The 950,130-nt window shown below is 38.4% G+C and overlaps 4 protein-coding genes and 1 pseudogene across 17 annotated transcripts; 2 read left to right on the top strand and 3 right to left on the bottom strand.

Moving 5' to 3' along the window:
• Positions 1-27,861: 27,861 nt before the first annotated feature.
• LOC113893545 lies at positions 27,862-104,271 on the bottom strand (annotated as a pseudogene).
• Positions 104,272-151,145: 46,874 nt separating this feature from the next.
• On the bottom strand, positions 151,146-762,476 carry TMEM117 (transmembrane protein 117). 4 transcript variants are annotated; one of them, XM_027542636.1, is made up of 9 exons: positions 761,970-762,476; positions 758,046-758,206; positions 738,181-738,485; positions 645,702-645,834; positions 451,906-452,005; positions 368,656-368,753; positions 269,111-269,270; positions 165,993-166,122; positions 152,259-152,905 (listed from the first exon to the last, which is right to left on the bottom strand). In XM_027542636.1, the coding sequence occupies exons 3-9, from the start codon at positions 738,455-738,457 to the stop codon at positions 152,259-152,261; spliced, it is 1,545 nt and encodes a 514-aa protein (XP_027398437.1). In that variant the 5' UTR covers positions 738,458-738,485; positions 758,046-758,206; positions 761,970-762,476. The 4 variants fall into 4 exon arrangements, with proteins under 4 accessions (XP_027398436.1, XP_027398437.1, XP_027398439.1 ...); XM_027542638.1 differs by having other exon boundaries at positions 762,086-762,476; XM_027542635.1 differs by lacking the exons at positions 758,046-758,206; positions 761,970-762,476 and adding an exon at positions 747,978-748,248 and having other exon boundaries at positions 151,146-152,905.
• Positions 762,477-788,511: 26,035 nt separating this feature from the next.
• TWF1 (twinfilin actin binding protein 1) lies at positions 788,512-801,866 on the top strand. 2 transcript variants are annotated; one of them, XM_027542634.1, is made up of 10 exons: positions 788,631-788,737; positions 790,563-790,640; positions 792,619-792,797; positions 794,298-794,393; positions 795,870-795,974; positions 796,816-796,836; positions 797,631-797,756; positions 798,006-798,156; positions 798,327-798,448; positions 799,753-801,866. In XM_027542634.1, the coding sequence occupies exons 1-10, from the start codon at positions 788,713-788,715 to the stop codon at positions 799,921-799,923; spliced, it is 1,074 nt and encodes a 357-aa protein (XP_027398435.1). In that variant the 5' UTR covers positions 788,631-788,712; the 3' UTR covers positions 799,924-801,866. The 2 variants fall into 2 exon arrangements, with proteins under 2 accessions (XP_027398434.1, XP_027398435.1); XM_027542633.1 differs by lacking the exon at positions 796,816-796,836 and having other exon boundaries at positions 788,512-788,737.
• Positions 801,867-818,649: 16,783 nt separating this feature from the next.
• IRAK4 (interleukin 1 receptor associated kinase 4) lies at positions 818,650-846,889 on the bottom strand. 8 transcript variants are annotated; one of them, XR_003511195.1, is made up of 12 exons: positions 846,662-846,769; positions 840,861-841,030; positions 838,081-838,226; positions 837,117-837,302; positions 836,568-836,728; positions 835,420-835,484; positions 831,695-831,809; positions 831,139-831,248; positions 825,648-825,831; positions 824,463-824,525; positions 819,914-820,068; positions 818,650-819,798 (listed from the first exon to the last, which is right to left on the bottom strand). XR_003511195.1 is itself a non-coding variant. In XM_027542626.1 (12 exons), exons 2-12 carry the CDS (start codon positions 841,019-841,021, stop codon positions 819,763-819,765), a joined length of 1,386 nt encoding a protein of 461 aa, XP_027398427.1. In that variant the 5' UTR covers positions 841,022-841,030; positions 846,662-846,889; the 3' UTR covers positions 818,650-819,762. The 8 variants fall into 8 exon arrangements, 7 of the variants coding, with proteins under 7 accessions (XP_027398427.1, XP_027398431.1, XP_027398428.1 ...); XM_027542626.1 differs by having other exon boundaries at positions 819,914-820,072; positions 846,662-846,889; XM_027542630.1 differs by lacking the exon at positions 840,861-841,030 and adding an exon at positions 837,885-837,991 and having other exon boundaries at positions 819,914-820,072; positions 846,662-846,762.
• On the top strand, positions 846,353-869,830 carry PUS7L (pseudouridine synthase 7 like). 3 transcript variants are annotated; one of them, XM_027542625.1, is made up of 9 exons: positions 846,353-846,447; positions 850,211-851,136; positions 853,792-853,951; positions 855,561-855,753; positions 858,432-858,530; positions 859,401-859,482; positions 861,272-861,552; positions 865,921-865,974; positions 867,151-868,090. In XM_027542625.1, the coding sequence occupies exons 2-9, from the start codon at positions 850,224-850,226 to the stop codon at positions 867,475-867,477; spliced, it is 2,109 nt and encodes a 702-aa protein (XP_027398426.1). In that variant the 5' UTR covers positions 846,353-846,447; positions 850,211-850,223; the 3' UTR covers positions 867,478-868,090. The 3 variants fall into 3 exon arrangements, with proteins under 3 accessions (XP_027398426.1, XP_027398425.1, XP_027398424.1); XM_027542624.1 differs by lacking the exon at positions 846,353-846,447 and adding an exon at positions 846,881-846,964 and having other exon boundaries at positions 867,151-869,830; XM_027542623.1 differs by lacking the exon at positions 846,353-846,447 and adding an exon at positions 846,942-849,015.
• Positions 869,831-950,130: the final 80,300 nt, after the last annotated feature.

Genomic DNA, 950,130 nt, shown 5'->3' with positions numbered 1-950,130 from the left:
AATTCATGAATGGTAATCCATATTATTTGTCATCCTTTTTGAAAGACTACAATATTGCTATTTCCTTTGCCTTATGTGGTGGTAAGGAGAATCACATATAATTGTTCAATATGATCCAAGCAGTATCATCTAACTCCTTTCATCTCTTAGTAACGTGGTTAAGACAAAGTTGAGACACCTTGTAATCGCCTTAAAAAATGAATGGTATATCAAAGCTCTGAAACAGCAATCGATTCTCTGTATATTGGAGTAGCAGAAGTTATTCAGTTGAACAAAACTGAAATTACATGTGCGGAATAAAAAATAAGCTTTAAGTCACTAAGGATTACCCCCAAAGCTCCATGTTTCTGACTAGTTAAGATTCCTCTAGAGATCAACAGGTCCCAGAGACACTTGCATGGTCCCAGTCCTGTTAACCTAGCACTGAGCACTGGTAAGATCAACCTTTATTAGAGCAAGACTTTTTTGTTTTTTTATTTTTCAAGTGTAAAGTGTTAGTGGCACAGTGGTAGATTGATCTCAGAGAGATTCATGCCAAAAAGATCCCTGAAGGCAATAAGTGAATGTTGTGCTCTGTATACACTTCATTCACTGAACACTGCCCCTGTGCAGTCACTCTGTTGCAGTCAAGTTGTCTCATTCTGTTCTTTCTGACCTTTCAATATTGATGGACTGTTTTCTGCCCTAGAATTCAATATCTTCCATAAAGGAATTGTCACCTCTTTGCAGAATAATTGCCCTTACTTAACAAACGTACAGGTAGAAAAACAGGAGAGCTTTGAGCTACGATGGCTCTGGATCTGTGGTGAAATAAATTGGCAAAGAATAGAACCATTGGAGGAGGTTGGAATAAGATAGTTTGAGTTTCAGTTTCCCGTATATCTTGTGTTTTCCAAGAGGCTGTGGCAACTTCTCCAAGCCTTCTATCTTTGTGCTGGGATTAAATCATGCTTCAAGAGATCATTTGCATGGCAGATTCTGAAGTTCTTTATTTTGAATGACAAATGGCACAATATATTACTGTCACCCCCAAAATATTAAGTTTAAAACATGTTCTCCCTTTATCTCCAGTGCTAGGTGCTTTAATAAAACACTCTGGAATCAAAGTGTGACTAGATGTCAAAATAGAAATGGCAACAAGTTTATTTTTGAGTAATTTTCTTTCTCTTTCACACACACACACACACACACACACACACACACACACACACAAAACAGCTATAAATAGGGAAAGCAGAAAACCAGAAAATATAATTTTCTTCAAAATATATAAGGAATTCAGGAATAAGTTTATCAAAAGAAATTCATGGTCTTGTGGAAAAATATAAAACCACAGTGAACAAATCTTTTTGAAATCCTAGAATATACCTAGGCACTGCCTGTAGAGTTTGCATAATGAACCAATTTCACTGCAACAGTACAGATGCCACAATGTTTACAGTGTGTACAGAGCGGAAGCATCTGCATATTGCCTCCTCGCGCAGTTCACATCCTTATGGGGGGTGGAGAATTAAGTAAGTGGATGCTATGCTGGGGAAGATAGGTGCTATGAAGAATTAAGCTGAGTGGAGTAGTGACACGGACAGGCAATAGTGTCGATAGGGTGGGGTGAAGTCTTCTCTAAGATAAAGTGACATCGGAGCAAACACTGGAATGAAGTGAGGCATGAGGCATCTGCACATCCCAGCGGGAGAATGACAGGCCAAGGGAGTGTGTGAACAGGTCTGAGATGGGAGCACACTTAATGCGGTGTGAGTGGAGTGGGCAAGCTGAGACTTACAGAGGATGTGGTCAGGGAAGTGGCTGGTGACCAAGTCACATAGGTCTTCCTAGGCCATCGTTAGCGATTAGCATTTTTATTCTTTGTGATTTGGAAGCTGTTAGAGAGTTTTGAGCACAGGTGTGACATAGTCTAATGACAAAGAATTAACCTAGACCATTTGTGGAGAGTAAGACGTGGTAAGTGGACAGGGTGAGGGGGTGTGCTGAGCATGGGCGTAGGAGGTATGTTTATGCTGCAGAATTTCCAACAAGGTGATGATAATAGGCTAGGAGGGTAGCCTTGAGGGTGAGAAGGAAGAAACATTTAACATTAGAGATCTACTTAATTGAAAAAATGGGTAGGAAGACTAAGTATCAAAAAAGTGTCAATTCTCCCCTGTAGTTCTAATAAGAAAAAAAAAAAAATCCTAAACTATTATGGAAAAGCAAATGGCCAGGAATATTTTGAAGAATTATATCTAGGGGCAGGGAAGACCATATATCATTTATCTATATCTCATATATCATCTGTCTTGGTATTCTACCATATATCAAGAGTATAAAGCTATAGAAACTGAGTCATTGTTATGGGAATAAATGGAAGACAGGTCAATATATAACAGCACCAAGACTTCAGAAAGCATCCCATACACAAATGGGTTTCATAGGTGACAGAGGTTATGCTGAAGAATTGGGCATGTGGAAATTGCCTATGGAAAAGCAAAAACATAAAATTATGTCCTTATTTCACATAAATCAATCCCACATAGATTAAGGACCTCAATATAAAAAGCAAAACAAATTTATGAAGAGATTTTAGAAGAATGCTTTTTGACCTTGGGATGGCTTCAAATAAACTCAAAAGGCATATATCATAAAATCATAGTTAAATTCTACTATATGAAGTAGATGAAAAGACAGGCAATAGGCTGGAAAAGATATTGGCTTTATATATGATCACAAAGGACTGGTAACTGGAATGTATGTATTTAAAAAAACTCCTAAAGAAATCCAATAGAGAAATGGACAGAAGACATACACAGGCATTTCACAAGTCAGAAAACCCCAAAATGGCTAATAAATGTTGTGAACATCTGCTTGGGTTCCCTAGTCATCAGAAAAGTTTATTTTAAAACCACAATGACAGAATATTTTTAAAAATCATCAAAATTAAAAAGAATAACACCAGCTGTTGGTGAGACTGTGAAACAACCTGAAGTCTTACACACCAGTAGTATGTATTATACATTATGTATATCTCCACACCACTTTGGGGGGCAGTTTTGTGATACCTAAAGTCGAGGGTGTGCACTTGTCATGACCCAGCATGTACTCCTAAGTTTATGATCTAGAGCTTCACTGTCCTATACAGTAGACATTGGTCATTTGTGGCTATTAAAATTAAATTCCTCAGTTGCATGAGCAATTTTCAAGGACTCAATAGCTACTCTGTGACTAGTGGTTAGTGGCTACTTTATAGACAGCACAATGATATTTCTATCATAAAAAGTTCTAATGGACAGCACTGTCCTATAGGAATTCTCGTAAAAGTGTATAAGACATGGAAAAAATATTCACAATAGCATATTTGCAAGAAAGCTCTAGAAATCATTCAGATGTCAATCAGTGAAATCGGTCATAAATAAAATGTCATACGTTTATATTTTGGAATACTCTAGAGGATGAAAATGAATAAGAATTACATTTAGAAACATGGATGAACCTCAGACACATGTTCAGAAAAAACAAGATGCAAATGAAAAAGGAAAGCATAACAATATTCACACAATAATTTTGAATGTGTAAAATATATTTATGCAAATATGAATATTTTAAAATGCATGGAAATGACAAACATCAAATTAGGATAGTGGTTGTCTCTTAGAGGTTGAAGAGAGGTGTCAGGTACACAGGGAGCATACCTGCGTTGGTAATATCTGTTTATTGCTCTATTCCATGTATTTCCAATATTTCAGAATATCTATTGCTGTGTGTGTGTCACACACACAGTCACTCCATCGTGTCTGACTCTTTGCAATCTCATGGACTGGAGCCCGCAAGGCTCCTCTGTGCATGGTGTTTCTCAGGCAAGAATACTGGAATGGGTTGCCATTTCTCCTCCAGGGAATCTTTCCAACCCAGGGATAAAAACTGAATCTCCTGCATTGCAGGCAGATTCTTTCCCACTAAGCCTAAAGACAAATAATGAAAGAAAAAATAATTACATGATCTTACCACCTTTGGTACTTCCTTTATTTTTCTTTGTTCTTTGTCAAATATTTGCCTATGCAGTCATAGTATTTTTAATTTCACTTCTTGCATAGCATTTTATTGTAAACAGTTTATATTATAGCATGTTTACAGGATTTCAATGACTGTTAAATATTTCATTGATTTGTTAGAAATACAGTTTATTTCCTTTGAACTTTTTCACTATTACAGATACTGCTGCAATTCATATAGTGTAAAACTATGTTAATCTGTAGAGTGTATTATCAACAATAGGTTTAATGATGCAAGTCATAAACTATTCTAATGGCATGGTTTAGCCTTTTTTTAATGAGGTGCATTTGATGTACAATACTATATAAGTTTCAGGTGTACAACATAGTGATCCATGATTTTCAAAGATTTTACTTCATTTATAGCAATTATAAAATTGGCTATATTCCCTGTGTTGCACAATATATCATTATAGTTTATTTATTTTATACCCAGTAGTTTCCAACTCTTAATCCTCTATCCCTATCTTGGTTCAGTTTGTTTTATTGCTTGTCCAAAGGCTGTACCAAGGAAACAGGGCCACTGGCGTTATAAGCCATATTTTCAAAACAACTTATATGCCACCATTGAATGTTATATGCCACTACTGAATATTATCAATTTAATTTTAGTCTCCTATTGTGATTTTTATAGGTATAAAATGGTACATTGCTGCTTTAATTTTAATTTTTTTAATAAGTGAGGTTAAACTTATGCAGGCATTGTAATTTTCTACCTATGTCCTTTGTTCATATATCTCTGATGCTTTGATCAATTGATGGTGAAAGTGAAAGTGACTCAGTCATGTCTGACTCTTTGTGACCCCATGGACTGTACAGTCCATGGAATTCTCCAGGCCAGAATACTGCAGTGGGTAGCCTTTCCCTTCTCCAGGGGATCTTCCCAACTCAGGGATCCAACCCTGGTTTCCAGCATTGCAGGTGGATTCTTTACCAACTGAGCAACCAGGAAAGCCCAAGAATACTGAAACTGGTAGCCCATCCCTTCTCCAGTGGATCTTCCTGACCCAGGAATCAAACTGGAATCTCCTGCACTGCAGGCAAATTCTTTACCAGCTGAGCTACCAGGGAAGCGCCAAGTCTAGTCAACTGGTGCTGGTGGTTGTATAATCACTACTGCTAAGTCGCTTCAGTCATGTCCGACTCTGTGTGACCCCAGAGACGGCAGCCCACCAGGCTCCCCCTCCTGGGATTCTCCAGGCAAGAACACTGGATTGGGTTGCCACTTCCTTCTCCAGTGCATGAAAGTGAAGAGTGAAAGTGAAGTCGCTCAGTCGTGTCTGACTCTTAGCGACCCCATGGACTGCAGCCTACCAGGCTCCTGCGTCCACGGGATTTTCCAGGCAAGAGTACTGGAGTGGGGTGCCATCGCCTTCTCCGGTATAATCACTAAGTCGTGTACAACTCCTTGCGGCCTCGTGGACTATAACCCAACAGGCTCCTCTGTCCATGGGATTTCCCAGGTGAGAATACTGAAGTGGGTTGCCATTTCCTCCTCCAAGGGGTCTTCCTGACCCAGGGATCAAACTCATGTCTCCTGTTTGGTAGGCAGATTCTTTACCACTGAGCCACCTGGGGAGCCTGCTTTTATTATTTACACATAAAATAAACTATAAAAAGACATCATGTGTAATTGTTGGAAATCCTTCAACAAATTTTTACCAATGTTTTTCTCAAAATGTTGTTACTTTTTATAGTTTACTTATTTTCATTTTTAGTATAAAGAATTTCAATATCTATCACTGATGGTTACTTTTATAATCTCTTATATTTCTTCAAAATTCATATTATTATATCTCCAAATAGCTCCCTATGCATATTCCATAAATGTGGAACTCTCCACCTCCAGAAACTATCCAAGAACTATTAAATTTCAGCTTAATTTATGTCATGTTGGTCTTAATTCTACTCAGTGGGCCATATTAACTCCTCTTTAAACAGTCTCCTTCAGAGGGGCACCCCACTCCAGTACTCTTGCCTGGCAAATCCCATGGACGGAGGAGCCTAGTGGGCTGCAGTCCATGGGGTCGCGAAGAGTCAGACATGAATGAGTGACTTCATTTTCACTTTTCACTTCCATGCATTGGAGAAGGAAATGCCAACCCACTCCAGTGTTCTTGCCTGGAGAATCCCAGGGCCGGGGGAGCCTGGTGAGCTGCCGTCTATGGGGTCGCACAGAGTCGGACACAACTGAAGCGATTTAGCAGTAGCAGCAGCAAACAGTCTCCTTAAACCCTTTTCTTCCACTATTAAATTCCTTTAATCTGTCTTGAGAAAAGAAATCTCAGTTGTTCTCATCTAGATGTTCTCCTTCTGTTCATGTACCTGGGTATATGTCATGCCCAGAACCAAACAACATATTCCAGGAGGAATCGCTCCAGCAGAAGACACACTTAGTTTTGGAGCTGAGACTATAAATTAGGACTCTTTTACTGAACATGTCTATTTTACAGAGAAGAAAAAATTTTCTCTCCCAACTCACCAACCGAACTCTTCTGATACATTTTAAATTCATAAAAAGTTATAATGTTAAAAAGAGAACATTCATATTCAAAGTATATTCTCCCACGTGTGTTTACAAAACCATCTTTCTTACAGCATATTCAACGTTGTGTAAAATCACATTCTATTCGGTAGTATTTCACTATTCCATAAAGAATATGGTTGCATGTATTTTCTACTTCAAATTGAATTTTTCTAGTAATTTGGGCTTTTCGTCTCTACTAAATACATTTCTCACTACAGATCTTTGTGTGTCATTTTATCATCTCTCAAATATATTCCAAAGGAAGATAACTTTATCTGTTATGAATAAAACAGAATTGATTTTATTTTAGTGATTTGAAATATTTTAACTATGAAGCAAACCCACTACAAACAGAATCTTATCACTTTGGTGTAATTCTCACTCTCAGTGAGCAGGGCCCCAGCAAAACACTTCATTAGGTGACAACTAACAATAAACACAGAGCTTGAATTAACACATTTAGCTCATGTTTTTTGAACGTTAGTTTTCATTATTCTATATGTGTCACATGTCAATCTTTACAGAATTTTATCTGCCTTTATTTTCCTTGATGGAAAACTGCTTATAGTTTGACTTTTATCAAAAGTGAGCTGTTTTGCTTATCTGTTACTTTATGGTTTTTTAATTACTTTTATTAAAAGTTATTCTTCCTCCTATTACAGTTGATAACAACCACTTTGTCATTGTTCTGAGAGAAGACAATGTTCCGATTCACATCTTAAAGAGTTTCTTTCTTTCTTCTTTTATTTTTTTATATTAGAGTATAATTTCTTTACAATGTTGTATTAGTTTCTGCTGTACAGCAAAGGGAATCAGCTATATGTGTGTGTGTATATATATGTATCTCCCTTCCTTTTTGAGCCTCCCTCCCAACCTCACCTCTAGGTCATCACAGAGCACTGAGTTGAGCGCCCTGTTCTATACAGCAGCTTCTCACTAGCTATCTATTTTACACATGTAGTGTATAGAAGTCAGTGATATTCTCTCCGTTTGTCCCACCCTCTCCTTCCCCCATATCCACAAGTCCACCCTCTCTGTCTGCATCTGTATTCATGTCCTGCAAATAGGTTCCTTGGTACCATTTTTCTAGATTCCATATATATGCATTAATATATGGTATTTTATATCATTTTCCTCTTTCCAACTTACTTCACTCTGTGTGACAGACTTTAAATTCATCTACATCACTACAAACAATCCAGTCCCATTCCTTTTTATGACTGAGCAATATTCCATTGTATGTGTATATGCCACATCTTCTTTAGTCATTCATCTGTCTATGGGCTTTTAGGTTGCTTTCATGTCCTGGCTATTATAAACAGTGCTGCAATGAACACTGGGGTACATGTGTCTTTTTGAATTATGATATTCTCAGGTGATATGCCCAGTAGTGTGATTGCTGGGTCATATGATAGTTATAGTCTTAGTTTTTTAAGGAATCTCCATACTGTTCTCTGTAGCGGCTGTATCAATTTACATTCCCACCAGTAGTAGTAGAGTTCCCTTTTCTCCACATCCTCTCCAGCACTTACTGTTTGTAGCTGTTTTTGACGATGGCTTTTCTGACCACTGTGAGGTGATACTTCACTGTAGTTTTGATTTGCATTTCTCTAATAATGAGTGGTGTTGAGCATCCTTTTATGTATCTGTCGCCCACCTGTATGTCCTCTTTGGAGAAATGTCTATGTACGTCTTCTGCCCATTTTTTTATTGGGTTGTTTGCCTTTTTGATATTGAGTTGCATAAGCTGCTAGTATATTTTGGAGATTAATCCTTCGTGAGTTGCTTCATTTACAGATATTTTCTCCCCTTCTGAGGGTTGTCTTTTCATCTCATTTATGTTATCCTTTGCTATGCAAAAGCTTTTAAGTTTAATTATTTGTTTATTTTTGTTTTTCTTTCATCACTGTAGGAGAGGGGGTCAAAAGAGATCTTGCTGCAAATTATGTCAAAGAGTGTCCTGCCTATGTTTTCCTCTGAGAGTTTTATTGTGTCTGGCCTTACATTTAGGTCTTTAATCCATTCTGACTTTATTTTCGTGTATGGTGTTAGGAATTCCTGTTTTCTAATTTCATTCTTTTACATGTAGCTGTCCAGTTTTCCCAGAACCATTTATTGAAGAGGCTGTCTTTCCCGCTTTGTATATTCTTGCCTCATTTGTCAGGGACAAAGTGTCTGTAGGTGTATGGGTTTATCTCTGGATTTTTTATCTTGTTCTGTTGATCTATATTTCAATTTTTATGCCAGTACCATACTGTCTGGGTTAATATAGCTTTATAGTACAGTCTGAAATCAGAGAGGTTGATTCCTCCAGCTCCATTTTTCTTTCTCAAGACTGCTTTGGCTATTCAAGGTCTTTTGTGTTTCATGTAAACTGTAAAATTTTAAGTTCTAATTCTGTGGAAAATGTCACTGGTAATTTGATAGGTATTGCTTTGAATCTATAGAGTGCTTTGACTAGGATAATCATTTTCAAAATATTAATACTTATTTCTCCATTTGTGTCATGTTTGTGTCATCTTTGACTTATTTCATCAGTGTCACATAGGTTTTTTAGTAAAGGTTTTTTGTCCCTTTGGGTAGGTATATTCCTAGATATTTTATTCTCTTTTTGTGATGGTAAATGAAATTGCTTCCTTAATTTCTCTTTCTGATTTTTTGTTATTAGTGTATAGGAATGCAAAAGATTGTTATGTATTAATTTTGTATCCTGTGACTTTACTAAATTCATTGATTAGCTCTAGTAGTTTTCTGGTGACATCTTTAGGATTTTCTATGTATAGTATCATGTTATTTGCAAACTATTTTATTTCTTTTCGAATCTGGATTTCTTTTATTTTTCTTATCTGATTGCCATAAACCTTACAGAATTTATTTTAATTCTGCTTATTTTAATGCAAAGGTGAGCATCATAAGGATAGGTGTGAGTATGGAAGCTATGACGAGTGTGGAAAGTTTATTAGATGACTTTATCATCATTATCATTAATTTCATGTGCTTTATATCCAAAACATAGAATGGCTTTTACTTATTCTTCTTAAGAAATTGTATTTGTCTGGAAAATATTAGATGTTAAATCTTATTGTGTCTTCAGTTTTCAGTAAGAGTAATTTCCCTCCTCCTCCAGATTACTTTTATTTAAATGAATTTGTTACTCCTACTGAATATACTTGAAAGCAGGATATATGTCCCACTCATCTTAAGCTTTCAAACAGTGCAGAGGTTAGCATAGAATAGAATCTCTATTAATAATTTTATGCTCTAGATTTTTCCCAGATTTATTGAGGTATAATTCACCACAAAAATTTAATATGTTTAAAATGTGTATCACAATGAATTTCCATCTGTTTACATTGTGAAAGGATTTCTGCCTCTTGTTCATTAACACATTACAGTCAGTCAGTTCAGTCACTCAGTCATGTCAGACTCTTTGTAACCCCATGGATTGCAGCAAGCCAGGCTTCCCTGTCCAGCACTAACTCCTGGAGCATGCTCAAACTCATGTCCATTGAGTCAGTGATGCCATTCAACCGTTTCATCCTCTGTCATCCCCTTCTCCTCCTGGCTTCAATCTTTCCCAGCATCAGGGTCTTCTCCCATCAGGTGGCCAAAATATTGGAGTTTCAGCTTCAGCATCCATCCTTCCAATGAATATTCAGGACTGATTGCCTTTAAGATTGACTGGTTTGATCTCCTTGCAGTCCAAAAGACTCTCAAGAGTCTTCTCCAACACCACAGTTCAAAAGCATCAATTCTTCAGTGCTCAGCTTTCTTTACAGTACAACTCTCACATCCATATATTACTATGGAAAAACCATAGCTTTGATTAGACAGATCTTTTTTGATAAAGTAATATCTTTACTTTGTAATATGCTGTCTAGGTTGATCATAGTTTTTCTTCCAAGGAGCGACTGTCTTTAAATATCATGGCTGCAGCCACCATCTGCAGTGATTTTGGAGCCCCCCAAAATAAAATCTCTCACTGTTTCCACTGTTTCCCCATATATTTACCATGAAGTGATGAGGTTGGATGCCACGATTTTAGTTTTTTGAATGTTGAGTTTTAAGCCAACTTTTTCAATCTCCTCTTTCACTTTCATCAAGAGGCTCTTTAGTTCTTTCTGCCATAAGGGTGGTATCATCTGAGTATCTGAGGTTATTGGTATTTCTCCTGGCAATCTTGATTCCAGCTTGTGCTTCATCCTGCCCAGCATTTTGCATGACGTATTCTGCATATAAGTTAAATAAGCAGGATGACAAAATGCAGCCTTGATGTACTCCTTTCCTGATTTGGAACCAGTCTGTTGTTCCATGTCCAGTTCTAACTGTTGCTTCTGGACCTGCAGATTTCTCAGGAGGCAGGTCAGGTGGTCTGGTATTCCCATCTCTTTCAGAATTTTTCACAGTTTGTTGTGATCCACACAGTCAAAGGCTTTGCTGTAGTCAATAAAGCAGAAGTAGATGTGTTTCTGGAACTCTCTTGCTTTTTTGATGATACAATGGATGTTGGCAATTTGAACTCTGGTTTCTTTGCCTTTTCTAAATCCAGCTTGAACATCTGGAAGTTCATGATTCAGGTACTGTTGAAGCCCTGCTTGAAGAATTTTGAGCACTACTTTGCTAGCGTGTGAGATGAGTGCAATTGTGAGGTAATTTGAACATTCTTTGGTGTTGCCCTTCTTTGGGATTAGAATGAAAACTGACCTTTTCCAGTCCTGTGGCCACTGCTGAGTTTTCCAAATTTGCTGGCATGTTGATTACAACACTTCAACAGCATCATATTCAGGATTTGAAAAATAGCTTAACTGGAATTCCATCACCACCACTAGTTTTGTTCATAGTGATGCTTCCAAAGGTCCACTTGACTTCACATTCCAGGATGTCTGGCTCTAGGTGAGTGATCACTCCATTGTGGTTATCTGGGTCAGGAAGATCTTTTTTGTGTAGTTCTTTTGTGTATTCTTGCCATCTCTTTTTAATATCTTCAGCTTCTGTTAAGTCTATATCATTTCTCTCCTTTATTGTGCCTGTCTTTGCGGGAAATGTTCCTTTGGTATCTCTAATGTTCTTGAAGAGATCTCTATTCTTTCCCATTCCATTGTTTTCCTCTATTTTTTTACATTGATCACTGAGAAAGGATTTCTTATCTCTCCTTCTATTCTTTGGAACACTGCATTCAAATGGGTATATCTTCCCTTTTCTCCTTTGCCTTTCAGTTCAGTTCAGTTCAGTTCAGTCGTTCAGTCGTGTCCGACTCTTTGTGAGCCCATGAATTGCAGCACGCCAGGCCTCCCTGTCCATCACCAACTCCCGGAGTTTACTCAGACTCACGTCCATCGAGTCAGTGATGCCATCCAGCCATCTCATCCTCTGTCATCCCCTTCTCCTTCTGCCCCCAATCCCTCCCAGCATCAGAGTCTTTTCCAATGAGTCAACTCTTCACATGAGGTGGCCAAAGTACTGGCATTTCAGCTTTAGCATCATTCCTTCCAAAGAAATCCCAGGACTGATCTCCTTTAGGATGGACTGGTTGGATCTCCTTGCAGTCCAAGGGACCCTTGGCCTTTAGTTTCTCTTATTTTCTCAGCTATTTGTAAGGCCTCCTCAGGAAACCATTTTACCTTTTTGCATTTCTTTTTCTTGGGAATGGTCTTGATCACTGCCCCCTGTACAATGTCACTAACCTCTGTCCCTAGTTCTCCAGGCACTTTGTCTATCAGATCTAATCCCTGGAATCTGTCACTTCAACTGTATAATTGTAAGAGATTTGATTTAGGTCATCCCTGAATGGTCTAGTGTTTTTCCCTACTTTCTTCAATTTAAGTTGAATTTTGCAATAAGGAGTTCATGATCTGAGTCACAGTCAGCTCCTGGTCTTGTTCTTGACTATATAGAACTTCTCCATCATTGGTTGCAAAGAATATAATAAATCTTATTTTGGTATTGACCATCTGGTGATGTCCATGTGTAGAGTCTTCTCTTATGTTGTTGGAAAGAGGGTGTTTGCTATAACCAGTGCCTTCTCTTGGCAAAACTCTGTTAGCCTTTGACCTGCTTTGTTTTATACTTCAAGGCCAAATTTTCCTGTCACTCCAGCTATCTCTTGATTTTCTACTTTTGCATTCCAGTCACCTATAATGAAAAGGACATCTTTTGGGGTGCTAGTTCTAGGAGGTCTTGTAGGTATTCATAGAACTGTTCAACTTCAGATTCTTCAGCATTACTGGTTGGGGCATAGACTGGGATTATTATGATTATGAATGGTTTGCCTGTCATTTTTGAGATTGCACCCAAGTGCTACATTTCGGACTCTTATGTTGACTATGAGGGCTACTCCATTTCTTCCAAGGGGTTCTTGCCCACAGTAGTAGATATAATGGTCATCTGAATTAAACTTACCTGTTCCAGTCCATTTTAGTTCACTGATTCCTAAAATGTTGATGTTCACTTTTGCCATCTCCTGTTTGACTATTTCTAATTTGCCTTGATTCATGGACCTAACATTCCAGGTTCCTATGCAATAGTGCTCTTTACAGCTTTGGACTTTACTTCCATGACCAGTCACATCCACAACTGGGTGTTGTTTTTGCTTTGGCTCCGTCTCTTCATTCTTTCTGGAGTTATTCCTCCACTCTTCTCCAGTAACATATTGGGCACCTACCGACCTGGGGAGTTCATGTTTCAGTGTCCTATCTTTTTGCTTTTCATACTGTTCATGAGGTTCTCAAGGCAGCAATACTGAAGTGATTTGCCATTCCCTTTTCCAGTGAACCATGTTTTGTCAGAAATCTCCATCATGACCCTTCTATCTTGAGTGGCCTTGTACAACATGGCTCATAGTTTCACTGATTTAGACAAGGCTGTGGTCCATGTGATTAGTTTGATTAGTTTTCTGTGATTGTGGTTTTCAGTCTGTCCTTCAGGATGAGGATAAGGGGCTTATGGATGCTTCCTGATGGGAGAGACTGACTGTGGGGGAAACTGGGTCTTATTCTGATGGTTGGGGCCATAGTCAGTAAATTTTTAATCCAATTTTCTGTTAATGAGTGGAGCTGTGTTTGCTCCCTGCTGTTTGACCTGAGGCCAAACTATGGTGGAGGTAATGAAGATAATGGAGACCTCCTTCAACAGGTCCTGTGCACACACCACCACACTCAGTGCCCTCATCCCTCCAGCAGACCAATGCAGACCCACACCTCCACCAGAGACTCCTAGACACTCACAGGTAAGTCTGGGTCAGCTCTTGTGGGGTCACTACTCCTTTCTCCTGGGTCCTGGTGCACACAAGGTTTTGTTTGTGCCCTCCAAGAGTCTGTTTCCTGAGTCTTGTGTAAGTTCTGTAATCAAATCCCACTGCCCTCCAAAGTCAAAGTCTCTGGGGGTTCTCAGTCCCTTTGCAAGATTCCCAGGTTGGGAAATCTGTTGTGAGTCCTAGAACTTTCTTGACAGTGCAAGAATTTCTTTGGTAAAAATTGTTCTGCGGTTTGTGGATTGCCTGCTCAATGGTTCTGTGGTGGGGTAATGGCGACCTCCTCCAAGAGGGCTTATTCCACAGGTTGTGTAACCCAGGTAGCTGCACCCCGAGCCCCTTCCCTTTGTGACAGGCCACTGCTGGCTCGTACTTCCACAGGAGACTCAAATACAGGTCTGGCTCAGTCTCTGTGGGGTCTCTGGGTCCTGGTGTGCACAAGATTTTGTTTGAGCCCTCCAAGCATCTCTGGTGGGTATAGGGTTTGATTCTAAATGTGATTTTGCCCCTCCTACTGTCTTTCTGGGACTTCTCCTTTGCCCTTGAATGTGAAGTATCTTTTTTTAGTGGGATCCAACATTCTCCTGTCGATGGTTATTCAACAGCAAATTGTAATTTTGGAGTTCTCACAGAAGATGAGAGAACTAGAACTTCTATTCTGCCATCTTGCCTTTGCCTTGTAATGTAGCACATTACATTCATATATAGATATACACACACACATACATATAGAGACACATACAGAGAGAGAAGAGAAGGAAAAGAAAGAGAAGGAGGAGGTGGAAGTAGGAGGAGAAGGGAGAGGAGAAAAAGAAGAGGAAGAGAAAGAGAAAAAGAAGATTTAAGTTCTGGTTTATTAGCAAATTCAATTACATAACACATTGTTTTCGACTATAGTCACCATCCTCTATTCAGATACTCAGACTTTTTTCATCTTATAGCTGAATGTTTGTATTCCTTTACCAATTTCTCCCTATATCTCCTATTCCTAAACCCCGGGTAATTATTTTTATACTCTCTGCTTTTATGAGCTTGATGTTTTATTTTAAACTTCATATATAGGTGATTGTGCAGTATATGTCTTTGTTCGGCGTGTTTCACTTAGCATACTGCTCATAAGGTCTATCCTTATTGTTTTAAACTGCAGGACTGCCTTCTTTTTCATGCCTGAATAATAGTCATACATATATATGTATATACTTATGCATATATATTTTCTATCCAGTCATCCATTGAGAGAAATAAAGTTTGTTTCTATATCTTGGCTATTGTGAATAATGCTGCAGTGAACAGGGGAATGCAGTTACCTGAGATCCTGTTTTCATTTCTTTTGAAATCTCACTCAGAAGTGAGACTGCTGGATCACACGGTTGTTTTAAATCTTTGAGGAAATGCTATACTCTTTTCCATGGAGATGGCACAAATTTACATTCCCAACAATACTCAAGAATTCCCTTTTCTCCACATTCTTGCCAAAATTTGTCTTTCTGATGATATATATTCTAATGGGTGTGAGGTCATTTATTGTTCAGTCACTCAGTTGTATCTGACTCTTTGCTACCCCATGGACTACAGCATGCCAGGCTTCCCTGTTTTTCATCTCTCCTGGAGTTTGCTCAAACTCATGTCCATTGAGTCAATAATGCCATCCAACCATCTCATCCTTTGTCACCCGCTTCTCCTCTTGCCCTCAACCTTTCCCAGCAACAGGGGCTTTTCCAATGAGTGGGCTCTTCACATCAGGTGGCCAAAGTATTGGAGCATCAGCTTCTGCATCACTCCTTGCCATGAATATTCAGGGTTGATTTCCTTTAGGATTGACTGGTTTGATACCCTTGCTGTCAAATCTCATTATAATATTGATTTGCAATTCCCTGATCATCAGTGATATTGGGCACATTTTCATGTATCTGTTAGACATCAATATATCTTCTTTGGAAAAATGTTCATAAAATCATCTGCCCATTTTTTAATCAAATGTTTCTGGGTTTTGCAACTCAGTTGTGTGAGTTCTTTATATTTATTTTCAATATGAACCCCTTATTATATATATGATGTGCATATATTTCTTCTCGTTTCACAGGTTGCCTTTTCATTATGTTGGTAGTTTTCTTTGCAGTAAAGAAGTTTTTTAGTTTGAGGTGGCCTAACTTGTTTATTTTTCCTTTTACTGCCTTTGCTGTTGGTTTCAAGCCCCCAAAAATCATTGCCAAGACCAAGGTCAAGTAACTTAGGCCTTTGTGTTTTTCTGGGAGTTTTGCAATTTCAGATCTTAAATATGAACCTTTAGTCCATTTTGAGTTGGGTTTTATGTATAAGATAAGGGTGGAGAAGGAAATAGCTACCCACTCCAGTATTCTTGCCCGGGAAATACCATAGACAAAGGAGCCTGGCAGGCTAGTGTCCATGGGTTGCAAAAGAGTCAGACCCAACATAGGAACTAAACAGCATCAATAAGATAGATGTCCAGTTTTATTCTTTTGCATGTGGCTGTCGGGTTTCCCCAAATCATTTATTAGAGACTATCATTTCTCCATGGTACATTCTTAGGTCCCTTGTCATATCAATTGAACATATATCTATGGGTTTCTTTGTAAGCTCTCTGTTTTGTTCCACTGATCTATGAGTCTGCTATTATGCAATAAATTTAGTGTTCCCATGGGAGGAGGTGAATTCAGGAGGCTCTTATCTCTTTCTTGGACCAGATTCTGTCTATAGCTGGCTTTTAACTCAGATTGTAGACTAAGGGGAAAGAAAAGAAGTTCTAACTCACATGGAGTCCAGAGAGTTGAATAAAAGTGGTTTGAAGCCAAAACCCCAAAGGTAAATATTTAAATATGTGCCCACCAATGTGCATAGGAACTGGGAATGGGAATGTGGGAGTTGGAGAGTAAGCCTGGGGAGATGACTGCTGCTGGATGCAAACAGCCTGAGGGGAGAGGAATGAGGAAACCTGCAACTCAGAATGCTTATGGAGGAAACCTGGACTGCCACAGAAGCGAGGCACCATTAAAAACCTATGAGTATCTCAATGTATGCAAAAAAAGCTTTTGATAAAATTCAACACCCATTTATGAATAAAACTCTCCAGAAAGTGGGCATGGAGAGAAACTACCTCAACATAATAAATATCATATACAAAAAACCCACAGGAAACATTATTCTCAATGAGGAAAAAGGGAAAGCATTTTATCTGAGATCAGGAAGAAGACAAGATGTGAACTCTCCCCACTATTACTGGATATAGTTTTAGAAGTCCTAACCACAGCAACCAGAGAAGAAAAATAAATAAAAGGAATCCAAATCAGAAAAGAAGTAAAATTATCATTCTTTGTAGATAACTTGATACTATGCATAAAAAAAATCCTAAAGAAGCCATCAGAGAACTACTAGAATTTATCAATGAATTTGGGAAAATTACAGGTTAAAAAATCAATACACAGAAATCTCTTGTACTCCTATACACTAATAACGAAAAATTAGAAATTTCTGGGAAATTAAGGAAGCCATTCCATTAACCATCACAACAAAAGAAATAAAATACCTAGAAGTAAACCTACCTAAAGGGACAAAAGACCTGTACTCAGAAAACACTGATGAAAGAAATCAAAGATGACACAAACGGAGAAATACACCATCTTCTTGACTTGGAAAAATAAATATTGTAAAAGTGCTGGAGAGGGTGTGGAGAACACAGAACCCTCTTACACTGTTGGTGGGGACATAAACTGGTATCGCCACTATGGAGAACAGGATGGAGGTTCCTTGCTGCTGCTGCGTCGCCTCAGTCGTGTCTGACTCTGTGCGACCCCATAGATGGCAGCCTACCAGGCTCCCCCGTCCCTGGGATTCTCCAGGCAAGAACACTGGAGTGGGTTGCCATTTCCTTCTCCAATGCATGAAAGTGAAAAGGGAAAGTGAAGTCGCTCAGTTGTGTCTGACTCTTAGTGACCCCATGGACTTCAGCCTACCAGGCTCCTCCGCCCATGGGATTTTCCAGGCAAGAGTACTGGAGTGGGGCGCCATTAAACAACTATAAACAGAACTACCATATGACCCAGAGATCCTACTCTTGGGCATATATCCAGAGAAAACCATAATTCAAAAATATACATGTACCCCAATGTTCATTGCAGTACTACTTGCAATAGTTAAGACATGGAAACAACCTAAATGTCCAACAGAAGAATGGATTAAGAAGATATGGTACATATATAAAATGGAAGCTTAGTCAGCCATAAAAAGGAACAAAATTGTGCAATTTACAGAGACTTGGATAAACCTAGAGACTGTCATATAGGGAAGTAGTCAGAAAGAGAAAAACAAATACATGGTAACATATATATGTGGAATCTAGAAAAATGGTATAGATTATCTTATTTGCAAATCAGAAATAGAGACTCAGACATGGAGAACAAATGTATGAATACCAAGGGGAAAGGGGGAGTGGGATGAAATGGGAGATTGGGATCTACGCATACCCACTACTATTTATAAAATAGGAACTAATGAGAACCCACTGTGTAGCACAGGAAGCTCTACTCAGGGATCTGCAGTGACAGAAATGGGAAGGAAATTAAAAAAAAAAAAAAAGAGTATTTATGTATTTGTATGGGCTTCCCTGAAAGCTCAGTTGGAAAAGAATCTGCCTGCAGTGCAGGAGACCCGATTAGATTCCTGGGGTGGGAAGATCTGCTGGAGAAGGGATAGGCTACCCATTCCAGTATTCTTGGGCTTCCCTGGTGTCTCACTGGTAAAGAATCCACCTGCAATGCAGGAGATCTGGGTTGTATCCCTGGGCTGGGAAGATCCCCTGGAGAAGGGAAAGGCTACCCACTCCAGTATTCTGTCCTGGAGAATTCCATGGACTGTGTAGTCCATTGGGTCACAAGGAGTTGATCATGACTGAGCGACTTTCACTTTCACTTTCATGCATTTGCATAACTGATTCATTTTGTTATACAGCATAAATTAACACAACATTGTAAAGCAACTACATTCCAATAATTTTTTTTTTAATTTTCCAAAAGTATTCTTGTAAAAATCAAAGGGAAAGAGACCACATTTGCTGAACACACACATAGCTCACTGCAGTAGAACTTGCCTCCCTGCTCCCCTAGCCTCAAACTCTCTAATCTGTTCATTCAAGTCAATTAAAGCTGAGCATCTACATCCATAGAAAGCTTCTACCTTTCCCAAGATTTATAAATACCTTACTGTCACACATGTTAGGACCTCAGGGCTCTAGAGACTGATTCCCAGGATTCACCAGTCATGGGGGACACAGCCAACCATACCCAGCACCTACAATTTTCATTCCCAGTTTGACATGTAGAGGCAAGTGAGTTTATTTTTCCTAATCTCTGGGCTAAGTGCAGTTACCACTTTGGAACCCAGGGAAGCAGACTCAGATGTCTACTGTAGGCCTTACAGCCTAAGGATGTTCACCTACAAAATGGAATTAACAGTATTGCCTACGTCATAGGGCTTTTGTGAGGATGTAATGATTATTTATAAATGTCTAGCACAGTACTAAACATAATGTATGTATGCAGTAACTGTATTTTTTCTAACATTATTATTCTCAAGTGCCAAAGAGACTGGTAGAAGAATCTCACTTCTAAATCCTTTACAAAAAGCCTCTAACTGCAGCCTAAAGCCACTAGTTTGCTGCCAATTATTCTGTTGAATTTTCTTCCCAAGAGATATTCATTTATTCAGATCCCTCAAATGAGAGTCAATCTTTCCCCGTTAGCAAATACATGTCATACTTCCTACAGTTCTCTTCCTAAGCCTATGACATACATTATTATTCAAATACAAAATTCTTCCTCCAGAGCCTGCAGGCAGCTGCAAAATCTAGCTCAGTAGGGCTCTGAGAAGCCCTGTCTCATCCTGGATCCTCTGGAGATGAGGCAGCTGTACCACAGGGCTGTCCCGTGAGGGCTTTTAATTCAGCCAAAGCCCTGCAGAGAAAGGCTTCAGGTTATCATTTCAGAAAAGTTTGGGAAACATTGCAGAACAACCTGATTTTTAACTACCAAAATTGTAAGAGGGATAGGTTCAGATTTCTTGAGATCCCTAGAAATAGCATCACAATTTCCCTTCATTTGGAGCAAATGAAGGATATAAATTCTTCACACAAACCCTAAGAAAATGTTGCCAACTGCAGGCCAGTCCTACCCACTCCTCTCTGAACTGCCCCACTCACCAACTAGCTGGATCAATACAGGGTCCTAAGCCATTACCCCAACTCAAGGAAGTGCCAGCCTTTACAGGTACCTCTTATTTAGTCTATGTCCTCAAAGATACCTGCATCTTAGTGTTATTAAGGAGCACCCAAGACTAGTTATTCCAAATTCCCTTAAATATTCTGAAAGTTGTTAAAAATCAAGAATGAGTTAGACCTGAGTTCACATCCCTGCCCTCTCATTTACTAACTGAATCTTGGTGAAGCTCACTTTCTAAGAAAATGGGAATGTATTCTAACAATATTGTCATATCAACAATATCTAATGTATAAGGTTGTCAAGATTACATTCCTTTATATAATATAAAAGAATATTTTCTAAATAAATAATATAAATTATACAATAATATAATTATAAAATAGTATAAATAATAAAATAAATAACATAAATAAATATTTATAAATAATGTAAATAAATATAAAGGTTATATTTATATAATGTAGTCCCTGAGATTAGTGACTTTTTAACTCAGAAAAGAAATAAAACCAAAGAAGGTTCACCATAGGACTACATATACAATTAATCTGATTAAAATAACTGATATGTGTGTGTGTGCTCAGGCATGTCTGACTTTTTGTGACCCCATGGGCTGTGCATCAGGCTCCTCTGTCTGTAGAATTTTCCAAGCAAGAAATACTGGAGTGGGTTGTCATTTCCTACCAATAAGTCCCAAAAGAATAAAACAAATTGAAAATTACTCCTAAGTTTAAACAAGCTTCCATGGTTACAATGCAAATGATGAACAGTACAAGAAAAGGGGGAGAACTCCCACTTTGAAAGCACGAGTTCTGCCCAGGTCCTGGTCAACATACTTGTCATGCTAGTGAAAGGTTGCTGCTGCGAGCTGTGTGTTACACCAGAATTTGTGACCTCTGGAGGGGAGGATTTCGATCCAGGGTCAGAGATGAGGCTTGACTCCTCGGAGCTTTTTTGTGTAGCAAAGTTTTATTAAAGTATAATAGAGATAGGGAAAGCTTCTGACATAGACATCAGAAGGGGACAGAAAGAGTGCCCCCTTGCTAGTTTTTAGCAAGGTGTTTTATGTCTGTTAGAAAGCTATTAATCAGATAAGAGAGACACCCCAAGGCTGAGGGAGCTTCACCAGGCCCCTCTCCCACAATATACACTTTTGACGTAGGAAGGCACAAGTTATGTCGTCCCCCAGCCATAAAACAATTGACAGGGATACTGGTTTGTTGAGCCATTATCAGCCCAAGGTTTGAGAAAAGAAAAGAAGTCAGTCTTAGGCAGAACCATTTTGAAGAAAGGCAAATTCCAAAGCAAATACATACTTTCATTAACATAATGAAACTGGTTAGCTGGTTAGTTCAAGGCAGAACCAGGTGTCCTCAACACAGAATTAAAAGAAACCTCTTTTAATTTTGTGTAGTGAAGGGAAAAAAACCCATCTTCCACTTGCAGTTTATTTCCTCCTGCCACTGGGGGACCTCTGGCCTTCCTGCCTGTTACCCTCTCACTAGCATATTCTTTGGAGTGAGATGTAACATCTCTTTGGTTTCCTTTCTCTGTTGCCTTCTAGATCCTACAGCTGAAGCCTATGTATGCCTCCCTGCTGATTATAGTTTCTTGATCAATCCTAGGAGAATTGAGATATTTGAAGACCTTTAGCTCAATTCTCTGCATCTAGTGAGTCTTGCTCTTTATCTATGTCTAAGTTTTGGTTTACTTTTTCCTGAGATGTACAAGTGCCTCCCTCTCTTGGCCTTAAATTCCTATTTCATTCCTTGTAGGAGCTTCTCAGAATCTTTAGGTTTAAAACTTTTCATAGTTGTCAAATCCCCTTCCAAGGACTAGAGTCTGAATGACTGCATAGAAAACGGCTCAAATCGAACACCAAATTGTCTTTTGATATGAATGAGAAAAATATTGAACTGTTAAACTATTGAGATTTTAATGCTGTTTGCTACTGCACTTAGCCTAATACTTAAATTTTCCACTGAAATAGAAGGAAAGTGGACAGCAGTTTGAAAACCAGGAAAGTACTGTGGTATGGGAAAGACATTTGCAAAAATCTGTTACCAAAAATAATTTGGTAGGCAGACCTTGTGCTTACTGAATTGTAACTCTAGGGAAAGAATTTAGAAAACAATGTTAGTAGATACAAACTAGTGTTCACATTTGGCAGGTTATTACAAGAAAGAAATGAGCTCAGGAAAAAAAAAAAAAACTGGCCACGTTATAAGTGGAAATGAGAGGCAATAGAAAAAGTCTAAAAATGTGGGCCATCAAAGGGTTGGGAATATCTTTGTTTCTAGAGCCCAAAGACTAAGTGACGTGCTTGAGAAAGGCTTTGAGTAACCAAACTTCTGCTGATCAAAGTGACTTAAGTCATTTTGCACCAGAGACCACACATATTAATAATGATTTTTAGCCCACCATTAAATTAAGAAAAAATAATTTGAGGGATCAAGCAATAAAATCAAGCTGATTAGAGACTAATATCTGGAAAGCATCTTTGGGTATGGCAGCAGGCACATGGTACTGATTGCCAGAAAATAGACCTGAAACTCTGGTCATGAGGAAATCGCATGGCACATGAAACCACATGCATGGGCGAAGGGAGCTTGTTATTAAACAACGTAAAACAATAATTTGATAGACAGTGGGCTGACAAAACTCTGTGGCCCCAAGGAAGGAACAGCCCATTTCAGATGTGCCAATGAAGAGAAGAGATAAGGAAGAATCTCCCACAGGATAGACTCTAACTGAATTCTGCCAAGAGAATGCACTGGTCATAGGAAATATACTTTTTCCACAACACAAGAAATAGCTTTACACATGGACATCACCAAATGATCAATACTGAAATCAAATTGATTACATTCTTTGTAGCCGGAGATGGAGAAGCTATGTACAGTCAGCAAAAACAAGACCTGGAGGTGACTGGCTCAGATCATCAGTTTCTCACATAAAAATTCAGGCTTAAACTAAAGAAATCAGGGAAAACCACTAGGCCAGCAAAGTGAAAGTCACTCAGTTGTGTCCAGCTATTTGCGACCCCATGGACTATACAGTTCATGGAATTCTCCACACCAGAATACGAGAGTGGGTAGCCTTTCCCTTCCGCAAGGGATTTTCTCAATCCAGAGATGGAACCGAGGTCTCCCACATTGCAAGCAGATTCTTTACCAGCAATGTACAAATTAAATCAAATCCCCTATGAATATGCAGTGGAGTTAGTGAATAGATTCAAGGGATTAGATCTAGTTAACAGTGTGCCTGAAGAACTACAGAGGGAGGTCCATAATACTGTGCAGGAGACAGCAAACAAAACCATCCCAAAGGGAAAAAAAAACAAACAAACAAGTAGGCAAAGAGGTTACTGGGGAGGTTTTACAAATAGCTAAATAGCTGAAGAGAGAAGAGAAGGGGAAAGCAAGGAAGAAAGGGAAAGATATATCCAACAGAGTTTCAAAGAACAACACGGAGAGACAAGAAGGCCTTCTTCAAAGAACAGTATATAAAACTAGAAGAAAAAAACAGAAGAGGAAAGACCAGAGGTCTCTTCAGGAAAATTGGAACTATCAAGGGAACACTACAACCAAAGATGGGCACAATAAAAGACAGAAGCAGTAGAGATCTAGTAGACACTGAAGAGGTCAAGAAGAGATGGAAAGAATGCATGGAAGAACTGTACAAAAAGATCTTAATGAATCAGGTTACTATGATGGTGTGGTCAGTCACTCAGAGCCAGACATTCTGGAGAGTGAAGTCAAGTGGGCCTTAGGAAGCACTGCTGTTAATAAAGCTAGTTGATGTGATGGAATTCCAGCAGAACTATTTAAAACCCTAAAGGATGATGCATATGCCATTCAATATGTCAGCAAATCTGGAAGACCCAGCAGTAGCCACAGGACTGGAAAAGGTCAATCCTCATCCCAGTTCCCTAGAAGGGTAGTGCTAAAGAACGTGCCAACCATCGGACGATTGTACTCATCTCCCATGCTAGTAAGGTCTTGCTTAAGATCTTGCATGATAGGCTTCAACATTAGGTGAACCAAGAATTCCCAGATGTCCAAGCTGGGTTTAGAAAAGGAAGAACTAAAGATCAAATTGCCAGTGTTCGCTGGATCATAGAGATATCTAGGGAATTCCAGAAAAACAACCACCTCTGTTTCATGAACTACCCTAAAGCCTTTGACTGTGTGAATCATAACAAACTTTGAAAAGCTTTTAAAGAGATGGAAATACCAGAACATCTTACCTGTCTCCTGAGAAACCTATATGCGGGTCAAGAAGCAACAGTTAGAACCCTGTGTGGAACAACTGATTGCTTCAAGATTGAGAAAGGAATATGACAGGGCTGTCTGCTGTCACCCTGTCTAACCTATATGATGAGTACATCATGAGAAATGCTGGGCTGTTTGAGCTACAAGCTGGAATCAAGATAGCTGGGAGAAACATCAATAACCTCAGATAGGCAGATGATACCACTCTAATGGCAGAAAGCAAAGAGGAATTAAAGAACCTCTTGATGAGGGTGTAGGAGAAGAGTAAAAAAGCCGATTCAAAGCTAAATATTAAAAAAAAAAAAAAAAAAAAACAACTAAGATCTTGACATCCAGCCCCTTTACTGCTGCTGCTGCTGGTGCTAAGTCACTTCAGTTGTGTCCAACTCTGTGTGACCCCATAGATGTCAGCCCACCAGGCTCCCCCGTCCCTGGGATTCTCCAGGCAAGAATACTGGAGTGGGTTGCCATTTCCTTCTCCACCAGCCCCTTTACTTTATGGCAAATAGAAAGGGAAAAGGTGGAACTAGTGACAGACTTCCTCTTCTTGGGCTCTAAAATCCCTGTGGATGGTGACTGAAGCCATGAAATTAGAAGATGAATGTTTCTTGGCAGGAAACTGATGAAAAACCTACACAGTGTGTTGAAAAGCAGAGGCTTTGCCGACAAAGGTCCGTATAGTCAAGGCTATGGTCTTCACAGCAGTCACGTACATTTGTGAGAGCTGAACCATAAAGAAGGTGGAGCACCTAAGAATTATGTCTTCAAACTGTGGTGCTGGAGAAACTCCTGAGAGACCCTTGGACAGCAAGGAGATCAAACCAGTCAATCTTAAGGGAAATCAATTCTGAATATTCATTGGAAGACTGATGCTTGAGCTGAAGTTCCAATATTTTGGTCATCTAATGCAAACAGTCGACTCATTGGAAAAGTCCCTGATGCTGGGAAAGATTGAGGGCAGGAGGAGAAGAGGGCATCAGAGGATGAGAAATCTGGATGGCATCACCAATGCAATGGACATGAACTTGGGCAAACTTTGGGCGATGGTGGGGAACAGGGAGGCCTGCCGTGCTGTAGTCCATGGGACCACAAAGAGTCAGATATGACTAGGCGACTGAACAACAACAGACAGTGGGCTGACAAAACTCTGCAGCCCCAAGGAGGGCACAGCCCACTTCAGATGTGCCAATGAGGAGAAGAAATGAGGAAGAAAATTCCACAGGATAGAGGCAAGGGGGCACAGAGCACAATGCACAAAAGAATTCCTTCCAGACAGCTGACTCGGGGAAGAATCAAAGATCTTCCCCTGCTCTGTGGGTTAGGAGCCTTCACAACACTTGTCCAACTGGACCACCCCTGATGAGTAATGGCTGTGTCTCCTTGTTTTACCTTTCCAAATGGAACTGTTCTTTTTGATGAACACTAGGGATGGACACTCGGAGAAGGCAATGGCACCCCACTCCAGTACTCTTGCCTGGAAAATCCCATGGACTGAGGAGCCTGGTAGGCTGCAGTCCATGGGGTCACGAAGAGTCGGACACAACTGAGTGACTTCACTCTCACTTTTCACTTTCATGCATTGGAGAAGGAAATGGCAACCCACTCCAGTGTTCTTGCCTGGAGAATCCCAGGGACAGGGGATCCTGGCGGGCTGCCGTCTATGGGGTTGCACAGAGTCGGACACGACTGAAGTGACTTAGCAGCAGCAGCAGCAGCAGCAGGGATGGACACTAAGTACATAGTCACAAGTCTATGACAATCTGCACCTGACAAGTTGTAGAGGACATACATTATCTAGATCCCACATACATTATCTATACGTGGGAAACTGGGAGAGGATGAAAATTTGGTTACCAGAAAAAGCAGGCAAAGGTGAAAATACTAATGTTCAGCAATATGCACATTCCCTTTTCTTCGACACAAAGAAAAACTACATTTCCCAGTGTCCCTTGCAGTTAGGTATGATCAGATAGTTGAGTTCTAGCTAATGGAATGTGGGCAGAAGTGAGGTAGTCTAATTCTAGGCATAGTCCACATAGCATCCTGCAGAGGCCTCCAAAGGCCTAGAATAAAGGTAGAAAACAACAGCCCACAGGCCAAATATTGCTGTCTATTTTTTCAACATATTTTTATTTAAATTAACTTTTTAAAAACAAAAATCATTAGAAGAGTGGCGTTTTTGCCTTTTATATTTGATTTAATAGAAGACAGATGGGGTCTCTTGTCAGCTTCATTTGAACATATTTTGGTTGAAATATAAGGAAAAGTGGACCCCATACAGCCAGGCAGTTGGAAAAGAAATTTCATGAACCTTCTGAAAGTGTTTCAGGTACCCCAAGAGTCCTCAGACCATACTTTGAGAAAGAAAGAAAGAAAGATAGTGCTAAGTCGTGTCTGACTCTTGTGACGCTGTGGACTGTAGCCTGCCAGGCTGCTCTGTCCATGGGATTCTCCAGGCAAGAATACTGGAGTGGGTTGCCATTTCCTTCTCCAGAGGATCTTCCTGACCCAGGAAACGAGCCCAGGTCTCCAGCACTGCAGGAAGATTCTTTACCAACTGAGCTAAGCAGGAAGCCCCAATACTTTGAGAGCCAGTGCAATAAACTGTACTTTCTCAGTTAATGACTATATTGAATCAGTTTTAGAAAGGGTGATTCCTGCTATGGGCAAGACATTTTAAAGAAATTGCAAAGAGTGGCAGTGGGGAAGGAAACTTGTATTCTCCCATTAACTCAATTTAAATGATATCAATTTTCAACTTAAGTTCATAAATTGCTCTTAGCTAGCCAAGATTACATATTAATTATTTTTCCAAATTTACTTTTTCAAACTAAGAAGAGAAAGCAACAGGTCATACAAATGTTTACATTTTACAGTGGCTTTATAGTTTATAAAGCCTCTTTCTGCATCCACCTGATGTCATTTATCTCTTAGAAGCTGCTTTATATAGGAGGAAACCTTGGAGCAGAGAGGGGACTTGCCAAGACTGCCATCAGTAACCAGGCTTCCTTGTGACAAGCAATGTGCTCATAGGACAATTCTGCTCTGGCTCTAATGAAAAAAACATCTCTCTTTCAAAAGCTGGCTTTCCAACCTAGGAACAGGGGACTCTTTATTTATTTTCACTTTTCCAAATGCAAGATATAGCAAATATAAGAGACATGAACTTGACATTTCTTTTGACACAGCATGTATTATGGCTGCAGGAAGAGCAGACTGAAAATACAAAGCAAAAAAACCCAGAATTCTATCTGTTTTATAATTAAGGAACAGTCCGGGTAGTGGTAGTAGTAAAGAACCCACCTACCAATGCAGGAGACTTAGGAGACTCAGGTTCCATCCCTGGGTTGGGAAGTTCCCCTGGAGGAGGCCATGGCCACCCACTCCAGTATTCTTGCCTGGCGAATCCAACGGACAGAAAAGCCTCACGTGCTATGGTCAATAGGGTCTCAAAGAGTTAGACATGACTGAAGTGACTTAGCATGCACAGAGTGAATCATTAAATGAATAATGAAACAATTGAACTTGTAAGAATTCTTTTCTAGTGCCCATACTTTTGGAATTCCCACTCTCTGTCATCCAGGGGACACACCTACCATGTTTTGAGACAGCAGGAGAAGCAGTGCAAATGAAATCATGGTCCCAGATTCCCGAGGCAACAGTGCACTCTTCAGAAGTTGCAGATACCTGGTTAGCTCAACATTTTATGGAACGATCATGATGTGGTTCCCGCAGATTGCCTGGTCATCAACCACAATATTCCAGGCCCCAAAGCTACTGCATTCCACTTGTTTCACTTCAAAGCTCTTCTTGCCCATGTTGTCCATGGCGCCACGTGGGGTGTCCACATCCATCACTGCTGCCACATTGGAACCACGCCCTCTGTGGTCCTCACTGCCTTTTTTTGTTCAACCATGAAGGAAATTAAAAAAAAAAAAACAAAAAACCCTGCTTCATTGACTACACTAAAGCCTTTGACAGTGTGGATCACAAAAAACTAGAAAATTCTTAAAGAGATGGGACTACCAGACCACCTTACCTGCTTCCTGAGAAATCTGTATGCAGATCAAGAAGCAACATGTAGAATCAGACATGGAACAATGGACTGGCTCAAAATTGGGAAAGGAGTATATCAAAGCTGTATGTTGTCACCCTGCTTATTTAACTTATATGCAGAGTACATCGTGTGAAATGCCAGGATGCATGAAGCACTAGCTGGGATCAGGATTGTTGTGAGAAATATCAACAACCTTAGATATGTACCTGATACAAATTTAATGGCAGAAAGTGAAAAGTAATGAAAGAGCCTCTTGACAAAAGTGAAAGAGGAGAGTGAAAAGCTGGGTTAAAACTCAACATTCAAAAAACAAAGATCATGGCATCCAGTCCCATCACTTCACGACAAATAGATGGGTAAAAAGTGGAATCAGTGACAGATTTAATTTTCTTGGTCTCCGTAATCACTGTGGATGGTGACTAAGCCACAAAAGTAAAAGATGCGTGGACCTTGGAAGAAAAGCTATGACAAACCTACACAGCATATTAAAAAGCAGAGACATCACTTTGCTGATGAAAGTCTGTATCATCAAAGTAGTCATGTATGGATGTTGAGAGTTGGTCAATAAAGGAGGCTGAGTGCTGAAAAAATGATGCTTTTGAACTGTGGTGCGGGAGATCTTGAAAATACTTTGGACAGCAAGGATATAAAACCCAGTCAATCCTAAAGGAAATCAACACTGAACATTTATTGGAAGGACTGATGCTGAGACAGAAACTCCAATACTTGGTCATCTGATGAGAAGAGCCAGCTCACTGAAAAAGACCCTGATGCTAGGAAAGATTGAGGGCAGGAGGAGAAGGAGGCGACAAAGGATGACATAGTTGGATAGCACTACTGACTCAATGAACATGAGTTTGAGCAAAGTCAGTGACATAGTGAAGGACAGGAAAGCCCGGTGTGCTGCAGTCCATGTGGGCGCAGAGTCAGATGCAACTTAGTGAACAACAACAAATGAGCTGAAATGGCTTTACATTTTAAAATTATTTTTGAAAATAAGAGTAATAATATTCCACAATGTTCAGAATTATATGAAATTTAAATTCCAGTGTGCAGGTGGTGCAGTGGTAAAAGAATCCACCTCCCAATGCAGGGGGCACAAGAGACATGAGTTCAGTTCCTGGGTTGGGAACATCCCCTGGAGAAGAGAATGGCAACCTACTCCAATAGTCTTGCCTGGAAAAATCCACTCACAGAGAAGCCTGGTGGGATAGAGTCCATGGGGTCACAAAGAGTCAGACAACATTGAGCGCACACATGGCAATGGTCATAAGCAAAGTTTCAGTGGAACACATTCACATTCATTTCTGTCTTGTTTAATGCCCACTTTTATATTATAGCAGAGTTGAATCTGTAACAGAGACCATGTGTGGTATCGTCAGTTCAAACCCATTGGCTGTCTCAGTGTATTCTACATTGCAGTGATGCAGTTATAAACAGCGATCTATATCACTGTACTGTAACTTTTTTTTTGTTGTTTAACTAACTGCATATTCATCAGGTCAGAACTGATGGACTTCATATGGTGCGTGTTTAAGGCTTAGTGGAGTGTGGATTATTTTGTTATCAAATTAGGTGCCAAAGCATTGTGTATTTTCCCAATGACATTTTAGTTGGGTAGACAAAGTAATCCCCACTCCCATACCCCAGATGTGAAGTGAAAGTCATTCAGTTGTGTCCAACTCTTTGCGACCCCATGAACTATAAAGCCCATGGAATTCTCCAGGCCAGAATACTGGAGTGGGTAGCCTTTCCCTTCTCCAGGGGATCTTCCCAATCCAGGGATCCAACCCAGGTCTCCCACATTGCAAGCAGATTCTTTATCAGCTGAGCCATAAGGGAAGCCCAAGAATACTGGAATGGGTAGCCTATCCCTTCTCCAGTGGATCTTCCTGACCCAGGAATCGAACCAGGGTATCCTACTTTGCAGGCAAATTCTTTACCAACTGAGCTGCCAGGAAAGTCAAACCCTGGATATCCATACTCTAATCCCTGGAACGTATGAATTTGTTATTTACATGTAAAAGGAACTTTGCAGACATAAAGTAAAAATATTAAGGAAAAAAAAAGGACTTTGCAGATGCAACTAATTTAAGTGTCTTGCAATAGGTAATTTAAAATTTAATCTCTATTCAAGACTTTATTTATAAATGTTTAGATTAACAGCATTTTGTACATCAAATCAAGGGATTTGTAAATAAGGGAACTGCATGTCTATAAGCCAGTCTTGAGTTGCTTGACTGATACCTTGTAACTTTTTTTCTTTTGTTTTTGCAAATATATACACACATCAGCAAGTCAGGGTCCCTGGGGGAATCCCTTGGGATGCAACAGTGTAAGCAAAATAGATCGCTGTTAATGTTTTTTTAACAGAATGCACCAAACTGCTCTAGGATTCCCATTATAAAAAGCAGAAATCACTTGCATTTCTATACAACAATGAAATTGTTGCATTTCTATTTTTCTAACAATGAAAAATCAGAAAGAGAAATTAAGGAATCAATCCCATTCACCATTGCAACAAAAAGAATATCTAGGAATAAACTTACCTAAAGAGACAAAAGAACTGTACACAGAAAATTATGACACTAATGTAAGAAATCAAAGTTGACATAAACAGATGGAGAGATATTCTATGTTCCTGGGTGCTGCTGCTGCTGGGTAGGAGAATCAATATTGTGAAAATGACTATACTACCAAATGCAATCTACAGATTCAACACAATCCCTGTCAAATTACCAATGGCATTTTTCACAGAACTAGAACAAAAATTTCACAATTCATATGGACACACAAAAGACCTAGAATAACCAAGCAGTCTTGAGAAAGAAAAATGGAGAAAGAGGAATCAACCTTTCTGATTTCAGATTATACTACAAAGCTACAGTAACCAAGACAGTGATGTACTGGCACACAAAAACAGAAATATAGACCGATGGAACAAGACAGAAAACCCAGAAATAAACCCATGCACCTATGGGTACCTTATTTTTGACAAAGGAGGCAAGAATATACAACGGGGCAAAGACAGCCTTTTCAATAAATGGTGCTGGGAAAACTGGACAGCTGCATGTAAAGGAATGAAATTAGGACACTTCCTAACACCATATACAAAGATAAACACAAAATGGATTAAACACCTAAATGGAAGACCAGAAACTATGAAACAGAGGAAAACATAGGTAGACACTCGATGACATAAATTAAAGCAAGACCCTCTGTTACCCACCTCCTAGAGTAATGGAAGTAAAAACAAAAGTAAACGAGTGGGACCTGATTAAACTTAAAAGCTTTTGCACAGCAAAGGAAACTATAAACAAGGTGAAAAGATGATCCTCGTAGTGGGAGAAAATAATAGCAAATGAAACAACTGACAAAGGATTAATTTCCAAAATATACAAACAGCTCGTACAACTCAATGCCAGAAAAACAAACTCAACCAAAAAGTGGGAAAAAGACCTAAACAGACACTTCTCCAAAGAAGACATACAGATGGCTAACAAACACATGAAAAGATGCTCAACATCGCTCATTATTAGAGAAATGCAAATCAAAACCACAATGAGATTATCACCTCACACTGGTCAGAATGGCCATCATCAAAAAGTCTACAAACAATTTAAATGCTGGGAAGAGTGTGGAGAAAAGGGAGCACTCTTGTACTGTTTGTGGGAATGTAAATTGATACAGCCACTATGGAAGATGGTATGGAGATTCCTTTAAAAACTAGGAATAAAACCACCATATGACCCAGGAATTCCATCCTAGGCATATACCCTGAGGAAACCAAAATTGAAAAAGACACATGTATCCCATTGTTCATGGCAACACTATTTATGATAGCTAGAACATGGAACCAATCTAGATGTCCATTGACAGATGAATGGATAAAGAAGTTGTGGTACATATACACAACGGAATATTCAGTTCAGTTCAGTTCATTGCTCAGTTGTGTCTGACTCTTTGTGACCCCATGAATTCCAGCACGCCAGGCCTCCCTGTCCATCACCAACTCCCGGAGTTCACTCAGACTCACATCCATCGAGTCAGTGATGCCATCCAGCCATCTCATCCTCTGTCGTCCCCTTCTCCTCCTGCCCCCAATCCCTCCCAGCATCAGAGTCTTTTCCAATGAGTCAACTCTTCTCATGAGGTGGCCAAAGTACTTGGAGTTTCAGCTTCAGCATCATTCCCTTCAAAGAAATCCCAGGGCTGATCTTCAGAATGGACTGGTTGGATCTCCTTGCAGTCCAAGGGACTCTCAAGAGTCTTCTCCAACACCACAGTTCAAAAGCATCAATTCTTCGGTGCTCAGCCATAAAAAGGAATGCATTTGAGTCAGTTCTAATGAGGTGGATGAACCTAGAATCTATTATACAGAGAGAAGTCAGAAAGAGAAAGATAAATATGTATTCTAACATATATATATATGGAATCTACAAAAATGGTACTGAAGAATTTATTTTCAGGGCAGCAATGGAGAAACAGACATGGAGAATAGATTTACGGACATGGGGAGAGGGGAGGAGAGGGCGAGATGTATGGAAAGAGTAACATGGAAACTTACATTACCATATGTAAAATAGATAGCCAATGGGAATTTGCTGTATGGCTCAGGAAACTCAAACAGGGGCTCTGTATCAACCTAGAAGGGTGGGATGGGAAGGCAGATGGGAGGGAGGTTCAAAAGGGAGTGGATATATGTATACCTATGGCTGATTCATGTTGAGGTTTGACAGAAAACAATAAAATTCTGTAAAACAATTATCCTTCAATAAAAAAAAATTTTTTAAGAAAGCTAAAGGCAAAGATAGAAATGAGTCTACAAATTAATCAAATCTTATTTTCCGCACACCCCAAGTTTGGGTTTTATTTAACATTAACTCTACAATATCACCCTATTACTCTATGCATGTTTGCAACCCAGAAAGATGTATTTTTTACTTTGGTGTCTGTTAAAATGGATTTTAAATATATAACTTAAACACTGCAGCTGAGCTAAGTGCATTATATGCTGAGGTTTACTTGTCCTATTTCAAACAACTTCTCAATTCCCAGCCTGAAACATGAAGTCAATTAGAAATCCATGAACAGAAGTGGAGAACTTGTTAAAATATAAGTTTATTGTCTTAAGAAATAAGATTGCTTCCTTTCAATACAGTATTCTCTCAGTGGCCAAATCACCTAGTACAAAGTAATAACTTACTTTGTATCAATATAAACACTGAAACACCATTAGAAACACTTTCCTTTTTACAAAACAATTTATGCTGATTTTATGATGTAAAATAGCCTCTAATACTAAGAACACAAAAAGTATCTTAAATTATTTCCCTGAAGTGTTAAAAATGCACAGTTTAAAATCCCTTAATGGAAGACCTTTAGTAGTTCTGGCTGTCTGGTTCAGAATCTCATTATTCCAAACAGACACTGAGACCATTATTATCCTAGTGGTTCTAAGGTAATCACAATGGCCCTTATTAAAGGGGAGGAAAGATAGTCAATCAGAGGAGAAAATGGAATGATGGAAGTAAATGTTGGAGTAATGTAATTACTGGCTGAGGCCACAAGCCAAAACTCCTCTAGAGGCTGTGAAGGTCTGCCTGCAATGCAGGAGACCCTGGATTGCAGGTCAAGGGTCTTTTGCAATCTTGCAATGCAGGTTCAATCCCTGGATCAGGAAGATCCCCTGGAGAAGGGAATGGCAACCCACTCCAGTATTCTTGCCTGGAGAATCCCACGAACAGAGGAGCCTGGTGAGCTACAGTCTATGGGGTTGCAAAGATTTGGACACAACTGAAGCAATTTAGCATGCATGCATACAGAGGCTGCGAGAGGCAGAGAACTGGATTGTCCCATAGAACCTCTGTAAGGAACATAGACTTTGATTTTAGCCAGTTCGACTCACTTTGAATTTTTAATCTCCAGAACTGTAAAAGAATAAATTGTGTTGTGTTAAGTCACTAAGTTTGTGGTGTTACAGCAGCAATAGGAAGCTGATATTGTGTGTCTTGATATTACCAGAGTACACACTGAAATATTCCCAACTGACAGGAAAATATTGTCCAGAACAATTAGAAAGTTTAAAAACAAAATACCTTAACGCAGTAGAGTTCCTTCACAAAAGTAAAGAAAAAATAATTAGGTTGCAACCTAAATAAATTTTCCAATGGCTCATTTGTTAGCCAAGCAAGAAAGCTGTTTACTTATGTTGAGTTAATTAGATTGTGTTTGATTATGGCTGAAAAAAAATGCATCCAGAAAAAAATAATTCAAAGCTATTACCCTTTTGATGAGAACAATTGCTCAAAAAGTTAAGGATGATGGAAACTGAAGGAAAGTTACAGAGCTCTAAATAGCCTGGAGTTAAAACTCCCCTCTGGGTCCTTCCCACCATTGTATACAAAACAAAGAACTCTCTCACCCGAAGGAAAAAAAAGGACATTAAGGTTGATTACATCCAACTCCCAGCAGGTCCCAGCCTCTGGCCTATCTCCAGAATTCCTTGCCCCAGCCGTTTAAGAGATAATTAACCCAAACAACCTTGGAGAAGAACAGACCCCCTTAAGACAGTAGATTTCCATGCCTATATGTACTTACTCTTTTCTTGGGTTAGTGCAGCAGCTCACTAATCTGACTGCTGCCTCTTCCTGCCTCATTAAAGGTGATCTGTTCCTGTAAAGTGCCGGTCTCATTTTTCCAAACCTTGCCTTCTCTACCCTTAACCCTACAGAAACAACATCAAGAGTTGACAAAAACATTAATAATAACGTAGATGATTTTCAGTGGTTTGTTCTTGATCTTTGATAAGTGAATACTACCTGTGCTACCAGCTGCTCATTGGATGTTGAGTTTTAAGCTACTGAATCATCTGAGTAGAAATACAGGTGAGTATCTTTCCAGAGAAGTTGAGAAAATAATAATTCAATACAACATGAAGTGGAATCTTCTAAGATGTATTACAACTGATGATGGTAAAAATCTGTGTGGATCAGAAAAAGGTTCTGTGCACAAATGAACAAAAATAGTGAAAAAATATTTAAAGCCTATGGCTGTTAATTGTCTTATTTATGAGCAAAGTCTTTGCAGAAAGTATTTGAATCTATTATGTGTTGTTGGAACATAAGTATCAACAACATATCCCATTTGCTTTCATGGATTTATCCATGATCACTTCCATACATTTCTGTCAGGAATAGAAACTGGATTTCTTACATTTCCCTACTACATGGTAGTTTAGCAGTGGATGGATGGTTTAGTAGCTTTAATATTTTACTGTCAAATTAAACAGATTCAAAACTGAAATTTTCCTGAATAAGAAAAGCAGTGCTCAGCCACTATTGTCAAAAACTAAATTACTTTGGAAATCCACTTTTTCCACAGAATTGATAATGTTTACTGAATTCAACCTAGAATTTGAAGGCAAAATACCACTTAGGTATGAAACACATACACTATGAAGTCATTTCCATAACACCCTAATGTTTGAGCCACAAGTAATGTCAAGCTGCTTTATATACTTTCTGTACTGTAAATTTAAAACAAAAAACCAAATCTCCACTCCCACACAAATTTGCAGTGATATACTTTTCCAGCTCAGACTCCTGTAGCAGCAATATTTTAGACATAGCAATGCAAGTACAAAAATTTCCTTATTTCAAAATCCATACAGTTGATTTAAGGAGCTTCCTTCTAATCTTCATCAGAAGTGATTAGTTTGCAATGTAATGACAAGTTAAAAGGCAAGAGAAGAATCTAATAGAATCCTAAATCTACGTCTTAAGATATGAATATGGCCAATTAAAATCATACACTCATGGACTGATATCAGTATTGGCAGAACTTATCATGTGAAAAGATGAAATATGAAAAAATATCTTAATACAGAGCAGCATTACTCTACTCTGCAACCATTTTGATTATAAGGAAAGTAATTTTAAGCCTCAATTAAGCAAAATTATATCCCTCAACAAAATAATCCAATTTTTCTCACTGGGAGGCTTGTATTACAAAGAAATATACTTAGTTATTATATTTTTGAATTTTATCAGAACAGTATTTGCTGAAATTTATTTTCTCTCTTGTTCAGTAAATACCTATATAATATATTTGATTTTTCCTCTTGACTGGCAAGGCTTAAAATATTTACTGTCTGGCCCTTCAAAGAAAATGTTTTTTACTTTGATATAGAAGAGGTTGAGCTATCCGATACCAGGAGACTAGAATGCTAATCGCTAGATGGTGAGCTGATCGCTCAACACTCAGTTGGACTGCTGAATAAGAAATTAATTTTCATTGTGGTAAGCCACCAAGGTTTGTGGGTTGTTTGTTGCAACAACCAGTGCTACTTACCGTGACTAAAACAACCTTTTAATTATGATTGAAATTCACATTTAAGGAAACCTCAGAAACCATGAGAATTTCCAGGAAATACTAAGTCACTTTGGGAAAAAGCTATAGATGCATTATCTTAGCAAAGTATTAAATCAGCACAGGGAATTCATCTTTCATTAAGTCAGCCAACATTGTTCAAGGCACTGTGAGGAAGGTTATATGCAAGGTTGATTTGATATTTCTCTGTGAATTATAAATTCCCACTTATTTTTGAACTGAGTAATCTAATGCATTTAAATCAGTTGATCATTAGAAGCCAAATGTAATCATTTGTTCAATGGAAATCTTCACTTAGATGAAGAAAGAACATGCTTTTTTGCTCTTCTAAATGAGGAATTTCTCATCCCTTGGAGTGATGCTAAACTTTTCCTTGCTTGCAAACTAGACAAGAATACATTGTGAGGTCTGAATAGGACATTACTTTGAGATACCCCCAGAGAGAGCACTGGGCAAACTTCTGTAATAAAATGCAGCCACCAAATTGTCAATATTTTGTCCAATTGCATGGAGAACTAGGGAAAGCAAATCACTGAGGAAAGAATTTTTTTTTTCCATTTGGCATTGTGAAGTGAACAATTACCTGAGGTGATAAGTATTTCACTTTCTGATTCAGAATAGAGTCAGGTCCATAAAATTAAATCATATAAGCAAAGCTCAATGTTTCTTTTAAAACCACATATTTTAAAACTATTTTCTAGATGTGTTTAATATGACTATGTATCCTAGGTCTCATCCTGATAATTCTAATGAATTTTCCCCCAAATGTTCCTAAGTATGAGAATCCATTGGGCAAGTGTTTTTTAGTATGTCTGTTTTGGTACCCAGAAACGGATTCATTAGGTCAAGTGAAAGTCTAAGAGTCTGTACTTTCACAAATTCACCTTGGAGGTTAAAGTGGATGTTGCATAATATGAATTGGGTTCACTCAGCCTGCATTTTGCCTTCTTCGACTCTTACAGCTAGAGTTCTGGAGCAAACTATTTGACTATTTAAAATGAACTTGCCGAAAATTTGGAAGGTGAAAGCAAAGTGGAAGACATCTTTCTACCCTTTTTCGGGTACCCTATTTCTGCCCTCAAGCATGGTTATAGTCATGAGTTTTCTTGGGTAATATTTCATTTTCTGTTACCCAGTTTTCTGTGTGTTAAACAGTGGCAGTTTCTGAGGTAATAGTGGGGTCCCTTTTCTCTGGCACAGTTCCAGTGTTGACTTACAGTTCTAGAATGTTACTGGAGGCCCAAACAGGAAAGTATCTGTTTGTATAACATCTAACTATTTTGTAGGCATCTAATTCTCTGCCTCATGTCAGTTCCTGCTTGAAATACCCTGAGCTGTTTCTGTTTCTTAAACTCAACTGTGACTAATAAAGAATATGACATCAATGTTAACACCATGCAGCAGTGAGTTCTAGAGCAGTACAATTGTTTCTATCTCTTAGAAACATTCTTTTCTCACTGTACAGGGATGTGCTTCTGAGAAGATTCATTAATGGCACCAAGATGACCTTGAGATCCTGGGTTGACATTTGGGCAGCAAGTATGCTAGCCTGCTGATTCCCTACACCACCTCCCTTCCCAGCACACACCTCAGAGCATCAAGGATCATAGTAAACCTTTTTACCACTGCTTCCAGGTGTAGAGAAGACCATTAGGCAGAAACCACAGACCCGTACTAGAAGAACTGAAAACTTGATAGATATGGGAAGGCCATCCAAGTATAAACTTCTTAAGGGCAGATAATTTTGACTGTTTTTTTTTAAATGTTATAATCATCACACCTAGAACAGTGCCTGACAGTCAATTATAATTACATAAAGCATTTTATTAACTGATGAACCGTCAGTAAAGATTTCTTGAACAATGAATTAGTATGTTATGCCTCGTGTAGTCACTCATGTCCAACTCTTTGCCACCCCAGGGACCATAGCCCACCAGGCACCGGTCCACTCCGTGGACTCTGTCCATGGGGAGTCTCTAGCTACCAGAGAAGCACAAGAATACTGGAATGGGTAGCCTATCCCCCCTCCAGGGAATCTTCTCGACCCAGGAATCAAACCAGGATCTCCTGATTTGGATTCTTTACCAGGGAAGCCCAATGAACTAAAAGGTGTATAGTATACACCTATATATAGTATAGTACTAAAGTATAGTACTTTACTTTAGTATAGTATAGTACTAAAAGGTGTTACTACATCTTATCAAGGTAAAAATTCCAGAGCCTTGTCTTTCTTCAAGGCTTGGATGGTATATTAGGGCTTAAAAAAAAAAAGGAACGTTCAGGGTATAGAAACAAGCATTGGATATAAGTAGCCTGGAATTTTATTTACCAACCTAAATCTCTGAGTACTATGATTTCCACCTCTTTGCCTTGCCCACTGGGCTGGCCACTCTGAGATCCTATGTTGTGTTTCAAAGCCACTCTGAGTTAGTATTGGTCACAGACTGTCCCTCAAGTTATGTCCTAGAAATGACTCTGGTACCTTCTATTGGAACCAAGCCTAGCTTTGCATGGTTTTAATTTTCTAAGCCCCTTACAACTAAGTAAGTGAAGTGGGTATTGAAGTGAAAGCTGGTCTTAGTAACAGGAACAAAATCTAAATTATCAAAATCAGCATGCACATTTAGTGTCAAGTTACTATTAGGTAACCTAAAATTAAGGCCCAGAACACTAGGCTAGTGCATAAATCCCTTTTGGCGAAGATCAAGATTATCCCAAGAAACTTTCATATGGCTGAGGATTGGTGGTGGACATTGAAATATAAGAGCTAAGATAAGAAGTAGGTTATACAAGTTGATATAAACTCTGCTGCAGAAAATTTTATTTTATTCATTTATATCAGTCCCATTTGCTGACCTTTATCATCAAACATGAATTCCCAGGTTTGAATAGAGGGGAGCTCTGAGACAAGAATACCCAAGCAATATTTTGTCTTGCCAAATGATTTGAATCTTTCTGTTGGGATTCCCTCACTCCCATTATCATTTCTGTATTTACTCTTTAAAACCATGGTCCAATGTGAAAAAAAAAAACAAAAAAAACCCCTTCAGCCCAGCTGAGCTGTATTGGCATTTAAAAAATGACCTATGATTGTAAGATAGATAAAATTAAACATGAAGAAAATATAAACCACATGTAAACTATACATTTCCCTGAGAAAAAACTCCCTTCTAGCCTTCATAAGGCCTGATATATTTTCACCTAACTTGGCTTCCAGCTCTCTTTGATTCATTCTTATTTCCATGAAACAGAATGCACCTGTCCTCAGATATGCTGATAAATTTCCCCATTTTCTTACTTTGGCAACAAATCTTCTATTCTGGTGAATATTAAAGTTGCTCTTATACAACTCAGTCTTTCTAAGGTTTGGCTTCCCTGATGGCTTGGTGGATAAAGAATTCACACGTTATGCAGGAGACACAAGAGATGTGGGTTTGATCCCTGGTTGGGAAGATCCCCTGGAGAAGGGCATAGCAACCCACTACAGTATTCTTGCCTGGAAAATCCCTTGAATTGAGGAGCCCAGCAGGCTACAGTCCAAAGGGTGGTAAAGAGTCAGACACGTTGAGTGAGTATGCGCAATGCATGACAGTCTTTCTAAACTGCTTAGCACACATCAAAACAAAAGGCTAGACTTAATTTTTGTGATTCAGTTTCCAACCACTGCTTGAACTTACCAATCAGTGTTTGAATAGCAAACATTTGTTGGAATCCTTACAGGTATCAAGCTTTATGCAAGGTTCTAAGCATATGATCATGAGTGGCCACTGCCTTTCCCATCAAAAAGCTATCTGTGGTACCATGGATAGAGCCACAAAATCAACTAAAAGGCAAGGCATGATATGACTTGAATTGGGAACTGAATTATCAAAATAATTACCAAATATGGCAGGTTTTGCAAAAATTAAGGTTTAAGATCAGAAGTAAAGAATTAGAGAGTGAACTTACGGTTGCCAGAAGGAAGGATTTGGGGAAGGGATAGCCAGGGAGTTTGGGATGGACAGGTATACACTGCTATATTTAAACAGAATAACCAAAAATGACCTACTGTATAGCACAGGAATTCTGCTCAGTGTTATGTGGAAGCTTGGATGGGAGGGAGTTTGGGGGAGAATTGATACTTGTACACGTATGGCTGAGTTCTTTTGCTGTCCAGCTGAAACTATAACAACATTGTTAATCAGTTATATTCCAATACAAAATAAAAAAGTTTTTAAAAAAATGAAGGTTGAGATTCTTCTCATAGAACAGAGCATTGGATATAGCAAATAGCCACTGTGACATTTAAATTGCAGCAGGACTGGACTGTAATATCTGAGATAGAGCTGTTTTCTAAATCAGATGACACCAGTTTTGAAAGTGGTTCTTTGGTTGTCCAAAAAAAAAGAGTTGATTTAAAGGTTTATTTGACTTTGGCCATCTTTCTATTGTTTTATTTTAAATTACACACAAAAATTTCTTTTCTTTGGACAAGGGATAATTAACATATAGTCATAATTTTGACAGTGTTATATCAATATTTTTAAACTTAATATTAAAAATCCAGGGTCACAGTGACTTTAGATAATTTGCATTTAAGTTTTTTATAATCTCTTTGATTTCAAATGAGTAACCTATCAGTAAAACACTGGACTATAGGTATGCAAAGTATTTGGAAGTTAAATTTTAATAACAAATAGGTTCTACTGACCTATTCTTTCCAAATCTCTAGAGATCAGGAATGAAGAATGCAGTCAACTTGCAAGTTTTTATTAAATATTCTCTGTACTGTTTAGTGTTTTTGTTAGGGGAAGCCCACTGATTGAAACTGCCCACCCTGGCCAGGCACCATAGTAAGCATTTGCATGAGTTGTTTTATGACAGGAGATCCTGGTAAGGAATATGGAACTAATAAGCCACCACCAACCGGAAGAGTTCAGGAAAGGTCGAAAGGGGACACCGCATGTCCATCCACTTCCCAGAATCCCTCTCACTAGCATCCATCTTGGCTGAGTGATGCGTGCACCACCAGGAAAGACTCTGAATTAGAATGATTGGTCAAAGACCACCCGGAAACTAATCCCATCACCATAAAACCCGACATTGCGAGCCATGTGGCAGAGCTGTTCTCCTGGGTTCCCTTACCTTACTGCTCTCCACCTGGGTGCCCTTTCCCAATAAAATCTCTTGCTTTGTGAGCACACGTGTCTCCTCGGACAATTCATTTCCGAGTGTCAGACAAGAGCCCAGTTTCCGGCCCTGGAAGGAGTCCTCCTTCCTGCAACATTTTTATTTTCAACAATAGACATATTTTCATTAAATATGTTTTTTCATATATTATATATATTTTCATTTCATTAAAAAGTTTATTTAAAAATAATTCTTACAAACTTTCCTCACTTGGGTGCTAAATATTTCCTCTCAGTTTCTCTAACCATGAAACCATTTCACTTGTATTTGGCAAGACAAAGGTGAAGAGTTTTGTTACAAGTCATTGTGAGAATGCATACAATTGTTTAAATGTTTTTGAAACTTTTAAATTTGCTGTCAACACTTACATGGCATCAATGAATAATCCTGGGAATTTTTGAATACTGTTTCCTCATTTTCCTTATGAGATTCAGAAAAGAGAACTGACGTACATAGGAGGATATACTTCCTTAGTTTATGACAATGGGAATATAACCCAAAATGTTAAGACACTTTTATAATAACACAGCTGTCTCTTTAATTAGTTATGAAATAAACACAGGTATCTTTTGAAACAAAAGTTGTAAGTAAAAAATTCTTTATATCCCAGAAGTATAAATAGATCTGTGATAAAAATGATACAAAATCTCAATGTTCTACTTTAGGATATACTAAGAAAATTTTGTTTAACATCAGTGTTGGACTTGAGTGATAAACAAGGTAGCATCTAATCTTAAGTCAACATAATACCCTAATAATATATTACAGTTTTTTCAATCCATAAGCATTTAAAATTAATTTTTATGTTAGTTTCTGCTGTACAGCAAAGTGAATCAGCTATACATGCCCATCTTTTTTGGATTTCCTCCCCATTTAGGTCACCAAAGAGCACTGAGTAGGGTTCTCTATGCTACACAGTAGGTTCTCACTTTTTTACCTATTTTATACCAAGCAGTGTGTAAATGTCAATCCCAATCTCCCAGTTCATCCCACCCCCTCCCACCCTGGTATCCACTCATCCATTCTCTGCATCTGTGTCTTTATTTCTGCTTTGCAAATAAGTTCATCTATATTGATTTCCTAGATTCTACATATAAGCAATATATTATGATATTCACTTTCTGACTTACTTCACTCTATACGACAGTCTCTAGATCCATCCACATTTCTTCAAATTCTACTATTTTATTCCTTTTTATGGTTTATGGCAGCAAAAACAAGACTGGGAGCTGACTGTGACTCACATCATGAAGTCCTTATTGCAAAATTCAGGCTTAAATTGAAGAAAGTAGGGAAAAACACTAGACCATTCAGGTATGACCCAAATCAAATCCTTTATGATTATACAGTGGAAGTGAGAAATAGATTCAAGGGATTATATCTGATAGAGAGAGTGCCTGAAGAACTATGGAGAGAGGTTCGTGACATTGTACAGGAGGCAGTGATCAAGACCATCCCCAAGAAAAAGAAATACAAAAAGGCAAAATGGTTGTCTGAGGAGGCCTTACAAATAGCTGAGAAAAGAAGAGAAGCTAAAGGCAAAGGAGAAAAGGAAAAATATACTCATTTGAATGCAGATTTCCAAAGAATAGCAAGGAGAGATAAGAAAGCCTTCCTCAGGGATCAATGTAAAGAAACAGAGGAAAACAATAGAATTGGAAAGACTAGAGATCTCTTCAAGAACATTAGAGATACCAAGGGAACATTTCTGCAAGGATGGACGCAATAAGGACAGAAATGGTATGGACATAACAGAAGCAGAAGATATTAAGAAGAGATGGCAAGAATACACAGAAGAATTACACAAAAAAGATCTTCCTGACCCAGATAACCACGATGGTGTGATCACTCACCTAGAGCCAGACATCCCAGAATCTGAAGTCAAGTGGGCCTTAGAAAGCATCACTACAAACAAAATTAGTGGAGGTGATGGAATTCCAGTTGAGCTATTTCAAATCCTGAAAGATGATGCTGTGAAAGTGCTGCACTCAATATGCCAGCAAATTTTGAAAACTCAGCAGTGGCCACAGGACTGGAAAAGGTCAGTTTTCATTCCAATCCCAAAGAAAGGCAATGCCAAAGAATGCTCAAACTACCGCACAATGGCACTCATCTCACATGCTAGTAAAGTAATGCTCAAAATTCTCCAATCCAGGCTTCAACAGTATATGAGCTGTGAACTTCCAGATGTTCAAGCTGAATTTAGAAAAGGCAGACAAACCAGAGATCAAATTGCCAACATCCATTGGATCATTGAGAAAAACATCTCCTTTTGCTTTATTGACTACACCGAAGCCTTTGACTGTGTGGATCACAACAGTGGAAAATTCTTAAAGGGAGGGGAATGACAAAGCACCTGACCTGCCTCCTGAGAAATCTGTATGCAGGTCAAGAAGCAACATTTAGAACTGGACATGGAACAACAGACTGGTTCCACGTCGGGAAAGGAGTACCTCAAGGCTGTGTATTGTCACCCTGCCCCTGCTTATTTAACTTATATGCAGAGTACATCGTGCAAAATGCTGGACTGGATGAAGCACAAATTGGAATCAAGATTGCTGGGAGAAATATAAATAACCTCAGATACACAGATGACACCACCCTTATGGCAGAAAGTGAAGAAGAACCAAAGAGCCTCTTGATGAAAGTGAAAGAAGAGTGTGAAAAAGTTGGCTTAAAACTCAACATTCAAAAAACTAAGATCGTGGCATCCAGTCCCATCACTTCATGGCAAATAAATGAGGAAACAATGGAAACAGTGACAGACTTTATTTTTGGGGGCTCCAAAATCAATGCAGATGGTGACTGCAGCCATGAAGTTAAAAGATGCTTGCTCCTTGGAAGAAAAGCTATGAGCAACCTAGACAGCATATTAAAAAGCAGAGACATTATTCTACCAGCAAAGGTCCATCTAGTCAAAACTAGTTTTTTCAGTAGTCATGTATGGATGTGAGAGCTGGACTATAAAGAAAGCTGAGCACCAAAGAATTGATGTTTTTGAACTGTGGTGTTGGAGAAGACTCTTGAGAGTCCCTTGCACTGCAAGGAGATCCAACCAGTCAATCCTAAAGGAAATCAGTCCTGAATATTGGAAGTACTCATGCTGAAGTTGAAACTCCAGTACATTGGCTAACTGATGCAAAGTACCAACTCATTGGAAAAGACCTTGATGCTGGGAAAGATTGAAGGCAGGAGGAGAAGGGGACGACAGAGGATGAGATGGTTGGATGGCATCACCGACTTGATGCACATGAGTTTGAGTAGGCTCGGGAGTTGGTGATGGACAGGGAAGCCTGGTGTGTTGCAGTCCATGGGGTTACAAAGAGTGGGACACTCCTGACAGACTGAACTGAACTCAAGTGTACCACATCTTTATCCACTCTTCCCTTGATGGGCATTTAAGTTGTTTCCAGGTTTGGCTCTTGTAAATAGTGCTGTGATGAACACTGCTGCTGCTGCTGCTGCTAAGTTGATTCAGTCATGTCTGACTCTGTGCGACCCCATAAATGGCAGCCCACCAGGCTCCCCAGTCCCTGGGATTCTCCAGGCAAGAACACTGGAGTGGGTTGCCATTTCCTTCTCCAATACATGAAAGTGAAAACTGATAGGGAAGTCGCTCAGTCGTGTCTGACTCTTAGTGACCCCATGGACTGCAGCCTACCAGGCTCCTCCGTCCATTGGATTTTCCAGGCAAGAGTACTGGAGTGGGTTGCCATTGTACATAAGTCTTTTTGAATTATGGTATTCTCAAGGTATATGCCTAATAGTGGGATTGCTGGATCATATGGTAGTTCTATTTTTAGTGTTTTGAGGAACCTCCATACTGTTCTCCATAGTGGCTATATCAATTTACATTCCCACTGATAGGGTAAGAGGGTTCTGTCTTCTTTATACCCTCTCCAGAATTTATTGTTTGTAGATTTTTTGATGATGCCCATTCTGACTGGTGTGAGGTGGTTGCAGTTTTGATTGGCACTTCTCTAATAATTAAGGATATTGAGTATCTTTTCATGTGTTTATTGGCCATCTGTATGTCTTCTTTGGAGAAATGTCTATTTAGGTCTTCCACCCATTTTTTGATTGGGTTGTTCGTTTTGCTATTGAGCTGCATGAGCCATTTGTATATTTTGGAGATTAATCCCTTGTCAGTTGCTTCATTAGCAAATATTTTCTCTCATTGTGAGGGTTGTCTTTTCATCTAGTTTATAATTACCTTTGCTGTGCAATAGCTCCTGTTTCTCTAGGTCCCATTTGCTTATTTTCTTTTCAATTTCATTACTTCAGGAGGTGGGTCAAAATAGATCTTGCTGTGATTTATGTCAAAGAGTGTTCTGCCTATGTTTTCCTCTAAGTTTTATAGTATCTAGCCTTACATTTAGGTCTTCAATCCATTTTGAGTTTATTTTTGTGTATGGTATTAGGGAGTATTCTAATTTCATTCTTTTACATGTAGCTCTCTGGTTTTCCCAGCACCATGTATTGAAGAGGCTGCCTTTTCTCCATTGTATATTCTTGCCTCCTTTGTCATAGATTAAGTGACCACAGTTGTGTGGGTTTATCTCTGGGCTTTCCACCTTGTTTATTTCTGTTTTTTGCACCAGCACCATACTGTGTTAATAATTGTAACTTTGTAGTATAGTGTGAGGCCAGGGAGCATGATTCTTCCAGCTCCATTTTTCTTTCCCAAGATATCTTTAGCTCTTCAGGGCCTTTTGTGTTTCCTAACAAATAACAAAACTTTTTGTTCTAATTCTGTGAAAAATGCCCTTGGTAATTTGACAGGATTTGCATTGAATTATTTAAAGTAATATAGTCATTTCACAAAATCTATTTTTTTAATCCAGTACATAAGTATGTTTTAAATATTCCTGTTTGCAGAGCACTATCTTACTTTACAGAGAAAATGGTTGGGGGAGTTGGAGAGGATTAAATGAAAGTAAAGGACATCGTGTTTTTATTTAAATAAAATCTTCAATATAGAAGTAGGGGAGTGGGGAAGCCCCATGAACAAATTAACTTTCTTGCCAATTAAAAAAAAAAAACAAAACAATTTTGTTATTTGCTAAGATATAGTGAGAGACAAAGAACTCCCTAACTTCTCTCTTTTCCGTGCATCCTAGGTTCCATTCCAAGTATAAATATTATACCCCAGTCTTAAAAGAGTTCCAGAATCTTATCTCCTCTTACTACCTCTCCCATTGGGTATCAGTAGCAAAGATCTGGACTCCATTTTTGGATGTCTGACTACTTACCCTTCCCTCTTGCCCTTCTTCCCCAGGTGTTCTCCCTCTGGCACCAGGGGAGAGGCAAACCATGTGTGGGAGCCCACATTTCAGCCCCCTCTGTCTAGCCTAAAGCAATGTCCTTTTCCTGATCTAAGCCATTTTTGGACCATCTCGGGACGCCTACTCAGTTCTCTCCACAAACCTTGTTATATAAGCAATAAACTTTTCCATGCCCCCTCTTAATGTGTGTTGGTGGGGTGAGGGGGTGGGCTGATAATCATGGCTGACATCTGAAATCAGTTTTGGACAGAGGTACAGCCAATGGAGTGACCGCAACACATTATAACCCTTGTTTAAGCTACCACGGCCTCTTGCCTCAAGTATTGCAATAACCTATATTTTTGGCCTCCCAACCTCAGCTCTTATCCAATTTTTGTCAATTTTTTCTGTCTATTTTTTGTCTATTTTTTTTACCATTAACCAGGGTAATGGGCTTCTTTCGTGGCTCAGATGGTAAAGAATCTGCCTCCAACACAGGAAACTCCAGTTTGATCCCTGGATCAGGAAGATCCCCTGGGGGAGGGCATGGCAACCCACTCCAGTATTTTCAGTTCAGTTCAGTTCAATTCAGTTGCTCAGTTGTATCTGACTCTTTGAGACCCCATTGGCTGCAGAACATGGAGCTTCCCTGTGCATCACCAACTCCCAGAGCTTGCTCAAACTAATGCCCATCAAGTCGGTGATGCCATCCACCATCTCATCCTCTGTCGTCCCCTTCTCCTCCTGCCTTCAATCTTCTCCAGCTTCAGGGTCTTTCCCAATGAGTCAGCTCTTTGCATCAGGCGGCCAAAGTATTGGAGTTTCAGCTTCAGCATGAGTACTTCCAATGAATATTCAGGACTGATTTCCTTTAGGATTGACTGGTTGGATCTCCTTGCAGTCCAAAGGCCTCTCAAGAGTCTTCTCCAGCAACCACAGTTCAAAAGCATCAATTCTTCGGTGCTCAGCTTTCTTTATAGTCCAGCTCTCACATCCATACATGACTACTGGAAAAACTGTAGCTTTGACTAGATGGACCTTTGTTGGTAAAGTAATGTCTCTGCTTTTTAATATGCTGTCTAGGTTGCTCATACCTTTTGTTACAGGAGCAAGCATCTTTTAATTTCATGGCTGCAATCACCATCTGCAGTGATTTTGGACACACACACACACAAAATAATAATAAATAAAGTCTCTCACTGTTTCCACTGTTTCCCCATCTATTTGCCATGAAATGATGAGGCTGGATGCCATGATCTTAGTTTTTTGAATGTTGAGTTTTAAGCCAACTTTTTCACTCTCCTCTTTCACTTTCCTCAAGAGGCTTTTTAGTTCTTCTTCACTTTCTGTCATAAGGGTGGTGTCATCTGAATATCTGAGGTTATTGATATTTCTCCCGGCAATTTTGATTCCAACTTGTGCTTCATTGAGCCTGGCATTTTGCATGATGTAATATGAATATAAGTTAAATTAGCAGGGTGACAATATACAGCCTTGACATACTCCTTTCCCAATTTGGAATCAGTCCATTGTTCCATGTCCAGTTCTAACTGTTGCTTCTTGACCCGCATACAGATTTCTTAGGAGGCAAGTAAGGTGGTCTGTTATTCCCATCTCTTGAAGACTTTTCCACAGCTGCGATCAACACAGTCAAAGGCTTTGGCATAGTCAATAAAGCAAAAGGAGATGTTTTTCTGGAAGTCTCTTGCTTTTTTGTTGATCTAGTGGATGTTGGCAGTTTGATCTCTTGTTCCTCTGCCTTTTTAAAATCCAGCTTGAAGTTCACAGTTCATATATTGTTGAAGCCTGGCTTGGAGAATTTTGAGTGTTACTTTGCTAGTGTTTGAGATGAGTGCAAAGAATGTTCACACCACCTCACAATTGCACTCTGGTTCCTCTGCCTTTTCTAAATCCAACTTCAACATCTGGAAGTTCCTGGTCTTATTCTGAGCATAATTTTTGCTATGCAAGAATTTCAATTGACCTACCACCTCTACAGGGAATGTAAGGCTACAATCTTCAACTGAGAGCCATGAGCTGTGTTTACATTCAGTAGATGGGAAAGGAGAATGCTGGGATGAGTTGGTTCTCTCTTACATCAAGCACTGCGGTAATTAACTAGAATTATTATTCTACCAGTTGTTTTCCGAATGCTCCTATACTTTGTTTAGATTTCTACCCTGCAATTTTCACATGGAGGGGCTTGCAGGATGCTATTTGAGAAGCTGCAGGTCGTCTCAACTGTTTTCTTTTCATCCTATTGAGTTGACTCCACATGTCAGTCCTTTGAAGTTAGTGGGAGCCCTGTGTTTGCATCCCTTCCAAAGATACGCAGTCTTACTGAAAGCTCATGGGAAAGGGTATGCATTGACTCTTCCTCCAAGCAAGATGGTTTCCACAGAAAACTGCATGAAGTAAGGGTCTCACAGGAACTTCAAGTTTTTACAGTTTAATCTTCCACATATTTCTTTTTGTTAAATCATAATTTAAGAAATAGATTTCAAATCATTTTTAAATGCAAGACTCAAGTATGTGTGATGTGCTGACTAATAGGCCCCATGGAGATATGGTATTATTGCACTTTAAACTTGTGCAATCCTGACACTGGATGTGAAATAAAAGCCTGGCTTTCTATCACCCTGCATTTGAATTAGTGACTTTTAATTCAATTTTTCATACTTTAGCTTTGCCTTTATTTGTAACTCTCTTTGTGACACTTAGCATCCTATGTCTTTATACTTTTACATCTACCATTTTTTATCATGCTATGTCTGGTATTGCAAGCTGGTCTTCCCCAGACTGTAAGCTGCTTGAAGGCAAAGAAGATATTTTTGTGTCATCTCCTTAACAGTAGGCTATATCCTTCACCAATCGAAAATTTCTCTACATGGTGTAAGTCAGCACCCAGGGTTTCTTGGCCTCCATCCCAATTTTCTCTCTATTGAGAAATAGTCACTATAAACACAATAATAATCTTTACTCAACCCCAGATGTCAAAGTAACTCATATTAGGGGCAGAGAGGGGAATACCTCTAGCAGTAAGATTCCATACCCCATACTTAACCCTGGTTCCATCAGCTGTTCTTAGTTAGTGGAGTGAAGCCAAATTCTCCATCAGGAGGGTCAGTGGCTGTTCTCACCATGTTATTAGATTCATATATTCTTGTGAATTATTATTTTCTTTTATGGACTGTTTCTCTTCATCTCTAATAATGCTCCTTTTTTTTTTTTTTCTTTTTTCAGTCTTAACATCATCTGATGGTGACCCCATCACGGTTTAAGTGTCTGTATTATAGATTGTTTTCCTACCTTTTGTCTTCAATCTTACATCTAAACTTACTATATCTAGTAAACAGCATACATTTGCTTTTTCGTTTTATAACTAGTGAGAAAACTTGACTTATTACAATATAGTAAAAATGATTACTTTTCCACATTTCCCTAGCTAGCTGTAAGTTTAGAACTTTTAATCTGTTTCACTCCCTTCACATTTGTGTGTGTGTGTGTGTGTGTGTGTGTGTGTGTGTGTGTGTTACTCTTTTTATGTGAAAAAATATCACTTCATAGTCTTCTGGCTTCTATCATTTCTCTGCCATATTAAAGCAGTCAAAATATGGCCCTGGCTATCTAAATGCAATTCTCTTGTCTTTGTTTTTAAACTGTTTTATTGTGATATACTTTTATGTAGTTTCTATTTATTCTGATGGGGGTTCTTGAATGAGTGGCTCAATATATTTCATCAATTTTATTGAAAATCCTTGTCTATCATCTATTTAAATATTGCATCTTGTCCATTCCCTTAGTTCTTTCCTATTGAAATTCTGTAAAATAATTATTTTCTTTAATCTGCATAGCATCTTTAACCCTAAATTGCATTTTGAGTGACATTAATATTGCTGTTCCTGCTTTGTTTTTGTTTGTAACTGACTGGTATTTCTTTATTCATCCATGTCCCTTTTTAATAAAATAATTGCATTATTATTTTATTTTATGTAGGTTACTTATAGGGCTTCCCAAGTGGTACTTGTGGTGAAGAACCTGCCTGCCCTTGCAGGAGACTTAAGAGACATGGGTTCAATCCTTGGGTCAGGAAGATCCCTTGTAGGAGGGCATGGCAACCCACTCCAGTATGCTTGCCTGGAAAAATCCCATGGACAGAGGAGATATGGGACAGACAAAACCCCATGGCAGGTTACAATCCACGGGGTCTTAAAGAGTCAGACCCAACTGAAGCAACTAAGCACACACACACACACACACACACACACACACACACACGTTACTTATAAACAACAAAAAGTCAAAGTGTTAAGTGTCAAGTTATGTCCAACTCTTTGTGACCCCATGGACCATAGCCTGCCAGGCTCCTCTGACCATGGGATTCTCCAGGCAAGAATAATTGGAGTGGGTTGCCATTCTCTTCTCCTGGGGACCTTCTGGACTCAGGAATCGAACCCAAATCTCCTGCGTTGCAGGCAGATTCTTTAACGTCTGAGCCACCAGGGAAGCCCACACACACCACACAAACACATGTTACTTATAAAAAGTAAGTAATATAATATATAAAATATATATAGTCTAACAATTTCTGTCTTCAAACCTTTCACTGGCATATAGTGTAAGAATTGATATACCCGATTTTATTTCTTCCTTTTAATTTATTGCTTCTTTTTTTCCCCCACAATTTGCTTTTTCCTTTTTAAAAACTATTGTTGTTTTATTTAGTTTGCTATTCATTCCATCTCTTTCTCCCTGTTTATTTGGAAGTTCTATTGTTCTTTTTCAGTAAGGTAGGATCCGCACTGACCTTACCCTAGCGATCCATACACAGATCTCAATCTGTATTCATCAGCTGAAGTACTAACTCTTTGTCTCCATGCCATTAAGCAATTGCTTACTTAGACCACAGGAGAGGAAGCCCCTTGGGTTTTTTCTCCCAGGACCGCAACAGAACTCAAGACTCCCTTTATTCCTACTTGCCAGTAACTTATGGCAGCTGCGTGAATTCGGAACTAAACAGCTCAGAGTCGTTCAGAAGAGGAAGGAGGCTGTATTCAGGTAACCCTGTTTCTAGAATCTCAAGTGCCTCTCATATACTACTTCATTTGATCCTCCCACAGAACATCTTCACAGAACATTCATTTCCACGATGACTGCATTAGGAGAGATAAGCCGTGCTTCACCACAGAGTGGCACACATCTGTCTTTGGAGCTGAGCTATTGGTTTCAGACTACTTTTTCAGGATGCACTCCTTGGGGATAATTTGGAGCCTATTCATTCCTCTCCGGAACTGTCTCTATTCCAATTAATACTCAGATTGGATTAGTTGGGAGTCCTTTCTGTGTAATCTCTCTGTGTCACCTAGGTTCACATCCACACATAGAGACTTCCCATTCCAAGGACTGCTGTGGGTGTGCAGGACAGATATGACAGTGATAACTATTATAGTTACAGCAATCATTACAACAATTTTGGTTACTGATTACTGATTGCTCACATTACAACACTGGGCAACTTAAAAAATATATGGTTAATCTTTGCAACTTTACAGGGCAGTGTAATTGTCCTCTTACTACAGATGAGCAAACGAGGGCTTCAGAGAGTTTAAATGATTTGCTCAAATTCTTTTAGATTTTCAGTGGAAGAGCCTGGGTGCTGACCACCTTGGTTTGCCTGTCGTTCCCTCCACTGCATCTCAGGTGCTCAAGCTGGGCTCAGACAAGCTGTTGGTTTCTGCGGAGCCGCCTTAGGGGAGGGAAGGACTGAAGTAGTGTGGTTACAGCACCATCCATGACCCCACCAATGCAGCTCAGAGAGTTCTCAGAGTGAGGATGGGAAATAGGTGAGAACTGGAATGGAAGACTTTCTCAATTTCTTCGGACTTCTTTCTCTCCGTTAGCACTTCCTGTGTCTGTCTGCCGGGCCATGTGCAATGTAAAGCTATTTTCCTCCTTGTCAGTGTCCCTCTTTTTCTTCCTTTCTCTGTTTCCCTGCTCCAGTTCTGAGCCCTATGTTTAATTTCAGCTGCTAAAGTAGCACGTGATCTCTAGCAAAACTAAAGCTTCAGGAGACTTTCCAGATAAGTGAGAAAACCTCTTCATCTAGCAGAAGTTGGGGCAGTAACTGAGGCCTTGAGAGGCAATGGGGCTGACTGGAGTGAGGTTCTGCTCATAGCTCTGCTCCCCCACACAACATACTACCTTGTTAAGACTAGATGGGGTAGCTCATAGGGCTTAATGTATGTTCTCTCTCAGAGGTACTTAAAGAAAATTCCTGAAGATGACAGCCAAATGGCAGGCTGACAATTGGCCATCCTATCACTCTTAAAAGGGTCTAATCTGTGCCTTGAGGAAATGAAACTCATTCTGGTATGTCTCCATTATATAGGGTAGAATAGACACAGCAAAGATGAAGGCTGTAAAAATTAAATGTGGTATCTGCAGGTCTACTAACAGCTGTTACTGGCTATCAGTTGATGTAATTATATTTTCATCTTTAACTACTCATTTGTACTTTAAAATTTAAATGTATTAACAAGTAACTAGAATTTTTCCTGGAGGCTTTTGCTGGTGTTTGAGTATGTATTTTTAAGCAGATTCATGTTTATGCCCCAAAGTCATCAGCACTGACATGAAAATAAAATTACTGCTTTGGATTCAAGCCCTGAAAGAAATCACTATTGGTTTTCTTAAAAAAATATCTTATATCCCTAGTCATTTTTTTTTTTTTTCTCTTTTTTCCTGCATTCATCAGAAGCATCTTCTGCAACCTGTCAAGAGTCTCCCTCCAGGCATATGTAGATACTCCCAGGACAGGAGAAAAGGTGATTTTCCCTAACTTCAGATCAGAGCAGCGCACCATGAACTATTCGTCAAACAAGAGTATTTCCATTAGACTTTTGGTTGCAAGCAACAGAAATCAACTTTAGCTAAATTAAACAAAGAAAAGTTACAGGAAGGATTTGGGGAGCTCACAGAATCCTTGGGAAAAAATGGAGAATCAGGCTTGAACAATACATGAAAATAAAGAAGACTTGGCATCAAGAAACACAAACTGGTGGTCCCATAGGTCAGTCCAGTTAAAGATTTTGTGCAGCCACCACCACTACTGGATCCTTTAGACTTATAACCTTCCTTCTGGAAGTATGGTATCAATTATCCCTGTCTTTTTGTCCAGTTCTCTCAAGATTCAAAGTCCAAGGTGAGAGCATTTGACTGTCCAAGTCACATGTTTGTTGCTGGAGTGTGAGAAGAGGTAGTTTCTGACTCCTTACCCTTCCCCAGTTGGGAGATCCTGCACTTAACGCACAAAGGGGCCATCACCATAGTCAGAAGGATATTCAAATGGTTGGTAACCAAAAAATCCACTTTGGATAGTCAACAATTGCCCAGTTCTGCTTTATTGACTATGCCAAAGCCTTTGACTGTGTGGATCACAATAAACTGTGGAAAATTCTGAAAGAGATGGGAATACCAGACCACCTGACCTGCCTCTTGAGAAATCTGTATGCAGGTCAGGAAGCAACAGTTAGAACTGGACATGGAGCAACAGACTGGTTCCAAATAGGAAAAGGAGTACATCAAGGCTGTATATTGTCACCCTGCTAATTTAACTTATATGCAGAGTACATCATGAGAAACGCTGGACTGGAAGAAATACAAGCTGGAATCAAGATTGCTGGGAGAAATATCAATAACCTCAGATATGCAGATGATACCACCCTTATGGCAGAAAGTGAAGAGGAACTAAAAAGCCTCGTGATGAAAATGAAAGTGGAGAATGAAAAAGTTGGCTTAAAGCTCAACATTCAGAAAATGAAGATCATGGCATCCGGGCCCATCACTTCATGGGAAATAGATGGGGAAACAGTGGAAACAGTGTCAGACTTTTTTTCTGGGCTCAAAAAAATGGTGACTGCAGCCATGAAATGAAAAGACGCTTACTCCTTGGAAGGAAAGTTATGACCAACCTAGATAGCATATTCAAAAGCAGAGACATGACTTTGCCAACAAAGTTTCATCTAGTCAAGGCTATGGTTTTTCCAGTGGTCATGTACGGATATGAGAGTTGGACTGTGAAGAAGGTTGAGCGCTGAAGAATTGATGCTTCTGAACTGCGGTGTTGGAGAAGACTCTTGAGAGTCCCTTGGACTGCAAGGAGATCCAACCAGTCCATTCTGAAGGAGATCAGCCCTGGGATTTCTTTGGAAGAAATGATGCTAAAGCTGAAACTCCAGTACTTTGGCCACCTCATGCGAAGAGTTGACTCATTGGAAAAGACTCTGAAGCTGGGAGGGATTGGAGGCAGGAGGAGAAGGGGACAACAGAGGATGAGATGGCTGGATGGCATCACTGACTCAATGGACGTGAGTCTGAGTGAACTCCGGGAGTTGGTGATGGACAGGGAGGCCTGGCGTGCTGTGATTCATGGGGTCGCAAAGAGTTGGACACGCCTGAGTGACTGAACTGAACTGAACTTAGATAATTATTCCAGCTTAATTTCACACTATCTTGATGAATCCATCAGATTTTTACACTCCTAGATTAACTGGATAAATGATAACAGTCTGATGTGTCTATGTGTCTATGAACCCTGGCCAAGTGGGGATAGAGGCCCTTCCTATGGGACATACACACATGAGACATCAGTGCAATAATTAGAGTACTTCCTTCTCAAAATAATTCTATGCCCAAATGGCCTTAAAGTTTAGTGAAAAATAAGTGTTTACACCCACAACTTTGAATTTTATGCTTCCTATACAACAATGCCCAATAAATGTTTTTTGAATACATACTTATAAGAGCTACTTTTTATTTGGCACTTAGCTTCATACCAGGCACTGTGAAAAGCAATTTGTATGCATTATCTAATTTAATTGCCACTATTATTATCCTTATTTTACAAATGAGACATCAAGTATAATGAGGTTAAGTAACTTCTTTAGTGTTGCAGACCTAAAACGTGGCAGAGTCTCCAGAACCCTAGTCTGTCTAGAGTGAGCTGGGTATTGAGATACTTCCTCAATGTGTGCTCTGCTCTGAGCTCCCAAGAAATGACATTTTATTTTGGCTGTGCCAAGTGGCATGTGGTAACTTACTTCCCTGATCAGCGAAGGAACCTGTCCCCCTGCAGTGGAAGCTCGGAGTCTTAACCACTGGACCACCAGGGAAGTCCCACTGCTGCCATTTTAACTGCAGCTCAACCATCTTTGGGCTCAGTTTTATTATTATCATCAATATAAATGTATCATAGGATAGAACAGAACAGAAACTAGAAATTGTTCTGCCTCTCTCTCTGTATCTATTTTTTTATACAGTCTATCTATACCTTTCTTTTTTTTCCTCCTGGTGGGGTGAGGAGGGTTTTGAGGGGAGCAAATACTATCATCTGCGCTGTGTATGTGCTAAGTCACTTCAGTCGTGTCCTATTCTTTGCAACCTTATAAACTGTAGCCCACCAGGCTCCTTTTTCCATGGGATTACTGGAGTGGATTGTCATGCCCTCTTCCAGGGAATCTTCTTGACCCAGGGATCGAACCAGCATCTCCTGCATCTCCTGCACTGGCCAGGGGATTCTTTACCACTAATGCCATCTGGGAAGCCCCATACTATCATCTACAAGAGAACAAAGGACTTTGGGACACAATTGGGATTGCTATTTCAAGGAACAGGAGGAAATAGAATTTTCCACTTGGATTTAGAGAGCTAAGATGTCCACATACATAAACCAATTCCTGGACATAAACTTGACATAGAAAAGAATTCATGAATCTTGGAGAGCTTTAAAAAAGAGATAGAAAGAGAGAGAAAGAAAGTTGACAGTTGCTAATTGGTTAATTAGTGCTTCATTAAAATAACTCCAAATTTGAGTGCTCCCAGATGAATAGTAGGAAAAGTAAGCAGGAAACACATTTAATGCACTTAATGAAGTGAAATGCATGTGACTGTTAGTCAAACAAGTAGCTGGTCTGTATTTTCTTGTCCACCCTTTACAAGGTAAGGTTTTCCTGCAGTAATATATGAAAATGCATAGATCAAAAGGGATACTCAATAAATATTCATTCACTTTCCTCCTCCAACCCACTTTACCCCTTCATTCCACGTTTGCAAGGAGAGGACCTGAGGCCACTCCATGTGTTATCAGCAGAGAGAATTCATGCATGCATCTGGTCACTCAACAGCAATTCCTGGAGAACTGCTATATGTCAGGGACTATGCTTGACACTGAGGAAAAACAATAAACCAAACAGACATGGCTCTTGTTCTTATGGAACTCATAGCCTTGCACAGACATATACTTTAAATCAGTTCAGTTCTGTTCAGTTACTCAGTTGTGTCCGACTCTTTGGGACCCCATGGACTGCAGCATGCCAGGCCTCCCTGTCCATCATCAACTCCCGGAGTTTACTCAAACTCATGTCCATTGAGTCAGTGATGCCATCCAACCATCTCATCCTCTGTTGTCTTCTTCTCCTCCCACCTTCAATCCTTCACAGCCTCAGGGTCTTTTCAAATGAGTCAACTCTTCGCATCCCAGATGAACGGTAGGAAAAGTAAGCAGGAAACACATTTAATGGACTTAATGAAGTGAAATGCATGTGACTGTTAGTAAACCAGCAGCTAGTCTGCATTTTCATACCCAAGTCCTGGACTTTAAATCAGTGATTGCTTAACAGCTGTCATGATGTGTGCTATGAAGACACAGAATCCAAGGAGTGGAAAGGAAGGGTGTCCAGATCTAGAAATAGTCTCCCTTCTTTCCTCCTCCTTCTTTAGCTATGGATCCCACACCTGATATAATTAGGCAAGAATAGATGAATAGAAGGCTTCCCAGGTGGCACTAGTGTTAAAGAACCCACCTACCAATGCAGGAGACATAAGAGATGCAGGTTTGATCCTTGGGTTAGGAAGATCCCTTGGAGAAGGGCATGGCATTCCACTGCAGTATTCTTGCCTGGAGAATCCCCATGGACAGAGGAGCCTGGAGGGTTACAGTCCATAGCGTTTCAAAGAGTTGTACACGACTGAGCAACTAAGCACTCACAAAGAAGAATATAGTGCTGTCATTGTGCATGTTTGCTGAGTTGTGTCCAACTCTTTGAGACCCTATAGCCCACCAAGCTCTTCTGTTCATGAGGTTTTCCAGGCAAGAATACTGCAATGAATTGTTGTTTCTTCCTTCAAGGGATCTTCCTGACCCAGAGATTAAATCCACATGTCCTGGGTCTCCTGCATTGACAGGTAGATTCTTTACTGCTTGAGCCACTGGGGAAGCCCAGTGTGTAGTACTGTGTGTTCGCATGAATCAGGTTGTGCCTTGCCTTCAGCTCAGGCTCAGACCAAAGCCTTGAAAGGAATTCCACCCAGAGTCCTTAGGGAGTGTACACATTGTTGGCTACTTTGGATTGCCTCAGTCCCCAGGGAAGCTCCTGGCAATACAGTCTGAGCCAGAATCTCAGGTATCCTTAAAATAGGCCAGTGAATGATGTCTGAGATGGCAGATGCTCTGGTTTTAATGTCAGTGAGGATGATGAGGCTGTGTTGTTACACTATATTTTCTGTGTTCTTAGATTTCCACGTGGCTTTATAGCTAAGGAATCGTTCTTGTCCTAGCACTGGGTTTTAAAGAATCTTTGTATCATAAGTATAGAGACATATAAGTGCTAATATGTGTGAGCATCCAAAAACTATTTCTTGACAATAATAGCTAAACTTTTATGAAATACTTACATGCTAAAAGATTTCAGACTTGATCTCCTGAAGGCATTATTATCCTACTTCATTGAGACCATGAGGCTGTGGGAGTTTTGAAATTTAGTTCAGTTGTTAAAGTGAAAGTGTTAGTTGCTTAGTCATGTCTGGCTGTTTGTGATTTCCATGGACTGTAGCCCACCAAGCTCCTCTGTCCATGGAATTCTCCAGACAAGAATATTGGAGTGGGTTGCCATTTTCTTCTCCAGCGGAAATTCTTTCCTGACCCAGGGCAGATTCTTTACCACTTGAGCCACCAGGGAAGCCCCAGTTCAGTCCCTAAGAGCTTAAATATTTCACTTTGAACAGAAAACTTCAAATCAGGATCTCAGAATTGTATTACTATCAGGGCAATTCTTTTTACTATGTCACCTAAGGCAAGTTATTTAGCTCCTTGGGCAATGGTTCTTAAAGTGAAGGGGTTAAACTAGATAAACTCTAAGATCCTCTCCAGTGGTGCCATCTTTCTAATTTAAACAGATGAATTCTGCCTTCTAATACATAGAAGAGATGTCATTTCCTTCTCCAAATGATGGTCATAAAGAGTTTTAAATCATTTGATTTCCTTATTCAACAGAATACATGAAAAGAAAAAGCTGATGTTAATGAAATCTAGACTGAAGCAGTATTTAGTTTCATTTTTTTTTACAAAAATATTTTCTAATTCCCCGTGGATATTCTTTATACCTGGTTAGATAGAAACTTCAAAAGTGAAACTCAAGTCTTTTCCAATGACTCTAAAATGAAATCCTAATGAGAGTATGTTCTATTATATATGAGTGAGAATTGGGAGGGGGGCAGCTTTCCCCAACCACATTTGTTGCAAGCTTTTGAAAAATGGCAATTTAGATAAAGTTTGTCAGTCTTCCCACTGTGGCTAGATTTCAGACCTCTGGGAAGTTGGAAATGATTATTGTCCTTTCAACTAGAGCATAAGACCAAGTTTAATTTTCCCTGCTTTAGCCAAGATTTGGGGGCAATCATGAAAGAAAAAATATTAAAGTGCCTCTTACAAATTTTTCTGCCTCCAAAGAGAGAAAAATAAGATATTTCATGCTGCACCAGAGAACTGTATGAACTCATTCTTATTTGTAAATGTTAATCAAATAATAAGTATGGATACCTGCAAAGTATAGTTTCTCTCTAATTTGAAATTGGCCAGGTTATTGACTGAGGTCTGAGTACTGATTTTCCATGGACGGAGGAGCCTGGCAGGCTACAATCCACGGGGTTACAAAGAGTCGGACTCGGCTGAGCAACTTCACTTTCTTTCACATTTCAGAGTACTGATCACAGTTGGAGTTTGGTGTGTAATTTGATGTCATTCTTCCCTTTGCATTAATTAGAAGCTGAGTGGGAGCTTTAGGGCTTTCAGTGGAGACAGTGCCTATAATGATTTATTTAAATTCTGACCGTGTTTTCTAATTATGTAAATATCCAATCACCTCTATTGCTGACTTGACTCTTAAGATGTTGAGAACATTTCCTATACATAACATTTGGCAAAGTTTCCAGGCTCCTATGCATTAAAAGCTATGGGAAAATATGTGTTGCAGGGAAAAAAGAATCAAGTTGAGTGCTTTTTTAAATAATTCAGCATTCTTTTGGAGTGAAAATCCAGCAGTTACATTTTGACGTGCTAACCATACATCCAGCTATGTTGAAAATGCTTTTGTTCACTTGGAAGAGCAGAATGTGTCATCAGACCTTCAGTGTCTTTGCATGCAGTAGCATGTAGGGTGGCAGCCATTTCAGGGCAGGAAGTGAACATTGGGTGTTGACTGAATTCAGTCATAAATTTGGAATAACCATATTTTTTAATTTCTAAAATTATTGTCTTTTATTATGTGTTAATACTGGAGCTAATTGTCACCAATCTTTGTTGCATACAAAGTAAAAATGTTACTGAGGGGAAAGTCCTATACAATTATTCAAACTATAGAACAAACTCCTGGAGTTTTTGCAAGATAAATTTGATCCAGCTTTAAAAAAAAAAAAGTCCAGCTTTTAAACATGTCAGTTGGGAAATTAGATTTGCTTATTTATCCTACCTTCAATATTTTTAATGACTTTAAAACTTCCACTCTAGTAAAAGAAGGAATGATTCTAGTAAAAAAAAAAAAAAATCATGATTTTAATTAAATTTTTGTATTATATCATTTTTATTAAATTAACCATTCTGTGCATACAATTTTGTTTTTTAAAATCAAGTTATTACCCTTCTAAAAAATCTCAAACATTTTCTTAAAGGATAAAGTTCAAATTTCTCCATCTGACAATTAAGATCCTGTACAAGTTGGCACTGACTTGTGCTTCCTGCCTTAGTTCTCACTGTTTTGTTTTGTTTTTTAATAAAATTTGTATGTATTTAAGGTGTGTTATGACATCTCACTGGGCCTAAAATTTGCATTTTTCTAGTGATTTTGAGCATGTTTTCTTTTTTTTTTAAATAGTGTATCTTTAAAGTTATTGAAGTAACTATCACAAGTGAGGCATAAATAGCAACAAAGATTAAGAATTTCTTTAGGGAATGGCCACACCTTTTCATGTGCAATTCCAAGAGCAAAAACCAACTGTTAGCAAGCTCTAGTTATTTCTTATCATTATACCCTGTTATTGCTCACTTCTTCCCGAAATTTCTGACTTGCATCTCTTAAAACTCTCTTCTCTGCTCACTGTGTGGCAGTGGCTTTCTTGTTTTCCCAGACACCATAAGGCACAGGCCAACCAACTCCCACCCCTGCCCAAGGGCAGGGCTGCGAACCTTCCAAATGCTGCCCAGCTTGGTCCCACTTCCTGCAGATCTCAAGTGCCACTTATCAGAGACATCTTCCCTGTGCACAGGCCTCAGTCATCCCCTTCCTGCAACCCCTTCCTCACTATCAAACTCTATCTCTCCAAGCTGGTTTATTTTCTTCAATTGATAATATTATTTGACATATATTTACCTATCTTCCCTAACTTATTACACACAACTGTTATCTCAAACTGATATTTTTTTTATTGAAGTACAATTGATTTACAATGTCGTGTTAATTACTTCTGTATAGCAAAATGATTCAGTTGTACATATATAGACATTTTTTTTTATATATTCTTTCCCATTATGGGTTTATCATAGGATATTGAATATGCTTCTCTGTGCTATACAAGAGGATCTTGCTGTTTATCCATTCTATATACAAAAGCTTACCTTTGCTAACACCAGCCTCCACCCCTCCCTCAAGCCCCATCCCCTGGCAACCACTAGTCAGTTCTCTACGTCTGTGATGCGTTTCTGTTTCATAGAGAGGTTCATTTGTGTCATATTTTTTATTCCATGTGTAAGTGATTTCATATGGTACTTGTTTTTCTCTCAAAGATAAGTTGGCACAGCCACTGTGGAAAACAGTATGGAGGTTCCTGAGAAACCTCTTTGTTTTGTATGTATTTTATCTGTCTCCTTCTGTTCTATTCTCAGTGTCTAGAACAATGTGACAGTCATTCAACAAGTGCTTATTGATTAAATGAGTGATTGAATTACGATTGATAAAATTCTCTTTAACAATGTGTGAAATGTCCCTATTACTTAAAACAAACAAAATAAAATAAAAAACCCAACAAACCAAAAACAAGAACAGAACAAAAATCCTACCAACACCTCCCACTCAAGCCTTCAAGCTCCACAACTTTTCAGCATAACATTCCAGGCCTCCGGCAGTTGGGCTCCCATCTCCTGATGTAATCTTAACTTTCATGGTGTATTTGCCTCCTGGCTCATGCAATATCAGCTCCACTCCTAAGGATACACCCAGCATCTTGGGTGTATTTCTTCTCACTCTAGGTTTTATTCCAGGAGTAGTATGCATTTCCTTATTTACCTGATTAAATCTTCACTTTCTGCATTAGTTTGCTAAGACTGCTATAACCAAGTATTACAAATTCAGTGGCTCAAACAACAGAAATTTGCTTTCTCACAGTTATGGAGGCTGTATGTCTGAAATCATGTGTCCACAGGATCAGCTTCTTCTGAAGGCTTACAAGGAAGGATCTGTTTGAGGCTCCTCTTTCTTAGTTTCTGGTGGTTTATTGTCAGCCTTTGGTATTCCTTGGCCTCTGCTATACTGCTCTGATCTCTGCCTTTATCTTCTCTGGTGTTCTCCCTGATGTGTGTCAGTGTCCAAATTTCCTCTTTTTATGAGGACATCAGTCATATATATCAGGGCTTCCTTGGTGGCTCAATGGTAAAAGAATCCGCCTGCCAATGCAGGAGACACAGGAGACTGGGGTTTGATACCTGGGTCAGAAAGATCCCCCAGAGGAAGGAATGGCAATGTGCTCCATTTTCTTGCCTGGAGATCCCATAGACAGAGAAGTCTGGTGGGTACAGTTCACTGGGTTGCAAAGAGTCAGACAAGACTGAGTGACTGAGCACACACACAGTCATATGCATTAGGTGGGACCCATCCATTCTTCCCTGGTGGCTCAGATGGTAAAGAATTCTCCTGCAATGTGGGAGACCTGGGTTCAATCCCTGGGTTGGGAAGATCCCCCGTAGAAGGGCATGGCAACCCACTCCAGTATTCTTACTTGGAGAATCCCCATGGGCAGAGGATCCTGGTGGGCTACAGTCCATGAGCTCACAAAGAGTTGGACAGAACTGAGCAACTAAGCACAGCACAGCACACATCCATCCTACCCCAGTATGACCTCATCTTAACTAATTACATCTGCAATGACTTATATCCAAATAGGATACATTCTGCAGTATTGGGAGTTAGGACTTTAGCATATGTATTTTTAGGGGATACAGTTCAACCCATAGTACCTTCCTTCAAAACCTAGAACAAATATCACTTTCTCCAAAATGCTTTCCTGATTCTTTTAGTGAGAGTCCCTCTCCCTTCTGTGTTCCCATTATGTTTTATTTATAGCTGTATTCTTCCATTGACAACACCTGTTTCACTAACTCATTCACTTATCATTCAATCTTTAAGGGTTTTTAGCTTGTCTCTGGGAACATGCTTTAACTAAGATATGCCTTCTGCCCTCTTGGAGCTCTTAGACTAATGGGAATGAGAGTCTAAACTCTAGAAGGACAGAGATTTTAATCCCTTGGTAAAATTTGGTTGATTTCAATATTTACTCTTTAATTTAATATTGCCATGATAGATACATATAGAGAAGCAATGGGATAACAAAAGAGACAGTTTCCACAGAAGAGACCCCTACTTTTCTCTGGAAAGATCAATAGAAATGTGGCTGACCAGATGGGAAACAACAGAGATTTCAAGCAGAGGTGGCAGTAGTTTGGGGCAGGCATGAAAGAACAAGCCATGCTTGGGATGTTGCAAGAAGTCAAGGATGTTGGTAGTGTAGAAGTATGGGGAAAGGTGGGAGGAGTCATCAGAGAATCAGACTGAGTTCTTCTGAGTCATGATTAGGAAATCAGAATGTTGACTATAATTCTTGTTCTCTACAATTTTGTCAAAAGTCTCAAAATTGAGGGCAGCTGTTAAGAGGAGCAACAGACATCTTGTGAGATCTTATTAAGATGAGTCCAAAAGACTCTTTCTCCCCACCCGACTCCTTCCAGACTGTATAAGAGTTCAGTTTATTGAAGAGAGGATTGATAAAGGCAAGAAATCGTGTGCTTAGAGGAATAGTGTGCCACATTTCTTTTTTCTCTTCATCTTCCCATACAGGAAAAAAGCAAGACAGGTGGAGAGAGACAGCATGAATGAGCAAGAGACATTCAGAGAGGCTGAGAATGCCAGCAAAAAGAAGAAGCCAAGGAGATGCAGATATAGAGAACAGACTTTTGGACACAGTCAGGGAGAAAGAAGTATGGATGATTTGAAAGAATAGCACTGAAACATATATATTGCCCTATGGAAAGTAGATAGCCAGTTGGAATTTGTTGTATGACACAGGAAACACAAAACCAGAGCTCTGTGATGACCTAGAGGGGTGAGAATGGGAGAAAGGTGGGAGGGAGGTTCAACAGGGTGGGGACATATGTGTATCTACGGCTGATTCATGTTGGTGTATGCCAGAAACCATCATAATATTGTAAAGTAGTTAATCTTCTAATTAAAAATAAAATAAAAGACAGTAAAACAAAACAAAAAACAAAAACCACAAGAAGCCAGCATTTTACCCCTATGCTGATGCTTGTTCAACTACAGAAATTCTTAGGCTCTTCCCAGTGGAGGGGAAAGAATTCTTGGGAAACATATGTGAACCTACAGGCTGCATATATTGATATTTCCTGAGCAGAGAACCCTGGAGATGAGAAGATGGGCAGAGCTCCACATTCAGGCAGCAAGGCTGGGAGCAAGGAGAACATCAGTGCTGGTTTCCCACCCAGCTTCAGGGTGGTCAAAAGTGCCTTACAGATGTTCACCCAGGGAAGGGTGAGGGTGCCTCAGGGATAAGACACCATGTGTTGAGTTGCTGGGCAAGTGCTGTCAAGTAGGTGGGTGAGGGGCATGGAAGAGTCCAAAATAGGTTTCCAAGAGAATGCTTCACCAACTGTGAGGATTGTACACTGTGGAGATCTCTCTGAAGAGACCACAAAAATGCTCCACAAGAAAGCCAGCATCTGGATGCTGCTACTGGAGGGCACCACCGGTGATGAGAGAAAGACATGCTTCCTTATGTGATTAAATAACTCTGACCTCTTGTTTTTCTCAGTCTCTTTTCCAAGGAAAATAAAAGACAGACTATGCTCCTCCGTCCCTTTCCTGCTACAGGACCCCTTAACTCAAATTTTAACTCAGACTGGGTAGACGTGTCTTTCCATCTGAACTGCAAACTGGATGTATCATCTTATTCAATCCAATGGATAAGCCTACTACACAGAGCTTATCTTACAGTGGATGCAGAGTTGCTAAAGGTTTTCAGTCAAGGAGATGTGTACTCAAGCTGTCATTGGAGAAGATAACACCAGTAAAATTCTACTGTTCTTCCACAGCCCAGTCATTACTTTGTCAGGTAAGCCTCCTCTTCCCTCACCTCAGTCAATTCTGCTTCTAACATTTACCCACATAGCAGTATCTGTCTCTCTTTCAAAGAGGCATGGGCTGGTTTTGCACTTATTATCGACATTCTTTGATAAATGTGCTCTCCCACACGTGTATGGATGGTTAATGAGGATGGAAACTGCCTGCATCTTTTCTTTTGTGCTATTTTATTTTTAGGGCCTAGCATTCGTTCCATAAAAATAATAAATAAAAAGAAAAAATACCTTGTTTTATTGTGCTTTGTCTATTGCCTGCTTCACAGATATTGAACTTTTTACAAATTGTAGGTCTGTGAAAATCTTGCATCTTCAGATGCTAATTAGCCATTTTTAACAATAAAATATTTTAAAATTAAAGTATGGAATTTTAAAGGCATAATTATATTGCACACTTAATAGGCTACATGCATGCATACATGCATGCATGCATGCATACATGCATGCTAGTCGCTTCAGTCATGTCTGACTCTTTCTGACCCTATATACTGTAGCCCAAAAGGCTCCTCTGTCCACAGGATTCTCCAGGCAAGAATACCAGAGTGGGTTGCTATACCCTTCTCCAGGGGATCTTTTGTATGCACGGGCAGACCAAAAGTTCACGTGGCTGGCTTTATCTAGATATTTGCTTTGTTGCAGTGATCTGTAATGTAACCTGCAGTATCTCCAAGTCTGCCTGTACATATTTGCTATGACTAAGCTGTAAATTCTCTGAAAGTGGAAACTATGCACTATTGGTATTTATGTTACTAAAATTATCTAGAAGATTATTGCACAACTCTTTGTTGAAATTAGATTAATTTTATTAATAAATTACCTTTAGTGATTTTGAAATCCAAGGTATCTGATAATTCCTACATGTTCTCTGGAGTCTCAGGATGTTCCCCTGTCTATTCTGCTCTGCTGGCCTCAGTCACGTTGTCTTATCTCCTCACGGTTTTGTTACATCTTTGACTCTGTGTGTGACTTTGATTTGAAAAACTACTTGCAAAAAAAATTCGAGGTATGAAACAATGTATTCCTTCAGGAAATTTTTTATTTGCTCTACAGGTACCTGGAGGCATTAATATTCAGGGATCATTTTACGGCAATTTCAGAATTAGATTCTCTGAGTGATATAGATGTTTTTGTTACCAAACAAAAGAGCATGTTCCTGACTTGCAGTGAATCCAAATAAACTGAAACATTGGACTTTAGAGGAGAGAACGGTTTCTTGAAGCCCCAAGCAAGGAGAACAGGTAGTTCACCCTGTGTTCAAAACCCTGAACTCCCTGGTGGGTTTGGGGGAGGAGTTTTTATAGGCAAAATTTGGGATAAGGGCTGTAGGGTGTGTGGCTTTCTTCTGACTGGTTTTGTTCAGTCACTAAGTTGTATCCAACTCCATGGACTGCAAGACCAGGCTTCCCTATCCTTCATTATCTCCCAGAGTTTTCTCAAACTCATGTCCATTGAGTCGGTGATGCCATCTAACAATCTCATTCTCTGTCACCCACTTCCCCTCCTTCCCAGCATTTGGGTCTTTTCCAATGAGTCAGCTCTTCACATCAGGCGGCCAAAGTATTGTAGCTTCAGCTTTAGCATCAGTCCTTTCAACGAATATTCAGGGTTGATTTCCTTTAGGATTGACTGGTTTGATCTCTTTGCCATCAAAGGGACTCTCAAGAGTCTCCAATACCACAGTTTAAAAGCATGTGTTTCTCGGTACTCAGCCTTCTTTATGGTCCAGCTCTCATATTCACACATGACTACTGGAAAAACCATAGATTTGACTATACGAACCTTTGTTGGCAAAGTGATGTCTCTGCTATTTAATATGCTGTCTAGTTTTGTCATAGCTCTGTGGACATTTAAGGCAGTGAAAATTTTGTTTAGTCTTCAGCCGTCTCACCAGGATCAGCAAATGTTCCCAGGGCAGACCAGCCATTAGGGGTCTCTTTCTTTTGCCAGTGTTGGCCTGATATTCCTCACTCTGTTATCTCTCTGAACATTTAAGCAGCTCTTTTTTTTTTTTTTTTTAAATCTTGTGTCCATTTTTCCTAGTTGTTCTTAGTGACAGTCCTCAGAGCTGATCCAATTGCCTTCTCAAGTCTATCATTACTGGTTGCTAAATTTTGAAAACCACAATGTTGAACTGATAATGCATTTTGCAACTTTAAAAGAGTGACCACTGGCTTTGGCAGATTTTCAATTAGCCATAGTAGGAATCTTGGATTCTTGCCTGACTACTGGGTAACATTTTGAAAGCTACCAGGAAATGTTAATAAAAATATCAGATTTCAGAGTTCAGCCAAGTGCCTCCTGAACTTCAGAATTAAATTGGATAGATTTAGCTTCAGAATAGATTTAAATTTCTATGCAAGTCAGTCTTAATTCCCTATGAATCTATTTTCATCTTGGTTATGATAAAATGTGAGTAAGAATTAACACTGTGGTAATTTACATAGTTTCCACATTGACTCCACTTATTGAAACAGTAGGATATGTGAACAGGAAAAAAGGAATGGAAGAGTGATGGCCAGACTCTGTGGACAAAGCTTCTTTCTGTGGTGACTATAAGATTATTTATCCATTAATTCATCCAACATTTATTAGAACTCCAAACTGTATCAGGTATGATAAAGGATGCTGGAAATGGGAAGGAAAATTGAAAAAGAAAGCCATGGTTCCTGTCCTCTCAGCAACCGCTTAATGTACAATTTCTCTAAGAATATTCCAAAACTTTCTGACACTCATCAAGAATGTTTTATTTGTTCTACTGCTGAAACACATTTGGAGCGGGTCCCAAAATTAGCACTTCATGGCAACAAGAGATGACCATCTCAGCAAATGCTGAGAGCAGTGACCGGGGTGTCCTGGTCCATGCACAGGTTGGAAAAGAATTTCCAGACTTGAGGCAAAGTGAAATGAGAATGAAGTTTATTAGAGTGCGAGACGCTGCAGCGGGCCAAGCTCAAGGGAGAACCAACATTGAACAGGGGTCCTTAGTTCATTTTTATACCCAGGGTACAAGGAGTGGGATAGGGGTCTTTGTGAGTCATTTGCTGATTGGATGGAGCCAACACCCCATCCAAGAGTAAGGCCAATATCTTCTTCCTATGGGGTAGGAGGGGAGACAGGTTATACTGCTCAGGAGGACCTGAAATCTATTAATAGTTATATCAGGAGAGGGAAGGACGATAAGAATCTTTTTTTTTTTTTTTTTTTTTCTGTTCCTGCATTCCAAGGCCCTCCTTGGTTTTTAATTTTTTTTTTTTTCTGTTCTTTCCTCCTTGGGACACCACACAGGGGAAGGAAATGAGAAAGAGTTAGCATAATGGGAGGAGAGTTTGCTGCTGTGCTGTTTGGGTTGGTATGGGCAAAGAACTTGGTCCGCAGGGTCATCCCATGCCCTAGCTTCCACTCCACTGTTTTCCCGTTGTGTTGAAGGACTATTCCCTGGATGAGAATCCCTTTCTCCTACTTCATTTCTCCTCTTGTAACAGGTAAGAACAAAATCTGACTCTATGTTTTATCTGTTTCTTTAACCTTTGCTTTTTGTTGTTTTTGTTACTATAATCACTAAAAAGATATTCTCTATAGCTGTAAGTATACATAAAGGCTGCCTTGGGGAACCCTGCCCCGCTGCCTGAATGTTAAACTAAAGTGCCTTTGTTCAGCTCAACAGGGAAATACCCTGCCCCTGCCCACTTGTGAATGTCTGCAGGAAAGAAGAAATTAACACACCCACTCCACCAGGCTAGTCAAACCAGGAGGTATTTTGCAAGACTTATTGCCTTTTTACTTTATTTCTTCTCCTCCTCCACTTCTCTGTTCTATAAAAACTGGCATCCAGACCCTGATAAGGCAATGGCACCCCACTCCAGTTCTCTTGCCTGGAAAATCCCATGGATGGAGGAGCCTGGTAGGCTGCAGTCCATGGGGTCGCGAAGAGTCAGACACGACTGAGCGACTTCACTCTCACTTTTCACTTTCATGCATTGGAGAAGGAAATGGCAACCCACTCCAATGTTCTTGCCTGGAGAATCCCAGGGATGGCAGAGCCTGGTGGGCTGCCGTCTATGGGGTCGCACAGAGTCGGACACGACTGAAGTGACTTTAGTAGTAGTAGTAGACCCTGATAAGATGGTATTCTAGGACTCTAGTCCACCATCTTCTCGGATGCTTGGCTTTCAGAATAAAGTCACTATTCCTTGCTCAACACCTTGTCCTCCAACTATTGGTCTGTCATTTGGTGAGCAGACTTAGCTTGGACTTGGTAACACTCGATGGGACCAAAGCAAAACATCACAGTGAGACTTATGCTCAGATGGATGCATCTGTAATGAGATCTGGGTGAGACACAGCACTGTTCCTGACATTTTAATAGATCAGAAGCTTTCATGAAAAGCCAGAAAGAATGGAAATTGTTCAAACTCACTAATTTTGCTTACACTTTAGATTTTTTCAAGGGATTCCTAGAAAGAAAGCAACTGTTGAGCCAAGCACATTTACTAAGTTTGAAAGAGAATTAGAAAGTTAAACAGACTAGCCAAGTTCTGCAGAAATTAATCAGGCTCCTCATATTAGTTCTTCTTGTGTCTTAAAACCAGGGATAAGGCCTGGAAGTCACAATGTCTCTTGCCTTTCTCTCTACTGTAAATAATTCAACCAAAATGACATATCTTGGTGAAGTTTAAATGTTTATGAATAAGCTGCTTGAACAAACATGCCTTGAGCTTGGATGTGGAAACTGCTGCTGCTGCTGCTAAGTCGCTTCAGTCGTGTCCGACTTTGTGTGACCCCATAGACAGCAGCCCACCAGGCTCCCCCATCCCTGGGATTCTCCAGGCAAGAACACTGGAGTGGGTTGCCATTTCCTTCTCCAAGGCAGGAAAGTGAAAAGTGAAAGTGAAGTCGCTCAGTCGTGTCCAACTCTTTGTGACCCCATGGACTGCAGCCTACCAGGCTCCTCCATCCATGAGATTTTTCCAGGCAACAGTATTGGAGTGTGGTGCCATTGCTTTAGACAAATATAAATGTTGTGATTCGACAGAGGCAATCTTCCCTGTTGGCTCAGCGGATAAAGTATCTGCCTGCAGTGTAGGAGACGTAAGTTCTATTCCTGGGTCAGGAAGATCCCCTGGAGAAGGAAATGGTGGCGCACTCCAGGATTCTTGCCTGAAAAATCCCATGTACAGAGAGGCCTGGCAGGCTATAGTCCATGGGGTTGCAAAGAGTTGGACAAGACTGAGAGACTAAGCAGCAGCAACAGCAGAAAATAAGAAGTGGGAAGATTATAAATGTGAAAGATTTGAGAATTAAAGGGCTAAAATATGAAAGTAAATTCAACTGCCTTAACACCACTGTAGTCCCGAGGAAGCTAATCTGATATTGTCTGTTTTAATTGCAAAATTGTACTGTTTTGTTGTTGGTTTGCTATTATATTAGGTAGCTGATTAATTAATTAAGTAATTGAAGTGAGCTTGGTTGTCCAATTAAATTTTAATTAATACAATAATTGGAAGCAGTCAAAAAAACACATTGCTTAGCAGCAGCCCTTTGGGACCTGCTTTTGAACAGATCAAAATGATTTATAATTAGATGTCAATTATTTACACTGCTGAAGAGCCTGAGGACATCCTGAAAAGTTTATTCTGAAGAGGCATAAACTCCTTTTCACCTGCAACTTCATTTATATTTATTATTAATTTTCTTAGAAAGATACATCCACAGAGAACAAACTAGATCTTTGCTTGTTTTAAAAAATTTTAAACTCATGGCAAGGGAATTAATAGAATGTTCTTTTTTTGGGTTTCCCTCGTAGCTCAGTTGGTAAATAATTTGCTGGCAATGCAGGAGACCCAGGTTCGATTCCTGGGTCAGGAAAATCCTGTGGAGAAGGAAATGGCAACCTACTCCAATATTCTCGCCTGGAGAAGCCCATGGACAGAGGAGCCTGGTGGGCTACATTCCATAGGGTCACAAGAGTTAGACAGGACAGTGACTGAGCATGCCTGAGCATGCATGAATGTTTCATCAACTAGATTGGCTGATTTGTTCCTTCCCTTCCCTCCCCCCCCCCTTTTTTTTTTTGGTCTTTCCTTCCCTACTTCCTTCTACTATGATCAGGCCACCCAAGATGGCTATTCTCTTGCTCTCTGTACATTCCCTGCTCAACCAGCCCCTGCCTCACTTACACCCTACTCACATGACTGAACTTCCTCCGTGCCTTCTTGCCCTCTGCACATTTAGTGACTGTTCTTATTTTCAGATCAGAATATCTTCACTGTGATAGTTTTTCAAAGAGGTATTAAGGTACATGCTGCTCTACTGGTTTTGCTGGTAAATACTAAGACAACCAGACATCAGTTTCCCTTATAACTGATAACCTCCTTCTTCCGCTGAGAGCAGATGGCTGCCATGTCTTGCCTGCCCTCTGCCATCCACAATGGGCTGTATCTCCAGGATTCTTCTTCTTCCAATGTGTAAAATACCCTACCCAATATACTACTGATGTATCTGTCACTGTTTCTGAGCTCTTTCTTCTTTCCTGTCTTCTCTTTCTTGCTGCTTCCATCCCTCCATCTTTTCCTTCCTCACTGCTACTTTGTTGGAAGGTTCTGAGCCTTTCTGTTTGTCTGTGTGTGGGGATACACGGATTGTTTGTTGAATGTACCTTTCATCAAATATATTTTATACTCTTGAACTTTCATGAGTGTAAAGGAGAACTTGCATGAACATTTTCTCCTTTAATCCTCACAATTTAATGATACTTAGAGAGAACATTTTTTTTCTACTTTACTGATGAGAAACTAAGTCTCAAAAAAGCAAAGTATCCAACTCAAGGTCAACTGTTACTAACTAATTGAATTTCTACTATTACAACATGCTCACCAATATTCACCAACTTTACATGCCATAAAATTACAGAGTAAAATGTCTGTTAGATGTTTCATGATTATGCTACCTGAGCAGATGGCGGAGTTTAGCCTGCAAATATTCTTTCCCTCTCAGCTCATTCTTCTCTTTTCTATCTTCAGTAGCTAAGAGAATATCAGCATCTCTCCATGTTAGATGAACTTAAAGACTCCACCAATTACAATCTCAAACAGAGAATCTTCTGAAACCCAATCAGAAAAACTCAGAAAATTTTAAATGGTCTTCTAACTCTCAATTTTCCCTGCAAAGTTAGAACATTTTTGTTCTAATGTAGATTTTCAACCCAGAGGTCAAAGTTTTTTATATCCCCTATAAGATAAGATGTGGGTCCTTATCTAATGCTTCTTCCATGAAAGTAGACAAAATAATCACACAATCTAAAGGTAATTCTGACTTGTGATTTTCTTAATGCATCCATGTTGAACCACTTCACCTTGCCCATTATAATTTTACATTTGTACTTGTATAAATGCCCAGACCTAAGCATTTTTTCATTTTAAAAAGCAATTTCTAAAATTTAAAGCTATTTTTAAAATCTAAATCTAAGCTATTTTAAAACTCTAGGCTATTTTTTAAACAAGCACATGATCTGTATTCTTATTCCTCTTTCTGACAATGTTAAAATTTCCTAACTTGATAAATTTGTGAATTTAAAAAATAATCAGTGGGACAGCATGTCCTTCATTAACCTAAGACCAGGTTAAATCCTAAAACAAAACCCCCCAAACTTGATAATAACATTCCATGGAAAGAGTTCTGAAGAGTCAAATATGGTCACTGTTGAAAGAGCTGATAAAGAAAATGGAGATATGACTTTTAAAATACATTAAAATACATATGCATGTATATATTAATGAAAAATATATAACTTTGCATATATATAAAAAAATATATATATCAGATCAGATCAGTCGCTCAGTCGTGTCCGACTCTTTGCGACCCCATGAATCGCAGCATGCCAGGCCTCCCTGTCCATCACCAACTCCCGGAGTTCACTCAGACTCACGTCCATCCAGTCAGTGATGCCATCCAGCCATCTCATCCTCTGTCATCCCCTTCTCCTCCTGCCCCCAATCCCTCCCAGCATCAGAGTCTTTTCCAATGAGTCAGCTCATCCCATGAGGTGGCCAAAGTACTGGAGTTTCAGCTTTAGCATCAGTCCTTCCAAAGAAATCCCAGGGCTGACCTCTTTCAGAATGGACTGGTTGGATCTCCTTGCAGTCCAAGGGACTCTCAAGAGTCTTCTCCAACACCACAGTTCAAAAGCATCAATTCTTCGGTGCTCAGCATTCTTCACAGTCCAATTCCACATCCATACATGACCACAGGAAAAACCATAGCCTTGACTAGACGAACCTTTGTTGGCAAAGTAATGTCTCTGCTTTTGAATATGCTATCTAGGTTGGTCATAACTTTCCTTCCAAGGAGTAAGCGTCTTTTAATTTCATGGCCGCAGTCACCATCTGTAGTGATTTTGGAGCCCAGAAAAATAGTCTGACACTGTTTCTACTGTTTCCCCATCTATTTCCCATGAAGTGATGGGCCCGGATGCCATGATCTTCATTTTCTGAATGTTGAGCTTTAAGCCAACTTTTTCATTCTCCACTTTCACTTTCATCAAGAGGCTTTTTAGTTCCTCATCACTTTCTGCCATAAGGGTGGTGTCATCTGCATATCTGAGGTTATCGATATTTCTCCCGGCAATCTTGATTCCAGCTTGTGTTTCTTCCAGTCCAGCGTTTCTCATGATGTACTCTGCATATAAGTTAAATAAACAGTGTGACAATATACAGCCTTGATGAACTCCTTTTCCTATTCGGAACCAGTCTGTTGCTCCATGTCCAGTTCTAACTGTTGCTTCCTGACCGGCATACAAATTTCTCAAGAGGCAGATCAGGTGGTCTAGTATTCCCATCTCCTTCAGAATTTCCCACAGTTTATTGTGATCCACACAGTCAAAGGCTTTGGCATAGTCAATAAAGCAGAAATAGATGTTTTTCTGGAACTCTCTTGCTTTTTCCATGATCCAGCAGATGTTGGCAATTTGATCTCTGGTTCCTCTGCCTTTTCTAAAACCAGCTTGAACATCAGGAAGTTCATGTTTCACATATTGCTGAAGCCTGGCTTGGAGAATTTTGAGTATATATATACACAAATATATATATATATACATATATATATATATATATATATACACATTAACATCAGTTCAGTTCAGTTGCTCAGTCATGTTTGACTCCTTGCGATCCCATGGACTGCAGCATGCCAGGCTTCCCTGTCCTTCACCAACTTCCAGAGCTTGCTCAAACTCATGTCCATCAAGTTGGTGATGCCATCCAACCATCTCATCCTCTGTTGTGCCCTTCTCGTTCTGCCTTCAATCTTTCCCACCATCAGGGTCTTTTCCAATGAGTCAGTCCTTTGCAACAGGTGGCCAAAGTATTGGAGCTTTAGCTTCAGCATCCCTTCCAATGAACACCAAGGACTGATTTCCTTCATGATTGACTGGTTTGATTTCCTTGTAGTCCAAAGGACTCTCAAGAGTCTTCTCCAGTACCACAGTTCAAAAGCATCAATTCTTTGGTGCTCAGCACTATTTATAGTCCAACTCTTACATCCATACATAACTACTGGAAAAGCCATATCTTTGATTAGACAGACCTTTGTCGGCAAAGTAATGTCTCTGCTTTTTAATATTCTGTTTAGGTTAGTCATAGTTTTTCTTCCAAGGGGCAAGCGTCTTTTAATTTCATGGCTGCAGTCAAAATCTGCAGTGATTTTGAAGCCCCCCAAAATAAAGTCTCTCATTGTTTCCTTATCTATTTGCCATAAAGTGATGGGAGTGGATGCCATGATCTTCGTTTTCTGCATGTTGAATTTTGGGCTTCCTGTAGCTTAGCTGGCAAGGAATCTGCCTGCAACACAGGAGACCTGGGTTCAATCCCTGGGTTGGGAAGATCCCCTGGAAAAGGGAAAGGCTTACCCACTCCAGTATTCTGACCTGGAGAATTCCATGGACTCTATAGTCCATGAGGTCACAAAGAGTTGGACACAACTGAACAACTTTCACTTCACTACACATTAACATAACACACATACAAGAATACTCTAAGATTCCATCATTTCCCATTAGGTAGGGGGAATATGTTGGCTGATTTACTTGGTAATAGATTAGAGGAGGGCTTCTCCAGTGGCTGAGACAGTTGGACATGACTGAGCGACTGAACTGAACTGAGATTAGAATCAGATGGAATGTTTTGAATTTGGTTCCTTCCTATTGCTTTATTATTATACTTACATTCAATTCTCATTTCTACAATTGGCTAAAACCCTAGTAGAAGAAATGGGCTCAGAAACTGGCAGGTGTCACAGAATCCTGAAACTGCGTGGACATGCAGTGGATACAGGCAACTGCATATATTATAATTGTTGTTCAGTTGCTCAGTCATGTCTGACTTTTTGTGACCCCATGGACTTCAGCTTGCCAGGCTTTCCTGTCCTTCACCATCTCCTGGAGATTGCTCAAACTCATGTCCATTGAGTCAGTGATGTCATTCAGCCATTTCATCCAATATTGTCCCCTTTTCCTCCTGCCTTCAGTCTTTCCCAGCATCAGGGTTTTTTCTAATGAGTCAGCTCTTTGTATCAGAGGGCCAAAGTATGTTCTTATTAAAAACCGTAGAAAATTGTGGCTGCAGAAGGAGGTCGTCAAGAGGACATGATCACCAGTTGACCGAAAGGCCGGACCTAGCTGGGCAATCAGGGGCTCCTCATCTCATCGCCTGGTGTTCAGTTCGGTTCAGTTCAGTTCAGTCACTCAGTCGTGTCCGACTCTTTGCGACCCCATGAATTGCAGCACGCCAGGCCTCCCTGTCCATCACCATCTCCCCGAGTTCACTCAAACTCATTTCCATTGAGTCGGGGATGGCACCCAGCCATCTCATCCTCTGTTGTCTCCTTCTCCTCCTGCCCCCAATCCCTCCCAGCATCAGAGTCTTTCCCAATGAGTCAACTCTTCGCATGAGGTGGCCAAAGTACTGGAGTTTTAGCTTTAGCATCAGTCCTTCCAAAGAACACCCAGGGCTGAACTCCTTCAGAATGGACTGGTTGGATCTCCTTGCAGTCCAGGGGACTCTGGAGGGTTCAGGATGGGGAACACGAGTATACCTGTGGTGGATTCATTTTGATATTTGGCAAAACTAATACAATATTGTAAAGTTTAAAAATAAAATAAAATTAAAAAAAAAGAGTCTTCTCCAACACCAAAGTTCAAAGCATCAATTCTTTGGTGCTCAGCTTTCTTCACAGTCCAACTGTTACATCCATACATGACCACTGGAAAAACCATAGCCTTGACTAGAGAGACCTTTGTTGGCAAAGTAATGTCTCTGCTTTTGAATATGCTATCTAAGTTGGTCATAACTTTCCTTCCAAGGAGTAAGCGTCTTTGAATTTCATGGCTGCAGTCACCATCTGCAGTGATTTTGGAGCCCCCAAAAATAAAGTCTGACACTGTTTTCACTGTTCCCATCTATTTCCCGTGAAGTGATGGGACCAGATGCCATGATCTTCATTTTCTGAATGTTGAGCTTTAAGCCAACATTTTTACTCTCCTCTTTCACTTTCATCAAGAAGCTTTTCAGTTCCTCCTCACTTTCTGCCATAAGGGTGGTGTCATCTGCATATCTGAGGTTATTGATATTTCTCCTGGCAATCTTGATTCCAGCTTGTGTTTCTTCCAGCTCAGCGTTTCTCATGATGTACTCTACATAGAAGTTAAATAAGCAAGGTGACAATATACAGCCTTGACGTACTCCTTTTCCTATTTGGAACCAGTCTGTTGTTCCATGTCCAGTTCTAACTGTTGCTTCCTGACCGGCATACAGGTTTCTCAAGAGACAGGTCAGGTGATCTGGTATTCCCATCTCTTTCAGAATTTCCCACAGTTTATTGTGATCCACACAGTCAAAGGCTTTGGCATAGTCAATAAAGCAGAAATAGTTTTTCTGGAACTCTCTTGCTTTTTTGATGATTCGTGGATGTTGGCAATTTGATCTCTGGTTCCTCTGCCTTTTCTAAAACCAGCTTGAACATCTGGAAGTTCATGGTTCACGTATTGCTGAAGCCTGGCTTGGAGAATTTTGAGCATTACTTTACTAGCATGTGAGATGAGTGCAATTGTGCAGTAGTTTGAGCATTCTTTGGCATTGCCTTTCTTCAGGATTGGAATGAAAACTGACCTTTTCCAGCCCTGTGGCCACTGCTGAGTTTTCCAAATTTGCTGGCCTATCGAGTGCAGCACTTTCACAGCATCATCTTTCAGTATTTGAACTAGCTCAACTGGAATTCCATCACCTCCACTAGCTTTGTTTATAGTGATGCTTTCTAAGGCCCACTTGACTTCACATTCCAGGATGTCTGGCTCTAGGTGTGTTAGAGGATATGTTCTGCCCACAGTTCCCACAGTGGAAGCTATTTTCAAGGATGCAGACTTTAGAGAGTAACACCTTGTTGAAACTATCTCGATGGTGTATGTGACTGAATCCCATCAAGGCCTCTATATAAACCTTTAAAATTCTGGCAGTTACCTGGGTGGGAATCTATTCATCTCTTGGCTGCCCAGGGCCAGTCTCATATGTAAGCTACCTTGCTTATCAAACCTGCCAACTCCCAATCTGGAATGGTCTGTCTCTTTCTTGGGACTCTCTTTGCATGCCATGTATGAGGACCAGTTTCAGATTTTATCTGGGAAGGTTCTGATGTTTTGAACCCACAATGGCTTGGGGGTGTGTTATCTCCTTAAAGGCCGTTGGACAAAACAACCGACAACATAAAAACCGAGTCAAGTTTATTCAGTGATTACTGGCTACTATAGCCTGGGAGACAACCTTTTACAAAGCTCTGAAAAACTTCAGAAGAGGTAAGGGAGACGGTGAGTATATATGTGATTTTGGCAAAAAGGGTACATGCAACCAAGCTCACATCTCAGGAAAAGGTTGCTGCTAGTTATGAGGAACAGGAATCTTAGTTAATGGTTTTAGTGTTTTTCTCAGTATGGGAAGATGTAAAAAACCAGGTTCATAAAAAAATTTCCTCTGAAAATATCTATCTGAAGGCCTGTTCTGCCAGTTTTTCCAGAGTACAGAGTGCCTCATTTCTGATCTCTACCCTGATCTCTATCCTTTCCCCATTCCACCTTCATCTAAATACTCAGAAGATGGAAGTTAAAGTAGGGAAAGATTTCCTCAGGTGGCACTAATGGTAAAGAACCCTCATGTCAATGCAGGAGACAAGTTTTATCTCTGGGTTGGGAAGATTCCCTGGAGGAGGACATGGCAACTCACTCCATTATTCTTGCCTGGAGAATCTCATGGGCAGAGGAGCCTGGTGGGGTACAGTCCTTGGGGTCAAAAAAAGTCAGACATGACTGGGGCAACTGAGCACACACACACTTTCTTGTTTATAATAATTTAAAAACAGAATTATTATAAATGAATTTCATTGGGTCTTTTAGCCACTTGTAGATTCAACTCCTGCAATATTCACCCTCAAGTAGTTCTAAGAAACCCAAAGGACTGCTGCATGTGTTCTCACAGACAATTAAGCCCCCTTGGGAGTCTGTTATTTCTCCATTAGGTTCCAAAGATCCCTCTGGGCACAATAATCTTCTAGTAAACTCTTCCATTGCTCCCCCAGGCATCATTGCCAGTGCACTTTGGTCCACAGTAGATAAAAGTTCAGGGGCTGGAACGTCTCTTCCCTTGTGTTAGAATTTGTCAGAGGGGTCCCCAAGCAGCGCTGCCTGTACACAACACTTCCAGAATTTGTATGTAAAACTGCTCTTTCAGTTTTTAGTTATCATTTCCTCTCTCTCTAGACATGCATCTGGGCTGGAGATGTATTTGAGTGACAGCCACTATGTACCCAAAATGTTCGTTCTTTTTCAAAGACAAAGACTTTATGGAGGTGTGTCATGCCTGCTTCCTTTTCCCCTTTTTATGAATATGTTTCCAGGAGGCTTCTCAGACCCTGTGAAGAGACTTCCATTAGTGCCATGCCCGAGTATTCTAGACTTATCAGAATGTCAGCACTAGACATAGATTGGACTAAAGATGAAGCCCTTGCTATAGAAATAAGAACACATTGATGGACTAGTAGAACTGAAAAGCTAGTTGGTGCTCTGATGCTTAGGTGAAAAAAAAAATTAATGACCATTTGAGAAGAGAGCAACTCAGTGCCTAATGTCATATTCCTTTGGGGGAAAAGAGTCTGAGGGAAAAACTCTGTAATTGTGAGCTAGCTTGGAGCTCCAAATCGACTCCCTCCTATTGACTTCCTCCTAAATGAGGAAGATAATTCTGGATATAGAGGCCTGGTTTTGTCACTTATTGAGTATGAAATCTCTTTTATCTTTAATTTTCTCATCTGTACAATGGAAGATCCTAATAAAATTGGAGAAAACCATGGACTTAGATACTACATTTTTCTTCTTTGGGTAAAATTACATATATAATAATTTTTCAGTCCCTCCTTTCAATTAGTGAAAACATGTGCATTTAAAATTTTTTTTAGTGTGAGAATGAAAACAATATTTTGTATAATACTCTCTGTAACATGTGAACATCAAGGGTCAGGTTGGTTTAACATTTTATATTTATATCACTTTTACAAAGTCAAGATAAGACAGCCCGAGCCTGAATATAGTTCCTTTTTGACAGAAGGCCTCTGTGCCTAATTGCAGCTTTCTTCTGCTTGTTCTTCAGAATGATCTGTTGAAGTTTGCTCCAGGGCCAGGCCTGAATGAAAAGGGGGTGGGGGGTGGGCAGGGAGAGGAGAGCACCCCATTGATGCTAGTGTATCTCACTGAATTCTCTGTCTTCTCTTGAGGTCTTGAATGGTACTCTAGGACATTGGGGGAGACAAGTGAGAGATCATTTGCATTTTCTGAGCACCATGAAAAATTTCATCTCTAAGCACTAAATTTCTCAGTCTGATTAAGAAGAACTAGGAATTAAAATGAAGTTAATGGCCCTTCCCTTTGAGCTTACTGAATTCTTTCCCTAAACCCCAAAGTTTACCCCTATTACTGAGTTGCTGGGTGGACTGACTTTGTACACTTTAAAGCACTATATGAATATTTTTAGGGTAGTCAACATGTAAGATGGAATATCAGAGCTGATTTATTAAGCAGCCATATATTGCCAAGATTTAGGACCAAAGTCCCAGTGAAGATTGATGTTATGTGCCAGAAATGCAATATCTACTACAATAGCCTGGAGCTAAAAATTAGAATTCCAACAATAGAGTCAATTCTCCATTCTTAACAGGTCCCCTTAATTAAACCTGCAATGATCCAAGAGTCTTTGGGGACTGTTTCTCAGCTGCCATGTCCTGCTCTGCACTGACAAAATGACTGCTGCCATTGAGGCCAAAGATGTGTAAAGTCACCAAGACAAGATGTCCTCCTCTGTGGTATCTCCACTTCGGATGTTTGCTCTTCTGGTCAGTGTAACTGCTGGGTTTGCACTGTGCTCCAGCACGAATTACAAATGGGAAATCCACCCTTCATGGTCCTACAAACCACACTCATCACAGGCTACAGAGAAGGGCTGCCTTTTGCTCCCACTGTCTCTACTGTATTTCACTGAGAAACAGCTGTCAGTCAGATACAGATGTTCCACTGTACATTAATGAAATAGCTCTTTGGAGGGAGGAGCCAAGATGGCGGAGGAGTAGGACGGGGAGAACACTTTCTCCCCCACAAATTCATCAAAAGAGCATTTAAACGTCGAGTAAATTCCACAAAACAACTTCTGAATGCTGGCAGAGGACATCAGGCACCCAGAAAAGCAACCCAACTCTTCTAAAGGAGGTAGGAAAAAATATTAAAGACCAAAAAAAGAGACAAAAGAGGGAGGGACGGAGTTCCGTCCCGGGAAGGGAATCTTAAAAAGAGAGAAGTTTCCAAACACCAGGAAACCTTCTCACTGCCGAATCTGTGCCAAGCTTTGGAAGCACAGAGGGCAACATAACAGGGAGAAAAAATAAATAAACAATTAAAACTCGCAGATTGCGAGCCCTACGGTAACTCCCCCAGTGGAGAAGCAGCGCAGATGCCTGCATCAGCCATTAGCAAGCGGGGGCTGGGCAGGGAGGCACAGCGCGGGCTGCATCGTTGAGAGTAAGAATCTGGCCTGAATACCCTGAGCGCTATCTGAGCGAAATAATTTGGGCTAGCAAACCAGACTGTGGGATATCTACCACGCGAAAAGCCAGCCCTAACCTAAGACCGCCAGGCCCGCGCACGGAACAAAGGACTGAACAGAGATAGCCGGCTGCAGACCTTCCCCCTCCGGTGACAGGCAGCCAGAGCCGGAAGGGAGCAATCGCAGCCCCAGAGAGACATTATCTATAAAACTGTAAGCAGGCTTCTTTGCTAACTAAAACTTCTTGGGGGTCTGGACGGTCAACATCTGCCTGAGAAGGTGTGCCGGTTTTACACCCAGATAACCGAGTGGCGGGGAGGCGATAAGTCGCAGCATTGGCGCTCGCCAAACACCTCATCACGTGAGCTGCTCGGACCTGGGAAGAGCACAAAACGCAGGCCCAACTGAGTCTGTGCCTCTGAGGACTAACCGAGTGCCTGAACCTGAGCAGCTTGGACCTGGGAGGTGCATGCAACCCAGGGCCGGCCTCGGATTGTTCCCGGCGGAACAACCTAGAGCCCGAGCAGTGTGGGCAGGGTGGCTACACGCGCAGTGAGCGGGGGCAGATCCAGGGTGGCTGAGGCAGTGCGAGCCCACGCCAGTGTTATTTGTTTGCAGAATCCCTCCCTCCCTCCCCACAGCGTGACTGAACAAGTAAGCCTAAAAAAAAAAAGTGTCCTCCACCGTCCCCTTTGTGTCAGGGCGGAAACCAGATACTGAAGAGACTAGCAAACAGAAGATATAACAGAGGGAAACGCCTTGGAAGCTACAGGCAATAGATCAAAACCCTGTGGTTACTACGGACTACATAGGAAGGGGCCTATAGATCTTGAGAAATATAAGTCTGACCAAGGAACTAGCCAAAAATGAACTGAACCCACAACACCCACAACAAAACCAAGAAAGTCCTAGATATATTTTTATTATTTTTACGATCATTCTTTCTTTTTTTTTAATTAAAAAAAATTTAAGTCCTCTATTGTTCCTTTAATTTTCACTTTTATAACCTATTACTTTGCAAAAAAAAAAAAAAAAAGACCCTATTTTTTTCTTCTTCAGCAAACTTCATATATATATATTTTATAATTTTTTGACCTTTTTTTTTTTTCTTCTTTTCTTTAACATTGTATTTTTGAAATTCCAAACTCTACTCTAGATTTTTAATTTTTGCTTTTTGGTATATGTTATCAATTTTGTACCCATAGTTTTTTTTTTATATAATTTCTGTGGCTTTTTTTTTTTTTTTCTTCTTCTCTGTTTCTTTCTCTTCTTCTTTTACATAACATTGTATATCTGAAATTCCAAACTCTACTCTAGATTTTTAATTTTTGCTTTTTGGTATTAGTTATCAATTTTGTACCTGTACTTTCTTTATAATTTTCACGACCTTGTTTGTTTTTGTTTGTTCGTTTTTTCTCTCTTTCTTTTCCTTCTTCTTTTCTTTAACATCGTATTTTTGAAATTCCAAACTCTACTCTAGATTTTTAATTTTTGCTTTTATGTATTTGTTACCAATTTTGTACCTTTAAGAACCCAATCTTCAGGACCCATTTTTCACTAGGGAGCAAGATTACTGGCTTGACTGCTCTCTCTCCCTTTGGACTCTCCTTTTTCTCCACCAGGTCGCCTGTGTCTCCTCCCTAACCCCTCTCTACTCTACCCAACTCTGTGAATTTCTGTGTGTTCCAGATGGTGGCGAACACTTAGGGAACTGATTATGGGCTGGATCTGTCTCCCTCCTTTTCATTCCCCCCTTTTATCCTTCTGGCCACCTCTGTCACCTTCCTCCTCCTTCTCTTCTCTGTATAACTCCGTGAACATCTCTGAGTGGTCCAGTTGTGGAGTGCACATAAGGAAGTGACCACTGGCTAGCCCACTCTCTCCACTATTGATTCACCTCATCTCATTTGGGTCACCTCTAACTCCCTCCTCCCTCTTCTCTTCTCCATGTAACCCTGTGAACCTCTCTGAGTGACCCTCACAGTAGAGAAACTTTTCATCTTTAATGTAGATGTTTTATCAATGGTGCTGTATAGAAGGAGAAGTTTTGAAACTACTGTAAAAATAAGACCGATAACCGGAAGCAGGAGACTTAAGTCCAAACCCTGACTCCAGGGAACTCCTGAATCCAAGGAACATTAATTGACAGGAGCTCATCAAATGCCTCCATACCGACACTGAAACCAAGCACCACACAAGGGCCAATAAGTTCCAGGGCAAGACATACCAAGCAAATTCTCCAGCAACAAAGGAACACAGCCCTGAGCTTCAAGATACAGGCTGCCCAAAGTCACCCCAAAACTATAGACATCTCATAACTCATTACTGGACATTTCATTGCACTCCAGAGAGAAGAAATACAGCTCCACCCACCAGAACACCGACACAAGCTTCCCTAACCGGGAAACCTTGACAAGCCACCTGTACAAACCCACACACAGTGAGGAAATGCCACAATAAAGAGAACTCCACAAACTGCCAGAATACAGAAAGGACACCCCAAACTCAGCAATTTAAACAAGATGAAGAGACAGAGGAATACTCAGCAGATAAAGGAACAGGATAAATGCCCACCAAACCAAACAAAAGAGGAAGAGATAGGGAATCTACCTGATAAAGAATTCTGAATAATGATAGTGAAATTGATCCAAAACCTTGAAACTAAAATGGAATCACAGATAAATAGCCTGGAGACAAGGATTGAGAAGATGCAAGAAAGGTTTAACAAGGACCTAGAAGAAATACCTAGGACCTCCAGGACAATATTAAATGCTACAACATTCGAATCATAGGGGTTCCAGAAGAAGAAGACAAAAAGAAAGACCATGAGAAAATACTTAAGGAGATAATAGTGGAAAACTTCCCTAAAAAGGGGAAGAAAATAATCACCCAAGTCCAAGAAACCCAGAGAGTCCCAATCAGGATAAACCCAAGGAGAAACACCCCAAGACACATATTAATCAAATTAACAAAGATCAAACACAAAGAACAAATATTAAAAGCAGCAAGGGAAAAACAACAAATAACACACAAGGGAATTCCCATAAGGATAACAGCTGATCTTTCAATAGAAACTCTTCAAGCCAGGAGGGAATGGCAAGACATACTTAAAATGAAGAAAGAAAATAACCTACAGCCCAGATTATTGTACCCAGCAAGGATCTCATTCAAGTATGAAGGAGAAATCAAAAGCTTTTCAGACAAGCAAAAGCTGAGAGAATTCTGCACCACCAAACCAGTTCTCCAACAAATACTAAAGGATATTCTCTAGACAGGAAACACAAAAACAGTGTATAAACTCGAACCCAAAACAATAAAGTAAATGGCAACGGGATCATACTTATCAGTAATTACCTTAAACGTAAATGGGTTGAATGCCCCAACCAAAAGACAAAGACTGGCTGAATGGATACAAAAACAAGACCCCTACATATGTTGTCTACAAGAGACCCACCTCAAAACAGGGGACACATACAGACTGAAAGTGAAGGGCTGGAAAAAGATTTTCCATGCAAATAGGGACCAAAAGAAAGCAGGAGTAGCAATACTCATATCAGATAAAATAGACTTTAAAACAAAGGCTGTGAAAAGAGACAAAGAAGGTCACTACATAATGATCAAAGGATCAATCCAAGAAGAAGATATAACAATTATAAATATATATGTACCCAACACGGGAGCACCACAGTACGTAAGACAAATGCTAACAAGTATGAAAGGAGAAATTAACAATAACACAATAATAGTGGGAGACTTTAATACCCCACTTACACCTATGGATAGATCAACTAAACAGAAAATTAACAAGGAAACACAAACTTTAAATGATACAATAAACCAGTTAGACCTAATTGATATCTATAGGACATTTCATCCCAAAACAATGAATTTCACCTTTTTCTCAAGCGCACATGGAACCTTCTCCAGGATAGATCACATCCTGGGCCATAAAGCTAGCCTTGGTAAATTCAAAAAAATAGAAATCATCACAAGCATTTTTTCTGACCACAATGCAGTAAGATTAGATCTCAATTACAGGAGAAAAACTATTAAAAATTCCAACATATGGAGGCTGAACAACACGCTGCTGAATAACCAACAAATCACAGAAGAAATCAAAAAAGAAATCAAAATTTGCATAGAAACGAATGAAAATGAAAACACAACAACCCAAAACCTGTGGGACACGGTAAAAGCAGTCCTAAGGGGAAAGTTCATAGCAATACAGGCACACCTCAAGAAACAAGAAAAAAGTCAAATAAATAACCTAACTCTACACCTAAAGCAACTAGAAAAGGAAGAAATGAAGAACCCCAGCGTTAGTAGAAGGAAAGAAATCTTAAAAATTAGGGCAGAAAGAAATGCAAAAGAAACAAAAGAGACCATAGCAAAAATCAACAAAACCAAAAGCTGGTTCTTTGAAAGGATAAATAAAATTGACAAACCATTAGCCAGACTCATCAAGAAACAAAGGGAGAAAAATCAAATCAACAAAATTAGAAAGGAAAATGGAGAGATCACAACAGACAACACAGAAATACAAAGGATCATAAGAGACTACTATCAACAATTATATGCCAATAAAATGGACACCGTGGAAGAAATGGACAAATTCTTAGAAAAGTACAACTTTCCAAAACTCGACCAGGAAGAAATAGAAAATCTTAACAGACCCATCACAAGCACGGAAATTGAAACTGTAATCAAAAATCTTCCAGCAAACAAAAGCCCAGGTCCAGACGGCTTCACAGCTGAATTCTACCAAAAATTTAGAGAAGAGCTAACACCTATCCTGCTCAAACTCTTCCAAAAAATTGCAGAGGAAGGTAAACTTCCAAACTCATTCTATGAGGCCACCATCACCCTAATACCAAAACTTGACAAAGATCCCACAAAAAAAGAAAACTACAGGCCAATATCACTGATGAACATAGATGCAAAAATCCTTCACAAAATTCTAGCAATCAGAATCCAACAACACATTAAAAAGATCATACACCATGATCAAGTGGGCTTTATCCCAGGGATGCAAGGATTCTTCAATATCCTCAAATCAATCAATGTAATACACCACATTAACAAATTGAAAAATAAAAACCATATGATTATCTCAATAGATGCAGAGAAAGCCTTTGACAAAATTCAACATCCATTTATGATAAAAACTCTCCAGAAAGCAGGAATAGAAGGAACATACCTCAACATAATAAAAGCTATACATGACAAACCCACAGCAAACATTATCCTCAATGGTGAAAAATTGAAAGCATTTCCTCTAAAGTCAGGAACAAGACAAGGGTGCCCACTTTCACCATTACTATTCAACATAGTTTTGGAAGTTTTGGCCACAGCAATCCGAGCAGAAAAAGAAATAAAAGGAATCCAAATTGGAAAAGAAGAAGTAAAACTCTCACTATTTGCAGATGACATGATCCTCTACATAGAAAACCCTAAAGATTCCACCAGAAAATTACTAGAAATAATCAATGACTATAGTAAAGTTGCAGGATATAAAATCAACACACAGAAATCCCTTGCATCCCTATACACTAATAATGAGAAAACAGAGAAATTAAGGAAACAATTCCATTCACCATTGCAACGGAAAGAATAAAATACTTAGGAATATATCTACCTAAAGAAACTAAAGACCTATATATAGAAAACTATAAAACACTGGTGAAAGAAATCAAAGAGGACACTAATAGATGGAGAAATATACCATGTTCATGGATTGGAAGAATCAGTATAGTGAAAATGAGTATACTACCCAAAGCAATTTATAGATTCAATGCAATCCCTATCAAGCTACCAACAGTATTCTTCACAGAGCTAGAACAAATAGTTTCACAATTTGTATGGAAATACAAAAAACCTCGAATAGCCAAAGCTATCTTGAGAAAGAAGAATGGAACTGGAGGAATCAACCTACCTGACTTCAGGCTCTACTACAAAGCCACAGTTATCAAGACAGTATGGTACTGGCACAAAGACAGAAATATAGATCAATGGAATAAAATAGAAAGCCCAGAGATAAATCCACGCACATATGGACACCTTATCTTTGACAAAGGAGGCAAGAATATACAATGGATTAAAGACAATCTCTTTAACAAGTGGTGCTGGGAAATCTGGTCAACCACTTGTAAAAGAATGAAACTAGAACACTTTCTAACACCATACACAAAAATAAACTCAAAATGGATTAAAGATCTAAACATAAGACCAGAAACTATAAAACTCCTAGAGGAGAACATAGGCAAAACACTCTCTGACATACATCACAGCAGGATCCTCTATGACCCACCTCCCAGAATATTGGAAATAAAATCAAAAATAAACAAATGGGACCTAATTAACCTTAAAAGCTTCTGCACATCAAAGGAAACTATTAGCAAGGTGAAAAGACAGCCTTCAGAATGGGAGAAAATAATAGCAAATGAAGCAACTGACAAACAACTAATCTCAAAAATATACAAGCAACTCCTACAGCTCAACTCCAGAAAAATAAACGACCCAATCAAAAAATGGGCCAAAGAACTAAATAGACATTTCTCCAAAGAAGACATACAGATGGCTAACAAACACATGAAAAGATGCTCAACATCACTCATTATCAGAGAAATGCAAATCAAAACCACTATGAGGTACCATTTCACACCAGTCAGAATGGCTGCGATCCAAAAGTCTACAAATAATAAATGCTGGAGAGGGTGTGGAGAAAAGGGAACTCTCTTACACTGTTGGTAGGAATGCAAACTAGTACAGCCACTATGGAGAACAGTGTGGAGATTCCTTAAAAAACTGGAAATAGAACTGCCTTATGATCCAGCAATCCCACTGCTGGGCATACACACTGAGGAAACCAGAAGGGAAAGAGACACGTGTACCCCAATGTTCATCGCAGCACTGTTTATAATAGCCAGGACATGGAAGCAACCTAGATGTCCATCAGCAGATGAAAGGATAAGAAAGCCGTGGTACATATACACAATGGAGTATTACTCAGCCATTAAAAAGAATACATTTGAATCAGTTCTAATGAGGTGGATGAAACTGGAGCCTATTATACAGAATGAAGTAAGCCAGAAGGAAAAACATAAATACAGTATACTAATGCATATATATGGAATTTAGAAAGATGGTAACAATAACCCGGTGTACGAGACAGCAAAAGAGACACTGATGTATAGAACAGTCTTATGGACTCTGTGGGAGAGGGAGAGGGTGGGAAGATTTGGGAGAATGACATTGAAACATGTAAAATATCATGTAAGAAACGAGTTGCCAGTCCAGGTTCGATGCACGATACTGGATGCTTGGGGCTAGTGCACTGGGATGACCCAGAGGGATGGTATGGGGAGGGAGGAGGGAGGAGGGTTCAGGATGGGGAATACATGTATACCTGTGGCAGACTCATTTTGATGTTGGCAAAACTAATACAATTATGTAAAGTTTAAAAAAAAAAAAAAAAAACTTACAAATGAAAAAAAAAAAAAAGAAATAGCTCTTCAAGGTGCCTTTGGATTTTTGACATGTTCTCCTTTCCTTTGTCCTTAGGAAGGGGTTAGACACTTTATATCTAACCCCAAGTGGCTCTTCCCTTTTGTCACTAGCTTTTCCTTTGTCTAAACTATGAACCTCAGTCTTCTATTCCTTTGGGTTAACATTTTTCCCCAAGGACTTTACTCTCAGTTCCCAAAGCAAGTAAACTGATGTTATACCTATTTTCATTAGTCTTCCAGAAGTATTTAGTCAAGTCTGGATTCCAGAGGGAATTGAAAAGACTTACACTGCCAAATTGGGCCTCCCTGCTCTAAGAATAATATCCTAGCCACAGAGTATTGAGACTCACGTGTAGATTCTACACTTTAGGACAGTTTTAGTATGCAACTAGTTGTCTGAGGTGTGTTTCCTCTTTGCCTAGAAATGGAATGGAGTACAATCTGTAACTCAGTCGGTTATAAACGAAATTTTCACTGAAACTTTGGTATTTCACCCCACAAGTAATGTTCCTTGAAGGAAAGATGTCACATCTGGAAAAGTGTCTTATCTGCACATCTTTGCTCATTTATTCCAAGACTGTTCTCTAGTATCTACTATGTGCGTGTCCATCAATATTCTAGCTACTGGGTAGAGCAGTGAATAAGACGACAAAGCTCTGGCCTTTACGTTTTTCAGTTGCTAAGTTGTGTCCAACTCTTTGTTACCATAGGCACTATAACACTCTAGGCTTCTCTGTCCTTCACTATCTCCCAGAGTTTGCTCAAATTCATGTCCATTGAGTCAGTGATGCCATCCAACCATCTCATTCTCTGTCGCCCCCTTCTCCTTCTGCCCTCATCCTTTCCCAGCATCAGGGTCTTTTCCAATGAGTCAGCTCTTCGCATCAGGTGGCCAAATTATTGGAGCTTCAGCTTCAGCATCAGTCCCTCCAATGAATATTCAGGGTTGATCTGCTGAACAAATAAACATGATAAATCTGGATTGTGATATATGCTATATAGAAAATTGTTTTAGTCATCTTGAGCTGTCATAACAAAATACCATGGACTGGATGGTATAACAGGAATTTATTTCTTCATGATTCTGGAGGCAGGAGATCTGAGATCAGAGTGCAAGCATGGTCAGTTTCACATGAGAGCTCTGTTCCTGGCTTGCAGATGGCTGCTTTTTGGCTATAGCCTCACATGGTAGGGAGGGGCTCCCCAGGCAGCTCAGTGGTAAAGAATCTGCCTGCCAATGCAGGAAGCACAGGTTCAATTTGTGGGTCAGGAAGATCCCTGGAGTAGGAAATCGCAACACTCTCCAATATTCTTGCCTGGGAAATCCTATAGATAGAGGAGCCTGGCCTGGCAGGCTACAGTCCATGAGGTCACAAAAAAGTCAGACGTGACTTAACAACAGAAACAACAAACAATAGCAACACGTGGTGGGAAAAGAGAGAGAGCAAATTCTCTGGTGGCTTATTTTAATAAGGGCACTAAACCAATCATGAGGGCACCACTCTCACGATCTTATTTGAATCTAATTGCCTTTCAAAGGCCTTGTGTCCAAATCCATCACACTCGGAACTAGGATTTCAATATATGAATTTTAAAGAGGTGCAATTCAGCCCGTAGCATAGCCGAGAAAGTGACAAACCTGTGAGATGTTCAAATAGAAATTATTCCAGATACAGGAACAGCAAATACAAAAACCCTGAATATCTAAAGAATATAGAAGGTGAATATGACTGGAGATAAAGAGATATTATCAGCTTGGAGTAAGATGGTAGCTCTGGAGAGAGAAGGAAGTATTAATAGATGAAGCAGAAATACAAAAGTATCAGGGTTAATGGATTAGAGGTGGAATATGAGGAAGAGGAGGAATTAAGGTGACTACTGAGCACTTGGATGCACCATTAACTCTAAAGGGAATTGGGAACTTATGACCCAGAAGAGCAAAAGCCACTCTTTATAAGCTCAGGAAATTGGCAAAAAGTTAACCCAAATGATCCCACACAAATCCCTATATAGCTATGGGTTGATCATTCTGAAATATAATAAAGATATCTTCAAAAATACATGTTTTTGTTTTTTTTTTTCAAAATAAGTCTCTCAGACTTCGAATCTAGTAAAATTAAAACCAAAAGATGGAACTGATCAAAATCAAGTTATGGATCATGTATTCATATATACATTTTGACTTGCCTTCCCTCAATTTATTTCAACTATAAATATGCTCATGTAAGAAACAAGTTATTTCTGTATTAAAATAAATCATGAATAACTATCTTAGTGGTAAAACACCCACTTGCAATGCAGAAGACCACCTACAACACAGGAGACTCAAGTTTGATCCTTGGGTCTGGAAGTTCCCCTGGAGAAGAGAAGGGCTACCCACTCCAGTATTCTTGCCTGCAGAATTCCATGGGCAAAGGAGCCTAGTGGGCTACAGTGCATGGGATCACAAGATTCAGACACGACTTAGCAACTAAACCACCATCACCATGAATAACCATAATAACATTTATAAATGCTTTGTTCTCCTTTTTAGAGACTTTGAGCATGAATGCGATTGTGCTAAGCAGCTTCAGTCATGTCCGACTCTATGACCCTATGGACCGTAGCCTGCCAGGCTCCTCTGTCCAGGGATTCTCTAGGCAAGAATTTTGTAATGAGTTGCCATTCCCTTCTCCAGGAGGTCTTCCTGACTGAGGGATCAAACCCACATCTCTCATGTCTCCTGCATCGGCAGGTGGGTTCTTTACCACTAATGCCACCTGAGAAGTCCACGTTATTAAGTTAATGAACTAGTGCAAATAATTGATCCTGTCAATGGTGTTCTCATTAGGCCCACTTTACAGATGGTGAAACTGAGGCATAGTTAGCTGAAATGAACATTATAAAGTGTTACAGCTAGTAAGCTTAATCCTGGATTAAGGATTAATCACAGCAATCTGAAACCAGAGCTCACTTCACTCTAATGTCTCATTTATGATTAAGAAGGCTAAAGAAGTTTGGGCAATTAATGGGTTAAATACACTTATTTGCAGGCTAATGGTTCTTGGGGAAAAAACTGTAAATATTTGTAAAAATTATCTGTAAAAACACTTTTATATACTGTGTAGGCTCACATAAAGCATAATTTCCAATTTATAACACAATAAGCACTTTTTCAGGGCAATCCAATGACTTGGTCATGAGAGAAACTGAGTCTACTTTGTGATTTCTCTCCTGGAGTTTGAACACTGGTCGTCATCATCCTTTAGAAGTTGTTTGATCCATTCAACTGACTATGACCTGTTAAATTAATTCCAATTAATAACATTTACCTGTTTGTGCAAGCTGTCAACAGATCTATTACTATAAATATGGTAATTTGACAAATCAAAGGCAAAAAATAATTTATTTCTAGAGTGCAGAACTATTGATTGATTTCCTACCATGTGCCAGTTACCAAGCATTGGGTCCTTTCACAGTGTTAATTACTCCTCAATAAGCACAAGGGCTTCTCTAGTGGCTCAGACAGTAAAGACTCTGCCTGCCAATTCAGAAGACACAGAAGATGCAGGTTCGATCCTTGGTTTGGGAAGATCCCCTGGGAAAGGAAATGGCAATCCAGTCCAGTATTCTTGGCTATGGAGTCCCATGGACAGAGCAGCCTGATGGGCTACAGTCCATGGGGTCATAAAGAGTAGGACACAATTGAGTGACTAACATTCACTTTCAAACACAAGACTTGGTTTCCTGATTTTGGTATAGAGAAAGAAAATGACTGAATTTTTAATATGACAATTTTAGAAACAACAGTGGCTTTATATACAATTTATTTTTTCTCTGCATCATGATATTGTTTTCTTCTAATGAGTTATAGATCAGTGCCCCTAAAAAATGATCCAACTTTATTCAGTGATTTTCTGAAAGAATGTCTCCAAGGTGTCATTATTTGCAGAGAAGGAAGTACTATTAATAAATAGTTGGTGTGCTAGTCCAGCACTGTACTTAATGACAGAGTAACCTGAGACAAGATTTGGGACACAAACTTTTAAATGTTTCATATAATGGAAACTTGCTTTGTGTTCTGAGTGGTGCTCACTAATTAGTGCTACATGTTGTTAAAACTTTTCCAGCATCTCATTTTTATAGACAATAACCTTAGCCTGATTCTTACTGAGGTACCTCTGCTAGTTTTCCTGAACAGGCTGTGTGGAGGGAGAAAATCAACAGCCTGTTTCTAACCTCAGTGAGATGAACAAGTCCAGGAAGAGACTCAGTCAAGTTTTGTATCCTCCTGACAGTGAAATACATGTTTTTCTTATTTCAGTTCAGTCAGTTCAGTCGCTCAGTCGTGTCCGACTCTTTGCGACCCCATGAATCTCAGCACGCCGGGCCTCCCTGTCCATCACCAACTCTCAGAGTTCACTCAGACTCATGTCCATCGAGTCAGTGATGCCATCCAGCCATCTCATCCTCTGTCGTCCCCTTCTTCTCCTGCCCCCAATCCCTCCCAGCATCAGAGTCTTTTCCAATGAGTCAACTCTTCGCATGAGGTGGCCAAAGTACTAGAGTTTCAGCTTTTCTTATTTAGATACACAGTTTACAAGCCATAATCGACAGTTTTGCAGAACTTCTCAAGGTTAGATCTTGTGGTTCTATAAGGCCTTACTGAGGGTGCTATGAATATATCTATAACCACCCTTTCCTGCCAAGTTCAATTCCATAGAGCTTTCGATCCTTGAATGTGTTCAATAAATGCTAAGGCTAGCTAAGTAATTGGAAGAAAGCTTTCATCACCTGCAAAGCTGGGTGGTAGTGATTTAACAGAGAAATCTGAACAGTCTCCACATGGCAACAGATACAAGGTTAGAGTGATTGTGTTTTTGATTTTAAATATCTGCCAAATGTATTATAAATTTTAACTTACTTAATCTTCGTGATTGTTAGAGATAGGGATGGACTTCTCTTGTGGCTCAGCTAGTAAAGTATCCTCCTGCAATGTGGGACACCTGAGTTCTATCCCTGGGTTGGGAAGATCCCCTGGAGAAGGGAAAGGCTACCCACTCTAGTATTCTGGCCTAGAGAATTCCATGGACTACATAGTCCATGGGGTCACAAAGATTCAGACACGACTGAGCAACTTTAACTTCACTTCACTTCAGAGATAGGAATAATGGAGGGTTGATTTAATCAGAGCTGGAAGACATTTTTGGCACTTGATCATAACTGATTTATCCTGGTGAGTATATGGCTATTGTTACTCTTAAACTTAAGGCAGAATATACTAGTGGAAACTTACAATGGAGCAAAAACTATACTTTTTATGCTGCTTATCATGAAAGATGCATCACTGTTAAGTCATGACTCCTATACAGAAATAGGAATAGTCCTGGAATGTTATTAAAATGAACACTGTTGGAAGTAAACAGATTTGAGGAGAACCAGACTTTAGTTCATTGTGTCACTACTTACTCTTACCTTTCCAAGAAGAATGTCACCTATGTTCTTTTTCTGCCTTTTTCTCACCAACCTTTCCAGAGCTGTATCACTTTAACCATTTATCCACCTATTCCTGCTAAACTCCTTTTTGCAGGTGCAATGACATAAATTTCCACTAACAATCATTTACAGAATGGTTTGCATCTCAAAAAGAATATCCATTTCATTTCTTAGTGCTGCTCTTTCAAGTAAGATCCATTTAATTCCAGATGTTCATGTGATGAAACTGAGGCTGGGGACCATTGAGCACCATTTTCCATGGCCATGTGCCAATAATCAACAGAGTGGGGAAGGCAACATGGGTGCCACACTTATGTTGCTCTGAATATTTCTGCACATGTGGGTCTGAACCACTTATATCGGAATTGTCTGAGTAGTTTTTCCAAATGGTGATTTCTGGGCTCCATCCCAGAATTACTGAATCAGAATCTCTTGCAAGACCTCACTTGAAGTAAGTACTACAAGTAATTCCAATGCACACTCAGTTTAAGAATCCCTCTATCACACTATAGTACCATTGAGCAAATCATGTACATAAGATTTTGGTTTTATGTTTGTTTGTTTGCTTTAACACAGTTAATCGTTAGAACAAACCTGGTTGTTGTACAGAACAGATATTAACTTTCTGCTTCTCCCTTTCCCCCAGTGTCTTTTAAGATAGATAAACTGAGACAGGGGGAAAGTGATTTGCCCAAAGTCACATAACTTGTCCCAGATTTAAAAGCATTCATGCAGTTTAAAGTGCCGTTACCAGAAACCATTTGAGTAAGACTGCCTTTTACTGTGAACCTATGCTCGGTTTGCTATGGAAGAAAATATTGTTTCAGTAATGATCATTTCTGTGGTGTAGTCTGTGTCTATGCAGACTTTGAAGATGTAGTGTAGATTTCTAAATTAGGAGTAATGAGCAAATCTTGAGAGAGTATGCAATACTGCTTTTTGAGAGTGACTTTCTATACAAGTCCCATTTTGTTATATTATTTGTTTAGGTCTCCAAAGGTCTAATTCTAGAAAGAGGAGGTGATAAATTCAAAGCCTCTGCTATGGGTCAATGGGGATGTGTACCCTTTGATTGCGACTATTAGAATGAATGATGCCCTTACAATATGGAAGACATCGTCATTGACTAATGATCTTTTCTGACATTGTTGTCCCTTTTGAGCACTTTCCTATTTGTGGCACTGTGGAAGGAAATCAGTTTAGCATTTACCTAGGATGGCATATTTTATTTTTTGCCATTAAAATTTGGGGGGAAATGACATGAAAATTGCCATTGAAAAAGGCAAGTCACAGATAAAAGAGCAAAAAGACTGTGGATGTTCTGTATTGAATTTATTGGTAACTCATTCTTCCATAACTTTCTCCTCCTCCATCTCCCAAAATGAGTGCAATTGTGTGGTCGTTTGAACATTCTTTGGCATTGTGAATTTGGAAAACTCAGAAGGGCCACAGGACTGGAAGAGGTCAGCTTTCATTCCAATCCCAAAGAAAAGCAATGCCAAGGAATGCTCAAGTAATCACACAACTGCACTCATCTCACACACTAGCAAAGTAATGCTCAAAATTCTCCAAGCCAGGCTTCAGCAATACGTGAACCATGAACTTCCAGATGTTCAAGCTGGATTTAGAAAAGGCAGAGAAACCACAGATCAAATTGCCAACATCCATTGGATCATTGAAAAAGCAAGAGAGTTCCAGAAAAGCATCTACTTCTGCTTTATTGACTGTACGAAAGCCTTTGACTGTGTGGATCACAACAAACTGTGGAAAATTCTTCAAGAGATGGGAATACCAGACCACCTGACCTGCCTCCTGAGAAATCTTTATGTAGGTCAAGAAGCAACAGTTAGAACAGGACATGGAACAACAGACTGGTTCCAAATTGGGAAAGGAGTACATCAAGGCTGTGTATTGCCACCCCGCTTATTTAACTTATATACAGAAATGCTGGGCTGGATGAAGCACAAACTGGAATCAAGATTGTCAGGAGAAATATCAGTACCTCAGATATGCAGATGACACCACCCTTATGACAGAAAACGAAGAACTAAAGAGCCTCTTAATGAAAGTGAAAGAGGAGAGTGAAAAAGTTGGCTTGAAACTCAACATTCAAAAAACTAAGATCATGGCATCTGGTGCTATCACTTCATGGCAAATAGATGGGGAAAGAGTGGAAACAGTGTCAGACTTTATTTTTTGGGGCTCCAAAATCACTGCAGATGGTGACTGCAGACATGAAATTAAAAGATGCTTGCTCCTTGGGAGAAAATCTATGACCAACCTGGACAGCATATTACAAAGCAGAGACATTACTTTGCCAACAAAGGTCCATCTAGTCAAAGCTGTGGTTTTTCCAGTAGTCATGTATGGATGTGAGAGTTGGATTATAAAGAAATCTGAGCACCGAAGAATTGATGCTTTTGAACTGTGGTGTTGGAGAAGACTCTTGAGAGTCCCTTGTACTGCAAGGAGATCAAACCAGTCTATCCTAAAGGAAATCAGTCCTGAATATTCATGGAAGGACTGATGCTGAAGCTGAAACTCCAATGCTTTGGCCAACTGAGGCAAAGAACTGATTCATTTGAAAAGACCCTGATGCTGGGAAAGATTGAAGGTGGGAGGAGAAGGAGATGGCAGAGGATGAGATGGTTGGATGGCATCACCAACTTGATGGGCATGAGTTTGAGTAAGCTCTGGGAGTTGGTGATGAACAGGGAAGCCTGGCATGCTGCAGTCCATGGGGTCACAAAGAGTTGGACATGACTGAGTGAATGAACTGAGCTGATCCCCCAATGATATGACTCCTTTGTGCAGGGTTCAAGTCCTTGTTCCAACCTTGGGCAACTCTAAAGGGCTCTCCCAGCTCTAGAGCTCCCTGTACACTGGGTAAATTTTGTTGCCATCAAAATAAGAACCTAAAGGATGGTCCAGTCACATCATTGGTTATTGATAGGCTGAGACCAGCACAAAACAGATAGGAAGTTAGAACAGCCTGTATTTGCAACAAGAAAATAGAAGTAACAGATCACAATGGCAAGGAGACAGGAGTTTCCATATTCCAGAGGGATGCTGTGGCTAGTGACTGTGCTAGAACACTGCTGATATGACTTCAGTAATGAAGAGCCAAGGGATATATTAATAAGTCTAGGGACAGGAGAAGAAGGAGAGTTAAAGGATGCTGGCTGATGAGTGTATACCCATGTCAGTCTCTGAACTCTACATCAAGGGTTATTGGACTAAATGTGTGCATGAGATCTCCTGAGGGATCTTCACTGTTCATCTCTTTTATCTGAGCTCTACATTTCCAGTGTTTATTATATTTTTCGCCCTCTGATTCAACCTCCTCTCACTTGTCTCTCCTCCCCAAATCACTTTTCTCCAACCCTAGCACATTTTCCTTAATTTCTTAAGGAGATCAGCTTAGTTATCTGTTTGTCTTACTCCTCATCTATGACCCAAATTGCCCCCCAAGTTATATTGCTAACCTGTAATCTTGTGTAAGTTTTGGGCCCAGAGCCACTTAAAATATCTGTCAAAATTGCAGAAAGTTACAACTCATTTTTATTTATTGTAGATTTAAAAAATTTATTTATTCAAAATATTTGAATATGCTTTCAAGAAAAAAATGTGAGAAAGAGAAGATTCCTTAAATTTAGGAAGTGAAGGGATCCAGTGTTATTAGTTACTCAAGATGAGTTGATTGCCATAATTAGACCTTAATTTTACTGAATTAAATTTTCTGGCATTAGAGAAAAAAAATAAAGAAGATGGGAGAATTATGTAGCACTGATATTCTGGTAGAAGAAAGTATTTAAACTAGTCAACAGAAATTTTTTTCATAAACTAAAGTCAAGCATAAATTTATTGCATGTCATTAAGTAAGAGATGATATGACTTGCAAAAGATGTATATTAATAAATGCTTTCAGAATGGACAGCTCTTAAATCGATGTTCTTTGAAGCTAGAGGGTATGGGCATTGAAGGGCAATTCTGTGGAATAGTGGAAAACACACTGGACTTGGAATCAAAGATCTGAATCTGAATTTTGTTAAACCTTTATAGAAACTCTGATTAACATTTTTATCTCTAAAGAATACTGCTTGTTCATGAGTCTTTCTGTGGAAATAAAATAAATTCATATATATGAAAGTGCATATATTTGCCTGGCTTAAACTAGAAGATAAATCTTTTTTAAACTTGACCTGGGAGGAAGAGGATATGGGAACATATTCATCTATCAACTGCATATATTTTTCACAGGGCATTTAACTTTATTTTTTGAATTTTACATGTATAATTTTCTTTCAGAAATATTATTTTAGAGAAAGAAAAGAGGTTCTTGATCCTGGGATGATCTTGGTCCATAAGGATTCACAGGTTTTCAAAAAAATTAACAAAACAATGGTAATACCACTTTTCTTGATTGTTCTTCTAAGGATGTGCTATTAGCCTCACCTTCTAAGCCAGGGGAGTTTCACAGTGGGCTGAACCCTCTCTGCTCCTGAAATTGGAAACTAGGAGGCTTCATAGCTTGAGGGAGAGCAGAGCACAGGGTCCTTCTTGGACCCAAATAGGGTACTGACAACCTTCCAGATTAGCCCACAGCAACAGAAACTGCTATCCTCTCACTAGCACACAAGGGAGTAGTGCTGCTCAAGAAGTAGCTAGAGGTTTTTTAAAGACCCTATTGTAAATATATCTATGTGTGGCAACAAAATATATTAACTTCTCTAAGGAAAATTAAGTGTCCTTAAAGACATTCAATTATAGCCTCTCAAAGGACTGATTTTCAACTTAAATGTTTAATAAGTGAATATTTAAAAAGAAATGAAATTATTGAGAACCAAAATTCTTGAGAGAATTTTAGTTTCTCAAAATACAGGGGAAAAACACAAAGGTATGCAAATCATCAGGGAATATGTAAAAGACTTGGAAGACAGATTTAATAAACAGAGCATAGACTTAATGGGAATTCCAGAAAAGATAAATGAGTATATGGAAGAAAGCCTATAATTTAAAGAAGAAGAGAAGAAAGAGGAGTGAGAAGAAATTTCACCCAAGCTAAAGAATTACTTGAATCAATAGATTAGAAGGGCTTACTGAGATCCAAGAAGGAAAGATTAAAAAAAAAATAATAATCACATGTACCTAGGGATATCCTGGTAAAATTTTTGAACTCTAAAATGAAGAGGAAAACATATACCAGTTTCCAATAACAATGAAAACTCTTCAAAAGGAAAAACAATTTTGTATCAGGCTTTTCAGTAGCAGCAATAAAAGCTAGAAACAGTGGAAAAAAACCTTAGGACTAATGAGAAGAGATGACTCCAACCTAGGAATCTCTGAGCATGATATTCTCCACTGTAGCTGCTGCTGCTAAGTCGCTTCAGTTGTGTCCAACTCTGTGCGACCCCATAGATGGCAGCCCACCAGGCTCCTCTGTCCCTGGGATCCTTCAGGCAAGAATACTGGAGTGGGTTGCCATTTCCTTCTCCAATTCTCCACTAGTTAGGATGAAAAATTTGAGGATACACAAATTCTAAGAATATGGCATGCTACCACCCTGTCAGAGAAAAATCACTCAAGAATAGACATAAATGGATCCAAACAGAAACTCCATCTTCAAATGGAGATGTGTAAGAGGAAAGGAGTTAGTTTTGAGCAACTAGTTCTGCAGTTGCATAGTTAAATCTAAATAGTTAACAATAGAGTGATTGGAGACACACAAGGAATACTAGATAATGATAATTAAAAAGAAGGAACACCCTGTGATCGGGACAATCCCTAAAAGGTTGGATGGCCCAGAGCATCTCAACGATGTGTAATGAGGGGAATAATAGCCTCCCAAAGATGTCCATGTTCTGATCCCCATGAATGTGCTATGTTACATGGCTATGGGGACTTTGCAAATGTGATTAAGTGATGAATCTTGAGATAGGAAAATTATTCTAGATTGTCAATCTAAGCATATGAGTCACTTCCATAGAAACTTTCCAAGATATGGACAGTGGAAAGTTTTACTACAGACGAATGGTCAAAAATATGCCACATCACTGACTTTCAAGAAGGAGTAAAGGTCCATAAGCCAAGGAATTTGGGAGTCTTCTAGAAATTGGAAAAAGTATCCTTCCCTAGAAGTGAAGTGAAGTGAAGTCGCCCAGTCGTGACCCCTTGGACTGTAATCTACCAGGCTCCACCATCCATGGGATTTTCCAGGCAAGAATACTGGAGTGGGTTGCCATTTCCTTCTCCAGGAGATCTTCCCCACCCAGGGATTGAACCCGGGTCTCCTGCATTATAGGCAGATGCTTTACCGTCTGAGCCACCAGTCTCAAGAAAGGAACACAGTCCTGCTGATACCTTGATTTTAACCCTTTGAAATCTGTGTTAGACTTCTAACCAACAGAACTGTCAGATAATAATTATGTGCTGTTTTAAGTCACCAAGTTTGTAGCAATTTGTTATAACAGCAATAGGAAACCAAAACATGGTAGTGTCCACTCAAGTCAGCTGTACTTAAAAGAAGACCACACTGATACTGATACCACTATATGGGACTAGCCTGATAAATTCTATTAGAAACAGGAATGGGGACTTCCCTGGTGGACCAGTGGCTAAGAATGTGCAGGGGACATGAGTCCAATCCCTGGTTGGAGAACTAAGATCCCACGTGCTGCTGAGCACAAAGCTTGTGCACCACAACTACTGGGCCTGCGTACTATCATTGGAGAATTTGTGCACCACAACAAAATATCTGCATGATGCAACTAGACCTGACACAGACAAATTAATTCATTAGTTAATAAAATAAAAAAGACAGGAATGGTCACTTAGGTTAAAAAAATACACTTAGGCATTGTTACTTATAGGAAATACCCTTAAAACAAAGTAATATCATATTGAAAATGAAGGGATTCTAGTAAAGTTACAGTGGAAATATCAGTATCAGGTAAGAGAGATTTTAAGGCTAAAAGCTCTAAAGAGCAAAGATATTGCAAAATATTAAAGTATTACTTATGAAGACAACAATGCATCATGTATGTCAACCTAAGCAGCTCTTTGCAGAAGTCCCTTTGTCTTGTCACTTTGGCAATGCTATATTTTAACTAACCTTTATACCAGCTGACCCTGTGCTTAACTAACCTCTGAACAAAGCACACCTTTCAAATCTTTTGATCACATGATGACTCAGTTAACCTGTTGATTTTTTTCTCACATTAAAGAAGCAGAAATAAAAAATAAGTAATTAATGGATGAAAAGGCAATGGCAGCCCACTCCAGTACTTTTGCCTGGAAAATCCCATGGACGGAGGAGCCTGGTAGGCTGCAGTCCATGGGGTCGCTTAAGAGTTAGACACGACTGAGCAACTTCACTTTCACTTTTCACTTAAATGCATTGGAGAAGGAAATGGCCACCCACGCCAGTGTTCTTGCCTGGAGAATCCCGAGGACAGGGGAGCCTGGTGGGCTGCCGTCTATGGGGTCGTACAGAGTCAGATATGACTGAAGCGACTTAGCAGCAGCAGATCACTTCTCCAACTTCCCCTTCAGTAATCTTGTGAGCAGATAGTGTGAACAGATAGCATTTAAAAAAAGATCACATGGAGTTAACAAGCCTGCACGCACTGGGAGATGGTAAAGAATCTGACCTCCTACCTCAAGAATTAACTGAGATCATTTTCCTTTTTTCCCTTTAAAACATGTATAATATCATGTATGAAATGAGTCTCCAGTCCAGGTTCGATGCACGATACTGGATGCTTGGGGCTGGTGCACTGGGACGACCCAGAGGGAGGGTATGGGAAGGGAGGAGGGAGGAGGGTTCAGGATGGGGAACACAGGTATACCTGTGGCGGATTCATTTCGATATTTGGCAAAACTAATACAATATTGTAAAGTTTAAAAATAAAATTTAAATAAATAAATAAATAAATAATAAATAAATAAATAAAATTAAAAAAAAAATTTTTTTTTCATGGCTGAGTGGAGTCTTCAGAGATGGTTCCAGGACACAAGTTCGAAAAAAGAAAAGCAACCTTTTCCTTTCCTACACTTGTCTCTAGAGTATTTGTTTTTGAACAGTGAGCAGTGAAACCTGAGTTTTGTAATAGTTTTACAAACATATATTTTTAAAACCCTTATTGGAAATGCAAAGAAAATATGATTTTAAAATATAGTCATAATATTTTATAATGTAGTCAATATTTGTTTAAACTTTTTGGACTTTAAAAAAAATCAGTTTTAGTAAAGGAAATTAGAGGGCTTTCTATTTTTCCCCCTAAATCTTATAATAGCTTAGGAAAAATATTGCTTTCTTTAAGAAAGAACTCCAGTTTGAATAACCTCTTGTCTCTGGTAAATTTTTAATTGTACCTCTTTAATGATTCCCCAACGGAGAAGGCAATGGCACCCCACTCCAGTACTATGCAGTCCATGGCTGCAGTCCATGAGGTCTCGAAGAGTCCGACACGACTGAGCGACTTCACTTTCACTTTTCACTTTCATGCATTGGAAAAGGAAATGGCAACCCACTCCAGTGTTCTTGCCTGGAGAATCCCAGGGACGAGGGAGCCTGGTGGGCTTCTGTCTATGGGGTCGCATAGAGTTGGACACGACTGAAGCAACTTAGCAGCAATAGCAGCAGCAGCAGCAATGATTCCCCCAAATCTCCCAGAACAATTGATCATTTACTTTACTCTTTTAAGGGATTAACTTTGAAAATTTGTATTTTACCAGGATGGTGTGCTGGGCTTAGTTGCTTAGTCCCATCCAACTCTTTGCAACTCCATAGACTGTAGCCCACCAGGTTCCTCTGTCCATGGGGATTCTCCAGGCAAAAATACTGAAGTGGGTTGCCATGCCCTCCTCTAGGGGATTTTCCCAATTCAGGGTTCGAACCCAGGTCTCCCACATTGCAGGTGGAGTCTTTACAGACTGAGCCACCAGGGAAGCCTAAGGAGTCGAACCAGAGTCTCCTGCATTGCAGGAGGATTATTTCACAAGGATAGTTTTCTATAATTGTATCTGAATTTTTCTTAGTATTCCCTGATAGTTTTTTGAAACTCTCTCTTATTTTCAGTTCTCCATGATTGGTGTTTACTCTACATTTTCAGTTCCATCTTGCCTTAATCTGCTTCATACTTCTGGCCAATCCTCAGCAAATTACCAATCTCTTCCACATCATCCTTTTCTTTGAATGTTCTCTTGGCCTTCATGCTCTGACTGAATTTAGGTTTCCTCTTAAATCATCACTTCCCTTGAAGCCCTTTTAGAAAAGAGAAATGCTGTGTCCTTCTTACTCTTTACAGTTATTTCTAGACCATTTCCCCTTCTTCCGTACCTCTGTAGAAATCCCAGGTGATATCCTGCAATGTTTTTTTTTTTTTTGGAGTCCTCTATACCCCATCATCATTTCATGACTATTTTAGTATTTGGCCCCCTGTTATCGCAAAGGGTACCTTTGCCATAAATATATGACCAACTGTTTACATTCTCAACCAAACTGGGGAGAGTTTCTCCTATCTAGTCCTAAATCTTGGTGATTTAAGTGTCCTATAGATGACCTTTCCAATGCCATGGGCCCTAGGCTCCTTAATGTCTTCTGCAATATTCTCATCTTTATCTGTGCTTGTGCTACATCCCTCTCATGGAAAATCCTAGGACATGCTACTGCTGATAACTACACAACCTTCCATGCACATGTGTGTGCCCACTACGTCACTTCAGTCATGTCCGACTCTTTGTGATCTTATGGACCGTAGCCCACCAGGATCCTCTGTCCATGGAATTCTCCAGGCAAGAATTCTGGAGTGGACTGCTATGGCCTCCAGGGGATCTTCTCCACCCAGGAGTGGAACCTGAGTCTCTTACGTCTCCTGTATTGGCAAGCGGGTTCTTTAGCACTAGAGCCACTGGGAAGCCTGCACGACCTTGGTAATATGGATTTCAGCACTCCTCTCTGATTATAACCTGTGCTGTGCTTAGTTGCTCAGTTATGTCTGACTCTTTGCAACCCCATGGACTGTAGCCTGGAAGGCTCCTCTGTCCATGGGAATTCTCCAAGCAAGAATACTGGAGTGGGCTGCCATGCCCTCCTCCAGGAGATTTTCCCAACCCATGGATCAAACCCAGGTCTCCCACATTGCAGGCAGATTCTTTACCGTCTGAGCCACCAGGGAAGTGATTATAATCTATTAACTGGTTTACTCTCTCTGTTATCTACATTTCAAAATTCTGTGACTCTATTACAGAGGCATATAATCAAATGGTCACCTTCACAGTATTTCTCGTCTTTTTATGTACTCTCTTTCCTTATATGGCTACATCCCATATTCCATCTATTTTTTCTTTTTGTGTACTCTTATCTTCTGTGCCTTTTTCTTCCTGCAACATATTTGTTTGACAGAAGTCTGTTAATGCCAACTCTCTGCCTATTCGAAGTCTATACTCACAGTTTATGTTGTGGTTGGAAAACAGGAAAACTATGTTGACTTTTTCTTCTTCAGTTCAAAACTAACCATTGTGTTGTCTGCCAATCTGATAGTGTTTCCCTAGCATTTCTCTCATCCTCTCAGACAAGTATGTCACAACTTATCGTCTCCCTTCAGAATTCTAGCACCTTTCATCCCCTCTTATCTAATGATGTTTTCTCTTTCATTGAGGAAAAAAAAAACCTGAATCAGTAAGACCTTCCACTCCCTGGAGACCTACAAGCTCACACTGTAGCTCCCTACTCACTAGATCTAAACACTTATACTCTGCCCTCCCACCTGTTTCCATGGCTCTGAGTTACTCTTTCCACCTGTGCTCTAACTGCTTCAGTCTCTCATCTCTGAGAACATCTAGCAATTATCCCTTATTATGCCTTATCTTCCTCTCTCTACTGAGTCATGCCTAGCAACATATAGCATAAAGTAATAATTTCCTTCATAACAGTTCTTCTCAAGGTGCTTTCTCTCTTCCAGCTATGTCTCATTTTGCTGTTCTCCCTTTTACCAAGGGATCACCATAGACCCATAGAAACTCAATGTTTTCACTTCCTCCTTTCTCATTCTTTCTAAAACCCCCCCGTAGTCAGATTTTATAATTCACCATGCCAATAAAATAGCTCTTATCAAGGTCACCTGTGGCCCCTACCTTGCTAAACTCAATGACCATTCTCAGTCTCCATCTTACTCAACTAATGGGCAGATTCAACACATGAATCACTCTTTAAAAAAAAAAAGGTTGATTGACTGATTGATTGATTTTTATATTTTTGACTGTGGTGGGTCTTTGTTGCTGTGCAGGCTTTCTCTAGTTGCCGTGAGCAGGTGCTATTCTTCATTGCGGTGTACGGGCTACTCACTGTGGTGGCTTCTCTTATTGTGCAACACAGACTCAAGGTGTGTGGGCTTCAGTAGTTGCAGCGTGTGGGCTCAGTAGTTGCAGCTCAAGGACTTTAGAGCACAGGCTCAGTTGCTTAGCAGCATGCGGGATCTTCCTGCCCTAGGGATCAAGCTGGTGTCCCCTGTATTGCAAGGCAGGTTCTTAACCACTAGACCACCAGGAAAGTCGAGATCACTTTTTTCTTGAAAAATTGTCATGATTTGGCTTCTGAGACATCATCCTCTTGATTCTCATACCTCACTGGCCATTTACACTTAATCTTCTTTACTGGTTCCACCTAATCTGCTGACTTCTAAATTTCAGAGGATGCCCAGGCTCAATGTTAGAATATCTCTCTACCTTCACTTAGTGATCTCATCTCATCTCATGGCAAGAGGTATCATCTCTATCCTCACTGCTTCTAAATTTATGTCTGTCTTTCCCCTGAACTACAGATTCACATAATACTTCATTTTCTAGGACCAAATCCTTGGAGTCACTTTGACCTCTCTCTTACATCACATAAAAAATTTAATTTGTCAGTAAAAATCTTTTCAGCTTTCTTTGAAAACTACATCAAAAATTCAACCATTTCTTGTCACTCTTCCATAGCTATTTTAGTCCAAATCACTATTATCTCCCAAATGTATTTCAGTAGTCTCCTTTTTTTCCTGACTCTGCTTTTGACCCCCTAGATGCAAATGGCAGATAATGCTACTCCTTAAAATATTCTCCAAAGTCCTAATATTTTCATTTAAAAGTGATCTGTGGACTAACAATCATTGCATCATCTATGAGCTTGTTGAAAGTGCAAAATCTCAGGCCGTATCCCCACACCAATTGAATTCAAATTTAGAGATTTAATGAGATCTTCAGGGAATGGCAGTCCACTCCAGTATTCTTGCCTGGAAAATCCCATGGATGGCGGAGCCTGGTAGGCTACTGCCATGGGGTTGCAAAGAATTGGACATGACTGAGCAACTTCACTTCAGGTTGTTCATATTGCAGACTAATGAGAAGAAAGGCCCTCTGAGTTCTGTCCCTCTCACAGTCCCCATTCTTGCCATGCTCCCCATTGATCCTGCCCTGAAATTGCTACATCCTTCTTTGCTCATTGCTGTTTTCTGAATGCATCTGTCAGGCTTCATCTTCAAGGTCTTTGCATTAACTGTTCCTTCTGTCTGAAATGTACTTCCTCCAGATACCTGCTGTGCTAAGTTGCTTCAGTTGTGTCTGACTCTTTTCAACTCCGTGGACTGTAGCCTGCCAGGCTCCTCTGTTCATGGAACTTTCCAGGCAAGAATACTGGAGTGGGTTGCCATTTCCTTCTCCAGGGGATCTTCTCGATCCAGGAATCAAACCCGCATCTCTTATATTGCCTGCATTGGCAGACAGGTTCTTTACCACTAGTGCCACCTGGGAAGCCCAGATATTTGCAGTGTTCTGTACTCATGATTCCCCTTAAAAGTCACCCTTTCAGAGAGATCCTTGCTGACTACCTCATCTAACAGAGCAACCAAATCCCCACCCCTACATTCTCTTTCTCCTTTTCCCAGCTATATTTTGCACAGTTGGTGTATTATGAATTTATTTGTTTTTTATATATGTCTCCATGTTAAAATGTAAGATCTATGAAAGCAGGAACTTTATATCATCTACCATGGGAGTCTCTGGTTCTAGCAGGCCATCAATAAAATATTTGCTGAGTTAATGAATAAATGCAATGGGCACCTCAGCTGTACCTGATTCTTTGCCATCTCCTTTGCATACCCTCAGAGAAGGCAATGGCACCCTACTCCAGTACTTTTGCCTAGAAAATCCCATGGGTGGAGGAGCCTAGTAGGCTGCAGTCCATGGGGTCACTAAGAGTTGGACACGACTGAGTGACTTCACTTTCACTTTTCACTTTCATGCATTGGAGAAGGAAATGGCAACCCACTCCAGTGTTCTTGCCTGGAGAATCCCAGGGATGGGGAAGCCTGTTGGGCTGCCGTCTATGGGGTCGCACAGAGTCAGACACGACTGAAGTGACTGAGCAGCAGCAGCAGCAGTGCATACTCTATGCATGTGTCTTCCCCCATTGTCTTCTATTGAAATGCCATCCAGACCCAAAACCTTCACTCAAATGCTGTGTCTTCCGTTTGGCCGTGCCTAACTTCTCCAGGTGAAAAAAAATTTTTTTTTTCTTTTCTCCTTTCATATTTAACTTTGTATTGTTATGGTAGTACCTACCACATCCTGCCTCACGCTTTGTGTATTCAAATTATCAATTATATTTTTTATCAATTTTATCAAGATAAAAATTTACATGTAATAAAATACACACATTGTAACTGTGTAGTTTGAGGAGTTGACAAAGGTGTACCCCATCCAACCACTAACTCAATCAAGATGTAGATTATTTCCATTACCACGTGGACATCTGTCATCCCTTTTGCAGTCAGTCCCCCTTGCCCCACTGATTCCTGTATCATGTAACGACTAATCAAATTTGTATCATTAGAGCTTACTTTGCCAATTATAGGGCTAGAATAAATCATATAGTACAAACTCATTAGAATTTTATTGCTTTTACCCAGTATACTATTTGAAATTTACCCATGTTATGTGTATCAGTAGTTTCTTCTTTTTTATTGCTGAGTAGTGTTCAATTATATAGATATACCATAATTTCTTTATCCATTCACCCATTGATAGATCATTTAGTCATTTCCAGTTTGGGCTATTTTGAATACAGGCCCAGTGAGCATTTGTGTGGGTGCCTTTTGTGGACATAAGATTTTATTTATTTTGTGTAAATACCTCAGGGTCAAAGAGGTGGATTTTATAAGCACTGCTTATCTATATAAAAATTAATTACATGTTTTTGAAAGTGGTTATATAATTTATACTCCCACCAGGAATGTGTGAGAGTTTATTTTGCATTTCCCTGATGACTAACGATGTTGAGCATCTTTTCATGTGCTTATTGGCATTCTTATATCTTCTTTTATAAAATATCTATTTAAGCTTTTTACTTACTTTAAAAACTGCCTTTTCTTATTGTTGAGTTGTAAGAGTGTTTTATATATTATTTATACTAACATCAATTTATTTTCATATGTACTTATATATTCTGGATACAAATAATTTATTAGAAATTGCAAATATTTTTCCCGTTGTTGCTCGCCTTTTTATTTTCTTAAAATCATATTTTAAAGAGCAAAAATGTAAATACTTTTTTTGTAAGTACTATTTATGGTCTAAAAAATCTTTGCTTACTTTAATGTCACCATTTCATAGTCAAGAATTATTTCTAATTCTAGGCAATTTTTGCAGGTATTCAGTGATGATTATATGACTGTTGAATTTAAAATTATCAAAGCTGGCAGAGCATGGCTCTAATGTAGCTAATTGTCATCCCAGTTGTTTAGCTAATGATTAAACATATGGGTGGTCAGCTCAAGTCATATGTGCCACTACCAAAATGGGATTGCTTCTGTCATAATGTTCCTACTAACTGTGATCTTAGCAATCACTCTTCTATAGGCACCAAAGAAGCATAAATTCAGTATCAGTCACATAGCTGGAAGCAATAGGAATCAGATCTGCTTTATGAAAAAATGGATTTGTAGAGAGGATATTGATACTTCCCTGGTGGTGGGTGTGGGATCAGTTACTGGTCAGGGAAATAAAATTTCCCCATGCTGCATGCTGTGCAGTGTGGCCAAAAAAGATAATAATAATTGAGAAAATAATAGTAAAATAAATAACAGAAAGGATATTTAGTAGCTTGCAAGATTTAAGGGAATCTACTAAAGCAGGCTTTGTAAACAGGCAGGAACCTGGATGGCTCTGGAAACCGAAGATTCTAGCCTGATGCTTCGTCTGCTTGCACAGTGGTTTTTGTGGACATCATCTCTGGTGAGTACGTCCTCTGAACACCTTGACATCTATGGTCTACCAACTGGAGTGAATTTTAACTGTCCCTTAATTTCTGCATTATTTGTTCATAAATCAATATTATGGGGATTCCCAGCTGACACTAGTGGCGAAGAACCTGCCTTCCAATGCAGGAGACATAAGAGATGTGTGTTTGATCTCTGGGTTGGGAAGATCTCCTGGCATAGGAAATGGCAACCCACTCCAGTATTCTTGCCTGGAGAATCCCATGGACAGAAGCACCTGGTGGGCTACAGTCCATTACATTCAGTAATGTCCAACTCTTTGGGTTACAAAGAGTTGGACATTACTGAAGCAACTTAGCTTACATACATGCAATATTATGGGCAGAAATATCAAATCCATTGATTTTTTTGCATGTGTTAAGCGGCATTCTAGGTGCTGAGGATCTCCTCACAAACAAAATATATAGAAGTGCTCTTTCTTATGAAGCTTAAGGTATTGAAGAAAGTACAGAAAATAATGATAAATTTGATAAATAAGCAAAATATATAATAGGGTGATGTGCCTGTTACTAGTTTTCTGGAAGTAAGTAGAGAGTGTATCTCCTATTTTGGCTCCTATAATAATCAAGTGGGCACTTTATCACATATAAATGTATGTGATAATCACCTAATGAGATGTTGGGGAGGCAAAAAGAAAGAAAGAAAAGTATTATAATATGGATATAGTTTAATTTAAAGCATGGATGAATGCTTATTATTCACATTTTCCCAGTAACATTTATTGAACTCTTTATTCCAGATACTATACAAATCACTTTCATATATATTATTATTTCATTTTATTCTAATAACAATACTATAATCCCTAAATTACTATCCACGTTTTCTTGAGATAAGGCAACTGGGAGTTGAGAATGACTGAACTTATATAAGATTGGACAATAGAATTTATTCCCAAGTCCTTTCATTCTATATCCTGTGTTTCTTTTACTATGCCATTCATTTGGTTAACACTGAGGATTGCCTACTGGAATTTTGAATGAGAGGAAGTTTCTTGTGTGTTCAACTTTCTTCACATGGTTCCTGTTCCCTACCCTGACACATGATAAATTCCACAAATATCCCTAACCCAACAGAATAAGCATTAATGATTTTACCTATAGACTTCATTGATATTTCAAAATAATAACTGGCCCCTACTGCAGTTCAGGGCTGATCATTTCCACTTCTGGGGATAAGAAATCAGAGGAAGAGAAGCAATTGTTGCATCTTGCACTGACTGATGAAGTGCTTCTCATCCATATCAAGTCAGATCATAAAATACATAAAACTGCATAAAAAAATTACCAGCAAGTAGGAAAGTGTTTCCACTGACCTCAAAAACACTCAAAGTGTCACTAATCTGGGGGTCACAAGAAGGACCATTACCATTGCTTGTTTTCTTCCATTAAGTGTTTACACTTGGCATTCTATTTGGCAGTAAGCTCAAGGTTATGCTGTCAGTGCAAGATCATTAGCTTTACAATTTTGCAAAAAGCATTTACCTTAGCAAATGCTCATCCCAACCAGAGTGAACATGTTTATGTCCAGGTGTAAATTCTGTTGCTGGAAGGTCTGCTTGCTAATTACACCGGCTACTGTTCTTTATTTCTCTATGCATGAATTGGGCAGCAGAAATTCATCAGAAACCTTTTCTTCCTGAACGACATTAGCTGAAGATTTTAGCACAAGCTCGAATTGTTGTGCCTTGGTAAGCAATTTCCTCCTGCCAACTGTCCAGGACAAGGTCTAAGGAGCTGTGCCTCTTTCACCCCAGCATCATCAAGGCAGCTAGAAAAAGTGACAAATGTCTAGGTTTTTTTTGGTTAAAGTGGTGTCAGTTTGAGGTCAGAAAATGTTCAGGCTGATAAATATCTTCACTTTTTTCTTCTCTGAATGCTCTTTGAAAAGGAAAGATGTGCTTTAGAGGGGAGGCAGAGGGGGTTGGTAGATGAAAATAACACTTCAAAGAGCAAGTAGAGCATGGTGGAGACTGTGTTTAGGGCTTAATAGACAAGGATGATGCTGTTTCTACCTACAAAAAACTCCCCAAACCAAACCCTAAAACCCTCAGTCTGGGAGACAGAAGACCATGTAACAAAGTTGTTGCAATATATTGCAATATGTATTTGTTACCAGGATTGGCTCAGGCAATAATAGAGGCCAAGAAGTTCTATAGTATGCTGTCTGCAAGCTGGAGAACCAGGAAAGCTGGTGGTGTAAGATAGTGGAATAAGGAATAAGGTTAGACTTGTGAGTACATTGGAGTGGCTGCCATGTGGAATGTGTTAGAAGGTATGGCAAGATGAGGGGGAGGGAAAGTTAAGTATTTCTAGAGTTCTAGGAAAAAGAGGGAGCTTCTGAATTATGGCACACTTGGTAAGGATATAGTTGAAGTGACATATTGGATATAGAGACTAGATATGTGGAATGATTAAATAATTAAAGTCAGAGAAAGCAAATTGTCTAGGATAACTTCTTTCATTACTTGAGCATCTGGGAACTGTAGGGCCAGTCATCAAATAGGAAATGGATGCAAACTGTTTTAAAGCCAGTTTGGCAGGGCAGAAGACAACAGCTTATTTGGTAAATATGGTATCCTCTGACAGAGCATAGGTAGATGTGTGTTTGGGGGGGTGTCTATGCTTTCTCTTACTCACAAATTTGCTACTGGATGGCATGCCACTGTGAAAGCCAGTCAGGCCAAATTCTACTAAAAACTCAAACATGACTAGCAAAAAGGCACAAGGACTGTTGACATGAACAGCTGACTCACTGAAAAAGACCCTGGTGTTGGAAAAGATTGAAGGCAGAAGGAGAAGAGGGTGACAGAGGGTGAGATGGTTGGGTGGTATGATCGATTCAATGGACATGAACTTGGGCAAACTCTGGGAGATGGTGGGGGACAGAGAAGCCTGGTGTGCTGCAGTCCATGAGGTCGTGAAGAGCTGGACATGATTGGCAGCTGAACAGCAACACAAGAACAGTGCCACACTGCATTGGCCACCTGACCAGCACCTTGCAGAAAAGGCTTAGGATAAATGATTCCAGAACGTTCTGAGAAAAGGGGCAGACAACTTTCCAGCCTGGTTAGGTTACAGAGTTCTGTGTGGAGGGGGAGATGCCCCCTGTTGGCATGTTAGCCAGAGGCTCTTCAGTTCAGTTCGGTCGCTCAGTTGTGTCTGACTCTTTGTGACCCCCACAGACTGCTGCACGCTAGACCTCCCTGTCCATTGCTGTTGCTGGGTTCTTATTCCCTGTTATTGCAAGTGACGGCTGTAGAACATTCCTAGCCAGTCATTTTTCTTGAACACATTCATATCTTTAATAGTTATTTTTTAAAAGTTCTAATATCCCTTAGACTAATTACTTAATTAAAGGTCTTAGATTTTAATAGTGGTAATTCAAATGTATAGTAACAATGACTGGAGCTTGATTTCTGATGAGACACTTTTATTTATTTTTTTTTTTAATTTTTTATAACTTTAAAAATCATGTGTTCCCCATCCTGAACCCTCCTCCCTCCTCCCTCTCCACACCATCCCTCTGGGTTGTCCCAGTGCACCAGCCCCAAGCATCCAGCATCGTGCATTGAACCTGGACTGGCATCTCGTTTCATACATGACGTTTCACATGTTTCAATGCCATTCTCCCAAATCTTCCCACCCTCTCCCTCTCCCACAGAGTCCATAAGACTGTTCTATACATCAGTGTCTCTTTTGCTGTCTCGTATACAGGGTTATCGTTACCATCTTTCTAAATTCCATATATATGTGTTAGTATACTGTATTGGTGTTTTTCCTTCTGGCTTACTTCACTCTGTATAATAGGCTCCAGTTTCATCCACCTCATTAGAACTGATTCAAATGTATTCTTTTTAATGGCTGAGTAATACTCCATTGTGTATATGTACCACGGCTTTCTTATCCTTTCATCTGCTGACGGACATCTAGGTTGCTTCCATGTCCTGGCTATTATAAACAGTGCTGCGATGAACATTGGGGTACACGTGTCTCTTTCCCTTCTGGTTTCCTCAGTGTGTATGCCCAGCAGTGGGATTGCTGGATCATAAGGCAGTTCTATTTCCAGTTTTTTAAGGAATCTCCACACTGTTCTCCATAGTGGCTGTACTAGTTTGCATTCCCACCAACAGTGTAAGAGAGTTCCCTTTTCTCCACACCCTCTCCAGCATTTATTATTTGTAGACTTTTGGATCGCAGCCATTCTGACTGGTGTGAAATGGTACCTCATAGTGGTTTTGATTTGCATTTCTCTGATAATGCGTGATGTTGAGCATCTTTTCATGTGTTTGTTAGCCATCTGTATGTCTTCTTTGGAGAAATGTCCATTTAGATCTTTGGCCCATTTTTTGATTGGGTCGTTTATTTTTCTGGAGTTGAGCTGTAGGAGTTGCTTGTATATTTTTGAGATTAGCTGTTTGTCGGTTGCTTCATTTGCTATTATTTTCTCCCATTCTGAAGGCTGTCTTTTTACCTTGCTAATAGTTTCCTTTGTTGTGCAGAAGCTTTTAAGGTTAATTAGGTCCCATTTGTTTATTTTTACTTTTATTTCCAATATTCTGGGAGGTGGATCATAGAGGATCCTGCTGTGATGTATGTCAGAGAGTGTTTTGCCTATGTTCTCCTCTAGGAGTTTTATAGTTTCTGGTCTTACGTTTAGATCTTTAATCCATTTTGAGTTTATTTTTGTATATGGTGTTAGAAAGTGTTCTAGTTTCATTCTTTTACAAGTGGTTGACCAGATTTCCCAGCACCACTTGTTAAAGAGATTGTCTTTAATCCATTGTATATTCTTGCCTCCTTTGTCAAAGATAAGGTGTCCATATGTGCGTGGATTTATCTCTGGGCTTTCTATTTTGTTCCATTGATCTATATTTCTGTCTTTGTGCCAGTACCATACTGTCTTGATAACTGTGGCTTTGTAGTAGAGCCTGAAGTCAGGTAGGTTGATTCCTCCAGTTCCATTTTTCTTTCTCAAGATCGCTTTGGCTATTCGAGGTTTTTTGTATTTCCATACAAATTGTGAAATTATTTGTTCTAGCTCTGTGAAGAATACTGTTGGTAGCTTGATAGGGATTGCATTGAATCTATAAATTGCTTTGGGTAGTATACTCATTTTCACTATATTGATTCTTCTGATCCATGAACATGGTATATTTCTCCATCTATTAGTGTCCTCTTTGATTTCTTTCACCAGTGTTTTATAGTTTTCTATATATAGGTCTTTAGTTTCTTTAGGTAGATATATTCCTAAGTATTTTATTCTTTCCGTTGCAATGGTGAATGGAATTGTTTCCTTAATTTCTCTGTTTTCTCATTATTAGTGTATAGGGATGCAAGGGATTTCTGTGTGTTGATTTTATATCCTGCAACTTTACTATAGTCATTGATTATTTCTAGTAATTTTCTGGTGGAATCTTTAGGGTTTTCTATGTAGAGGATCATGTCATCTGCAAATAGTGAGAGTTTTACTTCTTCTTTTCCAATTTGGATTCCTTTTATTTCTTTTTCTGCTCGGATTGCTGTGGCCAAAACTTCCAAAACTATGTTGAATAGTAATGGTGAAAGTGGGCACCCTTGTCTTGTTCCTGACTTTAAAGGAAATGCTTTCAATTTTTCACCATTGAGGATAATGTTTGCTGTGGGTTTGTCATATATAGCTTTTATTATGTTGAGGTATATTCCTTCTATTCCTGCTTTCTGGAGAGTTTTTATCATAAATGGATGTTGAATTTTGTCAAAGGCTTTCTCTGCATCTATTGAGATAATCATATGGTTTTTGTTTTTCAATTTGTTAATGTGGTGTATTACATTGATTGATTTGCGTATATTGAAGAATCCTTGCATCCCTGGGATAAAGCCCACTTGGTCATGGTGTATAATCTTTTTAATGTGTTGTTGGATTCTGACTGCTAGAATTTTGTTTAGGATTTTTGCATCTATGTTCATCAGTGATATTGGCCTATAGTTTTCTTTTTTTGTGGGATCTTTGTCAGGTTTTGGTTGATGAGATACTTTTAATACTAATAAATCCCCTTAGGGCCTAGAATGAAATTAACTTGTATAACTGTTTAAAACTTAAAACTACTTCACACTGTTTACGTAGTAAAATTTTAATGTAAGTGGTTAAAGTAAATTATCAATAAAATAAAGTCACTCAGTCGTGTCCGACTCTGCGACCCCATGGACTGTAGCCTACCAGGCTCCTCTGTCCATGGGATTTTCCAGGCAATAGTACTGGAGTGGATTGCCATTTCCCTCTCCAGAGGATCTTCCCGACCCAGGCATAGAATCCAGGTCTCCTGCATTGTAGACAGACGCTTTACCACCTGAACCACCAGGGAAGTCCAATTAAATCCCCTTAGTGCATAGAACGGAGAAGGCGATCGCACCCCACTCCAGTACTCTTGCCTGGAGAATCCCAGGGACAGGGGAGCCTGGTGGGCTGCCATCTATGGGGTCGCACAGAGTCGGACATGACTGAAGCAACTTAGCAGCAGCAGTAGCAGCAGCAGCAGGGCATAGAATGAAATTAACTTGTATAACTGTTTAAAACTTAAAACTACTTCACACTATTTATGTAGTAAAATTTTAATGTAAGTGGTTAGAGTAAATTATCAATAAAATAGGAAGGCCTGTGGGAAAGTCTTGTCTTTGCTCAGTTGCTAAGTTGTGTCTGACTCTTTGTGACTCCATGAACTGCAGCACACCAGGCTTCCTTGTCCTTCAGTATCTCCCATGAGTTGGCTCAAACTAATGTCTATTGAGCTGGTGATGATGGTGGGAAAGTCTTAGACACACTAAACATATTAATTCAATGCTTCTGATGTTCAAGTATATACATTTGACAGGTACATTTTATCTATCTAAATCTAAAGTTCAGGAGCAAGGTCTTAGAAATGTAGAATTATCCGTCATCAATACAAAGCGTATGGATGAAAAGGAGGGATGAAATGAACTGGCCTGAGTGAAACTAAAAGATGCTTGCTCCTTGAAAGAAAAGTTATGACCAACCCAGACAGCATATTAAAAAACAGAGACATTATTTGCCAACAAAGGTCTGTCTAGTCAAAGCTATGGTTTTTCCAGTAGTTGTGTGTGGATGTGAGAGTTGGACCATAAAGAAAGCTGAGCACTGAAGAATTGATGCTTTTGAACTGTGGTGTTGGAGAAGACTCTAGAGAGTCCCTTGGACTGCAAGGAGATCCAACCAGTCTATCCTAAAGGAGATCAGTCCTGAATATTCATGGAAGGACTGATGCTGAAACTGAAACTCTAATACTCTGGCCACCTGATGTGAAGAGCTGACTCATTTGAAAAGACCCTGATGCTGGGAAAGATTGAAGGCGGGAGGAGAAGGGGACAACAGAGGATGAGATGGATGGATGGCATCACCAACTCAATGGACATGAGTGTGAGTAAACTCCAGGAGTTGGTGATGAATAGGGAGGCCTGGTGTGCTGCAGTCCATGGGGTTTTAAAGAGTTGGATATGACTGAGGGACTGAACTTTACTGAACTGGAGCAGTATACAGATAAGCTACAACTTTGTTTGCATAATCAACCCTGTGTGGATTTCTTGATTTCCATTCTTCATGGATAATAATCAGATTGGCTGCACTAATTGTTTGTATTAACTTATAAATCTCAAATAACCCTGTGAGGTTGTTGTTGTTCTGTCACTCAGTTTTGTTTGACTCTTTGTGACCCATGGACTGCTGCACGCCAGGCTTCCCTAACCTTTACCATCTCCCAGAGCTTGCTCAAACTCATGTCCATTAAATGGGTGATGCCATCCAACCATCTCATCCTCTGTCGTCCCCTTCTCCTCCTGCCTTCAATATTTCCCAGCAGCAGGTTCTTTTCCAATGAGTCAGTTCTTCACATAAGGTGGCCAAAGTTTTGGAGTTTCAGCTTCAGCATCAGTCCTTCCACGAATATTTAGGACTGATCTCCTTTGGGATTGACTGGTTTGATCTCCTTGCAGTCCAAGGGACTCTCAAGAGTCTTCTCCAACACCACAGTTCAAAAGCATCAATTCATCGGTGCTCAGCCTTCTTTATGGTCCAACTCTTACATCCACACATGAAAAGCCATGCTTTGACTATACAGACCTTTGTCAGCAAAGTAATGTCTCTGCTTTTTAATATGCTGTCTGGGTTTGTTGTAGCTTTTCTTCCAAGGAGGAAGTGTCTTTTAATTTCATGGCTGCAGTCACCATCTGCAGCAATTTTGGAGCCTAAACAAAAAAAGTCTCTCACTTTTACCATTGTTTCTCCATCTCTTTGCTATGAGGTGAAGGGACCAGATACCATGACCTTAGTTTTTTGAATACTGAGTTTTAAGCCAGCTTTTTCACTTTCGTCTTTCACCTTCATCAAGAGTCTCTTTAGTTTCTCTTTGCTTTCTGCCACAAGGGTGGTGTCATCTGCTTAAGTGAGGTTATTGATAGTTCTCCCAGCAATCTTATTCTACCTATTGTAGATAGGAACCAAATCGCAAATAAGTAACTTCCCCAATATCACGTAAGTCCAAAAAAAAAAAAAAAAAAGCAATATGGTGTCTGTGCCCTTTGCACTAAAGTAAAAAATTAAAGTTCTGTTAGCAATGGAGACAAGGGACGTGGTTTTACTAGGTGAGTTAAACCAGTAAACATAGATATTTTCTTTCTTTTCTTTCTAAAACAGAAAATCAAATTACTCTAAATAAAAACTAAATGCTCTCTTCTTGGAAGGCCCAGCCTTGTCTCAGAGCTTAATGAAGCTTCTTAATTAAACAATGTGATCACTGGGAAGAAGCATTTCTAAGTGGCAGGTTGAAGGAGAGGGCAGACAGCAAGAGCAATCCAACTTGGAACTCTCTGGAAATAGTGATGTCCGATTCTCTCCACGAGGGAAGGGAATTAGTTTGGCTCATCAGGAGGTCATTCCTGAGGAACAATAACTCTCCCCAGACAGTCCTCACCAATTGTGTCTCTCTGGATGGCTGTGTGTGCTCTTCTCTCTGCCACACGAGTTCTTGAACTGAATTTGCAGCTCTCCTGGGGCCACCAGGTAGAGAGAAATAGTTCTGGGTCTCAGGTCACAGGGCAGCCCTGGGTCACAGCTATGAATTCTTTGTGTGGTCCCTGAAGGCACATCCCAATGGCTTTTCCTCTGGAGACAGATCTGGCTGCCAGCTCCGTGTAGCCTTTCTTCTCCTTGAGGTGGTCACACAGGCTGGGACCTGTCTAGCAGCTGTGCTAGTGCCTGCGAGGGTGGAGTTTGGTATATCACATTCGCAAGAAAACTTAATTTTAAATTTTTTCTTTTTTTTTTTTTCCAAGATGACTTCATGGACCTGCTCAGAGGCAGAGGCTGTGGAATGTGGGGTGTATAAACAGACCAGCAGGATTCAGGTGCCAGGTTCACCCTTGCCAGCTGTGACACTTGGGGCCATCATGTCATCCTTCCCTGCCTTAATTTCCTCATCTGTAAAAGGAAGACTAGGGCTTCCTTGGTGGTGCAGTGGTAAAGAATCCGCCTGCAATGCAAGAGACTCGGATTCAATCCTTGGGTCAGGACGATCCCCTGGAGAAGGGAATGGCAACCATTCTAGTATTCTTGCCTGGAAATTTCCATGGACAGAGGAGCCTGGCAGGCTACAATCCATGGGGTCTCAAAGAATCAGACATGACTTAGTGACTAAACAACAACAAACTAAAGATTATCATACTGTCTACTCCATAGCTACTGAAATGTTAATAGTCCCATGACAGAACATAGGAAGTGTTCAGTAAGTGTCAGCTGCTATTGTTAAATGGGAACCACTAACTGAAACCGCCACCCTGGCCAGGCACCATAGTAACCACTTGTGTGAGTCATTTTACAACAGGGAGTCCTGGTAAACAACACAGAACTAACAAGCTACCACCAACTGACAGCAAGAGTTTGGGAAAGGTCAAAAGGAGAGAGAAGACTCCAGTTCACATGTCCTACCAACCTCCCAGCATCCTTCTTGCTGGAATCCACCTTGGCTGAGTGATGCATGGGCCACTAGGAAGGACCCTGAGTCAGAATAACTGGCAGAGACAACCCAAAAATTAACCCCATTACCATAAAAACCAGAGACTGTGAGCCACGTGGCCAAGCAGGTCTCCTGGGTTCCTTTACCCTCCTTTCTCCACTGGTGCCCCTTCCCAACAAAGTCTCTTGCTTTGTCAGCGTATGTGTCTCCTTGGATAATTCATTTCCCAGTGTTAGATGAGTCCATTCTCAGACCCTGGAAGGGGTTCCCCTTCCTGAAATACCACTGTAATTATTATATGCAGTCAGAGAGTGAAAGTGGGAAGACTTGGCTAAGGCATCCTTTATATAACTCTACCTGTGACTCATCTGTCTGTAATACACTATGAATTAATATCTTTCAGAAATTACATTACGATCTGATAAATAAGACAACTATACTGCAACATGTATTGTATACTTATATTTTTCTATTTAAAGATTTTTTTTAAGAAATAAGACAAACTTTTTGGACATAAACCTTAGGATGACCATATTTGATGATGCGGACTGACTCTTTGTGACCCCATGGACTGTAGCCTGCCAGGCTCCTCTGTCCATGGAATTCTCCATGTAAGAACACTGGAGTGGGTTGCCATTTCCTTCTCTCTGTGAACAGGAAGTAATTAAGGTTAAAGGAAGTAATCAGGGTGGGAACCTGATCTAACAGGATTACTGTGATGACAAGAAGAGACACCAGAGAGAGCCCGCCATCTCTCCCTCTCCCTCCTTTCCTCATTCTCTCTCTCTCTGTGTCTCTCATCTCAGCATGCACCAAGGGAACACCAAATGGACACATAGTAAGAAAGTGTCTGCAAATATTGAAAAGAATCTTCAAGAGAAGCTGAATCAGGCAGAACCTCCATGTTGAATGTCTAACTTCCAGAACTGGGAGAAAATTAACTTCTATAGTTTAAGCCTCCAAGTCTAGGGTATGTTGTTATGGCAGTCTGAGCCAATTAATACAGTGTTACAGTTGATGTATTATTTGCCATGTTTGTTATGATTCTCTGTTGCACTCATTCTATTATTTCCTTTTTTTTCTTTTAAAAAAGAACTTACCCTCTTTTTCTGCTTTCTCAGGCCGGTTTGAAATGAACATTTAATATGGTTCTATTTTCTCTCCTCTCTTAGCATACAAATTATACTTCTTTTAAGGTTCTTTTTAGTGGTTGCTGTCATGTCTGCAATGTATCTACCGACTAAGTCTACTTTCATATATCGCTGTACTGCTTTATACATTGTGCAGTCACCTTATAGTCAAGCATTATCACCACCCTCCGATCCTTTAAAACCATCCATCACTCATCCACAAGCCATAATCACAATACAATCAATGATTGTATGTTTAGTATGATTGTTTAGTATGATTTAGTATGTTTAGTATGATTGTATTGTTGACAAAGAGTTATGTGTCATTGTTTAAGAAGAAGAGTAAAATATTTTATCTTTTTTATTCTTTCTCCAACTCTATCCGTTTCTTTATACAGATTAAAATTCTCACCTATATAATTTTTCTGCTCTCTGAAGAACTTCTAACATTTATAAAACAGGTCTACCAGAAATTAATTCCTTCAGTTTTTGTTTAAAAAAGACTCTATATTTCCTTTTTTGAATGATAATTTTACTCAGTACATAATAATAAGCTGATTTTTTTTCAACTCTTTAAATATTTCATTCTCTTATTGCCTGCATGGTTTTCTGACAAGGAGTCCAGTATAATTTTTATCCTCATTCCTTTTGGTGTTAGGCATATTTTTTGTCTTCTTTTACAGTTTTCTCTTTTTCTTTGATTTTTCTGCAGTGTGAGGATGATACGTCTATGTATTGATTATTTGTTATTAATCGTACTTGGTGTTCTCTCAGCTTCCTTTACCTGTGGTTTGGCGTCTATCATTGTATTGCTTCTCATCCTGCTGACTATGCCACTTGCACTGCTGATCCTGTTTGTGACACCAATTGTCTTGCTGTTCACACTGTGTGCACTGTTCGCTGAACCCAGGATAGGCAAGGAACTAGTGAAGAGGCTGCAAGGAGACTCAAGGAACAATAGGAACTGCAGACATATTTATTCTCTCCTGGGTGGCACGGCAGCCATAGCACAGTCTCTCTCCTGGAGGACACAAGAGCTGTAGCAGCAGCCACAACATAACCATAATGCAGCCAAAACACAGCCAGAACATAACCTCATATAACATAAAACATGATATGGCTCCGATGTAGCCCCAGTCCAGCAACAGCCAGGGCTTTCACGGTGAAGCTCACACAGGCATACTGCACAAAGCAGCGAGTGGGCGAGTACCTCATGATGCGCATGTGCAGTGCTATATGTGAGCTCGGCTGTTACATACTACTACTACTAAAGTCGCTTCAGTCGTGTCCGACTCTGTGGGATTCTCCAGGCAGGAACACTAAAGTGGGTTGCCATTTCCTTCTCCAATGCATGAAAGTGAAAGTGAAGTCGCTCAGTTGTATCCGACTCTTAGCGACCCCATGGACTGCAGCCTACCAGGCTCCTCCATCCATGGGATTTTCCAGGCAACAGTACTGGAGTGGGGTGCCATTGCCTTCTCCCTGGCTGTTACATAATCATCTACAAAACATGGGGCAAGAGCGAGAGGCCGTGGGGTGAGGGATCCCTACTGGTGCCATCTTGTTAATTTTCCCACAATCATTGATTTTGGAAAATTCTCAAATATTATACGTTTTAACATTTTTTTCTGCTTTATTTTCTCTTTCTTGTATTCCAATTACATAAGTGTAAAAATACATAAATCTTTTGCACTTGTCCCACAGTTCTGGATGTTCAGCTTTTTAAATTTTTATTATTTTTTTTTGCATTTTACTTAGAAAGTTTCTAATGACATATCTTCAAGTTTACTTATTCTTTCCTTGGCTGTGTTTAGTTTACTGATGAGCCCATCAAGGCATTCTTCATTTTATTTACAGTTTTTAATTTTTAGCATTTCCTGTTTATCCTTGTAGAGTCTTATCCCTGCTTATAGTACCCATCTGTTCTGTGTTGTGCATGTTCTCATTAGAGACCTTGATATATTAATCATAGTATTTATATTCCTTAACTGGTAATTCTAAAATCTATGCCATCTCTGAGTATGGTTATTATACTTGTTTTTTTTCTACCTAGACTGTGTTTTATTCTTGCCTCTTAACATGACTTGTAATATTTTGTTGAAAGCTGAGTATGCATAGGATAAAGGGAATTGAGGTATACAGCAGCTAGTGTGAAGTTTTATGCTAATCTAACTGGGACTTGGGTCATGTTCAGTGCTTATTGTAGCTGTGGGTGGCAGAGGCTTCAGTTTTCAGTTTCCTTTAATGTCCTTGTTTATATTTCTCCTCTAGTCTTGGGTTTCCCAAAGAGTTGCTTCTTAAATATGATTTGTATCTTGCAGATCTTTTAGCTGTAATCCATTATAATGATATTGAAGCCCTACTGATACAATCCTGAGGTTTGGGAGACCAGAAATATTCTACAATTTTATGGTTGAATCTCAATCTTTTAGTGGGTCTGTGTCCCTGACCCATGACTTTTACAGATGTTCTAAAGTTACTTTTTTCTCTCTGTAGGTGAGACAGAAGGGCTAGAAGGACCTGTAGTTGGATAATTACTCTTCCCTCAGGTGGATAAGTATCTGGTAAAGTTGTTTTTCTTAGAGATTAGATTTTTGTTATGAAGAATGGATTTTTCTCAAAATGATTTCTTTCTCACTCTCTCTGCAAGAAATAGGGGAATTTTTTCTTAGCTGCTCAGCATGAGAACTTGGGGATTCTACAAGGTGAACCCTGGAAAGAGTGGAGGGCCCTAAAGACTGGACCTTCAAGCGTTCTCACTGTAAAGCTAGTTTACACTCAAACTCTACCAATGCACCAAAGTTATCATTCAAGTGCTCCTACCAGTTTTTGCCTCCAGTAGGTCCTAATCCAGATAAGTGGATGTCACCTGTGGTTCTCTGTGTTTGGCTATGATCCTCTGTATTTACCTGTCTTTCCCACTCTCAGGGTGACAATTTGCCCCTGCGGCCTCTATTTCCCTGACGTATCTCAGAAAAGTTGTTGATTTTCAGTTAGTTCAGCTTTTTCAGGGTGTAAAGGTGGGAGCCTCCAAGTTCTTTACATGTTGTAGCTGGGGCAAGAAATTCATTCATTTAAATGATCAACTGCTTATTTGCTTCACTTGCTTATTATACTACAATTGGGCTTAAGCACTTGAATTAATGATTGCAGAAGAACAACCACTGATTGGTTAAAAACCATTTCAACCTGCAGTGATGGGATTTTATTAGACTTTCCTTCTACCAACTACCCACCAACTTGCCAACTTAAATACCAAAGTCTGTTACTTTCTGGCATGTTCTGTTCAAAATAGGGAAATAATCAACACTGATATATTCCTGCAGGTGGCCTTTAAGAGTAATGCAAAAGAAAGAATATGGTCATAGATCACTTTGCTCTTTAGTGAAACCTTACAACATCCTTTTGGGTTGATTGCTGAACTGTGGAGACACAGAACCCAAAGAGAATTGCATTCTGCCCACTAGCTCTCCAGGTTTCCTTTCTCAGCGCCAGTGAGTTCTTCTCTTGGACTCACTTTAATATTTCCTTGTTCATGCCCTGCCACCCACTCATAAACCAGGATGTGATCCTGAAACCATCTGCTTCAGAATTAATCTGGGCTGTGTGTTTTAAAGTGCTTGCTCTAGATCCTGGGTCAGGACCTTGGGGTTTGAGGCATAGAATCTGGAAAATCAATTCCTTCTTATTCCTGACCTACCACCACCACCATGGTTCCTACATTCACTTAGCACATTTGAGTCAGTTCTAATGAGGTGGCTAAACCTGAAGCCTATTATACAGAGTGAAGTAAGCCAGAAAGACAAATACTGTATATTAACACAAATATATGGAATTTAGAAAAATGGCACTCATGATCCTACATGTAGGGCAGCAAAGGAGACACAAAGAACAGACTTTGAACTCAGTGGGAGAAGGCAAGGATGGGCTTATTTGAGAGAATAGCACTGAAATGTGTACACCAGTGCAAGGTTGATGCATGAGGCAGGGTGCCCAGAGTCTGTGTTCTGAGGCAACCTGGAGAGATGGGATAGGGAGGGGAAGAGGGATGGTGGTTCAGGGTCGGGGGGACACATGTGTACCTGTGGCCAGTTCATGTTGTTGTATGGCAAAAACCATCACGGTATTGTAAAGTAATTATCATCCAATTAAAATAAGTTTATTAATTAAAAAATTCTTAATACCACTGCTCTTACATTAAACACTTAAGAAACCACTAAGTTTAACTGAGTTTGAATGGATCTTCCCAACCCAGGGATTGAATCCAGGTCTCCCGCATTGCAGGCAGATTCTTTACCAGTTGAGCCACAAGGGAAGCCCAAGAATACTGGAATGGGTAGCCTATCCTTTCTCCACTGGATCCCCTTCTCCAGGGGCTCTTCCTGACCCTGGAATTGAACTGGGGTCTCCTGCACTGCAGGTGGATTCTTTATCAATTGAGCTATCAGAGAAGCCCTGAATGCATAGCAGGCAATTCAAAGGTATCAGGTGGATATATACTACCACTTTGCTATAAAGAATATCAAATGAAGATGTGATTCATGCCTTCAAACACTCAAATTCAGTAGGGGAGGCAGAATAAAATGATGAATTACGGTGCTTATTAAACTTAAATACATGTGGTAACAGAAGCAGGAAAGACTATTTCTGAGTAAGGGGATCAGGAAAGATTAGTGGAGGGGTGACATTTACATTTAAGCTTTGAAAGTTAAAGAAGGAAAAGTGTGTGCTCTATGCAGAGGGAACCCCAGGAGCAACAGCAAGGATCTTGGCAATGACCGACAGGGGTGTGCAACTGTGGGAGAACTGGAGAATGAGATGAAACCAGACAGTCAACTGGTGACAGCCCTTGAATTCTAATGTAAGGAATTCTGTTTTATTCTGATAAAAGGAAAAGAAGGATGGGGAGTGGTTATTGAAGGTTTCTAAACAGTGGGTGACGCTGTGAAATATTATGGCAGAAATGTGAAAGCCAAGATCACGATGAAAGACAGGTGGGAGGTTGTGGCAGTAATCCATGTGACAGATAATAAAAAGCTAGTCTGGGTGGGTAGTAGTGGAGGTAGAGAAGAAGGTATCTGAACCATATATTAGAAAGGTTTAGATTTGCTGCCAGTTTCAATGTATTTTTTTAAAAATTGAATAATATCAAAGTTGATACTGAGGTTTCTGGCTTCTGTAAGCAGTTGAGTGGTTAACAATAATCAAATGCAAACAGACTTAAGTTAATTGAATGATGTACCCCTCTAGATGCTTCTATAGATAAATGTAGTCTCTAACAATTTGAGATAATGAAGATTGTGTATTATGCATTAAGGGTAGCATATCATAATGAAAGCAGATCTTAGACAAAATTCTGCCTCCCACATCAACATTTATTAGATATTTTCTAAATAGGCATGGAAGAGTGCATGCAATCTGTCTTGTAATCTTATCAACATTCCATCTCTGTGTTCTCTTAAGTGACTTAAAACAACTTGCATGAAAGATTCACCTGAGGCAGACTGAACAATATTTTAGAGGCAGAATGTGGTCACTTTTCTAGTAACCATCAGGAAACAAAGATTCTCTGGTTTGGTGGCTGGATCTCAATGGTCCTGTAGGGATTAAGTCTTGAGTGCCTTCTCTGAGTGCCTTTAACCAGATCTGTGAGGTTTTTATTCTGCATTCATCCAAAAATGAGAAGTATCATTAAAATATCTTCATCACTTAAATATTATTAAAATATCTTATTACTAATTTTACCAATGAGAGATGATTTCTGGCATTCATCATACTGTGTAGTAAGATCAGTTCTGAGATCAACATAGTTGAAAGCACTTTGAAGTGCAACCTTTCTGATCTAATGTTAGCTTGCTAGCTGACCCCCCTAGAAATGAGATTTCCTATCAGGACCACTTACTGCCTAGAATATATTTTAAACAAATATGCACATTTTGTATCACCGTGTGTTGAAGAATTTTAAACTAATTTTCACATAACAGCAAGATCTATAATACAAGAAGAGGGATGGTTTTGAGGAAGGAAAAATAATTTGCTTATGTAAATCCTGACATTTTACAAAAATATATAGCTATGCATAATAGGAGGATTTTGATCATTGGAAACAATCTCTTTTCAAATTTACTTATTCTTTGCTTTTTCTTGGTATCATGTAAAATCCTCTGCCAATAGAAGCATACAGCAAAAGCTAAAAGCGGTTTTCCACTAGCGGTTTTCCATTTTTTTCACCCCCACGCTGGGATCTGCATTTGAATAAACTGGTTTTCCAAAGAAGTGAAAAATAAAAGTCCTATCAGAGCAAAACTGGCCAAAGAAATGACACATTTCCACATGTAGGAATTTTAAGTGTGTTAATTCTGAGTGTTGCAGAAAATGAAGCATACAATATGTCTGTAATCAAATTTGATTCAATGGTACTGAGACTTCTACCACTTTAAATTCTATATGTTGCAGGGAAAGCACGAAAAATAAATTCTGTTTGTAGGGCCATGGTAAAGGAACACAATAACATAGGCAAAAAGAATGAGTCGAACTCTGCTAGGATCTCTGATTTCTGACTCCCAGGCCTCCTGCTGTCTTCCCATCACACTACTGGTATGAAGTCAGTGTACAGCACAGAGCAGGCTACACATATTGTCGGGGAGGAAGAAGTCACCTATTTTTCTAGGTTCTTTGGCTGATCATAGAATTAAATTGACATGAGCTAGGTTAACAGGAGAAAATCAAGCAAAAGTTTAATGACACGTATACATGGTAGAGACCCAGGAAAACTAAGAAACTTGCCCAAGATGGCCAAAGCCCTCACCTTAAATACCACCTTCGGCAAAAGACAAAAGAGGATGTTAGGGGTAGTGGTTTGAGACCTCCAAGTGGAAGAAGACAGTTCACAGGGAGATGGAAAAGCAAATGTTTGCTGTGGCAGGCAGAGGGAACAGGACACAGAGTGGACTCTGGTCTCTAGGCCCTGCCTGGAGCTTCCTCCACCACAGCCAGCCCATATTCTTTGCAAACATTTCTGGTGGTATTCTGCAGCCATGAAATTAAAAGATGCTTGCTCCTTTGAAGAAAAGCTATGACAAACCTAGACAGCGTATCAAAAACCGACACATCACTTTGCTGAAAAAGGTCTCTATAGTCAAAGCTATGATTTTTCCAGTAGTCATGTATGGATGAGAGAGTTGGACCATAAAGAAGGCTGAGTGCCTAAGAATAGATGCTTTCAAATTGTGGTACTGGAGAAGACTCTTGAGAGTCCCATGGACAGCAAGGAGATCAAACCAGTTGATCCTAAAGGAAATCAATTCTGAATATTCATTGGAAGGACTGATGCTGAAGCTGAAGCTCCAATACTTTGGCCACCTGATGCGAAGAACTGATGCACTGGAAAAGACCCTGACGTTGGGAAAGACTGAAGGCAGGAAAAGAAGGGGATGGCAGAGGATGAGATGGTTGGATGGCATCACCAACTCAATGGACATAAGTTTGAGCATACTCTGGGAAATATTGAAGGAGAGGGAAGCATGGTGTTTTGCGGTTCATGGGGTTGCAAACAGTCAGACATGACTTAGCAACTGAACAACAACTACTTGTGATAGCTTTATTCTGGTGACAGACCCTCTACCTGAATTCTTTTAGGCAGTTAACTGGATAAAGTCAAAAGTTTCTTCTCCAGGTCTTTTGAACTTAGAATGTTTTCATCTCAAAATAATCCACAAGCCAAAGAGATGTTGTGGTAGCAAGCTTTGCTCGCCTATGATAACTGTGTATCTATAGATAATTTATATGCCTATAAACTTGAATCTGGCTATACGCCTTACTAGTTCTGCAACATTGCCCACCACATTTCTGAACTTCCCTCAGCCTCAGTTTCTTAATCTGTAAAAAGGAGACAATGATTATGTCTCTCACAGAGATTACCTGGGGATCAAATGAGCTAATGAGTGTGACGTGCTTTAAAAAGAGCCTGGTTTGCAGTAAAGGATTCAACACATGTCACCGTGTGCACTGCTGTGCAGTGTTGGGTGAGACTGAACTCGAAATTTTTGCAGCAGCTGCGGTCCTTTGCTATGGTGACTCTCTTGTGTTTAGGTAAGAATCTGATGAGTAGTTCTTCTTAGTTATGTAAAGGCTGATTTCCCTTGAGGAAGAAGGAGCAGACCATTTGGTCATGGACAAGGGAATTCCCTCTCAATTCCACCTGATATGTAAAGGAGAGTAAAAATATGGGGCCCAGAAACCTCCTGGGAGGGAGAAAGATCTACATCACCTCTTTGAGATTCAATATTATCCCATGCTGTTAGTTAGTTATCTGGCAAAAAGGAACAACATGGGCCCTAAAGGGGTGTGCGTCGCATGGAAAGGGAGTCTAGGTTCAATACCAAGTTTAAAAATGCTTTGGAGGCAGAACTGCTTTCAGTCCATCATGACACCATGGCCGATGGAGTCTCAGAACCCAGCGTCCTGTCCACTGCATTGTGCTTTGTATAAAAAATGATCCTACGCTGAGGATAAATAAACAAAAGAGCTCTACTTTGGGAACTCAAAGACAGGAGCAAGGGATTCCTCTTGAGCCTATTCTTTTTAAAGGCTATAAATTCCTAAGGGTGTCATCTTAGCAGTGTGAATCAAACCCTATGACTAAAAGGGACCAATTTCCAACAGCAACTCCATATGGCAATGAGGAATCAATAATGAAAATGGACTTGGCATTTCTCTCAAATGCAGACAGGACTGAGTGACCTGGGTTAACAATTGGAGTGAGAACACTTTAGAGAGGTGTTACTGGATTCTGGATAATTTGGGCAAGCAAGTTTTTAGTTAGGAAAATGAAAATCATATGATCTGATCATATATTATGTAAAGCTCTCATACCACTTATGTTGCATTCATTAATCCTTCCATTCACTTATTCATTCATTAATTCCTTTACTTATTTATCCAATCGATAGGTATTTATTGAAGATGTTCTTTAAGATAGACAGCTTTGTAAGATATGTTTTTTTGCTATGATGGGTCAATAATCTAATCAACCAGACAAGTTTCATAGAGCAGCTCATAAAAAAATATGATTACATTCAATTTGTTACTCTCTTGCCAATGAAATATTGTATAATATGAAAATCCAAATCATCACTTTGTGCTAAATTATTTCACTTTGTGTGTGTATGTACATGTGTGTGTGCACACATGATTGGCAAGTTTTGTGTTTATAGATTTAGGAGAGGACAGAATACTTAGGCTGATCTGCTTGGTTTTAGTGACTGCTATTTTGGTGTATAAGTTTATTTTGCCAAACAAAATAAAAAATAAAAGCTCTATAACGCACTACTATGTGGAGAAGAAAGCCTTAGAAAGCATGCCCTGGGTGGGATCTTCCTCATCTATCTATGGAGATAATTGGCTCCTAAGGAAGCATTGCTTGTCTTTTCTTTTGATGCCCACACTGAGGAGGTAATGATGAAGACAGCTTGCCTAATCATCTCGTATTCATGAATATCCATACCCTAACACATCAGCTTTTGTGGTTCTAGAATAAATGAATTCCCACCCGGCTTCCTTGGTGGCTCAGATGGTAAGGAATCTGCCTGCAATGCAGGAGACCTGTGTCACAATACCTGGGCCAGGAAGATTCCCTGGAGAAGGGAATAGCAACCCACTCCAGTATTCTGGCCTGGAGTATTCCATGGACAGAGGAGCCTGACAGGCTACAGTCCATTGGGTCCCAGAGAGTTGGACACGAGTGAGCAACTTTCACTTTTCGTGGATTATCAAATATTTCTGCATCTGTTCAATAAAGGGGATATTATTAATAGTTCAGTAAAAATAAGGCTGCATCTATGTATGTGTCTGTTTCTTTGCTAATCTTCTATATTTTGCTTTTTGACCTCATGATGCTGGAATAAACATGTTCTTTGGATGGAAGAAGACATCTGACCCAATATTCCCTAATTAATAGACTCTCTGAGAAAGCATCCCAATATCTTTAGAAAGTCTTTCGGCACCCAGGCAGAATGAGGAAGGAGCTCACTGCCTTATTTAAAAATTCCTATTCATAGCAGCATCTTGCTGAAGTATTCTAATCAGCTGTCAGGCACACAGGTCTCCCCACAGCTTCTGGACAGCCCCAAGGCTCACAGAAAGATGGTGGAGAAGGGTCAGGCTGACAGATTGTTTTTGCTGTCTTAACGAGCACAAACTAACTAATTTTGCTGAAAAATCTCTCTGGATTATGACGGACAAAACATCTTTCATAACATGATATGTTTTCAGTGGGCAGTTCAGGCTTCTTCCTGTGGAAGCTGCCAATCCAGCTTACTTGTTCTAGTTTATTCCTTGTCAATTTTTTGCCATGATGACTCAGCCTCAGCAATTTCCCAAATACACAAACATAAGGTTAGAAATCAGAATATGTCATATATATGCACACACACACACACACACACACACACTCACACGTATGTGTGTGTATATGTATATGTTTCTTAACCTGGGATGTCCAATGATAGAGCCTGACATCAACCGCTGAGTTATTTTTTCTATTTGGTTGTTTAATTTCTCTTTCAGGGTGAATGCTTTCTGCGAGCATTAGCATTTGGTACAAAGACCTTAACACTTTATCACTCCTATGCCTTATGCATATGCCTCCACCACCCTTGACTGGCTTGCCAGGCCACTTGCTACAACATATAAGTCCATATACATTCCAGACATGGGTTATTTTTTCTTTCTACACAAACTATATGACCAGGTAAACCAACCACAGCACTGCCCATTGGAAAGAATTTCTCTTTCCAATGTTTTTCAAGGCCATCCCTTAATGAGCCATATTAGATTTGGTGTTCAGCTGACCACCCTATTCCAAGCCAAGCCATCCATAAACCAAGCCTGAGTTGTGGGTTTTTTTTTTTTTTTCCTTTTAGTTTGTCTTTTGGGATCTGTCATATATCTGAAACACAGATGAAAAAAGGATACTATCATAATAGAGGTGGATACTGTCTTAGTTCAGGGTGCTATAACAAAATTTCATAGATGGAGTGCCTTAAACAACAGACATTTATTTCTCACATTTCTGGAGGTTGAGAAATTCAAGATCAAGTTACCAACAAGCTTGGTGTCTGGTGAGGGCCAGCCTCTAGGTTCAGAGACAGCTGCCATCTTGCAACATCCTCACGTGACAGATTCCATTCTGGGATCTTCATCTCCTTGTAAGGGCACGTATCCCATCATGGGGTCCCTACTCCCAAAGCCTCATCCAAACCTGGTTGCCTCCCAAGTCCTCACCTCCTACTGCCATCACACTGGGGATTAAGCTTCCATATATGAATTTGGGGAAGATGCAAACCTTCAGTTCACAGCAGATGCTGTGGTGGTGGGATGGGGTCTGGCTTGCCCTCTTTCGCCCTTACACATGCTCTCTGGTCCTGCCTGTGCCTGAAGCCAGATGTATCACTCTTATCTTATAGTGAACACTTCCTGGGTGTACCCAACCTATAGTTGGCTTATAAGCAATTGAGCTATATGGTTAAGTGGTGTTCCATCTCTACCAGGGCCTAGTCCCATGTCAAGAGTTGTTTTGCACATGTTTTACACTCTGTTGCAGATGGCATGGTCTTGCTCCAGAAATCCAGGAAAACTGCTGTGATTTTCTCAGTGGGACACGGCACAAACACCACTGAGCCTCTTTTCACATCACTGATGCCTCTGGCACTGTAGAGCCTGTTGATCTTATGGTCCAAGTGGTGGCCAAGTTTTTTGTTCCTCACCTAAAAACTGCTGCAGTCCTTTCTTAATCAAAGCTTAAATCCACTTAAACCTGGAAGCCTTTCATGTTGCCTGCTATATGGACTGGAGCTATGTTCTATATGTGAAATCACATTAGGCATTGTGATTCTTCTTTTCTTTTTGGTGGTAGATCCACGAATTTTGAAGGGGATGTGTCAGTGTGTTCTCAACCACTGGACCCTGAAAATTTTACAAATGTATCAGGTACTTGCATTTTCTGAGGGTCTGTATCCTATAGGACACATACCTCTTACCAAGACCTTCTGTATGTTAACCATCTTTTGCTCATTTGGCCCTGAAAGTAGAATAGTGTTGGTAAAATGAGTCAGTGTGAAATTCTGTAGGATGTCTAAATGATTTTCTAATGTCTAATGTCTAATGTCTAAATGAAATTCTGTAGGATGTCCAGATTTCTTTGGACCATGTTTTGATTAAGAGTAAGAGAATTCTCCTTTGATAACACTATAAATAAACACTTCTGTTTGATTCGTGTGAATGCAATCTGATACTCCTTTTAAATTTTTTTTAAATTTTGTATTGGAGTATAGCTGATTAACAATGTTGTGATAGCTTCCAGTGGACAGCAGAGGGATTCAGCCATACTTACACATGTATCCATTCTCCCCCAAACTTCCCTCCCATCCAGTCTGTGATACTCCTTTTTGGTTAACTTAGAAAATAATGCACTTGATTTGCTATAGGAAGGCTGAGTCCCTGGGCAAAGTGTCTCAGCAGCAGAGACTGGCCTGAGGAGCTGACAGTTGGAGGTGTCTGCTGATCTGGGCAGCTCATCTCCAAGTTCACCACAAGTCATTAAGAGGATGTTATTGGTATTGGTGTTTGGGGACAACTATTTGCAGAAACAAGGTTTCTTTGTTGTTGTTGTTGTTTTTTTTTTTGATGTCATATACGTTTTTATTTATTTCTTTTTTTTTTTTCTCCTTTTTTTTTTTCTTTCTTTTTTTTTATTATTTTTTATCTTAACCCTCCTCCCTCCTCCCTCCCCATACCATCCCTCTGGGTCGTCCCAGTGCACCAGCCCCAAGCATCCAGCATCGTGCATTGAACCTGGACTGGCATCTCGTTTCATACATGACATTTCACATGTTCCAATGCCATTCTCCCAAATCTTCCCACCCTCTCCCTCTCCCACAGAGTCCATAAGACTGTTCTATACATCAGTGTCTCTTTTGCTGTCTCGTATACAGGGTTATCGTTACCATCTTTCTAAATTCCATATATATGCGTTAGTATACTGTATTGGTGTTTGTCCTTCTGGCTTACTTCACTCTGTATAATAGGCTCCAGTTTCATCCACCTCATTAGAACTGATTCAAATGTATTCTTTTTAATGGCTGAGTAATACTCCATTGTGTATATGTACCACGGCTTTCTTATCCTTTCATCTGCTGACGGACATCTAGGTTGCTTCCATGTCCTGGCTATTATAAACAGTGCTGCGATGAACATTGGGGTACACGTGTCTCTTTCCCTTCTGGTTTCCTCAGTGTGTATGCCCAGCAGTGGGATTGCTGGATCATAAGGCAGTTCTATTTCCAGTTTTTTAAGGAATCTCCACACTGTTCTCCATAGTGGCTGTACTAGTTTGCATTCCCACCAACAGTGTAAGAGGGTTCCCTTTTCTCCACACCCTCTCCAGCATTTATTATTTGTAGACTTTTGGATCGCAGCCATTCTGACTGGTGTGAAATGGTATCTCATAATGGTTTTGATTTGCATTTCTCTGATAATGAGTGATGTTGAGCATCTTTTCATGTGTTTGTTAGCCATCTGTATGTCTTCTTTGGAGAAATGTCTATTTAGATCTTTGGCCCATTTTTTGATTGGGTCATTTATTTTTCTAGAGTTGAGCTGTAGGAGTTGCTTGTATATTTTTGAGATTAGTTGTTTGTCAGTTGCTTCATTTGCTATTATTTTCTCCCATTCTGAAGGCTGTCTTTTCACCTTGCTAATAGTTTCCTTTGATGTGCAGAAGCTTTTAAGTTTAATTAGGTCCCATTTGTTTATTTTTGCTTTTATTTCCAATATTCTGGGAGGTGGGTCATAGAGGATCCTGCTGTGATGTATGTCAGAGAGTGTTTTGCCTATGTTCTCCTCTAGGAGTTTTATAGTTTCTGGTCTTACATTGAGATCTTTAATCCATTTTGAGTTTATTTTTGTATATGGTGTTAGAAAGTGTTCTAGTTTCATTCTTTTACAAGTGGTTGACCAGATTTCCCAGCACCACTTGTTAAAGAGATTGTCTTTAATCCATTGTATATTCTTGCCTCCTTTGTCAAAGATAAGGTGCCCATATGTGCGTGGATTTATCTCTGGGCTTTCTATTTTGTTCCATTGATCTATATTTCTGTCTTTGTGCCAGTACCATACTGTCTTGATAACTGTGGCTTTGTAGTTGTTTTTGTTTTTAAGGAGTGGACCAGAGCTAGAACTAAGATACACAATTACCTTTTGACTTGCATGTTATCTATGTATGTAAACCCAGACAATGCTTTCAACTGTGCTGCTGGAGAAGACTATTTTTGGGGCTCCAAAATCACTGCGGATAGTGACTTTAGCCATGAAATTAAAAGACACTTGCTCATTGGAAGAAAAGTTATGACCAACCTAGATAGCATATTAAAAAGCAGAGACATTACTTTGCCAGCAAAGGTCCATCTAGTCAGGGCTATAGTTTTTCCAGTAGTAATGTATGGATGTGAGAGTTGGACTATAAAGAAAGCTGAGTGCTGAAGAATTGATGCTTTTGAACTGTGGTATTGGAAAAGACTCTTGAGAGTTCCTTGGACTGCAAGGAGATCCAACCAGTCCATCCTAAAGGAAATCAGTCCTGAATACTCATTGGAAGGACTGATGCTGAAGCTGCAACTGCAATGCTTTGGCCACCTGATGTGAAGAACTGACTTATTTGAAAAGACCGTGATGCTGGGAATGATTGAAGGCAGGAGGAGAAGGGGATGACAGAGGGTGAGATGGTTGGATGGTATCACCGACTCAATGGACATGAGTTTGAGCAAACTACAGGAGATAGTGGACAGGGAAGTCTGGCGTGCTGCAGTCCATGGAGTCGCAAAGAGTCTGACAAAATTTAGCAGCTAAACAACCCAACACATCTGTTGATTCAGTCTTGTTCAGTCACTGAGTGACTCCTATCCAAATTTATCAGTGTCCCAGGAGAGCCATCCTCAGCAGTGTGATGTGTTCTCATAAGCCAGCTCCTGTTTGGGGTGGTGTGTGCATTAAGGTATTTTTCCCTTCTTATTTGTTGTGTCCAGTTGGCAGGGACAGGACACATTCTGGTCTCTCACCTGCTTCCAGCTCTACTGGTAACCTTCCTTAAATCCCACACCACTGCATGGAGGCCACATGTCCCAGGAAACACAAACTGGTCAATCTCCAAGCCCTGAATCACCCCTGTAACCCTGCTTGGGCCTCCCCCAGGAAAGCTTCCTGCTTCAAGCCAGATAGATTGCTCTGGAACCATGACAACACTGTGACAACTTTAGCAGATTCCGCTGCCACTCCTTCCATCAGATCCCTTGGATACAAAGCATTTCCTGCCTTCTTGAATGATTATTCCCTGGCCCTTTCAAGTGGATGAACTGCACAGGGAAATTAAACCCTCAGCTCTGACTCTCATTTTCCTCAGTGTCAATTCATTACCTTGCTTTTCAGGTTTGGGCTCTGACACATACTTGAGTCCTTGGGTTTCAGAAAAAGACTCCTCTGCTCTGTCTTTAGAAAAGACAACAGGGAGTGGGGTGATGATGGGGTGGAGCATGATACAGCATACATTCACTGCCTGGAATTATGAGGTTGTTGTTCAGTTGCTAAGTCGTGTCTGACTCTTTGAGACCCATGGACTGCAGCACACCAGGCTTCTCTGTCCATCACCAACTCCCGGAGTTTACCCAAACTCATGTCCATTGAGTCAGTGATGCCATCCAATCATCTCATCCTCTGTTGTCCCTTTCTCCTCCTGCCCTTAATCGTTCCCAGCAACAGGGTGTTTTCCAATGAGTTGGCTTTTCATATCAGGTGGTCAAAGTATTGGAGCTTCAGCTTCAACATCCGTCCTTCCAATGAATATTCAGGGTTGATTTCCTTTAGGATTGACTAGTTTGATCTCCTTGTTTTCCAAGGGACTCTCAAGAGTCTTCTTCAACACCACATTTTGAAAGCATCACTTCTTTAGCGCTCTGCTTTCTTTATGGTCCAACTCTCAAAATCATACACGACTACTGGAAAAACCATAGCTTTGACTATGTGGACTTTTCTCCATGACATATCTGCTTTTTAATACTCTGACTAGGTTTGCCATCCTCGGGCATGGGGTAGCTCGTCTCGGTCACTGGGTAGCAGTGGACGAGAGGAGCTAGCCCATGCCCGAGTTCAGGGGCGGCGGCCGAGAGGAGCAACCCCACATCCAAGGAGCAGCAGCTGTGCAGGCACAGGAGGGCCGAGAGGAGCTACTTCACATTCAAGGTCAGGAGGGGTGGCTGCGAGTCGATACCCCTCCTCCAAGGTAAGGAGCAGCGGCTGCGCTTTGCTGGAGCAGCCGTGAAGAGATATCCCACGTCCAAGGTAAGAGAAACCCAAATGAGACTGTAGGGGGTGTGAGAGGGCACCAGAGGGCAGACACACTGAAACCATAATCACAGAAAACTAGCCAATCTGATCACATGGACCACAGCCTTGTCTAACTCAATGAAACTAAGCCATGCCGTGTGGGGCCACCCAAGATGGGCGGGTTATGGTGGAGAGGGCTGACAGAATGTGGTCCACTGGAGAAGGGAATGGCAAACCACTTCAGTATTCTTGCCTTGAGAACCCCATGAACAGTATGAAAAGGCAAAATGATAGGATACGGAAAGGGGAACTCCCCAGGTCAGTAGGTGCCCAATATGCTACAGGAGATCAGTGGAGAAATAACTCCAGAAAGAAGGAAGGGATGAAGCCAAAGCAAAAACAATACCCAGTTGTGGATGTGACTGGTGACAGAAGCAAAGTCCAATGCTGTAAAGAGCAATATTGCATAGGAACCTGGAATGTCAGGTCCATGAATCAAGGCAAATTGGAAGTGGTCAAACAAGAGATGGCAAGAGTGAATGTAGACATTCTAGGAATCAGCGAACTAAAATGGACTGGAATGGGTGAATTTAACTCAGATGACCATTATATCTACTACTGTGGGCAGGAATCATTAGAAGAAATGGAGTAGCCATCATGGTCAACAAAAGAGTCTGAAATGCAGTATTTGAATGCAATCTCAAAAACGACAGAATGATGTCTATTTGTTTCCAAGGCAAACCAATCAATATCACGGTAATCCAAGCCTAAGCCACAACCAGTAATGCTGAAGAAGCTGAAGTTGAGCAGTTCTATGAAGACCTACAAGACCTTTTAGAACTAACAGCCAAAAAAGATGTCCTTTCCATTATAAGGGACTGGAATGCAAAAGTAGGAAGTGAAGAAACACCTGGAGTAACAGGCAAATTTGGCCTTGGAATACGGAATGAAGCAGGGCAAAGGCTAATAGAGTTTTGTCAAGAGAACACACTGGTCATAGCAAACACCCTCTTCCAACAACACAAGAGAAGACTCTACACATGGACACACCAGATGGTCAGCATCAAAATCAGATTGATTATATTGATTATCTTTGCAGCCAAAGATGGAGAAGCTCTATACAGTCAGCAAAATCAAGACTGGGAGCTGACTGTGGCTCAGATCATGAACTCATTATTGCCAAATTCAGACTGAAATTGAAGAAAGTAGGGAAAACCACTAGACCATTCAGATATGACCTAAATCAAATCCCTTATGATTATACAGTAGAAGTGAGAAATAGATTTAAGGGACTAGATCTGATAGACAGAGTGCCTGATGAACTATGGATGGAGGTTTGTGACATTGTACAGGAGACAGGGGTCAAGATCATCCCCATGGAAAAGAAATGCAAAAAAGCAAAATGGCTGTCTGGGGAGGCCTTAAAAATAGCTGTGAAAAGAAGAGAAGTGAAAAGAAAAGGAGAAAAGGAAAGATATATCCATTTGAATGTAAATTTCCAAAGAATAGCAAGAAGAGATAAGAAAGCCTTCTTCAGCAATCAATGCAAAGAAATAGAGGAAAACAACAGAATGGGAAAGACTAGAGATCTCTTCAAAGAAAACTAGAGATACCAAGGGAACATTTCATGCAAAGATGGGCTCAATAAAGGACAGAAATGGTATGGACCTAACAGAAGCAGAAGATATTAAGAAGAGATGGCAAGAATACACAGAAGAACTGTGCAAAAAAGATCTTCACAACCCAGACAATCACGATGGTGTGATCACTGACCTAGAGCCAGACATCCTGGAATGTGAAGTCAAGTGGGCCTTAGAAAGCATCACTACGAACAAAGCTAGTGGAGGTGATGGAATTCCAGTGGAGCTATTTCAAATCCTGAAAGATGATGCTGTGAAAGTGCTGCACTCAATATGCCAGCAAATTTGGAAAACTCAGCAGTGGCCACAGGACTGGAAAAGGTCAGTTTTCATTCCAGTCCCAAAGAAAGGCAATGCCAAAGAATGCTCAAACTACCGCACAATTGCCCTCACCTCACATGCTAGTAAAGTAATGCTCAAAATTCTCCAAGCCAGGCTTCAGCAATATGTGAACCGTGAACTTCCAGATGTTGAAGCTGGTTTTAGAAAAGGCAGAGGAACCAGAGATCAAGTTGCATATCTGCTGGATCATCAAAAAAGCAAGAGAGTTCCAGAAAAACATCTATTTCTGCTTTTTTGACTATGCCAAAGCCTTTGACTGTGTGGATCACAATAAACTGTGGAAAATTCTGAAAAAGATGGGAATACAAGACCACCTGACCTACCTCTTGAGAAACCTGTATGCAGGTCAGGAAGCAACAGTTAGAACTGGACATAGAACAACAGACTGGTTCCAAAAAGGAAAAGGAGTACGTCAAGGCTGTTTATTGTCACCCTGCTTATTTAACTTGTATGCAGAGTACATCATGAGAAATGCTGGGCTGGAAGAAACACAAGCTGGAATCAAGATTGCTCGGAGAAATATCAATAACCTCAGATATGCAGATGACAGCACCCTTATGGCAGAAAATGAAGAGGAACTCAAAAGCCTCTTGATGAAAGTGAAAGAGGAGAGTGAAAAAGTTGGCTTAAAGCTCAACATTCAGAAACTGAAGATCATGGCATCTGGTCCCATCACTTCATGGGAAATAGATGGGGAAACAGTGGAAACAGTGTCAGACTTAATTTTTTGGGGCTCCAAAATCACTGCAGATGGTGACTGCAGCCATGAAATTAAAAGACACTTACTCCTTGGAAGGAAAGTTATGACCAACCTAGATAGCATATTCAAAAGCAGAGACATTACTTTGTCAACAAAGATTCATCTAGGCAAGGCTATGGCTTTTCCAGTGATCATTTATGGATGTGAGAGTTGGACTGTGAAGAAGGCTGAGTGCCAAAGAATTGATGCTTTTGAACTGTTGTGTTGGAGAAGACTCTTGAGAGTCCCTTGGACTGCAAGGAGATCCAACCAGTCCATCCTAAAGGAGTGGATGTTCACTGAACACCCATCAGTCCTGGATGTTCATTGGAAGGACTGATGCTAAAGCTGAGACTCCAATACTTTGTCCACTTTATGTGAAGAGTTGACTCATTGGAAAAGACCCTGATGTTGGGAGGGATTGGGGGCAGGAGGAGAAGGGGACGACAGAGGATGAGATGGTTGGATGGCATCACTGACTCGATGGATGTGAGTCTGGGTGAACTCTGGGAGTTTGTGATGGACGGGGAGGCCTTGCATGCTGTGATTCATGGGGTTGCAAAGAGTTGGACACGACTGAGCGACTGAACTAAAATGAACTGAGGTTTGCCATAGCTTTTCTTCCCAGGTGTAAGTATCTTTTAATTTCATGGCTGCAGTCACCACCCACAGTGATTTTGAAGCCCAAGAAAATAAAATCTGTCACTGTTTTCACTAACAAGTGACAGGATAAAATGCCAAGGCAGCAGAATGAGAAGACATGAGACATCTCCTCCCTGATGGTTTTCTCCCCACACAGCTGTCATTCCTCTGGATCTCAGGCTTGTGAGACTGTCTTAGATATTTACACTTAGACCCCACACAATTGATTCAGTTAGGGCTGTGTGCCAGTTTTTTCTTCCAACCCCTACAAAACTAATCAAATTAATGGATGCTGCTGCTGGTTCTCATCAAATGCCATTAAAATATAACTCTTTCATGAATAATTCTAAACATTGACTCAAAGCAATTGATTATGAGAACTACATATTTCAAATGGGAAGAATAATTGATGTTTTCAATATGTAAACGTCTCTAAGGAATTCTGAGACACAAGTTAAAGAGTATCGCTATAATCACTGTTCATTTGAGTCCTAGAGCTCCTAGCTTCATGTTTGTTTTCTAATTTTGGCTTCCAGAGAACAACATGTAAAGTCTTGCAAATGTGTTTCATCATCTCTCTTCACTCTGTGGTATCCTTCCCATGGATACCCTGAGTGCTTTGGGTCTTCAGAGAGCTGTGAACTGCTCACAATGCTACATAGAATGAGGTAGTGTACTTCCTTTCTTCTAAAACCAGCATCTCAGAATACATGGTCAGTCATCATGTCACTGCCTATGCAATCAATCACAGTAAACTCACCCATGATAATCTGTAGCAGAAGCAACTGACTATTCAGGTGAGGATATAGAACCTCTGTCTCATGGACTGAAACATGGACTTCCAGTTGCCACTCTAATTGGCTGCTCTTTGTTTTCATTGCCTCTCATGCTTTGTCCTGGTTTGGTTCTCAGCACCTATCTTGAGCCTCCTTTACCTAAGGAATAATTTGTACACATTTTCTGGCTCAATTGTGACACTCCATTTCAATGAGATTTTGGTTAATTTTATGTGTCATTTCGAGGGGCCGTGCATTGTTGCTATTGTACAGTCAGGAAGTTTAATCTTTTTTATGACCCCATGGACAGTAGCTCACCAGGCTCCTCTGTAGCCCACCAGGCTCCTCTGGGATTTCCCAGACAAGACTCTGGAGTGGGTTGCCATTTCCCTCTCTCAGGGATCTTTCCACCCCAGGGGTCGAACCTGTGTCTCCTGAATTGGCAGGTGGATTCTTTAACACTAAGCCAACAGGGAAACCCAGGGCCTGGTTTCCCTAGGGTTGCCTGGTTGCCTAGGGTTTGCTACCATGCAATCTATTTAGGGCTGAAAGATAATGGAAAGTCAGAGGAAGGAGCAGTCCTCTTCCCCTTTCCTGCTTTGCTGATTGAGATTGAATGTCTCATCTCATCTTCTCCTGCCCTCGTACTGAGATTTGTGGCATCAGTTCCACTGGTTCTCAGGCCTTAGAGCTCTGGATTACATCACCACTTTCCTGTGTCTCCAGCTTGCAGAGAGCAGCTATGGGCCTTCATTGCCTCCACTATCTTTTGAGGTAATTCCTCATAATAAATCTTCATATATATATGCACATAGCTGTACATCTTCTATATCTATATGTTCTATTGGTTCTGTTTCTCTAGAGAGCCTTTGCTAGTATACCCCTCACTCCCCAGATCAAATGCAAAAATTTATCCTGTTTCCCACCTAACTTAAAGAAATTGTTTGGCTGAGTCCATTCCCTTACAACATTTATCATCAAGGGGCTCAGAGATTTGAGAACATTATGCTACTCAAATGAGACAGTTCCAAGTACAAGTATACTGCTTCACTATATAGCTATTCAGTCAAATTTTACCTCAAGGCATTGCTATATGCAAGATCAAGGACTTTATAATTGAATAGGTGATTCAGATATGCAAACCTATAAAGAAAGAGAAGGTTAAAGACGCTTTGATAGATGACAGTGGGTCATGTATGGGGAGTCATTTTCAGTTTGGAAGGTGAAAAAAGCCTTAAAGAGATGATACTTGAGTTAATCCTAGGGGTCATGGTAGAAAAGGGTATTTCAAACAGGAGACACTGACAATAGCAGGGTTAAGTGATATGGTGGCTCACCAGGGGAGTAGTAAGTAGTTCAACATGGATGGATGATCAGAACCTTGTGGGCATGGAAGTCAGAGACAGTCTTTAGTGCCAGAGAGAATTCTGCACTTTAGCAATGATCCCTGAATTGATGTTTGTGAGACAGTTACCTATGGAACTTTTAAAACTCAGCTCAGTGGCAGTTCTATCCAAAAGCCACTGAGTTTGAACTCCTAGATGTGAGACATGACTGGGTTTACATTTTGTAAATGCTTCTCCAACTAGAAATTACAAAAATTGTCCCTGTCCTTTATAAGCAGGGAGCTAAAGGTGTTTCCTAGAATCCCTTGTAGTTAGGCAGACCCTGAAACAGAATTTTGGCCAAGGGCATGGGCTTCTGAGGTGGCTCAAGTGGTAAAGAATTCGCCTGCCAATGCAGGAGATGCAGGCAGAAGGTGTCGGTTTGATCCCTAAGTCAGCAAGATCCCCCGGAGGAGGAATTGGCAACCCCCTGCAGTACTGTTGGCTGGGAAATCCCATGGATGGAGGAGCCTGCTGGGTTATAGTCTACAGGGTCACAAAGAGTTGGACACAACAGAGTGACTGAGCACACACACGTGCTGAAAGTGATGTAGGGCACTTCTAGGTCCGTTCCTAAAACTTACTGTGAGATTTTCCTCACCTTCTCTCTTTTCTCACCAGACACTATTTTAAATACACAGAAAACTCTAGAGTCAAGGAACCATTGTTGCAATATGTCTGGATCCCCATATGGCTGGATGGAAGGCCACCCAGTGGACACCTGATTCAGTTGCAACACGAGCAAGAAATGAAACCCTATTATGTGTAGGCATGGGGAATTTGCAGTTGTGCACAATAACATTAAAAACTACTACTGAGCAATAAGTGGTCACTGAAAAGGTGAAGTAATATGACCAGATTTAGGAAAATTGTTTCATTAATGTGTGGAAATGGATTACACTGGATAAAGGCGAGCATTGGGAAGAACGCTGCAGCTATCCTGAGGAGAGATGATGAGATCTCTGTGTGGCAGTCAGTGATAATGACAGACAGTAGGAGACAAGACCTGTGAGACACGAAGTAAATGCAATCTATTCCCACTGGAGACCATTTGGATATGTAAATGGCAGAATCTGCCGGCTTTCTGGCATATTTGAAACTCTAAATATTGCTCATAAAATTCAGGAACATTATAATTTGTTCAAAGATAGTTTTATAGTAATTTAATCACTGTCAAATTGGAATAGTAATTGTTAGAGTTGTCTTTCTCGATTTGGCCATTGCTTTTTCTCCTATCTTACACATTTTGTTTCATTCAAGAGTGATCTTTAAGTACAAATCTTTTCTCATGTTGGTTAGATCGAAGTCAACTGAACTATCCAGATAAAATAATGTATTCAAGGCAAATGTCTCTAAGCTGAATGGAAAACCACAATCCTGTTTTAAAATATCATTCTTTGAAGCACCATGGCTTGGCTGAAGCGGCGCCTTAATGCCATGGGCTATGCAGTTGGGCTTTTTCTGAAAGGCAAGGCTGGAGCAACACCCTGATTCAGAAATGGCTACCTTGACTGCTTGCTAATACAGTTGGAGGATGCTGAAGGGCAGGGGCTCAGGTGTGTGCGTGTTGGCTCTTGTCTAAATGTGAGGACACAAGCCCTTTCACTTTAGGATTTATGAAAGGTGGTGGATTACTGGCACGATGAGAAAATCCTGATAGGAGAAGCTAGTAAAGTGATCATAAAAGGAAGGAAATAATTGAAGAACTCTAGAGCAGAGGAAACCTTGAGGAATAAGTTTGGCTCAGCAGCTCCAAGGGATTATGGTCATTGATTTCAGACAATTTAGCCACTTGCTCCAAACTAAGGAATCTGAACTTCCGTTAAAAGTGAAAAGGGATTACACTGCAGTTTGCAGAGTTCAAAACCACTACAGAGAGACAGAAAACTGGGAACAAACAGGCTAACCACATTCAATGCTGTCTGGAGCTGCTGGTGAAGGCAAGCCCCGTAGCTCCCTTGAAAGATGAGCACTGGAGGGACCTGAACCTCAGGCCTGGGACATTACCTCCCACCTGCACGGATTGTTGCTGTTCACAGGATGTGTTCACATGTAGTCTAAGCTTATTCTTTTCAAAAACTCTGTGAGCTATTCCCATTTTATGGATGAGAAACTAAAGTTCAGAGTGTTCAAGTGTCATATTTTCAAGATCAGTGCTTGCAATACAGCTTGCTCACCTTGGTGAAGACTTTAAATGATAAATTATGGATGATTACTTCAAAATATGGTTGTTTCCAGAGTCCATGTTCAAATTATGCTTTCTAAAACTGGCCAATCACTAAGCATTTTTTATAGTTTAAATATTCATAACTACATATTATTACTCTGGCATCTGCCCGAGGGTTCATTTAAAATATGCAGAGGTCCATTCTTTCCTTTCCCACCAGGAAAGGAAACCATGCAAGAAACCAGTTCCAATGTTGGAGATTGTATTAGGACAAATCTGTGTTGTGGTTCTATAAATGTAGCTTAAATCAGAACACCTGGCAATGAATGCCATTTATAATTCAAACTTACCTGTTTCAATCATATGATTTAACTTGCAAATTGCTTCCAGACAGCTGTTTGAAATTATTTAATCTAGATTCTTGAGAGATAAGAATTGCTAGAAAGCACGCATCTTATGGTGTTACCACTGCTTCTCAGGTCATCCTCACCAAAGATCCTGTTTAAAAGATACTCTAGTTTAGATGGATCTTTATGAAGGATTGTAATGGAAAATAATGGGGCTTTGGATTCAGGCAAATTTGGGTTCTAATCTTAACTCTGTATTTGCTAGCTTTATTATCTTGGCCCAGTTAATAAACCTCTCTGAACCTATTTCATCATCTATGAGATTAAATTAGGGCTTCCCAGGTGGTTCAGTGGTAAAGAATCCACCTGCCAAAGTAGGAGATGCAGCTTCAATCCCTGGGTTGGGAAGATCCCCTAGAGGAGGAAGTGGCAACTCACCACAGTATTCTTGACTGGAGAATCCCATGGACAGAGAAGCCTGGAGGGCTACAGTCTATGGAGTCCATACTTATTCTTAATGGTTAATGGGAGGATTAAATGGGATAATTTGTTTGCACATAGAAAATAATCAAAATGATATAATATTGATATGAAGAATGAACAAAGATCTAGATAGAACAAAATATTTAAGATGAGGAACATCTATAAATTTGTTTTATTACTGTAGTTCTCAACTGTAAATTATAGTGGTCCTCAATCATGCAGGTTAAGCCCTTAAAAAACCTAGTAGTAAAATTACGTGGTGTTATAAAACTTGAAACCTTATGAAAAATTATGTTAGAAGACAGAGCTTAGAAATAAGCCTATGAAATATATTAGATGTGTTTCATAGTCTCTGAAGTAACTGATACTTCACACTCAGAATCAGTGGTATTTTACATGTGTTAAAATAGTAATAATCCTATCTAACTTTTTTTTAGTGTTTCTCACTAAATTTTTAGTGTTTGTCACTAAAAATTTTCAGAACGTCTATCCCAAAGGATCTGCAAGATATTTTTGTTCACAAGATGTCAGCTTTTATATGCTAATAATACACTACAGACGTTGCCCTCATGTCTGATCTCTCATCATGGAAGCTGCAGCCTTTCAACTGTTACATGTTGATTTCGTCCTTCTATTCTCATGTTGCCCCCTCCACCAACACCTATGTCTGTAGTTTGTTTCCAAGGTCTCATACCCCCACTTTTGGGTCTCACCACACTCCCTGGGGCAGATGCGGCATCATTTGAGTGTAAGGATGCTTAGGAAACCATCCAACCTTTTGCATCACCCCCTCAGTTGTATTCAACATCTTTTTGAGTCTCCTGCCTAACAGGCAGGAGTACTGCCCTCATGATAACTTCATGCTGAAGTTCCTTTGACAACAGCCACCCTCCAGTCCCTGAAGTTTCAAGGCGCATTTGCACTAAAACTGCCATTTTTCGTTTCCAAGACTTCCTTGCTGCGTTTCCAGCCACGCTCTACCATCTGCCTAACCTTCTCTTTCTGTTATAAATATCCATGTCATTTTCCAATTATCTTCAACAAGAATGACTTGTAAGCCACAAATGCTACATCTCAACTTCTCTAATTGTTTGATTATACTACAGCCTGGTCCAGCCTGAACGGTAGCAAGCCAAATACACCTGACCTTGGGTTTCTTATCTATGTTTGTTCTCGTTAATCACAACCGCATGTACACAAACATGTTTAAAAATAAAAATAGGGATAAAGAAGAAAAGTGCCAGTTTATCTGTTGCAAAACTAATTCAATTGCTCTCTCCTTCCTAAGGGCAGAGGGGTTAATAGATTATAGAGTTTGGTTCTGCAGAACAAAGCTAGGGGAAATCAGGCCAGATAAAGTGAAAGTGAAGTCGCTCAGTCGTGGCCGACTCTTTGGCTTCTACCGTTCAGGCTGGACCAGGCTGTACTATAATTGAACGGACTCTGTGGGAGAGGCAGAGGGTGGGAAGATTTGGGAGAATGGCATTGAAGCATGTATAATATCATGTATGAAACGAGTTGCCAGTCCAGGTTCGATGCATGATACTGGATGCTTGGGGCTGGTGCACTGGGATGACCCAGAGGGATGGTATGGGGAGGGAGGACGGAGGAGGGTTCAGGATGGGGAACACATGTATACCTGTGGTGGATTCATTTTGATATTTGGCAAAACTAACACAATATTGTAAAGTTTAAAAATAAAATACAATTAAAAAAAATAAACTGTAAAAAAAAAAAAAAGAAAGTCAAAAAAAAAAAAAAAGAAGTTGAGATGTAGCATTTGTGGCTTACAAGTCACTCTTGTTGAAGATAATTGGAAAATGACATGGATATTTATAACAGAAAGAGAAGGTTAGGCAGATGGAAGAGCATGGATGGAGTTTGGTTCTGCAGAACAAAGCTGGGGGAAATCAGGCCAGATAGCATAGAAAGTCGCATCTCCACCTGAGAGAGAAAAGTCAATAAAAGCACAATACCCAGATTGGGGTTGCATACCCGAGAATGGGAGAAGGCAATGGCGCCCCACTCAAGTACTCTTGCCTGGAAAATCCCATGGACAGAGGGGCCTGGTTGGCTGCAGTCCATGGGGTTGCGAAGAGTTGGACATGACTGAGTGACTTCACTTTCACTTTTCACTTTCATGCATTAGGGAAGGAAATGGCACCCACTCCAGTGTTCTTGCCTGGAGAATCCCAGGGTCGGAGGAGCCTGGTAGGCTGCTGTCTATGGGGTTGCACAGAGTTGGACATGACTGAAGTGACTTAGCAGCAGCAGCACCCGAGAATGAGGGCTTCTCTGGGGGCTCAGAGGTAAATAATCTGCCTGCCAGTGCAGGAGATGTAGGTTTGATCTCTGGGTTGGGATGCATCCCCTGGAGAAGGAAATAGCTACCCACACCAGTATTCTCGACTGGGAAATCCCATGGACAGAGGAGACTGGCAGGCTACAGTCCATGGGGTCGCAAAGAGTTGGAAACAACTTAGTGACTGAACAACAATAATAACCCAAGAGTGAAGTGTCAGTTTGCAGTGAGGACAAGTAAGTGGTAAGAAATGGTAGGGTGCTGAGATTTTGGCTGAGTGTCAGGTAATACAGTTGGCATCATAAACTATCTTCCCCAGTCGCTCAACAGTAAAGAACTCTCTTGCAAAGCAGGATACACAGGAGATGTGGGTTCAGTTCTTGGATTGGCAAGATCCCCTAGAGGAGGGCAAGGAAACCCACTCCAGTGTTCTTGCCTGGAGAATCCACATGGACAGAGGAGCCTGATGGGCTATAGTCAATAGGGTTGCAAAGAGTCAGACATGACTGAAGAGACTTAGCGTGAATGCATGGGACTCATAAGACAGCCAAAGAGTATAACAGAATTGCTCGTAGAGCGCAGTCATGAGATATGACAGTGCTATCGACTCTTACTTTCAGATATGAGTGTCTGTGTTAAACAACTTTCTGTTTTCTTGTCAGCAGGTAGTGCTACTGGACACTACATGTGAAATCTGATGCTATAAAGGTGACAGGGGATTTTGTGTCTGAGGACTCAGAATAAATGAAGGAGAAATAATTCTTAACATTTCTAATAGGATTCACTGATGATCTTAGATGTGCAAGAAGATAAGTGAACACAATAAGGAGCCACCACGGGGAGATGAGATAAATGACTGTGGTTATATGATTTAAATGGGTATGTGATGATAAGATTTATGTCTAGGAATAGATTATAAGGCATAAATTCAAGTGTTTATTTAATTTTCCATTTAAACTGCTAATGAAGTACTCTATGATATAGGATACTAAAATTATGTCAAATTAGTACAATTTCTACACTGCACAGAAGGAAATACTATAATTACTGAACAGTAGAAATATAATTGTTTATAGTCCTTAAGCATCACAGCAATTAAGTCATCACATTTGTTATGCTTTCTTTAGAATTTTGGTTAGTAATTTTTAATCCTCGTCTTTTAACTCTGCATTTCCTGAATTTACTACACATTTTTTAAGTGTCCTTGATAGTCCAAAAGTTTTGGTATTCATAAAGCTCTGTGGAGTCATAACCCAGTGACATAGAAGTCCAGATCTGAGACTAAGCATGGCTGGGTGCGATTTTGACTTTGATTTTATTTCATTTCCCGATCTTTAGTTGGGATAGGTGCAAATGGAATGTACAATACAACAAAAGAGGTAGCAAAAGGAGGGAGACCCATGTGCTGGTGAAAAGGTCAAGAGTGGTCGATACAACTGAATACTGGAAGCCTTTGAAGGCTTGAATCTTGTTTGACCATCAAAATGTCATCCTTGGAAATTATTCCATTTGATACTAAAATTCATGGAAACTTTAAAGACATATTTTCATATCAGCTGATATCCAGTTTCCCCAGGAAACCCCCTACATCACCTGAGCATAGTGCTCCAAGGCTGATGGATTGCTTTATCTCTTATCTTATCTCTGCTGACGAGATTCCTTCATGAAGTCCTTCTTCTGTAAGAGCCATGTAAAGATCCTCAATATTTTAATAAGGACTACATACAGATAATAACACCCACTTTCTAAATCAATTCCTTCTTCATTCTACAAGACAATGACTTTCAGAAAAAAATAAAAATATAGTCTTAAGTGGCATTATCTACTTGTCCCAGAGCCAAAAGTTGAATGCCCCATGCTATGGAGATTTGGTAATGGCCAATGTCCCCACATATCAGGGATAATGTGGGAAGTTCCTTTGCACAGAAGGGGCAATGGGTTACCATGGTGAGCTTGATCTCTGCAATTTTAGTGTCAGAGATATTTATGTTCCTAAGTACCCCATGCATGCTATTAAAGGTAAAAGAAACAGCAGGGGCATGGTTCCAATTGCTGAGCAAACAATGGTAGAAAGATGTTTATTAAAGCTGACTCTCAAGTGACAGATAAATGCATAGTTCTATTATGCATGCTAATTTCAACATACAGCAAGCTTAAAAGCAGATAGATCAAAACAAGAGAGGTTTTAAAAAATCATAAAGACAAAATAGAGCTATGTTGGTATGTGACAAGAAAATAATTCTGCCTTAAAAGTGAATCTTCCTCAATCCCCTCAAGAAACATGTAACCACAATTTATGGAACAAAATTAAAACCAAGTTGGGATTGTCCCATTTCTTAGCTTGCCTGGCTTTGAGTTAAAAAAAAAGGAGGGGGGGGTGCTGTTGTTAAATTAAGATACAATTGATCCTTCTATTATAAACAAAAAACTAGATCACATAATTACTGATGTATAATTCTGATTTATTAATGTGCGATGTTTAGTTCTTAAAAAAAAGGAAAACAACACAAACACACACACACAAAACAAGCCAATAAACAGACTTTTTCATGCGCATCTTCTTTTCTACCTCACAAAGTTCCATGGCATGATTTTTAGAGGTGTTCCCTTGCTCAGGGTTGGCATACGTTTTTCAATTTTCACTGTCCAGAGCCATATTTACAGAAAGATGTACAAATATTGTAGATGGTAGCCTGCACAACCCTCACATGATTAAAACTTCAGTTCCTTGGTTTTCTAGGGCTTTGTGTAAATGCCAATACACTTCAGAGTTTACCTAACTGTGCCTCTCAACCTTTGGTCCCAAAGGTGAAGGGCAGGATTTTTAATCAGGTAGCAATTTATCTGTAATTAGGAAAACATAATTACGTATTATCATCTAATTGCAATTACTGGTTGGAGAAAGTCACATTTCACAAGTAGTGATCCATGCTGGATTAGTGTTCTCCTATTACTGAATTCTGCATCTGTATTTGTATTTGGCAGGAAGCCAATAAAAATTCAAAGGTAATCACTATGCTTCTCTGCAGTCCAGCTGTCAAAGTCACCAACTTCATTGCTGAATAAGAAAGCGAGACATACTTTCTGAACCACATCTTGGCTATATCTGTTTCCTGCTCAGACATCAAGTGGAGATCAAAATAACTGTATACAAAAAAAAAAAAAAAAAAAAAACACAAACCCATGTGAAGTAGGTTAGAGAACTGTTCCACGCTTCATTTCTGGTACAGTTAAAAAGTTTAATGTCTCAAGGCACCACTATGGTTGAACATTGGATACGCGGGTAACCAGCTAATCTAGTAGGCTGTAAAGTCAGTAAATAGCTTGTGCAACTGTGAAAAGCAATCTCTAGAGAACTGTTAGATATACTGTAGGCACAGGTATCATAATAATACAAATAGAAAACAATGAGTCCTAGAAAAAGCATGTTGAGCACCGTTGTGGCATCATTTGTATTTCTTTACCTAACGCTATGTAAACCTCACATTTACGAAAGGAAAGACTAACTTCTGAAAGTTACACTCAAGGTTGCTCTTTGTGCTTTCCCCAAAAGTGGATCTAGTTCGTCGGTGTACTTTTAGAAGTCGTTGGATCTCCGTCACCCTCAGTGGTGCTGGTTGATTCATTCAAGTGCGAGCTCAAGTTCTCCGATGTTAGGTGGGAAGACTTGTAGACGATCTCATTGAAGTCAGACCTGATGCACACCAAGGCGGGGTCATTCAGTGGGTCTTCCACCGAGGCCTGCGTGTTTTCTCTTGTGATTCCCATGTCCTTGCTGTGTTCCGAGGGGGATTTTCTTCTCATGCGAGTATAAGTTTTGTCTTGATTCTCCATGCCTTGCTCATTTTTCAAAAACCGTCCAAAGAACCAAATGAAGAATCCAAACCACACAAAAGCTATTAAACTTGGAACAAAAGCCAGACACTTGACATCAAGGCTTGCCCCTATGAACCTGCTGTGGAGGAACATGTCTCCCTCAACATAGGTTTTATTAGTCCGAGGGTTGGTGTGGTTGGACCGCCATTCCCAGGATAGCTTGGTTCTGTTCAAATCCTTTAGACTCTCTGAGTCTTTGACTGTATATATCTTCTGTCCTGGGCCAATATACTGTCCATATTCATGAGGCTTATAAAATATCTGATTCTTCCACATATTAAGATCCAAAATCAAGACGAGAAAGATAATTCCATAGTTAAACCATTTACCTGCATTAAAAAAGAAATACTGTGTATTAGTCAAAGACTGATAAAACTGCAATAGGGGTTTTCTCCTATAAAATGGAAATAATGGTATTATAGCATGAACTGTTAATGTTTTAGACCCGTTAACAATTTTTTGAGGGTACTATACTGCCATTAAGTCAGTTGGCAAAGGAATTTACTAAATGGATGTTAAGCATGTGAAAATGTAACTCTTGATCCCAGAGCCAGTAATTTATGGTATTTATACTAACTAGACAAAGTCTCCTGGCTTTTAAGGCACCACCACTATACTCTAATTGGGTTTCATGTAGGTTATTCTCCAGAACATTTCAATTAAGGTTTAAAAACAAGTTCTAATAAAATTCTTAGAAAAGTCCAACATATGACTGAATATCTCTTATGGTTTTATAATTATGTCTGGGAAAGAAATAAATCGTCTTGCAACATAAGCACAACAGTGCATCAATTGAATTCACATTGCTGTTTGTTGGTGACCTGTCGATTAAACTATTAGTCGATGTGGTTCAGATCAATAATCCTTGAGCATTCATTTCAAGACTTTAAAAACATCAAATTCTCATTGAACAGAATCCATTCATCAGACATATAAATATAACCAAAGCTTTAGAAGATATGATTTGGAGAGACTATAATCACTATGACTTCTTTGTAGGATTTAAAAGTCCTATATAAATAAGATATTATTTAGAGACATATTATCTAGTGAAATCTTTGCATCTTTAAATGGAAATAATGTGGAAAAACTTTGAAGGGATACTATATTCCATTATAATTTTTATTATAATTCGTTACAAATTTTACAGTATGAAGTGTTAGCTTAGTAACACTTCATAGTTTTGCTATAGCAAATAATGTGATATATTTACAGATTCTAAAAGCTTTAGTTATTATATATAATGTCAAAATTATTTTGTATTTAAAAATAATGATATTTAACATTATTAAGTTACTGCCCTCACATGACAACTAGGATCTTGGGAAAATGTCTTAAACTAAAACTGGTAAACACGTATTTTGTAATACATACTTCAATAGAACACATAGCTTAAATATGACCTTGGGTAAGGAAAGGAGGTTAGGAAAATATTTTATCATCATTACACATTTTCAAGCTCCTATAATGTGCAAATACGAGGGCTTTCCCAAATCCTCGTCTGGATTCCAAAACCTATTAGCTACATTAACTTGAGTTAGTTGCTTAAATTCTCCAAACTCCAATTTCTTTACAAGCATAAAATAACAGTACTTATTAAAGTGGTTAACATTTCATGAGATTATTATATACTAAGCACAATGTTTGCTATATAAATAGAACTCAGTAATTGTCACTAATATTATCATCAAAGCCTTGCCTAAGTCATGATAATGTCTTCATTTGCATGGAAAGGTACAACTTCTCTATGAAGAGAATTTATTTAAACCACAGGAAGGGAGATTATAACTGCCTATCCTAAAATCATTCACTATACAGGGTTTATAATATTTGTAATGAAAATTCTTGCCTGAATGATTAGTTTGGCACACCCAAACTATAAATTAAAGTGGGGATGCTGGAAACATCTCCAGATATGAAAAGATGCTTATAACACCTCGTACTGTTAAGTTCAAGCCAGTCCTGCCCTCTTGTATCTTCAAAATGAAAACAGCATCAACCCTAAAATAAATCAAGAAAGCTCAAGCCAGAGAAATTCCACCAAATTCAAAGGCAGGCATCATTGCCAGATATTTATTGTATTCATAATAGACTCTGTGGAGGATACCTTAGTAGATCCTGAGGGCATATATTACTGCCTTCAAGGAAGGAACTTACCATCTTACGGGAAAAACAGAACAGAGACATCAACAGATAAATAATAATAATAAGAGGCCACATCTAAGAGGTGCCGAAGGAGTGATACAAACCATAAAGCTGAAGACATTGAGAAAATGGACTAAAAACTGAGTGCTAATTCTGCAGAAAGGATTTTGAAGGAAGTAGCAATTCATGTGGTCAAGAAAGAAAAGGAGGACAGGGAACAGTTTGGAAAATATTATGTTTCTTTTAGTATATGTTTTTATTATGCTGCAGATAGAATAATGTACAGAAAAAGATCAGCTAATGTGGAAGAGACGGGGCAGAGAGAAGGGAAAGAATGGAGACTGTTGTAGGAAAAGAAGGCACAGCAAAATGAGAGACAGGTGATATGAAAAGTTCAGGGATTCTCATTCAGTATCATAGAGGCACTAAGTTTGTAGCTTTCGTGATTGAAGCAGTTAGGAGAGGGGTTTTGGCTCCTTCTCTGTTGTAGGAGATCCATACTTATTCTCCTTTTGTAAACGACATGGGTTATGAAGCTATGGGGAGGGGAAGAGGTCCTTGAACTTATAGGACTGACCATCAACTTTTTGACTCACAAAGTGAAAAAAGTGAAAGTACTAATTTCTCAGTCATGCCTGAATCTTTCCAACCCTTTGGATTGTAGCTCAACAGGCTCCTCTGTCCACGGAATTCTCCTGGCAAGAATACTGGAGGAGGTATTCCCTTCTTGGGGGATCTTCCTGACCAAGGGAGCAAACCCGGGTCTCCTACACTGCAGGTAAATTCTCTACCATCTGAGCTCACAAAGTCTCCTTGGAAAAACCCTGTTTAGATCACATTTATCAACTCATGAACAGAGCAGTCTCCCATATGGGGTTTCTGTTTCTAGGGTAATGATGTCAGAAATTGAACATAAGCAGCACCACAGAATCAGAAAGGAAAAGGAGGAATGCTCATGGAGCATAGAGAAGGGTGCTTTTCTGGTGGCTAGAAGATGCTCAGTGAATAACAGTAAAAGGAAAAAATAAATAAAATCAGGGGAAAAAAGTGGTAGTGAATTTACAGTGATCAAACTGAAGGAACCCTGCAGATAGAAAGAGCTTTTTTTCATACTTTCAAATTATTTTCTCTACCCAAGTTGAATGGTGCTGGGTCAGCCTGACCACTAAACATTCACATTAAAAAATCATGTTATGTCACTTCTCAAGTGACCTGGTGTCCATATATTAAGACAAGAGAAAAAAAAAAAAAAAAAGAGAGAGAGAGAGAGAGAGAGAGAGAGAGAGAAAAGACAAGAGGAAGGAGACACCAGTTAAAAATGTGTTGCCTGACATGGATACCATTACTCTGCTCTAACACATCTTTACTGATTTGTGAGAGGGGAATCATAGTGACAAAAACTGCAGCCTGGACATCAGCAGATGGAGATCAAATACTCAGTACAATTTGGGTAATGTGTTTAACCTCTCCAGATCTCAACGATTTTAGTTTCAAATTGAGTTAACAGAAATAGATGCCTTCCAGTTCTATGATTCTATCCTCTTCCCCCAAGCCCTTCTATTTGTTAACCATGTAAATTCAATTTTTTGTGCTGTGAAATGGAGAATACCATCAGCGTTGTTGTTCAGTTACTCGGTTATGTCCAGCTCTTTGTGACCCCATGTACTGTGGCATGCCAGGCTTCCCTGTCCTTCACTATTTCCCTAAGTTTGCTCAAATTCATGTCCATTGAGTCAGTGATGCCACCCAACCCCTCCTCTGTCATCCCCTTCTCCTGCCCTCAATCTTTCCAGCATCAGGGTATTTTCCAATGAATCAACTCTTCACATCAGGTGGCAAAAATACTGGAGCTTCAGCTTCAACATCAGTCTTTCCAATGAATATTCAAGGTGGATTTCCTTTAGGATTGACTGGTTGGATCTCTTTACTGTCCAAGGGACTCTCAAGAGTCTTCTCCAGTACCATAGTTCAAAAGCATCAATTCTTCGGTGCTCAGCCTTCTTTATGGACATGACTACTGGAAAAACCATAGCTTCAATTATCTGGACCTTTGTTGGCAAAGTGATGTCTCTGCTTTTTAAAATGCTGTCTAGGTTGGTCATAGCTTTTCTTCCAAGGAGCAAGTGTCTTTTAATTTCATGGCTGCAGTCACCATCTGCAGTGATTTTGGAGCCCAAGAAAATAAAATCTCTCACTGTTGCCATTATTTCCCCATCTATTTGCCATGAAGTGATGGGACTGGATACCATGATCTTAGTTTTTTGAATGCTGAGTTTTAAGCCAGCTTTCTCACTCTCTTCTTTCACCTTCATCAAGAGGCTCTTTAGTTCCTCTTCACTTTCTGCCATTGCTGCTGCTGCTAAGTCACTTCAGTCGTGTCCGACTCTGTGCGACCCCATAGACGGCAGTGCACCAGGCTCCCCCATCCCTGGGATTCTCCAGGCAAGAACACTGGAGTGGGTTGCCATTTCCTTCTCCACTGCATGAAAGTGAAAAGTGAAAGTGAAGTTATTCAGTCATATCCGACTCTTAGGGACCCCATGGACTGCAGCCTACCAGGCTCCTCCATCCATGGGATTTTCCAGGCAAGAGTACTGGAGTGGGGTGCCATTGCCTTCTCCATTTCTGCCATTAGGGTGGTGTTATCTGCATATCTGAGGTTATTGATATTTCTCCTGGAAATCTTGATTACAAGCTTCATCTAGCCCAGCATTTCACATGATGTACTCTGCATAGAAGTTAAATAAGCAGGGTATAGTATACAGCCTTGACATACTCCTTTCCCAATTTTGAACCCGTCTCTTGTTCCATGTCCGGTTTTAACTTTTACTTCTTGACCTGCATACAGGTTACTCAGACACTCATCAAACCACCTCAAAGGATCATCATGATTGTCAACTAAAAAACACAGTCACAACCTGAAAGTAGAGAGCTGTTTTATTTGGAGGGAAGGTTTAAGACTCCAAATCTGGGAAGTAGTTCTGAGAAAACTGCTCAAAGGAGGCAGAAGGGGAAGTCAGGAAGTTTGCAATAAAGGGAGCAGGCAGTTTGAACCTCAAAGATCATGTGTCAAGTTAAGGAATTTAGCATTGTATGTACAGGAAGATATAAGCCTCTGGGCTCACTGTGTTCACTCCTTTCATATGCACTTCAGCTGTCTGGGGCCAATCTTGTTTCCTTGTTCACCTTGCTTCTTGCATTCCCCCAGCCCCTAAGCAATCTCTGTGGGGGTGGCAGCATCTGCTGGATCTCAGTTTTGGGAGTCCTCATTCACATTTGGAGGCCAGATATTGGTGATGATTGTGACATTTCTTGTTTATTAATATGGCAGGAGATATTTTCATTTCACAGGATATAATGAAAAGTTGTGGACCTGCGAGGTGATGCTAATGGTAATGAACCTGCCTACCAATTCAAGAGATGTAAGAGACGCCAGTTCAAACCCTGGATCAGGAAGATCCCCTGGAGGAGGGCATGGAAACCCACTCCAGTATTTTTGCCTGGAGAAGCCCATGGACAGAGGAGCCTGGTAGGCTACAGTCCATTGGGTCACACAGGGTTGGACACGACTGAAGCGACTTAGCATGCATGCAAGCACAATGAGAAGGGGTGTTTGAGAGTTCTCTGAAATATACTGTTTGCCCAAAATGTAGGGTAGTATTATTTCTACAATTTCTTCTTTCTGCTTCTTCAATCCAGTTAATATACAATCTAAATAGAGAGAAGAGCATGTTAATGGTTTCTAACAAAGATATATTCTCAATGTTTCAGTTTGGATAAAACAGAATGAATTACTGAGCAGTGACATTAATAGGTAGATATCACTGGACCAATTGGGCTCCATGCTGTCTCAGGTGGTAAAGAATCTACCTGCAATGTGGAAGGCATGGGTTCAATCCATGGGTAGGAAGATCCTCTGGAGGAGGAAATGGCAACCCACTACAGTATTCTTGCCTGGAGAATTCAATGGACAGAGGGGCCTGGCGGGCTACAGTCAGACAGGATTGAGTGACTAACACTTTTACTTTCACTGAACTAATTACCCAAGAGGCCCCAGTGTGAATCTAAATGTGAAAATGCATTGTGAATCAGCATATTTAACATGTTAAAAATCCCTAGCAATTGATAATTTGCCTACAGCTTGCAGTAGTATTAGTCCAGAGAAACGCACACAAAATGTGAAGCTAAATAACAGGGTACAGATTCTCCCCATACCCCCACTCCATTTCCACAGCCGAGAGACCACGTGGGGGTGGGGAAGTGTGGAGGGGAGAGCATTAGATGAGGCAGGATTCCTATTGATTTATTTCCTTTTCTGCTTCTGTGAAGGCAGCCTCGCCCTTCCCCCACTGCTGTAGTTGCTCAGTTGAAAATGCAACTGCTGAAAATAGAGAAGAAACGGCTCTTCTTACTTTTTGCATCCTGCCCACCTGACATAACTCCTGCTCCATTTATCCATCGGTACAGAGGAAGGATGTCCATCTTTCTCTAGAGTCCTTTTTTCCATTTTCCGACACACTGTTTTGTTACCTTCATAATACTCTCTCCTCTTTAAAAAATTACTTTAATGAGATGCAGCAAACTAGAAAGCAAAATTAAGTGGGACAACTCAACTTAGTGTACTTGTCTATGAAGTGAAGGAGTTGAGTTATATAACCCTTAAGATTTCTTCCTAGTCCTAAAAGTCTCCTTGATGAGTCTATGAAATAAACACCGCCTAAACCTTAATGTTTTATGATGGAGTGGAAATCTCACCATTAGAGCAAAAAAGATGCAATATACATTTTTCAGATGGAGAAAGCTTTCCTTAAAAAAAAATGATTGTATATTCTCAGAAATGCTGTTTACCATAAAAAATAAATTTGAGTCTCTGAAATGACTCACATGAAAAGGTGTAAGACACAGAAAAAGAAGAAGACTAACAGTGCTTCTATTGCCATTTTTTCATGTGTGTTGTTGTGAATGTACAGTCAACCAACCATAACAAGAGGTTTGGTATTTTGGCATTAATTGTATGAGAGTTTTTGCATTTCCCCCTGTTGTTTCAACTACACAGCATAATGTAAATCAGCAAGGAGGAAGGGTAAGAATCCATACATTATTTCTATTTATCTCCTCGAAATACCTCACTGTCTCCTTTAATGAGAAATCCCTGCATGGTGTTGTGGGATTGCCTCTTTCCTGTGTTGTGTGCTTGTAATGAATCTTACTGATTGGCAAAAATGATATTATGATGGTAATTTTATCATCTTACTTTGTGGGAGCTTAGAGAATCCCGGGCTAGTTAATTTTAAAAGAATTCTTCATTAAATATCAGCCGCATTTTAGCATAGGAAATGACAAGAGTTTGGGGAAAAGTGTTATTTCTTTCAACTAAGGAAAAATACTATATGTGCTGATATTTCCACCTATAATGAACCTTTCATAATTCAAATATGCAATTATAATATTAAAAAAAAATCTTTTACTCAGTAGGGTTGCCAGTTAGTGTTGAGGTTGAGCTCTGCTGTTAGCACCTCTATAGCAAGTGGGGTCACCATTTGGGCGGACTCTATGCCCAGTGGTCACGCTCTACAAAGTCATCAGCATCCATTATGTGATCACAGGAAACCCTGACCTTGAAGAAGATGAAGTTTGTATAATTAAATAAATAACAGTGTGCTGTAATAGTTTCCTGGCCACGTTCAATATCCTCTCATTCCAGACCTGATCAGTGTAAACAGGGCACTCTGAGTTAGCGGCTCTTTAAGCACTGGCCCCACCCACCCCCACACCCCCCTTGCAACCAGGTAATTTAAGAATATCCAGAAACCACATTAAATGCTTGGGTCATGAGGAGACGGTTGAGCCAATCGAAGATACTTACTAAAAAGTTTATGAACTAATAAGAACTGAGTTAGTAAATTATCTCAAGACTTAAAAGCAAATGAATATAGCTTCTCAAAATGCCTCTTTTGTCATTGTTACTTTCTTAAGTAGGAGACTACTCCTTTAGGACATAATCCAATATGATGAATAGAGGTAGAAACTTGTGATGATGAAAAGCACAAGAAAAGGATGTGACGTTGTACTGAATTCAATTACCATCACACTCTTTCTTGAGACTGGGAACTGTGCTATGCTCATTTCTGTATTCCCTAGATCCTCGTTTAGTTTTAGACACATGTTAAATCAGAAAGTGTCCATTAATCAATAAGTAAAGTCTGAAATACTATGTCCAGAAAAATTTCAAGGAATGAAGTTCTAGACTTTCAAATCAAATGCCGTTGTCACAATGATCTGGTGAATTCTAAGATACTGCTAAAATCAGATAAAGTCTGGAAAATTGGGAAAAAACAAACTATTTATGTCTCAAAGAATATGACTAGTTATATATTTCAAGTCTTTCTTCTGGCTATAAAGAGAAATATCTGAAAAGCATTTGAATTTTACTATAAAAACCCTCATCTATGCATAAATAAACCCAGGACACCTCATTCTGGACAGAACAGACCAGCTTAGGGGCAGCAAGGGCTGACAGGCTATGGGCAGAGCAACCATGGCCTTGAAGAAAATGAGTTTGGGACAAATAAAAGGAATTGTTGCTTTAGGTAGAAGTAAACAGTTAATGCTAGAGCTTCACAAATGTGTTGGAAATGGAAATTGCTGCAGGAAAGGTTCAGAAAAATTCATAACTAATAGAATAGCAAGAGATCCTTGTATGCTTTGGATAAATTCATGATCATTGGGGACTGTCATGGTGAAGAAGATGCATTGCATTTCCCTATAACAAGTCCCTTGCTAATTTTGCCAGACAGAATATTCTGCTGGATGCACCACTGGCCTGCCCTCGCCAGCACTTTCCATGATCTGATTGACACAGGAGAGCTCCTTAAAAAACAATCCTTGGGACCTCATTTGCCAAAAATCATGCACCTATGGAAATAAGACGAAGGACATTATTTTCATGCATTCTTTTCCACAGTTTCACCATTGTGAAGCACCTGTGCCCTCGCTCTGCTCAGGAAACTGAAATAGAACACCGACCTAGGGAGGCTTGTTCACTGCTACATTTTCCATTTTTGCCGAAAGGTTCCCATGGGCATCGTCATGCCAGTAGTGTGAATTCTCTCCTCACAGATGCACGGGCCTTCCTTCTGGCCTTTCCCCCAACCCTCTCCTAATTTACTCAGATGATGGCCACCAATGGGACACTTCTTTTGTCTGACTGGGATGACAGATGGCAGAGCTTCCAACGGGATCCGCATTAATAGGACTTGGGGAGCTTCAGAGTCTGAATTGAGAGGCCATTCCTCTCTGGCCTCCAGAGACTTAGTACATCATATTTTGAATCCATCTTTGCACTCATCTTATAGGTAAAAGGGAAGATGGCGAAAGAGATAATTATACGGTTGTATTTAGCATTTACTTTTAGGAGAATGAACAGTGGACTTGAGCTAAAAGCACCAGTGTGACCAAATCACTAACCATTTATCCCCTTTATTACTGAAGTCAAAATTCCCAGAAAAAAATATTTTAACACACCCTTGGAAAACAGATGATTTATTTTTATAAGCTGTAGCTCAGCTTATAAAATGAAAGCTCATACATACTGCAGCAAACCATCTGTCGGGGGGGATCCAGATGAGCTAAACAGATGCAACAATTCAAGTTATTTCTGACATGCATAAATAAAACTAGCTAGGAATCAGGATTAAAAAATACTCAAATCCTAAAGGCTTTTAAAATGTCAATGGGAACTCATTAGTGTCAGATAACCCTCTACATATAGAGCATTTCATTGGGAGAGAGATTTTTTTTTTTTTTTTTTCATTCCTAGCTTTGTCTTTCTCGAGGACTCAGAACATAACTGCTATTTATGTAACAGGAAAGAACTCAGAATAGTTGATAAATAATCAGAGAGCTCTCTCTCAGGCTACTTAGTATTTTTTGAATTATAGGGAAAGCAGATTCTGAATGGATAAAAGGAAAAGCTTTAGGTAAAAACAGTGAGAACTTACTGAGTGCTTGCTTCACGGCAGGCAATGCTTTAAGTACCTTGTACATATTAATTAATTTCATCCTCACTGCAATCCTATGGGATAAGTATCATCACTGTCCCCATTTAACAGATGAAAATACTGAACCTCTAAGAGGTTAAAGAGCTTGACAAGGGCCCTGCCACCAGTTAGTAGCAGGGCTGGAATCTACACACCAAATCTTTACATTCCATTGCCTCAGCATGCACAGAACATCTTTTCCAGATCACAGAGAAATGATAATTGAGACCATCAAGCCATCCTTGATCCTGGAAGAATCCCAGCCATCCCTGTCTAGGCTCTTCTGGTGCAGAACAAACACAGAGAAAGCATTAGACAGAGCTGTCTGACAGTCTGTAGGATCCTTTTCTAGCCCTGTCTCCAGCTTCTTCTGGACCTTTCTCCAGTCATGCTCTGCTTTGGGACCTCCTCTGATTTGGCCCCAGCTCTGAACTTTCTACCTCCTCTCAGATATGCCTTTCTTCCTGACTACCCCATTTAAAAATTTTATTTATTTATTTGGCTGCATCAGGTCTTAGTTGGGGCATGCAGGATCTTCGTTGTGTCTGGCAGGATCTTTCGTTGGCCCCGCACAGAGTCTCTAGTTGTGGTACATGGGATGGCTCAGTAGTTGTGGCACATGGGCTGAGTTGCACTCCATGTGGGATCCTAGTTCTCCCACCAGGGATCGAACCCAGATCCTCTGCATTGCAAGGCAGAGTCTTAACCACTGGACCACCAAGGATGTCCCTACCCCATTTCTATTGAATGTGTATTCTGCCCCTTGGGTTTTGTTTGATAAGGCTTATAGAAAGTACATAAATGCTGAGATGAGAGGAACTCTGATTACAGGAAATGTTTCTCAGTAGCTGTATTTTTCAAAGTATGATCCTCTGGCTACCTGCATAGGCATCACTGGTGGTGCTCCAGAGAATGGCGGATTCTGGGCTCCACCTCATACCTGAGGCATCTGACTCTGGGTGTGTGGCTGATGGATCATTTACACAAGCTCTCCAGGTGATTCCCATACAAACTAAAGTTTCAGAACTATTGACAGAGCGTGTTTCATGCTTAATGATCCCAGGGGTGATTCTATATTTACTGACCAGGAAAGCATTAAGGTCTACCTACAAAAAGAAGCAGAACTTGGAGGAAACTATCAAGCTAGCATTTGTGATTCTCTTGGAAGTTTGTGGGCTACTAACTATTGAGCATGTTAAAATACAACACAGTGCACTATGTTTTAGAGATTTTACCTGGGTTTGCCCAGAAACAACTATTTTACAATATCAAGTAAAGTCAAAGGCCTTTCAGGGCAGATGGGTGGTACTGCAGAATGGCTTCAGCAACCTCTTCAGTCAATTCACAGAACAAAGAGAACAACAAAGACAAAACAAAAGGGGGAACGTTCTGATTTTCTTCAGTTTCCCTGGGTTGAGAAGATCCCCTGGAGGAGGACAAGGCAACTCACTCCACTATTCCAGCCTGGAGAATTCCATGGACAGAGGAGCCTGGTGAGCTACAGTCCATAGGGTCACAAAGAGTCAGACCCAACTGAAGTGACTTGGCACACACACATGCGTTCTTAAGTAGAACATGCTGAATTATGTAAGCTTTGGGCACCACAAAACCTGCCCCTACCCCTGTCTATAAATGACAGCATATATGACAAAGCTACATATAAGAGCCCTGAATTAAATATTTTTAACAGTTTTATTTTCCTTTCCGGCCAATGGACTCTATGAGCCTCCCTCCCCACCTCTCCTCTCCTTTTTTTAAACTTGATGTTCTGCACTCAAATAGGATATTTTTGAAAAGCCTTCTGATAGTCAGAGACAATATTAGTGCCATGATGGTCTGAGACAAGAGCTGATAGTAAGAACAGATGGTTCTGGCAAAAGCCCACCCAAAGGGATATGATGATACCACGTGTGTGATAGCTGTTTTAGAAGTCTGAGAGGGCAGTTGTGCTGCAGAGATTAAGTGGGGACTCTGAAACCACACTATGTGACCTGAACTCAAATTGATTGATTTACCCAGCAAATTTAATAGATGGGCCTCATTCATTTTGAATAGGAAAAGAAACCTGCTGTATCTTCCCTATTCATGAGCTCATTCTCCAATTTAGGAAGGTCGCCTCATGCTCAAAGCAAAAAACAGCCTTCAAGTTGGGAAGCAAAGGTTTTTTTGCAGCACTCAGATGTTCACGTTCTCTGCGCTCAGGCTATTTTTATTCAGCAGCACAGACGGTCGTGTAAGCACAGATTTCTTTGGCAGTTTTTATTATAGCAGGTGTAGGATCCTAGGCCATTGTCCTTAAAACACACACGTTCACTACCCGCATTTGAACAGCTTGAGAACTAATGCCATTCTTTATTTGATTATGTAGCTTACTGATTCTTGCTAAAAAAAAAAGAATTATAAAACATAACTCCAAGAAGACTTGTTTAGATGAGAATGACTGAGATGTCATGAAAGAATATTATAATAAATCATATTCAAGCCATTTCAAGAGCAGGACACATTTGAAAATGGAATAATCTAAGCATCCACAAGAGAATGACTTGAGGCAAACATGGAACCTTGCCACAGCAGTTTAAGTTTCACTCAATCAGATGAGAAGTGGCCTGAACTCCCTAAAGGCACGTGGTCTGACTGGAGCTGTAGGATACCATTGTTTTAATCTCAGCAGCAAATGAAGAAGAAAGCACAAAGAGTATTCATGTTAAAAAAATACACTGAGCTGTATGTTGTGAAAAAGAAACCCACCTAATGAGCAAAACCCAGGCAGAGTGGCCTATGGAGTGTGGCAGAGACAGCTAGTGATATTCCTAGGCTAGAATACAAGACCTGATACCACATGGCTACTCAATGGCAGAGCATGTCTCTCTGTTCTCCTTGACTCTGTGTGGGGCTATCTCACTAGGTACTCCTCATGGAATGTGAGTGGAGGTGACATGTTCTATTTCCAGGCCAGGTGGCTAAGAAACAGACAAATTCTCTCAGTCATTTCCCCCATTCTCTTTATTCCCATTTGCCCTCTGGATGCTGAAGCTGAAATTGTTAAAGCACCAGGAACTTAAGTCCAGAATGATGGTCCAGAGCCCCCCACTGATCCGGAACCACCTTGCACTGCTAAGTGAGTAAAACTAAACTATATTGCCAGATGCTTCTAAACTGTTACCATTTTCATTTTTAAAGCAGCCAGCATGACTCTAACCAGGAGACAATCAAATCATGTTCGAAATTTTACCTGTTATGTGAATATGATATTCCTCCTTGAAGATCTTCTGGAAGAAAGGAATCTTGAACTGCATATGAGGAGTATGCAAACCAGGAAGATTTACATCAACGTCTCCCATGAAATGTGGAAATTCCCAGTCCTGTCAGAGAAAACCAACATGACAACATATCTGTGATTTGTTTCATTCCTAAGCAGCAAAACACCAAAAATTGACTTTTTATAAGCACTTATTTTAAAATCATTTAAATGCAGCCAGCTGTTGGGTGTATCTGTTTTGTTCTGTGATGGTTGTTTTATGTACATTAGGTAGCAGTATGCAATCAAAATCAAAATTAAGTCATAACTTATATCCTCAGATTTTCTCTTTAATGTGATAATAAGAAACCAATGCAGAATTGATGTGCATTAATATATTTTTCTTTCTTTCATTATGGAGATCTGATCTTAAATTTTTATAGGAAGGAAGTGATCCATATTTTATAAATATGGGGTAATTTAGTTATTTTTTGTCCCACTATTTTTTAAAAATAAGAAATTTATACCAGCATATTTTCTGTAAGAAGACAAAGAGGATCTAATTCATTTAACCAAGTTCCTCAATTCACATCAAGGGAGTTTTATTAATCATCTGTGCTAGCAACTATATGGAATGGAAAAATGCCAAAATCTTCTGTCCTGTTCTCTTGCAATCTAGCATCAATTTGAACCAAATGATGGAGGGCCTGACATGCTAGCCTGAGAGATGCACAGTGAATTAATCCCAAAACTGTCATTAGCTATTTCCTTGTTGTCAAGGCAAAATCATGTGGGATGACCCTCCTTCTCACAAGGAAGGGAAAAAGATGCAAATGAGGATATTTTTAGGTGACTCATCTGCTCTTGGTTTGTGGATAGAAGCACCAAATTAAAGTTCATAACTAGCATGTGAAGAAGAAATACACTAAATAATGAAGAAACCTTTAAGCTGAATCCATGTTTTTATTTCCAGTAATAAAATTATCCCTAAATTAACAAACAGTTCTATATTTAGTGAATATTTTCTAAAGAACTTGGAGATGAAAAAATAATAAACAAAATATTACTTAAAATTTTTAATCCACTATTTTGACATAAAAAGTTAAATTTTTCTGAGATTTCTCTGTATGAAGCTAACAGAGGTGTGCTGATAATAGTGTGCATGAACATTTCAGGAGTTTCCATAGCCATTCCACTTCCCTCTTTGCAGAAAATTCTGATTAAGGGAGAAGAAACCTTAAAGGAAAGAAGAATATGTGAGTGGTGGTAATCAGGAAAGTTTTCAATGTTTATTAATTTTTGATCTATGGATAACTTTAAGCCAGTTATAAGAAAGAAATATATAAGTATAAAAATAAAATGATGCAATATCATCCCTTACTACTGGTACGTATGCCAGTATCTTGTTGGTCTTGCCTTTCCTGGTTTTTCAGAAATCAGCAGCAAATAGACATGTAATTTTGGAAATTCAGAAAACCCAAAGCACTGATGCTGGATGAATTTGGAATATTTTGATATAAAATATTAGTAGAAAATGGATTGGAATAATACTTGTGAACTATTGCATTTTATTAAAGTGCACTTTTTTTCATTGATATCATCTTGCTCTATGTTACTCAGAAGACACTTGCAAAGAATTAAAATTAAATTTAGTCCTTAGCTAAAATATAACTGACATCTGCCATAAAAAATTATGCTTGGCAATGATAACCAGAGAATCTTTCACTAATCCAGGATAAGAAACATAAAGCATTATCAATAGAGCAATTCCCTTTCTTACTTCTTGGTTTAAGGAAGAATTTAAGATTAACAGATACACACTACACTGTATATAAAATAGTCATACAATAAGGACCTACTGTACGTATAGCACAGGGAACTATATATAATTCCTTGTTAATGGAAAAAATCTGAAAAGAATCACTGAATCACTTTGCTGTATACCTTAAACTGACACAACATCGTAAATCAATTACACTTCAATTAAAAAAGAAAAGGGAGTGAGTACTTCTTGGTAGTAATTGGGCAAGTGTACTTAGTGTACTTTCTTTTGAAAAGATATTCTTGGACTGTTATTGTTTAGCTCTTCATTTCATGAAATCAAAGCTTTCTACTGGGTATGAAATTGATTTTAGTTTGAAAGTAATCTCTAGTGATTTCTTGTATACTGGTATCAAATCCTCACCCCCCCCACTTCCCCCCCCCCAAATAGTTCCTTAATTATATCCCAACTGTACTTGGAGATAGAGGAATTCAGGAAATGAAGACTATAAGACAGGAGAAAGTCTTCCTCTTTACCTAGATGACGGCATTCTTTTTTTTTTTTTAAGAGATGAAGGCAGACAGTTTGGGGGAAAATGTGAGAGTAGTATCTTACACCATCTAAGATATTAAAAACAAAGAACTAATAAAAGAGATGATACATAAAGTCTCTTAGATTCCCCCTGTATAATGTCCAGGGGCTTCCCTGGTAGCTCAGTGGTAAAGAATCTGCTTGCCAATACAGGAGACATGGGTTCGATCCCTGGTCTGGGAAGATCCCACATGCCTCAGAGCAACTAAGCCTGTGCACCACAGCTATTGAGCCTATGCTTTAGAGCCCAGGACCCACAACTCCTGAAGCCTGTACACCCACAGTCCTGCTCCACAGCAAGAGAAGTCACTTCAATGAGAAGCCCACACACCACAACTACAGAGTAGCCCCTGGTTGCCACAACTAGAGAAAAGCCTGTGCAGCAAGGAAGGCCCAGCACAGCCAAACAATAAATAAATAAAATTACCAGATTTGGGCTTTAAAAACTGTTTTCTTTAGTCTTTTAACTCCCTGCCTCCACCCTCTCCCTGCTACTCTTATTTTTGTAGTTTAGTTCCTCAGTCCTGTCCTGACTCCTTTGCAACCCCATGGACTGCAGCCCGCCAGGCTCCTCTCTCCATGGGATTCTCCAGGCAAGAATTCTAGAGTTGGTTGCCATTCCCTTCTCCAGAACATCTTCCAAATTTAGAGATCAAACCTGGGTCTCCTGCATTGCAGGCAGATTCTTAAACATCTGATTCAGCAGGGAAGCCCCTAATTCAATTCCTACTCTGCATATTTCTGCAGATGCATTGTTGAATCAGTGTAAATTCTGACCTTGACTTAGAATGGAATGGTAATAATAAACATTGCTACCACTTCCAATACATTTTGGGCTCATCTTAATGGAGGCATCGGAGGGTAGTGATACCTCAAGTATTTTTTTTTTTTTATATATATATAGGAGATAAAAGAGGAATAAGAATGATATTCTCAATCTCCACCTTCATCTCCAAATCCCACAGGCTTCTTGGGAAGGTGAGATAATGCCTGGACAGCAACTAGCACATTGCTGGAGACAGAGGGAAGGGACAGAGAAATAGTCAACAAGCATGGCTGATTTCCCAGCATCATTCCAAGGTCAGGGTGTTCCTGAGAGTGAAGCAGAGGAAGCAGACAGGTCTGTTTTCAGGAGAATCACTCACAAAGCTGCTTCAGGGTCCAAGTGGGAAAGGACGAAGGTCATCTTCTCCTGCCCTCATCCACTGCACACTGCTGGCCTCCTGAAGTCTCTGATGGGACTTTGGTCAGAGCAGAGTCCTCCCAGAGGGCACCAGGAGCAGGACCATAGGGAAGGTCATTTCTCTCAAAGGGACATGTGAGTGACCTCAGTGGAGGACAGAAGAATGGGAGCAAAGTAATTTCTTGTGCAAAGTGTATCTCACACTGTAGTGACCTCCAGGAATAACTGTGGCAGACTTTCACTGTGATGGGGGAGGCATTGCTACCATGGAGCAGGAGCTGGTAACCTAGCAACATGTGAAACTACAGGCCAAAGAAACCCAAGGACACTTGGATCATACATTTTCAAGCACTGGCAATGCTCTAGCATCATCCTAAGCTACATGCTTATATTTACATACAAATAACCCCCAAATCTTGCTATTATTAACTCACTTTACAGAAAAGAAAAATTTGCCTCAGAGAGGTTAAATTGTGACAAAATGAGGTAGCCGTCATATGGCAGAGCACAGGCAAAAGAATACATATTTTCTGTTGGGCCATGCTGCCTCTGACTATGAAAACTGATGACCCTTAACTGCTTTTGACTCATTACTAGAATTATTTATACCTGCTATACCTGTTCTGGGGGCTTCCTGGGTGGTAGAGTGGTAAAGAATCCACCTGCTAATGCAGGAGACACAGGAGACATGGGTTCTATCCCTGGGTTGAGAAGATCCCCTGGAGGAGAAAATGGCAACCCACTCCAGTATTCTTGCCTGAATCATCCCATGGACAGAGGAGCCTGGTGGGCTACAGGCCATGGGGTCGCAAAGAGTCAGACACAACTGAGCAACTGAGCGGGCATGTACACTATACCTGTTCTTATTGAGAACCACTGATTACAGTCATTGCATGTTCTTCTCTCACCAAAAGTCAGTTCCATGAGTGGCTTTAAATGATTTCCCCACCCCAACCCCAGAAGTTTCTTGTATTTTGTCCAACCCTAATTTGACCAAGAAGATCAACTGTAACTTCTCCATTAATCAACTGTCCCAGAGGTCGTTGATTTCCAATCAGACTGTTGAGTAGGGAGATTTGACCAACAGAAGATTACTAGCAGGTACTGAGATTCTCTTGGCATCAAAACTATGGATGTATAGCAGTTTCACACACAGATTGTATGTACATGTTATGAAAGCCATGGTGCTCTTTCCTTCTGCATACATCTTAAAAATTATATTTTGAACATCAGATGAAAATGTTGAATTAAGAAAATGACAAAACAAGATGTATTCAGCTACCTAGATTGGGGGTAGAGACAGGTTGGTCCTGTGATTTTTTTTTTATAATATGTTCATTTACTCTATTCTTTAAGGAATGCTATCAGTATTCAGTAATTCAAAGCTCCCTTACTACAGTCTCCTCTCAAATCCAACATTGCCTTCAGCTGTCTGTCCCATTTGTGGCTCAGTGATGTGAGAATGATTTAAGTACATTGTGTCACTCACCGTACTCTAGTTATGCTCAGTTTATGGTAATGAACAGACTTCCAACTTTGTATCTTGCTTCATTTATGAGAAACAGCTAATTTTTATTCAGTTGGGTATATTTCCCATATAAAAATAAATGAGAAATGTCATGGTATATATCTACTCAGATTTCTTACATACAAGGGTTTACTTTTGCTTATAGCTATAAAAATCACATTTGAACACTGATGTCCAAATGATGAGTAATTTGGGACTGATGTGTCCAAATGTGATTCCATCCAAGTGTGGCTCTATTATTCATGGATCACATCCGGACAGACTTTCAGGATGGTGTTCAATATATAGTCTCAAGATATCCTGGATTCATCATTGCCTCACATTTTCTCAGTGAGGTATACGCCCTGGGGTCCAGGCAAAGCACTTGGTACTGTGCAGAGGAACTCAAGCTTGAAACCCACACAGTTTTGAATTCCCCAACTAGCATTCTATTTCCCAAATCAAATGAAGGGGCCCCCATTTCTATTTAGAGAAGTATTAGGGGATAAAAATGTAATAACAGTGAATACTTTACCCTGCAAAAATGAAACCATGGTTTCAGAACAAAAATCATATTTTAGGAGCAAAGGCTGGCCACTTGGTTTTTGAGAAATTTAAGACACAATTTATATAATAGTTTGCCAAAAGTATACATAACAATTTAGAATAGAATTGACAATAGATTCCTAAATACTGATTAAAAATACCATTTTTCAGTGTAATAATCTGCATATCTCCTCTTTATAGGCATTTAGATTATAAGGATTTAAATGATTACAAAATTCAACTTTTCAGATTTGCTTCTTTCTCTTTGTTAATCTCCATTCTTCCTATTTCAGAACTGAATATAGGTCCATGAATATCAGAACATTATTCTACCCAAAATGCCCCCAGCTTGTAAAGTGCCCTTGGTTTTTCTATGCTTACCGTGTCCTAGCAACAAGATTTTAGATGACAGTGAACAGTGGTGGTCTGAAGAATTGTACTCATGCTTTGGAAGATATTTTTGCTTCTTATTAAGAATCTCAAGTACCTGATTTCTTTCAGCAACAGTACACTTCTCTTAATTGACAAAACTGCCATGGTCTCACTTAGCTGAATAAACCCTTGGAAATCTTGATGTACAGTAGATGTTGCTTATTTGTTTGTTTATTACCTTCCTCTCCCATTGGAATGTAAGCCCCAAGGAACATAAGGAATTTTCTCCTGTTTTGTTCACTGTTACATTTCTCCATACCTGTAGTATATACTAAGAACTCATATACTTGATGAATTGATGAATGTTGCTCTTTGAAAGTTAAAGATATACAATTACTTCTGAGTTTCATGTAAATGGAATTTAGTTAAACAGAGCAATAAATATGCGGTTTTGTAAATAATATTACACATCAAACTGAGATTCATTATAATGAAAAAAATGTTTTTTTCCCTATAAACAAGGCGTATTGCAATTACACAGACTGTAATTACTTTTAAGAAACTTTACCATCAGGCTCTGGCATGATAGCAGTGGGTTTTTTAAGATAAGTTTTATTACATCTAGACAGCTTGAAAGATCATTCCTTTAACCCAAAGATTAAGTCATTTGCCAAAGATCACAGAGGAAAGGAGACAGTATATAATGGGAGGAATAAAGTGGTCAAATTTAAATACTGTTAGATGAGGCAGTTAATATTTGGGCGATTAGTAAAAATGCTCATTGTGATGATCCAAGACATCCTTTTAATTCCCATATAAGTGTAAAGAAGCTCATGAGACACGTTCAACCAAGTCAGAGAACAAGAAAAGAGAATGTAAACCAACATGTGATGAAAAAAGGGAGGATCATTTCCCACAATGGGTGACACTAGGAAGGTGATCAAGGCAACAACGAATATCAGAGATGCCCAGCAATAAACATGAAGGATATACAAAAGAGAAAGATCAGCAGGTTAATGCTTATAGGTATCTTTTGACAATTATTCTTATAAGTTATACTCTCATTTTCTCCTAATATTCATTATTGTTTTCTCCCCCTCTGGGCAAATGAATTCCATACTCTTTTGGAGCTCTCTCTCGGTAGTCACTTATTGTATTTAAAAGATTTAAAAGCTTTGGAGAAAAATCTTGTCTTTCTGATTGAAGTAGGCTTTTTTCAATGAGTAGAGTAGATAGCAGATCTCATTCATCACTAAGACAATCCAAGTCAAACTGTAAATCCTTACTTAAAATGTTGAAAGAAGTTGACTCAAGATTTTTACACATTCTAAGGTATGGATGAACTCTCAGAACTGTTGTTCAAACAATCTAATTCATCCTAAAGGCATATTTTGTAGTGTGGTTTAATGTATTTTCTTCATCAGTAATCCTTTTCACTTGCAAAGGCCAATAGGAATTTCCCTGGCTAATTTTGAAGCCAGTGTACTTCAGTGAGATTTAAGTAACAGTTTAGTGCCCATAGAGAAAGCACTATGGACACTATGCTTGAAGGCATCATTCCTTTAAGCACCAAGGTGGAAGAATGTCTGATGAAAAGCATGAGGCCTCATTTACAGATGTCCTGCCCTGGCAGACAGATGCAGTAAAGGACAAAGTAAAAGTCATTCTTGTAAGAGTTTACAGCTAACAGAAATGCATTGTGTGGCCTCTAGGGATAATGGGAAATCAATATCCCTCACCAGGGCAGTAGAGTTCACCAATATGCACCGAAAGAGTGCTTGACATTTTACAAACTCCTATGTGTGTGGGGGGTGAGGGGGTAGGGTGCAGGTAAACCATTGATTAGGACAAGTTGCTGGAAACTAAAGCTAATACAAAGACTAAAGAAACATGGTATCATAACTCAATGATAGATCCTTTTGGATAAAATCTTCCATCCATCATCAAACAACAACTTGACTTACTTTGCACTTAAGATGAATGAATATTAGCTATATAATAAGTTGATATTTTTAAAATTGAGAGCACCTAAAAACTCTTTTCCTAAAGAGGAAAATGTGAAGGCTGGTGGAAGAAAGTTTTTGAACATCACATTTTCATGTTATTTTTCAGACACTGGCTGCAGTTCAATAGTAACAGCCCTTGCTTATTTTGTGCTTTATTGTATTTGCACATTTGGTATAAAATGTCACTGCTCCAGTTATCTGTTCTGGCTCTATGCATGCTGCCAGGAATGGTCACATACAATTGTCTGAATGACTAATTTCTTCCATAAGCTATATAGGAAAATTAATTGCATACTGTCAAAACAGTAGATATTGTCCTTGGTAAAATTTTAATTTAATATTGAAGTCATTTTTCTCTGTGAAAAAATAATAATAGTGGAGATCAGTGGATAAATATAATTCAATATAAAAATATTCACAAACCATTGAGAGGCTGTAAGGTTGATCTAAATATCAGATGTGTGGTTGAGGTAAAGGGCTCTAGTGTTTCTTGTAATAGGTTTCTTTTTCATAATTTTTTGTCAACAATGTCTCATGGAGCATATATTATAATAGAAGAGAGACCAGTCAATCAGCAAATAGAAATACAGTATGATGTTAAATAGAGATAAATAATCTAAAGAAAATAAAGCAGGGTGAGGGGATGGAGCACAGTGAGTTAGGCATGGGTACTAGTTTTGTTAGTCAAAAGAAAGCTTCTTTGAGGGTGACCTTTGTATGGAGTGCTGACTCATATGAAAGAACAAGCCCTGCACACCTCTGGAGGAGGACATCAGCTAGAAGGAGGAGCTAATACAATGGCCCTGAGGAGGAAATGAACCAGAAATGTTCAAGAAACAGCAAGAATATAAGGGGCATATAGGAGGGTGAATGATGTGGAAAGTGGTAGATTGGCTGCAGGAGGAATAAAGGCCAGTTGTTGCAATGCGGGAGACCTGGGTTCGATCCCTGGGTTGGGAAGATCCCTGGAGAAGGGAAAGGCTATTGACTTCAGTATTCTTGCTTGGAGAATCCCATGGACAGAGGAGCTTGGAAGACTTCAATCCATGGGGTTGCAAAGTCGGACACAACTGAGCAACTAAACTAAGCACAGCACACAAGATGACTGTCGTAGTTTAGGTGTGAGATGACGGTGGTTCAACAATGCTGATCAGGTGTTCAGATCAAGATGTATTTTGAAGTAGCACCAACTGAGCTTCTGAATTTACCATTTGCTCCAGCAACTGGTAAATGACAGTATCATTTACTGAGAAGGTACAATTTGGGGAACCAATCAACTTGTGGAAGATAGGGAGGTAGAGAAGAAATGTAGAGATCTATTTAGAATATGCTATTAAACATTGAGTAGAGGTATTTTGTAGGCAGTTGGCAAACTTAGGGGAGGAACCAAGACTGGAGATGTAGGTACTTCCCTGGCAGTCCAGGGGTTAAGACTCCAAGCTTCCACTGCGGAGGCCCGAGTCCTATCCCTGGTTAGTGAACTAAGATCCCACATGCCATGTGGCATGGCCAAAAAAAAAAATAAAAAAGATTGGAGATGTAGGTGTGGGAGTCACAATGATATAAAACCACAGAGCTGGAAAAAATCATCTGGAAAGGGAGTATAGAAAGCCAAGAGAAGATAACCAGGGACTGAACAGTGAGACACACTGACATTTAGAATTTGGAAGAGGAGAAGCCAGTAAGGAAAACAGAACAAGAATGACATGTTATAAGAAGAACAAAAGAAAGTTCATTTTAGAAGCCAGGTGAAAAAAGTGTTTCAAGAAGAAAGAAATGGTCAACTTCACTGAATGCAGCTGAAAGTCTGAGTGAGAAGACTGAAAAGTTAACCATAGGATTCAGCAATGTTAGGACTGTTGCTCTTGATAAGATCCCTAAGCTCCAGAGGAAGCTAAAATTGGAGACAAAAGCCTGACTGCCTGGTTCAAGAGAAAATGGCAAGTGAGAAGTAGAGACAATAACTATAGACCCCTTATGAGGAGCTTTGCTCTCAGTAGGAACAGAGTAAAGAGGCAGGAGAGAGGCTGGAGAGAGACTACAAGTCTTTTAATTTCAAATAAATTAGTGTTAGTATAAAATAAAGTCAATGTTGACTGAGTAGGGGACTCTGAGTGAGACCTGAAATTTCCTTTTTATACTTTCAACAGCTTCTGCAATGGCTAATGTGTGCACTAGCGTGGATGCACTGGTTGTTTACAGCTGCTGTCTACTCTGGTTGATCAATACCTTCACTGTATCAGTAGTTAAATATTCTGACCATTGCTCTTTGTGAAGTCAAGAGGGCTGCTTTTCTGAAACAAAACAAAACAACGCTAGGCTAAGTTCACTGTATCTAGAATGCAATGGAGTTTTAGAAACAGTAGGCTGGATCCTTGCTGCTCTACTAACGTGATTTTCTTCTGTTTTCATCTTTCTCAGAGAAGACAATCACAGAGTGTCTGCCTCTGACCCCAGTTATCACTGTCTGGTGATAACATGAACAGAAAATAAAACCTTTAGAGCAATGGATTTGAACTACCAGAAATCCCAGGCCTTTCTTCAATGAGTTTTAGGTCAAGAGTGTTCATCCTCTGAGCTCTAGAGAAAAGTTATCAACCCTCAAGTAAGAGAGTAAAGACTAGAAAAACAAGATATATAGAGGCAGGTTGGAGGGATGGAAAGAACAAAATACATTTTGTTGTTGGAGAATTATACCTCAGTGAATCTAAAACTTTTCTGAACCTCTTAGTTCAGAGGTCATTGGCCAAGAAAAACCGAAAATACACTGTTTTATTGTTGGAAACCTAGGAGAGTAATTCTACCACCCTCAGGGTCCTTTTGAAAAATAAGTTTCCAAGCTGGGGTAAAGAAGCCTTGCATGTATGTTAGCAGCTGCCTGTCTTTATATTGACACGTTCCATTCAGAAAAGCCCGAGGTGACTATAGTTGGCTTGGTTTATAGAATCCACTCGGCAGTTTTAGACTGAATGTTAAGTCTATATAAGAAGTTCCTACCTACTCATGCTACTTCCACATAGAATTGTATCTATTAATTGAATTGCACCATACAATTCAATTAATTCAACACTTATTGAATACCAACTATATGCAATGCATTTATTCTCAAAGAATATCAAATGGCATTAATAAATAAAGAAACTAGGCTCTTCCTTCTGCAGATATAGACAATGAGGGTCAGTAATGTCACAAGATTCCTCCCATATTATAACCCAACAGACAACTAGTAGAGAAAAGATGAGATGAAAGTAAATCAGTATCACTGTGTTTCACTGCATCTCCCTTATTAAGAATTCTATTTAAAAGAAAAAAAATTCTGTCAAGAAGATTGTATTTTCATACTATATTCAGACAAAACAAACCAACATTTATCATAAACTTGCTCTGTATCATGCACTTGATCCACAATAAACCACATGCAAATACATGTGGCAAGGAAAATTTTTCTCATTTAAAAGGGAATAAACTGAGGCTCAGAGAACAGTCAAGTAGCTTGCCCAGTGCTGCACAGTGAGTATCAAAAGGGTTGGTTCCCAGTCTGACTCCAGAGATATTTTTTTTATACCATATCAAGCTTGTTCATTACTTTTTTCATTATGCACTAACATTGCAACTATCTTCCCACCTAAAAGCCAATTGTCATGTCAATGTGTATTTCCCTTGGATGCTAACTTACATCTGTAATTAAAACTTTCCTGCTTGTATATTTTTGAGATTAGTTTTTTGCCAGTTGCTTCATTTGCTATTATTTTCTCCCATTCTGAAGGCTGTCTTTTCACCTTGCTTATAGTTTCCTTTGTTGTGCAGAAGCTTTTAAGTTTAATTAGGGCCCATTTGTTTATTTTTGCTTTTATTTCCAATATTCTGGGAGGTGGGTCATAGAGGATCCTGCTGTGATTTATGTCGGAGAGTGTTTTGCCTATGTTTTCCTGTAGGAGTTTTATAGTTTCTGGTCTTACGTTTAGATCTTTAATCCATTTTGAGTTTATTTTTGTGTATGGTGTTAGAAAGTGTTCTAGTTTCATTCTTTTACAAGTGGTTGACCAGTTTTCCCAGCACCACTTGTGCAAAACCAATACAATATTGTAAAGTAATTAACCTCCAATTAAAGTAAATAAATTTATATTAAAAATAAAAATAAAACTCAACATTCAAAAAACTAAAAAAATAAAACTTTCCTGTTAGTGGTATGTTGTAGCTCATCTTTAAATAATATTTTCTTAGAATTATCTTGGTACCTGCAGCACAGGAGGAGGGAATCCTGTCTCATTTCCATTGCAAAGTCGAAGAATGGCAGTGGGTCTGTGTTTACCCTGCAAGTCATTGACAAAGCCGCAAAATACGCAGGCTGAGGTACATGTTTAACTCTAGATGGTTTGTGCTGTGCTGTTCTCAGTCACTTTGGTCATGTATAACTCTTTGCCACCTATGGACTGTAGCCTGCTAGGCTCCTCTGTCCATGGGATTCTTCAGGCAAGAATACTGGAGTGGGTTGCCATGCCCTCCTCTAGGGGGATCTTCCCAACCCAGGAATCAAACCCATATCTCTGGTGTCTCCTACATTGCAAGCAGGTTCTTTACCCCCTGAGCCACCTGGGAAGCCCCTAGATGGTTTATGGCCATCTTAGAACTTTTACTGCCAATTCATAGATTTGGCTCTAAATTCAGAATACTTGTAGTAATGAATACTCTCTCCCCAACTTCTTTGCACTTCAGTTTTCTTACCTGAGAATATTTTCATCATACTCTGATGGCAGACTCCTGTATCATTGCACTAGAAAACAGGATTAATTTGGGGGTGATTTGGTGCCCACTAGTGTTGACTTTTCCCTAGTGGCTCAGATGGTAAAGAATCTGCCTACAATGTGGGAGACCCAGGTTCATTCCTGGAGTTGGGAAGATCCTCTGGAGAAGGGAATGGCTACCCCCTCCAGTATTCTTGCCTGGAGAATTCCATGGACAGAGGAACTTGGAAGGCTACAGTCCACGGGGTCACAAAAGTCAGATGATGATGAGTGACAAACACTTTGACTTCAGAGTTGGCTATTAAACTTTGCAACTTCCTAAAAAGACACAACTTTTATGTTGTTTTGGAAGTTGAATAACAGTGAGATTTGTGTTTCTAATGCATTGTGGCTTAACATATCATTAAGTGGTAAAATTTTATAGTATGTAGGTGACTCAAAGGTAGCACAAAAACACGAGAAAGAGAACTATATAAGAACAATATAACACATTTAATATATATTATCTTTATAGCTTTCTTCCTTGTGTTTATATATAAATATGGTTATATGTATTATAATTTTATGTAATGTGTGTAAAGAAGGCTGAGTGCCAAAGAACTGATCCTTTCAGATTATGGTGTTGGAGAAGACTCGTGAGAGTCCCTTAGACAGCTAGGGGATCAAACCAGTCAATCCTAAAGGAAATCAACCCTTTATATTCATTGGAAGAACTGATGCTAAAGCTGAAACTCCAATACTTTGATTACCTGATGCAAAGAGCCAACTCACTGGAAAAGACCCTGATGCTGGGAAAGATTGAGGGCAGGAGAAGAGGGGGCAACAGGGGATGAGATGGTTGGAGGGCATCATTGACTCAATGGACCAGAGTTTATGCTAACTCCAGGAGACAGTGAAGGACAGGGAAGCCTGGTGTGCTACAGTGCATGGGGTTGCAAAGAGTCAGACATGATTTAGAAACTGAACAACAATACAAAAATATATATTATGTTCTGCATAGCTCTCTAAAAAATCTATTTTATCTCAAGTCTTCCTTATTCTATATGTCATTGAAGTTACTGTGTTTCTGGGAACCTCTCCAAGGATTAATTTTTCTTGTTCATAATTATGACAGGTAGAAGATTACACAATTTTTATAAATATAATGTTATTAATAATCCATTTAAAGCCTATCTTGATATTTTATTTTAAACAGAATTATCAGTGTAAGCAACATTGAAAAGTACATCACTAATATTATGGGATTGAAGCCCCATATAATATCTCTGTGCAGTATATTAGATTTCTAATGAAATGTGTCATGTTTAGAAATATTACAAACAATATCCTGTGGAAACAAAGTAACAGTGAACTTTGGGAAGGTGGTAAAAATTATCAGAAAATAATTTTATACTACCTCAGGATAATATCTCATAAAATTTTTATTTGTAAAAATTGGTAAGCTTATGGTTCTGAAAATTGACGTTTAATGCACAGAAAAGCTACATGAAAGCAATCATAAAAACTAAACATAAAACATAAAATTTTGCCTTCAAGCATTCAATTGTACTTGGTAAGTCATAGGTAAATTTGAAATTATTACATTTGCAGTTGCCAAAAGCTTTGTTTTATGGATACCTGTAACACATATACATAAATGAGTTAATATGTTATTTTTCCTATATAAATCCAGGTGCACTTGATTTATTACTTCTCACTAGAGGAGAAGTTGGCCAATCCACATCATTATGAAACTGTTCAGGCAATAGACTATCTTTGGAAATTTGTTTTATAAGGTTCCAAATTGTTTTACAAAGTTATAGCTCGCTGACAGATTCCCCACTCCCACTCTCAATTCAGAGATACTGAGTTTTTAATAATTGTATTTCTCTTTTAAATAATAAATCCACTCTTTAACAACTAAATACCCATACTAAACACTTCAAAGAATCAGGTATCATTTGCCTTTCAATATAGATACACGATTGCCTTAGCTAGAAATGCAGACTTCTTCATATTTCTTTTCTGGAAAAAATACAGACAAAGAATGCTTGGGTGTTATAATGTAAGCAACTACAGGAAATACTAATTAACTCAGAATCAGTGAAAGATTTCAACTGTATTTCCTGAGGCTCAATTACATACAGTGAGAAAGAATATATATGATTATAATTAACTATTTTTCTTTTTCAAGTCAACGATTATGATTTAGTATGCCCTCACTGACAATTATATAGCATGATCTATAGGTTACACATTCTATGATCCAAAATAAAGATATGCCCTCTAAAGTTACTTAAATGTAAGGAAATGGATTTCCTTTTACTAATATTATTAACCATTCTGCTTGCCATCCCTCCATCCAGGCACTGAAACATGAACTATTATGACAAACAGCCAATATTCAATGAGCTAATGAAACAGGCTCTGCACCAGCATAGTTATTTACATATGTTTGCTTATTTTATCTTTAAAATAATGATACAAGGTGAGTTTTTCTTTTCCCATTTTGCAGTTATGGAAACTAAGGTTCAGAAAAGGTATTGGACTTACTTACTATAAGTGGAAAAGTAGCAACCAAGCCCTGGTTATCTCAGTCTTATATCTGCTGTTTTTTAAACCCCATTTAGAAGGATGAATAGGAATTTAGCATATCTTGCTTCTAAATGACCTACTACTGTCTTGGTTTAATTACTACTTTTTTTTTTAATGTAACTTGTCTTTTCCTTTCATGACATCATCTTTTATTAGCTACATATTTGTACACATGGCAATTTGTCACGTCAGCCCCTCTTTTCCACATTGGCCATATAGTAGTATCTCCAAGTTGATCTACTTCTAGGCTCTACCTTCATGAGGTTTACAGTTTGAATGTAGCACAAATACACAAACAGAATAATATCAGAAAATGATTAGTGCCAAAGAGAAAATAAGCTAGGATGATTGGCTAGGAGAAGTTACTTTAAGTAGGGCTAGATAAGGTCTCTAGGTAGATTAACCTCTCGAGTGAAAGGTACCAGGTAAGGTGATGTATGCTATGGATGCAACAGGGAACAAAACAGACCAACAGAGACCCCACTCTCAAGTATAATAACTTAAGTTGAGAGGGCTTCCCAGGTGGCACACTGGCAAGACATGGGCTCTACCCCTTGGTCGGGAAGATACCCTGGAGTAGGAAATGGCAAACCACTCCAGTATTCTTGCCTTGAAAATCCCATGGACAGAGGAGCCTAGTGGGCCCATGGGGTTGCAAAGAGTCAGACATGACTGAGCACAATAGCACATGCAGAGAGAGCAAAAGATGAAAGAACTAGAGTCAACTAGATGAAATGAGGTAAAATTAGTAAGTGCTGTGAAGGAAATAAAGTGAAGACTAAGAAAGAGAATAACAAAGAGACCACTCAGGAAGCATCCTGGAAGAGGTGATACCTGATCTGAGAACTGAGGGTGGAATTGATTCAACCACACAAAGAGAAGAGAATATTGTGCAAAGCAAGTGCTCAATTCTCTACTTTATGAGGGTATTCTGCTTGGTCCTTGGGATACAATAGTGAAAAAAAGCCTATGGACACTATAATTTATTGGTGTTTGTGAACAAGTTGGAGATGAATCAAATAATGATGGAAATAGAACCCCTTGTTTAATATATTGTTTGCAGATATCTTTTCTCATTCTGTAGGTGGCCCTTTCATTTTGTTGATAGTTTCTTCTCTGTGAAGATGTTTAGTTTGTTACAGTCTCATTTGTTTATTCTTGTTGCTGTTTCCCCTGCTTGAGGAGAAATATACAAAAAATGTTGCTTAGACTGAAGTCAAAGAGCATACTTTGTATGTCTTCTAGAAGATTTATAGTTTCATGTCTTACATTTAAGTCTTTAATTGGTTTTGAATTTACTTTGACTATGGTATGAGAAAGTAGTCCAGTGTAAGTCTTGCATGTAACTCTCCAGTTTTCCCAAGACTATTTGCTGAAGAGTCTTTTTGCCTTTGTATATTCTTGTTTACTTTGCCATAGACTAATTGCCTATATAAGTCAACATTCAGAAAACTAGGATCATGGCATCTGGTCCCATCACTTCATGGGAAATAGATGGGGAAACAGTGGAAACAGTGTCAGACTTTATTCTTTGGGCTCCAAAATCACTGCAGATGGTGACTGCAGCCATGAAATTAAAAGATGCTTACTCCTTGGAAGGAAAGTTATGACAAACCTAGATAGCATATTCAAAAGCAGAAACATTACTTTGCCAACAAAGGTTTGTCTAGTCAAGGCTATGGTTTTACCAATGGTCATGTATGGATGAAAGAGTTGGACTGTGAAGAAAGCTGAGCACTGAAGAATTGATGCTTTTGAACTTTGGTGTTGGAGAAGACTCTTTTGAGTCCCTTGGACTGCAAGGAGATTCAACCAGTCCATCCTAAAGGAGATCAGTCCTGGGTGTTCATTGGAAGGACTGATGTTGAAGCTGAAACTCCAGTCCTTTGGCCACCTCATGCAAAGAGTTGACTCATTGGAGAAGACCCTGATGCTGGGAGGGATTGGGGGCAGGGGGAGAAGGGGATGACAGAGGATGAGATGGCTGGATGGCATCACTGACTCAATGGACATGAGTCTGTGTAAACTCTGGGAGTTGGTGATGGACAGGGAGGCCTGGTGTGCTGCGATTCATGGGGTCGCAGAGTCGGACACGCCTGAGAGACTGAACTGAACTGACTGAAGTGTGAATTAATTTCTGGGCTGTCTATTCTACTTCACTGATCTGTATGTCTGTTTTCCTGCCAGTACCGTACTGTTTTCATTACCATAGTTTTGTCCTGTAGTTTGAAATCAACTTGCACTATAGTTTGAAATTGCTCTTCTTTCAGCCTGTTCTTCTTTCTTAAGACTGTTTTGTCTATTCAAGGTCTTAAAATTATTTGTTCTGGTTCTGTGAAAAATTCCTTGGTATTTTGATAGGGATTGCATTGGATCAGAAGATTGTCTTGGGTATTATGATAATTTAAAAAATATCAGTTCTCCCAATCTAGAAGTACTGTGTATCTTTCCATCTGTTTGTGTTACCTTCAATACCTTTCATCAGTTATCTTACAGTTTTCCAAGTACAGGTCTTTTACTTCCTTCGTTAGTTTTATTCCCATGTATTTTATTATTTTTTGATGCAATTGTGAATGGGACTTTCTAGATGTTTTTTCTTTCTGATAATTTAGTGTATAGAGACACCACATATTTCTGTATATTAATTTTATATCCTGCAATTTTATTAAATTCATCAGTGAGTTCTAGTAGTTTTTTACTGGTGTCTTTAGGATTTTCTATTTATATAGTATGTTATCTTCAAACAGTGACACTTTTATTTCTTTTCCAATTTTGATTACTTATATTTTTCTTGTCTCATTTTTTTGTGGCTAGGACTTCCAATACTATGTTAGATAAAAACTGGCAATGTGAGAAGTTTTATCATAAATAAATATTGAAAAATTTCAGATGTTTTTCTGAATCTATTGAAATGATCATATGATTTTTACTCTTTAATTTGTTAATGCAGTGTATCACATTGATTGATTTGTTGAGATTGAAAAATCCTTCTATCTCTGTAATCCCACTTGATCACGGTGTATGAACCTCTTAATTGTTAGATTTGGTTTGCTAATGTTTTGTTGAGAATTTTTGCCTCTATGTTCATCAGTGTTACTGGTCCATATCTTTTTTTGTGATATCTTTGTCTGGTTTTAGTATTAGGGTGATGCTGGTTTTGTAGAATGAGTTTGGATGTACTCCTTCCTCTACAATTTTCTGGAATAGTTTGAGAAGGACAGATGTTGATTCTTCTCTAAATGTTTTCTGGAATTAACCTGTAAATGTCTGATCCTGGACTTGTGTTTGTTGGGAGGGTTTTTTTTTTTTTTTTGTAACGAATGATTCAATTTTGTTATTGGCAATTAGTCTGTTCATACTTTCGATTTCTTCCTTTTTCTAGTCTTGGGAGAGGGTACATTTCTAGGTATTTGTCCAATTCTTTTAGGTTGTTCATTTTATTGATGTATAATTGTTTATAATAATCTCTTGCTATCCTTTGTATTTCTGTGGTTTCAGTTGTAACTTCCCTTTCATTCCTGACATTACTGATTTCAGGCACTTTCTCTTTTTTTCTTGATGAGTCTGGCTAAAGACATTTTTGTATATCTTTTCAAATAACCATCTTTTAGTTTCATTAATCATATGTATTGCTTTTTAGTAGCCATTTCATTCATTTCTCCTTTGATCTTCATGATTTCCATTCCATCTACTAACTTTGGGTTGTATTTGTTCTTTTTTTCTAGTTCATTAGGTGTTAGGTTAAGTTGTTTGAGATTTTTCTTGTTTCCTGAGGCAGGTTTGTATCAATATAATCTTCCCTCTTAGAACTGATTTTGATGTAGCCCAGAGCTTTTGGATCATTTTGTTTTCATGTCATTTGTTTCCAGGTATTTAAAAATTTCCTTGTTGATTTCTTCAGTGACCCACTGGTTGTTTAGAGCACATCGTTTAGCCTCCATGTGTGTATTTTTGCAATTCTTTTCTTGTAGTTGACGTCTACTCTCTCTTTTTTTTTTGGTTATTCTGCTTGAGTAATTTCCACTAGTCTTTCTGTTCACTGATCTGTTCCTCTGTACTATTTAATCTACTATTGATTTCTTCTATTTTTTCTTTTTTTTATTCATATTATTTTTCAGCTCTGCTTGATTCTTTTTCACATCTTTCTAATTCTGTTAAAAACTTCTAACTTCTTACTCTGTTCATCCATTCTTCTTTGAATTCTTTGAGCACCTTTATGATCATAATATTAAACTATCTTTCAAGTATTTTGCTTATCTCCATTTTGCTTAATTCTTCTTCTGGGGTTTTATGTTACTCCTTCATTTGGAACATACTTTTCTCTGTCACCTCATTTTACTTAATTCACTGCTTTTCTTTCTTTGTATTTGCTAGGTTAGTTTCATATCCTGATCTGAAGAAATGACCTTATGTAGGAAAAGTCCTCTGGGGCCCAGCAGGGCACTCCTCTCTGTCATCAGAGCTATATGTTTCAGGGGTCCTCCTATGTGGGTTATATGGGTCCTTCTGTTGTGGTGGGTTGTCTATTGTGGGCAGTGTGGTAGGAAAGCTGGCCACTGGTCTGTTAACTATCTGACCTTGCCTTGTGTGGAGGGTGCCAGCTGCTGGTGGGCAGGAATAGGTTCTGGTGCAGCTGGCTGCACTGTCAGGGGCATCCTGGTCCTGGGGCTGGCCCAGAGGCAACTGGTTATGGAGCACTGGGGGGTCCTAAGGCAAGTGCTGACCCACTCATGGGTGGAGGTGGGTCCTAGAATGGCTGCTAGTTGTGAGGTCCTGAGACCATGGTTGGGGAAGGGTTGCATGGTTGGTGTCTGCCTGCTATTGGAAGGGGGGGTGGGTGGGGAAAGGGGAGGGGTCCAACATGACAGAGCTGGTGATGATCTGCTGGTAAAGACAGATCTTGACACGACTTTCTAAGAGATCCAGGATGTTCCAGAATTGGTGTTAACCTGCTAGGGGGTGGGGCTGAAGCCCTGGTAGCACCAGCATCCCTGGCAGCACCAGCCTGCTGGAGGATGGGCTATGTGTTGACATGGCTGGCTGTAGGGCTTCACTAGTCCTGGGGCTGGTGGCTGAGGCTTACTCCTGGGGCTAATACTGGCCCACTGGTGGGCAGATCTGGATCCTAGGGTCTCTGGCTATAGGGCCCAGAGGTTTCAGAGGTGGCTTAAGCCTGCTGGTAAGTAGTTTAAGGGCCCAGGGAGTTGTACGGTTAGTGCCAGCTGACTGGTGGGTAGAGCTGTGTTCCAGGGTCTCTGATTGCAGAATCCTGGGGCTCCTGGAGTGACTGTTGGCTGGCAGGTGTATAAGGCTGGGTCTGGGCTCTCTGGTGGGTAAGACCTGGTCCTATAACAACTGGGGGCTTGGGGCGTCTTAAGACAGCTGGCTTGCTGATGAGTGGGGCTATGTCCCTGCCCAGTTAGCTGTTAGACCTGAAGTGTCCCAGGACTGGTACTGGTAGGCAGAGCCAGCTCCTGGAGTGAGTAAGCTAGAAGGCAGATTCCAAAATGCTGCTTAATGGCACCAGTGTCCTTGTAGTAGGATGAGCTCCCCAAAATGGCTCCTGTGAGTTTCTATGTCCCAGGGTGTTTGAATTGCTTCCTCCCTATCCAAAAGGTTTTCCAAGATCAATGAGTATAGATTACCCAGCTTGCTTTCAAATCACTGCATCTACCTGGGGTCATAGAGCATTGAGATTTTGTGTTAGCCCTTTAAGAATACAGTCTGTATTTTTCATAGCCCCCTGGCTCTCCTGAAAGTAAGCCCCACTAGTCTTTAGAGCCAAATGTTCTAGGGATTCAGCCTTCCCCATGTAGGACCCATGGGATTGAGAACCTGATGTGGATCTTGGACCCCTCAGTTCTTAGGAAGAACCTCTGCAATTGTAATAATGTTCATTTATGTGTTATCTAACTGGGGGTGGGGTGGGATGGGTCTTGACTATATTGTGTCTTCATGCCTCCTATCTCACTGTGGTTCCTTCTTTCTATCTTTAGCTGTAGAAGTTCTTTTCTCCTTCTCTCCAGGTCACTCTCATAGATAGTTGCTCTTTGAACAGTTGTAATTTTGGTGTGTCCAGGGCAGGAAGTGAGCTCAGGGTCTTCCTACTCTGCCATCTTGGTCATTTCACCAGATCCTCTTTTCTTATAACATTTTGACTTAAGTTCTTTTTTTCCTCAAGATAGATCCTCTTACTACAATATGTAGTAAAATAAAAAATGCAACCTATAGAGCTGCCACAATGTTCAATGCATATTATTTGAACATTATTGCTAAAGCTATAAAAATATGAATAATTTGCATATTTTCTGTGAGCTAGTAGAAATGTTTTTGGTGTCCTACATAAACCTAAGTCAATTTGCAACACTGCTTTCAACTATAGAACAGTTAAACATGTGCATATGAGTTAAGATCCATAAGAATATTGAGAAAAGTGATTAAAACCTCAGGATTCCTAAGTCCATGCTTAACACTATATGCCTTACCCATATCTAAGCTACTATTGACTTCATACTCAAGTTATCATTTAGATTGATGGTCATTTAGAGTAACATCAGCCTGGCAGTTTCCTCGGCCAGTATTTACATCACATTTCAACATTTTTTAATGTTTACCTTAACCAAAGCCAATATTTTTTATCCTTGAGTAGAAGTAATGATTTTGGTAAATGACTATGGCATAAATCAGATAACCATATAAAAACTCACCACTGAAAGCAGTTATGTGCATATCATTTCCCCCAATGCCTCTATAATTAATAAGAAAACCACAATCTTATTTACCTCCCTGAAATGGGACGTTAGGTATTGCTATTCACATACACACCTAATTATTTTCAGAGAACATTTGGCCATGTAAATTAAAAGGGCAGAGAAATTATCTGTTCTATCCAAGTAAATCTATTTTCCTCCATCTGGTACAAATTTGTGTTTTCTATGAGTCAACTTTCTCTTTTCTATCTGGTTTCACACTATCAAAGTAATTAAATTAAACACATGATGGAAAATAAAATCAAACCACTTGTTTGAGCGTTGACCTAAAAATTGATTTTTCACTTTTAAAGTGGCTGCTTTGCCAACCTATAAACATAGTAAGTCTTTAGACAGATTTATTTTCTTACTATTTCTTTTTCTGACTTACATGCTAATTTTGGAGTATGTTTATATAGACTTGTTATAATATACTTATACATCCATATTAATCTGATAATTCTGCATGTGGAAATCTTTCTACTAAGGAAATAACTTAAAATAAAAAAACCTTGTGCATAGTTTCAATTTATTATTACTCAATCTAATGAAAAAAATAGAAACAAACTTAGATAGAAGAGTAAAACTAATTATGGCATATCATTCCATGGAAAATTGAATAAGCTTCTCAGAATTATAATTATGCAAACTTCATGACATATTGTTAAGTTAAAAATACATAATTTATAAAATTGAATATACACTATAAGTATAATCTTGCCTATATACAGTGAATAAAAATCCAAATTAAAAACTAGCAATATGGAGATAATATACCAAACTTGTTCTGTTATTGTGGTAAAATTACAGATGGTTTAAAAAGCCCTTGTTTTTCAAATTTCTAAAGTTATCACATTTTATTTTAATTTTATAGCTATAATATTTATAAGCACACTCTAGACATACATTTTCCAGAGCAATTCCTTTTTAAAAAAAAAAATCTCTTTAATTCTAATAGTCAATTTCTTTCTTTAAACTCTAACCTTATATTGTCTTATAAATCTTGCTTTTATTCAGTCATGCTTTTATTTACTTTTGGTTGAAGCAATTCCTTTTCAGCTCTGGGTTCAAAGGGGATATAATATCACCTGCATTCTCCCAATGTCCCCAGTGTGCCGTGAGATTTAATGAGATACCACATCCGTGCAGCACTTTAGACTCCATAGAGAAAGATGCTATATAAAAACAATGCATTATAATTATTTATATTTTATAAAACACACAGAGATATTAGAGCTACAATTTACCACAAGCAGACAGGGCTGGACTCAATCCAAATGCAGGCCAGACAATGTCCCTTAATGCCAATCCCTACAAGGCAGGAGAGGGAGGAAGTTACTCCCTGCTCTGAGAGCACTAAAGGCAAACCCCACTCCTGCAATGTTAAAAACGTGATACTTTGGTTTTTATGTACAATCTTCTAAAAATTACAGTGTGTCATTTGTGTTTGCTTAATATACTGTTCTCCCTGGCTCTGCTGAGTTCCAACTGAGTACATCCTCAATTATTTATGAGAAATAAGCTTCCAGAACCAGGGTTAAAATTCAGCTATTATTCATTACTAGAAATCATCAGATGATCTGAGGCATTGTTACTAAGGAAGAATAACACAAGTTCTGAATTGAATTAGAGGTCATTTAGTATAGCCACCCCTTATCTCATGTACAAATCCCTTAGCCACCTGCTCATAAGTGGTCAATCACTTTCTGAGCATTTGTAGAAAAGGGACACTTTTACTTTCTAAAAAAAGCTCTGACACTTAGCATGTTCTACTCTGCATACTCAACTAGACCCTGCCCACCATTGTTCTGCTTTCTGAAACCGCTCTAAGTATCCTTCCTCTGACTTAAGTTCTTTCACTATGCTTTGCTTCTTTGTTCATTTGTTTAGCCAACACTTACTTTGCAGGTATTGTGTAGGCTCCCTGTGAAGCTCTGGGAACAAACAAGTTTGATACGTCTCTCTCCTAGTCTAATGGGACAGAGACACCAGGATAGAAAAATCATCAAATATGTTAAGTGCTATGTTGCAGGTAGAAAGTAAAATGCCAAAGGATGGAGTACCCTGCCTGAGAGCATTTACAAAGGCTTCCCAGAGAAGGTGATCTTTGTCTTCTGTTGAAAAGATGACCAAGATGGTTAATATTCTATCAACTGAAGCAATTGTCAAAGAGCATAAAAAATAGGTGTGAATGGTCCAGGCTTGTGCAGGGAAGGGTGAGAAGTTCAGTGTGGTTGAAGCTGAGTGGCAGGGATGGGGCTGAGGGACCAGCTGAGGGCTTTATTTCCAACACTTCCAAGATTGGACTTTATGCAACATGCAACGGGGCCAATAGAGATTCTGGAGCTGGTGAATGATGAGATCAAATCGGTCCTTAAGAAGATGACTGTAGCAATAATGTAGGAAGATTAATGATTAGAGTAGGGAGAGTCTTATATTAAAAAGTTACTGTAAAAGTCTATGCAAGGCATGATGAGGCCAATGATAGGAATTTGGGAGTGAGATTTGAAAAATTAATGTTGGTATTGATGTCAATATATTGGATATAAGAACCAAAGGTATGTAAGAAACAAAAATAGAATCTGAATAGATGGTGACATTATTAACAACAAACACACAACATAGGAGGCAGAGCAATTTGGGGAACAATAGTAAGGTCATAAAACAAGTTCTGATGGCAAGTATGAGACTCCTATGGGATACTCAGTGGCAGTGTCCAGAAGTCAAGTGGTCTATTGGTCTACAGCTTGGGGAAGAGGTCAAAGCTGAAAAGAAACTAGAAAAAAATATTCCAAATAAAATAAAATACAATTGTTTAGAGGAACTCAGTTGAATACCTAGTGAGGCGCTGAGATGATACCCCTTATCTTGTTAATTCTGCTGACTCCATGAGCTCATTCAAAAGACAATACTATAAATACTCTAAATGAGAAATGAATGAAAGGAGCTTAATTTAACTACACTTTTCTCCTTTATAACTTACATTTGGGTTTAATTTTGTTGTTGTTGAGTGTGGTTCTTTTCCTGTATCTGTTTTACATGTAATCTTGTCACTATCATTCTTTTCTTACTCATCTCAAGGCATCTCCAGAAGAAAAGGATGTTGAGGCATTTTAAGACTTCTTATTCTTAAAAAATTGCCTCATTATCCCCCACCCTCTACCACACATACACTATTGCTGGGAAGTTGACCAATGAGTCTCACAATTGCGTATGAACTTGGTTCTCTCTCTTACCAAGTGGCATCTACCTTTTCCATTTCTTTCTTTTTTTCCCCTGACTTACAACAGACATTGACCATAGAAGATAATGTTCATGAACCTGCTAGGAAAATACTGGGAAGACACTGAGGATTCTCATTAGCCTAGAATTTCTAGAACTGCTGGTTTTGCCTCCTGCTAATGACTGTTTAAAATGTTTTCAATTCTGCTTCTTCTCAGGCTGATCCAGCCTCCTGCTTCAGGCATTCTTTCTGTTCCTATGCACTCCATTCTTGTGGTGCTATATATAGCTTACTCTATCAAGTTCCTCTATTCCTTCCATAGGATGGATTATTTCCCCCCAGTTCTCCCCAATCCATCATACAAATGAACTCCTCACAAGCCAGTCCCTAAGGGCTGTCCATACATATCTGATCGTATCTGATTCAAGGGAAATACAGATTGAGTGATCATGGGTAATGCCACATGTCTCAAACAAAATAACTAGGTAGAGTTTATGTAATTCCCAAATAGCCAGTGGAAAGGAAGTTTCAAATAAAACAGAACTAAATCTCTTTTTGTTTTAGACATTCATTTTGACAAATTCAAAACACTATCTCATTACTAAATACAAACACAAACTTGATAATTGTAAAGCAATATAAACCAAAAGATACAGATTTCTAAACAAATATATAGACCTGAAAATGCCAAGTTATATAAGAAAAACTCATGTTTCAAACTACTGTGCATCATTTAAGTTTTACAATACCATGCATAAAATTTTAGTTTCCTCAGCCTTTGGAAATAATAATAAAAAACAGCACTGTATATCCATTTACTTTGGGTCTGCTGATTTTATTACTTTCAATACTAATAAAAAGTTATATAAGTATGCTGGTCAGATTAATTCTAATTTCATGCTTTTCCCAATGATTATGGTTCTGCATAGAATTTTCAAAAGAGTAATACTTTTTAATGGCTCAAATGTATTCTTTTAAGAAAGCTGTGGTACATATACACAATGGAGTATTACTCAGCCATTAAAAAGAATACATTTGAATCAGTTCTAATGAGGTGGATGAAACTGGAGCCTATTATACAGAGTGAAGTAAGCCAGAAGGAAAAACATAAATACAGTATTCTAACGCATATATATGGAATTTAGAAAGATGGTAACAATAACCCTGTGTATGAGACAGCAAAAGAGACACTGATGTATAGAACAGTCTTATGGACTCTGTGGGAGAGGGAGAGGGTGGGAAGATTTGGGAGAATGACATTGTAACATGTAAAATATCATGTAAGAAACGAGTTGCCAGTCCAGGTTCGATGCACGATACTGGATGCTTGGGGCTGGTGCACTGGGACGACCCAGAGGGATGGTATGGGGAGGGAGGAGGGAGGAGGGTTCAGGATGGGGAACACATGTATACCTGTGGTGGATTCATTTTGATGTTTGGCAAAACTAATACAATTATGTAAAGTTTAAAAATAAAATAAAATTAAAACCAAAAAAAAAATAAAATAATAAAAAAAAAAAAGAAAAAAAAAAAAGAATTTATGAAGACAAAAAAAAAAAAAAGAATTTTCAAAAGAACTGAGATGACATAAAATTTCTTCCTATGACTAATTCTCTTTATAGCTTAATACTACTAAAAATTATTCCCCAAATTGAAAGCACTTAACTTTCATTTCAGTAAAATGTTCTTTTTTCAGCTTTTAGTTATCAAGCATATATATCTGTCTTAAGAAACAAAAGGGGAAAAGGCAAGTAAAGTAAATAAAAATGAAAAGAAGATAAATCTGTTCACTAGTCTCCTAAATGACCCCAATGCAGAAAAGGCTTTACTGAGGGCGATTGCTTGGGAAATGCAATTTCAGTGTTTTTGTGTGTTTTTTTTTTTTTGATGCCATTGGTGATATATCTACCAATTTCAGTGCTGTGTAGAGAATAGGAACGTCATTCTAAAAGCAGTTCTGATTTTAGAAATCACTTGGGATGAACTGTCAGAAAATACTCCAAACTATGTTCTAATTGCTATAAATTCACTTGAATTTTGACAAAAACAATAGCTTGATTTTAATTTTTATTAAAAATCCACAAGCAAAAGATAATTATTTTTTCCCTGTGTGACTCATATCAGATTTCTGTATCAGAATCCGAATTTATTTGTATGCCTTGAATGATTTAAAAAAGTATGGCAGGCAAGACTTTCCTAAAGAAGATAGGCTATTCCCAGAAATGAACTATTTTTAGAAGAAAGAGAAAATGATAGAGTTTTAAAGAAAGTATCAATGATATGGGCATATACTTTGGATAAAAACTGGGTCAGTTGGAAACATAACCCATTGATTGGCTACTTTACCTTTCCTGTCTTTCATTTCCTTAAATTGACATTTGAAGCCAAGACCATTACACCCTGCCTATTAGGAGCACCCTTCTATGTTAAGTTGGCTGATTTAGTCTTTCTTCTCTGCTACATTGTAATAACTTGAAGGCAAGAACTATGTCTTATTCATCTTATATGTTCTTAATGCCTGATATAGTTTTGAGAACAGAGCAAGAGGATAAAAAATCAATTGAAAGAATGAGTGAGTGAGTGACTGAATCTGTTCCCTAAGGCAGCTGCATTTTACTAAGTCAGGAAAAAAATGACAGATTAAGTCCTCAGGGGGAGAAGGATGCTACTTCCAAAAGAGTGCTCAGCACTTCTCTGGGAACCTAAAAAGTAGATTCTAGAATGTATTCTCACATAACGAGACATAGAACAGCATCCAGCACTTTGATCTGTTCAATTGCCAAGCTGTGGTTAATAATGGAGGGATACTACAAGCACTTCGAAAGAAACAACTTGTACTGCTTAAACCAACATATTCTAAACAAGCTTAATTTTCTCCATTATGAATTCTGCTAAAACACCCAGACAACCTGATTCCAGTTTTCATAGTTGTTAAAATAACTACATTATTCATATTTTACTGAATGGGTGACTTTTTTTAAGCATGTTTTGTAATAAATAAATTTACTTATTGTTTGTTCAAACAAACAATAGAAAATTTGTGTAACAGAGGGCCTGAAGAATGAGTTAAATTGATCTATCATCTACTAACTTTCATGGAAAAAAATTAAACACAGATTTGCAAAAGTTTGAAGATATTCTATCACACTTTATGATCTAAGCCTTTGAAAGTGGTAAGGAGATGTATCATTGGTATCAGTCTATGGTATTTTAAGAGGGACAAAAATGCAGTTTGTTTGAAGTCTTATACCAGTGAATGTCTGTTATCAATGTATACTTGACTAATAATAATAATAAAGTTTCAGTACTCACTGTGATTAACAAAGGCTTTCAACCCCAAATTTTTATTATCTCACTGGCATAAGACTTTAAACCTAGAGATACAGGCTAGGATGTAAAGGAATCAGCTCTTTAGCAAAAACAGCACTCTTTAAAGATGAGGAAAGTGAGCCTTGTAGAGAAATATGAACTCTGATGGGAAAAGAGGTCTAGCCTATTGTAATAATCCTAATGCTTTACTTCAAGCTTCCTTCTGTGTCTTGGGTTTTTTTTTTTAGTTTGGTTCTTGCTGTCATCAGCACAAATTGCCCCAAAGATACAAAAGTCTCCTTTTCTTAATCTAAAAACAAAAGCTACAGTTGAAATAAAATGCTTTCCCCTTTATTCTTTTTCATATAACTAGGTCTAGCATTAACAGTCCAAAGAAAATTTAAGAAAATAATTGAGATATAAATTCAATAAATACAAAGTTAGATATAATGCATATACTTATATATGTGGTAATTAATAATTAATACCATCACCTACTAGGCACTACGAACTTTTTATCCTATGTGTTCTATCTTAAACTATGCTTTGGTAATTTCTGAGATGTCCTTAGTGTTAAATATTGTTGTTCTTTTAAGAAAATCTCCATAAAAACACTTTTCATAGCCTCCCAAACACAACTCCCAAAGGTCCCTCTATTTTTGTTTTTCAAACACAACGCCCATATAAGATTCTAACTAGAAGCTGAGTCAAGTACTTTCTATTACTCTGTTGGTCCCTGTTTGTGATTAACCCTCTTACTAAATCATAAACATATCCCTCTGAGGCCATGATGCTCAGGCTTGACTCACTGGATACTACTCTTACAGAGTCGCTTCAATTGCTCTATGTGCTTGTGTGCTAAGTTGCTTCAGTTGTGTACAATTCTACATGACCCCATGGACTGTAGCCTGCCAGGCTCGTAGGTTCCTGGCAAGAATACTGGAGTGGGTTGCCATTTCCTCCTTTGGGGGATCTTCCCGACTCAGGGATTGAACCTGTGTCTCATATCCCCTGCATTGGCAGATGGGTTCCTTACCACTAGCACCACCAGGGTGCTACCACTAACACCTCAATTACTCTACAGTAAGATTCAAATATAGGTATTTTTTTAAAAGCTCAAGAAATTCTAATATGCAGCTGATTTGAAATCGTTGCTCTTAGAGCTGACTATAGAAACATTTTATGGAAAAATTCTAATGATAGGGACAGCTACTATTTTTGCACTTATTATTATTATTATTATTTTTACTATTTCTTTGAGTTTTAAAAAATGTTGTCCTGTCACTTTGATCCAAAGATTGGTAACTCTTGTAAGAAAAATCATCTCTATTATTAAGCAAAACACAACGTTCCCTAAGAAGGAAGTGACATTTTACTTGAAAAATGCTACGACCCTAAATTGTTTTGGGAACAGAGCCAGATATAAGAAAATTAATTAATTACCTTGATGACTGTCTCTTCAGAATTCTCCTGTGCTCATACGTGGAGTGTTTGGAGTTTATGTTGAGAGTTCCCTTTGCAACTAAATACATACTTAAGCATGCTACCAGAACTGTGAGGTTATGCTGCAAGATGGGAATCATTCAGAGAAACTAATACCTTTTTCCTCTGTGAATACTTAAAACTTAAGTGCCTTTGAGCCCAAGAGTATCCTTGGGTCCACATCAGAGATTTTTATGATTCTATCCCATTTGTGAGTTTTTTGGAGTTCAAATTTATTTCTACATCTGAGGTTTAACATGCATGGCTTTGAAATCCTTCCAGAATCTGTTACTTATGGGGGAAATTTCAAACTTTTAATTTAGAAAACTATTCACCATGTAATAAAATATTAAAGGATAGGTAAAAGTGATTTAATTGCAAGATTACACATACACATATGGTGGGTGTGTGTGTGTCGGTGTGTGTGTGTGTCTGTGTGTATATGTAAAGACAGACTGAATAAAAATCTTGATGGAGAAAATTAACAAATTATATTCAGTTGCCTAAAGAAATGGCAAATCAATGTCCTTATCAGAGAAAAAGCAATTAAAATTAATTCATTGGCTTCTAAAATGATCTCTTCTCACATGGCATCCCTTGGAGGAACATTATTTTCAATGATATGCTTACTTAATACAACTATTTGCAAAGGGACAACCACTTCAGTGAGCTGAAGATTTTACTTACATCTGGCCTATTGCATCTTTCCTCTTGTGTTGGAAAACTTAGTTAAAATTCACATAGACTGTCCGCTAGAGTAGGCATTCAACTCTGAAATCACTCTGCTGACTCAAATTGTGTTCTGGAGGAAATTGGTCAAGCTACATTTGACACAATGAAGAGCAACTCAGCAACATATGCAGAAGTGACATGGCCTGGAAAACGGAACCAAGCATGTCCTGCTGCTCCAACTTCAACTATCATGCAGTGTATGCAAGAGTCTAAGAGACAAACAGACTTATGAGTCCTTTCACTGCTGAGAAAAGGAAAAAGAGGAAGAGAGAGAAGAAGAGGCTCTGTCATGCATCTTGTGTGCTGCACACTGCCTGTGTATTTTGAACAAGAGATTATGGACAACCACACTCTGCATTTTGAAGTAGGATGACCCAAACCCTATTAATCCATTTAAAGAGTGAAGGACATGGTACAGGCATCATTCTGTAGGAACTGAAAGTTGATTTAGATCCACCCTCATGGAACACTGCAAGTGGCATACACCATTACCAAAGCAATATGTCATTTATAAATTAAATACACTGCCAAACATTTGTCCAAAATAATCTTTTCTAGAGCATAATAAAAGGAGAGCAGTGGGAACAAATAATAGAGGCCTGGCTTTCCAGCTAAGACCTACATTGAAATGATGTAAGTTAACTTATTTAAAGGTAATCAAATTAAACAAACAAAATGATTTTATTTTTATGGAATGGATAGAATTTTAGAAGAAAGTAATTCAATGCTATAAAGGACAACACAGTTTCACAGATCTCAATTTCTTTATTTGTTAAAAGATGAAACCTTAGTTAGTAGATGATCTGTGAGGTCCCTTTTACCTTTAAAATATTCTGTGCTTCTACAAGTGAGATAAATTATTTAGTAGAGGATAAGAAGCTATATTGTCCCTAATTGTCGTTTTATTTGCAAACCATAAAAAAAGAGACAATTAACAGTACTAGGCTCACTATTCAGTATACTTTCAATTTTAAAATGTAGAATTAATTACATCCTTATTGAAAAATAACATTAGCAATCAGAAAATAAAGTAATAATGATGACATGTTGACTATGTAAATGAATCACAATTAGCTCTCTGTTCACCTTAATCCTTAAAGACTTTGGTACTAGTCTGTCTGGTCTGTCTTCAGCCTTCACTTTTCCCCTCATTACCCTTGAGCTCAGCACTGACCAAGCCAGGCAACCTCCCAGTCCAGGTTGCCCTGCCAGCGTGACTCCATCAAACTCCCTATCAAGGCCATGGACATGGTTCTGACTCATGGTCTACCAAACACACTCAAGGATGATCAGCTTAGTGCCAAACTCTTCCACCAAAAATATTATTTCAGAGAGATGGTGACACAGCACGTGTGAAACTGTGGACATTTAAAGCCAGTCACTATAAGAGTATCTTACTGATTATCATTTACTGATTTTAACTTTTTTTGTTTCTTTTAAATTGTGGTAAGATAACATAAAATTGACCATCTAATACATTTTTAAGTTCAGTAGTTTTAAGTACATTGACATTGGTGTATGGCCTCATTAGCATCCATCTCCAGAACTTTATCTGCCCAAACTGAAACTCTTGTATTTAATGAAATAATAACTCTCTATTCTACGCCCCGCCCCCTCAGCCCTTGGCAACTACCATTCTACCTTCTGCCTTTACGAATTTGACTACTCTAGGTATCTCACATCGGAGAAGGCAATGGCACCCCGCTCCAGTACTTTTGCCTGGAAAATCCCATGGATGGAGGAGCCTGTTAGGCTGCAGTCCATGGGGTCGCTAAGAGTCGGACACGACTGAGCGACTTCGCTTTCACTTTTCACTTTCATGCATTGGAGAAGGAAATGGCAACCCACTCCAGTGTTCTTGCCTGGAGAATCCCAGGGACGGGCGAGCCTGGTGGCTGCCATCTATGTGGTCACACAGAGTTGGACACGACTGAAATGACTTAGCATAGCATAGGTATCTCACATAAGTGAAACATATTATACAATACTTGTCTTTGGGGGATGAGCTCATTTGATATCAACTTTTGATGTAAATTAGTTACAGCAGGCAGATAGCTACATATCAGCAGAGAAATGGGGGCAGGAGCCAGGTGGCAGGAAATCACACAGTGGGGGCCCATAGGCAGACAAAGGAAAGCAGGAAATGACAGGAAATTGGGTGATAAGAGTTTAGCAAAGAAAGGTGGGGAAAGGTGGGAATCTCTCAAGTCCAAAAGTAACCTTTTGCTCACTTTGCTGTCCTTGCTGCTGCTGCTGTCACTTCAGTCGTGTCTGACTCTGTGCGACCCCATAGACGGCAGTGCACCAGGCTCCCCCATCCCTGGGATTCTCCAGGCAAGAACACTGGAGTGGGTTGCCATTTCCCTCTCCAGTGCATGAAAGTGGAAAGTGAAAGTGAAGTCGCTCAGTAGTGTCCGACTCCTAGCGACCCCATGGACTGCAGGCTACCAGGCTGCTCCGTCCATGGGATTTGCCAGGCAAGAGTACTGGAGTGGGGTGCCATTGCCTTCTCCTTACCTTTCTCATAATGCACCAACACCATGACACTTCTTTGTGTGTTAGTCACTCAGTTGTGTCCAAGTCTTCACAACCCCACTCTGTGATCCCATGGTCTGGGATCCCATGGACTGTTGCCCTACAGGCTCCTCTATCCATGGAATTTTCCAGGCTAGAATACTGGAGTGGGTGGCCATCCCCCTCTCCAGGGGATCTACCCAACCCAGGGACTGAACCTAGGTCTTCCACATTGCAGACTGATTCTTTACCATCTGGGCCACCAGGGAAGCCCAGGACATTTCTGATTTAAGCTAATGGGGGCAGAAATCCCTCCTCCCATCAGGAAAATGGAGCTGGGATGAAAATCAGGGAAGTCGACCCCCGAACTCTGCCTTCACCAGTGAGTATTCCACCCCTTCATTGTATGCCCCTCATAACTAGCTTGCCAAAGAAACTCAATGTGGCAGCTCCTCACCCGCCTGCCTGCTTTCCCTCTAAGAGTGTATCCTTGGTTAAATAAATTTTCACTTTATCTCTCTGCTTCATCTCCCAATTATTTTGTGATGAAGAAAGAACCTCAAATTCACCACCAACAACAATTTTTTTAGGTGAATGTGTAAAACTGGAGGAGAATCACAGTTCTAATTATGGGCTATTAATAGACAACCACTTAGTTTTAGAGAATTTGCTTCTCATTGTAGGAAATAAGGCCTGAAAAGGAGAGTTGGAGCTGATTTCTGGGTTGCAAATATTGTCTCCTTTACCACTTCCTTCAAGCTGGCTGTCTCTTTTTCTTCACTTCTCCCTTATTTGTCAACGATGTTAACATCCTTCAAAGTCTTAGTGTCTCCATCTAAATTGCAAAGGGTTTTGTTTCTTAGATTATTGTAAGAGAAAAAAAGCACGTTTTTGTCTCCTACTAATAAAGCAAAATATCATTCAGGTAACCAGCTAACTCTTCCATTGTTAAGTATTTAACGAATTTTTTTTTTTTTTGACTAGGCAGCACCTTTTTTTTTTTTTCTTTGACTAATCAGCAGAAGGAGAAGGGGACGACAGAAGATGAGATGGTTTGATGGTATCACCGACTTGATGGACATGAGTTTGAGCAGGCTCCAGAGTTGGTGATGGACAGGGAAGCCTGGCATGCTGCAGTCCATGGGGTTGCAAAGAGCTGGACATGACTGAATGACTGAACTGAATCAGCACCTTATTTCTGCTTTATTTATCCTCTGTTCACCCTCTGTACTAGGAACATTTTGCCTAGATATGCAAATCGTTGCAGGCTGACCTTGATAAATGGTCTGTGTTTGTGTAATTTATATTAGTTCAGTAATTGTTTGGAACAGAGGCCAGAAATCTTCCCAAGGGTATTAAACATTCACTTTCAGGACTTGGTGGTCTGAGGAAGGGAAGGTGAGACCAAAGTTGCTTTACCATCTTTGCTCCAAGGTCATATCTCCTCTTGCTGCCTACAAGCAGCTGTCTTGAATCCATCAGCTGGAAGCAAGCTGAAAAGAAGGGAGAGTTCCCTGGATTTTCCAAGATGCTAAGATGTGGTAAAGCTGGCTAACCTTTAGAAAAATAGCAAAGCCAAATGAAAAAGGTGATAAAAGTGGTCCTGTGGCTTTTAGACATGACTAGCAATCTGCTGTGGTTCTGCTTTAAAGAGCTGGTTCCCCAGAAGAGTTCTTGGGAGACTAGTTGGCTGACTGCTAGCTTTGCAACCTATTTTTAAGTTTGTTTTCTTTTTTTTTTTTTTTTAAATCTTCCAATTTTATTTTATTTTTAAACTTTACATAATTGTATTAGTTTTGCCAAATATCAAAATGAATCCGCCACAGGTATACATGTGTTCCCCATCCCGAACCCTCCTCCCTCCCCATACCATCCCTCTGGGCCGTCCCAGTGCACCAGCCCCAAGCATCCAGCATCATGCATTGAACCTGGACTGGCAACTCGTTTCCTACATGATATTTTACATGTTTCATTGCCATTCTCCCAAATCTTCCCACCCTCTCCCTCTCCCACAGAGTCCATAAGACTGTTCTATACATCAGTGTTTCTTATATAGAACTATTTCTTTTTTATCTTTTAAAATATCTAAGGGCTCTCACCAACAGTGAATACCAGAAGGATTAGGATAACCTCTAAGAATCCTGAGTTTTTAAAAATTTATTTTATTGAAGTATAGTTGATTTACAATGTAGTGTTAATTTGTGCTGTACAGCATAGTGATTCAGAGATATATATATATATATATATATATGTATATATATACATATACACACACACATTCTTTTTCATGAAGGTTTATTACAGGATATTGAATTGGTTCCCTGAGCTTTGCAATAGGACCTTGTTGTTCATTCATTCTGTGTATAACAGTGTGTATCTGCTTATTCCAAACTCCCAATCCCCCCATTCTGCACCTCCAACCCCCTTGGCAAACACAAGTCTGTTCTCTATGTCTGTGAGCCTATAGAATCCCAAGCTTGATCTCTTTCCCTTTGCTCCCCTTACCTGACAGGAGGCTTAGTCCTGAACAGCTTTCTGAATGAGAGAATTCACTACTGACCACAGCAGCCTCCTCAGAAAGCCTTGCTGCTTAGCATTTTTTTCTTCCATCAATCCAAAGCTGTTTCCTTTAATATCCTCCCTGACGCCATCCTATCTCTTGAGCCCACAGCCAACACACTCTCATTCCTTTTCACACTCTCTTTCATGAGCACTGCTGTAATTTCTACCCCAGTTCCTCATTCAACTAACTATATAACATATCCGGATGCCTGTTCTGGCAGGACTGCAAATTCCTTTGTGACGTGGTTACTTTTTCTAACATGTTCTGGCTAGCTCACAGACCAATCTTAGAAGGTAGTGCCTATATCTGAACCAAATGCCAACCCAGTTCATCCCCTCAGGAAAGAGTGTGACAAACACCAACCCTGTTCTAGATGCTATGCTGCTTTTAAAATATGAAAATGTGCATATGGTCAAAAATTCAAACATGCCTATAGACATATGTGGTAGTGGCTGTTTAGTTGCTAAGTTGTGTCTGACTTTTGCAACCCCATGGACTGTAGCCCGCCAGGCTCCTCTGTCCATGGGATTATCCCAGCAAGAACACTGGAGTGGGTTGCCATTTCCTTCTCCACGGTATCTTCCCAGATGTGGGATTGAACCTGCATCTCCTGCATTGGTAGGTGGATTCTCTACCTATGAGCCACCAGGGAAGCCTATAGGCATATGCTGCTAAGTCATTTCAGTCGTGTCCGACTCAGTGTGATCTCATAGACTGCAGCCCACCTGGGCTCCCCCGTCCCTGGGATTCTCCAGGCAAGAACACTGGAGTGGGTTGCCATTTCCTTCTCCAGTGCATGAAAGTGAAAAGTGAAAATGAAGTCGCTCAGTCGTGTCCGACTCTTAGCGACCCCATGGACTGCAGCCTACCAGGCTCTTCTGTCCATGGGATTTTCTAGGCAAGAGTACTGGATGCCTCTAATTTAAAAACAATCCCTCCCCTCCTTCAAAGCCTCTAGCCCACATCTCCCCCCAGCACCACTCCACCGCCTCCACTGCCCCTCCACCACCCCAGCAAAGGCAACTACATGGTATCTCTTAAGAAAACAAATTCTTTACATGCACAGCTAAGTAATTAAATGGCTAGAGATGAGCTGTTTCTTCCTCAAGCCTCATATATTTTAACAGGAAAGGCCTTCATAGCTGGAAATTGGCTAAAAAGTGAGTAGGTAAATGTGCTAAAATAGAGTTGTGGTGATACTGGCTAACCTTTCCAGAAAAGTAGCAATTATAGCCAGATTACAGTGTTCATAAATGAGGTCCTATGGCCTTTATATCTGATGGGCAAAAAATGAATGATCTTTACTTTGATTGTTTTTTCCTAAGTTATGAGTGAAGTTGAATCTCCTTTAATGTTTACTGCTGCTAAGTCGCTTCAGTAGTGTCTGACTCTGTGCGACCCCATAGACGGCAGCCCATCAGGCTCCCCTGTCCCTGGGATTCTCCAGGCAAGAACACTGGAGTGGGTTGCCATTTCCTTTTCCAATGCATGAAAGTGGAAAATGAAAGGGAAGTCGCTCAGTCGTGTCTGACTCCTAGCGACCCCACGTACTGCAGCCTAGCAGGCTCCTCCGTCCATGGGAGTTTCCAGGCAGGAGTACTTGAGTGGGTTGCCAGTGCCTTCTCCTTAATGTTTACTACCCATTTACATTATCAACTATGTCTTTTACTCATTTTTCTCCTTAATATATTGATTTCACCTAGAAGTGATTCTGGTGTTAAATATTTAGGTTGAGATCCAATTCTATTTTTTTTTTTTGCAAACACCTAGCCTGTTACCTCAGCAGTTATTGAATAATTTATTTTTTCCCCACTGATGTGAAATATCAACTTCATTTTACATTAGATTATTTCTATATATCTTTTAGATGTGTTCTAAATCTCTACCTTAATCCAGTGAATTTCTATTACTTCTTAATGCAGAAACTATTTTAATTATGGTTTCATGATGTATTTTAATATCTGGCTCAGATATTCACAGCTAATTTTGCACATATATTTTTTTCATTTTAAATGTAGAATTGTCAGGTCCAAAAAAATCTTGTTGATTTGGGAAAAAAAAAAAAATATATATATATATACTGTAATACATGTATTATATATTTATATATCTTACATATGATTAAAAAACATTAAAATACTGGTGATATTGAACCTTGCTATTTAAAACAGAACATGTTTTTTCTTATATATATTTATAAATTATATGTTATATATTTATGTTTATTATATATCATATATAATTAATTATTATATAATATATAAATATATAAAAACCTATAATATCTAAACATATTTGTTTTATTAATATTAACAATATATATTTATTTATATATTATTATTAAAATATATTTACAACATGTAAACATATAATTATATTTTATTGTTATAAATAATATATTTATAATATATAAAATATTATATATTATTATATAATTATTAATATGAAATATTATATAATTAATTATATAAAACTATACATTACATTTATTATTACTTATATATGAATATATGAATAATTATATTCATATTATATATACTTTATAAATATATATAAGAAAAAGCAATGTAAAAACATGTCCTGCTTTGAACGTGTGCTCAGTTGTGCAGTCGTGTCTGACTCTTTGCGACCCCATGGACTGTAGCCCACCAGGCTCCTCTGTCCATGGGATTCTCCAGGCAAGAATACTGGAGTGGGCTGCCATTTCCTTCTCCAGGGGATCTTCCTGACCCAGGGATCAAATAAGTGTCTCTTGCCTCTCCTGCATTGGCAGGAGGATTGTTTACCACTGTGCTACCTAGGAAGCCTGCTTTTAATAGCAAGGTTCAATATCACCAGAATTTTAATATTTCTTATATATATTTATATATATTTCTAGCAGGAATTTTCAAGACCTTCTTCACAGAAACATTTTTATTAACTTTATGGGAGTTGGTATATCTTTTGTTGTGGTGGTTGCACTTATAAATGGGATAACATTATATTGTCTAAGTGGTTACTGATTATAGAAAAGCTATTTGATTTCTATATATTAATTTTAAGACCAAATATATTTCTAACACTGTTTCTAGTTTTGTTTGTGCTGATTCTCTTGGTTTTCTGAGCATATGACCCTACTAACCAAAAACATGATAATTCTGCTTCTTTCTTTATACTTCTGATTTCTTTCTCTTGGTTAATTTATTTGGCTACCATTTCCTAAGCAATGGAATTATAGTACAGCAGATGTTTTAGATCGTTCCAATCATGGCCATTTCATTCCCTTTTTAAAATGACTTATTGCTTGCTAGAGGCTAGGAAACTAAGCCTTTAGCTTAGTTCCTTAGATCCAACCTATAATCTAGCTCACACTGAAAAGAAGAAAATGTCTCCTCATGAGATTTGGAGGGTGGAAGCGAGGCAAATTGTGCTGTGCTTCTGGTCTGTTGATACTGTAAACCAGGAGCACCATCATAGACATTCTGCGGTTTTCTCAATAATACAGAGACCCTGTGTCTAATGCCTTCTTTTGTAGGTATTGAGAGGTAGCGGGCAGAGCATTTGTTTTGCTGCCATAGGTCATACCTGAGATGGTGTGGTCGTGGAGCCAGCTGTTGAGATTGCTGGATTTCCCCTACTTCGTAATCCCAATGGTGGCAGCAGCTCTCCTGGCAGGCCAGTTTTAGACGGGAATTCTGGGTGACGGACTAAGCTAAGCCTAGATCTTGCTCCACAGTCTTCAAACCATTTCATAATCACTTCTGCCATGTGACCACATCTAAATACTAATATTAGTTAGAATGGCTTCTGTTATCTGCCAACCAATTCTAATGATAGAACACCCTTATCTTGTTCCTAAATTGAAAGGCAATGCATTTAGAATTCTAATATTTAGCCATTAAGTATGTTGTTGGCTTTTGAAAATGTGTGTGCCTATGTGCACATATACAAATATATTTGCACAATGCTTTTGAAATACTTTTGAAATTCCTTTAATTTCCTCTATATTCATGGTTATTTACTCTTCTTATTTATAATTTTATGGTCTATTTTTTCCTCCTTAGTTCCTTTAGCTTCCTGCTTTGAAAAAGCCAATTTATAGTAAATAAATATCCACTATCCATCCACTGTTTTAGAAAAATGTTCTATATTGATACATGTTACTTTAAAACCTGTTTTCCACCATCTTTTTCATGTGTGTCTCTGTGTGCACACACACATGTGTGTTTTTAAAGAGTAGAAGCCACCTTTTACTTCTGTTAAGTTTCATCTTGTTAGATTTGGGCTAGAGTTTTATAATCCAATATATTATCTATACCTTTCAAGTTAGTTTCATCTGCAAATTTGACCAGAATGCAATTTACTTAGAAAGAAGTTAAATAGGAGAGGATTAAAAATAAAAGTCTGCTGCAAACCTTTAGAAATCACATTGAAGACTGACATTGATTTGATTTGTTTAATTAACATATTAAGTCCAATCTTCAATCAGTTCTGAACCCACTAAGCTATGCTCACACCTATCCCACATTTCTTTGCCTTAATTTAGATCAAGATGTTGTGTTAAATTTCTCAAATAATTCACAATTTCCTAGGAGGTCAAGACCCATTTTATAAAATAATTGTTTCAATACATTTTAAAAAATGCTTATTATAAAAATATTTTAAAAACAAATTTCTACAAATCTCAGTTCTAACGTAACACCTATAGTATCCCTTAAAATCAAAAATTTATCTGTTTTAAATATTGCCAGCATTTCCCCATCATAGATCAGTGGTTCTTAATCATTCATAGCTGCTTTCTCTGTTCTGTCAGTTGCAAAGGAATGAAATATTGTTAGACTGCACATATATTTATCAACACTTAATTTATACAATTTTGTCCAAACTATTTTGCACTTCTCAACGCCAAAATATTTTGAATGCCTATGTGTCTATATAAAGCATATATCTAATAAATACAATAAATATATTTACACATAAACACATAAACTCAATTATAAGATGTACTAACAACTTAATAGTCATTTTTATGATGAAAAGAATATAGGAATAAAGTATTAAGTGTATCCACTGGCTTTTGAGATACAGTTAGATGTGAAATGTGGGTGTTAGAATGGCATACATGCTGTGACTCTGACTCCTAAGGATCTCTTGCAAGGCTGGTTGTCCCCATCTCCATCAGAAGATATATTATTTTCCTTTGCAGACAAATGTGTGATTTGGTCCTTTCGAAATACAGAGTCAGGTTTCCAGTCTACAGCAGAGGGTGTCTCTCAAGGATGGAGGCTATGATTGACAAGAACTGGGATCACCCCCTCCACCTCCTTGTGCCTCTTCAGCACCTCCCAGCAGCTCTGGTACATTCTTATTCTACTGGATGCCATGAGGTGTTTTCTACAAGTTCCCACAACCACAAAGGAATATTATACACAGCAGAAAGGAGTAGAAGTTACTGAAGGGGTTGAGTTTCAAATAATAACTTAAAAGCTCAAAAGGGGACGACAGAGGATGAGATGGCTGGATGGCATCACGGACTCGATGGACGTGAGTCTGAGTGAACTCCAGGAGTTGGTAATGGACAGGGAGGCCTGGCGTGCTGCGATTCATGGGGTTGCAAAGAGTCGGACACGACTGAGCGACTGAACTGAACTGAACTGAAACATTTATAAAGTATAGTCATAAAGTGCTCTTACTCAGGTACTTACCAATATGTACTTACTCATGAGTGATATCATATTTTACATATAGACCTTATTGGGAAAATAAAGGCTTAGTTTAAAAAGAAAAGCCTTTAAAATGTAACTTTCAAGCTTTTCCAATGCCTAATGGAGTGCTTTAAAACCCAAAACCAGGAATCTAGGAATTATTTGCTTCTGGTTTCCAATAAAACTTCATTAATCAACACAAATCACTAAAAATCAGTAAAATGTCATAAAAGCTTGCATTCTATTTTCCTGAAAAACTAACTGTGTGATATCTATAGTGATGGTTAGAAAATGAAATGGATTAGACATGTCCTAAAATACAAATTAGTAGTTCATGGCAAATAGGAAATACATGTATGTCTGTACCTAGGTATAAAATATATGTACAACAGTTGTTTAGCTTGCATGAGAACTTTTTATTCCTTACCATCAATTCATTTATTTATTCCTCTATTTTAAAAGAATCATAAAGTTTATTATTATTACGATCCACTTTTCACAGACAAAGACAATAGGACTTACAGAGGTTAAGAAACTTGCATAAGATAACAAATTAGTAAATGGGGATCAGGGTTTATCCCAGCAAATCTGAGCCCAGGATCTGTCCTCTTCAGCACAAATACTACATGGACTACCCTAAAGTATTTGGCAAGAAATTGTCACCTGCGTTGTTCTCTGGCCAAAAATTATGAATCAGCTAACAGAACTCAAGAAATTAAGTTAAACATGTTGATTGCCATGTCTTAAATTCACTCTATTTATAGAACATATCCCCAGGTGGTGCAGTGGTAAAGAATCTGCCTGCCAATGCAGGAGATGTAAGAGATGCAGGTTCAGTCCCTGGGTTGGGAAGATCCTCTGGAAGGGGAAATGGCAGCTCACTCCAGTATTCATGTCTGGAAAATTCCATGGGTAGAGGAACCTGGCGGGCTCCTCGTGAGGTCACAAAAGAGTGGGACATGACTTAGTGACTGAGCATGCATGCATAACACTGCTACTATTTAATAAATTTTAGTTTTAACTTTAATGATACAGATTTGAAATTCAGAAATTCTTCCTTTTAATCCTGACTCTGCATTACCTAGATGATCCTGAACATGACAACTAATCTCTCTGAGTATCTGTTTTTCTGTAAATGGTACTCCACCTGCTTGATCTGTTAAGATGATCAATGAGGTAAAAGAAATGGGCGTGAGTTAGATATTAAGAACATGATTTAAATAAAAAGTATTATTCTAAAATGACCTTGTTCATTGTCTTACTTCTTTTAGACTTTATTCTATCCTAAGAGGGCTTCCCAGGAGGCACTAGTGGTGAAGAACTCACCCGCCAAGGCAGGAGACTTCAGAGACACAGGTTCAGTTCTGGGTTTGGAAGATCCCCTGGAGGAGAGCAAGGCAACCCACTCTAGAATTCTTGCCTGGAGAATCCTCATGGACAGAGGAGTATGGCAGGCTACAGTCCATAGCGTTGCAAAGAGTTGGACACTACTGAATTAGCATGTATGTACTATCCTAAGAATCTACCTTAAACTTCTAGAAACTTTATTATGAGCATGTAAGTTTCATGTTCAATGCCACCAGAGGCCCACATTACTAAATCTGTCAAATATATGTGCCTCTAGGTTTTTTCTTTATTAAAATATTTAAACACAACTGATGTAAAAAATTTTAAAAAGTCTGAGTCAAAGCTGGTATAAATTCTGAATCAAATGAGTGGCTTTTTTTCTCCCTCTATCCCTTAACTCTTTGTATTTCTAATCCTTACTTTCTTTTAGGGATTAAACTAGACTAAAAATCTCTTCAAGAAAATCAGAATACCAAGGGAATATTTCATGCAAAAAACATAATAAAGGGAAGAAACAATATAGACCTAACAGACACAGAAGATATTAAGAAGAGGTGGCAAGAATACATGGAAGAACTATACAAAAAAATCTTAATGACCCAGATAACCACAATGGTGTGATCACTCACCTAGAGCCAGACATCCTGGAGTGTGAAGTCAAGTGGGCCTTAAGAAGAATCACTACAAACAAAGCTAGTGGAGGTGATAGAATTCCAGTTGAGCTATTTCAAACCCTAAAAGATGATGCTGTAAAAATTCTGCACTCAATATGCCAGCAAATTTGGAAAACTCAGCAGTGCCCACAGGACTGGAAAAGGTCAGTTTTCATTCCAATCCCGAAGAAGGGCAATGTCAAAGAATGTTCAAACTACCACAAAATTGCCCTCATTTTACATGCTGGCAAGTTAATGCTCAAAATCCTCCAAGCTAGTATGTGAACCAAGATCTCTCAGATGTACAAGCTGCATTTAAAAAGGGCAGAGGAACCAGAGATCAAATTGTCAACATCCTCCAGATCACAGAAAAACATCTACTTCTGCTTCCTTGACTACCCTAAAGCCTTTAACTGTGTGGATCACAACAAATGGTAGGAAATTCTTAAAGAGATGGGAATCCCAGAACACCTTACCTGCCTCCTGAGAAACCTGTAAGGAGGTCAAGAAGTAACAGCTAGAATCAGACATGGAACAACGGACTGGTTCAAAATTGGGAAAGGAGTATGTCAAACCTGTATATTGTCACCTTGCATATTTAATGGAGGAGCCTGGTAGGCTGCAGTCCATGGAGTCGCTAAGAGTGGGACACGACTGAGCGACTTCACTTTCACTTTTCACTTTCATGAATTGGAGAAGGAAATGGCAACCCACTCCAGTGCTCTTGCTTGGAAAATCCCATGGATGGAGGGGCCTGGTAGGCTACAGTCCATGGGGTCACTAAGAGTTGGACACAACTGAGCGACTTCACTTTCACTTTTCACTTTCATGCATTGGAGAAGGAAATGGCAACCCACTCCAGTGTTCTTGCTTGGATAATCCCAGTGATGGGGGAGCCTGGTGGGCTGCCATCTATGGGGTCGCACAGAGTTGGGCACAACTGAAGTGACTTAGCAGCAGCATATTTAACTTATATGCCGAGTACATTCTGTGAAATGCCAGGCTGGATGAAGCACAAGCTGGAATCAAGATTGCTGGGAGAAATATCAATAACCTCAGATATGCAGATGACACTGCCCTTATGACAGAAAGTGAAGAGGTACTAAGGAGTATTTTGATAAAGGTGAAAGGAGAGTGAAAAAGCTGGCTTAAAACTCAACATTCAAAAAACCAATCATGGCATCTGGTCCCAACACTTCATGGCAAATAGGTGGGGAAACAAAGGAAACAGTGACAGACTTTAGTCTTTTAGGCTCCAAAATCACTGCAGATGGTGATTGGAGCCATGAAATTAAAAGACGTTTGCTCCTTAGAAGAAAAGCTATGGCAAACCTAGACAGCATATTAAAAAGTAGACACATCACTTTGCCGACAAAGGTCTGTATAGTCAAAGCTATGGTTTTTCCAGTAGTCATGTATGGATGTGAGAGTTGGACCATAAAGAAGGCTGGGCACTGAAAAGTTGATGCTTTTGAACTGTGGTGTTGGAGAAGACTCCTGAGAGTCCCTTGGGATACAAGATCAAACCAGTCAATCCTAAAGGAAATCAGTCCTGAATATTCATTGGAAGGATTGATGCTGAAGCTGAAGCTCCAATACTTTGGCCACCTGATGCGAAGAGCCGACTCATTGGAAAAGACCCCGATGCTGGGAAAGACTGAAGGCAGGAGAAGGGCATCACAGAGGATGAGATGGGTGGATGGCATCACTGACTCAATGTATAAGAGTTTGAGCAAACTCCAGGAGATGGTGAAGGACAGGCTAGCCTGCAGTCCATGGGGTCTCCAAGAGTTGGATATGACTGAGCAATTGAACAATAACAACTTTCTTTTGTTCCCATGCTGTACTTAAAGGGGCTTCCCTCATGGCTCTGACAGTAAAGAATCTGCCTGCAGTGCAGGAGACCTGGGTTCAATCCCTGGGTAAGGATGATCCACTGAAGAAGGGAATGGCTACCCACCAGGACTTTTTCTTGGAGAATTCCATGGACAAAGGAGCATGGTGGGGCTACAGTCCATGGAGCCACAAACAGTCAGACATGGCTGAGTGAGATAATGCTCATCTATTTAATTTTCTGTCAAAAGATAAGGCCATTCAAATGACTCATTATTTATTGTGATCACCTTCCTTCTAAACCTTCTCCTAACTTGCCTTATTACGGTTTTTGTGAGCTTTCTTTTTCTTGAATGAAAGATTCTTTAAATTCTAGGCACTTGAAAAGATGTTCAACATCACTAATCAGCAGGGAAATGCTAATCAAAACCACAATGAGATGTTATCTCACACCTGTCAGAATGGCTATCATCAAAAAGAATACAAGTAATGAATGTTGGCAAGGATGTGGAGAAAAGGGAACCCTCCTACTATGCTGGTGAAAATGTAAATTGGTTCAGACACTGTGGAAAACTTTATGGACGTTTCTCCAAAATGTAAAAATAGAATTTCCATGTGACCTAGCAATTCCACTCCTGGGTTTATATCCAAAGAACTCCAGAAAAAGTTACATGTACCTAAATATTCATGGCAGTGTTATTTACAATTACAAAGTATTTAAGCACTTTAAGCATCCATCAACAGATAAATGGACAAAGATGTGGTATACATCCATACACACACACACATGTACACACAATGGAATGCTACTTGTCCATAAAAAAGAATGATATTTTTCCATTTGCAGCAACATATACGGACTTGGAGGGCACAGAGGAGCCTGGTGTGTTACAGACCATGGGGTCGCAGAGTCAGACGTGACTGAGCGACTAACACTTTTTCTTTCACTTTCACGATAAGTAAAATAGATCAGACACTTTATAACATCACTTGATATCACTTTATGATACATGGAACCTAAAAAATAGTAAATAAAACAAAAAAGAAGCAGACTTCACAGATGCAGAGAACAAAGTAGTGGTTCCCTGAGGGGAGAGGAAGGGGGGGGGATATTAGTAGAGGATTTTTAAAAAGGATTATTAAAGGATTATATGAAATCATATGTATGAAACTTCTAAAAATTGTAAATGGCTCCTCTTGATTTTCAAGACCCTTCATAACTTGACTTCAGGCTTCAGCTCCCACCACTAACTACCATGCATCCTGCTGGACATACTCATTATCTTCCCATGTGTTCTGTCTATTCCTTTTTCTACTCTGTCAACTCTCTTTCAGTTTTCATACCTCATTTTATGATGCCCTTCTTATAGTATCTGATTTTTGATTGTGTTTTAGTCTTGCTCTCTTCACTTGACTATAACTTCCTTAAGGTGAAAGTTCAGCCTACATGGTTTTTCAGAACATTTTTATGGTGCTAAGCACATAACTGGTGATCTTTTTTCTGTCTTAGATGATACACCAAATACTCTCTTGGCAGTGTGGTGCCTATTAAATGTCAGGCACTGTGTCAAGCTCAGATGTGAGGGGGGTACTATTCGCCTGCTCACAGAGAACATAGTGTGGGGAAGGTTCAGTCCTGTGCACACACATTCAGTAAACAGTGGCCTGTTCTTTTTAGGGCGCCTAGGGGACTGACAACAGACCAAACCTTGGGCACTCAGAGCAGGTTTCTCAGAGGAGGTGACCCTTACGTTAAGAATCCCAGAAAGAATAAGAGTCAACCATGTGAAACAGGCCCTAATTTAATTTTTCAGCTTCCTATGATGATTGAGCTAGAAGGGATTTGGAATTGGCCTGAGGCCCAGAGCTGCACCCTGACTTTTCAAGCATCTCACTTGCAATCACATTCTCCTAGCTCTTAGTTTGGTGGGTTTTCCATTAAGACACATGACTTTACTCAGGCAAGCTAATGACATGTATAATGCTATTTTCCTAAAGTCAATGAATCCATGCCCTTAATTACACTCCTGGTCAAACACTTGACTTGAAATAAAATGTGGTAAATTGAACACCAGTATTTCCACCACAGGTAAAATTCTATATTGTAATTACCTGTCTTTGACTTGGATAGAATTTGTAAGAATATTTAAGAAGAAGAATGCAATTTTTTTTAGGCGTTAAGAAAAAGTTTGTCATCAAAGGAGCAATGGAGAGAAAGGACACTATTATTTACTTAGTGCTTGTTGTATGCCAGGCACTAACAAATCTAGTTTACAGTCTTAAAGAGCTGTGTTGGGGTAAATACAACAAAGTCCTTTTATAAATGAGAAAATTGAGATTTCAGATAATTTAAGCAATCTGTCTCAGGACAAGGAAGGCATATTTGAAAATCAAGCTTATATCCATGCAAAGTCCTATGTCTTTCCCTATAGTACCTTCTTCACCTAGTTAATTGGTCAGAGAGGTAATCTGTAATCAAGCTCTGCAGATCATACCAGGTCCTGCCTTTCAACATTCTCATATCTTCTTGTACTTTTCCATAAGAAAAATCACCATAGTTTGTTCTTTTGTATATATTTCTATACTTCATTGATTAATACCTAGTTCTGCCACTAGACTCCAGGCTCCAAAAGGGCAATGCCATTTTTATCCACCACATTTAATGCCCCAGGCCTGGCATATTGTTGGCATTTAATAGGTACTTATCAAACAAGTGATCTGCGGTCTGAAGCAAGAAACTTGGGAGTGGTTGATCAAAGACACTTCCAGTAAGAACAACACAGTCTCAGAGAGGTGAAAGATGTGCAAGTTGCCTGAGCTGTTTTTGACAACACAATTGTTTGTTGGTTTGAAAATATTAAGCAACACTCTCTAGTAATCTATAACACTTATCAATTATAATAAAAATATATATAACATGATAATAAAACTGTCAATACACAAAGACCTATTTTAAATTTGCTAGTATCAGTTGCAACTGAAAAGGTATAGCTTTACACAAAATTATTTTTAAGATAATTTAAAGTTACAGATATTTAAAATCCTCTGGTATTAGTTAAAACTATGTATACACACACTCAAATGCCTGACTAGAAATAAATAGTATTCAATATAAATGGAATATCAATATTTCCATAGTGATATAATTCTACATTTATGTATGGTGGTGGTGTAGTCACTAAGTCATGTTCGACTCTTGCAACCCCATGAACTGTAGCCTGCCGGGCTTCTCTGTCCATGGGATTCTCCAGATAAGACTACTGGAGTAGGTTGCCATTTCCTCCTCCAGGGGATCTTCCTGACACAGGGATCAAACCCAGGTCTTCTGCATTGCACGTAGATTCTTTACCAACTGAGCTACGAGGGAAGTCCAAGTATATACATTTATGTATATGTAGTTTAATATCATTTTTACAAGCCTTTGGCTATAAATTCATTCTGCCTAAAAGAAATTTCACAGGATTATGTTAGTGCCTGAGATCCTATATATTAATGATGCTGGGGTCATAAATTTTAACTTAAACTACAGTAGGGTTCTACAGAACAATTTCATTAGTGGTCATATTATTAAAAAATATTTAAAGACAGTCTTAAATAAGCACATTTAGTTTTAGTTTCATTTGGCCCAGTTCTTTGATACAGAACAATCTGGTATAACACAGTGAAAGACTGACTCATTAGTCTAAATGAGGAGATATTTTTTTCATCTTCTATTAAGAAGTGAAATGCTCTGCAAAAACTTATTCCATTTCTGCAAAGTGAAGAAAAGAAGAAAAGGGATTAAAATAAAACATTACGTAATTTATTTCTTACAGCAACACTTGATAGCAGGTTGCTGACCCCATCATTTAACTAAGGGGAGCCAGAGCCCAGAGATGTTCCTTATGTTCCTCATTGCCCCAGGGCTGGGAAGGGACCCATGCAGAGTGTGCCTTCACTGGGCCTCAGTTTACATACATGTAACAGAAGAATAATCAGTGCCTGATTTATGTGATAAGTTAGTAACTGTGATGCCTCCAGCACAGAGTTGATTCTTGGTTGCTGCTACTGCTAAGTCACTTCAGTCGTGTCCAACTCTGTGCGACCCCATAGACAGCAGCCCACCAGGCTCCTCTGTCCCTGGGATTCTCCAGTCAAGAACACTGGAGTGGGTTGCCATTTCCTTCTAGGCCTGGAAAATCCCATGGATGGAGGAGCCTGATAGGCTGCAGTCCATGGGGTCACTAAGAGTCGGGCACGACTGAGTGTCTTCACTTTCACTTTTCACTTTCATGCATTGGAGAAGGAAATGGCAACCCACTCCAGTATCTTTGCCTAGAGAATTCCAGCGACAGGGGGGCCTGGTGGGCTGCCGTCTATGGGGTCGCACAGAGTTGGACACAACTGAAGTGACTTAGCAGCAGCAGCAGCAGCAGCAGGCATTCATATAATTATTGAGTTAATATTACTTTAATGAGCTAAATCTATTTTTGGAAGCATAGGTAAAACCCATGTGCCCAAGGTGATAAGAATGAAAAATTTCCTTGTCAGTCCATGGGTAAGTGTCATTGAGCATTGTGGTGGAGCTGGATGCCCTGAGGGACAGAAGCGTGCGTGGCAGCAGGCAGGGATCTAGTCCCCAGACAGCTTCCCTCTGGATGGGAGGGAGAAATCCAGTGTACAAGAAAGGGTATATGACACTGTGAGTAGTAAAAAATGTTGACTTCTATAGGAAGGGTAGAAAGGTAGTCAATACTGTCTGTTCAATTTCAATGAACCTCACTGCATCATTAATTCATGAACAATTACCCTGTGATCCAAACTGTCAACAGTTAAGCTTAAATTGACAAGAGGTTCCTTCTTAATTGTTTAAAAGCTCTTTAACTGTTTGGCATGCAGGCTGAACATAGAAAAAACAAATACGAAACCCTGAGGAACACCGAAATGGGCTAGAGCTTAACAGCTATTAGTGTTAGGCTGGCCCCAAAGGGGACTCTTGGCTCATGAAATATTGTTATTATTAAAGTTGACAAGGATCTCGGACGACCTAATATGTCATGTGACAGTTTCTGATTTGGCACCCATGGTGCTGTGTTTATACTATAGTGCCTTTGCTTCTGCAGAGATTAAGAAGACACTTAGACAATCAAGAAATTTGAAAGGCACCACTTCTGTGACTCGTTGGCTACAGGAAAAAAAGAAAAAGGAAAGGACAAACTTAAAATAAGCATGCCAGGACTTCCTGGTAGTCCAGTGGTTAAGACTTCGCCTTCTAATACAGGGGGTCCCAGTTTAAATCCTGGTTGTGGAGCTAAGATTCCACATGTCTCATGGCCAAAAAAACAAAAAAAAACCCAGAAGCAATAATGTAGCAAATTCAACAAAGACTTTAAAATTTGTCCAAAGAAAAGAGAAATCTTAAAAATCATGCCAATAGGGGAAAAATTAGGCTTTAGCCTTTATTTGATCTACAAATCAAATATTGAAGAAGTCACCTCTATACAGAAACTGACCAATTCACAAATGGTATGATTCCAAACTTTGTTTATATACTGGTTCCTGGGCAATCAAAGAATTTGTGGTTCATACTAGCTGAACCACATTTTACAATTTAGCTGTTGAGATACTATGAGTTTTAAAGAAATGTAAAATAGTATAAAATAGTACTGTGACCTTACAGTAACATAACAAAATGGAGACCCTCTGGCTGATATTGTCCAGAAAGAGGTTTCCTTTGACCCGCGAGTATGGCAGCAGGCAGGGTTATGTGCGGTCAACATGTGGATGGTGGCAAGGTGGTAATATGTCCTCATCTACCCAAGAGCTGCCCATGTATACGGGATTTCTGTATATTCAGTTCAGTAGCTCAGTCATGTCTGACTCTTTGTGACGCCCATGGACTTCAGCATGCCAGGCTTTCCTGTCCATCACCAACTCCTGGAGTTTACTCAACTCATGTCCATCGAGTCCATGATGCCATTCAACCATCTCATCTTATGTCATCCCCTTCTTTCCCTGCCCTCAATCTTTCTCAGCATCAGGGTCTTTTCCAATGAGTCAGTTTCTTCACATCAAGTGGCCAAAGTATTGGATTTTCAGCTTCAGCATCAGTCCTTCCAATCAATGTTCAGGACTGATTTCCTTTAGGATGGGCTGGTTGGATCTCCTTGTAGTCCAAGGGACTCTCAAGAGTCTTCTCCAACACCACAGTTCAAAAGCACCAATTCTTTGGTGCTCAGCTTTCTTTATGGTCCAACTCTCACATCCATATATGACTACTGGAAAAATCATAGCTTTGACTAGATGGACCTTGGTTGGCAAAGTAATGTCTCTGCTTTTTAATATGCTGTCTAAGTTGGTCATAGCTTTTCTTCCAAGGGGCAAGCATCTTTTAAATTCATGACCACAGTCACCATCTGCAGTGAGTTTGGGAGCCCCCAAAAATAATGTCTCTCACTGTTTCCATGTATTGATAACTGGTTGTTCTTGTCTTCAAATTTTTCATAACTTTAGGGAGTATTTAATTATAATCAAGAGCTTAGACCTATACAATATGTAGCCCCTAGCTATTGGGGGCTAATAGCCCCAAGTACTCATGGGGCTATTGAGTATTTGAAATTGGGACAGTAAGAATTGAGATATGCTATTATTAGAATTAAGAAAGAAGGCTGAGCACCAAAGAATTGGTGCTTTTGAACTATGGTGTTGCAGAACACTCTTGAGAGTCCCTTGGACTGCAAGGAGATCAAACCAGTCAATCCTAAAGGAAATCAGTCCTGAATATTCATTGGAATGACTGATGCTAAAGCTGAAACTCCAATACTTTGACTGCTTGATGCAGAGGGCTGACTCAATAGAAAAGACACTGATGCTGGGAAAGATTGAAGGCAGGAGGAGAAGGGGATGAAAGAAGAAAAGATGGTTGGATGGCATCACTGACTCAGTGGACAAGCTCAGTGGATAATGAGTTTGAGCAAGCTCCAAGAGATGGTGAAGGACAAGGAAGCTTGGCGTGCTGCAGCCCATGGGGTAGCAAAGAGTTGAACATGACTGAGCAACTGAACAGCAACAACAAATCAGTAGAAACTACACACTAATGACTTAGCATGAAAAAGGAATATAAAACACCTTAAGTTTTATATGGATTACAAGTTAAAATGATAGTTTTCTAGATATATTGTATTCAAATATATTATTAAAATTAATTTATATATTTCTTTTTAAAAGTATGGCTACTACAAAACTTAAAATTATATGGATCATTCACATTGTATTTCTATTGGACAGAGGTGTCTTACAGTATAGGAACTTAATGTAAGTAAGAACAAACCTCCCTAAGAGGTTACAGGAATCCTAGGATTATTAGGAGGCAGAACTCTAAATAATTCAGAAATAAAGCTTTTCTTTTAACTGATACAAAAATGTTTATAACTTTAAAGAAAAACAAGAATGGCTCATCATGCAGTTCAGTTCATTTCAGTTCAGTCGCTCAGTCGTGTGCGACTCTTCACGACCCCATGAATCGCAGTATGCCAGGCCTTCCTGTCCATCACCAACTCTGGAATTCACTCAAACTCATGTCCATCGAGTCAGTGATGCCATCCAGCCATCTCATCTTCTGTCATCCCCTTCTCCTCCTGCCCCCAATCCCTCCCAGCATCAGAGTCTTTTCCAATGAGTCAACTCTTCACATGAGGTGGCCAAAGGACTGGAGTTTCAGCTTTAGCATCATTCCTTCCAAAGAAATCCCAGGGCTGATCTCCTTCAGAATGGACTGGTTGGATCTCCTTGCAGTCCAAGGGACTCTCAAGAATCTTCTCCAACACCACAGTTCAAAAGCATCAATTCTTTGGTGCTCAGCCTTCTTCACAGTCCAACTCTCACATCCATACATGACCACAGGAAAAACTACAGCCTTGACTAGATGGACCTTTAAGGTTGGCAAAGTAATGTCTCTGCTTTTGAATATGCTATCGAGGTTGGTCATAACTTTCCTTCCAAGGAGTAAGCATCTTTTAATTTCATGGCTGCAGTCACCATCTGCAGTGATTTTGGAGCCCAGAAAAATAAAGTCTGACACTGTTTCCACTGTTTCCCCATCTATTTCCCATGAAGTGATGGGACCAGATGCCATGATCTTTGTTTTCTGAATGTTGAGCTTTAAGCCAACTTTTTCACTCTCCTCTTTCACTTTCATCAAGAGGCTTTTTAGTTCCTCTTCACTTTCTGCCATAAGGGTGGTGTCATCTGTATATCTGAGGTGATTGATATTTCTCCTGGCAATCTTGATTCCAGCTTGTGTTTCTTCCAGTCCAGCATTTCTCATGATACTGGAGATCAGTGGAGAAATAACTCCAGAAAGAATGAAGGGATGGAGCCAGAGCAAAAACAATACCCAGCTGTGGATGTGATTAGTGATAGAAGCAAGGTCCGATGCTGTAAAGAGCAATATTGCATAGGAACCTGGAATGTCAGGTCCATGAATCAAGGCAAATTGGAAGTGGTCAAACAAGAGATGGCAGGAGTGAATGTAGACATTCTAGGAATCAGCGAACTGAAATGGACTGGAATGGGTGGATTTAACTCAGATGACCGTTATATCTACTACTTCAGGCAGGAATCCCTCAGAAGGAATGGAGTAGCCATCATGGTCAACAAAAGAGTCCGTAATGCAGTACTTGGATGCAATCTCAAAAACGACAGAATGATCTCTGTTTGTTTCCAAGGCAAACCATTCAATATCACAGGAATATCCAAGTCTATGCCCCAACCAGTAACGCTGAAGAAGCTGAAGTTGAACGGTTCTATGAAGACCTACAAGACCTTTTTAGGACTAACACCCAAAAAAGATGGCTCATCATTAGGGAATGCAAATGAAAACTACTTTACATCTATTACAAGGAGTATTATCAAAATCCCCCAAAACAGCAAGTTTTGAGAAGATTTAGGAAACTGGAACCCTTGGGCATTATTGATCGGAACTGGAAATGGTACAGTCACCGTGGAAATTGATATGGTAGTTCCTCAAAATATTAAATTAGAACTACTATATGATATTGTGATTCATGGGGTCGCAAAGAGTCGGACACGACTGAGCGACTGATCTGATCTGATCTGATCTAATGGCAATTCCACTTGTGTTACATATACAAGATAACTGAAAGGACTCATGTAGATATTTGTCCACCCATGTTCACAACAGCACTATTCACAATAACCAAAAGGCAGAAGCAATTCAAGTTTCTGTGATGGATGAATGGATGAACAAAAGTGGCATATCCAAACAATGGAATACTGTTGTAGTTCAATCGCTAACTCTATCCAACTCTTTGTGACCCCATGGACTGCAGCACACCAGGCTTCCCTGACCTTCACTATCTCCTAGAGTTTGCTTAACCTCATGTCCACTGAGTCAGTGATGACATCCAATTATCTCAACTTCTGTCACCTGCTTCTCCTCCTGCCCTCAATCTTTCCCAGCATCAGGGTATTTTCCAATGAGTTGATTCTTCTCAAGGGAATATTTTTCAGTCTTAAAAAAGAGGGGAATTCTGACATGTGGTGCAACATGGATGAACCTTGAAGATATTGTATTAAGTGAAAATAACCAGTCACAAAATGCAAAATATCATACGATTTTACTTTTATGAAATATATAGTGTAGTCAAGTTCGTACAGACAGAATGTAGCATAGTGGATGCCAGGAACTGAGGTGAGGTGAGAATGAAGACTTATTGTTTAATGAATATAGAGTTTCAGTTTTTCACATGAAAAAATTATGGAGATGGATAATGGTGATGATTGTGTTAGCAAAAAAAATATTCTGATGCTATTAAAAGGGCAGCTTTATTCAGAACTATTGCAGTAGGTGCCAAGACCAGCATAATAGGGGAGAGATATTGGGCTCAACTCTAAACACAGTAGAGACAAATGGGAATTCATATCTAAGGAGCAGAGTGGTTGGGGAAGAGGGTGGGACGTGGTGTCAGTGGATGGAAAATTATTAATAGGACACATCAAGGATATGGAATTCTTACTAAACCAATTTAACAGGATCCTTGAAGAAGGCAGCCAGGGGTGATTAGATAAAGGTCAAGCAGTCACTCTAAGCTGACGTAGTAGGATTTTTGCTATAAAGGGCTAGGCAGGCTTGAGCATAAGGCCAAGGCAGGAAGTCTAGCAGAGGAGAGCTCTTAGAGAAAGCTTACTAGGCTCTGGTCAAGGAGAGTGGGTGCTATGTGTACGCTAAGTCACTTCAGTTGTGTCCGGCTCTTTGCGACCCTATGGACTGTAGCCCACCAGGCTCCTCTATCTGTGGACTTCTCCAGACAAGAATACTGGAGTGGGTCACCATTCCCTCCTCCAGGGATCTTCCCAACCCAGGGATGGAAACTGCATCTCCTGTGACTCCTGAATTACAGGCAGATTCTTTACCGCTGAGTCATGGGGAGCCCGGTCAGGCAGAGAGTCTTTGTCAACTGTACAATAATGTGAATATAGTTAAAGCCACAAAACTATACACTTGAATGGTTAAATTGGTCAATTTTATGTTATCATTATTTTGCCACAATAAAAAAAATTACCAGAAAAACCAAGCTATGACTCATACCCATCATGGACTTCTCTTCTCTTTTTCTCATCGTCTGAATTTTAAAAACTTCAATTCCACCTCTTAATAAGGCTAAGGACTTTGTCTTTAAGACAAAATCTCTGTCTTATATCAGTGTCTCAGTATTTTAAGAAAATTAATTTGGTTGAAAACTTTCTCTTCCAGGTTTTGTATTAATCTTTACTATCCTCGACAAGTTTTCTGAAAATGTTCCAGTTTTACAGGAATTTTTCTGAACACAATTCTGGATAAGTCAGCTGAGCAGTTCAGACTAGAACTGAATTTATCATGTCAAATTTGAATTGATATTTCTTTTAGCATAGCCCTAGTTCCTATTAAGTTTTTTGGTTTGTTTGTTTCTTGGCAGCCATAGCATGGTGATGGTTCATATTCAGCAATAAGATGTTTTCATGCCTATTGTTACTAAGTCTCTATTCTGTATGTTTGCAGCTTGATTTTTCAAAACCCTTACACTTCTTCATAAATAATTTAAAATTATGTTTGTCTACTGTTCTAGAGGTGTAGTGTTCAAATATTTTGAACAGTGAAACTCTGAGAGATACTGTATAGGAATATGCAAACAAACATAACATTTTCCATAACAAAATGGAAGATGTTCTGATTGAGGTGGATAGTCCCACTTCCATTTACCACCAGTTTTAAGGTCTTGGTCTCCCCCTCAGTTGCCTCTGTGACATATCTGCAAAGCTAGAGTTTTGGAAATGCAATTGTGTCTATATATATTAAGATATATTTTCTTACTTCTGACATCATATCATTCCCCTAAATTCCTTAAGCAACTCACTCTGATTTCAAGAGTCATCGAGGTAAGGCATCATGGATGCAACAGACTTTGTTCATAATCTCTCTTTTAAAAAGCAAAAGAGACACTGATGTATAGAACAGTCTTATGGACTCTGTGGGAGAGGGAGAGGGTGGGAAGATTTGGGAGAAAGGCATTGAAACATGTAAAATATCATGTATGAAACGAGATGCCAGTCCAGGTTCGATGCACGATACTGGATGTTTGGGGCTAGTGCACTGGGACGACCCAGAGGGATGGTATGGGGAGGGAGGAGGGTGGAGGGTTCAGGATGGGGAACACATGTATACCTGTGATGGATTCATTTTGCTATTTGGCAAAACTAATACAATTATGTAAAGTTTAAAAAAAAAAACAAAACTATTTCTGACTTTCCCTTTACCTCATAACACTGGGCTTTTTAATGGTCTCTGAACTCCCTGGTAATGAGAAGATCTTTCTATGAAAGGAAGATTCTAGAATTCACTGAAAACAAATGAGCTGAAATGGTAGCAAAAATTCAAGATGCACATTAGGGGAAAATGATCCATATCTCAAGCAAAGATAGCTTTTAGTTATGGATTATAACACTGATTATGACATTTGTTTTGCCTGGCTAGAATTTGCCCGGCTAGAATTAGAATGTCTAGTCTGATATAACAGTTTTCCAAAAGTAGCTGAATGAATGAACTATAAGAACTAATAGTTTTCTCATAGCTACATTTACTTACTGGCTGAATAAAATGCACTGTTCCTTAAAGCTTCAAACTCTATGTAGAACTGACAGGGTTAGTTTTGCTGAAATTCTTGGTAGTTTCCATAATCCATGGCAAATGAAGTTAATTCAACTCAGTATATATTTATGGGAACTCTTGCTGCATCACATTGGCTAAATGGTGGTGATTCTAAGATAAGTATGATGGCTTCCACCTTCTAGTGCACCCTGCACTGCTTTGGAACTTGCAAAGGAAATCAGCCTTAGCTAGTACAATTAGTATCAACTTTCAGGATATTCTATAGTCAAAGCATAAAAGGGTTCTTAATCACCTTGAGAAAAAGCTCGGGTTTTTGATCAACTAGAGATAATGTCAAACTGCATTAGAATGACAAGTCTACTATTTAGAAATTATTTAGCTGGCTCACTGCTTTACAGAGAAAAACACATTTTTTTTTCCACAGAAGTTTACAGAACTTTTCACAGAAGTTCAGGCTTGGGTCTGGCTAATTAACTCATGTGTATAATGTTGAGGAATACATTTTTCTTAATGGGCATTTCATGACAGCTCTCTAGCCAACTCTGAAAGTGTGGAGATATGGGATTAAAATATTGAGAGCTTCTGACCCCCAATTGTGGGTTTCTTACTGACTTGGAACTTCAGCTGCACAGCACACTGATATCTGAAGGAGTGACTCCAAATACAATAATACGCTTGAGTAATTTGCTTCTAGAAAAACTACAACTCCTACTTCAAACTGCTGTGCAACAATAAGAAAAAATTTTCTTCTAAACAGTGGAAAGGAAAATCATCCATTAATGGCCACAATGAAATATAAATATAACAGATGCTAAAATACGTAACATGCTCATTATCCCGACATTCACTGATTAACTATGCACATTCTCTTTTGTTATGCAAAAACATGCAGCCGCTTTATTGAACATTATAAGGATTCCTAAGCAAGTAAAAATGAGCATGTCTTTCAGTTAACATGCTGTATGACACCAATCAAATTTCCAATGGAAGCATAAACATCTTCCACTTAATCATCTCAGCAAAAATTATGCGTTTGATTCAGAACACAATGCTGCTACTCTTCTATATAAGTCAGGAAAATTTAATTATTTTCCTTTATACTTATCCTCTTAAACATAGTTTTATATCTGAATGCACTATAAATTCACTTGAATTTCAGTAACTGTGAAAATGTGAATTATGCAGTTGTGATCCTTTCTCCAATTTTTAAATATTCACTAAACGTTTCCATTTAATTTTCATTAATTCTTATTTTCAGAAATGTTGAGAATCTTAGAATAAATGATATGTATTTTATTCATCTTTGTAGCCCCAGTACCTAGTCTATACCTAATAAATATTAACTACATATTAATATATGCAAGAGCAGATAAACACATCTTTGAGTGTTTCAATGACTTTTTTCTGAGTAAGGTCACAGTGGTGAGACTTCAGAAAAAAGGTCATGTGAGAAATGGACTCCCAAGGATTCTGGGCCATTTGGCTCAGGGCAGAGGGAAGGGAAGATCTCTGTTAATAGATCGGATAACTTGTGAAACTCAGGTTTGAGAAGGAGGAAAGACTCATGAACCTGTCTAGAGTTTTGAGAAAATTCAAGCCCTCATTTGGGCAGCACATTGATGACTGTGGAAAGGGCTCGCAGGAGTAAGTGTGAGGCTGCCGGATGAGGCTGGGGTTGGGAGGGCTCTCATAGGATGCAGGGTTCTCCTAAAGACAACCAGAGCCATAAGAGATTCCAGAGAAGTGACATGATGAGAGATGCTGTGTAAAAGGAAATTCAAGGTGGGAGATGGATCTGATGCTCTGAACTTCAACACACTCTTCTTAGTACAGCCTTCTGGTACAATAGAGAATGGTTACATGCTTTGTTCCACTTGACAGTGGAAGATAACCAGTATGTTCCTTCCTAAAGTCTATGCTTTAAGCCAAACATCCCATTCCCTCCATCATTCCTTTGTCATTCTGGTTCTCGCAACATCCTGGTTGTTGACCTTTGGGCACGCTCTCTGGTTTGTCAATGTCTCCTGAGACACACTGCCCACAGTTTAGCATCAGGCAGAACCCACAAAGGAAAAGATTGATAGATTTCACCAGACCTAAAGTGAAAATTGGGAGAAGGCAATGGCACCCCACTCCAGTACCGTTGCCCGGAAAATCCCATGGGTGGAGGAGCTTGGTGGGCTGTAGTCCATGGGGTCGCTAAGAGTCGCACATGACTGAGCGACTTCACTTTCATTTTCCACTTTTATGCATTGGAGAAGGAAATGGCAACCCACTCCAGTGTTCTTGCCTGGAGAATCCCATGGACAGAGAAGCCTGGTAGGCTGTAGTCCATGGGGTCGCACAGAGTTGGACACGACTGAAGTGACTTGGCAGCAAAGTGAAAATAGCTGCAAATTGAACAAACTCAGCCACAAACAAAAATGTGAGTCTCTGATTACCTGCATCAGAATCATATTTGGGCCTTCTATGATTCAGACTCCAGAATCTTATCCTTACCTTTTATATTGTATTTTCTATGAGCAGTGCTCAGGAACTTTCATCAAACATGCATGTGCACACACACGTATGCATGCACACACACAGCCACTCCTCACCCCATGCAGACATGCTAGGTGATTCTTGAGCAGACTCAAGTATGACAACACCAGCAGATAATCGTAGTAATAAAACTCAGGACAAATATTTATGATACATGTAACAAGAAAAGAGGTCATATTTTCAATGTGCAGACAGCAATTGCAGCCAATGAAGAAAATAGTAAGCATCTTAATAAAAAGTGAACAACCAACTTATAAAAAGAATAAATACAAACATCCAAATGAGAAGGGAAAAATGACCATCCTTACTACATGTCTACCATCCCTTATATTCAATAACGAAGTAGAAAAGCTCTGAAAATAAAGATTTTTCCAGCATTGATACAGTAGTAAAATTTAATCTGACTTGAGCTCATTTGGTGGTAAAACCTGTCATGAAGAGAGGGTATTGATGGTCTCTGTATGTTGTACTCGTTGTGGATATTCATGTTTCACTGCAGAGAGATGCAGAAGAATGCTTTTGTTTATAGTTGACTATGCTATCTAAGGCCCCTTAAGGTGGTTGGAGAATCAACAGTTCTGTATTATCTTGCTGAAAGTCAAAAACAAATCCCAGTTTTAAGAGTTGAATTAATGATCATGGACATATGTAATTAAAGCAATGTATATAAAAATAAAATACTCTTTTGCCAATCAAATTGGAAACTATTAATACAAATCCAATATTCTTTGCTGTTGAGGTGAGTGGTCACCTTCTGGTGCTTATTATGGGATTATAAAGAAAATAACTTACAGAGGGCAATTTAGCTGAGCATATTAGAAGTTATTATAACATGCAACACTTTTTACCTAGTAATTCAACTTCTGAGAACTTATCTCAAGGAAATAATCACTATGTCATGTTCATTGAAGCATCACAAGTAGTAATAAAATGGAAACAAATGTTTAACAATAGGGAATCTATTAATACCATCACTGATAAAATTATAATACATTAATTAAAATAATTTTTTGAAAGAACATGTAATGATATGGAAAATTTTAATAATATTGTGAAGTAAAAAAGCATTTTACCAAACAATAATAATGCAGAGGATGATTCTGTTTGGGGTATATAAGTTAAAGTCTACAAATAATGATGAATTTATCTATAAGATTATATTATAAATGATTTTATTCTTTGTTCTGTGCTTTCCAGTATTTTTTTTTTTCCAAAAACTTGTAACCTTTTTGTAATTTAGGAGTCTATACTTGAGGAGTGGAGATTAAGAAGGTGGAGTAGAAGGACATGGAGCTTACCTTCTGCCACAAATACATAAAAAATATGTCAACATAGGGAACATTCTCACAGAAAACCAACTGAAGCCTGGCAAAAGATCTCTTACACAGCCAAAAAGAGTCACTGTAACTGGGTAGGATTCCTCCCACCACCAAGAGAAAGGCATCATGGTAAAACCTATGCCTGTGGAAGAGATCTGTGGAAGAGGAAAGGCTCCCTTGCTCAGGGAACGCCCCCTGTCAGGTGAGAGGCCTCCAAGGACAGATAGTGACCTGGTGGGGACTGAATCTGCTCACACAGAGTGTGCAAGTGCTGGCTTGCCCAGAGGGATGGGCACTGATGGCTGCCAGGCACTGTACTTCCAAGTTGGAAACCAAAGATGGGCGGGACTGCTGATATGCACAGGTGTTAGGCGCTGAAACTCAGGCTTCAGTGGATATTCCCTGGGAGAAGACTCAGTCTAGCTGCACAGAGACAGCCAGAAGGGCCTAGAGTGTGGTCCTGGGCCATCATTGTTAACGTGTGCAGAGTGGGATGCAGTGCCACTATAGGAGCTCCAATATCACTGGGCACAGGAGAGGCATGGGTCTGCCATAAGAACCCCTTTGTCAGCGTGCTCACCAGGCCTGGCTCCAGCAGCAGCAAGCTTTGTGAGCTCACATAGGATGGAAGGGGGCTGACATCTGAGCCAATCATCGTCTCTGCTAGGGGGAACGGGTCCAAGGGCAGGTCCAGCAGTGGCAGACATCGTTGGTGTACACACCGAGTGGCGGGCACCATCACAGAATTTCACATCCTAGAGACAGACCCTGTAGAGGTGTACTCAGCCATTTCTTTCCCTACAGGGGTACTCCAGTTCCACTGATCCCATACTGCGGCTTGGAGCCAGATCTGGGGGCTTCTATTCCAACTGTGGGGCCAACCCTAACCCCAACAGATCTGTGACAGCCACAGAATGAAAAGATCTTGCCCAATATCCAGTTTGGGTTCTAGTCACCATAATACCAATCAATCACAGCCCCTATCAAGGGGATAACAGCCAGCATACTCTGAGGAAAAACACAACAGGCATCCCCCTCAAAAACAACCTTCACATCAAAAATATTGGACTCACACAGTCTATGCTGGGGTGTGTGTGTGTGTATGCTAAGTGGCTTCAGTTGTATCCAACTCTTTGAGATCCTAGCTCATCAGGCTCCTCTGTCCATGGGATTCTCCAGGCAAGAACACTGGAGTGGATTGCTGTACCCTCCTCCAGGGATCTTCCTGACTCAGGGGTTGAACCTGCACCTCTTATATCTCCTGCACTGGCAGTGAGGTTCTTTACCACTAGCACCACCTGGGAAGCCCCTACAGAGGGATGCTGCCACATAAAAACAGCCCTTCAGGACCACAGTAGATAACTGTTTCTCCTAAACTCACAGAGACATAGAAACTTGAGTAAAATGAAAAAAGCAGAGAAACTACTCCTAATCAAAAGAACAAGAGAAATTCCCTGAGAGAACAAAGAGTAAAATAGTCTCATCAGTCTACCAGATGCCAAGTTTAAAAAGGAGGTAATAAAAATGCTAAGGGAATTAAGGCAGATTTTTTTTTTTAAAGGAAGATTCTTGACATAAATGCCGATCACTGAAACAAGGAACTAGAGACTATAAAGAGAAACCAATCAAAATTAGACAACTCAATTGCCAAGATAAAAAGTGAGCTTAAAGCAATGAATAGCAGACTAAATAATGCAAAAGAATGAATAAGTCATTGGGGACATGCAATAATGGAAACCACCCAATCAGCAGCAGACAAAAAGACAAATTAAAAAAAAAAAAAGTAAGATATGAGATCTATAGGACAATATAAGGTGTGCCAACCTATGTGTGATAGGGGCTCCAGGAGGTGAAGAAAGAGAAAAGGGGATCAAAAATATATCTGAGGAAATTATGGCTGAAAACTTACCAAACCCAAAGAAGGAATTGATATCCAGGTACTGGAAGCATGTGTGGACATGCTCAGTCATTTCATTTGTGTTTGATTCTTTGAGACCCTATGGACTGTAGGTTGCCAGGCTCCTCTGTCCATGGGATTCTCCAGGCAAGGATACTGGAGTGAGTTCCCAGGCCCTTCTCCAGGGGATTTTCCTGACCCAGAGATAGAACAGCGTCTCCTGCATTGCAGGTGGATTCTTTACCCACTGAGCCACCTGGGAAGCCCTACAGAAAGCACATAGTGTCCCCAATAAGATGAACTCAAATAGACCCACACCAAAACATATCATAATTAAAATGGCAAAAGTAAAAGAAAAGGGGATTCTACAACAAGCACCTACTATACCTACTACATAGCACAGGGAGCTCTACTGAATGCTTTGTAATAACCTATATGGAAAACGAATCTGAAAAAGAACAGATATATGTATATGTGTAACTGAATCACTTTGCTGTACACCTGGAACTAACACAACATTGTAAATTAACAATACTCCAAAATAAAATAGAATATTAAAAAATAAAAACAAACAAAAGAGAGAAAAGATTCTAAAAGTAGGAAGAGAAAACAAAAAGTCAGCTACAAGGGAACTCCCATGAGGCTATGTGCTTATTTCACTACAGAAACTTTGCAGGCCAGACGGAAGTAGCAGGATATACTCAAAGTCCTGAAAGGGAAAATTCTGCCACCTAAGATACTCTACCCAGCAATAATATGATTTAGAATAAAAAGAGAAACTAGAAATTTTTCAGACAAACAAAAACGAATAGAGCAATGCTAAACCTGCTCTAAAAGAAATATTGAAAGGTCTTCTTGAATAGAAAATAAGCAAGAATCTATAGGAAAGATCCCACATTAGACAATATGAAAGGCAAATATATAAAAGGACTGAAGATCACTTAAATATCAGGGCCAAGATTGAAAGACAATCAAGAATTTTAATGTAATTATAACCATAATTAACATCAAAATGATAAACATGAAGATATAAAATAGGACATCAAAAATCACAAAATATGGAAGAAAGGAGTAAAAATATAGATCTTTTAGAATGTGTTTCAACTTATATGACTATCAGCCTTAAAGCACGTAGATATAGTTATGGGTTAAATTTGAAAATCAGGGTAACCACAAATCATAAAGATACAATGGATTCACAAAACCCTAAAAGGAACTTTAGCACAATACAAACCATCAAATCACAAAAAGAAAAAAGCAAGAACAACCACAAAATCACCTGGAAGACAATGTTTAACATCACAAGAAATACATGTTTATTAAAATTTACTTTAAATGCCAATGAACAAAATGATCCAATCAAAAGAACCTGTAATATGCTGCCTACAAGAGACTCACTTTGGAGAGAAAGACACATATAGACTGAAAGTGAGGGTATGGGAAAAGGTATTTCATGCAAATGGAAATCAAATATAAGCGGATAGAAATTATCTCAAGTATCTTTGCTGATCATAGTGATGTGAAATGACATCAACTGCAAAAAGAAAAACAAGAAAAAAATGATTACATGGAGATAACACAACATTCTACTAAAAATCAATGCTTCAGTGATGAAACCAAAGAGGAAATCAGAAAATACCTTGAGACAAATGACCATGAAAACACAACGATATGAAATATGTGGCATCCAGCAAAAGCAGTTTGAAGAAGGAAGTTTGTAGCAACAAAAGGATTTCCTTAAAAAAGAAGAAAAATTTCAAAAAACAACCTAACCTGCCACCAAGAATAACTAGAAAAAGAGGAACAAACAAAGCCCCAAATCAGCAAAGGATAGATTTAATAAAGATCAGAGAAGCGATAAATAGAGAACACAAAACAATAGAAAAGATCAACAAAACCATGAGCTGACTTTTTGAAAAGTAAAATTGACAAATGTCTAACCAAGAATAATACAGAGAGGACCCAAAATAAACACGAAAAGAGGGAAAATAATAAATATTACAGAAGTCCTCTTCCTGTCTCACAGCCTTGTTATGGCACAGGGACTTCTGTAACTCAAAGAAGCTATGAACCATATCATGCAGAGCCACCCAAGATGGACAGGACATAGTGAAGAGTTCTGACAAAACGTGGTCAACTGGAAGAAGGAATTACAAACTGCTCCAGTATTCTTGCCATGAGAACCCCATGAACAGTATGAAAAGGTGAAAAAAAAAGACACCAGAAAATGAGCCCCCCAGGTTGGAAGGTGTCCAGTATGCTACTGAGGAAGAGCAGAGGGCAATTACTAATAATTTCAGAAAGAATGAAGCAGCCGGGCCAAAGAAGAAATGACGCACAGTTGTGGATATGCCTGGTGGTGAAAATAAAGTCTGCAGCTGTAAGAATAATATTGCATAGGAACCTGGAATGTTAGGTTCATGAATCAAGGTAAATTGGACATGGTCAAGCAGGAGATGCCAAGAGTGAACACTGACATTTTAGGAGTCAGTGAACTAAATTGGACAGGAAGGGGCGAATTTCATTCAGATGACAATTATATCTACTACTATGGGCAAGAATGCCTTAGAAGAAATGGAGTAGCTCTCATTGTCAACAAAGGAATCCAAAATGCAGTAATGGGGTACAGCCTCAAAAACAACAGAATTATTTCAGTTCATTTCCAAGGCAAATCATTCCAAATCACAGTAATTCAAGTCTAGGCTCCAATCACTGATGCCAAAGAAGCTGAAGTTGTCTAATTCTGTGAAGACCTACAAGGCCTTCCAGAATTAACACCAAAAAGATATCCTTTACATCATAAGGGATTGGAATGCAAAAGTAGGAAGTCAAGAGATACCTGGAATAACAAGCAAGTTGGGCCTTGGAGTACAAAATAAAGCAGGGAAAACGCTGAGTTTTGTTAAGAGAACACACTGGTCATAGCAAACAACCTCTTCCAATAACATAAGAGATGACTGTACACATGGACATCACCAGATGGTTAATACTGAAATCAAGTTGATTACATTCTTAGGAGCCAAAGATGGAGAAGATCTATACAGTCAGCACAAATAAGACCTGCCACTGACTGTGGCTCAAATCATGAGTTCCTATTGCAAAGTTCAGGCTTCAGTTGAAGAAAGTAGGAAAACCACTAGGTCATTCAGGTATGACCCATAACAAATCCCTTATGAGTATAAAGTGGAGGTGATGACTAGATCAAAGGGATTTGATTTCATAGACAGAGTGCCTGAAAACTATGGATGGGGGTTGATAACACTGTACAGGAGGCAGTCACCAAAAGCATCTCCAAGAAAAGGAAATGAAGAAGGTAAAATGACTGTCTGACAAGGCTTTACAAATAGCTGAGGAAAGAAGAGAAGTGAAAGGCAAGGGAGAAAGGGAAAGATATACTCAACTGAATGCAGAGTTCCAGAGAATAGCAAGGAGAGATTAGAAGGTCTTCTTAAATGAACAATGCAAAGAAATAGAGGAAAATCATAGAACGGGAAAGACTAGAAATCTCTTTAAGATAATTGGAGATATCAAGGGAACATTTCATGCAAGGATGGGTATGATAAAGGACAGAAACATTAAAGATCTAACAGAAGTAGAAGAGATTAAGAAGTGGCAAGAATACACAAATTTATACAAGAAACGTCTTAATGACCAGGATAACCATAATGGTGTGGTCACACACCTAGAACCAGACATCCTGGAGTGTGAAGTCAAGTGGGTCTTGACTTCCTTGTAGGAAGCATTACGACAAAGCTAATGGAGGTGATGGAACTCCAGCTGAGCTATTTAAAATCCTAAAAGATGATATTGTTAAAGGGCTGTATGCAATATGTAAGCAAATTTGGAAAATTCAGCAGTGGCCACAGGATTGGAAAAGGTCAGTTTTCATCCCAATCCCAGAGAAGGGCAATGCCAAAGAATGTTCAAACTACCATGGAATTGCACTCATTTTACATGCCAGCAGGTTATGCTCAAAATCCTTCAAGCTAGGCTTCAGCAGTACATGAACCAAGAACATTCAGATACACAAGCTGGGTTTAGAAAAGGAAGAGGAACCAGAGATCAAATTGCCAACATTCTTTGGATCATAGAAAAGCAAGGGAATTCCAGAAAAAACATCTACTTCTGCTTTATTGACTATGATAAAGCCTTTGACTTTATGGATCACAATAAACTAAGGAAGATCCTTCAAGAGATGGGAATACCAGAATATTTTACCTGTCTCCTGAGAACCTGTATGCAGGTCAAGATGCAACAGTTAAAACCAGACATGGAACAATGGACTGATTTAAAATTGGGAAAGGAATACAATAAGCTGTATATCATCATTCTGTTTACTTAACTTATATGCAGAGTGCATCATGTAAAATGTTGGGCTGGATGAATCACAGGCTGGAATCAAGATTGCCAGGAGAAATGTCAATGACCTCAGATATGCAGATAATACCACTCTAATGACATTAAGTGAAAAGGAACTAAAGAACCTCTTGATGAGAGTGAAAGAAGAGCATGAAAAAGCTGGCTTAAAACTCAACATTAAAAACCCTAAAAAAAATAATAAAAATAAAAACCCTAAGATCATGACATCTATTCTCATTGCTTCATGGCAAATAGAAGGGAGAAAAATGGAAACAGTGATAAGATTTTCTTTTCTTGGGCTCCGGGATCACTGAAGATTGTGACTGTGGCCATGAAATTAAGAGGTGCTTGCTTCTTGGAAGGAAAGCTATTACAAGCCTCAACAGCATATTAAAAAGCAGAGATATCACGTGGCCAACAAAGGATTATATAGTCAAAGCTATGGTTTTTCCAGTAGCCATGTAGCGATGTGAGAGTTGGACATAAAGAAGGCTGAGTACTGAAGAACTGTGAATTTGCTTTTGAACTGCTTTTGAATTGTGGTGCTGGAGAATACTCTTGAGAGGCCCTTGGACAGCAAGAAGATCAAACCAGTCAATCCTAAAGGCAATTAACCCTGAGTATTCATTGGAAGGATTGATGTTGAAGCTGAAGCTTCAAGACTCTGGCCACCTGATGCAAAGACCCTGATGCCAGTAAATATTGAAAGCAAAAGGAGAAGGGGGTGTCAAAGGATGAGATGGTTAGATAGTATCACTGATTTATGGACATGAGTCTGAGCAAACTCCAGGTGACAGTGAGGGACAGATGAGCTTGGTATACTTCAGTCAATGGGGCTGCAAAGAGTCAGACATGACTTAGTGACTGAGCAATAATAACCACAGAAATATAAAAAAATTGTAAGAGAATACTATGAACAGCTATATGCCAACAAATTGGACAATGTAAAAGAAAAGGTCAAGTTTCTAGAAACAAACTCTCTGCCAAGACCGAGTCAAGAAGAAACAGATAATTGAAGATATTAATAGCTAGAAGTGAAGTAGAATCTAAAATAAATAAAAACTCCTCCAGAACCAGATGGCTTCACTGGGAAATTCTACCAAATATACAAAGAACATATATCTATCTTTCTCAACCTACCCAAAAAGACTGAAGAGGAGAGAACACTCCCCAAATAATTCTATGAATCCACCATCTCCCTGATATCAAAATCAAACAAACCCACTGCAAAAAAAAAAAAAAAAAAAATTGCAGGCCAATATATTTGGTGAATATAGATGCCAAAATCTTCAACAAAATATCAGCAAACTGAATTCAACAATACAGTAAAAGGATTATACACCATGATCAAGTGGGATTCATTCCAGAGTTGCAAGAATGATTCAACATATCCAGATCAACCAACTTGATACAGCACATTAACAAAAGAAAAGACAAACACCACATCATCTGAATAGATGCAGAAAAAGCAAGCACTTGAAAAAAAATTCAACAGTGATTCACAATAAAAACTCTCCCCAGTGGGTATAGTGGGAACATATCTCAACACAAAAGCCCTTAATGACAAACCCACAGTCAGCATAATACTGAAAAATGAAAAGCTGAAAGCCCTCTTGCCACTAACCCAGTACTGTAAATCAATTTTATTTCAATGGTATAAAGTCAATACATTTTTTAAAATTTATTTTTTTATTGAAGGATAGTTGCTTTACAGAATTTTGCTGTTTTCTGTCAAACCTTAACACGAATCAGCCATAGGTACACATATATCCCCTCCCTTTGAACTTCCCTCCCATCTCCCTCCCCATCCCAACCCCTCTAGGTTGATAGAGAGCCCCTGTTTGAGTTTCCTGAGCCATACAGCAAATTCCTGTTGGCTATCTATTTTACATCTGGTAATATAAGTTTCCATGTTACTCTTTCCATAGATCTAACCCTCTTCTCTCCTCTCCCCATGTCCATAAGTCTATTCTCCACGTCTGTTTCTCCATTGCTCCCCTGTAAATAAATTCTTCAGTACCATTTTTTTATATTCCGTATATGTGTATTAGAATACAATGTTTATCTTTCTCTTTCTGACTCACTTCACTGTATTATAGGTTCTAGGTCCATCCACCTCATCAGAACTGACTCAAATGTGTTCCTTTTTATGGCTGAGAAAACGAAGATCATGGCATCTTGTCCCATCACTTCATGGGAAATAGATGGGGAAACAATGGAAACAGTGTCAGACTTTATTTTTCTGGGCTCCAAAATCACTGCAGATGGTGACTGCAGCCATGAAATGAAAAGACGCTTACTCCTTCGAAGGAAAGTTATGACCAACCTAGATAGCATATTCAAAAGCAGAGACATTACTTTGCCAACAAAGGTCCGTCTAGTCAAGGCTGTGGTTTTTCCTGTGGTCATGTATGGATGTGAGAGTTGGACTGTGAAGAAAGCTGAGCACCAAAGAATTGATGCTTTTGAACTGTGGTGTTGGAGAAGACTCTTGAGAGTCCCCTGGACTGCAAGGAGATCCAACCAGTCCATTCTGAAGGAGATCAGCCCTGGGATTTCTTTGGAAAGAATGATGCTAAAGCTGAAACTCCAGTCCTTTGGCCACCTCATGAGAAGAGTTGACTCATTGGAAAAGACTCTGATGCTGGGAGGGATTGGGGGCAGGAGGAGAAGGGGATGACAGAAGATGAGATGGCTGGATGGCATCACTGACTCAATGGACGTGAGTCTGAGTGAATTCCAGGAGTTGGTGATGGACAGGGAGGCCTGGCGTGCTGCAATTTATGGGGTCGCAAAGAGTCGGACACGACTGAGTGACTGAACTGAACTGAACTGAACTGAATATTCCCTTGTGTATATGTACCACAACTTCTTTATCCATTCATCTGTTGATGGATATCTAGGTTTCTTCCATGTTCTAACTATTGTAAATAGTGCTGCAATGAACAATGGGCTACATGTGTCTTTTTCAGTTTTTGATTCCTCAGGGTATATGCCTAGCATGGGATTGTTGGGTCATATGTTGGTTTTAGTCCTAGTTTTTTAAGGAATCTCCATGCTGTCTGTGGGGTTGCACAGAGTCAGACACGACTGAAGCGACTTAGCAGCATACTGCCTTCCATAGTGGCTGTATCAATTTACATTCCCACAAACAGTGCAAGAGCTTTCCCTTTTCTCCACACTCTTTCCAGCATTTACTGTTTGTAAACATTTTGATGATGGCCATTCTGACAGGTGTGAGGTAATATCTCATTGTGGTTTTGATTCGCATTTCTCTAATAATGAGTGATGTTGAACATGTTTTCATGTGTTTGTTAGTTATCTGTATATCTTCTTTGGAGAAATGTCTGTTTAGGTCTTTTCCCCACATTTTGATTGGATTGTTTGGCTTTCTGGCATTGAGTTGTATGAGCTGCTTGTATATTTTGGAAATTAATCCTTTGTCAATTTTTTCATTTGCTATTATTTTCTCCCATTCTGAGGGTTGTCTTTTCATCTTGCTTATAATTTCCTTTGCTGTGCAAAAGCTTTTAAGTTTAATCAGGTTCCACTTGTTTACTTTTATTTTTATTTCCATTAGTCTAGGAGGTGGATCATAGAGGATCTTGCTTTGATTTATGTCATCGAGTGTTGTGCCTATGTTATCCTCTAAGAGTTTTATAGTTTCTGGTCTTACATTTAGGTCTTAAATCTATTTCAAGTTTATCTTTGTGTATGGTGTTAGGAAGTGTTCTAATTTCATTCTTTTACACATAGCTGCTCAGTTTTCCCAACACTATTTAATGAAGAGGCTGTCTTTGCCCCATTGTATATTCTTGCCTCCTTTGTCAAAAATAAGGTACCCATAGGAGCATAGGTTTATTTCTGGGTTTTCTATCCTGTTCCATTGGTCTATATTTCTGTTTTTGTGCCAGTACCATGCTGTCTTGATGACTGTAGCTTGGTAGTATAATCTGAAGTCAGGAAGGTTGATTCCTCCAGTCCATTCTTCTTTCTCAAGACTGATTTGGCTATTTGGGGTCTTTTGTGTTTCCATATGAATTGTGAAATTTTTTGTTATAGTTTTGTGAAAAATGTCATTGGTAATTTGATAGGGATTGCACTGAATCTGTAGATTGCATTTGGCAGTATAGTCATTTTCATAATATTGATTTTTCCTACCCAGGAACATGGAATATCTCTCCATCTGTTTATGTCATCTTTGATTTCTTTCATCAGTGTCTTATAATTTTCTGTGTACAGTTCTTTTGTCACCTTAGGTAAATTTATTTCTAGACATTTAATTCTTTTTGTTGCAATGGTGAATGGGATTGATTCCTTAATTTCTCTTTCTGATTTTTCATTGTTAGTATATAGAAATGCAAGTGATTTCTGTGCATTGATTTTGTGTCCTGCAACTTTGCTATTCACTGATTAGCTCTGGTAACTTTCTGATACTATCTTTAGGGTTTTCTATGTACAATATCATGTCATCTGCAAACAGTGAAAGCTTTACTTCTTCTTTTCCAATTGGGATTCCTTTTATTTCTTTGTCTTCTCTGACTGCTGTAACTGGGACTTCCAGAACTATTTTGAATAATAGTGGTGATAGTGGACACCCTTGTCTTGTTCCTGATCTCAGGGGGAATGTTTTCAGTTTTTCACCATTGAGAATGATGTTTGCTATAGGCTTAGCCTATACGATCTTTACTATATTGAGGTAGGTTCCTTCTATGCCCATTATTTGAAGAGTTTTAATCATAAATGGGTGCTTAATTTTGTTAAAGACTTTTTATGCATCTATTGAAATTATCATATAGTTTTTTATCTTTCAGTTTGGTAATATGATGTATTGCATTGTTTGATTTGCATATATTGAAGAATCCCTGCATTCCTGGAACAAACCCAACTTGATCATGGTGTATGAGCTTTTTGACGTGATGCTGAATTCTGTTTGCTAAAATTTTGTTGAGGATTTTTGCATCTATGTTCATCAGTGATATTTGTCTGTAGTTTTCTTTTTTGTGTTGTCTTTGACTGGTTTTGGTATCAGGGTGATGGTGGCCTTGTAGAATGAATTTGGAAGTGTTTCTTCCTCCACAACTTTTTGAGAGTTTTAGAAAGATAGGCATTAGCTCTTCTCTAAATGTTTGATAGAATTCTCCTGTGAAGCCATCTGGTCCTGGGTTTTTGTTTTTTGGGAGATTTTTGATCACAGCTTCAATTTCAGTACTTGTAATTAGGTTGTTCATAATCTCTATTTCTTCCTGGTTCAGTCTTGGAAGATTGAACTTTTCTAAGAATCTGTCCATTCCTTCCAGGTTTTCCATTTTATTGCCATATAGTTGTTCATAATAGTCTCATAATCCTTTCTATTTCTGCATTGTCTGTTGTAACCTCTCCTTTTTCATTTCTAATTTTGCTGATGATTCTTCTCTCTTTTTTTCTTGATGAGTCTGCCTAAAGGTTTGTCAATTTTATCTTCTTAAAGAACCAGCTTTGAGTTTTATTAATCTTTACTATTGTTTCTTTCATTTCTTTTTCATTTATTTCTGCTCAAATCTTTATGATTTCTTTCCTTCTACTATTTTTTTTTTTTACTTCTTCTTTTTCCAATTGTTTTAGGTATAAAGTAAGGTTGTCTACTTAATGATTTTCTTGTTTCTTGAGGTAGGCTTGTATTGCTATAAACTTCCCTCTTAGAACTGCTTTTGCTGTATCCCATAGGTTTTGACTTGTCATGTTTTAATTGTCATTTGTTTCTAGAAAAATTTTTTATTTCCCTTTTGATTTCTTCAGTAACCTGTTGGTTATTTAGAAACGTGTTGTTTAATCTCCACGTTTGTGTTTCTTACAGCTTTTTTCTTGTAATTGATATCTAGTCTCATAGTGTTGTGGTCAGAAAAGATGCTTGATACAATTTCAATTTTCTTAAATTTACTGAGGTTTGATTTGTGACACAAGATGTGGTCTGTCCTGGAGAATGTTCCATGTGCATTTGAGAAGGTATATTCTTCTGCATTTGGATGGAATGTCTTGAAGGTATCAATGAGATCCATCTCATCTAATGTATCATTTAAAACTGTGTTTCCTTATGAATTTTGTGTTTTGATGATCTGTCCATTGGTGTGAGTGGCGTGTTAGTCTCCTCCTATTATTGTGTTACTGCAAATTTCTCCTTTTATGTCTATTAAGGTTTGTCTTATGTATTGAGGTGCTACTACATTGGGTGCATAGATATTTATAATTGTTATGTCTTCCTCTTGGATTGATTCCTTGATCGTTATGTAGTGTCCTTCCTTATCTCTTATAATCTTCTGTATTTTAAGGTCTATTTTGTCTGATATGAGGATTGCTACTCCAGCTTTCTTTTGCTTCCCATTTGCATGGGATATATTTTTCCATCTTCTCATTTCAGATTATATGTGTCTTTAGGTCTGAAGTGGGTTTCTTGTAGACAGCATATATATGGATCTTATTTTTGTATCCATTCAGCCAGTCTATGTCTTTTGGTTGGAGCATTTAATCCATTTACATTTAAAGTAATCATTGATATATATGTTCCTGTTGCCAAAAATGGCAAAAATTGAGAAAACTTAATTGTTTGGGGTTGATTTTGTAGATCTCTTTTCTTCTCTTGTATTTCTTGACTATATAAGTCCCTTTAACATTTGTTGTAAGGCTGGTTTGGTGGTACTGATTTCTCTAAACTTCCGCTTGTCTGAAAAGCTTTTTATTTCTCCATCAATTTTGAATGAGCTCCCTGCCAGGTACAGTAATCTTGGTTGTAGATTTTTCCATTTCAGTACTTTAAATATATCCTGCCATTCCCTTCTGGCCTGCAGAGTTTCTGCTGAAAGATCAGCTGTTAAGTGTATGGGGTTTCCCTTGTATGTTACTTGTTGCTTCTCCCTTACTGCTTTTAATATCCTTTCTTTGTGTTTAGTCTTTGTTAGTTTGATTAATATGTGTCTTGGCGTGTTTCTCCTTGGGTTTATCCTGTATGGGACTCTTTGTGCCTCTTGGACTTGATTGACTATTTCTTCTTCCATGTTGGGGAAATTTTCAACTATAATCTCTTCAAAATTTTTCTCATACCCTTTCTTTTTCTCTTCTTTTTCTGGGACCCCTGTAATTTGAATGTTGATGTGTTTGATATTGTTCCAGAGGTCTCTTGAGACTATCCTCAGTTCTTTTCATTCTTTTTAATGTATTCTGCTCTTCAGAAGTTATTTCCACCATTTTATCTTCCAGTTCACTAATTCAGTCTTTTGCCTTAGATATTCTGCTATTGATTCCTTCTAGAGTATTTTTAATTTCAATAACTGTGTTGTTTATCTTTGCATGTTTATTCTTTAATTCTTCTAGGTTTTTGTTAATTCTTGCATTTTCTCCATTTTGTTTTCAAGGTTTTTGATCATCTTTACTATCATTATTCTGAATTCTTTTTCACTTAGTTTGCTTATTTTCTCTTCATTTATTTGGACTTCTGTGTTTTTATTTGTTCCTTCATTTCTGTAGTATTTCTCTGCTTTTTCATTATTTTTGTAAACTTACTGTGTTTGAGGTCTCCTTTTCCCAGGCTTCAAGTTTGAATTCTTTCTTCCTTTTGGTTTCTGCCCTCCTAAGGTTGGTCCAGTGCAAGCTTCCTATAGGGTGAGATTTATGGTGAGTTTTTGTTGTTTGTTTTTCCTCTGATGGGCAAGTTTGAGTGAAGTGGTAATCCTGTCTGCTGATGACTGGGTTTGTATTTTTGTTTTGTTTGTTATTTAGATGAGTGTCCTGCACAGGGTACTACTGGTGGTTGGGTGATGCTGGGTCTTATATTCAGGTGGCTCCTTTGTGTGAGTTCTCCCTACCTGATACTCCCTACTGTTAGTTCTCTGGTAGTCTAGGGTCTTGGAATCAGTGCTCCCACTCCAAAGGCTTAGGGCTTGATCTCTGGTCAGTAAAGAAGACTCTACAAGTGGTTTGTTATGGCATTAAGTGAGATTAAAACAAACATCCAAAAATGAGAAACCAAAGATGAACCCCAGACAAATGGCAGTCACAAAATCAGTCAAATGATAATTAAAATAATGGGATATACACATACACATATACACCCATGAGCAAAGTCAAAACAGTCCAACAAAAATAAATACAGGAGATTGATCCAGCAAACAAAGGTAATAAAAAATTATATTTACCAGTTAAGAACAAAAGTAACTAAAGCACAAACTGGAAAACAAAACTAAAGCAAGGTGCCAAGTGGGGAATAAAGCAATGAAAACAAAATTAACAAATATGTTGAGAGGACAGGAAAGAAAGAAAAAAAAACAATAGATATGCAAAGTTAAATAGAGGTACATAGAGATTTATATACATTAAAGATTAACCTCAAGTGGAAAAGAACAGTAGGAAAGGCAAACAAAAGAATAAATGTAGGGAAAATATAATAGGTTTAAAAAAATTAAAATTAAAATTACAAAAAAGAAAAAAAAAAAAAAAACACAGAAGAAGAAAGAAAATTAGGGAAAAAAAGGAAAACCCCCCAGAACTGCAAAAGTCTAATGTAGAGAGGCAGAGGTTTATAACAATAAAAAATGTGACTGAGAAAAAAAAAGAAAAAAAAAATTCAAAAGCTTAATTAGATTTCATAGTGCCAATAAAATCGACAACTCCAACAGCAGGGCGGGGGTGGCGGGGGGGGGTGCGGGTGATTTGAGGGAAAAAAAGAATCTACAGAACAAGTCAAAACATAAGAATAATAAATGTATTTCTTGAGTCACTGCTGTCAGAGTCCTTTCCCTTGCTGCAAGTCACAGTCCACCTCACCTTCCTAGGATGCCCTCCAACACTGTGCTGATTTCTGGACCTGCTGTGGGGGCAGCTCAGATTCTAATCTGGTCCTGCTCCTGTGTGTTCTTGCCTCCAATGTCCACAGCTATCAGAACTAGCGTGTTTTCTTTTGTGGGAGCTTGCAATGATTTTTTATATATTCCAGAGACACAGAGTCTGCCTAGTTGATCATGTGAATTTAACTTACAGCTCGTACAGCTGGTGGGAAGGTTTTGGGCTTTCTTCCTTAGTCACACTGCCCCTGGTTTTCAATTGTGGTTTTATTTCCATCTCTGCATGTGGGTCGTCCACTGGGGTTTGCTCCTGAGGCTACCCTGGAGGACTTGGGTTTGTCCCTGTGAGGCCCAGGTGTGGAGGTTGTGCAGCTGCTTGGGTTGCAGGGGTTCTGGCAGCATCAGGTACTCTGGGGAGTTGTTGGCTAGGGCAGCAGGAAACACAGTGCTCTAGAAGGATTCCCTTCTAGTGACCAGTATTGGCCAATACGCTCCAGTATTCTCGCCTGGAGAATCGCCCTCCCTGACAGAGAAGCCTGGCAGGCCACAGTCTACAGTGTTGCAATGAGTTGAACACAACTGAAGCAACCCTGCACGCATAGATGTAAGACTTTTTTGCCTGTGGTAGCTCTGCCCCAGAGAGAGTTGAGTGTGAAGGTGGTGCAGCTGCTGGATTGTGGGGACCCTGGTGGCGCCAAATGTGCAAGGACAGGGACTGCCTCCACCACAGGAGTTATGGCCCTATCACAGTCTTTTTTCGAGCCTCTTGTAGCTGGTGATCAGAAGGCCCTTTTGGCCAGTGTTTCTCCTTAGCTCTGCCCATGCAGGCACTTAGAGGGCTTCCTTGCCTGGGGTCCTTCTCTGTTGTTTGGCACATCAGGCACATAGAGGGGCCCCCCCTGGCTGGGGTCCTATCCTGTAGATCGGCACATCAGGCACTTAAAGGGGCACCCTGGGTGGGATCTACTCTGCAGTTCAGTGCTCAGGTGTTTGATGGGCCAGCCTCTCTATTGTTAATTTACCAGTGCTGGCTTGTCGGGGGAGAGAGTCTATGGTGATAGCTTCACCCCCTACGTGGGACTCAGCAGTATCCCCTCGCTTCCATAGCTGCCTGACTTTCTTCCACAGGTATTTCCCACCACAGTCTCCTCCCCCACATCCCCTCGATCCATCTCTTCACAGTAAATAGCTGTCCTCACCTCACTGGGACTTCTCCACAATCCCCAAACTCCAGCTCCCAGCCACTGCACCTTCCAGGGGACCTGCGTCCCTGTCCGGGGTATGTATGGCTGTGGCAAGGACTGTCTGATTCTTGTTCCATTTAGGCGGCCACAGACCAGCTGTTTCATTATCAGTCTGACTCTGACAATTGCCCCAATGTGGGGATAGGACCCCTGCTTCAGTTCCCCGCCCCCCCGCAGAGGGCAGGTACAGTCCTGCTAACACTCCTGTTTTTCCCCCCAGTTCCTTTGTCCTACCGAGTTTTGCGTGGGTCTATACACACTTTTCCACTGGTCAGGTGTTCTTGTCTGCTCTCAGCTGGTGTTCTGCATGCACCTCTGTGTCGGAAGGTGTATTCCTGATGTTTCCGTGGAGAGAGATGTACTCCATGTCCACCTACTCCCCTGCCACTTTGTTCTCAAGTCAATACATTTTTAATATAGTACCCCAAACTTAACCCAATTCTGCTGAAATATACTGACCATTAAAAAATAACACGTTTTATCTTGTATACTTCTATTAGTATAGTCTAAGTCAACATAATAACAGATGAATTAACAATATATTTATAATTTGGTATACTACACACAGGCTTTCATATAAAGCATAATTATGATAATGATGGGCTTCTCTGGTAGCTCAGCTACCCACTCTACTATTCTTGGGCTTCCTTGGTGGTTCAGACAGTAACGAATCCATTTGCAATGCAGAAGACATGGGTTCGATCCCTGGGTTGGGAAAATCCTCTAGAGGAGGGCATGGCAACCCATTCCAGTATTCTTGCCTGGAGAATCCCCATGAACCGAGGAGCCTGGCAAGCTACGGTCCATAGGGTTGCAAAGAGTGGACAAGACTGAGCAACTATGCACACATGATAATGATAGTCATAGTAATAACGATAAAACATTATAGGAAAATAAAGCTAATGAAATTACAGGCAACCAGAAGCTATGCTGCCAACAACACTTCTCCAGGGAGAAGTGCTTCTCATGTCTCACCTCCTCTTCCTCCCATAATGACAGGAATGGCTTAAAGATGTGGGAAAACAAAAACAAAAACAACACCCTCTAATTTTAAAAGATGGGGGTAGAGAGGTTCTACCTCAAAATAGTAGTTTGATAATATGAGCATTTTCTTTTACTCTCTAAACACAGAGATTATTGACCGTATGCAAAAATTGTGTACAGAAACAGGAGTAACAAGGCATGGAACAATAGAGAGTAATACAAATAGCTTCTTTATGATTCCAGAGCACAACAAAAGTCAGAGACTTTTAATTTATTTATAGGGCTAACATAACCAAGATAAAAATTAGCAGGAATGAAAGGACACACACATCTCACTTACAAATATACTTGCAAAATTGACTGCAGCGGTATATTATAAATAATGCACTATCACAAAGAGCAATAACTCTAGTGGTGTAAGGATGGGTCAAAGTAAGAAATATTCTCATGGTTTACTACATTAAGAGTGCAAACTAAAAAACATACTAAGAAACAGCACCTCTATGACATTGAAAAGTTGCTTTATTTTATAAAACATTCACCATAAATTCCTAGGCTTCCCAGGTGGCACAGTGGTAAAGAACCTGCCTACCAATGCAGGAGACAGAAGAGGCTTGGGTTCGATCCCTGGGTTGGGAAGATCCCCTAGAGGAGAGCATGGGAACCTACTCTAGCATTCTTGCCTGGAGAATCCCATGGACAGAGGAGTCTGGCGGGTGACAGTCCATAGGGTCGCAAAGAGTCAGACATGACTGAAGCAATTTAGCACACACACACACACAAATTCCTGATTAAAAACTTAGCAAATGCTTTTCTTAATGTGTTAGACACCAACAGCAAAAATGAAACAATGATCAAACAAATCTGTAAGAAAAAAACAACAACAACTAGAACCTCAGTAATGACTAGTATCAGCTCATGCTTGATGTTCATAAAACAATTTTAGTATCGATCAAATATCTAGCAGAAGGAAATAAACTCAATCTAACTAACAATTTAAAAAACTGAAACACAATAAGGTATTTTTGACCTATGGACTAGCAAAAAGATTTAAAAGAGCAATAATATCCCATATTAGCAAAGACTGGAAAAAGATGTTAGTTTTCTATCACTACTTATTAAAAAACTACTACAAACTCATGCCTTAAAACAATACAAATTTACTATCTTATAGTTCTGGAAGTCAAAAGTTCAAAATGGTTCCCATGGAGCTAAAATGAAGATGTTGGCAGGCCTGTCTTTGTTCTGGAAGCTCTAGGAAAAATCCACTTCCTTCTTTTCTGATCCTAGAATCTGCCTGCATTCCTTGGCTTATTGGCTCCCTTCCTTTACGTGCAAAGTCAGCAACACTGGGCCAACTCTTTTTCAAGCTGCTATCCTTCTGGTTCTGCCTCCCTCTTCCTCTTTGAAAGATCTTTGTAATGACATTGGGCCCTCCTGGGTGTTCTAGGAAAATCTCCCTATTTTAAGGTCAGCTGATTAGAAACCTTAATTTTAGTGCAAACTTAATTTCTCTTTGCTGTATACCTTTACATGTTTGGAGGTTCCAGGGATTAAGATGTGGATATCTTTGTGTGTGTGTGTGTGTGTGCGTGTGTGCTGGGGTGCATTTTCTGCCTACCACACAGGGTATCTTCAGTCACTGTTCAGTTCAGTTCAGTCGCTCAGTCGTGTCCGACTCTTTGCGACCCCATGAATCGCGGCACGCCAGGCCTCCCTGTCCATCACCAACTCCCAGAGTTCACTCAGACTCACGTCCATTGAGTCAGTGATGCCATCCAGCCATCTCATCCTCTGTCGTTCCCTTTTCCTCCTGCCCCCAATCCCTCCCATCATCAGAGTCTTTTCCAATGAGTCAGCTCTTCACATGAGGTGGCCAAAGTACTGGAGTTTCAACTTTAGCATCATTCCTTCCAAAGAAATCCCAGGGCTGATCTCCTTCAGAATGGACTGGTTGGATCTCCTTGCAGTCCAGGGGACTCTCAAGAGTATTCTCCAACACCACAGTTCAAAACCATCAATTCTTCGGCGTTCAGCCTTCTTCACAGTCCAACTCTCACATCCATACATGACCACAGGAAAAAACCATAGCCTTGACTAGATGAACCTTTGTTGGCAAAGTAATGTCTCTGCTTTTGAATATGCTATCTAGGTTGGTCATAACTTTCCTTCCAAGGAGTAAGCGTCTTTTAATTTCATGGAGTCACTGTTGGGGGTGTATAAATGATTATAATCTTTCTGGCAGATTGACTTTAAAATGTCCCTGTAGGTTACTGTGCATCATGGGACTATAGTTGTATATTAATTAGATTTGTAAGTTCCTTTTAAAGCAGAGCTTTAAAACAGATCTCAAAAGAATTGTTGAAAATATTTACACTGGCCCTCCTCCACCTAGTTCAGGGGCTGATGATCTACTCTTTCTGACTCAAAAACAAGTTACAATCATTCAGATAAGGGAATAATTTTCTAAAACATTCAAAAACACATCAGACTTATTCTTACTGAGGGGTGAGGGCATCAGAAAGCCATTTTAGTGTTGAGATAAAGTGTCCGAATGAATTTGAACAGAAAAGGTGAGAGTGTTCAACACTCTAGATCTCTGGGAGTCAATAATTTTAGAGAAGTTTCATTATACATTTAGGTATTTATCTTTTGGGGGACCATCTCAGAAAATACACATTGTATTACAAGAGAACTCTAGCAGTCAAACAGAAAAGGTTTCTGAGCTGCTAATCATACAAATGCAGACAGAATTAACACCTGGACCATGCTGAAGATGATAAGTTTAGTGTCTTCTCCATGACAAGGCTTGTCTCATAAACTTCAAGTAATTTTATTCTAGTGAAATTATTATCTTTTTGTATTTCATTATACTCTATCTCACACAGCTGTATATATTTCCAGTTAGAACATCTCATTTTATTAGAATTCTTTTTTCAAGTTCTCCCACTTTACATTGTTAAAATCTACAAATTTTTCCCTCTCTTCATTAAAATAAATCATAACTTTTCAATTATAATTTTATTATAAATAACTATAGCATAATTTTATTATAAAATATAGTAAACATATATTTAAAGGTATGTTTGTTACTAAGTTTGAACCTTTGTGTGATTCTATATTAAATACCAAGCAGACTTATGTCATTATTAACATTATGTAGTAAGGAGTTGAAAATAGATTATTGTTAGTTTTATAAATTAATAAATTATCATGGATTCTCTATGACTATATTTAGGATTACGAGCTTTTAAAATTTTAAGTATTAATTCATTTTGTATAGTCTTCTCACCCTCAATAACAGACATTTTTACCTAATGTGAAAGCAAGTTGTTGTTTATCTATCACTCCATTCTCAAGGAAGCCCCTCTGCTAAGTCCAGGCTCAGTCATAATATTCTTACCTCTTTTCCTTCTTCCAGGAATTATAAAAAATAAAAAAGGTTTGTCATGCTCAGAATCTCTCTCTGATGACTTTTAAATCAGAATTTTTCTAACCTATTTCATAATACAGGGAGGAACAATCATAGCACCACATTTTTTCACTCTTTCAGCCTCTTTTCCAGCTGTCTATAAGTGGTATATTAATGGTGGCCGTGGAGGACACCAGTTTCAGCTAGAAGAGTTTACCCATGCCAAAAATGGGCTCAGGGAAAAACACAGTAAAGTTAGAACAAAGACTCTGCTCTGGATTTGTATTGTGCCCTGCAAAATATCAGATGATAAATATTTCTAGAACCCACACCACATTTAATGTATAAGTTGTCTAATGTCAACAGGACCTTAAAGAAACCCTGTAAAAACAAACATTTGCTTTTAGATCAATAGAAATACAATTCTCATGTAGAAAACTTATGCTAAGTTGCTAAGTTGCTTCAGTCATGTCCAACTCTGCACAACCCCATAGACAGCAGCCCACCAGGCTCCCCCGTCCCTGGGATTCTCCAGGCAAGAACACTGGAGTGGGTTGCCATTTCCTTCTCCAATGCATGAAACTGAAAAGTAAAAGTGAAGTCGCTCAGTCGTGTCTGACTCAGCAACCCCACAGACTGCAGCCCACCAGGCTCCTCCGTCCATGGGATTTTCCAGGCAAGAGTACTGGAGTGGGTCGCCATTGCCTTCAGCTCATAAAAGTACACTGGCCCCAAAGCCTAAAAAGATAAAAAATCACTTCCATTTGTAAATATTGTAAAACTTTTCATTTAAAACATGATTAATGAGTCCCAGTGACTTGTCAGGTACTGATCTAGGTGCTGGTCTGAGTTTAACCAACACCTCTTGAATATTCTCTATATTTGACTTAACTATGTCATGTAATTCTCACAAATTTTGAAATAATGAGATAGTTATATACACACAAATGAATAAGGAAGGTAGGTGAGAGAGAAACATCTTTTATATTTCCCAGTTTTGTTTTGTTTTGTTTTGTTTTCACTTGAGTGACTAAGTTGATAGTAGTCTGAGGGATTCATGATTGGTTTGTTTTAAATATGATAACCCAGAGAAGTTCTTGGAACATGTAGGAGTATATAGGTAGTGGGCAGTTAGATATCCAAGTCTGACATTCAGCAGAGGCATCTGGATTTGAGAAAGATTAGAGAAAGACCAGCTTAAATGGAGGACTTGATGCCATGATGGGGAGGAAACTGTCTTGGAAAAATAGCTGGGAAAAAAAGATAAAGAGGCTAGGGAAGAACCTCAGGGTATACTGATATATCAAGGCCATGAAAGGAAACAAACATATAATTTGTCTGTGCGCTAATAGGTAGTCCCATGGAAATCAAACAGGAAAGAATTTCAACATTCAATAATTAAGAAGCAGTCATAAGATAAAGTGAATGTCCCCATCAGATCTTATTTCTGCACTTACTCATTACATGTAAGGACCCACTAATTTTCATATATGTATAATCAGAATATACCTTGGCCTCCATGACCTTGTCTTTCCCCTGAATCTTGTGCAGAAGCCCATCTTGAACTGAAAATAGGATGATGGGACTGGGGGAAAACAGTGCCAAAATGATTAGAGAATATTATATATATTTTGAAATTTCATTGAGAAGCTGGATATAACACTGAATATGACAGAACCAAACTTTCCAGAAAATCCTCTCTCTCTCCTAAGTTCTGTTAGCTGTAGCAGCTGCCATCTCTATGTCTTCTCTCTTTCTTTTCCCACAACAACTCCTTCTAACCCTCTGGCTCCTACCATCCTACTGCACATGCAGAAAGTTCCTCTATGTCCCCGAGTTTCCTAATTTTGCATCCATACTATCATCCTATTCATTAAAACAAAAGATATCTTGGCATCTAGTCACTTTAGAAGGAATGAAAATAATTATGAACAACCAATTTTCATTACTTTCCCCAGGCATACTTTTGTGTAGAAATTTGTTATAAAATTGAGAAATTTATACTTCTTTGGTTTCATGCTATTCTATTCTTCTCAACTTGCCAATTAAATGTACTCAGCTATCAAACAAATTTTAAACAAATAAATGGTAAGCATCTCAGAAATACATTTTTCAGCAAAGGGATATTTAAAAAATATATTTTCATCAAAAATTAGATAAAAATGCAATTCATACATAGTTGATGTTAACTGTTCAACTTTTCACAATATACACCACAAGAATGATGTATTTTCATAGGGGAAATGCAAAATTCAGAATAATTCCCCAAACTTCATCAAATGTGATAAATTCTGAGTACCATCTGGCAATGTGAATTTTCTTAGGGTTCTTTTATGTAATTTTATGTATAGCCATCTGAATTGTAGTAACTACAGACATTCACTTATAACTAGGACATTACCTTAGAGCAATCAGTTTCAGAGAAATCCATTTGAGCAAATAAAAACTCATATTCATAGGCCAAATCCTCTAGCTATAAGAAAACCAGAAAATCTGCATTTTTAAGTGGCTCCCAGGTGACTGGAGTGACAAGAATCATCTGTAATGCCTAGTAATCCCTCGGTTTCATTGTATATTTCTAAATGAGAAACTTCTGGCAATCTCCCTATAGTCAGAGAATTCACACTTTTGTAAGTTTTGGTGATTCTTCCAAACAGGTAAGGGTTTAAGTCATCCCCTTAGTGTACATCTCTATGAGCAGATTATGGATGCAATGCACTGAGACTTCAGCCTCTTTATGTATCATCACATTACTATAGTTTTCTGTGTATGTGTACTCAGTAGTTTGGTCGTGTCCAACTCGTTGCAACCCTATGGACTATAGCTTGTCAGGCTCTTCTGTCTATGGCATTTTCCTGGAAAGAATACTATCATGGCAAAGATAAATTCAAAATGTATTAAAGAACTAAATGTAAGACTAGAAACTACAAAACTCTTAAGAGGAGAACACAGGCAGAATACTCTTATGATATAAATCCCAGCAAGATCCTCTATGATCCACCTCCTAGATTAATGGAAATAAAAACAAAAATAAGCAAGTGGGACCTAATTAAACTTAAAAGCTTTTGCACTGCAAAGGAAATTATAAATGAGATGAAAAGACAACCCTCAAATTGGGAGAAAATAATAGCAAATGAAACAACCGACAAAGGATTAATTTCCAAAACATACAAGCAGCTCATACAAGTCAATACCAGAAAAACAAACAACCCAATCAAAATGTGGGAAAAAGACCTAAAGAGACATTTCTCCAAAGAAGACATACAGATGACTAACAAACACATGAAAAGATTCTCAACATTGCTGATTATTAGAGAAATGCAAATCAAAACTACATTGAAATATCACCTGACATGGGTCAGAATGGCCCTCATCAAAAAGTCCACAAACAATAAATGCTGGAGAGAGTGTGGAGAAAAGGGAATGCTCTTGCACTGTTGGTGGGAATGTAAATTGATACAGCCATTATGGAAGACAGTATGGGGATTCCTTAAAAAACCAACATATGACCCTGCAAACCTACTATTAGGCATATACCCTGAGGAAACCAAACTTGAAAAAGACACATTCTAGTTCATTACAGTAATATTTACAATAGCTGGAACATGGAAACAACCTAGATGTCCGTTGACAGATGAATCTTAAAAAAGCTTTCATCATATATATGATGAAATATTACTCAGTATAAAAAGGAACATATTTGAGTCAGTTCTAATGCTGTGGATAAACCTAGAGCCCATTATACAGAGTGGAATAAGTCATAAAAAGAAAAATATTGTATACTAACACATATATTTGGAATCTAGATGGGACTGAAGAAATTATTTGCAGGGCAGAAATGGAGACATCAGGAGCATATTGGGCAACTACTGACTTGGGCAGTTCATCTTTCAGTGTCCTATCTTTGCCTTTTCATGCTGTTCATGGGGTTCTCAAGGCAAGAATACTGAAGTGGTTTGCCATTCCCTTCTCCAGTGGACCACATTCTGTCAGACCTCTCCACCATGACCCGTCCATCTTGGGTGGCCCCCCACGGCATGACTTAGTTTCATTGAGTTAGACAAGGCTGTGGTCCATGTGATCAGATTGGCTAATTGTCTGTGATTGGGGTTTCCATCTGTCTGCCCTCTGAGCCCTCTCTCAGTGCCTACCATCTTACTTGGTTTCTCTTACCTTGGACGTGGGGTATCTCTGCATGGCTGCTCCAACAAAGCATAGCTGAAGACTTTAAGTGACTAGATCTGAAAGACAGAGTGCCTGATGAACTATGCATGGAGGTTAATGACATTGTACAGGAGATAGGAATCAAGACCGCCCCCAAGAAAAAGAAATGCAAAAAAGCAAAATGGCTGTCTGAGGAGGCCTTACAAACAGCTATGAAAAGAAAAGAAGCGAAAAGCAAAGGAGAAAAGGAAAGATATACCCATTTGAATGCAGAGTTCCAAAGAACAGCCAGGAGAGATAAGAAAGTCTTTCTCAGCGATCAATGCAAAGAAATAGAGGAAAACAATAGAATGGGAAAGACTAGAGATCTCTTCAAGATAATTAGAAATACCAAGGGAACATTTCATGCAAACATGGGCTCAATAAAGGACAGAAATGGTATGGACCTAACAGGAGGAGAAGATATTAAGAAGAGGTGGCAAGAATACACACGCAAATCAAAACCACTATGAGGTACCATTTCACGCCAGTCAGAATGGCTGCGATCCAAAAGTCTACAAGCAATAAACACTGGAGAGGGTGTGGAGAAAAGGGAACCCTCTTACACTGTTGGTGGGAATGCAAACTAGTATAGCCACTATGGAGAACAGTGTGGAGATTCCTTAAAAAACTGGAAATAGAACTGCCTTATGACCCAGCAATCCCACTGCTGGGCATACACACTGAGGAAACCAGAAGGGAAAGAGACACATGTACCCCAATGTTCATCACAGCACTGTTTATAATAGCCAGGACATGGAAGCAACCTAGATGTCCATCATCACATGAATGGATAAGAAGCTGTGGTACATATACACAATGGAGTATTATTCAGCCATTAAAAAGAATGCATTTGAGTCACTTCTAATGAGGTGGATGAAACTGGAGCCTATTATACAGAGTGAAGTAAGCCAGAAAGAAAAACACCAATAGAGTATACTAATGCATATATATGGAATTTAGAAAGATGGTAACAATAACCCTGTATACAAGACAGCAAAAGAGACACTGATGTATAGAACAGTCTTTTGGACTCTATGGGAGAGGGAGAGGGTGGGATGATTTGGGAGAATGGCATTGAAACATGTAAAATATCATATATGAAACGAGTCGCCAGTCCAGGTTCGATGCATGATACTGGATGCTTGGGGCTGGTGCACTGGGACGACCCAGAGGGATGGTATCAGGAGGGAGGTGGGAGGAGGGTTCAGGATGGGGAACACATGTATACCTGTGGTGGATTCATTTTGATATATGGCAAAACCAATACAATATTGTAAAGTTTAAAAAAAAAAAAAGAATACACAGAAGAACTGTACAAAAAAGAACTTCATGACCCAGATAATCATGGTGGTGTGATCATTATCTAGAGCCAGACATCCTGGAATGTGAAGTCAAGTGGGCCTTAGGAAGCATCACTATGAACAAAGCTAGTGGAGGTAATGGAATTCCAGTTGAGCTATTTCAAATCCTGAAAGATGATGCTGTGAAAGTGCTGCACTCAGTATGCCAGCAAATTTGGAAAACTCAGCAGTGGCCACAGGACTGGAAAAGGTCAGTTTTCATTCCAATCCCAAAGAAAGGCAATGCCAAAGAATGCTCAAACTACCACACAATTGCACTCATCTCACACGCGAGTAAAGTAATGCTCAAAATTCTCCAAGCCAGGCTTCAGCAATACATGAACCGTGAACTTCCAGATGTTCAAGCTGGTTTTAGAAAAGGCAGAGGAACCAGAGATCAAATTGCCAAAATCTGTTGGATCCCAGAAAACATCTGTTTCTGCTTTATTGACTATGCCAAAGCCTTTGACTGTGTGGATCACAACAAACTGTGGAAAATTCTGAAAGAGATGGGAATACCAGACCACCTGACCTGCCTCTTGAGAAACCTATATGCAGGTCAGGAAGCAACAGTTAGAACTGGACATGGAACAACAGACTGGTTCCAAATAGGAAAAAGAGTATGTCAAGGCTGTATATTGTCACCCTGCTTATTTAACTTATATGCAGAGTACATCATGAGAAACACTGGGCTGGATGAAGCACAAGTTGGAATCAAGATTGCCAGGAGAAATATCAATAACCTCAGATATGCAGATGACACCACCCTTATGGCAGAAAGTGAAGAGGAACTAAAGAGGTTCTTGATGAAAGTGAAAGAGGAGAATGAAAAAGTTTGTTTAAAGCTCAACATTTGGAAAGCTAAGATCATGGCATCTGGTCCCATCACTTCATGGCAAAGAGAAGGGGAAACAACAGAAACAGCGACGGACTTTATTTTCTTAGATTCCAAAATCACTGCAGACGGTGATTGCAGCTATGAAATTAACAACACTTACTCCTCGGAAGGTAATTTATGACCAACCCAGACAGCGTATTAAAAAGCAGAGACATTACTTTATCAACAAAGATCCGTCTAGTCAAGGCTACGGTTTTTCCAGTGGTCATGTATGAATGTGAGAGTTGGACTATAAAGAAAGCTGAGTACTGAAGAATTAATGCTTTTGAACTGTGGTATTGGAGAAGACTCTTAAGAGTCCCTTGGACTGCAAGGAGATTCAACCAGTCCATCCTAAAGAAGATCAGTCCTGGATGTTCATTGGTAGAATTTATTTTGAAGCTGAAACTCCAATACTTTGGCCACCTGATGCAAAGAGCTGACTCATTTGAAAAGACCCTGATGCTGGGAAAGATTGAGGGCAGGAGGATAAGGGGACGATAGAGGATGAGATGGTTGGTTGGCATCACTGACTCGATGAACATGGGTTTGGGTGGACTCCGGGAATTGATGATGGACAGGGGGGCCTGGCGTGCTGTGGTTCATGGGGTCGCAAAGAGTTGGACATGACTGAGCGAATGAACTGAATTGAACTGAATGGAGACACAGACATAGAGAACAGATTTATTAACACTTTCTGCTTCCCTGCTTCCTTTTCTCTCTTCCTCCTTGTTTTCTTTTTAGCCCAGTTTTCTTTACACCTCAAATTCTAACCTTCTTCATAGCTTGTTTGTCATTTCCACCAAGAAAGGTTCTTACTATGGTAATGGACCCAATCTCTAGGATCACTAGACTAGACTGGACTTTGAGCCACTATCTACTCAATATTCCTTAAGGCTCATCTTGCATGTTAAACTCCAAAGTGAATGGACATTTGACTTAGAAACTACAGCTGCAGGGGGAGGAAGGAGTGGGTGGGATATATGTAGAGAGTAACATGGAAACATATTTTCACTTCAGTCACTCAGTCGTGTCCAACTCTTCGCAACCCCATGAATCACAGCACGCCAGGCCTCCCTGTCCATCACCAACTCCCAGAGTTTACACAGACTCACGTCCATCGAGTCAGTGATGCGATCCAGCCATCTCATCCTCTGTCGTCCCCTTCTCCTCCTGCCCCCAATCCCTCCCAGCATCAGAGTCTTTTCCAATGAATTGATAAAGGACAGAAATGGTATGGACCTAACAGAAGCAGAAGATATTAAGAAGAGATGGCAAGAATACACAGAAGAACTGTACAGAAAAGATCCTCATGACCCAGATAATCATGATGGTGTGATCACTGACCTAGAGCCAGACATCCTGGAATGTGAAGTCAAGTGGGCCTTAGGAAGCATCACTACGAACAAAGCTAATGGAGGTGATGGAATTCCAGTGGAGCTATTTCAAATCCTGAAAGATGATGCTGTGAAAGTGCTGCACTCAGTATGCCAGCAAATTTGGAAAACTCAGCAGTTGCCACAGGACTGGAAAAGGTCAGTTTTCATTCCAATCCCAAAGAAAGGCAATGCCAAAGAATGCTCAAACTACCACACAATTGCATTCATCTCACACGTTAGTAAAGTAATGCTCAAAATTCTCCAAGCCAGGCTTCAGCAATACATGAACCGTGAACTTCCTGATGTTCAAGCTGGTTTTAGAAAAGGCAGAGGAACCAGAGATCAAATTACCAACATCCGCTGGATCATGCAAAAAGCAAGAGAGTTCCAGAAAAACATCTATTTCTGCTTTATTGACTATGCCAAAGCCTTTGACTGTGTGGATCACAATAAACTGGAAAATTCTGAAAGAGATGGGAATACTAGACTACCTGATCTGCCTCTTGAGAAATTTGTATGCAGGTCAGGAAGCAACAGTTAGAACTGGACATGGAACAACAGACTGGTTCCAAATAGGAAAAGGAGTACATCAGGGCTGTGTATTGTCACCCTGTTTATTTAACTTCTATGCAGAGTACATCATGAGAAACGCTGGACTGGAAGAAACACAAGCTGGAATCAAGACTGCCGGGAGAAGTATCAATAACCTCAGATATGCAGATGACATCACCCTTATGGCAGACAGTGAAAAGGAACTAAAAAGCCTCTTGATGAAAGTGAAAGTGGAGAGTGAAAAAGTTGGCTTAAAGCTCAACATTCAGAAAACGAAGATCATGGCATCCGGTCCCATCACTTCATGGGAAATAGATGGGGAAACAGTGGCAACAGTGTCAGACTTTATTTTTCTGGGCTCCAAAATCACTGCAGATGGTGACTGCAGCCATGAAATTAAAAGACGCTTACTCCTTGGAAGGAAAGTTATGACCAACCTAGATAGCATTTTCAAAAGCAGAGACATTACTTTGCCAACAAAAGTTCGTCTAGTCAAGGCTATGGTTTTTCCTGTGGTCATGTATGGATGTGAGAGTTGGACTGTGAAGAAGGCTGAGAGCCAAAGAATTGATGCTTTTGAACTGTGGTGTTGGAGAAGACTCTTGAGAGTCCCTTGGACTGCAAGGAGATCCAACCAGTCCATTCTGAAGGAGATCAGCCCTGGGATTTCTTTGGAAGGAATGATGCTAAAGCTGAAACTCCAGAACTTTGGCCACCTCATGCTAAGAGTAAAATAGATAACCAATGGGAATTTGCTAACAACTGAGAGGGGTGGGATAAGGAGGGAGACGGGAGGGAGGTTCAAGAGGGAGAGAACATATGTATACCTATGGCCGATTCATGTTACTATTTGGCAGAAACCAACACAATGTGTAAAGCAATTAAAAATCAATCAATCAACAAATTTTTTTTTTTTTTTAAAGAATACTAGAGTGGGTTGTCATTTCCTCGTCCAGGGGATCTTCCTGACCCAGAGATCAAACCTACGTCTCCTGACTCTCCTGCATTGCAGGCACATTCTTTCCCTTGAGCCAAGTAGCTAAGATCAAAAGAAGCCGAAATGACTAATTGTAATTCACAGCATAAGTCTGAAATACTTCTTAACCAAATTATTTTCTTCTAACCAGATTATATAATTTCAGTATTTAAAAATATCACATTTCAAGTGCCTTTTTAAGACCATCATAAAAATAACATGGGTCAGGAAAACATTGTCAAGCTGTAGATGAGAAAAAATGAAGTGACTTAACCAAGATCACACTTTAGAGTCCTGCCTCTAGTCTGTTGCAGGAGTGTTCCCTTCATTCAGGAAGCTTTCTGCTCTATGTCAAGTGCTTTGCTTTGGACATTACTGGAGTTTATTTGTGTATATTAATTCATTTGATAGGCACAATACTATAAGATCTGAAAAACCTATAGGCTTTGGAATTATGATAGCTGTGTTTTTTTTTTTTTTAATCCCAATTCTGCTGAAGTCAGACTCTGTGTACCTTGGGCAGTTCCCACTTTGCTCATTTGTTAAATTATAGACAATAACACTATCAACCCTGTAGGAGGGGTTGAGAAGATTAAATAAGATATTGTGTGCCTAAGCATCCAGGTCTTTGCCCAGAATATAGTAAGTGCTCAGTGAATGCTAGCCTTTTACATTAGTTTCTACCCAGTATTCCTCAAGGTTCATCTTGCATGTCCAACTCCAGAGTTAATGGACCTTTGACTCAGAAACTACCTATCACATGGTCTCAACTACACTTTGCTCTCTCAAGACTGCCCCTTTGAAAATGGCTTGCAGTATGGGAATGGAGATATACAAACACAGAGGAGCAGAGAGGAGCCTTTCAATTGCTAGATCCCACTTGTGGGTCAACTGGTGGAGTCAAGTCCTCTTCATGAGGATGTCTTATCAGTTTGTTGTTCTACAACTAACCTATAAAACTCTGACCAGTAGTATAATACTTCCAGTTTGAAACTTGCCCCCGTGAAGCTGAGGGCCTGATGAAATGACTGTGTTAGTCTTCAACATTATACTTTGTTTTATCATGTATAATTCATGCAATGACAAATGGCAACACAATACTTGAGGCCCAGGGAGAACCATGACACATACGCACAAAGATAGGGTAGGGGCCAGGGCTGGAACACTCTTTAGGGGCGATGATCAAGCACTGATCGTTCCACAGCACCTGGAAACAATGAATCCATTGGAAAAATACTAATTTAAGGGAGTTCTGTTTTGCTGCCTCAGTGTGGCTTTGAAAAAATTACTTCTAATGTGCAATAGTGTAGAAGTTATATCTTCCTAGTTTTTAAAAGTCATATTCTGGCTCTTTTTTAAAAAAACAAAATACCTTGGGGTCTGAAGCATTTAAGGGGGCTACCACTTGAATGTCTCTATTTTCCACTTGCTTAAACAAATCTTATAATTCCTTCAAGCTACCTTCTCCCCCACATTATCCATAAAGACTTGTGTGATCTTTCCTGCTCACAGTAACCCCTCATAGACCTTCCCACTTGTTTTATTTTTTTTTCTCTGTTAATCTTTTATTGACTGAATTCATAAGATCCAGATGCTGAATCTAAGAGGATAAAACAAAATATTTTCCTTCTTAACATCTTAGTAAGGTGTTTGGGGACTTCTTGCCCAGTGATCTAATGTCTGAAGTGGTTGGCATCTTGGTCTGATCAATGTGAAGAGGCTGTATCTATGCCCAACTATCCCCTCTAGGTCCACATTTTAAAATGGCACACTTCTGGTCAGCAGGTTGGCAATGGTTTTGGCCACTTTTTCCTGGCAGGTTAGCCCAACCTAAGGCCTAGACTTTCAGGAGAAAGCTGGATCCAGATCTTCATCTCATTTTCAGTACCCTTTACTAGGGCCTTAATTTTTCTTGCTGTTTTATATTTCTATCCATTTTCTGGTCTAAGATGATTTTCATCTTATATTTGACACTGTTTTCTTTTTGAAAATTTACTTGTTGGCATCCTGATTCAAAATTCTCATTAATATGTTTTGCCTCACCTTTTAGATGTAGCTTTCAGACCTCTTAATCATTTTTTTTTGAAACTCTTAATCAAAAGCATATAATTAGCAATAGAACCAAAGAATTTAGTGTGGCTTCAGCATATTTGTTAGTGTTAAAAAGCACGCACATGCTATACATCAAAGAGGAACATTAGTGTTATCATAGCTTAATAAATAGTGCCATCCTGGCAATGTAATCTTGTGTTCTAGAGCTATCTACCATCTCCAGTATTATACTGCTTAAGTAAACAATCTTGCTATCTCCTGTGAGGTTTATTTAATAATAAATGCATATAGAGATAATGAGTCAAATGACTACAGATACATAGATATATTGCCAAACTCACTCAAAAGCTGGACATAAATGAAATTAACAAATATTTTAATACACATATATGTAAAAAAAAAAAACTCTCTTGGAATATAAGTCATATGTGCCCATTGCTTTTCATCACGTTTGACTCTCACCAGAAAAATTTTAAGCCAAATAATGGCCCCAATCTTGCTGGTGACTTTCACAATTTCAACTCATGCAGATTGGGTGGTATGTGCTTTATTGAAATGGTTGCTCGTTATCATTAGTCTTATAATGATACTCCCAGAATTTTTAATATAAATACAGCTATCATTACTTTCACTTGTGTAAACTATATTACTAGGTTTGAGGATGAGTTATTTTGGGGGGGGGTGAAATGTTCAAAATGGTTTCACAGAAGTCAATATTTTTGCAGTTTCTGGTTATTCTTAGTTTGGTCTTTAAAGCCTAAGGATATAGGCAACATGCACATTACTAAGAAAAAATGCTCCTGGCTTCTTTCCAAGGTTCAAAATGTAAGTAATTCTAACCCACTTGTTTTAAAACTGTGATCTATTTCATACACTAGCCAGAGTGTTAGTTTTGTTTTCAAGTGAGTGTGTTTGTCATACACTTGCAATTGAATTCTAAATTTTATTTTGCCTGATTACCCCAATGCTTCCAGTTTACCTATCACCTTCTGCCAAAATCTGTTCTCTGGCACCTCCTGCCTGCTTGGTTGGTCTCCGTCATGCTGCATGGACATGACTTATGCTAAGTCTGTCTGCTATTTGGAGACCAGTTTCTGGGACTACTAATTAATATATTGAGGTTCCCCTCTGTGATTATCCTCTAACTTTTCTTTTTAAACAAAATACCTCGGGGTCTGAAGCATTTAAATGGGGCTACAACTTGAATGTCTCTATTATCCACTTGGACCACCAATGATGTCAGAAGCACAAAATGGTGACAATAAAGCTGCGATTCGATCTCCTAGACACATATCATGAAGAGAACCAGCATTTATGGCTAATCTAGGTATTATTTAAAGGATAAATCCTTATTTCATATCATCATGTCGACCTATGACACAAATTACCTTTACTGTGTTTTCAAACAGGAGTGTAGAAATTGCATAAGGTAAATAAAAAGATATAAAACGAATGCAAAGAGGAGTTTTAAATACTTTGAAGAAAGTTATATAAAGTATTTCCAAAGCTGAAGAAGATGCTAAAACTGGAGGACAGACATTTAAACAACCCTTTCTAAGTAAGCTGTAAACAAAACAGTTGAAATAACTCATCCTAAAAATATATGCCAACTTATCAAAACACTATGGCTATTTAATTAAAATAGCTTAATGCTTGTTGTTCTGCCCCATGTTCTAAAGGAACTGATTCCACTCTCAAAACAAGTGCCCTACTAAAGTCAGGTGAATGGAGTTTTTAAATAAAGTCTATCAAGAGATACAATGTCTATTTTTTTTAATAGTCAATGATGCATGGAACAGAAAAAAAATACAATTTAGATTTGTAAATGTAATTCAGTGAAATGATTGTTGAATGTAATCTTCATAATTACTTTTTCAGTGCATTAATAATTACTTTTCAGGACATATTACTTCTCTCTAAGTGCTTTCCAACTAGACCAAAGAGTCCTTTTTAATATTTAACTGAGCATTTTATTCAGATTTTTATTTGGGTATTTAATTACTGTAGGATCATACTTCAGTGGAAACGACCTAATCTGATAGTATTGATGGTTCATTCTGCTGTTCGTAAACATTTTACTTCTTGAAAAATCTCATATTCTTTGGCTTTCCTGAAATAATGTTATGTTTTATTAAACATAATAAAGGGATTATGTTTATCCCTTTGTTTATTCTTTCATTCAGCAAAATATTTATGGTAAAGCTGCAATATACTGAACATAAATTAGCTGTGAAAATGAAAAAATACATTTCCTCTCCTTGAGCTCACATGTTACAGGAGGAAAGTAGGTATGTAGGTATGAAAGTAATAGGCAGGTGCATAGATAATTACAAAAAAGAGAAGCACTGATGAGATGCATCAACAGTGTTTTCACACATATTCACCAAAATATAATCCTTAAATCTCTCTTTTTCCCTTTAAAAGTCTCTCTTTTAAAAGATTTCTCTCATCACCCTGAAATACATAAAGCTATTACATATACAATGAATATTTCATCCATATTATCTATCTATATGTATATTATATATAATATACATATAAATCTAAGAATCACACAAGGTATTGAAAGAAGATTTCTAGAGGACAAGCTGTTAAAGAGAAGAAAAGTTCAAGGAAACAAATGTGTGTTCAAAACCTCCCTGTATTTACCTGTAAATTCTAGCAATTTAACTCATGACTTTATCCACCTCCTGGGCACTTTGTTCAACAGATGTTATCTTGATGCTAGGCTATACCAATCCAGGTGTGAAGCTCAACAGTTTTTTAATCTTCCCACACCAATCCATCCGAGTTCAGTTATGCGAAGCATTTATGATAAATGAAGAATAAATGAAAATTTAACAATAGATATATCACCTCACACACTAGCAAAGTAATGACTCAAAATTCTCCAAGTCAGGCTTCAACAATTCATGAACTGTCAATTTCCAGATGTTCAAGCTGGTTTTACAAAAGGCAGAGGAACCAGAAATCGAATTGCCAACATCTGTTGGATCATCGAAAAAGCAAGAGAGTTCCAGAAAAACATCTATTTGTGCTTTATCGACTATGCCTAAGATTTTGACTGTGTAGATCACCACAAACTGTGGAAAATTCTGAAAGAGATGGGAATACCAGACCACCTGATCTGCCTCTTGAGAAACCTATATGCAGGTCAGGAAGCAACAGTTAGAACTGGACATGGAACAACAGACTGGTTCCAAATAGGAAAAGGAGTACATCAAGGCTGTATATTGTCACCCTGTTTATTTAACTTCTATGCAGAGTACATCATGAGAAACGCTGGACTGGAAGAAACACAAGCTGGAATCAAGATTGCTGGGAGAAATATCAATAACCTCAGATATGCAGATGACACCACACTTATGGCAGGAAGTGAAGAAGAACTAAAGAGCCTCTTGATGAAAGTAAAAGAGGAGAGTGAAAAAGTTGGCTTAAAGCTCAACATTCAGAAAACGAAGATCATGGCATCCAGTCCCATTACTTCATGGGAAATAGATGGGGAAACAGTGGAAACAGTGGCAAACTTTATATTTTGGGGCTCCAAAATCACCGTAGATGGTGATTTTAGCCATGAAATTAAAAGACACTTGCTCTTTGGAAGAAAAGCTATGACCCGCCAGGACAGCATATTAAAAAGCAGAGACATTACTCTGCCATCAAAGGTCCATCTAGTCAAAGCTATGGTTTATTCCAGTAGTCATGTATGGATGTGAGAGGTGGACTATAAAATAGGCTGAATGCTGAAGAATTGACACTTTTGAACTGTGGTGTTGGAGAAGACTCTTGAGAGGCCTTTGGACTGCAAGGAGATCCACTCAGTCAATCCTAAAGGAAATCAGTCCTGAATATTCATTGGAAGGACTGATGCTGCAGCTGAAACTCCAATACTTTGGCCACCTGATGCAAATAACTGATTCATTTCAAAAGACCCTGATGCTGGGAAAGATTGAAGGCAGGATGAGAAGGGGTCAACAGAGGATGAAATGGTTGGATGGCATCACTGACTTGATGCACATGAGTTTGAGCAAGCTCTGGGAGTTGGTGATGGACAGGGAAGCCTGGCGTGCTGCAGTCCACAGGGTTGCCAAGAGTTGAACAGAACTGAGCAACTGAACTGAACTGACAGCATCATTGGCCTCTGTGGTCATCACCACTGCCTAATCCTGCCCACCTCCACCCACTCACACACACTGGAAATTTTTATTGGCTCCTCCACTCACTCCTGCCTATATCTATCTTTCTAGCCTTTCACCTCTCCTCTGCCTTGTCTTCCTTCTTTCACTCTCTCTTCTTGTCTAGTAAAAACAGACAAGAATGCCAGAATGTTCTCTAGCTTATCAAGAGGAATTTACTTCTCCTAAAGCCTTCATATCAGCAACTAGATCTTGGGAGGGTAGGTTAGTTGAATTTAAAAGTGTCAAGGCAGGAATTTTTACTTTCAATCTGAATAATTCATCTAAATACAGTCTTTTTCAAATATCTCTATTTTTCTACTCATATCTATTCCATTAAATTGTGAATTCCTCTCTGCAGCTACAGACTCCTGTGCACTGTGTTACTGATCTTTGATCTCCTTTCCCCTATCCTCTGTCTCCAGCACCTGGTAAGATGAACACTAGAAATGAATTTTTGAATGTTTTCTTATCTTAATGGAACAAAACTGAGTTCTCACATTGATGACTATGATACTACTCCTAGTTGGAAAATTTTTCTTGTTTCCTGTTCTGCCTTCTAAAATTCAAGATGCCTGTTTTAATTTAATCTCTTCTCTGAAGCTCCTCTGTACTGTTCTGTCTACACTGTTCTCTCTCTTTTGCTTATTCTTCTTTTTTGGTGAACCCCTAAGACACATTTTGTTCTTTGCTTACTGTGTGTGTGTGCTAAGTTATTTCAGTTGTGTCTGACTCTTTGAAACTCTATGGACCATAGCCCAGCATGCTCCTCTGTCCATGGGATCTCCAGGCAAGAACACTGGAGTGGGTTGCCATGTCGTCCTCCAGGGGATCTTCTCCACACAGGGATCAAACCAACATCTCTTATGCTTCTTGCATTGGCAAATGGGTTCGTTACCACTAGTACCACCTGGGAAGCCCTTGCTTACCAGACAACATATATTTTTAATTCTTATATGTCTTAAGTATATCTTTTCTTCAATATAGCAGAAAAGATGAGTAGCTGGGATTTTGTGCTTAGTCACTCAGTTCTGTCCGATTCCTTGTGACCCCATGGACTGTAGCCTGTCAGGCTCCTCTGTCCATGGGGATTTTCCAGGCAAGAAGACTGGAGTGGGTTGCCATGCCCTCCTCCAAGGGATCTTCCCAACCCAGGGATTGAACCCAGGTCTCCTGCACTGCAGGTGGATTTTTTTTACCACCTGAGCTGTCAGGGAATCCCAGGTGGAATATAACTGCAGATTAAATACTTAATGAAGGAATTCAAGGAGTATATAAAAGTTAAATGACATAAACAAATTTGAGACAAGATTTCCTCAGAGGGAGGGTTCTTTATAATTTACTTCTTGTGTTCTACAGTAATGTGTGATTCATGAGTCATGTTATAGTTTATTGGCATCTGTTTATGTCTTAGTTCTAGTGAATTTACCAAAACTCAGAAAAATGTGATACAACAAATAGTATTCACAAAAATGTAGAAAAATTCTATTTAAAAGTCATAAAAATAAATAATTGTACTTTCTCTGAAAATATTCAGAATGGGCCTACTAGTCCTGTTAATATAAAATCTTTATAGCCATACTATAAGATTCTAATGTTTTTTTTTTTAACCAAGCATTAAAATATCTTTCAATCATATAAGTTGAATTTTCCTACCATTAAAAAAGCCTAGAATCGATTACTTTTAAATCACTTAAACAATTCTAATGAGGCAAAACCTTTTAGTAAAACTACTTCTTCATTTCCACCAATTTCTCTACTTTTCTATTTCTCTTTTGTTAGAAATATGTGGATATGAAGTGGATTCGATCAGAGCTTAGTTGGTTATGGAGTTGTTAGGACGTTTGTGTTAGATATTTTTAAAAGCTTGAATATACATGCCTTCTGAGGCTCTGATTCCTTAAATCCACTCTCTCACCACATGTAGTAGTTCCTTGAACTTCAACATGATGCTCCCAGAGGGGGACCAAGTTTGCATGAAACTCGGTGCCAAAATGCCACTACTTTATCCTCATCAAGCAGTTATTACTCTGAGTCTTTTGCTGCACATGTAAGGCTCTGTGCTAGAAAGGCTCCAGGGATAGATAGTTACAAGCAATGGCTTATGCTCTACGGAGCAGGAAAAGGTGTAATGCTGATTTGCAGGTTGGGTAAAATGTGCTTCAGGAGTTGCAAGGAGGAAGTCATCCCACGGCTTTAGTGAGGGGGCATTGGAATGGTATTCAATGGTCAAGTCAAAACAAGCAGAACAGGACAGAGAGACGTGATCTGGGAAAGAAACAGAGGATCACAGACATCCTGGAATAAAGCTGCTGGGGTCAAGTAACAGTCCTCAGGGCTGGGGCAGAGCCAGATCATAGAAGATGTGAGAGAATACACAGATAAGGTCAGACCACATAGGGCACTAACAGAGAGCTCCTGGAGTCTGGACTTCATTCTTTGACAACAGGAGTCACTGACAATATTTTTGGTTGAAAAGTGACATATACAGCATGATGTTTCAGACTGGAAGCTTAGGAGGGTGAGTTGTATAGGGCATATGGGCCAAAGGGACATCTGGAGGCAGAAGGTTCAACTGGAGATTGGTTTACAATAGTACAGAGGAGAGTCAGGACTGGAATGGTGGCAGAGGAATGAGAAGAAAAGATAAGGTTGCTAGAGGCATGCGTGCTCAGCCACTTCAGTCATGTTCAGCTCTTTGCGACCCCAAGGACTGCAGCCTGCCAGGCTCCTCTGTCCATGGGACTCTCCAGGCAAGGATACTGAAGTGGGTTGCCATGCCCTTCTCCAGGGAATCTTACTGACTCCAGGGATTGAACCCTCAGCTCCTGTGTCTCTTGCACTGCAGGCAGATTCTTTACCCACTAAGCCACCTGGGAAGCCCCACAAGAGACATAGCAAATGATGAATCAGTATGCCTGGCTGGCTTACTAAGGGTTGAGGGAGAGAGCAAAGAAGTTAATCAGACCTCCTCTGGGGGGGCCTCATCTTCGACTCCTCCTTGTATTAGACACCTATTAATCTGGTTTTTGAGGCCCAACTTATCCCCCATTTATCTTTAGGACTGCTTCACTCCCAACAGGACACAGACAGATGCAGGACAATCTAGTCCCTGCCACTCCTTCCCTGGAATCCAGAGGTAGACCCAACAGCCAGAGAGCAGTCTCTCTCTCAGATGCTGACTGTGGCCATCTTCTTCCATGTGAACTAGAAAGCTGAAAAAGCTGCTTTACAGCAAAAGAGAATAAGAAAGTAGAAGTGAAGAAAAAAAAAAGAGAGCTGGAGAATAAGAGCTTGGTCTGGGCTTCCTGTTACACTTTAGTCTCTGCTTTCATGTGCCACTGAAATGCTACTGCATACCTCCTCTTTAATTCTGCAGGACAGCCTACTCATGCAGCCATACATTTCCCCCTTTCCCCTTTGACTGCGTTGGCCTGGCAGGGTTATTGTTACTTACAGCCAAAACAGTCCAAACTGATATATTCCTCAGCAGAAACCCTCTATCTTCAGTCAAGGTGTTCTGGGCACTCTCTGAACACTTCAGTATTTACTGACTCCACACTTTCATGCCATTTCCTGCATCTAGAATGCCTTTCCCTTCCAAATCCTGCTGACTCTGCATGCATAAATCCTGATTACCCTTCCTTTCATCTCTCTCTTTTTAAATACTCTTTGAGTGACCCATAACATCTGCAAATTGTAGTATTACATTTTCCCACTTCAATCCCTGATTTTAGCGAAGCTATTGGAAGAATAATTAAAACTATATAAAGAGGGTAAAAGGTAGTAGATGGTAGTAGGAAATCAAGACATTTATGCTCTGACATATACAAATGAAAAGATAATGGTCTACTTGGCTATGGATACTTCTGACACTAAGATGGGTTCAAGAGCTCCAGTAGGCCACTTGGGCAAAGTAGATATTTTACAAATGATAGTATATTCATTAAGAGGAGTGTTAGATGAAAGAAAATAAAAATCGTCTTTAAACAACTAATGCATGACACATTATTGTGTAAGTGCTATAAACTCAATTTTACAAATATCCAGAGGAGGTCCTACAGCAAGTGAGAGACAGGGAACCTTGCAAAGGCTTCCCTAGGGCTTTCTTCACTATGCTAAACTATCACACAGGAAATACAAAAATGTATGTCAATTTTTAGATGAGACAATAATTCAATTTAATTCTTAAAAACTATTATGTATTTTAAATTGTCACCCATTAAAATAATACTATTTGCTGGTGGCCCAGACAATAAATAATCCTCCTGCAATGAAGGAGACCTAGGTTCGATCCTTGGATTGGGACAATCCCTGGAGGAGGGCATGGCAACCCACTCCAGTATTCTTGCCCGGAGTACCACCACGGACGTAGGAGGCTGGTGGGGTACAGACCATGGGGTTGCAAAGAGTTGGACACAATTGAGTGACTCAGCACAGCACAAAATAATAATATATCCTAAGAACCATCTTGAGTCTCATGCCTGGGCTATGTTATATACCAAAACAAAGAAACAAAAACATAACCCCCCTCAAAAACAACACCAATAACCACAAAGCAAAACAGATTGTTATTCTCTTTCAAAACACTAAAGAATATCTTTCATAAAGGCATCTCTTTGCCTCTAGAAATGAGAAAACCAGTCTAGTATCCTGTGAAATCTCACATAAATTCTGAACATAATGAAGTTTATTTTCCCTTCAGCAAAGGAGCCTTTGTTCTGGTGACTTACAATGCCTCTGGAGAGGAAAACACAAAACTGCCTTATGAAAGCAACAAGAAAATGTCTAGCAAATGGACGGACATTTAATGAACAAGACAAAGTGCCAAGTAATAGTTAATGTCTCTTTCTGCTTGACTCAAAGGAACATCCCTAAGACCCCAAAGCATTCACACCAGAAGATTACATGAGTAGCACCGGTTAGCACAAAGCCACTGTACAAACAATCTGTTGCTAAGCAGGGCAGAAATACTGTTTACATAAAAATGGAATGATCTCTTGTGGATACTGAAAGAAAGTGATAATTTCCATAACCAGAAAAAGCATTTTTATATTATTCTATTTCAACTGCTCTAAAACCCTGAGTTGCTTTGGCAATTGCTTATCCTGGCTTCGTTGGTTTTATATCATCCTCATCTCTGCAGCTTTCTATTTACTAAATGACAGTGATTTTTTTTTTTTTTCCCCTGAAGCTTTGGCAAAAAACAAAACCGTTCTGTATGGTTTCCAGGGCCACCTTGCAACGGTCATACAATGACTTTTTGGTGCCCCTCTCATAAAAGCCCATTTGGCTTATACGCCTAGTAAAAGTGCTGAAAATATGATTAGAGAAGGCTCCATTAATAGCTACTGCAAACTATGCATTTCTTTAGCTTTATGGAGCCTTTCACTGAATAATGTTTACAATACAGAGAACAAAGCTTGGGGTGGCTTCAGGAGAGGAAGAAAATACAAACACACTTACCTGCATTACAATAAGGAGGTCAAAGACCAAGATGAAAGAAGCCAGAAAGGCTCTGGAAACTTCATCACTGGGCAAAAATCCCCGATTCAGCTTGTCCCAGCTGATCCAGTCAGTTGTAATGACAAGTACAACCACAGACGTCAGAGTAAAAAGAACCGTCCTGCAAGGAACATGACAGTAAAGAACACTAGAGTAATAATATAAACAGTGGGGAGTGCACATGATCTGCTATATTAAACATCTACCCTTTGCCAAGTACTCATCCTAAGGCATAGTCCCCAAAAGGAAGATGAAAAAAGAAGCAACTTGAGCTTTCTTTCAAAAGTAATTAGAAAAAGGTATGATAGTATCTCTTTGAAGAATTTTCCTAAAGAAAAATAAGGCACTGATTATAGAACAAATAATTAGAACGAAATATTATAAATAACCTTACTTAGTGCACTATATATTCCAAAGAGAGCATTGGCTGTAACTCTCATTATATACATATTGTTTCACTGAAGGTGGCAGATATACACAAAGCAGATGGGTAAGAAAGTCCTTGAATTCCATGATCATTCTAAAAAGAGAGACTATAGATAGATGGGTCTCCTTCATCGTCCCCATAGCCTGACGAGCTCTGTAGAGGAACCACTTCATGCCGAATGCATAGTCTCTTCTCATGGGACTCATATCATAGATCACTTGGGGCCTAGTGACCTATCCAGGTCACACAATGTCTGATTCCCCCATCCCTAGTTATAAGATATCGTGTGTGTTAGTTACTCAGTTATGTCCGACTTTGTGAACGCAGGGACTGTAGCCCACCAGGCTCTTCTATCCATGGAATTCTCCAAGCAAGAATACTGGAGTGGGTTGCCATTCCCTTCTCCAGGGGATCTTCCCAACCCAGGGATCAAACCCAGGCCTCCCACATTGCAGGTGGGTTCTTTACCATATGAGCTACTAGGGAAGCCCATAAGATATTATGGGCCTGAGATTTTTCTTTTATATATTTTTGTAGCCTCCATAAAATCTTACACAATTATATAAAGAAGGAGTTCAAAGAACATTTGTTGAAACTGTAACAATTATCAAATAAAGTCTTAAAGAAAACACTTCAATTGGTCTTTAATATTGATATTCAAAGTGAATCTGAAATGTGGGCAGTGAAAAAGCAATCGGCCAGAGAATTGTCCATAATGTAGTAGAGCCTCTGCTTTCAGAGTGATCTTTGTACAAAGATATTGTTTTGAATTATAAGAAGAAGAATGAAAAAGAAAAATATTCTGAAAATGATTTTAATGTAAAGGAATAAATAGAATAGAGAAAAGAAAAATGGAATAATATTAATCATCCTAGAATTCTCTTAACAACTGAACAAAATACAAATTTCTAAACTAAAACTTGGAATTTCCTTTTTACAACTTTCTATTTGGAACAGGTTATATTTTGATAAAATGAATATAATGAACTCTTTAGATTTTTACCCTATGAATAGAAAAGATACATTTTTTTAATTTTAGAAAATAAAAATTTATTAAAATTTATTAAAATTGCAGACTCTAAAGAACTTGACTCATTATCTCCAAAGTATATAAATTAAAAATTATCTATGCTACTGTTTAGAACATCTTTGAGCATTTCCTGAAATCCAAATGGATTAAATGAACATGAGAGAAATCCTAAATAATTATTAAACTACAACAGAAAGAAATTGCAAATATTATATAGTCAAACATAAGAACAATGGAATTTTAAACAAATTTTAAGTCAATTTGTTTTTGTCTTTTTGAGTTTGAGAAACTTTAAGCAAATTTGAATCAAATTACAATTTCTTTTGTCAACAAAAATTTAACAACTTTCATGAAGAATAGATAGATATTGACTATTTTTTGAAGCTCTTTTTTGGTAATAAAGGTATTTCCTCACCACTCTTGGCTTTTTATATGTGTGTTTCACAAGGATGCTATGAATATATATACTTCTTAGTATACACTGTATAACAGTTGTTCAGTCACTCAGTCTTGTCCAGCTCTTTGCGATCCCATAGACTGCAGCACGCCAGGCTTCCCTGTCTGGTACAAGGTTGGTAAATGGTTGGGATCCCAATTCTCTCAAGCTCGTCCTTTTCTGCCTATTTCACAAGGCTCCCCCACCTTCCTGTTATCCAGTACGAGAGGGTGAAGTCTTGGTGAAACAGGGTTACGGCTCCAAGGCTAGCATCCATCCTGTTGGTCTGAGCCTGGTTGATAGGTTAGTATTTTTAATGTCATTGCTGCACTTTCCCCAAGAGACACCGGAAATCTTATTTTTGTGAAGACAGTTGATTACATAGGAATTCATATTTAATGTTACCCCATTGGTCTAAGTATGTAAACTGATACTGTAAAATTAAATATTAATGCAGAGGCATATTTTTAGGTGACAAAATATGAGATTTTGAAATAAGTGTTTGATGAATAATCACAAGCCTCACCTATTAAAAAATTCACAAGAGTTATTTTGTTTTTAAATGTATTTTATTGAAGAATTGTTGATTTACAATGCTGTGTCAATTTCAGTTGTACAGCCAGGTGATGCAGTCACACATACACACCCCCCCCCCACACACACATACATATATATATTATTTTTCATATTTTCCATTATGGTTTATCACAGGGTACTGAATACAGTTCCCTGTGCTATACAGTAGGACCTTGTTTTTTATCCACTGTATACAAAATTGTTGCATCTGCTAATTCTGAAACTCCCAGTTCATCCTTCCCCTTTCCTTGTTAACCACAGTCTGTTCAAGGGAGTCATTTTTACTCATGCTAATAATCTCACTGTGAATTAAATCACTAAAAGTAATCATTAAAACTCTTTGGTAATTAGAACTTATCATAATATCTGTTGTAGAGCTTCAGAGCTTTATAGAACTTCCTGAGACCAGAATGTCTCAGAGCTTCTTGAGACCAAATGTATACCAATTCATGTCTTAGATGTTTAGTTTATTTTATATATTTTATTTAGCCAATAAATAATAATACTCTTCCTAAGAGCTTTTCCTAGGTGCTTTCCTGGCTTTATTAATTACTTCTGTTTTGACAAAGAGTATTGCTACAAATCTCAAGAGAAAGTTACTGATAATATTTTATTACTCCAAAGAGAAATTAAAGGAAGTATTCTGCCTGATATTTAATATTTAATACTACAAAAAGAATAAAAATGGCAATCATTAAATATGAATGCATACAGCTCAGAGAAGGAGCTCTAAAAATAAAGTCAAGAGGATGGAATATAGAAAAGGAAAAGGGGATCAAAATCCATTAATTGGTTATTCCACCTCCAAAATTACATTCAATGCCTTATCTAGACATAGATAAGATATAGACAGTTTGTGGAAGCAAAACTGTTGCTTGTGGTTTGTTTTTCTGAGCCACCTCTTATAAAACTGATGGATTGTACCATGCTATGATAATTCAGTTAAAGCATCAGTTTCAAAGAGCCATGACTGTATTAGGTTATACAAAAATAGTCACTTTTATGTGAAACTTCTATGAAGGAAACAGTAACAATAACAAATTACTATTATAGTCTTGGGCTTCCTAGGTGGCTCAGTGGTGAAGAATCTGCCTGCAGTGCAGGAGACGTGGGTTCGATCCCTGGGTTGGGAAGATCCTCAGGAGAAGGTAATGGTAACCCATTCCAGTATTCTTGCCTGGGAAATTCGACAGAGGAGCCTGGCACATTACAGTCCATGGGGTTGCAAAAGAGTCAGACACAACTAAAAAACAACAAAAAATTATAGTCATGCCACCTGCAATGTGTCAGGGACTGGTATAGGAGCCTTACACAAATTAACTAGTATAATTCTTGTGTGTGTGTGTCTGTGTATAATTCTTACTACAATCCAATATCGACTAACTCCAAATTGCAAGTGCAGAAACTGAGAGAAAGTTCAGTTAACTGAACCTGTGCTATGGATTTTATCAATTATATAAAATAAAAGATATAAGATGACTCATACCCAGGCTGACTCATGAAAATCTGTGTCATAACTGTTGTACATACTGCCTCTCCTTTGAAGCACTTGATTTTACCCTCTCGTTACTAGATCCGTAGCTAAGATCTCACTCATTTTCCATTTTTATTATTAATGTAAGTATAATGTTGGAAAGTTATCATCCAGGAATGCTTAACATTGAAAAGTAAAAGTGGCACAGCCTCCAACAAGAACTGACAGGAAATGGTTAATAGGGATAGTAAAAATGGAAGTGAAAGTGGAACCTCATGGATGCTAGCCATCAATGCAGCATCCTTTGGTTTTTATTTAACCAATATGGTTGAAAAGATGTTTACTCTGGATCATGATTCTTGGGAGTTCCAACTTCTCTTTTTAAATAGCATCCAATTAAACAATTATCTGGATTATTTCCTTTCAAGCTGCAGCCAGCAGCAGCAGGACATCCTGGCTCATCAATTCCACTGTCTCTGGTTTCTGGCCACCAGTCAAACAGAAAGAACTCACACATAATTATCAGCTCAAGTGGTTAGTCTCACTTCCATGTTTTCAAATTTCCAGTGTGTTTGCTTTCCCTCAATTGCTGCTAACTCCTCTTAAATTAATAGGAATTAGAATGTGATACCAAGAAGGGTTAAAAGAGCTTTTCTAATTCACTGCTTCCCAATCTTTGGGGTGGGTTCCTGGGAACCACAGGGTTGCTATGGAATTGTGAATTTATATGTGCACTAGGAGTTGTCAGTTAAATGAGAAAATTAAATGCTTCCAGAGAGGTTAGGGAACTTGCTCATGTCACAAGGACTGCCAGGGACAGAACTACCATGAGAACTGACTCTGAGCCAGGACTTGCGCTGTAGTAAACTACTTTCTCTCTTTAGCTAAAAATCTGCAGATATGCTAAAAAATTTAATATCATATGGATCTCATCTGTAAACATACTTTATAATCGACTCAAATATCTATTATGTATGTTGATTGGAAACAGAGTAGTGCATGTAAATGAATCAAGATAATTCCCCAATAGTGGTTTAATTCATAGTCTTAACCATTCTTTCACTCTAATTTCTTGATTTTTGAAAAAATGCTGAACTTCTATTTTAAGTAACTAAATTAGTTAACATTGCTTTTCCTCTTCCATTCATAACCACTGTAAGACAGACTTATTGAACAGTTAAATAGCCTGAAATCAGAGATTAAATCAAGAGAGAGAAGAATTGGCATTGAGCTTGGATTATCCACAGAGGGCTAACTCAGTGTTAATCATCACACAATTTCATTTTGACTAAACCAGGCAGCAGGGATGTAGAGAATCTCCTAACTCATATATTATATGTTGAGTAAAACAAAATCATCAAAATTTGATCATGTTTTATCCTACTAAAAACAGCAATTTCATGTGATTCAACATAATAAATGTTTTCATATGTTTTACTAGATTAGCCATTACTCATGTTCTAAAATGTTTATAATCTTTTATTCCAGTCATGAATATCATATTTTTTTCTGATTATGTTGCACAATTACTGTAACAGCTAAAAGAACTAAAAATCACTTTAATTTCTTTCTATAGTACTTGTGTTAAAATGTTGGAGCTCAATCAAAACAAGTTAGATAGTATTTTATAATTTCTCATAAGAAAATAAAAATCTGTGAATCTTATTAAAAATGAAAATTCTAATGTTATCACTATAAAAAAGAATGAATGCATGGATCAAGATGGCAAATTTAATCTTACAATTTAGTTATAGTTTGATATGTTAAAGTACTAAACACGTAAAATGAAATGTGACATGCCAATAGAATTTAAAATGCTTTAATATCATTATTTCTCACCATGTTGTTTAGAGGGGAAAATAAAACAAGCAGGCATAAATAGAAGAATACTCTTCTTTACTTTCCATTGTAAAACTGAGAGCCAGTTCAAACATCCAGTTCCATTTGGAATACCAACTACCAGCACACAGAAGCTGTGACTTGAGAGATGGCCATGAGAGAATCCTGACACTTTCCATTTTGCTTGTTTTAATGATCAGTATTACCACTGCAACTCTGTAAGTAAAACAATCACCACTTGGGTCCTCCAGCCAGCTCATCCTGAAATTCATGGGTATACTCAGCACCATCATCTAGCTAATGAAGTCAAGATGGCTCCTTAGAAGTCCATAAGGAAATGATTTTAGTGTCCTTCCTGTTTCCCACTCTTAGGAGCAAGAAGCACCAAGGGAACACAGAGGTGATGCTTGCTTAGTGACCTAGGGAAAGGACACAGCTTCTCACGTGGCTTTCTTTAATGCTACAGTCACTTCTTGGCCAACCTGAACACATGTGTTAAGATAGGATCCTGTGAAACAAGATGCAGTTATTAAACTTATCTTGTTTGTGGCTCTATTGGGATTTGGAGACGGTAAAGGAAATTATTAGACTTTAATGTTGTCCATTAAACTATACGTTTATGTGTTATTTATCTTTATATCTCTCTATTATTCGATGAAGAAAAGTGCCCTGAATACAGCAGGAGCTCAAAAAGCAGTGAACAAGTTGAAATGCAGAAGCTACTTAGCAACACTTGTTTCTGAAAGGGCATGAAAGAGGTGGCTGAAAAAGGTACCTCTGGGTTGGGTCATCTGGCCATGCAGATTGTAATTTATGTGGACAGGGTCCTGGCATGCTAATCTACATAAACAATGCCCCTTGGAGTTCTGCAGTGTCCAACCATTGCAACTTAATGTGGAGTCCTGGCCATTGGCAATTTTGACATCAGATCAGATCAGATCAGTCACTCAGTCGTGTCCGACTCTTTGCGACCCCATGAATCGCAGCATGCCAGGCCTCCCTGTCCATCACCAACTCCCGGAGTTCACTCAGACTCACATCCATCGAGTCAGTGATGCCATCCAGCCATCTCATCCTCTGTCGTCGCCTTCTCCTCCTGCCCCCAATCCCTCCCAGCATCAGAGTCTTTTCCAATGAGTCAACTCTTTGCATGAGGTGGCCAAAGTACTGGAGTTTCAGCTTTAGCATCATTCTTTCCAAAGAAATCCCAGGGCTGTTCTCCTTCAAAATGGACTGGTTGGATCTCCTTGCAGTCCAAGGGACTCTCAAGAGTCTTCTCCAACACCACAGTTCAAAAGCATCAATTCTTCGGCGCTCAGCCTTCTTCACAGTCCAACTCTCACATTCATACATGACCACTGGAAAAACCATAGCCTTGACTAGATGAACCTTTTTTGGCAAAGTAATGTCTCTGCTTTTGAATATGCTATCTAGGTTGGTCATAACTTTCCTTCGAAGGAGTAAGCGTTTTTTAATTTCATGGCTGCAGTCACCATCTGTAGTGATTTTGGAGCCCAGAAAAATAAAGTCTGACACTGTTTCTACTGTTTCCCCGTCTATTTCCCATGAAGTGGTGGGACCAGATGCCATGATCTTCGTTTTCTGAATGTTGAGCTTTAAGCCAACTTTTTCACTCTCCACTTTCACTTTCATCAAGAGGCTTTTGAGTTCCTCTTCACTTTCTGCCATAAGGGTGGTGTCATCTGCATATCTGAGGTTATTGATATTTCTCCCGGCAATCTTGATTCCAACTTGTGTTTCTGCCAGTCCAGTGTTTCTCATGATGTACTCTGCATATAAGTTAAATAAACACGGTGACAATATACAGCCTTGACGAACTCCTTTTCCTATTTGGAACCAGTCTGTTGTTCCATGTCCAGTTCTAACTGTTGCTTCCTGACCTGCATACAAATTTCTCAAGAGGCAGGTCAGGTGGTCTGGTATTCCCATCTTTTTCAGAATTTTCCACAGTTTATTGTGATCCACACAGTCAAAGGCTTTGGCATAGTCAATAAAGCAGAAATAGATGTTTTTCTGGAACTCTCTTGCTTTTTCCAAGATCCAGTGGATGTTGGCAATTTGATCTCTGGTTTCTCTGCCTTTTCTAAAACCAGCTTGAACATCAGGAAGTTCACGGTTCACATATTGCTGAAGCCTGGCTTGGAGAATTTTGAGCATTACTTTACTAGCGTGTGAGATAAGTGCAATTGTGCGGTAGTTTGAGCATTCTTTGGCATTGCCTTTCTTTGGGATTGGAATGAAAACTGACCTTTTCCAGTCCTGTGGCCACTGCTGAGTTTTCCAAATTTGCTGGCATATTGAGTGCAGCACTTTCACAGCATCATCTTTCAGGATTTGAAATAGCTCCACTGGAATTCCATCACCTCCACTAGCTTTGTTCGTAGTGATGCTTTCTAAGGCCCACTTGACTTCACATTCCAAGATGTCTGGCTCTAGGTCAGTGATCACACCATCGTGATTATCTGGGTCGTGAAGATCTTTTTTGTACAGTTCTTCTGACATAAGAGGTGGCAAATGAAATGGCCACATTCCTTTTAGTGGCCTGAATTTCTCTAGCTGTGTCTGAGTGATGTTAGTTTACTCAGAGGTACTTAAAAGTAGCTTATTGATATAGAGCACAGTTAGTTTTGGTCAGAAGAAATCAAATTAGTTTCTCTGTGTTTCGTAAGAACAAAACACATGTTTTAGGAAAAAATTACTTAGTACACTGCAAAGTTCTTTGGATTTGGCTGTGTCATCCATTATTAATTATCAATTACTGGCACATTAGTGGTATTTTAAAAACAGTAAGAATAAATCAATTTATTTAATATAGTTAAGCTCAACATTGAGAAAACTAGGATCATGGCATCCGGTTCCATCACTTCATGGCAAATAGATGAGGAAACAGTGGAAACAGTGTCTGACTTTATATTTTGGGGCTCCAAAATCACTGCAGATGGTGATTGAAGTGAAGTGAAGTCTCTCAGTCGTGTCCGACTCTTTGCGACCCCATGGACTGTAGCCTATCAGGCTCCTCCATCCATGGGATTTTCCAGGCAAGAATACTGGAGTGGGTTGCCATTTCCTTCTCCAGATGGTGATTGCAGCCATGAAATTAAAAGATGCTTACTCCTTGGAAGGAAAGTTATGACCAACCTAGATGGCATATTAAAAAGCAGAGACATTACTTTGTCAACAAAGGTCTGTCTAGTCAAGGCTGCGATTTTTCCAGTAGTCATGTATGGATGTAAGAGTTGGACTATAAAGAAAGCTGAGAGCCGAAGAATTGATGCTTTTGAATTGTGGTGTTGGAGAAGACTCTTGAGAGTCCCTTGGACTGCAAGGAGATCCGATAAGTCCATCCTAAAGGAAATCAGTCCTGGGTGTTCATTAGAAAGACTGATGTTGAAGCTGAAACTCCAATATTTTGGCCACCTGATGCGAAGAGCTAACTCATTTGAAAAGACCCTGATGTTGGGAAAGATTGAAGGCCGGAGAAGGGGATGACAGATGATGAGATGGTTAGATGGCATCACTTAGTCAATGGACATGAGTTTGGGTAAACTCCAGGAGTTGTTGATGGACAGGGAGGCCTGGCATGCTGTGGTTCATGGGGTTGCAAAGAGTTGGACATGACTGAGCGACTGAACTGAACTGAACTGAGTGGAGGAAAAGTGCTTATTCCTCACCTGTCCCCAAGCTCAGATACTTCTGTGACTGATGGTACTTCCTCCAGTATTTACAGAGCAAAGGAAGAGACCTGTGCAATGCAAAATTAGGTTTCATGGACCTAACGGGCATGCTAATTCTGTCTCTTAGTAAACTCACCAACCCAATTTTTCTTCCTAGTGAATTACCATGTACATACGAAATAATTCACCAATTCAATAGAAGAAAGCATGTGAAACATACTCTATTAATTGTTACCTCAGGTATAAAATGTTACCACAAATCAGTAATGAAAGTGGTAATAAAGATAAAGCTATACATAAATGCCTATTAACTACAAATAATGCCAGCAAGAACTATACCCCTGTTTGTTTATTTAATGAAAATACAATGAGAGCTATGATATTCCAAACATATTTTTGACTTTTAAAAATGCCAAGCAGAAATTTTGAGTTAAACATACCATGTTTCATGTTTTCCTGTTAAATTTACTTTTTAAAAAAGAAGAGAAACTAGGATCTTATGGGGTAAGCAGAACCCAACTACGCTTTATTTGTTTTTAAAAATGGGATGAATTTATATACTGGGTTAAAAATGGAGGTTCAGGTAAAATTACATGACTTCGTTGAAGCCAAGATGTTTACATAAGTCAAGCCAAGGCCAAAAGTATATTTTCAGTATCTTTTCAAATATCTCTTGAAGATGTATTATCAGGAGACTGTCCACTGGGAAGAATGCTTTCAGAACTTAAGTACTCCTGGAAGAAAGAATCTTTTCAAAGACATTGGGGATAATGTAATAGCTAGGAAAGCAGATATTACAAACATAAAATACTTTTATGAAAGAAGATGACAAAATAGACCACAGGAATAGAAAAATTCCCAACAGTCATACAAACATATGTAAAGGAAATTATGTCATATCACAATGGAAGATCAAAAAATTAATATTAGGATTCATAAGAGACATGCTCCATTCTTGAATTCTAACAGAAAAGATTTTTTAAAACATCTAAAGCTTTATTACTGCAGATATATATTTATTTTCTCTTGGGAACCTGTGAAGAATCTTTGATTTGTTTATAAATAATTCAGGACAAACTAGAAAGAAAAAAAAAAAAACTTCACTAAAAAAGAGGGAAAGAGCATGTCAGCATTAGTCAGAGAACCAACTTAAAAATTTGATTTAATTAATAGTAGATTGCTGGCATTTGAAAAGTAGGTCATCCATCTTATCTGGTCAAATCAGTGGAGAATTTTGAAGCTGTGTAAAAGTGTAATTTTATTAAGAATTTAGATAGCTCCTTGAGAAAATAATGCTATTTCAGGTAATGTACAAGACTGACAAATAGTATTGCTTTTGAATAAGAAAGTCATACTGTAACACATGCATGGACACAGAAAATTCAAGAAATATTTGAGTATGTAAGGCACAGACATAAATTGAAGGGACATAGCACTGATCTTTGCCTTTAAGGAACATATCACCAGCTAAAGGAAGGAAACATACACAAACAAATCCAAAGTTAAGCAAAAACCATGCTGCTATGGAAGTTTTCAGGAATATCTGATTTATTTTTATTCAGGTATGAAAAGTAGCTAGGACATTTAATGAAATTGGACTTAAAAATGAGCAGATTGCAATAGTGGAATGGATATTGCAGATAAAAGACAAATTTGAAAGAAAATATGGAAATAGTAGTAGTGAGTAGTAGTGAAACATTTAGGAAGAGTGACAAGTATTTCCAAAGTTTCTAGACTGTGTGACTAAAAAGATTGTGAAGTTATTCACTGAAGTGAGAAATATGAAAGAAAGCAGGAATGAAATATTTTGAATCCTGTTTTGAACACCTTGTTGAGTTTAAGGGGCTGGTAGGACATCCATATAGAAATGATCAATAGTCAGCTGGCGATAGGAATTTGGGCCAAGGAAAGATCAGGCCCTGGATTTTGGTTCATTCAAATACAAGTAATTGTTAAAATGTGTATTTAGTTGCTGAGTCATGTCCAACTCTTTTGTGACTCCATGTACTGCAGCCTGTCAGACTCCTCTGTTCAATGAGAGTTTCCAGGCCAGAAAACTAGAGTGGGTTTCGATTTCCTTTTCCAGGGGATTTTCCCCACCCAGGGATTGGAGCCATGGCTCCTGACACATCTCCTGCATTGCAGGTGGATTCTTTATTTTTGAGCCAACGTAAGAACCCATAATTGTTAAAAACATGAAGCTTAATAAGATTTTTCAGATAAAAAAAGGAAAAAAAAAAAAAAACCAGAAAGTCAATGACAGAATCTTAAGGATCATCTTTTTTTATGGTATATCCAGAGATGGTTGGCGGATGAGAAGGCCACAGACATATGACATGATATATGAAGAAATCCAAAATAAAACAATACTGTAGGGGATTTCCTTGGAGGTCCAATGGTTAAAAATCCACCTTCCAGTGCAGAAAACATAGGTTCAGATTCCACAAGACAGAGGGCAGCTAAGCCCAATAAGAAAAGCCGGAGAGTTGCAATGAAGAACCAGAGGGCCACGATGAAAACGCAGGGCAGCCAAAGAAACAACATTATAGAAGCCAGAAAGATAATTTCAAGAATGAATATGTGGTCAAAACAGCCAACTACTAGGTAGAGGTTTTACAGGATAAAGACTGAAGATGGACCACTGTTGAGGACACTTTTTTCTTTAACATATAGACTCCTTTGAAAATTGCAAAATTGGATGTAAACTCAGACATGGGCCTAATTTGTGTTCTGCTCCCAGGATCTCTATTAGCAAAGAGGAAGAGACAATTGAGGAAATTATCTGGAAAATCAATTTAAGACCATTTGGTTGCAATTAACCAGTAATTGACAATTTTATTGGTATTTACTCAAATATCTCAAGCAAAATCATCATTTTGCTGAATAGCTTCAGTCCTGGAGGGAAGTTGAAGCACAGACTGAGAAAGAATAGAACATAGACAATTGCAGTAAAGCATGAATGGTATGGTTATAATGATACAGAGGATAAAATATATATGCTTATATATATTTGAAAGGAAAATTAATAGAACTCATGCTAAACCTGGATGATAGTTATTGAAATAGGGAAGCTGGAAAGAAAGTTGGTGTGAGAACAGATTATGAGCTGTCTTTCTTTAGAGAGCCAAAGAAACCTATATACCCTCTGGTATTTCGCTGGGTGCTGGGAGCAGGCAAAATCTAAGAGGACCTTCAGTGATCCTTGTCCGTGTACAATCTCCTCCCTTTGAGTCTGTGCAGAATCTACAAATATTGTGAGATATCATTCTTGTGATTATATTACTTTACATATCAGAAGGGATTTTTGCATATTTAATGAAGATTACTGATTACTTTGCCTTTGGTTAACCAAATGGGAGATTATCTGGGTGGGCCTAACCCAACCACATGAGCTCTTTCAGAGCAGAGCGTGGTAGCAGTAAAGGGAAATGGAGAGCTCTGCAGTGTGAGAGGGAGGCTTCTCTGTTGTTGACATGGAGGGGGTCATTCTCCTCTAGGAGCAGGAAGCAGCCCTGGCAGGCAGCACAAAAATGGGGATGCTAGTCCTATAATCACAAGGAAGTGAAAGCTGCCCACAACAAAAATGAGCTTGGAGAGGACCATGTCTCCAGATGAGAAGCCAGCTGACAGCCCGTCTAAAGTCTGAGCAGAGAATCCAGCCACATAATACCAGACCTGACCTACAGGATATAAGAAAAAAATACGTTGTTTTTTTAGACACTAAGTTTGTGGTAATGTGTTATGAAGCAATAGAAAACTAATACAGCTCTAGAAATTTAGGATTCTTGGAATCCTAAAACAATTGCTTACTGGAAATATTTCCAGGCTAGATACAGAATAGAAATACTTAGCTCTTGATATCTGACATAATTGAGATCAGTCAAAATCGTTACCTATCCAATCTGGAAAATAAACTCAGGCTTCCGTGGAACATCTATTCACAGGAAAATGCTCACTTAAATTAAAAAAAAAAAAAAACAAAATTAGCCTTAGAAGAAATCTTGGCCCAGCTACTTGTCTTCACATGCACAAATAATTGTAGAGGGAAGGTCCTTTCAATGTCTTTTCTTAAAATATAACAAGAGAGAAAGATGCTTTCAAAGTGCATTCAAGCATGTTAAAATGCCATCTAATACCTAAAAGCAATTTCTCTTAGTTAAATTTAACTATCTTTGCTCTAAAAGGTTATTAGTCAGGATCTACTCTATGAGAAAAGCTCTTCATATATATTAAAAAGAAAACGTGTCAAAGGAAAGACAAAAAATGGTCATAGCTTAGAGTACTTATTTATGTGTACTCAGAAGAGTAAGGCTTAATTTTTTATCTCTGAAATGGTGACAATGTTTATGATGATGATGAAGAAGTAAATGATAATGATAGCAGTTATAATGTAGTAGATAGTATATTATTGCACTCAATTCTCATATAATCAATCCTATGAGGTAAGTACTATTAATCGCCTCATTTTGCATAAGGAACACTAGACTTTCAGAAATTAAATAACCTGCCCAAGATCACAAAGCTTAGATTTAAATCAAATAGGGAGCTTAGATTTAAATCGGGGTATCTCTGGCTTAGGGGCTTCCCAAGTGGTGCTAGTGCAGGAGATATAAGAGATGCAGGTTTCATTCCTGGGTTGGGAAGATCCCCTGGGGGAGGGCATGGCCACAGACTCTAGCATTCTTGCCTGGAGAATCCCGTGGACAGAGGAGCCTGGCGAGCTACAGGGTCTCCAAAGAGTTGGACACGACTGAAGCAACTGAGTGTGCATATAGGTACATCTCTGACTTCAATGCCAAGCTTTCAGCCACTTTGCTATTCTGGCTTGCCTATTTATGACATTGTGAGGGATATATATACACGATAAATGAACATTTTAAATATTGTTTTTACATTTTAAAGACAATAATCCAATCATTCTTTAGTCTTATTTCTCCAAATTATTCAACAGGTATTCAAGCATAAAGCTAATATATATTATCTCATTCTCAAATAGTTAAGGAAATTTTCTTTTGAATTATAAGACTTAAATTTTTTTTTTTAATTAGAGATGATGTGTTTAATACACAAACCCATATTTCTCATTGGTAATAATTTTCTGTGCTTTGTTTGGTGGCATTATGAGATAAAAGGCCATCCACTCTGATGTGCTCATACAGGCACAGAAATATCTGATTTGGCCCAATGGAAACTTGGAAAGTATTCTCCATTAATCTAATGAAATTAGGTGATTTTCAAAACTTCTCATCATATTATGATAATTTCAAGAAATTTAAAGGATCTGAGGTGCATGAGTCTCTGGTAGGTAGTTTTCAAAGGGAGGTTTTTTCCTGTGTTTTTTTTTTTTTTTTTAATAAATAAAATTTGGGTGAACTGAATTCATCCAGTTCAAACATGTACATTTCACCAAGTCTACTGTCCTCATTCCTTAAAGCTACGGTTTAGGTACTTAGCTCTCTAATACCATCCATTCCTCATCTAAGAGCAAAAGGCTCTAGTGCCACTCTGCCTTCCTTTCCAGTTTAGAGATTTTAGAAGGTCATCCCTTTTCCTTCATTTCCACTGTTAGATGTTATATTCTTTTCTCATGCATAGATCATTCAACACTGATGATGTCACATGAATTTAACTACGTGTTTGATAACAAGATGTTGGGACTGCGTGAGTCCAATAAGCACTATTATAGCACAATGGATGGGAACCTTCAAAAGAAATGTCAAACCTCTATTTTTCTTATGTTTGTGATAATAGTTCAAACTGTTCATTGTGGGATATAGGAGGCTAAAATGTTGGTACTAGCTAGTGGGGACTCTTTCTTCCTACATTCTTCCTGTTTCCAGACCCCAGATGGGCCACCTTGAGAAGAGGTGAGATGTACAGAGAAGGTGGGATTGGGGAATGCTGCCATAGAGCTGAAGCTCAAATACAGAACAGTACAATCAGTTCAGTTCAGTTCAGTTGCTCAGTTGTGTCCGACTCTTTGTGACCCCGTGAACTGCAGCACGCCAGACCTCCCTGTCCATCACCAACTCCCGGAGCTTACCCAAACTCATGTCCATTGAGTTGGTGATGCCATCTAATCATCTCATGCTCTGTCATCCCTTTCTCCTCCTGCCCTCAATCTTTCCCAGCATCAGGGTCTTTTTAAATGAGTCAGCTCTTTGCATCTGGTGGCCAAAGTACTGGAGTTTCAGCTTCAACAACAGTTCTTCCGATGAACACCCAAGACTGATCTTTAGGATGGACTGGTTGGATCTCCTTTAAGTCCAAGGGACTCTCAAGAGTCTTTTCCAACACCACAGTTCAAAGGCATCAATTCTTTGGCACTCGGCTTTATTTATAGTCCAACTCTCACATCCATACATGACTACTGGAAAAACCATAGCCTTGACTAGATGGACCTTTGTTGGCAAAGTAATGTCTCTGCAAAGCACAATACATAGAGACCAAAAACTCAGCCATAGAAAAGAAGGAAATAATGCCACTGCAGTAACATGGATGGACCTAGAGATTATCACACTAAGTGAAGTAAGTTAGAAAAAGAGAACTACCATATGATATCATTTATACATCGAATCTAAAGTTTGATACAAATGAATTTATTTACAAAACAGAAACAGACTCACAGACATTGAAAACCAATTTATGGTTTCCAAAGGGGAAAGGGAGTGGGGAGGGATAAATTAGGAGTTTGAGATTAGCAGATACAAGCTAATTTATAGATATAGATAGATATATAGAAATAGATATAGATGTATGTTAAATTAGATAAACAAGGTCCTGCTATATAGTACAATAACTGACATTCTATATCTTATACATAGGGCTTCCCTGGCGGCTCAGTGGTAAAGAATCTGCCTGCAATGATGGGGACTAGGCTTTGATCCCTGGATCAAGAAGGTCCCCTGGAGGAGGAAATAGCAATGCACTCCAGTTTTCTTGCCTAGAAAATCCCACGGACAGAGGAGCCTGATGGGCTGCAGTCCGTGGAGTTGCCAATATTCGGACATGACTGAAGCAACTAAGTTTGCTGGCTCATCTAATTAATAAACCATAATGGCAAAGAACTTGAAAAAATATGTGTGTATATATATATTAGCTTTATCCTTGAATATCTGTTGGATAATTTAGAGAAATAAGACTAAAGAATGACTGGATTATTGCCTTTAAAATGTAAAAACAAGCATGCTGCTGCTGCTGCTAAGTCGCTTCAGTCGTGTCCGACTCTGTGCGACTCCATGGACTGCAGCCTACCAGGCTTCTCCATACATGGGATTCTCCAGGCAAGAACACTGGAGTGGGTTGCCATTTCCTCCTCCAATGCATGAAAGTGGAAAGTGAAAGTGAAGTCGCTCAGTTGTGTCTGACTCTTAGGGACCCCATGGACTGCAGCCTACCAGGCTCCTCCATCCATGGGATTTTCCAGGCAAGAGTACTGGAGTGGGGTGCCATTGCCTTCTCCCAAAAACAAGCATAGATTATGGCTATTTGAAAAGATAGGTTTGGAAAGCTATTTTAGGATCAAAAGTCATACATTTAATTTTTACCTTTTCTACCAATAGCCTTTTTTGTAGTGGTGCAGTTAGGGACTTTTAGCAAATATTAAACCCCAACTAGCTGAAAATTTAGAAATCTATTGGCTTCCCTGGTAGCTTAGACAGTAAAGCATCAGCCTGCAAGGCGGGAGACCCAGGTTCAATCCCTGGGTCGGGAAGATCCCCTGGAGACGGAAATGACAACCCACTCCAGTACTCTTGCCTGGAAAATTCCATGGACAAAGGAGCCTTGTAGGCTACAGTCCATGGGGTCGCAAAGAGTCAGACACAACTGAACGACTTCTCTCACTCACTTTTGGATATCCAAAGATAAACATCTTTTACATCAAGATGATAAATTGCGTTCTTTTGTTAACTACTTCAAATTCCATTGATATTTTAGTGATGATCTACCCACTCCAGTGTTCTTGCCTGGAGAATCCCAGGGACAGGGGAGCCTGGTGGGCTGCCGTCTATGAGGTCCCACAGAGTTGGACACGACTGAAGTGACTTAGCAGCAGCAGCAGCAGCATAAAAGGAAGAAAATCCATAATAGCAAGGAGAACTTGCAGGAGAAAGATTTTGATAAATTTTCAGAAGAAGAAGATAATTGGATTTGGATATGTGTGATTCAGAATGAAGGCAGCAGGAGCAGAGGCACAGACAGAGGCTTGGTAGACCTTCGTTTCAGTAAGATTCCAGGGAGCTCAAAGCAAGGAGACAGCAGGTATGAAAACCAGGAGAGGTGCAGTTGGAATAAGCCTGATAGAATTCTCTTTATTCTCTTCTCCTTCTATCCATGGTTTTGGGCAGCTATTCGAGTATAAAAGAAGAATCTGTCTGACATTGGTACTGGTTACATGGTCTTCACTGAATGTCAGATTTAATGTCATTGCCTTAATTGCATAATCAGTCATTTTATTTGATTCTTCAATGGATCAATTAAAATATAACATATAATTTAAAAATCATTAGTGGGTTTACAAATGTTGATCTGAATCAATAGATGAAACATGGAAGGCAATTACAGTTCCAATGACAAGCGTGTAATTAACCTCAACAGTATAAAAAAAATAATGTAGCTGATAGAAGTGTGAAGAGTGTGGAAGGGCAAAAAGGTACAGAAAAACATGGAGCCATTATTTAAAGGAAAGAAATAGAAGAGCCACTACTAAGAAAATAAATACGAAGCACTGCAGAGTGGGCTGGAGGGGCATTAGAAGGCATCGAAAAAGTGAAAGTGAAGTCTTTTGGTCATGTCTGACTCTTTGCAACCCCACGGACTGTAGCCTACCAGGCTCCTCCACCCATGGGATTTTCCAGGCAAGAGTACTGGAGTGGGTTGCCATTTCCTTCTCCAGGGGATCTTCCTGACCCAGCGATGGAACCTGGGTCTCCCGCATTGTAGGCAGATGCTTTTACCATCTGAGCCACTAGGGAAGTATAGGAGAGTAAATTTGCTATGTTTTGATAGTTTGTTACTATTATTGTTTAAAGTTCATGCAATTAAAAAGTGGGTCAGATGGTAAAGAATCTGCCTGCAGTGCAGGAGACCAGGGTTTGATCCCTGGGTCCGGAAGATTCCCTGGAGGAGGAAATGGCAACCCACTCCAGTGTTCTTGACTGGAGAATCCCATGGATAGAGAAGCCTGGAGGGCTACAGGTCGAGGCGGTGCAAAGAGTCTGACAGGACTGAGAGATTAACCGTTTCACTTTCAGTACAATTGTTTAGGATTAGAAAAAACAGAACTAAATACAGGAAGAGTTTTAAATGGCCACTGTGAGGAGTGAAACTAGAGGTGGTAATGGTTTGCTTTTTATTTTATGTCTTTTTGTGCCACTTCAATTTTTGTTTTTATCATAATGCATGTATCAGTTATAGGGCAATAAAACATCACATAACAAACTGCAAAACCATTCTAGTCTAAATGCCAGACAATAGAGCAGAAGAAATCATCTCTTAGGCACCAGACTTCTATAAAGTTAATATTATTATATAACATAGGAGAAAGTTTCCCAATTCATTTAATGTCTGAAAAAGATAGAAACAAAAGGGTCAATCTTAATATGAAATTGTACTCTTATTATTAAAGTTCAAGGAAATTAAAATTTTAACCACAAAGAAATACTTCCACACACCTACTAGTTTGACAAAAATGTAAGTCTGACAATACCAAGTTATCAATGAGGATATGGAGCAGTGTGAACTGAATTATGTTGTTTAAACTATTATACCACTTTCGAAAACCATTTACTGCTATTTAATAAAATTGAAAATGCCCACAGTATACAAGCCACAGTTCTTGCGATGACACTAGAATATTTCTAGCATAATTGATCATAATGACTAACAAAAAGATAATTAGAGGCAGCACTAATTCTATGGATATGTAAACTACCTTGTATTAATGCAAATAAATATTTACAGTGATGAAAATAAATAATGCACACCAACAACACAGGCTTCCCAGGTGGCTCAGTGGTAAAGAATCCACCTGTCAATGCAGGAGACGCAAGAGATGCAGGTTTTATCCCTGGATCAGGAAGATTCCTTGGAGTAGGAAGTGGCAACCCACTTCAATACTCTTGCCTGGAAAATTCCATGGACAGAGGATCCTGAAGGGCTACAGTCCATGGTGCCACAAACAGTAGGACATGACTGAGTGACTGAGCATGGAGCACACCAACAACACAGAGAGAACTCAGAGATGTAACGTTGAGTAAAAAAGCAAGATGCAAAAGAATATATACAAGTCACGTAAATGTCAAAATCTAAAATATGTAGAAATTAAACAACACACTCCTAAATAGCTAATGGATCAAGAAAAAATTGCAGGGGAAACCGCAAAATATTTTAAAATGAATGAACCAAAGACACAACAAATAAAATCTTATCAGATGTGCTGTTTACAGAAAAAGAGCTGTAAATGCCTACGTTTAAAAAGATCTCCAACAAGTAAGTTAACTTTGCACGTTAAGAAATTAGGAAATGAAGAACACTGAAACCAAAGCACAGAATGAAGGAAATTGTTGAGAAAGGCAGTCAACTGATGATTAATGTGTATGTGTGTGTGTCTGTGTTTAATGTCTTTATTGCATTTGTTACAATTTTGCTTCTGTCTTACGTTTTGGTTTTCTGGCTGTGAGGCATGTGGGATCTTGGGTTCTTAGCTCTCTGACTAGGGATCAAACCTATGCTCCACGCATTGGGAGGCAAGGTCTTAACCACCAAACTGCCAGAGAAGTCCCCATAAAATGTGTTTTATCCATACATGGAATGTTCTTTGACAATAAAATGTAACAAATTATTAATAAATGATACATCATGCTGCTGCTGCTGCTGCTGCTAAGTCGCTTCAGTCGTGTCCGACTCTGTGCAACCCCATGGACTGCAGCCTACCAGGCTCCTCCATCCATGGGATTCTCCAGGCAAGAGTACTGGAGTGGGGTGCCATTGCCTTCTCCGGATACATCATAAACAAACCTAAATACTATGCCCAGTGAAATAAATCATTCATAACAGGCTACATACATGGTTCCATTTGTATGACATATCCAGAATAGGTAAATAAGTAGACAGAACACAGATTGGTATCTAAGGGAGGAAAAAATGAGGAGCAACTGCCTAATGAGTACAGGATTTTCTTTTGGGGTGATGCAAATGTTTTGGAACTGAATAGAGGTGATAATTGTACATTTTGAATATACCAAATGTTACTGGTTGTGTACTTTAAAATTATTAAATGTTTCTGTCAATTTCACTTCAGCAATAAAATAATAATAAAGGTTGAAAAAAGGCAAAAACATGTCCTGAATTTGTTCACTTGTCTCCATGTCCATTATTCACACTTTAAAGAACTGTCCTCTCTTATTTGGACTACACGGACATGCTTAGTTACTGCTTGTAGTTTTTGACTCTGTGATATGTTGCACAGAGCACCAAAATGGCCTGTTTAACATAATCCAAGTTGTATTACTCACTTCTCCAATGGTGTCTCATTATACTTGGAATGAAATCCAAAACCGTCCCTTCTATTTACATGATCTCACCTTTTCCTATCTCCAATATCATCTGATACCATTTTCACTCAGGCCTATTCCATCCGTGTTCCTAGATACATCAAGTTCCTTCCTGCTTTGTGGCCTTTGAATCTCTATTCTCATTTTTGCTTTTCTGGTTTCTCATCATACAGTATTCAGCTTAAACCTCAGATAAGTGTTCCCTGAACTCCCAATCAAAAACAGTCACCCAAGCGTTCTTTTTCATGTCATTCTATTTTACTTCTCAAGAAGACATCTTTGCAAAGCTGTTATTTTTTCTGTTGCTTGTTTTTCGTCTGTGTGTTCGTCATTCACTATCCCTATCTTACATTTTCTGCAATTATACTGCCTGGCTTCTAACTCCAGCTTTGTCACTTTGGGAACAATTTACATTATCTGTACATAACTCGTAAGGTTGTTGTGAGGATTTAACAAGGTAATGTTTATACAATGCTAAAAATATTGCTAGTTTTAATATATGCTAGTTACTATTATTACTAATATTTATTTAGGTTCTTTCAGTGAATATCCATATGCATGGTGAAATTCAGTATTTCAAATATGTAAATATAATGAACAACATGTAGTCAAAGCACATCTTTATATGTTCTCCTTTTGTGGGTTTTATGTTAGCTGGAAAATCACCTGTTTTGTCCAATCTCTGTTGCTCTCTGAGTAATACCCATACACATACACACTCAATAATCAAGGTTGCCCATGCTGTCATCCACTTCCTCTGCAAAAATGAGGTGAGAGTTCTCTTCTCCTCTATGCCTTCCCTTATATCTTCTCATCAATGTTATTCTCATCTGAGGGATCTCTGAGTAGGCTTCTCACTCCGGCCCCACCAACACACACACACACACACACACACACACACACACATCCCTTCCTCTCAGAAACACTGCCCCATGTACCCTGAGCCTAAGAGTTAAGGTAACAGATATTCAGGGAAATAGCACTGCTAGTGGGTCATTCAACCACTCCAGGGGTCTTGCCTGAAGAATCCCAGGGACGGGGGAGCCTGGTGGGCTGCCGTCGCACAGTCGGACATGACTGAAGCGACTTAGCAGCAGCAGCAGCAGCAGTAGCGGGTCATTCTGAAGCAAATGGTTCAATGTTCACATTTGTGATTTGTGAAGAAAACAAATGCCAAAGGGTGAAGCTTAATTAATAGTTACAAAATCAAGGTGGTGAGAGAACACATTGAAAATGGATTCTGAATTTCCAGCGAGGGGTAGACCTTTTAGGTAGACAAAAGAGATAGAAACAGTGAATGAGAAACAGATGAAAAATAATGTATTCAGAAATAAAAATATGCTACCTCATAATTCTCTGGTTGCTCAGATGGTAAAGAATCTGTTCTTAATGTGGATGACTGAGGTTCGATCCCTGGGTCGGGGAAGATCCTTTGGAGAAGGGAACGGCAACCCACTTCAGTATTCTCGTCTGGAGGATTTCATGGGCAGAGGAGCCTGGAAGGCTATGATCCATGCAGTTGCAAACAGTTGGACATGACTGAGCAATTAATATTTTCACTTTCAATCACCCATTAAACTAATAGTTCTATCATATTAACTGTACCTCATATACATAGTCAGTGTTAGCTTGTTTGTAGGTATACTGAAAATTCTTTAGAAAGCCATGAAATTGAGTAACATTTTAGAACCTAAAACAGGGATTCTAATTATAAAATTGAAATGCTGTAAAACAGTAAACAATTCAATTACTTTGAAAATGTTAATGTGATCCTCCAGAATATAAAATGCACCTTCAATGAAATAAATTATGAACTATAAGAATATGACCTGATTATTTTGTTTTAGCCAGTGAAGGGTGCATTTTCCATTTATGCTTTTCATGTACAGTAACATGTTTTTCCATTTTTCCTTACTAGAGGCATAATGACAATTAAGTCCAAAAAAGCTATCTCACCAGTGATGGCAGCTCAGTGAAATGGCCAATTATCTCCAGGGTTAGCCATCTCATCTAGATGGAAATATCTTGCCTTAAAGGTGCCATGTCATTCAAGAAATGCTTAAAATGATAAATGCAGAACTGATCTCATGCTTTTCTAAATGGCATAAGAAATCATATTAAACAAACATACAGAGAAATATTACATTTCTAAAAAAACTTTAGGTTATACATAAAAGCAATTCTGAATTTATTTTACCATATCATTAACTTCCCAAATTGAAAGTATTTTATCTATGTCAAACACCAGCCTATTTAAATTAAAGTGTTAACTTATAAATGCCACTACCTCTCGGTGAAAGAGCAAAAACCATAGCTTTCTACAAAGCACAATTTCAATAAAAAATACTACCTAAAAAATAGAGCAGGGATTAACACAAATTCTGGTCAAGAGATTTTTCCTGGCTTCCATTCTTGAAGTTAACTGCTTCATTTAGTAAGAGAGCAATATTAAAAATGAATCTCATTTCATGGAAATAGTGGTATATCATATTAATTGCTATAAAATTGTACAAAATGGGACACAAACCACATGAAGCCTTACTCTGGGAGCTATAAAGTATTCATAACCATTACCTTTGTGCCTCAGACAAGCCATCTCCTTCATCTTCCTCAAGCATACGCATTTGTGGAAGCAACAGGAATGAACAGAATTCTCTATTCTTTTAGTCTCATTGAGTGAACAAAGGGCTTCCCTAGTGGCTCAGGTGGTAAAGCATCTACCTCCAATGTGGGTGACCCAGGTTCAATCCCTGGGTTGGGAAGTTCCCCCGGAGAAGGGAGTGGGAACTCACTCCAGTACTCCTGCCTGGAGAATTCCAAGGATAGAGGAGCCTGGTGGGTTATGGTCCATGTGGTCGCAAGGAGTCAGACATAACTGAGTGACTAACACTTTCTCTTTGGGCTTCCCTGATAGCTCAGTTGGTAAAGAATCTACCTGTGATGCAGGAGACCCTGGTTCCATTCCTGGGTCAGGCAGATGCGCTGGAGAAGGGATAGGCTACCCAAACCAGTGTTCTTGGGCTTCCCTTGTGGCTCAGCTGATAAAGTATCTTGCCTGGGTTCAATTCCTGCCATCTACTTCCAAAAGAAAACTGAGCTTTTACTTCTTTACTATTACAGTTACCTGTTACAAAAAATAAATAATGTTTATTTTCAAATTTATAGAAATTGGAACACACATACATACACATTACATAATATGTGCATGTGTGATAAACTGAAAAAATTGTGATACATTCAAATTTTAGAATATTGACTATAGTCAGTATAATACTTTTTTTTACTTTTAAGACAGAACTTGTCTTTAGTATAAAAAATGTTTGGGAAAAGGCCTGAAGAAGTTGGCTCACACTTATATTAATCCTTAAGGATTTCTCTTTTATATAAAGCCCTTATGGATTTTCTTTTAATAGCAAAACATTGGCTGTTTACATTCCAGTTCATTAAACAAAGTAATTTTCCAACTTTGAATAAAAGTCATTGTCTTGTAATTTATACTCAAATCAATAAAGAATTACAATAAGGTGAATTTCACAGAGTGCAAAGTAAAGAAAAAAAAAACAAAACACTATTCCAGAACTTCATTCAGAGGGGCTTGCTTTTAATTGAGCTTTACTATAAGGCTTTGTTCCAAATTCCGTTCAAAATGCTGGCACATGTAAAGGTTTTTCAAACACTCCTACTTTTCAATTTACTACTCAACTGGGAAAATTACAGTGGTTTTCTTTACCAGTTAAATGGCTTAATATCAACAGCAGGAGTTATTGAACACCACAGTATTTTCTGTCTATGTCCTATGATTAAATTGGACTGCTTCGTTAAGCTTTACTTTTTTATATGACTTTTTTGCATAACAATAATACAAACATTTGCAGCATTAAGTTTTTCAAATAGACACCGTAAGTAAATGTGGTTACCAAACAGGCCAAATCTTCAATGATATCTAAAGACTTTCTAACTAAGATAACAAAACTCCAGAATTTTGATTCTCTAGGAACCAAAAACTTCAGATTTTATGCACTTTCCATATTATATTTTGATATTTTGATCAATGGTGTTGGTATGGAAAATTAGTTTCTGAGTTAAGCAGACCTATATTTAATCACAACTCTACTACTTACTAATTATGTGATAATAAGCAAGTTATTTACCCTCTTTGAGCCCCAGTGTCTTCATCTGTGAGAAAAAGATAATATCTACCCTGATTTCCCTGGGGGATGGTTGGCGGAGAACAAGACTGTGGATTAAAAGGACATGGAGTCCATCTGTGGACTCTGTGTGAAGCAGTTCTCACCGAAAACTGACTTGGTGGAAAAACTCTTGTTAAAAAAAAAAAAACAAAAACACACACACCAAAAACACACAAAAAAATTCTTGTTTAAAAAAAAAAAAAACATAGAATCTGGCAGAAAGGCATGAGGAACAATCCAGTTGGGACCTGCACCCCTAAGAGGTGTATGTTATATTAAATTGCTGAAAGGGAAGGCCAGCAACCTAGGATACTCTACTCAGCAAGTTTATCACTTAGAACTGAAGGAGAGATAAAGAACTTTTTTGACAAAGGAAATGTAAAAAGAGTTCACCTCTATTAAACCCACCTTAAAAGAAATGTTAAAGGGTCTTCAGTAAGAAATCAATATCTATAGGGAAGAAAAAAATCTCACTAGTAAAGGGAAATATATAATAAAGGCTGTGGATCAACTTTACTGCTGCTGCTGCTGCTAAGTCGCTTCAGTCATGTCCGACTCTGTGCGACCCCGTAGACAGAAGCCCACCAGGCTCCCCCGTCCCTGGGATTCTCCAGGCAAGAACACTGGAGTGGGTTGCCATTTCCTTCTCCAAGGCAGGAAAGTGAAAAGTGAAAGTGAAGTCGCTCAGTCGTGTCTGACTCCTAGCGACCCCATGGACTGCAGCCCACCAGGCTCCTCCGTCCATGGGATTTTCCAGGCAAGAGTACTGGAGTGGGGTGCCATTGCCTTCTCCGATCAGTTTTACTAAATAATATCAATGTGTTCTACTTATAAGTATTTGTACTTTTATATTTTTAAAATTTATATCTTAAGGACAGTAAACAGTGTAATTTTGTAATCTGTATATAACTACTACTAAAAAATAAAGGAAAATTCCACGACAAGCTGTGAAGAACTAAATTTATCTGATTAACAGAGGTACTAGTACATTGAAGCATATGCTATATAAATTCTAATATGCAACTCATAAAAACAAACCAAAGTATATTTAAAGCAACTTGTTAAAATCTTTTCTTCTTTTTACTGGTGGAGTCTGATCAAGATGCTTAACCTCAAGATTTATGCCCATCTGCTTCTCTTCCAGCAGATGGAGCTATAATTAGCATATGGTTTCTCACTGTAAAACTAGTGGGAAGTCAGGAAGTATGGAAGATAGTTTAAAAAAAAACTAAACTAAACTCTATCCATGAAATGATATCTGTCCTTTTTTTTTTTCCCTTCTAAATTTGTATAGCCTGAAGTAACTAACAGACGCAGAAGATATTAAGAAGAGATGGCAAGAATATACAGAAGAACCATCAAAAAAGATCTTCATGATACAGATAACCATGATGGTGTGATCACTCACCTAGAGCCAGACATCCTGGAATGTGAGGTCAAGTGGGCCTTAGGAAGCATCATTATGAACAAAGCTAGTGGAGATGATGGGATTCCAGTTGAGCTATTCCAAATCCTGAAAGATGATGCTGTGAAAGTGCTGCACTCAATCTGCCAGCAAATTTGGAAAACTCAGCAGTGCCCACAGGACTGGAAAAGGTCAGTTTTCATTCCAATCCCAAAGAAAGCCAAAGCCAAAGAATGCTCAAACTACCACACAATTGCACTCATCTCACACACTAGTAAAGTACTGCTCAAAATTCTCCAAGCCAGGCTTCAACAGTACATGAACCATGAAATTCCAGATGTTCAAGCTGGTTTTAGTAAAAGCAGAGGAACTAGAGATCAAATTGCCACCATCTGTTGGATCATTAAAAAAGCAAGAGAGTTCCAGAAAAACATCTATTTCTGCTTTATTGACTATGCCAAAGCCTTTGACTGTGTGGATCACAACAGACTGTGGAAAATTCTTCAAGAGATGGGAATACCAGACCACCTGATCTGCCTCTTGAGAAATCTGTATGCAGGTCAAGAAGCAACAGTTAGAACTAGACATGGAACACAGACTGGTTCCAAATAGGAAAAGAAGTATGTCAAGGCTGTATATCATCACCCTGCTTATTTAACTTCTATGCAGAGTACATCATGAGAAACGCTGCACTGGATGAAGCACAAGCTGGAATCAAGATTGCTGGGAGAAATATCAGTAACCTCAGATGTGCAGATGATACCACCCTTATGGCAGAAAGTGAAGAACTGAAGAGCCTCTTGATGAAAGTGAAAGAGAGAAAAAGCTGGCTTAAAGCTCGACATTCAGAAAACTAAGATCATGGCATCTGGTCCCATCACTTCATGGCAAATAGATGGGGAAACAATGGAAACAGTGAGAGACTTTATTTTGGGAGGCTCCAAAATCACTGCAGATGGTAACTGCAGCCATGAAATTAAAAGACACTTGCTCCTTGGAAGAAAAGTTATGATCAACCCAGACAGCATGTTAAAAACAGAGACATTATTTTGCTGACAATGGTCTGTCTAGTCAAAGCTATGGTTTTTCCAGTAGTCATGTATGGATGTGAGAGTTGGACTATAAAGAAAGCTGAGCGCAGAAGAATTGATGGTTTGGAACTGTGGTGTTGGAGAAGACTCTTGAGAGTCCCTTAGACTGAAAGGAGATCAAACCAGTCTATCCTAAAGGAAATTAGTCCTGAATATTCATGGAAGAACTGATGCTGAGGCTGAAACTCCAGTACTTTGGCCAACTGATGCGAAGAACTGATTCACATAGAAAAGACCCTAATGCTGGGAAAGATTGAAGGTGGAAGGAGAAGGGAACAGCAGAGGATGAGATAGTTGGATGGCATCACTGACTCAATGGATATGAGTTTGAGTAAGCTCTAGGAATTGGTGATGGACAGGGAAGCTTGGTGTGCTGCAGTGCATGGGGTTGCAGAGAGTCGGACACTACTGAGTGACTTAACTGAATTGAACTGAAGTACATGTTGTTATGGCAAATAATGGTCATTGATATAGCCAGCCATGTATGGCAAAACCAATACAATATTGTAAAGTAAAAAAATAAATAAACAAATAAATCAATGAGTAAAAAACACACACACACACAAAAATGAATTCACTCTGAATAGTATTTTCCCCAAACACCACATAAGAAATAATGTACAGGTTTTTTTTGTATTTATTGTAGGAAATAATAGATGATATGACCAGTGGTTTGAAAATAGTATTAGTGCCTACAAAATGGAAATTTTTTCTTACTAAAGACCTCTTTTTGATAAGTAACAATTATAGCATGTTTTAGGTACAATTTCTTTTGATGGCATATGGCTTCTCATCTAAGGAAAAGTTTAAAGGAGTTTTTTACATCTGTGTACCTGATGACCAAGGAAGGATCTGAGGAAAAGTTTAGACCTCTCCTAGCCAGAAGAGAAGTCGGAAAATCACAAGTGAATTTATAAGGCACAATTTCATAAGAATTCTTATTGTAAACACAGCGGTGACTACAAATTGCTTAAGAATGTGCTTTCTTACTTTTCTCTAGCCATAGATAACTGTGGGATTATTTGGTGGCCAAGTCCAGTCTTCTGGACAGCAGTATGTGCCTTGGAAAAAACCTAGTCCCTGTGTGTGTGCTAAGCCACTTCAGTCATATCCAACTCTTTGCGACCCTATGGACTGTAGCCCACCAGACTCCTCTCTCCATGGGATTCTCCAGGCAAGAAAACTGGAGTGCGTTGCCATGCACTCCTCCAGGGACTCTTCCTGACCCATGGATCATATCTGTGTCTCTTATATCTGCCTGCAATGGCAGGCCGGTTCTTTACCACAAGCGCCACCCGGGAAGCCCACCACCAGTCCCTACCTTGGCCTTGTAAGCTGATATGGGAAGATGTCCCACAGCCAATTCGGACCCGTAAAGCAAATCAAAATAACCTACTTGTCACAAGAGTCAACACAATATTCTAAGTGTTCTCAAATGTCATGTACCTCTGTAATCATTTTCATGTTGTTGTTGAGTTGCTAACTTTGGGTCTGACTCTTTGCGACCCCATGGACTGCAGCACACCAGGCCTCCCTATCCTTCACTATGGCCAGAAGTTTGGTCAGGCTCATGTTCATTGAGTCAGTGATGCCATCCAACCATCTCATTCTCTGTTGCCTCTTTTTCCTAATTTTCATGTTAGTTTAAAAATTTTTTTCATAAAGAAATTTTTCATTATTCATCAAATATTAGTAACACTAGATATGGGTAAGGGTATAAACAATTTTGGAGAAGGCAGTGGCACCCCACTCCAGTACTCTTGCCTGGAAAATCCCATGGATGGAGGAGCCTGGTGGGCTGCAGTCCATGGGGTCGCTAAGAGTCGGACACGACTGAGCGACTTCACTTTCACTTTTCACTTTCATGCATTGGAGAAGGAAATGGCAACCCACTCCAGTGTTCTTGCCTGGAGAATCCCAGGGACCGGGGAGCCTGGTGGGCTGCCATCTATGGGGTCGCACAGAGTCGGACACGATGAAGCGACTTAGCAGCAGCAGCAGCATAAACAATTTAATGAACTTTTACAGTGTATATTTAGATTCCAATGCATTTTTCTCTAACTCTAAGAAATAATTTTAGTTCTAAGATGCTAATGTTATTTTTTAATATGAGCACTGTTATTCTTTAAACATTGTAATGATACATGTGTACAGAGATATCAAAGTGCCTATCTCAATGAATGTCATGATTTATTGTTCTGCAGTTATATATTTAACTACATACTAATTGTAGAGCAGCTAAGGTTGGAGAAATCTGGTATAACTGTTGCCCATAATCATCCTAATCATGATCACCACCCCTAAAGATTAATACACTTCTTTGGCATCACACCTTGATACAAGTCAATATCTTAGTAGATTTCCTGAAAAGCCTTGATATAGAAGAAAGAAAACCAGTTCACAATAAAAATAAATAAATAAATAAATAAACATGGGCTATAAGGACTCTAATTTAGTTTTGAATCCTGACTCAGACACTTAGTCACTCTATAATATCACACAAGTTTTTACGCCATCGCAGATTCAATTTCCTCATTTACACCTAGGATTAGTTAATAACTGTATCATTGTGTGTTGAGAAAAGTAAATGTGTTAATTTATGTAACTCACTCAGGACACTGTAGGGATTCATATTGTAGGCTGCCATATTGCATAACTAGAACAATGAGTATAAGGCTTGACACCTCATAGAAGGACCCAGCTCAGGCTATTAGGAAAGCAGTTCCTCCTCGTATGTAATTTAGTAAGAAAATAATTTGGAGGTGAATAGAGAAGCATATTTTCACTCAAATGTTTTGTACACAAAGACAGAAATATAATACAAGTCACAAATGTGAGCCACATACATAAATTTAATTTTCTAGTCACCACATTCAAAAAAGTGAAAGTACCTTGAAGAAACCATAATTTAAAAAGATACATATACCCCAATGTATATCACAGCACTATTTATAATACAATAGCTAGGACATGGAAGCAACATAGATGCCAATTAACAGATGAATGGATAAAGAAGATGTGGTACATATATACAATGGAATATTACTTAGCCATAAAAAGGAACACATTTGAGTTAATTCTAAAGAGGTGGATGAACCTAGAGCTTATTATACAGAGTGAAGTAAGTCAGAAAGACAAAAACATTGCATATTAATATATATACCTGGATCTAGAAAGATAGTACTGATGAACCTATGACATTAAAAGACGCTTACTCCTTGGAAGGAAAGTTATGTCCAACCTAGATAGCATATTGAAAAGCAGAGACATTACTTTGCCAACAAAGGTTCGTCTAGTCAAGGCTATGGTTTTTCCTGTGGTCATGTATGGATGTGAGAGTTGGACTGTGAAGAAAGCTGAGTGCCGAAGAATTGATGCTTTTGAACTGTGGTGTTGGAGAAGACTCTCGATCATCCCTTGGACTGAAAGGAGAGAGATCCAACCAGTCCATTCTGAAGGAGATCAGCCCTGGGATTTCTTTGGAAGGAATGATGCTAAAGCTGAAACTCCAATACTTTGGCCACCTCATGCGAAGAGTTGACTCATTGGAAAAGACTCTGATGCTGGGAGGGATTGGGGGACAGGAGGAGAAGGGGACGACAGAGGATGAGATGGTTGGATGGCATCACTGACTCGATGGACACGAGTCTGAGTGAACTCCGGGAGTTGGTGATAGACAGGGAGGCCTGGTGTGCTGCGATTCATGGGGTCGCAAACAGTCGGACACGACTGAGCGACTGAACTGAACTGAACTGAATAGAGACATAGACACAGTTAACAGACTTGTGGACACAGTGAGGGAAGGAGAGAGTGGGACAAATTGAGAGTAGCACTGAAACAGACACATTACCATATGCAAAATTCGACAGCCAGTGAAATTTGCTGTATGATGCAGGGAGCTCAAACCCAGTGCTCTGTGACAACCTGGGGTGGCAGGGAATGGGTGGAAGGAGAGAGGGAAGTTCATGAAGGAGGGACATATGTATACCTATGGCTGATTCAAGTTCATATATGGCAGAAACCAACACAATATTGTAAAGCAATTATCTTCCAATTAAAAAATAAATTTAAAAAGTAGAACGGTGACTGTTAAAAGCTTTTTTGGTTTTTAATTTTGTTTGTTTGTTTATCGCTGGCTGCACTGGGGCTTTGTTGCTTGCACAGGCTTTCTCTAGTTGCAGCGCTCCTCTTCCCTCTGGTGTGCACGCCTCCCTGTTGTGGAGCACAGGCTGTAGTGCACACACTTCAGTAGTTACTGCTTGTGGCCTCAGGAGCTGTGGCTCATGGGTCCAGAAGGCAGGATCAACTAAGCACAGGCTTAGTTGCTTCGCAGCACTTGGAATTTTCCAGGACCAGGGATCAAACCTGTATCCCCTGCATTGGCAGGCAGATTCTTATACACTGTGCCACCAGAGAAGTCTGGTGACGTTTATTTTAATAATACATTTAGTCCAATGTATCTAAACATTTTCATTACAACCTATAATCAAGACAAACTTAGGGGGTTGATATTTTACATTTTTTTTCTTACTAAAGCCTTTATACCCATCGTATGCTTTACACTTAATGCACATCTCTGTTCAGACTCATATTTCACAAACTCAGTAGCCACTTCTTCCTGATGGCCCCATGCTGGAAAATGCAGACTAATGAAACACTCGGATGAGAGACTTAACTGATCACTACTCACCTCAGCATTCCAGTAGCCTGTGAGCACAGCCACTACTGTGCGTGTTAATTCTTTTATATGTGATTCTCGAGGAAATCTATCTTCTTCACTGAGATGCCTTAAAAGAAACACTGACTATTGAATTGTGAAAAGCTTTCCAAGGTAAAATGTAATTACAAATGTTTTGAACCCATCTTTAATGTTTCTTCAAAAGGGTTTGAATAAATATTGATTCTTTCATCTAACAAGGTTGATTTTTCTCCTCTAAGAGTTTAAATAAAAGAAATGTCAAAACACTCTAATTTTTTCCCCTGGTGATGCCTTAATGTTAAAAATATTTCCCAGAATATACACCATATGTCATCAGGAAAGAACATTTTTTTTTCATAAGTGAATGAAACTTCATAATCAGCCATATGAGCCACAAGTCTTTCAAACTATTGAAAGAAACAGAACAACCATTATTCAATGAGGCCATGTCTGTCCATATTATTATAGACAGTAATTGCCTAATGTAACAAGAGCTAATGTCAGAGGAAAAATATAAACACGTATTTTTAAAAACACTGGAATGAATACGGAGCTTCTTTTAAGCTTCGGAAGGGTCTGAACTACTGTCTAACATCAAACATGATGCCACAGATTTATTTTGTTCACAAATGTCTACCTTATGCTTTAGTACCTGCTGAGTTGAAATCAAAGCTAAGTTAAACCAAGACATTCTTAGTAAAAAGGTAGTTAAGTTTCCATCATGAAAAAAGTAATATTTGAACCATTTTTAATACATAGTACAATTTATTTTTTTTATTATACTGAGGTATAATTGACAAAAGGGCTCCCCTGGTGACTCAGAGGTAAAGAATCCACTTGCCAAAGCAGGAGACAGATGTTCCATCCCTGGGTGGGGAAAATCCTCTGGAGAAAGAAGTGGCAGCCCACTCCAATGTTCTTGCCTGGGAAACCCCACAGACAGAGGAACCTGGGGAGTTATACTCCATGGGGTCAAAAAGAGTCAGACACGACTTAGCGACTAAACAACGCCTTGACAAAAACTGTATATATTTATGGTATGCAATGTAATGTTTTGATAAACATATGTATTGTGAAATGATTACCACAATCAAGCTATTTAATAAATCCTTGACCTCATATAGTTGTCTTCTTTGTGTATGATGAAAAAATTTAAGACCTAGTTTCAGTAAATTTCAAAATAATACATTAACTATAGTCACCATGCTGTAGAGTTCCAGAACATTTTTATTTTGCATAACTGAAACATGGTACCCTTTGACCAATGCCTCTCCATATGTTTTCTCTTTATGTAAAGGTAATAAGCATGCAATGGACGTGAACTTGGGCAAAGTCAACGAGATGGTGAGGAACAGGAAGGCCTGGTGTGTTGCACTCCATGAGGTCGTGAAGAGTCAGACATGACTGGGTAACTGAACAACAAGAAGCATTAATAACCTCTAGGTTTTATGAATCTGCTTATTTTAAAGATATGGGATACAAATTATACTAAAGGAAAGTATGAAAACTAACAAAGTTATGACTGAACAGTAATGAGTTAAGAAAGTTAAGAAATGTTATAGCAGAAAGAATTTTGTCTCAACTGAAAAACCTATGTGCACAATATATACTTTATTGAAAATAGAAACACCACATTTTCTCATGGATTTCCTCCTTATTGCATATTATAACTCTTTGTTCTGAGAAGAACATGCAAACAAAAAGTCTCTCCTCAATGATGTGTTCTGTTTCACTGAGTAGAACCAACGTACTGAGAGTCCAGTGGTGTCCAGATTGGAGTGGCGTTTGAGAAAGAGAAGTGTCTCATGGGTGTCCAACATTCGCTTCCCCTCTTTTCCAATGACTTAGTACATGTGCTTTTTGAGGGACTGGAGTGTGCCCTCCTCCAGGGGATCTTCCCGACCCAGGAATCTAACCTGAGTCTCTCATGCCTCCTGCAATGGCAGGCGTGTTCTTTACCACTAACACCATCTGGGAAACCTTTTCTTTTATGTGAGGAAGGGTTAACTAGGATGGATAGGGGCCATTTGTCAGGGTAACAGGAGCCAGCCACAGACCTGGAAATAGGAAAAACCTATGCATGAAACTGGGCTGTTTATCCAAATAGTGTCCAAGTTATAAACCCTTTTGAAGAAGACTTAATACCAAACAAATTATCATCACATGCTGGGACTGGTAAAACACAATACCCTGTAGAAAAAAAAAACAAAAAAAAACTGCATTTTTAAAGATAATGAAACTGCTTTTAAGGCATTGATATTTTATTAATCCAAATAATGCTATTTTCAGAAACAGAAATCAAGTAAAATAAAAGCCTATGCTATTTTATACTTTTTAATTGTATCTGTAAATTCTTTTTGGGGTTTGTGACATCATACTAAATTCTAATGCATTATATTACTACTGGCCATAACTTTTGGTATAAAATGCAAGAATGCATGATAATATAAGGCACTAAAATTCTACATTGAATAAATCTACATCAAAATCCACATGAAATACTCATGTATTATTTATAAGAGTAATTTCATCTTGTGATTCTGATCAAACCATAAATAATGAGATGAGGCCAAAAATGAAATTTAGCTTTATTGAAATATGTAATTGCATATTTCTTCCCTTTTTCATATTCAAAAGGTTAAAACATGACATTTGGGGTCCACATTCAATACTAACTTAAGTGTAATAATGAGATTCTATATAACTGACCGACAGAACTTTAAATATAGCTGCATATTGAACCTATTATACAGAGTGAAGTAAGCCAGAAAGAAAAACACCAATACAGTATACTAACGCATATATATGGAATTTAGAAAGATGGTAACAATAACCCTGTGTACGAGACAGCAAAAGAGACACCAATGTATAGATCAGTCTTATGGACTCTGTGGGAGAGGGAGAGGGTGGGGAGATTTGGGAGAATAGCATTGAAACATGTATAATATCATGTATGAAACGAGTCGCCAGTCCAGGTCTGATGCTCGGTACTGGATGCTTGGGGCTGGTGCACCGGGTGACCCAGAGGGAGGGTATGGGGAGGAAGGAGGGAGGAGGGTTCAGGTTGGGGAACGCGGGTATACCTGTGGCGGATTCATTTCGATATTTGGCAAAACTAATACAATATTGTAAGGTTTAAAAATAAAATAAAATTTTAAAAAAAAGTGCAGAAATGCAATAAAAAAACAGAAAAGGTATGCTATTTCTTTAAAACATATATGTTGCCTATTATATAAATGAACATACAAATATATATTAAATTTTCATATAAACTTCGGTATATATATATATATATATAGTATCTTATCTTTCTATGTGCATATAGGTGTATACGTAGTATGTGGGTATATTGTATATAGTATATATACACCTATATATATACAATATATATATATATAGTATATATATTGTATATAGTATATATACACCTATATATATTGTATATAGGTGTATACGTAGTATGTGGGTATATTGTTGTTGTTCAGTTGCTTAGTCATGTCTGATTCTTTGTGCCCCCATGGACTGCAACATGCCAAGCTTTCCTGTCCTGAGTTTGCTCACTTGTGTCCATTGAGTTGGTGATGCCATCCAACTATCTCATCCTCTGTAGCCCCCTTCTCCCCTTGCCCTCAATTCTCCCCAGCATCAGGGTCTTTTCCAGTGAGTCAGCTCTTTACATCAGGTGGCCAAAGTATTGGAGCTTAAGCTTTAGCATCAGTCCTTTCAATGAATATTCAGGGTTAATTTCCTTTATGATTGACTGGTTTGATCTCCTTGCTGTCCAAGGGACTCTCAAGAGTCTTCTCCAGCACCACAGTTCAAAAGTGTCAATTCTTTGGTGCTCAGCCTTCCTTATGATCCAACTCACACATCCACACATGACTACTGGAAAACCATAGCATTGACTATATGGACCTTTGCCAGCAAAGTGATGTATAAATTTGAAAACAAAGTTTATTCAAAACTGCTGACCACAAATGATGCCCCTAAGTAGTGTTTCCAGCAATGTAATTGGAGCTATAAATGACTGATATGAATAATGTAATATCAAATGCCCTTGGGGATCTAAGGCTTATCTGGATTAGCTCCCTAAGTCAGTTGATCAATAGCACACTTCATTTAATAACAATCCTATAGTGGTCATCAGTATCCAGTGATGTATCCTCATTTTGAAATATGAAAGGATTGTTTTTCAAAACTTATTTTCCATTTTAAAATTATGTTTTAATGCTCATAGTTATAGAAAAGCACATAACGGAAGATAAAATTACTCCAATAATAATTTGATGGATGATTTCCTGCTAGTGCTTTGTAATTATTTGATTTTATTTCATTTCAGTATTTTTTCTGTAGCTATATGTGCATACCTGTGTACGTGCAATGCATGTGCCCACGTGTGTGTGCTACAAAACTATTATTATGCCATTTCCAAGTTTGCATCCTGATTTTACACTAAACTTGTTACACTGTGGGTATTTTTATCAGAAAATGTTAATGTTCTTCAAAAATATTATTTTAGCTAAACAGCTAATGTTAAATAATATTCCATGACAAAAGTTATTTAGCTTATTTAGACTTGCTATTTGTTTCTAATATGTCAGTATTATGGACCCTAGTCAATATCTAGTATTTTATTAACTTATACTTTTACAAGCAGAATAATTACTGAGTCAAAAGTTATGATTATTTAAGGGTACTTTCTGTATTTTAAAAGTTGTTTCTTAGAAAGTTGATTCAAATTATACTCCCCACCAGCAGTGTATGAGTGTCTATTTTTATCTTATACAGTAGAAACTTAAAAAATATCTAGGCCAATTTGATGGGTGAAGATGGTATCCTGCAGTTTTCATTAGAATGTCTGTGTTCAATAATCAAGTTGTTAATTTTACATGTTGTTATTTTTATGTATTTTCTATAAACTTTATTTTCATAGTGTTTTTCAAATTGATTGACTCTTTAGTAAGAATATTAATCATCTCCTTTTAAAATATGTTCCCAGTGTATCAATCATTTAAAATGTTTTAAAACTTTTCTATTGAAAATGTATATATAAGCAAATATACACAGATATATATTATTTAGTCAATATGTCAGTCTTTTGACTTGTTATTTTTTTCTTTTTTTGATTAGAAATTTGTTGAGTTTACTTAACTATTCATAAGCCATTCTAATCTATGTCTTTTAATTTTTTGTTTCATAACGGTTACTATTACCTTACTTGAATTGTTGCCTCCCTCTCTTTTTTCTTTTTGGTCAAATAGGGTAAAGGGAAAGAAAGGAGGATCAAACAATTTTTTTCCCAAGATCATTTTCCAAGATTCTCTACTGACAAGACCTTTATTCATGTTTATGTAATGCTTCTCTTTGATTGTGTCTGTGTATTTGTAAAGGTTCATGTAGAAGGTGTCAGTATAGTATAACGGCTTTTATGCATTCTGAAATCACAGTGGATATTGTGGCTCTTACACTTACTAGTGTGTGGCCTTAAACAATTACCTAATCTGTCTGCTCACACGGCCTGCATGTGGGTAACAATGTCAGCCTCACACAGACGCCATGAGAATGACATGGAGTCAACATATAAAGTGCCTAGAGAATACAAACTTCCTGCTGAATTAATGGAGTCACTCAAACAATCGCAGTTTCTAATTTCCTTGAGCCCATTATGTACATTTGTCTTTAGGAAAAGGAGCTCCTTACAACCAACACTTGAAATTCAGCAATTCTGTTCTTGTGGCTTAGAATGTGGGGAGGCTCATGTAAGTCTATTGCCTTCCTACCTTCACCACCCACTGACTAATTATTTATAGGAAAAATAATTGCAGGTTTCTTAGCATAGTGTTTAACAGCAACTGGTTCATTCCCTACTTCCAAACTTTTTCCATCCCTTAACATGTTTATGCTCCAGTTTTCTAGCTTCAGTATGTTGAGTGGATGGCTGCTTCTTGCCTTAAGGTGCCTCCTTAGGGCAGAATGAATTGTGCATAAACCATAGGAGCCCACATTTTAAGTTGATCACCCTAAATATCCTTTCCAAATATGGTGAAAATTTCAGTAATGTGTATGCTAATATTTGCAGCTGTTTTTTGATTCTGGGGCTAATATGAGAATGTTTTAACTGTATAATTGAAAAAAGATAATATATCAGGTCAAATATGACCTCTCTAATGCACAGATACTCACCCTATTCATTAATGTTTCATTACCAATGTGAAAAAGTAACCATATTGCAATAAATGTATCACATCAACACATTGCATACTTCAGACTTACACAATATGACTTGCCATAATTTTATCAACAAAAAATAAGTTTTAAAAATTCTCAGTCATTTATTTCTTTCCTGTATTTTGATAGGTAATTTTTTAAAGATATAAATGTAATATTAGACATACCATTTAAAACCATACTTCAAAAATGCATTAGGTGCAGACAAATACTATTTGATTCCCCTTATACCAGGTAGCTAGAATGGTCAAATTCAAAGAGTCAGAAGGTATACTGGTAGATGCCAGAAGCCAGGGGGTGGGTACGAGGAGGAATGGAGAGTTAGTGTTTAATGGCAGGAGAACTTCAGTTTAGGAAAGTAAAAACTTGGGGAGATAGATGACAGTGAGAGTTGTACAACAATGTGAATGTATTTAGTGCCATTGAACTGTACAGTTAAATATGGTTAAAACAGTGTGTTTTACATTATATTTTATATTATATTTTGCCACAATAAAAAACACTTAAAAAATGCATTGGCTCTTGACATTTATGTTACAAGCACTGATTTTTTTTTAAATTTTTAATTAGAGGCTCAATAGAGGACTGCATTCTTATCTTTCTCCTTCACCTTCTTCTCCCTTTCTTTCTCCTCTTTCTTAATTGTTGTCTTCTTTTTGCTAAACAACAACTATCAACAGCAACAGCAATTGCTCTCATTTTGCTGGAGAACAATAAATATTTTTTCTTGGACAGGGATAGGTGACTCTGACATTTCCTTAAATGCCTTTAATGCCTACCCAGTGTCAAACACCCTTAGATGCTTTCTACAACACTGTGGAAAAAGTGAGGCTCAGAAGGTTAAACAAAGTGTTCTAAGTCTTTCAACTGAGAAAGGTATTTCATCTCAGTGTAAATCAAGCCCCCATCAACACCCAACTCAAAGACTAGGAAGCAGTACTATAATGTAAAGATGAATCAAGAGATGTGAAAATGAAAAGAAGTCCTAAATAACAGAGATGGAGCAGGATTCCATAAAAAATGGCACTTAAGGTGAATTTTTGGATATGTATGAAGGTGAATAACTGGAAAAGGGAGGAAGGCCCTCTAGGGAGAGTGGAACATGGTCCATATCCCCCACTTCCCAGGAGAGCATGGAGAGCTTGTGTTCTTGTCCCACAAGCATGGAGAGCTTGCGTTCTTGTGAACAGGTGGCAGGTAAGCTGGTTTACAGATGTTCAAAGATGCAAACAGTAAATGGAGGTGGACCTGATGCCTGTAGAGCCTTGAACACTATGCTAAGAATCTGCACTTTTTTGTTGCTGTTGGTAATAAAGCTGAAGGGAGCGGGTGGTGAGGCTGGGGTGGGGATGATCTCTGGGTGGCATATTACTATTTTGAGAATAAAGGTTTCTGAGAGTGATCTGGTCCATTCAGCATTTTAAGAAGCTAGTGCTAGATGCTTTGTTATTTACTTGTCTGTGACCTCAGAAATGCATGCTTGACTTACCTACAGGTAAATATCTTTAACACCATTTTCTTTAACCATCTAGAGTACAGAGTCACTAACTAAAAAATTAGTTAGGAGTGTTGGTAGATTCAGTGTCAACTAATAAGATTATTCAATATTTATAATTATTCGATAAGTTAATTACAGTTTTACATATATGTGACAGAGCTATGAACTATTTCCTCAGTGATCTGCGACAATGGTGACTATGCTTGGTCTCATGTTGCCATCACAGACCATTAAGTGCCAGGTCTCAGGGGAGCTGAATTTATTATCTTATAAGCACCTTTAGGATTTCCTCAGTATAAGAAAACCATCCAACTGATGGCTGATAGGCCCCAAACGCTAGGGTCCTAAAAGAAGTTTTGAAAGCAGGGCATTTTCACAGCTTATAAATTGGCCATGACAGAACTGTCAGTAACCACCTTTTAAATGCCTCCCTGGGATTTCAGGTTTTCATTTTGGAAGGTCTGTTTTCATTTTATATCCAGTTAAATTATGGTGATGCTTCAGCTTTTTCCTTTAATAATGCTGTAAATCTATTTCAAAGACGAATGCCTGGGCTTTGTGGCTCCTCCTCAGAGTTGTCACTCACTCTGGAGCGTGGCTTTGGTCCCTGCAAAGCCATTTTCCCAGGATGAGATTATATGTAAAGGGAAAATGGTAGGGGCATCCAGCAGAGCAGTCATGCCACTGAGAACCCCCTCGAAACCTTGACCTTCTTTGGATATTTTGCCCATTATATGGATTGTATTTGTTTGATAATTTCAATTCCTGCAGCCTAGAATAATAAGCAACAATGCCCAATGAGAGATTATGAGTATAGCCCCACATACATTTGAATAGAAATCCCCAGAAAAACAAACAAAGCAACAAAGCAATTTCTCCATTAAATATGTTTATGTTCTTTGCAATTAAAAAAAGACTAGAGCACGAAAGAAAATGTTGCCTTCTCATTCTGTTGCCTTTTTTTTTTTTTTTTTTGCAAAAACCTTTTTTATAGTTGATTTAATCAGTAATATTACAATAGCTGCATTACTCACTAAGGACATTGAGTGCAGCTAGTCACTAGCACACAGACTTCTCTTTGTGAGAGGGAAGAGTAATAATCTGAAGATACAGATTACAGCAATAATATAAGTGAGCTATAATTTGAAGGCCTAAATGCCACTGCTGTGAGCAGAAATGGGAGTTTTGCTAATGCCAATACTTTCAATTAAATGGGCTGAAGATTGTCTGGCATACTCTTAATAGTGCCCAATTTATTCATGAGGCAGTTCTAGGTACCTGAATGCTAATCCCAAACTTCTATTTTCCCTCCTCTCTTGCACTTCTTTAAATGATTAAAATAAACATTGTTTCTGACTGATTGTCAGTCAAAGCTCCGTGCAGGATACAGTGTATACAAGGCCCAGAAACGTCTTTAGACCATCAAGCATCAGCTCACTGGAAGGTGCGGAATAAATTAAACCAAAAATATAAACCCTTGGTTGACGTCTTTGAACTTCTCAGCAAACATTCTTCATACATATTTAATTGCTCCATTGAGACTGTTACTGTTTGGAGAGGTTCCAAGCATTATTTCCATTCCATTAATTAGTAAGCTTTCAGAGTGTCTACTCCTTAACCCAAAATGATTGAGTCTATAAATGCCTTCCCACTTACTGACCTGCACGCTAATTGAGTTTGTATATAGATTAAAAGAAAAAGTGTGTTTTCAGAAATTGTTCAAAATACATGACTGTCATTTAAATTCCTTGTAGCAGGAGAAAATGGCATGTCGAAATGGTGACACTAAACATCTTGTCTGAATTGACTTTTTAAACAGGATGTGCAGCAAACAAAGTTACAGAGGCTGGAAAAAAAGAAGCTGAAATAGATTTTTCAATGCAAAAGCACTCTGTCTTCTTTAAAGAGGGAATAAACACTGTGGCTACATTAATATCTTATTCTGCAAATTTCTAGCTCTCCTTCATGTGGTAAATATATTTATAGAAGGAAAACATAAATTTCTTGTATTCAGAAACAGAAAGCTGAAACACAGAATATATTATCAATATCATTTAGTTCTACTCAAGGAAGAAAGCTAAATGTTTCTTAACACTCTTTGATAAAATACTTAAAAATGGTGAAGTATTTCCAATGGGGGGTACATTACCCCCCGAGCAAAGTAAAATTTATACCTTCATATATATGTTGTTAAGACAAAATAGAACTAATGAATTTTAACTTTATGCAGTTCAACTTGAGAAACTGATCTTATAATTTTGATATTTATTCACCTCTTTGCTATCCTACAGACTGTGGTCAAATTAAAATTCTTAAACCTCTAGACTAATATAGAATGAATGAAAGCATTTTCTATAAAATGATGCATTAATGATTGTTTTGACCCAGCACATATGGAGTTATAGAAATGTTATGCAGTGTACATGTAAGACATTTCTTTTACATGGTCATTTCCATCTAAGAATGTAAGCTAAATTGAGATTATAGAAAGTCCCATTTTCCTGTTCCTCCTACCATTTTTGCCTAATAATCATGTCCAGAGTTCTCAGTAGTACTTTCTTAGTTTCCCCCCAATTTTTCCCTTAAATAATTAAAATTAAAGAATAAATGGTTTGAATTCATTCATATTTAGTATTTAATTTGATTTTTAACCTGAGAATGTAAACTCTTAGATAGTAATGACAAATAGAATCCTCTCCAGGGTTTCTCAGGCATGGCCTTCTAATTAATTGATCCCAGCTTTAAATTATACAAGAAAGTAACCTAGAGGCTATTTTTGCATATTCTATGCAGACATCACTTCTAATATGACCTAACTCTGATAATGCCAGTATTGAAAAGACAATGAACAAAAAGACACAAGATGAATTAAAAATCAAATATCAACACAAGAATATTAAGGACTTTTAATTTCTACAATTATCTACTATTGATTGAGAAAACGTGACTAGATGACTTCAGGGGAATGTTAAAGATATCAAAAAAGGAATTTCTGTACTATATGCAAAACAAAAAAAGCAAGGAAGGGAGAGAGTCACTGGTAAAAAGAGAACAGTTTCTTAATAAAGATGTCAATAGGATTTTTAAGTATCATAAGCTCACTCTAAAATAAAATACCTGTTTTAATTTTATCTAAAATAGTTAGAACAATCAAGAAAATTCAGAAAATGAAAAACAAATGTGGACCACTCCTATATAAAGTACAAAGTTCCACTAATTAATACAGTTTATTTTTTTCAGAGTATAAATAAATGAAATATAGACTAAAACAATGGAAAACATCAATGAAACTAAAATCCAGTTCTTTGAAAAGATAAGCAAAATTGATAAACCTTTAGCCAGACTCATCATCGAAAAACAGGAGAGGGCTCAAATCAATAAAGTGAGAAATGAAAAAAGAGAAGTTATAATGGACACCACAGAAATCCATAGGACCATAAGAGACTACTATAAGCAACTATATGTAAATAAAATGGACAACCTGAGCAATTTAGTACTGATAGGATGAAAAATGTGCAGCACTAAAGAAAATTTAAGAGTTCAGAGATTAGACTATAAGTACTGAAGTATTTCAAATCTGTGAGGGAAAAGAAGGCTTGGTCAACAGATAGTGGTAGGACTACAAGATTTTCGGTAGATCTCTAAGTTAAACTACATAAAAATAAAATATTTCTGCAAGGCAAAATACCTGCCACAAAACCCAAAAAGCCCACCGTTACCAAATAAAAAGGAAATTATCAATACCATCAAATTAAGAGGAATAAAAGTCAAAACTAAAAGAAATCACCACAGATATATGGTAAAACCAATACAATATTATAAAGTTAAAACAAACAAACAAACAAACAAACAAAAACTAAAAGGAATCACCATTGTTAATCTAACAAAGGCATGGATTAAAAATTCTGATAATATGCTGTGTTGGTAAAAATGTCTAATAAAATACAAATTATCAAATAATCTCATGCATTACCAGTGATAGTGCAATTTGGTACAACTTCCAAGAAAATAAATTCATTATACCTATTAAAATTAAAAGTGTATATGCCATTTAGCCCAATAATTACATTTCTAGTGACATATACTGTTTCATACAAATATGAAATAATATATGTTAAGAAAATATTCACTGAAAACATTTGAAAACATATAAATGTATATGAATGGGGGAGTGGTTAAGTAAATTATGGTTCATCTATGATGTGTGGAAATATATAAAAATATATTATTAAACAAAAAGCATGTGATGAACAAATGTCTATAATACACTCTCATAATACTAGTATACAATAAACAAAGCAATTAAATATATACATGTATATATGTATAAAATATAAATGTTCCCACATCATTTCTAAAATGATATAAAAGGTAGTTAGCAATAGATTCCAGGAGAACTGAGTGACTGGGAGATGAGACTGGAGAGGATGAAAAGATCACAAGTTGTTGCAGTCTGTTCTCTCCTTTTCCAAAGGGATAAACATGTGATTATTCCATATGTGCTTGGCAGCCAAACCAAGAGTGGGCATGTAATTAGAGTTAGGCGGTTTGGATGTAAATATTAGTCATATGTGCAATTTTGGGGAGGTGCCATTAAAAGAAGAGAGAGATGCGTGCACTTACTTAGTCCCTTCCCCTACCCACAGACTGAACTGTGAAGATTCAAACTGGATTTTCAGTATCTACCTTGGCTTATGAGTTACAATGCTAAAGAGCAGTGCAGCAAAATGTGAAAAGGTTGGAAATCTGCAAATCATGCATCATTGTACTGATCCTGGATTGCTCACTTCTGGAGTCTTTCAAGCCACTGTTGATCTTAGGTTTCTGTAAATCTGACTTTAGATGATCCTAACTAATATACAAGCCGGAATCAAGATTGCTGGGAAAAATATCAATAACTTCAGATATATGGATGACACCACCCTTATGGCAGAAAGAAAAGAGGAACTGAAGAGCCTCTTGATGAAAGTAAAAGAGGAGAGTGAAAAAGCTGGCTTAAAACTCAACACTCAGAAAACCAAGATCATGGCATCTGGTCCCATCACTTCATGGCAAATAGATAGGAAAACAACGGAAACAGTGAGAGACTATTTTCTTGGGCTCCAAAATCACTACAGATGGTGACAGCAGCCATGAAATTAAAAGATGCTTGCTCTTGGAAGAAAAGTTATGACCAACTTAGCATATTAAAAACCAATGACATTACTTGGCCAACAAAGGTCCATCTAGTCAAAGCTATGGTTTTTCCAGTAATCATGTATGGATGTGAGAGTTGGACCATAAAGAAAGCTGAGTGCCAAAGAATTGATGCTTTTGAACTGTGGTGTTGGAGAAGACTCTTGAGAGTCCCTTGGACTGCAAGAGATCCAACCAGTCAATCTTAAAGGAAATTTGAAGGTCCGATGCTGAAGCTGAAACTTCAATACTTGGGCCACCTGATGCGCAGAACTGACTCATTGGAAAAGACCCTGATGCTGGGAAAGATTGAAGTCAGCTGGAGAAGGTGACAACAGAGGATGAGATGGTTGGATGGCATCACCAGCTCAATGGACATGAGTTTGAGCCAACTCCGGGAGTTGGTGATGGGCAGGGAGGCCTGGCATGCTGCAGTCCATGGGGTCGCAAAGAGTTGGACACAACTGAGTGACTGAACTGAACTGAACTAACAATAAATAGACCAACCAAACAGAAAATCAACAAGGAAATGTGGCATTAAATGACATATTAGGTCAAGGGAACTTAATAGATATATATAGGACATTCCACCTAAACTAGTAATATGCACATTCTTTTCAAGTGCATATGGAGCTTTCTAAAGGATAGATGATATATTAGGGCAGAAAATAAACTGCAATTAACTCAAGAACACTGAAATTACATCAAGCATTTTTTCCAACCACAAGGCTATGAAACTAGAAATCAACTATAAGAAAAAACTGCAAAAAACACAAATGCATGAAGTCTGAAAAACATGAAAATAAATAACCAATGCATCTCTGAAAATCAAAGAGGAAGTCAAAAGACACCTATAGACAAATAAAAATAGAAACATAATGTTCCAAAACTATGGAATGCAGCAAAAACAATTCTAAGTCCACCTCAGGAAACGAAAAAAATCTCAAATAAATAATTCAACCATAGGAACTTGAAAAATAAGCACAAATAAAATTCAAAGACAGTAGAATAAAAAATTATAAATATCAGAGCAGAAATAAATGAAATAGAGGCAAAAAGATAATAGAGGAGATGGATAGGATTAAGAATTGGTTCATCGAAAAGATAAACAAAATTGATAACTTTTAGACAGATTCTTCAAGGAAAAAAGAAAAAAATAGAGGGCCCAGATAAATAAAAACAGAGGGAAAGATGAGAAATTACAACTGACACCACACATACACAAAATATCATAAGCAATTACTATGAAAAACTAGCAGCTAACAAATTAGACAACGTAGAAGAAATTAATGAATTCCTAGAAACACACAATTTTCCAAGACTGAATATGGAAGAAATAGAAATTTTAACAGACCAACAATTTCATTAGTAATGAAATTAAATCAGTTATCAAGAAACTCCCAATAAACAAAAGCCCAGGAACAAAGGGTTTCACAGGTGAATTCAATCAGATATTCAAAATAATATTAATATTTATCCTTCTCAAACTATTCCAAAAAAATAGAGGAAATTTATTCTCTGAGGTCATCACTACCCTGATACCAAAACCAGAAAAAGACACTGCAAAATTAATAAAGTTATAGGCCAATGTCCCTGATGAATATAGATGTAAAAATCCTCCACAAAATATTAGCAAACTGAATTCACAGTACATTAAAAGGTTTATTTACTAAAAGCATTTCAGCTAAGATTAAGATCAAACAAGGATGCACACTCTTGCCATTTTTATTCAACATAGTATTGAAAGTCCTAAGCATAGCAATCAAGCAACTAAAAGAAATAAAAGCCATTCAAATTGGAAAAGAAGTAAAAGTGTCACTGTTGGTAGGTTACATGATGCTTATATATAGAAAGCCCTGTAGATTCTACCAAAAAACTATTAGTATTCATAAATAAATTCAGTAAAGTTTCAGGATAAAAAACTAATATATAAATGTATGCAGTATTTTAAACACAAGTAATGATCAAAATGGATTAAAGATCTCAACGTAAGACCAGAAACTATAAAACTCCTAGAGGAGAACATAGGCAAAACACTCTCTGACATACATCACAGCAGGATCCTCTATGACCCACCTCCCAGAATATTGGAAATAAAAGCAAAAATAAACAAATGGGACCTAATTAAACTTAAAAGCTTCTGCACATCAAAGGAAACTATTAGCAAGGTGAAAAGACAGCCTTCAGAATGGGAGAAAATAATAGCAAATGAAGCAACCGACAAACAACTAATCTCAAAAATATACAAGCAACTCCTACAGCTCAACTCCAGAAAAATAAATGACCCAATCAAAAAATTGGCCAAAGATCTAAATAGACATTTCTCCAAAGAAGACATACAGATGGCTAACAAACACATGAAAAGATGCTCAACATCACTCATTATCAGAGAAATGCAAATCAAAACCACTATGAGGTGCCATTTCACACCAGTCAGAATGGCTGCAATCCAAAAGTCTACAAATAATAAATGCTGGAGAGGGTGTGGAGAAAAGGGAACCCTCTTACACTGTTGGTGGGAATGCAAACTAGTACAGCCACTATGGAGAACAGTGTGGAGATTTCTTAAAAACCTGGAAATAGAACTGCCTTATGATCCAGCAATCCCACTGCTGGGCATACACACTGAGGAAACCAGAAGGGAAAGAGACATGTGTACCCCAATGTTCATCGCAGCACTGTTTATAATAGCCAGGACATGGAAGCAACCTAGATGTCCATCAGCAGATGAAAGGATAAGAAAGCCGTGGTACGTATACACAATGGAGTATTACTCAGCCATTAAAAAGAATACATTTGAATCAGTTCTAATGAGGTGGATGAAACTGGAGCCTATTATACAGAGTGAAGTAAGCCAGAAGGAAAAACACCAATACAGTATACTAACGCATATATATGGAATTTAGAAAGATGGTAACGATAACCCTGTATACGAGACAGCAAAAGAGACACTGACGTATAGAACAGTCTTATGGACTTTGTGGGAGAGGGAGAGGGTGGGAAGATTTGGGAGAATGGCATTGAAACATGTAAAATATCATGTATGAAACGAGATGCCAGTCCAGGTTCAATGCATGATACTGGATGCTTGGGGCTAGTGCACTGGGACGACCCAGAGGGATGGTATGGGGAGGGAGGAGGGAGGAAGGTTCAGGATGGGGAACACATGTATACCTGTGGTGGATTCATTTTGATATTTGGCAAAACTAATACAATTATGTAAAGTTTAAAAATAAAATAAAATTAATTAAAAAAAATATCTATACTGGTAAAAAAAAAAAGAAAAATTAAGAAAACAATCTTATTTTTAATTGCATCAAAAGAATAAAATACGTAAAAATGAATTTAATCAAAGAAGTGAAAGACCTACACCGGGAAAACTGTAAGACATTGTTGAAAGCAATGGAAGAAGGTACAAATGGAAAGAGCTCTTGTATTAGAAGAATTAGCATTGTTAAAATGTCCATACTACCAACAGCAATCTGCAGATTCAATGCAATCCCTATCAAAATCCCAATGAAACTTTTTACAGAAATAAAACAAAAGATCCTAAAATTTGTACAGCACTACAATAGACCTGGAGTAGCAAAGAAACACTGAGAGAAAAGAACGAAGCTGGAAATATAATTCTTCCTGCCTTCAAATTACTTTACCTCAAGCTATGAGTGCTCAGTCACTCGGTCGTGTCCAACTCTTTGCAACCCCAAGGACTGCAGCCCACAGAGCTCCTCTGTCTATGGGATTCTCCGGGCAAGAATACCAGAGTGGATTGCCATTTCCTTCTCCAGGGGATATTCCCCACCCAGCGATCACACCTGTGTCTCCTTTGTCTTCTGCATGGCAGGCAGATTCTTTACCACAGAGCCACCGGGGAAGCCTACTATAGCCACCTCGAGCTATAGTCATCAAAATAGTATGGTGTGAGAAAAACTGCCAGACAGACCAATGGAACAGAATTGAGAGCCCAGGAATAAACTGACCCATATATGGACAACTAATTTACAACCAAATAGAGGAAAGAACATACTCAGAAAGGACAGTCTCTTCTAAAAGTGGCATTGGGAAAACTAAACTACCGCATCCAAAGGAATGAAACTAGCCTACTCTCTCACACCACTCACAAACATAAACTTAGAATGGATTAAAGATTCAATGGAAGACCTGAAGCCATAAAACTCCTGGAAGAGAACATAGATGATATCCTATTTGACGTTGATCTTAGCAATATGTTTTTGGATCTGTCTCCTCAGGCAAGGGAAGCAAAGCAAAAGTACACCAATGAACCTACACCAGACTAAAAAGCCTTTGCATAGTGAAGGAGACTATCAGAACAAAAAAGTAACCTACTGAATGGGAGAGGGTATTTGCAAATGATCTATCTGATAAAGAGTTAGTGTTCAAATTATATAAGGAAGTTATACAACTCAATTAAAAAAAAAAAACAACTGGTTTACAAACGGGCATGGGTCATGAATTGACATTTTTTCAAAGAAGACATACAAATAGGTGATAGACACAGGAAAAAAATGTTCAACATCATCATTCATCAGGAAAATGCAAATTCAAACCACAATGAGATATCATCTCATATCTGTCAGAATGACTATCTTCAAAAAGACAAAAAATAACAAATACTGGTGAGGATATGGGGAAAACAGAAACCTTGTACACTGTTGGTGGGAATGTAAATTGGTGCAGCCATTGTGGAAAACAGTATAGAGATGCCTCAAAAATGAAAAATAAAATTACCATACAATCCAGTAATTCTGGGTATTTAGAAAACACAAAAACACTAATTTGAAAAGACATATGCTCTTCTATGTTCACTGCAGCATTATTTACAGTAGCCAAGACATAGAAGCAACCTAAATGCCCTTCCACAGATGAATGATTAAAGAAGATGTGGTATATATATATATATATATATATATATATATAGGAATATCACCCAATCATAAAAAATATTGCTATTTGTGACAACATGGATGGGGCTACAGGGTACTGTGTTTAGTGAAATTAGTCACACAGAGAAAGACAAACATTGTCTGACCTCACTCCTATGTGGAATCTAAAAACAAACCAAACCAAAACAAAAGCAAAATGGAAACAGATGAACTGACGGTTACAAGAGAGGAATGTGAAAAAGGTGAAGAGGGTTAAGAGATACTAACTTCCAGTTATAATAAGTCAGGAGGATATAATATACAGAATAAGAAATATAGTCAATGTATTATGATAATTTGGTATGGTGACAGATAGTTATGAGACTTATGGTGGTGACACTCTCATAATGTATTTGATTGTCAAATCACTATGTTGTACTCCTGAAACATAACACTGTATGTCAACTATACTGTAGTAAAAACAGGATCAACAAAGACAAGGCTAGTTCTTTGAAAAGATACTACTATTCAGAAACTGTAAAGAATGATAAAGGAAAAAATAGACTCACATAAGTAATATCAGGAATGAAAAAGAACCATGGCTACAAATCTTGCAGAATATTAAGAACAAGTTTATGACAAAATTTGAAAACATAGACCAAACTGGATAAATGCTGATATAGGCATAATTCATCATAACAAACTTAAGACAAAACTTAAAATGTGACTATAAATCAGCCTGTAACAATAAAATAAAATGAATATCTACAAAGAAAATACTGGAGAAGGAAATGGCAACCCACTCCAGTATTTTTGCCTGGAGAATTCCATGGGCAGAGGAACCTGGTAGGCCACAGTCCATGGGGTTGCAAAGAGTCGGACATGACTGAGTGACTAACACAAAGAAAATATTCTCATAGGAAAGTCTCTAGACTCAAATGCCTTCAGTGAGTTCTGCCAAATATTCAAGAAGTGAAATAATTAATTTTACTAAAATTATTATTTAACTAAAATGAAATCATTTAAAAAGAACAAAATTCTAGTTTTATATAAATGCTTTCTGAGAATAGAAAGAGAGCATGTAATCCCCAACTTATTCTACAATGTTAACATAACCAGAATATATACACAAGGGCAGTGTAAGAAAATAAAAATAGAGGTCTATAATATGTGTAAACCTAGATGCAGAAATCCTAAAGAAGTATTAACAATTGAATTCAGTGATGTATCATCTAACGCCTATCAGAGTGGCCATCATCAAAAAAACAGAAATAATCAATGTTGGCAAGGATATGGAGAAAAGGGAACTCTTGTACATTGTCGATGGGGATATAAATTAATGAAACTACTATGGATAACAGTATGAAAGTTCCAAAACCTAAAAATAGAACTACCATATGATCCAGCAATCCCACTCCTGGGTATATGCCCAAAATAACAAAAACAATAATTTGAAAATATCCATGTGCCTCAATCAATGCTCATAGCAACACTGCTTACAGTTGCCAAGATATAGAAGCAAGCTAAGTATCCATCAACAGAAGAATGGATAAAGAACATGTGGTAAAGCTGTACAAGCGAATACTATTCAGCCATTAGAAAGAATGAAATTTTGCAGCAACATGGATGAATTTGGAGGGCATGATCTAAGTGAAATAAGTCAGACAGAGAACAACAAATATGGTATGATATCACTTATATGTGGAATCTAAATAAATACAACAAACTAATGAATATTTTTTTAAAAGAAGCAGACTCAGATACAAAGAACAAATCAGTGGTTATCAACGGGGAGAGAGAAGAGTGAAGGATAACACAGGGGTAAAGGATTAAGAACTAAAAACTATTAGATATAAAAAAGCTACAATGATATATTGTAATATATACATATATATGTATGTATGTATATATTGTTATAAGTTGTATAAATACAAGATTATGCAGATTGGTTTAATATTAGAAAATTAATCAATGTAAAAGAATGTTCATAAAAGCACTGTGAGTAATGTAAAATAACTTGGAAACACCCTCAAATGTTCTTCCAAGTGACAATAAACAAATTATGCTATATTCACACAATATATTTCATTCAGTAGTCCAAAAAGATAATTATATATACATGCAATGTACAGGTAAACTTAAGCAGTAAAATATTATGTGAAAAAGTAAGTGCCACCATGATATCTTTTTAATACAAATAAAAATGATATAAAATGGTTTAAAAAAGAAAATAAAAGATTTCACAGTTATTTTTTGCTTGGGAGGGCAAGGGAGGATATGGAAGCAGGGCTTGTAAGTAAATGTCAATTATCGTGAGTGATATAGTATTGCTTTTCATGGCAGTGCTACACAAATTTAACATATTATTAAAAACAGTCAATTAAAATAATTATGTGAATACCTAAGACGATCATGAAAGAGCCAGAGATGTTAGTGTCCTGACTCAAGAATTATGATTAATCTAATTCTGTATACTTCAGGTTCCAAAAAATCTTTTAAGGAAAACAATATAAGAAAATCAATCAATGTAATGGATCACGTTAACTAAAAATTATATAATCAAATGATTATCTTCAGAAGTACAGAATATCATTTTATGAAATTCAACATCCATATATAATATAGTTCTAAGTAAACTAAGAATGGAAAGAAAATTTATTAATCTAATCAAATCAAAGTACAAATAAGCCTACTGCAATTACCATACTTAATAAAAATATTATTGACGTCAAGAACAACTCAACTCTGCTCACTTCTACTCAAGTGTTGTATTGGTGGCTTTAGTCATCAAAGTAAGGCACAAAAAAAGATATAAAAGGTGTAAGGACTGAAAAAAGTAAAAATAAAAACTATTGTTATTCATGAAAATCCAGATAAATTGCATATAAATCATTAAAATTTACTAAGAGAATTTTATTAAGCTTGATGGATACAAAGTGGACACAAAATCAATATATAAAATCCAGTTTTATTCCATGTACCAGCAAAAAAATATGAAATGAAACTATCAAAAAGACCATAATTTACAGTAGTATCCAAAAATAGGAAGTGCCTCGTAACATATCAAAATTGTGTAATTTACTGAGAAACATTTTAAAAAGACCCAAGTAAAGGAAAATGTATTCATGTTCAAGAAATGGAATTCAAAATGGTTATAATGTAAATTCTTCACAGATTGATCTATCAGTTCAGTTCAGTCGCTCAGTCATGTCTGACTCTTTGCGACCCCATGAATCGCAGCATGCTAAGCCTCCCTGTCCATCACCAACTTCCGGAGTTTACCCAAACTCATGTCCATCGAGTTGGTGATGCCATCCAGCCATCTCATCCTCTGTCGTACCCTTCTCCTCCTGCCCCCAATCCCTCCCAGCATCAGGGTCTTTTCCAGTGAATCAATTCTTCGCATGAGGTGGCCAAAGTATTGAAATTTCAGCTTCAGCATTAGTCCTTCTGATGAACACCCAGGACTGATCTCTTTTAGAATGGACTGGTTGGATCTCCTTGCAGTCCAAGGGACTCTCAAGAGTCTTCTCCAACACCACAGTTCAAAAGCATCAGTTCTTCAGTGTTCAGCTTTCTTCACAGTCCAACTCTCACATCCATACATGACTACCGGAAAAACCATAGCCTTGACTAGATGGACCTTTGTTGGCAAAGTAATGTCTCTGCTTTTCAATATGCTATCTAGGTTGGTCATAACTTTCCTTACAAGGAGTAAGTGTCTTTTAATTTCAAGGCTGCATATAGTTTCAGTGAAAAGTTAAAGTCGCTCAGTCATTTGACTCTTTGCAACCTCATGGACTGTAGCCTGCCAGGCTCCTCTGTCCATGGAATTATCCAGGCAAGAATACTGGAGTGGGTAGCCATTCCCTTCTCCAGGGAACCCAGGGACTGAACCGAGGTCTCCTGCATTGCAGGCAGATTCTTCACCATCTAAGCCACAAATCTCAATTTTGGTGGGGAGCAGGGAACTGACACATGAATGTAACTAGATACACTCACCAAGGCATGTTTAAGTCTTACAAACATAATTAAGAGTGAAAGAAGGAAAATATAGAGCATGATTATATAAAGCTTAAAAAGGGAAAGAACTAAATCATTCTGTTTAGAAATTCATGTGTGATTTGGTAAACTTTTTTTTTTTAAGCAGAGAAATAAAATTCAAATAGTGGTTAACTTGGTTGTGGAGGGAAGAAGATAAGGAGGCTTTAACATGAAACAATCATTGGTGGGCCTCTGGGACGTTGATGTTATTATTTTTTTCTTGACTTAGTAGAGGATACACAGGTGTTCACTTTATAATTACTCATTATACAATATGTTTAAGTCTTTTTCTCTGTGTGTGTTTTATTTCGTAATTTTAAAGAAAAAATTTTCAAGTGCTCCAGGCAAAGGGGATAAAATGTATAAGGATACAAAGGCAAGTGATAGTATCAAGTCACGTGGAAATCAAAGACATTCATATGGCTAGAGGGAAGAGTGTCAAGGGAGTTGCGGGTGGGAAGTGACAAGGGATAAGGCTAGAGTCAAACATAAAATTGACTTTGAAACCCTGCTACAGTCTGAAGTCAAGAAACCTCCAGCTCCATTTTTATTACCACTGCTTTGGCTACTTGGGGCCTTTTGTGTTTCCATACAAATTGTGAAATTTTTTATCCTAGTTCTGTGAAAATTGCCATTGGTGATTTGATAAGGATTGCATGGAATCTATAGATTGCCATGGTAGTATATTCATATTTACAATATTAATTATTCCATACAAAAATACGGTGTATCTTTCCATCTGTTTGTGTCATCTCCAGTTTATTCTTACAGTTTTCAGTGTAAAGGTCTTTTGTCTCCTTAAGTAGGTTTATTCAAAGGTATTTTATTCTTTTGGATGCTATTGGGTACCCATGTAAATGGGATTGTTTCCTTGATTTCTCTGATATTTTGCTATCAGTGTATCAAAATGCAACAAATTTCTATATATTGACTTTGTATTCTGCAACTTTACTAAATTCATTTATTAGTTCAAATAGTTTCTTGGTGGTTCTTTAGGATTTTCTATGAATAGTATCATGTCATCTGCAAACAGTGACAGTTTTGCTTTTCTTTATCGATTTGTATTCCTTTTATTTCTTTTTTTTCTCTGATTGCCATTCCAAAACTATGTTGAATAAATGTGGTGAAAATGGACATCCTTGCCTTGTTCCCTATCTTAGAGGGAATGTGCTTTCAGCTTTTCACCGCTGAGAATGATGTTTGTTAACTGTGGTTTGTCATATATGGCCTTTATTATGTTCAGATCAGATCAGTCGCTCAGTCGTGTGCGACTCTTTGTGACCCCATGAATCACAGCACGCCAGGCCTCCCTGTCCATCACCAACTCCGGGAGTTCACTCAGACTCACGTCCATCGAGTCTGTGATGCCATCCAGCCATCTCATCCTCTGTCGTCCCCTTCTCCTCTTGCCCCCAATCCCTCCCAGCATCACAGTCTTTTCCAATGAGTCAACTCTTCGCATGAGGTGGCCAAAGTACTGGAGTTTCAGCTTTAGCATCATTCCTTCCAAAGAAATCCCAGGGCTCATCTCCTTCAGAATGGACTGATTGGATCTCCTTGCAGTCCAAGGGACTCTCAAGAGTCTTCTCCAACACCACAGTTCAAAAGCATCAATGCTTCGGCGCTCAGCCTTCTTCACAGTCCAACTCTCACATCCATACATGACCACAGGAAAAACCATAGCCTTGACTAGACGGACCTTTGTTGGCAAAGTAATGTCTCTGCTTTTGAATATGCTATCTAGGTTGGTCATAACTTTCCTTCCAAGGAGTAAGCGTCTTTTAATTTCATGGCTGCAGTCACCACCTGCAGTGATTTTGGAGCCCAAAAATAAAGTCAGACACTGTTTCCACTGTTTCCCCATCTATTTCCCATGAAGTGATGGGACCGGATGCCATGATCTTCATTTTCTGAATGTTGAGCTTTAAGACAACTTTTTCACTCTCCTCTTTCACTTTCATCAAGAGGCTTTTGAGTTCCTCTTCACTTTCTGCCATAAGGTGGTGTCATCTGCATATCTGAGGTTACTGATATTTCTCCCGGCAATCTGGATTCCAGCTTGTGTTTCTTCCAGTCCAGCGTTTCTCATGATGTACTCTGCATATAAGTTAAATAAGCAGGGTGACAATATACAGCCTTGACGAACTCATTTTCCTATTTGGAACCAGTCTGTTGTTCCATGTCCAGTTCTAACTGTTGCTTCCTGACCTGCATACAAATTTCTCAAGACACAGATCAGGTGATCTGGTATTTCCATCTCTTTCAGAATTTTCCACAGTTTCTTGTGATCCACACAGTCAAAGGCTTTGGCATAGTCAATAAAGCAGAAATAGATGCTTTTCTGGAACTCCCTTGCTTTTTCCATGATCCAGCAGATGTTGGCAATTTGATCTCTGGTTCCTCTGCCTTTTCTAAAACCAGCTTGAACATCAGGAAGTTTACGGTTCACATATTGCTGAAGCCTGGCTTGGAGAATTTTGAGCATTACTTTACTAGCGTGTAAGTTCCCTTTATTCCCACTTTATGGAGAGCTTTTTACTTTAAATGGGTATTGAATTTTGTCAAAAGCTTTTTCTGCATCTATTGAGATGATCATATGGTTTTTATTCTTCAGTTTGTTACTATGGTGTATCCCATTGATTTGTGGATACTGAAGAACTCTTACATCACTGGGATAAATCCGTCTTGATCATGGTTGATGATCATTTCAGTATATTATTGGATTCAGTTTGAAATCCTATTAAAATTTTTGGAAGTTATCATAAGTGCCATCTTAAGTGGAAGCCATTGAAAGGCTTTAAACAAAATAGACATTTTATTCTGGCTTCTGAGTGAGGAATGGATTAAGAGTGAGCAAGGATATTGTCAGGAAGGCAAATTAGGTAGCTATTATGGTATTTCAGAAGAAAAGGGGTGGCAATCTGAACTTGGGAAATGGCAGAAAGAACAGCAAATACTGGGCAGATTCCATAGCAACAAAAAGGAAGAATTTTTGGACTTGATGAATTATTGGATATAGTGATGATGAATAGAAAATAAAAGTAAATTGATGATAGTGCCATTCTGATACAGAAAGAGAGAGAATGAGAGAGACAGAGAGACAGAAGGTGGGCTGGAAGGGAGGAGAAAAGAGCAGAATAGAACAGAAAGTTCCCTTTGGGAGACTCCCAAAATGAGATATTCATTAATCACCCATTTGGTACATATTTATTGGATGTCTGCTGTTCCAGGCACTGAGAATATAAAAGTGAAACAATAGAGGCTCTGCTCTTATGAAACTTTCATAAATCTGAATCTCAGGTAAAACTCAGGTGGAGAGAGAAACTGGAGCCATCATTTGCTTTATACTTTGCATTTTGGGAATACAGAATTAATAGTGAGTGAAAGTAAATATTTCTAGAAAGCCATACCATGTGATTCAGTAAGCTGGACAAACAGCAAACTGAAAGACTAATTATAATAGGACAAGATGGCATAATTAATTTGAAACTAATTTAACCTGATCGTTATTCAAAAGCAGGGAAATGAGTGTCAGCTCCTCTGCTTACTCACTATATGATATCAAACAATTCATGGACCAGACCACTCTTGTTTACTCATGTACCAGTGTTGAAAGTGTTATTTTTCAGTTGAGTTTGACTCTTTGCGATCTCATAGACTGTAGCCTGCCAGGCTCCTCTGTCCATGGGATTCCTCAGGCAAGAACACTGGAGTGGGTTGCCATTTCCCACTCCAGGGTATCTTCCTGACCCAGGGATTGAACCCAGGTGTCCTGCATTGCAGGCAGATTCTTTACCACATGAGCCACCAGGAATGCCCTTGTTTCTGAAATTGGGATAATATTACTACTCCACAGAGTAGATGTGTTGATTCAATTAGGTAGCATAAAAACATCTTGCTCAGGTCAGAAGAGTGGCTTGACACCAAATCTAAATCTGGAATGACAATTATAGGGTGCTTTTAGATGATGTATGGAAAAGCATATCACTGGCACACGCATGTAACTGCAGAGTTAAGAGCTCACAAAATTGAACAAAGGAGGATTTTTTAAATGTAAAATCAGTCTGCTTTATGTTAATCTTTAGAAGTAAACATTTCCACTAATTTATGAAATTATTGTGTGTTGAATGTGGCTCCATATTAAAAGCATTGAAATAAAGAGCAACATTTCCCCCAATGCTCACACATATAATTACAATAAACTTTTTTCAATATAGTGAACATTTGTTAGGTGTTGAAACACTAATTGTAGTTCCCAAAGGAAATCTTATAAACAGTGCAGTTGCTGGAAATAGAAGCATATCTATGGTCTCTGCCAGCTTTATAAGGCAGGAGGCAGAAGTGTGGGAAAGGCTCCCAGGGACTAGAAGGAGTCAAAAGATGGTGTTGAAAAAGTGAAAACTGGGGGATGGAGTAATCTGGAAGTGAGCCACCCTAGAATCCCCATGCAATGTGCATGAACTGTGTGATATGCCCTTCCTCTAGTACGGTACATTCATCTGAGCTCAGTAAGTACACGTCCCTTTCTCACAATTATGTACTAGGAACGATGACCTTGTCTCAACCTATGCCAAGTCAGGGTGGTATGGCTCCACTCACTTATAAATACAGAGTTTGGGTTATTTCTTTTATTTGGTATTGATTTGTTTAAGGTAGAATGGTCTATATAAGCTAGGATGTCTCATTAATATCTCCAACATGATGTTCAATGGGCATCTCAACTTGACGTTTAATATTGTATTGCTCACTTCCAAAGACTCTGGAAGTAACATTTCTTTTTCTTTCTCTGATCCTCAGCTTATTTGACATAATAACTTAGGTCTTTAACAGACACCTAAACAAAGGGAAATCTTGAGTCTCCTCTCCAAATTGCTTCTCTGTCAATTTCCCACCTATAAACTGCATCATTATCTGCCCAGGTGCTGAAGGACACAAGTAACAAGTCATCTTTGGATGATCTCTCTCTGTGCCTCCTCATGTCTATTTTTCCTCCAAGACATTTTCTGAATCTATGAACACCTCTCTATCTCTACCACCACCTTTTTTGGTGCAAGTCAATATCATGTCTTGCCCAGGTCACTGTTTTTCATATTACCTTCCTATAGTTCATTGTCTACAGAGTAACTAGAATGATTATTTTTAAATATTGACTGAAATTTCACAGTGGCTTTCTGCTCTACTCTTTAGAGTGACCCTCAGACTCCAAACCACATCTTTTCCTCTACTGCCTCTTGGAGTTACCTAATTTTGAAGGACTTTCTGTAACTTTTTCACTCCCTGTAAGCCTCACTGGGTTTTTTCTATTTTTAGAACAGGGCATGCTTGCTCCTATCGCAGGGCTTTTGCATGACCCATTTCCTCTGTGTGGAATACTTTCTCCTGATCTTCATATGGCTGGTTCCTTCTTGTCATTAAGTTCTGTAATTAAGGATCCATGGGAATTTCCCTAATGATACAGTGTAAAGTGGCCCCTTTGGGTCATCACCCTGTTTTGTCTTCTTTATGGCAAAAACCATTATGGGTTTTTTAGTTCTTTGCTTTCTTGTTCAGTTTTACCTGTATAACTTCACCAGAATGTAAACTGCAGGTTTACCAGGTACCTTATCTGATTTTTCTCGTATCTGTTCAGTTTCTAAAACAGTTACACACAACAGGCAATAAATATTTACCAAATTAATAAATAACCCCCCCATGTCTGATATGTCTGCAAATCCTTACAGTTTTCCTTCCAAAATATATCTCGAATCAAGCTATATCTTTTCATCTCAGCTGCTTCCTGAGAAACTACCACTGTCTCTCTCAAGGATGCCTGTAATGCCCTTTTAATTGATCTCTTTCTTTCCTTTAGCAGCTAGGGCAACCTTTACAAATATAAATGAAATCATATTGCACATCTGTTTAAAAGTGTCTAGTGACTTTCCATCTTCCTCAGAACAAAATAGTAACACCTAAACTGATCCAGGCTCTGACTGCCCACTAGGACTCCCATATCACTACCTTGCCCATCCCAATATCTGGTTTTTGTCTCTCCTTAACCTGACTAGTCAACAAAACTTTCTGAATGTCAGGTTCTTCAGCTGTAAAACTGGTGTTTCTGAAAAGGCATAAGAAGTTTCACAAAGCTTCACAAGTATTTACTGGACACCTGCCGTATGTCAGAACCTTGCTGGGTCCTGGGAACAGAAATGTGAACAGGCTCAGTCGCCACTTTGGAGATCAACATGTAAGTAAACAGACCACATGATGGTGCAATTAAAGCTGTAACAGAGGGAACGCTGGGTGACATGAGATCAAACAGCCCTGGAAGGGTTTGCCGAAGAGGAAACAATCCTTGAAAGGTCGTTTACAGGTGGTAAAGTACACTAGAGACACAAAGCATGTAAGTTAGCATTACTGTTCAAATATAGAAGTGAGTATAAGGTTTGTTTTCAGGAAAGTTTGCTCTTCCTTAACACATTTTTTTAAAATATATTTCATGATTTATTTGCTGGTGGGGATTTATTTGGGAGAGGGTGTTTTCCTTCCAAATCCAGTGGATGAGCCGTGCACATTTCTGGGGCCTCTCTGGGTGGGGGTATCCAAGTTCTGTCCACCTTCTCCCCTAAGTGGGCTGTCACTGGGCGTTCAGGGAGGATGGCAGCACCTCACGCAGCAGCCCTTCCAGGGTGGCCTGGTACTTTTCCAGCTGCCTGGAGTTCATCCTCATTCCAATTTCCACAGGAGCAGTCAGCTTGATAACTTCCTGTTTTTCTTCCCAGGGCTCCGCGGGGTCCACAGGGCCCACCTCCTCTGACCTCTGCTGTACACTCAGGGATTTCTTTGGACCGTTGTACTTCTCCTTTTCCTAGGGGCCGGTCACAAAATCGTGTAAAACTCACCCTCTCTCAGCCACTTGTGGCCCTTTGGGGTTTCTATTTGGAGTGCTAAGGGGCCTTACCCGCCCCACCCCCACTGCCGACAGGCCAAAAGAACCCCCTTTCCCAGGTGCCTCTCTCCCAGGGCTTCTCAGACACCCAGTGACTTCACATCATCCTCGGATTTGCCCACCACCCTTAACACATGATTTTTCCAGTGGTCATGTATGGACGTCAGAGTTGGACTATAAAGAAAGCTGAGCACCAAAGAATTGATGCTTTTTGAACTGTGGTGCTGGAGAAAACTTTTAAGAGTCCCTTGGACTGCAAGGAGATCCAACCAGTCCATCCTAAAGTTCACTGGATGTTCACTGGAAGGACTGATGTTGAAGCTGAAACTCCAATACTTTGGCCATCTGATGTGAAGAGCTGACTCATTTGAAAAGACCCTGATGCTGGGAAAGATTGAGGGCAGGAGGAGAAGGGGACAACAGAGGATGAGATGGTTGGATGGTATCACCAACTCAGTGGACAAGCTGTTGCTGCTGCTGCTGCTAAGTCACTTCAGTAGTGTCCGACTCTGTGCAACCCCATAGATGGCAGCCCACCAGGCTCCCCCGTCCCTGGGATTCTCCAGACAAGAATACTGGAGGGGTTGCCATTTCCTTCTCCAATGCATGAAAGTGAATAGTGAAAGTGAAGTCGCTCAGTCATGTCCCACTCTTTGCAACCCCATGGACTGCAGCCTACCAGGCTCCTCCGTCCATGGGATTTTCCAGGCAAGAGTACTGGAGTGGGTTGCTACTGCCTTCTCCCAGTGGACATGAGTTTGGGTAAACTCTGAGAGTTGGTGATAGACAGGGAGGCCTGGCATGGTGCAGTCCATGGGGCCGCAAGGAGTCTGACACGACTGAGCGACTGAACTGAACTAAACACATGATTAGGCAGAAAAAGCTGTCTGGGTAAACTGAATTTCTAGCTAACTTGCAACGCCATTTTGTTCCAACTTGTGAATATTTCAAAAATCTAATAATCCACTTCTTTCTTTTGTAAGTATAATAGACTAAACATGATTGAATCTTTTCTTCCATGGCTGCAAATAATAAAGTGCCCCAGGGTCATGTTTCTGCAAATCAACCATGGCTGTGACTCTGTAATGCAAATACTGAACATGTGGGAGATTAGACATGACATGGGATGAGCCGATGGCATCCAGACCTTAGAAACTGCGTTTGCAAAAATCTATGGCATTAGATTATTTTTGTATTACTTAACTCTTTATTATTATTTTTAATAAAATTCATTGTTTGGGTATTGGGATCAGTTGGGCTAACTTTTTTACTATATTTATATTATGCATCTGCTAGGGCTGCCATACCAAAGGACTACAGACCAGCTGGCGTGAAAACCAGAAATTTATTTTCTCTCAAGTCTGGAGCCCTGAAACCCAAGATCAAGTTGTTGGATGGCTTCTTCTAAGGCCTCTCTCCTTTATTTTCTCCCTGTGTCTTCAATGATCCACCCTATGTGCATCTGTGACTTAATTTCCTCTTCTAATAGGAACATAAGTCATATTGGGATATGGTCCATCCTAATGACTTAATTTAAACTTGATAACTATTTAAACTTAAATACTATTAATTACTTACTGTCAAATTTTGAGGTATTGGGGGTTAGTACTTTTAATATGAATTTGGGGAGATATATTCAGGCCATAAACATGTATATGATATTTGTATATACATGACATTTGTATAGATATACATGTTACACATGTATTTTCCATATTATATATCTATGTTTTGAGTTCAGTATATATACTAATTTCACTGGAGTTTAAGTTAGGCAAACTCTCTGTACTTCAGGGTAGAAGAAAATCTATGATACTAAAGTATTAGTCTCATACTATTAGTATGATACTAAAGTATTAATCAGACATGACTGAGCTCTGAACTGAACTGATGAAACTAAACCCAGGGGGTCTGTTGGTTGCAATTATAACTTGTTTAAAAAGAAATAATTCATTCTATTTATGCTATTTTAAAGGCATTTCCAGTGACCTTTATCTCTGCCCTCCATCCTGTTCTTATCCAGAAACAGAGCCCATATCTTAGCCCAATGCCCACTGACATGGAGGAGATGGCCATGGTATCTTAACAAACTACAGTAAGTGTATAAGGGCAAGTCATTCCACATGACTCTGGGAAAATGTGGAGGCCCCTCCAAAGGACAAAAGGATTTCTTGAAGAGGGCTACATGATATTCTTCTATTTCTTTCATTAAACATGTAGAGCACTGTATAGACATAGAATCTACATGTACCTTGATTGTTGTTGTTCAGTCACTTAGTTGTGTCCAACTCTTTGCGACCCCCATGGACTTCAGGACACCAGGCTTCCCTGTCCTTCACCATCTCCCAGAGTTTGCTCAGACTCACATCCACTGAGTCAATGATGCCATCCAGCCATCCCATCTTCTGTCATCTCCTTCTCCTCCTGCCCTCAGTCTTTCCCAGCATCAGGGTCTTTTCCAATGCATCAGTTATTTTTATTAAGTGCCAAAGTATTCAGCTTCAGCTTCCACATCAGTCCTTCCAATGAATATTCAGGGTTGATTTCCTTTAGCATTGACTAGTTTGACCTCCTTGTCATCCAGGGAACTCTCAAAGCACCATGATAAGGTGAAACAAACATGAGTATGTGTTTTTAAAACTGTTTTATGACATTAGTTAGAAGCCTGAGTTTCTTCCTGTGTATAACAAGGATGTAACATCTAGTTCATTGGGTTTCACAAAACTTAAGTGTGATAATATATTTAAAACAGCAACTGCAGTACAGTCTCAGAGATATTAGTATCCTTTCTCCTTCTCCCAATCCAGTCCAGTAAATTCAATCCACTGTGGACACAATTTTGTTAAAGAGTATTGCTGCAGAGCAGATGAATAATCAGGGATCGCTTAACTGGAGTCTTCTACAGCAAGGACAGATTTACTATAAGCAATGATGCTAAGTGAGCAATTCATTAACCTCAGAGACCTTCAGTTGGCACCACAATATTTTGCATAAAAAATTACACCATTGTAAAATCACTGGTGAAGATATTTATATACTAAAATTGCTTTAATGGTAACAAATAATAAACTGTATTCATGTAACATTTGTGTGAAATTAGAATCCAGTTGAAGATTATAGGATTTATACACACACACAGACATACACACTCACATACCTTATATAAAAGAAAATATAAACTCATTTATTCACGAGGATAAAAACACACACACACACACACTGAATTGCTGTTGATAGTTTCAACCTTGGCAACGTTCTGTTCTTTTAATTCCAGTAACTCTATTGCTGCACTATTTTTGCAATGCAACTGGGGTAATTCAAATGTATGCCAAGTACATTTGAATGTGGTTTCATGGCAGTTTTTTGGCCTGTCATTTCCTTTCTCTGATACTCAAATTTCATTTCATTAAGTACTAAGTTGCTTCACAATACATTACAAGAGAATCTCAGCCAGCATTTTAGAAGTGAGGGGAAACCTAAAAGTGGTGTGCTCTTGCTCATTTGAGTAAAGTATTTTTCTTTGAACATGTAATTTTTGTTCTCTTCCCTACCGCACATTTAGCACTCCACACCAAGACACATGAAAACGCTGCCCTGAGAGAGTGCAGCATGTAGTAATTCTACTTTATCAGAGCTGCAGATGTGAATAAAACATGCATATCCTGGGGCACTGAGCTCAGCATTCCCTTCCCTTAAGGATGGAGGGAAGAGTGGAAGCCTGGTGGTACAGGTGGCTGCTCTGCCCTAAGCTTCTAGAAGACGATGTTGGGGACACATGACCTGGGAGAGCTGAGGAAGACTGAAATGCAGTGAGCTTGTGGAGAACAAAGCTATGGTGATGTTTTTTAAATTCTCCACTTTTCCTACAATGACAGCTGCACTCATTGATTTATCATAGGGAATCACATAGCCTCTGGCATGGTTTGGTTACTAAAAGAACATTCAGAAGAAAGGCCAGCTTCACAAAGGGACTGGGGGATCACACTTACACAGTAGGGTTTCAGAGGCAAAGGGGGATCACACTTACACAGTAGGGTTTCAGAAGCAAAAATGAAGCTCCCAGTGACTTCCAAATCCTACTTCACATGCCTTCTAATACTTGAAATTTTGCCAAAGGAAATTTCCTTTTAGCTTAAGACTTTGTTAAAAAACAAACATTTCTAAAAATAATTACTGATTCTTGGCTGTCCCTTGTTCTGGACATGGCACAGATGAAGCAGGGTAGAGAAAGGTGATCAAAGAGTATGTAGATTTGAGGTAGATGGAAAAAGAGTCCAATTTAAAGTATTGTACTTTATGGGTTCTTAGGTAGATTGACTGTCTGCAATGTGGGAGACCTGGGTTTGATTCCTGGGTTGGGAAGATCCCCTGGGGGGACGGGGTGGCAACCCTCTCCAGTATTTTTGCCTGGAGAATCACCGTGGACAGAGGAGACTGGCAGGCTACAGTCCATGGTGTGACAAAGAGTCGGACACAACTGAGCGACTAAGCACAGCACAGCACAAAGCAGACTGACAATGATTGAAAATCCATAAAGTCTAAAACTGACTTTATCTACTTGAGTAGAATAAAGATGATATTGCATGAATCAATAATAAAACTCTCATAGACCAAGGACTATGATCAAGTCAATATATGTTCATATGTGTCTGCATGTGAGTATACATATGTGTGGGTTTATGTGCATCTGTGTGTGTACCTAGTGTGTGTGCATGTGTGTACACATGCAGGGGTGTTGTACTTGTGTGTGTAATGTATAAGGGAGTTAAGGCAAAGGCAGGTAATAGATTTCAGAATGAAGCTGCAGGTGTTTTCCTTGCACAAGAAGGGAAGCAAAAGGGGTAGGTCACGGGGAGAGGAATATTTATCAAAAAAAGATAAAGGAACACTAAGCTTTGTAAACAGTGCAAAGTTAGTAAGATGCAGGGGAGGTGTGCTGACAGCCAGGGTGATGGATCACATCCCAGGAAGTCCTCATCTTCTGAAAAGGTCCAACCAACTGGCAGGGTGAGAGAGGCAATCATACTTTTCAGAAGCTTCTTGGTATTTCTTTCTGAGCTAGTTAATTAAGGTGAAACTCGTGTGAATGGTAGGAGGCACAGCCCTAAAACTTGTAGGAAACTCATGGTTTATGAAGAAGGGAACACCTTGGATACCTAATGTTGATTCATGGTGATGTATGGCAAAAAGCATCACAATATTGTAAAGTGATTATCTTCTAATTAAAAACATTTTAAGAGTGGCATATTCTTAGCAGCAAAGTAAGTGCCAAGTTGGAGAAAAATAGAATATTTTAATAGCCTTTGTTTGGAACCATGTAAAAAACATAGGTAAATATTCATTTTGGTGGTAAGAAAGACACACTGAAATATGTGTTTTTTTAAAAAATGCGTAAAAACTGAAGCACCAAGTTCCAAATAATGGTCAAGTTAGACCCCCCCCCCCCGCCCCGCCATGAGGAAAGAAGGTCTGGGGTGGAGACTGAGGGTTCTTTAACACAGCTGAAGGGCCCAAGTCATCTACAGGAATGCTGGCATTATAATGCTGGAATAATAAGAACTTAGTATAAGGAAATTCCTAGGGAGTGGCCCAGGGACTGGGGACTAAATGAAAGTTCAAGAAGAATTTTCAAATTCTCAGTTCATGACTTTTCCCCAAAGTTCATAGTTTCAGCACCTTCTTGTATCCACAACCACCACACGTGATTTACAGAATAAAGTATTCTGAAAAGATTTAAATTCCTAGGAAGTGTAGCATAGAGCATTATAGCACTGCTTGCATGCAAGGTCAGGGCAGAGATGCAGTGAGGATTATATTCTGAAACTATGGAGGCTTCCCTGGAGTCTTGGACAGTAAAGAATCTGCCTGCAATGTGGGATATCTGGGTTCTATCCCTGGGTCAGGGAAGATCCCCTGGGAAAGGGAATGGCAACCCGCTCCAGTATTCTTGCTTGGAGGATTCCATGGGCAGAGGAGCCTAGAGGGCTACAGTCCATGGGGTTGCAAAGAGTCAGACGTTGACTGAGCGACTAACACTGACTGACTGACTAAGCCAATATACTTTAATCCTTGGCATCCCTGGCAATTCCTAGTTTCTATTATCTCAGGGCTCCTCTATAAAGAGCCCTGGCTGTCTTGAACAGAAGAGTAGAGATAATACAGGACGGATACAATATGAATGGAAATAGGAGAAATTGGCTTTTCCAGCCATGAGTATTAGAAGTAAAAGAAAGATAGAAGACAGATGAAGAGACCAGGCAGCAAGTATCCTAACCCCCTATACAATCCAGGGTCCATTTTAAGGAGGAAGTAGTGATGTGTAGAAATGACCACATAAAAAAGAAAGTACTCCAGCACATCAGGGTTTCCCTGGCTGTAGTCCAAAGAAAGTGGCAGGTCTTTCTTACAAAAGAATGCTATTACAGCTTTAGGACATTGCAGAGGGGTAGGACTATGTACAAGAGATTAAACCTGCTCCAAATACCTCCTGGAGAGGACAGCACAGGCCTGCAATCAAGACAAAGGGGTTGTTGAGACTTGAGTGGGAAAAAGCACATGGAATCCCTAAGTAGAAAAATACTTTAAAGGTCAGACAGAACTAATCGTATGTCAGTCACCTCTGTCCACAGATAAAGCTAAATCAACAACTCTACTGTGGAGATCTACAAAGATACAGAGCCTTCCCTCTCCTCTATCATCAAGTAAGGCAAGAAAGTCTAGAGGGGAAAGGAGATCTGAAAAAATTGAACATTAACCCCAAACAGACAGACTTTAAGTAAGAATGAGTCCTCTAAAAGTGACCATTTAGATCCAAAGCCTCAGAAGTATCATTAACTAGTAATTTAAATGTTTTGATCATCTCCCAAACCTACAAATCTTAGTAACTGGAAGCAGGCTTATAAGGAAGGCATGATAGAGATCACAATATATTCTAACTTCTTTACCTACCTATAACACATATATGTTTGAGATATCTCTACATTGAGATGGGAATGAGATCAGTAAATAAAACAGAAAGCCCATAATTATAATCTTACTGTAAGGCTAGAACACTGGCTATATGAAGCCTGTGGCTGCTACAGCCAGGAGGTCATCCAGAATAGGCATCTTCTCCCATAAACAACTGAGTTTACTTAACAATTTGGCAGAAGGCCCCTCAAAATGTTAGAAAAGGGGATAAATGGCCTTTTCTTCTTTCTGATCTTATAATGATACAGTATTTAAAAACTGAGCCCAATTAAATATAAAATGTTTTTAACAGGACAGCATTTTAGAGATGTATGGGGTCAATCTATATGCTGCCAACATGGCTCATCACTGATGACGTTAAGCTTGAACACAGAGCTGGGGTTATGTTTGCCAGAGTTTTCCATAGGCAGGTGACCTTTTTCACCCTTTCCTTACTTTACCCTTTGGAACCAAGACAAAGACTTCGGCCTGAATTCAGTGAGTGAGCAGTTGAGCTTCACTATCTTGAAAGAAGGAGTTTCTCCATAAATTATTTAGAATTCTTCTACATGGGAGACTATCTTCTTCATTTATTTATTCAATCACGTGCTTGCTTGCCTAGTTGCTCAGTCGTGTCTGACTCTGTGACCCTACGAATTGTAGCCTGCCAGGCTCCTCTCTCCATGGGATTTTTCAGGCAGGAATACTGGAGTGGGTTGCCATGCTCTCCTCCAGGGGATCTTCCCAACTCAGGGATCGAACTCATGATTCCAGTTTCTCCTGGATTGCAGGCAGATTCTTCACCCACATTGGGGAAGCCCATTCAATCATTTATGTCTATTCAATATTGATATGAACTCATGAATACTTATTTGATACTTTGAGTCACAATCCAGTACTATTTCATTTATCTTGCTGATTAAATTATTCTAACTTCGGTCATTAGAAGCTCTTTCAAATTGACTCATGAGTCCCTTTGACATGCCTCTTATTTTGTTTTTGAACACTTCCTTAACTTTTGGTTCCCAGGGCTTCCCAGGTGGCTCAGACGGTAAAAGGGTCTGCCAGCAATGTGGGAGACTTGGGTTTGATCCCTGGGTTGTGAAGATCTCCTGGAAAAGAAAATGGCAACCCACTCCAGTATTCTTGCCTGGAAAATTCCGTGGATGGAGGAGCCTGGTAGGCTACAATCCACAGGGTCGCAAAGAGTCTGACACTACTGAGCAACTTCACTTTCACTTTAACTTCTAGTATACGTCAAGATACTCTAGGATCACTTTACATATTATCTGACCCAGATCTAGGGTTGACCATTTCTCCCAAGTACCCTGATTTCTTTCATTGAAGAAAAACATTAGAAATCAAGATTTGGTCAGTAGGTGTGCTTTTTGCTACCAGAGTGTCATTCTGCTTAAGCCCTCTCAGTGTACAGAACAGGAAATATATGTATATATTCCAACCCATATATACAAATGTACCTAAAATTATTTCTGGAAGTATACATCTGTCTTTATATTAAACTAAACATGAATTTATACTGATATTTCTGACTCTAATCTAGTACCACATTGCTCATTGTAACCTCACCCACCCACCTTGCTTATTTCTAACTTTCCAATTCCACAGTTAGAAATCCACTGAAAACCATGCACCATTCATTTATTCATTGATCAACCCCAGTATGCATGTGAAGCAGGCTCAGAATTACTAACCCATATCCCCATGAGAAATAATTTTACCAAAAAAATAATTATTTATCTCTAGCTCCTTTTTTCTTGGTTTTTCACTTCCCAACCAAAACAGTTTCCCACATTTACTTAGATCAGCATCTTTTTAATTCATCTCCACCTTTCATGTCATTAAATATCCTGCCAAAGCACAGCTTTTAATGGCTGGATAGTTTTCCATAAAATAAGCATGCTAAAATGAACATTTCCTTACAATATTACTTGGAGTTGCTTTAATCAATATTCTGAACTCTTCATGTCTGTCCAAACACATAGATAAGTTTAGATAAGAAAATATCTACATAGAATGATAGAGTTTCAGAATCTCAAGAACTTTGGATGTCATCTAGTTTATTCCTGCAATCAGTACTGAATTATTCTCTCTTGCATATTTTCTGAAGAAATATTAAATTCACTATTTTCCATGGAGAAGGTCCTTTGACTAGCTATAATATTTAATATCTTCACACTTCTAGCATCCCCTAGTAAAATGCTGCGTTTTTATTGTAGTTGTTAGTGCCAGCTTTTAGGACATCAACTGTAATCTTTATCTTCAACCTTGCAAATATGTTTTAAAGAAATGAAGTCCTTGAAATTCCTGAAGATAAAATAAGAAAAACAGCTACTGCTTTTTCATATAAACACTTCAGTGAAGATTCTGTTAATACATCATGCTTTTTTGGCATATTAAACTATATATTGTACATCTTCTCCTTGCCTAATACCTATAATTGAGAAAAAATGATATACAATTATACTAATTTAAACTACACAGAATGTTCTGATTATTACTATTGGCTTATATGACCTGTTACCTTAACATATCCAATCATGAGCAAGTTTTTTTAGTCTAAATTATATCGATTAAAAATAATATAGAGAAGCATATGTATACCTGTGGCGGATTCATTTTGATATTTGGCAAAACTAATACAATTATGTAAAGTTTAAAAAATAAAATAAAATTAGAGAAAAAAAAAAAAAGAAATTGAATTCTCACAAAAAAAAAAAATAATATAGAGAAGCAATGTGATATAGGAAACAAAAGTATATTAAGCAAGGAACCAATAGTCCTGAGTGCTCACTGGCATAGAGATAATAATTTTGATACCTTGACAGGTCACTGAACTGATTTTTGTTTTGATTTCTTTGTCAATAATATGAGAGTATTAGAACAAAAGTAGATAAACTCAAAGGATTCTTGGACTTGTCTCTTTTTATCAACCCAAATTCATTTGCAAGAAGAAAGAAAAGGTTACAACAACTTATTTGTGAAAATGTGACTAATAATTATTAACTGTGATAAATGTCTTAAAATCTCTGATTAAATGAGGCTTCTCAGTGTGATTTTGTGCAAGTTCTGAAATCAGCCAGGCTGCTCTTGAACCCTAGCTACAACCTCTGTAAGACATAGATTTTCTTTAAAGTGCAGATAATGATAATTATTACCTTTCAGAGTGGTGGTGTGGATTAAATGAAACAATGACAGTGAACACCCAATGCTGGCCACATAGGAAACACTCAATAAATGATACTAATTTTGGAATAGATTTCTAAGGATATTTCAATAGTGAGGCAATAACAGAAAAGTTAATATGGTTGAAACTCATATAAAAAAGACTTGAAAAAGTGAAAGTTGCTCAGTTGTGTCTGACTCTCTGCAATCCTATGGCTGGAGCTAATTTTCCTATGGAGGTTTGGACTCCTGTATGGTTCATATATGGGCTTCCCTGGTGGCTCAGTGGTAAAGAATCTGCCTGCAATACAGGGGACCCAGGTTCAATCCTTGGGTCAGGAAGATCTCCTGGAGGAGGAAATGGCAACCCCACTCCAGTATTCCTGCCTGGGAAATCCCAAGGATAACAGAGCCTGGCAGGCTACAGTCCATGGAGTCACAAGAGCTGGACATGGCTTAATGACAAAATCACCACTGTCATGGCTCATATACAATACTCTGGGTAGGGTAATAGCTACTTAGAGGTCAAGACCAGTCCTGGATTAATCACCACAGTCTGGCAGTAACTCAGACTCATAATTGGAAAAGTAATTATTACCCTGTGCCAGACTCATTCAGAAGACTCCAGTGAGAAATATGGTGGCCTGAACCACAAAGAATCAGGAAGAATAGCAAATGAAAAGATAAAAGATCCTTAAATTGTACAAATGTCTGACAATTGCACACACTAGCAAAGTACTGCTCAAAATTCTCCAAGCTAGGCTTCAACAGTACGTGAACCATGAACTTTCAGATGTTCAAGCTGGATTTAGAAAAGGCAGAGGGACCAGAGATCAAATTGCCAACATCTGTTGGATCGTTGAAAAAGCAAGAGAGTTCCAGATAAACATCTATTTCTGCTTTATTGACTATGCCAAAGACTTTGTGTGGATCACAACAAACTGTGGAAAATTCAAGAGATGGGAATACCAGACCACTTGACCTGGTTCTTGAGAAATCTGTATGCAGATCAAGAAGCAACAGTTAGAACTGGACAGGGAACAACAGAATGGTTCCAAATAGGGAAAGGAGTACATCAAGGCTGTATATTGTCACCCTGCTTATTTAACTTATATGCTGAGTACATCATCAGAAATGCTGGATTGGATGAAGCACAAGCAGGAATCACGATTGCTGGGAGAAATATCAATAACCTCAGATATGCAAATGACACCACCCTTATGGCAGAAAGCAAAGAAGAACTAAAGAGCCTCTTGATGAAAGTGCAAGAGGAGAGTGAAAAAGTTGGCTTAAAGCTCAACATTCAGAAAGCTAAGATCATGGCATCTGGTCCCATCAATTCATGGCAAATAGATAAGAAACAATGGAAACAGTGAGAGACTTTATTTGGGCAGGCGGCTGCGACCGGCGCACTAAGCACGGGCGAGAGGAGCTACCCCATGTCCGAGGTCAGAGGCAGCTGCCAAGAGTGCCAGGCTGTGATGGCGCAGGAACGGCCGAGAGGTGCTACCCCACGTCTGAGGTCAGGGGCAGCGGATGAGAGGAGCTACCCCCCGCCCAAGAAGCAGTGGCTGCGTGGGTGCAGGAGGGCCTAGAGGAGCTATTCCACATTCAAGGTCAGGAGGGGCGGCGGTGAGAAGATACCCCTCGTCCAAGGTAAGGAGCAGTGGCTATGGTTGCTGGAGCAGCCGTGAAGAGATACCCCACGTCCAAGGTAAGAAGGTAGGTGTTGCAAGAGGGCATCAGAGGGCAGACACAATGAAACCATACTCACAGAAAACTAGTCAATCTAGTCACATTAGGACCACAGCCTTGTCTAACTCAATAAAACTAAGCCATGCCCGTGGGGCAACCCAAGATGGGCATGTCGTGGTGGAGAGATCTGACAGAATGTGGTCCACTGGAGAAGGGAATGGCAAACCACTTCAGTATTCTTGCCTTGAGAACCCCATGAACAGTATGAAAAGGCAAAATGATTGGATACTGAAAGAGGAACTCCCCAGGTCAGTAGGTGCCCAATATGCTACTGGAGATCAGTGGAGAAATAACTCCAGAAAAAATGAAGGGATGAAGCCAAAGCAAAAACAATACCCAGCTGTGGATGTGACTGGTGATAGAAGCAAGGTCCGATGCTGTAAAGAATAATATTGCATAGGAACCTGGAATGTCAGGTCCATGAATCAAGGCAAATTGGAAGTGGTCAAACAAGAGATGGCAAGAGTGAATGTCGACATTCTAGGAATAAGTGAACTCAAATGGACTGGAATGGGTGAATTTAACTCAGATGACCATTATATCTACTACTGCGGGCAGTAATCCCTCAGGAGAAATGGAGTAGCCATCATGGTCAACAAAAGAGTCTTAAGTGCAGTACTTGGATGCAGTCTCAAAAACAAGAGAATGATCTCTGTTCGTTTCCAAGGCAAACCATTCAGTATCACAGTAATCCAAGTCTATGCCCCAACCAGTAACGCTGAAGAAGCTGAAGTTGAATGGTTCTATGAAGACCTACAAGACCTTTTAGAACTAACACTCCAAAAAAGATGTCCTTTTCATTATAGGGGACTGGAATGCAAAAGTAGGAAGTCAAGAAACACCTGGAGTAACAGGCAAATTGGCCTTGGAATACAGAATGAAGCAGGGCAAAGGCTAATAGAGTTTTGCCAAGAAAATGCACTGGTCATAGCAAACACCCTCTTCCAACAACACAAGAGAAGACTCTACACATGGACATCACCAGATGGTCAACCTGAAATCAGATTGATTATATTCTTTGCAGCCAAAGATGGAGAAGCTCAGGCTTATGGACTCTGTGGGAGAGGGAGAGGGTGGGAAGATTTGGGAGAATGGCATTGAAACATGTGAAATGTCATGTATGAAACGAGATGCCAGTCCAGGTTCAATGCACGATGCTGGATGCTTGAGGCTGGTGCACTGGGACGACCCAGAGGGATGGTATGGGGAGGGAGGAGGGAAGAGGGTTCAGGATGGGGAACACATGTATACCTGTGGTGGATTAAAAAAAAAAAAAAAGAAAAAAAAAAAAAAGATGGAGAAGCTCTATACAGTCAACAAAAACAAGACCAGGAGATGACTGCAGCTCAGATCATGAATTTCTTATTACCAAATTCAGACTTAAATAGAAAAAAGTAGGGAAAACCACTAGACAATTCAGGTATGACTTAAATCAAATCCCTTATGATTATATAGTGGAAGTGAGAAATAGATTTAAGGGCCTAGATCTGATAGACTGAGTGCTGATGAACTATAGACTGAGGTTCGTGATATTGTACAGGAGCAGGGATCAAGACCATCCCCATGGAAAAGAGATGTGAAAAAGCAAAATGGCTGTCTGGGGAGGCCTTACAAATAGCTGTGAAAAGAAGAGAAGCAAAAAGCAAAGGAGAAAAGGAAAGATATAAGCATCTGAATGCAGAGTTCCAAAGAATAGCAAGAAGAGATATGAAAGCCTTCCTCAGCAATCAATGCAAAGAAATAGAGGAAAACAACAGAATGGGAAAGACTAGAGATCTCTTAAAGAAAATTAGAGATACCAAGGGAACATTTCATTCAAAGATGGGCTCAATAAAGGACAGAAATGGTATGGACCTAACAGAAGCAGAAGATATTAAGGAGTGGCAAGAATACACAGAAGAACTGTACAAAAAAGATTTCATGACCCAGATAATCATAATGGTGTGATCACTCATCTAGAGCCAGACATCCTGGAATGTGAAGTCAAGTGGGCCTTAGAAAGCATCACTACAAACAAAGCTAGTGGAGGTGATGGAATTCCAGTTGAGCTATTTCAAATCCTGAAAGATGATGCTGTGAAAGTGCTACACTCAATATGCCAGCAAATTTGGAAAACTCAGCAGTGGCCACAGGACTGGAAAAGGTCAGTTTTCATTCCAATCCCAAAGAAAGGGAATGCCAAAGAATGCTCAAACTACCACACAAGTGCACTCATCTCACACGCTAGCAAGGTAATGCTCAAAATTCTCCAAGCCAGGCTTCAGCAATATGTAAACTGCGAACTTCCTGATGTTCAAGCTGGTTTTAGAAAAGGCAGAGAAACCAGAGATCAAATTGCCAACATCCACTGGATCTTGGAAAAAGCAAGAGAGTTCCAGAAAAACATCTATTTCTGTTTTATTGACTATGCCAAAGCCTTTGACTGTGTGGATCCCAATAAACTGTGGAAAATTCTGAAAGAGATGGGAATACCAGACCACCTGATCTGCCTCTTGAGAAATCTGTATGCAGGTCAGGAAGCAACAGTTAGAACTGGACATGGAACAACAGCCTGGTTCTAAATAGGAAAAGGAGTACGTCAAGGCTGTATATTGTCACCCTGCTTATTTAACTCATATGCAGAGTACATCATGAGAAACGCTGGGCTGAAAGAAGCACAAGCTGGAATCAAGACTACCGGGAGAAATATCAATAACCTCAGATATGCAGATGACACTACCCTTATGGCAGAAAGTGAAGAGGAACTCAAAAGCCTCTTGATGAAAGTGAAAGTGGAGAGTGAAAAAGTTGGCTTAAAGCTCAACATTCAGAAAACGAAGATCATGGCATCCGGTCCCATTACTTCATGGGAAATAGATGGGGAAACAGTGGAAACAGCGTCAGACTTTATTTTTCTGGGTTCCAAAATCACTGCAGATGGTGACTGCAGCCATGAAATTAAAAGACGCTTACTCCTTGGAAGGAAAGTTATGACCAACCTAGATAGCATATTCAAAAGTAGAGACATTACTTTGCCAACAAAGGTCTGTCTAGTCAAGGCTATGGTTTTTCCTGTGGTCATGTATGGATGTGAGAGTTGGACTGTGAAGAAGGCTGAGTGCCAAAGAATTGATGCTTTTGAACTGTGGTGTTGGAGAAGACTCTTGAGAGTCCCTTGGACTGCAAGGAGATACAACCAGTCCATTTTGAAGGAGATCAGCCCTGGGATTTCTTTGGAAGGAATGATGCTAAAGCTGAAATTCCAAGTACTTTGGCCACCTCATGCTAAGAACTAACTCATTGGAAAAGGTCCTGATGCTGGGAAAGATTGAAGGAGGGAGAAGAAGGGGATGACATAGGATGAGATGGTTGGATGGCATCACCGACTCAGTGGACATGAGTTTGAGTAAACTCCAGGAGTTGGTGATGGACAGGGAGGACTGGCCTGCTGCAGTTCATGGGATCTCAAAGAGTTAGACGTGACTGAGTGACTGAACTGAACTGAACAGAGGAGATGGTAGAGGATCACAGACCTGTATGTAGGATACCAGACTGTGCTTATGACATCTTCACATTCTTAAAATACTTTTTGTTTAATGTTTTGTACTGGTATTCTGGAACATTTTGGACTCATTAACCATGACAAAGAGAAATGAAAAATGTGTTTCTTATCATGCTTGGCCAAAGCTGTGGTGATGGTGGCAGGAATATAAATGAGAGAACCCCAAGGGAAAGGCAATACCCCAAGGGACGAAATTAGGGCTACTCATAAAGATGAGCCTCCCACACACACCAGGATGTCCTCATTCCAGGGCAATTCTCTACTAAAAAAATGTAAGAAGGCCCTAGTTTTGTTTACCCAGAGAAGGTAATGGCACCCCACTCCAGTACTCTTGCTTGGAAAATCCCATGGACAGAGGAGCCTGGTAGGCTGCAGTCCATGGGGTCGCTAAGAGTCTGACATGACTGAGCGACTTCACTTTCACTTTTTGCTTTCATGCATTGGAGAAGGAAATGGCAACCCACTCCAGTATTCTTGCCTGGAGAATCCCAGAGATGGGGAAGCCTGGTGGGCTGCCGTCTATGGGGTCGCGCAGAGTCGGACACGACTGAAGTGACTTAGCAGCAGCAGCAGCAGTTTTGTTTATCAAAGAAGATTGTACTCATTTATTCTGGCATCAGATACTGAACAAATGTTTATTACATAGTCAGTAGGCCCTGGGAATACTGAGCAAAACAAAACATGATCCCTTCCTTGAACTCACAGTTGGAGGAAAATGGTAAGAAAACCACAAAAAATGCCAACTTTCTTAACATAATTGGGAATAAAAGCCTAAATTATAAATCCCTGTCTCTCATTAGAGATTAGAGGCCTCTAATTATCTTCACCTCAACCCCCGGGCACTCAGCATCCGGCCAACACTGTTGCTTTTCTGGCTCTGAGTTTGGAGCCTAGTATGGTCAATAGGCCTCTGGCAGTTCCTGAGAGGCAACCTTGCCCTTTCAGGTAAATCCATGTGTGTGTGCACCTCATGGGCTCAGTCAGTGTGTTTAGCTCAGCCCAGTGCCTCTAAGAACTATGGACAGTTCCTGCTTGGAAACCCCAGCCCTATGACAAGATTCAGATCAGATCAGATCAGATCAGTCACTCAGTTGTGTCCGACTCTTTGTGACCCCATGAATCGCAGCACGCCAGGCCTCCCTGTCCATCACCAACTCCCGGAGTTCACTCAGACTCACGTCCATCGAGTCAGTGATGCCATCCAGCCATCTCATCCTCTGTCGTCCCCTTCTTCTCCTGCCCCCAATCCCTCCCAGCATCAGAGTCTTTTCTAATGAGTCAACTCTTCGCATGAGGTGGCCAAAGTATTGGAGTTTCAGCTTTAGCATCATTCCTTCCAAAGATGACAAGATTATTCATATATAAAAAATGTTTCTTTTTGCCAGATATCCATGTGGACATAAGAATGATAACTATTCCAGTTTTCTCACAAGTACTCTTTTTTGCTTTTTGCTGAATCTTCCATGATCTGAAGGTTCTAGTTCTCTGTGCTTCTTGACTTCTGCTTTCTTCAAGGGCCTAATTAGATTCAATTTCCTCTGGGACTATTTCCATGACAACTTTAATCCTCTTTTGTAATGTTCTATTTCCAAATGGAACTCATGGTCAGCATGAGATAATTTCTGTTGATGAACCATCTCATATGACATGCAATAACTGTATTTGCATTTTGATTTGTCCAAATCAACTGCATGGATCTTGGGAGCTGAAATCCAATACACGTTTTCTCTCTCTTCTACAATTTGAGCCCAACATGGAATCTATTTTAGCAGCTTATTGAATGCTTGCTTAAAGTACTGCTGATTCTGAACTACATAAAACAAATATATGGACAGGTTTAAAGAAGATTGGCAGATAGCAGCATTTACTTCTCACAAGTTCACTGAGCCTAACTGAAAATGTGTTACACTAAGAATACATTCAATTTCTAAATGTACATATTATAAGAAAATATTTATAATGTGATGTGCTATCTAAAGCTCATCAAATCTTGAAAAGGTTCTAATAAATCTTCAAAGATTAATGAAAATGTTTTATTTCAGCACTCATAAAAGAACATGCATCTAAAGAATTCTAAAGAGGTTTGACAAATAAATATATTGCATATTTCTGTAATGAGTACTAAACCAGATTAAAACAAAACAATCTTTTAATTTTTTTTTTATCTCCCACTCTCTCTCTTCATATAAAGGACATTATTGAGACTACTGGTGAATTTGGAATAAGGTCTATAAATAAAACATATCAATGTTAATTTTCTGATTTTGACACCTGAACTGTGTGAGAAAATATCCTTGTTTTAGGAAATAAAATATTACTCTTTCTTAAAAGAAAATACTTCTAGGAAATACAATAGAGTACTTGTCCTTTCCTGAAAGAAGGACATTCTCTAACATGACTACTGTCTAATTGTCCAAATCAGGAAATTAATATCAATACATTCAGTTCAGTTCAGTTCAGTCGCTCAGGCGTGTCTGACTGTTTGTGACCCCATGAATCACAGCACACCAGGCCTCCCTGTCCATCACCAACTCCCGGAGTTTACCCAAACTCATGTCCATCGAGTCGGTGATGCCATCCAGCCATCTCATCCTCTGTCGCCCCCTTCTCCTCCTGCCCCCAATCCCTGCCAGCATCAGAGTCTTTTCCAATGAGTCAACTCTTAGTATGAGGTGGCCAAAGTATTGGAGTTTCAACTTCAGCATCAGTCCTTCCAGTAAACACCCAGGACTGATCTCAGTACATTACCCTTACCTAATTATATAGCAAGTGAGAAAGAATGATAAAGCAAATGATTTTAAAATTTGTCAGCTGAGGAACATGGATGAAAGGTATGCAGGAATTCTTTTTAATATTCTCACAATTTTGTAAGCTATAAATATTTCAAAATAAAAACATGAGATTTGTAATACAAATCAGCAAAATATTTAAAGTATTATTTATGTTGCACATACTGTCTTAGTGGGTTTGCTATCACAAAATACCATAGACTGGCTTATAAACAACAGAAAAGTATTTCTAACAGTTCTGAAGTCTGGAGAATCCAAGATCAAGACGCCCGAAGATTCAGAGTCTGGGAAGAGCCTGCTTCCTGGCTCAATGCCAGTCAGCTTCTTGCAGTGTCCTTACTCAGTGGAAGAGGTGAGGAAGAAATCTGGAGCCTCCTTATTAAGGGCACTAACCCCATTCATGAGGCCTCCACTCTCATGACCTAATCCCCTCTCAAAGATCTCACCTCCAAATGCCATCACACTGGTGATTATGTTTCAACATATGAATTGTGGAGAGACACAGGCATTCCGTTTATAGTACATGCCTACGTAACATCTGTCTCCTACCTCTAAAGTCTCTTAACATTCTTATTTTATCTCTTGAAGTATATTTTGTTCCAAATTTTCAGGCATCCCAAATCTTTCCTCCCTAACCACACATCCTCTGAAAATGAAAGCCCCTCATTCCATTTATAAAACTCAGAAGTGGAGGCGGTCCTAAGATGGCAGAGGAATAGGACAGGGAGACCACTTTCTTCCCCAGAAATTCATTGAAAGAACATTTGAACGCTGAGTAAATTCCACAAAACAACTTCTGAATGCTGGCAGAGGACATCAGGCACCCAGAAAGGTAGCCCATTGTTTTCAAAAGGAGATGGAGAAGTCTTGAGGCTACTGTGAGAATAAGACTGAAAACCAGAATCAGGAGGCTTAAGTCCAAATCCTGAGAACAGGAGAGAACTTCTGACTCCAGGGAACATTAATCAATAGGAGCTCATCAAACGCCTCCATACCTACACTGAAACCAAGCACCACACAAGGGCCAACAAGTTCCAGAGCAAGACATACCACGCAAATTCTCCAGCAACACAGGAACATAGCCCTGAGCTTCAATATACAGGCTGCCCAAGGTCACACCAAATCCACTGACATTTCAAAACTCTACTGGACACTTCATTGCACTCCAGAAGGAAGAAATTCAGCTCCACCCACCAGAACACCAACACAAGTTTCCCTAACCAGGAAACCTTGACAAGCCACCCATCCAACCCCACCCACAGTAAGGAAACTCCACAATAAAGAGAACACCAGAAAGTGCCAGAATACAGAAAGGCCATCCCAACACAGCAATATTAACAAGATAAAAGGCAGAGAAATACCCAGCAGGTAAAGGAACAAGATAAATGACCACCAAACCAAACAAAAGAGGAAGAGATAGGGAATCTACCTGATAAAGAATTCTGAATAATGATAGTGAAAATGATCCAAAATCTTGAGGACAAAATGGAGTTACAGATAAATAGTCTGGAGACAAGGATTGAGAAAATGCAAGAAAGGTTTAACAAGGACTTAGAAGAAATAAAAAAGAGTCAATATATAATGAATAATGCAATAAATGAGATAAAAAACACTCTGGAGGGAACCAACAGTAGAATAATGGAGGCAGAAGATAGGATAAGTGAGGTAGAAGATAGAATGGTAGAAATAAATGAAACAGAGAGGAAAAAGGAAAAATGAATTAAAAGAAATGAGGACAACCTCAGAGACCTCTGGGACAATGTTAAACACCCCAACATTCGAATCATAGGAGTCCCAGAAGAAGAAGACAAAAAGAAAGACTAAGAAAATACTTGAGGAGATAATAGTTGAAAACTTCCCTAAAATGGGGAAGGAAATAATCACCCAAGTCCAAGAAACCCAGAGAGTCCCAAACAAGATAAACCCAAGGTGAAACACCCCAAGACACATACTAATCAAATTAACAAAGATCAAATACAAAGAACAAATATTAAAAGCAGCAAGGGAAAAACAACAAATAACACACAAGGGGATTCCCATAAGGATAACAGCTGATCTTTCCATAGAAACTCTTCAGGCCAGGAGGGAATGGCAGGACATACTTTAAGTGATGAAAGAAAATAACCTACAGGCCAGATTACTGTACCCAGCAAGGATCTCATTCAAATACAAAGGAGAAATCAAAAGCTTTACAGACAAGCAAAAGCTGAGAGAATTCAGCTCCACCAAACCAGCTCTCCAACAAATGCTAAAGGATCTTCTCTACACAGGAAACACAGAAAGGGTGTATAAACTCAAACCCAAAACAATAAAGTAAATGGCAATGGGATCATACTTATCAACAATTACCTTAAACGTAAATGGGTTGAATGTCCCAATCAAAAGACAAAGACTGGCTGAATGGATAAAAAAACAAGACCCCTAAATATGTTGTATACAAGAGATCTATCTCGAAACAAGGGCCACATACAGACTGAAAGTGAAGGGCTGGAAAAAGATATTCCATGCAAATAGAGACCAAAAGAAAGCAGGAGTAGCAATACTCATATCAGATAAAATAGACTTTTAAACAAAGGCTGTGAAAAGAGACAAAGGAGGACACTACACAATGATCAAAGGATCAATCCAAGAAGAAGATATAACAATTATAAATATATATGCACCCAACATAGGAGCACCACAATATGTAAGACAAATGCTAACAAGTATGAAAGGGGAAATTAACAATAACAGAATAATAGTGGGAGACTTTAATACCCCACTCACACCTATGGATAGACCAACTAAACAGAAAATTAACAAGGAAACACAAACTTTAAATCTCATAATAGACCAGTTAGACCTAATTGATATCTATAGGACATTTCATCCCAAAACAATGAATTTCACCTTTTTCTCAAGCACACACAGAACCTTCTCCAGGATAGACCACATCCTGGGCCATAAATCTAGCCTTGGTAAATTCAAAAAACTGAAATCATTCCAAGCATCTTCTCTGACCACAATGCAGTAAGATTAGATCTCAATTACAGGAGAAAAACTATTAAAAATTCCAACATATGGAGGCTGAACAACACACTGCTGAATAACCAACAAATCACAGAAGAAATCAAAATATGCACAGAAACGAATGAAAATGAAAACACAACAACCCCAAACCTGTGGAACACTGTAAAAAAAGTGCTAAGGGGAACGTTCATAGCAATATACGCATACCTCAAGAAACAAGAAAAAGTCAAATAAATAACTTAACTCTACACCTAAAGCAACTAGAAAAGGAGGAAATGAAGAACCCCAGGGTTAGTAGAAGGAAATAAATCTTAAAAATTAGGGCAGAAATAAATGCAAAAGAAACAAAAGAGACCATAGCAAAAATCAACAAAGCCAAAAGCTGGTTCTTGAGAAGATAAATAAAACTGACAAACCATTAGCCAGACTCACCAAGAAACAAAGGGAGAAAAATCAAATCAATAAAATTAGAAATGAAAATGGAGAGATCACAATAGACAACACAGAAATACAAAGGATCATAAGAGACTACTATCAGCAACTATATGCCAATAAAATGGACAACGTGGAAGAAATGGACAAATTCTTAGAAAAGTACAACTTTTCAAAACTGAACCAGGAAGAAATAGAAAATCTTAACAGACCCATCACAAGCAAGGAAACTGAAACTTTAATCAGAAATTTTCCAACAAACAAAAGCCCAGGACGAGATGGCTTCACAGCTGAATTCTATCAAAAATTTAGAGAAGAGCTAACACCTATTCTACTCAAACTCTTGCAGAAAATTTCAGAGAGAGGGAAACTTCCAAACTCATTCTATGAGGCCACCATCACCCTAATACCAAAACTTGACAAAGATGCCACAAAAAAAAGAAAACTACAGGCCAATATCACTGATGAACATAGATGCAAAAATCCTTAACAAAATTCTACCAAACAGAATCCAACAACATTTAAAAAGATCATACATCATGACCAAGTGGGCTTTATCCCAAGGATGTAAAGATTCTTCAATATACACAAATCAATCAATATAATACACCACATTAACAAATTGAAAAATAAAAACCATATGATTATCTCAATAGATGCAGAGAAAGCCTTTGACAAAATTCAACATCCATTTATGATAAAAACCCTCCAGAAAGCAGGAATAGAAGGAACATACCTCATAATAAAGGCTATATATGACAAACCCACAGCAAACATTATCCTCAATGGTGAAAAACTGAAAGCATTTCTCCTAAAATCAGGAACAAGACAAGGGTGCCCACTTTCACCACTACTATTCAACATAGTTTTGGAAGTCTTGGTCACAGCAATCAGAGCAGAAAAAGAAATAAAAGGAATCCAAATTGGAAAAGAAGAAGTAAAACTCTCACTGTTTGCAGATGACATGATCCTCTACATAGAAAACCCTAAAGACTCCACCAGAAAACTATTAGAGCTAATCGATGAATATAGTAAAATTGCAGGATATAAAATCAACACACAGAAATCCCTTGCATTCCTGTACGCTAATGAGAAAATAGAAAGAGAAATTAAGGAAACAATTCCATTCACCATTGCAACGAAAAGAATAAAATACTTAGGAATATATCTACCTAAAGAAACAAAAGACCTATATATAGAAAACCATAAAACACTGGTGAAAGAAATCAAAGAGGACACAAATAGATGGAGAAATATACTGTGTTCATGGATCAGAAGAATCAATATACTGAAAATGTGTATGCTACCCAAAGCAATCTATAGATTCAATGCAATCCCTATCAAGCTACCAACGGTATTCTTCACAGAGCTAGAACAAATAATTTCACAATTTGTATGGAAATACAAAAAACCTCAAATAGCCAAAGCAATCTTGAGAAAGAAGAATGGAACTGGAGGAATCAACTTGCCTGACTTCAGGCTCTACTACAAAGCCACAGTCATCAAGACAGTATGGCACTGGCACAAAGACAGAAATATAGATCAATGGAACAAAACAGAAAACCCAGAGATAAATCCATGCACCTATGGACACCTTATCTTTGACAAAGGAGGCAAGAATATACAATAGAGAAAAGACAACCTCTTTAACAAGTGGTGCTGGGAAAACTGGTCAACCACTTGTAAAAGAATGAAACTAGAACACTTTCTAACACCATACACAAAAATAAACTCAAAATGGATTAAAGATCTAAGTGTAAGACCAGAAACTATAAAATTCCAAGAGGAGAACATAGGCAAAACACTCTCCGACATAAATCACAGCAGGATCCTCTATGACCCACCTCCCAGAATATTGGAAATAAAAGCAAAAATAAACAAATGAGACCTAATTAAAATTAAAGGCTTCTGCACAACAAAGGAAACTATAAGCAAGGTGAAAAGACAGCCTTCAGAATGGGAGAAAATAATAGCAAATGAAGCAACTGACAAAGAATTAATCTCAAAAATATACAAGCAACTCCTGCAGCTCAATTCCAGAAAAATAAATGACACAGTCAAAAAATGGGCCAAAGAAGTAAACAGACATTTCTGCAAAGAAGACATACAGATGGCTAACAAACACATGAAAAGATGCTCAACATCACTCATTATCAGAGAAATGCAAATCAAAACCACAATGAGGTACCATTTCATTCCAGTCAGAATGGCTGTGATCCAAAAGTCTACAAGCAATAAATGCTGGAGAGGGTGTGGAGAAAAGAGAGCCCTCTTACACTGTTGGTGGGAATGCAAACTAGTATAGCCACTATGGAGAACAGTGTAGAGATTCTTTAAAAAAGTGGAAATAGAACTGCCATATGACCCAGCAATCCCACTGCTGGGCATACACACCAAGGAAACCAGAACTGAAAGAGACACGTGTACCCCAATGTTCATCGCAGCACCGTTTATAATAGCCAGGACATGGAAGCAACCTAGATGTCCATCAGCAGACGAATGGATGACAAAACGATGGTACATATACACAATGGAGTATTACTCAGCCATTAAAAAGAATACATTTGAACCAGTTCTAATGAGGTGGATGAAACTGGAGCCTATTATACAGAGTGAAGTAAGCCAGAAAGAAAAACACCAATACAGTTATACTAGCACATATATATGGCATTTAGAAAGATGGTAATGATAACCCTGTATACAAGACAAAAGAGACACAGATGTATAGAACAGTCTTTTGGACTCTGTGGGAGAGGGCAAGGGTGGGATGATTTGGGAGAATGGCATTGAAACATGTATATTATCATATGTGAAACGAATTGCCAGTCCAGGTTGGATGCATGATACGGAGTGCTCGGGGCTGGCGCACTGGGATGACCCAGAGGGAGGGGATGGGGAGGGAGGTGGGAGGGGGGTTCAGGATGGGGAACACAGGTACACCCATGGCGGATTCATGTCAATGTATGGCAAAACCAATACAATATTGTAAAGTAATTAGCCTCCAATTAAAATAAATAAATTTTTATTAAAAAATAAAAATAAATAATAAGTAAATCAAGCCAAGAGGAAAAATGCTGTTTGCTTATTAGAAAAATGAAACAAAAATAAAATAAAATAAAATAAAAAATAAAACTCAGAAGTTTGTAAATACTAAAATACAAGGCCCTGTACAAAGTGAGAGACCATGCAACACATATGTACTAATTTAAAAAATGAAGAAAAAGTGCTTTTCTGGAGTTTCATTCTTATTCTAAATAACAATGAAAAGGATAGTCAAATATATGGTTTTTCCAGTAGTCATGTATGGATATGAGAGCTGGACTATAAAGAAGGCTGAGCCCCAAAGATGCTTTGATGCTTTCAGATTGTGGTGTTATATAAGACTCTGAGAGTCCCCTGGACAGCAAGGAGATCAAACTAGTTAATCCTAAAGGGAATCAACCCCTAATATTTACTGGATGCTGAAGACCACTTTGGCCACCTGATGTGAAGAACTGACTCATTGGAAAAGATCCTGATTCTGGGAAAGACTGAGGGTGGGAGGAGAAGTGGGCAACAGAAGATGGAATGGTTAGATGACATCCCTGACTCAACGGACATGAGTTTGAGCATACTCTGAAAGATAATGAAGGACAGGGAAGCCTGGCATGTTGCAGTACATGGAATCACAAAGAGATGGGCACAACTTAGCAGCTGAACAACAACAACAATACTGGTATAAAGTTTTTTAAAATGACATTTTATATTTAGGAAAATAACATAATGTTTAATACCCATATGCAAAAGTTCCCCTTTCTGTTTTGAGCCAAAGAACATTTAAAAAGTCAAGATAATACTTCTCAACTATGTCCTTCCATAATTGACCATCTTAAAATAAAAGATGGCCCACCAAAGTCAGAAGTGCTTGGTTAACCTCAAAAACAGTGTTGGTTTGTACAATATAATCTGACAAAAGCTGAAATTCAGGAGAACTGATGACAAGAAACCACCATGGAGTAGAAGAAGAGTAGAGATGACAGTGTAATTGGCAAATGGCAAGGTAGAGAGTGTATGCATGCTAAGTTACTTCAGTCATGGCTGACTCTTTTTGACCCTAAGGACTATACCCACCAGACTCCTCTATCCATGGGATTTCCCAGGCAAGAATATTGGAGTGGGCTGCCATTTCCTCCTCCAGGGGTCCTTCCTAATCCAGGGATGGGAACCAAATCTCCTGCATTGCAGGCAGATTCTTTACCACTGAGCCACCAGGGAAGCCCAAGGTGGACAGTAAATGTGGGCAATCCTTTCAAGAAATATGAGCTGAAGAGGGAGAGAATTGGAAAAGGTTACAATACCTGGTATTTGTTTTCTTCTTAGAACTTATCATTATTTATAATTTTATTTGCTTATTTATTTTTACTAAATCAACAATCTAGTTGGTAAGAAAGACAGCAAATCATGTGAGGCAAGAACTATGTATGTTTCCTGTTTACTGTTGCATTCACACTAGAAAGCCTAATACAGGCAATAGTGTGTTATTCACTCAGTTGTGTCTGACTCTTTGTGACTCCACAGACTGTAGACCACCAGGCTCCCCTGTCCATGGAGTTCTCCAGGCAAGAATACTGGAGTAGGTTGCTATTCCCTTCTCCAGGGCATCTTTCCAACCCAGGTTTGGTCTCCTGCATTGCAGGCAGATTCTTTACCATTTGATGAATAAATGAGTGAGACAAGCTTGCATGTTTCGTTGATCACTCCGGAGCAAAGCTTTGCCCAGCTTACACATAAAGACACTGGTTCTTGTTTGGTTTCTGAAATGTGAGTCACTCATATGCCCAGCCATTATAATCAGATTTTATTTAACATTTAGGCTACATAAAGGGCTTCCCTGATAGTTCAGTTGGTAATGAATCTGCCTGCAATGCAGGAGACCCTGGTTCTATTCCTGGGTCGGGAATATCCGCTGGAGAAGGGATAGGCTACCCACTCCACCACTCCAGTATTCTTGGGCTTCCTGTATGGTTCAGCTGTTAAAGAATCTGCCTGCAATGCAGAAGACCTGGATTTGATCCCTGGGTTGGGAAGATTACCTGGAGAAAGGAAAGGCTGTATTCTTTCCTGTATTTTGGCCTCGAGAATTCCATGGCCTGGAGAAATCCATGGGATTGCAAAGAGTCAGACATGACTGAACAACTTTCAATTTCACTTTAGGCTAAAAATACACATGTGAGAACAAACTTAGTCTCATCTGATCTGACACTTGCCTATACATTCTATCTCTAGTTCATCAGAAAGCTTCCCAGGTGCAACATCAAGCATCAAAGCAGTTCAGTCTTTAACATGGTTAATGAATCCATTCTTTCTTCTAAAGCAAGAAGGTACAGGGAGATCTGCCCAGCAGGGGAAAATGTAGGAATAGGATATTCTGAAAACAAGAGGGTGCATTAAGGAACCAGAACTGCTGGGGGGAATTCAGAAAGAAAGAAACTGTACATGGGTGATGACTGTCCCAGGCCTCAGCTTGTCTTGGATGAACCTTGCCCTGTATTCTTCAACTGCCTTAGTTTTGATCAGTGGCTCATGAAATAAACAATGATTCATTCCTAGTTGATAACAGTAAAAGATCTGCCTTGCAGAGAACGTTGAAGTATCATTTACCAGCAATCCTGGTTTGAAAACCAATCAATTGTGAGCTTCCAACAGTGAATGATATACCACAGAGACTGAGTTGGTGGCTCGCCCATCTCAGCACTGAATGTAAACCAAAATAAATCATGGGCACTAAACAACCAGCTGTACTTGGTGACACTGAGACTTTGTTGTTGTCTCATTCAGACTGAAAAAAGCTGATGGACAGTTAGGATGGGAGTAATTTAAATAAAGATTGACAGCTCTTCTGAAATACTAATTATCTCCTGAATAGGAAACTTTAATTCTAACAGGCAGGTTTTGACCAAAGCCCACAAAAACAAACACTTTTTTTTTTTTAAGGAGGACTTTTTATGCTAGAAGAGACAGTTTAAGGCATTTGTACTGTGGTACTTTGCATATAAATATATATACAGGATGAAGATAAATACCTTAAAATATTCTACTAATAGTTACTAGGGAAATAGAAAGAGTGAAGATAATATTTGGGCTTTCTAATAGGTAGAGTCATAGAAATACTTGGAATTTTGTTAATATGAAAGACTTGCATTTTTACTCTATTAGAGAAAGTGGGATAGGGTGCATTAATGAGAAAGAAGGAAAAGACCAGCAAGGGTTCCTACACTGCTGAGATGAATTGAGTCACTAAACTTGGTTAAATGCTGCTTTTTTTCTTCTAGAATTTATTGTTTCTATATTAATTTTGTGCATTTATACTATTATATGTGAACTCAGGGACCTTAGAAAACATGACCTATACTTTAGAAAGTATAGGCCTCCCAGCCCAGGGGAGTACTCCATATGACCAGTAAATTTAAAACAAGAGGAATAATTCTGTTCTATCAATAACTGTTACACAGAAAAACTATGCAGTATTTCCAACCCATTATTAAAGGGCATTTTCTTTCAAAGATTTATAAATCAAAGGATTGTTCCTGGGCTCAGGGTTGCTATTCCAGGCTTAGCAATTAAAGTAAAAGCCTATAATGGGGAGGTTCATGTGTGCTAAGTTCCTTCAGTTGTGTCCGACTCTGTGACCCTATGGACTATAGCCTGGCACACTCCTCCATCCATGGGATTCTCCAGGCAAGAATACTGGAGTGGGTTTCCATGCCCTCCTCCAGGGGATCCTCCCCACTCAGTGACAGAAGCCACATCTCTTACTTGTCCTGCACTGGCAGGCAGGTTCTTTACCACTAGTGCCACCTGGGAAGCCCCATAAGAGGGAAGTACTAGTAAGTAAGATACACCAATTTACTGAATTCCTTTTCCTTAAACTTAACTCACCTTTAAGAGATGAGGGAAAGATCCTAAATTTAAAATTTTCAGGGTCAGTGTGTGGCTAATGTTAAGTCTCCGTAGAAACATATCCCATGATATTTTAATTGACAATTTAGTGTAGGTAAAGCACATAATTTATAACCAAGACGATTTTTTTAAACTTAAACATTTCTAAACATTTTTCAGAAAATAACTCCTAAGCACTATCAGTCTTCTTATAAACATATCAGTTAATCAAAAAGTCAAAATACTTTTAATTATCCTCATCATTTTCAGTGAAGTCTTCTATCTGAAGAAATTTTCAGTAATGTCATAGAGTATCTTAGATTTGACAGTCCTCACCAAAGTAGTCAACATGACAAGGGTATATTTAATGCTTACTGTGTACCAGGAACACAGTCCTAGGGACATGGTAAGATGCTGTCATGCTCTCAAGTAATGTGATCTGAGCAGAAATATGGAGAGAACTAAGTCACCATTTGACTTTAATACATTTCTTTAAACTTTTAAAGATTTTTAATTTAAAACTCTATTAACTATTTATTCTCTATCTTCCTACTAAAACATGAAAATAACAAACAGTAAATTGTCACCACAGAATTTAAGAGCTTTTCATTCAATATCTGGGCAGCAAATAATTTGATATGAGCTCTATCTCTTGGGGGAAAAATGAATATGCTCTGGATGAAACAAATACATTAATAACCAAATCAGTAAACTATATTTAAATTTTCCTGGGAAACATTAATTTTTAAATATAAATGTTCCTCTAATTTTCTCTCTTACCTTCTGAATTACCTCACTGTTCTTCTTTCCTCCTCTTCTAAACATGGGTTTACCCTTGATACAAGAGAGGTACAAATCTGGAATCTATCAGCAACATTCCAGAAAACCATTCTTGTCAAGCTCATCACTGATGGTAATTTTAGAGTGAAGTCCCATTGACACTTTGCATTTTGATCTTATTTGATATATCACCAGCATTTCACTGTTGACATAATTGTCTCTTGACATTCTCTCTTTTCTTGGAATCCATGAAACACCTTTTTTGGAATTTTCATTCTTTTTGTCCCCTCTTTCTCTGTCTTCTCTGAAGATGCCTCTTCTGCCTGCTCCTAAATAAAAGAGCTCTGCAGGTTTATTCTAGCAGATCTTTTCACTCTGTGTGTGTGTGTGTGTGTGTGTGTGTGTGTGTGTGTGCGCGCGCGTGCGCACACGCGCTAAGTCACTTCAGTTGTGCCATACTCTTTGCAACCCTATGGACCATAGCCTGCCAGGCTCCTCTAACCATGGGATTCTTCAGGTAAGAATACTGGAGTGGGTTGCCATGCCCTCCTCCAGGGGATTTTCCTGACTCAGGAATCGAACCCATTCTCTTATGAGTCCTGCATTGGCAGGCAGTTCTTTACCTCTAGCGTCACCTGGGAAGCCCTCTTTTTATTCTACACTCACTCAAACACTGTATATATGTAGATAATGACATCTACAAAAGTATAAAAATGTAAATCAAAATACAAACGTTAGTTGTATTTTTGTCTCGACATCACTCCTTAGCTTCACGTCCCTATAGAGAACTGCATAGTAGGTATCTCAATTAGTACAAGAACATGCTCAAGTCTGGATTTGGTATACCTCTACTTAAGACTTAGTCCTCCACCGGGATCTCCTATCTTAGTGAGTACCATAATCATCCTTTTAGTGGCTCAGGCCTAACCACTCAACAATACCCTGAACTTCCACATACCTAACCAATCATCATGTTTCTGGCTACTCCTTATCCTGGACGACATCTCACCCCTAGGTAAACCATCCCTATAGCTCACCTCAAACAATATCACAGCACTTACAGTTGGTAGGTATTTCCTTCTACTACCATATTTCTCACAGGACAGAACATTATGCTGTCAGAGTCCTTATTTTCTCTTTCAAAGTTGTATTCTCAGCATCATAGAGAGCACCTGGTGCTCATAATACCAGTTGTAACATCTCCTGTTGTTCATTTGCTCATTTGTGTCCAACTCTTTTCAAGCCCATGGACTGCAGCACACTAGGCTTCCCTGTCTTTCACTATCTCTCTGAGTTTGCTCAAACTCATGTCCATGGAGTCAGTGATGCCATCCAGCCATCTCATCCTCTGTTGCCCCCTTCTCCTCCTGCCCTCAATCCTTCCCAGCATTCAAGGTCTTTTCCAGGGAGTCACCCGTTTGCATCAGGTGGCCAAAGTATTGTAGCTTCAGTTTCAGCATCAGTCCTTTCAGTGAATATTCAGGGTTGACTTTTTTCAGGATATACTGGTTTGATCTCATTGCTTTCCAAAGGACTCTCAAGAGTCTTCTCCAGCTCACAATTTGAAAGCATCAGTTCTTTGGCACTCAGCTTTCTTTGTGGTTCAACATCCATACATGACTACCGGAAAAACCATAGCTTTGACTATAGGAACCTTTGTCAGCAACATGATGTCTCTGCTTTTTAATACGCTGTCTAGGTTTTTCTTTGGAGAAATAAATGGCAACACACTCCAGTATTCTTGCCTGGAAAATTCCATGGACAGAGGAGCCTGTGGACTACAGTCCACGGGGTCGCAAAGAGTCAGACATGACTGAGCAACTGTGCATACATAGGTGTGTCATAACTTTTCTTCCAAAGAGCAAGCGTCTTTTAATTTCATGGCTGCAGTCAGCATCCTCAGTGATTTTGGAGCCCAAGAAAACAAAAGCTGCCATTGTTTCCATAACATACCATTCAGTTCAGTTCAGTCACTCAGTCGTGTCCGACTCTTTGCAACCCCATGAATCGCAGCACGCCAGGCCTCCCTGTCCATCACCAACTCCCAGAGTTCACCCAGACTCACGTCATTCGAGTCAGTGATGCCATCCTGCCATCTCATCCTCTGTCGTCCCCTTCTCCTCTTGCCCCCAATCCCTCCCAGCATCACAGTCTTTTCCAGTGAGTCAACTCTTCGCATGAGGTGGCCAAAGTACTGGAGTTTCAGCTTTAGCATCATTCCTTCCAAAGAAATCCAGGGCTGATCTTCAGAATGGACTGGTTGGATCTCCTTGCAGTCCAAGGGACTCTCAAGAGTCTTCTCCAACACCACAGTTCAAAAGCATTAATTCTTCTGGGCTCAGCCTTCTTCACAGTCCAACTCTCACATCCATACATGACCACAGGAAAAACCATAGCCTTGACTAGACGAACCTTTGTTGGCAAAGTAATGTCTCTACTTTTGAATATGCTATCTAGGTTGGTCATAACTTTCCTTCCAAGGAGTAAGCGTCTTTTAATTTCATGGCTGCAGTCACCATTTGCAGTGTTTTTGGAGCCCAGAAAAATAAAGTCTGACACTGTTACCACTGTTTCCCCATCTATTTCCCATGAAGTGAACATACCATAATACCAGGTAAAACAAAGTAGTAACAACTGACACACATGGTAAGTAATAAAGCCAGGACTGAAAGTCAGGCAACCTGCTCCAGTTGTGCTTCTAACTACTTCTAACCATATTGTACCCAGTGCTTAAGCATTTACTTAAATAAGTTAATGACAATAAGACTTTTTCTTAATTCCGCAAAATTATGTATCGAAGGGCATGTGTATTAATGGCCAGGCATAAATATATGATTGAGAGTTAAATCCCTAAGGCATAAATATAAAATCTACTTTTTACATGAAAATCACCAAGTGATATAACACATCAGTCTGACAAAACAGTAATGCAACATCAATCATCTATTTATCCAGCAGTAGGAAACTCAACATTTAACAAGAAAACCAGGTGAAGCATATCCTTGGATCCATGCACTGTGAAGTAGCCAGATTTAAATAGAGCCTGTTAACTTAGTGTAGTGTATAAGGTGAAGGTGACTGATTCAATAGGTACAGTTACATGACCTGGGCTAAAAATGTTCTGCTTTTCCTCACAGAGGCAGCTTTTAATTAAAGATAGACAACTGTATAAAGAGGCATGTTGATGTGGAAGGAAGGCTGAAGGCAAAAAGACAAAATCCATCCAGAGAGAAGATATGGGCTCATTTATTACTTGGGAAGTGAGGCAAAAAAACTGTGCATACTCTAGTTGCCCCTGGAACCTTTCATGAATTATTGTCTACTGCAAAAATTTTGCTATAATGATGATGGAATTATACAGAACATATTAAATTATAATTAGTATCCTCTCTATTAAAAATCAATATGCAGTACTTTTCTAGTTAAAAATGTAGAGTCAGAGAATCTTGAAGTTTGATGAAAATTTTAAGTGATTTATCTTTTTTCTCATTCAATGTGAAAATCCTGTATAGCATCCCTGAAGGATTATGTAGTAGTCTTAGCAGGAATACTTCCACTGATGGGGAATTTAGCAGGACATCAGGCAGGCTCATTCAGCACTCAGAGGCTCATGTTATTAGGGCATTCTTTCATACTTGGACCTAAATCTGTTTCATGGGACTTACACTCATTGACTCATATCTTAGTCCACTTGGGCTGTAATGGCAAAGTATCACACACTGGGTGACACATATACACCAGACATCTATTTCTCACAATTCTGGAGGCCTGAAGTCCAAGACGAAGGTATCAGCATGGTCAAGTTTGGTGAGACCCTCCTTCCTAATTTATAACTGGTGCCTTCTCAGTGTGTCCTCACATGGTAGAACGGGCTGTGGCCTTTTTTAATAAATGCACCAGTCCCATTTCTACAGGCACCACCATCACCACCTAAGCACCTCCCAAAGGTCCTACAGAGGACATCGAGAGTTCAACATAGGAATTTTGGAGGGACACAAACATTCAGACTAAAGCAGTCCATATTCTGCTCTCTGGAGTAAAGCAGACAGAATTACTCTCTAACACCTTAATCTTACAATAAAAAATAGCACTGCAGAGCTGAAAAGGACTGCATGAAGTAACAAACATCCCTTTTACAGAAAAGAAAGTGGAAACTCAAAGTAGAAATATAGGACATAAATCTGGATATTAGTAAAGCTATTACTAAAACCCTTCTGACTGATATTTCCCTAATTCTCCAGTCCTTTTTATTACTTTATTTCATTTATTATTATTGTTATCATGTTACTCTCCCACACATATATATATTAAGATAATAATAATTTCTTGATTAGCTCTTGTCTGGTCAAATAACCTTGTTAGACTTGAGTAATAACCATAATACTCAAAGTAGAAAAACCAGCATCAGCTCATTTGTTTCTCAGTCAAGAATAAAGATAATCATGATCAAAAGTTCCCAGCCCAAACCATAAGGGCACTAGACAAAGTACTTTAAAAAAATATATATAAAGTGAAAAAGTTAGTTTAAAACTCAACCTTCAAAAAGCTAAGATCATGGCATCCAGTCCCATCAATTCATGGCAAATAGATGGGAAACAATGGAAATAGGGAGAGACTTTATTTTTTTGGGCTCCAAAATCACTGAAGATGGTGACTGCAGCCATGAAATTAAAAGACTCTTGCTCCTTGGAAGAAAAGCTTTGACCAACCTAGATAGCATATTAAAAAGCAGAGACCTTACTTTATCAACAAAGGTCCGTTTAGTCAAAGTTATGTTTTTTCCAGTAGTCATGTATGGATGTGAGAGTAGGACTACAAAGAAAGATGAGCACCCAAGATTTGATGCTTTTGAACTGTGGTGTTGGGGAAGACTCTTGAGAGTCCCTTGGACTGCAAGGAGATCCAACCAATTAATCCTTAAGGAAATCAGTCCTGAATATTCATTGGAAAGACTGATGCTGAAACTGAAACTCCAAAACTTTGGCCACATGATGCAAAGAACTGACTCATTGGAAAAGATTCTAATGCTGGGAAAGATTGAAGGCAGCAGAAGGGGATGACAGAGGATGAGATGGTTGCATGGCATCACCAACTGGATGGACATTAGTTTGAGCAAACTCCAGGAGTTGGTGATAGAGAAGCCTGGCATGCTGCAGTCCATGGAGTTGAAAGAGCTGGACATGACTGAGTGACTAAACTGAACTGAATCATCAAATACAGAAAAAATGAAATGCAATCTCTTCTATGCAACAGAGTAGAATGGAAGAGGTCGGTTATATCCAGACACACATAGCCATACACTATGCTTTCCAAGTCTAAGCATCTAATTAATCACAGGCCACAATTTTTACCAAATGCTTTGGCACTATAACATCTGCACTGCCATCTTTCTAGCCTTCATCATTGGTTTCCTTGCCATTTTCTCTCCAGCCCTTAAAAGAGAAAAATTTTCACCTTCTGCTGTGACAGCACTCCACTTTTTAGGGTACATAAGGACAGGCTGGTTTTTGTTGCCCTATCAAACATCCCCAAATCTCAGTGGCTTAACATTTGCAAAGACTTATTCCTCACTTACACTACATGTGTTTTTAAGGATGCTGGCTCTATTCTGGTCATTCATGGAGCCTGAATGACAAGGGCTCCAGCTAGACTCAAACTCCAACAGTGGCTACCAAGAAAGGAGCCATTTTTCAATGCTTCTCATTGGCAATTAAATGCTTCTACTTAGAGGTAACCCATGTCTCTTCCACTCACATTTTAATTGGTCAAAACAAGTCATGTGATCAGAGGGTGCAAAAAAGTGCAATCCTCTTAATGTGTCTCCAGGGCAAGGAACTGAAGTATCTGTGAAGCTCGAATGACCCACCAGCTCTCCCAGTTTCTTCTTCCATTGATTCTCCTACTAATTACAGAAGAGTGTCTTCCCTTATTTTTTAATATAAGACTTTGGGAAATATCTTTGCAACATGTTTTCCCTCAAAAGCATATAAATTATGTCTCCAGAGAGTAAATAGAGGAGGGAGATGGACGCTAACATAAGTATTATCCTACTTGTTATTTTATGTCCATGTTTATGTACATTTACTTCAGATACAGGTGAGTGAAAATAGGCTTTGGGAGTCCCTCTGGAAATTAGAACAGTATGTGGCATTAACTTGGGGCTTCCCTGGTGGCTGAGACATAAAGAATTATCCTGCAACGCAGGAGACTCGGGTTCGATTTCTGGATCAGGAAGATCCCCTGGATCAAGGAATGGCTATCCACCACAGTATTCTTGCCTGGAGAATTCCATGGACAGAGAAGCCTGGAAGGCTACAGTCCATGAGGTTGCAAAGATCAGACACAACTGATCACACACACATTACAGCATTAATTTAGGATTTAGATTTTAAACTTGTATTCTTTGTAGTTAACAAAAGGCCTGGGAATGGGGCTTTGGAAGGGTAGTTCTATAGTCTGTCCTTTTGCATTTAGTATTTTCAAACCTACCATAGTTGAGTCTCCTCCAAGGCTTAAAGGCCCATGAAATAAATATACCTTTACACATTTACTGAAAGAAAGAACCATTGCCTCCAGTGTAGAAACATCTATTACTAAGAATCAAGGAAGAACTTAGCCACATAGTTGTAAATGAAATACTTTCTGACAGAATCAGAAATGTGAGTTAAAGCAGCTACATATAGGTAAAAGGTAAGTTTACAACAACATAATTGCATGTTGTAATGTTTAAACTCTGGCACACAATCACACTGCAACTTATAAAGCCTTTCCTTTGCAAAATTTCTTTACTACAGATTTCTTTTGTTTACATAAATTCATCTCTCCTTAACTAGGGAAAAACCAAAAAAAAAAAAAAAAAAAACCTCTTTTTGAATGGGTGACACAGAGTACGTAAATACTATCTTTTATTTCATTTAAAACCTTGCCAATGATTTCTATATTTTTATCTCCTAGAGCTAAAAAAACAAATGTTCTTTATACTTGCTAAATCCCTTTTATCTGAAAAGTAGAAACAAAAAAGGAGATTTCTTTGTTTCCCACATAATTTCCTTATTCACCTTTTTACATCAGATTTTCCTTTTTTTTAAAACCATGAATACTGTTGTCAAGATAATCTGACTATATGTAATGGATAAAATAGGAAAAAATATGTTCAAATTGGTATTTAAATTTTCCTCCAGTTGTTTTATGCTCTCCAAGCTCTGAAATATAACAATGAAAAATCATCTCTCAAATATATTATCTAATACACAAAGTATGTGTTAGTTGCTTAGTTGTGTCCGACTCTTTGCAACTGTAGCCTGCAATAATCAATGGGCTGCCTCTGCCGATACATTTAATAATACAAAATATCTGTAAACGTAGTAAATGGATTTAAAAAAAATAAATGACTATCTTAGTCATTTATTTTTGGCCACTCCAAGGGGCATGTGGGATCTTACTTCCTTGATCAGGGATTGAACCCATGTGCCCTACAATGGGAGCACTGAGTCTTGACCACTGGACTGCCAGGGAAATCCTCCACAGTAAATGGATATTTTAAAAGAGACATAGCCCATAAACACTTTCAATATTACAGTTTATCTCCTTTTAAATCATGGTTCTTAAAATCCCTGTACAGAATTCTATAGGGTAGAATGATCTTCCAGAATTTCACACTCTTATTTAGCATCATTACCTAAATAATGATTAAGGATAATCATTTGGAATTTGCACACCAATGTATCCTTGGTTTTTCTAGAGATAATCTAGTGTAAAGATTAAGAATTGGAGCCTTAAAGTCAGAGACCTATACTTATAGTAATAACACTTACTTATAGGGTTATCAGGATGAAATGAGTAAATACTCAGCACAGAGACTGGAGTAAAACATACCTTCAGTAAATACATGCTATAATTATTATATTATATATTATCTGGTCAAGCTACATGGGAGCTTACAAATAGGAAAAGATATAAAGTTAAATGCATCATAAAAATAGGCCACACTTGACTTATAGAGACAAGTTGTGAATAAACATCTACAAAATCATATTCATTTTTATAGCAGTAAAAAATTTTTGTTTACTTGCTAATAATTGAATTCAAAATACTGTATATCGAAAGCAATATTTAGTAATATTGCTAAAGCATAAAGATAGCTTAGAGTGTACACTTTCTTCCAAGTACTTGGTGACCATGATTTTTGGAGTCTGTACATGAAAAAATAAAATCTCTGAATTAAATCCAAGAATAAAGAGATTTTATTTTTTCTTTTTGAAATGCAGGTAAGCAGTATGCACTTTATGCAATTTATGAAGTTCAAATTATCATCAGTTACAAGGCTTCTGAGTGTCAGAGTAGATAACTTTTCACGCATCAGGTTGAATCCCCGTGCTTGCGTGGTGTCACACAGCCTGGTGAAGTGCCCTTCTTGCTGTTTCTGTATTCCTACCATTTCTGTCTAAGCTTGTTCAAATATGTATAAATAACATTGACTCCACCAAAAAACAAAGTTCTATAAGACATGGATTGTTTTCTCATTGCAATAATTGGGCTGGACAACTAAAGGAAATTACATAAAGAAGTGCCAATGAGCCAGATGTGATCTGTAGCGAATTTCCCTCCGTGTATGATTTCTTCAAAGCAAAATTACATCCTGTCAAATATGTTGGAAATTCAGTATTTACTGAATTTTATATCAGATTTCACGGAAAAGTCTAGCTTATTTTTACTGAGTCAAAAACCTACTTACCTCTGATAAAATCTTATTTGCTTTACTGTATTAGTAAATGTATCTCTTGTAAATGGGTATATGCAACAATGTGTAGGCAAAAAGTGATTAGTTAGGATAATGGTTTTCATCATTTCAATGATGGAGCATAGTGTCCACTAGAAATGCCTCTCTAGTTAGAATTCTATATATTTAAAGAAAACTAAATCGAACTCAAGTCCTTTGTGAATGAGGCAAGACACAGTCAATAAATGAAACAGTCTCTTACCAGAATAAAATGATTCTAACATTTCCTTTCTTCCAGAAAGCTCTTGCAGATTTTCCCCAATCAGGATAGGGTTTGTCCTGAAGCATCATATCAGTGACCTGCAACAATGAAAGAAACTTATTAGGCACTTTCATAAATAAATCTTCCATTCAGCTTTAAAAAAAAAAAAAAAATATATATATATATATATATATATATATATATACACACACACACATAAATTATATATATATAAAATCCACATTTTTCTAAGAATAAAATATGTATTTTAAAATTAGAACACATGCAGAGATAAAAATTACAAGGATATATTTCCTTCAGTTAAAAGTTTTCACAGTTCATTTGACTTTACATAATGAATGAGCATATTCAAGGTCGTTCAACATATCAAATAGTGCTATTTTTTTTAAAACACATCCATCAAGATGATCTTATATAAGGAAGCATCTTAAGATACTGTTAACTTCTCCATAGAAACAAAAACATAATATTTAAATTAAATGCCATATTCTTTTAAAATGTTTCTAAATCAGAAACTCCAAAATTCAAATATTTCCTGATGTGTTGAGATTTTTACCTATACTACTAATCAAAATAGTGACTTCTTTTTTCTCCCTTTTCCCTTTCAATGGTATGAACCCTTTTAAAAATGTATTTATTTATTTATTTTGCTGCATCAGGTCTTAGTAGCAGCCCATGTGATCTTTCGTTGTGGCATGCTGGCTCTTCTCTAGCTGTGGCACATGGGCTAGTTGTCCCGAGGCATGTAGGATCTTAGTTCCCAGATCAGGGACCAAACCCATGTCTCCTGCTTTGGGAGGTGGATTTTTTAAAAATGGACCACCAAGGAAGTCCCATGACTTGAACCCTTTACATGGCACATTTATTCTAATTATCCAGCATTTTCTCAAAAATGCTATACCTCTTTTTCTCACACGCACAGATTCTGACATCTTGGGTAAAGTCACATCACCACTGTGATGCTTTTCCCTGTTCCTTCCAACTGTGGTTCTTGAGTCATCCTTCTTATGTCACAGATCCCTTTCCACCTTCTATTTTACTCATTTATGTACTATTTCCCTCTCTTCTCTACATTTTAAAATTCTTGAAAGTGAAGATTTGTTTTTGTTGCCTTTTTAATGTCTTAAGAATCTTTTACATAAAAGACTTCAAAATATTTGCTCAAAGAAGATACAAGGAAATGAATTGATATAAATGCATGCTTGTTTTTACAAATGCATTAACAGCTAGATAGGGGTAAGAGGATAAGAGGTACAAATTCTTATATATAAAATAAATAAGCTAAAATGATATATTGTACAACATGGGGAATATAGTCAATATTTTATAATAACTTTAAATAGAGTATAATCTATAAAATACTGAATTATGTTGTACACCTGAAACTAATATAATACTGTAAATCAACTATGCTTCAATTTTAAAAAGCACAAAAATGCATTAACAAAGTAAACTGCTCACTGGCCACATCTCATATTAATAGTTTCGAATATTAAAAATAATCATAAGTAAATAACTGATTACAAAAGTATTTTTAAAAAGCTGATAGATGGGGAATCTACTTTTTCTAATAAAAGAAAATGTATTGTGTATATACACACACATGTTCCTTTTTTCACAAAATATACCTTCCTTTTAAGAGAATAGTATTTCATTAATTATATATTTAATTTATAGAGTTCAAATTAAAACAAAACAAATTCAAAATTAAGAAAATATATAGGATGAGATATACTGAATTGAGTAAGGAAACATTTTCATCATCAATTAAAATATACTTTTTCATGCTCTCTTAAAGTGTTAACATTACATTTAAGTGTGACTTCCAACAATGATCTGACTGGAATGGAATGGGTGAGATTTAATCATTTATGATAAAAGATTTTGACTGGGTAGAGGGGGGATGCCTTCTGGATCAGTGACCCCTTCCATACCACTGGAATTTCTGTGGAAGGCACACCAATTCTCAGGCAAGCCCATCTTGATGTGCTGTACAACATCTAAGAAATGGTCTCTAAAAACACTCACTAGCATGCTAGTGACTAAGATGAAATCAGAACAGAGGGTAAGGAGCCCAGTCTCCAGGAAATATTCACTCATTTCTTCTTTATAGTCTCTTTTCAATATCACTTCTTGGATAGAACTCCCAAGCTTCTCTTGGTTGATGAGAACCAAAGCAAGTTCATGGACCATCACTGAGTAACACTGTGAATTTATTATACCTTTGTCTAACTCAGGGCTTACATCAACTTTGTGTGTGATGTGGTTGTACTACTGAATCTGAAGATTCAAGCATAAGTAGTCTTAATACAAACTTTCAGTTTTTTTCTTTAAATTGTTAATGACTTTGGTAATTGTGAATGCAAGTGATATGAATTCAAAAGGAAAAACACTTGTTTCATTTACTTTTAAAGGAAACTTATTTATTAATGACTTTATCATTTATTTTCTTCATGACACTTTACAATTACAAGATTTTATTTTCTCACTCAGACTACTGCCTATAGATTGTATCTTCAATCAAAAAAGATTCATGATATTTAACAGAATGAACAAAGGGAAGATGATAGAATAAAAGCGAAACATGAATCAAGTGAGTTACATGCTTACGAGAAAATGAGCAAAGACAAAAGCAGAGATATTTAAATTCCATATATTCTTGGGCATAAAAAGTTTTATATCATAACTCCCCTTAAGGAAAGAATTGCTATTCTTCCAAATATAATGACTTCATCCACTATTCCTTCATAAACGTCTTGAATAACAATTCTCTTGTCAAATTTTATTTTTTACAAAACCTCAAGGTTAAGTAAATAAATACTTAAATAAATATTTCATGTTTCACCAGTTTTGTAACAGATTTAATTAATTCTGTTCAACAATATTTATCCTGTTTCAGAAAGTGGCTGCATGGTAATAAATATTTTCAAGGTACAGAATGATTACTGGGTGGATTTTATTCAATTTTCAATGTTTTCTCCAGGGCACTTTCTGGGAAATACTTATTATATTTTCTAGAAGGAGGCAATCTGCTGCTATATACCAATTATTACAGCAGCATGTTTTGTAAAAATGACATTCAAGGATAAAGGCTTTTTTCAGGAAAACGGCAAGATGAGGCAAAGAACATTTTTCTAATGCCAGACAGCTGGTCTTTTTCACCCCCAGCTCCAACTCTTTATTTTAAGTCATATCATCAGATCAATGTCAGGTCACTAGCAGCTAAATTGGCAGGAGCAGAGACAGTCATTAAAGGGATGCATTCAATAAAGAAAAATCCAATTACCTTCTGCATTAGAGAAATCAAATGCATTTCTTGTGTTGGTCAAGGACAGTCTTTGTGGGGAAAGATGCAGGAAAGGGGTTGCTGAGGACAATGCAGAAAAAGGTTACTGTGTAACATAAACCCAATGCAAAACTTGCTGATGCTTCTAAGGAAGATTATTAGAATTTGAAATTGTGGGACTTTCTAAGCCGAGAGATATTTGTTTAACTCTTTGAGTTCCACAGTTGTTCCCTTACCCTTTCCTGTTTACTAGGTCTTTGCACAAAATTTAGAACTTCATGGACTTCCCTGGTGGCTCAGACGGTAAAGCGCCTGTCTACAATTCAGGAGACCAGGGTTCGATCCCTGGGTTGGGAAGATCCCCTGGAGAAGGAAATGGCAATCCACTCCAGTACTATTGCCTGGAAAATCCCATGGACAGAGGAGCCTGGTAGGCTACAGTCCATGGGGTTGCAAAGAGCTGGACATGACTGAGAGACTTCACTTTTCACTTTCAAGAACTTCATTATGTTCCTTATTGCATTATGCCTTGAAGGTAGTTTTACTCAGTAGAATCCAAGCTTATTTTAAGGTTTGATAAATGACAACGCACTCCAGTATGCTTGCCTTTAGAATTCCATGGACAGAGGAGCCTGGCAGGCTATAGTGCATTGGTTGCAAAGAGTCAGACATGACTGAGCGACTAACACTTTCACTTTCACTTTCATTGTGCAACTGGACCAGAAACATGAATATCGAGTTGTTGGCTTTTGTTTTTTTTTTTTTTTTAGTTCTTTAAATGTTTGGTAGATTTCACCAGTGAAACCATTATGTCCAGTGGGCTTTTATTTGTTAGGATATTTTTGATTACTGATTCAGTTTTCTTACTAGTTATAAATCTATTTCTTTATAATGTAGTTTTTTGTAGGTTTTGTGTTTCTAGGAATTTCTCCACTTCATCTAGATTATCCCACTTTTTGGTGTATTGTTGTTCATAATAATCTCTTATAATCCTTTTTATTTCTGTAGAATCAAGAGTAATGTCCCACTTTCATTTAGATTTTAGTAATTTGAATATTCTCTCTTATCTTAGGGAGAAGGCAATGGCACCCCACTCTTAGTCTGTGTGGCTAAAAGTTCATTATATTTATTGATCTTTTCAAAGAAAGAACTTCTGGTTTCATGAATTTCTGTATTGTATTTCTACTTTTATAGAGAGGTAGATGAATATCGAGTTTTAAAAGTCAGTGTTGTTAGTCGCTCAATCGTGTTCAATTCTTTGTGACCCCATGCACTATAGCCCACCAGGTTCCTCTGTCCATGGACTTCTCCAGGCAAAAATACTGGAGTGGGTAGCTATTCCCTTCTCCAGGGGATCTTCCCAACCCAGGGATTGAACCAGGGTCTCCTGCATTGCAGACAGGTTCTTTACCATCTGATCTACTGAATATGAAAGAAAGTAATCTCTACAGGAATCTAAGTGAAAACTTTGCTCCTGTGTGAGTTGAGTATATGTGATTGGAGAGTAACAGGGCAGCGGGAAAATAACAATGATGTCAGTAACACCTTACATTTGCTAGTGAACTTAATGGATTACAAACTCTTAGATGTACTTTACAAACTCTCAGATGTACTTTTCTTAACAATTGTTCAATTTTATGTTGTTATATCCCATCTTTTGTCCATAGAGAAAGAAAAATTAGTGACCAGGGTTACACTAAAGTACTATTAATATTTTGTTCAGCAGTTAGCCTGCTCTACTTCTCATCCATGTTTTATCTCTAACCAGCTTTAGATTGGAGAAGGAAATGGCAACCCACTCCAGTGTTCTTGCCTGGAGAATCCAAGGGACAGGGGAGCCTGGTGGGCTGCCGTCTATGGGGTTGCACAGAGTTGGACACGACTGAAGTGACTTAGCAGTAGCTATAGATTTGGGGCAAAATAATCAACTCCTCTGTGTCTCAGTTTCTTACTCATCATCTCTCTGTGTTAGTTTCTCAGTCCATGGACTGTAACCTGCCAGGCTCCTCTGTCCATAGGATTTTCCAGACAAGAAGACCGAAGTGGGTTGCCATTTCCTTCTCCAGGGGATCTTTCCGACCCAGGGGTCGAACTCAGATCTCTTGCATTGTAGGCAGATTAGATTCTTTACCATCTTAGCCACTGTTCTTCATCTAAGGACATATAATACATATTAACAGGTGTTATAATAGTAATAATTGATGTTTTGTGGTTGATATCTGGAACTTCTACCCAATCATTCTGCTTCCTGTGACTATGTTGAATAACTGGATTTGGAGTCAAAGGGATTGACAGTCAAATCATCACTTCCATAAAGACAAGACTATCATATACGAAGTGTTAGAAAATGATTAAAATGTCCTATAATGTTAAAAATATGTTATAGTTTAAAATTGCTGTTAAAAAGTAAGGCAATGGAGGTCAGCAACCAAAGGCTGCAACAATCTAAGACGGTTTCCTAGAAGATTTATGTAATGTAACTGAGCATTCATTTGCATTTTAACATTCCCCACCTTTTCCAGTCTTATTTTCTTAGCCCAGTTATACATGCAGGTACTCAAATGTAGGTGGTGGTGGTGGTTTAGTCGTTAAGTCATGTCCGACTCTTGCAATACTATGGACTGTAGCCCACCAGACTCCTCTGTCCATGGGATTTTCCAAGCAAGAATACTGGAGTGGGTTGCCATTTCCTTCTCCAAATGCAGGTACTACATACAGTTTTATGTTTAGCATGTGATATTACTCAAAATACTGATTATTAAGGATACAGTATCAAAACATAATAACAATAACTGTAGTTACATAGTGCCTCTCTTGATACAGATATTATGCAGTGAAGTATTATTTAAGGGATATAGCGCTATTCTATTAAGCATATATGTTAGCGGTATTAATGAACCAATTTACACATAAAATTTTGCATTCTCATTTGAAACTTTTCTCCATTTAACCATATACCTTGAATATTATACAACAGAACATGCAAAGCTATTTAAATAATTTCTTCCTTTATTTTTCTCTCCTATATCTTATGAGCGTTCTACTGAAATATGGGCCTCCCCGGTGGCACAGTGGTAAAGAATTACCTGCCAGTGCAGGAGATGCAAGAGATTCAGGTTCCATCCCTAGGTTGAGAAAATCCCCTGGAGTAGGAAATGGTTACTCATGCCAGTATTCCTGTCTGGAAAATTCCAAGGACAGAGGAGTTTGGTGGGCTACAACCATTGGGGTCGCAAAGCATTGGACACGACTGAGTTCCTGAGCAAAAAAACACACACTACTGAAATATAAAAGGTTTCTATTTTTTCTGATTATTATCTTATAGTAACAATAACCCTGTATGCGAGACAGCAAAAGAGACACAGATGTATAGAATAGTCTTTTAGACTCTTTGGGAGAGGGAGAGGGTGGGATGATTTGGGAGAATAGCATTGATACATGTATAATATCACATTTGAAACGAATCGCCAGTCCAGGTTTGACGCAGGATACAGGATGCTTGGGGCTGGTGCACTGGGATTACCCAGAGGGATGGTACAGGGAGGGAGGTGGGAGGGGGGTTCAGGATGGGGAACACGTGTATACCTGTGGCGGATTCACGTTGATGTATGGCAAAACCAATACAATATTGTAAAGTTAAAAAAAAAAACAGCAAAAATAAACTTCATTTAATAGATGAATTTTATTATTTCTTTCAATGTTATTTACTCCCTAGTACAGTTCAATTCAGTCGCTCAGTTGTGTCCGACTCTTTGCAACCCCATGAATCGCAGCACGCCAGGCCTCCCTGTCCATCACCAACTCCCGGAGTTCACTCAGACTCATGTCCATCGAGTCAGCGATGCCATCCAGCCATCTCATCCTCTGTCGTCCCCTTCTCCTCCTGCCCCCAATCCCTCCCAGCATCAGAGTCTTTTCCAATGAGTCAACTCTTCGCATGAGGTGGCCAAAGTACTGGAGTTTCAGCTTTAGCATCATTCCTTCCAAAGAAATCCCAGGGCTGATCTCCTTCAGAATGGACTGGTTGGATCTCCTTGCAGTCCAAGGGACTCTCAAGAGTCTTCTCCAACACCACACTTCAAAAGCATCAATTCTTTGGCGCTCAGCCTTCTTCACAGTCCAACTCTCACATCCATACATGACCACAGGAAAAACCATAGCCTTGACTAGATGGACCTTTGTTGGCAAAGTAGTACAACATTGATAAAATTTTTTTGTTGATTATTCTCCCTCTGCCTTCTCCCCCTTCATCACCTTATTGTACTTATTATCTTATTTTTCCTATTAACTTTTTGATTTGCAAAATATCTTAAATCCCTATTTTCTTTATCACCTTTAAATGATATCTTTCCCCCTCATCTAAAACAGATGAGAACATCGGAATATTATATTTTCTTATATCATATATCATTTCTATGTTGTTATGGTTTGGGAATACATCTCCACTCTGGTCTCTAATCAGAAGCCATGTAGTTTTTGGACCTTAGTCCTGTAAACAAATTGCCTCAGCGATCTTTTCTAGCACTATAGCTAGAGTTTTCCCACTACGTCCAATGCCTGACCTTTTTTCTACAATACATTCTTTGGGGAGGTTCATGATAACAATGCAGCCTACAAGCAAATTCTTTCTTTACACTCCAGTTCAGTTCAGTTGCTCAGTCGTGTCCGACTCTGTGAACCCAAGGACTGCAGCACGCCAGGCCTTCCTGTCCATCACCAACCCCCGGAGCTTGTTCAAACTCATGTATATCAAGTTAGTGGTGCCATCCAACCATCTCATCCTCTGTCATCCCCTTATTTTCCTGCCTTCAATCTTTTCCAGCAACAGCGTCTTTTCCGATGACTGAGTTCTTCGTATCAGGTGGCCAAAGTATTGGAGTTTCAGCTTCAGTATCAGTCCTTCCAATGAATATTAAGGACTGATCTCCTTTAGGATGGACTGGTTGGATCTCCTTGCAGTCCAAGGGACTCTCAAGAGTCTTCTCCAACACCACAGTTCAAAAGCATCAACTCTTTGGAACTCACCTTTCTTTATGGTCCAACTCTTACAGCCATACATGACAACTGGAAAACCCATAGCTTTGACAATGGACATTTGCCGGCAAAGTAATGCCTCTGCTTTTTAATACACTGTCTAGGTTGATCAAATCTTTTCTTCCAAAGAGTGTCTTTTAATTTCATGGCTGCAATCACCATCCACAGTGATTCTGGAGCCTAAGGAAATAAAGTCTATCACTGTTTCCATAGTTTCCCCATCTATTTGCCATGAAGTGTTGGAACCACGTGCCATGATCTTAAACAAAGTCTAGGAGGCTACAGTCCATGGTGTCACAAAGAGTCATACATGACTGAGCTACTAACACACACAGGAATTAGGCAGAATATGAAGTTATTGAATCACAATTGTTTTCCATAGAACTCAGGGCATTTTTTCCTTATTTTTAATATTCATATGTGTTAAATTTTATTTTATTAGGCTGTGCTGGGTCTTCATTGCTCTGTGCAGGCTTTCTCTACTTGTAGTGAGAGGGCCTACTCTTCGTTGAGGTGCTTGGGCTTCTCATTGCAGTGGCTTCTCTTGTTGCGGAGCACAGGTTCTAGGGCCCGCAGGCTTCAGTAGCTGTGCTACATGGGCTAAGTAGTTGCGGCTCATGGGCTCAGTTAGTTGCAGCTCGTGGGCTCTAGAACATGGGCTGAGTAGCTGTGGTGAATGGGTTTAGTTGCTCTGCGGCCTACAGAATCTTCCCGGAACTGCAATAAAACCCATGGCCCCTGCACTGACACATGGATTCTTATCTACTGCCACAATGTAAGTCCTAATTTATATTTATTTTTCACTGGAGGAAAACTGTTTACGATATTGTGTTGATTTCTGCCATATAACAATGTGAATCAGCCAGCCCTCAGTTCAGTCGCTCAGTCATGTCTGACTCTTTGCAATCATAACACTATTGAGTGATGCCAAGGAGAAATATCAGAAAACTGGAGCCTGAATTTTTTTTTCCTTTTTTTTTTCACAAGTGAATTGGATTTTTTTATTGCTTGGAAGCCTACAGTATTTTTTTTTAAGTGTAATAATTTTGCTAAGTTTTTTGTTGTCTGTCTCTTTTCTAGACACAACTTGCCTTTTAAGTCTAAAGATTCAAGTCTTTCTTTAGTCTATTAAGTCTTTGGGGCATACTTTTACTTTTTCTGTCTTCGATGTCTACACCTCTTTTTAATTTTACCCCCTCAGTCATATCCTGTACTTCGATTTTGGGTGTGTTCATGAATGTTTCTGGAGATTCCAATTTGACTTTTATTCTTCTACTTTTTCTCTTCTGCATCTTTCCTTGAGCCTTTTGGTCTCATTTCTTGTATTGTCTTATCCCGTCCTCTCTAAATTCTTGTTTGCCTCTAAAGTCTTGCTTTGAAATCTTATTTTATAAAGAAAATGATTTTTCTAATTTTATTAGTTCACTGAGATATTTTATCAAAATTTTCCTCTGGTTTGTGGTATCATTTTTCTGGTGGAGGATTCAACTATTATTGGACTTTCTTGTTATTTTCTTCCTTTTTCTTCTTTTTTTTTTTGTCTTTTTTTTTAAATTTAATTTTATTTTTTAACTTTACAATATTGTATTGGTTTTGCCATTTATCATAATGAATTCTCCACAGGTATACATGTGTTCCCCATCCTGAACCCTCTTCCCTCCTCCCTCCCCATACCATCCCTCTGGGGCGTCCCAGTGCACCAGCCCCAAGCATCCAGTATCCTGCATCCAACCTGGACTGGCGACTCGTTTCATACATGATATTTTACATGTTTCAATGCCATTCTCCCAAATAATCCCACCCTCTCCCTCTCCCACAGAGTCCAAAAGACTGTTCTATACAACAGTGTCTCTTTTGCTGTCTCGTATACAGGGTTATTGTTACCATTTTCTAAATTCCATATATATGCGTTAGTATACTGTAATAACAAAATTCTCATACTGGCTCCTTTAGAAGGGATTGCCAGCTGAATGATGTGAGTTGCTCCTAGATTAGCATTCTGCAAGAGGCTCATGTTGATGGTGGCAGAGCCCTCTCCCAATCAAAACACCTATCCCCATGGAGAGAGTTAAAGCTTAGGCAGGCAGTCCAAGGCTTTTGAGGAGGAAGTGAACATTCTCACTTATGCTTTCCTTAAGCCTTGTGCACAATGTATCTTGCCCAAGAACTAGCCTTGCTTCAGGTCCAGAACTAATGACTACACGACACAATGTTTTACTCATAGAAATGCTTTTTTTAGGCTCTATGCTAATGATTTTAATTGTGACAAATCTTGCCTGGGAATGTGTTTCTCAAGACTTGTCCCTCCAATTACACAGCAACAGTATATCTCACCCAGAGACTTTCACCTAGAACCCATTCTCCCTGGCTAATCTTGTGCCAAAATTACCTCGGATGTGTGCCCTGGGAAAGGATCTGGTGGAATGTTTACAAACCTTTAGGTATTCTTTTTATCTGTTCTCAGCAGCCAGTTGAGAAGTATATAAGGCCCTGCTTAAACTAATGAGGGTGGGTACTCTTTCTATGCCCTTCTGGTGTCTATGTCAGAAGCTTTCTCTGTCCTGTCACTTGAAAGAAAATTTTGCTGCACAAAGCTCTGAGTGACTGAGACCTGTCGTTGGTCCCACTGTTAAATCTTCTTCGGAGACCACAAATCCAGCAACACCATTCAAAGTAAGCTATCACCATTATTCCAGGCCTTTCAGGGAGTACCACCTACCTTGGAGAATTGTCCTTTGCCATCTAAGCCTGAGATCGGTAGCCATCATATCTCCACTTAGCACTGTCTTGAAACATAGCTGACTGTCACTACATTTGGCAACCCTCCATCACAGATCAAGTATTTGATTTACTCCTCTTTAAGATAAAGTTGGAGAAGGCAATGGCACCCCACTCCAGTACTCTTGCCTGGAGAATCCCATGGATGGAGGAGCCTGGCAGGTTGCAGTCCATGGGGTCCCTAAGAGTCGGACACGACTGAGCGACTTCACTTTCACTTTTCACTTTCATGCATTGGAGAAGGAAATGGCAACCCACTCCAGAGTTCTTGCCTGGAGAATCCCAGGGATGGTGGAGCCTGATGGGCTGCTGTCTATGGGGTCGCACAGAGCGGACACTACTGAAGCGACTTAGCAGTAGCAGCAGCAAGATATAGTTAGAATCTTTGATACTTATACTCTACACTCTGAGTTCATTGCCTATATCTCCTATCTTAAAATAAAAATTCTATATTACTATTTAAAGTTATTATTAAGAGGCTTCTTTACAATGATATGTATTTTTGGCAATTTTGAGACCATCAAAAATAATTACTACATCTGTGATATACTTGTCTCCTTTTTTAATAGTATCTATCAGATGACCTAAATAACATTCAAAGTTCACTTTTATTTAACATTGTTTTAGCTTAATGCCTTCCCCAAATACAACTTTATTCAAAATAAAATAATTAAACATAATATGCGATTTTATAGTTATTTGAACATAAAGCAGGTTAAGAATTTCTGAGAGATTATTTTGAAGAAAAGCTTTGCTTTATATTCAGTATAGTATATATATGTAACAAAATTTTAATTAGGTTATGTGGCTACCTATATTTATCAGATAAGTGAAATTTGAAAAAGTGTTTAGTTGATGGAATGATAAGCATTCTGTAAGAGCATTAATAATTTTCATCTCTTAAAGGTAATAATGCTAATCATTTTCCAGTAGTTTTCCCATGTCATGAAAATTAGAGCAAAATATGCTATCAGCAGGGACTTCCAAAGTGGCTCACTGGGTAAAGAATCCTCCTGCAATGCAGGAGATGCAGGAGATGCAGGTTTGATCCCTGGGTTGGAACAATCCCCTAGAAGAGAGCAGGGCAACCCACTCCGGTATTTTTGCCTAGAGAATCCCATAGACAGAGGAGCCTGGCGGGCTACAGTCCATGGGGTCACAAAGAGTTGGACACGACTGAAGTGACTGAGCAGCACATATGCTATCAGCATATGCCATGGCATATGATGATCTTCATGGATTTCTACAATTATTTCTTAAACACTTGAATAAATGTCCTTGTATAATTGTTATTATGACCAAGATTTGTCTTTTGTTTGTTCATTTTTAACTTCCTTGTCCAAGTAAGAAAGTAAATTCATGTTGATATATGGCAAAACCAATACAATACTGTAAAGTTAAAAAATGAAAAAAAAAGTAAATTGAGATGATCAGTAATGTAATAATTATCCACTAAAGCTGCAATGTTCTTTCCCTGACTTTACTGATGCTACTTTTATTTAGATTGAGGTATATCACACATATTAATTTGTACATATTAATTGTACAAAATTCTTTAGGTGGAATTGAGCCAGTATTTGGAACTTACTAAGCAAGAATTGTCAGTTAATGCCAAATATTCAATACCAAGCAAATCCACATTTTGGCATGTGCTTTGAAATTCCCTACAGTGGTTCATTCAGGGACAAGATGAGAAGTTATAAAGTTCCTTCAATTTGTAATATTGAAGGAACTATTTTTGAGGGCTTTAGTTGCCCAGAGAATTATGGTTCAAGACACACTGATTTACCAATAGCTAAAGCCAACATCAAAATGAGTGAATCTTCACATACCCAGGCCAAGAAGAAAGACTGCTTATCATTATGAATAACATGAGCATGACAGTGAGTAAAAAGTCACTGGTCACAAACCAGGAAGTGTCAGCATTTAAATTGGACAGGAGGAAAAGATGGTGAGCAAGGCTCCAGTATTTCTTGAAAATGTTCATTTTACTTCTATGTTTCTAAGAAGATTGATGGGAAGTCTCTGTTCATACTGCAGCCATATATCCCCAAATTTCTCCCACCATCATCAGAATTGGAGTAAGGAGTCGGACTCTTTTTTTTTTTTTTGCTTAATGTTTGACTACTGACTACTTTTAAGCCTCACCATCCACTCTTCTCTGGATGGTAGAATATTCCTTTTCTTCCCAACCCTGTCCCTTCACTGCTTGGGAAGCTAGGAAGACACAGAAGATATATAGTCAAGATTCCAAAAGAGGTGGAAAAGGTCTTTATCAATGCCTGGAAAAATAAAATCAAAAACAATTTCAAACAAGAAGGATATTCAGTTTAAGATGCATGCTACCAAACATTATCAATGTGCATAATATGTTTGGTTTATTACAAATTTATTTACAGATAAATTAAATAAGGACATGTATTAATCACCTACCTTAAAGAGTGAACAGGAGTACACTTTCAAGTGCCTTATTTGTGGTGTTGCTACACTGTGTAACTCTGGGGGGTGGTGTGTGGTGGCCTCTGGACGTTGACAGTGCCCAGCCTGTGTATTTTTATGTGGTATTCCTGTTTTATTGGTATCTCTGCATCACTTATAGCCAAGTATTATTTTCTTATCCTCCCTCATAGGTCACTCCATATGGAAACAAAGTCCAAATGTTTCTTTGACACTAGGGAAATACTGTACCATATAGGATAATGCATGTAGTTTTCTCCCTTTCATTGCCATCTGACCCCCGCTGCACACACCATACCACATACACAGGTGCACACATACAATCTGCCTTATACAACAGCACTTCCAGTTGAGAAAAAGAAAGAGTCAAACTCCAACCAGGAAGGATTATGCATGCTCACTGAGGTACATGAGCTGAGTATACAATTAAGTAAATGGAAACCAAGGACGAAAGTTTTCTAAATTACCTAGTGATGCCTTGAATGAATTGCTACAAGAAATATCTGAAAATCACTGGCAAACATCTATTGGTGAACATTAAACCTGGAATGTATTCTACAGCTTTTTAGAAGCACAACCAGGACTTCATATAGCATGAATATTAATGCACCTGCTTATTATCTCCAATGATAGTTGCACTGCTTTTGTGATGTATTGCACCTTATTGCTGGATCCCTCCTGATTTACAATGAGTCATGGGCTGTTTTATTATTAAGTAAGGAAATTAGGCATGTCTCAGAATATAGAAGCATTTAGAAAAAGATACCTGAATAACCTGAATACAGAAATAGACACAATCTAAAAGTACCTTCCCAGGCAAGGTCTGCAGAGTTCCCAACAGTGTGTTCACAGATGCAAAATAAATATGATGTGCCCCAGTACAATTTGCTGTCTACCACACTGAATTATAATTTAGAAAAAATGGGAAGCATGAAAATTACTACTGGTTTTTCTAAGCAAGAAGCCAACAGAAAAATATTTACACTATCTTCTAACATGCTATTCCTTATGAGTGGCTAAATTATTAAATGATAGTAGCTCAAAATTACATGGTTAAGAATTTATTTTTGTTTTGTGACTTGAAGGAATAAGTAGCTTTCAGTTTCCAGACTTTCCTTATTTTTTTAACATAGATATTTTTGTTACTAGAGAAATTAATTATACAAAATAGGCCATGTTACGATAGCTTTGTAATTGTACATATGAATGGATGCCCAATAGAAAGACAAAGAAAAGATGCTTTCAGAAATGTGATTATAGGAATCATTATTCATCAACAGTCCTTATATCATAGAAAGAGCAAATATCTCCCCAAAGGGAAATAAAAGTCATTTTAAGGACCTCAGCATTCTAGTTTCTGAATGATACATCTATGACAAGCTGGTTCTAATGAGAGAACCAATGGAACTGGCTCAGTCTCCCAAACCCAGCACCATTATATAGCCTGCCATATTGCTTGCACAAAATTTATCAAAATATTTCAGTCAACTCTGATAGGTGGCAAATCTCCAGACCTCAGTTGACCTAACATTCCTATTGTTAGCAAATAGTAAGTCCAAGATAAGGAACTTATATCAACCATCTGACATAGCCACCTTCATTGGTTGTCCATATTTTCCATAAATTTGAGAGATTATCAAGTAAGGCAGCCACCAAGTAACATACTTTGTAAGTTTAAGCAAGCATTATTTCCATGCTCCACTGTTGCCTGAAGACAGATAGACTAAATGTTTGGGTGACATAACAGCAAGCTCAGAGTTCAAAAGCAGCGACCTAAATATGTATCTTTGCAATAGGATTATTATTTCAGCATTCATTGTCTAAAAGTAAAACTAAGTATTTTCATTTCTAATAAAAGTAAAATATTGGTTTTAGGGCATATTTTAAAATTAAACTCAGGAAGTATCCTTTAACCAAGCTGTTTTCTCTTGTTAATATATCACATGCAGCTACATATTTAAGATGTTTTAATTAAAATTATTAAAAATTATATTTATATCAAAGAGCATATTATGTATATTAAGGCATTAAAAATACAAATAAATAGTACAGCATGTTCCCACTACTAACCTTGGAAAAAACAGAATAAAAACAAAGACTTTTAAGTCCTCTGTGTACTCATCCCTAGTCAAATTACCCTAGGGTAACCACAGTTCTAAACTTTGTATTTTATAATTCCCATTTTCCTGTTTTTCTTTGTGGTTTTACATCATCTGGTTGTAAACATAAATATAATAAAATATTGATAGTTATCTATATTGTACATTTATAAACAGAATAATATCGTGTGCTTTTCTTGTATCTGGCTTTTAAAATTAATTTTGCTGATATTTATCTAGAATAGAGCATATAGTTATACTTTAATATTCACTGTATCTCTATTGCTAATTTATTTTTCATTTTTCACATGGCTTATTTGTGCCTTTTTTCTTATAATTTTGATTCATCTCATAAAATTTTTTTTAATTTTATTAGGTTTACAAAATTTTCTTGGTTACTTTAATTTCTCTTATAGTACCTTAGTCTTTACTATATGAATCTCTGCTCATATATTTCTTCCTTATCTTTTAAAACTGATTCTCCTGTTTTTAATCACCATAAGTTCTTAATACTGAATACTTACTCATTTTCAGTATCTCTTTTTAAATATATGTATTGATATTATGATGGTAGGTGTATCAGTTACTAAATTCTGTCAATTTCTCCATTATAAATTTTGAAGGTATCTTATAGGGTACATATTAGCTTAAAATTGTTACGCGTTCCTGGTGAATTCATTTTATTCATCACAATGTGGTAACTCTTCTCAACTCTAAAAATGCCTTATTTTCCCTTCCAAACATCCATTCAGCTTGATATGATGCAATTATATCAATTTTATTTTGGATAATGTTTCTTAGTACATATTTTCCATTCCTTTATTTTCAAAATTTCTCTTTCTTCATATTTGAGGCATGAGTTTTGAAAACAGCATGTGGAAGACAGAATTCTTAAAAGAAATAGGAATACCAGGCCACCTCACCTGCGTGCTGGGAAACCTGTATGCAGGTCAGGAAGGAACAGTTAGAACCAGACATGGAACAACAGACTGGTTCCAAATTTGGAAAAGGGTATGTGAAGGCTGTATATTGCCACCCTCCTAATTTAATTTATATGCAGAATACATCATGTGAAATGCTAGGCTGGATGAAGCACAAGCTGGAATCAAGATTTCTGGGAGAAATATCAATAACCTCAGATATGCAGATGACACCATCCTTATGGCAGAAAGTGAGGAAGAACTAAAGAGCCTCTTGATGAAAGTGAAAGAGGAGAGTCAAAAAGCTGGCTTAAAACACAACATCCCAAAAACGAAGATCATGGCATCTGGTCCCATCACTTCATGGTAAATAGATGGGGAAACTGTGACAGATTTTATTTTCTTGGGCTCCAAAATCACTGCAGCCATGAAATTAAAAGACACTTGCTCCCTGGAAGAAGATTTGACCAACCTAGACAGCATATTAAAAAGCAAAGATATTACTTTGCCAACAAAGGTCCATCTAGTCAAAACTATGGTTTTTCCAATAGTCATGTATGGATATAAGAGTTGGACCATAAAGAAGGCTGACACCAAAGAACTGATGCTTTTGAACTGAACTGAACTTTTGAACTGAGAGTCCCTTGGACTTCAGGAGACCAAACCAGTCAATCCTAAAGGAAATCAGTCCTGAATATTCATGGGAAGGACTGATGCTGAAGCTGAAGCTTCAATACTTTGGCCACCTGATACGAAGAACTGACTCATTGTAAAGACCATGATGTTGAGAAAGATTGAAGGCAGGAAGACAAGAGAATGACAGAGGATGAGATGGCCGGATGGCATCACCGACTCGATGGACATGAGTTGAGCAAGCTCTGAGAGATGATGAAGGATAGGGAAGCCTGGGGTGCTGCTGTCCATGGGGTCGCAAAAGTTGGACACGACTGAGCGACTGAACAATAGCAAGGTAGAATTCTAAGAATGATCCCCATTGATCCTTGCCTGTTGGATCCAAAGAATTCTGCCAACAAATTGAATGAGCTGGGAAGTGGATTCTTCCCCACCTTCTCCAGGTAAGAGCTTAGGATGGTCAATACTTTGATTTCAGACTTGTGAGATCTGAAACAGAGAATCCAGTATAGCTCATGTAGATATCTACCTTCAGAAATCTGCAATATGATTTTGGGTTAAGCTGTGAAGTTTGTGATAACTTGTGCAGAAACAGAAAACTAATACACAGCACGTAGCTTAAAATTGCTTTAACCTAATCTGTCAATCTTGCCCTTTAAAAAATAACTGTCCTTACTAATATAATTTATTTCTACCGCTTCATTTTTTATCCTTTATTGCTTCAACTTTTCTTTTTTTCTTTCATTTTTGCCTTTTTTCAGATTGTTAATGTTGTTCAGTCATTAAGTCATGTCCAACTCTTTCTGACCCTGTGGACTGTAGCACACCAGGCTCCTCTGTCCTCTACCATCTACTGGAGTTTGCAGAAATTCATGTCCATTCAGTTGGTGATATTATGTAAACATGTCATCCTCTGCCGCCCCCTTCTCCTTCTGCCTTCAATCTTTCCCACCATCAGGGTCTTTTTCAATGAGTCAACTCTTCACATCAAGTGGCCAAAGTATTGTAACTTTAGTTTCAGAATCAGTTCTTCCAATGAATACTCAGGATTGATTTCCTTTAGGCTTGACTTGTTTGATCTCCTTGCAGCCCAAGAGATTCTCAGGAGTCTTTTCTAGCACCATAATTTGAAAGCATCTTTCAGACTGATTTTTATTTGTATTTCATTTCTTTCTTCTCCATTGATTTGGATGCTATAGTATTTATTTCTGTTTACTAAGAATTTGCCCTAGAAAGTTTACCCTGTATACAAAAATACCCAGTCACAAAAAGGAATGAATCGAGTCAGTTGTATTGAAGTGGATGAACCTAGAGCCTGATATACAGAGTGAAGTAAGTGAAAAAGAAAACCAAATACTGTATATTAAAGCATGTATATGGAATCTAGAAGAATGGCACTGATAAACCTACTTGCAGGGCAGGGATAGAGACACCAATGTAGAAAATGTACGTGTGGACATAGTGGAAGAAGGAAAGGGTGGGATGGATTGAGAGTTGCATTGACATATATACACTATCATGTGTAAAATAAGTAGGTAGAGGGAAGCAATTGTGTAGGAAATTCAGCTCCATGCTCTGTGCTCTGTGATTGACTTAAAGGTGGGATGGGGCGGGGGAAGGGAGGCTCAAGAGGGAGGGCATATATGTATACTTATAGCTCATTCCCACGGTTGTACAGCAGAAAGCAACACAACATTGTAAAGCAATTATCCTCCAATTAAAAATAAATCAAAAAATAAAGTTAGAAAACAAGTAAAATCTAGTTAATCAATATCACCATTCTACTCCCAAACAATTCAATGAATGTATAGGGACTGAACTCACCCCTTCCCACTTAGATGCTAATTTGTTCAGAATCTTAGTTTCATTTGGCTTTTATTATCACCTGCCTATTTTTTAACAAATATGTCATTACGGTACTTTTTCACAGTCATTTTTGCTTATATTTAAAAGCATATTAAACATTTTTTGGTCCATATATACCTTCTCTCATCTGTTTGCTTTTTTAAAAATCATTTTTCTTGCATCTTAATTATAATGTTGCCTTGAGAAGTTTCTTTAGTAGGAGTTTGTAAAGATAAAGTTTGCTTTACTTTTTTGGAAAGTTTCTACTTGGTTTTTTCATTACAAAACAATTTTTACAATGTATGCTATTCTAATTTTCTTTTAGCTCATGGAAGATATTCTCCTGGACTCCTTTGTTGCTGGTTAGAAATCATCAATCCATCATTTCAGATAACTTGTTTTGTTCTCTTGTTACATCTAAGGATATTTTTTCCTTTGATAATATATATTTTCACTCTCACTTGTCTAGGGATTGAAATTTTGAATTTGTTGTGATTTTGGAAGCTGAAAATTCATAATTTCAACAATTAGGGAAAATTGAAACCTTTTTTCCTTCAAATATTACTTCATCCATCCTATGTCACCTTCTGGAATTTTGATTAGAGGCACATAAAATCTTGTTACTTCATGTCTTTTACCTTCTTTTAAGTGTTTTCTATTTCTCTGTACATCATTATGGAAAATATATTTTGGATGTATTTTATACTTTAATAATTATAATTATCTATCTTTGTTTAATATGCTCTTTAATTCAACAACTAAAATTTTCATTTCAATCATTATATATTTTTATTCCTAAAAGTTCTGTTTGAGTCATTTTCAAATTACCCAGTCTTTCATTCCTTAGTTATATTTTCAATTTCTTCTTTATTTATTGAATGTATTATTTGAAAATATATTTTTATGTTCTACATGGAAAATTCTAAAAACTAAACTTTGTGTGGGTCTGTTTCTGCTAGTTGTATTTATTGCTAGGTAAAAATCTACCTGTAATGCAGGAGATGCAAATTTAATAAGCTGTCTAGGTTGCTCATAACTTTTCTTCCAAGGAGCAAGCATCTTTTAATTTCATGTCTGCAGTCACCACCTACAGTGATTTTGGAGCCCCCCAAATAAAGTCTCTCACTGTTTCCATTGTTTCACCATCTATTTGCCATGAAGTGATGGGAATGGATGCCATGATCTTAGTTTTTCTGAATGTTGAGCTTTAAGCCAATGTTTTTAATCTCCTTTTTCACTTTCATCAAGAGGCTCTTTAGTTCTTCTTTGCTTTCTGCCATAAGGGTGGTATCATCTGCATATCTGAGGTTATTGATATTTCTCCCAGAAATCTTGATTCCAGCTTGTGCTTCATCCAGCCCATCATTTCTCATGATGTACTCTGCATATAAGTTAAATAAGCAGGGTGACAATATACAGCCTTGACGTACTCCTTTTCCTATTTGGAACCAGTCGGTTGTTCCATGTCCAGTTCTAACTGTTGCTTCCTGACCTGCATATAGGTTTCTCAAGAGGCAGGTCAGGTGTTCTGGTATTCCCATCTGTTTCAGAATTTTCCACAGTTTTTTGTGATCCACACAGTCAAAGGCTTTTGTGTAGTCAATAAAGCAGAAGTAGATGTTTTTCTGGAACTCTCTTGCTTTTTTGATGATCCAACAGATGTTGGCAATTTGATCTCTGGTTCCTCTGCCTTTTCTAAAACCAGCTTGAACATCTGGAAGTTCATGGTTCATATATTGTTGAAGCCTGGCTTGGAGAATTTTGAGCATTACTTTATTAGCGTGTGAGATGAGTACAATTGTGCAGTAGTTTGAGCATTCTTCCGCATTGCCTTTTTTAGGGATTGGAATGAAAACTGACCTCTTCCAGTCCTGTGGCCACTGCTGAGTTTTCCAAATTTGCTGGCATATTGAGTGCAGCACTTTCACCACATCATCTTTTAGGATTTAAAACAGCTCAGCTGGAATTCCATCAAATCCACTAGCTTTGTTCATAGTGGTGCTTCCTAAGGCCCACTTGACTTTGCATTCCAGGATGTCTGGCTCTAGGTGAATGATCATGCCATCGTGATTATCTGGGTCATGAAGATCTTTTCTGTACAGTTCTGTGTATTCTTGCCACCACTTCTTAATATCTTCTGCTTCTGATAGGTCCATACCATTTCTGTTCTTTATTGAGCCCATCTTTGCATGAAATATTCCCTTGGTATCTCTAATTTTCTTGAAGAGAAATCTAGTCTTTCCCATTCTATCGTTTTCCTCTATTTCTTTGCACTGATCACTGAGGAAGGCTTTCTTATCTCTCCTTGCTATTTTTTGGAACTCTGTATTCAGATGGGTATATCTTTCCTTTCTTCCTTTGCCTTTCACTTCTCTTCTTTTCTCAGCTGTTCATAAGGCCTCCTCAGACAGCCATTTTACTTTTTTGCATTTCTTTTTCTTGGGGATGGTCTTGATCCCTGTCTCCTGTACAATGTCACAAACTTCCGTCTGTAGTTCATTAGGCACTCTTTCCATCAGATCTAATCCCTTAAATCTATTTGTCACGTCCACTGTATAATCGTAAGAGATTTGATTTAGGTCATATCTGAATGGTCTAGTGGCTTTCCCTACTTTCTTCAATTTAAGTATGAATTTTGCAGTAAGGAGTTCATGGTCTAACTCACATTCAGCTCCCGGTCTTGTTTTTGCTGACTGTATAGATCTTCTTGACTAGTCTTCTCTTCTGTTGTTGGAAGAGGGTGTTTGCTATGACCAGGGCATTCTGTTGGCAAAACTCTATTAGCCTTTTCCCTGCTTTATTCAACTGCCTCACCATATTCCTAGTAATGATTTAATTTTTCCACACCTTTTCTATCACCCTCACACAGAACATGACATTTTAAAAGATTCCAAGTTTTCATCTTTAATCCTAGAGAGGCATGACTAAGATCTCAAAATAATTAATTCTAGAATGAATAAAGCTATTTAATACTTTTCAAATGTGCATAGACAAGTAAACTCATAGGTTCTGTGTTTTGTTTTCAAGTCTATAAGTACAAAGCTGGATACACTGGAGAAATGCCTCCCCTTCCAACACATACCTTATTTCTATCTTAATTGATATGAAGCAGAGAAAATGCTAATCAAGTTTTCACTTTATATCTTTGGGAGTTTAATATATGGTTTCTGATAGTCAATTAACATGCATTTTCTCCATGATCTTGGCATTACTATATTCCCAGTATGGGGAGCAGAAGGTGCTTGATAATTGATCCAGTGTGACACTGTGGCAGAGCTGAGATGCAGACTAAATGCCAGTATGTCCGATTCTAAAGTCCAAGCTGTTAGCCAGTGTGCCCTGTGTCTACTTCATTAATATTAACGATGTTTTACTTCAACAATTTACCATCTATTTTTAGACTTTTTAGAAGCATATTTTATTTATTCAATGCATTCAACCAATACTTCACCTACATTAAATATACAATAATTTGCAGAGCACTCTTATTAACATCAGTTCCCATGTGTCTGTAGCCATTCAATAGTTTGACACTCTTCATTTAACAAATGGGGAAGCAGACACAGAAGATTCATGACATGCACAGAACAGTTTAGTATTACAGTCAAAGTAAGCCATTTTATTCTTAATCCTCTCTCTTCCCTGACACTTACATTTGGAAAATGACAATACCCTTTAGAAAAGACTGAAAATACTGAACATCTACCATATCCTTGAGAGACAAAGAGTCGTAGCAGGAAACCCAGGCCAGAGCTTCAGTGCGAAGGATCTTGGATGCTATATGTGGCCTCTGATTCTGCTATTGAAGACTCTGTTACTGGAGAGAGAATGATGTCGACACATGATAATCCTGTTTCCTTTTAACCCATTCCCTGGTAGCTCAGATGGTAAAGAATCTGCCTACTATTCAGGAGACCCTGGCTCGATCCCTGGGTCAGGAAGGTCCCTGAAGAAGGGAATGGCAACCCACTCCTTGCCCTGAGAATTCCATGGACAGAGGAGTCTGGTGGGCTACAGTCCATGGTCACATAGAGTTGGACACGAATGAGTGACTAACACTTTCTCTGGACACTGGTCTAGTCCACTAAAATTGAAAATATGTATTGAGGAAATTGTATAAAAGAGGGGTGATTAATGTATTAAATCTGAAAATTAGGAAGAAACATTTTAGAGCCACAATTTAGTGTCAATCTTACCCTTATACATCCCTCTTTATGTGAAAGCTGACTCTGATCATAAATAAAATAAAATAAAATGTGTATCCACTGACTCATTTATTTTTCATCACAAGATTTGGAAAATGTTTATATATTTTACAAGTATTTATTAAATCTTTCCTTTTTAAAGTTTTGACAACCACACACTGATGTACTTCTTTACATACGGAAAAACAATTCAGCTGCTTTTTCAACTCAATTTAAAGCAATGTTCAGTTTACTAAATTGAAGAAGGCAATGGCACCCCACTCCAGTACTCTAGCCTGGAAAATCCCATGGATGGAGGAGCCTGGTAGGCTGCAGTCCATGGGGTCGCTAAGAGTCGGGCACGACTGAACGACTTCACTTTCACTTTTCACTTTCATGCATTGGAGAAGGAAATGGCAACCCACTCCAGTGTTCCTGCCTGGAAAATCCCAGGGATGGCGGAGCCTGGTGGGCTGCCATCTATGGGATCACACAGAGTCAGACACGACTGAAGTGACTTAGCAGCAGCAGCAGCAGTTTACTAAATACTCACTGATCATTAACTCTGTGGCTCCCACTAAGTGCTATGATAATTCGCTGGTTTGTTTCAAGTTGTTCATCCTAATAATGAGAATAATAAGCCCTGTGTCCCTCACAAGATTGTTGTGAGCCTTGCGGTGACTAATTTTATGTGCTAACTTGACTGTGCTAAGGAATACAGATATCTGATGAAACATTATTTATGAGTGTGTCTGTGAGTGTGCTTGCAAGAGATTAGTATTTGAATTGGTAGACTTGAGTAAAGAAGATAACCCTTCTATTGATGGGCATCATCCAATCCACGGAAACCTTGAATAGACCATCAGGTGGAAGAAAGGTGATTTTCTTTTTTTTTTTTTTTTTTTAACTTCTGTTGGGACATTTATCTTCCTCTGTTTTTGGCCATTGGTGCTCCTGGTTCTTGGACCTTCAGGACTTGGACTGGGACTTATACCATGGCCCCCTGTTCTGAGGCCTTTCAACTTGTATCAGTGAACCCCTGGCTTTCAGACTCTCTGACTCCCTGGCATTCAGACTCAGATCAAATTATACCACTGGCTTTCCTGGCTCTTCAGCTCCCAGATGGCAGATCATGAGATTTTTTGGCCTCCAAATCTCAGGAACCAATTCCTAGAATAAATATTCATATATATATCTATATATCTATATATATATATCTTATTAGTTCAGTTCAGTTCAATCATTCAGTCATATCCAACTCTGCAACCCCATGAACTGCAGCACACCAGGCTTCCCTGTCCATCATCAACTCTCGGAGCTTGTTCAAACTCATGTCCATCGAGTTGGTGATGCCATCCAACCATCTCATCCTCTGTCATCTCCTTCTCCTCCTGCCCTCAATCTTTCCCAGCATCAGGGTCTTTTCCAATGGGCCAGTTCTTTGCATCAGGTGACCAAAGTATTGGAACTTCAGCTTCAGCATCAGTCCTTCCCATGAATATTCAGGACTGATTTCCTTTAGGATTGACTAGTTGGATCTCCTTGCAGTCCAAGGAACTCCCAATAGTCTTCTCCAACACAGTTCAAAAGCATCAATTCTTCAGCACTCAGCTTTTGTTATAGTCCAACTGTGACATGCACACATGACAACTAGAAAAACCATAGCTTTTTTGTTGCCATAGATGGACCTTTGTTGCCAAAGTAATGTCTCTGCTTTTTAATATGCTGTCTAGGTTGGTCATAGCTTTATTCCAAGGAGCAAGCGTCTTTTAATTTCATGGCTGCAGTCACCATCTGCAGTGATTTTGGAACCCCCCAAAAAGTCTCTCACTCATTGTTTCCCCATCTATTTCCCATGAAGTTATGGGACCAAATGTCATGATCTTATATATATATATTTGAACTGTGGTGTTGGAGAAGACTCTTGAGAGTCCCTTGGACTACAAGGAGATCCAACCAGTCCATCCTAAAGGAGATCAGTCTTGGGTGTTCATCGGAAGGACTGATGCTGAAGCTGAAACTCCACTACTTTGGCCACCTCACGTGAAGAGTTGACTCACTGGAAAAGACCCTAATGCTGGGAAGGATTGGGGACAGGAGGAGAAGGGGACGACAGAGGATGAGATGGCTGGATGGCATCACTGACTCGATGGACATGAGTTTGGATAAACTCCGGGAGTTGGTAATGGACAAGGGAGGCCTGGCTTGCTGCTATTCCTGGGGTTGCAAAGTCAGACATGACTGAGTGACTGAACTGAACTGAACTGATATATATCTCCTATGTATGTGTGTGTGTGTGTGTGTGTGTGTGTATATATATATATATATATATCCTATGTGCAGAGATATATCACTTATGTGTATGTATATGTATATATATATCACACATATATATCTACTATATATATTTTTTATATATGTATGTATACAGACATGTATCTCTTAGGTGTATATATACATCTCCTATTAGTTTTGTTTCTCTGGCGAGTCTTGACTAATACAGGCTTGGAGGAAAAGATAGTATTAAGTGACCCAATACGTAAGGTCATTATTGAACAAAATAAGCATATCAGGTGCCCTCAAGGAGATTAGAACCAGGAAGTAGAATATACTCAAATTGATTCACTGCAGGACAGAAGAAAATGTCAGCTGAGGCCCTTACAAGTCTTATCATCTCTTATCTAAAATTTATTGGGGCCAGATATATTGTAAAATTTAGAATTCTTCAGATTCTAGAAGGGAAATGTCATAGACATACAGTCTATCAGGTATCACTTCCACAATAAAACGTATTGTGTTTCTGTAACAAAACACATGAGTCCTCACAACTGTTGGTGTAAATAAAGGACACAAAGAGCCTCATGGCAGTTCAGATGTGGTTTTGCCAAAAAATTAAGCCAATGTAGGTTTTGCCATGAAGTGAGTTATAAAATCTTTTTTTCTTTTTTAGCTTTCAAAGCTTTTGAGATTTTTGAATTGCAGATAAAGAGTTATAAATCTCAGGAGTGTGTAATTGAAACAAATATTTCTCATCCTTTTCTTACTCAATTTATTCATTTCTCCAGATTTACATAGATAAATGGGTTCTCTTTCTTTCAAAAGCCAACAACAGGCATCAGAATCACCTAAGCAATGTTCTTGTCACAGGGTTGCTGAGTCTCACCTCAGCTCTTTTGTTGTTCAGTCACTAAATTGTGTCCGACTCTTTGCGACCTCATGGACTGCAGCACTTCCCTGCACCCAGGCTTCCCTGTCCTTCATTGTCTCCTGGAGTTTGCTCAAACTCACATCCATTGAGTTGGTGATGCCATCCAACCATCTCATCCTCTGTCACCCCCTTCTCCTCCTGCCCTCGATGTGTCCTAGTATCAGGGTCTTTTCCAATGAGTTGGCTCTTCACATCAGGTGGCCAAAGTATTGGAGCATCAGCATCTTCCCTTCTAATCAATATTCAGGTCTGATTTCACTAGGATTGACTGGCTTGAGCTCTTGACTCTCAAGAGTTTTCTCCAGGACCACAATTCGAAAGCAACAATTCTTCAGCACTCAGCTTCTTTATGGCCCAGCTCTCACATTCATACATGACTACAACCATTGCTTTGACTATATGGACCTTTGCCACCAAAGTGATGTCTTTCTATCTGACTCAAATAGGGCTTCCCAGGTGGCACTAGTTGTAAAGAATCTGCCTGCCAATGCAGGAGATATAAGAGAAACATGTTCGATCCCTGGTTCAGAAAGATCTCCTGGAGTGCGGAATCGCAACCCACTCCAGTATTCTTGCCTGGAAAATTCCATGGACAGAGGAGCCTGACAGGTTACAGTCCATGAGGCCACAACTGAGCACACTTGTTTAATAGCTTAAGAAAATCAACAAAAAAGAATGTTTAATTAAGTTAACCACTCCTCAAATCCAAAATTGAAAATCAAAACTTAAGCATTTTGGATGTTAGATTTTACAAGTATTAGAATATCATGAAAGGGGGTTGTCCATTTCATTAATTCTGTATTTTGAGTGGCCATCTATTATTACTTTCCCTAGCTGGACACTTCTGTAGTTCACACTGTGTACACAGCTGATGTGGACTAATGCTTGATCTACAGCTGGTCCTGTTCGTCATCTCTGTTCCTTTAATTGAGAAATTTAATCAGCTCTTGGCATAATTCTATGAAGCTCTGTCAAAAAGTCATGCTAGGTTGCTTTTCATTTTAGAACAGGTAATCCCAGAATTTCACACATTTTCATCCATCTTATCTAGTATGTCATTTTTTTCTTTCAGAAGAAATTATTTAAACTGGATTTTTATTCATAAAAACTAATTTTTCTTTTTTCTTTTTTTTTTAAATTTAACTTTATTTATTTTCGTTAGAGGCTAATTACTTTACAATATTGTATTGGTTTTGCCATAGATCAACATGAATCCGCCACGGGTGTACACGTGTTCCCAATCCTGAACCCCCCTCACACCTCCCTCCCCATCACTTCTATATCATCTTATAGTGATACAGAGAAGTTAATTTTCATAGTACTTCTAAGTTCTTTCCTTGTGTTGAAGAATAGCAGCATATTACTGCTTTTCTTTGCCTATTTAAGGCTTCTGAACCTTTTCCCCTTTCCCTTTTACAAAAGAGATGTTTAAGCATTGTAGGTTGCTGAGATTTCTTTTGTTGTTCTGAGGAGTAATAAGATGACATTTTAATTTTTATTTCAGGTATAGCATGTTGTCATATCCCTTTGTATGTTACAAACAACTTAATAAAATTCATGCTCATGATAATATAAGCCTAAGGTAAATACCTTTATGTCCAAGAGTATACTGTTCTATAAAAGAAAATCTAACATTCTTTTAGCATCTCTAGCTTATCAAAACCATTCTCACAAACCATTACATGTTTTTCACAGTGATAGCAAATCTTTTCATACAATACAGAGGAAAACCATTTTCTGTAGCAGCACTTGACTGAAAGGAAAATTCCCAGCAAGTAGCTATTTGAAATCAGTACTGAGAATGTAAAATAAGTCCATTCCTAATTATGGCAATGAATTGGACATGGGAAATGTTCACTCATTTATTCAATAAACATGAATTCACCATATCCCATTGTTCCTAAGTACATAAATAAACATATGTTCCAATAAAAGAAAAGAATGATCAATGTGCTAATGCACTATTCTAGATTCTTGGGCTACATCAATGAAACAAACAAAAATTATGGTATTAACATTCTGTTGGTGTTTAGTTGCTAAGTCCTGTTTGACTCTTTTGTGACCCCATGGACTGTAGCCCTGAGGTTCCTCTGTCCTTGGGATTTTCCTAGTGAGAGAAGCATTTAAACAATAAAGAAGTTACATATTATAAAGTGATAAGTGACACGGAAAAAAGAAAAACATAAGCATGGTAAGACAGATGGGTGGGCCAGGGGCAAGTAGCAGCCCAAGATGGGGGTGACTGCAATTGTACTTGGGGGGGAAGGACAGGCTTCATTGAGATGCTGGCATTTGAGCAAAATGGACAGAAGGTGCAAGATGCCAAACACAGAGCAGCAGGAGCAAGGAGGCTTGTCAGGAAGGTCCGCTGGTCTCCTTAGTTAGAAATGCACAAGCAGGGCTGAGTTGCTCTAGAAACCATGATAACACCCATAACTCTCAGTTTCTCTTTCCTGAGTTAAGGGGCCTTTGAATGAATTAAGCATTAAGATGCAATAAGATGGAAAACCAGTATCAGAAAAACAAGAAGGAAAAATGAATTAGGATTAGCAGCAAACAGTCAGCAGAAAAGCAAAGTCAAAGTCGTTTATTAGATGCTCAAATGGAAGATAACTAAAGTTACTGAAAGAGAAAACAGAACCGCAGGCCTAAAAGAGGAGCCCAAATCAGGAAGAAATAAAATCAGATATGGAGATGTAAGTAGCTCACATTGGCCCAGTAATTTAATATTATCTTCAAGGCCTGAGCGTAAGCCTTTCATTACTATTTTCCTGTACAATACACCTTTCAAATTTGTCCTCAAAGAGGCACTATGTACAAGTTCTTTCCCCAAACACTAGGTTAGATTTTTTTTTTACTTCATTTCTTAAGCAATTCTCAGATCCACCTAAAAAAAGGATTTAATGTTATCAGCTGCCTCTTGAAATAGAAAGTTAGCATATTGATTCTTCCTTAGACCTCATGGACAGACAGATCAATGCTAAGTAAATCATTGGTTAGAGCTCCATAATGAGTCAGTGAGGATCTCACAAAGCATCTCTCTGTTCAATACATTCATATTTACACCCTTACATGAAGCAGCCTTCTCAAAAATCATATACTAATGGTCCAGTGTGGTTTCTTAAGAACAGCAGATAACTGATTTTCAAATACTGGGACATAGTGTTTTGCCTGAGAAGCTGCCTACTTCTTTGTTTGGTTTAATTATATTTATGACCCAAGATTCAGCACAAATACAATATGCCCATTTCCTCCATTAGACTGGGAGTGCCTCTAGGTTACAGATCCCAATGTATTCAACCTGAACCCCCTCACACTTTGCTTGGCACACAGCATTATTTTGAAAAACATTTCTCGGTCTGTTTCTGCTTTGTAAAAAAGTTCATTTGTAGCATTTCTTTTCAGATCCCACATATAAGTGTTATCATATGATATTTCTCTTCCTCTGCCCGACTTACTTCACACAGTATGACAATTTCTAGGTCCACACAGATCAGATCAGATCAGTCGCTCAGTCGTGTCCGACTCTTTGTGACCCCATGAATCGCAGCACGCCAGGCCTCCCTGTCCATTACCAACTCCCGGAGTTCACTCAGACTCACGTCCATCCAGTCAGTGATGCCATCCAGCCATCTCATGCTCTGTCGTCCCCTTCTCCTCCTGCCCCCAATCCCTCCCAGCATCAGAGTCTTTTCCAATGAGTCAACTCTTCGCAAGAGGTGGCCAGAGTACTGGAGTTTCAGCTTTAGCATCATTCCTTCCAAAGAAATACCAGGGCTGATCTCCTTCAGAATGGACTGGTTGGATCTCCTTGCAGTCCAAGGGACTCTCAAGAGTCTTCTCCAACACCACACTTCAAAAGCATCAATTCTTTGGCGCTCAGCCTTCTTCACAGTCCAACTCTCACATCCATACATGACCACAGGAAAAACCATAGCCTTGACTAGACGGACCTTTGTTGGCAAAGTAATGTCTCTGCTTTTGAACATGCTATCTAGGTTGGTCATAACTTTCCTTCCAAGGAGTAAGCATCTTTTAATTTCATGGCTGCAGTCATCATCTGCAGTGATTTTGGAGCCCCCCAAAATAAAGTCTGACACTGTTTCCACTGTTTCCCCATCTATTTCCCATGAAGTGATGGGACCGGATGCCATGATCTTCATTTTCTGAACGTTTTCTGAACATGGCATCATGTTGAGCTTTAAGCCAACTTTTTCACTCTCCACTTTCACTTTAATCAAGAGGCTTTTTAGTTCCTCTTCACTTTCTGCCATAAGGGTGGTATCATCTGCATATCTGAGGTTATTGATATTTCTCCCGGCAATCTTGATTTCAGCTTGTGTTTCTTCTAGTCCAGCATTTCTCATGATGTACTCTGCATAGAAGTTAAATAAACAGGGTGACAATATACAGCCTTGACGAACTCCTTTTCCTATTTGGAACCAGTCTGTTGTTCCATGTCCAGTTCTAACTGTTGCTTCCTGACCTGCATACAAATTTCTCAAGAGGCAGATCAGGTGGTCTGGTATTCCCATCTCTTTCAGAATTTTCCACAGTTTATTGTGATCCACACAGTCAAAGGCTTTGGCATAGTCAATAAAGCAGAAATAGATGTTTTTCTGGGACTCTCTTGCTTTTTCCATGATCCAGCGGATGTTGGCAATTTGATCTCTGGTTAGGTCCACACATGTTACTGCAAATGGTATTATTTCTTTCTTTTCAATGGCTGAGTAATATTCCATTGTATATCTGCACCACATCTTCCGTATTCATTCCTCTATTGATGGACATCTAGATTGTGTCCATATCTTGGCTACCGTAAACAGAGCTGCAATGAACATTAAGGTGCATGTATCCTTTCAGACCATGTTTTTATCCAGATATATGCCCAGGAGTAAGGTTGTGGTGTCATAAAATAGCTCTATTTTTAGCTCCATACTGTTTTCCACAGTGGCTGTACCAATTTACATTTCCACCACAGTGTAGGAGGGTTCTTTTTTCACCACACCCTTTCCAGCATTCATTGTTTGTGGATTTTTTTTTTTTTTTTTTTGATGATAGCCATTCTGACTGGTGTAAGGTGATACTTCATTGTAGTTCTGACTTGCATTTCTCTAATAATTAGTGATGTTCAACATCATTTCACATGTTTTTTGGCCAAGAATGATCTTATGGTTACCAGAGGAGAAGGGTGGGAGGAAGGGATAGTTAGGGAGTTCAGGACAGACAGGTACACACTACTATATTTAAAGTGGATAACGAACAAAGACCTACCATAAAACACAGGGAACTCTGCTCAGTGTTATGTGGCAGCATGAATGTGAGTGGGATTTGGAGGAATATGGATAAATGAATATGTATGCCTGAGCCCCTTTGCTGTCCACCTGAAACTATCACAGTATTGTTAACTGGCTATTCAGTTCAGTTCAGTTCAATTGCTCAGTCGTGTCCAACTCTTTGAGACCCCAATGACAGCAGTTCACCAGGCTTCCCTGTCAATCACAACTCCTGGGGCTTGTTCAAACTCAAGGCCATTGAGTCGGTGATGCCACCCAACTATCTCGACCTCTGTTGTCCCCTTTTCCTCATGTGTTCAATCTTTCCAAGCGTCACAGTCTATTCCAATGAGTCAGCTCTTCACATCAGGTGGTCAAAGTATTGAACTTCAGCTACAGCATCAGTACTTCCAATGAATATTCAGGACTGATTTCCTTTAGGGTGGACTGGTTTGATCTTCTTGCAGTCTGCTGCTGCTGCTGCTAAGTTGCTTCAGTCATGTCCGACTCTGTGCGACCCCATAGACAGCAGCCCACCAGGCTCCCCCATCCCTGGGATTCTCCAGGCAAGAACACTGGAGTGGGTTGCCATTTCCTTCTCCAATGCATGAAAGTGAAAAGTGAAAGTGAAGTCGCTCAGTCATGTCCAACTCCTAGTGACCCCATGGACTGCAGCCTACCAGGCTCCTCCATCCATGGGGTTTTCCAGGCAAGAGTACTGGAGTAGGGTGCCATTGGACTCTACAGAGTCTTCTCCAATACCACAGTTCAAAAGCATCAATTCTTCAGTGCTCGTGTTTCTTTATAGTCCAAATCTCACATCCATACATGACTACTGGAGAAACCATAGCTTTGACTAGATGGACTTTTGTCAGCCAAGTAATGTCTCTGCTTTTTAATATGCTGCCTAGGTTGGTTATAGCTTTTCTTCCAAGGAGCAAGCGTCTTTTAATTTCATGGCTGCAGTCATCATCTGCAGTGATTTTGGAGACCAAAAAAATAGTCTCTCACTGTTTCCATTGTTTCCCATCTATTTGCCATGAAGTGATGAGACCAGATGCCATGATCTTCATTTTTGGAATGTTGAGTTTTAAGCCAGCTTTCTCATTCTCCTCTTTCACTTTCAAGAGACTTTTTAGTTCTTCTTCACTTTCTTCCATAAAGGTGGTGTCATCTGTATATCTAAGGTTATTGATATTTCTCCCGGCACTTTTGATTCCAGCTTGTGCTTCATTCAGCCTGGTATTTCACATGATGCATATAAGTCTGCATATAAGTTAAATAAGCAATGTGACAATATACAGCCTTGTCATACTCATTTCCCAATTTGGAACCAGTCCATTGTTCCATGTCGGGTTCTACCTGTTGCTTCTTGACCTGCATACAGACTTCTCAGGAGTCAGGTAAGGTGGTCTGCCATTTCCATCTCTTTAAGACTTTTCCACAGTTTGTTGTGATCCACACAGTCGAAGGTTTTGGTGTAGTCAATACAGCAGAAGTAGATGTTTTTCTAGAACTCTTTTGCTTTTTCGATGATCCAATGGATGTTGCATACTTCAACTCTGATTCCTCTGCCTTTTCTAAATCCAGCTTGAACATCTGGAAGTCCTTAGGTCATGTATTGTTTAAGTCTAGTTTAGAGAATATTGAGCATTATTTTGCTAGCGTGTGAGATGAGTGCAATTGTGCGATAGTTTGAACATTCTTTGGCATTGCCTTTCTTTGGGACTGGAATGAAAACTGACCTTTTCCAGTCCTGTGGCCACTGCTGAGTTTTCCAAATTTGCTGACATATTGAGTGCAGCACTTTCACAGCATAGTCTTTTAGGGTTTGAAATAGCTCAGGTGGAATTTCAGCACCTCTACTAGCTTTGTTTGGAGTGATGCTTCCTAAAGTTCACTTGACTTCACATTCCAGGATATCTGGCTCTAGGTGAGTGGATCACACTATCGTGGTTATCTGGGTCATGAAAATCTTTTTGTATAGTTCTTCTGTGTATTCTTGTCACTCCTTCTTAATATCTTCTGCTTCTGATAGGTCCATACCATTTCTGTCCTTTATTGAGCCCATCTTTGCATGAAGTGTTCCCTTGGTATCTCTGATTTTCTTGAAGTTATCTCTAGTCTTTCCCATTCTATTGTTTTTCTCTATTTCTTTGCACTGATCACTGAGGAAGGCTTTCCTATTTCTCCTTGCTATTCTTTTGAACTCTGCATTTCAGGGTATATCTTTCCTTTTTCCTTTGCTTTTCACTTCTCTTTTCACAGCTATTTGTAAGGTCTCCTCAGACAACCATTTTGCTTTTTTGCATTTCTTTTTCTTGGATATGGTTTTGATCACCACCTCCTGTGTAATGCCATGAACCTCCATTCATAGTTCTTCAGGCACTCTATCAGATCTAATCCCTTGAATCTATTTGTCACTTCCACTGTATAATCGTAAGGAATTTGATTTAGGTCATACCTGAATGGTCTAGTGGTTTTTCCTTCTTTCTTCAATTTAAGTATGAATTTGGCTATAAGGAGTTCATGATCTGATCCACATTCAGCTTCCGGTCTTGTTTTTGCTGACTGTATAGAGCTTCTCCATCTTCGGCTGCAAAGAATATAATCAATCTCAAATCCATGTTGACTATCTGGTGAAGTCTATGTGTAAGGTCATCACTTGTGTTGTTGGAAGAGCATGTTTTCTATGACCTGTTCATTCTCTTGGCAAATCTCTGCTAGCCTTTGCCCTGTTTCATTTTGTACTCCAAGGCCAGATTTACCTGTTACTCCAGGTTATTTCTTGACTTCCTACTTTTGCATTCAAGTCTCCTATGATGAAAAGAACATCTTTTTTTTTGTTTTTGGTATTAGTTCTAGAAGGTCCTGTAGGTCATCACAGAACCGTTCAGCTTCAGCTCCTTTCGCATTACTGGTTGGGGCATAGACTTCGATTACTGTGATATTGAATGGTTTGCCTTGGAAACGAACAGAGATCATTCTGTGATTTTTGAGACTGCACCCAAATACTGCATTTGGACTCTTTCGTTGACTATGAGGGCTACTCCATTTCTTCTAAGGGATTCTTCACCACAGTAGCAGATATAAAAGTCATCTGAATTAAAATTTCCCATTCCAGTCCATTTTAGTTCATTGCTTCCTAAAATGTCAATGTTCACTCTTGCCATCTTCTATTTGATCTCTTCCAAGTTACCTTGATTCATGGACTGAAAAGTCCAGGTTCCTATGCATTACTGTTCTTTATAGCATCAGACTTTACTTCTATCACCAATCACATCTACAGTTGGGTATTTTTTTTTACTTTGGATCCATCTCTTCATTCTTTCTAGAGTCATTTCTCCACTCTTCTCCAGTAGCATATTGGGTAACTACTGACCTGGGGAGGTCATCTTTCAGTGTCATATCTTTTTGCCTTTTCAAACTTTTCATGGGGTTCTCAAGGCAAGAGTATTGAAGTGGTTTATCATTCCCTTCTCCGGTGGCTATATGCTAATATAAAATATAAAGTTAAAAAAATTACTGAGGACCAAACATTATAAATATATGGCCCTTGCCTTTCATGGATTTTCAAATATTGATAAATGATTAAATGAAAATATAAATATTAGGCTAACAACATTAGCTCTAAAGGGCATAATATGAGAAACTATATATAGTCAAAATTCCTCTTTTAGCATATAACACAAAATACTGTATTTTTGAAAAATATAAAAAAATGAGAATTTTGCTTTAACAAACATATAGATTAAAGTAACCAGAGAAAATATAAAGACCATAATGACCTTTATATTTTTTCCTATTTACTTCTGTCCATCTAGATTAGCTTGATATGGGGAATATAAATATGCAAATATAAAAGTCTGGATACAATTAAAAAGCACATATATATTAAAGAGTTTTAAGAAGCCTCCCCAGTGAGAGTCCATCTGTGCAAGAAACTAATAGGTACTAGAAAACTTGACTGCCTTCAGAATTAAATGAGGATGCTTAAATATAAAATTACTGCTGGTTTAATATAAGATTACTTTCTATATACTCCCAGGTTCTCTCACTTCAAATCACTCCTGAAGCGAACATCAGGCATGCCTAAAGAAATGGTAATTCCTTAATTCCACCAGAGAACCACTACTGATTCTTACTCACATGAACTGAAATTTAACGTGTTTCTGAAGCACTGACAGAGTAGTAATGATTTGGGAGATTGGAGATGAAATTACTTTTGCTTTTCTAGTGTAATTATTATTTATTCATATCTTTTACAAATTTATAACTTTCTTCCTTTTGGTTTTCTACCACAGAGTTTTTACAAAATGAAGGCTGCTAAGGTATTCCTTCTATTAGGGACAGTAAAATTAGTCTTCCTAGATATACAAGGTGGCTACTCAAAATTATGTTAAACTGAACAGAATTTTGAAAATTACTAGATTTTTAAACATATGTTTCTTATAAAAATATGCTATTATGATAGTGAATCATTCTCATTTCACCTATCCTGATACATAGAAAAATTTGTTAAGTGTGGCAGAACATATGGGGAGGTTTGAAGGCAAGCAATGTACACATGCATGTCTCTCTCTCTGTATCTTTTCATGTGCATTTAGCAGCTCAGACAGAATTTGCTAAGTTGGCTATCAATTAAAGAAACAAGTTGTAAAGTGAAGAACACTGCTCTCATTTAACTTTTCTTTGTTCGCCAACCCTACATTTCTGAAGGAGAAAATGTTCTGATTACTGTCATTGAGGCATAAGGTTCAGTGGGAAGGCAAGTCAACAATGGTTGCTTGACTCAGCTGTCAGTATTGGTGTTGTAAGGACTAGGATTTCCCATGATAATTATAAGAGCAGACATCAAAATCCTAACCACACCTCATTATCACAACTCCCAAAGGCCCTTTTCACAAAGTGGAGGTCTTGGCAGAGATTCTAGGCAAATCCTCTGCTGATCATTCTCATTCTTCCTGCATAAATGCCCTTTGAAGTTCTTATTGGATACATATCATTATCTGGCTTATATTCCTGCAGAACCTTCTGGTGACCTGTTTTTAAATTTCTGCTGTCTGTTAGAATGGTTGATAGGTGGCAAGTGAGAAAAGACATTAATAACAACACTGTAAGAACATAGGAGCTTATCTGTATGTATTAGGGTAGGTCTGAGAATGAAGAAGAGATCCTATAAACTGATTAATCTCAAACATCAATCAGATTCTTTTCTCTTGTACACCACGTTACACAGAAGTGGGCAATAAATAAATGGCCCCAAAGCCATGATATCACAGAGCAGAGACCCTCCACCTGTTTCAGGAAATAGACTGCAATTCTATGGCACATGCAACAACAGCCAAGTGGACATGCAGCTAATAACAGGGAATGCTTGGATGAACAGTTGCATATTTATATTTACCGAATCATGTAGCATAGTCATTAATAATAATTCTCTCATATGAATGAGAAAAATATTATAAATACACCAGAATTTAAACTGTTACTGTCTCTACCTGAGGATTATTGGCAATGCTTTGTTTTTTAATTTGTATATTTCTGAGTATACTAACTCACACAATCCTACATATGAAAAAACATACAACACAATAATTGATTACAAATAGTTATAATGAGGTCCACAGGAGTCTTTTAATACCCTAAATATGAAAAAAGTAAGCGTATATAATAAGATAGGGTAGGCAACTAATAGATCTAGAAAGTTATTTTAACTTAAAAATTTGGAGGAAGAGAATTTTTTTTGTTTAATTAGACATCAAAAGAAATTCTTTCTATGTGTAAGATTGAGGTGCTTCTGGCCAACTCATCAAGCCTTTGCCAATCGTGGAACCAGGCTATGAGATACCTTCAAATAGCTGCATGTCTAGGCATGTCAGGGTGTGTGTGCCTGAATTATCTATCAGGCTCTTTTCTGTGTCTGTAATAATGTTATCACTCCTCAAAACCTTTTAGTACATAGAGAGGACATGGTGAAATGTCAGGTAGTTCTTTCTGTCACTGTTGCTGACAGATCTTACTAGATAAGACAGAGGGATATGAGATGCATGTGGTTTGATGAGGGAATATTGATGATAATAAGGTGACAATTGAGGCAGTGATGGGAACCAAAAATGTGTGCTCGTGCATATTACCCAGGGCTAAGTTAGTACCAGGAAGTGGTCACCCACCTAGAGGCCACGTTTCCTGAGCCCTTCCTGCAGCTGGGTGAGGTATCTGATTAGTTCTCAGTGGAACGTGAGTTGAAGTGATTTATTTCACTTCTAGGTGATAGTAGTTATGAGTGGGTATGCTTTCTCCACCTCCTTTTTATATTCTACCTAGATAAAGAAGACAATGAGATTTGTAAGGAATGGCATCTTTTCCCAAATGGAAAGAGTCCAAGTCCCTGAATCACAACATGGAAGAAAGTGACCTGCCAACCAACATGACCCACACTGACTGTTATATGGTACTAAAATCTTGGAGTTACTTGTTATCACTGCACATGTTCCCCTAAATAACACAACGATGAAGCTATCAAGTCTTAACTGACTACTTACTATGTGCCAGGCATTTTGCCAAGCAATTTACATACTCTGTTCCATTTAAAGTGTTTCTCAGATTTTGAGACGTAGCTATGTCATCTTCTTTTAAGGGTAAAAAAAAAGAAACATAAGATAGAAGAACTGCATAATTTATCAAGGATAATTAAAATATTACATCTTTTGTATGGGAGGTTTGAGAATCTTATTTAGGATTTCTCACTTTTCTACACCTGCTCATAACAGTGTGTATTTACAGGCTTGAAATTGGTTGAATGACCTTATCCAAAGAGTTTGATTAATGAAATGACACCCACCTAGAGGGAATGCTGAAGTTTAATATATCAGTCAAGGAACTGGATGACAAACAGTTCTATGATTCAAACCAGCAGGTGACAGGGCACTGGCAGAATAAGTAGACTAGATTAGAAAAAATGATCAAAGCATGTATTTTTAAAAAATGCAGACATGTCTTGGGTTTTACAAGTTAAAATAAGGTTAAATATAATTTCTATCATCATAGGCAATAAAAAAATTAGAATGGGAGAGGCATGGCTTAACAGTAGCCTATGTAACAAAGTATAGTTTTCAGTACATTCAATATGAATGAATAAATTGGTGTGATTATTAAAAACAAATGTAATCTTGGCCTAAATTACTAGTGTACCTAAAACATGAAAGCTGATAGTATAGTTATTTTCTGAGTTGGCTGGGCCATAGCTAGAGTAATGATTTATAGTGCAAAATCCACATTTCAAGACAAATACTGACAAAATACTGACTGGGGTATCAAGCCATCTTGAAGTCAAGTCAACTGAGAAATGACTTGAGCTGTAGCTATTTGCCTTGAGAAGAAAATATTTAGGTGAATTATGCCATGTACCTTTAAATATATAATAGGAAGTTTTGGTATGTCCATAACAGTTGGAGCAATAATCCAAAACTATAAGCTTAAGAGAAGTTATTTCAGGTCACTGAAAGGAAAAGTTTTCAAATAGTCAGACTTATCAAGACATAGAAAGGGTTCCCCAATGAGGTAATGAGTACTCCATCACTGGAGGCATACAAGCCTATTCTAGACAATTCATTGGCACAGTTGTAGGCACCAATCCAGTGATAATCAAAATCAATAACATTATCATGACATTCTCTTTCAAAACTGAGAAACCACAACTAAATGGATAAGTGTAGATTTTAATCAACTCACAGCTCAACCAGTCTTCACTTTACAAAGTGTAAATACTGAATTATTAATAACTTTCCTGAGGCATGGTGAATCAGGGGATGCAAAGATCTAAGAAAAAGAAGTGTGAGGAGTTTCTGGCTGAGTATATCCAGCTTGCAACCATTAATTAAATTTTCAACAGTCCATTTCATGTTACCTGCAGAATCACAGCCACAGGCAAATGTAGAACACAAATAAGTTATAAATACATAAACATTTCTATTACACTCAAGGTTTGTGATTATACATGTGGAAAGGGTAGATTGCTTTAAGATTTAGGTGATGTGACTGGCAAGCGATTATTCATGTGGCATTAAGCTTTAAATGATCTATAAGAGTAAATCTTTGGTGTAAAGAAGAAAAGGAAGACAGATGTTCAATATTTGCCCAGTATATTTTTGTTCATCCAGCAAAGTTTGCAGATTTAGATAACTGACCATTCTGCCCCCAAAGAATTGAGTATCTTTGTCTTCTAAAGCATTGTTTCCTTCCTAAAATGGTCTGCACTGCATTATAAACAATGCTTCTATAATAAACCAGTGAGAAACGGGCTTTTCTTACTGGAAATGCTACTTGCATCTCTTTAATGGTTTGTAACTCAATCTTTTAAGTCTCAGAAATGCAGCTGGGATAACAAGTTTGTCAACATGAGTTATGTGATGGGTCTTAGGTATTTTACAAGCCACACTTAACTTAATCCCTTTGCTTTCTGAGCTGGTCCTCCATTACACTGTACCAGAGTTCACAGTAGCCATTTTTTTCTCTTCTTAACTTGGTCACTCTCTTCCTATGTTGTTTTATAAAATTCTTTGAGGGCAGCATTTTAATTATGTTGAGACCATTATATAACATTTTTTTGCATCACCAGCTAGAATTTCAGTAGTGGAGCAAGGCAGAAAGTGAAATGACTATGGAGTCAAGGGTCAGCTCAGTTCAGCCACTCAGTTATGTCCGACTCTTTGTGACCCCATGGAATGCAGCACACCAGGCTTCCCTGTCTATCACCAACTCCTGGAGCATGCTCAAACTCATATCCATTGAGTTGGTGATACCATTGAACCATCTCATCCTCTGTCATGCCCTTCTCCTGTCTTCAATCTTTCTCAGCATCAAGGTATTTTCCAGTCAGTTCTTTGCATCAGGTAGCCAAAGTATTGGTTTCAGCTTCAGCATTGGTGCTTCCAATGAACAGTCAGGACTGATTTCCTTTAGGATGGACTGGTTTGATCTTGCAGTCCAAGGGACTCTCAAGAGTCTTTTCCAACACCACAGCTCAAAAGCATCAATTCTTCAGCTCTTAGCTTTCTTTATAGTCCAACTCTCACATCCATATATGACCACTGGAAAAACCATAGCTTTGACTAGATGGACGTTTGTTGGCAAAGTCAAGTGAAGACCAATCAATTTTAGTTTTCCAACAGAATTACTTTTTAAAGGAAAAAAAAAACACTTCCTTTTAGTTTAGTAAACCAAGGTTAAAATGCTGAAAACAAGCTCTCTGTTAAGTGTCCCTTGGGGTTGTTCATTGAACTCTCTTCTGCACGCCTCCCACCCAACAAACATAAGGCAGAAATTTAGTCATTCTGAACTTCAACTAACATGCTTGAGGCCTATTGGGTGATAAACTTTTAAATGGTTAGATAGTATCACTGACTCAAAGGACATGAATTAAAGCAAATTCTGGGAGATAGTGGAGGACGGAGAAGTCTGGCATGCTACAGTCCATTGGGTAGCAAAGAGTCAGACATGACTTAGTGACTGAACAACAACAGCAGGTGATAAACTATATACAAGATGATGGGGATCCATAGATTAACAAACCGTAGATCCAGTGAGGAGTGCACAGCTTAATAGGGATCTCTATGCATGTGATTACTAGCTAACATTATACTATGGAAGTTAGCACTTCCATACTTAAGCACTAATGAGATACCAATTACACATCTCAGTTTAACAACAATGTATGATTCACTCATTCAGTCATTTCACAGACGAATTTATTGAACACCTACCATATGCCAAACATTACATTCTAGGTGTTACATGTATAGCAAAGAAAAAAGACTTTTTTAAAAGTCCATGCTCTAGCAGAGCTTAAATTCTACTGACTGTAGTTAGCCCCAAGTGAGGCAAGCATTTTCACATGCCAGTGGTGGAAGCACACATTAGTAAAATGCTCAAGAAGAAATTCTGGAACACATATAAGATTACATTTCTTCTTTCTTAAAAATCAAACAGACAAAAAACTTTCCTTAGTTCCACTTCATTCTTGAGCTCCCATGTTATCTCTCTTTTTTCACAAACTTCTTAATAAATCATTTCCACTTACTGTTCCTCGGACTTCCCAGGTGGCTCAGGCAGTAAGGAATCCACTTGCAATGTGGGAGAGCTGGGTTCAATCTCAGGGAATATCCGCTGGAGGAGGGCATTGCAACCCACTCCAATGTTCTTGCCTGAAGAATCCCCATGGACAGAGAAGCCTGCCAGGCTACAGTCCATGGGGTTGCAAAGAGTCGGACACAACTGAGCAACTAAGCACACACATACTGTTTCTTATCTTCACCTCCCACTTAACCCAATCATCTCCAAGTCATTTCTATCTCATAACTCAACTGAACTAACTTCACACATATCACTAAAGACCATCCTTTTCAATCGAACCAGTAATCCATTTTCCAGTATTTTGCTTGCATGATTCTCAGCAACAGTTCTCACTGTTGGTCACTTCTTCCTTTTAAAGTTCTCTGTCCTTTGATTTATAACATTATTCTCCTGATTTAGTCTCATTTGTGTTGGAGCTTTTATTAATCTATCTTTCATAACTATACCTTCTTTAACTAGCCCCAAACCCTGATGCTCCTTGGGCCTTTATCCTAAGCTATCATGTTCACCTCACTTTACACTCAGTACGCCCACCAACCCCCATGACATCTATAATCATCTGTCGGAAACAGACGTCAGAATACGTATCTCCAACAACGTACTCTTGCCAAGTAATGAGCCTTCAGGGATCTTTCAGCCCTCTCAAACTCAGCATTATAATCCCCATCCTCATTCCCAATAAATTCCTCCTTCTCCAGTGCTCTCGGTCTCACTGAATAACATGAAGATCTTCCCAGTTTTATAAGCCAGAAACAAGGGTCACCCTTGACTCCTCCCCCTTTTCAGTGCCCACCACTAGTTATCACAGCATTTTCTCAACACAGCCTCCAACCTATCTCTCAAATAATGCTCCCATCATTCTGTCTCTACCATCAGATCAGATCAGTTGCTCAGTCGTGTCCGACTCTTTGCGACTACCATAATCACCATCTTCTCTGGCCTGAACTCCTGATAATTCTGCATTGACGCTTCATTTTCTCCAAAATAGAATCCATTTTCTTGCTAAAGTTGTGAGCAAATTTGCTTAAATAGTTTCTTATTCCCTTACAACTCAAGACAACTACCATAGCCTTAAAAAAAAAAAAAAAAAGCCTTTGAGAGCTGGTCCTTCAGTCTCTGCAGCTCTTTCTCCTCTTTACTCCTGCACTTCAGGCAGAATCCTGAGACTTCAAGGTCCCTATACTTCTCTGAATCTCTCTTCGGATTTTTTCATTTTGTTGCTTCTCCCTAAGGTTCCATATTCTTGCTGCCAATTCCACTCTTCCACCCAAAGACTGATTTTCATTCTTCACATGCCACCATTAAAATAAAAAGTGTCCTGAACTCCTCAGTTTAAACCAGGATTTTCTGATGTGTGATAATCTCATTAAATAAGTTCTGTATAACATTATCAAAATGTTTGTCTAAATGCTCAACACATCTTGATATATATGTTTCTGTTAAATTGTAAACCCTATTAAAGAACAGATCATGTGTATCTTGTTTGTAAGTGTATCCCCAGAAACTAATATACCACTAGTTATAAAATATACATTCAATATATCTTTGTTGAAATGATTATATTAAAGTTATTCATACTCTGACCTAAAAAACTAAATATAAATAAAAATGTAATAGGCAAAATTTCACTGCCATGTTATACATTAAGTCAAAAGAAGTAAACAATTTAGGTTACAAAACTCAAAGAATAATAAAGTATATTAGAGCAGAGTTTAGAAACATTTTCTGTGAAAGGGATAGTAATCACTTAAGATTTTTGGTGTTTATAACTTCTGTCATAACTTCTCAACTCTGCAAGTGTACCACAAAAAGTCACACACAATATGGAAAAAAATGAGTGTTGCTGCATTCCATTAAAACTTTATTTACAAAAATGAACAGTAGGTTGGATTTGGCCCACGGGCCAGAGTTCTCTGACTCCTTTAGTAAAGTATCTGTACAATAGTATATTTGGCAATCTTTAAGGAATGGGAGAATTTATTTCAGATGATCATTATATCTACTGCTGCGGGAAAGAATCACTTAGAAGAAATAGAGGAGCCCTCATAGTCAACAAAAGAGTCCAAAATGCAGTACTTGGGTGCAATCTCAAAAACAACACAATGATTACTGTTCATTTCCAAGGCAAACCATTCAATATCACAGTAATCCAAGTCTATGCCCCAATCAGCAGTGCTGAAGAAGCAGATGAATAGTTGTATGAAGACCTACAAGACCTTCCAGAACTAACACCCAAAAAAGGTGGCCTTTTCATCATAGAGGACTGGAATGCAAAAGTAGGAAGTCAAGAGATACCTGGAGTAACAGGAAAATTTGGCCTTGGAGTGCAAAATGAAGTAGGGCAAAGGCTAATAGAGCTTTGCTGAGAGAACGAACTGGTCATAGCAAACACCCTCTTCCAACAACACAAGAAGACTCTACACATGGACATCACCAGATGGTCAATAGCAATTTCAGTTTGATTATATTCTTTGCTGCCAAAGATGGAGAAGCTCTATACAATAAGCAAAAACAAGACCAGGAGCTGAATGTGGCTCAGATCATGAACTCCTTATTGCCAAATTCATACTTAAATTGAAGAAAGTGGGGAAAACCACTAGATCATTCAGGTATGATCTAAATCAAATCCCTTACTATTATACAGTGGAAGTGACAGATAGATTCAAGGGATTAGACCTGATAGAGAGCCTGAAGAACTATGAATGGAGGTTTGTGACATTGTACAGGAGGCAGTGGTCAAGACAATGCCCAAGAAAAAGAAATGCAAAAAGGCAAAATAGTTATCTGAGAAGACCTTACAAATAGCTGAGGAAAGAAGAGAATTAAAAGGCAAAGGAGAAAAGGAAAGATATACCCATCTGAATGCAGAGTTCCAAAGAATAGAAAGGAGAAATAGGAAAGCCTTCCTCAGTGATCAGTGCAAAGAAATAGTAGAAAGCATTAGAATGGGAAAGACTAGAGATAGCTTCAAGAAAATTAGAGATACTGAGGGAATATTTCATGCAAAGATGGGCACAATAAAGGACAGAAATGGTATGGACCTAACAGAAGCAAAATATATTAAGAAGAGGTGGCAAGAATACACAGAAGAACCACGCAAAAAAGATCTTCATGACCCAAATAACCATGATGGTGTAATTACTCACCTAAAGCCAGACATCCTGGAATGTGAAGTCAAGTGGGCCTTAGGAAGCGTCACTGTGAAAAAGCTAGTAGAGGTGATGTAATTCCAGTTGAGCTATTTCAAATCCTGAAAGATGATGCTGTGAAAGTGCTGCACTCAATATGCCAGCAAATTTGGAAAACTCAGCAGTGACCACAGGACTGGAAAGGCCCATTTTCCTTCCAATCCCAAAAAAGTCTAATGCAAAAGAATGCTCAAACTACCACACGACTGCACTCATCTCACATACTAGCAAAGTAATGCTCAAAATTCTCCAAGCCAGGCTTCAACAATACATCAACCATGAATTTCCAGATGTTTAAACAGGATTTAGAAAAGGCAGAGGAACAGGAGATCAAATTGCCAACATCTGCTGGATCATCGAAAGAGCAAGAGAGTTCCAGAAAAACATCTACTTCTGCTTTATTGACTATGCCAAAGCCTTTAACTGTGTGCATCAAAATAAATTACGGAAAATTCTTCAAGAGATATGAATACCAGACCACTTTGCCTGCCTCTTGAAAAATCTGTATGAGGTCAAGAAGCAACAATTAGAACTGGACATGGAACAATGGACTGGTTCCAAATTTGGAAAGGCTGTATATTGTCACTCTGCTTATTTAACTTATCTGCATAGTACATAATGCGAAATGCTGGGCTGGATGAAGCACAAGCTGGAATCAAGATTGCCGGGAGAAATATTAATAACCTCAGAAACGCAGATGACACCACCATTATGGCAGAAAGTGAAGAAGAACTAAAGAGCCTCTTGATGAAAGTGAAAGAGAAGAGTGATAAATTTAGCTTAAAACTCAGCATTCAAAAAATGAAGATCATGGCATCCGACCCTATCCCTTCATGGCAAATAGATGGGGAAAAAATGGAACAGTGAGACACTTTTTTTTTGGGGGGGGGGTGGGGCTCCAAAATCAGTGCAGATGCTGATGACTGCAGTCATGAAATTAAAAGATGCTTGCTCCTTGGAAGAAAAACTATGACAAACCTAGACAGCATATTAAAAAGCAGAGACATTACTTTGCCAACGAAGGTCCATCTAGTCAAATCTATGGATTTTCCAGTAGTCACATATGGATGTGAGAGTTGGACTACAAAGAAAGCTGGGCACTGAAGAATTGATGCTTTTGAACTGTGGTGTTGGAGAAGACTCTTGAGAGTCCCTTGGACTGCAAGGAGATTAAACCAGTCAATTGTAAAAGAAATCAGTCCTAAATATTCATTGATAGGGCTGATGCTGAAGCTGAAACTCCAATACTTTGGTCACCTGATGGGAAGAACTGACTCATTGGGAAAGACCCTGATGCTGGGAAAGATTGAAGGCAGAAGGAGAAGGGGATGACAGAGGATGAGATGGTTGGATGGCATCACCAACTCGATGAACATGAGTTTGAGCTAGCTCCGGGAGTTGGTGATGAACAGGGAAGCCTGGTGTGCTGAAGTCCATGCGGTCACAATGACTGAGCCAAAGAATTGACTGACTGAAAAATATTTACAAAAAACGTTCAATAACATGCTGTGATCATAATTTTAAGAAAACTGAGACTCTGCAAATTGTACACAGAGATTTATTCAATATGGTTAAAAATATAGGCATGGAAAAAAGCTTGAAAATAAACAAATCGAATGGTAAAAGCAGTTACCAGCAAGTCATAAAGGTATGGGAAAATACCCTTCAAACTTTTCTAAATTTTCTTAAACAGTAACCACTTATTTTACATTTATAAATATATATGGAATGCATCATTTTAGTAATTAGGAAAAATAAACATTAAAGATCTTTCAATGTAAAGAAAATTCACCCATAGAAAACTAGAAGAAAATAAGGGGAGTTTATTCAATCTGACCTCTTGATAAAGGAGGATTGTCTATGCTCTTGTCTATGCATTTTGAGAAGAAATTTCAAAGAAAAACACTGAAACATATAACAAAATCAAAACATTTTATAAAAAAATTATTTAAAGTACCAAAACCAAATTGGCATGTTTTGTGCAGAATGTACAAAGATGAAACAGTAATATAATTTCCGTAGTAAGTACTTATAGATAATAACAGGAAAAATTCTTGTGTTCTAAGTGATCAAAGAATAAGTGTCAAAACAGACAATTCATGAAGTTACATATATCTCACAAATGTATGGAAAAATGCATATCGTTACTCAAAAGAAGGCCATCAAACTAAACATCAGGGTAAATGGTTCCCAACTATAAAAATTCATTGCAAAATTACTTTGAATTTGTATTCTGAGCAAAATACACGAAGTTATTACATTAATAATATAAGATCAAAAGATATTTTGAAAATTACAAAAATTTGCCATATAGGTGGGTATGCAAAAGTGAAAAAGAAATACTGGCAGTATTATGTGTTGAATTATGTCACCCTAAAAGAGAGTTGGACTGTGAAGAAAGCTGAGGGCCGAAGAATTGATGCTTTCGAACTGTGGTGTTGGAGAAGGCTCTTGAGAGTCCACTGGACTGCAAGGAGATCCAACCATCCATTCTAAAGGAGATCAGTCCTGGGTGTTCATTGGAAGGACTGATGCTGAAGCTGAAACTCCAATACTTTGGCCACCTCATGCTAAGAACTGACTCATTGGAAAAGACCCTAATGCTGGGAGAGATTGGGGGCAGGAGGAGAAGGGGACGACAGAGGATGAGATGGCTGGATGGCATCACCGACTAGATGGACATGAGTCTGGGTGAACTCTGAGAGTTGGTGATGGACAGGGAGGCCTGGTGTGCTGCGATTCATGGAGTCTCAAAGAGTCGGATACAACTGAGTGACTGAACTGAACTGAACTAAAAGATATGTTGAAATCGCTTCCCATAGTACCTTATTTAGAATGTCAACTTACTTGAAAATAGGGTCTTCACAGATGTAGTTAGTTAAGATTTTCCACTGGAATAGGGTTCAGTTCAGTTCAGTCGCTCAGTCGTGTCTGACTTTTTGAGACCCCATGAATCACAGCACGCCAGACCTCCCTGTCCATCACCAACTCCCGAAGTTCACTCAGACTCACATCCATCAAGTCAGTGATGCCATCTAGCCATCTCATGCTCTGTCATCCCCTTCTCCTCCTGCCCCCAATCCCTCCCATAATCAGACTCTTTTCTAATGAGTCAACTCTTCGCATGAGATGGCCGAAGTACTGGAGTACAGCTTCAGCATCATTCCCTCCATAGAAATCCCAGGGCTGATTTCTTTCAGAATAGACTGGTTGGATCTCCTTGCAGTCCAAGGGACTCTCAAGAGTCTTCTCCAACACCACAGTTCAAAAGCATCAATTCTTCAGCGCTCAGTCTTCTTCACAGTCCAACTCTCACATCCATATATAATCACAGGAAAAACCATAGTCTTGACTAGACGAACCTCTGTTGGCAAAGTAATGTCTCTGCTTTTGAATATGCTATCTAGGTTGGTCATAACTTTCCTTCCAAGGAGTAAGCGTCTTTTAATTTCATGGCTGCAGTCACCATCTGCAGTGATTTTGGAGCCCCCCAAAATAAAGTCTGACACTGTTTCCACTGTTTCCCCATCTATTTCCCATGAAGTGGTGGGACCAGATGCCATGATCTTCATTTTCTGAATCTTGAGCTTTAAGCCAACTTTTTCACTCTCCACTTTCACTTTCATCAAGAGGCTTTTGAGTTCCTCTTCACTTTCTGCCATAAGGGTGGTGTCATCTGTATATCTGAGGTTATTGATATTTCTCCCTGAAATCTTGATTCCAGCTTGTGTTTCTTCCAGTCCAGCGTTTCTCATGATGTACTCTGCATATAAGTTAAATAAGCAGAGTGACAATACACAGCCTTTATGTACTCCTTTTCCTATTTGGAATCAGTCTGTTGTTCCATGTCCAGTTCTAACTGTTGCTTCCTGACCTGCATATAGGTTTCTCAAGAGGCAGGTCAGGTGGTCTGGTATTCCCATCTCTTTCAGAATTTTCCACAGTTTTTTGTGATCCACAGAGTCAAAGGCTTTGGCATAGTCAATAAAGCAGAAATAGATGTTTTTCTGGAACTCTCTTGTTTTTTCCATGATCCAGCGGACATTGGCAATTTGATCTCTGGTTCCTCTGCCTTTTCTAAAACCAGCTTGAACATCAGGAAGTTTACGGTTCATGTATTGCTGAAGCCTGGCTTGGAGAATTTTGAGCATTACTTTACTAGCATGTGAGATGAGTGCAACTGTGTGGTAGTTTGAATATTCTTTGGCATTGCCTTTCTTTGGGATTAGAAGGAAAACTGACCTTTTCCAGTCCTGTGGCCACTGCTGAGTTTTCCAAATTTGCTGGCATATTGAGTGCAGCACTTTCACAGCATCATCTTTCAGGATTTGAAATAGCTCTACTGGAATTCTATCACCTCCACTAGCTTTGTTTGTAGTGATGCTTTCTAACACCCACTTGACTTCACATTCCAGGATGTCTGGCTCTAGATGAATGATCACACCATTGTGATTATCTGGGTCGTAAAGATGTTTTTGGACAGTTCTTCTGTGTATTCTTGCCACCTCTTCTTAATATCTTCTGCTTCTGTTAGGTCCATACCATTTCTGTCCTTTATCGAGCCCATCTTTGCATGAAATGTTCCCTTGGTATCTCTGATTTTCTTGAAGAGATCTCTAGTCTTTCCCATTCTGTTGTTTTCCTCTATTTATTTGTATTGATTGCTGAGAAAGGCTTTCTTATCTCTTCTTGCTATTCTTTGGAACTCTGCATTCAGATGCATATATCTTTCCTTTTCTCCTTTGCTTTTTGCTTCTCTTCTTTTCACAGCTATTTGTAAGGCCTCTGGGAGGAGCTACCCCATGCTGGAGACCAGGGGTGGTGGCCGGGAAGACCAACCCCACGCCCGAGGCCAGGAGCAGCGGCCGGGAGGACCAACCCCATGTCCAAGGAGCAGTGGCTGTGCGGGCGCAGGAGGGCCTAGAGGAGCTATCCCACGTTGAAGGTCAGGAAGGGTGGTGGTGAGGAGATACCCCTCATGCAAGGTAAGGAGCACCGGCTGCGCTTTGCTGGAGCAGCCATTTAGAGATACTCCATGCCCAAGGTAAGAGAAACCCAAGTAAGATGATACGTGTTGCAAGAGGGCATCAGAGGGCAGACACACTGAAACCATACTCACAGAAAACTAGTCAATGTAATCACACTAGGACCGCAGCCTTGCCTAACTCAATGAAACTAAGCCATGCCTGTGGGGCAACCCAAGATGGGCAGGTCATGGTGGAGAGATCTGACAGAATGTGGTCCACTGTAGAAAGGAATGGCAAACCACTTCAGTATTCTTGCTTTGAGAACCCCATGAACAGTATCAAAAGGCAAAATGATAGGATACTGAAAGAGGAACTTCCCAGGTCAGTAGGTGCCCAATATGCTACTGGAGATCAGTGGAGAAATAACTCCAGAAAGAATGAAGGGATGGAGCCAAAGCAAAAATAATACCCAGTTGTGGATGTGACTGGTGATAGAAGCAAGGTATGATGCTGTAAAGAGCAATATTGCATAGGAACCTGGAATGTCAGGTCCATGAATCAAGGCAAATTGGAAGTGGTCAAACAAGAGATGGCAAGAGTGAACGTCGACATTCTAGGAATCAGCAAACTCAAATGGACTGGAATGGGTGAATTTAACTCAGATGACCATTATATCTATTACTGTGGGCAGGAATCCCTCAGAAGAAATGGAGTGGCCATCATGGTCAACAAAAGAGTCTGAAATGCAGTACTTGGATGCAATCTCAAAAATGACAGAATGATCTCTGTTCATTTCCAAGGCAAACCATTCAATATCACAGTAATCCAAGTCTATGCCCCAACCAGTAACGCTGAAGAAGCTGAAGTTGAATGGTTCTATGAAGACCCACAAGACCTTTTAGAACTAACACCCCAAAAAGATGTCCTTTTCATTATAGGGGACTGGAATGCAAAAGTAGGAAGTCAAGAAACATCTGGAGTGACAGGCAAATTTGGCCCTGGAATACGGAATGAAGCAAGGCAAAGACTAATAGAGTTTTGCCAAGAAAATGCACTGGTCATAGCAAACACCCTCTTCCAACAACACAAGGGAAGACTCTACACATGGACATCACCAAATGGTCAATACCAAAATCAGATTGATTATATTCTTTGCAGCCAAAGATGGAGAAGCTCTATACAGTCAGCAAAAACAAGACCAGGAGGTGACTGTGGCTCAGACCATGAACTCCTTATTACCAAATTCAGACTGAAATTGAAGAAAGTAGGGAAAACCACTAGACCATTCAGGTATGACCTAAATCAAATCCCTTATGATTATACATTGGAAGTGAGAAATAGATTTAAGGGCCTAGATATGATAGATAGAGTGCCTGATGAACTATGGAATAGGGTTAGTTAGTCCTTAACCCATTATGACTGGCATCCTTTTAGGAAGCAGAAAGAGACACAGGGTGATGGAGAAGGGCTACTTTATAAAGATATAAAGATACAAGGGGAAAAGTCAGTCATGTGAAGGTGGAGGCAGAAATGAGAAAGTATTATGCCACAAGCCAAAGAATGCCTAGAGCCCCCAGAAGCTAGGAAAAGGCAAGATCCTACTCTAGGTTCTTCAAAGGGAACATGATGCTGCCAACACCTTGATTTCAGTTTTCTAGCCTCCAAAACTGTGGGAGAATAGTTATTTTTAAACCTTCTATTTTGTAATTCTTTATTATTGCAGCTCTAGGAAATAAATACAATTAGTAACAGAATTGACAATGCTGAAACAACCTCTGAAAACTGTCCCTCAATGGTTTTCCACTGTGCCTTGTGCAAAAGCCATCCTTTCAAACAGTCTTCAAGACTGCCTGATGTGGCCACTGCTTACCACCCAACTTCATCTCCTAAGCACTTCTGCCTGGCCCACTATGCTCCAACCACACTGGTCTTCCTTGAGTCCACTGAATCCACCAATGACTTGGCTGCCTCAGGCCTTTGTGCACATTGTTTCCTCTGCTTGGAATACTCTTCCCTCCACTTTCTCACTGCCTGATTCTTCCTCAAACTTCCGGTCTGAGCAAATATTTTACTATCTCTGACCAATACCTCTAAGTTACCATCCCCTGATATTCTCTATCATAGTGCTCAGCTTTTAAAACAGAGACTATTAGAGTTGGGGGAGTCCTGCACAGATGTGGTATTCAGAGAGAGCCTCTCAAGAAGGAGACGTGTTAGCCCACTGAAGGAGCAAAACATTTTTATTACTTATTAAATACCATTGCTAATAAGCATAACGAGCAAAATCTCTTAGGAATCAAGTTGGCTAACTGTATTGAAAGTGAAAGTGAAGTTGCTTAGTCGTGTCCGACTCTTTGTGACCCCATGGACTGTAGCCTACCAGGCTCCTTGGTCCATGTGATTTTCCAGGCAAGAAAACTGTATTAAGAGGCTTAAAAAATGCAATCTAAATAAATAAATGGGGGAAGGAGGGATAGTTCTCCCTTTCAAAAGAAGTCCAATCAATGAATATAAAAGGAAATGAGGGAAATATAAAATTGCCACTAGGCAAATACCACAGTAATAATTGCTTCAGGCAAAATCCACTAATGGATGCTAAAAAGACTGGGCAAAAGTTTGAAGAGAAATAGAAGTATTTGTGTTGTCTTAAGAGTTGACTCATTGGAAAAGACTCTGATGCTGGGAGGGATTGGGGGCAGGAAGAGAAGGGGACAACAGAGGATGAGATGGCTGGATGGCCTCACTGACTCGATGGAATTAAGTCTGAGTGAACTCCTGGAGTTGGTGATGGACAGGGAGGCCTGGCATGCTGCGATTCATGGGGTCACAAAGAGTCGGACACGACTGAGCGACTGAACTGAACTGAAAGTTATATTTCGAGCCACGAAATTAAAAGAAGCTTGCTCCTTGGAAGGAAAGCTATGACAAACCTCAATAGTGGATTAAAAAGCAAAAATATCACTTTGCTGACAAAGGTCCATATAGTCAAAGCTATGGTTTCTCCAGTAGTCATGTACGGATGTGAAATTTCAACCATAAAGAAGGCTGAGCACTTAAGAATTGTTGCTTTAGAACTGTGGTGCTGAAGAAGATTCTCAAGAGTCCCTTGGACGGCAAGGAAATCAAACCAGTCAGTCCTAAAGGAAATCAACACTGAACATTCATTGGAAGGACGTATGCTGAAGCTGAAGCTCCAATACTTTGGCCACCATATGCAAAGAGCAGACTCATTGGAAAAAGACCCCACTGCTGGAAAAGATTGAGGGCAGGAGTTGAAGAGGGTGATAGAGGATGAGATGGTTGGATGGCATCACTAACTCAACAAACATGAGTTTGAGCAAATTCCAAGAGATGGTGAAGGACAGGGAAGCCAGGTGTGTTGCAAAGAGTCAGACATGACTTAGTGACTGAACAACAACCACAAAGTTATATCCTCAAAGTTTTTTTTCTTTTTTGTCAATTACAAAGAGAAAATGTGAAATTCTGGATCAAATCTTGGAACAGAAAGAGGCACTGGCAGAAAAACTGATTAAATTCAAATAAGATCTGTGTTTAGTTAATAATGTTATACTAATGTTAATTTTCTCTTTCATATAAGTGAATTATGGTTATATAAGACATTAATATTAGGGGAAGTGGATTGGAGGATAGAAAGATACTCTCTGTATTATTTTTGAAACTCTTTTGTCAGCCTAAAATTATTTCCAAAAAAAAAAAAAATAGTTTAAAATAAACAAACAAAAAAATTAACTCACAGGGAAAAGAGTGCATTGATCCATCAGGATATAAATTTTACTGGTTTTCCCTCCAGAAGGTAGAAAAAATCTTACTTGGTTCTTTTTTAGACCTTATTGGCCTAAAATGAATGTGCATATTTCTACACAAAAATTCATTTTAAAAAGAAAAATGGAGTTGAAGTCTTATATTTTCTGATTTCAAAAACTACTACAAAACTATAGCAATTAAAATAATTTATCATGGCATACAGACAGACATAGACCAATGGAATAGACTAGAGAGTTCAGAAATAAACTCTCACATATATGGTCAAGTGATTTTTGAAAAAGATGCCAAGACCATCAACAGTGAAAGGACAGTGTTGACAAAACTGGACATCACATGTAGAAGAGTGAAGTCAGACCCTTTCCTTGTATCTCATACAAAAATTAACTCTAAATAAAAAAAAACCTAAACATGTAAGAGCTTAAACATTAAAATTTTAGAGGAAAAAAATAGGAGAAAAGCTTCATGACACTGGATTTGACAATGATTTCTTGGTTATGACACTTGAAGCACAACAACAAAACAAAAAAATGATAAATTGTACTTCATCATAATTAAAAACTTTTGTGTATAAAAGGACAATATCAACAGTGAAAAGGAAACTCATGGAATGGGAGAAAATATTTTCACAACATATTTCTACAATGGTTTCATATCCAAAATATATCAAGAACTTCTACAACTTAGTAACAGGAAAGTGAATGTGAAAGTCACTCAGTCCTGTCTGACTCTTTGCGACTCCATGGACTATAGCCCATCAGGCTCCTTTGTCCATGGGGTTCAGGCAAGAATACTGGAGTATTCTTCTCCAGAGGATCTTCCTGACCCAGGGATCGATCCCATGATTCCTGCATTGCAAGGCAGATTCTTTACTGTCTGAGCCACCAGGGAAGCCCCAGGGAAGACGATCTGATTAAACATGGTTAAAGGACATAAGTAGACATTTCTCCAAAGGAGATATCAGATAGTCAATAAGCACAGGAAAAGATTCTCAACATCACTAATCATTAGGGAGATGTAAATTAAATCCACAATGAAATACTTCACATTCAATAGGATCAGATCAGATCAGTCAGTCAGTTGTGTCCAACTCTTTGTGACCCCATGAATCGCAGCAAGCCAGGCCTCCCTGTCCATCACTAACTCCCGGAGTTCACTCGGACTCACATCCATTGAGTCAGTGATGCCATCCAGCGATCTCATCCTCTGTCGTCCCCTTCTCCTCCTGCCCCCAATCCCTCCCAGCATCACAGTCTTTTCCAATGAGTCAACTCTTCGCATGAGGTGGCCAAAGTACTGGAGTTTCAGCTTCAGCATCATTCCTTCCAAAGAAATCCCAGGGCTGATCTCCTTCAGAATGGACTGGTTGGATCTCCTTGCAGTCCAAGGGACTCTCAAGAGTCTTCTCCAACACCATAGTTCAAAAGCATCAATTCTTCGGTGCTCAGTCTTCTTCACAGTCCAACTCTCACATCCATATATGATCACAGGAAAAACCATAGCCTTGACTAGATGAACCTCTGTTGGCAAAGTAATGTCTCTGCTTTTGAATATGCTATCTAGGTTGGTCATAACTTTCCTTCCAAGGAGTAAGCGTCTTTTAATTTCATGGCTGCAGTCACCATCTGCAGTGATTTTGGAGCCCCCCAAAATAAAGTCTGACACTGTTTCCACTGTTTCCCCATCTATTTCCCACGAAGTAATGGGAACGGATGCCATGATCTTCGTTTTCTGAATGTTGAGCTTTAAGCCAACTTTTTCACTCTCCTCTTTCACTTTCATCAAGAGGCTTTTGAGTTCCTCTTCACTTTCTGCCATAAGGGTAGTGTCATCTGCGTATCTGAGGTTATTGATATTTCTCCCAGCAATCTTGATTCCAGCTTGTGTTTCTGCCAGTCCAGCATTTCTCATGATGTACTCTGCATATAAGTTAAATAAACAGAGTGACAATATACAGCCTTGACGTACTCCTTTTCCTTTTTGGAACCAGTCTGTTGTTCCATGTCCAGTTCTAACTGTTGCTTCCTGACCTGCATACAAATTTCTCAAGAAGCAGGTCAGGTGTTCTGGTATTCCCATCTGTTTCAGAATTTTCCACAGTTTATTGTGATCCACACAGTCAAAGGCTTTGGCATAGTCAATAAAGCAGAAATAGATGTTTTTCTGGAACTCTCTTGCTTTTTCCATGATCGAGCAGATGTTGGTAATTTGATCTCTGGTTCCTCTGCCTTTTCTAAAACCAGCTTGAACATCAGGAAGTTCACGGTTCACATATTGCTGAAGACTGGCTTGGAGAATTTTGAGCGTTACTTTACTCGCGTGTGAGATGAGTGCAATTGTGTGGTAGTTTGAGCATTCTTTGGCATTGCCTTTCTTTGGGATTGGAAGGAAAACCGACCTTTTCCAGTCCTGTGGCCACTGCTGAGTTTTCCAAATTTGCTGGCATATTGAGTGCAGCACTTTCACAGCATCATCTTTCAGGATTTGAAAGAGCTCAACTGGAATTCTATCACCTCCACTAGCTTTGTTCGTAGTGATGCTTTCTAAGGCCCACTTGACTTCACATTCCAGGATGTCTGGCTCTAGGTCAGTGATCACACCATCGTGATTATCTGGGTCGTACAGTTCTTCTGTGTATTCTTGTCATCTCTTCTTAACATCTTCTGCTTCTGTTAGGTCCATACCATTTCTGTCCTTTATCAAGCCCATCTTTGCATGAAATGTTCCTTTGGTATCTCTGATTTTCTTGAAGAGATCTCTAGTCTTTCCCATTCTGTTGTTTTCCTCTATTTCTTTGCATTAATCGCTGAAGAAGGCTTTCTTATCTCTTCTTGCTATTCTTTGTAAATTTGGGTAAGAAGGCTAATTTCAAAGACAGACAACTTGGAGAATTTTGTGTAGAAACTGCTCTTAACCATTCAATGAGGAAGATTTTGCCAAATGCTTAAATCTGTGTGAACATAGTCTGACTAGAGGGCTAATAGTTTTTTAACTGCAAGGCTTATAGCAGCATGACCACTTAAGTAGTATTACATGTTTACTTCAGATAATTTGATTTGTCCATCTAGAAACCAACAGGGCTTGTGTAATTCACCCCATACAGACAACTTGCCCAAATGCAAGCATTTTCAATGTTTAGGCTGGTTTCCCCAGGAGACTATTCTTAGTAAGGAGATTCAAGTTGACTCTGGTCCAAAGACAATGTGAAGCTTCACTTCTTCCACAAAGTATACTGATATACCTCCCCTAAATATTCATTTTTACAGATTCACTTAAAACAAAAAAAAGCTCAACTGAAGTTCTTAGTGCTACTAACCATGAAGATGGTTTAACGTAACATCCAGAATTGCTTAGCTTAAGCAATTCTCAGAATACAGACAGTGTCACTGTATTCATTTCTGCTGCTCTAACTGCCCACTCAACCACAGCTAAAATTGCCAGTCTCTTAATTCAGAAATCTCTTTATTAAGGCATTTTCTTAGGTTATTCTTTCCATGTCAAAACTATTATTCTACATTTCCATCCTACTGTCTTTGACCAGGGCTTTTGCCCATTTGCTCAGAATGGCATGATTCTGTGCCTTTGGATTACATTTTGACCCCCTGGTGCTGAGATCTCTCTAGTCTCCCTCATTTCATTGTGGTATCCATGGATGATGGAGGAGACCTTATGCCCAAACCCACCCTAGCTCCTGCCTATGCCCCCAGGAGTCTTGGGAGCCAATTCAATTAACTTGGGATTCTCTCATTTGGGAAGGGAGAAAAACAAGAGGCTATTCCAATCTAGGGCTCAGCACTAAGTGAAATAAGAAAATGCTTCAGAAACAAATCCAGGTGACTTGGTGAATTATGAGGAGTGGCTTCAATGATGCTAAATACCATTAGAAGATTAGATATGCTTGTCTTAAAACAAAAGTAATCACGATGCTACCTAGAATGTTACATTTTACAGCTCCCATTTCTGAATACTAGTTAATCAATGGCAATCCAACAAGGTTTAAAATTAATATAGCTTAATGATGCTCATCATTTCCTTCTGGGCGGAGTCATAAAATAGTTTTTCTAAACATCATTCTAGTTTAAAATAAAGACAGCTTTTCTCTTTTCATACTCAATGCTATAAATGCTATAAATGCACAAAACTGATGACTATCAAAAATCTTTATCACTGTACTTTCAAAGGTGTAACACATTTACCTAATGCTTCTAAAGCAAAGCATGCAAAGATAAGAGCTTATTTACAGACTGATTCTATTACCTTCTTGAAATTTCCATGAAAGATCATTTCAGAAATGCAGACTCCAATAAAGACAGAAATTCTATTCTATTACTAGATAAATGTAGAGCTCTTTCTAAAAAAAAAAAAAAAAATGAAGGTTTTAGAGCATTTTTTAAGCTCTCCATATCCCTAGATGTTATGTCATGGAATCATCTTGTAGACATAGGTATTAAGGATGTTTGAAAAGCCTTGGTGAGCAATTCAAAAATGATGCCCATACTGCTGAAGAATTTTAATCTTATTTCTTAAATGTGCTGGTATCTAGGTTTCTGTTTAAATGCAAACCTTAGGAATTTGCTAAATTGCTCTCTTTTCTTCCCAAGAGGAACATGTAAACTTTGTAGCAAGCCATCTCTAAAGTTTTCTAGCTTATTTCTTCAACTGGCAAATGCCTTCTGTAAGAAGGTAAGTGAGCCAGAAAAGAGGGCTGAGACTGGTCAGGAAGTGTCTTTAATCCTTGAAATGGCAAAACAGAAATTAACTACATGTATTTACCCAGTGCTGCTGACCAGTCAAAATATACAGATAGCATCAGTGAAGATTCCCTTGGGTACAAAAATAACTTGGAAAAGGCTGCTTGTTTTTAATCTATGATTCAATACTGAATTTTGAGAAAGGCAAGTCTATAATACCAATGGAGATGACTGCACAACTAGGTGCATATTAGTCTACACTTACGAAACAGAGGCAAGACAACATCAGAGATGCTTTAAATGGAACATGTCCTCAAGTCTCTGAGTGATCAGTATTTATTCAATCTGAGAACTCTCATAATATCATCTGTGCATTCATTCACTCCATCTTAATGCTACAAATAACAACTGGAAGACAAAAGTCTATTTTCTGGAGCTCAAATACAGCATACTCCTTTTCTTATTCTTTAAATTCTCTTTCATGGTTTCAAATAATAGGCAAATTCTGATGACTCGCAAAGAGCTGTTTAGAGCCCAATTTAACTTCTGTATTCAACTGCTGACTCACTCTTATACCTGGATGTCCCATAGACACCTCAACCAAAAACTGATCTCAATACCTTCCTCACCACTTAATTCTCACCTTCTTGAATTATGGATCTTGGTGATAAGGATCTAACACATTACCTGGAACAAGTATGAATCAGAACAAACTGAAAAATTCCTAAAGAGATGGGACTATCAGACCACCCTAACTACCTCCTAAGAAACCTATGTGCCAGTCAAGAAACAACAGATTAGAACTGGATACTGAACAACTGACTGGTTCAAAATAGGGAAAGGGTATGACAAAGCTGTATATTGTCACCTGCTTTTTTAACTTCTATGTAGAGTACATCATGCAAAATGCCAGGCTGGATGAATCACAAGCTGAAATCAAGATTTCCAGGAGAAATATCAACAGCTCAGATATTCAGATGACACCATTCTAAGGATAGAAACTGAAGAGGAACTAAAGAGTCTCTTGATGAGAGTGAAAGAAGAGAGTTAAAAAAGCTGGCTTAAAACTCAACATTCAAAAAACTAAGATCACTGCATATTGTCCCATTACTTCATGGCTAATAGAAGGGGAAAAAGTGAAAGAAGTGACCGATTTTATTTTCTTGAGCTCCAAAATCACTGTGGATAGTGACTGCAGCCATGAAATTAAAAGATGCTTGCTCCTTGGAAGGAAAGCTATGACAAACTTAGAGAGCATGTTAAAAAGCAGAGACATCACTTTGCCAACAAAGATCCCTATAGTCAAAGCTATGGTTTTTCCAGTAGTCATGTACAGATCTAAGAGTTAGACCACAGAGAAATCTGAGGCCTGAAGAATTGATGCCTTTGAATTGTGGTGCTGGAGAAGACTCAAGAGTTTCTTGGACTGCAAAGAGATCAAGCCAGTCAATCCTAAAAGAAATCAACCCTGAATATTCATTGGAAGGATTGGTGCTGAAGCTCCAATACTTTGGCCACCTGATGTGAAGAGCTGACCCATTGGAAAAGACCCTAATGCTGGGAAAGATTGAATGCAAAGGAGAAGGGGACAGCAGAGGATGAGAGGGTTAGATACCATCACCAATTCAATGGAAATCAATTTGAGCAAACTCCAGGAGATAGATAGAGAAGGATAGGAAAGCCTGATCACAACAGACAACACACAAATACAAAGGATCATAAGAGACTACTATCAGCAATTATATGCCAATAGAATCGACAACATGGAAGAAATGGACAAATTCTTAGAAAAGTACCATTTTCCAAAACTGAACGAGGAAGAAATAGAAAATCTTAACAAGGAAAATGAAACTAATCAGAAATCTTCCAGCAAACAAAAGCCCAGGTCCAGACGGCTTCACAGCTGAATTCTACCAAAAATTTAGAGAAGAGGTAACACCTATCCTACTGAAACTCTTCCAGAAAATTGCAGAGGAAGGTAAACTTCCAAACTCATTCTATGAGGCCACCATCACCCTAATACCAAAACCTGACAAAGATCCCACAAAAAAATAAAACTACAGGCAAATATCACTGATGAACATAAATGCAAAAATCCTTAACAAAATTCTACCAAACAGAATCCAACAACACGTTAAAAAGATCATACACCATGACCAACTGGGCTTTATCCCAGGGTGCAAGGATTCTTCAATATCCACAAATCAATCAATGTAATACAGCACTTTAACAAATTGAAAAATAAAAGCCATATGATTATCTCAATAGATGCAGAGAAAGCCTTTGACAAAATTCACATCCATTTATGATAAAAACTCTTCAGAAAGCAGGAATAGAAGGAACGTACCTCAACATAATAAAAGCTATATATGACAAACCCACTGCAAACATTATCCTCAATGGTGAAAAATTGAAAGCATTTCCCCTAAAGTCAGGAACAAGACAAGGGTGCCCACTTTCACCACTACTATTCAACATAGTTTTGGAAGTTTTGGCCACAGCAGTCAGAGCAGAAAAAGAAATAAAAGGAATCCAAACTGGAAAAGAAGAAGTAAAACTCTCACTGTTTGCAGGTGACATGATCCTCTACATAGAAAACCCTAAAGACTCCACCAGAAAATTACTAGAGCTAATCAATGAATATAGTAAAGTTGCAGGATATAAAAACAACACACAGAAATCCCTTGCATTTCTATATACTAATAATGAGAAAACAGAAAGAGAAATTAAGGAAACAATTCCATTCACCATTGCAACGAAAAGAATAAAATACTTAGGAATATATCTACCTAAAGAAACAAAAGACGTATATATAGAAAACTATAAAACACTGGTGAAAGAAATCAAAGAAGACACTAATAGATGGAGAAATATACCATGTTCGTGGATCGGAAGAATCAATATAGTGAAAATGAGTATACTACCCAAAGCAAGCTATAGATTTAATGCAATCCCTATCAAGCTACCAACGGTATTTTTCACAGAGCTAGAACAAATAATTTCACAATTTGTATGGAAATACAAAAAACCTCGAATAGCCAAACCAATCTTGAGAAAGAAGAATGGAACTGGAGGAATCAACTTGCCTGACTTCAGACTCTACTACAAAGCTACAGTCATCAGGACAGTATGGTACTGGCACAAAGACAGAAATATAGATCAGTGGAACAAAACAGAAAGCCCAGAGATAAACCCACTCACCTATGGACACCTTATCTTTGACAAAGGAGGCAAGAATATACAATGGAGAAAAGACAATCTCTTTAACAAGTGGTGCTGGGAAAACTGGTCAGCCACTTGTAAAAGAATGAAACTAGAACACTTTCTAATACCATACACAAAAATAAACTCAAAATGGATTAAGGATCTCAACGTAAGACCAGAAACTATAAAACTCTTAGAGGAGAACATAGGCAAAACACTCTCCGACATAAATCACAACAGGATCCTCTATGACCCACCTCCCAGAATATTGGAAATAAAAGCAAAAATAAACAAATGGGATCTAATTAAAATTAAAAGCTTCTGCACAACAAAAGAAACTATAAGCAAGGTGAAAAGACAGCCTTCAGAAAGGGAGAAAATAATACCAAATTGACAAACTAATCTCAAAAATATACAAGCAACTCCTGCAGCTCAATTCCAGAAAAATAAATGACCCAATCAAAAAATAGGCCAAAGAAGTAAACAGACATTTCTCCAAAGAAGACATACAGATGGCTAACAAAACATGAAAAGATGCTCAACATCACTCATTATCAGAGAAATGCAAATCAAAACCACAATGAGGTACCATTTCACTCCAGTCAGAATGGCTGCTATCCAAAAGTCTACAAGCAATAAATGCTGGAGAGGGTGTGGAGAAAAGGGAATCCTCTTACACTGTTGGTGTGAATGCAAACTAGTACAGCCACTATGGAGAACAGTGTGGAGATTCCTTAAAAAACTGGGAAGAGCACTGCCATACGACCCAGCAATCCCACTGCTGGGCATACACACTGAGGAAACTAGAAGGGAAAGAGACACGTGCACCCCAATGTTCATCACAGCACTGTTTATAATAGCCAGGACATGGAAGCAACCTAGATATCCATCAGCAGATGAATGGATAAGAAAGCTGTGGTACATATACACAATGGAGTACTACTCAGCCATTAAAAAGAATACATTTGAATCAGTTCTAATGAGGTGGATGAAACTGGAGCCTATTATACAGAGTGAAGTAAGCCAGAAAGAAAAACACCAATACAGTATACTAACGCATATATATGGAATTTAAAAAGATGGTAACGATAACCCTGTAAGCGAGACAGCAAAAGAGACACAGATGTATAGAACAGTCTTTTGGACTCGGTTTGGCGGGGGGTGGGGGCGGGGGCGGGGAGGGATGATTTGGGAGAATGGCATTGAAACATGTATAATATCATATAAGAAACAAATCACCAGTCCAGGTTCGATGCAGGATACAGTATGTTTGAGGCTGGTGCACTGGGATGACCCAGAGGGATGGTATGCGGAGGGAGGTGGGAGAGGGGTTCAGGATTGGGAACACGTGTACACCTGTGGCGGATTCATGTTGATGTATGGCAAAACCAATACAATATTGTAAAGTAATTAGCCTCTAATTAAAATAAATAAGTTTAAAAAAAAGCTATGAATTGATGAAAATACTTAAAAAAAAAAAAAAGATAGGAAAGCCTGGCATGATGTAGTCCATGGGGTCACAAAGAGTAGGACATGACTTAGCAAATGAAAACAAATAACAAAATTTAATGAATGAATTAATCTATCCTAACCATGGATCAACAGGGAATAGGGAACAATATAACAGGAGCACAAACTGAAGGATGGAAACTGAATGATACCATAGCAATAACAATAACTAATAGGCAGTAAGTACTTCCTATGTGCCATATGTGGTAGGCATTTTTCTAAGTGCTTTGTCTACATTAACCCATTTAATCTATATGCTTATTGAATTTTAACTGTGAAGCACTGTACTAGAGTACAGCACACACATATGCATTTAGAAATGATAGCATATACAATTATATTGATTTAATTCACAAATCCCCTACAAACTAGACATTACACTCACTTTCCTTTTAAGGAAATGAAATGTTTAAGGCAATAAAAATAATAACAGCTAGCATTTATGACGGCCCAAGTTCCACACTAATTGTTTTACAAGGATGTAGGTATCAGTTCATTTTACTAATACAGAAACTGAGGCTCAGATCATGTAACAGCTAAGTAATAGGACTGAGATCTGAACCCAGACCTTGGCAAACCCAACAATATTTTCACTATGAATAAAAAGGATGAACTTATCTCTATCATTTTTTGTTTATTAAGACAGAGACATTCAGAAACATTTTCATCAAAGCACCATTACAATCACAAACCTCCAGGAATTAACTTTTATTTGCATTAAATATAAAATGGGAGGAAATTCTATTTTTGGTGTCAAGTAAATGAGATGTTATTCAATATCCATAATTATCCCATTGCCCAAGGCTCATGAAACTTCTTGGTTGTAATCACTTAATAACTGTGTAACCTTTGGCAGACAATGCCTCCATTTCTTCAACTGTAAAATGGGAGTAATAATACATATATATATATTAGCACTGGGTTTAAATACATCAATAGATTTAAAATATTTTGGGCTTCCCTGGTAGCTCAGCTGGTAAAGAATCCACCTGTAATGCAGGAGATCCCAGTTTGATTCCTGGGTCAGGAAGATCTGCTGGAGAAGGGATACTACCCACTCCAGTATTCATGGGCCTCCCTGTTGGCTCAGCTGGTAAAGAATCCCCCTGCAGTGTGGGAGACCTAGTTGATCCCTGGGTTGGGAAGATGCCCTGGAGAAGGAAACAGCTGCCTACTCCAATATTCTGACCTGGAAAATTTCATGGACTGTATAGTCAATGGAGTTGCAAAGAGTCTGACACGATTGAGTGACTTTCACTTTAAGTCACCTTAATTTACCAACAATGGGGAGATGGTTAGTTTGATGAAAGGGGATATGTAATGCTCACTCTCAAACAAGATTCTTTGGGCTTCCCTGGTAGCTCAGCTGGTAAAGAATCCACCTGCAATGCAGGAGACCCCAGTTCCATTGCTCAGTCAGGAAGGTCCACTGGAGGAGGGATAAGCTACCCACTCCAGTATTCTTGGGCTTCCTTGGTGGCTCAGCTGGTAAAGAATCTGCCTGCAATGCTGGAGACTTGGGTTCAATCCTTGGGTTGGGAAGATTCCCTGGAGAAGGGAAAGGTTACCCACTCCAGTATTCTGGCCTGGAGACATCCACGAACAATATAGTCCAAGGGGTTGCAAAGAGTTGGACATGACTGAGAGACTTTCACTGAAAACATTTAGAAGGGGCTCTGGCACATGAGCGCAATAAGTTTTACATGTGATTGTTGTTACTATGGCAACTACAATAATTTCTTTGGAATCACCAATTAGAATCAGAGTGCTGACAGAAGAGCTTCATAAACAGTACAATAAAATCCAATATTATTCAGTGGTTGTATTCGTAGAAAACTATGTACAACTCAAAATTTTAAAATATAAGTAACAGTTTTAATTAAAATAATACTCATTGATGGATTATTTTGCACTTTAACCAATCATTTCCTTTTATAATTTATTTTCCAAAATGAAAAAATTTTAAAGTAAGGGAGAAAACTTGATTTTTATATACTATCTTTCCTCCAAAATGAATTATGTATACACACACACACATTGTTGTTATTTATTCACTAAGTTGTATCCAATTCTTTTTGTGGCCCCACAGATTACAGCCCATCAGGCTCCTCTGTCCATGGGATTCTCCAGGAAAGAATACTGGAGTGGGTTGCCATGACTTCCTCCATGGGATCTTCCTGACCCAGGAACTGAATCTGTGTCTCCTGCATCTTCTGCATTGCCAGGTGGATTCTTTACCATTGAGCTACCTGGGAAGCCTATATATATATATATATATATATATATATATATATATATAGTAAATATAGTAGCAACAAAAAATCTGGTTTTTTTCCCAAATACAGATACAAAAGTTTGCATGTTTTGCAAATATTGCTTCAAAGCAACATTCCTATATACAGTGACTTCTGTTCTAACAGCACGTAAACATAGATATGTATCCACAGAGAAATGTTGACTCATCAAGGGTCCAACGTTGCATACATTCATTACTTAAAGAAACAAAATGATTAGTCAAACAAGGACTGTTTTTGACAAGGCAGATTTTTCTTAAATATAGGTGGGTAGTTTTTCGCAAAAGAAAACTTAGGTCATATACATATTTCTAAATGGCAACTGTAATATTTGCAAATAACTGTTTCCAGTGCTCCAGCTTGGGATTAATTCAAATTTACCCAGGAATTGGGGATGAAGTCCAATATATGTATCACTCATTTGGAGGCTTCCCTGGAGGCTTAGGCAGTAAAGAAACTGCCTGCAATGCAGGAGAACCCTGAAAAGGGGAATGGCTCCCCACTCCAGTGTTCTTGCCAGGAAAATCCCATGGACAGAGGAGCCTGGTGGGCTACAGTCCATGGGATTGCAAAGAGTTGGAAATGACTGAACAACTAATATTGTACTTTTCACTACATATATATATATATATATATATATATATATGGAGAAGTACGTGACCAAAATAACTTAGATGTTCACTAAGATAATAACTGATTCGGTGATTTAAAAGAGTTAATGCTGTTTGCAAATGCATGAGCCTTATTCCAGGGAGCAGCTTGGATATTTACACATGCTCAGTCTTTTATTTTTATCCTTGGAACACCTTCAGGAAATGTCATGTTGTTTTGCAGGTTAGTGGCACGGTCCTGCTAATTTACAATCTGCCGCTTCTCTCGCAGTCTTCCATTGGCCAGGGTTTTTGTGCTTTCATCCGCTCTCTGATTTGAAACTAGGAACCTGGGTGGAGATGCACATTATTCTAAACTGCCTACATTTGTTTCTGTACCTTCTCTGTCATTTCCACATCAGCACTTTGTTTCTCACCATGCAATCTGGTAGCCTGGATTCTTTTTTCAAGTCACTTTTAGTATCTCAAGAACCATCCCAATTAAGTTCATTCTTTTGATGACTGCAACAGATTTACAAGTAATTAATAATAATTTTGTCAGCATTTTTATTTTTAATGATATGTTTAGGGAAAACAGGTAATACACTGAAATTTGAGGGTATCAAGTGCTAATTCGTAGGCATGCAGAAATTACATGACTCACAGTTTGTTACCAAATCTTGTGATTATCTGGCTGCACATTATACTTATGAATTTCAAGGATGAATGGGTAAAGCCTTCATTAAAAATTATGGACCCACGGTTTAGGAAAAAAAAATGCTAACATTGAAAGTGGGGCTAACATTTGGTAAGCTTTCAAAAGCACAGCTCTGCAATTGTTTCAGCCTGATTAACCATTCACACCTTTGCATTCATTTTAGAAAACTAAACCATCTGACTTTGCTTTTGTTTCTTAAAATAATAAAAAGAGAGAGAGAGAAAGGTTTTTAAAAAGTAAATAATGTGATTGGACACTGCAGTATGTTGTTCCTGCAGGAAAAGGGAACAAGACCTCAAGTCTAACAAGCTGGCAAATAATATTTTCTGAAGGGATGGACAATTGAAGAAGGCAGAGATTTTAAGGCAGTAACATAAGATGGTAATTATATATGAAGAGGAGCTCTTAGCATTTTGAGGCTCTACAGGTACCTGCTTTCCATGAAATATTTTTCATTCACCCTGACTTTCAATTACCCCAATCACGATAGAAGTTCGCCACAGATCGTCTCCCCTCACCAGCACAGGCTATCACATAGGCATCGGCCCAGTCACTCAGGCTGCTGGCATCCATCCTGTATCCTGCAGCCCTAGCTCCTCCTCACCTTCTCTGCTTGCACATTAGCCACAATCTGTCAGCCAGCTGTACAGCAGCAAGGAAACCAGAGAGCAGGGCAGCCACACACAGCTATTGACAATACGGTCAATAATCACTTTTCCTATTGTGTAGAATCTCTGTAATTGACTTTTACAGGCTTTGCTCATTCTTTTAAAAGTGTCCAAATGAAATTTAATTTTACGATAACATTTTTAAAGTTTATTTTCCATCCATACTCAAACACCCTATATGCAACATTTAATACTGAACAATATAGGATTAAATTTCTTAAGATGTCATGGCAACCAAAGATGAAATTTGAATTTGAATAAAAGAAGTTGGCCTCCCTTAAAAATCTTCTCTTAGCTGGAAAGAATGCTGATATAATTTTATGTGGAGTCTTGTCAAGTGCATTCAAGAAATGTCAAACTATATTTTTAGCAATGGAGTTTGCTTAATCCCATAAGACTCTCTCTCGCCTTTATGTTGACAAATGAACAGGACTGAAATATCAGGGATCTGAGCTTCTGTCAAGATCCACTTCACATCAAAAGCTGTTGTTCTTGTGCAGCTGTTTTCTCAAATCTTCTGAATTAAAATCTACACTTACCTTATCTTTTGATTCCCCTGGGTTTTCTATTGAATTCCTTTGTTGTCACACCTTAATTGACTCCAAGCTTTACTGTTATAGACAAGTCAATGAACTGTTGTGGAAACATAATGTGGCAGGAAAATCAGATGAGAGGCTCCTGATAATTGTCATTGACTAGGAAAATGTCATCCTTATGCATCTGCTTCTCAAGTTTGCTTCTTGAATGGCATATTTAGCCCAAACTTCCTCCCTTCATATTTTTTCACATATAATCCATTTTAGAGACTATAAAATTAGTATTTTCATAAAATCTGCAACCTGGACCCTACTAAAATAAAAAGGACTAAAAATATATGGCAAGAAATCTTTTAAAATGAGTGTATTTTTGCCTCTAATCTTGATAGAGGAATTCTAATACTATCAGAACTAAGAGCCCATCAGGAGAGAAAAATTATAAGATAAAGTTTGATGGCAGTTAAAGTTTTAAATTATCTACTTTGCATCAAGATTATACTTTAAGATTCAGCATTCTTCAACACTACTTTTTAACCACTTATTTCAGTAAATATGAATTCTTATTTACTCAAGATAGTCCCATCATCATTCGGAGAGTTTAACTGACAAAGTATCTGTTAAAGAACATAAGCCTTTCAGTGGGAGTTTTCATCATTAAACATATTTCATGCAGTTTATATCTTAATTCCTATAAGCAAAGGAGACTCTAGCAAATGATATAACATTAGCATCATGCCTATTTATAATTTAGAGTGAGCTACTTAAGGTTGATCTCATTTTTTAAAAAACTTATAAAATGGTGAATATACAATCTTGGTGTTAGTTCAGTTTAGCTTAGTTGTGGGAATGACAGTACAGTATAGTAAAAATAAAAAGATGTTAAAATTAGTAAAAAAAAAAAAGTCTTCATTCAGAAAATGCAAATTGTGGACTATATTTTAAGATGTTCTCATTTATGAAACACTATAATTTTTAAATTAAGTAACACTAACAATATGAACAGTCATAATTCCACATGCTTCATTTTTATCTCACAGCAGTTCACAGTCATATTCTCTAAGCAATAATTATTAAAAGTAACCCACCCTCTGAGCAAATGGCAACAATACTTAGTGCAACAATACTCACTAACATTTAATGGAAGTAAAGAATCAAATTAAAGCATGTAGAGAATTGGGGGAGTGGGTCATTTGCTGGTGGGAGGGTGGGCTGAAAGGAGCTTTATGTAGAAGATACTCTAAGAATAGGCAAAATGATGACATGACTATCCTTCTCCATCTTATGAACAGGGTAGGGGATGCCTGTCCTCTCTGGAGAGGCAGACTCCTTGATTAATTTGTGCCAAAGCCAAGGCAGATGCTACTGGTTAGCTTTTTAGCAAAGCTGGTGTATATTCAGGACAGTCTGCTGTGCATATCAGAAGGAAGTCAAAGTTGCTCTGTAAGAAGCCCAAATCAAGTTCTAGACATACACCACTGGAGGCGAGGGGAAATGTGTAGAGCACTTACATCGCCTTGTGGCAATGTGTGTGCCTCTGGGGTGCTGCAACTCAATGAGAAGACCAGACCTCTTCTCACCCATTCTGCCTCTTCATTCCCCGCTTCATCCCTGTCTTGGACAGTCTCCCAGCAGCAACACGAGATTCCTTCCTTTGATTCCCTTCAGCCTTAGTATCAGATGGTTATGACCCCAAAGAATATGTCAAAATACTCCCACATCAAACTTACTGGAATCACCTAAGAGAAATGGTCCCAAACTTGCCCGCACATCAGAGCTCGAGGAATCCCACACCCAGCTTACAATCCAGACAATTTAAGTCCCCTCCCTGTTGGCTCAGGCATCAGTGGTCTTTGAAGCACTCCAGGAGATTCCAAAGAAAAATTTGGGAACCACTGCCTTGTGAAATGCAGATTAAAAAAAAAAAACAAAACCTGACTGGGGCTACCAGTTAAACAATAAGCTTGGTTCACTGTACATATTTAGAAACTGCCTCAGAGTGCTATGGATATTGACACCTTAGTGAGATTTGCACAGTGCATTTTCATTAGGCACCCACGTGCACATGGTTTCCTTAGGATGAATCAAAGCTAGTCAGTCAGCCAACAAATCCAGCGTGTGTGCTAGGTCTCTTGGTACCCATGCTGGTAATGGTGAGCCTGACCTCAATAAGCGTTTCATTAACACTTGAGAAAGTGTCACTGGGAAAATGTGTTTGCCTCCTTGAGCCTTCACTGTTTGGGTGAGATGAGCGCTAAGTGGTAAAAGGACTGGGGTTGTTCTCATCAGCTGTGGTTAGAGCATAGGTACTTCCTGAGTCCCCTACATGTCAGTGGTCCATCACCAAACAGGGAGACCAACCCTTAGAGAATGGATCAGTTTAGGAGGTATGATTGAGACGTTCCAAAATGGCACCTGCCCAAAGTTCACTTCTCTTACCCGTCTCTCTGTGCTCATGTCATGTGTCAGTCTGCAGCTTCAAGAAAGCAAGAAGCAGGTAGCAAGTGGGTAGCATTTGTGCTGAAGTTACAGCCTTCTTCTCATTCCTGGTATTTTTGCACTAAACTGAAATTTTTTGTCTCTTTGTGGAAATATGCTCTTTGGTTCAACACCACTTCTCTTCCACTCTGCTACTGCATACCCTTTTATCTCATAGCAGATATTTCACACTGTACTAGAGTGGCCTGGCCCTCAGAGCATTTGAAGTTGAAACTCCAGTATTTATTATTTATGCAAGTTTAACACAGAAAGCCACTGTCACTCATTGAAACTTCACCACAAACTGATGACTTAGGATACTGAAAGAAGGTAGGGAAGATCTGAATAGACTAAAAGATGGTGCAGGACAACAGTTCCTACACAGCATGAATACCCACCAACTCAGCAAGTCTTGCGAAGGGCTGGCTGGGGCAAGGCACTGAGGAGATTCCTTTAATAAGAAGAGGTTAACACTAAATGCAATGATTTTAGAACTCCATTTTACAATATTTAATATATTCTAATGTTTACTTCATCACTCATTTGTTATTACTCTGTAGGTGATTTTGTTGTTTAATTGCTAAGTAATTTCTGACCCTTTGCAACCCCATGGACTGTAACCTACAGGTTCCTCTGTCCATGGTGATTTTTCAGGCAAGAATACGGAAGTGGGTTGTCATTTTCTTTTCCAAGGGATCTTTCTAGATCAGGGATCGAATCCACATCTCCTGCATTGGCAGGTGGATTCCTTACCACTGAGCCACCAGGGAAGCCCCTGTAGTTGCTTACTATTAATATGTACTTAATAGGTGAGATTAATGAACAAGGGATGAAGTGTCTTAGGTTACTTTGCAGCATCAAAATTTGGTAAAATATTTTTAAATTACACTTAGAGACAACTTAGTTCATGAGTTTTATCATGTAAAAATACTTGTAAAAATAAAAAGATAGTGGGAATGTAGCAAAAATATGGTATCTGTGGAAATGTTTGGGCTAAAATTGTGCTAAAAATAAAATTGTACAATCCTCTGTTTAGTAGAATACATTCTTAACTTCACAGGGCTTTTGACACTAGAGAACGTATTTTCTCAAAAATATTATGATCTATGCACATGTGTGCTAAGTTACTTTAGTTGTGTCCATGTCTTTGCGATGCTATGGACTGTGGCCCGCCAGACTCTGTCCATAGGACAGAGAGTTTGGAGACTTTCAAGATTAAGAAAGTAAAATATGTGAATAGGTACCAAGAATAATAATTCTGCTTGTATTTTAAGTGTTCATATAATCAAAATAAGATTTGTAAAATATATATTTGCTTTATTATACATGAATATATGTTATTTTTGTATTTTAGAAAAAAATTATTTTTAAATGGTCTTTGAAGAGACATTTTATATCTCTACCAAAAGAGTAAATCCAATTTGTTGGTAAAAGAAATATTTCTCTTTTTTTTAAATTTTTATTAAAAATTTTTTTCAACAATTTTATAATTTTAATTATCCTTAGTCCCCTTTTAATACTCAAAAGCATTATATAATAAGGTTGTAAAGTATGGGCTCCCCAGGTGGCTCAGGGGGTAAATAATCCACCTGCAATGCAGAAGATACAGAGGATGTGGGTTCAATCCCTGGGTCAGGAAGATCCCCTGGAGGAGGGCATGGCAGCTCTCTCCAGTATTCTTGCCTGGAGAATTCCATAAACAGAGGAGCCTGGTGGCCTACAGTCCATGGGGTCGCAAAGAGTCAAACACGACTGAAGCAACTGAACATGCAGTCATAGTAAAGTACTAAGTCACTATATAAATATGCATTTAATGAATAAATGAGTTTAGATATCTAGCATATGCTTAGACAGAAAGTTGATACATTCTGCTAATCTTTATTGAAGCAAAATAAGATGCATTATGGTTTTTTGAATATGCACTTGGATATGTCAATAATCTTCCATTGATTTTGTCACCTCCAGTTAAAATTGAAAATGTCAAATAGAAATTAGGATAATTATATGATAAGTCAAGCGAAAAAGTACTCAGATCTTGAAAATTATTAGCTTTCATTTTTCTTCAATAGCTACAGGTTCACAGTATCTTTTTCATGATGTATTTTAAAACCTTTATTAGAGGTGCTATTCTTTTCAATAAAAATGGAAGGCTACTCTCCAGGTTTCCTATTTCATCTCAATCACTTGACTCATTTAGGTAATACTTCTCAAATATATTCTCAGCAAAGTAGTCAAGAATAATTTGGAATTTTTAAGTTGGTATGGGTGGTATCCTGACTTTCTTTCTGTGATCCCTGGTATCTAGCATTAAAGGAACAACTAATGTGAATTCAATCTTCTGTTCTATTTAATATCTTCATAAATGTCAAAGGTCATTTATTTTATGTTATACTTAACTGAGAAGTCCCATTAGTATTGTATGTTCAGTTGAGTCCTTTCCTTGTGCAGTAGCATGTTCAGGAAGCTACATAAGGTATTTCATTGAGCACCTGGCAGTCTAGTGAAGGATACTGGAGTCAAGCTTAGGTCTGGGATAAAGAGCAAAAGGAAGTTCTTTATTTCCCAGATTTCAGATATATAAGAACAGGGAAGAATATATGGCAAACATGGTTTTACTTAATCATTCGTTATCAAAATATTCCCTCTGCTCACTCAACTTCAGTCTCTTGAAATATGATGTATGAGCTTTTACAAAGAACAGCAATGAAACATAAGTACTAGTACTTCATTGCTATAAATTTCATTTTGATGTTTATAGAACATTTAACTACAAATGCAACATACACTGTGAATATAAAAAATCTTTACTGCTCAAAAAAATCCTTGAGGCAAACAACTACTTAAAGGATAACAATTTCATGTAAACAAAACACTTGGGACTTAAAAAATCAGGAACTGAATTCTCTATCTTAAAAATATCACATAAAACTATTATTCTACTTTCTTCCGGTCTCAGAAATAAGAAGCTTTCAAACACCTATATTTGTTAAAAGGGAACAGGAAAAATGTCTGAGTTTTCTAAAGTTTAAAAGTATTAGCCTGGCTGAGATGTGAGGTACTATCACTTAGTACCTAAAAAGATACGCGCTCCCCTCTCCCAACTAACGAAAAAATTAAACAAATTTTATGGACACACTGGCAGAAAAAAGTATCAAACCCACAAAAGCTAAATTCCATGTCTTGTTAATGTTTATGATTAAATACCCTCAAGAAAAGTATTTCACTTGACAGGATAGTATAGTAGTTGAAAGCATTGAAACTAACTGAAATTTTACACACACATATGCAAAATAGTGCTTGACCCACAGAAAAGGCACTAAACTAAAAAGAAAAAAAAAGTAAAAGAGAAATAATCCAACTACTTTCAAAACTACTACATAAAGAAGCACATAGCTTCTTTTTTGAGGGTTCTGAGCTAATATTAATAACCAGCATTCATTTCACTATATAATGGACTTTCAGAGGAAAAAAATATCAATGTCTTCTAGCTTTTATTTAAACCTCAGGCAAATGATTGATAAATGGTGCTCTAAAAAGTGTGGAATATTGAGTTAGAAAAATCACAACAAATGTGCAGACAAAAAGGACACCTGCCTTTAGGAAGTACAAACCAAGTAATAGAAATATAGTATGATGAAAAGATGCTGAAATTAATTAGGGATGGAAAAGATGAATGTGAGCATCTCCTGCCTCTAGTGGGAGTGTCTCTCTATAAGAGATGCCCATAGTATCTTTCACATCTTAATGTAGCTCAATCCAATGCATTTCCTGGTAACTTTCATATGCTTAGAATAATATATTCCATAAATTTTTAATAAATAAATATAAAGTACATACAGAGTATAACATACTATGGAATTTCTGATAGATACTGAGCTTAGGAGAGTTACAGCAGAGACGGACTTAGTGCCTCTATTCTTAAATATCTATATTCTATACTACAATCTATTTTACTCAGAAATCCTTTTTTTTTTTACATCATATTCTGTTAGTACTTTAAAAATCCAAGAACCCTAAAAAACAAAAGACTCTTGATCACCATTTGTGATGCTATCAGAAAATAGGAGGTTAGACTCTCCAGTCTTATTAATTTTTTAGTAAGAACTTATTATTTTGAAGGAACATGAAACACAATGCTAAAATATTTATAGATACATTAAAATATTTATACATGCAAAGTCAAAATGACCATATTTGCTTTACTCTAAATTTTCCAAATAAAATGGAAATGTAAAAAATATTTCCTCCCTTAGTTTTCTCATTTCAATCAAATAATCAAATGAACTGACAATGTTTTTTTGACAGTGATGGGTGCCATTCAGTATAATGTTCTTGGGTTTTTTGTGTTATAGTCAATGGTGTGTCCCACCCACGTCCCCTTCACCTACTGGTATACTCTAATCCCCAGGAACACAAAACCTGCCCAGTGGTTCAAGTCAAGAATAGACTACCTGAGACTATGACCACATCTTTGCTCACCTCCTTCCCCATCTGTCCCTTGCTTCTCTCATCTCCTTACAGATTTCCCTGAAGAGCATTTCCTCAATGTGCTTCCAAATCCACTGGCATACCCTTTACTGTGATATCTCACTTAAGAGAGAATCTTCATAGAAAGATAGCATATTACTTATTTAAAGGATTGATCCAGTTTCCAATTTCACTGTATAAAATAATGAAAAGCAATGTAAGTTTACCAAGCATGGAGTAGACTACAGTCATGAAATAGCCTCAATGAACAGGCAGAGAGAGCAAAAGAGAAAAATCTCAGAATAATGCCGGGCTCTTAGGTCTAGCTCCAACAGTTGTTCAGTCGCTAAGCCATGTCTGACTTTCTGCAACCCCATGGACTGCAGCACACCAGGCTTCACTGCCCTTCACTATCTCCAGGAGTTCGCTCAAATTCATATCCATTGTCTCCGCTATAAGTCTCCATTGAGTCAGTTATGCCATTCAACCATTTCGTCCTCTGTCACACCCTTCTTCTCCTGCCCTCAATCTTCCACAGCATCGGGGTCTTTTCCAGTGAGTCAGTTCTTCCCATGAGGTGGCCAAAGTACTGGAGTTTCAGCTTCAGCATCAGTCCTTCCAGTAAATATTCAGGGCTGATTTCCTTTAGGTTTGACTGGTTTGATCTCCTTGCTGTCCAAGGGACTCTCAAGAGTCTTCTCCAGCACTACAATTCAAAGCATCAATTCTTTGGTACTCAGCCTTCTTTATAGGTTCAACTCTCAAATTTGTACATGTCTACTGGAAAAACCATAGCTTTCTTTATACAGATCTTTGTCAAAAATGTGATGTCTCTACTTTTTAAATCACTGTCTAGGTTTGTCATAGCTTTTCTCCCAAGGAGCAAGTGTCTTTTAATTTCATGGCTGCAGTTACCATCCACAGTGATTTTGGTGTCCAAGAAAATAAAATCTGCCACTGTTTACATTTTCCCCCATCTATTTGCCATGAAGTGATGGGACTGGCTGCCATGATCTTAGTTCTTGGATGCTGAGTTTTAAGCCAGCTTTTTCACTCTTTAACCCTCATCAAGAGGCTCTTTGGTTCCTCTTCACTTTCTATCATTAGAGTGGTATCATTTGCATATCTGAGGTTGTTGATACTTCTCTCCACAATCTTGATTCCAGCTTGTGATTCATCCAACCCAGCATTTTGCATATAAGTTAAATAACCAAGGTGACAATACACAGTCTTGACATACTCCTTTCCCAATCTTGAACCAGTCCGTTTTTCCATGTCCAGTTCTGCTGCTTCTAAATCTGCATGCAGGTTTCTGATTTTTCCCTTCAGTTTTCATATATACTTGTTCAATGAGTTTGTTGACTATGGTCCTTCTATTCAATGTTTCACAGTTTACATTATTTTATTATGATGTTCAGCAAAGCTATTAATGCTACTTCATTTTAGATATTAAATCAATTCAATTATATTCTTTATTCTGTCATTTTGAAATATCAGTGTAAAGAAATAATTAGAAAACTGGCATTGATCATAATATGAATTAATAAACTCAATTTCAAAAAGAATAACAAGCTAGATGTGACGTTGGTTATATTCTAGGTTAGTGTTCACTGACAAACTTAGCATTTGCAGAACAGTCCTCAAAATAATGATGTGCATATAACAGAAAAATTTGAACTAAATAAACTATGACTAATTTGGTGAAATGAAAATAGTATAAATAATCACACCCTTTCCTTAGTAAGCATGCAATAAACATGGGACAATAGAAAAACTCACCAAGTTTCAGGTATGTATTCATAATTACAAAATTTATTTCATATTTTCTATGTTTAAGCTAGAAAGAAGGGATGGTATGGGGAGGAAGGTGGGAGGGGAGTTCAGGATGGGGAACACTTGTACACCTGTGGTGGATTCATGTCAATGTATGGCAAAACCAATACAATATTGTAAAGTAATTAGCCTCCAATTAAAATAAATAAATTTATATTAAAAAAAAAAAAGCTAGAAAGAATAGCTTACTCTTGAATGCTGCAAAGGTATTTCTCATCTCTATTCTGTTCTAGATTTGTAAATAAATACTAACCCAAAAGTATAAATTATTTTCAAGTATATACCACTCTTTAATTATTTCTGCCTCTGTCCACTGAAGTTTAACCAATTTTCTGTCTTATATAGTACAGTAAAAACTCTCTGCTTAAGTGGTTGAAGGGATTTATCTCAACCTAGTTTTCTTCCATTGCCCCCAGGAGCAGAACTATGCCCCTGAAAGCAATAATGACCACTCAAGAAACCTTCTGGTGGGATCTGAGAAGCTCAATCTTTATATTGCCAAAGATTGTGTATTGTATAAAAGGTTACATCACCATTCAGGAAAATGATACACTTGAACTTATTTACAAAACAGAGAGACTCAAAGACATGGAAAACAAACTTATAGTTACCAAAGGGGCAAAGGGTGAGGGATAAATGAAGAGTTTGGGATTAACGTACCCCTACTGGGGGCTTCCCAGCTGGCGCTAGTGGAAAAGAACCCATTTGCTAATGCAGGAAACCTAAGTGATGCTAGTTCAATCCCTGGGTTGGTAAGATTCACTAGAGGAGGAAATGGCAACCCACTCCAGGATTCTTGCCTGGAAAATTTCACAGATAGAGGATCCTCATAGGGCTGCAAAAGAGTCAGACACAACTGACTGACTAAGCACATACTCTATAGATAGCTAACAAGGACCTACTATATAGCACAATGAACTACAATCAATATCTTGTAATAACTTATAATGCAAAATAATCTTAAAAAGAATATATATATATATATATATGCATACTGAGTAAAGTGAGTCACAGAAAGACAAATTTGATGACATCGCTTATATGTGGAATCTAAAAAAAGATACAAATGAACTTATCTATAAAACAGAAATAGAGCTACAGATATAGAAAACAAACCAAGGGGGTAAGGGGTTGGGGGGGTGGAAATTGGGAGATTGGGTTTGACATATACAGACTACTATATATAAAATAGATAATGGCCTATATGGAAAATATAGAATTTTAAAAATGAGTGATGTATGTGTAACATGTACTTTGCTGTACACCTATAGCTACCACAATCTTGTAAATCAACCATTCTCTAATAAAAATTTTAAAAACAATTGATTGCTTCCATTCAAGGGTCTTTCCTAGCTCATGTCCTCCTGATTATGGAAACAGGCTCAGCAGGAGGAAGTGCACAGCCTTATTGTCGGAAGGCGGGAAGGGAGCTGGTATATGAAAGTGCCCCAAATAGTACAGCTCCCATCCCTCCAACGTTGACAATACTTTAGAATGCCCATTTTATAACACAAAGTGACAAAACTGAACAAGAAAAGAAGATAAAGGAGTTACTGCTATGTGTTCTTACAATACATCTATTTATTCCCACAATAAATATTTCTTGAGCACTTTTTTAATCCCTGTATACGCAGTATGTGGTTTTATGATGTAGGGTGCTTTACCATGACATTAGTGTTTACCATCAGAACTGTCTTCACTTTATTTTTATCCTTCTTCACCTCTCTACTAGTGGTAAAATCCTATCTGCCAATGTAGGATACGAAAGAGACTTGGGTTCGATCCCTGGGTCAGGAAGATTCCCCTGGAGAAAGAAATAGCAATCCACTCCAATATTCTTGCCTGGGAAATCCCATAGATAGAGGAGTCTGGAGGGCTATATTCCACATGGTCACAAAGAGTCGGGCATGACTGAAGCGACTTAGCACACACGCAAGCACCTCCCCACAGCCATGAACTTCAAACCTAGAATGTGATGTCCCTGTCACTATCATGAGCCATGTACCACCTACTGCTGTCAAAGAAAGTCACCAGAGCAGGAGGAATCAGCAGCTGAGGAAAAGGATGATGATTTAGGCATGGATAGATAGGAAGTAATTTTTCTTCTGATGAGGGACAGAAGCAGGTGTCATCACCATGTCTTCAAAAATCCCCTGTCACTTTATACCTCAGCAGAGCTGTGACCTCTGTCTTTCAAAGGGGGAGGTGGTCAAGCTGTGGTCAAGTCCCACAGCACAAGTTCCATGTACTGTGGGACTGTCCAACCCTCCTCAACTCCCTGCTTAATGGCCCAGAGTGTGGGCAAATATGGGGATACATGGCCATGGTGTCACAGAAGACACCTGTATTTTTGCTTTCCTTTCTCTGCAACACAGTTGCAGAGAGTTCCTTCTCTGTAACTATTAACATAAGGGGCCGGCTCAATGCTGAATTAAATAACTGGTCATTTTATATATTTCTTTTATCCTAATTTTTTAAAAATCTATTTAAAAAAATAGCAACTTTAACCCTGACACATCGCCCTCTGCCCAAGGCATACAACAGAGTCTGGAATAGCCAGGACTGCCAGGGAATTGAACCAAGCAGAGCCTGACACTTGGTAGTGTGAGGCCCAAAGATTTTTGCCAGATTGGTTCATATTGGCCTCACCTGTGGATTACATAAGTTCTGATGTGCCTTTTAAAACCAAGGGAAACTTCTGAATTATTTCCACCAGAGAAAAATTCTCTATTTTTAAAATATAATATTGAAAGGCATACTTTTATTGGAAATGTAAATAATCACTTGCTTTTCCACAAGTCACCTTCATCATTGATATTCACTTCATGATGAGAATTCTTTGGACAAATGAAGGTCAAAGCTTCCCTAGGCTCCTCTCAAGAGGAAAACTATTATTTTTTTAAATGTTATCAATGCACACATATGTAGACATATAAATATTTATATGGAAACGTACTGCCTAGTCAGTGAATAGAAATGGGAATAGAAATGATGTGCTCTGGGAATCCTCTCTGTGTGACTGAACTTTCAAATCAGGAGAAAACTTTTTTTTTCCATCTCTGTCCCTGTGACTAATGGGAAAAGGTCAGTTTTTCAGATAACATAAGCAGAAAGGGATTTTTATTCTTCCTCGGTTTACAGAAATGAAGAGATGAGAGACCTCAGAAGGTTTGCTGGCTTAAACCTGTAACACAGTTTTCTTGACTCTCAATCTATTCTTAATCTACAGTATAGGAAAAGGTAAAAAGTTATAAGGTTAGCTAGTAAAAAATAGAAGAAATTAAAGTACTAAATTTAAGAGAAACTCTGAAGATCATCTGGATGATGGAGAGAAAGACTACAGATTGAACTATGGAATTATTGGTATTCCCTTAAACCACAAGAGTAGGGCAGAAGACTGTGTGGTAGAAATCCAATCAGGAAGGGTTAAAGGTCTTTGGTCAAAGTCATACCCTGCATTTGCCTCTCAGTGCGGCCCAGACATTGCACCCGACATTATGGTTCAAAAGAAAAATAGCTTAATTATAAAAATAATATAACCAGTAAATATGGGGCAGAGCTATATATACAGCCTGTGTATGTGTGTGTGTGCTCAGTCGCTCAGTTGTGTCCGATTCTTTGTGGCCCCATGGACTGCAGACTGACAGATTCCTGTCTGTGAAATTTTCCAGGCAAAAATACTGGAGCAGGTAGCCATTTCCTTCTCCAGGGGATCTTCCTGACCCAGAGATCAAACCTACCTCTCCTGCATTGCTGGTAGATTCTTTACCACTGTACCACCTGGGAAACCCCTATATGGCCTAGGAAACACTATTTTGTAGGAAAGTCTGAGGAGAAGTTGGGTGGAATTGGGTCACAAATAAATAACGGTGTCATCATGGAAAAGAAAATGGTTTCTGTATCAAATGGCTGACTTGAGCCTGCAAACTTCAAAGCAGACCTTATGTTTCGTTAGTCTGTTGCTTCTCCCCTGCCTTTGGTAAGGGTCAGCGTTAGGCAGAGGTGAAAAGGAAATGAACCATGAGCAATAGGTAGAAAACTTCAAGTGCCTGGACTCCAGGTCTGAGATAAGGTGGGATTCTTATGCTCCTGGAGCTTCAGAGGAGGGATAGAAAGTCTCCAAAGCCTAAAGTTTGGATCGATGACCTTCCTTTGCATTACTTCAAGGGACTGGGACCAGTCAAGAGGATGGGGGTTCAAAAACATGAACAATAACAATAAAGCACTTATATCTCCCTTAAACATCAGCATTTTAAGTCTGGTCCCAGGACCACACATTTAATCTTCACAAAAAAACCAGGAGCACCAATAGGAACTATTAATCCTTTTTAAGACATGTGCAAACTAAGGCTCAAAGGATTGTATATTATTTGTGGAAGGTCAAACCATAGGTGGCAAGATTAGAGAATCCAAATTTCTGAATTGATTCAGTTCTCTTTTGCATTTTATTAAGTAGCCATCATAAAATGAGTCAAAATCATAATTCGCAATAAATGCAAAACTTTCCAAAAGGCATCACTTCAGATTTTAAGGAAGTTACAAGTTTAAAGTTGATCTTTCCTTTTAAACAGTTTGTCCCAGTGGAAACAGATGAGGCTGCCTGGTCTTAATGTCTAGCTTATTCTCATTCTTATTTCTAGTGATTACAAACAAACAACATTTTCAAATTTCAATTTTAAAGTTAATAAAATGGAAAGCATCTGGTAATGGGTTCTGATAACATTATAAAATTAAATAGAGGAGGGAGGAGTTTCAAAAACAGGCTAGGCAAACTCTTTTATGGTCACTTGATACTTTATGGTCACTTGCAAAATGATGACAGTAGTTGCTATTAAGAAATTGCTTCCTGTGCCCTGAAAACACCTGTTTCAGGTAAGAAACAAAGCTAGGAACAGAAATGGCAGTAACACTTGTGACAATCGCCCTGCAGTATCAGAAACACATCTATAGGGCATGTCCCTGCCAAGTTGTGTTTAATTTGGGCATGATCTTTCTTTTGGTAGGTCCTCTCATATTTAAGTGAATGAATTTGAATAAAGCTAATTAGGATTGCCTACACTTATGAAAGGTGTCAGTGAATGCTAAAGTGTTCCATTTTTATAAGCCCAGGTGGCTCAGTGGTAAAGAGTCCGCCTGTCAAGCAAGAGACACAGGTTCGACCCTTGGATCAGGAAGATCTCTGGAGAAGGAAATGGCAACCCATTCCAGTATTCTTGCCTGGAGAATTCCATGGACAAAGGAGCCTGGTGGGCTATAGTCCATGGAGTCGCAAAGAGTCAGACAAGACTTAGCGACTAAACAATAACAACAACGCTCTTTGCATCCTGAGACTCTCTTATAAGCTTATAGGACCCAGAGCCTTTAAGCTACATAGTGTCTTTAATTAACTCAGTGGTTAAATACAGAAATTACTCTCCTGGCAGATGAGCCCAGCATGAAACATGGTTTGTCTAATTGCTGCACACACAAAGACTGATAAGGCACAAAAGATACTAAAACAGATAACTCTCAGAACTCCTCAGTTACCATTAAGTTAGTAGGTTCAATAAGGAAAAGAAATGCAGAAAACCATTTTTAAAGTCCTTAAGGATACTTCATAGGTCTTATCAGACAGCCCAAACAGTATTTCTTACCTTAAAAGTAAACATGTCAAAAACAAGCAAACAATCCTTATAAAATTATTTAAATTTTCCCAGAAGAGTTTTCCATTAATTCGATGAATGTGTATGTCCCACATACATGCATATATATATATACACACACACACACACACACATACATGTCTATACATATGCATATATACACACATAAATGTGCTTTATATATAAATATATCTCAGTACACAGTCATCATTGGTATTATAATTGTATTGATGTTTTTTCCTGAGGTAAACAGATATTGCATATAATCTCTAGATTTATATTTCTCATGAATTTGTTCCCCTTGCAAGAGAGGTAACTTCTGTCCTAAACCATGAAAAATAGTGTGTACTGAATAAAATCCAATTCACATTAGTTGAGAAAATAAAACTGTATCTTTAACCCTTGGGAGGACAGAGGAATGATGTAACAAAATAAACAGCACTGCTACATCAAAAAGGGGCTGGGCTGACAGGAAGACCAACAGTTAGAGCTCAGCATTTCCAGTGACTTACTGCTTGGAAAATTAGGGATAACTGGACTTGGATTATCTAACAAGCCTGTTACTGAAATGACTGTTTAAATTTGATGAAATAAATGAGACTTTCTCATGTTTGAGGGCTTTGCACAACTGCAATAATGCTAACCATGAAAACAAGATCCTTCTTTTTTCACTTTGGAATGTTATTTGAAATATAACATGAAATAAAATAATTCATGAGGCTATTGGTTTAAAAAGAAAAATAGTGTGTATAACATTATGAACATGTCTTCCATCTGACATTTGAAATGGGTGAAGTTAAAATTTCTTACCATCCAAGCTGTGACAAAGTCCCCCATCCAGGTCCCTACTGCAGCTAATTTCATGAAACTTTCATTTCGGATGCCCATATAGTCTGTAATGATATATGCTCTGTGGAAACAAACACACAAGACATTGTCCAGACTCAGAGAACCATACAGTCAAAGCTTTCTGGTTCAGCAACACTCAAAAGGGAATTTCCCCCCTTTTAACAAACTTTCTTGCTTTTGTCTCACCAGATGCGCTTATAAATCTGAAAGGCTAGGAGGAGCTCTGAGGGTGTCTGGGTCAGTTCCAATTAGATTTGAAAACTGACTGTGGCTACACCAATTACCATGTGCCTTTCATTTTTGCGCTGTAAGGACTGACAACAGCTTTTGGAAAATCAAACAGAAATACTCAGCAAAGGCATCATTCCATGCTCACTCAAGTATGAGGAGAACAGAAACAATTCCTGAATTAGTGTAACTAGAAAGGAAGAGAAGAGCTCACTTTCCTCCAGTTCTGTCTTCTCAAAGTCAGAACTATTGAAAAGATGCTGGGAGTAAGTTTTAAGTATAATGTCATATCTGAAAAATGTTCAGAAGAAAGTCAAGATTTGGGAAAAATTTCCACGTAGGGAAGCGATGTAAAATTTTACTCAAATACATGTGACTTAAATTATTATTTAATAGCAATGGCCAGATTCCACTTCATCACTTGGCATAGCTAGTTATTGTTTGCTTGCTATTAAACACAAGTTTATATTCCTCAGAGCTCAAAGAAAGGTTCAAAGGTACACCCGACTATTAAAAACAGGTAATAAGATCAGGCTTATTGCTTATTAAGCATTTTCATTTTCTCGTTTGGTAGTGAAGAAAATCCTAACTATCATTTTTCCCATTTGTAATTTCACTAAGAAAACTGGGATTCAAAAAGATCACTTACCCTGCCCAATCAATACCATGTAACTAATGAATGGTACCTAGGAACCAAATTTCTCTGTACATATTTTTTTTTAATTCTAAGTATTTTTTTTTACTCAGTTTTATTTTACTTTAAATTTTTTTTCCTTTTCTTAAACATGATAATACCTATACAACTTAGAGTACCCATTAGATTAACTTTAAAACAATATGCAGTAAATAAATGTTTGTTAGTTATCTATTGAAACTATGAAGAAGCACATTTTTGAAGTCATTGAGAGTTAAACTGCTTCCAATTCAGTTGTTTTTTCTAGAGTTATTTCAGATAGTTTTTTTATCTGATATTTAAATGTACAGATATTTACACAGATATTTAAATGGTTTTTAACAACAAAAACAAACTTAAGAATTCTTAACAACTTTTTCCATGTGCTTCATCTACTTACTTTGGAGGGGCTATGTACATATCTTAAGGTCTCATCTCAAAATTCTGGGTCTTATTCCATGCGTTTCCATAATAGCCACACACACACAAAAAACTTAAGCTACCAAAAACTGCATACTAGCAATGTGCTAGAGATTGTTACTAGCATTTTAAAAACACAGTCCCCATCAACTTTCATATCAGAACAACGAAATGTATTGTTATTCCCATTTCACAGATATGGAATTAAGGCTTTAGAGAGTTTTTGCAACTTTCTCAAGTTTAAGCATCCAATGAATGGACAAGATTTGAATATAAATTTGATTGACTCCCAAATCCATGCACTTAACTACTGGGCTATACCTTCTTCCTACAACTGTTAGTAGAGATATAAAAAGCACAAAGAATATCTCTGTCCCCAGTATTTTAATAAGACAGTGACAATCAAGAATTACTTCCTGTGGGGATAATTCATAATAAGATGCCAAGAGAAGCATCCAGAAGCTACAACTCCCTAGAGCTACCATCAGGTCTTGGATTCCCACTTATACTGAGTTCACCCATCTAAGCAGCTCTGGGTCATTGGACTCAGGGTACTATAGAATAGTAGCTCTGTTAATTGTCCAGCTTTTTCAATGACACTTACATTGAAGATTTTGTTCAATGTTATATCTCTACCTGTTCAGTCTGCCAGTTAATTCCAGAATACATTGGGCTAGGATAGAAATTCCTGGCTACATTCTTTGTGGTTGTATAGATGTATGTAAAAGAAGGCATGATTCTTCTATTTCAGTATCTGAAAACAAGGATGAGATAGTAAGCATGCAACAGACTAATGATCCAGCCAAAAACCCTAAAAAAAAGAAACAAAATATAAAAATAACTCCCCAAATCTACTTAAAGTCATCTAAGAGCTGATGAAGCAGTGAAGAGAAGAAAAATCAAGATACCAGATTGGCGAGCATTACAGGAAAGTTAACTGTATTTTCTCTGGGGACATTAGCTGATTCCACGTGCAAGGCAAGAAGATGAGAACCTGGATTTTGCCTGGGCAGAGAACAGTCTCAGTAGGTTAAAGAGGCAATGTTTGAAATTTAAGGAGCCAAGATTCTTGTGAGAAAGGAGATGCTCAGAAAAGAGTAAGATACACAGCCAGTTTTCCTTTCAAGACTTTTGCCAAATTATGAACTTTTGCACAAGGAAAGCTGAGAGACTAAGCAGAAAGTCTATAGTCTATGGCCATACCATCCTGAACGCACTCCATCTTGTCTGATCTCAGAAGCTAAGCAGGGTTGGGCCTGGTTACGACTTGGATGGGAGAACGTCTCTGTAAAGTATAGCAGAGGTCTGGCTACTTCATGCTGAGGAAACTATTATAATTCAGAAAATTCTGAGAGAATGGCCCAGGATATACAAGGGTATGGAAGACTAAAGAAAACCTGTGATGAAACTGTCCTTGTTGAAACTGTAAATCAACCCTTATCCAGTCCATTTCATGACTGAATTAAGGTGATCAGCTTCTATTCTTTGCACTTAACAGAGGAAAAAGTGAACCTTTTCAGGAAGAATAAAATATCATCTATTTTTATTTATAAAATCCATCATTCAATCAAAAGTTACTAGGATGTCAAGAAACAAGACCCTATCAAGATCCTGAAAACCAAGAGAGTAAACAATAGCTAAAACTATTCCATAAGTTCCAGGAGGACTGCAAGTCATTTTTATCTTTCCATTCTTTCCACTGTTGATACCCCAGAGCCTAGAGCACTGCCTACAAGGGGTAAGTAATCAGTAAACATCTGCTTAATTTATGAATTAACAAAGGGACCCAAGTTATTCATATTTATTGATATATCACACAGGTAAACCAATATATACTAAATCCTAGAAATAGCAATAAAATAAGATTGACATGAAGAATTTTTACATGTTTTCAAATTGTTTTCTGTGTTTACTTCACTTCTCCAACTACATTTGTATCTCCTTGATGGCAGAATAACTATCCTATATTCATGTAGAAAGATACATCAGCACAAAACAAGAGAATGTCCCTCCTCTGCGGCTGTGGGCACATGGTGAGTACTGGATGCCATGATAAAGCAGAGAACATAGCATAGAGAATTTAATTAAGAATAAATTAATTAATATATTTAAAAGTGAAGAGTAATATTTAAAATTTATTAGTTATTCTAGACATTTCTCCAAAGAAGACATACGGATGACAAACAGGCACAAGAAAAGATGCTCATCATTGCTAATCATAATATTAGAGAAAAAAAACTCAAAACTACCTAGAGATATCATCTCACACCAGCCATCATCAAAAAGTCTACAAACAATAAATGATAAACAGACTATAGGAAAAAAATCCTCCTACACTTCGGTGGGAGTGTAAATTGGTACAGCCACTATGGAGAACGATACGGAGTTTCCTTAAAAGGCTAAAAATATAGTTACCATATAATGCAGCAATCCCACTCATAGGCATATATCTGGAGAAAAACATGGTTTGAAAGGATATATGCACCCTAATATTCATTGTAGTGCTGTTGAGAACAGCCAAGATATGGAAGCAACCTAAATGTCCATTGACAAATGAATGGATAAAAGCGATGTGGTACATATTATACAGTAGAATACTACTCAGTCATTAAAAGGAATTAAATAATGTCACTTGCAGCAACATGGATGGACCTGGAGGTTGTTGCATTAAGTAAAGTCAGACAAAGAAAAATATCATAGGATATGGCTTATATACAGAATCTAAAAGAAAAACTGATACAAATGAACTTATTTACAAAACAGAAGTAGAGTCACACATGTAAAAACAAATTTATGGTTACCAAGGATAAAAGGCAGAGAGGGAGGGATAAATCAGGAATTTAGAATTACATACACACACTCAGTTCAGTTCAGTTCAGTTCAGTCACTCAGTCGTGTCCGACTCTTTGCGACCCTATGAATCGCAGCATGCCAGGCCTCCCTGTCCATCACCAACTCCCGGACTTCACTCAGACTCACGTCCATCGAGTCAGTGATGCCATCCAGCCATTTCATCCTCTGTCATCCCCTTCTCCTCCTGCCCCCAATCCTCCCGGCATCAGAGTCTTTTCCAATGAGTCAACACTTCGCATGAGGTGGCCAAAGTACTGGAGTTTCAGCTTTAGCATCATTCCTTCCAAAGAAATCCCAGGGCTGATCTCCTTCAGAATGGACTGGTTGGATCTCCTTGTAGTCCAAGGGACTCTCAAGAGTCTTCTCCAACACCACAGTTCAAAAGCATCAATTCTTTGGCACTCAGCCTTCTTCACAGTCCAACTCTCACATCCATACATGACCACAGGAAAAACCATAGCCTTGACTAGATGGACCTTTGTTGGCAAAGTAATGTCTCTGCTTTTCTAAACCAGATAAACAACAAGGACCTACTGTACAGCACAGGAAATTCTGCTCAAAAATCTGTAATAACCTAAATGGAAAAATCATTTGAAAAGGAAATGATGTATGTATAACTGAATCACTTTGTTGTACTCCTGAAACTAAGTACTATAAATCAGCTAATGCCTGATACAAAATCTTAAAAATCTCCAGGTTCCTCTGTCCATGGGACTTCCTAGGCAAGAATACTGGAGTGAATTGCCACTTCGTTCTCCAGGGGATCCTCCTGGCCAGGGACGGAACCTGCATCTCCTGTGTCTCCTGCATCACAGGCAGCTTCTTTACCACTGAGCCATGAGAGAAGCTTTTTTTAACAAAAACAAAAAAAAAAAAAAGAACATATTGTATCAAAAAATTTAGCAGTTCTAAATTTTGCTGCTCTGGACAAATGTAAAGAAGAATTACAAATAGGCCAACCTGCCATAAAAACTTTCAACCACAAGTTCACTGATTTGCATATTCATTAACATTTAACAGTATTTCCTACTCAGGTTGTAAAGGACCCAGTGTGTATATATCTATATTAGCAATTCTGGCCAGTTTGAATATCACACTGGACTCTGAAAAAGTGAAGTTATGGAGCTTATACACTCAAGAGTTTTTGGATTCTGATTCAAAATTAAATTTTATTTGCTAGGAGCCACTGTTACAGTTTCAGTTTTGTTCAGTTTTAGCTAATTATTTCAACTATGCATACATCTTTGTTTTGCTTTGTGCTTTAACTGGTTATCTGTGCATAGATCTAAAAAAGCCTGCACTCCTATCAGCCTTGCAGATAAACATTTATCATTGATATTTTCTCTAAAAATTCTAAAATAATTTCTTTTCAGGCTACAACTTCATCCCCTTCTCCTTGAGATTTCAAGTTTAACTGTCAAATCCATAACATAAATGTGGAAATGTCAACAAAATCTTGGAAAGGCTCATAATCATTGTAACCTCAAAACATGAGCTACTAAGCTTATTGCACCTAATGAAACATATGTGCTAAATGGCCATAAACTAAACAGACTCTAACATGGACTATAAAACATGGACAATAAAATAATAATATAAAGAATTGTCCCTACATGTGAGAGTCTTGAGCACAAGCAACAAAGGCTGCAGCTTACTTCAGTCTATTACTTATATGTAAGTGGATTCAGTCAATGCCAGGTGATTTAGGAGCTGAATCTCTGAAAGTTTAACAAGAGGCAGTAAACATAGATCACCAACCCAAAATGGATTCATGCTTCACTGAAGATCCATCTGTGGCCAGCTGGATTCATAATGTCACAGCTGTCTCTCTCAGCCACGTTTGGGCAACATAAACAAGATTGGGGGCATCACAAACAAGTAAATCATGGATAAGGAGTTGACTTAACATGAGTACAGACCTGTATTAAACAAAATGAACCTGAGGCAAAAACTCTAAGTGCTCTTAAGGCTTGAGGTGAAAATCTGTCTACATAAAATGCCAGAAATTAAACATATTATGATATTAGCCTTTCTTAATTTTTTTGTAATGAAATGATTAAAAGTCTTCAATTCAGTCACTTGTTCAACTATTATCCAAATAACCACATTTTAGTATTTCTTTTAAAAATTTCTACTTCTTGACTATTAAAAAACTTAGAAGGAAATCAATACATGTGTAAGGACTTTCCAAGAAAGACCTAGGGTATGAAGCTACAGAGCAGAATCCACTGGAAGGTGACAACTATTGCAGACAATTGTTAGGGACTGTGTGTGTGCTTAGTCGCTCAGTCGTGTGTCCGATTCTTTGCGATCCCGTGGACTGCAGCCCACCAGGCTCCTCCTTCCATGGGATTCTGCAGGCAAGAATACTGAAGTGGGTTGCCAAGCCCTCCTTCAGATCTTCCCAACCCAGGGATCGAACCCAGGTCTCCTGTATTGCAGGTGGATTCTTTACCAACTGAGCCACCAGAGAAGAGCCTAGAGTGACTAAAACTGCATCTGAACCTAAAAAATGTTTACAAGTAAAGTTCCAACTCAAATTCCCCAACTTTAGCTATTAATTTTCTCTAATTTCTCTACAGAAGACATATAAGACTGCAGATGGCATATTTATTGGACAAACCCACCCTGAGTGCTAACACATGCACATTACCTCAACTCTTCCGTTCATTCCTTGTCTTGCTTAAGCCTACTCAGTGAAATTCATTTGTAGTAGATACAGAAACCTTAGTATAACATCAATTCCTCCCTCTCTTTTATCCTCAACATTTGGTTAATCAAATGTAACCTTTCATAAGGTTATTTCTGATAGGTCCTCAAACTACATTGTTTTTCTGTCATTATTTCTACCAATATCTTATCTCTGTTCATAACCATCTCTAATCTTAATTACACAATAGCCTCCTGTTTCCCTGTGATTATCCTCAACTTATTATAGATTCTTTACTGCCACTATGGTAAATTCTGGGAAATTAAAATGGTGTACCAGAAGAGCAGGAGTCCTAGAACCAGAAAGTATTGGGTTGACAAACCACCTTCCCACTCTATGACCTGGGATAAATGACTAGCTTGATAATAATCCATTCCCTTATCTGTAGCATGGGATTAAGAATATCTTTCCCTCACAAGGATTTCTTGAGGATTACATGAAACAAGGAATATAAAGTTTCCCCCTAGGGCACAGGCCCCACTCTGATTCCTTTTTCTTTTTTTTTTTTCTCCTACCCAGTTATGTGAGGATTTTCTTGTCTTCTTGGGCATCTGTTGGTGCTTACTAGCTGTTCTGTGTGATTCATGCCACTTGTAGATATATTTTCGTTGTTTCTATGAACGCAGGCAAATTCTACTTCCTACTTCTCTGCCATCTTGTATGACCTCCCCATTTTTTTGCTTTTCTGGAACACTAAATTATTTTGGAAATGGGAGCTAGTAGGTCAGAGATCTATCCCTTATTTGCATATCTATTATGAAACAGTTATGATGTGCTGTGTGTGCGCTCAGTCATTCAGTCATGTCCAACTCTTTGTGACCCCATGGTCTGTAGCCTGCCTGGCTTCTCAGTCCATGGAATTCTCCAGGCAAGAATACTGGAATGGGTAGCCATTTCTTTCTCAGGGGATCTTGCTGACCCAGGGATTGAACCCAGGTCTCCTTCATTGCATTCAGATCCTTTGACATCTGAGACTCCAGAAAAGCCCTTCTTGTAGCACATGAATTTATATTACATAAGCATAGTTCATATTCACTAAGTAAACTGACATAGTTCATTACTCACTAAGTAAATCCCTATAGTCTCCCTATTTGCTAGATCATGGACCCAATATTTGTAAACTCAGAAGTTTCCAAGAGGAAAGAAATAGCATCCCAAAGTTAGGTATCACTTCCTGGATTATCATCCAGCACCTCTTGTCTAATAATTTCTTCAACCCATTATCACATTTCCCTGGTCCACAGGGCAGGCTTGGAACATAGGTATCCTGTAATAAGAGTAAAGCATGGCAATTTACTCCAGTATCCTTGCCTGGCGAATTCCATGGAAGAGAAGCCTGACAGGCTGTAGTGCACAGGGCCACACAAGAGTCAGACATGACTGAAACGACCTAGCAGGCACCCACATACTGGCATAACCAAATTTGCTGATATCCTATTTTTTCCCTTTCCTGGTAATTTAGAATCAGGACTCAAAGAGAGAAAGAGGAAATCTCTTTCCAGGAGGTTGAATGAAGAAAAGCCCAGTAATTACTGATGACAACAGTCTATCCTCTGAGAGTTGTTCTTGTTGTTCAGTTGCTCCTTGTGACCCATGGACTGCAGAATGCCAGGCTCCTCTGTCCTCCCAGAGTTTGCTCAAATTCATGTCGATTAAGTTGGTGATGCTATCCAATCAATTCATTCTCTGCTGCTCCCTTCTACTTTTGCCTTCAATCTTTCCCAACATCAGGGTCTCTTCTAGTGAGATTCACCTTTAGCATCAGTTTTGCCAATGAATATTCAGGATTGATTTTCTTTAGGATTGACTGATTTGATCTCCTTGAAGTCTAAGAGACTCTCAAGAGTCTTTTCTAGCACCACAATTCAAAAGCATCAATTCTTTGGCACCTAGCCTTCAACTCTCACAGCCATATGTGACTATTAGAAAAACCATAGCACTGACGATTTTCTCTACTTCTTTGCATTGTTCATTTAAGAAGGCCATCTTATCTCTCTCTGCTATTCTATGGAACTCTACATTCAGTTAGGATATCTTTCTTTTTCTCCCTTACCTTTTGATTCTCTTCTTTCCTCAGCTATTTGTAAAGCCTCCTCAGGCAACTAATTTGCCTCCTTGGATTTCTTATTCTTGGGGATGGTTTTGGTCAGCACCTCCTGTACAATGTTATGAACCTCCAACCATAGTTCTTTAGGAATTCTGTCTACAAGATCTAATCACTTGAATCTATTAATCACCTCCACTGTATAATCTGCCTGCAATGCAGGAGACCTGGACTCAAATCTCTGAGTCGGGAAGATCCCCTGAAGAAGGAAATGGCAACCCACTCCAGTATTCTTCCCTGGAGAATTCCACAGACAGAGGAGCCTGGTGGGCTACAGTCCATGGGGTCGCAAAGAGTAGGACACAATTGAGCAACTAACAACCTCAACTGTATAATCATAAGGGATTTGATTTAGGTCATACCTGAATGGCCTAGTGGTTTTCCCTACTTTCAACTGAAGCCTGAGTTTTGCAATAAAGAGCTCATGATATGAGCCATAGTCAGCTTCCAGTCTTGTTTTTGCTGACTGTATAGAGCTTCTCCATCTTCAGCTGCAAATAATATAATCAATCTGATTTTGGTATTGACTATGCGGTAATGTCTATGTGTAGAGTCATCTCTTGTGTTATTGGAAGAGAATGGTTTCTATGACCAGCCTATTCTTTTGACAAAACTGTTAGCCTTTACCCTGCTTCATTTTGTAATTCAAGGCCAAACTTGAATCTATTCGTCACCTCCACTGTTATTCTGCATATCTTGATTTCCTACTTTTGCATTCCAATCCACTATGATGAAAATGACATCTTTTTTTCTGGTGTTAGTTCTAGAAGGTCTTGTAGGTCTTCATAGAACCAGTCAACTTCAGATACTTTGGCTTCAGTAGTTGGAGCATAGACTTGTATTACTAGGATATTGAATGGTTTGCCTTGGAAATGAACCAAGATCATTCTGTTGTTTTTGAAACTGTACCCAAATACTGCATTTTGGACTCTTCTGTTAACTATGAGTGCTCAGTTCAGTTCAGTTCAGTCACTCAGTCATGTCCAACTCTTTGAGACCCCATGGACTGCAGTCCGTCAGGCTTCCCTGTCTATCACCAATTCCTGGAGCTTGCTCAAACTCATGTCTATCAAGTCAGTGATGCCATCCAACCGTCTCATTCTCTGTCATTCTCTTCTCCTCCTGCCTTCAATCTTTCCCAGCATCAGGGTCTTTTCCAATAAGTCAGTTCTTTGCATCAGGTGGCCAAAGTATTGAAGTTTCAGCTTCAGCATAAGTCCTTCTAATGAATACTCAGGACTGATTTCCTTTATGATTGACTGGTTTGATCTCCTTAAAGTCCAAGGGACTCTCAAGAGTCTTCTCCAAATCCACAGTTCAAAAGCATTAATTCTTCAGTGCTCAGCTTTCTACTCTTTCTGCTTTGTAGAAGAGGGCCACTCCATCTCTTTTAAGGGATTCTTGTCCACGGTAGTAGATATAATGGTCATCTGAATTAAATTCACCCATTCCTATCCATTTTATTTCACTGATTCCTAAAATGCTGATGTTCAGTCTTTCCATCTCCTGCTTGACCATGTCCAATTTACCTTGATTCATGTACCTAAGATTCCAGGCTCCTATGCAATATTGTTCTTTATATCATCGGACTTTACTTTCACCACCAGACACTTGCACATCATTTCTGCTTGACCCAGCAGCTTCATTCTTTCAGCAACTGTTAGTAATTGCCCTCCACTATTCCCCAGTAGCATATTAGACACCTTCTGACCTGGTCGGCTCATAAACTGCTATCATATTTTTTCCATACTGTTCATGGGGTTTCCCAAGCTAGAATACTGGAGTGGCTTGCCATTTCCTACTCCAGGGGATCTTCTTGACCCAGAGATCAAACTCACGATTTCTGCCTCTCCTGCACTGACAGGTGAATTTTTCACTGCTGCACCACCTGGAAGCCCTTAACTATTCTCCAAGTAAAAAATTTAGAGCTTAAAAATGCAGTTTTGAATACTTTGTTCAGTTTTAACAATCCTTTTTTTTTTTCCTTTTAGAAAGGAATGCCACTAAATGTGCTGCAGGAAAAAGGATTGTCAGTTTGGCTGATAGACTTAGGTTAGTTTTCAGACTCCTCCTAAAAAGAACAAGGATAAATATATTGTGCCCACTCTTTATGATGCTGCTTCAGACAATGAGGGGAGCTTTGTTTAAATGTCAATGTACTATTTACATATATGCATTTTCTAAATGTGCTAAAGTTTAAAATAAGATTCTTCTCCACAGTTAAAAATAATGTATATACATATTTTAGTTAAAACCAATATGTTGAATGTGTCTCCACTGAGATGCAGGATACACAATGAGAGAGTGTCAACTGAGTGACAGGGGGTATCTGTGCATTTAACAGATAAAAAGTAGATAAGAGGTTACATCTCTTAGACTGCTAATGTAAAGGGAGCTTGATTTTTAAATAAAACATGTTGACAAAAGACTAAACAAAGACAGATAAAGTGTAGCTTAGAGTAGAGGCTGCATCTCTGACAGATCAAAGATTTTCACAAGTCTCCTACAAAGTGTCAGGAGAAGGTAACAAAAAGATAGGCTTAAGTAGACATCAGAGTAAAGAATACAGAGCTGAGAAAGCTTCACAGAAGCTTGTGAGAGGAGTCTAGAATTGAGTTTGCCAATAGTATGGGTGATTTAGGGTAGCAAATATAGGACTCTTCAATATTTTCCAGATGTCAAACCCTACTGATGTGTCAGCTAGCACACACTTCTGCCCTCAAACGTCTCTGGGCCTGGGCCCTCCGTCTAAGAGTCAGGCTCACTCATGGGGCCTCTCTTTGGCTAATTATGAATGCCCAATTATTACCAAATGTGCTTCAAATTAGAAGTGAGATCAATCTTATTGCTCTATAAATTTGCTCTGCAACTTCAGTAATTATATAACTTCTTTGATTTAATAATAAAGAATTTCATTCTCTGATTTTTACAGTGTTTGCTTCACAGGCTATACCACCCCAGCCTATGGTAACAAGAAAAGGAAATAAGGCCACACTTTCACCCACTTGTGAACATTTCAAGTCCATCCAATTTTCTCCCAAATAATTCAAAGAGATTTCATAGAGTTTCACTTGTGCTTTTAGAACTAGTACTTTTAGCAACTTTTTTCCAGTTGATACAGATGTCAAAAATGGTACCAAAGATATCCTCTCTTGTATTGATGTCCACTAAAGTTGTTATTGCAACTATTTATGTTGTTAGTGTATGTGTCAAGACCCAAAGGTACACTGTACTTCTGTCATTGTGCCCTATGCCACCTTCCCCAATTCTGAGATCAGTCATCAATGTACCCACATTATTATCTTAGTTCTATCCCAGCACGTCCTAATATCAACAGTGCTGCTGATACCCTAAAGCTTCAAACACCCACAGAGAATATGGGAAAATGCTTAGTATTTATTATTTTAATTAACATTGGCTTATAACATTATATAAGTTTCATGAGTACAACATTATATTTCAATTTCTGTATACACTACAGCATGCTCCCCACCAAAATTTTAGTTTCTGGAGAATTCTGCCAAACATATAAAGAGCTAGTACCAATTCTTCCCAAACTATTCCCCAAAATAGAAAAGCATGGAACATTCCCAAATTCATTCTAGGAGGCCTAATACCAAAATCAGATGGAGGCACTACCAAAAATAAAAATTATAAAAGAAAGATAAGAAAATTACCAGCCGATAACTCTGATGAATATAGATAAAAATCCTTAACAAAATACTGGCAATCAAATTCAATAATATGTAAGAAGGTTCATATACCATGATCAAGTGCAACTTATTCCAGAGATGCAGGAGTGGTCCAATAAACATAAATCAAATACTGTGATACACCACATTAACCGGACTTTCCTGGTGGCTTGGTGGTAAAGAATCTGCCTACAATACAGGAGACACAGGAGACATGGGTTCAATCTCTGGATTGGGAAGATCTCCTGGAGGAGGGCATAGCAACCCACTCCAGTATTCTTGCCTAAAGAGTCCCGTGGACAGAGGAGCCTAGTGCACTACAGTCCACAGGGTCACATAGAGTCAGACATGACTGAAGCAACTGAGCACGCATGCATCACATTAACAAAAGGAAGGATAAAAATTATATGACTATATACCTAGATGTAGAAAGACCATTTGGCAAAATTCAACATTCGTGATAAAAATCCTCATCAAAGTTGAGGTAGAGGGAACATATCTCAACATAACAAAATCCATTTAAGACAAATCCACAGCTAACATCATACTCAATGGTGAAAACCTGAAAACCTACCCTCTAAAATCAGGAAAAAGACAAAGATGTCTACTCTCACCACTTCTATTTAACATAGTATTGAATTTTTGGCCACAGCAATAAGACAAGAAAAAGAAATAAAAGGTATCCAGATTGGAAGGGAAGAAGTAAAACTATCACTATTTGAAGATGACATGATGCTATATACATAGAAGACCTGAAAGTGAAAAGTGAAAGTGAAGTCACTCAGTCGTGTCCGACTCTTTGCAACCCCATGGACTGTAGCCACCAGGCTCCTCCATCCATGGGATTTTCCAGGCAAGAATATTGGAGTGGGTTGCCATTTCCTTCTCCAAGAAGACCTGAAAAACTCCACCAAAAAGACTATTAGATCTAATAAAGGAATTCAGAAAAGCTGTGGGATACAAGATTAATAAACAGAAATCTGTTTCTTTTCTATATACTAATAAGGAACGATCAGAAATAGAAAGTAAGAAAACAATCCCATTTAATATTACATCAAAGTGAATAATACACCCAGGAATAAACGAGGTGAAAGACCTATACTCTGAAAATCATAAAAGTTTTGATGAAGGGAATAAAAATATGATAAAAAGAAACAGAAAGCTATCTCATGCTCTTGGGTTGGAAGAATTAATATTGTTAAAATGCCCATACTATCCAGAGCAATCTACAGATTTAATGCAATCTCTATAAAAATACCCATGACATTTTTCACAAAACAAAAACAAGTGATCCTAAAATTTATGTGGAACCACAAAGACCCCAAATTGCCAAAACTATATTGAGAAAGAAAGAACAAAGTTGGAGATATCATGTTTCCTAACTTCAGACAATACTGCAAAGCTATCCCTGGTGGTTCAGTGGTAAGGAATCCTCCTGCCAATACAGGAGACACAGGTTCTATCCCTGAATCAGGAAGATCCCTGGAAAGGGAAATGGCAGCCCACTCCAGTAGCCTTGCCTGGGAAATCCCCTTGACAGAGAAGCCTGGTACAGGCTACAGGCCAGGGAGTCATAAACGAGTTGGATACAACTTAGCGACTAAACAACAACAAGAATGACAGTAATCAAAACAACAGAGTACTGACACAAAAACCGACACACAGATTGACAGATCAACAATAACATAAAAGGAGCCTAAAAATAAACCCAACACATGCTTAATGGGCTTCCTAGATAACACTAGTGGTAAAGAACCTGCCTGCCAATGCAGGCGATACAGGAGATGCTGGTTTGATCCCTGGGTCAGGAAGATCCCCTGGAGAAAGAAATGGCAACCCATTCCAGTATTTATGCCTGGAGAATCCCATAGAGGAGCCTGGCAGGCTACAGTCCATGGGGTTGCAAAGAGTTGGACACAACTGAGCAACTTAGCACTCATAGTACCCATGCATGCTTATGATCAGTTAATCTAGGACAAAGGAAGCAGGAATATACAATGAAGAAAAGCCAGTCTCTTTAATAAGTAGAATAATGAAATTAGAAGATTTTTCTCACACCATACACAAAAAATGGACTCAAAATGGATTAAAGACCTAAATATCAGAGCAGAAGCCATTAAATTCCTAGTAGAGAATGCAGGGAGCACACTTTTTCACATATATTGCAGCAATATTTTTTTAAGTTCATTTCCTAAAGCAAAAGAAACAAAAGCAAAATAAACAAATGAGACCTAAAGTTTTTGCACAGCAAAGTAAACCACTGATAAAGTGAAAGGATAGCCTATTAAATTGGATAAAATATTTGCAAATGATACATCTACTAAGAGGCTAATATCCAAAATATATAAATAGCTCACCCAACTCAATATCAAAAAAGCAAACAACCAATTAAAAATAGACAGAAAACTAAAATAGACATTCTTCCAAACAAGACACACAACTGCTTAATAGGTACATGAAAAAATGCTCACCATCACTAATCGTCAGAGAAATTACTGTATCGATGATTTGCAGTTATCTTCTCTCACCTTAGGATTCACGTGTAAATCCAAGGGGACAGGAATAAAATATGTTATGATTTATTCATATAATTCCTTTCATTTTAACACTTGCCCATTGTCCTTAAGCAAGATATCTTTGTTTTAACTGCCTATTCAGTGTTATTTTCCAGGAGCCATGCGTAACAGTACTTCAGAGGCAGGGTTGCATGTGAACTTGGTGGAGTGAGAAGATGTGCTTCTCCTCACCAAACTCAAACGATATGACAGTATAGGAAGAGAAGAATGAACTTGCAAAGTGGGAGAAGAGATAACTGAAAATGAGAAATATTAATAAAGTTTTTACAAAGCAGATTGAGAGATGATGGTTTCAACTTGCCCTGTAGTATGAAATTCTTTGGGGATATTAAGGAAGGACCTAATTCTGTTTCTGAACCTCGACAATACTCAGGGACTGGAGGAGGTTCAGTATGGGATTGGAAATCCTGCATGACAAGTAGTTTATATACTTTCTTCCAGTCAATACACACAGAAAATGACTTGTGTCTCACCTAGCTAAGAAGGACATTTGCTAGCAATATCTGGAGAAATTCCAGCAGAGTTAGACACCTTAATGAAAACAGAAGCCAAAAATTTATATTTTTTTATATTAAACAGTGAGTCCCATTACCTAAAATACTATTTATATGGGTTAAAGACAAAGTTCCATTTCAAAAAAATTGACCGGTTCTGACCTTCCCCCAAAAGTCATTAACAGTTGAGGATCACCCAGTGAGATAAGCCAATTCCCATAGACCACAATCCCCTTCTACTTGAGTCTTGCTGGTCACAAGCCTGTCTATGCACAGAGACTTTCCAATCATCTTTTATTGCCCACTACTGAGAATGAACACACTTCACTCATTACCATGTATTTGAGGTAAATTTTTAACAACAAAAAGCTCAAAACTAAATAAAAATGAGGTACTTAGAGGAAATAGACAATACAAAAAGCAGAGAAAAAGTGTACAGATAGAATAAAAATACTTTCCTGATATGCAAAGTAAAAATTCAGTTATATGCTATCTACGCATGGCAACCTAATCCAGTATTCTTCTCTGGAGAGTCCCATGGACAGAGGAGCCTGGTGAACTACAGACCATGGAGTTGCAAAGAGTTGGACATGACTCAGCAACTTCCCTAGTGGTCCAGTGGTTAAGACTCCATACTTTGAATGCAGGGGGCACAGATGTGATCCCTAGTCAGGGAACTAGGGGCTTCCTCTGTGACTCAGCAGTAAAGAATCTGTCTGCAAGGCAGGAGCCACAGGAAACATGAGTTCAACCCCTGGGTCTGGAAGAGGGCATGACAATCCACTCCAGTGTCCTTGCCTGGAGAATCTCATGGACAGAAGAGCCTGGTGGGTTGCAGTCAGTGGGGCTGCAGAAAGTCAGACACAAAGGAAGCGATTTGTACGCACACACACACGTAGGGAACTAAGGTCTCAGATGCCAAAAAGAACTCAACCAACCAACCAAACAAAAAATGTAACTAAAACTAAGATTACATAAGTGTTCAAAGAAAAATAGTAAAAAATGTTTAAAAAGTAACATGCAAACAATAACAAAAAGAAATCTGGTATAGCTATAGTAACATCAACTAATGCAAAAATATTATTATAAATTAAGAGGGAGCCTTACTAATGACAAAAATTAAACCCATCAGGAAGATACAACGTGCCATCAAAATTTAGGAATTAAAGTAAATTAATAAGACAGCAAGAAAAAAACAAACACATTCACACACACACACACACACACACATATATGTATATACACACACACATAAGTCCAAAATACACATTCTTTTAATGCAACAAAGAATATTAGGCATATTGGATATAAACAAGGCAAACATTTACAAAAAGAAAATGAAAGAAAATAAACAAGACTATAAAGCAAGTCTCAAAATTCTTAATGACTGAATCACATAGAAGATATTCTTTGACCATAATGTAACTAGACCATAAATCAACAATAAAAAGCTAACTTGACAATCCCCAGATCTTTGGAAACTAAGAAATATACATCCAAGTAATATATAAGTCAAAATCAAAATCTCAGTGGGACAGAGAAAATATCTTGGACTGGAAAGTAATATAAAATATCATGAGGTATGCCTAAAGCCATGCTTGAACTTTCAATTTTAAATAAATATATTAAAAAAGAAAAATGCTAAAAATTAATGAATTAAAAATATTTCTCAAGAAATTAAACAAGTAGTAAAATAAACCCCCAAAAGATGAAAATAATTTAAAAATTCTAAAAATAGAATTTAAGTGGAAGAAAAAATGGAAATATACAATAGATAATAAGGTGAGTGAAGTTGGTCCTGTGAAAAGACATAAAATTGATAACTCTCTAGCAAGACAGGTCAAATATAAAGACAGAAGGTACAGATAAAGATTTCTGAAAAGTAAATATGTCACAAATGAAAAAGGGGCATTGCTAAAGATCCTGCAGATATTAAACAAATAATAAGAAGGCATTTTTATGAAATTTACATGAAATCAACACAGTAGAAAAACACTTAAACAAATACCCAAAATGTACATAGGAACAAAAAAAGAATTTTAAAAAACAGATCTATTCACAAACTTGAATTTATATATAGAAAGTTTTCCACAGGAAAATTCCAGGCCCAGATGTGTACATGGGCACCTAGAGAAATAAGCAGTAATGTTTATAGTATCATTATTTATAATAGCCTGAAACTGGAAACAGCATGAATGTCTATCAGCAGAAGAATGGATAAATATATTACAGCACAGTCATACAATGGAGACTATTCAACAACGAAAATGAACAAATTACCACTATACAAAGCCTGGATGGAGCTCAGAAACTTACATAAAAGTAGCCAAACAAAAATAAAAGAGAACATGCTGTATGATTATAAGTATATAAAGCTCAAAACACAGGAAAAATGAAACTACAGTGATTAGGGAAGTATTCTAAGCAGTAAAACTACAAAGAAAAGCAAGAGCAAAGAGCATACAAGTGAGATATGGGTTACTTTGGAGAAACAGAGGTTTATTATTAGGAAAGACAGTCAGAGGGTTTCCAGGGTGCTGGCAATTTCTTTGTTGTTATTTAATACAAATGGTAATAACATGGGTAACATGGAGTGTCACTTAAAAATATTTCAGTCAGTTCAGTTCAGTCGCTCAGTCGTGTCCAACTCTTTGCGACCCCATGAACCGAAGCACGCCAGGCCTCCCTGTCCATCACCAATTCCCGGAGTCCACCCAAACCCATGTCCATCGAGTCGGTGATGCCATCCAGCCATCTCATCCTCTGTCATCCCCTTCTCCTCCTGCCCTCAATCTTTCCCAGCATCAGGGTCTTTTCAAATGAGTCAGCTCTTCACATCAGGTGGCCAAAGTACTGGAGTTTCAGCTTCAACACCAGTCCTTCCAGTGAACACCCAGGACTGATCTCCTTTAGTAGAATGGACTGTTTGGATCTTCTTGCAGTCCATGGGACTCTCAAGAGTCATAAAAGTTGGGGTTCTAGGTGACTCAGTGGTAAAGAATCTGCCTGCAATGCAGGAGATACAGGAGACTTAGATTCGATACATGGGTGGGGAAGATCCCCTGGAGGAGGGCATGGCAACCCACTCCAGGATTCTTGCCTGGAGAATCCCACGGACAGAGGAGCCTGGCGACCTGTAGTCCATAGGGTCGCACAGTCAGACATGACTGAAGCAACTCAGCATGCATGCAGGCAATAATTAAGTTACATTTGTGTGTGTTTCATATGCTTTTATGTACATATGTTATTTCCATATTTAAAAAAAAATTACCAAGAAGAAACTACTTGTTATTATAGAAAAGATTAAGAAACGGTAGCTATTACTGTCATAGATGAAACACTGGGCTAGCAAAAGATAAACTCAGCTTTTGGGAGAAAAATTATTTTTAGGTTGAATTGGAAGGTCCCACAAAGGGAAGAGGAAGAACAAGAGAAAATTCCTGAAATATGAGCAAGTCTGCATGTATTGGAGCAGTGCAAGTAGTGAGCTATCTTGGCTAGAGCAAGCACAACATAAAAGAATCATAAAAGATGAAGCTGAAAATTAATGATGTGGGAAAGGGCACTGAGTACCCACAAGGTAATTCAGTCCCTGTTTCAGAGCCTGTGGACAATTCACATTTGGAATTCAGACTGTTTTGAGTTTCTTTCACAAGGCATTGCATTTTAAACAGCTTTCTGCTTTTTAACTAACCATGTTTCTTGGTATCTCTTAATGGAAAAGTGGTGATATAGCCTTATCAAATGCAAGGACTACCATTTTGCCATCCATAATGCCTGATAATGTAGAGATTAAATCAAGTGCCATTTGAAAGATTCATAAACGTGGAGATCTGCTTCACTAATTTCAAGGGATGAAGGAGAAAGTCACCCCAAAGCACATGTTCCCTCAATTCCAGGAAGAATCATGCTGGTAATTTTCCAGACATTCCACACATCAGGATAAGAAACTCACTGGGGAAGGGGAATAGGAAAGAGTGTATTAAACCTCTGAGACACTTGCAAAATTTCTCCAAGATCCCTGACATGCAGAGCTGGTCACGGGGGAGGAAATGGGTCCATCTACTCTTCAAGAGGGGAGGTACACAGGCTTGTGAAGGATGTGACTGTAGCCCATGGGTAGGACAGAATCCCAAGGCCTCCCCAAACCAAACCTGCCAGCAAAGTGTGACTGATGGGAGCTCTTCTAAACTTCTAAACATTCTGAAGGGAGATATGCTCATGGCCCAGGTCGTGTCTGGGCCAGGGAGGGCTCTAAGGCATAGTGGACAGGAGTGTGTGTAATGATGTGGGTGCAAGCTTCAAATGACATATTACATGGCAGCTAGACCCAAGAACAGTAGAAGAATAATCAATAGTTTTCTTGATGGCTCACATTTGAAAAAGACCCCAGGGAGTCCACAGTGAATCAGGTAAGGCATAAAATTTAAGGTCAACTTGGTACGGAAAGAAAGTTGAGCACCAAAGCATTGCTCCTTTTGAACTGTGGTACTGGAGAAGACTCTTGAGAGTCCATTGGACTGCAAGGAGATTAGACCAGTCAATCCTAAGGGAAATCAATCCTGAATATTCATTGGAAGGACTGATGCAGAAGCTCCAATAATTTGGCTAACTGATGCAAAGAACTGACTCACTGGAAAAGACCCTGTGCTGGAAAATACTGAAGGCAGGAGGAGAAGGGGACAACAGAGGATGAGGTGGGTGCATGGCATCACCAACTCAATGGACATGACTTTGAGCAAGCTCCAGGAGTTGGTGATGGACAGAGAGGCCTGGTGTACTGGTGTCCATGGGGCAAAAAAGAGTCAGACATGACTGAGTGACTGAACTGAATTTGGTAGGTTAAATTTAAAAAGGGAGACTAGACTCCTTGCTAATGAATGCAGAAAGAGTCTCAAGTCATTAATTTGAAAAGTTAAAATAAATCAGGACCAAAGTTGTACTCTGAGTTTATGAAGCATTCATGCCACCAATATACAATGCCATAGATTTCTGCCCAATCAGCTTAAATCTGCTGGGTGTATATATCATCCTTCACAAATACTAAAAGCATAGGTTTTGGGTAGGAATTAAAGGTCTATCTGCCTAGAGACTTCTCTTCAGTCACTTCAGATAAAAAAAGCATATCCAACCCTAAAAAAATGGCCACTAAAAATGCCTCCCAGGCTGCAATTTAACTTGAAAGAGAGGGTCAGTTACTTATTCATTCTTCTGGCAATACTGACTGAACACCTCCCGTATGCCTGGAAGTGTGTGAGGTGCTGGGAATACAAAGATAAACAAGATGTGGTCATTACCATTTAGCAAATGAAAAAAGACATGCAAATAAGTCAACAGAGTCCTATGTGGACAATGCTGTACACCAGGGGAGAAGCAGAGATGAAAGACTCCCAATTCTTCTGGTGTGAAAGAGAGGGGCCAGGCTTCACAGAAGAGGGACAGAGGAGGGAAGATGTATTTGAAGTATAAGGAAGCAGATGTACAAAGTCAGAGAGAAATGAAAGCAGCAAGCATGTTAAAGGGAGCAGCAAGGGCCACTCAGAGCTGCTGCCAGATGCACAGTGAGACAGGAAGAGGGGCCAGGAAGCCAGGGCTGTATCACGGAAGGCTTTGCACAGCCTTCACAATCTGCTTCTTAAAATACTTTACTAAAATGGGAGCATCAGAAAAAAAAATTCCATCTCCCGTATCCTAGCATTGACCTGGATGTTATCTACTTCATGTCTTTAAAATGCTTTCCATTTAGGAAACTGTTATCAGTAAGAGTTATCCAGAGAAAGAGATCAGTAGGAGATGATACATAGATAAAACAGATAGACAGACAGCAGACAGATAGACTTAGAAAGACAGACATGCATACATACACATGCACATACAAATATACATAAACAAAAAGATTTCTTTCAAGGAACTGGCTTATACAATTGTGGGGACTGGCAAGCCTGAGGTCTGCAGGGCAGGCCAGTAGTTTGGAACTTCTTGGGAAGGAACTGATGCTGCAATCATCAGGAAGAATTTCTTGTTTCTTTGGGAAACCCGTTTTTGCTCTTCAGTCAGTTCAGTCACTCATTCGTCTCTGACTCTTTGAAATCCTGTGAAACGCAGCAAACCAGGCCTCCCAGTCCATCACCGACTCCTGGAGTTTACCCAAACTCACGTCCATTGAGTCGGTGATGCCATCCAACCATCTCATCCTCTGTCGTCCCCTTCTCCTCCTGCCCTCAATCTTTCCCAACATCAGGGTCTTTTCAAATGAGTCAGCTCTGCACATCAGGTGGCCAAAGTACTGGAGTTTCAGCTTCAGCATCATTCCTTCCAAAGAAATCCCAGGGCTGATCTCCTTTAGAATGGACTGGTTGGATCTCCTTGCAGTCCAAGGGACTCTCAAGAGTCTTCTCCAACACCACAGTTCAAAAGCCTCAACTCTTTGGCACTCAGCCTTCTTTATAGTCCAACTCACATCCATAAATGACTACTGGAAAAACCATAGCCTTGACTAGATGGACCTTTGTTGGCAAAGTAATGTCTCTGCTTTTGAATATGCTATCTAGGTTGGTCATAAATTTCTTTCCAAGGAGTAAGCGTCTTTTTAATTTCATGGCTGCAGTCACCATCTGCAGTGATTTTGGAGCCCCCCAAAATAAAGTCTGACACTGTTCCACTGTTTCCCAATCTATTTGCCATGAAGTGACGGGACCGGATACCATGATCTTAGTTTTCTGAATGTTGTGTTTTAAGCCAACTTTTTCACTCTCCTCTTTCACTTTCATAAAAGGCTCTTTAGTTCTTTACTTTCTACCATAAGGGTAGTGTCCCGGCAATCTTGATTCCAGCTTGTGCTTCATCCAGCCCAGTGTTTCTCATGATGTACTCTGCATACAAGTTAAATAAGCAGGGTGACAATATACAGCCTTGACGTACTCCTTTTCCTATTTGGAACCAGTCTGTTGTTCCATGTCCAGTTCTAACTGCTGCTTCCTGACCTGCATACAGGTTTCTCAAAGAGGAAGGTCAGGTGATCTTGTATTCCCAACTGTTTCAGAATTTTCCACAGCTTATTATGATCCACACGGTCAAAGGCTTTGGCATAGTCAATAAAGCAGAAATAGATGGTTTTCTGGAACTCTTTTGCTTTTTCAATGATCCAACAGATGCAAATTAAAAGCTGCTGCTTTTTTCCATTTTAATTAAAAACTGTGAACTTGACACCCAAGGTCAGAAGCAATAGCCGAGAGGATATACCACACATCCAAGGTCAGGAGTGGTAGCTGTGAGGAGATACCCCACATCCAAGGTAAAAAGCTGTGGCTGTGCTTTGCTGGAGAAGCCGTGAAGAGATACCCCATGTCCAAGGTAAGAGAAACCCCAGCAAGACGGTAGGCTCTAAGAGAGGGCATCAGAGGGCAGACAGACTGAAACCACAATCACAGAAAATGAGCCAATCGGATCACATGGACCACAGCCTTGTCTAATTCAATAAAACTAAGTCATGCCATGTGGGGCCACCCAGGATGGATGGGTCATGGTGGAGAGGTCTGACAGAATGTGGTCTACTGGAGAAGGGAATGGCAAACCACTTCAGTATTCTTGCCTTGAGAACCCCATGAACAGTATGAAAAGGCAAAAAGATAGGACACTGAAAGATGAACTCCCCAGGTTGGTAGGTGCCCTATATGCTACTGGAGATCAGTGGAGAAATAACTCCAGAAAGAATGAAGGGATGGAGCAAAAGCAAAAACAATACCCAGTTGCGGATATCACTGGTGATGGCAGCAAGGTCCGATGCGGTAAAGAGCAATATTGCATAGGAACCTGGAATATTAGGTCCTTGAGTCAAGGCAAATTGGAAGTGGTCAAACAAGAGACGGCAAGAGTGAACATCAACCTTCTAGGAATCAGCGAACTCAAATGGACTAGAATGGGTGAATTTAACTCAGATAACCATTATATTTACTACTGTGGGCAGGAATCCCTCAGAAGAAATGGAGTAGCCATCACAGTCAACAAAAGAGTCTGAAATGCAGTACTTGGATGCAATCTCTGAAACGACAGAATGATCTCTGTTCATTTCCAAGGCAAACCATTCAATATCACGATAATCCTAGCCTATGCCCTGACCAGTAACACTGAAGAAGCTGAAGTTGAATGGTTCTATTAAGACCTACAAGACCTTTTAGAACTAACACCCAAAAAGATGTCCTTTTCATTATAGGGGACTGGAATGCAAAAGTAGGAAGTCAAGAAATACCTGGAGTAACAGGCAAATTTGGCCTTGGAGTACAGAATGAAGCAGGGAAAAGGCTAATAGAGTTTTGCCAAGAGAATGCACTGGTCATAGCAAACATCCTCTTCCACCAACATAAGAGAAGACTGTAGACACGGACATCACCAGATGGTCAACACCGAAATCAGACTGATTATTTTCTTTGCAACCAAAGATGAAGAAGCTCTATACAGTCAACAAAAACAAGACTGGGAGCTGACTGCAGCTCTGATCATGAACTCCTTATTGCCAAATACAGACTTAAATTAAAGAAAGTGGGGAAAAGCACTAGATCATTCATGTATGACCTAAATCAATTCCCTTTTGATTATACAGTGGACATGAGAAATAAATTTAAGGGACTAGATCTGATAGACGGAGTGCCTAATGAACTATGGACAGAGGTTTGTGATATTGTATAGGAGGCAGTGATCGAGACCATCCCCAAGAAAAAGAAATGCAAAAAAGCAAAATGGCCATCTGAGGAGGCCCTACAAATAGCTGTGAAAAGAAGAGAAATGAAAAGCAAAGGAGAAAAGGAAAGATAATGCAGAGTTCCAAAGAGTAGCAAGGAGAGATAAGAAAGCCTTCCTCAGCAATCAATGCAAAGAAAGAGGAAAACAACAGAATGGGAAAGACTAGAGATGTCTTCAAGAAAATTAGAGATACCAAGGGAACATTTCATGCAAAGATGGGCTCAATAAAGCACAGAAATTGTATGGACCTAACAGAAGCAGAAGATATTAAGAGGTGGCAAAAATACACAGAAGAACTGTACTAAAAAGATCCTCATGACCCAGATAATCATGATGGTGTGGTCACTCACCTAGAGCCAGACATCCTGGAATGTGAAGTCAAGTAGCCTTAGGAAGTATCACTATAAACAAAGCTAGTGGAGGTGATGGAATTCCAGTTGAGCTATTTCAAATCCTGAAAGATGATGCTGTGAAATTGCTACACTCAATATGTCAGCAAATCTGAAAAACTCAGCAGTGGCCACAGAACTGGAAAAGGTCCGTTTTCATTCCAATCCCAAAGAAAGGCAATGCCAAAGAATGCTCAAACTACCGCACAATTGCACTCATCTCACACGATAGTAAAGTAATGCTCAAAATTCTCCAAGCCAGGCTTCAGCAATATGTGAACCATGAACTTCCACATGTTTTGTGTGGATTCAAAAGCTGGGTATTAGGGTTTACCTGAGTTTACACATAAAATAAACCAGCACGAAGTTACTCCCAATTTACAATTTTAGATGTACTTGTTTTTATGTCCAAAAATCTAACTCCCATCAACATCTGATACAACATTTTTAAATCTCTATGATTGTAAATTTAGAATGTAACTCAGAATCCTTGTAGCATTGCCTCTATTCTCCCTAGCACACATACACACAAAAATATAAATAGAATCTCATGAAATATAGATGATACTTTTCATCAATACTCTGAGAAGTCCATACTGATTTAGCTAAACTTTAATATTTTATCATTCAAAAATATTGAATAAATACTGAAACAGTACAGTAGTTCTGACATTTTAATTCCATTTCCAAGAACTCAGACCTGTACCTTAATCTATAATGAGTTCCATTTGAGTATCATTCATGCTCAAAAATATGCTTCTAGACATCTTTATAGAGTCCTTGCGAACTTTGTTACAGGGCAGAAGAGGGCATGGGACATGCCTCTCAACCTCTTAATAGTGGTTGCCATGTATGTGTCCCAACAACCAGAAACCAGGAAGCGAGCTGAGCAGTCAGAGCCTGAACTGGGATTCTAAATCAAGTATTAACAGATAACTAAGGTCTATTTAAAGTTTCTCAGCCAATTGAAAAAAATCAAATCAGCAGCTCCAGGGAGGAGATTTAATAGAAACATGGTCACCAAAGTACAAAACCAGACCATGTCCATAGGCAGGCACAAGGGAAGCTGGGAGCAATGCCTGAGGCGAAAAGTAGACCCTCTGGTTACACATATGGTTAGCTTTTCATCTAGCTCCTGGAGCTAGAGTGAGGGCATGATTGGAGTGCTTCAAATGAGCAGAAGAATAGGCCCCAGGGAGGTCTCCAAATAGATATCAGTGTTGGAGCTTGGTGAACCTTACCTGATTTTAATAGACAACGCATTAAGTGCACACACGTAAGGAAAACCAAGCACATGGCACCTTTTACTTAACATTGCATTGACAAAGATGTCAGTGGCTTTAGTTAGTCTAACAATACACATGCAAATCAGCTGTCCTCAAAATTGAGAACAGAAGACAGCAAAGAGGAAAACTATTATTTCTACTAATGTCAAGTATTGGTTGTCTTTTTAATTAATTGTCCCTTTTCCTCTGAACTTGTCTCTTTGCAATACAGTTTTACCTGATCTGCAAACACACCATCAAGGGCACCAGGTAATGCATGGCCCCCATCTCCTACCATCTGCTTTGACTTTTCCCTCTTCAAGCGCTCTAGTCATCAATATATTGACTTTATGCCTGACTCTTCCTCTCTGCCCAAACTGACATTGGTTCCCAGGTCCTTCACCAAGGCTAACAGGTGAGCCCATTCCATCCTTTAGTTCTGACCATGCTCCGCTCATCCTCAGGCTCTGTGACATCTAGACTCACCCCAGGAGCTTTTAAGAAACACCATTGACTGTACCCCTTTCCAACAGAGTCTGACTTAAGCTGGTGTGGGCTGCAGACATCAGCATTTTTTTAAATTTCCTGGAAATGCTAACACTCAGCCAGACTTGGAAACCACCACTGTAGCTAAGGCCTCTTTACACTACTCCTGGTGGTCTGGAAGGCAATTTCGGGCAAGCATCAAGATCACATTGATCTACAAAGGTTCTTGGGGGTCACTACAAAGGACCCCTGTAAAGCAGAATATATTCTAAAAATCGTAAGCTCCCTAAGAGTTATAAGCACCAAATGACACATTTAAGTACACTTGGACAGATGAAAAATGATCAGAGCTGGAGCTTATGAAAACATTTACAACCTCCTGACTTCAAACAAGGCCCTCATTTATTCATTAGATTGAGTGCTCACCAATCTCAATCAGAATAATAGTCAATCTCATTCAGAATAACCATGACCATCCCACCATCAGGAGACATCTAAACTCTGCTCATAGTGCTTGAATTCTTTTAGCTGCCAAAGTTCCTGATGCCAGCTCATGAAAAAATGATGGAAATATCAAAGAACAATCTGCTTCAGAATCACTGATTTAAAAGCGCACAGCATATGATGACATGATTTTACCTTTGATGATTAACAAAAGCAGAATTTATTTAAATTAGAAACCTTCTGGTTGAAATGAGCTATGATCATGGGGATGTGCCTGGCACCACTACATTCAAAGTAGAATAAAAAAAAATTTATATTGCCACACCCTAACTGCTCTTATTCACTTTGGAGTTAGTTTTCCAATAAGATTAACTATGGGACAAACATGAATTATGAGTCAAGATGAGCAGTTTAATATTATTTTAGGTTCTTTAGAAATGTGACAGTCATTCTGCTAATGGCTGCTTTATATCCCCCAATGATGCCTGAAAATGGGAAAAATAAAACGCAAGAATTGTGCTTTAAAACCACAGACAGAAATGAAACTACTTGTGATGAAACAAAAATATAACGAGATTCGTCCAAAGGGGGTTATACAAATAAACTGATAAGTTTAAAGAAGTAGGAAGGTTCTGATTAGTTATCCATTTTATACATAAAGCAACTACGGATGAATGCTCAGTTGCTAAGTCATGTCTGAATCTTTGCAACCCCATGGACTGCAGACAGCCAGGCTGCTCTGCCCATGAGATTTTTCCAGACAAAAATACTTACTTCAATAAAAATTAATTTTAAAAAATAGTACTAATATCTGGAAAATAAAGGCTGAAGAAAAAAAAAATTCAATGCATATTATTTTAACAAAATTATATATTGTATAAAATGATATACTGCATATGATATACTTACCTAGAGCTAACTAAGAAAGAAAAAGTAGAAGACAAAAGAAGATGGCTGAAGAGTAAGACAGGGAGATCACCAGCCTCCCCACAAATACATTAAACACTCATCAAGATATGGAACAACTACTACAGAGCAACTCCTAGGTGACAGCAGAAGACCCCAGGCCTCCCAGGGGGGCAGGTTAAGCTCCCCAAAATGAGGTAGGAAAGAGGATGGAGACATACAAAGGGAAAAGATGGAGAAATCCTGGATGGGACCTTGTGCCACAAGGGAAGGAGGGAGTCCTGAAACAGGAGGAGTTCCTGTGCACTGGGAAGCTCCCTTGCAGGTGGGCCCAAGGGGGAACTGTGGAGTCTTGGAAAACCAAGCAAAGGAGGGACTTAGAGGGCAGAAAACAGAGAAAAGCTGCACTTTTCAGCCGATGAACAGCTCACAGACTGTGGAACCAACCAGACGGTAGGCTCGGGGAATAAGAAGCCCATAGAAGCCCTGCAGCCTGTGGTGCCAAGAATGGGGAGGCATATAAACTTCTCCAGCACACGCAACCCTCGCAGCACAGAGGGAAGGCCAGCATGCCAAGAGAGGGGTGGCATACAAACCTCTGCAGTGCACAGAAATTGTGAGGTGCAGAGGGCAGTCCAGTGAGCCCGAGACAAGTGCATATTAGCCTCGCAACACAGAGGGAGGGTTCAGGGGGCCAAGGCAAGTGCACACAAGACCTGTGACACAGACGGCGAGCTCAGGGGGCTGAGGGAAGCCCATACAAGTCTCCACGATGCAGAGGGCATGGTCGGGGAGACAAGAAAATATCCACACAAGTCCTTATCTAGCAAGCTTCAGCCAGCAGAAAGGGCAGGATCAGGGAAGAGAAGCACTGGCAATGATTCCAGGGATAAGTAGGAGGCTGGCAGCAGTGAAGATATGCTGAGAGGGCCACTTTGAAGCAGCTGCAGAAATAGATGTGTCTAATACTGCCAAAACCAGAAGGACTGCCCAGAGGCACACTGAACTCACAGACACCCCAAAACCTGCCACTGGACACTGCACTGCCATTCAGAGAGATGAGATCCAGATCCATCACCCAGAACACAGGCACAAGCTCCCCCATCCAGGAAAACATCACAGGACACTAACCCAACCCCATCCACAGGGGCAGATTCCACAAGCAAGAAGAACTAAGACCTTGAGAATCTTTTTTTTTTTTCCTCATAAATCACACTGCTTATTCCGCCTATATATTTCTACCTTCACATTAGCCTTTTGTGATGCTATAGTTTTCCTCTTTGTTTTTTCTTATTTAAAAAAAAATCATTTTAAGATTTCTTTTTTCTTTTCACCCTTTTTTTTTGCTGATTTTTCTGATTGTGTTTTGATATATTCAACTGCTTTTCTTATAGTTCTTTACTAGCTGTGGCTGTTCCTGAATATATATAAATCTTTTTCACATATGTCTATTTATCATTGCTTTTCTATTTTTCCTTTACCCTCTTTCTCTCTTTTTTTTGTCACCTTCTTTTCCACCCCCTCCTTTTTGCTTTTCCCTCCTTTCTCCTTTAGCTAGACTCATCAAGAAAAAAAGGGAGAAAAATCAAATCAACAAAACTAGAAATAAAAAAAGGAGAGGTTATAACAGACAACACAGAAATACAAAAGATCATAAGATAATATTATGAGCAACTAAATGCTAATAAAATGAAAAACCAAGAGAAAATGGACAGATTCTTATAAAGTTCAACCTCCCAAGACTAAACCTGGAAGAAATAGAAATTATGAACAACCCAATTACAAACACTGAAATTGAAACTGTGATCAAAAGCCTCCCGAATAACAAAACCCCAGAGAGCTTCAGAGGAGAATTCTATCAAACATTTAGAGAAGAGCTAATGCCTATTTTTCTGAAACTCTTCCAGAAAATTACAGAAGAAACACTTCCAAACTTCTTCTACAAAACCACAATCACCCTGACACCAAAACCAGACAAAGACAACACACAAAAAAGAAAATTACTGGCCAATATCACTGATGAACATAAATACAAAAATCCTCAACAAAATTCTAGCAAACAGAATTCAACAGCACATTAAAAAGCTCATATACCATGATCAAGTAGGGTTTATTCCAGGGATGCAAGGATTCTTCAATATCCACAAATTAATCAATGTGATACACCATATTAACAACTTGAAAGATAAAAACCATATGATCAACTCAATAGAAGCATAAAAAAAAGCTTTTGACAAAATTCAGCACTATTTATGATAAAAATGCTTCAAAAAATGGGCATAGAAGGAACCTACCTCAACAAAGTAAAGGCCATGTGTGATAAGGCCACAGCAAACATTATTCTCAATGGTTAAAAACTAAAAGCATTCAATCTAACATCAGGATCAAGACAAGCATGTCCACTCTTCACCATTATTATTCAACATATTTTTAAAGGTCCTAACTATAGCAATTAGAGAGAGAGAAAAAAAAATAAAAGGAATCCAGATTGGAAAAGAAGAAATAAAACTCTCACTGTTTGCAGATGACATGATCAGTTCAGTTCAGTCACTCAGTTGTGTCTGACTCTTTGTGATCCCCTAGACTGCAGCACACCAGGCTTCCCTGTCCATCACCAACACTCAGATCTTGCTCAAACTCATGTCCATTGAGTCGGTGATACCATCCAACCATCTCATGTATACATAGAAAACCCTAAAGATATGATCAGTAAATTACTAAAAGCTAATCAGTGAATTCAGCAAAGTCACAGGATATAAGGTCAATACACAGAAATCACATGCATACTTATATACTAATAATGAAAAGGAAGAAAGAGAAAGTAAGGAATCAATCCCATTCATCTTTGTAATGAAAAGAATAATATATCTAGGAATAAGTCTACCTAAGGAGACTAAAGAACTGTATACATAAAATTATAAGACACTGATGAAAGAAATCAAAGATGACATAAGCAGATGGAGAGATATTCCATGTTCCTGAGTTGGAAGAATCAATAGTGTGAAAATAACTATACTACCAAATGTAGTCTACAGATTCAGTGCAATCCCTATCAAATTACCAATGGCATTTTTCATAGAACTAGTACAAAAAAATTCACAATTCATATGGAAATACAAAAGACCCCAAATAGCCAAAGCAGTCTTGAGAGAGAAGAATGGAGCTGGAGGAATCAACCTTCCTGACTTCAGACTATATTACAAAGCTACAGTCATAAAGACAACATGGTACTGGCACAAAGACAGATATATAGATCAATGGAACAAGATAGAAAGTCCAGAGATAAACCCATGTACCTGTGGGTTTTTTGACAAAGCAGGCAAGAATAAACAATGGTGCAAAGACAGCCTCTTCAATAAGTGGTGCTAGAAAAACTGGACGGTTATATGCATTAGAATGAAATCAGAACACTTCTTAATGCCATACACAAAGATAAACTCAAAAATGGATTAAAGACCTAAATGTAAGAACAGAAACAGAGGAAAACATAGGCAGAACACTCGATGACATAAATCAAAGCAAGATCTCCTATGACCCACCTCCTAGAGTAATGGAAATAAAAATAAACAAGTGGGACCTGATTAAACTTAAAAGCTTTTTCACAGCAAAGGAAACTACAAACAAGGTGAAAATACGATCCTCATAACTAGATAATAGCAAAGGAAACAACTGACAAAGAATTAATTTCCAAAATATACAAGCAGTGGATAGAACTCAATACCAGAAAAACAAACAACCCAATCAAAAAGTGGGAAAAAGACCTAAACAAACATTTCTCCAAAGAAGACATACAAATGGCTAACAAACACATGGAAAGATATCCAACATTGCTCATTATTAGAGAAATGCAAATCAAAACTGCAATGACTACCACCTCACACCAGTCAGAATGGCTGGTCATCATCAAAAAGTCTACAAATAGTAAATGCTGGAGAGAGTGTGGAGAAAAGTGACTGCTAGTGGGAATGTAAACTGATACACCCATTATGGAAGACAGTACGGAGATTCCTTAAAAAACCAGGAATAAAACTACCATATACCCTGAGGGAACCAAAATTGAAAAAGATGCATGTACCCCAAAATTCATTACAGCACTATTTACAATAGCTAAAACATAGAACTTCCAGATGTTCAAACTGGTTTTAGAAAAGGCAGAGGAACCAGAGATCAAATTGCCAACATCCGCTGGATCATGGAAAAAGCAACAGAGTTCCAGAAAAACATCTATTTCTGCTTTATTGACTATGCCAAAGCCTTTGACTGTGTGGATCATAATAAGCTGTGGAAAATTCTGAAAGAGATGGGAATACCAGACCACCTGACCTGCCTCTTGAGAAACCTGTATGCAGGTCAGGAAGCAAGAGTTATAACTGGACATGGAACAACAGACTAGTTCCAAATAGGAAAACGAGTACGTCAAGGCTGTATATTGTCACCCTGCTTATTTAACTTCCATGCAGAGTACATCATGAGAAACGCTGGGCTGGAAGAAGCACAAGCTAGAATCAAGATTGCCGGGAGAATTATCAATAACCTCAGATATGCAGATGACACCACCCTACGGCAGAAAGTGAAGAGGAACTAAAGAGCCTCTTGATGAAAGTGAAAGAGGAGAGTGAAAAAGTTGGCTTAAATCTCAACATTCAGAAAACTAAGATCATGGCATCTGATCCCATCACTTCATGGCAAATATATGGGGAAACAGTGGAAACAGTGTCAGACTTTATTTTTTTGGGCTCCAAAATCACTGCAGATGGTGATTGCAGCCATGAAATTAAAAGACGCTTACTCCTTGGAAGGAAAGTTATGACCAACCTAGAAAGCATATTAAAAAGCAGAGACATTACTTTGCCAACAAATGTCTGTCTAGTCAAGGCTATGGATTTTCCAGTAGTCATGTATGGATGTGAGAGTTGGCCTGTGAAGAAAGCTGAGCGCTGAAGAATTGATGCTTTTGAACTGTGGTGTTGGAGAAGACTCTTGAGAGTCCCTTGGACTGCAAGGAGATACAAATAGTCTATTCTAAAGGAGATTAGTCCTGGGTGTTCTTTGGAAGGAATGATGCTACAGCTGAAACTCCAGTACGTTGGCCACCTGATGTGAAGAGTTGACTCATTGGAAAAGACTCTGATGCTGGGAGGGACTGGGGGCAGGAGGAGAAGGGGACAACAGAGGATGAAATGGCTGGATGGCATCAGTGAATTGATGGACGTGAGTCTGAGTGAACTCCGGGAGTTGGACAGGGAGGCCTGGCATGCTGCAATTCATGGGGTTGCAAAGAGTTGGACACGACTGAGCGACTGAACTGAACTGAAAACATGAAAGCAACCTATATATCCATGAACAGATGAATGGATAAAGAAGCTGTGATACATATATACAATGAAATACTGCTGCTGCTGCTAAGTCACTTCAGTTGTGTCCAACTGTGTGCGACCCCATAGATGGCAGCCCACCAGGCCTCGCTGTCCCTGGGATTCTCCAGGCAAGAACACTGGAGTGGGCTGCCATTTCCTTCTCCAATGCATGAAAGTGAAAAGTGAAAGTGAAGTCGCTCAGTCGTGTCTGACTCTTTGTGGCCCCATGGACTGCAGCATACTAGGCTCCTCTGTCCATGGGATTTTCCAGGCAAGAGTACTAGAGTGGGGTGCCATTGCCTTCTCCAAATGAAATACTACTCATCCATAAAAAGGAACACATTTAAGTTGGTTCTAATGAGGTGGACGAACCTAGAGCCGGTTATACAGAGTGAAGTAAGTCAGAAAGAGAAATATAAATATCATACACTGATGCATACATATGGAATCTAGAAAGATGGTGCTGATGACTTTATTTTCAGGGCAGCAATGGAGAAATAGACATAGAGAAGAGACTTATGGACATGGGGGAAGGGGAGGAGGGAGACGGTGAGATGTATGGAGAGAGTAACATGGAAATTTACAATACCATATGTAAAATAGATAGCCAACAGGAATTTGCTGTATGACTCATGGAACTCAAACAGGGGCTCTGTGACAATCTAGAAGGGTGGGATGAGAAGGGAGATGGGAGGGAGGTTCAGGAGGTAGGGGACATGGGTATACTTATAGCTGATTTTATGTATAACAGAAAACCACAAAATTCTGTAAGGAAATTATCCTTCAAATAAAAAAATTAAGTTCCAAAAAAAGAAAAAATATTTTCCTTTCAATACCTACCAAAACTTATGGATGAACAAAATTATGTGGCAAACAATCTTTCTAGTCTTCTCCGGCTCATATGCATAGTAACCTCCAGCCAAACTGACTCCCCCTTGCTTTTCTAGTTCTGTGAGATTTTGCACAAGGCTATTCCCTATGCCTGAAATAGCTTCTTTTATCTTTTCAGCAGTCAACTGTTGCCTATCTCTTGAAATGAAGCTCCAGTATCAGTTTGTCTTCCTTGTCCTCTTCTACCTTCTAAAGCAGAGTTGGGTGTTCTGTCTTCTAAATCACAGCACTTGTCCCCTTGGTTAAGGCACTTAATAAACTTTTGTTGGTTAAGTAAGTCTTAAAAAGGAATGTGGGTCATTATTCTCTGAGAAAGGGACTGGCCTGAATATAAAATGTTATTACTTTTCATATATATATGTTCCCTTTATTTTGTTGATTTTCTTCGTTAAGGTAAAAAAAGGTTCACTATTAAAACATAAAAAGCATTAAAGATTGGAGGGAAGATATGATCTGACATTTCATTATTCACAACAACTATTACAATTTCCTTCCAATATATTTTCTACATATTTTCTAAAGAAAAATATTAAGATGTGGGTAAAGACAAAATGTGGCAGAAGACTAGAGAGATGATAGATAACTAGATAGATAATAATTTATAAAAATAAATTACACAATGATTACAAAGAAGACAACTGATAATCAATACACCCCAATAAATGTATAATGCAAAGATATAGTAAGAAATTTTACTGATAAGATCTCTTGACTTGAAGAAGCAGGAAGTACTTGAACAAGTCAAATAGTATCATTCTGACATTTTTCATGGTAAAGTCCATAGTAATGACTGACCACAAAGATAAAAGATTTGTATGCCCAATATAAATGACATTAAAATGATGCTCTAAATTAAGTGGGAAGTTATTTCATAGTTCTTTTATCTTTCTCTCCCTCACTAATCAGAAGCAAAACACCCTGGTTTTGTCTCAAACTCCTAGTGACTTCAGGATCAGACATTGCATATTGTTTACCACTAGCCAATGCACCAGCAAACCCAGGCAGAGGAACTCTGTCAAGGGTATGTCCAGAAGCCCTGGGACAGAGTGGATAGATATTGGGGACAGAATCAATTATGGTGCAATTGATTCAACTCATGTGTTATGAATAGTAAAAGGCACTGAGATAGACAGCTAAAGATTAGAGAGGACAATTGCAATGCTAAGCAGAAAGTGCTATAATTTAAAAAAAATAAGCTATAACTCAAGGAAGGCTTTAATGTAGAAATGGCATCAGAATTGAAATTTAATGTATGAGTCAATTTAAGGAAGCCAAGAGGAACAGGGGGAATTTCAGGTGTGAGAATAACTAGGCAAGAAAGATCATGATGCATTCAAGGAACTCAAAGTGCTAGGAAACTGAAGCCCAAACCAAGGGCTACTTCATAGAGAGCATCAGAGTGATGACAGATGAAGATGGAAATGCAGGTAGCAATTAGATCCTGAGGAAAGAATTGTTTACATTTAATCCTGAATGCAAAGGGGGCTTTCACTGATCCGAGGCTTGTATATCAGATGTCAGTTTGTATTCTATTGATACTAAGCTGGCAGCAGCATGGAGGGTTGATTGATAAGGCCACAATGAGGTGAAATTTGACTAGTCAGGAGACTGCCAAAACAAGTTAGTTGAAAGACAGGCCTGACTAAGGAAACAGCAGCAGAGAGGAGGAGGTAGAGACACAGTCAAAGCTAACAAGGAACAAGAACCGACAATTTCCTCATTTGCAGGATGAGGATGCTAAGAGAAAGGATGGACTTAAGAGAAACTTTTGTATTTCTGCTTCAGCAACTGAGTAGGCAGTGGTGCCATTCATCAAATTAGAAAAATACAGGAAGAGAAGCACATGTGAAAAAGGAGATACACTCAGTATTGGAAAAGCTGAGATTTATCTTCCTGTGGAACACTGGAGACATGCAAAATAGGTAGCTGAATATACGAGTCTGTACTGGAATGCAGAGAAGTATGTAAGAGCACTTAGGTTAGAGGTACAGTTTGTTCTTTACAGTTATAAAAGTGGGTAAAATTCCATAAAGAAAAAAAGAGGAACTGAGGTGAGAATCCCAAGAATATCAACCTCAAAACAATTGGAAAGGGAAAAATAATCCAGGCTGCCTAAAGAGATGACTGACCCAAAGATAGAATCTTTCCAGAGACAGAAAAATTTTGGAGTATACTGATGAAATATAGGGTTTCCTGGGTGGCTCAGCTGGTAAAGAATCTGCCTGCAATGCAGAAGACCCCAGTTAAATTCCTGGGTCAAGAAGTTCCCCTGGAGGAGGGAGAGGCTACCCATTCCACTATTCCTGGGTTTCCCTAGTGGCTCAGATGGTAGAGAATCCGCCTGCAACGTGGAAGACCTGGGTTTGATCCCTGGGTTGAGAAGATCCCTTGGAGGAGGGCATGGCAACCCACTCCAGTATTCTTGCCTGGAGAATCCCCATGGATGGAGGAGCCTGGCAGGCTATAGTCAATGGGGTCACAAAGAGTCAGACATGACTGAGTGACCGACTAAGTACAATGAAATATAACAAGAAATTCAAGAAAATGGAACAAAATAAGAAATTTAATAAAGAGAAAATAATGACAGTATGAAATACTTAAGTGAGGTGAAAAATTAAGAGTTGAAATATAACTGTTACATTTAACATTCAGATCATTGTTGACCTCAACAGAAATATGCCATTGGTTGAGTAGAGGCAAATATTAGAACATAGTGAATCTGATCACATTTAGGAAGAAATTAAAAGGAGACCATGAGTATAGGCATTCACTTTAATTCCAAAAGCCTGGCTATAAAGGGACAAAACGACACACTGATAATTAGGCCTTATAGGCTTAAGAAGAGACACACAATTGTGTTTCTAATGGAGGGAAGTGAATCAGAATTCACGTTATCCTGTATCATGGCTATTTCTGTACATGATGTTTTTTCTCTAAGTTGCTTTACTGCAGAGGGACTAACTCAGATGTGGTAGTGGGTCAACAAATGTTACTTATCAATGAGTAAATGAATGAGGCAATCAATCAGAAAGAGTGTGAAGAATATAAAGAATATTGTATTAGAAGTACACCCAGACTTAAAAATTATAGAAGCAACCCAATGCCACAGAATAAAACTGGAAGGGGGACAAGTACATCTGAGAATTAGTTCTGCTGCTGCTGCTGCTGCTAAATTGCTTCAGTCGTGTCTGACTCTGTGCGACCCCATAGACAGCAGCCCACAAGGCTCCTCCGTCCATGGGATTTTCCAGGCAAGAGTACTGGAGTGGGGTGCCATTGCCCTCTCCGGAGAATTAGTTCATCTGACACCAAAAAATGTTGCATGACTTTAGTTTAAAAAATTCCAATAATATGATGAGGAATGACAAAGGTTCTGATTCATCCCCAAGTCTAACAGACTGATCATAACACTGAGTTAAGCAGAAGTCTAAGGTTCTGCTTTACTCGGGTAGTGGTGGATTTTAAGGGATCAGCAATGTCTGCTATGTGTGCAAAAAGAGGAGTGGGTGACGCACATGCTACATTACTCATGACCCCCAAAACAGTTCATGCACCCAGCTCTGAAAGGTAAGAAAATATGTGATTCGTTTCATTTTTTCTGAAAATTTATTCAGAATAAAGTTTTAAAAAGAAAATCCTACAGTGAGTTGAAGGCTAGAGAGATGTTTTATGCATGGATTGTTTCAGATTCTTTTTTTATAAAAACCAAAACTAGCGTAGCTACAAGTCTCCATGTAGGAATCTGGGAGAAGCAGCATTTAATAGCAAATAATAGTGTTTGCTTTATTACATACTTAGAAGAACTGAATGTGTTCCCACCTCTACCCTGTACACCATCTACTAGTACTACTTAGGCAGTGACTTTTCAGCATCCATGATGCTCAGTGGACACTCTTTTATCAATCTCAGAAGACTGCTGTGATGGAGGTGTGTCATAAGTATGATTAGCCTTACTGACTAGAGGGGAAACAAAGCTCAGAATAAATTACTTTCAGAGGCTACTGAGTGAACCAGAAGTGGATGTGAGAATGGTTTCTTTGGTCAAGCAGAGTCAAGACCTGATTTAGGCATATGCTCAACTATTCAAGAGTTGTACTGGACTCAGTACCTCTGAGTTATTTCGTTCATCCAATACATTGCTAAAAAAAGAAACAGTCCTACATGCAGAGATGAGCCCTCTATGAGTTTTATCTTGCCACAAAGTAGTGCAATTTGCATAGAGGCTCATCTGCAAGCACTAGCAACTGCTTCATTCCTGACTGCCATTATGCAGAGAAAGAAATACGGAAGAAGTTGCCATTTTTCTTTAAAATAGAAACAACTAAATAATATGTCCCCTTTGGTAAAAGTGATTAGTGAAACAAATAAAGAGAAAGAAAGGATCAACTATTCCTTTTAAATTCTATCTGGTGAATGCATTGATCACAGTTCAACAAACACATCTGTGAATAAAGATTTTTGTCCATTTTAAACTGTTGAGAAGATCTTACTTATTTTACTATGAAGTGTCAGAATGAAAAATAAATAAAGTTATAGACTCACATAAACAAATACTGAAAGGCCTATTTGGCCCCTAGAAGTCAGGTCAGACACTAATGATTTTTTTGTCATGTTATTAAATTGGTTCAGTGTAGGAAATGAGAACTCTTATAAGCTCTATGCTACAACCACAGCATATCGTGTCTCTAGAATATGAAAAAAAAATGTTTCATAGATATAATTCTGGCCATCTGTTCACAAAGAAAATAAGACTGTTCTATAAAAGTTCATTTTAATTTTAATATTAATGATTTTTCAAAGAAAATATGTGGATTGAGCAGATGTCCAAAGAGTTCTTGAATTTCTAGTATTTTTTGAACTAAATTAAAAAAAAATCGTATTTCCTAAAATTACTTTTTCCCTTATTTTTTTGGTAGCTGTTAATACTCTGAGCTCTGGAGGCATGCAAATCTAGATTCAAATTCTCACCCTACATCTTACTATCCCTGAGGAACATGGAAAAGTTTGTTTCTTATCTGACTCCTAAAATATATTCATTAAATGTGGCTTGTCTGCTGTTGTTAGTGTTTTATTATACCATCAAAAATTTATTATACTTTATTGAGAGGTAGACAAGTAATCATTCATTCTGACTGCCATCTAAGGAAGATAACTTATCAGTGCAATGCTAGTAGTAAAATAGCTTAAAAAAGAGAAAAGGGATATAGCATAATAAGTAAAATACTGCATAAGCTCTGTTTTACAAAAGAAAGTCTACTTTTCTATGAATGGGACTAAAGAGTCTAGAAATCTGATAAAGGAAATATTCTAACTATAACTGGAACTCATCTTTTATTCCTCAAACAAAATACTCAATATCACTCTGTCAATTATTAATTTGATGTCAAGTATTAATTTGGATTATATAAATAGAAGAAATTTTCCTTATTTCCCTTGTATTTTCCAGAGATATATTCTATAATTGTTACTCAATATTATAACAATATATAATTGTCCTTCAATGCAACAGACAAATTGGAACAGCTAACCCACTTATGGCATAAAGCAAAGAAGAACTAAAGAGCCTCTTGATGAAAGTGAAAGAGGAGAGTGAAAAAGTTGGCTTAAAACTCAATATCCAGAAAACTAAGACCATGGCATCCGGTCCTATCACTTCATGGCAAATAGATGGGGAAACAGTGACAGACTTTATTTGGGGGGGCTCCAAAATACTGCAGATGGTGACTGCAGCCATGAAATTAAAAGACAGTTGCTGCTTGGAAGAAAAGTTATGACAAACCTAGATAACATATTAAAAAGCAGAGACATGACTTTGCCAACAAAGGTCCATCTAGTCAAAGCTATGGTTTTTCCATAGTCATGCATGGATGTGAGAGCTGGACTATAAAGAAAGTTGAGTGCCAAAGAATTGATGCTTTTGAACTGTGGTGTTGGAGAAGACTCTTGAGAGTCCCTTGGACTGCAAAGAGATCCAACCAGTCCATCCTAAAGGAAATCAGTCCTGAATATTCATTGGAAGGATTGATGCTGAAGCTGAAACTCCAAAACTTTGGCCACCTGATGCGAAGAACTGACTCATTGGAAAAGATCCTAATGCTGGGAGGGATTGGGGGCAGGAGGAAAAGGGGCCGACAGAGGATGAGATGGCTGGATGGCATCACTGACTTCAATGGACATGAGTTTGAATAAACTCTAGGAGTTGGTGATGTACAGGGAGGCCTGGTGTGCTGCAGTCCATGGGGTCACGAAGAGTCGAACATGACTGAGTGACTGAACTGAACTGAAGGTATAACAGAAAGAAAACTGGAGTCCAGTTTCCAAAAATCTTAGTCTCTGTCAATAACAGTCATGTCTGACCTAAAGCAAGTTATTCACACTCTTAGAAAATTGTGTCTGCTTTCAAACATTTAAAATGAAGATAATACAAATCATAGGGCCTTTGTGGGGTTTAAATGAATAAATAAATAAGATGCTTTAGTAACATCTAGCAAATGATACTGGCTCAATAAATGTTTGTGACACACACATGAAAATTTCAACCTAAACACTACTTAATTGAAAACCTTTAAATAATATAATTTTGATTAAACTGATTGTGTGTGCTCAAAATAATTTTAAAAGTAAAGGAAGAGAGAAATGGAGGGTGGGAACCCAAAGCTATAATTTAAGTGACTTGATTTGCAGTTACAGGTAATATCACTAATAATTCTACCTTACAGCAACATTAGTCACACTCAGTTCCCAATAACCGTTCCAGGGCAGCTAACATTTGGTAGCACCTGTTGAAACAGTAGTCCAGAGTGGTTATTCATACACTGGCAACTCCACCTCTGGCATACAGTGACCACCCATCCTTTCTCTTGTCTTAATTTCTTCTCTCCTACACTTCAAGAACGGTGTCAATTTCACTCTTCTTCCTATAGTTTATATTACAAAGCTCAAGTTCTGGGGTTAGCTGGGTCACAATGTACCTGTCATGTTGGACACTAGATTGTTCTCTTCAACTATGACATGAATTAGTTTGGGAAAAAAAAAAAAAAAGGGAACAAAATTAAATTACCTTTTAACTTCTAAAATCTGGTAAACACCAGATTTTTTTAAAAAGTTAAGGATGAAATACTGTCTCGGCTCAGGACAAAAGAAAAATGCAGCCATGTGACTCTCACAAATAACACGAGCGTTAGTATCTGTCACCTCATTGCCATGTGGATTTTAGTAGTAGGTGCTGAGATCCATTGGTCTGCCAAGTGATAGGATTCTAGTGGAGGTTGCATCCATGAAGAGTCAATCTTATTAAAAGATAAGGGGAAATCTGTCCCAAAGGCTGAAAACTAAAAAAGGAAAGAGAAGAATAGAAAAAAAATCATAGGGAATAAATATGAGGTGACATTATTGAAAGACAAAGCATCAGTAAAAGAACGCCACAAGCATCAGTAAAAGAAAGAAGGGACATCCACACAGAAGTAGAAAGATTCTGTAACAGCTACAATCTATGAAATCCCAGAGGTTAGAAACGGGTCAAAAGTGAGCAGGGATCTGTGTTTCTCAGATCAGTTCTATGATTAATACCCCTTCCCTTGGACTTCCAATATCAGGCAATACAGGAACTTCTCTCTCAAATGCTCTGTTCAAAACTTGTAGAAAAAAATCTTCTCAAAAGGAAAACATATAAAGTTTACTAAAAGAAGTAACTATATGGAAGGAAAAAGAAGATCTCAGAGAAAGTAATCATAAAACTTTTATCAAAAAAAGTGGCAACAGAAAGTTTCAAAGAAAGTGGTCATAAAACTTCTCTGTCCTCAACTCATTGCTGCTATTGTTTAGTTGCTGAGTCCTGTATGACTCTTTTGCCACCCTGTGGACTGTAGCCTGCCAGGCTCCTCTGTCCATGGGATTCTCCAGGCAAGAATACTGGAGTCACTTGCTATTTCCTTCTTCAGGGGATCTTCCTGACCTAGGAATCAGACACTCATCACCTGCTTGGTAGACAGATTCTTTACCCCTCAACTCATTACAGAAATAGAAATTTTCCTCTAACCCCAAATATTGTAATGCCAACCAAAAAACACAATGACTTTGAGATAAGAAGAGTAGAATGGTAGTGTTTGGACCACTTCTGAAAAACATTTGCTTATACTGCATATTGGGGCTGGAGGATGGGACAGAGATATTGGCAGGTAGAGAGAAAACGAGGAGAGAACAAAGAGATAGAAAAACAGACAAGAAATAGAAATAGAGAAGTAGAGAGACAGAAAGCCAGAGAGAGACATTCAGAGAGATGAATAGGGGCAAAAAGATACAGACTTACTGAGAGAAAAGGGCCTGCACAAGATCCCTAAGTTACTTCTTTGCATGCAGGCCACTTTATACCTAAACTGGTTGGATGGAAGTAAATATATCTTTTTAGATCTATAGATAAACAAATTTGGGGACTTTCATGAACAAACAATTCTACATAGCCAATCCCTTATCTGGGAAATATAAATTTCCTTTGGCAAATATAAATCCTACATGTTTTTCTGTGTTTTCTTCTCAATATTAATGGAGGATGGTCTGAGTTTATCCTCTAGGAAATAATTTTTCACTCTTATATCTCCCCTTAGGCTTTTCTTCTCTTGGCTGAATAATTATTCTTCTACCTGTTTTCCATGGTTCTAATTTTCTAAACTTTTAATTATCTTTATTGGTTTCCTGAGCATCCTCTGCCAATCCCTTCAAGCCCACCTCAGAATGATCTAAAAACAGGAGCCACAGTGAGCATGTACAGATCACTGTACTGTGCTTGGAGGAAATTCACCAGTTACACAGGCCACTTTTCCCTGGGCCATCACAATCTCCTCTTAATACAGACATTGCAGTTACTCTTACTGTGATCGATAGGGAACAGGGCATAAAAAGATTAAAGCTACTGGAGACTCAGACTGGTAAGTGGACAGATACATGGGCAGGATCAGGAGTTCAGAGGTGTCAGCCTCTGTCATAGAGGAGAGAGAAGGGACATGAGGCAGGGATGGGAAGCCTGACTCAGGAGGCTTGTGTGCCTTCAGTTCAATAAAGTCACTCAGTCCTGTCTGACTCTTTGCAATCCCATGGACTGTAGCATGCCAGGCTTCCCTGTCCATCACCAACTCTCAGAACCTGCTCAAACTCATGTCCATTGAGTGGGTGATGCCACCCAACCATCTCATCCTCTGTTGTCCCCTTTTCCTCCTGCCTTCAATCTTTCCCAGAATCAGGATTGACAGGTTTGATCTTGCAATCCAAGGGACTCTCAAGTATTTTCTCCAACACCACAGTTCAAAAGCATCAATTCTTTAGCACTCAGCTTTCTTTATAGTCCAATTCTTACATCCATACATGACTACTGGAAAAACCATAGCTTTAACTAGACAGACCTATTGCAGCCGAGGACGAAGAAGCTCTATACAGTCAGCAAAAACAAGACTGGGAGCTGACTGTGGCTCAGATCGTGAACTCCTTATTATAAAATTCAGACTTAAATTGAAGAAAGTAGGGAAAACCACTAGACCATTCAGGTATGACCTAAATCAAATCCCTTACGACTATACAGTGGAAGTGACAAATAGATTCAGGGGATTCGATCTGATAGACAGAGTGCCTATCCTCCTCCCAAGAGGGCTTATGTGTGCCTTGGTGAGGACTTTTGTTTTATTCATTGGGCAATGTATGTTTTGATAGAATGGAGAATTAGGCTTGTCTTAAGGGGTGACTGTTCTGGCCACTGTTATAGTCTGATCTGGAGTTGGTGGGAGAGGTTTGTGCCCAATGATTAGGACTTTCAGTGTTTCTTGAAACACACTAGGTGAGAGGTGATGAGTCCCAAATCAAGGCAAATGCTATAGAAATGGAAGATGTGAATCCACATTCAAGGGCCATTAACGGATAGAGGGAGGAGAACCCATGAGACAGACTGAGAGCAAGCAGTCAAAGAAGCTGGAAGAGAATGGGAAGAGTGGCACAGAGGCTGCCAAGAAGCTCCAGGACCTGCGCTTGGTGGGTTGCTGTGGTGACCCAAGGGACTGCTTGTTCTGAGCAGTGGGAGCAGCAAACAAACTGCAGTGGGCTGAGTCAGAAGGACATAGAGATAAAAACTGTCCAATCTGGGAGTCTTACGTTGATAGTGAGGAAATCTGAGGGAAACTGAAGGCTCAGAGGAGTTTTGCTCTGGGAAAAGTTACAGGTCGAAGAGAAGAAGCAAAATATGAGCAAAGTATCATCAAGCATTACATTTTTATGGATGAAAACACATTAGAACTTGGCAATGAGTGAGCCTTAGCTAAAAATAGAATGAATTGGCACTAAACACTGCTACGATATGCTGTATCTAAGCATTAATATGTGCAATAAATCTGAGATGATTAGGATATTTAAATGGAATTTATTTGTCTTGGCATGTATAGATATTTTTATATATTCCAAACTCTAACTAGCACTGCCCATGCAGAAAAAAATGACCAGTGCTACAAATACAAAGAATAAACCTCAGTTCTAACACTCAGTTCAGTTCAGTTCAGTCCCTCAGTCATGTCCGACTCTTTGCGACCCATGAATCGCAGCACGCCAGGCCTCCCTGTTCATCACCAACTCCTGGAGTTCACCCAAACTCATGTGCATCGAGTCGGTGATGCCATCCAGCCATCTCATTCTCTGTTGTCCCCTTCTCCTCCTGCCCCCAATCCGTCCCAGCATCAGGGTCTTTTCCAATGAGTCAACTCTTCGCATGAGGTGGCCAAAGTATTGGAGTTTCAGCCTCAGCATCAGTCCTTCCAATGAACACCCAGGACTGGTCTCCTTTAGGATGGACTGGTTGGATCTCCTTGCAGTTCAACACTACTGGTCACTATATATCATTACTCCATGTATTAGCAGGTAATAGAATGCTAGTGATTCCCATCTGGCATGTTTATGAGGTATGAAATAACCCATGTTTTAAGTTTTTAGCTTCAACATTATTTTCAGTACACCATATAATATTAAAGTACCTAGCACTGTGTCTGGCCCATTATAGAGGATAAATGTATTGAGCTAAACTCTGTCGCTATTTTTGGAGTCCTTAGTTGACTCATTGGAAAAGACTCTGATGCTGGGAGGGATTGGGGGCAAGAGGAGAAGGGGACGACAGAGGATGAGACGGCTGGATGGCATCACTGACTCGATGGACGTGAGTCTGAGTGAACTCCGGGAGTTGGTGATGGACAGGGAGGCCTGGCGTGCTGCGATTCATGGGGTCGCAAAGAGTCGGACACGACTGAGCGACTGATCTGATCTGATGCCTGACTGCTGTGCTCAAAAAGAATCTTTCAAATTTTAATATAGTATTAAACACTTCCTGAAAGCTTCTATAGTCTACATTCCAATGTTCTCCTACAATCTGTAACTTGCATTCCCCTTAATGCAGTGTCATCTCATCCCACGGCCCTCATCTCATGGCCACATACTTCCTTTGCTCCCAATTTGCAACAGTTTCTAGGTTCATTTTAGCTTTTCTACCGATACCAGTTTTTCTTGGTGGACTTTTTCAAAGTTCTGTTCCATATACATATGGCAAACTGATATTCAGTTTCTTTGTCTCCACCAATAGCATCTGACCCTGAAATTCTGACCTCTAGATTTCAAAACTGTGTTGTATGGAGTTCTAAGCCAGGATTCCACCAAACTCATCTGTCCTTCCAGGCTTCAGCTAGAGTCTCTCTATGTTTATCAGGTTCACCATATTTTATGGAAAGAGAGTTTACTACTAGTTTGGAAAAAAAAATCAAAATCAAATGCTATTAAAATTTTTAAACATCCTATTATGTCACTGTTTTTCACAAACCTAAGTAATGACAAATAATTAAACAAATACCCCAGTACGTATACCATAAAAGTATTCATGTTCCCATTTCAAATTTGGATGAAAAAGTACAGTGCTAATAGTAATCTCTTCAACCAAGTCCACTGTGAACTATAATAACATTTAGGTTAATAAAAGCAAAATATCACTGAGATCTGCACAGGACAATGGTAAAAATAGATATAGTCATCAGGCACAAATCTATTTAAGTATTTTGTGCTGGAAAGTCCCAAAAAATAAGAAGGAAAGAAAAATGCTGATACCAAGACAAGACATTTTGTTAAAGGATAATTAGTTGCTGCTCTACTTACAATTTCCTTAAAAAAGGGCAGGTAATTTCAGGTTTCCTTTTCTGTCTTTTTAAAATATATAGCCTGAAGTTGGCTTTGCCTATAACCAAATAACAGCAGATTTCTAGGCAGATGGACCGGAAACAAAATAAAGCAAATTAACACATCATGAGACCACTCTGATCCCTGAACAGGAGAAACATACATAAGATGATGGGCTGGCCCTTTGCCAGCCATACCTGAGGCAGGAAATGCCTGGGATAAGATGAGATCAAGGAATGACACAGGGAATCACTAAGAGGAAGCAAGAAAAGAAGAGCTTATCTATTCCATGGCTAATTTAAAAGTAATATTTCTCAAACCCATGTTCTATATTATTTGAAGAAACTGAGCAAGACCGATTCCTTCCAGGAATGTTAAGAGCGAACTAGAATAGCTAGCCAGAAATATTGGATGTCGCCAAGTAGCCAATCTGGCTATTTCTCAAGAGACCGAGAGACTGATGATAGTATATGGTCTGGACCCCAGCCTCCAGACTCAACAACCTGATTTTGGCAGCAGTCTAAGAAAGGCACCATCCCAAAGGGGTTATTATATATTATAATATATTAATAATACAGAGAATGCTAATGTCCATATCTCAAAAGGGAAATATAAATATCACAAGGACTAAAGTCCTCATATTTGTTCAACTAGTGTATTCTTTCCCAATCAGCAGACACATCTGGGAAACAAAATTATGACCAGAAACCTGTATGGTTAGCATGAACTCAAGCAACATCAGTTAGATAATTCAGTTCTTTAGTAATAAAAAACAAAAGTACCTGCTGCTTCTGTCTTCAAAGGAGACATGCTCTGGGCAATGAAAAAGGGTTATCACTGAGACCCTCTCTCCTGGACAAGGTCAGGCACATCATTCCAACAGTGACTTCAATGACTATAAGTCTTATGTGGGGGTAGGTCATTGTCTTCTTGTCTATCACTATGTCCTGTGTCTGGTGTCTGGTAGGCATTCAATCTAGATTTGTGGGCTGAATGAACTCAACTCACCTTTTTCTATGCTTGCAAGGCTAGCCAATTAACATTATATTTTCAAATACATTAATATCCAATCAGGTTATTGTAGAACTTGCTGACCCAGGGAAATTTTATTCTAAAGATGATTTTATCCATATCTGCTCTGATCTATTAAATATGAACTCTCAGGAGGGATAGCTTATATTCTTTATTTCAAAATTCATTATGGATGCATCTCTGAACTGTCCCCAAGCATCATAAACACTCACTTTGACCTATTTCAGATTATTTCTGGTTTACATAATTCCAGTATGGCTACTAGTGAAGATCTAGAAGCCATCTGTGAGTCATGGGAATTAACACTTACACTGGAATTAAGTGGGAACTGTGGGATTGAGTCTTTTCTTCTCTCTTTCCTCATCATCCCCAGTGCTGCTTTTCCTCAACTTACCTTTGAATCTAAGAGCCCATTTTAAATTCTCATTTCTACTCCTGTACTGACATATACTCACTATTCAACCTCCATTCCACTCTATTTCTAATAAATAATTTCTATCTCTCATCTCATGTTTCTACTTATTTCCATGTTGTCCCATCAAATTTCTATCTGTAAACCACTCATCCCCTCATTCAAAAGCATCTTCAATGCAAATTTTATGCAAGGTGACTTCCCAATCCTCATCACTGGATGAGTTTGTTTATTTTTTCTCAATGGTGTTGCCAAGGAATTGTCTGACTTGAAGATTCCATATACAAAATGCCAGAAAAATATTAAACTGAATAAAGCAAATAAATATATTGATACTTCAGGATCAGATTCTCATTAAAAGACTGGTATGTGATCGTGTAATGTTTGTTTTAGTGGGATAGGTATGTATATAATAGGCAAATGCTGTTCCTTTACACTGCTTACCACATTGCAGACGCAGAAATAACAAGCTATAGTGATGTAGTGAATCCAATGCCTGACATCAGTGCCTGAATAATGTATTTTTTTCTTATCATCCTCCACCAAAGAAAAAGCTGATCATCATGGCAATAACATAACTAGTTAATTAACTAATCTTGATGATATCATACAACTAATATAAAAATGTGATGGTATATAAATATTAAACAATGTCATATATTCTCAAGCAAATAATACTTGTTGTTTACAAATTAGTTACTGTCTAAAAGAATCTCTGACACAGTAGGAATTTTGAAATTTTAATTCCTTCTCAAAGCTTTTCTCTTCAATTGAGTATATACTATATACATAAACTTACACATGTGTGTACTTTATTTCTCTAATTTCTTCTGTTCATTAATTGCTAATTAGTGAATTTTGAGAAAATTCAAAGCTTAAAATGGATGCCCACAGGATGAATTTTCTTAGTAATAATGGAATTCTTGATGTATCTTCATAACACGAATGGGAAGAATTAAATATCGAACAAGAAAGAAAAAAATCTAAAATGGATGTTCCTATTGATTCAATTATGCTCTTTCATCAACCATCTGATCTTGCTCCTTCTGCTAGAGATGTCAAAGATAATTTTTAATACTTTTTACTAATGTATTTCCTTCATCACTCTTCTAGGGCTTTCTATATAATCAGCAAGCTGGCCAAAATAAAAATTTAGAAACCATTACTATTAATAAATGCAGGCTCCTGGGTAAAGTGTCAAAACATTTCCAAAGGGCCAGATTTTAACCTCCTATTCATTCCACTTACTTCTGTCCAATTACTAAATGCATGCCGTTCTAACTGAGGTGCACATTTTTAAAGTTTGACATTGACATGGACCACACAGCGATCACAACTGGGCAGAGGCCCATGACTTACTATGATTTATAGTCTGTCATTGAAGCTAATGCACAGTGAATGGTTCAAAACCCTCTTTCCTTTCTCCAGCCCTTTAAATGGAATCAAACACAGGCACAATATTAATTTTAAACTTAACTTACTCTAATTGAATGGCAATGCTTTATTACAGTCATGTATCAAACAAGGACCATAATACATCATAAATGCCATAGAGCTAAAGCAGATCCTTTTGAGCTTTGCTTTTCATTCTCCTTATTTTTTTTAATCCACAGCACTTGAAATACCACCATTAGTATATTAATTAGTAAATTAGCATTACTAAATTATCCCTATACTAGAGACAGCATTCTTAATGATATGCAAACCACTTCACACGTCTTCAAACAGATATCACAGAAACCCATAGCTAAAGGAATCTTAAGTGGTCATCCAGTCTGTAAGCCCTCTTTCAACAAGAATTCATTTTCTCACATGTATTCCACATCTCTGTCCCTTAGATGGTTTGTCTCTTACTGGCATCCAATACTGGCTTCCCTGGTGGCACAGATGGTAAACAATCCACCTGTAATGCAGGAAACCTGGGTTCAACCCTGGGTCAGGAAGATTCCCTGGAGAAGGGAATGCTACCCAATCCAGTATTCTTGCCTAGAGAATTCCATGGACAGAGGAGCCTGGTGGGCTATAGTCCATGGGGTTGCAAAGAGTTGGACACTACTGAGTGACTAACACACACACACACACAGCATCCAATATAAAGTAATGAGTTGAATATATTTCTTTTTTCAAACATTTGAGTAAAAAAAATATATATATATAGTATGAGATCTACCCTCTTAACAAATTGTTCACTGTATAATACAGTATTCTTAACAATAAGCACAATGTTGTACAGATCTCTAAAATATTTTCATCTTGCATAACTGAAACTTTACACTCATTGAACACCAATTATGTAATCACCATTTTACTTGCTGCTTTGACTGCTTTATGTATCTCACATATTAGGAGTCATATAGTATTTTTTCCTTCTGTGACTAGCTTATTTCACATGGCATAATTCAAAATTCATCCATACTGCTGCATATGATAGGATTTCATTTTTTAAGGCTAAATAGTATTCCAGTGTGTGTGTGTGTGTGTGTGTGTGTGTGTGTGTGTGTGTGTGTGTACATGTCAATGTCAAACTCTCTGAGACCCCATGGACTGAAGTCTGCCAGCTTCCTCCCTCCATGTGATTTCCCAGGCAAGAATACTGGAGTGGGTTGCCATTTCCTTCTCCAGGGGATTTTCCCAACCCAGGGACTGAATCTGCACCTCCTGCTTGGCAGGCAGATCCTTTTACCACTGAGCCACCAGAAAAGCACAGTGTGTGCACGTGAGGTGGTCGGGGCGGGGGGTGGGGGGTGGTGGTGCATGTATGGCTGTGTATTTCACATTTTCTTTACCCATGCATTTATCAATGGACATTAATATTATGTTCAAATTTTAGCTACTGTGAAAAATGCTACAATGAATATGAGAAAACAAATCTCTTCCAGATCCTGATTTCGATTCTTTTGGCTATATATCCAGAAGCAGAACTGTTGAAACATATGATAAGTTGTATTTTTAATTTTTTTGAGAAGCCTCCATACTGTTTTCATACTGGCTCCAGCATTTCACATTCCACAAGCTTGCACAGTTTTCCATTTTCTTCACATCCTCACCAACACTCGTTTTTTCTTACTTTTTGATAATGGTTGTCCTCACTGTGACGAGGTGACATCTCACTATGAGATGACATCTCACTATGGTCTTACAGAATAGAATTGTCATAAAAACAGATATAGAGATCAAATGAAACATCTAGAGAAATGAAAATAAATGAAACACATAGAGAATAGAGAGCCCAGAAATAAATCTACACATATATGGTCAACTGATCTTCAACAAGGTCACAAAGGGGAAAGGATAGTCTCTTCAACAGGTGGTGCAGGTAAAACTGGATTTCTACATGCAAAAAAAAAAGAAAAGAAAGAAAGAAAAATACACATCATATACAAAAATCACCTCAAAAGAGATTAAAACTAAAACTTAGTACCTGAAACTGTAAAAATCCTAGAAGAAAACAGAGGCAAAAATCTTCATGACATAGATCTTGGCAATAGTATCTTGGATGTGACACCAAAAGCACAGGCAACATAAGCAAAAATAGACACGTGAGACTACATCAAACTAAAAAGCTTCTGCACAATAAAGGAAACAGTCAGCAGAGTGAAAAGGCACCTAAGGAATGGGGGGGAAATTCACAAACCAAGGCAGTGGGAATTTGCTGTATGACTCAGAAAGCTTAAACCAGGGCTCTGTGACAAGCAAGAGGGGTGGTGTTGGGTAGGAGGTGGGAAGGAAGTTCAAGAGGAAGGGGACATACATATACCTATGGCTGACTCATGCTGATGTGTGGCAGAAACCAACACAATACTGTAAAGCAATTATCCTTCAATTAAAAATGAATACATTTTTTAAAAATTCAGAAACCATATATCTGCTGAGAAGTTAATATCCAAAACACATAAGCAACTCTTACAGAAAAACAGTAAAACTTAATTTAAAAAGGGCAAATGCTGTGATGCTAATCATTTATTAACATATAAAGTGCATCACATCAGTATGTTGTACACCTTAAACTTATCTAATAGTAAATATCAACTATATCTCAATAAAGCTGGAGGAAAAAAATGGGCAAAAGACATGAATAGATGTTTCTCTGAAAAAGACATAAAAATAGTAAATAGTAAATGAAAAAAAATGTTCAATGTCACTAATCATCAAAAAAGTGACATGTTTAAAAGATCATATTCAATGAAAAAAATGATGGGGTTGATTTATAACTCCCCAGAAAAAAACGAACTTCCTATAGTTGAGCTGAAAAATCAGAAATGATTTTTGTAAATATCTGTCTGACTTTCACTGTAAATATCAGAATTGGCCTAAAATGAAACCGTGAGGTCTATGCTGACACCCTCTATTTCCCTTGAAAAGTATCCTGGTCTCAGAATTGAAAGAGACACGTGTACCCCAATGTTCATCGCAGCAGTGTTTTCAATAGCCAGGACATGGAAGCAACCTAGATGTCCATCGGCAGACAAATGGATAAGAAAGCTGTGGTACATATACACAATGGAATATTACTCAGCCATTAAAAATAATGCATTTGAATCAGTCCTAATGAGGTGGATGAAACTGGAGCCTATTATACAGAGTGAAGTAAGTCAGAAAGAAAAACACAGTATACTAATGCATATATATGGAATTTAGAAAGATGGTAACCATGACCCTATATGTGAGACACCAAAAGATACACACATGTAAAGAACAGTCTTTTGGACTCTGTGGGAGAAGGCGAGGGGGGGATGATTTCAGAGAATAGCATTGAAACTTATGTATTATCATATGTGAAGCAGATCACCAGTCCAGGTTCGATGCATGAGACGGTGCTCAGGGCTGGTGCACTGGGATGACCCTGGTGGATGGGATGGGGAGGGAGGTTCTGGATGGGGAACATATGTGCGCCCGTGGCTGATTCATGTCAATATTTGGCAAAAAGCACTACAATATTGTAAAGTAATTAGCATCCAATTAAAATAAATTAATTAATTTAAAAAAGAGATAAGTATCCTGGTCCCTATGACTCATATTAATAAAAGCTATACAATTACAGGATTTATGATAAAAATGGGATTGATGAAAGTGGTAACAATTAGAATACTAAAATGATAAAAGAATTTCCTGGCTTGATACTTTAGAGCACTGGGAATGATTAATTTAATTTGAATAATACGAGAAAATCTGTTGTTATTCTTCCTTCAGAAAAAGCAATTTAGCCTAATCCAGCTCAAAGCCATACCAGTATTTTTGTAGATCCAGAACTTTATCATGCTCACCTTGAACTTTCATAGGCTGTCCCTCTTTCTGGAACACTTGTTCTCTCTTCTTACCCCCATTACAGTCTAACTTCTAATCATCTTTCAGATTACAACTTGTAAATGTCATTGCTTCAGTGGAACTTGCCTGCCCCCAACCCTTCTTCATACTAGGTCAGGTCAATTTATCATCCCAGACCTTCAAAGCACCCTTACTCTTTTTTACAGCACCTGAAAATATCATAATTACAAAGTTACTTTGTTGTAATAAATGCTCCATGTGCACAGGATTTTGTTGTTTTAGTTGCTCAGTCATGTCCAACTCTTTTGTGACCCCTTGGGCAATAGCCCTCCAGCCTCCTCAGTACATGGAAATTTCCAGGCAAGAATACTGGGGTGGGTTGCCATTTTTTTGTCCAGGGGATCTCCTCAACTCAGAGATAAAACCTGAGCCTCCTACATTGGGCAGGTGAATTCTTTACCACTGAGCCACCTGGGAAGCACACAGAGGTAATATCTGTCTTATTCTGTCCATGTCTGTCCCCTGGCACAGCATTCATGCTCAGCAACTATTAATAGAAAAAAAAAAAAAAGTAACCAATACTCAGTCTCTCAATCTCTATGTGGATAGTGCTGACGTTCTTCCACACAGCTTGAGTTCTCTGGTTCTCTATTTTGTCTGCCTACTTTTTAATGATTTCAGTATTTTTTGTTCCTTTGAGCTGGCTTCCACAATGGCTATTCCTTTGGCAATACCACACTCTTAAGTGTGGGGTGAAAGGTGATGTGATTTCAATGCCTTTGGGTGTTCCCTAGGTGCTGATAAAGTAATATCATCTACATAAGCCAGCATTAAAGTACATCCTCCTCCACCTCCTAGGTGAGTTGATTTCATCACAAGTCACTCAGGAAAACCTCCAGTTCTAGGTTTCATGCCCTGCCTGGTACTTGGGCCACAGTACTGAGCTAGTTGCTCACTGGTTCACTCTGAGACAGTAACATCTTTTTAAAAATTAATTTTCTCCCTCTCCCACAGAGTCCAAAAGACTGTTCTATACATCTGTGTCTCTTTTGCTGTCTTGCATACACAGCGAGAGGGTGGGTTGATTTGGGAGAATGGCATTGAAACATGTATAATATCATATATGAAACGAATCACCAGTCCAGGTTTGATGCAGGATACAGGATGCTTGGGGCTGGTGCACTGGGATGACCCAGAGGGATGGTACGGGGAGGGAGGTGGGAGGGGGGTTCAGGATGGGGAACACGTGTATACCTGTGGCGGATTCATGTTGATGTATGGCAAAACCAATACAATATTGTAAAGTAATTAACCTCCAATTAAAGTAAATAAATTTAAAAAATAAAAAAGAGAAAAAGTGCAATCCAATATACAGTAGGTACAGATTTTTTCAAATATTGTTTGATTCTGCTTATATGAGGTACCTAGAACAGACAAATTTGTAGAGTCAGAAAGTACACTGGTAGATGTCAGAGATGAGGGAATAGGATGGGGAGGAGGAATGGGGAGCTGGTGTTTAATGGGGACAGTTTCAGTTTAGGAAGGTAAAAAATTCGGGGGATGGATGATGGTGAGAGTTGCACAACAATGTTAACGTACTTAGTGCCACTGAACTGCAGAGTTAAATATGGTTAAAATAGTATGTTTTATATTATGTGACTTTTAACACAATAAAAAAAACTTTAAAGAAAAAAAACAAAAACAAAAAAATAATAAAATAAAAGTTAAATAAACTCCATTTACACATATGAGAGACTGATTATGATACAATAATGTAGTGAAACAGGACTAAAAGGATTCTGATCATATCTTCCATCAGTAAAAATATTTTAAGCATACTCAATATATTTTGGTTATCTGTTTGAAATTATATAATACTTTGATTAGTAAATATAATGTGAAATAGACATACAAATGAAATAAAGATGAATAGAAGTTGTAAAAAAAAATAAAATAAATAAAATTAATTTTCATTGGAGTATAGTTCCTCTACAATGTCGTGTTGGTTTCTACTATACAGCAAAGTGAATCAGCTTTATGTATACATATATCCCCTCTTTTTTGGATTTCCTTCCCATTTAGGTCACCACAGCACTGATTAGAGTTCCCTGAGCTCTACAGTAGGTTGAAACAGCAACATTTTGATAGAAGATGTGATTGAGAAATATACTTTCAGAAATTCTATGATTTTATCAGTATGTGAAGGATCCAGAATGCAATAACAACCTACACAAAGTTGAGCGCTTAATCCCACACACTGTGATATGAGAATGACTTATTACTATACTCAGCTTTGGGCCGTTTTATTATAAAGAGAGGTAGCTGACATGTATCAGATACTTCATTGTGATCAGCCCAACCATTATCTGCTACTAGTGAATCATGCTAATTCATATTCCAAGATGTGTCATCTAAGCTCAGTATTTCCTGTCACTTGGGGCGGTTATATTTGCCCCCTCATCAGTTCTACAAATCTCATGGCTTATAATTAATCTTCAGACCCCATCTTTGTTGCCAGAAAATGTGGGTGTAGCATTTGCAAGCCTCAGCTAACATATCCAAATAGATGGTTACAGCATAGCATGAATAAAAACTGATGACTGGACTACATTTATCAGAACTTTTTACAGGCTAGCAGAGAGGGGAAAACCGGGTACTATGCAATGTTCAATTGTTTCCAGTTTTTCTACTCAAGCTTCTCTTGGGTAAATATAATATGACTGCTGTCCTTCCCAAAGCCTTGAATTTTGAAAAGAATACAAAGTTGATTGTATGCTGCCCTCTTTTGTGCCAACTGACTCTGCAATGCTGAGAACAGAAATCTTTTCCTTTCTGACCTTAACATCAATCAGTGGACATTGTCAAACGTGACATTTTATTGTCCCTTCCTTAGTGGCATGCTGTAAATAGAAACATTATTGTTATAAATTGTTCTTTGAAGTTTGACATTGTACAAATTGCACTGTGTACTCTATTTTATTAAATGGTGAAACTCAGCAGGCTTTCTCTGAGGAGGCCAACCTGTGATACTCTGTTCTCCTAAGAAATGAGGACTGTTGGCAGGCTAGGCAAAAGGTCTCATCGTAACCATTCTGTCAGCAAATAAGTCATAAAATCTTTTCTTAGAATACATGTCAAAGCATTTATCCTGATCTTTAATACATGGGGTACCATAGACAGGCAATACACTATATCTCAGCATGGGTTGGTGCCTGCACACAGCAAAGAATCAACACATAATTGCAGTATCAAAAATCAGTGGTGGTGATGGTGGTAGTTTAGTCTCTTAAGTCGTGTCTGACTCTTGTGACCCCATAGATTGTAGCCCACCAGGCTCCTAAGTCCATGGGATTTTCCAGGCAAGAATACTGGAGTGGGTTGCTATTTCCTCTACCAGGGGATCTTCCTGACCCAGGGACTGAACCTGGGTCTCCTGCTTTGAAGGTGAATTATTTACTTCTGAGCTAAGAGTACACACACAAAAAAAGGCAACAGGATGGAAGTACAGATGGAATCAGGCATTTTACTCTATTTAAAAGGATGTTTAAATAAATCACAAATATCTGAATATATGCCATATTTAAGGCACCAGGAAAGATGTATGGAATACAAAGAATGACAAGACTGTCTTCATAGAGCTTATGGTCTAGCTGGATAAGTATCGGATAAACACATGAAACAGTAAGAAAGAAAGAAAGTATATGACAAATGACTGCTAGTCACAATATATGTTTAGAACAAGAGTTTGCAAACTATGGCTCCTTTATATAAATTATTTTTATAAATTATTTGTATGTGATTTTATTGGAACATAGCCATGCTCACTTTTTTTTTGTTGTTTTTTTTTTTCAATTTTATTTTATTTTTAAACTTTACATAATTGTATTGGTTTTGCCAAATATCAAAATGAATCCATCACAGGTATACATGTGCTCCCCATCCTGAACCCTCCTCCCTCCTCCCTCCCCATACCATCCCTCTGGGTCGTCCCAGTGCACTAGCCCCAAGCATCCAGTATTGTGCATTGAACCTGGACTGGCATCTCATTTCATACATGATATTTTACATGTTTCAATGCCATTCTCCCAAATCTTCCCACCCTCTCCCTCTCCCACATAGTCCATAAGACTGTTCCATACATCAGTGTCTCTTTTGCTGTCTCGTACACAGGGTTATTGTTATCATCTTTCTAAATTCCATATATATGCGTTAGTATACTGTATTGGTGTTTTTCCTTCTGGCTTACTTCACTCTGTATAATAGGCTCCAGTTTCATCCACCTCATTAGAACTGATTCAAATGAATTCTTTTTAATGGCTGAGTAATACTCCATTGTGTATATGTACCACTGCTTTCTTATCCATTCATCTGCTGATGGACATCTAGGTTGCTTCCATGTCCTGGCTATTATAAACAGTGCTGCAATGAACACTGGGGTACACGTGTCTCTTTCCCTTCTGGTTTCCTCAGTGTGTATGCCCAGCAGTGGGATTGCTGGATCATAAGGCAGTTCTATTTCCAGTTTTTTAAGGAATCTCCACACTGTTCTCCATAGTGGCTGTACTAGTTTTCATTCCCACCAACAGTGTAAGAGGGTTCCCTTTTCTCCACACCCTCTCCAACATTTATTATTTGTAGACTTATTCCAACATATGGAGGCATGCTCACTTTTAAAAATACTATCTATAACTGCTTTTGTGCTACAATAGCAGAATTGAGTAGTTGCAACAGAGGCGTTATGGCCCACCAAACCTACCACATTTACTGCCTTTACTGAACAAGTCTGTCAACCCCTACTCTTCTAGATTGCTTTGCGCTGGCCAGGTAAAGAAGGGTTCAAAGTATGGGCAGAAGCCAGTGCAGGAAGGAATGAGGGAGGAATACTCTGAGCTGAGGGAACCAAACAAACAGAAGTACAGAGGTGGGCATCTATGGGTTGAAGTGATAGAGAGACCCACCTGGCAGCAGGGCGATTGTCTGAAGAAGTGGTGACCATGTGGAAATGGTGGTTTTGAGTTGGGTGCAAGAATAACTAAGCGCCTAAATGCCAAGTGAAGAAATGAGGACTTTCTCTTCATAGTCAGTAGAAAGGAGCTTTATTATGATAATTATTGTCAGGTGTTTTGCTTTGTTTTAGTAGATAAGTAAATCAAATGAAAGACATAGTCAAGAATAAATTACCATTTTTTTTTTATCTCAGTAAAGCAGTCATTTTATTTCATATAACTAGATAAGTTTACTGTGGAGAAAGAAAACCATTAGCTTTTTACACCATTTCTATAAATGTATCCTTCCTTTTCATTCATTTCAAAGAAAATTTAACATTGTTATTTATAGTTTCTTACCCAGAACATACTTGGGTTCCTTACACCTGTGATCCATATTTTCTTCATGTTTATTACTTGAAGAATCAAAGCCCTGAGCAGCAACAGAGATAAAGAATGATCTTTGGCCCCATCCTTTTTTATTTACAGGGTGTATGGTGTTGTCATTTTGATATGCCCAAAGGTTAAAGCTTAAAGACAGTACAGAAAGTGCAGTCCTCCAAAGAGGTAAATACACCAGGGCCAGCTCCCAGGGAAATGGTATTTGATACTTGTGCTCCTGGCCATCAGCCATTTGAGTCTAGTGCCAGGGCTACAGGTCAGCCTAGGGAAAGTTTAAACAAGTCTGTTGAAGTATCCACTGACTCTTGAGTGGTGGCCAATTACTATTTATGGCTATCAGGCCTCTCTGAAATGTACATGTACATGTACATTCAAAGGTAAAAACTCATGATGGATGCAATCCCAGGATCCAAATAAGAAAGACCTCCAAATCTGTGGGTTACCCATGAACAAAATCCACCTCTCAAGTGTCACCCAGCAATAGCTAAATCAGACATCACAGGATATCTCTAAAGTTACATGGAGAATTCAGGTCTGCTTCCAATCGAATGATGCTCTAGAGAGTGTTCTGGAACCTGATTGAACTCAACTAACCTAATTTCATGGAGAATTTTCAAGTTACACAAGTATGAAAGGAAATATGTTATAATGAAAAACGCACAGGCTCTGAAATTGAAAGAACTGAATTTAATTTTACTCATTGAGCTCTCTTGAGCCAATCACTTAATTTTCCTGAATGTAATCCTTTTTTCCTACCTGCACAATGACATCTCACAATATTATTGGGGGGGGGGGGTCAAATGGAAAATATTTGTTAAACTGCATTGCAAATTTCATAATAATTTATGAAGTTTAATAATTTATAAATATTTATTACCACTTCACATTTTGTACAGCAGTTTCTAAAGTAGTGTCCAGGGGACCCCTTATCATTATTTGTATTCCATACATCTTTCCTGATACTTTAAACATTGCATGTATTCATCTCACAGACAGCAACTACTGAATGCAATTTTCATAAGTTCTGCTAATATTAGATGGTAACAGAGAAGCAAAAGTCTCAGAGAAGTTATCCCATATAAGGTTTCCTTTGTTGCTCAGTTTCTAAGTCATGTCCGACTCTTTCCAACCCCATGGACTGCAGCATGCCAGGCTTCCCTATCCTCCACTATCTCCTGGAGTTTGCTCAAACTCATGTCCATTGAGTTGGTGATGCTATCTAACCACCTCATCCTCTGCTGCCCTCTTCTCCTTTTGCCTTCAGTCCTTCTCAGCATCAGGGTCTTTTTCAATGAGTTGGTTCTTCGCATCATGTGGCCATAGTATTGGAGCTTCAGCTTCAGCATCAGTTCTTCTAGTGAGTATTCAGGGTTGATTTCCTTTAGGATTGACTGGTTTGATCTCCTTGCTGTCCAAGGGACTCTCAAGAGTCTTTCTCCAGCACCACAATTCAAAGGCACCAAATCTTTGGCGCTCAGCCTTCTTTATGGTTCAACGCTCACTTCTATACATGACTACTGGAAAAACCATAGTTTTGACTATAGGGACTTTTGTCAGCAAAGTGATGTCTCTGTTTCTTAATATGCTATTTAGGTTTGTCATAGCTTTCCCTCCAAGGAGTATGCATCTTTCAATTTCATGGCTGCAATAATAGTCCACAGTGATTTTGGAGTCCAAAAAGATGAAATCTGTCACTTCTTCCATTTTTCCCCCTTCTATTTGCCATGAAGTGATGGTACCAGATGCCATGATCTTAGTTTTTCAAATGTTGAGTTTTATGCCAGCTTTTTCACTTTCCTCTTTCTCTCCCATCAAGACACTCTTGAATTCCTCTTCACCTTCTGCCATTAGAGTAATATCATCTGCATATCTGAGGTTGTTGTTATTTCTCCTGGCAATCTTGATTCCAGCTTTTCCTTACTTCTCAGAAACTGGATTTAAGATGGACTCTCATTCCCCCTGGGAACATTGGTTTAAATGTCTGATGATACCAGCAAAGTACAGTTCTCTTTTATATAGAAAGCAACAGCATGGAGAATATATTTAGCATGTAATTCAACACAGTCACTGTTATGCTACTTTAAACACACGAAGTCAATGAGCAAATTAGATTTAGCATGGGGGCCTGCGGTACAGTGAGGAGCTCGGAAAAGAAAAGGCATTTGGGAATTCAAGTCATCACATTAAGTAAGAAAGATGAAGTGAATAATTATCTTCAGATAGTGACATTTTCTCATAAGGATGAAGAAAAGAATGAAAAACCCCTATCAGGGAAAGCTCATACTTCAAGGAATAGATTTTCCTCTTATATTTGAAATATCACTTTAAAGCACAATTTGGCTTTAAAGTTGCATTTTAAATAGATATAATAATTAACATAATGATGTTTAAGTAGCTTTTATATTGATACAATGTTATCATTGACAATGGCATAATGACATACTACTAGGAAGGGCTTTAAAAATAAAAATGACCTACAGATATGATAGCAATGACCTAAATAATTATCATGATGAACTTTTAAATTCAATGAATATTGGAAGACTTTTCAAAGTACCAAGTATAATATAAATGCTAATTAATTAGCATAAAATAAAAGTGTCAAGCCAAGTTTAGTACTCAACTTGTCCCAATAATAGACATATTAGAATTAAAAGGCTTTAGGATGAAAGATCACTCTTAGCTCTGGGTTTAAAAACATAAACATATTTCCAGCTAATATATAATGGAATATATATATGGTTTAGTCTGGTATCTACCTTTCAACAGAATATTTAATCAGAAATGAGCATTCTTTTGGTGGAGATCATAATTTTAAATTGGATTTTAATAAAAATCAATAAGAAAAAGACAAATGACCTAATAGAGAGGGGAAAAATGGACAAAAGACATGACAAGACACAAGATATTTCACAAAAGAAGAAATATGTAAAAGTAATAAAAATATAAAGGTATTCATTCTTATTAGTAATTAGGGAAATGAAAATCAAGACTATAGTGATATCATTTTACACACAATATATTGGCACAAATTAAGAATTCTGACAATACCAAGTGCAAGGGAGGATGTAGATTAAATCAAATGTTGCTGGTAATAAATGTGCATATGCATTTTTAAAACAATGTGCCATATAGTAAAAACAATTTGGCACTATATAGTAAAGTCATTATTTGGATAAACCATGATCTTCCATGCTTAAACTACTCTTCATTATATGCCACAAAGAAATTTTGCAAATGTCAGAAGACACTTACACTAATATTAATAGCAGCACAGTGAAAAATAAGGCAGTAAACAAACTTGCCCAAATGTCCAAAGATAGGATAATGAATAAATAGCTTGTGGTATATTCACACAGTGGAATATTTTACTGCAGAGAAAATGAATGAAAGTGCCAGATACAGTATCAGGGATAGAAAAAAAATTAATAAAAAAGTTCAAAGATAAGCAATATTGACAATAGTTGGGCGGAGAGGGGGGAGAGTTATGATACATGAAACTGTTTTTTTTGTTGGTTGAGCCATGGCTTGTGGGATCTTAGTTCCCCAGCCAGAGATAGAACCCAAGCCCTCAGAAGTAAAAGTGCTGAGTCCTAACCACTGGATAGCCAGGGAATTCCCCATAAAACTATTTTAAAATAAAAGCATGGGAATAACAAACACAAAATTCAAAATAATGTCTAAAGGGATCCAGGATACTAGTGTTCTGATTCTTGATGTGGGCAGTGGTGTTCATTATATCATTGTGCCATATAACATACCTGCATGTTACATGCATTATTTTGTATTTGTAAATTGGTATATTTAAAACTCTTTAAAGATTTACATGTAACACCATGTTACATACTTATCATTTCATTGTTGTTCAGTCACTCAGTATTGTCCGACTCTTTGTGATGCCACGTACTGCATGCCAGGAAGCACGCCAGGCTCCCTGTCCTTCACCATCTCCTGCAGCTTGCTCAAACTCATGTCCATTGAGTCAGTGACAGACAGATTAACTTTAAATCCTATGGAAATCCTATGGAAAACAGCAGCTATAGAACCTATAAAAAGTATTTCCTTCATACACACTTAGAGATCATGTAAAGTGATCAGAAGTATCAATTATATTTCAGATTTTCCTAGTGAAAAAACTGAATTTAGACCAAGAGACTCTTAAAAATGTTAACTGCTGAGTTCTTTTCTAACTCTTACTCAAATTGCTATCAGAGACACAATAAATAGCATGAATACAGCTTTTATTTTGTATCAGTGGAAATAAAGATTAATATGGTTCAATGTCATTCTAAAAGAATTATTCTAGTTATTTTACATATAAGCAAATAGTCATTTTTTGTCCAAACAATCTTTTATTTCAAATATATAGCTTACTATTTCATAAAGAGAAGTTAGTCTTTACCTAGGAAACTTTTTCTCATATCCCTGTTTGTTCTAAAAGGTTTTAATAGTTTCTCAGATTAAGATTTATACAACTCACTCCCTCTCATGGTAATGTTGGCTCTGGTTCCAAAACCTCACTGTTGTACATGTGACTTATTACGTTATGCTGATGTGATTTTATTAATGGAATTGTGAGACACTGTTTCTAATAAGCACAACTTCCAGTAAAGCACCTGCTTGATAGGATTAGAGATTTATTTGTTTACTAACTCCGTCAGAAGTTTTGCATTTTGGACTTACTCCAGCCTTGAAAGAAGTCACAAAAGAGTCATTAACTTTAAAAATAATTATAATCAATAATCGTGGAAGCCTCAGCTTCAGAACCTAGAAAAGTGTCAACCAGAAGAAAGTCGTTCTATAGCAGAAAGCTAAGATTTATATTCCAAAGCCATCTAATTATTGATTCTTTCCAAATCAATTTCTTTATGTATAAATAGATGATTACAGATCACAGAAAATTCTGTGTCTCAGTGAGAACAGTCACAGAGATTTTCATATATTTTTAATACTGCATGGCACAGAGGAACCATAAAAAATGAATTGGAAACAAAAAATGTTAGAACACCATGCATCTAATTAGGATTACATTTAGCTGAGTTAAATCAGACACAAATATGGTTTGTGATTTCACAACTGTATTGTTTTCAAATTTATGGCAATTAATTGCTTCAGGGAGATGACAAACATGACTAAATTAAACATGTCTTCAAAACTATGTATTTACTGGGAACTTACTACATGCCATGCAAATGCTAGAGCAATCAAACATGTTATGATTACCCATTCACAATGTTAGCTCATAAATAATTATGACAAAATAATTATGCCATAAAGTCAAATTTATTAAAAAACTATGTACTTTTTCAGTATACCATTGTAGATCAAAATCAGAAACTAATTTAGGACAGGAGTTGGCAAATTTTTCTGTAAAGAGTCAAATAGTAAAGATTTTAGGCTTTGTACAGATTGTCCCTATGGCATCAACTGTGCATCAGTGGGTGCTAAGTCACTTTAGTCGTGTCTGACTCTTTGCAACCCTATGGACTGAAGCCCACCAGGCTCCTCTGTCTATGGAATTCTCCAGGCAAGAACACTGGAGTGCGTTGCCATGCCCTCCTCCAGGGGATCTTCCCAACCCAGGGATCGAACTCACGTCTCTTCCATCTCCTTTCTCCATTGTCAGGGGGGTTCTTTACCACTAGGCCACCTGGGAAGCCCCACTCCACTATTTCAGCATAAAAGCAACCATACACAATAAAAAATATATAATGGACAATACATAAATGAATGAGCATAGCTATAGTGCAGCAACACTATTTATGGGCACTGAAATTTCATTCTCATAATCTCTACATGTCATGAAATATTATTTTTCTCTTTTTTCAACCATTTAAATATGTGAATACCATTCAAATTATTCCAATTTTCTCCTATAATTCTGTAAATATCTCCTCTGTTTAGTTGGTTGCTAAAAGTTTTGGGGTTAATTAAAAAGAGCATCTTCCAGTTGCTTATTACTAGTGACAATTCTTAAAGGGCAGGCAGGACTTGGAAAGACAGAGTTGGGTTAAGAGTATTTCAGTGAAGAAGGCAAATTTCAGTGACAATCCACAGCCTGCGTGGATTAGAAGATACATTAGGAATGGAAAAGAGTTTGTCTGAAGCCAAAGATGTCTGGAGCGAACTACGGAAGAATAAGGACAAGGCAAGTGGTGAAGGGCACAGACAGCAGATCAGGGAGTTTGGGTTTCAGAGGTGCTGTAGCATGAAGGTTGAAAGCACAGATTCTGGAGTCAAACTGCTGTCTCCTGGCTCTGACCCTTATTAGCCGGGTGACTCTGGCTCGCTCTGTTTCAGTTTCTGCATTGACAAGTGTGGACTATGATAATGCTAAACTCATTAAAGGACAGGGAAGATTAAAACAGCTAAGACATGTAGCACCTGGTATGGAATACCTATTCATAAATGTTAACTTTAAAATAAGTGTAAAAACCATTCTTAGCTCATGGGTCATACCAAACTAGGCGGGATTTGATCCATGAGCCATAGTTTACCGAACCTGGCTTAGATATAAAGTTATTCTTTTAGAAAAGTCTTTTTCCAAAAGTTACCAGCTTTGTGCATGACACTGAAAAAAATTTGTCCTTCTCATATGGCTTTAAGTTCTAAAATGGTACTTTGGATAGAATTACTAAACCTCAATATTCTTCCAGGAGAAATTCCTTTATTGCATTTAATTTGAATTCATTTTTAAAAGTACCTCTCTGAGGATGATGAATATTGTAATGTCTCCCTTTGGTCTTATAAAATCTGATGTTGAGTTCACCAGATCTGCCTTATCCAAAATATCTTGATGTATCTTTATACAGTAGAAATGAAACATGTTGAAGCAAATATATTGTAAATTGAGTCAAAGTGCCTTCCCTGTGGTTCATCCAATCATGCATACATTCTTGAGTTGCCCACTGAGTACATCCTCTGCCACGTATGACCCACCATGGATGAACCAGCTGTGTGTGATAAACAGTGTCAAAATGGAATATCCAGCTGAGGAGAGTCACTTTCCTAGAATGTTAAATAGTCCTTTCATACGTGCTGCATGACATCTATTCTCAGCCAGCTCATCTACTTTAAATTATTTGATACAGTTTTATTAACTGCTGCTGCTGCTTCTGCTAAGTCGCTTCAGTCGTGTCCGACTCTGTGCGACCCCATAGACCGCAGCCCACCAGGCTCCCCCATCCCTGGGATTCTCCAGGCAAGAACACTGGAGTGGGTTGCCATTTCCTTCTCCAAAGCATAAAAGTGAAAAGTAAAAGTGAAGTCGCTCAGTCGCGTCCGACTCTTCGCGACCTCATGGAGTGCAGCCCACCAGGCTCCTCTGTCCATGGGATTTTCCAGGCAAGAGTACAGGAGTGGGGTGCCATTGCCTTCTCCCTTATTAACTGCTACAAGAAATCAAATAACACATGTATACCTGTGGCGGATTCATTTTGATATATGGCAAAACCAATTTAAAAAAAAAGAAATCAAATAATTCTGTGGGATCTTAAATATTTATGGATAGTTGGCACATCTCTCTGCTCCAACAAAACATTCCTTGAAGGAAAAAAAGGGGGCTAACAGTACGAAAATGTCTTTTAAACAAATGGTGTTCCATTTATTAAAATTAAACATTTCAAGTAATTACAACATTTCTTTTTTTCTGAGTTTTTATCAACACAGAAGGTACAGTGATTTAATTCCTACACTTTTCCTTTCTGAATTTTGTCTCTTGATTTTACATTTCTTTTGAATTACTAGCTTTGTCCCTCAAATTTCTTTTGAGTTTGTGTGTTATAACAACATATTTCAGTATCAGAAAATTTCTAAAGCTATGTCTATGAGAAGAAAATACTTTCTATGAATAAGAAAATTTAAGATATGTAGCAGGACCTGGAATTGTTAGCAAATTGAATAATAAAACAGCGCTGCAGGAATCATTAGTGTGGTGTGAAGTACTCTGCCAAAATCATGAAGCAGTAACATTTTCCAACTTTTTCAAGGTCACAACTACAAGTGAAATTATCTTAATGTTTCTAAATTGTTCTTAGAAGGTAATCTTCGTTTTAAAAAAATGTTTATAGCAGAGTTTGGCAATTTAGCAGATGATATTTCAAAATGAGAACAAAATCTTCCAGGGGTCATTCTCTTCAAATCAACATAAAGACGCAGTGAATTAACAAAGCTCAGGACTAAAGCATGACACTTATCTGGTCACTTTGGGGGCTAGAAAGTGTATAGTTCAAGCTATTGTTTAACGTTTCTAAGTGATAAATTTAGCTCAGACCATTCCAAAGTAAGCCTCCCAAAAAGTCTTCAGGCAAATACTCTCATATAGGCTATCAACCAAAATGGTTCAAACATTAAATGAAAACAAAACTCTCCAAATTTGGCAAAAGTCAAAGCAGAGTTCTTGACCTGTTTGCAGCAAGTTATACCTGTGGAAATGCCAGCTTAGTAGTTTACTGAACTACTCGGAGTAGTTCAGTAAAGAAATAGGTTAGAGGGCGATATAAATGTGACTTATTTAAGCAACTGTTCTAATGAACACTTTCCACTGCCTTCAGCAGGTTAAGAATATTAAAGCTTCATTCCTGCTGAGCATGCCTGGATATTTTCTATTTGTTAACTCCCCAGGAACTTGTTGTAATGTCCCCTGGTGAGTATAAGATGGTGTTATATTCTGTAGTTGCCAGCTGGTAGGAGCAAAAACACCTGGGCAAGGTACTTGCTAAATGGCATATTTCTTCTCCATGGCAGGCACTGCAGGCTGAGAAATCTGCTTCTCAGTGTTACAATTTTTTTAAATACACTGTACCAAGTGTCAAACCAATAGTTTACATCCTGTCTTTACTTTCCTTCCTAGAAATGGGTGGTGGCTTTTGTTTCTGTTGTTTTTGTCTCTTCCGTTGGGCTAGTGAATCCACAATCAGTTCTTTCCTTGTAATTATTATATAATTTTTGTTAGTTTGATTAATATGTGTCTTGGTGTATTTATTCCTCCTTGGGTATATCCTGTATATGACTCTCTGCACTTCCTGAGTATTTTCTTTCCCAAGTCGGGGAAGTTTTCAACTATGATCTCTTCAAATATTTTCTCGGGCCCTTTCCCTCTTTCTTCTTCTTCTGGGACCCCTATAATTCGAATGTTGACACATTAATGAACTATAGAAATAATCTCTGAAAGTACTGTCTTCCATGATCAGCTCTTTATCCTCACTGCTCTCAACTACAAAGTTCATCTATTAAGAAGACAACTATCTTAATCTATGCATTACCAGAAATTAAGATATTTTTGTGGACACTGATTACTCAACTATATAGCAGTACTGGCTAACTGGGAATATGTGCCAATTTGTTATCCATATTTAATTCCACAGTATAAATATAGGACCATGAACAGAATCCTTCACTTGCATACTGTATATTAGTCACCCAGTCGCGTCTGACTGTGACTCCATGGACTGAAGCCCACCAGGCTCCTCTGTCCATAAAATTCTGCAGGCAAGAATACTAGGGTGGGTTGCCATTCCCTTCTCCAGGGGATTTTCCTGATCTAGAACATTCAAACCAGGGTCCCCTGCATTGCAGGCAGATTCTTTACCATCTGAGCCATCACTTTCATACTAAATGGCCTTCTACTTCATGAGCTGTGAGGTGTTAGCAAGAAATAAAAACCTTTCTAAACACCACAGTAACAATCCATTATCATTTTTTATAAGTAAGGGATGCATTAGTAACATTTCTACTGAGGTTTATTTTCCCTTGCTTTTGGTGTTCAGATTATGATTTTCTAGAATGTTACATGGCCTTATTGGACTTCCCTAGTGGCTCAGACAGTAAAAAATCTGTCTGCAATGCAGGTGACCTGGGTTTGATCCCTGTGTTGGAAAGATTCCCTGGAGAAGAGAATGGCTACCCACTCCAGGATTCTTGCCTGGAGAATTCCATGGACAGAGGAGCCTGGCAGGCTACAGTCCATGGAGTTGCAAAGAGTCAGACATAACTGAATGACTAACACTTTCATTTACATTGCCTTAAATATATAATCGAAATATAATTATTCCCAACATTAATTAACAAAATAAAGGAGGCTCATTTGTCAAAGTAACCTATATGTCACAGACCACAATAACTCAGAATAGGGTCTTAATTTTCTCAAACCCACCTTTCTCTGATGCCATTTCCTCATTAGCTTTTAAAGTACTTCTAGCCCCTTACAAAATCCATTCCAATTATTTCTTAGAGTGTGCAGAATGTTTCTCACCTGTGTTTTTCATCCAGGGCCTAAGGAAGCACCTGACATCTGCCATTCTCCTCCACTTCCTCCCAGGATAATGTCAGTTCATTTTCATGGTGGTAGTGGCTGTGAGTGTATCTGCTGCTTGCTCTTCGAGGCCCTTTAAAACCTCAAAGGGAACTTTATCACCACTGTCAACACTGCCCCTGGCACTTGGCCAATGCCAGTCCCCTAAGCTGTGACCCTGATGCCATGATGCCAGCACCAACATGGTGGGACCACAGCCCAATTTTGCTGACATAAAGAGAAACAGTCTCCCTAATTATCATGCCATACTACCTGACCATGGTTCCATGCATCTTTGCCTTATGCTTCTAATATCTCCTAGATACTCTCATTTAAAAGAGCACTTTTATTTGCCCCCACCCATGGCACATGCCCACAGCTGGCTAAACCAAAAGACACTAAGAGGAGTGAACATCATGTGATGGCCAAGGTCAACTTTCCTCCTTCATAAATTAAACAGTTCAGATTAAGCTCACTGCCTGACTCTACCTTCCCACTGGCATGCCCTTTCCTAGGAGGAGTCCATGCACCCTAAGATGAAGAAAACTATCCCTGTTTTATAAATTATTAAATTTTTTTATAAATTTAAAAATAATAAAATAAGGATTAGAAACAAGATCTGCTATATAATTTGTGAGACCTTGTGCCAAATGAAAATGCAAAAGCTCTGTGTTTGAAAAATACTACAAATTTCAAGATAGGGACAGCAGAGAATTAAACCAAGGGCAGAGTTCTCTTTAAAGAAGGCTGAGCACCAAAGAACTGATGCTTTTAAACTGTGGTACTGGAGAAGACTCTTGAGAGTCCCTTGGACTGCAAGGAGATAAAACTGGTCAATTCTAAAGGAAGTCAACCCTGAATACTCATTGGAAGAACTGATGCTGAAGCTGAAGCTCCAATACTTTGGCCATTTGATGAGAAGAGCTGATTCATTGTAAAACAAAACAAAACAAAAAAAACCTGATGTTGGGAAAGACCAAGGGTAAAAGGAGAGAGGGTGGCAGAGAATGGGATGGTTAGATAGCAACACCAACTCAAAGGACATGTATTTGAGTAACCAGGAGATAGTGGAGAACAGAGGAGCTTGGCGTGCTGCAGTCCATGGAGTCACAAAGAGTAGGACATGATGTAACAGCTGAACAAGAACAAAGGAGTCCTCCTGAGTACCAGGCCCTGGGTAACTGGAGACTACACATCCTTGAAGCCAGCTCTGCACAGAGAAGTGAAGTAATTTACACAAACCCACACAGCTACTGTATGCCTAAACACAGAGATTTGAAAACAGAGGTCTGACTATAGCCAGCATTATGTGCCCAGATTCAAGGTCGCCAGGATCTCTATTCCTTTTGCAATATCACCATTATCCTTCAGACGTGAGAGCACAACTCAGGTTCAAGATGGGAATCACAAAGTAACCTTGTTCTAGTTTATTACATAGAGACAAGTTTACCAGTGAGCCAGTATAAGAAATCAGCACTTAGCATCAAGGAAAAAGCACAAGGAAAGGGTAAATTAAAAATACTCCGTTTCTGGGAAAATTGCATGGACATTTGGAGTATAGAAGAAATGGACTAGGAAAAAATAATGCATTCGTGTACATGGAAAATAGCTTGCATCCCTTTCTATATTTTGTTTTAAATAACTCAAAATTAGGGATGCTCCCATGTTCTGAAGGATTCCAGGAAGTGAGACTAACCTTCATAGAAAGATTCAATTTACCTCTTTCTCTGAAATTATATTGCTGTTTCTGAGACACTGTGAATTATTTAAAGAATCACAATTTTTACTTAAATGCAGCTATTAAACACTTTTCTGCTTTAAGACAAAAACTGTTGATGTAGTTTTTGACAAAATCCCAAGTCAGACAGATCTGAAATTAAAGCCTCATTTATATCTATTCAGTTCAGTTCAGTTGCTCAGTTGTGTTGGACTCCTTGCCACCCCATGAACTGCAGCACACCAGGCCTCCCTGTCCATCACCAATTCTTGGAGTTCACTCAAACTCATGTCCATTGGGTCGGTGATGCCATCCAGCCATCTCATCCTCTGTCGCCCCCTTTTCCTCCTGCCCCCAATCCCTCCCAGCATCAGAGTCTTTTCCAATGAGTCAACTCTTCACATGAGGTGGCCAAAGTATTGGAGTTTCAGCTTTAGCATCAGTCCTTCCAAAGAACACCCAGGACTGATCTCCTTTAGAATGGACTGGTTGGACCTCCTTGCAGTTCAAGGGACTCGCAAGAGTCTTCTCCAACACCACAGTTCAAAAGCATCAATTCTTCGGCACTCAGCTTTCTTCACAGTCCAACTCTCACATCCATACGTGACTACTGGAAAAACCGTAGCCTTGACTAGAGGGACCTTTCTTGGCAAAGTAATGTCTCTGCTTTTGAATATGCTATCTAGGTTGGTCATAACTTTCCTTCCAAGGAGTAAGCGTCTTTTAATTTCATGGCTGCAATCACCATCTGCAGTTATTCTGGAGCCCCTAAAAATAAAGTCTGACACTGTTTCCACTGTATCTATTACTTACTAGCAATGAAACCTTGAAGAATTTACATATTTCTCTGAGTGTTATATCTATGATTGAGTGAGATGATGCTTAATAAATGATCATTCAATAACTATTCATCTTTATTTCTTTGCTTTATGTTAAACATTTAACTTTTCTCATAGCGTTTGCATGACTGAGTTTTTGTTAGCTTAGTTTTATAGGCTCTATGAATTTATTTCTGATATTAATTAGGAAACAACTAATGATGGGTATTTAATAAATAAAAACTATCACTATGCTGCCTACATATGTCAAGCCCAGTTGACACGCATCTCAGCTTAGTTATTAATAAAGAATCCCTTTTTATTCTCAAAAGTATCCCCTTCTGAATCACAGATGTTTTGATCATCCTGGCTATAAAGCAACTGGTATAACTTCAAAAGTTACCAGTCCTCTCATTCCAGATAAGCTGTTTTTAACAAAAATTGTTCTTGTTTAATGGCTTTGGCAAAAATCAGTCAGAAAAGAGGGAAATAACAGTCATTCATCAACACATGCTTAATTGGCACCTTCTTCCTGTAATCCCTTCATGAGGCATGAGAAGGCAATACAAATGAAAAACAAAAGCTCTATCATTAGATTTCTTTTTGTCTTGTATTTTTCTTGCCTTTCCAAAATAGTTCATGTACCAGAAACTTTATTAAGAACCATGTTCCTAGATTTAAATAATCACATATCCTTTAATTTTCCCTTACAAAAATAATTGTTCTTTTTCTTCTATTACTTACTTTTTAAATATTTCTCGATTTGTGTAGCTCAAAATAAAGAACTGTACACTAAAGATCGATTTGAATATAGAGTCAGAGGGTGGCATCATGCTGTGTCTATACCACACGGTGAGGACTGGCTCTAGGAGGCTGCTTCCAACACCTCTCCTCGCTACCATCTCCATAGCACATGGTGCTGCCCTGACCCACCTGGTGCCCATTGCAGTACCTTGCTTTTCACCTTTAAAGACATATCCGTGTCCCTTTCTATACTGTAGGCTCCTCGAGGATTTTAGGAAAATCACAAAAATAATAGTGTTAGTCACTCAGTCGTGTCCGACTCTTTGTGACCCCATGGACTGTAGCCCACCAGGCTCCTCTGTCCATGGGATTCTCCAGGCAAGAATACTGGAGTGGGTAGCCATTCCCTTCTCCAAGGGATCTTCTTAACCAGGGATAGAACCCGGGTCTCCTGCATTGTAGGCAGATTCTTTACCATCTGAGCCACAAGGGAAGCCACCATAATAATAGTAACTGAAATTTATTAACTACTAAATATGTGTCAAATCCTTTATATTCTTTATTTACTCTTCGGAAAGCCTCTAAAGTTTTACAGATTATTTTTCAAAAGCGAGGCTCAGAGGAAAGAAATAACTCAGCTGGGTTCACCCTGCTAACAGGAATCAAAAGCAAGTATGACCCAGAGTTGGTTTGACTCTTTAAGTCTATGGTCTTAGTACTGTTCTTCTTTACATGACCCCAAAATACACAGAGTTCTCCAGGCACAGAAAATAGAATTCTCCAGGTAACAGGCATCATAAATGCTCAAAAGTAATTTATTTAATCATATGTTTAAATAAGCTTACAACACAGAATAGATAAACAAATTTTAAAGGTTTTCAACAGGAAACCAAAGACAATGAGGTTTTCTAAATCAGTTCTTTTAACCGTAAATCATTTCTCAGCTTAACACCCAGCACATATCCGACAAACAATACACACTCAATAAACATTTGTTGAATGACAGAACAAACTTATGTTCAAGACTACAGCCTTGGGACTTATGTTCTGTTTTATTCTTTGTGTTGCGGGCTGAGCTCCCTATTTAAAACAAAGCCCTTGCTCAACCTGGGCCCAGTGTCAGGCCTGAGTGACATCCCGGGGACCTGAACTATTGGCCTCAATGCAGATCTAGTGAATTTAGTCAGAGAGACAAGAATCTATCACAAAAGTAACTCAGAACCCAGGAACCTAATTTTTGTCAGAAAAAGGCAAGAGACAAAAGATGCCCTTCTCTACTAAGGATTCAGAAAAAAAAGAAGCAATGGGGATGTGAAGTCTGTTAGTGACAAGGGCAGTATTTTTAGCTTCCTCTGAGAATCTTTTCTAGTGTGTCTGGCTGTGTGAGTGAAATAAAAAAGTACAGAATGAAAATATGGAGGGAAATAATAAATACGTTTTACATTTTCCTCTTCTGCATTTGTTTCAAATTTCTGTAATCTTACCTAAAAGGGGAGTTACTTTACTTCTTCTATACCGTCTCTTATTCTCAAAGTCAGATTGGAATACATGGGAAAAGCCTCTATTGGAGAAAACCTGTTTATCTTCATCTGTGAGCAGTACATCGGTCTGTTTTCTCTCAATTCCTGGATGTGAAACTGGAAGCCTCCTGATTTCTTGGTACTGTTCTGACTAGTGAATTTCCACTTTGAGCAATATTTCTCAGAATGTTTTTGCAGAGAATCTGCATCAACATTATCTGGATATTTACCAAGTGGGGATTTCCAGACTCTGCCTCACCCCAACTTAACCAGAGCCTCTGGGTTAGAGTCCAGAAATCTGCATCTTAAAAGAAACTCCCTAAATGATTTTTAAGCACATAGATATTTGAGACCCAACCACACTGACCTTAAACCAGACCATGACAAATCTCATTTATAGGATAATTATAGGATTACCTATTTCTGAATTCAGTCCCTGAGACTTCCTTGAATTTTACCACCTTTTCTAATTTTTCTCTAGAGTCATTTTGTTTGTTTGTTTTTGCCAGAGTGTTTACGACACAGAAAACTATTAGTATTTAAATGAGTAAAATATGCTTGCATCCAAAATTCAGTTTTTGGTTGTTTATTGGTTGTAACTTTAAGCAATTTAATCATCTGTATGGTTTAGTTTCTTTATTTGTAAAACACAAATAGTAGTAAAACATAGTAACATCTCACACATTGTTGAAAGAATTAAATGCAGTTTGTTTTCTCAATATCATAAATAAGTTAAAAATTCCATTCCTTACAGTTTTTTATATTTTTATTCCTTATATCTAATATGAGGGCCTTGCTGTTCTTTCTTAGCCAAGTTGGAGCCTTGGGTCATTAATTATTTCAGTCCCAAGGTCTCTCAGATAAAGCATCAGTCTTGTGAAAGGGAAGGGTGAATGCATACCTGGACAGAAAATGGATCTAAGGCTGAAGAGCTACATGAGCCCCTGCCAACTACGTCCACTCTGAGACAGGAGGAAAAATGTTTTTCTGACACAGAGAGCGGCTGCTCTGCTTCTCAGAGCCACTCGGAAACCCAGCATCGAGCACATAGCAACAGAAAACCACAGATTTAGTCAGAAGACAAAGGGCAATTGTTATTTTTATAAAATAATCATGTAACTCACAAAATTAATAAAAAGATACTGCCTTTGCAAAACGTTCTTCTGGTGCATGTTAAACGTTTCTTACAAAAAAAACATTCTATCCATGAATTTTCAGCAACTCTTCTACTGTGTCACAGACCAGGAGACTGACTCTGCCTCTTCTCTCTATAGAATAATGTTTTTCCATACTCCTTAACTTTCTGCATTGCCCCAAGGAGCTCAGATCTTGTGTAACCAAGGGAAAAAAAGCTACAGAGTGATTACAGTCCACAACCCTTCAGAGACAGCAGGTGCCCTTCAGTAGTCTCTCACTGGAAAAGGCTGGATGCACAGAGAAATGCATCAGCCAGGGAAGAGAAGCCAGGCTTCTCATAACAATTCTAAAGTTAGGTGGTGCCAGGAATAATGAATGAGAGTCAGTGATGTGTTTTGTTGTCCATGTGTGTGTGATCAGTCGCTCAGTCATGTCTGACTCTTTGGACCCCATGGACTGTAGCCTGCCAGGCTCCTCTGTCCACGGAATTTTCTAGACAAGAATACTGGAATGGGTTACCACCTCCTACTCGATTCTTGTCCATAGTGAAAGCAAAAGTCGCTCAGTCGTGTTGGAGTCTTTGTGATCCCCAAGGACCATACTGTCCGTGGAATTCTCCAGGCCAGAATACGGGAGTGAGTAGCCTTTCCCTTCTCCAGGGGATCTTCCCAACCCAGGGATCAAACCCAGGTCTCCTGTATTGCAGGTGGGTTCTTTACCAACTGAGCCATGAGGGAAGCCCAGGAATACTGGAGTGGGTAGCCTATCTCTTCTCCAGTGGATCTTCCCAATCCAGAAATCGAACCGTGGTCTCCTGCATTGCAGGTGGATTCTTTACCAACTGAGCTGTCAGGGAAGCCATAATTTGTCACCAAAGGCCCAAAGGGATGTCACCCAAGGCCCAAAAAAGCCCTACACACCCTGCCCTTTGAACTCATGGACCTCATTGCTGGCCATCTTCCCCTGAGTTGTTCTACTCCTTGGTATTGACTAAACACAGCAGGTACATTTTTATTACCTCAAGACTTTTTTTTTTTTTTTTAATCTTTTCTCAGCCTGAATGTTCCTCCCATCAATACCTGCAAGGCTCATTCCCTTTCTTCTGCCAGGTCTCTGATAAAATGTTTTTACCTTTCAGTGAGGCCTTTCCGCTACCCAAATTGCAAAAAATTCCACTGCCTACCCTTGTTTTACTTAACCATGTAATGTTTAAAATTAATACAGATTCATATATTTCAAAAAATCTATAGGTTTCCCTCAAAAAGTTGATTTAATACTTGAGGGTTTATTCTTTTTTGAACTGTAAAAAGATTAACAACATTTTAAAAAATTATTATTTATGCCACAACATCCAAAAAAAAAAAATTGAGGTACTTTAGAAAACAAGCCACATACATAGTACACCATTACATAAATAAGCATTATTAAAAGTTATAAGGAGTAGAGATTTAAATGGTGGTTCCTCATTTTACTTATTTTAAATCCTTTGGGTGGGCTCAAACTCCTTGTTAAGAATCAAGAAAAACAACTGTGACAACTGACTGTCATGCCAATTTACATTTTAGATACTCACATCAATTTACAAAACCGTTTGCACGAAATATTTACAGTCCATATTCTTAAAGGTTTGGGGTTGCCTTCAATTAGGCAATGGCTTCAAATCAGAATGGGTGACACAAGTAACTCAAAATAGTTAGCTTGTTTATGCTGATTCACCAAGTGAGTAGGTAGATCAACAATTCCAGAGAATGCTTAGAGCAGCATCTCTTGCTTCTAAAGTTAAGGCCCATTCCCATAATCTCATTTACTTACCCCCCAAACCCTTGCCAGACTCTGCCCCCATCATTCTCAAAGATATTAATTGGATCTCAAAATTTATTTACTGTTTACTTCATTTGCATGTGATGTTTTCTTTATAGCCTCATTAACATGGAGAGAGGGCCCATAAAACAAGGGTAACAATGTAAATTGCTTCCCCACCTTGTAATAGGGATGAATATATCTGACTCTGTATCGGGCCCATTTCTTTTATTTTAACCTTTGCATACTATTGCTATTGCTACAAGTTAAGAATATTGCTTATAGTCTGAAAGTATAAAGGATAGTCCATTCTCAAGGCTCTGACCTTTAAAGGAGTAACACTTCCCCATTTATATAAAGAGTTGCAGTAGTCATGTATGGATGTGAGAGATGGACCATAAAGAAGGCTGAACACCCAAGAATTTATACTTTTGAACTGTGGTGTTGGATAAGACTCTTGAGAGTCCCTTGAACTGTAAGGAAATCAAACCAGTCAATCCTAAAGGAAATCAATCCTGAATAATCATTGGAAGGCTGATGCTGAAGCAGAAGCTTCAATACGTTGGCCACCTGATGCAAAGAGCTGACTTGTTAGAAAAAACCCTGATGCTGGGAAAGATTGAAGGCAAGAGGAAAAGGGGAGGAGAGGACGTGATGGTTGGATGGCATCACTGATTCAATGGACATGAGTTTGAGCAAGCTCCGGGAGATGGTGAAGGACAGGGAAGCCTGGTGTGCTGCAGCCCATGGAGTCACAAAGAGCCGGACAAGACTGAGCAACTGAACAACAAAGAGTTGCAGAACAGAGAATAGTATTTGTCATCTCAGAGGTTTACAGGAACATCATGACCTTATGAGCCTGGACAGATGCAAGAGCAAAGGATTCTGACACCAAGAAGGCTGCAAGAACCAACTACCTGCCTCCCCTTTTAGTATAAAAGAAGCCTGAATTCTAACTAGGTAAGATGGTTCTTTGGGACACTAGTCTGCCACCTTCCCAGTGTGCTGGATTTCCACATAAAGTCACTATTCTTTGCCCTAACAACGTGTTTCTCACTTTACTGGCCTATCAGAAGGTGAGCACTATGAACTTGGACTCAGTAACAACTTTACTGAATTTCAGCTATAACTGTTTATCTATGCAAGAGTGGGATTTCTTCTTTATTTCATTTCTGCTGCTTGCCACATAAACTCTTTATTGGTTTTAAGGAAAATTTCAGTTCAAAAGTTATTATGAAGTCCCCTACCCTGAATGATTTACATAGTTTTTTACAAAATAAGATTTTTAATTTTCTGGAGTTTTATCTTTAATCTAAATAAAAAATAATCTTATATATACATTTCTCTATGAATTATCTATTCATTTTTTTCAAGAAATAATTACCGGGTGGCCAAGATAGTACAGTAATAAGACCCCTAAGTTAACCTCTTCTCATAAGCACACCAAAATTAACAATATTTATAGAACAACTATTGATGAGAATGACTTGAATATTAGAAAAGGTTTTCTACAACTAAAGATTCAAAAAAGAAGCACAATAAGATGGTAGGAGGGACAAAGATCTGGTATAATCAAGACCTGCACCCCAATATAATCAAGACCCAGTATAACAGGCAACACATGAACAGGAGGATAAGCACAATTGCTGAGGTTCTCCTCAAGGTGCCAGGAGCCTATACTGGGCTCACCAGCCTGGTGATGTTAAATGGGAAAGACACCTGGTTTTGAAAGCCAGTAGGAGCTTTTGTACAGGAGAGCCAGGGGCCTATAGGAAACAGAGGCTCTGTCATTAAAGACTGAATAGGAAATCTCACACACTCTGAGACCCAGTGCATATGCAGTAATTCATAAGGAACTTAGGTTAGACCCATCTGCTGATCTGAGAGGGCCTCCTGGAGATGTAGGAGGAAACTGGGACTCCCCATGGGGACACAGACCTGGCAACAGCCATTTGGGGGAACTCCTCTACCATAAGAACACTGCTGCTGGAAGTGACATTTAGGAGTCTTCCCTCTAGTTCTATCAGTGCAGGGGCTTACCCACCCACCAGCCAGCTGGCATCAGTCTTGGGACTCCCCAGGGCTGAGCAGCCAGTCTTGCTGGGACTCAGCTCTGCTCATCAGCAAGCTGGCAGCATCTCTGAGCCTCCTGGGAACTGCTGGTAGTTGCTGTAGGACCTGGTCCACCCACCACTGGGACAGCACCAGTCCCAGGACATCCTGGCCCATGTCACCATCAAACTAGGACTCAGATTTGCTCAGCATCTGGCTGACTTCAGCCCTGAGACTTCCAAGTTTTTGCAGCCAGATGTACTGGGACTGAGCCTTGCCCACCAGAGGGACAGGAACTACCACATCAGATAGGGCCTGACAGCCAACCAGGCAGGAGCCCAGTCTCACTAACCAGTGTGCCCAGAGTAGTCAGCCCCACCAGGACAGAAAGCCCACACAATCCACATAGGGGGCACCCCTAGAGCTCTGGGGACCAGAGTGAATGTGCTCCTGAGCCCCAGAGGCCGTCTGCTACATGAGGCAACTTCTATAAGAGCAGAAAATGTAACCAATCTACATAATATATAGAATTAAAAACAGAATTTTGACAAAATGAGGTGAAAGAAGAATATATTCCAAACAAAGAAACAAGCTAAAATCCCAACAGAACAAAGTTAAATGAAAATAAGCTGTTAAAGACTTCAAAGTAATGATAACAAAATACTCAACAAACTTGGGAGAAAATGGATGAATATGGTGAGAAGTTCAACAGACAAAAAATGTAAAGAAGAACCAAACAGAGCTGAAGAATACAATAGCAAAAAAAAGAAAAAGAAAAACTAGAAGGAATCAATAGAAGATAGATAATATGGAGAAACAAATAAGCAATTTGGAAAATAGAGTAGTGGAAGCCACCCAAGTTGAACAACAAAACAAAGTTCTTTAAAATGAGGAAATCTTAAGGGATTTTCAGCACAACATCAAGCCTAAAAATATTTGCATTATAGGGATCCCAGAAGAAGAAAAAGAGAGAAAAGAGAATTTTTGACGTTCTCTAAAAACTTCTCTAACTTGAGAAAGGAGACAGATATCCAGATGCAGGAAACAGAGACTCACACCAAGACTCATTGTGATTAAAATGGAAAATATTAAAGATAAAGAGAGAAACTTGAAAGACCTAAGAGAAAAGTAGTTAGTTATCCACAAAGGAATTCCCATAAGACCACCAGTTGACTTTTCAACAGAAATTCTGCAGGCTAGAAGGAAGTGGCATGATACAGTTTAAATGATGAAAGGGAAAAAAATCTACAATCAAGAACACTATACCAGGTAAGGCTGTCATTCAGAACTGGAGGAGAGATACAGAGTTTTACAGAGAAGGAGAAGTTAAACAAGTTTAGCACTACTAAATTAGCTTTACAAGTAGATTCTCTAATCAGAAAAGAAAACCACTAGAAATATGAAAACTGTGAAAGGAAACATCTCACTGGCAAAGACAAACATACAGGAAGGTAGTAGATCAACCACATACAAAGCTAGAAAGAATGTTAAAAGACAAATGTAGCAAAATCATCTATATCCACAATAAGTAGTTAAGGGACACAGGAGACAAAAAGACGTAACCTAAGATGCCAAACATTACAAAACTGATTGAAAGTTAGGAGAAGGAAATAAGTAATAAAGATCAGAATGGGAATGATGAAAGAGACACTTTAAAAAGGAACTATCAACAAAACAAAGATCTGCTTCTTTGAAAAGATAAATTTGATAAACCTTTAGCCGGAAGTAAACAAAATTAGAGAAAGAGAAGTTACAACTGACACCACAGAAATACAAAGGATCACCAGAGACTACTATGAAAAATTATATGTCAATAAAATGGACAACCCGAGAGAAACTGATGAAGTCCTAGAAATTTACAATTTCTAAGGCTGAATCATGAAGAAATAGGAGAGAAACCACAAACAAATTACCAGTAATGAAAGTGAATCGATAATCAAAATCTTGCCAAAAAAAGGTCCAGAATGAGACAACTTCACAGGTGAATTTTACTAAACATTTAAGGAAGAGTTAACACCCATACTTTTCAAACTATTCCAAAACTACTGAAGAGGAAGGGATGCTTCCATATTCACTTTATGTGGCCAGCTTCATCCTGACACCAACATCAGGCAAATATACCAATAAAAAGAAAAATCAAAGATCAACAACACTGATGAACATAGATGCAAAAATCCTCAACAAAATATTAAGAAACCAAACTCAACAAATGATTCTAAAATGGGTACAGCACCACAAAAGACCCCAAATAATGAAAACATTTAGGAAGAACAACAAAGTGGGAGGTATCCTGATCCCCAACTTCAAAGTATACGATAAAGTTAAAAATAATCAAAAAAAGTATAGTACAGGCACAAAAACAGCCAGGTGGACCAATGAAACAGAATAGAAATTTCAGAAGTAAACCTACAGTTATACGGTCAACTGACCAAGAGCCAAGAATATACAATGATAATAAGACAATCTCTTCAATAAATGGTGTTGGAAAACTGGGCAGCTTAACATGCGAAAGAACAGAACTGGGCCACTTTCTCACAGCATATATAAAAATAAACACAAAATGGATTAAAGACCGACATGTAAATCCTGAGATCATATAACTCCTATAAGAAAACATAGGCAGTACACTTTGATACTAGTCTTAGCAATATTTTTGTGGATCTGTCTGCTCAGGCAAGAGAAACAAAACTGAAAATAAACAAACGGGACTACCTTAGAAAGCTTGTAGACAATGAAAGAAACCACCAACAAAATGAAAAGGCAGCCTGCTAAACAAAAGAAGATATTTGCAAACAATTTGTGTGATAAGGGGTTAATATTTAAAATATACAGAGAACTCATAAAATGCAACTTGAAAAAAAAAAATACCAGATTAAAAGAGGACCTGAATGGACATCTTTTCAAAGACACACAGATTGCCTGCAGATACATGAAAACATACTCAAATCACTAATCATCAGGTGAACATAATCAAAATCACAATGAGATACCACTTCACACCCATAAGAATAGCTACTATCAAAAGACAACAAATAATAAGTGTTGGTAAGGGTATGGAGAAAGTGAACACTTGCACTGCATCTGGGATTGTAAACTGTACAGCCACAATGAAAAACGGTACAGAGTTCCACTAAAATTAGTTCCACTTCTGGACATTTTTTGAAGACACAAACACTGATTTGAAAAGATTTATACACCTCTACGGAGAAGGCAATGGCACCCCACTCCAGTACTCTTGCCTGGAAAATCCCATGGACAGAGGAGCATGGCAGGCTGCCGTCCATGGGGTCGCTAAGAGTCAGACACGACTGAGCGACTTCACTTTCACTTTTCACTTTCATGCGTTGGAGAAGGAAATGGCAACCCACTCCAGTGTTCTTGCCTGGAAAATCCCAGGGACGGCGGAGCCTGGTGGGCTGCCGTCTATGGGGTCGCACAGAGTCAGACACGACTGCAGCAACTTAGTAGCAGCAGCATACACCTCTATATTCAGTGCAACATTATTTACAATAGTTAAGATATGGCCTACCAGGCTCCTCCGTCCATGAGATTTTCCAGGCAAGAGTACCGGAGTGGGGTGCCATTGCCTTCTCCGAGTCAAGATATGGAAGCAATCTAAATATCCAGCTGTAGATGAATGGTCAAAGAATACATAGTGGATATACTTTTCCACCACTAAAAGAATGCAGTATTGCCATTTGGGACAACGTGAATGGACCTAGAGGGTATTATGTTAAGTGAAATAATAAGAAAACATAAGAAAAAGACAAGTACCTTAAGATTTCACTTATATGTGGATTCTAAAATACAAAACAAGTGAACCAACAGAAAGGAAACAGACTTCTAGATACAGAGAACAAACAGGTGGTTGCCAGAATAGAGGAGGATTGGGACTTGAGTGAAATAAGTGAGAGAGATTAAGAGGTCCAAAATTCTAGCTATGAAACAAATGAATTACAGGGGTGAAATGTACAACATGAGGAACATAGTAATATTGTAATAACTTTGTATGGTGACAGATGGTAACTACACTTATCATGTTGATCACTTTATAATGTATAGAAATATGGAGTCATGATGTTATACACCAGGAACTAACATAACTGTTGTAGGTCAATTATATTTTAAAAAGTAAATAAATATGCACTGGACTCAAAGAATATCCAGAAACTATTCTAGGCACTGAGGATAATGGTGAAAATAACCAAAGCCTATGCTTCAAGGAGTTTATGTGCTACGCTTAGTCACTCAGAGATGTCCGACTCTTTGCAATCCCATGGACTGCAGCCCGCCAGGCTCCTCTATCCACAGAGACTCTCCAGGCAAGAATACCGGAGTGGGTTGCCATGTCCTCCCCCAGGGGATCTCCCCAACCCAAGGACTGAACCCAGGTCTCCCACATTTCAGGCGAATTATTTACTGTCTGAGCCACTAGGGATGCCCAAGAATACTGGAGTGGCTGGCCTATCACTTATCCAGGGGATCTTCCAGACCCAGGAATCGAACTTGGGTCTCCTGCATTGCAGGCGGATTCTTTACCAGCTGAGTTACCAGGGAAGACCCATGGAGTTTATAGTTTACTATTATTTTTAATTTTAATCTTTATCCGATTATATTACTAAAACTAAGATAACAGGGATTTTGTAGTTGTGCACTCAATTAAGCATAAGCCTACTACTGCTTAAAACTGAAGAGAGAACAAGTAGTTTGTTATATCACATTGGAAATCATACCATTCAGGAGAGAAACGGAGAAGGCAATGGCACCTGACTCCAGTACTCTTGCCTGGAAAATCCCATTGATGGAGGAGCCTGGTGGGCTGTAGTCCATGGGGTCGCGAAGAGTCGGATACAAGTGAGCGACTTCACTTTCACTTTTCACTTTCATGCATTGGAGAAGGAAATGGCAACCCACTCCAGTGTTCTTGCCTGGAGAATCCCAGGGACGGAGGAGCCTAGTAGGCTGCTGTCTATGGGGTCGCACAGAGTGGGACATGACTAAAGCGACTCAGCAGCAGCAGCAGCAGCAGCAGCAGCAGGAGGAGAGAAAACACTTTTAAAAATGGATTCATCACCTGAGTCATTATACATATGAATTGCAACACTTTCATAGAAATCTTCACCAGTAGACTTGCAGAACTTGCACACACCTTCTTCAAAGAGCCATTTGACAAAATACTCTTGCAATTAAGTAACTTTAGCACGAGTTAGTAGCAGAATCATGAATTTGTTTTTGACTTAAATCACAAGTCCTAAACTTTACTGAAATAAGAAATTAGCATGAGCTTCCAAATACTTCTCCACTGAAAAACATACATGTTATGCAAATAACTAATGTTTAAATTAACTTAAACTCAGCATCAAATTTAAGCAGAAACTCTTTAAACCTTTTCCAAAACAAAACAGAAATAATGCCAACTGATTGACATTGTCTCCGTGGCTTTAAGGAAAAACCTTCACCCAACCTATTTAATTCTGGCTTCATTCCAGAAGTTTATCATCATCTCTCTTTTTAGAGGATCACCTCATGCTCTGTGGTTTTCTTTTTTGATCCAGTAAGTAAGTCATAGGTCTCCCTTCAGAACTGTCGCTCAACAATCGCTTCGAAGAGACCCCCAAGAGGCCCATAAATTCATCTTGGCATACAAATATATTACTAATCTCCCTACCACACAGTTTTTCCTTTAAGAAATTATTTTAAATTTCCCTCCTTCCTTCTGATTAATGCCATATTTGAAAGGAACAAGCCTATTAATTTACAGCCTCTTCTTTGGTTGCTCCTAGCAACCACCTTTAGCCACTTTCTTCCCTTAGAGTCATGCATCCTTTATAACATCAGAAAATTGCACAGAATTTTAATTTGCCTTATTATATTTCCCAAAAATGAAATGAATAAGAACAATATACAGAGTGAAGAAATAAAACCAAGAGTGACAATTTTTTGTCCTCTTTAACCGCATAGAAACTAGTTTTTTAAACAGGCTAGTCTATGGGAGATTACTTTGAGCAGTAAGACTGCATTTTGAAAGCAAACTGGCCTTGCTCATAAAATATTCAAGGTTATGCAGAGACTACAAACTGCCAGTGAGGGATTTAATGGATCTTCAGCATTCTTTCATACTCTTAAAACTCTCTTCTTGCTTCAAAATAGAAATACATCTACACTGAAGAAATACTAATATACAGGCCTCATATTTTAGTGAATAAAATGATCAAAGATTCTTGGAGACAGTATTTGCAGTCTGAGTCTCTTTGCTAGTTCTAAGAACAGTCACTTCTGTTGGAGGTGGGACCCTACTGTTTCAGTTTCAGCTAAATGTTACAACTGTTCAAGGGAGAAGACATCAGAACTCCAAGAGCAAGATGCACTGCACTCTTTGATCCATTAGTTGGAGAGTTAATGTTTTTTAAAAACAAAGGATTAAAATTATATTTTAGGATCACATCTTAAAGCCCTTTTAGAAACTGGACCTAAAATCACGATTATCCCATCCTTATGGCCACAAGTAAACTTCAGGACATTCTTTCCATTTCAGTAAACTGTTGAAGCTTTTTGTCACAGCATTTATCAAATACTCTCTAGAGAGAGAAACATATCGGCCCACCTCATCTTTTCTTGTTAGGCCATGGCTCATAAGTCACTAAGTAAGTACAGCTTAGCTGTCTCATTGTCAGGGGACTCCCATATTCCAATCAGCTGAAGTCCAGAGAAGACTCAATCTGGTTAAAACCACGGCTCCCAGGTCCATCCCTCGGTGGAACTTTAAACATGAAAGTTCACCTTCTCAGCGGCAGTGGGTAGAGAAAATGACAAGAAACATATGTGATACAGACCATAAGAGCAAAATTGTGAAGTAGTCAATATGGAGGGTGGATGACATTTGGATTATTCCACCAAAGGTAGAGTCTCAGAAGCAAAAAATGGAGATATTTCATAAATGATATGAACACCTACATAGATACTTAAATTATTAGGTGTCCTAAGACACTTATATTTAGTTAGTGGAAATTTCTTTTTAAATAAAACTGTCATATACCTTGCTGATACATTTGAAGGAAACATACAGTCCTTATCTAAATATACCCCTGGACTTTATCCATTTCTACTTCAAATGGCAACATTGCTAGAAAAATTTATAAAACTAATACAATAGCATTGGAAACTATCTTTCTCTGTTCCTTGGCAATCATTTTATTCACTTGTTTACTCATATGGGCCAAAACTTTTGCCTTCCTCCAAAGTCCAACATTCAACTGTGCTTCCTCACATCTATTGTTTGAGTCCATCTAATCTCACGTTGCATCTTCAATCTCTTCTCTCTACCACTTCCTTCTTCTACCCCAGAAGTTTATTAGTTTGACTATTCTAATCTTAAAGCAATATGAAACAACCATAACAAATTAAATGCTCATGACATATGGGCCCTCCTCCTTATGAAATGACTACTTCAATACTTCACAAACAGTGATGTAAATCTTAGAAGAAAACAAAACCAACTAATAGTACCAAGTATATCTTGAATTTTGCGGTTTTACTGGCATGTGTAAGGATAACAGGAGGTGTCATGTCATACAAAGCATAGATTTTTCACACACACACACACACACACAAAATCTCATTAAACACGCTTTTTTCTGTCTCTTTTCTTGACCCCGGCCACTATACCTTGCCAGGAAATCCACCAACCAGAAAGAGCTGAGACTAAGCCTTTCCTCTTTCTCCCTAATTTATCTTGCAGAGTAATTTTTATTCAATATAAAACATAGCCCAGCCAAGCTCCAGCAGCTTTCTCTCAAACATCTTCTCGGAGAAGTTCTTCCTATCTTACAAAGATGGTCTTATATGAGCTACTAAGATGATAACATGATCTCATGTCACTACCCAAAACTCCCTCTGACTCCAGACACCAAAGACCTACTATCATATTTCTCTCCTGCACTGCCCAGTTTCCCCAGAGAATAGAGGGCCTCAGCCTCTGATTTTTAACCATGAATTCCTCGTCGTTTCCCATGCAATGAATCTTTTCAGCTCTCAACTGAAACTATTTTCTTGACCTTCATCAAAGATCTCTTAACAACCAAAGCCAATGGGTTTGTCTAATTTTCTTTTTTTGTGTATCTTCTCAGAACCACTAAAAACCTTCCTCTTTGAACTCTTGCCTTGGGGATGTGATCATAAAAGCAGAGCTCGTAGTCAAATAATCCCTGGTGCAAATCCAACTTTGCCACTTAAAAAGTGCATGGATGGCCTTATTTAATAACCTCCTTATTAGAAAAGCCTCTCTTTCTGTTCTGGAATTTGGTGATAGTGTTTCATTGGGTTGTTATAAAAAATAAAGTGAGTTAAAGTCACCCATACAGTGACTGAACCTAGTATAAAGAAAGTCATGCCTCCCAGCACAGTAGACAATCTTCTGTTTTTCTTTCTCCTTTTCCCTCAATGACCATTCTTTTACTCTTTTTCATTGGTGTTGCCTCCTCCCGTCTGCTAAATGTGAGCATATGCCAAAGTTAGCTAAGACCTTGTACTTTCCCCTTTGTCCTGTCCTCCTCCTCCTCTTCTTCTGTCTGTTAGCTGCTGTCTCTCTCTCTCCCTCTGACCATCCCTCCCTCCCTTTCTGTACATCTCTCTGTGTTTCTTAATGTATGTGTCTCTCTCTCTATTGCTGTGTATGTCTCTAAAAACTCAGCAACTAAATGGCTTTGATATATACAGCCCTACACTTTCTACTGTGCCTGCTTCTTCTCTTAAAATCTCCTATGTCTAAAACTGAATTATCTTCTTACCTTTGAAAACAGTTCCTCTTCAGACAAATTTTTCTCTATAAATGTCACCACTATTCTAGCAAGTAATATTACTTAACTATTTCCCCAATGGCTAGAAGATGAAGTCCACAGTTTTCTGGGTATATCAGGCTGAAGCCCTCTACCTTTAGCCTCCAATCTCAGCTGTTCCTCCACTGACTGTCAGAAACATCAAGTGAGGCCCTGCTGCGCAGCTTTTGCTCTTGTGGGGCCTCTTGTCAGAATAATCTCTGCATTTCCCCCAACTTTAACTTACATACCAAGCCCCTTCAAATACTAGACTACCTCTCCCTTGATTCTTCTTCAGTTCCTCCAACTTTCCCCCTGAATGACTGCACTGGATTTTGTTGATACCACCCTTTTGCACCTCATCTGAGTTTCTTTACATAGTTTGGTAAAGGAAAAGAGAGACAATGCTAGAAAACAAGAAAAAATGAAATATTTATGAAGTCTCTCTTATGCCTTAGTCACTGGGCTAGGAGTTTTCACTAATCCTCTCAATAATCCTAAAAAGTAGATACCATTGTTCTATGTGTAATTGTTCCAGGGCTAGGAGCCTTCATATTTGTCATAATTGGAAATCATTTGATGATACTTACTTTCTCATGTTTCAAATCCCCAAGTTACTTGGGATAGTCCTTGCTAAAATGTGTCATAACAGAATTATATAGCAACGTATAAGCTATTCTCACTATGTTCTTCTTATTTAGGCTGTCACCATTTAGCCGAGTGCGAGGATGGGTCTGTAACTTCAGTCCATAAAGCTGTCACTACGATCCTCATGGACAATTTACAGTGACATGCCCATAGGCATGTCAAGAAGAAATACACATAAATGTCATAGTCAAATGCTTGGTGGCAATTTATTCTGCTTTTTCTGTTGCTGTAATTTTAATGAGCACACTGCAAGTTCTTATGTGGGGCATGCAATCCATTAGAGAAGGTTGCTGTACACACCATGTAGGTACTTGCCTGTCACAGAGTGATTTGCTGACAACACGAAAAATATGCCTTATTTCTTCAATGTGACAAGAGACAAAATGGTGCAAACTTTTGTAAATGACTTACAAAATGCTGCCATGACTCATTTAAGCTCTTTTTTTTAAGTAAGGACCTCCCCAAATGGAAAGAGCAAGGTTATCACATGTTTCTGAACTACTGAAATACATTTGCTAGCACAAAGATTGGCAGAATTGTCGCAAACGATGAGCTTCTCTCCTCAGAATAATGGGGACTCTGGAAAAAAATATGATATATAACTCTTCCACAGCTATTTCTATGTTTTATCTTTATCTTAAAGAGATTTTGATAAAGTGATAGGAAGGTGGGTATCAATAAGCCATTTCCTTATAAATGTACCTGTTATTCTAATTTCTTTCTAAACTGTAGATGCTCTGAATAAACTGAAATACATTATTTCCTTCTTTAGTTCATACAATGATTTCTCTGATCTGCAAAACTGACAAAGGAGAACGTATAAAATACATTGACAATACAGTGAACCAAGAAAAGCTGAAGGAAAGATCTAAAAGCTGAATGCATATGAATCGACACAGCTTCACATCCTCAACTGCAGTTTACTGCAATAACTGTATGCACATCACAGGAACCAATCCCCTGCCAAACAAGGAACACTTTTTAGAATGAATGTAGCTATGTGGATTTTTTTTTTTTTAAATCACCATGACAACTTTTACTCCTTCAGTATATGAATTTGCCAACTGCTTGAAACAATGTAAAGGAAGAAGTATCCTGAAAATAAGAACCTGTTCTTGGTTCATCTTTAAATGGATAGTGGAGAAAAATACAAAAACCCAAGAAAGTGATTACATTAGTATTCACAGCATAGAAAAACTGATTCAGGTAAGATTACCTACCAGTGCCTTCCTGGGTAACACCTGGTGAAATAGCTTTCTGTTGTGATTATAGAAGATCATGTTCAGTGAGAAAAATACAGGTTTCAGATTTTGTCATACTGATTTGACTATCTCTTGTTGTATAAGTGAGTTTTCATTTTTGACTAGAGGCTGCTGAGATTCTTAGTGAATATATTATTTTGAGCAAGTTAAAATTGTCCAGTAAATGATGTCAACAACAAGTATGATGGCTGTTCTAGAAAAGAGTACCTCTATTTCCTACATCGTTATATTGTTGGTTTTCTCCAAATTAAAATAAACAATGAAATACAGCTGTTCTCAAATAGCTTATTATCAACACAACTGAAATAAAATAAATGTTTCAGCAATGATTTATTTTTATATAGAACAACCTCGGTTAAACAAAATTGGAAAAACTGGTGAAATCCTGACATTATGAATTGAAGCCTATAAAAGCATTAGATAGATCAGATTCAGTCACTACTGCTTAAAACACTGACACCATTTAATGTAAAACAAATCAGCTTCATGCAAGGTTTGTTATTCAGTTTTATCTTGATATATATTTTATAATTTTATTTCTAGATAAACAAACCAAGAAATATAGAAAAGTCTATGGATTCCCCTGCAGTTATACAGCTCATCAATGGCAGAGTTTGGCCCAGAGTCTAGATCTCTAAACACTCTGAAGAGTGTTCTTCAGGTTGCCCTCAATAATTTAAATTGCAATTGTCATTTTTTTTGACAAATATTCAGTTTTCTAATCTATTAGCTGGCCCTGTATATTTTATCTTTTTACCCAAAACACATAATTATAGTATTGACTTTTTTAATAGACTTTTTTAAAAAGATTTTTTATGTGGATCATTTTTTTAAAATTTATTTTGAATGGAGGATAATCACTTTACACATTGTGTTGGTTTCTGCCATACATCATCCAGATGGCTAATACACACATGAAAAGATGCTCAACATCATTCATTATTCAGTTCAGTTCAGTGGCTCAGTCGTGTCCGACTCTTTGCAACCCCATGAATTGCAGCACGCCAGGTCTCCCTGTCCATCACCAACTCCCGGAGTTCACTCAAACTCAGGTCCATCGAGTCGGTGATGCCATCCAGCCATCTCATCCTCTGTCGTGCCCTTCTCCAAGACATGCAACTCAAAACTACCCTGAGGTATCATCTTACATGGATCAGAATGACCATCATCAAAAAAATCTATAAACAGTAAATGCTAGAAAGGGTGTGGAGAAAAGGAACCCTCTTGCACTGTTGGTGGAAATGTAAATTGATCCAGCCACTATGGACAACTATATGGAGATTCCTTAAAAAGCTAAGAATAGAACTACCATATGACCCACAATCCCACTACTTGGTATATTCCCTGAGAAAACCATAATTGAAAGAGACGCACACACCCCAATGTTCACTGCAGCACTATTTATAATAGCAAGGACATCAAGCAACCTAGATGTCCATTGACAGATGAATGGATAAGGAAGTTGTGGCACATACGTGGATCATTTTTAAAGTCTTTATTGAATTTGTTACAATACTGTTTCTATTTCATATTTTGGTTTCTTGGTCATGAGGCATGTGGGATCTCGTCTCTCGAACCTGGGGCTGAACCCTCACCCTTGCGCTAGAAGGTGAAGTCTTAACCACTGGACCACCAGGGAAGTCCTAGCACTGACTTTTTATGGCAAATTTTCTCTCAAACCTCTGAGACATTATCTGACACCATATGCTGATTTAGAGGAGAACATCTTTTACTCTCTTTCAAGATATGAGTGTTGTACACACAAGCAATTTGTGTCCGGGGAGTTCACATAGCATTTCTTCGATGATAGCCCCTTATTAACTCCTGAAACGACTTATTCCCTGTCGGTCTGTCATTATCTTGTGTATTTGCATATTATTTGCCTCCCACTAGAATTTCCTTAAGAGCAAGGTTTATATTTGTCTTATTTAGGCATGAATCTCCAGAACAGCAGCAGGACTGTAACTGGCACATAGTAGGTGACCAATATACTTTTTGTTGAATAAGTGATTCATTCAGAAAACACCCTTATCAACTTGGTAATTTAGACACGTACCTTACATTTCTAGTGGAGTCAGGGGGTCACATAATACAGCATCCACATTTGATTTAACACTTCAAAGTAATATATAAGTTTTTAAGCTGTATAAATGGAAGAATCATTATTTAAAGCAATTTCCTTCTATATTCCTAGGCACGGGCTCTCTCTGGCTTTCCCTTGGAGAGTCTGAGATAACTCATAGTCATGAGACTTGCTTTGATCAAGCTGTGGCATCCATTCCTCCACCCTACACATGGCACCTGCTTGTGTCTGCTCTGTGTAACAGCTCATGCCAACCTTAACAGGAACCCAAGCTTCACTCCATGAAAGTGAAGTGAAAGTGAAGTTGCTCAGTTGTGTCTGACTCTTTGTGACCCCAAGGACTATACAGTCCATGGAATTCTCCAGGTCAGAATACTGGAGTGGGTAGCCTTTCCCTTCTCCAGGGGATCTTCCCAACCCAGGGACTGAACCCAAGTCTGCCACATTGCAGGAAGATTCTTTACCAGCTTAGCCACAAGGGAAGTCCAAGCCTTATTTCATACTTGATTCATTAAGCCTTAGATGACCCAAACAAGGCTGCTATTTCTCAATCCTTGAAATCACAACATAGGCTCCATTGATAGCTTCACTTTCTGAAGGCAATTTTCCCCAAACTTCAAATTTGTGGCTTCCTTCTTGTCTTTGATTCCTGGTTTAAGGGATTTGGAAAGGTATTATGTGTTGAGCATAGAGTCTGAACCAGACTCCCTGGTTTAAATTGTGAGACCCCATCACTTATAGCTATGGAAACGTGAGCAAGTTACAAAACCTCTCTGTAGCTCAGTTTCTTGGTCTTCAGAACTGGGATAATAATACAGCTTGTCCCAGAAAGTTATCATGAAGACTTGAGATTATGTAAAATACATGTGCTGTGTATATTTATAGTTACACTTATTCACACACACACATATCACTTAGTGCCTGGTGCAAATGTTAGTTGTTGTTATCAGGTTGAATGGACAACCTATTTGCTCATTTTTTTCTCCTGTGTCATACACTTTTCTATAGATGTCTTTTAAGTATAAATTTATGTTAAAATACAAAAGAGACAATCAAGCTCAAGTCTCTGCTATCTGCTAAAGTTGCGACACATACACTTTTTAAAAGCTGTATTCTAACACCCACAACTGCTTAAAATTCCAAAAATTTTCCAATTCTATGTTCAAGTAAGTGTAATCAAAACTTTTAAAATTTAATCTCTAGAAGGAAAAGAAATCAAAATTTAAGCTAAAATGTTAGTTTGACAAATGATAAAGTTTGTGTTGGAAACATCTTTCCCAACATGGTATAAACAGGTAGTTTGAGAACTGAAGTTTAAAAGGAGGAAGCAATAACCTCATTCCCTGATTCTGAGAATAAAATTAGTGGGACATTTAAAAAACAATTTTTTAATGTATTTAAAAATGCTCACATATGTGTTTTCATGTATGCATCTATAATTCCACTTCTTACAACTTATCCTGAAATCAGTGCATGCATGCTCAGTTGTGTCCATTTATTTGCAACCCCATGGACTATAGCCAGCCAGGCTCCTCTGTCCATAAAATTTCCAGGCAAGAATACTGCAGTGGGTTACCATTTCCTCTCCCAAAGGATCTTACCAACCCAGGGATGGAACCCACATCTCTGGGACCTCCTGAATTGACAAACAGATTCTTTACCAACCATGCCACCTGTAAATCATGACTGCTACCAATTTGGATTATGATTTTGTTTTAAAAAATAAAAAGCTGGAAACAAGCTGCCAACAAAGGAATGTTACTTGGCATGTGGTTCTAAACAAAGTAAGTCATTAGCTACTGTAGTTGCTGACCTTCAACACACACTGAAAGCAGTTTCAGGGTAGTGATCAGGAACAAGGCATTCTGTGCTCTGGCAAAACTGGCAGAACAGGTCTTCAGATAGTTTTCAGGAGAAAATTTTTAGGAACCTGATTCTTGCACCTTCCCATACTTAGAGAAGCACTAAAATCATTAACTAAGGTCTCTATTACTCATGCCTAGCAGCAATCTTCTCCTGGCATGTGTGCATGGTTGCACATACCCCCTTCACCAAACTCCCGTGCAGACTGACCCCACCCCTTCTTCTGAACAATTTCTCAGTGCTCTCTGAGAGGCTGTCTGCTGGGCTACAGGCCTCACTAAGACACTGAATAGACTTGACTCACAGCTTTTATACTGTGTGTTTTCTTTCAGTCAACAAAGCTAAAAGTATAATAATAGGTTACATACTTTTTGGATTAAATGTGTGATAAATTGTTTAATAATTGAATTGCATAAGATATTTAAAATGTGAAAATGGTAACATACATGAAGAAAACAGGATCAAGATATACAGTAGGACAAAATTTTTGCTCAAAGAGCATGTGTATTAATATATAACTTATTTAAAATACATTTATATAAGCACTCAATATCCAGGTTGTTCTAGTAGTAAAGAATCCGTCTGTCAACGCAGGAGACATAGAGACATGGTTTTGATCCCTGAGTCAGAAAGATCCCCTGGAGGAGGGGGTTGCAACCCACTCCAGTATTCTTGCCTAGAGAATCCCATGAACGGAAGAACCTGGCAGACTACAGTCCATAGGGTGACAAAGAGTTGGACATGACCGAAGCAACATAGCCCACACACACACAATTTATTTCAGACACTGTTCTAACACTTTACAGATATTAACTAATTTAATATTCATATCTACCCTATAAGAACGTTGTTATTATTGTTACCACTTTACAAATGAGGAACATCAAACACAGAGAGGTTAGCAAATCCCCCTGGCATCACACAGTTAGAAAGTGGACATGCCACGATTTGAACTCAAGGGTTCTGCTCCAGTGTCCACGCTCTTTTCACTAAACTTGTTTTCTAAGACTGATTTTTGACTATCCATATTTTAAATTTTTCTACAGTGAATTTCTGTTATTTGTAGAAAAACTGTTCTCAACATCTAAATGTTTATTCTTTCCCAAAGTGTGCATTTATTTTCATGAAAAAAAGATGTCATAGATGTAAATAATCAGTAGAGATTTAAAAAGGTTTTATTTTTTAATCATGTGTCTAATTTTAATCTTTGTCTTTACTTAACAAAATAAGCTTCCTGTTAACTTTGTAAATTAGTCTGTATCATAGATTTATACTTGCCTTCATCTTAGTTGTTTTCTATGTTAACTATATGAATTTAAACCATACCATTGTCAAGCCAGGAGATAGGAGAACAAGCCTCAGATCTGCCTCCCTGAAAGCAAGGGGCTCAGGATATTTATGGGATAAAGAATAAAGAAATAGGTCTAAAATGTGGGGAATGTGGGAAGTGTGGGGAAAAGTGACTGAAAACGGGTGTAATAATTGTCATTCTGTGTGGGTGTGGCTAAGTGACAGGTCTCTAAATGTTCAAAAAGGGAGGTGCTTACTAGCAAGATCTGAGAGTGGAGTTTTCGGCCCCCTGACTTCAAAAGGTCACTGAGCAGTCACGCACCCACGCCCATCTGGAGGGTAAAAGATCCTATTCAGTCTTTACCAGCTCAGTTCAAACTAGACACAGCTGACTCCAAGTTGATTGAAAACAACTCAGGTAAACACCTTATTATGTAGGTGACGTGCCATTTTGAGGACATGCAAGTCTTTTGTAGCAACAATTAAAACAACATTGATTAGTGAAGGCAGATGAAATGGATTTGATTAACGATCACCATCAGTTTTACATGTGGCTCTCTGCTAAATATCTAGGTAGGGTTCACACAGGTTAGCTTACAGTGTGGCCGGTCTACAGACTATGGTGGTATTTGCGGGCGTACAGAATAGGACAGGTCTACCTCAACAATCTTTCTGTTATCTAAAATATCATTCATCACACAGCCTAATTCATAAGCCTAAAAGCTAACAGAACTTTGTGCTCCAAGTGACAACCCATACTTCTGATCTTTAAACATTTCTTGCAAAGAATTCCAGTTTCTAAATTATATTATGACATCTTTTTTGAAAGATGATATATGGTTTTTAAGATAACCTCTCCATGCAGCTTTCATAATTATTATAACCAACGCTTTGATGCAGTTCAGTTGAATTTCAAAACTGATTGTTCATATATTCAGGGAGATTTGCAAGAAAATCAATTTTCAGATTATGGAAAAGGGCAGCCTTTTGAGAAGTCTCAATATCACCCCAAGGCTTTCTTCAGAGTCAAAGCAGTTTAGTTCCCTCAGATATGTTTGAAAATTTACAAATTACTAGATAAATTATTCCTTTCTAATCTTTGATTAAGATTTACAGGCACATAGATTCTTTCTAAATACAAATCTTTCAAAATAATAAAATATTCTTCTCAATATATGCTTTGGTACCCAGGGAATCACTATTCAAATTGGTTCACCAAAGGCAGAACCTTCGCGGTGTTTACAGCAAACGTTAAAAACATGTCACTAGTTATCAAAGACGTCATTTTTCAGCAAGTGCTTTGATCTGAATCATTTCTTTCACTCATGATTACAAAACGCCAAAAACATTTAAAGTGGTCTCACCCAAATGTAAAGGTCACACTTCTATATGAACTAACATTTACATCAGCATAGTTCTGTTGCACTTTCACTGTTAACAGAACATAAAATGGGATTCTTCCTGTCTCACTTTTGGTTGGGGCTTTAAACAATAGGCACCCATCACTCCCAAATTTCAAGGTGATGGTGTAATTAAAAAAAAAAAAAAAAATGATCTTTGTCCCAGGCTCCAGACTCAAAGCTTCAGAAGTCTTTGGGTTTCCTAAGTCTCTTGTTTCTCATACAAGCCACTCTGGACTATATGAAGTTTACGCTAGCAAAGTGACCCATGGTGGTGGGGGAGAGGGGGTATGGCCAGGTAGCTTCTGGATGGAAAGGCTGGTGGCCAGAGAAACCAACCACAGGATTAGAGGGTTAGAACTTTCAACTATACCCCACAACCTCCAGGGAAGCGAAGGGGACTAGAAATTTAGTTCAATAACATTGCCAATGAATTAATCATATCAATGAAATAAAACCTAGATTACAGCTCTCAACACTGAGGATTGGAGATCTTGGTGAACATACTGATGTGTTCTGTAGGTATGTGCCTGGAGAGGGCCTAGAAGCTCTGTGCTCAGGAGCTTCTAGAACTTGCTACTCTAAGTATCAAGTTATCTGACTGCTCATTTGTATCCTTTATAATAAAATAGTCTCTGTAAGTATAGCACCTTCCTGAGTTCTGGGTCATTCTAATGGATTTTCAAACCTGAAGGGGGAGTGTTGAAATTCCTGAATTTGTAACCAAATTGGACAGAAGTGCAGACAGCATTGGAATGGAGGACTTGCAGTTAGCATTTTAAATGAAAACAGTCATGTGGAACTCAGACCCTTAAGTTGTAGGGCCTGTGCTAACTAGGATAGTTAGTAATTGAATTGAATTAAATTGTAGGATGCCCAGTTAGTATTCGGAGAAGGCAATGGCACCCCACTCCAGTATTCTTGCCTGGAAAATCCCATGGACAGAGGAGCCTGGTAGGCTGCAGTCCATGGGGTCACTAAGAGTCGGACATGACTGAGCAACTTCACTTTCACTTTTCACTTTCATGCATTGGAGAAGGAAATGGCAACCCACTCCAGTGTTCTTGCCTGGAGAATCCCAGGGACAGGGGAGCCTGTTGGGCTGCCGTCTATGAGGTCGCACAGAGTCAGACACGACTGAAGTGACTTAGCAGCAGTTAGTGTTAGAGACCACTAAAGAAACCTTACAAAGGAGGTGATCAAAAACCTCTTCAACAATCCAGAACTGGACACCCACGTCTAAGACAGGAGAGACCAAGATGAGACGCTGTAAATTACAAGAGCTCTTTGTATTCCTTGGGATCAGGGAGTGATGTTCTTGAATGTTAAGTCCTGGGAAAACAGAATCAGAGAGATTCATACCTGTCTTCCAGAACTAAGACGATATACACGGTCTACACCTGAGAAATCTAACAAGGAAGAGACGCTGGCTACCTGACCCAACAGCCTCGCTGAGAGTTTTCCTTGTACTGAGAACAGACCGCAGCTGCAGAATGAGCTAAGCTAAAGGGTTTGTAACTCTTTGCCCTGGGTCAGATAAAGGACATGCTTCAGAGGGCCGACAAGAGTTATCTTAGATTCTAGCCAAGAAGGTCCCTGGAGACAGAATGGAGAGACCAGAAGTGTCTGGGAAATGAGGTTAGAACCAGAATTGATAGAAAGAGAAATCCACATCAAGGGAATTATAAGGGAGAAATTCCCAGCAATGCTGCATCAGGGTCTTCAAGGAACCACAGAGCACCCACGACCGCCCAGAGAGTGCCAACAGAGAGAGTCAAGTATGACTTTCCTACCTCTCTGCCCTTCCTTTGCTGGAGGAGCCAGAGGCGGCTGAGAAAATTGGGAAAAGAAATCAGAGTGCTAGGTGATGAAATAAAGGGGCCAACCACTGCCTATTTCCCACAGTCAGCCTGAAGCAACCCGAGTCAAAAGGAAAGAGGCTTTCACTAAGCACATTGGGAGGTCTGATTATTGCCCGTGACCCAATGAGCCTGCTTCAAGGAGGACTAGAAGTAGCCAAATGAATTTATTTTTTAAAAGATGCCAGAAAAGTCATGGGATATGGGCTCAGTTTCATCACAAAGGATTGGAAAGGGTGAACAAATCCCATAGAACCTTGCCCCCAAAATGCCTCAAACATATTGAAGGAAATGAATCATTCAATGATATAAATGTCTTCCTATAACTTTACCAGCATTGCTAATATGCTCTGTTTTATTATGTGCCACACACATTTTATCTACACGATAACTCTATGAACTATGGGCACTATTATTTTCATCTTTATATTTGATAAGGAAACTGAAACTTGGGAAAATGAAATAACTTACCAGTATTCCATATCTACTTAGGGGCAGAGCTGGTATCTGAATCCAGATCATTTTGACAGCAGTGATGATGCCATTCATTAATGTATCACATTAGCATGCCAATTGAATGTCAATTTTTAAAAACATATTGATGAAGCAGATAATGATGATTAAGTCCATATGATTTCTTTTAAAGTTGCTACTACATATTCAGGTTAGTTGCTTCTCTATTAACTTGAATAATAAGTGGTGAGCATGTGGGACATGGCCATTCAGGGACTAATGCCCCCACCTTATCCCCCAACTCACCAGGGCTCCCATTCACCCAGTCATTAGTTACCATTTTACGGATTTTAGCTTCTTTATCAAGACAATATGATTTCTATTGTCAAGTAACTTGATTACAGAAAATCTAAATATCATAGATGTTCCTAAGTGGCTTCCTGATTTTCCACTTGACAGGAAGGGAAATATGCAGCGAAAGAACACATAATGCTCAAATTTCCTCTTACAACATTAGTTCTCCCAGGGTCCAATTTTACAATAATTTTTAATTATTATACCTCCAGGCTTCCAGTTTACTTTATTATTCATTTATTCCTGAGAAATGAAAAGAGGTTTGACATTCCTTGCATATATATATATGTGTGTGTGTGTGTATATATATAGCATAGCTTTTGCTACTGTTGTTCATTAGAACAAATGTGGATATTATCTGTTATTGTCATCATCATTGTTATTATCCTCCCTCTAGTCTTGCCTGAAAAATCCCATGGACAGAGGAGCCTGGTGGGCTGCAGTCCATGGGGTCGCTAAGAGTCAGACACGACTGAGTGACTTCACTTTCGTTTTTCACTTTCATGCTTTGGAGAAGGAAATGGCAACCCACTCCAGTGTTCTTGCCTGGAGAATCCCAGGGACGGGGGAGTCTGGTGGGCTGCTGTCTCTGGGGTAGCACAGAGTCGGACACGACTGAAGTGACTTAGCAGCAGCAGCAGCAGCAGCAGCAGCAAATTGCTATAGCTACTGTTAGCTGGGGGGATGGTTTGCAATACCTCTGACATTCCACAGGGTTTATCATATTTTAAAACTGCAAGCTCCCCTCAGGACATCAAGGGCATCCGTGTGTGTGTGTGTGTGTGTGTGTGTGTGTGTGTGTACGTGCATTTCTTTCACCATTTCGGATCTCCCCACCCTGAACTTTATATACAGTCTGTGACACACTGGGGAATCCTTCGACTCCACAGAATGTAACACATAAAGGGATTATTATTGTTATCTTCAATTATCTCAAATCCCAAGGATTGTAATAAATAAAAGCTCAGGAATAATGAAATAATAAATTTTCATTTAGAAGAAGTAGCAATCTGAATATCTTTAATACATGCCATCACTCTCACTCCTAAACTTCCCAGAACATGGGTGATATTGCCCTTGAATGTCCTCAGGGCTGTCAGTAAGATTAAATCTTCCCTCTTTACTGATGTAAATTCTTAACTCAAAGGAATATAAGACATCCTTTGTGAAACAAAAGGTGACAGATAAAAATGGTTTAAGAAATTACTCTTTAGAACTATATTATTAAGCAGCAGATCTCTGAAGGGTTCTCTTACCAGACTCAAAGTTCCTTGAGATATTGTACCTAGCAAGCACGATGCCTCAAAATAGGCTTGTGCCATCAATATTAGATTTTTAAAAGATTTTTAAAGGGGAGGCAGAAACAAATCCAGAGAGATGGGGACAAAGAGCTGGTAGAGACAGTCAGGAAAGAGGTTTATCTATGCATCAACTTTTCAGTACCTAAAGTCAGCAAGGTAGACTGACCTGCTTTAAGCTCTCATTGCTTTAGCTGCCCTTTGGAAAGCCCCATCCAGCAAACAAAGGCTGTGGTCTGTTTTCCCCAACTACCCAGCAGCTCTGTCCCCTGCTAGGTTCCTAGCTTTTCAGTGCCCCACCCCCACCTCCACAACTCTTCACTCCAACTCCACACCTTACCTCCCTTCATTCTGCAGTAGAACTGTGAATTAATGATTGCTTTGACCTAACTGTCCCTCTATCCCTCTGGCTGATCAAATATTGACTCCAGTTAACATTTTTGTAAAACTTGCCAAATAAAGCTTTATTATTCACTGAGCATTGATGATCATTTGCTCTGGAATGTTTTTTATTTACAAGGTGACAAAAATCAAAAGTTAATTTTTTTGCCTTTTATTTGATATGAGGGTACAAATGATTACACTCTTACATTTCTTAAATGATATAACTATATTTAAAATAAATTTTGTTTCAGTTTTCTTTATGTTTCCCATAGTTTTAATTGTGTCTTATAATATATAATTTTTTTTTAATTTTATTTTTAAACTTTACATAACTGTATTAGTTTTAATCCTTAAAAATATAAAAATGTCAAGTATTTATACTCTTTCTAATCTGAATCCCACAATACTACTTTGCAAAACTGTAATCATTTATTTATTATTTAATTCTTCAAGTTATACCTGAATGTGTGTTGTGGGTAAACATCATTTTTAAAAGCAATGTGAAATTTTAGATGAATAATTTTGTAAAGAAATTTTTAAGGCCATTATTTTATGCATGAATACATATACTTGTCTATTGGTACTCACACATAACTTCTCACAAGCAAAGAAATAAAGACATGGATAGGGCCTAACACAGGGATTCTCCAACTACCATTAAAATTAGGATGGAATTATCCACTGTTTAATATACATTTTCTAATACTGTCCATTCAAATATCAGTACTGTGCCAAGAGCTATAAAGAATATAAAGGCAAACATCATTACATCATTAAACATCACTCCTATGAAATTCTGATTTGTTATAATACTATTTATTTTGGAAGTGTTATTTTTTCCAGAAAAAAAAACACCCCAAATGGTGTGTATTTATATTTCCTATGCTTTGAATGTTAATATGCTCACAGCCATTAACAGCTAGTGTGGACAAATACACTTTGCATGGTTTTGGCCAACTGGTATTACTTTACCATGTTAAAAATTTTCTTAACCAATGAGCACACTACCTTGCCAGGAGTAGAAGATACTTTGAAACACTTATTGTTCATTTAACTGTGATCTCTATTTTTGCCCTGTATTTTATGCTATGAAAACAGTTTTAATCTGTAACAGCAGGAAAAAAAAAAAAAGATTTCCAAGTGACAATATACACCAAAATTTGTCAGATTCTTCTACAGCTGTTGTATAAGTGTATAGGAATATGTATAGCCTTTAATGTATACAAAAGAGAAAGCAGAATACAAAAGAGAAAGAGGAATACCACTAACATTAAGAGGGAAAAAAAATCTTCATACAAACTCTTCCAGAGAATAGGTAAAAAGGGAACTTTTCTCAACTTATTTTAGGTCAGCATAATGCTGATATTAAATTCTGATAAGAAATTGATACAAAAGGAAAATCAGAAGTCAGTTTCACCTACGGACAAAAATGCAAATACTCTAAACAAAATATCAGCCAACTATACCCAGTAATGGTGCACTTTGATCAATTTAGAATTTTTCCCTGAAAACCTAGCATTTTGGGTTTTACAGTGTATAATCATGTAAGGAACTGTAGACAAAGCCTATGGAGTATGAAAATTAGCCAGTAAAATCACAGACTCCCGAAAAAAGCAAAAATCTTGAAAAAGTAATACTCTCTTGAGAGTCCTTTGGACAGCAAGGAGATCAAATCAGTCAATCATAAATAAGTTGACCCTGAAAATTCACTCGAAGGACTGATGCTGAAGCTGACACTCCAATATTTTGGTCACCTGATGTGAAGAGCCTACTCATCGGAAAAGATCCTGATGCTGGGAAAGATTGAAGACTCTTCAGAGTCCCTTAGATAGCAAGGAGTTGAAACCAGTCAATCCTAAAGGCAATCAATCCTGAATAATCATTGGAAGGACTGATGCTGAAGAAGAAGCTCCAATATTTAACTGATACAAAGATCTGACTTATTGGAAAAGACCCTAATGCTAGGAAAGATTGAAGGCAGGAGGAGAAGGGGATGATAGAGAATGAGATGGTTGGATGCCATCACCGACTCAATGGACATGAATTTGAGCAAACTCTGGGAGATGGTGAAGGACAGGGAAGCCTGGCATGCTGCAGTCCATGGGGTCACAAACAGTCAGACATGACTGAGCAACTGAACAACAACAGCACTCTCTACAAAATAATAAATTAGAAAATAAAATACACCCTACAGAGGGAAATAAAAGAAAAAAAAATTGTCTTGAATACAGACAGAGGTAAGGGATTTGGAGACTGAATTCACAATATTATGTGGTCAAAAAATCGCAAGCCAAGATATTAATACCAAGTAATACAAGGTTACTAGAGGCTATAGTTATGTGTGAAGCAAACTCACCTTCTCTCTGCAGTAAAGCACTTTAAATGCAAAACAAAAAATTCTATCGACTCCTAAGTTCAAGAGTCTATATTATACTAACATGAGGAAATAAGCAAGCAGAATATAGAAATAGAAGAAAACAACAATAAAATCATACAAAAAATGTTGAAATTATATTCAGCATGTAATCTAATATAAAATAACTATGTTTAATGATATTTGAAGAATTCTTTTGCCAAGATTTTAAGAGATCATTAAAAATAAGTATATAAACTTTGGCAGATTTCCTGAAAAATCTAATAGAACTTTAGGACTTAAAAACTACAATGATAAATGCAAAAAAAAATGAATAAACTAAAAGTCAAGTTACATGTAGCTGAAAGGAGAATGAGTGAAATTGAATACAAATAAGAAGACATGTACTTAAAAGTAGTTAAGAAGCTTAGTGTGGTCAAAGAAAATTGCCTGTGTGATACAGATTCTGTAAAGTTTTCTGAGACTTGCTTTATAGCTGACCTATTAAATGGCCAATTTTGTAAATATTCCATGTGACTTGAGAATATTCTGTATTTTTATATTATTCAATGGAGTGCTCTATTTTCTTCCAGTAGATCAAGTATGTAATTATGTTCACATACATTTATTTTTCCTGTGTACTTATTTTTCCATGTCTCCTTTTACTTCTGTCAATCATTGTTCTCTGTATTGTGATACTATGTTACTAGGTATGTGAAAAAATACTACTAGCAAGTTAAACATTTTTTGTTACATAGTATTGATATAATGATCATCTCAATAGATACAGAATAATCATATAAAATTTAATATGACTAATGAAAAAAGGAAACAAATTCTCATCTAACTATGAATAATACAAAGCTTTTTGTCTAAGAAGATATCAAAAAGAAAGAAAATCTTATAGCACTCATTGAAAATCAGAAGGAAGAGACTTTCATTACCACTAAAATGTACTGGAGGTTCACATCAATGCAATAATAGAGCAATAAGGTATAAAATGTATAAGGACTGTTAATGAAGAAATAAAGCTGTCATTATTTACAGATGATAAGACTGTCTACAAAGAAGCCTAGAAGAATGTACATATAAATTATCCCAGTTAAGAACAGATTATAATCAGTTTGCCAAATATAAGGACATTACATAAAACTTAATTGCATTCCCATACACCAACAAAAAGTACTAGAAAACTTAATTTTACAAAGTGAGAAAAGCCATCTAGAACAGTCACACATAACATAAAGAATCTAGACAGTGGTACTCTGCAGTCAGTATGTACAGCTTGCAAAAATTCATTGCTAAATTTTCAAGAATTGTGCAAGTCAACTGTTAAAGCCATTGTTAAAAATTAAAATATATAAACATACAATTAAATACCTAGCTGCATTATTACATTTTGCCATTATTTGTGACCTTGAGGTTATTTGCATTTACTATTTCTGTTTGGTGGAATACTATACAATAGTGTGCTACTTCATATCTCTTTCTAATTCTACATTCACATTAATATTGGGCCAGACAAAAAGTTCATTCAGATTTTTCCATAACTTGGCTCTAGTAAAGCTTAGTTGCCTTTAACTTCATTTGAAATAATTTTGTTAGATTGTATTATGACAGCTGTCATATCAGTATGCATTAAAGAAATTCTCAAAGTTGGTGAATCTTTGTGTGGCCATTTTAACATTGAAGATGGAAGGGAAGAAGCAACATTTTGGCATATTATGCTTTATTATTTCAAGAAAGGTTGAAATGCAACTGAAATGCAAAACCACATTTGTTCAGTGTATGGAGAAGGTGCTATGACTGATTAAACATGTCAGAAGTAGTTTGCAAAGTTTTGTCCTGGAGATTTCTAACTGGATGCTGCTCCACAGTCAGGCAGACCAGTTGAAGTTGATAGCTAACAAACTGAGACATTAATTCAGAACAATCAACATTATACCATGCAGGAGATAGCTGACATATTCAAAATATCCAAATCAAGTTTCAAAACTCATTTGTACCAGCTTGGTTATGTTCATTGCTTTGATGTTTGAGTTCTATGTAAGTTAAGCTAAAAAACCTTCTTGACCATATTTCTGCATGCAATTCTCTACTTAAACATAACAAAAACATTTTGTTTTAAAAACAAACTGTGCTGGATGATGTCAAGTGGATATTACATAATAATGTGTAATGGAAGAGATGGTGGGGAGAAGAGAAGTGAAATAAACCACCACCAACCATGCATGGCTCAAATGGTAAAGAATCTGCCTGCAATTTAGGAAACCCAGAGTTGTGAAGATCCCCTGGAGAAGGGAATGGCTACCCATGAGAGAGGAGCTCGTGGCAGGCTACAGTCCATGGAGTGGCCAAGAGTCAGACATGACTGACCGACTAACACTTCACTTCAACCACAGCAAAGTCTGGTCTTCATCCAAAGAAAGTGATGTAGTGTATATGGTAGGATTGGAAGAGTAGTAGTGTCAGTCACTCAGTCACATCCCCATGGACTGTAGCCTCACCAGGCTTCTCTGTCCGTGGAATTCTCTAGCCAAGAATACTGGAGAGGGTAACCATTCTCTTCTCCAGAGGATCTTCTCTACCAAGAGGGTGAACCCTGGTCTCCCACATTGCAGGCAGATTCTTTATCATTGCACCTCCTGGGAAGCCCAACAGGATTGGAAAGGAGTCCTCTATTACAAGCTCCTTCCAGAAAAACAAACGATTAATTCCAACAAGTACTGCTCCCAATTAGAACAAATGAAAACAGCACTTGATGAAAAGTATTCAGAATTAGTCAACAGAAAACACATCATCTTCTATCAGGATAACACAAGACCACATGTTTCTTATATGACCAGGCAAAAACTGTTATAACTAGGCTGGGAAACTCTGATTCATTCACCATGTTCACCAGACATTTTACCTTTGGATTTCCATTTATTTCAGTCTTTATAAAAGTTTCTTAATGGAAAAATATTCAATTCCCTGGAAGACTGTAAAAAGCTCCCAGGCACATTCTTTGCTCAGAGAGTGAAAAAGTTTTGAGGACACACAATTATGAAATTGTCTGGAAAATGGCAGAAGTTAGGGGAGAAAATGGTGAATACATTGTTCAATAAAGTTCTGGGTGAAAGTGAAAAATGTGTCTTTTATTTTTATTTAAAAACTGAAGGAACTTTGTACCCAACCCAATAGCCTGAAATTGGCCATGGTAGGACAATTTATACCATGAAAATCAGCAAACTCTAAAAACCATTCCTCTTCTCCCCTAAGCTCAGAAAACCTACTGTGAAACATTTACCAGGATATCACTGACCCAAGGAATGAATCTATCAAAAGATATAAATGATATCTATGGTGGATATTATAAAAATTAATTTACTGAGTACCTACTGTGTATCTTTAGGAAATAACCAAACAGATAAAAGTCTGCTCTCACTTCTAACAATTTGTTATATGGGGTTAAACACTACGTGAGTAAAAGAGGATTACAATTTTAAGTAGGCCAAACCTCATTGTGAAGGAAAAAACTAAAGAAAAGAATAGAGAGAGGAAAAAAACTAAACAAATGGAAAAATATAACACATTCAGGTTTTCAACCTCCAAATTTGAAATATATAATTTCACCACCAATCTTTCTATACATGAATTGTGATGCCAAATAAATACATCAAAAGTTTTTGGTAGAACTTAAGAATCTAATTCTAAAATTTACAAGACAGAGCAAAGCTCCAAGAGTAGTCAAGATTTTGAAGGAGAGAAAGGTTGAGAGCTTTTGTTTACTAATGCTAGTTTATTATAAAGTTATAGTAATTAAAATAACAGGACCATGTTAGAATAAAGAATCTGGAAATAAATCTTCACAGATTTGGAGGACTGATATATACTAGAGATAGCATGAAAGACTGGATGGGAAGGGCATGGGGGACTAGTGTTACTAGTGCCTAGACAAACAGGCATTCTTTAAAAACAAAATGAGTGAACAAAGAACACCGGCCTTATATCTCATACCACACATAAACATCTAATTCAAGTTGATTAAGAACTTAAATGTGAAAAAAAAAAGCTTTAAAATATTTAGAAGATAGGAGAATGTCTTCATGATCTCAGCTATAAAGGGTTTCTTAAACAAGAACTAGAAACACATTAATCTGTGGAGAAAGATAGCTAATAAACTCAACTACATTAAATTAAAAACTTTTATTTATCAACAGAACAACCCAAAAAGTGAAAAACAAACTACAACAGAGTCTAAAAAGAAATGATACAAATGAATTTACAACACAGAAACAGACTCACTGACTTTACGAAGGTGCTTCTGGTTGCCTGGGTGAAGAATGGAAGGAAGGGATAGTTAGGGAGTTTGGGATGGGCGTATACACACTGTGCTTAAAATGGAGAGCCAACAGTGGATATGACACAATTGCACTCATCTCACATGCTAGTAAAGTAATGCTCAAAATTCTCCAAACCAGGCTTCAACAGGACATAAACCATGAACTTCCAGATAATCAAGCTGGTTTTAGAAAAGGCAGAGGAACCAGAGATCAAATTGCCAACATCCATTGGATCACTGAAAAACCAAGAGTTCCAGGAAAACATCTACTTCTGCTTTATTGACTATGCCAAAGCCTTTGACTCTGTGGATCATAACAAACTGTGGAAAATTATGAAAGTGATGGGGATACCAGACCACCTGACCTGCCTCCTGAGAAATCTGTATGCAGGTCAGGAAACAACAGTTAGAACTGGACATGGAACAGCAGACTGGTTCCAAACAGGAAAAGGAGTATGTCAAGGCTGTATATTGTCACACCCTGCTTATTTAACTTATATGCAGAGTACATCATGCAAAATGCCAGGCTGGATGAACCACAGGCTGGAATCAAGACTGCCGGGAGAAATATCAATAACCTCAGATATGCAGGTGACACCACCTTTATGGCAGAAAGTGAAGAGGAACTAAAGAGCCTCTTGATGAAAGTGAAAGAGGAGAGTGAAAAAGTTGGCCTAAAGCTCAACATTCAGAAAACTAAGATCATGGCATCCAGTCCCATCACTTCATGGGAAATAGATGGGGAAACAGTGGAAATAGTGTCAGACTTTATATTTTGGGCTCCAAAAACACTGCAGATGGTGATTGCAGCCATGAAATGAAAAGATTCTTACTCCTTGGAAGAAAAGTTATGACCAACCTAGACAGCATATTAAAAAGCAGAGACATTACTTTACCAACAAATGTCCATCTAGTCAAGGCTATGGTTTTTCCAGTAGTCATGTATGGATGTGAGAGTTGGACTATAAAGAAAGCTGAGCACCAAAGAACTGATGCTTTTGAACTATGGTTTGGATAATACTCTTGAGAGTCCCTTGGACTGCAAGGACATCCAACCACTCCATCCTAAAGGAAATCAGTCCTGAATGTTCATTGGAAGGACTGATGTTAAAGCTGAAACTCCAATATTTTGGCCACCTGATGCAAAGAACCGACTCATTTGAAAAGACCCTGATGCTGGGAAAGATTGAAGGTGGGAGGAGAAGGGGATGACAGGAGATGAGATGGTTGGATGGCATCACCGACTCAATGGGCATGAGTTTGAGTAAACTTCAGGAGTTGGTGAAGGACTGGGAGGCCTGGCGTGCTGCAGTCCATGGGGTCGCAAAGAGATGGACAGGACTGAGTGACTGAACTGAACTGAACAAGGGCTTACCGTATAGCACATAGAAATCTGCTCAATGTTATGTGGCAGTCTGGATGGGAGGGGAGTTTGGGGAAGAATGTATACATTTGTCTGAGTCCCTTCACTGTTCACTTGAAACTATCACAACATTTTAATCAGCTATACTAAAATACAAAATAAAAAGTTTTCTTAAAAAGGCCCTATAAAAATTATATGACAACTGGGATTTGCTTGAGGGTGGAAGAGTGGATTGTGGGGAGAGATATAGTTGAAGTAAGAGTAACCATAAACCAGAGAAAACTGATACTATTGTAGCAAAGCAATGGCTCCCATGCTCAGGGCACTCTTCTCTAATTTTGTTATGTTTGAAATGTCTCGTAATAAAAGATCTAAAAGACTATAAATTGAAAGAAATTATTAATGACACATAAACCTAGAAAAAAGGATTAACCTTCAAAGCACTTGAAGAACTCATAAAAAATTTAACAAGATAAAGAATTCAATGGCAAAAATGTGGAGATGGGGCAACAAATACATTTTCCATAGAAGAATATGAAACATCACTAAGCATAAAAAGACACTCCATCTATAGTCAAGGGAATGAAAATTAAAACCCCAAGGAGATACTATATTATATCTACTAGATGGGAAAAAGTTTAAAAGTTTGATGAGAAGGTGAATAAATAAAAGTTGATCCACAGCTGATAGATATGTAAATTGGAACAGGCAATTTAGAGAATAATTTGGTGATATCTGACAAAGTGGAGATGCACAGAACCTACAACCTACAATTTGATTCCTACTTAAGAGCCTTGTGATGAAAGGAGAGTGAAAAAGCTGGTTTGAAATTCAACACTCAAAAAACTAAGATCACGGCATCCATTCCCATTACTTTATGGCAAATAGAAGGGGAAATAGTGCAAACAGTGACAGGTTTTATCTTCTTGGGCTCCAAAATCACTGCAGATGGTAACTGCAGCTATGAAATTAAAAGATATTTGCTCCTTGGAAGAAAAGTTATGATAAACCTAAACAGCATGTTAAAAGGCAGATACATCACTTTGCTGACAAAGGTCCATAGAGTCAAAGCTATGGTTTTTCCAGTAGCCAATTACGGATGCTGAGAGTTGGTCCATAAAGAAGACTGAGCACAGAAGAATTTACATTTTTGAATTATGGTGCTAGAGAAGACTGTTGAGAGCCTCCTGGACTGCAAGGAGGTGAAACCAATCAATCCTAAAGGAAATCAACCCTAAATATTCACTGGAGGGACTGATGCTGCAGCTCCAATAATTTTGCCACCTGATGTGACGAGCTGGCTCTTTGGAAAAGTCCCTGATGCTGGGAAAGTTTGAAAGCAAAACGGGAAGAGGGTGGCAGAGGATAAGATGGTTAGATAGCATCACCAACTCAATGGACATGAATTTGGGCAAACTCCGGGAGATAGAGTAGGACAGAGAAGCCTGGTGTGCTACAGTTGATGGGAGTCGCATAGAGTCGGACATGACTTTGCAATTGAACAACAGCAACAATATTTTCTAGCTGTATATATGTACACAAACAGACATGTATAAGAATGTTCTTATCAACAATGTTCGAAATGGCAAATTTCCAGTAAGAATAGAAAGGAAAAATTATATGTGGTATTTTTCTCAATGTAATACAGCAGTGAAAATGAATAGAACTTAGTCATGAACAACAATATAGATACATCTCAGACAAATAGTTAAGTGAAATAAAGCAAAGCTTAAAACATACATTATCCATATTAAGTTCCAGAAATGCAAAAATAAATAATATATTCATCAAAAAGGATTTATATGTGATAATATATGAAGAAATTCAAATGATTATGAAGCAGAAGTAGATTTTTTTTCTGGAATTCTCTTGATTTTTTAGGTTTCTCAAAATGTAAAATAATCATTCATTTTTAATTTTTAATTTTAATTTTACTTGAGTGTGATTTGTGGAGTCACCAGCTCTGGTAGGTTTTTAATCACTAAAATGTGATGCGAGCCCTCTTTCTTGGCAATGTTCTTTAGTACGAGACTACAATCTACCATAGCTACCAAAAACTTAAAATTCTGCATCTGTATGACTTTAGGAGCAGTCACCATAAACTTAATTGCACTAAAAGTCACACATATATTTTAATTTATTTGGACTAATTTAACAACTATTATTATGTTGATTAAATCATTATTTTATTATTAATATCTATCAATATTCAAATCTAATACCAATACTATAACATGCAAAGCCAAATTTTATTGATTTACTCATAAGACCAGAGAAGGCAATGGCACCCCACTCCAGTACTTTTGCCTAGAAAATCCCATGGACAGAGGAGCCTGGTAGGCTTCAGTCCATGGGGTTGCTAGAGTCGGACACAACTAAGCGACTTCACTTTCACTTTTCACTTTCACTTTTCACTTTCATGCATTGGAGAAGGAAATGGCAACCCACTCCAGTGTTCTTGCCTGGAGAATCCCAGGGACGGGGGAGCCTGGTGGGCTGCCGTCTCTGGGGTAGCACAGAGTCAGACACGACTGAAGCGACTTAGCAGCAGCAGCAGCAACCCATGAGACCCCTAAAAGCAAGGACAGAGTCCCTATTTTCATCACTCTCAATGTTTGGTCCCTGTGAATTTCCTTTACTTTCTTATGGCCTCAGCTAATTATATTAGTAATGTTGTTGGCTGTATCTTATCCAGCATTTCTAGACATTTGTAACAGAAGGGTTTTTCTGATATAAAATCTATCATAAAAAGTGAAAGTACAGGTTTCTCCCACTGTCTAAAAGTAGAGCTCCTATGAAACCTTTCTAATGCTGAAAAAATGCAAAGTAAGGAGCAGTTACCTTAGGACATATTTTGCTAATGGATGGACAAAATAATTAAAAAAAAAAAAAAAAAGCACTAATGCCCAGAAACACATTTCAAAGCTATAGCAGCTTGGTGCTGAGATGCTGCCCGCAGTTCCCAGGAAAGGAGTTTGGCAGTGGCTCTCATGATGATGCAGAGTGTGCTGTCTCCATAATGACTCAGTGCAACAGAACAAACCCTAAACCCTATTTTCACTGTCACCTTCCTTACAAAAGCAAGATTCCTTTCGGTTAGTGAAAACAAGTATTGATGTCGGTCTTTCATTAAAGTGAAGCGGTGTAAAGCAAAGCAGAAAAGCAGGAAATAGCTGTATAACCCCTTTCCTAAGAAAGTATGGATTTTCCATCTCCTTATTTTTCTCATCTTTCTTTGGTTGAGGGATTTTAAAATGCACACAGTGCTCTAAGATTAACAGCACCAGAGAAAGAATGAATAATACAATAATGACACAAATGATTTTTGCTGTTGACAAGGTACATGAGAATAAAAAGCAAAATCAGTACATCTCTTTCTCCACTGAACTGAAGAAAACATCAAATTCTATTAATGGTCTTTGATTCCATCCTGAGAAAATCACAAGCATCCTTCAGCTGAGGGCAAGCTGAGTACATCTGTTTGGCAGAACCCCATCTAGTTCATTACCCATCTCCAATCAAGGCGAGTTACATTAGAAGCATTTTTATTAGATTCTATTCAGTCATCCTTGAAGGAGAAAGAAGAAACCTAGAAATTGATGTCAAAATATGCTTCTACACTTAGAAAATCCTTTCTGTTGAAGAGATTAAGAGAATTACCCCCAAATATGGAAGTTATTTTTAAAGGAATGTTCAAATCCCAATCACAGTGTATGACCTTGGGCAAACCACTCCATAGCTTTAAGAACTCAGCTATTTCACCTGTTACTGAAAAATGTGTGAGGAAAATCAGGAAATGCCCTAATGGTACGACATGGTATGGTTCTACCAAGGACATGTTATGAGGATCAGAGGATCGGTTTTCAGAACTGGCACAATATCATGGCATAAATCTAATCCTGAACACTGATTCACTGGTTCATTGATTAATTTACCTCATGCCTATGTTCTAGACTTAGGCCACACGCATGGAAATATGTATTTTTTAAAATAACAATAACCTATACCTCATCATTGGAGAAGGAAACAGCAACCCACTCCAGTATTCTTGCCTGGAGAATCCCATGGAAGGAGGAGTCTGTCGGGCTACAGTCCTTGGGAGTCACAAAGAGTTGGACACGACTGAGTGACTTCACAGCAGCATACGTCATCATACAGCTTACTGACAGTAAATAACAAGTGTACACTTCAGATACAAAAAGAAAAGCTAATAGTGTGTAACAGCTAAGTCTAGACCTGACAGAGGGCCCAGAGGCCTGGACTCACACATCAGTCATCTCTAGTTTTGAACACTTTCATGAGTACCACTTGTAAGGCATACTGACAGACAGTATGTCTGGAGTTCTCGAATGTAACTCTCTACTATTCACTCACTGTTAAGAAATTTGATGGAAGTATAATAAGCCAAGGTGCTTCCCTGATGGCTCAGAGGTAAAGAATCTGCCCACAATGAAGGAGTAACAGGAGACACAGGTTCAATCCCTGGGTCGGGACGATCCCTTGGAGAAGGGCATGGCAACTCACTCTAGTATTCTTGCCTGGAGAATACCATGGACAGACGAGCCTGGAGGCCTACAGTCCATAGGGCTGTGAAGAGTCAGACATGACTAAAGGGACTTAGCACGCATACATGCCTGTGACAAGCCAGAGTGATAACAATTACTGCATGGTAATATTTATTATATTTAAAAAGAAAGAAAAGTCAAACAAATACAAACAAAAAGTACAAAAGTGGTTGCCAAGGGCCAGAGAGTGAGGGAAACAGGTTGGTAAAAAGGTGCAAACGTTCAACTATAAGATGAATAAGATCTGAGGATCTAATATATCATTTTGTTGATTATAGTTGATAACATTGTTGGTATAACTGAAATTTGCTAAGAGGCTAAAACTTAACTGTTTTCAAAAAAAAGAAATTTGAGTACAACATAGAGCTTGACATCATGTGCCTCACCATATGATGCAGTGAGCCAGAAACACCTCTCAGGTAACATTCCTGACAAAACTGAATCCAATCACGAGGAACCATCAGATAAACCAAATTTACAGATACTCGACAACACTACTAAACTATCCTTTCTTGAAATGCCAAGGTTTTAAAAAGCTAAGGACCTGATATGAAAGGAGAATAACGAGATGTGGTATCTAAATGCAATGCGTGATCAAGACTTGCATCCTGGACTCATAAAACAATAGCCAGGATAGATGTTAATGGAACTGATGTCAAAATTTGGATGTGAACTGTGGACTAACCATTAATATCATATCAGTGCCAAGTGCCCCAATTTTTACAATTGTCTTATGTTTATAAATAACAAAAAACTGTTTAAAGGAGACATTTTTAGAAAGTAAGTCAAAGTATTTGGAGGTCTATATATAGTAACAATAGGTATATACAAAGATAAAATGATAGGGCAAATACAGCAAACATATTAATAGTGAATCTAGATATCTGGGAGTTCTACTATTTTATCATTTCTTTATAAGTTTTTCTGCTAAGTCACCTCAGTCGTGTCTGACTCTGTGAGACCCCATAGACGGCAGCCCACCAGGCCCCACCATCCCTGGGATTCTCCAGGCAAGAACACGAGTGGGTTGCCATTTCCTCCTCCAATGCGTGAAAGTGAAGTCGCTCAGTCGTGTCTGACTCTTAGCAACCCCATGGACTGCAGCCCATCAGGCTCCTCCATCCATGGGATTTTCCAGGCAAGAGTACTGGAGTGGGTTGCCATTGCCTTCTCCATTATAAGCTCCATTATAAGTTTTAAAACATGTCAAATAAATGGAAAAGAAAATAACTGGATATCTTAATCAAGGATCTGAGAATATAAAAATGTTCCAGGTAGACATGGTGCCCAGCTTAATACTGCAGAGGAGAAAGAAAGTTTTTTTAAGTAACATATATAATAAATGATTATAAATTATGTCAAAGCTATGCTTTTTCCAGTAGTCATGTATGGATGTGAGAGTTGGACCATAAAGAAGGCTGAGAGACAAAGAATTGATGCTTTTGAACTGTGGTATTGGAGAAGACTCTTGAGTGTCCCTTGGGCTGCAAGGAGATCCAACCAGTCAATCCTAAAGGCAATCAACCTTAATATTCATTGGAAGGACTGGTGCTAAAGCTGAAGCTCCAATACTTTGGCCACCTGATACGAAGGGCTGACTCACTGTAAAGACCCTGATGCTGGGAAAGATTGAGGGCAAAAGGAGAAGGGGGCAGCAGAGGATGAGTTGGTTGGACAGCATCACTGACTGAATGGGCATGAATTTGAGCAAACTCTGGGAGATAGTAGAGGACAGAGGAGCCTGGCATGCTACAGTCCGTGGGGTCACAAAGAGCGACTAAACAACAACAATTATAAATTGTGATAAGTGCTACAAAAAAAAACACAGTACTTAAATAAAAAATAACAGGAGCAAGTAGGAAGTGGGAACCAGTGGGAACCGTCAGTGGGAACTAATGATATAAAGGACAGGGAATGTCTTTCTGAGAATGGGACATATATGTAGACACACATGGAAACCTCAGAAAAAGCACCAAAGGCATATAGGACAGCATGTGCTAAGGTCATGAAGTGGTCTCAGGTTTTTGATTACAGTCTAAATTTATAAGGAAAGACAGAAAGAAAAATATGGCAGTAGGGAACCAAAGAAGCAGAAGTATAAAATCAGAATAGCCATGGTATTATTTTGGACATATGGGCATGCTTCAAACAAAGGAATACCATCATAGACATCTAGAAAACAGCCAGAGTAAGGAAAAAGCCAGTGCTTCTCATTCAAGTGAAAGAGTCAGGAAAATCACAAGCCAAGAAGTGATAAGTCATAGACTAACAGGATCACCTACAGCTGCACACTAGTCAATATGCTTTATCATGCAAAGAGTGGACAAGGTTTTTGGTCTCACACTGATTTGTGTTGACAACTAAAGAGTAACCACTTGGGGAGTCATCCTTGAAAGAGAAGGACAGGTGACCTGAGCAATCTGAAATTTCCTCCAAATATATATATAAGTGGTCCATGTAGGCATGGATATCCCTCTGACTGTTCCTGGATTTTATATTTCAGTCAGAATTGCAGCTGTGTAATGAATCTAAATTTGGAATCATATCACATACATAATTGACAGAAGATTTGAAACACCATCTGTTACCATATTTAAACTTCAGAAATCTTCTAGAAATGTTCCTTTCTCAAAGAAAGAAGATTCTTTAATACAAATTTTGTAGAATAAAAAATGAGATGTTCCAGCATCATTGAGGCTGCCAGCATCATTTTTTTCCCTAAAAAACAACATCTGAATTCACAAATTGTCCCAGTATTTCATTACTAAATGTTCCTAACTCATGAAAAGTCCTTTCAACACATTAATAGAGAAATGAAAAAAAGAGGAATTTCTCTCTTCATCCTTGTTTCCTACCCTTAAATAAGTGAATTCAATTTTAACATTTACTCATTTCTCCGTATCTTCCATTTGCCCACATAGTTTGTTTTCCTAAATTTACACATGTGTTAAAGTCTCAACTCTGCCTATTTTTTTGTTAGGCTTCCTTCTTCTCAGAAGGAGAAGCCTAACTAGGATGAATATTTATGAAAAGTTAAACAAATCTCAACTTTTCTAGTTCCTTCCTAAATGAAAACCAGCATTGCATGTATCTACACAGTTGTATATTCCTTGCTTATGATGATCAAATGCTCCTAAATTGTATCTGCTCAACCTGCCTTCTCCCTCATTGTGTGCTAATGTTGACGTAAAAATTAAATCTTTAATGTATGTCAAAATTTACAGGCATTTTTTCATCTACTCCTTACAACCATTTAAGAGTTACAATCCCCATTCTATACAAGAGGAAAGTAGAACCTAGAAAAATCAACTTATTTATCTGAGGTCATTCACTCTTTTCATTACTATATAAGAGTCCTATCATATAAGTGGTGTAGCAACCTATTCATCTTTTAGCTATAACAGAAATTTAATCTGTCTCTCTCTCTATATATATATATATAGAGAGAGAGGCGGTTTAGTCGCTAAGTCATGTCTGCAACTCCGTGAACTGTACCCACCAGGCTCCTCTATTCATGGAAATTCCCAGGCAAGAATACTGGAGTGGGGTGTCATTTTCTTCTCCAGGGGATCTTTCTAACCCAGGGATCAAACTCATGTCTCCTGCATTGCAGGCAGGTTCTTTACCAACTGAGGCACCAGGTGTGTGTGTGTATATATATATATATATATGTATGTATGTATATAATACACACATATGTATGTATATAATACACACACATGTATGTATATAACACACACATACACACGTGTGTATATATGTGTATGTATATAATATATGTATATATTATATATGTATGTATGTATATAATACACACACATACACATATATATATATCTCCAAAGATATACATATGTGTGTATGTATATATTTTACACCTACATTGACTAATGGTTAATTTTCCATATGTTAATAAAAGTCTAGGAAGAAATGTTTGGGTAAATTTGCCTCTCAATCACCATAATACCTTGACTTCTTTTCATTTGTTATTTGTTTTCCCCTCTTTGCTTTCTTCCTCCCTCTCTCCTTCTATCCTTCTCTCCCTGCTTTCCTTCCTTGCATTTGTTCAGCTGTATCCTGCTTTCTTCCCCAAAAGACTTATAGTGTAACTATGTGTGTCATATAATAGACATTAAATAATCTCCTTACTTTTTATTAATAATTTGTTTTTATCAGTGCATATGGTCAATCCATGCTCTCTAAATCATTCATCACAGAAATCAACACTGTAAGGTTAAGGAGTGCTCTCTTTCACATCTGCCTATCCAGAAATAATATTTTTATTGTATACATTTTCCAGGTCACCCTATTTTATTTGATTTCATTTTCCATCACTGGCATTTCTGTTGCTCAGCATATAGTCTAAGTAGATGTGCAAATTGACTTCTTTATTTTAGCTGCTCTGTCTTTGTTGTAACCCCCTTAATGCCATGCACTAGACCAACTGCACACATCTCCTGATAACTGCACTTAGCAGTATTATGCATTGGTTCACAAAGAGTAAATGTCAATAGTTCATTGTGTATTCTGATCCCACTTCACCATGCTAATCTTCTGGAAAGGGCTTCCTGTCCTCATGAGGACAGCTTTTGAAACACTAAGTCACCTTACTGTTGGTGTTCAAGCACAGTCTGTTTTTTCTGTTAAGAGGATCGAGTTTGTCAAACCAACGTGAATTAAAGCATGAAAATCAGCATCATGTTTGAGCCAGTGAACTGTGGTCTTATAATTAATGTGTTTCTTCTTTTGTAGTTTTTACTAGATACTAGAACTCATTGATGCAATTCATTGTCTAGAAATTAAATTAAAACAAGAAGCCTCCTTGGTTTTTATAAATTCATCTCTGTACTCAGGTAATATTTTTGTGGTATGAGTATAATATATGTGAAGACTACATGTACATGAACCATAAAAAATGGACATATGAGAATTATTTTGATCATTAGAGGGATTTTTATTTTTGAATATTATATTTTTTAATATTTCACACTATTCACTTTCAGAGTTGTCTTTCACATAAATGCAAAATTATTCCCGAAGTCCTAATGGCTTTTTAAAACTGAGTATCATCTACTCTGAGACATTTACTCTGAAACATTTTGCTTCTATCATATGCTCACATTGCTCATGACACTTGTAGATAACTTATATGATACTTGTATTTCACTTCATTTTACCAGTGAAACATATACATAATACACATTTATGTCTCTGTTCTAGAAATATTTGAAGGAGAATTATTTTGATCCTCAGAGAAACTCTATGAAGGAAGTAGTACTGTTACCTTCATTTGGCAATAAAGAAAATGAGGTTCAGGGAAGTTCCCCTAGGTTGCCTAAGCTGTATGGCCAAGCTCTGAATACAGAGTCTATCTTCTTAATTTCATAGTGTTTTAGAGTTTAGTGGGACTTCCTTCGTGGTCCAGTGGTTAAGACTTTGCTTCCCTGGTGGCTTGGACAGTAAAGCGTCTGCCTGCAATGCAGGAGACCTGAGTTCGATACCTGGGTTGGGAAAATCCCCTGGAGAAGGAAATGGCAACCCACTCCAGTACTTGTCTGGGAAATCCCATGCACACAGGAGCCTGGTAGGCTACAGTCCATGCAGTCGCAAAGAGTTGGACACAACTTAAGTGACTTCAGTTCAGTTTAGAGTTTAACAACTTATTTTATGCCCTTTTTTTTGTCACTTCTGTATCGGCATGAGAGCAATAAAAAGAATCTGGCTTTGAAAGCTAGGGAGCTTTTATCTTAGGAAATCCATGGAACTGGGAGAAACAGAGATTCCACTCCTGGGGGGCACACACCAAAATCCAGGGGGGGAAAAGCAGTGACCTCATAAGAGATTTGGCCAGGCCTATCTTCTAGTATTGAGGGTGTCATGTGGAAGCAGAGGGTGACTGTGGTTCATTGCAGGGACAAAGATGGTGGCAGCAGCAATTCTGGGGCATATTCACTAGCATGAACCCTCCTAGAGGCTGCCATTAGCCCCACCTCACAGCCTGTAGCTCCAGTGCTGGGATGAATCAGGTCAAACAACTAACAGGGAAGGACCAGAGCCCCATCCACCAGCAGAAGGCTGCTTAAAGTCTTCCTGAGGATGGTCCTGTCCATCAGAGAGATAAGACACAGCTACACCCAACAGTTGGAGTCCCTCCCATCAGGAACCCTGCACAAGCCTCTTAGACAGCCTCATCCACCAGAGGGTAGACAGCAGAAGCAAGAAGAACTATAACACTGTAGCCTTTGAAACTGAAACCACAATCACAGAAAGTTAGGCAAAATGAAACCACAGAGGAATATATCTCATAGGAAGGACCAAGATGAAACCCCAGAACAACTAAGTGAATTAGAGATAGCCAAACCACCAGAAAAAGAATTCAAAATAATAATACTAAAGATGATCCAAGATATCAGAAAAAAAGTGGAGACAAGGATTAAGAAGATGCAAAAACTATTCAACAAAGACCTAGAAGAACTAAAGAAAAAACGGAGATTAACAATACAATAATTGAAATGAAAAATACACTAGAAGGAATCAATAGCAGAAAAACTGAGGCAGAAGAATAAATAAGTGAGCCGGAAGGCAGAATGGTGAAAACCACTGCCCCAGAACAGAATAAAGAAAAAAGAATACAAAGAAATGAAGACAGTCTAAGAGACCTCTAGGATATTAAATGCACCAACATTTGCATTATAGGAGTCCCAGAAGGACAAAGAAAGAAAGTACCTAAGAAAATATTTGAAGAGATAATAGCTGAAAACTGCCTTAATGTGGGAAAGTAAACAGTCACCCAAGTCCAGGAAGTGCAGAGTCCTAGCTAGGCAGGATAAACCCAAGGAGGAACACACAGGACACGGAGTGAAGCAACCAAACGCACGCGAATTTGAGTTTGATGCCAGCTAACTATCTCAGCCTGCTATGGTGTGAACATAGAGGTCTTGTTAGGCCAATATGTACACAGATGCCATCTTTGGGTCATTTACATAATAATATACAAATCTCCACTTGAAAGACTAAATGTCAGTTACTTTGTGCAGTGGAAAAGAATAATAATTAAATACATGAGTTCTCCTTCTGTTTATATTTTTAACAAACAAGCTGATAAGTTTTGCTCTGATTTCAGACTCTGAGTAGAAAAAAAGAAACATCTAGGTTTTTCAAGCTTTGCAATTTCTATCACCAACCTCAGTACCACTAGAAATCATGGCATAGATTTTTGGTTTAACAAACTGAGGAGTAAACTGAAGAAGAATTTTGGATTTTGTTATTTCTGTGTATCGTAGCCTCTGTTCTGTTTTGAGCATTCTCCTAAACAGAGCAGAGATTGTAGGCTGAGTTCTAACTGCTAGCTGATTTTAGCAAACTGCCAACTCCTTAAAAATATCCATAAAATACCCTGACTATTGAAAACTCAAGAATGTTTTTAAAATCTTTAGGGTTTAAATGGAAACTCCCTAGTCCCAGATTTCAATCAGCTTTCATAGCCTGGGAGTTTGCCCAGAGTTTGAAGCGTATTTACTTAAATATTCACATAAAACTTAAGGATTAAAAGGCATAAATGATAATGTTAAGCTATTTCCTTCCATTTACAGATGGGAGTTAATGATGTCCCCAAATCATAACACTAGATGGTAACCAATGATAGACTAGAAGTCAGGAATCTCGAATTCAAAACGAGTTACTGAGTTCTACTATGCCATGCTACCACTTTATAAATCTCACAGCTGGTCTTTGACCAGAGGAGGAATATACCAAAAGCAGTATGAAGCATAACACCATGTGTTCTTCTGAGAACACTGATTCTTGCCAGATTGGGCTCCATGTAAATTAAAGACATGAAGAAACTGATTCATTGATCATGAATACCGCTAACACAGAAACTTACCATGTTTGCTGAAAGAGTTAAGCTGCGGACCCACAGAGAATAAATTAGTGGTTACCAATGGGGGCGAAGGGCCATATGGGGTAGGAGAGTGATAGATACAAACTACTGGATGTAACATAGGCTCAAGGATGTACTATACCTACAACGTGGAGACTATAATCAATGTTTTGCAATAACTGTAAATGGAAAGCAACCTTTAAAAGTTGCATTCAATCTTTTTTAGAAAGAGTTAAGCTGTTTCTCTTACCAAATATATCATCATTGGATTTGTCCAAAAGATCTGGAATTCTTTAATCCCAGCTTGTTCTTAATTCTAAATTTATTTTTAATTAGTATAGTTAATAACTGCAAATTTATAAGGAAATTCTATGAGCAACTGAAATATTTCCTGTGCTACAGAGTGGTAGAGGAGGAAGGATTTCTATTTGCTGAGTACTATCACCAATCAGCTTCTATCACAATGTGACAGCAATCATTCTGTTTACAGAAGAGAGGCTTCATTCTGTTTCAAAGAAGCTTTTTTTCTGAAGTTGGGGGTTATACATGGAAAGAGAAAAGTGAAAGCAGCTAGGGGGATTCATTATTCATGATTATAGAACCTTTATTAAAATACTTCCAGAGATATAATTCCATTTTTCAATAATTAGGAATGCATGCAGCATGAAAGGTAACATTTGACCAGTTGATAATCTATACATATTTAAGCTGATTGATGAACCTGTCATTTTAAAGAAATAAAAGTTAACACAAAATTATGTTTATGAACTAAATCATTACATAAAACTTAAAATAATGGCCACACTAAACTTGAATTTCTTTGTTTAAATGCCTTTATCCAGAAGATAAAAGAGGAAGAAAAGGAAGATGAGGAGAAGGTAAAGAAATGTACAGTGAAGAGACTTCCAGACCAGTAGGAAAAAACTGGGTCCTGGTCCTGATTCCAGGGCTTTTTAACTGTGCAAATATGACTGAGTCAATACCTTCTCAAAACTTTGGTTTCTATGCGGCCTCTCTCAGGGCTGCTGTAGGTGAGCATGCTTGGGAAATATACTGGATCTTCCAGCAGAGAACTGCCAGTATGCAGTCACTCAGGGAAGTCAGACTGCTGTCAGATTTGCCTGAAATGATCATTGCCTTAGGTTTTGGCATGTTTCACATTCTGGGGGAACAATGAGTCTCGTCACACCAGACGAGCTTGTCCCACGATCTGGGGGAAAAAATGGCTGCCTTTCATGATAAAGCCCCACAAGAAACAACAGTCTTTCATACAGAAACACAAATAAACAATAAAAAACTCCACAGGTAATTAGGATACTTAAATCATCTGCTTCCTTGACCTTTGCCCAAAGCTGGGAACCACTGACTTAGATGAAGTCTACTCCCGGTTAAGTGCAGCTACAAGAGGGGAGAGTTAATTATCAAGAGTATTTTCTGGATAAAATAATTGATAAGGCCCTAGGAGCTATTTTTCAAGACATATTATATGCTGTTGAAAGAATTCATAATAGCAGAAGTCCCCATTTATATAACAACCAATAGAAAAAAACATACAAAGAGTTAGTCTAATCATAACATTTTTCTTAAAATAAGTGTCTCTAAATTACTCAGGTCATTTCTAATTAAAATTATTTCAAATGCATTTCATCCAATATACCCTATTCACCAAAAGCTTTAGAAAAGTGTTGAAAATTTGAGTTTTTATCGTACAGTTATAGTTCAGCAAATTCAGTAGGTGTAAGATTCAATTTTGACCTTTCCTTAAAGCGTACATGTCATTTTCAAATGATCTGAGAGAAAATCCAAAGCTTAGGAACGAAGAAAATATAATGAATCTCTTCAGTGAAAGGGTTCTTCCTTTATTCAATCAGCAAATACTCCTTTTTGTCTTTTGTAACCACTTCTGGAAGCCTACTTGACTAGCTAGGGTTAGCACAATTCCACACATTTTGATGTTGCTTCTGTAAATTCAAGACAAAGGCAGAAAGAGGTTGTGTCTGGGCACAGCTGCATCTCACAGTATGAAACGAAGCCCAGCAGAACCGTCTCATCACCACAAACAGCCAGCACACAACAAATTGGGAGTGATTAATGCGTGATCCACCAACTAGATAGTCTAATTAAATAACAGTGGTTAATTGCTAATTAGTATGTGACTTATGTAGACAGAAGCGCTTAGACTTGTCAAATGTTAAAAAAAACACTGAAAAAATCAAAGTGCTGTCATTTTAATGATATATTTTAAAATGATGCAGCAGAGTTGGAATTTTTTTTGCCATCATCTGTCTAGTCAAAACACATATTGGAAAACTTGTTTTATCTTTCTAAAATGGATTTCTTCCTTCCATTTAAATAATAATGTTACTTTTGATGTTGTGAAAGGCTATAAGCACTAAAATGAAACAGTATTTTGATGTGTGTATAGGGGGGTAGTGTAATTTCTATTACTCATTTAAACGCCAGCATATTTGAAATGTAGCCACTACTATTCACCTGGACACAGCTGGTTCTCACTTCTTAGATATTTATTTTCTGTGTACTTAGAAAGACCTGGTTTCAACCAAAACCCCCTCTATTTAGTCAGCCCAGTAACAGATATTCAGAATATGTAAATCTACCGTTCATGAAATTCACTGTCTTTGGGGGCTAAGGTGGGGCCTGCAGGATCTAAGATTTGCTTTTGAAAACTGTGGAAGACTTGCTTCCACAACTGTGAGATTTGGGAGTGGTGTTTTCTTTCTTTCTTTCTTTCTTTTTTTTTTTTTTGGCTTCTATAGAAAAAAACACCATCTGTCTCCTCATTACCCTTAAAAAAAAAGAAGGAAAAGAAAAGCCTGAGATGGCATACTGATGCCAATCTTTACTTTCAATTATTTATCATTTAAAAAGAACATACATGGAGGTTTCATGAATAATGCTTTCCCCTTTTGTAGAAAGTGTAGTGGAAACGCTACACACATACCCCTAAATGGGCAGATCAGATCGATGCCCATCTTCACTAAACATTATTTTTTCATAACCTCACCAAACAAACCAACTAAATACCTTTCCTGTCTCCTTGGTGATAGTGACACATGTGCTGCCTTAAAACAAAAACCCATAAACAAAAGATTGCAGTCTAAAATCACAACACATTCGCCTGAAAGAGGCTTGCGGATGGAGGGCCTACTGCATAATTTATCAGTGTGTGGCCTGAATAGCACCCTCCTCAGAATCACACAGAATCACTGAGGATGCTTCCTGGCTCTCACTCTACACCTCTGGGAACCTGCATTTTTGATGAGCACTCCCAGGTGATACTGATACAACCTAACTTTTGAGGGCAATTACAGTGTTTACCATCCAGAGAGGAAGAGCCTTTCACCCACCCATCTTAAGACATTGTGCTCACCCTTTTCCTCCATCCTCATCCCCATGAGCTCTGAAGAGAATAAAGAAAACTGATTTTCAACTCTGAGGAGAGGGATGAATGGTGCTGTTTCCCATCTAGGTTAGAATATTCACGAATTGAAATGTAGACTAATGGAATGAAAGCCCTAGAGAAAAGAAAACTGGATATTCCAGAAATAGTCATTAAGTTAGGAGGACGGAAGTGGCAGTGGGAACCATTCCCAGTGCAGGGGGGACAGAGGGGTGATTGCGGCGGACAAGGGGGTGGTCCGTGCCCTCCTGGGGAGTGAGCTGAATGAACTCCTGAGACTAGATCCAGGACAGTTGCTAAAAGAAATCACCCTTGCAAGCTCGAGGCCAGGAGGAAATAGCTGCACGCATACAGCTGGCTGGACAGATGGCTGCCTCTTAACATAAAGGAAAAAAAGGAAGAAATGCTCCTGAAGAATACCAGGTGGGGAAGCAGAGGGCCCATATGTAGTGGTCATCAGAAAGCAAAGCAGCTAACCTGGCTCCCATGAAGCAGAACACAGTCAACCCCACCCTCGGCCACAACAGAAGGGGGGAGGGGGCCAGTGCCAGCAGTCTAGCTAGTGGGGGCACCCGCAGATTAGCAGCTCATTGCTGACGGTTTCTGTTCTATCATTTCTGAAGGAGCAGAGACTGCAGCTTTGTAATATTTCTAAGCCAGTGGGCTTCTGTAATTAAATTGACCCCTCGCCCCGCAAAAACCTCTACATTCAGTTTTTCTTAACCCCCTTACATATAAATGAGTTGTATAATTTTACCCGGGCTTTTCTGTTGTTTTGTTATTTTTTCTTTTATACAGCAATCTCAGTTACAATGTGTATTCAATGGACTATTAGGGGTTAACTTAGGAACATATCACTACTCTTTTTATTGATTCTATGAGAAAAATGCATTCTGAGTTCCAAAGTAGTAATTTAAAAACAGAATCTTGGAACAGTACATGTGGGTAATTGAAGACTTCCTGTACAACTAAATTCAGACAAGTTGAATCTCCTGAATAGATGTCTTTGGTACAAGTGTTTATCCACAGTGCCCTCTAGTGGTTTTAATTGCCATTTCAACACACACCAAAAAAAATGAAAAAGTTCTCTGAGCAAATCCTTTCCCATATTTGAAATGGCTATATGTATTTAGAAGTCTCAGAACCATACAATCTAAGAATCTCATATCTGAGAAATACTAGTAAATATCATTTGAGTTTATTATACAGTCAAAATTTAATCACTGTTCACTTGATCATGACACAAAAATATGTTATTTGAGGAATTAATCTAGGTCTCCCTTGGTTTCGTTCTATTTAATTAAGAACATCAGTATGGACACAACAAGCAATTTAAGACAGCTTTTTTTTTCTGATTTGAATTTTCTATTTTCTTTTTGTTTTTTTGAAGTCCAGTTTCCTTTCTTCCGAATGATGCACTATTCCCCTACAAATGTTAAAGCTAGTTACAGAGTAATAACAAAGGAGAAAAATGTTTTCCATGATAACTTCATCACCTGTGTCTAAAATCTCAGATCTCTGATTTAAACATTATTACTGCAGTCACCCAATTTGCTTTTTTCTGAACTGAGTCTCCATGGTTTTTCAGATAACCCTCAACAAATAAAACCTCCAAAGTGAAGTTAACAGTAGAAATTATGGCAGGCTTTGTGCTGTCCTCAGGCTAAATGCAAGATAATTTATCTTAAGCTTAATTAAATTATATTATTTTCACATACTTATCACTGTATTTCACAGGATACAACAAATAGGGTTTCTAAAGAAAGATCACAGTAAAGAGAACAAAGAAAATGAGGGAAAAAAGAAGACAGCCAACATGAAAGCACAACATTAAAGAAAGAAAAAACAGTAATAACCAAGAATGGAAATACAAGTGTTTATTTTCCCTGCAACATCAAGGTGATTAATCAAGTTTCAAAAGATACACAACCCATGGTGATGGGTAATGCATCATAGCTTTTGATTATGCATTGAGCTACTTATACTTACCAAGTCAAAAGGTTAGGAAGTTGGCTATTACATAGTACTTTGGTTTCCAGAGTGCTCCTCCAGAACCAGCAGCACCAACATCATCTGGGAACTCATTAGAAATTCTCAGGGCCCACCCCCAACACTGTCTAAATCTGAATATCTGGGTCTTCACACACCTTGCAGGTGATTCTGATGCAAACTACAGCTGAGATCCACTGTGATGGTAGATCAAATACTGACCTTAATTGGAAGCTGAATTCAGAAAACCTGTATTAAGTTTTGTGATGATTCTGAGCAGCCTAATCTTAGGCATCAGTTTCTGCATCTTTGTAAAGAAGACGGTAATATCCACCTGATGATACAGGTAGCAAGCTCCTTACGACTACTCGTGCTTAAGCCTACTTATCCATTCATTCATATTTTTAAATACTGATTGAGCATCTACAGTGTTCCAAGAACTGTTCTCTACAGATGCTTGGAATCTATCAGTGAACAAAAGAGTGAAAAATCTCTGCTTTCCTAGAGTTCATAATTCCAGTGGAACAAAACACACCTTAAACAGTAAACATATTAGTTTCCTAGGGCTGCCATCACAAAGTACCACAAACTGGATGGGCTATAGAACAGAAGTGGATTGTCCACAGTTATAGAGGTCTGAAACCTAGCTGTCAGCAGGGTCGGTTCCTTCTGAGAACCGTGAGGCAGGAGTCAGTTCCTGGCCTCTCTCCTTGGTTTGTAGACAGCTGTCTCTTCCCTGTGTCTCTCAATCATCTTCCTTCCACATGTGTCTATCTCTGTGTCTCTTTTTTCCCTTTTTGTGACACGGGTACCAGTTGTACTGAACTTTGCCTGCCCACTGATCTCATTTAACTCAGTTACCTCTATAAAGACCCTCTCTCCAAGTGGTTACCTTCTGAGGTCTTAATCCTTCTGGGGATTAGGACTCCACCATATCTTTTATGAAGAAGATACAATCTAACCCATAACATGCATTAAATGAAGGAATTCTCAGTAAGTTAGATGATAAAGCAGGCTAAAGAAAAAAATCAAGCAGGATATTTGGGTTCGGGAGCACAGGAGTTGAGTCAGGATAGAATTAAAATAAGGCCAAAACTGGCCTCAGTGATTAGGTGATATTCGAGCAAAGACACGAAGAAGGCTTTGTAGGGATGTCAGAGAAGAGACCCAAGCACTAATAGATGGTTTCTGTGTCCACTCGGTGTCTGATTCATCATTACCCTTTGTCTTATCCAGCTCTTTGCTGTGTGCTGTGCAAAGTGAATCTACACAGGGGACTGGTCTCAATTCCTGGAGAACAGTGCTCCCGACTATTTTTTCTCAGTCTCTTATTTCAAGAAAACCTGGAGATTTTTGCTGAAAGTCACTTCTACCAATTTCCTAAAAGTCTGAGAAACAAGGATCACTAAACCCAACATATATTTCCCCAGGACATCAAAATATCATCTTCTGTGAAACCAAAACAGTAATGTCAGGGTCTGTTTCACCATGACTACTTCGCTAGTCATTAATCTGATTCCCTGGAATGCAGCTTATTGTCACCACCACATTACCTACCTTTCCTAAAAACAGAATTTCCTATGAAGTTTCCCTTTCTAAATATTCAAGATTTCCTGAAGGATACTGTTCACCAAATGTAGACATCATTATGAAAAGTTTATATGTTATACTTAAGTTTCACGGAGCTGAGCTTTAGAAACTGAACCTCATATTCTTCCAACCGTATATTTCTACATATTTTTTCATTATTTTGATTTCCTACAATGCATTACAGATGTGCTCTTTACATGACATAAGTGGCTGTGTGTTTCTCCTGAGGAGAAGTGAGGGGGTATGGTAGAAATACTACTGGGTAGCAGAGGGCCTGAGTTCAGTCCCAGCAGTTCATTTACCCTGAGCCCTTAGGGTAAGTTGCCTCAACCTTAAATAGGTAAATAAATAAGGGGAAATCTGTGTAGCTCTCAGACTTCCAGCTGACATCTACACACCTGAAAGAAAGGACACACTTCCATCACTATCAGAGGTTCACTAGGACATTGCATGAGGCTGCAGGTGGAGGTTCAGAGAAGGCAATGACACCTTACTCCAGTACTCTTGCCTGGAAAGTCCCATGGACGGAGGAGCCTGGTAGGCTGCAGTCCATGGGGTCGCCAAGAGTCAGACATGACTAAGCGACTTCCCTTTCACTTTTCACTTTCATGCATTGGAGAAGGAAATGGCAACCCACTCCAGTGTTCTTGCCTGGAGAATCCCAGGGACGGGGGAGCCTGGTGGGCTGCCATCTATGGGGTCGCACAGAGTCAGACACGACTGAAGTGACTTAGCAGCAGCAGGTGGAGGTTAAGGGTAGAAGAGTTTTATGAAAAATTCCACATAAAACTGTGACATGTTTAAGACCAAGATAAGCTGTAATGTCACTGTTATTTTTCAACACCACCACCTGCCTCTGGTCCATCTAGTCCCTGAGCCCACCCTGAGACTGGTGATTTATGTACCAACGTTACTAGTACCATCACCATCTCCAACAGCCCACTTCTCTATTACCACTGCTCACTGCTATACTATTACTCCTACGGTTAGTGTTGCTTGATAGAGTGCTCATTATATGAGAGCCACTATGCCAAGTATTATGCTTACAATGTTTTAGTCTATAGTCCCATGTGTGCAAAAATATCACTTTATTTTTGTTGTGATAGAAATTCCCACCTCTAACTCATATTCTGCCTGGAAGCACAAACTTCATATTAGTCCTGATAAATGCACCTCAATGGCCCAGGTCTAAGGCCTTCTGTTCATCTTTCTTATCTTCTCAGCCTCCCCATCTCACCTGACCTGTGGAGGGGACATGTCCGTATCACTGTCAGAGGCAAGGGCAGAAAGGAATTTGTTACTCTCTGCATCAGAGTTCTCACTGGAATTCTATAAGGTCGCCTGCCCATTCACTTGCCTTGACCCATCTATCTGCAAAGATTTCTGTTCTGTGACCACTATGTTCTAGGAATGAAGAGGCTAATGAGTGTGGATTCCCACCTCCTACAATGATTAATACATAGGGCTCCCCTTCTTCAAGGCCCTCGAGTGTGTCTGAGGAGACATGTCTTCCTGTCTACTCCCCTTCAAAGCCTCCTGGCTATTCTCAGTGGCCATCATCCACAGGTGTCTTACTGTCTTATTTCTAATGATGGTTAGTTCTATGAGTCAATTTGAATAACCCAGTTTTTCATACACTATTCTAGGTGTTGCTATGAAGGTATTTTGTAGATGTAGACATAGCATCTCGGAGAAGGCGATGGCACCCCACTCCAGCACTCTTGCCTGGAAAAGCCCATGGACGGAGGAGCCTGGTAGGCTGCAGTCCATGGGGTCTCGAAGAGTCAGACATGACTGAGTGACTTCACTTTCACTTTTCACTTTCATGCACTGGAGAAGGAAATGGAAACCCACTCCAGTGTTCTTGCCTGGAGTATCCCAGGGACGGGGGAGCCTCGTGGGCTGCCGTCTGTGGGGTCACACAGAGTCAGACATGACTGAAGCAACTTAGCAGCAGCAGACATAGCATCTAAAATCAGTTGTCTTAGTCTCAATATTGTATGGGGGCATCATCTAATGCATTCTTCCTTAAGGCCTTAAATGAAAAATAGAGGTTTTGCTGAAGAAGAATAAATTCTACTTCCTGACAGCAGCATCAGCTCTTGCCTAAGACTTTCCAGCCTGCCGGCCTACTCTACAGATTTGAAACTCACAATCACATGAGAAAATCCTTGGTTGAGTATGTGTGGTGTGGCGTGTAGTGTGCAGGGGTGTGTCTGTGGTGTGTGTGTGCATGTGTGTGGCATATATGTGTGTGTGGTATGTTTTTGGTGTGTGTATGGTGTATATGCATGTAGTGTGTGTGTATGTTTGCGGTGTCTATATGTATTTGTGGTGTGTGTGTAGTATGTTTGTGGTATGTGTGTGGTATATGTGCATGTAATGTGTGTGTGCATGTCTGCAGTGTGTGTATGTTTGTGGTATGTGTGTGTGGTAGGTTTGTGGTATGTGTTTGTGGTGTATATGCGTGTGTGGTATGTGTATGTGTGTGTGTGTGGTGTGTGTGTGCATATGTTTGTGGTATGCATGTGTAGTATGTGTGTGTATGTGTGTGCATTCACTCCATCCCCCACTGTTTCTGTTTCTATGGTGAACCCTAACTAATATATTTCCCCTCCTACTCTCACTTCTTTAAACTAAAGAATTTTTATTTTAATATTTGAAAATAGCATTCTATTACATGTAAATTATAAGCTGATCTGGCATCCTAACTACTGTATATGATAGATACTTTTATCCTCACTTTGCAGATAAGGGAATTCAAGCTTAGAGAGGTGAAATAATTTGCTAAAGGTCAGTCAGCAAGCTGCAAGCAAGTGTTGGCTCATCTCCAAATCGCTGGTCTTGCCCATTGGCTGATGTACTCTAAAATTAGTCTTTCCAGTGGCTGTTGTTTGGCATAATTTTATGTATCAACTTGACTATATCACAGGGTGCTCAGATTAAACCTTATTTCTGAATATGTTTGTAAGGTTGTGTCCTGATGAGACCAGCATTAGAACTGGTGGTCTCAGTAAAGCAGATGGCCCTCCCCTAAGTGGATGGACAGCATCCAATCTGTTGAAGGTCTGAATAGAACAAAAACAGCAGAGGAAGGGAGAATCTGTTCTCTCAGCCTGACTGCTTCAGCCAGGGCATCAGGCTGCTACTCTTGGACTGAGACGTGCACCATCAGCCCTCCTGGTTCTCAGGCCTTTGGACCAGGACTGAAATTTACACAGAAGGCTTTCCAGCTTATAGACAGTAGATTATAAAACCTCCTAGCCTCATAATCACATGAGCCAATTCCTTAGAATGAATCTCATTTTTACATATATATATATTTTATCACATATATTATACATAGTTTTTATATTTTCTCATAAGTATGTATTCAGTTCAGTTCAGTTCAGTTGCTCAATCGTGTCCGACTCTTTGTGACCCCATGAATTGCGGCACGCCAGGCCTCCCTGTCCATCACCAATTCCCGGAGTTCACTCAGACTCACATCCATCGAGTTGGTGATGCCATCCAGCCATCTCATCCTCTGTCGTCCCCTTCTCCTCCTGCCCCCAATCCCTCCCAGCATCACAGTCTTTTCCAATGAGTCAACTCTTTGCATGAGGTGGCCAAAGTACTGGAGTTTCAGCTTTAGCATCATTCCTTCCAAAGAAATCCCAGGGTTGATCTCCTTCAGAATGGACTGGTTGGATCTCCTTGCAGTCCAAGGGACTCTCAAGAGTCTTCTCCAACACCACAGTTCAAAAGCATTATTCTTCGGTGCTCAGCTTTCTTCATAGTCCAACTCTCACATCCATACATGACCACTGGAAAAACCATAGACTTGATTAGACGGACCTTTGTTGGCAAAGTACTGTCTCTGCTTTTCAATATGCTATCTAGGTTGGTCATAACTTTCCTTCCAAGGAGTAAGCGTCTTTTAATTTCATGGCTGCAGTCACCATCTGCAGTGATTTTAGAGCCCCCCAAAATAAAGTCTGACACTGTTTCCACTGTTTCCCCATCTATTTCCCATGAAGTGATGGGACCAGATGCCATGATCTTCGTTTTCTGAATGTTGAGTTTTAAGCCAACTTTTTCACTCTCCTCTTTCACCTTCATCAAGAGGCTTTTTAGTTCCTCTTCACTTTCTGCCATAAGGGTGGTGTCATCTTGTATTTCCTATTGGTTCTTCTTCTTTGAAGAAACCTGGCTAATACAGCATACCTACATGCTAACATATCTGCAGTGACACCACAGCTCCCACGGACACACTTCTCCAACTTTCCCATTCAACCCTGCTTGAGATCAGTCAGTTTCTACAACCACACTTTGTTTTTTAATGCATTTCAATTCTTTGACTGAATCTAGGGATCTGTGTGCATGCCTGGTCAGTTACTGTCGTATCTGACTCTTTGCGACCCCATGGATTGTAGCCTGCCAGACTTCTCTGTCCATGGGATTTCCCATGCAAGAATACTGGAATGGTTTGCTATTTCCTACCCCAGACGATCTTCCTGACCCACAGATCAAATGAGCATCTCCTGAGTCTCCTGCACTGGCAGGTGGATTCTTTACCACTGCACCAACTGAGAAGCCCAGAGATTTGCAGTGACAGGTATACTCTTGGCTGGAGCTCTGACAACCTTTCCAGTCCTTTCCTTTCTCTCTTCCAATGTCTGCATAACCTTATCTCCGTAATTCTCAAGCAGTAATTTACATCCTATATTTAGAGCAGAATCACTATGCTCCTTGCAAAGTGATCTGAATATTGTACCAGTTGAGATGGATTTTTATCTTTGATCTTATCTTGACTACTGGATTCCACAACCCTTTTAAACACTGACCCATTTGGCCAAGCAGTGAGCCCCACTACTAAAAAGAATGTTGTTTAGTCGATAAGTCATGCCCAACTCTTTGCAACCCCATGAACTGTAGCCTGCCAGGCTCCTCTGTCCATGGGATTTTCCAGGCAAGAATATTAGAGTGGGCAGCCATTGCCTTCTCCAGGAGATCTTCTCAACCTAAGGATCAAACTCATATTTCCTGTATTGCAGGTGGATTATTTACCAGTGAGCCACCAGGGAAGCCCTTACTAAAAAGAATATAGTTTCCTTATCACCCTCTCTTTCCCAGTGCAGGTTGAGGGAACCATGCCTACCACTGAATATGTTGTGAGCAGTAGTATTAGAGTGGGTATAAGCATGGACTTCCAGAGAAGACAGAGTCGAATTCAGATCTGGGCTCCATCAGTTATGTATGTGACCTTCAAAAAGGTATCTTTTAGAATACTGTATTTATGTTTTTCCTTCTGGCTTACTTCACTCTGTATAATAGGCTCCAGTTTCATCCATCTCATTAGAACTGATTCAAATGCATTCTTTTTAATGGCTGAGTAATACTCCATTGTGTATATGTACCACAGCTTTCTTATCCATTCATCTGCTGATGGACATCTAGGTTGTTTCCATGTCTTGGCTATTATAAACAGTGCTGCGATGAACATTGGGGTACACGTGTCTCTTTCCCTTCTGGTTTCCTCAGTGAGAATGACATTGTAACATGTAAAATATCATGTAAGAAACGAGTTGCCAGTCCAGGTTCGATGCACGATACTGGATGCTTGGGGCTAGTGCACTGGGACGACCCAGAGGGATGGTATGGGGAGGGAGGAGGGAGGAGGGTTCAGTATGGGGAACACATGTATACCTGTGGTGGATTCATTTTGATATTTGGCAAAACTAATACAATTATGTAAAGTTTAAAAATAAAATAAAATTAAAAAAATAAATTAATTAATTAAAAAAAAAAAAGGTATCTTTTAAGAGATTCCTCATATGTAAAATGGAGACAACAATAGCAATGGCATCAATTAGAAGAGTAATGGTAGAAGTAACTAAAAAGTCTCATTAATAAAAATTAAATGAGAAAATAACATCAAGTGCCTAAATTATTCCAGGCCTATGACAATCACTCAGCAAATATTAACATCAGTGATGATGTAATGATGATGATGATGATGAAATATCACAGGTTCCACGTAGATGATCTTATTTCTAAAACTTCAGAGTTATGCGGAAATGGGGAGAGCAAAGGAAGAAACAAGAAGCCAAGTATCTTTAATAAAGCAGTTGATAACTAGTCCCAGCTGTGTGAGAAGTAGTCTGGTCATTACTGGCAGGGCATTCATTGACAGTGCTGTGCAGTGCCATGCTAAATCACTCAGTCATGTCTGACTCTTTGTGACCCTATGGACCATGGTCCACCAGGCTCCTCTGTCCATGGGATTCTCCAGGCAAGAATATTGGAGTGGGCTGCCCATGCCCTCCTCCAGGGCATCTTTCCAACCCAGGGATAGAACCCATGTCTCTTACGCCTCCTGCATTGTCAAACAGGTTCTTCACCACTAAAGCCACCTGGGAAGCCCACATTAACAGTAGGTGGGAAACACAGAAACACAAAGGCACTTTTTCTTCACTGTTTCATATTCAGTTCTCTGCTCCTGTACCAGGAAAGAAAAAATAAAAAATTAAAACTAAAATTAACAGGTGCCTATGTATCATTTCTCCTGTTCTTGCTGCTATTTTTGTTGGAGAGAAACACATGGAAATAGAAGTTCCAGAAAATCTCTGCTCCAGGAAAACGAATGTTAATTGTCGAGTGTGCAGACCTTGGAGTCAAATATATCTGAGTGCTATCACGATTCTACCATTTTCCAGCTTACCTAAGCTCTCTCAGCCTCAGTTTTCTCATCTATAACCTCCAAGGTTAATGCGCTAGTCAAAATATTTTGTAGAAAGCAACAGAAACCCAGCTTAAATGAGCTCAGGGTATCAATAGAAAGTTAGAGCATATGAGTCATGGGAAGCCAGAAATAAAGATGAGTTTCAAGAACAAGTGAAACTAGAGACACTGGTGGGGTCCTTTTTTCTGACTCTTGTATCTGCTCTCTGCATTGTCAATTTAATTTTTTCTTACAAAGACCAACAATGGTACAGTGGTAAAGAATCTTCCTGCCAATGCAGGGTTTGATGCATGAGTCAGGAAGATCCCCTGGAGCAGGAAATGGCAGCCCACTCCAGTATTATTGCCTGGAGAATCCCACGGACAGAGGAACCTGGTGGGCTATAGTTCATGGGGTCAGGACGAGTCAGACACAGCTAAGCGACTGTGCACACCCAATGCACACAGGACCCAGCCAACAAAGCCAGTGAAAGCTGCCAGGGCTTCAGAGCAATTCCAAGTTTAAAAATTTCCTGGGGAAGCACTCCAATTAGCTGAGTTTAGCCAGTGCACACCTCCAATCGAACCAAATAAGCCAATGGGATATGGTTAAATAAGAATGTGGTTTCTCCTAGAGCAGTGGGGGACTGGGAATAGGAGCCAAGACGATGCTAGGAAGAAAATCTCACAGATATCCACTAAATTTATATATATATATTTGCCTGAACCAGGTCTTAGTGGCCACATGCAGGATCTTCAAACTTTGTTGCACCATGTGGTAATTTTTTTTTAAAGTTGTGGCATGTAGGATCTAATTCCCAGAATAAGGATCAAACTTGGGCCCCCTGTATTGAGAGCACAGAGTCTTCTTATTCACTGGACCACCAGGGAAACCCCCTAGATTTATATTTTCAAACCCCTTAAATATAAAAATAATACTTATAAAATAATGTTTTTAAAATTTTAATGTACATTTCAGTGAAAAGGGATACATTAAATTTAAGTAAAAATGGTTATAAAATTGAATATAGAGTACAATCTAAATTTTAGAAAACAATATATACTAAAATCACTGTAAGAAAATGCACTAAAATATTAACAGTGTTTTTCATAGATAACAGAATCATAAATAATTTTCATTTTCATAAAAATGTTTTACTGTACTATATTTTTTCTTAAACAGGACTTATTATTACTTACACAATCAGAGGGCAAACAATAAAAGATTTCTGTTATTATTCTTGCTGTTTTAATATCATCTATTCCATACATGGTTCAGATTAATTCTGCTGTATCTAAGACAAGTTCATACCCAGTTAGTTTACCAGCCTAGTAACAACCCTAGAGCCTAAGACAGAAGTTTTATAAATTCTCTTGTGCCTTCTATAGGATTTGTGAAATTATCTGGAGAACATGTACTTATTTAAAGAGAGACCTACAAGATGAAGTTTTCAGAGATGACCATTAAAATCCCATAGGTTGCTAATTTCATAATCTAGCTGTGTATTGTTACCATTATTGCTTCGGTGAGTTTTGAGTTAACAGCCTGGGACTTATGATCATTCAGTATTCTATAGTCCAGAGTACCAGCTAGACTAGCTAATGAGAAGACAACTAACTACTGGGGCTGCTTTCCTCTCTGAAGGCTACTCCAGCTCTCCAAAGGGTGTGGGAAAATAGTTTCAGTTTATCTGGTAATGGTACTGTCAGTTTCTGTAAAACCACCAGGCATCTAAAAAAAACCTTTGGAAGACACCAGTTTTCAAAAATGGTCATCTCATGGGGGTTAAACAAGAGCCCTAGAGGTTCAGAGTCAAAGATGGGGTTAAAGGCCAATTTTGCAAGCCGTGTGACCTTCGGCAAATTCCTTAATTTCTGAAGTCTCAATTATCTCACCTATAACAAAGATGCTGCTCCTAGTACACAACAGGATTGCTATGTGCACTAAAACCTGCAATATACATATGATGGACTGGGACACACCAGGCATGAATCAAAACTCCATTTTCCTCCTTCAAGCCCCATCCCAACCCCCTTCCTTCTCTTCTCTCCCAGTCCTAACAAGGCCACTGCCTAACAATCATATGTCAGATAAGTAAATACAAAATGTGATTTCCTTTGAACACATATATTCATGCTGACAAAGGGAGATAGAAGCCTTTCAATTCATTGAACAGGAAAAGGAGCATTGGAATGTACTATTAGCTAAAAAAGAAACAAAAATATGAGATGGCAGAACCATGTAGCTATTGCTGATCTCCAAAATCCTGGACTTTACTAGTTGTTGCTTATGTGTAGGCCTGTTTGCTTGCTTTCCAATCTCTGGTCCTCAAAAATAAGGTCATCAGGCTTAGGAAGACAACTTACATCTCCTTAATCTAGCTCTCAAAAGAGTTAAAACATATTTAATTGAGCCGAGGTATATAATATTGATAGTAATAGATATCATTAAAATATCCACTGTATAGATATATAATGTCTTACAGGAAGTAGGTAGGAAGTAGCTGAGTAGGGAATACACTCTGGCACAAGGACTACAGTTTGACTAACTGATGCCCTGGAGTTTTATTTGAATACCTTTCACTCCAGAAAGAAAAATCTTCTAGCTCAAGTACTTTCAGCTCTGTGCTCCTTTCTCTGCCTACAAGTCAGGGCACAGTCTTCCCTTTCTGTAACTTTTATCATACTCTTGGTATGAAGCAACAGTTTCACTCTGTTGTCTATTGTCATTCAACATACATTTACCTAGTATCTACCATGTGCCAAGAAAAGGACCCTAGAGAAAGACAAGTAAATAAAACATGATCCCTCATCTCCAGGCTCTTGAATTTAGAGGTGGGAAGTGACAAAAAGGTTACTGTAGCTCTATGTGGTAAGTAGGAAGGAATGTAGGAATAAAAGTCTTTGAAAGCACTTTACAGATCAAATTACTTACTGGTAGAGGTGAATAAATTGAACCTTGACAGGAGAGTAGGAACAACGCCTTAGGGAAGGAAGTAAACAGGGTCAGGTGATGGGAAGGATACTGCAGCTCAGACAAGGGGTGGAATGGAGGCCCAGGCCAGACCTGGAGACCTGGAGAACTGCAGACCTGAGAAAGCATGGAGAGCTGACATATCATCTACATTTCAGAATGTGGACTATGTTAGAGGACAGATGTAGTATAGATAAGTCTGAAGAAGCAGTTAGGGGCTGGATCAAGGACACTGTCAGTCATATAAACCAGTTAATACTGAAGTATATGCAGAGCAGTGGCTATTAAGATGGTGATTAACATGCTCAGTTTGCATTTTAATTTCTCTTTTGTTTCTATATGGGAAAATGGACTGCAAAGGTAGAGGCTAGAAACAGATCAGTGTGGAGGCTACTTCAGTAGTTCCAGTGAGAAGTGATGAAGGGCTGATGTAAGGCAATGGGGTGGAGAACAAATAATTAACTCTCTCTCTCTCTCTCTGTCATCTTATACATAGAAAACAATTGTCATCCAGTCCATAAGTCATGTCCAACTCTTTGTGACTCCATGGACTGTAGCATGCCAGGCTTCCAGGTCCTTCACTGTTTACCAGAGGATGCTCAGACTCATATCCATTGAGTCGGTGATGCCACCCAACCATCTCATCCTCTGTCGTCCCCTTCTCCTCCTGCCCCCAGTCTTTCCCAGCATCAGGGTCTTTTCAAATGAGTCAGCTCTTCGCATCAGGTGGCCAAAGTATTGGAGTTTCAGCTTCAGCATCAGTCCTTCCAATGAACACCCAGGACTGATCTCCTTTAGAATGGACTGGTTGGATCTCCTTGCAGTCCAAGGGACTCTCAAGAGTCTTCTCCAACACCACAGTTCAAAAGCATCAATTCGGTGCTCAGCTTTCTTTATAGTCCAAACTCACATCCATACATGACTACTGGAAAAGCCATAGCCTTGACTAGATGGACCTTTGCTGACAAAGTAATGTCTCTGCTTTTTAATATGCTGTCTAGGTTGGTCATAACTTTCCTTCCAAGGAGTAAGTATCTTTTAATTTCATGGCTGCAATCACCATCTGATTTCCTTTAGGATTGACTATTTGATCTCATAGCTATCCAAGTGACTTTCAAGAGTCTTCTCTAGTACCACAGTTCGAAAGCATTAATTCTTCAGTACTCAGCCTTACTTTTTAAAATATTAACTTATTTTAATTGGTGGTAATTACTTTACAATATTGTGATGGTTTCTGCCATACATCAACAAGTGGTCCAATACTCACATCCATGCATGACTACTGGAGAAACCATATCTTTGACAACAAGGACTTTTGTTGGCAAAACGATGTCTCTGCTTTCTAATATGCTATCTAGATACTCTGGTTTCTCTTCAGAGAACAATAAGAATTGAGATTTATTGAGCACCTACTATATGTAGCAGGCGCTCTCCTATATGTTTTAGGTTTGACTCATTTTGTCTTCAGAACAATTCCTCATCATGAGGAATTTGAGGTTCAGATGAGGAATTTGAGGTTCAGATAAGGAAAATGAGGTTCAGAAATTAACCTGGCCAAGGTCCTCAAAATCAGACATTATCTTCTATTTCTTTCATTATATAACATATAAAATAAATTTGTATACAGGTTACTACTACTAAGTCGCTTCAGTCGTGTCTGACTCTGTGCGACCCCACAGACGGCAGCCCATCAGGCTCCACCATCCTTGGGATTCTCCAGGCAAGAACCCTGTAGTGGGTTGCCATTTCCTCCTCCAATGCATGAAAGTGAAAAGTGAAAGTGAAGTCGCTCAGTCGTGTCCGACTCTTAGCAACCCCATGGACTGCAGCCCACCAGGCTCCTATGTCCATGGGATTTTCCAGGCAAGAGTACTGGAGTGGGGTGCCATTGCCTTCTCCGATACAGTTTAATATATACATATATATATGGTGCCCAATAAATATTTGTGCATTGGGTATTATAATTATTCACTAGTGGAACAATGTTTTTTGAAAAGAGATAAGTTTTCATCTCCCAAAGTGCTCAAGCAGAGACTGTGTGATGACTTGTCAAGCATGTTTTAGAACAAAATCCTGCTTTCTATGTAAGCTTCCAGAAAATTCTAAAGCCCCCAATAGCACTAACATTTCAATGACTGTATGATTCAGTGAATTTGAAGGACAAACACCTGCTAGTTAACAGAAAAATACCTGAGCTTGTAAGACTCTCCATTAGTAAGAAAAATTACCACTAATCTCAAACACACTTATAGTCACCATTTTCTCCTCTGTTTACTATTTCTGATTTTTTTTGTCAGTGCTTCTTATACGAGTGGATGAAAGAAAATATCTTACTGTACCAGTATACATAAGGATACTTACATCACACATATTTCTTTGGAAATCCTCTCAAAGTGTAATAGAGAGAAAGAGATATTTTATCAGTATTAAATTCCTCTTAGGTACATTTTAATTTCCTAAAGCACTGGGCATGTAATAATATGCTAATTTTCATAGACAATGCAGCATTTTAGAGTGGAATTAGGAATATATTTTGAGGAAAGATTGGAAATTTCTCAAGTCAGGAAACTATGCCTTTATTGCTTTTCTGCTATTAACTTGCTCTGGGATTTTAAGCAAGTCCCTTAAGCCTCTCTCAGCTTCATTTGTACTTCATTTGTAAAATAAGGACTAATGCTTAACCACTACCTCACCAGGATATACTGAAAAAATAATCTCATACAGACAGGCAAGATACTTTGAGATTTTTGAATCAAAGATCCAGCAGATTAAATTCTAACTAATTTAAATGAATTAAAGATGCATACAAATGAAATAATATACAGCATTATACAAAACTTTTACAGTGTGAGGTATAAAAACATTTAAATACAAGATCATTTTCTAAATGTTCTCACCTTTTAAATTAAAAGCACTCATCTAAATTTCATCTTCTAAAACTCCAGAAGATAGTGAAATAGCTCATGATAGTATTTTAAAAGGAAATAAGGAGTTACCTTGAAGTCATTTTTGGATGATAAAATGGTTTACAATCTAATTTCTGAAACTGCACAGGAAAAGACCTCACATTTGCTTGACCCTCAATACCTACATTTGTCTACCTATGTCATGTGGGTTTAAAGTGGGCAAAGGGTTAACAGCTGCCAGGAAAGCTAGAGTTGTAGACTGAGGGGGTGATGATCCATTGCTCTAACACCCTTCATTCCAAGAATTGCCTTTAAGAGGCTGTTTTGTGTTTTTGTTTTTAATTATTTTTCTTACAATTAACATCTCCTTAGGCAGATCAGCTTCTACATTAGGAAATATTGGCCTTGATTTATATACTAGGTTAAATCTTACCAGAGGGCATGTTTCTCATTTTGGAGATACAGCCTAAAATGCTATCTGAGAGCAAGTATATAATATAGTCATTATCTCATTCAAACATATTGCCTTTAAGGTATTCAGATATAATACAGAAATAAAAATCTCTTTCTTTGGGAGTCAGGAAATGCTACTAATGGTGAAGATAAAAGAGATTTTAATATCTAAGCTCATAAATGTAGGTAAATCATTCCATGTTGACTTTTAAGAATAAAATCTGAGGTATAAATCAAAATATTATAATAATTGTTATTATTATTACTACTACTAGAGAAATAGAGGAACACATTCTATGGAGCTGGCATTTGCTAAAAAGAGTTTGACATTTTAGAAGACTTAAGCAGCTAAGTGCAGAATCCCCTAACAGAGAGAACAATTGTCCAGAAAATACATATATTCAAATTAAAGGAGGTCATCAATCTGACTGGAATCTTATAAGTGAGAGCTGAAATCTCCAATACCCAAATGTTAAGCTACATTCACATATTATCAACCAGGTTTTGAAAAAGGATAGACAAACCAGCCATGGGTAGAATAAACTGTAAAATAATGAATAAAATTACAGTTAAATAAAATACAGCAGTAGAGAGATTCTAGACCTTACACTTTTGAACCCAAAACTAAATTTCAAGTACAAATGAGTTATTAGGAAAGCATAACTGCAAAACTGCCACCGGCCCAATTCCAATTCCAGTAAGGTCTGAATCAGGGCAGTGACTGGAAAGCAATGAATAAAACAATCATATCCCCAAGAATAACAAATTCTGAAAACCCACCCCAGAAATATGAAAATAAAGTTGGCGTGAATAAATTGTGCCATCTGTAATTCTATTTTCAAAATATTTTATAAGGACCAAATAATGAAAAGTTGGATGTAACATTTGCTATCTTATTAGCACTTGCAAAAGGGTCAGTAAACACCCACACTGTTGGAAAACGATACTTTCCACTGAGCATCTTTGCTTAGAGAGGGTATTTGAATCCTCTTGAAAACATCACCCTCACATAGTTACTACCTATCAAGTGACATTGATTTTGAGGTGATATCTATTTCCCATGCCCAACTTAGAAATTCAATGAAAAAAAAGTTGCCTATAAGGAAAAAAAGGAATGCTTTTTCATTTATGTATCACACTTAACAAACACTAAAATACATACAACAGTTTGGAAAAATGCCAGTTATGATTCTGAGCAACTTCTAATTGACCTCCCAACCTATGTCCCATGTAATTCCACTGGTAGCTATTGTTAAATATTTAGTGTAGTGCTTTATAGAATTTCTAAAGGCATTATAATGTATCATACTTCCTCATATCTTAAGGTTTTCAGTCAAATCTACAGCAGTTTAGCAATAGCTTTCCTAAAAACAACAAATTAAACACTAATATATTAGTGTAGTATAATTATAAATTATGACACTGACAAGTTTCAGTCATTAAAACTTGAAAAATATATGACATATATGGAATTTATATATGCTAAATCTTGTAACTCACACTCTTTTATCTTGTGAAAAGTAATTCTAAACCAAGGGTTAAACAACACAAGCATATAAACCTATATCTCACTTTTGCAAATGCTGTCAGGCATCTTCTATATTTTTTAATCAACAAGTGAGTCTTATGTGCCCTACTCTGTGGGTACACCACAGAGTATCTTATTTTATTCATTTATAAGAAGATATTTAACTGAAACTTTTTCTATTACATTTCAAGAGTTCATGTTTTCCAAAGCACTAATACCTTTCCTAAGACTAAGATGCTAAAGAAGTTTTAATGGAAAAGGAGTATATTATTTTAGTTGTTACAAAATTAGAATATGGTACAGTATCCTGAGAGATTGAAATTGGTGGTTTTTTATGATTAACTGCAGGTATTAAATACAGTTGAAAACAAGATTCCACCTCATTTTCAAACACTCATGTGTTTTCCTGCCAAATATAGAAATGAGCTTTAATTTTCAACTTTCTGGAGGAAGCCAAGAAAGACGTAACTTGTGCATATGACAGTACTCAGAAATGGCTAACACTGAATCATCACAGAATGTAGGCTGATAAATGAACTCATTTTGCTTTCAAAAAATAATGTGTATACTCACCCTAACTTCACAAAAGAAGAAATGCACGTAGCCAATGTTATGTACGCTAAGTCACTTCAGTCGTGTCTGAGATCTGCAACCCGATGGAGTGCAGCCGGCCAGACTCCTCTGTCCATGGAATTCTCCAGGCAAATACTGGAGTGGGTTGCCATTTCCTTCTCCAGAGGATCTTCCCCACCCAGGGATTGAATCAGGTTCTTTACCACTAGCGCCACTTGTCACTAAGTGTATTAAAAGTTCTAACTCATTAGTACCTAAAGTAAAACAAATTAAAATGAGATTCAATTTTTGTCCATTGGATTATTATTCTTTAAACTGACCTGAGCACACAAGACTCCCAAGAAACTAATTAAAAACTGTAAGCTGGTTCATCCTACCCTCAACCACCACCAAACACTAATTCAGCAACAATTTTCAGAAAAATTACTTTTGTGAGAAATTCAGAAACTATTTGAAAGGCCCCTATACATCAGAGAATGCAAACCCAGACTTAATGAAGCCAGCTGGAAGATTCTGGATAATCTCTTGTCAGAGTTCTGTCCCTGGTACAGTGCCATATGTTCAGGAAGAGACTCCTAACCCCCAGCTTCACTCAAGAACGAAAAGGGATTTTTTTCATTTGTCCAGCAGGGCCTTTCCAGAAAAATGATTTCTATCTTGACTGTCAGACTTTGATGTGTTCAGCACAAACTAGCCACCAGGGGAAAACGGAGATGGTGTTTTGGGCTGGTCAACACCATAGATCTTGTCCCTGCTGAGCACAAATGAGTGGATAAAAAAAAAATTCTATCTTTGTTTCCCCCTGGGGAGGGAACTCAACATTCAGAAAACGAAGATCATGGCATCTGTCCCATCACTTCATGGGAAATAGATGGGGAAACAGTGGAAACAGTGTCAGACTTTATTTTTGGGGGCTCTAAAATCACTGCAGATGGTGATTGCAGCCATGAAATTAAAAGACGCTTACTCCTTGGAAGGAAAGTTATGACCAACCTAGATAGCATATTGAAAAGCAGAGACAGTACTTTGCCAACAAAGGTCCATCTAGCCAAGGCTATGGTTTTTCCTGTGGTCATGTATGGATGTGAGAGTTGGACTGTGAAGAAAGCTGAGGGCCGAAGAATTGATGCTTTTGAACTGTGGTGTTGGAGAAGGCTCTTGAGAGTCCCTTGGACTGCAAGGAGATCCAACCAGTCCATTCTGAAGGAGATCAGCCCTGAGATTTCTTTGGAAAGACTGATGCTAAAGCTGAAACTCCAGTACTTTGGCCACCTCATGCGAAGAGTTGACTCATTGGAAAAGACTCTGATGCTGGGAGGGATTGGGGGCAGGAGGAGAAGGGGACGACAGAGGATGAGATGGCTGGATGGCATCACTGACTCGATGGACATGAGTCTAAGTGAACTCTGGGAGTTGGTGATGGACAGGGAGGCCTGGCGTGCTGTGATTCATGGGGTCGCAAAGAGTCAGACACGACTGAGCAACTGAACTGAACTGAACTGGGGAGGGAAAGTGTTGATCCCTGTGTCCAGTGATGCAACTTCTTTGGGACCACCCAAAGAACTATCATCTGTCTTGCCAATCTTGGAGCTCCAATGAGCTCTGACATTCCAGCAGCCCAGGGGAGAATGAAGGTGACACCTTGGATTGATAGATACCACAGATCCTCCTCTTTGTTCAGCATATCATGAGCAGATGAAAAATCCTAACTCTTAGATTCCCCCCTGGGAGAGAAAGTTGATCCACATCCAGGGCCCTAACTTTTTAAGGGATACCTAAATAATTAGCATCTGTCTTACCAGTTTTGAAGCTCTGACAGGTCAAGCACAGTCTAGCACAGTTTGGGGGAGAATAGAGACAGCAGTTTGCACTGGTAGGTTCTATAGCTCCTCCCCCCACATTCCCTAGTTTACCACAGGACAAGTGGGCTAAAACAAAAGCTGCCTACTTCAACCTCATGAAGGAAACAGTTCATAGAGTCCTCCAGAATCCCTGGCAAGGGTGCTTGATGGGGTCTTTTTCTGTACAAGCCTGCTCTGTGAAGACTGAGATAGGTGTCTGGTTTGTCCACTGCATAGACAACCAACACACAGGGTCAAATAATAATAATAATAATGAGGAATCAGACAAAGATATCACAAGCAAAGGAATAAGACACAACTTCAGAATCTGACCATAAAAAAACTTGTATGGTTTATCTTACAGATAATTCAAAATGATTGTCATAGAGAGGTCAAGAGAACAAAGCACAGACAAAGGGAGAATTTTAACAAAGAGATGAAAAATATGTTTTAAAATAACCAAACAGAAATCATAGAGCTGGAAGGATGCACTAATTGAAATAAAAAATTCACCAGAAGGTCCAACAGCAGACTAAACAGAAGAAAGAATTCATAAACTCAAAGATGTATCACTGAAAATAATTAAGTCAAGGATAAAAAAAAATGAAAAAGAGTGAAGAAAGCTTAAGGGATCTATGGGACACCAACAAGTGAACTGTTACATTAGATTTTTAGAGTCCCAGAATGTGAAGAGAGAAAGGGAAACATACTCAAAGTAATAATGGCTGAACATATGCCAACTTTAGGAATAAAAAAGAAATCCACACTAAGATATTATAATCAACTTGTCAAAAGTTAAAACACAAAGATTAAATAAATTAAAAAAAAAAAAAACACAAAGAGACAATTTTGAAAGCAGCAACAGGAAAGTGACTGTCACATACAAGGCAACCACCATAACACTGTAGGTGCATTTTTCAGCAGAAACATTGCATGTCAGTAGTGGGATGATATATTCAAACTGCTGAAAGAAAAACTGCCATCAAGGAATGTAAAAAATAAAAATCACGATTGTCTCAATAGATGAGGAAAAGCATCTAACAAAATTAATGATAAAAATCTTTCAGGGGTGGGGGGGAGTGGAGCAGACAGTGAAGCCCATAACACTATGTAAGGAGAAAAAAGACTAATATTATTTTATTTTATTTTTTGGCCATGCTGCATGGCATGTGGGATCTTAGTTCCCCAACCGGGGAACTAAAGGGAGAGAACCTTCACTCCCTGTAGTGGAAGCAGAGTCTTAACCACTGGACCACCAGGTAAGTCCCAGAAAAAGGCTGATTTTAAAATAAAATAAAACTTATGGAAGTGAAAAACACAATCTGAAATTTAAAATTGATAGGTTAAAGAGTAGAAGTTTGGTTCAAAGTTTTGAGAGGTAATTAGTAACCTAGAAAGCATCTGTGGACAATTTACAGTACATCATAGAAAGTCACAAAGATAGAAAAATAAGATTTTCTTATTTTTAAAATGAAATAATTAAGAGGTAAAGAAAATATGATAAAATGGTATAATATATGTCTTATTGAAAGTCAAGAAAGGATATTACAGAAATGAGAGAGAGACAATATATACTGGGATAATAGTTGAGAATTTTCCAAAAATCACAAATATGTTAATTCCATTATTTGGGAATTGCAAAAAATTCTAAACAAGATAAATGAAAATAAATCCACATTTAGATATATTATAGTGAAATGCAGAAAACTTCAAACACAAACAGATTATAAAAACCATGAAGGACACAGAACAATTATTATCTAAAAAAGAATAAAAATTACACAGATATTAGTAACAATAGATATAATAGGACAACAGAATATCTTCAAAGTGCCAAAGGAAAATAACACTCATTTCTAATTCCATATCTAGCTACATCTTCATTCAAGAAAAGAAGGCAAAATTTTTATAAAAAAATGTATTTATAACAAAAAGTTTATTTCAATTACTTCTAAGTACATTAATTGCAGGTGATTTTTGTTTCTTCCTTATACTTTTTGTGTTTTAAAAAATTTCTACAGTGAGCTAATGTTGCTTTTAACATCTAATATTTTAACATTAACAATTACCATTAAACAGAAGCAGCCAAGATGGCAGAGTAGAAGGACCCTAGAGGCCACCTCCTCTCACAAGCAACTAACTGCAGAATTATTAATGTAAAAGACTGAAGCTTACCAAAAAATATCTTCTACAACTAAAAACATAAAGAAGGAACTACAAGATGGGGAACACATGTATACCTGTGGCAGATTCATTTTGATATTTGGCAAAACTAATACAATTATGTAAAGTTTAAAAATAAAATAAAATTAAAAAAAAAAAAAAAGAAAGAAAGTGGATATGAGATACAATTAAATCCCACACACCCTGGGTAGGAGACCCACAAACTGGAGAATGATTATATTACAGAGGTTGTCACACAGGAGTGAGAGCTCTGAACACCATATTAGGTTCCCCAGCCCAGGAGTCCAGTACCAAGAAGAGGATTCCCCCAGAGCATTTGGCTTTGAAGGCCAATGGGTCTTGATTGCAGGAGTTCCACACAATGGGGTGGGGGTGGGGGGCGGGGAATAGAGACTTCTCTTTAATAGGGTTAGAGAAATTTCACATGCATCAGGACCGCCCCCAGCAAAAAAGCAGTAATTTAATAGGAGCTTGGGCTTCCCTGGTGGCTCAGACGGTAAAGCATCTGCCCGCAGCGCGGGAGACAAGGGTTCAATCCCTGGGTCGGGAAGATCCCCTGGAGAAGGAAATGGCAACCCACTCCAGTACTCTTGCCTAGAAAATTCCATGGATGGAGGAGCCTGGTGGGCTACAGTCCATGCGGTCGCAAAGAGCTGGACACGACTGAGCGACTTCACTTGGGCCAGACCTACCTGCTAGTCTTAGAGGGTCTCTTGGGGAGGCAGAGCAAGGGGCTGTGGAGGCAACTATGATTCACTCTGGGGATAGAGATGCTGGTGGTGAACATATCAGGGAGTATTCATCTGCATGAGCTTTCCTAGAGGCTGACATCTTGGCACTAAGACCTGGCCACATTCAATAGCCTATAACCTCCTTTGCTTGGATGCCTCAGGCTAAACAACAAACTGGGTGGGGACACAGCCCTACTCATCAGCAGACAGCCTAAAGACTTTCTGAGTCCACAGCTACTTCTAGACAGAATGCTACCCACCAAAGGGCCAAGACCCAGCCTCACCCACCAGAGGGTAGACCCCAGAAGCAAGAAAACCAGAGTCCTATAGCCTACAGACCATATCCACAAACAAAGGCCAGATGGTTCCTTGCAACCAGGTTGTCCTTGGGTTACGAGAAGGGGCTGCATTGCTAGGATGTAAAGGATATCACCTAGTGAGGGCCACTTTTCAAAGGTCAAGAAATGTAACTCATCTACCACATATGTAAAAATACAAACAGCAATTCACAGAAAATGAGGCAACAGAGGAATATGCTTCAGAGGAAAGAGTAAGATAAAGCCCCATAAGAATAACTAAATGACATACAGATAGGCAATCTACCCAAGAAACAGTTCAGACTAATGATCATGAAGATAGTCAAAGCCTCAGGAGGAGAACAAATACACAGGGTGAGAAATTAGAAGTTTTTAACAAAGAATTAGAAAATATAAAAGACAGCCAAACAGAAGTGAAGAATATGATAACGGAAATGAAAAATATACTAGATGGAATCAATAGTAGGCTAAATGAGGCAGAAGAGCAGATCAGTGAGCTGGAAGACAGAATAGTGGAAGTCACTATTGCTTAACAGAAAAAAGAAAAAAATAATGAAAAGAAATGAGGACAGTATAAGAGATCTCTGGGACAATATCAGATATGCTAATACTCACATTATAGGGATCCTGATGCTGCTGCTGCTGCTAAGTCATTTCAGTCGTGTCCGACTGTGCGACCCCATAGACGGCAGCCCAACAGGCTCCACCATCCCTGAGATTCTCCAGGCAAGAACACTGAAGTGGGTTGCCATTTCCTTCTCTAGTGCATGAAAGTGAAAAGTGAAAGTGAAGTTGCTCAGTCGTGTCTGACTCTTAGCGACCCCATGGATTGCAGCCTACCAGGCTCCTCCATCCATGGGATTTTCCAGGCAAGAGTACTGGAGTGGGGTATCATTGCCTTCTCCGATAGGGATCCTAGGAGAAGAGAAAGAAAACGAGCACCTAACCATGTAATGCAAATATTTACTGACATAAATGGAAAACTTGATAATAACACAATAGTAGCAGGGGACTTTAATACCTACCTAAATCAATGGACAGATCATTCAGACAGAAACTCAAAAATAAAAAATTAAGCTTAAATAACACATAGGTCAACTTATTAGATACATACAGAATATTACAACCAAAAGCAGAATAAACATTCTTTTCAAGGGCACATGAAACATTCCCCAGGATGAATATTATTTGTTGTTGTTGTTCAGTCACTAAGTCATTGTCTGACTAATTACGACCCCCATGAACTGCAGCATGTCAGGCTTCCCTGTCCTTCACTATCTTTCTGAGTTTGCTCAAACTCATGTCCATTGATTCAGTGATGCCATCCAACCATCTCACCCCTCTGTTGCTCCTTTCTCCTCCTGCCTTAAGATTTAAGAACTTAAGACTGAAATTATATCAAGCAGCTTTCCAACCACTATGCTATGAAACTTGAAATCGACTACAAGAAAAAATGGCAAAAAAATACAGAAATGTGGAATATTAACAATATAATAGCAAACAAACTATGGATCACTGAAGAAATAAAAGAGAAAGCTAAAAAAATACCAGGGGGCAAATGAAAATAAAAACACAATTCCAAAATCTATGGGATACAGCAAAGGCTGTTCTAAAAGGAATGTTTAAAGACATAAAAACCTACCTCAGGACACAAGAAAAATCTTAAATAAACGATCTAAGCTTACATCAAACAGAGCTAGAAAAAGAAGAACAAACAAAACTCTAAGTTAGTAGAAAGAAGAAAAAAGTAATGATCAGAACAGAAATACATGAAGACTAAAAACAGTAGAAATGATCAATGAAACTAAGAGCTGGTTCTTTGAATATAAACAAAACTGACAAACTTTTAGCCAGACTCATTAAAAAAGGTCCCCAAAATAAAATCAGAAATGAAAGATAAGTTACAACTGACACCACACAAATACAAAGGATCATAAGAGATTACTATGAACAATTATATGCCAACAAAATGGATAAACTGGAAGAAATGGATAAATTCTGAAAAGCATACAATCTTCTAAGACTGAATCAGGAAGAAATAGAAAATGTGAACAGACTAATTACTAATAAGTTGAATCAGTGTTCAAAAACTCTCAAGAAACCCAGAACCACACAGATTCACAGATGCTGTCTATGAAACATTTAAATAAGAGTTAAAAATCATCCTTCTCAGATTAGAAAAAACTCATGAGGAAGAAATGCATTCAAACTCATCCTAAAAGTTCAGTGTCAGTCTGATAACAAAACCAAAGACATCACCTAAAAAAGAAGAAAAAATAAAAAGAAAGAAAATTACAGGCCAATATTACTGAATAACAGAGATGCAAAAATCTTCAACAAAACATTAATATTAGCAAGGCAAATTCAACAATACATTAAAAGGCTCATGTGGGATTTATGATCAAGTGGGATCACTTCTCATGATCAAGTGGGATTTATCCCAGATGCAAGGATGGTTCAATATCTGCCAATCAATCAATGTGATATGCCATACTAACAAAATGAAGAATAAAAAGCATCTTTCCTCTCAGCAGATGCAGAAATACCTTTTGAAAAAAATTAAACATATATTTATATGACCAACCTAGATAGCATATTCAAAAGCAGAAACATTACTTTGCCAACAAAGGTCCATCTAGTCAAGGCTATGGTTTTTCCTGTGGTCATGTATGGATGTGAGAGTTGGACTGTGAAGAAAGCTGAGTGCCGAAGAATTGATGCTACTGAACTGTGGTGTTGGAGAAGACTCTTGAGAGTCCCTTGGACTGCAAGGAGATCCAACCAGTCCATTCTGAAGGAGATCAACCCTGGGATTTCTTTGGAAGGAATGATGCTAAAGCTGAAACTGCAGTACTTTGGCCACCTCATGCAAAGAGTTGACTCCTTGGAAAAGACTCTGATGCTGGGAGGGATTGGGGGCAGGAGGAGAAGGGGATGACAGAGGATGAGATGGCTGGATGGCATCACTGACTCGATGGACGTGAGTCTGAGTGAACTCCGGGAGTCAGTGATGGACAGGGAGGCCTGGCATGCTGCAATTCACGGGGTCGCAAACAGTCAGACACGACTGAGCGACTGAACTGAACTGAACTGAACTGATACTAAAAACTCTCTACAAATTGGTAAAGAGGGAGCATAGCTCAACATAATAAATGTTATTTACACAAACTTAAGGCTAAAATAACACTCAACAGTGAAAAGCTGAAAGTGTTTCCTCTAACATAAGAAATAAGACAAGGATGCCCTCTCTTGCCACTTTTATTCAACATAGTATTGAAAGCCCTATCCACAACAATCAGACAAGAAAAGGTATCAAAATCGGAAAGGAAGGAGTAAAACAGTCACTACTTGTAGATGGCATGATACTATACATAGAAAATCCTAAAGATGCCTCCAAAAGACTACTAGATTCATTAATGAATTAAGGAAAGTTGCAGGATAAAAATGTGCAGAAATCCATTGCATTTCCACCTACTAGTAACAATCTATCAGAAAGAGAAATTAACAAAACAATTTACAATTGCATCAAAAGAATAAAATATCTAGGAATACAAGTAATCCACAAAGTGAAAGACCTGTACTCTAAAAATTATCAGATAATGATGACAGGAAATGAAGACAACACAAATAAATGGAAATATAGTCCATGCTCATGGTTTTGAAGAATTAACACTGTTAAAATGGCCAGCTAACCAAGGAAGATTCACTGTAGTCCTATCGAAATACCAATGGCAACTGGCACAGAACTAGAATGAATAATTCAAAAATGTGTATACAACAACAAAAAAGCCTGAATAGAAAAGGCAGTCTTGAAAAAGAAGAACAAAGCTGGAAGGATCACACTCTGATTTCAAACTATAGTGCAAAGCTTTAGTAGTGAAAACAACATGGTACTGGCACAAAAGCAGTCACAAAGATCAGTGCAACAGAATAAAGAACCCACAAGTAAATCCACATTCATAGGGTCACTAAACTACAGCAAAGAAGGTGAGAATATACAGTGGGGAGAAAGACAGCCTCTTCAGTAAATGGTGCTGGGAAAACTGTAAAGGTACATGCAACAGACTTCCCTGGTGGCACAGTGGATAAGAATCTGTTAGCCAATTGATGGGACACAGGTTCGATCTCTGGTCCAGAAGGACTTCACACGCCACAGAGTAACTAAGCTCCCGCGGCACACCTATGGAGCCCACGCACTACAGCCTGCACTCTACCACTACTGAGCCCAGCTGCTGCAACTACTGTAGCCTACGCGGCTAGAGGCTGTGCTCCACAGCAAAAGAAGTCACTGCAATGAGAAGCCCACACACTGCAACAAACAGTAGCAGGGCTGCTCACTGCAACTAGAGAAAGCCCATGCCCAGCAACAAAGACCCCACACAGCTTAAAATAAAAGTAATAACAAGTAAATAAATTTTTTAAATGGACTAAAGACTTAAAGGTAAGACCTAAAGCCATATAACTCCTAGAAGAAACCACAGGCATACTGGAGTAAGTTCTTTGATATCAATCTCAGTAATAGTTTTGGGTGATCTGTCTCCTCAGGCAAGGGAAACAAATGCAAAAATAAATAGGACTATATCAAGTTAAAAACCTTTTGCATGAGAAGATATCTGCAAGATGTGTATGCTGAGAGGTTAATATCTAAAATATATTAATACAAAGAACACATAAAACCCCATATCAAAGAGGTAATCTGACTTAAAAATGGGCAGAGGACCTGAATAGACATTTCTTCAATAAAAAAACATATAGATGGTCACCAGACATGTGAAAAAATGCTTAATTTCACTAATTATCAGGGAAATGCAAATAAAAATAATAATGATATATCACCTCACACCTATCAGAATGGCTATCATCAAAAAGACAACAAATAACAATAGCTGGCAAGGATGTGGAGAAAAGGGAAACCTTGTGCACTGTTATTGGGAATATAAATTGGTATAACCACAGTGAAAAATCGTAGAGTTTCCTCAAAAAATTAAAAATAGAGTTGCCATAGGATCCAGCAATTCCATGTCTGGGTATTAACACAAAGAAAACAAAGACAGTAATTTGAAAAGATAAATTCATCACTGTCGCCTGTAGCATTATTAACAACAGCCAAGATATAGAAACAACCTAAATGTTCATTAATAGAAGAATGGATAAAAGAAATGTGATGTGTACATATATGTATATACATACACACAATGGAGTATTATTTAGGCATTAAAAAGAAATCTTACCATTTGCGTTTATGGTTATATGGATGCATATAGGGTATTATGCTAAGTGAAATAAGTCACACAAAGAAGCACAAATTACCGTATTTCACTTTTATGGGCAAGCTAAAAAATAAAACAAATGTAAAAACAAAACAAACTCATAGATAGGGTGAACTAACTGGTAGTCATCAGAGCAGAGGGAGTTTGGGGATTGGGCGAAATAGGTAAAGGGGATTAAGAGGTACAAACTTCCAGTTATGAAATAAATAAGCCACAGGGATGTAATACAGGACATAAGGAATATAGTTAACACTTTAATAACAGATGTGTAGGTGGTGACCACACTTATTGTGGGGATCATATCATAGTATATTCAAATGTCAAATCACTGTGTTGTAAATCTGAAACTAGCATACTATTGTACATCCACTATATATCAGATAAAAAAATATTAAATGGATTAATAGAAAACTGAATCATTTATGTTTAAATGATGGACAGTCAAGGGGGTTTTTGTATTCAGTTGTTTACTGTTTGGTATAACTTTGCAAACAGTAAAGGTACTTATAACAAAAGCACAATTTTACAAAGTAGAAAAAGAACCTAAATATATAAGTATTCATTCAAAGGCTCTTACTCTTTTCTGATGAAATCTGTTATCCCAAAATGACAATTGAAGACAAGTGGGAGAGTGAGTTGCAATTCAAGTGTAATGGGTTTATAACATTGTATAACAAAATATTATTAAACTAACAAATTATGAAAATGAAAGTCACTTGGTCATTTCCAACTCTTTGTGACACTATGGACTATACAGTCCATGGAATTCTCCAGGCCAGAATACTGGAGTGGGTAGCCATTCCCTTCTCCAGGGGTCTTCCCAACCCAGGGATTGAACCCAGGTCTCCCTCACTGCAGGTGGATTCTTTACCAGCTGAGCCACCAGGGAAGCCCAAACGAACAAATTATAGAAGCTTCAATTTGGAGTGGCCACACTGGATCTCTTCTAATGGTTTGTTCTCCTGGCATGTGCTCAAGTCGCTCAGTTGTGTCTGACTCTTTCACAACCCTATGTTATGGGCTGTAGCCTACCAGGCTCCTCTGTCCATGGGATTTTCCAGGCAAGAATATTGGAGCAGGTTGCCATTTCCTCCTCCAGGGGATCTTCATCACTTAACAGGAATCCACGACTCCTGTGTTTCATGCAGTGGCAGGCAGATTCTTTACCACTGAGCCACCTGCAGAGCCCTCTTCCAGCATAAACTGTTGTTTGTGTAGCCGCTTCAGTCATGTCTGACTCTTGCAACCCCAGGCACTGCAACCCACCAGCTCCCCTGTCTATGGAATTCTCCAGGCAAGAATACTGGAGTGGGTTGCCATTTCCTTCTCCAGGGTCCAGCATGGATGAGCCTATTTTATCAGCAGTCCAAAGTGTGGCCCAAGGAGCCAAAACAGGAGTCCTGCTGGGGTTCTATACTCAGTTAATCTTGCTTTGTTTGGGAAATTACCTTGTTTTAATCACCTTCATTTTCAGTTTCTATCATTTGTTTGCTAAAAGCATTTTTTTTTAAATTGACGTACCTGGCACTAATTACAAGCTGCCAATGCAAGAGACATAAGAGACATGAGTTCGATCCCAGGGTCAGCAAGATCCCTTGGAACAGGGCATGGCAACCCACTCCAGTATTATTGCCCAGAGAACCCAATGGACAGAGGCGTGTCGACGGCTATGGTCCATAGGGTCACAAAGAGTCAGACACAACTGAAGCAACTTAGCACACACGTAGCTCAGCTCTTTGCGATATGCCACATTTTAGAAAAGTATCACCTTTTTTGTCTGACTATTGCTTTCACATGAATATAAAGATCTGACCTTGTAATTTTCAATATTTCATTGCAATTTTACTAACATTTGGGCTCTGGAAGAATCCTGCTGTTTTCCTTGCAATAAAATGACTTTAAAATAACTTTCCAGCCCACACTTTACTTGGAGAGCACAGAAGATGATGGCTCTAAAAAATCTCTAATCAATCTCTAAAGCACTCTTGAGAATTTCAAGTTACTGTTTGAATTCTTTGCATGCAGAGATTTGTAGGAATTTATGAACATTTTCTATTGTTTTCTATCAAATGATTTCCAGTTTATTAATTTGAAATTTTTACTCATATTGGGTAAGTATGAAAAAAATAATCTCAAAGGGAGAAGCTTCAAATAAACTCATCGAGCAGAAACTTATTTCAGTTCAAGAAACTTCTAATAGAAATGCTCTTATTCTGTTGATATTTCCTTAAAAGTCTTTTCTTTTCCCATGTTTAATGGAAAGGTTCCATTTTGCAAATAAAAGAAGGCATTTTGGTATGTGTGCTGACTTTAAAATGAACATTTCATTTTGTACAATTGAAGAAAAATGAGATTAACAAAGAAATAGTAAGAGATTGCGATAGGAAGCTCTCCCCGCACCTCTTTCAGACACCCAATCTGAGTAACAAATGTTTCAGTTCAAACCACAGTATTGCATCCAAACTATTTCAATGCCTCTTTTGCTCTTTATTGGTTTCTAAAAGGGTTTATCAATAAGGAAAATTTATGTTCTAATCTCTTCCACTCTGGAATATCAAATCTTTCCTAAGGTCATGATTTTGTTTAAGTCTCAAAGAAATGTTAGTAGATGCTGATAAAAAGAGATTAACTGCAGTGGAAAAGGTCATGTGCTCATCACCTGATTAAAACACTATGTCAATGTAATATAGTAGTCAAGGTACACCTTTCAGATAAAGCAGGAATGGGAAATAGTAGTATATTTTTAAATCCCCCTGGTTATGAGCATTCTGGTTTCATACACTCAAGGGAGGCCATATGGGCTAATAGAGTGGCTTGAAAGCGTTTGGAAACCTATCCATTACAAGAATTTTATTATGCATTGTGAACCAACACATAAGAATAAATACAGTTTATAAAAGAGTGCCTATCCTTAATATGTATCATAACTAATATTTTCTATTCTTTTTTTAAAAAATCCTGCGGCACAACATTGTAAAGTTAAATAAAATAAAATTTAAAAATAAATAAATAAAATAAAATTAAGTTAAAAAAAATGCTTATTGAGACCACAGACTTATTAGCTGCAACCTTACACAAGGTTTTTAATCTTGTCTTTCTTAATTTCAGTCTTCTACTCCAAGTCACAAAATTAAATGAGATAAAGTATGTGAAGTTCTTAGGACCATGAACTCTCAATGTATTAATATTTTATTCCCTCCTGTCCACACCACACTTTTACTTTCTTTAGAGTCTATGCTCATATTACATTGACAAAAATTAAAAACTAAATGCCTCAAAAATTAAAATAAACGTACACACAAATAAACAACTTAATTAATCACATCTCCTTGCATCCATGACCCTGCATCATCCACTTCCTTACCAACAAATGCCTTCTTTTGACCAATGATTTTAAGCAAATATGACATAAACAGAGGCTTAAAAATTGCTTTTTCATTAGACTTTTTTTCCTGCTACTGGGAACTCTCTCTGGCAACTTTTGAAATGCTGCCACCATGCGAACAAGCCTGTACAAGCCAGCTGCAGACTTGTGGTCCAGCTGACAGCAGAAATGAACAAATATATGAGTAAGGTCATCCTAAAGCATGTCAGACTACAGCTGAATGAGATGGGCAAAGGAATATCCACCCTGAATTGCTGACCCATAGATACACAAATAAATAAAATGGCTATTTCATTTAAGCAACTATTAAATAAGTTGGCTTTAAGCCACTCAATTTTGGGGTGGTTTACTGTGCAGCTTTTTCAACTGCATAGTTCTCATTTTTATAGTAAGATTTTAAAAATAAGAACTTGCTTGAAAAGATACACATTAAGAAATCCTTAACCAGGGGAAATGAGGTCAAAGCATGTTATTTTTTTCCAAGAATTCATGTAGCTCAAGTCTTTGACGGCTGATCCTAAATAAAATATATATTAATAATATGTAAATATGCTCTATTTTCTGACTAGTGATATCACAAGAGAAGTAAAAGAAAGACTGTTTTATTCCCAGATTACTTCCAGGAGAGACTGCAACTGAGGAATTTGTGGTGTGATTTTTCCTGAAGAAACACGGCAAAGTAATTTTTAAAAGAAAATAGAGACCTTTCCCTAGTATGAGCAAAGTGAAAATATTACAAAGGCATTTCAAAACTTGTCAGGTATATATAGGGAAAAAATTTACTAATATACAAATTAAATCATAATAAGTTCACTATTAATTTTTTTAACCTTGTATTTTGTATTGGGGTATAGACAATTAACAATGCTGTGATAGTTTTGGGTGAACAGCGAAGGGATTCAGTCATATGTATACATGTATCCATTCTTTCCCAAACCACCTTCCCATCCCAGCTGCCACACAACACTGAGCAGAGTTCCACGTGCTGTGCACTAGTCCTTATTTTTGGCTATTGATTTTAAACACAGTGTGCACATGCCCATCCCAAACTCCCTAACTCTCCTTTCCTCCCATCCTTCTGCCTCCCAGCAACTATGAGCTCAGTCTCAAAGTCTGTAAATACACCATTAATTTACGAAGAAACTTCACACTGGGCTTCTTGAATACTTTATAGAAACCTGATCAAAATAGGCAATTTTAAAATATGGGTCACACTTATACGTGGAATCTAAAAAAAATTATACAAATGAACTTATTTACAAAACAGAAATAGATGCAAAGACATAGAAAACAAATTTAGAGTTACCAAAGGGGAAAGGGGTGAGGGGAGGGATAAATTAGAAGTTTGAGATTAACAGATACAAACTACCATATATAAAATAGATAAACAAGGTCCTACTGTATAGCACAGGGAACCATACACAATATTTACAATAAGCTATAATGGAAAAGAATCTAAAAAAGTACATATATATATACATACATATATACACACACACACATATAACTGAATCACATTATTATATACCAGAAACGAATACAACATTGTAAATCAACTATACTGTAATTTTTAATTAATTAAAAAATAAAAATTTAAAGAATGGGTCATAATAATGTACTTCATGAGAAATCTAGGCGATAAAGCACACATATAGGGTTCAGGCAAAAATAAAAGTATCTTAAAATAACTAACTACAGGCCTATTGGATTTAACTATAACTTGATCCAAGGTACCATCTTTTAATGTGTTTAATTAGAAGGGAAATGGCCAGAAAACAAGAGAGTGTGGGTTTCTTGGTAAGACCTGTCTTTTTTTATACCTAGTAAAGAGGGCACCTGTCAAGTCAATGGGTCCACTGAGTCTGGCTTTTCATACTGCTCACGGGTTCGTGAACTGTTCACAGGCTTCTGAGTCTGTCTAGCAGGCCTCTCCCTTTTGTGGAGATGGAGGCATTAGAACCGATGTAAGTAAACAGTTGTGTACCTACTCCCCTTTGTTCAGTTGCACACTCACCCCAGACCCTTCAGACAATTTGAATTCAATATTGTATTCTTCAGGAAAACTATTTAAGCTGACCCAATTTTCCTACAAAAAACATTTGTAGTTTTGTCCTAAAATAATAAATTCACATTCCTACTTGTAGATTTTTAAAAGTACTGTTTATATAAAGAAAGCTGAGCACCGAAGAATTGATGCTTCTGAACTGTGGTGTTGGAGAAGGCTCTTGAGAGTGCCTTGGACTGCAAGGGGATCCAACCAGTCCATTGGTTGGATCCAACCATTCCTGAATATTCATTGGGAGGACTGATGTTGAAGCTGAAACTCCAATACTTTGGCCACCTGATGCGAAGAGCTGACTCATTTGAAAAGACTGTGATGCTGGGAAAGATTGAAGGTGGGAGGAAAAGGGGAAGACAGAGGATGAGGTGGTTGGATGGCATCACAGACTCAATGGACATGAGTTTGAGTAAACTCTGGGAATTGGTGATGAACAGGGAGGCCTGGTGTGCTGCAGTCCACGGGGTCACAAAGAGTCAAGACACGACTGAGCAACTGAACTGAATTGAACTAGTACAAGTAAAACTACATATAAAATAAATTTTAAAACTGTACAAATTTTAAAAATTAAAAGCTATATCTCCTGAAAAGGTAATTTCCATAGTAGAACTCATATTCCTCCTTATTTAGATGTCATTTTATGAGGCAATATTTTGCTCTGCTGCAAACATTAATGTCTCCTTTTTTTCATAACAATAAAGGATTCTGGACTTAGAAAAGACCTTAGAGGTCATCAGCTTTAACCAGTCACCCAAAGCAAAAATCTTTTCAGTATTCTCCTTGACAAGTGGTTTGCTAATAGCTGTTTGAACCCTGACAGGGAGCTAACTCATTGTTCTACCAACTAAAATAGTCCCTTTAGTTTCAAATGGCTTTAATAGTTTAAAAGCTCTTTCTTATATTAAACCCAAACTGATTCTCTATAACTGTGATTCATTCATCTTTTCTCTTTTCTGTCCCTCTGGCACTTCAAAGATTAAGACTACTCCCAATTGTACATGACAGCTCTTCAAGTATTTGAAGACAGAGATAACATTCCCAGGACTAAAATTCAGATTTAACAGTTCCTCAAATCAAATAGTCAGAACATTCTTTATTAGTTTGGTCTGGTCTCCAAGTACAAGCAGATGGCTGATTAACTTTTTAGTATATGAAATGAGACCTGATCAAAATGTATGAGACGTGGTCTGCTACTGCTTGAGTATGATTCTTTTCCTTATTTTGGAAAACAACTCTACGTATTACAGCATGAGCTATCTTAATAGTCATTTCACACTAGTGATTCCCATTCAGCCTCCAGTCAGCTAAAACCTTAAGAGCTTTACTAAACAAGCTTCCATTAAAAGTACAGCCTGGTACTGATGAAATTATTTTCAGGCATCACTGGAGACACAGATATAGAGAACAGACTTATGGACACAGTGGATGAGGGGAGGAAGGAGTGGGTGGGATGTACAGAGAGAGTAACATGGAAACTTACACTACCATATGCAAAATACATAGCCAATGGGAATCTGCTGTTTGACTCAGGGAACTCAAACCAGGGCTCTGGAACAACCTAGAGGGGTAGGATGGGGAGGAGGTGGGAGGGAGGTTCAAAAGGGAGGGGATCTATGTATACCTATAGCTGATACATGTTGATGTTTTGCAGAAACCAACATAATTCTGTGAAGCAATTATCCTTCAATTTATGGTATGGGGAGGGAGGAGGGAGGAGGGTTCAGGATGGGGAACACATGTATACCTATGGCGGATTCATTTTGATATTTGGCAAAACTAATACAATTATGTAAAGTTTAAAAATAAAATAAAATTTAAAAAAAATAAAAAATAAATAAATAAATAAATTTAAAATTAAAAAAAAGTACAGCCTGGATTTTTCCGGTAGAATCCAAGTGTAGGATCTAAAGTTGCCTCTAATTTTCCTCTTGTTACTTTCAGCCCATTACTCAAGTCTATGCATACATGGTATGTGCACACTCAGTGGTGTCTGAGTCTGCAACCCCAGGGATGGTAGTCTGCCAGGCTCCTCTGTCCATGGAATTTTCCAGGCAAAAAGTACTGGAGTGGGTTGCCATTTCTTTCTCCAGGGAATTGTCCCAACCCAGCGAATCTGTGTCTCCTGCATTGGCAGACAGATTCTTTACCACTTGCAGCACATGGGAAGCCCAAGGATTCTTAATTAATTTGGTTCAGTTCCTCAGCCTCTTTACCATCATCCACACTACTGATAGGCTGATAGGCCAGGGGAAGACCCAGAGCCCCGTAGCATACCATTAGAATTGCTAAGCATCATCTGGCTATTGATATTTTTAACATGTGCTTCTCCCTGTAATCCTAAAACCAAAACACTCTACATATTTTTTTCAGTATAAGATAATGAATTGTTATCATAAAGGCACTGGGTTTCTGGCAAAAATCATCTTTGTTTAGTTGAGAATGCAGTGTACCATGATAGCCTGCTATAATGTTTTCTATTTAAATCTTTAAAAAATAAATGTATTCATACATTATACTAATAATCACCAAATGAATCCTATAAGGCAGGCATTATTATTTTTATTTTATAGCTGGGAAAACTCAATGTGGCTAAAACTTCAGGTTCTCTGGAGTCAGAAAACCTGTGTTTGAATTCTGACTGTGTCCAACACAATATTAGCTACTTAACCTTTGTTAGCCAACTCTCCTCCTAAGATTTTCATGAGCATTAAATAAAATGATACATACAAATCATGTAACACAGCACTTGGAAAATAGTAAAGTCTTAATAAGCATTATCTATAATTATTATAGCCAAAGACAAGAGAGTTAGAAAAGCATCAGAGGCAGGATTTGAAGCAGAGCTTGACCTCAAAGCTACTACAAATATGCCTAGTCAAGGACACATACAACTAATATTTTTTTTCTTAGAAAATACAACCAGTCTTCCTGATCCTATCATTTGATGTCATAGAAAATAAAAATAGGATTTTGAGATTGGTAAGAGAAACAATGGGAAAAAAGACATAATCTACTTAGAGATTTTATAGTGACAACTTAAGGATAAAAACCAGGCTAAGGTCTAGGCAGAGGAATCAGAAATCAAATTGCCAAGATCTCCTGGATCACTGAAAAACCAAGAGAGTTCCAGAAAAATATCTACTTCTGTTTCACTGACTATGCCAAAGCCTTTGACTGTGTGGATCACAATGAACTGCGGAAAATTCTGAAAGAGATGGGAATACCAGACCACCTGACCTGCCTCTTGAAAAATCTGTATGTAGGTCAGGAAGCAACAGTTAGAACCGAACATGGAACAACAGACTGGTTCCAAATAGGAAAAGGAGTATGTCAAGGCTGTATATTGTCACCCTGCTTATTTAACTTATATGCAGAGTATAAGAGAAACACTGGGCTGGATGAAGCACAAGCTGGAAGCAAGATTGCTGGGAGAAATATCAATAACCTCAGATATGCAGATGATACCACACTTATGGCAGAAAGTAAAGAAGAACTAAAGAGCCTCTTGATGAAAGTAAAAGAGGAGAGTGAAGAAGTTGGCTTAAAGCTCAACATTCAGAAAACTAAGATCATGACATCTGGTCCCATCACTTCATGGCAAACAGATGGAGAAACAGTGAAAATAGTGGTAGACTTTATTTTGGGGGGCTCCAAAATCACTGCAGATGGTGACTGCAGCCATGAAATTAAAACATGCCTTCTCCTTAGAAGAAAAGCTATGACCAACCTAGACAGCATATTAAAAAGCAACCATTACTTTGCCAACAAAGGTCCATCTAGTCAAGGCTATGGTTTTTCCAGTTGTCATGTATGGGCATGAGATTTGGACCAGAAAAAAAGCTGAGCACCAAAGAATTGATGCTTTTGAACTGTGGGGTTGGAGAAGACTCTTGAGAGACCATTGGACTGCAAGGAGATCAAACCAGTCCATCCTAAAGGAAATCATTCCTGAATATTCATTGGGAGGACTGATTTTGAAGCTGAAACTCCAATACTTTGGCCACCTGATGCGAAGAACCAACTCATCTGAAAGACACTGATGCTGGGAAAGATTGAAGGCGGGAGAAGGGGACAACAGAGGATGAGATGGTTGGATGGCATCACTGACTCAGTGGACGTGAGTTTGAGTGGACTCCGGGAGTTGGTGATGGACAGGGAGGCCTGGTGTGCTGCAGTCCATGGGATTGCAAAGAGTCAGACACAACTGAGCAACTGAACTGAAGAACTAGGTCACAAGATCAAGATGAGTTACAAGGTAAACAAGCAGTAGTTCAAAGCAGGACATTCATGAGGCAGTAACAAATTCCTCTGCTATTAAGTATTTGAGGGCAAATATGAATGGCATTTTTATTTTTTGGGTTACCATAAATTTTCGTGACTTCTCTAACCTTTCTGGGCCTTAGACTAAGGCCTAAATTTATTATGGGGGTCTATTTTTATTATAGGATGAGAAATGAGAGATATTGGTCAAAGGATACAAAATTACAGTTATGCATGATGAATAAGGTCTAGAGATCTAAAGGTTAAGAAGATAAATTTATTATGCATTAAATTCATTATTCATTAGCATGACATAATATTAACAGACATATCAATATTACTCATGATAAAAATCTCAAAAGAAGACATACAAATCTTCAACAAATATGTATTTTCGAACATTCAACATCACTAATCATCAGGGAAGTGCAAATCAAAATCACAATGAGACATCACTTCACACCTCTTAGAATGGCTGTCATCAAAAAGACAAAAGATAACAAGTGTTTTTGAGGACATGGAAGAAAAGAAGCCCTCCTAAACTGTTGTTAGGAATGTAAATTGGTGTAGCCATTATAGAAAACAGTATGGAGGTTTCTCAAAAAATTAAAAATAGAACTACCATTAATGATCCAGTAATTCCATGTCTGAGTATGTGCCTAGAGGAAAGAAAATCATTATCTTAAAGAAATATCCATGTTCATATCAGTGTTATTCACAGTAACCAAGATACGGAAACAACCAAATTGTGTCCATAGAATGATGAATGAGTGAAGAACATATAAATCGGAGAAGGCAATGGCACCCCACTCCAGTACTCTTGCCTGGTAAATCCCATAGACGGAGGAGCCTGATGGGCTGCAGTCCATGGGGTTCGCGAAGAGTTGGACACGACTGAGCGACTTCACTTTCCCTTTTCACTTTCATGCATTGGAGAAGGAAATGGCAACCCACTCCAGTGTTCTTGCCTGGAGAATCCCAGGGACGGGGAGCCGTCTGTCAGACGGTGGGCTGCTGTCTATGGGGTCACACAGGGTCGGACACGACTGAAGCGACTTAGCAGCAGCAGCAGTCACAATATTTATGTATATCAAATCATTACATTGTACACATTAAATATACACATTAAATATAACACAACTTCTGTCAGTTATATCTAAATAAAGCTGGGGAGGAAGAATATAAAAATACAAAAATACGTAATTGTTTACTTTATGGTTTTCTAGTAAAAGAAATATCTATTTCTATGTTGTAACAAAGTTGAGGAGGCTGTATTAAATACATGATAACCGGGATAAAAGACAACAAAAATGTTCATCTGGAACAAGGTAAGGTACGACAGAGGGAGAGATCAAAAATGTGCTTATCTTAGTTACTCAATGAAGAAGACAAAGAGAATTAGGAACAGAAATTCAGTTCTTTCAAGAAAACAGAAAGAAGCATTCTTCTACTATCAGGTATCAGTCAGTCTAATGTGTATTTAAGCACTAAGCACTCTTTTAAAAATATGTTAAAGAATCAAGAACTCAGAAATACAGTAAGTCCATCACAAAGTTTACTTTCCAAAGAATAATTCCAGCTTCATATTCTTTCATTTTAAACAAAGAGTAACATCAATATTATCCTATAGAATAAAAAGGTTTCTGAATAAAATCAATTTTTTTCCGTTTTTATTTTATTTTTTAACTTTACAATATTGTATTGGTTTTGCCATATATCAAAAATTCTGAAGTTTACGTAAAGTCTTTAATACTGGGACTCAACCAGAAATGTTCAGTCAGGGCTTCTCTAGACACTGAGATTAATGACAAAAGACGGTTAAATGCCACAGTTCTGTGTCAGGTGATGTCAGACAGGATGACACAGACAGATCTTTCCAGAGTATAACAAAGGCAGGAAATTCTTCCAACTGTGGCTTCAACTCAAATGACTGAAGGGTATAGAAAAAGTTACTTTATTCTGTTTAATTAAACCCTATTTCTCTTGGCTGACAACTAGAATGGTTCTGTGGAAAAGACTAGGCTACATAGAATTCTTCTACAAGCCATAAGAATTCTTGTTTAATATACCTAAACTGACAAAATTATGCAAAACTATCTTTTTTTGGCTTTGCAGGTACCTCAATATCAAGCAAATATCACTATTTTAAAATAAGAATTCATTAAATTATGGCATATAAAAATGGAACATAATCTTGATTTAGGAATAGTTTAACAAGTTCACCTGCAGTATTCTTTAAATGCTAGGCATCCAAAGAAGTATCTCAATAAGAATAATGCCATCTCAGAAACTAATCCCAAACCAAGGACCCAAGGTTGCCTGAGTAGGCTTGAATGAAAAGCTCTGCAGCAGTAAGCATATGGAAGTCCCAAAGTACATGCCATTGCAAAGGGCTGCTGGTCTTGTTTCAGAGTTTTACTTTTGATACACTCCAAAGTATTAACTATTTTATAATATGGAAAAAATGATTTCAAAATGTGGTGCTGGAGAAGACTCTTGAGAGTCCCATGGACTAAAAGGAGATCAAAGAGTTGATCTCAAAGGAAATAAACCCTGAATATTCATTGGCAGGACTGATGCTGAAGTTGAAGCTCCAATACTTTGGCCACTTGATGCAAAGAGCTGACTTTCTAGAAAAGATCCTAATGCTGGGAAAGATTGAGAGCAAGAGGAGAAGGGAGCAACAGAGGATGAGATGGTTGGATGGCATCATCAACTCAATGGACACAAACCTGAGCAAACCCCAGGAGATAGTAAAGGACAGGAAAGGGTGGCGTGCTGCAGTCCATGGGGTCACAAAGAATCGGACATGACTTAGTGACTGAATAACAACAACAAAACGTAGTGAAAAACAAACTGCCAACAACAAAATATCATCACTTAAAGGGTTACCTCACTTTGCATTGCATAAACACTTTCAAAACCATCATCATCATCTCTTATCCTTCTCAAAACAAGTCTAAGAGGTAGTCTACAGATATGTACACTGAGGCTTAAAGACTTAAACAATTTGCATAAGCTCTGACAACTAATAAACAGAGCCAAGACTCAAAGCTCCACCATCTTATTGAGAAACTTACATTTGCCCAGTTACAGTTACTTTGTCTCCACATCCCCTAAACCTGCAACCACTGTCCATTATTCCAGCTCCAAAGTCTTATCTTCTTGGTTCCTCTATACACGCTTTCACTTTCTAAAAAGAGCAAGAAATATATGAAGGAAAATGTAACACTTTCCAAACATGTTTATCTATAACAAAAATTATATTTCTCCATGAAGAAAAAAAAAATACAAGAAAGCCCAAGGAAATGGTCAGAAATCTAGAATCACCACAGAAAATATATCAGAGCACATGCCCTATTTGTGCTCATGGTGATCAAAATGGCCACAAACAAACCTTCTTCTGAACTGCTGCAGTGAGGAGTACTAACTGTAGTTATCTGACCCACACAAGGTTTCAAATTTTGCCCTGCACACATTAACACCATCCATGATCAAGCAAGCTAAAATCACACATGAATCAAAATTAAAAATTGGTTTCACATAGCCAAGTTTGCATCTGGTACCTTCAGACAGATATCAAGGTACACTGATGTGAAATTAAAAAAAAAAAAATGTTGTAAAAAGAAAAAGTATGCATCCATCACTTAACCTGGAATAAAAACTTTTGGCTGAAAAGCAGCTTCATATTTTCATCCTATCTACAACTCCCAGTCATGGAGGAAAGCTGACAAAATATGATAAGTGAGTTGAAAAGTTTTGAAAGGTTTACTAAAGCTAAAGAACTAAATAAGTAAAATGCCAGTAGTAAACACAGTAGTTCTGTAGACACATCACTCCTACAAAAAATCATTCAAAACACATTATTTCATTAACATGTGATCAGCGTATTACTTTTTGATGGGTAAATTAATGCCACAGTATTATGCCCCTGACTTTTCATAAGATTTCCTGTATGTTGGACATTCATTCTCTGGTAGCAATTTAGGCAACTGAGAATTATGTTTTCCATTCACTGTAGTATCATTTAAAATGTCAGCCTTTGTGCATGATTCAGTCATCTCTTTGTGACCCTATGGACTGTGGCCTGCTGGGCTCCTCTGTCCGTGGAATTCTCCAGGCAAGAATACTGGAGTGTGTTCCTACTGGAGGGGGTTCCGTTTCCTACTCCAGGGATCTTCCTGACCCAGGGATCAAATGCATATCTCCTGCAGTGCAGGCAGATTCTTTATCACTGTGCCACCTGGGAAGCTATCTGTGATTCTGTCACCTTTATAGCCTATTTAATAATAAATCTTTTAGAAAGAAAATTCAATAATCCATTCAATCAACAAATGCTCATTGAGTACTTATTTTGTGCCAGGTAGACATCTCACTAGGTGCTGTCAATATCACAGCAAAGAAAATAGGCAGAACACTGGCTTTAATGATACATTAGACTGGACTGAATTAATAGGTATATACAGAACATTCCATTCAGATCACACATCCTTTTCAAACATACATAGAATATTCCCCACGATATATAGCATGTTAATTTTTTAAAAAGCCTTGACAAAGTTAAAAAGATTAAAATCTTATCAAATAGCTTTTCTAACCACTATGGTATAAAACTAGAAATCAACTGCATGAAAAAAACTAGAAAAAAACTTCAAATACATGTAATTTAAACAACATGCTAACAAACAACCAATGGATCACTTAAGAAATTGAAAGAAAATGAAGAAATAGCTGGAAACAAATGAAAATGAAAACACAATATTCTAAAATCTATGGGACACAGTAAAGGAAGTTCTAAGAAGGACAGTTTTAGCATTATAAGCCTACCTCTGAAACAAGAAAAATCTTGAATAAACAAACTAAACTTACATCTAAAGTAACTAGAAAAAGAAGAACAAACAAAACCCAAAGCTAGTAGAAGGAAAGAAATAATAAAGATCAAAGAGGAAATAAAATTAAGAATTTTTTAAAAATAGAATATTCAATGAAACTAAGAGCTATGTTCTTTGAAGAGATAAAACTGATAAACCTTTAGCCAAACTTACCAACAGAAAAAGAGAAAGAGTCCAAAGAAATAAAATCAGAAATGACATAGGAGATATGAAAACCAACCCCAAAATACAGAGGATCATATGAAATTACTACAAACAGCTATAAATGCCAATAAAATAGACAATCTAGAAAAAATGAGTAGCTTCTAGAAATGGACACTCTTCCAAGACTGAATCAGAAAAAACAAAACAAAACAATATGAAGAGACCATTTACCAGTAAAGAAATTGAATCAGTAATAAAAAACTTCCAAACAGTTCAGGACTTCTTTTACAGAGAAGAATTCTACAAAACATTTAAAGAAGAGTTAATATCTTTCCCAAACAATTCAGAAAAATCAAAGAGGAAAGAAGTCACTTTCAAAGCATCAGCCCAATACTAAAAACAAAACAAAGATACACACATACACATATACATACTCTTACAGGCCAGTACCATTCATGAACACAGATGCAAAAATCTCCAACAAATATTAGCAAATCAAATCCAACAATACATTAAATGTATCATATACCATAATCAAGTTGGACTTTTCCCAGGGATGCAGTGATGGTTCAATATCCACATATCAACCAATACAATACACCAAATTTACAAATAAAGAATAAATATCATACAATCATCTCAATGGATGCAGAAAAAGAGCTTGTCAACATCAATTTATGGTAAAAACACTCAATAAAGTGGATATAGAGGGAACATGATGTAATAAAGGCTGTATATGACAAAGCCATATGATGTAATTAAGGCTGTATATGACAAAGCCATCTAGAAGCATCTACTCTAACATCAGGAACAAGACAAAGGTGCCCACTCTTGCCACTTTTATGCAACACAGTATAGAAAGTCCTAGCTACAACAATCAGACAACAAGAAGAAATAAAAGAAATCCAAATTGAAAAGGAAGAAGTAAAATTGTCACTGTTCATAGATGACATGATACTATACATAGAAAATCCTAAAGACATCACCAAAAAACTATTAGAACTAATCAACTAATTCAGTAAATTTGCAGAATGCAAAATTAATATATGAAAATAAGCTGCATTTCTATACACTAATAACAAACTATCAGAAAGAGAAAAATAAGAAAACAAACCCATTTACAACTGTATCAAAAAGGAAAATACCTAGGAACAACTATAACAAAACGTAGGTTAAAGACCTGTACTCTGAAAATTATAAGACACAGATGAAAAAAATTGAACACAATACATACAAATGATAAGATATACTGTATCCATGGGTTGGAAGAATTAACATTGATAAAATGATAATACTACCCAAGGCAAGTTACAGATTCAATGCAATCGCTATCAAAATACCAGAGGCATTTTTCACAGAACTAGAACAAAATATTCTAAAATTTGTATGGAAATAGAGCCACAAAAGACCCTGAATTGCCAAAGGAAACTAAAGAAAGAAAAATCAGAGGTACCAGGCTCCCTGATATCACCTGTACTCTCTGGTACTGGTACAAAAAGATCAATAGGACAGAATAGAGAACCCAGAAATAAAGCAAAACTACACAGTCAATTAATTTACAACAAAGGAGACAGGAATGTACAATGGGAAAAAGATAGCCTCTTAAATATACATGCTGGTAGACGTGAATAGCTTTGTGCAAAAAATCAAACCAGGCTACTTTCTCATACCATATACAAAAATAAACACAAAATAGATTAAACACTTTAATGTAAGACCTCAAACCATAAAACTCCCAGAAGAAAAGCTAAGCAGTAAACTCTTTGACATCAATCTAAGTAATATTTTTGGCTATCTGTCTCCTCAGGCAAGGGAAGCAAAAGCAAAAATAAACAAATGGGATTACATTGAACTAAAAATCTTTTGCACAGTGAGGGAAACTATCAGCAAGACCAAAAGACAACGTACTGAATGGGAGATGGTATTTCCAAATGATATGGTCAATAAAGAATCAAGTCCAAAACACTCAAAGAACTCATACAACTCAACAGTAAAAAAAAAAAAAAAAAAACAGAAAAGAAAAAAAAACTAATTAAAAATTGGGCATAGAACCTGAATACACTTTTTTCCCAAAGAAGACAAACAGATGGCCAATAGTCACATGAAAAGATGCTCACTTAGTAATCAACAATCATTTGGGAAATTCATATCAAAATCATAATGAGTTACCACCTCACATCTGTCAGAACGGCTATTACCCAAAAGGTAACAAATAACAAGTCTTGGTGAAAACGTATGGTGGGAATGTAAATTACAGCTGCTACGGAAAACAGTATAGAGGTTCCTCAAAAATTGAAAAACAGAACTTCCATATGATCCAGCAATTTCACTTCTGGGAAGCAACCTAAGTGTTCATACATAAAAGAATAAAGAAGATGTGATATCTATATACACAATGAAATCATACTCACCCATAAAAAGATAAAATATTTCCATTTGTCATAGCATGAATGGATCTAGAGGGTACTATGGTAAGTGAAGTAAGTTAAACAGAGAAAGACAAATGTCATATGACCTCACTTACATGTGGAATCTAAAAAGCAAACCAAACAAACAAAAAATTAAAACAGAATCAAACAGTTGGCTCCCAGAGGAGAAGCGGGGATGCAAATAGGTATAGGGGATTAAGAGGTACAAATACCTGGTTATAAAATTTTAAAAGTCATGAAGATGCAATTTATAGCATAAGCAATATGATCAATAATACTGTAATAACATTGTATGGGGACAGATGATTACTAGACTTATCATGATGATCAGTTCATAATGTACACAAATGTCAATAAAGTGCATTTTCACCTAAAAAAATTTTTTTTAAACTACCACCCTCATAAAACTCATAATTTGATGGGAAATATATACAAGTAAAAAGCTAATTAAAACACAGTGTGCTAAATATTTTATGATGTGGATGACGTGCAGAGTTATGCAAATATAAGGAACATTTTACCTGACCTTTAAGTGTTAGGAAGATTTTCTAAGAGGATGACATCTAAGCAGAGACCTGAATAGATAGAGTTAGCCAGAGGTGAGAAAGATAATGTTCTATTTACAGAACTAAAAGTTCACTTTGGATAGAACTTAGTCTTTGGGCAAAAGTAACAAAAGAGCATAATGACAAGGTAAGCTGGGGCCATATTATTTTGAGCCTTTTAAGCCATGGAAGAAGTTGGACTTTATTATGAAGACAATGAAAACTGAAGAACTGTAAGCAGGAATATCTGCGTTTTAAGAGGAATCACCATAGTGTGGAGAATATTAGAAGGGGTAGCTGTTGCAGAATCCAAGGAAAAAACCATAGGGGCGGAGCAGTAAGGACAGACCTAAGTAGATCCATTTGAGAGGTATTTAGCAGGTATAATCAAAGAACCTTTGTGACTTATTGCATGTGTGAAATAAGCAAACAAAAGAAAGAATGAACAGTACCTAAGTGCCTGGACTTGGCAACTGGTTAGATACTAGTGCCGTTCACTGTATGGAACGAAGCAGGGCTGCGGTGCGGGATTTAAGTTGAATTCAATTTGGGATTTATCAAGGGTAAGTATTGTTGAGATGCTTGAATGGATATTTATGGCAGTTAAAATGATATGCATCCCAGAAGAAAAATAAGGGATAAATATTTTAGAACTACTGACGTAAGAATTGTCAATCAAGCCAAGAGGATGAGTCTCATACAAGAAGGCTGATGAGAGCCGAAAGAAAACTAAAAGGCAGTATTTGAGAGGAGAGAATAAAAAGAAGAGGGGAGTATATGGACATAGAAACCAAGAATATAGAGCACCTCAAAAAAGCAGAAATAATACTAAGTGCCAAGTGCTGGAGGGAGAGGTCAAAGAAAATAAAGACTAAGAAGTATCCATTAGATGGTTTGACAGGAGGTGATAGGTGACAGTGTGGATTTTATTTATTTTTTTTTCTAATTTTATTTTATTTTTAAACTTTACATAATTGTATTAGTTTTGCCAAATATCAAAATGAATCCACCACAGGTATACATGTGTTCCCCATTCCGAACCCTCCTCCCTCCTCCCTCCCCATACCATCCCTCTGGGCCGTCCCAGTGCACCAGCCCCAAGCATCCAGCATCATGCATCGAACCTGGACTGGCAACTCGTTTCCTACATGATATTTTACATGTTTCATTGCCATTCTCCCAAATCTTCCCACCCTCTCCCTCTCCCACAGAGTCCATAAGAATGTTCTATACATCAGTGTCTCGATTTTAGACACACGCGGAACAATGGCAAGATTTACAACAGAGAGCAAGCCGATGAGATGGGTGCTAAAGCCTTTTACATGAATAATAGAGAATAATCAGCAAGTTGCTAGATGACAGGTTGGAAGAATTACAAAGTGAGTGCCAGAAGCCTTGTGGGGGTTTTATATGAGGGCAGGCTATAACTTTAAATTAATTTTTAAAGGCATGATAATAAATTGCAGCCCACTAACAGACATCTATCACAAAGAGTATCTGCTCCCATCTTTACCTGAAACCATTATGTGAATTTTCTGCTTCATTCTGCAAAGTAAAAGGGTATTCCCATGGCTCTGTTGTGCTTTCTCTGACTAGGAATGCTATGACATTACTAGCTGAAAGTATTTTATCATATCTTTTTATATTTCTGCTTATAATATAATTCTTACTTCCTGAAGTAAAATTCAAACTCATTTCCTGCTAAAAGGATATACATATACATCAGTGTGTCACACAAAGCTCACGAGGAAGTGTTAGGTGATTTTAGCTAAGAATTATTTGCTCAAGAGCAGGCTGCAGTAAAAACTGCCAAGTCTGGAAATAGTTTTAAATATATGTGTACTTTCTCATGCCTAACTTAAAGAGCATTACACAATTAGTCCTCAATTAAAGTGGTATATGGCACCTGTAATCTGATGACTCAAAGAATTTGCACTGCTCTAAAGAAAGAAATAGAAAAGACCTGCAGAGTTTTAACTACCCCTATAGTCAGAACAGGATGAGAAGTTGGCTTGAATTAATCTTCCTTCACCAGGTTTTCAAGTCAAATATACATCTTTTTAGTAACAAACACTTAAAAAATAGGTTGTCTAACAACAAATCATGGAATTACATAACTGGAAAACTTTATTACCTGACAATTGCTTTTTCCTTGATCACAAGTAGAACTTTATATCTAAGAGAAACCATCCATCTGCAGAAAAAAAAAATGGCAAAAACTTTTGCCATGATGCTTGATATTGTTGAAAAAGCCCAATAGGCAATACACTCTCCTTGGAAACTAATGACTTCCACTTGGGTGCCACAGCTACAATGAGGTTAGTCCTTAAGACCAGAAATAAAAACCATACTGAGATACTGGGAAAGAATCAGCTCACTAAAATTCATTATTCTAGTTACTATAAGAAAATTACTAGGAAGGTCACTGAGGGTCTTCTTTAAGACAATTCATAGAAAAATTATCTCTGACTTCCATAAGAAGACGAATAGTGCCTCTAAAATCCACCATATGATACACTATACAGTCTGTGCCTGATCAGTTCAGTTCAGTTGCTCAGTTGTGTCCGGCTCTTTGCGAACCCATGGACTGCCGCTTGCTAAGCCTCTCTGCCCATCACCAACTCCCGGAGCTTACTCAAACTTATCTCCATCAAGTCGGTGATGCCATCCAACCATCTCACCCTCTGTCATCCCCTTCTCTTCCTGACTTCGAACTTTCCTAGCATCAGGGTCTTTTCCAATGAGTCAGTTCTTCGCATCAGGTGGCCAAAGTATTGGAGGTGAAGCTTCAGCATCAGTCCTTCCAATGAATATTCAGAACTGACTTTCTTTAGGATGGACTGGTTGGATCTCCTTGCAGTCCAAGAGACTCTCAAAGTCTTCTCCAACACCACAGTTCAAAAGCATCAATTCTTCAGTGCTCAGCATTTTTTCTGGTTCAAATCTCATGTCCATGCATGACTACTGGAAAAACCATAGCCTTGACTTGACATACATTTGTTGGCAAGGTAATGTCTCTGCTTTTTAATATATTTTCTAGGTTGGTCACAGCTTTTCTTCCAAGGAGCAAGCGTCTTTTAATTTCATGGCTGCAGTCACCATCTGCAGTGATTTTGCAGCCCCCCAAAATAAAGTCTCTCACTGTTTTAATTGTTTCCCCACTTATTTGCCATGAAGTGATGGGACCAGATGCCATGATCTTAGTTTTCTGAATGTTGAGTTTTAAGCCAACTTCTTCACTCTCCTCTTTTACTTTCATCAAGAGGCTCTTTAGTTCTTCTTCGCTTTCTGCCATAAGGGTGGTGTCATCTGCATATCTGAGGTTATTGGTATTTCTCTCAGCAATCTTGTTTCCATCTTGTGCTTCATCCAGCCTGGCATTTTGCCTGATGTACTCTGCATATAAATTAAATAAGCAGGGTGACAATATACACCCTTAACGGACTCCTTTTCCTATTTGGAACCAATCTGTTGTTCCATGTACAGTTCTAACTGTTGCTTCTTGACCTGTATACAGATTTCTCAGGAGGCAGGTTAGGTGGTCTGGTATTCCCATCTCTTAAAGAATTTTCCAGTTTGTTGCGATCCACAGAGTCAAAGGGTTTGGCATAGTCAATAAAGCAGAAGTAGATGTTTTTCTGGAACTCTCTCACTTTTTTTATATCCAAGAGATGTTGGCAATTTGATCTCTTGTTCCCCTGCCTTTTATAAAACCAGCCTGAACATCTGGAAATTCACAATTCACATACTGCTGAAGCCTGGCTTGGAGAACTTTGAGCATTACTTTGCTAGTGTGTGAGATGAGTGCAATTGTGCAGTAGTTTGAGCATCCTTTGGCACTGCCTTTCTTTGGGATTGGAATGAAAACTGACCTCTTCCAGTCCTGTGACCACTGCTGAGTTTTCCAGATTTTCTGGCATACTGAGTGCAGTACTTATACAGCATCATCTTTTAGGATTTGAAATAGCTGACCTGAAATTCCATCACCTCCCCTAGCTTTGCTTGCAGTGATACTTCCTAGGGCCCACTTGACTTTGCATTCAGGATGTCTGGCTCTAGGTGAGTGATCACATCATCGTGATTATCTGGGTCGTGAAGCTCTTTTTTGTACAGTTCTTCTGGGTATTCTTGCCACATCTTCTTAATATCTTCTGCTTCTGTTAGGTCCATATCATTTTTGTCCTTTATCGAGCCCGTCTTTGCATGAAATGTTCCCTTGGTATCTCTAATTTTCTTGAAGAGATCTCTAGTCTTTCCCATTCTATTTTTTTCCTCTATTTCTTTGCTTTGATCACTGAGGAAGGCTTTCTTATCTCTCCTCGCTATTCTTTGGAACTCTGCATTCAAATGGGTAGATCTTTCCTTTTCTCCTTTGCCTTTAGCTTCTCTTCTTTTCTCGGCTATTTGTGAGGCCTCCTCAGACAACCATTTTGCGTTTTTGCATTTCTTTTTCTTGGGGATGGTCTTGATCACTGCCTTCTGTACATTGTCACAAACCTCCGTCCATAGTTCTTCAGGCACTCTGTCTATCAGAACTAATCCCTTAAATCTATTTCTCACTTCCACTGTATATTTGATTTAGGTCATACCTGAATGGTCTAGTGGTTTTCCCTACTTTCTTCAATTTAAGTCTGAATTTGGCAATAAGGAGTTCATGATCTGGGCCAAAGTCAGCTCCTAGTCTTATTGTTTCTGACTGTATAGAGCTTCTCCATCTTTGGCTGCAAAGAATATAATTAATCTGATTTTGGTGTTGACCATCTGGTGATGTCCATGTATAGAGTCTTCTCTTGTGTTTTTGGAAGAGGGTGTTTGCTACGACCAGTGCATTCTCTTGGCAAAACTCTGTTAGCCTTTGACCTACTTTGGCCAAACATGCCTGTTACTCCAGGTATCTCTTGACTTCCTACTTTTGCATTCCAGTCTCCTATAATGAAAAGGACATCTTTTTTGGGTGTTGGTTTTAGAAGGTCTTATAGGTCTTCATAGAACTGTTAAACTTCAACTTCTTCAGCATTACTGGTCAGGCTACAGACTTGAATTACTGTAATATTGAATGGTTGGCCTTGGAAATGAACAGAGGTCATTCTGTCATTTTTGAGATTGCATCCAAGTACTGCATTTCGAACTCTTTTGTTGACTATGATGGCTATTCCATTTCTTCTAAGGGATTCTTGCCCACAGTAGTAGATATAATGGTCATCTGAGTTAAATTCACCCAGTCCAGTCCATTTTAGTTCACTGATTCCTAAAATGTGGATGTTCACTCTCGCTATCTCCTGTTTGACCACTTCCAATCTACCTTGATTCATGTACCTAACATTCCAGGTTCCTATGCAATATTGTTCTTTACAGCATCGGGATTTACTTCCATCACCAGTCACAGCCACAACTGGGTGTTGTTTTTGCTTTGGTTCTGTCTCTTCATTCTTTCTGGAGTTATTTCTCCATTGATCTCCAGTAACATATTGGGCACCTACTGACCTGGGGAGTTCATTTTTTGGTGTCCTATCTTTTTGCCTTTCCATACTGTTCATACTGTGCCTGATATTATCCATTAATTATTTGCTCATCTCTTTGGGACTGCTCTAAAGTCTCCCTACCATCAACGTGGAAGAAGACAGTCAGAAAAACATAGCTGAAAATAAAATTAGTGCAGATAAAGGTAAAGTGGAGGAAAGCAAAGAAAAAAACTCACACTCCCATACATTCACAGGGATTGTGTGGCCCTTCTGGATGTGTGTGTACGGTAAAAAATCCACCTACCAATACAGGAGGTGCAAGAGATGTGGGTTTGACTCCTGGGCTGGGAAGATCCCCTGGAGAAGGAAATAGCAACCCACTCCAGTACTCTTGACTGGTAAATTCCATGCACAGAGGAACCTGGTGGACAACACTCCATGGGATTGCAAAGAGTTGGACATGACTGAACGACTGAGCATGCATTCATGGGTGTATATAGCGTTCTTTCTGAATGTTTTCATCACATATAACCCTCTGTTTTAAATAGTGTATTATCTACTGAGGAAAGCAAATTACTCCAAAATGTGGCAATTTAAAAATAGCAAATATTTATTATCTCACAGTTTCTGGGGATCAGGGATCTGAGCACAGTTTACCTGGGTCTTCTGGCTGAGGGTCTCTCACACGCTAGAATCACCATATTGGCTGAGCCTATAATCTTCTCCAGGCTTGTATGGGGAGGATCTGTTTGCAAGCCCACTCACAGTTATGGGCAGGCCTCAGGTCCTTGCTGCCTGCTGTTGGCAGAGCTCCTTGCCAGATGGGCTTCTCCATAAGACAACTCTCAGTGGGGCAGTTTGTTCCCCAGAATAACGACTAGATGGAAAAGAGGAGGTGGGGAGGGGCAGGAAGGGGAGAAGAGGGAAGACCGAAGTCTAATCTTGGAATTAACAACCCATCATTTATACATGCTCAATTCATTAAAAGTAAGCCACTAGATTCAACCTACAATTAAGGAAAGAAGAACACAAGGACTTGAATACCAGGAGAAGGGTCACTGGGACCATGTCAGACACTGCTGATTGCACACACAGTTACAATCATATTCTTATATGACATGGACACTTATCTAGTATTACTGGGATCTCGGAGGAGAAAATGGGGCTTTGGGAGTTCCCTGGAAGTCCAGTGAGCAGTTAAAACTCCACCTTCCAATGCAGGGGGTGCAGGTTCAATAACTGATTGGGGAGCTAAGATCCCACATGCCTTGTGGCCAAAAAAACTAGACATAAAACAGAAGCAATACTGTAACAAATTTAATAAAAACTTTAAAAATGGTCCACATCAAAAAATCCTTAAAACAAAAAAGAAAAAAAATGGGGCTTCATAATACTGCCTGAAGCAAAATGGAACTGATTTTAACTTCCTTAAAACTTAGCCATGGGTGCAGAAAATGGAATCAAATTTGTCTGTCAACCCTTAACTTTGGCCTTTTTTTGGCCAATCACCAAGGCCCTTTCTGAGGCTTCACTGTGAATATGGATCCCTATCATTTCATTTTTTGCTTACGAACTCATTCTTACTACATTTTAACCTGATATCCACTTATTCCTGGAAAAGAGCAATGAGATCTTTAATCTTAAAATAATTTCATGGTCCTTATTATAATAGAGAGTGAAAGTTACTCAGTAGTGTCCGACTCTTTGTGACCCCATGGGCTGTACAGTCCATGGAATTCTCCAGGCCAGAATACTGAAGTAGACAGCATTTCCCTTCTCCAGGGGATCTTCCCAACCCAGGGATCAAACCCAGGTCTCCCACATTGCAATGGATTCTTTACCAGTTGAGCCACAAGGGAAGCCTAAGAACTTGACTGAAAATTAGTTCCAACCAGGGATTCTCAGTGCACACATCAAGGCCAAGACTTTCCTCTAGAACAGAGAAGGAAAAATAGAAGTGAAAGAGTGAGGTTCCCATTGTGGACTCTTCCCAGGCTCTCAGTTCTCCAAGCAGAACTACATATTCAAGCAATATTTAACAAAAGTGAAAAGGTTCAGACCACTGAGCAGAATTTGAAAAGACAGATACATTTGGCAAGAAAAATAGCACTTTACGGAAACATTAAAAACAAAGTAAACTAAATTCACAGAAATACATGGGCAAATCTATTTTGACTGCCTCTTGATCCTTCTGGGCACATGAGAACTTCCTGGGTAAGTACATATAAAAGCAGGCAGAGAAATCCATACAGCAGATGGCTCTAATCCAAGCCAATTTACACAGGTCACCATTTCTCAGCCCAGTACTTTCTCTGGGCTATGATGGAAGAGATAATATATTACATACGCAACCATGTGATTTACTATCTACCCTGGCTTCAACCAAAGCCAGGGAAGAAGCACTGCTATGTGCAGTGCTATGCCCAGAAGCTTTCAAGCTCAAGCTTAATTTAATTCTTTTTTTCTTTTTTAATTTAAATTCTTCTGCTCTCATGACCTCATCCTTTGCCTTTAGCAAACTCCTCCCCTAACCTTCCCATAAGTAGGCGTTGACGTGAACACATATTTTTCTACTTCCAGTTATTACTTCACTCACACTAAAATATTACTTGCTTGGGAAAGGGACCCTGTTGCCAGGGAAACCAGGAGTGCTTAAGTTCAGCCTCAGTTGGCTCCTCTATACTAACTGATCGAATTCCAGCTGTGTTCTTGACTCATCTCAATTTTGTACACCTAGAATGTAAAAAAATTCCATGATACCTCTGATTTATTATAAATTTTATCAATATCTTCCTAAGATCTCACTGACCTGTGTCTCTTCTCCTGAATTTACTAACTTCCCTCATTTATTTCTATTAAATAGGGATGATATTCAAAGTGTTTAGGACAGACATAGCAAGAGACGTATCATTCAGAATGGATGTATTCACCAAATTGGTATGTATACTAGCTGTAAAAAGAATTGAACCAAGGCCATGCTACCATCAGTCTAACGAACCTTGGTACCATTCCTTCCTGCTATCAAATAGATTTCTCTTCCAATCAATCATTAACTGTCTGATTGACCATTTAAAATTATCACCATATACAAATGAGTATTAGAGTTTGATGAGAAATTCATCTATGCCTTTTATGTCAAATTACAAGATAATGACTTTTTAATCATTTTATATCTATTCCCTTCACAGGAAGAAAGACACTGTGTTAGAAGGTGGAGAAGTCTATTAAAGGCACTTCATATAGGAAGGATAAGTATGATATATTTTTACTAAGTAGAATTCATTTGTTACTAATACAGACACTAATCTATACTGACCGATACATCTTAGCTTTAAGATCTTTTCCTTAGAGTTTCCTATTTAGTCTCCTAATTCTGAGACACATACTTCAGTGGCTTTCAAAATGAAGTCCATAAACTTCCTCATATTGTACATAAAATTTGAGACTCTGGGAAAGAGGGTCCACAGTGATCATTAGATTCTCCAAAACTCCTGATGTCAGCTCTATCTTGTTGCAGATTTTTTCAAAAACTTGTTGCTGATTCTTAAGTAATCTATACACTTAGTCTACAACCATGACAGGTAATCTCTTGTTGCTGACCTTGACTTGGATCTCCTAGTCCAAGATTCTTACCTTATCTTTGTAACCCATCATCACCCATTGTCTGGCCATGATTAAATTTGTCTGTAACCTGCTTCCTGAACCAGCTCTAGAAACTTCTTTGACCCCAAGGAGATCAATCTCTATAACTGGTGATTGGTACTCAAAGTGAGTGAGTGAGTGATAGTCACTTAGTCGTGTCTAACTCTCTGTTACCCTATGGAAGTACTCAAAAAGTGTATTTTTAAATCAGTGAGGCCAACTTCAGGAAAATTAACAATGTCAATAGTCTGGTTTTGTCTGAGACCCTGTTCCTAAGAAACATAAAGAGAAATGGCTATTGTGAATTTTAATTAAGAACTGTCCCACAGCTTGAAGGTCTAATAATAAGCAAATTCCCTGGAAGCAATTCACCAAATGGGTGCACAAATTTATCTTCTTTACTAGTTTAGGTTACTGAATTTTCATAAATTTACCCTAAACTGACTCACCTGTGGATAGTGTGGCGAAATGATAATCAACACCATCTTCTCCAGACACTTAAATTGTTTAAGATGCTGACTTAGCTTTCTCCTTTCTTCTAAACCTTGATGTGCATTAACTTGACATAATCCCCACATAAATATCACATCTGTTGCTCACTTAACACCTACAAAATCTTAATTATTCCTCGGTTTTATGTACATCCACATATTCAATTAAGATGACTTTGTAAGGTTCATTTTATACATACTGCTGCAATTTCTTCTCCCTGGGTAGTTGTAAGGTTCATTATATACATACTGCTACAATTTCTCTTCCCTGGGTACTCATAACTTTATCTTCAGTGAATTATTTTAGGTACTTAACTTTAAAAGTTTTCATATAAAATTCTCTAATAAAAGTAAATGACTTAACTAATAAATAGATTTGATTATCTAATAATTAACATTTATATATACACATATATGTATATAAGTATATTGAATATCTATTATATATAATGTATGTTTTCAAATATATTACAATAACATAATACACATTAAAAATAGTTTATGAAGAAATGAAGCAAACAAATCTATTTATTTTTTGCTAAAAAAAATAATCATTTTATATGTGATATATATTTTTTCCTATTAACTGCACATGATGTTGAATATTTTACACTTCTCAATATACTTGAGAACCATCCTCCTAATCTTTTAAAATATGTACTTTTAAGCAGAGATAATTAAAATATTAGTCTACAAAATATAAGTTAAAATCTAATACCTCTTTACTTTCTTCAAATTTTTTTATTTTATTGATCTTTTATTATAAATGATGCAATACAGTATTTTTTTATTAGGTAAGAACATTCATTTAATATGTTGCTTAAATCAGGACAGGTCTTTGAGCATCACTGATGAAAAACAAAGAAAAGAATAGCTTGTTGCATTCATAAAGATGTGTTCCAGTAGCATTTGAGCCAGGTGCTATGTATTACATGCACTGATTTCACTTCTAAATCAAGTAAGTTTATGATTATGTATGATGTTTTATGACATAGAAAATTACATTCGATGCACAATACTAGATGCTTGGGGCTGGTGCACTGGGACGACCCAGAGGGATGATATGGGGAGGGAGAAGGGAGGGGGATTCAGGGTGGGGAACGTGTATACCTGTGGCGGATTCATTTTGATATATGGCAAAACCAATACAATATTGTAAAGTTAAAAAATAAAAGAAAAAAAAGAAAACCTACAGGTGACAAGCATTGATTTGGGTATTTTTTATGAAATTGATAGTAATTATTATAATTGATGATAATGCAATAAGATCATTGCCATAAAGTATATCACTTCATTATATTAACCAAAGTACTTGCCGTTATTATGACAACTGATATTTAATGAGAGCTAAGGATTTGATAAAGTGTTATGTTTTTCAATTACTGTAACAGCAACTTGCATTTATCAGGAGCTCATTATATAGCAGGAACTACATCAATTGTTTTGTTATCTCTGATTGTCACAGCAACACAAAGGTAGGTACACATATCCCCATTTTATGTTAGAGGAACTCAGGCTCAGGAAGTAAAGTTTACCTAAGGTGACAGAGTTAAAGGGTGTCAGGACAAAAGTCCGTACTCTTTCTACTACACTGCATTGCCTTCGATACCAAGCAAAACTAAAGGCAACCAAGATTTTTGGCAATCTTATGTTTAATTTTATGTCCAACCTAGATAGCATATTGAAAAGCAGAAACATTACTTTGCCAACAAAGGTTCGTCTAGTCAAGGCTATGGTTTTTCCTGTGGTCATGTATGGATGTGAGAGTTGGACTGTGAAGAAGGCTGAGCACCAAAGAATTGATGCTTTTGAACTGTAGTGTTGGAGAAGACTCTTGAGAGTCCCTTGGACTGCAAGGAGATCCAACCAGTCCATTCTGAAGGAGATCAGCCCTGGGATTTCTTGGGAAGGAATAATGCTAAAGCTGAAACTCCAGTACTTTGGCCACCTCATGCGAAGAGTTGACTCATTGGAAAAGACTCTGATGCTGGGAGGGATTGGGGGCAGGAGAAGGGGACGACAGAGGATGAGATGACTGGATGGCATCACTGACTCGATGAACCTGAGTCTGGGTGAACTCCGGGAGTTGGTGATGGACAGGGAGTCCTGGCGTGCTGCGATTGATGGGGTCGCAAAGAGTCGGACACAACTGAGCGACTGAACTGAATGTTTAATTTAGCTTGTTACTCCAATATAGAAGTATGCATTTCCCCCAGGTTAATAATAATAATGAGGAAGGTGATAACAGTAATATAATAAGAACCCTCTCACAACAACCTATTTCTGAAAAGAAAAAAAGGAAACTAACTTTTTTGAGTTATTTTTGCCAGTAAGTAGCTACAATGGGGTACAATCCAGATATCCGATTCCTGGGTCAGAATTCTTCCTCAGTAACAAGCGAGGATGAGATGGCTGAATGGCATTACTGATGCAATGGACATGAGCTGGGGCAAAATCCAGGAGATGGTGAGGGACAAGGAGGCCTGGCATGCTGCAGTCCATGGGGTCATGAAGAGTCAGACATGACTGAACAACAAAACCAACAAGAATAACAAGCTGATAAACTAACAAGAGAGTTGAAATAAGCAACTACGAACAATGATCACAGAACACCTGGTAAGTGTGTCAAATCAATGTCAATTCTAGACAGATGATAACGCATTCCCATAGAGTAATAAGGATGCAACAGAATAATAAGGAGATCAAACCAGTCAATCCTAAAGGAAATCAGTCCTGAATATTCATTGGAAGGACTGATGCTGAAGCTTCACCTCCAATACTCTGGCCACCTGATGTGAAGAACTAACTCAATGGAAAAGTCCCTGATGCTGGGGAAAGATTGATAGTGGGAGGAGAATGGGATGACAGAGGATGAGATGGCTAGATGGCATCACCAACTCGATGGACATGAGTTTGAGTAAGCTCTGGGAGTTGGTGATGGACAGGGAAGCCTGGCGTGCCACAGTCCATGGAGTCTCAAAGAGTTGGACACGACTGAGTGACTGAACTGAACTGAATAAGGATGCAAACTTAAGTATGGTTTTCATTATTGTTTTAAAATTTTATCAATTTAACCAACACTAGAGGTAAACCTGTGACAACTGAGACACACTGTACTCTTTTACCTTTATATTAATACTATCAAAACTAAGTAATGTGCAGCCAGTAGTATTAAAAGCAGCCACCTGAGTCTTGCTGCTCTACTGCCTCTGGCTAAATAAGTCTGCTCTCTCTCAATCTCCCTCCCTTTCCCCTTTTCTGTCTCTCTCACCAGCCTCCCTCCCTAGGTCAGCCCTCTTGACCAGACTCAGTCTTCATTTGCAGCTTTCCTTCTCACCAGTCCATTCCAGGCAACCAGCTCTGCACCTCCCTCCCAGCCTTAGTAATTAATTGTGCTATTATTGTGAATTAAATGTACAAGCAAGTCAATGTTTAGCCTAATTAAGAGTGAAGCCAACAAATTATGTAAAGCACCACTCCAGCAGAATTTGCATTCAGCCTTATATTAGTAGCCAATCAGGCTTTTCAGCTATTGATTCAAGCACTTCCAGACTTCCTTAAAAGCCTCGTACAGCTAGGCCTTCTCCCCACCCCAGCTCCTCAACCTTACACCAGGCCTCCATCCTTTACCCATCCCTAAATTCAATGTTTTATTACATACCACTGAAAGGAGTCTCAGAGCTCTTTTTTCATTTACTACAGTTTAAATGGATAGCTTTGCACTTAATAATTTTGTCAGTTTAGGTTATAGGAAAACTGTATTGTTTAACATTATTAAAGACTATTTAAATTTTTTCTTGTCATTTGATCAAAATAAATTAATCACCTTTCAAAACAGATAAACAAACTCACAAAAATACTCCTTCCACAGCATGCAGCTACCAGTAGGTCTCCCAACTTTGTATTTGAAGAGCAAACGAAAACCACAGTTCTTAACAATAAAAACATGTAGCAGGGCTCCTACTTCTAGACTACTGGTGACTAGAAAGAAGTCTGACTAAGGAAACTAAAAGCTTTAGTGAAGGTTTTAAAAATAGTGAATTTAGTAAAGAAAAAAGTACTGCCTGGAGTAAAAAATTTCACCCTGATTTTTTATATTGGGCTGCAACCTACATCCCTGGCAACAGAAGCTGAGTCTTTTCTGATGCAGTGTATGCACACCCTAATGTACCAGAGTATGATCATTCTTAAAAAAAAAAAAAGGATAAGAGGGTGACAGGCAAAAGCCTCGGGCAGCTGCACACGTGGACTATCCAAAGCATTATTAGATCTTGAATGATTTCATGCAACCTACAGACAAGTCTAGGCTAGTCTCTCACTCGTTTCTCTGATTCATCCTTGCTTGCTTCTGCTGCCCTCTCTATACATACAAGCCATTCATCTTGGATTTTAAAATAGTGTCCATTTTAAATATTCTCTCCTGTCACCTCCCCTCAACCAATTACTCTTACCACATCCCCCTCACGGACAGTACTCACCGTGCTCATTCAGTGAGTACTCCAGATAAGTTCTTACTAAAATGTAAAGAAAGAAAACAGAAGAGAGAGACAAAGTCTCTTCCACTGTCATCACACCCACCACCTAATTCTTACCTCCATTTTCTAAATTGCCTGAATTACTTTGTCTTATTTCTCAAATTCTGTCAGTGTAATACTTAACACATATTAACATATTAATTAATAAATGTAAAACTCCCCAGGAAAAGGTTCTGTATCAGGAAAAATAAAACATTTCTTCGTGATTAACACTAGAAAAGATCAGCTTCTTCATATCCTGTCCTAAATACTATGTACTCTTTGGACACTTATTAGTTCATGGAGGAATTTTTTATCAGTAAGTCAAGTGTCTCATTTCTTCAGTGCTAAACACAATATTTACCCTTGTAACACTAGAATAAGTCCATAAACACAGAAGTGTATGTGTTCACTGAGATGTTTATATGCACTATATTTAAACCTGCTTTAGAACATAGAAGGGGCCAAACACATCACAAAATAGGTACTTATAAGAGAGCTCACTATGTGGATTTCTTAAAATGGCCATTAACCACTGAGAGGGCAAATATTTCAACACCAAGTTTCAAAAATTCAGAAGGAGGAGGAGACTTCTTTTCAAAGGAGTAAACCTGCTTGTGATACATTGAAAACAGGCAGTGAGTGATGAAAACATGCCCTTTGCTGCCATCAAGTGGTCCTTTTTGGAATCTTTTTCTATATAAGCCTTAAAGAAATGGCAACCCACTCCAGTATTCTCGCCTGGAGAATGCCATAGACAGAGGAGCCTGGCAGGCTACGGTCCATAGGGTCGCAAGAGTCAGACACGACTTAGTGCACTGTCTCAGCTCAGTTCAGTCACTCAGGCATGGGGTTGCATGTCATGCAACCCCATGGCCTGCAGCATACCAGGCCTCCCGCTCCATCACCAATTGCTGGAGTTTACTCAAAACTCATGTCCATAGAGTCAGTGATGCCATCCACATCTCATCCTCTGTCCTCCCCTTCTTCCGCCTTCAATCTTTCCCAGCATCAGGGTCTTTTCAAATGAGTCAGTTCTTCGCATCAGGTGGCCAAAGTATTGGAGTTTCAGCTTCAGCATCAGTCCTTCCAATGAATATTCAGGACTCATTTCCTTTAGGATGGACTGGTTGGATCTCCTTGCAGTCGGGGAACTCTCAACAGTCTTCAACAACACAGTTCAAAAGCATCAATTCTTCGGTGCTCAGCTTTCTTTATAGACCAACTCTCACATCCATATATGACTACTGGAAAAACCATAGCTTTGACTAGACAGACCTTTGCTGGCAAAGTAATGCCTCTGTTTTTTAATATGCTGTCTAGGTTGGTCATAGCTTTTCTTCCAAGGAGCAAGTGTCTTTTAATTTCATGGCTATAGTCATCATCTGCAGTGATTTTTGGAGCCCAAAAATATATAAGCCTCAATCTCGGTGCAAATGCTTTGCTTTCCCACCAGTTCATTTCTTACACATTACACATGTGGAAGAAAAGCAATGACAAACCTAAATAGTGTATTAAAAAGCAGAGACATCGCTTTATAGACAAAGGTTCATATAGTCAAGAGTTCATATAGTCATATAGGCAAGAGGAGAAAGGGTCAACAGAGGATGAGATGGTTGGATGGCATCACCAACTCAATGGACATGAGTCTGAGCAAACTCTGGGAGATACTGAAGGACAGGGAAGCCTGGCATGCTGTAGTCCATGGGGTCACAAAGAGTCAGACTGAGCGACTGAACAGCAACACATGTGTTAGCCTTTGAGGGGTCTGAAAAAACCAGGTAATCATTCCGTAAATTAGGGCTTAATAGTTTCCATTCTAAAAAAATTCCATTAGTAAGAAGCTCTTCAGAAAGACAACATTAAAAGGGATTTGAAGTGTCCAAACACCGAAAACCCTTTCCAGCCCTACATGACTCAGTTTCTACTAGTGAGGCCCTCAATCTGGACTGGGAGCACAGCCCTCCATTTCTGCCCACAGAGAATTTCTAATAGATTGGCTTTGACACACCTAATGAACACAAGCAATTTAAAAAATTGGAGAGAGATTCATTTGGAATCATTTTTAATCAAGTCCTATAACTCCAGGAGAAAATGGTTTCCTGTTTCTTTCCTATCGGTGTCTCACTGCCTTGAGGCTTTAGTCTCGTACGTAAAGAAGGCAGCACACCGTGGAATGTGATTACTACATAACCTTAATTTTAACTTGGTTGATTGCTCTGCCCCTTTTTCTTTGAGCATCTTCGTGTTTCTCTCCCAAGAGATAGTTAATTAAATACACAGTTGAATGAAAGGAGAAAGGATAATTGCTATTTTTAAAACATGGCACAATGCCATGGCCGCAGCCCCTTCATTTCTGAGAACAACAGCATTCATCTTAGAGTATTGGTTCTCTTGATTGGAACATGTAGCAGTATGATTTTGGTTATGAAACGAAAAGCTCCAGTAAATCAAAGTGGACACAATTTGAGGAGAGAGGGAATTAAATCGCTCTGTATAAGCAAACAGAAGCATTCTGGAAGTTTTTTGGGGGTGGGGAGGTGCTCCAGAGAGAAGCAGAAACTTTAAACTGGGAGAAAAGAGCAGCCAGGGAGATTTGGCGGGTGTTCTGAATCCAAAAGAAAATGTATGAGAAAACCACAAATCACACCTATGGCTATGAGTTCTTGGAAGATTTTCTGTGTTCCACCTGTTAGGTAGGTAGAATAGGGAAAAGGAATCCAAAATGGCAGTGGCTAAAAGACAAGGAAGGTCAAAGGAAGGTCAGAGGACCAGAGTGAAAACTTCAAGCAGAACAAACAGCACTCCTGGCTAAGCCCAATTTGCATAGGGCAGGCCCAGGTGGAGGAAAAAACATATAAAAGAAGGAGCCAAAGCGCTTTCTGTCGGACTCTCTCTCCCGCGTGCATGCGCTCTCTCTCTCTCTCTTTCTCTCTCTCACTCTCTCTCTCACTCTCTCTCCTTCCCTCCCCATGCACTCCTCCACTCTCTTCTCTTCAAGTCTTGGATTCTCCTGCTATCTTCTAAATAAAATAGAGCTGTAACACTGATTTGCCTAAGAGCTGTAGCACGGTTTGTCCAAGACCCAAGAGCTGTGACGCACCGAGGGCTTTAATGTCCGTCGCTCCAAATCTTTGTTGTGACGAGACAAAGAACCGAGGAACATACACTCGCGTGACACACCCAAGGCCTGCTCTAAATCAAACTTCCTAGATGCTCCCTATGCCAGTGGTTATGTGTTTCCAGCCCATCCTTTTTCTCAGAGGCAGCTTGCAGGACCATCTAATGTGGAGGATTCCATTTCAGTTTCTCACTTATACGACCCAAGTCCCTTGTTTCTAATCCTGACATGAAAGTTAAAACTCAAGTCCTTAAGTCACTGCCTCAGTGTCACTTCATAGACTCACTGTCTTGGTGTTCAGATCCTTCTTTATTATTGGCCTCAGGGTTTTTCTTTATCTTTGGGTAAGCTCAACTATGCACTTATAAAGAGTTTATCAGGGTGTGGGGAAAACTGGACAGCTACAAGCAAAAAAATAAAAGGGGACTACTTTCCCAAACCATACACAAAAACTCAAAATGGATTAAAGACTTAAACGTAAGACCTGAGACCATAAAACTCCCAGAAGAAAACATAGGCAGTATGTTCATTTATATAAATCTTAGCAATTTTTTTTTTTTATCTATCTCCTTAGGCAAGGGAAATAAAAGTGAAAATAAACAAATGGGACTACATCAAACTATGAAACTTTTGTACAGGGAAGGAAACTATCAACAAAATGAAAAGGCCACCTACTGAATAGAAGATATGTGCAAACAATATATTTGATAAAGGGTCAATATTCAAAATATACAAAGAACTCCTATAACTCAACATTAAAAAAAAAAAAAAATTAACAATGGGCAAAGGACCAGAATACACATTTGGTCTCTAAAGACACACAGATGACCAATAGGCATGTGAAAAGATGCTCAACATCACTAATCATCAGAGAAACACAAATAAAAACCACAAAAAGATACCATCTCACACCTGTCAGAATGGCTATCATCAAAAAGACAATAAATATCAAGTGTTGATGAGGAAGTGAAGAAAAGGGAACCCTTGTGCACTGTTGGTGGGAATGTAAATTGGTGCCACAATGAAAAACAGTATGGAGGTTCCTCAAAAAACAATTAAACTAGAACCCACTCCAGTGTTCTTGCCTGGAGAATCCCAGGGACGGTGGAGCCTGGTGGACTGCCATCTCTGGGGTTGCACAGAGTCGGACACAACTGAAGTGACTTAGCAGCAGCAACCATATGATCTAGCATTATTACTTCTGGGTATCTATACCCCAAAAATAAAAACACTAATTTGAAAAGACATATGCACCCCTATCGAAGAAGGCAATGGCACCCCATTCCAGTACTCTTGCCTGGAAAATCCCATGGATGGAGGAGCCTGGTAGGCTGCAGTCCATGGGATCATGAAGAGTCGGGCACGACTGAGCGACTTCACTGTCACTTTTCACTTTCATGCATTGGAGAAGGAAATGGCAACCCACTCCAGTGTTCTTACCTGGAGAATCCCAGGGACGGGGGAGACTGGTGGGTTGCTGTCTATGGGGTCGAACAGAGTCAGACACAACTGAAGTGACTTAGCAGCAGCGGCAGCATGCACCCCTATAGTCATTGCCCAGCATTATTTATAATAGCCAATATATGGAAAGAACCTAAATATCCATCCACATATGAATGGATAAAGAAGATGTGGTATTACATATACAATGGAATATTAATCTTAATAAAATAAATGGAACTTTGCCACTGCAACAAAATGGATGGATCTAGAGGGTATTGCACTAAGGGAAATGAGTCACAGAAAGTAAAACACTGAATGATCTCACTTTCATGTGCAATCTAAAAAACAAAACAAAGACACAAGAAAATAAAGTGAAGACAGTTACAGAGAAAACAATAGGTGTTTGTCAGAGGGGAGGGAGGTGATGGGATTGAAATAGATGAAGGAGATTAAGAGGTACAAACTTCCAGTTATAAAATAAATATGCCACAAATATGTAATATAAAGCATAAGGAATATGGTCAATAATACTGTAATAACTCTATATGGGGACAGATGTTACTAGACTTATCATGGTGATCATTTCATAATGTATGCAAATGCCAAATCATTTAGGCAGTACATCTGAAACTGATATAATATTATCCACCAATCATATTTGAATCAGTCAGTGTTAATCACATATAAAAAATAAAAATAAATAATATGAAATGAGAGGGGGAGAAGTCTAAGGCAGTACTGTATTTTTAAGCATCTCTAAATGTCTTTTAGGAGGAGAAGTTTCAGGTTAGCTAGTCGGCAACCTTGTAAAAAGGAAATTGTTTATAGAATGTCTAGATGTAAAACTCTGCCCAGGCTGAGAGCCTTCTCTGCAGCAGAACCCTCACCTACAATCTCACACATTAATGGAAGATAAACTTAGTTTCATCTTGGTGACTTAAAGAATAAAGAGGTTACCACAGCAGCACTTTGGCAGCAGGAGGTACGGAGCAGTGAAAGCAGAATAATCAAAGATTAGAGGAATAGGGATTGTCTGAACCTGGGTCCCTTTAGCCCATCTCTAACTCTCCTTTTACCCCCTTCATCTCATCACCTCTCAGCTTAGCTCCCCACAGGCAGCTGAAGCCATGAGTGAGTATATATATATATACCTCAGGGAATTCGTTGCAATCAGAACTCTAGAAGCAGGCAACTTGACTCTTATCAAGTAAGCTGTGGCTAAAACTATTGAAGTTCTGATCAGTTAAATCTAGGGATTTTGTTCTTGGTAACAAGGGATCAAGGGACTCTGGTTGAGCCTAAATTTACAATCAATTGTAAAATTGGGGTAGGGGGAGGAGGAAAAAAGCAAATCATTCTAGGGAAACATCTTTTTTTCCTGTCTTAAATCCTAAATTCACTCTTTGTAGGCCTAACAGCTTCTGTTCTAGAAAGGAGTTCTAAACTACATCAACAAAAGTTTAGCCTTCATAGAAAATCCTTGAAGTCCTTTTTGGAATGGTTCTAAACCAATATTCCTAGAAAGATCTAAAGACCAGTACACATAGGAATCCTCAATGCAAATCAGATACAGGGTAAATAATCCTGAATTCCTCTCTACCACCAGCAATCCTCTGATAGAAAATCTGTCAATCATGATATCTCTGAGCCTGCTATCCTTCCTGTACCCTCTGGCTCCATCATTCCCTGCTTTAAACAGGAGAAGCAATGCCTCAGATAACATGGAGCATCTACCTCAAAGGCACAGTGGTATCCACCCGCTCTGAGAACTGATTTTCCTCAAGGTTTGCAGTCCTACATTGAAGCACTCACTAGTTCAAATGACATGTGTCAAAATAATTAATAATGTATCTTTTATAAATGGAGATTTAATTTTTTAATCTGCAGAAATAAACCATTTTTCCTTTGGTTGGACTTCTTTTTCAGTGGTACCATTAAAAACGTCCTCTCAAGAAAAGATCCTTTTCAACAAAGATGCAGCCTATTGGTGAAGAAGAGTTCAAGAATTACAGAAGAATATGAAATACTATATTTAGTCTGAGAATAAAAGACAATCACCTTCCATTTTACTTAGATAGATACACATAAAAAATTCTAAACTATTCTCTTCCTGCACATACCTACTACTTCTTTCAATTTTCAAATTCCGTTTGAATGATAAAAATACGAAGAAAAAAGGTTCCATATGGTGTTGGAACAACAGGATCAACCATCCCTCAAATGTGTGCTAACCTTAGGGCAGGCTGTATTACTAGAATTCACTAGTTAATGGCTCAACACCTTCTCTATTATTGCTTGAGTGATGAAACCTCTCTGGTCCTCAGTTTCTTGATCTGTAAAATGGAGATAATAAAAAAATACCTATTTCAGAGGGGCCTTGTGAGGTCTGAAACAATTCAGGTCTGTTACTGAATGGTCAATTCTTGCTAGCTCTCACTAAAATTAGCTTTATTATTAGCTATGGAATGCTTTACAATGTGCCAGGGAATCTGCATTGCTGCATTTACTACTTTTAAATCTGCTTCTTTCTTCAGAATAAGCACTTCTGATTATCACAGACCTCATTTAGTTCCATTTAAAAAAAAAAAAAAGAGTAGAATCAAGTGAAAAGTCAACTTCTAAGAAAAGGATATATTTTACATACAAATGGTATTTAATATTTTATTTCCAGCAACAGCTTAGAAAGAGTAAGTTTTACATGGATCCCCTCCACTTCTGGCCCCAGGGATGAGAAGGCACAATTCTCTTCAGACTTTTTTTTTTTTAACTTATTTTGTATTGGGGTTAGCCAATTAACTAACAGTATTGTGACAGTTTCAGGAGAACAGTGAAGGGACTCAGCCATACATATACATGTATCCATTCAGAGACTTTCAGCTGTGTTAGGTAATTCCAAGAACACCATTACCCGTTTCATTACACAGGTACTGCTCTAAGGCTGAGGCTTATTCTGACTAGCCATGGGTTAGAATCTGCAATTCCGCTATTTAAAAATAGACCCAGTAGGAATGGCATCATTTGAAGCCCACGAAATAACTAACAGATGATGGGTTTTAATAGCTTCCTAAAGCCTGAGTGTTTGATCTATTAAACAATCACATTCTTGAATTTACCACTTGTGAGTATGGACTAAAGTATAAATCTTGTGAAATACCTGCTTTTCCTTGACTATTCATCTCCTTTAATGGTGCGGGGAAAAACTAATAAAGTTTTAATTGAGCTATCCCTCTCAGCATTGAAGAGTGGTGGCTAAAATCTATACATAACATCAAAACAATTGCACTATAGAATTGGTCGACAGAAGTGCTTTTACTACATTTAGAAGAAAAGGGTATTAGCTGGCTTTCCAATCTATCAGGGAGAATAGATCAAAACTTTCCTTAGGAACTGTTTCAGTGCACAACAAATATCTAAGGTGGTTTCTTATTGTCACTAATCTAATTCTTAACGCTGTAAATTAAGCCATTCTCCTGTATTGTGCCCTTAAAACTTAAAAAGAGCAAACCAATAATTGGAGAAGTGTAAAAAAAATCTACAATCTACCTGTTAGCACATCTTCATGCCATGGTGATTTGATTAGTGATTTGATAAGTATAGATTACAACCCTGGACTTAATACACAGTGGCCCACTTTTAAAATGGCCCATTTATAACAAAGGTCTCTCTGTTGGAACTGCCAGAGAGTTAAAAAAAAAAAAATGCCACCACTATAAAAAACTTTTTTTTAGCCATGCATTGTAGAGCACTGAAATTGTAAGAGACCTTCATGGAGACCTTCATTTCAGCACAGTTCTACTGATTGTGTGACTATAAACAAGTCAAGATTTCCTGATTCTCATACTCTGTCACTATAGTAAGATGACTGCCTGCTCTCAAACTACCCTAAGAGAAGACCTAAAGAATAAGGGACACAATATAAGTATTATAAAATGCTATAAGCTTCTTGGAGAAAAGACTCTAAATGTCTTAAGTAAGAAAAATTCATAAATATCTTTTAAGATAGAATATTTGTAATGAAGATTCAGGCTACCACAAACTAAAAAATTATTGAATTCTTACGAGTTTCAAATATAACACTCACCACAGGAGAAAGGGGAAAGATAACCTACCCCATTGTCCCATCCATTAGAAGAATCGTGTTGTATATGTGAGAAAAGATGAAGAGAAAGAGAATTGTGCTGAAGAACATTGTCATCCATGATCCATGATCCTCACGAAACATTTTTAACCGGAGCAACTGACCTGCAATATAATTATTATTGGATATCAGTATACATTGCAACTCAAAATACATACAGCATTGTTTTATTTTAATTAATTTCTTTTATCTCACTAATATTCTGAAGTCTTTGCCCCTAGCACTTGTCTTACAGGAGAAACTACTACCTAAGATCCTTATTGCTCTTTTGTAAATAAATGATGAAGTCCATGACAATCTCCACCTCATCATCCTAGAGCAAATACTAGCATGAAAATCTAGTGTACAGAGAGCACTCATTATGCTGGCATGAAAATAAGATTAATTAGAATACTTACCTTATATTTTTTACTTCAGAAATATGTTTTTGGTTCATTTACTGAAACTACTTAAGTAAGGCGAATGGTAAAGATGTTACATAAATTCTTAATTCCCTTTTGTTCCCACAGGCCCATTCCCAGTACTGGTCAGATGATAGGCAAACTTCACTTATGATAAAGTACATGAATATGCGAATGGTAAAAATGAAGTCTCTATCATAAGAGTCAGAAGGCTTATTAGCCTTGCTGCTGCTGCTGCTGCTAAGTCGCTTCAGTCGTGTACAACCCTGTGCAACCCCAAGACAACAGCCTACCAGGCTCCTCCATCCATGGGATTTTCCAGGCAAGAGTACTGGAGTGGGGTGCCATTGCCTTCTCCTTAATAGCCTTACTCGTACCTAAAATATCCATTTCACCTACAGGCTGGTGCACAAGTGTGTGTGGTGTGTGGGGTCTGGTAGCATGTACACGTGTTATGGAGTCAGTGTGGTTCCCAGCAAAACATGATTTCTAACCATGCCTAATATTCACTTACAAAGATAATTACTAAAAATGGAGAGAATGGTCTATTAATCTATGGCAAAGGAGGCAAAACCACACAATGGAGAAAAGACAGTCTCTTCAATAAGTGGTGTCTGGAAAACTGGATAGCTACACATAAAAGAATGAAATCAGAACACTCCCTAACACTGTACACAGAAGTAACTTCAAAATGGATTAAAGATCAATATGTGGAGCTGGAAACCATAAAACTCCTAAAGGAAAGCACAGGCAGAATACTGTTTGACTAAAATTGTAGCAATTTTGGATGTGTCTCTTAAAGTGAAGGAAATAAAAGCAAAAATAAAAAATGGGACCTAATTAAAGTTAAAAGCTTTTGCACAGATAAAAGGTGATGGTGGTGCAGTCACTATGTCCTGTCCGACTCTTGTGACCCCACAGCCTGTTAGGCTCCTATGTCCCTGGGATTTCCCAGGCAAGAATCCTAGAGTGGGTTGCTGTTTCCTTCTTCAGGGGATCTTCCAGACCCAGGGATCGAATCCAGATCTCCTGTATTACAGGTAGAATCTTAACTGACTGAGCCAAAGGTAACCACCAACAAAACAAAATGACAACTTGGGAGAAAACATTTGCAAATGATATGACTGACAGTGAGTTAATATCCAAAATACATAAACAGCTCAAACAAGTGGACATCAAAAATTAGTAAATAAATAACCTGATTTAAAAACAGGCAGAACACCTGAATAGATATTTTTCCAAAGAAGACATGCTGATAGCCAACAGACACATGAAAAACTGCTCAGTATCACTTATCATCAGGGAAATGCAAGTCAAAACTAAAATGAGATATCATCTCACATCTATCACAATGGCTATTATTAAAAAGAAGACAAATGACAAATGCTGGCAGGGATGTGGAGAAAAGTGAACCCCTTTACACTACTGGTGGGAATGTAAACTGGTACAGCCACTGTGGAAAACAGTATGGAGGTTTCTCAAAAAACTAAAAATGGAACTACCATTTGACTCAGCAATTCCACTCCTGGGTATACAACCAAATGAGCCAAAAAACACTAATTCAAAAACATAATACATGAATCCCAATGTTCATAGTAACATTATTTGCAATTGTTAAGATATGGAAAAAAACCTAAGTGTCCATCAACATATGAATACACACACACACATACACACACACACAAAGGAATAAGGCCATAATGAAGAATGAAATTTTGCCATTTGCAAAAACATGGATGAACTTGGAGGGTATTACACTAAATAAAAGTTAGACCAAAAGATAAATACTGTATGATATCAGTTATATGTAGAGTCTAAAAAATAAAACAACCTAGTAAACATAATAACAATGAAAAAAGCAGACCCACAGATAAAACAAACTAGTAGTCACCAGTGAGAAGGAAAGGGGAGGGATTAAGAGGTACAAACTATTATGTATAAAATAAGCTACAGGATATACTGTACAACACAGGGAATGTACCCAACATTTTATAACATCCATAAGTGGAGTATAACCTTTAAACACTGTGAAACACTACATTTTATACCTATAACATATAATACTCTACATCAACCACACTTCAATAAAAAAAGAAAAAAATGTTAAAATGCAAATACTTCAAGGAGGAAAATGTATTAAGATGAATACTAAAGTAAAAACTACTGGTATCATAAATAGGCCAGATAAATATTTTGATTTATGATAAAGAGAACTGAGAGCACTCATATCCTGAAAGGTAAGGAAGATTAAAAAAACAACAAGATTAAGAAAAAATAAACACAGGCCATCCTGGTTTCTCCTAAGAGGAAGTTTATCCAAATAATGAGAAAGAAGATGATGCACATATAGGAACTACAATTAAAATAGGGTAGGTCTGAAATCTTACAATAAAATTTCTCATGAGAGAAAACATTTCTTTTTGATGATATGTCAAAGCTATGGAGAAAATATGTATATTTCCATCTGGAAAATATCTCTCTAGGGACAGACAGTAGCTCTCACATAAGCTTCTGAGCATAGGAAGAAACCATCTTTTAAGATTTAACTAATTTTCCCTCATCCCTTTCTGTTATTAAAATAGCACTTTAGATTTCATTTGGAAACCATTCCAGGCAAGAGTGCTGGAGTGGGGTGCCATTGCCTTCTCTGAACAGAAACATTACCCCAGCTAAAACTTTAAATGGAGCAAATATGGGAGATTTGGTTACCTCATCTGGTTTCTTGGCCTGTACAAGAAAAGCAAAGGACAAATCTGAAAGTCAGAGGGAAAGTGAATTACAACTGAGAGAAGAATGTGGAAAATGTTCTACTGAAGCAAAGGATACTGATGCTGCAAATTACAGCATTATACAACTTGTGATAATTGAATCAATAATTATAGAAATCGAGGGAATTGCAAGTCTCCACACAACACCTTGTCGGGAATATTATAAATAGATATTAAACAGAGAATGCTTGAGAGTGAAAAATCCACGCCATAAATATCTTAAAGCAAACTGCAAAGAATATCATTCATTCTTTGAACAGATATTGAATGTGTGTTTTTTACATGCCAGCTGTGGATCAAGGTGCTAGAGGTACAGCTGTGAGCAAGGCAGGAAGATGTTCAAAGTCAACCGTCATTTGAGTAGTTAATGAAAATCTTATTTTAGACTGATGGACTCAGTGTTCCCTTTGCTGCAAGTCCTTCAGCCTTGATCTATTTATTTAATTCAGCAGTTGATATGTTGAAGAACTGCTAAGACTAGAAATTAGAGTTCTTTGAAATTAAAATGTGAATTTCTTTCTTAACATATGCATATGTCAAAAATTTCACTAATGGATATACTTTAAAAGTCAAATAATAATGCCGGTGACTCAAGAGTGCTTTGCAAATAAAATACAGTGGGTTAACTGTACATGACGACTGAAATAATAAAGAGTTAGTAAAATGAGAGATGTGCCAGGATCATTTATGCTGTCATTGCCGAACTCATTGCCTGGCACTAATTTCAGTCATTAGAGCCATTATAATGAAATGGCAGGTTAACACGACTTGCAATTCACTCGAAACACACAATAAAAGAACTTCAATATATGAAGGCCAGATCCAGAGTGACCCAAATGTTGAGTCAAATCATACTAAATAAAAAAATTTCCCATAAGCTACTTCAAGGTTAACTCATTGAGTGACCATCCTAATGCTAGAAATATGTATACACAGACTGTCATCAGCTGACTCCCCATCAATTTGATCAAACCAGGAACCTCAGAGTTACCTAAGGATGTCACATGGAAGTGAACTATCTCCACCCTGTGGTGTGACCACTCACACATTTGTTTTCCCTGGGACAGCAGTGGCTTGTGACTGTTGTCCTGGCATAATTATTAAGAGTGTCCCCTTCCTTTCTGTATTGGTTTGGATAATAAGTTATATGCCACCTTTCTTATAGGTAAAAGAATTGAGAATTTTTTAACACTCTTCTTTAGAGGAGATTCAGGGAGATACCTGAGTGAAAACAGTCAACTGAAATAAAAGACATCACTACGAGGGATATATCACTGACAAAGTGATAAATGACTTTTATTTTAATCCTATGTATATTTGTAAATCTTAGTGTATATTTATGTTACTAATAAAATGTGTCTTGGACTGTATGGGCCATCACCTTTGATATGGTCAAGGTAATTGGAAAACAAATCTTAAAACTATCAGCAGCATTAAAGTGGTACACAAGCCCATGCATTAGAAGAGAGGGTTGGAGGGCACAGTGATTGTTACAAATGTTGGTGCACAGTACTGAAATAGTCTAGAATCTCAGAATCTTTCCTGGAGATACAGTAGGTTTAGAACCACTAAGATTCATAAGATTCTAACAAGGATAATGACCTAAAAGCTAATTTTAAAATAGATGATGGCTCACACGAATTGTGGAAGATGGAAGTAGATAGGTGTAAGAGAATTTAGGGAGAAACTACTTTGTTTCTTGGCTTTTTTTGCTGCTGTGTTCTCATCAGCAAAAGAATAAAAAGGAACATTTGCTCTTTACCTCACAGCCAGACTTTGATGCTAAGTTCTGGGTCCCTTTTCTTTAGAAGTAGTTTTCAGCAGGAGGCCTTGAACAAAGAAATAAACTAAACAACCTCAGAGGAGAAGGACTAGAAGCATGTGTGCTTCCGGTTAAGAGATGGGGGTACTCCTGGGAAGTTGTTGAAGCAAGGTTGAGTGGAGGGCTTCTAGATTCAGAGAGGATACAAAGATTCTGGTCTCCAAGGTGGCAAAACCTCACTTAGGTTTGAGTCCATGGATGCTGGTGAAGGCCAAAGTATCAAGGGTCATGGCCTTGGAATTCAAGTAAAGATACTGAGCTGGCCTCAGGGGAAGAGCAACCAGTAGAGCAGTCACCCACTTTCATCAGGAACACAGCAACCTGGGTAGGATTCCAGCAGTCTGTTGGTGGAGGTCATCAAGAGGGCATGACATCTGGCTGACCCAGGAACAGAACCGGGGCAATGAGAGGTTCCTCATCCCCATTCCTGGACTTGGGATATATGCTGCCCACTGGTTCCCCGTGCTTGTATGCTAAGTCGCTTCAGTCATGTCCAACTCTTTGCGACCTCACAGACTGTAACCTGTCAGGCTCCTCTGTCCTTGGGATTCTCCAGGCAGGAATATCAGAGTGTGTTGCCATTTCCTCCTCCAAAGGGTCTTCTCAACCCAGGGATCGAACCTGCATCTCCTTCGGCTCCTGCACTGCAAGCAGACTCTTTACTGTTGAGCCACGGAGGAAGCCCACACTGTTCCCCTAACGGGAACCATTTCCAAGAACACAGTCTTAAGAGAGAAATGTGTTTTTGAGACCATCAGGATGGACTATGTGACTGAACCCATTGAAGACCTCTGATTCTGGTGTGTAGATGCAGAGATCTTCTGTCTTGCAACCACTCAAGACAAGCCTCACACATAAGTTCCTTTGCTTGCTAAGCCTACCAGTCTGAAGAAGTCTGCTTCATGCTTTGGTTTGTTCCTTCCCTCCTTGTACAGGGCCAGTTTCAGATTTCACCAGGAAGTTCCTGAGGTTGCAAACCTATACTCTTTTAGATGGCATCATTGTGCCAAAGACCATCACCCAAGCAGCAATAGTAGAGGGGAAGCTCAGGTTAATGCAGACTCAAGGATTTATTTCCAGCACCCAATAAGCCTTGGGACTGCTTTGAATTTTAGAGATAAAAAAGATGCTCTGAAAATTACCAATTCTGTACTCTCTGTTCACCTAAGTAGGAAGTCTGAGCAAGACACTTAATTTAGAGGAGAAAATGTGGCATTACGCATACTACCCTGACCAGGAAATATGAAAGGAGGCACTTTGCACAAGAAGATGCCAAACTGAAGCTAACACTATTATTCATTAAGTCTTCTGCTCCAAAATCTCCTATATACAATGTGTCAATTACATACATAATGTCTATGTGCAACTACTTAATGTATACACATATACATAAATATAATTTGCAGTTATTTAAAGGAATGTATTTAATTTGCTGCAGTCAAAATTCAGTCAAAGTCAGCACAGCAGGCGTTCTACATAACAGTACAAATATTTTATGTTGCCAGTAACAAAAACAATGGTTCCAAACCCTTGCTTTTTATCACTCAGAATACTTGGGCTTCTGATATACTCCCAAAATGGTGCTACAAAACATATGTTAAATAGATATCATTGTAAAATTTAAATAAATAAAATAGAAAACTAGTATCAGCTTAAATGATAATAAGTTGATCTCGCGGTTTTTCTCGAGTTGTGGTGGGAAGCTTAGGGTTTCTCTCAAGTTGTGACGGGGACCTCAGGGACCCGCTCGTGTTGCCTCCGAGAAGTCGGGTCTCTTCTTGCGTTGCGAGGGGCACGTCGGGATTCCTCTCGAGATGCTGCAGGCGAATAGGGCCGTGTCTCGAGTTCAGTTGGGAAATTCAGTGTACCTCTCCGGCGGTGACAGGGATCTCGGGCTTTTTATCAAGGTTCAACGAGGGAGTCAGGCCTCGTCTGGTGTCGAGGCATGGAACTCTGCATTCCTCGCGAGTTGTCCAAGGGTTGTCAGGGCTCCGGTTGAGTTCAGGAGGGAAATTTGGGCTTTTTCTAGAGGATCAGCACGGGAGACAGGCCTCCCATCCTGTTGTGTGGGGATACTTTGGCTTCCATTGGAGCCAGTGAAGGGGAATCAGGACTTATCTCGAGCTGAGGGGGCACTCGGTGTCCTTTTTCCTTGAAGCAGGATCGGCGGGGTTCCACTCGAGATTCAACAGGTGAGACAGGCTTCCTCTTGTGGTGTGAGGGGAAGTTGGGATTCCTCTTGAGTTGAAGCAGGAAATGGGCCCTCATCTGCAGATGAGATGGGAAACACGGTGCTCTTGTTTTGTGTGCCCCCTAGATTTATTTTATATTTGCCCAATAAAACCCCAGCTCTGACTCAGAGCTACAATTTGCTTTCTCCAATTTCAGTAAACTTATGCGGGAAAAGCTACACAAATGGGTTGATGCACTACTACAGAATCAAGATCTCCAACCTCTGCTGTTACCACAGCACTGCACATTAATACATCCATTTTAAATTACACCTCAAAGCTCCTACTAAGCCTCTTTCACTCTCAGAATGTGGCCTTAGTCTCAACCTCAAGAAAATATCACTACCACTAAATATGACTTCCTTCAACTTTCTTCCCACTCATGTACATCCATCCACTTATCCACTTTCTCTGCTATTCCTACTATATTCTTTTGTATTTTTCTGTGCTCTTCCTGCAAAAACATCACATGTACTTTTAAAACCATAGGCTCCCCTGTTTTGGTGCCTTGCTTCAGCAACCATCTTTTCTCTCCTTCTTGTGTCCAATCTCTCTCTCTGGGTTCTCTTCCCTCTGCCTCTTAAGCTTCTTAAGTGCATCCTAAAAACAGTGCTTTCTTGACCTCATGTCCTTAAACTACCATCCATTCAATTTCCCCTCTCATCCAGACTTCGAGAGAGTAATCTTCATCAGTCCCCCTCATGAGGGGGACACACAATGCAAGCACTATTGAAATTGTTCTGGCAAATGTTAATGGTCCCCACTACTGCCAAATATAGTAGAAATACACTGGCCTTTAACTTAAGGCTGCATCTGACACAGCAGTTATCCACTCTGTCCTTGCTGATACTCTACTTCTTTGGTTTCCCAAACACCAAACATTCCTTGTGCTCTTTCTACTTTCTTGTTTATTCTCATCAATTTGTGGGGCATCTCTTCCACCTGTCACATAAACAACAATGTTCCCCATGGTCTGTCCTCAGTCTTTCCCTTTGTCATATCCCTATAGAGTCTCATCCACTCTGTGGGTTTACTATCCAGTATCTCCAGCATAGACTTTTCCTCCTGAGCTTCAGACTGGAAGAACAATCTACCCGCTGTATTCCTGGATGTCCTACTGTCAATTCAAACTCAGTATACAAGAAAGAATCCAGGATGCCGTGGTGGGCCAGTGGCTAAGAATCTGCCTGCCAATGCAGGGGACATGGTTTCAATCCCCAGTCTGGAAAGATTTCACATGCCATGGGGCAACTGAACCCGTGCACCACACTCCTGAGCCCCCATGCCCAAATATGGAGCCCGTTCACCACCACCACTGAAGCTCACTCATCTCGAGCCTGTGCTCTGCAATACGAGAAGCAACTGAGACTGGAAAGCTGGTGCACCACAAGGAAGAGTAGCCCCCGCCTGCTTCAACTAGAGAGAGTCTGAGCACAGCAAGAAAGACCCAGCACGGACACAAAATAAATAAGTTAATTTAAAAATAAAAGAATTCAAAATTTCCACCTCTTGTCCCAACAACACAGTTTACCTATGACTCCAGTCTGATCTTTCCCATCCCTAAATCCACCCCTACTTCTGACTTCATCATCTTATCATTTTCAAAATGACAAGGTTAGATTCATTCTCGATTTTTGATTCCTGCACACCTTCCATTTCAATCAACAGTCTTATTATTTTATAAGCTTCAATGCATGCTCTTCTCCCATAATTTGTTGCAGTGGGACTGTGGCAAAAATCTGACTGATCTTCCTTACTCCAGCCTCTTTTCCCATCTCAATCCATCCACAATAGAGCTAACTAAAATATAACTATGGTCATACTACCCCTTCACTTTAAATCTTTCAGTGATCACTCCTCACCTAAAGAATAAAATTCCAGTTCCTTACCCTGGTATAGAAGGCACTGCTTGACTTGACCCAGGCTCATCTCTCCTCTCTCACCAGCTTTCCCTCTAGTTCCATCAACACTAAACAGACATCAGTTCCCTACGTTCATGCTGAACGCCCTGCTTGGGGTACTCTTCTTCCTCCATCACTTGACTAACACCTATGTTTCCCGTGGGCCTTAAAATTAAGGTCAGACATGATCTCCTCTAGGAAATCTCCTTCACTGTCAAACATTTCATATACTGGAGTAATAGCCAGAAGAGCTTACAGGATTGATTCTCACAGGAGGTAATAATGCTCCTCCAGTGAAGACAAGGCGATATGGGCGCAAGTCAAGCGTGGGGTAAAGGGGTGGGTTACATGGCTTTTATCTCGAGGACTGTTTTGTTAATGAGAGATAAGTTCAAACTCTGCTAACTCAAAAGTCTTTAGGTTAAAAAAAGGAATCACTCTTACTCGTTAAGAGAAAAAGTATTACTTATTATATTTTATCTATCATTGCATGCCTCTCTAATATAGAAAATGAACCCAAAGTAACACACTGATAAGATTCTTTAACATTAATATTTAACATTTTAAATATTAGCATACTTGACAATTAATATGTTCTATTTCTTAGGTCTAGAAGAGGATAAAGGGTAAAATGAAAGTGGATCAGAGCACTTAAAATTAATTGAACTTCACTTCCAATAAGACTAAAATAAGTATATGAAGAATTCATGACTGGTTTGTATAAATGTATAGTTTATAAGAAAATGATATTTTAAGATTTACTAATTTTAAAATGCTAACAGATTAAAAATAACAACTAGAGAATTAGTCCATGAATAGGACCCCAACAAAGAAAATTATATAACAAAACACACCAGAATATCATTAGGGATGAAGGCTATTCTAGTTAGACAAACACAATTGTATATAATAAGTATAAAATGATGAAACTTTTCTATCCTAAGGACACCATTTCATTAATATTCAGATCAAATCTCCTTACTTCAGTGTACTAAGAGAATTTAAAAACATTGAACAGATGGCTATCATTCCTTATTAGAAGTAGGTGTTTACACAGAAAATATTTGTGATTCATTGAGTTTGACAGAAAATCAAATATGGTGAGTTGAAACATAATTGTGTGTGAAACTAAAAATCATAATATGCATTATAAGTATAACATGTATATTATAATATGCACTATAATGTACATTTCAAAAGGTTCTAAAAAGAAAGGAGAATCATACCACATGCTCCACCATCTCCCAGAGTTTGCTCAAATTCATGTGCACTGAATCAGTGATGCTACCTAACCATCTCTTCCTCTGCTTACTCCTTCTCCTCTTTCCTTCCATCTTTCCCAATATCAGAGCCTTTTCCAATGAGTCAGCTCTTCGCATCAGGTGGCCAAAGCATTGGAGCTTCAGCTTTCACTTCAGTCCCTCCAATGAATACTCAGGGCTGATTTCCTTTTGGAATGACAATATCATCACTATTATTAAATTTTTTGCATCATCATTATTATATGGACACCAGCTTTGGAAAAAAATAACATTTATACTTTTAAACTAGGTTTTAATTTAGTGTTGGGCATTCTATTGATCCAACTGAAAAAGAAAAATTAAACTGTCAAGACTAATCCCTTGAAGGCTGATCCATTTTTTCAAGCAATCCTGATCAATACAAGGCTCAGACATTGGCTCCTTGATCATAGGTGGTGATGGGACAGGAGGGACTGGCCCTCCCACAACCATACATATTGGGAAAGTTGGGAAGGCAAAATAAAGCCAGGACCCAAAATTCTGCCATGTCCCCCAGGTTTCCTATTATTTGTATCCATGTATACATGACTTCATCACAACAAACTGGAAAATTTTAAAGAGATGGGAATACCAGACCATATGACCTGCCTCTTGAGAAACATGTATGCAGGTCAAGAAGCAACAGTTAGAACTGGACATGGAACAACAGACTGGTTCCAAATCAGGAAAGGAGTATGTCAAGGCTGCATATTGTCACCCTGCTTATTTAACTTCTATGCAGTGTACATCATAAGAAAGGCTGAGCTGGACGAAGCACAAGCTGGAATCAAGGTTGCCAAAGAAATATCAATAACCTCAGATATGCAGATGACACCACCCTTATGGCAGAAAGTGAAGAACTGAAAAGCCTCTTGATGAAAGTGAAAGAGGAGAGTGAAAAAGTTGGCTTAAAGCTCAACATTCAGAAAACTAAGATCATGGCATCTGGTCCCATCACTTCATGGCAAATAGATGGGAAATAATGGAAACAGTGATAGACTTTATTTTGGGGGGGCTCCAAAATCACTGCAGATGGTGACTGCAGCCATGACATTAAAAGATGCTTGCTTCTTAGAAGGAAAGTTATGACCAACCTAGACAACATATTAAAAAACAGAGGCATAACTTTGCCAGCAAAGATCCATCTAGTCAAACCTATGGTTTTTCCAGTAGTCATGTATGGATGTGAGAATTGGACTATAAAGAAAGCTGAGCACCAAAGAATTCATGCTTTTGAACTCTGGTGTTGGAGAAGACTCTTGAGAGTCCCTTAGACTGCAAGGAGATCCAACCAGTCCACCCTAAAGGAAATCAGTCCTGAATATTCATTGGAAGGATAGATGCTAAAGCTTTACCTCCAATACTTTGGCCACCTGATGCAAAGAACTGACTCATTGGAAAAGACCCTAATGCTGGGAAAGATTAAAGGCAGGAGAAGAAGGGACAACAGAGGATGAGATGGTTGGATGGCATCACCAACTCAATGGACATGAGTTTGAGTATGCTCCGGGAGTTGGTGATGGACAAGGAAGCATGGCGTGCTGCAGTCCTTGGGGTCTCAAAGAGTCAGATATGACTGAGTGACTGAACTGATACATGACTTCTGCCTTCTATTCTGAAATTGGTTTTCATTCACAGCTTTCCTCTTTCATTCACAAGTCCTCTAACTCGTTGAGACTGGCTCCTTGTATTTACAAACTTATTATTTTTCTACCCATTCCACTTACAGATTAATTAAATAACAGTGTTAAAAATTTATTAACAGGTTAGCAATTCCAGATATAAGAAGCTTGGAAGTAGCCACTTAACAAGCAAAAAGCTGAACAGACTGAAAACTCAATAACTTTTCTAAGACGTGTAACACAGGCGAGGTCAAACCATTATAGAGGCATACAGGTGAGTACAAAGAGTCACAGCTGATTACAGCAAAAACTTATTAAAAAAAAAACACACACACAAAAAAAACACAAAAAACTACCTTAGAAACCAGGCAGTGCTGGCATAGGAAAGCCTAAACTGCAGGCTCAGTGTGTACAAGTGCTCTGCTGTGCTGTGCTAAGTCGCTTCAGTTGTGTCTGATTCTTTGTGACACTATGTACCATAGCCCACCAGGCTCCTCTGTCCATGGGATTTTCCAGGCAAGAATACTCAGTGTGTGCAAGACTGAAAGTTAAAAACTCCAGACACCTAGCCATGGCAGGGGTGGGAGACAGGCTCATTTTTAAAACGCTCCAGAACTTCTTAATAAGGACTGCCCTCAGGAGAAGATGCTTCACCACACCTAACGTGCTAAGTTTCAATCAGAATCTAAGTGATCTGGAGGAAAAGAAATGCCCAACTCCAGGCCTCTCAAGCTATCCTCTCCCGCCTTAGGGAACTGTGGGATAACTAAGAAGTACATGGAGGTTCAATCCAGAGGCGTAGGCTCACTGAAAACTGAGACCTAATTACAGAACTATAAAATGCCTCCTTTCCTCCACATCTTACTGCCATACTACCAAAGGCCTACATATACCTGGTACATCATGTCCAGCTATTAAGAAAAAAAATTACAAGGCATACTCAAAGACAAAAACAGATTTTGATGTTCATGTTAGTAGTTCATATGGAAAATTCTTCATTTTGTTGGTAATATTTTTTCACAATAAAAATATTTGTTTTACACCTTTGTTGAGCACCTACTATGTGTCTGGTTATGTTATATAATATAAACATAATGTAATATAAATATAATTGTGAAAACATAACAAATGTACATTTTCATGTATTGCAAAGGGACCAGGAAGGAAGAAGTATAGTAAGCTAAAATATAAAGCTACTAGTGAGCACATTTAAAATCTGGTGTTCCTTTAGGGCCATGGCCCATAAGAGAGCTAAGAAAATGAAGTTAAGCCTGGAGATACTACATATTAGGAAATGAACTTGCATCTCTACAGTAAATCAGGATCCTCCAAAGAGTCTACAGTTGTCCTAAAACAATAGTGTCTCCTGGACTCCAGACTTGGCAAACCCAAATGTATTCTAGAGGAAAAGAAACCTAATTTAAATCCTCAGAATTCCCATAGATCATATTATTAAAATATGAGTTCAGAGTTAATATTCACCAAATACAAAAGGAAATGTTACCATGCATGAGTTGAGAGAAACAGCAAATAGAATATTTAGACCACACAAGGACTTCAGATTTTCAATTACCAAACATACAGTATTTAAAATTGGCTGTCTCAACACATGCCAGCATTCCTCTACATTCTTAAACATATGAATTACAGTAATAATTTTTAATATCTTGTTGACTAATTATGTCAACAGTGCCAATTCTGGCTTTGTTCTTTAATTAATTTTTCTTCTCATCATAGGTCATATATTCTTGCATCTTTGCACGCCTGAGAATTTTTTTTACTGAAATCCAGACATTACAAATTTTCATCTTATTAAGTGCTAGATATGTTTGTATTTTTATTAAGCACTTTTGGGTTTTGTTCTGAGATGTATTTAAGTTACCTGGAAATCATTTGATCCTATTGAGCCTAGTTTTTCAGGTTTTTTAGGTAGAATCAAAGAAGCCTTTATTCTAGGGCTAACTTTGTCCACTATCACCCCTCCACTCTACCTGATGCACCATAAATTCCAAGACTGCTTCTCTGACTTGTGGGGACACAAACTATTCTTGGCCCTGTATGAGAGCCAAGGATTTTACCCCTGATCCTTTAGAGTGGTTCCTTCCCTACCCTGAGTGGTTTCCTCACAGGTATGTGCTCATTGTGACTCAATTGAAGACTTAAGAGAGATCTGCAAATCTCTGAAGTTATTTCTCTGTGCTCCTCTCTTATTGCTGTCTTTTCCTCTTGAGAGATTTTCTGATTTTCAGGGACCATATGGAATACTGTGGCTTATAATCTGAGGCAATCACAGGGTGAGACAGAAATTGAAATTCTGGCTACCAACTACTAGAACACAAGGGACCAACTACCAGAAAAAGGAAAACTCAGAAAGTAAGCCCCCAATTCTAGCACAATTTCCGGTAGTGTATTTGCTGACACCTAAACTATGGTGGGCTGCCATCTATGGGGTTGCACAGAGTTGGACACAACTGAAGCGACTCAGCAGCAGCAGCAGCAGCAAACTATGTAGATGAGAGGTATCAACTACAAATGGGTACTTGCCATGGGCACTTGCCATCTCCCTCTACAAGGATTAAATCATGTGTGCTGCAGCTTCGGATTTTCAACACCCCTTGAAAGGAGTTTAGAGTTGAGAACAGAGATGAGGCATTCTGTGCTCAGAGAAAAACTGGCAAGACAGGCCTTCAGATAGTTAGATATTTTCAGGAGTTGATTTTATGAGCCCAATACTTGTATCTCCTCATCTACAAAAGCGCTAAAATCCTTCATGGTGACAACTGTTCCTCATGACCAGAAAAAGTTTCATAAGACTAGTAGGCAACTTCAGGAGAAATAAATGCTCGATTGCATGTGTTCCTCTTCACCAAAGTCACACATTTACTGTCCTCCCCCCACACCTCACTGGGACAGTTTCTCAGCACTGTCTGAGGTGCTGACTTCCGGACTGCAGTCCTCATTTTGCCACAAATAAAACTTAGCTCTCAACTTACATGTTGTGTGTTTTTTTAAGTCGACAGAGGTAAGACCAAGTGAAAAATAACTGATACAAGAAAATCCCTAAATATAGGTTCCAGTAGTCTCATAATGCTGATGAAACAAAAGCTGGAATTCAGGATACACCAAATCAGAATACACCAGGAACTCTGAGTGCAGTCCAGGATATCAGATGTGGTAAATAAAGGGCTGTAACACAAGACGACAAACCAGAAACAGACCAGTCCAAAGTCTAAAACTCATTTTCTGTCTGCATTCAAGAAGAAAATTAAATCTTCCCTAGGAGGATTATATCTTCATGAACCTATTCATGAAGGCAATTCACATATTACCTTTGACTTTCAATTTTTAAAGAAAATAGGTACACAGGAAAATAAGATGAGGAAGATTACTTAAAACCCAATAGGAAAAGACAGATAATATAAAGTGGTTAATGATGCACACAGATATCAAAATAACTATAATTACTATGCTCAAGAAAACAGATTAAAAGATTATGAATTTTATCAAAGAACTGGCATCTATTTTTGAAATCAATTTAAAAGTCAAAAACTAAAATTAATGACTAAAATTAAAAATTTTAAACAGCAGGCACATATGTACACATTGTATAATCCCATTTATATAAATTTCTAGAAAATGCAAACTAGGCAGAAGAGTAGTTGCTTGAGGTTTGAAGGGATCAGAAAAAGTAATTACAAAAGCTCATGAAGAAACATTTATCTTGACTGAGGTGACAGTTTCACAGATGTATACATATGTCAAAACTTACCAACCTGTACACTTACACATATGTACTTTATTGTATGCTAATTATACCTTGATAATATTGTTTTAAAATAAAACAACAAGGGACTTCCTTGAAGGTTCATTGGTTTAGAATCCATGCTTCCATTGCCGGGGGCACAGGTTCGATTCCAAGCCGGGGAACTAAGATCCCACATGCCATGCAGTGCAGCCAAAATAAATTAATTAATTAAATAAATAAAACAATTACACTATAATTTAGGTTTAACACATATGTGGAACTTATGACAAAAATATGTCTAAAGGCAGAAGGGATAAATGGAGTTAAAAGCTATAAAGGTCTTGTAAAGTGTTGACAATATTAATCAAAGGTAGACTCTGATAAGTCAATTATGTGTTTACACTGTAGGGTGATCACTAAAAGAATAAAATATGTATAATAAACAAAGAAATAGAATGAGAAGAAATAAAATACAAAAATTGTTTTATTTATTTAAAGGAAAGCAAAGAGGAAGAGAAAAAACAGAAAAATACTAGACAAAAAGCTAGTGTGTAGCAAAATGATAGATTAAACATGCATATATTGATAATTACACAAGGGCAAATGCACTAAAATTGTAATTAAAAGACAACTGTCATAAGGATTTAAAAAGTAAAGGAAAAATAAAACTTGAGAGTGTTTATCTTCTACAGACCTTCAAAAAATTTCTAAAGGTTGTACTTCAAGGAAAATGAACCAGACTCTGGGAATGACTTCATTTCCACAGAAAGAAATATCTGAGACAAGAAAGAATGGTGAGAAAAGAAACTGACCAACACATATCAAATCTACACAATGTTTGTATAATATAATAAAAATATTAATGTGGAATTTAAAAAAAAGAACCAGAATACTCAACAACAATCCCATATAAGAAACTGTTGACTTTAGTTAAAACATTCTAATAATTTTTATCATTTGGGAGGTGCTTAAAACATCAATTAGCTGTAGAGTTGCTAGGTTTTTAAATTTTACTTGAAATAGTGATATTTCAAGGGTAGACACTAAAAGAGTAGGTATTGAAAGTATAATTTATAAACCAAAGGAGGAGTAGAGGAGGGGTAGAAAAGTGAAAGAAACAGAGAAATGGACAAAATTTGTTTATCCTCCCTTCCCAAAAAAAGGACAAAAAGAAGGAAAAGTTACATAATAGGAAAAACACAAAAAAGTGGGAGAATCAGATCACAATATAAAAGTAATATATTGACCATATATAGTATAATAATTGTTAGAAGATAGAAAACTGACAGAAAAACGAAATCAAAGATGAATGCTTGCAAGAGAGACATGAGAATATAGAAAGGTTGAAAACAATAGGTATAAAATTGTGTATCAGACAAAACTAACCAAAAGAAAGCTAGAATGGGTATGAATTCTAGACGAATAGATTTTAAGTGAAAAAATAATATTAGGACTAAAGAGGGTAATTACACAGTGACAAACATTAAATTCTCCAGGTAAATACAATAATCTTCAGGCCGGCACAGTACATCATGTAAGATAAATTCAAACTATATAAAACAAAATCTGATAGAACTAGATGGAGAAATTAAGAAACCTACTGCACAGTGTGAGATTTGAACATCCCTCTGTTATTTATTGATAGGTCATGTAGACAACAAACTTTAACAAACAAACAGAATATCTGAATAATAAAATTAAAACTTGACTTAATAGACATACTGAACTCTGCATATAGCAATTAGAGAATGCATACTCTTCTAACATGCATTGAAAACTTTACAAATTGATCATGTTACAAAAGAAATCTTAGCAAAATTCAAAGATTAGATATCACACAGACCACAGTTCCAAACACAATATAATTAATCAGCAATCAATAAACAAAGTTAATGATTTTTATATCTCACAGTCCAGAAAATTTTAAAACGTATTTCAAAATAATTCACTCATAAAACAAAAATTCTAACCAAAGTGGGGAAATATTTAGAATTGAACAATTTTTTTCAACAGAATTTACTTGTACATTTTCCATTTTCTATAATATTTGAAGACATAGGATAGCTTTGAATAAGCTTTCTACAATACTGTGTTTTAAGCTTATCCAGTAAACTAAAATGCGGTACAACTTTTACACAACTTAGGAGATTAAAAAAAAAAAAATCTCCACAAGAGAAAACAACTGAGCAGCCCTGGTTTAAAACATTTTCCCAGAAAAAAACAGATAAACAATTGCATCAAAAGGCAGTTTTCAAATATTTAAATTACACTAGGACTCCTTTCCAAAAAATTCCATATCAAATATGTAGAATGCCAAAAAAAAGCATTACAAAATGGGAAATTTAGTCACCAATTGCTTACATTACAAAAGAAGGCCTGAACTCACCTAGAAAGCATATTAAAAAGCAGAGACATTACTTGCCAACAAAGGTCCATCTAGTCAAGGCTATGGTTTTTCCAGTTGTCATGTATGGATGTGAGAGTTGGACTATAAAGAAAGCTGAGCACCAAAAAATTGATGCTTTTGAACTGTGGTGTTGGAGAAGACTCTTGAGAGTCCCTTGGACTGCAAAGAGGTCCATCGTAAATGAGATCAGTCCTGAGTGTTCATTGGAAGGACTGATATTGAAGCTTAAGCTCCAATACTTCGGCCACCTCATGTAAAGAAGTGACTCATTTGAAAAGACCCTAATTCTGGGAAAGATTGAAGGCAGGAGGAGAAGGGGACAACAGAAGATGAGATGGTTGGATGGCATCACCGACTGAATGGACTTGAGTTTGGGTAAACTCCAGGAGTTGGTGATGGACAGGGAGGCCTGGCGTGCTGCGATTCACGGGGTCGCAAAGAGTCGGACACGACTGAGTGACTGAACTGAACTAAACTGAGGCCTGAACATCTATAAACTAAATATTCAACTTAAAGAAAAGAGAATATACCTGGAAGGTGATATTAAAGACAAGAACAAATAATAATTAAATTGAAGGTAAAAATAAAATACAAAGAATCTACAAAGCTAAAAATGTTGACATTTTATAAAACACACAACTCTCTTACCAGATTAATGAATAAAAAAAGGGAGATGGCTGAAAAAAGTACTATAAATGAAAAAGGTACATAGTCACAAACACCAAAAAAATGGGATACAAAATGAACAAACTTTTTGAAAAATATTTAATGTGCCAAAACTGATTAAGGAAGCATAAAACTTGAATTATTCTAAAACCATGAAAAAAATTCTTCAGTAGTTCAAATATCTTTCTGTAAAGAGAATGTCATATCCGGACAGTTTGATAAGGCTCTCTTTTAAACATTCAAGTAACAATTAACTTCAATCTTTCAAAAACTCTTTCCTCTAGGACTTTATAGTTCATGAAAATATCTATTTAAAAGAGTAAATATTGACTAAGATGGCTAATGCTAATTTAAACTGGAAATTCAGATGTTGTTATTTTTTCTCAGACATATTCCATAGCTTATGAAAAAAATTTCTCAGAACTTAAGCACTGCAGTTCCTGAAATCCTATAGGCTACAAGCTTGGTACAAACATCCAGTTGGAAGAGGGTAAAAGAGGGCTGAATCTATAGTTACAGAGCACTTTACATAAAATGTAGGAAAAATCAATTATCCATGTTTGGGAGGGATATGCCAGGGTGCTTTTTCCTGAGTTTAGGTAAGAGTTTCATGGTGCCCATTTTAAACTGAAACATTTCATTATCGTATCAAAGATACCTTGACAGGTGTTTGCAATGAATAATTCCAAGACATACAAAACCAAATCTCATTTTTCTCAACGTATATTTAATGAGCACAAAGATCAACAAGGGCTTCCCAGGTGATGCTAGTGGTGGAGAACCCATCTGCTAAGGCAGGAGATATAAGAGCTGAGAGTTGGATCCCTGGGTCAGGAAGATCCCCTGGAGGAGGGCACAGCAACCCACTTCAGTATTTCTGTCTGGAGAATCCCCATGGACAGAAGAGACTGACAGGCTAAAGTCTGTAGGGTTGCAAAGAGTCGGACATGACTGAAGCAACTTAGCACAGCATAGCACATAGGTTAACAATAGTCCAATTTCAGTATTTTTTTCCACAAATATTATTTATGCAGCTCCTAAAAGTACTGGGGATACATTTGTTTAACACATACCATGTTGTGCAGATTGTGGCAGGTGACTAGTTTGAGCCTAAAGCTGGGATTCAGAGAGGTCTGATGAATTTAAAGGAAAAAATTCTAACAACTTAAATAATTTTATCTTCTTGAAATATTCTAGCTGAGTATAAAAAGAAATAGGCAAGACAACACTGCTTCTAAAGCATATATTACCATGAAGCTCAGCCCATGATCCAAGTATGAGCCCTGTGAGACATGGAAGCATCATGCTCTTCGGGTACTTAGGAATAAAATAATATGCAATTCAGAGATGCAAACAGAAACATTTTTTCCATTCTTGGGTGGAAATTGGTACAAATCTAAAAGAGGAAGGATTTCATGGAGTTCATCTTTATTTTAGCAGTTTGAGAGATTATAATTTTGGGAGCACTAGGAAACCAGACGGAGAAGGCAATGGCACCCCACTCCAGTACTCTTGCCTGGAAAACCCCATGGACAGAGGAGCCTGATAGGCTGCAGTCCATGGGGTCGCTAAGAGTCGGACACGACTGAGTGACTTCACTTTCACTTTTCACTTTCATGCACTGGAGAAGGAAATGGCAACCCACTCCAGTGTTCCCTGGAGAATCCCAGGGATGGGAAGCCTGGTGGGCTGCCGTCTACGGGGTCGCACAGAGTTGGACACGACTGAAGTGTCGGACTCAGAGTCAGATTGAAGCAATGCAGCAGCAGCAGAAAACCTGAGGATAGGCATGGATCTCAAACTGAGTAGGTTAAAACATGAAGCCATAGCAATGGAAGCACCAGCCTCTACTAGCCCCAACCCCACCCCACCTCCAGGCAGTGGACATCAACAGAAGGCACTAAAACAGAATACAGATTTATAAGCCTATATCATATGACCCTGGGGACTGCAAGAAATAAATGTTTGAGATTTAGAAGAAGGCTGGAGTGGATACATGTATATGCATGGCTGAGTCCCTTCACTGTTCACCTGAAACTACCACAGCATTGTTAATCAGGATTGTTAATACAAAATAATTGTACTTTATAAATACAAAATACAAAGTTAAAAAAAAGAAGCTTAGAAATTAGAGGTTTCAAAGAGTCAGTGAAATTGCTTTACGCACATAAATATGACCCTCTGTTGCTGTTCAGTTGCTCAGCTTTGCGACTCTTTGCGACCCCATGGACTGCAGCACGCCAAGCTTCCCTGTCCTTCACAATTTCCCAGAGTGTATAAATATGACCCTCTAACCCAATTTAATACCTTTAACTAAAATAAACATTTGTAAATTGACAGCCAAACTCCAAGGTGGCTCCTACCGAGTCTCACCTCTTGCTAGTTATCCTTTGTGTAGAATCTTCTCACACTGAACTGTGACTGGCTTGTATGACAGGTGATAAATTGTTGAAGTGACAATAAGTGACTTCCAAGACCAGGTGTGAAAGACACTGCAGTTTCCACCTTGGTCTCTCTCTTGAATTGCTCACTCTAGGGGAATCAGCTGTCATGTCTTGGGGACAATCAAGTGGTAAGGAACTGAGGGCTCCAGCCAATAGCTTGCACCAACTCGCCATCCACTTGAGAGAGTCATCTTGGAAGAGAACTTTCAAGACAAGCCTTCACATACCTGTAGCCCTGGCTGAAATAGTCACACAACCTCATGAGACATCCCAAGGTGTAACCAGCCAAACTCCTCCCAAATTCCTAACCCAGAGAAAATGTGACATCAAAAATATTTATTATTGATTTAAGTCTCTGAATTTTGGATAGTTACCTAGCAAAAAAACTCTAAGCTCTGTAATTATCCTGACAGCTAATAGGAGCCACTTGAGAATCAGAAGCATGGAAATAACAAAACCTAATAAGATATATGATTTATGATGAAAGATCTAATATCACAAAATAGAAAATAATGCTTACTTTACCTTAATAAAGTGTTTGACATTATGATGACAGAGCAAAAGAAACTTTGTGGAAAGAATCTTCACAGCATGAAAGTCTTGATAATTGAGTAATTTTAAAGGGCAACCTTTGGGTAGAAAATGTCACTAATGATATTTTCTTTTGATCGCTACTATAATTCACATGATGTGTCATTTTCTTACCATATTTTATAACGTTTTAGCCAGAGTTTTGATTCATATATTACCAATAAAATAAAAAAGATAGGAGTTATTTTAAAGGATCTATGTGTGTCTATATTTTAAAGGATCTATTCATTATTATTATTTATTATTATTATTTTAGAGGATTAGTTATTTTAAAGGACCTATTCATTCAGTGTCCATGCAAACTGAATGAATAATAATACATTATAATTTAGCTGTTAGGGGTACTTTTTCATCTTTGAGCATGCAAGCAATATTGCTTTCAAGTTTTAATCTAGTAACGTTTATAATTTATCTCTGATATAAAAAGAATAAACAAGCAAAACAAATAAGGAACCACATCATACTCCGGATTGCCAACAAAATGCATTTTACAGAAAAGAGCTAAACGTATACAGCCCATTAGAATCCACTGTTCCATTCTTGTTTGAAGTCCTACTTCCATAGAATCCACTTTTTATTTAGTTCTTATATAATATGTGGACACATACGTAGTGTTATGGACTTCAAGGCTGTGTTATAGGTATTTTATTAAAGAGTTACTTATGTAGCTTTATTATAAGGTTTGATGGAGATAATTTAATATTTAATATTTATATATTAAATATTAATGTATATGCAAATTTGTATATGTAAATTTATTTCCTATCCTGAACATCACAACTGTTTCTATGACTTAATCACTGTAGAATATCACTGACATTTATTTTTCTGTATGTGAAGGCATGAAAATCTGTGGTTAGAATATTGGTATATTTCTCGATACTTTCAATTCAAAGAACTGTTTGTCCTCAAAGCAGTTCCATGACTATACAAAATGAAACTATTTTTGTGGCATATCAACTTGAAATTATGACAGGAAATTTTGTTTTTAATCAAGTATGCAAACCAACAGTTTCAGAGATCCTGGTAGGAAAATCTTTCCAAATATCTCTTTTGAGTTAGTCTCTTGTACAAACTTGAAAATAGTTATTCTTTAGTGTCTAGGGGAAGTAATAACTTATGATGCATTGGTGATGATGAATACTGATATTGTAACAGGCTAGATGTTACAGTGATTTATCATTAAGACTTAGATAAAACAGTGATACCTATTACAGGAGCATATTGGGAATCATTTGTGTAATTGCAAATGTATGACCAGATGTCATCCTAATTTGCACACCAAATACATGAAAAAAAAATTTTTTAGGTAGTTGTTAAATGCAAAGTAATACCTGAACTCTTGGCTATTCCTTTTATTAAATATACCAAGATAAATGTGTTTTCATTGTCCATACCATTTTTCCTAACCACCAACTTATCACAAGAATGTCTATTCCTACCCCAGGTTGTTTCCTTCCAAGTAGAGAATGCTCCACTGGCTATACCACTTCTAACCTCTCTCCACTTACAGGGCAGAAGTGACATAGCTGACTGCTCATTTTGGAAGAAGAAAATTGGCATATACTGTTTAGTGCCTTTTCTCTAGAGACCTGGTTTCTCCTGGAGAGCACAGCAAATTCTGCTCTGCTCCTCCAGGGGAGGCATATCAGTGCAGTACTGCCTGGGACTGGGAAGCCTATAACTCTAGAGCTGAGTGTTGGGAAGTCCCCTCGCCTGCAGATACAAGCTACGCATACTCTCCAGCTCACAGTACCCCAGAATAGAGATATTATCTTGATCACTATAATATTTATGTCTTACTTCTTAATTTGTTTGGAACTTGGGCAGAGATGAGGGGTGTTTCTTCCTGGATCTTCTAAAGAATTTAAAAACATCAGTGATTAGAATAACTAAAGACCCCACAAAATGACAAAATAAAACCATACAGACACCAAGCAGCATTTTCATGAATTCCAACTTTTATACTAATGTAAACTACCTCAGTTGTTTGAGTTACAATAACGAGATTCAGAGAATTTAAGCAAAGTTTACATTAATAAATCAACATGGTTTAACCAAGAAAACTTCAAAGCAAAGCTGATTTCTAGACCAACTGAAACCTAATATTAAGATGATGTCATGCTAACATAAATTCACCAAATTCATCACTTTACTGTAATGCCTTTACTTAAAAAAATCCCACAGACATTTAAATGACTAAATATAATTACGCCTGAGGCACCAATAAGGCTAGGTTTGCCCTCATGTTAATTTCTATAGCATTCTCTATTTTCCATCACCATCAGGAAATCATCAAGAAGTCCTTAAGTTCAAACAAAAAATTCAAAAGAATTAGGTTCATAATGAACCTCTACAGACAATGAAGTTACTGCTCCATTCTCTATACAGTCCTTCCTACTAACAGAATCCATTGCAAGCATACTGCTTTCTAACACCAAAGAAAGGAATAACTAGGTAAATGTTGATAGAAACCAAAGTTTGTGAGATATATTTGATTCAGTGTTAAATCCAACAAAAAGACTCACTGTGTTTTTCTCTGGTTCTGCTCACAAGAGCTGTTCTAGTGTAGGCAATCTGGAAAAATAAAGGTTTAGGACTAGGTACAGTAGAGACTCTAGAGAGTCCCTTGGACAGCAAGGAGATCAAACCAGTCAATCCTAAGGGACATCAACTCTGAATACTCATTGGAAGGAATGATGCTGAAGCTGAAGCTCCAATACTTCGGCCACCTGATGCAAACAGCCAACTCACCGGAAAAGACCCTAATGCTGGGAAAGACTGAAGGCAAAAGGAGAAGAGGACAGCAGAGGATGAGATGGTTGGATAACATCACTGATTCAATGGACATTAACTTGGGCGAACTCCGGGTAATGGTGAGGGACAGGAGGCCTGGCAAGCTGCAGTACATGGGGTCACAAACAGTTGGGTACAACTTAGCAACTGAACAATAAAACAACAGTAGAGTTCGGGAAGAAAGCTTACCTTAAAAGCATGAGTGTGCAATTTGGGAGATGTGTGAATAACAAGAGGAAAGAGGCCAAACAGAGGAAAAGATGGAGAAGCAACTAATATAAAAAAGTCATTGAATGGAAAGAATGTCAACTGAGTAAAGAGGTAAACCTCATTTATCCAATGAATATTTATTGAACAACTCTCTATGTAGAACCCGATCTTAACTGCTGTATGAATATAAAAACTGTTCCTTCCCTCAAGGTACCTAACATTTAGTTGGGGAGATAAGACACACAGTAACAAAAAGAAAATAACAATTGCATTGTTATTTAATTTATGATAATAGAGAAAAAAGAAGAAAGAATGGAAGACAGTGGGGAAAGCAAAACTTGTACTGATTCTTCTCTTTGCCAAGGTCTTTCACACAATATCTCATTCAAATGTCATAGTAAGCACCACATACGATTCTTCCCCAATAACAGATGAGAAAGTAAAGGCTCAGAGAAATTACATAAATTGTCTAAGATCATGCAAGTGGAAATCAGATATCTTGAATCTAAAGCTAGCTCTATCAGATTACAAACCTCTTTCTCTTTTAAAACAATAATTTTTTAACATAAACTGTATATAAAGAAAACCAAGCACTGGAAAATGAGCAAAATATAATTCATTCATCTATGCATCCACCACGTATTTATTAACTACCTTCTCTGCTGAAGTACATGCATGTGCTGTGCGGAAATGATCAGAAAGAAAACAATATGCTACATTTTTGGAGTTTCTAGGCTATTGATAGGTAGTTGAGTAGAGACAGACTGACAGCTCAACAAATGGAAATAATGCAGAGCTAAGTAAGAAAAGCACACACACAAAAAAAAATATATAAAATGCTATAGGGCTCAAATAAGGATAGAGACATTATTTCAAGAGAACCAACTAAGTATAATACAAGATGGAAAAGTGGGCAGGTTTATTATAACTAGAGTCAAAAACTCCAGTTATGAATGACACCATGAGTAAAAGATATGTAAAGCAAGTACAGATCAGTTCAGTTCAATTCAGTTCAGTTGCTCAGTCGTGTCCGACTCTTTGTGACCCCATCAATCGCAGCAAGCCAGGCCTCCTTGTCCATCACCAACTCCCGGAGTTCACTCAGACTCATGTCCATCGGGTCAATGATGCCATCTAGCCATCTCATCCTCTGTCGTCCCCTTCTCCTCCTGCCCCCAATCCCTCCAAGCATCAGACTCATTTCCAATGAGTCAGCTCTTCGCATGAGGTGGCCAAAGTACTGGAGTTTCAGCTTTGGCATCATTCCTTCCAAAGAAACCCCAGGCCTGATCTTCTTCAAAATGGACTGGTTGGATCTCCTTGCAGTCCAAGGGACTCTCAAGAGTCTTCTCCAACACCACAGTTCAAAAGCATCAATTCTTCCGCGCTCAGCTTTCTTCACAGTCCAACTCTCACATCCATACATGACCATTGGAAAAACCATAGCCTTGACTAGATGGGCCTTTGTTGGCAAAGTAATGTCTCTGTTTTTGAATATGCTATCTAGGTTGGTCATAACTTTCCTTTCAAGGAGTAAGTGTCTTGTAATTTCATGGCTGCAGTCACCATCTGCAGTGATTTTGGAGCCCCCCAAAATAAAGTCTGACACTGTTTCCACTGTTTCCCCATCTATTTCCCATGAAGTGATGGGACCAGATGCCATGATCTTCATTTTCTGAATGTTGAGTTTTAAGCCAGCTTTTTCACTCTCCTCTTTCACCTTCATCAAGAGGCTTTTCAGTTCCTCTTCACTTTCTGCTATAAGGGTGGTGTCATCCGCATATCTGAGGTTATTGATATTTCTCCCAGCAATCTTGATTCCAGGTTGTGCTTCTTCCAGCCCAGCATTTCTTATGATGTACTCTGCATATAAGTTAAATAAGCAGGGTGACAATATACAGCCTTGACGTACTCCTTTTCCTATTTGGAACCAGTCTGTTGTTCCATGTCCACTTCTAACTGTTGCTTCCTGACCTGCATACAAATTTCTCAAGAGGCAGGTCAGGTGGTCTGGTATTCCCATCTCTTTCAGAATTTCCCACAGTTTATTGTGATCCACACAGTCAAAGGCTTTGGTATAGTCAATAAAGCAGAAATAGATGTTTTTCTGGAACTCTCTTGCTTTTTTGATGATCCAGCGGATGTTGGCAATTTGGTCTCTGGTTCCTCTGCCTTTTCTAACACCAGCTTGAACACCTGGAAGTTCACAGTTCACGTATTGCTGAAGCACAAGTACAGATCAATGACTAACAAAAACAATAGTTTAAATGCAGTATAAGATAAAGGAAGCAGGCTACAGGAGGGAAAGCAAAAAGGTAACTGGAGTCAGGCTGTGGGAGACTTCAAGTATCTAAGTATTTTTTTATCTAAGTTTCATTTTAAAGTATTATTTTATCTAAGTTTCATTTTAAACACAGTGAATAACTGGGTTTTCAAAAAGACAAGAGGCATTCTCTGAGTTATGCTTCAGAAGATATATTCATACAAAGTTATCCACATTGTAAAGAATAGATTTTAAAATGCCTATTGAAAGAGTACAAGTTTGAATTGGTATGATGGCAAAAAGAAAGAAAAAAGGAGGGGGTAGGAAGGGGGTACAGGACATTTAAGGGATAAAATCTATACAATTTGGCAACTGATAGCCTATTGAGTATAAAGGAGAAAGAGGTCAGAGAGTGGCTTCAGCATTTCAAACTCGGGAACCTGGGAAATGGTAATGGCAGTAGCAGAAGACGGAAAGATGCAGAAATGGACAGCTGTCAGAGACAAATCTGGAGTTCTAGTAAAAATCTCAGAATGGAGAGGTCCTAAAAGAGATAGAAATAACATGAGTGACGTTGGCCCTAAAGATATAACCTTGAACTTCATCAAGCCAGAGCCAATCAGTTTATTCTACAGAGTACATAAAGTCAAGAAAGAGAGAACATCCGTTGAGGAAAGAAGAAAAGAATGGAAAGGAGGGCTAGGGACACAGCATGATCTCCAGTGTCTGAATCATAGAAGCTTGAGTTTTTGAATCACAGAAGCAGCTATGTCATCTAGTTCCCTCAGTACTTATAGGAAACTGGAAGATAAGAAACAAAAATGGAGGCAAAAAAGAAGAAAAAGCACAGTAATACAGTAGATAACATTCACTATGGAAATCAAATAAGGAAATATCAAGGAGAGTATGGTGAACAGTATCAAATTTTATAGAAATTAAAAAGAATGAAGATAAAGAGGACTTGGTGTGAAGATAGTCATTTGAGACTGAAGAAAGCATTTCCAGAAGCAGGGTGAGAATGATACAGTGGCTTTGAGTGCTGACTAAGGCAGACAGTTGCGAACTCAGTAGAACACAGGATAATCCCCAGTGTCAAGGAGGCAGGCACAGAGGGAATTCCTGACCGTCCAGTGGTTAGGATTCTGTGCTTTCACTGCTGAGGGTGTGGTTTCAACTCCTGGTCTGGGAACTAAGATTCTTCAAGCCATGTGGATCAGCCAAAAGAAAAAAAAAAAAAAAATGCATATAGGAGGCTGACACAGAATCAAGAGCAAACAGACCCACATGAAGAACTGCACCAAGCAAGTATCAAAATTAGTTTAAAAAAAGAAGAAAGAAGGGGCAGGGGTTGGGGGGGGAAGGAAGGAAGGAGAGGGAGAGAGACAGAGAAAGGGAGAGGGAAGGAAAAAAATCAAAGAACAGGTCTAGAGTCCAGAAAGCATTTATCTTGAAATACAGAATCAGAAACAGCTTCTAATTAACTACTCGATTATACAAAGCCAAACAGAAGGATTAGCATGGTGAAATAACCTTTTGTTTAAGCAGTGATTAATTCTTAAGTGAGGCTGGCACTGAAAAACTTTGCTGTTAACCTTAGTAGGAATTTGGCAACAAGTTAAAAAAGAGATTTTTTTTTTTTTCAAAATGCCTGCAAGAGACATTCTAAAAATGTTCTAAAAATAAAACAAAAAATATGATTGCTGACTACATAAAAATAACCATCAACCTTCATCAGACTACACCAGATGGAGCCTGCATAAACAAAAAGGGCACAGTCACTTATTATCAAAATTAAAAAGAAATGCTTGGGCAAAGGCAGAATGATGTCTCTGGTAAGGTCTATGATCTGCCAGGATTCCTACAGCACCATGGAGGCCATAATTTTGTCAAGCAATGTGAGTGGGTCTGGCAGTTATGTTCTATCACAGGCTGTGTCCTTGATAAGAGTATTCTGGTGGAGCAGAAATTGAAACTGAAGGATTCCCCTCCTCACTAGAGAAGAGTAAGGTATCTAACAAACCAGTGAGGATGACTCAGTGCCACAGACCAAGAGGCTGGAATAGAGATCAGAGCAGAAATCTAAATCAACCTCAACCAACCAAGGTCTAAAATCACAACCTGTCTATACAACCAGACAACAGGACAAGGGCATTGCTGAGACTCCTCACTCAAGCTAAAACATTCTATGAGTTTATAAGTCCTCATGAAACTTTTTGCTTTTTTGCCTGATAAAAGTCTTAAAAGAAACCTAATATTAGAAGCAAGTAAAATAATTGGCTTAAAAAATCAGGTAAGAATTATGAAATGTCCTGGTTTTATTTTAGCCCGTGAAATTTTTAAAAAGTAAACTAAAAATTATACACATACATTTATGATATACATGATGAGTATATCATCATGATGAGTAAGAAATATCAATAACCTCAGATGTGCAGTTGACATTACCCTTAAGGCAAAAAGCGAAGAACTAAAGAGCCTCTTGATGAAAGTGAAAGAGGAGAGTGAAAAAGTTGTCTTAAAGCTCAACATTCAGAAAACGAAGATCATGGCATCTGGTCCCATCACTTCATGGCAAATAGATGGGGAAACAGTGGAAACAGTGACAGACTCTATTTTGGGGGGCTCCAACATCACTGCAGATGGTGACTGCAGCCATGAAATTAAGAGACACTTGCTCCTTGGAAGAAAAGCTATGACCAACCTAGATAGCATATTAAAAAGCAGAGGTATTAATTTGCCAACAAAGGTCCATCTAGTCAAGGCTATGGTTTTTCCAGTAGTCATGTATGGATGTGAGAGGTGGACTGTAAAGAAAGTTGAGTGCTGAAGAATTGATGCTTTTGAACTGTGGTGTTGGAGAAGGCTCTTGAGAGTCCCCTGGACTACAAGGAGATCCAACTGGTCCATCCTAAAGGAAATCAGTCCTGGGTGTGTATTGGAAGGACTGATGTTGAAGCTGAAACTCCAATACTTTGGCCACCTGATGGGAAGAACTGACTCATCTGAAAGGACCCTGATGCTGGGAAAGATTGAAGGCGAGAGGAGAAGGGGACGACAGAGGATGAGATGGTTGGATGGCATCACTGACTCAGTGGACATGAGTTTGAGTAAACTCTGGGAGTTGGTGATGGACAGGAGGACTGGCAGACTGCAGTCTGTTAAGAGTCAGACACGACTAAGCAACTGAACTAAACTGATGAGTAAGGGTGAGGGCTCAAGAAACAGACCATAAAGGCTTGAATTCTGGTTTACTTACTGCCCACTGGGATGACCGACAGCCAGCTATGTAACCCCACCCCACCTCTGGGTCTTCATATGCCAAATGAGGGTAATAATATTAACTGTATCTTAGAAGAAGGCAACGGCACCCCAGTCCAGTATTCTTGCCTGGAGAATCCCAGGGACGGAGGAGCCTGGTAGGCTGCAGTCCATGGGGTCGCTAAGAGTCAGACACAACTGAGTGACTTTACTTTCACTTTTCACTTTCATGCATTGGAGAAGGAAATGGCAACCCACTCCAGTATTCTTGCCTGGAGAATCCCAGGGACGGGGGAGCCTGGTGGGCTGCCGTCTATGGGGTCACACAGACTCGAACACAACTGAAGTGACGCAGCAGCAGCAGCAGGATTGTTATTACCTGATACATGGCATGTGCTCAAGGTGAGTTATTATTTTATCTCTACATCAGTGAATCACATTTGATCTCTGCACACAACTCACCACATTTACAACTAGGCATAGAAAGGTCTTAAAAGTGGTTTCAGATAATATGAACATGCTCTGGAAAGCTCCACCCCTAACTTGGACCTAATTATAGCAGCAAAGAAGGATGAGCCACTAGGAGGAACTACAAAGCGAAGTGTAAGCACTGGATGTATGCATACTATGTCGCTTCAGCCATGTCCGGCTCTTGGCTACCCATGGAATGTAGCCCAACAGGCTCCACTGTCCATGGGAATCTCCAAACAAGAAGCATTGGGCGTAACACTGAAATTGTATCAGCCAGAAGAAGCCTATATCTATTTTAGGACAACAAGAAGTCAGAAGGAAGGAGAAGCTTTGCCCAGTATATCTACCTGGCTTATGGTTTAGCCCCTTCAGCCCTAGGGAAAATATGAGTCCTGTGAGGGGGTAAGAAAATTGCTACAGATAATCTTTGACTTCTCAGTCCCAAGAACTGTAGGGAGAGCCCCACTAGGACCCAGCAGTTACATATTCCAGCGGCAGTGATGCAAAACACTTCACTGGGTTCGCCTTTCTAACAATGTAGAAAAATGTAGGGACTAAGATGTTCATATTGGAGTGATGTAACTAGTTTTAAAAGGTGGCATCTCATGAACATCCTAAATGTTCAACCAAATATCAGGGTGCAATAAAGTGGCAAAATCATACAGCCATTAAGATGAGTGCAAAAATGATGTTTAATGGCCTGGAAGGGGTAGGACTATGATAAATATTGAATATACAGTCTAAGTGCACGTGTTATTCATAGAACACATGTAAAAATATTAACAGAGGTGGTCTCTAGATGAAAGATTACAAGAGAAATTTTCTTCTCTGAATCTTGCTGCTGCTGCTAAGTCACTTCAGTCGTGTCCGACTCTGTGCGATCCCATAGACGGCAGCCCACCAGGCTCCGCCGACCCTGGGATTCTCCTGGCAAGAGTACTGGAGTGGGTTGCCATTGTCTTCTCCCTGAATCTTGCTACAGTTTCTAAATTCTATACGATAGTCTTACTTTAGCTTAATAATTTAAGCAATTTTTTAAACAAAATAAAACATTTAACATAGTTTGGGTTAAGTCACTGAAAACATTTGGCAGTGAAGAGCAAACAGCTGGGACAAGGAATTGCCCCTCACGTCTCCATTTCCCCTCGAACCTTTCTCCCTCCAAGCTTTCCCTCTTCTGATGGCCAAAGAGATCAGTATAGTCAGACTGCCCCAAAATATAGCCGGAGAGAGAAGAATGAGTTAGGAGTAGCTATGAATTTAGCTTCCCCCTTTCCCTGACACTATTCACCATAATGGGCACAGCAGTTCTTTCTCTGGATCAAACTGAATGGTTAGTGCTGGAGGCAGGAAGTAGCAATGTCTGTAGTAGCAACAGTGAATTGTGGTCATATCCTCCCATTTAAAAAATTTTTTCCTTACCCTCATTTCCCCCTCTATGTGAAGATAATATCTACTCAATAAACATTACTGGATTTTTCTCTCCTTCCCCCTTCCCTTCCTGTCCCTTCCTCCCCTCCTTTTCTTCCTTCCTCTCCCTCTTCCTCCCTCCTTCCCTCTTTCCCCTTCCTACTTCTTTTTTTCTTTCTTTTAACAATGAAAGCAAACAATTCTTTATGCCCCCCTGAGCTATCCTCCAATTAGGCAACCCTAGGGCTAGTAGACAGCCAGTATCCTAGGACAAGGGTGCAATAAACCCTTTTGTGGTCAAGCAAGAGTGTTTGGCTATGCAAAGTTATCACTGATTGGGGTGTGCATCAACTAATATAAAAAAATGAATGGAATTTGAAGTTAGAGAGATTAATTGGTCAGGGGACAAAAAAGGGCAATAAAGCTCTAGAAACAAAATTACAGTGAGGCAAAGAGAGCTGTGGGCTGATAAACCAGACTCAAAATAAGATGTCCAGGGTCTATAGAAGAGGAGTGATTTTGGTCTGTCCTCCATTTCCAGCCACCTGTCACAGTGCTTGGACCCCAGGGGGCGATGACTGGTCACAGGAGTATTAACTGAAGGGGAAAGCTAAGTGTGGATTTCCTTCAGTAAATGTCACTGAGGGCTGGGCCAAACCTCCTTCTTAGGACAATGGGGAGGACCTGCACCTTGAGGGCAGTGCAGAACAGGGCTACCTGTGGGCCTGAGAGGGACTGTCATTCAATACTGACAGGGTATGGAAGCAGAAAAAGAAATGGTATAACACTGTTCGAGTATCAGTGCTTTGCTTTGGAGATGAAAGTCAATCAGACCATCCTTTTATAGTATAAGCTGCTGGGGCTCTTAAGCAAATCAGGAGGAGAAGGAAATCCCCAAGGAGATGCTGTATACTTTCTGATATGCAGATGTATAATTGGTTTTAATTTATATTTTCAGGGGGGAAGCGAATTTACATCACTGAGTATTATCAAGTGATCCATAACTATTACATTATAAACAAGTCAAATAAGATCAAATCCCCACTATCAGAAGCTTTCAGCTTCCCCTCCTTTCTATCCCAACATTCCCATATACCCAAATTTTTTTTAGACAGAGCCAATCAATTTAAAATTGAGTTGATTTCACGAATGAGCGCAAGAAGAATAAAGATGAGCCACTACGACTGCCCAGTTTCATCAATCCTGGCGCCCTTCCACATGGAGATTGATCAGTTTGAGACTGTAAGAGTAACACATTGTTCCCATGTTCTCTCTACCATGCATTTAACCAGAGGCCTAGAGCTCCAGTGGCAGGAACTGTGTCTCTTCTGTTCCCCACTGAATACCTAGCACAGTGCTTGACACACAGTAGGAACTCCAGGATGATTTGAGAAATGAATGAGTTAGTTCAAGCAATCACCATATCATACTTGCAGCAAGGAAGAATAAGAAGTGATCACAATCTCAAGGAAGAATGAGGAGTGTGTTCATTTTCACTGAGATTCTTAAGAGACCTGCAGGTAGGAGAAGGGGAATTAAAAGACTTACAGAGAAGAAGAGGAGCAAAACCAAATCAGAGTCAGAACAAGTTTACTAACTCCATTTTTTTCTCTGTAGGTACATGTTGTTAGCATCAAGCCCTCCAAACCTATCCTTTCCTTACCCTCCCTTCTGGCTCCAACTCTTCCACACATCAATTATACATCAGGTTGCAGGATCTGGGTTTGCACTTAATTAAATGTAGCCCAAAACTTCTCCTGTGTTCCTCTGTCTATCCCAAGATGCACCAGAGAAACAGTGAAAAGGATAGAGCATTTCTACCTTTCACATCTAGGTACTTACACCTAACATCCCCAAAACATGGGAGAATTAAGTCTATTGAAATGCATCAGTATAAATAGAAGATCTCATGATACCTTTTATCTTATTTGACAAGATATATTTAATATTCTTACTTGCAATACTGCTGCTCTCAATTGTATTTCTATAAACAAATAAAAATAATTATTTTTCTTTTTGCCATGATGGAAGTGAACAAAGTGCTTAATGAAAAACATAAGTCAAGAGTTTCCTTTATTCTCATATCAAAGTATATTGCGTGACTCTGTGCCTTGCACAAATCCAATTTATATTGATTTCTTAGAGATAATATAGTCGAGCAATAATGGCAACTTGTCACACAATGGCAAAAATGGGAAAGATTCATAAACTTAAGAGAACAACTGGGTCTTAGAGTAACAGTTGCACGTGGTCAAATATACCTCTAACTGCTTCTGCTCCCCTGCGTCCAATTCCCATGCAAATGCCATTTAGATAGTCCCAGCTTTCCATAAAGAAAAGTCCTTCTGTTAGCTCCCTTCCCCTTGGACATCATATATGTCCTTTATATTACAACATGACAGGACAAATATCCAAGACAAATTTTATTAACCTTTGTAAACATGTTGATAGTAAAAAGTTTAAAATATTATCATAAAACTATGACTTTTTTATCACTAGACATTATTTCACTTAATATTTGTTAAGCATAAAGCACTTTTCTGTGATGGAAGATGAATCAGAATCAGACACTGAGCTCAAAAATTTGAAGTCTCGTATTATAGTTCTGCCTTTGAAGTCAGGTTATCTAACCAGAGTCCAAGAACCCGTAGACAGTTCATGAATAAGCTTTTGAACCCAAGTCACCTGCACTGCAGGTGGATTCTTCACCATCTGAGCCACAAGGGAAGCCCGAATAAGCTTTCAGAGGCTTATTAAGGCAAACACATTATGTGTGTGTTAAATGTTGGTATGTCCATTTGGCAGGGTCAGATGTTTGATAGGTATCAAATTTTCAAAGGGATCGGTGGCCCCAGCGAGGTTAAGAATGACAAACTTGGAGCTTATATAAAGAATTCCATCTCTCAAAACATTTCCAGTTGTTTGAAACATTTTTTGAACTTTTCTTTTGGGATGTTTCAAAGCCTAGGACATCTTTAGTGAATAATTTCAATGATGCCAAGTTTTCCTCGGAGTAGGGAAGGATAAGTTATTCAAAATCATAGTGAAAAACTATGATCGGTAAACACTTAAACTGTGAAGTTTATTTCTGGTTGAAATGAAAATATAAAGAAATGAGTTCCTTGGAGAACAAACAGGAGATGAAAGGCTACATGTTAACTGAAAATCACATGGAAAAGCACCATTAAAACATCAGCGCATGTGCTCAGTCTCACCAACTCTTTGCAACCCCATGGACTGTAAACTGCCAGGCTCCACTGTCCATGAAATTTTCCAGGCAAGGATACTGAAGTGGGTTGCCATTTCCTTCTCCAGACCCAGGAATCGAATCTGCATCTCTTGCATTTCCTGCATTGGGATTATTTACTGTTGAGCCACCGTGGAAGCCCCCAAAACATTAGCACCTTAAGGATAATATTAACCGAGGGGGGGAAATCATATTTTTTCATTCATTGAACAAATATTTATTGAGTGTCTACCATGTGCTGAGCATTCTTGTCAATGCTGAAAATACAGACAAAAAATACAGACAGAAATCCTAGCCTTCATGGAGCTTCCATTCTACTATCTTTATTTTTTTTTTTTTAGTTTTTTTTTTTAATTTAATTTTATTTTTTAACTTTACAATATTGTATTGGTTTTGCCATATATCGAAATGAATCCACCACAGGTATACATGTGTTTATTTAATAATTCATATAACGTGAACTGATGACACCACCCTTATGGCAGAAAGTGAAGAGGAACTCAAAAGCCTTTTGATGAAGGTGAAAGTGGAGAGTGAAAAAGTTGGCTTAAAGCTCAACATTCAGAAAATGAAGATCATGGCATCCAGTCCCATCACTTCATGGGAAATAGATGGGGAAACAGTGGAAACAGTGTCAGACTTTATTTTTCTGGGCTCCAAAATCACTGCAGATGGTGACTGTAGCCATGAAATTGAAAGACGCTTACTCCTTGGAAGGAAAGTTATGACCAACCTAGATAGCATATTCAAAAGCAGAGACATTACTTTGCCAACAAAGGTTCGTCTAGTCAAGGCTATGGTTTTTCCTGTGGTCATATATGGATGTGATAGTTGGTCTGTGAAGAAGGCTGAGCGCGGAAGAATTGATGCTTTTGAACTGTGGTGTTGGAGAAGACTCTTGAGAGTCCCTTGGACTGCAAGGAGATCCAACCAGTCCATTCTAAAGGAGATCAGGCCTGGGATTTCTTTGGAAGGAATGATGCTAAAGCTGAAACTCCAGTACTTTGGCCACCTCATGCGAAGAGTTGACTCGTTGGAAAAGACTCTGATGCTTGGAGGGATTGGGGGCAAGAGGAGAAGGGGACGACAGAGGATGAGATGGCTGGATGGCATCACTGACTCGATGGACATGAGTCTGAGTGAACTCCAGGAGTTGGTGATAGACAGGGAGGCCTGGCATGCTGCGATTCATGGGGTCACAAAGAGTCGGACACGACTGAGTGACTGATCTGATCTGAATGTGAACTGATCAGCAGAGACATCACTTTGCCAATAAAGGTCTGTATAGTCAAAGCTATGGTTTTTCCAGGAGTCATGTATGGATGTAAGAGTTGGACCATAAAGTAGGCTGAGCACCAAAGAACTGATGCTTTCAAACTGTGATGCTGGAGAAGACTCTTGAGAGTCCCTTGGACTCAGTCAGTCCTAAAGGAAATCAACCCTGAATATTCATTGCAAGGACTGACACTGAAAATAAAGCTCCAATATTTGACCACCTGACGCGAAGAGCCAACTCACTGGAAAAGACCCTGATGCTGGGAAAAACTGAAGGCAGGAGGAGACGGGGATGACAGAGGATGAGATGGTTGGATAGCATCACTGACTCAATGGACATGAGTTTGAGCAATCCAGGAGATACTGAAGGACAGGGAAGCCTGGCGTGCTGCAGTTCACAGGGGCACAAATAGTAGGACATGATTTAACAGCAGAATAACAACAACTGCATACATAAGTATTAATAGAAATAAAATAGAAAAAGTAAAATAGAAAAAAAAAGAAAATATGTTATAAAGAAAATAATGTTTAGGTAGAAAAGGTAGTTTCAAAATACAATGTAATGCTTAACATACTAGTAAAAATATTTGGTAAAAATTAACAGAATCATTGTAACCACAACATGGAAATAAAGAAATAAATGATATTATGAGCATGATAATGCTAAGAAAATATATTTTAACTATATTCACTCATCTGATCTCAACAAAAGCAATAGAAAAATTTTAGGGATTTGGGAACAGAGGACCATAAGAAAACATGCAGAGAACAAAAACAATGTTGTCAATGAGAACAGGCTGGAGGCAGAGTTCACGCCTTTCTCTATAAAGAATAAGATGTTAGAGCTAGACCCAGGAGTTCATGGAAATGTTCATGGAAAATGAAAGTTCTTGCTCCAAGCCTAAGTAAGTTTCGTAAATTAAATGGATGAATTAGTCTTCATTCTTCTCTAATTTGGACACTTCAGGTTATTTCTTTTTTTTTAAATTTTTAATATAAATTTATTTATTTTAATTGGAGGTTAATTACTTTACAATATTGTATTGGTTTTGCCATATATCAACATGAATCTGCTACGGGTGTACACGTGTTCCCCATCCTGAACCCCCCATCTTCCTCCCTACCTGTACCATCTCTCTGGGTCATCCCAGTGCACCAGCCCCAAGCATCCTGTATCATGCATCGAACCTGGACTAGCAATTTGTTTCATATATGATATTATACATGTTCCAATGCCATTCTCCCAAATTATCCCACCCTCTCCCTCTCCCACAAAGTCCAAAAGACTGTTCTATACATCTGTGTCTCTTTTGCTGTCTCACATACAGGGTTATCATTACCATCTTTCTAAATTCCATATATATGCGTTAGTATACTGTATTGGTGTTTTCTTTCTGGCTTACTTCACTCTGTATAATCAGCTCCAGTTTCATCCACCTCATTAGAACTGATTCAAATGTATTCTTTTTAATGGCTGAGTAATACTCCATTGTGTATATGTACCACAGCTTACACTTCACGTTATTTCTAACACACTTACACTATATAGAAAAGGTCGAGACATGGCATTTTTCTGATATTATTCTCACACACACACTTGAATAAAAAATTACAAGTGGTTTTAAAAGTATATGTGAATTGATTTAACAGTTGATGTAATGAGAGTTCTGTAATGGGAGAAAAATCTAGACCCATGGAGTCTGTGAGGAAGAGGAGGGAGATGATCCTGCTCCCCACTCCCCATCGGGACTGCCTCCCGCCTTCCCGTCACATGCCTCAAAAACTCAACTGGGTACATACTGGGGATGAGAAAAAGGACAAGTATCCTAATGTGAGTACTGAGAAACTCATCTGATGCCCATCAACTGAAGCCACCATTTCAAAGCTTTCACTAAAATTTTAGAGAGCTAGAAATCTTGAGATTGGACATACACGCACAGAGAGAGAGGCTTAAAAAACAGATTTTGATGTGTAAATACTGAAGCAAACGCTATTTTTGGAATGAAGAAACTAGAACAATAAAGGGACTAACCCGCTTGGTATAATGACAAGAAGTTGGTTTCCTTGGATACAGTGAGTATTAGCTGTATGATTGCTTTTCCATCTTCAGATGGGTAAAGGATCAGAGAGATGGAAGCTAAGACACTCACCTGGGATGATAAAGTGGTACAAAAGAGTTGGCCAGGACCTCTCCTATGAAAGGGCATGGTGAGGACTCTAGGACTAGTAGTATCAAAATCTATTTCAATACATGCTATAGGTAATTTAATGTACTCACACAATCTTTAGGCCTGAAGTTAACTGTAGGTTAATATATGCAGATGGAACTGAAAAATATTTCCCTGGTGAGTAAAGATTTTTCTTCAGGCCATGGAAATTCAGTGGCAAATCTAAAATCAAGTCATCATCAACAAATCTCTCTGATTCAAACACATTCTACTCTGCCATCTAGATTTGGAAACAGAATAATGCCTTCTCTATTTAACCATGACTTTTCCCACTAATTTCAATGCTTGTTTCACTTGCAAATGAAAGGGACATTTTCCCAATCTTTTAAAAACCAATTGCCCACATTATAAATAGTTGCCAGCAATTCAAGGTAATACTGGGAAATTCCCATTTAAAAGATGAAGATATCATTTAAAACACTAATATCACAAAGGATTTTAAATTAAAAAGTTGTTTTTAAGGAAATAAAATTTCTTTTAGTGAACAATTTTAAGAATCTGGTTTATTCTATGATTTTGAAAAAACAATTTCAAATCATCCTTTTTAATCTGTGAGGATGCTAAATCGCTCAGGTAAACTGATTTCAGAAAACCTGAATTGCTTCTTTTCTTAAATTATACTACCTGGCAAGATGATCATGCATTCACTTAGATAAAACATAATACTCTGTAAATGCATATGATAGTGCATTAAATAGTTTATATCATTAAATATGATAGTGATTAAAGAATTGAGCTTTTGTGGAAGAGAAGTTGAGTATGTAAAGGAGACATTGAGGCAGAATTTAACATTCAACCACTCTTGGTGGTAGGAAGATTAAAAAGGATAGGATTCTTGTTTCAAGAGGTCAGACAACCAGATAGCCATGGCTAGGCATATAAGTGGCCCAGACTGAGCTGAGCTGCCAGAAAGAGGGTTGCTTGGCTTGAATCACCTCCAAAAAAAATCACCTCCACCCCCTGGCAGAAACTTGTTTTAAAAGCACAGTTATATCAGACATTTTTACATTTTCTGTAATGTTAGGGCTCTTGAAAGGCCCATATCTCAGGCTATTAAGTGTTCCCTCATTCCCTTACCACTAACCTTTTCATCTTTATCTAAAAATCCACATCAGTGGGTTATATCTTCCAAGTATTATAAAAATTTTTAATGAAACTGAAAGCACACTATTAATGCAACACATGAAAATAAGTCTAATAAAATTTTCTGCTGCACTGATATTTCCATTTATAAAAAGTGGGATGACTCATTCCAATGTCTCCTCAGCTAATTTTTATTTTTCTCTGCTGTATATTCAATAACTCCCTTTTGTACTCAATTGACCTCAGGTCCTCAACACTCAATTTCTTACAAGTTTTTATTAAAACTGCAGCAGAAGCAGTAATCAGTAGTGTTTAGTGACCTTTTCCCACCCAGCACTAGAGAAACCATATTTTCCTTTTCATAATTTCATGATATCCATTTTCTTTTGACTTGGAGCCAAAAAAAAAAACAATACTTATTCTAAAAAGTACCTGCCAATTGGTACCAAAGAGAGGTCTGATACATATTTTATTCTTGTTCTAAATGTAACCAGACACTAAAAAATCCAGTACATTTCAGGAGATATTAAAACTGGTAAGACTAAAATTACTAATGTCTCAATTTTAAAATTCCATTAATAGTTCATGAGTTTTCCAGAAAAGGTCAACTAGAAAATAAAGGTCTTCAATCCTTTAGTCTGTAATTAAGTAGAAATAATTTATTGGTAGCACTTGTTTTTCTACTTAAAGGTACTGTTGGACATTTGTCCTTGCCAAGCTACTGTTGGGTTTTAATCATTTATCCAGTTTTTCAAGATAATATTGAAATCTAATTTCCCAAATTACAAGCTACTATTTTTATTTAATGTCATTTGAATAGTGAATGGCTTGTTCTCTAATTTATCAATTTAACAGAAGTGTTAAATAGCACTATATCTAGGTCTGGCTCCTCTACATCACCATATATCTCTCTAACTTCTTCTAAAACACTGATAGTCACCTTTGGTGATATTACTGTGGTCTGCCTGCTTCCAATATGCTCCAAACCCATAGGTCCTTTCTGCAGAGTGGGAGCCACTTAATCTCTCCTGGATGTTCAGTCTTACCTTAGGCTTTGGACCAACAGCATCCTTATGAGACAGAAACTCTGGCTCAATGTAGGGCACCAGATATCAAGTCAAGCTTACTTTTAGTCCAACTCTGATAACTGATCATTTGGCAAAGTTTTAACAATTAGACTTCTGGCTTGTTCCTGAAACCTAGTCCCAATTGATCCTTTAGATGTGGTAACTGGGTCTCTTGCTCACATCCCTCTGTGCCTGGTTTCTCTGTCCTGATAAAACCATTACGTCTGTGCTCTGTATACAACAGAGCACCTTCCTGAATGGACTTCCTCCCAATGTCTGTAGTTATGTCCTGGTCCTATATCCCATCCAACCTCAACCTCTTCCACTCAAGGGCACGTCTAGTTCCAACTTTCAGATCCTCTAAACTTCTGGTCCAATGGAGTGAGCACTGCCATGCCTGACTCTTCTCAAGATACACAAAACCAACTGTAAATTCACCAACATACTGTTAAAAAGGAAGGCATCTGGGGAAAAAAAAAAAAAAAAACTCTTCTATGCTACTGGTGGAAATGCAACCTATTCCATTCTTTTCAAAAAGCTATTGTATGATTTGTTTTCAGATTTTTTAAAAAAATTCTATTATTTTGACTCAAATAATTCCCAAAGAGTCTCCTCTTAAAATGTCAGACATTCAGGCAAAGATTTATACACAGAAATGCTTCATTTATATCAACAGAAAAAAATGACCTAAGTAATCAATGAAATTTGGCTCAATAAATTACAGGATAGCTATATGATAAGAAATCTTATAGTCTTTTTAAATTATCTTATAAAACTTAATAAAATGGAAAAAAATCAGAATCAAAATCGTATTCTGGTTAGTCATGACTGGTGGAATGGTTGTTCAGTAGGTAAGTTGTGTGTTCAAATCTTTGTGACCCCATGGACTGCAGCATGCCAGGCTTCCCTGTCCGTCACTATGTCCTGGAATTTGCTCAAATTCCTGTCCATTGAGTTGGTGATATCTAACCATCTCATCCTCTGCCGCCCTTGTCTCCTTTTGTCTCCAATCTTTCCCAGCAAAAGGGTGGAATGGTAGAAGAATTTAATTTTCTTTCCTCTCTCTCTCTTGCATGCACATTTGGTTCTATAGATATCAAAAGCTCTATACCAAGTAAGTATTGCTCTAAACCTAGAAAAATATAAAGAATATAAAATATTTTTAAAGCATGAGAGTATCTTCAAGTATAATAAAGAATCTAATTGATTTCTCTTTTTCATTGGTTAACAGGGATGGTTTCCCAAAAAGAGTCACACTCAGTGCTGTAACCTTAATCTGCCTCTGTGTGGTGCCAACTCCTATCCTCAGAACTCTAAGGCTTACTAAGATCTTAGGGATCTTAAGACAAAAGCAGGCAAGAAAATACACCAAAAACACTGTATCTAAATACCTTATTCAAATGTAATACAATGTAGCAAGCTCCAGCTGTCTAATCCCACCAGTAGATTTTTTAGATTTTTACTGCTATTAGGAGAATCAGACAACTTTAGAACAGATTGAGAAAAGTGTAGGTGGGCTCCAAATTTCAAAATAAAAACTCACATTCATTTCTCACCCAAGGGATTAATATAAACACTGAGTGCTATTGATTTGACCAGCTTTATATTAACATACATATGAGGATAAAACAAGTACACATGAATGGTATGACAAACCTCCCCAGAGACAAGAAAAATAGCTGTATAATGTTACAAATCTATACAGTGGTAATCCAGCTCTGATGGCCCCCAAAGCTCATTTTCTTTCTCATACACTACTTAGCTAATGAGGCTACTAATTCGAGATAGAACAAGTATAAAGTACCTTGAACCGTGCTATGCACTGGGCAAGTGCTCAATAATGATAGTTATTTTTACAGCTGCTGAAAATTAGTGATTTTGTACATTCTCACTTCAGAAAGAATTAAAATGTGGTAAAAATATACCTCCTCCAAAAAATATACCTAAAATGAATTTCAAAAGTCTTCTATTCATTGAATTAGCCTTTATTCATTGCAAAACACAGTTTTCCACATGAGTCCAATATGTAAATTTCATTATGTGGTAAATTTCTGTTTATTCAGAATGATCAGGGAATAAGGCTGTTTAGTACTGCTACTTCAAAATGCAAATATAGACTACCAACATGTTACCCAAGAAAATTCTCTAACATACACTGAAAATAAGTTTGTCTCTTGATAGTCCAGGAGACAGTTTAGAATCTTTCACAAATCATGAAATTGCCACTGTGGTCTAGACAGAGGACCCATCAGTAAAGACATTCAAGAAACCATACTCTACACAATCCAACTTTCTCTTCATGCCTTACAAAGTTCATTACTATTAGGATGGCTTCAACTGGAGCTAAAAAAAATATTTTCAGTTTCTTAATTAAATATACTCGGTACCAGACTTCAAGCAATATGAGTTTCAAAAAACAGCACAATCATCAACTCTCTCATGTAATTGAATTTGGCCTTGTATTGAATTCTCATTAGTCTGAAAGGTTCATGTATGGGGGCAGAGGCTCCATTCTCAAGGTCTTTTTGATAACAGATATAATGCTTGGTTATCACATATATTTGATAGATACTCATTCACTGACAGCTGCTCCATGCCAAGCGGAAGATGACTGCTGTCTTCTTTGGTGGGACTAAGAATCTGGAAGTTCCTGAATTAGTCAGATAGGTTGCTTTTCCAACTACCTGTAAAGCCGCTTTCATCTTAAAAGTCAATTCTACCTTCTGTAGGTCTCAGACTCTCTGGTTCTACTGCAAAGGTTAACAAATCAGTTCAGGAGTTGAATTTCAAGAGCAGTGTTGTATAAGAGAAGCAGTCTGGTAGAGCACAAATAACTACTGTGCTGGACACTGTGAAGTAAGTTATCCAATACCGACATCACAAGGTGCTCTCACCCATACAGAACCGCTGAGGGGACACAGTATTAGGTCAACAAGATCAACTCACTGCTGTGACTCTGCAGTCACTATTTTCCTACATCCTAGAATCTAAAATGGATTATAGGTGAGATGAAAATAGCCTCCCACTCAGTAGACAGATAAAGGCCAGGTCTAGAAATGTGAACTTCAAGTAGGGTCTACTCCTATTAATTATGACTCAAGTAGGGTCTTTTACCAATCATCCTTAATCATAATGTATTCTGAAAGTCTAGATTAACACTGAAAACCTAGAAGGGTATAAATAAAATTCTTGTTATGTTACTAAGAGAAACATAACACTATTAAAAGAAAATAAGAAAGTCATGAGGACTCAAATTCATAGGATTATTTTTAAAATTATCCAGTAGCTGTATGAACTCATCTGGAGGGAAGGATTAAGAATTCTGTTTTGACTAGTTACGTTTCATATGCCAATAAGCAAACAGTGGAATTTAGAAGTCAAGACTAAGGAGGCAAAAACATACAATGGATTAAAGACAATCTCTTTAACAAGTGGTGCTGGGAAAACTGGTCAACCACTTGTAAAAGAATGAAACTAGAACACTTTCTAACACCATACACAAAAATAAACTCAAAATGGATTAAGGATCTCAACATAAGACCAGAAACTATAAAACTCATAGAGGAGAACATAGGCAAAACACTCTCTGACATACATCACAGCAGGATCCTCTATGACCCACCTCCCAGAATATTGGAAATAAAAGCAAAAATAAACAAATGGGACCTAATTAAACTTAAAAGCTTCTGCACAACAAAGGAAACTATTAGCAAGGTGAAAAGGCAGCCTTCAGAATGGGAGAAAATAGTAGCAAATGAAGCAACTGACAAACAACTAATCTCAAAAATATACAAGCAACTCCTACAGCTCAACTCCAGAAAAATAAATGACCCAATCAAAAAATGGGCCAAAGAACTAAATAAACATTTCTCCAAAGAAGACATACAGATGGCTAACAAACACATGAAAAGATGCTCAACATCACTCATTATCAGAGAAATGCAAATCAAAACCACTATGAGGTACCATTTCATGCCAGTCAGAATGGCTGTGATCCAAAAGTCTACAAGCAATAAATGCTGGAGAGGGTGTGGAGAAAAGGGAACTCTCTTACACTGTTGGTGGGAATGCAAACTAGTACAGCCACTATGGAGAACAGTGTGGAGATTCCTTAAAAAACTGGAAATAGAACTGCCTTATGATCCAGCAATCCCACTGCTAGGCATACACACTGAGGAAACCAGAAGGGAAAGAGACACATGTACCCCAATGTTCATCGCAGCACTGTTTATAATAGCCAAGACATGGAAGCAATCTAGATGCCCATCAGCAGATGAATGGATAAGAAAGCAGTGGTACATATACACAATGGAGTATTACTCAGCCGTTAAAAAGAATACATTCGAATCAGTTCTAATGAGATGGATGAAACTGGAACCTATTATACAGAGTGAAGTAACCCAGAAAGAAAAACACCAATACAGTATACTAATGCATATATATGGAATTTAGAAAGATGGTAACAATAACCCTGTGTACGAGACAGCAAAAGAGACACTGATGTATAGATCAGTCTTATGGACTCTGTGGGAGAGGGAGAGGGTGGGGAGATTTGGGAGAATGGCATTGGAACATGTATAGTATCATGTGTGGGACAAGTTGCCATTGCCAGTCCAGGTTCGATGCATGATGCTGGATGCTTGGGGCTGGTGCACTGGGACGACCCAGAGGGAGGGTATGGGGAGGGGGTAGGGAGGAGGGTTCAGGATGGGGAACACAGGTGTGACTGTGGTGGATTCATTTCGATGTTTGGCAAAACTAATGCAATGTTGTGAAGTTTAAAAATAAAATAATAAAAAAAAAGACTATGAAGGCTGTGTGCATGTGTGTATGAAGTATATTTAATAGTCACCTTCATAGAGATGACAGCTGATACCATGGGAACAGAAAATAACAAGAGAAAAGTATGAGCAAAGAAAACGAAACCCAAAAGAAAAACCACTGGGAATGCCTGTATTTCATAGGACAAAAAGAAAGGCAAGCACAGAAGGAGATGTCAGGAGAGGGGGGAATCAAAATAATCACTGTTTTAAAAGCCAAGGAAAAAATACATTTTTAAGAATGTGGTCCATCAGTTTTAAAATGTAGTGAGAGACAGAAAAATGTGGATTGAAAAAAGATTGAATCTGGCAACATTTTGGTCAAAGCATTTTGGGTTGCAAAACATATTCAGGTGAATGTATGTGATCAAGACCATGAGATCAAGATCTCAGTGATCATCTGAGAGGCAATCTCATAAAGAAAGAAACTAAAGTGAAGTTCAGACTTAGAGGAAGTTGAACTGTGGAACAACTACAACCAAAGCCACACTCTCAGAGTCTCTAATTGTCTCTCTCTTTGGGCACAGACCAATATGGTCGTTTGACTCAAAAACATATTAAATTATAGGGCAAACATCTACCACAAACTGAAACTTTCCAGTCTAAGTGCAAACTCATTAGAAAATCTGAAAGGCTGATAAGCTGGAGTTCAGCTAATGAGTTCATCAGCCTTGGGTCCTGTGCACTTTTCCAAGTCCAAACAACTGCAGCAAGGGGAAAAATGATCACAGGCCCTGGAGACAATCGCAGTCACCAGGGCCTTCAGCAGAGGCCATGACTGAGGCAGAATTCTCCTGTGTAGAAGGCGGGGACCAAAACAGATATGTTTGTTTCTGGCAAACTGGAAGCAGATGTTATAAAGTCATCAGTGTTCCAAAAGGTGGGGGTGCATATATCATAAACTGAACCCAAATTTTTCTTCTTGCTGAAGATCAATAGAGTAGGAGACCCAAAGAAGTTGTAGACAACCATCCAATTACAAACTGTGAACAATACAAAACCTACAATATAAAAATGACAAGATGACCAGAGAAACAAAAATGACTTCATAGAGGAGGTGACATTTTTTCTGACATCTGAAAAATGAGTAGGATTTTAACAAGAGATGGGAAAAGGAAGTGAAAGAGGGATGAGGCCCCACCTAGGAGACACCATCTCTAAATGCTAGTATGAGAATCCCTCGAGGGTGAGGAACATTTCCTGCTCACCTTTATATCTCTAGTGCCTCGTATCTCACAAAGTAGCATCTCAATCTATATTAGTATTTTAATATTAATAAGTATAAACAAAAAGAAACTAGAGGGAAATATCAGCAAAATTATGAGAAAGTTTTTGGGTCTGTTGATAAGACAAGAATACCCAGTACTTAACATGTGAAAAGTGAAAGCACAGTCACTCAGTTGTGTCCAATTCTTTGCGACCCCATGGACTGTAGCTCACCAGGCTCCTCTGTCCATGGGATTCTCCAGGCAAGAATACTGGAGTGGGTTGCCATTCTCTTCTCCAGGGGATCTTCCCAACCCAGGGATTGAACTGGGGTCTCCCGCATGGTGGGCAGATTCTTTACCATCTGAACCACCAGGGAAGCCTTCCACTTAAAAGTGTAATGAGAGGTATAAATGGAAGGGCAGATTTATGACCATACTATGGAGGGCCTAGGCATTAAACCTCAATATGGTATATCATTGCCCTGGAAATAAACAGGATAAATTACAGGCCTGTATCTGCCAGAAGTTCTCGAGACTGGTCCTCATCTGTAATATGAGGATGGCAAATTCTCTCCATACACCTCAGACACGGTTATAAGAATCAGACCTAAAAATGGATGCCCCTGCTGAAGGATGAAAGATGTGGAGACAGAAAAGAGCCAAGAAGAACTGAGGGAGTCAACTAGCCATCTTGAAAATGGATCCTCGAGTCCCAGGGACTCTAGCTGATGGCACACCAGGTGAATGATGTAGCAGAGCCCTTTCTGCATTTCTGGCCCACAAATCATGAGCAACGTAAAACTGGTATTTTAAGTCACTAAGTTTAGGTTAGATTTTTAGGTAGCAATAAAGTAGTAGAAAAAAAATAGAGAAATCAATCCCAAAGTGGAAAATAGGGAAGCATTCATAGAAAAGGAGTTTTGAAGAATAAGTAACATTTGGATGCAAAAGAACAGTTAAAGGGGACTGTAATTTTTCATAAGACTTGAGTATAAAGTCAATCATGACAGTGAGGGGAAATGTATCATATTTAATTAATGGCCAGAGACTTATGCTGAAATAAATATGGAATATATAAGAGGAAATTTTGAGAAATTTTTAGTGGGAATGAGACTGGTTCAAGATCAAAAATGTGTTGAAGGCCAAAGTAAGATATCAGAACTGCATATTGTAGCCACTGGGTGACAGCAGTTCTTAAGAAGTAAACTGTCCTAATACAGTCTCATCACTCCACAGCTCCCTCTCTAGTCCAAGCCTCCAAGACATCTTAAGACTTCTACAACTGAGTGTCCTTCCACTCTCGACCTAGTTTTTGACAGCAACTAATATGATCATTTAAAAATATAAGTTAGATTATGTTATTCACTATTCCAAAAGCTTTAAGAAATTTCCATCACAGTTAGAATAAAATTCAAGCTTCTTAACCATGGTCTCTGAAAAGAGCCCATATAATCCAGTTTCTATATCTTCAAACTTATCTCCTTCTATTCTCTCACCTTCGCATTCCACTCCAGGTACATTAAACATGGTGGTTTCATTCTAGGCATTTCACTGGCTATTCTCTATGCTTAGATGTTCTTTTGTGACTCTACTAAAATTTCACTTCTTCAGACAGGCCTTCCCTTGTGACTCCATCTAAAACACCACCCACTCTATCTCATTGGTCTTTATCTAATTAAGCTGCTTTATTTTATTTCATAACCTTGATTACCACCTAACATTGTGTTACCCAAAATAGGAATTTTATCTATTTTGCTCATCACTGCATCTCCAATACCTAACACCGTACGTAATGCATTTCAGATATTTACTAAGCTTTTAGTGAATGACTGACGTCAGAGCTACTCTTTAGGAGGAGTGTGCAGAAAAGAGTTAACATAGCAGTCCTGAACAGCAATCTTTAGAAAGGCCAGCTGACAAAGCTGGCCCTTGGCTGACACATGGGAATTTGGATTTTGGAAGAGTTCCCGTCAACTATAACTAATAAGGCTGTCTCACCATAAACTGTTTGCATAAATAATATGACTATGCTAAAAGCATGCTTTCCTTCTGGGAGTCTGGAATTTGGATATGCACCAGAGGCAGACGGTGCCTATATGACCATCCCTCAATTAAAACTCAGGGCACTGAGTCTCTAATGTGCTTCCCTGACTGGCAACACTTCACATAGTTGTTACAACTCCTTTCTGGAAGAATTATGTGTGTTCTGCATGCCTTCACTGGGGAAGAACTCTGGAAGCTTGTGCCTGGTTTCCCAGGTTTGTGCCTCACGTAGCTTTTCCCCTCCTGGATTTTGCTTTGTATCCTTTTGACACAATCACAGCCATTGAGTAGTACATACTGTGGCCTCTGAGTCCTGGTGAATCATCAAAACTGGAGCTGGTGTCGGGGAACTTCCCAATGAAGAATATTCTGCCAGCAGCTTATAAACTGGACTTGAGGACTGAAGTAACTATGAGCAAAGAGGCCAGTTAGGAAAGAATCTGCTTAAATGGTCCAAGAAAAAGGCAAGGTGGCAGCAGTGGAAGCGAAAAGAGATTAATATGGGAGTATAGTTTCCTAGAAAAAAAAATTGCAAACTTTTAAGATAAGACATTAGATTACAAGATTACTGGGAATGGAGAACTAAGGAAGATGGGATACTAGATGCAAACTACTCGGACAATGGAGGGAAAAATTAAGAAAGTATTGTGGTTTTAGGGTAGCCTGACTGTAATATAAATACATATATATATATATATATATATATACACATACATACATATATACATATGTATATTAAAGTGAATATCAGTATACATGTAGAAAGCTCGAAGATGCAATAGGTATTTCCAAAGAAAACATTTAAGAGATGGAATTAAGAATGGAAATAAGGACTTATTTAGTATAAATGTAAGTTATTCTGTGAGCTCAGTGAGGGCAGGGACTTCACAGGGTTTGTTCTTTGGTATATTCTGAGCACCTAGAAGAGAACCTAACACATGGTATGCACTCTTCTACTCAAGAAAGGTGAGAGGTCATACGAGAAACACACAAAGCTTGAAATATGGGAGGATGCAGAGACATCAAATATAATTATCTCACACCTCTCAGTATAGTAAGAGGCTGCTAGGTTTAGAGGAGGATGGCCCAGGAAAAGAAGAGGTAAGGTCCATGATCAACTCTCGGGGAAAGTCATTAAGAAATCAATAAGAGAGTAACTAAAAGTACTTTCTTTCTACCCAGATTTCCTCTTCAGATAAAAAGAGAAACATGAATCTAAAATACTCTTAGAATATATGTAACATAATATCTAATTGGGCTGAACTGAATCACGGCCTTATTTAATAATATTCATAATAAAATAATCCTTAAAGTCCTTATCCCTAGGCCTAAAACCTGAGGAAAAAAGACACTGGTTTTATCTTAAACGCATCCAGAATGGCTGGACATACAAATGACCTTCATTTAACCTGGAGAGGAAAATAATTTTATTAACAAATTTTCAACAGTGGTCTTCAAAGCAAAACTAAAGTGTGGAAACAGTAAACCTAGTATAGAAGTTGCAAAGGGAACTGTTACCATTTGAAAGAGAAACAAAGAAAATTAAGCTGCAAACAGTTTATAACTGGTAGGAAAACAGAACATAGGAAATAATTCCATGTGTGCGTGCTCAGTCATCTCAGTTGTGTCTGACTCTTTCTGACTCCATGGACTGTAGCCACCAGGCCCCTCTGTCCATGGAATTTCGCAAGCAAGAATACTGGAGTGGGTTGTCATTTCCTAGTCTAGGGGATCTTCCTGACTCAGCGGTCAAAACCAAATTTCTTGTGTCTTCTGCATTAGCAGGGGCATTCTTTACCACTGAGCTACCAGAGAAACCTGTATTAAATGTTACTTTTCTAGTACATCATGAGAAATGCTGGGCTGGAAGAAGCACAAGCTGGAATCAAGATTGCAAGGAGAAATATCAATAACCTCAGATATGCAGATGACACCACCCTTATGGCAGAAAGTGAAGAGGAACTAAAAAGTCTCTTGATGAAAGTGAAAGAGGAGAGTGAAAAAGTTGGCTTAAAGGTCAACATTCAGAAAACAAAGATCATGGCATCTGGTCCCATCACTTCATGGGAAATAGATGGGCAAACAGTGGAAACAGTGTCAGACTTTATTTTTGGGGGCTCCAAAATCACTGCAGATGGTGACTGCAGCCATGAAATTACAAGACACTTACTCCTTGGAAGGAAAGTTATGACCAACCTAGATAGCATATTCAAAAGCAGAGATTACTTTGCCAACAAAGGTCCGTCTAGTCAAGACCATGGTTTTTCCAATGGTCATGTATGGATTTGAGAGTTGGACTGTGAAGAAAGCTGAGCACCGAAGAATTGATGCTTTTGAACTGTGGCACTGGAGAAGACTCTTGTGAGTACCGTGGACTGCAAGGAGATCCAACCAGTCCATTCTAAAAAGGCCAGTCCTGGGTGTTCATTGGAAGGACTGATGGTGAGCCTCAAACTTCAATACTTCAACCACCTCATGTGAAGAGTTGACTCATTGGAAAAGACCCTGATGCTGGGAGGGATTGAAGGCAGGAGGAGAAGGGGACGACAGAGCATCTGGATGGCATCACCAACTCAATGCACATGAGTTTGGGTGAACTCCAGGAGTTGGTGATGGACCGGGAGGCCTGGCGTGCTGCGATTCATGGGGTCTCAAAGAGTTGGACACGACTGAGCAACTGAACTGAACTCTCCTTTTTCTAAGTTACTTGTCACCGGAAGTGTCATGGATGCTAGGAAAACCAACCAGATCCCCCTTCAAAACTGAAGGATCTGTTTTCCAAGCTGCTGGGAATGCTGTCAGCTACCAGCCCCAACTCTCAACCCTCTCGAAGAATGGTCCTTTAATGAAGAGCTACCTCACCCAGGGAATTGCTCCCTTCCCCACTCTCATCCAATGATTGCCTGGAAGGTGAAAGATTTACCTGTCGTTCTAAGAATGAAATGTAAATAGAATCTTTGTATTACTTTTTTTAACCAATTTTATCAAAGTGGTTATTAAAGTATATCCACCTCCTAAATTTCTTTTATTTAAAAAAATTAAATATGATTAAAGTGCAAAAGCATACACCTGACTTTCAAAACCACTATTTCAGTTCCACCATTAATCCATGTGAGCTTAGACAACTTAAATGCTTTAATTCCCAGTTTCTTCACTATAAACAAAAAGATAATAGCACCTATCTCATCAAAGTGTTCCACAGGTAAATTAAGGGGATGTACACAAAAGTGCATAGTAAGAGCTGGACAAATACCTCTTCCCTTCTCTCCACTCATTACCAACAGGGCAGGAGTTTAAAGTTGCTTTCCCATAACAGCCATGCATTTACACCGATGATGCAAACTCCTAATAATTAAGAGCATGCAACTATGAATCATGTGTATAATTCACTGATAATACAGCTGATCATTAAGATATAAGAAAGTAGTATTCATACTATATAGAATCTGATAAAAAAATAGTCACTTAGCACTTACTGAGCATTTACAATATGGCAGGTACAGTTTGGATTGTTTTTATATACTATATTTTATCTTCAAAAAAAAGATACTATGAGGTAGGTATGCCCTTCAGCAATATGAAACTGATGATGCTTAGAGAAAGTAAGTAAATTGTTCAAGATTATCCATCTGTTAAGAGGTAGAACCAATATTTAACTTAATTTTCCTGCATATAGATATTTATATTAATGTATAAGATCTCTTTTGCTTTACTCTTCTACAGATTTGCCCCATACAGACCTCTGGCATACCAGCAACACAAAGACACACAGAGTCATCTTAGAGACCACAGTCTGCAGAGCAGAAAGAAGCAATCCTTAATCCCCAATTTGCTCTTCAATCTACTCTTCAATCCCACATTCCCTCCGCTTCCATGATTAGTCCATGGAATCTGTCTTCTCGTCCCTGTCATCCTTGAGTAGACTGAACTTCATCTGGCCATTGTAGTGTAGTGAGGCTACAGCAGCCCTCACTGTGATCCCAAATGACTGTAATTTCTGCTATTCCTTCTGGTCCTCCAGGTCTGGCAGTGAGAGGCAGCTCATTATTAGATCTGCTGGGATCAGAACTGTGGGGGCCCCTGTTCTGAGCTCCCTGTCTACACTGGCTCAAAATCCTGGTCACAAGGTAGACCGAACACTAAACAGACTCCAGTTACACCTTTTTAAAGAGCAGATTTAGTTTAGTTTCTTGTAAATGCCCCTATATTTGTCACCAAAGGTTGCCTTCCAACTGTTCAAATTTTCATGATGCTTTCATGCATCATGAAACAGCAACCTGCAACAATCTGTTTTAATCAGTTTTGTGTACATTGCAGAAAATAGCAGGCAGAAAAGTACATTCTTTATTCTTAGCCTGAACTAATCATTACTCTCCCCAGAGAACGGCTATTTACAAGATACCAAATAACATTTTCTCCTAGGAAATCTCCTGAGAACTGGATTCTAGCTTTGTTTCAAGCAGCAGTCCTGACTTCCTGTCATGCTGGAGAATGACAGCAGGGGCAATCATTCAACGCCTCACTGAAAATAGGTGAGTCTCTTCCATCTCTATCAAGAGCAAAACAGTGAGGAGGAGCTGCATCCTGTTCTCTTTGAAGCACTCACGTGTTGACAACAAGCCTATCTGGGCATGGGGCACCTTGATCTCAAAGACTGTCCTTACAGAGCCCGCCCTAACTAGGACCAATACACACAGAGCTGAATTGTTCACACCAAAAGAGGCCAGCTAGCCACCCTGCGCTCAAGTGACTGAGATTGCTACTAATCCATGAGGTGTCTGTTGGCTCACTGCCTCGCTTTCACAAAGGGGATGGGATAGAAAAACAAAAACAGTAGGAAAGGAGCAAGAACATGCGAGATGGTGGAAAAAGTTGCTTGGAAGACTCCACTGAAATGGATACTTTATTAAAAAAAAAAAAAAATATATATATATATATATATATATTTGTTGTTGTTGTTGTTCTCCTGAAATGACATGGGTCAAGGTCTGTCATCAACAGAAACCTTTACTAGAGGCTACGAAACAAGCATAGATTTCTGGAAACGCTAGACAGAACTGAATAATGGTCATCATTAAAACTAATATTGTAAATTTAAAAGTTGATTTTTTGGGGAAAGTGAGTTTAAACGAAATTCTTATTCCGTTGAGAACTGATCCATCTAGTAAATAAATAGTATGCAATATTAAATAGTGATTTTAAAGTCTGTTCCCACACTGAAATTCATGAAGGCTTTTTAATTAATAAAGCAATAAATGGCAATAATATTTTCATAAGAATGGAACAATTATCTCAGCTCTTTGTTGTCAATATGGGTAACTTCTGTCTCCATTCTCTAATGTGGCAAGGCCAACCTTATGCTTCCTTCTTATGACATATTTGGTTGGCTAGTTCCTCGGTTTTGAATTGTCCTGGTATCTGTGTTATATTTTCATAATCGGAATGGTTTTTCATATAATTGTTGGATTCCAAAAAATGTAATATGTATAAAACAAACAAATTTTAGAAATAGGCTACTAGGGTCTCCAAATGAAAGGAAAATCAAACTGACCCATTCCCTCCTAGCCATTCTTTATATGTAGTTTCTCTTACATCAGCTTAAAAAGGCAATAAATGCTTTGGAGAATTTTGGTTAGCTGAATGGCTGGATGTTGCCTCATCTAATTGTTCTGCTAGACTTGGTTGAGAAATCTATTCTGTTCTCAGTATTAATATCCCAGTGATCTAGCAGTTATTTTTGACAGGCTTTGCATATGAAATGGGATGATGAAGAGATATAAACTGAATAATTAATCTTCATATGTACACATGATACATCAAGAAGAAACATTAAAAAGCAATAAATATATGAACCAGACTCTTTCAATAGCTTCCCTTTTTAAAATTTACATCTACAAATAACTAAAATCAGTTTCAGAGAATTTAATATAAATTGTTTGAATCTTTTCTCCCTCCGTTATCCAACAGTGCTTACTTGTTTGGATCAAATAATTTAAACACTCTTGCTTTGCAAATAAAAAGGGCAAAAATATAGAACTCTTTTTATAATAAAATATAAATTATCTCAATTGGAAATTTGAGAAAGGAAAAAATAGCTCAAGAACTTGAATGAGAGCTTTATATTTTTAAAAGCACACCAGATCAGAATGCTATTATCCTGTCTCAACTTCAGTATCACATAACTAAGAAAAATCAGTCCCAGAACTGAAATAAGCCCTAGTTATGAACGAAGATGCTACAGAGAAGTGGACATCTTTATTGTTGGTCTTAGTTTCTTTCTCCAAATGTCTGAAATAAATTACTTGACTATTCCAGGATCTTAAAATCTACAATTGATGGCTGAAATAAGCTGCTATACTCAGTACATTCCACAAGACGGTGCCCTGTCCCTAAGAAGAGCCTCCTTTCTGTACATAGCTGAACTACAGAACGCTCATGCTGTCTGACCCAAAGCGAATTTAAAGTCGACTTTCTACAAATGAAACCTCTAAGAAATTAGCAAGCCCTTGAAATAATGCAATTTTTGATGTTAAACAATGAAAATTATTGCCTTTGGAAATTGCACATCTCCCTAAATTGCTCTAAAATTCAGGGGTAAAATGAGGGAACTCAGTGAAGAGGAGCTAAGCATAATACAACTATCCCAAAACTACTTATAGCAGTACTGTGCAACAGAAGTATGAGAGTCTCACATGTCATTTTATTTTATTTTTTTTATATCCTGTCTCTCTTTGAGCCTCTCATACATGGTGGGTCATTTTCCCCACCAAATGGCTTAACATATAATTCCATATAATGAGAGGCTTCCTATGTGGCATTTTAGTGAATTTCTCAAAGCAAGGATTGAATATCCCCTGTATCAAAATATGATGATGCAAACAAAAGATTTTCTCAAACATTTACTGAACCAAAAATTTAATTTGCTGTATAGGACAACTTTAAGTCCCCTGAGAAGTTTTAAATAACTTTTACTTTCAAGAGAATACACACCCCCTGGCAACCACTAACCTGTTATCCATCTCTGTAATGTCACCATTTCAAGAATATTATATGCAATTGTAAATGTTTTAGTAATCAATCAAGAAAATTGAGTGAAATTGATTGTAATATTATATCTTACTTAATCAATTTATCTGAAATATCATTCTAACATGCAATCAACATAAAAATTATTAGTAAAATATGTTATATCTTTTCTGTGCTCATTTTGGTGTGCACTTTACAACATCCAACACATCTCAGCTTATACCAGCCTCACTTCACATGTTCAACTGTCACACGCAGCTAAGGCCCCCACCCAGGTGAAGGATTGTAACTACAGACTGAGCACAAGATTCCCATAACACTGCCCTATTACCTCACCACCAACCAATCAGAAAAAAGTCACATACCCTACAGCCCTCATCCCAAATCTTGTCCAAAAGAATTATTCCCTGAAAATCATCAGAGAGTTCAGCTTTTTTGACATGAGCCATAAGCCACCAATTCTCCTGCCATGGCCCTGCAATAAACCTTTTTCTGCTCTAAAAAAGAGAGAGAGAGAATCTAACCAAACAATTTACAATTAAAAAGTTAAACATTCAGCCTATTTTTTAGAGTCAAATAACATATATAAACAAAAATGCAAATAGATTATTTCTTACCCTCACTACTGACACAAAGAAATTAACAAATGCTTTCTTCTTATAAATGATATAAAAATAATTGATCTAAATTCCCTCATCTCCATAAGCTTTGAACTGAAGACTAACTTGTGCACACTAAGTTGCTTAAGTCGTGTGTGACACTGTGCGGCCCGATGGACTGTGGCCCGCCAGGCTCCTCTGTCCGTGAGATTCTCCAGGTAAGAATATTGATTGGAGTGGCTTGCCATGCCCTCCTCCAGGGGATCTTTCTGACCCACGGATCGAACCCGTATCTCTTATGTCTCCTGCATTGGCAGACAGGTTCTTCACCACTAAGGCCATCTGGGAAGCCCAAAATAGATCCTACCCTTATTTAATATCTATGTTACTGACATAGCCAGGTATAAAATATATAAGAAGAAATGACAGAGCAAATAGTCGAAAATTCACACATACATAATATGGGTATTACATGTCATGCCTATAATAATAATAAAAACAAAGATCAAGGATTATAAAGTAAATTTAACAAGCATCTTTTCATTATAGGTTGTAGAACTCTCTATTTAACCAGCCCTGATAGTTGGAACTTTCTAGTTCCAGACAGAAAAAAGCATAAATGGCCTATTTATCAATCCTGATTCTTTTTTTTTTCATAATAGGCTGCACTTCTACATGAAGAATGGGAAGTTGATACAAAAGTATTCTCAACAAAAATGAAAAGGATTGACTTCTCATTAGGACATAAGAGAAGTTGAAACCATTCATTTTTGTTAAGAATCCTTTTTAGGACCTAAAGTCCTGCCTGAAAGTAGGCTGGATTTTATTTTTCTTGTCAACAGGAGCACAAGTTTAAAAGACAACCTTGTTTCTTTTACAAGATGGGTTTATGAGCACAGTGAAATACAATCTCTTTGTGAACCTGCAGCAGCAAGAGGTCACACATTCTGGCTCAATGGAAAAGCGCCTGAAGGAAAGCACTGCCTCTGGGCCTGCAGGCAAGTCTTCAGGGACCCTCTGAGCCCAGTTCCAAGACAAAACCAGCTGAAAGTGGGCAATACAACTCTTTCTTTAGGATCTGAACATCCAGAACGAGTGGGCACTCATCTGCAGTTCCTCATGCTCCCCAAGCTAATTTTACAAGAAAATTTTGAAATTGGAAATGAGTGACTCCATGCTGATTTTCTTTATGCACAGAAAAAATAAAAGATAAAAATTCAAGTTAGTGAGAAATTAAATTTTTAATAATCCTCTAACCATGTAACATGGTTAGTTACATGTTATATTCAAGTAGTAGTATCAATATATAGTTCAGGAAGTTATCAAAGTAATAAAAAGAAAAAAAAAAACTGAGAAAGAAAATAATGCCTTAGAGTGCTATACAAATTTATAGGAGCTTTTACATCCAACTACTTAATCTTCAAAAAACTGTAGAACTGAAGGCAGTTATTACTTAAGCTTATAAATGAGAAAACTTAAGACTCAGAAAGTCTCCTACTGAAAGCTGATGAAATGAGGAATGTAAAAAATAAAATGCTACTTGAAAAATGTTACAGACACTAGAGGGAGGCACTCCAGTGACTTGAAGGAAGTTTTTTCATTTATTTTCCTTATATATGAATTCTTCTTTTGTCCTGGTAAAACAGATTTCCTTTCTCAAGGTCTATTACAACCTTCGTGTACATTTTTTCCAGCCAGCCAGAATCACTCTCAATTGAGCCATGGAGGCTCAGCAGCAGCTTCTATAGCAATGTGGCTCTGTGGACCAGCAGGCTCTCAATTATTCAAGATAACACAGAAAGGCTCGGGGATAGATTACCCCAAATGCAGTAGGAACAAATTAACCGTTAGCTGAGTTAAATATACTTAAATAAGTGAATGTTTTAACCTATGCATACTGATAAAATATACATTGATGAAATCTGCAGAGAGGAGTTCAGGGTTCTCCTTAAAATACAGCAAATGGGTGAAAGATGATGATTCAGAATCCAGCCTCTCTATGGAAAAGCCACAGCCCACATCAGACCTGTAATGAAGAATAGGTAAGAACTGCCCCTCTCTGCATGTTAACTACTGATACACTTGCCTCAATGAATAGCAAAACTAACTTATTTACTGCTTGGGGTCCTGTACTGGCACAGCTTGTAAAAGTTTGCTTCAGAGAGATGTGTTACCCTCACTGACCTCACCAAGGAGGGGAGCTGGCAATGGGATTATAGACAGAATTATATACTGATATATATGGTGTCACCAATAACCACCATGGAAGATTTTCATTTCCATTTCACCAATTTCATTGAGTACTTTAAATTTTTTGTTCATAAAGTTTTATATATGCCTTAAAATTATTGAATAAAAATGTTTTAAAGTTTATTGATTATAAAGTTTTAGAAAATATAAGATAAAAATCTGCCTTATTCATTTAACCTATGTTACAACTCATATAGGGGCTTCCCTGGTAGCTCAGCTGGTAAAGAATCTGCCTGCAATTCAGGAGACCTGGGTTCGATTTCTGGGTTGGGAAGATCCGCTGGAAAAGGGATAGGCTACCCACTCCAGTATTCTTGAGTTTCCCTGGGGGCTCAGAATGTAAAGAATACTCCTGCAATGTGGGAGACTAGGGTTCAATTAGAGTTTAAGTTCTGAAACTCTTACAGGAGAGGAATAATTTCAACATATACCTTGGATAAGTCTATTTATATGTGCAGCTGAAACACAACCATATTAAAATAAAGTAATGGTAGTGTTTGGATCCCTAATCTAATAATGTTTAACAAACTTATTCATTAGTCAGTATGTATGACTAGCATTTATGATCATCATTTATAATTCAGCTCAAATATATTTTGTTTTGGCTAATCAAGAATAAGCACAGCTTTCCAGGGACCCATTTCAATAGATACTTTCAGAGTATCACTTGGTACACATTTCTAAACTGATCATATATTATATTTAAGTCACTGTGCTGTATCTTCAGGGGCTTTCAATTATCAAACTCTTATCCATGAGCAATAATTAATTTTATTTTTTAAATAAAGTAGGTATTTACCTTTGTTCTTTAAATTACTAAAATGTCTCATTTTAAAATGATTTTTCTACAGTACCATGCTTTAAAATTTCTAAAACATACAAAAAATTTTCCCTTTAACTGTTTACTGTTTTCCTATGTAAAAATAAAATTTCAATCAAAATCTCATAAACCTAGTGAGTTACCAGAAGCACAAATTTAGCTACATCTTATTGTTTCTACCCTATTTGATTCTCATATTTTTAGCTGCTACAAAATTTGTTCCTTCCTCTTATCTACCGAAAATTATAGATTAGCTCTAAAAACTTCCTAAATTGATACACTTTTGCTATTTCATCCACTATTTCCACTTCTGAAAAACTGGTTGCTTGACATGAACCAGGCCAGGATGCAAGCAGGTTTTTTCAGCAGTCTTTCTGAGGATGATTGCCTCTGAAAACATCAATAACTGGATAAATCCCAATAGTTTAGCTGTTTTCTGTGTAAAATAATATAACAATTAAATTAACTACAAAAGTCATCCCGACTTCACAGCACACTCTTCAAAGCTCTGAAATTCCTCTGGGGACTGCAGGAAGCTCTCTAGTCTAGAAAGCAGTTTGGATAAAAGTTACAGTGGTTTCTCAGAGCTGTGATGTTTTTCCTAATTTTTATCTTTTTATTACAAAAGTAAAATTTCTTTATTGTAACATGTGACAAAAAGATAACATTTTAAAAGCTGAGTATATCTTTTCACAAGTCTATGTTCAAACAAATTTTAAATATATATACATATAAAGTGTGATTCCTGGAGGAGGGCACGGCAACCCACTCCAGTATTCTTCTCTGGAGAATCCCCATGGACAGAGGAGCCAGGAAGGCTATAGTCCATGGGGTCGTAAAGAGTCAGACACAATTAAGTGACTAAGCACAGCACAAAGTGATTATATGTATATATATATGTGTGTGTGCTTTTTGGTTTTATAAACACAAAATTACACATACATAATTCTGGACATCACTGTGGGTCAAGAAATATAATTTTAATGACCACATAATACTATTAATCCACATTTGTCAGGGAACGTTTAACAGGAAGATTCCTATGTGCTGTTTTCTGTCTTTCATAAATCCTCTGTTCCTTATCAGTTCCTGGTTAACGGAACAAGTGGAGCGGCACACTGCTCCCAGGACCGAGGTCATGAGATAAAACACATGCGTAGATTTCCTTCAGTAAACATTCTCCTTAGGACAAAACTGCTTAGTCATGACCCTCTTTCTTGAGATATGGATTGTCTTCTGACCTTATGACCATTGCTAATTCCTTGTTTCCTTGATAATGGTTGCTGTACATTTGGTTTTCTGATCTTTATCACTGTCAAAAGAAATTTCCTTGTATAATAGCCTGTATATACTCACAGAAAGATCATTAAAGCACCCTTCCTCCACCAGAGGCTTGGGTGCCCATGTCTTTCTCTCTCTCTCTCTCTCTCTCTCTCTCTCTCTTTCCCTCTGGCTAATCCTCTGGAGCGTGGAAACCTGCCAAGCTCACTCTCCTGCCCGGGCTTTCAAGACCTCCTCAAGAGGATGCCCTGAGCCTTCGTGAGTGGTGCAAGCCCTGCTATAGGGTTTTATTGGTTCTCTGCATAAACCAGGGAATACTAGCTTCTTTCTCTCTTTCACTTTCTTATCATCGACTACAGACCACCAGGTTCCAGTCCATTAAAGGACCACAACACACATTTTATTCAACTTTTTCTTATTTGTTGTCATTCTCATTGATTTCAGCTATTTTCTGCTACAAGTCCCATAAATGTTCAAACATACGTTTACATAAAACCAGTTTTATTTCTAAAGTATAAAGTGTGAAAGTGAAAGTGTTAGTCATTCAGTCATGTCCAACTCTTTGTGATCCCATGGACTACAGCCTGTCAGGTTCCTCTGTCCATGGGATTTTCCAGGCAAGAATACTGGAGCTGGTAGCCACTCCTTTCTCCAGGGGATCTTCCTGACCCAGGGACTGACCCCAGGTCACCTACATTGCAGGCAGATTCTTTACCATCTGAGACATCAGGGAATAGATTCTCCCAATTAATAGGTCAGAGAGTACAGCTGCTTTCTAATAAACATACTTCAAGTTGAAAATAAAGTTTATAGGACAAATAGGACAGATATTAAGATTCCAATATTCTCACCAATAGAATATAACCAGAAATAATCTGTGCCACTTCCAGGCAGAGGTAGTTGCAAATAAGTGTGCCTTTTCCAGGGGCTTACTTGGTAGCTCAACTGGTAAAGAATCTGTCTGCAATGCAGGAGACATGGGTTTGATCCATGGGTTGGGAAGATCCCCTGGAGGAGGGCATGGCAACCCACTCCAGTATTTTTGCCTGGAGAATCCCCATAGACAGAGGAGCATGGTGGGCTACAGTCCATGGGGTCACAGAGTCGGACACGACAGAGCGAATATACACAATACAGCATGCCTTTTCCATCCTCTTGTCCTCTGTCTGACAGCTGGATATAAATGAAAGGACTGCCCTTGAGACCCATATGTTGAAGATCAGCCTAAGTTCCTGAATGACCCTAGAGATGACAGAATACCACCAAAGGAAACTGAATGGACAGCCCAAACCTGCCTGAGGCCAGCCATGGTGAGGAAGAGGTGGAACACTTTGGGTAGGAGCCAACAGATGAACCAGTCAAAGACTGAGACAGCCCAATCAGCCACACCTGAATAATCTAAGAGAAACCAAATAATGAGTTTTATCAGCTGCTAATCTTTACCATAAGCTCAAGACAGACAAGAACCAGAATGAAAGGGACAAGGCCACAGAGACAGGATGAGCCACTGGACACCATGCAGATCATGAAAGGCACACTCTTCTATCATAATTCAAGATGACATTTTGGACAGGGAGAGGAAATCTGAAGTAATGAGTTTACCCAAAGGGAACAAGTCAATCAAAACTACCCGAACAAGGCATTTGAATTTGAACAGACAAAGTTTAAGCTGTTCAAATTATTCCACATGAGTAAGTTTACCAAATGAGACTAAAGGCAGAGGTTCTAGCTATGCAGTGGATTGGGTCTGTGGATGCACATCATTCTGAAAAATTAATAATAAGGGAAAGAAAAAAGAGCGAGACATAAAGACAAGGCAAAACAGCCTCACATTTTTTCCCTTGCCCATTGTTATCCAAACTCAATAATGGTATGATAATTTGTCACTCTTCCTTTCAACAATAAATAAAGCAGCCCAACATGTTCTTGTTCTAGGCCCTGTCCCAAAATAGATTCTTTGAATTTTAAGCAGCTAGATGATCAATCCAGCCAAAATCACAGTCAAAGGAAAGAGCAAATGAAATAAAGAGACTGAGAAATGAATTTATGAAAGAAACGCTATTAGACACAACTCAGCATGACCTTTAGAATGGAAATGAGAAACACAGAATCCAAATTGAATTGCCTGAGCTACTGAAGCATAAAGCAGTAACATATCTCAGAAGAAAAGATGTGGATTTCCAGTTAAAACTCAATTACCTCTGGCCCACGGGTCTGAGCACCCAGGACTATGTTTACTAGGAGACATGCAGCTACTAGATCTCCTAGAAACATCAGCTTAGCCCTTTCGGCTTATCCTCTTACCCTACTAGACTCTGACTCTGTTTATATACACCTTGTACACTATACCACAGATTAGATCAGATCAGATCAGTCGCTTAGTCGTGTCCGACTCTTTGTGACCCCATGAATCACAGCACGCCAGGCCTCCCTGTCCATCACCAACTCCCGGAGTTCACTCAGACTCACGTCCATCGAGTCAGTGATGCCATCCAGCCATCTCATCCTCTGTCGTCCCCTTCTCCTCCTGCCCCCAATCCCTCCCAGCATCACAGTCTTTTCCAATAAGTCAACTCTTCCCATGAGGTGGCCAAAGTACTGGAGTTTCAGCTTTGGCATCATTCCTTCCAAAGAAATCCCAGGGCTGATCTCCTTTAGAATGGACTGGTTGGATCTCCTTGCAGTCCAAGGGACTCTCAAGAGTCTTCTCCAACACCACAGTTCAAAAGCATCAATTCTATAGTGCTCAGCCTTCTTCACAGTCCAACTTTCACATCCATACATGACCACAAGAAAAACCATAGCCTTGACTAGATGGACCTTTGTTGGCAAAGTAATGTCTCTGCTTTTGAATATGCTATCTAGGTTGGTCATAACTTTCCTTCCAAGGAGTAAACGTCTTTTAATTTCATGGCTGCAGTCACCATCTGCAGTGATTTTGGAGCCCCCAAAAATAAAGTCTGACACTGTTTCCACTGTTTCCCCATCTATTTCCCATGAAGTGATGGGACCGGATGCCATGATCTTCGTTTTCTGAATGTTGAGCTTTAAGCCAACTTTTCCATTCTCCACTTTCACTTTCATCAAGAGGCTTTTGAGTTTCTCTTCACTTTCTGCCATAAGGGTGGTGTCATCTGCATATCTGAGGTGATTGATATTTCTCCCAGCAATCTTGAATCCACCCTGTGCTTCTTCCAGTCCAGTGTTTCTCATGATGTACTCTGCATATAAGTTAAATAAGCAGGGTGACAATACACAGCCTTGACAGACTCCTTTTCCTATTTGGAACCAGTCTGTTGTTCCATGTCCAGTTCTAACTGTTGCTTCCTGACCTGCATACAGATTTCTCAACAGGCAGGTCAGGTGGTCTGGTATTCCCATCTCTTTCAGAATTTCCCACAGTTTATTGTAATCCACACAGTCAAAGGCTTTGGCATAGTCAATAAAACAGAAATAGATGTTTTTATGGAACTCTCTTGATTTTTCCATGATCGAGCAGATGTTGGCAATTTGATCTCTGGTTCCTCTGCCTTTTCGAAAACCAGCTTGAACATCAGGAAGTTCACGGTTCACTATTGCTGAAGCCTGGCTTGGAGAATTTTGAGCATTACTTTACTCGCGTGTGAGATGAGTGCAATTGTGTGGTAGTTTGAGCATTCTTTGGCATTGCCTTTCTTTGGGATTGGAATGAAAACGGACCTTTTCCAGTCCTGTGGCCACTGCTGTGTTTTCCAATTGCTGGCATATTGAGGGCAGCACTTTCACAGAATCATCTTTCAGGATTTGGAATAGCTCAACTGGAATTCCATCACCTCCACTAGCTTTGTTTGTAGTGATGTTTTCTAAGACCCACTTGACTTCACATTCCAGGATGTCTGGCTCTAGGTCAGTGATCACACCATCGTGATTATCTGGGTCGTGAAGATCTTTTTTGTACATTTCTTCTGTGTATTCTTGCCATCTCTTCTTAATATCTTCTGCTTCTGTGAGGTCCATACCATTTCTGTCCTTTATCGAGCCCATCTTTGTATGAAATGTTCCTTTGGTATCTCTGATTTTCTTGAAGAGATCTCTAGTCTTTCCCATTCTGTTGTTTTCCTCTATTTCTTTGCACTGATCGCTGAAGAAGGCTTTCTTATCTCTTCTTGCTATTCTTTGGAACTCTGCATTCAGATGTTTATATCTTTCCTTTTCTCCTTTACTTTTCACTTCTCTTCTTTTCACAGCTATTTGTAACGCCTCCCCAGACAGCCATTTTGCTTTTTTGCATTTCTTTTCCATGGGGATGGTCTTGATCCCCGTCTCCTGTACAATGTCACGAACCTCATTCCATAGTTCATCAGGCACTCTATCTATCAGATCTAGGCCCTTAAATCTATTTCTCACTTCCACTGTATAATCATAAGGGATTTGATTTAGGTCAGGAAGGGCAGTGGTGAGGAAATAGCCCTTGTCCAAGGTAAGGACCAATGGCTGCGCTTTGCTGGAGCAGCCGTGAAGAGATACCCCACGCCCAAAGGAAGAGAAACCCAAGTAAGACAGTAGGTGATGCAAGAGGGCATCAGAGGGCAAACACACTGAAACCATACTCACAGAAAACTAGTCAGTCTAATCATACTAGGACCACAGCCTTGTCTAACTCAATGAAACTAAGCCATGCCCGTGGGGCAACCCAAGACGGGCGGGTCATGGTGGAGAGATCTGACAGAATGTGGTCCACTGGATAAGGGAATGGCAAACCACTTCAGTATTCTTGCCTTGAGAACCCCATGAACAGTATGAAAAGGCAAAATGATTGGATACTGAAAGAGGAACTCCCCAGGTCAGTAGGTGCCCAATATGCTACTGGAGATCAGTGGAGAAATAACTCCAGAAATAATGAAGGGATGGAGCAAAAGCAAAAACAATACCCAGCTGTGGATGTGACTGGTGATAGAAGCAAGGTCCAATGCTGTAAAGAGCAATATTGCATAGGAACCTGGAATGTCAGGTCCATGAATCAAGGCAAATTGCAAGTGGTCAAACAAGAGATGGCAAAAGTGAATGTCGACATTCTAGGAATCAGTGAACTGAAATGGACTGGAATGGGTGAACTTAACTCAGAAGACCATTATATCTACTACTGCGGGCAGGAATCCCTCAGAAGAAATGGAGTGGCCATCACGGTCAACAAAAGAGTCTGAAATGCAGTACTTGGATGCAATCTCAAAAACAACAGAATGATCTCTGTTCGTTTCCAAGGCAAACCATTCAATATCACAGTAATCCAAGTCTATGCCCCAACCACTAATGCTGAAGAAGCTGAAGTTGAATGGTTCTATGAAGACCTACAAGACCTTTTAGAACTAAGACCCCAAAAAGATGTCCTTTTCATTATAGGAGACTGGAATGCAAAAGTAGGAAGTCAAGAAACACCTGGAGGAACAGGCAAATTTGGCCTTGGAATACGGAATGAAGCCGGGCAAAGACTAATAGAGTTTTGCCAAGAAAATGCACTGGTCATAACAAACACCCTCTTCCAACAACACAAAAGAAGACTCTATACATGGACATCACCAGATGGTCAACACCGAAATCAGATTGATTATATTCTTTGCAGCCAAAGATGGAGAAGCTCTATATAGTCAGCAAAAACAAGACCAGGAGCTGACTGTGGCTCAGACCATGAACTCCTTATTGCCAAATTCAGATTTAAATTGAAGAAAGTAAGGAAAACCACTAGGCCATTCAGGTACACCATACCACAAACACTCCACATATACATATACACGTATTCTTCCCCCTCATTCCTTTCAACCCCTTGTCCTGGGGTTTAACAAATGATACAAATAAACTATTTGTATTTCTTTTTTAAAAAATACATCATTTATATAATACCTTGGTGCAACCTGTATCTAATAAATCACTGAGGGTTAACTTGTTTTTCACAGAGGAGAATTATTACAGTTGGTATTAATCAGTCCAGTTCCCTTGAGGATCTTTTATTACTTGAGAAACTAGGAAAGAAACCTTATCAAATATCAAATGTTATTTACTAGTGAGAAAACATAATTCCCTCCTGGTTCCCCAGAGTTTAGGCCATCCTGGCATCACTCCATCCCACAAGATCCAATTTGGTATCACCATTACCCTTCCAGAAATTGGAGGTTTGAGTGTGTATTTAGATGGTGACAAAGCCAGTACATTAGACAGTAGCTCAGATTAACTCAACTGATACGTATAGTGGGTTATTTGTGTGCCAAGTATGAACAAAGGACTTAAACTGAAGAACAAGTCAAATTAAGAAGAATACAAAGGATGCAGGATCAACAATCCAAAAACTTGCTTAGATTAAGAACAAGAAGAGGGAATAGAGATTGGAAAAACAGACAAGATGAGGCTATCTTCCAGGATTTAATACTGCTGGTAAGTCTTTCTGGCCTCTCACCCCTGAAGAGACAAAGTCCATAATTCCTTCCTATTTATTGTGACAGAAAAGCAGAAGGTTCTCTTTAGTCCTCATTAAGTCTCTCTAATCTTTAGTATTTTCACTTCCTCCTACAGAATTATGAACCAAGAAAAGTTTAGTCCATTACTCCAAAGGAAAAAACTCCAACAATTACCAAAGTGGGAGAAACTAGGATAGGAAAACAAGAGTAAAATAAAGAAATGAAAAGAAGTCAAAACAGATGAAAGGACAGTGTGTAAAGATATGTATGGAATTTTCAGTTCAGAGTAAAAGTAAGCTACTACAAAAACAATTTTGGGCTTCCCTAGTGGCTCAGAGGTTAAAGCGTCTGCCTGCAATGCAGGAGACCTGGGTTCGATCCCTGGGTCGGGAAGATCCCCTGGAGAAGGAAATGGCAACCCACTCCAGTATTCCTGCCTGGAGAATCCCATGGACAGAGGAGCCTCGTGGGCTATAGTCCACAGGGTCGCAAAGAGTCGGACATGACTGAGCAACTTCACTCACTCACTCATTCACTGGCTGTAATGATAAATAAGGAAAAATTATTGAAAGAATAAAGGGAAATAAAGGAGAATGCAAGTATATGAAATTACTTGCAGATAACTTTAAAGTAGAATTAAAAAAAATGCAAGAAACAAAAACAAAATAGCAAAAATTCAAGGACTGATCTTGGTAAAAGGCAAGAGACAAAATTTCACAATGAAACAGGAAGTGACAAGAAAAGGTAAGAAATAAAAGCTAACCAAAAAGAATACGGTAAAAATGAGTAGAAAAGTAAAGAAAGAAAAAAAAAACTTTAAAAGATTAAAATGAAAATGAGCAGCTTTTTAATGACATAAAACTAACTAAAATGTTTTCCTGCTTTAGTTTAAGTCTGATTTTAGTTAATATCCATGACAAGCAAAAACAATAGCAGATTCAAACTTTTTATTAAATTTGATATGAAAAATAACTGATAATTTAGAGCTTCATCAAAACTGTGAACATCTGAATGTGTTGGATGAGCTTGATTCCTTTATATTACACATTAGAGTTAAACAGATTTCAGATATATGTAGATATACTCTCATATACGAAAAGGTTTTGATTAAAGTAGATCCTTATAATTAACTTTCTAAATAATTCCTATGCTGCACAGCACTTGCTAAATGTGCCAGCTTATACTGTACTAAGAAGCTTCTTTAAAAAGAAATGTAAGATTTTCTTTTATTTTTAAACTGAATGATAACACTCTAAGAATTTAAATCTATAAAGCATTATCATTCCATAAAAAGAATAAAATAGAAGCAGTTTTGATAACAAAGACTGTCTCTATTTTAAACTATCAGCACATTTAATGACTCTTTATTTGCGACATCTTTCTGTCTGTCTTCAAACATTCATCTCTACTGAGCACCCACTTCTTAAATTTTTGTTTCCCATGGCATCTTTGAAGAATTCTCTACTGGTCTTCCTCCATCCTCTTCGGCTACTGCCCCTACATTTTAGACTCTGACTTTATGATCTTCTATTTCAATATATTTTCCAATGCAGTAAAATACCTCATTTGTATCATCATTTCTTTCCTTCTTTCTCTTTGCCAAAAAGAATCAGAAGAAGAAAAGCAGGCTATAATCTATGGATATTACACAAACTGCAGAATGCTTGCAAGGATATTAAGAATTCAAAGATGGCTAAATTTTACTTCAACATTATTTCTTTGCATCATGGAGCAAGTCACACTGTAATACTTGATGGTAGAGTAGGGAAACTCATTATTATCTTAAATGTCATAATTTAAAGATGGAAAGATTCAAAAGTACCTTTGCAACTGGGGGATTGTCAACAAATCATGCTCAACCCCTTCAAGTAGGTCATATAATGATTTATAATCTTTGATTCTTGAGTAAGCTAGTTCTCTGGTAATATTAAAACACACATACCTGGTAGATAATGAGAAGTATTTGGAATTTTCAACTAAAAATTAGCAAATTAGATGCCTAAAAGAATTTTCTTACTTCTTAATACCTGCTGTGTCACTGTGTTCTCCACTGGCCAAATAGGTACAATGCCTTAGTCACAGGTTTTCTACAATTTTTTCATTTATTTTTAGAATAGTATCTGTGCTCATAAAAATGGTCTGTGCCAATACTGTTTTCAAGCCAATCCTTGATTACTATAGGATATAAGCCCAAAATGGAAAATGATGAGCCTGTGGTTTGTATATGTAGCAGGTAGTTCTGAAGACAGGGAACTTTGAAAAGCCTTAGTCATAACTCATCCCATGAAATAGCAAAGACTGTTACACTCATTTACATCAAGTCTTTAAGAAATTACCACTTATGATTTAATCCCAATTACATATTTAATAATAAACAAATATGTTGACTAAGGAATTAAGGAATTAAGATAGGACCTAGAAAGCTGATAAGGTGCTTTTTTCTATCAGAACAACACCTGAATGAATTGTTGAAGATCCAATAAGACCTAGTACTGTACTCTGAACCCAGGGAAAAAATATCCCTCATAAATGCTTAGAAAAATACCTCTAATTAATGTTTCATGAAACATTAACTTCTTGTTGACATATATCAATTACCAAATCAAATCAATATCAAGTCAACCTGCTCTCAAGTGTTGCAAAATTGCTCTGTAAAAGCTTAAACAGCTGTATTAAATCTTAGTCACTGTTGTGCAGCCAAACTAGACATTTTATTCAGAGTTAATTTTTAGTCTTAAACGCACGATACCAATGAGGATGAAGCTGTAATGAGAAGGTTGCTTCTTTGAATCATCTAACATAATAGACACCTGCCTTCACTCACTCATCTATTCATGTGCTTCAAGAAATGCTTATTAAATCCCTACAATGTGCAATATGCAAAGGGTTTATACAAAGACAAATCAGGAAGGAGGCAACGTTTGAAATAAACTGTGATGAACAGGTAAAGTTTGACATGTAGAGATGTAAGGGAACAGACAGCATGACTTCGAAAGGCAGAAAATGATGAGGCAAGAACAGGGAACAGAAAGCAAGACAACTGGGCCTCATATTTCAGATTTTAACCTATTGTGTTTTACTCTGCAAGCAGAAATAAAATGAGAATAAGACACTGACTGATCACAGTATCAGAGTACACATTTGAAAGCATGATTCAGTTTGCCCACAAGTTTCTGTCACTTGTGGGAAGAAAACAGCCAGGTTCTGTTAAGGTATACAGCATATTTGTAGAAGGTAATCATTCCTGAAATTCTCCTTCATCTCTCCATGTCCTTACCACAATAAACATCTGACATTTTATTTTGGTTTGCAAAGCTCTTGGAACAATGCCAGGCACATAACTACTATACAAGTATTAAATAAATGAATGAATAAATCCTTGAATCTCTCTTTTGCGTACAGAATAACACCAAGTCCTCAAGGCCACAAGAAATGGGAACATTTAACCCAGGAAATTTCTTTGTGGACAGACTTTTAATAATGAATTCAATTTATTATATCAATATAAAAGTTATTCAGATTATTTATTCTTATTTCAGTTTTGTTAAACTAAGTCTATTAAATTTATCCGTTTCTTTTGTGGGGTTTGGGGGAAGTTTATTGGCATAAATAAATTGGTATTCCCTGTATTTTAACATGTTTAGAAATTGTAGTGACATTCCCTCTTTAATTTTTGATATTGGTAAACTGTTTTCTATCTTTGCTTCTTGATCAATCTTAGTATAGCTTCAACTCTTATTTTGTCAAGATAATCAACTTTTGGCTTTGTTAAATTTGTGCATCGTTTGTCCTTTTTCTCTTTCTTTTCTGCTCTTATCTTCACTATTTTCTCCTTTCTAGTTATTTTTTGTTTTTCTTTTCCTAACCTCTGAAGGTGGGAACTTAATGCAATGATTAAAAATCTTTTTTTTCCCCTAATATAAGCATTTAAAATATAAATTTACCTCTAACCATTACTTTTGTTATATCCCATAAACTTTGATGTTATATTTCACCATCATTCAGTTAGAAACATTTGCTAATTTCCCTCCTAAATTCTTCTTTGATCATACGCATTTAAGAATGCTTTTAAATTTCCAAATCTTTTCTGATTTCCTGTGTGTGCACTGTGTGCTTTGTGTTTTTGTTTATTTCTAATTCCACTGTGATCAGAAAACATACTCTGTACTAGTATCTTTTGAAAATAATTTGAACTGTTTTACATTTCAAATAGTAAATGAATTAAATAAATAAAAAATCCTTCATTCTCCCTTTTCCTTAGAGAAGAATAAACCTTGGTGACTATTCCATTCCACTTGAAGAGAATGTATATTCTGATGGTTTTTGTTTGATGCTTGATATTAGTTTTAAAATAGCTTATATTTTTATTAAATATTCTAATTTAATTCTATAAATTATGAAAAGAACAATAAATCTATACAACTTTATTTACAGTTTTGTTTTCCTCCCTTTAATTCTGTTAGTTTTTGTTTCTGGTGTTTTGAATCTCTATACTTGGGTGCATATATATTTGCTGTATCTTCTAGATGAATTGATCCGTTCATCATTTTGAAATGTATGCCCTGGTTCCTCTGTCTGGTAGTAAGACATTCACACCAGTTTTCATATACTGTCTAGATGATGTATTCATTTTCCATCCTGTCAACCTCAATTGCTCTATGCCTTCATACTTAAAGTACCTCTCTTACAAACAGTGAGCACAGGCTTGGAAAAAGCTTTTTAAATTCAGTGATGACAATCTCTGCCTCTTAATTGGACTGTTTAGCCTTTTTGCATAGAATCTAATTATAGATATCATTGGGTTTAGGTCTACCACTCTGCTATTTGATTTATCCTTACCCCACCTGTATACTTTGCAACTTCTTTCCTGTCTTCTTCTAGCATAATCAAAAATTTTTAATTTTAATTTACTTCCTATTTAGATTTCTCACCTATCCTCTTTGTATTATTTTTCAGTGATTGTTCTAAAGATTGCAACACAACTTCTTAACTTACTTACCATAGTCTAAGATTAACACTGTGTCAACTCATGTAAAATATGAGAATCTCACTACAGTATAGTTTAATTTACCTCCATCCTTTGCATTATGAGGACTTCCCTGGTGGCTCAGATGGTAAAGAGTCTGTCTAGAATGCGGGAGACCCAGGTTCGAGCCCGGGTTGGGAAGATCCCCTGGAGAAGGAAATGGCCATCCACTCTAGTACTATTGCCTGAAAAATCCCATGGACAGAGGGGCCTGGTAGGCTACAGTCTATGAGGTCACAAAGAGTCAGACACGACTGAGCAATTTCACTTTTTGTGTCATATATTTTATAAAGTTTCATAATATTATAATATTTCCTTTATATATCCAGTTTTAAAGAAATTAAGAAAAGTAGAAAAATAGTCTTCTAATCTATCCCCATATTTATGATTTCTAGTGCTCTTCAGTCTCCTATAGACTTTAGTGTCTGTCTGCTTTCACTGCTTTCCAAGTTAAAGAAGCTTCTTAAGCATTTCTTATAGGGAAGGTCTGCTAGAGATAAATGTCTTTATTTACCTTCATTTTGGAAATGTATGTCAGCTGGATTGAAATTTTTATTTCAGTAAAGATATTTTCTGGTCTTATTGGCAACAAGAAGTTAGCTATCATTCATACCATTATTCCCCTATATAAAATATTACTTTATTCTCCAGCTGCTTTCAAGATTAACATTTTATCTTTGATTTTAGCAGTCTGATTATGAACTTGTTAGTGGTCTTCTTTGTATTATCCTGCTGCTGCTACTGCTGCTGCTAAGTCACTTCAGTCGTGTCCAACTCTGTGTGACCCCACAGATGGCAGCCCACCAGGCTCTGCCAACAAACAATGCACAAACACTGCTTTAAAGTCCTTGTCTGCTAACTGAGTTCTAGGTAATCTAGGTATCTGTTTCTATTAACTACTTTTTCTTTGGACTATGGGTAAAACTGTGCTGGGGTTTTGGTTTTATTTTTGTAAATAAAATCAATTTTTATTTTATACTGGACATTATACATGATACATTGTAGAGACTCTGCATTCTGCTATCTTCCTCTAGAGTGTTGATTTCTTGTTCAACCATTCACTTAAATTATTGATTAATTATCTTGAACTTGTGTAGGTTTGATTTTATACTTGGATAGGATGGATCTATGTTGGTTTCCTCCTCTGGTCTGAGGCAAATCGTGTTGCCCTAGGATACAGCCTTTTAAGGGGCAGCCCTTCTGAAGTTTCAGTGGAAAGCCCAAGGTGTTTACCGATTCTTCTAACTTCAGTTCAGTTCAGTTCACTCAGTCGTGTCAGACTCTTTGCGACCACGTGAATCGCAGCACGCCAGGCCTCCCTGTCCATCACCAACTCCCAGAGCTCACTCAGACTCACGTCCATTGAGTCAGTGATGCCATCCAGCCATCTCATCCTCTGTCGTCCCCTTTTTCTCCTGCCCCCAATCCCTCCCAGCATCAGAGTCTTTTCCAATGAGTCAACTCTTCTAACTCAGCAGGACTCAAATTCCAAACTTTTTATCCAGTGGTGGACAGCCAGTAATATCTCCATCCAGCTCTTTAACCCACCAGCTACAGTGCTTTTATTGGGATTTTTGAAGAGTCCTCCAAGAATGTACAGCTCAGAGTACATTCAAGCATAGTTTACACATAAAATACAGGGCATGCCACTCTGTGGATATGACTTTTCCAGGATTTTCCTCATTACATTGCAACTGCTCTATCAGCCCTGAATGGCATATTTTGAATTCTCAAATCCAAAGAATTGTGTCTTTCTACTGGAGTTATAGCTCTTCCCCCACTTAACAGACTGAGAAACACCTTCAGCATTAAAGCTATATATACATGGATCTCACCAGTATGGCTCCCTTTTATCAAGATTAAATCCTCTCTGTTTCTGCCTTCTTTTGGTAATTCTCCAGTGACTTAAAATAGTAGTATTGGGGGAGGAGGAAGCATAAAAAGTTAGAATTTCTATCTGCAGGAAAGTTAGTCTGATATAAGCTACTGCATATTACTAGAACTGGAATCTCAAACACACCCAACGTGTATTGAATACATATGATTATAGATAGGCATTTCAAACTCAGTGTGTCGAAAACAGAGACATGATTTTTCATATCCAAATCTTTTATTCTCCCAATCTCCCTACCTTATTAAGTAGTGACACAATCTACCCAGTTACTCGAAAATGTACACACACACACACACACACACACACACACGATCCCTTTTTAAATCTTATGAGTATCACCCACATTCAATCTATCATCAAATCCTATAGAGTCAACCTCCAAAATGCATCCTAACCCCATCCACTTCTATCTCCATACTACTGCCCTGACCCAAATAGTCACTATAAAAACCTAAATCAGGTAATGTAATTTCTCTGCTCAAATCCCTATGCTGGCTTAGTCTTAAAATGAAATAAAATTTGTAGACTTTTGGATCGCAGCCATTCGGACTGGTGTGAAATGGTACCTCATAGTGGTTTTGATTTGCATTTCTCTGATAATGAGTGATGTTGAGCATCTTTTCATGTGTTTGTTAGCCATCTGTATGTCTTCTTTGGAGAAATGTCTATTTAGTTCTTTGGCCCATTTTTTGATTGGGTCATTTATTTTTCTGGAGTTGAGCTGTAGGAGTTGCTTGTATATTTTTGAGATTAGTTGTTTGTCAGTTGCTTCATTTGCTATTATTTTCTCCCATTCTGAAGGCTGTCTTTTCACCTTGCTAATAGTTTTCTTTGATGTGCAGAAGCTTTTAAGGTTAATTAGGTCCCATTTGTTTATTTTTGCTTTTATTTCTAATATTCTGGGAGGTGGGTCATAGAGGATCCTGCTGTGATATAACCACTATGAGGTACCATTTCACACCAGTCAGAATGGCTGCGATCCAAAAGTCTACAAATAATAAATGCTGGAGAGGGTGTGGAGAAAAGGGAAGCCTCTTACACTGTTGGTGGGAATGCAAACTAGTACAGCCACTATGGAGAACAGTGTGGAGATTCCTTAAAAAACTGGAAATAGAACTGCCTTATGATCCAGCAATCCCACTGCTAGGCATACACACTAAGGAAACCAGAAGGGAAAGAGACACGTGTACCCCAATGTTCATTGCAGCACTGTTTATAATAGCCAGGACATGGAAGCAACCTAGATGTCCATCAGCAGATGAATGGATAAGAAAGCTATGGTACATATACACAATGGAGTATTACTCAGCCATTCAAAAGAATACATTTGAATCAGTTCTAATGAGGTGGATGAAACTGGAGCCTATTATACAGAGTGAAGTAAGCCAGAAGGAAAAACATCAATACAGTATACTAACGCATATATATGGAATTTAGAAAGATGGTAACAATAACCCTGTGTACGAGACAGCAAAAGAGACACTGATGTATAGAACAGTCTTATGGACTCTGTGGGAGAGGGAGACGGTGGGAAGATTTGGGAGAATGACATTGAAACATGTAAAATATCATGTAAGAAACGAGTTGCCAGTCCAGGTTCGATGCACGATACTGGATGCTTGGGGCTAGTGCACTGGGACGACCCAGAGAGATGGTATGGGGAGGGAGGAGGGAGGAGGGTTCAGGATGGGGAACACATGTATACCTGTGGCGGATTCATTTTGATATTTGGCAAAACTAATACAATTATGTAAATTTTTAAAATAAAATAAAATTTTAAAAAAATGAAATAAAATTTATTTACCATGACCTGCCAAGTCCTACAACATTAGCTCTTACCTACTTCTTCCTTCTCCCTCTTCAGCCTCCATGAACATCCTTGATGTTTCTCAAGCATACCAAAAGAGATTTTTTTTTCAATTTTTGATTTTTTTATTTGCTGTCCCTTTAATTTGAAGTGCACTGCTTCCAGATTTCCCTTGGCTAGCTCCCTCTCACCATTCAGGTCTTAGTTCCAATCTAACCTAGTCAAGGGGAGCTAATCTGACCACTCTATTTAAAGCAGGCTCCACATACAGCCCAAGCATTTTCCATCAGCTCTCTGTCTTGTTTTCTTTATAGAATTAGCATTATTTGAAATTATCTCTTTGTAAAATTGGGTTTATTTTTAAATTACTATATCAGTCAGGTTATGCAAAGACAATAAACAACTTCAAAATTTCAATGGCTTAAACACAAAGGTTTATTCCTTTCTCATACTACATGTCCACTATGGGAAAGCTAAGAGCTCTATTCCACGCTGCCTTCACTCTGGGACTCTGAGCAGCAACTGCCTGGAAGACCGCTGCTTGCTCAGGAAATGAGGAAACAAAGCCGGAGGGTCTTGCATGTGCAATCAAATGCTCTAGATCAGAAGTGCTACACATCATGCCTGCTTACAAGTAACTAGTCAGTGTTAATCACAAGAGTTATCACAAAGTTAATCACAAGACCGCAAAGTACAATCCCAATGGAGAAGGGTGAGACAGAAGCATCTGATGAACTGCATGAATGACCACAATTGTTTCTACCCCACCAGAGTATATGACATATGAGAAAAAGAATCTTGTTTTCTTGTTCCTATTATTATTCACCATTGTATCCCCAGTGCCTAGAATTGGGTCTCCCACATAACAGGCACACTAGAAATATCTTTTGAAGGGATATATAACATCTCTTTTATTAATCTTTCTTGGTTATCTAAGGCTAGAAAATCTAGATTTGCTCAAAGTATTCTGTCTGAAAATCTTCCTCCACCCACTGCTGGTAGTTTTCTGAGAAAGAGTAAAAATAGTCTTCTTTCATTTTCAATTTGATCTACCATCTAGAATTTGGCGGTTAAATAAATTCTCTGTCTTGGTTTAAACAAACGCTTATGTTTACAAAATTCAGTGATCTGTTTAGGTTCTCAATAGAAGCAGGAAAACAACCTAGGAATAAATGAGTAGGGTCATTTTTCATGTGACTAAACCAACAGACTTATGGCTGGGGTTATAAAGCAGAAAAAACCTGGGAAGGGCTGTGAACCTCCATCTCCACAACACCCGACCCCCTAATATGAACAGAACATCTATTCATCCCTAGAGAAAAAAAGATGCTTTTTCTTACTCTATGGGGGAAATATGAGTTAGGACAGACAGTTGGGACTGCCCCACAACTGATGCCTTCAGTAACATCTTCTCCCCCATACTGCTAAAAACACTACTACAGAGTTAACACTGCTGGCAGAGGGATACGAACAGGCATGGAGTTGGTGGTGTTGAGTGGCTAAGACGTGTCTGACTCTTTGCAACCCTATGGACTGCAGCACACCAGGCAGAGTAGAATGCCTTTAAAATTACTTAAAAACTCACCCATCCTTTTAAAAAAGCAGCTTTCTTCCTTTGTATATCCCACTGGAGGGGGGTGGGCACCCCCATAAAGAAGCATAATGGAGAGTTCAGAAGAGTAAAGAAATTGACAGAACAAAAGTCACGAATTGTGCAGTATTTAACAAGCAGCAGGGCTCAAGAGTTTCATTAAAATAACAATTTTAAATACAGTATATCTATATTAGGAACGAAATTCTTAAAGCTACACTGATGTGTTTGCTTATTATCATTTCCCGTTTCCTTAAGGGAAAAGGGCTGTTTACAATGAAATGACTGTAATCTTGTCAGTACATGTCAACCCCACTCCTATTTTCTGCTCACACTGCTCAGCCTCTTTGCTGCTCATCAAACACTCAAAATAACCTACTGCCTTGGGGCTTGCTCTGCTCTCTTCTTTTTTAGTTTCCTCCCCAGAAAGCTACTTGGGTTTCTCATTCACCTGTTTCAGGCCTTTGCCCAAATGCCACCTTTACAGAGAGGGAATTTCAGCAACTTCCCAGGCTCCTCCCTAAAGTTCTCCTGCTTTATCTGTTGCCACAGAATTTATTGCCCTCTGACATAATATGTAATAACTTGCTTATTGTACATTCTTCCCCCTAGAATCTAAACTCAATCAGGGCAAGGACTTTGTATTGCTCAATGCTGGATCCCCAGAGCCAAGACAATGCTCAGTAAGCATTTACTGAACAAACAAAATCAAGCCCTAAATAATTAAGGCTGTCATACTTTTCAAGTGAATTGAGACAAATCAAAGAGCATGATTTAAAAAAATAGACAACAGCAGGCAAACACTAAGCCTCAAAACAGAAATTCAATGCTGTATCTTCACAGTTTTATATATATATATATATATATATATATATATATATATATATATAAGCATAAATCTGCCTTTTCCTAAAGGTCTTCTAGTGTTACAAATAACCAGAAAAATACATTCATTTCTTTCAGTAAACTGAGAAAAGAAGGTAGGATGATCTAATGATAATTTAAGTTTTAATCTTAGAAATGGATCAATATGTTTTATGTTCAATAAATGATGGGGCATGGACTCAGGAAACAGAAGTACTTAAAATGAAGATTTTATTTTTAAAAGGAAAAGAAGAATGAGCGTGCTAGGACTCCCTTCACACCCTCTCCTCCTTCCTTTCCTGATACTCCATCTTCATTGCCACTTCTAAACCAAGCCTTGCTTATCTGAGTTCAGGTGTACCCGAGCCCTTGCAGCACACCTCCTGCCTCAAGGCCAGCTGATCCTGTGTTCATCTTCCTACAACAGTATCTTGATCTTGTCATCTTGTCATCAAAATGTTTGATTTTCTTCTTTGATTTCACATATTTTGGGAGCTGGGGTTTTTCCTCACTACAATATTACACTACTTTTGTAATTTAAAATTAAAACAGGCTGGACATGCTCAGGGAGGCCTGGTGTGCTGCGACTCATGGGGTCACAAAGAGTTGGACACGACTGAGCGACTGAACTGAACTGAACTGGACATGCTCCATGACTTGCTATGGTTCCAAAATAAATTTTAAGTTTCTGACCTTTACATTCAATATTCTCCACAATTTGCCTTGCAACTTCCCTTTCCTGCCTCCAGTCAACTCACATCTGCTTCTGCAGATTCTCATTCTATCTCAAAACCATTTGTCCTTTTCCTCACCACAACTTTGTGCTTGCCCAGCTTGGAATGCCCTCCTCCATCCAGTAGAATTCTACCGGAAGTACAAGGGAAAACTCAAGAACTGTTGTACAAACGTGGTCAGATACACACTTTCTGAGAAATGGTGAGTTTGCCACTATTAGAGATGCTCAAATGCTGGCTGAAAATATAAAAAGGATGCTCTTACTAAGTCCATTCACTCTGAGATGCTATGGTTCCTGTGAATTCCGAATTCTATTACAAAGATTTATTTAACCATTTATGTTTAGAACAGACTGTTCTGTTTAAAATCAGATCAGATCAGATCAGATCAGTCGCTCAGTCGTGTCCGACTCTTTGCAACCCCATGAATCGCAGCATGCCAGGCCTCCCTGTCCATCACCAACACTCGGAGTTCACCCAGACTCACGTCCATTGAGTCAGTGATGCCATCCAGCCATCTCATCCTCTGTCATCCCGTGCTCCTCCTGTCCCCAATCCCTCCCAGCATCAGAGTCTTTTCCAATGAGTCAACACTTCACATGAGGTGGCCAAAGTACTGGAGTTTCAGCTTTAGCATCATTCCTTCCAAAGAAATCCCAGGGCTGATCTCCTTCAGAATGGACTGGTTGGATCTCTTTGCAGTCCAAGGGACTCTCAAGAGTCTTCTCCAACACCACAGTTCAAAAGCATAGACCCCTCAAAATAGACTGCCCATCTTGCTTACATGGCAATTATCACATGCCAGCACTGACGTTATAGTACAGCTGTATTTTTATATATGTGTCTAATCTCTCAGCTCATTGCAACCTCCTAAAAGACAATGTTTCATGGCATCTTGGAGAAGGAAATGGCAATCCACTCCAGTGTTCTTGCCTGGAGAATCCCAGGGACGGGGGAGCCTGATGGGCTGCTGTCTATGGGGTCGCACAGAGTCAGACACGACTGAAGCGACTTAGCAGCAGCAGCAGCATGGCATCTAGCACTGTCCTTTGCAAATGATAGGTACTCGGTGTTTATTACTGATGATGCTGAAAAATGGTACAGTTCATACAGGAAGAAAGAGTGGATAGGTCAAGAAGCTGCAAGAAATCCCATTTTATATTCTCTCATGAGATGGTCAGCCAGGTGCAGTCACAATAGGAAACACAAGGAGAGACACAGGAAAACATCATACTCACATGTTCTAGACGGACAGTCGCTGCACGCCACAAGGGGGCCACACAGGGAGAGGGGCATGGAAGGCCAAGGGAGCAGGCTCAACCAGCCAGGCAGGGAGCGAAGGACCCATGGGCAAGTACCTTTACGGGGGTTGGGGTCAGGTACACAAAACATGTGATGGATTTTATTGGTGTGTTTGAACGTCACTAGGGCTTCCCAGGTGGCTCAGTGGTAAAGAATCCACCTGCCAATAAGGGAGATACAGATTAGATCCCTGGGTCTGGAAGATCCCCTAGAGGAGGAAATGGCACCCCATTCCAGTATTCTTGCCTGGAGAATCCCATGGACAGAGGAGCCTGGTGGGCTACAGTCCTGGGGTCGCAAAGAGTCAGACACAATTTAGCAACTGATCATGTGTTCATTGAATGTCACTAGGTCACAGTTTAGGGAGTTCAAAAAGAGGGACTTGTGGCAGAGGCCAGCCTCCTCACCCTGGTGCCCCTGGTCACCTAGGTCAGGTGTTTGTAGGAATGTGGCAGCAGCAGGAGAACATGAAGTTTAAAATTCACAAACAATCAACTTACAATACAAACACTCTGGGGCTGGTGGAAGGGAAGTTCTGACTCACTCTCCCAAGTTTACATGTCTGCTCACGCACTTACTCTTAGCGGGCCTATCCATTTCGATGGGCATATTCTCAAGAACACACAAAGAATCATGCAAGCACAGACAAGGGAAATCCTGACGTGTAATCACATTCCCCTGGAATCTGGGGAGGAAGTAAAGTCCAGCAAGGCTGTGAGATGACTGATGGCTACATGAGCAGAGACCATCGTGCTCAGATCTTCCAGGTCAGCACCAACCACAGGCTCTTCCCGGAAAACTGCACGACATTCTGCGGGGTCAGCTAAATGACATTCTTCGTCCAAAACAGAGGGCTGGTCAGGCATGAGGGGATGCCAGGAAACATCCCTGCACACGGGCAAAGTGGAGCGAAGCCATGGGGAGTGGCTCTGCAAAAACCAGTCCTGAGGCAGGCGAGGCTTGCAGGCTGTCAGTTCACCATCTGGGAACCTGAATAGGCGCATGTCCGGGCACCAGGAGACTTCAGTTTATGTTCCAATTTTACAACTGGCTACTGCTGTGACCTTGGAGCCAAGCTAATCAACCCTGAACATTTCTGTTTATCCATCAGCAATAAGTCTGGGTCACAGCCATGATAAAAATAAAAACCGAAAACAACAGGACTACTTCAACCACCACTGATATTCAAAATCAAGTGTGCAGCTTCAAGTCTACCACTGAAAGCAACTAGAGTTTGTCTTTGGCAAGGCTATGCACCTCATGTTCCAGCCTGATTCCCTGTGTTCCTCCAGTTCTTCTTTTCTTCTCCCCTTCTACCTAGAACTCTGCACAGCAACACAGCTACCACATCAGAACACTCTCCAGCATTCTCCCATCCACCAGCACTTATCTTCGGAACCTAGATCTCCCAAGGATGTCCACTGTTAACATCTCTGTTAGTTCATCACCCTCCCAAGTAGCATAACACTTCGACCCAGTAAAAAACCTTCAAGAAATGATTCTAAGGTATGGGTATTAATAAAAGAGAAAAGAAACAAACAAGGGGAAACTTTTATTTGTCAGTACTCTTTCAAATCACAGTCCCCTCCCACCCAGGACTATTCTACTATTTGAAAAACAAAACCTCAGCAGTGTGATTCTAAATGAAAAGTGATCAAGCACTCTTCACTTCAAATTTTACTAAGTATTGTTTAACTGGTTAGTTACATTTCGCTCATCGGTGGAAGCAGTTTCTCTTAGCACCATGTGTGTGGGGGGAGGGGGTCTCTCTGCTGCAATCAATTCCATTTGATAGATGCTTTCTTAAGAAATTTCTACCATTACCTCCCATAAGTAGGAAATGAGAAGAGAAAGTGGAGGCCACTATTGACTCTGGAAAGGAAAGGGTGCCTTGGCCCCTGAATGACTCATCTCTACCGAGTACAGTAAAAAGTACCTAGAAAGGTACTTGGTTAATAATTGCTTAATTACCATGCCCTAATCTGAATTAGTTCTAGGAAGTCCTTGAGGTATCTTTTATAGTGTTTGTGTTCTCTGTCCTATGGGAAGCAGAGCAGCCAGAGGATCCTAACACATTGGAAGCTGCGGCTGATGCCCTTTAGTGCTAATGGATGCACAGCTGGCTGCGCTGCAAACTAACCGAAGGCACCTAAGAAGCAGGTGTGGGGAGAAATGGCCACAGACTTGCAGTTTCCAGCCTCACCTTCCTTGCCTTCTCAAAGACAATGAACATTAAAGTAACAGGAGAAATTTTATGGAAAGGGCTGCCAAGTTTAATAACTCTCAGACATCAAATTCCCCTATGAAGAGGGGTGTTCCTTGGGGATTATTTTAATGCTAAATGTCAATCATTTTCCTAGCTTACATTTCCTAACTTCACATATCAAAATCCTTTGCTTTTTTCCTCCCATATTAAATGCCACTCCATGCAATGGTGTAACATTTTCTTCAATATGAACTCTGTGGTCACTCTGAAATTATTTTACTCTACAAAAAGGAATCATGTGCTGACAATTCAAGTGTCTAGAAAAATGAAGACTCTGGTACTGTGTATACACAGTTGAGAACGAAGATGGTGATAAACATTTAAATAGTATCTATCATGAGTATCAAACATGATCTTGTATCTTGAGAAGACAAAGCTTAAAACTATGGATATTCTATGTAAATAGCATTTTGTCTACATATATGGCATTTGTTCTCCTCCAAAATGAGGTACGTAGCATCTTGAGAATGCAATACTAAAAATAAGTCAATTGGACAATCACTTTGGGTAATAATAAATACACATATTTTTAATGTACTATAAACTATCAGAATAGTTATTATCAACTTTCAGGGTCATTTATACTATTCAGCTATTGAGATCTCAAATTAGCACAAAAGAGATTGGATCATATTAACATCATTGCATTAAATTAATAATTTTTCCTTATAAGATATCTGATTAAATCTGTTCATGTTTGACATTCCTGTATCCCGAGGACTATCTTATCCACACTTTCTGAAATGTCTGAATATTTTCTATTTTGAAATGATAAAATCATATGTATAACTCAAATACAAAGAAAAAAATTTCAAACTAGACTTAAAGCCAAGACAACAGAAAATAAACAAGCTTTTACCTTTATTAAATCCATTAAGTGACAAAACATTGTTGAGTTACTTGGTATTTTATAGGTGACAGGCTTTTGTTTAAATAAAATGAAAGGAAAAAAATTCCTAGAATTTGTCTCCTCAAATTTCTAGATGTTTTGAGAATGCTGTATTTAGCACTTCCTGTTTAAAACTAAAATAGACCTAGGTACATAGAAGACAGCAAACTCTTAATATTTTGCATAATATAAACACAAGAAAAAGAAACCTTCAACATGTATTTTTCTTTTGTTTCTTATCAGTCAAATCATTACTTTTTTCATCACAGCCTTTGAAAAAAGAATCATGATTTCTATGCAGATAGATACCGTGAGGAAACCAAAGATTTATATGAAACTTTGCTTATAGTCAAGTACAGATCCATTATCCAATTTCTGTAATTAAAACCAAAAGACTCTATCTTTGCAACCAATTTACTAGCAAGACCTGACCAAATCTGAATTCTTGTTGTTGTTCAGTTGCTAAGTTATATCCGACTCTCAGCCACCTCATGGATTGTGGCACTCCAGGCTCCTCTGTCCTCTACTATCTCCCAGAGTTTGCTCAAATTCATGTCCATTGAGTTGGTGATGCTAATTAACCACCTCATCCGCTGCTGCCCCCTTTTCCTTTTGCCTTCAACCTTTTGATTGAATTCACTTAGCAGCAAAACCTAACCTGAGCCCATCTGAGCGGGTTTATAGCCTTTATACCACTTCAAGTGACTACATATACATTCAGCTACAGATATATTGATGTATTTGATGATGGAGTATATCTTCAGTCCTGTAGGGCAGTGAAGTCACTCATCTATGTCCGACTCTTTGTGACCCCATGGACTGTAGCCTACCAGGCTCCTCCGTCCATGGGATTTCAAGGCAAGAGTACTGGAGTGGGTTGCCATTTCCTTCTCCAGGGGATCTTCCCAACCCAGGGTTCAAACCCAGGTCTCCTGAGTTGTAGGCAGACACTTTTACCCTTTGAGCTGCCAGGGAAGTCTATTACCATAAGTACAAACACTGAAATCTTAAACACATCTGGTCTCCAGGTTTGGGTAAGCAGTGGTGGGCCTGGATTAAGATATGTGAATGCAATCTGTGCTTACTGAGTACAGGTCAAAGTAAGTTGGGTTTTGCCTTTGTTCTTATTACCTGAACCTATCATTTACTGAACTCATTATCTCTAACTGGATTCTCCTAATGACTTTCTTTTTTTAATAAGATTATCATTCCCTTAGTCAACAATACCAGCTTTCCTAGATCCCCATTACTTCACCCTTACTCTCACCTCCTCACATCTCATTAGCTGTGGAAGCTGCAAAAGGTTCCAGTACCTCCCACTCTGTTGCCCACTATCTCACCCCTATGCCAGACCGGCCTGAGTGAGAAGTCTCAAGCATGAGGCTCCCAAAATACTTTCCTACTCCTTTCAGTTCGGTTCAGTCGCTCAGTTGTGTCCGACTCTTTGTGACCCCATGGACTGCAGCATGCCAGGCCTCCCTGTCCATCACCAATTCCCAGAGTTTACTCAAACTCATGTCCATCGAGTTGGTGATGCCATCCAACCATCTCATCCTCTGTCACCCCCTTCTCGTCCTGGCCTTCAATCTTTCCCAGCATCAGAGTCTTTTCCAATGAGTCAGTTTTTCGCATCAGGTGGCCAAAGTATTAGAGTTTCAGCTTCAGCATCAGTCCTTCCAATGAACACCCAGGACTGATCTGACTTAGGATGGACCAGCTGGATCTCCTTGCAGTCCAAGGGACTCTCAAGAGTCTTCTCCAACACCACAGTTCAGAAGCATCAATTCTTCTCCTACTCCTTTCTACTCCCCTAATCTCTCTCCCTCCAATTTCCAGTAGATTCTGCTTCAAGATTAATCCTGTAATCATCTCCCATCTGTTTGGATACTTTCCTTGATTCAAATATTGCAGTGATAAAGTCCAAAGTCTGAGACCACCATATAAGACAAAGAATTTAGACTCAGCCTATCTTTCCACTGTATCTCCTGTTCTTTCCTAACACAAACCATTCACCCCAGTCAAAATGAGTATGACCTCCTCAGTTTTGCTCCACTCTAAAAAACAGCTAAATTGTTCTCATTTCTTTTGTCTACACCATCTACCTCATGACCTGAAATCTGTAATGAATCCTTTGCTTCATATTTGATAATTTTAAACTCACTCATGCTTCAGACTCCCTTAAATCCCACATTGGCAGCAATTTTCTTTCCCCTTGTTGGTCCACTGTGACCTCCCTTTTTGAATTCCCACAGCTCTCACTATCTGTTCTATTCATTTGATACTTGATATGCATTTCCTGTATTATCAAAGTAATTAATTTTTCATGCATATGTATCTTATCTTTAACCAGACTTTAAATTCCCTGAGAGCAGGGGCCATGTCTGATATCTTATAAATGAACAAATGAGTACTCTTCTATAGCTTACAATAAAAAGGCAACACTGGCAAAGATAACATGTAAAAGACAAAAAAAATTAATGTATTTATTCATTCAGATTTATCAAATAATACTATGTTCCAGGCATTGTTTTAGGCACTGAGGATTAAATGATAAGCAACAAAGCATTATTCTTGACCTTGTGAGGCTTATGGTATGGCTAGGAAATAAAAAATTAATAAATAATTTATACAAATTATGTATATGTGTGTTTGAAAAAAGGAACTAGACAATATTAACAGGCCCAGAATCATTTTTATACACTATACTAGTCAGTTCATTCTTAGTCGACCTGCCCTTCACCCACATTGCCTGCCCTTCATCCAAATTAAAAAGAAAATTGCAACGAATAGGCACTCTGCAGATGTTAGAAAACAAAAAGAAACAAAGGAATACAAATAGCAGGAGCAGTCTGTTTGAGAAATAAGTCTATCACAATCTTGAGGTTTTAATATCCATCCCTAGATAAAGCTATTCAATCAGAAGGTATTACTTAGACTGATCACTTCTTAAAAGTTATACTCTAAACCTTTAAGAAAGTTCATTTTAAAACACAAGAATATGAAATCTACTTCTGCACTTGCCACCTCACCATTCAGTGTTTTCTATATTAAAAAAAAAAAAAAAAATCTCCTTACTAGAATTTAGGGCAAGAAATTCCAGAATTTACTGCACAGAAAGATTCCCCTATGAAATTCAATCTGCATCGTTTCTGTCATTTTGGATATCCAAAGCTATGTGATGTATCACACACTCCCTTTTGTCCAGCCTCTAAGGAAGCACAAAACCTACAAGGGAGCAAAACTCATGAAATCAAAACATATTTGATTCTATGGAATCATTTTCTACTCTAGAAACATATGTGCTAAACACAAATGCTTTGTAAATCATTTCAATTCCTTTTTTGGAATAAAAATGATTTCTTGGATAAGCTCAAAAAATCAAGTTCCCCTTTTCATATGTTTTGTTGTTGCTGTTCACTTGCTCAGTCGTGTCCAACTCTTTGCAACTCCATGGACTGCAGCACACCACGCTTCCCTGTCCTTCACATCTCCCAGAGTTTGCAGCATAATAAGCCTTAGTGGCATAATAATTTCAGGTTTCTCTATTGATGGATATCTCAAATAAACAATTCTATAAAAGGCATTATTTAAATTCATGCTTAATTTTTTAAACAATGGAATCATCCAAAAAAATGGAAAACAGAGGCACTGGAAAAGTACAAACTGATAGTCCAATGAAATCCAATTTTTGTAAATCCTAATATAATACCTCAACAAGATTCAGTGTTAAAACTAAAGAAATTTAACTGAAATGTATTAATTCTGATTTCACATGTGCTCTTAAATTATATTCTACATTTGGGAAATTTGGGATTTGTGACCAGTCTGAAATCTTACAAGTTTAGTGCTAATATGTAGGAAAACCAACTCCCTCATTTTATTCCAGTCATACAGCACAGGTGAGAGGGGGATAGTTTTAAATGCATGTAATCATTTCTGTCTCTGATAAAAAGCAGTTTCCAATTTGCAAGAGTTGGTATTTTAATTTAGGACAAATCCCACTACAAACTATAAATCATGACAGGGTTTCATGTTATGAACTAAATTGCTTATAGTTTTCATGTCTCATAAAAATAAGATTTATATCCAATGAACTGTATTCAATTGTGTGCTCATACAATCATTCACTCTTCCTCACACACACTTTAAAATGCCAATATTGTGTTGACCTTCTAAAATATACTAAGAGAAGACTTTTCATAATAAAATAAATGAGGGGAAAGTCAACAAATTAGTGAAATGCAAGGGGGAGTGACATTCTATTTAATATTTTTATTTCATTAAAGAATTACAAAAAAGGAATCTGTTTACTTGGTCAAGCAATAATTTTGATTATTTTGTAAACCATCCCAATTTCTATAACAAAAGTGTCTGTGCTTGTAGTGAACAATCCCATAGCTCTTAAGATACATAAACCATCATCACCATTACCACCACCTACCACAAGCTTGCATCTACAAACTGCTAAAGGTTTAAATATGGCCTTTTTAAAAAATGAATTATGTACAAAAGGGAACAACGATGAAAACATTCATCACATTCCAAACCAATGCAGGTGCCTGCATTAAAATGTGGATTCTTTTCCACAAGGCTGCATGGCTATCAGTTCCAGAGTTTCCTCCTGTATGTGCTTTGGTGCAAATGGACACAGTGGGAGCTGAGAGAAAACAACTTCATCTGATAGGAGGGAGTCAGAGAAAGTATCACAGAGAACATAATACTTGAACTTGGATATGAAGGAAAAAGAGAAATTGGCCAAATTAACAAGAAGGGGACAAGCATGATGAGCACAGGGAGCACGCATGCAAAGGGACAGAGAATTGAGAAGACAGCAGGTTTGAGAACTAGCAAACAATTCCATAGCATGTGGAAAGAGACCAGGTTAAAAGTCAGGCAGGAGCAGACAATAATGTGCTTTGAAGTTTTGATTTTTTCCTGTAGCTGATAGGAGCCATTTACCCATGTTAAAAATATATATATATATGTATATATATATTCTAGTAGCAAAATCCAGAATGAGTTGGAGGAGGAGAGAACTATTAGGAGAAAATGACCAACAAGAATTTGTGAGTGAAAGAAGAAACAACAGCCATGGAGAAAGAAAGGAGGAGACTAGTTTGGAGTTCATTAAAAAATTAAATCAGGAGTCCAGTTATCTTATCTAGTAATCACCAACAGTTGCTGAAGATTATTATCCCTTTTCTAATACCCCACATAATTTCATAGACTTTTAATAAGGGGAGAAAAGAAAAAAGTAACTTACCAAATAAAAGTGATAAAGCTGACTATTCTATAAAATCTTATCTATTGTAAGAAAAAAAAAAAGAGGACATACTTTTGCATTATTTTAAAATAACTTGTAGTCAATAAACTACATGAAATCTAGAGTGATTTTTTTTCAGGGGTGAATGATATCAGTAAGCAAATTAAAAAGCCATGACTAAATGTAATTTTAGTATAAGAGATAAGACCACAAAAGAGTAACTTAACAAAATGTAATAATTACAAAGCCAAATTATCTGCCTGTATTATTAAAACCATTACCTTCACCTAAATTTTCTTTTTTTTTTCACCTTATGATTTTCATTCAGTCTTTTATACATAGGCAGATAATCTGGTTATTGGATATTCTGGAAAAACTGGATGTTCTAGTCTGAATTTGCATTAGTTTTCTATATTGAGCAAATTTATGGAATGGGTTACAGATACATCCAGCCATTGCTTATAACTGACATCTATTGTTCTGCTTGTCTAGCACCCTTCACCCATCTTTAAAAACTGATCATCTCCTGCTTACCCTTCCTCTTGACCTCTTATATCCATGTGATTAGTATCATAACACCACACCTGTTCAATGTTCAGTGGATGGCCCAGCTCATATCCAATTCCTAGTTATCCTTCGTATCAATGACCCATCTCTCCATTTAACTTTAGGATCCACTATCTTCAGAACATACCCTAGTTGAGAATCACCACTAACAAATGGCTGTATTTCTGCTACAACATGCCATCTAACCACATCCATCAGTCCTTCCCCTTCTCTGAACAGGAGTACCTGTTCATCAGTTAGGTTTTGTCCACATCTTCAGGCCCCTGTCCACTCCTCCCAAACCATTGTCTTCCCCACCTCCTTTCCACGTCCAGCCAGAACCCTCTGCTAATCATATCAACAACTCTTTCCCTAGAACTTTCCATTTGTTTTCCATCCTTTGTTTCTAATACAGCAAGCCTGAGCATTCCCCAACCAGATGAATCACTCAAATTCTGTGCCAGGTAACAGAACTCTCACAGAGAAAGCTGCGCCACTATTCAGATTGCTGTCATTGAAATTTATAGTGACTAACCACCACAGCCCTTGGCAATCATCAGTAAACCCTGTCCTAGTCAGTTCACATCCACATTCCCTACTGTAACTCTTTCAAACGTTGACCACTTTCTGGGATAAGAATCCACCTTCCCATGCATGGGACATGGGTTTGATCCCTGGTAAGGCAACCAAGATCCCACATGCCTCTGGGTAACAAAGCCAGCCCATGAGGGACAACTAGAGAGAAGCCCACGCACTAAGACCTAATGCAGCCAAATAAATAAATAAGATTTCTTAAAAAAAAAAAAAATGCTGACCACTTTCTTAAGCCCTTGTTCATCAATCCCTCTATCTTTATCGTAAGCTCTTCCTTCCTCATAGTGAAACAGAAATCTCGAGGTGGGAGGACACTCCCCTCCCCACTCCTCTGCCTCAAATATACCTACTAGAGTATCAACCTTGATCTCACTCATGATTATCTCTGAGGAACTAAGTCTCTCTTACTGTCCTAAGACCACTATTTGTGCCTGGGTCCTAAGTCACAAACCAAAGAAACCTTCAGAGATACTGTCTTCCTTCTATATCTTTACCTGTGCTTCAATCTAACTTCTTCCCCCACAACGACAAGCAGGTCAATTAATCTCACCTCTCAAAACCACCATCACCTGAAATAAAAACAAAATCTCCCCTTGGCCCCTTTTCCAGTTTTAGCTACTTCCCATTTCCTCATCAAATTTCTTGAAACCACATATTTTATAATAAATATAAAAGATATACATTTTCTATGTTTATGTAATAGAAACAGATGGCTACAGTTTGAGGAGTAGAGATTGAGAAGAATATACATGTAACATTATGTGTATATAGGTACATATATTTTTGTTTATTTCCTAAACCACTGCCATCTGTTTCTAACCAAACTTCTAGACTGAAAATAACCACACTGTTACCTATGATCTTATAATTGCTAAATTCAAAGTTTCATTGCTAAATTGTCTTCCTAATTGACCCAGGAGCATTTAAAACTTTATTTCCCCCCACAGCACTTACCACCTCTTTGCATTTTATACATTTATTTGATTAGAACATTTCTCCCTTCTGTAGAATGTGTTTATGAGGGTAGATACCCTGCGTTTTCGATTCAGAGTCTAGAATAGTGCCTGGCATAATAAGTAACCAATGAATTTGTTGAATAAATAGTACCCACCTCCTGGCCAAAATAGTTTGGACCAGAGGTAGGAACCACATCCAAACTGAGTCAACTTTGTTTAAACCTAAGAGTTTAAACTCGGGGACAAGAGTCAAGACATTCTAAGTGGATATAAACTGACCTTAAGGGTGAAAAGAAAAGAAAGCAGATATGATAGAGAAGTTGAGACAAAGAACATCCTTTGTCTCATCATCCAGATAGAATTCAAGCCTCGTTTCCATTTATCCCAATTATCAAAACAAATTCTATCCCTGGTCTCTGTGAAATATCCCAAAATCCATATAGTAAGTTATTTTTAAACATAAACTAATTTAGTCTCTTATTCTGTTGCTTACTACCAAGAGATTCCTTACTATAATAGTGGTCTCTGGTTGACCAGGATGCTCAAAATAAACATCTAGAACCAATGTTCAAAATTACAAAAACAAAAAGGAAAGAAATGAAAGTAACAAGTTAGAGTTCCCATTCTAATTCCCTGAATGAACAATAGGTGTAAATATATGGGCAATGGTTAGCCTACTTTAATGATACGGAATCATTCTGTTTATGATTTACAAACCCTTTATGACATTACACTTAGGTACTACTTCTGGGAAAAGAGCTATTTACACATCTTCCTGAAGTAAGATTTCACACATTCATTTTAGATGTAACAACTTTTTTTAAAAAATTAAGTTTAGAACTAATTTTATCTCATGCTAATATTCCTCAGGCAATAGACAAGTACACCATAGACAAGTACAGGGAATATCTGAAGAACCAGAGCTACCAGAGCACACAGCAAATTAACGCTGGAAGGCAAATGAAATGCATTCTAAACCGGCATTTAGAAATAACAACGCTCTATCTTGGAGAATAGAATTTAATAATTACCTACATTACATTTCATGGGTACTTACCAAACAAACGCCGATGGAATAGAAATTTGCCAGCTATTAGTCCTATGAGAATGGCAAGTAGCCATAGAAGCACCTTCAGAAGCCTCCAGCCAACTCCTCGAGGATATTTATTTGTTACAAACGAAAAACAGTTTCCAACAACAATAACATTGGCTTCTGTTTGGCTGTGAGAAACTGGGTCCTCCGCAAATATTAAGAAGTTAAAGAAGATCACCAAGTAAGCCACGATCATGCGAGACCAGGGGTGCTGGAAATAATAACGGAAGTCTTTACCCATCCTTCAAAACTTCACTTCCACGGTTCACCTGCAGAGAAAAGATACACGGCGTTAGAGCAAAAAACAAGTAGTCCCTCTCTTTCTGTTACCCGTTCAGATTCACAACAACTCAACAAAGAGGGATTTGGAAAAGATCAATTCCTAGTTATGGTACCAAGACAAGTCTGAGACTGAGAACAGTAAGTACTGTCCCTTCCCTGTTACCTCATCATACTTCTGATCAAATGAGGACTTAGGGAAGTAAAAGAGTAGGGAGAGAGAAAGGGATATGAGAGGGCAGACTGTGGTCTGAAATTGGAATGATGACTCTTCCTATTTTAGATAATCATTTTTATGTTTTAATCATAAAACAGATCATTTAAAAATTAAAGAAACACAGAGGTAAACTGATCACCAACTAACGAAAAATAAATATCCTCTTCTACCCAAATCCTTCTCCTTGGAGTTAAGATCCCTTAATAATTTTGTGCCTATACTTTCAGATCTTCTTTTTTTTTTTAACATTGAAAAATGTGTGCACATGTACAGACTTTTATAAAAATGTTCAGTCTTCTTTGTCAAATAATTTCAGCACAGAATAAGTTTCATGAAATAGCTAAGTCTATGGCAGAGTAGTTGCAGGCAGGAGAACTTGGGGAACTCTGCTTGTGTGAACTGAGAAGGAAGGCAAAGATTTCGCAGAGGAAGACAAACTCAAATTGGAGTTTGGAAGATCTATAGAATTTTTTTCCCAGCGAAGAATGCACATATGCTTAACCTAGGTGCATGCAAGGGCCTAGAGGCACTGCAAAATATGTAACATGCCTAAAGAGCAAGGCCCTAACACAGATGTGTACTTCAAGTACAGAAGCTTTCTTAAAATGCTGATACTCAGGCCCCACCCCTAAATCTTGCTCAGCTCCTCTGTTTTTCCTCTTTGGGGGCCAGTCTGCCCATAGGAACAAAAGCCTTTCTAGGTCCTCCAGGGCTGGGTATGGGTGACTAATTTATCTAATTCTGGGGTTCAGTCTTGGTGAGCCCATATGGTGCTCACACTAAGCTGTAACTCTTTTCTTATTCAGCAATAAAGCTGATTAAATTTAGGATAATAATAAAATTCTCATTTTACACGTAGCTAAAGATACAAAGATCAAGTCACAAGCCTGAATTAACTTGAAGTTAACGGAAAATCTGAGAATAGGCTCCAAGGCTGCCTCCCAAGTTCCAGTCCAACATTCTGGGCAGATGAATATCAATTAAGACCACAAACTAAGCTAATGAAGACTTGGCTTAATTATTTAGAAAAGTTATGGAAACACACAAAAAGACTGGCAGTAAAATTTAGCAACACAGACAGTCATTGTGCCTTCTAGTCATAAAACTTTTAACCAATTTCCTTCTTCATAAATACTCTGAAATATCTGTTCTTAGGGGCTGGAGTTCAGATCACTAAGGGATGGCATTTTTTTTTTTTTTTCACATGAGATTCATCACCCAGTTATAGACCTACATTGTTCTCACACCAAAGAATGTAGATAAAAGTAGTTAAGAACAAAGACAAACATCATGCATTTTCACAGTATTCAATACGCAAGAATGCCAGAAGGGGCCAGCTGTCAACTCAATTTCATGCAAAATCTTTGGAAGTGTCCAAAGACCACTTTTAGAAGAGAATACACAGAAACACCTCAAGGCCAATGAGTCCTGAAGCAGAAACAGTTGCTATATGCCCATCAGAACTGTACAGGGCTGTCAGCTAAGAAGTTAGTTTCTCTGAAACTTCTACCAGTGAGGAATTCTGGTGTGGTTCCCCCATCAACTCCCTTCACCACCCACACACAAGCAAGGCAGCCGCATGTAGACAACTAAATACATATAACTCTGACTCATTTTTAAATAAGTGTTTTGTGGAAAGTAGGCATATATTTATTTTATTGTTGTTATTTTTAACTTCAGAATCTTGCTTTGTGGGCTCTGTAATTTCCACATGTCCAAACTGAGTTATAACATTCAAAAAAATTTGGAGGTAGCTGTTCCTCTCCAATATTTATATTGTTTCAAGAGAGAACTGTAGTACTGAACAACAACCCTGCCTTAGTACAGGTCCCAACTCCCACAGCCATGCTATGCATGCTACTACCACTCCCTTATGAATGATAAGAAAACAAAGAAGGGACTTCCCTGGTGCTCCAGTGGTTGGGAGTCCACCAGCCAATGCAGGGGACGTGGGTTAGATCCTCGTTTGGGAAGATTCCACAGTTAAGCCCATGAGCCACAACTACTGAAGCCTGTGTGCCTAGAGCCTGCGCTCTGCAACAAGAGAAGCCACCGCAACTAGAAGCCTGCACGCTGCAATGAAGAGCAGCCCGCTTACCGCAACTGGAGAAAGGCTGTGCACAGCAACAAAGATCCAGTGTGGCCACTAATAGATTCATATTATAATAATAATAACAGAAAACAACGGAACAGAGCAGGTGCTGCCTATTTAATTAACAGATCCATGAGCAGAAGAGCTGGGACTTGAATCAAAAGCCATTCCTGGCCCTTGATTTCTCTAATACACCCCAACAAATCTGGAAATGTTTCAAAAAATATTTCCAATCATGTTTACAGCTTAGTCTTCATTTCCTCTAACAGATTCATTGACTTAGACACTAGCCGAGTGAATAGGATAATCTGGTCTTATTCTTTTATGGTAAACATGTTTACATATTCTTGTCTCATACTCCAAAGTGGAATCAATGTCTCCTAGTGGGCCCCAAATTTCAAAACTTACATAACCTGAACAACAGCGCTCATCTCCGCTTCCTGACTCCCTACGTGAGGAGGCTGACAAAAGTTTGCCTAGTGATACCAGCCTGTTGTCCAGACCACCAAAACTGCTTTCCCCTCTGTACTTCCCATAAAGCATTCTGATGATCAGTACAAACGTTCGGTGACTGTACTGTTAACCCAGGATTGAGGCTGTTCAAACTGACTATGCTACAGGGTATACGCAGTCTAAAAACATTTTAACTTTTTAAAATTCAATTCTGCTCCCATATTGAGCTTTTATCTTAAGTAAAAGTGCTTTTATCTTAGCACTTAGCAGATCATAGTAAAATTATCTGTTTATGTATTTGTCTCCCTCTCTAGATCACAAAGTCCCCAGGGAAAGGGCTGTTTACTTTCAGGGCATAGCACAGTGCTGGCCTCATAGTAGGCAACCAAAAAACTGGATAAACTGAGTGGAACTACAAAAGAGAAGCCCCCTTGTATAAATGAGATGAGAAGAAGGCAGAGCAACCTGCCATTCCTTCCACTAAGGAAAGGGAAGAGCAGCTGAATCCAAAGACTTCAAGGATGATGGGCCAGTAACAAGCACTGATACACCCTCAACCCCATCCCTACAGCTACCATCCCATTTCAGCACCAGGTTCCGCACTGTTCTCATTATTACTAAGGCTAACATTTATTAAAGACCTACCACTTTGCAGACACTATGCTAAAGGGCTTTACAAACATCTCATTCAAATTTCATAGCAACCTAATGAAGAGATACTCTATCGGAAGCAATGTTTAAACTGAGTTTAGTAGCTTACATCAAAGAACAGAACAAGCCTACGCCAGAGCCAGGATTCAAATTCAAGCCAAGTGCCTTCAACATTCTATACTACATCTTCTCCACACAAAGTCATAGATTCCAAAATCTTGCCTTCTTTCATGTTGTTTAGAAAGTTCCTAATAATAAAGCCAATTGACATAAAAGATTCATACTGCTTCTAAGATAAATGAATCTACTACTACTATTCAAACTGACTTGATACCATGATTGGAAAGAACTGGGATCATGTGACTGACCAGGATTGCTCTAATTTTTTTCCTTCTCCTTTGAGCATCAGTATAAGTAGTTGAGTTGATCTGATTGTCCTTTTGCAATGCATCACTGACATTCATTCTGATTTTCCAACTCTACTTATACAGAACACTGCACCTCTGAGAACTGGACTAATTCACACTATTCAATTTCCTCTCATAATAATAAAATCATGAGCTAGATGCCACCATCAGTATCTTTCAAGCCACTGCTTTCACCAACAGCAGTGACAGGCTGAAACTTTATTCCCTGCCTGATAATCCACAGGCCTTCAGTCACGGTTTATACACTAGAGGGACTGGTATCTGGCGTAGATATCAGAAATGTAATGCGTTTTACTACAAGCCAATATTTTACCTGGTGAAGTAAATCGAAAGTGTTAGTTGCTCAGTTGTGTATGACTCTTTGGATCCCATGAACTGTAACCCTCTAGGCTCCTCTGTCTATGGAATTCTCCAGGCAGGAATCCTGGAGTGGGTAGCCATTTCCTTCTCCAGGGATCTTCTCAACCCAGGGACTGAACTTGGGTCACCTGCATTGCAGGCAGATTCTTTACCATCTGAGCCACCAGGGAAGCCCCATTTCACCTGGTACTCACAGCTAAGAATGGAAAAATGGAAAGTAGGTAATTACATGCGATTTGGGAGGAGGAGCTCAGGAAAGGACGTCTGGGACAGACATAGAGACGTATCAGTAGTTCTGTGTGGCTGGAACACAGAGCACTTGGGGGTACCCTCGGATAGTTAAGGATAATCTGGGGCTATTTTAAGGAAGATTACACAAAAGTAATGTTCTTTATTTTACTGATTGGAGACTATAGAATCAAAGTTTTCAAAGCAGAAGAGCAGTACAGTTGCTTGCAGCAGGGTTTTGAAAGATTTCTCTGCCTACTTGGAAAAAGACAAACTGCTAAGAGGCATGATGAAAATGGCAACGCTAGCTGGGAGGCAACTCCAACAGTTTACATTAAAGATAAGCAAGTACTGGACCAGGGGAACATCAAAGCCCTGCTAATTGTTTTAATCATTTACTTGATTGGACCAAAGCACCCTGCCTTCCTTACTTACTGGGGTTTTTCCAAATAAGTGAAAATCTCAAGGACTTCAAGAGTACAAATTTCATGTTTCCCTCAGCAGGAACCCTGGCTCAGGTTATGCTTTATGCATAATGACAAGTATGAGCAAGATGGAGTGTATCACTTTCATTAAAAAAAAAAAAAGTACAAGTTCATATGGCAAAGTCCTTGATGAACTAAAAAATTATGCTATACAAAAGACATTATTACTAGTGAAGTGCCCCCAAGGTCCAGCTCTGCTAATGCAGGTCTTAGCATCTAGTGATACCTAACCAGGTAATATGAACATCATTTGCACTGAGCAGCACTGTGCTAGGATTAAAAAAAAAGAATTTCTCCAAATGTTTTGAAGCTCCTTGGTATTTATGTCTCAAAATTCACCTGGAACTCTTCTTAACTCTTGTCAAAGGGCTTATTAAAGATGACTGTGCCTGTACCCTGCCAAAAGTGTGAACTTTATTTCAGCACCTTGAATCTAATTTCTTGAAAAATAATTGTTAAAAAGATTTCTTGTACTTTGTTTTTTGTGGTATGCACTTTGTGCTTCAGACAGCTGTGTGTGGGATACTTCTTGGCTGTTTTAGTACAAGACAAAGTTAAAGGTTATTTACTTCAGTTACCTAGCTACAGTATTATATTAATGTATGTTAAGCTCTTTGCAGTTGACAGAACACTGTTTATTGATATAATCATTTCATTTACTCCCTGGGAAATAATCACTTCAAAAATTGCCTATCAAAAGGGCAGACAGAGCTTTAAATTATTTAATACTATTTCCTTAAAAGATAAACAACAACAGCCTATGTTTATATCACATTTTACCTCTTAATGTTTTTATCAGGTGAAGTCACATCATTAGAAAGACTTTACACAAACAATCAAAAGCATCAGGAAGGCAAAATAAATGGTGATGGGAGAAATATGGTCCATTTCTACCTGACCTGCTGCTGCTGCTGCTAAGTCACTTCAGTGGTATCCGACTCTGTGCGACCCCACAGACGGCAGCCCACCAGGCTCCCCCGTCCCTGGGATTCTCCAGGCAAGAACACTGGAGTGGGTTGACATTTCCTTCTCCAATGCATGAAAGGGAAAAGTGAAAGTGAAGTCGCTCAGTCGTGTCGGACTCTTAGCAACCCCATGGACTGCAGCTTACCAGGCTCCTCCGTCCATGGGATTTTCCAGGCAAGAGTACTGGAGTGGGGTGCCATTGCCTTCTCTGTGCTACCCACTAGCAAATCCTTAACCACTCTGAGATTCCACTTCTTCACCAGGAGAATCCTAATGAAAATACTTTCCTCACAGGGTAGTAGTGGAGACTAAAGGATATTTCATTTGTAAGCGCCTGGTCAGTTTCAGACATTGCCTTATCTGAGGACCACTATTAAAATGCAAGTGACTCCTGGTCATTCCCATTAAACATGAGCATGGAAATAACATCAACTCTATGTTACATTTACTAAGTGGTTTTTATATGCTATTCTCAGTGTCTCGGGATTTTACTATAACACAAGGATGAATATCATCCTATTTTACAAATATTGAAAATGAGGCTCAGAAAGCTCAAGCTACTTGTCCAAAATAATATATAGAAAGTGGTGAAGTCCAGATTTGCTAATTCCATACTAATTCCATAATTTCATCATTCACTTGTTCACTATTCACTATTCACATATTCACTGTTGCATATTTGTGCCAAGCACTGGCCTACATGTGAAGGTTACTAACAAACAACACCCCTGTTGCCTTGAACCTTAGGATCTAGATTGAGAGAAAAAGACATTAAACAGAGAAAAATGAAACAGACAGTATTTTAGAAAGTTATAAGTTGATGGAGAAAATGAAAAGTTAACATGGGTGTCAGGGACGTTAAGACGGTCTCACTATAAGGTGACAGTTGCAGACGTGAAAGAAGGAAGTAGAGCAAGCAGACATCTGAGGAAAGAATGATCCAGACAAAGGGAAAGGCCTGAGCTGCACATGATTAGTGCATTTAAGGAAAAGCCAGGAGGCTAGTGTGACTGGACAGCATGTGTGTGCAGGGGAGTACAAAGGGACTAGAGATCTGGGAGACAGTATCATGATCAGGCCTCGAGGCCATCCTACCACATGGGCTTCGCTCTGTGCAAATGGGGGACAGAAGAGTGACGCAATCTGACCTGATACTTGGAAATGTACCAGATTCTGGATACATTTAAAAAAGAAGAGATGACAAGATGCACTGATGGACCGGATATGGACATGACCTGACAAACCCCAGAATGGATTTGCCATTTCCTGAGATGGGAATGCATTTCCTGAGATGAATACCTCTGGAACAGATATAGGCAACATAATAACTAACATTTTAGAGTGCTTTTTATATTTGGGGCTCTTGGCAAGTACTTTTCATGCATTATCTCAATCAGCCCTTAGACCTAACCTTTGGATTTACCAGTGAAGAAACAGAGTTTTTAAAAGGTTATCTGCCCAAGGTCATACAGCTACCAACTGGGGGAAGCAAGCAGAACCACCTCTTTATGACCCCAAAGTCAATACTCTTAATTATTATGTATTTCCTACACTGAAAAGGATAACCTAAAAAGTTCCAATGGGAAGGAAGCAAGGGTAAGAACTAGGTGGTGACTTATACCTATGGGGCACTCAAAAAATCTTTGCTGATGGATGAATAAGTGAAAAAGTAAATGTGTGGATGACAGTTGGGTAACAGACCAGACTTGTGTGAGGGGAAAAAAAAGCACTGAAGATTCTATACCAGACAGAGCAGACTCTTGATAATGGGATATCCAAGTCTGTAAAAAGAAAAATGGCAGAAGGTGAGAAAACCAAATATATATATTTGCCTGGACCAGTCCTGAGGTAAAAATAGGTCTTAGTTTACTATTTAAATTGTTGGATGAAAAGGCAAGCATGAGGAAATGACATAGTATTTTACATAATGCAAGTGTTTAATACAGGTTTTAAAAATACAAAGAGCAATAATAACAGAAGTAAAGTTGGAACTTCTCATTTTTTAGTCCAATACAAGAGACCACACAGCCTTTTAAATAAAAAGCAACCTTTTAAGTCAATCAATGAAACCACTATAAGTGGCTTTGCACAGATATCGGGTCTGTACTTGTGGTACCCTAGCTAATTTAGAGGATCACATCCATAAATCACTTCCTAGACTTTCTCTTCACATTGTTCCAATATTTAAATCACTTTTTTTCCTTGTTATCACCCTCCAGTCTTTGGGATAACAAAGCACTGAACCAATGCAAGTTTTTAAAATAGAAAACCTGAAAGCAGAGCAGGTCTGAGGTTCCCTCTAAACATGACATTAGCCAACTTTCCCATCAAAACGGCCTCTTCATGTCCTAAGTCGAAAAATCATCAACAATTAATTCTTTTAAAATATTTAGACTTTCTCTTCAGTGACTTGATAAAGAATTGTCATGATCATATTCCAGACACAACGCCAAAAAAAGTAAGAGTTAATGAATAAAATAAAATTTACTCATATCTGAAATTGCTTTTTAACTGACTGACAATATGAAGAAGCAAATTAAATACAATAAACAAGTACTGGTTTCTGAATATAAGGCTCAGATGAAGGTGGAGTGGAGTGAGAATAAGTATCTGAGTCAAAATGTCAAAATCCATAATAACCTTTAAAGTACGAAGATTGGGGAAGGAAGAATAGAGTTAGAGAGTATAAACATGATAAAAATTCAGTGTTTTACAACAGAAATAGCTCTTACAGGGACTCCACTACACTTTATACTCAATAAACTGGAAGAACTTTATTCTGAAGACGAAACAAAATCCTGAAATCTTCCTAGAAGTTCTTCTCTGGATTTCAAGCAGTGTATCATTTATAACTAGAGGGAAAACACATTTATTCAATGTACTTTAACTCAAAAAACACTTTGTTGATCATGAGACTTCTATCTACACATGAATACTAAAACAAGCATGTGATGTTTACTAGCATCTCTCTCATACACACACACGCTTATTGTTCCACAGCGGGTAGAATGAATAAGGGAGCCAAAGTGGACCTACATGGGTCAAACACACTTGTGGGCCTCCGGCATTTTCAGAAGTAGGAATAGATAAATAGCTTTATTAATCATGATGAAGGTGGTAAACACTCAAAGGTCCTCAAGTTTTGTGCGGTCTGGGGGGTTTTGTTTTTAAGGAGAACAGTCCTGAACTACAACCTGTTAATTTAATTAACGCACAATACTGGAGCTTTCACTCTGTTCGCATCCCAGGAATCACTGAAGCGAGGAAAGTTCGCCGTCCATCCTGGTGACGTCCCTCACCCGCCGGAGCCCGGGAGTTTGAGAGTACCCCCTCCCCAGCCCTCCCCCCGAGCCTCCTCCGCCCTTTCTCAGGAGGCAGGTGCGCGCTCCCCTCCCGGCCACTTCACCGACCCCTCGGCGCGCCAGCCCCCGGAAGGAAGGAGAGGAGGCGCGGGGCAGCCGGCCGGGGGCCGCGGCCGGGGCCGCAGTCGCGCGCAGGGACGAGGAGGCGGCGCGGCTGCGGGCGGCCGGGCCGGGAGGGCTTCGCCGCGGCGGGACCGACAGGCGGGGTAGGCGCGCCGGGCGCCCGGGCTGCGTACTCACCGAGGGGGCCGCGCGGACTCTGGGCGTCCGCACTCGGGAGACCCGGTGGAGCGAAGCCCTCTGCCGCGCTCGCGGCCTCTCTGGGAAGCGCGGCGAGACGGGCCAGCGGCGTCGCTGCCGCGGCTGCTGTCACCGAGCTATAAATACTGGCTCGGCCCACACCCGCCGCCGCCTACGCCAGGCGCCCTCCGCAAAGTCCGCCGGCCGCGGGCCGGGCAGCGAGAGCCGGAGCGCGAGGGCGACGGCGCCGCGCCGATGACCGCGCCGGCTCCAGCTGTGCGGCAGCCTCCGCAGCTGGAGGCATGGCCTCCCGCCGCCCCTGCCCCCGCCCTCCCCCTCCCGTTCCCTCCCCTGGCGCCCGCGCCGCGGGCCGAGCGCCTGGGCCGAGCTGCCCGGCCCGGCCCTCCTCTGCAGAGAGCGCGGCGGCGAGCGGGGGCCGACTTTGGTACCCAGAGCAGTGCGGGTGGCGGCCGGGGGCAGCCGCGCTCCAGCCTAACCTGTCAGCAGCAGTCCCTTCCCGGGGGAATCGGAGATTTCTTATAAAACCCACCATCCTGTGGAGAACCAATGAGGTTCCCAGGTGGAACGTCCTCTTAAGAGCTGCAAACTTTCTAAAGCAGTCAGGTCACAGGGCATCCTTTCTGCTTTTGTCTATTGGTGTGGAGGAGTGGGGATGGGGAGAGACAGAGACCACAAGGATGTGACAAAGTCTCAAACTTACTTTCCAGCTTGTCTGGTTTCTCTCTCTTGCTCTCTCTCTCTTACACACACACACACACACACACACACAAGCGCTAATATATTCACACATGCATACGCATGTTTATAAGCAAGCATACATTCATACATAGAAATGAACAGATAAACGTACACATGCATACATATATATACATATATATACACATATAAATGCATAGGCACATTTACACACACATGTATACAGAAGCACACACAAGCACAATTTTTAACGTTTTTGCAGCCTGAAGCTCAGAAAACTAACATTCTGTGGTGCTTAAATGATTCACTTGCAGCATGCAGGAGGAAGACCCCCTTACCACATTTGACCGGTTCCTTTCTTCTTTCCTACTGTATGTACGTGTGGCCTTTGTTTCTCTCCCTACCCAATAACAATTGCTACCTCCGTTTACAGGTTGCTTATAATGTATTAAAAGCTGCTGTCAGGGATACTGATATTCTATGCTAATGGAAGTGATCACTAGTTTGTCTAGTCAAATGGAAAATGGGACAATTTATAGCTACTTCCCAGAGAAGGCAACGGCAACCCACTCCAGTACTCTTGCCTGGAAAATCCCATGGAAGGAGGAGCCTGGTAGGCCACAGTCCATGGGGTCGCTAAGGGTCCCACACGACTGAGCGACTTCACTTTCACTTTTCACTTTCATGCATTGGAGAAGGAAATGTCAACCCACTCCAGTGTTCTTCCCTGGAGAATCCCAGGGACGACAGAACCTGGTGGGCTGCCGTCTATCCGGTCGCACAGGGTCAGACACGACTGAAGCAACTTAGCAGCAGCAGCAGCATAGCTACTTCCAGTAGCAAACTTGGGAGGAGAATAGCCTCTCTCCTGGACTATCAGCATGATTCAGGAATTGATTGGGCAGCAAGAGGGAGAGCTGAGATGTCAGCAGATTTTGAAATGGGATAGAGAGAGCCATTCCCAAGTCCTGCAGTGTAGCTAGCGTACACAGGGTTCACTGGGCGTCCACTACCATACTTCTCACTGTTTGACATGTGTTCTGCTTCTAAGAATGAACACATAAACCCCCATTGTAGTCAGTTTGTGATCATCTTATTGAACTCTCAGCATAGTGAAGCTTTCACAAGTTTCCCCAGGAATAGCTGTTTCCTATGCTTGCACTTTGTACATTTTACTGTGACATTTTTACATGTGCTGTACTTTTTTATGTCTTTTCCTCCCCCATTAAGCTATAAATGCTTTTGAGGGCAGAGACTAAATCTTACCATTGCATCCTCAATACTGAACATACCGAGTTATGGTAATGGCTCAATAAATAGCAGATTAATTCCACAGTTTAACCATTCGAGTCTACCATCCTTTTATATTTAAAAAAAAAAAAACTTGTTAAACCATGTAACTAATTAACATGAGCTCCATATGCTGTATCTGGTGCTTCCCAGGTGGGAACGAGGTAAAGAATCCTCCTGCCAATGCAGGAGACACAGAAATACGGGTTCAATCCCTGGGGAAGGAAGATCCCCTGAAGTAGGAAATGACAACCCACTCCAATATTCTCAACCTGGGAAATTCCATGGACAGAGGAGGTTGGTTGGTTACAGTACATGGGGCTGCAAAGAGTCAGACATGACTGAACAACTGAGCACACACACCATATGCTATATATATATATATATATATATATATATATATATGCCACTGTACCAGCAGGAAAGTCCTATATTTTAACTACAGTTGATTTATAATATTAGTTTCAGATGTGCAGCATAGTGATTCAATATTTTTATAGATTATACTCTATTTAAAGTTGTTATAAACTAAGGGCTATATTTCCCTGTGCTGTACAAAATATATTTTAGTTTATTTATTTTATAAGGTATAAACATACTAGTTTATACGTCTTAATTTCCTACCCAGTGTTGCCTTTCCCTCCACCCCTCTCCCCACTGGTAATCACTAGTTTTTTCTCTATATCTTTGAGGCATTGTTACATTCATCCGTTTGCTTTATTTTTTAGATTCCACTCCATGTAGGGGTGACAACATACAATATTTGTTTTTGTTTGACTTATTTCACTAAGCATAATAGCCTTCTAGGTCCACCCACACTGTTGCAAATGGCAGAAGTTTTTTTTTTTTTTTAATAGCTGAGTAGTTTACTGTTGTAAATATATACCACATCTTCTTTATCTGTTGATGGACACTTAGGTTGCTTCCATATATATCTTGGCTATTGTAAATAATGCTGCTATGAACATTGGGTTTCCCTGGTGGCTCAGATTGTAAAGGATCTGCCTGCAGTGTGGGAGACCTCGGTTCGATCCCTGGGTTGGGAAGATCCCCTGGAGGAGGGCATGGCAACTCACTCCAGGATTCTTGCCTGGAGCATCCCCAAGGACAGAGGAGCCTGGCGGGCTGCAGTCCATGGGATTGTAAAGAGTCTGACATGACTGAGCGACTAAGCATGCAGATGAACACTAGGGTATATGTAACTTTTGAATCCATGTTTTTGCTTTCTTCAGATACATACCCAGGAGTGGGATTAATGGGTCATATGTTAATTTTCTTTTTAGGTTTTTTTTGTGTGTGTTTTTTTTTTTTTTTTTTTTGAGGAACTGTTTACTATAGTAGCTGCACTGATTTACATTCCCACCCATGGTGTAATAGAGTTCCCTTTTCTCCTTATCTTCACCATGTGTTATATTTTCCTTACATCTTCATTTAGAGCAAGAAGTCTTCAATCAATTAAAACTGGAAAATCTTAAAACTTCAAGAACTGTGCAGCATAATACTGAGGCCTGTGGCTTATTAACTACCCCACCCCCAAAAAACAAGCCAAATGAAAACAAAAGGCATTTTTCCTATCCCTGAAAGATAGTGTGTACAACTCGTTGTATTTCAAAGGAGAATGGGGTGAAAATCATTGAGCAACTTCTCTTCAGATTACTTGAAAGAGAAAACTTGCTCCACTCTATGACTGGTTAAATTACACAGGTGTCTCCTAGAATGAACTTCAGTTAATCGGAACTGAAATGTCTAGCCTCTTTACATGGTGCTGTTACCCTACCTTTAGATCCCTATCTTCTTAACATATGGTCTGGCTTCCTTTAATAATAATTTTAAGAATAAGCTTAACCAATACTTACTAGTTGTTCTTAACTGAGAGGTCTCAAGTTTTAAAGAATACAGTTCTCCAGAACCAGTTCAAGGCAAAATATTGAAATGAGCAGGATTTTCTTCAATAACAATGTTCCCTTTTTACCACTGATCAAGAGGCTTGTGTCCTTTGCTTTGGTAAGCCAGGATCTTACCTGGTGGCTCAGATTGTAAAGGATCTGCCTACAAGGGTCTTACCCATCCAGGATCTCCAGTTCAGCCCTAACAACCAGACAGGGCAATAGCCTCTACATTTGATCTTTCTCACAATAACATGCAACAATAAAAGCCTGATTTATTGAAGGCTTATTGTGCACCACACCCATTTCATGTATTAAAATGTTAAAATCTCTGCAACAGGCCTGTGAGATAGATAGCTGCTGTTAGTTTCACTTCCAAGTTTACCTTTGAGGAAAGAGACTCAAAGAGACTGAGCAGTTCATACAGGATCTCATGACTAGTCCAAGTGGTGGAGTAAGGATCAGAAACCAGTCAACAGATCTCATCAGCCCACATTTCAGTCTCTCATCTTATACTTCCTCCTGTGTACCTCAAAAGGGATATGGGTTTTTACAGTTAATCTGGAATAGGGACTATTGGTGTTGAATCTGGTTCCACTACAACCCTAGCCACACCCTGAGCAAATTGCTACTATAAAATTACAGTAAGAATCCCTATTGCTTCTTTTCTTCATCATTAGGTTACTGTTATCCTTTTTCTCTAGTCTCTTTCCATCCCAGTTGCTACCTACCACACAGACCTACTGGGAGTTTTAAATGCCTTAATATGTATAAGACACCTATACAATACCAGTTACATAATGGGTGCTCAATAAAGGCCATTCTTCCTTCCCATCAAACTTTATTGTGCTATGAAAACCTTCTTTCAGGTCAAAGTTTATTGGTCCAGTACACAAATGATGATTGCTTACTCATAGAAATTAATCATTTCTCTAGTGTTGGCCAGCAGTGTTTGAAAATGGTATAGACACAAGCCCCAGAAAGAAGCCAAGATGGCAGGGCTATGTATCTCCCATTAGCCCATCCATATTTTAACCAAACGACTCCATTTCTTTTTTTATAGGCAGCAAACTGACTCCAGTTTCAGACAACATCTGGGCAATGATAGAAATAGTGGAAGTAGGAAACTCTTAAATGAAAACTCTCCAATCATCTGCCTACTCCACCTCCTCAAGCAGAGTCAACCCTGCCGATAGGCTTAAAATGTGTCTTGTTTACATACAATGTCTTTGTAAAATCCAACCGAGTGCAGAAATTAGAAGTAACCACATGAGATTATGTTTTACTGTTTACCTCATCCCATTAGACTAATAATAGAGCTATACTCCATTTGAAAAAAAAAAGAAAAAGACAAGCTCAGTATACATTTCGAAATTTGGTGAAAACTTTTTATCACACCAAATGATCCTCTCTAAATGGACCTTTGAAACCAAAAGGAAACTACAGGAGGAAGCCTCTGTAATCCATACCAAGTGTACCAGGAAACCCTTTCATCAATGATTTGATGAACTCCAAGCAAAACTATTTTTAACTTCCAATAGGTCAGTCAGAATGATATTAATTGCACACTCCAAACATAAACAGCACAATTTCCTTGTTGCCAAAGAGGCAAGAATAGAAGTTTGAAGCTGATCCGTAATTTTCTTCTGGTATTTAAAGGCCAGTGACTCTATTGCCAGGATTCTTCTCAGCAATCCTAACTGTGAATGTCTATCCCAGCATGCAGCATACTCTGATATATTTTAGTTAGCCCGCATGTCCTGAATTTTGCTTGGGGAAAGATGATCATCACATGTCTACTGCTTGGACCATTAGAGCCTTTGCTGTGGGATCCTGGTTCTGCCCAGATAGTGGCAATGTGATATTAAGCCAATTACTGAACGTCTCTATACATTAGTAGTACTTGCCTTATAGGCTGTTAGAGGGATTAACTAATGTGTCTTACACTTTTAACATTTGGCCTGGTTCATATTAAGTTCTCCATAAATGATCTTCTTATTATCATAATTATTTATCTCCTCCCTGCCCTGCTTATATTTCCATGGAGTTTCTTTTACCAAATGACTGATTCACCTAGCCCCCACTTTAGCCTATAAAGGGCTTGGCAGAGGGATTTTTCTGTACAGGTTTTAAAACAAGAGTCATGCAAACAAAGCATAGACTAACAGTCATAGGAAGAGTAGAGCTGTCACCTGCTTAGTGGCCAGCATTTGCCCTGTCTCATGCCCATCCTGAAGAATCTGCATAAATGCAGCAGTTCCTTCAAAGGGCCATTTCTTGTACGATGACAGAGAGGGTCAATTGTTTCACTGCCCACTCACTTTAGTTCTTTTTACTGCCTCTTCTGGATCTCTCCCCTCTGCCTCACACCCACTCTTACATATACAGAGGCCCTAAGAACTAACCAGCCCTTCACTTCCAGGAAGCAGCACTTGACTGAGGTTGGGGATGACTTCATCCACAGGAATGTGACTGCTGGTTTTAAATGGCAAATTTGCCTTTGGGAAGTTTTGAGTTGACTTTCACTTTCTTCCTGCTTCATTTCTCCTAAAACAAATGGCTTTTTTTTTTTTTTTTTCTTCTTCAGACTGTTTCCAGTAGATCCACTTAGACAGGTTTCATAGACAGCCCAAGAGGGAGAGGCTAGATTTGAGGGACTTCGAAACTCTTGATTAGCAGCTTCAGCTGCATGCAACAAATTCTGATAAATTCTCTTTTCTTTTTTATTCTGTTAAAATATTTTCTAATTTTCCTTGTTATAGCTTCTAGATACACCTATCATTTTAGAGTGGATATTTAATTTCCAAATACATTTTTTTTAAGTATCCTTGATATTAATTTCTCATTTTGATACTAATTTCTCATTTAAATGCTTTCTTCCCTGCAATCACCCTCTGTGTTTTTTCAGCCTTCTAACTTTATTGAGGCTTTCAATAGTTAACTCAAAGATCTCTCTTGGTAAGTGTCACATTGTACTTGAAAATATGTGGGTTATTTTCAGATATCTTTTGATATTGATTTCTAACATAATTCCACAGTGATAAGAGAACAGTTTCTGTTTGATTTCAATACCTTTAGAGCATGAAATTTTTGTACCTTGTTTTATGTCCCTAGAGATGTTCCAATGTCTCCTGGTTTACAGTCTGTGGGAACTTGAACAGAATTTGTATCCTACTCTTGTGTGAAAATTGTATAAATCTTAACTATGTTGAATTGGTTCATAGTGCTTTCCAGATCTACTATATCCTTCTAATTTTCCAAATATTCATTCTGTTAATTTTTGAGAGTTTGATATTGAAATTCCAACTAAAAATCTTAATTTATCTACTTAAAAATAATCGTAACATATAGTGGAATATATGTGACTATGTTCTGTATTTTCCAAGTCTCCTGTAAATGTGTTATCATAATTTAAAAAAAACACGAAAGAGAAAAAAAATGAGGAAAAAAACTCTCTTGATTTCACGTAAAGTACCAAATACACCACCCAATCTATAAATCTATCCAAAGCAACTAGTCCATTAAAGCACTGCAAGGTGCTGAGGTTTCAAAGATAAACACAGCATGTCTGTCTCCACAAGAAACTCATCATGTAAATAAGCAGACAAGAGATGGATAAAATCACCATAAATACTAATGAAAGGTGACATGTGATGAAGGCCAAATGCATTCAACTTGACCATAAGGTCTATACAAATTTGAAATAGAGAAAAAAGCCATCCTTATGAATTGCTGTATCACACCAGATGGAAGAAGATGTTTGAAGCAAACACTGAAGGATAAAGAGAATTTAGATAAGCAGAAAAGGGAGAAAGAAGAAATGCCAGGCAAAGGGGAAGACACAGAAACGATGCTCATTACTCATAAGGTTTGCAGTCAGTACACACTGAAGCAGGGGAGAAAGAGAGAAAAGACCAGGAGGAGAGACAGTGGGAAGAAGGGATATGGAGAAGAAGCTGGAAGAATCAGGAATGGTATGGCCCATTCACAGGAAAAGATTGTATGGGATAGTGAATAATATCTTTGAAGAAGTAGGGAAAGCCAGTTTGTTGAAAAAGGACTTTTCAGTTCCAGTTATTTTAGCACTAAGAGCCTCAGGGCAGGAAGATAGGATATGGGAGAGTAAAACAAAAGATAAGAGAAATAATTAGCAGCAGGAATTTTTAAAATTAAGAAATGAAAATGATTTACTTCTGTATTTGAAGTAAATACAGAATGTAGCCATGAAATGAAAAACAGTAGCTTAACTCTGCCCATAGACTAGAAGGGCTGTTCTCCCTGCCTCCTTTAAGGGTTAAGGGGAGACATCCCCCAACCCTCGACTGTCTCAACTTTTGGAAAAATAAGGAGGGGCTTTGCAAGCCTTTTTTTCAGTGCCTAGGTCCTCTCTTCCATCATAGCTGCTCAGCCCAGAGGCCTGCCTGGCCCACTCCTCCAAGTTTTAGGATATCATTAAAAAGATAGGTCTGTGCAAACAATGACAGGTAAAAGTGTCACTATTTAAGGATGACATAATATTCCATATAGAGAACCCTAAAATCTCCACCCAGAAACTATTAGAGTAAATGAATTCAGTAAGGTTGCAGGATACAAGATTAATATATAGTAATCTGTTGAATTTCTGTATGTGTGTATGTGCTCAGTCACTTCAGTCATGTCTGACTCATTGCGACCATTTGGACTGTAGCCCACCATGTTCCTCTGTCCATAGGATTTCTCAGGCAGAAATAGTGGAGTGGGTTGCCATTTCCCTCTCCAGGGGAATCTTCTCAACCCAGGGATTGAACTCATGTCTCTTATGTCTCCTGCATTGGCATCTGGGTTCTTTACCACTAGCGTCACCTGGGAAGCCCGAATTCCTGTATACCAATAATGTAATATCAGAATGAGAAAAATTTTTTTAATTTATTTTAAAAATCACATCAAAAAGAATAAAATATCTAGGAATAAACCAAGGAGGTGAAAGATCTATACTCTGAAAATGATAAAACACTGATGAAGGATATTGACAATGATATACAAAATGGAAGATAACCTATGCTACTGGATTGGAAGAATTAATATTGCTAAAATGGCCATATTTCCTAAAGCAATCCACAAATTTAATGTAATCCCTATCAAAATATCCATGACATCTTTCATAGACTATAATAAACAATCCTAAAATTCACATGGATAAGAATATATGATATGCATACACAATGGGATTTTAGCCATAAAAAGAATGAAATTATGCCATTTTCAGCAATGTGGATGGAGATGTAGGTTCCATCACTGGGTCAGGAAGATCCCCTGGCATAGGAAATGGCAACCCATTCCAATATTCTTGCCTGGAAAAATCCCACAGACAGAGGAGTCTGGTGGGCTATATCCATATGGTTGCAAAGAGGTGGACACCACTGAGCAACTGAGCACGCACATCCCTTACATGGGCCTGTACACTGTAGAAGAGAATGCTGAAGCCTTATGAAGTTAGACTTTAAGATAATACTATACTCAGGGAAATAGGTTGGACAGGGAAAGACAAAAACTGTATGATATAATATATGTGGATTAAAAAGTACAAATAAATGTATATGCAAAATGCAAACAGACTCACAGACATGGAAGACAAACTTGTGGTTACCAAAGAGAAGAGGGGAGGAGAAAGGACAAATTAGGAGTATGAGGTTAACATACAAACTACTACACATAAAACATAAGCAACAAGGACATATTTTATAGCACAGGGAATTATAATCATTATCTTGTAATAACCTAAATGGAGTATAATCTGCAAAAATACTGAATCACTATGCTGTGCACATTAAACTAATATAATATTGTAAATCAACTATATTTCAATAAAAGTAATTAACTTTTTAAAAAGGATAAGTCTCACAGAAAGCATTATCTTCACTTAGTGAATTAGGTATTATGATACTTAACTTCAAAATATTGTAGACTAATTTATATGGTACAATCCACATCCTTTTATCTACAAGTAAGCAAATTATCTCCTGTCTTCATTGTATTTGTTTCTTAGGCTGCTGTGACAAATTACCACAAATGGTGGTTTAAAACAACAGATACTTATTTTCTCATAGTTCTAGGGCCCAGAACTCTGAAGTCAAGGTGCCATCTTGACTTCAGGGTCTTCTCTCTCCAAAGACTCCAGGAGAGAATGTTTCCTTACCTGAAACTTCTAGTGGTTCCTGGTATCCCTCAGCTGGTCAGCTCTATTACTCTGATCTCTGCCTCCATCTTCATGGCATCTTCTCTTCTGTGTCTTTGTGTCCAAATCTTCCTCTCTTTTCTCTTATAAAGATACAGTCATTGGATCTGTATAAGTGAAATCTAAAAAGAAATGATACAAAATGAACTTATTTATAAAACAGATACAGACTCACAGGGTTGGAGAATGAACTTATGGTTGCAGGGGGGAGAGATAGGGGATCAATGTGTATATATGTTTTCCATGAAATGGATAACCAACGGGGTCCTACTGAATAGCACATGAAACTCTACTCAATGTTATGTGGCAGCCCGGATGGGAGGAGGGTTTGGGGGAGAATGCATACATGTCTTAGAATACCTAAGACCCTTTGCTATTCACCTGAAACTATTACAACATTGTTAATCAGCTATACTCCAATATAAGACGAAAAGCTTTTTAAAATATAAATAAATCAGATACAGTCATTGGATTTAGGACCTGCCCCAAATCCAGCATGATTTCATTTCAAGATCCTTAACTAATTACAACTATAAATACTTTAGTTTCAAATATAATCACTTCTGAGTTACCAAGTAAATCTGAATTTTGGAGGAATTCAACCTATTATATTTATATTCACAAATAAGCAAGTATCCCCTGTCCAAATGTCATGGTTTTACTTGCAGTACTGGGTTATTCCTCCAATATAGGGTAAAAATACACGGGAGAAGTCATTTACTTAATGATAAAGTGTTTTTTGTAAATATCCCTCTGAATAATGTTATCCAATCTCTCACATTATGACTCCAGCATTGTACACCCCTGGGTCTTTTTTGCTTCTATTTGGAGAGGTATATTATGCCTCTAAATGCCAAAGTGCTGAATGTTATTTAAGTTTCCATTCCAAAATGTAAAACCATCATTTTCAGGAAATTCTACTGTGTCAGATACTTCTCTTGATGTGGTGGTGAAAAAAAAACAAAGCTTATGCTCTCATATAGCTTGTTTCAGCGAGTGTATAGGTGGTTAACACAAAAGGCATAATGGTAAAACTTCAGGCAGTGAGAAATGCGATTAAGAAAAGTAGGTAGAGGTGGGAGGGCCAAATTAGGGGCATGGGATTAAGAGATACAAACTACTATATATAAAATAGATAAGCAACAAGAAGATACTGCATAGCACAGGGAATTATAGCCATTATCTTGGTAATAACTTTTAATGGAGTATAATCCGTACACATACTGAATCACAGTGCTGTACATCAGAAACTAATACAATATTGTAAGTCCACTACACTTCAATGGAAAAAGAAAAGAAAAACGGGAAGAATCAGAGCATAGAGAAAGATATGGAAATTTTGGAAAGGGTGGCCAGGGCAGATTTCTCTTGAGGGATATTTGTGCAGAATACTTAAGGTAGGTCCTTGCTGCCACAACCTTCTGTCTATTTCCTTCATTGCATTTTTGCTAGAGGTGCTAAGTAATCCACATACTACATTAAACATAATGTTCCTGCAACATAGCAACAGTTCTTCATGTCAAAGGTGTTTTCTGTGTGGCCAACCTAGCACAGATCGATACATCTGTGGTGTACATATTTGCAATCACTGCACTGTTCCAGGCACTTTTCTACATGTAGGCAGAAACAGAAAATACACAGCAAAACTCCTCTGTATCATGTAACTCCCCTAGAATGATGGGAACTTGCCTTCTAGCATTTGACACAGAAACAGAAACCTGGGGTTTGATCTCCAGCTCTCCTACATCCTTCTTACCCTTAGAAAGCCACTATATACTCCTAAGCCTCAGTTTCCAAGTCGGTAATATAAGGAAATTACACTAGACAATCTCTGAATGCCCTCCCGACTCTAGCACTGCACTGTTTTAGAGGAGGTGGCAACCTGATTTACTACACCATAGTTAAAAATTATTTCAATTCAGGCAGCCATCAATATCCCTGGAATCCTAGATCCTAGGGGGATCCCTAGCAGGGATCCTAGATCCTGGGATCTGTAGTCAGGTGGGTGGTATGATTGTGGGAAGAAGATGACAATATCTATTTTGAAGCAGAGGTCCCAGTTGGCAACTGGTTAGATGGGGAGCAGATTTAGCCTCATGGAGTTATGGAGCTGCCAAAAACTAGACAGAGAATTCAGTGGCTTCAAGAAAAGATTGAGTTAATACATATGAAACACTTAGAATAGTGCTTGGCACAGAGTAAACCTCAATAAATAAAGTTATTATTATTGGCGTATCCCAGAAGAACTAGGTTACACTTAGAAAGCCACAGGAGGATAGTTGAGCAGACATGGCAAAGAGCTGGATAGGAAAGCAGCTGATTGGTGGGCATGCTGTTGCCCACCAAATATAAACCCTTGCACCCTGAATGCTAGTCCCTACCCACCAAAGGTACAAATGCAGATTTCTAGCTTGGGCAACTATGTTGATGATGATGCACTTTAGTGAAATAAAAAAATAAATCTGCATGCAAGCTTTAGAAAAATAATACATTTGGATTCAGACAATAAGCTTGAGATATCCAGGTAAAGACGATGGAGATTTCCAGCAGGCAGTTGTGTATGCAGACCTATAACTTAGGCAAGAAACCCAGACTGAAATAACAGATGTGCCAGCCAACAGTATCCATTATGAGTCAGTGTTTCTAAAGTGTGGTCTCCAGACCATCTGTGTTACAGTAAACTAATGTGGGTGTTAAGAGCAAATTCCAGAACCCACCAACTGAATCAGAATCTCCTGCCGTGTGTTTAGTAATTTTAATAAGCTCCTGAGTGATTCTTACGTACAATTTAAGTTGGAGAAACATAGGTAGAGGGAATTATTGAAGTTATGGCTCTGTTGGTGAAGTCGCGTAAGAGAATGCAGGAGAAAAGGCAGCCAGGGAAGCCTTGTTGATACAGCCTTGCAGCACGTGGAATTCCATCACTTCATGCCACCTATTTTTTTTTTAATTTAAATTTATTTATTTTAATTAGAGGCTAATTACTTTACAATATTGTATTGGTTTTGCCAAACATCATGTATCCGCCACAGGTGTACACGTGCTCCCAATCCCGAACCCCCCTCCCACCTCCCCATGCCACCTATTAAGTGAGTAGGGCTCAACCTCAACTTCACATTAGGGTAATCTGATGCTTGGGACTCATCCCAGACCAATGAAATCCATCTACCAGAGGGAATGTGGCAGGTCCTTTCCCTCCAAAGTCCCAAATAGTTGCCCTATATCAAAGCTTGCAAACTGGTGAACAATTAGGCCTGTTAAATTATTTTCTTTGACCTCACAATACTCTAAAATTCTAACTTGGGGTCCAGCAACTAGGACCCTGTGCTTCCAACAGCATAGGGCACAGATGCATCCCTGGTTAGGAAACTAAGGTCCTGCATGCCACATAACAAGGTAAAACAAAACAAAACAAAACAGAAAATTCTAACTTAGTTGCAAATATTTAAAAACAAATAGATTTCACATTTAAAAAAATGAAAGCCTAGCTTCTCAGAAAACTTAAAGAACTGGCCTTGCTGTGCCTATATTCTTAAATGGCAAAACAGCTGCTCCAAAATGGCCTTCTCTAGTCATTTGAGTTACCTGCCTGGACCCCTGACCTCTGAAGGCATTTGAGTCCTATAATATACTCAATCGAGGGGCTTTATCATCTCAGTTTTCCCCACCCTCTGCATACCAGTCCCCTCGAATCCTAAGTACCTCTCGTCACTGACACCAGTCCCCCTGAGCATGGCACAGAGATAGGAAAATCACATAAAACAGGCCCTACCTCACCTTCTGGTTTTACCCTCTGATTCACAGGCCACTTCCTGGAGCTGGAGTCACCAACATCTCAGGTCACATGGAGAGAACTGGGGCAGCTGTTCTGGGAGCAGCACTCACCTCAGGCCAAGGTGAAGTCTGATACCGACACTGATACCACTGCTTTCTACAGGCAAGGCGAGGCCCCTTGCTGCCACGAATCAGCAACACCTGGGTTCCCCGGAATGAACCCTCACCTCAGGAAATCACTCTTCTTTGGGATGGAGCAGCGCTGGTTTCTTTATCCAGAAAGCTTCCTTAGGTCCCTGGAGGCCTAGATTCAGTAAGAGAAATTTGAGAAGCGTGGCCTGCTCGGTGATAACGAACTTCCTTAAATCTCATTTCCCTTATATCCACAAATACCAGCAAATGGATTAGTCATTACTTTTGAAAGTAGCAATACTGGACATCAGCATATAATTTTTAGTGTTTTAGTGCTGTGAGGATATATATATTAATATAAGTAATTTGTCACTTAAAACTGTTAAGCTGGCACAAAGTATTTTCTATCTGCAATAACAGGGAAAAACTTGAAAATTAGCATGTAAGCTGATGTGCAAAGTGTTTTAACTAATTTGTCAGATCAGATCAGTTGCTCAGTCGTGTCCAACTCTTTGCGACCACATGAATCGCAGCACGCCAGGCCTCCCTGTCCATCACCAACTCCCAGAGTTCACTGAGACTCACGTCCATCGAGTCAATGATGCCATCCAGCCATCTCATCCTCTGTCGTCCCCTTCTCCTCCTGCCCCTAATCCCTCCCAGCATCAGAGTCTTTTCCAATGAGTCAACACTTCACATGAGGTGGCCAAAGTACTGGAGTTTCAGCTTTAGCATCATTCCTTCCAAAGAAATCCCAGGGCTGATCTCCTTCAGAATGGACTGGTTGGATCTCCTTGCAGTCCGAGGGACTCTCAAGAGTCTTCTCCAACACCACAGTTCAAAAGCATCAATTCTTCGGCACTCAGCCTTCTTCACAGTCCAACTCTCACATCCATACATGACTACAGGAAAAACCATAGCCTTGACTAGACGAAACTTTGTTGGCAAAGTAATGTCTCTGCTTTTGAATATGCTATCTAGGTTGGTCATAACTTTCCTTCCAAGGAGTAAGCGTCTTTTAATTTCATGGCTGCAGTCACCATCTGTAGTGATTTTGGAGCCCAGAAAAATAAAGTCTGACACTGTTTCCACTGTTTCCCCATCTATTTCCCAAGAAGCGGTGGGACCAGATGCCATGATCTTCATTTTCTGAATGTTGAGTTTTAAGCCAACTTTTTCACTCTCCACTTTCACTTACATCAAGAGGCTTTTGAGTTCCTCTTCACTTTCTGCCATAAGGGTGGTGTCATCTGCATATCTGAGGTGATTGATATTTCTCCTTGCAATCTTGATTCCAGTTTGTGTTTCTTCCAGTCCAGCGTTTCTCATGATGTACTCTGCATAGAAGTTAAATAAGCAGGGTGACAATATACAGCCTTGATGTACTCCTTTTCCTATTTGGAAGCAGTCTGTTGTTCCAAGTCCAATTCTAACTATTGCTTCCTGACCTGCATACAAATTTCTCAAGACGCAGATCAGGTGGTCTGGTATTCCCATCTCTTTCAGAATTTTCTACAATTTATTGTGATCCACACAGTCAAAGGCTTTGGCATAGTCAATAAAGCAGAAATAGATGTTTTTCTGGAACTCTCTGTTGGCAATTTGATCTCTGGTTCCTCTGCCTTTTCTGAAACCAGCTTGAATATCAGGAAGTTCACGGTTCACATATTGCTGAAGCCTGGCTTGGAGAATTTTGAGCATTACTTTACTAGCGTGTGAGATGAGTGCAATCGTGTGGTAGTTTGAGCATTCTTTGGCATTGCCTTTCTTTGGGATTGGAATGAAAACTGACCTTTTCCAGTCCTGTGGCCACTGCTGAGTTTTCCACATTTGCTGGCATATTGAATGCAGCACTTTCACAGCATCATCTTTCAGGATTTGGAATAGCTCAACTGGAATTCCATCACCTCCACTAGCTTTGTTCGTAGTGATGCTTTCTAAGGCCCACTTGACTTCACATTCCAGGATGTCTGGCTCTAGGTCAGTGATCACACCATCCTGATTATCTGGGTCATGAAGATCTTTTTTGTACAGTTCTTCTGTGTATTCTTGCCACCTCTTCTTAATATCTTCTGCTTCTGTTAGGTCCATACCATTTCTGTCCTTTATCGAGCTCATCTTTGCATGAAATGTTCCTTTGGTATCTCTGATTTTCTTGAAGAGATCTCTAGTCTTTCCCATTCTGTTGTTTTCCTCTATTTCTTTGCATTAATCACTGAAGAAGGCTTTCTTATCTCTTCTTGCTATTCTTTGGAACTCTGCATTCAGATGCTTATATCTTTCCTTTTCTCCTTTGCTTTTCACTTCTCTTCTTTTCACAGCTATTTGTAAGGCCTCCCCAGACAGCCGTTTTGCTTTTTTGCATTTCTTTTCTATGGGAATGGTCTTGATTCCTGTCTCCTGTACAATGTCACGAACCTCATTCCATAGTTCATCAGGCACTCTATCTATCAGATCTAGGCCCTTAAATCTATTTCTCAATTCCACTGTATAATCATAAGGGATTTGATTTAGGTCATACCTGAATGGTCTAGTGGTTTTCCCTACTTCCTTCAATTTAAGTCTGAATTTGGTAATAAGGAGTTCATGGTCTGAGCCACAGTCAGCTCCCGGTCTTGTTTTTGTTGACTGTATAGAGCGTCTCCATCTTTGGCTGCAAAGAATATAATCAATCTGATTTTGGTGTTGACCATCTGGTGATGTCCATTTATAGAGTCTTCTCTTGTGTTGTTGGAAGAGGGTGTTTGTTATGACCAGTGCATTTTCTTGGCAAAACTCCATTAGTCATTGCCCTGTTTCATTCCGTATTCCAAGGCCAAAAACTCCAGGTGTTTCTTGACTTCCTACTTTTGCATTCCAGTCTCCTATAATGAAAAGGACATCTTTTTGGGGTGTTAGTTCTAAAAGGTCTTGTAGGTCTTCATAGAACCGTTCAACTTCAGCTTCTTCAGTGTTACTGGTTGGGGCATAGACTTGGATTACTGTGATAATGAATGGTTTGCCTTGGAAACGAACAGAGATCATTCTGTCGTTTTTGAGATTGCATCCAAGTACTGCATTTCAGACTCTTTTGTTGACCATGATGGCCACTCCATTTCTTCTGAGGGATTCCTGCCCGCAGTAGTAGATATAATGGTCATCTGAGTTAAGTTCACCCATTCCAGTCCATTTCAGTTCACTGATTCCTAGAATGTCGACATTCACTCTTGCCATCTCGTTTGACCACTTCCAATTTGCCTTGATTCATGGACCTGACATTCCAGGTTCCTATGCAATGTTGCTCTTTACAGCATCGGACCTTGCTTTTATCACCAGTCACATCCACAGCTGGGTATTGCTTTTGCTTTGGCTCCATCCCTTCATTCTTTCTGGAGTTATTTCTCCACTGATCTTCAGTAGCATATTGGACACGTACTGACCTGGGGAGTTCCTCTTTCAGTGTCCTATCATTTTGCCTTTTCATACTGTTCATGGGGTTCTCAAGGCAAGAATACTGAAGTGATTTGCCATTCCCTTCTCCAGTAGACTACCTTCTGTCAGACCTCTCCACCATGACCTGCCCATCTTGGGTTGCCCCACGGGCATGGCTTAGCTTCATTGAGTTAGACAAGGCTGTAGTCCTAGTGTGATTAGGTTGACTAGTTTTCTGTGAGTATGGTTTCAGTGTGTTTGCCCTGTGATGCCCTCTTGCAACACCTACCTTGGCGTCTTACTTGGGTTTCTCTTACCTTGGGCGTTGGGTATGTCTTCAGGGCTGCTCCAGCAAAGCGCAGCCATTGCTCCTTACATTGCACGAGGGGTATCTCCTCACCGCCACCCTTCCTGACCTTCAATGTGGGATAGCTCCTCTAGGCCCTCCTGCGCCCGCGCAGCCACGGCTCCTTGGATGTGGGGTTGGTCCTCCCTGCTGTCGCCCCTGGCCTCGGACTTGGGTTGCTCCTCTCGGCCAGTACACAAAAAATAAATTTTGTTTTAAATATTTATTTTTAAAAATAAAACTTATTCATACAATTTTGTTTGAGATGGTTTTTCTGCCTTACTCAAAACAGTGTTTTTGACCATCTCACCTCCTAGTTTGAGTAAATAGGTATTATGAAGAAAAGATTAGTAGAGTTTTTGGAGTTATTAATAGATATACAGGCCTGAGTTCAAATCTTATTTTTGCTATATACTTTATCTAAAACAGATAATCTTGTCTAAAATATTTAGCTAATAATATGTAAGTTATGGAACACAGTGAATTAAACAAAACAGAAAAATATCTGGCATATTCTGGTACATCTATTATCTTCTTTTTAAGTTTCATTTCCAGGGATAACAGGTCTCATGAAAAGCCTCACATGTTTACAATATAATTCCTATATGAATATCTCACCAAAATTTTAGTGGAAAAGTTCATCAATGCCTTTGAGTCCATGACTTTCACTCTAATACATTTTATGGGTTCAATTGTATAATAGGCCTAATATTGTTATAATTACCACTACTGAATAGAATTCTCTGTACATAAAATGACTGTCAAATTTCAATGGATCACCACTTCAAACAATATTTTAATTCATTCTTCTAGCAAGCATTTACTGTGTACTGTAGAAACAACTAAGATAGCATTATCTTACATAAGATGTATTATATAAGAAGCTCATCTTTTAAAGAAAAAGACCAGTATTATTATCATTCTATTACAACATAGAACCTGAGGAATAAGTAGTCTATGAACCACTAGCTTTGCCTAGAGACATAGGACTCACAGAAGTAGTAACAGGTGATATTACAAGATTATTATGCAAAGAATTTTATCATTACAAATAGAGAATATTTTAATAATATGTTACTTGTACATTATTTTATATTAATTTGTTTTCTTTTCTATGAACCCACAGATTGCTTTGTGTATGAATGCCTTGTCCCTAAATAGATTTACTGCATTTGAGAGAGGTAAATCCAGGGAACTTATAAAAAAGATTCTATTTCCAAAATATCATACCATATAACTTTTTCATAAAATATTTGTTAAATATAATAAAAATGTTACAGTGCTCTTTAAACCTTTAAGAATTTTATAAATATTAATTATAGCTATTTTAAAATTATTAAAGTCCATTTTATCATGTAACTGACTTATGTTACAATATTATCACTAATGAACAAGCAATAATCATGAATTTACCTGAATCTACAAAACCAAAGTTTTTGTTACTTCATATGAATTTCTCTGTAGGACTTAATAGCAAGAAAAGAAAAATCTTGTTTTAATGTGGGTGTGGGTGATTATCTGGGTTCACACAACCCAGATAGCTATGTGGCTACCTTTCCACAGCTGGCCTCTCATAGAAGTCAGCTCACATTTGTCCCTTAGTAAAGATACACATGGGGCTTCCCTGGTGACTCAGTGGTAAAGAATCCGCCTACCAAAGCAGGAGACACAGGTTCAGTTCCTGGCTTGAGAAGATCCTCTGGAGGAAGCAATGGCAACCCACTCCAGTATTCTTGGCTGTGAAATCCCATGGATAGAGGAGGCTAGCGGGTTACAGTCTATGGGGTCTCAAAAGAGTTGAACATAACTTAGTGACTAAACAACAACCAAGATACACATAAGCACGTGGGCTGAATCTTGTGTGCTCAGAGAGAAGTCTTGAATTCTTGAGTATCAGTTCCATATCCACAAATGCCCAGCTCTCTTAAAGTTTATGGAACTTTATGAGGCTCAACATCTTTTACTTCTTTGTAGTTGTTCCCATGACAGAGACAAACAGAATCATGCTAAGCCCGCACCCACACGGGGGCACCCACAGCTAGTTCACCCACCATGGATCATGCTAAGCCCGCACCCACATGGGGGCACCCACAGCTAGTTCGCCCACCATGGTCTTCTTCTATACCCTCATGGCTGACATTTAAGAAATACACAAAATAAATTACTAGAAAAATTTATCTTCCTTGAGGAGGTCCAAATTCCTGTCCTTCCCCACTAGTGAAACACCGTGATTTAATAATTCAGTAGTCTTGCAAATAATCACATTTGAAGTATGACAAAGGAGAATTAAAAGGGGAGTCAGGGGACTTTCCTGGTGATGCAGGGGGTCCGGGTTCAATCCTGGATCAGAGAACTAGATCCCACATACCACAATAAAATATCCCACATGTAGCAACTAAGACCCAGTGCAGCCAAACAAATAAAATAAACCCAAAAAAAAAATTTTTTTTAAGATACATCCCTTTAGGAGAATGGCATTGAAACATGTATAATATCATATATGAAAGGAATCACCACTCCAGGTTTGATGCATGATACAGGATGCTTGGGGCTGGTGCACTGGGACGACCCAGAGGGATGGTATGGGGAGGGAGGAGGGAGTAGGGTTTGGGATGGGGAACACGTGTATACCTGTGGTGGATTCATGTTGATGTATGGCAAAACCAATACAATATTGTAAAGTAATTAACCTCCAATCAAAATGAATAAATTTATATTTAAAAAAATTTTTTTAAAAAAAGGAAAGGAGCCAAGAAAGGTGGGTTTAGTCAGCTCTGCCAATGCAGATACTGCCAATCTGTATCACCATAGATAAATTTATAAATCTCTGTGCCTTAGGGCCTCAGGGCACCCAGGTTTGGAATTTCATGTACTTAACGTGTACTTTTACTAACATACATACACAAGATTTCTTCATGTGAACAATAGGGGTATTGGACACACAGACAATTGAGCTTATTTATAACTGTAAGATTCTATAGTTATAAATAATTTATACCAAGTGGTAATAAATGCAAATTTTATTTATTTTGTTTTTCAAAACATCTCACAGATAGACAGGTTTGGTAAAGATTTAAATAATTTATTTGTTACTCTGTGTTTTTGAGGTTAATTTGTCTTATATTTATGGGAGAGCAGTGTTCTTCCTCCCAATGATTTTTTATTATGAGGACAATAACATGGGCAAGATGCATGAAATTGCATATCTGCAAAATAAAGAATGCTTGTTCCTTATTTTTCTACAGCAATGCACTGATTCTACATGGATTCCTTTAATTACATGCTCGTAAGAACTAGAGAGCTGGAATATCTGAAAAATATGCAATGGATAAACATAGGCTTTTTCTTCTTTTTCTAATTTTATCTTACCATACTTATGCAACTGCCTTTATCTAGGAAATACAAGCTTAGATCGCTTCCATATAGAAAAGGATAACAAGATGATTAGAATGACAATACAACTCTTTCTAGAAGTCCCCATCAGCCTAAAGAGTTATGTGCTGTAACGACGCATATTTCAATTTAACCACCTAGTCACAACTAGGATAATAGAGAAAATCAATGCTGTTGGATTAAACATGCCTTCTGAAATATCATTAGGGGAAATGCAACACTATTCCAAGAAACAAGATAGGGAAGTTCGTCTTACAGTGAAGTCTGCCACCAATCAAGCTTTAGAATTGAAAATCAGAAAAACCTGCATGCAGTAGACACTCAGAGACAGGTAGAGGCCCGTATTCTTTTTTTCCTTCACTAAAGTTAAGAAAAAAAAAAACAAGTAAAAGCATGGCATAGACTGTGTCTACACCACTTCATAGAAAGTGAACGATTAGGTCAACAAACTAGTTCAACAAAGACTCCTCCCCCAACTTGTTTAGTGACTTAATCAGTAGCCGTGACCTAGTGCTGCCTCTCCCTCTACAATTCAGTCTTTGGCTTAATGTTAACCTCGTGTTCTCAATGTATGTGGTTCATTATGGAGAATTAAGGAAACCCCATACTGAGAGGTAATTAAAGTTGAAAGAACAAATGACAAAGCAGGAAAAGGAAAATGATGAAAAAATATCAAGAATGGAGAGATGTTATGAAGATATGTAGTTCTTTAAAATATCATGGACATACACATACCTCTGATCTCTATTTCTCACTCCATTAAAAATAAATCAAAATCTGAACTGAGCCCACAAAGGTGGTATTAAAATGTTAAGATTAAGAGAATTGATAAACAATTAAAAAGAGAAGGCTAAGGTGGAGAGGAGGGAGCACAGACTCCTTATAAATTAGAAAACATTTGTTTAAAGTTCATTTTATTTTTAAGTAAATGTAATGTTGAAAAATGTCAGCACATACTTTTACGTACTTTCTATTCCCCATAGGAATTTTGATTCACTCAAATATCTAGAACTAAGCATGCATAAATGAGTAGAAGTGAGAATCTATTTGTATAACCTTATCTGCAAGTTTTAAAATGCAAGTAGGGAAAAAAATCTAAGTCCTAAGTGCACTCTTAAGGTGGACTTCAGAGTCTACAAATTCATTAGAGAGGCATCTTTGAAAAGCAAGACCTTCTTCTCCTGTATTTTGAGCTGCTAATTAAATGCAAGCATATACCTGTTCTCTAAGTACACATCTTTAAGAAGATAAGCCAAAGTGGCCATAAAGTTTCTTTGCTTATATGTTTTTTTAAATAACATCATCACTCATGAGATAAACTGAGAAGCAGCTCTAAATTTAGATCACAAAACTAATCTCTCTGAAGAATAAAACTCTTATGTTTGCATTAATATAGCTGATACAAGTAAATTTTATGCTAATGGGAAATAAGGAAATAATTCAGTGTTCAGCCTGAGTTTAGGAAAAACTGTGTTTTTATAAATTCTGCATTGGTGCTAAGCAGAATCAAACAATTTAATGAGTGTTCCATCCAAAATACCCCAAGACAATTGTGTTCATATACTAACATAATTTATAGTCTGAAAAATAAAACTTTTTAAAAAAGCTCAAAAGAATGGTGTAGTCCTTGTCCATTGACTCTAAATTATTTAAATAGTTTCCACTGCTTTCAGGAGGAGTGGAAGCCTTCCTTAGTTGCTGTCTAAATTCATGAAAATCCTAAGCCCATTCCAGTCCTTTAAGGCCATAAACTCAAATTTTGCTCTTGTCAAGTCAGAACTTCAAAAGGAAATAAACAAATGTACATATTCTTCTCTATCATAAAACAACCTCGATTCTTCTTCCAAGAGGACTTTTTATTCAATAATTACTTTTTAAGCATAACTCTAACAGGAATATATTTCCCTTATCAGCTTGTTATCCTTTCAGGTAAAGCCAGTGCCTTTGATAGAGATCCATTAAAATTACTTTCTGAGAGTAGGTTAACAGTTACACTGTCTACACAAATTGCTTTTTCCAGCAACTTAAAATTATATAAATTTGTATTCAATTGAATCAATTAGTCTTATTTTTAAAGAGCATATTTGAACCAATATTTATATTCACTTACTTATTGAATTTTGAAAGGCCCTTTATCTGCTCAAGTGCTCCAAAATCCAGTGTGCTCCTTGACAACTGAAAGGGTTAGGGAAACTAGGCTATTTCTGTATCATTTCACAGCTCCTAGCTTCTAGATAACTTCAATTTATTTTAAACTCTTCATGAATTTAGGTTTTGTGAAAGTTCAGTTATACCCTTTTGCAATAAAATTAATATTAATATATATCAGACATCAGAGAAAATAATCCTTACACCATATCACAGTTTGGGTTTCAGAAAATTTATTTTCGGTAATTTCAACAACATTACCCTAGAGGAAGAAACGGCAACATATTCCAAATACTCTTGCCTGAAAAATCCATGGACAGAGGAGCCTGGTGGACTACAGTCCAAAGGGTCTCAAAGAGTCGGACACGGCTGAGGCACAAGCTCAACAATATTAATATGTTTCTTTAACTCTTTAGTTCATGATAGGTAAGTCACTTTTAAAAAGTAATAATCATAATGCAGCTAGTTTTAGAAGCTTAAGAAATCTGGAGAATTTGTAAGACACTGGCCATTTGATAGCTAAGTCTTTTCTCTCTTTGCAACTAGCTTCTAAATCCAGGGTTCACCAAAATCACTGTTCCCTCAGCTACTCTTTTATCTCAGTCATCTCCCCAGAGTTCTAGGCTGTCACGGGTAATGCGCAGGAGGTGAATACTGTAGAAGAAGAGAGAACTGTGGGATGACAGTGCATGTAATGGGGCAGAACGCACAGCCCACTGTTATCCCTCACCATCTAAACAGCATTTTGTTTACCTCCTCCCTTCCCCCAAAGCTGACAATCCCAGATGACTGCTCAAAAGCCATCTGAAGTGGTAGACCCCGGCTTTGAGTTTAAAATCCTTTACAACCTGCATACAGAATAAGTATTTAGAAATTTCTTCTATAACACAGAAGCATCCTACAAGAGTAGGAGGCTTACTCAATGTATGAAGAATATGCAAACAAGCAGATGTTTCATTTAGGCATTCTGAAATTTGACACACTATAGCTTGAGGCCATAAACAGTTAAAAAGTACAATACACTTTAAGGTGGCAAACCGAATAAATGGAGAGCTTTACTACCACTTTCTCCCACTGCCCTCCTGCCCTTTGCATAACCAGCTGTCTGGTCTCTTGATTTAGCATTGTCCTCTGTTCAAAATGATGCTGTGGATGGCTGATGGTGTTGTTTTGCATGTGTGCAAGTGTGGCAAAAAGACACTGCGTGACCAGCAGTTCTATCCATCGGGTGTATGTGGGAAGGCAGCCATTTGGTTTACGGCTGTGGTAGCAATTTTCACAGCCTGTTACTGTTTATGGCTTTGGGCTCTTCACCTTGCATGCTACCTGACACCTTGACTCCAAACAAGTGACCTATTTTTCTTCACTTCATGATCTGCTGTTGTTGTTTCCTGACATTTTAGAGCCAGGCTGCCTCATTAGAAAACATACCTCTGTGAATCCTTATAACACCTCTCCTGTCTTCAGCAATCCACTCCGCTTCAGTTCCTCAGACAGCTGATACTTGGGTATTCTAGCATCAGAACTCAAACAACTGGTGTGGGTGGGAGGCAGGGAAAGACTTCTGACTCCCTAAATGTATCTCACAACCTGTCATATGACTCATTATTGCTAAGGCACTGGTGATTTACATCCAAAGTTAAAGTGTTAAAGGTCCCCATAAATGATATCTGGAAAGGATAACCAATAATATCATAAAAGTCACTATGCCTTTAAAATCTACTCTGAGCTAGCCACTGTACATAGTTGTCCTTAAAACCCAAAACTCCTGCAAGCAGTTATCATTGTCTTGTATTCATTATACAGATGAGGAAAGTGAGACTTCCAGAAGGGCTAAGTAAATTTTTTCAGGATGATATCTAGCAAGTGACAGGATGTGATTCAAACCCAGGACTGATTGATCCAAAGCCCAAGGCTGCCACAGGATACATTGATAATGCAGCTGAACAGCCCTGGTCAGTCATTCACACTGAGCACAGGAGCTGGGCTGCTCTGTAAATGTTTAATGAATCTGTGAATGAGCACCTTGCTGTGAATTAGTTTACCGGGCTGGCTTCCGGTTACCTGGCACGTATTGTGAACAAGTGACAGCCTGGACAAGTTCACTGGGTAGGAGGAAGGAATGGCCCCCCAGAGCAGAGGGCCCAGCACCAGTAGGCTCGCATGAGACACCCTCCAGAGAAACCAGGGAAGAATCACAAAATTACTGCAATGTTACAGGATGGCAGTGAGGAGAACAGAAAGAAAAAAAAAAAAAACAAAAAAACAGCAAAAATAAGAAAGTACCAAAACAACTCGGGGCTCTGTTGTAGCTCAAAGACTACTACAGGGCAATCACCCTTTCTTACCTGCTTCAACGTCGCACTTTCTCAATGTCTTGAACAACTTCAATGTCTCACTGCCATCACACAGTGAGGCAGTCATGGATGTGAGCTTAAAACCAGAGCTTTCCCCTCTGGGAAATACAGCCTCCCATATGCGCATTCAGACTTTAAATTCTTAAAATGCAATTTACCTCACTTTGAGCTGTATTTTTCTCATGCCCATTACCATTATCTCAATGTATTTCTCTTCTGGACTTGAATTGTAGAACAGAAAGATCTATATCCTCTTGAACACCATATAATCAGGTTACCCAAGGTGGCTGTTTTCTTGCTCTTTGTACACTCCTGCTTGACCAGACCTTACCTCACCTACACCCTACTCACAGGGATGACCTTTCCTCTTTAACCATAAAGCCTAATTAGTACATGCTGACATACTTGCTCTTGGCCTCAGCTAGAGATATTTCTAATCTTTAGATCAGAACGTCTCCACCATGATAGCTTATCAAAGGCAGGGGTGAGGGGCCTGCTCCTCTACTGGTTTTCCTGGTAACTGAAGAGTCAACTTGACATCAGTTCCCCCATAACTTCATCCCTCCCTGGTAGCAAAGACTGCCATCATATCCTGCCTGCTATCTGTGGTAGATGTTACTCCAAGACCTCACCTCTGACACGTAAGCTCCTCCTACTCATGAAACTCGGCTCTTTCACTGAGTCTAGCCCTTCAGTCTTGAGGCTTAGGAATTATGGGACTTACAGTGTGCAACGCTTATTCTAGTGCCAGAGGATCCACTGGGGAAATCTCTATTTCTCTTCACTGTTAACAAGCTAGGATAGTGACATGAAAACATCAGGGCACTGACAATGGCTGTGGGAGGAAGTAAGGGAAGGAAGGCAGATGGGATGAAAGGCTAGAAGGAGGGAGGAAAAACAATTTTTAAAAATGAACAGGATTAAAGGTAAAGTGGGTTGGAGGTTACTGTGTCTAGAGCCAGGGAAAGTGAACCGTGACTTAACTGGACCTGTGCTGTCCTCCTGTGAAAGAATGGTTCAGGAAGAAACAGTAGCTAGTGAATAAGGGCTGTGAAATGAGCTTCTATGAGAGGGAGCCTAACGAACCCTGACAGGAGACATGGACTGATGAGGGCTCATGTGAGCTGCCATGGCAAAGGGCTACAGTATAAAGAAATCAGCTGGGATGTTATTTCTAAGGCAGGGGCAAAAAAAAAGGAGAGCTCATGCCATGAAAGGTGAGAAGGAAAACCAGTTCAGAAAACCTGAATGAAAGCCAGCATCATCGGGAAGGCTGGTAAAAGCATTATTGTGAGGGCAAGAGGGATGGACACTGAGCCAGTGACTCATGTGACTCCAAGTAGAACAGTTCTATAGCGAGGCTGAATGAAGCCGGACCTGGGAACCAAGTGGCAAAGTCAGCTTCTTCTTAATGACAGACCAGCCTAGCCCTAGGATCAAAGTAAACCAATTTAAATAAGATTGATCAGGGAATCTCCTGGCGGTCCAAAGCTTAGTACTCCCCGCTCTCACTGCCAAGGGTGCAATCCCTGATCAGGGAACTAAGATCCCACAAGCTGCACAGTGTAGCCAAAAAAGCAAAAAAAAGTGAAAGGGCTAGTGACAGAATGGCAGGTAGGAATGAGAAGTACATGGAAGGATCTATTAACCAGTGAAACCTTGGCCAACCTAATGACTGAATAGTAAGCACAAAAGTAAGAATTTGCCATTTCTTTCTCTGGTATACCAATCTACCCTTCACTTTCCTTTTACTGTATTTAATCCAAGGTGCACATGACTTGTATTAAAATGTGCTGCACGGCAGTGAGTAAAGAGAAAGAAAAAGGATGAATCCTCACGTCTCTGAGGAGTCCTTGGTCCCATTCCACTCAATTCTGCCTGCAATGCAGAAGACTCAGGTTCAATCCCTGGGTCAGGAAGATCCCCTGGCTGGAGAAGGGAATGGCTACCCACTCTAGTATTCTTGCCAGCAGAATCCAATGGACAGAGGAGCCTGGCGAGCTACAGTTCATGGGGTCACAAAGAGTTGGACAAGACTGAATGATGAACACACAGACACACCTTGTGGTTACACAGCATGTAGAATACCAACTAGCGATAATATCACCTTAAAATTATCTGTATCCCTTGCTTTCCAAATTCTCACTAATTGTTATCCAAAATTCAGGAACCAAAGGAATTTGGATAACACCACCTCTCACTTTACAAACCTGCTATGCCAGGTCTCAGTGAACTAAATGAAAGAGTTTTGGTGAAACGAAGTGTCTCACTTATGAAATACATTTGGCTGCTAATAATGAAGACTGGCAATGACAGTGGCTTAAATAGGAAGGAAGATGTTATTCTTATATGTAAAGGAAGTCTGTAGGTAGGCATTCTAGGTCTGATACTAGAAAGCCACAGTCAACAGGAACCCAGGCTCCTCTCCTTCTTTTCAACTCTCCAAATCTGTGGCTTTTTTCATCAAGGTTACCTCAAGTCCAATACAGCAGCTAAAGCTTCAGTTATCATATCCTCATTCTAGTAGGAAACAGGAGGAAGTGGGAAATTAAAAAGGGTTCTCACCAGCTATTTGGCTTTGGTTTAAGAAGCCTGTCAGGACTCACCCAATAGCTTTTCTATCTCATTGGCCAGAATTTAATCACAAAGTCACATCAAGCTGCAAGGGAGATGGAAATGCAAATTTTATCTGGGTACCTAGCCATGTCAATAAAATCTGAACTTTCTTGTTAAGGAAGAATATTGTCTAATACCCATCAGTCTCACCAAAATATATTATTAATGCATTAAAAATACATATGATCCAATATAATTATTTTAATGACTTTTGAACAATCCCTTTCCTGGAATTCATTGTATGACTGTTCTCATCATTAACATATAAAATGTTAGTTAACGCCCTGCTGCTGCTGCTAAGTCACTTCAGTCCTGTCCAACTCTGTGCGACCCCATAGATGCCCTAACATCCCTAAATAAAGCCACTACATGGACTTAGTCTACCACTAAAAAACAGAATAGATGCACTGAAGCTTTAGTATAAAGTCTTTGTTATGGAACTGTACTTAGTAAAAAGTTAATCCATTTTGGATTCCAACCAGGAAACTATGGTTTTCACACACCTCCAAAGGGTAGTTAAGAATGTGGGTGAAGAGGCCTTAATTTTCCCATAATCTTGCTCAGCTCCAGCTCCACCCGTCCCCCAATTATTTGATATGAACAGTTTTCTCAAATTTATTTCACACACAGAAACACACACACAAGCACAAAACCGACTGCTAGTAAGTTCAACTTCACAATCCCTTGCACTGCTTTCCAGCCAGACTGCAGATTCCAGCCCTAAATTCCTCTAATATGGAAATGTTGAAGCTGCCTCTGTTGTGACTACAAAATTACTTAAAAGGACATAGATGGTTGTCCCCCATCTAGGAATTAGTATTAGGCTTTCTCATGTGTGCCATTAAAATGTTAGACGAGCTTTTAGGGGTTAATTAGAATCACCAGCAGACAAGGCAATGGCACCCCACTCCAGCACTCTTGCCTGGAAAATCCCATGGATGGAGGAGCATGGTGGGCTGCAGTCCATGGGGTTGCTAAGAGTCGGACATGACTGAACGACTTCACTTTCACTTTTCACTTTCATGCATTGGAGAAGGAAATGGCAACCCACTCCAGTGTTCTTGCCTGGAGAATCCCACAGACCGGGGAACCTGGTGGGCTGCCGTCTCTGGGGTCGCACAGAGTTGGACACGACTGAAGCAACTTAGCAGCAGCAGCAGCAGCAGAATCACTAGGAAAGACAGAGAAACAGGGAAAGAAAGAGCACTTTATTTTCAAAGGAGTCTGCAAATACTTCCATTAGCCATTTAAACCATCCTACCCACACGAAGACATTAGAGATAATGAGAATGAGGTTCAAGATCCCGTTGCTAAGGCACTTCTTCAAACTGGGGTGAAAATCCCACTATAAATAATGCATTAAAAAGCTGGGTGCTTTGTGCTTCCCTGCACTTTGATTCCAATATGGATCCTTATCATTATAAACAGCTCTTTTGAACCTGAGTGTTCACTGTTTCTTTCATTAGAAAGTGCTTAAGATTACTTCAGCCTAGATTTCACTCAGGGAGACTGACAAAGAGATATTATTTGCTTGAACTGATCTTTAACCCAAACTATTCTGTTTCCTTGGTGATTCATTCAAACACAGAGCCCCACTGAAATGGAAGAACCTTCTGTAATATACTCTATTGTGTTCAAAGTTTTAGCAATCTTGCCAGGTGTTTATTACAGATTGTTGGGGGTTATAATTACATGCATAAAAAATTGTTTAATGCTTAAGCCTTATTTTTTTATGACCAAAGTTTTTCTTTTTCTTATTTGATGCTGTATAACTCTAAGGAAATGTAAATAAGACAAAGCAGTTGGTGATACTGTGGTTTTATGGACCTATGTAAGAAAACAAGATGGATCAGTGGGTAAAGAAACCACCTGCAATGTGGAGACACAGGAGACGCAGGTTCAATCCTTGTGCTGAGAAGATCCCCAGGAGGAGGGCATGGCAACCCACTCCAGTATTCTTGCCTGGAGAATGCCATGGGAGAAGCCTGGCAGACTACAGTCCATAAGCTTACAAAGAGTCAGACATGACTGAAGTGACTGAGCAGCACTCATAAGAAACCAATACTGGATCAGTACTTTTGATGTTTGAAAATTCAGTATAACTTTACTTGCCCTGTTTTTAATCACATTATTTTGAAACATACTGCATATTTCATACTATGCTAAGTCACTTCAGTCATGTCCGACTCTGTGTGACCCCATAGACGGCAGCCCACCAGGCTCCCCCGTCCCTGGGATTCTCCAGGCAAGAACACTGGAGTGGGTTGCCATTTTCTTCTCCAGTGCATGAAACTGAAAAGTGAAAGTGAAGCCACTCAGTCGTCTCCGACTCTTAGCGACCCCATGGACTGCAGCCTACCAGGCTCCTCCATCCATGGGATTTTCCAAGCAAGAGTACTGGAGTGGGGTGCCATTGCCTTCTCTGATGTTTCATACTATATGCTCTAAAACTATAGTACTGTGTTGAACTTAATTCCAACTAGCAGATATGAAACCTAACATATGTTGAGCACCTAATATATGTCAAAAGCTTTATGAAATCATCTGTCCATGACAATCATGAGACATTGATATTGGCATAAGAGAAAAATGAGGTTCAAGTTAAAAATTTTGTTCAAGAACATATAGATTCTGTATGGCTCTCTTCTCCTAAAACAAGGTTTGTTTTTTAGGAAGTTCAGTTCAGTTCAGTTGCTCAGTCGTGTCCAACTCTTTGCAACCCCATGGACTACAGAACGGCAGGCTTCCCTGTACATCACCAACACCTGGAGTTTACTCAAACTTATGTCTGTTGAGTCGGTGAGGCCCTCAACCATCTCATCCTCTGTTGTCCCCTTCTCTTCCCACCTTCGATCTTTCCCAGAATCAGGGTCTTTTCCAATGAGTCAGTTCTTCACATCAGGTGGCCAAAATATTGGAGTTTCAGCTTCAATGTCAGTCCTTCCAATGAACATTCAGGACTGACTTCCTTTAGGATGGGCTGGTTGGATCTCCTTGCAGTCCGAGGGACTCTCAAGGGTCTTCTCCAACACCACAGTTCAGAAGCATCAATTCTTCGGTGCTCAGCTTTCCTTACAGACCAACTCTGATATCCATACATGACTACTAGAAAAACCATAGCCTTGACTAGAGGGACCTTGGTTGGCAAAGTAATGTCTCTGATTTTTAATATGCTGTCTAGGTTGGTCATAACTTTTCTTCCAAGGAGTAAGCGTCTTTTAATTTCATGGCTGCAGTCACCATCTGCAGTGATTTTGGAGCCCCCCAAAATAAAGTCAGCCACTGTTTCCATTGTTTCCCCATCTATTTGCCATGAAGTGATGGGACCAGGTGCCATGATCTCAATTTTCTGAATGTTGAGTTTTAAACCAATTTTTTCACTCTCCTCTTTTACTTTCATCAAGAGGCTCTTTAGTTCTTCTTTGCTTTCTGCCATAAGGGTGGTGTCATCTGCATTTCTGAGGTGATTGATATTTCTCCCAGCAATCTTGATTCCAGCTTGCACTTCATCCAGCACAGCATTTCTCATGATGTACTCTGCATGTAAGTTAAATAAGCAGGGTGACAATATACAGCCTTGATGTACTCCTTTCCTGATTTGGAAGCAGTCTGTTGTTCCACGTCCAGTTCTAACTGTTGCTTCCTCACCTGCATACAGGTTTCTCAAGAGGCAGGTTACGTGGTCTGGTATTCCCATCTCTTTCAGAATTTTCCACAGTTTATTGTGATCCACACAGTCAAAGGCTTTGGCATAGTCAATAAAGCAGAAATAGATGTCTTTCTGGAACTCTCTTGCTTTTTCGATAATCCAACAGATGGCAATTTGATCTCTGGTTCCTCTGCCTTTTCTAAAACCAGCTTAAACATCTGGAAGTTCACAGTTTATACACTGCTGAAGCTTGGCTTGGAGAATTTTGAGCATTACTTTGCTAGCATAGAGATGAGTGCAACTGTGTGGTAGTTTGAGCATTCTTTGGCATTGCCTTTCTTTGGGATTGGAATGAAAACTGACCTTTTCCAGTCCTGTGGCCATTTCTGTGTTTTCCAAATTTGCTGACATATTGAGTGCAGCACTTTCCCAGCATCATCTTTTTTTTAGGAAAGCCTAAAGCAAATAGTGCAGCTCTTTATAATAAATTATCTCACAAAGTGAAGAAGATTTGCTTTCGTGAAGTTTCTTATTCAGAGACAAGGTAGATGAATGATGCTTTATGCTTTATTTGTATACCCAGCATATACAAACGCATGGACTACACACATTAATGATGTACATATTGTTTTCTCTTTCATTGTATAAAAACTTCATGGAGGATGTGAGAGCTTATATGTCATTATGTGACAACTGACCAGACAGATCTAGGTCGGAAGTCCTAAACTACTGGCAGATAGGTCAGCTATGACCCGCAGTCATGGATTTTGGTTTGCTTTTGTTTTCTCACTCATTTGGGATTTAAAAAAATTTAAACAGGAACTTTATATAAAATCCCAATTTCTGAGTTTCCTTGAAAATCAGAAGATTGGTTATCTGGGCCCAGACTCCCATGGAGCATCAGTCAGTTGAAACTGAGTATTTGCAGCTCCCTTTCGATGGAGCCTGTGCTCCATCTGGGTCCTGCAGCCTCCATCTGTCAGTTTTATTCATTTATGTTATTTAACTGTCCTTGGGATGCTATGAGTTTGTGACTTCCAAGGTTCTAAGCACCAGCTCCACCAAATTTTAAAAAGCAGAAATTCTAAGATTGTCAAATCCAAGATACATCTCCCCTCTTATAGTAATGGCATTTCATTCATAGAACAGTGTGTATTGGCTAAACTAGCCAACTTGGCCCAGGACGATTTGATACCTAAGCCAAGCAGGCTCAATCATATGCTCCCCTAGGAATCTGAAACTTAGAAACAACTATTTAATCTCTGCATGTGGCTAGAACTGTGACTGTCAATTGGGAAGGGCAAGGTGGTCATACTCTATCATTGAGTACATAGAGAGATCCCATTAGGAAAGAGAGTGAAAAAGAGAGAAGCAGAAATGAAGCCAGGCCCTGTATCCTTATAATATATCTTGTTATTTGCATACATTGTCTTAAATGGTTTCCGTCTCTTAGAAACATTTGCCCTAGTCTTGAAAGCTGATGACTTCCTCTCTATGCTTCAATTTTCAAATTTCTGAAAGTTAAAAAATAAAACCTGAGAATACATCATTCAGCCTGTCAGACAGGATTATTTCAGTGCTCAAACAAGGTTATATGTTTTCTTTCAAAACTTTAAGTGTCAAACCATTAGTCGCTCAGTCGTGTCCGACTCTTTGCAACCCCATGGACTGTAGCCCACCAGGCTCCTCTGTTCATGGAATTCTTAAGGCAGGAACACTGGAGTGGGTTGCCATTCCCTTTTCCAGAGGCGAAGGGATCCCTTCTTGACCCCGGGATCGAACCTGGGTCTCCTGCATTGCATGAATATTCTTTACTGTCTGAGCCACCAGGGAAGGCCCTTAAAACTTTAAACCGTTATACAAATCTAAGGGACTAGTATCATGACAGTTCTGATAAATGTTAAGCAACTGGAGACTTAATGGATGAGAAAAAGTGGGAAAATATTCATGGTTAGAGCAGAAGATTCATATATATAAATAATAAGAATAAGAATACATAATTTGACAGGGCCAACAATAAGGTGCCACTGTTTTATATCAGTTAGTTTCTAAAGAAATAGGTAGCATTAGAATATGCAATTTTTATAACTGTCTGAGTAGTCATTGCTGAAAACATAATTACCATAAAAATACAGGTTTTTTAAAAGAAGAATCTTACAATACAGATTTTTCAAAAGAAATTTCATTAAATTGCATACACTAAATGGAACTGTCTCCAAACAGTTGTTTTACTGAGTAGATATACAATCATTTTAATTACCAAAGAATCATAAGGTTTGATAACTTAAAAGAACATCCCTGAGAAACTGCTCAGCACTCATATTTTGCAGTTCCACTGAGGATCAGTGACTTAGCAACATTCATTTCCACATGTAAAATGAAAATCATCAAGATTTTTTAAATTCCAGAAATGTTTACAAACACAGTGATCATGATTATATCCCCAATTTCAGAAACAATGTAATGAATGAAAGGACAATTGAATGAATGAGTAACAGATACATGTGAGATGCAAAAAGCAACAAGATAAAGTCCTTGGACTACATGGTCTAATAGGAAGACGGGTCAGTTCACATGCATCTTTGACTACAGGAAAGAGTAAGAGAGGTGCTAGAACAGACACATGAAATGCTAAAGGTATTTGAAGACATAAGACTTCTTATATATTAGAGATTGAAAAACGGCTTCTTGGAAGTTGATAGGACTCCAAAGGGTGGGTTAACTATTAAAAGGTAGAGACAGTGGAAACTGGGCATATAGCTAGAGAGTGAGGGGTTGTCTTCCAGATTAGTAAAACAGCAGAAGACAACATGTAATGTGGGCCATAGGCCACTGTTAGGAAAGATACTGCAGAGAGCCTTGGGTGCCAAGATGAGGAGTTTGGACCATGTTCTGTAGGCAGTGGGAGCCAATGAAAATCAGCATGTAGGAGACTGACCAGTTAGAAAAGCACTTCAGGAAATGAACTTGACAATTGAATGTGGACTTGTTCATGTAGGGCCGATATAGAAAATAAAGCAAGGTAAGAAGAGTAGAGCAACAAGACACAAAACAAAGGAATCCAAACAAACAAAAAGGGAACCTAAAAATGGATTCTGCTTTCAGAAGCAAAACCAGCTGAGTCCGTAAGAATTGGAAAATAATTGACAAGTTGATAGATATACAAGTGAGGGATTCCCTGATGGTTCAGTTGGTAAAGAATCTGCCTACAATGCAGGAGACCTGGGTTTAGTCCCTGGGTCAGGAAGATCCCCTGGAGCAGGAAATGGCTACCCACTCCAGTATGCTTGCCTGAGAAATTCCATGGACAGAGGAGCCCGGGAGGCTCCAGTTCATGGGGTCACAAGAGTCGGACATGACTTAGTGACTAAATAACAACTATGTTAATTTTGTATGGGATACCTGCCACGTGGTTATTATAAGCAAGGTCTCCTAGGTCTGGAGGCAGCTGTGTGGCAGGTTAGAAGAACCTGCTTTTAAGTGATGATATCACACTGAGAAATACTGAAGTCTAGAGTAGGGCTATCTTGATGAAGATATAATTAATTCATTTTTCACAAATATTGACAAATGAGGTAAAGACGACAGAGGAGTTAAAGGGTATTAGGGTTCTCCAGAGAAACAGAATCAACAGGATGTATGTATACATGAAAGGAGATATTTATCTTAAGCCAATGGCTTAGGCAATGGTGGAGACTTGACGAGTATCAAAATTTCTGATGAGGTAATCCCACAGACTGGAGATTCAGGGGGAAGTTTCCATATAAATCCAAAGGCAGTTAGATTGCAGAATTTCTTCTTGTTCTAGAGTTTAGTATTTGTTCTAATAATGTCTTCAACTTATTGCATGAGGCTCATCCACATTATGGAATACTATCAGTTTTATCAAAGTCTACCTTCTTAAATGTTAATCTCATCCCCACAATATCCTTACAGTAACATCCAGGCTGAAGTATGACAATAATACTATGGATACTGTGGTCCACCCAAGTTAAGAAGATCAGTTAAGTGCAGTGTCAAAAAGAAAAAGGAGTATATCAAGAAGAAGCAATCATCAAGAGTATCAGAAGCCTCAAGCATTTATAGTGGACACTCCAAAATATATGTCTACATCCTAATTTTGGAACCTGTGAACGTTACTTTATTTAGAAAAGGGATCTTTGCAGATGCAATTAAGTTTATTGAAATGAAATTATCCTCGATTATCTGCTGCTACTGTTGCTGCTGCTGCTAAGTAGCTTCAGTCCTGTCCGACTCTGTGCGACCCCACAGACGGCAGCCCACCAGGCTCTCCCGTCCCTGGGATTCTCCAGGCAAGAACACTGGAGTGGGTTGCCATTTCCTTCTGCAATGCATGAAAGTGAAAAGTGAAAGTGAAGTCGCTCAGTCGTGTCCGACTCTTCTCGACCCCATGGACTGTAGCCCACCACGCTCCTCCATCCATGGGATTTTCCAGGCAAGAGTACTGGAGTCGGGTGCCATTGCCTTCTCCATGGATTATCTGAGTGGGTCTTAAATCCAATGGCAGGTGTCCTTATGAAAGTAAGGCAGAGGAAGATTTGATACCCCAGACGAGGAGGAAAGCAATGTGACCACAGAGGCAGAGATTAGAGTGCTGCTGCTGCTGCTAAATCGCTTCAGTCGTGTCCGACTCTGTGCGACCCCAGAGACGGTAGTCCACTAGGCTCCCCCATCTCTGGGATTCTCCAGGCAAGAACACTGGAGTGGGTTGCCATTTCCTTCTCCAATGCATGAAAGTGAAAAGTGAAAGTGAAGTCGCTCAGTCGTGTCCGACTCTTTGCAACTCCATGGACTGCAGCCCACCAGGCTCCTTCATCCATAGGATTTTCCAGGCAAGAGTACTGGAGTGGGGTACCATTGCCTTCTCCAGAGATTAGAGTGATGGGGCCACAAATCAAGAAATGCTACCAGCCACCAGAAGCTGGAGAAAGTAAGGAAAGATTCTCCCCTAGAGTCTCAAGAGGGATGGCAGCTATGATTTTGGACTTCTGGCCTTTAAAACTGTGACAGAATAAATTTCTGTTGTGTAAGGCAGTCTACTTTGTGCTAATTTGTTCAGTTCAGTCGCTCAGTCGTGTCTGACTCTTTGTGACCACATGAATCGCAGCACGCCAGGCCTCCCTGTCCATCACCAACTCCCGGAGTTCACCCAGACTCACATCCATCAAGTCAGTGATGCCATCCAGCCATCTCATCCTCTGTCGTCCCCTTCTCCTCCTGCCCCCATTCCCTCCCAGCATCAGATTCTTTTCCAATGAGTCAACTCTTCGCATGAGGTGGCCAAAGTACTGGAGTTTCAGCTTCAGCATCATTCCTTCCAAAGAAATCTCAGGGCTGATCTCCTTCAGAATGGACTGGTTGGATCTCCTTGCAGTCCAAGGGACTCTCAAGAGTCTTCTCCAACACCACAGTTCAAAAGCATCAATTCTTCCGCACTCAGCCTTCTTCACAGTCCAACTCTCACATCCATACATGACTACAGGAAAAACCATAGCCTTGACTAGACGAACCTTTGTTGGCAAAGTAATGTCTCTGCTTTTGAATATGCTATCTAGGTTGGTCATAACTTTCCTTCCAAGGAGTAAGCGTCTTTTAATTTCATGGCTGCAGTCACCATCTGTAGTGATTTTGGAGCCCCAAAAAATAAAGTCTGACACTGTTTCCACTGTTTCCCCATCTATTTTCCATGAAGTGATGGGACCAGATGCCATGATCTTCGTTTTCTGAATGTTGAGCTTTAAGCCAACTTTTTCACTCTCCACTTTCACTTTCATCAAGAGGCTTTTTAGTTCCTCTTCACTTTCTGCCATAAGGGTGCTGTCATCTGCATATCTGAGGTTATTGATATTTCTCCCGTCAATCTTGATTCCAGCTTGTGTTTCTTCCAGTCCAGCATTTCTCATGATGTACTCTGCATATAAGTTAAATAAGCAGGGTGACAATATACAGCCTTGAAGTACTCCTTTTAGTAGCTATAGGAAACTGATTAAAATATCTGAGAATAATACAGTTGATTTTGCTAACAAGAAGAAAGACATGATGGATGAATGGATAAACAAAACATGGTATAATACATACACTAAAATATTATCTAGCCTTTAAAAGGAAGGAATTCTACATGCTATACATGGATGAAACTTGAGGACAGTTTGGTAAGTGAAATACGCCAATCACAAAAAGATAGCTACTGTGTGATTCCAATTATATGAGGTACTAAGAATAGTCAAACTCATAGGGACAGACACAGAATGAATTAGCCAGGGCCTAGAGGTTGAGTTGGAATGGAAAGTTATTTAATGTTGATATAAAGTTTTAATTTTGCAACAGGCAAAGAATTTTGGTGATTGGTTGCATAACAGGCGATTGTATTTAACATGACTGAATTGAACATTTAAAAATCATTAAGATGGGAAATAGTATGTGTATTTTATCACAATTTTTTAAAAAAGATAAGGTGTGAAGTCATGTAATTGGTATCACATTAAAGATGCAAGCAAGAGAGATTAACCAAACAAACAAGATTTCTATCATAATCTAGTCTCTTAAATAGGTAAAATACAAGAACCACTATTGAGTCTACGTACTCAATAAACCATTTCTCTAAAGTTAATACAATAACCTAACCTGAAATGAACAGCAGACATAATAAATTATGAAATTTAAGTGTACTGTCAATATTGACCAGAAACATTTTCATAAAACATCCGATGAAGGCATCAAGAATCCATTTGCTAAGGAAATTATCTGACTACATGTAGAAATGCTGATGGACAGTTTAAAAAAAAAAAAAACATTTTGGCCATGCTGTTCACATCTTAACAAACATCTTCCCTCCTCAGATTTCCTGTTTTGCTACAGGAATTTTGTTGTTTCATAAACAATGCAGAAAAGTCCCTTGCAGTTTTAACTCAAACTACTATACTGGCAGAAAAAAAAGCATTATCTGGCAGATGCTGTGGTGGTCTTATCCAACCTACCTGGACTTTCTTCCTCTTCAGGGTTGAACATACAGGGATCTTTTCTAAGGATCAATATGGGAAAATTAATTTTTCTCATCTGTACATTTGAGTAATGTCAACCTCCTTAAGCAATTTTCCCTACTCACCAGAACATGAGTCAGTCAACAAATTGCAGAGGCACTCTCTGTGCTCAACAATGCTATGAAAACTGGTAAATCAGGGTGAACTGTCGTGTCAGGAAGAATTTGGTTAGAATGGAACTCCTCCTTACGTTTTTTAAATCCAAACAAGTTATAAAGCTCAGATTAAATTTTGGTTATAAAATATGAAGATGTGTTTGAGAAATAAGAGCCTAAAAAACAAGGAACAGAAAACAGCAATCTATTTTGCTGTGAACCCCATTAAGAAAAGCAATTACCTACCGGCTAATTAAAAATGTCACATTTCAAAAGTGATTTTGTTAACTTGACCTTGTATTATCGGTCTGTACAAAGTATTTGTTGATAATCAGATTGTACATTTTTATACTTGTCAGTTCAAGGCCCTAAAAACAAAACACCTAGCTTTCTACCTAGAAAATTATAATCCAGGAGTCCTAGAAAAGTAGTACAAAAATAACCACCAAGATTATCCTTAGAGGGATTTCCCTGGTGGTACAGTGGAGAAGAATCTGCCTGCCAATGCTGGTGAAAGGGGTTCGATCCCTGTCCAAGAAGGTTCCACATGCTGTGTGCCCATAGCTTGCACACCACAAGCTTGCACACCACAACTACTGAGCTCACACTCTAGAGCCCACGAGCCACAACTACTGGAGCCTGAGCACCCTAGAGCATGCATGCTGCAACTTCTGAAGCCCATGCGCCTTAAAGCCTGTGCTTCGCAGCAAAAGAAGCCACCACAATAAGTCTGTGCACCCCAACTAAGCTACGCGCAGGCTCCGCCCCCCACAGCTAGAGAAAGCCCATGGGCAGCAACAAAGACCCCGTGCAGCCAGAAATTTAAAAAATAAATTATACTTAGACATGGAAACACATATTCATAAAAGCACAGAATGGAAAATAGTTTTTAATAATATGCTACAACTTTATCCTCACAAATGAATCTTGAATGATGGAACTGACCACAGAGGAGTACTCAAGTCAGCTAATCTTTTTACTTTCAGTGGCTGTTTCTTTTTGGAATGAACAGAAAGGAAAACCTTATCTCTAAATGGGCCCAACTAAAGAAAAAAAGGTAAGTCTGAAATTAATTTAAAAGCCTTTCAAATTTTGATGGGAAACTGCCTATTAATTCTTTTTTAAAAATCGGGAGGTGCGGGACCCTTTACATTAAATTGTACACACAGCAGAAGAGTAAACCAAGAAGGATATCTTGCACATCTTTTTAAAGCTGAAAACTTTTCAGTAAAACGTTCGTTTCCGTTTTTGAGCATCCTTTTGCTGAACCAGTGAAAGGCGCTGGCAGGGCAGACCCCAGAAAGGAAAGCTATCTTGCCAGCCCTGTGGTGCTTCACGGTGGTGGAGCCGGAGAAGCGGCGGCAAACACCGGGGACAGTGACCCTCGGCAGAAAGCTGGAGCAGCTGGAGTTGAGGGCCGAAGGTGTGGACCTGCAGTCCCGCAGCTGGGAGACGGTCCGGGTGACCGGAGGCGGCGGGAGCGCCGGGGGCGCGCAAGGACGCCGGGGGCCTAGCGGGGCGGGGCGGCGGTGGGTCGCAGGCCGATGACGCGCCGGGGCCGGCGGAGGAGCGGCCACTTCCTGGAGCCGCCGGCCGGGGCCGCTCGCTGCACTCAGCGCTGGAGCCGGGAGCCCGCGGCCGCCGCCATGTCCCACCAGACCGGCATCCAAGGTAACGGCGCCGGCGCTGCCCTTGGGGAAGGGGCTCCCCGAAGGCCCCAGGCAGGCCGGGCGGGGCCGTAGTCGGGCCCGAAGCACTGGGAATCTGTGTCGGGGCGAGCCGGGCCTCTGAGTCTCTCTGCGCTCCCTTGTCCCGGGCGCTCTCGGCCTGCCTCCGTCCCTGCCCGGGCCCGGCCGCCGCCACGTTGCGGACGGACCCGAAATTCGCCGGAGCGAAGGAAGTGGGTCTGGCGGCAGCCGGGGTGAAGGGGGCGTGCCTGCAGCCGCAGCCGACCTTAACCCAACTTTACGGGTTGGGAAGACCTGGAGCCGTGAAGGTGACTGGGGTCCCTTTATTGTCGAGAGACAGGCGAATTTTCTTTTTCACGATCCGGAAGAGTTGTTACATGATTTGAATTATAAAAAAGAAAGATGCGGGAATCTTTTTCATTTCTACTAAGAATGCTTCCCAAACTCTTCCGCGCTTTCTTCCAAAAATGGGAACATCAGCACCGTTGTATATATCCTAAGTAGGAGGTGTCTTGGTCGTTCTTAGGTACTCCTCAGGGAACTGAAAAGTCTGATCTGTGTGGCATCGTATAATTATCCCATTCAGGCAGTTGAATGTGCAATTTTAATTGACCTGTGTTATTTCCTGGCTTGCGAATGGGCAGTTTGAAAGCTCTCACCTCATCAGAATCAAATAATATGTCCCGGGGTTACTCGCGATCACTTAACGAGTTCTAGTGTAAACACAAGATCTTCCTGTTGATAGACAACGAATCTTTTCCCCAGATGAACATCTAATTGTGTTTTGTTCGTAAGTCTTTGACACCACCCATACCTCCTCCTGCACACACAAAGAAAAGCAAAGTAGTCTCGAATCTAAAAGCACTCTTTTATTTGCGTTAGTTTTGATGCATGGATATCTAATTACTGACTTTGATGCTTGAGTCTAATAGCAAGCACTATTAAAAGTGGTTCTTGCTGTCAGTATACACCCCAAGAACAAAATCAGAACGAAACTGAAGTTTTAATAGCACAAGGGAGAGGTTATTAAGTATACATTTGCTCAGTGAGATTACTCCAGCTTTTTGAGAAATACGAGTCAGAAAAGTGTGATCACAAGTATAAACTTGAAGGAATTTTATTGACTTCAATCAGGATAGGGCATTTGATGTTTATTGTCATCTTTAAACATGAAAATGTAGAAAATGAATTGATGAAGAGGGTGTTTTTATTTATCATAAACTTGAAATTGGACCAGAAGAGAATGAAAGCAGATTTTCAGCATTTTCAAACAATCAGTAAAGGTATTTCTCAGATTTGTAATTTGTTCATTATTGGGTTTGAGAAACTTTAATATATTCATTCCCAATTCTAACATAGCTAGAACAGGTTAGAATTAATACACTTTTAAAACATACTTATGTTTCTTAGCTGAATATGGGGCTTCGCTGGTGGCTCAGTGGTAAAGAACCGACCTGCCAGTGCAAGAGATGTAGGTTTGATCCCTGGATGGGGAAGATCCCCTGGAGAAGGGAATGGCAACCCACTCTGGTATGGTGCCTGGCGGGCTACGGATTAGGGGATCGCAGAAGAGTTGGACATGCATGACTTAGCGACTGAACAACAACAGCAACAACAAAAGCCGTGTTCAGTGTCTGGTATACCTTTTAAGTTTTATAATTTAAATTACTGTTAATAAGAAAATATTGCATACTCAAGATTTTTTCTTTGTATTATATTTCATGTTTTCCTTATTCAATTAGCATTATTATTGTAGCATTAGAAAGTATTAATGCATAAATATTACTTTTCGGTATCTTTTTGCACAGCAAGTGAAGACGTTAAAGATATCTTTGCCAGAGCAAGAAATGGAAAATACAGACTTCTGAAGATATCTATTGAAAATGGTTAGTTAAACCTTTTTTGTTCTTGAATTATTGGGTGTTATGTTTTGAAGCTAAGTCATTCTCAGTGATTTGGACTATTAATAAATGTGAAGCAGGTTCAGAGCTTGCCTTCAGTTAACCTGGATCCTCTATATTTTGGGCATTTCCTGAAGGCCCCTGCTTACCTTCTGAATTCTCTAGTTGACTATCAGGGAAACAAAAAGATGTTGGTTTTGGTGTGACATATTCCTCTCACTTTTTTGTGTCTCAATTTCTGTATTGCAATCTGTATCTAATGTCAGTGCTTGCATCTCTGGAATGAAAATCAGTAACAGGCAATTATCTGAAAAATAAACAGTTATTTGTGAATTATTTTTCAATAAAGTTAGTTTGAAGTAGAAAGAAAGGGTTTTAAACTGCCTGTTTTCTCAACTTGATTGTAATGTTTGCTGCAGAAATGATTCCCTTTTCTTGTTATGGGAAAAAGTTCTGAGAATATAACAAAGTGTAAATTGATCCTTTCAAAATAAAGCTGAAAGCAGGGAAATTAATTGGGTGGGAGAGTCTTTTAATTTGCCTGGTTTGAGTATGAGTAATTAAATTATAATTACTTAATCTCAAATGAATATGTTAAAACATCCCATTGGCCTAATTTCTTAATTACCTTGAAGTATTTTGCTTTGGAAAAATACCTTGTTCTTTCATAAACTGGAAGTAAATCTAATTTGGTTTCCAGTTTCTCTTATATGTTAAAATAGTTTGAAAAATATGCAGTTCTGCATATGTTAACACACTCAATGAGAATAAACATATACTGTAAAGTAGTCTGTTTTAGAACTATTGAACTAAAATTTTAAGTGTTATCACTTTCTAATTGACTTAGTCAAGTAAGTAAAATGGAAAAGTTGATATAACTCACATCTCTACAACAGAAAAATGACAATATTTTGTCTGTCACTTCTCTGGTTTTTTGTTTTGAGAAAAAATTTTAAATAAGGAAATTATGAAGAATAAATGACAAATACTTCCATCCTTCTTAAATTAATAACTGCTAACATTTTATCAATTTGCTTCAAACCCTTTGTAATTTGATGTTTAAACAACTGTACTTTCCGACCTTCTCCTGAGGAAGCTATATTAGGAACTTTTTTTGTATGTGCAATCCCTAAATAACATATAGTGCTGTTTTTGAGTTTTTAAGTTCATATGAACTGATGTCTTTTTCTGCATCATTCCTTTTCTGTAAATATTATTTTTATAATTAGTTTTGATAGAGGCTCATTAATTCTTTTTAAATATGAATAGAATTTTATCATATGACTGCCACATATTTTATGTCCCTTCTCTTACTGATGAACATGTGGGCTATTTTCAGTTTCCACTGTTATTTTATAGTGCTGCAGTGAATACCTTTGTATATATGTGCAAGAGATTCTCTATGCAGAATACAGTCTTGATTCTCCCAATAATGTCTCAAGGTGACTGTACCAATTTATGCTTGTGGACAGATTTTTAAATTTGTAGTACTGTGGCCAAGTAGGAACTAAACCTGTTTTTATTTAGTATTTCTTAACTGTGCAATTCAATGTTAATTTCAGAAATCACACCTTTGAGTGGTAGGAAGCTTAGTTAAATACATTTTGTTGATACTTTATAACAAACATTTGGAAAATAGACTATAACTACCCTTTCTTCAACCATCCAACTCAGCTATTTATAATCATTTTTGTCTGTACCTTTCTTGTTTTTTTCATAACATTATTTTACCTATGCTGGTCATAATTTTTACTTTTTAATACTACTTTATATTATATTTTTGTATATACTAATATTTTATTATATACTCCTATATATTGTATTGTTACAGCCAAGGTCCTTTTCATATATTGATGTGAATAGACCAATTAATAATTACATATTAATTTATTCTTCTATTCTTCATTATTCTACCATTTGGTATTTCAAACCATTTATGTGTCTTAAAAATTGTTCTTCACAGAGAAACTTGTGATTGGGTCGTGTAGGAAGCCTTCAGATTCCTGGGATCAGGATTATGATTCCTTTGTTTTACCCCTGTTGGAGGACAAACAACCGTGCTATGTATTATTCAGGTTAGATTCTCAGAATGCCCAGGGATATGAATGGATATTCATTGCGTGGTCTCCTGATCATTCTCATGTAAGTAATTTTTGGTAACATGTTTAACATTAAATGGAGAGGGAAATGGCAACCCACTCCATTATTCTTGCCTGGAAAATCCCATGGACGGAGGAGCCTGGTTGGCTATAGTCCTAGGAGTCTAAAGAGTTGGAGACGACTGAGTGACTTCACTTTCACTTTCACATTAAAAGCTAGAAAATTTTTTTCTGAAATATTCCTAGGCCAAGAAAAAGTTAGGAAGCAATAGTCTTTCTCATAAAAGGGAATGATGATGGAAAAAAGTCCTTGGATTGGTAATGTAGAACCAAGGATAATTTACTGAGATTCAGAAATCTTGACCTTGATTGAAATCAGAAGAATTATTATTGGTTTTAAATTTAAAAATTTGTGGCTATTATAAATGACTTTCTGGACCTCTCTGAAAAATAAAGGTTGCTATTTTGCTCTGAGCATAATAACAAATAATTTTTACAGAACTAACTGAGCATTATATGAAATATTCTTAATAGCTACTATTCAGGTGATGAGCATACATACAGATAAGTATTTCTTTTAGGAAAGTTGAGTGATGGTGGTTTAGTCACTAAGTCATGTCCGACTCTTGGACTCTTGCGACCCGTTGACTGTAGCCGGCCAGGCTCCTCTGTCTATGGGATTCTCTAGGCAAGACTACTGGAGTGGTTTGCCATTTCCTTCTCCAGGGGATCTTCCCGACCCAGGGATTGAACCTGGGTCTCCTGCATTGCAGACAGATTCTTTACCAACTGAGCTATGAGGGAAGCCCTTAAGTGTTAGAACAAAAAAATTAATATATGGATACAGTCCAATATTTTAAAGACTTAATTCTTTCTTCTTATAGAAAAATAATAATTTTAAAGTTTTGTAGATATCATTCTCAAAAGTCATCCCCTCCTTTAACTCTATATATCTTGTTTGAAAGAAATACTGAATTTGACAGTGCAGAATTATGAAATGCTTTCTATTTTGGCAGTTATCTTTAGTAGTTCCCTGTAGATGCTATAAATATCAGACTCCTTAATAATAGTATATTGTGTAATTCTTTTCATCTTTGTCCCTCATAGAATGTTTTATGCCATAGTTATGCCATGAATATTTGATTTTTAATTAGTAATATCTCACCGAGACTTGCTTTGAGTAGAATGTCACTATCAAGATTACTTTATCTCAATGACTTTAAAGTAATGTTTTAAGTAGCTTCTTTTAATTATTGAACTCATTTTATACTTTGAAAAAATGAAGAATTTTTTAAAATTTAGCTTTTTCTACTTTTTGAGAAATGGCTTATAAGTTGAGATCTACCTTAGTAGCTGTTGATGTTTTAGATGCCAGTGTTATGATGCCTGTCTGTATCCACACATTTTAGCATGTTAACACTTGATGGACTTTGTCACAGTTTATTTTTAATGTGCTTGACGGTTTTAAAACATTCATTAAATGCTATTTTTGTAATGATAGTTTTCACCTGTAAACTTACAAGTAAACTTTCACAATTGCTAGGTTCGTCAGAAAATGTTGTATGCAGCAACAAGAGCAACTCTGAAAAAGGAGTTTGGAGGTGGCCACATTAAAGACGAAATGTTTGGAACAGTAAAGGTACAAAACTTATATTTTATATGGAGTCTATGTGTTGCAGTTAAAATGCTTAAAGAACTTCTAGGTAATGGGGTAATTAATGTGAATTCTGATTGGTAAATCTGTAAACATAAAAATAAGAGAAAACGTTTCATATGATATCCATATTAACTGAAACATACAATACTCACCCTTTTAAAATATGTTGACATCTCAGTTTTCAAATGCTAGAATCTCTCTTCGAGATAATTTAGTTCAACCCCTCATTTAGTTCAATCTTTTCATTTTAAGGACGAGTTAATAGGCTCAGAAAAATGAGCCTATTAAAAGAAACAGTAGTTAAACTACTTAAAAGAAACAGTAGTTTTTAGGTATTTTGAACATTAATACTCATAATATGGAAGCAATAAATATATTATTTAAACTGGAATATTGAGAGGTAAATTGATGATTGGGGTAATTGTTGATTAATATGTATGTTATGATTAAGAATTTACTTCATTATAGAATTTGTATGGTAAATACATGTATTTGTACATATACCCCCACATTCAGAAAATCACACTGTATTTTTTGAACAGATTTTTTGTTTTGTTATTCAGAGCTTTTATTGTGATTCAGTGAGTATTACATTCTGATGGGTAGAGCACAAGACTAGCTGGGAATGCTTTGCTTGTTCACACTAGTTGTGAAGTGGTTTGGTTTCTCAATTCTAGTTTCAGTCTTAAAACCACAAAATGTTGATGAGAAGTAAATTTATTTGGAGTAATTTTTCTTTTAAATAAGAACTATAATTATTTTCTATAAATAATTATATAAAATAAGAACTATAATTATTTTCTATAAATAATTATAGTACAGAATTCATAATCTGAGGATGTTGATTATTAAATAATTATGGGGAAGGCTTCCCCAGAAGGTTAGTAGTAATTGTCCTGTAGACTTGAAGCATGATCAGGTTCATCATGTGTCTGGCATTACCACCACCACACTCATTCAAAAGAGTAGTAATTATAAAGCTTTAGGAAATGAAGCATAGCTACTCTCCTTAAAACTTTTTGAAAACTGTAGAATAGAATATTTTTAAAAATAGAAAAGTAGTAAGATTCTTGTTACCATTTATTTTCAATTAAAATATTTTTTGTTAAATTAATAATTTTGTTTTTCCTAAAGTAGCCTCACCGGAGAAGGCAATGGCACCCCACTCTAGTACTCTTGCCTGGAAAATCCCATGGATGGAGGAGCCTGGTGGGCTGCAGTCCATGGGGTCACTAAGAGTCGGACACAACTCAGCGACTTCACTTTCACTTTTCACTTCCATGCATTGGAGAAGGAAATGGCAACCCACTCCAGTGTTCTTGCCTGGAGAATCCCAGGGACGGGAGAGCCTGGTTAGGCTGCCGTCTATGGGGTTGCACAGAGGCCGACACGACTGTAGTGACTTAGCAGCAGCAAAGTAGCCTCACAACTAGTAACAGTCAATTTCTGTGCTTACAGGAAGATGTATCATTACATGGGTATAAAAAATATTTGCTGTCACAGTCTTCTCCTGCCCCACTGACTGCAGCTGAAGAAGAATTAAGACAGATTAAAATTAATGAGGTATGTTACCATTTTGAAATCTTGCAAGAGTTGAAGTGCTTAAAAGTATTGTAATTTTTAATTAATAGATGAAGAGGTAACTGGAGAATAAGTTGAATAGCTAACATTCTGTTCCATTTAGAGACAAGACCATGTTCAGTGTGTTTTTAGGAAAAAGTTGGAAGTAAATATTAAACTTCATGTCAGTTTCATAAATAGCTTTCTCCTGTCTTTATAATGTATGGGTTAGATGAGTAATCCTGTTAGAAGTACAGCTGTTCTTAATTTCATACTTTGAATTCTAAATAAGTGGGAAAAGCTTATGTTACTTACATAGTGTGAGGTATATGATGTCTAATAAGGTTGCCTGAGGAAGGTTTGTTTTGTTATTTCAGAGAATACTAATGACTAAAGAGAGTAAAACATATATGCTACAGTGTGTTTAGGATTTCTAGAGGCTCTGTAAGTTGTCTATGGGCACTGCCTGGATGGGTGTGTGCATATATATATATATATATATACACGTAGGAGATGGTTATATGAGTACTTGTTTAGCACATGGGTCAATAAATTTCATCCATATTATAGTTTATCATTTCTAATGTATTTACTGCAGCAATTTTAACTTAGAATAGCTACTGTATTTCTACTGGAATTTTACAGAAAAGAACAAGTAGCAGAAACTACTGTTTACTTCTCTGAGTAACAGACTAATAAGAATCAGTCTGGAAAATGAGTATTATTTATATTGACCTGATAGCAAGGATCTATCATTATTATTTTAACTCAGGTTATCAGAGTATGGACTTTTACATGACTTTTTTTAACAAGTTTGATAGTTTGTTTTATTCCTTGCAATCAGAACCCAGAGGATCTTATTGGGGTATGCATTTGCATATGTTCTATAATGTTTTCATTATCCAATGCCATTTATGCTGTAGAATCTCCATTCATTTTTTTTTAAGTAAACTTTCAATTTTGACTTTGTTGCAGTACTGCAAATGAGACCCTATACTAAAATATCATTTATTGAGTGTAAAAGTCTTAAATATGTGCATTGAAAGCTTTCTTGAAGTACTCTTCTTCCAATACATGCACACCCATGTTCTTAGGAATGAAAGCTCTCAAGTCTGGAACTTCTGCAGTAGTACAATTTGTTGAGCTATGTTGTGTCTTTGTATATTGTTTGTACTCCTTTCAACTCTGCATGGTGTTTGTGTTGCACTTTGTGTCTAGAGGAACAAAGTTCTATACATATTGTATTTATATCACAGTGTTCATAAGTTTTATCAAGTAAAATATTATAATTAAAAGTATAATCTGAAGATACTTCAAAGAGCTTGTGTGTAGCTCATGGCAGTTGTGCCAAACCAAACATATAAACAAAGTCCTGCTAACATTGCACACTCACTCAGATGTTCACTTTTGGCATTTTCATCAAAATGTGGCATACACTCTGCATGTTGACAAAGTGCTAGCAGAACCTGAGATGAATGTGAACAATTTGCCTTCTAAGTTCATGGTGTTTTAAGTGTTACTTTTAATTATATTAAAATGGGCAGAATTAATTATATTAAAAGGGTGGAATGGCACTCACTGTGTAGAGTTTAGGTTTTCTTTGCCATCTGACACTGCTTAATGCTAAAATTCATCAGTAAATTGAATCTGTCATACTAGGTACAGACTGACGTGAGTGTGGACGCTAAGCATCAAACACTACAAGGAGTAGCATTTCCTATTTCTCAAGAAGCTTTTCAAGCTTTGGAAAAATTGAATAACAGACAGCTGAACTATGTACAATTGGTAAGAGACATATGATTATTATGACGTGGCTTCTCTCTTCAGTACCTTTGGCTTGTATTAATATAAGGTTTGTTTTTAATGGATTTTAAGTCTTTATTTTTTATTCATTGTTTTTAAACTTAAAAAAGCAAATATATTCACTGGAAAAAGTGAAATTATGTAACTTTCTCCTTATCTCCTTGTTTTTTTAATTATAAATTTTAAATTTCTGTGTATCTATTTTAATAAGTATTTTGTTTCTATTGACAGGAAATAGATATAAAAAATGAAATCATAATTTTGGCCAACACAATAAATACAGAACTAAAAGATTTGCCAAAGAGGATTCCCAAAGATGCAGCACGTTATCATTTCTTTCTGTATAAACATTCTCATGAAGGAGACTATTTGGAGTCTATAGGTATATGGTACTTTTTTTTTAACATGTTGCTTTTTGTTTGCTGATTGGCATTTCATCACTATATTCTTTCTTATTTCTTGGCCAGAGGGCTTAATTGTAGTTTTACAAGATTTAGTATTTGCTTTAATTGATATGCTGCTAATTGGATTTATTATTATTTTAATTTACAGTTTTTATTTATTCAATGCCTGGATACACATGCAGTATAAGAGAACGAATGCTGTATTCTAGCTGCAAGAGCCCTCTGCTAGAGATTGTAGAAAGACAACTACAAATGGACATCATTAGAAAGGTAGTTACCTAATTATTTATCTAATTTATTTTACCTAATTTATCTTATTGATATATTTAATACCTATTTAAAATTCTTCAATTTTTATTACATTTTTATTGTTTTTCATGTGATTCATGATGTACTGTAATTTGTAAACAAAAAGGTGTTTTTTTTTTTCCTTGTTCTCATCATGAATCCTTAGGAAATCCTCTTAAGTGCTTGGGGATGATCTATTATGATCCCAGCCTCCCTGTAGATCTAATGTTTAGCCACAAGGTACATGTGGCTATTTAAATAAAAATTAAATGAAATTTAAATTTCAGTTCCTTAAAAACACTAGCTACATTTCAGGTGCTCATTTTAGCTAACGTGGCCAATGGCACTGTATTTGGTGCAGAATTTCGAGGATAAGTCCACATTGCAGAAAGTTCTGTTGGACAGTGCTACTAAAGCTGCATGTTTCTTATTTTCTCAAGACTTTATTAGTAAGAAACCACAGTCTTCATTTATAACTGAGTCGTGGGATGTTGAGAATCTTTCCAGTTGTTGGGAAAGAAGAGTATGGGCATAACATAAATTTGGGGAACTAAGTTCAAGTTTTCTTAAATGCAGGTGAGTCATGGGGAAACATATGGTTTATTCTTGACCTCTTCAACTCTTAAAACACAGGTCCTTACAAATTACCAGTGTTTTAGATACTGAGCATTCTAAGAGCTTTTAAAGTTCTTAAGAATCACCTATAGCAGGGGCTGGCTCACTCTTTCTACCAGAAGACCAGATAGTAAGTATTTTAGGCTTTGCCAGACCACATATGGTCTTTTTCACATATTCTTGTTTTATTATTTTGTTTTTTACAACCCTTTAGAAATGTAGAACACACTCTTAACTTGAACAAGATTTGTCCTGCAGGCCACGGTTTGCCAACCTGTGAAACAGAGTGATTTCAAGTGACCCAAGTGATGAAGGCTCCATTAGTAATGTTTCTGGAAAATATATAGTGTACTAAAGCAGAACAACTTAAGAATATAGTGATGATTCCTACTATACTATTTTTAAACATTAGTTAAAATGGAGAAGAAAGAACCAGACAGAAAATAAATATAGTGGATTATATATTCAAGCAACTCTATTTAGCTCCCACCTCCTCCCCCCAAAAAAGAGTCAAGTGAACTATTTTCGTATGGTCCTAGGTTCTTTCTTGCTGGAATGGGTATTATGTATTTATCTGTGATCATTCACACCTGCAAACGTTGTTTGTATTAGGTTTTGAATGTTGTGTTTTTTCATACTGCATCACACTTTGCTAATTTCACCTCTTACAGATCGAGATAGACAATGGGGATGAGTTGACTGCAGACTTCCTTTATGAAGAAGTACATCCCAAGCAGCATGCACATAAACAAAGTTTTGCAAAACCAAAAGGCCCTTCAGGAAAAAGAGGAATTCGAAGAATAATTAGGGGTCCAGCTGAAACTGAAGCTACTACTGAATAAAGTTATTATAATACTAGTTTTTTAAGAGTCCAGCTTTTAGTACAGGAGAACTGAAATCATTCCATGTTGATACAGAGTAGAGGGGAAAATTGTACTTTTTGAAAATTAGCACTTTTCACTTCTGTATGTTTATAAAATTAATGTTAAAGAAGACTTATGATTTCTGAGTTAAATCTAGAAAAGAGTTCAATATAATGATGTTTAATTTCATCACAGTTTTCATAGAGTGATTATTCCACAGTTTTCATATAATTCTTAAAATTTTATACAGTTGGGCCAATTCCAGAAAAGGCTAATGTCCAAAAGTAAGATACAAGTCTTATTACTGTTTGATGATACATCTTTTTTTTTTTTTTTTTTAAGGGAGAAAGACCTTAAAATATTCATTCCACTTAATGAATACGTTAAGGACCAGGTTAGGTTATTTTCTAAGCTGAAAACTTCATGTGCCTAGGAAAAAGTGGAAAGTTGCTTGCTCTGAAGAGCAGTGCTCACTCAGACCGTGGGATAATATCTGCAATGTTTAGACGGTGCTTTATTGCAGCAGTCTTTTCTATTTGACTTTCTGGTTTTTTAAATGGCTTTAAAGTTGCAGAAGATCAGCTCACTCTGAAGCCTTAAGGGTACTAGATATTTTCTATACTATAGGACTTCTGATGATGTTGAAAGACATGTTTAAATACCTTTATTAAATTCTCATTCTAGTGCTATAAAATTTTTTCCATTTCAAAAGTAATTCATTTCATTATATGTAGTGTGAGGCAAAATATTTATGTTTAGTTGAATATCAAGTTAATATTCGAAAGAAAACAAAACCGATGTCAACAATATTGAAAACATTTTAAACATCACGATTGGTTTGTCTAAAACCATACACTAATAGGCAAATTGTGTTCTTTATCACTTTTGAATGAATGTCCAGATTTAATAAAATTATTTTAAAGTCCTGGTACTCATCAGCCTAACACAGATTAAGAATATGTTTCAGTTTATATCATATTTCAAAACACATTTAACTGTTTCTTAAAGCTTTACATTTTTAGTTACAACCTCCAGAGATTTTGAGCCTCATTTTCTTCAATACTTGAAATAGAGGGAGCTAGAACACTTCATCATGTGTAATCTGATAAACCTGCTGCAAGAGCCATAATTTTGAGGACTTTTCTAAGTGAATTGTGGGGATCCAGGATTTAGAATTTCTTGATCTAAACTTGCATAAAGGAAATACCAGACGTGCACATTTCATAGTATGAAATAAGAAAGTCATTTTTACACTTTATTATCTAAGGTAATATATGCACCTTTCAGAAATCCAATGTGTGTTCAACTAAAGCATGTTAGAATAATTATGAGTTGACAGATTTTGTTTTTTTCCTAGAATTAAGAGTATTTGTGTGGGGTTTTGTTTGTTTACAAATAATCATATTTGCATATTTAAACATGCAAAATAAGTACGGTAATGTTGCACTTTTTTATGAAAGAGTTAAGTTTTTCGGTGGGTGCACAGACACAAACACATACACACTACTGCATCGAGAATCCTGGAACTGTTGACTAGAGACCAAGCTGCTGACGCTCTTCTTTTCAGTCGGGAAGAATGTTAACCTGTCATATGGTATAAAATAATTTAGTAGTGAATGTTTTTCTATACCATCCATGTGCAATTATACTCTTAAACTCTATTACACTACATGCAAGTGAACATTCCAGAATATAGATGTGATTATATAATCTTTAATTATTAAACCAATGATTGTTGAAAATCAGTGATGCATTTGTTATAGAGTATAACTCATTGTTTATGTTTTGGGTGATGTCATAACAATAGAAAGTGAATAAAGTATTCCCAGTAAATTTATATAGCAGTGAAGAATTACATGCCTTCTGTGGACATTTTATAAGTGCGTTTTATATTGCAATAAAATTTTTCTCTTTAAATTGCATCCTAAGTTGATTTTTTAGTATAACCTTTCTTTTTTAATGTTTGGACAAGTCTACATAATGCAATTGGCTTCCCTGGTAGCTCAGGTGGTAAAGAATACACCTGCAATGTGGGAGACCTGGCTTCGATCCCTGGGTTGGGAAGAGCCCCTGGAAAAGGGAATGGCTACCCACTCCAGTATTCTGGCCTGGAGAATTCCATGGACTGTATAGTCCACGGAGTTGAAAAGACTTGGACATGACTGAGCAACTTTCACTCAAATAATGCGATACCTGTTGATGGGTTAGAAATCCATTCATCTGTTAATTAACCTATCTAAATCAAAAAGGATTTTAACTAGTCTGAAACCTAAGCAGGTTGTATCAATGGAGTGCTTAATAGATGAGAATTTTTCCACTTTTGCAGCAATAATGGAAATGCCATTATCAGTTAATTTCTACTGTGATAGCAGCAACCCAGAAGAGTAGGGTGACCAACAGACTTGACAGTAAGCTGTTAAGAGACATTCATCCAACAAATACTGAGTGCATTCTAGTTTGCAATAAAGGATCAAATCGATCCTTTTTAGTAGGGCTGTATTACAAACTGGATGTCTTTGGTAGCAGTTTTACCACGACAGAATTTCATTAAAAGGGCTAATTTTGAGAACTATTTTAAAAGTTAAATTCTTTAAGGCATTTCTGCTCATTTCTGCCTGAGGTTCTTATACTGGAGTTTGGTATATACATTCTTTCACGTGTTTTCTTTGCATATATGATCATACGTTAGAAAGATTGGAGGGGTTTTTGTTTCTGTTTTTAAAAAAACACTGATTCTAGGGCTTCATCTCCAGAGATTTTGATAAAGAGTAGGTGGGCGCAGGAATCACAGTTCCACAAATGATTCATGGGTAGCCATGACCGGGATACAGTTTGCCTTAAATGATATAAATTGAATGTTTCCCTCCATTCAGTCCACAAACTATTCCTACCTATTGGTCTATAGTGGTTACGATTAACAGTGATGATTGGCCCATGGCTGTCTCCACATCCCTTGATCAGTCCAATCAGCTCAGCTGCTGGCAGGACCGCTGAAGGACCAAGCATGTGGCTGCTGCCTCAGGAAAACTGCTGTTCCTCGCCCCCTCTCTCCCAGTATCTACGTGCCTTACGCCCTCATTTAATGCAGCCTCTGCTCAAGTGTCACCTGCCTAGAAAGGTCTTCCCTGGCCTCCCAAGTCTGATTGTACTTCCTGTCCTCACACCTTAAGCCTGCTTTATTTTTCCTCAAAGTACTTAAGAAATATGTATCTATGTTGCTTGTCTCCACACAAGTTTGATGGCTTTTACACTGATACATCCTCAGCACCTGGAACAGTGTCTAGGACATAGTGGATACTTCATTTGTTGAATAAATGAAATGAGATTTTACCTTTCCTTGGACAGTGGGGAAAGAAGCACATTGAAGCAGTGATAGGTTCAGCACAGTGGCACTGGCCTCCACTGCTGTATTTCTGGGCAGGGCAAATGTCACTAGCACTTACCCAGCCTCTTGCCTTCAGAAGACCATAGTTTCTACCCCAGGAAACTCCAGTATTGACCCATTCCTGAGTGGACTGTTCTGTGAAGACCAATTTCTACTCAACAGCTAGTGCTGATCCATTACATCTGTGTTTGCTAGAATTCAGTCAGACTGTTCAGTTCAGTCACTCAGTTGTGTCCGATTCTGTGACCCCATGAATTGCAGCATGCCAGGCCTCCCTGTCCATCACCAACTCCTGGAGATCACTCAAACTCACGTCCGTCGAGTCGGTGATGCCATCCAGCCATCTCATCCTCTGTCATCCTCTTCTCCTCCTGCCCCCAATCCCTCCCAGCATCACAGTCTTTTCCAGTGAGTCAACTCATCACATGAGCTGGCCAAAGTACCGGAGTTTCAGCTTTAGCATCATTCCTTCCAAAGAACACCCAGGACTGGTCTCCTTCAGAATGGACTGGTTGATCTCCTTGCAGTCCAAGGGACTCTCAAGAGTCTTCTCCAACACCACAGTTCAAAAGCATCAATTCTTCGGCACTCAGCTTTCTTCACAGTCCAACTCTCACATCCATACATGACCACTGGAAAAACCATAGACTTGACTAGACGGACCTTTGTTGGCAAAGTAATGTCTCTACTTTTGAATATGCTATTTAGGTTGGTCATAGCTTTCCTTCCAAGGAGTAAGCGTCTTTTAATTTCGTGGCTGTAATCACCATCTGCAGTGATTTTGTAGTGTCTTATAAACCTTTTATTTATATTTTAAAAATCTCTTAACTGGTATCTCTTCCACCTTTCCACTTCTAGAGACTTGAGACGGAAAAGAACAGGAACTTCAAAGATCTACTCTCCACATACAAATAGCACCCACACCAGCAAAGGAAGTGAAAGAGGAAGAGGTCTGAAGGATCCGCCAGGTCTGGGTGAGGGAGAGGGGAAGGAAAGAGGGACAGGCTGAGGGGTGGGTCTCTTAAGAAAGGAACAGAGATGGGGCGACAGAGATGTCTCTTAGTTTGAAGAGGCTGGAAAGTTCTCTGAGGCCCCTCCCCTTCTCTTCCGTCCCACTCGACCAATGCTGGTGCTAGGGCAGGGGGGTCTCCTTGTGCCCCCTCCACATTCATGGCTTCATGAATGGAGGTGGGGTTAAATTAATTTCTTAGTCTCCTATTATCAAGCTGCATGGATCAGAGCACACAGGTCATGTCTTTGTGTGTGTGTGTGTATTTGTGTGAGAGAGAGAGATGCTGTCACATCCTGGCCACATGACTGCATCAGTTATGTATTGCTACCATACTACATGTAGCTACAATTGCCCCTAGATGAAGTGGTTTAAAATAGCAATTACTTTCCACAAGTCTCCTGGTTGGCTGACCTCTCTCACATCCGTGGTCTGCTGGCAGGTTGGTTGGTCTAGAATAATATCAGCTGAGATGTCCTTGCTCAGTACGGTCTCAGCAGCAGCCTGTTAGCCCTGGCTTGTTCTCATGGCAGTGGACAATGATTCAAGAGACAGAGAAGAGAAAAGTAGTGCACAGGGGCTCTGGAGACCCAGGATTGGAACTGATATATCACTTTGTCTACAGTCTATTGGCCACAGCAAGTTACAAGACCATTCTGAATCTGAGGACCAGAGACATGAAATTTACCTCTTCATGGGATGAATTATAGAAGTATATTGCAAAGGGCGTGGGTCTAGGGAACAGTGGAGAATTGCTGTCTAGCACAATGAAAATGAGTGAGAAATTACTTAAACTTGGCATCAATTTTCTCAATAAGAAAACAAAAATAGGACCTACATTATAGAGCTATTAAATGTGATCCTGCTGTAGACATAATGCTTGGCCTAACAGTTCAGTTCAGTTCAGTCTCTCAGTCGTGTCTGACTCTTTGCAACCCCACGGACTGCAGCATGCCAGGCCTCCCTGTCCATCACCAACTCCTGGAGGTTATTCAAACTCATGTCCATTGAGTCCGTGATGCCATCCAACCATCTCATCCTCTGTCATCCCTTCTCCTTCTGGCCTCAATCTTTCCCATCATTACGGTCTTTTCCAATGAGTCAGTTCTTCACATCAGGTGGCCAAAGAATTGGAGTTTCAGCTTCAGCATCAGTCCTTCCAATGAATATTCAGGATTGATTTCCTTTAGGATGGACACGTTGGATCTCATTGTAGTCCATGGGGCTCTCAAGAGTCTTCTCCAACACCACAGTTCAAAAGCATCTTCGGTGCTCAGCTTTCTGTATAGTCCAACTCTCACATCTATACATGACCACTGGAAAAACCACAGCTTTGACTAGACGGATGTTTGTTGCCAAAGTAATGTCTCTGCTTTTTAATATGCTGTCTAGGTTGGTCATAACTTTCCTTCCAAGGAGTAAGTGTCTTTTAATTTCATGGCTGCAATCACCATCTGCAGTGATTTTGGAGCCCCCCAAAAATAAAGTCTGTCACTGTCTCCCCATCTATTTACCATGAAGTGATGGGACCAGATGCCATGATCTTAGTTTTCTGAATGTTGAGCTTTAAGCCAACTTTTTCACTCTCCTCTTTCACTGTCATCAAGAGGCTCTTTAGTTGTTCTTCACTTTCTGCCATAAGGGTGGTGTCATCTGCATATCTGAGGTTATTGATTTTTCTCCTGGCAATCTTGATTCCAGCTTGTGCTTCATCCAGCCCAGCATTTAGCATGATGTACTCTGCATATAAGTTAAATAAGCAGAGTGACAATATACAGCCTTGACATACTCCTTTCCCTATTTGGAAACAGTCTGTTGTTCCATATCCAGTTTCAACCGTTGCTTCCTGACCTGAATACAGATTTCTCAAGAGGCAGGTTGGGTGGTCTGGTATTCCTATCTCTTTAAGAATTTTCCACAGTTTGTTGTGATCCACAGTCAAACAATTTGGCATAGTTAATAAGCAGAAATGGATGTTTTTCTGGAACTGTCTGGCTTTTTCGATGATCCAACACATGTCAGCACAACAGTTAGCTCTCAACAAATGACAGGGAAGATGATTATGATCAATATGATGACAGACAGCATAGTAAAGTGCACAGACCGATGTCAGATGTCTGAGTTAAAATTCCAGCTCTGCAATTTACTAGCTGTGTAATATTGGGCAAGTTACTTTTCTTCAATTCCCTCATTTATAAAATGTGGATAATATTATCAAATTCACAGGATTGATATGAGGATTCTTGTTGTTGTTTAGTTGTTCAAGTGAAAGTGAAGTCGCTCAGTCGTGTCTGACTCTTTGTGACCCCATGGACTGTAACCCACCATGCTTCTCTGTCCATGAGATTTTTAGGCAAGGATACTGGAGTGGGTTGCCATTTCCTTTTCCAGGGGATCTTCCCAACAAGAGATCAAACCCAAGTCTCCTGCACTAATAGGCAGATTGTTTACCACTGAGCCACCTGGAAAGCATATACTTATTATGTATTATAATATTAGGGATAATATATTATATATTTATTGTTAAGATTATATATCAATATAATTAACATTACTATCTAATATATATTATCCTATATATAAGTATATATTTAATGGCAAGAATACACAGAAGAACTGTACAAAAAAGATCTTCACGACCCAGATAATTACGATGGTGTGATCACTGACCTAGAGCCAGACATCCTGGAATGTGAAGTCAAGGGGGCCTTAGAAAGCATCACTATGAACAAAGCTAGTGGAGGTGCTAGAATTCCAGTTGAGCTATTCCAAATGCTGAAAGATGATGCTGTGAAAGTGCTACACTCAGTATGCCACCAAATTTGGAAAACTCAGCAGTGGCCACAGGACTAGAAAAGGTCAGTTTTCATTCCAATCCCAAAGAAAGGCAATGCCAAAGAATACTCAAACTACCGCACAATTGCACTCATCTCACATGCTACTAAAGTAATGCTCAAAATTCTCCAAGCCAGGCTTCAGCAATACGTGAACTGTGAACTTCCTGATGTTCAAGCTGGTTTTAGAAAAGGCAGAGGAACCAGAGATCAAATTGCCAGTATCTGTTGGATCATTGAAAAAGCAAGAGAGTTCCAGAAAAACATCTATTTCTGCTTTATTGACTATGCCAAAGCCTTTGACTGTGTGGATCACAATACACTGTGGAAAATTCTGAAAGAGATGGGAATACCAGACCACCTGATCTGCCTTAAGAAATCTGTATGCAGGTCAGGAAGCAACAGTTAGAACTGGACATGGAACAACAGACTGGTTCCAAATAGGAAAAGGAGTTCGTCAAGGCTGTATATTGTCACCCTGTTTATTTAACTTACATGCAGAGTACATCATGAGAAACACTGGACTGGAAGAAACACAAGTTGGAATCAAGATTGCAAGGAGAAATATCAATAACCTCAGATATGCAGATGACACCACCCTTATGGCAGAAAGTGAAGAGGAACTAAAAAGCCTCTAAAGTGAAAGTGGAGAGTGAAAAAGTTGGCTTAAAACTCAACATTCAGAAAATGAAGATCATGGCATCCAGTCCCATTACTTCATGGGAAATAGATGGGGAAACAGTGGAAACAGTGTTAGACTTTATTTTTCTGGGCTCCAAAATCACTACAGATGGTGACTGCAGCCATGAAATTAAAAGACGCTTACTCCTTGGAAGGAAAGTTATGACCAACCTAAATAGCATATTCAAAAGCAGACATTACTTTGCCAACAAAGGTCCATCTAGTCAAGGCTATGGTTTTTCCTGTGGTCATGTATGGATGTGAGAGTTGGACTGTGAAGAAGGCTGAGCGCCGAAGAATTGATGCTTTTGAACTGTGGTGTTGGAGAAGACTCTTGAGAGTCCCCTGGACTGCAAGGAGATCCAACCAGTCCATTCTGAAGGAGACCAGCCCTGAGATTTCTTTGGAAGGAATGATGCTAAAGCTGAAACTCCAGTACTTGGCCACCTCATGAGAAGAGTTGAGTTATTGGAAAAGACTCTGATGCTGGGAGGGATTGGGGGCAAGAGGAGAAGGGGACGACAGAGGATGAGATGGCTGGATGGCATCATTGACTCGATGGATGTGAGTCTGAGTGAACTCCGGGAGTTGGTGATGGACAGGGAGGCCTGGCGTGCTGCCATTCATGGGGTCGCAAAGAGTTGGACATGACTGAGCGACTGATCTGATCTGATCTGATCTAAATATATATTTAACACAAAAGCATTAGTGGTGGAACTGAAGGACTATGTAAATACATATACACACATATTTATGTATATCCTGGATAATATTTTAATTTCCTTGTCATTTCTTTAGCATATTTTAAGTTATTCTCTTAGTGGTATCCTGGGGATTACAATTAACATCTTAATTTACACAAAAATCTAGTTTCAAGTAATATAAACCTTATTTCAATAATATACAGAAACTTTGTTCCTGTGTAGATCTGTACCAGCCCCCTTCTTTGAACTATTATTGTCATATAAATTACATCTTTATGCACTGTGTCTGCCAACACAGATTTATAATTATTGCTTTATGACATTTATAATCATTTGGTTTAGTCACACACACACAATACTTGTGATGCCTCTTACATTTACGTGTATAATACTTTTACTGGTGTTTTTATTTCTATTTACATGCTGTGGATTATAGTTAGTCTCTAGTATTCTCTCATTTCAGCTTGAAGGATTTCTTCTTTTCTCAAACGGCAGAGTTTCTTCTGATAAATTCTCTCAACATTTGTTTATCTATCAATGTCTTATTTTCTTCAATATTTTAGAATTGTTTTGTTAGAATTACTGGTTGACACTCTTTCTTTCAGTCCTTGAATGTCTGTGTTTTCTGCTGAAGAATTAGATAATGAGCTTTTTGAGGATTCCTTGTATCTGCTAAATCTCTTGCTTATTGCTGCTCTCAAGATTGTCTTTATTATGATGTATGTGGGAGTAAGATCTCTTTGAGTTGATTCTTCTTGCAGTTCTTACTTTCTCGGTTGAGTGGCCTAACGTTTTTCATCAAGTTTAGTGAGTTTTTAACCATTCTTTCTTCCAATATTCTTTCTAGCACTATCACACTTCTCCTTCCAGAACTCTCACTATACATACTTTGGTCACCTTGAAGCTGCCCAACAGATTTTTGAGGATCTGCTCATTTTTCTTCATTCTTTTTCTTTCTGTTCCTCAACTGATTTCTCTTCAAGATTGATGATTCTTTGTTTTTTTCCTGCTCAAATCTAGTTAGACCCTCTCATGGATTTGTCATTCCAGTTATCATACTTTTCAACTTTGGGATTTCTCTTTGCCTTCTTTTCATGATTTATATCTCTTCATTGATGTCGTGTATTTGGTAGGACACTGTTCTCACATTCTCCTTTAATTCATTATACATAGTTTCCTTTAGCTCTTGAACATATTTAAAATACTGATTTAAAGTCTTTGTCTAGTAAGCACAATATCTAGGCTTCCTTAGGTTCAGTTTCAAGTGACCTTTTTTCCCCAGATATGAATCATACTTTGCTGTTTATTTGCATGTCTAGTATATTTTTACTGAAAGCTGGGAATTTAATATAATATAATGTGGAAACTCTGGACATCAGGTTGTCTCCTCCCCAAGGTTTGTTGTTGTTGCTAATTGTTTGAGTTGTTATTTATTTAGTGATTTTATGAGCTAATTTTGCAGAGTTTGCATTCTTCATGATATGTGGCCATAGAAATCTCAACCCAGCTTAGTCATCAGCTGATGAATGGATAAAGATTGCTTGATGTCTGACACTAATAAATCCCCCAGTTTTTGCCACAGGCTCCGTGTGCACCTTTAGACACATCATCCACACTCAGTCAGGCAGTTTAGACTCTGCTTTAGTTTTCACTTCCCGCTTGTCTAGAGCCTGAAGGTCAGCCAGAGGTTAGAGCTTAGGCCATCACAGATTTTTTGAGCATGCACACGGCCTTTACACATGTGCATGGCTTTCTGCGTCCCCAAGGATGTGTTGAAGACCTTTCAAAGCCATAATGGAGGTCTTCTCCCTCAGTTTTTCCTTTCAAGCATTTTAGCCTATTGTTTGCACCAGTGGTTATTCATCATTTCAGGCAACTGTGATTAAAACATTTGCCAGCTACCTGATTTAGACAGAGAAGCCTGGCAGGCTACAGTCCATGGGGTCACAATAGTCAGGCACGATTTAGCAACTAAACCAGTGTGTGTGTGTGTGTGTGTGTGTGTGTGTGTGTATCTCAATGCTGCTCCCTCATTCATCCCCCACCCACTTCTGCTTCCTCCCCTGTATCTGCTGTATAGTACAGGGAGCTCAGTTTGATGCTCTGTGATGATCTAGAGGGGCAGAATGGGAAAGCGGAAGAGAGGCTTAACAGACAGGGCATATGATACAGCTGACTCACGATTTTGTATAGCAGAAACTAATACAATTTTGTAAAGCAATTACATTCCAACAAAATAAATAAAATATACTAAATTGATATATAAATTTCCCAGTAAATGGTTTTGACAATGACTCCACATAAAAGCTTTTAGTGATACGTTAGCTTTAGTCACATCAAATAGAGGTAAACCTTTGAACAGAGTCTTCCAGGGAACCGCAAGACAGGTTAAACAATTGTAGTTCTTTCAGAATCAGGCTGTGAAGAACTGCAGTTCTGTTCTGTTCCCTCTGGTACCAAAAATGCAGGCTATTTTTTTTTTTTTTTAAGTTACTACTGAGCTAGGAAGCAGGGGATGGGAGTAGGGTAAATTAAAATGCCACAAAGTTTGTTGTCTTTACTGAGATTCAGCTGTTTTCCTTGAATAAATGCTCATGGGGTTGCTGCAAGCCTTTGATTAATTTCCAGTTCTGAAAAAGTCAATTCTGACAATTTTTGCTGGCCTTTATTTTTTTTATTGAGAGAAGAATTTTTAAAGCTCCTTTGCCATTTTCTAGGCGCGAATATTCAAGGGCTGATGCTATTATTCTTTCTTGGCAAAAGAATAATCTTGGTATGGCAGGGCTTCCTAATATGTAAGAGAGTAATAGTATGTTCCCTTCACTAACTTATGAATTGATTTAAGAATATTTGACCAATGAATGCCAACAATGGAAGTGATATTATTTTTAAACAGATATTGGTCAGCATATCCATATTTCTAAGGTCAATATTCATTAACTTATAATAGTCAAACTCTGTTATGGTTATAAAGGATGCTAGTCTTTGTCTAAAATATATAATGGGATATGATTTCTTGACAATAAGGATGGGCTAAGGATGTAGTCTCCATTTAACTTTTTAATTCTTTTATTTTCCAGGTTTACTGAGATAAAGTTGACACATAACATTGTGTAAGTTTAAGGTGTATAACATGGTGATTTGATACACTTACATATTGCAAAATGATTACCACCATACTGTTAGCTCCTTTCTAATTCTTAAAAGAGGTAAAGACACTATCTGGCTGTTAGAATGGCTATAGCAGAAGAAGGGGCCTGTCACAATCTAGAGTTTAGATATCAGTATTATGGAACAGCCTGAGATGATCAGTCTCTGAAGATTTAATTCATACCACCTAATTTTCAAAATACTTCATTATAAACCAGAATGTGATTTTCCTAATCATAAAAATACATTCTGGACATTGCTGGTGGCACAGTAGATAGGAATCCATTTGTCAATGCAGGGGACACGGGTTTGATCCCAGTTCTGGGAAGATTCCACGTGCTGCAGAGCAATTGAGCCTGTGTTCCACAACTACTGAACCCACATGCTGCAACTACTGAAGCCCGTGTGCTCAGAGCCTGTGCTCTGCAACGAGAGCGGCCACCGCATTGAGAAGCCAGTGCACCAAAACAAAGAGTAGCCCCTGCTCACTGCAACTAGAGGAGGCGGCTCACAGCAACAAAGACCCAGTGCAACCAAAATAAATAAACGAAACTAAAAAAAAATTCCACAGTAAAAACTGATACGTAGATTACCACAGTCTTTGTCACTGTACATTATCTTCCAAAAGGTGAACCCAGACCAAAAAATCAAAATTAAAAAAAAGACTGCCAGATAAACATGGCATTAGTGCAAAGCAAAGGATTCCCAGGTGGCTCAATGGTAAAGAATCCACCTGCCAGTGCAGGAGATACAGGAGACATGGGTTTGATCCCTGGGTCAAGAAGTTCCCCTGGAGAGGAAATGACAATCCACTTCAGTATTTCTTGCCGAGAAAATCCCATAGACAGAGGAGCCTGGCAGGCTACAGACCATGGGATTGCAAAGACTCGGACATAACTTAACAACTGAGCACACACGCATACTGCCAGGCAAACAGATTAGATGACCTTAACTACTATCTTCTCCAAATTACCTTGATGCCTAAATAGCCAGAAGAGGAAAACATCTGACATAATCTGAAACACAGTATTCCTTTTCCCAGGATAATATTAGTAGTAGAAACTTTATAACAAAATCTTCTTGGCTCACTGAGACCCAGAGGTCTCTGATAACACAGCCTAACACACACAAAAAACTGATTCAGTTTAGGTTTTTTATTTTCTTTTTTAAAGTTACAGTACATTCTAGTAACTTCTAAGACTTACACTGGTAGCCTCCTTTCTTTTTTTTTTTTTTTTTTGAGCTTGGGTGTTGTTAAATGTTCCTTGTGAAGGGAATCTAAGACAACACAGAGTGTTAATGTTTTCTTAAGAGTTCTCATTACCTGATGCTGTTTTATTTATTTACTTGTATGTTATCATTATCCAAACACAGAGTTTCTCTTGAGAACAAGGACTTTGGATATATACATTGCTTTTTTAAGTGCCTGTGCCTCAGAAAACAATCAATAATCGTTGAACTTAATGATTTTTGTTTTAGGTGAGAATATTTCATATTTTTTCCTAATTTCATCTAAGCATTAATTTTGGAGATTCATTATGGTTGCCTCCATACTGTCTATTATGGAGACTAGAATGTGAGTGATTAAAAAGTCAATCTTACCTGTGTCCATTCTTATAGTGAGATAGTACAAACTTTAGAAGGAGTATGGGGAGAGGTTGGTCAAAGGGTTAAAGTTTTGGTTATAAAATACATAAGTCTGCAGGCTCTAAAGTACAGCATCGTGACTAAAGTTAGTAATACTGTATTATATACTTGAAATTTGCTAAAATATTAGATGTGAAGTATTCTCACCACACCAAAATAACTAAAAAGGTTACCATGTGAGGTGCTGGATGTGTTAATTAGCTTGACTGTGGTTATCATTTCACAATGAACAATTGGGCCCCTCTACCCATGGGTTCTGCATCTATGAATTGAAAATATTTGGAAAAAAAAATTCCAGAAGGGTCAAAAAAGCAAAATGAATTTGCCACATTGGCAACTACCTATTTACATTGTATTTACAACTATTTATATCATGTTTACATTGTATTAAATAAGTAATCTAAGGATGATTTAAAATATACAGGAGGATGTACATAGGTTATATGCAAATACTATATCATTTTATAGAAAGGACTTGGGAATCTATGGATTTTGGTATCCACGGGGCCATGGAACCAATGCCTTGGGGATACTGAGGGCTGTATATCACAGCATCATGTTGAACACCTTAAGTATACACAATTTTTTCAACTATACTGTGATAAAGTTGGAAAAAATAGAATAAATGCTTACTTTGTTGCTTATTTAAGTTGGCGTAAAACTCAACATTCAGAAAACTAAGATCATGCCATCAGACCCATCGCTTCTTGGCAAATAGATGGGGAAACAAATTTAAAGACTTTATTTTCTTGGGCTTCAAAATCATTACAGATGGCGACTGCAGCCATGAAATTAAAAGATGCTAGCTCCTTGGAAGAAAAGCTATGACCAACCTAGACAGCATATTAAAAAGCAGAGACATTATTTGGCAACAAAGGTCTGTCTAGTCAAGGCTATGATTTTTCCAGTAGTCACGTATGGATGTGAGAATTGGACTATAAAGAAAGCTGAATGCCGAAGAATTGATGCTTTTAACTGTGGTGTTGGAGAAGACTCTTGAGAGTCCCTTGAACTGCAAGGAGATCCAACCAGTCCCTTCTGAAGGAGATTAGCCCTGGTATTTCTTTGGAAGGAATGATGCTAAAGCTGAAACTCCAATACTTTGGCCACCTGATGCGAAGAACTGACTCACTGGAGAAGACCGTGATGCTGGGAAAGATTGAGGGCAGGAGGAGAAGGGGATGACAGAGGATGGGATGGTTGGATGGCATCACGGACTCAATGGACATGAGTTTGAATAAGCTCCAGGAGTTGGTGATGGAAAGGGAGGCCTGGCATGCTGCAGTCCGTGGGGTTGCAAAGAGTCAGACACAACTGAGAGACTGAACTGAACTGATGATTATTTTGAAAATGAAAAAAGGAATTATAGATAGCTGGGACCTATAGTCATTTTATATAGCTATAGAACCAAAAGCTGAACAGAGCAATAAATGCTTTGTGTTTGCTTAGTCACTAAGTTGTGTCTGACTCTTGGGGACCCAATGGACTACAGTCTGCCAGGTTCCTCTGTCCATAGGAATTCTCCAGGCAAGAACACTGCCTGATGTGGGTTGCCATGCCCTCCTCCAGGGGATCTTCCCAACCCAGGGTTTGAACCCAGGTCTCCCACATTGCAGGTAAATCTTTACCAACTGAGCCACCAGGGAAAACCAATAAATGCTTTAGAATGTCTTAAATCTGTCTTAATTATATGACAGGAAAAGTAAAGAAATACATTGACTATTTTTTCTATTATCTGCCTGTTCCTCTTAGAATCTAGAGAAATTTAGAATTAAAAATTTAGTTGGCTAGTTGGCAAAATTCAATGGGTCAAAAATACAGGGAAAAAAGCAATTGTTCTTTCTGGTAATGGGGCAGGCCACTGGTTCTCAACCCTGCTCTCCTTACTTACTGGTTTGCACAATCAGTTGTTGGAGGCAACACGAAAAGTTCACATCAAAGTCTCCACCAAACAGTTTTTTCAAAGATCTGATTTTTTCTGTTTCTATAAAAGATTAGGGGGAAGCATATTCCAAAGGCAGTTAAGAAAATACTTCGACTAGATGTCACTACAGGCCATTAAATCTGCCTTGAGGAAACAGTGAAAAGAGCTTGTACATTACATTGTTCTTCTCAGAACTTTAGTCAAGTCCTGTTCAGCTGCGAGTTGAGGGCAACCTCTCTGTCATTCATTCCCAGAGCTAAGAGTCACACAAACTCAGGGGTCCACCATGCAGCACATAACCATCGGGCATGAAACAGCGCAGAATCTTGCTTTGGAATCTTGGATATACTATACTGCTGCTTTCAAAATAGTTAAGACACAGTCTTAACCTGAGAGAGAAGCCATATCTAATTTTGGTAAGTCTGGTATCAATTCCATGTAACTGAATGGAAATATCTACCAAATTATATTGTGAAATTTTCAAAATCAGTGAAATGGGTTACTCATTTAAAATTCTTTAATATAGTTTGGACACAGTCCATAACAACTACATACATGCTATTTTATACATATGCTTTTTTTTTTTTTCCTGGAGGAATGAAGATCAAATTCTAATATTTCAATGCCAGCCAAACTAGAGAAGGCCTATTGAAGCTGAAGACGACACCAGTGTTCTTGGCATTTTTACTCAGAAGAATTTATATCTGTATAGTTAGTGTTTTTCTGAAAATAAATGATTTCCTGACTTTTCCCCAGCAGCATTGGAGATCCTGCTCACCTGATTAGTAATAACATTTGTTTTTATTTAGCCAAGCAATGACATTCATTTTTATTTGACCAAGCAATTTTCTTATTTATCTTTCCTCAACAGAATCCACTTTGCTCATGAGAAGAATAGTGGTGGAGGAGTTCCTATTCACTTTTCTGCTTTTTTTTTTTTTTTTTTTACTTTTTGCTGACAATATGATTTTATATATAGAAAACTACAAAGGGTCAGCAACAATAAAACTCTTGGAACTAATCAACAGTTTTAGTGAAGTTGTAGGATACAAAAGTAACATACAGAAATCAGCTGCGTTCCTTTACAATAATGATGAACCACCTGAAAAAAAAGTAAAACTATCCCATTCACAATAGCATCATAAATAAAACATTTAGAGTTAAATTTAACCAAGGAACTGAAATATCTGTATAATTAAAACTCTAAGATTTGCTGAAAGAAATCAAAGAAGACACAATTTTTTTAAACCCCATGTCCATGGAATCAGATCAGATCAGTCGCTCAGTCATGTCCGACTCTTTGCCATAAAATGTATAGGCTTTAGAATTTGAGGAAATGGGGTGAGCATCCCCGCTCTGCCCCTTGATTAGCTGTGTGTTTTTTAACAAGTCATTTCTCCTCTCTCTGCCTGCTTTTTCATTTGTAAATCACAGTTAATAGACTCTTTCTTATAAGACTGTTCTGGATATGGAAGCAGATAATCCAGGGAGAGCATTAAGCACAGTTTCAACAACAAAGAAAACTTCCTGAAACATCAGCCAAGCCACATCAGGCAACTGGCCTATATATAAAGGAAATGCTGAGCACAGAGTAGATGCTTATGAAATTATTTCTGACTGATAAATAGGGTAAAGGGAAGGTAACCTGTCACATGAGAGCTCTCAGAGAACACAGTGGAGGAAGCCAACTTAATAGAGATTGAGTGTGATGGAGGAGATTAGGTACTCTGTGCAATCTTACAGAACTAAGAACATCACTTCTGCTACCTTTTGGCTCTTCCCCTGCGGAGAGACAAGGTCTTAGCTAACAACGCACATCGTTCTCTTCTCTCTGAAAGCCCATTTCCTGAGCAAATGCATGCTTTGGAGAGGTGGTTAGTGAACAACCCAGATCCCAGGTTTAATGGACAATTTCTTTAGGGTGAAAGTGAAGGGTGGAGCATCATTTTCTGTCTTTCCTTTTCACCCCTCCCCCACCTCTCAAACAACCCATCTCACAGTCATTAACATCCCAACCGTGCAAGAAATCTCAACTGCATGCAACACGAGAGCTTGCTACATCTATACTGTGGGTATCCTCTTTTTTTTTTAATCCTATTTTTGATTTCTAACCACTTTCATTTTGCAAAGACTCCTTTGCCAAAGGCAGGATAAATAAACTTAGACACATCCTGTCTCTTTGACATCTTTGTTTATCCATAAACTGTCAAAAATACAGATGAAAATCCACTGAAGAGTGCATGAAGTGGTTAGACAAAGGCCAAATGAGACTTGCATAGAAGCTTGATGTTAGGGAAGATATTATCTAAAATGATACCAAGCCAGCTTGGTATGATGACATGAATAAAAATTAAAGTTACCAACAAAAGATGACCAACTAACTCAGTTAAGAATAGACTCAATTGTGTAAAAAAGTAATCATGGAAAAAATCAATGTGAGAAAGCCTCTGTCTAGTCAGTAGGAAACTGACTGCACCATTCAGTTGCTCAGTCGTGTCCGACTCTTTGTGACCCATGAATCGCAGCACGCCAGGCCTCCCTGTCCATCACCAACTCTCGGAGTTCACTCAGACTCACATCCATTGAGTCAGTGATGCCATCCAGCCATCTCATCCTCTGTCGCTCCCTTCTCCTCCTGCCCCCAATCCCTCCCAGCATCAGAGTCTTTTCCAATGAGTCAACTCTTCGCATGAGGTGGCCAAAGTACTGGACTTTCAGCTTTAGCATCATTCCTTCCAAAGAAATCCCAGGGCTGATCTCCTTCAGAATGGACTGGTTGGATGTCCTTTGGGATCCCAATAACCATGAGTTAAGTTAGTTGAGAGGTGGAGGAAGACTGAGGAGAAAGAGAGAACGCTGAGGGGTTAAGAGCATAGACTTAAATATGAGAGTGGATTTGAAATCTGGCTCCTCGTTTACCTTTTTATTTCAAGAAATAATCAAATTCTCATTATATTTTCAAACAGCATAATTTTCAGTTATAAGCCATACTGGACCTCAAATTATGTGGGTTCCTAGTGAGACTGTTATTAAGTGATTTTACTTATTTTCCTTTTCCACTAGCAAACATTTCTTTTTGCTTAAATGCTTAGTTTATAAAGGTGATTTGAAAAGTGTACTATCTTTGTTTCCCAAGAAAGCATTTAGGAAAGTCTAAATAATATAGAGGACAATCATCTTCTACTATAGCTCACTCTGCCCATTCTTGAGAGGGTTAATGAAAGAACTAATGATATCAAGATTATTGAATGAATAATTGCAGATAACCTGGTATTGTGGATATAACCTATGAACATGGTGCAATGTCCCCATAGGAGAATCATGGGAATCTATATTCATTTTCTATTGCTGCATAAAAAAATATCACAGACTTAGTAGTTTATAGCAACTCATTTATTATCTCACAATTTTGTATGTCACAAGTCCAGGCACAGAAATCCATGTTTGCTACTGAGGGTCTCACAAGGCTGAAATTTAGGTGTCAGCAGGGGTTATGGTATTATCTGAAATTTGAAGTACTCTTCTAAGCTAATTCAGGTTTTTGGAAAATTGAGTTTCTTGGTCTTACACAACCAAGGTTCCAGATTTTTCTTGCTGACTGATAGCTGGAAGGTAGCTCTCATCTCCTAGAGGCTACCAGTATTTTATAGCCAATGTGGCCTTCCTATAACATGGTAGCTTACTTCAAGGTCCACAGAAGGATCGCTCAGACTTCTTGTAAGAGCTTACCTTATTAGGTTAGGCCCCTAAAACAGCATCTTCTTATTGATACTCAAAGTCAGCAGATGAAGGACCTTAACTGCATCTCAAAACACCTTCAAATTTGCCACATAACATAATCTAATAATGGCCACATGATCATGGGAATACCATCAGGGCATAACTGGCTTATGGTGAATGATTGCTAATGGCACACTGTGAACATGACCCTATAAACAAATGAAAACTATAATAGGATTTTATAATTATTTATATAAACATTAAATTTTATATCCCTTTACAAGTTACAAAGTGCTTGTACATACTCTGCATCATGCCTACCTGTTAGAGAGGCACAGTAGATATTAACCCAATACTACATGTGAAAAAAACAAAGCTCAAAGCAGCTAAGACATTTCCCAAATCTTTACAGAAAATTAGAAGTAGAGTCAGGCTTCAGCACAGGGTCTTTCCACCCTATAGTCCTGTCCTCTGTTTAGCTAATTCTGAGTTTTCAACCTGTGTTTGCTGAGGTTTCGAGGAGATATCTCAGGGATTACTGTAAGAACTTAGAGTGACTCTAAGAAAGTTGGGTTAAGCGCTGCAACAGTGGTTCGACTATTGTTTGTCCTCTATATTGTGAGTTCTACATAAGCTTTAATAACCACTGCATTTCACCATGCTGCCTTATAAAAGATAAAGAATACTTACAAAAAAACCCTTTAGTTTAAAAAATGATTTAGATAGCTGTATATAAAAATCCAAGAGTCTATTCCAGTAAAGTTTTAAGAACCTGTCATTTCTTCTAGCAGCTGTTGAACCTTTTATAAAGAAAGAGAAAACAAACGCATTAAATAATTGATTGGAAATGTACACGTGGGAAAAAATGACAGACCCCACCTCCTTCACATTTTAAATACATGTAAAAATGAATACCTTCTTAATGTCTGGTCTCTTATTTTTCTTTTCATGCAGACACTGACTGGCAACAGAGTACATAGTTTCAATGGAAGTGGAATCAATGTCATTCATCTTCCTATCAACATAATCTTCAATTGTCTTTTCTTCATCTTCAATTTCTTCTTTAATATCTAGCTTTAAGGCAAAAGTTAAAACTTTAAAAGTTTCAAATAAAAGAGAAACAAATCAGGTAAATTCATAAATGTATTTATAAATAAATACAAATTATATGTATAACTAAATTAATATTACTATGTTATAAAATAATACATTTAAATTATTTAATCTACATTATAATAACATTTACTCATATTTACTATCTGCTGTTGTAACCTTATTAAGAATTAAGGACATCTAGGACAAACTCTATTTATTTACTTACTTATATTAATACATACACACATATCTCCTTCCTAGAAATGTTTAGCCATTTGCCTTCGGATTTTTGTGTTTATGTGTATTCCTCTCACATGCTCATTAGCAGCCCTTACTAGGCTTCCAGCACAGTGAGGTCTACTCCTCTGCTGTGCTCCCAATGATGCAATTCCAACTCTGAATGCAGATCTTCCTCTCTGCACAAGCACACTGCTCTATGGGTACTCACACTGTTGAATCAAGAGAAAGAGGGAGGAGGAAAAAGGGGGCAAGGCCACGATGAAAAGGTAACGAATACGGAGAGAGGTGGAGAACGAGAATGCTGTAGTGGTTGAGCAGTGGTCCCCCAAAAGAAACGTCCAAATCCTGATCCCCAGAACCTGTGACTATAACTGTATTTGGAGAAAAAGGTCTTTGCAGATGTAATTATGTTAAGCAATTTGAGATGAGATCATCATCGGAGAAGGCAATGGCACCCCACTCCAGTACTCTTGCCTGGAAAATCCCATGGAAGGAGGAGCCTGGTAGGCCGAAGTCCATGGGGTCGCTAAGAGTCGGACACGACTAAGCGGCTTCACTTTCACTTTTCACTTTTCACTTTCATACATTGGAGAAGGACATGGCAACCCACTCCAGTGTTCTTGCCTGGAGAATCCCAGGGACGGGGGAGCCTGGTGGGCTGCCGTCTCTGGGGTCGCACAGAGTCGGACACGACTGAAGCGACTTAGCAGCAGCAGCAGCATCCTGGATTACCCAGGTAGGCCTTAAATCCAATGATAAACATCTGTATAAGAAAGAAACACAAACACATACACACACACACACAGAGGGGAAGACAATGTGATCACAGGGGCAGACAGTAGAGGGGTGTGGCTACAAGTCAAGGAATGTCAACAGCCACTGGCAGCTGGAAGAGGCAAGGGAAGACTCTCCCCTAGAGTATCCAGAGGGAATGGGGCCTGGACAAAACTTTGATTTCAACTTTTGGTTTCCAGAACTATGAGAGAGTAAATCTGTCATTGAAAGTCCTATTTTTGTGGTGGTAATCTTTTTCCCTCCTATATTTTTAATCTATACACTTTCTCTGTAAAATACAACCAACATCCAAAGCTTTAGTATGCCTGTACATGAATGGCTCACAAACTGTAACTCCAGCCCAGGGTTCTTTCCTGACCTCCAATAACCAATGGAACAGAAGATTTATTTCATTGATAAAGACAAAATTTCACTATGTGCTACAGAGAAGCCTGGTGGGTTACAGTCCATGGCGTTGCAAAGAGTTAGATATGACTGAGCATGCATTCACACTGTATAAAATATTATGAAAATATTAACTTTTCATAATAATTGGAGGCTTTCTGTATATACCTTACTGTAAAATATTAGATACCATGTAGTATTCAGTTGGTAAAGAATCTGCCTGCAATGCAGGAGACCACAGTTCGATTCCTGGTTTGGGAAGATTCACTGGAGAAGGGACAGGCTACCCATTCCTGTATTCTTAGGCTTCCCTTTGGCTCAGCTGGTAAAGAATCTGCTTGCACTGTGGGAGACCTGAGTTCGATCCCTGGATTTGGACGATCCCTGGGAGAAAGAAAAGGCTGCCCACTCCATTATTCTGGCCCGGAGAATTCCATGGACCATATACTTCATGGGGTTGCAGAGTTGGACATGGCTGAATGATGTTCACTTTCACTTTTCAATATTCATTATACATTTCCAAGAACCCATGGCAAGCTTTATAATATATACTTATATAAGGGACATCTGTAGCAATATTATAATATAGGGTTTTTCTTAAAAATATGGCATGAGCCTTTGAGAAAATATATTATACCTTTTGACTTTCTAATCTTTGTTCTAGGGAAATAATCTGGTATACACATGTCTGAACTTGTCAGGGTGGTTTGTCCCATTAAAACACAGAAATTAGAATAAAGTCAGTGTAGGTCTTACAAATAGCTGAGAAAAGAATAGAAGCTAAAGGCAAAGGAGAAAAGGAAAGATATATCCATTTCAATGCAGAGTTCCAAAGAATAGCAAGGAGAGATAAGAAAGCCTTCCTCAGTGATCAATGCAAAGAAATAGAGGAAAACAATTGAATGGGGAAGACTAGAGATCTTTTCAAGAAAATCAGAGATACCAAGGGAACATTTCATGCAAAGATGGGCACAATTAAGGACAGGAATGGTATGGACCTAACAGAAGGAGAAGATATTAAGAAAAGGTGGCAAGAATACACAGAACTATACAAAAAAGAACTTCATGACCCACATAACCATGATGGTGTGATCACTCACCTAGAGCCAGACATTCTGGAATGTGAAGTCAAGTGGGCCTTAGGAAGTATCACTATGAACAAAGCTAGTGGAGGTGATGAATTGCAGTTGAGCTATTTCAAACCCTAAAAGATGATGCTATGAAAGTGCTGCACTCAATATGCCAGAAAATCTGAAAAACTCAGCAGTGGCCACAGGACTGGAAAAGGTCAGTTTTCATTCCAATCCCAAAGAAAGGCAATGCCAAAGAATGCTCAAACTACCACACAATTGCACTCATCTCACACGCTAGTAAAGTAATGCTCAAAATTCTCCAAGCCAGGCTTCAATAGAACATGAACTGTGAACTTCCAGATGTTCAAGCTGGTTTTAGAAAAGGCAGAGGAACTAGAAATCAAAATGCCAACATCCGCTGGATCACTGAAAAAGCAAGAGAGTTCCAGAAAGATATCTACTATTACTTTATTAATGACACTAAAGCTTTTGGCAGAAAGTGACAAAGAACTAAAGGGCCTCTTGATGTAAGTGAAAAAGAAGAGTGAAAAAGTTGGCTGAAAGTTCAACATTCAGAAAACTAAGATCATGGCATCCGGTCCCATCACTTCATAGCAAATAAATGGGGAAACAATGGAAACAGTGAGAGACTTTATTTTCTTGGGCACCAAATCACTGCAGATGGTGACTGCAGCCATGAAATTAAAAGTTTCATGCTTGCTCCTTGGAAGAAAAGTTATGGCCAACCTAGACAGCATATTAAAAAGCAGAGACATTACTTTGCCAACAAAGGTCCATCTAGTCAAAGCTATGGTTTGTCCCGTAGTCATGTATGGATGTGAGAGTTGAACTAGAAAGAAAGCTTAGTGCTGAAGAATTGATGCTTTTGAACTGTGGTGCTGGAGAAGACTCTTGAGAGTCCCTTGGACTGCAAGGAGATCCAACCAGTCCATCCTGAAGGAGATCAGTCCTGAATACACATTGGAAGGACTGATGCTGAAGCTTCACCTCCAATATTTTGGCCACCTGATGTGAAAAACTGACTCATTGGAAAAGAACCTGATGCTGGGAAAGGTTGAAGGCAGGAGGAGAAGCAGACAACAGAGGATGAGATGGTTGGATGGCATCACCGACGTGATGGACATGAGTTTGAGTAGGCTCTGGGAGTTGGTGATTGACAGGGAAGCCTGGAGTGCTGCAGTCCATGGGGTTGCAAGGATTTGGAAATGACTGAGCAACTGAACTGAGATGAGGTATTTGAATAATTTTATGAAAAACATATGTGGTAGTATTTATGTAAGTTTTTTACTTTATAAGACCCTGTAAGTACTTAAAATTTAGAATACAGGAAAACAAGGCATGGCATAACTTTCCTGTAGTTTTAGCATTCAGTTAGTCTATTTATATAATTGTCAATGAATCCCTATATAATACACAGGTAAAATTTTCTGTAATAACTTTATTAAATAATATTCCACAATAGAAATGGAGAAAGAATTTTATTAGCAATTCTAGTCTGACAGAAATTTCTAATGAAGAATGTTATTTTTCCTCTGAAAATGGTATTAGTAATCACCATGAAAGTAACAAAATAAAAATACACTAGAGGAGATCTCAGAAATCATACGCTCCATTGTGATTTTAGCTACAAAGAAACTAGAACATAGACTATATCCGTGTCTTCTCCAAGCTTCACAAATATTTCATGGCAGAGCTCAGATTAAAAATAATTGATGCTTTTTCCATATGCCACTATGTAATTGCCAACAGAAAGATTGCCAATAGAAAATGACATTTCCAGATGCCAAATTTACCCACATAAATTTAGATTATAAATGAAAGAGAAAAGAACTAGAAAAATGAAATCTTTCAATTACCAATAACTGAGGTTCACGGTGTTCATCCACAGCTGGAAGTCCAGTTATTATTTCTAGCAAAACCTAAGAAGAAAGTAAAACCCATAAATATGACTCAAGACAACATATAGAAACTGGAAGGAACATGGCTCTTGATTATGAAATCGAATGAACCATCTCCACACACTGCATGCCTTTTAGGCATGAAAGTGGAAAGAACACAAGCTGTGGTCATTTCTTACCACCCTTTCTTCCCTGACACCTCAGAACTCATCCATCTCCTACGCAGTTCTTTAATACTGGCAACTTACTAAACAATCAGCCCCCCAAAATATGTGTTCTGGACATACTCTTTTTCCTGTCTTGCAGAAGATATTTCACAAGAATGATTTTCTCTGGCTTTTAGGAGAATACTATTTTCTAAACCTCAGGCATATCCTACGAACTTGTGCCTTAACTTCACAGTGTTATGACAGTAGACATCCATAAAAGAAACACATATGAGTGTAAAAGACAAAGGATTTTCCAATTCTCCAACCACTCCCACCCCACTCCTTACACCATCATAAAAGGTTATTATCAAACTGGTAGATCAGAAAATGCCACAACATATTTCCTTCAAAACATTTCCTCTTTAACATATGACACTAACATGCATACTGTAGGACACAATTTATATACTAAGTTTCATGCTAATTCATGTGGCAAAAATATTATTTCTTACAGTAATTTCAGAAATCAATTTAAAAGCCTTACAAATTCAGAGAAGTTTTTATTACTTTCTCATTTAACTAGAGGTTAAAGTGAGCAATTTACATCTTTACATATGACAGCTAAGCAACATAGGTGTATTCAAAATATTCTATTTCAATTTCACAAGTACAGCCAGAATGATTATTGTTACTAATTATATATATAGTAAAATATAATATATTACAAGTATGTGTGCATGCATGCTAAGTTGCTTCAGTTGTGTCCAACTCTTTGCGACCCCATGGACTGTAGCCCACCAGGCTCCTCTGTCCATGGGCTTCTCCAGGCAAGAACACTGGAGTGGGTTGCCATGCCCTCCTCCAGGGAATCTTCCTGACCCAGGGATCAAACCCATATCTCATACCTCCTGCACTGACAGGCAGGTTCTTTACCACTAGCACCACCAGGGAAGCCTATTACATGTATACATAAATACATACATATGAAACTTACCACACCAAAGCTGTAGATGTCAGATTTGGGTGTAATTTCTCCTCGCAAAGCTTCAGGTGCCATATAAGCTGTTGTTCCCACAATTCTGCTAGTCATGACTGTCTGGGCAAACTTCTCAGAAGCCCGTGCAAGCCCAAAGTCAGATATTTTGGCTGTAAAGTCTTCATCTAATAAGATATTTGCACTAAAAAACAGTTTTTCTTTTTCAACAAATCAAATAGTTCCTTAGGAAGGTATAACACTGTATGTATTTACAGAGTATTCTATTTTATAATACACATCATAAAAGGTTGAATTTATGTAAATAAATCTAGATTAAGGATTATAGCTAAAGAATAATAAAACTGTCTTCTTTTTTGTTTCTGTAAGGAAAATTTGAAAAAAAAAGTGAAGTAAAACTCTTCACATTAGTGATATTTTTATTATTTCACAAATAATTTATTATAGGGCAACTTTCCTCAAAGTATGCTAAAGCACCCTTCTTAATTCCTCCCCTAAAATTTCTCAATTCATTTAAAAACAAACTTCCAACCAGAGTATCTCAACTGTATCATTTCTTAGGGAGTACTCTCTCTGAAATCTTTTGAAGAGGAAAGAATATGGCTAAAAGATCTTAATTCATTTATTTTATGCATTTGCTCATACAATCAGACTTTCATTCAACAAAACTTTATTGAAGACCCGCAACGTGTTACAGTATTTAAGCTCAGTGCTGGGCATGGGGACAATCTCAGAATCTTGTCTGTGACAAAGGTATAGAAATAATTTTTTAAAATTCCTAATGGTGATATTAGGTACAAAATGCTGAGAGAACAACTGTGTGTGCAGAAGAACTGAAGAAAACTTCAAGGAGAAGGTGAAAAGTGTGTGTAGTCTTGAAGGGTTATTAGAAGTTCAGGTTACTGAGGGAAAGAAAGGCATTTGAGGCAAATGGAACAGAATGGACACAGTGATGAAAACAAAAAACATGCTCAATTTGAAGAACTGGTGTCAATGGAATGTGAGGAGAACTTGAACTTTATCCTGGAATCAAAAGAATGCCAGCTAAATGTTTCATAGTGGGGAATGATGTTATCAAACTTGAGTTTCAGAACCACAACCTGGCGGTATATTAGAGCATAGCTAAGAACTGGCACATACCAATTAAAGGATGACCAGGAGAGTTTGTAAAAAAGCAAATAAGAGATAGTGAAAATGTAAATAAAGGCTGGGGAGAAAAGGAGGTGCAAATTCTGAGGTACACTCAACAGAACCTTGTAATTTGTATGGTATGGGGAATGAGGAAGTCTTTAGCTTAGAAGATAGGATGAATACCGACTTCACTTGATTAGGAAAGAAACACAGAGAGAAGAATTTGGGTTGGAAGAGAAATGAATTTGACTTCTAACATGTTGACTTAGGAACTGCTATGGAACACTGTGGTAGGGTGATTTGGCCTGCACACACTGAAAATATAGGACTGGAGGCTAATGATATAGATTTGAGTCACCCATACGGAGGTAGCAGTTGAAGTCAACATATCCCTCAGTAAGAATATGCAGGATTAACAGAAAAGACAATGAGGTAGCAATCAATTAGAATACACATCAGTTAGAATACACATCAGTTAGAATACACCGAATAAGGGATGGAGATGGTGTATCTTCTCTTTTCTAAGGCCAATCCCTCTATGGGACTCCTTTCTACATTCTCAGGAACCTTGTTCTATAAACTATCTCACTTCTCTCTTCTGTTCTATCACATCCCTCTTCCCACAGGCATAAAAGCATGCTTTGGTCTCTGCCATTTTAAAAAAAAATTTTTTTGCTGAATAACACATTGATTTCCAGCTATCCCCCTTCATGGGCTAAATAAAAGTGTCTCATCAGACTTGTCTATACTCATATTTCACTCTCTCCTTAGTTCAGTTCAGTTCAGTCACTCAGTCATGTCCAATCTTTGCGACCCCATTAATCGCAGCACGCCAGGCCTCCCTGTCCATTACCAACTCCCGGAGTTCACTCAAACTCAACATCCATCAAGTCGGTGATACCATCCAGCCATCTCATCCTCTGCCATCCCCTTCTCCTCCTGCCCCCAATCCCTCCCAGCATCAGGGTCTTTTCCAATGAGTCGACTCTTTGCATGAGGTGGCCAAAGTATTAGAGTTTCAATGTAGCATCAGTCCTTCCGATGAACACCCAGGACTGATCTCCTTTAGGATGGACTGGTTGGACCTCCTTGCAGTCCAAGGGACTCTCGAGTCTTCTCCAGAACCACAGTTCAAAAGCATCAATTCTTCGGTGCTCAGCTTTCTTCACAGTCCAACTCTCATATCCATACATGACCACTGGAAAAACCATAGCTTTGACTAGAGGGACCTTTGTTGGCAAAGTAATGTCTCTGCTTTTCAATATGCTGTCTAGGTTGGTCATAACTTTCCTTCCAAGGAGCAAGCATCTTTTAATTTCATGGCTGCAGTCACCATCTGCAGTGATTTTGGAGCACCCCAAAAAAAGTCTGACACTGTTTCCACTGTTTCCCCATCTATTTCCCATGAAGTGATGAAACCAGATGCCATGATCTTAGCTTTCTGAACGTTGAGCTTTAATTCAACTTTTTCACTCTCCTCTTTCACTTTCATCAAGAGGCTTTTTAGTTCCTCTTCAGGTTCTGCCATAAGGGTGGTGTCATCTGCATAGCTGAGGTTATTGATATTTCTCCCAGCAATCTTCATTCCAGCTTGTGCTTAATCCAGCCCAGCGTTTCTCATGATGTACTCTGCATACAAGTTAAATAAGCAGGGTGACAATATACAGCCTTGACATACTCCTTTTCCTATTTGGAACCAGTCTTTTGTTCCATGTCCAGTTCTAACTGTTGCCCCGTAACTGTTGCTTCCTGACCTGCATATAGGTTTCTCAAGAGGCAGGTCAGGTGGTCTGGTATTCCCATCTCTTTCAGAATTTTCCACAGTTTATTGTGATCCACACAGTCAAAGGCTTTGGCATATTCAATAAAGCAGAAATAGATGTTTTTCTGGAACTCTCTTGCTTTTTCAATAATCCAACAGATACTGGCAATTTGATCTCTGGTTCCTCTGCCTTTTCTAAAACCAGCTTGAACATCTGAAATTTCACGGTTCACGTATTGCTGAAGCCTGGCTTGGAGAATTTTGAGCATTACTTTACTAGCATGTGAGATGAGTGGAATTGTGCAGTAGTTTGAGCATTCTTTGGCATTGCCTTTCTTTGGGACTGGAATGAAAACTGACATTTTCCAGTCCTGTGGCCACTGCTGAGTTTTCCAAATTTGCTGGCATATTGAGTGCAGTACTTTCGCAGCATCATCTTTCAGGATTTGAAATAGCTCAACTGGAATTCCATCACCTCTACTAGCTTTGTTCGTAGTGATGCTTTCTAAGGCCCACTTGACTTCACGTTCCAGGATGTCTGGCTCTACGTCAGTGATCATACCATCATGATTATCTGGGTTGTGAAGCTCTTTTTTGTACATTTCTTCTGTGTATTCTTGCCACCTCTTCTTAATATCTTCTGCTTCTATTAGGTCCATACCATTTCTATCCTTTATCGAGCCCATCTTTTCATGAAACTACCACCTGAATTCTGACCCAATTACTACATGGAAATAGATTTCCCAAAAGTCACTAATGACCATCATGGCACTAATCAAATGCCTCATTAAAAGTGTTTTAAAATGTGTCATTTTTCAGTCTTCATTCTGACTTCCAAAAAGCAACTGGAAATTTGGACTAATCCTTCTCAGGCAACTAACTCTCTTTGCTTGTTCTCAGGGATACCACACTCTCCTGGTTTTCAGCTTCCTTGCATACTTTCTTGGATTCCTTTTTAGACTCATTTTGTTCTACTTGGCCATTAAGTCTTAAAGTTCCTCAGAGCTAAATCTTGTAACCTTTTCCTAATCTATCTTTCTTAAAGTTAAGGTAACTATATGCTAGCTCTTCAACCTAAGTAACATAAGTAACACAGAAATTGATATCTTCCAGCATGTATGTCACACTGATTAACATCTCTACTCACTTCTGTATCTTAAAGGAACCTCTAACACAACATGTACAAAAGAGAACTCACTTTTTCCACTCCCAATCTTGTCCTCTTTCAATGCTTTCTCTGTAAATGAATCATGCCACAATCATTCCAGAATGCGGTTCTGGAAGCCATAAATCCTGCTGTCCTTCCTGACATGTTCCTCTCCCTGAATGCCACCCACCCATGCTGCAGCCAAGAGTAAGCAAGAATCTGTTCACATTTCTTCATATAAACTGTTACCACCAAATCTTCTATGACAGGCTCCAAACTATCCTTTCTTACAAATGAGTCTCTATACTCATCAAAGTGATCTTCTCAAAACTTAACTATGATGCCACATTCCTCCTTATAATTATTCAATGGCATTTGATTATACTTATGATAAAATTAAAGCTCTTATCTTGGTCTATTACGTCCTACACAGGGCTTAGCTCTCTGCCTACCTTATAATTTTATCTTATCTATCAATCACTCCTTCAATTTCTGCACTTCAGTCATTTATTTCACCTCCTGTAATCCATCATGTTCATCTGAACACTGGTCTCACAAATGTGCTTCCTTATTCCCAGAATACTCTTTTTCATATTCTATGCTGCTGCTAAGTCACTTCAGTCGTGTCCAACTTTGTGTGACCCCAAAGTCAGGAGCCCACGAGGCTCCCCTGTCCCTGGGATTCTCCAGGCAAGAACATTGGAGTGGGTTGCCATTTCCTTCTCCAATGCATGAAAGTGAAAAGTGAGAGTGAAGTCACTCAGTCGTGTCCGACTCTTGGTGATCCCATAAACTGCAGCCTACCAGGCTCCTCCATCCATGGGATTTTCCAGGCAAGAGTACTGAAGTGGGGTGCCACTGCCTTCTCCATATTCTATAGATGTCCTCAAATTGTGCTCACTCATGTCTTGTTCATTCTTTGGATCTCTGCTTAAGTATAATTTTCTCAGGGAACCTTTTTTTATACTAATTGTATAGACTATACACTAAAGTTCTACTATTATTTTGTGATTATCTGGTTGCTGACAGATGCTACAAATGCTACTGTTGCTAACTATACCATCTACAGTAACTGTCGTACAGTGGATGCTCAATTAATATTTGTTAACTAAATAAATACATAACAAGGAAGATAACTGAAATGTACTCATGAAGAATGGAAGTGATTCAAAAAAGAGTGATGATCCAGAAAATAAGAAAATAATTCTGACAAGAAGAACAGAATAACATACTGTGAAAAACAAACAAAAGAAAAACACAGGTTACTTAGGATGAGTACTAGAAATAGGTCACTGGGTTTGAAATAAGGGAGATTATAGACGTCCTTAGTGAGATGAGCTTTCATGGCATGTTTCAAGTTAAGAAGTTCATGTCACTAGTGAATAGGAACAGTGAGAGAAAATTATTCTTTAAAGACAGTTCTCCAAAAGCTTTTTAAAGGCAGCATTTACCTTTTAATATCTCTATGAATATGATGGTTTTCATGTAAATAACTGAGGCCATTAGCTGCACCCTGGGCAATCTTGCATCTCATGTTCCAAGAGAGTGGGGGAGTACCATCCTTACGAAGTAAGAAACAAACCAATTAAAAATAAAAGAGGAGAATTAAAAAGATCTATAGAAAATATATAACAGAACACTTCTTCTAAGCAACTACTGACCATATTATTACATTGCTAAGAATTTAGAACTACCATTTTTTAAGTTGTTAAACAATAATAGCTAAATAAGATCAAATGGAAGTTAGCATTTCTTATCAAACAATAAAAATATATGAGAGCATCTTCAAAGTCCAGCCTTGACTGATAATTTTACATTTTAGATTATCACCTGATAGAAAGGGAATTCCAATTGTTTAAATAACAACTGTATAGTTTTCACAAACTAGAAAAGATATTAATAGATTTTAAAAGATTTAAATAGGTTTAAAAGATTCTGTCACAGAGAAAATATTAGAATCCAACACAGAAACAGGAAGCCAAACAACCTAATAAAAAAACATCTTACCAAGCAAGACAGTCTGTCCAGCAATGAACCATTGGGCATGTAAACATATACTAAGCAGAGGTCATCTCCATCACTTGAGAAACCAAGTAATTCTACTAAGTTTTCATGTTGACACCTGTGGCAAATAATTTTCCATTCAAAATTATTACGATATATACACATACTTACCTGAAGGTTATGTTATTCAATTTAGAGCTTTAAAAGAAAAAAGAGAAAGAAATAACTATATGCAATAGAGTTGGACTGTGAAGAAGGATGAGCGCCGAAGAATTGATGCTTTTCAACTGTGGTGTTGGAGAAAACTCTTGAGAGTCCCTTAGTCTGCAAGGAGATCCAACCAGTCCATTCTGAAGGAGATCAGCCCTGGGATTTCTTTGGAAGGAATGATGCTAAAGCTGAAACTCCAGTACTTTGGCCACCTCATGCGAAGAGTTGACTCATTGGAAAAGACTCTGATGCTGGAAGGGACTGGGGGCAAGAGGAAAAGGGGATGACAGAGGATAAGATGGCTAGATGGCATCACCAACTCGATGGACATGAGTTTGAGTGAACTCCGGGAGTTGGTGATGGACAGGGAGGCCTGGCGTGCTGCAATTCATGGGGTCACAAAGAGTTGAACACGACTGAGTGACTGAACTGAACTGAGTTTCTTTATCTACTTAAGAGTAATAAGACTAAATAAAGCTTAAGTATAACAAAACTGCAGGCATCTATGGTACAGTAAGTACAAAGATATCTGGGCTCAAAGTCCTAAGTTTAAAGTACAGCTCTGCCACCTCCTGGAAATGTGACCTTTTACAAGTTAACAGACTCACTGAGCCTCAGCAACTTTCCCTGGTAAATGTGGGTAATAATGCCTATTATGTAACATAAATGCTGTGAGAATTAAATGAGCAAATATATATGAGAGCCCTCTGGCTTCCCTGGTGGCTCAGTGGTAAAGAATCAGCCTGCCAAGCAGGAGATGCAGGTTCGATCCCTAGGCTGGGAAGATCCCCTGAAGAAGCAAACGTCAGCCCACTCCAGTAATTTTTGCCTGGAGAATCCCATGGACAGAGGAGCCTGGCAGGCTACTGTTTATGGGGGTCACAAAAGAGTCAGACAGGACTTAGTGACTAAACAGCAACAAACATGAGAGCCCAGAATATATTCTATGAAGTGCAAATTAAAACAGCAAGTATTCCATTTTCCACCAAATTGGCACACTTTAAAAATGAGTAGGTAACATTTTCTGAGTTTATACTAAAAAGGCATGGGGTACTTGATTTACATGCTTTGTTTTACTTAACCCTTAAAATAACTTAGTGAAACATTTCATTATTAAAATAATTATCCCATTTTACAGATGAGAAAACAGACAAGAAATTTGGCTGAGGTCATTCTGCTAGTAAGGGCCAGAGACTGACACTTATTTTAAAAATAGCAATAATATTTAATGGTAGTGTGGTAGCAGTTGTGAAATTGCAATAAACTGCTGGTAGAAGTATGTGAAGTGAAAGTCACTCAGTTGTGTTTGACTCTTTGTGGCCCTATGGACTGTAGTCCACCAGGTTGCTCCGTCCATGGGGATTCTCCAGGCAAGAATACTGGAGTGGATTGCCATGCCCTTCTCCAGGAGATCTTCTGGACCCTGGGACTGAACCTGGGTCTCCTGCACTGCAGGCAGATTCTTTACCATCTGAGCCACCAAATTATTATAACAATTACAAAGTCATTTAGACAAATACTCAGAAAGTCTTTAAAAAGTTCGTGCATTCAGAACCAGTAATTCTTCCAGGACTGTCTCCTGATGAAAAAGGCAGATTTGCACTTAAATATTTATGTACAAAGAGATTTTAAGACATTTTAATTTGTAATACTGAAAATTAGAAACAAATATGGAAGGGTAATGGTTAAATAAAACATTTGTGTATATATGCTGGAATGTTATGCAATTAATTTTAAATGTTTCAACATGGAAAAATGCCAGACACTCATCAGGAAGCAAGTACAAAATACTAGCAATGGTTATCTCTGAGTGATATATTCAAGGGATGAATATTTTCCTGTATTTTCCAGATTATCTATTTTGAACAAGTTACTTTTAGGACTGGAGAGTGGAGGTAGGGGTAGAAAGAACAAATCTTGGACAATCTTTTTATTTTCTTCAGTGTACATTATTTTTACTGAAAAAATTAATTCCAATCTATTCTTTCTTTCTTGAAGTTAAGCAACTAGAATTGGCGATTTATAGCAATGGGTCTAATGAGAATAAATTGGTAAATACTATTAAGGATTTATTTCAAAATCGCAAGTTCTGGAGTTAGACAGATCTGGATTTGAAACCCACATATTTATGTTTAAGTGACCTTGGATAAAGTTATTTAATGTTTCTGTATTTCAGTGGGAAAAAAAAAAGTGTGTGTATGGCGGTTGTTACAACAATTGTGGTTATAACAATGGTTAATGCATTACAGTTTTTGGTCTATTGTATAGAAGGTGAAAAAGAGGAGAGTAAAAAAGCTGGCTTAAAATTCAACATTAAAAAAACTAAGATTATGGCATCTGGTCCCATCACTTCATGGCAAATAGATGGGGAAACAATGGAAACAGTGACAAACTTCATTTCTTGGGCTCCAAAATCACTGTGGACGGTGACTGAAGCCAATAAATTAAAAGATGCTCGCTTCTTGGAAGGAAAGCTATGACAAACCTAGACAGTATATTAAAAAGCAGAGACATCACTTTGATGACAAAGCTCTGTATAGTCAAAGCTATGGTTTTTCCAGTAATTATGTATGGATGTGAGAGTTAACTATAAAGAAGGCTGAGTGCTGAAGAACTGGTGCTTTCAAACTGTGGTGCTGGAGAAGACTCTTGAAAGTCCCTTGAGGGAGATCAAGCAAGGAGATCAAGCCAGCCCATCCTAAAGGAAATGAACCCTGAATATTCATTGGAAGGACTGATGCTGAAGCTGAAGCTCCAATATTTGGCCACCTAATGTGAAGAGCTGACTCACTGGAAAAGACCCTGATCTAGGAAAGATTAGGGGCAAGAGGAGAAGAAGGAAAGAGGTTGAGATTGTTGGATGGCATCACTAATGTAAAGCACATGAGTTTGAGCAAATTCAGGGAGATAGTGAAGGACAGGGAAGCCTGGTGTGCTGCAGTTCATGGGGTCGCAAAGAGTCAGACACGATTTGGCGACTGAACAACATATACTCAAGTATCAATCACTATAATTATTAGAATAAATTTCCCAATTTGTTTTTCCTTCTCTTTCTGACAATTTTCAAACATACTGAGTCAATGGCTTCTAAACATTCTTGCATATAACACTTCCCTGGTTTTTGGTTTTAACATATCAAATGGACTATTTGCCATGTATATATTAATATATAAATATGCATTTATATACACATGCATATATATACTATAATTTACCTCTCATAAATTTTGGGAACAGAAAACATGATAATGGAATCATAGTTCCATTATCAACTATTTAGATAGTTGAAATTCCATATAATAATGCCATGATTTAGAATAACAACTGCTGTTTAATCTACACACATATGAGTGAATATATGTAGCCACAGAATTGTAGAGTCAAAGTTCTGTCAAGTTCGTTAAACTATTTTAGCCTATATTTGAAAATATCACCAGTTCATGGCACACTCTGGGTAAGAAACAGGTCCTTTCTTGTTCTGCTCTCTTCCATGGTACCATACTGCCAAATTAACTTACTTTGCCATTACTTTTATTTCTTGATCAAATTGTTGTTTCAGTTCTTCAGTACTAATGTCAACCATCTAAAAATATAAAATAATATACAATATAATACCATACAATACCCAGAGGCTCCTAAAGCTAGAAGGGATACAAGAGATCATCTGTCAGATCCTGCTTTTTTAAAAATATGTAAGTCATCATTCTCCCCATTTTATAAACAACTGAGAACTAAAAATATTAGTGATTTGCTCAAGGTCTCATGGCTGGTTAACTAGAAGGAAGAAAACCATATAACTCATGTAACTACATATACTTCAGTGATTCATTGTGGGAACAAAATGAAATAATAAGAGATTTTACTGTATAAACATTCTGAAAAAAAATCAGTGTGTTAGAAAACATAAGCAATTTTTAAGGCAAAAAGAAAAACAAGATGTGCAAAAGTATTTGCAACATATATGACAAAGGGATCTTTATTATAAAAAATGCATTGTATTGATATTTTAGGATAAACAATAGATTTAAAATATAAGATATTCTAATAGAAGTGAACAAAGGGTGCAGATGAGAATTTTTAAAATTTTTATTGCAATATTTTCTAAACTTTATTTTTAAATGAGAAAAGAAAATAAGGAAGATATTTTTATAAAATTTTCTTAGAATCTTAATGTTTTAATATTGATTCTACATGGAGCACTGTGTAGAATTCAGCTTCTCTATTTTATGAATCTCCCCAAATTATGTGTATAATTGTATGTATGTGAATATAACTACATTCTTGTAGAGATAGTGTCTGTAGCTTTCAACAAAGTTTTAAATGTTAAGAACTGCCAATTTAGAATGATGTTTACTGAGAGAAAATACACAATGAAATAATGTTTCCTAAAGATTAATTTAATATTTATTATTCCCTCATAGCTCAGTTCGTAAAGAATCCGCCTGCAATGCAGGAAACCCTGGTTTGATTCCTGGGTTGGGAAGATCTCCTGGAGAAGGAAAAGGCTTCCCACTCCAGTATTCTGATCTGGATAATTCCATGAACTATACAGTCCATGGGGTCGCAAGGAGTTGGACACGACTGAGCAACTTTCACTCATTCACATACAGCACACTAGGAAACAACTCTTCCTGTAATTTTTTCTCTTCCAGAAAATATAACTTACTGCTGCAAGCTTCTTCACTGCTACAGTCCTGTTGTTCACGTAGCCTTTATACACAACTCCAAACCCTCCTTCTCCCATTTTGTTACCACCAACAGAAATGGGCCGTTCATCAAAGTTATTTGTGACATCCTTCAATTCAAAAAATGAAAAACTGTGAAAACCTGTAATGTCAATAGAATAATAAAAAGAGTGCTTCAGTAAAAAAGAAATTGATTTTCATAATTCCAGTATTTTCTCAATTTGGATATTTCATACCTATGCTAATATTTAAACTCTAATCACTTACTTTCTTTATAAAATGATCCTTTCAAACTGCGTAAATATTTACTTCTTTTTTTTTTCACAGCTTCTGTGATTGTTCATATGTCCTATTACATCTACTCACCTATAACACTAAAACAATGAAGACACCGCCTAATAAATCAGGAGGAAAACAAGACCACAGAAAAGCTATTGCCAGAGTAAATAAACAAAAGGAGAGCTTTATTTTAAAGCAGTGATGGTCTCATGACAAACTCACTAGCAGAAAGCATGTCAAATATTACTTACGTGTATCACTAAATTCTAAACTTGTATTTTCTGGACTTGAGGAGTCAGGTAGCACATAGTTTTGTTCAGGATTCTCATCAGATATCACAGATGTCCTGTCTTTGCCACAGAGGGGCTTCGGTTTCTGCTGAACTGCTACTACAGTGACTTTAGAAGGCAGTGTATTAACATTTTTGGGTACAGCATCTAACAAGTGAAATAAGATACAAGTTGTTGTTACATAAGAAGAAGTGTTCATGAAAAAGTTAAATTAGGAACTCAATTTACTTAACATTATTCCAGTTTCTGCCCATTAGCCCCCTATTTTCATAGCACTCATGAGAATTTACCTAGTAAGAATTTGTAAATTTGGATAAGGATGGGCAAGGCAGTGTTTCCAGAAAGTGGCCTGTAAGTCACTTGCAGCAGAAGCACTGAAGTACCTGTTTTAAAACACTGACCTTGAACTTAATTCAAGAATTCTGATAATGAGATCTGGAGTAAAGCCTGGGAAGTTACATGCTTATCAAGAACTCCAGGTGATTCTTATGCCTTCTGAAGGGTAAGAATTACTGGTGTAAATAGCATCAAAGGGAAAAAGTAGTTGATGGGGAAGGAAGGCAACCAGACACGAACCCACGGGAACACAATGTAAGAAATCAGAGTCCCATCAGGGTGGAAGTTGAGGATGAAAAAAAGCAAGAGCTTTTTCTCATCATTCTAAACTTCCTATTGGCATAAAACTACCTGACTTTAACTGCATGTTTAGACTGAATCCTGAAGTCTTACCAGCTCCAGGATTTTCTCAGCAGCAAGTTTGCAGCATCTGGGGTGCTTGTTAAAGAGTTGGGGAGAGTTGAAAGAATGAAGAATCTTAAAGGTAAGGTTCATCTACTCTGAGAAAAAAGTAAGAGAAGAAACATTCCTATTTCTGTCACTTGTCTTTCCATCCTAGTCACTGATATCGTAGACACACTCAGTTTACCTGGTAGCAAAAGACTTGCAGGGGCAAAAAACTCATTTTGGACCAAAATATCCACAAGATCACCAACTGTGCAATTTGTGGTGCCCCAGTCAAACAGTAACTCACACGTGGGGCTTTTTCCAATTTGCAGTAATGCTTCAAATCTCCTTAAAGCAAGTAACAGAGAAATAAGATTAGTATGTAAGCAGAGTTAACACATAAGTATTTTCCAGTACTCTTCCCTGGAAAATCCCACGGATGGAGGAGCCTGGTAGGCTGTAGTCCATGGGGTCGCGAAGAGTCGGGCACGACTAAGTGACTTCACTTTCACTTTTCGCTTTCATGCATTGGAGAAGGAAATGGCAACCCACTCCAGTGTTCTTGCCTGGAGAATCCCAGGGACAGGGGAGCCTGGTGGGCTGCCGTCTATGGGGGTCTCACAGAGTCGGACACGACTGAAGCGACTTAGCAGCAGCAGCAGGTATTATTCCCCTCAATCCCCCTCTTGTCCACAGCACTTCCTATGATTAAAAAAGAAAGGTGCAGAAAGAGAGTCAGCAAGAATTACAGAGAACAGGAAAGACAGGCAGAAGGAAGAAAAGATGCTGAAGGTGATAAGTTGACAGACACTGAGTATTTACAGTGGGCTACAGGATGCAAAACATGAACTCATATAATTCTCAAAGACATTGTGAATATCATGCTAATGTACTGAAGAGAAAGCATGAGAGGTAAGCAGTCCACAGTCACACAGCCAATAAACTTGTATCCAAACTGAGGTTCAAACTGATATCTCACTGAACACACAGCTGTGCTCTCAACATACTAAGCTACACTAGTTCCCTACATGACTTATTAACGCTGTTAGTCATATGATGTTTAATAAAGCAGGCTGCTTAAAGAAATAGAAAATACATACACTTGGAGAATTATTCCTTGGATCTTAACTATATTCCATTTCAACTGAGGGAAAAACAGATCAGGTTTTCATGAAAAATTTCTTTATATATAGTTGGTGAGAAGTTGCTGTATAACATAGGGAGCCCAGTCTGGCACTCTGTGATGACCTAGAGAGGAGGGATGGGGGAAAGGAAGGGAGGCTCAAGAGGGAGGGGATATATGTATAATTATGACTGATTTGCATTGTATGGCAGAAACCAACACAACATTGTAAAAATTAAAAAAACATAAATAAAAAAGAAAAAAACTATCAATAGTTTTGAAAGTAATATTTAAAAACCTAGAAAACTTAGCTCTCCCTGTTTTTTCCTGAAAATTTGTTTATTTCAAAAAATTTCAAACCTACAGAGAAGTTGAAAGGAAAATACCATGAGCAACCACCTAGATTCACCGAATGACCAGGTAATGTTTAACTGTGTTTATGCTTTCGCCCTCTCCCTCTTCATCCCTGTGTCTGTGTGCTCACTTTACAGAACTTAGACCAGATGTGTAGTAGAACTCTCACAGTCTAGATTTGTCCAACTAATCTCTCATGATTAAATTCAGATGAAAACCTGTTGGTAAGAACATTACTTAGATGACAATGTGTCCTTTACACCGCATCACATCGGGGGCACATAACGGCAGTCTGTACCAATACTGATGACACCAGCTGGATTACTTGGTTAAGGAGGTGTACTGCAGATTTTTTCTCTGCAAAAGCACCTTTCCCCTTTGCAATTCATAAATCATCTGTGGAATATACTTTGAAATCGTGTGGGTATCTTGTTCATCAACACCCTTTTGCCTTGGGGTTTCAGCACTCGCTAATGAGCCCTCCATAATCAATTACTCACTGGTAGTTGTAAATTGGTAATTTTCTAGTTCTCTTATTCTTTCAATATTTGCTGCCATTATTCTGTAAAGAAGAGTCTTTTCTCCTCATTCCCTCAACTATGCTTTCAGCGTTTTTTTTGTTTTTTGGCTGTGCTGTATCGCGGGGCTCAGGCTTCTCCAGTTGCAGTAAACGGGCTCTAGAGCACATGAGCTTAGTAGTTGCCGCACACATGCTTAACTACTCATGCCTGGTATGTGTGATCTTAGTTCCCCAACCAGGGATCAAACCCACGTCCCCTGCTTTGGAAGGCAGATTCTTAACCACTGGACCACCACGGAAGTCCCTTCTCCCAAGGTCTTTAAGTTAATATCAACAAACTGTCTACAAAAATGGTTTTTGAGGTTTAAATTTAAGCTTCCTCCAAATAATTTAAGATGCTCATCCTTCACATGAGAAAACATTTCCTGGAAGGACTAACATGAAAACTAAGGTTTCAGATTTTTTTTCAAGGTAATGCTGAAAGTCACAAATAAATTTATTTCCCTTTGCTTCCAGAGACATATTTTGACATGAGTTTGGGCTGAAATAACTGACAAAAACAAAATTTGTACTTATATCTCACATTGAATTAAGTAGAGACAAATAGAATGGAATTTTTCTGAAGATAGTGTTGAAAAATCCAGGGTAAGAACTAAGAAGTCGATTTACAGATGTACACATGTACAAGCAACTTTAAAACATTAATTTGAAGAATTCCCCAAATATACCATTTAAGTGAATTAGATACTCATACATGAATTTAACTGTAAAAACTTATTTGCAAGATCACAGTATTGACCTGGCTGATATATTGGAGAATGAAGCAAAAGTTGCAAAAAAAAAAAAAAAAGAGGGGGGATTTATTACTATACCTCCCTTAGAGAGAGGTTTATTTTCTGAACTGCAGCATTAGACAGTATTTGTACCTATTAATCATTCTAAATTGTGATGTAAGAATTTAAAAAGAGAAAGATTTTTATGTTACCTTATGTGAAACTGATTGTATCTATCATCACCAGATGGTTTTTTAATAGCGACTGCTAACTTCTTCCATCCTTCTTGAGGATCAATAAAATCGGACAGCTTTCTAATTAGTCCAAGACTGAGGCAGCGCACGTATGTTGATGCTGTTATGGGTTTGTTCATATTTTATTCCTAAAATATGGAAAATTCTCATTAAAATTTTACAGTAGCTTTAGTGATGACATCTATAAGCTTATACATCACACTTTGCTCTAACATAGGAAATGCTGGCAACTTATTACACTGTAATAAAGGAAAACTCCAAGGTCAAGACATTGATATTTTAGTCTTTCTCCACCTCTAAATATTAATTAAAAATTACAGGATTATTTTTTTCTGACATTAATATTTTCTAAGTGAAATTTACAAAAAGGTGCAAAAAGTGTACTTTTTCATAAAAATTCATGTAAACATATTCAGGAATCAAATGTATTATGAAAAATATTTTTCAATTTAAAATATTTTTCTCAATCTGTATTTCTTTACTAGTAAATATTTATGCAACATTCTTTGGTAGAAGTAAAAAAAAAAAAAGTCCTGAAATAATTTGTATTGCATTCAAAGATGGTCTATTCACTACCTTTTTATGTAACATGTTCTTCCATGACTCTGCCGCAATTTTTGAGTCCATCAGACTTGCCTGATGATAGTTCATTCCCTACTAAGGTGAACCCTGTGGTTTGCCACCTAACTACTCTTGAGGCAGAACTTTTATTTTCTCAGTCCCCTATTCTTCTGCTACTCCATCCTGGAGAGCTGTAGCTAGGGACAAACCTCACAATTTTTCTTGTATACCAGCACTGCTGAATATAGCTGTGGAGAACCGAGTAACTGAGCAGACTGGTGTGAATACAAATTTAGGGGACCCCTTTTCACTGGGCCTTCAACACTGCTGTTTATCCTTTCACTTGCCTTTGCTCATCTCCCTGAGTGACTATTTCACAACTTTAGCTTTCCCCATAATTTATCTGATTTCAACCTCACTCGTTCTCAGCAGGCCAGTGGCCTTTCCTTCTAATTAATCAAAACAAGTAGATTTAAATACTCTCCTATTAATTACTCTACTGCTCCCTTACATACTTTTATTTTAAAAGGGCAATATAATTAACTTGGGAGTAAAGACTAGATTCATGTGGTATGAAATTCAGATGCTACAAAGGGTAAGAAGAAAGAAGTCCTCCTGTGTCTTAGGCTCCATATTGGCAGTCTCTTCTCTGCGGCCTTCTTTGATCACATCTAGGTAGGTCCACCTACTCTCAACCTAATTATCTTTCATCACTGCACAATGTTTTGTAATCATATATTTATTTGTTTAGCTGCTTATAATGGTCTCCGCCATTAGACTATAAGCTCCATGAATTCAGAGGTAATGTTCATTTTATTCATTAATATATAACTAATTACTAGCATACCCCAGAAATTGGTATTCAGTATTACAAAGGAATGAATTTCTTGCCCATGCTAGGTGACTTATATATTTCACTTGATCTTCACAGTGACTAAGGCAGGGCTGGCATCTCTATTTCATGAAAGTAGTAAGTGAAAGTTAATTCTTGAACCCATGTCTGACTCCAAATTCATGTCATATATCCCTGTTTCTCTAATTCAATTCATTGTTCATGTCATTCTCTTTTCTAGAAAGACCAGTCATTTCTTTTCATTCATTCATACACTTAATAAAGATATATGTCAGGCTTTGCACTAAGTGATGGGAGCTACAGAGAAGAGAAAATCTTTGTTTTCAAGCTTCTCAGTCTAATGGGGGATATAACTACTTACACTCAGTATAAATGTTACAAGAAGTGTTAGCAGTGTCAATGGGGCCCAGAGGAGAAGCATCAAGGAAGGAAGTCTAAAGAGTCTGAAGTCTGAAGACAGATTTGAGTGGGTGGGTAGTTGGAAGGAATGAGAATAAACCCCAAAGGGAATTCCAGGCAGCAGGATTAGCATGGGAAAGCGTGGGTTAGGCTAAGGCCAGGAGTTCGGTATGGCTGGACCCTAGGATACGTCATTAAGCAGTAAAATATGAAGTTGGAGAGGTAGGCGGGCCAAATCATCATGCCCTTCATATACTACAATGGGAAATTCAAGTTTCATACGAAAAGGTACAGGGGAGCCACTGCATGATTTAAGGAAAGGTGGTAAGTGATCTTATTTGGTTAACTGGATTCCTCTGGATAAAACTTGAAGGGGTGCATATTAAGGAATGAAATCAGTTTGAAAACTTTATAATAATCTATAAAGGAAAGTCTTAAGAAAGCATTCAGTCAGAGAATGGAGAAGAAACAGCTTCAAAGATTTGGGAGGGAAACCACAACATTAGAAAGATGGGAAACTGAGGAAAACAAGCTGATTCCTAACTTTTTTGGCTTGGGTAATTATGTAGATGATAGAGGAAATAATATGTCCAGTTCTGCATGCGTGCTTGCTCAGAAGTTTGCAACCCTACAGACTATACTCTGCCAGGCTTCTCTGTCCACAGGATTTTTCTGGCAAGAATACTGGAGTGGGTTGCCACATGTTCAGCTCTGGTCAAAGTTAAATGTGAAATATCTACCTCTAGCACCATCTGGGAAAGCTGGCACTAAGTAGCTAAATATACAGTCTGGAGATTAGGATAGAAGTTTCGGTAAAGAATCCTCACATATGAGCATTCTCACATATTCATATATGAATAGTTGGCTGAAGCAACAAGAAATATGGGCCTGCCTTTTAGGAATATAAAGACTGTGAGGAATAAAGAGGAAAAAAAAGAAACTTTAAAAAGAGTATTGATAAGTCATGGAAGCTAAGAAAACCAGGAGAGTAGCATAGCAGAGATTTCTAGAATGGGGTATAGATTTGGTATAAAACTCCCTGAGAGATCACATAAATACTGATGGTGTGCTCAATTTGGAAACCAAAAGGCCTCTGGGTGACTTAAGAACAGTTTTGGTGGAGCAATGAGTGCATAGTAAAAATACATTTTCCAAGAAGACTTTGGGTTCTTCCACAAGCCAACTGTGACTAGCGTCAACAACTCAATTTCTCTGGACTTCGGTTTCTTCATCTGAAAACCGGAGATGGTCGTATCTAAGAGTTTCTGTACAGATTAAAAATCAAAAGATGCCTAATTCTATCAATAATAAGTGATCAAAGAAAATGTAGTGATGATTATTGCAAGGCAGAAGTTATTCTTTTGTCACATTTATAAAAAAGAAATGTGCAGAGTTTTATTTAAGCTCAATTTCAAAACAGCAGTGAAAGGCAACCAAAGGAGAGGAAGTGGAAATAAGAGGTCTGAGAACACAGCTAAGCTTTTCATGGTGACAGTCATGTTACTAAGCATAGTATCCTTAATATGCTTATAATCTTCCCAAAATACATTATTCACTCCCATGCTTTCTGCAGTAAAGTATTGTAGATAACCATTTACCTAGATCAAAAGTGGTTGTCCGTTTTTGGACAACCCAACACCATCATTATGAACAAAAGCCTGTGATACCTTCTAGACCTAATAGGTTATACAGGGCTGCCCTTCTCAAACTGGGATGTTTGCTAATATGCCATAAATCAAACACAATATATTAATACCATCCTCAAAAATCAATTTAACTTAATGGTAAGTAATTTGAAACATTTTGGATATATTTTTGAAAAACCAAAATATTATTCATTTATGAATATTTACTGAATCTCTATTTTGTACTGGATATTGATCCAGGTCCCTGGAGATAAAGCATTAGGAAAATAAGAAAAAAAATTAACTGAATTCATGGAGTGAGTGAAGTCGCTCAGTCGTGTCCAACTCTTTGTGACCCCATGGACTGTAGGAGCCTACCATGCTCCTCTGTCCATGGGATTTTCCAGGCAAGAGTGCTTATATTCTAACAGATGAAGATGGGTAATAAGCATTTACTCTACAGTACATTGTGCTGTGTTAAGTTGCTACAGTCATGTCTGACTCTTTTGTGACCCCATGGACTGTAGCCCACCAGGCTCCTCTGTCCATGGGATATTCCAGGCAAGGATACTGGAGTGGATTGCCATTCCTTCTCCAGGGGATCTTCCCAACTCAGGGACAGAACCCGAGTCTCTTATGTCTCCTGCATTAACAGGTGGGTCCTTTACCACTAGCGCCACTGGGAAGTCTTTATATGATGCCAAATGAAAAGGAAAAAAAAAAAAAAAACTGAGAAGGGGTTTTAATTTTCAATAGAGTACTCAGAGTAGGCCTCAATAAGGTGCCATGGGATTAAAGGTTTAAGGGAATGAGAAAGCTAGCTACTGGGATATCTGTGGTAAAAGTTTCTGGGCAAAAGGAATAGAGACTGTAAGGGTCTGGAACGGGCTCACTGAGGAACCACAAGGAAACAGACTGGAGAAGAGGGAGCAGGAGAGCAGAGTAGAATAGAGGGGTAATGGGGCCAGTCCCCTAAGGTCCTACTTCATTTTCATCTTCTGAGGGAGATGAGAAGACAGGGGAGATTTTTGAGAAGAGGACAGACACGCTCTATACTTAAAAGGACATCAGGGACTGCTGCGGGAAATTATTGTTGTTTAATCGCTGTTTAAATTATTGTTGAATAAAGTATATTAAAATGAGGGCAGAGAAGCAGGAAGAGATCAATTAAGTGAGTACATCAATAATCCAGGTGGGAGGTGCTTGTGGCTTACATCAGAGTGGTAGCAAAGAAGGTAGAATTCCTAGGATGATGGATATTTTCTGAGGTAGAAACCTCAGAAATTACACAGAATCCTGTATGCTACTATGAAGGGTGAGAAGTTGGCACCAAGGTTTCTGGCTTGAACAAGCTTCCTAACCTTTACAATAAGATGGAGAAGACTGTGAAAGGAGCATGTTTAGCCTGGAAGTTCAGGATTTCTGTTTGGACAGGGTTAAGCAAACGTCAAATGAACGTTTAGCATGCAAACAAAAGAAAAAAGAAATCTTAACTTTCTGACAGGTCTCTTCAAGGATTACCCCCAGAAAGGGAAAAGGCAAATCTGAATATTCTCTGCTCTCAGCTCTTTAGGCAGAGACGTTTTTGAGGCACTTGTTCAGTTGCTAAGTCCTGTCCCACTCTGCGACCCCAAATAGCCCACCAGGCTCCTCTATCCTCCACTATCTCTAGGAATTTGCTCAAATTCATGTCCAGTGAGTCGGTGATGCTATCCAATCATCTCTTCCTCTGCCACCCCTTCTTTTGCCTTCAATCTTCCCCAGCATCCCATCCTAAATGGCTAAAAGGCTTTCTGAGGTTGCTTTTCATCCCTTTGTTCCCTCTCGTTTCCAGGCTGTCGGTACCCTTTCCCCATCTGAAAACGTACTGACAATGCCGCTCCACTTTCTGTTTCCTGGAAGCCTGAGAAACCAGCTAATTAGAATCTTGTGGGGGTTCAGAATGCTTTCCACGCGGCCAGCATCTTTGTTGGGCGCTGGTCCTACTTCCTGGTTCCGAGGAAAAGAGATTTCATTTCGTAAACAGGGTTCTCGGAACACACAGCCCGGGAATTGAGAAACTCGAGGCGAGGTCCGACCATCGAGTGACACCTCTCTTCGCCCCACGGTAACTCCACCGGTCCCACCAATTTTCTAATCCCTAGGGACCCACCCAAGTCTTTATCCTGGAGCAGGCGCTGCCCACGCAACCTACTTCCCCTCTAACTTTTCTCACTTGGGCTGAAGAGAAGTCGATTTTCCTTCCTCCACAACCCGGAGGCCAGGGCGCAGACCTCAGACACTTCGCGGAAAAGGTGGCGCGCAAGTCCGGAACCCCTTACCTGCCCGGGCGCAGGGCGCAGGGGCGCACAGGGCGCCGTGGGGCTGAGCCAGAGGCCTAAGGACCCAGGTACTACGAAGGGCCGGGGCGTGCCCAATCCGTCAGGTCCCGCCCCCGCCCGGCTCCGCCCCCTTCCTCTTAGTGCTTCCCCCTCGCCGCTCCACTGCGTGAAAAATCCCGGAAAGGCACTTCTTTAAGTAGGAGCCTGTCCCTTTAAATACTCTTCTGTCGGATACTAGCTAGTTTATGGCTTCCGGGCATGCGCACGGCGTGGTGCGGAGGAAACCCTTTAGCTGGACTTGAGGTAGACCGGGCTGTGCTTCTTGGCGCCACGTGGGCTTGTGCAGGGGGCGATGACAGTATTGGCATTGAGATCCTGACCCTCGGTCCGCAAGAGGAGCGCGATGTGAGCTAGTATCGCGCCTTGAGTTAGGCCGGGATGGGGGTGGAGAAGACGCCCGTGGAGCCAATGGCTGTGTCGGGGTGCTTTTGAAAGCGCCTGAAGTCTGTGCTGCAGGAGTCAGTCCTGCTGGTTGGTGGCAGAAGTAGGAGTGAATTAGGTGGAGCATTGGCAGTGGAAGGAACAGGAGGAGCTACTGTCCTTTTTAAACATCCTCCTAGACTCTGCCCTTAGCCACAATCCAAATTCCCAAGCCTTGGGTCAGCCAAACTGCTCCCTCCATGTCCGCCGGGCGGGCTTATCGACACATCTGTTGCATGGGAACTCAACTTTGTGTGGGTTCCTTGGCTGCCCTTCAGCACGGTTCCACTCTTACTAAGATGCTTGGTTGTAATTCCCTCATCGTTGTATTCTCAAATTGTTCTCCTATGCCACTAGCTTAGAATGTTTTCATATCTTCTTCCTACAGCTGAGCTCTTGATCACATCTTGTTGCTTTCGATCTCCTCCAACTGTTCAACAGATTCATCCTGCTCAGTACTATTAGTCCAACTGTTCAACAGATTCATCCTGCCTAGTACTATCAGTCATCTTACTAAAACATCTTTTAGGATTGTGTTATTTTCCTGCTCAGACACCTCCAGTGGCCATCAATTTACCACTCAGTGGATTCTAAGCTCCTGCCAGCGCATTAACTGTTTTACCTAGTTCGGCGCTAATCCGGCCATATTTTCCAGAACTGTGCTAGAAAACACTTTGTCCTACTGCTCTGTATCTGGGCTGTTCAGTTTTTTCTTAACACGTTGCATAGTTTGCTTATGCCTTTGCCTCATTTCTGTCTCCTGAACTGTTTTGAAAATGTGGCCACTTCTTACATTATGCTTTACTGATTATTCTAGGCAAAAGTTGACCCCCTCTTTCTTCCTCTTCACTCTTACTGCTCTTATTTTGTACTAGTCATTTTATTTATTCAATAATCATTATGGATTGTGCCCCTACTATGTGCTTGATTCTGTTCTAATTGTGAGATAATCAGTGAATAAAGCAGACAGGGTTCTTGCTTTCATAGAGCAAACATTCTAATTGGGGTAGGTGTATAGTAAATAGTGAAGTAAAATGATTAAATAGAAATGATATGCAGAAAATTAAATAAGATTTTATGAAAAATAGTGACTTGCTGGTTTCTTCCGATTATCGGTCAAGGAAGATCTCTTTAAGGATATTATTGAAGAGGAATTGATTGAATCAACAGGAACAGTTGGCATAAAGGAACTGAAGAAGGCCAGTGTAGCTGGAGTATAGTGGATAATGGGGAAAGGGTACAGGTTAAATTTGGAAAACAGAGTTCAGAATCTTAGAAGTCTTTGGAAGCCAGGGTGTGTATTTTGGATTTTATTATAAATGTGATTAGAGGGTTTAAATAGGGTTGTGATATGATTTAATTTTCCTTTTTAAATCATCATTCTGGCTACTATGTGGAAAATTGACTATGGTGGACTAGTAATAGAAGCAGAGATGAGAGGCCTTCACAGTGTATAAGAATTTCTGGAATGGACGTATTAAAATAGAGGTGATGAACGGGCAGTAGGGATAATCAGAGAGCCAGATGCTTAAAGGTGATGCAACTTTTGGTGATGAGAAAATCAAAGCTAAGACCGAGACAAAGTGGAAGGTTTGAGGTTGAGATTAAGGAACTGAGGGACTGTGATGTTAAATGGATCATCCATACGGATGGTCTTGGAGGTCATGCTGGATAGTATATTTTAAGCTAGGTATTAAAGTCATTAGTGAGTGAAGAAGAATTGTCCTGGGACCAGAGAGAGGCTGGCAGCAAATAGTACAGTCCGATGGCATGTACTTCAAAGGAAATGGGATTTGAGGAGGTAGAGGAGGAAGAAGTGGTTTGGAAGGAGCAGTGGCAAACACGGAAAATATTTACAACCTGCAGGTCCCCAGGTGGGTATGAAAGGAAAAATAGCTGTCACATAGGAGGACTACAGAAGCAGCAGCCCGAGGGGAAATATCCAGGTTTCAGTTCAGGCAAGAAACTGAGGAGTCTGTGCAGGAAATTAAGGAATGAGGAAAAATAAATATATCCTATTTATTTCCTAGGAAAGTAGAATATTAGGAAATTTCTGTGAGTTCCACATTACAGAAAGGATGGAGTGGAAGTGGTTTTCTAAATTGGTTCAGATGAATAGAATACACTGTAGAAATGGGATGAAGGTCCAGATGATGTATTACCTGGAGAGCATGATGAACGCAAAGAACGGAGCAGTACCAGTTCCTTGGGCATTTTATCTCTCCTGAAACTCTGTGTGATAGCCATGGGTTACGCGAAGAGTGAAGGTTGCTTCAAGAAGCTCTGTAAACGTGTCTTCTCTCTGATGCCAGAGAGAGATGGTTGTACTTTTCTTATGGGTCAACTGAAAAAGTTTGTATCCAAGTTTTCATGAAGGTTTAAGGTCCAAGGTTAACATAAGCCTTCCTTGAACCCTAATCACATTGCATGTTGGTTTTATTTAATTGTTTTTTTTGGCCATGCGCCTTGGAATCATGCTTAGCAGATCTTAGTTCCCTGACCAGGGATCAAGCCTGCACCCCCTGCATTGAAAGCTTGGAGTCTTATCCACTGGATCACCATGGAAATCCTGCAAATTGTTTTTAGTACTTCATTATATGTCAGTGTGGACTGTGTATTCCTGTCTTCTCTTCAGCCTTTCCCCCACCCCTATCCCTCCATATATTAGTATCTAGTCACAGAGTCTCTGAAATTAACTGGAAATTTAGGTTTCAGGGGTGGAGTTCAGACAAATTGTTGTAAAAAAAAAAAGTATGTTCTAGTCTCTTTTTGTTGGTCTACCAATGATATTTTAAAAGTGAACTTGAAACTAATCCTTTTAATCCTGGAATTTTAATAGATGAAAGCCTGGAGTAGGTGAAGAGTCAAGATGCAAATTAGCAGACATGCCATCTCGGTATAAGAGTCAAAATACACATGATATATAGAAATAAATTAGTAATGTCATTTAAGGGGACTCGGAAGGGAGAGAGAGAAGCAGAAATAAATAAATTCTGCAAACCTATTTCTTTTTTTGTTATCCAGATTTTTTTTCTTCCTGGTAATTGATCACCTCTTTTTCTTTTGTAGGCATTGTTCAAGAATGGAAGAGGATACAGATTTCAGAATCAGATTTAGTTCTTTGTGTTTCATAACTGATCATGTTGGTTTTTGTGGCACCATAAAAAGCTCACCAAGTGACTTCATTGTCATTGAGATTGACGAACAGGGAGAGTTAGTTAATAAAGAGAGTGACAAACTTGTTTACGAGGTTAGTAAAGTACTACCTGAGCCAAATACTTTGGCTAAAAAAGCAAAACTAGATCTTCAGATTTTATCTTTTGAAGAGACAAGCAATCAAGAAGTCAGTACTTTGGCTGGGAGCTCCAGTGATGACCACAATTTTGTGCCTTGTTCAGAAAAGGAAGATACTATCAAATATAGAACTTACAAAGGTGAAGAAGAAAATGTTGATGTATTAGGCTCCTTGTTAGATGAAAAAACTAATGAATTACTGAATCAGTTTGCTTGTAATATAAAAGAGAAGTGGGACTCTAAAACTGAGCTAATTGGACCATCTCCTGAATTCTCATTAGGCAGAATCCTAGACAAGAACCAGAGGGCTACCTTGCATAGTGCTATTAGGCAGAAATTTCCTTTTTTAATAACTGTAGGAAAAAACAGTGAAATTGTTGTAAGACCAAATCTTGAGTATAAAGAACTTTGTCACTTGGTATCCGAAGAGGAAGCATTTGACTTTTTTAAATATTTGGATGCAAAGAAAGAAAATTCCAAATTTACCTTTAAACCTGATACGAACAAAGAACACAGAAAAGCTGTCCACCATTTTGTCAACAAGAAGTTTGGAAATCTTGTGGAAACCAAATCCTTTCCTGAACTGAATGACAGTGCTGATAATCCAAATGTAGTGATAACTGTAAGATTTCGGGTCAAGGCACACAAGCACTGCAAGAGGTCTCTTCTTGAGTGCCAGGGAAGAAAAGATATATACACAGGTAATAATACATCATTACCATTTTCTTAGGTAAACTTAGATAAAATTGTGTGAAATCTGTGTAATTTCAAATGAATTAAATAGACATGTCCAGAAGGATATTGAAAACAATATATGGGTCCTTTTTTAAGTGGAAGATAAGCCTTTCAAAATATACTAGTTGTAAAATATTAACCTTATTGATGAAAGTGTGGTTAACATGTTTATAGTTAATGTAGTTACAAATGTATAAAGTTAAAGAATTACTTTGGTTAATACATCTCATGGGGGTGAATCTTGATTTCACATTTTGAAAGTTATCTTAAGTATTTGGAGAGAAGTAAAATATGTTTGCTGTACTTGGGGAAGTGAAGAGAATACCTTGTAATCTGGAACAGCCGGACTTTATAGCCTATGGAAAGAATCCTGCAGACTTACAGGGAGTTCCTTTGTTTGACACTGTCCATCTTTTAAAGAAGAGTTTCTCAAAATTTTGCATTCATATAATCATCAAAAGGGCTTGTTGAGAGAGATTTCTGAGCCCTGTTATCAGTTTCTGATTTTTACTCTGTGTAATACACTTTCTTGGTCTGTTTTTCACAGTTTTCAGTTCCTAGCCAGGCTGTTCCTATACTTTTAAGATATTTTAGTGATGCCTGTCTAGTTCCATAGATTTGGTATATTTAAAATACTGTTATTTTTTTCACATTATTACTAATTGATACTCAAAGTTTTGGCTCCAGGACTAGGATAGTTCTTGTAAATTATTATGGATCTCAAACAGGTTTTGCTTATGTTGTAATTGTGTTTAACTTATTGGCAATTTAAAATTAATTTTTAAAAATATGAATTTATGTTTATCGATGAAGGTGGTCAAAAGGTACATACTCCCAGTTATAAGCAAGTCCTGGAATATTGTGTACAGACAGCATGATTGTTGTTGTTTTGTCACTAAGTCGTTTCCAACTCTTTGCTATCCCTCTGGCTGTGGCCTGCTAAGTCGTGTCTGACTCTTTGGGACCCCATGGGCTATGGCCCTCCAGACTCCTCTGTCCATGGGATTTCCCAGGCAGGAATACCGGAGTGGGTCACCATTTCCTTCCCCAGGGGATCTTCCCAACCCAGGGATCAGACCTGTGGATTCTTTACCACTGAGCCATCAGGAAGCCTGTGTAGTATGGTAACTATAGTCAATGATATCGTATTGTATATATGAAAGTTGCTAAGAAAATAGATCTTAAAAGTTGTCATCACAAGAAAAAAATTGTAATTATGTGTGGTGATAAATGTTGACTTATTGTGGTGGTCATTTTACAATATGTTCAAGTATCAAATCATTATTGCAGATTTTTAAAACTTTTCATAAATAATATACACCCTACATATTTTTGAAACTTGCTGTTTCCATGTTTTTAGAGATTCTTTATACAGAGATATACAGAACATACAGATCTTTCTTTTCTTTTAAACATGATTTCTAAAGAATAGATATTATAAGCTTTTGTTTAGCTATTTCATTTATTCAGAGATAGATGGATTTCACATCCTTCTGCTTCCTGAGTCAGGCTTATGTTAAATGTTCATTTTTCTTAGAGTGCTCCTCAAAGAGACTCTTGTAGCTCCTGATGATTGTTACAGGAGTTGAACAAAACAGAAATTATTCTGCAGAATACTTTGAATATCCTTTCCATGATCTGAGGGAAGAGGGCAGTACTTTGAAGTGTCATATGTTTATGGTGAACTGAGGACTGAGATATTTTCTTACTGTTAATGTTGGTAGGTTATATAGGCCAACAAGTTGGCAGGGGTTGGGGTTAGTGCTTGGTGGTAATTGTTACTGGGCTTGTTCCTCCTTCCACTTTTGCAATCTCATTATCACCTTCTCATCTAATAGACATTTGAAGGATCTACCATGAGGCAACAAGCTCTGTTTTATTTACTGATTTCCTGGCCTGGAACTCCCAGTCTACAGGGCATACAAACTTAAAGAGATAAATTATGGCATGGTGTTCAGTGTCATGGTGTAGATAATGACAGCTTGTGAAGACATGTAGGTTTAAGTAATCAATTCCTTGTAACGTTCATTTTTCATCTGTTCAACAAATATTTGAATACTTACTATGTGTTAGTCTGAGGGTATAATGGTCAATGAAACAAACATGATCCCTACTTTGGGAGCATTCAGCCTTGAGAACCTGGAAGGAATTTGAGGGAAAACTACTGTGGCCCTTGGATCTTGAAGCATGAAAAGAAGTGTGGCAAATAATAAATGGAGGGAGCATGTGTTTTAGACAAAGGCCCTCAATGCACACAAGTCCACAGCAGTGAAAGGCTTTAGTTCATCCAAGGATTGTGACAAGTTCTCTGGGTTACAATTATAGGATATATAAGATAGCCCAAGTGCAGACTGGAGGGGTGGATTAGGGCCAGTGTGAATGCCTAATCAGGAAATGTGGATTTTTTTTTTTTTTCTGTAAGCCTTTAGTGAACCAACTAGCATTTTAAAAATGAGAACTGAAATCTGTGAGGTTTGTATTTTACTGACTATATTTTGGTTAAAAAATACTCATCTAAATTAATGATTTGATTCACTATAATGATCTGTAAGTTTGCTAAGAATGTAAATGATGTATTTAGCTGCCTTTTTTTGTAATTGAGAATTTTTTGTTTGTTTCAGCTTTTACCCTACGAAAAGAAAATCTAGAAATGTTTGAAGCAGTTGGTTTTTTAGCTGTCAAACTTGGTGTGATTCCTTCGGATTTTAGTTATGCAGGACTTAAAGACAAGAAAGCCATCACTTACCAAGCGATGGTGGTTAGAAAAGTAACACCAGAGAGGTAATAAGATGTTTAAAGGATAGAACTTTATTTTCTTATTGCATCAAATAAATAAATACTAGATTAAAAACTGAGACTAATACTGGGAGCATATTAACCTCACTATCAATAGTAATTGATTATAGGCTTATTGAGCAGCATATTCTGCATTAATAGTATAATTATCTTCTAAATAGACTTTTATTATTGTAAAAGTAATACATGTTTATTGGAGAAGTTTAGAAAAATATAAAAAAATATTAAATGCCACTAAAATTTCTCTGACACAGAAATAACCACAAAAACATTTTGATCTGTTTCACATATTTTTCAGAGACTATGATATATGCAGATGCTACAGAGGCCTTTTTTATATATGTGAAAATTGTACTGTATATGTACTTTGTATTTTACTTATAAAATTAAAATAGTATTTTTAATGAAAATTTATGTCATGAAATATTTCAAAGTCATGTTTATTATATGGACTAATTTGTTTAACTTTCCCCTGTTTTGGGATATAGAAATTTGTTCCAGTTTTTCACTGTAAATACTACTATGATTAATTTTATTACACTTAAATCTGTGCCTTGTGGATGCTTTCCTTAAGGTAAAGTTCAGAAAAGTTGAATCATTGGACTAAAATTCTGCCTAACTTGACATATTAAAAATATATTAATCTTTGGTCATCAGATATTTAAGCACTATTTTCTGGTAAATATTTTTAAGTTCTTATATGAGGGACAGAAAAATGTTTATGATTTTGTCTATGTGGTCAAAAAGTGCACTGTACTAAGAAGGAATGACTTTAGATGTTGAAAGGTATTTAGATGTTAAAAACTGCTTTTTAACCACCAAAGACAAAATAGTTTATTAGTTTCTAGGAGGACAGAGTAGTTTGATTTGGCTTATGGGTATGGAATTTTAATTACCCTTTAACCAATAGTAAGATTTTAGCAGATGCAGAAAATCTGAAGGTATTTTGGAGGGCCTGTAAGCAAAAGAGTCTGCCTGATAAAGCAGATGGTTCCTTTAGGGACTACAGAATGTGTAGATGTAAAGAAAAATTTACATCAGTTCTTATAGGATCTTAGAAGTTAGGATAAGACAATTGGGATCTAATGTTGGTGAAGAACTGAAAACTTGAGTAAAGAAGTGTTCAGAGCAGAATGTTAGGAAAGTCCTCTGGCGCTAGTGGTTTTTTGGTAACATTAGAGGAAAACTGAGGAGGAAAGGAGCAAAGTCAAAGGACAGAAGAGCGAAGAACAGTTAAGGGGTTCTATCACTTGAACTACGGAGAAGTCAGAAGGCTACATAGAGTGATAGCATTAGGAATATGTGTTCCAGTTCTTAGAATAACTCTGTTAATATAATCCTACGATAAAGGGTTTTTAGTGCACATTTGTTGAAATAAATTAAAGATGTGTTTTTGAAATAATTCCCCCAGTTTTTCAGTATTCCAGTATAAGTGGTTGTCTGCCATCTGTCATTTAAACTTTATTTTAAATTAATTTTTTGACATTTTTAGCATTTTAAACGTTAATAATTTTTAACATTAGTTTAAACACAAACTATTTTTTAAATGTAAGAGTTAACTGAATCCAAATGATAAATGATTTATCATTCATAGGTTGAAAAATATTGAAAAAGAAGTTGAAAAGAAAAGAATGAATGTGTTTAACATTCGTTCTGTAGAGGATTCCCTTAGACTTGGTCAGCTCAAAGGAAATCACTTTGATATTGTCATCAGAAATTTAAAAAATCAAATAAATGATTCTGCAAACCTGAGAGAGAGAATTTTGGAGGCAATAGAAAATGTTAAGGTAAGAAAACTGCACTGTAGAGTATTTTGGGAAAATCTTTATTTACATTAAGATATGAAGGGAAGTATTTTGTACATTTTCTTTTTATGTGCGTGTATAATTATTTAAAAAAATGATAACTGGGTCCATTTTACTTAGTTTTTATTTTTCTTCTTAGTATATATCTTTGTATTGGAAAAAACACAACGTTAGTGTAATTAAACAAATTGTATAGACTCTCCCAGTTGGAAGGGTAAAACCTATCTGTTTAAAAGGACAGATTTTTTTTTTTTAGTGTCTGCCATTTAGAGTAGTATTACAGGCAAAGAGATTAATTTGAGGGGAGACTTTGTTCAGCATTTCTTTTCAGAAATCTTTGGTAAATAGTTTTTATATTACTTTCAAAATGGTTTTTCTTTTCAATCTAATTTTGAATTTTGTTTCAATGTATGCAAATGGTAAATCATATACATTTTACTATTCTTACAGTAAAAAAAATTACTTACTGTAAGTTTTAAAATGATATTTGCTGGGCATCTAAATGTGCACATATAGCCATAGCCTTCATTCTGATCATATAAACTGTGGGTCAGCAGACTTTTCTCTGTGAAGGGCCAGAAAAGAAATGTTCATGTTTTGTAGACATATGGTCTCTGTTGCAGCTACTCTAGTGGCTATTGTGTGGAAGCATCCATGAACCATACATAAATGAATGAGCATGGCCGTATTCCAGTAGAACTTTGTATACAAAAACAGTGGTTACAGGGCCAGATTTGACTTGTGGGCCAGTTAAATAGCTTGCCAACCCCTGATCTGGACCAGAAATTCTCAACCTAGGGTGTTTTTAAAAAATTTCAATAATCTGTTTTTTCTCCCAGACCGATTGAATAAGAACATTTGGGGATATAGCTTAGGCATTAGCATTTAAAAAAAATCTCCCTAAGTGATTCTACTCCACAGCTAACATTGAGAAACACTGCTGCAAGTTTCTGACCACAAAGACCTTTTCATACAATTTTACGCCTCTCCAACAGGAAAACAAACAGAAACCAGATTTTAATCACTATTATACCTAACAGTCAGGAAAATATCTTCACTAAAGATATTAAAATCCTCACATGGTTATTTTTTCCTTTTCTCTAGACCTGCCTAAGATTCTTTTTTTTTTTTCTTTTCCCCCTGTTAAACTATTAGAAAGATATCTCTTAGAAAAGGGAGTGGGGCTTTCTGAACTCTGATGTTATTTATTGCCCATCTTTCATTTGGTACCTATTCATATACATTTTAAAATCTCCGTAGGAATAATCTTAGATTTAGCCAACTTTCCTTTAGTTTTCATGATGAGGGGAAGTGAGCTGAGAAGTCCTGAAAATAAGAAATCTTTGGAGTTTTGTTTTAAAGGGTTGTAACTCAGATTGCTATAACATTTTATTGCAATCAACCCTGAATAACTTGGCAGGGGTACTTAAAACTCTTCTGGTGTTTTTAGCATATTGTCTAATGTTATTTTTCCAAATTTGAAATATTTAAAAGTATTTAACTGTGAGACTTAATACAGGGGGTACTTATTCTATCTGCAGTTGATCTTAGTGGCATGAGTTCAGGATGCAATTTCTTGTGTAGCATGCTGATTACAGATTATCTTTTATTTGCATCTTTTATTGAACAGTCCTGGAGTTGGTGCTCGATAATCATCATTGAATGAATACATTAATATATTCCCCCCATAGAGTGAGTGTAGAGAGCTCTTTTGTCTTTCAGGAAACCATATGGGCCTGTGGTTTGCTTTGTGAGGACATGTTTAACCACCAGCCAGTGTCTTCAATGGTTGCAATAGTAAATAGCAATTTTCCGTTCCTACCGAAGTGATGCTGTGCCATTGTCTTGGCCCAGACTTTCAGAAACTGAGATAATCGGAAAACCAACCATTATATACAAAAAAGACAGGACTTGCTGGGTTTGAAAATAAACCTGCTTCGTATTTCAAGCATCTGCAGACAGCCGAATCCTCGGAATCAGGAGGAGCTTCAGGTATCAGAGCAGATGCAGTACTAGGTAACCAGTTCATCCAAGTTTTCTCAGAGCTTTCTGATTTTAGCACCAAGAATCCCACATGCCAGAAAACTCCTCAGTAATGGCAATGAAAAGCTCACATATTTTTAAAGATTTTTCACTTATTTTCTGATTTTCAATCATTTATTCTTTTCCTTTGTATTCTTTAACCATATAGTGTTTCTCAGCCCACTTGGTATCCGTGTGTGTATTGCCAATTACAGGACTCTTTTATTACAGTAAGGACAAAGAGAAAGACTGGGTTACATATTTTGACGCAATAATTGTATTTATTTATCTTAGTTTGAGACTGTAACAAAGAACCATAGGCAAGGTGATTTTTAAACAAGAGAAAATTACTTATAGTTCTGGAGGCTAGAAGCCTGAGATCAGGATACCTGCCTGGTCTTCTTATTGTATTCACATGTGGTGGAAAGAGAGTCGGCTAGCTCCACCACCTTTTCTTATAAGAGTTCTTATCCTATTTATGAAGCTACTATGCTCATGATCTAATTATCTCTTCAAGTCCCTATCTCCAGATACCATCACACTGGAGGTTAGAGTTTCAACATGTGATTTTTGGGAGGACACAGACATGAGAGTATAGTAATATATTTTTAATTAACTCATTTTTTGTGTGTTTATAGAATAAAGGGTTTGTGAATTACTATGGACCACAGAGATTTGGGATGGGAAGGAAAGTTCACACAGACCAAATTGGATTGGCTTTGCTGAAGAGTGAAACGGTATGGATTCTGAAAAGATATGAACTTACCTGTTTTGTCAGATGTACTTACTACATGAGCCATCTCATTGCTTTCTTAACCCAGCATATAAATGGATGTATACCCCCATATATATGTACTGTACATCATGTTTATTGAACAGCCACTATGTTCATGATATCACTTTATAGCAAAACAGATGCTGAGTAATATTTGTATGAATGAATGAATAGTATAAAAGAGGAATGAGTTGGAGGCTAGATTGAATGCCCTGTTTTAAGATTCTTTCCTACTCTAAGATGCATACTTAGAAATAAGTTGTAGTACTGGAGACAGTGATAAAATACAGGAACTAGTAGATATGTCTTTTTTTAAAAGGAGTATCTTTTAATCTGTTTGTGTTTTAAAAGAAAATATTAAAGTTGGGGATTTTTAAAACTTTTATTTACATTTATTTTTTTTTAATTTATTTTTAAGACCAAAGACAAAGAGTTCTGAAACTTGAGAACACAAATGAAATTAGTGGCTTGCCACTTGCCTATGCTTGTTCTCTCCCCCTTTTTTGTTGTGTGTGTTAGGTCAGCCTGAGTTTTATGCCATCACTTAATACTGTGTTCTTACTTCTATGATAGAGGCAAAAAATGACAGAAGAAGATCTATGGAAGTTGTGTCAACCACTTTTCCAGTCCATAAGATTTTAAATCTGTGTATTAGGTTGCTTTGCACTGGAGGTTAATTCTAAATTGTTTAGCTTATGAATGCTTAAAGATAGAATTGCCATGTCAAATATCATGTTAAATGCCTATTCTTTCAAGATGTACCTTTTTTTTTTTTAAAGTAAGTAATTTGTCATTTTCATCTGATATGTATTTGCTTGTTTGGTCTTTAAAGGTGAAGGCTGTAAAATTGTTTTTTACACCAGAAGATTTGGATGATCCTGTAAATAGAGCAAAGAAATATTTTCTTCAGACTGGTACTTTAAAAGTTTCTTTACCTCGTATATAGTTAGGTAGATATACAAGAGTTATATCATCAGGATAGCATTCATTTCTACATAAATGTGATAAGAAATAGACTGTAATATATATATTTAAGCATTTTTATTATGTGCCCTAGGTACTCCATTTTTATGGGACTTTTGTATAACTCTTGCTTTGGGGCTGGGTGAGGGGAAAGATGCTTTATGAGTTTTTCCTGGCCTAAATCCTCAAAAAAGATAAGAGTTCCCAGTTCTAAACTGACATTGATAGAAGTATAATTCACTGCAATCAGGAGGCTGAAAAATAAACTAAATAAAAGTACATTTGTTATATCTGGTACTTTGTGCATTGTTTTTGATCTAGTCTCCATTTAGCCCTGATTGCTAATTTTGAAAACTTTAGCTAAGTATATGTAGAATAGTTAATGAGAAGCACTAAAAAAAATTTGTTGAGTGTGGTTCTAGAGTCAGTCTACATGGGTTTAATACAACTTTAATACTTCCCAGCATATAGTCTCGTGCAAGTGATTTAGCCTCATTGTTTTAGTTTCTTCATCTGCAAATTGAAGCTGCTGCTGTTACTGCTGCTAAGTCGCTTCAGTTGTGTCCGACTCTGTGCGACCCCATAGACAGCAGCCCACCAGGCTCCGCCATCCCTGGGATTCTCTAGGCAAGAATACTGGAGTGGGTTGCCATTTCCTCCTCCAATGCATGAAAGTGAAAAGTGAAAGTGAAGTCATTCAGTCGTGTCTGACTCTCAGCGACCCCATGGACCGCAGCCCACCAGGCTCCTCCTTCCATGGGATTTTCTAGGCAAGAGTACTGGAATGGGGTGCCATTGCCTTCTCCGAAATTGAAGCTAATGATACCTAAAAGACTGTTAATATTTAAATAAAATAATAGATTTAATGCTGTTAAAATAGTGCCTGGCTTATTCTGAATACTGAATAAATGTCATGTGTATTTAAGTAATAACAACAACCATAAGATTTTAGATTCATTAAATATATGATCAACATATATGTGCATATTAAATTTCACTTGCATAGAAATAAAGGACATCAGTTTCTAATATCTCCATTATTTTTAATTATGTACATATTACATATATAATGATTAATAGGTGAAAAATATTTTTATACCACACCCAAATCTATAAACCATATGAGCATTTCACATTGTTATGAGTGATCTAAGTAATACTAAACAAAGTTCAAAATTACATCTATTGAGAAAATAATTTCCTTATGGCAGTGGTTGTTAAACTTTAGTGTGTACAAGAAACCTGGTGCATTTGTTAAAATGCTTACTCCAAGGCCCTACCTGAATAAGCAGCTTTGCCATGGAGTCCAGTAATCTAATTTTAAAAAGCATGCTGAATAGTAGAATGACTGAATAGTGTACTTGAAGGATCCAGATGTCAACCCTTTCTTATTGAAAAAATTTTGTCAAATGTCCATAATAGCTCTTTAAAATCTCAGCTCAGGAACTTATATAATGCTTTAAAAAAAGTGTTCTAAATAATTGCAAATTAGTTAATCTCCATCCTGACATTGGAGTTACTAATGTGCTCTTTTTAAAGCAGGGAAAGTGAATGAACCATATGATTAATGATTTTTAACAAACAAAAAACCTCTTCAAATGTAGCTCTGGTTTATAGTTGGTGCTGAGCCTTATCTTCATATGCAGGTTCCCAGGATAGCTCAGTACATTTAGAGAGCCTGGTAAAGCTCTTAATAACTGGCCTTTGAATAAAAGGAACTGACTGATCTCTTTGTTTCAGAGGATGCTAAAGGCACACTTGCCCTGATGCCCGAATTCAAAGTTCGGGAGAGAGCACTGTTAGAGTCACTGCATCGCTTTGGCGTGACGGAGGAGGGCTACATCCAGGCATGGTTCTCCTTCCCCCATTCTCTGCGCATATTCTACGTTCATGCATACAGCAGCAAAATCTGGAATGAGGCAGTGTCTTACAGACTTGAAACTTACGGCTCAAGAGTTGTGGAGGGTGACTTGGTCTGTTTGGATGAAGATGCTGACAATGAGCAATTACCAAGTAGTAAAGTAAGTATCATTTCATCAAGAGTTGTTATGTATCAGGAGCACTTATTTTCAGAAACTCTTATTTTAGAAAAAATTTAAAATTAAACATGCTTTTTTTTTAACTTTTATTTGCTCATCTGCTTCTACTCTGCTGTCAGCTGACACTTAACATGCCATTAAATAGAAGTATAAAAATGGTCAGTGGTGTGAAGTGAGAGTTACAAAGATAGTAAGCCTTCCTGAAAAGAACACGTTCTGTAGAAAATTACACAAGCAATTCATGAATCGGGCTTCCCAAGTGGCTCACTGGTAAAAGCATCCGCCTGCCAATGCAGGAGATGCAGTAGATGCAGGTTCCACCCCAGGTCGGGAAGATCCCCTGGAGGAAGAAATGGCACCCCATTCCGGTATTCTTGCCTGGAGAATCCCATGGACAGAGGAGCCTGGTGGGCTACAGTCTGTGGGGTTGCAAAGAGTCAGATAAGACTGAGCAGCTGAGCACACACCCAATGCATGAAACAGGCTCCTTAAAAATCCAAAACAGTGCAGATGGAGATGTCATTCCTGCCACCACTCTATTGTGATTTCCTCTGCCACTATCAGAAAATCAACCTCTTTTGGCATATTTCCTTCTGGACCATTTTCTATGCTTTCCCATAAATATCCACAGAAAGTGGATTTTTATTGTTAGTTAACAATGAGGAAAGTAAGTACAGAACTTTGAGACTTGAAACTCAAACTATGAAAAGGAAAAATAATAAAATTTCTATAATAATGCTATATAGGATATGAAATGTCGTTTCTTTCATATAAGTGTGGTTTTACAATTTGTTTTTTTCTCGCTTAACAATATCTTAGAGACATTTATATTAATGAAATATAATTTGTCTTATAAAATTGATCCTTCCGTTTCCTCCATGGTATTTTGGATATTGGTATTTCCAACTAGTATTTTTTATGGTATTTTAATCTCTGTGAATTTGACCTACATAATAAAATTGAATTCCATCAATCACATAAAGAAATTCATTTCATAGCATTGTAATGCAAAAAGAGACTATTCATCATGATCTTAATTCAATCTCAGAAATATATTTTAAAAATTAATGAAGGGATTTGAGTAGTGCTTTTGTATATAACATCATAAAATCATTGAACTTTAGGGGAGAAAAATATGTTAGAGACTTCTTTCTAATTTCCATTTCATAGAAATGAAAATTGAGGCCCAGACTGGAGAGGAGACAGGTTAAGTGATGTAGGTAGCAGAATTCAGAAGACCTAGTTGTCTGATTCCTAGCCCAGCTTGGTCTCTACTAGAGAAATCATGGGGTTTAGAAAAGTGTCAGCATACAGAGATAGGGCATGGTCCTATTTTTCAAAAATGGAGAAAAAATAGACTCTGAACTTAGCATAAAGGATGATTTATCTAAATTAACGGCAGAGTTTTAGGTGTATAAGTTAGGATTTTGTTTGTTTGTTTGTTTCAAGTGATAGAAGCCCACCTCAGACTAACTTAAGGAAAGCAGACAAGAATTTCTTGGCCCTCATAACTGAAAGTCCATGATTGATTCAGGTACAGCTGTTATGAAGGGGCTTAAACAATGTCCTAAATCATCCATTTCATTTTCTTCATCTTTCAGCTCTGCTTTCCTCTCTGTCAGATCCATTCTTAGTTTCTTCTCCAGAAAAGAAGCCTTTTATTTCCTAACAGTTTCAGTCAAAGCCATGGAAGTGAGTCTCAGAATGGCTTGGTTTGTGTTCCCTGTCCCCAGACCAGTTACTGTGGACTGCAGTATGTGATTAGCAAAGCCTGTGTTCCAAGGACTTCTTCCTGGAACCATCCCACCCAAACCACATTCAAGAACTGGGAGGGAAGCTCCCAGGAAATTGCAGATACACTATCAGAAAAGGAGTCAAGGCTGAGTGATGAGTGAGCCACAACAAAGAGGTCTGCTTTACTATTCTATTAAATGAATGACTTGTGAATATTTAGATAAGAAAGTGAGGGACTTCCCTGGTGATCCGGTGTCTAAGACTCTGTGCTCCCAAGGCAGGGGGCCTGGATTCCATCCCTGGTCAGGGAATTAGATTCCACATACCGCAACCAAGAGTTCTCATGCTTCAGCTAACGTTCACATGCCACAATAAAGATCCTGCTAGCTGCAACAAGATCGAAGATCTTGGCGTGCCACAATTAAGACCTGGCACAGTCAAACAATAAAATATAAGAACCATTAAGGGAAAAAAAAAAGTGATCCCTAGGAGCTTCATTAAGAATGATCATTTAACTGAGACACAGATTCTGAAACTGTGTAAAAAGAAATCTAGCAGCATCTTAGGTTTTATTTTACCTCATTTAAATGGAAGAAGGGCTATGTCAGTTAATTCCATTTTGATAAATAATGAAAAACATTCAGTTTTTTTAATACCTTTCAGAAAACATATCCTTTTTAAATATTTCTTGGCAACGCATTATTTAGTAAGTCAGCCATTTCTAATTCAAATTTTCAGAAGTTCACTTTGACAAGATATAGCAGTAATCTCTGAAATGCATGTGTCTCATAAGACTTCAGTATTCTTGCCTGGAGAATCCCATGGATGGAGGAACATGGTGGGCTACAGTCCACGGGGTCGCAAAGAGTCGAACATGACTGAGCGACTTCACTTTCACTTTCATAAGACTTTGTTCCAGGTAACATTTGCAAGGATATTTTTGTGATCAGGATTTTGTCTGCTTTTCTTTCAGGAGATATAGGAGAAAAGAAAACATTTTCTCTTTCACCTTTTGCAGAGTTTCCTTTTATTAGCAGCGAAAAATATCTGTATTTTTAAAATTGATTATTTATACTTTATTAGTTAGCACTGAGAAAAGAAAAGGCAAGAATTGGAGGCTCAGGACATAAAATATGGAAAATCTGGAAAAGGAAAAAAAATTAATATTTGTAGAATATTTCATGTTGCGCATCTACATTAAAAATTGTAGGAAACTATAGGAAACTAATCTGAGTCCCTTTTCAATAGAATTACTAGGCCTACTGCTGCTGCTGCTGCTAAGTCGCTTCAGTCGTGTCCAACTCTGTGCAACCCCATAGACGGCAGCCCACCAGGCTCCCCCATCCATGGGATTCTCCAGGCAAGAGCACTGGAGTGAGTTGCCATTTCCTTCTCCAATGCATGAAAGTGAAAAGTGAAAGTGAAGTTGCTCAGTCGTGTCTGACTCTTAGCGACCCCATGGTCTGCAGCCTAGCAGGCTCCTCCGTCCATGGGATTGGCCAGGCAAGAGTACTAGGCCTACAGATGTAGCTTAATTTCAGGTGACTTGGCAGATTTTCATAATTTTTTTGTGAGTAAGATGGAGAAATGTGAATTAGACAATGAGAAAATCACGTGAATTCATCTTTGTGGAGCTGCCATACGACAAAGAATGGTTAGTTCATCAGTTGATATCAGCTTGGAGGGAGCTCTCTAAAGAGAGCTACAGTGTTCTGTACTTGAAAATGTTTGTTCAGTATTTTCACCAATTGGTTACATTGTAGTATTTTAGGAATGCTTATGATTTTGTGAAAGGCAAAGAGCTGGAATTGATGATGCAAGAGAGATCATAGCCCCATGTATTTTGGTCAGATCACATGTAGAGTATTATGTCCATTTCTGAATGCAGCAGTTAAAATGGGTTATTAACATGTAAACAAACAAATATAAACCCAAAATGAAAAACCAAAAAGGAGGGATATTATTTATCTGAGTAGGGAGAATTGGGAAAGCAAGCAAGTTTAGAGAAGATCTAGGCATTATATGGTGAATGCTTTAGGAAAATGAGACTGTGTTAATCCTCATGGAGTGATGGTAGCTACCTTTATACTTTTGAGCTTTCATGTCTCAGGGAAATCAGAATGATTTATTCTGTGTCCTAGAGCAACATTTCTCAAACTTACCACTCACTTCTTTTTTTTTCCCCACGTATGTGTGACAATTATTACTAGTCTATGGAACACATTTTGAGAAGCACTATTTCTCATAGACTACTATGATACCTGTTGGGGACAGAGGTTGGAGAGGGATTTCATGGAAACAGATTTTTGATTCAGTGTAATAAAAAAAAAAATACTTTGCTATTTAGAAAAAGATGATTGGTAACTGAGGTGAAGGTGTTGTTTCAGAGCGATATGCTGCCCCATTCTCTGTTTCCCCTGCAGTTATCGGGTTAAAGCAAGAAGAATCATTCTAATTTTTAGGTAGTCTGCTCCTATAGAAACAAGCTGTGAAAAGATCTTATTTGACTATGAGTATATTAACAAGTTGTATTATACATAACAGAGTTAGGAAAAGTTGAGGGAATTTGGAACATTTGAGAATCATCTGTATTTTCATCATGTTTTTAAAAAATAGGTTCATCTGGTAACTGAAGAAGAGGAATCAGCTAACACATATGCAATACATCAGGTAAACTTGCTTAAAAATTAGTATCATTTAGATTTAAATGTAGACATTGTGCTGAAAAGACAGTGTACTAATCATTTCTCCTCCCCGCCTCCTTTTTTTCTACCACTTTTTATTCAGATATACTTTATATACAATAAAATTCACTTCTTATAGTTCTATGAGTTTTGATAAATGTAGACAATCATATGACTACCACAAGAATCAAGATAAAGAACAGTTTCCCGTCTCCCTCAAACTTCCTGTGCCCCTTTGCAGTCACCTCTCAGCCCTGCCCCAGCCCCAACTCAGCTATTTCCTGTGCTACAGTTTTGCCTTTGAAAGAATGCCGTAGAAATGGATTCATATAGGATATGTGATTTTTTGTGTGTCTGGCTTCTTCCAATGAACATAATGAATTTGAAATTTTTGTGTTGTATGTATTTGAGTTTTTTACCTGGTGCCTTTTCCTACCTACATTTTGGTTCCAGCTAAAGGAAAAATATCTAGAAGTCATCAGCAAAGGAGGAAACCTCCACAAAATGTAGTTTACTCATGAGCAGCTGAGAAAATAGAAATTAATTTTGCAGCTTCTTGAGTGCTTCATGTTTTTATTAATAAGTAAGCAAGGAAAATGGAAAATTGTCAAATTTTCTGTGATTGAGCAGTAGGGATTATTCTTTTTGTTCCAGAAAGAATATGCTTTTAGCATTGTATGACTGCATAAAGATTAAGTCTGTTGGGTAATTAGATGTACCTCAACTTCTTGTTCCATTTCTTCTACCTTAACAGCAATTTGTCAAATAATATCTGACTTGAGTTGGTTACCTTGTTAACTAAGAGTCCTTCTTGATTTCAGTTATCTCTTCTTTTTGCCTGGTAGCATTAAAAAGAATCAAAATAGTGTAGTATACAGTGGCATGTTTTAGAGTGATTGCAATGTTTGTATTCTGAGTGTGTTTTTACATATTCAAGTCCCAGTCATAAAAGTAAATTTAAAATATGATTGCATATGGACTTCCCTGGCAGCCCAATGGTTAAGATTCCATACTTCCACTGCAGGGGATGTGGGTTCAATCCTTTGTTAAGGAAGTAAGATGCCATGTGCTATGCAGGGTGGCCTAAAAAAAAAAGAGAAATGATCACATATTTTTCTGAAGGCTGTTTCATGTACCTTTTTTTTCCCTTTCCCTTGCATAGGTGGTCCTTCCAGTGCTTGGATACAATATTCAGTACCCTAAAAACAAAGTGGGGCAGTGGTACCAGGAAGTACTCAGCAGAGATGGACTACAGACATGTAAATTTAAAATACCTACCCTGAAACTGAATGTTCCAGGATGCTATAGAAAGATTTTGAAACATCCCTGTAATCTCTCATACCAACTGATGGAAGACCATGGTATTGATGTCAAGAAGGAAGGTTCCCACATTGATGAAGCAACTTTATCTCTTTTGATCTCTTTTGATCTTGACGCTTCGTGTTACGCTACAGTTTGTCTGAGGGAAATAATGAAGCATGACTTTTAAAACTGATACCCTTGATATAATCATGTATGTGCCACTTTTTAAAGGAAAGTGAAAAGGGAGCTAAAATTTCTTGAGTGTCTACCATGTGCTATGAGCTTTATAATTATCTCCTTTAATTATACACTGTCCCAATGAAGTAGGAATTTGATACTTACATTGAAGAGGATGTACAGCAAGTGGCAAAATCTGAACTTAAGACTCCAAAGCCTTTGTTTTTTCTATTATCTAATGTCTCGATGATCTTTATTCTGTGCTGTAAAAGTAAAAATCTTTCTGGACTATTAGGAGCATACTGCAAGATAACATTAAAGAAGGTGACATTAAAGAAAAACTTTTGGAGTAATGTTTATATCCTCAGGCTACTTGCTTAAAATGTTGATGAAACTAGGTTGTAATGAAAACATATGGTTGAAGAGAAAGATAAAAGAAGCATTTTGTTAATTAGTGCCATTCTTTTCTATTTTTGAAATTATTGATCAGAACAGTACTTCAGGAAAATATTATCCCTGTATTTATTAATATGATATCCCAGGGGTAAAAAATTACCCCTTTTTGAAATAAATGATCTTTGATGAACATTGAAATAAATTTTTATACAGTTTCTTTATTTTGACATGTACTGACCCCTTTTTTGTTATTTTTTTTCTATCATCTAGAACATAAACTTTTAGAGTCAGATCTGCGCTCAGACTCCAGCTCTGACACTTACTAGTGACTGGGTATTATTGATTCTTTTTAAGGCTCATTTGAGGAATCAAGATGGCACCAACCTCATAAGCAACAAATAATAGAATTATCTCCACCTTTTTAATGTTGCTAGAGGAAGAAAACATTTTACCCATTCCGAAATTTAAATATGTGTTAATTTGTTTATTTATTTTAATTGGAGGATAATTACTTGACAATATTGTGATAGTTTTTGCCATACACTGACATGAGTCAGCCATAGGTGTACATGTGTCCCCCAGTCCTGAACCCCCTCCCCGCTCCCTCCTCACTCCATCCCTCTGGGTTGTCTCACAGCACTGGCTTTGGGTGCCCTGCTTCATGCAATGAACTGGCACTGGTCATCTGTTTTACATACGGTAATATACATGTTTCAATGCTATTCTCTCAAATCATCCTACCCTCGCCTTCCACAGAGTCCAAAAGTCTGTTCTTTACATCTGTATCTCTTTCCCTGTCTTGCATATAGGGTCATCGTTACCATCTTTCTAAATTCCCTATATATACGTTAATATACTGTATTTGTGTTTCTGTTTCTGACTTACCCCACTGTGTGTAATAGGCTCCAGTTTCATCCACCTCATTAGAACTGACTCAAATGCATTCTTTTTTATAGCTGAGTAATATTCCATGTGTGTATGTACCACAACTTCCTTATCCATTCATCTGCCAATGGACATCTAGGTTGATTCCATTTATTGTAAATAGTGCTGCAATGAACATTGGGGTACTTGTGTCTTTTTCAGTTCTAAATATTTGTTAGTTTAACTATTCCATGTGACAAATCTCTTTAACCATTTTATATCAGTTAAATTTGGGAGGAAATGGAATATACTGATTGGAAAAATCTGAGCATTCTTTTATTGCCGGTAGCGTTACATAATGATTTAAATTTAAAATACTGTAGAGAGTATTATATGTTAGTAATGTGGTACTTTTATATATTTAAGTGAGTCAAACCATTTTGGATATATTAACATAAGGAAATAAAATTCAAAAGAAGGAAAAAACTATATGCAATGTGAGATTTGCTTAGTGTAACATTTTTATGTATTAGAAAGAATCAGTTTGAAAGTCCAGCATTAGCTAACCTAAAGTAAAATGAGATGGAACAATTTGATGGCAAAACATATAGGTATTAAAAATGAAGGTTTTATGTATGTGAGAAAATATTGCCCCTCAAAAGTATATGTAAAACACAAATGGAGTGTATATACTAAATGCAGCTTTTACACAGGAGGGGCACTTCAGAATAGTGATTAAAAGCATGGGTACTGGAGACAAACTCCTGTAGTTTGAAGCTTGGTTCTGCCGTTTACAGCAGTGTGGCCTTATTAGTTTGTGTTTCAGTTTCAACTTCTGTAAAAACAGGGATGGTAATAAACATACCTCTTAGGATTATTGTGATGATTTTTTGAGTTAATATATGTAAAGCAGCTTAGAAAAGTGCCTAGCACTTAGTTACTGTTAAATAAATACCCACAAATCCAAGTTTGGAAGGGAACAGAAAGAAATGAAAAGGCCATTCTGTTAAGATCATAGAATGTTTGGAATTTTTTTAATACTAGAAGATTCCTGTTTTGTCTTTATATATTTTAATAATTAATAAATTCAGGACACAAAAATTGCAGATTGTTGTACTGTGGATTTTCAAAATTACCTTTATTACCTAATGGTCATTGAAAATGAAACGATGCTGTATTAAGTAGTACAAAAAATTAGAAATAATGTTTTAACTTTTGCATGATAAATTACATCTTGTAAATATAATCTGAAAGTGAATTACTAAATAATTAAATCCCAGTTTTCTTTCCGTCCCTGGGATTCTTCAGGCAAGAACACTGGAGTGGGTTGCCATTTCCTTCTCCAGTGCATGAAAGTGAAAAGTAAAAGTGAAGTCGCTCAGTCGTGTCCTACTCTTTGCGACCCCATGGACTGTAGCCCACCAGGCTCCTCCATCCATGGGATTTTCCAGGCAAGAGTACTGGAGCAGGGTGCCATTGCGTTCTCTGGGGTTCTGATTAGAAAATATGAGAGTATTAAAAGTGTGCCATCATTGACAGTATTTTCTTTGCCTCTAGGTGGCACTATAATTTTAGCTATCTTTATTTAGCACTTGGGCCCTGTGTAAAGAAAGGATCCCTAAACTTATTTCCAGTTACCATAAAATGTATTCAGATACTGTTCATGTGGAAAATTATTTAATATACTAATAATATTTGCCATGTTATATTTTCCCCAGTAAGGACTTGAATAGACCTTGGACCAAACGATGAGTAGTCACCTAGGGTTTTGCAGTTTTTCTGGAGCATTTTAGGCTTTCAGAAGCGTCTTTGTATTAGCTTTAATTTTCAATGTAATATTTGAAACTGAGCAATAGTGACTCAGGCATACTAAGGTAAAACAAATTTAGATCTTTTATTAAGATTAAAAGCACTTGGATTTTTTGTAAGTTATAATAAACAAGTCATATGCAACCTTGATCCAAGTAACATTTGCTGAGTGTTGTGACAGGCACTTCCACTCCTCTTGTTGTAATCCATGTTTCCACCCTGTAGGTGGGTAGTGTTTTCCCTGTTTTTGTAAATGAGAAAATATCTGAGTGGTTTATTGACCTGTTCAAGTTCAAGCAAGATGGCATTTGATTGAACTTCATTATGCTTCTAGATCAGCACTGCTTTCATCCACTTAAATTTGCCTTCTGAAAACAAGTTTTTGGTTAATAATAATTTCTATTTCTAGCAACTTAGTATTTCTTGATATCGACTAATAGGCATATTGGGGCATGTCTTGAGAGAAAGAAAATTACTTTTGAGATTCTGAGAACAAAGTAAAAGTGATAGGAGATCATTTAGGGTATTTCTAAATCATTTTGGGGTGTTTTCCAGAATATTTTGGGACTTGTATCTCAATGATATGCAACGCCGTTATAGGCTATTGAAGGTTTCTTTAGATGATACCTGGTACAATATTAAGTTTCATTGAAAAAGTACAGTGAGAATTGTTTTGTTTTCCCAGCACTCTTCCAACCTTTTCATCAACCATTCTGTTTAAGACAAGGAGAAAGCAGACTATTTCACATTTACATATCACCTGCTGGGTTTACCTTTTTAACAGAGCTGGTGGAGGCCCTAGGCTCAGGAGTCCACCAGGCAATAATATCTAACGAGAATCTCATAATACTGCTGTGTTTTATTGACTTTATTTTTCTAGGTACATTTTTTTTTTGGCCAATAATATTGGTTTTCCACATTTTTGATGTTTCTTTGAAAAATAAGTTTAATTTTAAAAAGAGGAAATCAGTGTAAAGGTAATAAGCACCTACTAGGGTAGATATAGCAGTAATGAAAACAGCAATACATGAATGACTGAAGTCTGGGAAACAGTGAGAGTACCTGGACTCAGAGCCGGCCTGTCGCTGTGTTATGTGTACCTTTAGTAACCCACTGAATTTCCCTGTTGTGGTGTCAGGTGTGAAGTAATGTTAGTAATCATTTTCCGGTCCAGGACAGCATAGCATCAAACAGAATAATGAAAAATACACAAATTCAATATATTATAAGCACAAGTACTAATGATCACATGTCATATCTTAAAATTGTACTGGTAGGGATTTTCTTTTAGAAAATCTTATGAAACTGCTAGTGTCTAGCACATAGCAAATTCTTAATAAATGTAACTAGTGTTATTTTAGTTAATATTACATTACTGGGCTCTCTGTGGAAGGTTTTATAATTGAATGGCTAATGAATTTCCCTTGAGATCTGATCTGACTCTGTCTTAGCATAAAATGATTATAATTCAACACACTTTTAGATTTATTTATAAGTAGAACTACATATTTCTAAATCTGGGAATTCAGCAGTTCATTCAAATTTAGGTCTTTAATATCTGGGTCAGTGTTCTTCAATATTTCCCACCTGAGAACCACCCTTAAGAGTCAAAGAAGAAATGAAGCTGCATATAACAATGGAAAACTTTTTTGCATTAATGTTGGGATAGGAGAAGAGGTTGGAGGGAGATATGGAGAGGAAGGAAAATAGGACTTGTCATATTTTTTCTTTATTTACTTCTGAAACTAAAGAAAGAATACTGAAATTTTAGCACGTGTAAGGTGAGGAAGTTGAGGAAGTGTAAGGTGAGGAAGTTGAGGCATTATGATTGCATTTTTTCAGAATGGTCTGGTTGCTCATGCCAACATATCACTAGAGAGACAAAAATTTATGCATTGTATATCTTCACTATACTAATGGTGGTTAATGTAAATAGTTTATTAATTAATTTATCTACTTAATTATTTATTTAACCATGCCACATGGCTTGTGGGATCTTAGTTGTGGGTCAGGGATCAAGCCCAGGCCCTCGGCAGTGAGATCGTGAAATCCTAACTACTGGACTGCCAGGGAATTGCCAATATAAATAGTTTAAAATGTAGTACCTGTGCTATAGATTTTGCTTTCAGATTAAGAAAGATTCTTAAGGATAGCTTGATGTCTTATGGTACTGTTTTAATTTATTTTCCTAAGCCCTTCTCCCTTTACCTATTTTTGATAGGCCACAAAACATGCCCCGAAATTCACAGCACTCTGTAAGATGCAATGGGGAAAGACAAATAAGTAATATCCCCGCCTTTGAGGGATATCCTTGACAATATCATTTGATTTGAAATGCCATCTGCAAGAAGAGTATGCAGACTACTAGATGGCGAAGAGAGAAACGAGTGGTGTCTGCATTTCACTTCCGGCTCTCTGTAGGACCAGTAATAGGCTTCTTGACCTCTCAGCACCTCATTCTGAATCCTTAAATGATACTTACATTAGCATTTCTAAGCATTGTGAGATCTCTTAAAATATGCTTTCAACTATTCAGTCTAGATGCTGCTTTCTAGAAAGCTTCTTTCTAGAAAGTTTAAAGAATGGAAAATGGTGTTAATGGAGTTAATCTTGTGTAATTTCAGTGTGGGCTATCAGGAATACCTTTAAGTAAAGAAAATGACTCTAATTTTCTTAACCAATTCATTTTCTCAGCGACTGAGAGGCAGGAGCTAATTTACTCTGCCTGTGTACACAGACCCTGTCTTACTAAAGGAAAATTTTACTTATGGAGAGAAGTCACTATACCCATGAAATTATTTATATTTAGACATTGGAAAATAGGGCAAAATATAAGAAACATTAAATTGACTTTCTTTTTTCAGTTTCCTTCTACATACTCAACTCAATTACTAATATTTTCTGTTACAAAGAGGAAATTTAATCATGGAGTCAAAACAAGAGCTATTTGGTTGTTTTTAGGGGGAAGAGAACAAAGAGCTGGTCACTCCTCATTTGAGGGTGTTTGAGCAACAAGATGAGTGGGGAGTGGAGAGGGTTAGGGACTCGACTCTTTCTGCTTTGATTCCAAGTCACCCTTTTCTGGTAAGCCTTACTGGCATTTTCTTAGACTCGTTAAGTCAGAATTCCGAATTTTTCACTACAATAGGGTTTTAATCTTAGCTGATTATTGTTTCCACCCCCACCCCTGATCATAAAGGACTAGTGTTTGTTTCTGAAAAGGGAAGGTTAAGACTCTTTCTATTAACATAACCTTTATAATTTCCTTAGGCTATGATAAAATGTGCTGGGTTTTCTTGCATATAATTTTCAAAAGGAAACTAGTTTTTCCATGAAATATCTTAAGAGAAATTAATAGATTTTATGATATGTAAATAATAACAATGCACGTTTTATATTTAGAAACCAGTGGACAAACTGAGAAGCAGTTATTCTGAATTCTGAGAGCATTCTTCCAAGGCATTGAAAGAGAAAACTGATTTCATATGAAGCATTTGATGATTTGTGTTTTTAATGTACATATTGTCTCTCGTTTTGATTGTTGTTATAATTTTCTAACTGACTGCCCCCATTCTTCACTCTAACTGGTCTATCTTTGTATAGTAATGTCAGTTACCCTCCTCCCCCGCCTGAAAAGTAGAAATCTGATCCTGTCATTGTGTTGAGACCATATAACACTTCTGTGGCTTCCCAGTATTAATGGAATGAAAATCCAAATTCCTAAACACAGCACATGTAGACCTGCACAGTATGGCTTCAGATTATCTTTCAAGTGTCATCTGCCTCCTGTTCTGTGAAACATACCTTTTGTTCAGTTCTGTTTGTTCCTTTCCAAATATAGCAAGTTTTCTCATGTTTTGCCTCTCAACCTCCCCATTCCTCTCTGTTTAGGCTTAATAAATGTCTCATCTGTAAAATCTGTGTCCTTACAACAGTCCTACGTCATGTTATACTTATTTGAGTGAATATCTGGTCATCTATACTAAGTATTCAAGGGCATTCATTTTTATACCTCAGGTACCCATCCATGCCTCATACGTAGCAGGCTTATTAATTTACACCTAGGTAAATTTACTTGGTAAGTATATGTATCTCAGGAAAATTCTAAAATAGTCTTTTATCCTCACAGAAAATTTAGAGTATTAGAATTGATACTCCTTATAATGCCTTTCCACTTCTATGTGAATTGCGAAAATAATTTTAATCTCTTCATCTTTGTCATCACTACCTATAAAATGACTACTTTTGATTTAAATATTAAATGCATTGCAGAATTTCAATTACAACTCAGAACCAGCTCTCAGGGAATGTAACCAACCTCATTTTACAAGTTAAGATTCTAGGGCTTGAAGAGGTTAAGTAACTTACCCTAGTTTTCAAAGAATATTTACCCTAGCTCTCCTTGTTTTCAAGCCTGTGGTGATAAATACTTTGCTCTGCTTGTTCCTAATGCAAAGTCTCTCTGTGCAGTTTGCTTGTTAACTAGTGATTAATTTCTTCCCATTTCTGAATTTGCATGCCGATTTCTAATAGTTTATGACATTAAGGCAAGTTGGGGGAACATAATGATAATGGGATTTTAATCATTGAGTACTATGTATTTAACATTTTACATCTTACCAGTAAGTACTTATCTGTGGGTTAAGTACTGTTATTTTTATTTTATAGATGAGGGCACAGAGATAGAGTGCAATTAAGAAACTTGAGAAGGGTAAAACATAGAGCCAAAGCTGAAGCCCAGATACTTTTTCTTGTAGAATCCAGAGACTCTTAAGCCATGAACTTGGTTTGAACTTAAGTGGTAGTGATTCCATGTCATAGAAGCTAGCACAAATGTTCTCTTGAGGAAACTTATCCTTGGTTTCCCATTTATGTTCAGACACTAAGCAGCACAGAAAAAAAAAAAAAAAAGAAGAAGAAGAAGCAATACATCATGCATGAGTGTCAGCAGAAACAAAAGATGGTATAAATAGACCTTCAAAATTCCGGACATGGACTTCATGTTGACTACTTTTAAAGAAGTAAGAAACAAGCTTGAAAAGATGCAGGAAACAAGAAAATTAAAATACTATCTAGCGTATTTGAAAAAGAACTAATATACTTTCCAGAAGTGAAAAATGTAATAATCAAAATCAGTTTTCATCATGAGTTTAATAACAGTACACAAAATTGAAAACAAAATCAATTCAGTTTGTTCAGTCACTCAGTCATGTCCTACTCTTTGCGACCCCATAGACTGCAGCATGCCAGGATTCCCTCTCCATCACCAACTCCTGGAGCCTGCTCAAACTCAAACTCATGTCCATTAAGTTGGTGATGCCATCCAACCATCTCATCCTGTTATCCCCTTCTCCCACCTTCAATCTTTCCCAGCATCAGAGTCTTTTCAAATGAGTCAGTTCTTCACGTCAGGTGGCCAAAGTATTGGAGTTTCAGCTTTAGCATCAGTCCTTCCTATGAATGCTCAGAGCTGATTTCCTTTAGGATTGACTGGTTTGATCTCCTTGCAGTCCAAGAGACTCTCAAGAGTCTTCTCCAACACCACAATTTAAAAGCATTAATTCTTCAGCACTTAGCTTTCTTTATAGCCCAACTCTCACATCCATACATGACTACTGGAAAAACCATAGCTTTGACTAGACAGACCTTTACTGGCAAAGTAATGTCTCTGCTTTTTAATATGCCGTCTAGGTTGGTCATAGTTTTTCTTCCAAGAAACAAGCGTCTTTTATTTTATGGCTGCACTCACCATCTGCAGTGATTTTGGAGCCCAAGAAAACAAAGTTTCTCACTGTTTCCATTGTTTCCCCATCTATTTGCCATGAAGTGATGGGACCAGATGCCATGATCTTAGTTTTCTGTATGTTGAGTTTTAAGCCAACTTTTTCACTCTCCTCTTTCACTTTCATCAAGAGGCTCTTTAGTTCCTCTTCACTTTCTGCCATAAGGGTGGTGTCATCTGCATATCTGAGGTTATTGATATTTTTCCTGGCAATCTTGATTCCAGCTTGTGCTTCATCCAGCCCGGCATTTTGCAAGATGTACTCTGCACATAAGTTAAATAAACAGGATGACAATATACAGCCTTGATGTACTCCTTTCCCAATTTGGAACCAGTCTGTTGTTTTGTGTCTGGTTCAAACTGTTGCTTCTTGATCCGCATACAGATTTCTCAGGAGGCAGGTAAGGTGGTCTGGTATTCACATCTCTAAGAGTTTTCCAGTTTGTTATGATCCATACAGTCAAAGGCTTTAGCGTAGTCAATGAAGCAGAAGTTTTTTTTTTTTCTTCTGGAGTTCCCTTTCTTTTTCTATGATTCAACAGGTGTTGGCAATTTGATCTCTGGTTCCTCTGCATGTTCTAAATCTAGCTTGGATATCTGGAAGTTCCCAGATCATGTGCTGTTGAAGGCTGGCTTGGAGAACTTTGAGCATTACTTTGCTAGCATGTGAGATAAGTGTAATATATGGTAGTTTGAACATTCTTTGGCATTGCCTTTCTTTGGGATTGGAATGAAAACTGACCTTTTCCAGTCCTGTGGCCACTGCTGAGTTTTCCAAATTTGCTGGCATATTGAGTGCAACTTTCACAGCATCATCTTTAGGATGTGAAATAGCAAAATAGTAAACTAAAATATAGGCCTAAAGAAATCCAGAATGAAACAATGAGGTTAACAACAAGAACAAAAAAGTGCAGAGATGAGACATGAAGGTTACAGTGAGAAAATTCAAAATGCATTTCATTGGAATCTGAAGGAATTGAATCTGAAAAAAAATAATAAGATAAAGACAACACTTCAACAGATAGTGGCTGAGAATTGTCTGGAGCTAATGAGACAGTAAAATACAGATTTAAGAAGTCCAATAAATCCCAAATAGTATAAATAAAAATAAAGCCACTTTGAGACACATGATAGTTAATATGTAGTATATCAGTAATAAAAAAAATTTTTTTTAACATCCAGGTAAAGATTATTCTCAGGGTATGATATCTAATTCCAGAGTAGCGATGAAATATATTGAAATAACTCAAAAAGCTTACCACCAGAAGAAATTAAAACAAAAATAATCCTCAAGACACGATAGAGGATCCCAAATCAAAAGCCTAAGGTAGAGGAGCAAGTGATGAACAAAAAATGTGGTAAATATGTAGTTAAATATAACCAAGAGTTGACTTGATAAAATGCTGATGTCTATAATATCTTTGAGGTTAAAAAAGATGATAAACTAAAACATAGCACCTGGGAGGGAACTAAAATGTATTAACAATATGTTTATCTCTAAAAATGGATAAATATACTGATTAATTTTTGTTAAATTGGAAAGATGTGGTATAATGTCTATAATGATCACTAAAAGAATAAAAACAGTCATAACATCCAAACTAGGTGCTAGAGGATTGCTCTAACAATTTGTGCTCCTCAAATTAGAGCTGTATGATTAGTTGATAAGAGACATTTGATTAGATACAAGAATCATTTCCATTGTCATGAAAAATTTTAACATTGAATTTTTTTTTAAAAAATAGGAAGAGTTAATTTCTTCAAACATGATTTCAAGCATTTTAAACTTTGAATATATGATGGAACAATGGATTGGTTCCAAATTGGGAAAGGAGTACATCAAAGCTGTATATTGTCACCTTGCTTATTTAACTTAGAGTACATCATGCAAAATGCTGGGCTGGAGGAAGCACAAGCTGGAATCAAGATTGCTGGGACAAATATCAATAACCTTAGATATGCAGATGACACCACCCTTATGGCAGAAAGTGAAGAGGAACTAAAGAGCCTCTTGATGAAAGTGAAAGAGGAGAGTGAAAAAGTTGGCTTAAAACTCAATGTACAGAAAACTAAGATTCATGGCATCTGGTCCCATCACTTCATGGGAAATAGATGGGGAAACAGTGGAAACAGTGAGAGACTTTATTTTCTTGGGCTCCAAAATCACTGCAGATGGTGATTGCAGCCATGAAATTAAAAGACACTTGCTCCTTGGAAGAAAAGCTATGACCAACCTAGACAGCAAAGGTCTGTCTAGTCAAAGCTATGGATTATCCAGTGGTCATGTATGGATGTGAGAGTTGGACCATAAAGAAAGCTGAGCACCGAAGAATTGATTCTTTTGAACTGCGGTGTTGGAGAAGATTCTTGAGAGTCCCCTTGACAGCAAGGATATCAAACCAGTCAATCCTAAAGGAAATGAGTCCTGAATATTCATTGGAAGGACTGATGCTAAAGCTGAAACTCCAATACTTTGGCCACCTGATGTGAAGAACTGACTCATTGGAAAAGACCCTGATGCTGGGAAAGACTGAAGGCTGGAGAAGAAGGGGATGACAGAGGATGAGATGGTTGGATGGCATCACCAACTCAATGGACATGAGTTTGAGCAAGCTCTGGGAGTTGGTGATAGACTGGGAAGCTTGGTGTGCTGCAGTCCATGGGGTCACAAAGAGTTGGACACGACTGAGCAACTGAACTGAACTGAAACTTTGAATGATTGTAAAAGATTTAAAAATATTTAAAATTTTCCCACAAAATGTATGTATGTATGTGTGTGTGTATATATATATATGCAGTATTTACTATTTTCTGTACACTGTCACTTATTATTCTCTTAATCATAAGTTTAACCAGAAAGTGTATGGATGTTGCTATTTCACACACAAAACCCATGATTAAGACATGATTAGAGAAACAAGCTCAAATTCTTTATTAAAATTTTGAAAATATTTTTTACCTTTATATATTTTCAGTACTTACTGTCTTCCACAGTAGGTGTATTTTATTTTTCTTATATTTATATAAACAGAATACTTTTTCCTTAATTCATACTCTTGAATTCTTTCTAGCCTCCTTTAGTGTGATACAAATATTTTCTACCTATGAAAGAAGAGACTGGGAACATTATATTATATAGAGCCAGAGAGAGTGTATGATCATTCTGCATTTTAAAGGCTATGTTAAAAACAAAAAAATATTAGAAAATATATGTATATAAATATGACTACTCATAGTTATTTCCTTGTGTTTCTCCTTTACTTTTCTTTCTCTTTGGTTCATGCCCCCATGCTCTGAGTCTACATTTGACAACTGCCTTGATCAGTTCCATAGCCACAAAAAGTCATGTCGTTGGCTTCATAAGATACTTCTGTGACCTTTGTACTAATGGTTTCTTGGTATTCCCAGAAGAAAACTCAGTAGGAGAATGCCTTCAACTTCAATGCCTGCTCTAATTTCACAGTGAAATATATCCTAGGACTTATAACCCCTTTGTCACACATCTAACTCCACTAAGTATTCTCCATGTTTTAGTGCTCTAAAGAAAGCTGGGGACTATTTCAGAATTTTCTCTGCCTGTTTCTGAAGTGTTAGAATGTTTATTTTTATCATGCAGTCACTTTCTAGGTGACAAATCAAGTAAAGCAATTTGACAATCAGCCTAATTGCTCTAGTAATTGCAGTGGAATAGAATTTCTCCTAGTTGGAGCTCTTAGGAAATATTTCACATGTGTTTAATAAGACAAATTAGAGAACTGAACTGTTTAATCCTCAGTTACTGTTTTTATAATTGGGTTTAATGTCATCCAAGAGACATTAAGTCTTATAAGTCATTAGGTCTCTGCCAAAACACCTTCAGGTGACTTGTGATATGAATGTGGTTGTGTACCTGGGCTTTTTCACCCTTCTCCTGAATGGAAATCATAGCAATATGCAATAAGGAAAATAGCATTTTTTAAAATCAGCAAACAATATGATAAGCAAATTTAAAGTGCATGTAAATATTGCCAAGAGCAGTTTTTACTGAAAAAAGTTGCACGGTAGGGAGTGGGGGGAAAAAGTGACAGAGAGTTCAGTAACAGCAGATCTCAAAAACAGCAAGAAATGCTTTTTCTAAATATGAGGGGTGTACCCTAAAGATAAAAATTCAGTAGGTAGGCTGGTGGCAAAAATACTGCCAAACCTGGTTTGAGGCTAAAAAAATCATCTCAAATAAAGATGTTGTATCAGTACTTGTAAGAAGCAGAAGAGAGAATCTTCGAGTCATAAATCATGGAAGATTATCCTGGCCTTACCCTCCTAACCAAGAACCTCCTGCAAATAACTGGCCCAGGAAAATTCAAGTCATTCAATACTGAGTAACAAAGAAAACTGTCAGAGTCTCAATACAAAGATGAATATGTGGCAGGGCGGGGGTGGGGGGCGGGGAATAAACGTGTGGAAAAGGGAAGCAAAATTCACTAACAGCCTGCAAAAGAGTGACCATAAGGAAGATAAAAATCGTGACACATACTTTTATTTTTTGGTAAAGCAATCACTTCTATGAAAGAAGACAAAAAAGAGATGTAAGGAACTTCCCTGTCAGTGGTTAAGACTTCATGCTTACAATGCAGGGGGTGCTGGTTCCATCCCTAGGTGGGAAACTTAAGATTCCGGATGCCATGTGGTGTGGCCAAAAAATTAAAAGAAATGGAAGAAGAAAGAAAAGAACATAGGAAATATAAGACACGATAAATGGAGGATGAGAAGAAACCTGAGAGCAGATTTCAAAAAAGGTGCAGAAGACAAAAACAAAACCATCAAAGAAATGAAGATGAAATTGAAGCAAGTACTAAAAACAGTAGACAAGTAGAAGAATATAAGGGACAAAAAAGGTAAGGAGAATGAAATTGAACTCTCCTAAATATTTGAAGACTTACATACACACAGAAATGACAAAATATTAGTGGTTAAGATGTCCAAAACCTTTGTGTTTGTGATGACAAGAAAATCTGGGACAAAATAAAAATTATGCTTTTCTCAGTTCAGTTCAGTTGCTCAGTCATGTCCAACTCTTTGCGACCACATGAATCGCAGCACGCCAGGCCTCCCTGTCCATTACCAACTCCCAGAGCTTACCCAAACTCATGTCCATCGAGTCTGTGATGCCATCCAGCCATCTCATCCTCTGTCGTCCCCTTCTCCTCCTGCCCCCAATCCCTCCCAGCATCAGGGTCTTTTCCAATGAGTCAACTCTTCGTATTAGGTGGACAAAGTATTGGAGTTTCAGCTTCAGCATCAATCCTTCCAAAGAACATCCAGGACTGATCTCCTTTAGGATGGACTGGTTGGATCCCCTTGCAGTCCAAGGGACTCTCAAGAGTCTTCTCCAACACCACAGTTCAAAAACATCAATTCTTCAGTTCTCAGCTTTCTTCACAGTCCAACTCTCACATCCATACATGACCACTGGAAAAACCATAGCCTTAAGTAGATGGAACTTTGTTGGCAAAGTAATGTCTCCGCTTTTGAATATGCTATCTAGGTTGGTCATAACTTTCCTTCCAAGGAGTAAGCGTCTTTTAATTTCATGGCTGCAGTCACCATCTGCAGTGATTTTGGAGCCCCCCAAAATAAAGTCTGACACTGTTTCCACTCTTTCCCCATCTATTTACCATGAAGTGATAGGACCAGATGCCATGATCTTCATTTTCTGAATGTTGAGCTTTAAGCTAAGTTTTTCACTCTCCTCTTTCACTTTCATCAAGAGGCTTTTTAGTTCCTCTTCACTTTCTGCCATAAGGGTGGTATCCTCCGCATATCTGAGGTTATTGATATTTCTCTTGGCGATCTTGATTACAGCTTGTGCTTCATCCAGCCCAGCATTTCTCATGATGTACTCTGCATGTAAGTTAAATAAGCAGGGTGACAATATACAGCCTTGATGTACTCCTTTTCCTATTTGGAACCAGTCTGTTGTTTCATGTCCAGTTCTAACTGTTGCTTCCTGACCTGCATATAGGTTTCTCAAGCTTTTCTAGGGAATTATAAAAGAGTGCTGTATGCCAGGAAGTGCGATGGACTGAGTACTGGGGTGAGATGAGTTCTTAATAGTTAGTTATTAACTAACTATTATTAGTTATTTCCATATTTGAGGGTAGGTAAACCCACTCTAATTAAACTGTGGGCTATCCTCAGAACAACTCAAGCCCCAGGAAGATTCAGAATAAACAGCCTTTCTTTCCAACAGCCAAATTAGGAAGGAACTTGTACTGTTTGAGAAATAATCTAAAATACTGATGAACTTTATATTTAACACTGGGGATGAAATTTTAAAAAATAAAACAGTCAGTGAAGCCAGAAAATATGATCCATAATTAAGAATAAACAGTGGTGAAATATTATAGTTTCTGTTAAGACCAGAAAAAAAAGGTAGTATATATCTGCACTCATCACTTTTGTTATACTAGACATCCTAGCCAATGGATAAAGCAAGGAAAAGAAGTGCATAAAGTTCGGAAAGGAAAAATTAAATTTTTATCTTTGGAAGGAAATATGATTTTATACAAGAAAATACAAAGAAATCTACAAGAATAACAAAAAAATAGCTGGAACTAATAAATGATTTTAGCCAGTTCACAAACCACAAACTCAATGTACGAAAGTCAAGATTTTTTCCATTTAATAGTGATGAAATAATTGAGCAGTGGTATTTTAGAAACAACACTATTTACAATAGCGTGAACACATGAACTATTTAGGAATATGTTTAACAATGGCTTCCATGTCCTATATATCATTAACAAGAGAATATTTCTGAGAGAAAAAAAAAGCTAAGAAAATGAAGATAGGTATGATATTCATTAAGTGGAAGACTCAATTTCGTTAAGATGTCAGATCATCTCACATTGGTATGTACATTTAATGAAATAATAATCAAAACACAGCCAACTGTGTAAAAAATGGTACAAATAATTTGGAGTCCTATATGGCAATTTTTCATATATTTAAACATATCCTATCATATGAGTCAGCACACCAATTCCTAAATATTTATTAAACATTAATGAAAATATACATCCACAAAATTTTACAAAATGTTGTACAAAAATGTTCACAGTGACTTTGTTTGTAATAGTCAGCAATTGGAAACAACCCAAACATGTATACAAGGAAAATGGATAAAGAAATGGTGGTGTATTCAGACAATAAAAGGAAAACTTTAACATACATGCAAAGGCATTTATGAATATCAAAAGTATTGTATTGCATGAGGGAAGCCAGGAACAAAAGAGAACATGTGTTATGATTCCATGTATATAAAGTTCAAAGAATGCAAAATAAAGTGTGGTAATAAAAGTCAGAACAGTTGGTGTTTCAGTGTGTATGCATGTGTGGTGGGGGCAGAAGGGAGGGAGGTTGGATCTAAGGCCAAGAGAGAATATTTTTCTGTAAACAAAGTCTTCTGCATCTTATTTGGGATGTGGTAAATGGATTTATAAATTTGTTAAAACTCATTAGACTGTATACATTTAAGATTTGTACATTTCACTATATGTAGGTGCTACTTGAGTAAAATAGCATGCCTGTGGCAGTCACTGAACTCTTTCACTCAGCTGTCCCTTCAAAAGTGACCCTGCCATGTGGCAAGCCATTAGCCTATCACCTCCAGCTGCAGCATCTTCAGGATGTGCTGACGCACTGGAGCTGACATGTTCTGTCTGCTATTGCAGCCAGTAGCTTGGATGACATGGATAGCAGAGACCCCTCAATGGGCAGTGTCTCTGTAGACTCCTCCTCTGGACTGGTCATAATGTTTTCAGGGAGCTGCGTTAGCCTGAGGCTCTTTCCTAACCAGCTGTCCTTGCTTTCTCCTCTCTTTTCTCAATTTTCTGACCTGTACCATGGTCCAAAAGCTTTTCTGTTCTACTTCTGTTTCCTCTCACCTTAGCTTTCAGAGACAGTATCCTTAGTGATCTCTTGCATGTCTAACTCCATCTTGGTTTGGACACAAACTTTCAATTAAAGAGTAATCTGGGATAGAGATGAGGCCCAAAACATTTATCAGTACATTTATAATGGCTTAATCCCAGAAAAGTTTTTTTTTTTTTGGAAAGATATCACTCTTTGTGCTATTATGCTATGTGCAACAGGTTCACCCAAAACAAATATTTTTAATGGTTGAATATGTGAACAAAGGCAAATGCCAACAGAAAGAAGAAGTCATGATCTTAATATCAAATTGAAGTCATAGTCTTAATATCAAGTTAAGAAGTCTTAATATCAAGTTAATGTTCAAAACGCATTAAGAAGAGGACATTTGCATTTTGACTGCATGAGGAGACATTCTGGATGCAGGTAATTTTTAAAGGCAACTGACAAACTTAAGGATTAAAGAGAGTTAGGTGAAACTTCCCTTGTAAACAAATATTTGAACACGCAAATCATTCTACAGTTAATTTAGTAAACTTTGTAGATGAGACAAAAATTTTAATTTATATTGTATAATCTTGGATCCAGCTCTCTCTTCAAAAAGTTATCTTCTTTAATATCCAAAATATATATTCCGAGAAACTTTTATAACATCTGTTTCCAATAGCTATGCATATTTCCAAAGTAATTCAAGTCCACTCCCGGCATTTATCTCATTTGAAACTATACATTTATTTCTGTGATCATTTGATTAATGTCTCATCATACAACGGCATCCATGAGGGCAGGAGCGTTATTTTTTGGTTGATTGGTTGTCTTACTTGTATCATTGTACCCTTCATATCTTACACACAGTGTGTGGCACATAGTAGGTCCTCAATGATTCTTATGGATGAGTAAATGAAGAACAGAGCACAATAATATTGGCATAATTCCTTCTGAAGGATTACAGCTAAATTTATTCCTTCTAGATGCAAGTCTTTCTGGAAACAGAGAGAAGCTGTTCTCACTTAATTGAGTCATCTCTTCATTCAACAAATATTTATTTAGTTGGCAAACACTATGCTAAGCATGAAATATACAGTGATAGCAGGAATAGATAGAAATTCCTGCCCTTGAGGAGCTCACAACCTGGTAAGTAACTGCTTAAGAAATTCTCAGTTCCCTTTCTAATATTTTATGTATAGCTATAATTATGTATTTGTAGTAGTACTATATCAGCATTCATAAGCTCTTTTCTTATTCAATCCTCAAACCACAAATGTCATCTCCATTTCACAAATAAAGGAACAGTTATAAAAAAGTTATGTTTCACATAAATTAGTTCATGTTATTTTAAAACATATTTATTGAATGCTTACTGTATTTCAGGAACTTTTCCAGGGTATGGAAATGCAATAAATAAGACAGAGAAGGACACTTCTAGTGGGAGGTTGCAACAATAAAGAAGTAAAAAAGCAAATTTTAATAGCTTTAGTATGACAGAAGAAATGATCAAGCGATGGAATTAGTAAACAGAGGGACTTCAGGAGAGGACTCTCTGAGGCAGTGACACTGAAATTAAGAAGGTAGGAGTTAGATAGGACATTTGAAGAGTCATGAAAAAGAAAGCCTTCATACGAAAGGCAGAGTGGAAGGCATTGGGCAGGATATGAATGAGCTTAGCATATTCAAGGGGGGAAAACGCTAATGTTATTGGGGCTATGGGTTACATGGTATGAGTGAAGATTCAGGATGATATGAGTCAGATCATATAAGTCCCTACAGACCATGGATCTATTCTGCATGCATTGATAACTCAGCTAATGGGAATTCACATAACTAACTTAGCATGGGTATTCACAATTGAAGATTTCTTAGCAAATATAAAGTAAGGAAATTGTGGTTAAACCTGATTTCAAAGAAAACATAGATTCAATAGAGAAGCTGAAAGTGATTATAATCAGCTGGGTAGTTTCCCTTAGGTTGATGAATTGCCTTGTAGACATTAAAAGTGGTCTCTTTCAGAAGTGTGTGGTGGGGGCGGTGGGGGCGGGGCGGTGCTAGGGGAAGGGTGGAAATGCCCAGGAGACCTGAGCATGTCATTCCTTAGGACAATTTTTAAGAAGACGAAGACTTCTTGTCAGCAGGAATAGGATGTAATAAGAGCTTCTGAGTTTGTAGAATTTAAAAGCAAAATATCCCACATCTTAAGGAAAAGAAAAAGGAGAGTGGTTCTGGTCCTTTATGTGATAAAGAATGGAAACAGCCCTGTATGACTCAGGAATCAAGTGTGGGCAAACTTTGTGCGGTTTTCCCTGCATGAATGAGCTCATACTTTTTTCCTGACCTAAGGCTACCTGAACAAGTGTGTACATCATATGAACAAAGGCTGTCTATTGCACTAGATTTCAACAGTAGCACCAGGTACCATAAAAAAACAAGAGCAAAAATGGCTCTCTGCTTCAGTGTGGAAGACTTTTCTACTGGGTAAAGCCAGGGTTTTTTTGGAGAATTCAGGGGAAAGGAGGATCCCAAAGAGAGATGCTGCACTTCCTACTGAAGAGGCAGATATGGGCGTAAGGAATTAATTAGAAAAATATAGAAGTGACCACATGCATATACCCCAAGTCTACATGGCAATTTGTAAATGTTACATATGCCACTAGAATTTTGGCTTGTCTGTGGGATCAAAACAATTTGTGGCATACAAAATTTGAGATACAGTAGCTCCTTCAGAGTCATAAAATCAGGCTAATTCCAGAGTTTGTGTTTAAAGGTAGTATTTTTTGAAAGTATAGAATATCTATTAAACTCTACGCATGAACATCACCAGATAGTCAACATTGAAATCAGATTGATTATATCCTTTGCAGCCAAAGATGGAGAAGCTCTATACAGTCAGCAAAAACAAGACAGGGAGCAGACTGTGGCTCAGATCATGAATTCCTTATTGCCAAATTCAGAGTTAAATTGAAGAAAGTGGGGAAAACCACTAGACCATTCAGCTATGACCTAAGTCAAATCCCTTATGATTATATAGTGGAATTGAAAAATAGATTTAAGGGACTGGATCTGGTGGACAGAGTGCCTGATGAACTACAGACGGAGATTTGTGACATTGCACAGGAGGCAGGGTTCAAGACCATCCCCAAGAAAAAGAAATGCAGAAAAGCAAAATGGCTGCCTGATGAGGTCTTACAAATAGCTATGAAAGGAAGAGAAGTGAAAAGCAAAGGATAAAAGGAAAGATATACCTATTTTCAGAATTCCAAAGAATAGCAAGGAGAGATAAGAAAGCCTTCCTCAGAGATCAATACAAAGAAATAGAGGAAAGCAATAGAATGGGAAAGACTAGAGATCTCTTCAAGAAAGTTTGGAGAAGGCAATGGCAACCCATTCTAGTACTCTTGCCTGGAAAATCCCATAGGCAGAGGAGCCTGGTAGGCTGCAGTCCATGGGGTTGCGAAGAGTCAGACATGACTGAGCGATTTCATTTTTATTTTCGTGCATTGGAGAAGGAAATGGCAACCCACTCCAGTGTTCTTGCCTGGAGAATCTCAAGGATGGGGAGCCTGGTGAGCTGCCGTCTATGGGGTCACACAGAGTTGGACATGACTGAAGCGACTTAGCAGCAGCAGCAACAAGAAAATTAGAGATACCAAGGGAACATTTCATGCAAAGATGGGCACAGTAAAGGACAGAAATGATATGGACCTAACAGAAGCAGAAGATATTAAGAAGAGGTGGCAATAACACACAGAAAAACTGTACAAAAAAGATCTTCACGACCCAGATAATCACGATGGTGTGATCACTTGCCTATAGCCAGACATCCTAGAATATGAAGTCAAGTGGGAAAGCATCATTATGAACAAAGCTAGTGGAGGTGATGGAATTCCAGTTGAGCTATTTCAAATCCTAAAAGATGATGCTGTGAAAGTGCTGCACTCAATATGTCAGCAAATTTGGAGAACTCAGCAGTGGCCACAGAACTGGAAAAGGTCAGTCTTCATTCCAATACCAAAGAAAGGTAATACCAAAGAATGCTCAAACTACCACACAATTGCACTCATCTCACATGCTACTAAAGTAATGCTCAAAATTCTCCAAGCCAGGCTTCAGCAATACGTGAACCGTGAACTTTCAGATGTTCAAGCTGGTTTTAGAAAAGGCAGAGGAATTAGAGATCAAATTGTCAACATCCTCTGGACCATGGAAAAAGCAAGAGAGTTCCAGAAAAACATCTATTTCTGCTTTATTGACTGTGCCAAAGCCTTTGACTGTGTGGATCACAATAAACTGTGGAAAATTCTGAAAGAGATAGGAATACCAGACCACCTGATCTCCCTCTTGAGAAATTTGTATGCAGGTCAGGAAGCAACAGTTAGAAGTGGACATGGAACAACAGACTGGTTCCAACTAGGAAAAGGAGTACATCAAGGCTATATATTGTCACCCTGCTTATTTAACTTATATGCAGAGTACATCATGAGAAACGCTGGGTTGGAATAAACACAAGCTGGAATCAAGATTGCCAGGAGAAATATCAATCACCTCAGATATGCAGATGACACCACCCTTATGGCAGAAAGTGAAGAGGAACTAAAAAGCCTCTTGATGAAAGTGAAAGAGGAGAGTGAAAAAGTTGGCTTAAAGCTCAACATTCAGAAAACGAAGATCATGGCATCTGGTCCCATCACTTCATGGGAAATAGATGGGGAAACAGTGGAAACAGTGTTAGACTTTTATTTTTCTGGGCTCCAAAATCACTGCAGATGGTGACTGCAGCCATGAAATTAAAAGACACTTATTCCTTGGAAGGAAAGATATGACCAACCTAGATAGCATATTCAAAAGCAGAGACATTACTTTGCCAACAAAGGTTTGTCTAGTCAAGGCTATGGTTTTTCCTGTGATCATGTATGGATGTGAGAGTTGGACTGTGAAGAGGGCTGAGCATCGAAGAATTGATGCTTTTGAACTGTGGTGTTGGAGAAGACTCTTGAGAGTCCCTTGGACTGCAAGGAGATCCAACCAGTCCATTCTGAAGGAGATCAGCCCTGGGATTTCTTTGGAAGGAATGATGCTAACGCTGAAACTCCAGTACTTTGGCCACCTCATACGAAGAGTTGACTCATTGGAAAAGACTCTGATGCTGGGAGGGATTGGGGGCAGGAGGAGAAGGGGACGACAGAGGATGAGATGGCTGGATGGCATCACTGACTCGATGGACGTGAGTTGAGTGAACTCCGGGAGTTGGTGATGGACAGGGAGGCCTGGCGTGCTGCGATTAATGAGGTCGCAAAGAGTCGGACACGACTGAGCGACTGATCTGATCTGATCTGATCACCTGAAAAACCTCCACAGAAATTTTCTGTTGTAGCCACTCAATATCTGATTCCTTTTTTTTTTTTTTTTTTGGCTGCCAGACTCCATTACCGTTTCCTAATGGCACTCTGATTTGCTGTTTTCAAACTAGCCACCTTTTTTTGTGTGAAGTGTTGCCATGATGGAAACCCAAGTGCTTGATTAGTTCCTAAAGAAAACAAAGAAGTTCATTTGCTATTCTTGCCAAATACTTCCTCTAACCCTCCCCAGTAGTGCCAAGAGTAAGGTAAGTACCTTAATAGGACTAATCAGTTGCTGTCCAGGGACAGAGTACTTGAGTGACGTAATGAGAGATAGAAGAAACTTGTTTATATTTGAGCATTTATGGTCACATGGGATTGGGAAGACCTTGTTGCATTGTCTGGTTCCACTTTTCCAACCTTGTTCTTTAGCTTTCCCTAAGGGCATGTATGCTACTCATATCATTATTTTCTTTTGACTTAATTTAGCCAGGTTTGGTTTCTGTTGCTTGTTACGAAAGAATCCTAAATAATACACAAGCCATGCCAAGGTCTTCCTCACTTCCCATTCCTGTAAATAAATCCTCTAGGACTACAAGTCCTACTAGGAAAATAGATAGCAAGCTGATAATGAAATGCTCATCACAATTTTAACAGTGGAATGTATTACTCCTGCCAGAGACTGTTTGCATTTTCATAAGAAATGCTTCAGTGGAAAAAATGTTTTGGTAACAGTGTGGTAAGGTCTTACCCCAAAGTTGCCCAGGGACCACTTAAACGGTGTTTCTCACATTTTTAACGCAACAGCATTCCCTGTGACAGTTTCAGCAGGAGCCAAAGGGCGAGGAAGAGGGATGGAGACGAAGACGGCAGGAACTGTTCTAAGTTCCATGTTCCCTAGAACCACCTTGTAACTTAAGCACATTTTCCTTTTCTCTTATGTATGTTATATTTGTGTTTCTACTTTTTGAGTTTCGACTTAGTGCTTTCAAAATATGAGACAGCAAAAGAGACACTGATGTATAGAACAGTCTTTTGGACTCTGTGGGAGAGGGAGAGGGTGGGATAATTTGGGAGAATGGCATTGAAACATGTATAATATCATATATGAAACGAGTCACCAGTCCAGGTTCGATGCACGATACTGGATTTTTGGGTCTGGTGCACTGGGACGACCCAGAGGGATGGTATGGGGAGGGAGGAAGGAGGAGGGTTCAGGATGGGGAACACATGTATACCTGTGGCGGAGTCATTTCGATATTTGGCAAAACCAATACAATATTGTAAAGTTTAAAAATAAAATAAAATTTAAAAAAAAAAGAAAAAAAAATATACAAGTGGGATAAAAAAACAACAACAACAAAATGAGTAGATGACACAATGCAGTTTTTATAGTTTGTAAGACCATATTGTGGTAAGATTTATCAATTTTTTCAATAGTATATAAAAAAAAGTCCTAAGATTCAATTTTTCTCTTTCTAACTTCTCTTTTCTTTCTTTTTTATTTTATTTTTTTAAAATTTTATTTTTAATTTCAATGCCATTTATTTTAATGCCATTCTCCCAAATTATCCCACCCTCTCCCTCTCCCACAGAGTCCAAAAGACTGTTCTATACATCAGTGTCTCTTTTGCTGTCTCGTATACAGGGTTACTTCTCTTTTCTTAAGGCCAATGATAACAAGCATTTATGAAACCGGATATAATTTTTTTAAACCTTAAATCTGAAATAAGCATTAAAATCCAGAAGTAATATTTTAAAATAAGGTTTTTTTTAGTGTTATAGTATTATTTTGCCTAAATAAATAAATTTTGTCTAAATAAATACAGTCTTTATAAAGATTATGGTTGTGTTCATTTTGGCTTACATTTTCTTTTATTGTTTTTTGGTTTCTGGTTAGTATATCCCATTGTTGTTTTTCAGTCACTCAGTCATGTCCCACTCTGCGAACCCATGGACTGCAGCATGCCAGGCTTCCCTGTCCTTCACCATCTCCCGGGCTTACTCAAACTCATGTCCATTGAGTCAGTGATGCCATCCAACCATCTCATCCTCTGTCATCCCCTTTTCCTCCCATAGACATTTATTTTAACCATCCCTCAATTAGCAAAATAGAAAATTATTTTATAGTATTCTATATGTTCTATATCTAAGTGAAAGTGAAGTCTCTCAGTCGTGTCTGACTCTTTGCGACCCCGTGGACTGTAGCCTACCAGGCTTCTCCGTCCATGGGATTCTCCAGACAAGAATATTGGAGTGGGTTACCATTTCCTTCTCCAAGGGATCTTCCTGACCCAGGGATCGAACCTGGGTCTCCCGCATTGGAGGCAGACACTTTAACCTCTGAGCCACCAGGGAAGCCCCTCTATATCTAACATATATAGAAATATGTTATATATATATATATCTAACATATTTCTATATATTAATTATTTGCAGCTATTTTCCTCTGATACAATGACATGTAAGCAACATTTAACATTTCTATTATATTTAAATTTTTTATCTCTTCCTCTAACATAGATGGACTAAGTAATCTGAATATCTATGCCTTATATTTCTAGCCTTATTATTTTGCCATTTTCTCCTTTTCTTATTCCTCATTTGATTAGTCAATTCCAATCATTGTAAAAGCATGCCTCAAGTCTTTTCTCTTCTAAGAATGTTCCAGCATAAACCTCCGTATCTCTAACACTCATCTAATATGAATTATGTGTTTCTTTGTGATAGTTTTTTTTTTTATGTTGTCTCATTATTTAACATTCCACATATTTCCCCTTCAACTAAATTGCAGAGTCCCTGAGATCAGGGACCGAGGCAGTAGAGCTAAGTATTTTAGGATCACAGACTTTTTAGTTACAGTGCTTTGAGTGAATCCCTGCACTCTATTTCCCTGACAGCTTCTCTAACTTGTTTCTTCTGCTGCTTAAAACCACTGTAGAGTAAATGTCCACTTCTATTTTTCAATAATATGTACTATTTACATAGCATTTGAGCACAATTTATTGAATTTGATCTTGATAATATTCTTTTAAATATACATTATTATCCTCATTTTATAGACAAAGATCCTTTTGTTCAAAGAAACAAGGATGTTGCATAAGATGATAATGTGAGAGGTGGAACCAAGGCTTGAACCTTAGGGCATTCATCTACACCACAGTACTTGGCATACTGATGGTATTAAATTAGGTGATTGATGAGTTGTCTCTTGCTGAAAATTTTTTCCGACTTGGGCATTTCTTACATGTAAACAACTGTGAATATCTTTGAACTTCTCCCTACTCATTTCCCTACAAACTTCCCTCTTCCTACTTCAAGACTTTCAAGACAGGAGAGGATTAATTTTGTATCAGCTACCATTTCAGTATGTCTAATCGGACCCTGAAATTAATTTGAAATTTCCTGCTTGACTTGAAAAGTCATTTTGTGTTTTCTGACCTCATCTCTTGATCACCTTGCTGTGACTGCAGAGCGAATCACTCTTTCATGTTCACTGCTCCATCGCTTACTTCCTTTCTTCCCCTTGAGCCATTACATATGTCCCTCTGTACAAAATATGTTTCTTGTTGTTTGAATCTGTTTTTAATTCCAGTCTTCAATCATCCTTCATTGCCTGGAGTACTTACAGCTTGTCTGAAAGCCCATTTGTAATTTTACCCCTTTACTTTAGATTTCTTCTCTCTTTCTCTGTTTTCTCTTTAGGAATCTTGTTCTATTGATTTTCTTATAGTATTATCTCTATATCTACTGTTTGTTCAAACTTTGCTATTTTTCTCTTCTCACTATAGCAGAATGAGTTGAAATTTATCTGTTAATCACACACATATTGTTAATTAGAGTTCACTCTGTAACTATATGGACTGAAAAAAAAAAAAAAAACCTATCTCTGCCTCTTTATTTTTTATCAATCTAAAGTTTAAAAACTAGGATTTTATTCTGTTTTAAATATGATAGAATTTCAGGAGTAGGTAAAATTTGGGTAAGGTAGAAATTTCTGTGAAGACTTGGATAGATTGCATCAAAATAAATAAGCTGCTTTTGGTGTAAATGTGGTGCTCAGTATCTGTTAAAGATTTGAGACAGAGGCTCTCTTTGTTGGTCTCTCTCTATTTCTGTCTCTCTCTTTATCTCTGTTACATAGGAAAATCAGGATATTGCCTATCTCTGTATGTTGATTGCTTTTTTTTCTCATAGCAGCGTGAAAACACAGTGGATGTGATGATCCAAGTTGCCTCAACCTCTTTCTTAGATTATTGCAGTTTCAGGGTTTATCAGGCCTAGAGGCAAAAAGGAAAACAAACAAACAAACTCCATATTCTTACATATGAAACCAAATTGTCTTATTTCAGGCTCCCATGTAGAATATATATAGTTTATGCATTATGCTTGAGAAAATGCAAAACTAGTCAGTAATACTTAATTCTACCAGAGTGAGAGTGTCATACCATGGTCTTCACTAAATTGGCTTATCTCTTGACTTTAAGGGATCCTATTCCCTCATGGCTCAGATGATAAAGAATCTGCCTGCAATGTAGGAGACCTGACTTCAATACATGGGTTGGGAAGATCCCCTAGAGAAGAGAATGGCTACCCACTCCAGTATTGCCTGGAGAGTTCCATGGACAAAGGAGCCTGACAGGCTACAATCCCTGGTGTCACAAGTAGTCAGACATGACTGAGAGACTACATTTTCATGACAACTATTGTGATCTTATATTTCATAAAATCCTATCATGCTCATAAATTAGCTCAAGAAAGTCTAACATACCTGGAGTTTGGATCCCTGTATCAAGAATTTCTTTATTGTTTAATTGTTTTACTCCTTCTTCCCAGCCAAGGGTATCTGAAGTTTCAGATCAGTTGCTTATAATGAGATAAATTCTAGCCCTGTGTTAAACATATGGGGAGCTCTAAAATTACAGACTCCTCAGCTCAATAATAGACCTCATTTTTACTGTTGATTATCCATGACTGTTTGCTTAAAGCCTTCTAATGGGAACCTAAGCCCTTTAGGGAGAAGGAAATGGCAACCCCCTCCAGCATTCTTGCCTGGGAAATCCCATGGACAGAGGAGCCTGGTAGACCACAGACCGTACGGTTGCAAAACAGTTGGATGTGATTTAGCAACTAAACAACAACAATAAAGCCCTCTGTGCTAAACTCTTTGACGTGAGTTTCAGATCTTCTATGGCCCAGAATCTCTAACCTTAGGTCTCATTCTTCTAGTGTGTCTTCAAATCCTCCCAGATTCCTGATCTACTGATTTCTAATCAGGGTCCAAGTACTTGCCAACTCCAGTCTACCTTTGCTAATTTTGTTGACCTGGATCTTTGCCTGCTTAGATCTTCTTTAGTTGCAGCCTTGATGACTCTTATGACCACATTTTTACTTCTGTCTCTGTGAACTCCACCTTTTTCATTTCTATCTAAACTGTGGCTAAGCCCGCCAGTTAGTCATTCTACAACTTGCACATTATGTGTGAGGAGAAAATGCTGTCTGATGATGTAAAGAACAATATTGCATAGGAACCTGAAATGTTAGGTTTGTGAATCAAGATAAATTGTACCCGGTAAAGCAGGAGATGGCAAGAGTGAACATCAACATTTTTGGAATCAGTGAACTAAAATGGACCGGAATGGGAGAATTTAATTCAGATGGCCATTATATCTACTACTGTGGGCAAGAATCCCTCAGAAGAAGTGGAGTAGTCATCACAGTCAACAAGAGTCCAAAATTTAGTACTTGGGTGCAATCTCAAATACAACAAAATGATCTCTGTTTGTTTCCAAGGCAAACAATTCAATATCACAGTAATCCAAGTCTATGCCCCAGTGACTCATGCTGTGGAAGGTGAAGTTGAACAGTTCTATGAAGACCTATAAGACGTTTTAGAACTAACACTAAAAAAAGATGTCTTTTCATCATAGGGGACTGGGATGCAAAAATAGAAAGTCAAAGGATACCTGGAGTAACATGCAAATTTGGCCTTGGAGTACAAAATGAAGCAGGGAAAAAGGTAATAGAATTTTGCCAAGAGAACACACCAGTCATACCAAATATCCTCTTCCAAAAACACAAGAGATGACTCTCCACATGGACATCACCAAATGATCAATATTGAAATCAGATTGATTATATTCATTGCAGACGAAGATGGAGAAGCTCTATATATTCTGCAAATACAAGACCTGGAACTGACTGTGGCTCAGATCATGAGCTCTGAACTGCAAAACTCAGGTTTAAATTGAAGAAAATAGAGAGAACCACTAAGCCAATCAGGTATGCCCTAAATCAAATCCTTTATGATTATATAGTGGAGGTGATGAATAGATTCAAAGGATTAGATATGGTAGGTAGAGTGCCTGAAGAACTATGGACAGAGGTTCAAAACACTAAACAGGAGGCAATGACCAAAACCATCCCAAAGAAAAAGAAATGCAAGAAGGCAAAGCGGTTGTCTGAGGAGGCTTTACAAAAAGGTGAGGAAAGAAGAGAAGCAAAAGGCAAAGGAGAAAGGGAAAGATATACCCAACTGAATGCAGATTTCCAGACAATAGCAAGGAGAGATAAGAAAGCATTCATAAGTGAGCAATGTGAGTAAATAGAGGAAAACAATAGAATGGGAAAGACTAGAGATCTCTTCAAGAAAACTGGAGATTTGTCATGCAAAGATGGGCACATTAAAAGACAGATACAGCAAGAACCTAAAAGAAGCAGCAGAGATTAAGAAGAAGTGGCAAGAATACACAGGAGAATCATAAAAAAAAAAAAAAAAAAAAAAGGGCCTTAATGACCCAGATGACCACAATGGTGTGATCACCCACATGGAGCCAGACATTCTGGAGTGTGAAGTCAAGTAGGCATTAGAAAACATTACTATCAACAAAGCTAGTGGAGATGATGGAATTCCAACTGAGCTATTTCCAATCCTAAAAGATGATGCTGTTAAAGTGCTGCACTCAATATCCATGCAAATTTGGAAAACTAAGCAGTGGCCACAGGAAAAGGTCAGTTTTCATTCCAATCCCAAAGAAGGGCAATGCCAAAGAATGTTCAAACTACCACACAATTGCTCTCATTTCACAAGAAGCAAGGTAATGCTCAAAATTCTTCAAGGTAGGCTTCAACAGTACATGAACCATATCAACAACCTCAGATATGCAGTTGATACCACTCTAATGGCAGAAAGCAAAGAGAAGCTAAAGAGTCTCTTGATGAAGGTGAAAAAGGAGTGTGAAAAAGCTGGCATAAAACTCAACATTCAAAAAACTAAAATCATGGAATCTAGTCCTATCACTTCACGGCGAATAGAAGTGGGAAAAGTGGAACTAGTGACAGATTTTCTTTTATTGGGCTCCAAAATCACTGCAGACAGTGACTTCAGCTGTGAAATTAAAAGACACTTGTTCCTTGGAAGGAAAGCTATGACAAGCCTAGACTGTGTATTAAAAAGCAGAGACATCACTTTGCTGACAAAGGTTCATATAGTCAAAGCAATGGTTTTTCGAATAGTCATAAACAGATGTGAGAGTTGGACCATAAAGAAGGCTGAGCGCTGAAGCATTTGTGCTTTCGAATTGTGGTGCTGAAGAAGATTTTTGAGAGAGTCCCTTGCACAGAAAGGAGATCAAACCAGCCAATAAAGGAAATCAACACTGAATATTCATTAGAAGGACTGATGTTGAAACTGAAGCTCCAATACTTTGGCCACCTGAGGCAGAGAGCCAACTCACTGGCAAAGACTGATTCTGTGAAAGATTGAGGACAGGAGTAGAAGGTGGTGACAGAGGATGAGATAGTTGTATGGCATCATCGGCTCAATGTACATGAGTTTGAACAAACTCTTAGAGATAGTGAAGGACAGGGAAGCCTGGCATGCTGCAGTCCATGGGTTTGCAAAGAGTCGGACACGACTTACCAACTGAACAACGAGAGGAGAGTAAATAGGCAAGGAGGAATCTCTGCCACCATATATGAGTTACTTTAGGTTAAGGGTTCTCTGGAAACAATAAAGATTGAAATATTTAATTACTTTAATTAGTCATTTAGGGATTTTATAAAGAAGTCATAAAATTTTAATATAAAAATTACAATATGACTATATATCACAACCTACTATGCATTATGTCAATTTTGCTATTGAAATATACTTGGAATTAAACATACAAAAAAATAAGTGAAAAGAGTAACATTAGCCAGAACTTCTAATTGTTAGTATACGAAACAAGGTCAAGTATAAAGAACTGCTCAAAGTTATCTGAAGTTAAAATAAAACTTCATAGTACAGTAACATTTTAGTAATTTTATATTTCTACATTATTGCTTTGAGTATGGGGGGAAAATGATGAGAAAAAAACAGGTGCTTGAAGCAGATCGGATGAACTAGAAATTTGGATGAACACCATTTAACAGAAGCTAGGGGCTAGTGGGCTAGCATCAAAGAGAATCAGAAGTATGGTATATATATATATACAGTGAAATTTAGTCATTATTCAGTCATTAAAAATGAGAATTTGCCCTTTGTACCTATATGGGTGACCCTGGAGGGTATTATGATTAGTGAAATAAATCAGACAGAGAAAGAAAATTATTGTACATCATTACTTATATGTGGAATCTAAAAAAATAAAACCATCTAGTGAATATAACAAAAAAGACACTAACAGAGATGTAAAGAACAAATTAATGATTATCAGTGGTGAGAAGAAGGCAAGGAGGGGCAAGATAGGGGTAAGGGATTAAGCGTGAAGACTACTACATACAAAATAAATAAGCTACAAGTATATACTGTATAGGACAGGGAATATAGCCAATACTTTATAAAAACTTTAAATGGAGTTTAATCTATAAAAATTTTGAGTCACTGTGTTGTACACCTGAAACCAATAATTGTGAATCAAGTATACCTCAACTGAAAAAACTCAAAGAATTAGGAAGATGTAAATGGCACCCCACTCCAGTACTCTTGCCTGGAAAATCCCATGGACAGAGGAGCCTGGTAGGCTGCAGTCCATGGGGTCTCTAAGAGTCGGACACGACTGAACAACTTCCCTTTCACTTTTCACTTTCACTCATTGGAGAAGGAAATGGCAACCCACTCCAGTGTTCTTGCCTGGAGAATCCCAGGGATGGGGGAGCCTGGTGGGCTTCCATCTATGGGGTCGCACAGAGTCGGACACGACTGAAGCGACTTAGCCGCAGCAGCAGCAGCAAACATGTTGCAGACAAATATTTACAACAAATACTGACTGTCACAATGTTAGATTTTGCATTTCTTTGATATTTGCATATTGTGATGAATAAATTATGAAATGAGGGAGAAATGTCCAGTAACTTATGTTCTACATGTAAAGAGAATATTAATTAAAGAATGTTTCAACTTTCAGTTCAGTTCAGTTCAGTCGCTCAGTCGTGTCTCTTTGAGACCCCATGAATCACAGCACGCCAGGCCTCCCTGTCCATCACCAACTCCCGCAGTTTACTCAAACTCATGTCCATCGAGTCAGTGATGCCATCCAGCCATCTCATCTTCTGTCGTCCCCTTTTCCTCCTGCCCCCAATCCCTCCCAGCATAAGAGTCTTTTCCAAAGAGTCAACTCTTCGTATGAGGTGGCCAAAATATTGGACTTTCAGCTTTACCAACAGTCCTTCCAAAGAACACCCAGGACTGATCTCCTTTATGATCGACTGGTTGTTTCTCCTTGCAGTTCAAGGGACTCTCAAGAGTCTTCTCCAGCACCACACTTCAAAAGCATCAATTCTTTGGTGCTCAGCTTTCTTCACAGTCCAACTCTCACATCCATACATGACCATGAAAAAACCATAGCCTTGACTAGACGGACCTTTGTTGGCAAAGTAATGTCTCTGCTTTTCAATATGCTATCTAGGTTAGTCATAACCTTCCTTCCAAGGAGTAAGCGTTTTTTAATTTCATGGTTGCAATCACCATCTGCAGTGATTTTGAAGCCCCAAAAAATAAAGTCTGACACTTTCCCCATCTGTTTCCCATGAATTGATGGGACCAGATGCCATGGTCTTAGTTTTCTGAATGCTTAGCTTTAAGCCAACTTTTTCACTTTCCTCTTTCACTTTCATCAAGAGGCTTTTTAGTTCCTCTTCACTTTCTGCCATAAGGGTGGTGTCATCTGCATATCTGAGGTTATTGATGTTTCTCCCGGCAAGCACAATTCCAGCTTGTGCTTCTTCCAGCCCAGTGTTTCTCATGATGTACTCTGCATAGAAGTTAAATAAACAGGGTGACAATATACAGCCTTGACGTACTCCTTTTCCTATTTGGAACCAGTCTGTTGTTCCATGTCCACTTCTAACTGTTGCTCCCTGACCTGCATACAGGTTTCTCAAGAGGCAGGTGAGGTGGTCTGGTATTCCCATCTCTTTCAGAATTTTCCACAGTTTATTGTGATCCACACAGTCAAAGGCTTTGGCATAGTCAATAAAGCAGAAATAGATGTTTTTCTGGAACTCTCTTGCTTTTTTGATGATCCAGCGGATGTTGGCAATTTCATCTCTTGTTCCTCTGCCCTTTCGAAAACCAGCTTGAGTATCTGGAAGTTAACGGTTCACATATTGCTGAAGCCTGGCTTGGAGAATTTTGAGCATTATGTTACTAGCGTGTGAGATGAGTGCAATTGTACGGTAGTTTGAGCATTCTTTGGCATTGCCTTTCTTTGTGATTGGAGTGAAAACTGACATTTTCCAGTCCTGTGGCCACTGCTGAGTTTTCTAAATTTGCGGACACGTTGAGTGCAGCACTTTCACAGCATCATCTTTCAGGATTTGAAATAGCTCAACTGGAATTCTATCACTTCTGCTAGCTTTGTTCATAGTGAAGCTTTCTAAGGCCCACTTGACTTCACATTCCAGGATGTCTGGCTCTAGGTGATTGATCACACCATCGTGATTATCTTGGTCATAAAGATCTTTTTTGTAGAGTTCTTCTGTGTATTCTTGCCACCTCTTCTTAATATCTTCTGCCTCTGTTAGGTCCATACCATTTAGGTCCTTTATTGAGCCTATTTTTGCATGAAATGTTCCCTTGGTATCTCTAATTTTCTTAAAGAGATCTCTAAACTTTCCCATTCTGTTGTTTTCTTCTATTTCTTTGCATAGATCTCTGAGGAAGGCTTTCTTATCTCTCATTGCTATTCTTTGGAAATCTGCATTCAGATGCTTATATCTTTCCTTTTCTCCTTTGCTTTTCACTTCTCTTCTTTTCACAGCTATTTGTAAGGCCTCCCCAGACAGCCATTTTGCTTTTTTGCATTTCTTTTCCATGGGGATGGTCTTGATCCCTGTCTCCTATACAATGTCATGAACCTCCGTCCATAGTTCATCAGGCACTCTATCTATCAAATCTAGTCCCTAAAATCTATTTCTTACTTCCACTGTATAATCATACCCTTATTTGATTTAGGTCATACCTGAATGGTCTAGTGGTTTTCCCTACTTTCTTCAATTTAAGTCTGAATTTGGCAATAAGGAGTTCTTGGTCTGAGCCACAGTCAGCTCCCGGTCTTGTTTTTTCTGACTGTATAGAGCTTCTCCATCTTTGGCTGCAAAGAATATAATCAATCTGATTTCAATGTTGACCATCTGGTGATGTCCATGTGTTTCACCTTGTTGATTTCTTACTTAATTATTAGTATCTTCTGTTTTCTAGAGTCTTCTTTTTCACTTGTATTTGCAAAATATGAAAAATGTGCTACACATTTCCCCCCCAAAAATGCTCTGCTTAATTTATATTTCACTTTGGGGAGGGAAGCTTACAGGATTTTTAATGTTTTTTCACTTGAAAAGACTGAATTTTCAAAGGCTATTTTCCAACAGATGTCATTTATTAAATGGTTATGTTTCCTTATTAATCTTAACATTTTTCTCATCTGTCCTGCAACGAAAATGTAACCAAAATAAGACTTTATGGACAGTTTGAAGCATCTACTGGGCGTTCCTTTCCTTTCTTTGCCTCTGGAAGCATCCGTGTCTTAGAACAAGAATGGAATGATAATACGAAGAGGGCTTTTTTGGTCTCTTCCTCTACCATTGCTAGGAATTTTAAAAGTCGATATGTGTTTTGTAGTACACAAGTGTTATTTGTTGGTCACTATAATGTGAAGTCAAGTGGGCCTTAGAAAGCATCACTACGAACAAAGCTAGCGGAGGTGATAGAATTCCAGTTGAGCTATTTCAAATCCTGAAAGATGATGCTGTGAAAGTGCTGCACTCAATATGCCAGCAAATTTGGAAAACTCAGCAGTGGCCCCAAGACTTGAAAAGGTCAGTTTTCATTCCAATCCCAAAGAAAGGCAATGCCAAAGAATGCTCAAACTACCGCACGATTGCACTCATCTCACATGCTAGTAGTGTAATGCTTAAAATTCTCCAAGCCAGGCTTCAGCAATATGTGAACCGTGAACTTCCTGATGTTCAAGCTGGTTTTAGAAAAGGCAGAGGAACAAGAGATGAAATTGCCAACATCCGCTGGATCATCAAAAAAGCAAGAGAGTTCCAGAAAAACATCTATTTCTGCTTTATTGACTATGCCAAAGCCTTTGACTGTGTGGATCACAATAAACTGTGGACAATGCTGAAAGAGATGGGAATACCAGACCACCTGATCTGCCTCTTGAGAAATTTGTATGCAGGTCAGGGAGCAACAGTTAGAAGTGGACATGGAACAACAGACTGGTTCCAAATAGGAAAAGGAGTACGTCAAGGCTGTATATTGTCACCCTGTTTATTTAACTTATATGCAGAGTACATCATGAGAAATGCTGGACTGGAAGAAACACAAGCTGGAATCAAGATTGCCAGGAGAAATATCAATAACCTCAGCTACAGATGACACTACCCTTATGGCAGAAAGTGAAGAGGAACTCAAAAGCCTCTTGATGAAAGGAAAAGTGGAGAGTGAAAAAGTTAGCTTAAAGCTCAACATTCAGAAAAATGAAGATCATGGCATCTGTTCCCATCACTTTATGGGAAATAGTTGGGGAAACAGTGGAAAGTGTCAGACTTTTATTTTTCTGGGCTCCAAAATCACTGCAGATGGTGACTGCAGCCATGAAATTAAAAGACACTTACTCCTTGGAAAGAAAGTTATGACCAACCTAGATAGCATATTCAAAGCAAAGACATTACTTCGCCAACAAAGGTTTGTCTAGTCAAGGCTATGGTTTTTCCTGTGGTCATGTATGGATGTGAGAGTTGGACTGTGAAGAAGGCTGAGTGCAGAAGAACTGATGTTTTTGAACTGTGGTGTTGGAGAAGACTCTTGAGAGTCCCTTGGACTGCAAGGAGATCCAACCAGTCCATTCTGAAAGAGATCAGCCCTGGAATTTCTTTGAAAGGAACGATGCTAAAGCTGAAACTCCAGTACTTTGGCCACCTCATGCGAAGAGTTGACTCATTGGAAAAGACTCTGATGCTGGGAGGGATTGGGGGCAGGAGGAGAAGGGGACGACAGAGGATGAGATGGCTGGATGGCATCACCGACTCGATGGACGTGAGTCTGAGTGAACCCCGGGAGTTGGTGATGGACAGGGAGGCCTGGCGTACTGCGATTCATGGGGTCGCAGAGTCGGACACTACTGAGCGACTGATCTGATCTGATCTGATCTGAACATTTTGTGTAATAAAACTCACTTCTTTCCAAACTATTCCTTTTTAAGCAGAAGTTTAAATGAGTTAAAAGTAATTTATCCTTCCCTTCTCCTTTTGTTTGCGTACCGGGGTTGGACGGGACAGAATGCATGTATCCGAGAGTGATGAGATGCTAACAAAGCCAAGACAGTGCTGTCCCTCTACACTTAGGGGAGAAGAGTCTCCAAAATAAATAAATAAATAAAAAGAATATATATAAGAATATTTACATAGACTTGTGGGATCTTTGTTCCCCAACAGGAATTGAACCCAGGCCCTCCTCAATGAAAAAGTACTGAGTCCTAATCACTGGACTGCCAGGGAATTCCATAAGTTAAGGCTGTTAGTTGCTCAGGCATTTCCGACTATTTGCGACCCCATGGACTGTAGCCCACCAGTCTCCTCTGGCCATTGAATTCTCCAGGCAAGAATACTAGAGTTTTCATGTTGTTACAGAGAGTCTTAATCACTGGACCTCCAGGGGATTCCCCAAAATGGATATTCAATATGAGAAGGAGGGGGTTCTTTAAGAATCAGAAGGCAAAATACCTTTATAAGCTTAAAACAAGTGAATAGGATTTTCTTGGTGGTCCAGTAGTTAAGAATCTGCCTGCCAATGCAGGGCACATGGGTTTGACTTCTGCCTTGGGAAGATTCCACGATACCACGGGACAACTAAGCCCATGCTACATGCTCTAGGGCCTGCGTGCCACAACTACTGATGCCCACACACTCTGGAACCCATGCTCTGCAACAAGAGAAGCCACTGCAATGAGAAGCCTGCACACCACAACTATAGAAAAGCCCATGTGTGCAGCAACAAAGACCCAGCACAGCCAAAAATAAAATTAAATAAAAAATTAAAAGTTTAAAAAATATAAAGTGTAAAAAATATAAATAAAACAAGTGAACATATGACCACATTGATTCAGCAGCTTCTGGAGGTCTTGGAGGTGGCCAGTGCGAGGGCAAGGCCCTGAAGTATCTTTAGCTTTGTGGTAAGTTTGCCTCTGCTTGTCCCCAGGGCTATTTATAGTATGTATTATACTTCGTGCTGTTTTTGCCACTGATTTGTGTTATACCTCACCTGGTCCTCTATTTGACTTAATGAACTTTTTGGGCTAAGTGTTGAATTTGTTATTTCACAGAATAGAAGTCTGGCAGTCTGGCCCAGGCTTAGGACTCTTGCTAGAGAGCCTGTTTTGGTCCATGTACTGGAATCTAGAAACTGCCCTTATGTTTTCTATATAAGAGATTGTAAGGTGTTTCTGACTTTGATTTTTTGGAAGGAGAATGATTAATGGATAATTTTCCCATTGTAAAGAACCATGATAAATTGTGTCCCTTCATTCTGTATGTACTGATTAAACAGAATATTTCAAGTATATAAAAATCCAAATGCCATGAAATGTAATGACTATAACCATGTACAACATGCGAGCACTCACAGCTGGATTAAGAAATAGAAAGTTGGGTATGTTGATGTGTGTGGGTGTATACGATAATTTTGTCAGATTAACTGGCAAAGGTTTTCACTCAAAAACAGAATTTCTTAGCACTTTATATATATAGGTTATTGAAATACAGTTTAATTATAAAGAAATGGGATTAATTTTTAGATAAATAGGCTTTAAAATGAATACTTTTCTCTAATGGAGTTATTTTTGGAAGTGATATGCTTATTCCTACAGTATTGAAATACTTGTTTTAGAATTTCCTATAGAATTTGTTTTATAAATACATTATGTTTGTGCATAAATATATATATGTATATACATATACACAAACACACATGCATGCACATAGAGTTTTGTTTCTTTGACCTATGTGAAAAAATGTACAAAATCATACTATCGTGGTTATATTCACGTGGAAAGATGGAAGGGTAAAATAAAGAAAAATAGCACATACTTAGATAGGGGGACTCTCTCTCCACATTCATCTATAATTAAGTGCATTCCATGCCTTGTTTTTGGAGCATTTTACTTTGGAATTTGAAAAATTAAAAAAGATTTTAAAGGGCATTTAGGAAAAAAAATCATGCAAAAATAGTCAGGAAAATTTTCAAAATTAGGATGATAACCAGAGAATTTATCCTGTCATTAACATATATTTTAACATATTAACATAAGTCTTCAGCAATTAACATGTATTATACGAATATGCATTATGAAATTAAATGCTATTGTATGGTGTAAGACTAGACAAGTCGATGGGAAATGAGCCCAGGTATCTGTTATGATTCAGTATTTGGATTCAGTACCACATAAAATCACTGGGCAGGGTCACAAAATAATAACAGCAGTTTACTGGGCACCAGGTGCTGCTTTAATCACTTGATACATATTATTTAATATTTAATCCTCACCTCACAATAACCTTATGAGGTTGTACTGGAACTATTTTATAGATGTTGAAACTAAGAGAGATTAAACTTGCCAAAGATCATACAGGTGACAAGTGAGAGGAGAGTTTTGAACCCAGGCAATATGGCTCCCAACCCCAGCTTCTAGGCACCGTGTATTATCACCCACAGTGAGTGCGTGTGTCTGTGCTCAGTCACTCAGTCATGCCTGACTTTGTTATCCTGTGGTCTGTAGCCCGCCAGGCTCCTCTGTCCATGAGATTCTCCAGGCAAGAACACTGGAGTGGGTTGCAAATTACCCACAGTACATCTTTCCAATTATAAATGCTAGTTATTTTAAAGCATTTCTAGCACAACATGCAAAATTATTTTTAAGATTTTTTCACTTTTTAAATTGCAATCTTTATTTACTGATTACATCTAAAATATTTCACATTTCAGTTTCTTTTTTGGTAAATTGTCTGATCCCCCTGATATGTTCAGCTTTGCTTATTTATTTGTAAGAATTCTACCCATATTAAAGATATTAACCTTTATTTGTTATATATACAATAGTCATATTCAAATCCATTTATTTCCTACAAAATGGAAATCCAATTATTTCCTACTTTGCCCCTGTTTCATCAACTGTATCATTTCCAATCTTCGTGCACAATCCTTACTATTCAAGGTATTAATTTAAACACCTTTCAGTGGGGCATTCCCTGAAACCCTAGATGATGACAGCCTCCTTGTCTAGGCAACCAAAACACCCTGTACTTCCTCTCTTAAACACAAATCATACTTTTATTTATTTGTCTAAAGTGTATCCATTTTAATAGAGGATAAATTATCTGAGTACAGTCATCTTGGCAATCTTATATGCATCTTGCCTGTCCCAAGAAAATCCCAATAAAGGCTCTGGCCAACACTTCCTTTTGTGTTTTTTGTTTCCTGACCCAGTGGTCCCCAATTTTTGGGCACCAAAGACATATTTTGTGAAAAACAATTTTTCCACAGACTGGTGGGTAGGGATTGTTTGGGGATGATTCAACTGCATTATGTTTATTGTGCACTTTATTTATAGTATTATTGCATTGTGATACATAATGAAATAATTATACAATTCAACATAATGAAGAATCAGATAACCAGGCATTAAATTCTCTTAAGGAACTCACAACCTAGATTACTCACATATGTAGCTCACTGTAGAGTTTGCACTCCTTTAAGAATTTAATGTGGCCACTGGTCTGATAGGGGGTGGAGCTCAGTCTGTAATACAAGCAATGGGGAGCAGCTGTAAATACAGATGAAGCTTTGCTCACTCACCCACTGCTCACCTTCTGCTGTGTGGCCCAGATGGTATCAGTCCGTGGCTCAGGGGTTGGGGACCCCTGTCCTGAATGACACTGGTACTTCCTCCTGTGACTCTAGTGGCATATGGTAACCCCGCTCTCTGTGAATATAATAAACTTCCTTCCAAGCCTCATTTTGTCTCTTCTTGTGGCTACACTGAGTTTATCATACCATACACAACACATACATTCTTAGAACACTATTTCTAGAGCTAAGGACACACTTGGCACTCAATATTTAAGGGATAAATATAGATGGCCATTTGGGAAGATGTATAAAAGTTCAAACTTTGACTCAGCAATTTCTTTTCTACAAACTTAAAAAATTTTTTTTTTTGTAGTTAAATTATAATATTGAGTTAGGGGAAGAACAAAGTATTCTTTCAGGTGAAGAACAAAGTGATTTAGTTTTATATATATTTGATTCTTTTTCATGATAGGATATTGCAATGCTGTGCTGTACTTAGTTGCTCAGTTGTGTCCAACTCTTTACAACCCCGTGGACTGTAGCCCGCCAGGCTCCTCTATTCAAGGGGATTCTCCAGGCAAGAATACTGGAGTGAGTTGCCATGCCCTCCTCCAGGGGATCTTCCCAACTCAGGGATCTAACCCAGGTCTCCCACACTGCAGGCAGATTCTTTACCGATTGAGCCACCAGGGAAGCCCTGATAGGATATTATGAGATATTAAATATATTTCCTTGTGCTATACAATGAATCTTTTTTATCTATTTCCTATACGGTAATGTGTATCTGTTAATCCCAAACTCCTACTTTATTCCTCCTCCTCTTCCCCTTTGTAATCATAAATTCGTTTTCTACATCTCTGAGGTTTTTTTCTGTTTAGTAAATAAGTTTATTTGTATTGTTCTTTAGATTTTACACAAGTATTTTAAAGGAAATAACTGCATAATTTTATAAAGATTTACAATTGAGGTGGCTTATTACCTCATAGTGATAACAATAGAAGAAAATCTGAATCACATAAATTTCTAACAAAGCACTGATTAAGTTGTGGTAAGATCAAGAACAGAAATTATGCAGGCAACTAATATTAATTTGCATTAATATTGTTATCTATTAGTATATTAATATTTATTAACATGGAAATATGTTCATATTTAAATTTTAAAACATTATAATTCAATTAGCAATAATAATTATAGCTTACACTTAAATAGTTTGTCCTATTTGTGACAGAAGACTAGGTGTGACTGATAATATTTACATAAATATATACTTGAATAGAAAAATGTGTGGATATGTAATATACCAAGCAGTTCATTTTTGACTAGGATGAGAAATAATTTTCTTTAAAATTTTTTTCTACTATGAATATGTAAAATCAATAGAGCTATACAATATCAGAGAAATTTAATATTTTAAAAGAGCTGAAAGTTTTCTAGAGGTAAGTAGTATGGATAAGGCAGATAATGCTATACTGTATGTAATTTATACAATAGTAAGGTTGATTTTCCTGATGACTTATAAAGTGGTCCTACAGACATTTCCAAGAAATGGTCCCAAGATACATTGATCGAGAGCAGTAGAGCAATAATGAGTGTACTTCCTCCAAGAGGACCACTTTTACAAAAGACAGCTTTTACCTCAATAAGTAAATGTTGCTATGGCTGTTAAAAAGGATTTTTTATATTAATTTTTAATTGGAGGATAATTGCTTTACAATATGGTATTGGTTTCTGCCATATATCAATGTGAATCAGTTATAAATATACATATGTCTCCTCCTTTCGAGCCTTCCTCCCAACCTCTCACCTCATCCCACCCCTCTAGGTTGTCACAGAGTGCCAGGTTGAACTCCCGGTGTTATAAAGCAACTTCCCGTTAGCTAAGGAGACCAGCCCTGAGCATTCTTTGGAAGGACGGATGCTAAAGCTGAAACTCCAGTACTTTGGCCACCTCATGCAAAGAGTTGACTCATTGGAAAAGACTCTGATGCTGGGAGGGATTGAGGGCAGGAGGAGAAGGGGACAACAGAGGATGAGATGGCTGGATGGCATCACTGACTCGATGGACGTGAGTTTGAGTGAACTCCAGGAGATGATGATGGACAAGGAGGCCTGGCGTGCTGCAATTCATGGGGTCGCAAGAGTCGGACACGACTGAGCGACTGAACTGAACTGAATGTATATTGTCACCCTGCTTATTTAACCTATATGCAGAGTACATCATGTGAAATGCCAGGCTGGATGAAGCACAAGCTGGAATCAAGATTGCCAGGAAAAATATCAATAACCTCAGACGTGCAGATGACACCAGCCTTATGGCAGAAAGTGAAGAAGAACTAAAGAGCCTTTTCATGAAAGGGAAAGAGGAGAGTGAGAAAGTTGGCTTAAAACTCAACATTCAGAAAACTAAGATCATGGCATCTGGTCCCATCATTTCATGGCAAATAGATGGGGAAACAGTGGAAACAGTGAGAGACTTTATTTTCTTGGGATCCAAAATTACTGTAGATGATGACTGCAGCCATGAAATTAAAAGACGCTTGCTCCTTGGAAGAAAAACTATGACCAACCTAGACAGCATATTAAAAAGCAGAGACATTACTTTACTGACAAATGTCCATCTAGTCAATGCTATGGTTTTTCCAGTAGTCCTGTATAGTTGTGAGAGTTGGACTATAAAGAAAGCTGAGCGCTGAAGAATTGATGCTTTTGAACTGTGGTGTTGGAGAAGACTCTTGAGAGTCTCTTGGACTGCAAAGAGATACAACCAACACATCCTAAAAGAAATCAGTCTTGAATATTCATTGGAAGGACTGATGTTGAAGCTGAAACTCCAATACTTTGGCCACCTGATGCGAAGAACTGACTTGTTTGAAAAGACCCTGATGCTGGGAAAGATTGAAGGCTGGAGGAGAAGGGGATGACAAAGGGTGAGGTGGTTGGATGGCATCACCGACTTGATGGACTTGAGTTTGAGCAAGCTCGGGAGTTGGTGATGGACAGGGAAACCTGGCATGCTGCAGTCCATGGGGTTGCAGAGTCAGACATGACTGAGCGACTAGACTGAACTGAATGTATATGTTTCAGTGCTACTCTCTCAATTTGTCCCACCCTCTCCTTCCTCTTCTGTGTCCAAACTCTGTTTTCTGTGTCTGTCTCTATTTCTGCCCTGCAAATAGGTTCATCAGTACTATTTTTCTAGATTCTATATATATGCATTAATATATGAAATTTGTTTTTTCTTTCTGACTTATTTCACCCTGTATAACAGACTCTAGGTTCATTCATCTCACTAGAACTTATCCAAAGGCATTCCTTTTTATGGCTTAGTAATATTCCATTGTATATATGTACTACAGCTTTATCCATTCATCTGTTGATGGACATCTAGGTTGCTTCCATGTCCTAGCTATTGTAAATAGTTCTGCAATGAATATTGGGGTATATGTGTCCTTATTTCAACTATGGTTTTCTCAGGGTAAATGCCAAGTAGTGGGATTACTGTGTCATATAATAGTTTTATTTCTAATTTTTTAAGGAATCTCCATACTATTCTCCATAGTGACTATTATCAGCTTACATTTCCACCAACAGTGCAAAAGACTGCCCTTTTCTCCGCATGCTCTCCAGCATTTATTATTGGTAGTTTTTTGATAATGATAGTTTTGAATTGCATTTCTCTAATAACAAGTGATGCTGAACATTTTTTCATGGGTTTGTTTTCTATCTATCTCTATGTCTTCTTTGGAGAATTGTCTGTTTAGGTCTTCTGCCCTCTTTTTGATTGAGTTGTTTGTTTTTCTGGTATTGAGCTGCAGGAACTGCTTGCATATTATGAAAATTAATAATTCGTTAGTTGTTTCATCTGCAATTATTTCCTCCCATTCTGAGGGTTATCTTTTCATCTTGTTTATAGTTCCCTTTGCTATGAAAAAACTTTTGAGTTTAAATATGTCCTACTTGTTTATTTTTGTTTTTATTTGCATTACTCTAGGAGGTGGGTCAAAGAGGATATTGCTGTGATTTTTTATTTTAAGTGTGTTTTGCCTATGTTTTCCTCTCTCTTATAGTATCTGGCCTTACATGTAGGTCTTTAATCCACTTTGAGTTTATTTTTGTGTATGGTGATAGGAAGTGTTCTAATTTCATTCTCTTATAGACAGCTGTCCAGTTTCCTCAGCATCACCTATTGAAGAGGCTATCTTTTCTTTATTGTGTTTTCTTGCCTCCTTTGTCAAAGATAAGGTGCCCACAGATGTTTGGGTTTATCTCTTGTTCATTGATCTGTATTTCTGTTTTTGTACCAGTGCCATATTGTCTTTATAACTCTAGCTTTGAAGTATAGTCTGAAGTCAGGAAGGTCCTGACTTCAGTCCTCTAGCTCCATTTTTTTTTTCTCAAAATTGCTTTGGCTATTTGGGATCATTTGCATTTCCATACAAATTGTGAAATTTTTTGTTCTAGTTCTGTGAAAAAATGCCATTGACGATTTGGTAGGGGTTGCATTGGATCTGTAGGTTTCTTTGGGTAGTATAGTCATTTTCACAATATTGATTCTTCCAATCCAAGAACATGATATATCTCTCCATCTGTTTGTGTCATTTTTAATCTCTGTCATCAGTGTCTTATAGTTTTCTGTGTACAAGTCTTTTGTCTCCTTAAGTAGGTTTATTCCTAGGTACTTTATTCTTTTTGTTGCAATGGTGAATGGGATTGTTTCCCTAATTTCTCTTTCTGATTTTTCATTGTTAGTATATAGGAATGCCAGGAATTTCTATATACTAATTTTATATCCTGCAAATTTACTAAATTAATTGATTAGCTCTAGTAATTTTCTAGTGGAATCTTTAGGGTTTTCTATGTAACACACCATATGTAAGCACACCAGGCTTCCCTGTGCTTGACCATCTGGAGTTTGGTCAAATTCATGTACACTGAGTCACTAAAACTTATCAATGCTGCAATGTACTGGAGGTAGGATGAGTGGAATAATTTCTCCCAAACATATCATGTGCTAATGCCTGGAACCTGTGAGTGTTGCCTTCTATAGAAAAAGGGAGATAGGGAGGTTATCTTGCTTTATCTTGATAGGCTCTAAATGTCATCACAAGTGACCTTATGAGAGAGGCAGATGAAACTTAGACATAGAAGAGGAGAAAATAGTGTGACCCTGGAGGCAAAGATTAGAATTATGTGGCCACAAGTCAAGGAGCATAGTCAGTCACCAGATACCGGAAAAGATAAAGCATTCTCCCCTAGAGCCTCCTGAGGGAATATGGTCTCCTTGAAATGTTCATTTAGAAATCCTAGGCTTCAGACCTATGAGAGAATAAATTTTGGCTATCCTAAGCCATAAAGTTTCTGGTAATTTGTTAAAGCAGCTGTAAGAAACTAATAAGTCCTAGTTATATATTCATGATACTTGAATCTGGCTTATTTTTATTCTTTGAACAATATTCTAGGGAAACAAGGAACAAAGCTAATGCATATTTTTTAAAATGGAAACTAATGCTACTAGTTTAGTAACATATACTGTTTAAAGAGGCATGCTGCAGTCCATGGGGTCACAAAGAGTTGGACATGACTGAGCGACTGAACTGAACTGAACTGATAATTCATATACCATAAAATTCACCCTTTTAAAATATAAAATACAAAATATACTTTGTTAAGTATATTAATAAAGTTATAGAACCATTACCACTATCAAATTCCGGAATGTTATCATCATCATCTTTGCCCAAACAAACCATATTCCCATTAGCCGTCACTCCCAATCAGTCCCTTATCCCAACCCCTGGCAATCACTAGTCTACCTTTTGTCTGTATGAATTTGCCTTTTCAAACATTTGATATATTGAGTCAAGCAATGTGTGTATTTTTGTTTCTGGCTTCTTTCACTTAGCATAATGTTTTCAAGGTTTCAACATATGTAAACATGTTGTAGTGTATTTCAGTTTCATAATTCACTTCTTTTTGTGGTTGAATAATATTTCATTGTATAGATATACCACATTTTGTTTATTCCTTCATCAGCTGATGAACACTTGGGTTAGTTATACTATTCGGTTATTAGGTTCTATAACATTCATCTGTAAGTTTTTATGTAGACATATTATTTCATTTCTCTTGGTTGTATACTTAAGATTGGAGTTGCTGGAGCATATGGTAACTCGATATTTAGGTTTTTGAAGAAATGCCAAACTTTTCCAAAGTAGCTGCATCATTTCATATTTCTACTAGCAATATATGAGGGTTTGATTTCTCTGCATCTTTGCCAATATTTATTATCTCTCTATTTGATAGCTATTCTATAGTATGATGTGGCATTTCATTGTGGTTCCAGTTTGTATTTCTCTCATGATTAATGACGTTGACCAGTATTCCATCTACTTGTTGGCCATTTATATATTTTCTTTAGTGAAATGTCTATTCAAATCACTGAGCCATTTTTTTTAATTGGGTGGTTTGTCTTTTTATTTTTGAAATGTAAGTATTCTTTATATTCTAGATAAAAAGCTCTTATCAGATATAAGATTTACAAATATTTTCTTTCATTATATGGGTCGTCTTTTAACTTTCTTTTTTTTTTAGTAGAAAAGATTTTAACTTTGGTGAAGTCTAATATATCTTTGTTTTTCTTTTGTTGCTTGTGCTTTTGGTGTCATATTTAAAAGTGAAAGTAAAAGTCGCAGTTTTGTCTGACTCTTTGTGACCCCATGGACTATAGAGTCCATGGAATGCTGTAGGCCAGGATACTGGAATGGGTAGCCATTCCCTTCTCTAGGAGATTTTCCCAACCCAGGGATCAAAACGAGGTCTACCGCATTGCAGGCAGATTCTTTACCAGCTGAGCCACTAGGGACACCCAAGAATACTGGAGTGGATAGCCTATCACTTCTCTAGAGGATCTTCCCAACCCAGGAATTGAACTGGGGTCTCCTGCATTGCAGGTGGGTTCTTTACCAGCTGAGCTACCAGAGAAGCCCATCATATCTAAAAAGCCAATGTCTAAATCAAGGTCACAATGATTTGTGCTTATGTTTTCTTCTAAGAGTTTTATAGTTTTAGTGCTTACATTTTGTTCTTTGGTGAATTTTGAGTTAATTTTTGAATATGATATGATGTGGGTCAGAAATGGCAACCTACTCCAGTATTCTTGCCTGGAGAATCCCGTGGACAGAGGAGCCTGGCAGGCTATAGTCCATGGGGTCGCCAGAGTCGGACACGACTTACCGACTAAACCACCACCACCATGAGGTGGGTCTAACTTCATTCTTTTAAATATGGATATGCATTTGTCCCAGCAAAATTTTTTGAAAAGACTAGTCTTTCGCCATTGAGTTTTCATGGCACCTTTGCCAAAAATCCTTCCATGTAAAGGTTTATTTCTGGACTCTGAATTCTATCCCAATGGTATACATTTAGCTATGCCAGCACTACATTGTCTTGATCACTGTAAATTTGTAGTAAGTTCAAAGTCAGGAAATGTGAGTTCTTCAACTTGTTTCTTCTTTTACAAGATTGTTTTGACTATCCTGAGTCTCTAGAATTTCCATGTACATTTTCTAATTTCTAATTTCCATGTAGAATTAGCTTGTCTATTTATTCCATAGAGCCAACTGGGGGATTTCCCAAAATTACATTGAATCTGTAGATCAATTTGGGGCATATTGCATCTTGACAATATCAAGTCTTTCAATCTATGAACAATGGGTACCTTTCTATGTTTTTAGGTCTTTAATATGTCTCAGTGGTGTTTTCTGGTTTTCAGAACACCTCTTGCTTTTCCTTTGTTATTTTTTATCCTAAGTATTTTATAATTTTTGTAATATTATAGTTGGAATGGTATCTTTTCTCAGTGTGTTAGTTGTGAATTATTTGATGAACAGTTTTGATGGGTTTGTATTGCATGATATTTTAACTGTTATGCTTCTATGAAAAAAAATGACATCACAACTTTGAACAAGACAATTTTATGTGAAAGGCCAGCCAGACTATTTTGGCATTGTTCTGTTGCTACTTATATGCTAAGTTCATACTTTAACCCAATGTATCCCAAACTTCATCTTCCTTTCTGCCTTCATGACTCTTGTCATATCTGCATGGCATTTAATATATTTTTAAAAATATAATCACTTTTTAAACTTAAATAAATTTATCTAAAGGAAATTTTATATCAAAGATTTAGGGAGCAAATACATAAATCACTTCTAATATGTATTACTATAAATTTATTATTATTAAAATGGTTTTTTTTTTGTACTCCCTAAACTTATTTTTAGACAATGATGAGTTTGCTACTTTTTGGGAATCTCTTCTATAATCTCTTCATCTTAATTTACTGGATAAAATAGAAATTTTCCTAAACTTTATTTTAAGGTAGCTAGGTTATCCCTTTGTGACATGAGGCAGAGATTTAGAGTCATTATTAGAACATCTAGACAGAAAACAGGAGTAATTCTTCCAGTTCTTCATTTTTTTGCCTAAAGAGTAGCTAAAGGATATATTTCAGTTAGTGATACTCTCATGAAAAAAAAATCTGCTCTCATTCAATGCTCCATGGATTACATCATGCTGCTATCTGATAAATAGAAATAATTTCTTTCTAGAGGGTAGAGACTGTGTATTTAACTTGCCTCATACAGCATGCAGCATAACATTATGTTCATTTGGGCACTTAATAAATGCAAGTTGATGATATAATGCATTTGTTAATCACCAATCATCCTGAAAAATAATGATGTCCCCAGAGCTGATGGGTCCACCCCAGAGTTTTTTTATTGAGGGTAGAACATGATGAGAGGCCTCCACTTAAAAAGAAACAGTAGAAAACTTGTTCAGCTTTTCAACAAAAAGAGGGAGCTTTTGTCTTTGATAATTAAATTTCTTTTCAAAGTTAAGAATTACCTGAATGTTTATTTAAGTTGGAGAATAATAATATTTTTTTAAATAAAAATTTAAACATTTTATCCAGAAAAGAAAACACTTCATCTCTCTGGATTTTTAAACAACTTTTCAATAGAAACCAGGCCACAGGATCCTTGGCGCTAAGAATTAGTTAAGGGTTAAGAGGTAGGGAAACACACTCTGGGCTATCTCTTGATGCGAGAGTGTTGATACATTTAGAGAAACACCAAAATTAGCATTATTTCACTCTTCTATTTACCTGCAAGCACTTCTGCCTCAAACTCCCAGTTCAGCATCTGTGAAGCAAAGGACAGTCTTCAAGAAGGAAAGGCCTTTATTAAATTATTTTTTTAATCAGTTATTGCCATGGTCTAGCAGCAGGATTGCTAAAGGATTAGCTATGTTCTGACTAGTTACTGCTAGAAATGCATGATTTATGTAATTTGACCTTGAGTATAAAATTTCATAGATGGAGCACTTTGGGGAAAAAAAAGAGAATCCATGCAGCTAAAGAAAGGTGAGAGGATATCATTTAAAAAAACACACAAGAGTACTTAGGAAGCTTTATTATCAAATATGTATAGATTGTGAATTACTTTATAGACTAGTACCATGTTTCTGTGTGCCTGAAAGATACACTTGAAATGAATTATAGTGGTTTTTAATTTACTTTTTAAATTTTATTAAAGAAACAATGAGAGCCTTTCCCCTAAGAGCAAAGAGTTAATTGTACTGTGTCATGACCTGCATTTTTCCTATTTATAAAATGTGCATTCCTATATGTGTTTTGATTTCATTGTAACCTTGATTGAAGAGTTGTTAGCTTGATTAAAAGATGATAGGGCATCTATCTGACTAGTCATCTAAATAGAAATTCCTGCCTAAATGTGACAGGAAACTTCTTGATCAAATGCCCAGACTAAAGGTAATGTAATTATTTGTCTTCCTGTTAAAAATGCCTTTTATAATTCAAGATGTTTGGATACTTGAATGCAGTGTTTAGGATTAATGAAACACTCAGTATTCCTAAAGCCTTAAACATCTATAAGGCTATAAATTTGGTTTGTTTGTTCTCCTAAAGACAGAGAAGTTTGACTAAAGCATCAAAGTACAAAGTCTGGAGGATGAACTGTTTTGCAAGAGCAAAATTAAAACTATATCTACATTTCTTTTCTGAGATATTTTTTTTAAGAATAGCAAATACATCAAATAAGAAAGACAAACAGAGAGATCTGTGTGCTTAAGCAACAGAAAATTGAAGTGAATAGCTAAAAAATCTAAGGTCAGGTCTCTTGATGCTGGGAGAACTCAGCCCTTTCGCCGGTACATGTACAGTTTTGCTTTCATATAGTGAAGGTTGTTGGATTAATATGCCAGCAAATTTAGAAAACCAGCAGTAGCCACAGGATTGGAGAAGGTCAGTTTTCATTCCAATCCCAAAGAAGGCAATGCCAAAGAATGTTCAAACTACCGCACTTTACACTCATCTCACACACTAGCAAAGTAATGCTTAAAATTCTTCAAGACAGACTTCAGCAGTATGGGAAAAAAACTTCAAGATGTTCAAAGTAGATTTAGAAAAGGCAGAGGAACCAGAGAGAGACCAAATAGCCAACATTCGTTGGATCATAGAAAAAGCAAGAGAGTTCCAGAAAAATGTCTACTTTTGCTTCATTGACTATGCTAAAGCCTTTGTGTGGATCACAAGGAACTGTGGAAAATTCTGAAAGAGATGGGAATACCAGACCACCTGACCTCCCTCCTGAGAAACCTGTGCGCAGATCAAGAAGCAACAGTTAGAACTGGACATGGAACAAAGGACTGGTTCTAAATTGGGAAAGGAGTACGTCAAGGCTGTATATTGTCACCCTGCTTATTTAATTTATATGCAGAGTACATCATGAGAAACGCTGGGCTGGAAGAAGCACAAGCTGGAATCAAGATTGCCGGGAGAAATATCAATAACATCAGCTATGCAGATGACACCACCCTTATGGCAGAAAGTGAAGAGGAACTAAAGAGCCTTTTCAGGAAAGTGAAAGAAGAGAGTGAAAAAGTTGGCTGAAAACTCAACATTCAGAAAACTAAGATCATGGCATCCAGTCCCATCACTTCACGGCAAATAGAGGGGGAAACAATGGAAACAGTGAGAGACTCTACTTTAGGGGTATCCAAAAATCACTGCAAATGGTGACTGCAGTCAAGTAATTAAAAGGTGCTTATTCCTTGGAAGAAAAGCTATGGCAAACCTAGACACAATATTAAAAATGTAGAGACATTGCTTTGCCGACAAAGGTCCATCTAGTCAAAGCTATGGTTTTTCCAGTAGTCATATATGGATGTAAGAGTTGTATCATAAAGACGCTGAGTGCCGAAGAACTGATACTTTAGAACTGTGGTGTTGGAGAAGACTCTTGAGAGTCCCTTGGACTGCAAGGAGATCAAATCAGTTCTGAAATTCAAAAAAGCAGTCCTGAATATTCATTGGAAGGAGTGGTGCTGAAGCTGAAGCTCCAATACTTTGGCCACCTGATGGGAAAAACTGACTCTTTAGAAAAGACCCTGATGCTTGAAAAGACTGAAGACAGGAGGAGAAGGGGACGACAGGATGAGATGGTTAGATGGCATCACCGACTCAATGGACACGAGTCTGACCAAGCTCCAGGAGTTGGTGATGGAAATGGAGGCATGATGTGCTGCAGTCTATGGGGTCACAGAGAGTCAGACATGACTGAGCGATTGAACTGAACTGAACTGATCCTGTGTCTTCTTGGTATTGGGCACAACAAATCCAGCCCTCGTGCACCTTTGCCATTCTCTTTCTCTCCCTCTTTCTCCTTTACTTTTCCTCCCAATGATTTGGGTTTTCAGTCCTTGTTAAAGCGCATTTTCATATTCCTGTTGGCTATTTGTGTTCTTTGGGAAAGTGTCTATTCAGTTCCACTGTCCAGTTTTTAATCTGATTGTGTTTTGGCTATTGAGTTGCATGAGGTGCTGATATATTTTGGATAGTAAACCCATATCAGAAAACAGATTTGTAAACATTTCTCTAGGTTGATTTTGCATTGTTTGATGGTTTCCCTTGCTGTGAAAATCTTTTGCTTTTTAGTTTGAATGGTCCCTCTTGGTTCTTTTCACTTTTGTTGTTTTTGCTTTTGGTGCCAAATTAAGAAAAATCATTTTCAACACTGATGACTGATTTTATATGATAAAAATAGACAAATGGGAATATATCAATATTTTAAAATGTGTGTTTATCAAATGACACAATCAACAGATTGAAAGGCAACCTATGGAATGATAGAAAATACTTGTAAGTCCTATGTAAGACAAGGACTTCCCTTATAGATCAGTTGGTAAAGTCTGCCTGTGGCACAGGAGTCCAGCTGCAATGCAGGAGATCAAGATTCGATTCTTGGGTTGGGAAGATCCCCTGGAGAAGGAAATGGCAACCCACTCCAGTGTTCTTGCCTGGGAAATCCCATGGACAGTGGAGCCTGACAGGTTACATTCCATGGGGTCACAAGAGTCAGACATGACTTAGTGACTAAATCACCAGCATGTAAGAGAAGGGGTAAATATTTAGAATATATGAAGAATAATTACAATCATATGGAGTTATCAGTTCAGTTCAGTTGCTCAGTTGTGTCCGACTCTTTGCGACCCCGTGAATCGCAGCACGCCAGGCCTCCCTGTCCATCACCAACTCTCGGAGTTCACCCAGACTCACGTCCATCGAGTCAGTGATGCCATCCAGCCATCTCATCCTCTGTCATCCTCTTCTCCTGCTGCCTCCAATCCCTCCCAGCATCAGAGTTTTTTCCAATGAGTCAACTCTTCACATGAGGTGGCCAAAGTACTGGAGTTTCAGCTTCAGCATCATTCCCTCCAAAGAAATCCCAGGGCTGATCTCCTTCAGAATGGACTGGTTGGATCTCCTTGCAGTCCAAGGGACTCTCAAGAGTCTTCTCCAACACCACAGTTCAAAAGCATCAATTCTTTGGCACTCAGCCTTCTTCACAGTCCAACTCTCACATTCATAGATGACCACAGGAAAAACCATAGCCTTGACTAGACGGACTTTTGTTGGCAAAGTAATGTCTCTGCTTTTGAATATGCTGTCTAGGTTGGTCATAACTTTCCTTCCAAGGAGTGCCTTTTAATTTCATGGCTGCAATCACCATCTGCAGTAATTTTGGAGCCCCAAAAAACAATCCACTGTTTCACCATCTATTTCCCATGAAGTCATGGGACCGGATGCCATGACTTCTGAATGTTGAGCTTTAAGCCAACTTTTCCAATCTCCTCTTTCACTTTCATCAAGAGGCTCTTCACTCTCTGCCATAAGGGTGGTGTCATCTGCATATCTGAGGTGATTGATATTTCTCCTGGCAATCTTGATTCCAGCTTGTGTTTCTTCCAGCCCGGCATTTCTCATGATGTACTCTGCATATAAGTTAAATAAGCAGGGTGACAATATACAGCCTTGACGTACTCCTTTTCCTATTTGGAACCAGTTTGTTGTTCTATGTCCAGTTCTAACTGTTGCTTCCTGACCTGCATACAGGTTTCTCAAGAGGCAGGTCAGGTGGTCTGGTATTCCTATCTCTTTCAGAATTTTCCACAGTTTATTGTGATCCACACAGTCAAAGGCTTTGGCATAGTCAATAAAGCAGAAATAGATGTTTTTCTGGAACTCTCTTGCTTTTTCCATCATCCAGCGGATGTTGGCAATTTGATCTCTGGTTCCTCTGCCTTTTCTAAAACCAGCTTGAACATCAGGAAGTTCACGGTTCACATATTGCTGAAGCCTGGCTTGGAGAATTTTGAGCATTACTTTACTAGCGTGTGAGATGAGTGCAATTGTGTGGTAGTTTGAGCATTCTTTGGCATTGCCTTTCATTGGAATGAAAACTGACCTTTTCCAGTCCTGTGGCCACTGCTGAGTTTTCCAAATTTGCTGGCATATTGAGTGCAGCACTTTAACAGAATCATCTTTCAGGATTTGGAATAGCTCAACTGGAATTCTATCACCTCCACTAGCTTTGTTCGTAGTGATGCTTTCTAAGGCCCACTTTGACTTCACATTCCAGGATGTCTGGTTCTAGGTCAGTGATCACACCATCGTGATTATCTGGGTCATGAAGATCTTTTTTGTACAGTTCTTCAGTGTATTCTTGCCACCTCTTCTTAATATCTTCTGCTTCTTTTAGGTCCATACCATTTCTGTCCTTTATTGAGCCCATCTTTGCATGAAATGTCCCCTTGGTATCTCTAATTTTCTTGAAGAGATCTCTAGTCTTTCCCATTCTGTTGTTTTCCTCTATTTCTTTGCATTAATCACTGAAGAAGGCTTTCTTATCTCTTCTTGCTATTCTTTGGAACACTGCATTCAGATGCTTATATCTTTCCTTTTCTCCTTTGCTTTTCACTTCTCTTCTTTCACAGCTATTTGTAAGGCCTCCCCAGACAGCCATTTTGCTTTTTCGCATTTCTTTTCCATGGGGATGGTCTTGATCCCTGCCTCCTATACAGTGTCACGAACCTCATTCCATAGTTCATCAGGCACTCTATCTATCAGATCTAGTCCCTTAAATCTATTTCTCAATTCCACTGTATAATCATAAAGGATTTGATTTACCTGAATGGTAAATAGACCATTTACCTGAATGGTCTAGTGGTTTTCCCTACTTTCTTCAATTTAGGTCTGAATTTGGCAATAAGGAGTTCATGATCTGAGCCACAGTCAGCTCCCAGTCTTGTTTTGGTTGACTGTATAGAGCTTCTCCATCTTTGGCTGCAAAGAATATAATAAATCTGATTTTGGTGTTGACCATCTGGTGATGTCCATGTGTAGAGTCTTCTCTTGTGTTGTTGGAAGAGGGTGTTTGCTATGATCAGTGCCTTTTCTTGGCAAAACTCTATTAGTCTTTGCCCTGCTTCATTCCATATTCAAAGGCCAAATTTGCCTGTTACTCCAGGTGTTTCTTGACTTCCTACTTTTGCATTCCAGTCCCCTTAATGAAAAGGACATCTTTTTGGGTGTTAGTTCTAAAAGGTCTTGTAGGTCTTCATAGAACCATTCAACTTCAGCTTCTTCAGTGTTACTGGTTGGGGCATAGACTTGGATTACTGTGATATTGAATGGTTTGCCTTGGAAATGAACAGAGATCATTCTGTCGTTTTTGAGATTGCATCCAAGTACCACATTTCGGACTCTTTTGTTGACCATGATGGCTACTCCATTTCTTCTGAGGGATTCCTGCCCGTGGTAGTAGATACAATGGTCATCTGAGTTAAATTCACCCATTCCAGTCCATTTCAGTTCGCTGATTCCTAGAATGTCGACATTCACTTTTGCCATCTCTTGTTTGACCACTTCCAATTTGCCTTGATTCATGGACCTGACATTCCAGGTTCCTATGCAATATTGCTCTTTACAGCATCGGACCTTGCTTCTATCACCAGTCACATCCACAGTTGGGTATTGTTTTTGCTTTGGCTCCATCCCTTCATTCTTTCTGGAGTTATTTCTCCACTGATCTTCAGTAGCGTATTGGACACCTACTGACCTGGGGAGTTCCTCTTTCAGTATCCTATCATTTTGCCTTTTCATACTGTTCATGGGGTTCTCAAGGCAAGAATACTGAAGTGATTTGCCATTCCCTTCTCCAGTAGACTACCTTCTGTCAGACCTCTCCACCATGACCCGCCTGTCTTGGGTTGCCCCATAGGCATGTCTTAGTTTCATTGAGTTAGACAAGGCTGTGGTCCTAGTGTGATTAGATTGACTAGTTTTCTGTGAGTATGGTTTCAGTGTGTTTGCCCTCTGATGCCCTCTTGCAACACCTACCGTCTTACTTGGGTTTCTCTTACCTTGGGCATGGGGTATCTCTTCACGGCTGCTCCAGCAAAGCGCAGCCATTGCTCCTTACCTTGGACGAGGGGTATCTCCTCACCGCCGCCCTTCCTGACCTTCAACTTGGGATAGCTCCTCTAGGCCCTCCTGCGCCCGCACAGCCACTGCTCCTTGGACGTGGGGTTTTGTCCTCCCAGCCGCCGCCCCTGACCTCGTTAACGGGGTATCTCCTCTCAGCCACTGCCCCTGACCTCAGACGTGGTGTAGCTCCTCCCGGCCGTCACCCCTGACCCTGGACTTGGGTAGCTCTTCTCGGCGGTTCCTGCGCCATAGCAGCCTGTTCTCTCGGCTGCTGCCCCTGACCTCAGACGTGGGGTAGCTCCTCTTGGCCGCGCTTAGTGGAGTTATAGCTCTTCTATATTTTTCAGTTGAATGATTTGCCAAATCAGATTTTAAGTTATTTGTAAAAATATTCTAAGAATATAGTGTACCCATATGTACAGATGTGTCTGATAATTTGTTATGTATGGGGGTATTATGAAAATGAGACCTTTTTTATTTGATCTGTTTTTCTCAAATAAGAAAAACTAGTAATATTTTACATCAAGCTTATAAAGTTTGAATTATTCTTTGTGAATGCAACTAATTTTTATAAATAAATGCCAAGTTTTATGAGCTTCCCTAGTAGCTCAGTATTACACAATCCACCTGAAATGCAGAAGACACGGAAACTCAGGTTTGATCCCTCAGTCAGAAAGTTCCCCTGGGGAAGGAAATGGCAATCCACTCTAGTAATCTTGCCTGGAAAATTCCATGGACATGGTGGGCTACAGTCCGTGGTGTCATAAAGAGTCGGACACGACTGAGTGACTAAACAACAATAAAAGTCATAGCTCTTTCTTCAAGCTCCTGGTTTGTAGACCCAAACTAAGACTCCCCTCTCATACTTAATTGCCATAAAAATATGTATGTATATATATATATATATATAGGAATTTAGATTTTTATGTCCTGTGACCATACAACTTTTAAGTAAAAATAGTTTAAGTTTTCATTATGAATATAAAACTGATAAAGTACATACATTTTGATAATGAATGGTAAATACAAAAATAAACTTTTATTGGTAATGTATCTCTTAATGAGATGGAAATTTTGCTAGCTCTACTAATTAGTTTGTGTATCCATAGATGATTATCCATGCTAAGTGTATTTCCTGAAACAATATACTAAATAGATTCAGGATGGATGAGAATTATGTTTTTCCTTATAAAGAGGAAAATGGCTATCATGAAAGGGGCTATGGGCAAGAAAAAACTTGCCTTTTTATGAAAGGCACTTTCTCAAGTAAAGTCTTGGGACATTGTGGAGTCCTTTTATAACCAATTATTTAAAAAATATCTATGAAGATTACAGTGATGCTGCTATGAGCCAAGGAGTGACAGCAGACATCAGCATAGGTAATGCATACAGAGCTATAAGCTTAGCTCAAGCCTCAGGCTTTCTGCTAGACTGAGCTTGTTGCCTGCAGAATGCTAACTTGAAGGTATCTGGACACAACCAAGAGACCTGGAGAGTATTTCAGAGAACCTAGATTTTCTTCAAGGTATACCAGAGGCTTTGAAATTGTGAATGAACTAAATTAATTTAGAGGCTATGCCATAGATTGAGTGACATTAATTCATTTTTGTAATCTTTAAACTGATTTTCTACAGGTAATACCCTAATTGAGAAATTTGGCTCCAAAGTAAAATTTTCTAAATACTCTAACCCTCTGACAGTTTTATCAGTATCTTTTTTTAGTTTTAAAAATTCAGAGAAGGAAGAAATGAATAATTACTCTTAACCTATGACCCAGAACTAATAGCTGTTAACATTCTGGCTTTTAGGGATGTATTTTTGGTCTTTTCCCTTTGTGTATTCTTTAGTTTTAGTTTTCCATGGCTGCTGTAACAAATCAGCAGAAACTGGGTGACTTAAAACAACAGAAATTTATTCTATCTTAGTTCTCAAGAACCTATGTCTGAAATGTGTTCCACCAGGCCAAAAACACAAGATAGTTTCAGGTCTGTGCTCCCTTTGGATGTTCTTGGAGACAATCCATTCCTTGTCTCTTCTATTTTCTGGTGGCAGCTGCTATTGCTTGGCTTGTGGCTATGTCTCTCCAGTCTTCAAAGTCAGCATCTTCAAATCTCTGTTCTATCTTCTTATTGCCTTCATCTCTATGTCAAATCTCTTCTACCTCTCTGTCATAAACATGCTTTTCTTTTTTTAAATAAAATGGTCTAGCCACTTAAAACTTAATTAATTAATTTTACTTATGGTTGTGCTGGGTCATTGCTGCCTGCCGGCTTTCTCTGCTTGCGGAGAGTGAGGGCTTCTCTCCAGCTGTGGTGTGTGGGCTTCTAACTGCGATGGCTTCTTCTGCTGAGGAGCATGCGCTCTAGGCACAAGGCTTCAGTAGTTGCAGCATGCGGGCTCAGTAGTTGTGGCACACGGGCTTAGTTGTTCTGTGGCTGTGGAATCTTCCCAGACCAGGGATTGAACCTGTGTCCCCTGAATTGGCAGGTGGATTCCTATCTACTGTACTGTCAGGAAAGTTCCTATAAATGCACTTATGATTGCACTTAGAACTCTTCCAGATAATCCAAAATAATCTCTTCATCCCAAAATTTTTAGTTAATTCACACTTTCATAATCTTTTCATATAAGAGAATATTTATAGGTTTGGGGATTAAAATCTGATATCTTTGACTGGGGGGCATGTTCAGCCTATGACCCATATGAGTATATAGACCATTTAAGTTAAAATTTAGGATGTTGCTGATAAAGTTAAAATCCCATGTGGTGTTTGCTCCCAATTCCAACCCTTTCTACATTCCCTTAGAAGTCAACCATGTTTAGCTTGTTATCCTTTTAAGAACCTTTTACCTTTCCATACATATACATCCATAGGAAATGTAGGACTTTTTTGTGTGTAAGTCCCAAAATGTTAAAAAGCTATTCTGGTCATTTTTGCAACTTGGCTTATTTTTACTCAAAATTTGGGGGGATGAAGTTGCATTGACATAATTTTAAAAAACACTATTTTGTTAAATTACAGCATTTCATCTTTAATATGTACCGCATTTTATCTATCCTATTATTTATGGATGTTTAACTTATTTCTAATTTTTGCTGCTATATACAATATCCTCATACAGACATCCTTCAGTATGGACATGTACTACTGAAAATGTATGAAAGAAGGGCTTTCCCTACAACCTGACATACATACTTCATGTTCTCAGATATCTTACATTTTTTCAGATTATTAATCAAGACATATACATTACTGAGGTAAAATTAGTTTTATTTTCCATTTTGTTTGCCAGTTTTCAGAAGCTGCATATTAACTCTGCCACATTTTCTCCATTTGTTTCTTCTGTCATGTAGCAGTTTATTTTATATGCGTAAGTCTGTTTATTTTGTCTATTCTATATAGTGAGATAAATTTTATATTAAGTCATTCTATACGTTAAGTGCCTTCTTCAGAGCACTTGTTTACACTTAAATTGCTCACTTGTTCAAAACCTCTTTCCTGCCATTATAATAGAAATTCTATTGATTTGTTCACGTTTGCATCTCAGCACATAGAATAAAATCTGGCACATAGTAGATGCTCAGTATACTGTTATTGAATACATTTGTTTGACTGGTCAGCTAATACAGTCATTTTCAGTGATATTTTCTCTGATATATTATTATCTTTGTATGTGTGTTTATCTCTCTATATATAAATGTAGTAAGTCTTCTACTTATGAATGAGTTCTATTCTGAGAATGCATTTGTAAATCCAATTTGTTCATAAGGCCAACAAGTTAGCCTAGGTACTCAACTAACACAATCAGCTAATGGTACCATAATAGGTTTATAATACGTTACACACACATAATATGTACATAAAATCACAAAAAATAAAGAAAACATTTTTAATCTTGTGGTACAGTTACTTGAAAAGTATAGTAGTACAGTACAGCAGCATGGCATGCAAGGGTGGCATGCATGTTCACATCTTTTAAAGTTCACAATTTGAAGGTTTGTATGTAGGGGACTTACTATAGTTAAAATATCTGGCCTTAAACTAGAGCTGAGAACTGCTTCATAACGTTGGGAGGCTTTCATATTTTTGTATATCTTGTGAGCAGAGACACTGATTGGCCTTTGTTTAATACGATTGGCCTTTGTTTAATTTTGAAGGATGCTTTTACACCAGAGGTGGCCCATGGATCAATTTGGCTCGCCATCTGTTGTTGTAAATAAAGTTTTATTATAACTCAGCACATCAATTTACTTACATATTGTCTATTTCTGCTTTCATACTACAATAACAACAGTAGAGTAATTGCAACAGAAACCAGATGGCCTGCAAAGCCTAACATATTTACTACCTGTTTTCTTTACAAAAAAAATTGCTGACAAATAGCCTTGGAGATATAAATAGTATCTCCCTCAAAACAAAGGCAGGTTTCTTTGTTGTCAATATAAAAATACGTTATTCTTTGGTAGAAGGTCAGACAGGCTTACTGCCCATTATGAAAGATTTCAATTCCCTAAGCTCAGGATTTCAGTCCTGTAATGTAACCTACCACATGTGCAGATATCACTAGCTCTCTGTACATCACCCTATGTGGATGGGGCTCAGGGACACAGGAAAAATGCTGATATATAGCCCACTGTTATTGCTGTGACCAGCAAACTTTGTCTTTTATTCCAGAGACTCCTGTCTTCCACAAGCATACAGGAAACTGTGACAGACTGATTTATTAGCTTCAAGTAGGGTAAAATCTTGGGCGTTTCATACTTCTTGACTGTAATATCTATCAGAGTTTTATTTTTAAGATTTAAAACTCATATATCTATTGACTGCCAAAAAATTCTCTATTAACCTATAACAAGTTACCTCTAATATCATAATTGTGATATTAACAGCTTCCATTAACATGCATTTAGAAATTTCTGTGTTGGATCTCCTCTGCCACATAGTCTTGACAGTTTTTTATATCAGTGTCACAAAGGTAAGGACATATCAGGCTAAATCTTCTTTAACAATGTGGAGTGTAATTGTAATTTGTGATTTTTTTTTTTTGGACTTAGATATATTTTTAATCTGACCTTCCTAAAAAGACAAAAAGTTTACTACATTCTCAGTTCAGTTCAGTTCAGTTCAATTGCTCAATCCTGTCCAATCCTGTCCGACTCTTTGCAACCCCATGGACTACAGCACGCCCGGGCTTCCCATCCAGCACCAACCCCTGGAGCCTACTCAAACTCATGTCCATGGCGTCGGTAATGCCATCCAACCATCTCATCCTCTGTCATCTCCTTCTCCTCCTGCCTTCAGTCTTTCCCAGCATCAGGGTCTTTTCCAAAGAGTTGGTTCTTCACATCAGGTGGCCTAAGTATTGGAGTTTCAGCTTCAGCATCAGTCCTTTCAATGAATATTCAAGGCTGATTTCTTTTAGGATGGACTGGTTGGATCTCCTTGCATTTCCAAGGGACTCTCAAGAGTATTCTCCAACACCACAGTTCAAAAGCATCAATTCTTCAAAAGCATCAACTCAGCTTTCTTTATAGTCGAACTCTCACATCCATACATGACTACTGGAAAAACCATAGCTTTGACTAGACAGACCTTTGTTGGTAAAGTAATGTCTCTGCTATTTAATATGCTGCCTAGGTTGGTCATAGTTTTTCTTCCAAGGAGCAAGTGTCTTTTAATTTCATGGCTGCAGTCACCACCTGCAGTGATTTTGGAGCCACCCCTCAAATTAAGTCTCTCACTGTTTCCATTGTTTCCCCATCTATTTGCCATGAAGAAGTGGGACCAGATGCCATGATCTTAGTTTTCTGAATGTTGAGTTTTAAGCCAACTTTCTCACTCTCCTCTTTCACTTTCATGAAGAGGCTCTTTAGTTCTTCTTTGCCTTCTGTCAAAAGCGTGGTGTCATCTGCATATCTGAGGTTATTGGTACTTCTCCCAGCAATCTTGATTTCAGCTTGAACTTCATCCAGCCTAGCATTTTGCATGATGTATTCTGCATATAAGTTAAATAAGCAGGGTGACAATATACAGCCTTAACATACTCCTTTCCTAATTTGGAACCAGTGTGTTCCATGTCCAGTTCTAACGGTTGCTTCTTGACCTGCATACAGATTTCTCAGGAGGCAGGTCAGGTGGTCTGGTGTTCCTGTATCTTTCAGAAATTTCCACAGTTTATTGTGATCCACCCAGTTAAAGACTTTGGCATAGTCAATAAAGCAGAAGTAGATGTTTTTTCTGGAACTCTCTTGCTTTTTTGATAATTCAACAGATGTTGGCAATGTGATCTCTGGTTCCTCTGCCTTTTCTAAATCTAGCTTGAACATCTGGAAGTTCACTGTTCACATACTGCTGAAGCTTGGCTTGGAGAATTTTGAGTATTACTTTGCTAGTGTGTGAGATGAATGCAGTTGTGCAGTAGTTTGAACATTCTTTCGCATTGCCATTTTTTGGGATTGGAATGAAAACTGATCTTTTCCAGTCCTGTGGCCACTGCTGAATTTTCCAGATTTGCTGGCGTATTGAGTGCAGCACTTTCACAGTATCATCTTTTAGGAATTGAAATAGCTCAACTGGAATTCCATCACCTCCACTAGCTTTGTTTGTGGTGGTGCTTCCTAAGGCCCACTTGACTTCACATTCCAGGGTGTCTGGCTCTAGGTGAGTGATTACACCATCGTGGTTATCTGGGTCATGAAGATCTTTTTTGTATAGTTCTTCTGTGTATTCTTGCCACCTCTTCTTAATATCTTCTGCTTCTGTTAGGTCCATACCATTTATGTCCTTTATCGAGCCCATCTTTGCATGAAATGTTCCCTTGGTACCTCTAATTTTCTTGAAGAGATCTCTGCTGCTGCTGCTGCTGCTGCTAAGTCGCTTCAGTTGTATCCGACTCTGTGCGACCCCATTAATGGCAGCCCACTAGGCTCCCCGTCCCTGGGATTCTCCAGGCAAGAACACTGGAGTGGGTTGCCATTTCCTTCTCCAATGCATGAAAGTGAAAAGTGAAAGTGAAGTTGCTCAGTCGTGTCTGACTCCTAGCGACCCCATGGACTGCAGCCTACCAGGCCCCTCCACCCATGGGATTTTCCAGGCAAGAGTACTGGAGTGGGTTGCCATTGCCTTCTCCGGAAGAGATCTCTAGTCTTTCCCCTTCTATTGTTTTCCTCTATTTCTTTGCATTGAGCACTGAGGAAGGCTTTCTTATTTCTCCTTGCTATTCTTTGGAACTCTGCATTCAAATGGGTATATCTTTCATTTTCTCCTTTGCCTTTAGATTCTCTTCTTTTCTCAGCTATTTGTAAGGCCTCATCAGACAACCATTTTGCTTTCGTTTTTCTTGGGGATGTTCTTGATCACTGCCTCCTGTGCAATGTCATGAACCTCTGTTCATAGTTCTTTAGGCATTCTGTCTATCAGATCTAATCCCTTGAATCTGTTTGTCACTTCCACTGTATAATCGTAAGGGATTTGATTTAGGTCATACCCGAATGGTTTAATGGTCTTCAATTAAAATCTGAATTTGGCAATAAGGAGTTCATGATCTGAGCCACAGTCAGCTCCTGGTCTTATTTTTGCTGACTGTATAGAGCCTCTCCTTTTTTGACTGCAAAGAATATAATCAATCTGATTTTGGTATTGACCATCTGGTGATGTCCATGTGTAGAGTCTTCTCTTGTGTTGTTGGAAGAGAGTGTTTACTATGACCGCTGGCTTTTTATTTGGCCACATTTGCACTGTTCTAATATTGCATATTTACTTGATGCAGTGTCATTATTGATTTTCTTGGTTCTTAATTCCATTTTTTTAAATTTTATTTTATTTTTAAACTTTACAATATTGTATTAGTTTTGCCAAATATCGAAATGAATCCACCACAGGTATACCTGTGTTCCCCATCCTGAACCCTCCTCCCTCCTCCCTCCCCATACCCTCCCTCTGGGTCGTCCCAGTGCACCAGCCCCAAGCATCCAGTATTGTGCATCGAACCTGGACTGGCGACTCGTTTCATACATGATATTATACATGTTTCAATGCCATTGTCCCAAATCTCCCCACCCTTTCCCTCTCCCACAGAGTCCATAAGACTGATCTATTTTCTTAAACTCTGTCATCATATCCAAATCTCATAGATGTTCTTCTTTATAATCCACCAGGTCAGCTTTTCTCTCTCCCTGAGACATCTGCAAATTTATTGTATATTTTCAAGATTTGAAGAGAGATATTTCTTATCTATTGGGAGAAAATCACTATTTTTGGTAAATCATTAGTTTTTTAATGTACTCAAGTAATTAACCTAAAATTTCACAGTAGAAGAACACGATCATTTCCCACAATAAGTATGACAGTATTCATAGCTTGAAGAGCAGAAATAAGCATGGAAGAGATCCTTTGGCTTCAGGTAAAAGCATGTTCCACCTGAAGAAATAAGAAGATAAAGAAAAACCACAATAATTTTTAACATTGGACTTGTTGGATATAAGACATAAAAGTAAGTTTTATATTATCTAAACACAATCTGATTTTTATAAAAAGGCTATAAGAAACTTCTTTACACACACATTTTTCATTAATCTAGCCTTATAGTTTTTATCCTTTTACAATAGTTGAAATGATCTCTCATAGTCAAAGCAAAGTTGTCAGTATGTTTTTGGAAAGATAATGGGTCACAGATGATGACATGAATCCTCATGAACTTTTTTTCTTATAAAAAGAGTTCATGACCCTTCAAGATAAGCGATTTTACCATGGAAATAAGGGATAGTGAAGGAGATCCTATTTCAAAAGTAAATTTTCATCTACTTTAACATTTGAATGGAATTATGTTTTTCTATAATAGATTTTTTTTTAAGCCAGAACCTAACATGATTACAGATGTTTAAATTAATGTGAAGAACGTGTTCCAAACAGGAAAGATGTTTGAAGGGGACACAATTATCCTTATCTCTTTTAGCAATATAAAAAATGGTTACAAGAAATATGTTTCTTAGTTTTTTTTTTTTTTTTTAGGATTGTGCGCCCTTGAGCTAACCAGTCATTGTATTTTTTTTATTGCCTAAGAAATTATTTAGATTAATAATCAATGAGAAGAAACGATTGCTAGAGACTTTAAAATAAAATAGGTAATTATACTTTGCTAGTAAGTGTTGCTATATTGGTCAACTTATGCCTGTATGCCTTTCATAATAGCTACATGTCAAGTTAACCATGGGCCAGTACTATGACTACTAAGAGATTTGATCACTAACTATTCATGATTTTACCTTTCCACATTATGACTTTCCAACATTTTATTTAGTGTTAGCCTCTTCTTTCCTAATAGCTTTCCTGGAATTAGTGCATCTGCTCTATTTCTTCCATGCTTCCCACAGTTACACCAGAGGTTGCAGGTATATTATTACTAAACTTTAATTTCTTTGCTGCCTGCCTGGCATATGGACAATGTATTTCTGCTCTTGGACTGTCTGGAAATTCAACCATTTCTCTTCACATAAGCTAAACCCAGTTTCAATGATGACAGCTTGGCCACATGCCAAGATTTTGCTTTTAGTTATTCTTCCCTGGTTATTTATTATAAACCATGCATCACATGTAGTCATTAGGAAAATGTTATCAGTTGTAAAGAGTGAAAACTTTAATAAATTTTAAAATGTGGCAGTGAAGAATCTTATTGCTTACTGGTTAAAACTAGAAAAAATATCCTCATGTCCCATAAGTCAGACACAGATAATGGCACCAGCGGGGTTTTTGACATTTAAATTACAAAAGAAAATTTAAAATTAAATTTTAAAAAGAAAATTACAAAAGAGTATTTAAATTACAAAAAAAGTTGTTATTTTTATAATACTTGTTAGATTTACATAAAACCAACCTGATCCACACAATTCTATGATTAGATAATTTTTAAATTCCATTTATAGTTGATGAGCTTAAGTTTTAAGAATAAGGACTTGTTCTAGGAAACATATTTTGTGAGTTACAGAGAGGGTTTCAAATTCTAGTATTTAGCTTCTCTACAACAGCATGCCTACCTTAACAGAAAAGATGTAAGTTATAAGAGGAGAAAAGAGGAAGAGAAGATATTCATGTTCAGTGTAAGTCCCTGATCTTTTCCTTTATTTTTTGGCCAGAAAGTATCTTTTACTATTCCAAATTATTACTAAAATGTGTTTATTTGAGGAGGATAGAAGGCGATTTCAGGCTTTTCTATCCATTTCCATTAGAATGGATTAATTTATTACAGTTATTACTTCAATTTAGCCATTTTGGAAGAATTCAGTTTGTTGGTGGTCAAAACCTGCGAAAGTCTTTTTTAATAGGAAACAGGGATTTGCCTTGAAGGGAGTTGTGGTGTGCTGACTAGTAAGATGGGGAGACAGAAGAATGTGGGAGTTGAAAGGGTATGAAAAGAAACCCTAGACACATATAGCCCCTTCTCTTCTGTGCTCAGGGCCTGGGATGGAAGGCAAGGCTAGGGTTAGCAAAATGATACTCTGATTCAATTTTCTTTCCTGCCTCATTCATCTTATCCTGGTTCTGCTTGATTTCCAGAAAGCCATTGTCAAAAGATAAGGTTTCACAGTGGAGCCCTCCTGTTCATGTCAGTTAAGAGAGCAGTGTGTTGTGGTGAAGATTGACAGGGGTGAACTGAACTGTGGGCAGGGAGGCGGAGGTCGGAGCTGCCTCTTGTGCTTTGCTCTATCACTAATGGGAAGCAGATAGTCCACAAACCTCTTGTAAAGGCTCAAATCTACCTTAGGCAGGCACTGTAAGCACTGTTATGGCCTCCTTTATTCTATCTTTATCTTATGAGATGTGGACCTTTCAAAAGGCAACAGCATTTTTAAAACATGCTTTATTCTACTAAGACTTATCTGAATTGGAATTACTGAGTTCCTTCCTAGGATCTGGTTATGTGCCACTGCATGTATTTGCCCTTCACAGACCCATTCTTTTTTGTTTGTTTTTTCCTTTCTTTGCTTTAAATCAATTTATTTTAATTGAAGGCTAATTACTTTACAATACTGTGGTAGTTTTTTGCCATACATTGACATGAATCAGCCACAGGTGCACATGTGTCCCCCATTCCAAATCCCCCTCCCACCTTCCTCCCCATCCCATCCCTCTGGGTTGTCCCAGTGCACCGGCTTTGAGTACCCTGTTTCATGCATCGAACTTGGACTCAGATCCAATCTTTTACAATGACTTAAAGGGCTTAAGGGGCAGCTGTGTATTTTATATAGGGAGAGAGAATTCTTTATAAAAAGACCTCATATTTGGTGAGGAAATTTTACCTAAATTGAAATGCAGTGAAGGAATTATAGATTCTATTTCAATTTAATAATAGGTCCTTTCAAACATGAAGTTTTATTTAAAAGCTTAACTGTACCTTTGCAAGTAGAGTAACTTTTCCACACAAATTCCTTTTCATTCATGAGTTCTTTCCTACTTAGAAAATTTCCATTCCTTAATCATTTATATTCACTCAATGATAGGATTATATAAGAATTAGAGATAAATTCAGCAAAAGATTAAAGAACACAGTTTTTCATGAGACAACATCTTTAAACTATTTTTAGAAAGATTTGATAATTTAAAACAAGTATTCTTCATTTTAATGGTTGGTGTTCTCTGATTTTGTGGACTAGATCTTAACCAGTAGGCTGCAAATTATGGGACGAGTCAATGAATGCCCATGTGGGATTATAATTCATAGACAAAGACAAATAGTAATTGAAATGATTTATTTGGGTGAATTCAACATATGTATTACTATTTTGTAAATTTCTACCGCCGCCGCCGCCGCTAAGTTGCCTCAGTCGTTTCCGACTCTGTGCGACCCCATAGACGGCAGCCCACCAGGCTCCCCCGTCCCTGGGATTCTCCAGGCAAGAACACTGGAGTGGGTTGCCATTTCCTTCTCCAATGCATGAAAGGGAAAAGTGAAAGCGAAGTCGCTCAGTAGTGTCCGAATCTTTGCGACCCCACGGACTGCAGCCCACCAGGCTCCTCCGGCCATTGTAATTAGCATATTACATTTTCTTCTTAATCTGAGGACACATTTGAACTTTAAAACGTACTGACAGTTTACAGTGAGGTGAATAGCTCACTGTAATCCAAGACAAGTGTTTGACAAATGCAAAAACTGCTCCTCAACTTTTTGCCCCAAAGGGGCAAGTTAATTTAAATACTTTCCTGTAGAAAAGCCCTAATTTTCTACCATCTTTCAGGACTCTTATGGTACTCAAGCTCCAATTATTGACTTGTATATTCATATGTTGTTTAATTCAGACCAAAGTGACTACAAAGGAAAGGCTTTGGGCTATTAGGCGAAGATTACAATCATGTTCTTATTGGTGTAGAAAGGGTCAATTGTGAATTTTTTCTAGAAGGAATCTATCTCCGTCTCTTTGTTGTATATGAGGTTGAGGCTGTAGTGATTAGTAAGTTTCTCTTCATGGGTTTGCGAGAGAGTAACAGATAGCTTACTACCCTTGTCACTCATTTTCTAAAATCTGAAAATTCTGATTTATCTTGAAGGCAAAAAGGTGATCCTACCTTTTTAAAAGATGAGCAAGACAGGTGTCAAATTTGTAGCTATTTCTGCTTTCAAAACACAACTCATTAAGATGCATCAAAATCACTTAGAATGTTTCAACTTAGTGGAAGGTGGAGTTGGCAGCAATTTTAATTAATTTATTTTCAGGTAAATTCACTGAATTAGAATTTGTGATAACATACTAACATACATTAACTTTATAGACTATTTAAATTTTTGGTAATAAGAATGTTTGCAGTAAAAATAGTAGGCAATATTCAACCAATTAAAAAAATACAATGTTTCTTTAAAGCTTTAGCACAGCAATTGTGGATATGCAAATTGTTTTGATAAATAAGAATATTGTATATATTAAAAAGTGGAACAGAGCATCTATTTAGAAATATATTATCAGAGGAGGAAGGCGCCAAAGAAACATAGTGATTAGAAAGCCAGAAGTGGTTATTGTCAAGGGAGAAAAGTCTGGAGAAGCTGTGGAAGTGAGCAGAGTTAATGAAGCAGAAAGATCCAGAAAAAAATAAAGACAGAAAGATGACATTTCATTTGACAATTTAGAGTTTATTGGTGACTTTTGTGAAAGCAATTTGAGTGGAATGGTGCAGCTGGAAATCAGGTTGCTGAGGCTGAAAGACAAAATGGAATGTGAACAATTAGAGATGGAAGATTAGGTTCATTTTTCAAGTCTAGTTGGTTAAAGGCAGGTAGGGAACCAGGAATTTATAGGGCTGAGGGGGAATTTTAGGGATGAAGGTAACTAAGTGTTTTGTACACAGGAGAGAAAAGCCCACCTTCAGGAGGGAAGGTAAAAAGAAAGGAGATAAATAATAAAAATATTATTGAAGTATTGAAATGGAAAATAAATACTTAGAAGACCCAAATTCCTTTATTCCATTAATACAAATGGAGTTACACCAAGAAGCAGTTTTTTTTTTTTTTTTGAATTGTTTAAAATTCAAAATTAGAACAAGGAAAAATAATTTCTAAAAATCATAAAAGTATATTTATATCTGAAGTTTATTGAAGATGCATACTTTCCCAGGCTATTTTAAAAAATCTTTTCATCATTCTTTTTTCTTATCAAATTTCACTTAGTTGGAAAGTGTTTCCTATTTCCTATTTTGGAGAAGAGTTTAGATAAAGTCTTTTTTGGTGGTGGTTTATTCACTAAGTTGTATCTGACTCTTGTGATGCCATGTACTATAGCCCACCAGGCTCCTCTGTCCATGGAATTCTCCAGGCAGGAATCCTGGAGTGGGTTGCCATTTCCTTCTCCAGGGGATCTTCCCAACCCGGAGATTGAAACTGGGTCTCCTGCATTGCAGGCAGATTCTTTACCACCACCAGGGAAGCCCTTGGATAAGTTTAATATTTCTTAAATGTTTAGTAAAACTCACCAGTTTACCAGTTAACTTCTCCCTCCTTTTTCTTTGTGAGAAGACTTATTATTATCTATTTCATGTAATGATGTAGAAATACATATATTTAGAAATATAGGACTCTAAGTTTCTACTTCTTTGTCGGTGTTGATAAGTTGTGTTTTTCTAGAAATTTGTCTATTTCATTTAAAATTTTAAGTTAATTGGCATAAATAGTTTAGATCGTGGCATCTGGTCCCATCACTTCATGGGAAATAGATGGGGAAGCAGTGGAAACAGTATCAGACTTTATTTTTGGGGGCTCCAAAATCACTGTAGATGGTGACTGCAGCCATGAAATTAAAAGACGCTTACTCCTTGGAAGGAAAGTTATGACCAACCTAGATAGCATATTGAAAAGCAGAGACATTACTTTCTCAACAAAGGTCCGTCTAGTCAAGGCTATGCTTTTTCCTGTGATCATGTATGGATGCGAGAGTTAGATTGTGAAGAAGGATGAGTGCCGAAGAATTGATGCTTTTGAACTGTGGTGTTGGAGAAGACTCTTGAGAGTCCCTTGGACTGCAAGGAGATCCAACCAGTCCATTTTGAAGGAGATCAGCCCTGGGATTTCTTTGGAGGGAATGATGCTAAAGCTGAAACTCCAGTACTTTGGCCACCTCATGCGAAGAGTTGACGCGTTAGAAAAGACTCTGATGCTGGGAGGGATTGAGGGCAGGAGGAGAAGGGGACGACAGAGGATGAGATGGCTGGATGGCATCACCGACTCGATGGACGTGAGTCTGAGTGAACTCCGGGAGTTGGTGATGGACAGGGAGGCCTGGCGTGTTGTGATTCATGGGGTCGCAAAGAGTCAGACACGACTGAGCGACTGAACTGAACTGAACTGAACAAATATTGGTAGGAAATATAAATCATTCCTTTTATTGGCAATTTGTACCTTTTCTCCTTTTCCTTGGTCAATCTTCTCAGAGATTTACAAATTTTATTAGTCTTTTCAAAGAATAAACTTTTGGCTTTGTTTATTATATTTCACTGATTTCTGCTCTTATTTTTATCATTTCTTTTCTTCTACTTTCTTTGGGTTCAATTTGTTATTCTTTTTCCTAACTTTCTAAGATAGATACTTAGATAATCTATTTTAGTCTTTTTTCTAATATAAGCAGCCCATAGGGTGCCAGAGTCGAGCGCCTGAGCACTCACGCACTACTTGCATAACACGATATTTGAAATATCATATGTTCATTATGATTCAGATCAAAGTATTGTTTAAATTTGTATATTTCATGTTCAACTCATGGGCTATTTAGAAGTGTATTCCAAAGTGCGAATATAACTTAATGACAGACTTTCCTTGAGGCACAGCTTTATGTGCAGAACAGGGCTTCCTTGGTGGTGCTAGTGGTAAAGAACCTGCCTGTCAGTGCATGAGACCTAAGAGATCTGGGTTTGATCCCTGAGTTGGGAAGATGCCCTGGAGGAGGGCATGGCGACCCACTCCAGGATTCTTGCCTGGAGAATCCCATGGACAGAGGAGCCTGGCAGGCTACGGCCCATAGGGTGCCAGAGTCGAGTGACCGAGCACTCACGCACTACTTGCATAACACAAGATTTGAAATATCATACGTTCATTATGATTCAGCTCAAAGTATTTTTTAAGTTTGTATATTTCATGTTCAACTCTTGGGTTATTTAGAAGTGTATTTCCAAGTGCAAAGTGTCTGAGGTTTTAAAAATGGTATTTTGGGTATTGATTTCTAGCTTAGTCCTATAGAACTCAATTATTTTAAATTTGTTGTGATTTGCTTTGTTACTTAGCATATTGTCAGTTCTGGTAAATGTTTTATATATGCTTAAAAATAATGTATATTCTGAAGTTTGAGGTGAGATGTTATGCTAATTAGGTCAATTTGATAAATGTCTTATTCAAATTGTCTGTGACTTCACTGTGTATGTCCTTGTTGCATCAGTTTCTAAGTGTGTTAAAATCTACCCTTATGATTATGTATTTGTCTGTTTGTCCTTTTGATTTTTGTCAAATTTTGCTTTATATACTTTGAGGCTGTGTTACCACATACATAACAAATTTGAATTTTACATTTTTTTTTTTTAGTGGACTTACACTTCCACCATAATGAAATGTCTCTATTTCTAGTAATGGTCCTGCCTAAAAGTTTATTCTGTCTGATTCAGCTAGATAAGTATAGCAATGCAAATATATTGCTTCTTACAGTTTATGTCTGTATGGTATAATATTATCTACTTTAAAAAAAAATTTTGATGTTTATGTGTTTTTTGATGTTTCTCTTGTAAGCATATGTTGTTCACTGCAAAGTGATGTCTCTGCTTTCTAATACCCAGTCAGGTTTGTCATAGCTTTCCTTCCAGCGAGCAAGCATCTTTGAATTCGTGGCTGCAGTCACCATCCACAGTGATTCTGGAACCATTAGTTGTTATTTAATTTGTTCTAGGGGTCCTTGAGTTATAATTGCAGTATTTAATTCTTTTAAATTGTTAATTATTGGTATATTTAGCTTAAATATATTTTTATTTATTTTCCTGTGTTTTATTGGCCCTGTCTTCTTTCTTTAGGGTTAATCATGTAATTGCTATTGTTTCATTTTTTTAAAAAAATCTCAGCAGGTAAGAAGCAAAAGAATGAGAGATACACTCATTTCATACCTCATGTACTTTCATGGAATCACTTTTTATTTTTCCTGTATTTTAAAATGGCTTTTGTAAAAATAAAGCTGTCTATTTTGCTCAGAGTTTCTGAGAAGTTATTTTAGATAGTTTATTACAGAATTTTCTAGTATCTTCACATGAAATCAATGAAAGTTATTTTTTGGATCACATTTCAAAAGAATCATTTCCAACAGGTAGGGAGTTGTGGCAGAAGTTAAATATGCGGATTTAATCTTGAAACTGAGAGGAGATCATAACTGCTTGATTGTTGCCAATGACTCAAGATTAGCGTTCCTTTTACAGGAAAAGTCTGCCTCAAATCAATAGGATAAAAAGGTAAACAAAAAAGAAGTCAAAATAACTATTATGTTATGCCTGAATAAATAATTATAGCTATCTCAACATATAAAGGGTCAATTGCTCCTTTAAATACTTCAGAGGTGGATACATAATTATTGTGTATCTTGGTTCTTGTTTTCTCTCTTACTATAAGGACGGACAATGCAGCAAACACCGAAGTCTTTTTTGTTATTGTTCCAATACTTTTTCCCATTAGACTCTGGGCAAATTTCTAAAAGTATCTGTACCTATCCATTCTGTCAATGTGTTTGGACTGCAGAAGATAATTATGAGATACACTGAAACCTTGATTTTATGTTGTTTATGAGCCACTGAAATTTCCAGTTTTGTTGTAAATCATCTAATCCAGTAGAAGCAAATGGAATTTATCGTAATTCAGGCCTTTTCCCACCCAACTTTAAATTTGGCTTTGATTTCCTCAGCTGTTGGTTAAGAGTTTTTGATTTCATGACTGAAATGATTTCATTTTCATTTCAATTAAAAAAATGTTTGCACGTGGTTGTTTCCAGGAAGTGAAGGGCCTCCGGGGTCTGTTACACTTTATCCAGAACCAGAAACTCTGTATCCTGAGGTCATTTTCATTCTACTGATGGTGAAGAAAAGCAGTGACACAAATACAGATTTCCCTCCTCTGTTCCTTTATCCTATCCCCAAATGAGCCCAAACAACATAAACTGACTAAACTCTTCTACACAGATGAAATATGTTAAGAATGATAAATCAAACAGGACACACACAAAAAAACATCTCTACGCACCACAATAGGTATTTAATCAACATTTATCTAGCACTTACCATGTGCCAGGCCTTGTGCTAAACATTTCTAAGTGTTAACTAGGGCTTCCCTGGTAGCTCAGACGGTAAAGCGTCTGCCTACAATGTGAGAGACCCAGGTTCGATCCCTGCGTCAGGAAGATCCCCTGGAGAAGAAAATGGCAACCCACTCCAGTACTCTTGCCTGGACTGAGGAGCCTGGTAGGCTACAGTCCATGGGGTCGCAAAGAGTCGGACACGACTGAGCGACTTCACTTAACACTCCTACGACTAAATAGCAACAACAAACACCCCTACGAGGTAGATACTGTCATTATTCCCCACAGTTTCCACAGGAGGAAATGTAGGTATGTGAGAGGCTGAGAAAACTGGCAAAGTTCACAAACCCTCTAGCAACGGAGCTGAAATTCCAGCTCTTCCATCTGTGTTCCTAACCGCTTAATTGTGCTGCAGCTCAGTAAATGATGATGCGTTTATTGATTATTTTAAGTGAAAAAAATGATGGCTTGGTGAGTCTGAACTTACAGTGAGTTCTTCGCTTTACCGTTAGTGTGTAGCCTCCTGGCCTGTCTCCCTCATTAGAGGGTAAAAACATGTGAGGAAAGGAACATTATCTGATCTATTAGGTTAGCCAAAAAGTTCCTTTGGGTTTTTCTGTAAGATGTTATGGAAAAAAACAAACAAGCTTTTCGGTCAAACCAATATCTTTGTATCCTTTGAGTTTTTAGCAAACCACACTGTAAACATTCAACCATTTACAGTCTAAATAGAGTCTTATTTGCAGATGAATTACTAGTCCTTCCTTATAAACCTCATATTGCCCTGAATTGAGCCAGGAGGTGTCACTCACATTGTATATGTGGCACACAAAGGGCAAATATTATTAAAATGGATAAATATATAATATAACAACATATTTAAGGCATTCATATGTGTAATTGTTTTTTGAACAGCTGTCAATTTGGGAATATATTTTTTATTATGTATTATGAAGTAGAACTTATTCTTCCAATCCTTTTCCTATATTATGTAGTTTTTTTCACAGTTAAACTTAGAAAATACTATTTCACATGAGAATGCTGACCAAAAATAGAAAAAAAAAAATCAATTTTATTAGGAATATTCTAGAAAAACTGAGGCAGTCCAAGCCATGCCTTTAGTTACAGCTGGGATGACTGGCCAGTGAGGGCTGCAGGAAGGGGGCTCACTGGTTCTCTTCACATGAGGACTGTGAGTACAATGGGGCCACAAACTGCTTCAAAAATGAGAAGCCCAGCATTAATCTTGGAAGAATGTTTTGAACCAGAACAATAATATCAGATCACAGAAAAGTGTTTGGAAACCACTGGGCTAGCTGAGCTTCTTGAGTTTGACTACAAATTACCTGATTCTGGAAATACAAACAACCACATAGCTGCTGCTTGCAAACCATTTGTGCTATAGCTTCAGAAATAAAACTAACAGGAATGAAAGAATACAAAAGAAATAAATGCCAAATAAATGGACAAACTCTACAGAGATCAAAAGGTTTGAGACTAATAGAAAGTTTAAAAAGTAGGAGAGAGAGAAATCTCTCACTGTGGGAGTCAGAGCATGAATACAGGCACCAAGGGTTGGGTTCATCATAGATCACGCCAATGCCAGCGGGGGCTTACCAGTATAAGTGGAATGGGTCTTACAGAAGAATAAAAAATGTTAGCTATGTAAGAAAGAACCAAATTAAACAGGTCAAGAAAGTTAGGCAGCAGAATTAGACTATGGACTGTGATGAATGAACATGTATATATTTTTGAGGAGCTGAATGATTTTACTTAATTTCTTTGTGTGTGTTAGTTGCTCAGTCATGTCTGACTCTTTGTGACTCCATGGACTGTAGCCCACCAGGCTCCTCTGTCCATGGGATTCTCCAGGCAAAAATATTGGAGTGGGTAGCCTTTTCCTTCAAGGGATCTTCCTGACCAGGGATCAAACCTGGGTCTCCCACATTGCAGACAGATTCTTTATTGTCTGAGCCACCAAATTCAGTTCAGTTCAGTCGCTCAGTCGTGTCCGACTCTTTGCGACCCCATGAATCGCAGCACGCCAGGCCTCCCTGTCCATCACCAGCTCCCGGAGTTCACCCAGACTCACGTCCATTGAGTCAGTGATGCCATCCAGCCATCTCATCCTCTGTCATCCCCTTCTCCTCCTGCCCCCAATCCCTCCCAGCATCAGAGTCTTTTCCAATGAGTCAACTCTTTGCATGAGGTGGCCAAAGTACTGGAGTTTCAGCTTTAGCATCATTCCTTCCAAAGAAATCCCAGGGCTGATCTCCTTCAGAATGGACTGGTTGGATCTCCTTGCAGTCCTAGGGACGCTTAAGAGTCTTCTCCAACACCAGGTTCAAAAGCATCAATTCTTCAGCGCTCAGCTTTCTTCACAGTCCGACTCTCACATCCATACACGACCACTGGAAAAACCATAGCCTTGACTAGACGGACCTTGTTGGCAAAGTAATGTCTCTGCTTTTGAATATGCTATCTAGGTTGGTCATAACTTTCCTTCCAAGGAGTAAGCGTCTTTTAATTTCATGGCTGCAGTCACCATCTGAAGTGATTTTGGAGCCCCCAAAAATAAAGTCTGACACTGTTTCCACTGTTTCTCCATCTATTTCCCATGAAGTGATGGGACCAGATGCCATGATCTTCATTTTCTAAATGTTGAGTTTTAAGCCAACTTTTTCACTCTCCTCTTTCACTTTCATCAAGAGGCTTTTTAGTTCCTCTTCACTTTCTGCCATAAGGGTGGTGTCATCTGCATATCTGAGGTTATTGATATTTCTCCCGGCAATCTTGATTCCAGCCTGTGCTTCTTCCAGTCCAGCGTTTCTCATGATGTACTCTGCATATAAGTTAAATAAGCAGGGTGACATATTCAGCTTTGACAGACTCCTTTTCCTATTTGGAACCAGTCTGTTGTTCCATGTCTAGTTCTAACTGTTGCTTCCTGACCTGCATACAGATTTCTCAAGAGGCAGATCAGGTGGTCTGGTATTCCCATCTCTTTCAGAGTTTTCCACAGTTTATTGTGATCCACACAGTCAAAGGCTTTGGCATAGTCAATAAAGCAGAAATAGATGTTTTTCTGGAACTCTCTTGCGTTTTCCATGATCCAGCAATTTGGTCTCTGGTTGGCAATTTGATGTTGACAATTTGATCTCTGGTTCCTCTGCCTTTTCTAAAACCAGCTTGAACAACTGGAAGTTCGTGGTTCACGTATTGCTGAAGCCCTTAATTTCTTTAGTATGTGTATTTATTAGTACTATGCAGAGGATCTATAAGGAGTGAATATGTCAGATGTAGTCAGGGCTGTTAAACGCTTAACAATTGGCTGTCTGGGGGGAAACAGGCCCTGATTGGTAATATTCACTGACTTCTGTGGCATAAATACCCCCAACCACAGCCAGCTTCAAACTACTCACACTGAATTCAGAATTGAAATGTGCACAGTCTGGTCTTGCCAGCTGGTACATGGCAGCTCCAGCCCACTCCTGTATAATCCCAGTTCTCACAATTCTTAAAAGTGAAGTCTTTGTAAGAGTTGTCCAGCAATATTGCTGAAGGTAACTTGGCAGAGGAAGCTATCTGGCTGTTTGCTGTATCTAGGCATAAAGCAATATGTAGAAATGGTAGCAGTGGAAATGGGGAGAAAAAGATGGATAATGAATCATTTTAAAAGAAGAGATGGCTGGAATTGGAAACACAACTGTGGGTGATGAAGGGAAAGTCAAAGATTGACTTCAGAGCATTGAATTCAGGATGCTGGGAGAACTATTATTAGGAACAGAATGGTTAGTATATTAGCTGTCCCTACTCTCCACGCATGTGCCCTTTCACCCCAGCAGCTGAGGCTCTTTCACTTCTTTTTTTGGCTTAATCCTACCCCAGGCACTGGGAATAATCTTGGCCTATGCAAAGAAAGTGCTTAAAAACTTTATGAGAAGCAGCTGTGTGATAAAATAAACTGAACCAAGTCCTGTGTTCAGGGACTGAAGGTTTGGTTTCAAATCTGGGCTCTACTGCTGTTGCTAAGTCACTTCAGTCGTGTCCGACTTTGTGGGACCCCACAGACAGCAGCCCACCAGGCTCCCCCGTCCCTGGGATTCTCCAGGCAAGAACACTGGAGTGGCTTGCCATTTCCTTCTCCAATGCATGAAAGTGAAAAGTGAAAGTGAAGTTGCTCAGTCATGTCCGACTCTTAACGACCCCATGGACTGCAGCCTACCAGGCTCCTCCATCCATGGGATTTTCCAGGCAAGAGTACTGAAGTGGGGTGCCATTGCCTTCTCCACTGGGCTCTACTACTTGCTAGCAATATAGCCTTTGACAGTTTGCTTCCAATAATTAGCCTTTAGTTTCCTCATCTGAAAAATTTGGATCATTGTGATTAACATTTCACTTTCATATCTACTATCTCATTTAATCCTCAAGACAACCTTGTACAGAAAGCCAGGTACTATTAATTCCTCATATTCCTCATGACAAAAATCCAAGTTAGAGGATTTAGGACTCATAGATAATGATATGGAGAAGGCAATGGCAACCCACTCCAGTACTCTTGCTTGGAAAATCCCATGGACAGAGCAGCCTGGTAGACTGCAGTCCATGGGGTCGCTAAGAGTCGGAAACGACTGAGCGACTTCACTTTGACTTTTCACTTTCCTGCATTGGAGAAGGAAATGGCAACCCACTCCAGTGTTCTTGCCTGGAGAATCCCAGGGACGGGGGAGCCTGGTGGGCTGCCATCTATGGGGTCGCACAGAGTTGGACACGACTGAAGTGACTTAGCAGCAGCAGCAGCAGTCCACATTCAGAAAGCTATTTTTTAGTGAAATCCTTGTGTTCTTCATGACACACTAGCATTCTCACTCTCTTTTAAGGGATGGTATATCCAAAGTTGTAATAAAAATTTAACTCCACTGTGGATTTCATTTTATTATTCAATCTGATCTGAATTAATTATTCATAAATATTACAAATATATAAATGGTACAAGAGTTCAATCACCATATTTTAAGAAAGTCATACCTTTACCGCTCTAAACCAATATATAAAAATATATTTTTCAGAACATGTTTTAATCATTATTTTAATTAGAAGAATGGATGCATAATTAGACATTACAATTAAAATCAACATTAAAACTTATAAACATTAAACTTATCAACATCAAACTTACAGACATGATTTTAGGGGCATGATTCTTTTTGCATTTTTAAATGTATATTGCAGACAGAGCTTAACATTTTAGAAAAAAGTATGCATTTCTAGGAGCTATGGAAGGGAGTATCATTTCATAAAATTTCAAAAACTGTTTCCACAAATCAAGAAATAAATTTAAATGATACAATTAGTAGATAGATTCAATTTCTTTCAAAGAAAGTATTTCTGGGAAGTTCCTGAGGAAAATATCATCTGACCAAAGGTCATTCAAACTGCCAGGATGCAAAAACAAACTTAAAGTATTTCAGGAAATTATATTTAAATTGCTTAATTATCAGTTTTTCCTATAAAACTCCAATTAAACATAAATCCAAGAAGTGTGTCCAATTATAAGTTTATACAATTAAGTCTATTTGTAAAATTACAGATTATTGGAAATAAAAAGGCTAGGCAAATTTCTTCCTTTCCTGGTACATTAGAAAAAATTGCTTTATGACATAACCTCAAATTTGTAATGTGTCCTTTGAAAAGTCAACCTTATACTGTTATACCAATGTCTTTGTGCATGCTTAGCCGCTCAAATTGTGTCCAATTCTTTGGGACCCAATGGACTGTATTCCACCAGGCTCCTCTGTCCCTGGGATTACCCAGGCAAGAATACTGGAGTATTCTCCGTTCTCCAGGAGATCTTCCTGTCCAAGGAATCGAACACATTATTCTATATCTAGAATGATTGAAAACAATAATCTATTCGTTTTCATCTTCCAAACTACCTTTTAGAATCATTTAAATCTAAACCAAATATTCTTCAGACTCTAAAATCAAATTCTAAAACTGTCATCTTAACTTGTATTATAAAATTTTCCCTAAGTAGTATTTTCTCAGGAATGTAAAAAAAAGAGCCTATGAAATCCACAAAAATTTATCATTCTTATTTCTGTCTATATCTCAGAATGGGTTCCCCAGGAACTCAAAAGAGATTAGTATATGGAATAAGCATTAGGGAGCATTCTTCTAGGAAAAAATGAGGTGACAGAAGTGTGCAGAGAAACAAGTGGAGCTACGTCATGGCCCCAGTGCTAGTCTCAGGAGTGGCTCTGGAACTGAAGTGGTCCTTCAGATTATCTGGAGTTGGCACAAGGACGCTCGATCTTTAATTCTTTGTAGATTAGTCATTGGATGTGAACTGACCTTGGGGCTTCCCAGGTGGCGCTAGTGGTAAAGAATCTGCCTGCTAATGGAAGAGATGCAAGAGACACAGGTTCAATCCCTGGATTGGGAAGACCCCCTGGAGTAAGAAATGGCAACCCACTCCAGTACTCTTGCCTGGAAAATCCCATGGACGGAGGAGCCTGGTAGGCTGCAGTCCATGGGGTCGCTAAGAGTCAGGCACGACTGAGTGACTTCACTTTCACTTTTCACTTTCATGCATTGGAGAAGGAAACGGCAACCCACTCCAGTGTTCTTGCCTGGAGAATCCCAGGGACAGAGGAGCCTGGTGGGCTGCCGTCTATGGGCCTGCACAGAGTCGGACACGACTGAAGCAGTTTAGCAGCAGCAGCAGTGACTAAGATCATGTGGACTGGTCTTGGAAGTGGAAATGATCTCAAGGTAGGCAATTTTTTAAGCTAAAGCTTTCTACATAAAGGTGGCTGTTTTCAGGCCACACTCTCAGTGGCTCTATTCTTACTTGTTACGACTTGATTTCATTACAGACCAACCCCCTCCACCCTGCCCCCACTCAGAGTTGAATCCACCTGTAGACTTGCTTTGTATAGCCCTTCACAATGTTTCAATAAAATCATAAATTCATTGGCTTCATTTGAAAACAGAGTTTTCACATGAATGTTCTTGGGTTTTCTGGAAAAAATCAGAAAGGCTGACAATTCTTAGTGAAAACACTTCCTCTGGCAAAAATAAGCAGCTGCCCCTTTGTATAGGTAGGCTGCCCAGTGCTCATCACTCAGGTCATATACACATCTAGCATCCCTAGGGCTCCGAGCTTGTCATACATACTCTGCTCCTCCTGAGCTATAAAGAACATTCTCCAGCCTGTCCCCAGGCTGCACTATTTCACATCCTTTAAGAAGGAAGTACAAAGGATCAATCTTTCCCTCTCCAAGGCTCCAGTTCCTTCTTAGCACAGCTCTGGAGTCATCTGGTTCTAAAAGTATCCTGGGGCCTCCTCAAAGGCCAGATCTCCCCAGATAACTAACTTGTTCCCACGTGAGTGGGGCAGTTTTTCCCAGGTGGCAATAGTGGTAAAGAACTTGCCTGTCAATGCAGGAGATTTAAAAGACAAAGGTTCAATTCCTGGTGGGGAAGATCCCCTGGAGGAGGGCATGGCAACCCACTCCAGTATTCTTGCCTGGAGAATCCCATGGACAGAGGAGCCTGGCAGGCTACAGTCAACAGAGTCACAAAGAGTTGGACACAACTGAAGCAACTTAGAACACATTCATGCTTTTAGGAAAACTCCTCAGAACCAAAAAAGCTTTTATTATATATTTCTGACAGGGCCATGGCACTGCTAGGCAAACGTTTACATAACTAAGGGAGATTGTGTAAGTGGTTCTCCACAGAATAAGGAAGATCTATCTCTTTCAAGTAACTTATCCTTTGGATAGAATAATCTGTGGGCTCATGGCTCCCACACTTAAGTGAGTCTTCACTAAAGAAAGTTACCTATTCATTCTGTGGCGGGTAACAACCACTAATAGGATTCTTTGCTGTATATGTAAAACAATTTTAACACAGAGAAAAAAGTATTACAGAGATATGAGCCTGTTAGTTTTAATTTAGTTGACAAATTTTAATAGACTCAATGATTCAATTAATATTAAAGTAGTGAACACTTTCTCTGATAATTGTCACATTTAAATGTTAAAACTTAGGCAGTCTTGCCTGAAAATGAAACAGCACTCAAAAATCTTGTGTAATTTAAAGTTCTTATACAACAGCCATTTGCCAGAGCCCAGTTTTTCATGGCTAGGAAGGCACACTTTCTTTTTCAACATTAAAAAGTACTAGCATGAAAGGATACATGTCTTCTTGGTTTTTGTTTCATAATATAATATTATATGACACTAGAGCTGAAAGAGTTTTTAAAGATCATCTAGTAGAACCAAAGTATTTCATTTTTGCACATTAAGCCCTTGACAGATGTTTTTAGATCTAGTTGTATTCAACTAGTTTCCATTATGTTTCTAGGCTTTGATCTAGAAGATTCTTTATCTGTGGTCTACATATTAATAAAATGAATTAAAAACCATTGCCTTTCATCTCCTAAAGCAGTATGTGTGATTCACTTGCTTAGCCCTGCTTCTTTTTGGTGATGTGTCATTCCTCTCACCGGTTCCTGGTAAGAATTCTTTTTTTTTCCTTGATGAACCAGTTCCTTTATCTTTTTCTACAAAAGGGTCGGCAGATGTCACTTCACATTTGTCAAGCCTAAAGCACATAATCTTTTTAGCATGGGATATTTTTAAATATCTTCCTGGGGCTTTCTCTTTACCATCTTAATCCTCCAAATTGCTAAGTAATTGAATTACGTAATCAAGAAACATTTGCAAACTTTGGGAAGAGAGCATGAACTCTATATCTCATTTCCATATACATGGGACCATTCAATGACTGATTTGGGCAATTCACTCAATTGTCTGAAATAACTATAGTTTCAGAATTTAGGGCAACCATATTTAAAATGTAAACACAAACTTTTAAGATTTAGATATTTAAGTCAGTATTTTAGAGTTATCATAGGTTCGTGCTCAGTCGCTCAGTTGTGTCTGACACTTTGTAACGCTATGGACTGTACCCTCCAGGCTCCTCTGTTCACAGGATTCTCCAGGCAAGAATGCTGGAGTGGATTGCCACTTCCTCCTCCAGAGGATCTGCCCAACTCAGGGATCGAACTGGCTCTCCTACAGCTCCTGCACTGGGTGGTGGATTCTTTTACCACTGAGCAGCCTGGAAAACCCTCTTAAAGTTACTGTGGGACAGAATAAATATGACTATAAGACAGTTGATATTTCTGTAAGACAGTACTTAATAATATTTAAAACACTCACTTTTCACTACAGTATTAAAGGAGAGAAGTTGAAAAATAATTTTCCTTACCTTTGGACGTAGTATCATTCTTCTATTGAAAGTGAAAGTGAAGTCGTTCAGTTGTGTCCAACTCTTTGCAACCCCATGGACTGTACCCTAGGAGGCTCCCCTGTCCACGGGATTTTCCAGGGAAGAATCCTGAAGTGGGTTGCCATTTCCTTCTCCAGGAGACCTTTCCAACCCAGGGATTGAACCCAGGTCTCCCACATTGTAGCAGATGCTTTACCATCTGAGCTACCAGGGAAGTCCTTCTTCTGTTATTCAATGTTTAATCTGATCCTTAGGAAAACTAGTTTAAAACATGTAGTTAATACTTTAATTGC

This window comes from Bos indicus x Bos taurus, chromosome 5 (assembly GCF_003369695.1).
Source record: "Bos indicus x Bos taurus breed Angus x Brahman F1 hybrid chromosome 5, Bos_hybrid_MaternalHap_v2.0, whole genome shotgun sequence".
In the NCBI taxonomy this organism is placed as follows: Eukaryota; Metazoa; Chordata; class Mammalia; order Artiodactyla; family Bovidae; genus Bos; species Bos indicus x Bos taurus.
Note: the sequence above shows the minus strand (reverse complement) of the source record. Positions and strands in the feature narration are given on the sequence as shown.

Coding starts and splice junctions, on each gene's coding strand:
- IRAK4 (XM_027542626.1), bottom strand. CDS start 841,021: ATGAACAAACCCATAACAGCATCAACATACGTGCGCTGCCTCAGTCTT. Junction 838,227..840,860: donor TACAATCAGTTTCACATAAG/GTAACATAAAAA, acceptor ACTTGCTTTAAG/GAGATTTGAAGCATTACTGC. Junction 820,073..824,462: donor ACCGTGAACCTCAGTTATTG/GTAATTGAAAGA, acceptor TTTGCCTTAAAG/CTAGATATTAAAGAAGAAAT.
- PUS7L (XM_027542624.1), top strand. CDS start 850,224: ATGGAAGAGGATACAGATTTCAGAATCAGATTTAGTTCTTTGTGTTTC. Junction 858,531..859,400: donor CTTTGCTGAAGAGTGAAACG/GTATGGATTCTG, acceptor TGGTCTTTAAAG/GTGAAGGCTGTAAAATTGTT. Junction 861,553..865,920: donor AGCAATTACCAAGTAGTAAA/GTAAGTATCATT, acceptor TTTAAAAAATAG/GTTCATCTGGTAACTGAAGA.
- TWF1 (XM_027542633.1), top strand. CDS start 788,611: ATGACGCGCCGGGGCCGGCGGAGGAGCGGCCACTTCCTGGAGCCGCCG. Junction 794,394..795,869: donor AAATGTTTGGAACAGTAAAG/GTACAAAACTTA, acceptor CTGTGCTTACAG/GAAGATGTATCATTACATGG. Junction 798,157..798,326: donor AGACTATTTGGAGTCTATAG/GTATATGGTACT, acceptor TTTAATTTACAG/TTTTTATTTATTCAATGCCT.
- TMEM117 (XM_027542636.1), bottom strand. CDS start 738,457: ATGGGTAAAGACTTCCGTTATTATTTCCAGCACCCCTGGTCTCGCATG. Junction 452,006..645,701: donor CTAATGGATGGGACAATGGG/GTAGGTTATCTT, acceptor TTGTTTCCACAG/AGCATATATCATTACAGACT. Junction 269,271..368,655: donor GTTAGAATCATTTTATTCTG/GTAAGAGACTGT, acceptor TGTTCCTTGCAG/GACGGTTCTTTTTACTCTGA.